Below are 1,153,433 nucleotides of genomic sequence, written 5' to 3'. Positions count from 1 at the left end.
AGGTCTTATGCTTAAGTCTTTGATCCATTTTGAATTAATTTTGGTACATGGTGACAGATAGCAGTCCAGTTTCATTCTTTTGAATAAACATTTTTCTATCTGCAAACATTTTTTTCTGACTGTACACCTCAGCACTGTGATTTTCTCTCCTTGGAGTCCTGCTATCCTACACTCTTCACCTTACTGGTTCCTCTGCAAAGACAGGAAAGAATCCTGTCCCTGCACAGGGTGCATAACAGAGCTGATTATTTCAGATTTGGGACAAGCAATTTTTAACACATTGGACAGGAAATAATTGGGTATAATTTCTCCCATTTCACATAAGGGCAAACTGAGGCTTTGAAAAGGTCCTGCTTTTTCATTTCAACACACTAAATTGCCATCCAGATTCTAGAAAGCCTCCTTGTGTTTTGGGGGTCTAATATGAGGGAGTTTGCATATCCACTGTCAGTCTGGGAGCAATGAGCTGAGTAGCAAGCACTTACTCAACACCTGTTGAGGCTCCACACTGTAACACTATACAGAGGAAGAACAAGGAGCCCTTCAAGAGCCTGTCACCTGAGGGGGGAAACACATGGCTTACCCTATCCTGTAAAATGATCTGTTGGAAATGGCAGGAAGGTTGCTCTCTGCCTAAAACAATTGAAACAATTGTCCTGGATAGAAATAGCCCTTAGTGGGTGCTCAGAAGCCCTAAGTTCAAATCCTGACTCTGCAGCTTCTGGCTTCTGACTGCGCAAGGCTCTGCATGACTTTTTGCCTGTTCACCCCTCTGGCTGCATCTCAAAGCAAGCTCTCTACACTCCAGCTATGAATATTTCCATCTCCCTCCACCCCTGGTCCTTTGCATGGGCCACACCCTCTCCCAGAAATGCTCTCCTGCACTCACACCCTGACCCTTATCTCATTCTACTCATTCTTCACGTGTCATTTAAAATGTCATTTCCTTAGGGAAGCCTTTCCTGACTTCCAGTCTACACAGCTTCTTCCTATCCTAGTGTTGGTCACAATGGTAATCAATTTATTTTATGATTATTTGGTTTTTCTTTTTCTCCTCTCCGAGCTGGAGCTGAGTCAGAGATCATGTCTATTTTGTTTACGGTCATTCCCCTGTAACCATGTTGCCTGGCAGGAAGTAGATGTTTAATACATATTTACTGAGTGAATGAATAAAAGCTCTTGCTTAAATGCCCTGAGCCTCAGTTTACTCTAAAGTAGAGATCATAAATCCTACCTCTCATGTTTGTTATATGAGTGAAATGAGGTCATGTGCTTGATTGCATCTTGGACAGTGCCTGCATTGAGTAGACATCAATAGACATTGAACAAATAGCTTAATATAATAGTACTCCTTAAATATGTGAAACAGCACTTAAGTGGAAGGCCTGAGTGTTAGCAACATTATTCATTGATGCTTTGTAGTTAATAAAGCTGTTTCCTATACACAAAATGGCGGATTGAATTCTCCAAAGATAGCCCTACCAGTCAGTATCTGTATAACCCATCCCACATCGTCTTCTTATAATGACCCTGACTCTCCTCCCATGGGGGTTGGTCTGTTTTCATGCTCCTTGAACCCCAGTGGGACTTGTGACTGCTGTGATTAAGGGAAAATGGCAGAAGTGATGCTACGTGACTTCTGAGGCTAGGTCACAAGTACTTTATGGCTTTGGCCTGGTGCTCTGCCTATCTCAGGCACGTGCCCTTTAGCCTGCTACCAAGTCATGAGGAAGTACTGAGAGAGTCAAGTCAGCATTAACTGCCAGACGTGTGAGTGCATGAGCTTTCTGAGATTCTAGCCCCAGCCACTAAGGGGCCCCAGATGATACCAAGGGGAGCAGAGAGAAATTTTCTTCAGATTGCAGATTCATGTACAAGGTAAATGTTGTGGTTTTAAGCCACTGTGTTTTGGAGTAATTATTATGCAGCAGTAGATAACCAGAACACATGGTTACCAGGTCAGCAGGGTGGGTATTACCATTTATTCCAGATGAGGGAGCTGAAGCTTACAGGGATGAAATGACCCTCAAGGTCAAATGGCTGGTGAGTGGTAAAGCCAACCAACCATATGGATTTCTAGAATTTGTCTTCCAAAAGTCCTGACCCTCCTTACGTAAGCCTCAGAAGTAGGGGGTGATACTCCTCCTCTGGGAAATCCTACCTCCTGTTTAATTGGGCTTGGGAGGCTTGGGGCTCCCTTCTCTTAGAGCTTGGGTGCTATCAGAAATTCAAGCGTTCTGGTCACACACTCCAGAGACAGGAAGGAGGAAATTGGAGCAGACTATAGACTTAGATAGCACTTGATTTTTCAAGGTATTCGCCATCCCTTATGCTATAACAGTTCTACATTGAGGTGTGGCAGATGTTATTTGCACACACCCAAGAGAGACAGAAATAGGTTTAGAGAGATAAAGAAACCAACAGGAGGTGGATCCATGTTTCTTGACCCCACCATGGACAGAATTTTTCAAAAGGTTTATCCATCAACCCCTTCCCCACACACCCACACACAAACTTGGTTCACTATTTATCATCACAAGAAGCTAAGTGGAAAATCAACTCCATTTCATTAGCTTTGATTATCCCTGAACTAGACAAAGAGTATCACAGTGATTGAGCACAGCACACGGTACATAGTAAATGTTCCGCGGGGGCAGCCATGTTTCAAAGGCTCCTTGTGATTACAGGATAAAATCTAACCTCTGCATGGGGCATGCACAGAGCTCTTTGTGATTGGTCCTCTCTCTCTCTGCTCAGGCTTGTCTTCTGCATGCTCCTTGCACATCACATACTGTAGAAATAATAAGAGTGCTCTCACCTACCCCGTTGGCCTTCTCATCTGCTTGGGATGTCTTCTCTCTGTTAGTCTACTTGACAAACTTCTCTTCAAATCTCCAGAGCTGCCTTCTCTGAGAAGCCTTTCCTGATTCTTCCTAGCCAACTCACAGAGTCATGTTTTTCACTGAAGCAATTTTATTTTCCATTGTAATTGGATGCACTAAAATCAAAGATAAGCGATGTCTTCCCTCAAATATTTTCATTTCCCAGTCCTAAATGCTGTGCCTAATGCAAAGATGGCATTCAGAAAAGATTTATCGAATGAATAAATGATTTCATTTAATCCTTACCTAAAGTGCGTACCTTATAATCCCATTGTACAGATGGTGAAACTGAGTTCAGAAAGGTTAAGGGACTTAGGTTACTATGGTTAAGCAATGGAGCCAGGTAACAAATCCAGAAATATCTACTGGCAAAGCCCTTGCTCTTTCTGCCATGCCATAGACACCTCTCCTTTCAGTGATGGTTGGATTATAGCTGGGGAAGCAACAAGAAAACCCTTTGTAGACCAAGCCCTCTGGAGCCTTCTGCACTTCTCTCAGGGAGTCTCCCACCTGCTCTGTGCGTTAGCCCAGCTCAGAAAGCACCTTTCAAATTAGCTGGTGTGATTAAGGACTCAATACCCTTTGTCCCTCATGAAATTATTTTTTTTAAGTGGAGACATTTTCTTGATTATATACTTTATTATTTCCATGTCCCAAACTCTCTAGAATAGCTTTAGCACTTGGGCTGCCCCTGATTCTCATCAAGATTTTTACTTTCTTGTTGGGCCCCTGTGTCCCCTTCCAGATTAACCTGTGTTTGAAGTTTTCATTCATTTCCTTCTGCATCTATGAGGGATTCTGAACTCTGCTTCTTTGAAACAAGCCCTAGTGGGTCTGTTGGCTATATGGTTGCAGAGGAAATGATCTTCTGCCACATAGCTATAGAAAGTCGAGCGGCAGAAGTAAATTAACCTACCATTTCCACAAAGGGATATGCTGAGAATTGCCAACAATATTTATGTGGGCATTGTGCTCCCAGATACACTTGGATGGCAGTGAATTGTCAGTTACTATGACAAAATGACTGAAGAAATCAATCTGCCAAGTATGAATAGCTCTCAATAGGCCTCAAGGCTCTCAGGTTAAGGGACCCGCAAAGCTGACAGAGGTTGGGTCTCATATTGATATGACCTCCATTGGCGAGCATGTAAATTAGCCGAGATGTAGGCAAAGAGGTCTGTTCCCCCTGCATCTCCCTCTCCCCCAGAAGGGCGTTTTCCAATATTCACATGGAAATGAAAGACCATTTTAGAAGGCCTGGAAGTCCAGCCATATTAATGACATTCAAATCAGGCTTTTTCTCCAGAAGAAGCTTGAAGGCCTTTATAAAATACATACCTGACCAATTCCAGATAGAAGGCATGAATTTTGCTTTTTCATAGGACCTTTTCTTCTACCTTCTTCATTCTCTTCCCAGTTAAGTTATATTGGATTGCACAAAAAGTAATGCACTGTGGATAAATCAAGTATGAGCCTGCTTCTCTTCTCTCTCTCTCTCTCTCTCTCTCTCTCTCTCTCTCTCTCTCTCTCTCTCTCTCTCTCTCTCTCTCTCCACCCCCCCCATATACACATTTTAAGAAAGGAAAACTGTATTGAAAACATAATACTCAATATATAACGATAACAAAAGATGAATACAAGTCGTCACGTTTGACTTCTGCAATTACAAGAGGTGCTCAGAGTGGTTCCTATCAATTTCCAGACACTTCTGATTACGGCAAAATACTGCTTGAGCAACGTTAACCAAAGTTTCCACTTGTATACATTTTTTGGGCACCACCAGTATATATATGTATGTATATATGTATGTATATATGTAAATATTTATTCTGGGCCATCCCTGAGGTCCTTTCCATTTCAGAGAAATTGATTTTTAAATAAAAGATTTTTATGAGTGAATACTGGGTAAGTTCCCATTCTCATAAAAAGAAAGATAAAACCACTCATTCAAAACAGTCAAATGATTTGTAAAGACTTGGCTTTTGGAGCAAGAGTTTGGATAATAAGATGCTGAAAGCCATAGGCTGTTTAATGTCATTTCCTTGTTGCCAATTTCTGCTGTGCTTTTAGGGCAACTCATGTTAATCCTTTATATATAAACAACCCATAACATCAAGGTCAGACGAAATTTGATATTCTTTACTGTAAAGGCAGAGGATCATTAAAGTCATATGATCAGAGAGAAAAGAACTCATTTTTCTTACAAAAAATCCAAAATACCAAACTTGGTTCTGTTTCTTACCAACTAAGTTTCCTTTGTGAGCTCTTGGAATTGTGTCTCATACATTTACAATAAATGTATGAGAGAAAATGTTAAAATAAGATTAGGATTTCACTTCAATATATTATAATATGCTACGTTTGAAGTGGTCGGGGCACCGCAGGAGGGGGGGGGAGCCTGGTTGAGTTCTTAGCGTCACCACGTAGCAGCTGATGAATCTGAGCTGAACCCGAGTTCCGTCACTGTGTTGAGTGGGGATAATTACACTATGTCATAGCCAGTGATACTGAGAACTCAGGGAGGTCAAGTTGGTCATCTTTGTAATTGTTGAAAGATGTGAACTCTCCTCTGTAAAGTTATTATAGAGGACAAAATAAACCCACAACTCTAAAGGATTGCAAACATTGTATAATTCAGTATTGAGTATTGTTTTAGGATTTTAGAAGCAGGAGTCTTGAGTTAGGGTTGAGGGAGTCAGGAAAGGCATGATGAAAGATGCATAATTTGGTCTGGGCTTTGAAACAGGTCCAAATATAGTTTTATGCCTTTATTTAGTATTCTTAATATCTAAAGAACTCTTTAAAATAAACAAGTCAAGCGTACCAATAACAAAAAAAGGCAAAGGAAATAAAAGATAATTCACAAAAGACAAAAATATAAAGAAATATGTTAAAACATTCAGCCTAATAACGAAGCAACTTCAAATGATAACATGCTTTCCCTTTCCATTCAGTTGGTAGAAATTAAAAAAAAAAAAATATATATATATATATATATATATATATTATTACCCAGCAGTAAAAAGATTGTTTCTGTATCTTGTTCATGGAGAGTAAATGAATACAGCTATTTTGGAAGACACTATGGCAGTATGTATCAAGAATCTGAAAGTGTTATTTAATCTTGATAAAATCGTCAGTGATGTCCACAAAGATATAAAATACTTGTACAACATGGAGCCAGTTATAGTAGCAAAAATAGAATTACTTGATGTTTAACTATAGGGAATTGGTTCAATAAATTATGATATATAATATTAAGAAGAATGTTTTCAAAGAAATTTTTACTGGTATGGGAAATGTATCTGACATAATAGTAATTAAAAAGCTAGATTGAAAATTATATATAAGATATTCTATTTAAGATGTACCTGTACATGTATATTATATATGTAGATATAAATGTATATTACAAAAAAAAATAGTGGCTCTCTGTGGGTGATGGGACTATGGATAGTTTTTATTTTCTATATTTACTAAATTTTCTGTATGAACAATGAATGTTATTTTTTGTACGTATTGTGGTTTTCCACGTACTCTTAATCTAACAGAGAAGTACTAATGTTATTGTTTTGTTTTGTAGGAAATCAATCCCATTTTCTTGGATGTCTCTACCTTTGTTGCTGTATTCCCACTGGGCCAATGATTTATTCTTGCTACTCTAAAATCTTGCTCAAATGTCATATTTCATTGCGTTAGGAGGCACACATCCTCTTGTCAGGTCAACTTTATGCAGTGGTTCTCTCCTCCTTTTGTCCAGATCACCTATTTTGCAAGATGACAGAAGACCCAGTCAAGAATGGTGCTTAATTAAGAGCATGCACTCCAGTCGGATTGCCTGGGTTCTGTGATACCCTAAGCAAGGCACGTAACCTGTACCAAATATCTTTTGAGATTTTGGAAAAGATAAGATGCTTAATGAAAATGTATTAAGTTGTTGAAATGAATGATGCAAAAACAGATAACAGGAAAAGACAGAGGTCTTCATACCTACTTCCTTATATATACTACTTTCTATGAACATTTAAAATGTACCTTCCTACTCTCGAGTAGAGAGGCAGCATGATATTTTACAAAGAGTAGGCTTGAATCAAAATTTCAGCCCCACCAATTAGTTGCTTTCCTCCTTGTGCAAGAAATTTAAACTTTCCAAACTCTTGTACTCATCTGTAAAAATGGGGGTCAGAGAAAAATCCTGTGAAGATTATCTATATTATAGCACTGTTCAGTAAATATTTATTTCCCTATACTTCTACCCCCAAATTCTTGTTTCTCCCTCCCCATATATAACTGGTATCTTTCCTGGCTCTTCATCCCTAGCTCTAAAATGAAGGACACTCTAGAATGACCCTTTATTGTATGTAGGTCCTGCACTGTGTTCTGTGGGGCTTGGTTCATCCAGTTGTAATGATCAACTGCCTTCTCATCAGCAAAGGTACAGGGATTAATGCTATATACAAATATTTCACTTCTAGTCATTCATTTTCAAACTTCTTTTTCTGCTGTTGCACTTAAATTATTCCCCCTTGCTCTCCGTTTGAACTTAATCTGCAGAATCAGTTTCTATTCAACCTTAAGCTTTCTTGTCCATGAGAATGTCTGTCTTTTTCTCTACATTTCTGGGGGAGAACTAAGCAAATTCATTCTTTTTAGGAAAGTGATTATTTGATAAGTGTTTGCAAGTTTACCCTAAATGTGGTCCTATTTAGTCTTTTTCTTTCTCATGTCTTCCGGGCAGGGGGAAGAGTAAAACTAAATAAGTCCACTTTCATTAAACTTGACATAGATGATTATGAATGGCTTCAGAAATAAACCCCAACGCCCTGTGAGACAAATGATTTTGAGCCCACCCTGTATGGACCTATAATGTTTATCATTTTTAAGAATATGAGAGATCTGGTTTGGGATGTAATTAGAAGAAAGCCAGATCATTTCAGCGACAAAAAGTGAGAAAGAAAGCAATGGCATTGAATCGTAAAAGACTGCCAAGCAAGAAGCTAGGGTAGTTCAGAAAAGGGTTTGACTCCTTTTGAAGCTTTCTATTCTCTAATCCTTAAAACAGGTTTGCTCTCTTGTTCAAATTCACTAAAGATCCAAAACAGCTGGGTAAAATCTGGAATAATATAGGGTTACTGTTAACATGTTTAAATTGAGATCAAATCTTAATCTTTTTCTTTTTCTTTTCTTTTCTGTTTATTTGCTTCAAAGGGTTTCAGGGGCAGTGATGTGAATTATTCTGCATGTGCTTGATAGGTTTTAGGCTTTATGCGAGGCAAGGTGCCTGCTGACTTTGTGAGCATGAAAAGACCACTCTGACTGGGGTTTTCAGATTCTGTTAGTCTGAAAGTAGTGACTCATGGGGGTCATTATTCCCACAAAGGCAAGAGACTTGTCTAATTGGACTAGGTGCATAGCTCAACAGGTGGTTTATACCAGGTTGTCTCTCTGCTTTAAGACAGCAGAGAAATGTTTTTTGTGAGAAATGTTCTTACAGTTTATAACAAGGTTCACAAATTAAATTGCAGCTTAGTGTTAGAAGATAAAAGCTTGGCTGTCGCCACATCTTACAATTCTGTTCCTCTCCCACCTTTGGTTTAAATGAAATGTATAAGCCATTGCAGTAATTTATTTTTCCCATTTTCCCCTTCTCTGAAACTTCTGAAGCATGAAATCAAATGAAAAAGTTTTCTCAAAGAGCCACATTAAATTGACTTATGTAAAGATATATTACTCATTATTCAGATAAACAGAGGGTATTTAAATTTGATTGTCGAATTTCCTTTTCATACAGATGTAAATTTGACACACACTTATTTAGTGGAGTAGTTAAAAGTAGTTTTATCTTCTCTGAGTGACTTTTTTCAATGCTCAAGAAATATGCCTCAGTTTTATATCTCTTGTGATTTTCCCTACTGAGAAAAGATGTCAACTGTCTTTAAAAGTATACGTGATTTTAAATTCTATGACATAGTTATAAAAGTGACATTTAGACAGGGTTTTTGGTTTTTTTTGGTTTATAAAAAAAAATGGCACCTAACCTATTCAGTTTGTATTTGGTTCTGAAGAATTGTTAATTTGAGTATATTATAAATATAGCCATACTTGTGTATAAGAAAGCCATGCCTGGTTTTCAAAGAAATGTGGTTTAAGAGACACACAAAGCAGGTAAATAAGGGGGTGTTTATTCCCATTAGAAAAGTCTTCTTCATTTTACAGAATAATTTGCACTACAGTTCCTTTAAATGCAGGAATCTTTGTGCATTGAAATATGATTTTGTACAAAAATAATTTTTCCAGAAATGTGTACTTATTAGTGTTAAAATTAGTACTTGAATTTTATTGCATTGGTCTAATTATCCAGATAATTATGGTTTTCCAAAATATGCTTTCACTACCCAGGAACTGAGAAAATCTTATTTCTAGAACATTAGAACTGGATGGGAACTTAAAAAATACTTTAATATAACCGTCGATTTGGTTTTTTAATGTTGAGCTTGCAGTTAAAACACAGATGTAGAAAATTTGATCAGCACTATCTATTTCTGCTCTCATTTTGGAATGTGTTTGTATGTGTGCTTATGTTTGGTGTTGGCTGAAATGTCACAACCTAAAAATAATCAAAGGAGCATTTTCTACAACCGTTTGTATTCAGCAAGTGGCCAATGGAAAGGAAGAAATCTTAGTCTCGATATATGTTTTTTATTTTAAAAATACATGCCGTTTAACTCGGACGTGTAATAATTTTAAATGCGAATATATTTGGCTGTTGTTCACGTCCGTCCGACCTCCTTCTCATCGCTGTTTCTTCAAACATCTGAATTGGAGACATCTTTTGAAACAGACCGCAAGTCCCCACTGTCCTGAAGACTACACACCACGCCCCCTCCCCAAGTCACACACCCTCCAACTCACGCACACCAAAACTAACTGGCCCGCGAGGGAAAGAGGAGGCTTTACAAACAGAGTTTTAAAAAGGAAAACAACAAATCAAAGACAATTTTGCCCTGGACAGTAGCAACGTATCTACCAGGCTATGATCCTCAAGTTCAGAAAGGGTGATAAAGGCTAGCGAAGCAGATTGTCAAAGGAGAAGAGAAGGAAACGTGGAGGAAAGGGGAGCGTCCATCGTTTTAGAGACGTTAGTTCGAGGGGGACGGGCCCGCCGATGCTGCGTTAGAACCGGCCCCAGCCGCCCCTGCACGCAGCTTGCGCGGAAAGCTGGGCGCTTCCTTCGGACCTTTTGAACTTTGGTCTCTTGACAAAAACACCCTTTTGAAAAGGTGGCATTCACTGAGCTGTCAGAATTCAGCAGCACCAAATTAAGGCACTAATAAAACCGTGTTGGGCTCAGAACTGCGCCTCTGGTGTTAATCCCGACGTTTTGGATTAATATCAGGTGCTAATTTCAAACATTTAGGGCAGCCATTTGGAAGAAATAAAGAGGGGAATGTCATATTTATCAAACTTTTTTTTTTTTTTAATGCCAGAAGAGCTAAGGGATTGCGTTTCTTGCGACAGCAGCCCCGTGGCATTAATTACGTGCAAGGGGCGGGGGGGCGGGTGATTGTGAAGGCAGGCAAAGCGTGTCTCAAGTCCTTCTGGGAAGCGCGGGTCTGCGCGGGAAAAACGCTCTGCACGCGAAGGAAGTTGCAGAGGGCTAGAGCCGGCTCTGGGAGTGGTCCCGAGTCTGCGCCCATAGGTGGGCGTGTAGAGGCAGCTGGAATCTGTTTCCCAGCCATCAGCCAGGATCTTGTGAACACCCAGGTCTTGTTCCAAAAGGTGGCTTGGAGAGGACTGAACTTGGAGTTCTTTCAACCACTTCTGAATGCAGAGTGAAAACAAAGGGCCTTAATTGTGCCTCCTGGTTTGCGGGTGTTGGTGCGTTTCAGGCTGGTCTTCTGGCTGAGAAGTCAACCACCCTTGTCGCGCTCCCTCCCCAGACGCCTCAGTTCTGAGGAGCAATGAGGCCACGGCGTGATCACACTCAGCCCATTTGGCCCGGAGTTGGGCGTCTGCAGAGACGTGGGATGCACTCTCTGCCCCCAGCGCGCCGTGTCACCACGGGTTGCGGCTGCTGCGCGCGGGGCCTCGGGTTGCTTCGGGCCATCCGGCCAGCCCTTCTTCTTATTTCAGCACAAAGAGTTTGAGGTGCATTGCTTTCTTTGGCGTAAAGCCCTCGCCGGGTCAGAGTAAAATCTCTGCTTTTTTCAGGAGCATTGCAACACAAAAGGTTTAAGGGGGGAAATCGTTAAAAGGAAGCCCTTTTCTCTTTAGGCTGAATGCAGTGGGGAGATTAAAACTTTCATTTGAGATTTTGCTGTATTCATAGTGGTGGGGTGGTGAATAGCACTGAGTCAAAGCCCCCAGCGCTGCTGTGTGCCCTTTTATCTCCGGCACATCTTCAGACACAGGTTGTTTTGCACTTGAAAGAGGAGAGAGAGGGGAATGTGGGATTTTGACAGCTGATACTGGCCTCTGAACTCTTGATGGGGATCTAATTAACCCCAAGTACCCATCAGGTGGTCAAAACGGAATGATTTGTGTCAGAGAGGGCAAAAAGTTTCCCATTTTGGTGGAAGGGATAGGGAGGGAGAGTTTTTAACATTCAGAATAAGGAAATTTAGGAAGAATCTGACCACAGAATTTGAAAAGCCAGATGGAGAAGTTTGGGTTGGAAGAGGCAACCCTGAGGACACCCAGTAACGGGCTATGTAAGTACCATGCGGACATCACCAGCACCACAGCATTTGGGGGAAAGTAAACGTGGTTCCTGAAACTCAGAGAAAATGACTCCTCTGTGTGCTGTTGGAAGCTAAATCAGCCAAGAAAGTCGGATGCAGAGCTCTAACTTGTAGTTTTACTAGTATGTTTGCACTGGGGGATGCCCATTTGTTTGTTGGTTTTCATTCTAGTTCAAACCTAAGACTCTTTGCCAAGAGTCTTAGCACACATGTGCTAAAATAAATTCCTCATGGTTTTAGTGAATGCACCTCCAGTTTAAGAGATGGTAGAAATGATTAGCCTTTGTAAATGAAGAGAACTACTGATCTATTGGCTCAAAAACGAAATCGTGTGGGTTGTGTTAGAACAGGTCCCGAGAAGGAATAAAAAGTTGGGATGATGAACTTCCGTAGGGATTCAGGTTCAGTGTATTTTGAGGTGAGGTCCCTGGAAAGTATATACGTATACCTCATTTTATTGTGCCTTGCTTTATTGTACTTCACAGGTGTCGCTTTTTTTTTTTTTTAACAAATCGAAGGCAAGACCCTTCACCAGCAAGAAGATTATAACTCACTTTATTGAAATACTCTATTATGGAGGTGTCCGGAACCAAAACCGCCATATCGCTGAGGTATGCTTGTATGTTTAAAAAGGGCACGAGGCAGGTGATTTTTCTGACTGGGCCAAGCTCTAACGCAGTGTTTCCCAAGCTTCTCTAATGATAACAAGACTGGGTGTGCTTTTTTAAACAAACAAACAAATTTGGGGTGTCTATTTTCCTACTGAAAACTCCAGGAGATAGTTTTGATGTTCTTAACAAGCTTCTCAGAGGGCTTCGAAAGCTCCCAAACCTTCTGCTTGTTCTCTAATGCCATTGGCTGCTGCTTCTCAGACTCCTTTACAGGTTCCTTTTCAGCTTCCTGAACTTTAAATGTTGAGAGAGCATCATGGCCCAGTCTTGAGGCCTTTTCTCTTTCTAAACTTACTTCCTTGGTGAGCTCATAGTCTGGTGACCTTGTACTAGGTAAGCAGCCAAAATTATAGCCCCATCTCAGATGTCACCTGAACTTTAGACTCTATGTCTACATAATTGCTTGCCTGACAGCTCCACTTGGCCTTGACATTTGGTGGAGAATATTCTATCCCCAAGTATTAGAGAGAAGGCCAGTGTGTCTGGCACATAACATACAAAGGTGGGAGAGCAGTAGAAATGAGGTTGGAGAGGAAGGCGAAGGTTAGACCCTTAAGGCCCTTTCGGCCATAGAAGGAGTCTAGGTTTTATTTGAAGGGCCATTGGAAGGTTTTAAGAGTGTAGGGAGTTGGGGAGACATAACATGATCTAATTAAGGTTTTGAAAGGACACTTTGGCTGCCTTGTGGACAGGGAATTGGAGAAGGGCAAGAAAGACAGAAAATGGAAGCCCAGTTAGGAGAATCTTTTGCAGTAGTCCAGGCAAAACATGATTGATGGTGGCTTAGTCCATTAGAGATGGAAAGAAGTGGACAGAGAGGAGACAATTTTGAAAGTAGCTACAACTGGAATGGCTGAAGATTTGGACTTAGAACATGGTAACAATGAAAACCTTTTTTTCACACAGGAGACAGTTAAAAATGTTTTTCTAAACATTCAACATTCAAGAGTTGTGTTTAAACTTAAGGACTTTCAATGTTGAAATCTCTAATATTTCTAATGGATTTCAAATCCCATCAAATATTTTCATTTATTTGTTTATTCAATAAGTATTTATTGAGGCTTACTACTGGTAAGTGCCAGATGTCGTTCTAGATACCTAAATACTTCAAAATAATGATGAAGCTCTAATTTGCAGAATCTGCTTGCCTGCTACTAGCTCATCTGTCACTATATGTTATCTGATACATGTAAAGGGAGCAGGTAGAAGCCACCATCTGGAGCTGCACCTGTGTGACCTGTGATGGCCCGAGAATCCAACTGGCCACCCACACAACCTGACATCTCATGGCACATGTGGGCTCTAACTCAACCAGTTCTAGTCAGTGAGCAGAACTGCTGTGAACAGAACTGTCTCCCTGACCCCACTCAACCCCCAAATTAGTATGTGAAACCCTAATCCCCAATGTGACTGTGTTTGGAGACAGGGCTTTTATGGAGGTAATTAAGGTTAAATGAGATCATAAGGGTGGGACTCTAATCCAGTGCGACTGGTAAGGGAGGGAGAGAGACAGACAGACAGACCAAGGATGTACACACGCAGAGGAAGGGCCACGTGAAGACACAAGAAGGCGGCAATCTACAAGCCAAGGAGAGAGGCCTCAGGAGAAACCGGACCTGCTGACACCTTGATCTTCGATTTCCAGACTCGACAGCTGTGAGAAAAGTAATTCCTGTTGTTTAAGCCACCCAGTCTGCAGTATTTTGGTATGGTAGCCCTAGCGGACTAATACAAGAACTAAGCCAAATGCAGGGTTTTTCAAACTTGGCTCCTCATTGGGACCACCTGAGGAGCTTTCAGACACTACGAACGCCTGGTTTCTACCCTCAGAAATTGTGATTTGATTGGTTGGTGTGGAAATGGAGCCTGAGTATCTGGACATTTTGAAAGTTCCACAGGTGAGCCTTATGTTCAACTATGGCGAGAAGCACCGGTGTAATGTGTAGAAGTTTCAAGGAAACAGATTTAATTTTACCAGATAAAAACAACAAATAACTTTTCTTGGGTCTGCTTACTGAAATGGTGAGAACCCCATCACTGAAATTATTTAAGCAGAGGCTGAAATAGTGCAAGGGCTTTCTGGGAGAGGATGGACCTGATCACCAGAGTGCCCTTCCTACTGGAGCACCCACCCTGTCATGCCCCAACGTCCATCCTCACCTTCGCCTGACCCCACACATAATCGCAAGTCAGCTAGAGCCCCCTGGATTGAGCTCACTGTGTAGTTTTTGATCCCCACCACTCATTAGCTGAGCTGTCTTACTTGGGTGTTTCTCTGGGGCCTTCTAGGTCCTTGCCATCAAATGAAGAGGCTAAACTTAGACTACATCAAGGTCCTTTCCAGATCTCAGATTTCTGAATTTTAATCAAGTAAAAATATAGCTTCCTGATTGTAACTGGAGATGGGAATTAAGTTAGCAACTTCAAGCCATATCAAGTTCCTCTCCAAGAGAAAGGCAGATTTAGTCAATGAGCTATGCTTATTTCTACACAAATTGAATTAGTGGAAAATGAAAGGATCACCTGCTGTAGTTGTCCCTTTGGCCCTGACAGATAAATGCTTTCTTAGAATGACTGCCTGGGAAAGCTTAAATTTGTCGTAGGCACACCTGTCAGCCTTACTTGTAGTTTTTTGCTGCTAGATGCTTGTCATGTAAGTCAGCGCGCAAGAGAGAGGCAGTGTCAGATGATCTCTCTACACCCCGTAACCATGCTGGAAATCGTGGACTCTTGGGCAAGGGGAGACACTAGAGGCCTTTCTGTTGTTGAGCCTTAGAACCTCACTTGGGATTTGCCTTCCTGTGTGCTTTGGTCCTCCTTGTCATGGATTTGGGGACTCAGCCTGCTCTTCTGACTTTGGGTCCTGCCCCCAACTCTCCCCTTTGGGGTTCTCCCCTTGCTACGTGCAGCTAGGAAGTATGATGCCCCCTACTCTGCTGCCCCTTTATGCCACATCAGAAACTAGCCAGGGCACTTTGGCCTTGAATAGTTTTATGACTGGTAATGTGGGAAACAGGCAGGAGGTAACACCAGTGACCAACTTGAAGATGTTGCAGTGATTATAAGCCCTGCAGAAGTTTAGTGTCAAAGCCCCTGGCCTACTTCTCGTGCTTCTTTCTGAGACAGAAACTAAAAGTCTATTATGAGAATAGATGTCACTAACTTTTCCCTAGTCCCTGCTAACAATCTAAGCACTGTCAGTCAGGGTTTCTAGAGAAACAGAGCAATAAGACACACACACACACATATTTGTGTATATATATGTACATACTGGGGTTGCCAAAAAAATGTGTATAAGTGGACACTTTGGTGAACGTTGCTCAAGCAGCAGTTCGCCGTAATCAGAAGTGTCTGGATGCTGATGGTAACCGGTTTGAGCACCTCTTGTAATTGCAGGAGTCAAATGTGACTTATACTCAACTTTTGTTATCAGTATGTATAGAGTTTTACAATTTTAATACAGTTTTCCTTTCTTAAAATGCGCATTTTTTTGACACTCTTGGTATAAAGCTATTTATTTTAAAGAGTTGGCTCACATGTTTGTGGAGGCTGAATATCTGAAACGTGTAGGGTAAGCTGGCAGGCTGGACATTCAGGCAGGAATCGATGCAGTCTTGAGGCGAAATATCTTCTTTGGAAATTCAGTTTTTGCTCTTAGGATCTTCGACTGATTGGGTGAGACCCACCCACCTTATCAAGGGTAATCTCCTTAAGGTCAAGTGGCTGATCAACTACCAGCCTGGCTTCAGGAGCTCCCACTATAGGACAGAATAGGATACGATAGGATAGCATAGGATAGCATGCCATACCATACCATAATATACCCTGCCCTGCTGTAATATGCTATTTATATTTTTACTTTTTTTTCAAACTAGAGAAAAAGAACCAAAGCATGTCAGGTCAGCACATAACTTTTTAAGGTAATTTAGTGACTCTTAACCCTTCTCCTTCTTCCTGTTTTCCCCTCCCCACTCTCTCATAATTACCTGTCTTAGGTACTAGGGCAGGCATGGATATACCCTGTTTTATTTTTGCAGTAACCCCATGGAATAGATGGCATTATTTCCATTTTAGAAGTGAGTAACCTGCGACTTATATGACTTACATAACATATTTTTAAGTGGCAAAGCTGAGCTTCAAATTCACGTCGGCCTGATTCAATGTCTGTGTGTTATCCACCAGCTCTATTGTTTCCCATGGTCCTTGATCGTAAGAAATTGAACTCATCTCACTCAGACTAGATCAGAGGTTCTCAAAATGCGATATTGAAACTCTTGGGGGCTTCCGAGAGTCTTTCAGGGACTCAAAGATTTTTTCATAATCATACTAAGATGCTATTTGATTTGTTCACTCTTTTTCTCTCACGAGTGTATAGTGAAGTTTTCCAGAGGCTACATGACATGTGATATTACCATAGATTCTGTGCAGAAGTAACTATGAAAATCCAGCTGTTTTCTATTAAGCCAGGATTTAAAGAGATTTTCTGAAATGCAAAACAATATTACTCTTCTCCCTTAGTTTTTGTTTTGGAAATATAGTTATTTTTACCCAACTATGTTATTTATGTTAACAAGTTATAGTTTTTGGAATACTGAATTAACAAATATTTTTTAAATTTCTCAGTTTTAACTTTTAATAGTGTAATAACTGACAGATATAATGCACATAAACAAAATCTCTTTGGAGTTCTTAATAGTTTTTAAGATTGTAAAGGGATCGTGAGGCCGAAAACGGGAGAATATGTGTGGGCATTTTGGTACTAAGTGATGGGTGTGATTTAGCCATGCAGGTGGACCGTAGCACCCCAAGGCTGTGGAGTCAGATGTGGGATAATCCAGGAGAAGGATCAATGTTAAGAGAGTCCAGCTGTTTTTGCCATCATTTTTCTATTTCTGTTATAGGGAGGAGATCCTAAAAGGCTATATGCCAAACTATGGAGTTGGGTCTTTATCCTATAATCACTGGAAAGCCAATGAGTGATTTTAAGTTGGAGAGTGACATAAAAAGAAGTTTAATCCAAGGCAGATGTTAAAGATGTAGTTGGAAATTGGGGTGATGGAAGGATGAGGAGAAGAAGGGTTGCACGCCGCCGACTCCTGGCTTGGAAATCAGGACTCAGAACATTGAAGGGACTTGCCTGTCGTCACACAGCTTGTCGGTAGCATAGTGTCTGTAGTAAGTGTCCCTAAGCTTGTGTGCTTTCCACTGTACTACATAAGGCATTTCTCCTCCTCCTCCCCTGGTTTCTTTCCTCTCTAAACCTCAACCAATTGAAGATAAGAGAGAAGTGGGCAAACCTTTTAGGACTCTAGGCCCTCCTTACCGAGGGCACCATGGGAATTCAAAAAACATTTCTTGCAGCAAAACTCCAAGTTTTGGTAGGTCTCCTTAATCAATAAGGACAGTGCTGCTGTGTGAGGTTTGGGATATACAGGCATAAATAGACCCTAATGAGGCTGGTTATGGGGCAAGGGGGCAGGGTGGTCCTGTCAGAGGGAGAGACGCTGTGGGCTGGGCTGGGCTGGACCCAGTGGCCCAGGCAAGAGTGAGTGCTGTCAGCTTGCATGGCCCTCAGGTTCTGGCTGGTCATCGCTCCACAGCCCGAGCTGTACCAAGGCACCGCCGTCGAGTTTCCAGTGGGTGCTGGAGACTGTAATAGTTTACTCAATCTTGACGACACTGCTTGTTTCAGCTGTTGCTGTGACAAATTGTTTCTTTGCTGAAGCTCAGCCCACGTATCAGTGTGTCAGTGGTGTGTGTGTGTTTGTGTGTGTGTTTTAGGAGTGAGGGCTGGTGAAAGAAGCGTGATGAATTTTAGGAAGCCATAGAGCGTGGGGTGGAGGTCACGAGAGAAACTAGTGCTGAGTTTATCTTATTCTTCTCGTTGAACTTTAAATCTAGAATGTGGAAAGGGGTGTTTACTTGCAGGCTGTGAACATTTCTACTTTATGTTTTGGAATGCTTTGGCCTCAAGTAACTAGATGAAAGAAATTAAAGTCCCTTTATTGACATATTATATACTTTAAATCTTTTCTCTGGGAGCCTGGGGGTGCTGACCTTTCTGTAACATGTCCTATCCAAGGCAGAAAGGTTTCCATTGGGAAAGGATTTGGTAGCACAAACCAAATTTCTTTGTCAGTGTCAATCAGTAAAATCCATTGGTTTTGTTCTCTCCATGTTGGGGAGGTACTCTCAACTTTCTATCTGTTCCTGATGTAGGACTTCATACATTTGAGGACTGGAGGAAAATTTTAGGGGAAAGAACTATGTCACAATGACAGATGGTCTCAAAGTCTCATATGATCTTTCGAGTTACAACATTTTATGCACTATATTTTAGAACCTTTTCATCCACTTAACTTGGTAATTTCATTTAAATGTCCCACGAGCACCTTAAAGGCAGTATATGATAATCTTGTTATTTTCTGGCCCTACCCAGCTCCTTTTGTACTCTCTGCACTAGTAACTAGAACCATGAAGCTTAGGTTTGCCCAAGCCAGATTCCAAAGAACATGGTGGGTATTTCGCTCTCCTTCATGCCCTGCACGAGGGTAAACATATAATTTATCACTCAAATCAGGACACTTTTATATGTGCAAGGGGGCACTGTTAATAGTTAAGTCAGGACAAGAGATGTAAATTGAAATTGTCTTGGGCAAACCAGGACCTATTGTCTCCAAATCATCTCCAATGTACTCCTTAAATGTCACCCAATCTCTTTCCTCCTTTCAAGTGCCTTTGTCACTGCTTTGGTTTAGACCCTCACCAGCTCCCTCTTGGACTACTGCTCCAGCCTCCTAACTGGTCTCCAGACTTCCAGGCCTGGCCTTCTCCAACCCATCCACCATCCCCATGCAGCTCACTCTCTGACTTAATTCCCTTCAGTGGTTCTGAGGACCAAACTCCTCAGTGCAGAACACAAAGCCTTTCTTGATGACTTCTTCCTTTTGCAGCATCCTTCTCACCCATTTCTTCTCTGCACCCACTTCTCTAGCTTTACTGACTTGCTGGCAGTGCCCGGTATAAACCTCCATGTGTCATGCTTTTACATGTGCTGTTCCCTTGCTCAAAAGGCTTAGCCCTCTTGTCTGTCAGCCTGAAATCATTTAAGATTTAGCTCAAAGGTCCCTTACTTGGGGAAGATGTTTGTAACATAACAATGAGTGGATTTGGCCATAGAGTACCTAAGGGTAAGAGCAGTGCTTGATGATTCTGGAGAGCTTTGGGCCTCAGACAGGACCACTACTGATCTTTTGTGAACTTTAAACAGGGGCCCCCTCTGAGCAGTTACAGCCCCCCAAGCGCACAGTTGGCAAGCAGAGCTTGGTCTGGGTCTTAGACTATTATTCCCACCCATCCTTTGTTCAGTGCACAGACTGTATGCCAACCCAAAGGCCCAGGCCACGCCAATACTCTGCACGTAGTAGACCCTGGGTGAATGTCTGATGGATGAATGTCTTCTAGGATGTGAAATCACCTCGTCTCATTATCGTTAACACCAAGTGTACCGAAGAACACAAGCCCTGCCCTCTATGTCGGCTGCCCCCTTCTCGGAGGACCCTTCTTCACTTGCTGCTACCCTCCTCCTGGCCCATCACACTGGACACTTCCCAGTGAATTCTTTGGTCATTTATTTCATTTTCTTACTGTCCTTTTTGGCTGGTAACTGCCAGTTCATATTGTCAATGTCTTTTTTCAGGGTGACATCGACTTATGTCCACTTGCTTAACATTGCCTTCTTCAGCCGCTCACTTGATGGGCACAGCAATTTATCGCCATCTTTTATCCATGTGACTTTTTTACCAAAACAAAATTGTGCTTTCACGGTATTTTTAAGGTTGCAAATGGGAGAAACTCGAGCTGAACAAACTTAAGTAACAGGGGCCTTCAGTATGGGAATTCTGCCTGGTGGACACCAAGGAGGGGGCTGCAGCAGGGCCTCGGAACACCTGGGACCAGGCACAGAAATGCCATTGGGATGCTCGGGGCTGTCTCCTGATTTCCTGCTCTGCGTGCATCTGCTTTTCTTATCTCTCCATCAATTTGTTGTCTCTTTTTTTTTACTCACATGGTGCCAAACAAAGTCATTGATACCTGCTGAGTTTTTATGGTGCGTTTGTATCTACCCAAGAGGGATTGAATAACTCTCTCAATCCCAGTTCCAAAATCCTGAGGCAGAAGCTTGGTGTTTCAATGTGAACCAGATGTACTGTCCTGGACTAGTGCGGGGGTGACACACAAGAGTATGGCAGCTTCTGTAGCAATCACAGATGCAGAGCAGAAATGGAGAGTTCATTAAGTCGCTCTCAACAAGGATTTACTACGTGCCCCATATGTGTCCACACTGAGCTAGGCTCTGAAGAGACAGTGGTCAGCAAGAAGACGGCTCTCTTGGAGCTTCCATTATAATGAGGGAGATAAACCATTATCTAGGAGCCAAATAAGCACTATAATTATGAAGTTGATAATGGGTATAAATAGGGCCAAGGAGGGCTGCTCTGAAGAAATGACATTTAAACTACAAGTTGAAGATGACAATGAATAAGCTTTTGCACGAGCTGGAGTAAAAGCCTTCCAGGCTCTTCTGGGACACGGAGAGGGCAAGTGCAAAGGCTCTGAGTCGGGCAAAGGATTGACGGGATTGGGGGTGTGTGTGTTGAGAATCAGAAACAAAGCCCTCCGTAGACAGCAGAGCGTAAGTGAAGATGAAAATGTTCTGAGACCGCACTGGACAGGAAACGCAGAGGCTTGCAGGCCATGGTAGTGAAGCTCAGCAATGGGAATCACTGAAAGATTTGGAGAGGAGTCAGCATCACCCGGTCCAGGGGCTATACGGGAGGCAGGCCCTGGAGAGGTGGGTGCAAATGCTGGGAGACTAGGAGCTTCTGGCACTGGCTGGTTTGCACTAGTGGGAGTCCCTGGGATATGGAACATGAGAAAGGAGAAGTATCAACAGTGTTTCCTGGAATTTGGCTTTAGTAACTGGATGGATAATGGTGGTGTCATTTACTGAAAACCCTGGAAGGAGGCACAGGCTGGGCCTGGATGGGGGTAAATCAGTACGTCCATTTAGATGACTCATTTTGAGCTGTGTGAGATACTCAAGTAGAGATGTCGAGTAGCCACTCTGATATATTAATTTGGAGCTGTTAAGAAAGATCTAGACTAGAGACAGAAGTATGACAGTACGTGTATAGATCAGTATTTCCAGCGGTGGCACACTCACTGTGCTTGACACCAGAGTGGATCATTGCTAACACTCCCTCCTTTATGTGACAAAATGTTTTTCATAATAATCATGTAATAATTGGCAGTAGTGAAAAATTTTCAATTAATTCTTTAGTTCTAAAATTACCAGTTAAAAAGAATACACTTTCATTTAAATAAATTATTCATATTTAGTAAAATATTGAAGTATGAATTGTATTTTCCACTTACCAACAAAAAGATTACACCCTGTAGTTCACACTCAGTTTCACTGTTTTAAATGTTAAAGACATATAAAAAAATCCAAATGTTCCCATAAAATGACAGGATGGAAATAATTGAAGTTTGATTTTTGTCATTTTTATAATCACTGTGCTGTCATTGCTTGTTTTGAATCTACTGCCTGACCAAAGGAATGTGTAGTGCCACTGGGGGAAGAGACGTGAACTGTACCTGACACAAGATGGAATAATTTCCAACTATTACTAACTGCTCATGAAAAGAATGCATGGAGCTGAGTCTGTATGTGTCCTATGGGAGAGGGGGATAGCTGAACAGTAGATACAAGAGTGTTTGTTATGTGAGTCCTTGTATTTTTTTTGTATGTTTGAAACATATCGTAAAAAATAAATTTCAAGAAAAGGAATGAATGACATTAAGTTGTAAGCAGTTGGAAGTGAACAGAAATTCTTTTCAGAATCCTCACAAAAAAATCTTCATTAGAGTCAAAGCGTCCAGCCCAAATATTACTCCAGTTACTTGTATTTCCCAGTAGTAAGTACAGGACCGAGATTTTTAGTGAGACGGCAGTTTAGAACCCAAGCCACATAAGTTTGGTGGGTAGGGGACGGTCAGGGTGGTAGGTGGTAAAAAAGGGCTTAGAGACAAGGCACTCCCAATTTTCTCAGCGGTCACTTGCTCTGTCAGTGATTCCAAATATCTATATTGTCATCCTCCTCTAACCCAAACTGGCTTTTCGAAGGCACTTCTATCTAAGAAATAAAAAGTAATTTCTAGTTTAATGCTGTTGATTTCCTCTTTGTTTTTTTTTTTCCCCTAGCAACTACATTATTTTTAGATTATGTTGCCAATGCATAGTTATTTCTTCAACCTTATGGAATAATAGACTCATTGATTAACTTGGGCACCTAACGTAATAGTTGTTACCTTAGGAATATGTGTCCCAAGAACCAAACAATGGAGTACCAGTGTACTTTTGGATCCCAATCTGTTTGTAAATTGGGGGCAATCCATTTCCAATTAGATAATTATAGTGGCTTTTGTTTTTCCCCTTGCCAACATTGTTTTGCAGGTCCTCCCAGACAGAGATGGTCTCTTTTCCCACCCTTGGAATCTGGACTGAACTCATGTCTTATTTTGGGCCAATAGAATATGGGAAAGAGACCACAAGCCTAGACCCCAAGAGGTCTTGATTGCTTCTATTCTTTCTCTTGGAAATTTGCCTTTGCCATGAAAATAAACTTGGACTAGCCTGCTGGAGGATGAGCCACCATGTGAAAGCAGTGCTAAGTCATGCTGGGGGAAGCCATGCTAGACCAGTCATGGGTGAGGCTAGCTCAGTCCACATACCAGCTGACCATATGGGTGAGGCTGGCTGAGAGCAGCCAAATCTCATCCAGATCAGCATGACTCGTGAGAATTAATAAGTAGTGGTTGTTTAAGCCACAAAGTTTGGGGTTGATTTGTTAAACAGCAATAGCTAACGGATACAATTATATACGCTTGAGCCTTGGAAGTGGTACTGAAGGATGGAAGCTGAGTGCTCTGTGATTAGATATAGCTTTTTTTTTTTAATTGCTTGAAACTTCAATATATCATATGTTAGAAATGCATTACTCTGGGGCAGCCCGGTAGCTCAGGTGGTTGGAGCCCCATGCTCCTAACGCCAAGGTTGCCAGTTCGATTCCCACATGGGCCAGTGAGCTGCGCCCTCTACAGCTAAGATTGTGAACAACAGCTCTCCCCGAAGCTGGGCTGCTGTGAGCAGCTGGAGGTTGGTGTGAACTGCGTTGAGCTGCCATAGGCGGCTGAGTGCTGCTGCAGGCTGCTGAGTGCTTCCGTGGGCTGCGGCCCACCAACTGCCTCAGCCGGGGGTCGGGGAGAGGGGAGCACAAGGCTCATAACACCAGCATGCGCCAGGGAGCTGTGTCCTACACAACTAGACTGAGAAACAACGGCTTGAACCGGAGTGTGTGGCGGGGGGAGGCGGAAGAAAGGAGAAAAAAAGAAATGCATTACTCTGAACATTAAGTTGTAGCTGTTATTAGCTCATAAAGAAGTGATTATTTTTTAATGTACTCTGCTGAAAAGTATTCATGGGAAAGGGCCATGTTAATTTTACTTAGATTCTTCAACTCTGACTTTCTTCATGCCTGTCACATGACCATCTCAAATTTTAATGTTATGGCAACATAATCACATTCTTTTGCTCATTAAGAAGAAGGATATGATTTCAATTTGACTACTTCTTCAAGAGCAGAAAATTGCTGAAATGATACTAATGAAATATTCACTGACTTACATGCCCTCAAAAATATCTCAATTATTTGTTCTCTTTTTTTCCTTTGACCTTTCTCCCTAAGCATCTACTTGGCATATCATACCAAGGGATGTTTTCCAGCAGAGGGGGAAGAAAATGTTCACCTGTTTTAAAAAGCTGCCACCAGGATCATGACACAGGCAAAGATTTTAATCTCTCATCACCATATTATTTCCTTGAACAGACTGTAATTTCATCAATTTTCCATGCTTATGGTCATGAATGCTTGGCATTACCATATCTTAATGTTAACAAAACAGGAATTTCATGGCTCTAGTTTTCACTTGAAGACAAGGAAGGCGTAAAGACCTCATCAAAAATATGGTGTGTCTTGTGTTGGCTTGCACATGTCTCTGGGTGTAACTTTCTTTTTTCTTCTTTTTTTTTTTTTAATATTCATTAGGAGTTGTTTTTTTTTTTAATTTTATTGGGGAATATTGGGGAACAGTGTGTTTCTCTAGGGCCCATCAGCTCCAAGTAGTTGTTCCTTCAATCTAGTTGTGGAGGGCACATCTCATCTCCAAGTCCAGTCAAACTGGCAACCTTGTTGTTGAGAGCTCGTGCTCTAACCACCTTAGCCATCTGGCTGCTCCTAGGTGTAACTTTCTTGTTCCTTCATGTTGATGCCAGTGGCAGATGTTACAGTCATGTGCTGCATGACATTGCTGTCAACAACAGACCATATAGGTCTGACAGTTAAGTTTGCAAACTCATCCTAGAAAACAGTGCTACATACCTCATTGCTGAATATCACTATGGTCACCTTAGAAGTACTCCCCTTGGGAACCTATGCACTGATGCCAGTGCCTAGTCCACCATTCAAAGCAATTTTGGAACTTTTTCTGGAATGGCCATCAGAGCTGTCATCGTATTACCCTTGATGTCCTGAATGTCATCAAAATGTCTGCCTTTCAATATTTCCTTTATCTTCTAGTAAAGAAAGAAGTCATTGGGGGTCAAATGAGGTGAGTAGGGAGGGTGTTCCAATACAGTTATTTGTTTACTGGCTAAAAATGGCCTCACAGACAGTGCCATGTGAGCTGGTGGATTGTCGTGATGCAAGAGCCATGAATTGTTGGTGAAAAGTTCAGCTCATTTTCATCTAACACTTTTTTCTTAAAGTGTGTTTTTCCAGGACCCATCAGCTCCAAGTTAAATAGTTGTTTCAATCTAGTTATGGAGGGCACAGCTCACAGTGACCCATGCAGGGATCGAACCGGCAACCTTGTTATTAAGAGCACCATGCTCTAACCAACTGAGCTAACTGGCCACCCCTCATCTAACTTTTTTATGCGGCCTTTTTATTACTTCCAATTAGCAACCTTGGCTAACTGTTTATACAGTTGGTACAAATTCATAATGAATACTCCCTCTGATATCAAAAAGGGTTAGCAATATCATTGCAACAAGTTCACAAACTTAATTGTCAGACCTCCTACAGTGGTGGTTCCATAATGGAGCTAAAGAATTCCTATCACCTAGTGATGTCATAACCTTTGTAACATCGCAGCATAACATTACTCAGGTGTTTGTTTTGTGGTGATGTAGGCTTTATTAGAGTAAGACTAGAAAAGCCTTTAACCTTAGGTTAATTTGGCTCTATTTTTAAGGCCTGATCTTTCTGGAGTCTCTATTAGATGTCTTTGATATTGTCAGATCTCACCACTCAGGAGAACTAATGTCATCCAGCCCTGTGCAAGCTCCTGTAGCTGTTCAGCTTAAACCACTTCAGCAGTTCTTTGCCAGATGGTGGAGTCTTGCTTTGTGCATGTGTAGCTTAATATTCAAAGACTCACAGGGCCTCATGCAGATTTCTAGAGATCTTTCAACTGTCTAGCTTTCTCCTTTCTAGTACTTTCCCCCATAAATTCTGGTTGTGTCATTGTCTCTGTAAACTGTCGCCTCTGTTCAGTGAGACTACTTTGCTCTGCTTGGATTCTCCACATTTACCCTGAGGTTTTGAAAGTCCCTATGGAAAGAAATCTGGGACAACCATAGTGCTTACCTCACATCTTGAGCTGACTACTGTCCAGTGAATGAAAATAGTTGTTTCGTATATTTCATAACAGTTTTCATGGTAGTTGATAAGAGAGTCCAATATTATTCTTCCATTTTTTAATTTCAAAGAAGATGGGAAATTTTCTGTACTGCCATAATTTATTGGTAGGATGGTTGTATAATTTAATGTCCAAACTGGGAGCCTTCGGAGAGTAAAAGAATAATTACATGGACATAAGAGGGTCATGTTCTGTTGTAGGCAACATCGGCACCCGAGATTCTGAACATAGATTTAACAAACATTCTTTTAAAGGCCTACTATCGAGATGCGCTCAATTACCTTCTGGGTGAATAACAGAAATTCAGGGCCAACATATTTTTTGTAGCAACAAATTTCCAGGGTATTTCTTTGATTTAATTCTCCAAATAATCTTGAAAAGGTCTCCATAATTTTATTATTTTGAGAGAACCTTGTTTTCCCTACTGTATTTCAAAAAACGAGTCTTTGAAGGAATACACAATTACAGTGAAGTGCCAATCAGGTATGGTATGTTTGATTTTCTACATGGAAAACTCAAGATGGCTCCATATAACAGCCCCAAATGATATAAAGATGAACCAAAGTCTTTTAGTGGCGTAGTTGTTAGTGGCATAATGCTGGATTTAGCTTCTGGCCATTGGCCTTGCTAGTTATTTGAAATAAGGCCTTCTGCAAGTTACACTGCCTATTTCAGCCTCCAGGCTTCTTCTTTAACTACCTACCTATTGGCTTCTTGTGAGTTAATTACATAATATTTGCAAGCTACCTAGGCATTCAAACAAAGTAGCTATTATTGTTTATAAATTAAGCATCTAATCCACAGTAGACACTCTATTGATAACTATTGTTAATGTTATTTTCGTCTTATATACCATATAAGTTATAGTTATTTTTAATTTAATCAATAGTAACAATACCATTAGGTTGGTGCAAAAGTAATTGTGGTTTTTGCAATTATTTTTAACCTTTTAAAGTGCAATTACTTTTGCACCAACCTAATAATAAGCCACAGGAACACAGACTGTAAACTACAGGCGAATAGGGCCCACACACATCTTATTTCTCATAGTCAGTGCCTGGCACATGCTAGGCACACAATAAATGAGTTGAAGTGGGAACTTATGACTTAACAATGTTGTTGATGATAAGTTTTCAGAGGTTCCCGTGCTTCAGAGCGCTTTTGCATACTGGATCTCATTTGGTCCTCAGAACACCTATGTGAACTAGGAGGGTATCCTTATTTATTTCCATTTCCAATGGCAGTGCCTCTGAGAATGCCTCTTAACTGTGAAACTTGGAAGGGGTGCTGGGGAGCAGGTGGAAGGGTATGGAAAACATTACTGTTCCTCTTCCCCCAGTCCCCAGCCCCCAAAGGGCTGAGGTTACATTCAGAAGGAGGACCAGGAGCTGAATTCTTGGCATTGCCATGAGAAGGACCAATCTGGAAGAAGAACCAGGCTCCCTGGGCACGCAGAGAGGCTGTCTCAGAGGTTATGTAATAACCATCTTCATCTTGAAGAGGGGACCATCATTAAAAACACTCACGTCCTTTGAACACTTTTCCCCCCGATCTATAGATGAAAGCTTTAGGGCTGAGGGCTTGGGGACACCAAGGCCGAGGTGGATGATTAAGCTCAATAACTGACACATATCAACTGTTTCCTACATGCCAGCCTTGTGTTAAGTGTGTCATTTGCATTATTTTATTTAACCCTTAAAACAACCCATCGAGGTGGGCACTATGTCTGTTCCTAGTTTACAAATGGGGAAACTGAGGTTCAAGGGGGATGAAGTACCATGGGTCACTTAACTATGGGATCCAGAAGGTGTCCATTTGTACAATTATTTGTGCGAATACCAGGAACTTATCCTTTCCATGCCCTGCATCCCAAGGAGCGCATGGCCTATGTGGCATGACGGTTAACCCACAAGAGAAAGGAGAACGAGGACGACGCTCAGGGGTGCCGTTCTTATTGGAGAGAAGCGCTCGCTTAGGCTGCTGTGCTTCCATGAGCACATTGCTTGACCCCTCTGGACATCAATTTCTTAATATGCCAGGTGAGAGCAGTAGATTAGATGAGGCCTTATCAAAATGATTTTCTATGCTTCAGTGTTCGCATCTTTCCATCAAATCATATCCTAAGAACTTCTCAGGACATCCTACCTCATAACCTTCATTTTACCTGCCACCAGGGGGCTCTGTGCAGGGAAGATGAGCTAGGTTTTTATTCGGCACCTAGAAACTGGCTAGGATTTTTCTGTTAAAACAACCAGGAAAGCCTGAAGCTTTCTTCATACTTAGAAGCATACCTTCTATGGAATAGATGCTCGATAAATATTTGTTGATTTTAAGTAGGAAGAGGCCAGGTGATGAGTGGAGGAGGCGTCAGAGACTGGATTCTGGGTGCTCACTCCTCTACCAAGGTCTGTGAGAACTAAGGCAAAGCCACACAACCTCTCCGGGCTTCTGTAACACGAAAATAATGGGGCTATTGGGGGGGAAATGAAGTAATATATTTAAAAGCACCTTGAAAAGTATAAAATGCTATATAAATATGACAAAGAAATATCCCTACGTAAATAAATCAGATTTTTTTTTTTTTACTTCCTAGTACATTATCCCCCTTAATAATGTCTCCCCCAAATTCTTAACACCATGCAGTTATTACCAAGGGCCCCTACATATGTTTGCTGTCATGCTGTTTCTCTTCTCCCATGTTCATGAGGAGGTGGTTTGTATGTCCTGGTTAGCACACTTCTGGGCAACAAGTTCTACCCCTGGGTTGGCTGGCCGTTGGATGTCATGGTTGGGCCTCAGAGGTACTAAATTCCTGCTGTGACAGGGAATTACATACACCGTGGTGGTAGTTACTATCTCTTCAGTCCCTGGCATTTAACACGAACCCAGAGTCTTGCGTCCCTCTCCTGGGAAACCAGAGAATTTGGTCTGAGAAACCACCACTGGCTGGGGTCTTCCAATGTCCCATGATAAACTACATGTTCCTCGTGGTACCTCTAACTGCTTTGTCCAGTCAGTAAGAAGTTGACGGTCTTCAAATTTAGAAACAAGTAACTCAGAAATATGCTTCCAGTACTTTCTAGCCCAAGAACACAAACCTCTACATTTTTGCTGTCCTGAAATATATTCTGCTGAGATTGTTTCCTCCTTCCTGTTCTAGGCTGCCCCACACAGAGTGGTACCTTCTCCATTACCTTTAGAATCATTCCATTTCTGGGCTCTCCTAACTCCAGTGGGTTTCCACTTTCCATAGAATTAAGTCACACTCCTCCAGGTCCCGTGACATCAACCCCATCTCCCGGTCCAGCCCACCCTGCTCCTGTGCATGGCCAGTCAAGCTGAAGTTGTCTCTGACTTCTACACACACTCCATCCTTTCCCATCTCCACTCGTGCCTTCCTCTTCTCACCTGCATATGGCCGAGTCCTGCCTATTCATCAAGGCATAGTTCAAATGCCATCCCATTTGTGGGGTGGTTTCTCCCACCTCTCAACTCTCAGTACTTTCTGCTTTGTGCTTTAGGGAGCTATGGCTTTCTTCCTCTGGTGTCAGAATTATCTTTTATTCCCACAATATCAGCATATGATAGACCACCTATAAATACTTCTTAAGCAACATAAATGAATGGAATTTAATCAGAAGGGTCTTCAGAGCGTATCCCGTTGGAAGACATATTTATCCAAAATGAAAGGCTCCCTTTTTTGTTTTGGAACTGGCTATTTGTAGCCATTTCTACTGTCCTAGTTCCCCGGCTGAAACTTTCCTGAGGTCTGAGCCTGTTCCTGCTAATGTTTTGCTTGTCTCCATATTAAATTTACGGCTTATATCAAGCCCGCTTGTTTAAAATTTTTTCCTGTTCCCACTGTTCTCATTTCCCTTCGCAATGTATGCAATTACATGAGCTGCCTTTGAAAGCAAGATTAGATTTTAAATCTTGTGATTAACCTTTCACATTGCGAGATTGCCAGCTCCAAGTTTCTTGTGCTGTTCTCTTGTTTTGCTTCAGACTAATTTCTCTATTTTATCTCTTCTGTGTTGCGTTACTTTGCAACTCGATTCTTGGCATAGTCTTTGCTTGAGGGAATTTCTTGCCTCACCTTTTACATAGAATGGCTCTTCTGCGCAAAATCAAACAAATCAGTAAATGTTGGAAAACACTCTACATTAAATCTGTCACTTAAGAGTATCCGGGTGGCTGCTGAAGTTGCAAAGTTCTTTATTTTGATATTTTGAACACAAGATCTTAGAAGGGGAAGTTTTGAAAATACAAATTACATATATTTACACAGGGAAATTATTCCTAAATAGAAAACTACTTAGCTTTAAATTAGAACATTAAATTGGACGTTTTTTTTCAAACCCCTAACATGCTGTGTTTGGTCTACATTTGTTGAGTTCTTATTTTTGTCCTTTTTTTTTTTTTTATTAAAAAAGAGAAGTTAGTTTGAGCTTTGAAGAACACTTTAACTTTTTAAAGTTCAGTAGAAAAGTATTTTGCCAGTCACCCAACAAAAATGGTACAAGTGTATATTTTTTAAAATACAGACTATCCATTCTTTCAGGAAAGAACTAATGGCTAGCCTTATAAGTAAACGAGATATCTGATATTTAACGTTTTTTTCTAAAGATAATTGCCGTAACTTCCAATAATACTTGATTTCCTGACAGTTAAAATAAAACTAACATGAATAAACAATCAGTATTGAGACCTATAAAAGAGATTCATTTATAGTAATTGCTTATAGACAACATCCGAGGCCTGAAATTAATTCCAGCCCAATCTGGAAAACCTGATGGTGTTAAAATGGACATTTAATGTGTTATTAGTTAATGATATTTCATCTGAGGACCTTATCAAGTTGCACACAGCAAAGCTCTTGTCATTATTTTTTACTCTCCCAAAGTGACACTTTAATGAAATGTGTCAGCACACCAGTGTTAGGATACGTTTCATTAATGCCAGCACTTTTGTTCTATGCTTTACATTTGGAAACAGATTTAAGTATTAAGTGCTTCTAATGTCTGCAGCTAGGGAACCCTTTCCGAATTTGTAACAGTGACCAGAACAGACCGCATTACACTCTCCAAATGGTGCGGTTTTGCATTTGAATGTCTGAATTATCCCGGTTTCTTAGAGACGACCACAACACCAACATCTTAAATCCTCAAAATACTGTCCGCTTCATTGAATGCTCGTGATCTAAGCATATGTGTAATTATTCTGTAATTCTCCCCAAAATGTGATTCCTTGGAAATGCATACTAGGTTTCCCCTATTGTAAATCCAATGACTATTTCTTTGTGGCCACTTCTTTAAATACGGTAACAAGCACGTCTGTGTGTCTGGTTGAACCGCCTTGGTAATGATGATTTCTTCCCAAGCTCTCCTTGGGACACCCATCAGGGAAAATATGCCTTGCATTTGTTTAAGGGTAGAGAGACCATGGTCACAAAAAGACCATTTAAGATGGTCTACATTACAACGAGAGAATTTCTTGCCAGAAACAGGCCTAATGTCACTCACAATAGCCTTAGAAATAGTCTTAGATAGTAAGTTAGAATTTGCAAATGTTACGAGAGCCAGCTGTGGTAATCCACGGCTGCATATAGATTTTAGAGAAGAATAGAATCCCATGCCCCTTAAAACAGCTTTGGATGTGATCAACCGTGGAAAATTAAAACATACACTTTAAAAAACTGACAGCTGGAAAGAAAAGTGGTAGTGGTGGTGGTTGGGGTGTGTGTGCAGTGAAGTAGAAGGGAAATTTAGGGTTATATTTTAACCTCAGTTTTTACTTTACAGTTCTGCATGTTGTTTGGGAAAAATCAACGGTGGCGACTTTCCCAGGGGACAGCCTTAGTGTGCAGTGATTTCAAACTGCAAGTGAGATCCTGAGGTGGAAGTCCTTTGCAGATTGTTAATGCACCGTTCCAATGTTGCTGGGCTGTTGTTATTACAACCCCTCATTATCTCCAGTACGAGTTGTTTAATTTGGCCATTTGGTTTAGCAGAGTGCAGTGAGTTTGTGAGTGTTTACTGGTAAATACAAACGACTGTGGAGTGGGGGAAAGGCAAGTCAACTGGCAGGGTCATAGTTACGCTGTGGATAATTTGATAATCACTCCCAAGCAGGTGTTTGCATTGAGTAATTCCTTGTCCTGGCATAATTTTGCAAATCACTTGACTTTTACAGCCCATGTTGCTCTTACAGCACCATTTCCAATGTTTGCTTTAAAAATAATTTCGGTATCACGTGAGCTTGGAGGTTAGCTATTTACTAGTTTATCTCATTTGCTTCTTTATTCTTGGTGAGTGTATTTTTAGAAATACGGAATCTGGGAGAAAATATTGTGACAGAGTAGCAAAATCAGTCTTACTGATCAATTTAAAGAATTTTTAAATTTGGATGAAGGGACATCTATTTTAACTTTCAGGGTCATAGTTATGTCATGAAAAGTTAATCTTTTCAAAAATACACAAATAACAAGTGAAAAAGTGAAGACATTGGCAGCTTCAGGGGAGGGGACAGCAGCCACTGTGAGGAGAGGGGTGGGTAACAGCCCTGGTATCAGAGACCTGTGCGCTCTACTTGTTAGGCCCTATGAGTGATGCCTTGGCTGTGCTTTCATTTGCTCTGCACTTCCGTTTAGAAACACCAATTTTATGTTGGAAAGTGATTTTAAAAATTTAAAAGAAATGAAGGAAATAAATTACAGGACCCAGAACCCACTGTGTTGCTTGGAGATTGAGATCTCTTCCCAAGGAAAGACTGATGTGGATAAATGAGAATTCAGGATGCCTGAATTCTTCACGCCTGTGTGTATCTATTTTTTTTAAGTACTATATGATGTAATTTATCGGGATGTTATTTATTTGCCAATCTAAAGAGAAAACAAGCTTAAAACAGCTTCTGAGAAATCAAAATACATGTCCCTAAGTCTACCCACTAACTTTATGATAAGAGGGCCCCTCAATACTCACTCAGAGCCTATTTACTCTTACATTACAAATACGTCTAACAAACATGAATATCAGCTTCTGCAGCACATAACAGAGTAGAAGTAGCATAGCAGATGGAGAACAAATGAGGAGAGGATCCCAGACATACTGGGAGCAGCAAGAAATAATAGCTGACAGCTTGACTGTGAAGGGGAGAGAGAAAATCCGTAGAAAGCAAACATGAACCTATAAAAGTTTAGCAGTCTGGCGTCATGCAGAGTTTTGCAGTTTACTAATCCCAGAAGGTCTCACTGCGTTACAGCATAGAATTAAAGACCGATGCTCATAATTATGACTTTGGGTCATCAATAAAAGATTAAGTGTTGTTAAATGTGACTGTCTTTAAAAAAGCATACTTAGAATAATTTCCACTGAAATGGGCTATAATTCAGATAAAAGTCTTTGTGCTTAAAAAGCTGACCTTTAATAGTTTAGGAATTTGTATTTATGTGGAGATTATTTCCTTCTCCGTAATGCTAACTAATCAGTGCGTAAAAATTCCTCATGCTTTGAGGTTTGACATAGCCTTATGTTCTTACTCAAACTGAATTTTATGAATGTAATCCTTTCTGTAGTGAAACAGCTGGTATAGTGAGGAAAAGAACACTAAAATGAGAACCAGAAGATTTTTCGGGTCCCTGCTCGACCACTGAGATGCCGGATGATACGGGGAAGTCAGTTTCTTTCTGGTGTTTCAGTTTTCTCACCTGTTCAATGGGGTTCTCAGACCCCATCCAGCTTGATGAACTAAGATTTGTTTTTCAAATAGTAGCTCAAAGAATTATAGGCGATGATTTTTTTTGTGCTCTGATGCAGAGCTCATCCACGCAGGCTACCTTTCATCTTGTGGGGATTCGAGGGACCAACATCAAAGTTTGTTCTCACCAGCATCCCATTAAAATATTCAAAAATGACTCTAAACGGGACATGGAGGCTCAAATGTTTATGACCTGTACCTTTTCCTGGTAAGAACGCAGAAGATTTTATTTTCTTCTTTATGGTTTTCTTGTATTTCCAACATTTTTAGAAGAAGTATGTATTACCTTTTATAATAAGAAAAAAGCAGTGCAGACTAATTAAAAAATATAAACATGAAGGAGAAAAACTTGAGACTTGCTTAGAGCTTAGAGCTCAGTCTTCTCAAAGCAGAGCACGTTTATATAGAGGGTGGACAACGTCGTATTCTGGAAGTAGAATGCCCCTTTTGAGAGATGTCTCTGTGACTATTATCTCTGTCACATCCAGACCTCTTAAAATCAGTGGCAATTTTTTCAACTTGGGGAGTAAAATGAGCAGTTAGCAAACCAGAGGGATATGGCATTACAATGAAAATCCCAAAACAAACAACAACGTCTAAGCATGGTTTCCCAACTGCCCTCTCTTCTAGATTGCTATCCTGGCACCATACCCTCTTTTGCCAGGAACAATCACACGGTGAGTTGTCAAATGCTAACCAAGGCAGGAGCATGTTTCTAGATTCTGCATCTCTGGCTGCTTTCCCTAGAATGTCGCCTTGTACAATGGTTAGGAAATCTGTAGCCTACCAGGAGCCTGTCTGAACATGTTGGAGAGATAGAAGAGGATCCGGGAGGCTGAGGAAGCTCTGAATGTTGAATGTCCCAGCAAACTGGCTGCCTGAGTGCTGCCAGCAACTTGGGAACAAACAAGTAGATCGTAGCTCAGGGAAGCGGGTCTGGCCCAGACAGCCCCAATTTGGCAACAGCTTGTGGGGAGTAAATCCTCTCACTGAAGGTTTTGCTTAATCTGAATAAATTCAATTTCAAAATCTGCCCTTGATCTAAGCCCCTTAAGCTTCTGGGGGGAGGACTGAGGACCTTCAGGGTCAATGCCAGTAACAAAAGACAGGAAAAGCCCACCTTTCTGCATAACTCACTGCTGCATTCTATAAGCTGTTAAGTCACTGCAGAAAATGTTTCCCTTCAATAAAGTTGTCTTTGGAGGACCCTCCTCTCTTTATTTTAAAGATGACATTCAGTGCTTCCTTTTCTGATGTCCAACATGGTTAGTAGAAGGGACACTAGACAAACTGTTAGGAGGCCTGGCTTATGGCCCTGTTTGTGCCACTACGAGGGGTGAGATTTTGGCAAAACAGCTGCTCAGGATTTCACTGTTATAATTAGTACAGTGAGGGTTAGACATATTTTTCTCCTGTCACTTTGCAACACTTGTCCTTAGCAGTGCTTTGGGATGTGGTGGGGGTGCGGTGGGGGCTGGGTGGGATGATTGTAATCAAATAAAATGGTTAAACACCACAGCTCTACTTAGAGATTCACAAGGCCCATTAGCATATCAAAGCCTCTGAGAAGAAGTCCTGGAGTAGAGAAACTTTTTCAAATGTTTTCAACTCATTGTTGCCCAAACTTTCTTACTAAACCAGGAAGCCCCCTTTGTCTGGTAATTCCTAGTGTGACACCAGTGTCCTCCTCTGACAAGGACATAGATGGTCCCTTGTCTGGTCTACGTTTTAGCAGTTACATGACTGTATATGTAGATAATTTGATGCAGATCTTTCACATTGCTGATGGCTGAAGGTGGGGAGGTGTGATTTATTCATTGATTTAGAGAATTAGGGTCCAAAACTACTCAGCAGTTGTATTAGTTTCCTGTGGCTGCTGCTGTAACAAATTTGGTGGCTTTAAACAACAGGACATATTTTCTCATAGATAACGTATTGGTACTATGTAGCCATCTGTACTAATACAATGTGATGTTGAGTTACTACCCAAATTCCAGTGTGTAATATCAGAGCCCCTTGCTACAGGCCATAAAAGCAGCGTTATATAGCACTGAATGTAGTATGCATTTAATCAGATTATCCCAGACCTATCACCTAATATCTGTATAACCTTAGGCAAGTTAGTTAATCTTCTAAGCCTCAGTTTTCTTATCTGTAAAATGGAGATAATAATTACCTACCTCCTGTAGGGTTGTTGTGAGGATTGAATGAGATGAGGCCTGTAAAGAGTTTAGCACAATGCCTGGCTGACAGTAAATGAGTAATACATCTTGGCTATTACGGTAATGATTATAATTATAAGGTGGAGTGTATTCTGTGACCGCCCCCCCAAAAAAATAGGAGCACGATGATAGAGGTCTGGAATTGCACGTGAGAATGACTGTCCCTAGGGGACAGGAGACGTCTTCAAATACACGAAGCCTTGTCATGAGGAAGAGCAAACAGGGTTGTTCTATGTGGCTGTGAGGGCCTGACTCAGAACCCATTTGGAGAAGGTGGAAGGGGAACGATTCCAAGTCAGTAGAAAGAGCGTCTGGGCCTGCCAGCCGTGGGCTGGGATGCTTCAGGAAGTGAGTTCTGTTGCTTCACCCAAAGCAGGGATGGGGCAGCTGGCAGTCAGGGATGCTGCAGAGTTCATTTCTCATGTCAGCAGGAGCTTCTGTGAGAATGTCTCAAGGCTAGATTTTATGACTCCTCTTGCTTTGGCATCTCTTCTCAAGTTTCTTAAGTCAAAAAAGTGAGGTTTGTGTTAATGTCCTGATATTAGATAGGATTGTTGTCATTGTTTTTTAAGAGACAGGAACCCAACTTAAACTGGATCTAAAAAAGGAGAAAAGGAAATGACTAGTGTACCACCCCTAATGATGTAGGATCTGCCGGCAGTTTCTGGGTGTGGGCCGGGATCGTGTCTCGTGAAACCGAAGAATGGACACATGGACCCAGAAGAGGCAAAGAGTTATAAAGGAAGATAGTTTAGTAGAGGCAGGAGAAGAGGTCGCAGCTCCCGACCGGGAGGGGGTACCCGAAACTGGGAAGCCCACTAGCTAAGACAAAAGCCTTTTACTTTTATACTTTCCCCTGCCTGCTTGGGGTAGGGGGCTGGAGCCTTCCAATGGAATTCATCTATCAGGTTTGTCCTGTTTGCCCATGCTGAAGGGATTCACCAAATAACCTATTCCTGTCTACTAGATCTGCTCCTTTGTTTGGCCAAAAGGGATTTGAGACAATTTATTAACCTCAAGGCGTATTCACATGTCTTTGTCCTGGAGTGAAGGACAGTCCAGAACCTGGAGTTTCAGGCTATGGCTGCTTTTTTGTTTATTCCACCAGGGAAACACCGCCCCCATCCCCCCACTCCCGTCTACCTAGCGACATGTTAACTAACCTGTCTCACTAACTAAAATGTTTAAAGAAATACTAGTTCACGGCCTCATTGGATACAAGGGTTTTGACAGTGTCCTTAGGATTCATCTTTTTCTCTCCAGCTCTCTATTCTGCCTTTTCCCTGTCTTCATTCCTTTCTTAGACAGGCTTTCCTTTCAGAGTGGAAAGATTGTGGCCAATGAGACCAGGCTTTCACCTAACTTCTCAGCAATCCAACCATGTTCCAAAATATCCTGGAATTGATTTTCAAGATTGTCAGGCACCCTGTAGCAGAGAAACTTTTCAAACGCGGGCAATCCAGTGTTGAACTCTAATTGGTCAGGCTTAGGTCACATGACTATCGCTGAACCAACCGCTGCAACCAAGGATTTTAAAATGCCATGATTGACTAGAATGGGTCACATGTTCATCCCCGAGTCCCCCTGGCTTAATAGTGAGGGAAGTGGGGTTTCCTAAGCACAGCCAGGAAGCTTTTGCAGCAAGTATGAGAATGGAGGTCAGGTAAAAGCAATGAATGTCCACTACAGCCATATTAGGGATCTGGTGCCAAACAGTGAGTAAGAATCTTTGCTTTACCGGTCCCATTGCTGGTCTGCGGCTCTGGCTGGTAATAGTCCCCTAGGCAGTTTCGGTGGAGAGAGGCAGGGATACATTTAGATGGCGCCCTTAACATTGCGGGGCTGCCCTGCTCTAACAGCCATGGACCCTAGAGCTCCTGAGCAAATAATGTTTTATCCAACTTGGGACAATTTTGAGAGTGATAGAGAATGCTGTGAATAATTATGCTGGGACAACAGGCATAAGTCAAGAGCCATCCCAGACACTCTAGGACATGTAATTATCTTACTGTGAAACAACCAAATATACTTAATTCTACCTGTGGACAAAGCCCTTACTCTGGGGCAAAAAGGGGACAGGGTATCAATTTGGGATACCCCACTGTTTATTCCAGCTTTAGCAGCTTCATCCTCTCTTGCCCTGTTTGCCGGCAGAGGTGTATTTGCCTGTCATGTTCCTCAGTATGAGAACGAAAAAACCTCTGTGTTGCCAATCTCAGCGACTTCAGCTTGTAGCCTGCTTTTTCCTTCTGGATTGTCAGACTCTGGCTCAGACTAAAGAATTCAAAGCATGAGTGAGTAGATGAGTTTGAGACAGAGTCCCTCCTTGGCTTAAGATCGCACCCCACTTTCTCCAATACCATTGATTAAAGAGACTCTCTTTTCTCCATTGAGTAGTCTTAGTGCCTTTTGTCAAAGATTATTTGGCTCTATAAGCATGGGTTTATTTCTGGCTGCTCTATTCTGTTTCATTGGTCTATGTGTTTGTTTTTATGCCGGACCATATTGTGTGATTACTATAGCTTTGTAGTACTAGTTTCAAATATTATACCTATGGGTAAAGCACATACTCTCCAATTTACTGCCAGACCACCTCATACGTATCTTTCACCCATCCAGTTCACGTATCTACATGACCTTTCTGGCCACTGTAAGCATCTGAAGTTCATGACCCATGCTTTAGACACAGAAGTGTTCCGCTAAATGGAATACTCAACCCCAGTCTGTTTACAAATAGGAAATGGTGCTGTTGAAGGTAGAAGATGGGACAGCTCTGTGACTAATTTTATTTGTATTTCCATGAGGGTCCAGCATCATAGGCTCCAATTACATTGTATTTATTTTCTCTCTTACTTAGACAATTCTGGACTGGATAGAAAGTGTTCTTTTCCACCTCACTATGTATTAGCTCCTCCCTATTTGCGTTTGGAGTTGTATTCCAGAGTTTAGGGGACTGAGTGAGAGTAACAAGATGAATCCAGGTGCCCTCATATGTTTTTGGTGACTTTGAACTATTTGAAGCCTCTTCAGATTCTTTCTAAAGTATCTCATCTCCTAACAAGGGATTGACAATGAATTCAATTTTATCTATTCTTTGGGCAAATATGGGGCTCACCAGGCTGGGGTTTAATTTGACAAGATCATCCCAGTAAATAAAAATGAACTAAACTGCTCTGTATTTTCTGATGAGAAGATACAGTCTATGCAGCCTCTAATCAGATTAAAATATTTCTATCAACTGCTTATTGCCTTAGTAGTAATTCTTGTGGGATTTAATAAATAGATTATCTGTCCCATCTTCAGAAAATCTTCCTTGCCTAACTTCTACAGCAATTCATCTGTACTGTTCTAAGGACCCCTTTTCTGTATAAGGAACAATTTCTCCTTCTAGACCATAAGCTCCTTAAAGCCTACGACCATGCTACTATATACCTCCGTATCTTCAGCATGTCTAACAGAGGGCAAAGACACGCAGGGGATACTCAGTATGTTTTTTTGTTGGATGAATGAATATGTGGTTTGAATAAGAGAGGGAGGAGGTGCTGCAGTTTGAAAAAAGATAAACAATACATACTTAAAAGAAAATTTAGAAAATGCAGAGACAAATAGAAAACACGTTACCTGTACTCCAATTGTTGACATCACTGAAAATACTGCAATACATCTTTTTTTTAAAAGACATATTTAGACAATGTCTTTGGCCTAAAATTGCAATAATATTTAAATGCAAGTGTGCATCTTGCTTTATTTTTACTCCTTACTATGTAGTATGAGCATTTTCTAAGTCATTAGATATTTTTCCAAAAGACCATTTTGAATGACTACATAGTGTCTCAATGATTACTGGGTAATGATCTACTTATGGAGATTAGATTGATTTTAATATGGGCCATTATAAACAGTACTTTGATGAACATATATTTGATATGTCATCAAATATATATATATATATATACATATTATATATATATATATTTATATATATAAATGTACATATATATATTTATATATACAAATTATAAATGTATATATAATTTGATACATTCTCAGAAGTAACATTATTGTGCCAGAAGTTATGAATGTTTTAAAACTTTTGATACACGTCTGCAATTCCTTTCCATTTTTCTCCATAGGTGTCCAAAGCAGTAATTTAGTAGATAGTACTTTACTCCGTAGTGATACAGAGAAGGACCAACTTATGAGCGGAGCAGCAGTAGTGATAATTATAATAAAAAATAATAATGGCATGTGTATAACTTACAGTTTAGAAAGTGCTTATCTCCTCACTTATCTCCTTTGTGCTTAAGAGTTATTTCCTTTTGTACTCCAGCAGATATTATTTCCATCTTACAGATAAAAAAAAAAAACCACACTAAAGCTTAAGACAATGCAATGATTTGGTCATGAATGTAATGAAAAGAAACTTTGAATATTGGAAATATAACCTCAAAGGGGAGAGTGGCACATTTTGTGAATAGATCAATTAAAAAAACTTTTGGAGCTAGGAGTGTAAATTTGAATTCTAGGAACATTTCACAAAGGGTAGTCCCTTAAGCTCCTAAACCTAAGAAATACTTTCTTAAAATCCCTTTGTGGGCCCCCAATTGTGTACGGTTGGAGATCACATTCTAGGCTGGAGGTGATTTTATCAGAGTTGAAAGAATGTATAGAACTTGCTTTAGGTGCACATTCTCTGTGCACCTAGAAGGGACTTTAAACATCATCTCCTCTAACTCTTATACAAACTAAATCTCAGAGAAGAGAAGTGACTCATTCAGGGTCACACAGAGATTCAATGTCAGGGTTGAGGGCAGAACTGAGAAATACAGTGTAGCCTTGGACAGAGTACAGAGAAAGAACCGGGTTAAAATAAAGCAAAGCAATTTAAAAAAAATTTTTTTTTAAGTTCTGGACCAAAGGAGGTCTGAATTCATTTAGCGTAATGTGAGTATTCCTATCGTATTACATCCAAATGCGGTTTTGGTTTACACAGAATGCAAAGATACATCCATGTAAATCGGTCAGATACGCTTTCCTGGTTTTTGTTTATTTTATTATACATTGTTTTTTACTTTTAGCTAAGTAATTTGTTTAATAGGGTCATATGAGTCATACAAGTAAGAAAGCAGAATCCTGCAGTAGGAGTCGTCTTAGTAAAGTGTATGTAAATCAGACAGTTGTTCCTGAACTCGGTTGATCCTCGGCATCACTTGGAGGGAGGACTTCGTGAGGATACAGATTCCCAGACCCCCCACCCAGAGATGCCTCTTCACTAGATCCGATGAACTTGACCACGTCCTCCCAAACTTGCTTAAAAAAAAGTAGGCAAACATTTTCAAGTTTAACGGAATCCTTGAAAATAAGGTAATGAATTCTCAAGCAGTCTTAAGATATAACACAGAATGATTTTTTCGAAATGTCAGAGTCAATTGACTGTTTGAGCTTAAAAATTAATTTGGGGAGGTAAACTTCTAAATATCTGTTCAAAAGGACCCGATTTAATCAGGGAGGCTGTAATAGTCAATAATTAAGTTAGGGACGCGGTAATAGTCAATACATGGGTTTTCTGTTGTGCAAATGTTTATACAGATGTTGTAAGTGAGACTTTTCAGGAAAACCCATAGGTTGCTGACAGCGGACAACTTTGCATATGTGTGTTAACAGGAGAATGTGCTGTGTTTCAAATGAATGGGGAAACGGGTCTAAATGACTTTCAGATTAGCTGGAACAGATGGAAGGGTCACAGTTGAACAACTTGACACACCAGCATAAAGGGGATGTTGAAGTGGAGTTCATTGCCTCTGACAGATACTGTCAATCAACCCCGGCACTTTCTCAGTTAACCAGCAGGCTGGACCTTTAAAGGCTTAGAAAAGAATTTTTTTAAAGAAGTATTTTGAGGCAAGAACTGGGGTTTATCTTTTTTTTTTTTTGAACTAAACTCCATCCCACACTGTTTTTAGAAACTAAACAATAGGTTATAGACATTTTGGAAACTAATACAACATAAACTTGGCATTGGGGACTTTCATTAAGATACCATTTTGTAAAAGTTGAGTCCACATGATGGCTTTTGAGGGTTCTATCATTGCACTAATTAAAACAGTGCAGAATACCAGAATGAAGGCAATGCAAGTTGTTTTTTTTAAACTGTTCAACTTGAATTTTGATCCACTGTTATTGGAATGATATGTAGAAGCGAGTATTAAAATTACTATATTTCAGTTATTCTTTTTCTAATGCTAACTTTGTAACTTGATACGTGTTAAACTTTTGCATGTGGCCCAAACAGTGAAAAACAAGCAGATTCTCATCTGTTGTGAGCGATTCCTCAAGAATAAGATGGGGCATAGAAAGTAGCTTTGCCCCCGTCAGGCCACTAGGGGACCCTTGAAGAGTCTGAAGATCCTTCCAGACCGTCAGCCTCACATGGGTACTCGACAGAAAGCGACCATTTTCTTTCCTGCCTCAACACAGCTAATTAATCCAAAGTAACACACCAGTGCCTATGTGCTTCTGTGCATGTTGCTAAAAGGTTGGGAGTCCTGGAAAGTTCAGAAAAGGGATTGCTATTTGTACTTCTGCGTCAGGGAGGGACTCTGGTCAACTTGATCATTGCCTATGGGCCCTAATGGTTAGTCTGCGAGTGCCCATGGGTAGTAGAAAGGACATGCTAATTATTACAAGCATAGACAATCTTGCACAATACGTGTCATAACTGAGTGGTGAACCTTATAGCCCGATCTGCTTCCCTGAGGCTAGCATGCATTTGAAATTGTGGCTTGAAAAACAATGGATCATTGGAGCGTCTTGCTGATGGTATTTCTATGGCTATAATGGCATTATATATCCTAAAGGCATTTTCATAGGACCATGGACTGTAGCCCAAAGCTTCAAAGGGTGGAAAGCAATTCCCTTAATTCTGTGCTTACCTATGTCATAGCATCACCATTTCCACCCCAAATAATACCCCATCTTACAAAACCTGTCTCACTCAGAGTGTAGAAGTGGGAGCCCAGAGAACATGACTCCAGCGTGGTTACAGCTGCTTAGACGGATGTGACTACCCAGCCCAAGCTTAACCAGTTAGAATCTCTCTCCCAGGAGTCTGAAATTCAGGCAGCGATTGAGTCAATTGGCAATGTTGGTCACTGGAGATGTAGGCATATAGGCTACACAAAGCTTTGTGCAAGTGGAATTTGGGGAGAAGAGAAACTTAAAACTTGGCAGAAGAAAATAATCTATAATGAGGAAGAGTAGATTAAACATAAACAAAGGAGCCAAGGTGAGAGATCTACACTGTAGAGGAAAAGAGTGGATAATTTTTCTGTTCTCAGGAGACCTTGCAGTATATTCTGCAATTGGATTATGGGAAAGTCCCCTTTATCCTCACAGTAAACCCATTTTTACTTAAATTAATTAGAGCTTCTGTTCTTTACAAGCAAATATTATGACTAGGACAACATGAAATTTTCATTTATTTCTTATTTAAACGTTTCTTAAGCACCTACTATGTAGCTGGTATTGTGCTAGGAATACAATAATGGGAATGCAATTATGAATGAAACAGGCAGGGGATACACTCCTGAGAAGTTTACAGTTCAGTGTCTTGTGCTTTCTCATCACCCTCTCTACCATCAATTGATGAATGGATAAATACATGTGGCATATTCTTATAATGGAATATTATTCAGCCATGAAAAGAATGAAATACTAACACATGCTACAACATGGATGAACCATGAAAACTTTATGCGAAGTGAAAGAACCCAGACACAAGGACATATATTGGATGGTTCCATTTATATGAAATGTTCATAATAGGCAAATCCACAGAAATGGATAGTAGATGAGTGATTGTCTGGGGCTGAGGGCAATGAGAAATGATAAGTAACTGCTAACAGGTATGAAGTCTCTTTTTGCAGTGATGAAAATGTTCCGGAATTAGATACTAGTGATGGTTGCACAAATTGGAAATATACCACTGAATTGTGAGTTTTATTGCATGGGAATTATATCTTGATAAAAATTATGCAAAAAAAAAAAAATGAGTAAAGGAAAGAACCACTGAACAGGAGAGTAAAGGAAGGTGTGCTGTCCTTTAAGCTCTCCAGCTCCCATCCCATCCCTCTACACCCTGCTTTGTGATGCCGGGACAGATTCCGCAAACCACATTTCTTTGTTGATGGCTTGGTGCCTATTAGGAGCAATTAGAGGGGGGCTGGAGGGATGGAGGAGGAGGAAGGGATGTGTTTTGCCTGTTGTTGCTTGCAGCGTCTCTCTGTATCACCTTACGTGGTTCTTCATTGCAGCAACGTTGGCAGCGTTGGGTCTAGTTTCCTGCTTCTTTCCTCATAGCCTGGGCCAGCCTCATCATTCCCCTTCAAAGATACTAGCAGCAACAGATAGCAGCCCCACTTCAGAAACCAGGTCCCAACTTTACAGGGCTCCCTCCCCCAAGGTCCCAAGTTCTAAAACCCCAAACTATGCCTTTGTGCCCCCAGGGACTGGCAGCAACTTCCTGTGTATACTAGTGCTGTGCCATCTGAGTCTCCTTTTGCCCTCTAAGTCTTTGAATACTTATTTAACTCATTCCTTAAGTTAAATTTCCTCTGTTCACATAACTCATGTAGTTTCTATTTTCCTGATAGGATTCTAACTGGTACAGAGGAAATAATACAGATAAAAACGGAAATCGCCAAATTGGAGAAGAGAGATTGAATTTACAATTACAACCTGTAGCTCTGTGATAAAACCAACAAAAAAGACAAACCTCTGGAAAATCATACTGTGCTGGGGAATATATATATTTCTAAACACAGGAAGAGATGCCTACTATATTTTATGAAGTAAACAAATTATTAATATGCTATTAACAAATTATCAAAGTCAGCCCACATGAAAAATAAAGCTAGAGTTTCCCAATGATATTCCAGGGAACACACTTCCACATTATGGAACATTATTCCATTAATAGGTATGATTTGAAAAATGCGTTCTGTGGTCTGATAAATGTGGGAAATTATCATATTATATCTTCCCGTTGGAGATTCATAATGCACATTTGCATATTAAAGGCTCTGAGGAGTTCTGTAATAAAGAAACCCTGTTAAATGCATTTACCTACATGTTTTCCAAACATATTTGATGTTCTGCAGATATTCTAAGATACCAGATGTGTTGGTGTAGATCATGTCATTTCTGAATACGGGTGGAAGAGTCCAAAATAAAATGCTAGCACACAGAATTCGATAGTATCTTTTGATCAAGTAAGATGTCTAACAGGAATGCAAGAACGGTTTGCTTTAAGAATATGTACAAATAAAACACATTATGACAAAACGTTAAATAAGACAAAAGCATAATTATCTCAATCAATGGATGTTGAAACTGCTTGGTAAAATTCAGCACTTATTTCTGATACAAATACCTAGAATGTTAGCAATAGATTAGTACTCCCTAATTTAATAAAATATATATCAAACCAACTGTCATTATCATATTCTGTGTCTAAGTAATGATAAAATAATTGGAATTTCAGATGATATTGTAATATTGTGTGAAAAGCACAATTCAAAAATAAATGTTAGACAATAGAGGAATAAATAAATTATGGCAGAGCCACCCAATTTAATCTTGTATAATTATTGTATGTCTCTTTTTGTTGTGGTGGTAAAATACATATAACTTTAAATTTTACTGTTCTAACCATTATAAGGTGTACAATGCAATGACATTTAGTACATTCACAATGTTGTGCCACCATCACCCTTCTCTAGTTCCAGAATATTTTTATTACCCCAAGGAAACTCTTTACCCGGTAAGCGGTTACTCCTTATTGCCCCTCTCCTGAGCTCCTGGCGACCACTAATCTACTCTGCATGTGTGGATTTGTCTATTCTAGACGTTTCATCTATATAGAATCATACAACATGTGGCCTTTTGTGTGTCTGGCTTCTTTTACTTAACATGACATTTTCAAGATTTGGCCACATGGTAGCACATGTGAGTATTTCATTCCTTTATGTGGCTGAATAATATTCCATTATATGGTTATATCACATTTTGGATTTATCAGCTGATGGGTATTTAGGTTGTTTATACCTTTTGGCTATTGTGAATAGAGCTGCTACGAACCTCCATATACATGTTATTATTTGAATTAATGTATTTGTAAAGAAAATTCGATGATGTAGAAAAATTGCAAAATACTATATAAAGTGAGAAAAAGCCTACAAAACTATAATTACAGTAGAATCTAATTTTATATTTTGCTGTATAAAGTCTAGATAAATAAAAGATATCCAAAATATTCACAGTATCTGTCACTGAGTCACAGATCTATGGATGATTTTTATTTTATGTACCTTGTTACATTTTTCAAAATTTCTACAATTAACATATTTTGTAACAAGAAAATCCAACTTATTTAAGCAACTTGTTTAAAAAACAGTGCTTTGGAAGTGAGAAAATAGATGTAATGAGTACTACTTATTCTGGATACTATGTCTGGGACATGTGATATTAATGGAGGATTAATAATTGCAGAATTTCTAAAAAGATGGGTGATTTGAACATACAGTCATGTGCCACTTAACAATGGGGATACATTTCTGAGAAATGTGTTGTTAGGTGATTGTGTCATTATGCGAACATCATAAAGGAAGAATAGTAAAACCTGGAATATACAAGGTAAATCACCATGGACACCCAGATTTCTGCAGTACTGAATCTTCTGCATATTGCCTTCTAAAATTCGTTTAAGGAAACTTTCATTTAAGGAAATTCGTTAAGGAAACTCATTTAAGGAAACTTTCCTCTCTGTCGATTTTTCTTTTTGTTGCCAATTTGATCCTATTTAAAGATTCAATAGCTCCTAGAGGTTATGGACAGTACAAATTGGAGATGTTTCTATAGTTCTCCTTTATCTCTTAGGGTTATATATCTTCTCCTACCTCATATTGGTCCTTTCTATTGAATTGCTGATTATATCTCTATATCTAGGGAATTCTCTCCTTTTGCTCATCCTTACAGTAGACAGTCTTTTTTTTTTTTTTTTTTTTTGGTCCATATTGAGATTTTTGTGATTAATTATATGTGACCTTTCTATAGCTCTTTAAATTCAGATGCAGGGAAAAGTGCACATTTCGGATTTACTATGGTTTTACTTTTTGAATCAGTTTAAATTAGGTTTGACTGTATCAGAGATATAAAATAACTGTATTTTAAATTAGATAGAAATTTGTTTCTGTCTAATGTGAAAATCCAGACATAATCAATCTAAGGTAGCTCTCTCCAAGTCCTTAGGGATACAGGTTTCTTATAACTTTGCCATCATAAAGATGAGTTCCCTATTCCCATGGTCTAGAATATAGTTCTAGCCATCACATTTACATTCCAGGTAGAAGGATGGAGGAAAGAGGAAAAAAGAGACTAAAAAGGGTATATGGAAACTGATACTTCTACTTGCACATGATACTTCTACGTACATTCCACTGGCCAGAAATCAGTCATATGAATGAGTCTTACCGATAAGGAAGGCTGGGACATACACTTTTTATTCTAAGAAGCCATGTGCCCCCACTAAACATTTCATTACTTAGAAAGAGGAAGAGAATAGCTATGAGGGGGCAGTCCATAGTCTTTTTCACTTTTTCACTGATCAGAGATACCTCATCTCCTGGGGTAGAAGGAAGCAACCACCAGAAGTGTCAAAACAGGGGTATTCACTTTTGTGTGTGAAGGTTTCTTCCATGAGTGTAGTTGTCTGAATTAGCCTCACCCATTCTCTTTTCTAGTGTGAAGGACTGCTCTTGTTAGGAACCACCTGTGGCAGGTCCTTAGTGTGTTTTAACAGACCACCCCTTCATGTCAAGTATGGTTTATTGCAACATTACCTCAATCCTCTGCCCTTCTTGAGGTGTTAGGAAGTTTGAGATTTGTCCCTTCACTGATTTCCCTAAGAAATGCTGCAAGCTAGGGACTGTTGTCTGTATTCCACTAGGGTTTCTTCCATTTCTAACTCAGGCAGTCTTTTTCCCACGTGGCAGATCACTGGTCCTTCCAGAAATATGGTACTGTTTATGGTATCATCTGCAGAAATTCCTTAAAACCAAGGGCATGTGAGTGGCACCATTCCCTACTTGCCATTGATAAAATGCATTTTCCCCCAGTGGGTTTTCTTTGATTATTTTAGTAAAAATTTTGTTGAGAGAGGGGACATTCATCATAGGACTTGTTATCACATTCTTTAATCAGAATCCCTTCTTTGTCTTTCCTATAGTGTCATAGATTGTAACTTGGCATATCCCCTCCACAACTAGGCTGCCTTTAAAGTTGAGGTATTGTGACATCAGAAACATGGCAGTGTGAGGGGTCCCCCGTGATCTCTCCCCCTTGAAGTTACAAGTTGAACAGCTATAATTCAACAAAGGATTCCCTGTGTAACAAACACATCTGAGAGATCCTCACATAGAAACATCTGAAGGTAGACAAATGGGGGCAAACGGGAGGAGGGAAGTGAGAAGAGCAGAGATGGGTGCTGCAGGTGCAGCCTGGACCTCAGTTTGTGTCCAGGGAAAAGGCAGGATTCAGGCTGTAGGTGCACTCTCTGTAGCCCTGATCATTCCTGAGTAAGTGATCAGCATATAATATGACTGAACCCAGTGATGGCGCAGAGATCTTGGGATAGAGACTGAATACAGAAGTGTGAGAGCTGTGGTCTAGCAGCCCTCACTGCCAGGCAGAAAACAAACTCACAGAGCCTGGCCGCCACCCCCCACCCTCCCAGAGCTCGTCTTTCTGCACTCTTCCAGAGCTGGCAGGAGACCCCAGAAAAAAACTGTAGCAGTGAGTGTCAGGTTAAAAAGTGGAGTATCCACAACCCTGAGAACTGGAAATACAGTTCCTAAGTGGTGGACGCACATTGCAGCTAATCTCAGTGACAGGGATAGAGATATAGAGGCAAGGCAACTGAGGTCTGGCAGTTGCCATTACTGAGAGGAGAACAAAGCCACAACACACCAGGGGCCTCTCTCAGCCCACCACACCCTCACCTTTTTCAACTGATGGGGGGTGGGGCACTTGGGACAGCTCAGGCAGCACAGCACTGCATCTGGCTGCAAGGGCAGCACTGTGATTTCAGGTGCTCAGGACCCTATTACCCATCACATTTTCCCATGTGAGTGGAGCCCTGAAACGGAGGTGACCTGGTCACAGAGGAGACAGCCACCTTGCTCGGGAATACAAGGCATCTTCCACAGCAAAAAGCAGGAACAGGGCAAGGGAAAAACAAAAACAAAAATGCTCCAGTGCCACATCCTGGGAAACAAAAGACCTCTTCATATCAACTTGCTGCAATGCTCATTCCCATAAATTCCAAGGAGGAGAAATAATCCATGAAATGCTGTGGACAACCATGGTAACAAGGCAGCTCAGAAAGAAAATAAAAAATAATCTTAAGGACATGGAAATATTGACTTAAATAAGAGAGAATTCAAAATTACAGTTCTGAAAAAAACTCAACAAGATGCAAGAAAACGCAGAGAGGCAGTTTAATGAACTCAGAAATAAAATCAACAAACAGAATGAATACTTTACCAAAAAGATTGAAATTTTTTAAAAAGAACCAGAAATATATTCTGGAGCTGAATAACTCAATAAAAAACATGAAGAATGAAATGGTAAGCTTAGGAAATATTGCTGACCAGATGGAGCAAAGAATTAGTGATATTGAAGACAGAAATCTGGCTATGACACAGATGGAAGAAGAGGGAGACTTGAGAGTTAAAAGAAGAGAAAGAACTCTACAAGAACTTTCTGACTCCATCAGAAAGAGCAAGATAAGAATAATGGGCATACCAGAAGACGTAGAGAGGGAGAAGGGCAGAGCGCCTATTCAAACAAATAGTTGATGAGAACTTCTCAAACCTATGGAAAGAACTGGATCCTCAAACCCAAGAAGAAAACAGAACATCTAATTATCTCAATCCAAAAAGCCCTCCTCCAAGGCACGTTATATTGAAACTGTCAAACGTCCCGTCTGGCCGCAGATATCAGGTAAGCCAAAATGGGCACTTACAAGTACATCCAGGAACTATGGAGGAAGAAGAAGTTCGATGCAATGTGGTTTCTTCTCAGGGTGTGCTGCTGGCAGTACTGCCAGCTCTCTGCACACCACAGCACACCCCCCACCCACCCACGCTGGATAAAGCATGCAGGCTGGGATACAAGGCCAAGCCAGGTTATGTCATATGTTGCCCAGTTTTTAAGGGTGAAACCTATGGTAAGCCTGTCCATCATGGTGTTAACCAGCTATACTTTGCTTGAAGCCTTCCATCTGTTGCTGAGGAGTGAGCTGGGTACCACTGTGGGGCTTTGAGGGTCCTAAATTCTTCCTGTGTGGGTAAAGATTCCACGTACTAATTCTTTGAGGTTGTCCTCATTGATTCATTCCATAAAGCTATCAGAAGGAATCTTGGCACCCAGTGGATCACCAAACACAAGCACAGGGAGAAGTGAGCGCTGACATCTGCAGGATGCAAAAAGGGGCCACAAATTCCACCATATTATCAGTGGGTTCTTGCCGTGCAGCTTGAAGAAGGCGCAATACTCTCCAGCTCCACTGTTACTGCTAATATAAGCACTGTTTACACAATTCTTACCAAATAAGCTATTTAGCACAGTAAAAAAGAAAGAAAGAAAGAAAGGAAGGAAGGAAGGAAGGAAGGAAGGAAGGAAGGAAGGAAGGAAGGAAGGAAGGAAGGAAGGAAGGAGGAGAAGGAAGGAAGGAAGGAAGGAAGAAGAAGAAGGAAGAAGAAGAAAGGAAGAAGAAGAAGAAGAAGAAGAAAGAAAGAAAGAAAGAAAGAAAGAAAGAAAGAAAGAAAGAAAGAAAGAAAGAAAGAAAGAACCGTCAAAAATTAATGATAAAGAAAGAATTCTCAAGGCAGCCAGGGAAAAGAAGACAGTGACCTACAAAGGAAAGCCCATTAGATTATCACATTTTTCAGCAGAAACTCTGTAAGCTAGGAGAGAATGGAATCAGCTGTTCAAACTGTTGAAAGAGAAAAGTCACTGGCCAAGAATATCCAGCAAAGTTATCCTTTAGATATGAAGGAGTAATGAAGGCATTTCCAGATGTACAGAGGCTGAGGGAAGTTTCCACCACAAGGCCTATAGGAAATACTGAAGGGGATAATTCTACCTGAAACAAAAAGACAAAAGGATACAAAACTATGAGTAAGATGACTAACAGACAGACAGATAAGAGGAAATGGCAACCCCTATTCAGAATAGGGTACAGAATAGGGTATAACATAAAGATTAAAGGAGGTAAAAACATGAAAAAGAGAAGACAATTGCTACTGCAACTTGGAAATGAGCTCACAGCACAGGGATAATTTGTGACAATAAAAACATAAAAGGGGAGGAGGTAAAGGTCTGAGTTTACAAATAGGAATGGAGATAAGATACATGCTGATAAAAAGGACTACGGTATATACGAAACTTTCTTTTACATAACATTAATGGTAACCCTCAAAAAAAATCCATAACTGAGACACATAACATAAAAAAAGAGGAAATAGAGGAAAAATCATAGAATACCACCAAACTGAAATAACAGACAGAAACACAAAGGCAAAGAAACAATGGAGACACTGAGCTACCAGAAAACAAAAGATAAAATGGCTATAGGAAATCCTCATATATCAATAATCACCCTCACTGTAAATGGACTGAATTCATCGATAAAAAGTCCCAGAGTAGCAGATTGGACCAAAAAACAAAACCCAATCATATGTTCTCTTCAAGAGACACATCTCAGCTGCAAGAACAAATATAGACTCAAAGTGAAAGGATGGAAAACGATATTCCAAGCAAATGGCATCCTCTAGCAACTGGTTGCCTCCTAACTTCAGCGTGCCCATGGTCCCAAGTAGATACCCAGCGCCAGGTCTGCCTGGAGGTGTTTCTGCTCAGCTCTAGCAGTTACTGTCCTGTTTCTTTCACATTTCCCAAAAGACGTATCTGATTGGCCCAGCTCAATTTTGCTAACAAGCTTTTTAAGCATATGTCACAGGTTACTGGACAGGCTACTCTCAAGTTCAAGGCCACCTCGGTTCACATCAGCTGAGGTGTAGAGCAGAGTGGGAAGCATGTGGTACCGAACACAGCTGTTTAGAGCAACAGGGGTTGTAGCTCTTGCTGGGCTTGTCTGCAGTTGGCTTTAACCCACGTATTCTTAGGACTGCTCCACGTTCATTGTCTCCCTTAGTCAACAAGAATAAATGCCAACCTCCTTAGTCAAGCCTCAAGGATTCACACTTTTAAATGTACCCACCTTACCAGTCATGCCACCCACTCTCACCCTTTTGCCAGCCTGATTGAACTATTTACTTTGTCCCCATTTCTACCATATACATCCTGCCTCCAGGCCTGCGCTCAGGCTGTGCCTACCTTGACATCCCCCACTCCTGCCATCCTTCAAAGGCCAGCTGAAGTTGCTCTTTCTTTACACCAGTAGCAGCTACTAATTGTAGAGCATCTGCCATGATCCAGGTATTCTCCTAGCTACTTTACATATATAATGTCATTGAATTCTCTCTATTTACCTTTCAATGTAGGAATTATTACTCCCATTCTACAGATATACAAAATGAGGCTTGGAAAAGTTAAATAACTGACCCAAATTCACACAGTGTGGAAGTGGTATCAATGTGGAGATTCTGGTTGTCACTTTGATTGGAGAGGACCATTGTCATTTTCCTGTGCAGAGGCAGTGCACAGGACAACCCCAGACAATAAATCATTGTTCCACCATCCACAAGATTTTGTGATGTTCCACAGACATTCAAAGTTAAAAATGTGTTTATAATTATTCAGGGCTCAAACCTAACTCTGTTTTACATACAGACACAAAGTAATCTTTGCAGTTTTCACATACAGAGAATTTTCCAGGAATGCAACAACCATTTTTTTAAAATAAAAAAGGACAATTATACTTTGTTCAGCTTGGCCTTTGGCCAAGAGTTTTTCACCATTTCAGAAAATTATATCCACAATGGCAACACTGCTTGTGGTATTTGAGTCTCCTACAAAATATATCTATGTCGGTCTGCTTTTATAGCTGTAGCATTTATAAGGATTCTATATGTAGACGAATGTTTCTGACCTCTCGTGAGTACCTCAAGCCTCCTCAAGCATTTACATCTTGAAATACATGCTGTTTTAATATAAGTTATTTTTCTTTTATTTCTCCTTTATATTACTGATAGAGCGTACATTGCTTTCTTTGAAGGTATATAGGTAGGTAGATTATATCATGTATGATAATATCTATAGATCATGTCAATACAGTAAATAAGATGTTAACATTATGGTTTTGGGGAGAAGTGGATGGAGGAGCAGGGCTCTGAGCCCTGGGACGACAAGGACCAAGGCTCACACTGGTGTGGCTTCCCAGAGCTCCAGGTAGAGCTCTATGTACTTGGGAAAGAGGTGAACATCTGTGGTATCTACCCAACAGCAGGACGGTAGCTCCAAACAAGCCCGCTAACTGCAAAGGCTGGAGGTAAAGGAGGTCCCTATCTCTCAGGGTCCATTCCTATTTGAACATCGGATGGACACATACTACGTCTCCAGTTTCTGAACTTGGCCCTCGATCCCACACTTCTGAGCTTTGACTGTTTCTCCACCTGAAAGCTTCTTTCCTCCCACAGCCAGTCTCCACCAGGACAAATCCAACTTTATCTTTGAAGAAATGATTCAAGAGGATTTTCCTGATCCTATCTTCTTTTCTCCCTACTCTTCGAAACTGAATTCATCTCCCTTTCTCCTGGGCTCCCCTTGTATTTTACATACACATGTTTTGTGAAATAGTGGATTTTAAAAAACGATGTCCTAGAGTTCTTTGTCAATAGTCTCATTGTGCCATCCAGACAGGGAGTTCTTGGCCATGGGGATGTGTTCCTGACTCATTTCTATATCTCCAAACGTAGCTCAGGACCAGGCACAGAGTAGACGTTCAGTGAATAATTGCTGAATGAACGAATAAGCGAATTATTGAAAAGCGGTCCTGCTTTCTGAAGCTGGGAGGAAAGATGTTGCAGAGTAATAGATTCTTCATGGCCATGGGTTAGAACTGGGGCAGGGTTTCTTTTGAACAGCTTTTCCTAGTCCTTTGCCTCAGGGAGCTGGGAGAACAACTAAAATAGTGCAGAAAGGCATTTATTCTTGTTAAGAGAAAGAATGCTAATGGGCTCAGGGGGGCTGCTGAGTTTTGAAGATCCACAAACCAATCAGTATGTTGGTCAGGTCCTGTGTGGTTTCATCGAGGAAAGGTTGCTGGTGCTTGAGACTTCAACACTGAGACTTTAGAAATAGGTTTCCATGAAGTGTTGTGTATTGTATCAGTGATGTCCCAGTGGAAATGCTGGGGGATAGAGAAGTGGGTAAATGTCCTTCAGAAGCTAAGGACTGGCCTAGAAGGGTTACTGAGAATCTGGTAAATTAGAAGAATAGCATAAAAAAAGCAGAGTAATAATATAGTAACGAAATCCATCTTTTATTGGGCTCGGTTTCTTCCTGAGCACCATGCAAAATACTTTACATCCATGATCTATTTTAATCTTTGAAAGAAAAGACCTTGTGAGATTGGTTATTATTAACTCTACAGATGAGAAAGCATGGCTCAGAAAGGCAAGTGATGTGCCCAAGGCCCCCCAAGTTAATAAGTGGTAGATCTTGGATTCAAATCCAGCTCTAAAGCCATGTTCTCCAAGGACATTGTCAGGACAAACATGCCCCAGAGTCTCTATGCCCTGTAAGGCACGCCCTTCTTTTTCAAAACCAAAAGAGAACAGGGCTGGACAACAAATAACTTTTCACTTTCATAGTAAGAAAAAAAAAAAAAGAAAGAAAGAAAAGCTCTCCTGCAACCCACATACATAAACTCATACGAAGAACAGGACGAAGGCCAGAGCCGCTGGGAGTTGGCCTTCACCTGCAGGCGAAAGCACAGAGATTCTCCTGGGGACCAATGGCCCCATTTTTAACTCTTGTTTTGGAACGAGGCTTGGCTGTCAGGCTTTGATTCAGAACAGGAGTGCATTGAGAAGCATCCTCGGGCGAGGCTGGGAAGCTGCTCACATCCCCGGAAAATTCAGTGGGAGAAAAAGTTTATGGAAGCGAGTAGGAGTTTATTCAACAGTGTCTGAGTCCTTTCAGGACCATGAGTGAGTGTCTATAAAGGGGCAGTCAAGCATAGGCTGGGAATTATCTCTGTTGGGTGCCTACCTGTGACAGGCGCTCAAGAGCTGCTAAGAGGCTCATTCAGTGCCCGAGGGACAATGGCCAGTGGGGACAAACAATTCGGAGGAGTCTATCATTCTGGTGGTGTTATCTTTAGCACTGAATAAAACCGGAGTTCCCCCTTTCTGCCTCCTAGTCAGCACTATTTTTAGGAGCCAGTGGTATTTTTCAACTCTCTTTCACTATTTTTCAACAGGTTCACAAGGGCACGAAGTGCAGTATATAAAAAGAGGATAATGACTTGACTTGAGTGCAGGAAAAGGCCCAATGAACAGAGCAGCCAAGCTTGCCGGGACTAGAATAGATGAAAGTTTGGAGAAGAGTCAAGAAGAAATGGCATTGTCTGTGTAGAGAAACTCCCCATTTTACATACAGTACTTCTGAGACACTAGAGTAGACTTACTGAAGTTCAAAGTTTAGAGAAGAAAGAGGCAACTTTGAACAGTTATGAGTGAGAAGTTGGAATAATGCTAGGCAGCCTGCTTGGCTGAGCTGTTCACAGTGTCTTGTGTGTCTTTACTACCCGGACGCTGACGCGTTAGCTTTCTTTGCTGGCGGGCTTCACGGGAGTGGACCTTTGCGGTCACACACGACCCTGTGCTTACAAGGCGGTGGTTTAATGCTCTGCCATGGCTGTCTTGAAATTCTTATTAATTTTTGAGTAAGGGACCCCTCAATTCTCATTTTGTACTAGGCCCAGCAAATTATGCAGCTGGTCCTGGATTAGAAAGACAAAGAGCTGTCACAGTATGGAGTCCAAGACACCAGGCTTTTGCTGTGTCAGAATTATATAGGGAGTTAAAAATATAATTCATATCATATAAAACCCCAAATTGTGTATCCAGTCCTTTGTGTGTGTGTGTGTGTGTGTGTGTGTGTATGTACGTGTTAAGTTTTCATTTCACGTGTTGTTCTTGTTGAAGGGAGAGAATTGGTGCTGAGTTGTTTTGTTTTTTTAATGGCTGGCTGCTAGTTCAAAATTTCCCCCAAGGAGATAGCCGTCTTTGTCCAAACCTGTGTCTGTGTTCTCTGATTAATTCTATACTCCATATTCTACATGGGATTTTTCAGTCAAGATTCTCTTATGGGATCCATGGCCAGAGGTTCAGGAGGAAATGAGATCCTTATTGACGTCTAGGGAGACTTGGATTCATCTTGGGGAGACGTTTTCTTGGTCTGCTGGGTGTGGAGAGGGGCAAAAGAAAAGGCAGCCTTCTTGTCTCTCAGAGAACAAAGACTGTAATCCTGTTGTTTCATAAACCCAATCGTAGCCCCAAAGTTGGTGATGGCCAGACGGAAGACGACATTCCTAGAAACCCAGGAAAATTAAAAGTTAACACTGTGGGGCAGTGTCTCCCTGGATCGGGAGTTTCCCACGTTAAACTCAGAGTGGGGCCAAGTACACACCCTGTACAGTGCCCTGCTCAAAATAAAAATGATGCATTCATGACGTTGTACCTCACTGACTTTGGATCTTAGGGTTGCAGAGAGCTAGCGTGCCAAACTATGACACGTAAACTTCCCACCCTTTAAAAATGTTTTAATTTTAGCAGGAAATTATTATTAACAGTAAGAATTTTGACCATAAACATAGGAAACACACTGGGATAATGCTCACAGATGTGCCTTCCGATCTCGATTCCTACATTTCCTAACCTCACCCTCACAGATACCGTGTTTCCCCGAAAATAAGACCTAACTGGAAAACAAGCCCTAGCATGATTTTTCAGGAAGACATCCCCTGAATATAAGCCTGAATATGTCTCTTGGAGCAAAACTTAATGTAAGACCTGGTCTTATTTTCGGGGAAACACGGTAGCTCTTTGGTGGCTTCATCTCAAAAAGGTGGCGTTAACATCACCTACACACCAAGGTTTTTGTGCATCTCAGACTTGGCTAATGTGTGCCTTAAACCCCTTGAAAGTGGATAACATTGTCACACATGGTTAAAAGAGGTTCTCAGCATCGCCGACTCTAATTACTTGAACACAGAGTCCTTCCACCTCTGTCCCCTCCCGCCATCTCTTCCTACGTAAGGTTCTCAGTCTTGCTATGCTTAGGGAGTATATGGCCCCACAGCTGAAATGTCCAGGAGCCAGAATCTCAGGAGCTGGAATCTCTGTCTAGGGAGGGTTCTGGAGACCTCACTCCCAACCCCAACACCCCGTCATCTTCTTGGGGTGATCATCCCAATAGCCATCCTTTCCTCACCACTGGAAAGTTACCCCACAGATGGAGGACCCAGTCTGTGGGAAAGAAGAGACCATGACTTATCAGAACATATGGTTTCTTAATTCAAGTTAAAATGTCTGAACCCTGTTGCATCTGGTGCCATTTTAGTTTGTTAAAAATGCCACACAAGGCTGTGACTAAAGGGGAAGAAATGGAGAAAAATACAGTTATTACACACTCAAGAGCCGGGTTTTGCGGCTCATTACCCAGTGGCCTCCGTGACTAATTAGGTTTTGTCACTGTTGCTGGGTCATTATGCCTTAATTTTTTTGCATAGTTATTCAGCCGTCACTTGAGGAAAAATGAAGTAGAGAAATACCCTTCTCTGTCTCTCCTGCTCTGAATCACTCAGGCTAAAAAACTCTCCGGGCAGAAAGTACCCGAAACTGATGAAATGATCATTTTGCCACAAAAGGACAAAGAAGTGTTAGTGGATTAAAGAGGCGCTTCTTTATCTGATGGCAAAGACCTCATTGAGGAGCGGAGGGCACAATTCAGTGGGGAAGATCACTGACTTTGAAGTCAGTCATCCAAAGATAATGTTTGTCCCTTTGCTTCCTTTGTTGCCCAACTGGCCTTAGCAACCTCTATTTTTTAACTCATCCTTGAAAAACTGGGGGAAAATGCATAATAAAATAAAGGCCTTAGGTCTTCTACAGGCCGGAGGCCTAGGTTAATTTTTGCTGGCAGCAGAGGAAATTGAAGACACCATGGTATTAGCACAGTGGGGCTTGTGTTGGGTCTGGGATAGTAAAAGGACCCATGGTGAGAGGGGAGACATTGGTGTCAATCATGGGGTGGGACACCACAATGGCTGGTAATTGGCGTGGGTCCACCTTCTACGTCTGTCCCGCTGAGCCCGCAGCCCCCAGCCCACTCTTGAGGCCCATCACTAACAAGTAAACAATTTATCAGGGTTAGGTCTCCTGCGGGTTGCCCCATCACACGCTCCATTCAGCTCTGGTACCCCCCCAACCCCCGTGCCAGCCCCACCACACACACAAAAATTTACGTACACCGTGCAATTTGGGGCAGACGCACCATGTAACAACAAATTTACAACAGGCCTACCATGAAAATGGCTGTGTCAATATAGCTGCAAACTGGGGTAGCAGAGCAGCTGTGTCGGGCCAGAACTGGTGGCCCCCAGAGGATGTCAGTGGGAGAGGGTCACAGGCATTGGATCATATCAGAGCTAATTATGACCCTTGCAGTTTTGACACAATCACTCACACAGATGTTCACTAGAATCAATCAATGTCTTATAAATAGCCTAGCCATTTTAATGTCAGTCTCTGGATTTGTTTATTCTGAGCTTCCTTCTCTGAATGGGTTGTGACTCATCAGCAACCAGAGTGTAGGGCTTGTGGCCTGTGAGGAGTGTTTTGATGGAGTTGGCTGTTGTATAGGAAAATAAGGCGCTAGAATGTGTGGAAACCCCAGCTCTGTCACTTTCACCAGCTGTGTGACCTGGTTCAAGTTATCAAGGTCCTCACCTGATGGATACATTTTGCAGACTGCCTGAATGTTTTGGAGTTATGTGTCCAGTATAACAAATAATTCCATATAAAGAGGAAAAGAACTTTTATTGAGCATCTCCTACATGCCGTGCTTTGTCTCCTTTAATCCCACAACAACCCTAGTGGGGGGATAAAGGAAATAGTTGGTGCCAGAAATGCAGTTTAGAACAAAGTCCATCAACCTAAAGTGGATTCTGTTTTCATGCTGTGTTGCTAGGAACCAGGAACTCCTAGGGAATTTTAAATATACATGCTCATATTCAGATTGGTCCAAACACAATTTTGCCTCCTGGGAAATATTCTTTTGGAAAGTTGGGAAGGAAATTCCAGAGGGATTTCCTTTGAGGTGGGCAGAGCTTGTCAACGCAAGGCTTGTTTGTTTGTTTGTTTACCAGTTTTGAACATTGTGTCCCTGACTTGCTGTGAAATTTTTATCCAATCCGAGATACTCTCAATTATTAGCACATCATCATTTTATGTCCCACCAAGAAAGAAAAATTCCTGTCATTTATAACTTTAGGGTGCTATTAATTATAGGACTTAACCCTATTCGAGAGAGATTAAAATGTAGAAAATTGTGCATTTTAGAATCAAATATATGTACTTTGATCTCAGCATCATAGGGCTGGTGAATTTTTCCAAGATCTTGGAAAAAGCAATGCCTCAATTTGCTGTTTTTCATCTCTTTCTCACGTGCCAGGGGTCTGGGCTGGGGCACAGTAGCCACTGAATAAATAGCAAAAGAACAAATTAGTGAATTAAGTGTCTGATGTTTTAACCTTCTGCTCCTGAAGGAACACAGAAACTGCACTTTGGGGAGGAATATTTTCTGTCCCAGCTGAGTCTCCAGCTGCAGACACCAAGAGAGGGGTCATCTCTGGGTGGAAGTTTTGTAAAACTTCCACCCAGAGATGACCCCTCTCTTGGTGTCTGCAGTTGCAAGTTTGGCTGATCCTGGTTCCCTGGGATCTTGTGTGGTGTGGCTTCTTGAGTTTAGAGTGGAGGAAGGGAGAGGGACAATGTCCCCAGCCAGGAGTCTCAGCACCATTGTCATTCTTAGCAGCTGAGACAAAGGAGCAATTTTATGCTAATCAGCATACACGAAATAACCATTTTTTTCTTTACAAATTTTACTTCTTTCACTTTGGAAACCCCATAAATGAGTGGAGCCTGTGCAGCTGCATTCCTCGGAGGAGGCACACAGTCAGTGGGGCCGTGGTCAAGAACGTGTGCAGGCTGCAGAGAAGTTGACAGAATGCATCTGACCCGGCAATCTCTGTCGTCGGTCCTCCGACTTGAGGCCCTGTGCATTTGTGGGCAGTGTTGCAGTGGGCTGTCCTTGAGGAAATGAAACTAATAGACTCACCTAGTTGAGGAGAGGACGGTCCATAGTGGAGGGAGAGGAGAATTGTCTCTAGTATCAGGGGCAAAGGAAAGCAGAAAAGACCTATACAAGGCAACAATACAGGGAAAGATTCCAGAATGAGGCAAATCCCTTGAGAAAGCAAAACACTGAAACACAAGCCCCATGGAGCCCTCTCTGCTCTTCACCAGTGTCCACAACCTCCCGGATCTCCTACTGTGTTTCCCCGAAAATAAGACCGGGTCTTATGTTAAGTTTTGCTCCAAAAGACGCATTACAGCTGATTGTCCAACGAGGTCTTATTTTCGGGGAAACACGGTACAGCTTCCCAGGCTCCAGGCTCCTGCCCAGCGGGCTCCGAGCTCACCTGGTTCCGCGCGTTTGCCCTTGCCTATGTGGTTTCCGTCACTGTGGTTGCCTGTTCCTTCAACTACTCCCTCCTTATCTACTTCTCCATCTATCACAATCTTCTGCATCCTCTTCATGTTCTGACTCAAATGGCCCCTCCTCCTCCGTGCAGCCTTTCCTGATTTCTCGTATCAGGAGGGATGTGGTCTTTCCTCCTGTTAAAAGGTAAACTGTGGCATATTAAAATTTTTAAGAGTTTATTTAAGTAAAAATCCATTGGAATCGAGTGGAGCCAAACTTGAAGTGGTTAGGAGTACCTCACCCACAGGAGCCAGGGGAAAGACTTTGATGAAGGAGAGGCAGATACAAAGCAAGGAAAATATTTAATTGACTGTAGCTTAAAGCCTCGGTGGCTGTTTCTGATTGGTTGTCTTTAGGTTTTGATTTCATAGCCTTGAGGCATTTAAAGGCTTAGATTTTGCTTTTCTTACATAGGTTGTCACGGCATTAGAACAACCTCAGTGTGTAAATGGCCTCCTTATTTAATTAATTTAACACTCCTTTAAACCCCAGTGGCACTATCTCAGAGCTCTCATTGTGCCTCGTGGGGTAGTCACTTTGTGTCATTTCATGGGTATAGTTTAGGACTGTCCAACTTACAGACGGTACCGTGGCCTGCAAAGGACTGTGTCTGGGGAAGAAGATTCTCCACTAGACGAGGAAGGACGCTAAGAAGACAGACGCAGATATAGACACAAGGACAGAAGTAGATAAAGACACTTACAAGTACAGTTCACCAGGCTGAACACAAAGGAGTTTTTAGAACTTTCTTAAAATAAGAAGGAGCATCTTTAATGTTGAAAAATGCAGAAAAGCAAAATGAAGTTTTCAAAAATTGCCATAATTCTACCGCCACCCAGAGATGTTGATAGTAAACATATTGGACTTTTTACCTTAACCTTAGTTTTTTTTTTTCCTATGCACATATTGTTTTATCTTAACAGTATAATTTAAACGGCTTCCATATATTAAATTTTCTTCTACAGATAACCTTTTGTCATTTTTTAATCATGAAAAATTTCAAGCATAGACAAAAAGAGAGAATGGTATAATGAACTACAATGTTATAATAAAGAGTATAATGGATGACTACCATAATTAATTAACATACTCTGTTGCCCTCTGTATTTCCTTTAAATTGGCACTGTACCACCACGTACAGTCCTGAGCCAGCAACATCCGCACTTGCAAACTTGTTATAAATTCAAATTCTTGGACCCAGACCTATTTGAGTCAGGAACTTTGGTTGAGGGTCCCGGGGATCTGTGTTTTACAAAGCCCACCTGGTGATTTGAATGCAGGGTAGAGTTTGAGAGCTACTAAACTAGAGGTTTGATCAGACTCAATTGATTTTCTGGCATGGCTGCTGCATAAGAAGTACTGTGTACTTCCATCAGCTGGCACATACCATCTGCTTGTCTGCATTTTTGTGATGTTTGTAGCCATCGATGATCATTGTCCAGATCAAGGTGCCTCATCTTTGGCACTATTGACATTTCGAGCTAGATAATTCTTTGTTGTGAGGGATGGTCTGACGTGCATTTTCAGATATTTAGCAGCATCCCTGTCTTCTACTCACTAGATGCTTTTAAGCACCCCTTCCCCAGTTGTGACAACCAAAATTGTCTCCAGACATTGCCAACTGTCCCCTGAAGAGCAAAATTTCTCCAATTGAGAACCACTGGCCTAATTTATCATTTCCTTAGGGGTTGTAAGATGTTGATATTCTAAATGTATTACTCAGCTTTCATTTATTAGCCAGTACTTTTACAAAGATAAACTTCTCCTTAGCAACTGATGACTTAAAGTGAGGTAGTCAGTCCTATGAGAAAGGTAGGATCAGTGCTTAAGTTACCATTTTTAAAAATAACGAGTCGTTTCCCTAGGATCTTCCAAAGATTGCAAATGAAGTTTTGCTTTGGAATCTTGTGATTATCACTTTGAATTATGGGTTTAATCATATTTAATGTGTTCCACTCATTGCTGTTATTATTCTCATTGATATTCAAATTGTCCCAGCTTTAGCTGGTAGAAGATTCTTCAAGTTGACCTAATTTAAATGGCTGCAGACAATGTAAGAATGTATTTGAAAGTCAAGGCAAGTGGCGTTTGCAAGTCAGGTCAGCAGGAGTAATATCAAGGAAGACTGGCCCCAGGTGACATATTGTGACATATTCTTTCATTTACTTATTCACTCGTTCAGCAAACGCATATGAAGCCCCATCGCCCTGCCAGACCCTGTGCTAAGTACTAGGAATATAATGCTGAAGAAGGGATATTTTCTCTCCTAGGTAGAATGACCAGATAATTTCTTATGCAAATGAGGACATTTTAAAAAGTGAAAGGTCTCCAATATATGGTGATGGAAGGAGAACTGACTCTGGGTGGTGAACACACAACGTGATATATAAATGATGTATCACAGCATTGTACATTTGAAACCTATGCAATTTCACGAACCATTGTCACCCCTTAAATTTTAATTAAAAAAAAAAAAGTGAAAGGGAATGCTATTATTAATTACACTAAGTCAACAGGCATAACCTGGGACTGTTTTAGGCAAATGTGTGAATATTACACTTTCCTGGCTGGGCTTCAGCCACTGGGCTGTGTTTCAAGCGCAGGACCCAAACCCTGGGCTTGGTATGACTGCTGAGGAGGATCCACATGGGGGCCGTCAAGTCAAGGTGCCGGTCAAGTTACCAAGTCCGGGGGCGGGGGTGGGGGGTGGGGGGGTGGGGGTGGGGGGGTGGGTGGGGGTGGGGAAGGCAGAAGCCACGTTATCAAACCTTGACAGCCCAAGGTCAGGGCCAGATAAGCAGGAATGGAGATGACGCTCAAATTTGAAACTGTAGAGTAAGATTCTTTGAATTCCTTTGATTCAGAAGTTGGACGTCAGAGTTTATCCTATAGACTGGGGCAAAGTTATAGCCAAAGGTAGGCACTAAAGGTCCACAGCAGCGAGTCCAACAGGGTTTGACGGACTGTGTACAGGGTTTGACCTGTCTCCTCTTCCACCTCGAAGGCAAGCTTCTCAGGGCCTTTGGATCTCTTTCCCTTTGCTCCTGTGGTTTCATTTCTAAAAGTTTCAAAATAGAGGCCTTGGTGGGTTCTTGTACCTTGTTCATGCAAGGATAGGGAGGGACCCTAAACTATGTTAGCCCAGCCCTGTGTCTTGAACGTCTCTGACTTCACCAAGGAAAGCCCCTTTTCTAAGTGTTAATACTGTTTAACAGGAGACTAGTTTCACTAATAATATCTTCTTTGTGACACCCAGGCTACCAGTTAGCAACGTGTGAGCTATTGGTGAAGAATGACTCGGCCTCCTCTAGAAAGTGTCTGTCCTGAGATAGCGTTAAGCTGACTGCTCCTGGGTAGTGTATTCTTGACCACCTGTGTATTCTTGAACCGACCACCCCTAGACTTACAGTTTAAACTACCTGGCCCATCCATACTGTGACATGATTATACTAAAGTATTTTAAAGCACTGCAGACATTGTAACCCCCACACTACTTACCACTGTACTGCGCTGTCTATAGGAAAAGTCCCAGAATCATAAAAGCACAGAGGCAAGAGCCTTTCCCTAGTAGGTTTATACGCACGCCTCTCATTTCCCTTCTCAGAACCTCCATTTCCTCATCTAAAATGGGAATAACTATGCCAGCCAAAGTAACACAATACAACATTGTTGTGAGTTCAAGTGAAATGAAAGTAAATTGTCATCCTCTTTGTATGTGTGTTCATCTACTGACCTGTTCCCAGGTTCTTGGAATCCCCTATTTTAGTTAATACTTGAGGCTCTATAAACCCTGCAAATGAGAGAATAGTTTCAATCTCCAATTCAGGCTCTGTGATACCTGAAAGAGGTGAAAATTGAAATTAAGCACAATATTTGTTTTACCAATACAGGACTTAATACTCATATGTTTCAAAACATCGTAAATGTTCCTAACCTTTTTGCAGATATCATCTGAATGCTGAATAGGCCTGGTTTGAGCTTTGGTTTGGAAATTAAGCCATACTGATTACCATTTGCCTAATCCCCCCTGTGGATCCAGGGTTGTGTCCTCAAAAAAAAGTGAAAAACAGCTAATTATTAGGGCTTTGATATGAGATTCCAGACATCCAGAGCTTTCCCCCTATTTCCGAGACTTTGGTGGTTTAGAGACAAAGCACTTGGGAGATTAAGTTAATGTTTCAATACCGTTTTATCCTTTGTTGTGCAAAAGGGAAGATTTTGACTTTTTTTCCCCGAGAATGGAAATCTGTTTCCTTTTTTTGCAGGAACTCATACAACGAATACTGCCTTTTCTGGCATTTACTTTATCAGTTTTAGTTTGGACAGTCTCCCTTTAGCAATTTTTAAAAAATAGAACGAGGTCCTTTTGAAATAAGTATTTCCTTTTTTTATGCAGTTTGCTGCCTGCTCTGTGAATCCATTTCCTCATCTGTCAAAATAGACAAACTGATACCCCACTTAATTGACCCGTGGACGTTGTAATAACAAATTAAGTGTTTGAAGGGCGCTAGCTTTGTAAAGGGAAGTCTGAAGTGCTCAAGCCATTGTCTATAGTGTACATATGAATTTGTATTTGTATTTGTATCTGTATTTGTTTTTGTTCATGAATTTGTATTTGTATTTATTCAATAAACATGTATTCTATCTGCCAGGTAGAAAAGTAAATAAAACATAGTCACTGCTCTTAATGAATATCCAGTATACTGGATGTAAACTTCACTCTTGAGTCTCTCTTTTTTTTAAAATCTCTTTTTCCTTTTCCTCTTGAATTTCATCAGTGTCCTTTCAAAGGTAACGCAAACCCAGACTCAAGACTGAAGTAGCAATGATTGGCTAAAGCTGCCTATTTGATAACTTAATATGAGGGGAAAAAATGTAGCAAAATTGGGGAATGATTCTAGACTTATTCCCCTATAAGAGAAGTTCTTTCTCAACAACTCAAAAAGTAAAACATTTAAATTATTTCAATGCTTCAAATTTTTATGAAACAAGTGCAGTATAAACTTATACACGTTTTCCAGGTTAATTCTGCTTGTATGTATTGAGTGCCTACTAGCTCATTAGTGGTTGCAATTGCATTGTTCCATTGTTTTCTTCTTTCACAAAGACAGTAGACATTAGATGTGCACTGGACATTAGTTGAATAGGATGTATAACTAATGCCAAAATACTTGGATATACTACTTATATACAATACTAATTGTGTATATTTAGAAGGCATTGTGCATATTTGATTTCATATTAGCTATATATCTGGATTAATTCAAGTTTTCATTTGTGATCCATGTAAGCAAAATAAAGACAAAACAATGCTACAACAACAAAAATAAAGGAAGAGAGATTTTTGAGACTTAAAAATTGCAAATGTGCCCTGGAAGTCATTCTGCCCTAAGAATGTTCCTGCAAACTTGACGTTGATGATCATTCATCCATTATCTGGTTTCAAGTGTTGCTCAGTTGCCTACCTCTGGGCCTCTGTTCCCTGTAACCGGATCTCTAAAATCTTTCTATTGAGAAATGATACAGTTTCTTTTTCTGTTAAATTATTAAGTGCAAATGAAGAACTACTCTATAGCGGAACTGTCATTTGTAAAGGAAACATCTGAAGTGACTATTGATGCTTACTGCAGAATCTGATGCAAAATTGGCTAATTTCTTCTGTTGGTGGCAATGGCAGTACGATAGAGGATGAGATGTAGAGTTGATATTTCCTCATCATCTAAAATCTGCAGGACCTAGGAAAATGATTTCTCCACAGGTTCTCAGTCTCCCCATCTAAAAGTGGTAATAATACATGGAACTTAGCAGAGTTTTTGTACGGATCAAGTGAGATGATCTATTAATATAGATCATGTAATGTGTAAGGAGTAATCCAAATGTTCATTGCACTTATCACCTTATTTCTAATTCATGACCATTCATTAAGCTCTCCAGTACTAGTTGCCACATTGTATCACCTCAGGTTTTTACAGGAAATTGATGTTATGATCACAAAATCAAAGCTTAATGTTCTTGTTTTTCCCGCTACCTCTTAACTGCCTCTCTGCAAATGCCTGGACCGTCTGGATTCCATAAGTTTTCTTGAAGCTCTTTCCATGTCTAAGAATTGTAGTAACCTTTTGCTATCACATCCAGGGAACATCTGCTCAGAAAAGCCAGTCGATATTGTGGAAAAGTTCAAAGAATGCAGACCATGAGTAGTGTCAGTTTTACAACCAGGAGGTAATGGCATTAAAGGGAATGGTTATAATACCCAACAATAGTGACCTCATCAACCAGTGATTTATCATGATGAAAAGACCTGTTTAACCTTTGGTCTCCACAGGCTTTCTCCTTTTAACAAAAAGGTCTATTATTTCAAGTTGTCAGGAGATAATTTGTGAGTTGTTAAAGGGCAGATTCAATTACTCTTAAGACAGTTATAAAGAAACTGGACTCACTGCAAGGTGCCTACACAACAGTTTTTGTCTTCCTCAGTCATTTTTCTGGGAACAATCAAAAAATCAAAAAAGTACAGGAGTTTGATGACTTTTGCTGCAAGCATCAATTGCAGTTGTACCTTCTTATGGCCCTGCTGTAGATGTCGGATTACAAATTGGGCTTTCTTTGAAACTAGGGTAAGGGAGACTGACTTAAATGGGCTTACTGGCATTTAAGGTGACACATCAAGTTCCTCTGTCATTCTATGTAACATTTGTGGAGAGACTATTGTGAGATCAACCAATTTGGGTGCTGTGAGAAGATACAGCAATGAGCTCTGTCTTCCAGAAGCTCATAGATTTCAGTGGGCATGTTCTCTGAGCTTGTAGTTTTTAGAGTCCTTCGAATGGTTACTGAAATGATTGTGTCCCTGTAGGTCTCCTGATGGTTGGGTCTGGCAATGGCTGAGGGGCTGTTTTTCTCATGCTAAGGAAATTGATCAGAACAATATCAGAGAGATAAGAAAAAAGAGACAAAAAAAGGTACCCAAAAGGTATTTGGGGTTGGGCAGATTACTTGGAATTATTAACTTTGCCGGGTGAATTTTGTTCCTGGGGTCCAATCTGAAGAAGGAGAAAAACCATAACATCTGTGCCATTCCAGATCTGGGCCTCTTTAGAGCACAAACTGTCAGTTGTGACAAATTGAGCTCAATTGTATGGATGCTTTTGTGAGGTAGACAAATGTCCATCAGGGTCTCAAACGACCACCAAACTCTGTTCACTTGTGCCTTCTCTCTAATTTACGCGCTGGGTCCCTGAGGTGAGAGACCCTGCTATTTGATCGCCTGACCACAGTAAATAACACCAACTGGAGAATTTTTTCAACTGAAGATGTTTGGAGACAGTCTGATGTCCAGAATGTGATGGCAGGCGTTTCAATTGCTTGCTCACATTGTTTTATTACTGATGCACGGTGTAAGAGATATTAGAAACATCATCATCCTTGAGCACACTTCTCTTCAGGAGTAAACCTGAACACCAGATTTTGGTTAGAAGTTAAATTACTGACACTGTCTTTAAGAAAACATGTTGCTTATTTTCCGTGTTGTTCAAATATCTTGTATATTGTCTTGAATTTTTGTTCTTAAAGATTAATTTCAAATTTTTCTACTAGTGTTTTCTTGGGGAGTACTATTACCTACTACCTGGTTTTGGTCGCTTGTAAGTTTTTTATTTTTGTTTTAAAAAATTATCTTTTTTGGACTCCTAAGGAGTCATTTCTGATTTCATTAGGAGGGAAAGAATAAATGATATCTAATTTTACCTCAATAAATATTTCTACCTGATTACATCACTACATGGATTTCATTAAAAGAAATAAATCGAGCCTCTTGAGAGATCGTGAGATCTAAGTAATTAAACAAAATAGTAGTGAAAGGAGAAGAATGGCCTAATAGAATCCATTCTTAAACTGCCATTATTGACTTCATCAGTTTACTTTTGAGTGCTGTGTATGTACTTACTTCCATAGAAGGTCTGAGGCAATTTAAATAAAATTGCAAGATAGGCAAAATGAGAGAAGTAAAAAAAGAGTAATAGAGGTGCAGGGTTGAGTAATTGTGAACCAGAGACAAAGTTATTTGGCTTAATCCAAAAAGAAATAGGATACATTACCTAACTTCTATTTTATAATAAATGGAAGTACGTAGGTTCGTCGGGAATGTCAGACATTTCCCTGGGAAAAAATTCTGGAAAGAAGTTCTTTATAAATGGTTGAGTTAAACTATTAGTTTCAAAATAAAAATTATTTAGATCATTCTCTCTTAAGGTCTTGGCCTTCACTTTTCAGCAGAGAAAAAGCCTGAAAATTAGTAACGTTACATAAACCTTGCATTCCAACTCCTCGAAAACATCAACAAACCAGAGGAAATCAATGCTATGTCTAATTAATTATCTCAACTGGAAAACCTATAAATATGTATGCTAGTAAACACACACAAAAATTTTAAGCAAAAAAGCTAAGACAAATGTTGAAAACAGAGGTATATTGAAATCAAGGTAATCATCTAATTGCCTGTAGCTGTTTTGCAGACGTTGGTCAGGCCGTTTGGGAAAGGAGGTTCTATCCTTTTTGGATAACAGTTCCAAATAGCCAGTGAAAACCTTAATCAGTAAGGTTAAAAACCTTAAGGAATTTGGTGTTTGGCTAAAATTAATGCTGAATTCACTGACATTTAAGGAAAAAGCTATTTATTTTGACTGTTGTTTACGTATAAAATATTACCAGCATTACCTAAGGAAGAAAATAGAATTGAATGTTTCCTGACAATTTTGGATCTTACTGGCTCTGAGATCATCATTTTGAAGAGCAATTCTTATTATAAAATAAGCTGCACATCCTTTGAGGGCGCAGACTCGACCTTGCTCATCTTCCCAATTATAGCGCGGAGGAGGGGCTGTACAGCGCCAGTAGGTTTCTGCAACCATTGGTTGAGTTGAAGGGAAGTGTCCAGGATTGGTGGAGAGAACAAGGGAAAGGAGACTTCGCTGTACGTTGACCCTGGCAACCAACCAACCTGTTTGTTTTAAATAAGCCCTCGTAGAATCTTAGGATTTTAAAACTGAAAAAATCTTCCTGGTGAGGTTTGATGTGGCCAGTCATACCTTTTCCCCTCCAATTTCGGAAAGAGTTGAGAATTCGTCACAGATTGCCAGTAGAGATGTATTGGAAAATGATGCTCTTGTACTTGAGACCAAGTGGAATTCCTAGAATCGTTACTGCTTATAAAGAGAAGATTGGGTCTGCAGGATGGACAGTTACCCAAATTACAAGGGAAACAACTCTCTCTCTCTCACACACACACACACAGACACACACACACACACACACACACACACACACACGACCCCTACATCTGTCACTAGAATAGTGCTTCCAAGAACTATCTGTGCTGAAGAACCAATTTTCCTTTTTCTTATTTCCAACCCATAACAGAGCTATAAATTTGTCAAATGCAATAAGAATAAGTTGCTAGACAAATGAAATGAAGAAAGCAAAGAAAGACATGTAAAACATAAATCAAAATGTTTATTAGATTCAACAGATATACAATTATATTTCCATTAATATAATAAAACAAACATGATAGGTAAAAGAAAAGAATTATGAAACTGTATATAAGTCTGAAGAAGCTCGTGGTCTACTGGAGATAGATATTTAGCCAAATAATTAGATATGATATGGCAAGAATATGGCCCAAACTTGATCTACAAAATTGCATATACGTGAAGATAACTCTTACAGTTACTCTGTAACATAAGAATGACACAGGTAAGATAAACAATATAAAACCAATTGGATCATTTTTAAACGAAAATTTTCACTTTAGAAAATTTAGATAATACTGATACAATAAAAGAAAAATCACTATTAGCGTTTTGAACTGTATACCTTTACTCTTTTTGCTTTATAATATTTTTTTGTTAGTTTACCAAATGGGATCACATTACATATGCTTTTCTACTTGAACATTTTTCTATGGTGTTAAATATTCTTCTATAACATAATTTTAATGGTTGCAAAGGATGTAATTGTACAATTGCATATGAGTATATGTTCATAAATTTTTAAAACCAAATTCTTATCATAAGATGTTTCAGCTGCTTCTAATTTCATAATTATAAACAGTGCTTTAATGAACATCCTTGCATATTTCACACTTGAGCAATGTTTCCTTTAAGATAAGTTCCTTGCAGGGAAATTTCTAGATCAAAAGATATAAATATTACTGAGGTTTTTATGGGTGTTGTCAAATTGTTCTCTGGTGAAGTTGTGTAAATTCATATCTACTATCAGCATAACAAAGATGAACACAGAGGGTAATATTTTTAATATTAAATAATTTCCAATTTTAAGTTGCATTTATTTTATTACCAATGAAGTTGAATATCTTTTCTTATATATGTTCTCTATTTTTATGAATTATGTTATGAATTCCTCATTATGTCCTTGGCCTATATTTTTAGCTAAATGTTCTTCTCATTTATTTGTAAGTTTTTTGTTTTGGTGATCAACCATATTGTAAGTGTGTTTTCTCTTCTCATTTGTCTCTTAATGATGTTTATATTTTTTTCTCATTGAGGTTTTAACTCTATGTATTTTAATCTGTCAACCTTTCCTTAGAGATTTGCATCAGCAGTTAACCTCGTAAAGTCCTTTTTCATTCTATGATTATTTGAACATTTACCTTTTACATTTAAATAATTAAAGTCTCTGAAATTTATTTGGATAAATCATAAGGAGTAAAGATAAAACATTTTTTCCCAAATGATGAGCCAGTAGTCCCAGCTCTATTTATTGAATAATGGACCTTAGATCTTTTCCTCACTATTTTGAAAAGTCACCTTTATCATATATTAAATTCATTGTATACGTAGGTATGTTCCTGATCTTTTTTTCCAATTACAGTTGACATTCAGTATTACTTTATATTAGTTTCAGGTTTACAGCATAATGGTTAGACATTTATATAATTTATGCAGTGATTTCCCAATAAGTATAGTATCTACCTGACACCCTACATAGTTATTACAGTATTATTGACTATTTTCCTTATGCTGTACTTTACATCCGCATGACTTTTTTATAGCTACCAATTTGTACTTCTTAATCCCTTCACCTTTTTCACTCAGTCCCCTAACTCCCGTCCCATCTGGCAACAATCACTTTGTTCTTTGTATCTGTGAGTCTGTCTCTGTTTTGTTTGTTAGTTTATTTTGTTCTTTAGATTCCATATATAAGTGAGATCATATGGTATTTGTCTTTCTCAGCCTGACTTATTTCACTTAGCAAAATACTTCTAAGTCCATCCATGTTGTTTCAAATGGTAAGATTTCATTCTTTTTTATGGCCGAGTAATATTCCATTGTATATATGTATAGCTTCTTCATCCCGTCGTCTATTGATGGGCACTTAGGTTGCTTCCATATCTTGGCTTTTATAAATAGTGCTGAAATGAACATATGGATGCATACATCTTTTTGAATTAGTGTTTTGTATTTCTTCAGATAAATACCCAGAAGTGGAATTGCTGGGTCATATGGTAGTTCTAGTTTTAATTTTTTGAGGCACCTCCATCCTGTTTTCCATAGTGGCTGCACCAGTTTGCAATCCCACAAGCATTGCATGAGGTTTTCTTTTCTCCACATCCTCATCAATGCTTGTTTGTTTATTTATTGATGATAGCCATCCTGACAGGTGTGAGGTGATACCTCTTTGTGGTTTTTATTTGCATTTCTCTGATGATTAGTGATGTTGATCATCTTTTTACATGTCTATTGTCCATGTGTATATCCTCTTTGGAGAAAGGTCTATTCAGGTCCTCTGTCCATTTTTCAATTGAATTGTTTGGATTTTTTTGTTGTTAAGGTGCATGAATTCTTTATAAATTTTGGATATCAACCCCTTATCAGATATATCACTAGCAAATATCTTCTCCCATTCAGTAGATTGTTCTTTCATTTTGTTGATAGTTTGCTTTGTGTGTGAAAACTTTTTCATTTGATGTAGTCCCATTTATTTTTTATTTTGTTTTCCTTGCCCAAAAAGATATATCAGAAAAAAATATTGCTAAGAGCAATGTCAGAGAGCTGTTCTGACCTTTCAATTCAGAAAAACTTCCTGTGTTTTCTGAAAATGAAAGTACATGGTGCCACACTGTTTTAATTACTGTAGTTTTATAATATGTTCTGATATCTGACATCTAGCATACCAAACACTGTGCCCTGAACATTGATTACCTTCTCAAAATGTTCTACACTGTTCTCAGACCTTAATATTCCGGATATACCTAAAATTGTATTTGGGTTTTAAAATATCCAATTAGAATTTTTATTGAAATTTTATTATACTTATAGATTAATCTGAGAAAGGTATACATCTTTATAATAACTGGCCTCATCATTGAAGGACATACTAGCTTTCACCATTTATTCAAGTTTTCATTTATGTTCTTCAGTGAAGTTTTATGGTTATTTTAAATAGGTTCTGCAAGTTTGGGTTTACCCAAGGGAGTATATTGCTGTTCTTGTCATTGCTACTGGCATCTGCTTTTCCATTATGTGTCACAGCTGGCTGCTACATTCTATAGCATTCTAGTCTTAGATTATTATTAAAATATAGCAAATATTCTAAGTAGTTCCAGTAATATTTTTTTATTGTGGTAAAAAACACAAAGAATAAATTTACTATCTTAATTCAGTTAAAATATATCATACAGCAGTGGTAACTATATGCACATTGTTATGCTACAGATTCTAGAACTTTTTCATCTTGCAAAACTGAAGTTCTGTACCCACTGAACAACTTCCCACTCCTCCTTCCCCCTAGAGCCTGGTAACCACATTCTACTTTCTCAATGAGTCTGACTACTTGAGATATCTCATATAAGAATGAGGCACTATTTATCATTTTGTAACTGGCTTATTTCACTAGTATAATGTTCTCAAGTTTCATCCATGTTGTAGCATGTGACAGGATTGCTTTGCCTTTATTTTCCTGGGTTTTCCAAGTAGACAACTGTATAATCTGTAATAACTATAACTTTATCTTTACTTTTATGACATTGTATTTCATTTCTCCTTCTGGTATTTCACTATTTAGAAGGATTTTGGCTAATAATTTCATAATGTTCTATTCTAGTTGCATATTAAGTTACATCATTACTTTTTGTTAATTGAGTTTTTTTCAAAATTAGGAAGAGTTGTCAATAAATTACTTATGTTGAAAGATTTTTGGAAATTTTGGAATAAACCCTATTTGGCTATGGTGCATTATTCTTTTAAAGTATTGCTCAAATAGATTTGCTAATATTTCATATGAGTATTTATATCTGTAATCACAATCCTGGAGTTTTCTTTAATTGCTATCTTTGTGAAGTTGTGCTAACAATTTTGGGCTATTCTCGTGTAACATTGGGGAACTCTTTATGTTTTTCTGTTCTCTGGAACAGTTTAAACACATAAACATACTTGTTCCTTAAGAAGTAGACTTAACTCACCTGTGTATTAGTTTTGTTCCAAAGCTTTTATTAAGAGGCATCAGTCATTAACACTTTTAAACAATAAATCGGGTTTGTTGGGGTAAAATTTACACAGAGTAAAATTCACCCTTTTTAGATGTACAGTTCAGTGAGTTTTGCTATATATGCCGTCATGTAACCACCAACCAATCAAGATATAAAATATTTGAATTATCCCCCAAAAGTTACCTCATGCTAGCCCCTGGCAACCCTGACCCTGTTTCTATAGTTCTGCCATTTTAAAAATGTCATATAATGTTAGCTATAGTTCTTGTCTGGTTTTGTTTTGTTTTGTTTTAGAGATGCCCTTTATAAAGTTGAGGACGTGCTCTTCTAACTGGTTGAAAATGTTATCATGAATGGATGTTGGATTTTGTCAAATGCTTTTTTGCATCTATTGATATGACCATAGGGTATTTTGTTTTTTAGTCCATAGACCTGATTGATTAAATTGATTAACTTTCAAATGTTCAACCTTGCATTTTGGATTTTTGAGATAAACTCTATTTGCTCATGATATATTAGGTTGGTGCACAAGTAATTGTGGTTTTTACAATTATGTTTTTAACCTTTTAAACCACAATTACTTGTACACCAACCTAATATCATCTTTTATATATTTATGGATTCTATCTAAACTTTCGTTAAGAATTTTTGTGTTAGTGTTCATGGGGGATACCAGCTTGTTGCTTTCTTTTCCTATAATGTCTTCCTCTGGGTTTGCTATCAGGCTAAAGCTGGCTTTGTAAAATCACTCAAGAAATGTTTTCTCCTATTTTATGTATGAGTTTGTATAAAATTGTCATAGTTCTTCCTTAAATATTTGGAAGAAATCACCAGGGAACCCATCTAGTCTTAAAGTATTATTTGTGGGTAAAATTTCGATGATAAATTGAATTGCTTTAATAAATTCAGGACAATTCAGATCATCTGTTTCTTCTTGAGTAGCTTATGTCTTTTAAGGAATTTGTCCATTTCACCCAAGTTATCAAATTTATTGGCACAGAGATGTTTACAATATTATCTTATTATCATTTGAATTTCTGTAGGGCATATATTGATGTCTCCTGTTTCATTGCTAATATTAATAATTTGTGCCTTCCCCTTCTTTTCTTGATCAGCATGGTTAGAAATTTATCAATTTAATTCATCTTTTCAAAGAACTACTTTTCACTTCATTGGTTTTCTGTATTATTTTGTTTTTAATTTTATTGATTTTGGCTCTTATTTTTATTATGTCCTTCCCTTCGCTTTAGTTTTAATTTGATAATATTTTCTATAGTTCCATAGATGGAATCTTAGATGATTGATTAAAGCACTTACTTGTTTTTCAATATAAACATTTAATGCTTACATGTTCCTCTTGGCTACATCAATATTTATAACTTTTAATGTGAAAAAAACGAGCTTGCTTCATGCTTATTAAGTTATTTAGTCTAGGTTGGATTAACCGATTTCTAAATGCTTAATTACAGTGTCTGCATTAGTTATCATGGATCAGTCATAAAATTTTTGTCAGTAGGTCACATATGAGTATCTCTACTTTTGAAGATAGGACCGGGGTTCTACTCAGGCTTGCTCACCACATAGATAAAGAGGGGAGGGCTGGAAGGACAATATTGTACCTCTGACCTCTAGGTCAGCCAACCAGAAAAAGAGAAGGATAGGCCTTGTGGAAACAGCAGCATTTAATATCCCATACCACCGAAGAGAGAGAAGTGGCTCCCAGAAATCAGACTAGCCCTCTCCCACCTTAGGGAAGAGTCAATGGGAGGAAGAGCTAACAGTGCAATTCTAATACGTACCTAAAAGAAAGTGGAAATTCGCATTCATCAGATCTACGCAAATAAGGAGGAAAAAGAGACAATGGTCTCACTCTCCTTGTCACCCTCCCCAATTGCCAACCACTTCCCCAACTTACACACCTTAGACATAAACTACATTTAATATAGTTTACTAAGCAAGCCTACAGTGCTTAAGTGATATTCCTAAACGCAACCAGCTTCTTAGCATTAACAGGAGAGCATGAAAGGTTTCCTGACTTTTAGTCGAATGTACTCTTTCCACAATGTTAAGATTAGTCATTTCCCCCTTGCCGTTTTGCTTCTACCAAAATGTAGGTACTCTAGTTAATAGAGTAAATGTCATGTCAAAGAGTTCTATTTTAAGAACGAATCATTTTGATATATCGTATTATTAATAGTGAGTTATGTCAAAGTCACTTAACTTTGGAGCCTGGATCTGTCTGACTCAAATTCTGTGTTATTTTTACTTTGTCTCATTTCTTCTCACACGTGATTATAAGCCCTTGATCATAAACACAACTGGCTTTTGAGTCCCAAAGGCACAACTTACTTGCTATTTTCTCAACTGCATAAAAGTTGCCCCTAGAGTATTGGCCCCAGAACACAGGACTCTAACTAATTGCCCTTATTTTTGTGTTACAAGAGGAATGAAGGCTTTCATGGAGGAGAGGGTCTGTTCGAAGCTGAAACTAGTGTTGAAAGAGCAGTTGCTCCTCTTATTAAATCATCTCAAGAGCGAGGAGTCAGCCTGCTCTCTCTCCTGCCGGTCAGCCTCCCACTCCCATCCACACCCCCTTTACCAAAGCAAAGGAGTGTGCGTCTATCTGCATAGTCATTAAAATGCACCAAGTCTCAAACTGGCTCTCTCTCCCCCCATTCTACTTCCCGACAAAGGACTTGTGACAAAAGACCTTCTTCCCAGTTTGTAAAACAGTTGTGTAAAACCCGGACTGTAAAGTCACAGTTGACTGCTTTAATGTGGAACAGCTGGGAGGGTGTCGACGCCCTGGCAGGTCGAGACAGGGACTGGGAATGGTCCCCCATTCTGCAAAGGGTCGACTTAGTCACACCACCTGCTGCCCCTATTATTTCACGAGCAAACCAGTCATGACAGCCTCAACAGACGGACACACGGCACCAGACGGTGCAAGGGAAGTTAAGAAAAGATAAATTAAGTGATCAATAAAGATAAGGGACCTGCTCAGTAGTAAATGGTGCTGACAGACCAGACAAAACATGAAGCAAACGGGCATTTGATAATGTGGGGTGTGTGGAGCTTAGCGTCAGCCTTCGTAGTAATGACATTTCGGTGACCACTGGGACATTGGCAGTGGATTTTCCTGGCTGGCTGACTTGAGTTGGAGGTGGTTGCCTTTATCTTGCCATCATACATGTGGACATGGACAGGGCCCAGTTTAGAAGTATGGTAAGCCACACCGTGGAGGAGGTCACTGCTGGAGGTGACCCCGATCAAACTGGACAGGGCACGGGGGTGAAATCTGAGGCTAAGGTCCACAAAGTTGCCTGTTTCGTTTGATATACTTGTTGAACATGAATTCATATGCATTCTGTCTGATCTTTAACGAGCATCTATAATGGACCCTGCAAATGCTAGGCCCTAACGAGGATGGAGTGATGGTAGTTATCGTAGTGACGATGCTTTAAAACTGAAGTCATTTCCCTGGAGGATACTGTAGACTAATGAAAGAGACAGCCCATCCCATTCTCAATATCCCACCCCCCAAAACCAGTTTAGATGTAATCTCTTACGTACCATCGTGTAGGAATGTATAACATGCTAGAGAGTAACTAAGTCTCCTTGAAGGAATCAACAACACTTTTACAGTAGCGGTTAAGAGGTACAAGTTCAAGGAAAGGCATTTCTGGCAGAAGAAGCAGCACAAAAAAGCACAGAGATGTGACAAATTTGGGCTTCCTTCTCAGATCTAGATCTGGATCTGGAGAGTTCTCAAAGGCACAGGCTGTCAAAGGTGAATGATTTGAACAGTATAGTTTTATTAATGTAAATAGGATATAGAAGAGGAGAAAGAATATTCAAATTTTTTGAGATAAAAATCTAATACTTCCAAGAAATTTTGGGCTTATCCATAAGGGTGCTCAGGCTTCGTCTCCAGACATTCCTGGGGTTTGTGCTTATTTTTCTCTGCCATCAGTCGACAAGGCTGAGACTTGCCTATGAGGTGTTCTGTTCGGTGTAGCTAGAAAACGATATAGAAAGAAGGAGGGGTTGAGAGCGGTAGGAGAAGAGAAGAAGAACAGGGCTGGTCAGAGAGGGGATGGCCTTAGAGGGTAGGGCCTTGAGGCCTACATTCAGATAGTTTTACAATGTAAAAAATACTTTTACAGAATTATGTCATTTGACCTTCATCATAAGTCCATCTATGATTTTGAAATGGGGATAACATAAGCATATCTGTGGAGTTTCTTGTTTAATACTTGAATTTAATAAAGGCTCTTACTATAGTAAGAAGAATGAACTTGTTGGGAGGATGAGAAAAAGAAACTCAAATTATTGAGTGGCTACAATGTGCTAAGCACTTGAACATTCATTACTTTATATGGGTTTGGCTGCAGGTGACAGAAAACTCAAAATAGGACTAGTTTAAACAAGGTCGATTATTTTTAATCGTTCATGAGATGTTCAGGGCTGGTCATTGCAGGGCTGGATGGAAGGACCCCCCCCCCCCCCCCCACTATCTTAGGGTTTAGGCTTCTTCAGCTCTCTTTTCAATCATCTCCAGGGGCCAAGAACTTTGTTGAGTTCCAGTCATCCTGCCTTTGTTCCAAGAAATAGGGAAGATTAAACAAGGGCTATTTAACACTCCTAATTGCTCATATATCTCACTGGCCAAAATTTAGTCATGTGCCCATAACTAGCTGCAAAAGAAGCTGGGAAATGTAGTCTTCTAACTGAGTAGCTGTATGCCCAGATAAAAAGGGAGAGAATTGATCACGGGTCAGCAAGTAGAAGTTTTGCCACAGACTTATTATTTAAGTAAGAAGGCTGTTCAGAGAAGTCAAGCATGTCCCAAGTCACGACACTGTAAAACTATGGAGCCTAGATTCAATTCTAGTTCTTTCTGAATCTGAATCTGATGCTGCATGTATTGCAGTGCTCCACCTGGACATGACCTGTGAGAGTTTGGAATGGTGGTGGGAGGTGGTGGGTAAGAGATGATAAACTTCAAGCTGAAAAAATAGGAGTACATTGAATAGCATAATAAAGATCGGAATTGGGCGGCTGGTGCACTCAGTGGTTAGAGCGCAGCGCTCATAACACCAACGTCACTGGTTCGATTCCCACATGGGCCAGTGAGCTGCGCCCTCCACAACTAGATTGAAAACGACTTGATTTGGAGCTGCTGGGTCCTGGAAAAACACACTGTTCCCCAACATTCCCCAATTAAGAAAAAAAAAAGGAAAGAAAGAAAAAAAAAGTAATGGAATCATTAAAAAAAAAAGATCAGAATTGATGATAAAATAAAGAATCTTATAGCACATTTTCAGTAATAATAATAAACCACCATTTCTTGAAACTTGACCACATACAAGACTTTGTCCTACCTTAGCTCATTAATTCTCCCAAATTTGGAGGATAATTATCATTCGTTTTTATTTACAGATAGGGAAACTAACACTCACAGGGTTTAAATAATATGCCCAAATATGACTCTCTCTTTGTGCTCTATTTTTATGCCATACTACCTCTCCATATAGATCACTAGAAAAAAATGAATTTTGGTTTATAGGTTTTTATTTATCTATAGCTTTTCCAGAGCTGAAAGGAACCTTTGTCCTCACTCTCCAATTTCCTTTACACTAATAGTGAGGACACCGAAGCACAGAAATGTAGAACAGCAACAATGTCAACGACAATCATTCTAGCGACAGCATATTGAGTGCTGTAGGGTAGGTGAGTCTTCAGCCGCGTCTCCCAGGGCTGAGTCTACTTCCACTCACCTTTTTCAGGACCTCTGTCAAGGAAAGAATAGTTGCTAATCTGAATAATAAGACTCTAAAACACTGAATAGGTCATGGTTACCCATAGACAGGATCACCGTGTTCATAAACCCCTACCATTTCCTCCTACCTCTGTGTGAAGAGCAGACGCAGACAGGGCCTAGCACATCAAAAAGATGGTCCCAGCCATCTGTTTCTTCTTCTTTTTCCTCCCCTTTTCATTTTCTTTCCTTCCGAATCTGGCCAACTTTTTCTACCTCTTTTCTCGTACCTCCTTCCCCCATGCATCCATCAGAGGGTAGACAATTCTGGGATTTAAGTTTGGGAGAAGAGCACAAAGGCTCAAGGCTCTGCCTAGTGTTCAAGCGAAAACCCTGTGGTCCAACCACAGCTTTTCCAGCACTCAGGACAAGAGTGTGCATGCAGCTAAAGCCAAAATGGGACTTTGATTTCCATTCTGCTTTTATTCCTCATATATTTTATCTCCCTCAAAAGGAGGGGTGATTGCAGGGCAAGATTTGGGCATGTTTAGGTTCCTCACTCTAATGCTAGCAATTCATCTTTCACCAATAAGAAGAGTTTACCATGTACCAGGCACTGTGCTCAGTACGTATATACAGGACCTCACACAGTCCACACAACAGAGGGGTTCTTATTACTGGTGAGCACATTAAGATTCACACAGTGAAGGACTTGCCTGGCGCATGGCAGTGCCACCAGGATCAGAATCCACCTCTGTCTGATTCCAATCCCTGCTCTTTTTTGATGGCTTGTGTTGGTCCTCTCCAATGTGTGAAGGGAGCCACAGTCTAGCCTTGACTGGGAGCTCTGGCAATCCTAAATTAAGTGGAGGATCCCCAGTTTTCGAAAGCCGTTCTAGTAGTGGCCATCCTAGCTTTAGCTTAATGTTTTGCATCCGTGAGCTTATTACAAACCAAGCCAGCTGTGGAACTGTTTCCTGTTGTGAACTGGGCTCTATAACTCTAGTCCTGAGAAGGCCATGGTACATTAGTGTTGCCATATCTGCTTAATAGGCATACCATATCCAAAAATGATTTCAGCAAACAACTGGAAGCATTGTAACAGGATATGGAATATACCAGGCGCAGTCCTCTTTTGCTTCTGTTGGCTGTTCTGCCTTCATGAAGTCCCAGTTTTTCTTAGCAATTTCTGGAGGTGTTTTTCCTCCTCACATGACACTTGCTGACTTAAATAAGTGAGACAGTGGGGCATCATGGGAAAGCTTATTGCAAAGTGGCTGAAGACACTGTCCTAGTCTAGGCTCTTCACACTAGCTTTGACCTCTCTGACACTTAATTTCTCTGCACACCAGTGTCTGCAGTGGCTTAACAGGAATGACAAAAATGCTACTGAGTTCCAGTGAGTTAATAATGTACATGAGTGTGTTGTGAACTTAGCAGACCGTGTTATTTTTTGGTAATGTTTCCCACACAAGAGTGTGAGTGTTTTGAAAAAAGAGACCATGTCTTGTTCACCTTCGTTTACCTGTAACCAGGGAGAACAGCATCTATCCTGCTGGATTCTTGTAACAATTAAATGAAATACTCCATGGGAAGCACCTAGCATGAAGCCTACATACATAGGTGGTAAATAAATATTAAATCTTTCCCACCCAATTCCTTTGTTTTGTGTCCCCAGGTCTTGGCACATACTAACCATCAATAAATATTGAGGTAGGCAGTACAACAGCTCAATTAACAACAACAGCAACATAATAATCTCTAATACTTATGTATCGTGCAGACTCTGTAACAGGCCACATTCTAAGTGCCATATATATGTACTCACTGAATCCTCATAACCACCCTTTGAAGAAGGTCCTGCTGTTATTATCTTCGTTTTACAGGTGGGAAAACAGGCAGGAAGAGGTTGGTTAACTTTCCAAGGCATCATAGCTAACACCTAGCAAAGCCAAGATCAGAACATAGACTGTCTGGCTCCAGAGTTAAGAGCATAGACCACAGACCAGGTGTTCAATTGCAAGTGGCCAAACCTCCTCTACTGCTCCTCCCAGCAAGAAGCAGAATCTGTTTTCCCACCGGGGCTTGACTGGTCCCACCTTGACTGGTCTTGTGAATTGCTTTGGTTAGTAGAATGCAGGGAAGTAACTATGAGTTCTGAGCCTCGGTCTCAGTACACCTTGCAGCTTCTGCTTCACTCTCTTGAAAGGCTGCCCCCACATGTACAAGTCTGCATTGGCTTTTTTAAGGATGAGGTAGAGAGAGGGCCAGCTGTCCTAGCCATTCGAGCCGAGGCCCAGACCTGTGGGTGAAGTCATCCAACTCCAACCATACCAGCCCAGACCAGCAACACCTCCAGCCAAACCACAGAATCATGAGAAATAATAAAACGGTTGTTGTTTTAAACCAAGAACTTTGGAATGGTTTGTTACGTAGCAAGAGATCGGACCAGGGCAGCTGATATACTTAGAGGCTGTGTGTCCTTGAGTAGGCTGCTTGGTTTCCCTGAGCCTCAGTTTCATTATATATAAATGAGAATAACGATTTTCATTTAACAGGATGCTGCATGTTTGGCACCTGCTCTGTGGAAAGTAGGTGCTCAAAACTGTTAAATGCCTTCCTTCCCCCATGAAGAATATGTTATGCAAAGATAAGCTTTAGAGGAATGTAAAGTGGCTAGGAGATCAACTTGTAGATCAGGGTTATGAAAATTTACGAACATGAGAGGTCAGAAATGCTTGTACTGTATTGAATTTTTGCTTAAAGTTTTGGCTGCATCGTTAGATTTGAGGATCTATAAGGTTCCTTCTACTCTTGCGAGTCAATGGATCTCTGGCTTCAAGAGTCGTATGATAAACCTTTCCCCTATTTTCTTCTCCCTACCTTTCTAACCAGATTGCCTTTCATCCTCACTGGCAATGCCGTGTTGTGGTTGAAATCATGCATACTTTGTTTGGCGAACTTCTTTCTAACCCTAACTTAAACATAGCAGAGAGTAGGGGCTTCAAAACGTCAGCTGAATTGAGCATTGAGCCCGGGGGATCCCATTGCTTTTACTAACATTGTTACCAGGAGTGGAAAAAAAATGATTAAAATAATAAAGGCAGAGGGAGATAGAAATGGAAAAGTTTTGTTTTGCTGATGGGTAAGATATAAAGGTACTAAGAGGATGGTTATTGTGTGGAGTTTTTATTTATTCATTTGGTTTTCTGGCTTGCTTGCTGGTTTTTTTGTTCATTTTGTTTTTACTGACTTGATTTTGACTGTGGGAATCCTTTTGTAACAACTCGTATTGCATTTCTCTGCTATTGCCTAGGGGGTCTGATTTGAATCCCTTAATCTCACTAAAAGATTCCACTAAAAACCCTGCAAATGACCTAACTCAGACATTCGGACTTGCATTTGGGATGTTTTAATTTGTTCCTTCATTAGAGACATTTAAAAACATAAACCCAATTAAAATGGAATATTTCAGCAAGTGACAAAACTACCGGCACAGTAAGTTTCACCTCAGAAGTTGGGGATGGAGGTGGGGTCTGTGGCTTTTATTAACGAAAACTGAAAATATAGAATAACCTTCACAGAATATGAGTTGAAATAACCTCCTTTACTTCTCCAACATTTTTAACAAAGAAAAAGAAAATTCCCCAATCCACACTCCTCCCCGCCCCCCCATATTCTCTGGCTCCAAGCTCTGGTCTTGTGATCAGTCCCCATTTCCCATCTTCACTCGGCTGGTACAAGTCCTCATCTCCGGGCTTTGCAAACCCCAGGCCTGCTGATGAATAAACATCGTTCTCTCTGGGGCGCCCCATACACTTTGGAGACAATGTTCAGCTTCAAAGTTTTCAGAATTGCCCAGTCCGGTATGGTAACCGCGTTAGTGGGACCGCATTGTGGGGCTGAGGGGTGAGACAAGGGCGCATCTCTTACATCATCAAGCCCCAGGAGCTCTGTCTCCAGCTGTACAAACAGCACAGGAAATGGAATTTTTCTTCGTGTTACTTTCCGTCTATTAAAATTATGCAAACCGGGGAAACACAACAATTGCTTTGTGAAGCCTCTGAAATGTCTAACCATTCGTTTCCCAAAGAAGGAGGCTGCGGTGCGTTTGATGCTGAGGATTGTTAATCCCAAATGTGCAGAACTAATAAAATCATCAAAAAAGGCCCCAGAAGTGTTGATAAATTTCAATTATCTCTTGCTCTCTATCCCAGGATTGGACTAGGCAGGATTGGGCTGCCTTCAAGTAGTACTTGAGTTGGGGCTGCATTTTCTTCTCCCTGGGCCTCTAGTCACCATGTCTCTCCTTTGTGGCTGAATCGCCTTAGCCTTAGCGGGCCTGGTGTTTGGAGGTGCTCAGGGCCAGAGGAGACAAAGCAGGCCTGCTTCACAAAGGCGAGGGAGCCAAAGAAAGTAAAATTGAATCTCTAGCACCCTGCTCCTGAGTAAACAAACAAAACTAATGGGTCTGCCATTTCTCCTCCCATCCAATTACTGGGCTCCAGGAGAGAGAATATGGCAACATCAGCTCACACAAATTCTAATACTCTTAATCCCTTCCATACATATAAACCTCACATCCACACACATGACTTCATTACCCAAACCACCCAGGCAGGCAGTGTGAAGGAATGGGCCCAGCAGCTGCAGAAACCTGCCTTCTTCAAGTTTTAATCAGCTAATGAGGGATATGCAAATGAAAAGCTTATGGGATTATGGCTTGTCCGACAGCAGCTCACCCCTAGTGATAGAGGACTAATACAGGTGTTAGCAAACGCGTTATTCCGCCCAGCCTGATTTAGGCCTATTCATGCTGTGCTTGCACTCTTAGCCCCACCATTTGTCCTCATCCTGGGGGCCCAGCAGGAGCCATCTTTAGGCCTGTGGTAGGTCTGACATGAACTCCTCACTAAAGATATGAAGTTAATAAATCCCGCTATTGGGTGTTTAGGCATACACAGCAACACGAGAGAGGCTTTTCTCCGTGCCCCACGGGGGAAGGGCCTGAGAAACGGCTGTGGAGCAATGAGAGGGAATTTTATTCACCATTGCTCACCACTTGCTTCAGCGTTTCTTGGCTCCATCAGCCCTGTACTTTTTGGGAATTGTACCTAGCCTATCATTTTGTTTGTTTATTTTCTGTGTGGCCAAGGCAATTACCTGGTTTTCCACCTACAAAGGGTGAACCTTGTACAGCCTATCTAGAGATAGGAGAGATGGCAGAGTCTGATTGGCTTCAACGGGGCAGTTTCCTTGGAAAGGGAACTGCCAGATAGGGTCAAAGTCCCAGCTCTGCCAGCTCGAAGCCTAATAGATGTATGTCCACCCTCCTTTCCTGTAATTTTGAAATCCCTAAGCTCAGAAAACCAAAGGATTTTTTGGTATAACTCATTTGGCAGCAAAACCTGGCTCCTTACAACCTTTCTGGCCCATTGAGGTGCTGTTGTACATACTGCTGAGGGTTTTATGTAATGTGTGTTATATGTTTGATATCGTTCTCAGATTTTTTTTTTTTTAAATCTGACTCCTGAAACATATCTGGCCCAAGGGTTTCAGAAAAGGAATTATGGAGCTGAATAAACAGTTAACCCAGAGGTAATCAAGCATTAGCACATTTATTTATTTACTCTTGTTTATTTAACACATTTTTTAAAAAATACCTTTATGTGGCAGGCACAGTGGGGCATGCTGATTCACAAAGAAGTAGGGACACAGACCGTGGTATTTTGGTAGATGTTTAACAATTAGCTCTCTGGAAGCAACTAAAAGACCCTGATTTACAATGTCGGTTGATTTCTGTGGAGCAAACACTTCTGTCATGGCTGATATCAAACAGCCAGTGTATCGTCAGCCACCTTGCAAAAATTCCTGTAAAATTAACAATTAGCTCTTGCAAGCCGGTACAAGCTGGCCCCAGCACACCACTGGAGGCAGGGCTTGTCTTCATGTTACTTACAGGCTGGCACCGTCGTTCTCAAAGGGGTTCTGTGAGGTCAAAACTATTTTCATTTTGCACTAAGATGCTATTTGCCTTTTTTCACTATGTTGATATTTGCACTGATGGTGCAAAAACAATGGGTGATAAAACTGGAGGTTTAGCACCAATCAAGGTGTGGCGTGCTAATATAATCTTTGTCTTCTTCACCACCACACACTTGCAGGAAACAAAAAATTGCAGGCTCTCGTAAGAATGTCCTTGATAAAGCAGTAGAAATGAGTCATTTTATTAACTCTTGACCCTTGAATACAATCTTTTCAATATTCTGTGTGATGCAATGACCTGGGAGGTACCTATAAAGCACTTCTTCCTACCAAAGCTTCACGATTACCTCAAAGTAAAACACTGTGGGACTGTTCAAGTTCTGAGCTGAACCGGCTGCTTTTTCATGAAATGCCTGTTTTACTTGAGAGAATGACTGATGAACAAACTATGTTCATTCGGATCGCAGATGAGAAGCATTTCACGTTGCTAAGGAATAGGGTTGTAGGCTCCTGGTTGCTTTTGTGGCATTTTATTTTATCTTACGCAGAAGGTGTAACTCATGTTTTTGTTTTCTGTATACCATATCAGTTAAACTCATTAAGGCATCTTGCTATCCAAAAGCATTTTGTACGCAATTCCTTCTGTAAATCGAACAATTGCCACCATCACTACTACCCCTCCCCCATTCCACCCCCAATTTACCTTGTATCTGGTTCCACACACTTAAGTTTCTAAATTTTATAGTTTATTGCTTCTGGAGTTAGTTTCATGTACAACAAAAGTCTTTGGTTTTAAAAAATTTCCGGCCTGTCCTTACAAAATCCAGATAAAATCTTATTTAATTGGTGCCAATTTTATATGGATTTGCTAATGTTATCCTTTGCATTCTATCTATGCTAACATCCTCAGAATTTAGAAAGGCGATATGAGAGTTCTGGTATTAGCTTAAATTGACCAGGGGCCTATTCAACAGAGTATGTTGTACAAATGCCTAAAGAAAGGCTTCTCTCTCCTTTCAAAAATGCCGTTTTCCAGATCCATGATCTCATTGCTATAGAATTCCATCTTTGGATAACAACATAGCCCAAACCAGTGCTTTGCAGGATGACTGAGGAAACATTTTTGGCCTTGGAGTATGTGAGGTTAGGGGTGAGGGCAGGTGTCCAACCATACTTCTTTCCTCAAACTCTAAAGTTATCTCCTTCTTCCTGCCTTTGCCCTGAGACTAGATTTCACTGGAGAATTCATTGCCCTAAAAAGTAAAACAGGTATTGGAAGTATTTAGATGCCAGAGAACCAGGCCACCCTATGTACTCCCTGGTGGTTCGGCTTGGTCTCAATGGAAGAGTAATTCCAAATGAAAGTTATTGAACAGAGGGATCCTGCCAATGTGATATCGTTTCTCAGAACACAAAACAAGACTTTGTGTTTTGTTTTGTTTTTTTTTTTTTTAATCTGCAATTGTCTCCTTAAAATAGGGGGAAATTTTTGACCCTTTTAGTTCCTTTAGGGAAGAAGATAGTACCTAACTAAATTTCTTGAATTCTTTCACACACAAATCTCTTTTTTGTTCCCTGAATAGTTTTGTTTGGTGGAAACAAAAACTCAGCAGACTAAGTCCTTCAGCAAATGTTCTAAACACCTAATTTGGGCCAACACCTTATCTTGGGATTGGCCTGTTAACCTTTTACCCTTTACCCAGCCTGCCATGGGGGAATGATCTTCTTAGAATCGTCCCCAGGCGAGGCCACAAAGTGGAATGCTTAAGTCTATTTAACCTGGGGATTTGAGGAGGCAGCTTTTCCACAATGCATTGTGCATCATCACCATTTGTTCTCTATAGTTCCTCCCAATTAGTTGGCCAGGGCTTTGAAAACGCCTGTGATTTTAATGCCTTGTAGACCATTCCTCTCTTCTGAGTGGGAGAAACAAGAATAGGCCCATGACATAAGGTCATCATGCTTACATAATCAGACATATTCCATAAAGAAATAGGTGTCCCACATATTATAACATGTGAGTAATAAGAACTGAAGTTTGTAACACCCTTTAGAATTTACAAGTTATTTTCTATCTAATCGCCTTAGCCCCTTCCAATAAACCCTTGAAGAAGGTGGCAATTAAATGTCCATTTTACAGATGAACAAACTGAAGCCAAGGGAACAAAAGGAGGTTTCCAAAGTTACTTAGTTCAGTAAAACTGATTTATTGCCTGTTTCCACTTGTTTTTTCATAGTTTTCAATAATGAGCTTTTTAAACATAAATAACTTGCTTTTTCACTTGATTAATTAATTTTTATGAATAAACAATAACTAACCAAAGAAAGCAAGACTTATCATAGGTCTACGGTTCTCATAGTATAGGTTGACAAGAGCATAGAAAAATAAAAGAAAAACAAAGCGCTGGAGCCAAATAGAAAATCTTAAAAAAGATCTGGTGCATTGGAGAACTTAAAATATGTGGCATTCTATTTTAGTAAAAATAGTTCATTTTCTAATAGTATGGGATATTCTCCTGGAAGAAAAGGATCCCTTAACTCACATCTTATGTAAAAAAAAAAAAGAAAGAAAGAAAGAAAAATTTAAGATGGATTAAATATTCCATGTTTTAAAATAAAATTGGAAATTTAGAAAAATATTTGTAGAAACCTGTATGTGGGAGACCTTCCTAATCACAGGAAACCCAGAAGCCATGAAGGAAATGAGGTGTATTTTAAACCTGGCAAAATATACCATGACAAAATCCAAAAGCAATGGTAGCCTAGAGAAAAAAAGAAAAAAAAAAGAAATATATAGCAAACAAAAATTTAATATTTTTACTAACTGCTCCTACAAATTTTAAAAGGCAAACTTTAGAATTGGGCCAATGATATAAATAGGAAATTCACACAAGAGGAAATCCAAAAGGAGTAAAATACACGAAAAAAAGGCTTAACCTTAATATCTATGAGGGAGATGCCATAAATATAGTAACAATAATGTTCCACTTGGACCCAAAACATAAAAAGAACAATACCATTGTGAGCTGGAGAGGATCGTACTAGAAAATGGGCACTCACATAAATTACTGAGATGTGGGAATTTGTCAATCATTACAAACTTTTTAGAAAGCAATCTGGAAATATGTATTAAACTACATTTCATTTTAATGTATCAAACTTCCACTTGGCTTCGCAATCCTACTTTAAAAAATACATTCCATAGAAATAAAAACATCAAGAATAAGGTTCTAAGTTCAGGGTGCTTATCATAGCAATGCTTATAAAAAACAAAAATAAAACAAAACTGAAACGATTCATTAATAGTGGTATATGGTAAATGGTAAAATAAATGAGTGTATCAATTCTAGAATATTTTTCATCCTCTAAATAAACTGTTATATTTTTATCTCTAACCCAGCTAAACCATGCTATGTTTGTTAAATGAGAAAAGAGAAATGAATATGATATGGTATGTATTTACTTTTTTAGACTTTTGCAAATGTGTGTGTGTATCTGTATGTACTGTGGACTTCTCTAAGCCAGTTTAGTCATGCATCCCTCTTAGGGTCATATTGGTAAATATTAACCTAAAAGTTTTAGGTAAGTGAAGTTATCTACTTCCCTACAATTTCACTACTGGGCTGTAATAAAAGCAAGTCTCCCACTCAGTTCTGCTGCATATATGGACATTTATTAGCAAGCAAGCACAAACAGGTCACGCCACCAGTTCTGGAAGCTCAGTTAAGTCCAGCTCTGTCCATTAGTTGCTTTACTCACCATCTTTCATGACAAGGTCCCTTGACCCAATTGTGACAATACTGCAAGGGCAAGATTCTATTTTTCTTATGATCTATATCAGGCCATCAGATATCCTTCAAAACAAGCAAGACCAGTACCCTTTAGGATAAAGTCTCAGATACCATCCCTAAGAGAGCAGGCTAGAGATCTTACTAGAGTCCTAAATGCTATCCATGCAAGGAAGTGGAGTGTCTCTAAAAGAGTTTAGATAAGCTCACCAATGAGAACCCATTTTTAACATCCATGCTAACAAGCTACTAACTTCACCTGTGAGAGAGCCGCTTCTGACATTCACTATACAAATTGTCCTTACATCAATCAGAGATGAAGATTGCTGAAGCAGTAATAGTCGCCACACCTGGGTTAGGGCAACTGACTGTTCTTGGTGTGTGACTTAAACCAATTAACACACACATAATACCACACTGTCTTGGTCCAAGCATTTTAAAACAAACCAGCTACATCATAACGGTATGATGGGGAGAGGAAGAGGAAGAGTCTACACAAGAGCAATCCCTGTGGGTTGGGTAGACATGGAATGAGATGGGAGATAAAGAGAATATTAACTTATTCTTTACAGACCTTTATATTGTTTCATATGACACAACACACATGTTACTTTTGTACTTTAAATATCTTACAAACATATCTTTAAAAGAGGCAATCACTTTACAAAAGTAAAAGTGAGAGCATAGAAAGACTGCCTTTGCACATGCTCTCTTTCTACACAGAACATTTCCCAAGTAGTGATAACCATAACCAGTGATTTCTTCCTTTTCCTCCAGTTTTCAGTTTAGACCCTGTGTCCTTTGGGAAGCCTTTTCTAATGTTCCAGACAGAGTTTGTTGTCCATGCTCCTATAGCACCCTAAGCATTTCCCAGCGAACAGTATAACAGAACAATTCCTGTTTGTCAGTTTTTCCTGTGAGATTATACATTTATGAGAGCAGGAACTTTGTCTTATTCAATGCTGCGTCTCCAAACACCATGCCTAGCAGTATAGTAGGTACTTGACAAATAGGTGCTAAATTCGTGAAAGCATGAATGAATGAACGAGTGAGTGAGTGAATGCTGAGGTACAGCATTTAGCTTTTTTATGAGACTTTACCTCCATAATGCTTATGAAATAGGCCCAATAAGATTTTAAACTTTCTTATTTAACCAGTTTCTCATCATCCTCCCATGAGAGAATATATGGGTCACTGGCATAATTTTTAATACCAACACTTGCACTCCATAAGGAGGGAGTAAAAATCTCCTCCTATAATAAATTGCCACGTATCATGGAATAGCGGAAATACAATACCCCAAACCTATAGTTTAAGTCCAGGACTCACCATTCACTAAATGTGGAATTTTGGCGGAGAAATTTACTACTCACTCTTAGTTTCAGTTTCATCATGGAACTGAAATGGAATAAAAATCACTACTTCAAAGGTTGGGGATCAAATGAAATAATATATCTGAAAATACTCTGTTAACTCTACAGTGAGAGGTACAGATTTTTTATTAGAATGAAGTCTCTCCTTTCCTTCTGGAGCATTAAGTTTTATCTATTCTTAGGTTCCATGTCCACTGCATTTAATCTTTGGAGCACCTTGCAAGGAAAGAATCTTAGAATCATAAAATATTAGAGTCAAAAGGGATCACAAAATCCTAGTCCACCCTCCCCATTTTGTAGCTAGGAAAACTGAGGTCTACCTAGAGCAAATTGGTTGGCCTTCCTTAGGCCACAGGGCAAGTTAGTTCAACTGAGGTCATCATATCCAAAGGATCATCTTAGTGTCTTTTTACCAACCCATTTTTTTTTTTTTTTGGTGCCTCAAAAAGAAACTCATTCTATGCAGAATTTGTCTAGCTTTGACAGAAAGAAATACTCTTAATCCGAAGCACAACACAAAGACTTCTTTGAGGAACTGACTCAGTGTTGAGCAGTAAATTCAACGATTGCAATGACAAATGCAAATTTCCCTGAAAAAAATGTGTCATCTGTTGACCAATTCATAAATGAATGTTACTGCATAGTCTTCATAGGCTTGTGAGTAAGTCTTGTGCAACCCCAGTGAAATAAATATTAACAATAACGAAAAAACCATGAAAACGCTCAAGTCTGACATTGAAAAGAAAGACTGTGAACCACAGCCCTCCCTTCCTTGTGTTTGGGGCAATTGTTTTGAGAAAAGAGCTTGGCGTTGTGTTTTCATATGGTGATAATAATGATCTCTTACATTTCTGAAGGCCTTCACGATTTTCAAAGCAACATCGAGATCATGTACATTCTCGCTTTGATCCTCACAACAGCCCTGTGATGGAAGCATTCAATTGTTTAAGAAAAATCCACTCACGTTTTTCAACTGATCTTCTCTTTTGTTTCAGGCATATTGCAGCTCAAGAAGCTACAAGTCTCAAGTGTGAAGAGTCAGAAAAATTCAGAAAGACAAACAGAATGGTCAAGTTTTTCTAAAGGAAGTAAGTGTATTTGTGTATTTATGTGAGTAAGAAAGAAATAACAATAAGGAAATGTGAGTGGAGTGGTGGAGAATAAAAATTCCAGTAGCCTATGGGAATAGAATACCTATAACAATTCGATTTACTGTTCATTTTATTTTATTTTTTTTCCATAAATTTTATTGGGGAATACTGGAGAACAGTGTGTTTCTCCAGGGCCTATCAGCTCTAAGTCGTTGTCCTTCAATCTAGTTGTGGAGGGCACAGCTCAGCTCCAAGTCCAGTCGCCAGTTTCCATCTTTAGTTGCAGGGGGTGCAGCCCGCCCTCCCATGTGGGAATTGAACTGGGAATCTTGTTGTTGAGAGCTCGCACTCTAACCAACTGAGCCATCCGACCGCCCTGGATTTACTGTTTTAAATTTTCTATTTATTTGCTTCTCTTAACATTAGGCTAAAGACTTTGTAGCTTCAATTTTCAGGAATTTTTAAGTTTGTTGTGGCAGTGGTAGTTGTGTGACTGGATCACTTCTTCAGTAACAGACATTATCAGCTATGTGATAGCCACATTTGGGACAATACAGTGTGATGCGTAGGGGCACTGGAGTCAGACTATCTGAGTTCAAATCCCAGATCCAAAGCTTACCAGTAGGGCGTAGTGTTTTGTGAGTCACTAAACCTCTCTGCTTCATTTCCTCTTTTGAAAAATGGGTCTAATAGTACTTACTTGTAGGATTATTGTGAAACTTGAATGAGTTAGTACAATATATAAAGTGCTTGGAACAGTGTCTGATACAAAGTAACTGCTACATGGGTTTGCTATCCTCCTCGTCATTATTGTTCTGAATTTATGTCCCCTGTCTCGCCTCTATTTTCACTGGGGGTTAGAGTGCTAGGTACGTGCCTTATGATGTAGAAGGCTTCATTGTTTGGGATCAATATTTTCTGAAGCTTTTCACACAATAAATTGGAGTGAAAATACTTTGCAACTTGTGTTGGAATTTCTTACACAGGGATTAAGAATCCTGGCTTTAGAGCCAGACTCTGTGCATGAAATTTCTCCTTTACTCCTTGTAAACTATTTGATCTTGGCAAGTTATTTAATTTTTCTGGAGCTTGGAATAACAATGGTACCTGCCTCATTGGGTTGTGTTGAGGCTTAAATGAGATAATACATGCAGAGTGCTTACCAAAGGGCTGCCAAATAGTTGTGGAATCACTATTAGTCAACATGGGGGGGAGGAGGAGGAAGAATAGAAATATGCTTGCAACCAGAAACTAAACTTCCATTTAAAAAAATAAAAAATCAAGAGAACCACTAAATTGTAACAGGGGCTTACTATTTTTGCCCAGTCTTATACTAAGCTCTGTATGTGTATCATCTCATTTAATTACATTGCTATAATAATTTATATATCTCTATATAATAATATATGTATTTGTATAACCTATATCTATATCTGTTAAATTGGTGCAAAAGCAATTATGGTATAAAAGGTTAAAAATAATTGCAAAACCCGAAATTACTTTTGCACCAACCTAATTCCGGGTTTCCCCCAAAATAAGACGGGGTCTTATATTAATTTTTGCTCCAAAAAAACACATTAGAGCTTATGTTCAGGGGATGTTATCCTGAAAAATCATGCTAGGGCTTATTTTTCCGGTTAGATCTTATTTTCAGAGAAACATGGTTGGTATGTCTATATCTCCATCGTGGTCCTATACATATTATGCTTGGTATATTTTTCTCATCTTTTATTCTATGATACAATTTTGAGATCTTTTTTATTTTCCCTGTGTTTTTCTGTAGTCAATCACTGTCAGCAGGCCAGAACTTAGGACCCTTGAGTAGGAATGCTAAAAAGGTGAGAACTGTGTCAGCTTCTTCAACAGCAAAGGCTCCACACTAGGTCCCCTAGAGAGGAAGGACCTCATGCATTGTACTGTTAGGATATGTCTTCTATCATCAACAGTGTGTTAACTTAGGATCCTTTCCTCCCTTACGGGTTCAGTGGAAAAAATACACATGGAGAATGAAAATAAAGAAGAATTTCTCATTTTAGTTGGTAATATGTAACAATCTGGACTGAATTCTTGAGAAGTTTCTGAGTTATAATCTCTGGTCTTCTTTGAGAGCTGAAACTGACTTAAGTAGATAAAGTGCTAGCCTAGGTTTGATTGAAGGCCTTGATTATCCTTTTACATCCTGGCTTGGATGTATGCCTGTGACGGGTGATGTTGTATATTTAATTTCATAAATAGATATTAAGAAACATTTGATATAGGCTTTATGATTTCTTTTCACAAGCAAAGCAATATAGATAATGCAGACTTTTTTGGGGGGCGGGGAGGAAGCGCTGAAATTATCTAGATCAGCACTGCAGTGGTAGAAATGTTCTGTATCTGCCATGTCCTATACGGTCACCACTAGCCACATGTGGCAGTGAGCACTTGAAATGTGGCTAGTGCAACTGAGGTACAGAGTTTTAAATTTTATTTGTTTTAAACTTAAATTTAAATAGTCAGGTAGCCTTATTATCGGTGGCGTTATGGCTGCTTCTTTTTGACCTGAGAGCAGTAAAAGGGCCTGGAAGAAGTAAAACCCAAAAAGCAGTAGCAATAGCCAATAGCAATCTGGTGAAGCTCTTGGAATTCTCCCCACCTTAGATCAGGTGAGCTTCAGCCGTGAAGGGGCATCCTTTCCGCAACACTGGCATGGTGGAGGTGGACACTACAGGGCTGAGCCCTTGTGAGTTTTGGACATCCACCAGGTGAATGCTAGCAACGAAGGGGCGTTATTGAGATAGTCTTTCTGCTGTGACCACCAACACAAGATGGTTAGTTCTGCCTGCATGGAGAAAGCTGACTCTTTTATCAACACTATAGATAGTACAAATGAAGGGAAGAGACAGAATACAGAACAGAAAATAATATTGGGATCCCAGTATAAGCATGGACCAGGGAAGCCTGACCCTCTCTATTCCTCCAAACACCTACCTATCTGGCTTTGTTGTAACCACCATCTACTGCAGTGCAGCCTGGAGGTAAGAGAACATCGAGGGTTTCCCAACGCAGGCTAGTATTTTGCTTAGCAGAGGCCAAGGTGCCACCTAATGATCAGAGTGGGAAATTGAGTAGCAAGACTGTTGCTAAAGGACAGAATCCACAAGGGTGGTGTCTATGTTTAAGGACGGTGAGCAGGATTTCTGGCTTTGGACCTCAGTCTACTATCAATGACAGAATACTAACAGATTAGAAGCCAGAGAGGTCCCAAGCTTGCAAAATAACGTCTCGAAATTGCTAAGCTTCTCTTGCAACCCGTAGGTGCCATTGTAGGTGCCAGAAGTCAAACCAACAGGAGAGAACTGCTTCAGCAGTATAGCCATCATTACAGGAATTCTCCTAAAATATACCTCCCTGGAGTGACCATGAAGGCAAAAGACAACAGGGTTTCTGTCACTTGCAATTAGCCTTTACTAATACAAACAGAATTTTGGTTTTCTCTTTTCCTGGCTGTGCTGTCTCAAAATGCCTTGTACATGAAGTGTGACGATTAAGTTCGCGAACTTGTTGCACCGATGTTGCTCATCTTTTTTTCACATCAGAGGGATTATTCATTATGAATTTGTACCAACTGGACAAACAGTTAACCAAGTTTACTATTTGGAAGTGCTGAAAAGGCTGCGTGAGAAAGTTAGATGGTCTGAACTTTGCGCCAACATTTCATGGCTCTTGCATCACCACAAGGCACCAGCTCACATGACACTGTCTGTGAGGGAGTTTTCAGCCAGTAAATGAATAACTGTATTACACCCTCCCTACTCACTGGATCTGGCCCCCAATGACTTATTTCTTTACCCGAAGATAAAGAAAATACTGAAAGGAAGACATTTTGATGCCATTCAGGACATCAAGGGTAATACAATGACAGCTCTGATGGCCATTCCAGAAAAAGAGTTCCAAAATTGCTTTGAAGGGTGGACTAGGCACTGGCATCAGTGCATAGCTTCCCAAAGGGAGTACTTCTAAGGTGACCGTACTGATATTCAGCAATGAAGTATGCAGCACTTTTTCTAGGATGAATTCGCGAACTTAATTGTCTGACCGTATATATTCCTCTCATCTCTTCCCAGCCCCAAGATCCCTTTTGTAAGTCATTCTTCGAAGTTCATCCCAGCCCTGAGAATAAAACTGAAAGCAGAGTAGAAGAAAATACCCTATTATCTTTGATCCCACCTGACATTGTAATGTTCCAAGCCTGGCTGGGACCTTTCTCTCACTCTAAGAAGTACCCCAGCTTTGATAAACTTCATCAGTACTGATGGCAATTTCCTTTTTATTGAGTTTGTATTAGATGAGTGTTCAAGTTTTCTCCAGATTCGTCTGGGGCCTGGGACTGAGGCCTCTCATTCACTAAAGTGCACCCTATTTAAGGACCACAGCATATGAATGGGTCCCTCTAATGCCCTGGCACAATGCCATGCTTGTAGTAGGTTTCTTAGGACAATTCCATTGATTACTGATCTGGGGCAAAGCCAGCGCAGCTAAACCTCTCTCTCCACATAGGTTCATTTTGCCTTACTGTTCTTGCCTTGGGCTGTTGTAGTCTTTTGATGCAGGTCTTAAATTAACAAGCTCATGTCACATCTAGAACTAAAACAACCTTTCCTGTTCTCCCCATTCCAAATGAGAACAATTTCATCCCTATCACTCCAATATCCCTTGCCCCCAAAAGCTCAGATACCAATTAGCCTCCATTGGAGATTAATAAACAATACAGTAATGACAGATAAAAAGACTAATTCTTTGGCCGAGAGAATCACTTTAATTAATTTAATCCTGGCTGAAAGATCAGCTGTGCTCATGCCTGCTCACCAGCAGGGCCCATTTATCCCAGCCTGTCCCTTCCTTGAAAGCCAGGGTGTGCTTGGGAGCTGGCACTTAAGCAACAATGAGAAACAGATTGTACTGTCAGGCTTCATTAAAGGTCATCATTAGTATTCCAATTTGAAGACCATCGCTCTCGGTCAACCTTTTACCAATTCTTCCCTGGCGCATTGTGAAGTTTGGTTCAGCTGTGAAACGTAAAAATTCTCCCCGGGCTCCCATGTCAAGATGGGTATCATTGGATGCCTGTCGCTCTGCAGCTTAAAAGGCAAAGTCCCCTGGGAAGTGATGGTCCCAGGACTCTATTTGAAAATCAAGTCTTGTGCAGCTGCCTGGGACCCAGACATTTCAAGGAACAGAACTTTCTAGGACTCAGTCATAGCAATCAGAGATAGGATGGCTTTGTTATCTTCCCCAGGAGCCTATTCCAACTATTCTCTTGCAAAAGAGCTGAAAAATATATATATACATATTTTTAGTGGAACCAGAGCAAGTGACAAATAGGAATCACTATCAAAGTGGGAAATTGCTCTGAACCAAAGGTTCAATGGAGGGGCAGGAAACATCCCTGGTTGGCTTTTAAAGCCAACAACCCTCAGGGCACAGTCTCAGCTGACTTTGGGGAGACAGTATCAGCCTGCTCACTGCACACAGGATAGGACATTTTAGTTTTCTTTCTCTGCAAACTGCCAATTTTTAACTACTTTGCCTCTACTGAAACAGTTTTTATTTTTAGGTGATTGTGTGCTCTGGGGTAAAATTTTACATGCTTTTCACCCTTTATCCTCTTAAATAGAACAAAAGCCTAGTCTCTGCCTGTGTTTGGAATTAGGTCATCTCTGCCGGGTACTGCTCCATCACCTTTTTTTTTTTTTTCTGACTTATTCCTCTCAGGTCTTCAGCCGCTTATTTTGGCTGCTGTTCTTTTGACTCTTTTAAGGTGTTTGTCTCACACCTCATTTGTTGCAGGGCCATGTTGCTCCTTTTTAGAACTAGTGTCTCTTTTGTGCTGGATTCTAATCTCCACATGAATGTGGCCCCGAAATCAATCTCCAGCCTTCCTTCCCTTCTTTCTTCCTTCCCACCTTCCCTCCTTCTCTCCTGCCTTCTTTTCCCCCTTCCTTTCCTTTCCTTTCCTTTCTTTTCCCTTCCCTTCCCTTCCTTTCCCTTCCTTTCCTTTCCCTTCCCTTCCCTTCCTTTCCTTTCCTTTCTTTTCCCTTCCCTTCCCTTCCCTTCCTTTCCCTTCCTTTCCTTTCCCTTCCCTTCTCTTCCCTTCTATCTCTCTATCTTTATCTCTCCTCTCCCTTTCCCCCACATCCCATTCTCTTTCTTCTTTCACTTTGTCATTGTTCAGGTTGGTAAACAAAGTCTAGGAGAGAGAAAATTAAAATAGGGAATTATGTGGAAAAGTCTGTGTTTCAACCACACTTGTCAACAAACACCTTTTGTGCAGTGTGGTGTGTTACTGACGACAATGACTCACTGGGGACGTTTTAACAACATCAGGGGAAAACTAGTTTTTACATAACTGTGCTTGTTAATGAGCCAAATGAAGCCTAAATCTACTTTGCTGCAGTTGTTTCTGTTTGAGTTTTTTTTTCCTGAAGCTATATATATTTTTTTAAATAATTTTTTTATTGGGGAATATTGGGGAAAAGTGTGTTTCTCCAGGACCCATCAGCTTCAAGTCATTGTCCTTCAATCTTTAGTTGCAGGCGGCGCAGCCCACCATCCCATGGGGGGATTGAACTGGCAACCTTGTTGTTCAGAGCTCACACTCTAACCAACTGAGCCATCCGGCTGCCCCTGAAGCTATATATTTTGAATGGTCCAGTGTTAACCATAAAGATGAAGTCTTAACCCAACATTCACAGATCCATCTGGTGAACTCTGTCCTTCCAAGCTCAGCCTACATCAATGTTTCCTTGTGGCTTTCCCTGGGCCCCTTTCCCATTAGAAGTATAATAATAGCAGCCTTTTCTGTGCTCTGTAGCTCTACAAGTACATCTTGGATGACACCAATTTAACACGTCATTCTAGCTGCTTCTTTGTGTGTCTGTGAGTACCCTGTAAGCAAGGATGGGTTGTTGTTGTTTGTTTCATTTTTTAAATCCCTGTATCCCTAGCACAGGCCTGGCACAGAAAGAACATTCTGTAAAAACGGACTCAAAGAAATTGTAATCACTGCACGGCCCTCAGCTCTCTGTCCACCAGATTCCATCGGGACACAGAATATGTTCATTTTGTTCACTGCTGTGTGCTCAGTACCTACAATTGTGCCTAAGGATGTAGTAAATGATCAAATTATCAAAACAATAGTTCTGGCATTCCTTCCTCATCACACAGGCTCTATCCTCCTGGCACCTGACGCAAGGATCATATTTTGAGTCCCTCATCTCTGCTCCGTAGCAATATTGATAATAATGGAAATCCCTGGTATTTGTACAGCACTCTGTAGTTCACGGAGCCAGGCCCTATAATCTATCCTATTGATTCTATGGAACCAATGCTTCTTGGAAGTGCGTGAAGGAAAATGATGATGATTTCTTGGAGTTACTGTTTTGCTAGACAGATCGATCAGTTGGCAGGTGTCTGTGCCTGGGAGACAGCAGGTGCATGAATGTCGACTGAATGAACAAATCAATGAAGTATTTACTGAGCTGGACTGAATATACAGCTCTGTGTTAGGGGTCCTGGGAAATACGTTTTTAAAAAGTATAAGCTACAGATCTTTATCAAACAGGCTGAGGCAGCCCTCAGCAACCCTGTGTCCTGCATTTCTGCCCAATAGGGCCCTACTCCCTCCATCCACTTAGATGTCTCTGCTCTCTGTGGTTATACTGTGTTTCCCCCAAAATAAGACCTAGCCAGACCATCAGCTCTAATGCGTCTTTTGGAACAAAAATTAATATAAGACCCGGTCTTATATTGTACAAGTCCTGGTCTTATAGTAAAATAAGACCGGATCTTATATTAATTTTTGCTCCAAAAGACGCATTAGAGCTGATGGTCCGGCTAAGTCTTATTTTCAGAAAAACACGCTAGTCATGCAGAGAAGAGATCCAACAGATCATTCATATTTCAGTGTAAATTAGTGTAAAATGCTCCCACCACAGTTTTAATTCTGCTGCTCAAGTGCGCAGGGTAGGGTTAAGCACTGAGTAGGCAGTCTATAAATTTGTAGAATTTGACTGAAAGAAGAGTAGTGGAAGAGGAACCAAAGGAGGGTATCATTAATGGAAGGATTTGCAATGTATATTAAAGCAGCATGGCCTACTTGGCTCCCCTTAAGCTTTAAACAGCTACCCTTCCTTTACCTAATCAAGGCAATACACTGTGTGTTCTTCAGGATTGCAGGAAAGAACGTAAATGCTCTTGGTTACAAACCATTGCGTCTTGGGAGTTGTTTATTATGCAGCTTTATTGCAGAAACAGATGACTAACATGGTTGCACTGGTGTTTCTGGGGGCGGTAGAAAGGATGTGGATGAAGTGGGGGAGGCTGAACAGATGACTCAGGACTGCACCCCACTTCAACCAAAACTACTTTTATCTACTTAGCATATCAGGCTTTGAAGAAAGGCTTCTGAAGCACAAACATATTTAAACCAGTGTACCATTTGATGTCTAATGATTTTTACAGATTAGAGTTTTTAGGATTCTATGAAAAGTCCCAAGTTCTGATTTTAAGACTCACTGGGAATAAATGTGAATCCCAGAAATAAATACTATAGGGAATTACAAACATTCTTACTCACTGGACCTTTCCTGAACTGCAGAGGTTTTGCCTGCTCAGCAGAGACCCTGCGTGTCATATAAATGATACGAATGAGAATTTGGAACTTCATTTGACTCCTTGTTGGGACTCATTGGTAGTGAGCTGTCTGGCTGCCCATATCATGCTACCCTTCAGATCCAGGGAGGTCTTTTCCAGATGGCAGGCTCAGTTCTCCTTGAAAAATGTTTTAGTGACCACTCTTTGTAGTGGACATTTGCCATTATTTGGCTGCCCTGCATCTAGTCCCACTACTTACAAAAAAAAAAAAAAAAAAAAGACTTTATTGAGATAGAATCGATTAAACAACAACTGTACATGTTTAATGTATACAATTTGATGAGTATCGACATACATACACCCATGATACTATCACCACAGTCAAAGCAATTAACATCTCCTTCACCTTCAAAAGTTTCCCCCCCTTTTTTGTGGTAAGAATGAGATGCACCTTCTTAATACATTTTTAAGTGCACAATACCATGTTGTTAACTTATACACTATATTGTAGAGTGGATCTCTAGAGTTATTCATCTTGCATAACTGAAAGTTTATACCCATTGAATAACAACTTCTTGTTTCCACTCTTGGCAACTACCATTCTACTCTCTGCTTTTATAAATTTGACTATACGTTTGACTATTCACGTAAGTAGAACCTTATGGTATTTATCTTTTTGAGACTGGCTTATTTCACTTAGCATACTGTCTTCCAGGATTATCCAAGTTGTTGCCAATGTAGTATTTCCTTCTTTTTAAAGGCTGAATGATATTCCATTGAATGTATCTACCAAATTTTCTTTATCCATTCATCTGTTGATGGACATTTGGGTTATTTCCGTATCTTAGCTATTTCAAATAATGTTGCAATGGACGTTGTGCAGATATCTTTTTAAGATCTTGACTTCAATTGTTTTGAATATATACCCAGAAGTGGAATTGCTGGATGAAATCATAGTTCTATTGTTAATTTTTTGAGGCACCTCCCTCCTTCCACACTGTTTTCCATTGGAGCTGCACCATTTTACATTTCCACCAACAGTGCACAATGGTTCTAATTTCTTCACATCCTTGCCAAAACACTTATCTTTTTTTTTTTTTTTTTTTTTTTTTGATAATAGCCATGTGAACTGGTATGAGGTGATATCCCATTTTGGTTTTGATTTGCAGTTCCCTGATGATTAGTGATGTTGAGTACATTCTCATGTATCTGGTGGCCATTTGTATGTCTTCTTTAGAGAAATGTCTGTTCAAGTCCTTTGCCTATTTACTGATTGATTGTTTGATTGATTACTATTGAATTGTAGGTAGTCCCACTTCTTATTTCCTTTCTGGATGTTTCCCCTTTGCCTGTGGTCTTGATAAGAGGTGGTACTTAGCTGTTATCCCAGAAGCCCAAAGTGCCAGATTTCACTCTCCATCCCATATACAATAGAACAGACATGTGACTTCCATTTCACCAATCAGACACCTTCTCCCAGGACTTTAAATCTTAAGCAAGTAGTGCAAGGATTCAGGAGAGTTGGAAGTCATCTGCATTGCAGAGCAGACTTTGGACTAGACCCTTGGTGTGGCCAGGGCTGTGTAGTGTTTCTGATACTTAACCTTCCAGGTCTCCCATGCTTCCTTCTCTGTCTCCAAACCTGGTTCCTCAGTCTCTTGTCAATTCTGTGAACACCTGATATCTAACTAATGAACTCCTTTTTTTTTTTTTTTAAATAATATAGCCAGAGCCTGTTTTTGTTGCTGCAATAAAAAAAATCCTAAGACGCTCTGCAAGTTCCCTTTTCATCTGCTTCTCCTTCTATGGATTTCCCTGTGAAGACAGTGGTATATGTGTCAAATGTCTGAAGGGAAGACAATAGGCGAAGGAGATCTGAGCCAAATATCATAGAGTCTCAGAACTTTATTTCTCTGAGTGGCTTCGGAATAAAGATAAACAGGTTTGTACTTTACCAAGTAGCTAGCTAAAACCCTATAATCATTCTAGGTCATGATTGAAAAATCTGGAATAGATTGCCTTTTAACCTTCCTCTTTCAGTGCTGTCGATTGGTTCCCAATCTTTATTGAGAGAAGGATTTTTTTTTTTTTTAAGGAGGGCACAGCTCACAGTGGCCCATGTGGGGATTGAACTGGCAACCTTGGTATTATTATGACTATGCTCTAACCAACTGAACTAATCGGCCACCGCCTGGTTCCTAATCTTTAGTGTATCTAAGAGTTTCCTAGAATGCTATTCAAATGTAAGATTCCTGGACACCTTCTCCCTACCTTATACCCCAAGATTCTGGTTCAATTTTATAAGAGATTCTGATAAGAGTGGTTTAAGAACTATACTCTGAAAAACACTGAAAGCCAGCCTGAGGATAAAACCATTACACAAAGAAGGAAAAATTATAGAAATTTAAAGAGAAACAAAGGTAGAGCCCTGATAAGGCTGTTCCTGAAACTAAAGTTAAGAAAGAGAATACACTCCTTGTATTGTTTAAGCCCAAATTAAAATTGGCTTTCTGTGACTTATAACTGAAAACATTCTAACTGATATAAAAATATTTTTCATCTCATACATCATATGATTAAATAATCAGAACCACCAATGAAGGGTTTAGTTTTATTCCTATTTTATAGATGATAACACCAGCTAAAAAAGCTGGAATTTTCCCTTAAATCAAGCATAATTTAGAGCCATATCTGTGGAAGTAGGTCTTATTGAAGCATAGTGACCCTCTATTATGGATAATAGGATTAGTGCCCCTATTCTTTCTGGATTCATGTTCCACTACCTTCCAGAAGTCTTCTCTGAAAATTGGACCCATAGTGATATTCATGGTGTGGCCACAAATTGTAAACAGATTCAGTGCTACAGACATAAACTTTATTTGTGCTTAAATAGTTTAATGTGTCAGTATTTCTTTCTCTCTTTTTTTTCTCCAGCTCTACTATGAGCTCCTCAAAAACAAAGACCACATCTTGAATCCCTCACATGCCCCTAGAAGATGCTCAATCAGTAATCACTAATTGGCTGACTGAGTTAAAGGGGCAGGTAAACCTAGGAGTAAACTATGGTTTATCCATAGGTGTAACTGAGTTCCAGTACTTTCTGACACATAGTTTGTCCTCAATAAGTTTTTGCCGAATGAATGAATATCAATTGAGACTTTTTATTATAGTAGGAGCAATGACATCAGAGAATAGACTTTTTCATAAAATGTTGAAAAACGAATAATATGTTAATATAGGGTCTTATCTTCAAAGAATAATGCTTTGAAATTGACAGCAATTTGAAGATTTCCACTGGACACCCAACATCAGTGCTAGTAGCACTAACCATGAGACGTTTATAACCCAACTTCATATAACTCAAGGTCAATATTTCTGCCTTGTTATAAAGAGCAAGAACTGCAATATACTCAGTGAAAGCTATAGCATACTCACATATGGCAGAAAGATTAAAACTTTAAAGAACCCAACCACTGCTGTAAATCAGTGACATTCTAAATTTTGTAATATGTGCCTACCATGTCTTAGCAGAATTAATAGCTATAAAATCTTATATGTGGCCAACGTCATGAAAGTTCAAATATCTGATCTTAATTTGGCATTCTGACAGGACATAGTAGCGTAGAAAGCAATTGTTTTAGACTAGAATACCTGATTTCATTTCTGGCTCTAACTCTTATGGACCTTAGGCAGGTCAGGAACCTAACTGAGACTTCTTTTCTCTTCTGTAAAATGGAGATAACACTAAAACCCACTCCACTGAGTCATTGTGAATGTCCAGTTATGCAATACGTGTTGCAAAAGTACTTTATATAGTAAATATATCACTTAGGATGATTTGTGTGACAAGAACAGAAAATCAATCTCAAAGTAGCTTAACTACTATTGAGAAAAGTATTGTCTTTCATAACTGAAGAGCCCTGAGATGGATTAGCCTCCACCTCTTTTCTCTACACACCTCTGCTCCGCTCTTCTGATTGAGTGTATTGATCATCAGGTTGCATCATTCTTAGTCTTAAGCAATATGCTGGGCAACGGACATTGTCATTCACATCCTGGGGAGAAAGATACTTCCCATATCCTTCAAACAAAAGTTCTAAGTTTTACTGTGATTGCACCACTGATGAATAATGACAGAGGTCAGGATTATCCAGATTGGCCTTCAGCAATCAGGGCTGACCCCAAGACCAAAGTATGAGGTCAATACCACCCAAAGTACACAGATGCTAGACAATGAGTGACATTTTCCGAAGGAAATTTAGGAATGGGGAGAAAAGGAAATAAATGCTGAGTGGGCACAAATCTCCACTTCATTGTGTAAATGGTACAGCTTTATATTCTGATGGATGTTAGTGTCATAGCACAGTTTGGTATACATCTGTGTATTGATTTTATAGTTTTGCTTTAAGATATCTAACCAGCTTAACTCATAATAGTTCTTTCTTTACTTTTTGTTGCCACCTTTGAAATTACTGAGATTACTCACATGATGAGAGTCATATTACACATTTTGTTTGTAATATCTGGAAGAGCTTAGAAAACTGAGAAGCGCTATGAAGTGGCAAACACTTTCTTTGCTACTTTGCTTGTCAATATGGTTCTTTGACTTTGGGGATGCTGGCTAGGCTCTTAGGATCATGTGATTTTTCTGGATAGTCAAGTTCTTTGGAAATTAGATTTATTCATAAAGGATATGCCTTATCGGTTCCAAAACAAAAAAACAAAAAACTCTTCAGCCCAGTCTTTATTAGACAATCTAGCCTTAGGCTTCTCTGAAACACGTGGCTCCCTGGCTCCTAGTATAACAGCACTAGTCATTATTGTAACAGCTTAATTTGTATAATGATTAAAAGTTTGCAAACTGCTTGAAAAGAGTCTAAGAGCAACAGATGAGTGTCGAAATTTTGTAGATTTTAGGTCTAGGGGTCAGACCCCTGAGTGAGTGTTATGTCTAGTGTATTGAAAACAATCATAACCAAAATTCCTAGTAGCATAATTATTTAAGATCTAAACCCTAAATCTTTATTTCTTTCTAAACTTCCTAAATATCATAAGGCTTAAGATAAACATCTGCAGTTTTATTGTGTATTTTCACATACCTTAGTTCATTCGGTTCTCACTCCCTCCTCTGAGATATGTAAGGATTATTAGCTTTAGTTTACAGATAAGGAAACTGAACACCAGAAAGAATAAAGGACTTGATGAAGGTCAAATAGGAAACGTCAAGTTCAGACCTCTGGATTCCAAATTTAATGCTCTTTCTACAACAGCATGATGTGTATACATTTGGAAATTTATGGGAAACACTACAAAAATATCAAATTTACTTTGGACTCTAGGAAAGGACCTAAACATCTGTGTTAGTAAGTGCTTAGAATCAATTAGTAAGATAGGAATAGAATCTTCATCCTTGGGGAGTTTTACAAGGTCAAAAGAGTCTCCAGCTTAATCCAAACAGAGGCTGCAGGAAGAGTTACATGACTTAAAAGCTCATCCAACTCTTAAATTCTGGAATCCGTATTTCAAGGGCATATCATCATTCCAAGAGCTTTGATTACATTGTCAAGAATGACTTACCCATATTAAAGCATCTGTTTCTGACAATTAGCATGTTTTACTAACAATTCGGTCCACTTTTGAACCATGACCACAGAAGGAACTAATGTTCTCTGGCAGTCTATCTTATCCCGGGGAAAGAGAGTAATACCAAACAAATGAATTCATGTTGGCCCTGTTGAAAGTGTGTGATCTCCATGCAATTCCAAGGAAATGGCCATCCAATTTTAAATTGAGGAATTTGGTTTGCAGATGAAGTTATGCATGTGGCCATAGTTATACAGTTGATAACCATTCCTCTCTTTGAATTAGAGTAGGTTTGATTTAAATCATAGTTAGTTTTCCTACAAAGAACACATTTTTGTTTTTCGTTGTACGACAACTCAGATGGTTGTCGCACGCATTGGACTCCAAAAACACAATACATATAAGATAGTAATTTTGATATACATTTTTGTAGCATATTAGAAAACTGAATGATGATTTCATAGTAAGTAGAGCTGAAGCAGATGCTTTTGAAGTTACTGAGGAAGATGGTGAATCATCTCCAATGTAGTATGGGTATACGAGGGTTATTTTTTTGTTGTATTAGAATAACAAAACTATTGCCAATGTTATGTTATCTTCAAATAAATGATTGCTTTGGATTTCTTTTCTTAATATGCATGTGTAATTATTTTAACACAACAATCATGTTTATTTACAAATTTAATTACTATGTTTCCATTTCATTTAATTCATTTGCATATAGCTGGATTTGTACCAAAAAGAATACGAGGCAGAATGCTATATTTTAATTACAAAGTAAGATTTTAAAAAATGTATATACATAGAGTATTTCAGTTGAACAAGGGAACTTGAAATACTAGCAGCTGACTTCACTCTCTTCTTTTTGTTTATATACAACTTGGGAATAAACTTAAGTCTTTTCACTTTTCAATTCCCAAATGAATTCTTGATTCAGATTGAATTTGTCCAGGCCAGTAGTGGTAGCAGAGATGTTTCTGAACCTGCAGAATATTTACTGTTATTAAATGTTAGATTCTAAGGCAATAATCTTTAATGGACAAAAGAAGATTCCAGTGACTCCTTCCAGTCCTTGGTACTCTTTTCTTTCAACTCTCACCAAGCAACATGTATTTGCAGAGTGATTTATCCATAGTGATTTATTATGATTGACATCATGGTGGTTAGATGCTTAGGTGAATTCTTTTCATCAATTACAGTCTTGTCATTTGGAAACATAAGGACTACCATTATTGTCATTACTATTGTTATTGGATCAGGCAGGTACTGGGATTTGACAAGAAAAATGAGATTATGAATTCTTGGCTTGTTGGGCTCGACTCATAAACCTTTCTTTAACATCATCTTAACGTATAATAGGACAATTCATCTGTTGTGATTCTGCAAGAACTCTAATTTCTATAATGAGTTATATCAAACTGCTCTCCATAGTCATTAAATGGCTTTTCAGCATGAGAATGAATGTGGCAGGACTAAACTAATTATACTTTTCACCCATAATGAGGATGAAAATGAACTGTTGGCTGTTGTGATCAGATTGTGTATTTTGTCTTGTTCAGAATGGTAAGTATTATGAAAATAAAATTTGGCAATAATAATAATTATCAGTTATGCTGCAGCTATTATGTCCCAGGTGCTTTCCATACATTGTCTCCTTTAATCCTCCAAGAATCCCATTTCCCAAGACATTCATTTTACAGAACGTTTCTATCCTTTTACCAACCTTCCTCATTTCTTCCACCTCCCAACCCCTGACAAACACCATTCTACTCTGTTATCTATGAGTTTGGCTTGTTTCCTCTCCTTAATGTCATGTTAGATGCAAGTCAGTGTGTAAGAGTGCTTATGGTTCTGAGATATTTAGCACTGCACTGCCCTCTTGTGTTTTCAAACGAGTCCACAGCATCAAGACTCCACTAAAATCCCCTCACTGCCTTCCTCCCACCCAACAACCTTTCCTCTTCCACTTCAACAGTTGGGTTTCCCCGCTAGTTTTAATTTTAAATGGAGGTTTTAGAAGGCTCTTAGCAAATAATGGTGGCTTTGTCCACCCTGGAGTCCTGAAAGCTTCCTCCTCCACACTCAAGATTTTCTTCCCTTCATTGCTCTCTCTTAACAGTAAATGGTATAAAAGTGATAAAAAAAGACCCCAAAGCAGCATGTTTCCAAGAGCTCATATGTTTGAAAGGGAAACTGCAATATTTATTAAGCTGAGAAGTTGCCTATGTTCTGGTAATTCATTTTTATAATTATTCAATTATGATTACCAGTTATAAATAATGAATCAATGTTAATCAGATTTCCTGAGAGCAAACACATTTGACAAGTGGCCAAACTGATGAAAAACCAACTCAAAAGCGTTCTTAAAATGACTTAAACAGAAAAAAGGAAAGAAACTGCGAGTTCTTTAAAAAGACAAAAACACTAGAAGATGTAAAAAGACTCTTTCCCCAAAGTAAACCAAAACAACCAACTTTTTTTGGTAAAACCAATAATGAGAAGATTAAGTTTTCTTCACTGAACTACTATTTTGACCACTTTGTCCTATGAGCTGATTTAATGTTAACTGAACTGCTTTCTTCCAAATCAATTTTGGCTAAATTTTTTTCCATTTGCATTCAGCCAAATCTTATGCTATCCACACCAGCTCATTAATATAAGGAATTCAGTCATCAAAATGGTATTTTAAAACCTCTTTTACCTAGAAAGGCTATGAATTCAATTTATGTCTTATGTATCTTGCTTGGGTTTTCAGTCTTTTTATAACCATATAATTTGTTCCTCACAAAAAAAACTGGGATATTATTTCCATTTTACACCTGAGGAAACTGAAGTTCTTTGAGGCTAAAGAATTTGTCCAAGGCCACATGGCTGGCAAGTGGCAAAACCAGGATGAGATCCCAGATCTTTTAGGCTCTAGGCCAATTCCATCATAACAGTGCCAAGAAAATAGACCCTGTCTTGCCCTTTGGGATGGAGCCTAGAATAGAGTGTGGGAACATTTACACTCAGTTTAAATATACTAACCAGGCATTCACAGAATCCTGCTGTGGAATCTGAGGGAAACAAGCTTGCTTTAAGGGTAGAGTTGCTATATCTATCAGTCAAGGAGCGCACGCACGTGTGTGTGTGTGTGTCTGTGTATTTAGCTCCTACTGTGTGATAATATGGAAGAAACAAACACAAAAGGATTTTTTTACCAGTGTTATCAAGTGTATAATGTTCTCAAGTAGTCTGTTCTCCAAGTTGTGCGATGTGGTCAAGGAAAGCTAACCCACATTTGTTTGTTCATTCAATAAATATTTATTTAGTGCCTATACTGTGTCAGGCGTCATTCTAGGTGGTGGGAATGTAACAGTGAGCAAAACAAAGTACTGCTTTCATAGGCTGCTCATTCTATTAAGACGGTTAGTAAATAGTATAGCGCCCTAGATAATTGAGGGGTAGTGACTTTGACCACTACTCAGAAAAAGAGAAGTCAGTGAATGTTCAAGTGGTGTGGAAATGTGCCACTCTTACATGGAGCCATAAACAACTGAAGTCATGCCTTTTTAAACACGTGTTATAACAGAGGGTATTTGTGTCATTTCTGAAAATAAGTGTGTTTTTCCAGGACACGTCAGCTCCTAGTCAAGTAGTTGTTTCAATCTAGTTGTGGAGGGCGCAGCTCACAGTGGCCCATGCAGGGATTGAACTGGCAACCTTGTTGTTAAGAGCACCGCGCTCTAATCAACTGAGCTAACCAGCCACCCCTAGGAATATCAGTTTTATAATAAGAGTAAGACTAGGAATGGAATCAGATGTTGATTCTTCCATTTATTAGTTGTGCTGTCTTAGGTGAGTTACTTAACGGTTTTTACTCTCAGAGTCCTCATCTGTAAAATGGGAATAATATCAGTACCTATCTTATCTTTACCTCATAGAGCTATTATGAGGATTAAAAGATAAAACGGATAAGATATGGAAACTGTATCACACAGTAACTGACACAAATTAAGAAATTAATAAATATAGCTGCTATATCGCTCAAGAGTCTTTCAGTTGGAAGTGACTGAACCAAAAGAGAATTTATTGGCCTGAATAATTATATCAAACAATGCCTTATGGGCCAATCTTTCTGTCTATGATCTCAGCTGGACTTCCAAGGATGGGTAGTATCTGAATAAGAATTAAGAGGCACTGAGCTTTTAAATATGACACAGTTTCAAGCACTTTGCATGGGGTTATCTCATTTAATCTTCACAGCATCCAATGAGGCAGGTACTATAATCATCCCATTTTGCAAATGAGGAAACTAGGACACAGAGAGGTTAATAGCTAGAAAGTGGCAGGACTGGGAATTGAGCCCAGCTGTCTTACTTCAAAACCTTTGTGCTTAACCACTACACAAACTTCCTTTGAGAACATTAAAGGGTAAATATGTGAAGAGGATAAGGAAAGTTTCAAATAAGAAAAAATAAGGTATGAATATTTTGACTTCTGATGTTACTAATGAGTTCAATACAAAATTGTAGGTTAATTTATCTTTGCACCCACAGCATTTAACTAGTAGGCACACAAACAGCAACTAATACATGTTTGACAAAGGAATTAATTACTAGCAATCTCCATTACCTTCTGCCTTCTCCAGTTTACTTACTTTATTGTTTACTTATTTTATCTTTTTCATTTGTAAACTAACTACCCACCTCACTCATAAGTAGTAGCCAATAAACTTACACACATAGTTATTTCATTTTTTAAAAATCAAGAGAATAGTAAGCATCCTTATATAAAAACATCAGAGAGAATTTTCTAACATTGAGTGGTTTCCTGGAAAACAAAAATTTTCACCTTCTTTGGCGCCCTCTTGTGCTTTGTGGTGGAAAGTAATCAGGACTGCTGATGCATTCAGGAAACTGAATCTGGGTTTATTTTCTACACCCAGGACACACACACACACACACACACACACACACACACACACACACACAACCTTACAGATTAAACTTTTGTTTTCCCTCTCTGCATGTACTCTAATTAGTGTCAGGAATTGTAAAATGTTGTGTCACCTGGGTTTCCCTAGTCCCACTAGGCCATAATTAACCTTATCAGTTTGAATTTCCTTCAGTTCCTATTCCTAGAGACTCATACAACACACACACACACACACACACACATCCCAACTCTCTGAATTCCTTGAGAAGTTAAAGCTGCAGGTTCTCTTGGGAAGAAGAAAGCATACCCACTCTCCTCTCACTTTTTCTTCACTTAAAGGGGCCCTCGAAGCTGTGCTGATTGTTCTTCAATGTTTTGCAGAGCTTTTTGTTTGTTCACTAGTGAAATAGGCCTTTTAGCTTTTCAAGTCTCCCTGTGCCCCATAGGACTTTTACGTGGGACCCCTGGAAAGGAACAGAGGCTTAGATAGGAAGTGCAAATAACAGCTCCCTCATTGCCTTGGATCAGGTGTCGTGCCTCAGAAAATGGATGAACAGGCTGCTATTTTGGAAACTTAGTCTTAAGCTGGAACCTGCATTATATTTCCATGAAACTGAATAATTAGTGATAACATTAAAATTATTAAAATAATGGCTGACTCATCTAGTGCTTAGTAGATACTAAATACATTACTCAGTGCTTTACATGCAGTATCTCACTTCATTTTCACAAGGCCCCTATGAAGTAAGAAATGTTATTATCCCCATTTTACAGATAAGGAAACTGAGGTTTAGAAAGACTACATGTTTTGAGAGACACTACAGTTTTGAGAGAATCTGATTGGTGTGGTTGTTTGAGCCAGAAGACTGTATTTCCTATGCTGGCTCTACCACTTTCTAACTGGGTGACTTTTGGTGAGCTGTTTAACCTCTCTGTGCCTCAGTTTCCTTATCTATAATAATAATCCCTGCTTCATAAGGATATTGCAGTTATTAAATGAGCTAATACATACAAAGTGATTAATGGTACTTGGAATATATCAACTGCTATATAAGTGCTTTTTAAAAAACTGGAAGTGAAGTCCAGGTTGCTTCAGCTTACTCTATGGTCTTCCTAATGAAAAGACTATGTATCTATTCTCCTTAGGGATATTATTGGGAAATGGATCTTAATAACATGTTCTGCCATGGTGAATTTCTCCTTTCACTGTGCAGCAGAATCATTTGAAGAGCTTTAAAAACCACTGATCCTGATTCTGTAGGTCTAGGGCACGACCCTGGCATTGTTATTTTTCTAAAGCTTCAAGAAATGCCCATGTGTAACCAGAATTGGAAGTCACTGCCATAGTACTTAGATGTTTACAAAGTTCTTTTCCATAATAATATACTATTTATTCCATGTTTACTACATGATAGGTACTAAGTGCATTAATTTGGATCATCTCATTTAACCCTTCAATAGAAACTTTATAATTTAGGTAATTATTATCATTTATACTTATAAATGGGAAAACCAACACACAGAAAGTGTAAGGAACTCACCCAAAGTCACTTAGCTAGCTGGTGACAGAGCCAGGATTTTAAACCAGGTGGTCTGATGCCATGGCCTGTACAGTTAACTGCCAGCCTATACTGCCTTCCCATGTGGTGTCTAATTTGAACTTTGTTATAAATCTGTGCAGTCTGCTGGTTTTGCTATTACCCCCAATTTATAGATGAGCAGACTAAAACTAAGGACTTGACCAAATGTACACAGCTAGTCAATGCACTACCTGGGGCTTATAAATGGATCTTCTAATTTGAAGTCCCATGTTCTTCCCATAATGTTGCAGAGAACTTCAAATAACTAAATACGATAGCTATTTTATAAGGTCTTTTAAATGCGTTACTTCCTCCTCTTTCCTGCAGTGACTGCTTTGGTCTATGCCTTCATCCCACAGGTTACTCTGGCAAGAGCTTTAACCAAAAGCCCTCTTCTATCTTTATCCCTTCTCTGCACATTACTTCCAGCTTCATCTTCATTCACTAAGAGTAGAGCTCATCAAGCAACACTTTTTCTTAAAATTTGACTAACATTTGTCCTGTTTGCCATCTGTAGTGGGTTGAATAGTGGCCCCCAAAATGATAGTTATACCTCCTAATCCCGAGAACTTGTGAATGTGAACTTGTTTGGAAAAAAGGATCTTTACAGATGCAGTTAAGCTAAGGATCTCCAGATGAGACCATCCTGGATTATCTGGGGTGTGCCCTAAATCCAAAGACAAGTATTCTTATATGAGACAGAAGAGAAGACATATAAACACAGAGGAGAATGCCATGTGATGACAGAGGCAGAGATTAGACTTTTGTAGCTGCAAGCCAAGCAATGCCTGGAGCCACCAGAAGCTGGAAGAAGCAAGGAAACATTCTCCCCTAGAGCCTCCAGAGGGAACATGGCCTTGCTGACACCTTATTTCAAATTTCTGGCATCTAGAACTGTGAGAGAATAAATTTCTGTTGTTGTAAGCAACCCAGTTTGTGGTCATTTGTTACTTACAGCAGCGGTAAGACACGAATACACCATCTCTTCACTTCTTCTTGACTTTCAGGGCTCATGACATCTCTGTTTTCCCTCGTCATTTGGCCCCATATCTTAAATAAACCCTCAGTTCCATCTGGTGCTCGCTCCTTCGCTGCATGGGACCTTTAGGTTCTTTATGTGCCTTCCTCATGTTGCTTCCTCTTTATTAGAAAGAAGACATGCTATCTCAACAGAATTCCCCCTCAGAAAGGGACTGTCTTTGAGGTGGGGAAGGAGCTGAGCTCTGGCAGGACATGAGGGTGGTGTGGCAGGGCACCCTTTGCCCGTGAGCCCCTTCTCATGTTTTCTACCCACCACCTCTTTAACCCTGCCCTGTGTTGTCTCTATTAAAGAGACTGCCCGAGGCTTACTACTGGCACAAGTCATGCACATCCTCGGGCATCATCTGTAAAGTAAGAATGTTTGACCTCTTAGTCTCCTCTAAGATATAAAGAAATCCATCCATGCAAAAAATGTTCTTGAGCAACTACTAAGTGCTAAACACTGCCCCAAGAGCTGGGGCTACAGCCGTAAAATAGGTGTCCTGCCTTACCTCCCAGGGTAGAGTCTGCCAGGGTTGATGAATACTGTGCTTCCAGTCACTAGGACGCCTAGAGGGGAGGGATGAGGAGTGTGTGCATGTATAGGGACAGTGACACCCAAGAGAGGCAAGGAATCGGTTTGTTTTATTCCTGTTTGGGGTGGTTGGATTTGACATGGTGAATTCGAGATGCAGATTTCCAGCACACATTTGAAATTGCAGGTTTTGAAAGGGATCAGCCAAAGTCAAGTCTGTTGGCTGAGGCCGTGGATGTGGGTAAGCTCAGCCCAGGTGATGAGGAAGAACGCCGAGGAGAGGGTCCTGGAGGTCTCGGAGCACCGTACCTTGCCCGGTGCTGCGCACGTGCTCCTGGGCGGGTGCAACCAGAGCCCAAACTTCTGGTCTGACTAGTGCTCTCTTCCCCAGGTCCCGCCCCTGTGGGCGGGGCTAGCAGCGACCCGAAAGTCACCCGGAAGACTAAGTGCAGTAGGCACGGGCTTGTTCGCCTTCGATACCTGAGGCGGACCTGGGAGGGGCGCCCACCGAATGGGGTGAGAGGACAAGGAACCCTTGGGAAGGAGGGATGCCCGGATGCTCAGGCCTGTGGCACTGAGCGCTGCGGCGGTGGCGGCGCTGCTGGCCGCCCTGGTGGCTGCCTTGCTTCTGCTGCCGCTTGAGGACGCAGGGCTGGGGGCCAGCTCCAGGTAACCCCTCCACGTAGGGGACCGAGCTGGGTCCCCGCCTCCTCCCTCTCTTTCCCCCTCCCTCCTGTCCCCTCTCCCCCGTACCCTGTGGGCGGAGGAAGGAGGGATCCGAACTAAGGGTACCGTGGGGGAACGAGGCCTTTTGGTGCCAGCAGTTTGTGTTCCCTTCCGAGGTGTGGGTTGTCTCAGGTGCTGGGGATGTGCCAAGAAACCCCGCCCTGCAGGTGACTCAGTCCTTTCCCCTGGGCCCAGGCTACGGACAATAACAATCTCTTCCTCCAGCACGAATAAATAATCCTTGTTACCCAGGGTAAGCCAGGCCACCCCTTAAACAGCCGAAGATCAGCACCTGTTGATGTTATTTCTGTAGCATGGCCGAGACAGAGGCGCTGCCGAAGCTTCGGGAAGACTTCAAGATGCAGAATAAATCCGTCTTTATTCTGGGCGCCAGTGGGGAAACCGGCAGAGTGCTCTTAAAAGAAATCCTGGAACAGGGCCTGTTTTCCAGAGTCACAGTCATTGGCCGGAGGAAACTGACCTTTGATGAGGAAGCTTATAAAAATGTGGTGGGTATTGGCGCTGGGACTCAAAAATGTACCAACAGTCATTCTGCGGGGTGAAATATTTCATGCTTAAAGGCTGACCATTGCCCGGCTAATGGAAGCGGCAAGAGCTGATCAGAATGTGCCAAGACTGGTCTGTGAGAGCCCTTACTGAAAGCTGGAGTCCTGGGTTGTGGGCCCAGATCCGCCTCCCTCACTGTATAACGTTGGGCAAAGTCCTCTCAGTCTTGGCACCTGTTAGGCTGGGTGTAGTTTGTAATGGAGGCTGTGGAGACGGAGAACAACACTTCCAGGGTCATTCAATGCTGGGTTCTAGAGGCAGTCCACTTTGCTTGTTTTGTCTCCCTGTCCCATCCTCACTAACGTTAGTGAATCAGAAAATGCTTTGCCAAACAGGGAAGGTCTATGGCTGTGGAAGTGTTGTTCATTCCCTTTCAAGAATTTGCCCTGCCTGACTTGCCAGGGCTGCAGCCTTGTGTCTGTAAGTGTAATATTCCCCTGACTGTCACTTACACTTTCATGGTTAACCAAATGATACACAAATTCAGTCTGGTGCAGATCCCCTAAATATTTGAAGTCTGAGCTTTATAGAAATTCCTTCCCCTGCATTTAAACTGAATTCGTGAACTTAAGTAAATTGAACTATAGTATAATCCCGAGACCCCATAATTGTAGGACTTGGTCCCACAGGTTTCACAGGTAGAACATTCCAGATGGTCTCACAAATAAATGTTCGTGACTCCTGCAGGTCCTATTCAGGTCATTTTGCATATGTCTTTGGTCCACCAGGACTTTTCTGTTTAAAATGGATATCTTTGCTCAGACTTAGGCAGTAACATGTGGGCTTCGTGGTCTGGCTCTATGGGACGTGTCACACACTTCTGGTAATTAGAAACTGAAATCGAGTTCTGTGCTTTGCACGTCTTTTGGTCAGGCACTTTGTGCAAACATCTTTTTCTTCATTGTGTACAGTGCCAGGAAAATTATTTTGAAAGAGTTGAGGGCAGGGAAGGAAAGCAACATTATATTTCAACTCTTGTATGATGGGAATTTCTCAAACTTTCTTTTTTAAGTTTCATGACAAACTTATGAGGTTAGATGGAGGTTCTTAAATTTCAGTGAGCGTGAGAATTACCAAGGGTGCTTATTAAAAGTGCAGTTTCTGACTCAGAAGTATTGGTCTAAGAATAGACCTAAGAATATGCACCCTTTTATCAAGCACCCACTGATTGATTTTAATGCAGGTGCTTCATGGATTGGACTGAAGGAAAGATTATCATTCGCATTTAACTGCTGAAAAACTGAGGCACGTGATAAATAGGCTAAAATTACAGGCCTAGGAATTAGCTGGCCCAAGACTTAGGACCTAGGTCTTTGAAATTCTAAACACCATTCCCTGCCCCCATATTATACCTTATTGGTATCCCTCTTGGCAATATACAGACAGGTCTTTTATTTTTCCAGAGAGAAAATTATAATTGAACGTGACTTTTGAGATCTGGATCACCCCTAGTTCAATTATGTGTACTGTGTCCATATAAGCGCATTGTTGATTTTGAATTTAGATTAATTGCTTTTTGGTGGGAGGAAATGAGCTTGCAAAATTTGATGTTAAGAGGGTAGACTCTTCAGTAATGTTCTTAATTGATTTTTTAAATCTAGGGTATTTTGTCTTTTTAAAAAGGTAACATCAAATTGTATACAGCTGTGTCTTTACTATCTAGAATCAAAAAGTGGTGGACTTTGAAAAGCTGGATGACTATGCTGCTGCCTTTCAAGGTCATGATGTTGGATTCTGTTGCCTGGGTACCACCAGAAAAAAAGCCGGGGCGGTAAGGAAGAACTATATATACCCCGTTCTCTTTTCACTGGCCAGTAATGTCAAAGATTCCTTTCTTGCTCACTCTTTTCCTTTACATTTGCAGTGCTTAAATATAAACAAGCTCTTATCATTTAAGATTTCATATGCTGCCCTATTCTTTGCTGTACTTTGAATAGTGCTGATAAGTTCATCTTTCCCTCAATGTAATCCTTGAGTTCAGGCCTGTGTGCTGGAGACATCATACATATTTACAATGTCTTGCCTCTTGCAAATATTGCTGTCACTATATACCCTGGCTGAGGTAAACCAACTGACTCATGCTGTTAGCAGTAAGCATTTTTTTTCTTCCTTTTTCTTTATAAATGTCTTAAACTTAAAGCATTTGCTCTCACTTATGTGATTTGCTTCAACCTATATTCAGGCCAAGCTTTAAACTTCTGGGATAGAACGTCAAACAGAGACACGAATCAGCTAGTCTCTAGTGATGACTCAGCCGCCAGGGATGATTCAACCCAGTGGTGATTCAGCCTTCACTGACGCAGAGCTGTTCTAACACACATTTTACTTTATTTTTAATGGTGTGCTAAAGTTCGTCAGCCCCTATCCAGAAGTCATAGTTTACTACATAGTTAGAAGTCATAACTTACTACGTAGATCTTGGGCAAGTTTTAATACAGCTTATTTATTTTATGCCTTGACTCTACTTTCTCCCTCTAGCAGAATTTACTTGCTGGAGCTAAATATGCAGTCTATTAAATATGCAGGATCACAATGCTTACCATAGGTTTAGAAACAGGCCTCTGCATCAGAATCATTAGGAGAGCGCATGGTTAAGAACTACCATGTTTCCCCGAAAATAAGACCTAGTTGGACCATCATCAGCTCTAATGCGTCTTTTGGAGCAAAAATTAATATAAGACCTGGTCTTATTTTACTATACTATAAGACTGGGTCTTACATAATATCAAATAATGTAATATAATATAATATAATATAATATAATATAATATAATATAATAAATATAATATAATATAAAATATAATATAATACCGGTCTTATATTAATTTTTGCTCCAAAAGACGCATTAGAGCTGATGACGGTCCGACTACGTCTTATTTTCGGGGAAACACGGTATTGGTGTATAACCAAGGGGTTACGTTTAGATGTTTTTCTCTGGGCCTCCTGGCAATTCAAAGAGTAATTCTATTTATGCTTTCAGTAGGGATCGATTTCCAAATCTTCTGCAGTTCTACAGTGTCCACTTTGGAACACAGCTGGGTTTCTGAGCTCTGTGTTAAGAAGAGTGGATTATAGAAAAGTTTGACTCTCCTAGGATTTGGCACATTATATCTTGTAGAAAGGGTCATATTCCTGCTCAGCAACTAGTGCAGTCTTTTCTATTCGATGGACAGTCACAAGCAGGGTGCCCTCTGAAAGGATTGGAAAAGTTTTGTTCTGTCTGCAGTGCCAACCTGATTTTGGTGGTGACTCAGCAAAATAAAAACCACTGCATTAGGCACAGAGCAGTTGATTTACATAACATAAGGCAAATCTTACAGAGTCCAGGGAAAAGTCTGAATTGTTTTGTTGCATTCAAATTGTATAATGTAATTTTAATCAGAGGCATTGGGTGTCTTTCCTATCCAGAATATTTTTTTAGATGGAGTTGGTTCCCCACCCCTCAGGGTACTCAATACCTTTTGTTTGAGAAGATAAACATAATTCATGAAGTAAACAAAAGACTAGTAAGCCAAATACAGTCTCAGAAATGAGCTAGGGTTTAAATGGTTTAAGACGATAGTGACAGAAAGTAAGCTGACATTTCCTATAGAAAGTCTTTTTTTTTTTTTTTAAATTTGAAACTAATTTAGATCGGTTGTAATATAAAGTTTGGAGGCTGTGATAACTTGAGGCAATTTCAAAGAGGTGAGAATTCACAAGTGCCTAGGTAATAATAGTTGTTTGATGGAGGGTTCTGGATTTCCAAGCTCACCCCACCTGGTGTTCTGGGTCAGCAGCCCACTTAGTAGAAAAATAATTTATCAGATGGATATTGCAAAGCTGGTGGCAAGCCTAGGGTTATTCTTGAACTGTTTTGTAATTGGCACACCCCACATTTTGCCTTAGCAATCTGAGTGTCCAGTAGAGAAACTTCGAGAAATTCAGGGTTCCTGTCTTAGTGTTGAAGTCCTCTGAGTAGCCAGTTTATTTTTCTATGATGTTCAGTGTATTAGTTTACTAGGGCTGTTATAAGAAAAGACCGTAACTATAATATCTTAAACAACAGAAATTTACTGTCTCACAGTTCTGAAGGCTAGAAGTCTGACATGAAGGTGTCATCAGGATTGGTTCCTTCTGAGGGCTATGCGGAAACTATCGTTTCCAGGCTTCTCTTCTTGACTTGTAAATGGCTGCCTTCTGTCTGTGTCTCTTCACATAGCGTTTTATCTGTGCATGTGGCCATGTCCAAATTTCTCCTTTTTATAACAACACCAGTCAAATTGGATTAAGAACCACCCTATTTAGTATGACCTCATCTTAATTAATTATAGGTGCAATGACCCTATTTTCAAATAAAGTCACATTCTGAGATTAGGACTTCAACATATGAATTTTTGGGAAAACACTGAAACCCATAAAATTCAGTCTATCCAGATTTCTGTTAAAACTGGTGCCAGGGATAGGCCTAGTAGCTTTCTTCAGCTGATTGAAAAACCATTTCCTTTAGCAGTACCTGGTTAGATGCTAATCTTCCTTCTCACACTCACAATCCATAGTTATCTAATTAATGTAGTGGCTTCCTGACTTGGTCCTAATCCAGATCTAGTGGGTCAGAATCTCTAAGTTGGAAGCTTAGAAACTTGGGAGATTCTGATGCAGCTAACTCACCTCTTTTTGTTGGACCTGCTTTCAGGAGGCATTGGGATCTATTAGTCCACTTCACCTGCTGGTTTTCCAGGTACTGTCATCCCAAGTGCCCTTCACCTTGTTTTAGTGAGTCACGTGTGTGCTAGTGAAGGTTGAAATACCCTTTGAAAATCAGATCTACATTGGCCTTGAGTGAAGAGTAAACACTCACAGATCCCACTGAGAATAGTGCTTTCCCCTTATATTAAGAGAAGGATTTGGTTAGGTAGTTGAAGTGGTGTGATGTGGATTCACCTCTTTATTTGTCTTCTCACCTAGTAGGCATAGACTCCAGCAGTCCAGGTTCTTGGATTGTATGGAATAGACGATTCCATTAATGTGATTAATGCAGCCATTGTAACATTTCTTAAGCATCATTAAAGTCCCATGGCTTCTGATTCTAACGGTATACTCTTGTAATCTAGGGGCTTGTAAACTACTCCCTGTGGGCCACATACAGCCCTCTTGTTTTTGTACAGCCTGTGAGTTAAGGATTGTCTTATCCTTTTAAATGTTTAAACATTTTAAAAGAGGAATAATATGTCATGACATGAAAATACAAGAAATTTCAAAATTCAGATTTCAAATTTCAAAATCCATAAAATTTTATTGGAACATAGCTATTCCCATTACTTTCTGTGTTACCTATGGCTGCTTTTGTGCTCTGATGTCAGAGCTCTGTAATTCAAACAGAGGTCTGCAGACCTGAAAATATTTATTATCTCATCTTTTACAGGAAAAGTTTGCTGACCCCTGTTGTAATCTCTCCTGTTTTATTTGATGTCTGGTTGGTGGGGAGATTGTGAAGTGACGGGGTCCTAGATTGTTTGAGGGATTCAGATAATAGGCTCTGTTTGGGTACCAGGCAGCTGTGGGACCTTGGGTATGTGGGTTAGATCCTGTGGTCCACTGCCCCCTTGTCTGTACTGAGAGGTAGGGATCACTGAGGCCCCTTCGGCCTGCAGAATTCTTTCATTTTCTTGACATAGAGAAAAGAATGCCCCAAAGGAAAAATTCTGTGAGAACGTAGAGATTGATTCAGGAATCCTCAGTATCTGTTTGATTTTATTTTTCTATTTAGAGCTCTTCCTCTGATCAAGGTCTTGGTTCCACCACTGTACATCAAATACAGGGATGCCCTCCAGGACACAAACAAATGGGGTGTCAGAGTGTCCCATTTGTTGTTCGTCAGCATCTCTGTTTTCTAGTCTAATTTATAGGGTTGGAGTGAAGGAGAAAGAATCTGGAGCAGAACTATGGCTAAATGGGACCCTTTACAGAGTGATGGATTCCTCCCTTCTTGGAAAGGGATTCCCCTGACCTTGAGCCAATGCAGCATGCTTCCTTGTCACGTCAGTCAATGCTGAAATACCTGTTAGGATGAGTTGTTCTTAAGCCAGAGTTTTCCCAGTTCTCAGGCCTGGGTAAAGAAGATTAGAAGAAACACTTAGTAGCTTTGGATTTTAATAAGACTTGAAATAAAGAGTAATTGAAGAATTTGTCTCCCTAGATGTTCGTAGAACCTGTGAGGATGTCGCTCCTGCGTCATATCCATTGTGTATACGACTTTATTCTTTCCAGTGGGGGCTGGGAAAGGAAACTTGTAGTGGGAACTTATTTAATCGATTCCTTTTCTACAAGGAACTCTGATTCCTAGCTTAGAGTGGGACACACCTACTGTGGAATCATAAGGACACAACATAATCAACTTACTGCTCTCAGAAGAGACGTCGTTTCTCCTGCCATATGGTTTGGAAGACTAAGTACGGGTTGCTTGAACATTGTATTTCTGGGAAAAGGAGTCGCTTGTTTTTCTATTGTATTTTTTCTTCTTCTTCTTTATTTGAGCTGTTAGAGAACAAGAAAAGGTGTTAATAATAGGATTTTAAAGGTAGCTCCCTTCTGTCTATAAAAGGAATCGTCTTCGCTCCAAAGAAAAATTGGTGTGTGTGTTGATATCTCTTGAGTCAGTCACCAGGATCCACATTTAACTTTGGTTTCTGTGTCCTTGAAAGCCGTTGACCCCTTTGCTTTTGCGTTTCATTCACCAGCTAAAAGGCCATGCATCAGGGTGGGGGAAGTGAGATTCAAAATTTGTGAGCTTGGAAAAATGTGTATATATAATCAGCTTGAGGGCTCAGAGGATTTGTGAAATCGGTGTGGATTAACAGCTATTGATTGCTAATAAAACAATATTTAGCTTTGTCCAGAGAACAGTGATGGAGAAAGGTATGGGCACCTTGTCAACAGGACCCATTGAGCAGGGATGATGGGTTAAGCGTGGGGGTCTCTGCAGCAGCGTGGGTGCTCCTCCTTCAAGGAGCGGTTGTCAGTTGTTAGTGAGGCGGGTGAAAGGAAGGACGCCAGCGTCTGATGGTTGGGTGGTATTGAGGTGCCTTAGCTGACTAATGAGATTGAAAAAGTCCCATGGTATTTATGTCACTTTAATTTTCATCAAACAATTGGAGCCGACAGCACTCTATTAAGGAGAGGCTGATCCAGAACTAAAGCCAGATAAATTAGGGTCTCAGTTTAATCAAATTATCCTTTTACTAGCCCTGGATTAAGTGAGAGAGACAGCGTCCGTCTAGAGACTTGTGATTGGCTGACTCATTCCCTTATTTTTAAAGAAGCTGATGAAAGAAAAAGCATTTTAACAGAGACAACTATAATGCAACTTGCGAGAAATAGTGGTAAAACCATGGCAACAGCAAAAAGGAATTTATATTCACTAGTCACCTATGTGATTTTATTATCAATAACAAACCTGTTGCTAAAATCAGAGTTCTGGAGAGTTGGAGTGAGGGGAAGAAATAGATGTGGAAGAAAAATGGAGTGTTTTAGAATTTTTCTGTGTAGTTTTAGATTGTTTTCTTGGCACACTTTCAGCACATGTAAAATCTCATTTAGGAGAATGGCTCTGAGGAGAATCACATCCCTCTCTCAGGATGTGCTGAGAATTAAAATTGGTGTGCTTCACACTGATTTGAAAAAAGCAACAACATAAGTCTGAATCAGTGTGGAGGACAGGTCGGTGAGTCAGTTGTTAAGATAGAATGTCAAAGTATACAACACAAAAGGGGATGGTGTTGAGTTCATTTGTTAAGACTTGAGTTTATATTCCCTAAAGTAAGGCAGAAAAATCACACTGCCCTGCAGATATAATTGTACTGTAAGCGATGAGAAGGGAGGACAAGAGAGGCTTGGGGGCGGGGTGGGTGTGTGTGGGGGTTGGGGTACTAGTAATATTCTATTTCTTGATTTTGGAGATGGTTGCAAAGGATGGTCAGTTTATGAAAATTCATTGAGCTCTATACTGACAATATGTTTACTTTTCTTGCATGATCTACTTCAGTACAAAGTTAAAAACATTCGCTTAGGCCTTTGTTACAAAATTAAATTTTGTATTAGTTTTCTATGGCTGCTGAAACAAATTGCCTCAAATTTAGTGGCTTCAAACACCATAACTTTATGATCTTACAGTTCTGTAAGTTAGAAGTCCTACAGGGACTTTGCTGAGATAAAATCAAGGTGTTGACAGGGCTGCGTACCCTTCTGGAGGCTCTAGGGGAGACTCTGTTTCTTTACCTTTTCCAGCTTCTCAAGGCCACCTGCATTCCTTGGTTTATGGTCCCCTTTCTCCATCTTTAAGGCTAGCAGTGGGGGGGATCAAGTGCTTCTCACATTGCATAACTCTAACCTTCTCTTCTGCATCTCTTTTCTACTTTTAAGGACTCTTGTGATTACACTGGGCCCAGGTGGCTAATACAGAATAATAGTATTTTTAGGTCAGCTGATTAGTAACCTTAATTTCACCTGCAACATTAATTCCCCTTTGTTTTGTAACCTAACATATTCACTGGTATGGTAAGTAGGACATGGGCATCTTGGAGGTGCCATTGTTCCACCTACCACAATTATGAATTAGTCATTTTCATTAGCTAGGGATAGTGTGGGATAAGAAGGAACGTGGGTACAGCAAAGAACACTGCTTGGAGATAAGAATTTGCACTCCACTCTCAGCTCTCTCTCTCACTTATTAGCCGGCAGTTCACCAGACCACTGGACCTTGTTTACACATCTTCACGAATGGGTTGGACGTGATGTTTCCTGAGGTACCATCTAACGTCTTATGAAAGATATGCTTCTCCATATGAAATAAAACATTTAGGGTCAATAACTACCATAGGGCAAATTTTTAGCAAAAACAAACAAACAAACAAACAAAAACCATTGGGGCAGTCATCAATCTTCAGATTTGGAGTCCTCATGATATAAAACCTCACTTATATCATTGTAGGTACCTAGGAAGTTCAGCTTCAGTAGACTTTAGACTTCTCTTCAGCTCCCTTGACTTTGAGGGTGCCAGAATTTGTGGTGGTCCCAGGAGTGTTACTACACAGACTTCCCTTTTCTGGGAACAGGCCCTTGTCCGTCAGTGAGGCCTGGGAAATTTCTATTGTTTGTGCCATCCTCTCCTCTCCTTTCATTGACACATAATTGTTTCTGTTTCTAATTGGATTTGCCTTTTCTCTGCTTTCATTGGGCTTTTATTCACGCATTCAAATATTTTTGGAGCACCTGCCATGTGCTAGACAGGTACTGAGGCTGTGATGTGAGTTAAGAGGAGAGACCCAAGCACTACCCTCACTGGACTGAGTCTAGACCAGGGGTCCCCAAACATTTGCAATTGTACACCTTTCAGTAAACGAATTTGAGAATGCAGTCTTTACTAATATGTAAAGTATGTTGACAACATACACAAAAATTAGAAATTAAATAGGCTTTGTTCTCATCGTGCCTGGATAGTGTTCTCAGCCCTGCTTTGAGACCCTACCACGATAGAGTTGACGCAGAAGAAAATGGAGAAAACAGAGAGAGGGCTGTCAGGTTCTAAAGTTATTAAAAGACAAAGCAATGTGTGACTAAACGCAGTTTCTCAGCTTGATCTTATTGTTCCTTTTGCTCCTTGCCAGTTTGTTTCATGTCTGTGTCTCAATGTCCTTGTCCTTGTTTGTTTGTTTTAAAATTTTTCTTTACTTTTTTTAAACAACAACAACAACAACAAAGAACCAAGAAAACAATTCACGCATTGTCCTTGTTTTTTCTGTTGTGGTCTGGCCTTGCTGATCAAACTGGCCCACGTGTCCTGAGGATCATTCTTGGAGCCTTTCCCAGGGTCTAAGCCTGACTTCATGTATTGCTTGGATGCATTTTATTTAAACCCATGCCCCCCCCAGGCCTCCTGGCCTGCCACCCACGCTGAATAGTAATCTTTAAGATGAACTCAGAGCTTTCTGGAAATAACTCACCTTTTTTTCCCCCTCAGGAGGGATTTGTTCGTGTTGATCGAGATTATGTCCTGAAATCTGCCGAGCTGGCAAAAGCTGGAGGGTGCAAACATTTCAACTTGCTGTCCTCCAAAGGAGCTGATAAGTCAAGCAATTTTTTATATCTGCAAGTTAAGGTTTGTGCAGGTTTCTAGCTTTCATATCCTTTGAAGAACCCTGGCTAATTGGCAGTACTAGATAATATAAAATGCTAAATGATGCACAGATGCATTAACTGCATTATATTATACATTTTTATAGCTGCGTGACTGTTTCGCAGGGATATATTTAGTAAACAGGAGTGATTTGAAAGGTAATTTCCAACGTCGTTCCCTGTGTTGATTATCCAGTAATCATGAAATGAGATATGACGGCTGTGGTCTTGAACATCAGCATGGAATCGTAACAGTAGACGAGACTTTGAGGCAGTGATTCTTAAAGTTTTCCAGAATAGATAATATTTTATTATTGGATATGGTTCTTGCCCTCAAGGAATTTATAATGTGCTTGTTTAAGTTTGGTGATTTGCTAAAAGGTCTCACAGGACTCAGAATATAGTTATACCCACAGCTACAATTTCTTACAATGATAGGCTATACAGCAAAGTCAGTAAAGGGAAGAAGGGCGTGGAGTGAAGTCTGGAGGAAGCTAGGTACAAGCTTCTAAGACTCTTCTCTGAGTGTTGCACGTGCATCATTTCTCCAGCAATGAGTATTGTCTACCAGAGAAATTCGCCTGAGCTCAGGGGTCCAAGGATTTTATGGGGTCAGTCTTGTAGGCACCTTCAGCTTAGAAAAAAATTACAGACTTCCAGAAGGAGAGCAAGTGCTCGGCATAAACCATACTATTTGTACAAATAGTTTAGGTACAGTCAACTACCCTTATCAGTTCAGTAATGATGAGAACACTCCTCAAATCCTAGTTCCCAAGCTATAGGCCGGCCTTTCAAGCAGAACTTTCTAAAGATAGCCGTCTCAGCCTGCTATGTTAACTCTTATGCACACGGCTCGTAGAGGCAAAACACATCTTTGTAAAAAGCCAAGAAACCTGTCCACATACAAACATATATCAATGTTCAAAGAAGGATTACTCGTAACAGCCAGAGTGGAAACAACCCCAAATCCATCAAATGATGAATGTATAAATAAAATGTAGTATAAACATACAAAATATATCATGCAACTATAAAAAGGAATGAGACATACTACAGTATGAGTGAACTTTGAAAACATTATGCTAAATGAGCGAGGCCAGTCACAAAAGGCAACAATGAGTGTGATTCCATTTATATGCAATGACCAGAATAGGCAAATCTATAGAGACGGAAAGATTAGTGGTTGGCTAGGACTTGGAGGCAGGGGATAGGAGTGAGTGCTTATTGGTACTGGGTTTCTTTTTGGGATGATGAAATATTCTACACTTAGATAGTGGTGAAGGTGGCACAACTCTGGGAATATACTAAAAAAACATTAATTAAAAAAAAAATTTTAAAAAGCTACCTAAGATTAAACAAGGGGACCGGTTAAGTGCCAAATGAATGGTATGAACAGGCCAAGGAGGAGGAGGAGAACCTGCTGCTTAAGTCTAAGGCCTTTAGACGTACCTGTGACCTGAGCTCCTTTGGCATTTCTGTCTATAGAGATGCCTGGCATGAAAATTCATGGTTTTAACAAATTTGAAGCATCACCTATATGTAATCTCACTGTCTCTTAAGATTTGGTGGGGTTTGTTAGGAAATGAGTAATACTGTGGGTCTGTCTTCTGACCCACTGGAGCTACCTGGAAATCAAAAAAGGTTAATGTCTGCCAGCTTGGAACATTAATTCTGGACTAATGGGAAGTTTTTCTTTTATGGCTGAACTCTTAACTTGTCGTTTACTCTCTCTGGATCTGTTTTAATATCTGTCAAATGAGATGCTGGTTTACTGCAGACATTCACTCATTCAGTACATTTTTTTTTTTTTTACTCTACCACATATCAGGATGAAATGATTCATTCCTTGACTTCCCAGACTCTTTGGCATCTAAAAACCTAGAGAAGGATATTTGTAAGTACATGTGACCCTTGAACAATGTGAGGGTTAGGGGTGCTGACTCTCCCGTGCAGCCAGCAATTTGTGTGTAACTACGCTTGGCTCTCTACATATGTGGATTCCCAGCCTTGGAGGGACCCTTGCAAAACATGGGTTTGAACATGGGTTTTTCAATTGGGTCAATTGAAAAAAAATCCACGTATAAGTGGACCTGTGCTTTTCAAACACGTTGTTCAAGGGTCAGTTGTATTGAGATCCTCTGGAGCGGATTATCTTCAAAACCCCAAGTTATTTTCTCTTAAGCATTACAGTAAATTTTTCTTGATTAAATATTAATAATGTGTTTTTTTTGTTTTGTTTTGTTTTGTTTTTAACAGGGAGAAGTGGAAGATAAGGTGGAAGAATTAAAATTTGATCGTTATTCCATATTTCGGCCTGGGTGAGTATTCATGCTGCCTAAGAGTACACCACTGTTGGTTATTCCCTAGAAGGTAGTTTTTCATTGGAAGAGGCCTACAACTAAGATACCTAAGATATGAAAGAAGCTGTCTGGAGCTGGGTTGTTCTCTGAAGAACCCCACCTGTTAGCATTGAAGGAAAGGGTAGATCATTGGTGGTGCCAGGTTCAAAATAGTGTGAAATTTCCTGGGTAGCTTTTGCTGCCTTTTTAAATAAAAATCCTCTTCATGAATCAAATAAAACCTTTTATCCACTGTATTAGTCTGTTCTGACAGCTGTAACAGAATAATGCCACAGACTGGGTGGCTTAAACAAAAGAAATTTATTTCTCACAATTCTAGAGACTAGAAGTCCAAGATCAGGGTGCCATTGGGTGAGGCTTCTCTTCCTGGCTTGCAGGTGGCCTCCTCTCTCTGTGTCCTCACGTGGTCTTTCCTCTGTGTGCGTGTGTGTGTGTGTGTGTGTGTGTGTGTAAAGAGAGATCTTATCTCTTCCTCTTCTGTAAGGACACCAATTGTATCAGATTAGGGTCTCACCCTTATGACCTCATTGAACCTTAGTTACCTTCCTAAAGGTGCTGTCTTCATATACAGTCACACTGGGGGTTGGGGCTTCAACGTGAATTTCGGGGAGATACAATTCAGTCCATCGTACCCTCTGTGGTCCGAGTGCAATTTACCATCTCTTCCTCTGCGTTTTATTTTTTTTCTTTAGAGTTCTGTTATGTGATAGGGAAGAATCTCGCCCAAGTGAATGGTTGGTTAGGAAATTCTTTGGCTCCTTACCACAGTCTTGGGCCAGTGGGCATTCTGTGCCAGTGGTGACTGTGGTTAGAGCGATGCTGAACAACGCAGTGAGACCAAGTGACAAGAAGAAGGAACTGCTGGATAACAAGGCCATCCACGACCTGGGGAATGTCGACGGCTCTCTGAAGCCATGACCACACCCGAAAAATCCTTTTTTTGGTAAAACTCAACACCCACCACCTAATTGGTAATTTCAGGGAGTGAAAAAAGTCAGTGTGCTTTAACTGTGGTTCTAATGTTTTTCAACCAACCAGATCCAAAAAATGATTGTATTCTGCATCAGTAGTTCAGAGCCTGGTTGTACATATACATACAGTTGACCTTTGAACAACATGGGTTTAAACTGCACAGTTCTACATATACATGGAATTTTTTTCGATAAATACGTAAATGTATTTTCTATTCCCTATGATTTTCTTATTAACATTTTCTTCTCTCTAGCTTACTTTATTATAAGAATACAGTGTATAATTCATGTAATGTACAAAATATGTGTTAATCTACTCTTCGTGTTATAAGGCTGCTGGTCAACAGCAAGTTATTAGTACAGTTGGCCCTCTGCATCTGCGGATTCCCAATCTCAGATGAAAAATACTGTTTTTGATCTGTGGTTAGTTGAATCTGTATGTGAAGCGCATGGATATGAAGGGCAGACTGTGGTTAAGTTTCTGGGAAGTCAGATGTTACATGTGGATTTTTGACCGCACTGAGGTGGCACCCCTTACTTCCACGTTGTTCGAGGGTCAACTGTACATCAACCAGGGAGCTTTTCAAAAAAACAGAGCTTCGTAGGCCCTGCCTCAAACCTTCTGAATTCAGAATTTTGGGGTGCGGGCACAGGAATCTGTTGATTTAACGTTTCCCTGGTGATTCTGATGCCACTATTGGGAAGGCCAGCTTTGAAATGCTCGTCTGCAGAGGCACAGCAGCAGTGCAAACCTTGTATGTCATGTAAGAGTTCTGTTCTAAAATTGTTGACATTCGTTACCCATTGTTGAGCATTGTTACCCAATGTTGACTGCATGTACTTGTGCCTTACTACTTTAGAATATATAATAAAATTTGTTGTGTAACTGAGCTTATATAATTCATGGGAGAATTAAATAGAGAAAAAAAATTAATGGACAAGTCCTGGATACCTCTTAGATTGTTAGAAAATACCCAAGTACCAGTGATAATGTGCAGTATTTTGGCCAATGGGATGACATAATAGCTAATATTGATCAAGTGCTTGCTAAGTGACACTTTTACATGTGCTTTCTGTCCTTCAACCCGTCAGACAATACTTATGCTGCGCATAAAAGTGAACACTGTGGCACTGGCTTTTGAGAAAAGAAAGAAGCTTTATTTGTGAGTCCACTGGCAAGAAGGCAGGAGGCAAGGCTTTCTTTCTGTCTTTCTTTCTCATCAAGGAGTTGGGGAAGTGTTTTAGTGGGTAGCAGTCACGGGTTCACAAGTGTTATATGTGAGTGGTATTTCACAAGTGTTACTCCCTAAGTGGTGTATCCAAGGTTTAAACTGTGGTTCCGGGAAAAAGGATAGGCCAGGTTCTGCAGTTACACTATCATTCCCATATCTTAGATGGTGGAAACTGAGCCTCAGTGCAGTTAAGTGCCTTTCCCAAGAGGCCAAAGCTGAAGACCTGAAGCTAGGAAATGGCAGGACCAGGATTCTAACCCAAGTCCCGATCCCATAGTTTGTATTGTCACCACTCTGCGAGAGCATCCAGTGTCTGTAGAATTCCAGGAAGTTCCAGTTAATTTTTCCTGGATCATCACATGCTATGGATGAATACAATCAAAATCCTGGGGTTTCTTCATTGGTTTAGGAGCCCTATAATGATTAACCACAAAATGTTCACATAGCCACTAAAAGTGCTGCACTTTAAAAACTATGGAAAAGGAAAGGAAGATGCAGAAGGAGGGGTCAAAGTCAAGAGCTCACAGTGCTCATTTCCATCATGGAACAAAGGATGGTGGTGAAACTTAACTTTTGCACTGGGGGAAGCAAAGTGATTTGAATGATTCAGTCAGTTTTTATAGGGTGTACAGTATGCCAAGTCATTTCAAGCTGGAGTGGATCCTGGAAGATAAAGGCCAGTGGGCTTTAGGAAGGAAATGGAACACCTTCCTCCTGTCAGGTGGGGTTCCTTTGGGGCTTGACTCTAAAGAGCCTGCGTGTTTGGGTGATAACAAGCATGAGCTCCAGAACGTGAGCCCTGAAGTGAAGGGACCCCACGAGGATATCCCGAGGCCTGTGGGCTCTAAAAGCAGCTAAACCTGGTGGCCAGTTTTAAGTTATTCTCTGTGTATTAGTTCCTTACCCACAAACCTGTCAAGTCTTGCTCAACATTTTCTTCTGGTGTCGTTAGAGAGTGGGATGATGGGGGAGGGTCTGTGTTTATCTTTAGAGCAGAGAAAAAAGTTACTCCCTGTCAAGCCCAGCATTGTGGTAAGACATAAACTTCAAGGGACAAGATTCTGGTCCAATCACCCCTCTAAATTGGGTGTTACTTTTTTTTTTTTTTTCCTGTTAACATTGAATGACTGGGTATTAATAGCAGGTTCACCTTAAAACGTTATGCTGACAGGGAGAAGATGGGCTTTGCTGGAGGGAGCTTATGTTGTGAGGATGAAGGACCAAGTTGGATTGATTAATTAACTCAGCTTATTAAATGCCTCCTACGTGCCACTGGGCACATAGGCAGAGGGAATATATCAGTGAACAAGAAGTCTGACCGAATGGAGCCAGTAGATGTTCTGGCAATATCCTACAATGTTAAAGGGGCTTCAAAATTAATAGTTGATGGATTCTGTTCTGTCGAAGTTTACAGTTAAGGGAGGGGAGTACAATGAGAAAAGTGTAGCAATACAAGGCATCATTTTCATTCAGCAAATTTATCGATTGCCTAGTGCAACTTTAGGCCATGTATTATGTGCCGGAGAAATGGAAGTAAAGACACAAGGCCCCTACCCTCATGGTACAGTGTTATAGGTGAGACCGGAAAAAACCAAGCAAATGGTAGACGCGAAGGAAGAAACTAATGGTGCTACTGGAATGACAGTGGAACGTACTTTAGAAATGGTGGTCTGAGGAACTTTCTGGCTGAGACAAAAAGTACCCACCGTTTGTAGAGCATTCTTAGCAAAGGCCTTGAGGTGGGAAGAGGATGAGTGCAAATAAAAGACTGGAGGGTGGGGCCCAGGGTGAAGGGTTGAGTTGAGATGGAACATTAGGCAGGATTAGGTACAGCCGGGTAGGCCATGGTAGTCAATTTAATTGGATAAACATGTGCCAAGAGCAGTGCTAACCTCTGGGCTTAGCGTTTGGGGAGTTATCTATACCTAAATTACTGCTGCCACTGCTACCTAACAAAGCATTCTGTGGTTTGAATAGGTAATAGGAAGGCGAAAAAGACACGGGGCGTGCGAACTTTTGCGTTCTTCACACACAACAGCCAGAATGTTCCTTTTAAACACATCTGACAGTACAACTCCCTGGCTTAAAGAAACAGGTCAACTGCTTCCCGTTGTTGGGGATAAAGTTAACACTTATGTCTAAGCACCTTACGTACATTAACTCGTTTTATCCTACAATAGTCCTATGGCTAGTTAGCAGCCATTATCCCCTTTCTGTTGTCGAGGAAATGGGAGGCAGAGAGAAGTCAGGTAACTTGCTCAAGATCATAGTTAGAAAATGACAGAAGTAGGATTCAAACCAACTAAGTTGGCTCCAGAGATCATTCTCACTTAACCACGGTACTTTAACGACTAAAATCCTTAAAACAGCCCGCAAGGCTTTGGCCCCAAGTGGTCTCTAGTCCACCCACATTGACTCCTGCAGTTTCCTCCCCACAGCTTCACCCCACTGGGACCAGGGAGCCCAGGAACCAGAGTCCCAGGCTCTTGCCTGTGTTTGGCCTCCTCCGCCACCAGAGGGCGCCGCTGGCCGTCTTCCTTCCACTAACCGCTCATCCCCAGAATTAGGGAGGCACAGAGGGCGTGGTGCCGACTGCAAAAGTGCTGTGCTGTCTCCGCCTCTGGGCTCAGGGCCGCGGGCGAAGACGTCCCGCTATATAACCTGCCATTGCCCAGGGAGGAAACAAAAGTCACGTTAAAGCCTGCGAGGCTCAGCTCTTGGCTCAACGCTTACTCGGTGCGCATTGCGTCAACCCTGCGGTAGGAGGAGGCAGGGCCCGGGCTCGCCCCGCCCACCCCAGCCCACGTGACCAACACCGCGCTCTCGAGGCCGGAAGCGCCCGCGAGTCAGCGCGCGCGTTCTCGCGTTCCTCGGCGTCCGCGAAGATTCCCCAAACTTCGGCCCTGTCGCGCGCTCGGGCTCGCGCGCGCGCTCGCTCCCGTGGTCCCGGGCCCCAAGAGTTCGGCGGTGTCTGCGCGTGCGCGCTGCTTAGCCTGGTCCCCGCCCCAAGCGCGCCGGGCTTCCAGGGCACCACAACCATGTGCTCGTTAGCTACCGGTGGGTATCCCCGGCCCCTCCGCACCCGGTTCTCCCAGTCCCCCAAACCTCGCCTCAGTGGGGCTGGGGAAAGACTCTTCCCTCCGCCTGCGCCCTCTGGGACGCGGAGCCTGGGCGGCGAGGCCTTGCAGGGAAGGGGGGCAGGGCTGGTGAGGGCCGCCGGGGAGCGGGGCGAGGGCAGCGCTCTCCCGCGTGGCAGAGCCTTCTCCCCACCCGGTTCTCACTGGCGTCCGAGGCAGGTCTGATCGTTTGTGTGTGCTAGGCGGCCGGGGCGCTGCTGCGGCGGCGGAGGAGGACCTGCCAGAACTGTCCGACAGCGGTGACGAGGCCGCCTGGGAGGACGAGGACGAGGCTGATCTCCCCCACGACAAGCGGCAGACCCCCTGCCTGTTCTGTGACAGGTTCGTCCACCTCAGCGCCAGGCTCCGGTCCTGGGGCCCCCGGGCCGCGTGGGTCTGTGTGGGCTGCGCGTTTGGAGTCGAAGCACAGTGCCGCGCCCGCGGATTCTTGAACTAGTGGTTTGGAGTGAGGGCTTGTTGAGATGGAAGGCCCCCGGTGGTACAGAGGGAGGAGCCATGAACCTGAGCCAGGTCGTCTTCGACGGGCCTCAGTGTCCCCTTCTGTAAAACAACAGGGTTTTGGACTGGATCTGTGGTTCCCACATCTGGTTCTGCACCTTTGTCACCTGAGACATTAAAAAAGTACAGATGCGTGCTGTGCAACTCATTCCTTCTGAATCACGGTTGGGGTCTAGGAATTCTCTCTCTTTACAAGGGCGTTATCTCAAGGGATTCTGATGCGGGACAAGTTTGGGATGATCCCTCAGGACCCTTCCCGCTTTCCTGTTCTGTAATTCTTTGACAAGTAGAGAACTTCCCAGGTGTAACACTTCATTTGAACCATTTAAAGAATCACCTTTCTTCGGTAGGGGTTCCCCACCTGTTGAAGAGGAAGGCATTGATGCCGTTTGGCTTACGGAAAAAGAGATGCAATATCAGTAATTCGTTTAAGGTCACAAAGCTGTAGTGTCTTACATCCAAATTCATGTTCTTTCCACTTAAAAGTCTGCCTGTTCATCTCAAGTGTTGTCTTTAGCTGCTGTCCTGGGCAGGTGGGCATGAAGAAGGCCTGGTTGGCATCGGCCAGTGTTAATTTAAATAAACATCTTCCAGTTTCCTTTATAAATTTGGGCATGATGCTGATTGGTGGTGTATTAACTCCTCTTGATTTGTCGTTCTCACATGTAGTCTCATTTGGTTGATGTAGAATGTCTACGTATATTCCTGTTGTCATAAAATTTATTGAGCATCGGGGATGTACTTTGTGATAGGCTGCATAAACACTGCAGAAATAATCTATCAGTAAACATTTGTTGAAAACTGCTGCATATGTGAGGCATATAAAAGAGGGGTGTAGCTTCTCTGCTGTGTATTCCTACTTACGTGTCCTTCAGTTTTGTAGGTCGCATAATAAAGAGGCTTGGTCCTCACAGTGTCTATAATTCAAGTACTTTGGGAACACTACAAGATCACTTTGGAAATATGGTACTTTGGAAATACGCCAGCTGCAAAATTACAGTTTATGCTTTCTTTTTTATTTCTAAAAGCAGTTTGAGCTTTGGCAGTTCAGAGCCTCCAAAAGCAGAATTGACACTTAGAGGAGGAAAGAATCTTATGTAGGGAATTTTCATGTCTTGAGAAAAATAGAGTCTATCAAAGGGAGTTCTCTTAAAAACAGTTTGATAATTTCAGTGCTGTAAATTGGCAAATACATTAACTTTAACGTTTAATGGGTAGTTTGTTTTAGGTGTAAAATTGGATTCAGAAGTACTAATTTTTTTTAGATGTTCTGAGTTCCTAACATTTACATGCACTTTTGTATTCTCTTAATTGGAAATAAAACTAGAAACCAGCAGAGGGGGGAGTGTATATTTAACATGATATCACTATTTAGACTTTTAGGTACTTTTCTATGAAGCTATTGCTTGATTTTTCAGATTATTTACATCTGCTGAAGAAACATTTTCACACTGTAAGTCTGAGCATCAATTTAACATTGATAACATGGTCCATAAACATGGTGAGTATTTTTTAGAATAAAGAAAATTTTATATTTTTCCAGACCTTTCCTTTTCTAAACAAGTCTAATTATAGTGAAATATATAGCAATAGCCTATTATGAAAATGAAGTTCTTTTGACAAATCGCTTTTGAAGGAAGATAAGTCATTCTAATAGATAAGATTCACTATATTTAAGCTTATACTGGCTTCACAACTAAAAAGGAAAAAGCTTGCCATGTAATTGTATTTTTATTATATTAGAATTCGCAAGAACAAGAGAATATATTAGAATTAGGGAGAGCAAGGTAGAAGTAGGCTTTGGAAAAGAAGGTGGGTCATTATGAGAAAAGACAAATTACCAGTTCAAAGCATAACATGAACTTCAAGTCATACAAGGTTGAATTTTATAGGGAGTTCGGTAAGACAGCATGAAAAAAGATTACTGAAATTAAGGTCGTAAGCAAAATATTTAGATGATGATTCTTTTGAAATGCATTTACACATACTACTAAAGCCTTCTACTTCTTTAAATAGATATAAAAGACGTACACTATTCCACTTAAATTAACTAAATACAGAATTGCTTTTTTTGGCCCCTATATTTGCTAACAACTGAGAAGAACATTAGATAAACGTGATATAATATGTTTATAAATCATAAATTCAAGTGCACCTACTTTGGTAACCCATGGATAACTTAGCCTCATTGGTTTTTTCCCCATGTTTTTAATGTGCATTTTTAAACTGAGTTAGAATAATACTTTAAATATAATTTTGTATTTTTTTTACTTATCAAATAGGAGTTTTTGTATGCCATCATACATATAAAACATTTTGTTTCTTTTTATTTAAATTAAAGTTTATTGGGATGACAATTGTTAGTAAAGTTACATAGATTTCAGGTGTACAATTTGTACATCATCTGTATATCACATTGTGTATTCACCAGCCAGTCAGTCAGTTCCCTTTCTATCACCCATATTTGATTCCCTTTACTCTCATCTACCACCTCCCTCCCCCCTTACCCTCTGGTAACCCCTAAACTATTGTCTATGTCTATGAGTTTTTGTTCCTTCATTTGTTTGTCTTGTTCTTTTGTTGTTTTCAGTTTTATATACCACATATCAGTGAAATCATATGGTTCTGCACTTTTTCTGTCTGACTTATTTCGCTTAGCATTATAATCTCAAGATCCATCCATGTTGTCGCTAATGGCACTATTTCATCTTTTCTTACTGCCGAATAGTATTCCATTGTGTATATATACCACAACTTTCTATCCATTCATCTATTGAAGGACATTTTGGTTGTTTCCATGTCTTGGCCACTGTAAAAGCTGCAATGAACATTGGAGCACATACCTATTTCTATATGGATAAATGTTTTCAGATTTTCTGGGTGGATACCCAGGGTCATATGGTAATTCTATTCTTAATTTTTTGAGGAACCTCCACACTGCCTTCCATAGCAGCTGGACCAATCTGCATTCCCACCAACAGTGTATGAGGGTTCCTTTTTCTCCACATCCTCTCCAACACTTGTTACTATTTGTCTTGTTGATGATAGCCATTCTAACTGGTGTGAGGTGATATCTCTTTGTGGTTTCTATTTGTATTCTCTGATGATTAGTGATGTAGAGCATTTTTTCATATGTCTATTTGCCATTTGTATGTCCTCTTTGGAGAAATGTCTCTTCAGGTCCTCTGCCTATTTTTCAATTGGGTTGTTTGTTTTTGTGTTGTTGAGTTGTATGAGTTCCTTGTATATTTTGGATATTAGCCCCTTATTGGAGGCGCTGTTTGCAAATATCTTCTCCCATTCATTTGGTTGCCTCTTTATTTTGTCAATGGTTTCTTTTGCCTTGCAGAAGCTTTTAAGTTTGATATAGTCCCATTCATTTATTTTAGCTTTTAGTTCCCTTGCCTTTGGAGTCAAATTCATAAAATGCTCTTTGAATCCAAGGTCCATAAGTTTAGTACCTATGTTTTCTTCTATGCAGTTTATTGTTTTAGGTCTTATGTTTAGGTCTTCGATCCATTTTGAGCTAATTTTGGTACATGGTGACAGATAGCAGTCCAGTTTCATTCTTTTGCACATGGCTTTCCAATTCTGCTAGCACCATTTATTGAAGAGGCTGTCTTTCCTCCATTGTATGCTTTTGTCTTTGTCAAATATTATCTGTCTGTATTTATGTGGGTTTATTTCTGGGTTCTCAGTTCTGTTCCATTGGTCTGTGTGTCTGTTTTTCTGCCAATACCATACTGTTTTGATTGTTGTTGCCCTGTAGTATAAGCTGAAGTCAGGGAGTGTCATACCTCCAGCGTTGTTCTTTTTTCTTAAGATTGCTTTGGCTATTTGGGGTCTTTTGTGGTTCCATACAAATCTGATGATTTTTTGTTCTGTTTCTTTAAAAACTGCCATTGGGATTTTGATGGGGATTGCATTAAATCTGTATATTGCTTTGGGTAATATGGCTATTTTAACTATGTTGATTCTTCCAATCCATGCACATGGGATGTCTTTCCATTTCTTTGTGTCTTCAATTTCTTTTAAAAATGTCTTACAGTTTTCAGTATATAGGTCTTTCACATCCTTGGTTAAGTTTATTCCTAGGTATTTTATTCTTTTTGTTGCAACTGCAAAATGAATTGTTTTTTAAATTTCTTTTTCTGAGATTTCATTGTTAGTATATAGGAATGCAATGGACTTTTGTACGTTGATTTTGTAGCCAGCAACTTCACTGTATTCATTTATTGTTTGCAATAGCTTTTTGGAGGAGTCTTTAGGGTTTTCTATTGTATAGCATCATGTCATCTGCAAAAAGTGACAGTTTGACTTCTTCATTTCTAATTTGGATGTCTTTTATTTCTTTCTCTTGCCTCATTGCTCTGGTTAGGACTTCCAGTACTATGTTGAAAGCAGAGGTGATAGGGGACAGCCCTGTCATGTTCCTGAACATAGAGCAAAGGGCTTCAGTTTTTCACCATTGATTATGATATTAGCTGAGGGTTTGTCATATGTAGCCTTTATTATGTTAAGGTATTTTCCTTCTAAACCTAATTTATTAAGTGTAAAACATTTTGTATGCTGTTATGTTCCTCAGCAACATTTCTCAGGGCAAATGATAACTAGTTGGTTGGACATACTATTGCTTTCCTTGTTTTAAATGATGCTTCATTTCTGGAAAGATAGGAGAACCAGAAAACAAGCCTCATTTGTTTTCAATTTGCATCATTTAACTAAATGTAAAGTTAGTATACTTTGTATACTTCATCTCCTGGCAAAATTATAATTTGGTAGGCACCATAAAATTGAGGATGTAGAAACTTTCGGCTTTAATATCAACTGCCCAATACTTGGTAAAATCAGTGACCTAATTTTCCTGATTTGTATTGTTCTTAGAAATGAGTAGAATTCTAAAAATTAGTTTCCCAGTTTTTAGAAATGCAAGTAAAACATTTTTAAAACTGTCACCTATGGCTTTTTCTTAATTAAAGTTTTCAGAAGTATCAAAGTTACTGTTTGTAGTTCTCAATAAGAAATTAAAAATATTATAAGTTGTAGTTCAGGGAACAGAAATATTTTTTTTGTCTAACCAGGGAAGCCTCCATACAGCAGATCAGTTAAACGAAACTCGTATTTTAAAATGGGTGAATTATCTTTTTTTTTCCCCCTTTAGGACTTGAATTCTATGGATATATTAAACTAATAAATTTTATTAGACTTAAGGTAAGTTGGTAGCTTCATTTACCGTTTTGTTTAGAAAATAAAATGCCACTATCAATGGTGACTATCAATGCACTGATTTTTAACAGAATACAAGGAACTGCTATATAAAGAACTGTTTTAAGTTTGGCAGATAATATTGGGGGAATCATGGACATTAGAGACTGCCGTAACACACAGCACCAAATAAATAGATACATACTATGCTTAATCAGTGTCATTGTTAGCTGAATCTAAGAGGAATCAATGTTATGTGAAAAAGTAATTCAGAATCAGATAAAGGGAAACACTCATAGTATTTCTATAAAGTCAGAAATAATTTCTAGTGTGATTTCAAGTACTGTGGTGCTCTGTTTTATTTTTCAAATACTTTGTTCTTTTTCTATTCTACTCAAATGAGTGCTTAGATTGCCATTTCCTCTAGATCCAAACAGTGTAAAAATGTGCATTGAAACCATTGATCCAATTAAGTTAATGAAATGACAGGTGGACATAGACTTTTTAAATAGAGATTTTGTGTAATGTAGACATGATTTCCTTTTTTGTTTAATTTTCCTAATTTTTGCTAGGGGAATTTTGTGATTATATGCAATAGAAAAAACATGCAATTAATTTTACATCCAGAATCCTACAGTTGAGTATATGAATTCCATATACAATCCAGTGCCTTGGGACAAAGAAGAGTATTTGAAGCCGGTACTAGAAGATGATCTTTTACTTCAATTTGGTAAGATGAACATATCCTTTGTGGAACATGTTTCAAGTATTATAACATACTTATAAAAAAAGTAAACTCCATTTTATTCACTCAAATTTTATTAGTTTTTGCCAGTTGTCCCTTTCCTGTTCCAAGATCTCATCCAGGATACCACAATACATTTCATTGTCATGTCACCTTAAGCCCCTCTTGACTATGAGTTTCTTAGGCTTTCCTGTTTTTGATGACCTTGACAGTTTTGAGGAGTACTTGTGGAGAAAAATTTAAAGCGCAATAGGATTTGCATAGTTAAAATGTCTCCCCCAAGAAATGTATTATCTACAGAGGAGATGTTAACTTTTCAGTAAAGAAGTCCTGCAGACACGACCACAACCAAGTGATCAAGGCAGGCATGAGTTTGAATCTTACGTAGATCCTTCATTTAACAGCCATATGACTTTGGCTTGATTTCTCTGAATCTCTAGTCACTTGATTTCTCTGAAATTTATTTTTACCATCCATTAAAATAGGAACAGACATTTACATTTCAGGTTTGTTTTGAGGATGAAATGAAATGTAATGAATGTACTTGAAAGATACCTAGTGATCAATAAATATAAGTTTTTTCCTTCTACTTCTTGTTTCTTCCTGGGTTTGGTTTTGTATAATTAATGCTTATATATATGTTCAATTTAGCCAACTAATGAAAAACTTAGACTAACAGCATGCTCTTTAAATTCAAATTGAAACAGTTTGGATATTATATATTTATATAAAGTGCTTTTACTAATTTTTTCAGTTGGCTGCATAATGGTCACTTAGTAGATATTTATTCGTAACATATTTATATATACTTCATTGTTATAAGATGGCCTGGTAATAATGTCCATTTATTTCTTTAGATGTAGAAGATCTGTATGAACCGGTGTCAGTCCCATTCTCATACCCCAATGGACTCAGTGAAAATACCTCTGTTGTTGAAAAATTGAAACATATGGAAGCCAGGGCACTGTCTGCTGAAGCTGCATTAGCTAGAATGCGTGAGGATCTGCAAAGAATGAAGTAATTTGTAGAAATCTTATAGAAAATTAATTGTTTAGACCCCAAAATAATACAACTAGTAACTAGATGGAATATGGTAAAACATTTCATATACTGGAAAGTACAATGTAGATATTTAATTTTAGTAATATTAAAGATACACAACATTTTTATACATTGTGGATAAAATTGATTAACATAAACTTCTGTAGTTTTACCTATTCTAATGTACTTCTTTATAATTACTTTTATACTAATAGTAATTGTTCTGGGGAGTGTTGCCCTCTTACATGTTTTTGTTCTTTGATACTGTTTTCCTTCGAATTACCCTGTTTCTAATATATTTCTCCATTTTATTTTTCCTCTCTTAGGCTTTTAAAGTGGAGAGATTAATATTTTTTAGTTTTGGGGGAAATATGAGATTGGAATTTTTGTTTTTAAAGAATCAAAATATAATTATGACAAATATTGTTTAATCAGAAAACCAGATGCATAGCGTGGTTTTCTCTAATGAATTAGCATTCTACTGGCTTAGTTCTCAGAATTTAATGTGCATGTGAATCACCTGGGGATCTTATTAAACTGTAGTTTCTGATTCAGGAGGTCTGGGGTAGGTCCTGAGATTCTGCGTTTCTACCAAATATACCTCTATTTTATCTGTTGGATTTGTAAGTTGGTTGCTAGTGCCTGAGTACCCTCGGTTTGATGGTTTACCAGAATATTTAGCAGGAAGGATAGTATAGCTGATTATAGTTTCCCTTTCCTGTTTCTGAGATTTTATGCTGGGTAATCTAGTAACCACAGACTCTATTGCCTGCCTCTTTGCCCTTCTCTCCCATGCGTACCTATAGATTCCTAATATGTTGTGATCAGAGAGGGAACTGAGTTTTAGAGCTGGAGTGGATAGTGTTGGTATATGTAAATAATTCTCAATTTGAGTCCACTTTCTGCCCATGTAATCCTTCCAGGAGATAATAAGGTTTTAAAGAATATTAATAGTGTTGAAATAGATTACTACATTGATTCAGCTGCTAAAATAAGATTTTGGAATATGAGAAATAATAAGCTGAATAAAGGTAATGTGTTTATTTTATTCAGTTGAAAGATACAAACAGCTGTAATCTGCAGTTGGCAGTGCTTCTGTGTTTTACAGAAGGAATGCTTACAACGGGGTTTGAGTATGCCATTGCTTAAGTAAGATCCAGCAGGGGGAGCTTTCAGTTGCTTAAGATAGAATGTGATTTAGAAGGTTCATCACCACCCCACACTCCACTCCCTCCCCCTTCCTCTTCCTCAACCTCTAGCCTTTCCCTTTTTCATGGTCCAATAAAGCTGTCTCAAGGGTGTATTTCAAATTGATTACAGACAATTTGCTCAGGATTTTGTGATGAACGCAGATGTCAGAACCTGCTCGTCAACTACTGCCATTGCAGACCTCCAGGAGGATGAGGATGGTGTTTATTTCAGCTCATACGGGCATTATGGGATACACGAAGAAATGCTAAAGGTTAGAAAAGAGCACAAATGCACCATATCCATACTAAAGGAAAAATAAAATAAAACAGGTTTTTAATATCTATGGTGTAGGACTGCTTCTTTTTTTTGAGAACTGATTTATGAATCTCTTTGGTGCTTGATAGCTCATTTTGGGTTGAAAAGATTACAGAAGCACCAAAGTCATTGTAAATTGTATTTAACATCATTATTAATCTTTATTATGAAATTATTTTTGCTTTAAATAGAACGTTGTAGAGAACAACTGATGATTTTAGTCTTCTCAAGATCAACTATTAAATAGGAAAATAAATTGTATGTTTACTTTTAACGTACAAAGGAAGTTAATAATATTAGTCTTTTAAATAGTAATGTTGACTTCAGTTTGGGCAAATAATAATTCTTTGGTACAAAGTTTAATTATAAATAATTCTCACAATTATTATGGCATAACTTTATTACATTTGAAATCATTGATATTTAGAAGACTTCTAAATTGGTCAAATCAGGTATTTAAGTTTGGTTGGTTTTAATTTTTATAATGGTAGTTTTATATTTTATTATGTATAGATTGTAAAATAGTAAGATGTAATGTTTTAATTCAGTAAAACTGAAAATGACTAGAGTAATACAAATGTTGGAACGTAAAAATTATTGAAAATTTTAGATGTTTGTCTCTGTGAATTTTAGATGCTGCTACCTTTCCTTAAAAAAAACCAAAAAATTCCTAAATCCTTCCTCAAAAGATTGTTTTATTTTATGGAAGCCCTAAGACTATAGGGCTATATTCCCCTGAAACATATGTACTTAAAAATAACCAGGGATATTTAATAATATGTATATATTTTTTTCATTCAGTTTTGCAGGATCAAAGAGCGGAGGTTTGCTGATTGATAGTAATTATAATTACTTGAGGTCTTTTAAAGCAGTACCATTTCATTTCTTTACTAATGACATGTCACGGTGATTCTTTTTGTTGTCACTTGGGTAATGACATAGCATTACAGATAACAGTTATCTTATTATAAGTAATAAATTATTTTAAGTCCAGGGTGAATTTGTTTAAAAGAAATTGACTTACTCTGTTTTCTTTGTTAAAATTAATTTTATTGTGTCTAGAATATTTTCTTTAAAGGACTTAATCTAAGCCCATGTTTGTCAGTTTAAATCACCCCATCAATTTTAAATGTCATGACCCTTTAATGCCTTTGGTATGGAGATTGTGTTGCATTTGTCAGGCAGATAAGGTTGAGACTCCCAGTGGATAGTGTATGTGAGTGTCCAGTACCGTCATCAGGGAAATCGAGGTCGAGGACTTAGGTCCAAGTCTGTATTCTGGACACTTGTAGCTGTATATCAATAACTAAAGGATCTTCACACCTGATCATATATCTTTAAGTCCTTGTTATGTACATATAGATTTAAGAAGTTTCAGTTTGAAGTTTTCAATGCTATCTTTCCCCTTTTAGAGAATCATTCTAAGAATCCTTATTAATATAATCCTCCATAGCTGTTGCATAATGTGATTACCTCTCCTTGGAGATGACTTGATTAAATGTTCATAGAAAATATGGATGTGTTCCATTCAAAAAGAGCTATTTCTCCATTTTATATTTTGCTAAGGCATGTACTGTGGATGAAGAGGAACAGTACCTTACATCAAGCAATATTTCTTGTTTCTTATCAAAACAATTCTTAGCATACATAATCTGTTCAAGGTTGTGCTACTGCCAGAATTTCACCTGATATTTAGAAATAATTTAAATCGAGCAACCATATATACAGGACTTATTTTTATGCTTAGAATTGGCCTTGCTTTTATAGGAATATTATTTGAATTTTTTTTGTTGCTTAATTTTAGATATTTTAATGACACCACTTTGGCTTATGTTGAAATTATGTTGTAAATGAAGTGTGTGAGCTTAGGTTGTGATTTTATTTCCTGGAGTTAAGATGCAGATAATTTTTTGAATTCCAGAGATACAGTTGATAGAGGGATAGATTACATGAACTTTGAAATCCTATGCCACTTTAGAGTCATTGTTGACTAATCTTACACGTCTGAAGTGCATCACTCTTTTTTCCTAAGAAAAACATCCTTCATCCTGGTGATGGACATTTATCTTAGCTCATAGTAGCATTAAATAAGTTTTCTTTACTGCGTTCTCCTCATTGAATCTGCTGCTGACTCATGCATTCTGTTCATTTTCATGAGCCTATACATTTAAAATATACTGTTATTTATAATATATGTAAACTTTATATAACTTTTCTGTTGTCTTTAGTCTCATTCTTAATTTTTTTTTATATTCGTAGGAATAATTACATGACCCTTTACTAGTTTTAAAAGATTATCTCGCTTTTTAGTATTGGAGCTCTGATTTTATTCTTCTGTGTTTTTCAGTTTTAATAGGTTGGTGCAATGATAATTTTTTTCTGTTTATTACCTTATTTTGTATTGAAGTGTTAATCTTTTGTTAGAAAAAATTTTTAGAAATTGTTATGAGGGCTATTGTTTTATTTTCTTGCGTTTTCATGTTTAATGGATTTTTCTTTGAAAAATTCAGTTACTAAATTGAAACTCTGCTAGGTCCAATGCACTGTTTGGTATACTTTGAATTGCATTGCACCAGGGTGATCATGTGAACAAAAACAGATGGATATATAGGAAGAGCCCAGATGAAGGATTGTAGTCGAGCCGAGCAGCAGTGCATGAACTTAGGACAGGAGTTGGGATGTTTGTGATTAAGTTGGAGCCGTGGTGAGGCAGTGTGATTGGTGAGAGCTTTCTGAGTGACTGCCTTCTTGACTGATGTTTGTCTCTTGTAAGTTTTGTTGTGTCAGCAAAAATCACTGGTTATGATGTAAGAAGAGTGTAAAAATGTATGAAATACTACGTTGTTTTAAAAAAAGACAGTTTTAAAATTAGTTCATATGTGTGAATTTATTTAAACATTAGATTTTTTTTTTATGCTTAAAAAATTACTTAAGAATTACTTTCTTAACATCTTTCCGGGAAAGATTTAATAAGCCTGATTTGAAATTTTGTTTGTAAAGCCATTAGAAATAATTCTATCTGAAAGCATGGAATTAATTATGGAATACCCCCTTTTTAGATCTATTAATTAGGTAAAACAACTTGTCTTTTAATTTAAGACTTCCTTTATATATTTTTTAAATCCAAATATTGGCATAAAAACATTTTGGGAGCAGGTATGGATTGTATACATTTTATATCATAGTATTTGGTGTACTATTTTTCTTTTTACCTAGTGGGAAACCCAAAAGTAGAATTCCCAGTCTGAGATGTTTCGTCATATTCATTTTACTCAGTTGGCAGCAGAGTCCTCCCTACGTGTCTCAACTGAGGTAATTTAAAAGGGAATCAGCTCTGCTTAGGAACCAACGTAAATATTAGCATTCAGTGCCTGCCTTGGTCCTGTGAGACTCCAGAGTGTGGAAGTCTCATAAATGTGGGCTGCAGGGCTCAAATGATTTACTTGTAAACTTACAGGCTTTTAAGCATCATTTCCTACTACAGACATTTGTAGAAACAAAACAGGATTATAAATCAGATAGGTGCTGACAAATGGCTTTCTGAGAAAAGCTATACTCAATTTAGCTTCATTTTTCATATGTAACTGTAACTTTTATCTATCTTGGTTTTTTTTTCTTTGATATTTAATATAACTCTAATGCAGGGAGTCAGGCTCTAGATTCTTGGCCCAAGGAGCAAAATATCCTGTTCATCTTCTGTTAGCGTTAATTATCAGTTGAAGTCTTATAATGATAATGCATGTCAAGGCAAAATGTGTACATTTTTAAGAACTTAGATTTCATTTGACTTTCAGTGATGTTCTTAAACTTTTTTGTGTGTGTTGTTACTAGTTCTGTTCCTTATTGTTTTCTTTTAGGAAAACAAAATTAAGCTTGGGGTTTTCCAGGCAACAAGTAGCTATGGAAACAAGAATGTGTGATAAAATAGAAAATATCTTCCTAAAAAATTTTTGTTTGTTCAGACTATTCTGTAAACATAACGTTTGCCCTCTCCATTCTAGGACAAAGTACGAACAGAAAGTTACCGTGATTTTATATACCAAAATCCACATATCTTCAAAGACAAGGTGAGTAGCGTAGGCTACAGAATTGTACATTTCATGTGGACCTTAGGCAGTAGAAATCCTCTCTTGGGTCATCATTGTGATAATAGCTGATTTAATGTACTCTGGCTTTATTTCATGGAAGACTTTTATGATGCTGCTCTTTGGGGCAGAATACTGATAATAGAAATACTGATTGGTACTGTAGTTCAATATATTTTTCAAAACTGAAATCAGTAAGTACAGTGATACGGCTTAGTTGAACTTTGGTTATCTAGGTAATATTGCTTAGACCATATTTTTGATTTACTGTGATTCCTGTGAATTTCGCATGTATCAGATAAGCCTCATACCAAAGCACACTTTTAATTATTATTCTAGTTTGTGTTAATTAGTTAAAAATTAATAATTTGAAGAAATTGATAAATATGGGCTAATATTGTAAGGTAGAATTTGTTTTATATGCTTCCTTTTAAGACTTCATTTATTTACCCCTTTATGAGACACATTGTTTTACTATTAGTCTTAACGCCACATCAGGTTATTTCAAAGATGATCTTTCACACTGTGTGTGTGTGTGTGTGTGTGTGTGTGTGTGTGTGTGTAATTTGTGTAATTTGGTTTTCCTCTCGTGAACTTTTTTCATTTTTTTCTTCTTCCTTCCGTCCCTCTCTACATTGGCCAGGTTACCTCTAAAGTTCAGGTTTTCTGTTTGTTCTGCCTTACTGGAAGTTAGTCCACTAATTTAGTCAATATTATCATCTCTGCCACATGTTTACCTTTGTTTGGGAATTTCCCCCCGCTCTTTTCAGTTCAAGAACACATATTTATAACATACCAGTTTTTTATAATTCCTCTTTCACCTCCATTTTAAAAAATACTTCTCTAAGGTTATTTCATGGGCATAACATGATATTGCAGTAGTGTCTGACAACCTTTCTATTTTGAAAAATCTCTTTCCTGATTTTTATATTGTTTGGAGTATAATATAGATCGGCTTTTTCATTTTCCATATCTGTTTCCGAAGAGTAGTGTTTCACCTGTGACTTAGCTGAGTTGCACAGTGAAATTTATATGATTCTCTGATATCTTTTGGCCAAAGCATTACCTGTCATCATACCTGGTTTATGATGGTGTGTGTCTGTTTTTGCTGATTCCCATTATAGACAAATAGGTGATTTCATTTTTTAAATCTTAGGTTTTATCTGTTCTTCGTACTTAGCTTTTTTGTATGCTATTTATGTTAGCACAGCAGAGACTAAGATATTTTAAAATTAAATTTATTGGGGTGACATTGGTTAGTAAAATTATACAGGTTTCAAGTGTACATTTCTGTAATATATCATCTATATATTGGCATTGTGTGTTCACCACCCAGAGTCAGTTCTCCTTCCATCTTGATCTCCTTTTCCCTCTTCTACCACCCACCTTACCATCTAGTAACCACTAAACTGTTGTCTGTGAGACTAAGAATTTTTTTATAGTTAGTTTTCATATTTGTACTAAGTGCTAAATTTCATATTTGCACTAAGTGGCAAAATTTTATTTAATATGTGTGTCTAAAATATGTGACGCAAATATGTTACTATTAGAGAAATTTTGCTTTATATTTATAGTTAGATTATGCCCAGATTTTTATTTTATTTTCATCATTTTGTAAATGTTAGTTTATTCTGTTATCGTTTCTATCTCTTTGATTGTATCAAGTTTTAGTTTATTTCCTCAGTTACCTAATTCTGAACTAAATGTAGTAAATAATTAATACACAATGAAAAATCTAATTTAAACGTAGGCTTTAGAAGCAGATTGACTTATGTTTGAGTGCTAGCTTTACAAATTACCAGCTATATGATCCTGGGCCTGTTACTTTCCCTCTCTGAAGTTCACTTTCCTCATTTGCAAAATGAGGATTAAATAAGAATTATATGTATATAAGTATATACATAGACATATAAATAATACATGTTTGTGTGTGTATATATAGTCTTGCAAAAGAATGCATACTCTAATTGGAGTATATGATACATATCTTTGTAGTTGGCTTTCATCACTCATCAGTTTTTCTTAGAGATAATTCTTTATTAACTTTTTTTTTTTTTTTTTTTAAAGATTTTATTGGGAAAGGGGAACAGGACTTTATTGGGGAACAGTGTGTACTTCCAGGACTTTTTTTCCAAGTCAAGTTGTTGTCCTTTCAATCTCAGTTGTGGAGGGTGCTGTTCAGCTTCAAGTTGTTGTCCTTTCAGTCTTAGTTGTGGAGGGTGCAGCTCAGCTCCAGGTCCAGTTGCCGTTGCTAGTTGCAGGGGGCACAGCCCAACATCCCTTGTGGGAGTCGAACCAGCAAACCTTGTGGTTGAGAGGATGCGCTCCAACCAACTGAGACATCCGGGAGCTCAGCGGCGGCTCAGCTCAAGGTGCCGTGTTCAATTTTAGTGCAGGGGGTGCTGCCCACCATCCCTTGCGGGAGTCAAGGAATTGAACTGGCAACCTTGTGGTTGAGAGCCCACTGGCCCATGTGGGAATCGAACCGGCAGTCTTTGGAGTTAGGAGCACGGAGCTCCAACCACCTGAGCCACCGGGCCGGCCCCTTAACATTCTTTTAATGGCTCATATATCCAATGTAAGAATGTTCATAAATTGTTTTAATTTTTTATATTAGAAACAATGCTGCAAATGAAAATACAAAATATTAAGAACCTTTTTACATGTGTGAGAGTCCAATAATAAGATAAATTTCTAGCGGTGTACTCCCTGGGTCACAAAGGTCACACCCTCGATGGTGTTAGTGCTGCCAGCTTGTCTCCCTAAACAGTGAATGTGGATATTCCCAAACACCGCTGTTAAAGCACTATGCTATCAAACTTCTAAATTTCACCGGAACTTCTTATTTTTCATTTTTTAATTTTGTAAATACTTTATTTCAATGAAAATTTCTGGGAACTCATCACTATTGTGTTATATATTTATCCATTTTATTACCATTTTATGCCATGTACTATTTCAAACCGATAAATGTACCTGCTATTTATTATAGTATTTTCTTGCTGTTGTGGTTAATACATTTTATTTGTAACTATAAAAAATACTTTATTTTTGTTTGTAATGATGTTGTATAGGTTGCATCTTAAAACTCTTTAACTTTCTGTGTGTAAAGTAGTTGTTAAAATGTGCTGACTCACCCAGAAAGGCCACATGGACAGGAGCAGTCACATTTTCCCTACGAAACCACTGGGCTTTGTCCCTCTTGGAGGGGGCAGAGGACAACTGACACAGAGTAGTAGCCTTTTTACAACTTTATTTCTTCAATGGAAATCTGGCTCTTTAGATTTTTTTCTTTTCTGCAGTCAGTTCTGGTAAATTTATTTTCAGAATATAATGGAACAAAGGGCTTCATTTATAATAGTAAACAATAAAGAAGATAAAATACATAGGAAAAAACTAATGTATGGGATTTATATGAAAAAGTTTAAAAAACCCTAAAGAACATAACAGGTGATTTAAATAAATTGAAAATCATACCATGTTCTTTTTTTTTTTTTTTTTTTTTTTTTAGTTTCAGGTGAACAAAGCAAGATAATAGTTAGACATTTATACCCCTCACAAAGTGATAACCCCCCCAATCTACTACCCCTCTGACATCATATATAGCTGTTACAGTTCCACTGACTATTCCTTATGCTGTACTCCACATCCTGTGACTACACACACACACACACACACACACACACACACACACACACGTGTGCGTATTATATATATATACCAAAGTATAGTTGACATTCAATATTGTTCAGCTTCAGCTTCAGGTGCACACTGTAGTGATCAGGTATCTACACCATCCCTCAGGTGGTCTCCCTACTAAAACAAGTGTCCATTGGATACCCTACAAAATCTTTACATTATTGATTATTTTCCCCAAATTGTCTTTCATATCCCTATGGCAATACTGTGGCTACCAATTTGTGCTTTCTAATCCCCTCATCTTCTCCCTCATCCCCACCCCCCTACCATCTAGCAACCATCAGTTTTTTGTCTATATCTTTGAGACTGTTTCTGTTTAGTTTGCTCATTTATTCTGTAATTTAGATTCCACATAACATGTTTCCGCGAAAATAAGACCTAACTGGAAAATAAGCCCTAGCATGATTTTTCAGGATGACATCCCCTGAACATAAGCCTTAATGTGTCTTTTGGAGCAAAAATTAATATAAGACCCAGTCTTATTTTCGGGGAAACACGGTATAAGTGAGATCATATGGGATTTTTCTTTCTCTGTCAAGTCATACCATTTCCTTGAATAGGGAAACTGAAAATAAAATTGTCCGTTTTCCCTAATTTATAATTTTAACTCAATTCCCATAAAAATGCTAAGACTTTTTAAAAACCTAAACAAGCTGATTTCTCTTGTTCTTATGGAAGAATAAACATACAACATTATCCAGAAACACTGAAACAATTTTGCAGTGAGGTCGAACCAGCCTTACAAGATATTAAAACATTCTGTAAACTTCTGTAATTAGAATAATTGCTGGCACATGATTTATAGATTAGTGGAGCAGAATAAAAATTCAGAAGTAGACCACAATATACACAGAAATTTTAGTGAATGTTAAACGCTCTTGTCTTTGTCCCTTTGGGTTGCTGTAACAAAAATCCATAAACTTAGTGGCTTGTAAACAACAGGAATTTATTTCTCACAGTTCTGGAGGTTGGGAAGTCCAAGATCAAGGTACTAGCTGATTCTGAGGGCTCCTTTGTGGTTCATAGACATGGCTTTATGCGGTGTCCTTACATGGTGGGAGAGGGCAAAGGAGCTCCCGGGAGCCTCTTTTATCATATAAGGGTACTAATGCCGTTCCCGAGGGCTGTGCCCTCACGACCTCCCGAAGGTCTCAGCTTCTAATCCCATCACCTTGGGGGTTAAGGGTTTAGTACGTGAATTTGGGGAGGACACAAACATTCAGACCATAGCAGTTGTATGTCAAATCAGTTGGGAAGCAAGCTATTTAATAACATGTTGAAAGAATTGGTTAGCCATCTGAACAGAAGTGAAGTTGGAACCATTCCTCTTAGTGTATACCATGGTAAAAAAAAACTGTATTAATGAAACTATAAATGTACTAGAAGGAAATGAGGATGAAATAGAATGAAATATGGGAGAATATGGGGAAGGTCAATCTAATTATAATCAAAATCCAGAAGCCATAAACGAAAAGATTAATGAGTTTGACTATAAGTAAAGAATTTCTGCATAGCAAAAATCACTGTAAGCAGAATCAAAAGACGACAAAAATATATGCTGAGAAGAAACATTACAAGTCATAATATAGAGGTATAATTTCCTTAATTTGTGAAGAACTCTTATTTGGTAAGATTTTTATAGGAAAAATTTGATTTAAAAAAAGGACTAACAACTCAGTGGAATAATGGAGAAAGGATATAAGTAGATCGTTCACATAAAGAGAAGTACAGATGGCTCTACAGCATATGGAATGATGCTAAACCTCATGATAATGGAAATGCATGTTAAAACTAGACCAGTATATCATTTTGTATTTGTTAAATTGGCAGAAATCCGAAAGTTTGCTCGTCTTTTCCATGGGGTAGTCTCACCTATGAGGAAATTGTCACTTAACACATTGCTGGTTAGAGTCTTCATGAGTAGAGTTAACCGATGGAGGATAATTTGGCTATGTCTAGTAGGATTATAAATATGTGTATACTCTCTGACACAGTATTTTCACAGTGCTTTTACTTGTAGGAATATATTCTATAGATTTACTTATGTGTAAATGGGGTTAGATATGGGCTTATTTACAGCATTGATTGTCATAGGAAAATTTAAAAACTACATATCTATCAGTAGAGAAGTGGATCAGTAGATTATGGTACAGCCATAATATGGAATCCTACACAGCTACCTCATAAGAGAAAGAAGTTGTATAAACTGATATGGAAAGATCTCTAAAATTCGTTGTCAAATAAAAAAAAATGTGTAGCATAGTGGGTTTAATACAAGGTCAGACAATTAAGTTCGCGAACTCATCCTAGAAAAAGTGTTACGTAACTCATTGCTGAATATCACTATGGTCACCTTCGAAGTACTCCCCTTGGGAAGCTATGCACCAACGCCAACGCTTAGTCTACACTGCAGAGCAATTTTGGAACTCTTTCTGTAATGGTCATCAGAGCTGTCATCATATTACCCTTGATGTCCTGAATGTCATCAAAATGGCTTCCTTTTCAATATTTCCTTTATCTTCAGGTAAAGAAAGAAGTCACTGGGGGCCAGATCAGGTGAGTAGGGAGGGTGTTCCAACACAGTTATTTGTTTACTGGCTGAAAACTCCCTCACAGACAGTGCCCTGTGAGCTGGTACATTGTTGTGATGTAAGAGCCATGAATTGTTGGTGAAGAGTTCAGGTCGTCTAACTTTTTCAACGTAGTCTTTTCAGCACTTCCATATAGTCAAGTTGGTTAACGTTTGTCCAGTTGGTACAAATTTGTAATGAATAATCCCTTTGATATCAAAAAACAGCAACAGCGTTGCGACAAGTTCGCGAACTTAATTGTCGGAGCTTCGTATGCTTCCATTTGTATAAAAAGGGGAAGGGAAAATATATATTGCATTGTATATGCATAAGAATTCTCTTGTAGAATAAATAAGATACATGCTTTTAACTATGTGAATATATTACTTAGTGAAAAAAATAAAATAATTGTTGAGCAATATAATAGATTCTTAATTCTAGTTCTATTTCTCTTACAGTAGCTTCCGTTACTCAGAATAATATCCAAAGGCTGTATGTGCTCTGGCCCCTTCTTAACTCGGACCTTGCCTCCAAACAACGTCTTTCTCACCCAGCTCAGCCATACTGGCCTTCTTGCTTTGCTTGGAATCTTGTGCCCTGCATTTAATGTCCTCTATGGCACATCCCCCGGATCTCTACTGCTTTATTTCATTCAGTTTTCTGTTCACATGTATTAGAGTAGAATTTGCAAATTTCCCTAAAAAAAAGGTATATGCTCTCTCCTTTGCTCTAACCTCTATTCTGGCATTTGATTTTTCTTTAATGTGACAGCACTACCTGACATTATTTTATATTCTTTGTTTATTCATTGTCCCACAAGATTGTGAGGTGTTTTAGGACAGGCACTTGGTCTTGTTTGTTGCCATCCCCCATCACTGTAATCAATGCCTGTGATAGTATTGCCCAGCCAGTACTTGCAGTAGAAGAGTGCTGAGGTAATTTCATATTTTGGGACAAGTATATAGGGTCTTAGGCCATTGATAATGGAAGACTTAAGGTTGTACAGTGTTCAGTTATTTCACAGAGTAGCGTACCTCTGAGAATTTTACGTAATGTTTTTTCGTTGGTAATTTGTTTTTTTTACTGTGAACGAGCAGGTTTCATTATACTGTTCTGGGAAGAACCATATGAAATTATTGGTTTAGAAATAATTGCTCCCTGCTGTCATGAATATCATCTTAAACTTTGGTTCTTACTTCATTCACCAGTGATAATGAGTATCATTTTTAAAACTTAAATTCTCAAGTTACTGAATTCTAGAAGCCAACTTTTTGTTCCTGTATTGTTAAAATGAGTTGAAAATTTCATTTTGGAAATGGAAGGGATATGATGATATTCTATATTCATGATTCCTTTAATAACAATTTTTAATTGTATTGGATCAAGCTATGCTGCTTAATTCCTACCATTCAAACTTGAGAAAGTTTATTTCTGTTAAAATTTAGAATTGCTAAGCCTAAATTAGAGCATGCATACAATAAAGAAATTAAGAACAGAGAATACTTTCTTACTAAGTCTATGGAAGTTGATATTTCATGTAAAACATCTCTTATATTTACATTACAGACTACAGCCAAGTATACTGTTATGAATTTAAAACAACCCATTGTGATATCTTCAGTTTCCCCAAATAGAAATTATTACTATATATGATTGGTAAAGTTTTAAATTTTTGTGATCTATTCCTAGACAGAAACAGCATAATATATGAATAGAATTAAAAATATTAGACCTCAATAACATCTGTTTTTTTATTATACCAGATAGTTTTGGATGTTGGTTGTGGAACTGGAATTCTCTCTATGTTTGCTGCTAAAGCTGGGGCAAAGAAAGTTCTTGGAGTTGATCAATCTGAAATCCTTTACCAGGCAATGGATATCATAAGGTAGATGAATTTAAGGCTTGATTTAAGATTATTTTTAAATTTTGACGATTAACAGGTTTTCTTGTCTTTAATAGCTATCTAACGCAGACGTAATACATTTGTCTTTTAGTAAAAATTCATTCCAGAATAAGATTTTAACTTGGATTGAACTAGACATGTTTGATCTATGAATAATCTTTTCACAGTTCTCATTCATGAAAATTATTTTAATACAATTTTCTGTCTTTCTAATTATGGCTATAAATATGCTAATTATAATATAAAATTAGAAATCATTGACATACAGGATAATATTGTATCGATAAAACTAAATGTTTATATCAGTAATATTTCCTTTAGCAAATAGCAAGTAGGCTCAAGACTAAGGGTTATTTATCTTTTTCTTTTTGACAATACTAGCCCTTGTGCCTCCTTCAAATTAAAATAAGTAAATTCCAAAATGGCTGCAAACAAGGCAGAGTGGATTTAATTTAGCTCCTAAAACGTAATTATATTCTCTAAAAATATCTCCTTTCTTTGAGGAGGTAGGTTAGGTTAATTGATCAATGATTGATTTTACGATTGGCTTATGTCCTAGTAAAAAGGCCTTTATTTGAACTACAGCTTATAGAACTAGATTTCTTTAGCTGTGTACTTAGCATCTTACCTTTGGAACTAGGAGTGATTTCCAGAATAAATAATGAATAGGAGGCTTTTCAGCAATTCTTTTTTTTTTTCCAGCTTTTTTGAGAATTGACACCTAATACTGTGTAAGTTTGAGGTATACATTGTGTTGCTTTGATACATTTATATATTGCAAAATGATTATCACCCTAGCATTACAAGCACCTCCTTTGTGTCACATAACTACCTTTCTTTTTTGTGGTGAGAACAGTTAAGATCTACTCTCTCAGCAACTTTCAAGTGTATAATGCAGTATTATTAGCTGTGATCATCATGCAACGATTCTTAAATGACCCTCTCACGATACACATGTTCTGTTCTTAACATTGATTAGCATTGATCTTTTCTGACTAGTATAAAATTTAATATAATTATGTAAAATCTTTAAATTTTTAGATTTTATTGCGTGATATAGAAGTATAGATTTGTGGTTAAGAGCACAGGGTTTGAGTTCGTCTTGGTTTCAAGTCCTTGCTTTACTACTTACCAGTTATTTGAACTTCAGTTAAATTACATCGAACCGTTTTGAAACCTCAGTTGTTTCACTGTCAAAATGAAAATAATAATAACTACTTCATTTGGTTATGAGTAAGATAAATAAATTATAAGTAAAATATATTAATACATATAAACCCTTGGCATGTTGCCTGGCCTAGAGTAGGTATTCACAAGGTAGCTATTGTTACTATTAACAAGGACCAAATTAATGTTAATGAAAAAAATTACTTTGATCTTGCTTAGATTTTTTCATAGAAATAGGTTTGTGGTTATGATTTTCATATTGGAGAATATGCATATATGTTGCATGTATATATATATGCAATTCCATAATCTAGAAAAGATTTTTTCTAGTTCTTAAGACACCGTTAAGTACATCATCATTTATGAATGTCCATTAAGAGCACCTTCACTTGATTGTGCATTGCCATCCAAACAAACAGGAGAATGCCTGTCCAAAAGAAGAGATTATTTTAGAAATATTTTTTGTCGATAGTAAGGTTATGGCCAGATATTTCTATTAGAAGTTCTAATCTTACGAAAGACTGTGTCCATTCATGTATCAATTTGTCATTTTTGATTTCTACAAAGCAAAACTAGACGTGCTGTCATTTTAATTCCTTTACAGAAGAAAAGGAAAAGGATTGTGATATTGTTAATATCCCCATATTTTACTTTGTATTGTTTTGTTTTGGTTCATTTTATTTCATAGAAGCCTTGATTCCTAGTGACTTTTTAAAAATATGTTTATCCAATGATTATATTCAAAGTCTTTGTGGGTAAAATTTAGTGCTGGAGTATAATATATGGAACTTTTGCATGACAGCATTAATTGAAAATGAGTTAGCACTCAATTTTATGTACTTTGATTTAATAATAAATATTGCTAACATTAGTACTTTCTGTTGACTTTCCTTTGAGGTAGGTACAATTACATTATATTATTATCCTTATCATAGAGATTAAGAAATTGAGGCACAGAGATTAACTAACTCTTCTTATTTCTGGTGGAGCCAGAATTAGATCCCAAGCAGCCTGACTCCATAGTCCATCCTAACAGCCAATTTACTATTGCTGTGTCTACCTTTAACTACTTATAGGGCATGTATTGGTGGCATTCACTGGTTTGCTTTACTTAGAACCTATAGTGTATGGAAATCAGGCCTTTTTGTTTTGGATAAATTTTGTTTTGGTTAAGTCAACATTGAACCATTTCTTCAGAGATGTTCTCTTTTGCATTTTTATATTGTGAAAAGATAGCTATTTCCATAGTATTCATAAGCATCTCTCCTTTGTCTTCCATTCGAAAATTTAAAATTTACACTGCAAGGTAAACTAATTTCTGTTCTTCTGTTTGTGAATGTAACCTATAAAAGAATATGCAGGAAACAGTTTATCGTTAATATCCCCACAGTTTACTGGCCCACTATTCTAGCATTGGAGGAGGCAGCATAGCATACTTCTCTCAGCATCTGGAACCACGTGACTTGATTTCTATTTTAAATGTATTCAATTTACAATCCTTGAATTGTGTTCAAAATAATGATAAAATAGTTTTTATCTCTATTTGAAAAAGAGATCTAACATTTCTAAATAAATTAGTTTAGAATGAGTAAGTTTTGGTTTTAATATAAATGGACATATATTAAGGCTTATATACATTATATATAATGTATAATATATATAACATGTCATGTATTATGCATTATATATAATGTATAATATATAATATATTAATAATGTGTATACATATATCGTATATAGTATACGTTATAAATATATATAATGCATATATTAGGGCTTAAGAAGAAGGTAGGCTTTGGTTCTAAGGTTGTAGACATGAATAAAGTAGAATATAGATTTTCAAAAATGTTATATTAGCAAGACCAAATAGAAGTTAAAGTTACACATGGAAAGAATGAGAAATTGTTTTTTGTTCTTGCTGTCATACTTCGAACTCTGCAGTGAATAATCATTTCAGAAACGTAAACTTACCTAAGTATAGCAAAGCTATGCAAATGCCAGAAAATTGTATACTTTCACCCTCGGGAAGCAGAGGTAGCTTCTGGTAATATTTTTACCATTATTCTGGCTGCCTTTTGTTTCTCATCAACTCAGTCATGGAATAATAATAGCTCATTATTCAAACTTTTGAATGTTATTGCAGAGGAGTTTTCATCAGAAGGTTGATCCATCGTATAGCTACAATGCAATACTTTCAATCTCAGTATGACATTAAAGATGCAATCTTTTTTATTACCTATGTCTTGAATACTGTTAGAAATGAAGCATTAAGAAAAGCCTAGAGGATATTTTGATCTGTTGTTATGTTTATATAAGTGTCCTTCTCTAGATTCTAGGACAGGAGCTTTATCTTCTTAATCTTTTTATCCCTTATACCTAGCAAAATGTCTGATAACTGCTAGATGCTGAGTAAAGGTTTTGGAAAAGAATAAAGTAACTTAGCATAATGATTTAAAAAAGTAATGGTAATATATATAAGATTTGAAACCAGATCACAAAATACACTAGGAAACATTCTTGAAGTAAGAAATGTTCCTTTATATTTTGTTTCTGAATTTAATTGAAATAACATAGAATAGTGAGTTAAAGCTGAAGAGAATTTTGAACCACTGATGAGGCTAAAATGGTAAAATGATATTTTGTTGCTCAAAAGCCATAGAATGAAGGTAATGAAGGTAATTAAGACACCTTACAAAGAAACTAAATTCATTTCTTCTCCCATCCTCCCAACCCCTTAATTTCCTATCCATTCAGTGGTCTTGTTTTTTGGGGGGTGGGGTCCCATGACTACCCAGTAGTTCAGTGGTTCACTAGAACTCGCATTGGTTCTCTAGAATAACACACATTACTCAGTATGAAGTTGTATTCACAGCTAAGATTTATTACAGCAAAGGATACAGTCCAGGGACTGAGAAATAGATATCCATTGGTAAAGAGGTCATGTACAGGCTCCAAAATAATCGCTCTTTCTCTGCAAGCGTCGCAGGAGGTATCTGTGAACCTCAGAGATACATGTGAGATGTCTCAAGGAAGTTTGCTTGAATCTTAGATTTTATAGTTCTCAAAGAGCTGGTCACATAGGCAGCATGTAGCTGTTGTGTGACCAGCCATGGTGCAAAACCTGTGTCAGACACCAGATGCACATCAGGAATCTTCATATTTACTTTAAATATGCTGTCATCCTAATTTATCTTGGTCCATGGCTTCAGGCATACAGAGTGACATCATTGTCCACTAACTATGAGAACGTGCAGGGGTTTTGTTATTAGAGTTCGATCAAGTATTACTGCCATGGTTACAGAGATAAGTAAGAACTGAAAGACCTGCATTAACTCTTTCCGCACATGTCAAAATTGGAAACCTGGGATTCATACTTGACTATAGCTTCTTTTTTACCAATATACCTGTTGGAGATAGTCTTGTTACTTGAAAATCCTTAATGTTTCTCACATCTGTCGGTCTTGTACCATTGGTGTTTGGTAAACCCATGTCTTAATTCACATTCTTATATTTCTCACCTGAATTGATGCATCTGCATGTAACTGACTCAGCTAGTTGTTCTTTATCTGCCTCTTACAGCTCTCTGTCGTTCCTTCTGTGTGTGCAACCAAATTGATTTCCATATCTACTTCCCCTCCACTTTAAATGAAAAAAGATGGGGGTGGGGTAGGATATGTTTTTGTGTTGGGAAGACATAAGAGAGGATGAAGAAAGTAAAATTACCTGTGATCTTGGTCTGAGAGATCACTGTCAACATTTTGGTAAGGCATTTTAAAGCATAAGGTTACAGGAGATGAAATACACATAGAAGTGGAAGTTTTCCTAGAACATCAGCTCCCTAAGGTTAGACAGTGATTTTTCTTTTTTGTTCACTTATGTGCTCCAGCCACCTGGACGGGTACCTGGCACATAGTAGATATTCAATGTAAATACTTAATGAATGAATAAATTAATGAATTTTCAAGACCCAGGACGTCAGCTGTTCAAAGTCAGGTAAATCACCGTCACCAAAGCCTGAAAACCCATTACCTCTGCTTGTATCCAGATGAATCTTTTCATGGTTTTATTTCACTCTTTTAGCTGAGTTATTGCTATTTTTAAACAATAAATGTTTTCAGTGTTAGTAATGCTACAGCTACACACCTGTAAACACAAATGAAACATTTGAGAGGGAAGAAACTCATGGAATAGTCTTGTTCTGGTTCTAAGTCTGGGCCCTGCATTTGAAATTATCTGCTTGGTAGTATTTTTCATGGGGTGTACTCATATCTTCCCCGTCTCAAATGGTTAAGAATCCTTGTTTATTGTTTACATTCATGAATGGAGGACTAGATTCTTTAATAAAGGTAACTGGTATGAGCTTTCTCTCCGAAGAGAGGGGAGGGAGACCTGTTCTGGGCACCATTCTTCCAATGATTTTTCAGTCTGATTGTCATTTCCACTTTATATACCTCCTCACTTCTGGGGTTTGTGTTGTGAAGAATGACTTCCACCTCCAATGTAATCTTCTCTTATCTGTGCACTGAGCGCTGGCTTCTTCTTCACAGGCTTACCAGTATGATTTAATTACCCCCTTTTCCCACTAAATTATCAGAATCTTTGGTTCTTTGATATCACCTTCTCCATGCATTGATAAATCATTGATAAATTGATGTTTCCATGCATTTATCAATTTATCACATTTTTTATTACTTTATTGTTATTTCATTGTGCTTGGGGAACAAAAGAGAAATGTGTGCTTAGATGCCAAAGTGAACCAAAAGCACAATAATGTTATACTTTGTATATTTCTATATCAGGGTATTTCCTCCCTGACCATACCCGCTTAGGCTTTTTTAAAAAATTAAAGTTACATAGTTTCAAGTGTACAATTCTGTAATACACCATCTATATATCACATTGTGATATATCACCATCTATATATCACACCCAGAATCAGTTCTCCTTCCATCACCATATATTTGATCCCCTTTACCCGCATCTACCACTCCCTTCCGCCTTCCCTCTGGTAACCACTAAAATGTTGTCTGTGTCTGAGTTTTTCTTTCTTTGTTTGTCTTGTTCCTTTGTTGCTTTCAGTTTTATATCCCACATACCAGTGAAATCATATGGTTCTCAACTTTTTCTGTCTGACTTATTTCACTTAGCATAGTAATCTCACGATCCCCTTACGCTTTTTAAAAAAATAGTTGTTATCACCCATGTAGTCCTCTCGGTGAACTTTATAATCATTTGTCACTAACTTTACTTCTTCAGGTGTTCATTGCATGAACTCCCATGGTGCTTTATGTTGTTTGCGCGTTTGTCTCCCTACTATGTCATTGTCATTCCTTAGGAACTAGCCCATGTCTTTTATCTAAATCACACTGGGCAGAAGCGTATTACAAATTTGAGCCCATGTTCCCCGTTCTAAAAATTCTGAAAAGGCTCTTCTTTGTCTTTAAATGAAATCTAGACCTCTTAGCATCACCTGATTACCTCCCAACCTGTTACTACACACTGCCTCTTATTGCCCTAATCATACTCGTCTATTGATAGTTCTTCGGATTTGCGCGCGCGCGCGCTCTGTCTCTCTCTCTCTCTCTCTCTCTCTCACTCTCTCACACACACACACACACACACACACACGTAGTTTTTGCACACAGAAATGCCCTCCCTTATCCGGTACCCCTGTACTTCTTTGTGGATGCCATCCTTTCCTGGCTAAGCTCCAGTGTCACTCACTCGGTTATGGGCTTACTGTCTGAGCTCCTGTATTCCCCTATGCTCTTTACTGTTCTGTTTCCCTTAGACCATGTTCTCAAGTGCATGGACTATGTCTTCTCTCTCTATACCCAGTACAAGATAATCGTAAGGATGTCCTGTAGCATGAAATAAAAGTTAAACTGCTACTTTTAATATAGGAAATAAGATATGTGTGTGTTTTTCTAACACAATTTCCGCTCAGAAAAATAGATAATTTCAGTGCCTACGGTTAAGAGATTTACTTAAAACACCCTTTTTATTACAATATCATATTTCCATAAATTAAAACTATGCTAGTTTTTGAGCAGGTGTTTCGAGAGATAAAATTCATTTAAAATACTTTTATGCTAAAGTAAGGTTTAGTGAGTAGCCACTTGAGGACAGTAGTAAAATCTATAGTTCTTTTCATAAATGAGATATCAGGTGATGCTTAACAGTCTTATGAAAGAGGTTATCTATGTGATGATATCTGTTTGGGGCTGTTCTAATACAGAATTACTAGGAATTATGGCCTTTGTCATTTTGTTTTCCTGTGTATTTTCTGAAATCTTAATCTTCTGTTATATTTATATTTGAACAAGTAATTACTGATGCAAATAGGATTATGACTTGTAGCAGACCATAAACAGCCTGAGCAGATGGCCTCTTACAGAACACATCTTGTTTCAGCATAAGCATTCTGGAGCTATTTCTAGGCAGTGGGAACATTTTGCTTTTTTAAGAAGATTGCTTTTTGTTTCTTTTGAAGTGTTTATAGCTATGAAAGCCTTAATAAATATTTTAATAAATAGTAAGCAATCACAGCAATTTTATCATAAAGAATTATATTAAATATCTCTTTGAAAAGATATGGCATAAGCATCCTTTTTTAACTTTTGTGTGAAATATTACATACTTATTAAAAAGTATGTGAAGCCTAGCATGTTATAATATGCATGATAATGCATAATAAGAAATAGAACATCATAGCACTTCGGAATCCCACCCACCTTCATTTGCCTTTCTTAGTGAGATGTGGTCCTTGCCTGATTGAGGTAACTACCATCCTTACTTTCATGATAATCACCTTGTTTGCTTTGCTTTATATTTTAACCAGTTAGATGGGCATCCATGTAAGATAGTTTAGTTGACTCAATTTTGATCAAGTTTAGATAAATTGAATTATATATTATGCATGCTTTTTGTCTACGTTGTTTTGCTCAACGTTATTTTTAATGTTCACTCATGTTGTGTATTGCTGTAGTGCGTTCATGGTTATTGTTGTTTGGAATGCCATTTGATGAATATATCACAATTATTCTTTTCTGTTCTTGATGGACATTTTGTGTTTTCCAGTATAAGGCTATTATTCCTAATTTTGTTAGGAATTTTTTGTACATGTGCCCTGGGGCATATATATCTGTGGGGTATATACTTAGAATTGCAGGCTTTAGGGTATACATACCTTCAGATATTGCCAGACTATTTTTCCAAAGTGGTTATATCAATTTATGCTCCCATCAATCAATAGTATATGACAGTTCTGGTTTATGTTGTCTACCTTTAAAATTTTTTTCCAGTTGGCAGTTTAACAGTATCTTGTTGCAATTTAAATTTGCATTTCTGTGATTGTTAATGACACTGAGCACCTTTTCATGTGATTATTGCCCATTTGGATTTCCTTTCTGTGAAATGTCTTTTTATATCTTTTGCTGAGGTTTCCTTTGAGTTGATTCTTTTTCTTATTTATTAGTAGGCAACTTTTATATTTTTCAGATTTTAGTTGTTTATAGGTTTTATGTAATGCAAAAGTCTTCTCTCATTCTTGGTTACCTTTTCATTCTCTTCATGGTATTCTTTGATGTACTGAAATTCTCAATTTTCATGTAGCAAAATTTTTGTTTATGGTTGCCACTATTTGTGCATTGAGAAGAAACCTTATGGAGATAGCCTTTATTCTCTTGTAAATGCTTTATAGTTTTGTGTTTTACGTTTAGGTTTGTAATCTAGTAGGCATTGTTTTTGTATTTGGTATGAAGTAGTGCTCCAGTTTTATTATTATTTTTTGTAAACTGTTTAAATGCTCTAGTTGTCCCAGTCTCACTTATTGATTGCAAAGACCATTATTTCCTCTCTACTTTGCAGTGTCATCTTTGTCAAGAATCAAGTATCCATGTATGAGGCCATTATAACCTTTATACCAAAACTACTAAGGTAGTAGAACAGAAATTATAGGTCACTCATTCATGAGCATATATGCAAAAATCCTGATCAAAACATTAGAAAACTAGTTGAGCAATATATTGGAAGGTAAGGCTTATCCCAGAAATACAAGGTTGGTTAAATATGAGAAAATCAGCTGGAAAAATTTATTGAGATCATCATGCAGAAAAAGAATAATTTGATAAAATTCCATATCCATTTAATATACCCATGTGTTAAAACTTGTAGCAAAGTAGAGCTAGAAAGAAATGTCCCAACATGATATAGAATATCCATAAAAACAAAACCTACAGCCCACATCTTGAAGCACTGAAAGCATTCACTTTAAGTGCAGGAACAGGACAGGGATTCTTGCCATCACCTCTTTTAGGCTACAAAATAAAGGAGCTCCTAGATAGTACACCAAGGCAATAAAAAGAAAGGTATAAGAATTAGAAATGAAGAAACAAAACTGTTCTTGTTCATTGATGTGTTGATGAAAATAGACTTCAGAAATAAACCATAAATAAGGTATTACAATAATAAAAGTGTCAAGGTGCCGCACACATAATTAATGTACAAAAATCAGTTGTATTTCTTTAAAGAACATAAAACATTAGACATTGAAAAAAACATATCAAAGTGTATTGTTAATATTTCTAACCTCCTCCCAGACAGTGCAAGGACATTAAGTCACTTTTAATGGAAAATTCACCCAAGGGATGAATGTCCCCCCGTAAAGGCTGTGCATGAATTATGAGTCAGCTATTTTAACTTCTTCCCCAGTGTATCTTCTGACCTTGGTCAATATCTCCATGCCAGATATTTCTCAGGTATCTTCAATCTTACAACATATTCTGCAATAATTTCTATAAAGAATAAGCCTGGATGACCGTAATGACTACCAGGATTTGAACTATCCTCTATAAAGCTTGTTGATAATTCCTTAGTAGACCTCTATTGAATTCCTCTTTTTTCATACATTTTTCAAAAGTGTTCTCAACTACCTCTCTCAATGAGCTGGTTTTTGTTTACTCTGTCTGTCTTTTCTCTTGTTGATGCCCCTTTCTTTTATAGGTCAAAAACATGCAGTTCCATTCGTGGTAATTGAATAAGGCAATCAGATATTGCCTCCTGAATATTCTCGTGGCTTCCCAATAGCAAGATTACATAAAATGCTCAAGAATGAGGGGTTGCTGATTTCCACATCTGTTATCATCTCTGTCAGTAGCATTAGATTATATTGTTATCATAAAAGCAGCCTAAGTTCACTTGCACTCATAGCACACCTACTGCTTCAGAGGACTGTTCTACTTATGGGTTGGGGAGAAGGCAGGGCACTTACCACCTTGGGGTAGGTATATTGCAGCCCAGCTTTTAATCACTGTAGCAATGTAGTTGTCATACCACCTGGAAGCATCTGTTCATAGCCACTTAGGGATCTATCTTCAATGCAAGTAATCCTTCCTACTCAGTTGTGTGTAAAATAAGCGATGTATCCTCCTGATTGTCTATCCCAATAATAATTCACCATCTTTTTCTGCTTTGTTTCTATAAAATGTCTTATCTCTTTCACAGAACACTGCCAGCACTCTGATCTTGTCCTCCATCTATCTGTATTGTCTTTGGAGTAACCCATAGCCTTAATTAAGTTCATTACTTTCTGAGTAAATATTTTATCTTTCCAGGTAGCCATATAAACGTAAGAAGGCCTTCTAGTGAGAGGGAAGACTGTTAAATCTTTTCTCTTGCCATCCTCTCATCTCTGAGAGGACTGGCATTTAGCAGAAATGCTAGTAATAGCCAGATAATGGAATTTTTCATCATCTTCCCCTTTGCCTACTCCTCCCTATCAAGCCAGTAATCAACTTCTCTAAGTTTTGCCATTTCATACCAAGGCTGTGTAGGTGTCCATCCCAGGATTAGATCCTCCTCATATTTCTTTTTTTTAGTCCCCTCCTTTTTCTGGCCAAAAAGTGCCTTAGTCTTTGTGATTCATGGATCTGTACAAGGGTGTTCCTCATAGTACAACTTGGAGCTGGCATATTTTTATATCAGACTCCACATCAACCTGATTATCCAGGATTACCCAGAGAGATTACAGTATTAAGCTTCTTAATAATTTCAAAGATACAGGCAACTAAGAGACTCAGAAGAAGTAGAGAGCAATCTGGTACATACAGGGGCTCCTTACCATGTGAATTAATAACCCATGTATCTTACTTAGAAGCCTTCTCTGCTCTTGGCCAGAGAGTGCATGCCTGATACAGGGAAGGAAAGACCAAAGCAGCTGCCTTTAATGTCCCAGACTTCTCCCTGATTTGTCTACACCTCTTAATTGCCCATATTTTAAAAATTATTTATAAAGTTTGACATGGGATATTATCTCTCTTTTGTGTGAGTCAGATTTGACAATCTGGTCCTTTGTTTTCACTCACCCACATATATCCATTCTCTTTTTCCATTCTTTCCTATTTCCCTGACTAGGGCAATTTTTCTTTTTCCTGAACTAATTCTGTAACATTTCCTTCATTGTGCATTTATGGCTGTTGCCACACAAAATGGTGTTTGTTGGTTCGAAAACATATTTTGCCTTTATTCTTGGAAATATTTGTCTCTGTATATAGAATTCCTGGTTGGCAGTGATACTGCTCTAGTATGGTAGTCAATAAGCTTCAGTCATGGACCAGCCACTACTTTTTGTAAATAAAGTTGGGACACAGCCATGCCCTTTTGTTTAAATATTGTCTATTGATGCTTTCATACAACAATAGCAATTGAATAGTTGTGCAATAGAAACCATATGGCCTGCAAACCTAATATATTTATTATTTGGCGATTGCATAAAAATTTTGCCCACTCCTGCTCCAGTTCATTGATATTATTCCATTGTCTTCTGGCTTCCATCGTTGCTGTCAAGAAGTCACTTGTCAGAATGATTATTTCATTGAAGGTAATCTGCCTTTGTTGAAGATGTTCTCTTTGTTTTTGGTTTTCTGAAGTTTTACTGTAATGCCTAGATTTTTTATTTTAATGATCTTCTTGAGATTCATTGGATTTCTTAATGCGTAGTGATTTTTATCAGTTCTAGAAAATTCTCGTCCTTTTTTTCTGACCACTTTATTCTCTTTCTGGGATCCCATTTAATTCTGTATTAGATCTTCTCACTGTATTCCTTGTGTTAGCTGTGCTTCTATAGTGTTCTAAAGCAAGGGTTGGCAAACCTGTTCTATAAGTGGCCAGTAAGTAGTAATAGTAATACAGTGAATATTTTAAGTTTTGTGGGATACCTGTGGTCTCTGTCACTTCTGCTGCTTCTTTTTCTTCTTTCTTAACAACCCTTAAGCTATACAAAAATGGGCCACAGATTAGCAGGCCATAATTTTCCAGTCTTAGGTCTAAAGACCCAATTAAAACACAGATTATCAGACTGGATAAAAAGTAAGACCCAACTATTTTCTCTGTCTTTAAAAAAATCCAGTTTAAATGTAAAATACCATAGGTTAAAAGTAAAAGAATGGAGAAAGATACGTAAACACAAATTATTAAAAAAGCTGGAGTGGCTATCTAAATATCAAACATAGGAAATATTATAGAATTTATTAGGAATAAAGAACATTTCATAATGATGAAGGGATCAAATAATTAAGACTATATAATTAATACTAAACCTATAATCAAATAATAAAATCTTTGGAATACATGAAGCAAAAACTGACAAATTCAAGGAGAAATGGACAAGTTTCTAATCATGTTAGTGAATATCAATACTCCTCTGTCAATAATTGATAGAACAAGTAGATATAAAGTGAATAAGTATTTAAAACTCATTCACAGGGAAAACTCATCAAACTAGGAAAGAAGGGAACTTTCTCATCTAATAAAGAGCATCTATAAAAAAAACCGTTAGGGAGTGTCATATTAAATAATAGTTAATGAATGCTTTCCCCCTATAACTGGGAACAAATAAGGGATGTCCACTCTCACCAATTCTATTTAGAATTTTCTTGGGTATCTAGCAAGTACAATAAATCAAGAAAAGGAAATAAAAGACAGATGACAGATTTGAGGGAGGCCGGTTAGCTCAGTTGGTTAGAGCACTTAACTAGGTTGCCGGTTCGATCCCCACATGGGCCACTGTGAGCTGTGCCCTCCACAACTAGACTGAAAAAACTACTAGACTTGGAGCTTTATAGGTCCTGGAAAAGCACACTTAAAATAAATAAAAGTTAAAAAAAAAATTTGAAAGAAGTAAAACTGTCATTACTCTCAAATGACGTGTACATGTAAAATCTTGAGAAATTCATAAAATAGGCGCTGAAACTGCTGAAACTAAAACCTTTATCACTGTCATGGGATTCAAGGTCAAAATATGAAAATCAATTTTATTTCTATTAGTAGCCACAAACAACTAGAAATTGAAACTTAGGAAAATACCATTTACAGTACAACCAAAATTATCAAACATTTTGGGATAAATTTAACAAAATATGTCTAAAACATGAACGATGCAGAACATAAGTATAAGACTGAAAAGTGCAGAACATTACTGCGAACTGATCCTTAAAATTCTTGTGGGACTACAAATGACCTAGAGTAGTCAAAAGAATTTTTTTAAAAGAAGAATAAAGTTGAAATGTATACTGTCAGATTTTGTGACTTAATTTAAAGCTATACTGTAGTAATCAAGAAAGTGTTGTATATACACATCTAAGTCTTGAGACAGAATTGAAAGTCCAGAAATAAACCCATACATATATGGTTAATTGATTTTTGAAAACGATACTGAAGTAATTCAATGGGTTAGTGATAATTTTTCCAAAAAGCTGAAACTATCACTTGTGATAGTTTTCCAACCAAGTTTTTCAACACCATAATACTAGATATTGACAGGAAGAAGAATGAACATGATGCTATATGGAAAAAATAACTTAAAACGGAAACTAAAAAGTTTTATAAGAAAACAGGTGAAAATATTTGATGTAGGAAAAATATTTCTTATATGTCACCAAAAGCATGAACCACAAAAGAAAAAAATGATAAAGTGGTCTTTATCCAAATTTAAAACTTTAGCTCTTTAAAACATACCATTAAAAATTTAAAAATCCACAGTATGGTAGAAAATATTCACTATACATAAATCTGACAGGGGTTTTATCCAGAATATGTAAAGAACTTTTAAAATTTAATAACATTAAAACTGACCTGATTTTAATGAGCAAAAAAAATTGAACAAAAGACAATGGGAGAATGGCCATTTAGCACATGGGAAAAATGCTTGGTCATTCATTAGAAGAATGCAATTTTTAACTATAGTGAAATCTTACAAGCTCAACAGTGCTAAGTGAATTAAGAGGAACGCACATATATTGCTGGTGGGATGTAAAATTGTACATGCACCTTGTAAAACAAATTGGCAGTTTCTTAAAATGTTAGATATACACTTCCACTTGACAGAGCAATTCTATTTGTACACAGATAGTTTTAACAGCTTTATTCATTATACCCAAAGCTAGAAACAGTCCAGAATTCCATCGACAGGTGTGTGGATAAACAAAATTGTGTTTTATCCATGCAGTGGAATACTGCTCAACTATAGCAAAGAGTGAACTACTTACATACACAAAAATATGTATGAATCTAAAACTGAAATGTATGCTTATCAGAAGAAGTCAGACACAAAAAGGTACATTGAATATGATTCCATTTACACGTAAATGAAACTACAAAATACAAATCTAATATGTAGTGGAAAGAAAATCAGTGGATGCACCTGTGGTTCGGAGGATTTTCTAGAAAAGCACTAATGAATCTTTTTGAGGAGATAGAAATGTTCTATATATTGATGATGGTTACTCAAATATCTCTGTTTTTTTAAATTCAACAAAATTTACCCTTAAAATGAACACATTTAATTTTATGTAAATAATACCATGATAAAGGTATATGTGTGGGGGATCTGTCCTTTATTAGCAGAAAAATTCCTTTATAATTCATATGTACATCCTGTGAGGATTGATTATTTATTTAACTAGATATAAACTTAGCAGCTTGCTTTTAGCTTTTTGAAGTTATCTCTTTTAACTGTTATTTCAAATTGCAACATACAAGCTTTCACAAATATTTGGTCCTCAATAGGCTGGGAAGTAGATAGGGCAGGGGTCATCATTCTCTTACACATGAGCATATAGGCTTAGCAAGATTATTATATAATTTCGTTAAGATCACTTAGCTGACAAATAAATACTAAAGAATCTGGGTTTCAAAATAAGAGCTTCTGACTTGTAATCTCTCTCCAGTATGACACATTTCCCTTAAAAACATACTTTTGTTGGCTAGTCTGTCTGTCTGTCTGTCTCTACCCCTCCCTTTAAAAAAAACGAAAAAGACCCAGTTACTTTATTGCCATGTATTCTTGGTAAAATTTGGATTTCTTTTCAGGCTGAAGTTTTAAATATTGCTTCAGTGTCTTGTAATATTAAGCAGAAATATTCCTGGGCATTCATGAAGTGACCAGAAAGTAATGATATGTCTAGGGAATACATAAACTTTGTGCTTTTGGTTCCACAAAATAATTTGAACAGTTGCCAAGAAATTATGTAATTTGACTATTTTCAGAATCTTTAACATGCTAATTTAATTCCTTATGATAATTTTCAGATTAAATAAACTTGAAGATACTATCATACTAATTAAAGGAAAGATTGAAGAAGTTCATCTTCCTGTAGAAAAAGTGGATGTTATTATATCCGAGTGGATGGTAAGTGTTTGTAGAAAAAACTACTTTTACTGGTTTTAAAAAAAATCAATGAATAAGATAGCAGGTTTTCTGCATTTAATTATATTACTTATTCATAATCTTTTTAAAGAGAATAAATTAGCCTTTTTACTTTTAAAGTCATAATAAAGAATTACTGTATTATTTTTCTACTTTCTAAATTTTAGAGATGTAAATATATTTGCCTAAAAGCCTCCAAAGACTAGTAAGTACTTATTAGGACTGTTTTGTCAAAATTAACATGATGTTGCTTCTCTTATTATCATGCTGAATGTCTTCTTTCTGATCTGTTAGGCCATGTAATCAGTGTCCTTTATCACCTAAAATAGAATTTATTGGCATTGTTAATATACTAGAATTAAGATATGCTATATATCTTTATAATTTGCTTTTGAAATCATAAGTCAAGAGCAGAATATTTATTTAAAAATGTATGTAAAGTAAAATTAATGATATTTGATAACTGATTTGACTTATCAATATGCCAATTCAGTGAAGACAAGGTAGAGAGTATTTCTAGATAGACCAATTTTTTAACCATTTGGAAAATTTTATGCTTTTTTTTTTTGAAACTATATTTTCATTAAATGAATTCAAAAAATTTTGAAAATAATGTTTTGCTTTACAATTATCTAAAAATTTTGAATAAACATAGTAATAATTCTAGCAAAGTAGCTGGGCTTTCATGGAGCTTGTGAAATGTTCAGATTTAATGTAGTGTTAGGTTCCAATCTGGAGCCAGTTATAGTCACTGTTGTTGGCAGTTACTCTTTTGTAAATGAAACTGTTTTTTCAATGCTAGAGTTGGCTTTTAACAATTCTTAATATCATTATTATTCTCATACCAAAGAATTTGTATCAGCACTCCGATTTCTCTTATGAATTGAGTGAGAAGGTATGAATTTAGTTCTGTATAATTAAAAAACCAACATCTCTTTGAAGACTACAGAAAGGTGCTTTGGAGAAAGAACATTTGAGTCACTTACTTGGCAAACATTTAAAATAGTTTATACTAAATGTTGGTTGGCATCCTCATTTCTTTAGAGACTTATTTTTCTTGAAAATGTATTTTGAAAATTACTTGAATTAGACTATATAAGCAAACTAAAATACATACTTTACTAAACTTCCTGTCACCAAGTTGAACATTTTAAAACGAGTTGGATAGTTCTTGCCCTACTTAGCAGAAGTATACTTCTGGATATTGAAGTTCTAGTAAATGTATTTCAAAATCTGAAAAGTGATCTAGAAGTATTAATATGCAGTTCAAATCTTAGAGCCTGTTGGAATAATAATAAAAATTAGCTGGGGAGAGGAGTGAATTTAAGAGATTGTCACATTTATGATGTGAACTTTATTGAAAGGTATGCTGGTCTTGGGCTGCTTTGCCCTCAGATCCATTTTACAGCCTTCTGCTTTCTTCTGTGCTGAAGGATGGTTAAGTCTGCAGGCCACCTTTCCTAGGCTCCAGTGACAGCTGACTTCTACTCTGTTTGAGGAACCCAGTGGGAAACTAATGGGAGATTTAAGGAAGGGAGAAACCAGGGCATTTTTTTCACTTCTTTTCCTCTAGGGGTGTTGCTGGCAGAAGCGGTTTCTTTTGTGTCTCCAATTTCCACTGGACCCACGTTTCATAATTCCAGCATCTGTTGTGTGACCGTGGCCCTGGGCTCTTGTAGCAGTGCCTCTTTGTCTCTCTAGCCTAGGAATGGTAGTTCCTTCCTGGTGTTGCTAGTTCCACTTGTCTCACTCTCCTCTTGATGAATTCTCATACCTTTGTGTAATCAACTTCCTGCATTGATTTTTCTCTATTTTTATAGCGTATCGTAACACTTCTCCTAGTTACTCTAATTGACATAAAGGGCACATTTCGTTTTGGTGGATTGATCAGTTGTGATCTCTGCCTTTATCAAGAAGGCATTGTAACAGAAACAATACTGAGTCTCTGGAAACTGAGATGAAAGGAGTCAGTTGTTTGGAGCCAAGGTACTTTCAGAAACACTTCACTGAGGGAATCAAATCAGTGTCCAGGAGGTGAGAATTGAGAACTTTTATTTTTCCTCTTCACAAAGGTATAACTTAAGAGTTTGCATTATCTTACTGTCTGCCTTTCCTTGTGAGTGTCAGTGGAGTTGAAGTCTAGCAGATCATGTTAAATGAGTTAGGTGGAGCATTAGATACTGTCATTTATGACATTTATTTGGAAGCAACCAACTCTGGATGGCCTTATTTCTCTAATGAAATTTGCATTTAAGTAGGTTTGTGTTAAAAAATTTTAAGTTATCCTTGAGGATTGGCAATATCTTCTATAGTGTCTTCTAAGTCCTATAAATCCCCTCCTAACTTTGATACTGCCACTAGGATTTCTGAGCAGAGAAGCTGAAAAATTCCAATTACATAATTAAACAAGGAGCAGGTATGCTTTCTAAAATATATCCAACAGATTTCAGGCATTCCTACTTTGGCTGAAACAATGAGCAAGTGGTAAATGACTATTTTAAATCTATTTTAAAGCCACATTTTGAGGCACCAGCATTTTAAAATTAAAATACATTGCATAGAATCCTCTGTCTTTGATTTTTTTTTTTTACACACAACAATAAGGATACAAAAATCTAGAATAACCCAATTTTAAGCTATAGCATACATTTCTTTTCTCTTTTTAAAAGTATTTTCAATAAGGAAGGACTAAAAAAGGAATATACATTAAAGAATTGGATGCAGATGTTTAATGTACTTGTAATCCAGTATAGCAGTGTAGACATCATATATTACAGAGAAATACATCTGTTTTCTTCTACTATGGTTCACTAACTGTTCCATGGCTTAATCTAAATATGTTTTTGCCTTCAGCTGTTTATGCACTTTGCCTCTATTTTGGAAGATGTTCTTTAATAAGACTGTAATTTAAGCCAAATCATTACTGTTAGCATGTTATTTAATAAACTGTCACTTGCCTTGTAGATTTATGAATTTCTAGAGTTAGTTTTGCCTTTAATTTTAAATTTCTGTTTGATAAAATTGTTATCAATTAAATAGAAACAGTTAATCTCTGCAAGATGTTAATATTTATACCTATGAGTATCTGTTCTTATTTTTCACATTTTGCTCTACCAATAGAGCCATTCTTTATGACTATTCTGATTGCCTGCTAAAACTGTTCAAAGTAAGCATCTCTGATTCTTGTGGAGTTAAGCCAGATTGACTCATTTGGTTTTGCTGTTTTTTCCATCTGTGTTTTTCAGCATGACCTCTTTAGAAATATATAGATAAGATCCTGGCATTATAAAATATAATTGCCAGAGATGATTCTTTTTTTTTTTTTTTTGTACCTGACATCAGGACCATCAGCAAAATAACACATTAGGTAAACTTTGTATTTCATTGTTATGATCATTCATGATATACATTCAAATTGTCTAAAATCTGTTGTAATTTTTCTATCTAGGCTTGCTTTTCAAGATGTGACCTAAAATTTTTTCTTTACTCAAGTATCCTTGGATTTGTCCTTGAAACTTCAGAATTAACTTTCTCATCCCATCTTCACCAGCACAGGTGTATCTGTGTAATGTGCATGCACGCACATACCTATACCCACAAAACTGGGGTATCCTTTGTTCATCTTTAATACTCTTTATTATTGGTAAATAGCTTTTCAAGATTTTATAGTCTGTTTCACTTAGAAAGCCTGGCTTGTGATTTGCTTTACCAACAGTCCACAGACTAACCATGAAGCCCACTATAGGTCACATTTCAAACTGGTAGATGTTGAAATTTTTTGTTGTTTTTAATTTGGACTGGCAGTGAAGCCATGCCATTTCAGCCAACTGCCATGAGGTTAGGTGACCTTTCCTGATCTGTTTTCTTGCCTTAAGTGAAATACTAATAATTATATAAGTAGTTTAGTAAATTAGATAAGCTGAATTAATTAGTCAGGGACAGTATAGGAGATTAACAAGACAAATTTTCAATTATATAGGTGTATTTTTGCATTTCCTCTCTGATAAGAAATTTGCTTTTGACCCGAATTTAAGTATTTTTAAAAACTTTTATATTTTTCCTCTTTTATATATATTATTCCGAAAAATGTAAGCTAAGAAAGATTTTACATGTTTAGTATGTATTGCTTTGTTTACTTAAAATAATTTCTGAAATAATCTGATGTTATGTCCAGTGATTCAAGATAAATACTCCTTCCCAACTCTATATCTCCTGCTATTGTTTTCCTTTCATTTCTTATTCCTTGGTTATTTCATTAGAGAAAAAGACATCTTTTCACTGCAGCATTTCTTCGATTAAATAGATAAATAAATATCAATAATTTTCAAAATCAAAAGTAGATTATATAAAGTTCCATAAAATTAACAGTAAAAAAATATTATTTTGATGACAAAGATTACTGGTGCCTTAATGTCTTTTATTTCTATTTTTATAGTCATGTTTTCATTAGTATGTTTTTGGCTGAAGTAGTTTGCTCCTTAGCGAAAGATACTAATGATTGGTCAGAGCAAAATATGTGTTAACAAATTACCTTATTTTTCTTACTGTGTTTTATTTTCCCTGCTTGGCAGATTCCTATTAGTTCTGTAAGATTCATTTCAGACATCACCTCTACAAAGCTTTCTTTTTCTAACCCTTGATTACATATAAAAATCTTTTCCCTCTCTTTTGCACTTTAAGTTTCTATTACAGCTTTCACAGTGTATTATATTTAATTGTTCATGTTTCTTTTTCTATTCTCCCAATACGGAGAACCAGGATTTACTTGGAATAGCCAAGTCTATCACTGGGCTTAGCGTTGGTAAATGATAAGAGGACTTTCCCAGATGGAAATTCACTGGCCATAGACATGATTTTATTTATAATTTTCTGTGCAGAACACGGAGGTAGGGAGGGGTAGCATACGACAGGGTTCAGAATGTTGCTGTGAAGTCAAGACAACCTGATTTCTTGGTCCTGTTTTGTATGCCTAGGTTTGTTACCTTGGGCATGTTCCTGAGCCTCACTGTGCCTCAGTTTCCTTCTCTATAAAATGAAGATAACAGTAGTACCTACTTTATAGGGTTTTGTGAGGATGAAATGAATGAATACATGTAAATTTTTTAGAATGATTCCTGGCATATAAGATCTGGCATATAAAGTAATTAGCTTTCAGTTTTGTAAGTTGTAGAAAGTTTTAAGTATTCTGTAACTAGTGACTGAGTTGCTAGAGTAGGCTATTCAATAAATAAAAGTTAAAAATGATAATATGCACAAAGTAAAGAATATTAATACTTGGGGGAAGTACATTCTTAGGACTTCTCCCTCAGCTATGAGCTCTTTGTAAGAGCAGAAGACCCTCTGTTTCCGTGGCTAGCATTTTCTAATTGACCTGCCTATAATTAGTGCAAAGAGGTATGAAAATCACCTGATGGATGTGAATTATTTGGGTTGGGGATATTTTTAGTATTTTTTTTTAACATTGACTGAATTAAAATGTATAATGTGTATGTTTCAAGCAAAATTCTCAGTTTGCTACCCTGTAAACTATTTTTAGGCAATACTGATAATACCTAATTATTTTAGATAAAGTATAAAATACATATTTCACAGTAGTATTTTTGAGTACTATCAGTATAAACAGGTATATAATTATATGCTTGAACAATGAAAGGAAAATTTTGGTTTATAAGAATATTTTTTTCATAGATGTGCTGACATCTGAATTAAGAATAAGATGAAAACAGAATAAAAATGTAATTAAGAATAGGCTCCTTATATGTATAATTATTTCCATTTTATAATCTTTACATTTGTTCTCATCTGTGCTCTTAATCACTTCCCCAGCCTCTCCTTTATTTAATCTTAATAGCTGTTCAAATTAGAATTCAGATCACACTCTGCAGCCATGTTGTTTCTTACTCTAGCAAGGAGAATATTTTGTAAAAAGTATAGTAACATATTTTATTCAAATGTACATTATTTTTTTATATATATTTGAAACTAAATCTAAGTGAAAATATTTAGTTATTTAAGGAAAGTTGTTTATATTGAAACAACTATTTGTTACAAGTAAATTTTTGCTTTTTAAATATATTTTAAATATAGCTCTTTAATCAAATTTCTGGAAGTTGCCTTTGCCAAGAGATTTAGTGCATTGTGTAATTGATTTGATTGGATTTATTTGCTTTTTGTCCTCCATAATTCCCTTTGCCATATTGCATCTAGTTGTGCTTTTAAGTCTGATACGAATTGCTTTTTTAAATAATCATTTTGCTCAATAAGTTGTAAATTATTCTAATTATGAAGATAAAGGAGATAAGTTATTCAGGAATATGAATCAATTGCCCTTACAAAAATTTTTCATTATACCAGTGAGAGAACAGGAACTATTTATTTGTTAATTTCAAATTCTAAAATTGTATAGCAATATTTTTTCAGTAACACTATTTACTTCTACCTGAGAGTGAAAGTAAGCTCCTAAAATTTAATAGTTTGCATTTGCAGACAGATGGGCATTTATTACAAACACAGTTCGATTCTCTTATGTAACTCAGTTGGTTCTATTGTAATTATTATAATTACTATAAGGTGGTTCTACTTACGAATTATCCATGGATAGATATTTGATTCTGAAGCCTTGAGTAATCATATAAATGCCACCAATTTATAATAAATAATACTTGTTCCTGTGCTCTCCAACTTGGAGTTAGGGAACCCCCATTTATCTAACTTGATAAATAACAAGTTAGATACGGTGTGAAGATCTGGGAGGGGAAAGACAATATTTATGGAATAGAATACAAAATTGTCACAAATTTTTAAGATAAAACATTAGCCTTCATAACTTTTTCAGCCCTTACTGGGCTGATTTTAATAAGTTGCTCCCTAATTCCTTGGGTGTTCCAATTCATTCTCTGTAGCTCTTAGAAGTACTTCAGGACAAGTTTAGGAAGCCATGATTTACATTTTCTTTTCAGCTGATTTAAAGGGCTTGTGAAGACAATTGTCCTCTTAGTTTTTCCTCCCTTTTTTATATGTTATATTATTTTGATAGATTCTCCAAATTTGCAATATTTAGGTGGCAGGACTCTGAAGTCATTATTAAATTTGGTGAAATGAAAATTTTAGGACTGGCATTAGTTTATCTGTTCTAATGAATGACTTCCTTGACCTGTTCTTGAAAGATTACTTATTTTGAGTATGTTTTTCAATAGTGATGATACATTGATTTGGTATATTCCATTTCACTGTCTTCCCTTTATCCCTTTTTAATACTAGAGTATTTATTTGGGGAGTACCCAATTTAAAGTTAGGAGTACAGCTTTGAAGTTGAATGACTATTAGGCTAACTGACCTTTTCAGGATTTCAGTATTCACCTTATTTTTAATAATTTGTGCTTCCACCCAGTAAAAGTAAGTGACCAAAAATAAATCCAAAGCTTAACCTATTCCTTGTCATTAGCAAATTACATATGATCTGTCTTGATCCGTTTTGCTAAGGGTTAGTAATTTATTACTCTTTTCAAAGAACCCAGATTTTGGCTTTGTGACTTTTTTTCTATCATACATTTGTTTCTGTTGTATTGATTTCTGATTTTATCTTTATTATTTCCTTCTTTTTTAGTGGTTGATTTCTTTTTACTAGCTTCTTCAAATCAAAGCTTAGATCATTGATTTTCAGCTTTTTTCCCAAATGTTTTGAAATTGAGGTTAATTTTTCTAAGTACTGATTTAGTTGAATTTCATATTCAAGTGATTTTTAAAAATAATTCTAAGTATTATCCTTTATGCTGTTATTAAAAGAGAAAAACCTAACTACTGCCATATTTTAGAATCTACCATTAAAAAAACAAGGCATTGGCACTTCTGCTGTCCGCATTAAGGCTAACTAGGTGTTCTAAGGTCCCTCTTACAGAATCACTAAACCCTGAAGCACACACATTTTATGTATTTTGTCTTATTATGGATGTCAGTTTTGCTGTTATTTCTGCTTTCCTTGATCAGTTCTATTGTGACTTTTTATTTTTAGAAGAGAAAACACAATTTTATTATTAAATAATCTTTACACCAGAATCTGATGCACATATCAGGCAATTCTATAAGAGATTACAAAAAAAGAAAGAAATCTCACCTTTTTACATAGCCAAGCAGATACAACCATTACATGTGGGTTCTCAAGATAAAAATAGTATTGTGACTTTTTAATTGCTAATTTTTGCTCAATTTTTTTATGTAACTGGGGATGGAAATTCTGGAGTGCAATGTATAAGAATTTAAAAGACAACACATATCCAAATATTAAGAAATGTTTAAGAATTAAGAGCCCTGCCATTTAATATGCTTGTAGCTTGTTTTGGCATTCTCTTTTGTGGCTTTTTTCTTAATTTCTTTTGCTTATTATTCTTTTTGGGATTTTGATTTTTTTATTATTTTTCTGAAAGAGTTCCTTATTTACTCTAGTTACCAATCTGTTACTAAGGCTCTTCTTATATCTTCTGCTTCTCCTTGTTTCTGGACACATAATGGAATTTAATTCTTTGTGCCCTTTGAAGTTCCATGTGACTCTATGACATGCCTGACTCCCTGAGTAATTATAATAAGCAACACCTCTTGTCAGCCTGTGATACCAGAAATAAATCATTTTCTGTTTTAAGCGATGATTTCGTTGTTGTTTGTTAATGCAGGACAACCTAGCTTGTCTTGACAGATATATAATTCTTTATCACTTGTGTTTGTTGGCAGTGTGTGGCTTGTCATTTAATCATTTTTTGGTGTGATTTGATGAATAGACATTCCTAATTTTTAGTGTATCAAATTTATCAAACTTCCTTTATGGTTTGAGTTTTTTGTATCTGTTTAATAAATCTTTCTAGAATTGCTATTATATACTTATTAGACTTCTCCATCTTCCATGCCTCTTAACCTCCTTCATATTTTATAATGTTTTGCTTTCTGGGCTGCACTCTGGATAATTTTTTCATTTCAGTCCACCAACTCACTAATTTTTTTCTGAAATTACTTCTAATGATCTGTTAAACTCATCCATTGAGGTTTTTGTTTCAATTTTTAAATATTTTTCTTTTAGGAATTCTCTTCAGTTCTTTTAAAACTTTTCTTGTTTGCTTGTTACTATTTTCAAGCCTCTTTTAATTTTATGAATTGTAAACATATTTATTTTATCTTTTGTGATTTTTAATTACAGTATCTGACATTTTTCCAGGTCTGCTTTTGCTAACTATTGTTTCTGTTGCTCTCATGGTGCTTACTCTTGTTTATTTGAGTGTTTAGTTGAGTTTGATGTTATACTGTATATTTTCCAAGGAACTTTATCTATAGAAAATTCTTTGATGCCTGAATTTTACCTCAAGTAATATGCATTTGCTTTTGCCATGTACTTGGGATAATTACAAATGCAGAAGCACTGTATTTATTTTTAATACTATAAAACTACTAGGGAAAATTTCCAATGTAAAAAGTATTGAGTGAATGTTTCAATGAACCTCATGTACCCATCACCCAACTTAACATTACCAATACTTTGCCATTTTTGTTTTATCTGTCTCCACACTATTACACTTCTTTTTGCTATCTCTAACTGATAAGGACTTTTAAAAATATATATTCATTATACTATTGTTGAGCCTAACAATGTAGCCACAATTTCATATTACATAAAAAATTCCTTAATATCTAGCCTGTGTTCACATTTCCCTAATTATTTCTTGAATTTTGTTTTTTTACTTTTGATTTGTTTAACCTGTATCTGAGTTATGTCCATATATTGCATTTGATTAATTTGTTTCATAAATCTTAAGTTTTTTATTTTGAGATATTTGTGGATTATCACATGCAATTGTAAGAAACAATACAGAGAGGTCACTTATACTTTTTTTATTTTATTAGTTTTAGGTGTACAAAACAACATAGTGATTAGACATTTACACACCTCACAAAGTGATAACCCCAACAAGTCTACTACCCATCTGAAACCGTACATAGTTATTACAACATCATTGACTATATTCCCTATATTGTATTTTATATTCCATGACTATGTATATTTTTAAATTATAGTTGACATTCAGTATTATTTTATATTAGTTTCATGTTTACAATGTAGTGGTTAGGCATTTATATAATTTGTGAAGTGATTCCCCCGATAAGTCTAGTAGCCATCTGACACTATTTGTACATAGTTTTTACAATAAAATTGACTATATTTCCCATACTGTATTTCACATTCCCGTGATTACTTTGTAACTACCAATTTGTACTTCCTAATCGCTTCACCTTTCTTACCCACCCCCCCAATCCTCTTCCCTTCTAGCAACCATCAGTTTGTTCTCTGTATCTGTGAGTCTATTTCTGTTTTGTTTGTTCATTTATTCTGTTCTTTAGATTCCACACATAAGCAAGATCATATGGTATTTGTCTTTCTCAGTCTGACTTCTTTCACTTAGCATAATACTCCCTAGGTCAATCCATATTGTTGCAAATGGTAAAATTTCATTTCTTTTAATAGCAGAACAATACTCCATTGCATAAATATACCACAGTTTCTTTATCCAATCATCTATTGATGGGCACAATATATATGAGTTGTGTCCGTATCTTGGCTATTGTGAATAGTACTGCAGTAAACATAGGGATGCATGTATCTTTTCAAATTAGTGTTTTGGATTTCTTTGGATAAATACCCAGGAGTAGAATTGCTGTGTCATTTTTAATTTTTTGAGGAGCCTCCACACTGCCTTTCATAATGGCTGCACCAATCTGCAATCCCATCAACAGTGCACAGGAGTTCTCTTTTCTCCACATCCTCGCCAACACTTGTTGCTTATTGCTTTACCGATGATAGCCATTCTGATAGGTGTGAGGTGGTATCTCACTGTGGTTTTTATTTGCATTTCTCTGATGATTTCTGCTGTTGAGCATCTTTTCATATGTCTGTTGGCCATCTGTATATTCTCTTTGGAGAAATGTCTATTCAGGTCCTCTGCTCATTTTTTAATTGGATTGTTTGTTTTTTTGATGTTGAATTGTATGAGTTTGTTATAAATTTTTGATATTAACCCCTGATCAGATGTATCTATGGCAAATATCTTCTCCCATTCAGGAGGATATCTTTTCATTTTGTTGATGGTTTCATTTGCTGTGAAAAAACTTTTTAGTTTGTTACAGTCCCATTTGTTTATTTTTTTCTTTTGTTTCCCTTGCCCGAAGAGCTATATCAGTGAAAATATTACTAAGGGTAATGTCTGAGAGTTTACTTCTTATATTTTCTTCTAGGTGTTTTATGGTTTTGGGTCTTACATTTAAGTATTCCATTTTGAGTTTGTTCTTATATATGGCATATAAAGGTCATCCAGTTTAATTTTTTTGCATGTATATTTGTCCAGTTTTCCCAGCACCATTTATTGAATAGACTGTCTTTACCCCAATGTATATTTTTGCTTCGTTGTCATAGATTAAATGACCATTTAGGCATGGGTTTATTTCTGGGCTCTCTATTCTGTTCCATTGATCTGTATGTCTATTTTTATGCCAATACCATGCTGTTTTGATCATTATGGCCTTGTAGTATGATTTGATATGAGGTAAAATGATTCCTCCAGTTTTGTTCTTTTTTTCTCAGGATTGCCATGGCTATACAGGGTCTCTTGTAGTTGCATATAAATTTTTGGATTATTTGTTCTAGTTCTTTGAAAAATGCCATTGGTATTTTGATAGGGATTGTGTTGAATCTATAGATTGTTTGGGTAATATGACATTTGAACTATATTCTTCCTATCCATGAGCATGGTATATGTTTTCATTTATTTGTATTTTCTTTAATTTCTCTTTTCAATGTCTTATGCTTAGTACAGGTCTTTTACTTCCTTGGTTAAATTTATTACTATTTTTTTTATGCAATTGTAAATGGGATTTTTTTCTTAATTTTTCTTTCTGATAGTTTGTTCCCTTTTACTTTTACCCAATTTCTTTTTTTTTACCCAATTTACTTTTACCCAATTGGATAGATACCCAATTTCTATCAATGATAATATCTTTAACAATTATCCTGCAGTAGTATCACCCAGATACTAATATTGATGCCATTGAGATACAGAACAGTTCCATTTCTACATGGAGCCTACCTGTTGCCCTTTTATGTGCACACCCATCTCTCTCTTCCAGTCTTCCGTCTTGACTTCTGGCAACCACTATTCTGTTCTCAATTTCTATAATTTTGTCATTTCAAGAATGTGTATAAATGGAACCATGCAGTATGTGACCTTTGGGATTGACTTTTTTCACTTAGCGTAATTCCATGAAGATTCACCCAAATTATGGCTTACGTCAATGATATTTTTCCTTATTTCTGAGTGGTATTTCATGATATGGGTGTGCCATAGTTGGTTTAACCATTTGACTGTTGAAGGATATCCACTTTGGGGCTATTAGATAAAGCTATATGAACATTTGTATATAGATTTTTTGCGTGAACGTAAGTTTTTATTTCTTTCAGATAAATGCCAACGAGTACTATTGCTAGTCATATGGTAATTGTATGTTTAATTCTATAAGAAACTGCCAAATTATTTTCCAGAGAGGCTGTGCCATTTTACATTCCTACCAGCAATGTATGAGTGATCCAGTTTCTCCATATCCTTGCCTACATTTCATATTTCACTATTTTTTATTTAAGCCATTCTGATAACCCTGTATCCCTGAAAATAAGACCTAGCCAGACCATGAGCTCTAATGTGTCTTTTGAAGCAAAAATTAATATAAGACTGGGTCTTCTTTTACTATAATATAAGATCCGGTCATAACACAACACGACACGACACAACACAACACAACACAACACAACACAACACAAACCTATCGGGTCTTACATTAATTTTTGCTCCAAAAGATGCATTAGAGTAGATGGTCCGGCTAGGTCTTATTTTCGGGGAAACATGGTAGATGTGTAATGATATATCATTGTGGTTTCAATTTACATTTCCCTAATGTCTAATGATGTTAAACATCTTTTCATATGCTTCTTTACCATCTGTACCTCCTCTTCAGTGAAATGTCTTTTTATGTCTTTTGTTCATTTTCTAATTAGCTTGTTTTTTCACTACTGAGTTTGATAATTCTATTTACTAGGTCTCTATTGGATCTGTGGTTTGCAAATATTTTCTCCAACTATGTAGCTTGTCCCCTTCATAGGGTCTTTTCAGAGCAAAAGTTCTTAATACTGATGAGGTCCAATTTGCTGATTTTTATGGGTAATGCTTTTGGTATCAAGTCTAAAATCTCTTAAGCTATATGTTCACCTCCCTCCCTTTTTTTTTTCTTGCCATTCTTTGAAGAAACTGAGTCATTTGTCTTGTAGAATTTTCAATATTCTGCCGTGTGATGATTGCATCCTCATGTCATTTAATGTGTGTTTTTCTATCCCTTGTATTTCTTGTAAACTGGAAATACAAGGTTCATAAATAGAGGCTTAATAAATGTAAGCATTTCCCGCTTCCCCCTGCCCCCGAATACTTCATGTGGGGTGGTGGTGGTTAGTTTCTATTGCATTGAGTCTCAGGCTTCTTAGTGTCTAGCTTTCTCTGTTATATTGAGATTGATCAATGGCTTTTGGAATTGTCAGCCTAATCTATTCATTGCAAAGATCCCTCTCATCCTTTGACCTAAAGGTTTTAGAAGCCATTGAAAATGGTGTCTTAGATTCATTATTTCATTAGTAGTTATAAAACTGTGATATTCTAATTGTACCGTTTATTCTATATTTATTAGCTGAAATTATTTGTAAGTACTTTCGTCAAATATTTGGTTATGAAATATATATAGGAAAAATAGGATAAATGCTTATTATTTTATTTGCCATTTTCAGAATTGTGAATTGTTTTTATAGCATTTTCTGAAGGGATTTTTAAATTTGTTTTTAGTGTCATTATCAACTCATGTATTTTTAATATGTTTGATGTGTTTTGAATCATTGTTATTTTAATTTTTTTTTTTTTTAATATTTTATTGGGGAAGGGGAACAGGACTTTATTGGTGAACAGTGTGTACTTCCAGGACTTTTTTCCAAGTCAAGTTGTTGTCCTTTCAATCTTAGCCGTGGAAGGTGCCGTTCAGCTTCAAATTGTTGTCCTTTCAGTCATAGTTGTGGAGGGCGCAGCTCAGCTCCGGGTCCAGTTGCTGTTGCTAGTTGCAGGGGGTGCAGCCCACCATCCCTTGCGGGAGTGGAACTGGCAACCTTGTGGTTGAGAGGACTCATTCCAACCAACTGAGCCATCCGGGAGCTCAGCGGCAGCTCAGCTCAAGGTGCCCTGTTCAATCTTAGTTGCAGGGGGTGAAGCCCACCATCCCTCGCAGGACTCGAGGAATTGAACTGGCAACCTTGTGGTTGAGAGCCCACTGGCCCATGTGGGAATCGAACCGGCAGCCTTCGGAGTTAGGAGCACGGATCCCCAACTGCCCGAGCCACCGGACCGGCCCTGTCATTATAATTTTTGATGTTCAGGTCGGCCCATTTTTGGCTAATGGTAAACATTTGAACTTGCCTCTTAATGTCCCTGTAACAAATCCCAGTGGTTCTTATATATTACATATAATGAAAAACAGAAAATATAAAATAAGTATGTTTATGATTCAGATTTTACTTCCTGGTACTATAAAGCATTTTATAGTCATTTTGTACTGCCTAAGCTTGGAATTAAAGAATCGTGGTTCTTTCATTGGAAAACAGTATGTAGAGATCACAGTCTGGGTTATAGGAGTGTTTATTGCTACCAGACTGTCATTGCTTATATGTTTTCTTAATGGACAGATATACCTTTTTTTTTAATATTAAAAAATCATGAATTTACACTGATATTTTCAATTTAAGATTATAGAGTTTTTTATTTTTCTCTGGTCATGTAACCAACTAAACATGCAGTTAGATTTGTTTCCTTTATCTTCAATTTGGGGGGATTACTTCTTTGTCCTTTTTTAGGTCAATTTTGTGTTTTAATTGTGAAAAAAAAATTATGTGATTCCATTCCTTCTGTCCCTCAGTGAATAGATGATGCTTTTTTTTTTTTTTTTTGGTTTTGGTTTATTTTTAAAATATCAGATATGTATATATTTATATTTTTACCCTTGTGTTAATGCAGTTAGCATACTCTACACATTGCTTTGTATCTGGCATTTTTAAATTTAAAATGATATCTTAGCGATCACTCTATATCAATCATTATATAAAGATACTCCTCGATCCTTTCTGTGGCTGTATAATACTCTATTGTATATGTAAATGTAATAAATACAACACTCATTTAAATTTCTTCCATTCGTTTGCTATTGCAGATAATACTATATTTATATTTATATTTATATTTATATTTATATTTATAGTATTCCTACGTCTAGGAATGCATGTGTCATTTCATTTTGCATTCCTAGAGGTGCAGTTAATGGGCCAAGGGGCCAATCCATGTTTAGTATTGCTAGTTATTGCCAAATTCTCAATATTCATTCTGCTTTCTTACTAATATAGTGGTATGAGACTACCTGTTTTTGTATGGTCGTTCCAACAGATTATGTTGCAGAATCACTTTTAAATGATTGTGTTGAAGTTTTGTCTGCCACTAGGCATTGTGAATTAGGGTTGTAAATTTATATGAGGCCTGGCTTATGTTAATTATTGGAGGTGGGGTGGGGAGGAAGTGTGTGTTTGACCACTCAGCACCAAGGTTCTAAACTGAGTTGGCTAGGAGGGGGAGGTTTGGCAGCAAATGAGATTTTAAATTCACATTTGCTCTGTAGATACCTTTTGTTGTCTCTCTTTTGTTATTTGGGACAATTTCCTCACATTAGATGACTCCGTGGGTTTTGTTACCTGTTTTCCCATGTTCATTAACTAGATTTAGCCAATGCTCTAAAGGTGAAAACCAGCTTACTGATGCATCTAATAAGATGTACTTTTTAAAAAAATTCTTCTAGCAAATTTTTGTACTTAGAGGATCATTAGTTCCTAAAATGCAGTTGCTGGAAATGGAATGAGATCCTGTTCTTTAAGTTCTGAATCATACTGTTAATAGAGTTCATCCCTTCTACAACGTCAAAAATCTATACTTTTTAAGTATTATAGAGTCACTCATATGTGCACCTTAACATAATTTTCTTAAACAAGTATTAGCTAATAATTATATTTTTAAGAGTAGAGTATCTAGTTATAATTAATGATTTTTTTTCCAACCACTTTGGGGTTGGGAATATTGTTTTAGAAATACACATGCTTGGGAGACAATGAGGAAAAACTGAGGGTTGCTAGATGGGCGGGGGGAGTGGGGGGTGGGGGGGAGGGTGAGGGGATTGGAGGGCAGTCGGTGACCACAGGATGGCCACGGGGTTTGAAAATTAATCTGGGGAACGTAATTTGGTGGTTACCAGAGCGTAAGGGGGTTGGGGGGTGGGGGATGAGGGTGAGGGGGATCAAGTGTACGGTGATGGAGGGGGAGCTGGCTCTGGGTGGTGAACACACAGTGTGATTTATGGAAGATGTGATTCAGAATTGCACAACTGAAATCTATGTAATTCTACTAACAATTGTCACCCCAATAAATTAAAAAATAAATAAATAAATAAATAAATAAATAAAAAGAAAAAAAAGAAATACACATGCATCCTCTACCCTCTTCCTTGGAAACTGATTCTGTAAGTCTGGGGTAAGGCCCACCTGTGCATTTGGAAAGATTTTGAGATGACTTACTTTTTCCTTTGATAGAGTTGCTGATCGCACTGTTTGCTGCAGTTTGAGGAAAAGAGCCAATTTAACTCTCAGTCTTTTGTTGATTAAGTGAGAGTGCCATCTAGTGGAGGAATACTTTTAAACTCATCAAAGTTTTTCAAACTATGCAGAGGAAATTAGCTCTTGTGCTGAGTATGTCTCTACAAATCCACAAAACGGAAAAGGGAGAACTGTATGTTGTATGAGACGAGGAGGGAAGTAGTCCTGCAGGACAGTAAAAGCACATAATAGGTGCTAAGTAAGTGTTAATTATCACCATTCTCATTCTTGCGTGGAAGGTGGTGATCAAGTGAAATAATAATGAAATAGCTGCTGTGACAAATAGCTGCTCTGTGATGTACATGTAAAATTTTATTATTGTGTTTTGACTAAGTAATATTACGTAGAAGTTACAGATTTTATCCCTCCCTTGTCTTTACACTACCACTTAGGACCTACCCTGAACCACCAACAAAATCATTTAACGGTTTCTAATGTATTCTTCCTGAAATATTTTAATCTGTTAGAAACATGTATGTATATTCCCACCTGTTGGGACATTCATTCATTTAACAAATATTTGTGGCTGTTATGTGCCAGGCACTGTTGTAGGCAGGATAAAGCAATGAACAAAACATTACAAACCCCACCCTTGTATTTAGTGTGGCATAAGCATATTCTACATGTCGGTCTGTACCTTGCTTTCTCCACCACTCTTAAAACTAAATTTCCCTTTATGACCGCTATTGCTACATCCCACAATTTTTTAATCCAATTCAAAACACTATCCTAGTGCTTTCTGCTTTTATTCATAAATTATTTAGAAGTATGTTGTTTAATTTCTGAGTGTTTGGAAAATTTTTAGATATCTTTTTTTTTTTTTAAAGTTTATTGGGGTGACAATTGTTAGTAAAGTTACATAGATTTCAGGTGTACAATTCTGTATTACATAATCTGTAAATCCCATTGTGTGTTTACTACCCAGAGTCAGTTCTCCTTCCATCATCATGTATTTGTAGATATCTTTTTGTTACTGATTTCTAGTTTGATTTAGTTGATATCAAGGGCCATACTGTGTGTTATCATTCCATTAAATTTCTTCAGACTTGTTTTATGGCTCAGCTAATGGTCCATTTTGCTGAATGTTCCACATTCTTTTAGAATAGAGTGTTATATAATTATCGGTTGGGTCAAGTTGGTTGATAGTATCATTTAGTCTTTTAAATCTTTATTAGTTTAAGTCTACTTATTTTATTGCGTGCTAAAAGGATAATACTCATTTTCTACCTAAAGTTCAGGAATTGTTTTCAGTTCTGTCATTTATTGCTTCGGATATTTTTATGTGTGTTTTAGGTGTATACACGTTAGGATTATTATGTATTCTTGATAAAGTTTGGCCTCTTTATCATTATGAAGTATTGTTTTTTTCCCCTGATAATATTTTTAGTCCTTTTGTCTATTATTTTTCTAATTAATTGTATATTATTCCAAACATGTTCTAAACATTTATAAATAAATATGAATGTATGTTCTATTTACTTTTACCCAAATTATTGCATATTGTATAGTCATGTAATTTAATAACCTTTTTTACATAATTACTTTTAAAACTCATGTAACTTTATTATCTTATTTGTGATAAAGTTGTTAGCATTAGCACATTTAAGATGAAAGAGTCAAGTGATAGACTCGGAAATCACTGAAAAATCTTTGCAATTTAGGTATTCAATATCTAAGGCTATTATAAATTTAACAGTGAAATAAATAGAGGTTACTTTACTTCCTGTAAAATCATCTGAGATCAGTTGAAATCAGATATGTCCTGTAAAATCTTAAGTTTAGTACATTTTTAGCAGAGAACACTGTAGGTTAGGAGCAGATGTTTTTCTAATTATTTTTTGGATCTCTCTAGAGCAGTGGTTCTCAATGGAGCGATGGTGTCCAGTTTTGCCCCCTGTGGTTATTTGGGCAATGAGAAATGTCTGGAAACATTTTAGGTTACAATAGGGGAGGGAGGTGTCTGGGCACAGGAGGAGAGTGCTGCTGGCCTCTAGTAAGTAGAACCCAGGGATGCTGCTAAACATCTTACAATGGACAGAACAGCCCCCACAATAAAGTATTATCTGCCCCAAAATGTCAATATTGCCAGGGTTGAGAAACCCTGTTTTAGGAGATTTCATCTCTGTGCATTGATAATAACTCAGCCTCCAACTTAGATGATAATGAAGGCCAACTGCCCTAGTCTTGGCCATCAAGGAAGATTTTCCTAAAAAAGGTGACATCATGACAACTTATTTTGTCACCTGGAGAGGCAATTGAAGCTTCTTGCATTTAATTCACCAAATAGATGTTCTGCATTCTTTTTGTGTCACACCTGCTGGATTGCTATGACTACCTGGACACTTAAAGCTAGTAAGTTCCCTTCAGTATGTTGCTCCTGCTCGGCTCCTGTCAGTTGGGTTATGTGTTTACCAAGAGTTTATTGTATTTGTTTGCCGGTTTATTTATGTAAAATCAGTTAATATTAACATAAATATTGAGCAAGATTTTAAAAATATTTGTCGTTGAACAAAGTAATCAGTTAAATTGTGAAAGACTAAGAACGGGAAGGTAGGAATTATAGGATTCAGGGTGTCTCCACTTGGCAAATGCCCTGAGATTCTTTTTTATTTTAAAATTACTCAAATGAAATTATTTAAAATCCATTATGGGTGTGGTTTATGCAAGGTGAAGATTCCAATCGATGGATCCATCCTCAAAAAGTATTGGTAAACAAATCTACATTTATATGTTTTTACTTAAAATGTATTGTTTTCAATTAACAATGGGTTAGTAGTTCCAATCACATTGGATAAAATTCTATCTACAGTAAATTTTATAGAACTGAGAGTAATATTGGAAAAAAGGTCATCAAATATTTATTGTTTTAGAAATATACTAAGAATTAGGGATTATATTTTGTAGGCTTTTTTATTTGTTGGAAGTAATCTTTTATTTTTGTCTTTAAATAAATCCAGATTATTGACTATTTGTCACTAAACTTTGTACAGATTAACTCTTCATTTTATTTGTGCCTCTCCCTTGCCTCACTTTTTAAAATAGTTAATTCTACCTAAGGGTGTGTTAGTAATCTAGTTATTTAAACAGAAAAAAAATAAAAGATCATTGAAGCACCTTGTCTTAAAGGTAATATAAGTTTCTTTTATCATTAATTTATTCCAAGAATATCATGAGCAGGCATTTTAAAAATAAGTTTCCCATTTTAATGAATAATGTTAATGTTCTAGTTTCAGATTTAATCAAAGTGTTCCATTTTAGTAATTAATTTTTGAAGTGTCATGCAAATTTTAATTTTAAAAAGTAAATGTCAGTTTGTAAAGAAGAGTGCCCCATGAGCATCATGGGAGAAAATACTGGGTATAATTCTCTTCCAGATGGCACCCCTACAGGTGAAGCAGCAGCCTGTGAAATTACAGTCTGAATTACACTGCAGATGAGCAGGGCATTTGGAGCAAAGCCTTCTGATATCAGTAATAAATGACTTGGTTCAGAACCAAGGACAATTCCCAGGAAATTAAAAACTATACTATCACGGAGGGAGCCTATAGTAAAATGAAGTTTAGCAAAGTGGAAAGTTGAGAGAAAGGACAATAACCATTAGCAATACATCTATGAATCTCTTCATCTGCTAATATTTTTAACTATGCATATTAATTTGTCTCATAAAGTGTCATATATTGGTTCTACATATATTCTGGTATGTCCATTGATTTTCTAAATGGGTAATTTTCACAATAGATGGTGGCTAAGAGCCAGTTGCCAACTAAGCTATCACACTGAAATATGAATGATATACCATTGTAAATCCTAATCTTATTAGTATGCTACATGGGAAATTTTTCATTTCAGAATATTTGAGTACTTCATTACAAATGTAGCATGGTATAATACAAATACTAAATCTTATTTTTAATCATGTAAATCAATTTAAGAAGCAACATAGAATAGTGATTCAGATCTTGACCTCTTTTGTTAGACCAAGTTTCAAAATATGGCTCATTCTGTGATGATGAGCTGTTTTTACTATTTGTTATTTAATGTTTTAAGACTTATTTTCTTATCAGTTAAATGGAAATAATAAAATATGCTGTGGGGAAAATTAAATAATCCATGTAAAGAAATTTAATACAGTGAACTTGAACAATTATCATCATCATTATTTGAAAATTTTAATCTTAGAAAGCAAAACATCATTTTAAAGTAACAGATTTTAATTTGTACCAGAAAAATAACAAAAAAGGCCTTGTTCCATTTTAATAAGTGTAATTATATGCATATATAGTCTTAATAACTAATTCTTTTATTCATTCAAAAATTACTTATTGGCGTTTCTGCTGTGTTCCCGGCACATTTCTAGCCCTCAGGAATAGAGCTTCAAACAATATGGCCACCTTGCTCCTCTTGGAGCTTTCATTTTAGTAAGGAAGTACACACAAAATAAATAATACTTTAATTCTTAAGTGCTATGATGAAATTGAAAACAGGGTAAAGAGATGGAGCTTGAAGCTATTTTATGTAGAGACAGAATGAAAATTCTTTTTGACGAGATAGTAGTTGAACAGATATCTGGATACTAAGTGAAACGAATGACCAATAAAATTTTTACAATTCATTGAGTCTTAAAAATGGTAGCATATTCAGGAGCTACTCTAAATATGAAGAAATGTGTAATCTATTGTTTCGAAGGAATACTTTTCTATTGATTTGCGAGTTCATTTATTCTTTAACTTAAGGTTTAGAAAGTATTTTCACAGAAAAGGAAACTTACGCAAGCAATAGCTTCTAGCTACTGAGATGAAAAAGATATCAGAAATAGATATAGAGAAATTGTTTTTAATTACACCAATGCAAAGCAAAAAAAGGAAATAAAAGTGGGGAAAGATGAAAGAAGAAAGACTTGCTGTGGCTTTCTGCTTCTTTCTACTTTAGCCTAGCTCTACCAAGTAGCTGACCCCATCTAGTGACTTCTTCCAAATTAAAGAGTCCTGTGATAATGATCTATGTGGTAACTCTTTGCCAGGCACTATGCTAAATCCTTTACATGCATCAACAAAAGCATTTGATCATTTGCTTTCTGAAATTCTGTCACCTAATTATGTTGGCTGACTCTAAAAAATGAGAAGCAAAGACATGGTGTGTATGAAAGAGTATTTTTGCTGTCAGGGATGATTATCTTTTTTCTTTTGTTTCTTTGTACTCTTTCTCATTATTGAGTTTAGCAGCAGTGGGAATTGAATCTTAAGGCCACTGTTTTGTAAGGGGAACTAAAATTGTCCAGTATTATTTTTCCAGTTATGACCTAGAATAAGTCACTTAACCTCTCTAGTACTGATTTCTCTAATGTGAAAATTAAGTTGTTTGAATAGGTAGAATCTTAGAAACTATCTCTATTATTGCTGTACCTATCAGAATTCTAATCTTAACTAAGGTAATTGTTAAGGGGTATGTGGAGAAATGCTTATTGGTGTTTATTGATTAGAATGGAAGCAGATATATGGGAAAGTCTTAAGTATAAATACTAAAGTTCAGAATATTAAGTAAAATGGATGTTTTGGGCCCAGAGGAAAAAAAAATTGCTGATTATCTTTTTAAGAAAAATCTTGAAGTTGGAATTGGCACTAATTTGTCCAATTTGATCAAATTATTTTTGATTGGGTTTCTAATTTTTATTTCTTAATTTTAAAGAAAAGTGTGCGTGCGTGCACGCACACACACGGCCAGACAATTAAGTTTGAGAACTCATCCTAGAAAGCGTGCTACATACCTCATTGCTGAATATCACTATGGTCACCTTTGAAGTACTCCCCTTGGGAAGCTATGCACCCATGCCAGGGGTGCATAGTCCACCCTTCAAAGCAATTTTGGAACTCTCTTTCTGGAATGGTCATCAGAGCTGTTGTCGTATTACCCTTGATGTCCTGAATGTCATCAAAATGTCTTCCTTTCAATATTTATCTTCGGGTAAAGAAAAGTCACTGTGGGCCAGATCAGGTGAGTAGGGAGGGTGTTCCAATATGTTATTTGTTTACTGGCTGAAAACTCCCTCACAGACAGTGTGCCATGTGAGCTGGTGCATTGTTGTGATGCAAGAGCTGTGAATTGTTGGCAAAAAGTTCAGGTCGTTTAACTTTTTCACACAGCCTTTTCAGAACTTCCAAATAGTAAACTTGGTTAACTGTTTGTCCCATGGTCCAAATTCATAATGGATAATCCCTTTGACATCGAAAAAAGGTTAGCAACATCGTTGCAACAAGTTCACAACAAACTTAATTGTCAATATGCGTGCATGCATATTGGTATGCACATGTATACACATAGTCTTGGCTGGTGTGAAAAAAGAAATAACATAAGAAAATGTATTCTGGTAGACTCCTGGGAAAAAACAGGAATTGTAGTTCTTATCATGGATTGTAATATATGACCATGCTTTAAATGTTACATGATTCTGGATTGTCTGGTAAGTCCTTATTCTCTAATTTATTTATTTATTTATTTTTCTCTCTCTTTTTTTTTTTTAAATTTATTGGGGTGACAATTGTTAGTAAAATTACATAGATTTCAGGTGTGCAATTCTGTATCACATCATCTATAAATTACATTGTGTGTTCACCACCCAGAGTCAGTTCTCCTTCCATCACCATATATTTGATCCCCCTTACCCTCATCTCCCACCCCTCTATTCTCTAATTTATTAAACATAATTTAAAAATTCTGATAACCTTTACATACATACATATATATATATATATATATATATATATATTTCTTTTTTGTTTTTAATTTTTTATTGGGGAATGTTGGGGAACAGTGTGTTTTTCCAGGGCCCATCAGCTCCAAGTGAAGTCGTCGCCCTTCAGTCTAGTTGTGGAAGGCACAGCTCAGCTCCAAGTCCAGTCGCCGTTTTCAGTCTTTAGTTTCAGAGGGCACAGCCCACCATCCCATGAGGGAATTGAACCTGCAACCTTGTGGAGAGCTTGCGCTCTAACCAATTGAGCCATCCGGCCACCTCTTGGGCAGCTCAGTGGTAGCTCGTTGTCTTCAGTCTAGTTGTGCAGGGCGCAGCTCACTGGCCCATGTGGGAATCGAACCGGCAACCCTGTTGTTAAGAGCTTGCACTCTAATCAACTGAGCCATCCGGCCACCCCACAAATATATTTTTTACATAGCGCTTAATTTTTTCCAGTTAAGCTAATGAGACTTATTGTTCCAAACCTTTTACATGTATTAATATATTTAATCCTCACAACAACTGTATGAAATAGAATGTCATTGTTATTGTCACTTTACAGGTGAAGAAACTGAGGCACAATGATGTATACTTACCCAAGGTCACATAGAAATAAAGGGGCTCTTCTGGGATTTAAATCCAGGAGTCCACTCTCATACTATATTATTGGTATTGACCATAATACCAATTTAAAATACGGTGTAATTTAATCTCTAATGAATGACTAATAATAACTTTATCTTTAACGCAGTAAAGAAGCGTGTTTCTAGAAGGAGCTACTGTCAGTTATTGATCAAAAAGACTTTTCTGGTTTGTTTGTAGTACATGAGAGTAAGATGGAATTTGAGCATATGAAAGCAAAATACTTAGACTTAGCCAACTACTTTGAAAGAGTAATACTAGAAACAGTTTTGACACAATGCCAAATCGATAAACTATTTTTTAACCTCTTCCTTAAAAGATTAGGCTATAATGAATGCTTAATTTGTACCAAAATGTGGGTTTATTTTATTTTAATGTTTTAACATGCAGCAGTCTTGCAAATAGGAATCATTTTTTTCTTTAACCTAGTGACATGTTTTACCAGCTGATCTTTTTCCCATAGGGTAAATAGATGCCTCCTCTTTTAATAATTCCTTGGCATAAGTTGTAATTCACTTTAATCAACAGATTAATGCTTATTTATTAGCGTTCGTGTGTATTGATCTGCATGAATTCTGTCAGATTGATGAATATTTCTTAGTTGAATTTCAAAAGTCTCTTGTGCTTTGAATACACAGATGATACTAATGGGGAACTAACTTGTAAGAATTATATTACTGAAGTACTCTATCCAGAGAAAGAGTTTCCGCCAAATCTTTAATTTTCATAGTGCAATCATTAATAAAAGAGCTTTGTTGCTAAGTCTATCTTTTGTAGGCAATTATTTTCTTATCAGTGACTTAGTGTGTTGGGGGTAAATGCCAAAGTAGAGATGCTAGCGGCAATTTAATTAGGTTCCTTTATAAGTGAGTCAAGCATGAGAGCTGTATTTTCTGTAATTTAAATTTGCTTTTAATCTCTTGTTGAAGATTATCCATTTAGATTTGCAGGTTTTTCTTGTTCTAGAGAAACCTTTAAAACCTTCATCTTGGTTGAAGACTATTGTATTTATCCTGTTAAACAGTTATTTGTGCACAAAACAAATGAGTGAGAATAGTTTTGATTTAGAATTCTAACACTAGGGTAAAATTCGTGTTGTTTCACCCTAAGCAATAATAAGGTATATTGTGTGCTGAGGACTTAACTTTTCCTGATGCTCAGGGCTGTTGGTGATTGGGCTCCAGTAGGAGAAAAGACTGAAACTGACATTAAGGTCTCACTCATGATTGCTTTGTCATTTCTTTAATAAACTGTGTAGCATACTATTAGAATGTACTGTGTCGTGACACCAGTAATGGCAAATTATCTTCTCATTTGTGCTATGATTATTCTTTCTTGGTAGACGATTCATTACTGTTCTCTAAAATCTGGAGTACACTAAGGCAGTGTTTCATGAACTATATGTATTTCAAACGACACTAGTTGTGCAAGGCGTTAAATAGAAAAACAAAACAAAACAGGTCTCTAGTCAAAGAGTAGGTAATACTTGGTTAAAATATGTTCAACTGTCCTCTTCATCATAACACTTCTCAGAACTATTAATGTGCTAATGTGCATTATGAATCTCTAAGAGTAGGATATAGCATCTGATTTTCTCAAACCTCACTGATTAAAGAGCCCCTCTCCTTTTTTTTTAACCAAAGAGCAAGTCACTGGGCAGAAAATGGTGTTCTAGACCAGGATATCTCAACCATTGCTCTACGGACATTTGGAGCCAGACAATTCTTTGTGGTGGGGGCTGTTCTGTGCATTGTAGGATGTTGATCAGCATCTTTAGCTCTACCTACCCAGTAACATCCTTCCTCCTCACCCTCCCCAGTTGTGATAATCAAAATGTCTCCAGACATTGCAAAATATAGTTGAGAACCACTGCTCTGGATTAATTTCACAATATTTCAGAGAATTATAGGATGTGTTAACCATTTCCATTTGAATTTTCTTTTTTTTTAATGAGGAAGAAACAATTGTCTAAAAAGTAGAAACCCAGGTAAAGAAGGTTCAGTACATTCTACTGAATATACTGAATCCATAAACTTTCTGGATTCACTTTTATGCTCTGGCCTGATTTTCTAATTATTACGTGGAGAACTTACTGCAAAAAATAATTTCAAACTTTGCAGAACATTTTATAGTACAGGCAAAAAATATATTTTTCATTAAAAGGGTAGACCAGGTATTTAAATTGATTTGCATATGAGGATATTGCACATTTCTAAAATCCATTTTTTTTCTGTTTTCTACAGGGCTATTTTCTTCTTTTTGAGTCTATGTTAGATTCTGTCCTTTATGCAAAGAACAAATACTTGGCAAAAGGAGGATCGGGTGAGTATAAAATTCTAGCTTTAATAATCAAATTTTAGTATGGCAGAACCAAATGAACCTTTGGATTTCAAATAAACTATGCATGACTGAGAAGATTCCCAATAGAGATGAAAGATGTTTCCATTAGATGGAGCTTTAAGACATTTGTTTAGTACACTGTTGATAGTAGAACATTATATATAAGATATGCAGGACTCAAAGTTAATGGTATTCTCAAGAACACTTTTTATAAAAATACAAAGGACTAGGTTTGGAAGCTGTGATAGTCAAATCAAAATCTAACAAAGTTTTTGTTTTTTTAATCCTTATGATATTTAGTTATTTATTTTTTCAAAAGAACATTTTATGCTAGGTTAGAGGTTACTGTATTTTGCCATATATAATGCATTCCTGTGTATAATGCACACCCATGTTTTTGGCCCAAACTTTCAGGGAAAAAAAATCTTGTGTTTTAATTTTTTAATTTCAAATTTTTATTTGTTTACATTTAGGTACTTGTTTTTTTTTATTATAAAGGAATTTTAGTATTTATTTTTTAACATATTATGGTACAAGAAATTTTATGTAACAAATAATTACAAAACACAAGAACAAATACAAGGTACAAGAAATGTTATGTACTGGTAACCAATTTACGATATTTACACATCACAGAAGGCCAAGAACTGTCATTTCAAGTTCGTCATAGGTTCCACAAAACCAATTATCCCAGGGTATTATTTTGCATACGGATATCATTATTGATTGCTAGAGGTACATTTTTAACTCATAAGCATAAATAAAAGAATTAAAAACATTTCTATACATATGGAATTAATACTATCCATGTATAAGGCGCATCCTTATTTTTCCCTCACAAGTTTGGGCAAAAAAGTGCTCATTATACCTGGCAAAATACGGTACTCACTTTAGTGGCAAATTTTCCATGACTTCACTAAACACATAAACCTGGCTTCCATGTGGTTTAAGGAGAACATTTAAATAGTGACTGGTTTTACTTAGTTTTTAAAGCACAGCATACCCAATCAGTATTTTTAAGTGGATCTCAATAAATTTGGAAGGCTTTCTTTTCATGCCCCTAGTGAACTCTTAATCATTTTAACTCTGCATACGCTAAGTGAGATTGCGTTTTTACAGGCCTTCTGCTGTGAACAGTTGTACACAAAATATTTTTTCAGAGCAGGAATTATGTTTTGCTCATCTTTGACTCTTCAGCGAGCTCTACATCTCCTGGAGCATAGATACAACATCGTGTTTATTGAATTGAATCATTACAATCGAATTGAGTAACATTGGTTTCCCTTCACTCACCTCTCCCTGTGCCTTCCCTTTCTCAAAGCTTCAGGATCAACAAATGGCGTTCATGGTCAGTGCAGTTGATAAAACTGTTCTATAAAAATGGATGAAAAGGAGGAGACATCTTGAACTAGTGACATAAAGCACTGGACCATACTTATGCCTCCTGCCTATCCATGTTCTATGAAATTACTTTGGTAGTTATGGTACAATAGACATCAGTAAGGCCAAAACAAAGCACAGAGAAAATTTTCCAAGACAATAGAGTTCTTTTTATAATAGCATTTAAATGGATTGCCTTTCTTTTTCAAATGCTCATATTTTATCACTGTATTTTCTACATCTATTTTAAGATAGGCTCCTGATCTCTGACATGAACCTGGCTAGAATTTTTAGGTATATTTTGCCCTGCAACTATTGGCTATATCTTTTTATAATTGCCGTGGCTTTTTTAAAAAAAAATGAGTACTATATTTAATGACTTAACTAGTGTTATCTACCATTTGTGAATTGTCTGTACAAGCTGCCAAATAATATACTCTGCCTTTACTTATGTTATTACATGTAATTTTAAAAACAGCTCTTTGAGATTTTAGAAACAAAAGGGTCCTGGATGATACATGCTAAGCAGCCAAGCCTTGATTTTTTTTTTTTTTAAACTCAGATCTGCTGGATATTTCTTTTCACTGTTCCTTGTTTCCGTACTAAAATGTATTTTATTGAGTCTGATTTTTTACCTTGAAGTTGTTCTAGGGAAGATTCAGAAAACTGTTTCCATACCTTCCTGAATAATATTCATTGATCTTACTGAAGGAGTGACAGCAACTTAATACATTTAAATTGAATTCTTGATGAAATTCATTAAGAACTTACAGCATGTGAGTAATGAGGTTATAGTTGAAATAGTGGCAGGGCTATTTCCCATCATCAGAAGGATAAAGTGGAGGTTCGTAAGTCTAGCTTTTTCCAAATTTTCATATAACTAATATTAGCACTAAGATAATCTGGAAGTATATTGAAGAGAGTTCAGCATTTAACTGCCTAAATAGTGCTGTTGAATGTTACTTAACAGAATCAAGAGAAAAGACAGAAAAGTCAGAAATGAGTAACATGAAGTAGTTTAGCCTAATGTGTATATTTGAGTATGCCTTGATGAATATCACCAATCATCATGCTCATTTTTCTGTTGCGAAGTAAAGTTTTCTTTCATGTTTTGCTGAAGGAAAGATTTATTAAGCAATTTATACTGTAAAGATTTTAGAAAGAATTAGAATATGAGAGGAGAATATTGAAGACCCATATAAGCATGAAGGGAGCCCAATTTACATTTTTATATGAATTAGCATTCAATTTATGTTCTTTTAATATATACATGTACACACATATATACATATATGATAGCATGAAGTGAAACTTTATAAAACTTAGCCAATAACTTGAGTATTCATTCTCCTTGTTATCACCAAGCAAGTACTCATTTACTATTCCTACTAATAAAAATAATTTTGTAAAGCTAATGAAGTTGGGCTTACCAAAGACTACTTATACTAATTTTAGCTAAGATTTACTAATGCTAATTGTGTGTTAGGAATTGTAGTGTTTTACATTCAATCAACCAAGAGATGAGGAGGAAAACTAAGAAAATGGTCGTAACTGGTGTTGTTGTTTTTTACAACTAGAATTAAGGCAAAAACAAATGTATGTTTTAGGATAACAACATAGAATGCAAATGTTTTGTACCTTAACAATGTCACATGCTGTATCTCAGAAAAATTGGAAAGGGAATGCAGAAGGCAAGTGGGAGAAAGTGCGTATACTTCAATTGCTTTATCTTTAACAGCAGGAATTTATGGAATATCATTTAAAGCTGACAAATCAAGTAATAGAATTATAATCACATTTAGCCCTACCAGGGTAATATTAAAATTATACAATTGATTAAAATTGAATGGTGAGGCTTGCAGTGATACGTCTTATCTATATGTACATTTTGATGGTGATTACGTGATTATATATTTATCAAATCACATAGACTTATACACGAAAAAAAGTCAGAAAGATTGAGTTTTACTGCATATAAATATATCTCAATTAAAATGACTTTATAAAAAGTGAAATGGTATTTCCCACTCTTTCAGATCAAACGCATTAGGATATGATTTGATTTCTCACTTTCCTGAAAAATATATTAAAGCTGTGTACTAACTCTATTCCTACTTCTGTATTTGTTATATCATCAGTGCATTCTCCTTTTAATTTTTTTAAAAAATTGGGTGATTAAAAAGAGGGAAGGGAAGGGGAAGGACAAGGAAATATACTAATTTTATCATTACTCATGATAGATTAGTAAAGAGTGTTGAAAATAGAGATATTCTATAAGGTTGTAATTACATATTTAGCTACTTGAACAAAAATACAAAACTTCCTAAATATAAGGACTCAGACTCTGGGGAAAAGCAAAAAAGACCATGTAGTAAGCTACTTAAAAAACAGAACAAAAACTACAGGTACAGAAAAGATAACATGAAATGGTAGAGTTGTAAACAAAAAATATTTCTTTTATCAATCAGTGTAAGTGGGCTAAACTCATCTATTCGGAACACAAGAATTTCAGATTGGATATTGGATCACCAAAGAAAAGCCAATTCTGTGTACTTTACTTTATAGAGGCACATCTAAAACAAAATAATTCAGAAAAGTTAAAGGGATGAAAAAAGATATTCAGGCAATTTCCCCCAACCCCCTACATGAAAACTCTCGTGATATTGATACCAAACGAGGGAATTGGGGCAAAATATTATGAAATTAATCATATGAAACTTAAAGTGAATCAACTGAAAATTATAAATAATGAAAGAATTTAGCATATTATAGAGGTACAAAATAACATAATGAGAAATAAGCAAGACTTACATGCAGACAACTTTACTACTGCAGGATGCACAAAGATTTAAATAAATGAAAAGACAATCATGGATATAAAGAATCAGTGCCATAAAGATGTCAGTTCTCCCAAAATTAATTTAAAATGAGATGCAATCCAAAAGCATTGACGGTTGTTGGAGATAGATGAGTACACGAGAGTTAATTATGCTCTTCCCTATTTTTGTATGTGTTTGAAAATTTTTTATAGAATAAATTTCCTAAAATTGTGATCAATCCCAATGAACAGATTTTTTTTAAATTGGGATTTAAAACTTTTTTTTTTAATAGGAATGGCAAGGAAAACTCTAACATAGAAGGGTAGCAGCAGGGTAGGAGTGGGAGGACTGAAAGAATAGTGCTACCAAATAGTAAAACACATTTAAAGCCTCAATAAGAAAAATAATGATATTATTTGCTCTTGAATGGACAGATAGTTGCGCAGAACAGAAAATCACTTCTATTTGACCACCTTTACCCTCTTCCACAAACCCTCTCCCCCTTTATTCTCTGGTAATTTCTAAACTGTTGTCTGTGTTGATGAGTTTTTGTTTGTGTTGTACTGTTCATTTGTTGCTTTCAGTTTTATATTCCACATGTGAGTGAAGTCATAGGGTTCTCAACTTTCTCTGTCAGACTTATTTCACTTAGCATGATCATCTCAGGATCCATCCATGTTGTTGCAAATGTCACTATTTCATCTTTTCTTATGGCAGAATAGTATTCCATTGGGTATGTATACTATATCTTCTTTATCCAATCATCTGTGGAAGGACGATTCAGTTGTTTCTATGCATTGGCCACTGTGAATAATGCTACAGTGAACATAGAGGTACATAAATCTTTACTGATAAGTGTTTTCAGATATTTTGGGTAGATAACCAGAAGAGGAACTGCTGGGTTGTATGGTAATTCTATTCTTAATTTTTTGAAGAAGACTCCATACTGTTTTCCATAGTGGCTGTGCCAATTTACATTCCCACCAGCAGTGTATGAGGGTTCCTTTGTCTCCACAACCTCTCCAACACTTGTTATTACTTGTCTTGTTGATAATAGCCATTTTTACAGGAGTGAGGATGTGTCCCATTGTGGGTTTCATTTGCGTTTCCCTAATAGCTAGTGAAGTTGAGCATCTTTTCATGTATCTATTGGCCATTTGTATGTCTTTTTGGGAGAAGTGTCTATTTGGGTCCTCTGCCCATTTTTCACTTTGTTTTTTTTTTTGTTATTGAGTTGTTTGAGTTCTTTATACGTTTTTGATATTAGCCCCTTATCGAGTTGTGTGCAAATATCTTCTCCCATTCAGTTGGTTGCCTTGTTGTTTTGTTATGTTTTTTTTTTTTTTGCTGTGCAGAAGCTTTTTAGTTTGACATAGTCCAATTCATTCATTTTTGCTTCTATTTCCCTTGCTTTTGAGATCAAATTCATAAAATCCTCTCTGAACCCAAGGTCTAATAGTTTGGTACCCACACTTTATTCTATGCAATTTATTGTTTCAGGTCTTATATTTAGGTCTTTGATCCATTTTGAGTTAATTTTGGTACATGGTGATGGCAGTTTAGTTTCATTCTTTTGCATGTGGCTTTCCAGTTTTCCCAGCACCATTGATTGAAGAGCCTTTCTTTTCTCCATTGTATGTTTTTGGCTCCTTTATCAAAAATTTTCTGCCCATATATATGTGGGTTTATTTCTGGGTTCTTGATTCTATTCCATTGGTCTGTGTGTCTGTTTTTTTGCCAGGAACATGCTGTTTTGATTATTGTCACTTTGTCGTATAAATTAGGTCAGGGAGTGTGGTATCTCTGGCTTTGTTCTTTTTCTCAGGATTGCTTTGGCTATTTGGGGTTTTTGTGATTCAGTACAAATCTGATGATTTTTTGTTCTATTTCTTTAAAAAATGCTGTTGGGATTTTGATGAGGGTTGCATTAAATCTGTGTATTGCTTTGGGTAATATGGCATTTTAATTATGATGATTCTTCCAGGCCATGAACACGGGATAGCTTTCCATTTCTTTGTGTCTTCCTCAGTTTCTTTTAATAATGTCTTATAGTTTTCCTTGTATTGGTTCTTCACATCCTTTGTTAAGTTTATTCCTAGGTATTTTATTTTTTTAGTTGCAATTGCAAAAAGAATTTCTTTCACATCCTTTGTTATGTGTATTCCTAGATATTTTTTTATTTTACTTGGCAATTGCAAGACGAAGTTTTTTTTCATTTCTTTTTCTGAAATTTCGTTGTTGTTATATAGGAGAGCAATGGAATTTTGTGCATTGATTTTGTGTCTTGCAACTTTACTGTATTTGTTTATTTTCATTTTTCTTTATGCCTATCGATCATTATTTCTCTAAAATCTTCATAATGTTCACGTGTACTGTGAGAAGAACAGTTTATTTTGACTTTTTTAGTATCTCCTTTTGTTCTAATCCTTTTTACTCTGGTTTTTTATATACAAGCAATGATGCTAGTGTTTACTAAGAATTGTTTCTTTATGCATCTCAATCTTATCCTTTAGTGTCCAAAAGTTTGTGAGGCATTTCTAAGGGATAAAGGATTTCCCATCTTTATCTATTCACCATGTGAGCTGTTCTAGTGACAAATGAATTCTGGGCAGTGAATCGAGAAGGACACAGATGTCAAAGCCATGAATTTATAAATGGTCTCTTAAGAGGGTGCTTTTGTCCAATCAGCGCTTTGTTAATTTCACCTACAAGAAGGAATAATTATTCAATTATGCTTCTGTGTGACAAAAAATCAAATGACAAATGTGTCAGAATGTGAAGGTAAAAGGTTAGTCAGGATTTTGGCAGGTGGCCCCAAATTTTAGCCAGCTGTGAGGAGGTGGATATAGCACCAGATTGACCTATAACACTGATTACAAGTCCTTTCTGAATAGTCATAGATCTTAACTAACTGAAAAATAATTTCATTTCTAATTCTAACAAATACAAAACTATTATTTTTTATATCTTTGTGAAATATAATTAGCTTGAAAAACATACCTCAACATGAAAAAAGTAAAACCATATTCCTCTTTAGTTTGTTTCTTCTTACCAACATATTTTCAAAACTGTTTTTTTAATTAGTTTTAAAAGTTGTAGTTTTTCCTTATGAAAAACTTGTTTTTAATTCTTAGCAGTAGTACTAGTTCATCATATTGCTTGATTGATACAGAGCCAGAGATCAGCAGACTTTTTCTGTCAAAGGACAAATAGTAAATATTTTCAGCTTTGTAAGCCATATAGTCTCTGTCCCAACTACTCAACTTTGCCACAGTAACGTTGCACCTCCATAGACTATAGGTAGATGAATGAGTTTGACAGTGTCCTAATGAAACTTTATTTACAAAACAGGCAGTGGGCTGAATTTGACCAATGGGCCATTTTGCCAACCCCTGATACAGCAACTGATGCTATTTTTAAAATTTCACTAAGATTTTTAATATTCTAAAAAAGAACCCTATGAACTATGTTAAATAACCCTAGTGTGTGTACACTGCACAACTCCAGATATTTGATACCCATAGACTACGCTGTAAGTAGTACAATAAGGTGGCTCTGATAATACCTCCCTCATCCATTTCTTCCTCCTCAATATCGGGGATATCTATATCTGGCCTGCTGCCCATTTTATAGATAAAGTTTTATAGGCACATAGCCATGTTCATTTATTTATGTATGTATTGTCTGGCCACTTTCATACTGTAGAAGCAGAGATGAGTAGTTTGAACAAATACTACATGGCCCACAAAACCTAAAATCATTACAGAAAATGTTTGCTAACCCCTGATCTATACCTTTATGATGTTCCTCTTTAAGGATGAAATTACTGTGGGATAGTTTATATGATTGTCATATTAAGTCCAACAAAGGATACATAAAGAAGTTGCCAAATATCTAAAGTTGCTTCAGAATTCTGTTTCTTCTTCAGAGTTTTCTCATCTGAAAGATCTGGTTCAAGAAACTAAGCATCCTTTTCTGTAGCTGATACTCTTCCTGGGTCAGCATTTTCAATAACAAATCAGTTGCTTTAAAGAATTTGTATCAGTCAGGAATTTAAGCCCAGTCAAGAGGTTTACCATGTCTGTGGAGGAAGAGAGGAGAGTAGAAGTATATGAATTTACATGACAGTGGACTCTAGCCCATCTGCCTCTCACATCTGCCTACCTGTCCCCTTAGGATGGACTTGAGGAGGTTCTTATCAGTGGTATAGCACCAAGTATTTTTTTTGGGTATCTCACTTGTCAGGTTTGAAAGAAGCAATTGCTTTGACGCCAGCAGAGCTTATCATGGGCTTTATTTGGAAGATAAGTTAGTGCTGTTATCATTGAATAATAAAATTCCCAAGGCTGTGGATAGAAGCAAAGTTTGGGGAAGGAGAGAATTATTTCTCTACTGTTTAAGTCTGGAGACTAGTTAATAACCATGAAATAATTTTCTTTTGTGCCTTTCTATACATGTGTACTTGCTTTCAGTTTCTTGATATAGGAAAGTGTGATTTATATTTTAATTCATGATAAATGTTGATATTTGAAGGACAGTTATTAGTAAAAATTAATATTTAAAAATTTTTGTTACAAAGACAAGTGTGTTATTAGAAGAGAGTGTCTTGCTTAAACATTCTCTTCCCTTACCCCTCTTAACATTTACTCTCTTGGTTTTCTTAACTTCTGCAGCCCCAACTTCTCAGCTATTTCTTCTCAACCTCCTTTTCTTCTGCACATACCATAAATTCTGGTACTCATCATGTACTCTCCTTAGCAGATCTCATGTAAGTTCCATAACTTACATTTCCATTTATATGCTCATGGTCCCAAATTTGTATTTTGGGCCAAGATTATCTCTTGACTTTTAGGTCTGTATATTCAGCTGCTTACTGGATATTTTTACCTGTTTCTCTTACAAGCAATAAACTCTCATATTCCTCTTGAATTGACCCTTATGTATTCCCTATTTAATGATTAGTCCCATAATTTGCCCAGTTGCTAAAGCTAAAAACTGTCATCCTTGACTCTTCTCTCTTCCTCACCTTCACTGCCAGCCAATCTTATAGTCCTTTGAGTTTCTACCTTTTAAATAGCCTTTGGATATATCTCCTCTCCATTCCCACAGCCATCTACTTCCGATCACCTGGATTATTACAACTATCTCTTATTTTGTCTTTGTCTTAGTCTTGCACCCTCCCATTCATTCTCCACTCCAGATGGCTTTTCTAAAAACAAAATGTGATCAAGTTGCTACCCTATATAAAATTTTTTACTCACTCATCATTATTCTTAGAATAAAGTCCAATTTACTAATGTAGTTTACTCAGCCATGTTTTCTTTGGTCCCTACTTAACCTTTGTACACTTATATCTCACAGTTTCTCTCAAATTGGAGTATATATTAACTGGGCCCCTATATGTATGCTGCTTGCTTTCCCTAGAGTACTACTCCTTCCTTCACAATTCCTAGTTTACTTGACTTCAGTTTTTATCTTGCATAGTACTCCTGTTCTCCTGCTACAGCCAAATCTGGATTAGCTGTTTTTGCGGTAAACTCCCTGAGTCCCTCAGACTTCCCCCTCACAAATAATTGCCCATTTATTTGTCAAAATTGTCTAAGTTTCTTGACAATAGGGACATGTATCCATAGTCTATAAATTAGAATAACTTCTCTGGCACATACTTGATGTTCATAAATATTTCTTTTTTATAATAAGAAAGGGTAATTGTAAGTTTAATATTAATGAATATATTCATTTCAGGATTATTTAATTGTGTCATTCTGTTTTAATTATTTTAATAAGAACTCATCACTGAAATCCTTATTTTTAATCTTACCATCACAATAATGGAAATAGTTTTTATTTTTAAAGAGGCTACAAAATGGAACTTAGTTATTTTCCTGATCTATATCTTCATTAATCTACCACTGATAGTGATCAATTGCTAGTCATCCATGCTTATGGATTTGGTATTTATATTTAGCCTTTAAAAAATTATATTTTGTCTTAAAGAGAGGTCATGCTAAATTGTTGGATATTTTATTTCTTACAGTCTACCCTGATATTTGCACGATCAGCCTTGTGGCAGTAAGTGATACGAATAAACATGCTGATAGAATTGCTTTTTGGGATGATGTCTATGGCTTTAACATGTCCTGTATGAAGAAAGCAGTTATTCCAGAAGCTGTTGTAGAAGTTGTAGATCCAAAGACTCTTATTTCAGACCCTTGTAGCATTAAGGTAAGTGTTTTACCAACTTTATTTTCTATAACAGCATTTCCATTTTTCTTAGTTTCCATTTATGAGTTCAGTATTTAAAATTAATGTTGATTTTTTATGTGGGCCTTCAAAACAGTAATTATTCTTCCTATTTTAATCATTCTGAAACAACGTGAAGTCATAATGCTTACCAGTTGACTATGTCATCCCTTTGAAATCACTTCTCTTTATATGTTGAAATTCCTTATACTGAGGGCTTGAATCATTTACTTTGGGTTAGTGCTGTATTGCCATTTCTGCTTCATCACTACCTCCTGGCTTTATTCCAGCTTCTCATTTGTAGACAGATTATTCATTCATATCATATATTCCACACAATTTACCTTTTCTCATTCAAATTTCTTCCAGTCTTTTCAGATTAAGTCATTACACTGAAATCTCCCATGAAACCAAAGCCCTACTATGTTCAGATTTTTCAGTTAATTTCTTTTGTGTTTTAATACCTTATTCTTCACTATGATAATATTTTGTTTTATTGTGAATTTTGCTATGTCAAATTTGCATGAATTGAATAATAACTCTGCAGTGGAAAGCCATATTGCTTTTCTTAAAAACTCCTCAATTTGTTTCAGTTAAATAAATCAAGCAAGCAAGCAAACTTGTTTAATGTCAGGTTCAGAACAAGCAAGCAAACTTGTTTAATGTCAGGTTCAGAACATCCTCTCCTCTTTCTACTCACATTGTTACTTTCAAAGCATCAATAATTGTTCTCTGCACAAAGTAAATATTCAGTAAATACTGATTTTATTAAATGGATAGAGAATTTAAAATTAACATAGAATAATGAAAATGTAAAGTTTCTCAACAAGAGCGAGCTGATTAAAATTGCATTCAGCTTTTTAAGAAAAAATAATACAGCCTGGTTAATGATTATAGGACTGTTCATGTTCTGGTACTGATTGTAAGGGATTTATTTGGATTCTTTGGCTTAGGGTATGAGTGTACAGTTACAGCCACCTCAGCCTTAAGGCTGAGCAGAAAGAGGAGGGTTGTGGGGGGCAGGGGTGGTCTAATATCTCTACTGCGCTCTTAAATACCAAAAACTGCTATGAGTAAATAGTTGAAACAGAAAATTTAGGACTGAAAAATGAAGGTATGCAAAAAGTATACATACCTTTTCTCTCTTTTTTTTTAAACATTAATCAATTATTTATTCATCTGTTTGTTTAGGTAAATATAGTTTGTTCTGTGTTCCCCAACTTCTCTACAACTAAAAGACAACCACAGTGTAACTTCTTTAAATTTTCTCAAACTATTTAAAATAGAGTAATGCCTCAGGTGTGTAGTCATATGAATAGCGTTCACTGTGTTACATGTACTGATGGTGTGTCAGCGTTTGACAGCCTTTACAGTATACTCTTGTCACACTGCTGTAGTTTATTCCATCTACTCTCCATAGTGAAATAGAGAAGGATCTGAACCAGGGAAAATTCTAAATATAAGGATATTTGGCCATTATTGTTAGCTGAATCTTCATAGTCTTTTTTACTCATTGGTCGGAATTGTTGTAGATTTTGCTAATATCTAATAAACTTATCTTCAAATGCAGTTACAAAATGAATTGTAAAATACCTTGTCCTTTTCATTAGCATATTTTCAAGTTGGCATTTCCTATAAAAATATTGAGTATTATCACGCATAATTTATAGCAAATATATACCACTAGTGGTATACAAAATGATTTTAGTTGGAACACAGGAAAACATCTTTTATTTGAAAGTAGTTTGTCTTAGATAAACTTTAGCACATCAGAGCCATGATTTGATATATACTATTCTTACAAGAAGTTTAAGTAAAAAATACTAATTTGATTTAAATAAAAATTAAATGATAGTGCTAGTAGCCCTTAAGTTTGGAAACAATCTCCAAAATGAGGTGTGAATGATTAAAGTTTGCAAGACATTGGTTTACAGTACTCCTTTTTGAATAAAAAAGAAGTATTTATCTGTTTGGTTTGGGTTTGGTTTTACTCTTTTTACTAAATTATTTCCTCTACTTTTTTTAAATGGGTAGCATATAGATTGCCATACAACATCTGTCTCAGATTTGGAGTTTTCTTCAGATTTTACCCTGAAAATCACAAAGACTTCTTTGTGCACGGTAAGCTATTTCATTCTACTTTCACACATTTCACTAGCAGTGCAGTTGATTGGCAGGCTAATGAGTTAATTACCATGCTTGTGATAAATGAAAAAGACTATTGCCGTTGACATTCTGTCTTTGCCTTTGTTAGAGTACTGAACAGATCTGTTTTAATAGGTCAGGAGACTTCAAAAAAGTTCAGTTCAGAAGTGTACGTGTTAAGAAACCATATTTACATTATGATTTTTCTTTGTAGATTCTTCATAATTACCTATCATAATTAATTGAGAGCACTCACGCTTTATCTTCATAGACTGAAGTTCATGTTCTGCTCCTCCCAATAACTCTTAATACTCATTTAAGATGGAAGTAAGATAATGTTATGTATAATATTTTATATTTATGTGTGAAAAATAATAATGATGATTTACCTTTCTTTAAAAAACCAACCTGGTATAATACAAAAAGGATGAGCTTAAGAAAAGTTAGACAGATCTGGATTCGCGTTTGTTTCTACCACTCACTAGTTTGTTACTTTGTTCAAGTTACCTAGGCAATCTGTACCACAGACTAACCAACTAACTGCTTTAAGAAAAATGGTAATAACTCTTTCTATATTGAAGAGTGGTTACAGAGATTAATGAGATAACATGTGAAAGCACCTACAGTGTGGCCAGAAATTAAAATGTATTAATTTTTTTGTTTCTGAAATAATTTCTAAATGTATATTAATGTTATAATATTTGCCTTTACCAGGAGACTCAAAATGTTAAAATGTGGGCCTTTACTTAAGAAAGTATGAATTTTATAGGTGATACTGATATATATTTATATTATTTTAAAAATTACAGTTTTAAAAATACTAATTATATCTTCAAAAGTTAAAATTTTTATTGAAAACTATTGTCAAAAACTGTGAAACAGACTATAGTCTTTCATTTTTCAACCTAATTATTTTAAATATTTTGTTCAGATTGACATACAAAAGATTTTATGGCTTCTTTAAAATTGTTTCAGTTCATTTTGATCCAATAATTATTTTATATCCAAATGAGTTTTACTATGTGCTTTGATGTTTTGAGGAATTCTGTTTGTTGAACTTGGTTTTACATTTTTTAAAAGTTAAATATCTAGATTCCAGATTTAGAATTTTGGGATACCCATTATATTTATTTAATTGATGGAAAGCAAAATTTCATTCTTCCCATTCATTTTACCCAGATTTGTTAATTCTGCTTTTCAGTAACAGAAGTAATTTAGTCAGGCTAAAGGCTTTAATTCCTAGATTTACGCTGTCTTTTAATATTAGTAATCCTTCAGAATTAAAAAAGACCTCCTGATTAATGACAAATGCCCAATCTATAACAGAATTCCTATATAGAAATTGATTTTCATATCACCAGTATTACTAAACAATATTATTTTAAATCTACTTTTGGAGACCTTTGCAAATGTAAAGTTAGTGAAGACATCAAAAACTGTGTTTGCTTTAGGTCGTGCACATTTTTGAAATTTATATAGACAGATGAGTTTATTGAGCTTCATTGAAATGTTCTTTATTTTCCGAGTATGGTCCGAGTTCTTAGTTTCAGGTGGCATAGTCCAAATCAGATTGTTTTTGTAAGCAGAAAGGGGTTTGCTAAAGAGAATAAGATAATTTCCCAACAGATTAAGAGAGCTAAAGGAAGAGGCTATATTTTGAATTTCTAGAAACAACTCCTAGAACTACACCTTCAGACTGGCCTGCTGCAATACCTGCTCTGGTGTAAGGAGAAAGCTGCCTCTACCGCTGCACGCCCTGTAAACCCTAATGCCCCTGACCCACTCAGTAAGTGGTCGCCACCACTGACAACCCCAGATGAATAAACCCCTTCACTGCCATCCTGTTCCTATCCCCCGGTCCAACTCATGCTATCCCGTGCCTTTTACAAATCTCCATCCAGCACATCTGCTTGGCTGAATCTAGGTTCTGTTGTACTCTAGTTATCAATAAGTCTTGAAAGTAGTTTTAGCTACAGTAGTGTTACACTATAGAAAGTTTCATAACACATATTTAGAATTATTTTCTATTATTTGGGATAGAGTACAGGAAGCTTTATGTTAAAAAATTGTATTTATCCTTTAGTGATCTTAGTTTTATTCTTATATTTAAAAGAGTAAAATAGAAAAAAAAATAAAGAAAAAATGGTGAAGTTTGTTTAATCTAAACAGTGTAATAAAAAATTTTTGTATTGAAGAATAATGTATCAAATAGGTACTTGCTGCATTTCTCTCTGTACCATCAGAGTTCCATTAAAAAAATCATAAATAAATTGTTATAGCTGTAAAAAACCTTTTAGAATTATATTTTTATTCCCAAATTTTCTGAATGATTTTAATGTAAAATTCTGGAAATGAGACAGGCCTGGAGTTTGGGAGGAGGGTGGCAGGAGATTGGAGTGGACTTGTATATATCTGATTACTGCTGAATAACATAGTTCTGTAACACCTTCAGAGGCATGTATAGTTTCAAATCATATTTATTGGTTGCATGCCAGGAACTGAAGTTATAAATTTCACTACTTATTATTTCATGTTAACTCTTCTGAGATTATTCTGTCAAATAATTAGTCAATATAAATTGTCTTCTCATGGTGATAATATCTAAGTCATTGAACACTTGCGTGTCAGGCAGTGTGCTAATCACTTTATTTTTTTTCCTTTTTTACGAGTAGAATTTTTTTTTTAACATACGATATTATATTAGTTTCAGGTGTACAGCATAGTGATTAGATATTTATATAACTTGCAAAGTGATCACCCCGATAAATCTAGTACCCATCTGGCATCATACATAGTTGTTACAATATTACTGACTACATTCTTTATACTATATTTTATATCACCATGAATGTTTTGTAACTACCCACTTATATTTCTATTTCTTAATCCCTTCTCCTTTTTCACCCAACCCCCTAACCCCCTTCCCATCTGGCAGCCATCAAAATGTTCTCTATATCTGTGAATTTGTTTCTGTTTTATTTGTTTAATTTGTTCTTTAGATTCCACATATAAGTGAAATCATATGGCATTTGTCTTTCTCTGCCTGACTTATTCCATTCAGCACAATATCCTTTAGGTCTATCCATGTTGCAGATGGCAAGATTTCATTCTTTTTTATGGCTGTGTAATATTCCATTATATATGTACCACCTCTTCTTTATCCATTCATTCATTGAAGGACACCCAGGTTGCCCCACACCTTGGCTATTGTAAATAATGCTGCAATGAACATATGGATGCGCATGTTCCTTGAAAGTAGTGTTTTGGGTTTCTTTGGATAAATACCAGAAGCGGGACTACTGGGTCCTTCTTTGTCTCTTGTTATAAAGTCTCTTTGCCTGGCATAAATATTGCTGACCCAGCTTTTTTTTTTTTTTCTTTCATTTCCATTTTCATGAAATATCAGTCTGAGTGTTTTTCAATCTGACGTGAGTCTTATAGAAAGCATACAGGGAATGAATGATAAAAAAAAATACAGTTAATGTTTAAATTACAAAAATAATTATTACGGTAAAAGATACATTGCCATTAGTACTCCTCAAAACATTCCCCCTCACTTTCAACACACTTTTCCCATCATTCTTGCCACTTTATGTAGTACATAGTCCTGAAGTCCTCTTTTGTGAGTGTTTTCAGTTGCACTGTCGTGGCTCCCTTGATGTCCTGAATCAATTCAAAATGTTTACCTTTCATGGTCATTTTGTCTTTGGGGAAGAGCCTGAAGTCACACAGTGCCAGATCTGGTGAATAAGGTGGATGAGGACACACCGTAATGTTTTTATTAGATTGGTGCAAAAGTAATTGCGGTTTAAAAGGTTGAAAATAATTGCAACAACAGCAATTACTTTTGCACCAACCTAATGTTTGACAGAAATTACCATACCAGAAATGATGTGTGACACAGAGCATTGACATGATGGAAGATGAAATAAAGTCATGAAAGAGGGCTTCCAGAACTGCTTCAGAAAGTGGCAAGAACAATGGGATAAGTTTGTTCAAAGCGATGAGGAGTATTTTGAGGGGGATTAATGGTAATTCATCTTTTACTGTAATATATTTTATTTAAACATTCACCATATCTTTTGATCACACTTCATATGTTATTTTCTTATCTATTCAGCAACCCTATCTTTAGATTGGAGCATTTAATCATTTACATTTAAAGTAATTGTTGATATATATGTAGTGATTGCCATTTTATTATTCATAATTTTGATTTTTTTTTTTTCCACCTTAAAGAAGTCCCTCTAGCATTCCTTGTGATACTGGTTTGGTGGTGATGAGCTCCTTTAGCCTTTTCTCATCTGGGAAGCTCTTTATCTCTCCTTTGATCTTAAATGATTGCTTTGCTGGGTTATCTTGGTTATAGGCCCTTACTTTTCATCACTTTGAAGATTTTGAGCCAATCCCTTCTGGCCTGGTGGTGATGAGCTCCTTTAGCCTTTTCTCATCTGGGAAGCTCTTTATCTCTCCTTTGATCTTAAATGATTGCTTTGCTGGGTTATCTTGGTTATAGGCCCTTACTTTTCATCACTTTGAAGATTTTGAGCCAATCCCTTCTGGCCTGCGAAGTTTGTAATGAGAAATCAGTTGACAGTCTTATGGGAGCTCCCTTGTGGGTAACTGACTGCTTTTCTCTTGCTGCTTTTAAGATTCTCTCTTTGTCTTTAACCTTTGGCATTTTAATTATGATGTGTCTTGGTGTGGGCTTTTTTGGGTTCATCTTGTTTGGGACTCTCTGTGCTTCTTGGGGTTCTATGTCTATTTCTTTCCCCAGGTTAGGACATTTTTCTGTCCTTATTTCTTCAGATAGGTTTTCAATCCTTGCTCTTTTTCTTCTTCTCGTAGCCCTCTGATGCGAATGTTGGTCCTCTTCATGTTGTCCTAGAGGTCCCTTAAACTGTCCTCATATTTTTTATATATTCTCTTTTCGTTTTGCTGTTCCAATTGGGGATTTTCTGCTATCTTATCTTCTAAATCACTGATTCGATTCTCTGCTTCATCTATTCTGTTGATTTCGTCTAATGTATTCTTTATTTCAGTTATTATAGTCTTCATTTCTGACTAGCTCTTTTTTATGTTTTCTGTCTCTGTTTTTATGTTTCCTATCTGTTTGTTGAAGTTCTCCCTGAGGTCATTGAGCATCTTTATAACCAGTGTTTTGCATCTGTGTCTGGTAGATGGCTTGTCTCCATTTTGTTTAGTTCTTTTTCTGGAGCTTTGTTCTGTTTTTTTTCATTTGATACATGGTTTTTTAATCTCCCCATTTTGTCTGCCTCCCTGTGTTTGTTTCTATGTCTTAGGTAGAGCTGCTACGTCTCATGATCTTAGTAGAGTGGCCTTATGTAGTAAGTGTTCTGTGGGTCCCAGTCGCACAGTCTCGTTGGTCACCTGAACTGGTGCTGAAGATGTGTCCCTTATGTGGTTTGTGTGTGCCATCCTGTTGTAGTTGAGCATTAGTTGCTATTTGCACATCAGTAGGAGGGATTGATCCTTAGGCTGATTGGTTGTGAGGACTGGCCATGACTACAGTGGAGGAGCTGTTGTGTAGAGGCTGGCCCTACATAGCAGGGTCTGCCCAGTCTGCCCTATGGATGTGTCATCCTCAGAGGCGGCTGGTGTCTGAAGCTGGCCCCAGGGCATGGCAGCCCTGGAGCCTCCTGGGAGGGGCCCTGCCACAGACCAAGTTCAGGATCACCTGGCATGAGTCACAAAGCAATCCGCAAATGGCCGCCACTCACGCTGGGCATGGAGGTTCCTTAAGATGCCAATCCTCAATCCAGGGCTTTCTGCTGCTAAGGCTTGGGGCCACTCAGCAAAAGGTATAGGGCATGCCAAAGCCAGATGCCACTTTCTTGGGGTTTGTGAACCTTTGAGAGATTTTAGGAAAGTCCACAGCATGAGTCAAGACAGGCTGTTTGTATGGAAAAGTCACTGAAAGTGGCTTGGGTGGACCCATAAGTTGCATGAGGTGGGGTTTCAGGGAATCCCCAGGGCTGGGTGAATGATCAGAATTACCTGTGTTTCCCCAAAAAATAAGACCTAGCTGGACAATCAGCTCTAATGTGTCTTTTGGAGCAAAAATTAATATAAGACCCGGTCTTATTTTACTATACTATAAGACCGGGTCTTACATAATATCAAATAATGTAATGTAATATAATATAATATAATACAATATAATACCGGGTCTTATATTAATTTTTGCTCCAAAAGACACATTAGAGCTGATTGTCCGGCCAGGTCTTATTTTTGGGGAAACATGGTAGGTTGATGGAGACGCAGATATGGAGGCCAACTGTGTCTGCAGGCTAGGATGGAGGAGGGCTCAACAAAGAAATAATGGATTCTGCCAGTCCTTCTGTCTGGGAGAAAGCTATGCCCCCCACCCCACCACACTTGCCCTGAAACCAGACAATTCAGTTCCTCCTCATTTGTCCCTGGTTCCTTTCAAGCTGCTGCCCCAGAGCTGGAGCTCAGAATGAGTGAGTCCGTCAGTGAGGAAGTCCATGCATGGGTCCTTTAAGAGGAACACCTGGGACTCCAGCTGCCCTCCCTCAGCCATAGTCTCCACTGGTTTTCACAGCCAGAAGTTAGGGACTTCTCTTTCTGGCACTGGGACCCTGGGCCAGGGAGCCCCGTGTGAGGCTGGGACCCCTCACTCCTCAGTGGGGATCTCCACAGCCAAATTCCTCTCACTCACAGGTGTGGGACCAGCTTGTTCCCCATTCCACCCTTCCTACCAGTCTCAAGGTGGCTGCTTCTGTATGTCCTTAGTTGTAGGACTTCTGTTTAGCTAGGCATAAGGCAATTCTCAGTGATGGTTGTTCTGTAGTTTAGTTGTAATTTGATGTGGTCGTGAGAGGAGGCAAGCATAGCGTTTACCTACTCCACCATCTTGACTAGAAATCTCAATGTACTAATCACTTTAAAAGTGTTATTTCATTTAGTCCTCATAATAACCGTTTGAAGTGGGTACTGATATTATTTCCCATATTATGAGTGAAGAAATAAATGAATCTCTGTAAAGTTTTGTGATACATACTTACTCCTTCCTGACCCAAAAAATCTTCCTGGTGGGATGTACAAACTATTAAAGGAACATAGAGAAATGTTATGAATGATAAGTTCCAGGTTGGAAGAAATGAGGTTTCATGTTACATTTGAAATAGACTTGAAAATTTTTATTCTTGGCCAGTAGTCTAGTAGTTGTTGGGAGGGACAGGGAAAGAGAATGTGTGTAATCAAAATGTGCTCTTCCTCAGAGATTGGACTGACAGATATACATGGTAAAATAAGCCACATATCTCATCCTCTTTGCAACAGAGAAGTAGATCTTGGAAAAATTTTTTTCTTCATGCTTTCAGAGTAACCTTATAGTTGTTTGACTAAGCATCTACATTTTTTAGAAATTTCCTTTTCTTCCCAGAATAATAACTCAAACATGAGCCTGAAATGAATACGATTTTGTTGCCTAATGCTTGTAGTATGTTTTCATTATTTGTGAATCCGAACTATCTACCCATATCCGCTCCAACTATTTTGCTCTTTGAGGTGGTGCCATCTCCTTACACTTTACCCCTACCATCTGTCTGGAGCTAATTAGTATGCAAAAGTATTAATAAGGGTGAGTGCCTCATTGGAACTTTGTTTTTCCTGTATATAGTCAGAAGAATTAGTGAAAATACTAAAAATAAAAAACAATGCCTGGCAAAGAGATGGAAGTTACTTTGGGAAGGAAGAGGTGTGGCTTTTTTAGATAAGAGTGAAGAAAGAAGTATCCAGTTTTGTATTGCTAAGTAACAAGCTTCAAATATATAAATTTTTTTTTCTTGTGCTTAAAACTTGAATGCATGGCTGAAAAATAAGATGGACAATTTCTCTGAGTAGTTAAGCCCATTTTAAGTATATGCATAACCATTTATTTCTTAATGAGATTCTAAATTTGTGGCCTAATTAAAATATTAGAGAAAATTGGATTTTTCAAAGTAACAAGATGCTAAGAATACCCTCTTTGCATTTAATTTCAGTAGCATGCGTGGTGTAGACTGATAGTGTTTTTAGATGGCTTTCTCAAGTTTGTTAGAACATTTAATGGAAAGACATCTTTTTTTGCAGTCTCCCTCATCAGCATACACAGAGAGAGAGACACATGCATACCCATCCATCTACTCACCAAAGAAGAAATTTAGCAGCATTTTTAATTTAATGTTGTGCATTGACAGATTTTATGTTTTTGGGAATTTAACATGATACGGTATTTATATGTAAATGTCTTAAGGCTTGGTTGTCTATAATGGTTGAAGGATAATTTTCCAATGAATACTAGTAATGCATACAATAGCAATTTTCTGACCATTTTTTACTGTATTATATGATATTGACAGTTTAGGTAAAATCACTTTTGCTTTTATGATAAGGTATGAAATTTTAGTTAGCTGACTTGCTGTCATATCAGTTTGTCTAACCTTTCAGTAAATGAACAATAAAATCCATTATTTTATGGAAAGTTTATAGGTATTCAAAAGCAAATGCTTTAAGGCCTATACAATTTAAAACTAATATGTTTTATCTTGTGAGTTCTAGTTTATTTTTGGTGACATTTATGTAATTGTGTAATGTTGTCGATATGTTCCAGCACCATTTTTATTGGCATTTGTTTATTTAAGCTCCTTAAAGATATAGACAAGCACCCTTTTTTATAATCTTAGGTATACATTAAATGACTTTTCATACTGCCGTTTGTCAAACAAATGAGTTGTTCACCTTATAAATGAAAATATTTAAGATGGTTTTATGAGGTTACATGTTCACATATATAAATAATATCTTTCACATGTAGATTTTTTATTTGATATATCATCTCTTAAAGCAATAATTTTATATCTTAATTTCAGCACTATATTTTCTTTTATTCTACCTCTATTAGCATGCACTGGAATAATGACTGGTACAGCAATGTTCAGTTTCTATAAACTCATTAATATGTTTTTAAACCATATTTAACAAAAACTATTTTTATAAATTATTTTTGCTAGGCATTTTTATTTTACTACAGTTGTTAAAGATGAACCAATGGATTAAATCAAAAACAGCAGACATTTTTTTTCCTAAAACTTTTTTAAACTTTATTTTTCAATTACAGTTAACATACAATGTTATATTAGTTTCAGGTGTACAACAGTGATTAGACATTTGCATATTTTATGAACAGCAGACTTTTTATATTTGTATTTACAAACCTCTTACAATTAAGGCTTTTATTTTGGATTTTATCAAAGTACATAAATAGTAGTACAGTGGCATTTGAAAGTTATTTAAATTTTTATCATAACTTAAAATCTTTATATTAATATAAAATTTATATTAACAGATATTTCAGTTTGTTAAACAAATATTAAATGCTGACTGTGTGTTTTAGGTACACATCTGAAATCTTCGGACACAGAAAGGACAAAGGAAAGGAAAAAAAGAAAAGGAAGGAAACCATAACACTTAGTCTCTGTCTTGAAAAGGCACTTAAGTGACAAGAGGCAGGTGCTAAGAACAGGTCATTATGAATATTAAGATATGAATATAGAAATACAGACAGGGTGGTTTAGGGCTGGAAGCGTAGAAGAGAGGTATTTTCTGGAGGAAAAATTATAGTGGTCGTTAAATGTTACAGCCAGTATTCCATGAGGAAGAGTAAAAACTTTGCCCCTCTCACTCCCCACCCTCTGCCAAAAAAAAGGATTTTATTTTAAATTAAGAAGCCTATTCTATTTCCAAAGATGAAAAGTTTGAAAAAAATGGTGGCCATTTAGTAAGTTCATTTTTGGATAATTTCTGTTCACGTATTTTTTAAGTTATTATTCTTTTTTTCATCTGTATTCTTTCTGCTGTTAAGATAGCCAGTAAATATTTTTACTTTAAATATTATGATTTTTTTTTTTAGTTCGAGAATTTCTATTTTTAGTTTTTGACATCATTTTTCATCTTTTTAACCCAACTTATTCAATTTTTTTATATAAATTCCTTACCATATTTGTAATCATTCTTTAAAGTCTATTTGCAGATTCCCTGAGTCATCTGTGAGTACTTCTATTGCTTTTTTCTTTTGATTATGGGTCAATTTTTTGGTTTTTCTCATATTTCATAATTTCATATTTTGTGCTAGACATTGTGTAAAAGAATAGTACAGACTAAAGTAAGTAATACTTTCTCCTAGAAGGGCCTCCACTTCCTTGTTCCATAGCTAGGATGAGGGGCTGATTCTTTCACCTAATCAGGAGTTGAGTTTGGTCAGGGCTTTGTACCATCCATTGCAGTTAACTTCCAATGTCTAGGATCAGCCATAGGCTTAGGCCCCTCCCTCTTGCCAACTTCCTGGAAAAGACCATCAAACTAAAACTGAGTTTAGGGAAGAAGACAAAGTCAGGATTTTATTAAGTTTGGGAGATCTGATTTTCAGCAGGTCTCTCAATGCAGTGCAAGGGGTTAGAGGGGAGAGGAAAGGTCCTGATCTGGATTTGGCATGGTTCATTATGTAGCTGAGAATTGGTAGAGTAAGTGAGTGTTGGGTTTCAAAGTGAACCTTGATTAAACAATCTAGTTGAGTCATCTGTTCTTGAGAAGATGGTATTTACTCTCAGGATTAGTTGAAAAATCTCTTGTTAACATAAATAGGTTTTTTTGAGGTGCCTGAAACAAACAACGTCATCTTCCTGGGCAAGAGTTTCTGGAATAGCAGAGAGTTGACTAGCACTGTCATGTTTATGATGACGATGAGCTGTGTGGTTGCAGATGATTTTGTCTTTAGGATCTCAGCACTGCAAGGAAACCTCTCTCTCTCTTCCTGTTTGAAGCACAGCCACGAGCTTCATCTACCTTCTTGGTTTGCAGAGAAGACTGGCGCTGCCTTTTCGGTTTCTCTAAATTCCAGTGCACCATACTAAGCCCAGACCTAGCCATTAAACATTGTTTCGGTTCTCCTGTCCCAGCAAAATTCCTGTGCTTGTGGCATTTTTGCTACATTGCCCACATGGATCCAGTGTTGGATAAATGGCCCTCAGTTATGAAAACCACTGTTTTCTGTCTGCTCAACTAGGAAGGGCTCATCCCTCTCTAGAAATAATTTATTTAGATTTCTTTGCTTCCAAGGCTTTTTGATGGTTTTGAGGAAAAATATGATTGTTTAGTTTATCCAGTGTTTTCTTTTTGTTACATCAGAGTAATGGTCTTTTGCATACCTCTGCATCCTAACTAGAAACTGAAGCCTCTGAGTGCATTGTTTTTAAAAGTTCAATCAGGAAAATAAATCCAAGCCTACATATTTAGGACTTTTTTAAAGTTAGGAAAAGTAAATAAAAATAAACAAAAGTTAAGTCAGTGAGCCAGAAATAAAGTGTGTATTATCTCCCAATTCTCCTTTTTTTTAATGCTGTACTTGACAAATGGTCAAAAGATAAGAGGCATCGATATTTAGCTTTGGATGGAGTCAAAGCAAGTCCTTGAGTTATGGATTTCTAAGGCTAATGTAGATGTTATTAAAAGAAACTTTACATGTTTACAAGTCAAACTTTAGAGATCCCTTACTTTAGTACTTTTTGTTTTCATTTTACTTTTTAATTAAGCTTTATATTTTTCTAATGGCTTAAGAAAAAAATCAAGATGGGCCCATTTCTTTGCAATAGTGTTCTTTAAATCTTCTTTTAAGGCTTTTGGAAAATCTCTGACAGTAGAAACCTGCCAATTCCAAACTCATTCCTGGGTGTTAAATCAGTTCTCAGTACTTGTGGGTGTAAATTGACCTAATTTTGACCTTGCAAAGCTAATCAGCTAAAGAAACTAATTATTAAAACACATCTGTGCTGCTTAGAAATAGTAAGACTTGTCTTAAACTTGCATCGTAGATTTTAGTGGGACATCTGGTATATATTTTAATAGGCTTCATTAAGTAAATTTTATGTCTTGTGGGGGGAAGGGCATTTCTAATTATGTGATTCTGCCTCTATGGTCAGTTTTAGATTTCTTCTTGTATGAATGACCGTATGATCTAGAGCATGGTCCTGTATTTTCTACTTTTCTCTGAAACCTGGGCCCTTATAGTTAGGCTTAGATGGTGGTGGAATACTTAAATTTCTTCATTTTTCCCCACAGAACTGTTTTTTTAAGTAGTATTATGTGCTACAAGCTGTAAGGCATTGGGAATATAGAAATAAGCCAAACAGTTCTTCTATTCACAAGGCATTAATGGGGAGACATATTATAATCCACCTTATGAATGTTAGATACACCAAAGAATCATTGAGAATTTGACTGCTTGTGATAAAAGCATTGTAGTTATATGAGAAAATATCCATACATTTTAGAGATGTGAACTGAAGTGTGTAGGGGAGAAATGACATGATGTCATGCATTTGCTTCAAAATAGTTCAGCAAAAAAAGGGGGACGAAGGGAGAATAGATGAAGTAAATGTGGCAAATACTGGTAACTGCTGAATATAAGTTACAGGTTATCAGAGGTTCTATTGGTTGGTACAAAAGTAATTGCGGTTTAAAAGTTTAAAAATAATTTCAAAAAATTGCTATTACTTTTGCACCAACCTAATATAATTGTGTATATGAGGTCTGACAATTAAGTTTGGGAACTTGTTGCAACGATGTTGCTAACCTTTTTTTTGATATCAGAGGGATTATTCATTATGAATTTGTACCAACTGGACAAACAGTTAACCAAGTTTACTATTTGGAAGTGCTGAAAAGCCTGCGTGAAAAAGTTAGACGACCTGAACTTTTCACCAACAATTCATGGCTCTTGCATCACGACAATGTACCAACTCACACGGCACTGTCTGTGAGGGAGTTTTTAGCCAGTAATCAAATCACTGTATTATACGTTTCCTACTCACTTGATCTGGCCCCCTCTGACTTCTTTCTTTACCCAAAGATAAAAGAAATATTGAAAGGAAGCCATTTTGATGACATTTAGGACATCAAGGGTAATACGATGACAGCTGTGATGGCCATTCCAGAAAAAGAGTTCCAAAATTGCTTTGAAGGGTAGACTACGCGCTGGCGTTGATTCATAGCTTCCCAAGGGGAGTACTTCGAAGGTGACCATAGTGATACTAAGCAATGAGGTGTGTAGCACTTTTTCTAGGATGCGTTTGCAAACTTAATTGTCCGACCTTGTATGTTAGAAGTTTTTCATGGTTGAATATTTTTAAAGAATCACACTAGGGCGATATTCTAAGAAATGTAGGAGTGATGAGGAATAGGTACTGAGCTAAGTGGTTTCTATAAAACTAAGCTACCTGCTATAGCTACCAAAGCTGACCACATGCTTATCCTGTGGCTTAACCATCTCATTTTTAAGTCTTTAAACAACAGAAATGTGTTCATATATTCACCAAAAAGACATGTACAAGAATGTCCATTGCAGCATTCTTCATTATAGCCCCAAATTGGAAACAAGCTAAACATTCATTAATAGTAGAGTGGATAAATAAAATGGTATATTTTTGGAGTAGTGTATACCAATGAAAAAGTGATCTTCACTATACACTACAACATGAATGAATTTCATGAATGGAATTTTTATGGAAAAAAAGCCAAAAAAAAAAAAAGACAGATACAGACAAGTTTCAATATTTAAATTTTCAAAACAAGCTAAACTAAAGTATGGTGATAAATATCAGAATAATGGTTACATTTTGTGGGAGGAGTTAATAATTGGAAGGGGGATAATAAAGGCTCTGGGGTTTTGGGAGTGGTCTTTATATTGATCTGGGTAATAGTTGAGTGTGTTCACTTTGTAAAAGTTCACTGAGGTGTATCCCAGTGATGTGCTCACTTTTATACAGTGTTACATATTTTATACTTGCATGCATCATAAAACATTTTTTAAAATATACATTTATTCTCACATTGGCTAAAAAAGAATATATTTTTTACATGTATGTGGTATTTCACTTAAAAGTTTCATCAAAACAAACCAAAAAAAGGACTTCTAGTGGTCAGAGGATTGATGAGTAAAAGGAAATGAAAGAAGTGATGTGATCTGAAGGGCACTTGGGAAAGATCATGGCTGGAATATGGAGAACAAATAGGAGACCAGAGTGGATGTGCGAGGCCAGTGGGTAGGCTATTACAGCAGCTCAGGCGAGAAACAGCAATGACTTGCACAAAGGTAGTTTTAGTGGAGGTGGAGAAAAGTGAACATATTCAAAACCTATTTAGAAGGAAAAATTGATAGGACATGAAGGTGGATTAGGGAATAGGGGATAAGGGAAAGAGGTAACAGTGGTGACTCCAATTTGAAGAATGATGGTATTATCTTGTAAGACAAAGAAAACTTGAGGAAGAACAGGTTTAGAGGTGAGGATCAGAAGCTCAGTTTTTAATATGTTGAATTTGAAATGCCTTTGAGATATGCAAGTAGTGATATCCCGTGGGGAATTGGGATATTCTTCTCTGGCATGTCTTGTCAAGTCACACTTGTGATATATTTGGTCCAGGTATAACATATGAGAGTAGAATCAAAGAATGCTTTGTAGGGGGATGTTTTTAAAATATCCCCCAAATAAGCTAATACTGTTTAACAAAACATTTTAGGTAATCATAAAATTACGTAAATCACTCTTGAACTAGGATGTGTTTTTTAACCTGTGCTACTTCTTGAGGTTAATGGGCTCTCAAAGCTGTTTATTAAAAAGCAGCTCCAATGGAGTAGCATCATATGAAAATATAACTTAATCCAAATTAACTATTCACATAATAAAAAAAGAGAGTCCATGAGAGAAATAATCATCTAAATAGTGCAGTCGATTCTACCTCCTATTTTATTTAGTGAACATGTGCCCCAAAGTGAGCATGAGATGGAAAACACATCTGCCAGTTCTTCAGTTATTTATCAGCTTCCAAGTATTTTTCTAGTATGAGCATCTTGTTGGACTGCATGTGATTCTTGTCTCTAAAAGTATATATTTTTAATACAACATGGCACTCTGTTACAAGCTATCTACTTCATCTGGAGCCTAGCCAAAGAGACGATGATTTGTGCTATTGCCAGAAGAACTGGTTGTATTGAACTTACTGAGGGATGGTTTATTTGTTTGTCTCCAATTCAAAACCTTAGTAAAGGGATTTTCCAGAGTAATTTTGATTATCAGAAATTTTTCCATTATGTGACTTATCGTCTACATAATATATGACTCTACTATAAAAGGATGTTTTGTCTCATATTCAAATAGATTTTATCTAGTTCTTATATTTTTTAGATTTGATTGAAGTTTAAGTGTACTCTATGCATTACCTACAAAATTTTGGGCACTTCTATCTGATCTTTTTTTATTTTTCATTTTTTCTCCCAATCAAAGAGAGTCTAACTTTCTAAACTGGATTTAGCCTTTTTAAAATCTGGATTTCTTCAACCCATTCTCTGTTTAGTTGCTTTCCTATCTAGTTTTGTACTCTCTCTTGGAAACATAACATTAAGAAAATCTTAATGTTAAAGAATATATGTTTCCCACCTCGTATTAACTTTGAGGTATAAGTTCACCGCATAGAATAGTGGGAAGAATCACCTGTAATGTTAAACTATTATTTAAACCTACTCAAAATTCAAGAGTCCACAACATGAGGAACCTTGAAGTTGAGTAAAATAACTTGTCTTTAGAGTGGATAGAGATTCCTATGCTTGATGCTCTTTTGAAAGCCATGCTGTAAATAAGGCCTCTGAATCTGCAGTTTTAAAAATTCATTAACATTGATTCTGAAGCCTCCGATTGAGTTATATTATAAAAGGACTGAACATCAAATTGTTTTAAATTACATTTTTGAGTAGAATGTTGAAATTCTTAAGCTACATTAACAAACATAATTTAATTTGAGATAGGTATACGGTTATGCTTGAAATCAGCAATGCTAAGGGTCAGAATAAATTTATGAGAGAAATAATCACACTGAGACAGTACTGAAATACTTATCTCAAGCGCAGCAATAAGCATAAAAATGGTTTATTTATCAAATAATCAATAAGAGAGGACTCTTGATTATAGATGTCAGGGGAATTCTCTCTAGACTTATCTCAGAGGCTGCCAATTAGAATTATTAGGTTGTGATAATAAATGAGTTTGACCAGGTATTTTCCTTTTTGGTTCAGGCAGTTTTCCCTGGTGTAATGACCTATAAGGAAGTAATCTTCCAGTTCAGATTCTCTCTAACTTACGCTCTGGCAAAACCATAGTAAATATTGGCATTCAGTTCTTTTAAAAATCCTAAAGCACCTAATGTCTCCAGACATGTGACATGTGATTCCATACATACTCCAGACATGTGTCTCCATACATACATACATGTCTATGTATGTATTCGCAGGAAGAATCAGTCTTTAAGGAAAGATAAGTCAAAAATTAGAAAAATAAAATTTTGTTACATATACCAGATGGCTCAGAACTTAATAGTTACCAAAATCATCCCATCTTTCTCTTTTCTAGAGACTAAATGAGAAAAGGACCAATCGTGAAATAGAAGGGAGTTTTCTGAAAATTATTACAATCAAAGAGGAAAGTTTAAACAGTGGATAATGTAGCACTATGGTTAAAAGCTTCAGCATTAGATCCAATGGGGTGAGTTTACCAGTGTAATGTTATAAGAGGCATTTAATTTCTCCAAACTTCAAATTTTTAATCTTAAAAGGGGAGATCATAACATGATTACCTATCTCCTGGGTATTATTTTGAGTTCTAAATTAGATAATACCTGAAAGCATTTACCACTGTGCCTGGCACAAAGAAAATGCTCATAAAATGGTCTGGTTCATATTACCATTCACTTTCCTATCTTGCTGCATTTTTTAAAGAAAAGGTTGTTTAATTTTTAACTTATCCATTTGCTTATGGGGATTTAGGATTGTGTGATTTCATAGGTGGATTTACTTATTTATCAGGATTGAAGCAGTGTAACTGATTTGGCTGTAAGTACCACTCGTCTATAAAGAAAGATTAGTTTCTTTATAGGCCAAAGTATGCAATGAAAACTTTTGACCTATTCATATACCTGAATAGCTAATGTAGTAGAGAAATGAGACTGTTTCAACGTGCTACATTCATGCAAATCAGCTGCTTCTCAAAGCAAAAATCCTTCCTTTCTGCCGACAGTTTTGCAGAGTCATGTTTTTAATTTCTAGATCACTGAGACAGTGACATAACTATTACAGAATGCCTTTTTCTTTAACAAGTGATGTGTGCTGGCTGTCCCCAAAGGCTGCACCATAGTGTTCAATCTGATTTCTCTTTTCTCATCCTTATTCATTCAGCATTCAACCCCATGGATGTGGGATGGGCCAGACTGAGTCCTGAGGCCCCAGAGATATAGGACATTATCTCACCCAGCAGTGTGCAGAGATTACAAATAAACATAAACAAAAACCCTGAAATTACAAATATAAGCCAGAACTTTATATAACTAGTATAATTACTCTTTGAAAAACATAAATAAATACTACCAGATTTTTAGTTTTTACTGCAGATAGTAGATACTTTTTAGAAGGGCTCAGGTGAGGAGGTAGTAGCCATCTTTTTACCTCACTTTTCAAAAAAGGAAAAAAATCCTATTTATTTCTGGAAAGTAAAATTTATCACGTCTTCTACCTGCCCCCTTTTTCTTGTCAGAGTTTCTTTCAGCGTTCCATCTCTTAATTTATACTTCTAAAGGCTTGTAAAAACAAGTGGCGTTTAGTAGAGCTTGAACACCTAGCCACAAAAATGAATTTTAATAGTTTTCAGTTGTAAACCTCTGCAGCAGTCACAGAATTAATTTTTTTGTTCTGCCTTGATTTTTAAATTCAATATATCTGCTATTTTGTGTTTACTTATCAATGTTTACTTATCATTGATAGTATTTTCTGCCATTTGAGTAACTAGATGGTCCAGTTGAGCTCTTACGTGGATACTTTCTAGGAAACTTTGGAAAGCAGCACGGAAAGTGGAATGTAAGGAAACAGTGAACATTGATATTGAGCAGTGGGAAACTGATGATGTGTGGGGAACCAGAAGGAGATCGAAATATAGAGAAGCATGGGGCTGCAAGATTTTTCAGTGGCAATCACAGGAAAAAAAATACTTTTCAAGATGACTTTTATTCAAGCAGCATGTATTGAATTCTAGTGCTGTGTGTTAGCTTCTGTGTTAGGCATTGTGAATATAACAAAGAATGTCTCTGACCCCAGAGACCTTTGTTTAGTAAGGGAGGCCAACATATAAATAGATAATTGTAATATGGTGCTTTGTAATAGAATTTAATATAGAGGCATAAAAAAGATACCCTGGGCCAGACACACTCTTACCTACTCCTTGATAATCCTGTTCATATTTAACTTTTTACCTTAGGCTTGGCTTCTTCCCCAAAACTTTCCTAATACCAAATGCACTAAAGTAGTGGGGAATGATTAATGGTTGTTGGTACAGACATCAGGGAGTATTTCTGTAAAGTAGTTGACATCTAATAATCAGTTTTGAATGAAAAAATAAGACGTTATAAGAGAAGTAAAGCATCATGGTTTTCTTTTGAGCATTTTATATCACTTCATCATTCATTTATTTGCTCACTCAATTAACACATCTTTATTCATTTCCTGTGGTCCCGGAACATACCAGGCTATTTCATGCCTTTGTAACTACACAGTTGTTTTCACTGTTTAGGTAGAATGCCCACGCATTGTGCTTAGGCAGTGAGGAATGGAGGTGAACACAGACATGGTGAGACTGCCCTTCAGGGCCTGTAGGGGTCTCCAGCTGAACAAAAAGCATTATGAGTATGGTGAGTGGTGTTACAGAGAGGATAGGGACATTTAATGGATGTATTAGAACCTACTCTGTGGGATTAGGGAAGACTGCCCAGAGGATGTACTATTTACACTGAGACATAAAAGTAAGAAAGAGCTAGTTTAGAGAATGGGAGAGAGTGTTATAGGCAGCAGGCCTTAGGTAGAAAAAAACAGTGCGGTGAAGACTCTGGCTCCTGTAGTGGTGGACTACATAAAATATAGTGGCCCTTTAGCTGAGAACAACTATAAGAGCTGAAAAAAGGTAAAAGAATATATGTTTAAAGGTATCAGAGAGATAAATCAAAGCATTACCAAGGCAAGACTCAGAAAACAAGGAAATCCATAATAGCCAAGACATGGAGACAGGTTAAGTGCCCATCATAAAGGAGACGTGGTGTATATATAATGGGATATTATTCAGCCATAAAAAGAAAAGAAGTCCTGCCATTGTGACAAAGGATGGACCTTGAAGACATTCTAAGTGAAATAAATCAGACAAAGACAGACAAATACTGTATGATATCATTTATGTTTGGAATCTAAAAAAGCCAAACTTGTAGAAACAGAGAGTAAAATGGTGGTTACCAGTGGCTGGGGAAAATGGGGAGATGGCCAAAGGGTACAAACTTCTAGATATAAGTTGAATAAGTTCTGGGTAATTGATGTATATCATGGTGATTATAGTTAATAATACTGTGTTATATACTTGAAAGTTGCTAAGAGAGTAGATCTTAAATATTCTCACTTCCAAAAAAAAACAAAGCACCTGATAGTGATGTGATGTGATGGTGGTGTTAGCTAACGCTATGGTGTCAATCATTTTGCGTTATGTAAGTATCAGCTGATCAACGCATAGCACATCTTCAATTGTGACAATGTTATATGTCAGTTACATCTCAATAAAGCTGGGGGGCAGGGAAATCAGAATAGTATGTACCCTGTGTGGGTGGAGGTACCTAGGATTAGCTAGGAGCATAATGGGGATTACTGGGGTGCCGGATGGTCTATTTCTTGATCTGAATGTGTGTTTCACAGCTGCATTCTGTTTGAAAATTCACCATGATGTGACACTTATGTGTAAAATTTCTGCATGTACATTATACTTTAAAAAGTTTTTAAAAGTGAAAATTTTGGTAAATCTTACTGAATATTGAATGTATAAAACAATGTCTTGTGTATATAGCCAGCAAGAAATGTAGAGCAGTTAGAGCATGTAAAGAATCAGTATATCAAATGTCAGAATTAAAGTACTTATGTTTTAGGCTCTGAAGAGGTGACCCCTTCTTGCCTCCTAAAATTACTATAATATAAAGCAGTTTTGAAATTACAAGGGAGCAGTCTATGTACATTTTTTTAAAATTCAGTTGTAATCTGGGAATATTTCAAGTAGATCAAAAGTTAATTGTATTGAGTTTTTCAGTACAAGTACCTTTTAAAATACAGAGGGTGTCAAAAACATGTATACACATAACTTGTATTCATCTTTTGTCATGGGTATATATTATTACAATTTTAATACAGTTTTTTCGTTTCTTAAAATGTGTATACATTTTTTAGACCTATTGTCTGTTTTGCCACTTCCATATTGCTTGGTCTATTTCTAAACTACTCAACTTGACAATATCCCTTGAGAGGTATATTGCACTTAATGTGTGTTGTTCCCTAGAGGAATCATGAAAGAAAGAAAAGATGCAGGTTTTCTCTTGGGATAAAATAGAAAATTAATTGAAGAAGGAAGAGCCCATAATTTAAGGTACAGTTAATATTGGGAGAAAATTCATAATACATAATTTTCATATTTGTTGATTACGTTTTCTTACTTTAAATACCAGTTATTACTAGTAGAGTCCATGTTCTTTATGCAGCAGCTTTTATGGCTTTTGTTTGTATTTTCATCTGGTTGACTTATATACATACAGTGATGTAAACTATAAAAATCATTTTTATGCATTACCTTTTTACTCTTTCTCTGCTTGGTTTAGACTCATCAGTTGGCTTTGAATTCCATATTAAGATTTTGAAAGAAATACTCAAACAAAAAAATGAATTGTAATTTCGTTATAGTGATTCTACTGCATGGATTACAAGCAGTCTATCTCCATGCTTGGATAAACTCCATCAAAAGCACATTATCCTCCTACTTCTGTGGACAGCTGCCTAATTGTATCTGCTGTAACCACACGCTGTTGGAACATGATACCAATGAAGAACAGAAATGATAAATTACTCCCTGCAGGTGATAGTGATAATGATAATTTTTAATTTCCTTCTTCCTCATAAGGTCTAGTCTGATCTTATTTCATTGGCTGCCATCCTGTTACATACACACATTATATGTCCGTCCTCTTTAAAGAATTACGCATCACACTAAAATACATGAGAAAATAATTCATTTTTATTTCAAGTCATTGTTCTTCAAATGAGCATGTGTAAAATGAACGTGTGCACCTACCTTTATGTGTATGGGATAAACAAGCAAAATGTGGCTTAAAATAGATTTTTAAATGATTACATTTATAAATGCCGTGAGTTATTTTCTTTCTTTTTCTGAAATCCACAAAGTGACAAGCAGCTCATTCTGAAACTGTATTCTAATTCTTAGGAATATTTAAGATGCACAACAAAACTACATGCCTGTATTATTTTCCTCTGTACTTCAAAGTTATTGTGAAGGATTCTCACCAAATTGCAAACATGATCCAATTCTCCCAGAAATTTACTGTATGTAAATGTATTTTCCTTTTGTTCTGTTTTCTTCTATCATCATCGTTGTTGCTGTTCTTAATTACCGTTTGTTTTATCTTCTCTCAGCCTAAAGGGACGTTATAACTAAAATTTTTCTGACTGTGGTGTAATTCAATGAAATTTTATTTATTTGTGACCTTGCCTTTGCAGATGGACTCAGCTCCTATAAATATTTGGTTTTAATGCTTATTTTTTTCTTCAGCAGTTCCATTTGCCCCTGACAAGACATACAGAGGGTGCCACAAAAAATGTATACTACACATTTTAAGAAAGGAAAAAACTATTACAATTGTAATACTCAATATATACCGATAACAGAAGATGAATACAAGTCATGTATACACATTTTTTTGGCACCCCTGCTATATATGGAACAAAAGAGGAATTTATTCTGTGGTCAGGCATTCTAACATATCTGATCTTTTTCAAGCACATGTCAAGCTGTGCTCCAGTTATTTGTTACCATTGCCTATTAGTTTTCATTTTCAATTTCCTATGGTTGTGTTTTTCTTACATTTGAATGACTTGGGCAGAGAGGGTAAGTTCATTGGAATTAACATTTAAAAGATCTAGAGATAGCCTGTTTAAGTGATAGTAGCAAGGTAGTGAATCTAAAATTGAAAAAGAGTGGCATTTTTATATTCTGCAGCAACCTAAATAGTTTTGTCCCCAAATCAGCTGACATACGTAGTTTATATGACTATATTTTAACTTTAAGGGGTTTTCGCTCTTCTTTCTAATGTCAGTTTTAATTATTAAGGATCATTTACAGAGGAAAAAAAACAGCCCTTTCCCTTTGAGTGGCATTCTAGGCCTTGCTTGTGTTTGAGAGTAAATACCCGTTTTTAAACCAGAAGTTCCCTTTGGTTTTTCAGAGCAAGTGTCTCCCACTTTCTCAGTTATGTAAATACTAACTATCTGGTAAGTAGATTATCTGCACATAGTTTTAAATCCCAGGTGAATTTCTTCCTAACATCTCCTCATGCTTCTGTTTGATGTGGGCTGTGGAACTGATTTTAATGTTACCCTCAACCACATGTCATTAGGAAGGTAAATCTGGACGTGGAGTTGAAGATATTATGATGCCTTCCAAAGAGAACTATAAAATAGATGTGATTCTATATTTATCTTTGTCATAGACCCCTGCTGACCTAGAACAAAAATTAATTACATCTTTCAGTTTGATTTTTCTTTCCTATTTTATTTATTTGCCTTGAGGCTTATAAACTATTGTTTGGTTACCCCAGACTACCCAGTTTTTGTGTGTTTTTTTGTGTGTGTTTTTTTTCCCACTGTATTTTTGGGGGTCTGAGGGTGGGTTAGTTTTTTCTTTGATATTTTTAAGTAAATTTCATAGATAGTTGGATTTGCAGATTGAAAGACAGTGCTAAAATATCTTTGTATTCTCAAATCTTTTTATATTTATGTTTTAATTTTGTTGTAAACGCATGTGTTAGCCTTTCCTCATTGTTAAGACCTATAGTTATAAATACTTATACATAATTATAAATTTTACAGTTGTCCTACCATACTAATGTACCAGTCTATTTTTTTTACCAGATTAACTGTATGATGTTTAACTTCATGTATGTTACACATTTGATTCAGGTCACATTTTCTGATAATGTTGTAAGAACTTCTTTTAAACCTGAATTTGTTGTTTTTACAAAAAGTTTTGTTAGCTTATTAGGATTTGTTTTACTTTTTTTTTTTCAGTAACAGAATATAAGGAGTACGTAAAATATATGTGTACTTTAAAGAATAAAGTAAACCCCCCCGCCCCATGGAATCCACTTACTAAAATCTTTAGAAGTCCTCTTAACGTTTTCATATAATTTGGCAATTTCTTATTACTGTGATTATTCCATTTACATCTTTTCTTCTCTACTTTCTCTCACTTTGCATTTGCTAATCTCTTTTGCTGGAAAATATTATTTTTGTTAGGAATACTATTTGGGGATACTTTTTTTTTTTCTTTTCAAATTCATGTAGTTTTCTCCTACATATTAGACACTGCCCTAGCCATTGGGGTTACAGAGACGAGTTGATTTTAGGGATTCACTAAGAGACTGATGCAAAGATAATGGTTGAATCGAATGCCTCTTCATGCAATACTGTAGATCATTTAATTAGAATATTATTCAAAATAACTTATCACAGAAGGTGTTTATTTTTATGAGAAATATTATTTATAAGTAAGCATAAAGAATATGAATATTCCAAATCTATCATCCACTTTCAGTAGCTTAGTGAATATCTTTCCAGATATATACACATATAATCACATTTTTATAACATATAAGTACCCATAATATACATATTATTCTTTTCATCTAATGGTTTATTTTGACTATTTTTCCAAATCAATAAATATTTATCTACAGGATTACATTTGATGGCCAAATGGTATTCCATTATAAGGAGGTATTATGATTTATTAACTGGTCACTTGTTTAAAATTTTGGCTAAAATTGACATCTTATGGCTAAATTCTTGCAAGCATACTTAACTAATTTCCATAGAATAATTTTTAGAATACCTGGATCAATAAGTATGTACATTATGTAAACAATTGAGTGCATAGCATATACTTACAAAACAGGAAAGTGCCCAAGTCATAAGCAGTTTGATAAAGTTGCTCAAAGTGAATACCACCACGTACGTCGCACTCTGCTTAAGAAACAGTATTCCCAGGAACCCACCACCATGTTACCCCTTCCAGTTTCTACCCCTATCGCAAGGGTAGCTACTATACTGACTTACAACACAAGTTTTGCTGTTTTTGAATTTTCTATATATAAATGGAATCATATGTGTTCACTACTTTGTGTCTGACTTCTTTTTAATACAAATGTTTTGTCTGTTAATATGTATTGTTAATTTCCCTGTAAAAAGGTTATTTCAGTTTATTTTCCCAGTATGAATGTCACATTTCTCACTAAACTGTGGATATTATAATTTAAAAAATGTTATCTCCCACATAATCAAGGAAAATTGTATCTGGTTGTTTTAATTTACTCACTTTTCCTAGGTCAAACATATTTTTCAAATGCTTCTTAATCATTTGATTTTTCTTTTATAAATTTTATGAATGCTTTGTCTTTTCTTAATTTCTTTACACATATTGTGTTCTTACTAATTTGTAGTAGTTTAATGTACAAAGAACAAGTTACCCTTTGTTTTACATACATCTTAAATACAGAGGGTGCCAAAAAATACATATACACATTTTAAGAAAGGAAAAAACTGTGTTAAAATTGTAATACTAAATATATACTGATAACAAAAGATGAATACAAGTCATGTGTATACGTTTTATTGGCACCCCCGGTATTCTCAGATTTGTTGCCTTTTAGTTTTGATACTAAAATTTTTAATTTCCCTTATATTAAGTTTCTGCCTTTTGTGTGGTACTTACAAAGCTTTCTTCAGTTCCAAATTTTATAAATATTTGGGTATATTGGTAGGATTTCACTCTTCCTCCCTCTTACCTTCCTACTCCTTGCACTGATCTTTATGATTATATGTGCATACACATAAAACCCCACCAGATGATGTTATAATTTTTGCCTTAAATAGTCATAAGTATTATAAAGGAATTCAGAGGAAAAAGGTAGTTTTTATATTTACCGGTCTGTCATTTCTGTTGTTCTTCTATTATCTTTGGTGTTTCAGGTTTCCTTCCAGTATTACCCATCAACCTGAAGAACTTTAAAATGTCTCCTGAAAAGTCCATTAGCAATGAATTATTTTAGTTTTCCTTCACTTGAAAATGTTCTTATTTTGCCTTTATTCCAGAAGGATATTTTTTCTGGATATAGAATTTTGAAAGGTTTTTTTTTTCGTGCTCCAATAGCATTTTCCTTTCGATCTTGACCTCCAATTACATATGTGTTTGTTAGATTCGCAAGTCCCTGAGGATCTGTGGATTTTATTTCAATCTTTTCCCCTTGGTTTTCATATTAGATAATTTCAATTGATCTACCTTCAAATTCACTGCTGTTTTTTGTGTTTTTTTGTTTTGTTTTGTTTTTCTTTGTTACCTCCATTGTGCAATTCAGCCCAGGGAGTTTTTTTGTTTTAGTTATTGTATTTTTCAATTCTAAAATTTCCATTTGGGTCTTTTTTATAGAATTCTCTGTTTCTCTACTGAGAATTCCTATCTTTTGATTCAATGTGTTTTCTGTCACCTACTTTCTATTACCTCATACCAGCATAGTTATAATTTCTGCTTTTAATGTCATTCTGATAGTACCAGCACCTGAGTCATCTGAGAGTTGTCATATGTTGATTGTCTTTTCTCTTAAGAGTTGATTACATTTTCCTGGTTCTTTCATGTTGAGTAATTTTGGATTATAGTCTAGATGTTGTGCATGCTATGTTGTGTGGATTTTCAGTCGTCTTATAATTAATTGTCTGGAGAATGTTGATGCTAGCAGGCAGTCAACCCAGTTAAATTCAGAACATAAGTACTGTCAACAGTGTCTGGGCAGACAGTGGTTCAAATCTGTTTCATTCTCCAAGTATTTGCTATACTATTTTGAGTCTCTTCTGCACATACGCACATTAGGAATTAGTCTGAGACTTGTACAGATTTTTCAAATCTCAGTTTAGTTCTCTAAGCCTATACTTGTTGGTTTGGGTTTTCCCCACACTTTTTTTTTTTTCAGGGTTTAATCCTGAGAGTTGTGCCAATGATTCAGGTTTTAGTTCATTTCCCTCAGCCTTTGTTATTTTGGTTTGGATCCAACCTGAGCTACGCAGTTTGGCATTAGGCTGAGACTTGTGCAACTTTATACATAGAATTAGGGCATCCTCTTCTCTAGCTTTCTCCTCATATTTGTCCCAAACTCTCCATTTTTTTCAGAGTTGATAATTATTAGTTCCATCTAAGGTTAGTTGTTCAATTATTTAATAAAGTGTATTGACTGTGTAATGAGGCTAGCTATATTTAAGAAACTGAAGACTAAAAAGGTTAACTAAAATTTATGGAGAACCTACTCTGTAACAGACTTACGCTGGGGCATAGAAATATAAATTACACATAGGCTTTGCTCATAAATAAGTTACAGTCTGATAGGCAAACTAACTAAAATATAGTATGATAAGTACTGTAGTAGAATTTTTATCATAGCTCTCTCAGCAAATATTGTGTATTATGGACCAGGCACTGCTTGGGCACTAAGGATAGATATAGTAGTGAACAAGATAGAAATAGAGAGATAAATTTAAGGAAACAATTATATTAGTCAATGGAAGGTATCAGGAAATCAACTGAAAAAAGTTATGTCTTAGAAATGTTCTCATTAGCTACATGGTTTTCTATAATAATCTCTAGCTGAGTACTACATTGCTTTGTATTCTGTTTGACAGAATTATAAATAGTATTTCGATTCTCTCTTGGTTTCTGAAGTATAATGAACCTCAAGGTTAAATATTGAATTTGGTTTGGATTCAATCCATATTAACCCTACAGATCAATAAAACTTCATATTCTCAACAAAAGCAGTAGAGTACACAAATTAGCTTTATAGTGATTTTACAATAATCAGTGTCCTGTTTTTAATACTTTATAAGCTTTATTTAATGCCAGTTTTAAAAACAGATTAAGTCAAGCCAGTCCCACTAATGAAAGAAAAAGGTACAGTACCACTTAAATTTTAAACAACAACAGCAAAAAGAAAATTATATATTCATCTGAATATGTTAATTTCTTTTGGAGACTGTTTTGTATTCTCACAGTAACCTTTAGAGTTACTTCAGAGTATCTCCTTTGGGTATTTGCTTAAACGTAAGTTTTATTTGAGTATTATTATTAATAAAATAAAATGATTTCTATTTTATTTTTAGAAAAAAGTAACATTTAAATATTCCATTGATCTCATTGCAAAAATATTCATAGTACTTTGCTTTAAAATTGGACGTATGATATCTGAAGAAATTAAATGAGCTGTCTTTGTATAAAAGAGTATGTTTTAGTTATTTATTGCTGTGTAACAAACCACCTCAAAACTTAATGTCTTGAAGTCACACTCACTTAGACTTGTTTCTGATTCTGTCATCTGGACTGAACTTATCTATTGGTTCTTCTGCTGGTCTCTCCTGGGGCCTTTTATGCTGCTACAGTTGTCTAGAGGCCTTGGAGGCTTGACAAGAGCTGGAAGGTGCAAGATGGCTTCACTCACATGGCAGCATCCGAGCAGGAGAGTCTGGATTAGCTAGGGGCCAGCTGATGCTGTCTCACTCCATGTCGTCTCTCACTTTTCAGTAGTCTACCATGATCATTTTCCCAATAACACATATTGATTAGCCTTATTACTCTTATTATTATATAGTTTGTGAGGAAAAGCCAAATTACATTATTTTACTTTTGCTTACAACATCTTTTCCAGGATAAATAGTGACCTGCCATAAGTTTAAGAGGTGTCTTGTCTTTGAAAGTGTTTCTTACTTGCCATGTTTTAAAAGACTGAATAATCATGTCGTATAATTAGTTTAATAATTATTTGTATTCCTTGTTTTTTTTTTTAAACAGGCAATTGCTGGCTACTTCGATATATACTTTGAGAAGAATTGCAACAAGAGAGTAAGTATCATGAATTGTCTCATAAGAATTAATTATGTGAAATACATTGTATTTTATTTTTGTGCCCCAAGGTGTTTGATCATAAGCATTTTGCTGTTGTAAGCAATTGGAGCTTGTATTTGATGTAGTAGATTAATGTACCATGATATTAAAAACCTTGTACTTCATCAGATACTTTTGAACTCTACCAATGCAGGTCTTGTTCTCTACGGGCCCCCAGACCACCAAAACACACTGGAAACAAACAATATTTCTATTGGAAAAGCCATTTTCAGTTAAAGCAGGTGAGAAAGAAAAATAAAGAGGGGGGGTGATGTCTTATTTATTCTGAAGTAAACAACAGTCATTCATTTTGCCACCACTTTTTATGTGCCCTGTATTTGAAGCAATATAACAGAGGCTAACATAAGATGTTCTTAGAGCTGACCATCTACCTACATAACTAGTACTTACTAAGTTGCAAATATAACCAAAAGAAAATGTTTTCATTTCCCAAGTGCCTAAAGAGAAAAATCACCAATAGAGGTAAAGTATAAATTAAAGAGAATGTCATTCAGTGATCATATTCAAAATACATTATTCTAGAAAGCACTCCACTGTCTCCACCTCCTCAAATCTTACACAGTGTTCAAGGACTGGTCACTTCTACATTCCTATGCTGTATACTTCATTGATGGTTCACTGATATGAGCACCCTTAGTTCTTGCATACTACACACTTAGCTCCAAAAGTTAGAATTTGATTATGGAACCTTTTTTAAGAAAAAAAAAATGTTTTTTACATCAAGTTATCTTGTCCCACCTTTACTAAAAGCTTCCTGACTGTGAGAAACCTGAATGTACAACAAACCTCAATGAAAAGATACTCAACATCACTAGTTCCTCAGGGAAAGGATAATTGAAACTATGACATAACATCTTATCCATCACGATGGGGTAAAAAGTACATAAAATCTAACAGTGCCAAGTGCTGGCAATAATATAGACAAATGTAACTTTTATACTCTTCTGCTGGTAGTCTTAATTGGTACAACTTTAGAGAGTAGTTTGATACCATCAAGTTAAGTCTAGACGTACCATCCTTTCAGCCACACAGTTTTCTTCCTAGGTATGTACTCTGAACAATCTCTCCCACAACCTGTGTATAAGGACCTTCACAACAGTATGGTTTGTGGAACTGAAAGTTGGAAGTAACCTTAATAGCTATCATCAGAAGATAGATAAATATGGTAGTTGTATATATTAAAATATAGCATATAAAATAAATCATGTGTGTTGTTTTGTATTAACAAATAACATTGAGCAGAAAAAGATGCAGATTGAGTCCTGCAGTATACTGCTTATATGAAGTTTAAAAACGTAAAACAACTATATATACGCACACATAGCAAAAGTAAGAAGCAACACTTAAAGGTAACCACTAAATTTAACATAGTGGTTACCTCTGAGAAAGGATAGAAATAGGATCAGGAAAGGCTGCAGAGGGGTTCTATGCCATATATCTGAATTATTTCTTTTAAAATTTGAAGGAACTGTGGGAGAATGTTAATATTTGACAAAGCCAAGTAGTGGGTCCGAGGTCATGATTATATTATTCTCTATATGTTTAAAATATTTCATAAAATTCTAATATCATTTTGATTTCACTGTTGACGCATAAGTTGAATTTAGTAGATGCAAATAAACACTGTTAGAGTAAAGCAGCACCTTGTTGTTATTTTTCACTTTGAGGTTGCAATGCTGTGGAAATAAAACCTTGATGGTGTCATTTTCTCTTTCTCCAAAAAGCTTGAGCACAGGCAAAACTGAAAGAAGGCAAACACAAATGAAATCCTTTCACATCCTCATTTTTTTGTTTGTTTTTGTCTTTGTGTAATTCTGGTATTTGGATTGAAGTTTGGAAACTTGAAAATGTTGCTTTCTTCTTCACTGTAACCATTTTGTTGTCCTAATGCTAGTATTTTAAAGGAATACTAATTCATTTTTAATTTGAGAAAGATTTAAGATAGCATTTGAAAATTCTCCTGCCTAACTACAACAAATTGTTATTTGATGTCTCGTGAAGTTTTGAAATCCTAGCTGTTCTTTACCTAGTAATCTTTAGAGTAACTGACTTTTTCAGAATACAGGGAAGGAGATGTATGAGTCTAAGGTTTCCCACTGACACTGATTATATTCTCTGTCTCCTTCACTGCCATTGTGTATGTACCTGTGTTTAAGTAGGAAGGCCAACACATCACAAAATAGTAGAATCCCCTAAAATAGTGCATCCTGAGGAAAGATTTGAAAGGGAATTTCAAAGTAAGGAAAATGTGTTCATTCTCAGCTATGGAAGTATGAAAAAAGGATCATGTAAGTTCATAAGTATATCACTTTTTTTTTTTTTTAAACTTGTTAAGCCCCTGATGGTTCTAATGAATAGAAAAGTCAGAAGTTGTGGGGAAGAATACTGAAGAGGACATGCTCATCAGAAAAAGCTCTAGAAGTCTGCATGGGATGTCACATTGAGTATTAGATGAGTACTAACATGAGTATAGGTAGGATGAAATGCCTGAGGTCAGGCACAGCAGCTGGGTCAGCTGTGAACCAAACAGTTCTCAGAGTTTTCACAGGGCTGTTTTCAATTTTAACCCAGCTAGAGTGGGGAGTCCATTTGGACCCTGTTCAATAGAGATTCAAAAAGGACCAGAGCTATCCTTAGTGGGAATAAACTATCTCTATCTAGAGTAAAGGCTACTCTGAATGCTCCCTAATGAAGCTTAAAAACAATCCTTGCTCTGGGTGGTGAACACACAGTGTGACTTATGGATGATGTGATACAGAATTGCACACCTGAAATCTATGTAATTATACTAACAATTGTCACCCCAATAAATTAAAAATAAATTAAAAAAAAAAAAAAACAATCCTTGAAAGGAAAAAAAACAAAATAAAACAAAACAAAAAAAACCTGAGCCGTAAGTAACTTTAATGGCAACAAAGGAAAACAAAACTCAGGCACTCAACAACATAAAATTCATGATGGCCAGTATTCCATCAAACTGAATGTAGGAAAATACCAGTCAGTAGAAACAGATCCAGAAATGATGGGATTAGCACATGGGATTGAAACATAACTACTTTTATATGAATATAGTGAGAATATAAGAAGATATTTAAAATTCAAGTAGAACTTATAGAGATGGAAACTACAGTATCTGAAGTGAAAGTGTCATTGGATGGAATTAGCAGCAGAAGAAAAGATGAGTGAACTTTAAGATGCAGCATTAAAATGTATCCAAAATGAAGCACAGAGCAGGAGGGAAAAGATTTTTTTTAAAAAATGAACATATCTACAGTAACCTGTAGGAAAATATGAAACACTCTAATTTAAATGTAATAATAGAAGTCCTTGGAAGAAACAGGGGCAGAAAGTATATTTGAAGAAATAACAGTGGCCCAAATTTTCTTGTATTTGATAAAAACTATTACCCACAGATGGAAGAAACTCAGTGAACCCCAAGTAGGACCAACACAAAGAAAACAAAACCAAAACACATCATAAATTGCTGATAAACAGTGATAATTTTTTTAAATCTTTAGCATTAATCAGGGAAAAAGGAAATGTAGAGAGAGGAACAAAGAATGAATAACTTCAGAATACTCATCAGAAACTATGTAAGCCAGATAATAACTAAATGACATTTTCAAAGTGCTAAAAGAAACTATCAACCTAGATTCTATATCTAGAATAAATATATTAAAAAATGAAGACTAAATAAAAACTTTTCAAGAAGAAAAATGCTCAAAGAATTCATCTGTAGTAGACCAGCAAAATGATATATTAAAGCAAGTTCTTGAAATGGAAGGCAAATGCAAAAAATGTACGAGTACATTACAAAGCCTTTTATTTCACTTTTTAATTTTTTAAAAGATAATTGACCATTTAAAGCAAAAACAATGTATTGTGGGTTTCAAAACATATGGAGACATAAAATGTTTGGCAGTGATAAAAAAAGAAATTGGAAATATGAAGTTCTTACACTGTACATGAAGCAATTTAGTGGTAAACTGATAAATTAAATTGAATAATGTAAACCCCAGAGCAATAGCTAAAATATTTTAAATTCAACCACAAAATACAACTAATAAGCTAGTAGTAGAAATAAAATAGAATCATGGAAAAAAATTTCAATTCAAAAGAAGATAACAGATGGACAAATTTTTTTTTTTTTTAATTTATTTTTAATTTATTGGGGTGACAATTGTTAGTAAAATTACATAGATTTCAGATGGACAAATTTGATGTGTGATCAAATAATATGGTGAATGCTTAAATTAAAAAAATTGTTATCGTAAAAGACACATTGCCATTAATCTTCCCTCAAAATACTGCCCTTTGTTTTGAACACTTTTATCCCATTGTTCTTGCTACTTTCTGAAAGCAGTTCTGGAAGTCCTCTTTTTTGAGTGTCATTAGTTGTGCTGTTGTGGCCGTCTGTATGTCCTGAATTGATTCAGTACGTTTACCTTTCATGGTCATTTTGACTTTGGGGGAGAGTCATACAGTGCCAGCTCCGGTGAATAAGGTGGGTGACGACACACTGTCATGTTTTTATTTGACAGAAATTGCCATATACCAGAAGCGATGTGTGAAATGGAGCCTTCAGTTGTGATCACAAAACATGGTGAATGCTGCTGCCAAGTGCCATCCAAAAAAAAAGGCAGGGATCTTCAATAAGGGAAGCAGCGCGTCGAACTTTATTAATAATGTGTGACAAGTTTCAACTTGTTCGGTGCAGTCAGATGGTTGTGAGCTACAGTTGAGAGAAGGTGTGTTCTAAAGTGTGCCGTCAATTATTCTCCATCATGACAACGCTCCGTATTACACATTGCTTCTGGTACAGAAATTTCTATCAAATAAAAACATGACAGTGTGTCCTCATCCACCTTATTCCCTGGATCTGGCACCGTGCGACTTCTGGCTCTTCCCCAAAGTCAAAATGATTCAGGACATCAAGGCAGCCACGACTGCACAACTAAAGACACTCATGAAAGAGGACTTCCAGAACTGCTTCAGAAAGTGGCAAGAATGATGGGATAAATGTGTTCAAAACAAAGGGGAGTATTTTGAGGAAGATTAATGGCAATCTGCCTTTTACTGTAATACGTTTTTTTAAATACTCACCGTATTGTTTGATCACACCTCATATATAACACCAAGAGTGAACCTTAAGGTAAACTATAGACTTGCAGTGATTATGATGTGTCATCAATGTAGGTTCATTCTTGGTAAAAAAAAATGTACCATTCTGATGAGTGATGTCTATAATGAGGGAGACTGTGCATGTGGGGCCAGAAAGATATGGGAAACCTCTGCACCTTCTTCTCAGTTTCGCTGTAAACTTAAAACTGCTCTAAAGTAGTAGTTTTAAAAACAAATATGGAAGGTCTGAACATGCCAATTAAAAGGCAGAAATAAACTGCAGTAAAGCAGGAACTAACTGAATGCTATCTGTAGGAAACACTCTTAAGTATAAAGACACAGTAATTTTAGTTCCAGGTGAGATGATGTAAGCACATTCCATATCTTGCTCACCAATTGTAGCTTTAAAACCAGAATGCATGGAACAGCTCTTTGAGATCTCTGAAAAGCAATACCAGATGCGTTGGTAAAGAAAACCAGAATTTGAAGTACAACTGAACTGGTGTAAATTATGATTTGTTTTTTTCTAGTATCCCCCATCCTGACTCCAGACAGCCTGAAACCTGGAAGAGGGCACCAGCACAAATAGAGCCAAAAGAGCTCTTTAATTCTAGCTTGAGAAATGGAGAAAGCACCTCCCAGTGCTCAGAGCGTGGGGGAAATCCCCATTCTTTTACATTTTTTTCTGTTCTCTCATACTCCAGCCCCTAGATAATCCCACAGTGGTAGCAGTAGTAATAGTGTCAACAGTGGGGACCCACAGACACCTGAAATTCTAAGGGACAGTAGGTTAAACAAGTGGGTTTGACAGTGTCCCAATTAAATTTTATTTACAAAACCACGCAGCCGCCCTCAGAAACCTCCCATAAAACACATCTTTAGGCACAAATTGCTTCATTGCAACTTCTCTCAATCACTTGAAGAAATAATACCAGTTCTATAGAATCTCTTCCAGAAAATCAAAGAGAGCTAATTTTGTAAGGGCAGTATTATCTTGATGCCAAAAGCTAGACAAAGAGTATAAGAAAAACTGGAGACTAGTATCCCTCATGAGTATAGAGGCATAAATCCTCAACAAAATACTAGCAAAATTGAATCCAGCCATATTATAAAAAGAACAACACCATGACTGCATGGGGTTTATTCCAGGAATGCAAGTCTTATTCAATATTTTTAAATCATTTAATGTGATCCACCATGCTAACAGCCTAAAGAAAAACCATGGATTACATCAATGGATGCAGAAAAAGCATTTGACAAAATCCAGTATCCATTCATGATAAATAATCACAGCAAACTAGAAATAAAAGAGAACTTTCTCAGCCTGATCCGTACAAAGTCAACAACAAACATCACACTGAATAGAAAAAGACTAAATGCTTTCCCCCTAAGTCTGGGACAAGGCAAGGATGTCCATTCTCACCACTCCTGTTCTCTTATGTTGGAAGTCTTAGCCCCTGCAATAAGGCACAAAAAACTAAAAGCCATTAGAAAGAAAGAAAACTGTCATTATTTACAGATAACATGATTGTGTGTATTAAAAACTAAAGATTTTCCAAAAAAAACCCCTGCATAATTTAGCAAGGCAGAAATACAGGCTGACTCTAGAATTTATATGCAAATACAAAAGACAAGGTAGCCAAACAAGAGAAAGAACTGTATTGTAATTTAACTATAATGTCTAAACTTATTAAAGTTACATTAACCCAGTGTAGTATCAGTATATATTATGGACAGACATAGATTAATAGATCAAATAGACAATAAACCAGAGATAGACCCACTTTTGTATAGATGAATTTTTCCAAAGGGCCAGTGTAATTCAATGGGAAAAGGATAGACTTCAAGAAATATTGCTAAAACAGTTAAATATTTGTATAGAAAAACAATGAATCTCAGTTCTTCCTTAACACCATATACACAAACCAACTGTATAGGGAGTCATAGACCTAAATTTAAAAGCTTAAAACTTCTAAAAGATAAAGTAAAACTTCTAGAAGATAACAGAGATAATCTTTGAGATTCGAGGTAGGCAAAAGTTTATGAATGTGAGATAATTGGTAAAACTCATTGAATTGCTCATGTAAAATGTGTACATTTTATTGTATGTAAATTATGTGTTAATAAAGTTAATTTAAAAAATAAAACCCCTCACTGGACAGTCATAATGTCCAGAATAAAATTCATATTCCTTACCATGGCCCTTTACAATCTGACCATTTTTCAGCATTTCTAACCCCACACTGTCACAGCCCCACACAAGTCCATCATATGCTTCAGCTCATTTTTCAGCTAACTTTTCTATCTTTTCTTCCTCCTTGCTTTTGTCTAAGATATTCTTACACCAAGAAAGTTTTGACCTCTTTCTCTTGGTTAATTCCCATTTTTCCCTTTATGACCCAGCTTATTTCCGTAAATCTTCCCTCATTGTCCTCAGTTAAATGCTCCCTTTCTTGTTCTCCCAGATCAATTCGTACATACATCTGTGTTGTACTAGCCCAGCGTGCTGTGATAAAAGATTCTAACAGAACCCGCACTCATTTTTGGTCCGGTGTAGTAGTACTTGCCATATTGTAAATACTCTGCTGAACAAACAAATAGGTAGAGTAATATGCATTGTCATTGAAATCTCATTTATTCTGATCACCTTGAGTGACCATGCCAATGGCATTTATTTAGCTGTTGTATTTGGCCCATTTTATCAACTTTGATTTTCTCAGAAATTTCACCATACTAGTGTACTTGAGCAGGTTGGTGTTCCAATTTATCTTGGCATGCTGAACAGTTCTTTATAGTTGGGTTTAGTTAAATTAAGTGTAGGTTTTGGCTCATATGTAACATTTTTAGATAAAATCAAAGAAAGCCAAGAGTCTAATGAGGACGATCTGCTGTGTATGTCAACCATATTTTAGTGTCCAGAAAATAATATGACAGGATTTTTTAAAATAAGTAAAATATTATAAACATACCTATGCAGTTATTCTACCTAGATTGTGTGTGTGGAGTGTGTGTGTGTGTGTGTGTGTGTGTGTGTGTGTGTGATCAGTAATAGTTAATCTTTTTTTTTTTCGGTAATGGTAAATCTGTCCTTGGGGAGTAGACTTGATATTTAGAAAGCGGGAAAAGACAGTGTGAATAGGGAATTTCTCAGGTTGGCCAAAAGCAAAATGGAACTATAATATAATGAGCCTAGTTTGTTTTTGTTTTGTTTTGTTTGTTATTTCATTCACAATGTAGTTCTAAAAATAGTTCCAAAAGTACTGCTCTAAACATTTGAGCACTTCCAGCGTTGTGGGAGTAGGAATGAATACTTTTAAAGGAATTAGAGGACACTTATTTTATATTTCAAGTCAGGGTGTATTTTTTTTCTTTTCCTGTAAAAACAATGTACAATTTTATTGTACAAACTTATGTGGCAGTGTTTACTTCAAAAATCCAGATTATTTTCATGTGACTTGGCTTTAAAAATATGATTAAAACCAAGCTATTTATTTCTCCTTCTCTACATATACCCAGTAAGCTTTTATATGGAGAATCCATTTTTCTTTTTTTTTTTTTTTAACTCTAAGCTTTAATAGTGATAATAATGACTTCCCCCTGCCCCCTTCTGGGGAAATGAAATTTCATTGTTCTGGAAGAAATTAATTTTAAAAAACCACTAGAACAGAATTGAAATGAAATGAATTTTATTCTTGATTGAACTGTAACACTGCTTTGTGGTGTACTAATAGCCATCTGCCGATGATTAAAACAAAGTACTACAGCTTAGCTCCATGGAGAATGTCCTTTGCAGCTCTCACCACAGTGTACACGCTTAACAACATTAGTCATTTTATATCTATTTGACACTGATTAATTAGTCCGATCTATTCTGGTATTACAGCCACTGCCTTGGCACTTTAGTCAGGCTTGAACAATTGAAGGGAGTTCGGCAGTGTGAATTATGTATTTATTACTGTGACCCTTTGTGCTATTTAATTAACTTAAAATAGGTGCTGTTTGCACTCTCATTTTGGAATTAAGGTTATTATAGAAATACTTATTTTACTTATATTCCATTTTTAGACATGAAATTTATACTATGAGCTTATAATGTTTTGCCTTTTTAATTATTCAGTTGTTTTGTTTGTTTAATATTGATGCTTAAATATTTTTTCATGTGAAAATTTAACAAAAGTGTCCATTACTAGTTCATCTTGACTTGGGCTGTATAGAGCTCTTGTTGGCATATCCTCTAAACCTGAAATGAAGAATTTGATAACCTGCCTTATAAGCATCATGGAGCCTTCCTATTTTATCTCTTAACACTAAGGATTGAATAGAACATGTACATACAAGTCAACTTAACATTTTTAAAGCACTTGTAAGGCAACTTAAAGAGCAGCAGCCATTAGGGTACATACACCAAAAAGAAATATTTGCAACCATACATCAAACAAGATAATCTAAGTAAATGCACAAAAGATTTTTTTTTTAAGATGGTTGTTAAACATTTGAAATAATACCCATCACCACTGATAATCACTGAAATGCAAATCAAAGCACTCAGATTCTGGTTGTTGTTTATCAAAATAACAAAGATGGGTTTTTTTTTTCTTTTTTCCTCTGGAATAAAAGAAACTTATTGAAGAGGGAGACAACACACAGAGTCTTTTTTGATGGGGTCTCTGGGCTCAGAGAGCCCCGGGGTGGGGGCAGGTGGGTGGCGAAGTTGGTGTCGCCCATACTTGAGGAAGATGGTTTGATTTGTAGAAACACCCAGTGTTGATGAGGATGGCAGGAATGTAAAACTGGAATAAACACTATACCTTTTAAGGTATCCCTCTTCTGATAATCCATCATAAGGAATCAATTCAAAATTCAGACTTTCTTTGCTAATTCTAAGACGTGAAAGTAACATTGTTTCATTTGCTTTTCTTTAAAGTGTCTTTATAGAATTTTTTTTTGTATAGTCAAATCTTCAACCTTTTCCTTTTGATTTCTGACTTTGATATCATATTAAAAATATTGTATTACTATATTTATACAATTTTATTGAATCCTTTCCTCAATGATTTAAAATGTCATGCTTACCATGTAGTGAATCTCCATAATGGATTTTTTGGTTTCTCTACTACATTACATTTGTTTTTGTTTATTTCTAAGGCATCACATTTTAAAAACAACTTTATTCTATATTTGACATACAATAAAAATTCACATTTTAACTGTATAGTTCGATGAGTTTTGACAAACGTATACGCCACCCTGATCAAGATATAAAATATTTCCATCACTCAACAAAATTTCCTTGATCCCCTGTGTGGTCGTCCCCAGTTCCAGTCTCAGACCAAGGCAACCACTGTTCTGCTCTCTTACTGCATATTAATATTACTAATTAGTATTACTAATACTAAAGTATTGGTATTTTAGAATTTTGTATCAGTGGAATTACACAGAAATGTACTCCAGCTTCTTTTGCTTAGCATATTTTTGAGATTCATCTGTGTATCAGTGATTGGTTCCTTTTTATTGCCAAGTAGTAGTCCTTTGTATGGACATACTTCAATTTACTTATGCATTCACCTGCTGCTAGACTTTTGGATTGTTTTCAGTTAAGGGCCATTATGAATAAATTTCCTACAAACATTCATGTAAAAGTCTTTATGCAGACATATTTTCATTTCTCTTGGGTAAATACCTAAGAGTGGAATTATTGAGTCTATGGTAAGTGTATGTTTAACTTTATAAGAAACTGGCAAATTTTTCCAAAATAACTATACTGTTTAACATTCCTACCACCATTGTGGGTTCAGTTGCTCTATATGCTTGCCACCACTTATAAAAAAGTTCAGTCATTTTAATTTAAATCATTCTATTATATAGGTAATGGTAGTTGTGGTTTTAAGTTGCATTTGCCTGATAACTACTAATGTTGAGCATCTTTTCATATGTTTATTGGTCATCTGTATATCTTTTTGTAAGGTTTCTGTTAAAATATTTTGCTCAATTTTTAATTGAATTGTTTGTCATCTTACTGTTGAGTTGTAAGAATATACATATGGACACAAGTTTTTTGTCAAATATATATGTTCCTAGTACATATTTGTATCCCAATTCTCATCTTTTCGTTTTCTTAACTGTTTTTGAAGTGTGTGCTTTTGTGTCAATTAAAAAATCTTTGCTACCCTAACATCACAAAGATTTCCTTATATGTTTCATCTGAAAATTTTTATAGTTTTGCCTTCTACATTTAGGTCTACATTTAGGTCTATGATCTATTTTACGTTAATTTTTAAGAGTAATAGTTCATCTTTTTCCCAAATGTGTATTAGGTTGTGCCATCATCATTTCTTGAAAAGACTGTCCTTTTTCTATTTAATTACCTTGACTCCTTTGTCAAAAATTAATTTACCATGTATGTATAGGTCTCTCTGAGCTCTATTTTGTCCCATTGATCTGTGTGTCTATTCTTTTTCGAAGTTGTTTTTGCTATTCTAGATCCTTTAAATTGCCCTATAAATTTTAAAATCAACTTGTTAATTTCTACCCAAAAGAGGCCTGCTAGGATTTTGCTTGGGATTGTGTTTAATCTATGGATTACGTTGGGGAGAATTGACATCTTAAACATATTTAGTCTTCCATCCACAAGCAAAACGTATCTCTCCATTTATTTTAGATCATCTTTAGCACTATTTCATAGTGTCTGAATCTTGCACATATGTTGTGACATTTATCTCAAGTATTGTATGCTTTTTTGATGCTATTGTAAATGATATTGTGGTTTTGTATTTTAATTTCTAATTCTTTATTGCTAATGTATAGGAATTAAGTTAATTTTTTTATATTGACCTTACATCCTAAGACATTGCTAAATCATCTTACAGTTCCAGTAGCTTTTTTTGCGTACTGCTTCAGGATTTTCAATATATAAAAGACCATGTTGTGTACAAATAAAAATTGTTTTTACATTTTTTATTTTTCTCTAATCCATATCCTTTTGTTTTTCTTCCCTTGCACCTTAATGCCATAAGGCATCTAATAGAATACTAATTAGAAGTGTCAGAATGGACATCTTTGCCTCAGTCCCAATCTTAGGAAAAATGCATTCAGTCTTTCACCATTAAGAATGATGTTACCTATAGTTTCTCAGAGGTCAAGTAAGATTCTTCCTGTTTCTAGCTTGCTGAAAATTATTACAAATTAATTTTGTTGGTTCCATTTTATACATTTCATGAGACAAGTATACGATTTTTTTTCTTTTGTTCAAAGGGTTTTTGAATCTATGCTCATGAGGGATATTCATCTACGGTTTTCTTCTAATGAATTGATCTTGTTTTGGTATCAGGATAATGCTGCCCTCAATAAATGAGGTGGGGAATATTCCCTCCTCTATGTAATTTGGTATTATTTTTCTTAAACATTTGATAGAATTCACCAGTGAAGGCCTCTGGCCTGTTTTCTTTGTTTTCCAATGTAAGCATTTAAAGCTATAAATTTTTCCTCTAAGCACTGTTTTGGGCATTTTCGTCATATTTAGGCCACATTGTTTTATATGTTGTGTTTCATTATCATTCAGATCAAAATGCTATCTAGTTATGATTTTTATTTTCATTTATGGAATATTTAGAAGTTTATTGTTTAATTCTTAAATATTTGGGGTTTTTCAAGTATCCCCTCTATTACTGATTTTTAATTTTATTTAGTTTTGGTCAGAGAACATAATGCTGTATGATTTCTATACATAGTTCAAGATTTGTTTTATGATCCAGTATATGATCTGTCTTGGTTCTATAAATGTCAGTCAGGTCTCGTTGGTTAGTAATGTAATTCAAGTCTTCCATATTCTTTCTGTTTTTCTGTTTAGTTGTTACTGCAGTTATCAACAAAGGAGAAGTGAAATTTCCAACAATAATTGTAGATTTGTCTGTTTCTTACGGTTCTGTCAGGTTTGTGTCATGCATTTTGAAGCTCTGTGCATACAAAAATTTATGATGTCACATTTATGAATTGAACAAGTTATCATTTTGAAATGTCTCTCTTTATCGCTTTATATTTTTTTCTTGAAGTCAGCCTTGTCTGAAACTAATACAGCCATTGCAACCTCTTTATGATTAATGTTTATATAGAATTTCTTTCTCCTTCCTTTTACTTTTAACTCTTATATCTTTATATTTAAAGTGTACTGGACATGTTTACATTTAATGTTATTATCATTGTTATTGGATTTAATTCTATCGTTTACCTTTTGTTTTTTATTTCCTCTGTCACTTATTCTTATTTTCCTTCTTTTTTTTAATTGAATATTCTTTACTCTTGACTAATTAACTATTCCTCTTGGGTTGTTTTTTTTTTTTTTTTAAATAATGGTTACTCTGGCATTTCCAACATGCATCTTATCTTATCAAAGACTATCATTAAATAATATTATATCGCTTTGCTTGTAGTTTAAGACTCTTACGACGATATACTTTCATTTACCTGTTAGATTTTTATTGCTATTGTTATAAAACATTTCACTTCCTCAAAGGTTTGGGGTTTTTTGTTTGTTTGTTTTTTAACAAACAAACCCAGAGTCAGTTCTCCTTCCCCCAAGTTTTTAACCCCACAATATGTTGTTGCTATTTTTGCTTTAAACAGTTAATTATCTTTTAAATAAATTTTAAAAAGAAAATTTCTTATATTTACCGTATAGTTACCATTTCTGGCACCCTTTGTGTAGAGATCCAAGTTTCTCTTTGGTATCATTTTCCTCCTGTCTGAAGAACTTCCTTTAACATTACTTGCAGGGCAGGTCTAGTGGAAAAGAAGTTTTGGCTTTTGTTTCTTTGAAAAAAGTCCCTGTTTTACCTTCGTTTTTTAAAAGATTTTTGCTGGATATTGAATTCATAGTTGATAGATTTTCTTCTTTCATCATTTCAAAGACATGTCTGGCTGATGGAAATCCTCAGGTCACTCTTTTTTCCCTTCCCTTGTATATAATATATCTTTTTTCTCTGGATGTATTAAACTATATAAGCCTTACCTTTTCTGCAGGATGTATAAAATATATCAGTAATGGTATCTTTATACTCTGAAATAAATATAATTAGATAGTTTTGATATGTTTTTAGTCTGTTATTTCACTACCATATTTAAAAACATTCAGAATCATTTATTCCTTAATGTGGGGATTTGCAGTCTTTTTAAAAAAAAAAAATTAATTCAGTACGTGGATCATTGTATATAGATTTCTCAGTCATTTTATATGGAGTCTTTCTGTGTGTATCCAAATAGTGAAACTATACCTGATACTATTTGGTGTGATCTTAAAGCAAGGAATGGTGATCAGTTAGCAATTTCGTTATTTGCAAATGATTCCTGGTAAAGAAATTTTTAAAAACTTAAATGAGAAGTATTTGTAATCAGAAAAGTGCTTAGATATAATTCTGTTTTTGAATAAAATAAAATTTGGAGCATACAATGTATACAAGTTTTTGCCTTTAAAATCAGTTTTTGCCTTTAAAAGAATATGTAATCGTTATTTGTGTTCATTGTTTCACCTGTATAAGTTCTGGTTTCCATTTACAGTGTTACGTAATATCTTCAAGGCCAACAGCCTTTCAGGTGCCTCTATAAAATATAAATTTACGTATCCTCAGCTGTAATTTTCAGTTTCTAAAAATGTCATTCCCTAAAGACTCTCTATAACGCTTTTTCCCTTTCAGTGCCATTCCATGTGCACTCCTTAAGTTAGCCATGACTTTAGTCCTCAGATAACTCATTCCTTAATTCTTATGAAATATTGCTTTGTACTGCCTTGCAACCTTTCCTAATCCTTACCTTTAGCACACTTTAGACATATACCTATTGTGTAATTGGTGATGTAGGTATTAGGTTGGTGGAAAAGTAATTGAAGTTTAAAAGGTTAAAAATAATGGCAAAAACTGCAATTACTTTTGTACCAACCTATATTTCTCTTCACCTTTGACCTTACGTGAACTCTTTGAGGGCAAGAACCATGTCCTGTATTTTCATGTATGCCTCGGACCTCATATTTGCGAGAAATAAAACTACTTCTCAATCCTGCATGACCTCTGTGATTTTGCTTACTCTTTTGCAAGGATTTGACAATTAAAAAGTTTTTAAAAATTAGTGAAACATCTCACAACCAAAAAGAGAAGTACTAGGTATACTAATTTTCTGTTAGACTGTTTTCCCTGAATTCTTAAACACGTTTTTTGTCTTTCTTCTATAGGTGAAGCCTTGAAAGGAAAGATCACAGTTCACAAGAATAAAAAAGATCCACGTTCTCTCATTGTGACCCTCACATTGAATAATTCAACTCAAACTTATGGTCTCCAGTGATAAACCAACAACAGCACAACTAACAGTTTTTATTGTAGGGGTGGGATGCATAGGGAGTGGGGGAAGGGGCTTTAATGGGAGCTCATAGATGATGGTCTTTTCCTAATGAGTCTCCTCAATAGAATCGGGATAGGAATCCGATGTCGTGCAGCTAAGGAGTGGAATCCACTGATCCTAGCGGTCCACCTACATAATCACATTCTTAGAAGTCTGGTCAGCGAGAGATTTAACCAAATGTAGCCCCTGCACTGAGTTTAGCTTTATTAAAAATTACTTCAATTGGCCTAAATTTGAAACAGAAATAGTCTTTTGTTGTTTTTAGTAAGTTTCCTACTGTAAATTTCAGACACTGGTATTTGATTAGTTGTTTGGATAATGTTTTATTAAACTAGTAACTATACAAAAGGCATTACACATTTTATTGCAGATTTCCTCTCTGAGGAGGAGTAGTTTTCAGTTGTGTTGTTAGAGTGTCACGATATATAATAGATTAAAGACCAAGTGTAAGGGGCTAAAATATGAAAAAGAGTATCACACAGTTCATATTTGAAGACAGTTTAGTTGATTATCGTACAGTTACCTAGTTTTTGTAGTTTCTTCCCTCTTCGCAAATATTCTTTAACCATTTAGTTTTCTAGTGTTGCCCTGGAAATGTAATTCCAATACATTTATCCTAGGCTTCATAAAAGTTTTTAAAGATTGGGATAAATATGTGTTTATTTACTAATGTAATGCCTTTTTCAAACTAGATTTATGTGTGCAAAGTTAAACTTGTAACTCTTAATGTACTTATAACACTCTATACAATTGTGTCATTTACAATTATTGACTCAGTTTGAAATGCAGAATAGAAAACATTTAATAAAATGTATACAACAGCCATTTGCATTATAAAATAACATTTTAAAATATTAAGGCTTTTTATAAAATCAGAAGTACTTAGTCTTTTTTTGAAAATTTTTTATTAAAGTATTACATTAGTTTCAGGTGTACAACATAGTGATTCAACATTTATATACTTTACGATGTGATCACCACAAGTCTAGTAGCCATCTGTCACCATAAAATGTTATTAGGATATTATTGACTATATTCCCTGTGCTGTACGCTACATTCCTGTGGCTTATTTATTTTATAATTGGAAGTTTGTACCTTTTATTCTCCTTTATCACCCAGTCCCCTAACCCCCTTCCCTCTGGCAACCATCAGTTGTTCTGTGTATCTATGAGTCTGTTTTTGTTTTGTTTGTTTCTTTTGTATTTTTAGATTCCATATATAAGTGAAATCATATGGTGTTTGTCTTTCTCTGTCTGACTTCATTTAGCACAATACCCTATAAGTCCATCCATGTTGTCACAAATGGTAAGATTTAGTTTTTTTGTTTGTTTTTTTCTGAATAATATTTTATTATGTATGTATACCACATCTTATTTATCTGTTTATCAGATGGACACATATCTTCACTATTGTAAATAATGGTGCAGTGAACATAGGGGTAAATACATCTTTTCAAATTAGAGTTTTCATTTTCTTCCGATAAATACCCAGAAGTAGAATTCTGGGTTGTATGGTAGTTCTATTTTTAATTTTTTGAGGAATCTCCATACTATTTTCCATAGTGGCTGCACCAATTTATAACCCCACAAACAGTGCAAGAGTGTTCTCTTTTCTCCTCGCCAACACTTGTTATTTGTTGACTTTTTGATAACCATTCTGACAGGTGTGTGAGATGGTATCTTATTGTGGTTTTGATATGCATTTACTGATGATTAGTGATGTTGAGCATCTTTTCATATGTCTTTTGGCCATCTGTATATAGCCCTCTTTGGAGAAATGTCTGTTCCGGTCCTCTACCCATTGTCTAACTGGATTGTTTGTGGGGTCTTTTTTTATTTTTTTGATGTTGATAAAACAAGTCTTAAGAAAGGAATCATTTTTAAGAAAATGAACTTTTAAAAAAAAGTGGTTCACATGCTTCTTCTCAGTTCAACCACTGGTCCTTTTTCAAAACAAAACATACACAAGATACCATGGCCTAGTAGTGAGAAGCATGAATTCTGGAGTCAGTGCCCCGGTTGAAGCCTTGGCTCCAGCTCTTGCTGTGGGAGTGTATTAGTCACATTCCTTAACTTCTCTCTTTCCCTCCAGGAATGTGCCAATTCGTGAGTTAATACTTTTTAACTACTTGACCCAGGCGTTGGCAAATAGAAAACAATCAATGATAGTGTCGTCATCAATATACACTCAACGACCGCTTCCAGAGAATATTTGACATTTACATTAGATCAATTTGAGAATTGTCAACCTCATCAAATACTACCCTAGTCCGTGAATGGGTGGAAAGATTACAACAGAAATTAATAGCAAAAATTGTATCAAAAAGAAACTGTGTTTTGGTCTTTATGAGAGAACTGTACTTCTCTAGTAATGAGAAAATTAATCCCTTCGAATTACGGTGTTCTAGACCATAGTGTTCGAGTTTGTCTTCATGAGCATGATTTCTGTTTGCACTATGTTAAACCAGCCAGCTTGTTTTCATCACGGATCTGAATTCAGACCATTACTGGAAAGGTGCTGATAATACAGCTCAAAGAACTTGAAATTTTTCCTGGAATGGCTTCATGTACAAACGAGTAAGATGGGGTAATAAACCAAAGAAGCCCCACAGATTTAATGGAGTTTTTTCTTAGATTTTTTTTTTTATTATTGGGGAACAGTGTGTACTTCCAGGATTTTTTCCAAGTCAAGTTGTTCTCCTTTCCATTTTAGTTGTGGAGGGCACAGCTCAGCTCTAGGTCCAGTTGCCATTGTTAGTTGCAGGGGGCACAGGCCACCATCCTTTGCAGGAATCTGGCAACTTTGTGGTTGAGAGCCCACTGGCCCTCAATTGAACCAGCAGCCTTTGGCGTTAGGAGCATGGAGCTCCAACCACTTGAGCCACCGGGCCAGCCCATTTAATGGATTTTTAAAGTAACCAAGAACCACCTAATTTTTTTTTTGTATTCTTTCCTGTAAGTGCATAACAAATATTATCTGCCGTTTTAAAAAGTACTTCTCAAAAATTATTTCTCTTCAAAACTCTTGATTTTTGTGGGATTTTTTTTACCCAGTGGCTCTTACGATTTTTCTTCTCCTGGTTATAAATAGCCCAACCACAGTTAGTAGATCTGTTCTTTGCAGGCTGGAACATTCTAATTTATGTACCTGAACATTTTATGAGAATATGAGAGCCCAAATGTTAGCTCTTTGATTGGAATTTCAGCTGTTAAACTGCTGTGAAAAATAAGTACTTCATAGCCCTTGACAATGATAAATACAATGTCCTTTCATGCTGTGGCAGATGGGCATTTATAGATAGCTACTTTATCCCAAGGATTTTATTTCTGTTAAGAAAATGCATTTTTCTCCTATATTCCTTTGTGAAAACTAACATTATTATGTTGTAATGTGTGGGGTTCATTCAAGGATAATAGTCATCTCTATTGAGTAGAGCAGTATTTTCTGAGCAAAACATTTTGGAAAGAGTGTCCCAAGAAAACAGAACTCTTTTGAGTGTGTACAGCATTGCACAAAGTGGTCCAATAAGTAGCCCTAACTGATAGGAACACACTTGAAAATAAATCGGGGAGCTGTCATTTTAAATGATCCCTGTTTGAGGGGTAAGCAAGTAATTCTGGTCCTACAGTTACTTACTTTCTTATCTCTTAATCTAGATTAACCAATGTGGTCCACCTCTGTCTTTCAGCATTCTACCTCTCTCACTTCTTAAAATGAAATATCTAAAATATGTTGTGTGAAGTTACCAATTTGAGGTCAGTTCATACCGGTTTCACCAATCATGCTATCAAGTAACAGCACTGCTAAGAACATTCAACAGGAGAAATTAAAACAGGACAATAATTTATCCTATTAAAACAGGAGATAACCACTTATCTCCTGCTAGTTTTGCCAGAAATGATCATTGAAGCTTCTGAGCAATAGCTCATACCCAAAATATCCAGGTGTTCACATTTTTATGTGTAGCAGAACATCTCAAAAGTATGTATCAAGTATGCTGTACTGTCAAGGAGTTTCAATCTGTAATGAAGGTCAAGGTGAGTGCGATAGCTGAGGTCAAGCATTGTCTACTGTAGAATTGGCAAACTACAGCCTGGAGCCAAATCCACCTCATTGCCCATTTTGGTAAATAAAATTTTATTGGAGCAGAGATAACTAATACTCTAGGTAGAATATTTCCTCATGCAATTCATTACTGGCCATGGTGGAGAAAATAAAATAGAACACAGATTACAAGGACTATGTTTTTTATAAATGTGGAGCCAAGCAACTGGAAGTTCTCCATTTATGAAGACTTCGAGGATTGACCAAGACTTAACCTTATTTTTTTTAATACAGTATTTATATACTTGAGAAATACCAGAGAAATATGCAAATAGAACTTTTCAAAGTTAGAGATGGTGGAACAAACTAACTTATCTACTGGACTTCTTCTGACGCTTAAAAAAAAGGATTTGCTTGAACGTCCTTAACCTCTGGGTTTTTAAGAGAGCTCTGGACCCAAAATTGCCAACGTTGAGAGAGACACTTGGGGAAATTGCTTTATATCAGCACTATTCAATGTGCCTTGAGGCTCTATTATGATACATGTCTTTTTAATAATTCTTTTGATATTAATATGATGCTGATAAAGCACTTTTGCTGCATGCTGAAATACAATATTTCTCACCAGGAAAACATTTATATGATTGATTTGTGAGCTGAACTAGCCACTTTTTTCATGGAACACCATTTTTAGTTGAAAGAATGACTGACAAACTATGGCATACACTGTCCTGCAAAAAAAAAGGGTGAGCTTATTACTTCAAATAAAACAACTGCTAGAATTTGTTGCTAATGATAAAATTTAAGTTTTCAAACTAGAATTTTGGAAAACATGTATCCACCACTGGGAACTTCAGGGCTTCTCAATTTGTAAAAAAGACAGATTAATGATGGAAGGAAGGAAAAATACCTTTTTCCTCTGCTCTTTTAAGTTTTTAACTGGAATCCCTGTATCAAAAGACAGGTTAACAAGAGAAAAGCATACAAATGTAATACAAGTTTTACATGACACAGGAGCTTTCATAGGGAAATAAATGAAAACGAGAAGAAACCATTGAACCTGAGTGTTTTTCTGGTAGGTTTGCTGAAGAGTGGAAAGGCCTGGAATGATGTGACAAAGGTGAGCTAAGCGTAGTAACCTGGCAAACTTAGCAAGGCCCGTTTGTTCAGATTGCTTTCTGTCCCTTCATTTTCAGAGCTACTCCTTTCCTCCCTGTACAGGGAGGGCACCTCCCACGTGAGGGTTTTATATCTGCTTCGGGAAGGTCAGAAAGTCCTTCCTGAAGATGGAAGAAATCATAAGAACAGATCAAATATATGTTTGTTCTGATGGTGGCTGTTGAACACTGTGTTCACTGTTTACTGAGAAGCAACCAGGTCACAAGCGGAACTAACAAAATAGAAAAAGAAAAAAAATCACATGCCATATCTCAGATTTTTTCAGCTTGAAATATTCAGTATGCCAAGTTGCCATATTTTGGGGTAGCATGTCCTGAACCTGGTCAGTGGTAATAACAACTGATTTTTGATATTGGATAATGAAATGAGTCTATTGAAGATCTGCATGACTCAATGAACGAATATCCTTCCCACCCAAAATGTACAATGTTACAAATATCCGTGCAAAGGGCAAAGTAAACCACTGGATTCTAATGAGAGGATAAAGTTTCACTGAAAAATGTTAGATTGCACATTACAACTGATCTTTAAGAAACTACTACTGGTCAAGTTTGGATTTAGTATTGAAGATTATCTATATGAGACCTTATTTTCTTCATATATCTCAACCAAAACAACATTGTAGCAGCCTGAATGCAGAAGCAGCTCTGGGAACCCAGCTGTGTTCTTTCTACTAAACCAGGTAACAAAGAGATTTGTAAAAATGCTAAACACCACCACTCTTCTTAATAGTTTTTGTTTTGAAAAATAATTTTCATTTTAAAAATTTTGTTAATGTGGGTTTATTCAGTGAATTAAATATTATAAAGGTTTCTTAGTTTTCATTTTTAATATGATAAGACATCAATAGATGTAACCCATATAAACTTTGGGGTCCTTACTAATTTTTAAGAATGTAAAGGGATTCTGAAACCAAAAAAGTCTGAAAACCACTGGTCTAGATTATTTTAAGACCCTCCTTCCCTGCGACTGAAGAGGGCTTTGCATGAAAGAGTAGAGTGTTAGACTCTTGCTGTCCCTATTTTCAAGCATAGGTTCAGGTGCTCGGAATATAATCTACCATCTTGCCTGATGTCTATCTTTAAGAATGTCCCAAAGAAATAGGAGAATAAGGCAAGGTTAAAAAGGCAGAATAGGATTAGTGCTAAGGGAATTTCTATGAAAAACATTGATCCGACCCTCCTAACGGCTTTCTGCTATGACCCACTGTACACTACCCCCATCTGTTCTCAATACATCAGTCGAAATAATCCTCTTGAGCTATAAATCAGATTGTTATCCCTTTACTCAAACACTCACAGAAGCTTCTCATCTCAGAATAAAAGCAAGTCCTTACACTTGCTTACAAAGCCCTACACAATCTCACGCCCCATTACTTCTCTGAAACCGTTTCCTACTCTCCCGCGGACTCATCGCCAGCCACACTGGCCTTCCTCTCCTTCCTCACACTTGACAGGCATGCTTCTGATTGAGGCTATTCCTTCTGCTTAAAAAGCTTCCCCCAGATGGTCATCTAACTCATTCCCCTATCTCCTTCAGGTCTGGGCTCAAAAGTCAGTTTCTCAGTGAGATTTCTAAGGCCAATGTGAAGTTGCAATACCCATATTCACCCCCCAATCCCCTTTCCTCCTTTATTTATCTCATAACACTTATCACCATCTAATATCTGTATTTTACCAGTTTGTCTTTCATTTTCTTATTCACTAGAATGTGAGCTCCAGGAGGATAGGGATTTTTGTTCATTTTATTAAGTGCTGTACTGTGTGCTGGCACATAGTAGGAGCTCAATCCAAATCTGTTTAATGAAAAAATGAATGCAGCCTTTGTTGACCAATAATCTAGACTGGTGGTTTGCTATAATTAACCAGTGGTACTATGGCAGTTTCTTCTCATTAATTACTTGTTTTATTATCAATGAATCATTTTGCCCTGAATTAGGAAACCTTGTGTATCATTCATTAGTATATTTTCAAATGTCTCTTTTTTCCTCATCCATTGTGATGTTTTTAAATTTCAGAGCCTAAGACTATCAAATGGTCCTGACCCCACAGAAAAACCCTGGGTTTGCATATGGATGGGTCATTTAGTCAAGATATACACATTTAAATAGTTTTAAATTGTCTTATATGTTGATCCTTTTCAAAAAGTAGATAATATGGTATATTTTAGACTTTGGAAAGGGTAATTCTGCACTTTTGGTAAGTGTGTGAAAATTGCTTGCACAGATATACTAAACTTTCTTAAAAATAACAAATTATTTGTAAAATATTTTAATATTATTTTCTTTATGAATTAATAAGTAAGGAATCAAGGACAAAATTATGAGTGATTCCAAAAATCTCTTCAACATACAACTACATAAACTAATAATAATTAGGAATATTTTAACTAATAAGAAATCTTAATCAGATAACTTGTTAAAACCTTAGAGGTAATAGTTTTATAACAATAGTAACAGCAAGGATTTTTTTAAGTGATGTTTTTATCCTCATCTCCATCCTGAAGCTTTTTGCAAGAACGGAACCTTTTGTGTGGTTTGAGTGCCTTTGGAATGTTTTCTGAAAGCAAACAGCCATTTCCCCCCCTCTTTAGAACTGGAGCTGAGACCACAGGAACATGAATGGAGCCCCAGGTCTTTCTTTCATTAGTGTGTGTCTCCAGTGACCCTCCTGCTGGGAACCCTAATAGGATTTCTTCCTTTTACACCTTCCTCTGCCCCATCCTCATGCTGCTCTATGGTGTTTGGTTTAATGAGACAACTCCTGTGATTAAAAAAAAAAGAAAGAAACCTATCTTTTCCTTAAACAGACAAAAGGATAGCTGAGGGATTCAAAATTATGTTCTCTGTTTCCTGCCATTTTATGTGACCAACTCTCGATGACAATCCTGAATATGCTGAGCCAGGAAGATCACAGTAGCCACTTAATCTCAAAATCTCAGGCATGGATGGGCAAATGGCATCTCACAGAAGTCTACTTAGCCTTAATAATGTGGAAAGACAGCGGACATTAACTGGGAGGGGAAAGAGGTGGGAGCAGAAAAGCGGAAAAGAAAGTAGGAACTCTAAAGTTTTTCTTACCAAGTGAGAACTTGAAACACAATCTAGTGTCGATAGAAAATAAACATAAATATTTAGGGTTATAAAAGTGACCATGAGAAAACTCAAAACAAATTGTTTAACAAATTAAAACAGGTTGATTTCTGGGGAGGAGTTTGGTTAAAGAGGACTGGTTTGTTTGTTTTTCAGGGCACTTACTATCATCTCTTGTACTCTTTGATTTTATAACTACGAGGTGTGACAATTAAGGTCGTGAACTCATCCTAGAAAAAGTGCTACATACTTCATTGCTGAATATCACTACGGTCACCTTAGAAGTACTCCCCTTGGGAAGCTATGCACTGATGCCAGTACCTAGTCCACCCTTCAAAGAAATTTTGGAACTCTTTTTCTGGAATGGCCATCAGAGCTGTCATTGTATTACCCTTGATGTCCTGAATGTCATCAAAGTGTTTTCCTTTCAATATTTCCTTTATCTTCAGGTAACGAAAGAAGTCATTGGGGGCAGATCAGGTGAGTAGGGAGGGTGTTCCAATACAGTTATTTGTTTACTGGCTGAAAACTCCCTCACAGACAGTGCCATGTGAGCTGGTGCATTGTCGTGATGCAAATGCCACGAACTGTTGGTGAAAAGATCAGGTTGTTTTCATCTAACTTTTTCACGCAGCCTTTTCAGCACTTCCAAATAGTAAACTTGGTTACCTGTTTGTCCAGTTGGTACAAATTCATAATGAATAATCCCTTTGATATCAAAAAAGGTTAGCAACATCGTTGCAATGAGTTCGCGAACTTAATTGTTCGACCTCGTATACATATACATTTAGCGTAGGCAATTAAAAATAAAACATTTTAAATTGAATCAAACCTAGTGCTCATCTGACTCTGACAGTTAAGTTGAGGATGCGAAAAGAGGTGGAGTAGGGTCTGGGATGTCCGGCTCAGGGATGTGGTGCAGTGGGTCAGCTTTTGCTGTTGGCCTTGTTCAGGTATGAACGATGAGCAAGAGGATTAGCACAGCCTGCAGTGGGACTGGTGTCTAGGCCTCGCTGCCAAGCTGTGGATCCCAGACAGGTGAAGCTCGTGATAGGAAAGAGCATCATGAAGGGCGATTTCATAACTGGTGTCCACATCTTTGGGTGGCCTAGAGAAATGGGCCTATGCTGGTCGAGTTACAAATAGGGGATCAGAGACACAGAGTAGCTCTGGGGGGTGAGGGGCACCCTGTCTCCCTCAGCCCTGTCACAAGTCATACTTCGGAAAGAGACGTGTTCCTTTTGTGCTTGCTGCTTATGCCAAAGCCAGAGGAGAAATAGAACTTTTCATAGCTTAGTAGTCCAGAAATCTACTTGTGCTGTTCTCCTGGTGGCTTTCAGCACTTGTTCCCAAATGCAGATCTACGTGTCCTGGGGGGCTTTGTTTCAGGTGCAGATCTGGACACCATCCAAGGAGATTCTCATGCTGGAGGTCTTGAGTAGCATTCATTAATCTGTAGGAACCACTACTTTAATCCATTCTAGTTTATGTAACCCTCCCAAGAGTTTTAAGAAATAGACCAAAGTTTGAAAACAGAGTCGCTTTCCCTAAATCACCCTTACAGTGACATCCGTGTTTTAAGCATATGTGTCTCCAGTGGTGGGCTGGTCAACGTTTAACATCCAGTTCTCCAAAAACAGACCCCCCCCCAAAAGAGCCTTGATTCGAAATCTTAGCCAATTTGGGTGGTTAAATACTCACCATGGCTGAGTTCAAGCTCCTAACATGACATTACTGAACATGGAGTTGGGAGATGCTCAAGAGCACAGATATTTCCACCATAGAAACACGATGACATAAATAGACAATATAGGCATAAATAACCTTCAGGGCATAGGTTATAGAGAAGTGTAGTAAAATAACTAAGAAGTGGAAAGTTTTGCATGTCCATTACCTTTGTAATGTAACTTATTTGATTGTAAAGTTATATAATTTAACTTTTAATAATGGCTGAGTGTAACAACTGGTTTGCACAATCTCTGAGCATTTAACCATTGGCTCTTGAGCTGGTGCACATGCCAGCTCCATTGTGCCCATATGTCTGACTCAAAAGCCCTCTATACTATATACTCGTGTTTAACAGCACGTGGTCTATGGAATACAGATTCTTTAAAATATTTTCTGAAACAAAATTTTAAAGGGTCAAATATGTTTGGGAAGTGCTGCATGGTTAATTTGCTTCTTTAAAACCTACCCTTTTGATTGGCATATTATAGGCCATGAGAAGTGCTGAGGTAAAGAGACCTATTAACCTCAACCCAAAGTTTCCTTTCCTATGTACTATCATTCAGGTTCCTGCAGGATCAGTATTCCTCAGAATCCACTTCGGGACATTCTGTGCAGTGGGGGCAGTCCTAGCAAAGTGACTGCAGCACTGACTCTGGGCCAGATCACCTGAGTCTGAATCCTGGCTGCACCAATTACTAGTTGTGGGTCTTTGGGCAAGTATACCCTTCCTGTCTCAGTTTCCTCAGCTATAAAATAAGAATCATAATTTCATAAGGTGATTGCCAGGCTTGAAGGAGTTAATATATATGTAAAGGCCTTAGAGCAATACCAGGCACCTGAAAAGAGTGATACGAGTATATGCTTTCATTACTGTCGTTATCCTCATATTACTTGGCCTCCAGCCCAATCATTACAATCCCCCTGACTCTCAGGTTCCTTGTCAAGCGATATGGAAAAAGGCAAAGGGATGGGAAGTCAGTCATTCTTGCCTGAGTTCAAAGCATTTCTAGCCACAGCAGAAGGATTTAGGATTTTCCTTTCTCTGCCCAGAATCTGCCAAATAGGATTGTGATTTTAGAAGTGCATACATTTGAATTAAAATACCCTTAACTAGAAACCATTTAGATATCCGTGGCATTGGTTACAGAAGTATTTTCTCTTGCCATCAAAAAAATAACAATGGGTCTTTCCGCCGGAAATGCCATCTTCCAGTAGTTCACCAAAATGACTGACACAAAGGGAAAGAGGAAAGGCACCTGCTGTATGCTCTCTAGGCCTTTTAGAAAACATGGAGTTGTTCCTTTGGCCACTTACCTGTGAATCTACAAGAAAGGTGATATTGGAGACATCAAGAGAATGGGCACTGTTCAAAAACGATTGCCCATAAAATTACCATGGCAAAACTGGCAGTCTACAGCATCACTCAGAATGCCGTTGGCATTGTTGTAAACAAGGTAAGGCAAGATTCTTGCCAAGAGACAATGTATGTGTTCAGCATAGTAAGCAATGTAAGAGCCAGTATAGCTTCCTGAAACGCATGAAGGAAAATGATCACAAAAAGAAGCCAAAGAGAAAGGTACCCAGATTCAACTGAAGCGCCAGTTGCTCCACCCAGAGAAGAACACTTTGTGAAAACCCGTGGAAAGGAGACTGACCTGCTGGAATCCATTCCTTATGAATTCATGGCATGATAAGTGTGAAAAAAATAAAAGCCCTTGGTACTGTTTAAAAAATAATAGTAGTAGTAGTGGTTTTGCAGTAGGCCTCTTCCTTCTGAGTCGGCATTGTCAGGTGAAGGGACGGTCACCCTTCACAGAATATTGGCTCCAGTTCTGACCTTGCATAGGTCAGATCCATGGCTTTTTCCAGTCAAGTGAAGGACATGAACCCCTTCAATGCTTTGTCTTCTTGCCAACTTAGCTAATTGCATTCTGCCTCAGTGTAGGGTTTGGTGGTGAGGTGACAGCACACAATTCCACACAAGGTAGGTTAAGAGAAGGTAGCTGGGACTTCATCCTACTTTTGTGAACATCTGATTTGAAAAAGAGGGAGATTAGGTAAAGGGTATGAAGGGGTCATTCAAAACTTTATAAAAGGCTAAAAAACATAAGTATTTCTAACCTCACAAATAATCAAAGAAATGTAGTAAAATTAAGACATGTTTCTTCTATTGGGGCATTTTTTTGTTGTTGTTAAATTACTGAAACCTAGTAGCAGCAAAGTGTGAGGAAACCACCACTCTCTTACACTATTATTAGGAGTATACAATCTTTCTGGAATACTGTTAGAGAGTAGGCACCAACATATGAAATGCATATACCCTTTGACACAGCAATTTGACTTTAGAAATTTATCAAAAGAAGATAAAATTGGACAAATAAAAGTGTATGAGTTCTAACAAGTAAGTTCCTGAACTCATCCTAGAAAAAGTGCTACGTACCTCCTTGCTGAAAATCAGTGCGGTCACCTTCGAGGTACTCCCCTTGGGAAGCTATGCACTGATGCCAACGCCTAGTCCACCCTTCAAAGCAATTTTGGAACTCTTTTTCTGGAATGGCCATCAGAGCTGTCATTGTAATTACACTTGATGTCCTGAATGTCATCAAAATGTCTTCCTTTCAATATTTCCTTTATCTTCGGGTAAAGAAAGAAGTCATTGGGGGCCAGATTGGGTAAGTAGGGATTTGTTTACTGGCTAAAATACAGTGATTTGTTTACTGGCTAAAAACTCCCTCACAGACAGTGCCATGTGGGCTGGTGCATTGTCGTGATGCCAGAGCCATGAATTGTTGGCGAAAAGTTCAAGTGGTCTAAGTTTCTCATGTAGCCTTCCCTGCACTTCCAAATAGTAAACTTGGTTAACTGTCCAATTGGTACAAATTCATAATGAATAATCCCTCTGATATCAAAAAAGATTAGCAATATCATTGCAACAAGTTTGCAAACTTAATTGTCAGACCTTATATGTTTAAGAAGGTTCACAATGGCTCATGACAGTAAAACATCGGAAACTATCTATGTGGTAGAATGGATTCTACCCAGTCTCACCCCAATCTGTACTCACGTGTCTTCATCATAAGCAAGGTCTATTTCCCCATCCCTTGACTTTGGACTTGGCCATGTGCTGTGCTTTAGCCAATGGTATGTAGGCAGAAGTGACATTAAGCCTAAACGTTAAGAGGACTTGAGAGTTTCTGTTTTCCTTCAGTGTTTCTTATTCTCCACAGCATGCTCCAGTTGGCCTTTTGGCCCCAGAAAGGTTGGGAGACACACAGAAGAGAGCCACCCTTGCCAACCTATTGACAGAGCAGCTATAAACAGAAGCAGCACTACCCAAGTTGACACCAGCCCAGGTCAGACACACTCCAACCAAACTGCAGACATGGGATATATACATCCATCTATATATGAAATTTATAGAGAACATGTATAGTTTACATAGAATATATGTTATATATAATATTTATTAAAAGTGTATTAAGCTACTGAGTTGGGGGTGATTTGCTATGCAGCGGTAGTTAATATAGTCCATTATTAGAACATTATATGTGATACCATACTATGCAGCTATTATAAATGATGATATAACATATTTACTGACATGGGAAGATGTCTGTTCAATATTACTAAGTGAAAGAAAGCAGATTTCAGAACACATCCTATCTAGGTACCATTACATGCATAAACATACACACAGATACAAAAAAGTGGTTATTTCTGGGGGTTGGAATCAGGAAAACTTCTTTTCTCTGTAGTTTTGGGTATTGTTTGATTTTATTTTTCAAAGAGCTCCATGTTTTTTGTTATTGAAAATACAGTAATGATTACGATATGTACTGAGCGGATAGAAAGACAATTCTTTTTAGAATAAAGAGAAATGCAGTTAGAGAAGAAAAGAGGAGCCCAGATTACATGCAACCTCATAAGGGGGGTAGAGTTCAGATTTGATATGTAAAGAACCAGAAATAGACATAATAATAGTTAATATTGGTTAATGCTTTTACCCTAAGTGCTCTGGTCAGTGAACTCTCTCATCTAGTCCTCTCTGCAAACTTTGAGGTCATAATCTTAACTTTATTTTACAAAAAGAGAAACTGAAGTTCAGAGAGGATAAATAATTGGTTGTAGATCACACAGCTTGCATTTGAACCCAGGTCGGTGTCCAGAGCCCATCGTCTGTCCAGTGTACAGCCTTATTCTCATTGCGTGGCTTTGAGCAGGAGTTTGGAGTTTGGGGGACCATGCATAAAGGATAGGCAAGTGACGTTACAGCACAGAGGACAGGTCACAGAATCAAAGTCAGATGTCAAAATGCACTTAGAAGCTGAGTAATCATGCCCAGTTACTTAGTCTCCTCTAACCCTGGCTTTATCCTTCCATGAAAACATAAAAGAAGTAATAAATATCTCCTTTATCATCATCATGGGAATCATTTCAGTGCCTGGCATGTAAGCTACCATTAAATGTTTCCTACTATTTTAATAAAAGTAAAAACACTTTGAAAACTGTGAAATGCCAATCAGATACCAATAGTTGCAATCTACAATTTTAGTGGACACCGTGTTTGAGTGAAATTGCGCAGGTGGGCTGGGGAGAGACTGCGGTTGACAGAGACCGCTCACCTCACCTGAGAGTGCCCTGATGAGAGTGTGGTTTGGGGCTGACTCTGAGAATGCCCGGTCAGCCAGGGGAGACATTCCCATAGAAGAATCCACAGGACTTGGCAACTGGCTGATGAATGAATGTGACAGGTTTAAAAGGTCACCAAGGTTTCACATCTGGAAAAAATAGTGATGATCCTGATGACGAAAGCATCATTGTCGAATTGTGGAACACGTGTTGAAAAGTCAGGAAAAAAATGTGCTAGGAAGGATTTTTTTCATTCACCCATCTGTTCACCAATATTTACTGAACACCTGCTATGTGCCTGTGGTATATACTCAAGCAGATTATGGTGCGTGGTAGTGGCGGGGAGCAAATCCTAATCAGATGATTACACAAATCAGTGTAAAATACACTTGTGATATATGCAAAAGGAAGTGGTACATGGGGTTATGGAAAATATATAGAACCAGAAAACTGTTTCCTGAGAAAGTGATGATTCAGCTGAGATCTGAAAGATGAATAGAAATTTAAGCAAGAGTTCAGTTCAGGTTGTTACTGTGTAGATGCGTAGGTCAGCTTTCCGAGAGGCAATTTATATTTAGTCGTGTAAATCAGGTTCTCAGACTTGAGTGTGCTCCTGAGTCATTTGGAGGGCCTGGTACTACACCGACTGCCGGGCCTTACCTGCAAAGAGTCTGCTTCGGTGGGTCTGGGGTTGGGCCCCAGAATGTCTAACAAGTTCCCAGGTGCTGCTGCTGCTGCTGCTGCTGATCTAGGGGCCACACTTTGTAAACCACTGCTCTAAATTAGCACCCATACCACCATACAACAACACACGAGCAACGTCTAACAAATGTTTTCCAGATTGCTCACCACAAAAATCAATTTCCAAAGTCTTTGAAATGTTTTTACACCAGGTTGAATGTGTTAACATTACATGTTCAACCTTTCTTTTTATTGAAAAAAAAATGTAAAACACCAGAAACACCACTGTAATCATAGACTCGCCCTGCAGTTAGCTCTGGGTGAACAAATGTCAAAGCACCGTAAACAACTCTAATGGAATCTTTGAAGGGGGAAGATGAGTGCCTGGCCTCGGGCACTCTGGTGGGTTTCAGAGAACTGTGTCCAGTATGGAGCTAGACAAGGGCTATGCCCGGGATGTGGGGGGTGGTGGTTGGTTTGGGATGAACGTATCATTTATGGCACAGGAATTCTCTTCCCTGGAGGTTGGAATAAGGGAAACCTGCCAAACATCAGCCCCTAACATGTTTTAACACATTACAAAACCATCTTTCAAGTTATACAAGCAATACATGGATATATTACCCTTCAAAACAAACCTAAACAGTATAGATTAAGGCTCCTCAACACTGTTTCTTCTCTTCCTTTCCGCAGAACTAATTTACGCTGTCAGTTGGGTGTTTGTTTCCACACTCTCTTTTATGCAGTTTCTATGGGAACAGTTGGTTATTATTTCCTGTGATGGTATCATCCTCTGTACTGTTTCACAACTTACTTTTTGTCACTCATTGGTGCATCCCAGGGATTTTCCCATGTCAGTATATGACTCCACAACACTCTTAATTTTCTGCATATTATTGTACAACGTAGAACTCATGAGGTTCATGTAGACATGCATTTAAGCTCCTTCCTCTCCTTCCAGTTTTGCTTTGCTTTGTTTTTCAGTGAGGACAAACAATGCTGGAGTAAACATTCTTGTATGTGCCTTCCTGTATGCAGATGTGGGTGCTTCTCTAAAAGACATATTGCGAATGAGACCTGCTGGGTCCAGTATTTGAATGTTTTACATTTTAACAGATCTTGCCAAATTGCCCTCCTATTCTCACTAACAAGGTCACGTCTTCCTTATATACGTGCCAGTAATTGGTAATACCAAATATTTACATGTTACCAGCCTCATGGGTGAAAAAACAGTATTTCATTCGTGTTTTAATCTTCATTTCCTTCATTATTAGTAAATTTGAGCATTTTGTTATATTTCGATTGTCCATTTAATTTTCTTTGCTGTGAATTGCCTAGTCAGGATCAGCTCATCTTTCTTTTGGGTTAACTTTTCTTATTTATTTGAGAAATTCCTTATGTAACCTAAACAGGAATCTTTTGTCTCGGTGTGTTTTGCAAATACTTTCCCCCATGTGTTTTTACTTTAACTTATTTATGATGTCTTTTAAGGTGGAGACGTTTTTAATTTGGAAATAGTCAAATTTACCAACCTTTTCCCTTTAAGGATTTTGCTTTCTGTATCTTGTTTAAGAGGACCTTTATCTCCATCTTCAACTATTTTGGACCCACTTATTGAATTATCTTTAATATCAATAAGTTGCTGATCCAGAAGCTATCTTACAGATACTGTCATCTAATCATTTCATTTTACAGAGGCGGAAACTGAGGCACAAACGGAATGTGGTATGTAATACTAACACAACTTCCCTACTTTGTAACTGAGTGACAGAGCCAGGCCTAAGTCTAGGTTTTGAGATTCTGAGGAAGAAGACTAAATCTTTCCCTGATATATCCACCATAACTTTAAATAAGCTAATACAGAGAAGCCTCTGATTGGGAGAAAGGTCAATTCCAGTTGACACGGGAGGCCAGAAGTTCAAAAGGCTTGGGGGAGATGCATGGTCCTCCCCAGAGCCAGGCTGCCTAGCCACTTCCTTATGGGGAGGCAGCATGGCTCCAGTATGTACAAGCTATATGACCTTGGGGAAGTAATGTGCTGTCTTAGTTTCCTTATCTGCATGGTAGAGATCAATAACAACGCCTACTGCAAAGGAATGTTGTGAGGTTAAGTGAAATGATTTATCTCTGAGGACTTAGCACATAATTCATGTCCAAAAAATACTAGCTATTATTTACTAATAACAATTACAACATAATTTCCTTGTTCTTTGTGCTGACCCTCCCATCAGTCTGGCCAAATCTTGAAAACAGACTGTCTTGCTTGCCTTTCAATTCCCAGTTCACAGCCTGGCGCTTGTAGGCACTCAGAGTTTATCAAGTGATTGAAAGAGGCAATGAGACATTGAGATCTTCTGAGAAGTAGAACTATCACCAACAGTGGGTTCAGGCACAGACCAGCTCAACGAAGCAAGGTAACATCAAGGGCCGTAAGTGCTTACTTGTTGATTGTTTGTCCCTTCCTCTCGGCTGTACGCTTCATGACAACAAAGACTCTTTGTTTACAGCTGTATCCCCGCCCCTAGAAGAGAGCTTGGAACATATGAGTTCTCCATCAATAGTTATCGAAGAAATGAATGACCTACAGGTATATTTCCATCTATCTTCTCTCTGGCTTGACTTTCTGGCTTGATTTTCTGGTTTTCTTCCCGTCCTGGGGAGGAGGAGGGCATAGAGCTAATCTTTCCTCCTCCTCTCAACACGATGGTGTGGTACAGATGCATTTGTGTAGATGTGATCTTGAGCCTCGGTGTCAGACAAGCCAGAAGTGCACCCCAGAGAGCCAGGGTGAGCAGTCATCCAGAGGCACGGTGCTGTGCATGCATGTAGGGTACCTGAGAATTTGGCCACTGAACTAAAACTAGGGCAGAGAGTGGAGGCTATGATGATATAGTTTTCTTTCGGTTTATTGCTTTTGTGAAAAGTGGCACATGTTGTTAGAGAATTGTGACGAGAACATTAAAATCACTACAAATCCTGCAGTCCTGAGGCAACCACTGTTAACACTACGATGAAGAACATCCTTGCAGGAATTTCTCTGTGTATGTGCACACCCATGTGTGTGCGTGTGTTAGCTTACGTTCAGCTACAAATGACAGACAAGCAAAATACCAATGATGTAAACATGATAGCAGCTCAGTTGTCTCTCACATGGAAGTCTGGGTAGGTGGTTTAAGAGTGGCAAGGTTCTCAAGGCTATCAGTCACCCAGGCTCCTTCCATTTTGGCGCTATATTGTATATGGACCCCACCTCATGATCTAAAGGGCAGCATCTGCATTCTAGAAAACAGAGAAAGGATGAAACAAAAAAGAAACAGAGATTGAGAGAGAGAGGTGCCAAAGGAATGCATAATATTTCTGCTTATATCTCATTGGCCTGAACTAAGTGACATGGCCATACCCAGCTGCAAGGGACATTGGGAAATGTAGTCTTTATTCAGAGAACCATATGCCTAGCCCAAAATCCTGTTACCATAAAAGAAGGGAGAAATGGATATCCAAGGGTATCCAGTATCTGACAGTCTCTGTCATAGTGTTTATGCAATATTATATATAACAGGATCACAAAGACAGTATAATATAGATGATAAGATCTGGAGATAATTATGAGTTGAAATATGGCTTTGCCACTTACCCATCAGTTTACTTGTCTGTCAATTGGGGAATTCTAACAGAACAGACCTATTCCAAAGGACTATTGAGAGGAATGAATGAGCTAATGAATGTAAATTGTGCCTGACAGTAAGCTGTCAGTAAAGTGAGCCATTAGTCGTCTGCTTTTTTTTTTTTTTTTAACACTCACCAATATAGCATGGATAAGGTTCTATGTTATCATCCGTAAATCTTATAGTATCCTTTGTAAGGGCTGCATAGGATTCTGTTATGTCAAGAGAACATAATTTATTCAGTCCCCTAATGATCACTGTCTTAGGTTGTTCTTAATTTCCTCCCATTGTCACCAATCCTTGCAGCAGCAGCATTTTGTACGTGCATGATTATCTCTTTAGGGTAAATGTCTAGAGTAGGATAGCTGGGTCAAATTTATGCACATTTTATACGTAATGACATATCATCAAACATAGTTATTAACACCTAGCTTCTGCTGACACTGGAGCATTCCATTACAATCAAGTTGTTGAGCACCTACTATATGCTGAACCTTGTGTTAGTTGCGACGAAGGGTTCAGAGATAAATAAAACGTGACTTGCGATTGGGGAGGAAATAACCACTCAGAATTTGTGAATACAGAATTCAGGACGCTATGAGTGTTGATGACCTGGGGCTTGAGCTAAGGTGGGAGTCTGAGAAGGTCTCCCTGTGGAAGTGCTACTTCACCTGGAACTTGAGACCCAAAACCTGTGTGGGTGGACAGGGGGAGGACAAGAGAAGAAAAGCATATTCTAGGGCAGGAGGAATGAGTGTGAAAAGTATATGTAGTGACTAAGAGTATTCATTCTCGAGCTAGTATCTAAGTTCAAGTCATGGCTCCGCCACTTATTACCTGGGAATAACTTCTTTATGCCTCAGTTTCCTCATCTTTACAATGGGAATGATAGCAATAATAGGGTTGTTATGAAGATTGAACAAGTTAACGCATAGAAGTACTTGGAAGAGCTCCTGGCAGATAGAAAGCCCACTGTGTCAGCTAACATTAATGCTTTCATGTTTCAGCTTTCTGCCTTTGCTCGAAAGTCTTAACTCAAGACGGTGAGAGTTCAACAGTCAGCATCAAAGCCTTTTCCCCCCAGGGTTTCTTCCTTTATTCATTCAACAAGTATTACTGAACACCTCCTAATGAGATGGTGCAAACAAAGTACTCGCAGACCCACGCTTTAAAAACTAACTCTGCTGGTGGGAGATATTTTAAATTAAAAATCTCATGCAAATAGAAGCCTGTTTGCTGCAAACCAACCTGTGGTGTGCAGAGAAGCACAGGGGATCTATGAGAGCCTGTCAGGGGCATGCCCAACGAGGACATGACAAAGAAAATGACAAGAAGCCAGGACCTCGGGGAGTAGGAGGCTTCAGCCAAGTGAAGGGGGTTAGAGGAGAGAGTAGACCAGGCAGAGGGAGCAGCCTCTTCCCTCCTGAGGAAGGAGGGAATGTCCAGCACATCAGTGGGAATAAAAACGGGTGGTGAGAGTAACGGGACACATGAGTGAGGGGAGAGGCACCAGGGGGAGCGCAGAGGCGGGCAGGGCTACATCCCATGGGGTCTCTAGCTTTCAAACAGAGACGATCCTTGCAGTCTCAAAGGGAGCATGGAGGCTGCATCCCATCAGGAACGCCTCTGTAGCCCCTCCAAGGTCTTCATTCTTGCCAATCAATAGGTAGCTCACATTCAGTTACTAGTTCCTCACAACTGTCCTTGCTCTTGGCTCCCAAATAATCCTGAGATTCAGCAGGAAGGTCCTCCATGCCTGCACTTTTTTAGAGAAGAAACAGTATTTATTGGACTCCTACTATGAGCCAAGGGATGCCCTGAGTCTTTTATCCGTCTTTATTTACTTTATTTACTTTATTTACTGCCCAACAATCTATGAGGTAAGTAGTATTACCTTGTTTTGGAAAAAAAAAGAAAATAGAGACTTAGAGAGTGTAAGTAACTTGACTAAAGTCACACTGCTATCAAATAGGAGAAGCCGGTCTTTAAGTGCAAAGTCCTGATCATTTATTCCATATTGTTCAAACCATGGGGCAGGCATGGTCCGACACATGTGGGCTTGTTAGAATCTCAGGAAACCACTTCCCTGTGCAGTGGAATACAGTTTCAGGCAGCAGAGAGCTGAAAATTACAGAAACCTCTCTTCAACCCAGTGTAGAGTTCATTAAGCTGCAGGGAGCTCGTAATATCTTCAGCATCTCAAGGCAGCTCCTTGAATAAAGGAAAGAACTAATACTCACCCCTAAAAAAAGTGAATGAAAGCCTTTGCTAACTATATACTGCAGATAAGCATCTTCCCCATTTGGCTGCAATTACCTTGGTCCCAAGTTACATCATTGCTAGTGAAATGATTAACAAAATAATGCTAATGATACCGATGGTAAATTAAATGGAAATAAAAGGAGCTCAGTATACTGTGCAATTTCCCACTTGGGGACCACTCCTAAGTTGTGTTCTTCAGCTTCCCACTGGGAATTTCTACATGTAAATAAATATGCCTGATTGAAATGGCAAACTTAGACCTCTGTATGTGGCTAACACTGAAATCTAAGCTTGGGATTGCTTGTCTCCCATCCAGAGAGAGTTCCCAAGGCTAATGTCAGTGAAGATGGATTTCCCCCCTCAAAATGTTCCAATGCATTATGTAAATAGAGACAAACACCTTATAGGGCTGACCTCTGCCACGGAATTTGACCTCCTCCTGCCCTAGCCAAACCAAGTGGAAAATTGGATTTAAAGAAAAAGAATCAGGACTTCATTGCAACCCAGATGCTTTGTGGCTGGGTTCTCGTCACCACAAATCAACCAAACTCCACCAAGAGAAATTACCAACAGATGTGACAAGGAATGGCCATGACAGGTGGGGCCCAGTTCATGTCATTAGCAGGTTCCTATCTTGTCAGAAGCCCTTTATTAGGGTTTTAGCCATAATCGTTAGTTTTTCAAATGGGATATCCTACAAGAAGAGTGAGATCCCTCAGTTTAAAATCCAGCTCTGCTCTTATTTACTGGGTGAATTTGGACATGTTACTTAGAAAGCTTTCTGAGTACCAATTTCCTCAACTTTAAAATAAGGGTGTTAATAGTACCTATTTAGGATGTGCCTTTGAGAATTAGAAAGCGAATGAATGCATGTGGCTCAGTGCCTGACCCAGACTAATTGCTCAAGAAATGGGATCTATTCTTATCATTATTAGCTTCAAATTAAAGATTGATTCCATTTCAGGATGAATATGAATTGGGTTTTGTACAAAATTAAGTTGTTCTTTAAAAAATTACTTATCTGACACTTATTAGCAATATAATTTGGAGCAAATCCTACCTTCACTAGGTCTTAGTTTCCTTGTTAGTTTAAATGAAATAGAGTTAAAGCTGTAAAAATCTTAGAAGAAAACATCGGTGTAAATTTTCATGGCCTTGGATTAGGCAATGATTTCTTATACATGACAAAAATGTGCAAGTGGTAAAAGATGATTTACAAGTTGGAAAGTATCAGAATTTAAAACTTTCATGCTTCAAACGACACCATCAAAACAGTGAGGAAAAAAACCACAGAAAATATTTGCAAATCATACGTATTGGATAAGAATCTTGAATCCTGAATAGATAAAGAACACGTACTCCACAACAGAAAGATAAAGAACCCAAATTAAAAGTAGGCAAAAGATCTGAATAGACATTTCTCCAAAGAAGATAAACAAATGACCAATAATCACCTGAAAAGATGCTGAACGTCATTATCCTTCAGGGAAAAACAAACCAAAACCATAATGGATAACACGTCACACCCACTAGAATGACTGTGATAAAAAAGACAGACAATGACAAGTGTTGGTGAGGATGTGGGGAAATAAAAACCCTCAGACATTGCTTGTGTAAATGTAAAATGGTGCAGCCACTTTTGGAAAACAGTCTGGCAGTTCCTCAGAGGATAAACATAGTTACCATATGACCCAGCAGTACCCCTCCTACGACCTAGGAGACATGAAAACATATGTTGACACAAAAACTTATACGTGAATATTCATAGCAGCATTATTCATAATAGCCCCAAAGTAGAAACAACCCAAATGTCCATTGACTGATGATGAACCTTGAAAACATTAGCTAAGTGAAAGAAGCCAGTCACGAAAGACCACATATGATTCCATTTTTATAAAATGTTCAGAATAGGCCAGTCCATAGAGACAGAAAGTACATTCATATTTGCCTAAGGTGGGAGGGGAAAAATGGGAAATGACTGCTCAAGGGTACAGTTTTTTTGGGGGGTTGGGGGGTGGCAGTGATTTAACATTAGATGATGGTGATGGTTGGTCAACTCTGTAAATATACAAAAAAACATTGACGTGTACACCTAAAAAAGTTAAGCTGTCTGGACAAGATGATATATTTCATCTTGCCCAATATAACATTTTGTGGAATAGAAGCACATCTTGAAATGGAGCTCGACCCTACAGAAAAAGAATGATCCTGTTCACGTTAGAGCACAAAGAAGGAGAGAGTTGGGTGACTTAGCCTGTGTGCAATGACAAAATCCCACTGCTCTACTATAAAATCCAGCTATTTCACATGTTAGCTGCTGCATATGGACATCGGTGGTCAAGCGCTTAATAGCCACCAGTGTGTGATGAGTTATTTATCAGATGCCCGGTCCTGTTCGAAGCCCTTTCCATGGACCTCACTTCATCCTCCTAACAGCTTTACGAGGCTTCACATGTGAAACCAAGGATGGGGGTTACAAAGGTGAGACGCCGAGGGCTCAGATGTCAATGCCGACAGTGGACTCCAAGGCCTGACTCCAAGACCTCTGTCTGCCCGGCCTAGCTTTCAGTCGCTTTCTCTATACATCTACCTGGGTGCAAGGAAAGAATGTGCTCAATCAGCAGTGAGCAAATGACTGAGTTACAAATAACCCTTCTGTCGTTTCTTGCTCTACTTCTTAAAAGGAGGGGGTATGGTCATATCATTTTTTTTTAAAGCCCTGAGTTCAGCTTTCCTTGATGCTCAGACAGGTACTACGATTTGCTAGCAAGGCATGCATTCCCGGTTTCCCAGGTAGATGTGCATCTCTTCTCCAAAGCAGGGTGACTGTTCTTTTTTCTGTTTCCTCTGTAAATGTCTATCACCCAGCAGCTTCCCAGTGGGCTCCGGGAGCTCCAATGGCTCTACGCCTGGGAAGCCCTAAAGAAGCCAGATTTCAAAGTGCCTGCTATTTGTTTTTCTCTCACCTCCAGTCATAATGCTTTGTTTGCAACACAGTAATTGTTCCAGAGCCAGGGATTTCTCCATCATAAACACAAGAAAATGACTCTGGGAGTGTAGCGCGCAGTGGGAGACAACAGATTGTGCAGGCCCGGCCTTTACGGAGGGCTGTCCTGACGTCAGAGCCAGTGCTGCATGGGTGCTCGCCTCTCCCAAGTCCTCCTCTTCCTACCCACACTGGAGGCCCAGCCCTAAGCTACTGTCCATCAGGGCCCCGGCCAAAGCCTGATCCTCACAGAGGCTGCACAGAACGACCTGAATGTCTGCCTCCGGTGTGCTTACAACTGAGAAAAACCTCAGGCCAGCTTTGGAGCTTGCCGTGGATATAAGGAAGGTTGGTGCTCAGCCCTGGGCAAGAATCCAGGCAGCTGGGTTTCCACTATGTGGGTGATGGGGCAGGCAGGGCCGTCGCAGCGCACACAGAGCTGTGGGCCCCGGGAAACCACAGTGCTGCTGCATCCTTGGAGTGCAGCCCAGTCGCCATGGCTCAGTGGACCACCCTGGACTCCAGAGGCTTCCTTGGAATGCTGCTTCCTTTACAGATAACTAGTGCTGCCACAAATGAGTTGCCAAGGTCCTGGTTAGTGTTTTTTGTGTTTTTTTTTTCTTTTTTTAAATCCCAAACCTAAAAGCCAGAGTTCAATGATGACCTCACCTGGGTGACAAAACAGCCCAGGACACTGATCCCTGTCCCCTCCATATACCACCCTCTTTCAGTGAGAACCCCCTGGGGTGTGCTGAGCCCAACCTTGGGATTCCCTGTCTGCACCCAGTTTACAGGCAGTCAAGAGAGGATTCCAGGACCACGCATGGGCCACCTTCCTGCCTGGCCTGATCTCCCAGGGTCAGACTGCCTGCTCTAATGAACATTCTTCTCTTCTTTAAATGGTGTAGGAGCCCAGAGAAGGAGAGCCCGCCGGGGTGCAGAGCCAGATCAAGGGGCAAATCCGCGGTCTCCAGTCCCTGTATGGAGGGGCGAAAAAGCACTGAATGGGGCGGAGATGATTTTCTTTTCCAGGTCTCCATGGAGGTAAGGAACACAAACATACTTTGATAAACCGCTTGAAGTGGGTGGAGGTGGTGAGAACTCCCAAACACGTTTGCCTGAGTAACAACAGGTAAGTGCTACCTTCTTACCTGGGAAGGTTGGTCAGATTTATTGAGGGGGCAGGAAAGTCTGGGTCAGAGCTGCTTGGGCAAGGAAAGAGAGGAACCGAGTTCTGTTTTCTGCCTTAGCCTTTCCCCTCGCAGGGCTCAGTCTCTTCTCTAAATGACTAAAGAATGTGTGATTGATTGAAGAGACATCTAATTGTCAGGCTCCTTGGATTCCCCTGCCCCCAGCTGGTTGGCTGGGGTGTGGCTTGTCAGTCCCTCCCACCCCATTTTCCAGGCCTCCCTTTCTGCATTTGTAGAATGTGGGGCTGGATGGCATGGGCCTCGGGGGCCCAGCTTGCTGGGTCAGCCTGTGAGTCTATGCTGTGATTCACTCTGAAACCCAGGCTGAGTAATAGAAGCTGAAGCTCTTCCTGTACATTTTCACAATGGTTCTCTTGGGTTTCTTTATCCCTCTTAGTCTCTCTGATTCTGGCCTGAAAGAACGAGGCCACAGCCTGATGATCAAAGCAACTGGTGCAAGACAATTATTTTCATTTTCTGTTTGCGTCACATCTGGATGACCAGTGGCCTTTCTCATTTAGCATCTCTGAGCACAGGATTAAAAACTCACAGGTATCACGGCCCTTAAAGTCCCTAATCTGTCCCAAGGCTCCCTTTCTATATAAAAAAAAATATTTTATAATACCCTCTTTACTATCCTGAAATGAAACTCGGAAATAATATAAGCTACCTGTATATGTGATTTTGTGATTTTTAAAAATTGTTATAATATCTTTCTTAGATTGTATTACATAGGAGAAGTTAAAAGACAGTAATGTATTTGAAATAATATATACTTCAATATGGAAATGTTTGGGTACAACTAGAGGCATAATGAAGAAGTCAGAAGCCTACACTTACACACAAAACCGTGTATGTGATTCAATGTATATGACTGTGAACCTTCCAAAGGCACATGGGTGCTGGAGTGTCGTGTGACTCACATATCACCAACAGTGTCAGTTTTCCAAAATGAATTCCAAAAGGATCTAAACAACTCTTGATTAAAATAATAATAATAATAATAATAATAATAATAATAATAATAATAAAGTAACCCAGTAAATTCTACTTCTAAGTATATACCCAGGAGACTTGGAAACAGATGTCCACACAGACACTTGCAAAAGAGTGTTCACAGAAGCATTATTCCTAATAGCCAAACATGGAAGCGATCAAAATGTCCATGAACTGGTGATGGATTGAAGAAGAAATGTGGTGTACTGCAATAGAATACTATTCAGCAATAAAAGGAAACAAACTAATGGTCCGTGGCACAATGTGGATGAACCTCAAAAAAGATTATGCTAAGTATAAAAAGAGACACACAAAACAGTATATATTATATGATTGAATTTATGTGAAATTTCTAGAAAAGACCAATGTGTGGAGAGCATAGGCAGATGAGTGGTTGCCTAGGGCTGGCTGTGGGGATGGGAAGTGCCTGCAAACAGACACCAGAGTACTTTGCAGGGTGAAAGAAATGTGAAATTGCATAGTGGTGATAGTTGCCCAACTTATCAAATTTACTAAAATCAATGAATTGATTAAACACTTAAATGATGATGCTTTAAAAATGAGTGAGTTTTATAATACATAAGTTACAACTCAATACAACTATTTTTAAAGGATGTACTTTATCTTGGATTTACCTTTTTATTATAAACCCAGGTGGTTTATATTAATAGATTCATTATCCAGTTACTCTAAACTCATGATTTAATACTGAGAAAGAGCATTTGAAGTTGGGGCCATTTGGAAAATCCAGAATGTATGGTTTGGGTTTTATTTGGAATCCAGGGACATTGTTCACCCAAGCCTCCAGTGTCCACATGCTGGCTAGCAGGGACTGTAAAAGACCATTTTCTAGCAAGCGTTACTTCTTCATTCTTCCAGACACCCTTTCTTTCCTCCTAAGCTCTGCGTCCTTGGTAGCAAGCACCTGGATGATGAGCTCTGGTCTGAGGTGAGATTATTCCCAATTAGAATTAGAGCAGTTTTTCTCTCTGCTCTTCAACATGCTGGGCTAGCAACACCCTTGCTTCTTAGCAGGGTAAAGTGATAGCAAAGTATCTTTGAATCATTCTCTTTCCCAGAGAATAAGAAGGCAAAGAAGAAACCCAGACCAGATGGATCTAAATTGAACACACTTTTCTCGGCACTTAATTTCCCTTACACGGAGCGCAAAAGGCATTTGGCAGCTTTCTGGGAATACTTCCCAAGCAATGCCTGGAGTTTTAACCATTCAACAGCCATTAACCATATTGAGCCTCACAGGGCTTAGCTTCCCACCCACCACCGAGGAACATGATCAGAAACTACCATTCACCCTGGGAAAATGTCCTGTAAGTAGCACCAACCAATCTTCTCCAATAAAAGCAGGCGGTAAGTAATGCTGACAACCACGCTCAGCAGAGCCTCAATCTGAAGATGCAGAGGACCAGAAAGATCTGAGAGAGCTCCTCGGAAGCATGTTTTCCATCTTCTCCAATTAAGACGTCCATGCGTCTGTTGTCCCCTTTTATTAGTGGTGCTATCCAATAGCAATCCTGGGTCGAAAGCCAATCAACAGGAGGTGGCATTCTCAGGCACTGTTTCTTCTTCACCTCTCATATCCAATCAGCTGTCAGGTCAAGTCTACTCAGTGATGGGTCTGTCATCCATCCCAAGTTTTGCATCTCGAGTGCCTATTTCCTAGTTCAACAAATTGTATTGGACCTCTGGGGGCTTTGTTGACACTTAGCTCAGAGCATGCATACTAACAATGCTTCTTACTAATTGTGCAACTCTCTTAACCTCACCAAGTCTCGGTTGCTTATCTGTTAAAGGGGGAAACCAATGCCTTATGCAGAGTAGTACTGTAAAGATTAAACAAGAGGGGTATTATAAGTTCCTGGGGCTGCTGTTCCCTGCTAGGTGCTCAATAAATATTGTTGGGCTAATGAAAGAGAAATGAAGAGAGCTTTCCAGTTAAAGGTGATAGAATTTATGTGCATGTTTACTTTCACTCCTTCTCCAAACCACACCAAAATGGTAATAAAGGGATAAAAATAAGTGTGAATTTACCATGACATATAGAATAAAACCAGCATAGTCTTGTTCTGTGTGATCTACACAGGCAAAGAAAACAAAAGAGAAAGCTTCAATGTAACACCTCTGTGTCAGTTATCACTTGCATAACAAACCACCCCAAAACTTAATTCCTTAGAACAAAAATCATTTTATTTGCTCACAGTTGTGTGAGTCAATGATTTAGGCTGGGCTCAGATGGGTGGATCTTCTGCTGGTATTAACCGAGCTCACTCATATGCTGTCAGCGGGTAGGTGGTGTGACCGAGTGCTGGGCTCTGCTGGGCTGGTTTGGCTTCTCCTCCATGTGGTCTCTCACCATCCAGGAGGTTTGCCTTTGCTTCTTCACCTGGTGGTCTCAGGGTTCTTAGCAGCCAGAGAATAAAATCCAATGCATGAGCCTCTGCTTGCCTCACATTAGCCAGTCACAGCTCCAATGGCCAAGCTCAGATTCAACGTGAGAGGGAACTGCACAAGGTCAAGGACACCATGATTCACTGGGGAACCCGACTGCAACCACCTGCCACAACTCTGAAGCACATTCACCATCTTCCCCAGTTAAGATGATCATGTCTCTGTTGTCTCTTAGAGATGCTGGTGTCTTGTAGAGATGCTTGGTGCTGACAAGGTCAACAGGGGGTCAGAGACATAAACAAGCAGGTGGGCAAGTGGACCGACTTAATGCCCCAGACAAGATGGAAGCTAAATCTGAAGTGGGGGACACCAAAAAGGAAACCGGTTCTCGTTCCCTAGAGATTCAGAAATCGAAGGCACCAAGTACATCTCAAATTCCGAGCACAGGTGGGGCTAAAACAGAAGCATGGGATGAAAGTCTGTGTAAGAGGCACCCTCTTGACCGTCTGTATCATGGCTCCTGCCTCACCTGGTCAAGTGAATACCGTTCCATATCCCAGAATCGAGGTATACTCTGTGGAGAGGCAAAGCCAGAAGGATGTTTATCTGGGGGCACCATACTGAAAACTGGGGGGTTGCACAATTGACAGCAAAAGAACAGCAATGAGAAAATTAGATGATTTCCCAACTAATAATAGTTCCAGAGAGAGACGGAGGACAGAGAGAAAAAAGAAGTGAAGTTATCAAAGACTTCACTAAATTTTAGTAAAAATTCCCAGAACTTAAAGAAATGAGTTTCCAGATGGAAAAGACCCACCGAGTACTTTGCAGAGTGAATTTTAAAAGAAAACACAAAACTTGAGGCAAATCATTGTGAAAGGTCAAGATACACAGGGATAGAGATAAAATCCTAAAAACCTCTACAGAGAAAAGATCAAACAAGCAACAACAGGTGACATACAAAGGTTCAGAAATCCGTATGGTATCAGACTTAGTGACCACAGTAGACGCTAGAAGGTAATGGAGCTGTGCCTTCAAAATAATAAGGGGAGATGATTTTCATACTAGAATGCCATGCTTGGCCAAATTATTATTGTTGATGGTAGGCTAAGGTTAATTTTGACATTAAAGATCTGAAGACATTTATTTTACATGCATTCCTTCCTTAGGCAATTACAAGCGATGAGAGACACAGAAACCACAAAACAGGGCGTGCCAGTTAGTAGCTTATTGTGTCACAGCTGCAAACCCACGCTTCTGGGCTCTGCTGTGTGATGCTGAGGCCAAGACTGAAATTCTCCTTTACCTTGGCCAGCAGGCTCCCTGTTAAGCGTTGCTAATGGGGAGGGAGGTTGCTAGAGGAAGGCTGGAGGGCTGGAGAAGGAAGAAGGGACTTCTGTTTGCTTTCTGTCTACTTGCAGTTCCTGAGAGTGTCACACTGGCAAGTGTTCATTCACCCTGGCAGAAACAGTTCTTCCCTTTAGCAAGAGTTGAATCAATTTGCAATTTTCCCAACACTTGCACATTCAACTTCAATGTGTCCCCTCAGATACCAGCACCAGCTCAGCCACCCACTTTAACCTACATGTTATACGCAGGTAAAATAACTGGCATGGTTTCTGAAGTCTGACTGACATACAAGGGATCCAATGAACAGGGTCAAAAATGAACTCCCAGGGTGACAGTAAAAGGAGATCCCAGGACAATAGCTGTGCATCAGACTGGTGGGTGGCTGGAATTTACAGCATCAGTTGCTGACCTACCTTCCTGTATCCATGTTCTTTGCAGAGTGACGTTTCAGATCCTTCCATCAAGACTGGAGTCTATTTCTGTTCCCCTTGTTTCTGGGCTGACTTTGTGATTTGTTTGGCCTGTAAAATGTAATGGAAGTCACGGTGAGCCAGTTCCAATTCTAGCCTCCAGAGGCCTTGGATATTTCCTTTCTGTCTCTTGGATCCTTATCCCCACCGTGAGGTCCAGGCTAACCCACTGGAGCATAAGAGACTGTGAGGCCTGCCATCCCATAGCCAGCTGCCCACCCCTAACAGGCAGAGCTGCAATCAACTGCAAATGCCTGAGGGAGTCAAGTTCGGCCTGGAGGAACATCCAGCAGAGCTCAGCCCCAAATGCCAGCCTGCTGAATTGTGAGCTACATAAATGATTGTTGTTTTTAATCCCTAAATTTTAGGGTGATGTATTATGCAGAAGTAGCTAACCGATACACAGGAGTAGAGAACAACCAGTCCACATTGGAGAAGGAGGATCGAAGGCTCACAGATGGATGTAGTCAAGAAAAAAAGTGATATCATTAGATAAGCTAATATGTTTGAATATCTTGAAAGAATATTTCCATTCCTGATGGAGAGTTAAATACTGCTCTACTTTTAGATTAACAGAAAGCTAGGCTATGTATTATCAAAAACGATGTGCAAGAAAGGAAATGTAATCGTGATGTTCTCCCTATCTCATTTGTTAGTGATATTCACATAGCCATCATAAAGCAAACACTAAATATTGTCTTAACCTAAAATTACAGTGATACAATGTAATGATATTGGGAGGCTCAGAGGAAGAGATTGTGTGTGTCCATGTGTGGTGGACATTGAGGAGATGAAACAAGGTAGAACCCTAAATCCTATCTTCCAGAGTTAGAAGTCAATCCATCTAGTTGGAAGTTGAAGACAAATATCAGAAGAATGACGTAGATGTCACTGTGGAGCCGCAATGTTAGGGAGGTGAATTGGGGCAAAGGATCGCAGCTTCTTATAGGAAACGTGTAGAGGTACGTGATGTAACCTATGTATATGTATAACCAAAATAAAATTCAAATTTACAAGAACGAGTGGACTGTAAGGATTTCCTTCTGTAGTAATTGCCAACTCACTATAGTAAATATGAATCCCAAGGATTGGCTTTAGCAGTTCTGTCTCTTCTTGGTGCTGCTTCTCGTAGTGGACATGCAGGTGATCTCCGTCAGTTCTCATCGTGCCCCTCAGCCCTCCCTCCCAAATCCAATCATCATCTTTGATTCTACCTCCTAAATATGGCAGCCCACCTCTCTCCATCACTCTACCTCTGCAAGAGCTCAGGACACCATCTCTCACCTGGACCACTGCAGCATCTTCCCAACGAATTTCCCTGCCTCTCGTCTTTCTAGTTACCCTCAAATAGTCTTCACAGAGCTGCCAGGAGGATCTTCCTAAACAAATCATCTCAGGTCATGGCCCTGTCTAAAATCCTTTGTTGACTTGCCTTTGTCTTTAGCACAAAGTGTAAATTCCAAAGTGTAAATTCCTGTAACACCTATACCAGCTTAAAGAACCCAATCTCCGACCCTACCTAAAACTTCATTAGTTACAGAATGCATGGCCCTTCATGCTCGGGGCTCTCCATCCTTTTCCAGATTCATCTCTAGCCATCAGTCAAGCTTGTCTCCAGCTGTACTGAGCTTCTTCCCACCCCTCATTTTTGTCATGCTCTGGTTTTCTGCCAAGTTTTTGCACATGCAATTCTCTGCCTAGAACACTATTCTCTACTCTCGCAGACGCTGTTGGTTACCTACTCAAAATTTACTCTTCTTTTTGCCTACAGAATTCTGGACATCCTTGGCTTTAGGGAAGGTGGGCCCAAGACCTGGTCCAGAGGTGGGCATATTACCAAATTCTAGCTAATTATTTGTACAAGGAAGTCACTGTGGAACAACGGGAAGGATTTTCCCTACTTGCTAAGAGGAAGGTATGTAAGGAAAAACTCTCACCCCTCTGCTTGCCTAGCTTTCACAGAAATTGATTGTGAGACCTTGACCTGCTGCAGACCACTGGAAGAAAGGAAAAGGATTCTGACTAGAACCCAGATTTCTTAGAGCCTCTGCACCAATGCTAGAAACTTTAGCACCAGACATTTTGTTACATAGAAAAATAACCTCTTCTTCGATTATGCAACGATTGGCTGGGCGTTACTAGAAGCTGAAAGTGTTGATGTTTGATGTAGCTGCTTTCCCAGACTAAATCCTGCTTATCCTTCAGGTCCCAGCAAAATCACACCTGTAACACCTGTACCAGCTTAAAGAACCCAATCCCCGACCCTACCTAGAACTTCACTAATTACAGAATAATGGCTACAAGCACCAGCTCTGAAGCCAAACTGCCTAGATTCATAGCCCAGCTCTACCACCTACTAGCTCGTAATCTTGGGCAATTATCCTTTCTCTGCCTTAGTTTCTTCAATTATTATTTACTAAATATTACTGACCTTATCTAATTGTCACAGGGATTAAATGAGATAATGCATGTAATGTACTTTGTAGTGGCTCCTGATAATTATTCAATTAATGTTTGCTGTTATTAATTAACATAAGCTTCATCATGCTCTGTCACAATAGCCTAATAGTCTTTTTCCCAGACAGAGCATAAAGTTAATGAAGACAGAGCTGCATCTGTCTAGTTTTATTGCTACATTCTTACAGATACCTGGTCTAGAGGTACTGCCAGTAAATGTTTATTGAATAAATAAGCATATACAAGTATCACCCAATATGAACAGTATATGAAAAGTAAACCAAGTCAAACATTAACCCAGTTGGAGAAGTTTTTCCACATGAAACCAGTGACGGGAGTTAAAAATAAGCAACTCTAGAAGGCTACTGCAGGAAGAATTTCCATCATTGGCTCCAAGGACAAAATACCCATGTGCTCCTAAGGCCCCTGGCTAATGAGCTTCACTCAATCAAGAAAAAACCACTAGCTTAGACAAAAGATGTTCCACAGTCAGTGCTGGGCCGGTTGTCCACGAGCCTCTGCCTTGGCTTTGTCCACATCTGGCCTTCTAAAGATTGAATCTGTGATGAAAGACAGGTTGTGGGAAATGGCACTTAATCGAAGCTAACCGATTCCAGATATCTCCCCCCGCCCCCCCCAGCCCCGGTGGCATTTTACAGTGTACCTAGCTCTCTCTCCATTCCATTATCTTACTGGAGCTTCACCTCAGCTTTGAGAGTCAGGCACAGCAAGATTTATTTTCTCCATTTTACAACTGTAGAGGCTGTAATTTGTCCAAGAAACTAGTAATTTGTCCAAGATCACACAACTCTACAAGTGGTAGACTCAGGGCATCTGATACCTAATTCAGGACTATTTCCATCCACGGGGAGGGGGGAAGAGGAAATTGGAACTCCATTCAGTTGGAACAAATGTATTCATTCTTATTAGCGATTCTTGGGAAGTGGTGATTGATTGAAAGTAGTTGAAAAACAACAGAGAAAATTCACCTTTCTCAGGCTTCTTCGCACTTCCTGGTTTCTCTCTTTTGACTGCTCAGAGACCCAGAAGCGTCATGTTCTCCTCTGGCAATGCAAGTCACGCTACTGTTGGGGACATTCACCAGAATCGCCTGTGCTATAAAACTGTCTCTCCATTGCTCTCTTCAGTAACTGGGCTTTTCATTTATGGATCCCGCCAGTGTCAGCTGGGTGTAAGGGGGAACACAATATAACAAAGTTTACACTAGGCGGTAAATGTGTAATTTGTTATTCTAGGAGTATGTTACATTTTTTTAAATGTAATTTTTTAAAAATGTGGTTATGATACTAAACAAATTTTGAATTGGTAGAATTTCAAGGGTGGTGAGTGGTAAAGTAAAAATCTTTCTGTGTGTGAGATTCTTTTGGCATAAGGCACTCCTTTGATGGCTCTGGTGCCCAATATCTTTGCCTGGTAGGAAGGAGAGTCTGCCTTAAAATAAGGTTAAGGGATCATACAAGCAAGTTATCATTAATTAAGAACCTACTATGTGCCAGGCTTTCCTCCTGAGCACAGTGCCTACATGAGCTAATTCAAGTGTCTAACAATGCTGTCAGTAAGGGGTGATGGTCCTCATTTTATTTTATTATTATTTTTATTGAAGTATAATTGACATATAGCATTATGTTAGTTTCAAGTGTATAACAATGATTCAATATTTGCATATATTGTGAAATGATCACTGCAATAAGTCTAGTTAACTTCCATCACCATGCATAGTTACAATTTGTTTTCTTATGATAAGGACTTTTAATATCTACTGTCTTAGTAACTTTCCAATATGCAATACGGTATTATTAATTCTAGTCACCATTCTATACATTACATCCCATGACTTATTTATTTTATAACAGGAAGTTTGTACCTTTTGATCCCTTTCACCCATTTTGTCCACCCCCCAACCCCACCTCTGATAACCACCAATCTGTTCTTTGTATCAATGAGCTTGGGTTTTTTTTTTTTTTTTAGATTTAACATATAATCAAGATCGTATGGTATTTGTCTTTCTCTGTCCGACTTATTTCACTTACCATAATGACCTCAAAGTCCACCCATGGTGTCAAAGATGGCAAGTTTTCATGCTTTTTTATGGCTGAATAATATTCCATTATATATAATGGATATAAATATATATATATATACATATATATGTACACACACACACACACACACACACACACATATATATATATCTACAATTAATTTATCCATTCATCCATTGATGGACACTTAAGCTGTTTCCATATCTTGGCTATTGTAAATAATGCTGCAATGAACATGGAGGTGCACATACCTTTTTGAGTTACTGTTTTTATTTTCTTTGGAAAAATACCCAGTATTGCTAGATCATATGGTAGTTCTATTTTTAATTTTTTTTTAATATATTGGGATGACAATTGTTAGTAAAATTACATAGATTTCAGGTGTGCAATTCTGTATCACATCATCTATAAATTACATTATGTGTTCACCATCCAGAGTCAGTTCTCCTTCCATCACCACATATTTGATCCCCCTTACCCTCATCTCCCACCCCCCAACCCCCTTACCCTCTGGTAACCACTAAATTACGTCCCCCAGATTAATTTTCAAAACCCCATGGCCATCTTGTGGTTACTGATTGTTTTCTAATCCCCTCACCTTCCCCCTTACCCTCACCCCCCCACCCATCTAGCAACCCTCAGTTTTTCCTCTTTGTCTCCAAAACTATTTCTGATTAGTTCATTCACTTATTCTTTTCTTTAGATTCTGCATATAAGTGAGATCATATGGTACTTATCTTTCTCTGTCTGACTTATTTCACTTAACATAATGTTCTCTAGGTCCATCCATGTTGTTGCAAATGGTAAGATTTCTTTCTTCTTTATGGCTGCGTAATACTCCATTGTATAAATGTACCACAGTTTCTTAATCCAGTCATCTACCGATGGGCACTTCGGTTGTTTCCATGTCTTGGCTATTGTGTATAGTGCTGCAATAAACATAGGAGTGCATAAAGATTTTTGAATTGGAGTTTTGGATTTCTCCACATAGATACCTAGGAGTGGAATTACTGGATCATAGGGTAGTTCCATTTTCAGATTTTTGAGATACCTCCATACTGTTTTCCATAGTGGCTGCACCAATCTGCAATCCCACCAACAGTGCACAAGCGTTCCCTTTTCTCCACATCCACGCCAGCACTTGTTGTTTGTTGATTTATTGATGATAGCCATTTTGACTGGGGTGAGGTGGTATCTCATTGTGGTTTTTATTTGCATTTCTCTGATAGTTAGTGAAATTGAGCATTTCTTCATATGTCTGTTTGCCATCTGTATGTCCTTTCTAGAAAAATGTCTCTTCAAGTCCTCTGCCCATTTTTTAATTGGGTCGTTCGTTTTTTTGGAGTTGAGTTGAGTGAGTTTTTTATAGATTTGTGATATTAATTCCTTATCAGATATATCATTGGCAAATATCTTTTCCCATTCAGTAGGATCCCTTTTTGTTTTATTGATGGTTTCCTTTGCTGTGAAAAAACTTTTTAGTTTGATATAATCCCACATGTTTATTTTTTCTCTTACTTCCCTCGCACTAGGGGATATATCAGTAAAAATCTTACTCTGGGTAATGTCTGTAAAGTTTCTTCCTATATTTTCTTCTAGGTATTTTATGGTTTCAGATCTTACATTTAAGTCTTTAAGCCATTTTGAATTTATTTTTGTATATGGTGTAAGGAGGTGGTCCAGCTTCATTTTTTTGCATGTGTCTGTCCAGGTTTCCCAGCACCATTTATTGAATAGACTGTCTTTACCCCATCGTACATTCTTGCTTCCATTGTCGTAGATTAAATGGCCATATAGGCGTGGATTTATTTCTGGACTCTCTATTCTGTTCCATTGATCTATGTGTCTGTTTTTATGCCAGTACCATGCTGTTTTGATTACTGTAGCCTTGTAGTATAATTTGAAGTCAGGTATTGTTATACCTCCCACTTTGTTCTTATTTCTCAAGATTGCTGAGGCTATATGGGGTCTTTTATGGTCCCATATAAATTTTAGGATTATATGTTCTATTTCTCTGAAAAACGTCGTTGGTAGTTTGATAGGAATTGCGTTGAAAATTTATATTGCCTTAGGCAGTATGGACATTTTAACTATATTAATTCTTCCTATCCATGAACATGATATGTGTTTCCAACTATTTATATCTTCTTTCATTCCTTTCTTCAGTGTCTTATAATTTTCTGAGTACAGATCTTTTACTTCTTTGGTTAAATTTATTCCCAGGTATTTTATAGTTTTTGGAGCAATTGTAAATGGGATTTTTTTAAAATTTCTCCTTCTGATGTTTTATTATTGGTATATACAAATGCAACTGATTTCTGAATAATAATTGTGTATCCTGCTATTTTACTAAATTCATCTATCAGCTCTAATAGCTTCTTGGTGGAGTCTTTAGGGTTCTCTATATATAGTATCATATCATCTGCATATAATGATAATTTTACTTCCTCCTTACCAATTTGGATGCCTTTTATTTCTTTTTCTTGTCTGATTGCTGTAGCTAGAACTTCCAGCACTATGTTGAATAGAAGCGGAGATAGTGGGCAACCTTGCCTTGTTCCTGATCTTAGGGGGAATGGTTTTAGCTTTTCCCCATTGAGTATAATGTTAGCTGTGGGTTTGTCATATATGGCCTTTATTATGTTGAGATATGATCCCTCTATTCCCACTTTCTTAAGGGTTTTTATCATAAATGGCTGTTGGATTTTATCAAATGCTTTTTCTGCATCTATTGATATGATCATGTGATTTTTATTTTTCATTTTGTTAATGTGGTGTATCACATTAATTGATTTGCGGATGTTGAACCACCCTTACATACCAGGGATGAATCCCTCTTGATCATGGTGTATGATCTTTTTAATGTATTGCTGAATTCTGTTCGCTAATATTTTGTTGAGGATTTTTGCATCTATGTTCATTAGAGATATTGGCCTGTAGTTTTCTTTTTTTGTGGTGTCTTTGTCTGATTTTGGGATCAGGGTAATAGTGGCTTCGTAAAAAGTGTTTGGGAGTCTTCCCTCCTTCTGGATTTTTTGGAAGAGCTTGAGGAGAATAGGTGATAATTCTTTTTTGAACGTTTTGTAAAATTCACCTGTAAAGCCATCTGGTCCAGGGCTTTTGTTTGTTGGGAGATTGTTGATTACTGATTCAATTTCCGTGGTGGTAATCAGTCTATTCAAGTTTTCTGTTTCTTCTTGAGTTAGCCTTGGAAGGTTGTACGCTTCTAGAAAATTGTCAATTTCTTCCAGATTGTCAAATTTGTTGGCATATAGTTGCTCGTAGTAATTTCTTAAAACTTTTTGTATTTCTGCGGTGTCCGTTGTCACTTCTCCTCTTTCATTTCTGATTTTATTAATTTGGGTGTTCTCTCTCTTTTTTTTTATGAGTCTGGCTAAAGGTTTGTCAATTTTGTTTATTTTTTGTAGAACCAACTTTTAGATTCATTGATCTTTTGTATTGTTTTTCTGGTTTCTATTTCATTTATTTCTGCTCTGATCTTTATTATCTCCTTCCTTGTGCTCCCTTTGGGCTTATTTTGCTGTTATTTTTCCAGATCCCTTAAGTGTGAAGATAAACTGTTGATTAGTGATGGTTCTTGTTTCTTTAGGTAGGCCTGCAAAGCTATGAATTTCCCTCTTAGGACTGCTTTCGCGGCATCCCATAGATTTTGGGTCGTCGTGTTTTCATTTTCGTTTATCTCGAGATATCTTTTGATTTCTTCCTTGATCTCCTGCTTGACCCATTCATTATTTAGTAATAAGTTATTCAGCCTCCATGAATTGGTGTGTCTTCCAGTTTTTTTCCTGTAGTTCATTTCTAATTTCATAGCATTGTGATCAGAGAAGACAATTGGTATGATTTCAGTTTTCTTTAATTTATCAAGACTTGTTTTGTGGCCTAACATATGGTCTATCTTGGAAAATGTTCCATGTGCGCTTGAGAAAAACGTGTATTTTGCAGCATTGGGGTGAAATGTTCTGAAAATATCGATTAGATCCAAGTGGTCCAATGTATCATTTAAGGCTGTTGTTTCCATATTGATTTTCTGTCTGGAAGACCTGTCCCTTGTTGTCAGAGGTGTGTTAAGTCCCCTACTATGATAGTGTTAGTGTTGATCTCTGTCTTTACGTCAGTCAGTACCTGTTTTATATATTTAGGTGCTCCTATGTTGAGTGCATAGATGTTTACTAGGGTTATGTCCTCTTGTCGGATCGATCCCTTTATTATTATATAGTGCCCATCTTTATCTTTTAATATGTTCTTCATTTTAAAGTCTATTTTGTCAGATATAAGGATTGCAACTCCAGCTTTTTTCTCATTTCCATTTGCATGAAATAATCTTACTCCAACCCTTCACTTTCAGCCTGTGTGTGTCTTTTGTTCTGAGGTGAGTCTCTTGTAAACAGCATATACAAGGGTCTTGCTTTCTTATCCAGTCAGCCACCCTATGTCTCTTGATTGGAGCATTTAATCCTTTTACATTTAAAGTGATTATTGATAGGTACATAGTTATTGCCATTTTAAAATTTGTAGTTAGGTTGTTTTGATCTTTCTTCTATTTACAGAAGTCCTTTTAGTATTTCTTGCAATGCTGGCTTGGTGGTAATAAATTCCTTTAGCTTATTTTTTTCTGGAAAGCTCTTTATCTCTCCATCAACTTTAAATGATAGCCTTGCTGGATAAAGCAATCTAGGTTGTAGGCCTTTGTTTTCCATCACTTTGAGTATCTCCTGCCACTCCCTCCTGGCCTTCAATGTTTCTGTAGAAAAGTCATTTGATAGTCTTATGGGAGTTCCCTTGTAGGTAACCCTCTGTCTTTCTCTTGCTGCTTTTAGTATTCTCTCTTTGTCTTTAAGCTTTGCCATTTTAACTATAATGTGTCTTGGTGTGGACCTGTTAGGGTTTATCCTGGTTGGAACTCTCTGCACTTCCTGGGCTTGTATGTTGGTTTCCTTCATCAGGTTGGGGAAGTTTTCGGACATTATTACTTCAAATATGTTCTCAATCCCTTGCTTGCTCTCTTCACCTTCTGGTATTCCTATGATGCGCATGTTGTTGTGCTTGGTGTTATCCCAGAGGTCTCTTAAGCCATCATTGTTTTTTATTCTTTTTTCTTTCTGTTGTTCCGTTTGGGTGATCTCTGCTACCTTCTCTTCTAAGTCGCTGATTCGATCCTCTGCTTCATCTAACCTGCTGGTAATTCCTTCAAGTGAGTTCTTAATTTCAGTAATTGTGTTCTTTAGTTCTAACTGGTTGTTCGTTATGATTTCTACATCCTTCTTTATGTCTTGTCTAAGCTCCTTAAACATTCTTATCACCAGTATTCTGAACTCTGTCTCTGAAAGGTTGGTTACGTCTGCTTCATTTGGTTCCAGTTGTGGAGGTTTCTTCTGTTCTTTTATTTGGGACGAGTATCTTTGTTTCCCCATTCTGGCTGACTCTTTGTGTTTGCTTTGATGTGTTAGGTAGATCCCCTAGAGTTCTTAGTTCTTGCTAGGTTATCTTATGTAGTATGTGTCCTTTATATTTGACTTACACTACATCGTTCTTCTCCTCTGCGTGTGCTCCAAAGGTGACTCTTGTGTTGTGTATATTGTCCTGTTCAAGAAGATCTTTAATTGCTTTTTGCTTGTGAGTAGGTGGGGTTAACTCCTAGGCTGACTCGTTGTGAGACTTGGCTCTGCCCACAATAGGGCATTCTGCTGCGTGAGGGTTGACCACTTAAATGTGGTTTGGCCTCTATGGGCTCTAGTGCCTGCAGAGAATTCCCTCTGGGTGTGTGACTTGTAGGTCAAACCCAGTAGTACTCTGGTTTGGTCTGGAGTTGGCCTCTGGATATGTTGAATCTTGTGCCTCTTAAGCCGGGCCCTCCTGATCTCTGTGCTCTCTGTCCGCCCTGGGATCCCGTGCGTGCCTGGAACTGCAGGTGCCACCGTGGTTTTCGCAGTTGCCACTGCTGCCGCTGCCGGCGGAGACCCCTCCATGGCCCGCGCGTTTTCACTCCGCTCCCTTTCTTCCTTCCCCTGCTCGCCCAATTAGCGCACCTTCAAGTAATCCTTCCACGAGTCTCTTAGCTGTTCTGTGTGATGAGCAAAGAGTTCTTGATGGGTTATAGGTCCCGTTTGTAATAAGATCTGGAGGAGAACTCAGAAAGTGCGCCCCGCTGCCCCCATTCCTATGACGTCATCTCTATTTTTAATTTTTTGAGGAGCCTCCATACTGTTTCCCATAGCGGCTGCACCAGTTTATAATCCCAGCAGCAGTGCACGAGGGTTCCCTATCCTCTCACATCCTCACCAACACTTGTTATTTCTTATTTTTTTACGTAATAGCCATTCTAACAGATATAAAGTGATATCTCATTGTGGTTTTGATTTGCATTTCTCTGATGATTAGTGATGTTGAGTATCTTTTTATGTACCTGTTGGCCATCTTTATGTCTTCCTTAGAAAAATATTTATTCAGATTTCTGCCTATTTTTAGGGTGGTTACTGTTTTCTTGCTATTGAGTTGTATGAGTTCTTGATATATTTTGGATATTAACCCTTTATCAGATATATGATCTGTAAATATTTTCTCCCATTCAGCAGGTTGCTTTTTTATTTTGTTGATGGTTTCCTTTGCTGTACAGAAGCTTTTTATTTTGATGTAGTCATACTTGTTTGTGGTCAGATTCAAAAAGTGATTGCCCAGACGGATGTCAAGGAGTTTAGCGCCTAGGTATTTTTTGGGGGGAGTTTTATGGTTTCACTGTCTTATGTTTAAGACTTCAATCCATTTTGAGTTAATTTTTGAAGGTAGTGGTCCAGTTTCACTCTTTTGCATGTGGCTATTCAGTTTTCCCAACACTGTTTATTGAAGAGACTGTCCGTTCCCCATTGTATATTCTTGGCTCCTTTGTCATAAATTAATAGACCATCTATGCATGGGTATTTTTCTGGGCTGTCTATTCTGTCCCATTGATCTATGTGTTTGTTTTTAGGCAGTAGTATACTTTTTTGGTTACTATAGCTTTGTAATAGAGTTTAAAATCTACAAGCATGATGCCGCCATCTTTTTTCTTCTTTCTCAAGATTCCTTTGGCTATTATTTTGTGGATCCATAGAAATTTTTGGATTGTTTGTTCTGTGTCTGTAAAAAATGCTACTGGAACTTTGATAGGGATTGCATTGACTCTATAGATTGCTTTGGGTAGCATTGATATTTTAACTATTAGTTCTTCCAATCTAAGAGTACAGAATATCTTTCCATTTATTTGTATCTTCAGTTTCTTTCATCAGATTTATTTCTAGGTATTTTAATCTTTCTGATGTAATTGCAAATGGGATTGTTTTCTTAATTTCTCTTTCTGATAGTTTGTTATTAGTGTATAGAAATGCAACAGATTTTTGGATATCGGTTTTGTATCCTGCAACTTTCCTGAATTTCTTTATTAGTTCTGAGGGTTTTTTTTTTTTTGTAGAGTCTTTAGGGTTTTTTATATATATATCATGTCATCTGCAAATAGTGACAGTTTAACCTCATTTTACAGATGATAATAATAACAGCTGCTATTTCATCTAGCATATCCTACACATAAGTTAAGATATGAGGTTTGTGAGATTAAATACATGTACTAAGGTCATATAAGTAGTTATAAGAATTGGAATTCAAACCTTAATCCCAAAGACTCCAAAGTTGGTGCTCTTTTTAACGTAGCTGCCTCTGAATTCTACCAATAAAACTTTTTTTCTGGGCAGAGGCACCACTGGGGATTTCTTACATCCACCTTCCAGTCCACTTTTAATCAAGATCCATTTAGCACACAAAAGTTTAAAAACATATTGACTCATATATTTTATATATACCTATAATAATATATGCATATTTATATATAGTAAAATGTTCATTAAATGTTGAAGTGTTTAGTAAATATTGTTAAGTAAAAAATGAAGGTATAAAGTATCTAGATGGTATGATCACAGTTTAGAAGGAAAATGCATAAATATAATATGGAAGAATATTTACCAAAACATTCAGTGGTTATAACCCTATAGTAGGATTTAAGTTTGAAAGTGAATATCTTTATTATTATTATTATTATTATTATTATTATCTGTTCATCATCCCTCCTGCACTTATTCTAATAACTGTAATTTACTACCCACCCTTTCTTTGGGAAATTGCTTCCCCTTCTCCAGGTGGTTTTGGTGGGGCTTCCATTCATAGTATGCTGCCCCCCCATGCTGAAGAGATGAACATGTGACCAAGCCTGAACTCCTCAAGGTATCGTGTTGTTGGTCTATGGAGTAGGAGACAAACAAAGTTGAGCATGGCAGCTGCTGTCAATGCCCCACCCCGCATTGCTTTGTCCCATCTCTGAGTTTATTGACAGTTGTGTAGGACAACGTATGTCACACTGACAGCTTCCCACCTCAAGCATCCATGTCTCTCTGTTTCTCTACCAGAGACCTTTTTCCAGCACTATAGCAACTTGCTCAGCGCAAATTCAGAGCCCCCATAAGAGCTGGGGATTAACATCCTCAGGAACAATCTTCAGGCAGTCCGGATGGGAGTCTGTAAACGAATTGCCTCCTACCTTCGCTGTCCCCTGGTGGGAGAATTCTGACATGTGTTCCACGTGTGTTGCCTCTGCGGGACCCCAGCGGGGCTGAACTCCACTTGTGCATCGTGGTAACTCACTCACTGATAGTCTCTTTATCGACTCTTCTCCGGTCCCTATCTCTTTTTCCTTGCTCCCTCAGTGGGGACCTCCTCCCGTGTATCGCAGGCCTTGTCTCAGGGTCTGGCCTATTTGAGTTCTTTTCCAAAACTTCCCAAACTTAGGTAGAGATGTAGCTCTTTCCCCTTGGATGATAACTGAGCATAGGAACCCAGAACTCTGGGTAGTATGGCTTCTACAATATGAGAAACTGAAAACATGCAACAAATGGACCAACAGGGTCCAAGACTCAGAGAGAGGATCCTGATGCCGTGGGCAGCCCAGGACCCAGCCCACCTGGAGGTTAGCTCTGTTTTGACCTTGACCTAGCCATTACTTGATGCCTTGAGCTTCAGCTAGTTTTGAGTTGGGTTTGTGTCCCTTGTAATCGAAAGAGTCCTGGTGGTATGACGTTTATTATCTTTGCTTGTATTTTTCTATCATGTAATGCAAAAAATATGTTAATGTCAAATATGACGGGATAATGTTCTAAAGGAAATAAAACCCATTGGAAACGTCTTGGACAGTGTCACCTTGAATAGCCTGGATGGGGGCACAATCCACCTTTTTCTCTTAATATCAGTGAAACCAGGCCTTCATGAAACAATGGAATCACTGAACCATGAGTAATCACAGGCAATCACACTCCCCAAATGCTCCCACAGTGGTGAATGACAGAGGGTCTTTCCTTTGTCAGCCCCACCAATCACCCAGACTCTTAGAATGGTTTGAACGTAGCTTCTCATTTGGCCCCAAAGCTGTGCCCAAGTTAATGACTTGGAAAAACATGTCATCATCCATATAATCTGCAGAAACCAGAGAGAGCCCTGAATTAGGCATTTCCACTGCAGAGGAATCGTTCACATTTTGACAATGTTTACATTATTTCTCACAACTGTTTAATTAAATCCTGTGTAAACAGATGGGGTTATTTGTTTGGTCCTAATAGTTGTAAAATTTGGATATTGTGCACCCTGACAATTATAAATATTTGTATTTACCAAGTAATATTCTTTCCATTTAAAAAATTCCTTTATGCTAAAGAGAAAGCTGTCTTTATGGAAACATATCATGGCTTTTTGTTCTCATGGCTTTTGTATAGTCAGAAGTAGTCACAGATGGCTGGGCATCTCTGGAAAAAGGAATGGAACAAGTCACAGAGCACTGAATCCTCTCCTCAGAGAGTGGGCACATCTTCATATAGGGCTCCAGGTCTGTCGTGAGGCAGACATCAAAAAAACTGGTCCAGATAAAATGGACTCAATTCTCAAAAAATGTGCCATTCCTTTACATAGTAATTCCATATTTAGAAACCTAATCTGAGAATCCAAATTAGAGATGTGAGCAAAGATAAAGACAGATAGATAGAGCAGAACTATTTATAATAAGTATCGGTAACTATCCAAATGTAAAATAATTGTTCATTAAATTGTGGTGTATTTATACTATGAAAATCTGTGCAGCAATTAAAAATGATAATGTAGATTTTACCACAATGGGGCAGAGCTGTATCAACAAGATAAGTGAAAAAAAGCAGATTACAAAAGACTATGAATAGCATGATCTCAATTTTGTAAAAACAAAAACTATATCTCTATACACATGAAAATCTAGAAGGCCTACACCAAAATGTTAATAGGATATATGATTATTTTGGGGTATGGGAATATATATATATATATATTCTTCTTTAGGTTTTTCCAAATTTTCTGTAATGCACATGTATTATCTTTATAATCAGAAAAAAAATAAGTGAAAACTTAAAAAAATAATAAATAATATAGCTTAGAGAAGGCAATGAGGTTACACATAAGAAATCGAGAGGCTATTCTATGATTTTTAAGCCACGCATTCAAAAATACTAAGTGCCTACTGTTTGTCAATCCAAGTTGAAACACAGACTTTTTTAAAAAAATCAAGTTCTTCTGCCTTTGAAGTGTTCACAATTTAGAACAGCACTGTCCAGTAGAATTTTCTGCAATGATGTGAATATTTCCTGCATCGGCCAATGCAAGTAGCTGTTGGGCACTAAGAATGTACTCGATCTGACTGAAGAATGGAATTTTACATTTAATTTTAGTTCATTTAAGTGTAAGGAGCCACATGTAGCTATTGGCTTCTGTTAAAAAAAAGACATGTGTGGAAGTAATTATAATGTTCCAGGTGCTAGAGAAGCACAGAGAATGGAGATATTAACTCTGTTCATAAAAAACCTTTGAGAGGTGATACATTTCCAGCAGTAAGTTCAAAGGTGTAGTTAGGCATTCACTCTGGAGGGAAGAGCATTTTAGGCAAAGGATACTGTAGACGCAAAGGCATAGAGTCATGACTGGGCCTGACTTTTAAGAAACTAAAAACAAAGACATCAGGCAAAGCTCATACCCTCTCCAAAAAGATGAGGAGAATATAACTTGGCCAACAAATCCAGTAACATGAATATCTAGAGAAAACAGTCATTTTGTTACATCTCTAGGGGAATAGAGTCACACTTTTAGTAATAGTAATACTGTTACTATTCTAGGGGAATAGTAACTTTCAAACCCATTATCTCAAGGAAGGAGGTGCTTTTGCTCTGTGCCAAACACGGTGCTAGAAGCTTTCATACATTTTATCTCATTTAATCACCACAGAAATCCCATTTTACTGAAAAGGAAAAGCAAGGCTCTGAGGTTAAGTAGCTGCCCAAAAACACATCGCTGGTAAGTGGCTGAACTTGAATTCAAATTCTTGACTCATGTCTAATTGTAAAGCCCCATTTTCACTATTTCATGTTACCCCTACCCAGGAAGATGTTTAGACTGAAAATAGAAACACTGTGAAATGAAATGCAGACCCTAAGAGATCATGTTAAAAGAGTTCATGGACCAATTTCTAAGCTTTCATGGTGACATCCCAGGAGACAACTACTGTCTTCATTAACTAACTCTGGGTTGTCTGTCAAAGATGGTGCACTGGGCTGGCCATTGTTTGATATGGTCTCATCTTATATTGAATGCCGCTGGTTACGAGGCCAAACAGTGCCAAATTTGGTGCCAATCCATAGCCTTCTAGACCCAATTTACAAGGGTACCACCCTGTGGCAAAATCATCACGTCCTAAAACTGCTCTGTGCTTCCTGGCAGTTCCTACTGGTGTAAAGAGTCTTGAATTTTCAAGGTCACACTTCCTGGACCACTGTCTTCATCGCTGTGTCTTCTGAACCTTGTTCAGATTCTACTCAATAGCACTGAACTCCATCAACTACTTATACAGTGAAGCTTCCCAACATCTGTTCCGCTCTACTTGTGAGAATTCCTGCTAGGTTTTCATGACGTTGAACTCAATTTCGTTTTTTTTTAACCTCACTAAACAGGACAGCAACAGAAAGCCAGGGGGAAAAAAGGAACATTTAAGAGAAAAAAGAGAGAATCTTCTTTATGAACCCTGTAGATGTAAAATATCAATTTTGTTATACCCCATGTATTAGAAATCTCTTATTCCCTATAACAAATATATTTGAGACCTGACCTTTCTTTGAAGAACTGGTATCCCCCATTTTGGGGTTTGGGAAATTTGGGCAGATGGATAAACACAGAAGATTTAAACTGGAAGGAGATTACTAAGTAGTTACACCTAACATATGTGACTAGTAAAGCAGGGCTACCCAAAGAATATTAAGGGGGTGGGGGGGAAAGCACAGGAAAGAAGTGAATGTGTTGTAGCCCAGAAAAGCATCGATGTTGTTCTTATTGAAAAATTAGAAATCAGAAATTTTCAGTTTGGTGTAATTTTAGTTTATTTTATACTTTAATGTTTGTAACAAGGACGAGTGCTGGAGGAGCAGAATATCGTCACATAACCAAGACTTTGTCCCTTAAAGGTCTTGATTAGGCCGTGGTTCCAGTCCAGCAGAGCTGGGAGCCATCAGGACTTGAGAAAGGAGGGCCAGCCGGTTATCGGTAACTTGGATCCTTCATTAACCGAATTCTTTCTTCTGAGCTCTACTCTGTAGAGAAAGACAGCAAAATAGATGTAGGCTGAATACTTCCTAATGAAACTACCCTATTTGGTGAGTATACTCATTAATTAAAGCAGTAGGTTCTAGTGGTGACTTTTTTTAATCTATATTTTTACATAAATTTACAAATTGGACAATTACAACTATTTTTTAAAGTACAGTCATGTCCCTCTCTTTTCTTTTCTTTGTTTACCTCATCCCCTCCGTCCTGTCTCCTCTCCACCCACATCGATGCCCATACTGTAATACTAGGTGTTACTTCATGTGTGTGCTGTGTGCTTCCACATTTTGCTGGGTCTCTCTCTCTCTCTCTCTCTCTCTCACACACATACACACACACTCAATGGGATCATATTATACACACTTCAATGCATCTGGTTTTTCTTACTCAACACCTCATGAAAATCAATCCAAGACAACTATGTGGCTCTAAATCATTCTGTTTCACAGCGGCAAATCATTCCATGCTTTGGATCTACTACTGATCTAATGTGGGTATTTTTTCCCCTAGGCTTTCATTTATCAACTAAACCATAATAAGCATTCTTGCATTGTACTATTGTTTCTCTGAAATAGATTCCTAAGAGTGGGATTGCTGGATCAAAGGGGAGCGTAGGTAGTTCTTTTGTCACTCGCTCTACTTTTTAAAGAAGAGATGCTGCTAGACTTTGTTTTTAATTTGCAAATGACCTTGAGTACTCCCTTTGCTCTCTGGATCTCTGTTTTCTCACCCTTCCAGCAAGCATGTGGGACAGTGATGGGTGACCTTGACTGTCCTTTGCAGCTTGTTCTAAACTTCTCTGCTTCTGCGCCTGCGCCCACTGCCCTGTGTTTTGCTGCAGTGAACTGAGAATCATCACTACTGCTGACTCAGGAACAAGCGACCTGCCTGTCTGAGTCTCAGAATTTTGGACCTACATTTTGCACACAGACTAGTTCCTTAGCTGAACCACTGATTTCCGGGTATGACCTCTCCTGGAATGCTATGGTGAGGGAAGCTCGCCTTGATTAGTTCGTTGTGTCTGCCTGACACCACAGTCCAGATGAGAACTGGACAATGCAGCTGATTACACAGGTCTAAGCTTCTGGTGCTCGTGTTAAGGTTTACCTTCATCTAAACAGAGAATGCCTCAAAACACACTCAGAGCAGCTTTTTCAGGATGTGTTTTCAGCACTTTTTCAGGATGCTCCCAGTTTTCTTTTAACGAAGATAGTACTTGATTATTTCGTGACCAAACATATGAATCAGGAGGGAAAATGCTGCACAATGATTATCTGCTTTGTAAAGCTTTCTGTTCTGTGCATGTCTACCCATGTTACACCTTCTGCACCAGGAAGAAAGAACTGTTTTATTAGCTAAATCTGAGGGGCTTCAAACAGATGATTCTTCCAGACTGAATAATAATTGCCTATTGACCCGTACCAGGCAGCCATCCTCAGGCGAGACACTTCACATGCATACTCTCATTTAATCCTCAAACAACCCTTGAGGTAGGTTAGTATTATCCTTATTTGACAGATCGAGAATTTCCCCCAAGGTCACAGAGCTAGGAGATGGTTTAGTCTGTCTGCAGAGCCCGGTTCCACTGCAGGACAACACTGCAGTGGAACGGGGCAGCAGTAGGCAAGTGGGACAAAAATCCTGCGTGGCTTCTTGACTATCTTGGCAATGTCACCCAAAACCCACACCGAACCCTTGCACCCATCAGCTGTAGACATTTTAGGTATTTATGGCTCCCGTATCAAAATCACCTGAGCCTAGACACAGGCGCTCACTTTCCGTTCGGTGTGCGAGGTGGACCAGACTCAGCACAGACCGGGCTCAAATCCTGGCTCTGCCCGCTGACTTTAGGCAAGTTACTTCGTCTGTCTCGCACTCTGGCCCCGCAGCTCTTTCTCGCTTGCTGCCCTGAGGAGAGGAGGTAAGCGTCCCTCCGACTAACACCAGAGCAGACGCTGCTGAAACACCTTTTCCTCTCCCTCCTTCCTCCCTCCCTCCCTAGTGAGCATGAGGGCGGCATCTTGAATGTGCAAGGCGGCCCTCCAGGCCCTCTTCTGTTCTCCTTCCCACGCTACAGTTTTCCCCCGTGTCAGGGCTGCGACCGACGGCTTGTTTTTCGGTAGACTGCCCCCGCCCCCCCCATACTGCGTGGTGGATACGGGTTTTCAAAAATAGCTATTTATTTGCTTATCTGCAAAGGGGGGGAATGATCGAGGGTAAAATCAATTACAATTTTTCATCTTTGACAAAGTAATTAAGGCCATAGTGACTGGCTAATTCTGGCCGAATGGCTGCACGGTGACGGATGCGTATTTATGCCTCCTCGGCGGCGGCGGCGGCGCGCCGGATTATCACTCCAAACAGGCGGCCCTGGAGGGCGGGGCGGAGGCTCGTGTCCCGAGGACTTGCGCCTTTTATTCTCATTCTTTTCTTTAATACAGCGGCTCCATCCTTGCCGCTGTCTGAGCGCTGACACACAACCACCCGCACGACGAGCTGCCCTGGCCGCCTGCCCCGGCATGCTCTCTCCGGCCCTGGCCCCCTACCCAGCTGCCGGGCTGGTGTCTGTCCCTCCGCCCCCGCGTTGGCTGCAGAGCCAGCGGTCATTCTAGGCCTCCTGCTCTAGACCCTCCCTCCACTCTCCCCACGGCCCCTCCTTTCTAGAATCTTGCGGCTGGAAGTGTGTGTGTGAGTGTAGGGGGTGGGGGGGTAGGGAGCCAAAGCAGCACCTACGCAAACGCCCCTCCCCCACCCCACCCCCGCAGCCCTCCTGCACGTCAACCGCCTCTGACGGGCTTGACACGTGGCAGATCCCACGCAGGAACCCAAGTGCGCACTTGGCTGGGGAGGGTCCGCAGGCATAACGTCAGGCCTGGGGGCTGAGCAGAGACGCAGGGCCTCACTCGTAACCCCGCTCCCGCCCCAGCCTCGGAGGTCAGTGTGCCCTGCAACGTCGGTGCGCCCGAGTGGACGCGCCACTCGCACGCAGCGTTCTGCGGGGGCGGCTCAAATGCAAACTGAGGAAACTGGTTAGAGACTCGTAGTCGTGACTCTCACTAGTGGAGGTCGGCCCCGGGCCTGCGGAGGGAGGCCTCCTGGGACCTAGGGGTGTGCCTCGTGGCGGGAAATCGGGGGCTGCCGGGCCTGCCCCTTACAGTTCTTGCATCCTGGTTTGGCTTAGTGGAAACTGGGGTCTGTTTGGGAAGAAGCACCGGGCAGCACCCCCTGGATTGTCCCAGTGGCTCCCAGAGTCCAAGGTGTTTCCTAGAGCCCACCAAGGCGTAAGTAAACATACTACCTAAAGGGCCTGCTCTCCTGGCGCTCTTCCAACCGGACCCTACCACAGTCCCACCCCCGCCTGACTTTTCCGGGGTCTCTCGGAGTGGGCCTCCAGAGAGTGTGATGCACCACTCCACGCCTTTTTCCACGTTCGAAGGAAACTTTCTTAGCCTCAGTTTCCCCAGCTTTAAAACTAGGAGTTTCTCAAAGGTTGTCAAGGCTAAATGGGGTAATTCATGGAAAACCCTCGCACAGTGGTTCAATATTGAGAGCTTAGTAAATGTTAACTCAAAACTACAATAAAACGCGGCCTGAAACCCGCAAGGCAACTCTCAAGGAAGGTCTCTTCAGGGAACCTCTCCTTCCATAATTGTGCGGACTGTGGGTCCCCAGCTGTCTGCGCTCGGAGGGGCTGGGAGGGCGAGCCAGTGAGCCGAGGCATCCGAGCGTTTGCGAGCAGCTCGGGAAGGCGGCGCGAGGGGCCACTGCAGTGCCCCGGGCACTCACTGCAATCTGCCACCGCAGCCTCCGCCTCCGGCCCCGCAGCTTGATTCTCCCACTGTGTGGGGACGGCCCAGCCGAGTGCAACGGCGCTGACCCCCAGGCTGTGGGCCGGGCTGCGGGCAGCAGGGAAGAAACAAAGTGCTTTCCCTAACTCCTCATCCCCAAGGCCAGGAATTATCCCAACCAGGAAGGAGGAAGGGGAAGCGGTTTGCCTACGAATGCCCTTCTATTCTCCAAATTACACCTTTGTAAAGGTGTTTTTCTTTTGATTATAGGCATTGCTTTGTATCAGAAGTAAAGTCCATCTTTTTCTTGCCCTGGCCCCCACCCCCGAATCTCACCACAGTATGGCAGAATGTACTCTTGTGGCTTCCAGGAGGGCCAGCCCTGCCGTCTGGTTGCTGGCGATCGTGATTTGGAGGGTCTCTAAGACCTCGCGCTTCCAAATCAGGCCTGGCTGTGGAGTTTTCTTATTGAGAGGGCTAAGAAGAAAGAATGGGTCTCCTCTGACTTTGAAAGTGACCTAAGAACCAGGTCAGTGTTGGAGATAATTTCCTTTTTATTTCTCTAAACTATTTTCAGAGGAGCTTAACAAATACAATGAAAATAGTCAATAATTTCACTCAGGAATTTCTCCTAATTGTGTTACGAGAGATAAAATTAGAGTACAAATGCTCAACCTCAATTTTTAAGCGAAAATCCAGGATCCCTCTAACCCTGGTTGTCTGGGAGGGTAGGGTTGTGAGAATCTTAAGTGGGAATACGCACAGGTGGGTACTCCCTATAAAAAGACCCGTGTGCACCAGCCATTGCAGAGCTGTGGCGCTACGTGCAGACCCTCGATCGTTTTCGGAGTAATATTGTGGAATCTGCTGCCTGCAGATTTTGAGAGGCAGCTACCGGATCTAATAGAAGAGAAAGACTGAAATACGACAGTGCTTTCACTCCTTCCCCTGCACCTACCTCGGCAGCCCAATCCGCTCTGCTGGAGACTGCGCCTCGCCTTGGGTGCAGTGGGACGTGTCCCTCCCATGTTTCCCTTAATTAGGGGGAGGCAAACTTCTGTCATCTCCTCCCGCTGGCTTCGGTTTAGTAAATAGACCCACATGAGTCACACCGAACACGCAGCCCCCTCCTGCCTGAGTGACAACTAGCCAGCATACTCTTCGTTGTTGTCCCTTTAAAACTCGAATCCAAGGGGGTAATGATTTATCAAACTTGTATTATCAAGAAAATGTCAAACGAAGGGCACCTTGCTTTGCACTGACGCAAACCTGGCCTTTCCCGAGGAGATATAGAAAGCGCCTCTCTTGCTGGAGTCAAACCCAGTCTTGTCAAATAGCTGGTTTCACCCTCCACCCATTCAGTCTGTTTGTTGCCTGTGTCAGACATGGTGAGTGTTTGCTTTTGTTCTTTTAAGAGGAGAGGGGGTTGCCGGGGAGGGGGGGAGGAAGGGCAGATTCGTTTTGTATACTTCTTTTTGAAATGTCTATATATTTTGGAAGAGGGAGGGAGGACAGTTGTCGCAGCTGTGGTATTTGTACTTGTGAGCATAACCTGAGGTCGGAAAGAGGCTGGAAGCTGAGAGGTTGGCTGCGGCTCTTACCAGCGCGGGATTCCAGGCACTGTCCTCGGTGCTGAAATCAGACGCTGGTACTGAAGCGAGTCGCTCTGGGTCCTAGAGGCTATTGAAATAAGGAGGATGCTTGCTGGAGTCGAGGTACTTAGATTGGTACAAATGAAGGAATTCTGATCTATGCATTTGTGAAAGAAAGTTCGACGAGAGGAGTGCAGTTGAGGTGAAAGTAGTAAGATTATTCTCACAGTATAATAGTAATTATTGGTACTAATATTTAGGAAGCCCTGAAAGAGAACACGAGGGAAGAAAGCGGAGGGAAAAACCACTGCTGGCAGTTATGTTAATTTGAACCGCAGTTGGGAGAAAGCAAATGAAAAGCAGTCCTGAGTTTTGACCCCCAAGCAAGTGTAGGGGCATGAAGGATATCAGACTCCTGTGAATAGCTATTTTAGGTTGGGGGTGGGGCAAAAAACTTTGCACGTCCTTTTGCATATCTGGGAATCTGGAAGCGAATGTAGGTTGATAACAAATCTAGTTACTATCTTGTGTTTTAAATCTGGTTTATTATTGTTGTTGGGCTGTCATTGTTGTTTTGATCATGATCCTTTCCCCTGCCTTCGCTACCTGGTGGGTGGAGATGGGTTTTGGAGGCCTGGGATTTGCACAACCGATTTCGCCTGAAATGGTTGCAAGTGCCAGGGCATCAGCTTTGTGGCCGCAGCTTGTCTATTGCTTATGGGGGTGGGGGGGAGGCAATGGGCATTGTTGAATGACAAAGGAAATGGGGCGGAAAATTAAAGAATCTTTCTACTATGGTGATGGGGACATGGGCACCCTACAGCTGTGATGTGAAATCCAAGGAGAGCGAGGAGCTCATGGCTGTAGGGCTATTTCCACGCTCCCCTCCACCCCCTCCAAAAAACCCCTTTCTGCCTCTTTTCTTAGTTCTTCTCCATCAGGCTGGAGAATATTACCTTCTTTATGTCATCTGGTTATTGACTTAACAGGCAAATTTAAAAATACTGATTGCAGTTTTTCTTGGAGAAGGAAAAGAAATCCAGATTTCAATTTGTTCCCTAGATATTGTGTCTGAACCTGAGTCATAAACGTCTCTACACGTAGAGACGGGTATTTTTTTAAAGCTGCCTTGATTTTTTTTTTTTTTTGCACGAACTTCACGTTGTATTTGCAGGATTGCGGTGCTCCCAAGGAAATGAATAAACAACCAGCCAACATCCTGGAGGTGGCGGTGGCACCAGGCCACCACGATGGCCGTTGTGCGCCCAGGACAAGCCCAGAGCAGGAGCTTCCCGCGGCCGCCGCCGCACCGCTGCCGCACGTGCCCAGGTCCGCTTCCACCGGCGCCCAAACTTTCCAGTCCCCAGATGCGAGAGCCTGTGAGGCTGAGCGGCCGGGAGTGGGGGCTTGCAAACTCAGTGGCCCGCGGGCGCCGGCGGTCTCGGCGGCTCTGCGGGACTTGAGCGAGACTCACAGCGCTCAGGCCGCCCCTCCTGGGGGCGCTGGGCCCGGCAACGCGCTGCATTGTAAGATCCCGGCGCTGCGCGGCCCAGAAGGGGATATGAACGTGAGTGTGGGCAAGGGCACCCTGGAGAGGAACAACACGCCGTCCGTGGGCTGGGTGAATATGAGCCAGAGCGCCGTGGTGCTGGGCACGGATGGAATCACGTCCGTGCTCCCTGGCAGCATGGCCACCGCTGCTGCCCAGGTAAGCAGGTCGCGCTAGGCCCGTGCCACCTCCTGCTCCCCAGGTGTGTGAGGTGAGGCCTTGGAGGGTGCACGTGTGCTGATGGGGAGACCGGTTGGCAGTGCCAGGGAATGGATGCGGGAGGCAGCTTTGGTGCTTCGGAAGCTCGCACTGCGCTGGGGTTCCCAGTTCAGGGCACGAGGGCTATAGTGACCCTGCCGGAGGGATGGCGACTTCAGGAGCTGCTGCTTCCTGTCCCTTCCCAGCCTCAGTGGTAGCGGAAATCGGGGTGTGGACTCATTAAACAGTGGAGGCAGATAGATTCCTACCCCTTTTTGCAGACAGGATTCCCTCTCTTGCCAGTAACTGGGTCTTTTCTTTAAAATTTTTTTCTTAATTATAAAGAAACAATGTACAGAGAAAACCCCTGGAGAAATAATAGTTTAAGTTCTGTAGCCTTTTCACAGCGAGTTACCATTTACACAGGAGAACTCATTCGAGGAGAGGTGGGTTTATATGAGCCTACTACTGAAGCTTAAGCTTCAGAGCCTTTCCAAAACCTGGTACCTAATTTTGTCATCGCAATTTTATATGTTCTTTTCCTTCTTCAAGAGGACCCCCTCCTAATTGTATAAACTTCAGGCTCCACAAATCTGGAACCACCCCTGCATTTGATCTTTTATGTTCAATCAGAGGCATGAAAAACCCACAGAGCAAATCCCAAGGGTTAGGGATAAACAAGTATCACTGGTGGCCCCTCTCCCATGTAGGCTCCTGTCTTCCAATTCCCTTCAGTCTCTCTCCCTCGTCCGACTGATTTCTTCTTTCCTCTGTCCTGTTTCACCTACTTCATCTCTTCCCTTCCCATTGCCTGCTTTTCCACTATCTCCTATCAAGGGCTCAAGGGTTAGGCACGTATCCAGGGGTGGGTATCTAAAGCATAACATCCACCTGTCTGAGATTTCTGGTTTATACACCCTTCTGTTCGTAGTAACTCTACTGTTTGCACACACACCCACACTCACACACTTATCCACAGGCCCATGCAGCAGAAGCTAAGCTGTTAGAATGACTAGAAATGAACACACACTTGGGCGTTTCTACTCGCCCTTGTTTTGGGGACCCACTTCTGGAGTGTTTGTCTGTGTGTATTAACTGCCTCTGACAGCACGTGCCCCACAGTGTGAGCCCAGGCAGAGGCAGAGTTTTGTTTCACATGCCTTGCTTAACCTCCGCACTGCGGCAAAAGCAGCTGGAACCCCCACCCTTCAAGCTCTGGAAGAATTGGAGGGTGGAGGTGGGAGGAGTGTAGGACAGCTATTAAAGATGTTCAGTATAGACCAAGCCCTGCATTTGCCTATATTCAGCTCTACCCATCTTTCTGTTCGTGCCTTTCTGACACCTACCTCTGCCCTCCTTCTCTGTCTCCAAGACTTCCTCCCTTCCTGACAACAGCTTCTTTCTCTTCCGTGGCCTGTGGGAGAGTGTGGGACATACCAGGTTGCTAGAATATGAGGTGGAAGGTGACTGAGGATAGGGAAGCTGTGTAGTAGCTTAGATCTCTGGAAGCTTTGTGTGGTGTCCAGGTGTCCTGAACATTTTCAGAATTTTATTGGAGGTGGCTCCACCCGCAGCCTTTTCTGCTTAGTAGTAAGGCATTCTAGAAGGAGCATCTTAGGGTGAACATCACCAAGAGAGCATCTTAGGGTGAACTTGCAGAGGTGAGCCCCAAAGATGCATAGACTGCTGGAGCTGGAAGGTGCTTCAGGGGACGGTTATTCTAAGTCCCTCACTTTACAGATGGGGACACAGAGGGTCAGAGAGAGCAAGTGGCTTGGCTGATGTTATCCAGCCGTGTAATGGTAAAATTTAGACCAGAACTCACAGTGTTAGATGTCCTATCTCTTACCACATCTGCCTTCTCTATTCTCCCTCTTGTTTCACCCCCACATGTCCCTCTTGCCCGTCTCCCTTACCCCACTGCTGAAAGTGGCCCCCTGCTTAAATTAGCCGACCAGGCAGATTCTGACTGTAGGCTTTGGCAGAGAAGTGAGGCACAGGCTCTGGCTGGCTTCAGGCACTGCAGCTCTTTCTGGACTTAGCGCAGACTCCAGGGGGAGAAGGGACTGAGGAAGGGGTGCATTGAAGGGTTTTGGGAGGGAGGGGTTGGTTAGGGACCTGCTTGCTGGGGACTCTAGGCATGATATTGGGGGCCTGCTTGCCTAATAAACTCTTGTCAGGGGTTGGGGTTCGAGGGACCTGCTTGTGATCACCCAACAGGTTTAAGGTTTGGGGAAAGCTGCTTGCTGATGTGCCCTAACTGCAGGGTTTGGGAAACAAGACTTCAGGGGTCTGTTTAAGACGGGTCTCAGATGAAAATTGGGAGCCTGCTTGCTGAAAGACTCAGTGCAGGGTTGAGGGGTGAGGGTCCTGCTTGTAGATGCATTCTGTCTTTGGAATTGGGGTCCTGCTTGCTGATGCATCCTCGGTTGAAAAGTGGGGGCCTGCTTGCTGGGAAGGACCCTCACTCAGCAGGGGAAGGGTTGGAGTGGGACCTGCTTGCTGACCCACCGGGGGCTGTTATCCGACAATGTGCTTTTCCGCCCCCAGGAAGACGAGCAAGGGGATGAGAATAAGGCTCGAGGGAACTGGTCCAGCAAACTGGACTTCATCCTGTCCATGGTGGGGTACGCAGTGGGGCTGGGCAATGTCTGGAGGTTTCCCTACCTGGCCTTCCAGAACGGGGGAGGTATGGCTTTTCCGCTCTTTCCGCCTGCGGTGCTGTGGGGCGGGCACTTGGGGGTTGGGGGGAAGGGACTCAGAGCCTCTGGAGGAGCTAGAAGGGGAGGCTCAGGGTGGCCTCCTCCCACGCCAGCCCCATGCCCTGTAGGCAACAGTATTAAGCTGGACAGCACGAGCTGCTGTGTAACTCGTTGGCACTAGATCCTGGAGGCTTTTATCTGGAGATGGAGTCCAAGGAAGAAAGCGGGGGGCCCTCCTGATCCCCCCATGGGTCCTGCATGGGGGCCTGGGTCCTGAGCCAAGTGGCCACTGATGCACGGAAGTTCAAACTCTAATTCATCCCTCGAGTATTCAGGTAGGGCTGCACTCCATACACCCACATGACGTTAGAACCAGTAGCTGTGTGGTCCTGGACGCAGGCTTCAGGACGTTGTGAGATTCTAACCTGGAAACCCTAGCCCATATGGGAGACCTGGGGACGGGCATGTGGGTGGTGCTGAACGCTGGCTGCAGGTGCAGCGGGAGGTGTGAGCCGAGCGGGCTGGGAGCTGCGCTCTGGAAGCCTCTCAGAAGCGCCCACACATACATCCTCTCGGGTGCGGCAAGAGTATATTTTGACTCGCAAAACCGTTTAGCGAAAATGGGTTTCCTTTCATTTGCCCTAACTTGGTGGAAGAAGCTCCATTTGAGGGAAAACAGTTTCTGAAATGGTGAGGCATGCACCAGCTGCCAGGCCGCTAGGATATGTTGTACCTGTTGTATACCCACAAAGAAGGGACCTGACACATCCAGGGTCCCCTTCGCTTGCCCTCCTGACATTGGGGCTCCACAGGGCCAGTGACTGCCCCCACGTTGGCTGACAAGTCACCCTTTAGGAATAGGAATTTATGCCTAGAACTCTCACAGCTTCTCAACTGAACCAAAGAGACCAGAAATGTGCTCTTCATCCCATCAGGTTAGGCAACTTAAGGATTTTTAAAAAATTATTTATCTATTATTATTGTTTTGTCTCTTGGGTGGGCTCCAGGAAGAATTTGGTGCATAGGAACAGTGGACAAGCGCTACCTGTGCCACAGGACAATTAAAGTGGGGAAAAAAAATTGTTATTGTCCCTTCCCCCCAGTTCCAAACGAGGACACGTTGACAAGTACTTATGAGGACCACAGAGCTTTTGCTATCTGGGTGCCCTGGAAACCGAACATTGTATGCTGGCTACCCAAATATGGGCATCATGACTAGGTTTTCCGCCTGGTTTTCCGCAGGGAGTCCCCAGACGAGGGTGCAGGAAATGGGCGGAAGTTGCTATAATAAGACTTCCAGTGCCGGAAGGGGGGTAGGTATACAGGATCCGGTGAGGAGGGAGTCCCAGTCAAGCGAGTTTGGCCGGAAAAAGTGCCGGCGCTTTGCTCACCTAGGATCTGCCAAGTGAGGGGCCCCGCAGCCAGCGGTGTCCAGAGCAGCGCGTAGAGCCCCGGCCCGGCTGACTTGTCCGCACTGCGGCTCCCAGGTCCCGCAGCCCTCAGCTCACCTCCTCCTTCCCAGAAGCACGTCTTTCTCAAAAACCCTGTCAGGAGAGCACAACGCAGGACCCCTAATTTTACTCTTCAGCAGCCCTGGGCTGCTGCTGGGCCACCCTCGCCTGGAGAGACTCAGGCAGGAAAGGTCCTTGCTCTGGACAGGAAGCTGGGAAACGGGTGAGCAGAAAGAGGGGACTAGAGCAGGATCAGCTTTCCTTCTGTTGAGCAGTGCTCCAGGCTCTGTCATGTTTAGCCCCGGAATTGGTCTGACCCGTGCACAGTGCTTCCTGGTCCAAATCTTTTCAAAGACCAGGGCTATTTTTTCCGCAAGCCCTCAGAACAACCTCACAGAATCTTCCAAGGGAGAGAACCCTATCGTCTAGATGAGACACCCACATAAATATCGTCAAGGGCGGGGTGCCTGGGAAAGGTACTGTGGGAGGACAGACGTGGGAGAGTCCTTGGAGGAGGAAGCATTTGAGCTGACCTTGAAGGATGGAAGGGACTTCTTATGTGGAGAAGGAAGTTGAGAAGTGTGTGATGGCTGCGGAGGTGGGAGAGGGATGGGTACCAGGCTCCACCCTGGTTGGAAGAAGGTGTGCAGGGAACTTGGTTTATATGCGGAGACTCCCAAAGTCTAGCTTAGTAGAAGATAGGTCCTTGGAGGGCAGAGGTGCCAATGAAATGATGAGATTTCACCAAATCTGACTCCAGCAATGAGTCCAAGGCATGGATTTGTTGAATGCTGGAAGGGCTTAATTTCAGGACACCAAAGTATTAATACTGCAATAAGAAAAAGAACCAGCACACAACGCTAACAACTCATCCAATGGGGAACGGAAAAAAAGGACTGTGTTTGCAGAGTAACCTTGTGCTTTTTAGAGGAGGGCTCTTAAATGTCCCTGGGTGCCTATGGTTGAGCTGGACCATCAAAAGCTTCCTGGAAAAGGAGAGGGAGCCAGCTCCCACCACAGAAGGTGAAGGTGGGCTGGAGCCTGGCCTTGGCTTCCCAGGGCTCTCACTTCCCATTCTCTCTTTCCAAGGTGCTTTCCTCATCCCCTACCTGATGATGCTGGCTCTGGCTGGGTTGCCCATCTTCTTCCTAGAGGTGTCATTGGGCCAGTTTGCCAGCCAGGGGCCGGTCTCTGTGTGGAAGGCCATCCCAGCCCTACAAGGTGAGTTCATCCTGTCTCTCAGTCTCCTCAGCCCTACCCTGCTCTCTCTGGCACCACGTGGCCTCTGGCACCACGTGGCCCCTGGAGGGAGACCTGCTTTTGTGATCCATAGAACTCACTCCTTCCTTCTTTATTTGATCACTTCCGCCTCTGGGGCCTTCTGAAGAATGGCCCAACGTCAGTCCTGGCAGCGTTCCTTTCCTGGTGGCATGTCTCAGTGCCCTCGGTAAACACAGAGTTCACTCCATTGTGAGTGTATCCAACTGGAAAAGAGAGCCAATGCCGAGGTCCCCACCCTGTGCCCAACTGTAAGAATTCCACAGGATTTGGGCTGAGACGAATCCCTGGCAATTTTGCTTCCACAGGCTGTGGCATCGCAATGCTGATCATCTCTGTCCTAATAGCCATATACTACAACGTGATTATTTGCTACACACTTTTCTACCTGTTTGCCTCCTTTGTGTCTGTCCTGCCCTGGGGTTCCTGCAACAACCCTTGGAACACTCCAGAATGCAAAGATAAAACCAAACTTTTACTAGGTAAGTTTGGCTATGCCTACATCAGGCTATGCATTCATTCATTTGTTCATTCATCCAATAAAGATTCATTGAGCACATATTCTGTTTGCCAGGCCCTCTGCTAGGTGCTGGCAGCATAGAGATTTAAAAACAAAACAAAACACAGGACAAACCCAACAAATTACTTAATTCTAACATTAAGAAGCTCATGGCCCAGAGAAGGGGTAATCAAATTTTATTTTTGCTCAGAAATAGCTGGAGTGTTTGTTAAAAATGCAGATTTGCAGGCCCACCGGAAGTCTGCTTTACTAGATTTGGGTGGGGGCAGGACGTTTCCATTTTAGCAAGGTCCCCAGGTGACTTGCATGTGCGGTACAATTTGAAAAGCAATGAAGTCTTAGAGTCTAGGAGAGTGATGTGAGTGATTCTGGACCTACACTTCACAGGAGAACGGACACTCAAACTGACGACCTCTGATAGAAATGTGCTGACAGAGGAAGTCTGCCTGCGGAGTCAGGGAGTGTTTGTGGAGGACTGCTTCAGATTGGAAATCCACTGGGACTGGAGGCCTTGGGGAAGCAGTCAGCTTGTTGGGTCAAGGGCCAGAGAGTGAATGTGAGGAGCAGCATGCAGATTGGTTAGCAAGGCCTCCTGGTCTCTAAGACGTCTTGGTCCCTGGGGGACATGTGTCTGCGTTAGGTAACTTCTCTCTGGGTCTGAGTTTGCCTCATTTGAAAAATAGAAGCAATAACAATAGCCTTCATCCTACCTACCTCACGGGATTGTGAGGAGAAAAGAAAGGAAGGATATGAAAGCAGCTGGAAAAGTGTAAAACTCGACAAATAGAAGGTGCTAGAATCAGTCACCTTCGAAGGCTCTGGTCATTTGGAGAGGCACCATAAGAAAGTGGTTTCTTCTTTCCTCAGATGATCTGTCATTTCCCTCAAGCTGGGTTTGTGCTGCGGGCACACTCCTGTGATCTCTGTATAATTGGCTCTTAGTACCAGGCACCCACATCAGCTCTTTTTGCCCTGACAGCCTGCACGTTGTAGAACTAGGACGTTATATAGCCTTTGGAGTGTATTAAGAGAGTAAAATGCAGTCTTCCCTTCCACACCCTCAGAGAGATACATGAACCTAAAGGCGATAATTCACACTGGAGTATTTTTACGCACACAGTCACGTACATACACACCACAACCAACCTCCACCTAGAGAATCTTTGAATAAGACGGAAGAAGAGCTCAAACTAGAGACACATGCCCGTTAAATTCAAGCCCTGTGCACCTGGACGTGCTCAGGAATGGAGCATGTGGATTTGTGGTGGTTCCTAAGTGTGTGGCTCACGGATGGTGTGACCAGGAGTAAGTGTCCCTTAGACTCTCTGGGCCTCATGTCCTCATTTCTACAATTTCCGTGTTGACAGATTCTTAGGGAAGAGCAGTGGTTTTCAACCTAAGCTACTGCATATTAGAATCACCTGGGGAACTAACAAATCAAAATATCACTTACGGTCCACATCAGACCAATTACATGGGATGATCCGGGGATGGAGCCCAGGACTCTGTAGCTTTAAAGTTCCCAGGTGCACCCAAGGGTGGCAACCAGCAGGTTGCAGTTTTTTCCACATCCCTTAATTAGGATGCTCTCAGCCATTTTTGGAGTAGAGAGCCCCACCTTCTTTGCCCTGCAGTCCCTGCTAGGCCAGTGGTCACTTCTGCAAAGCTGCTGTTTGAGAGAATCCCACTCAACAGCTGTTCACAGATTCACAACCAATAATCAGCTGCCAGAATGGTCTCCTGAAAATGGTCGCCATGTTAGGCCAAGTGCATTTTCCAGGATGTGGGGTCTGGAATGCAGAAATGTCTCAAGGTCATCCCAGAACCTTCCTTTTCCTTTCCAGACTGTGCCTGGGAGGGAAGACACTTTCGCAGCTAGAGGAGGGCTGTTGCCTTGATTCAGGCTCCATGGGAGCTTCCCTGGCGACTTTCCTCAGGAACCACCTGGGTCGTAGTGATGGGTGTCCTGCAGCTATCCTCCAGGAGGAATAGTAGTTCAGAAACGCATTCTCCTCTACTAACGATATCCACTAATACTTGTGCAGCACTGTAACCCTTAATAATATCAGCTAGCATCATTACATGCCAAGCACTACAGGCAACTCTTTTACTCACTTTAACAATACTAATATGGACAACAAGCCAACATAAGGCTTCTACTATTAGTTGTACTTTACAGATGAAAGAACTGGAGCTCAAGGTCATAAAGCTAGCTCTGTGGGAGATCTGGGATTTGAGCCCAAGTTTGCCTGTCTTCCAAGGCCCTGCTCCTAACTACCATGCTGAATGCTCCCCAGTCTACATAAACGTAGACTATCCCTAATAAGAGCCCCGTGCATTCTAAGGGGCAGGTGATGTGATCACTATGATGCAGGTGAGAAAGTGGACTTGAAGGCCCAGCGAGTGGAAGGATCAGGCTGTACGTTGAAAGGTACAACCAGCACTGGGATTTGGGTCTCATGAGCCCCGATTCTCTGCTCCTCCAGGGCTCCTGAAGAGTCCTTGGTCCAGCAGATTCTATTCTAGCAGAGTGACGTCAGTCCAGGTGTTGCCTAGCGATTTGTAGCTGAGGTTCAATGGGGTAAAAAGAAAGCTTGTCCGAACAGTAGTTTGACTTAGTAATTTCACTTCTGGGGATTTATCTTACAAGGGGAATCAGAGACGCAGTTACGGGCTGTACATTATTGTTCATTGCAGCCACACTTACGATCTTGGCAAACACTAGAAATACTTCAACAAGTGACGAAAATTCAAGTAATTACTGAATAATTCCATGGTCCCAATAAATTGCGGTGCATCCATAGGTTGAATTAGTCTATCGTCATTAAAAATGAATATTCCTAAAATGTGGAGAAATCCTTACCATATTATGTTAACGATCAAAGCAGGATACAGATTCATAGTATACTTTTATTCCTAACAATATGTGCGTGGATAGAAAAAATAGGAAGGTGACACACAAAAGGTTAACTGGCAGATTTGGGGTCATTCTTTTTTTCTATGTTATCTATCATGGACACGTATTTATTTTATAGTCAGAGCATGCATGTGTATATGCATACACACGTATACATGTATACACATGCATACGTGTGTTTGTGTGTGTGTGTGTGTGTGTGTGTATTTTGAAGCAAGCTGAGCACATTGGCTCGGCCAGGTGTGTGGGTGGGTGTATCCTGGTTTTATGAAATTCCCAGTCTGGCTCATAATAACCCAGGAAACTTTAAAGGCAGAGTACAGACATTACTCAGCTAAGCTCCTAGTGGACGGATACAAACAAAAAAAACCTATGTAAGCTATAAGCAGAGAGAGATAGACAATGGACATTTTTCATTATAATATTCCCTGGGAGCATATGGACAGGCTGGGCAAATCTTATCTCATTCTTAGTGCTTTACATTTTTTCATTTGTTTGTTAAAAAGCGAGGTATCGTGCACTCTTTGTGCAGCCCCCATCTGTTCTCTTTGTTATCTACACATAAATGTGTTCCATTACGGAGGTCAGGCTACCCCTCACAGAAGTAGTACTGGTCCTTTGGAGTCCTGGGGTGACTTAGAACTAAGGTGATGGTGGTCTGACTTGCAGAGGCACAGGTGGCTTTAGAATCCCACTGCTTTGATGGACAAGTCGGGAGTCCCCACAATGGACGTTCCAGGCTCTCTCCCAAATGGCCATTCTGGGAGAGGCTTATTTAGGAAACGGAACAACTCCTTCCCATAGTGCAGTGTTCCACGAATAACCTTCCAGCACAACTCTATAATTATCCTACCCTTGTGATAGCTGTCAACTGGTCCCAAGAGGGGATAGATTGCCCGCCATCAAAACCTTCTATCATAGCAGGGAGGTATTTACTTCCATGGCCTTTTCAGCATTGCTGGGACATACTGCCAGAGAACTCTACCTCACCATCAAGATGCCAAGGCCCTGTACTTGCTCCAGCCCCCAACAACAGCCCTGCCCGGCCCACAGGGAGAGCCTGAGTTTGTCACACCTCTCTAAAGTATAGGTTGTAAGAAAGACTGACTTCCTTAGGGGGACTCAAGCCTTCAGGTATCTGTAATGGAGAACGACTAATCAATCCCCTTGCCAAGTGAGACCAGCAACTGTTCTGTGAAATTAGGAGCAAGCTGGGTCATTTAAAATGGGAACCACATAAATACCATTTCTATTTCTGGAATGGCTTAATTTTCATTAGAATTTTAATTAAACGATTCCTTTTTTTCCCCTAGCCTTTTATGTGCTTTCATTTATTAATAATTGCCCGAGTGAAGAGAATCCCATTCGAGCAGCTTCCAATTTAGCACGATCATTAGAGCTGTTCTTTGTTCAGGGTTGCTGGGCCGCAGAGCTGTCTGATGACTCGGCCGCAGGCTGACCTGAAGGCGCGGAAGCACGCTTCTGCCATCCAGTGGTGGGAAGGGATATTGCAGGAGGCTTGAGGCTGCGAGGAGCTCCAAGGCAGTGCCGCAGGAACGCCGTGACCTTGTATCGCCCAGTCAGCAGCAATCCAGAGACACTCTCTAAGAAAGCTGCCCGCGCTTCACAATGGCAGCTTTGGAAGCAAGCGCTTTGGCATTTGCCCGCACGCTAGCGATCTCTTCAGTCTTAGGGGAGGAACGTACTTTTTTGGCAGGAGGGCGAGAAAGAACTAACGTGCTCAGTGACAGAAAAAGGATCTGGAGGTGCTTTAATTGTCTTCATTCAGGTCACTGATGGGGGAAACAACAGATGCCTCCTCAGTAAATATTTGATAGTTCTTAGTTTGGAATCCCCCTGAAACTCTGTTATTTGATTAGACTAAAGAAAGATCACAGTGAATAAGAAGGTATTGTGAGGACTCTAAAAGCAGTGGTTCTCAACCCCAGCAGATTTTGCAGGAGACATTTGGCAATGTTTATAGACATTTTCAGTGGTCACCATGGGGGTGGAGGCTCCTGGCATCCAGTGGGCAGAGGCCAGGGATCCTGCAATGCACAGGACAAGCTCCACTACAGAGAATAATCTGGTCCCAAAAGTCAGTAGCACTGCCTGGGAAACAACTCTGGTCTAAACCAATCAGAAGGAAGGGATTCTTATTATAATTGTTTCAACTTTTATCCACTATTGTGGGATATTCTGGGGGATGGGCAGGAGGTAATTTGTGGCCAGCAAGTAGGACTATGGGAGATGATGCTGAGAAGTAGAGATGCTCGCCCTATAAAAAGGTGCAGTGATGACTGAGTTATGGCCAAGATTAATCGAGTCCACCTGTGTGCTAGGCGTGGTAGCAAAGCTTCTCGTCTGTGATCTCACTTAGTTTAGTTTTCTCATTGACACAACTGTTATCAGAGAAATGGAGGTTTGGACAGCTAAAGGAACTCATCCACACTCCCAGGGCGAGTGGGACTCCTGGACCTACAGTCATACCCACTTTGCTATTCCACAGAGGGCATCCATCGGGAGTCCACGTGCCAGATCTAAGCTAATGTGTTTTTCTGTCGGCCCACACTATTTACAAACAACTTGATGTTATTTCCAACCTTTTAAAATGGAGAGATTTCATGTACATATCCAGATTTTCTGCTTTTTGTTCTTTCTTTCTTGCCAGAACACATGGAAAAGTATCACACGGATTGGCTAGAGTACCCTGGGGCTTGCCAGAGTCCCCACCTCTCCTTACTACCCTCCATTGTATGCCTCCCCCATTTGTGTCACCAGCGTGGCTTCAGAAGGTGTTTGAGTTCATGAGCCCTGCTCTCTATTTCACAGTGGAGTGGTTAAGAGCACGGCCTCCAAAAAGAGAGTGCCTGCTTGCCTCCTGGTTTTGCTCTATGACCTTGGCCCCAGAGAAGTGTCTTTATCCATAACACAGAGATAATAACAATACCTACCTTGAAGGAGTGATAAGAGGCTTCAATGAGTTAATACATGTAAAGCACTTAAAAGAGTGCGTGGTGAGTGCCACGCAACTGTTAGCTGTTGTTACTATGTCTTTATAAAACAGTATCCTTTGGGATTAATCCTGGTGGACTCTATTTAAAATATCTGTCAAGTGATCAGTATTTATAAAGCTGTCAGAGAGGCATTACAATATGGTTAGAAAGACTTCAGCTTCTTCCTGTTTAAAATGAGGATAACGGTATGCACCTTCTGGGGTTTATGAGGACTTCACAAGAAGATAATCATTAGTGTCCGTAGTATGTCCAGGGCTGGACATACTAAGCCTCACGTGGTTAGTTCCCTCTCCCCGTCCCAGCCTAGGTCGGGCATCCTCAACCTTGGCACTATAGGCATTTTGGACTGGATAACGCTGTGTTGTGTGTGTGTGTGTGTGGGGGGGGACTAGCCTGTGCACGGTAGGGTAGTTAGTTGCATCCCTGGCCTCTACCCACGAGATGCTAGTAGTACCCTGTCCTCCAGATGTGACAACTGAAAATGTCTCCAGACATGGCCAAGTGTCCCCTGGGGTACACATTCATCCCAAGTTGAGAACCACTGTGTGAGGTTTTGCTGCAGGCTTGCAAGCACATGGCACAGCTGCTGCCTCTATTAAGCCAAGGGACTGTGTCAAAAACACATGTTGCATGTATTGTAGCGTACTTACTGTATGGCAGCCATTGTTCAAGGTGCAGTCGTTAGTAAGCCCTCGGGGGCAGGAGCTCTTCAGGCGGTTTGCTTATGTCCGATTCAAGTCATCTCTGCAAGCCACTTCTTTTCTGCGGAACATAAGGATCTGGGTTTGAATCCTGGTTCTCTTCCTCATTAGCTGTGTGATCTCAGCAGAATTAATTAACCCCTTTGAAGCCTTTCCTTCATTCAAAAACCCAGAGGTCATCGTACCTATTGCATAGGCTGTTGAGAGCCTTGAATGAGACAATGCACACCAAGAGTAGAAAAGCTTAGCACAGCGTGCACCACAGAGAGAGTGCTCTAGGAATGACAGCCGCTGTCACAGTACAAAGCACTGCTTTGGGGCTCCGTCATGAATAAAACACAATTCCGTCATGGATCTTCATCTAGCTTTGCTCACTTACTAGTTTTTCCAAGTTACTCTCCAATATTTGGCAAACATTTTTGGCTTTTGTTTTTAAAATTGCTGGAAAGACACAAGTGTATGTTTTCTCTACAGTTTCACAATGCTTCCATTCTGCCCTCTCCCAAACAGATTCCTGTGTCATCAGTGACCACCCCAAAATACAGATCAAGAACTCGACGTTCTGCATGACTGCCTATCCCAACTTGACAATGATTAACTTCACCAGCCAGGCCAATAAGACGTTTGTCAGTGGGAGTGAAGAGTATTTCAAGTAAGACGGTTTTCTTTTTCTTTCTTTCTGTTTTTCTTTTTCCTTGTTTTTTTTTTTTTGGTAACTGTCTAAGAGAAATCCAGTGAATTAATAATGCACACTCAGCTTGTAGACCGGAGGGCGTGTTGCCTCCCTCCCTCCCTGCTCGAGTGATCAGGGAGGGAGATTTTATCCCTGGTTTGTTTTCTGAGAATAGCTTGTTGTACCTCTGGGCCTGCAGAGGAGAGTTGGCTGAACATTGGTGGGAACAGAACCTGCGCTGCTGCCATTCATGATGCCAATGGCAAAAGCATCACAAAACTTGTATCCAGTGTGAGCTAAGCAGTGGACTAGTTTTTTTTTCTGGTTGTTGTTGTTTTTTTTCTTTCTGTACTTGCAAAAGGAAGAGACGCAGAAAGTCAAAAGACAAATCATGGTCAAAGATTTAAAGAACGAAATAATTTTTTGGAAAACAGTTTGACCTTGGTGGTGTACTTTTTACCTCTACATTGCCAGATATTGACAATCAATCTTCAGGGATACTAGAAAATTCTCAGCCACTGCAGGGCAATTTAGTAAAGTTCATGGAATTATTTCTTAAGGGAGACCAATGTAGGCCGAGTTCAGTAGAGGGTAAATGATGTTCCCTGGTTAAGCCCTGAGTTGGGGGTTGTCAACTCAGATGTGCTCGGGTTGGCAGGGGGGTTTGCCAGCTTGCCAGGGCAATGAGTGAAGTGCGAGGGCGATCAAAAGATACGGGGAATGTGTAAATAATAAAAAGAATTTATTACAGTAAAAGACACATTGTCTCCCCCTCAAAATGCTCCCCCTCGCTTCGAACACACTTATCCCATCATTCTTGCCACTTACTGAAGCAGTTCTGGAAGTCCTCTTTCGTGAGTGTCTTTACTTCATTCTCCATCATGACAGCACTCTGTGTCACACATCGCTTCTGGTATATGGCAGTTTCTGTCAAATAAAAACATTACGGTGTGTCCTCATCCACCTTTTTCACTGGATCTGGCACTGTGTGACTTCTGGCTCTTCCCCAAAGTCAAAATGACTGTGAAAGGAAAATGTTTTGAATTGATTCAGGACATTGAGGCGGCCACGACAGCGCCACTAGACACTCACAGGTTGCCTCAGGGATTGAGCCTGAAAGAGGCTCTTTCACCACAGAACATGGTCCATCCCTGTTCTGAAAACTGTGGCTGTGTCCTGCAGGCTGTCACTTGCTAACTGTCTGGAGGGGAGCTGCCTTCAGGCCTTTCAGCAGGTCAGAATGTTCTGGACCATCATTTTTGCAGTCCTGTAGAATCTGGGTTCCGGCTGGCCCTTGGCTCATGTCACAGAAAACCACCAACCTACAAACACAGCACTTTCACCCAGGATGCGTGACTCCGGCCTCCTGTCCCCAGGGGGGAGGCTGCTTGCCCACCTTCCCACCAGGCTACAAGTCACTGCCAGGGAGGTGGGGGTTGTCAGGCATGCTATGGCTTCTTCAGCATATATACAGGTTGTCAGCAGCAGCTACAGGTAAACAGCAGCCCCCTTCTGTCTGCAGCTGGTGTCTGTCTTTGAATATGGTCTTTGACTAGTTCCAGCCAGGCTGCTTTCACATTTTAGCCAACCGCAGCCTTGGGACATGCCCAGTGCCACTTGAACTAAAACGCAGAGCAGCATTTTCAGTCATTTAGCATAATGACCTTGTACTGATTTTCAAAAATTTTAAATGATACAAATACTATTGGAATACTTTCTTATAAAAGAGTACAACAATATAGAAAACACACAAATATCATCCTTGACACTTTAGAGTTTCCATTAATGATGTGACCTTCTATAAAGATATCAACCTTGGCAATGCCTGTTGGGGGGCTGTCCTGGGACCCCCAGTGCTGTTGGATTTGTTGCATTGCTCCTGGGGCAGCTCCAGATGATGGTGGACCTGACATAGTCTTGTACAGAGCCTGTCCTGGGCCCTCAGTGGCCTGCCAGCACATAATGAAGAGCAGGGTAAATCCAGTCAATCTCTCTGCAGACGGTGGTGGGCAGGAGGCCAGATCTGAGAATCCCTCACCACCTGATCTGATCAGATCCCTGAGGGGGAGGGTGGGGGTGCTGGAGTTTGTTCAAGGCTGCTGGCTCTGCTGCGAGATTAAAGCCTGCAGACAGTCACTTTCCTCCTCTCTCTCTCTCTGTCTGTCTGTCTGTCTGTCTGTCTCTCTCTCTCTCTCTCTCTCTCACTCTCTCTCTCTCTCTCTCTCTCTCCCACTCTTAGGTACTTTGTGTTGAAGATCTCTGCTGGGATTGAATATCCCGGAGAGATCAGGTGGCCCCTAGCCTTCTGCCTCTTCCTGGCTTGGGTAATTGTGTATGCATCTCTGGCAAAAGGAATCAAGACTTCAGGAAAAGTAAGAACTTGGACTGACCTAAGAGAAAGCTCTGGGCCGCCCAGGGGTGGTTGTGTGAGGAGCAGGTAACGGAGCACAGGGTCGAGGTTCTGGTCCTGAGTAGCTGTGGAGCCTGGGCGTGTGACTTCACTCCTGTCGGTAAAATGCGGTGACAACACCTGTCTTGCAGGGCTGTTTAAAGGATTAAATGAAACGCATGGACGTGTGGTGGGGGTGCTGTGATTAGTTCCTTCCACTTCATTCAGCGGATGGGACGTCCCTGGTATGATTCCGTCCCTCTCCCTGAACTCTGCAATTAGTGCTGCTGGCTGGCGTTTTGCCTCTTGGTCTGGCTGCCAGGTTGGTTATTGCTGCTGCCAAGAGGCTGGAAAGAGACCCAGACTGTGAAGTGGATCCCTCCCTCCTCGTTCCTGACCACCATTTCTCAGCCTTTCACGCCCTTGGCCCCACCCCCAGCCCAACACTCTTCCACCCCACGTGCCCCCAGCCTAAAGGGTAACAGGCCTGCAAGTGGGATCTTGGTTGAGCAAATACTTGGTGACTCTTGCTGAGCAATAGACTCTTTGAGATGATGGAACTTCCAGCCCAAGCTCAGTTCCAAAGCCCGAAAGCAAGGAGTGCAGGAGACCTCAGAACACGCGTGGGTGCTGCTGTTAAGGGTCACGGTGTTTTTATTTATGTGGGTGATGTTTGAGGATGGTGTTACAGCCAGTTCTTCCCCTTGATTTCACACTTCATCCTCGGTGCTAGATATTATGGGCTTTCTAGAGTGGGACTTTCTGAGCAGCCCCAAGCAGGGAAGTTTTTCTTTGAGATCTGCTTAGATCTAACCTATCTCTGCTTCATTGAGAAAGGTTGCCAACTAGGGATCGATGATCCATTTTTGTTCCCAGTGAGGAATAATAGTTCCATACATAATGCCCCTGCCCTGGAGTGCAGACATTAATCATGGAGCATTGTTGGGAAGCCAGGGTGAAAGCCCTGGCGGAAGCTTCTTCTCGTGACAGCCTTCCTCGTGATGGAAATTCCACGGACACCATCATGCCTAAGCAGCAGGGATGTCCTCCTCCTCCTGCAGTAAGATAAGCTTGGCGCCTCTTGCTCAGGGCCCAGGACACCAGGCTGACCAGTTGCTTCCTATGAGACCCCAGCCTCCCTCTGAGCAACGAGAATTCCAGAGGCAGGGTTGACAAGTAGGTAGCCTGAAGGTCAAATGCAGACCCATCTGACCTCAGGGTCTACTCTGCTCGGGAGCTTTGGCAACAACGCAAAGCTAACCTAATTAGCTAGCGCAGGCTGGTGAGGCCTTCCCTTACCACCTGTGCGGGGCTCCCACTGTGAGGAGAATGTGGCCAGGTGTCAGGCCAGCAGGCTCAGATCAACCCGTCATTGTCACTCCTGCCAAGTGTAATTCATTACTGTTCAAGTTTAATTCCTCTGACAGTACATTCTCAAACAGGTGCATTCTGAAGCCGCCCCCCACCCCCATCCACCTCCCAAACACGGGGACTAGCTGGCATAAAGCCTGCACGTACACCTGACTCCGATTTAAGGCATTGCCCAGGGTTTATAAACCAAGCTGTGGGCCCTTTCAGTTCAGCAGGATCATCGTCTACAAAGCGAGGGCACCATCCTATACACCACGGCCAGGACCTGGGTGAGGTAAGCTCGTCCCTAAGGTGTGAAATGTCATGTGGTGCAAAGGCTCCGGTGCCTGCCTGTGCCGGGTTGGACCCCGAGAGCGGCTGCAGCCTCAGTGCCTCGCTTGCCTCTTCCTGATCCTGGCCCTGCCTCCCTCATTTCCCATAATGTGCCCGTAGAGGGCTGTGAATGGAAAGAGCAAAGGCCTTGGAGTTAGAAAGCTGCAGCTCTGGGTTCAGACTGTCAGGTGTGTGCCTTGCCCTTGCAGCCTGTCTTCTCTCCAGCCCCATCTGACAGCTGGAGGGAAAGCCCGGCCATCCTGGGGTGGGTGGTTTTCTCCTGAGATGTCACATGCTTTTGGGTTTCATAATGTCTGTGCATGGAAGGGCTGCACTGAAGGGAAGAAGGAGAGAAGCAGGTTTGGCAGGAATAGGAGGGAGCAGGCTGCCTCACCCCCATGGTGTGGCATCCAAATGCTTCAGGGCGAGTGGAGACTGCTGTGAGGGGCAGGGAAGAGGTCCCCTGGTCAGTGGAGGACATAGCAGAGCAAAGAAAAGGAGGCCAGCCCATCCCTGGTCTGTAGCCAGCACGAAAGAGTTTACCCTCGGTGGAAAACTGGTTGTAGAGGAAGAAAGAACTCCTCGTCTTTCCTTAGCTGGCCGTGTGCCCCATTTCAGCTGATGGCAACACCAGCCTTTCAGGTGCTGAGGCCCAAACCTTCGGGGTCACCCTTGCCTCCCCCCACCCTCCATTCTGCACTAAATTGGTCAGGAAATTCTGTTGGCTCTTCCTGCAAAATACACCCAGTGTCTGACCATTGGTCCCGGCTCCGGTGAAGTAGCCTGGTGGCAGCCATCACTGTCCCTTGCCTGGATGGCAGCCATGGCCTGCTAACAGCTGTCCCTGCTTCTTCCTCTGTGTCCCTGCGTATACTCGCCACATAGCACCTGGCTCAGTTCAAAGGTTCCATCATGTTACTCCTCTGCCCAAATTCTGGCAGCAGCCCCCATTTCTCACAGAGTGAAGGCCCCACAGAGCTCTCCAGGGTCTGTCCCTTGCCCCCCCTTCTGACTTTCTCCCCTCCCAGTGCTCCCCCCCAAGCCACACTGGCCTCCTGGCTGTTCCCAGAAGTCAGGCACAGTCCCTTAGGGCCTTATTCCAGCTGTTCCCTCTGTCTGGAATGTTCTCCCAGATTCCCAGTGGGCTCATTCTCACTTCCTTTAAGGTCCTGGCCGACTCCTCCAGGCGGCCTTCCCTGTCCTCCCTATCCTGCCCTCCCACCCCCTCGCTCTGGTCAGCTTTCTCTTTTCCACTCATCACCTTCGAATATACCACCAGTGATATTACGATTATTACTGGTTGTCTATCTCTCTAGCTACAACGTAAGCTATTTGAGGGCAGGGGTCTTTGACATGTTTACTGAGAAACCCCAAATGCTTAATGAAATGACCCCAAGAGTGCTATGTAACGCTCAACCCTAACCTTCCCCCGACGGACAACCTGCACGTCCCCAGATCAGTCCTCATCCCCTGGAATCCCAGTGCCTGCCAGTCACTGCCATTCTGGAGCCCCTCTTGACAGGCTGTGGAGTCTGTGCAGCCAGTGCGGTGGGGTCTGTCTCCCTCCCAGGAGGCAGGTATTCCAGGGGCCCTGGGCTGGAAGACTGCAGGTGGGAATGGCACGTCTCTGAACCAACAGTGCTCGCTCAGCTGGCTGTACATGCCCCCTGCCCTCCAAATCAGAGAGGGTTTGGTGGCCGGGATGGGAGCTTAACCTCATCCTTTCCAGTGTCTTTTAATGCACTTTTGGGATGAAACCGGCTTGTGAGCCTAAGATTGTCAGTGTTATTCAATTTAGGACTGGTGAGTCCCAGGCAAGACTGAAGTGGCACTTCTGCTTCTAGTGCCCCCAGGTCTGTACCATTTTGAATGGGTTGTCCCGTTGTGCTTTTCCTGCAGCCCTGTGAGGTATATGTTGTTGTTACCACCACTTTGCAGGTGAGGAAACAGATTCTGAAGGTTAAGTCCCTTCCCAAGGTGGCCCAGATAGTAAGTGATGGAGCTGGGATTTGAACTTAGGCCTGTGGGACTGGAGAACCTGAACTCTCACAGTCTGCTCTTCTCTCCATCTGCCAACTCCTCATCCCAAGCCCTTTTTGCACCCCCAGGTTTGATTGACAGATAAGGAAGGAAAGTATCTCCCACCCATCCCCTCTAACTATAGTCCCCCAGTTCTGCCGATGTTACCTCCCAGGTGTTTCCTGACTCTGGTCCCAACCTCTTGTCCAGAATCTTGTCCAGGGGCATCCTTTGGCTGACTTTCTAGGCCCCCGTGACATAGTCTCCTGCCATGTCTCCAAGTCCCTTCCCTCGCTCTCGGCCTCAACTGGATTCTATCCTAACAGTGAGTGAGTGGAGCTTTGCCCTCACACACCTGCTTGCCCACGGTCTTCCTTCACCTTCCCACCTCGCCTCCCCTCCTTCAGTTGCTCTCAGACTCTGAGATCCAGCTTATGTGGCATCTTCCTGAATCTTTTAGTTTACTCCCAGGTGGAGCACAGCGCCATCTCCTGGTCTTTAGAATGTCCTGTGTGTGTAGTTTCTCCCCTAATGCAGACACTGTCTCTGGGTCTTCTAGGTCTTCCCTTCATCTCTGTGCATCTCGTGTCTCATACTATGTCTCGTACTATGCACCAGTGCCCAGTGCATAGTAGGCCCTTGGTAAAGACTCATTGAACTTACCTGTATTTAATGTCCACCTATTATCAATCAGGCACTACGCTAGGGGTTCATTTAATCCTCACACTTATTTATGCTTAAGAAAGGTGCTATTGTCCCCATTTACAGATGGAGAAACTGAGATTCAGGGAGCTTAGTAGCTTGTCCAAGTGGTCAGAGCTACTCAGTACCAGAGATGCAATTTCTTTTAAACCTAAATGTGTGTAATTCTAAGATCAGGGTCTTTTTACCTCACTGGGTTGCCTCACTTACGATGTCTGTATAAACAAGGATGGAAGGCTCAAGCCAAAGGGATTCATCTCTAATGGTGGAATTTGGGGCCACAAGCAGAGGGTGGCGTGGGAGTTAAGGAGGAGGGAGGCAGCCTTCCTCCCTCAGTGGTTCCTGGGGGAGTTGTCCACTCAGCAGCTGGGTGGGCTAAGATCTTCCCTAGCCACTCACCCCACAGCCTTGGGTATCCTCTCTGACTTACCTTTGGTCCCAGTGCCTTCCCTGTGTCCTCAACCCTGGCAGAGTTTGGGGCAAACTACCTGGATGCCCTCAGCGTCAGGTGCTTGTTTCCAGGTGGCAGACCCCACTCTGCCTCTGCCGAGGCTCCTTCGGCATGTTCTGCAGGTGGCAGGTGTGCTCAATCCGGTCTCTCTGTTGGATGGTTTTTCCAGGTGGTGTACTTCACGGCCACGTTCCCATACGTCGTGCTCGTGATTCTCCTCATCCGAGGGGTCACGCTGCCTGGAGCTGGTGCTGGGATTTGGTATTTCATCACACCTAAGTGGGAGAAACTCACGGATGCCACGGTGGGCTTGTGCTTTCGTTTACAAAACGTGTGTGGGGGAAACGGCACACGGGGATGGGTCCGAGCTGGGACACTGTTTGCCAGAAGAAGTCAGACCTCCTCGCACGGGGCATCTCGCTGTTCCCTTTTACGAGGTTCTGAGCATCTTGACGCATTACGCGCTCAGGAAGTCTTCAGGGAGAAGTGGCACCTGGGGTTTTTCAGTTTCCTGGAATAGTTGTCCTACATCTAGGGTAGCAGCAGAGGCCGAAATGAAGAATGAAATCCCATGAATAACTGTGAGCGACCTCACGCCGCTTCTCTGTTACTAATTATAGTGTGTAGGAAATGGAGTTTTGCTGATTGGAAAATAACAGCGCTTAGGCAGACCACACGCAATTCTAATTTAAAGAGCTCAGACTCATTTGAGTACCTCTGGCGCGCTGACAGAGCCAGCACACACTTGCCTTGTCCCTTGGCATATTCTGTACCAGCACATCTTACTCTAAAATTTGGAGGTTTTAACCTCCAAATGAGGGGGTGAGTGTTTAAGAAGATGTGAGTTTTCTCACCTTAAAGAAATCTATGTTTTTCCAGAATACGTTAAGAGCACATAGCTCAGATTGAGTTTGCACATAACGGAAAACCTCCAGCTGATGGCAATATAAACAAGATAAAAGTTTCTTTCACTCACAATCACTAAAGCAGCCCAATGGGTTGGGCAGCTCCATAGTGTCTTCAAGGGCCCAGTCTCCTGTGTTTCTGTCCCACCATCTTCAGTGAATAGCTTCCATATGGCTGCCAGAGCTCCAGCCATCATATCAGCATTCCAGGTAGCAGAAAGGGGTGAGGAAAGGGGTAGAGATAGGCACCTTCCCTCTCTTTAAAAGTGGGGGAACCCCGGAAGTCCCACATCACATGTGATTTTCACATTGTTGGCCAGAAACTAAATCATATGATTCTCCTCTCCTAGCTGCACATCTCCTTGAGGTTGGGAGGTGGTCCTTCAGCTGGAGAATGGCTACCTTTACATGAAACCACAGCTTTGTTACTGAGGAGTGTAGGAGAATGGAAACCAGGGTAGGCCCCGACTTTGCTGGCACATGCTCAAATGGTCTCGCTCCATATTTTAAACACAGTTTAAACACCAGATTTAATTTATAAAAATGGTAGGAGGTCCATCATATGAATCAGATAACTCTCTAGCTCAAAAACTCTTGAGAGGCCTTCTGGGGTTTTATGAGGACAATTAAGAGAAATCACCAAGAGAACCAAGAGACTATGTCAGTCAGGTTCAAGAAGGATGTGGCACCATAAAACCCACTGGGCTGTGGCACAGGAGTTGCTTTCCTAAGATGAGGGGCTATAGAATTTCTGACTTGCAACAGCAGTTGTAATCTGTATGAATAGCAATTAAAAAGGTCGATCTTTTATATCCACGAATATATCTCGCTGCTGCAAAATGTGTTTTGAGGGTGTATGCAGCAAAAGAAAGAGCTCTCCCCTTCTGTTGAGTCTTACACGGTAGGGAACAGAAGCACGAAATGTGTGTGTGCCGTTGATTGAGTTCCTCTCCTTTGATCAGAATGGCCTTGAAATCTCCCGGGTAATATCCTGCCGTTTTGGCTTCCAAATGGGTGGGTGTTTCTCATTCACATCGGTGCAAAAGGCATCTTGTCCCTGACTGTTTCCCTGGGGAGATGGCAGACTCCCCTTCCATAGGCCAGCCTCTTCCAGTGACCTTGAGTCTTCTCCCCTTTGGCCTCCCAGGTGTGGAAAGACGCTGCCACTCAGATTTTCTTCTCCTTATCTGCCGCATGGGGAGGCCTGATCACTCTCTCTTCTTACAACAAATTCCACAACAACTGCTACAGGTAGGTGGAGGTGCTTCGAGTCCCAGAGGTGGCTGGAGAGTGGGACTAGGACCTGGGGACAGAACAATGGGTTGAAGCATTAGACACCTGAGGCCACATCCTCACATTTCACCGGAAGTAGAACCAGAGTTTGCTCTGGTGTAGGTGAAACCCACTGCTGAGGCCCAGATGCTGGCTTCTGGTGGCCTGGACCCCAGCTTGCACTGCTAACTCGGACACGTGGGATGGAACTGAGCCTCTCTGGAGATGTGTCCTGGGACAGTCGTTTTGTAAGCTGTCTAGTCCATGGGTCTAGTCAGATGGTAGTCACTGATGAAGTATGGTCATTCGGTCACTTGATAAATATTTTTTAGAGGCTCCCTAAAAGAAAAGAGCGCCTTGACGATGGATGTGGTAATTAATTCAGTGGTGGGGTCCTGTCACAATGTGTACATATATCAAATCATTACGTTGTACACTTTAAATTGAATGGAATTTTACTTGTCAGTTATACCTCAGTAAAGCTGGGGGAAAAAAAAGCAAACTTTGAGTCCCCTCCCAAATCTATTGATCAGAACATCTGGAGGTGCAGCGGGCCCAGGAATCTACATATTCAGACAGGATCCTGAGGTGATTTTGATGATAATGACATTTGGGCAATGTGATATTAGGGGGGGCTCTGGAACCCCAAAGACCTGAGAGAGCCTGGACAGCTCCTGGGGGAGATAATATCTGAAAGTTAAATTTGTTTATGACAGGCAATAGGAAAATAAGGCCGGTCCTCTTGGGGGGCTGATAGAAAGGAAGGAAAGAGGGAGGGAAGGAGGGAAAGAAGGAAGGAAGGAATTACTTTTGAGTTATGACTTCACCATTTACTAAAACTCCAAGATGTGAGCAAGATGCTTCCCTTCTCTGAGACTCTGTTTTCTCATCTATGAAATTCAGATTATAGTATTATGTTGAGAGGTAAGAGATGATGTATGCAAAGTTGTAAGAGAAACATTTTGCACATAATAGGTGCTCAATAAACAGCAGTTGCTATTATTATTATTATTATTATTATTATTATTATTATTATTACTGTAATGTGAGATATTTTGTGAACCAAGAGGAGAAGAGTATAATTCAGCTGTGGCCTAGGATGGCTGGCATCACCTCACAAAAGTGAGCTCTATACAGGGCCCGATTTCAATGGGTGCAGGGGAGGAGGGAATGTTTTCAGGTGACAGAAACAGCTAGAGGGAACAAGTGTGCCGCTAGGGATGTGGGCAAGAGCGGGTCAGTGGGTTGAGAGCAGAAGCTGGAGACATCCTTTCCATTAGTTTACTCGAGTTGCCATCACAAATACCACCGAATGGGTGACCTGAACAACAGCATTTTCTCCGTTCCGGCAACTAGAAGTCCAGGTCAAGGTGTCGACAGGGATGGTTTCTGTGAGGCTTCTCACCTTGCCTTGTAGGTGTCCACCTTCTCTCTCTGTGTCTTCACCTGGTCTTCCCTCTGCACGTGTATCTGTGTCCTAATCACCTCTTCTTATGAGGGCACCAGTCGTATTGGACTAGGACCCACCCTAATGACTTCCTTTTAACTTAATTACCTGTTTAAAGACCCTCTCTCCAAGTACAGTCACATTCTGAGGACCTGGGGGGTTAGGATGTCAACACATGCATTTCAGGGGCACACGGTGCAGCCCCAAACAGCTGGAATGCCAGACTAAGGTCTTTGAGCTGCTTTGGTCACAACTGCTCATTAACTGATGACCCCAAAATCAGGCTGAACACCGTCCAGGGGGCAAGCGTTGCTCTGTGCCTTCTTAGAAACGAGGCTGTGTGGTGTGGCAGAAAGGACACGGGCCTCAGAGGCAGGGAACCTGGATTCAAATCATCACCTCCCGTTAATTAGTCTATTACCTTCCCCGGGGCCTCCGTTTCCTCTCCAGGAAACTAAGGGTCCAGCCAAGGCGGGTTGTTTCCCGAGCACTTGCTCTGTGCCAGGCTCTGTGCCATGCAGGCACCCTCTCGTTCTGTCCTCACGACAGCAGCAAGGGAGGTAGGATCCTTGCCACTACTTAAAATCAGAGTGGAAAGAACGCGACTTGCTCAGGGTCATGCCCCCGCTAACATGTAGGTGAATCAGGATTTGAATTTGGCCCTGAGGCTCCATCTAACTGACGTTTCTTGAGTCTAGGATGGCTGGACAGGGCACGCTGGGGCCCTGGGATAAAAGTGGAGCTCTGGCCTCTCCTCTCCTCTTCCCCCTTCTCTTCTCAGCCGGGGGGGCCCCAACCCCAGGCTGTCTTAATACCTTGGTGGTATTTCATGGTCCCACTGCCTTCCCTTCTCTCATCCATGGTTCCTGTCCTCAAAAGGCCCTATCCTTTTAATTCCTGCTCTGATGGACAGACTTGCCTCTGTCACTGCAATGAGGGGAGACCTGGTTCTGCAGCACGTGAAGCCAGAGGACAGTTTGGGGAGATCTGTTTGAGCCATTTGGTGCTTATAAATTCAGCCTATGGGAGTCTGTGGTTAGGGCTGGTTGTTCCTTTCCTTGTGAATAAGAGAAAACGAGGCCAGCCTGCAGTGAGCGTGTGTTTAGAAATGGCATTGTGTGCCCTTCCCCTTGTCCCTTCCTACTCACCAAGCACATCTAACAGCCACCTCTCGTTTCTTCTTCCAGGGACACCCTAATTGTCACCTGCACCAACAGTGCCACGAGCATCTTTGCTGGCTTTGTCATCTTTTCGGTGATTGGCTTCATGGCCAATGAACGCAAGGTCAACATTGAGAATGTGGCAGATCAAGGTACAGTGTAGTTGTCACCTTGCCGTTGCAGGGCAGGGTCCAGGCTCATGTCACGAGATCCTAATTTATGCTCTGCTGGGAAGTTAGCCTCGGAGCAGGGTAGGGAAGCCTGGGTCCCCCTTTGCAGAGGGACAGAGATTTTCTCAGCAGAAGCTCACGCAGGGTTAGGGCCGGCCAGTCCCTAACCACAGGCCTCGCTATAAAAACCCATGTCCACTCCCCTCTCCCCTGCTTCATTTTCCGTCTTCCCTCTTCACTCAGCTCCAGCCTAAGTCAGCTCTACCCCTGTTCCTCCTGTTAGGTGTGGGTGGAGGATTCAGTAGGCACACCACTGTCCCTGGAACTGCGGAGGGCACAGCCTGCTACAGGATGGCGCTCCTTGCAGAGGACTCTGTAGAAACCGAGCGCTAATGCTTCATAAAAGCATTGACTTCAGAGCAACCTTTTCCTGACAAAGCACTTTCCTGATGGTTAGGTCAAATGTGCTGTCAGGGCTTTCTGCTTAGTTAGCAAGGCAGACCTGCAGATCTTTTTTTTCCCCCCCAGGTGGTGGAAAGGTTGGATGGTGGCAGTCAGAGGGATGTAGAATAAATGTTTATTCTCTACCCAAGTCATCACTATATTCATGGCTAACATTTGTGTGGTACTTCCGAGTTTACAGCCAGCTTTCGTTTATATCTCATTGAATCCATATTTCTAGCACACCATTTTTCAGAGTGTTTAATATTTGTGTTTAACTCTATTCCCACCCAGCGTTGTTCCACAAAGGGTTTGGGTGTTGAGGTGATTTTCCAGGCTTTGGGGATTTCATTGTGCCTACCGCCTATCATTATCATTCTGTAATTAGACATTCAGGGGATGGCTCATTGTGGGGACCGTGCCAGGGGCTGTGGGGACATGATGTGGGCCCTAGACGATCCAGAGTGTGTACGTGTGAGTGGCTTTTCTGTGTAGTTACCTTTCTTCGAGCTCCCTGCAATTCTCAGATAACAGCTCAGATACAAGCACATGAGAAAACGAAGCCCTAGAAATGTCATCTTCTTGGTGGGCTGCTGGGTCTCTCCTGGTTCCCCAAGGATAATTAATTATTGCATCGGTGAGGCTGATGGTGCACTGCTGGCCTCAAGGAGTTAAAGAGCCAGCATATTCCACGGGGGTAATTATCTCTCCCTGGAGAGTGTGAAACCCAGGGGATGTTTGGTTCTGCAGCAGTGCACTAAATTAGAGGAGCTGAGCCAATGCCTCTCCCTACTGAAAATTCTCAGCTGCCTGGGGAGCAGGGAGGGAAAGAGACAGGGGAGAGAAGGCTTTGTCTTCAGGGGTGCCTGTGCCACCCCAGCTGTCCTCATTTCTTCCGGCAGAGTCGCTGGAGTAGGTGGGTAGGTCCTGCCCCACTGTCTGGCAGATCTGAGGTGTTTTGTTATTTTTGTGACACTATTGAGCTCAGTGTGAACCAGTGGCCGAGTTGCCAGAATGATTCATGAGACACGGGCCACATTAGTTAGCTTCTGAGCAGCTGAGCTCTTTCCTGCCCCAGGAAAGGGATTTGGGGGACACATGTTGTTAAAACCCAAATGGAATTTGGTTTTTCCTTTACACAGGAAGCATCAGACAATTGCCTGTGTTTCTCTCTGAAATGTTCCCTTTCCAGATTTTCGCTTCCTCTGATTTGAACAGGGAGAAGAGCACTTCTACCAGGTTCTAAGGTGTTGTGTCAATAACGGATAGTTTCTCATTGTCACCAGCACAGGGACAGTGGGTGTCATTCCCCACAGGGGAGGAAGCAGTGGTCCATTAGGCCTTCTCCCAGACCGTGTGGGGCAGCTAGTCCTGCTCATCTGCATTTGCATGCATTCTTCTATGTACTTTACAGGCTTGTCTGATTTCCCTGGTATAATGGGGGTCTGATGAATACAGAACAGAGATTTTGGGTCTGGCCTGCATTAAATGCCAGCCCCACTCCCTCCTAGCTGGGCAAGATTGGCGTAGAGACACGTAGTGCATTTTTGCTGACTCAACATTAGTAACTTCATTTTGGTGTTTAGTCAAAAACAGGTTCTCTTTAATGACCTAACAATATTTTACTTTGTTTACTGCTCCCTTGTAAGGGAGGCAATTTTATCACAGTCATTACCCCAAATCTTGGCCATATTAGAGTGTTAGGGGCCTGAGAGTGGGATGGGTGATGAGACCAAGCTGTCCTCTCCTTTTACAATGAGCATAGGGAAGGGGCATGTTCTCAAGGCATCTACTCCAGAAAAGCACCTTCCTGGAAAGCCAACCTTTGAGAATCACCTTCCAGGGATCAGTATGTCTACCTGTGGAGCAGTGACTCATGGTCAAGCCCAACCGGAAGCCCTACCAAGATACTCATCCAGCTGCAGAAAGACTGGCTTACACCAGAGTAGGTGGACACAAATGTGAGTGTGGTATTTAGAGTTCACAGGTCTAGGTGGTACCCGTCAGGTAAGCAGCCCACTAGGAAGTGCTGCCTTGGTTCCCTTGCCCCCTAATAGTTCAGAGACCTGTTCATCAAAATGAACACTCTGAAACAGGCCTGACCATCCAAGCATCTATCTGTTGCCTGGATGCCAACCCTGCTGCCCAAAGGCACAAGGGTTCAGGCGAAATAGCCTCAGAGCTCATCCATTTATGATAGGTTTCACGGACAAGTTGCGGGTCTTGACATATTGCATTGATCAGAGCCCCTGGCTGTGTCTTTAGTGGCTCTCTAGGATGAAGGATGCTGTCCCCGTAGGTCTCTGGGGGCCTGTCCAGGTTGCTGGCCTTCAGAGCCCCTTTGATCCCCTCTCATGGGAAGAGTAATAGTGTTCTGTGCTTCCTGAGTTCTCACGGTGTCCAGGCATTCTTCTGAGCCCTTTATCAGCACCTTTAATTCTCACAGAAACTTGATGCGGGGAGGTCCTGTTATCTCCACTGTATGGGTAAAGAAACAGTTTTGTCCAGAGAGAACAAGTCTTACCTAAGGCCCCAAAGCTAGTAAGAGGCAGCAGCAGTTTTCCAGTCCACGAGGAGTGGAACCTGCACTCCAGCTATGAGCTGTACTGTGTACCAGTGGGTTTAGAGAGAGACAGGACTTGGCCTCTACCAGACATATGGGCCTCATCTGAGGGAAACTCTGCTGTAGCTCAGACAATCCATCTTTTGAGGAAAAGAAAAATCTGAACTCAACAAAATAATGTACAAAACGTAATTTTAAGATCCACTCCCCAACCATGTTGGATGAATGGAGTTTGCTGAAAATGACGTCTTTATCTGTGTACTGTAGGGGGGCAGCTGAAATGGAAGCAGGCCGCATATTTTGAAATCACTCTCCCTGAAAACGCAGTGAAGCCCAAAGGACTGAATCCTGTTAAAGCAGTCAGCCCAGGGCCTCCGGTAGTGGCCATTTCAACATCTCGAGTCCACTTTATGGTCCGACTGTTGCGAGAGCACTGAACTGCCTTCATCGGCGTTCTGCGTTCAAGACTGCTTTTACACTACAGTTTAATGCAGACTTTGCTTTTGTGGTTCACAGAGGGAGCCTTCCAAGGCTGGGTCTACCGTCTGTTTAATAAATGCATAAAGCAGGGATATCCGAGGCATTCAGGGCTTTTTTTTCTTGAAATTCCCCAAGGCCCCGGGCAACACTGGGATAAATTCCAGTTTAAAAAGTGCTGTTGTGCTTGAGGGGCAAAAATGCCAGTTGCTGCGATTTCTGGTTTCTAGACGTGTGCTGGCTGCCGGTTTTCCCAGCATTCACTTGTCTCTGCCCATTATCATTGAGTTTTCTCCTTACAAGGAAATTCATAACGGACGAGGTTTAGCCATCTTGAGTTACAGTAGTCTTCCTAGTAAGGTCATGAGGCAGACGGGAATTGCTGGCAGGGCTTCATGACGACAGAGGAAACTGCAGCTTAGATATCCTCTTCCGAGACCACATGCAGTATTCTTTGGAAACCCTGAATCAGAACTGCTAGCTTCCAAGTTCAGTGTCCACTCATAAGAAAAGCTGATTGATAGTGTGCAAGTGTTGATGATGTGTGAGGCATTATTTTCACTGCTCTGCTTGTGTTTTCTCATCCGTTCTTCATAACTACTCTGTAAGGTACCCTATTGGTGTCCCCATTGTACAGATGGGCAAAATTGAGGCTCATATGAAAATTAAATAAGTTGTCTAGGGTTACACAGCTGGTAAGTCATGGAGTCTGAATTTGGACCCAGATCTGTCTGATCTCTCAACCCATACACTATGCTTCACCACCCTTTAATTACCCCATGGACTGATGTATCCCCCTGCTCCTTTACCAAGCCTCTGTAGGGTAAGATCCTAAAAGCATTACATTGATTCATGTTTTATGTAAATGGCTTCTCCTGGAGGAGTGAATGGGAGGAAGGGTAGTTAGGGGCGGGGGGGGGAATCGGGGGATGATGTCATGATGTCATTCTGGGCGTAACCTTTAGAACAGGGTTTCTCAACCTCAGCACTATTGACATTTGGATGGAATAACTTTTTCTTGTGAGGAATGCCCCATGCTGCTAAGGATCCTTGGCCTTAACAGACTAGACACCAGTAATCATCCTCTGACATCCCAGTTGTGAGAATCAAAACTGTCTCCAGACAGTGCCAAATACCCCCCGGGGTAATCACCCCTGGTTGAGAAGCGCTATTCTAGAGGGTAATTATTATATTCTCCCCCCAACGCCTCCATACAAAGATGGGGCCTTTGTATTATTTGCATGGCACACCGCCTAGCCTTGGGATCTGAATCTCTGCCTTGGCACCAGTTTTGAGCCTTTCCTCTGAGTTCCCCAAGATGTGGACTTTCCCTTCAAGGAGCTTGAGGTCTAAGTGGGGAAATGGGTGGAGATGAGTCAAAAATAACGGTAGGCAGCAGCATATACTCAGCACCAACTCAGGATCTCAGTAGAGAGAGGGCCCTGTGGGTTTCCAGGAAGAGGGTCCTGGAGCTGGGCCTGTCTGCACTCATTACTCTTGTTCCTTCCAGGGCCAGGCATTGCATTTGTGGTTTACCCGGAAGCCTTAACCAGGCTGCCCCTTTCTCCGTTCTGGGCCATCATCTTTTTCCTGATGCTCCTCACGCTTGGACTTGACACGATGGTGAGCGCCGTCCCCTTCCATCCCTGCTCCAGGCTCCTTCTCCTGGGTCCTGCATCCAGCCTGTAGCAGGAGGTGGGCATAGCAGTACCTGAGCTTTTCCCTCCAGCTATATAGGGATGATGAGGTACCCGCCCAGGGCTCAGGATGGCCTTGTATTTGTGGGTGACTCGTGTGACGGTGCTGAGGAGCCATCCTCTCTCCCTTTATTTCGCTCTCTCCATTCTCCATGCAAGGTTTAGCCTGTGTACTTCCTGCTTTGGTGTCCAAACAAATTCTATGGGGCTGGAGAAGGGAAAATAATATGAATTTTAGGGAAATGGCCGTGGGGCTGAGCCTACTCCAAATCATGCTGACAGGCGCTCAGAGTTTAGTAGTTGGGTGTAAAGAGGATTTTTCCTCAAGGAGAAGATCAAAGGCAGGTACACGGGAGGAGAGGAATTTACATCTCATGAATACAAAGTGAACCTTCAAATATCCTGATGGGTGAGTATGAGTGCAGTCTCTGGAGGCTGGAGATACAGTTTTGAAAGGTTATATCCTGCGTGGATTCCCCTCACTGGCCTTGGGTGCTGGACCCCAGTATGACCTTTTAGTCCCATCAAGAGACGGCAGTCATAAAAAGCAAACCTAGCACAGATACCACTTTGCCTGGTGGGAAACACAAAGGCTTGTTGGAGCCTGCTGGGTTGGGTGGGCTGTCTCAGACGCCGCTTTCCTGTAACCATTCCAGTTTGCCACCATCGAGACCATAGTGACCTCCATCTCGGACGAGTTCCCCAAATACCTGCGCACACACAAGCCGGTCTTTACGCTGGGCTGCTGCATTTGTTTCTTCATCATGGGCTTTCCAATGATCACTCAAGTAAGTTGGGATGGGAATAGATGGGGAGGCCTCATGGCTGTGCCCCCTTTTACCCTTAGCTCTCAGACCTCATAACAGCAGCCGAGTCACAGCTGGCTTTGTGTAGGTGGCTCCAGTTCCTTAGGGGTTCTGACCACCGAGGGAAATAGGTCACGTTGGCCACTAGTGATCCTTCCAGGATCTTCATGATTGAGATGCAGCCTTCTTCAGCCAACGAGGCAGGTGTGTCCTACTTTAAGAAAATATAAAAATCCAAATGGACTGACCAGAGAAATTTCCCGTTGATTATTCATTGTAAACCAGAGTCTACAGCCACCCGAGCTCCTTCTGGTCCTGAGTGTGATGGTAAATTGAGCGTTAGCTCACTCAGTGTATGTATTGCTTTTGCTCTCTCTCTGTGACCTTGGGCCTTAGTTTCTTTATCTGTAAAATCATGGATTGGAGTGAGATGGCCTCTCAGCCTCGTCTATTGTAAAGAGACTTAAACAGTGAGGTAAAGACGCAGCGGGACGCATGAGGAATGCCCAAAGACACCTAACGATTACATGAAAGTCGATCAAATGCAGCTATGTGGGTCGAAATGATCACCTAGTTCTTAAAGCGAAAATGAAGCAATCTGGCTGCTTTCGCATCGACATCTTCACATGTTGACCTTTGCCTTTTAAGAGTAAGATGTGAGACTGCTTTCTGTGCTGCTTCTGTGGGTTGGCTCTGAGTCTCTCGAGGGACTGCTTTGCTGACATGGCAAGGCCTCCAGCTTACATAAGGGACCAGCGTTAGGCAGGGGACATTCTTTGACTCCTGTGTGCTCCCAACTCTCCTCTCCCGTTAGAAATGGACGAGAGCCTCGATCCAGGCCCACTGATGTTGGCTGCTTCTCTTCCCTTCCTTCTAGGGTGGAATTTACATGTTTCAGCTTGTGGACACGTACGCCGCCTCCTATGCCCTCGTCATCATTGCTATCTTTGAGCTCGTGGGGATCTCCTATGTGTACGGTAAGGGAGCAACCGTGGCTGCTTCTCAGGTAGAACTTGGCAGGTTTTCCATATTTAATAAGACAATGAATGGGCTTCATTGCTGCTGCTCAGGAAACATAAGAGAGCTGCACCCTTTTTTCCAAGCTTGCTTCAGGACCACTGTGATCCAGATCTAACAGAGACACGACTTTGATTTCTATTCCTTTGGTTTTCTCCCCTCACGTATGCCCGGAGGGTCCACAGGCCACTCACTGAAGGTGTTGATGATACTAAAAGAAATACATGAACAAATATCCAGAGATGGTCAGGTCTGCTGCCCAAAGCAGGCACGTCTTGCCTGTTGGCACAAGGCAGGAACTTGGAGTCTACTTACGTCATGGATGGACCCCCCTGGAAAGACCCTAAGAGCTCATTTGGTCTAGGGCCCCAGTCAACCAGCGGAAGCTCAGAAAGAGAGATGCTGTCTCTCAGGTCACACAGTGAGTGAGAGGCAGAACAGTTCAACTCTTGGGTCCTCACTCCTGGTCCAGAGCTCTTTCCACCATCCGGTGCTTGGGGTTGGCCCTAGTCAGGATGGCCTTAAAGTAGAGCAGGAAGCTCACTGGGACCTGGGAGCTCAGAGGGAGCTGGGAAAAGCTGCCGTGGGTGAGTCCTTGACACTGTTCCCAGCACAGGGCACAGGGCATGGCTGTCCTCTCGGACGGTTGTCAGTGAGGCCTCAGGGTCATGAAGTGCTGGCTGACGTGCTGGGTCTGGGCCTGGCCCGGACTATGGAGCAGAAGTAAATGCCGGCAGTGGAGGGCCACTGAAGATCTCAGGATGCATTCTGTGTCAGTGGTGGCTAGAGTGGACTCTTTGGGGTAAGTCTAAGGAAGAGCACACGTCTTGACTGTACATCTATACGAATTTTCACTCCCTTGTAACCAGCGCCCAGACCAACATACATAATAAGGTTGTCAGGGCCATTTTTTTTAAGAGGCTGAGATGACCTGTGCTCCTCCCTGAGGGAACACCGCTGTCTCTGCTTTCTACCCCAGTGAGGATTGACTTCTCATGTCACATCATCCTTCCCCACTTTCATGTAGAAGAGAGCAGACGTTGAGGAAACAGGACCGGGAAGGATAAGTCTGGGCTGAGGGCACTGGTCCGTGAGGGCAGCAGGTACGGGGGGGCACAGGCAGGTGACGGCAGCAGGTACGGGGGGCACAGGCAGGTGACGGCAGCAGGTACGGGGGGCACAGGCAGGTGACGGCAGCAGGTACGGGGGGCACAGGCAGGTGACGGCAGCAGGTACAGGGGGGCACAGGCAGGTGATGGCAGCAGGTATGGGGGGCACAGGCAGGTGACGGCAGCAGGTACAGGGGGGCACAGGCAGGTGATGGCAGCAGGTACGGGGTCACAGGCAGGTGATGGCAGCAGGTACGGGGGGCACAGGCAGGTGACGGCAGCAGGTACAGTGGGGCACAGGCAGGTGACGGCAGCAGGTACAGGGGGGCACAGGCAGGTGACGGCAGCAGGTACGGGGGTCACAGGCAGGTGATGGCAGCAGGTATGGGGTCACAGGCAGGTGATGGCAGCAGGTACGGGGTCACAGGCAGGTGACGGCAGCAGGTATGGGGTCACAGGCAGGTGATGGCAGCAGGTATGGGGTCACAGGCAGGTGATGGCAGCAGGTACGGGGTCACAGGCAGGTGATGGCAGCAGGTACGGGGAGAGGCACAGGCAGGTGATGGCAAAGGGTAAGAGATGGCAAGTGAAGGCTAGAAATGGGGCCCCCCCGAGACTGAGTTCTCTGCTCATGTGGACCCAGAAATCCAAGGGGGCTGGGAGAGCCCAGGAACAACCAAGTGGCCAAGGTCTCCGGGCAGAAGGCTGAGGATGTGCAGGGTTTATTCTCGACGGGAGAAGGCAGAAGGGAAGTGGGAGTACCTCTGCCCCTCTTGATCTGCAAGGGTGCCCACTTTCCACACAAGTGACCAGAGGATGAAGGAATGAGGAGAATTTAGCCGAGACTGCTGTTCCATCAGTCAGAACTGCTGTCTAGGAAGGAGCTCGAACTCGGGGACCATTCCTGTCCCTTCAGCTTCGCCATCTCACAGTTCTGAGAAATCCACACTTCTGATGAACTCAGGAAACAATGCAAGAAACTGCTGAATTCTAAAACATTCCTCAAGAGCTTTTTCTTTCAAGGAGCGTGTGCGTTTGGTGGTTATGTAGGGGCATGAGAAGAACTATCAGCTCTCAATGTTACTTTAAGTTAATCAGTGACCAAGAGGACAGCCGTCCTTTGAGTTCCAACAAAGTGGGCGATGGCCCCTTGGAAATTACATTGGTTTTTGCCTGCCCTTATCATCTTACACAGAGCAAAGATAAACTGACTCATGGAAAAATGTCTTTGGGAAGGTGGGGGACAAAAAAACAATGTACAGTGGTTCTCTCTTTAAATCCCAAGGCTTTCATAATACTCTGTGCTCACCGACCACAACCTTAACTGGGTTTGCCCGTGTTGTCGCTAAGCACCACCTCTGAAAACAGCCACGCAGGTGAATATGCCAGGTTGTGGCAGTGCTGAGTCGGCCGGGCTGGAACTGAGCTTCTTAGATGTCACCATGGGATGACATTTTTGAACCTCACTGCAGAGAAGATTTAATATCTATGTAAACATCCAATTTTTCCTAACTGTCCCAGTGGCGAGTCATTTGTCTGATAGTTTCCTGCATAATCGGGGTCATGTTGACACCAGGCTGGGCCATCCCTAGCCAATGCCCCCACCTCACCAGCTGCCACAGCACCTCATGCTCGGTCTCCACTTGTCTCTTTGCAGGTCTGCAAAGATTCTGTGAAGATATAGAGATGATGATTGGATTTCAGCCAAACATTTTCTGGAAAGTCTGCTGGGCATTTGTAACCCCAACCATTTTAACTGTAAGGACCGCATGCTTTTTCGTGCAGCGAGCACCTCGCATGTGTATGTGGTGCTTTATGCTTGAACAAGGCGTGTGCCTACATATGAGCCTGTGAAGCTGGTATGATGGCTATTATTATTGTCTTTCAGATGTGGAAACTGGTTCAGAGAGGTGAAGCGACTTGCCTAAAGGTGCTCAGCCAGTTGGGCGCAGAGCTAGGACTCATGCGCTATTTGGAGCACCCTTATGGAACCTTTCCCATTCTGTCAGTCTGTCTCATGTACTGATAGCAGAGAACACTCCCATTTCCCCCTGCCCACCAGGCTCCAGGCTCTGTTTAAAGTGCTTTCTATATATCACCCCGTTTCTCCCCCACAGCAGCTCTGGGGGGTTGACACAATCATCTCCGATTTTCAGATGAGGAAACTGATGCGCAGAGGTTGTGTGACTTGCCTACATTGCACACCTAATAACCAGCAACAGCCTGGGTTCAAACCGAGGCAGTCTGGCTCCCAAACTCTCGCTCCTAACCATTACTCAATACAGCCAGTCGACAGCTGATATAGCAGAAATTAGACTTTTATTGTTCATTTTTATTGCTTCTGAGAACTATTTTGTCATTATCAAGTATGGTGATGACATTTGTAGGTCACCTGACATCCATCTTCTGAAAGATCAGAGCCCTTCGTGTGTCAGTAAATCTGCATAGGGACTCACATGTACATCCTGTGACCTTTTTTATTGCACCATAGGCTGCAGGCTTTGCCCCAGTCCACTCTCCAAGCACAGTAACTGATGGAGACCTTGCCTTTTCCGCTCCTCCTCCCTGACCTGCGGTGGGTGTCATCTCCACAAGACTGCAGGGCGTCAGCTGCAGTTCTGGCTGTACCCAGTAGGTGGCAGTAGAAACCAGATGAAAACCCTTCTTTACGGTACCAGCGTCTCTAAAGGAAAACAAGCCAGGATGGAAGTAAAATTGTAAAGAAAAAACATTTTTTCTTTCTTTTCTTTTTTACTGTTACAGAGTGAGTTTTAATCAAAACACCGCAACTTCTTTATGAAAAGACAGAAGTTTAGGCAGAAAAACCATTCAGCACTTATCTCCTTCTGCACTAACACAGACACACTGAGACCCACACCTGTAACTCACATTTTAGCGGCTGTAATTTGACACGTCCCACCAGATTTGGGCCATGAGAGTTGAAAGGAAGTGAGATAGACTTTCCAGTCTCTTGAATTCAGGACCAAAAAGTGTACGAAGAACTCGGATTTACCTAATTTGGTGGGAAGAAAAAGTGACACTCTTCCACCTCTGGCGTTCTCTAGCTCTGCTGAGCTCTGCCATGACCCCCAGTTAATACTACACATGATTTATTCTCGGGTGGAATCAAAGTCAGAATCTGTGCTAGAGTCTACATACCTTTCCCTCCTGTCTTAGAAGAGGTTAAGCTTCAGAGAATTTGACTCTATTCTGTAGAAACATCACAGAATCATCAGCACTGCTGTTTGTGGAGGTCTAGTAAGAGGCAGGCACGCTATGAGCACTGTTGCTGAAGCTTCCGACCACTCTGCTTGGTGGGTGATTCTCTCCCCATTGTGCAGTTGTGTGCACTGAGGCTGGGAGAGGCCAAATGGCTTGCCCAAGGCCACAAAGCTTGCAGGTGACAGAGCTAAGAATTGAATTCAGGGCTGTCTAGGCCTCAAGCCCACATTCCAATAATATATTTCTCAAAACCCAGTGCTTTTATCTCCAAGTGGAGTTTGCCAATTTGGGGTTAAAATAATCTAAACTTTATGAGTAGAATGTCAAGGAAAAGGCATTTTAAAGACTTGCTTTTTTGTTTGTTTGTTTTGTTTTTTGTGAAAGTTCCTCAAAACTATGCTATGCTTTACTCGATTTCCATGCTAACACTCACACCAGAGACGTGTGGAGAGGTCTCAGAAAATATCCTGAACCAGATTTCCCTTCTGTGTTTGGGAGCGAGGGACAAGCAGAAGTGGTCAAGTCCATCACCATCGTTAGCCAGTGAAGTCTCTCTCTAGAGCCTTCTTGGGCTGCCATCAGCAAAAGGTCAGCTTGGGTCTGACTCAGTGGCTAAATTATCATCTCTCATGGCCAGACTAATCTGAGGGCAAAGTTTTATCATAGCTGACTTGGCAAAGGGAAATTTACGGCAAGAACAAATTTGCACAGATAAGTTTGATGTGATAGTTATGCAAATATCAAATGGGTATCAAATGACCAGGCCTAACATTTTTTTTTTTTTTTTTTTTGCCATTTGCCCTTCTGTAAAATGGATACTTGTAGTGTGCTAGAACGAGCTAAGATTATGGATTTAAATTACTTGGAAACCCCTGAAATAAAATTGATCATTTTTATATGTGCCTTCGTGGATTTATAGAGCTATAAATATTCTCCATGCAATTATTGTATACATAGTCAGATCACGTTACTGAATTATGTGCACACATAAGCAGATGAATTGCTATTTATATAGTAAATGAAATGGAGCAACTTACCATAAATACATTAGGCCATACTTCCAATAGACTGGTTAATAAAGCTTATAACTCTAGGGGCAAATGTTTAAAAAGGGGCCAAGAGTAAGGCATCTCTTTCCCTAAGAGCAGTTTTTTCAACAGCTGTCTTCAGGCTCGTGTTGCTTCGAATCAATGTATTGAGTTATTATCGCACTGAACTACTCACTTGCCCCAACAGCCTGGGCTTTGCAGCCGTAATATAGATGACTTACATTTGTGTAGTGCTTCACGCTTTTCCAAAACATGTCCATATATTATTTTTCCTGACAATTCGCTCTAGTCATTTTTGGGCAGTTATTTTACTGCTTCAGATAGAACAAGAGAAGTGGGGAGGAAGGAAGGACGTACGTCATTATTAGGTACGTTATTCTAGGCTGATGCTGCCACAGGCAGGAGGAATCCAGGGAGGAACATGGTTTTCTCAAGGCAATGCCTCCCCAAAGGCTTGGCAAGAGCAGTCAGAACCCCTGTTCTGTTTTGGCACCTCTCTTTTCAGCATGTGTCTTCTCTTGTTCCTTTCAGCTGCATTGACCCAGACTTCAGAGGGTTCTCACTACTGTCGCCAGCCAAAGTGTGCAGTGAAAGGAGACAGGAGGAAATAAATCACGACCTCTCTTAAAACTGAGGGGCAACTCTTGAATAAATACCAAGACTATTGTTCCCAGAAAACTCCTGTGTTGTATACAGGGTGTGAAATATATCCGTTTTATAGCAGAGAACTCAGAGACATTAGGGGCCCCCTGTAAACGAGTGGTAGAGCCCAGGTTAGCTATTGGCCTCAGGGTTCAAGGACCATTCACCTTGAGTCAGTTGAGAGGCCATTCTCTTTGTCTCATAGCTGATTATAGGACCAAGCTTGTAGCTCAGACACTGCCTGGGGACTACTCCAGGTCATTCAGCCAGCTTTAGAGGCAGCTCCTGGAGCTGCATTCTCCATCCAAGGAGAAGGAGTAGATTTAATTCGTATTTTAAAAATCAAAGTACAGAAACTTAACGGATTTCTTTCTTGTAACAAAAGCTGGTTATCCATTATGGAAACTATAGACAACCGCTTACAAACAGCCACTACCCCTCCCTCCCACCTCCATCCATCAGTCTTCTCGGTGTAGATCTTCCAAACTTGTCTTCTCAGCCTGTCTGTGTCTATACACAAGCATATGCATTGCTTGGTTCCTATGAGATGGCACATGCAGGGTCAGCAGCCAAGTGGATGTGTTGTTTTCACCTCTTTGAAATTCACTTTCTTCATTTGGAAAACGGATTAATAATACTTCCCTTTCAGGGTCACTAAGGGTGTGAAACGAGATAACAGATATGAAAGCATCCGACTCATAGCAGGGGTTCAATCCATGGCTGTTGAATGAAGGAATATTTCATAGCACCACTCTAACACATGTGTTTCTCTTTTCTTCCTAGTTTATCCTTTGCTTCAGCTTTTACCAGTGGGAGCCTATGACCTATGGCTCTTACCGCTATCCTAACTGGTCCATGGTGCTCGGATGGCTAATGCTGGCCTGTTCTGTTATCTGGATCCCAATTATGTTTGTGATAAAAATGTATCTGGCTCCTGGCAGATTTATTGAGGTAATTCTGTCAGCTCCTTTCCACTGCCATCCCCTCCCAAGGGAGAAGCTCTGAGAGCTCTGTGCATTAAAAAACAAAAGATTCGGTAAACTTATTCTAGAGGGAGACTTGGTGATTAAGTGATTACAGTTGCCACCTTTTCTATTAAACCCGTTTTTATTATGTATTATTCCTCTAATGGAGGCGCTCAGCCAATCCGCAGGCTGAGCTGTTATTATGCTATTCCTCAGTGCCGTGACAGCTCTAGGGAATAAATGATCAGACTGTCTCCTCTTCCCTGGCGTTTTTTTCTCCTCTCCCTTCACCCACACTTTAAATCCCAGTGTTCGGTTTTTAACCACACATCACATTCCCCCTTTCCTGACGTTCCTCTCTGTTGAAGCCTCCTCCCCCCAAACATCTATGACCATTAAATTAAAAATCACTACCCCTTCGTGTTGTGCGTGTGTTAGGGATGGCTGAGGGCATCCAATCTGCTTAAAATGTCACCTTCCTGTAGAATGTAATGCAATGTCCAGAGCCTGGCTGGTATGAGGTGAAACTTACCTTTCTTCGTCAGTTAATTCCTTGCTGGACCCATTTCCCATTTCTAATGCAAACAAACAAACAAACACAAATAAACACACACACACACACACAAAAAAAAAACCCCCACCAAAACCAAACCAACCAACCAAACAAATCCCCATGCTCACTCCAGAGTGGACGGGCAGGGGACTGCCACTTGTTAAGCCACCAGTAAAGTATGGCAGGCTTCTGTTATTTATGACAAGTCACTTGCTCAGACATGCTAAGACTAGATCAGCACTGCCTCCATCTTGAAGATCCAGACCTGGCATTTTTGAACCAGACTGGTGCTACTCAGGGTTTGGCCCAGAGACAAGCAGCAACGGCACTCCCTGGGATCTCGTTGGAAATGCAAATGATCAGACTCTAGCTCGGTCCTCCTGAACCAGAGTCTTAAGGAAGTGGGACCCTGGTGTCCCGTAATTTAACAAGCTCCCCAGGTGATTCTCATGCAGTTAAGTCTGAGAGGCATTGGGTTTGACCCAGGTGCAGAAACACCTGCTGATAGAGGGTAGTGAGGAGCAGCTGTAGGGGATTTCCTTTTGGTCAGCCAGGTTAAGGGGAAAGAAAAAGGAGAGGTCTCTGGAACGTTCTGTGGAGGCTTGGGAGGGGAGCAGTGAGCTGGGAATAAAGCACACGAGTGAATATGTGGCACAGATGCCCGCATGCCGGGAGGCAGCCTTCATTTTCCTCTGAACTAAAGAGGGAGACAGAGTTGGCAGAGGGAGATGTAGGAGTCTTCTCACTAAAGCAGCGGTCAGGTTTTCGTCCTCAGGAAGTTCTATCCATTGTCCCCTGAAGGTAAGTAAGTTACTATGGCCTCCTTCGTGCCCAGGGACGGCTTGCTTGTGCCTCACGGCCCTTCCCACCACTGACCCAGAAATCGCTTTCTCTGAACAGAAGCTGCTTTAGCCTCTGCTTCTTTGGTGTTAGGCTAAAATTCTCTAAACTGATGAGTCGGCTATATACATTTATTATGGTTGATTTGGGACACAAAGGTTGCAAACTGATGATTAAGGGGAGATTAAACTAACAGCAATAAGAAGCAGCTTCACTTTAATAGGTAATAAACATATAATTGTTCCCTGTTATGTCGTCGGAAATATGTTTTCTTTCCTCTTTCTAAAAAAATGTTTCAGTCCAACTATGTTTTCTGTCAGAAGTTCAGTTGAAGGATTAGAGATGGCCCCATTCTTCTTGCCTGTGAAAACCCACACTGTTGAACCGAGTCAGAAGCATATATTTTTGTCAACAGATAATTAAAATCTTTGCTCACTCTTGGCAATGTATCTTTGGAGTTGGGATTTTTTTTTTTTCCTGGCCATTTATATGCTTTTGGGAAATATGCTAAACAAAATCCAATTATTTTGATATAGCAACCCACTGTTGAGACCACAGAACAAAGGTAATTGAGCGCACATGTCCTCTGCAAACTGCGTTTGGCAGTGGAGAGAGAAGCTTGCCGATTCTCTTCATTTGGAGAGAAAAAGTGTGTAATTAAAATCTGGGTCCTTTATCCTCTATTAATCTTGTACAAGGCAAACCGCGAGCAACTGGTAATATTGCTTGCAGGGTGATGTCAATAATTTCGAGTGAACCAAACTAAGTCTCCTCTTTAATGTGACTGTGGCCCACTTAATTACCGCAATACATAGGGCCGATCTTCCTCACTGCTCCTCCTGGCAGGGGCCCTCTTGGCTCAAGGGGGGGGTTCTAGCAAATGTGGTTCACAGTTTGGGGTTGGATGGGTGGTCCTAGGGGAAGGTGCATGACTTGTGTGACCCTGTGTGTCTTTGGCTTCTTTGCAGAGGCTAAAGTTGGTGTGTTCGCCACAGCCGGACTGGGGCCCATTCTTAGCTCAGCACCGTGGGGAGCGTTACAAGAACATGATCGACCCCCTGGGAACCTCTTCCCTGGGACTGAAACTGCCAGTGAAGGATGTGGAACTGGGCACCCAGTGCTAGTCTGATGGCATGGGATGGTCAAGGCCCAGACTTGATCCCGTTTTCCCTCTCTGCCTCCCCCTACTGGTTTCCCCAGCTTTCTTCCCATTTTCCTTCTCCGTTCCTCCCATGTTTCAGTTCATATCCGTGCATGAGAGTGGTTACATAGGACATAGTGTCGCATGCTGTAGTGAAGAGCTAGACAGACCACTTGAAGCACGGTTTGCCAGTGTCCATGGCGTCGGTTTCCAGTAGGGGTGGTCCCCTGAGCACACGCTTTATCCCCCAGGAATGTATCAACTAGGTGAGTGCTTTCCAGTGAAGTCACAAAGGCGGTATGTGTGATTTGGCCAACAGAGAAGTATCCACTGTGTGTTGTCGTTGGTGGTGCCGATGAGGCAAATCCAGAATGGCAGAATTGCAGGACCGTTAATTTAGACTCATCAGTGTCATAGAGGTAAGCTAAGCAGTGTGATGCTTTCATTCAGATGCAGAAAGATCAGGACAGGGTACATTTGGAGGGGCAGCAGTGATCAGAAAATGTTTTAGAGTAAGACAAGGCTTCTGGATTTGGACACCACTCAGGTGGTTAAGTTCACATTTCCATTCACAGTTGGCGATGTTTCCTTCATTTGCACCAACTGTCTCAAGTGTGCCAAGGACTCTTTGCACACTGCGAATCTCAGTGAAGAGTTGGTTCTCTTCCCTCAGTCGTTTTTTTTTTCCCTTTATAAGCATATATGTGAATTCTTTTGGTTATTTCTTCCACCTCTGTACAAGAATCCATTATATAATTTATGCCTAATTTTGTATGTTCATAACAGAGGTCCATTCTGCTTTCTACATGACATTTAGTGCTGTGATTCTGTGTCATGATCCTGTGTTTCTTCTTTTCTAAATGTCTTTCTATAAGCTGTAGATACCTTATCTTTCAACCTCTGGGAAAATAAGACTTAGCCTGGTTCCGTCTATATATTATATATATAAGACACAAACTCTTAAAAGTCAAATAACTTCTCAATTTTTACTCTTAACTTTTTCATTCGCAGTCCATGTCAATTGTGGTCATAGAGAAAGAGAAGAAATGGAGAATTTATTAGAAAGCAACCATAATATTCACTGCGCTGGTAGAACATTTTAGGTCACAGTATTTACAGATATTTCTGATAAATACAGCTTAGGTAAGTAGCAAGTGAGCCAATTAAGACTATATAGCTTTTAAGACTACATTTAGCTAATTCAATTTTAAGAGTTCCCAATTCACAGTACTCATAAGCAAACTCTCTAATGAGAGCGAATCATATGTCTGCAGAGATTGGCGAAGCCGTAACCTTTATTATCTTCTTGTATCCTGAACATGCATATATGAAATTTTTAAACTGTGGTATGTGTTCATGTAGTGTGTACTCGTAGTGGTGTTTTCTGTCCTTATAAATATCTTATGAATCACTGTAGAGATGGTGAGTTTAGCATAGTGTAGTCTGGGTTTTTTTTTTTTTTTCTCTTACAGTAATATCTAAACCTAAACTTGTTTCCTTTGGTGGAGACCATTTCAATCATTTTCTTATTTGTCTTCATATTACAGGGTCTCAGGCAAATTTTCCGTTCAAATCTTGTATAGTGACATGACATTTTCATCCTGTTCAACAGCAATGAAACCCAACAACAGACCTTAATGTAACATTTGTTAAAAAATGACTTCTTTTTTTTTTTTTTTTTTTAAAGTCTCAACTCATTTTACCGAGCTTTCCCTTTTTTAGGGCAAATATCATTACTATTTGCCAACACCAATGTAAACTTCCCGTTTTCAAGAGCAGCCTGTGGACACTTTTAGAAAAGGAAACAAAGATGGGTTTTGAACTTTAGGTTTCCATGTCTTTTGTCTGCAGTGCATGAGAAGTGTCTCCCTCCTCGGTCTCTTTTTCCGTCTATTTCCCACAGCTAGAACTTGCTAGACTATATCACAGAGACTAAACCCTTCCCCTAGACTTAGCGTTAGGGCGCTGAGCTGTGGCCTCACCTGTCGCCCTGTTGCCCCGTAGTGACCTGTCTGCCATTGACACTGATTTCCCCAAGAAAGCCCTATTGATGAGAAGCCCCCATTACTGTAGCAAATTTCGCATAGTGACACCAAAAATTAGCCTCTCCGGTTGGTACCTGGTGGAGTGGGAGAGGCGAGGGAGAGTAACTTAGGGGTGGAAATTATCTGCAGCCTTTCCAATTTGAAGGTAGAAGAAACGAGCTGACCAATTAGCATTCTGTCATCGGACCTGTGTGTTTGTGTCAGGACGAGGGAGTTTTGGGTTTTCTCTTGCTCCTTGGCTAAAACTCGATTCTGATGCTGGATGCCAATCCAATTTCTGCTAATTACTGCTGTTGTGATTTAAAGAAGGGGGGGGGACCCTGTGGAGGCTGCCAGATTTGTACAAACGGAGAGTTAACTTAATTGTGGGGAAGGGGACCTCCTCACTAGCTAGTGTGTTTTGCAGTTGGGAGTAGTTGCGTCGGTGTTAATTACGATTTGTCCAGTTAAGATGCAGTAGATGTTCCCTGAGCAGCTGGGTTTTTTGTCTCCTTTCTCCTACAGTTTCCAAGTTTTATATGCACATATACACTTTCCCTAAAGGTGAAAGGTTCTGAACTTATCTGGCAGCAGTTACCTTGTAAATTTAGTTTTGCCCATTTCTATAGTCATGTTCAGCTTTGAGGCTTGCTTTGCCAGAGATGTGTTCTGTATCTGAGCTATTTCCAGTCATCGATAATCTACCCATGCTGTACCTCACGGGGGCTTGGCTGGGACACTAAAAGTTGAGATGCGTATGGCCAGATGGATATTTCTATGCTGTATTAAAATGCACAGTCCTAAGCTGCCACTTGAGAGTTCCCCTTCAAACTGAGGAAAAAACCGAGTTGATGAGGAAAGACTTTCATTGGTTCACTCTGCGGAATGTGGGGTATTTTCCACCAGGGAGATTATTTCCTAACACCAACAAATGCCAGAAACCCATTCTGAGTTAAACAAAAAAAAAAAGCCATATGTTAAAAACAGTAACTCTGTAATATCCTTAAAGGAGAAAAAAAGTATATTTCTTAACTATTGGTGTTGTGGCTTCTTATGCAAATATTTGTCTTGCACTTAATCTTTTTAGGGCCATGTGTTTGTCGTGTATAAATGTGTCCAATCTGGTGATTTTTTTTTTCTTAAATGTTTTCTTTGTATTTATTTATTGCATGAAATCTGGTCAATGCAAAATCTCGATGACCTCAACGTCTTTGAAATTTCCAATGTATTTTTAATATGTGAGAAATGTAATCAACGTGTATTTCAGTGAGTGGCACTTTAAAAAGACATTTCAACACAATGACCTTTACATGGGTAAGACTTGGGTTGTCTTTGTGCTAATGTTGCATTGGACTTGAGTTTTCCTTTAATTAAGTTCTTATTCTGTTATCTACGTGTGCCTCAGTGCTTCCTGACGACCTTCACCTGTCAGCATGGTTTTCCCATGCCTAAAATTAAGACTTTTCTTTCCTCTTTGTTCCCTTGGCCATCGGTCATCTTCCTCTTCCCAGAGACTTGCACAATAGCTATTGCTTAATGTATGTGTGACGGCGAGCTCGTAATACCGCTGCTGTTGCACCTGCATTTGGGTTTGTGACTTGCTTCTTGAAGGCAGATGACCCGAGTGAGGGCGTGCTGTATGGCAGGTTGTCTTGCAGGGAAAAACGTTCAGGGTCAATGAATGAGCATTTCTTCTGTTTCACACTGGGTATCATTGCAGAAAACTTCCAGGCTGGGAGCAGAGGTTTGAATGATTTAATCCTAGTACTAATATCTCCCCAAAGTGGCCCTAGGATTGGTAAAAGTCAAGCTTCCTATCTTTTCTAGCTTTTGCTTCAACTGTACAGAAAGGCCACGTAATTTTGAATTGTGGTCTCTGCTTGGCCACCTCTGTGCAGCCTGCAGCCAAAGAGAAAGTGTTTTCAGATGGGGCACTGATCACCTCTGAAAAGCAAGCAGTGGTTTGATTTGCCTGCCATGAATTAAATACATCTTCAGGTAACCATTTGCCTTATAGGTGTATTTTATTGTTAGGGTGATACTTAGTAATTGACTAGGAACTATATTGTCTCTCATTTTTTGGTCTTTTTTTGCACTTTATTATGGACCTATCATGGAATAGGTTTGTTCTTAAATTATATACTTGGCTATTATCCTACATGTAGTCATCTTATGTGGTATTGTTGCCTATGAATAAAGATATGTTCCTTAATCAGGTCGTTATATTTTTTCATTAACTGTAAATGAAGAAAATATATTATGTTATAAATGATGCATCATATATATATATATCTATTATAGAGTACATATTATATACTGTGCATTATTCATTTAAGAAGTCATTATTCTTGAGGCCCTACCTCAAATTTTGTATTTATGTGTAAAAATGCAATTTATTGTATTATATATTTGCCTATTATATACTGACATATAAATTAGAATTTATCCTTATAATGTATGAGTTCCCAAAACCCTAAATAAATGTCAGTGTTTAAAACACGATGATTTTGGTATTGTATCTATTACAGACACATTAACCACATTTATCCTTTCTTAGAAAATGCTCTTCAGGTACCTGCAGGACTGACCTGTTTTTACTGGGAGAAACCTGGAACAAAAAAGGAAAACTGCCCTCCTGGGTAAATGAGATTTGTGCTTGTGCAGAAACAAACATCAATGAAATGGTAATATTCTTCACCATCAGAATACACTATTGTTTGCTGAATTATTAATTACTCCTGATGGGAAGGACAGAGAGGGAGGGAGAGACTCTGAGTGAATCTGAACAGAGGGACGCGGCAAGTTAAATCCTTGGGTGTGTTGTAATAATCATATTGCCAGTCTTCAGCAAACACTGACGTAGCTGCTGCATTGAGTTAGACCCCAGGCAAATCTGAACAAAAAATAAAACAGTCTCAGATCTCAAGGAACTGAGGGCCTCGTTGTATGACTAACTCCTATGAAACAAACGTACAAACAAATCAATAAATGCAATCTCTCCCCTTGTAAGCGGACAGAGCCCCCAGATTTCCTATCCAGAGATGGGCCCTGAGCGCCAGGGTCACGTGTAGACTGGCAGCTTGGCATTTCTGTCTGATCAGGTCAACCCAGAAGCTTGACTCTGTTCTCAAATGAACACAGCACACTCACGCCCCATCTCCATCTTCTGCGTCCGTGTTGGCAGGTTACATGGATGAGCTGGGCCATCCCTCCTGAGAAAAGAAATGCCTTCAGTTGATGCTGAAGACCACGTGCCAAGAGCGTACGTATCCGTCCTGTGGAAATGAGACCTCCACACACACTAAGGCTTGTCCATAACACTGAACTACAAAGGGCAGACCGAACAGCAAATACCTACCTAACTCAGCATAAGACCTTCCATTGAAAGGGGAAGAAGAGTGCTTCATGGGGCCAAAATTTGGGGCTGGTTTGTCATCCTTGATTTCCTTTCTGAAATCCCTTTGCTCAGTTTGGTTTTCTTTTAACTTTTTATTTGGGAAATTCTCAAGTATACGTACAAGTGGAAAGTATAAAATAACTCTGGCATCCACATCACTCGGTTTCAACAATTATCAACTCTGTCTGTTTATTTCATTTATCCTTCTCCCTACACTGAACTGAAACTTTGTTTCTTTGGAGTATTTCAAAGTAGATCCAAGATACCAAAGAATTTCACTTGGAAGTGCTCTGTTGTGCTATTCATATCTGTTTTAAACAGTCCTTCCCTATTTGGGAATGATGACAAAATGTGGGAAGCTTCAAGCTCACACATCCAGAGCAGGACCAATCTATTCTGGGCAATTCAAGAGGGGCACAAGAATCTGTCTGGAAGGGGCTGATGTGGAATTTACTCTGATAACTCTCCTGGCTTGTGCCATGCAATCTTCCATCTTATCGCATTTGTTTGGCAACTGTTCCTACCCCTGGATTTTGCGGATATTTCCTTACAGAGCTTATTCCTGCTGCCTTTGTTTCTGCTTTTGTTCATGCTTCCTTCTTCCCAGATGTCTTTCCCAGAACCCAGATTCAGAATCTCACAGTTGCACGGTCAAGGTCAAGTTCAAGGTCATTTATTCCAGCATCTCTGACACACCATTTCCTCTACAACAATCTGTTTTGTGGGAACTGGATTTATAAAGAACTCCACGTGAGCTGAGTAGTCACTGTTTAAAAGGTTCACCCTAGGGGTTCTTTACAACAGAAAACTCCTCCAGTGCTCTTAAAATAGCTCAAATTTACAAAAATAGTAAATTTACTTCTCTAACTTACACATCCTACTCTGTGATATAGAGACCATGTGTAGTTTGGGCGACTCCTTTCTTGCCTTTTAGTATAATCTGCAATTATATGAGAATTTTGATATTGCAACTCATTTAACCTAGTCCTGTTCCCTTTTCCAGAACATTTCTCCAGACACTTGTAGAATTAAGAGAAAATAATGACTGGAATATAGTATGGACATACACTGAAACAGAATCACGTTTTCATCATTCATTGATCCATTCACTCATTTATTTATTCTTACACTATTCTCAGTGTCTTTGTTATTTATGTTTCCAGTACCTAACAGTTTTGTGACATGTAGTAATTCCTCAAGAAATTGAATGATTTACTCAATTTTTAAACCAAATGAACCAATACCAAGTATTGGCTCTGTACAACAAACAGCGTTCTAATCAGCAGTGTTCTAACATGCAAGCAAAGCATGAGCGGGACTAGGTCTCTCCCTCCAGGTTACTCAGTGTGAGTGGGGTTTTAAGACAGGTACACATATTGTCACCATACGCAGTGGGAGGTACCAAGTGTCACAGAAGGATTTAGGACAAGAACACACTGAGGAGGTGCAGAGGAAGTTCCTTCTGACTGAGGGGATCAGGCAGGACTTCAAGAGACAGAGTCATGGGGAAGATTTTGACAGTGGGGAGGATTTCAGGATGAGCTTTCCGGGTGGAGGAAAGCACGTAAGTGATGGCATGGGAGTACGACAGGCCGTTTCAAGAAAGAGTGATGGATGAAGTTGGAAAGGAGGGTGTATGCTTGTGGGAAGTGAGAACGAAGGCTGACAAAGTAGGCTGAAATGAAAATGAAGGCTGCAAATGAAGGCTGAAACAGGCCCCCTCAGTATGTTCTTGTCGTAAATCCTTTAGGACTTGACAGTTGAGTGCCTTCAACGACAACATCAAGAGATCAAAGGTTATTCGATGGGCCACGGGGAGCCAAGGACGGTTATTGAAGAGTGGAGAGAGATTTCTTGGTGGAGGCAGCTAGGAGGCTGGAGACAAAGCACTGTCCTGGGCTCAAGGGCCGGCTTCTTTCCTCAGTAACGTGCTCTCCGTGTTCTCCTTCGTACAACGGGAACAATTATACTCATCTCACAGAGTTGTTATGAGGATTAAATTAAAATTTGTGCAGGAAAATGTAACACTGCAGATAAATGTCGGATATTTTCCTGTTAGGGCCAGATCTGTGCATTGGGAATATCGACCTGGTCTCAGTGTCTGGAACAGATTGGAGTGTGGAAGGACTTAAGGCAAGAACACTCGGGTTGTGCAAGAAGCCAGACTTCTCAAAATGTTAGAAATGAGCTCCGAGACACCAGATCATAAACCTAGAAATATAGGAGTCCTTTAGCAGGTAATATCTTTTCTGACTCCTGTGATGGGGCCACCAGGAAGGTTTATATTTAAAATTGAAGCAATCAGCAAGGAGATGACACCATCCAATATGAAAGGACGCAGCAGTGAGGTTGGAGCATGGTCCTGAAGACTCTTGCCCTGCCAGGAGCTGCCTTGGTAGTTTCTGGATCTTGACAAAATTTGAGAGTCCACAGGAGGTGTGGGGCAGGTAGGGCCTTGGCATGGGCTCAGAGGTCTCAGCCTGGATATTTTTATCCCATTACTTGGATCCTCCTGCCTGAGCTCACTCAGAAAGCAGAGGCTGAGGGATTCTGCAGTAATTTCTGAGGGTTACTCATCTGCCTGATTTGCCTCCAGACTGTCTGCATCTCCATCCCATACTGGTGTTGGGGAGACAGGCACAGGGAGAGCTTTGGGCCCTACCTTTAAGGATGCATGCATTTGATCTTTGTTGGCTGAGGTCTTTGAGATAGACCATATTGAAAAAAAACCACATCACTCTGCTCCACCTGCTCTAAAGTGGAGAGCACTGCTGGGCGCCGGCCCATGACATTCTCGATGTGCAGCCCCTCTCTTTTCTTGCCTTCCTGTGAGAGCTTCACAATTCTGCACACCCTGTGTCTTGCTTGAGGTGAGGATAAGAATTACAGTGAACTTGCATTAGGCCAGTATCATCATTCTGCAAAGTTGGCCCAACGTGAGGGAGTGTGTTAGAGACTGAATTTCTGTTCCTCCCTTCCTTAGGGACATCTCTAACTAGGCGTGTCACCTAGCCAAAATGTGACATTTTCTAGTTTCCTCGTGGCCAGGTCTGGTAGATTGACTATACTTCTTCACCCCACTCCGAATCACATCCAGGCTATGTCCTCATTGCGGTGAACTATATTTCTTGCCCCTTGGCTTTAATAGCATGTGAGCAGAAATGACAGTGTACCAGTTTTGAGTCTAGATCTTAGAGACCTGGCCTATTTCCACTCGCTCGTGTGTGCCTCTTTGTGCCATGAGAAGAACTTGTCCTGTCTAGCCCACTGGTCCGAGAAAGATGAAAGACATGTGGGCAGGGTCACTCCCTGACACACAGACCTGCTGTGAGAAGTGGACTCAGCCCAGCCACGATAGCCTGAAACAGAAGTGCTGGGCTGAGGCCAGCCTGGATGAGCTGATGCTTAGCTACCCAGCAGTTATGTGAGAATAAACGCTTAGTGTTACACACCTCTCATATTTTGTGGTTGGTTGTTATGCAGCAATAGCTAACATACACAGGGAGAGGCCGTGTGACTAGGTTCTGCCCAAACAAAAGTGGAAGTGATACATGGGACTCTTACGCATGCTCTTCTTCTCTCCATTCTCTTTCATGTTTGCTATTTGGAATGTGGATATAATGGCTGGAGTACCAGCAGCTATATTGAACCATGAGGGCAGCTACATTCTAGGGATCGTGGACCAGAGATCTGGAAGGAGCCTCGGCTCCCTGAGGACTTCATAGAACTTCCAAATTAAATCTGGAATGTCCAACTCTAGAATTAATTCTTTTACTTGAGAGAGTACTAAACATCTCTTGTTTAAATTATTACTTTGAGGGAGTTTTCCTGTTATATGAAGCCAGATAGAATCCTTACTGATACAGGTAATAAAATGAACTGAGATGACTAGAAGGAGATCCAGGGAACCACTGAAAAATGTGGGCAACTTTAATGTTACTTTGCTGGTGCTTAAAAGTTTTGTGGCCTGTGACTCTGGAAAGTAGTGTAAAAGCTTTGGAAATGACTGCTTCTGTTTTGTGTAGCTGGACAGAGCCAGTCTCATGAACTGATGTGATAGGTTGTTGCCCACAGCAACTAGAGCAGGTTCTCCCTGTTCTAAAATCTCTCTCCCACTCTACCATCCTGTGGCCTGAAATTCCTCCATAGATAATCATTGTCTTGGTCAACAGTCCTGCTCAGAGAAGCTGCACGTACTTTAACGAGGAATGCTCCATCTTTCCTAACTCAGTGTGAGTAAGTACAAAAGGATGCCTGCCTCCTAATTGTCCTGCAAAGTGATGATAACAGTATTGAGCACATGGGACTTTTACTAGGAATAAGGGATCGTTTTAAGGCCTGGGAAAGAAGACTGAGTGAGTGCTTTGTGGGCAGCCCAGGGCCACTGGATGGCAGGAGGAGCCTTTATGAGGAAATTTGAAAGTTGACCAAGGGGATCATCTCTTCCCTACACTTTTGGTTTCCATGATGAGGGTTTTCCTTAAACACTCCTGACTCTCTCCACTCTTTGTAGGGGCGGGGGACAGCCCCTGGCCCTTATTTCTCAGTGAATTCTCTTTCACATTCTCTCCTCATGCGGATCATTGGGAGCAGATGGCTGTGCTAACGTCCAGCCTGGAAGGAGGGCAGATGGCCAGTCCCTTTTGGCTTTCACATTAGGCTCTGCTCTTCCAGCTTTGTCTCTATATCCATAAAGGTGATGTTTGACCTCCTGCTAACACACTTCTCAGTGGGTCAGCACTCATGCAGGGAACAGGGCTGCTCTTTTCTGGGCTCCCACAGACCTCAACAAGGGAACTGAATTCACAGGCTTCACCCCAGGAGAAGCAGTAGAGCTTAACAGTGAAGTGCACAGATTGTGCAGTCATACGGCCTGGGTTTGAAGCTTGGCGCAGTCACTCATTTGGCAAATGGTCCTCTTTCCATATCTGTAAAATAGCGGTAAAAACCCCACCTCCCTAATTGGGTTGTTTTGAGGAATAAATCCATAGAAAGCTTTTAGAGCACCCCTACACAGTTACATTTAATAAATGGAGCCATTATCATTCTGGTCAGGGGTGAGGGTGAGGCCAGCTCCTAGGGCTTGCTGGAAGGCAGTGTGTCTGCAGGAACGAACACCATGTGCTTACACAACACTTAACAAAAGCCAGATATGTGCACACCTTGGGTCATGTCATCAGAAACTCGGATGAACATCAAATTATTGATGTAATGGATTAGGAGGATTTCATCTAAAGAATTAGGAGATGCCTTGGTCTATGTGTCTATCTATAGATTTTTCTATCTGTCTTCCTACAGATTTTTACCTTTCTTTGTTCTAAAAGGTGTTTAAGGTGGCAAGACAGATGGACAATTGTTGACTTAGCAAAATATGGCGCCCTCTAATTTGGTTACCATTGAAGTTGATTGTAGTCATTGGAGTAGAGAATATGTTTTCGTATAGAATTCATATATTCATATAGAAACATGTACATGCATAGATATATTTATTCAACCCCTCTTTATGATTGCATGTGCATGTCAGGAAATAAAAATCCCCACCCAGGTCAGGCTTGCAGTTCCAGGAGCTTTGGGCTACTATGTTCGTGAAAGAAATGGGAGTTTTTGTCCTTTCCTAGGCTCTGCCAACAATTGGCACTGCCAAGGGCTGCCATAACAAAGTACGACAAGCTAGAAGGCTTAAAACAACAGAAATTTAGATTCTCACAGTGTTGGAGGTTAGAAGTCTGAAATCAAGGTGTTGGCAGGGTCCTACTCCCTCCAAGGTCTCTAGGGGAGGATCCTTCCTTGCCTCTTCCAGCTTCTTGTAGCCCAGGCATTCCTTGGCTTGCAGCTGCATTTCAATGTCTGCCTTAGTTGTCATATGGTATTCTCCCTATGTGTCTCTGTCTTCACATGGCATTTCCTCTTCTTATAAGGACACCAGTTAGATTGATTTAGGGCACACTAATGACCTCATTGTAACTTGATTGCATCTGCAAAGACCCAATTTCCAAGTAAGGTCACATTCCCAGGTACTGGGAGTTAGGACTTCAACATATCTTTCTGGGGGACACGATCTGATCCATAGCAGCACCATCCTCTCATTTTCTCCAGTTTTTACAAGGAAACTTGCTGTGTGTCCATAAATGTGAAGGTAGTTGGAAGGCTGTTTGGATAATGGAGAGTGTCTTCAGGAGGGGGACTAGAGGACATTAAATAAGATGGAGAGTTTCTCAGCCTTGGAACTGCTTCTAGCTTATGAATTGAGTCGGAATCCTAGAAAAGGAGTCATTCTCTCTCTTCCTCTGTGGAATTCATTGCCCCACATAGAGTCAGCAATGGAAGAGCTCTGGGTAACAAGGCAGTTTGACTGCTGCCTTGATGATGGCCAATGAGAAGTGTCAGTTCACCATGGTCCTTCCTGGGAGAGCATCCATTGATTCATTCAACAAACATTTGTTGAGCTCCTAAAATGTGCCAGGTACTGTTCTTGGAGGAGAGATATAGTGGTGAGCAAGAAAGATAACATCCTACTCTGGTGGGGCTTGCATTATATTGGGGAGATGGAATAAATGTCAACAAGGAAATCATTATTTCATATAGTAATAAGCACTATAAAAAGTAAAGCAGGGTAGGGAGACAGAGAGTGACGGGGATGAAGTGAGAAGCTTCCTTATGCAAGGTTTCCCCAAGGAGATGACATTTGAGCAGAGATTTGAGTCTTGTAAAAAGTGAACCATACAAAGATTACGGCAAGAATGTTCCAGGTAGAGGGAGCAGCAAGTGCAAAGACCATGAGGATGGTAGGAACTCAGACTGTTTGAGGACTAGCAAGAAAGCTGATCAGGAATGAGCAAGGGGGAGAGCAGGGAGAGAGAAAGGTGGGAAGGTGGGCAAAAGCCTTGTGAAATGTTTGGATGTTTTAAAAATACGATGGAAAAGTAAAGAAGGATTTTTGAGCAAGGGAACGTGATATAATACATCTTTTAAAACGCAGATTAAGACTGGTACGTGTGTGTGTGTGTGTGTAGAGACAATGATGGAAGGTGGGAAGATGGATGAGTAGTGAGGGTTGGTGAGAAGTGGTTGATTTGGTATTTTTCTTTAAGGTATACTAACAGGGCTTGATGTCTTGGATGTGGGGGTATCAGGAAAGCAAGTCAAGGATCACCCTGGGTTATTTGGCTGGAGCAGCTGGTGAAGGCTGGTGCCCTCTCTTTAGAAGGAATCAGGAAGAGAGTTTGGGAAGATGGAAAAATCAGAAGTCCTTGTTTGGCCATATTATAAAATTTTTTTCATGATCATTAAGGAAGTTTTTGAACAGGCTTTATTGAGATACAACTCACACACCATACAAGTCACCTATGTAAAGTGTATGATTCAATGGCTTTTAGTATGTTGTGATTATCTGTGAGTTGTGCATCATCCATCACCACAATTAATTTTAGGACATTTTCATTACTCCCCAAATAAACCCTGTACTCCTTAGCCGTCACCTGTTAATTCTTCATTCCCCCCAGCCCTGGGCAACCACTAATCTACTCTGTCTGTATAGATTTTGCCTATTCTGGACATTTCATATAAATGGAATCATATGATATTATGTGGTCCTTTGTGACTGGCTTTTGACACTTAGCATGTTTTCGAGATTCATCCATGTTGTAGCATGTATCAATCCTTCATTTCTCTTTATTGCTGAATATTATTCGATTCTATAAATGTACCACATTTTATTTACGCATTCATCAGTTGATAGATAGTTGGGCTGTTTCTACTTTGTGGCTACTGTGAACAGTGCTGCTATGAACATTTGTATACAACTTAGTGTGTAGACATATGTTTTCATTTCTCTTGTGCATGTACCTAGAATTGCTGCATCATATGGTAACTTTGTGTTTGACTGTTTGAAGAACCATTTCATATACCCACCAGCAGTATATGAGGGTTCTAATTTCTCCACTTTCTTCTAGACATTTATTATGTCTTTTTGATGTTAGCCATCCTAGTGGGTGTGAAATGATAGCTTATTGTAGTTTTGATCTGCATTTCCCAGATGGCTAATGATATTGAGCATCTTTTCATGTGTTTATTGGCTGCTTGTATATCTTTTTTAGAGAAATGTCTACTCAGAGCTTTTGCCCATTTTTCAATTGAGTTATTTGTCTTTTACTATTGAGTTATAATCGTTTTTAATAGATACAAGTCTCGATTAGATATATGGCTTGCAAACTTTTTTCCTCGTTCTGTGGGTTGTCTTTTCACTTTCTATGGTGTCCTCTGACGTGTAACTATTTTTAATTTTGATGATGTGGCCACATTACATTTAAGACACCTAAAAAAGAGTTGGGTATGGAAGCCTGGGGTTCAAAGGAGCGGCTGGGGCTGCAGATCCACATTTGAGAATAATCCATGTACAGACAGTAGTTAAAGCCACGAGGCTGGATGAGAACACCTAGGAATGTGGGTGATTACAGGAGAAGAGGGGTGAGGGCTGAGTCCTAAGGCTCTTTAACATTTAGTGGTCAGGAAGAAGAGGCAAAGGGATGAACAAAGGAAGTTCCTGGCTCGTGGAGAAACCATGGAGGGTGGCCATTCAGAAGGTCAGGGTGGACTTGGGATACGGCGTTGAGCAAACCAAGTCTCATTGCTGCCTCCAATGAGCATAGGTTCCACCGCCATATCCAAACGTGGAGCACATGCACAGCCACGTGGTCCCTTCGTCGCCACTGTGGAAATCTGCTGGGCCAATTCTATGAAGGGCCCTTAGCCTAACAGGTCGACACATCCAAAATCCCCACTCGTTAAAGGCACTTACGGGAGGAGATTGAAGTATTGAGTTATCTAGGAAGATTTATGACCTTGTTGAGATGAACTCTTGTTACTGTTAGTGGGTGTGACGCCGCAAAGCTTTGACAGGACATATGTCCTGCTTTATTTTTTAATGGAACACGCTGAAAGCCCCATCCCACAGGACTGACAAACTACATAGCAACTTTAAGATAAGAGAGCACTAAATGTCTTACCCAGGGCTCATTTTCCCCATGTTGGGGTCACTGGGACTTCTAGGGCTTCTGGGATTTCTGAGATCAATAAAAAGGACTTTGCAACTACAGTTCAAAGCCACTAAAAGCTTCTCCTACAGAGGCATATTTAAAAACTGTAAAGGAGAGGGAGACCCATAAGCTGTCACAACACAACGTGGCTTATGGGTGTCTGCATTTACAAGGCCTAACTAAACTTCAAAAATCCTATTTTCATCAAGATGGGTGATTTTAATGTTAGCTTTAAATGGAACATACTCCAGGTGGAAGGGAAAAATCCTGACTCTAATGAAAACAGAGGCAAGGTAGACAGATCCCCTCTGGGCTTGAGTTGAATCCCTGTTTTAGTCTCGACATCAGTTTGCTTCTTAATCTTTCAGCTCAACTTCAGGAGTGGGCACACTTCTGTATTGACTTCCCTCCTTCTCCCTCAGCTATTAGGAGCTGGAATTTACCTGCTTGTTCATGTTCTTTTTCATCTGTCAAAGGACCACACTGTAAAGGGCCAAGTGGGACAGTGGCTTGCATACAGAAACATCCAGAAAACTAGGGCAGAGATCAGAAGAATAGGTAGATAAAAACGTCTCTTAATAAACTGTATTGCTAGTTCGGTGACTTTAAGTGGGGGCTCCTGGGGTCATGGTTATGTAGGGGCTAGGAATATGGGAGGTGAGAGGAAGGGTAGGAAGTGAGAAGGGCAGATCCTGATGGGTGAAGAGAATTCTGAAACTTTGAAATTGGTTCCCAGGAAATGAGGGAGGGCTGTTCCTCCTCTGGGACCCCTATTGAGAGTATCCAAGGGATGGCCCTGGGCTTGCATTCTCAAAGGGGAGAGAGTGGCCCAGTGTGAGCAAGCTGGGGAGTTTTAAATCATGTGGGGCTCATTGGGTATAAATCAGAGTTTCTGTCATCTGATTTCACGACTCTGCATCCTACTTATAAATAGCATTCCTGGAGACAACCTGGGAGATCTTTATACAACTCGAAAACAAAGCCCAGCTTTTCCCTCCAGGGAAGGGTGTTGGGGTCCGGGGAGGGTCCCAGAGGAACACATTGTGGGAGAGGCCACAATAGGACTATTAAAGCAGAGTAAGTCTCTTGACAAAACCATCAGGAAAGTCACCGAAGGAAAAAAAAATGATTAGGAATTTCCCCTATGTGGCAGCATTTGCCCTGCAGAACCGGAAGGTTTCCAGATAGGCTCCCCACACCCCCACCGGAGCTCGCTCAGGCTTGAGGACCCCTTTTCTGCACCCGCTGCCTCAGCGCCCTCTCGCTGCACCCACAAACGTGTACCCAGTCAGAGGGCCCGCCGGGGGGAGCCTACAGGAGGTCCAGGTGGTGAGCCAGGACTCAGCCGTCAGCCATCCTCCCCACCCAGGTGCCTGAGCAAACCCCGACTAATTGTTTTCCGGGGCGGGGCTGGGCGCGCTCCGTGGCGCCTCCTCAGGGTTCCCGCGGGAGGGAAAAAAAAAAAAAAAGCCCACCCGCTAGGGCCCCGCAGTTCTTCGTCTCGGCCAGGATGAACTGTGGCAACTTCGGCAGCCCCCACCGCGGCGCTGAGACAGAGACGGTGACAGTGGCAAGGCCAGCTCGGCTGGGCTGGAGCCGGTAAAGCTGAGGGGACGCCTTGCACCTCCAGTTCCTCCCTTTTGGCCACGGGTCCCAGGACTCAAGCTGCGGTGCTCCGGGTAATAGCGGCTGCGGCGCCTCAGCTCCGCGGGCGAAGGAGGAGAACCCGATCCCAGCGCGGAGCGCAACCTGCCGGAGTGGCCGAGCCCCGCGCTCCGCCCCAGCTCCGAGGCGAGCGCAGCCGCAGCGGGGGCCGGGGCCGGAGCCCCGCACGGTCGCCGTCCGCGGCGGGGGGGCGGGCTGGGGGCGGGGCGGCCGGGGCCGCCTTCCTGGGCGCGATCCCCGAGCGCAGCACCCGGCGTCGCCGAGCCACCTCCCCCGCCGCCCGCTAGCAAGTTTGGCGGCTCGGAGCCCGACGCGTCTTGGGATCCAGGCGCATTTGTTTTCTATCTTCCGCTCGCCCCGTTTGGCGGGGACCCTCGGGAGCAATGCCGATGGATGTGTTTTTAGTTGTGTGCTTCTGTGTGTGCACCACCAGGACAGGTAAGCACGGCCGGGGGTGGGGGGATGTGTTGGAGGGATCCAGGGAAGGAGGGGAACCTGGCCGCTGTGCCCAGCTCCCGTACAGGCGTCGGGAGACCTGGAGCCTAGCTCCGCGCTGGCCCAGGGGAGGGCGGCGAGGCATGGATGGGGCCCTCGGATCTCTGCCCTGCTCCAGGTGAAAGCGTGAAAAGTGGGACTCGGGCTGGAAAATTTCCCCGAGCAGTGCCCCAGTCCAGGGGGACGCGGCCTCGTGCAGGCAGGAGTGAGGGGCGCGGCCGAGCGAGCGCACCCTCCCGCTGCCGGTAACGGGCATCCGGGTAGAAACCCACCGCAGGGCGGGCGCGCCAGCCCCACACCCCAGAACTTGAAAGGTGCGCTGGAAACCGCTCTCCCTGCGCCGGCCGGGCCGGGAAGGGGCAGCCGCGAGAGTGGTACCCGCAGAGGGAGCGCTTCTGGCCGGCGGGCGCTGCGGGGGCCGGGAGGGCGCGGCGCGGGCTGAGGGCTGCGGGCGAATCCCTGGATTCCTCTATCTGCTCATCCCTTCCTGACTCTCCTCAGGGGAACTCCAAGAGTATTTTCTCGGCCGCCCCCAATACCCCCAAGGGCTAGAGAACAATTATTCGGGGAACGGTGGAGGCAATCTGGGGAGACATTCTCAAGCACCACACCAAATTTCCCTTGCTGTAATTGCAGATGGACAGTTGTGTGTGTGTTGGGGAAGGATAATTGGCTTAATTTTCTGAAGTCCCCACTTCGTTCTGCCTCCAGACACAGAGTTGTGACGACTCTAAGTGTACCATCTTCCTTCCACTCGCTCCCAGCCCCCATGTCCCCTGGGGTTCGGAGACCGGCTCTCAGCAGCCCTCTCCTAGGGGCTGGTAGTAGATGTGGAAAGGCGGGGGGGGGGGGGGGGCGGGTAGAGTGGGGTGGGGTGGAGTAGGAAATTGGCAAAAATAGGGCTCTCTGATGAAAGGTGGGGGGAGTATGGTGAGTTTTTATTCCTACCCCAGCCCGCCTCTGTATGCGCTACCGACTTTGCATCCTAGAATCGGTGTGTAGTCAGTGTAGTCATTCCCTCTCTCTTTGTTTTTTCCTCTTTTACCGCTCTTATTTCCCTTTTCTTAGAGGCATACTTCCCAGGTTAGACAGCAAGTTTATCCGGAGAGGGCAAAAGTTCCCTCGGCTTGCGCCCCAGGCGCCCCTCTTTGGCAGATAGCTCTCCTGAGGATACTAAGAGTTGGGCGTCTAGGAGTTTCCTGCTGGCGCTTTCCATCTTCCCAGGGCTGAGCGGGCAGCACGTTTCCTTTTGCTTAATGGAAGAGCGTCGGGTGTGGACTTCTCCAGGGACAAAAGGAATCTCCATCTTTTTCCTGTCTCCATCCGCGATACCCAGGCTTTGGAGACGCCAAGGCGCAGTCTAGCCTACAATTGTTGCTTCTTGAGTTCAGGCCCATCTGATGTATTAGTTTTTTAGAACCAAGAGCAAACTGGGTGAGACGTGCCCTGGGAAGATCCGGACAAGCACGGCTAGTGCAGAGCGAGGACTCCCAGCTCTGCGCGCGGAGAATCTGGTGCTGATGTGCATCTTACAGAGGAAAGAAAAGTTAGGTGGGGGAGGGGGCCGCCCATGGGTCATTTCGCGTCCTCAAGTGCACATCACCAGCTAACTCCGTTGTTCTCGTCACTCCTTTGAAAAGTCGGCAAAAAGGGTGTCCACCTAGGAGTGGACAGTGTCTCCAGGGCACACTGCTTGTGGAGATCTTTAAGAACTTGGTCTTTCCCCTTCCCTATACTAAGCCCCGTTAAATCTTGTGAAAATTCTGTTGTAGTGAAGATTCATTCATGTGTTTTTTCATTAATTTGACAAACAGTTGAGTGTGTTGCTGGGATTGCTTATGCAAAGAAGAAATTACTTGGTCCTTGACTTCTAGGAATTTGGCAGTTTAGCTGAGACTCTAGATAGAAACTGGAAGGCTTTTAAAAAATTATTGGGATAACATTCATTAATAAATTATATAAGTTTCAGGTGTACTGTTATGTAATATACCATCTGTATATTGTATTGTGTGCTCACCACGCAGAGTCTGCTCTCCTTCCGTCACCATATATTTGATCCCCTTTACCCTCTTCATCCTCCCCCAACCCTGGAAAGCATTTTTCTTTTTCTTCTACAGCTTGATGGGAGAGGGCAGGGAAAGAGATGGGAGTATAAGAAGGTTACATTGAGGAAATACAGCGGAGGAACGGCAGGAATGAATTCTGGGGAGGGGCGGTTGGGGGTCAGGAGGTGACAATTGAGAGTTGTCTTGCAGGATTTGTAGGGAGTTTTCAGGTGGACAAAGTGGGGAAAGCATCCCAGGCAAGAGGACACAACTTGCACAAAGGCAGGGGAGCAGGGAAGGGGCTGCCTCATTGCTTGTGGCAGTTGCTTAGGGAGCCTGGATTTTCTGTGCCACTTGGCACTGCCCGAATACCAGAGACCAATATTTCTTCTGCAAAAAATTATCAGAAGAACCAGAGGAAAGAGGGGAGTTGTATCTTAATTCCTTCACTTACAATTTCTTGTAGCTTGACGGGGTATGATTAACAGCTTTCTGGGGGCAGCCTCTTTGATTTTGCCCAGGAACCATAATTTCTGCATCACATATCCATCCTCTTAGGTATAGCAGAGGCTGGCTCATGATTAGTTTATCAGGATCCAAACAGTTGCTTGGAAAGTTTGTCAAGTGGGACAATTGTTGTCTGGGCTGTTAACAGTCCAAAATGAAATAAACATGTGGTACACTTAGGGAACTGCTCAGATGTCACTGGCTTTGAATGGAAATGCATAGATGATATCAGGCACATTTTAATTAAAGCTGCACTGCAGTGCAGTAGCAGTTACATATGAGAAGATCTAATGATAGGTCTTACAGGAAGCTGCTTAAATTGCCTATTGTTCAGACAACTTGTTCTGAAGAGTAAAGTGGAGTCCAGATAGGAGATGCTGGTCTCTGGTTCTTATTATTTACGGGTGAAAAATAATTCTGGGATTTCCAGGTACATTACTAATAAGGGAAATTTAGAAGGCTAAAATAATAGCAGTAATAACATATCATGTCTGTGAGTTTTCTCCAATGGCTTGGAAGGGTATAAAACCCAGTGATTGCTCCCCCATGGCTTTCTGTTTTGTTTTGGTCACCAGGGCAGGGGGTAGAGGTATCCCTCGGAGCCACGTGAATGCCGTTTGCTGCCACCTGCTGGAAAGGAGAGATTTCCTTTTTGAAGCACATTCTGTACTCATGAACCATGAGCTGGATCCAGCTATGAGCAGAAGAAGCCCCAGCCTGCACTGAGCATGTGAACTGTTGGCTGATTGGAATGGGCCTAGAGAATACGTTCTTCAAGGATATTGCTTTCGGGGTATTAAGAACCTCTGTAGGAGTCCAGGGGCCCAAATCTGATCAAGCGGTTATGAAATCCTGCTGTTAAACGAGGTCTTGGAGCATCTCCCCAGCATCACATTCGTCCCCAGGGACCAGGAGAAAACAGCTGTCATCAGGGACAATGAGCCAGAGTAGATCTGAAGTGAGCCAGATACAGGAGGGTTTGCTTGGGAGCTTAGGCCTGTTACCCTGAGGTGGACTGAGTGGATTTTGGCACCGAGCGCTCTGAGCAGGGCAGAGGAGCGGCCAGAACCTGCAGCAGCAGCAGCAGGTGTCCTGGGAGAGTAGGTGGAGGTTCTGAAGACCAGAGCCGGGCCGCAAGTGCCTCTGCAACCCTGACACGCTGCCTTCCAGGTTTTAAACCATACTTCCTCCGCACAAGCTTTTTATCCTGCTTCATTCCAATTCCCAGATTCAGCCATTTGTATAGCAGTTATGGCCAAAGTAGAAAGCTTTAATAGGGTTTCCTTGAAAAGGGCAGGCGTTCCATGCTTGGATAAGAAGCAGAAACGTTAAAATTAAAAAAAAAAAGTTATTTTTAATGGAACCAACACTCTCATGCTATGTAAGGTTCAGGAGAGGCCATGTAAATGCTATCTTATTAATAGATTTTCTGATTCCTTAGGCAGTGAGCAAAGTGCTAGCTTTTACACATCCTGCCTTGGCACGAGGCATTTTCATCCTGAAGGGGACCAATTAAAGGGAGAGAAGAAAACTGTATCTGGAAGCCTAACTGATTTCTCTTGTTCTGTCTTCATGGGATGTTTTCATGACAAGAGCAATATAGTTATCTTAAGATTGGGAAAGCCCCTTCATTTGTGGGTTGTAGGGGAGGGAGTGAGTACAGATTTAATATATAGATTTCACAAAGCAAATCCAGAGTAAGAGCCCTTCCAGGACAGTTGGGCAAGTAGAGGTGTTAAGAGGAAAAGGGCCATCTGTACCTTTTGTATGATCCCAGCAAAGTTGAGGACCAGGGAGCTGGAATGGCCTGGAGAGCTGGTCTTATTATGAAAGACAGATGCGGCAAACTCCAGATGGGTACCAGATATGTGCTAGGAGTTTCATGTAGTTATCACTGAAACCTCATGAGGTTCGGAGGCAGGTTTTATCACACCCATTTTCCGGATGAGGGAACTGAGGCTCAGAGAACTGAAGTGAATTTTCCAAGGGCACAGTTAGGGGAACGAGATAGGAATGAAATTGGCTTTAATTTAGTCTTGTTTCCACAACACTTTCTAGATTGAGAATATTATATTCTCAATTGGGGTGGGGATCCAGGAGCCCCACTGGGGGAGTTCTGTCAGATCTACAGAATCTGTTTGGGTGCCTTTTAGGCTTGTCCAGTTGCAGGGCTCCTAGTCTGGGAGATACAGCCGTCTTAAGGATGACCATCATAGTGGGTCTCTAGTCCCTGCGTTGGTCAACTACTGCCACAACAATATTGCATAGCAAGTCACCCAAAATGCAGTGGCGAAAGCAACATTTATCTTGGTATATGTGTTTGTAGGTTGGTTTGGTGTTGGCTTCTCTAGGCCAGGTGTGGCTGGGCGTGGTTCCAATCTCACGTAGGCCGTCTGCTCCACCTGTCTCAGTCTCTTTGGACCAGTGGCCGAGCAGGCACATGTTCTTCTCTTCATGATTCAGAGGGATAAGAGGACATTCAGGTCCCTGCTTGTGTAACATCGCTGACATCCCAAGGACCCCCAGTTACATGGCCAGGCTCAAAGTCAAGGGATGGGGTGCTTTACTCCCACGCTAGTGGGAGGAACTGCAAACCAAACAGCAAAGTGTGTGCATATGGGAGGGGTAAATATTTGAAGCCAATAATTCAGTCAACCACAGGCCTTTTGGAAAGTTTTCTTAGCCCGAATGCCACGCTGTCCTCTCGTGGTGTCCCCAGATATGTATATATCTATAAGGTCGTTGAACCCACAGCAATGGTTGTGCATCCACTCATTAGTTAATTAACTGGGTCCCAAGGTACTGGGGCTACAGAGACTCTTCCTTCCTCTTGTGTCCAGCTAAGGGCCCATTCTCCAATCACTCTCCCAATTTCTGTCTAGAGAAAGACCAGCGTGGAGGTCCCCTGAGATCGCTCTTCATTTTATTTCTGCCATCTAGGTGTAGAACACTACACATCCAACTGAAACATGAGTTCCATTCGTAACTTTTCAAGGTGATCACAGAACTATTGGGATCTGAGCTGACTTGGAGGAAAACATCACGTCTCAACAAGAGGCTCACGTACTCTGGCGTGGGTGGACAGACACCCATTTAGCTTGGTGCTTCTTTGCACCAAGTCAGTCTTTGTGAACGGAGTTTGTGTGAGGGACGAGCAGCACGAGGCCCCTAGGATGGAAACTTAAGTGAGATCGTAATGTAAATCAGAGCACATCCCACTACTGCCCTTAATCACCCACCTTAGAGCCTCCAATAATATCCTGTGACAATTAGCACCATACCCATCTCTGGGCTGTGGCTCACCAGACAGGGCCTACTCTTTGGCCTTGTTTTCTACCACTCTCCCCCTAGCCCGCTCTGCTCTAGCCACACTAGCCTTTTCTCTGGTCCTTGAACATGCCAAGTTTGTTCCTGGTTTTGCGCTTGCTGTTCTCTCAACCTGGAAAGCTTCCCAGGTTTCGGCTCAGAAGAACATTCCTTGACCATCCTTCCTAAAGCGCCCCCTGCAAATTGCTTTCTGTTTCATTTCTCTGTTTTATTTTCTGTGTAGCATTTCTTGCCATCTCAAGTTATCTGATTGGTGTCTTTTTTCCCTCTCGTCACTCCGTGCCCCAGCAATGCATGCTCAGTGAGGACATCTCCAGTACTTAGCAAGGTGTGTGTTACATATAGTACGCACTCGGGTAATACCTGTTGAAAAGGTATGGAATGAGTGAATGAATGGATGCAGAATGAATGGATGGAGGTGTTGTCTTGGGGGAAACTGGTCTCATAATTCCTGCATCTGCAAGGAGAAAACTTAAACCTTCAGTGCAGAGGCCCAGGGGAAGCCTGACACAAACTGGGAAGGCAGTTACATGCATCGGGCCTTTCATTTAACCCTTGGTCTGCCTTGGCAATGACAGGCTTCAGCTCCGAAGAGCCAAACCTTCTGTTGACAGAAGCCGAGGTTGCTGCAGCAGTCCCTGTTTCCTCACAGGAAGAGTAAGGAGAGGGTAGATTTCCTTCCTAAATCTGTGGGGTCAGGGGTGAGGGTGGGAGGACAGATGAAATTGTAATAGCTCATGATGTCCTGGTGAACATTCACTCAGCCTCTCTGGGACAAATTGGGAGCAAGCTCTCCAGATCTTGCCTCAGCGACTGCATTACCATTAGACAAAAGTTGACATCTGTTGCTGATTAAAAAATTCCCAACTGTGCAAGCGGAATTGCACTATTGAAATGCTAAGCGTAGCTAGACACAGCCTTTATGAGTGGCTTAAACACAGTCCTTTAATGCGAGCTCTTATTAATGTATATAATTGGAAGTCACTTTGCAGTCATGAGTGTATCATTTTGCAGAACCACCCCTCTGCACCCCCCACGCTCGCCTGAGGGAGAGACAGCCTTAGCGATTTGCCTTTCTCAGATGAGGCAACAGGGGACTAAAAGCCATGTTTTCTGCGTTAAGGTTTTCCAGCATGAGTAGTCAGAGTGTCTAACTTCCTATGCAGGAATCCCCAAGGATGGATATATACATCTGTCATTCCAGGGATTCTCTCTCTTTTTTTTCTTTCTAATTTCATTTTTATTTAATTGTGGCATGAGCGCTTAACGTGAGAGCTGCGCTGTCCCTCTGCCACCCTTCTCCAATGGGGATCCCTCTCTTGGCTTCCCTCTTTATCACCGGTGATTGGGCCTGGTTACTAGGGAGTGCTCTGTGGAGGTGTTTACCGGTGATGGTGGTGTCAGATTTCGCTAACACACCAGTCTCTGAAGCAGGTAGTTTAGGGCCACAATCCTGCATCCCCAGTCCCCAGACCTGAAAAAAGCTTGGGAACCCACATTTTCTTTATAAACTCACCCGACAACAAAACCTGCTCTGAGCTGAACTCATTTGGTGGCAAAACTTGACCTGAACTGATATAAAGCTATTTATTTAGCCAATTAGAGGAAAACACCATACTTTTGGCTCCAGAAATATGTTATTTAAATATGGGGTACTGATTCAGACTTGGCTGAGGGTGTTACATAAAATGTACTGCATAGGCCGTATTATCTTTCTAACATATGATACATTCCGAACGGCAATATATGAATTAGGCCCTGAGGGTTTTGGGTAAGAGATTATCAATCTGTAATGAATGAGGAGTGGGGGTGGGAAAAGGGACAAAGAAACTATCATACCGGTGGGGTAATGGCGCAGAGTCTCCTTCCTTTTCTGCCCAGCGAGAGAGGGTCTCCAGACAGTCATCACTGGCTTCCTTGTTCCCTGCCAGTCCTGGCCTCTTTACTTTCTGGGCTGTATTGCTGCTCGCCGTCTGTATTTTAAGCCAAGACACTGCTTTGTTCCTTTACAGTGCTGGGCTCTGGGATGGACCCTGACCTTCAGGTGGATATTATCACCGAGCTTGACCTCGTGAACACTACCCTTGGCGTCACGCAGGTGTCTGGACTGCATAATGCCAGCAAAGCATTTTTATTTCAAGGTAAAAGTTCTTCTTCCTTTGCATGGGGCAGAGCTTGGGGAGGAGGTCTGTCTGGGGAGCATTCATCTGGGGTCTATTTGTTGGAAGATCATCTCTGCTGTTTCTCTTGTGTTGTTGTCATAAGGAATGTTCAGAAAAGCCAAGGGTGTTCAGGTATTTTGGGTGGGGGGGTGTTCTGACAGGGCAGGGGGGCCATTAGAGGACATGGTGGTGAAATACTTGGTTTGGCAGTGAACTATTTCCCTGGGGATTTTGGTGGGGAGCAAAAGTGGAATGAAATGGCAAACTTCTTGAAGGCCATTGGCCAGCCATGTTATTTTTACAGGATATTTCTTTAACTATTATCTTTATCTTTACCTATGCCTACACCTATTCCTAGATCTATAGCTCTCATCTAATGGGTACACCATGTTTTATGGCTGTATTCTCTTAGGGGTGCAGGTTAGTTGGCTCTGCCCACTAGGCTTGAGTACACTTCATTAAATCATTCAACAGCCATTCATAAAGGCACTATAATATGCTTCTTCAAAGCACGGGCTCCAGAGCCCAACTGCCTGGGACCAAATTCCTACCCTGCCATTCACTGGCATTGAGAATTTGGGCAATTGCTTGGCCTGACTCTGCCTATGTCCTCCTCTTAAGTAACTGGACCTATCTCATGGGGCTATTGCAAGGATTAGAGGAGCTGGTCCAGTGAAGTGACAGAAACAGTGCCTGGTACATGGGAACCCCTCAGTAAGTACTGGCTGTTACTACGGAACTCCTCCTGTGCAGCAGGCAACCTGCTCATAGTAGAGTTACCAATAAGCGTAAATAGGAGAGGTATGGCCCCTGCTCGAAAACATAGTGAGGGAAAGTTATTACATAAGGAGTTTTAATTGCTATACTTACAATGAAGGTGACGTAGGCAGTCAAATAAGAGTAGGATAGGGAGATCTGATTTAATTGGGGTGGGGACATGCTGGTAGTCAGGGAAAGGCTGCCCTGCAAAAGTGCTGAGTCAGCAGGTACTTGAGAAAGGAATAGAAAGCCTCGTGTAGGAAGGGGTGGGGCTCAGAGCATTCTGGGCCGAGGAAATAGTTGTGTGAAGGTCTTAAGGCAGAAACCAACAGAAAGACGAGTAGCATGGCCGAAGGGTGGTGTGTGGCTGGAGAGGTAGGCAGGGGCTAAGTTACATTGGACCCTGTAGTCAGAAGCGATACGTAGCTAGTATCTACGGGTTTGTGTGTATGGATGATTTATGGCCAGTGTCCACTCTGATAGGTGGGAGGTGATGCATTCGTTGTTAACTGTTGTAAATATTACCTCTGCTTGTCAGCCACGTTAGTGGTTTTGTATTTTAGTCTCAGAGCAGCGTGGGACTTGGTGGAGGTCGAAGCAGGGGAGTGACCTGATCAGATATGTAGTCAGGCAGCCTGGATATTCCGCTATGAAAACTCCTGGCAGGGTTCTTTTGCTCAGCCTTTTATGAAGATAACAAAAGGATTGTTTTAGACTGACTGAAACAATATTATTGGATGAGATTTACATCTTTATTGTGCAGATAACTTAATCCTTGTTAATGATATATCTATACTAGGAAATCTACAGATATTATATAACGATCCATAACAAGACTACAGGTATGGTAATTTCCGCTTACTCTTACTAAGGAATTGGTGACTTACTGAAGCTGGATGTGGTTAAGAGAATACAGACTGGATTACTTTTCTCTTTGTATTGTTGTGCAAGATCCGCTCAGTTACTGTTGAGAGGCCGTGCCATTCCTGCCCTGGCCAATGCTGCTGATTCTTTGTCACCAGAGTTGCTATGGAAGCCTGGCTTGTCTATAAGCTTCAGGAGGGCAGAAGTCGTGCTTATCTTGATGCCTCTAGGTATCGAGGGCCAAGTATTCTGCATGACACGTAGTAGGTGATAAATAAACATTTTGAGTTGAATTAAAATTTCCTGTGTGCAATGTGCTCTATAAAAGGATTTTTTGCCTGCTCCATTCACTATTCACTCACTTATTTATTCCATACCTATGGGCTTCCTGGGCTAGAACTCTGCTCTCTCATTTGTGTATTCTCTGCATTGGCAACTGCCTCCGGGATACCTACCAGGCTCCAACAGCAGGGGGGCATTTTCAGTTTCTTTTGTGGCAAGAATAAATTCATTATGGGAGTTTGAGGAGGGCTTTCCCTTACAATTACCCTTGTAATTGCACTGTGCCTACTTGGATAATCCAGGATAATCTCTCCAGTTTGAGATCTGTACTTTAATCACATTGGCAAAGTCCCTTTTGCCATGTAAGGGTCGGAGGTTGTGGCAATGAAGACGTGGCCCTCTTTGGGGAGCCATTATTCTGCTTACCACAAAGGCTGCCCGCTGGTCTTCAAAAATTCATGTCTGTCTCACGTGCAAAATACATTCATCTCATCCCAGTATCTCCAAAAGTCTCAACCCATGATAGCGGCAAGGAGAAACCGGGCTGCATCTTCAACACTTTGTTTGGAAATCTCCTCAGCTACATGTCCAAGTTCATCTTTTACAAATTTTGCTTCCCAAATGGCTACAGGACACAATTTAGCTAAGCTTTCTGTCACTATGTAACAAGGATTCATGTGCCTTCAGGTTTCTTATGATACGTTCCTCATTTCCTTTTTAGCCTTCACCAGCGGAGTTTTTAACATCCATATTTCTAACAGCCTGTCCACAATCATTTAAGTGTTCTCTTAAGATAACACAGGGTTTTGTTTTGTTTTGTTTTACCATGCACTTTACTTCATTCTGAGTCCTTACTTATCCATATTTCTAACAGTATATTCAAGGCAATGTAGGCTTTTTATATCATGGTCTTCAAAAATTTTTCAGCCTCTGCTTATTATACCACAAAGTCACTTACACAATTTTAGTTACTTGTTACAGCAACACCCCACCTCCAGGTACCACAATCTCTATTAGTTTCCTATTGTTGTTATAACAAAGTATCAAAAATTTCGTGGCTTCAAACAAAAACAAATTATTATCTTACAGTTATGGAGGTCAGAAGTCCAAAATGGGCTTTAGGGGGATAAAATCAAGGTTCCCTGAGCTGTGTCCGTCCTGGAATCTTTAAAGGATGATCAGTTTATTGCCTTTTCCATCTTGCACAGGATGCCATGCTCCTTGGCTCCTGGCTATGGCTCTCCTCTGTGTCATTTGTCACATATCCTTCTCTCTCTTGTTTCTGTGGTCAGATTCTCTTCTCTGATACTGACTTTTCTGTAATTATATTGGGCCACGCAGATAATCCAGAACAATTTCCTTATCTCAAGATCCACACCATAATTATATTTGTGAAGTAATTTTTTTGCTGTGTAAGGTAACATATTTACAGCTTCCTGGGGTTAAGATGTGGACATTTTTTTTGGCGGGTGGGGGTAGGGGTATATAACTATGTTTACCAGAGGATGGCTATCCACTGTTTGGCAGAAATATGAGAGCAATATGATGTTTCCAGTGTATTCCAAATAAATCCTTTGTAGTACAGCACTGTCCAATAGAAATACAATGTGAACTGTACCTGTGATTTTAATTTTTGTAGTAACCATGTTAAATAAGTAAAAAGAAGCAGGTGAAATTAATTCTAATTATAATTTGTATTTAACCCAATATATTAAAAATATTATCATTTCAACATATGGTCACAGAAATTATTAATATGTGTTTTACCATGTTTTAGAATGTCTTCACCATCTACTTTATATTTTATACTTACAATACAGCTTAATTTGGAAGCAATGTTCTCATCTGAAATAATTGATTTGCATTTAGATTTCATAAAATTTAAAGTTGAAAAAGTAGATTTGCCAAGTTATTACATACATGCTTAATTATCAGATTTTAAAAATTACACAGCTTTATTGAGGTATAACTGACTTATAGTAAACTATGCATATTCAAAGTGTACAATTTGATAATTTTAACATATGAATGCTCCATGAAACCATCACCACAATCAAGATGATGAATGGACTTATCACCCCCCAAAGCTTCCTATTTTTCCCTTTTGTAATCTCTCCCTCCTGTACCTCTTAGTCCTTATCCGCAGGCAACTATTGATCTGCTTTCTGTCACTATAGAATACTTTGCATTTTCTAGAGTATTATATAAATAGAATTTGGGGGCATGGATACATTTACTGATCATAGTTATTTTGAGATTTATACATGTTGTAACATATAAAGTGCTTTTCTTGTAGGCAGTATATAGTTGGATCTTACCTTTCCCCTTTCTTTACCCAATAAGAATATCTCTGTATTTTCATCAATATATTTTGACCACTTACATTTAATGTGATTATTGACATGGTTATATTTAAATGTATCTTTTTGCTATTTGTTTTCTACCTGTTTCATCTATGCTCCATTTTTTTTCTGCTTTCTGGCTCCTTTTGGATTCATTGATTTTGTGTGTGTGTGTGTGTGTGTGTGTGTGTGTGATTTCCATTTCGTCTCCTTTGTTGATTTATTAGCTATAACTTTTTGTTTCATATTTTAGTGGTTTCTTTAGGGCTTATAGTATACGTCTTTAAATTATCACTATCTACCTTCAAGTGATAGTAAACTACTATAATATACAACTTATGCATATTATAAGAACATTTCAATAGTTTACTTCTCTCCTCCTGAGCATTGTTCTATTGTTGTCATATATTTTATTTTTACTTATATTATAAATTCCATACTATGTTGTTATTTTAATTTAATAAGTCTGTTAACATATAGATGGACTTTTGCACACATATAGATAATGAGAAAATCAATCACATATTTACCCATGTAGTTACCATTTCCTGTGTTCTTCAGTCCCTTATGTGGATTCATATTTTCATCTGGTGTCATTTCCATCCTGCTTGAAAGAGTTTCTTTAACATTTCTTAGAAGGAAAACCTGCTTGTGATGAATTCTTTCAGATTTTGTATGTCTAAAAGTCTTTATTTTGTTTTCATTGTTATAAGACATTTTTGCTTGGTATAGAATACTGAACAGTTGACAGTTATTGTTTCTTTCAATACGTTAAAGGTGTTGATCCACTGTCTTCTCACTTACGTTGTTTCTGAAGAGCATTTGTTGTCATCCTATCTTTGTTCCTCTGTATGTAATGTAATTCTCCCCCACTCTGCTTTAAGTCTTTCTCTTTATCACTGACTTTGAGTGATTTGATTATGATGTACCTTGGTGTGGTTTTCTTCATGTTTCTTGTGTGTGGGATCTATTGAACTTTATCAAATTTGAAAAAAATTGACCATTATGTCTTCAAATATTTTTTTCTTTCCCCATTTTTCTTTTTTAGGAACTCCAATTATATCTATCTTAGGCTGCTTAAAGTTGTTCCACAGCTCAGTGATACTCTGTTAATTTCAAAAATTCCCTTTTCTCTCTGTGTATCATTTTTGACAGTTTCTGTTGCTATGTCTTCAAGGTCACTGAAATTTTCTTCTGTATTGTCTGCTGTTGGTATTAATCAGTGATTTTTTAATCTCATATATTGTAGTTTCATCTTTGTAAGTTCAGTTTTGACTCTTTTAAAAAAATCTTCATGCCTCTATCTAACTCTTTGAATAAATGGAATATAGTCACAGTAATAGTTTTTGTGTCCTTGACAGCTAATTCCAATATTTGTATCAGTGCTGGGTCGATTCTGATTGATTAATTTTCTCCCCACAGTGCTTTTTGTGCATACCTGATAATTTTCGATTGAATGCCAGGCATTGTGACTTTTACCTTGTTTGATGCTGGATATTTTTGTATTCCTTATACATATTCTTGAATTTTGTCCTAGGACACAGTTAAATTACTGGGAAACAGTTTGATCTTTTTGGTTCCTTCTTTGAAGATTTGTTAGATGGCCCAGAGCAGTGCTTGCGGTAACAGCTAGAGTAGAACTAATTATTTTCTGTTCTTCTGTGTACTCTACCCAAATCCTCATGAATCATGAGGTTTTCTCGTTTATGTGGTGGGAATAGATACTATTCTCAGTCCTGTATGTATGCTGTGCACTGTTACCTTTTGGGTGATGGTTCTTTGTTTTGGGTAATTTTCTCACATGCATGCACTAATCAGTGCTCCACTGAGTACTGATCTTGACAGAGGTCCATATTTTTTCCGGAGCTACTGTTTCCTCTCGTGTACTTTCCTGTGAAATCTAGTTGCCTTGGTCTCCCCACTCTCAGCTTCCTCACCTCACCTCAGGGCGACTGCTGGGCTTGGCCTGAATTTCTCCTCCCTATGCCACAGCCTGGGAACTCTCTCGAAGCCGTGAGTTTGAGTAATTGTAGGGCTTATCTCGTTGGTTTTTTAATCTCTCAAGGATCACTGCCCTTCCTGGACTGATGTCCAGTGTCTTGAAAACTGCTGTTTCATTAAATATTCATTTAAAATTTAAATTCAACTTAAGTAAACTTAAAAATTTATTTCCTCAGCCACTAGATCATATTTCAAGTGCTCAATTGACATATGTGGCTAGAGGTTACCGTATTGGACAGTACAGATCTAGAGAGGCTCAAAGATTTTACTGTTTCACCACAGCTTAGTTAATATGGGCAGGCTACAAAATCATGTTAATACATGATAGCCACTAGCAAGCTACTTAAATTCTTTACTTCATAGTACTTCCATTTACTCTTCGATAAAATGGGGTAATAGTAGTACTTACTATATATAGTTGTATTGAGGATTAAACAAATTAATACATATAAAGTGCTACTACCTAAGTCGATACATAGTGAAGTCTTGTTAAATGTGAGTCCATACATTTTTAAGTAATAGGGTATAACTTTGGCCTTCTTCTCCTATGTGTATCATCTGTCTTGTCATTATTAATGTCAGAATTTAACCTGCAGACATAGATTGAAATAGAGGGAAAGTCAGAGGATTGGGGAGGGAGGCAGAATATTAGGGCTCATTGCCTTACATGTATTAATTTATTTAATCCTCCCTACAACCATATAAGGTAAGTACTATGATTACCCCATTTTATCAATGGTAAATGAAAATATCTTGAGGGGGAGTACTTAGGGTTGTCAGTGCATATGTCTCAGTGTCTTTAAGCATCAGTTTCCTCATCTGAAAATGGGAAGAATACACAGACTGATTATAAGAATTGAATGCTGTACATGAGAAAGCACTTTGAAAAGTATAAAGCGTAAAAAACAAATTCATTATTCTTTTCCCCATTTATTTTTATTCTCATATTTAACCATCCTAAGACTAACTCTGGGCTGATGTATATTAAGAGAGTGAAAATTTTCATTTCAATGCTAGCCTATTAATAATATTGATCAATTTAAGTAGAAAGCTCACTTAACTGGAAACACTCTTATAATCCCAACTCCAAAGCCTGATAGGATTTATTTTGGGGCTCGCCAGCTTTTTAAGGTTGCCTTTGTCATTGCTGTTTTTGTGTAGTGCAGAGAATTAAATAAGTAAGGTTTTTATTTTCTTCTTGCCTGAAACAAATTATATTTTTTTTAGGGATTGGGGATAGGAGCACAGAGAATGAATGGCTATGTGTAAGACTAGTATCAATCTTTTTTAAGCTAAAAGATATCTTAAATACCAGAATGAGAGTTTAAAAAATCATTTTGGATTACCTCTGCTTTGCCTTGAATGGGATTCAGAGAAGATCTGAGGGTTTGGAACTGTACTTCTCTCTGACTGACAGTGTCTTAGTGTTAAGTAGTTGGGAGGATGTGTCTGTGCATTGGTGTTTCATTTATAAAAGTGAATTAGAACATGCATGAGTGAAAATTCTTTAATGGGTTGATTTTTTTTTTTTTTTATTCTGCCAGGAAAGAGCTACCTTTCAGGAGTTCTATTTTAGGAGTTTCTAAAGAAAAAAAAATAGATAGTATCTTTCAAGTAACTTGTTTTATGTGACAAGATAGAACAAAGGCCAATGTGGGCTATTTCCGGGAGATTGAGACGTTCAGCACTTATTTGCATTCTCGGCTTTTACGCTACATGTTTCGGAAGCCACAGGTGAATAAGGCAGAGAGCTTGACCTCAATGAAGTTGCAGTCTAGAAGGGCAGACAGCATGCCCTCAGACACTAATGTAGAGGAGAAGAGTGGCTTGCAGTGTGGTGTGAGCAAAGTCCAGAGTATGTTGGAGAGAGAAGTTTCTTCTCACTGGATGACCTGGGGAAAGCTCCTTGCGGGAGGAGGCACCTGAACCAGACCTTGAAAGATGCACAGGAATGAACTATGTGGTTTCTATTTCATAGGAGCAGTGCCCCTGTGTGATCTTTTTCACAAGACAGTGCTTGAAGCTTGAGCTATAGCTCTTAATGCTTAGAAAATTTAAGTAAGATGGAGCTACCCAAAGGGTTTGTTTAATGCTGAGCTTCCAGATTTCCTGCCACCCACTATTGCCCAAGTCTGAATTGTTTTTTTCTGTTGATTGGATGTGCCTAGTTACTAATTACCTCTGGGAACATTTATGAGTCAACCTCACTTTGAGTGGAGTGATTTAGTATGACTTTGCATTTAATCAATTAGTGGAGTGATTCAATTCCCATACCAGCATCTCCCAAATATAGGTATTTTTGCTCTTGCCAAAATAAACTCGAGCAAACTATTGGAATGGAGTGGGTTTTCAAGTCCCTCTCTGGGGCAAATTAAGCCCTGCACTGGCATATTCTGGAAAATCATTAAGTGGCTGTGCGACTAAGTGTGTATCATAGAGCAAATAAATTCTGCATTTATTTCCCATTTCTGTACACTTGTAACACCTGCACTAAATCTATGTTTCTCAGTCATTGTCCTTTTCCCATCAAATGGTACGTTAAGGAAAGCAGAGATGGAGAGAGACAGTAGAGAATGTAAAAGGGCAAGAATTCTCTTCGAAATTATTAGGTATATGAGGCAACTCCATACTAACAAATTGATCTCGGGCAAATTCCTTTACCTCTTGGAATTTGTTGCCTCTTTGGATGTTGGGCAATAATGGAAATGTCTACAATACAAGATATTTAAGGGTTAATTTAGATAATATAAATTTATTGTAAGTGATAGAAAGGAATTTAAATTTAATATAATTATTAAGAGTATTTACTCAGAAAGCAGACTTTTTTTCATTAGTTAAATATCTAGTGGATACCTACTATGTGCTAGGCACTCTTTCAAGCACAGGAATATGACAATAATATGGCAAATCAGACAAAATCTGGCCCTTAAGGAGAAACAGACAATAAGCAACTAACTAAGTATAAAGTAAGTTCAGATAACTTTAAACAATCCATGTATTTAAATTCAGGAAAATATTTATCTTGTTTTCTCTCATGGTATATATATTTGCAATTACCTGCTGTACTTAATTCCTAAGGAGAGTGAATAACTGTTGTCTGAACTGGATTTTTTTTTTTTTAAAAGGATGATCTCAACTCCTAAAATTTATTTGCCTTTTAACTGTTCCACTAACTCTCCGATGTATTATATGTACTATTATGTGTTCATATCCATTATACACATGAAGAAATTCGAGACCCAGAGAATTTCAGTAACTCACATTCTCTGTAGTGACAGACATAGGATTTGAACTCAGGAGTCTATACCTGCAGAGTTTGTCTTGACCCCACTCCACCTCCTGGTTTTTTTTTCCCTAATTCAAGAGAGTGGGGATGACTAAATAAATGCAATGTGATAAAGATGTGTCTTCTCTTAAAAGGAACCAAAGGGCATCTGCCAAAACATTTTTTTGGCAGGTATTTTAAATCAACCAGGACAGATGGTTGTCTTGTCAGTTGGTGAATTCCTTTTAATAGAATTTTATGATTCTTTCCCTTGGAGGCTCCTGCTGAATACCTACGGATGAACACCTGGTAATCTCTTCGGTTGCCTAAAGAAAACCTGCCAGCAAATCAGAATTATTACATGGGACTACACTTTAGTGTGTATCAATTTGAAATGCAGTCTCTGTGGCCATTTGACCAAGGTGTTCTTGAGAGAGCGTTGTAGGAGAATTAGATCTGCATTGACTGCAGTGCTCTTTGATGAATGCTGTGATTCTTAATTGGGATTTATTTTAACATATTGGGACCAAGTTCTTTTCTGTGGGAACACATCTCCAAAATTATAATGTAAATCAGTGGAAAAATATGATTTGATATGCAAATATTTTATTTAAATACAACTTTTCATGGATGCAGCCAATGCATGAAGTGGAGCCAAGACGTACAGATAAACTAGGCTGGCTCAATACTCATGCTTACAGTCTGTTAAAAAATAAGGCACACAAACCGCCTGGCAGACTGAGGTTGCAGAGTAGGCATGGGACCAGGTGCTTGGGGACCCAGATTCTAGCCTGGCTCTTTTACTATTTACTTCTGGGTATATTACTTAATTTCTCTGGGTCTTAGGTCTTCGAAGTCATAGAATTTTCTTAACTTGCCAAGAAATTATTTTGCAAAACAAAAGAAAAATACGGACAAGCCCAAAGGATGATACAAATACCAGTGCTATAGATGTCCTCCAGAATCAACAATGTTAACATTTTGTCATATTTGCTTAGAGCCTTAAAAAAAATGCAGAATAAATAGAAGTTTCTATGTTCCCCTCCCAATTCCTTTCTTCTTTCAACCTCCCTAAAGGCTATGACTAACATGGTTGATGAGTATCCAGTTCATGTGAATGTGTGTGTGTGTGTGTGTGAGTGTGTGTGTGTGTCACACACTTACATGTTACCATATTCATATATTTAGATGGGTCCATATACAAGATATATGAGAGAGGGCATATGTAAAGTGGATAAATGTGCAGCCTTTGGAGCCAGACTGCCTAGATTCCGATCCCAGCTCTTACTCTTACTAATTGTGTAACCGTGGGCAAATTCTTTAACTTCTCTTTGCCTCATTTTTCCCATGTGTGATATGGGGATAATAACGCATGTATCCCATAGACTTGTTCACATCAAGTATTCAGTACATGTGAGCTGTTGCCTTGAATGGTTTAAAAAATTAAATGGCATCATACAGCATGGATCTTTTCTGCCACTTACCATTTCACTCACCATTATTCTTTTGAGGACATAGACATCTAGTTCATTGGTATGATCTGCTGCATAACACCACCCTGTATCCATCCAATTGCCTATTGATGGAAACTTGGCTTGCTTCAGATTTCTGACAAACAGTACTTTAATGTACATCTGTATGCATGCCTCCTTGCCCATGGTTTTTAAATTCTTAAAATCCATACCTCACCATGGAGAGGATTCTATAAGGGGAATCCTTAATTGTCCAAGCCCAATCCTGGTTACCTGCAATGATTACCTACATCATGAGGCAGCTCATATTATTTTTGGACTAGTCTGTTAGAAATAGAGTTCACCCTTGAACATTGGGGGATTGGGATGCTGACCCCCCTACACAGTCAAAAATTCATGCATAACTTTTGCGTCCTCCAAAACTTAATTACACATAGCCTACTAGTAGCCAGAAGCCTTACCAGTAATATAAACAGTCAAAATTAACACATATTTTGTTTGTTATATGTATTATGCACTGTATTCTTACCATAAAATAAGTTTGAGAAAAGAAAACGTTATTAAGAAAAGCATAAGGAAAATACATTTACAGTATTTATTGAAAAAAAATCTGCATATAAGTGAACCTGTGCAATTCAAACCCATGTTTTTCGAGGGTCAACTGTAATTTAAAGGAAGACAAATTTTGGTTTGATGCAATGCTTTTCTATTGGTCCCACCTAAATGACTCCAGTCTCATTGGCTTCTTTGGTTCCTGGAATACCCCAAGATTTCTGCTGACTCACGCCATCAGTTCTGCTTGTCTTTTGCCTAGAAGACCTCCTTGCCCTGCACTTTCTATATCTGGCTCCTACTCTTCAATGTCACTTCCTCACGGAGGCCTTCTTGTACCATCTTACCTTTGAGGGCGCTCTGTTTTGTCATCAAGCACCACTTCGTGGTGTTCAGTCCTTCAGAGTTCTTGTCATAAATTGAAATTACATATTTCTTTTTGTTTCCTTTATTTTTTTGTCCCCTAGCAGGTTATAGGCTACTTCATGCCTTCACCTGTTTCTTTTCCATCCTAAATCAATACCCAGCACAATACTTGGCACTAATAGTTGGCAATCAAGAAAGATGTGTTCAGGTAGAGGCACTTGTAACCACAGAGTAAGTCTAAGTCCCCTTTCCATGAGACACCCTCTCAGATATTTTCAGACAGGTTTTAGGGTCTTCTGCCTGTCCTTTCTTTCTCCAGGATAAACATTTCTGATTACTTCAGCAGTTCCTGATGGGACATCATTTTGAATTCCTCCATTATTTTCTTTCGTTCGAATACCTGGCCATTTGTCTATGTCCCTAGCGATATTTGATGCCTGAACATGGTGCTTCCAATCTGATCTGATCAGGAGAAAACAGAGCATGCCCTCCTTGTTCATGTTCATATATTTCTATTACTGCAGCCTTGTCACAGAATTAATTCATAATAAGCTTACTGTGGACCAAGACCCCGCAGAGATTTGTTTGTTTGTTGTTTTCACTAATTACTGCCAAGCTCTGTCTTCTTCCTTTTTGATCTTATACAGTTGCTTTTCTGTACCCATGTTTATGTCCTTATGTTCATTACCATTACATTTCATTACTATCTATAAAGGTAGAGGGTCAGATTAAATCACCAAAGTCACTTGGCAGCTCTTAAAAATGAAATTGGTTATTTCGGAAGGGCATTGTCCAGTAGGACTTCCTGTGATGATGGAAATGCTCTATGTCTACTCTCCAATACCGTAGCCACCAGCCACATGTGACCATTGAGCACTTGAATTAGGGCTAGTGTAAGAGAGAAACTGAATTTTAAATTTTATTTAATTTTCAGTATTTTAAGTTTAAGTAGCTGTGTGTGGCTAATGTCCACGCTAAGGGACAGTGCAGTTGCAGAGAAAAAATATCAGCATTTTTAAAGATGAAATGCTGTATAATGTATAGGGAGAAACCAACAAAGGGACAGAATGGCTGGTTTGGGGCCAGGATTCATTTACTCAGTGGTTTATTTATTTAATGGATTTTTAATATTTTTACTTTTGTTTTCACTGCACATCAGCTATGTGATAAGTGTAATAGTAGGTGCTGGAGATATAGCCGTGAAAAAGACACCGGTAGTCCCTGCTCTCAAGGGACCTTCTCTCTGGTGCTGTGGTCCCAACCCAGGTTTCATGTTAGAATCACTTGGGGAACTTTAACAAATCGTGATTCTCAGGAGCCACCTGTGAGAGATTATGGTTAATTTAATCTAATGTAGGGTTCCACTTTTGACTTTCATAGTCTTGTAAAACTCCACTGGTGACTCTACTTGGCAGTCAGGGTTAAGAATCTCTGGTCTAGGGGAAAGGAAGTGCCCTTCTCGATAAATAGCTGGAAAGAGTCCTGTGTGAAGTTCCACTTTGGTGGGAGGTTTTCTACCTACTCTAAAGTCCTCCACTTCATGCTCTAATGTGACCCAATCTTCCCTCCTCAAGTAGGAAAGACTGCCTAAAACATGGTGGTCCATGAAATCAATTTGATGGTCTTATTTGTCATGTAATGGTGTCAAAGCTGCAAGCATATCATCAAGATAAGTTATGGAGTTTATTTCCTGGCAAATGTATTATTAGTCTTCAGATTGGGTTTCTCTGTCTAGTCCTTTTTTTCTGCTATAGTTTTGGCCAGGTATCCAGATTCTAGAACTTGAGACGCTGGAACTCAGCCTCAATGGGATGAGAAGAATGAGGAGCCACAGGTTTATGAGGTCGAAGTAATATTGGCTTGGACCCTTCAAGGAGCAGGAAACTGATGGTTGCATCACTCAGTATGGCTGGATTTCACTGTGGCTAATAACAACAAGAGCTGCTTTCCCTCTCCGTGTTCATCATGGGACATCTGGGGCTTCCGGAACAGGCTGACAGGGCATCCTTTATGCAGAACATTGCTGCTTGTTATTGCAGAGGGAGAAGAGAGCACGGCCAAGCATAAGCTGGCCTTTAAAGCTTCTGCCTGGAAGCATATCGCGTTTGCTCCAAGCAACTTCCATGACCAAGCGAGAAAGTGGCTTTCTCTAGGGGAAGGCAGCAAATATTTGTGGAAGTTAACACAGTTTATCATAGTCTTCCTTTCTCATCACAAATATTTGGTTCACTCTCCTTTCAGCTCACAAAACACAATCTCCCCCCTACCCGCCCCCCCCGCGCCCCGCCTCTTTTTAAGGAGATCATATAACAAATCCTATCCAATCATGGTAATAGACTCAAAGGCCAGGATCCTGGGCTCGGTCTTTACATCAGATATTCATTTGTCTCCTCTTGCGTCAGATACCCATGAACTAAAAAGGCAAATTATCTGCTTCCTGTATACCCAATATACAATGTTATAACAGGGCTAGAAGATCTTGAATATTTTTGGAAAGGGGAAGAATGGAAAATACACAATTACATCTATTTTGGGATTTAATGGGAGAGCTGTCACAAGAGCCCTTACCTTATGGATTGGGTGTGTTGTTTTACTCCCTGCAAGTAGATTTCCTGCCTATTGTTTTTCATGGCTCTTGATTTCACTTTCTTGGGAGTCTCTTCTCTTCCATTATCTTCTTTGGCTGCTGAAAAACTCTGTCAATCCATTTCTTCCCCACAGAAACTTGGGGGCCCAAGTGTCATTTTGTTTCCTAAACAGCCACAGTCTCTTTTATCTAGGACAGTGTGGCTCTTTGGCTATAAAGCAAGGATAAAACTTAGTCATTTTCTCATCGATTTAATTCCAGTCAGCTTAATGTACCAAGAGCCACACTCACAATTAATTTTGATGACCTAGAACCTTTCTGGTTTTCCTGGATGAGTCAAAGCCTTAGACATTTTCTCCAATTGAAGGGATTCAACTGCACTACGTATATTAATTTGTTCAGATGTTTTAACAATCGGGGGTGTCCAAACCTATGATTTGATCCTTGCCTCAAGCCTGAGTTTTGATTGGGCTGCTCAAAGTATTCCTCAATTTTATCTTTTTTATTTGGAGATGGGACAAAGTTGTCTCTTTCAGCCCTATAAATCTTGGAATTTCTAGACTCTATTCCCTTTCATTTACATCTACAAGGTGGCCAATTATTTTTTTCTTATCTTGTATTAGTTTGCTAGAGTTGCTATAACAAAGGACCACAGACTGATTGACTAAAACAACAGAAATGTTTTGTGCCATAGTTCTGGAGGCTAGAAGTCTAAAGTCAAGGTGTAGACAGAATTGTTTACTTCCGAGAGCGGTGAAAGCAGGATCCGTTCCAGGCCCCTCACCTTGACTTGTATAGATGGTTGTTTTCTCTTTATACCTCTTCACATTATTTTTTCTCTAGGGACATTCCTGTGTCTAAATTCCTCTTTTTATAAGGACACTGGTCAGATTAAATTAAAGCCCACCCTAAAGACCTCATATTAACTTGTTAGCTCTGTAAAGACCTTAACTTCAAATATGGTCACATTTTGAGGTACTGCGGGATAGTACTTCCACATATGAATTTTGGGGGGACACAATTCAATGTATTACACATCTCTTTCCTCTTGTCTTGTTAAATGCAGCCACTAGTAATTAAGACACATATAACTTCCTGTTTTCTGGAAATGTGCGCATCAGGCACATTTTTCTCTTCCAGTTTATTTCAGATGATAGCTTTACCAAATATTTCATCACTGATAATATGAATAAGCATCTTTCCAGCCTCCAATAATATAATTTCCTTTCTGCCCACTACAGACACCAATCCCAAATATTTTTAGTTTATTTATTGTACTATTAACGGTATCACCCCAATTCTTGTAGCAATTTATGTATCGACAAGAAGGGTAGGTGTTCGGGCAATCAACAACCATCAACTTCTAGTGATTTACAATATCAAGAGTTTATTTCTTGCTCATGCCACTTGTCCATCGTGAACGGGCTACCTCATTCCTTCACATTTCTCTCTCTCTCTGAGACCCACTGCAGCGACTATTAGTAGGCTGGCCACTGCTGAGACAAAGGGAGAAAGAAAGGTAAAACATCCACTGGCTTCTAAAGCTACTGGTCAGAAGTGGTATGTGTCATTTCTGCTCAAGTTTCATCGGACAAAACAAGTCAAATAGCCAAGCTTTAAGTTAAAGGAAATGGAGAGCACAATTCTCCTTCAGTGGGGGGCAGGGAATATTTGTAAGCATGGGTACAGCTAGTACAATCAACTTTGAATTTTTTAGAAAAGTTCAGAGAGGTGGTGGGCAGAATTTGATACCTTGGGACTAGGCAGGTGGGAAGACTAGAGCAGGGGGTGAAGAGAAGAACTTTAGCCTAGGTACTGAGATCAAACTGCAGTTAATACCAGAAGAATCTATCTTTTATCAGAGTCTTAACAGGTTATCATGTTGGGGTTAAAAGAATCCTTTGAGGGGGCATAGTAAGCTTCATATTCCAGATCTTCAAGTTGCAGCTCTGCTACTTAGTGGCTTTGTGACTTTTGTCAAGTTACTTGATCTCTCTTAGTCTTTGTTTCTTATCTGTCAAAGCAGACAGCAGCATCACCCACCTTACAGGAATGTTTCGAGTATTTCATCTCCTGCATGTGGTAACTGTGTAACCTTGGACAAGGTACTTATATATGCCTCAGTTTCCTCATCTGTAAAATGGAGATAATATATTTCATAGGGTTGTTAAAAGGATTTAATGATGTAAAACACCTAAACCAGTACCTGATTTATAGTATATGCTCAATAAATGCTAATTGTTTTCTTGTAGTTGTAATTACCCAAGTTGACACACAGTGCCAGACATACATGGTCTGACAAGTTTGTGAACTCATCCTACAAAAAGTGCTACATACCTCATTGCTGAATATCACTACGGTCACCTTAGAAGTACTCCCCTTAGGAAGCTGTGCACTGAGGCCAGCACCTAGTCCACACTTCAAAGCAATTTTGGAACTCTTTTTCTGGAATGGCCATGAGCTATTGTTGTATTACCCTTGATGTCCTGCATGTCATCAAAATGTCTTCCTTTCAATATTTTCTTTATCTTCGGGTAAAGAAAGAAGTCATTGGGGGGCCAGATCAGGTGAGAAGGGAGGGTGTTCCAATACAGTTATGTGTTTACTGGCTAAAACCTCCCTCACAGACAGTGCCGTGTAAGCTGGTGCATTGTCATGATGAATTATTGACAAAAAGTTCAGGTAGTTTTCGTCTAACTTTTTCATGCAGCCTTTTCAGCACTTCCAAGTAGGAAACTTGGTTAACTGTTTGTCCAGTTGGTACAAATTCATAATGAATCATCCCTCTGATATCAAAAAATGTTAGCAACGTTGTTTTGACTCTTGATTTGGACTGACAATATTTTTGGTTGTGGAGAATTGGCTGACTTCCATTGTGCACTGTGACGCTTTGTTACAGGGTCGTATTGGTACACTCATGTTTCATGACCAGTGATAACACGGCCAATAACAATGTCTTGCCTCTCCAAGAGGTCTTGGCACACTTTGGCTTTCCTTTGCTTTTGTTTTTGGTGAACTCCTTTGGGACCATTTTTGTACACACCTTTCTCATGCCAAGATTTTCAGTGAAGATTTTCCTAACTATTTCCCTATCGATGTTTACTTGGTCTGCTATGCTTCTCAGTCTGGTGATGATTTTGACACAGAATTCGATGAATTTTTGCAATGTTTTCATCAGTCCTGCTCGTTACTGGCTGCCCTGACCTCTCCTCATCAGTGACGCATTCTCTCCCCTCAGAAAAACGTTTAATCCATTTGTACACTGCCATTTTCTTCATGGCATTATCCCCATAAACTTGGACTAACATGTCCCGGATTTCACTTCCACTCTTGCCAAATTTAATAAGAAATTTAATGTTTGTTCGTTGCTCTGAATTCAAGCTCAGACATTCTTGTGATGGCACACAAAAACATGAAACAACTATAATGAACTCCACTCAGCAAGACGCCCCCACACGTCGACATGAACGCAGCTGTGAGACACTGATATTACAAGGTTAGGAAACCTTACCGAGCTGTTTGTACAGTGCTGCCGATGTAAGTGCACCGTGGCGAGTTCGCGAACTTAACTGTCAGACCTCATGCCGTCAGCGCACAACAGATACGAGACGATCGCTTTCTGCACTAACAATATTTACTGGGGAATACAAGTCTAAGAAGCCAGAGTCAGGGAAATTGAGACTGAAGCAGAGACGGCGGGAGAACAAATATCAGAGAGTTCATTACTAATCAGGGCACCGTTTCCTGACAAGTTGATTGCTCCGTCTCACAGGATGTGTTCACAGAGGGCACCTAAGCTCATCGCATCTCCAAACAGTCCGTGCAGTAAGGGGGAAGGGAGGAGAATTTGTGTGTTGACTCCCAACTCCCATGAGTCCAGTTCCCTCCAGGCAGCATGTGTTCTCAGACTTCTAGGTTGTGTGTGCGTGGATGCCATGTGAGTCCTGAGATATCACCTGCCTTAGTGGCATCAGGGAGGCCCCAGAGCACGAGATGAAGGCGGGCGGCATGACGGGAGGTGAGGAAATTTTTGAGCATGCACGTGAGCCACAAGAGTAACTGGTGCAACATGCAAGCAGACTGAGCTTGCAGTGGTGGTAGGGACAGCTGCAGTCTGGCTGCCTTGCCATGGGAATAGTGTAAGTGGCTGCTAGGGCCCCGTCTGGCCTGAAATTCAAAGTGTATGAATCTGCGGTGTCTTACAAACATAATCACCTTTTTAGCCTCATTTCCTCACTTTACGGGTAAGGAAACTGATGCCCAGGATTTATTTAGGATTATACAGCTTGTTGGTTGCAGAATAAAAATTAGAATCCACATCTTATGAAGACTTAGTTCTGAGATATCCTGATCTTTAGATTTCTAGGTCATGTTCATCCATCCATCATCTCTGAGCTTGGCATTTCCCGAAGGCTTTCCTTATATCTGGTGCTTTGCTGTGCCGGGCACTTCTCATTAAAGAATGGGGCACCAGGAGAGGAGAAGAGCTGCAAGTTGCCTTTTTCTGCTGACTTTATGCCCTCTTTTGCTGCGGTGGTTGGAGCCCAGCCAATAGGGAGGAAATTGGATGCACTCGGGACGCCTGATAGATGGAGTGACTAAGGCTGTCCAGGCCAAGAGAAAAGGAAAGCAGCTGTTCTATCTCTGGCTTGAGCTCCAGTGTATTGGCAGCAGCTCTGAGACATAGGGAGAAGATGGATTTCCAAGGAGGACGCCCGGCTTCTCTGAATTTCATAGCACTTTAGACATAGCGGTCACCTGGAACCAAGTCATGAAAGGGCCTGGTGGCTCACTGACTGCAAGGCCCTGTGTAGGAAGTGAATTATAGGCAGGTCTATGCTATGCTTCCTATCCTTTAGCAGATGAACATGTAGTTGGAAGATAAGCAAATATGTAAGAGAGTATCAGTGATACTATACCATTAATATTAATAGCTATCAGTCATTATGCTTGGCGAGGAGGGACCTGTTACAATCTCAGCGATCTCAGCTTGGAGTCCATGGACAAGCTTAGGGAGTCTGTGGACCCCCTGGAATTGCATGCAAATCCCATGTGCATATGCATTTTTCTGTGGAAAGGGTCTATTGGGTCCAAAGGGACTATTGCTTATTAATATTCTCAAAAGTGTGTGCAGTGTCTCACACACTGAAGTACTCTACTGCATTTCATCCTCAGGGCAGCCCTGTTTTTCAGATGAGAAAACCAGGACCCAGACAGGTTAAGTGGAACCCAGAGTTCTTTGACCTCAAACGCTGTGCTCAACCCACTGTGCACTCCCATGGCATCAGTAAAGGGAAACTGAGGCAAGCAGTGATTGGTCTGTTCCCCCAGCTCTTTCTTGGGCCCAGCAATAGTGTATGACTGCTGCTTTGAACAGAAAGTCGGTGTTTCTGGGGGAAAGCCTGAGCCTCGAGACCATGCAGCCTGGAGAGCAGTCGTGAAAGGGGGCACGCCTCCTGTCGGGTTCCTGAATGGGCAGGATGAGGGTAGTGGTGGGCAGCGATCCCGGTCTCCACAGAGGCAAGGGCCAGTGCGTGGATGCGTGAGGAGTGTAGTTTATACCTCAGCAGGAACTGCTGATTTCAGAGCGGGTAACTGAAGGAGGTTAAATCTCCTGAGCTGTTATAGTTGGATCTGTCTTAAATAATTTTGTCTAAAATCAGATACATAGAGCTTTGAAGGCTTCCTTTGGTCACAGTTTCTCTCTGTGCTTCGAAATACACTGTATTCTCCTGGTCCAAAGGCCAGTGGTGAGTTAATTGGTGTGCCCAGGCCTGGGTTCCCTGGTGTCCTCAGCTGCAGCTCCAGCAGGGGCATTTGACGCCCACACCACTTAACTTTGCTGTTCACCTGAGGAGGTCTGTGCCTCCGTGAGGCACCTGGGCTTCAGCTGCTTTGTGAGTTCCTTCACACCTTGACAAGCTGCAAGGTTTTAATGGCTCACCGCACTTCAGAAATGACCTGATGAGACTCTGTTGCACAAATTGAGACCACACGGGGAAATCATTCTGTAGGTTGATGCTTGTGGCTGAATGAAAGAGGAGGAGAGAGCAGGGGCCTCTGGAACTTGCGACCAAAACAAGCTTCTCATCCTGGAGAACAGCACCTAGAAGGATCGCCATGAGTATATACACAAGAGGTGTGGAGTGGTGTGTTGTGACGTGTGTGTGAGTGCACGTCGTGGCTTTGGGCGTGTGACTGTGAGCATAGGTGTGGGTGTGGCTCTGTGTCTGGGTCGAGGGCTGTGTGTTCGTGGTAATTAAGTCCTGGGTTTGAGTTTCACACCCACCATTGACAAGCTGGGTGGGTTAGTTAATTTGTTTCTCTGCATGTCAATTTTCTTGTCTGTCAAATAAGAATAATAATAACCACCTCACAGAGTTAGGGTAAGACTCAAAATAAAAACCACGTATAAACGATGCCAAGTCCATGCCTGGCTCGACTAAGTGTTGAGTCAATGGCAGCTGGTAGTGCTGTTTGTAATGGCAGTAGGTGTGTGCGTACATAGGTGGTGTGGCTGTGCGTATGTGTGCACACACACATTGGTTTGTCCCCAGCTGTCTTGGCAGACTCTTTGTCTGAGGGACTTCCCTTACACAGAATCACCAGTGTGCTCTCTAAAACTCCTTTCTAGAGACGCATTTCACAGTGAGTCCTGTCCTTTCTAGGACTTGCCCTGATTACCTGCTGGGCTTGTTCACAGTTTTCACACTGCTTTTCTGAGTCTTTTCCTCACCAGCCATGGTTCTCCAAGTTCTTCCCCAGGGTCACTGGGTGAGGGAGGAGGTGACCCGGAGGGATGGGTGACCTGATCTGCATCCGGCTGCCTGCTACCGCCTGAGACTAGACACAGGTTTGCCTTTTCCTCCTGGCTGTCCCCTCTCAGTTCTTGTGCTTTGTGGATCTGAGTGGAAGAGGATACCAGAGTTCCTCCTCATTAAATTCCACCTTTAATCCCCGTCAGCTTTTTATGGTAGATATTACCACATTTTCTCTGTTTTGACACTCACATTTTACCCTTTAATAAGATGAGTCTTATAGTCAATGTATACATACAGTCACCGGAGGTGACATTTCTGTTTCCTAAAGCTTTTGCCAAAATAGTTGTGCACGTAAAATGGATAGCTTATTATTCCTCCATCTCAGTACTCATTACCTTATATTTCACTTATCTGTCTCTAGGACTGTTTCCCCAACTAAAATTGGGGGCAGCTGTGGAGTGGGAGGGACTGGGTGCGGTTGCTGAGCAACGTCAGATGCGCTGTGTGTGCTCTGCGCAGGCAGGTTTGAATGAGTGTGATGACAGGCCAGGCTCATCCCTGGAGGCGTCCACAGGCTGGTGGGCCTCAGTTGCTCCCTTTACTATGGTCTTGATTTTTGTTCTGCATTCATAATTTGGGAGTCTTACTGTAGTTTTGCTACTAATGTCAGTACCAGAAGGAGTCTAGTTAGGGAGGCAATACAGGAATGTGTGAAAAGAGAGTGAGCCAGAAGGGGCATTACTGGTATTCCTGAATGAGTCCAGGTGGTGAGTATGTCGGACGTCTGAGGATTCAGAGATGATTTGGGGCTGGCAGGATCTGGGAGGACTTCAGCGGGAGTGGAAGAATGAGGAGGGTTTGGTTAGGCGGAGAGGTGAAGGAAGGCATATGATGCAGGGGGAACGGCATGAGCAAAGGTGTAGAGTGGGACACGACCAAGGACAGTGTAGAGGATAGTTTGGCTTGAGGAAAGATTTTGTGTGAAAGGACGGGGGAGAAAAGTCTGGAAAGGCAGGGGAGGGCTTGGCTGTGAAAGGCTTTGAATGCCAGGCTTAGGAGTTTCTGGTGAGGAAAGCATGGGCTTTGGTATCATTCAGACCTGGGTTCATTGAATAATTCAATAAGACATTTATTGAAATGCCAGATATTGTTCAGGTTCTGTTAGCACAGCGGGGAACATGAAGACCAGCTCCTACCCTTGCAGAACTTATGTTCTAGTGTATTCAAGTCCTAGCTTTGTTATTGAAACTTATGTAAACTTTCTTGGTCTCAGTTCTTCAGCTGTACAGTAGGGATAGTCATGACTAAATGAGATAATGGAAATCCAACTGCTTGAAACACAGTTGGTGTCTAAGGAGTGTCAGCTCCCACCTTCCTCTTCCTCCTTGCCATTTCCCATCTCTCATATTCTTTGCCTAGGTTGGGGGAGCCATTGGCTCTGCTCAACACGTGCTGCTCTGCGAGAAGGGTGCTGCACCTTCTTAAGTGCCCCCGATCTGTAGTCACGGTTTAGCAATCTCCATAGGCACTCGACCTCATGCATGTGCCTCCTGGAGGTGACAAATTAGCATAAATCCAGGCAGTTCATCAGCAATAGAAATTAACCTACAAATGCCTTGGGAGTTTCTCCAGGATGACTTACAGATTCAGAGCATGGTCTCAGCCCAAGCTGGACCATGCCTAGAGAAAACCATATTAGAAGCATAAGCCAGGAGGGGCAGAAACAGGTGGAGTTAGCAAGCAGCGTCGGCGGAGGGGACAATGGGATGTGAGAAGAGATAAAGGGCCCCACGTCTAATGGGTATAGGTGGATCTCACTCAGAAGTTTATTTTTACTTCCAGGAAGTATTTGTTGTGTGCCTACAACATGCCAACACTGTCCAGCTGCTGACATTAGAGCAGTGAACGAGAGAATAATTCCCCTGCCCTCATGGGGCAGAACCGCAAGAGACAGATAATAAAAACATGAATAAAGAAATTGCAAGATAATTTTGCATAGAGACGAGGACCATTCATTTATTTGTTTGTTCGTTCAACAAAATTTTGAGTGTCTACTATTTGCTAGCTATTGTTTTAGGTGCTGGGCATACAGCAAGGAAGGTGACAGTCTTGACCCTCACAGACTTTGCATTCTGTTGGAGACACAGTCACTTAACCAGTAGACAAATAAATATGTCATAAGGCTCAGTTAGTGATAAATATTATGGAAAAAAGGGAAGATAACAGAATACAGGTGACAAGGGGGTCTTTTTGGATCAAGTGCTTAGAAAAAGTCTCAAGAAGGAGGAGATATTGAAGCAGAGAACTGCCTGAAGTAATGGCAGAAGCCATATCCTGACCTGGGGAAGAGCATTCTGGGTAGATGGGACAGCGAGTGCAAAGGCTCCGAGCTTGGTGAGTTTGAGGAAATTCTGGAAGGTCAAAGTGACTAAAGTGAGAGGGTGAGAATGAGAGGAGTAGGAGTTAAGGTCGGAGAGGTGAGCAAAAGACAGATCATACTGGGCCTTGGAGGGTATGGAAAGGAGTTTGGGTTTTATTTTCCATGGATAGCAACACTGTTGGAGGATTTTGAACAGAGCAATTATATGGGATTTGCATTTTTGAAATATGACTTCTGCCGTCACGTGGCTGCTCTGTGGGGATAGAATGCAGAAGGCCAAGAGCATAACTAAAGAGATCAAACAGGAGGCTATCTGCAGGAACCCGGGGAAATGGTGGCTTTGGCTAGGATCACCGTGCAGGAGGTGGTGACAAGTATTCAGGTTTGGGATGTATTTTGCAGGTACAGACGATAGGATTTGTACGTTTGTGATGGATTGATTATGGGATATGAGGTATCTGGTGGAATCAAAGCTGCCTTCTCAGTATTGCCTCTGGGCAGACTGGGTGGCGGTTATTGCTATGATTCAGTCATATTAGGTCCTGATAGGTTTGAGGAGCCCATTGGATGTCCACAAGGAGATGTGAGGAAGGCTTAAGTCCTACAAGTCCAGAGTTAGGGGACAGGCATGTTTCTGGGTGTCATCAGCATGAGCATGGTACTTGAGGCCAAGTGAGTGATGAGATCATTTAGGGGAGTGACTCTAAAAGTGTTGCCCCCAGACTGGCAGCAGCAACAGCAGCACCTGGACTTGTTAGAAACCCACATTTTTCAGGCTCCTCCTTAGACCGAGTAAATGAGAAACGCCGGATGCGGGTCCAGTGATGTGAATTTTGATAAAGCCCTCCAGATGATTCTGGTGCAAACTCAGATTAAGTGTCGGGGAGTGAGCGTAGACAGAGAGAAGGTTCCAAGATTGATTCCTGGGGTCCTCCAGCAATGAAAATGAGGAAGAGAACAAGGAGCCAGTAAAGGTGATTGAGAAGAACCAATCTGGAATTTAAGAGGAAAACACAGAGTATTTTGCAGTGGACGCCAAATGTTTGAGAAGAAGGTGGTGGATTATTGGGTTTAGTGCAGCTGGCATTTGACAGAGATGAGGACCAGCAATTGTCCAGTGGATTTGTCAAGGGTCTTTTACCATGTTCATTATTGCTTATATTGCTTTGAGAATGAAATGGAGCAATAAAATAATTATATATATAAAATTATAATTTTATATATATATTTATTTTATGTATATATATATTTAATTGTATACCTATATATAAAAGATAAGGAAGGCTCTTTACTTAGCCTTGACTAGAGTAGTTTCAATGGATTGATTGGGATGAAAGCTTTAGTGGAGTAAGTTTAAGAGAGAAAAGAAGGGAAAGAAGAGACAGTAAGTACATACAAGGTATGATCAAAAAATACGGTGAATGCTGCTGCCAAGTGCCGTCCAATGGAAAGGCAGGGATCTTCAATATGGGAAGTGGTGTGTGGAAACTTACTAATAGTATATGACAAGTTTCAACTTGTTTGGTGCAGTAAGTCGGGTATGAGCTACGGTTGACAGAAGGTGTGTTTTAAAGTGTGCTGTAAATCATCCTCCATCATGACAACGCTCCGTGTCACACATCACTTCTGGTATGTGGCAATTTCTGTCAAATAAAAACATTACGGTATGTCCTTATCTACCTTATTCACTGGATCTGGCACCATGCGACTTCTGGCTCTTCCCCAAAGTCAAAATGACCATGAAAGGTAAATGTTTTGAATCGATTCAGGATATCGAGGCAGCCATGACAGTGCAACTAAAGATACTCACGAAAGAGGACTTCCAGAACTGCCTCAGAAAGTGGCAAGAACGATGGGATGTGTGTTCGAAGTGAGGGGGAGTCTTTTAAGATAGATTAAGAGCAATGTGTCTTTTACTGTAATTAAAAAAAATTATTTAAATAGTCTCCGTATTTTGTGATCACCTTTGTATAGGCAGATGTTTTGCAGGGTTTTGTTATAAAGAGGAACAGTTAAAAGGGGCAGAAGCTGGAAGGTGACTTGAGTCTAGGAAGGCTTGTTGTTGTAAAGTAGGAGATATTATAACATATTTGAAAGTGGGTAGGAATAATGTAGTATTGACACTTAAGCTTGATGCAGGAGGGAGGGGACTGATAGCCGGTGAGAGGGGCTGGAATCCTGCACGTGAGTGGGGGACTGATTGTGCAGAGGACGATGAACACAGAGAACAGTGAATACAGAGGATAATGAATACAGGGCCAGGAGGTAGGTAGACTCGAAGGTGCAAAGATGAGATGGTTTTCTCTGTTTTCTCAGGAAAGTAAGAAGTGAGGTCATTTGTATCCCCGTGGACACCTGTCTTATTAGGGAGACCACTTTACGGACGGTGTAGGTGCCTGACCACTGCAGTGTACACCTGAAGCTGAAGCTGAATACTAATGAATGGCAACTATAATTTTATTTATTTATATATATGGTCACAGGATGTGGAGAACAGCATAAGGAATAGAGTCAATGGAACTGTGACAGCTATATACCATGTCAGAGGGGTAGTAGATTGGGGGAGGGGATTATGACTTTGTGAGGGGTGCAAATGTCTAGTACATTGTTTTATACACCTGAAACTAATAAAATAAAAAAGCGAGGTCATTAACTGAGGGCAAGAGGAGGTGGTGGAGGTTTGAGGTGAGATAAGGCGGCGTGAAATAGAAGAAAAGAAACGGGGCGCTGTGATGCGATCCATCGTGCCTCCTCCCAGGCTCTGTACCCTCATGGTGGGGGTAGTTGAGAGGGCAGGGAGGGGTTAGAGCTTCTCCTACAGGGCACCTCATCTTGTCCAGGGGTCGCAAGAACCCACTGCTGAGCAGGGCACCTGTCAACACACAGGTGTGGCACATAGATCTCCAGCTGCCCCCAGTCAGGAAAAAAGTTGAACAGTCAGCCCAGGGTTGAAACTGAACCCCCTGGTTTGGGATGGTCTTTAAGTTCCAGAACCATCTTGGCTTTTCTCCTCATCCAGAGAGGACAGTGGTCTGCTCAGTCCCCAGAGTTTCTCAGGCCAGCACTCCATTGTCCATTGTCAACATGCAGCATTCATTGACTTCCCTTATGGAACTTGTTTTTAAAATTGTAAATTCTTTTCACCATAACAAAGGTAAAATTCCTAAAATGTATAAATCAAAAATTAGTAATTTTGTCCCCCACCGTCTCCATCCCCAGTCACACATCACTTTCTCCTATATTATTTAAAAAATTTTTTTCACTCTTATTTTTATTATTTATCCCCTACGCTGGAGGCCACACAGGTTCTTGAGTCTGATAGCCTGGTTTGAGTCTTGCCCTCCCGCTTGCTATTTTGGCTCTAATATTATTCTCCACTGAAAGAAACCACAGCTCCCTAGTCTTAGCTAATTATAAAATTTGGGGCAGGGGAACATGAAGATGGCATTTGGGTATCTGCTTTTAGATATATCTGGGTTAGTGCAAAATATCGTGCAATGCAGGGTCTCTGGTCCCACTCTCGGTGGGTGGACACAGAATATGGTGAGGCCGAAAAGGAACACCAATGGAGCCATGGATACGGGGTTCATACCATTATATTCTCGATGCTGGCTGGGTTGGAGACACAGGAAGCAGGAGCCACACGATCCTCAATCCACCATCTGCTTCTCTGCCAACCCCTTCGCCAGCGTAGCCATGGCAGTTATATTTGTGGCTAATGGCGAACCGGTTACAGCTGATGGCCAACTAGTTATAGCTGATGGCCATCTGATTACAGCTGATGGCTATCTAATAACCGAGCCAGCACCTTTCCACCTGAGGCTGAGAGCCTGGAAACTGCTCTGTGGGACTCCGTCCCTACATAAGGCCAAGAGGCAAACTGAAAGGGCTTTTGTTGGCCACGGTGGGCAATTTACTCATAAAAAAATCAACAATTATTACAATCAATTGAAACACGTTTTTACTAGAAATCCATAAATGATGATAATGCTCAAAAGGCATATGACCCTGAGCAAGTTCTTTAACTTCTTTGTGCCTCAGTTTTCCCATCTGTAAAATGGGAGACAGTAATGTCCACCTCTTAGGATTGTTGTAAAGATTAAGGAATATAATTCCTACAGAAAGATTAGCAAGCAATTGGCATATAACATTTAATAAGTGTCAGCCATAATTAACAGTATTATTAATATTATTTCTGTGGAATACTTTACAAGATTCTATGATAAATAGTCCAAGTATAAAAATTCAGAGTGGGAAAAAAAGTCAAGTATGTACTGAGAGCTGCTGTTAGCCAGGTACCGTGCAATGCTCTGAGTTATAAACTATAACTCTGGAACCATCAGAGTTATAGTTTATATTCATATGTGAATTGGTTTAAAGTTGATCTTCCATACTAGGTATAAGCTCCATAAATTTAGGTTCTTTGTGGTGTTCAACCACTGTATCCTAGCAATTGGGGCAGTATTTGTTAAATAAATGAAGTAATGAAAAGCACTCAGTTGAGTAGCAGAGAGATATACTTATACAAACTATAAGCAGTGTGAAAAAATGTAATATAGGGGATTGTAAGAGGATTGCAAATATTTCTGTTGCTGGTTGGAGAAGAGTGTGTGCGTGTGTGTACATCTGTATGTTTTCCGGGAAAGCATCCCAGAAGAGGGTGCTCCGAGCCTTTGTGGGTGGGACACCTTTCATCAGGTCGAGAAGCAGATAGGAGACTTTCTGGGCAGAGATGTAGTGCCTGGCAGAGAACCGGCACACAAGTTCTCAGCGCTGACAGACCGAATGAATGAAAGGGAAGGCAATGAGGTGCTGTCGGGTGGCTGGCTTTGCTGGGGCTTAGGGAGAGCAGATGATGGGGAAGCACTGATGGTTTTAAGCAGGAACGCTTCAGCTTCGACACAGGGTCCTGGGAGAGGATGGTCTGAGCTGTTGTGCAGTCAAAATCTGGGTCACTTTGCTGCTTGTATTCCTCTAAGAAAATCTGGTGTTTTCAGAGGCTGTTTCTTTTTTCCCTTCCTTCTCTAGTCAGATTGAATAGTGGCGTGGGCTCTGATTCAGGTCCCATCTTGGCTGTGATGGACTATGACCTTGGGCCATGTCCCACTATTTCTTGGGGTATTATGAGTTACCCATGAGGTAATGTCTGGGGGAGAACTTTGTAAACCAGTAAGCGCTGTGGGGATGCAAGGGAAAGGGCTTCTTTATTTATTCCTTGGAGATAGCAGTGCACTTGGTCTTTAACCCCGGGAGGTGGAGCCAGCCTTTGCTTAAATAAGTGTATTCCTTGCAAGTGTGGTTTCTATTGAAGCAGCAACTCATTGAGGTGTCAGAACGAGGGCAGAGGTTCCAGAAGGGCTCTTTTTATCTCCTGAGAGCTGTCGTGTTCAATGCAGTAGCCATAAGCCACTGTGGCTGTTTAAATTTCAATGGAGGAAAATGAAATAAAATGACAAATCCAGCTCCTCAGTCGCAGTAGCCACATGTCAAGCGCTCAGCAGTCGCACTGTGTAGGCTACTGTACTGGACCGCACAGCAGTCATTATAGAGAGCGCTGCTGGATGCCCGGCCTGTGAAAGGGCAGGGAGGGAGGCCATGGGGTCAGCAGAGAGGGCTGAGAAGATGACTGTGGTTGGCAGCGCCTTCCAGAGCCTGCAGACACGCCCAGGGAGGCCTGCAAGGACAGAGCCCTAGCGTAGGAGTGAACTCGTGCATTGTCAATGCCACTCTGTCCTCCCTGCTGCATTTGGGGACGGGCAGGACACACACCAGGTCGTCAGTGCTTCTCGGGAGCCAAACGCTCCCCATAAGTGAATGCTGTCTCTTGGCTTCCTGCTGTCTTTGTAGCTTTTTAACCATTCCCTGCAGACAATAACCCAGCCTGTATTTACATTTTCTATTGAGGTAGAGAGAGTGGGAGCTGCAGCATGGTAAAAGCGCTTTTCCATTTCTGTCATTCTCTTGACAGTGCCTTCTAAGAAACCTTGGAAAGTCAAAGTGACAGGGGGCCCCTTGCTCAACTGATGTGTAGTGGGATTTGGGTGGGATTCAGCTGGATAATTGCCAGTCATGTTAATGGATGTTCCTCCGTCCCCCCAGCCATTCCCTGGGCACAGAGAGAGGGAGGGACCTTCCCTCACCGTCTACAGGGCTCCCCAGAGGAAGTGCTGGATGTACATTGGGAGATGGAATGAGAAAGGAAATTTTGGACTGGTCTAGAAAACTCAAGTGGTCTGGAGGGGCAGTTTTTAAAGGACTCACCCAGAGATAGACAACGAGACAAAGAAACAGTAACCCTGACACACATCACCCTGAAGCATCACCCTTATACTAGGGGGCAAATTCAGATAGTGAACCATTCAGTTACTGAGCAATATTTGTTGAGCCGCTGCGATTTCCCACACACTTGGTGCCTAAGCTATAGTGGTCGCAGACAATAATTCCTGTCCGCACGTCACTTCTGGTGCAGGGAGGGAAGAAGAGCCAGCCCGTCTGGGTGCTAACCACACGCCAGACACGTTTGTAGTCTATTCAGTCCTCATCACAGCCCCACAATAATGCACACTGTCATTGCCCGCATTTTTCCAGCAGTTACGGCAAGTAACTTGTCCAAAGTCACTCCACGTGGAAGTGACAGAGCGGGTTCTGGCAGTCTGGCTTCCCAGTCCACGCTCTCCATCTTACCTGAGCGTTACTGCCGCTCCACAAACCGGGAGGGGTCAAAGTGTTCCCGGATGAAGGAAGACTGAGCAGGTCCTGCCATTTCTGGGAGCAGCAGCAACCCCACGCTTATGACAGGCGGCTCAGTCACTAGCCCTGCATTGCTCTGGTCCCAGGCTCTTTCTCCTGACCTTTTTGTCTTTTTCCAAACGTGCAGAATCCTGAAGCCTTGTGACGCCATTTAGGGCACAGCAGCTTCAACGGCTGCCCCTGGCCCTGGAATTCCTTAGCTTTATGACTCCTTCCTTCCCTGGTCCCCGATGGGGAAGCCCTTTAACAGATTCCTGCTGCGGCTGGTGCTCCAGGTCACAGCATAAACCAACTTTTTCTTTCCTCTGCATTTGATTTCTGTAGGCTTAAGTAATTTTTCTGTTTCAGTGATGACAGGAGTAATTTTTTTTTTTTCCTAGCACCTCTTTGCCTGCAAAAAAGGAACCCAAATCTACTTTTTTTAATATTTTCCTTTCAATATTCTCTGGTGTTCCCTTTTCTCCTTTCTGCAGGTTTAACTTTTTGAAATGGCTTTAACCTTCTTTCACTCTTTCCCTGCCGCTTTTAGGCCTACTACTATTTACTGTGATTGAATTTTCCCCTTTCTTTTTCCCATTCTTCCTGTTTTGACTTCACGACCAAAACTAATTCTTAAGCTATTTTAATCCTTCCTGGGTTTCTGATGTTCTCCTTCCAAAGTGCAAGTAGCTTTCTGTTCACACACTAATCCCTGAAGCCTTCCTGTTGGTGCTTTTCCCTCTGCCTTCATGCAAGTCTGATTTTCAGAGTCAGCATTTCAGATATAGACCTTTTACCTTTCCCTCCTGGAACCCGGCCTTGTGCTACTACCAGTAGGCTTTTCTTTTATCGCACCTCAAGAACATGTCGCATTGCATCACCAGGCAGAAGGGCTTTCATTACTTTCTAGTTTTTCACAGATGATGCCACCTTCCCATCGATTGACTTGACCCTGAGGTCTCTGAAGTCCACAAGCACAGTCAGGGGGATATTTAATATTCCTGATCGGGATAAAAGGGGCAGAGACATCTTGGAATCATCCCTCTCAAACCACCAAGGTCATCAGGGTCTTTCTTTTCATCTCTGTTAATATCCCTAAGAACTTTCCAGAGATTGGGGCTCCCTTAGAGAATGACTTCTGGGGGGTGATTGGTACTTCAAAGAAAATACAGACAAGCCACCCAAACTCACCAAGGTTAATTCAGCCATGAAACACTCTAAGTCTTGTATCAACCTCTCTCAGCTCCTGGCATTCTGATACCTGTGCTTATGGAGATTGGATGGGGTTTTGATGAGGCAACTGAAGAATATGTAATTCTCTGGTCTAGCAGTCACCCATTCCTGCAAAGTCCCAAGGAACGTATGTGCCAGAGTCATGCTTTTCAAAGTTTAATGTGCACTTGGAACTTTTAGGTGTCTTGCTAACATGTGTATTTTAATTAAGTGGATCTGGGTGGGACTTGAGACTGCGTTTCTAACAAGTTCCCAGGAGATGCTGATGCTGCTGGTCCGTGGACCACATGTTGAGAAACAAAAGGCTAGAAGACAAAGAGCGAGCAAAGGAGTATTTTTATTATTAGCTGGGGCTTTGGATCCAAACTCTGGTGCATTCCTCTAGTGAGGTGGCTTTTGCAGTAGAAAGGACTTGTTTTTCAAGTAGGAGACTTGTTTCCACCTAGGCGTCAGATTTCTTTATTTGGCTATCTGTAGAGGATACATCTTTCCAAGCTGGAGAAGGTTCTGGGCCATATCCTACCTTAATGGCTACAAGCAAGGAAGGGATTTCAAAGAGAGGGTGAAGGGGAACCAAGAGGGAAAAGACTGGAAACCCTTCCAAGCAGGATCAAACACAAAGACTTTCCCCTAGACTCAAGGATCCTGGCCTCCATGGGTCTAGTCTTTACCTCTCCTCTTGGCACACTGAACACTCTCTGCCCCTTGATATCACCAACCAGAGATCACCTAAAGAGGTGGAGAAGATAAGATACCTGAAGACAGAACTCAGTCTGACATTCGAAAGTGTGGGAGCTGAGGACAAGTCAACGAAGGACACAGACATATGGGTCTATGCAAGGAAGGCAGCAGGAAACCTAGAGAAGAATCGTAGCTCAAATAGAACACTTGTGGGGAGAAAGAACTCCTTCTTTATAATCTGTTTTTTCTCCCTAGAATGGCTCCGTATATACCTCTCCAATAGATATATGTAGCAGGTGATCTACTTTGAGCTAGTGTAGCTTTCTAACACATCTCTAGTTAAAACTCTACTGAGCTCGAAGGGCTTGTAGAAACCATTGAATCCAGTGACTCTGAAACTTTGCTGACTAAAGTCCACTTACACAAGATATAACACCCATGGCTCACCTGCCAATCCTATCCCTATTTTCTTGAGTTGAGGGGTCCTAACAATGAGATATTACTGTCCAAAGTATTTTCTTGGCCTTTCTTTATTTTCTTTAGTAGTAGGTGTATATCTTCTTTAGCAATCACCCACAGCCATGTATCAATTAGATTTGAGCTACGGTTTTTCTCTAAGTTTCCTGCTGCCTTCCTTGCATAGACCCATATGTCTCTGTGTCCTTCGTTGACTTGTCCTCAGCTCCCACACTTTCAAATGTCAGACTGAGTTCTGTCTTCAGGTGTCTTAACTTCTCCACCTCTTTAGGTGATCTCTGGTCTCGTGGCTTCAAATCCCATCTTTACACTGATGACACTCAAATTTATATTTCTAGCCTGCACCACTTTCCTGAAAGGCGTACCGAATATCTAACCACCTAGTTAGCATCTTAAACACACTATGCCAAAACCACCCACTCTCCCCACCCCTAACTCCGTACATCTTCTTACCCTAAGATTTCTCTACTTTAGCAAATAATCCCATCATCTACTCAGTTTCTGAGGCCCCAAGCTTAGGGATAATCCTTGAATCCTCTTTATGGGGTCCCCTAATGCAGTCCACTAATTAGTACCATCTCCTCTACCTCTAAAATATATCTTGAATTAGATCACTTCTTATCATTTCCATAGCTACAACCTCAATGCAAGCTAATATTGTTTGTTGCTTGGAATATCACAACAGACACCTAACTGGAATCCTGTTCTGCACCTTTAAACCTAAATCTCCCCAATGGCTTACCAATGCATTTAAAATAAAACCCAAATTAAAAACCTTTCTTGTAAAGCTCTACCTCATCTGGCTCCTCTCTATCTCATCCATCAGTACCCATCTTCCTTGCTCACTGTAAGCAGACCAGTCTTCTTCTGTCTCACCATGCTATATCAGTCAGCTATTGCTGTGTAATACACTAACCCCAAACTCAGAAACATAAAATGATAAGCATTTATTTTTCACTTTTATAGGACTGCAAATTGACTGAATCAGCTGATCTAGTCTGAGCTCTCCTGGACGGTTCTGCTTCAAGCTGAAAATGCAATTGGACTTGGCTCTTCATAGTAGTTTGAGCTCAAGGTTGCCATGTATGATCATCCTACAGCCCTGCAGGAAGGGGCAGCTACTACTCAGGGCATGTTCTTCTCAGGGCAAGGCAGAAGCCCAAGAGGCCAGGCCTATTGCACAGGCACATTTTAAACCTTTGCTCATATCACATCCGCTTATACTCCATTGGCCAAAGCAAAGTCATGGCCACACCCAGCATCAGGGGGCAGGGTAGTATATGCTGACTGCAGTGCGAGGAGGATAGGAATACACTTGTTGAATGACAGTCCAAACTTTGATGCCCTCCAAGCTTGTTCCTTCCTCAGAGCCTTTTAATTTGCTGTTCCCTCTGCCTGGAATATACCCTTCACCTAGAGCTTCCCGAGCCTCCCTCTCATTATTCACTTCTTAACTTACATGTTACCCCCTCAGGGAGGTCTTTGAAGGCTCTTGGTCTTGACTAAAGTAACCTCATTTACTCCCTACCGCATTACCCTGTTTTATCTTATCCATCTCACTTTATTGGTACCCGACATTACCTCACTTACTTGTTTGGTTCATGTGTTTATTGTCTTTGTAATCCTTTGATGGAATGTGCAGATTTGTTGGACAGGACTTTGTTTTGTTTATGGAAGTATTCCAGTGCCTGGAACAGACTTGTCACATAATAGGTGCTCCATAAATATTTGTTGTTCCATCAGCCATCCAATTCCTACATGCTCTAAAGCCTAACTATTGAAAATTATAGGCCTCAACACTGTGGATCCAAATATGTATCACCACACATAGTGGGGTTAATCAGATGACCCACTACAATCTAAATTGATAATTATGGAGCATAATTCACATTAATTTATAAGCAGTCATAACAACAATTGAGAACCATGATATATTGAAGATAGCACTGATATGTTGATACCAATGTCTTTTCTTCAGGAAAATTCTGGGCCTTCCAACCATCTGTGCATGTTCATACACAGTAGGAGCTTTGAAAGTTGCCAAGTATTTGAGTCCTTAATAAACTAGAAACACATTAATTTTAGTTGACTGGTAACAAATTATAGTGACCTTAGTAGTTTACTGGTAAGTAACTCTTAGTTCTCTGTAAAAATAATTCTTTGGAATAGGATGCCATCTCCTCATGAAATTAGTAAAAGGATCTTTATTTTTCAGTTTGAGACCCATCAAGAGAATATATATATGGTCTATCACTTGGCAGTGGGCCATATTTGAAGAATTTCTGGTCTGGTGGAATGGCATCATTACCTGGATGAGGACGTTGAGGTTCCAAGTAGGAAAATGACTTGTCCAAGACCACGTGGATAGTAGTGGCTGAAGTATGAGTTTATTCTGCTCATCTGACTCTGATCTCAGGGTTCCTTCTGCTCTCCCATTTTGGACCTCCATACAAAGTGAAAATGTCTTCATAAGGAACAATTTATTAACCTGTGTGAAGCCTGTTGACTCTGATTATTTAACTTATAAGGAGCCGACGAGGCTGGTAAGGGCAAGTATTATCCTACTTAATGGGTGAGGAAACTGAGACAGGAGGGGCCAGTTAGTGGCAGAGTTGCACTAGAAACCATGTCTCTTGGGTGAGGGAAGATTGGTCACGTGGACAGTGGCCACAAGTAGAGAGTATCTTTTGGCAGTGTCAGTTGGCAGAGGATGAATCATAAGGTCGGTAGGACTTTTGACCTTACTCCTTACAGTGATCCATAGACCGAAGTTCTGTGGGAATCAGTAGAGGGCTACAAGCTTTTCAAGAATTTTAAGGTGGCGTGGACTAGTGGAAAGATGTGATTTGGAGTCAGATCTGGGTTCAATACTGCTGTCCACTTACTAGCTCAATGGTCTTGGGCAAGTAACTTAACTACTCTGACTTCAAACTCCTTCTCTGTAAACTAGGGATATTAATATCCTTCCCCAGTTAGGTATGTAATAAGGAATCGAAGCATATGGCACATAGCAGGCACTCAGTAGTGATTGTTATTATTTCAGGTAGTTCTGAGCATTGCCTTTTTCTGATTCTGTCACATTTGCCAAGTGGGACTTTCAAATAAAGGATACTGAAGGTGAAATTTTATTTACTTGATATATGCTAGGTCATTTTTAGACCTGTTTTCTTGATCCTCTCACCATTTTTTTATATTATTTATTTCTCTGGGGTGGTTTTGGTAAGTGAAAATCCAGGATGTGAAATCCAGGGTGGTTTGTTCCTGGCTGTACACCATTTACTCCGAAGGCCAGAAAGAACCTTGAAAGGATTTTGGCCCACGTCCATGATTGAACTCAACCCGTGCTCACACTCTTCCAGGCTGATTACAGCCCTTCTCTCTCTCTCTCTCTCTCTCTCTCTCTCTCTCTCTCTCTCTCTCTCTGTCTCTCTCTCTCTCTCTCTCTCTCTCTCTCTCTCTCTCTCTCTCTCTCTCCCCTTCCCTCCAAAGGAGAAGTCTCCCGTGACTCTTGAGTTAGCTGATGTTGGTCTGCTTCTCTTTGGCTCAGAGATGTGTCTCGTTCACAATTACATGCCTGACTTCCTTCTTATAAAACACCTGGAATATATAATAATACTTGAATATTGTCTCAGAATGATGGGTTGTGCTGACCAGGAGGGCAATTGAATGTATGAAAATAGTGAGAAAATATTAGGTAGTCTGTGTGGGAAATGTACCTGCATTGAGGTTCTGTGTATAAAAGGCTATAATGATGTGGTCATGCATGTTTGAAAATATTTTGTATGATATACTGTGTTTTCCCGAAAATAAGACCTAGTCGGACAATCAGCTCTAATGCGTCTTTTGGAGCAAACATTAGTATAAGACCGGGTCTTATATAAGATCCTATTATATAGTATAAGTTATATTATATATCTTATATAATATAAGGTAATATAAGGTCTTATATTATATAAGACCCAGTCTTATAGTAAGACTGGGTCTTATATTAATTTTTGCTCCAAAAGATGCATTAGAGCTGATTCTCCAGCTAGGTCTTATTTTCGGGGAAACACGTATTTTATTAGTAGAAGTAGACTGTGTTGAATGTTTTGAAATAAACATATAAACAGTGATTTAGCAAGTAGGACATGTCTTGGTCAGCAAGATAGTAGGAAGTCTAGCTAGGCATGATGAAAAGGAGGAGCTGTTTAGCTTGGCATCCTGTCATTTGAAAGAGAGAGAAGGAATTGAGATAGAATTTGGAAAGTATCTATGCAAAGGACAAAGCCTGAGATCCTATGATCCTATAGAGATAAGAGTGATCTGGACACGAGAGGAAAAGCCGAGCTTGTGAGCTGTAGACCTTCCTGACCCTGATAGCTGCTCTTACGTGTGGCTTCTTTTCCTTGCTTGTGTAGTTGGGACCTGCATCCCCAGTGCCCACATGCCCTTGCCTGTCCTGTCTATTGGCATCACTGCGTGAAGGAAAGATTGGTCTGAATCGGTAGTGTTTATACTCTTAGTGACGTTTCCGATTGGCTAGATTGCTAAGCACCAAATGTTTTCCTGACCTTTGCCATGGCCAAGGAGGGTTGAGCTTATACCAAGAGTTACGGCTACAGCATGTCAGCCCAGACGCAAAACCTTCATTCCGTGGCCGAAGTTTTCTTCCTCCCACCTCTCCATAGAGGAGTTGGAAACCCCAGTATTCCTTCAGTGACTTCCTATTGCCCTCGGGATAAAACCGTAAGGCTTAGGTGGCCTGTTTGATATGGTCCCTGTCTACATGCCCAGCTGTGCCTTACCACAGTCTCTTGGCTCTTTGTACTCCAGCCACATTGCTGCTTCAGATCCTTGCATGCCTCATATTTTCTCATGCCTCTTGTGGAAGTTTTGAATATTTTGCCCACGTAACTGATAGCTCACATTCAACTAACTTAAATAATAAGGAGAACTTACTGATTATCTCATGTAACGAGAAGCCCTAAAGGAGGGAAGCTCCAGTTTGGTTAGTGCAGTAGCTCAATGAAATTAACGAAAAGCATGGTTTCTTCCCCCCGCGCCATCTTTTCATTCTACCATTCTCAGCATGTTGGTTTTGCTTTCCTCATGCATGCAAGATAGTTGCCAAGTTCCAGACATCAACACGTAAGCAACACAATATACAGCAACAGAAGAGAACACGTACCTTCTGATGAGTCTCTTGTCAGCTGGGAGACCTGTATATAAGCTCTGCTGTGGGCTGTGTGACTTTCAGCAAATGGTTACATTTCCCTGGGTCTCCTTTATTTATCACGGAACAAACTGGACCAGATAATCCTTGAGTATATGCTTTTATTTTTTTAAATTAAAGTTTGTTGGGGTGACAATTGTTAGTAAAGTTACATAGATTTCAGGTGTACAATTCTATAATATATCATCTATATCTTGCATTGTGTGTTCACCACCCAGTCAGTTCTCTTTCCATCACCATATATTAGACCCCGTTTACCCTCTTCTAGAGCCCCCCTCCCCCCTTACCCTCTGGTAACCCCTAGACTATTGTCTGTGTCTATGAGTTTTTGTTCCTTCATTTGTTTGTCTTGTTCTTTTGTTGTTTTCAGTTTTATATACCACATATCAGTGAAATCATACGGTTCTCTACTTTTTCTGTCTGACTTATTACACTTAGCGTTATAATCTCAAGATCCACCCACGTTGTCCCAAATGGTACGATTTCATTTTTTTCTTACCGCTGAATAGTATTCCATTGTGTATATATACCACAACTTCTTTATCTATTCATCTATGGAAGGACATTTCCGTTGTTTCCATGTCTTGGCCACCGTAAATAAAGCTGCAATGAACATTGGAGCACACGTGTCTTTATGGATAAATGTTTTCAGATTTTTTGGGTAGGTACCCAGGAGAGGGATTGCTGGCTCATATGGTAATTCTATTCTTAATTTATTGAGGAACCTCCACACTGCCTTCCATAGCGGCTGCAACCTTGAGTATATACTAATCCTGTCCATCCATCCATCCCTCCATCCATCCATCCTTCCATCCATCCATCTTTTATTTGACATATATTTACTTAGGGCCTGTTACCCCAGGAATTGTTATCGGCAATGGAGCTGGAATGGGGAACCAAACAAATAAAGCCTTTATTCTCATGGAAGGTATAATCTCATGGAGGAGACAGACATTAAATAATTAAAATTAATCTTAGATTGCAACATGATTCAGCTATTCCACTGGTGTCTGACCTTGGTTGAGTGATAATTCTCGGCTTTGTTAGCTTTGGGAGCCAGGATGGGAGTAGGTGGACGTCACATGCTATAGTAAACATCAGGGACTGTGGTGGGCAAAAATTATTAATGTCTTTTAGAAAAGAGGAAAGAATATCCAGTTTTCCTATTAATTTTTTAATAGGAAATTTAAATTTTTCTCTCTCTTTTGTAAATTGAGATATAATTAACATACAATAAAATGAACAGATCTTAGTTTACTTTAGTTTGATGAGTTTTTACAATTGTTTACAGCCATAAATCCATCACCGAAAAGCAAGATATAGAAATTTCCACGAACAGCCCTCTACCCGCCACTCCCCCAGAAGCTTAGTTTTGCCTGTCTTTGGACTTCAGACAAATATAATCGTGCTGTATGTGCTTTTTGTACCTGGTTTTATTTTGTTTAACAGTATTTTTGAATTCTAGCCATGTTGCATATATCAGTGGTTCATTTTTCTTGGTAATTACTATTCTACTGTATGAATATATTTTTGTTTCTTTTGACTAAATATCTAGGAGTGGATGTTCTGGGTCATAAGATAAGTGTAACTTTATAGGAAGTCACTAGAGAGTTCTCCAAAGTGGTTGTTCATTTTACCATCTAATCAACAAAGTATGAGAGTTCCAAGTCTCTCTATATCCTTCCTAGCATTCAGTATTGTCTTTAGCCATTCTTGTGTGTATTTACTAGTATCTCATTGTGGTTTTAATTTGTATTTCTCTGATTTTGGGTATGTTTTCATGTGCACACGTGAGTGTATGTTTCCCTTTCCTATATCTTTGTGAAGGGTCGGTTAAAGTCTTTTACTCATTACTATTTTTGTTTTTGCAAAGCTATATTTTTAAAATTAGTTTCAGGTATCATTACTACTTTGTTAAATTATTGACTTGTAGGAGTTCTTTATATATTCTGGCTGCAAGCTCTTTGTCAGATATATGCATTACAAATATTTTTTCTCCCAGTCTCTGGCTTATCTATTCATATTGTTGCTCGTGTTTTTGTGGCAGAAATTTTAAATTTTGATGAAATCCAATATATAGTTTTTCTTTATGGTTTGTTTTTTGTATCTTGTCTAAGAAATCTTTGCCTTCTAGAAACTTTATGCTTCCAGCTCTTATGTTTTGGTTTATGATACATCTTAAATTAATTTTTGTGTGTGGTGTAAGATATAAGTTGAGGTTCATTTTTTTTTTTTTTATACAGATGTCATTTGTTGAAAAGAGTTTTCTTTTCCTATTTCATTGACTTGGTGACTTTGTCAAAAATCATTTGACTTATTATATATGTGAAGGTCTATTTTCGTACTCTCCATTCTGTTCCACTGATCTATAGCTTTATTCTTGTGCTAGTATCACACTCTTGATTACTGCAGCTTTGTATTATAGTAAGTCTTGAAATAAGGTAGTTCTATTTTTTAAGCTTTCTTGATATTTCAGGAGCCTTTCTGTTTTAATTTACGTGTTCACATAACTTAATTTCTTCAAAACTTTCTACTGGGATTTTGATATGGATTGTATTAAGTCTATGTATCAATTTGGGATAATGCACATCTTAAAAATACTGAGTTTTCCATGAGTCAACACATGAACATTATATATCTCTCCAACAATTTAGGTTTCTTTGATATCTCTCAGCATTATTTTGTAGTTTTTAGTGTATAGGTGTTACACATCTTTCATTGGATTTATTCTTTGATGTTAGTTATAAGGTTTTCTTTATTTGCAATGTTATCATCTGTTAATAATGGCAGTTTTACTTCTTTCTTTCTAATCTTTTGTCTTTGATTTCTTTTCTTGTCTTATTGCATTGATTAGGACTTCCAGTATACTGCTGAATAGAAGTGATACTGAACATTTTGTCCCAGTTTTAGAGGGAAAGCATGAAACATTTTATCACTGAGTATGATGTTAACTATAGGTTATTATTTCTTTGATAGATGCTCTATATCAGAATGAGGCGGTTGCTAAGAGTTTCTTTTTTAATTGTGGCATAATTGACATATAACATTATATTAGTTTCAGGTGTACCGTATAATGATCCAATATTTGTATATATTGCAAGATTATTGCCACAACAAGTCTAGATAATATTCATCATCACAGATAGTTACAAAACATTTTTTTCTTATGATGAGAACTTTTAATATCTCCCCACTAAGAGTTTTTTAATCTGTCATCATGAATGGTGGTTGTATTTTTATCAAGAGCTATTTCTGCATATATTGAGTTGATCTGGTGCCAACTCTAGCTTTAGTTAGTTTTGGGAGCAGTCATTTAAACAGCAGGAACTATGGGAGGGTAAAAATTCATAAACAACTCTTATGCAAATACCAAAGAAAAATGAACTCTTCTTTGAGAATTTTCTCTGTTAAATAAAGTTGTAACTGGTGAGACCACAAAGTTATTCTTTACCCGAATATGTCTCCTGTACCAGAATTACCATGGTTTTAAGACTTTATCATTCATTATGTCTGGGAGAAGTAGAAGAAAAAGGTAGGAATGGGCCCCATGGTTGGAATAGAAGGTATACAATTAACAGATGACACAGTGATACTTTCTCTCATTTGGTTCAATCTTTCCTTCTAGAAGAATGATTTTAATATGGGACAGTGTGGAACAAACAGGAATAAGAAAAAAAATTAAAGCTCAGTTTATTAAATGGAAAGAGAGCCCCATAGCTCTTTAAACTAGTGCTAGCCCTGAGGCTCAGATGAATCTCTTCCAGAAAGATAGGAAAAAACTTGGTTTTGATCATCTAACCTCTGTCCTATAATCTTAGGGAAGTCATGGAGAACGAGCGTGGTGCTGAAAGGTTGGATAAATATCCTTACTATTTTTCAGTGGAAACATTGTGGATTCCAGAAAGCGTAGCCTAGTGATCTTAATATCTCTTCTTGGCAAAAGTCTAGATTTCTTTTTAAATTAAACAGATGGAAACATTAGAAGAGAAATTGTTGACTCTCCTGGATTTCATTCAAGAATCTACTCAAATGTCACCTTTCTCGGATGGTTTCTTGGACCCTGAAAGGCAGAATCAGTTTAGTTCCGTGTGCTCCTACATTAATTATACTTGACTCTAGCCCTGACCACCTATTTTCTTGTAATTTGTGGTTTTAGCTGTCGTTCTCCATCACTAAATGACCTCTTTAAAAACCGCAGCCACATTTATCCTCTGTTATATTCCTGACTTTAGCACAGTGCCTAAAATTGATAAATGAAATGATAAGCTTGTCAAACTCCCATTTTTAAGAGAATCTTATGTACCACCAAACTCTTTTCAGTGCACTGGGTCAATAGCCAATTCAAAATGGTCTAAGCAAAAAGAAGAAATTTAATTGGCTCATGTAACCAAAGTTAGGGATAAAATACGCTTTAGTCCTCCTGGATTAAGGTGCTCTAATGATGTCATTATGAATTGATCTCACTTTTTCTATACCTCTTAGCTCTGTTTTGGGCTGGCTGTATTTAGGCAGGCTGCCCCCAGGGGAGCAAGGTAGTCCCTGGGACCCCAGGCTTATATCATAGTCTCTCTGCAAACTTAGTGGAAAGATACCTCTTGTTGGCAAATAAGTAAAACAAAAATTTTGGAACTGTGTCTCATTGGACTGTCATGGGTCATATATACCCATCCTAGAGCCAAATGCCTGTGGTCAGGAGGATGGATGATGCTGATTGGCCAGGCCTGGGTCACATGTCTACCAATGGAGTTGGGCATTGGGGTCAACAGCTGAACCATATAGAGGGAAAGGGGGTGAGTGGTGGTTCTCCAAAGGAAAACCATGATGTAGTTACTAAAAAGAGGGAAGTGAATGATGAGCAGGAAAAAAAATCTAAGCACCTTTGGGTTCTTGGTCAGTTCATCCATTATCTCGCAAACAAGTATGCTTTGATTTCAGTGGGGCATTTAGCACAGTCTCTCTGGAAGGTCTTCGGGATGGTTAAATGTGAGCTTGTTGATAATATGGTTAGGCAGATTTATTGTTGGCTGAACAAACATATCCTAAAAGTGTTGATTCATGAATTGATGTTGACCTGAAAGGAGCTCCCCAGGGCCATGCTGTCTGATTTTGTATATAATCCTTTCTGGGCTGGCAGGTTTCATCAGCCTCTTGGCTGAAGACATCATAGGTGTACTTATCAAACCTTCAAGTTGACGGCTCCAGGAATTTTGGGTTTCACAATCCGGTAAAATTGCAGAAAAAAATTAGGACATGATGCAGTGTCTTTCACTTTTTATTTTTGTCAAGTAAAGATGTGACTATATTAACTATTCATTTCACCAATATTTTACTAAGATAGTTTGATATTTTAGGTATCAAAAAAAGGTGGAAAGATATGATCTCATTAAAAAAACCACTGTCCCCAAGAAAGAATAATTCACTGCCTTATACTGACATTAAAAGAAAATGATGTAATAGATGTAGCACAAAAAATCACAACATAAAAATTTACTTTTTGAAATTACAATGAGTCTAGTTTCCACAATTGTTTCTCTATAGATTTGTCATTTTGTAGATTTCTATTTGACAGTGCATCGTACCATACATAGGGCTTTAATATCAGCCTTGGACTTGTTTTCTTTAGACTTTGTGGAAAGTTCAGTTTCATATAGCTCTGCTGACAAAAATAGGAGAACGACGCTCTTAATGTTCTTTCACTCAATTAAAATATCTTGCATGATACACGGAGAGGCTGGGAAATGACTCTCCCATGCCCGAGCCACAGACGCGCACATCTCAGGCCTGACACACTCAAACCTTCGGCTGCCTTCTTTTCCTCACAGGGCAGGGATGAAGCTGTGATATCTGGCCGTGAGAAGTGCAGGCAGGATACTGAAGGATGCAGGAGAAATGTTGGGGTGGCACTCTCACACAGAGGGCTGCCCCCCACCTGGGTGCCCAGGCAATGGCCTTGGTCATCTTGAGTGAGGAAGGCAGAAAGCACCTGACTGGGATGTTTCAACCTGCCAGAAGTCAAACGCTCCTTCTCCCACTGCCAACCTGCCCAGAACCTGTTTGACGTCCTCTATTCAAGAGCTGCTGCTGGAGACGATGAGGAGCTGGGAGAAATAACTCCTTCACTGGATGTCAGCCTCAGGGCTCTCAGTGTGTCTATAAGCTGGAACCAGGAACCCAAACCGCCTGCGTGGAATTTCACAGGGTTTAAGATAAAGTTCTTTTCAGTGGTTCAGAGCCTCAGTGACACAAGAACAAGCCTACTTTGAGAGCAGTTCATGTGAAAAAGGCCTGGGGTTTTTAATTCACTCAAGTTCAATATAAGCCAGAAGAACCTATGCCATTAGTCTTAGGCCACTTTAATAGAAATGTAATGTCCAGATCATGGGAGATAACAGCTATGCTAGAGCAGGGTTATTTTGTACCAGATTATTATTATTATTTTTTTTTGGGGTGGGTGCTTCTTGTGTTTTGGGCTTTAGCAACATCCCTGGCCTAAACTCACTTGATGTCAGTGGCACCCTCCCAGGACAACCAAAAACCATCTCCAGACACTGCCAAATATTTCTGGAGGTGGGGAGCAATCATGTTTTTCCAGTTAAGAGCCATTTGCACTGGACTCTATTCTATATATGCCATGTGTGGAGCTGTATTCAGTTCTGGGCTCTCCATTGTATGAGGAAAATTCACACACTGGATTGAGTTAGGAGGAGTAGGATGGCCCTGGGTGAAGTGTATGAAAGCCATGTCATTAGAATATTGGAGAATGTTTAGACTGGAATGTTTAGACTGGAAGAGAAAGCACTCAGGTGCTGGTGCTGGGAGAGCTGTGTGATGGGGAAGGACAGCCCAGCTTTCAGTCCTTCCCTTCTCTCTTCTTCTTTCTGTTTCTTTCCTCCAATAGTTTTTTTTCTCTGTAACTCTTTCCAATCATCCGTTTCCCCCCTTTCTTGTTCCTCTGGCTTCATTTTCCGTTCCCTCAACTTTTTATACTTTTTTTTATTGTGATAAAATATCATGTAACATTTACCATTTTAATCATTTTAAGTGTACAAGCAGCAGCATTAATTACAGTCACAGTGTTATGCAAACACCACCACCATCTAGTTCCAGAATTTTCTATCTCCCCAAACAAAATCCACCCATTTTTCTCTCCCTGCCCCATCACTGGGCACAGAAGGACTTTTCCTAGCTGCCTTGCTATAATCCCTGACCTTGGACAAAGCCCAGCATCCAAGCTCAGCAGGGATGGTGAGACTTGGTTGCTTACAACCCTTCAGATTCCTATGAGCCAGTCTCAGTGGGGCTCTGCTTGTTTTCCCTCAGTTTATGGATATCCCAAATGCCTTCATGCCCTATATTCCTTCCCCAGCAGCTGTGTCAAACCATTCCATTTTTCTTACTTGGTCCCACCACCTTCTCCTCCTATTATACCATCCTATTATACTTTGCCTTTATATCACTACAAATTGAGTTGATCTAATATGAATTTATTAAGCTCCTTTCCCTCGCGAATTGCACCCTATCATCACCTGTCTCCTCTTTTAGGCTTGGTCTCTGAGGACTGTGTGATCTCTATTTCTAAAGCTAACTATTGCACCTGAGCCTATGATCACATCTCTTGCTGCCAGAACTTGGTGTGAGAGCCATGCCCTCCTTTCTTGAAATGTTGGTATGCTTCTTCGGCTTCGTGTTAACAGGCCATATTGGTTCAGGCTGCCATACCAAACTACCACAGCTTGAACAACATAAACTTATTTCTCACCACCCTTGTGGAGGCAGGGAAGTCCGAGATCAGCGTGCCAACATGGTGAGGTTCTGTGCCTGATGGACCCCATAGATGCCAATCTTTAGTGTCTAGTTGAAGACGGAGCTATCCTCCCTGCTTTGGCCTGGGACCCTGGCCCTTGGAGGAGCAGAGTGTTTCTACATTTAAGTAGGACAAGGACTCATTCCAACTAGTACACACTTTGTTTCATGGCCCCTAACTATCCTTGCTTTGCCTAGAATCCACCAAATCTCTCAAGAAAATACCTCATCTCCTGTGAAATCGTATCCCGCTATACACAAAAGCTCAAACCCTGCCCAACAGCCTGGGGAGGAAGGAGCAGATATCATTCTCTACTTAACAGCAACAAGAAAGTTGTCTCCAGTTGTCAAACAAAAGTCCCAGAACCTACAATGTTACATAGTGTGGGTGGGGAGGGAGCTTGCTTCTACCTGCAGCATCTGTGCCTCTGCTCACCAACCACATGCCCTCTTACAAAAAAGAGAGAGGAGGCCTCACACTGGAAGTGAGAAATGCCAACATTTTCTGTGCCACCGGTGAAAGGTTGCGGCCGGAGTGCAGGGCGTGTGGTCTCAAGTGTGTCTGACTCATCCTTTTGGTTGACTGACTGATGCAACTGGTTTAATTGTCTGCTACTCAGGTTGTGTCTAGGATGCCAGTGATCAGGCGTGTTTAGAGTTGTGACTGGCAATCCCTGGAAACATTTGGGTACACACTGGTGTTGGCACAAATTGAAGATGAGCCTGCCTCAGACCATGAACCCCTAGACCTTATCTGGGAAAAAGTGAATCCAAAGAGTGTTGTACTTTGTCCTCCAAGGTCCGGATGGAAGAAGGCAGGTGGACTGTGGCAGGGAATGCCCAGCCAATGGAGGAGAGTGACCGAGGAAGGCTTTCGGTGATCTACGTCAGCTCCCAGATCCGTCAGGCAAGACCTGGAAATTTACCAGTGGAGATCTTTGACTTGGAAACAAGATTTCTCAGGATTTCAAACCCTGTTGACATTGGTGTACGTGTGGCTGGTTCGGATATCTTTTTTATCTTCTTTGTTTATACCACACTAAACCCCAAGTTTGATGTCTAATCCCATTTGACGGTGTCTGTTGAAGATTTAAATGCCACTGCCAAATTCCCTGGCCTCATTTGGTCTCTTTGAAACACCGGGTGTGAAGGAAGGAAAGAAGACTCAGCCCAGCACCTCCAAACGGGCATCTCCTTAGAGTGCCAGACACTGCTGCTGTGCATTGTCCTGTCTGTTCGAGCTGCTGCCTTATTTATCTGCCAAAGATTCAGGCTCATCTTGCTGTTCAAACTGCAAGGATGTCTGGCTTATGAGTGTGTGTGTCAGGGGTGTGGCGTGGTGGTGGGAGAAGAATTTTAATTTTCATCTGTACCTTACCACCTTTGGGTTGCCTGATGTCCTGAAGTGTCGGTTGGTGGGGAGGGGAGTTGAATGCAACATGACATTCGATAAAACAATGTGATGAAACTGACCCCTCAGGACCTACAGACTCAATGTCGTAGCCAGTCACCTGGCTTTGGACTGGGTCTAGTGGGTAGGAGGGGTCACAGTTCAAGACTACCTGGTGTCTTGGAGTATCTGGTGTACCTGGGTGAAGTTAAACAAAAAATGCACACCTGTAATTTCCCCAAACGGTTATCACTGTGCGTCTGCACAACAAACATAAGACAACAACATATGCTTAAGCTTTTGGGTTCTGGTTTTCCCGCCGATACCAGGGTTCATTTGCTTGAGGAGTGCTAGAAATGTTTTGTAATCTCAGCTTCATCTTCAATTTGTCAAGCTCCACAGACAAAGTCACAACTTGGGAAGTTTGGCAGGTTGCTAATCCAGGAGGTCTAAGATTCAGTCCTCCGAGCGAATACTAGGCGAGCAATGACTTTAAAGTGTCTTTTTGCTTTTGAAATAAACTCTGGGGAAATAATTGTGTTTGGAAGGAAACTCAGAAGCCAGCTGGTTTTGTATGTGTGATAGAACAAGATGCTTATAGATTTGCTTTAAAAAAAATGAAGCCTCGGAACTTGAAGTCTGACATCCCTGGGGTCACATGATAAATGCTGATGGTTTTGCAGAGCCACACATTACTTCCCTTTCTTTTCACATTTATTTCTTTGAAAGGCATGCCAGAGCCTGAACTTTGAAGGGACCAGGCAGCCTTTGCTGGGGAGAGGAAACTTCTTGAAAGAGAACCTTGTGGGTACTTTAAATGTCTTGCCACGTGGGTGCAATCACGGAAATGATTTTTAAGATGTAAAGTGACATACTTTGTGCTTTGGTTTGTGGTTCTGCTTGTGTCTCTTCGAGTCAATTGTTTGACGTGTTTCAAGCCAGTTTCATAGTGAGCAGAGAGGGCCCTTGGGTGTTTTTGATTTGTTCCCTAATTGTTTAGAAATGTCCTCATTAAAAGACAAAATAAACATGGTTTCAGGTGTTGTGTTGAAGACAGGAATTGTGGGGTGGAGGGAGACGTGGGAACATGTGGTCCTTTTTTGAGATAAAAGCCCATCCCAGAAACAAAGGCTGTCGGAATACAAAAGCTCTTTGTACACTGAGCACGTCTCCTATTACAGATGAACCCTCTCCAATGGCTGCTATCAAACTTGTCATATTTTATTCATGAGTTGTGGTGTGCCTGGATGAAATAAGAAAAGCAAAACCCCAAATCATAATTATGGCATAAAAAAAGATAAAATAGTTATTATTGTGACATTTTTGAAGAATTCTTAAATCTCTCCAATAATTCCTTTGAAAAAGTTGCAGGGGAACAACTTGGTGTGTGGCATGTATATTCTTCTGGTTGGGGCTCTTGGGCTCAATTAAACGTGAACCCACACTGACAGACTCTGTGCATATAGTGAATAAGAGCATAATTAAGGAGTGGCTACAGCAGTAGTTATACATAAATAGAAGCGCTGACAGGCAGCTTTGTATCTATCATGCTCTCTGTGTATTACTGTGTGATTGATCACAGTAATGCATTCTTGGTTTTTTTATTTTTTTATTTTTATCTTTTTTATGGAATGTGGGGTTTGGCTCATTGGTATGCCTGTTATGGGTAGATTTTGAGGAATCATGGTAGGAAAAGCCCACCTACAAGGTTAAAGGTTAAAGTTTACCTACACGCAGCAAAGAGTTTAGGAAAGAAGCTTTTGGTTTACACCCTGGACTTGAAAAGTAAGCTGAACCACTTGAAAAAAAAGATGTATCAACCTCACTGAAAAAAAAAAAAAAGCCAATTGTTGTTCCGTAGACTTGCTTTGCTGACACGGCATGGTTGTTCCTCATTTATTAACTAATTTATCCAGAGACACCGGTCAACCCCTGCCATCCTCATGCTCACGGCCTCTCCTTCTCTGGTCCAAATTATTTATGGTTTCCCTGTAAGATATGTTTTGACTTGGGATTTATTTTTATCATACTGGCTTCTATACACCTGTGTACGCTGCTAGCTTGTAAGCCTTTTGAGAAAGATGGTGAGAGAAAGCCTTCCCAGCATAGTGTCCGCATGTGCCCAACTCTCAGGGTGTCACCTGACCCTGGCACTCAGACAAGGAAGAAAGTGACAGTGACAAACCTTTTTTCAAAACTACTCATTGCATGTTTTTATCATGTAGATTCTGTGATACAAGTAACATCTTTATGTTTGTCACCATTTAATGGAGAAGAAACTAGGTTTCAGAGGAATGAAATGACCTGTCATTCACATCATACTAAGTGTCAAGACTGATGGTGGATGCCAGATCTTTTGATTCCAAATTCCACTTCAACACAAAGCAGTGTTTCCCAACCTTTTTCATATCCCGACATACCAGGAAATGGGCTATCTGTGTACATTACACTGGGGAAAAGAAAAGGGGCTGTTTTTGCCAAAAGTGCTCTGCCTGGTCACACCGAGGGCTGAGAAGATCCAAACCTCAGTGATACCTGTTGTCAACAGGGCTCTAGGATCTGTGGAGAAGCACCTGGGTGAGCCAGGAAGGACCCGGGAGGGCAGGGAGCGGAGGGGGTTGTATGGGGCCAGCAGTATAGAGGGTGTACGGTGTTAGCACCAGCTAGAGATGTGCTGGGGAGGGGCTGCAATCCCAGGTGCAGAGAAGGTCAGCCAGGTATCGGCAGGGCGACGTGCTTCAGCCAGGGCATGCTGCCGATTGGTGACACGGTGCGGTGTGCCGCCTTTCCTCAGCGCCAGAATTCGCTGTATTGTTGCCTGTGGCAATGTGGGCGCTGTGTTGCCAGGTCATCTTTTTTCTTTTTTCTTTTCCTTTCTTTTCCTTTCTTTTCCTTTCTTTTCTTTTCTTCTCTTTCCTTTTCTTTTCTTTTTACTAGAGATTTGGATTTTTATATGAAATCTCCCAGTTTTTCTACCCTATTCCATTGACTCTAAGACACACACACTCATTCGTGTTTTCCTAATTGTGTAATAACTGGTCTTACAATCAGTAGTGTCTCAAAGTTCTAATTGCCAGCTTTTTGTTTTCTTCTTTGTAGGGCGTGTAAAATAGTGGTGAGTCTTACCACCTGTGGCACCTTGGACTTGATATAGTGTGGTGTGTTGTTTGGGACGGTGTACATAACACTGGGTGCTAAAACAACATGCTGATGCCGCATCGTGCTGGCCTGAGACTGGGCAGTTTCCACTTTGGACCTGGAGCTAGGCCACCAAGCGGGACCCAGCTCTCCGCTGTGCGCTGTGGCTGCATGTCACATCATTTGGGATATTTAAACAAGCAAATCCTGAGGCCGGCTTTACCCAGACTGTTTTTGCCCCGAATCTCAGGGGGTGAGGCACCTTAAAGGAGGAGGCCCCACACGCCTAGACATTTCTGAGCTTCAGGGTTCATGGGAAAGGAGAGACGCAGGATGGTTTGGGACTTGGGACTTGGTACATGTGGCCTTAGCAGTTGGCTTTTAAGTACGTAATTCATGCATAAGCTAGCCACAGCACTGTTTTTTGGTATTTCATCGAAATAGAAGATCTTGCCATGATAGAAACCTGTGCAGCCCACTGGTGTATGCCTCAGCGTGTGGGGTGGGGAGTGTCCTGGACTCCAGTTTTGAATCGCTCTTTTTTAAATATGTGACTTGGGAATTCCCTTCTCTCTCAATCTTTGAGTGATTGGCTGGAGAAAAATCATTTCTTCTTTGGAATCCGTGTCTTTAAAGGTGCACCTAGAGCTCGCTTACATATAGGGCCATCAGCAAGTATTAACTGAGAGTCCACTATGCTGCTGTGTGCCAGCCACTGTGCTGGGGGTCCTCATTGAACAAGAAGAATCTGACAGACCTCCTACCCTTGAGGTCTAGGTGCAGGGAGGAGAGAACCAGCATATGTCATATTCATTCATTCATTCATTCATTCAACAAATATTTATTGTACACCCATGTGACAGGCATTGTTCTAGGTGTTTTAAATGTAGCAGAGAAAAGACAGTCTCTGTCTTCATGAACCCTGTATTCCAGCAGAAGTGGGCAATTACAGTAAATAAGTCATTATATTAGTAATAAATTAGTAACTTTAGATAGTAACATTTACTGTGAAGGAAATAAAATAGTAATACGGTAGAAAGAGAGGGAGAGGATTGAGTTGAAGTAGGATTATTGGGGAAGGCTTCTCTGCAAAGGTGATATTTGAGCTGATGCCTGAATAAAGGAGTCAGCCGTGCAAAGAGAGTATTATTAGTGATCACTTACGTGATTGATGATGAATCCTTTTTATGTGCTAGGCACTGTTGTAAATGCTTTCTATTATTTAACTCATTTAATCTTTTTAGTAATCCATACTAATCCTACAAGGGAGATGGGTATTACCAGCCCCATTTTACAGAAAGAAAAACAGAGGCGCAAAGGAGGTTGAATCACTGGCCACGGTTTTAGGCCCAGTTAGTAGCAAAGCTGAAAGTTGAATCCAGGCTGTCTTGCTCCAGATCGCACATTCTTGGGACAACTGGGACAAAGCCCCTTAGGATCAAACAAGTTTAAGGGGCACAGGGATGGCCAGCTTGTGTGGAAGTACCAGAGGAGGCCAAAGTACAAGCTTGATCTTTATTTCAGCTCCAGCTCCAGCACCAAGTCATACGGGGTCTTTCAGGCCACGTAAGGAAGTGAGGTTTTATTTAAATTACGTTAGGCAGTGTGGTTGGTTGAAAAATGACTCCCTCCCCCCTAAAGAGGGCAATGTCGTAATCCCCAGAACCTGTGAGTATGTCACTGTACGTGATAAAAGCTACTTTGTGGTGTAAGTTAAAGATCTTTAGGTGGGGAGAGAATCCTGGACTATCCAGGTGGGCCCAATTGTCCTTATAAAACGGAAACAGGAAGGTCAGATAGAGAGCAGGTGAAAGCAGAGGGAGGCTATAAGACAGGGGTGTTCAAACTGCGGCCCGCGGGCCAACTGCAGCCCACAATCCATTGTTCATTGGCCCGCAGCAAATTCCAAAAATATATTTAGTTCACTTAAATAAACCAGGTGAGGCAAGACGTACTTCACCTCGAGTGAGTGGCCCGGCTGTTTGTGTATTTTACTGCATATGGCCCTTGGTGAAAAACGTTGAAAAAAGTTTGGACACCGCTGCTATAAGATGTTATGTTGCCGACTCTGAAGCTGTAGGAAGGGGTTGTGAACCAAGAGAAGCTGGAAAAGGCAAGGAAATAACTCTTCTCTAGGGCCTCTGGAGGGAGTGTGGCCCTGTGCATACTTTGGTTTTGATCTAGTGAAACCCATTTCGGAGCTCTGCTCTCCAAAACTGTAAGTTTGTAAGTTCATTTCAAGCCACTAAACTTGCAGTCATTTGTTGTAGCAGCATTAAGGAACTAATAAGGCAGCTATTTGAGGGTTTAAAGCACGGGGTGCGGTGATTGATATGTAACTTATGTTTGAAAAGGGTCTTGATTCTCCGATTGATCTATGGGAGAGAGACATAGAGATAGAGTTAGAGATAGAGAGAGAGAGAGAGAGAGAGAGAAAGAGAGAGAGAGAGAGAAGAAACAGAGGGGAGAGGAGGGGGATAGAGAAGAGGAGGAAAGACAAGTGGAAGCAAGTTGACATATGGCGGCTGCTGCAATATTATAGTCAAGAGTCGTGATGAGGTGGAGCTTAGGGCTGGCTGATGAATGGATGTGCTCAGAGGCAACCTAACCATTAGAGAGGAGGCAGAGGAGGGCGTGAAGGAGCCTCAAGATGGTCCCAGAGGTAGGAGGAAAACCAAAAGAAAGCAGTGTCAAAAAAGAATGAAATAGTGCCATTTGCGACAACATGGATGGATCTTGAGATTATCATGCTAAGCAAAATAAGCCAGACAGAAAAAAATCAAGAACCATATGATTTCACTGATATGTGGGATATAAAACTGAAAACAACAATGGAATGAGAAAATAAAGAAACAAAAACTCATAGACACAGACAATAGTTTAGTGGTTACCAGAGGGTAAGGGGGGCGGGGGTTGGTAGATGAGGGTAAAGGGGATCAAATATATGGTGATGGAAGGAGAACTGACTCTGGGTGGTGAACACACAATGTGATATGTAGATGATGTATTACAGAACTGTACACCTGAAACCTATGTAACTTTACTAACCGTTGTCACCCCAATAAACTTGAATTAAAAAAGAAAAAAAACCAAAGTGTCTTAAAAAGGAGGGAGAGGACAAGTGTTTGGGAGGTTGTCAGAGCTAAGGTTGTCAGAGCTTAGGCTAAGGATAGAGAACTGGCCATTGGATTGGGCAAGATGCAGAATGTAAGATGTGTCAGAATGAGTGGTACTAAATACTGGCTGAATGTCTCTCTCCAGACTGAGCCTGACACAGAGAACATGCTCCCCAAATACGTGTTTGAATGGGTGGATGATTCAGTTCTGAAGTAGAGAGGGAAGTTGGAACCCCTTAGCTGGGGCTCCAAAAGCTTCGTGGAGTTAGAGGAATTGGGTTGGGCCTTGAGAGACAGTCAGGGTTTGGATAGATGTGGAGAAGGTGGCCGGAACTTTAGGTTGGGGAAGAATTGAGATTACGTGCCCATGGAGCTCCTCACCTGTATCCAGCACGGCCCCAGCCATTTCCTGTGTCCTACACTCAGCTCACCTGTGGCCTGAGAGGGCTTTACACAAGGCTGAGGGCTTTACACTCTTGGCCGGGGGTGCGTGGTTCAGGGAGCCCCCCAAAATATCTGCTGGCTAAGTGAGATCAAACCTGAATAGAAAGGACTCCTTGAGAACCTACCAGGCACCTTTTGAGATGAATTATCACAAAGACACTATTTAATACACTAATTTACTGAAAACTGACTAAGTGTTCTTACCCTACGACATGCAAGAACCAAATTATTTGCAGCAATGATCAAAGACCAATTTTCCCCCAAATCGACATTTTCATTTCTTTAAAAAAAGCCTTAGTCAATGGGGATTGTAATTTTCGCCCTTGGTTGTAGATCTTGTTTGGGAGGGTGGGAGCAAGAAATTGGTAGAGAGGGATCCAATAGCCAGATAGCAATTGGCTTTGAGTTCAGGAACAAGCAGCATTTCCAATGATTCATTTTAAGGGTGACATCAATGTTTAACATGATTGGAATACAATCTCTAAATAGGAGGTCAGTTTTCATAGAAACACAGCAAGTCTGCAAGAAACCACATCCATAGCCCTCTCTCTGACTAGATGCTCTTATCTCTTGGAGTTTCTGTTCAAAGGCTGGCGTTTCAGGTGTCCCCCGTCAGCACAGGGTTGAAAGGTCAATAATTATACCGTTTCCCCAGAAGCCTGAAAGCACAGACACCCTGTGGCCAACACAGACACATAAATAGCGAGGGAGACCTCCCGAGTAGTGACTCTGGAACGAATTAGCTAACAAAGCGTGTAATTAGATTAACACAAGTGATCTAAGAGCTGATGATGTGCTTTTTAGGACAGTAGGAATAAAGGAGCTGAAAAGGAAGCATTGCATTCAGGAGTTCCAAAATATTATTCCCGTTAGAAATATTCACAATCCTTGTAACAATAGAGAAAAGAACCTCCTCAAGCGGCCGTGGGCAGCAAATATGGGCCCTGACAGGTGGCCAGTATGCGGCTGGGGTTGAGGTGGCAGTGAGCGGTGAGGGCATCGTACTGACCACTGTCATTTCTGCTGGTTTACCTGGGACTAATGCTGCTTTATGATTTCTTTCTGTTGTGGAACATTGTGGAAAAGATTTGTTTCCTCCTTCCCAAAGCACAGTACAAGGTTCCCACATTACTTTCTTGGCATAGTGACCAGGTCTGTCCTAACCTAATAGGCTAGTTCTTTCTGGAAGGATCCTCTCTATTTAGCTGCCCTCTTTTCTTCCTTCAGCTCATCTAGAAAGAAAGAAGTTGGCCCTTTGAAGCTTGCCGTGCCCCCTCTGTCTCTCCAGGTGCAGACTTCAACCCCTCCTAGTACTGAGTTATGCCCCTCACCTCTGACCGCTGGGACCCCAATAAAGCAGCTTTTGCTTCCCACCCTCCCCTCGTTCCTTAGTTCTCATTCATTCCTTCACCTCTGTCTGAGGTAACGCTGCTCTCTGGGTCCCCGAGTGCCAAATTTGTGCAGTTTCTAGGGTAAAATATCGCTGAGGCCACTGAAGTCATTTCTCATTGAGTCTCTGACAGTTTGCTAATTAATATGATTTTGGTCATTGCAGCCGGTGTTGAAGTTGAACCAATTTCCCAGGGGTGGAAAGTCAGACATTAATCCACTAAACCAACTAAATTACTTGTGTGTGAGAAAGAAGACAATTTCATTAGGAGTATTTTCCTGTGGTTTGACATCTAGCTTTGCAGGTTGACAACTTTTAAGAGCATTTTCTAGTCTGATGACAAGGGAGCCTGGATTCCCGATAGAAAAGTTATATGATTAAGATACCCCAAATTAAACCCACGCTTAGAGCTGTTTGCATATCGCTGTGAGGGAACGCCAGCTCTGTTTGGAAGCTGGGAAAATAAATAGCCAGCACTGTGTTCTATCGGGCTGAATACGAGCTTTTCTGGAAGACTGTTGCCTTCTGCTTCTCTGGGCCACAACTGTCTTTTTGCCCACGAACCACGGGAGCGTACCTTGGAAACATGAGCTGTTCACCCTAGTAATTGCTCCATCCTCTAATTTAATGAAAACCTATTAAACCGAAACAATAATTAAAATGAGACATCATCTCTATAGGAGGTTTGCATATTAAAATCACTGTGCATTTCAATGCAGGCAAATTTTTATTCTTGAAAAACAGCGTTTGAAGCCACATGTAAAACTGATTCATAATGCATAATCGTGCATTAGAGAGCTTGGCAGTTAACATGATGCCCTACTGTTTACTACTGAATTTGAGTAGTTGTGGCAAGGTCGAGGCCAGTACAACATCTACCATGTCTCCTTCATGCCTGAGAATTAGGACTGTGCACAAAAGGAAACTGATTAGAATTAGGCCAGCCCACCGCTCCAAACGTTTTAAGCATACTAGAGATTGGACTTCAATATATGGAGGAGTTTAGGGTCCTGGAGGAGGGGTACCCCTTAGGAAGGTGGGGTCTGGCATTTGAGTGGAGTGGACTGGGAAAGTTTAATGATTCTCTCTCGTCTGGGGATCGGGAAAGCCATGCAGAAGTATAAAAAACCTGCAAAATTAGAGTCAGAAGACATGTCTCGGCTACTAGCTGGAGGTGGGATTGTGGGCAAGTCACTTATCTTCTATAAGCTAGAGATTCCTTACCTTTAAAGTGAGGCTATTAATACTTACCCAGTGGGTTCTTATGAATATGAAATGTCATCCTGTGCGTGAACACATTGGCAAATGTTTAAGCTCAGACTTGAGTGTGTAGATTTCTGAGCCTTCTTTGCAAAGCTTCTCAGAAATGCCCTCAGGAGAGGTTGAGGGAGGGGAAATACTGACTGAGCCCAAGGTAGATACTAGGCTTGTTCCACATATTCTTTCATTACTCCTCACTGAGCCCGGCAGGATGGGGGGTATTACTTCCGTGTGACAGATGAAGCAACTCAAGGATGAAGGAAAGAAGCTGAGTTATCCAAGGTCTCAGAGATTTCATGGCGGAACCAGAACTCAGACACTAGTTAGGCTGAGACAGAAGGACAGGGCTGAGAGGCAGAGGTACAACTTGGTTTGCACTTGACAGATCTGGGTTTGAATTCCAGGTCTGGGACTTAGGAGGAAGCTTCTTAACTCTTCGTATCTCATCTGTGAGATGGAGGTGGCGACATTAATATCACTAGGCTGCTATTAGGTCTAAATTAGGACTAAATTAGGTCTAAATTAGGTCGTTATATTTAAAGCCCTTAGGTTGACATCAAACACACAGCAAAAATTCAGAAATGTTTGGATGTTTGCTGGCTGGACCTAGATTGGAGTGGCTGGGAGTCCCATAGACTCTGCCCAATTTTCAATTTACGTGAAGACGGTTAGAACTGGCCACTAGCCATGCCTCCAACCATGGCCGGCAACAATGCCTGCTCACCTGCCCATTGCCAAGCCTTTTTTATCTCCCCAGGAGCAGAGTTCAACCCCTTCTAATATTGAGTGATGCCCCTCACCTCTGACCACTGGACCTCAATAAAACAGATTTTACCTCCTCCCCTCCCATCATTCCCTACTTCTTATTCATTCCTTTACCTTTGTCTGAGGTAACGCTGCCCTCTTGTTGCCAAGTGCCAAATCTGTGCAGTCTCTTGGGTACAATATCACTGAGGCCATCAAGGTCATTTTTCATTGAGCCTCTGATAGTTTTTGATTGAGACATAACTGACACATAACATTTTATTACTTTCAGGTGTACAACAGAATGATTTGATATTTGTGTATATTGCAAAATGATGACCATACAATTATAAACATTTTTTTCTTGTGATGAAAAATTTTAAAATTGCTCTCTTAGCAACTTTCAAATATGCAATATAGTATTTGTTAACGTGTCACCATGCTGTATATTACATCCTATAATGTACATGCTGTACAAAACTTACTTATCTTGTAACTGGAAGTTCATACCCAATGCAGTACTGTCTTAGTCACATTACACCTTTTCACCAGTCTCTCTGTTTTTCTTCTCCTGTCCTGTGATTCAGATAGGGCTGGCATCCATGCTTTATCTCTTTATTCCAAGGTGTCCAGCTGAGATAGGGGTGCAGGGATGAGGATTAAAGGTGGGGTGCAGTGCGTGGGGAGGCAGCCCAAAGAGAAGTGGTTACAGTTTGCTAATTTGTTAGTGACAAAGGGATATGATTTTCCTTACTGGCGTTTTAAACGTTTATAAGAAGAGCTCAGCTGCCTCACCGTGCCTATCTAATAAGTAAAATTATGGGGGCAACAGAATCTCTTTTGATTGAGTCACATAGTAATTACAGAAAATTGGTTAATATTATGTGTCACAGGATTCCTTAGGAGTTGGGGACATTCAGCTGGCTTCATTATTCCTTAAGTAGCTTATTATTTTGATGAGTTTTTTTTTTTTCTCAACAAGGTGGGGTTATAGTTGAGTGTCTTTGGTAAACCTCCGTTGCTATATATTGTGTTCCAGACTTTAGAGTCAAGATATAACAATTATTAAAATAATAGACATTTGCTGAAGCTTTCCCATGGGCCATGCAGCGTGCAGCGTATGTATTGGGAAACCATTCCTCATGAAATTTTTAATCTAGTGGGCGTAGTAATCATTAATAAAAGGATTGCATATATAAAACTTCGATGATTATGAAGATAAAATGAAAACAAAATAGAGGGAAACTGAGCTGGCCTGGGCTGGTCAGAGAAAGCTGGGCTGAAGGAGTAAGAAGCTGGCACCTAAAGAAGAGGGAAAGATCAGAAAGGTCACTGCAGTTGGGAATGCACCAGGTGGGGAGGAACATGGCCCGGAAAGAAGGAAAAGGAGGCTTGTATGGCTGGAGTGCGGGAGCAAGGGGGGTGGGAGAGCAGAAAGAGGAGGATGCAAAAGTAAGCAGGGGTGCCAGGTCAATGCCATGGATTGTCATGCAAGAGTCCATTTGATCTCCATTCACTCACTGTGTGAGCCTGGATGAGCCATAAAACTCCATGCCTCAGTTTCTTTACCTGAGAAAATGTGGAGATGTTGATATTTAACTCATAGGGGTTGTACAAATAGATTATTCATAAGTAGTTCCTGAGGGAATACATTGTGTTAGGCATTGGGGATATGATGGTGATTTGCCCTAAGCACCGAGATTACAAAAGTTGACGAAGGGCAGATGTCGCACAACGGAGAGTATGATGTGTGGAACCAGCCTGCCATGCGGGTATCTGAGCGCCATGGTTTCCTAGCCTAGTGCCTTTTAGAAAATTACCGAAATTCTGCAAGCCTTCGTTTTCTTGTCTGTAAATATGAAAGATAATAAGGTGATTATAAGGGAGATGATGGGTACAAAGCAGTTAGCCCTGTACTTGGCACCATGATAAGCCATACACGTTTGCTTTTTATTGTTCTGGAGCTAATGGAGGTTTAACGGGATATTATTGTGAACTTGTTAGTAGAGATAGAAATTCCTGCACGTTTAAGTTGGAGTCTCCTGGTGTCCACTACTGTCTACCGTGATTTCTGCTTCTTTGAGGGCTCCTTGGATCAATGACATTTGACGTTCTCAAAGAAGGCCCCAATACCTAATAGTGTGACACACATCTCCCTCCCTCCACACAGCAGAAAAATCCCCGCGGACGTTTGGCAGTTCTGAATTAGCAGATTTCCTCTGTACTAAGAAATGAAAAGCTAACTGCCATTTAAAATTATCAAGTGTTGATTTACCTTTCGGGGCCAATGTTACCACGAGCTTATGTGGGACTCCGGCTAAAAGGAGGTGCCATGTCTCTATATCAGGATTCTGCCATGTGTTGACGTCCTCGGTGTAAACGTGCTGTCATTACTAAGTTGTCAGCTGGATGCTCCTTCAGTCAAGGCTGAGATGGGCTGCCCTGGTGTATTTGTTTCATCACGTTTCTGGCTGCTGCTGTTTTTGCTTTCTCAGTTCACCAATCGGTGGAGAGTTCCTTTCAATATTTTTAGGTTGAGTAGATGCTTTCCTGCTGTACTTATAGTGAGACGTATATTTGCAGAGCAAAAAAAAAAAGCCAGGATAATGGGAAACACATGGGTGTTCACCTCTGCACAGCAGTCCTGCAAGGAATGCCCTCGTCTCCCTCCCCTACTTGGTAAATGCTTATTAATCTTTTTCGACTCAGGCTCAAAGATGCATCCTCCACGGATGTCAATGCTAGCCTCCTTAGGTCCCTTCCTTCCTTCGTGCTTTGCTCTATACTACCTGTTGTTGCCAGGTAACTCTCTTGCTTATGGAGCTGTCGTTGAAGGCAGATACCGTATTTTTACTTTCATTTCCCTGGTGCTCAGCTCCGTGCCTGGCACAGAGGAAGCACAGGTATATGCTTGTTGGCAATGAGAATCACCATCCTTCTCACCCTAGAAGTCAGGGGAAAGGGAAATGAAATTGCTTCTACATTAGGCAGAGAAGAGTGTGTGAGCACTGTCGTATAATTTCTTTCCTTCTCCACTCTCCAATCACCGCCCCTCACCCAGTACTTTTTACTGATGCTTAATCATCACATTAGCATTTTTAGTGTTTCTTTAAAAATGACTAGGTAGAGCTGTTCATCCTAGGAAAGAAAAAGCACTTAACCCTTGCCGCTGAGTTAGCACTTCTTAACTAGATCATGCAAAACCTCTGAGTATTTTGAATGCCATTCTTTTGTTTCCTCCTTTTAAAAATGTTCACCCTAACTGGTTATCGTGTGGGAAATTTCTGTGATGCAATGGTAGCCTCCAAGTATGTTTCCAGAGGTCACAAAACAGGAAGCCTCACAAACAGACCTAATTCAGATGCTTGAATCATGTGACTTATAACTCAATGGAAAATATCCAGGAAGAAGTGAGGGAAAGAGATGGAGTAGGTTAACACACTTAGGATAGAGTACAAGGGAGGTATGTGGGAGGACGGGAGAGCCCATTGGATTTCTGGCTTACATATTGCTCATATTTTCAATTTTTCTTTCTGTCTGCCCCCATCAGCTTTGCTGCTGATGCTGTGGTTACATGGACTGGAGCTGAGGTTATTTATAAAAAAGGGGGTTCAGCACATTGGAGGTGCCTGGACCCAGGATGCTTCTGTTACTGGAGAGACGCAGGGGCAAGCGTGCCTGGCCACAGCTATAGTTCACCAGTTCATTTGGTGACCAGTGATGGGTTTTATTTAACATTTCTCAGCAAGTACACGTGGGGCCACAGTGGGAATGGAATGGGTGTCGGATTTAGGGATGACACAGCTGTCATTCTGAAGGTGGCATGATTTGTGCATTATGACTTGTTCCTCCCACGCCTTTCTATTTATAAGAAACACTCTTATTCAGTCCTTTTTATCTGTGTTCAACACACTATGTTCCATTTATTTGATCTACGTTTAACAAGTTTTGCAGGTTTCTAACTTGCTGTCTATATTTAACATGTCCTATGAGCTTTATCCATCCCACCTGTTTGTTTTTTTTGGGGGGGGAAGGGAACAGGATTTTATCGGGGGACAGTGTCAAGTTGTTGTCCTTTCAATCTTAGTTGTGGAGGGTGCTGTTCAGCTTCACGTTGTTGTCCTTTCAGTCTTAGTTGTGGCGGGCGCAGCTCAGCTCCAAGTCTGGTTGCCGTTGCTAGTTGCAGGGGGCACAGCCCACCATCCCTTGCGGGAGTCGAACCGGCAACCTTGTGGTTGAGAGGACTCACTCCAACCAACTGAGCTATCTGGGAGCTCAGCGGCAGCTCAGCTCAAGGTTCCGTGTTCAATCTTAGTTGCAGGGGGCGGAGCCCACCATCCCTTGCGGGACTTGAGGAGTTGACCTGGCAACCTTGTGGTTGAGAGCCCACTGGCCCATGTGGGAATCAAACCGGCAGTCTTTGGAGTTAGGAGCATGGAGCTCTAACTGCCTGAGCCACTGGGCCGGCCCCCACCACTTGTTTTTCTTGTTCTCTCTGGCGGAATTGAATATTCTTAAATAATACAGCAAACATACATTATGGTGGTTGAATGTGGAAGTATAATATTCACTGTAGTGTCTCAGTTGGTTTTCATTGGTTGCGCTTATAAATCCAGGAAAAAAGCAGGCTACTGCAAAGTAGGTGACATATCACTATTTTTAGTAATTGACAAACTGTACATGTATGTTGATTTGGAAAATCTGTAGAAAAATTGTAAAAAAAATTGTAAAATCTGGGTGTTTTATAAATGGAAAATACCCTCAGTACCCTATTTTGCTTAGGTAGCTAAGGGCATGGTAAAGTGATTAACAAAATGGTGAGGCTAGGAAACAGCTTGGAGACCATGGAGTACAGTCCTCTCAATTTTCACATGTGAGGCTCAGAGAGGTAAAGTATCTTATGCCAGGGTGCACAGCTAGGTGTCTGCTCTACGCAGAGTAGTCTTCAGTCTCTTGGAACCTTGTCCAGTTTTCCTGCCTCTATACTGTAAGAAGTGGGATGATTTTCCTGTGCTCTTTTAGTGGCTGAATTATGGTAAACATTTTCTTGAAAGAGCTTTACTGAAAATGAGAATGTACATAAAGTCTCACTGTATCAAAATAGATTTTTTTTTTACATTTCACTATGGTGAATGCTAATGGGGTCTTCAATGTGCCAGCCATTTACAAAGAGAAATGAGAAAAGCTGGCAAAAGAAATACTCAGTTTTCTAGGAGGGTTGGGGGAGCAGAAGGTGGTCCGATTGGATTAGACCATTAAAAGGGGTGTCTTAGGAAAAGGAGAGGCTGATTTAGCACTGAATATCATTTTCTTTAATTTGATAGTTGCTGGCATTTGAGAAGTATCGCCGTGTATCGCCTAGTTTTCCAAAGGGATCACTATTTTATTTCCTTTTTATTAAAATTTATTGGGGTAACAATGGTCAACAAAACTACATAGGTTTTAAGTGTACAATTCTGTAATACATCGTCTGTATATCGCATTATGTGTTCACCACCCAGAGTCAATTCTCCTTCCATCACCATATATTTGATTTTCTGACTAATATTTGTGGTTACGTGAAGTAACAATATAAATGATGAAAATAAATGGAAAATAAATAAATTCAAAGTATTGGGTGCCTGTTTTCTGCTAGACACTAAGAACTGTGGATATCACAATGAATAAATAAAAAGTTCCTGTCCTCATGGAACTTATGGTCTAGTGGGGAAAGAAAGGAAATAAGGTAAGAAACATGAAACACGATTACGATAAGTGATATAGGGAAGCAGTAAACTGATTACAATATGTGTATTATAAGTGATATGGAGAAAATAACCAGAGCGATGGTTTAGACATTTATGGAGAGCCTGCTTCCGGAGGGGTGTGGCCAGGAGGTTGCATTTAGAGTGAAAGCTGAAGGAAGAGGAGGAGCAAGCCATCTGAGCAGTGGGAGAAGAGAAGTGTGGGTAGATGGAAGAGTACAAAGACCCTGAGGTAGGAGTGGTATGTGTGACCTTGCAGTCCCTTCTAAAGAACCTGGATTTATCCTGGGAGCAATGGGAAGCCATTGGAGGATTTTTAAAGCAGAAGACTCAAATGATTTTGACTTTTGTTTTAAAAACAGCACTTTGACTGCTACGTGGAGAATGGAGAAGAAAATGCGTTATGGAAGCAGGGAGACCAGTTATGTTGCTATTGGAGGTGTCTTAGGGAGAGGTGATGGCTGCGTGGACAAGAGTTTTAAGAGTGGAGTTGAGAAGAAGTGGACAGATGCCAGACATGGGAGCTCATGATTTGCTCTTGTATTGGATATGGAGGGTGGAGGAAAGGGAAGAATCAAGGACAATTTCTATTTTTTTTTTGGCTTGAGAACCATTTACTAAGACTGGGAACTCTAGGAGGAAATAGAAGGTTGGGGGAGAGAATAAGAGCTCTGTTGTGGCCAATTTGAAATGCTTATTAGGTATGGATACTGAATATATGAGTCTACTGCTTAAGGGAGAGGTTGGGGTTGCAGATATAAATTTGGGAGCCATTGGTCATGGGGCTAGATGATATCACCCAGGGAGAATTGAGTAAAAGGTGAGAACACCCTATAACTGATACGATATTCATACCTCTCTTCCCCAGCAGGCATTGCTGATCAATCACGGCCTTTTCTCTGGGCCCAAGCTTCAGAATCCTCTCTTGAGCTCTCTAGGCAGCCACTACCACTCGGTTCATTCCTAATTGGTATCTACAGAAAGAAATAGCAAAAAGGAGAGGAAAAAATAGCAAACTTATAAGTTAGCCTCAAGAGCCAAATGTTTTTTCTGGCACTAAATTCTATGTGGAATTTATTATCCAGATCTTTGTCTAGCAGTAATGCTAATAAAAACAACGTTAGCAAACGTTTGCTCATGAGCTCTCGTTTATAAAGCGACTTGTTCATATATTTACGAGGTTTTGAGTATCATCCTGGAAAGCTTTGGGATTTTCGTAGACGGTACAGAAGCATTCTCTAAGTGTCTATCTTTTATCTCAGCCCTTGGCCAAAGCTGACAGACAACATGCCACCTAACGGTAAAGTAGTGAAGGCCTTTTTGCGGGGCAGAAAAGCAGATGTTGTCCAAGTAGGTTTATGCTGGTTGAGTGCTTTGCCCGGGTTGGGTGCCTCCATGGTAGAGGACCAAGCTTGCTTCACACCATATGTAGTGTAGACATTTGCAGCTGGAAGACTGGTGGTCTTTTCTGTGCTGAAAACTTGAAATAGCAACTCATGGAATTGTAGAAGGTTAAGCATGGGAGGCCCTGTCTGCACCCAGTCTGCACCCTCATTTTGAAGATGAAAGGAGTGAGGCTGGAGGTTCAGAATTCAAGGATTTCTTTGTGTTACAAGGCACTCTTCAGAATGAAGTTCTTTAAGATCTGTCTAGGAGTCTGTGGTGTTGCTTGGCCAACGTGGCCTTTGAAGTTCTATGTTTTTCAAAGGCCCTTCCTGCAGCCCTGGAGAAGTAACCAAGTAGTTACAGTCCGAGGACGTGTCGGGGAATAAGAGAAGGCCACCAAACACGCCTTTGGGGTTCATTTGTCATCCTTGGAATAGTTTCCTCTCAGTCTGCTCCCTTGTCACCTACTTTCTGATGCCAGGAAGTGTAGTTTAAAATAAGGAGAAAATGCCCAGTTTATCACGACAAGGGTAAGTCTGAGTTTGAAACGATGGATGTCTCTCATTATGCAGATGTGGCAGAAAGAAAGATTCCCGTCTAGGAGCAGCATTAGCTGGACTCACACACCTCTAGGCCTGCTGAACTGGCCTCAACTTGAATAAATATTTCATGAGGGAAGTCATCCACTACATGTTTACAGAGGAATTCCAGGCACGCTTATGGATCAGGAGCATGCCTGTATTTATTCTTCACACAAAAGCAGACTTGTCTCGCATTAGCGCTAGTAAATCTCTGCTGGGTACAAAGCAAGGACAGGTTTCCCTAGATGCATTGTGCAAAGATGGATACGGAGTCCATGGGAAAAGTGACATTGGAGCCAGTGGAATGGCATTTGGATCCTGCTAGACTCAGGATTCTCTGAAGTTAGGGCCCCATTTATTGGACTGCCTCTAACCCTATTTACAGCAACTGAATCTGTTTGCTCAGTGTCCTGTCAAAATTCCTGTCAGAAAATCACTGGCCAATTGTGAACCTGTCAAAGTGACAAGTGGGCGCGATGGCAGAGATGGCATTTTTGGGTTTTGCATCGAATGAATGCAGCTGTATGGAGTGGTGGATGGGAAAATAAACTATTGACAGGAGGGGAAAATGAAAAATGCAATCTGGATCTTTTGGACATGGCATTTTTTAACTCTGCATCTTTTCTCCTCTTCCTTCTCATGTTCCCTCTCCTCTTTTTCCTTCTGTATTTCTTCTTCTTGTTCCTTTCTCCTTCCCCTCCTGCTTCTCCTACTCTTCCTTCTTGACTCCTAGATACAGAGAGAGAGATCCATGCAGCCCCTCACGTGAGTGAGAAATTAATTCAGCTGTTCCGGAATAAGAGTGAATTCACCTTTTTGGCCACTGTACAACAAAAGCCATCAACTTCAGGAGTAATCCTGTCCATTCGAGAACTGGAACACAGGTAAGAAAGCTCTACTTTTGAAAATCTGCTTAGAACTAATGGACTATACAAAATGCCTTGGAATTTGGAGGGGGTAGCTGCAAAAGAACATTCAGCTAGCTGAGGCCTTGTTTCTGTTGAACCCATCAATAAATTTACTTTGTATTAAGAATTTACTTTGGGCAAAGGGGCTTTCTTGTTTTGCTCTCCAAGGACCACTCATGAGTGTCTTTTTCACTTCTATCTCCTGGTAGACTTTACTCGTATAAAACCACATTCTTTCCATCATGTTTAGGTCATCAAGCAAATTAGTTATATTTAACAATAACTTTCAATAAGCATTTATTGTGTCTTTACTTTATGCAGGACTTTGACATAGGGAATATTTAGATGAATAATACAGAATTTTTATTCTAGATCACATAAGCTAGTAGGGAAGATGGACAAATAAATAAATGTTAATGTTTAGGGAATAAAGGTAATAGTGGTTAATCCCACTCAGGGTTATGGTAAGCCAAGAAAGGCTTCAGAAAGGATGGTCATATGAGGGAAAACCGTGAGGAGATGCTTGACAGGCTGAATCGGAAGGAGTAAGGGATTGGAAGAACAGCATTTCAGAAAGAGGTTGCCATGATTTTGGGAAGGAACAGGTAGGTTTGTAAAAGCATTATTTTGAGCACTGATAAATGTCAGGCATTGTTCTGAACACTTTACACTAAACTCATTAAACGCTTAGATGTTTTAACTCATTAATAAGTGACATGCTGTAGGTCTTTTTTTGGAGACAGGGTAGGTGAGTTAATTCAAGGCTTTTTGAATTTTTTGTGCTTTGGATGAGTTTAAATATAGAGATAATACTTCTTTTATACATGTTTCTAATAGAATTAGCCTGAAAATACTAATTTGATTGTGGGGAGTCTGGGAAATCTTTTATTGGGAATGTTCATTTTCTATTTCTTTTGTGGCATTTTTCTATTTAATTAATTTTAAACTCTTCTTTGGATCAACTCAATTTTGTCAAATCATATATTTCATTAGATTTGCATTTTTTGGGCAAACAGTTGGACATTATATTCTTTTATTTAATAAAAGTTTTATATTTCTTATAAAACTATCTTTTATAAGATATCTTATATCCTTTTAAACTTGTTATGTAAAATATACATACTTCCTTCTTTTCTTGACCAGGCTTATCATGGGATTGTGTAATCTATTGGTGTTTTTTTTTTTTTATGGAACAGTTCTTAGTTTTAGTGATCAAGTCCACTGTTTTCATCTTAAATTCATTGATTTCTCCTTCTTACCTCCTTTTCTATCACCTTGTGGGTATTTTTACTAGCTTCTTGAATGTTCTTTTCAGTATTTTCTGTTCACTAAAGGCTTTATATTTTGTGAGTATTGCTTTGAATATGCCCCATTGCTATTGCTACATGGTGTTTTCATTTTCTGTGCTTTTCTATAGTTTTAAATTTCACTTTGACTTCTTTGATCCAAATTAGAAGTGTTTAAAAATTTCAAAGTGATTCAGTTAAAAATACTTAATGGATGACTTCTGGTTTTATTTTTCAGACATAAAAATGTGCTATAGGATTTCGCACAAAACTCTGGATTTTGAGTTTGTTGATTTTTATTTTGGGGGGGGGGTGAAATTGAGCCTGCTGAAATGGTGGCCATGTGCATGCTCAGTATTTTAATTTTGGGGGGGAACAAGCAAATTTTAAAAGAATGGGCAGTTTTTACACGTGTGTAGATACGTAAAGATACAACTTTGTATGGAGTACTTTTCAGTTACACTATTTAGATTCTATGTGTTTTTATTTTTACTTGAATTGTGACATTCTGAGGGAGGTACATTAATAGGTTCTACTGTGATGATCATTTTGTCCAATTCTCCTTGGATAGGTTTAAGAGCCAGGCCTGGATGTGTCGTGCATCACATGGTCCACATTTCATTGACCCTACTGAAGTTTGGTCTAGCAGTATGTGAAGGATGAGAGAATATTGTTATTCGAATAACAAGGCAGTCTCTGTCTTGCTCATTTGGAATGTTTCCTATTTAGTCTGTGCCCAAATACATGAGAGTAGCATAGGTAAGAGACTTTATCACATAGGTTTTTTCCCTCCAAGTAGTACTCTTGGACCTGTAGTATGCACTCCATAAATAAATATCAAATGTATAGGTGATTCATTTTCTCCATCTCTGGTTAGGGCTGCTCAGAAAGGTCATGGCTAGTTTCAAAAGTTCACCTGGAATATATGGTCTCAGCCACAGATATTGCCCTGGATGTACTACATGTGCAGGCTGCTCAGGGCAATGGAAAGGGGAAAAGTGTTGGCATTTGGAGGCTGAAATGAATAGTATCTTGAGAGTTTTGTGAGGATTAGAAGTGTTTGTAAACCACCTCACGTAATTCTTGGCACGTAATAGGAACCCAATGAAAAAAGCCATTTTAGTTTAAGTTGAATGAAAAAAAACTGTGGTGGTGCTAGTGGTGATGGTCGTGATGGTGGTGACTGTGGTGGTGATGATGGTGGTGGTGGTGATGATGTTGAAACTTGATGCTCAGGGAAAACAGGATGCTGAGAAGTGGCCAGATAAGCAACAGTCACTTTTCTCTGGTTCAGTGTTTAAAGGGAAATTACATATATCACCCGAGCTTTAGGGTAGCGTTCAATTTCAGTCAAAAGTCACCTTTCCTGATGAGCACAATGGGGGAACAGAATTCTGGTTGTCTATACTTTCCCTAGCCATCATGTGCACCATGGGAAGTAATCATCCAACTGCTTTTCCCAAAGCTGTCAGCCAGAAAAACACATTTACTGTTTTGGAAATCACTGTTTCCTACTTCTGCTAGGCTTCTGGCTATTTTCTGGTAAGACCATTATTGAATTAATGGCAGAAGAGTTCATTCAGTGACTGAGTTCCCTTCTAGCCAAAGATAGTCATCTCTTCTACCTGGTGGGGATCCAGCAGCTAGAGGCAGATCATTTTGGGAGGCTGCGATTCCTTAAACTAGGAGTGAACTTCTTGGCACAGCAATATCTGGAAACTCCCTAGGTAACTGAGCCAGTTGAGTTCCCATGAATATATTAAGTGAATAGACAAAATGAAGTAGAACACTTAAATACAAAGACAACTGAAAAACATAACTGGGGTAGCAATTGAAGTAGACTCTTTTATGTAATGGAATAGGCACTGTTATTAAATCTAATCTATATTTCTAGTTTGATAGATTTTTTTTTTACAGTACCAGTAGAGGATATGGGAAAAGTAATAAAGATGAATCTGTCTTATTGAACTATATTAATGACATTGCAGATTTAATGCTTATTTTTTTGTAATTCAAGTGTATGAGGGCTTTGTTAAAATGGAACGCTTAATTAACGTAGATTAAATCTAATTGAACGTTGTGCCAGTATATGCAGCTCTATAAGATATAATGGTAAATCTTATGTTTTTCAATTTTATTCCTAAAGAATAGAGAAAATTAAATCTAAGCACAATTAGATAGGTAGCTGAAAGCTAGGGGGTCTAAGAAAAACCTTTCCATGGGACGCTTCCATGAGACGATGAAGAGGACACTTTTGGCTTCCTAAGAAGACATTGCCTTTTCTTAAACAAAAATTTTGTATTTCAAAAATACTCTTCAGTTTTCTGAGTTCTTGTGGGAGGAAGAACTTTCCACTTTGATGCCAGATAGACCTGGGTTCAATGTCCGTCTTTATCAATGACTGGAGTGTAAGCTTTTGCAATGGCTTTTAATTCGTTTCACCTCAGTGTCCTCCCAGGTAAAGTGAAGGTATCCATTATGGCATCATGAAGGAATTGGGAGTTGTCAACAAGAACACTTAGGTCAATGGGTCCTTACACCTCTCAAATATCAAGACACTCAACAAATGTCGTTTCCTTTCCTTGCCTCATGGCTTCTTTTGATATTTCTTAATTCCTCCCCACATTCTTCAGAAGTGAAAAAGGTAGATATTGGGACCTTCTCACCATTTGAAATGGTAATTAGGTTTTCACATCAAGTGTGTGTTATAGATAATCCAAAATGATTATTTTCCAAAATGATTAATAATGACAATCCAAAATGATTTTCCTCATGGAATGCATTCTGTAACTTCTGAGAAGTAGGTTTATCTTCTTAATTTTGGATTATTTAAGCTGATATTTAAGTAGTACTGTAAAGATACTTTCAGATAATTTATTGCAGAATATCAGTTGACGGGAGGAGGTGATGCGAGGAAATTTCCAGAAGAGTGTTCCGTGGTTTGGTGAAGCCAGCCCAAGGAAGAACTTTTCCGTTGGGCGATTAACAGTACATTTCCAGAAATTAAACCTTTTACCTACATTTAACAGTTTAATCCTTTCTCAAGGAGGTAGAAGATTTATATTCTTTAAAAAGTAGGTATTTTCAATTGTTACATTGATGTATTTGGCAAGGAAGGGAACAACATTGAACTTGGAATCTTGCCCTAAGGCAGATTTATCCATGCTGCTTTCAAAGTATACAAACAGGTCCCCACATTCAAAACATAAAGGGGAAAGCTTTACATTTAGAACTATGCTCCAATTAGACTGTAAGCTTTCTTATCAACACTCAGGAATTTTTATGAAAACCTACCCCATAGCATGTGGACTGTGAGACGCAGGGCTATAATGGTTAGGCATACAGCATTGGAGAAACACTACAATATATGTTAGTGCCCTGACAGGAGGAACACAGGGAGCACAGAGCAGAGTACCTTGCCTTATCCAAACGGAACTGAAAAGTCCTTTGCTGAGAGTTATGCTTATTAGGCAAAATAGAAGTAGAAATCAGCCAGAAGATGAATGGAAGAAAGTTCTGGATGCAGCCTGAGTGAAAGGGCGAGAGATGAGAGAGATCATGGAGCATTAAAAGGATGGAAAATTAAAAAATTCAGTGTTATTGGAGGGTGAGGAGAGCCTAGGTAGAGAATAAGGGGCAAGGCGTGGCAATAAATGAACCTGGTGGGTCAGGCAAGAGTCCAGGTTATGAATGGCTTTTTAAGCAACGCACAGGGGGTTTAGCTTTTGTTCCAAGGGCAATTGGGAACCAATGAAGGGCTTTTAGCACAGGCGTGGGAAATATTGTCTGGTGAATGGGATCACTTACCATGTTTCCCCGAAAATAAGACCGGGTCTTATATTAATTTTTGCTCCAAAAGACTCATTAGGGCTTATGTTCAGGGGATGTCCTCCTGAAAAATCATGCTAGGGCTTATTTTCTGGTTAGGTCTTATTTTCGGGGAAACACGGTACTTCTGGATGGAAGCTTCTTGAAGAAGGAAACAGCTAGAAGCTGAAAATGTGCATTGTCTAGAGATGTTTCCAAATGCTAGGCGACAAGGCACCTGGAATCTGGGTTCCCACTATTTTTATCTTTATGCCTAGCAGAGTGTAGACTCAGCTTCAAGGGAGAGTTTAAAGGCTGCAGTGTTCATTGGAAAGTAGTAATTTTCCAACAGAAATGAAAATGAATATAGGATCTCATGTCAAGAACATGAGTTGTTTCAGGAACACACTAATTAAATAAAATTTAAATCTTTTTTTAAAGAAGTGAAGCTGTTCAGATGACTTTTGACCTTAATGGAAGACAAGAAGTATCATAGCAATCGAGTGCAATGTTTTGGGCAAATTGCTCATGCTCGTATATACGCATATTACATTTTGGATTGTCTTGTGTTGGAGAGAAATGGAAAAACAGCTATTATAGCCATTAACCTCTACTTTTTTTTAGTAAAAAAGTCACAATTTCATTAATATTTATGCATAAAATCATTTAAATTCAATGGAATTCTTCTAGAGAATGTTAAAAAACTGTCTTTGACTTCCTTTGGAATTAGTTGTGAAACATTTGCATGCCTGGTGAGTGATATGTACTCACTCATTTGGTTTTGTGGAGAGAAATGTAGGCAGATGAACCTTGACACTGATGAAAGATTTAACCCCCTGACTTCCTGAGTTCTGGGTGGAAGACACCCTAGATATCAAGCCATTGATGAAGGTGGTGCAGGGGCAGGGATACTGGGCTGGGAGTCAGAAGACATGGGCTCAAGTCTCTGCTCTGTCAGTGAATACCCAGGAAACCCCTCCCTGTACCTCAGTTTATTTATCTGTCAAATTGAAATTCATTCATTATTCATCAGATACAAAGCTGTGTCGGACACTGAAGTGTGGGTAGGAGCATTGGTGGATTCTGCAGTGGTAAAGAGGACATGCAAAGGACCTGTCCCGAGCGAGCCAGCATTATGGTGGGGCAAGTCAGATGATAAATATGGGCAAACTTAAACCAAATGATAAATGTCATGGAGGAAAATAAAACAGAGGGATGAGCGACAGGTCAGTGGAGCGGAGAGGATAGAGAAGGCTCCGTGAGGATGGGACACTTGGACTGAATCTAAGAAAGAGCCAGCCATGAGGAAATCAGAAAGATGAGCATCCCAGGCAGAGGAAACAGTAAGTACCAAGGCCCTGCAGCAGGACCCTGCCTGGTATGCTCAGAGGGTGAATACGGGCTGCTGTAGATGGAGCTTTGCAAATTGAGGGTGAGGAGAGGGAGTGGTTTTAGGTGAGATGCGAGCAGTAATAGCTGTCTTGACGGTTTCACAGTGTGAGACAGTGCTTCATAAAGGGCAAAGTGTGATATTTACCCAGGCCATACCATTTCAGGTCCAAAATCACTTACCGAGCACCAGCTATATGCAAGGAAAGTATACCCATCCATCAGAACTGTTCCTTGGAAGTCAAAATAATTTCATAACTGGTGAAACTACAACAATTACATATTTTTTAAAGAGCAAATGAACAAATGAACTCAATCAGTGTTGTTGTTTTAAATACTTGTTTAGATTCCCCTCCCCACTTTTAATTGAGTTGGTTGCCAATAATCATAGTCTGGTAGGAGTGATATTGGCAGTTCACCATCTGAAGCATTATCAGCTCATCTGGAGACAGCCAGAATGAGATTCTTCTAGGCAGTAACAGCCTTTCTTGAGAGGTGGAAGGTCTCATCCCCAAGGAGACAGGCATAAGGCAGAGGTGGAGAAGTACGTGGTGTGTGGGAGTCCGGTGCTATGAAGGGCTGCTTGAGGCTGGAGTGCAGCCTGCAGGGCAGGAACTGCAGAGAGCTGGGGCGCTGACACTGGTAGGCTCCCGCTGAGAAGTGTGGTGTCCTTACAAGATTTGTTGATGAACATGGTCACTCTGTTATAGGATAAAGGTGGAAACTGCAGGCCTCGAGTTGGCTTTCAGAAGCGCTTTATTTGGCTCACATTATAATAGCTGCCGCAGTATTTTTTGAGTAAAGTTTTTAAAAAATCATGAATTAGTTGCCAACCTTTAAAAATTGGATGACTTGGCCTAAAAAAAGCTAGCTTTTCATGAGAAACAGGACGTGCATTCTTCAGATCGCCATAGTCCCTAGCTCTCCTGATTGTCTCCCTATCGCTATGAGACCGCGTGTTGGTTGCTGTTTTACCCCCCCCCCCCAATAATGTGGAGGTGGGAGAAAAGTGAAATTCGTATACCCATGTTTTTATTAGAAGAAAACTAAAGAAACCTAAAGGGCCGCTTGTTTCAGGAAAACTACATCAAATTCTTTGGATCCCTTGAGTCATGTGAGATATCTGACTGGGCCCTGTAGCCCCTGGAGTTTGTGACTCCCCTAAGTTGGGGTTGGGGTGCTGGTGAAGCAGGAGAGTGACATGCTGAGATAGCTGCTTTAGAGAGAGTTCTTAGGTGGCTGTTTAGAGGATGCGTTTACTATGCTGGTATTTTTGTTGCTAATGAAAGGAGTAGGCCAGTTCAGGAGTCATGGTCTGGGGTAGATACTCTTCAAGCTGAGAAAGGATGAAAGAAATACAAGGGCAAAGAGGTGGAACTAGCTAAAGACTCAATGGACTCCACATATCACAACTTCCAAACAGGATTTATTTCTGAAGCTACATTAGATTGTTTTCCACAAATCTCCCCAAGGACATTTCATTTTCGTATGGCCATGGTAGCTACATTTTCTGAAGTCAGAGTTTGGAAACATGTAGTCTGATACAGAATATTAGGCTGACTTTAGGGGTAATTCTTAGTTTGGAAGATAGGGTTTAGTTTCTGAAATTGTGGAATCCTTGAGATGTGTTAGTGACCAACTGGGAATAGGACAATCAGTTATCCTAGAACCGCTGTCTTTGAGAATCTGGGCTGTAGAGTCATCGTTGATTAAGCAGAATTGGCTCTGTAGAAATAATCAGTAGATGTGCATGATGCAGTTAAAGAGGACAGTGAAAATAACCATTTTGGGCCCATTGGTGTCTTTTCATTTTGCTCTGATGCTCGGTACTCAGCTCGTAGGTTTGAGAATATGGAATTAGTTACCTCTTTCTGGGTATTGTATATTCAGTGTCTTGAGTTTATCTTGATTCCCAACAAGGGTTGGGAATGTTTTGTAGCTGTTTCCAGCATTCAAAACATGATCATGTACTTTTAAAAAGAGCAAATGAGTTCATTTGATACTTTTTGACCTCAGCATTGTCCATAGAAGAATATTGGGCTAGATAGTGGAGCTGTTGGTCTGGCTACCCTTATATGGTGACAGCTTTCAGTCTGAACTGGCACCTCTTGACATAGTGAAAGGGGAGGCAAAATTGACTGATCCCTAGAATGAGCCAGATATTTGTTCTTCATTATCTCAGTTTGTCCCCATCACAACCAAGATAAAGTAGGTGTTATTTTCCCTTCTTTGAGATCAGTAGACTGTAGTTCAGAGAGGCTGAGTAATTCATTCAACATTATGGAGATAGAAAGTGGCAGAGCCAGAATACAAAGCCAAATCTGAAGAATTTGAAATAATACCCAGAAGAGTCCTTAAGGATTTTGACCTAAATCCTTAGTTTTTACATATCATTTTTTATTTCTTTGGTAAGCTTCCTGTGAGTAATTACCGTTTTGCTGAGTTGGACATGTAGAGATTGATGTAATTTTAGCCTGACTCAGGGCCTACATCATGGACGGGCATGGGAACTCCCCCCATAGGTTCCCAGGACCATTAGGCTTGCAAGATAGTCTTGTAGAACAAGAGTTATGAAACTAAATGAACATGAGAAAGATGCCGCACACTTGGAGAATTACAGTGAATATTAGTATATTAAAGGCTCTTTAAAATCATGTAATAAGATGCTGGGCTCTATGTTAAATACGACAAAAGCATTGTTGCATTGAATCTTTACAAAACTATGAAGTGGGTCCTGTTATTATCTCCACTTTGTGGGTGAGGAACAAGCATAGAGTGTCGGTTGCTTTGTCAGGGTTCACCCCGCTAGTGAAATGATGGAACTGGGAGTCAAAGCCAGGCGTCTGGCTCCTCAGCACATTTTGGTAACCCATATATGGTATTGTTTCCTTAAACTTGCTTACTGGGACATTTCCAAAACTTTTTTTTTTTTATCATGCAGTGCTTTGGGGAGTATTACTTAATATCATTTGGTTGAAGCAGCATTCTAAAAACACTGGGAAATGCACACACAGTATTGATTCAAGGCCACTCTGGGCTGTCAATCTAGAAAGAGGTAGTTGGGTGGCTGTGGAGAGTCTTGGAACACTGAACATGGTGGAATAGGCGATGGTGTCAGGGAAGTGGCAGTAAGAGGCCACGTGAGGCTTCTTGGGGTTGAGCCCAGTTACAGTGTCTCAGTCACTGGTGCCGGCACTTTGCTTTTCTGTGGTTGGCAGTGCCTGCTGCAAAAGGCTGTCGTCCAAATGCTCCAAAGGTGTCCGTTGCGCAGCCAGACTTTGGTGGCACACTGAGGGCAATGCCTGGGGTGCTGTCTCCTTGTCAAGGTCCAGAGGCAGGAAGTGGGGGCCGGGCAACTGCAATGTCTGCTTATAAATTGTCAGATGCGACTTTTCACATTGATGAATAGTTTCAGATGAAGGTGAGATAAATCACTCCTGAGCTGTCTAGTCAATGAAAAATACAACCCACGGGCTTTCCTGACATCACTTTCCCTTGCTCTAAGCCAGCGAGGATTCCAGAAATGGGTGGTTTGGCTGATAAACTTCAGACACTTTGAAAAAAGCCAGGAGAATTTATAAGATTCTTTTCCCACTTCTTTTTGCAAAGGCTGTGAAATATGGAAAGTACAGCAACTGCAGGGGGTTCAAAATAACTTCATCTTTCATCTTTTGGAGTACCTGGTGGACTCCAAGAGTTATTTCCTATGGCTGTATGGTACCTCAGGGTTGAGGAGATAATCCACCTGACCCCTTGAGCTCTTTCCAGGAAAACTGCTCAGGAAGATCTGTAGTGTGTATTATTGGAGGGCATGATGAGGTTCTCAGTCCAGGCTGTAGTAGCAACCCTGTCACATGCCGTATTGATGGCCCAGGAATTCTGGCCACAGACATTTTCAGCAACGTTTTCCAGTAGTGACTCATGGTGCTCTGTTTGTTTTGGAAGATTACGATAATTGCTTATTTCCGTGATTAGAGATCAGTGATGTTCTGAATAACGCCTGATGTAAGGTAGCTGCAGGTTTATACAGAACTTAGGAGGCAGATCCTTTCCTGAGAAAGATGAATGGAAGATAGCCAGTGCTGTGTGTCCATGTACGCCCATGGCCAGTTCTGTGTCTTCTACCTGTGTGCTCTGTTCTTCCCTTCTCTGAAGAGTTCTTCAACACCTTTTACAAACCAGGTGCTGTTAGCTGGTGGTGAGATTGAGATGTGCCTTTGGGTAAACAGATTCATCAACAATTACAACACACTGCATGTGAGTTATTGAAGGGGAGAGTCATATCATGTTACTCCTTTGCTCAGCACCCTTCAATTTCTTCTCCACAGATTCGGTATAAAATCCAAAATCTTTACCAAGGCCACAAGTCTTTGTGATCTGGCCCCTGTCTGCCCCTCTGATCTCATCTCTTGCCCCTCCTACACTGTCATTCAGCTCAGCCCCAGTGGCCTTCCTACTGTTTCACAAACTTGTCCGTCTCCTTGCCTCTGTCCCAAGGTTTACTTATCTCCATAAGTAAAACCTTCTCCTGTAGGATTCACCCTTGCTTCGTTTAGAGTCCTTTCATGTGTTGACACTTTATTAGAGAAGCCGTCTGTGATAGCCCTATCTAAAATGTTCTCCTGTCTCTGCTCCTACCGTACTGTGTCCCCATCACCCTGCTTTATGTTTGATAAACTTTATTGTCACCTTACACAATATACTCGTATGTTTGTTTCCCTGTCTCTTCCATTAGATAAGCAAGTCAAGTGCAGAAACTTCAGTTGATTTGTTCACTACTGTATCCCAAGTACCTTAAACAGTGCCTGGAACATCATAGATGCCCAATCAATATTTACTGAATGAATAAAGAGGAAAATCACCTGTTTTAACACAGAGAAGGAAGCCACTAACATCCAGGGAAAGTTAAGGGAGGCTTTATAGAGAAGGTGACATTTAACCTGGAACTTGAAGCATGAATAAAAGTTTGCCGATAGAGAATGTGTGGGTTGGGGTCGAGGTTAGGTAGAGGGAAGAAAGGATCACAGGTATTTCTGGGCATGACGACAAAAGCAAAGCCATGGTGCATTACAGCTTCCTTCCTCCAGCCTCCCCCAGCTGCCTCTAGCATACAGATTCCTAGTTAGCATTATTTCTGGGAGAGTGGGCCACTGAACATCTTGTTCTCAGGTTCCCACACTACAGTAAGATGTGTCAAGTGCCTGATTGAGCTTAAGCGTGGTTATGATGAGGTTGGGGAAGAGGTGGATGTATTTATTCTAATGCAGGGAGTATTATCAGCTTATAACCAGCTCCTTATATGAAGTATACAGGGGTTTCACGTGCTGGCAAAGGGATTGTAAAACATCTTGAATTGATTGTCGGGTAATAATGTTCCTCTCCAAAAGGACTTGTTATGATTGTAAAATGTCCAACTGTTTTCATATGTTTGAAACCCAGGATGAAGTTAGATCTCCATTTGGGGCTTTTACTCACTTTGATACTCGGAATTTTAATTTAGCCTCTGTAGCTAGATCTTTAAAATGAGATAATGTTCAAACACTGTAATTAAATTTTTAAAAAGGGCAGCAATAATTTCGATACCAACAGGCTCAGCCTGGATTCTGTAGTGATTCATGTGTTGCTAATCTGTACATCAGGGCTGCTCTCTTGTTCATTTGCATGCTGCTGGGGAACACTTGAGTAGCACTGAGGATGAGCCATCAGAAAGCTCTGAAACACCCTCAGAGAGATGAGCGGAGGGCCTCTCTCTAGATCTCCCTGGGTAGGCAATGATATTAGGTCCAGTTATTTTCTCTTTTCCTGTTACAGAAGTCACGTCATTGAGGTATGATTGACATACATAAAGCTGTACATATTTAATATATACAACTTGATGAATTTCGAGATAAGTATACACTCATGAAATGAACACCACAATCTATGCCATAAACCATATCTATCACCTCCAAAAGTTTCCTCCCGCCTCATTGTTGTTATTTACTTATTTGTTTATCTGTTTATTTAGTGTTTGTGTGTGTAATAAGAATACTCAATATAAGATCTACCCTTTTAGCAAAATTTTAAGTACACAATACAGCATTGTTAACTCTAGACTCTATGCTGTACAGTTCTTCTAAGAAGCTTTTACCAAGGGTATCAAAGTGCTTAATCAGGGCATTATGTTTAGTCAGGTTCAAGTCAGAACTGAGAGAGCCAAGTCAAGCAAGGAATGGATGAGAGCAGATCGTGAGTTGGCAATTGAGGCTATAGTGGGTGTCAGGAAGCATATACAAGTTGGGTTATTAGGCTAAGTAGAGGGTTGGAAGCCAAGCAGCAAGACTAGGGGGCATGCAGAAGTTGAAGAGGTCAAGGTCAAGAGAATGGCTCAGTAAAATGGTGTAATCAGGACTCAGGGAGCACTTGGGTAACTACAGGTAGCAATCCCTCAGAGAGGCGTTCATAGATTCTTCTGTTTGAAATAAGAATTTTGAAGCTGCATTTTCCAGCAGATTTTGACAGTTAACCAGGTTCAGGAGTAGTCATCATTTTTACAGTCCTTCATGTGGGTGCTGGAGCTGAGTGTTGACACATGGGTATGAGCTGCTACATTCCAGGTAGAGGGAATAGCAGTTACAAATATAGGGCGGGCAGGTAAAGGTTGGAGGTGAAAGCTAGAAGGTTGGTGGAATCATTAGAAGTCTTGTGTGCTTAGCTTTCCTCGAGGAGCTTGGACTTGTTATAATATATTGAATGAATGAATGAGCTTTTCATGTATGCAGTGAGCGTAAAGAGACTTAAAGAAAGTTCAGTGTGTAGTGTGGAGGTGGATCCCTGGAGGTACACCTAAGGTACTTGACCTGGAAAGCTGGAGAGAACAACTTTGCCCCAGGGGCACAGGCTTTAATGGAACTGTGGAAGAACATACTTTGCTACGAGGAGAAAAACACAGGTCTGAGGGGGGAAGCAGCAGCAGGGAATGTTGGAAGGGTCTCCAGGAAGCACCGGGACCTTTCCCACGCATACACCCGCATCTCCATGAACTTCAGGCCAGGGAAGACATGATTGAATATTTTAATTACACGAGGAGCTTTTAAAATAGATTTTAGGAATTGTTATAAATCTCCTGGGTCTGAATCCCTGGGAATTTGCTCCAAGAATCTCAGTCTTAAATAAGTTTACAGGTGATTCTAATGCAAGCATTCTGTGGACAAGTGTGTAATCACCATAAGGAATTTCCAGCTATGCCTATGCCCTCTCTCAAAAGGCCAGAGAGAGCAACGAGCCATCCAGCTAGGGCTGAATGGCAAGCCAAGTCTCATGGAAAACCCCTAGAAGTCTCCCAGCACCTGCCATGCAGATTCTGTACTGATTAGGATACAGGTTTGGCTGCTGAAACGAAGACCAACATAACAGAGGTAGACAAGAAGAAAGTTTAATTCTCTCTCATGCAGCAGATTGCATACAGGTAGTCCAGAGGTAAAGTGACAGCTGCACAGGTTCAGGGAACTAGGCTGTTCTGTATGGTGGCCCTGCCGTCTCTAGGGTGTTGCTTTCTGCCCCATGGTTCATGGTGGTTCACTAAGCCAGCATGAAGGAGAACAGAAATGGAGAGCATGCTTCTCGCTCCCTCATGTGACTTTTGCGCACATCCTCATGGCCAGAACTTGATCTCATGGCCACACCTAGCTGCAGGGAAGGTGAGGAATGTGGCCTTTATTCTGAGTGGCCATGTGTCCCATGAAAATTTCATGACTGAAGGAAGGAGGGCAGAGTGCACCTTGGGGGATAGCTGACATTCTGTCTCCAATAGTCTTTCAGATCTTTACTGACACAGTCCTGGACTCCTGTCTCTGGGTACGTGGGTGTGAATTTCTGGAGAATTAATTTTGATTTCACAATTTTGGTTGAGGAGCTAGTTGGGGGAGTGATACCCTTCCAGGAAAATCATCCCAAGGTTGGCAGTGGATGCTGGCTTCAATGGAAGTTCTTACCATAAAATTCCTCCAATCGAGAAAGAACTTTGGCTGGAGCCCCACCAAGTATTTGATACAGTTTAAATTAGCTTGTGCTTTGTAAACATGACCTTTGCACAGAAGAGGGACAGAGTGGGGGTCTCTAGAGAGGTTATATGTGGCTGAAGGGAGGTAGGGACAACTAGCATTTGCTGAGGGTATGCTTTTGTGTGTTAAATAGTTTCCACCTGGGGTAGTACATTCTCCATCCAGAAGATCTGAATTTCAGACCCGGATTTATTGCTTACTGGCAGTTGGTTTAACTATTATTATTCTGAGAGACGCTGTGATTGTGAAGAAACAGCCCTGGTTTTGGGGTGAGAGCACAGAGAGAAGAAGGAATCACTCCTTGGGTTATCTTAGTCTCCATGTCCTCATCTGTAAGATGGGAGTTCTAATTGTACCTCTTAAGATGTGAACATTATGCATAATTTCTAATCCATGAATCCTTTATATTATCCTATGATCTGAAGAGCCTGGATATCCATTGTCAAAATAAAATTGTTTTCATTCATGTGATGTTTAAAATTCAAATGAGACATCTATAAAACTATAGACACTCTCTATGGTCATTATTATGTTTTCAAATGAAATGGCAGGAAGCTTTCTCTATGGCTTAGAGAAATTGTTGGGGCTTATCTTAGGGGACATTTTCTTATTGACAGTGATAGCTAGGGATGTACCATGTTTATTTGTTGTTCACATAATAGATCAATGCAGGTATTTCTGGATACTCATCTCTCCCAGGCAGCTCTTCTTTTAGTGGTAAGTTAGAGACCCAAGCTTCATCTATTTTGTCATTCTGCCCTCTTCAACAGGTGGTGCTCAAAGTTGCTCTGAGGGCTATCTTCCTGCCAGCAACCAGAAAGAGAAGGATTGTACTCATACACGAGAGGTTTAGGGCCAATCCTGGAAACAGCATGCAGTAAAAGTCCTCACTTAATGTTGAAGATAGATTCTATGACTTGAAGTGAAATGATATGGAATGAAGCCAAATTTTACCATAAGCTAATTGATATAAACAAGAGTTACATTTCTGTGGCATCTCATCAATGTTATAATGAGATGCCACTGAACTAGGACCTGCTGTAGATCAGTTACTTCTATTTACATTCCAGCGGCTGGAATTCAAGCACATGGCCATAACCTAACAGCAAGAAAGGCTAGGAAAGCAGTCCAGCTCTGTGCCAAGAAGACAAGTACATGGGTTTGGTGATAAGCTAGCAGTCTCTTTCATGCTGAGTTAATATGTATCATCTTTCTTACTTTTGAAAACACAATCTTCCTTGTGGGGAGAGTGGTGAGGTTGTGAAAGAGAAACTTTGCTGAGGTGACTTCCCTCGGCTGTTGTGATGGGCACAATACATTAAGAACATGTCAGGCCTTCACGGCATACCGTGCCAACAGCCTCAGTATCTCTTTGCTGGTGTCAGCGACTTCATGTCCTTCACCACATCCTAGATACAGTGTGACAGGGGAGACAGCACATCGTTAGTGTTACATAAATCTGGATTCAAATCTTGGCTCCAACACTTAGTGGCTGTGTTATATTGGTAGGTTCACTTTATATCTTTGAACTTTAGCTTCTTCATTGGTAAGCTAGATATAATATCTTCCCTAGGGATTTATTCTGAGGATTTGAGACAATGTCTGGCACGTAGGAGGCACTCAACAATTGGTGGTGGTGGTGGTTATTATTATTCATATATAACCACGGGTTCCTCTTCCCCAGTGTTTTTCTGTTCTCAGCCCAAAAGGCATGGGTTAAATTTTTCTTAATGTCTTGCTTTATCTTGCATGTTCTACTCTTGGAATACCTATTAAAATCAGTCAGATTTGAAATCTGGCCTCTACATCTAACTTGCAAACACTGAAGACCTGGAAAAGAACTGATAGTGGTGGTGGTGGTAATAGTACTACTACTACTACTACTAGTAGTAGCACTAATACTAGTACTACTACTACTAGTAGTAAATTTGTCATTGTCTTAGTGACTGCTGAGCCATTGCCTAGCTCTTTTCCAAGGTTTAGAATAGTGACCTTGTGCCAACTCATTTCATGCTTGGGATGGTTGGAGATGAGGGCTTTATGGGACTGTTTTGGGGTTCCTCTTCCCCAGTAATTAACTGCCCTCTGTGTGCTCTTAGCCCTTCCCTACTCTCCGATACCTACCCAATCTCTTGTAGGATGAGAGAACCCGTAATTTTTTTTTCCTCTTGCTGTCTTTATCCCTTTCTCATAATTTTTTTTTTCCAGAAAGTCTCTACCAATCAGTTTTAGTGTCTCATTTTCTAGCTGTTCTTCTTAAGGTTTTTTTTTCCCTGCAATTCTGTGACAGGTGGAAGGTGGATTTGACAGTTGGAACCAGGGTGACTTTATGGCTTCCCTTGATTTGTTGTAAGAATGATCCACGGTCTGGGGGAGATGAGTAGAAGCCATGAACCAAGGTCTTGTTGAGAAAAAGTAAATTCAAGAGAGAATGTCTGGACTATTCAGTCTCCCCTTTTTCTCAAGGATAAAAAATGTCATACTTTTCCACTGAGATAGCAACCACTGGTGTGGCCTTCTTGGCTTTTCCTCTTCGGGGAGCAAACAATAATTTATTTTTTTAACTTTTTCTTTTGAACTAATTTGAGACTTAGAGGGAAGTTGCAAAAATGGTACAGAGTTCCTGTATGTCCCTCTCCTAGCATTCTATAATGTTAATATCTTACATAACCATGGAAAAAATGATAAAAAAATAGGAAATTAACATTGCTGCAGGACTATGAACCACATTACACACCTTATTTGAATTTTACCAGTTTTTCCACTAGTTTCCTTTTTACCCTGTTCTAGGATCCCACGTTGCATTTAGTTACTATTTCTCCTTAAGTTCCCAAGTGTGACAGTTCCTCAGACTTTCCTTGTCTTTCATGACTTCGACACTTTTGAAGAATACTGACCAGTAATTTTGCAGAATGTCCCTTAATTTGAGTTTCTGACATTTTCTTGTGATTAAGTTTCACATTTTTGGGCAAGAATACTATAGAAATGAAGTTATATGTTCTTTATACATCAGGTCAAGGAGTTTCTAATGTTGCTGTATCTTATTACTGTCATGTTAACCTTGATCACTTGGTTAAAGTGGTTCCTGACGGGTTTCTTCACTGTAAAATTTCTGTTTTCTGTTTTTTTGTAATTAAAGGAAGCAGCAAATTATAAAGGTCTTTCCCAGGCCTCAAATGAGAAACTGCTTTTGAATTACTGGAATGATGTGTACTCCTGTTGGCCTGTTTGTGGCAGACAAAATAAGATGGGGAGTAACACCTAGTTTTGTATTAACTCCACTGCTTTCCCCAACCTCTCTTCACTTCTCTTATCTAACTTCTTTGTGGTTTAAGTAGACCAGCAGAATTTCTTTGTATATTTCATTGTAATGACTTCTGTTAAAGGATTCTTACCATGAAAAATAGTTCTTCTAGGCCTCCTGGTGTGATAGAAAGGGAGGAACTCTTATTAAGAATGCATTTCCAAGGTAGGCAGGGGTATATTTTACGTGATTGTGAAATTCCTGGTGTGGAAAACAATTACTCCATCATCTTTTTAGGAGACTTGCCATTGGAAGTTTTCTTGGCATTCAAAAGCAATTGCCCAGCAAACTCTCTCTGGGTACAGAGAAAGCTTTAGTCACAGTGTCAGACTCCAAGAACATGTGAGTAAGACTCTGATCGTCTTGCATTCTGATATCCAAGGCCACAGAAGAATACTTCCTAAATATCTCCTAATCTCTAGTAAATTTCCCCTCCAGTCCAACTGCATCTTAAAAGCCATACTCATCGTGTAAGACCTTTCTACAGACAGTGTGGCCAGCAGACCAGACACTGCTTTCACAGTAGCTCTACCTCTCAGATGCCTGGATGGGTTGAGCTGATCAGGGATTAAGATAAAGGCGGCTTCATGATGATGGTGAGCAGGAAGCTCCTTCAGCCTTTAGCAGGGATGATGGAGATGGGGGACATAACAGGAAATCTGGCAGTGCAGTGAAATTTAATTTTGAAGCCCGCTAATGTTTTTGGAAGGTGGATAGATTCTGGCTATTTACTGAATGTGAGAGGCAGCCCTGGAGCCTGGAGCTACCCATATACCTTCTGAACTGTCAGAGATTGGGCTTCGGGGCTCCAAGTTTGCCCACAATGAATTATTCTAAAATAAATTTACCTAACAGCCAGTTTACTTAATGGTAATTCCCCCTAATAGTACTGCTGACATTAAATTCATGTTTGTGCAATTCATAACAATTCACGTGCGATGGGAAGGTAAATTGGTTTTAGTCAAATTTTTGTTTTAGATAAACATGCTGTAGGCAAAATTTTACTTACATATATTAGCCTTAGGTGAATTGATTTGAGATGAATTCACCTGATCCAGGTGCCCCTTTTCGAGGAGGGTACCGGGAATTCAGATTAGGAGATGGCAATACCCGCACCATGGAAATGTTCAGTCATTATTCCCACTAGCAGGGATACTGGTGAAGGAGGAGGCTTTGTAATGACAAGTGGGCTGAGAAGGAAACTGCTACACTTGTCTTAATGGCTCCCTGAGAGATTTATCATATAGCCCATCACCTATTGGATGTCTTACTGTGAACACATGTTAACTCTTGGGCCCAGCTGGGCCCCGTATTCTAGGCTCACCTCTAAACGTGGTTCTTCTCAGTAACCCTACACATGCATGTGAAAAGCTTTATAATGCTCATGTTTAGTCTGTGTTTGTCATCTGGGTAACCTTATCTCAGGGCAGCTTAAGCTGGTCTGGCTTTGTCATAGAACTATGTTCCTTTCCTTCACAGTACTTACCTCTGTTTCCAACTTTACATTTAGTAGTGCCATTATATTGTTAACCTTTGGCTCTTCCACTGATTGCAAGCTCTATGAACATACAGGCCATATCTGTTTTTGCTCATCACTGTAACTTCAGAACTTAGCATAGGACCTACCAAATAGTCGAGATTTAATAGTTAATATTTGGAATCAAGGAATGAATACATTAGTAAAACTCAGGTTTTTATTAATAGTAATAAATTATATATGGCACATCTCACAGCTTACTGTGATATATCATACTGCTTTGACATTGAAGTTGAGAATCATTGTAGAAAAGAAAAGTTCCTCCTCAAGGAAGTGATTTAGTAAAAGCATTATTTAAATAATTACAATAATAATAGTTGACACTTACTGAGTTCTTAAAGCAATCCAGGTATGATACGTGCTTTACGTGCAATGCACCTCACTCTATATTTTATTGAGACCTCAAGTCTTTCTAACAGAAGCAGTCAGGGATCACTAGACCACGTTCCTAAGGCACTAGATCACTAGACCACGTTCCTAAGGCACTAGATCACTAGACCACGTTCCTAAGGCACTCACTCTCAGCCTCCAGGAGTGTGGCGCCATCAGCACCATGGACAGAGTCGGGTTCCACCTGGGGTTTGTTCAGTGTCTGCAGCTCAGCGTAACTGGCCTCTCCCAGTGCTACTATCTGCCATGCTGTCAGCCTTCCCAGTTTCTCTTATGGTTGGTTGGTAGTTTCAGTTACGGACAGGTGAGTCTGTGTTGATTTTCATGGCTCTTTTATCTGAGAGAGTCTGGGTTAGGCATTGTTCTAGCTTTGACTTTGGTCAAGTCATTTAACTTTTCTGAGACTTAGTGTCTTCACTTGCTAGATGAAGAAAATGACAGTTCCCTAGTCATAGGACTGTTTCAAGAATTCACCGAAATATTGCACATAAAGTGCTTATCAAGCTGGCATAAGGTATGAACTTGATAAATGTTAGAAATTTTTATAAATAGTATATTATTTAAATGGTGCTTTTCCTAAATAATTTCCTTGACGAGGAACTTTTATTTTCTACAAGAGTGATTCTCAACTTTAATGTCAAAGCAGTTTGATGTAGCACAATCAACTGTGAGATGTGCCATATATAATTTATCACTGTAATAAATATCAGAGATGTATTAATGTATTCATTTATTCCATAAATAATAATCCAGTCTCTACTATATTCTAGGCTCTGTGCTAGGCTGTGAAGGTGCAATGATGAGCAAAAACGTACACGGTCTGTATAGTCATAGAACTTTCAATCACTGGGAGAGGCAGATCTTAATAATGCGAGAAATGTATCAGTAGAAACAGATAAATGCTGTGAAGGAAAGTAACATAGTCCCATGAAAAAGCCTATGTGGTGGTGTGGAGTGCATCTCAGTGAAGTCTTTCTGGGAGGTGACATTTAAGGTAAGAGTGAAGGATGAGTAGAAGTTAACCAGGTAATGAATGGGAGAAGACAGCCAGGGCAGAATGTGCAAGCACATTGTGCTGGGAGGGAGCATGGAACTCTTATGTTCAAAGACTTGAAAGAAGGTTGACGTGCAGAGAACAGAGTGGAGAGTGCACAAACCGAAGCTGGAAAGATGGACAGGGGCCAGAGCATGTGGGTTCTTAATAGCCATGTTTAAGAATTCTAGTCTTAAGATCAATAGCAATGAGAAGTCACTGATGGATTTTAAGTTTGGGGGTGAGAGGTGGTTGGAAGGAATTGATGGCATGATTGGATTTTTGTTTGAAAAGATGACTTTGGCTATAGAATGGATTGGAGGGAACCAGAGTGGATTCAAGTAGACCAGTTGGGAGCTATGCAGCTGCTAATAAGAGATGATGGTGATTAGAGTAAGGATGGTAGCAGAGGAGGAGGTGTGGGGTAGATGGATATAGTAGATACTGAGGAACAGAAGCAATAGGACTTACCAATGGGTTGCACATTAAGCATAGGGGAGAGAAAAGTGTCAAAGGGAATGCTTAGGTTTCTAGCTTTCATTTCAATGTAGGCAACAATGGATGAGGACCAGGATTTGGAGGAAAGATCAGGAGTTATATCTTGAGCTTACTGAATATGAAGGATCCAAGTGGAGTTGTTGAGTAGACAATTGGTTAAACAGGCTTACAGCTCAGAAGGCAGGTCTAGACTGGAGATATAAATTTGTGATTCACTTATGTAAGAATGGAGTCAGGGTACATTATAGCACTTATTTGATGGGCTTTCTGAGAGGAATGAGAAAGGACTGGAGTTAGAGAGAACGTAACAAAAATTTTGACATCTATGGGAGTGTTTCATGCCTGTGAACATTGCCTGTCTATTTGTCAGAGCAGAAAATGGTTTGAGAAACACTAGGCTATAGGATAAGGGCTAAATGTCAGAGATTGGTTCTGTAAATTTAGCGCTCATTTACCCTTTTGGCTGTTTCCCAGCTCCTCTGCTTTCCTATTTGTACACATCCTGAATGAATGCTCTTCATACGTGTTCTTTCTGTTCCCTGAGAGAACCAGACACATTTCTTCATGTCTTCATGTTCTTACTTCCATTTACCTGCCTGAAGCACTTTTCTTATCACCCTTCCTCCAATCTACGTTGTTCTTCTACACCTATTTCCTTTTTGAAACTTGACTGGATGGCAATTCAAGAATGGATACCTTGCCCTTTCTTTAAAGGCGAGGCTTGTATTGTCTATTTTTCGTTTTACCTCTTCAAGTGGCATGCAAATTCCTTGAATGAAGACATGTATACCAAAGGTCTTTATACCACTCAGTGCTTGCCACTTATTTATCTTAGCGTTTAGTGCATCCTTTGTATATGCTTTTCAATCTTGCTTTCACGGTATACAAGCCTGGCTTAGCCTTAAGAAAACAGGCCTTTAACTAGTAATTGGATTTGTGCTATAAAGAAGTAAGTGATTTTAATTTGGAGTGAGAGAATATGTATCAAATAATATCGAAAACTGTAAGGATAAAGAGGAAGCTGTGTGTAAGAATGATCTCTTGTTACATAAAATGAAAAGGGAAAAGTGTAGAACAGTGAGATACTTTGCTACCATCTGTGTTAGAAAGGTGGGGAAAAAGAATATATTTATATTTGCTTTTATAGCATAAAAACTCTGGAAGGAATGATAGTCTTTTTTTATCAAAGGATGCTGAAACAGTTGGACGTCTTTATGCAAAAAAGATGAACTTTGAGAAAGACTTAAACACCTTTCACAAAATTTAACTCAAAATGGATCTTAAACATGAATGTGAAATGCAAAACTATAAAAGTTCTAGCAGAAAATATAGAATAAAATCTACATGATCTTGGGTTTGGTGGTGAGTTTTTATATGCAACACCAAGAGTATAATTTATGAAAGAGAAAAATTGGTAAGTTAGATTTTATTAAAACTAAAACCTTCTGTTCTGCAAGATACATTATTAAGAGAATGAAAAAAACAAGTCACAGACTGGGAGGAATATTTGCCAAACATATATCTGTTAAAGGATTTGTGTCCAAAACATACAAAGAACTTTAAAAACTCAACAATAAGTAAACAAACAACCCCATTTAAAAACGGGCAAAAGATCTGAACAGACACCTCAACAAATGACAAATAAGATACCTTATAAATGACAAGCATATAAAAATGCCCATTATGGGTCTACGTCATAAAAATGGAGGCATGAGGTGAGCCTCTGTAAAGCTCCCCTGGAATTTACAACTAATCGATCAACAATAACTGCACAAAGGAGTAGTAGAGTGGACCAGATGGAGGAAAGAATCAGTGACATCGAAGATAGAAACCTGGAAATTACACAGATGGAAGAAGAAAGAGACTTGAGACTTAAAAGAAATGAAAGAACTCTACAAGAACTTTCTGACTCCATCAGAAAGAGTAATATAAGAATAATGGGCAAACCAGAAGGAGAAGAAAAAGAGAAGGGAACAGAGAATATATTCAAACAAATTGTCGATGAGAACTTCCCAAACTTGTGGACAGAACTGGATCCTGGAATCCAAGAAGCAAATAGAACACCTAATTACCTCAATCCCAACAGGCTTTCTCCAAGGCACATTGTATTGAAGCTGTCTAAAATCAATGACAAAGAAAGAATCCTCAAGGCCGCCAGGGAAAAGAAGACTGGTAACCTACAAAGGAGAGATTATCATCAGATTTTTCAGCTGAAACTCTACAAGCCAGGAGGAAGTGGAACCAAATATTCAAACTATTGAAAGAGAGAAATTATGAGCCAAACATAATAAATCCAGCAAAGATATCCTTTAGATATGAAGGAGGAATAAAGACCTTTCCAGACATACAAAAGCTGAGGGAATTTTCTAATACACGACCGCACTACAAGAAATACTAAAGGAAGCTATTCGACCACCATCAACAGGGACAATTTGTGGCAACCAAACATAAAAAGGGGGAGAGTAAAGGCCTGAACTGGAATATGGGAATGGAGAAAGTAAGCGTGCTGAAGAAAATGGAATACTCTAAATATCAAACTTTCTTTTACATAAACTTAAGGGTAACCACTCAAAAAAAATCCAGAACTGAAATATATACTGTAATAAAAGAAGAAACAGAGGGAAACATCATAGAATACCACCACACAGAAATAATACACAACAACAAAAAGGCAAAGAAACAATGGAGACACAGCCTTACCAGAAAACTAAAGATAGAATGGCAGGAAATCCTCACATATCAATAATCACCTTAAATGTAAATGGACTGAACTCACCAATAAAAAGGCACAGAGTAGCAGATCGGATCAAAAAACTAAACCCAACCATATGCTGTGTTTCCAAGAGACACATCTCAGCTACAAGGACAAGCATAGACTCAAAGTGAAATTCTTTTATTTATGTTTATGAGTTAAATGTGTAGAAATCAACAAGTGTAGAAATCAAAACTCTAGAAGTCAACAACGGTATCCTTATGCAAAATAATACCCCGGAATACGATAATCAGTTTTGTTGAACTTACAAAAAGCTTGCCACCGCGAAGAGTTCTTGGCCTTCTATGATGTGTAAATATCGTAAATTTGTTACTGGTACATAAAATTTCTTGTACCTTGTATCTGTTCTTGTGTTTTGTTATTATTTGTTACATAAACATTCTTGTATCCTAATATGTTAAAAAATAAGTGCTAAAATTCCTTTATAATATAAAATAAAGGACCTAAGTGTAAGCAAATAAAAATTTGAGTTAAAAAATTAAAATGACAAGTATTTTCCCTGAAAGTTTGGGCCTAACACATGGGTGCACATTATACTCAGGAGCACATTATACATGGCAAGATACAGTCATTTGTTTTTAAACCATGGGTATAAAAAGTTTAATAAAGTTGAGAAAACTGATGACTTTTTCGGTTTCTTGTTTGGGAACAATAATATTCCTTCTCTTTAAGTCCTGAGTAAAACCTAGGAGCAGCGTAGAAAGTGCTTTATGTGTGTTGGCCACAACTACAACTGCTAATACTGTTATTATTTTGGTACCTATTTCTTAAATCTTGATATTTAGAAGCATCTTAATTTTGAGTTCCTGGAGATCTGGAGTCCTACTTCAGGTTTAAGATAAGATGCAGTTCTGTGATTCTAAGCTCCATTCCCTCTGCTTGTTTGCTTATTAAATATTTATATTCGACTGTATGTGGAGGCCCTAGCAGTCAAAAACTAATGATTGATTCTCCCCTTTGTGCTAGTAAACTAGCTCTTTGTTGGTTGCTTTTATTTTAAATTTCTTCTTCCAATTAAAATTATTTTCTATCTTAATTTTCCAAGGTTCCATATCTTTTTTCCCGGCTCTCAGTATCTGGGGAAGTTAGAAGGTAGCCTATATTTTAGTAAGAACAGAACGGCTACTTGCATGCTTTTTAAGTTTGTAATGGAGCTGTTTGGAATGGGTGCAAAGAGCCTGATTTTCACATTTCGTTTAACAGTGACTGTTTTGTTTTCAACAACAGAGGCAGTTGGTAATTGCTGTCACCATTAATCTTTAGCTGGATGTTTTCTAAAAGGGTTGAGTACAGACTCATATGTAAGTTTACAACTGCAAATAAAATGACGAGGTCAAGTCTAAACAAGAGAAAGGGGAAGGCAGAGAAACACTGCTTTCTGAGAAAAGGCAGCGTCGCCCCTCTAAGAGGCTGTTCCTTTCCATGTTTGTGGAAAGAAATACGGAAGGGAAATCAATCACTAATGGACACTAGGCATTTTGTAAGGAGATTTACAAACGTTATGTCATGTCTTTCTGCAAAGGAAACCTGTGAAGTAGATATTTTCTACTAGATGAGGAAAAGGGAGCTTAATGAAATGATGTCTCTTGTTCATTCACATAGGGGTTAAATGGCTGAGGCAGACATTGGACCAAGTTAGCTGGACTCTGAAGCCCCATGTATACCAGGCTTATTATTTTTTTGATGTCTATTGTCTTACGACTATACCATATTGCTCGGAATAAAGGAAGACGATGTTGGGAATAGTGGAATTTTTTCCAGGTAAATTAAGACTTCCCTTTAATTTAGTCAAACAGCTCTGCAGACTGGAAGGGAACTTGGGGCTGGGAACCACAGAAAATATTCTGATTTATAAAAGGATCACTGAGGTGGTCACTTCTATTTTAGTAAACATGAAGTTTGAGGCCAAAATGTTGGAACTTGAGACAAGAGAAATAATGAATTAAGTGAGAAAGATACCAATATATTTCTTTAAAGAACTTCTGAAATCCATGCATTTTAAAAGATATGATTTATTGACGTTGTTTAAGTTGCATTTTGGGGTCAGAATTCCATTCCCTCATGTTAGAAGAAAACGCATAGTTATAAGCCTGTGGGGCTGTGAGAAGAAAATTGGCACTTCGAGATTTGATCATTTGGCCAATAACCTCAAGCATTTAGTAGGGAATACCTAAATTATAGTTCCAATTTGTAAAGGTAAAAACCTGTATACAGAAAGTTAGAATGTTTCAGTTTCTACTGATGTGTAACAAACCATTCCTACATTTATTATGCTTGCAGATGCCATGGGTCAGGAATTTGGACAAATTCCAGAGGGATGGTTTATCTCTATTCCACAGTGTTTGTGGTTTTCGCTGGGAAGAGTGGGCAGCTGGGGAAACCATCTGGAGGTGTTTCTACTCATGTGTCTGGTGTTTATATTGGTGTTTATATTGGCTGGGGTACCAGCTGGGGCTGTTGACTGGGGCATGTATATGCAGCCTCTCCAGGATGGTTTGGGCTTCCTTACAGCATGGTGGTAACCACGATAGTCAGACTTCTTACACAGTGACTCAGGACTTCAAGCTCCAGTGTTCTGGCAAAGAAGATAGAAAGTGCACCATATTTTATCACCCAGCGCTGGAAGTCACCAAGCATTACTTTTACCCTTACAGCACTGACGGGACCACCCAAGTTCCAGGGCGGGGTATAGATTTCACCTTTCAATTGAAAGAACATTAAGATTATATTGTAGAAGAGTGTGTGAGATGGGAGATAACCCGGGTATTTTGGGAAAATACCATTTGCCCAACAGAATATTAGGCCATACAATGTCCTATTACATACAGGACACGACATGACTCTGCTCATGCCTCCTGCCATTTCTTTCTATTTGTAGTCTAGCAATAGCTTGGTGTCCATGGTGACTTCTCAGTTTTTGCCTTTCCGCAGTTTCACGTTCCTGTACCTCTCGTTAATGAGTCAAGGTAGCCTGTCTAATAACCGCTAAATGTAATAACCTCTAAATCCCTGTGGATTATTATTATTGAAGATTTATTTTTGTTTAGTCCCAGTTCAGTATTAGCCTGTGTGAGGAACGGTATCTCTGCTCCAGGCAGTCATTTAACGACCCCGCTGTATTCTATCTAAGGACACCGCCACCCACTAAGGTGTCAGAATGCTCCCTATCGGACCCTCTGCAACTGGCATGGATACGGCACACCCTCTTTTAAATGCCTAGCCTTGGTCATACATATCATCTCTGCTCATGTTTTGTTGGTGACAGCTAGTCATGCAGTCCCTCCTCGATTCCAGGGGACTGGGAAATATGCGTATACTCTGGTGTATGCCCAGGGAGAAGGACAGGGTGTGACTAGTAGCTACGTTTGTTACACCTGCCATCTCCTATCCTCTCTTCTCCAGGCTGCTAAAGAGCCTGGAGCCTAAGTGTTGCCGGAAAAGTCAAGGGTACAGTGAAACTAACTGACCAACCAATTATTCAGTTTCTTTTAAAGTTTATCTCCGTTTGCAAAACAGTATATGAATTTAGACCTGAGCCAGACCTTAAAGATGATTTAGTTCAGTCACTTCAGACTATTTTGGGAAGTGGATCTCTTTTCTTCAAATGAAATCTTATGGCGATGCCAATGTGTACAACAGGTGAGAGGGAAGCTTCTCTGGCACCCCATCCTTTCCTCATTGCCATAAACTCTAAGGCCCTTCCAAGGAATCCTAGGGCACTGCGGATCTGATCTAAATCACTCCATTTAACAGACAGGAGAAGTTCAGGTACAGAGAGGCGGGAACATACTTGCCAAAGCTTGCATGGTTTGTAGCATGGTTAAGGTTGAAATTGATTCTCGGTATCCCGAGGCCAGTTCTTTGCATTACTACATATTTACTTAAAAATTGTGCCATTGCCTTTCTTTTTTTGTCTTTCCCAGTTACATAGTCCTTGAGGCCCCTGACCTGAAGAAGGGCACAGGATACCTTCATGGTGTTTTTGGCACCTTCTCTTCATTATCCCAGCAGCGGGCAACCAGGTGGATTCTGGACAGAGTCTGCCCAGCCTCAAGCGAGGGATTAGGTTTAAAAACCTTCGCTGTGTAAACACAGGGTGGGAAAGACCTCCTTCCTAGCATTCTGTATGCAAGCACTTGCGCTGTTAATTGATGGGAAGGTCATTGTAGTTGGAAGCTGTATTTAAGGGGGAGACTGATCTATTTTACCCAGAGCCTGGGGGCCAATCTGGGGAAGGATCTGAAAAGAGGAGTGAGGCAGAAGCCTTGCCCAGGAGGGCCTCATCGTCTAGGTCATGGACAGAAATATAAAGGAAGACGCTGAGGAAGCTTGGTCTGAGAAAGAGAACTTAGTAATGAATGTCGTTGCTGTCTTCAGATATTTGCAGGATGAGTAGGCTTTTCTGGGAGCCGAGATAGTTCACTGGAATAGCACACATGGCTGAGGTCCAAGGCTAAGGGGAGAAATGCCACTTACACAATCTGCCCAGTGATTTTATCACTCATCCAGCTGTCCCTCCCCTAAATCCCAAGAGGAGCCCAAAGCACTTACAGCCTGAAGACAGAGGACTGGTCGGGGCAGAGAGCTCGCTAGACACTTGCTGACAATCACTTCCAGTACCCTTCCTCTGTCTGCTAGCACCGCAGGGCTCTTACTGCTCATAGCATCCGGCTTCTGCCTCCCTCCCCGTGACCAGCTGGCTGGGAAGTAAAGCAACACCTGGTGCACCCTACTGCAGTACTTCTTAATCTTTCACGTGCATGGGAATCATCTGGGGGTCTTATTAAAATGCAGATTCTGATTCATGTAGGTCTTGGTGGGGGCCCCAGAATCTGAATTTCCACAGGTGACGGTGATGATACTAGTCTGTGGACTGTACTTTGAGTAACACAGCTCTACTGCCAATCCCGAGTCTTCCCTCCAGGCTGCAGCCAAAAGCTATCAGGCCAAATGACCACTTCATCCAAGTTGCTGTCAGGATTCAGCCTTGCATCTCTCTTAGCAAAGAGTTACTGCTTGGAAATATTGACTTATTCCCATCCCAGCACTCATGAAACAGTTTTATCCAGATATAACTTAGCCATGCAGTGTCTTTGTCATGCCTTGGGCAGTGATCAACAAAAAAAACCCACATTCTCTGGACTTTCATTGAAGATGCTTGAGATATAGCACTTCTAGACTATGTGCATGATGCTGTCAGAAACTTTACCCAAAGATACAAGTGTCTACTCGCCTAACAATAGGGCAGATTGTTTTCCTCATATCTATATAATTGTGATTACCCGAAGGTGACTGCTGCTTACTCCAGTGCTTTGTAAAGTGATCTTTAAAGATCTTTTTCTAATACATTGAGCACTTGTTCAATGAGGTCATAACCCCAGGAATAATGTTTAAATCGTTAGATGTGTCTGCCTCCTTTTTAGAAAATGATTCCATCAGGTGATCTCTCTGAGCATTTCTCTTTTTTTTTTTTTAATTAAAGTTTATTGGGGTGACAATTGTTAGTAAAGTTACGTAGATTTCAGGTGTACAATTCTGTACGACTTCATCTGTATATCACATTGTGTGTTCACCACCCAGAGTCAGTTCTCCTTCCATCACCATATATTTGATCCCTTTTACCCTCATCTATCACCCACCGCCCTTCCCTTACCCTCTGGTAACCACTAAACTATTGTCTGTGTCTATGAGTTTTTGTTTCTTCATTTGTTTGTCTTGTTCCTTTGTTGTTTTCAGTTTTCTATCTCATATATCAATGTAATCATATGGTTCTCGACTTTTTCTGTCTGACTTACTTCGCTTAACATAATAATCTCAAGATTCATCCATGTTGTCACAAATGGCATTATTGCATCTTTTCTTATGGCAGAGTAGTATGCCATCGTGTATATACACCACATCTTCTTTATCCAATCATCTATCGAAGGACACTTTGGTTGTTTCCATGTCTTGGCCACTGTAAATAAAGCTGCAATGATCATCGGAGCACTGAGCATTTCTAATTGTCATTTATTGAAGTCCTTTCAAGGTCATGTTCCTTCCTCTCACAGTAGCTTATTGGTGAAAATAATTGAGAGGTTTCTCATGATGTGTTAATTTTGTTAAGGTCTCAAATATAAAATCATGTTGCTTTTATATATATAGAAGCTGTGTGATCTTGGGCAAGGCACTTAATATCTCTGGTCATGCGTGAACTCATCTGTAACAGAGGGATAATAAGATCTACCTTGAGGAAATTAAATGAGATGATGTCCATGAAAGCACATGGCCCGTTCCTGGCACATGGCAGTCACTCATGAAATGATAGTTTCCCTTGCCTTCCATGTGTTTCTCTTAGGCTAGTTTCTAGCCGTTTATGGGAGGGACACATCTTTTGTTTCTTTTTCTGCTAGGTTCAAAGCCTCTTGAGAACAGGATCTATATTTAAATCATTTTTTTAGGTCTTCACTATGTGTTCAGTAACATGTTGAGTAAACTAATGAATGACCAGATAATCTTAAGGTCTTCTTAACCTTTTAGGTTCCTGATTGTTTGATTCTTCTAATGTTCTAGCTGCTTAGAAGAAATTTGGAGGCTTCCCTTAAAATGAATATCTTCTATATTAAGGGAATTTTTTTTGCAGTCTTATGAAATATGTATTACATTTCTCATTACTAATAAGTGTGTACCTGGGCCCAGGAACCGGCTACAATAGTATAAGTAACCTCTTCAGTTTATGACCTTGGGCCTGATTATTTGCCTCTTGCAAATGAGGTAGGTCAGAGGCTAGTCTTGACTCTGTTTCCCCTTGCACTGCTTTCTTGGGAAGATCCCTGTGAAAGATGAGCAAGAAATATGCATTTTTCTCTGACATGAGATTTGGGAGTCATGCACAATAGAGGCTGAGTTTCATGATATATTCATTTAGGTTCTCACAGAAGATGCATCTTGTGTTTTAGATGAAATACAATCTGGCTGGTTGGGTTAGGAAAACTCAGCGGCTTAGAGGAGAGCCAGTAGGTCCTTCCAAATCTAGGGATTGTAACTGGTTACCTGTCTAGGTGAGTACTGTTTAAATTGTCTGTATGAATGAGTTGCTGGGAGATAGTGGCAGTTGAGACCATTTTTACTACTTTGCTGTGCCTCTGAGATGGGCAAGCGAACTGGTAGAAAGTATATAGGCTGTCAAATTGAGACCCAAATTTAAATCCTGAATTGGGTATGTTACTTAATTCTAGAATCTCAGTTTTTTAATATTTAAAAAGGGATAATAATGTCACTCTTGTGTGTTTCTGTGGGTGATAAAGTAGGTAGCATATATTAAATACCTTGTGCAATGCCTAGCAGGGAGATCAGGTCCAGTTTTGATGGCAATGATGCTGACATGCTTCAGAAAGAGGCTTAGGAGACAGACTACAACGGTCTGCCCCCCCCATGAATGTATGAGCCCCAGTGCGTGTCGGAGGGGTGTGCCAGAGTTGCCTGCAGCATTTTATGATAGAAGTGCAGACTGCAGTGGTGGTGCGAGGAGTTTTTCATGGATCTGGCAAATGTGATCATCTGGGAAATGAAAAATCTCAATTACATGGCTTATTCTATGATCATTTGAAATGCTGCTCCATATGTGAGTAGCTTTAACCTTTTCTTCCTTAATCATTATCTATCGTGTTTCCCCGAAAATAAGACCGGGTCTTATATTGATTTTTGCTCCAAAAGACGCATTAGGGCTTATGTTCAGGGGATGTCCTCCTGAAAAATCATGCTAGGGCTTATTTTCTGGTTAGGTCTTATTTTCGGGGAAACACGGTAGAAATAGTTGTTCACTTACAGCTTTTTATGCAGGGGGAAGTAAAAAAACAAACACAAAAGACATTGCTGATCTCTTCATTCTGACCATTTATTTCAATCTCTGATATCCAACATGACTTCTGTTTTTCGTTTTTGTTTTGTTTTAATTAAAGTTTATTGGGGTGATAATTCTTAGTAAAGTTACATAGATTTCAGGTGTACAATTCTGTATTACATCATCTATAAATCCCATTGTGCGTTCACCACCCAGAGTCAGTTCTCCTTCCATCACCATGTATTTGATCCCCTTTACTGTCATCTCCCACCCTCCTTCCTCCCCCCTTACCCACTGATGACTTCTGTTTTTAATGCTTGGGAAAGTAAAAATGGCAGTAATAAAAAAATAAACTTCAATCAATCCATTCCACGTGAGTGGCCTTTTTTAGACAACAGAAAGAGGATTCTGAACTGCACTTCTAAGTACTTAACAGGCGACTCCACCAAGCTTTGTTAATTAGTTTGTGGCCTGTCACCTCACAGTGGATCAATCAATCAATCTCCATTTCAGAGGCTCAACGTGTCACCATGAGGGCCCCCGGACCATCTGTGAATTGGGTTCCATACGGTACAATTGCTTTTGGATCGTAGCTCTTTGTGTCATATTTAGCTAATGGTAGATTTTGAGAAACCTGGTGGTAAGCTGGTATGTAGTGAGGATTGATGATGACTGAGATGTCCAGAAGGAAAATAAAATTTTCGTTGCTTTCCTTGCAGCTATTTTGAACTGGAGAGCAGTGGTCTGAGGGATGAGATTCGGTATCATTATATCCACAACGGGAAGCCCAGGACGGAGGCACTTCCATACCGGATGGCAGATGGACAGTGGCACCAGGTCGCACTGTCAGTTAGTGCCTCTCGTCTCCTTCTCCATGTCGACTGTAACAGGTATGTTACCTGGTCTTTCATGATTTGTCCTTGAACTCGAGCAATGGGAAGAGGGAAACATCACAGCCCTGTTAAGCCTGGCTGCGAAACAAAAACCCAGGGACCCTAACTGTAATTTAACCTACCAAATGGGCCATTAGGCATGCTGAAATGACCAACTGTAATACTCTAAGAAAACAGTTCATTAAGATGAAACCGTATCCTGTGATTAGGAACAAATGTACAAAAGGTTGATTACAGATTGGGGAATATTAAGTGCGCCTCGGTGTACTCTGGGCACCGTCTGAAATTCCATGGAGCTGTGATCACAGTTAACTGTGATATATTGTTGAGGTCATTCCCCTTGGAAAAGATTATGCCAGTCTACCTTAGAATGAATCTGAGAAGCCTGTGCTACTGAAGCGGCTAATTCTATTTCACTTCATCAGGCACAGCTTTGCTTAAATATGTTTTCCAAAAGGAGGCTTTTAAAGAGGCTGTTCTTTGAATCTTTTGGAATTAATACTGTCCACTCTCTGCAGAGGAATGAGCCTTCCAGCTGGTTAGAGGACAGCTAGCAGGAGCATTTGTGAGGTCTGAGGGGTTTCACAGGAGGGTGTGGGTTGGGCTGTGAAGGAGATATTGTCCCCCATGTCTGTCATTGGAGTCAGGTTTACTGCCAGCTGAGGAAAGGAGGCTATGGGTCTCTAGTGGCTCATTTGTGGCTGGACAGCTGGATAATATGGTCGGGGGGATGCTTTGATCTCTCCAGAACCCTCTGAAAATCCTTATGGGTAGTGATCTGAGTCCTATTATGGAGAAATTTTTGCATTGCAAGCAGTGCCCATGAATTGTTTGTTCTCACTAATGATACCATCAAAGTTAAAATGACTGTTCAGCCACAGGCCTTGCTCCCTCGGGCCCAGGATACAGACCAGGCAGGCTGGGGACAGCGTCCCTCTCAGAATTCAACAGAAGGAGGGATAATTCAAGGTCATTCAGCTCTAGACCATGTTTCTGATGAGATATTTAATGAGCTCCCTGCTCCAGCTCTGTAGACTCTTTTAGAAGACCTGGAAAGGTCGAGAATAGAAACTAGTATCAGGCTTAAGGGAAGTTCCTCCATGTTGAAGTGAGTCTTGGTGCATTTTGATGTCATCTATTTAAGATAGCTTCTGAAGAATCATCCAGATATAATATGTGTGCATGGACAAAGTTTCCATAGAAACCAGTGGCTTTTTACCTTGCAGTCCTGGGCTTGGCAGCTTGAATAAAGTCAGCCTTCAAGCGGCTATCTCCATTTCCACCTCCAAGAGCTCTTTGTCTCTTTCAGTTCTCTAGAACTAACAGCCGTCAGGTAGCACTATTGTCTCCCCATGCCAACCCCCCATATGCTGCCCAAATGGGAGAGCAGAAGAAGGGCCTGGCTTGTCCTCCTATGCCAGGGGCCAGAAAGATGGCTCAAAGCCCTAGTTTAGTAATTCCCAACTGAGAAGTCCTGGAGACACTGCTGCTTTCTTGCTGTGTAGTTTTTTGCTTCCTCCTTCCAAAAGTTTTATCTTTTTTCTCAATATTCTCTCTGGAGAAGAGGAAAAGGGGAGAAATGCTATGTTTCCACTAATCTAATTTGTTTCATGCCTTCACAAATTCTCTGGTCCTTGTGAGATATTCTCTTCTCCCATCCTCGGCCACTTGTGAGCTGTGTGAATTTGGGCAAGTTAATTTCTTTGCATCTCAGTTTTTAAATTTGTAAACTGGAAATAATAATAGCGATGTATGCTCATAGATGGGAACGTTACATGAGCTTATCCATGTAAAGTGCTTGGCGTGATGCTTGGCCTTTGTGTTCAATCCATGGTTGTTGTTGCTATTTGTTTTTCACATGTGTGGTGCCTCTTCATCTCCAACCTTTCATCCACTGCGTGTCCTTGGCTACATCAACCTCTCTACCTGGAAAGTGAGGGAGAGGCTGGGAGAGCTGGAGTCCACAATATTCTTTAGGGTCAGCCCCATTTATAAAGAATGGGCTGAGGGAGTTCTAAATATTCCTTCCCTTTTTCATACTTTCACGTATGGCACAGCATGTTGTCCTTTGTGTAAGATCTTAGAGGGAAACAACACAGTGTTGCCAGTTGATGATTCATGGACTCAAACACAAAGGAGGTTTTTAGATAGGTCAGGGGAAAGAAAGGCCCGGAACGACTGGGCCATAGGAAAGTTAAATTTTGATTTTGGTGTGGGGAACGTCTAGAAACACATCCCAAACCTGACTGCATATATGAATTCCTGGGGCACTTAATAAGAAAACATACGGGTAACCAGGCCCCATCTCTGACCTGCTGGATCAGACCCGGAGGATTGGAACCTGAGAAGCTATATTTTTAGCAAGCTTTCCATGTATTTTTGTGCAGGCAGTCTAGATTTGGGGCATGGACTGGCATTTCAAAACTACTGGTTTAGATAGAGGTGGAGGACGCTGAAGGACAGGCTGGGCTCCAGTAAATAAATGGGGTCCCTGGAAAGTGAAGCACCTGATGCAGAGCCCCAGTAAGCAGGAGAGAAAGATTAAAGAGAGGGTAGTGTCTAATGCACAAAATATACTTACCTTCTTCACAAATTTCTTCCTCGCCAGCACTAGATGATTTTAGAGTGGCGGAAGCTCTGGTCTGCTTATTAAGATGCTGGTTTACTACTTCTTATCTAGGCCACCCTCTCAAAGAGTGAATTTCACAAAAGCTGATTTTTTTCCTCTTTCAGCTACTCATTTCATACCATCATGAGATTCTTACTTTTTGACTCCTTTTACCTTTATTTTTGTCAACCTGTCATGCACTGGAGTTCTGCTGGTTGGGTGATACATGGTGATGTTGTAGATAACATTTATTGAGAGTTGGCTGTGCTGGGCAGAGTGCTAATTAAACATTTTACATAGAGTAAGTCATCCCACACTCATGCGATGGTGTTTCTCATTTTCAAATGGTGGAACTGAGGTTACATTATGTGTCGCAACCCTGCTGTTACATGGCAGCTCTAGGATTTGGACCCAGTCTGACTCATGCATACCTTGCTCTAGCTACTATTCTGTTCAGTTCAACAGTGGGGACCATTGGCCCTGGACTTGGAACATGAGGGAAGGCAAGAGGCTGGTGCGGTGTGAGCAGCTTTCTCCTCTCTAGTGTTGCTAACCTTTGGAGTTGTTTGGTAAGATGTAGAATCTTACTAACTGAACACATTGTGTTGGCATCGAGGTAGGGACTTGTATTTACTGGGCACCTACTATAGCCCAGGTAATGTACTAGGTATGATATTCCCTAGGATAGCCAGGTAGGGACAATTTTATTAGACCCATTGTACAGATTTGGAATTAGAAAGGTTCAGAAAAGGTAAGTAACTCAGTCGCGTAATGTGATAAACTGGGATCTAACTCCCAAATAGTCTTCTTACCCCTCCACAGCACGTCTGTAATTCACGTGCCTCCCAGGACAAACCACCCGTGGAGTCTTCCCATGGGAGAGATGCTGCAAAGGGTTCAAGGACCGTAACATTTGAAAACAGGAAGAGAAGATTTCCCAGGCCAGTTCCTTTGCCCTGAAGAATTGTGGCAGGATTTTCTACGTTTTTTTAGGTTAAAATTGAGAAACAGCGCCTTTTCAGATATAATTACACAAATTGTCACAAGAAAAGTGAGTGCTGTTTCAGTCGGTAGTTTAACACTTTCTGTTTGCTACAGAGACATATCTTTCTCCCTGCTTCAGCTGTTTAGCTGGACCTAGTTAGAGGCTCCCAACATGTGGGTAGCAGATTACCTCAAGCTAGACACATAAAAGGAATCATTCAGTTGGATGGTCAGATAGATTATCTCCATTGCCTTGGGTTTTTCTCTAGCTGTCTTTATTATTAATACTTGCCAACAAAGCCTAGAATGAGGCCTGAGCTCACCTGCCTCATATTTTTCCGCTCCATTCTCAGCTTAGCCTGCAGCTCTTCCCCATTCCTCAAAGCCCAGGATCCCCTGCCATGTGGGCTTTAGTACGTAAGTGTTCATTCTCACTCACCACAAAAAGGGATTTTCTTTCCTTCATTTGGTAACTTTTAATTGTCTAGCAACCCATCACATTAATGTATTGACTCACTGTCTCTGCCAAGCTGTGGAGGATACAAAGAAATGAGAGTCCTTGCCATCGTGAAGTGCATGGCTTATTCATTCAGTCATTTTTGAAAATTCTGAAACCACCAGGACCCCCCACAGTAATAGGCCCTCGTCCTAGATGTCAGAAAAGCACGGACTCAGACTCAGCCCTGTGAGCAGACTGACTCGACAACTTGTACCAGCATCTGAGCAGTGCAGAGAACTACAATCAGTCACTTCCAGCATCTCAGTCTTGAAGTGACAGTGGGGCTGAGCTTCTCAACAGCGAAGGGACGGACTCAAACGTGTTTTCTAATCAAATAGCACATTCCCCTTGCCTTCAGCCAGCACATTTTGCAATATGCAGGTCTCCACTCTAAGCCAACCTCTTCTTGCCTTACTGCTGGAAAAAAATTTTCTCTTATGCAGTCACATTGCAACAGAGCTCCGAACTCTCGCCTCGTTTGTTCAGACTTATACAAGTGTGCACAATACACACACACACACACACACACGCACTTCTGATGCTTAGTACTCACTCTAATAGGAAGTTAACTCTATTATTATAGTCTAGAAATAAATGTTTAGATTTTACTTTAACACATGCTATTCATTCACTGCACAGTGCATTCAACCTTTGCATACAGCTGATTGTGATGAACGTGCAGAAGCAGAAAAAGTCAACTTAGTATAAATCACTGACCACGTCAGTAATTCAAGGTTTCTGTCTAATATTTCAGAGTAACTTCAGGATGTCAACATCTATTTATATCTCTAGGTTTTCATAATGAAATAGGGTGATATGGCATCTTCGTTCCCAGAGAGCTCCTAAAATATTTACAAACACCATCTTATTAAACCTCACATTCCTTAAGGTAGTTAAGCTACGTGTATAAGTACTACTTGGATCTTATACGGATATTTTTCTTACAGTCGGGAGAGGGAAACTAAGCGATGACTATCAAAGGCTACAGCTTCCCAGAGAGCCAGGCTGAGACTCTCCGTCTCCTGTTCCCCGACTGATACATTATTCACAAACAGGAACACAGGCCCAAAACTCATCATCAGAATTATCTAAAATAAAATTGAGAAGCCAGCATATGCCTCATGCCCAACTGACCCAGCAGCTCCAGATCCTCTGTCCAGGAAGAGGTGACAAGTGAGTTAAGAAAGCCGGACGTACCCAAGTGTGAATTTAAGTAACAATGCAAGGCACCAGTACAAGAGATGTCATAAGGCAGTACATGACGGATTGCTGGATTCTCGGTTGAGACAATCAGGTCTGGGAGACCATAGGAGGGAGAGCTCTGGGTCATGTAGAGTAGCCTCTTCATTTCTTACCCCCCAGGTGAACATACATGACAATGTCTGCTGCTTTACAGTTTTGCCACTGTGTGATTTGATTCTGTACCAATCACATGAGACAGCTGGGCTTGGGATGAGGTGCGTCTTCGTAAAGTATGACAAAGTCAGTCATAGTGCCGGTGAGAGAAGAGTGTGTGTGGGTGAGTGTTATCAAGCGAGGGAAGCCTTCAGGGAGAGACAGAAGGAAGTGTGAGATGGGAGGAGGAGCTGGTCTCCATGGGACGAGGCTGATGACCTCTGTGATTTCACCTAGACTGAACTGAGTGCTGGACCTTTGTTTTGGTTTTGCCGTTTATAAAATGTGATTTACATGCAATGATGCAGGAGTGTGAAAGCAGGGAATCTATGTCTTAGATTCTTTGAAAATTTTTATTTGCTTCATTCATTCATTCATTCATTCATTCATGTGCCAGGAGCTATGCTTGCATTTGTAAAATGGGAATAATAGTAACTCTTCTACCATATGGTTGTAGGAATGTAGCAAATTTTTATTTGCTTCATTCATTCATTCATTCATCCATTCATATGCCAGGAGCTGTGCTTGTGTCTTTTAAATGGGAATAATAGTAACTCTTCTACCATATGGTTGTAGGGATGTAGCAAAATAGATTATGTAAAATCCTCAGAAAATTTCAAGTTACGGTATTAACATATAGCATCATGAAGTACTATGGACATAGACCATCATACAGAAGAAATGTTAGAATATCATCCTAAAAATGAGTATGATTTAGTCAGATTTTTACCTGTATAAAGACAATGGCTTATGTCTCATGGATGGGGACCATAATGTGGTGTGTAACGTAGATCCATGGTGCAATGTAGGGGTTGAGATCAGTCAGGTTCCTGAAGTTATTCTGCTGCCAAATCCTAGGCAAGCTTCTCCAGTAGTTTGTCTTTTAGTTCCCTGGTCGTTAGTGCAGCACAATGGTGCACGGTTTTTATGCCAACGGAGTCCCTTTAAAACTATGAAATTGCAGAGTCTCTTTAAAAACATGTAACTGAAGCTGAGTGCGGAAGGAAATACCCCCTCCCATGAGATAAGATCTTTGGTTGATCCTGGCAAGGCCCTGAGAATGTGGCATGATCTCTTTCCCTTTTTGTTCTTGTGAAAGAGGAGGTTCAGAAATTTAATCCCCCCTCCCCAACTCAGGAACCAGAATTATCACAGCTTTTATGAGGTGAGGAAACACCAGGTAAAGTTTTACTGAGTGAGGAACTGTATTTGTTATAATCTTCTGGGTTATCTAAACAACATATATACATACTTTTTGCTTCTCTACTTTGAAAATCTGGCTTTTTAGCCCAAAGATGTTGTGGACTGAAAATTTGAGCCGTAAGAAATTGTTAAATTTCTATGTCTCTGGCAACATCATCTACTGTCTCTTGGCCTTAGCTCCCTAGATATACAGTAAGGGGCTAGGAGTCGATGAATTCTGTTTCCTTCTGACTCGGACCTTTAGAGCATCTCTCTCTGGTTCTATCGCATCACAGTGCTGAAGAAGGTCTTTTTTTTTTTTTCAGCACCCTGGAGAGCAGTTCAGCCTGCCATCTTCACAGGGCCACTTCTGTAGTAGACCAGCGGGGGCTTTGCAGTTGATATGTGGGTAGAGAGTACAAAATGATGCCTGTGAGCGAAAGCCACTTAGCCTAAATGGCTGTCTCTCTTTTTCTCACTTGCCTTCTTCCCTGCTGGAGTAGATGCCTAGTATGCATTTTTGGATGCTAAGGGACGTTGGCGTCTTGTTCTCTCTACCTTTGGTTCTTTATTTCTTTCAGCGTTCTGTGCCTCAGACATGTGACAGTAGACAGCCTTTGAGGGTGGGGTGTGGGGCCTGCAGGCTGTCCCTGGCCATGGAGACCCTGGTGGTTTGATTACCCACGCGATAGAGCAGTGTACTGTAGTCAGCAGATGATGGATAGTTGTGCTGTTGAAAACATCACACATTCTCTGAATGGGATGAGGGGCAGGGTGGAAGTGGGTTAGGGGAGTGAGACTTTGCTGCCAAAATGTAGATTCATTCTCTCCCATTATTTAAATCTCTGAAGATCTAGGTGGCCAATGTAATAGATTCAAAGTTATAGATTCTTTGGCAAAGTAGAGAGTGGCAGCTTAATTGTTAAGGCAACCTAGACATTCTGGTGTTGGATGTCTAATTCTACTGAGTCCTCTCACTGCTTCTACCCATGCTGTGTACCCTGTGGATTATTCATTCCAGCCTCATTAGGTGGGTTCCAGGTTTAACTTTGCCCTGTATTCTAATGACATCAATAGCAGACCTATTTCTCATTTTGTCTTTTCAAGAACCTTTGTCTTTTCCTCTTGTTCCTTGGAGGTTTTAAATATGACTTTGGTCAACTGCGGCATTGATGGCAGAGAGACCTAGGAGGTGAAAGGATTAATTGAAGCTGATGATGAGAGAGTGGCCTGCATCTCACCCCATCAACCTCTACTCCCAGGCTTTCAAAGTTGCAAATGGAAAGGACTAAAAAGAAATATAGTGCAATCTTCCCTTTATCTCGGGGTTTGTTGGCTACTCGAGGCCATGAGTATATTAACAAGAAGGCATTTTATTGCATACATGGGGCCCAAGATATATAAGAATAGAGTGGAAAATAAGACTTCATTTCCAACTCCTAGTGATTTCCTCTACATACCTTCAGACCCATTTTGAGGTGCATTGTACTGCGTAGACGTGGGTCTATATTGGATGAATGGAAAAGGAAATAGGTTGCAAGAGAAAGAAATGTTTTCCTCTATGAAAAAGTATTGATGTTTGCGATTGTATTGTTATAATTTTACTCTGTCATTTTTGATGGATATGCATGTTTGCATGGCTTTTTTTTTTTTTTTTTTTTTTTTTTGTTAAGGGAAGCAAGGAATGAAAATAACTCAAACCAGAATAATACATATTATGGAAACTTATTTTTTTTTTAAAAATCTACATTTATATATTTGTTATCTCTGTTCCTTTTATGCCTCACTCATTAGAAATGAGCACTGGGAAATAAAAAAAATGCATGAGCCATGAGGAATTTTTAATTGAAAAAAGAAAAGAATTCCAAATATGCATTAGTTTTCTAGTTAGACCAACGGGGCTGATTTGTCATTGAAAATAACTGATTTTCCGCATTACCATAAAGAAATTAATCGATCCCTCTGGAAACTTTAATTAAATTAATGTTATAAATAATCCCAGAGCAGTTGGGTGCAAGGAAAGAGATTTATAGCTGTCCTTCTTCGGCTGCTCTTCTTTTAGAGGGTAAGGTAAGCGTGGGGTGTGTGGCTTTCTGTGCATTCTTTCCCCTGCTCTAACCTCTAATTTGACTTTTGTCCCTTTGCTCATCCTTCTGAAGTTCTTGCGAGTGCTTCTCCCAGCAGGAGTCCCAGAACCACTAACCCATCTGGTTAATGTGCCTGGGCCCTCACCTGTGGTTGTTCTTGGGCAATTAGAGTAGAAATAATTCCCCTTCTCCTCACAGGGTCTGTATGACGCTGTCTCTAACTCTTCCTGAGAAATGTCATGCTGCATTTCTTCTCATTAGAGTCTATTAATCTGAGGGTATCACTTCCCTGACAGCAAATTTCACACATAGGAACTTACAGGCTTGGAGTTGGGGCCATCAGCTGGCTTCTTTGGCACACTTGTATCCAGAATGGAAGTTTATTCCCACTGGAGGTAAACAGCCCCGGGCTGTGATTTATGCTGGTATGTCCTCAGCAAAGCACTCGACTCACTCAGTCATTCAATGTACTTTTGCGAATACCTCCTCTCCGGGTCTGATGCTGTCTTTGAAGCACAAGCAAGGAAGGAGCTGGAGAATGTATGCTACAAATTTCTTGGATTTTTTTGACATTTTGACCTCAGAGGTGCAGCACCCTACGGTGGAAACTCAGACTTTTTGCTCAGTCGTTACGGAGTTGAGGTTAGTGTTTTGTATGTCTTTAGGGATGGTTTATGTATTCACTTGATCTTTACTGTAGCTCTTTGAGGTGGATGTTCTTGCTTCTAATGGTTAAGGAGTTGCTGAAAAGAGAAGTGACTCGTCCAGGGGTACACCCTAAGTCAGCGGCAGACTGGACCGAGTCCAGAAGTCCTTCTTTATTCCTTTTTCAGGGAGCTTATTCTCTATTAGTCCCTCCACCTTCTTTTCCTTCCCCCGTCTCCCCCCCTTCCTCCTCCTTCTTCATCTTTTTAACAGCCTTTGTGACAAGATAACACTTCTAACCTCATGAAAAAAGTATAAGGTATCCCATTTATAAGCTGAGACAAAGGCCACGGCGTTCGCTGTATTACTTTCTGTACCAGGGGGTGCTGGTCACCTTACAGGGCTACTTCCCCATTGGACCAAAATCGACCTTGTTATAAATTCTAACCACTGTTAGTCTTTAGACTCTAGAAGGCTTATGTGGTGCTATTTTTAGATTTAAAGACTTTCCTTCCTTCCAAAAGCTGAGTGTTGATAGACAGGTTCATGATGTCAATAGCACAGAGACAATATTGGGTCAGGCCTTCGAATGGCTCATCATCCTCCTATAATTTGTATGCATTGCATGTCACTCTGTGCTGGTGTGTAATGGCCAATGACCTAATCTTAAATCACGACTGACTGCAAATGAGCCATTTGGCTATTTCTTCAAATGTGAAATAGATGCATTACACTGGTCTCCAGTGTTACATGGGTAGTTTTACAGTGTTCCAATATAAATTTTGATATCCATGATTTCAAGGTGGTAAACTCTCTGTGTTCTTTAAGGTGACTTTGCAATTACAAGGTCACATTAAAAACCACTGGTGGTGAAATAAAAGGATAGGCGGTGGGGACCCCATTTAGGAGGCCATTTGTTGTTATTGCTTTTTTTATTGGTAGCTAATTAGATATGTCCTAGAGCCTGTAAGAGCTAATAAGAGACCAAGGCACAGGAAGTAGTGAGGACATTGAATTCTGTGTAATTTTTATGGAGAGCAATTTCTCATGGACACTAAGGTGATACATAAGGACTTCACACTGCAAAGCTGATTGCCAATTCCCTTCCCACCCCATCATACATAAGCTTATTTAATGGCCTCCTATCAGTTTTAGGCTCAAGATCACATGCTTATTATAGCTTACAAAATTTCTGCATAACTTTTTGCATAATTTTGCATAATTTTACAAAATTTCCTCTTATATTAGTTTTTCCTTCTTCTAACCTCAAATTGTTTTTGTTTTAAAAGTATACCATATTCATTTAAGCCAAAGGATCTCTGTCGATGCCGATTCTAGAATATCAAGTTCATTGTACTTACCCTTAGTTTCCGGGACAAAAGGACGAAGTCTCCTGTGGTTTACACTTTCATGATAAAATTGTGTTGGTTTTATTCAGAATAGTTTCTGATTATTTGATTGATATCTGCCTTTCCCATGGGCTGTGTGCACCCTGAGGGCTCACCATTGTATCAACGATGTATATCATAGAGCTGTTATATAATAGGTGGTCAGTACAGATTGTGAATACCTGACTGAATGAATGAATGAATAAATGAATGAATGAATGGAAGAGTTCTTATCTAGTCTGTATTCGTGACTTCTTGTCTGTGATCCTAGCCTTCTGGATATTTCTATTAGTTAAGGCTCCTTGTTCTTTGCCTCAGTCTCCTCATCTGCACAAAATGGGCATCATCTTCTACCCAGTCTGCTTGTACAGGGTGACTGTGAAGATCAAATGCGCATCTGCACGGGAATGTGTGTTTTAAATTTCAGCGTGCTTTGTAAATATCAAGCACAAGGAAAAATGAAGTAATCCTAGTATTTCTGCTTTGAACTTTTGAGGATTATTTTTTTCTTAAGGAAGGCAGTTAATCTATAAAAGGCTTTGGGTGATTTCCTGGTCTGATTCACAGCACAAGGTGAAGTGTGCCTTGCTCTCATGTTAAATTTACATGTGTCCTGGGTCTGAGGGAGCTCTGGCAGGCATGAAGGAGTGGAGGTAATTTACAGAGATGGTAGGAACATAAACCCTTCACAGGGAGGATTAAGGGCATGTGCCCCCTCTGATGGAGAGCAAACACAATTGGGTAGACATGTTTTACCTGTATGGTGGACATATCACCATCAAAAAATTCTGTGGGTCTGCTTCCTAAAACTGCATTTGAGGCCCACTGTGACGGCAGTCCCTCCTGCTCATTAAATTAAGCCTTTTTGGCAGAGTTTCATGAGTGAAAGTCAATGGATGTATTTTTTTCTTTAATTGTTTAAAAAAAATTATGAAAGGTACTTGTCTGAGTCACAAAATTGAAAAAAAAAAGAAAACACATATAAGAAATTATGAGGACAGAAATTCTAAGGAACAATATGAAGGATGGGGTGAAAATTTTTACAGTATGGGATTTTTTTTTTCCAGCTTTAAATGATGGGACACCTAAAACATACTATAATTTATCTCCTATGAAAATCACATAATATGTAATAAAACTACTGAATAACAAAAACATGAAAGGTACAAGCTATTTAAAATCATATGATACCGACCACTCTGCCCTTAATTCCATTCGACAGAAGTGATCATTAATGGTTTTATTTCTCTTCTCTAGATCTTTCCTTTGCATATTCAAACAATTTTTTTTCAATAAGTAGACATCCCTGTATGTATTGTTCTTCCATTTGCTTTTTTATTTCATAGAATAAAGCCTGATATCCCATTGGCATGTAGCAGGAATATATTCAAGAGGCATGAGGGTTGCTTTGTTTCTTGTAGGATAGTCTGGACAGCTCTGTGTCTTGGCAGTGTCTGGAGAAGTAGTCTCTTGCAGGCCTCTTGCAGGCTCCTGCTTTAGACTATATATAATCCACACCCCTGGCTTTTACACACAGCAGTGACTATAGAAACAGGGCAGGGAGCCAAAAGACCCTGACCTTGGATCAGCATGTCCCATCTCAGCTGTGTAGCTAGGTGAGACCATGGCAATTAGCCAATGCTAAGATGGGAATTACAAGATTGAAGAAGGTATGTGAGGAGGGTCAGACGATCTGAGCTTGGGCATGATGCGAAACCTCATTTTGTGCGGCTGAATTGGAGGTGGTGCTGTCCAGGGGTAGGCATCAGGTGCATACCCTGGGGGAAGGTGTAGTTTAGTGGTTAAGAGCACATGCCTTGGAGTTGGACAGCCCTGGGTTTCAACTCTGGCTCTGCCACTAGCTGTGTGACCTATGGCAAGTTACTTACCTTTTCTAAGCCTCAGCCAAAAAATACGGATAAGAATAACTTACCCTCAGACTTCGCCACTGGCCCCCACAGGACACCTCCTACAAAGGCCACTCTACCAAGACCGGGAGACATAGCTGCCCTACCTAACATATAGAAACAAACACAGGAAGGCAACCAAAATGGGGAGACAAAGAAACATGTCTAAAATAAAAGAACAGAACAAAACTGCAGATAAAGAACTAAACAAAATGGAGATAAGCAATTTACCAGATGAAGAATTCAAAACCCTGGTTATAAGGATGCTCCGTGATCTCAGGGAGAACGTCAACACAGAGATAGGAAACATAAAAATAGGAGTTAAGAAGTTAAGACGTCAAGAATACAATACAGGATCTTTAACAGTTACCCCTTCTAGACGAAGTACCATGGAGGCCCATCCATGCCGGTGCCTGCTCGCAGCTTTTACCCAGGCCTGCCTTCCCATTTCCTCTGCCTCCTAATCCTCCCAGCTGTTGCCCTATTGGTCCACCAATCCCTGGCTTTGGATGCCTGCTTCTTCCCCTGAGCAGTTTGGCGACTTGCTTGGATTCCTTTTCAGAGCTTCAGGGCTCCCCTGCCAGTCCCACTCCAAGTACTTCCACCCCCGTCCCTTTCAGGACAGCCCTTCGCTGCCTCAGGGCAGATCAGACCTCGCCTCTGCTGCTTCCCTGATGTTGACTCCTTGCCATACATTGATCTTTATGTTTTCCTGCTGCACTTAAACTTCAGGTTGGATCTCCAGCTTGGTGGGGATGCTGCTTACTTGCCTTGGAGTTAGATCCGTGCAGCAATGGAGTTGACATTTGCAAATGGGTTTAAGGCGTCACTCGCAGCAATTCTGAAATCTGGAATGCAGATTTCAGCAGAGGAGAAAATGATTACAGCTTGTACAGTGTCCATGAAGTGGTTCAACATACAAATTTTGTGACTGAGCCTTGCCCTAGAGCTCATCCTTGCTAAGTGCCACATGAAAAAGGTGACCCATGTTTGCAAGATGAGCAATCACTGGGATTACCCCAAATGGATGGGGAAACCCCAAATAGACAGTGGATGGTGGAAAAACCTTTGAGCCTGGGCTGGGTATCTTGCTTCTCCAGAAATAGTCTCTCCTCTCTCTTCTCCACTCTGCTCTGTGTCCTAGCTGACCTGCATGGGCTGCATCTGGAGGCTCATTTGCCATCTTTATTCCTTTTGAACTTTATCAGCAGGAAGAACAGGCAGGAGGTCGGAGGGAGAGAAAGGAGGGTATCTATTCCCCTAGCTCCTTCTCTGTGGGGTCACAGTGGGCTGACTGTACCCCTCAACTGGAAGCCATAGGCCCTGTCAGGTGGTCCTTTTCTGGTTCCTTGCCTTTTCAGGCACAGGAACGAAAAGGCATTCCCCCTCCTCCACTCTTTTTACAAACTCTGTAGTACTGTACCATTCCTATGGTTTATCTACTCCTGGCTCATACTTCTGTAATTAATTCCTTTAGTTTATTACAGTAGTTCTCCCTTATCCGTGGTGGATCCATTCCAAGATCCCCAGTGGATGCCTGAAACTGAATAGTACTGAACTGTCTATATACGATGTTTTTATTCTATACATAGAAAGCTATGATAAAGTTTAATTTATAAATGAGGTATAGTAAGAGATTAACAACAATAACCATAATAAAATAGACCAGTTGTAAGAATATACTATAATAAAAGTTATGGGAATGTGGTCTTTCTTGCTCTCTCAAAATATCTTACTGTAACCATCCCTCACTTGCAGTAAATGCCTTGGTGTCACTCCTCTCAGGGGATCCCTTGCTGATGTCTCCGTATAGGCTCAGTGCTTTCTGGTGCAACCCATTGCTGTCAATCAGAACACGTTTTCTATTCATGGCTTCCACCCACAAATGTAATGCCTTTTCCATCTTAACTATGCACTTATCATGCACTGTGGCCGTAACTTCTGCCGTTGGAGGAGTGACAGCAAAACTAGCACAAATTTCTTTTTCCTTCTTCACAATTTTATGACTAGAACATTTGTTCTTATTGTAGATCTTAGCAAGCTCAGCACACGATTTTTTTTTCTTTCCTTATTAAGTTGAGGACTTTTGCCTTTCTCACTGAAAGGAAGCACTTCATAGCTTCTCTTTGGAATATCCGACTGCCAGCATGTCTCCTCTTGCGCTCTGGGGCCGTTATTAAGTAAAATAAGTGAGACTTGAACACGAGCTCTGTGATAACTCTGACAGATGATCTGATACCTGAGAAGGCTAACAGGTGACTAAAGGGCAGGCAGCATATACAGTGTGGATCTCCTAGAGAACAGGATGATTCATGTTCCAGGTGGGATGGTACGCGCTGGCGTGAGATTTCATCACGCTACTGAGAACAGCCCACAGTATAAAACTTATGAAATTTTTATTTCTGGAACTTTTCTGACCATGGGTAACTGAAGCCATGGCAAGGGACACTGTGCATAAGGAGGGTCTATTATATGCTCTTTTCAAATGATCAAACCTCAGTATACAGGTTTTGCCCACTATCAGAAAGTAGAGCGTCCTTATAAAAACTTTATAAATCAAAATGGCATAAAGCAAAGAGTAGCCCTAGCTTTCTGAAACTCCGTGTTACACCACTTTGCTTCCATTGGTACCTGTACGGTGACGGCTTTTCTGTGAAAGCGAAAATCCTCTTTGATTGCTTCCGGTTAATGAAAACAGGTTCTAATGTGGCTCTTTCATTAAAATGAAGGGGTGTAACTCAAAGTTCTGGAAGGGAGGATACTTAGAAAGACTATTTCCCACTAGGACCCAGACTGTTACAGGTTCAAAGTCAGAAACCCCATCAGTCTCTGGCTTCACCACTGCCTAGCTGTGGCCTTGGGCAAGTGTCTTAACCTCTTTGAGTCCTGGGTTGCTCACAGTAAAAGCTGGGTGGCACTAATCCTTGCTTCTGTCTACCTCACTGGGAAGAAACAAAGGATGTAAAAATGTCATGCGAACTGTCATGTGCTGTGCGCAGAGAGGGGTTATTATCACTGTGATATGCCAGGACCTTGAAGTGGGAATTGGGGAGAGCAGAGGCTTTGAGGATGGAGCACGTCGGTCTCCAGAGAGGGCTCTGCATCCTGACCTGCTTATCCACCGCAGTTAATGAGAAGCACATCCGACAGGACAGGACCCAGCAGATTATCCTTCAAAGCCAAGCCCGCAGGACCTCCTCTTCCATTTACCTCAGCCTACAGGCACGACTCATGTGGAATACAGACGAGATCCCCACCAATTAGTGACAAGTTATTTAGTGATGACATTAATCTCTGTTAAGATGGACTTTCCAATAAGGCTTTGGCTAAATATAAATACGTGGTCAGAAAGAGGAAATTGTCAAAACGGTGCTGAGCGGTTTAGATGTTAAGGCCGATCCCTTGGCTTTTGTTTTTTGCTTTTCAGAGAGTGGAGTATTTGTGTTCTTGATAATCTGACACTGGTTGCTAAAAAGAAACAGCATTTATGTGGTATTTATGTTGGAAATTGCTTTGGAAGACCTTGTGCCTGAGCTTCGAGAGGCATGTGGCACCAACTCCACCTGGCGACTCTTTATCATGTCAATCCTCTCATCTTCTTTTATTGTCTATGAAGAACTTCCACTATGTGAAATTGTCTTGATTATTTACCTGTTTACAGTTGTGTAGTGTGTCTTAGTCTCCCTGACACACACCCCTCCTCTCCGAGGAAGAGTGTCAGTAACGTGAACTTGTCTTGTGTTAATGCTGTATCCCCAGCACCTGGCCAAATGCCTGACACAGAGTGGATACTTGTTTGGGCGTTGGTTAAATTAATGAATGAAGTAACAAATGAGGGAACAAATACTATGCATAAATGGCTGTGTTAGGCATGGGGAAAATTCTGGGACTTGAAGGAGCTGACAACTAGTATTCTTTGCACAGCTTTGAAAAGATGGGCATAAACCCACAATTCCAAGACATAAAATGCCAAGGCCCTAAAAGAAAGAAAGACAGGTCAACGTGAAAGAGTTTGGATATGGGAAAATGGATTTCCAGTGGAATTGAGGAAGGTAGGATGAACAGTGGTTTGTGAGTGAGGCTTTAGATGAGAGTCAGAGTGTTGTATTCATATCCAGATCCTCCATTGCCAATGGTTGCCCTTTGCCTAAGTTAATTGGCCATGTTGTTCTCATTTGTTAAAACAAAAAGATAATAATTGATCCTACACCATGGGCTTAATTGAAGTATTACATGGAAAGCATATATAGATTTGTTTGGCACATAGTAAGCACTCAGGAAATGTTACTTAATTATTACCAGCAGTCAGAGTAGTCGTCATAGTAGGAAAACTTTATGAAATAAAATTCAGTGAATTCCAACCAGTAGGTGAGAAGACTTGGGTTCTAGCTCTCTCTCTGCTATTTAACTTTGTGACCTTCAGTAAGCACTTTCCTTCCTGGGCATCATATAAAATGAGGTGTTTGAGCTTGATGGTCTCTGGGTGCTCTCAAACTGTAATTGTGTTCTTAGACCTGGGCTTCAAGAGTACACAATATATGTGTGTTAGAGAGTACAGTGTGCATGTGGGAGGATGACTTTTCTTCTGATTTTCTTTCTTTCTGCTCATACTATAAGGGTATTCACTTAAGAGAAAAGAACCTCATGTCTCTTGTGCCCCCTTTACCTCTGCACGCATACAGCCTTTGGGTGTGGAGGAGGGAAATACCCATTGCTTACACGGCTGACTGTTGGGGTCAGAAAGAGCCCCAAGGGGTTTAGAAGCGAGGGAAAGGAAAAGGTGAGGGATCATTCCATTCTTTAACTTCTAAATTGTCAATGAGACGATTGACATTGAGTCATCTTCACCCATATATATAATACTTTAGGTAAAAAAGAGGGAAATGGAAGGTGAAGGACACGCAATAATAAGTAGGAAAGGAATGAATAATATTATCCAGCCTGTGCGGTGTATTGGGAGTTGACACATAGCATCTCATTTAACCTTTAGAACAATCCTGTGAGATGTGGGAGCAGATATTTTTAAGGCATCCTTACTTCCGTTTGGATCACGAGGAGGTATTATCAGGGAGGGTTAACCTGTCTAAGTCCCAGAAGTAGGAGGCAGGTAAAGGTAGACTTGACACCCAGACTGTATGACTCCAAAGCCATCATACTCTCCTCCTCTGTGAGGTGATTATTCTGCATCTTCTCTCCTCACACTCTCAACAGTTAGTCCTCTCTCACATTCTCAGTTGGTAAACTTGCTTCCTGCCTCACCCAGGAAGTAGAAACGATCAGAAGAGAACTTTGCTGGCAACGATCACCACCTCCACCAGCCTACCTGCTTGTGGACTGTGACTCTGCATTTCCTGTTGCTACGCGTACACCACGTGCTCCTGTTTGGGCCACTCCCTCCTCCCCTGGTGCAGGGCATCACTTCAACCATTTTCCCTTTCTCCCACATCATCGGTTGTTTTTTCCCTCAATAGGACTATCTCAAGCAGCATAAGTACGTTCTCTAAACCCATCATACATAAACGAAAACTTTTCCTTCATCCCATATTCCTCGCCAGCTGATGCTGCCATTTCTCTACTCCTCTTTCCAGTAAAAATCCCCAGAAGAGCGAGTGAATACTGTCTTCATTTCCTCCCCTCCCATCCTCCCCTTGAATCCATCCTGGTCGGGTTTAGGTCCCTATCAGCATACCAATGAAACTTATTCAAGTCACCAAAGACCTCCACATTGCCAAGTCCAAGGGTTAATTCTCAGTGTTTATCGTACTATCAGCTGCACTTGGCATAATTGGTCATTCCCTCCTTGAAAATTATTCTTCACTGGGTTATTGGGCCACCAGCAACTTGCAGTAATCTTTTCCTAGTTGCTTTTCCTCACACTCTAAATATAATTTATCAGCAAACTCTGTTAATTTCATCTTCATGATATATCTAGAATCTGACCACTTCTCACTACCTCTCCAAATACCAGCCTGCTCCAAACCACTACTCTCTCATCTGTACTGTTGTAATAGTTCGCAGTAGGTTTCCTGATTCCACCTTTGCTACATTCCTATTCCCAGGCTATTCTCGACTCATCAACCAGAGTAAATTAGACCATGACAGTCCTTTACTCAAAACTCTCCAAAGCTCTTTCCATCTCACTTATAAGATTGATCCATAACATGGCCTGAAAGTCCAAGGTGATCTACCTTCTTTCTGCTTTTCTATCCTCATCCTTTAGAACTCTCTTCCCTGCTTCCTTTCCTTCAGCCACACCTGCGTCCTTGATGTCACTTGAACATTCCATTTGCGCTCCATTTTGGGGCCATTGCATTTGCTGTTTGCTCTGCCTGGAATAGTTTATATATATACTTTATATATTTTCTTGACTTGCTTCCTCACTTCCTTAAATTATTCAAATGCTGTCTCATCAGTGAAACTAGTTTCGCATTGTTCGCCACCCCCTTTACTCTGTTTTATTTTCTTCTTCACATTTATCACTTCCTGTATTTATTTATTATTATGTGTTTGTACCTCCCACTCTTTCTGTCTTCCCCTAAGATGGCAGGGATTTTATCATATCTGTATCTTCAGAACTTAGTATGTATTAGAAAGTCAATAAATACTTGTTGAAGGAAAGACTGAATGACTTTACTGTGTTGCTTCCTTTGTATCTTATGTCCCTGGTTGTTGAGCTCTTTGAGTTATAGATGCAATCGGTACAAAACCAAAACAAAACCAAAAAATGAAGCAGATGGCCTCGAGCCACCAAATTGCTAAGCAGTGGACATACAGGTCTACAGGGCCAGAATGATATGTGTGAGGAGGTTTTGTAATCAGTACATAACAGAGGTATCTTCTGGCCTGGTTGGAAGTGCTGCTGGGTCTCTTTGTTGTTTGGGACCTGATCAGTGAGGTGGAGTCATATAGGTGAAGCAGGTGGAATAGAGTAGAAGGCATAGTTGAGGAAGAATACTAAGAGCTATTACAAGTCAGAACCCATGCTTTACAAATATTTTATTTTAATATCACATAAAACCTTGAAGGCATCTGTAGTGCAGGGGATCCTGCCGACTTCGCCATGTGTCATGCGGGGCGGCCTGCGGGGTCTCCGGTCCCGCCCCCCACACAAGAACGCAGGACATGGTGAGGCCAAAAAGGAACACCCACGGAGCCATAGGTAGGGGAGTCACACCACTATACTCTCGCTGGCATCTGGGTTGGAGACACAGGAACCAGGAGCAACACAATTCTCAACCCTCACTGTGCCGCTTGCAGACTCAGCCACCATCTTCTTGCTAGCTCCCCCTTTTTTCTGCTAGCCTAGCCACGGCAGTTATATTCATGACTAATGGCTCACTGGTTACAGCTGACGGCCAACTAGCCACAGCTGCTGGCCATTTGATCACAGTCGATGGCCATTTACTACCTGAGCCAGCACCTTTCTATGTGAGGCTGAGAGCCTGGAAACTGCTTTTTGGGGCTCTGTCCCCACAGCATCTATCACCTCTTCATTTTTCAGAGAGATTAAATGACTGTACCAAACTCTCCAAGGTGAGAAGAGTTAGAGCTGGACACTGTGGCACTGAAATCTCATTGGTGGGGTGGAAAAGGTGAGGCATAAGAAAGAAACATCTCTTCAGATGTTAGTGTGTGTGTGTTCTAATGCATAGACACGTGTCCAGAATATTTAGATTCAAATATTTACTAAGTTCTTCAATAAAGCATTTGTCAAATCTTTTTTTTTTTTTTTTTGAGCCAGCGTTATGCTGTAGGGGATATAGAATTCAATATAAATTATATCCTCTAAGAAGCTTATGGTCTTATTTGGAACATAAAACAACACTCACAGTAGTAGATTGTAGTACACAATAGTATCTGATGCAATGCTGAACTGTATATCAACTGTATTTTAAGTGCTATTGCAATTCAGAAGACAGAAAAATCTGTACCATTCATTAGTTATATATTTATTGAATGTGTTTTATGTGTTAGGTCCCATACTAGTTTCTGGGGATGAAGAGATAATTATGACGGTGATAAGAATATTAAATACTTACGATATGATGATGAGCACCATTCTAAGTGCTTTAAATATGTCTCTCTTAATTCTCACAAGAACCATATAAAGTAGGTACTGTTATTATCTACATTTTTCAGAGAGAAAACTAGAAAGCAATGGTAAAGTAACTTATATGCTCAAGGTTATATTACTAACATGTGGCAGAGTCATGTTATAAATCCCGTTAATCTAGTTCAAAGTAAATTTCTAAGCACCTATACTAAAGAAAAGTTCCAAGTTCTTAAGGATCCCAGGGTGTAGTTGGGAGACAGGCAGGTACATAAATGAGTCCTATACCAGTATGGTAGGTGCATGCCCCCATTGTATGTTAAAGAATGCTGTAAGGGTACAGAGCTGGTGCTGCTATTAATATACTTTGGGAGTTACGAAGGACCGGGGGATATAGGAGAGTTTCCCTCATGTCTTGATTTTTCTAGGAAAAGGGTTATTGCCTAAATCTGAATCTCTCCACATTTTCTCCAAAAACACTGAGAGAGCAGCAAGGAGAACACATAAAAGTGTACACACCCACATTAGCAGCGTAACTGGAAGCAGAGGGTACTATAAGCTTCAATGTGCCTGAAAATAAAACTTTACAAAGTGAACATAAAAGAACAGAAACTTGTATACAAGACTACTATTAAAAAATGAGGAAATATTTCAGCTAATGCAAATTAAAAAAATGAATCTCAACATTAAAAAAACTAGTACAGTATGCCCAACCTAAATAAAATATTCTTTAACAAACCTTTAGAAATGTGAAAACCCACTTTTAATCAGAAATTCAAAAATTCAGAGTAGAAGTATACAAAAAAAATAGGATATGTAAAACATGGGTTGACTGAATTCAGAAAGAAACAAAAGAGAAAGATAGTATCATTATAGAAATGAAAAATAAATTACCAAAACCCTAAAGGAGAATAAGTTCAACTGAAAGAATTATATGGGCCAGTGTGGAAAGGCATTAAGACAACTGAGAAAATGAATATGAAATAAAGAAATAAAAATAACCAGAAAAAAAATAGTCAATGGATAAGCTGATCCACCGTACTTAAAATCGAAGTTCCTGAAGAAGAAAAGTGAAATAATTGAATGGAACTAACATTTAAAATTACAATGCAAGATAGATAAAATCTTGAAAAATAACTTGGAGGACTGACAGTTCTTGATTTCAAGACTTACTACAAAATTATCAAAACAGTGTGGTGTTGGTATAGGATAGACATATAGACCAATCGAATAGAATAGATAACCCAGAAATAAACCCTCAAATAGTCATATGGTCAATTGATTTTCAAAAAGGGTTCCTGCCACTATCATTCAATAGATGAAGGACAGTTTTTCCAATAAGTGGTGATGTAAAAACTGAATATCCACTTGCAAAATAATGAATTTGGACCCCTACCTTTCACCACATACAAAAATTAACGAAAAATGGATCAACGACCTAAATGGGAAAGCTAAAAGTATAAAACTCTTAGAAGAAAACATAGGGAAAAATTTTCATGACATTGGTTTGACAGTGATTTCTTTGCTATGAGACCAAAAGTATAGAAAATAAAAAACAATAGATAAATTGGACTTCATCAAGATTAAAAACTTTTGTGCCTCAAAGGGCACTATCCAATAGAGGCAAAAGACAGCCCACAAGAGGGTAGAAAATATTTGCAAATCATATATCTAGTAAGAAATTAATATTTAGAATAAAGAACTCCTTTAACCTAATTCAGCAAACAACAACCAAAACAACCCAATTCAAAAATAGGCAAAGGATTTGAATAGACATTTCTCCAAAGAAGGTACACAAATGGGCACTAAGCACACAAAAAGATACTCAAGATCCTTCATCATTCATACCCATAGGATGGTTATAATAAAGAAAAAGAGGAAAATAATTGTTGGTGAGGACATCGAGAAATTGGAATCTTTGTACATTGCTGGTGGGAATGTAAAATGGTGCAGCTACTATGGAAAACAGTTTGGTGATTCCTCAAAAAGCTAACCATAAATTATCTTATGACCCAGCAATCCCACTTGCAGGTATGTACCCAAAAAAATTGAAAGCAGACACTTGAACAGATATTTGCATGCCAATGTTCATTGCAGAATTTTTCACAATAGCCAAAAGGCAGAAACAAGTATCTATCAATAGATGAATGGTTAAACAAAATGTAGCATATACATGCAATGGCATATTATTTAGCTATGAAGAGGAATGCAATTCTGATAACATGCTACAACATGGATGAGCCTTGAAAATATTATGCTATGTAAAATAAGCCAGACACAAAAGAACAAACAGTATATGATTCTACTTATATGAAATGTCTAGAACAGTCAAATTCATAGAGACAGAAAGATTAGAGGTTAAGGGGCTGAGGGGTAGAAGACTAAAAAGTTACTGCTTGACGGTTACAGAGTTTCTGTTTTGGGTGATGAAAAAATTTTGGAACCAGATAGTGGTGGTAGTAGCACAACATTGTGAATGTAATTAATACCACTGAATTGTATGCTTTCAAATGGTTAACATGGCAAATTTTATGTTATATATATTTTACCACAACTTAAAAAAGTTAGTGTAATGTGTCAAAAACCATTGAAGTATAACTTTAAATTGATAAATTGCATTGTATGTGAATTATATCTCAATAAAATGATTAAAAAATTATGATGTAAGAAAACAAAAGAAAATTCAAATCTACATACTGAATGAGCCAATCATGAATCTGAGAAAATTGACCTATAAAGTCAACTCTAAATATATCCTAGTAAAACCACTAATGTTACATAAACGAAAAAATATTCTCATGACTTCAAGGCAAAAAAGACCAAATCACTTACAAAGAACAGAAATTTAGGTTGGCATCAGACATTTTGACAGCAACATAGAAAGCAAGAAAAAAGTAGTGTTTTCAATGAAACTGGAGGAAAGATAGTATGAGAAAAGCTTCCCAGTTTGACAGCTGAGTTAAGTCTTGGTGTATTATCAGACATAGCCAGCTAAGTGCTAGGAACGTGTCTCAAACCAAGGGACTAGCATATATAAAGGACAGAAGCAAGAGAGTGCATGGAACTTCCAGACCTTGCAGATAGTTCAGTATGACTCTGTACAGTAATGTGGAGAGACTTCTAAGGCCTTAGATTTCATCAAGTAATTCATTTATTTATTCATTCACTTAATTGGTATTTCTTGAGTATTAGTATTAAGTGCCGGCAATGCCCAGTTAGTTAGGTGTTAATGAGAAAGTTGTTAATGAGATCTATCTGAAAAGCAGAGGGGAAGATGAAGGAGACTAGGGCAGTACACACACAAATTTTCATTTAGGTGTGGAAATGTAGCATGGCTTTGACTTGAGTAATACTTCAGATATTTCGAAGATCCCGTTTCAGTTGAAAATTTGCATGTCAACCTTTCCATCAACCTAGTATTATAAGTATCGGTGGACAATTAATCCTATTAAGAGGCAGAGGGAACCAAGCCGGTCATCCATTGGGTGATCATTATACAGTCAGACAGTGATGGCTGCTTGCGGAGACTGATCCATTTGATACAAATGTAAAAATCAGTGACATGAAAACCATTATCCTGGAGCATACATACTGTACCCAGAATTGTGTCTAGGTGTTGGGGATACCATGGCAAATAAGAACTGGTTTCTGCTTTCCGACTGCCCATAAATTCGTACATTGCTGATTCCATCGCAGGATGTAAGTGAGGTGGGCACCAAGGTGTGGTGAGTGGGCTTCCCCACGCTAATTGTAGTTCCTCATTTGAGAGTATGATTGCTTGACTTTCAGTGGATCTTCCCACACTTTCGTGTCAGTTAATGCACTTAGGTTGTAAGTAACAGAAATCAATTTGAATAAGATAATTAAAAAACAAAAGGGCCAGATTAGAAAAAGGTTTCCAGATTATCTCATGGACTGGCCATAAGGAAAGGGGTGTGCCTGGGTTACTGGGAGGATCTGGAAAACCAACAGACATTCAGGTGGCTCAACACCACTTTACTTACACTATTTCTCATCACTACTGGGCAATAGTTTTCAAAGCAATTACTGTATAGTAATCTCATTGAGCCTAAAAAAAATTAGCTAAGTATAGCAGTCATCATTTTCTTTATGTGAAGGGTGAGGCAGTAATCCCAGGAAGATGAAGTGATTTATTCAGGGCCACATCCCAAGTTTAGTGATTAAACCCAGAATTTAGGGTCGAGGCCTTCTGACTCCTAGATCTATTCTTTTTCCATTAGTCTTCTTCCAAACCTTCTTACTAGTATGCAGAATATTCCTTCTTGTAATTCCCTTGCCTTCTTAATTTTTCTTTTATCATTCATTTTGGTTTTAGACTTAGAGGAGTCACCTGTGTATCCTTAATAATAGGCTTATTTGAGACACCTCTGAAAACTGTCTTTAATTTCCACCCTGTAATCTGAACATGAAGGGGCCACCCGGAAAGGGGATAATTAGAGATGAGTAGGAGATCTCAGTCATCTCAGTGATTTTCTTATTGTCATCCATGAAATGCCTTATTAGAAATGGGCCATTGTAGTTTAAATGATCAGACAGAGTTTGAAAAGAATTTGAAACCATCAGACATTTTCCGAACTTGGCATTGTAGCCTCATTGTTTTCCAAACTCCAATTTCTCCTCCACAATGAACAATAACTTTTTGATTAAACAGCTGGCAGTTACTATTGAATGCCTCACATTTAATGACAAAAGTCTTCCTTCAGAACAGGAAATTTTATCTAAATTGCTTTGCTCTTCTTCAGTGATTGTGAACTTCTAAAGTCTGACAGGACTGATAGCATGAAAAAAATAAAATTTTCTCTCCAGAAGGTGATGATTACTTTTTAAAAGAAAGAGCCCCAAACTGAATGAATAATTCAGTGTACTTGCTCCAAAGCAGAAGTCAAGACACACAAGCTGTCCGCTCTGTAAACATTATTAAAAAACAATCAAGTTTGTATTGACACATTTATATTGGGAAGACGATTGACAGCAGTTGAGAGAGAGAGAAAAATCCAAACAAACATGAAAGCACCACTTAGTAGTCCAGGGTCTTCTTCACTAGTTTTGTTCTTACTCGGGACGGCTTCCATGACACAGTGAGTGCCGTGTGCTCAGCACTCTGCTGTGTCCTTTACCTGTTAATTGGTATCCCAACCTCAAGCCCTTCCTGCCCTCCTGCTGGCATTTCCCGTGGCTGAAAACCAACTGGAACCAAAAGGAGAGGGAACCTCTCAGTGTCCTTGTTTATAAAACAAGAAAAAGAGAGGCAAGGAGTATACCTAGAGGGGGCAAATAGAGGTAGCTCATTCACCTAATTTGTATTTCTTCCTAGCATTTGCCATTATTTGAAGTTACACAGTTATTTGTTGACTTGTTTATTGTTGTCCATCTACCCTATAATGCAGGCTCTGGGAGGCCAACGATAGAACATTATTCTTGTCAAAGTACATTTAAAAGTGACTGTCTAGATCATCCGTCCATCCTTCCTTTCTCTATACAGCTGTTAATGGGGTATGGCCAGGAGAACTTTTGTACATCTTTGTATGCATCACAATAAGTTGGGTTGCGGAAGTTTTCTTTGTACTCTTACTTGTTTTTAATTCAAATAGAAAAACCTCTAGAAATGGCCCCCCAGGGTCTCCTATTCCTGTCAGTCTGCTTTGGAGATTCCCTAAGCAAAGGCCCAACTGCTTGCTTCCTAGGGTAGCTTGGCTGCAGTGGAGTGGCTGAGGCAGGAGCTCCTAGTCAAGCTTGAAGGCAAACATTGCCTAATAAGGCCTCCTTCAGGGAGTCTTTTACAGCAGGGCCAGGCTGGCACCTGGAAGTCTAATTTTATGATAGGCCTAGGAATCTGTAGTTTTGAAAATCTTACTAGGAATCTGTAGTTTTGAAAATCTTACTATAGACAGCCAGGTTTGGGAACTGTTCAATGGACCATATTGGTGCTTTCCAAGGTCCTGAAAAAGTGAAAAGGTCAAAGAATATGAATCCTGGCCTGAATCCTGTGGGATGTCATTGTTTGTGTGTGGGAGGTGTTCTGTGGTTGTATCAGGAATTCATGGAGAGAGAGAAAAAATTTCCCCTGTCCCTTAGCATACCTGCTAGACCCTGGCATATTTCACATGGGTTGTTAGGAAATGGTCAGTTATCAGGCCTTTGGGGAGACGTCCATTTGCTCTGGGAAGTTTTAAAATGTTACACGAGGATGTCACCTACATTCTAGGCATGACAGATGTGTGTTGGATGTTTAATGTAACAAGTAGCAGATGGAGGTTGGTTCAGAAGACCTTCAATGTCCTGAGAGTTCTGGTTATCAGTGTGTGCTTTATAGGAGCAGCAGGCTTTTGACTTATCGTAACACTTCAGTCTTCATCTACATGAATCATAAGATGAGGTTACACTAAATTATTACCCACTTATGAGTATCAGCAAATATCTGGGAGGCAGATAGCCTGGGGTATCATTGAACGCTGTTAGCAGCACATTTTATCTGAACACCGGGGAAAAATGAGACCAGTGACTAAGGCTTCAGTGCACATTCAGTGCCCACACCCAGGGAGTGATATGGGAGGCTCTTACTTTTCACTCTCCTATAAGATTGCTGCCCCTAAGCTCCTCTTTAATAGAAATTGTAAAGCTCACACTGGGTGCTACTTTCTAACCAGTTGAGCCAAGTGGCTTAGATGAGGCTTCTGGTATGTTTTTCTAAGAATAGTTCAAATTAAAGTATCTTTTATATTGTTCTGTGAAGCTAAGAGCATTGTTCTGACCTAACAACATTAATCATGTTCCATTTTAAAAAAGCATTTTAGAATGTATAAACATACTTTTATTTAGATGATCTCTTTTATGTTCATCAAAAGCCTGTGCAATAGGTATTGTTATTAAAAGTTTATGAGTGAAGAAACTGAGGGCTCAGAGAGTTTCAGTAACTTGCCCCAAGTCATAAAGTGTAAATAGTAAAGGTAAAAAGCAAACAGAGGTTGTCTGACTCTACTTCAATGATCCTTCTGTATGTTACACTGTTAATGTAACCCACTGGTTGAATAGTGTTTGACTTTTTAAGAGATGAATCAATAGGGGGTTATGAGGCAATATGGAAGGGAAGATATTTACATCTGGGTTTCAATTTAGGCTTCACCATTTACTGAATGTTATCAGGAAAGTCACTTAACCTTTGTGAGCATCTGCCGGTTGAGTATAGCAATGCTTGCCTTTACAGTAATTTCAAGGATTATAGAGTATGGAAAGCTGTGGCATATAGGAGGTACTCATTCAAAGGCAGGTCATGACTTTTGAAGCAGTCTGTCTCTTTGAGTTTGAGGTGTATTGTCCTGGCCAAGTGATACTCTGTCATCTGCTGGGATACCCTTCTGGGACTGGAACTTTACTGATGCCCAAGGTTGTTCCTTCCCGATGATTTCTGACTGTTAGAACATTCTTACCTTGAGCCAAAAGTGCCTCTATAGCTTACACTTTGTTGGTATGCATTTTACCTTTTTTAGCTACATAGAACAAGTCCCATCCATCTTCCACATGACAATCCTCCAAGTATTTGAGGATTTTGTCATGCCATCCCATAATATTTGCTTCTTCAGACTGAACATCCTCTGTTCCTTCAACTATTCGTCATTTGATTTAGCTCTCAAGGCCCTCACAATCTTTCTTGGTTCTTTGTGAAGTGTATATGTGTATCATCTGAGAAGTTCCTACAACTAATATGATTATTTATGGGTCGACTGACTTAGATTAGAATGAGATAATCTTCTTCTCATGGTACACTTTAAGATCACAACATCTTTTTTGACAATCTTATCTTAGCTCACAGTGGATCAAATGGCTATTTTTTTTTTTGCAATATGTATTTCTCTTAAGCCTTAGGTCTCACATGCTGTCTTTGAGAAGCATAGTCCCTAAGCATGGGACCTTTCCTTTTTCCGTGTTAAATTTTATTTGGCCCTAATTCCTGCCTATTAATGTCTCTTTTAATCCTGGTGGTATTATCCTAAGTCTGTTATGACTGAAATAATCACACCAACTTCATATTCTCCTGCAGATTCAATAGGCACATTTGCTCTAATACTGCCAAAGCATAGGTAAAAATACTAAATAGGGCAGACTTATATGAGCCGGTTGTTTGACCCTGGCCATTCAGCATCATCTTGGGGTGATATCCATATCATGAAATTCAGGCAGAGGAGTAAGTATTGGTAAGAGGTAGTGGAAGAGAGAGATTAGGGGCATAAAATATGGCGAAGACAGGCAAGTACCTGTGGTATACAGATTCAGATGAGAGAAAATGGACATAATAACATTTAATTGCTAGGCAAGAAAAAGCATGAGTTTGACAAGTGTTTTCTAAGTGGATGAAGCAGCTCACAGGAGGACTTGATCTCTGGGAAGACCTCTCCTCTCTTTGGAGGGCGTTCACACCCTGTTCTGGCAGCAGTATTTGCTAATCACAGTCAAACACATCTGCCTCCTCATTTATCACAATAAGGGCATCTTCCTCCAGATTTCAACTTCACCTTCTCTTTGCATTTTTATTTCCCCTCTCAGCAGCCAGCTGCTAAGGAACAGGTTGGAAACCTGCTGAGCTCCACTCTCGTCCTCCCTCCTGAGTTCTGCATGGATTTAGGTTGGAATTCAATTCTTCCATGTTGAGGACATACTGTATTCGTCCTTATAATGCCTCTCCTCGATTACAGTCTGTTTGCTCCTGTACAGCGCTAGAGGTGCATTTTTAAATCTTGTCATTTGTCTAGTGTCAACTGGTTTTGTTAAGCAGATTGGTAGAAGGGGACCGCAGAGCTCTTTGTTGGGGAATTCTTTTCATTTCCTTCTGGTATATAAGTCCTGTGTGATGTGCATTCCATGTTTGCACATAATTAACAACAGCCAGGCAATTGACACGGAAATCCGACAAATAACTCATCAGCGTACACAGTTGCCAAATGCTCCTGTCATACTGAATAAAGTAAGCTTCGAGGAACTGTTTTGTCGATTTCCATGAACCACGGAATGAATGCTCAGTTTTCAGGGCCAAGAATAATAGACACCATAGGTGTCCTTTGCTTTTCCAGTGGAGATGAACAACTTTGCAATTTTCACATTTGTGAAGCCTAGAGGGGGAGGATTGCGTTTTATCCCTGTTAGCGTCAGGACCTGTGTGCAGGTCACCCACCACCATGTTAATGAGGGGAAATAGGACGGGAATGGCCTTGTGTTCTGTACAGGGAACTTTCTCCAACGAGTACCTTGACATTCACTAGTGCCAGCTAGAAGGCAGTGATGATGAGGCTCTCTCTAGCAAAGGAAGGTCATTGCAACTTTCCTCTTCAGGGAGAATGTGAATGCTTTTCTTTAATTCTAGTCAAAGCCCAAGATAAACCTCTTCATTTAGCCATCTCATTTGGGCTTCATATTGTCTTATTGAACAGCGGCATAATACATGTCGACTCACATGGTTTACATTGGGAATTCATTCTTTGGTATAATTGGGAAAGGTACCGTGGAGTCCTTCAGAGGGCTTTCTTCATCCAGGTAAATAAAAATCCAATATTCTTTCATAAGTAGTGTTGTTGAATCACTGTGTCTGCTTTGTGTTGAGCTCAGAGGGCTTTATCTTTTAAAAGAAAATCAAGTTCTTTGTAGAATATTGACCAGTTTTTAAGCAGATGGGATATTTGCTAGGGAGGGCATTCTTAACCAAAGTCAAGAATAAAGGGAGGTTGTACCTTGTGAAGAAAATTTCTCATGTGAGTCCTTGATTCAGTGACTGACTTTTACAAGGGGCATGTCAGCTACTCTTGCATTGTTCATTTCTCTCAAGCAGTTTTTATATTTGACTGGATGTTTAATTTTGCATGGTATTGAGATACCATTTAAAATAATGCTAGCTATTAATGTTGTGCAAAATTTTCATAGTTCTCTCAAAACTGCTTAATAGGCAGCACCTTTGAGTGCAAGACCTAGAAACAAACGTGACAAAGTGAGTATTGGATTTTCTTTAGCCAAAAGAAAGGGTAGATTTTAGATAGTTGAGTAAATACATTACTTGTATCAGATAATCTATGGGACTGTGATAAATTTAGGCTGATTATAATGCAGTCAACTTAAGCAGTAAATTGTGTGCTTATCCAAAGGACTGTGCTTAATCTAATTAATTTCAAGTTGCTGACTGTTTCTCTTGCTCTTTCAGAAATATATCTACATGGTTTCCCTGTTAGTTGTCTGCCTGACAGACTCAAACTTGCTGTCCCTCTCTCTTTTCTGGATGAAAAACAGTGATAAGTGTTCATCTTGCTCGCTGTTTCGGGCTTCTTGTGTAAATCTTATGAGCTGGGAATGGTGGAGGAAGACACCTGAAAAGGGTTATCATATTTCAGTCATTTTCACTGACTGTATTTTCCTCAGGATTCTCTGCATAAAGTGTCACATTTGACTGTGTTATTCAGTCTGTGTTATTCAGTTTTGCGAATTGCTGTAGTACTTTAAGGCTTGTATAACTGTGTGACTGTAGCCCTCCCATTCTGAAGATAGTATCAGGGAACATTCATTCACTCATTCATTTATTCATTCATTCACTCACTCACTCATTCATTCACTCACTCATTCATTCATTCACTCATTCATTCATTCACTCACTCATTCATTCACTCACTCATTCATTCATTCAATAAATAGATATATGGGGTAGGCACCTTTGACTAGGCACTCCTCCAGGTACTAGAGACACTGACATGAAAAAGATAGACAAGATCCCTGCTTTCAAGATGATTACAGTCTGGTAGGAGTAGGCAGTCAATCAGGAAAGAGCTAAGATAATTTTGGAGAGTCGTTTGCTTTGATAAGGGTACAAGAAGCTAAGTGATGAGGGGTTAGAAGTTACCTTATCTAGGATAGTCAGGGAGGGACTCAGTGCCGGAGACAACTGAGCAGGTGCAGGGGTGTTGCAGAGAGGGCTCTGTTTCCCACACACTCAGCAGGTCATGAGTGGTTGTGGCAGTCAGGTTCCATAGTCACAGGCACAACTCGAGGATAAAAGTGCTGGGTCCAGGGGTACCAGGAAACATGGAAACACCAGCTCCTTCTTCCTTGGCAGGGAGGTCTGGGAATGCCAGCCCAGCTAGGAGCAGAATCTTAGACTCCAGTGGGGAGTGCGAGGGCGCAGGCTTATACGCTGAGAGTCTGGAGAGTATGTGCAAATCGATCATCCCGGTGGGGAGGATCTCAGAGATCCATGAAGAACTAACATGTAGGGCAGTCAAGATGTATAAAACGTAATATGTAAAAGGAGTAGAAGGGCATTCTGAAATAAGAACATAGAGTGAGGGCCTCTGCTCACTGCGGATAGTTCCATTTTCCCAGAAAGCTTATCTATGGATCGGCTAAATCCTGTTACGGTTCCAAACGGACCCGGAAAGTACCTAGTGCTGGACTGCACGAAGCACTAGGAACAGTATCCTGTCATACTTTCCTTATAAAAGCAGTGTACTTTTGTGGTTGGTGTGGTGATTGTGTGTCTAAACACAGTCTCATAAATTATAAAATATTTTTCTACCTTTTCTTTTTTCCCTGAGACCTTCTCCAATCTTATGTGTTTATGATGAACTTTCAACAAATTCAAACTTGTAAATGTCAAAGAATTATATGTTTTGGAAGGATGTAAAAGATATTAAATAATGTGTTTGCTTAGAATTTTGAGTAATTTATACAGAAAAGGTTGTGATTTATGGCTGGAAAGAATTAAACGAAGCTAATGAATAACATTTTAAAACTAAAATAATGAAAATGCTGGAATTTTAGATGTCATAGAAAATATACTTTGTCCTAAAATTCTCTTTTTTAATCCAAAATTTAGTATCTAAATAGGTTGTCAGTTTGCTCCATAGTTTTAATCAGGTTAAACAGCAACAGAAATTAATGCTGTTAATTTTTTTTCTGGTGCATATTCACTTGTTCTAGCTTTTAAATATGTGAAAGGTGAAAATAAACTTAGGGCTTTTAAATTTTCAAAGTGGTGGAAGGTTATGAGAAAATAGACACTATATGCTTGCATTTTAACATTGAAGTCTCACACCCGTGTGACAGTGATGCAATTCCTTTAAATCATATCCCAAAGCACAAGCCGTGCGGCACCTAAGATGCTGGTAACCACATCTCAGTGGATTCATTTGGCATGAGACATAGCCAGAGGGCTGGAATGGGTCAGGTGCCCTGTGCAGTTCTGCATTCTCAGGCACCTGTGAGTTTTCTAGAACAGCAGCACCTACTGTGTTCCAGGGGCATTACCTGTATTTCATGTAAGCCCCACCGCAATGCACACAGTCAGCAGTAATATCTCCATTGTTTTTTAAATGAGGAAGCTGAGGTACAGAGAAATCAAATAACTTGATTTAGCTAGTAGAACGCAGAACTGGAGCATGAACCCAAATCTATTTTATCCCAATTCATGTCGTCTCTGCCACACCACATTATCTCTGACACCTCTTGGCTTTGTGGGCATGAAAATACAGTGGTCACCTTTCTGTTTTTCAGTGGGATATGTATTTATTAGGGTAAATACTATCAGCCATAACTACAGCAAATCTCTCTATCTCGGGGTTAACCTAGCATTGCACTTCTTGCTTATGTAGTACCAGCTAACAGGTACATTTGCACATCATCATTTAGGCATCCGGAATCTTTGTCTTGGGGCTGTGCCCCCCTCCTAGCCCTCCGTCTTCTCTAGTCAGCTGAAAGAGAGTGAGAAAGAATGTGAAAGCTTCTTGAGGGAGATACTTTTTGGGGAAGGTGCAGGGCTAGACATGGTGCACGTCCCTTCCACTCACATTTTATGGCCGTACCCAGCTGTGAAGGAGGCCAGAAATGTACTGCAGCTGTGAGCCCAGGAGGAAGAGAAAGTTGGTTCCACAAGAATGAACCAGTCTTGGCCATGTACGTTGGCACATGAACTTGTTTCCCCTTTTTCCTTCCTGATGAGTAAAGGAATTTTACTTGATTTGAGTGAGTAGCACCGATTTGGAGGTCTGGGTTCAAATCCCAGCTCTGCCATTCACAAGCGGCCTCACCACGGACATGTTATGTAACCTTGCTGAGCAGGATCACCTTCCTGATGGTGACAAAATGACAATCAAGTGAACGAACCTATGGAAAGTCCTCAGTACAATGCTTGGTGCACACTAAGTGCTATATAAATGCTTGCTGTTATGTCTGTCAGCTTCACTTTATTCTTCATTCAAAACTCAGCTCTAGGGTCCCCTTCTTTGGCAAGTCTTCCCTACAGCAGACAGAATTCTGTTTTCTTACCCCTCTGCTTCCATAGATCGTTGTACTTACCGAATTACAGGGTGTGTGCGTGCATGTTGCCTGCCTGTCTGCCTTAGGCACTTGACTTGAGGGCAAAGACTTGGCCGAATTCATTTGGCCTGCGTGTGTCTCCATAGGCAGCACAGTGTCACACACATTGTAGATAGTCAGGTATTTGTTGATGTGAAGGAAACACCATTAACCAGCATACTGGACTATCAGTATTTCCTGACCACGCTGGAAACCTAGGAGTTCACTCTGTTAGCTTTGACTTTTCGTTTGACTTGACTTGGGTGATACTAGACGTAGGTGACAGACTGCTGCCTGTTTTCGTAAGCCAGTGCGCCTAAACTGCACCCTAGGGTTCAGAAGCCTTTCCCCAAGATTCTGATTATATTCGTCTGGCATGTTGATAGAGGGTTACAAACGTGGTTATTTCTTTTCTTTTTTTTTTTTTTTTTAAATTTTTTTTTTTTAAGTTTTTTTTTTTTTTTAATTTATTTTTAATTTATTGGGGGTGACAATTGTTAGTAGAATTACATAGATTTCAGTTGTGCAATTCTGTATCACATCATCCATAAATCACACTGTGTGTTCACCACCCAGAGTCAGCTCCCCTTCCATCACCGTACATTTGATCCCCCTCACCCTCATCCCCCACCCCCCAACCCCCTTACGCTCTGGTAACCACCAAATTACGTTCCCCAGATTAATTTTCAAACCCCGTGGCCATCCTGTGGTCACCCACTGCCCTCCAATCCCCTCACCCTCCCCCCCACCCCCCACCCCCCCCGCCCATCTAGCAACCCTCAGTTTTTCCTCATTGTCTCCCAAACTGTTTCTGATTAGTTCATTCACTTATTCTTTTCTTTAGAATCAGCAAATAAGTGAGATCATATGGTACTTATCTTTCTCTGTCTGACTTATTTCACTTAACAAACGTGGTTATTTCTTAGTTTGTGAGCTGTTGTTAGCATTAGTCTGTGTAATTTCCATTCATACGTTCATTCACTTTTTCTCCCTTCACCATTCCCACTTCCTTAGGGAAAGAAACACTGTCATATATTTTATGGAAATCTTTAAATTTGTATGCATCCTTGGCTAAATAGATATAGGTACAAAAGTGTTTTGCACGTGTGTATTTTTAGTTTACTACATTGTAGAACTTTTTGCTTTTTACCCTATTTTTAAAACTTTATTTTAAAATAATTTTAGTTTTACAGAAACATTTTAAGAATGATATAAAACACAATCATATACTCTGCCCAGATTCTGTGCTCTTTCTCTCTAAATAATAATGTGTGTGTTTATATATGTATGTACTTATATATACACACATTGTTATTTTGAACCCTTTGAGAATAAGTTGCAAATGTCATGACTCTTTCCCCCCAAATACTTCAGTATGTAATTTTTAAGAACAAGACATTTACTTATGTATATACCACCCAATTCTTAAAATCAGGAAATTGAACATAAATATAATACTATTATATAATCTACAGTTCCTATTCAAATTTCACCAATTTTCCCACTGATGTTCTTTATGGGTTTTTTTTTTTTCCTTCCTGCCCCCAAATCCAATCCAGGATCCTAGCTTGTCTATAATTTTTATGTCCGTTTGGTCTCTTTTTAATCTGCAACTGTTTCTCAGTCTGTCTTTATTTTTCATGACATTGACATTTTTTTTTTTACATTTTAAAGAGCACAAGCAGTTATTTTGTGAAATGTCTCTCACATTGTGTTTGTCTGATATTTCCTCATGATTAGGTTTCTTCTGTGTGGGTTTTTTTTTCTCATACTATGTTTTTAAGGTCTCCTCATTTTCCTGTATCTGGATCCATTTTGTTGATTCTGCTTGTTGCATGGACTTCTCTAGTGAAGACCGCCTCTTGGAGTGAATTGGCGGGGCTGCCCAGGAGACAGCAGCTAGCAGACTTTCTTTGGCATCGGGAAGGGCTCCTGAGAGGACTGTGTACCACTGGAAATCAGCATGCCCCTTTAACACCGGACCTGTGGGTCACGGCCCTGCCTTAGCTGCTAGTGGGCCTCAGATGTTTGCTTCCTTAGCTATTTCTAACTCACAAGGACTGATGATGCTTAGAAGATGTGGCAGGATCTTTTCGATTGTTCCTTCTTTATTCTCGCACTTAATCAACATTGATGAAGGGCCGAATCTACTCTGCTCATTAAGTTCACCTTCTAGCATATTGAAAACCAAAAAGTGTTTGCATTGAAAGCTCCTCTCACTCGGACAGACGCAAATATTTTTAAAAGAGGGTAAACATCAGTAAATACATGGACAACATTTTCAATTCATTAGCAAAACAACCTTATAGAAAGTTATGCTTCTGCCTCTTCACCTAAATACAGTAATTTCCGTTTCTCTCTGGCCTCCTTGGAAATTCCCCAACATTGAACATAATTTTTGCGTCGTTATCTCCACAGTGCATAAATAATTGTGCATTCTACTTTCCTCCAGTGAAAATTATTTTGTTTGCTTTCCCATATTTCATGACCTGCATATTTCTCACTCTTAATGACTACAGTAAATTCTATCAAGCTGATCTTCTGTAATGTATGCATCTCTCTTATGTTGTAAATTTGTCTGGTTTCTAATTATTCCCTAATATAGAGAAAAACTTCAAGGAACCATATAGCAGGTTCTTGTGTTACAGCAGTTTTGACAAACTGTTTTACTTAAAGTGGTTCATTCTAACAGACAAAAAAATGGTTGAATTCCTGTGGAGAAAACACAGCCTGTCTTTTTAAAGGGAATTTATTTTTCTTTGCTTATGCCTTAAGCCTCCATTTATAATACAAAGACAATTAGTAGAGAAGGACCTGATATATTTAGAGCTTTGTCAGTTGAATACCTTGCGTGGATTATTAGGAAACAGCATGTTTCCAGTGGGGAACAGGGGATTAATGGATGATGTGGCTAAGATATAAGGTTATGGCGTGACAGCTCCTAACTGTAAGAGTCTCGCAGTCATTCAACGTGCCTTGACACAACTGGATAAGCTTTCATTTCTACCACTCTTTCCTTCTGAGAGCCACCAGAGGAATACCTTAGCCTGTGGCAGGAGGCGGTCAGTTCCATCTCAGCAAGGAGGACTGATTAGTTGGTAGGCGTCTGGACCTACCTGGAGATGACTCTTCCTGCTGCTCTTCTGAGCAAAGTCTGAGAAATGCAAGGAATGGACGGGGCCATCACGAGGAACTGAAATTCTGTCTCACCCCACTCAAAATCTTCTGAGCATCTAAGGACGTGTTCAGTTCTCATCCTTTCTCTTCTCAGAGCTCAGGTGCTGGGAGGGACTTGCCAGGGATGAGGTGGAGGCCTGTGATCAGAAGGTGGTTGCAAGGACCATTTCTAAGGAAAGCACAAATCTAAAGATTTGTGACTAACTGGGGCTTAACATTTGGTAGGGCGGAACATTTGAGATAATTCAGTTGTTCCATAGGTCCCTTCAAAGATCCTGGGGCTGCTGTCACCTCCATATTAGTTATATGTCTTCATATATCATATATGAAGATAGAGCATATGAAGAATTTCTCCATGTGCAGAATTTTATCTTATGTTTGCTCCATGAGGACAGGACTTTGTATGTCTGTTGTATTGCTCTATCTCCTGTTGCCTTGTGTGGAGGTCAGGGAATAAAAAGTGCTCAATAGATATTTGTTGACTGGACGATGATGATGTCAGTACCTTGATTTTGTAGACTAAGCAGATTATTCTCTGGGCATCTGCTACTCCCTTGGTTAGAGACGTTCAGCAGGCTGCTGTTGAAATGAGTAGCAGCTACATAAACCAAGGTAGGGACTAGTAGAGTGTAAAGTAAGGTACAGGGGCCTTGGAGCCAGGCAGCTGGGGATTCTCATCCCAACTCTACTACTTCCTGACTATCTTCTCTTGGTTGACCCAGTTAGCATCTCTGAACCTCAGCTTTCTTACCTATAACGTGGATGAAACTTAACTCGCAGGGTTTGTGGGAAGTTTATTGCTCAGAGTAGACATTTAAAAATGTTTCCCTCTTCCTGCTTCCCCTGCTCAAAAGGTGGAGATAGAAAGCCCGGAGGTGGCCCAGATAATTTGTCCAAGTGTTGGAAGTCATCGAGAAGATTTGACCACTGGTTAACCTGCTGACTGGACCCAGGCAATTGGAGGCAGCACCCCCTCCTGTCTTTGAAATGTACACTCTGTGCATGGTTCGCATGCTAGAGCCACTCAGGATGTAGCCTTGAGAGAATGTGTTAGTGAGGCCATCTGGACTGTGTATGTGTATGAACCCCATTAGGGCCTCTATACAAACTTACGATCCTGGTGGGCAGGTGTGGAGATCTGCTCCTTTAGTGGCCGCCTGACACACGCTTTCTATGAAAGTAAGTAAGTTCTCTTGCTTATTAAAACTGCCAGCCACCAACCTGGAGTTGTCTGCGTCTTTCTTCAATTTTACTTTGCCCACTGTGTATGGGGGCCAGTTTTGGATCTCACCCAGGGAACTCTTGGTGAAACAACACCACGTGTTGTCAAGAAACAGATCTTTACATTCATGTTACCGACCTGACATTTAAAACATGCCACGTAATTGGCTCCATCTCTGTAGCAGCAGCCATTGCCATGAGTACTTCAAACAGCATGTGTATTTGGTGCTGCTTTGAGCCTCTCCATTAGTAACTGTGTTCTTTGCTCTTACAGGATTTATGAACGTGTGATAGACCCTCCCGAAACCAACCTTCCGCTAGGAAGCAATTTATGGCTTGGTCAGCGCAACCAAAAGCATGGCTTATTCAAAGTAAGGACTACTTTCTGTTTTTGCCATGTGCTTTTTTTTTAATGTGCTTCACATGCGTTAAATCATTCAATGTTTATAATTTTATGAAGTACGTGCTTTGAAACTCTCTGTTAGGCAGAGTGTTAAGTGATTTGCCCAAGGTCACACAATTCACCCTGTGGCCAGGTATGGATATTGCAGAATGCAAATGATCCTAAAAATGTTTCTCATTAACCTAATTCTGGAGGACTTAAAGTAGCCTTTAAATTGGTTTTCATTCTTATAATGTATGTTGAATCAGTTTGGTGTGTAATATGCAATAAGAAACAGATCTCAGTGTCTATGAGCTTTGGTTTTCTTATCTATAAAGAGGATAATACAGTAACTGCATTGTTGTACCTCATAGAAGCAGCAGGATACAGTGATAAAATGAATTGAAGAAGTTAGACACATGAAATTTTAAGGTAATCTTGTTCTTCATTCAGTAGAATGGCACGGTTTTGCTTTTGGCAATATGTTTTATATTTAGACTATATATTTTAAAAATCCTCCTGCTTTAAAATGCCTGTAAGTGCTGGATAACATAGAACAAAATCTTTTAAAAAGATTCAGCATTGCATTTAGATGAAAAGAGGCCAAATATACCGAGGGAAATGAAAACCTTAGGGATATCTGCCAGTACCAGGAATTTAGAGACTTTGTTCCTTATTTATTTATTTAAATAAATATAATTAACATATAACAGTGTGAAAGCTTAAGGTTTATAAAGGGTTGATATGATACACATATATTGCAAAATTAGGGGTAACTAATTTTACCATCGCATTACATAATTGCTATTTGTTTTTTGTGGTGAGAACATTTAAGACGTAATGTATTAGCAACTTTCAAGTATATATACAATATTATTAACTATAATCACCATGCTGTATATTAGATCCCCACAACCTACTCGTATTGTAACTGGAAGTTTGTACCCTTTGACCAACTTTTCCCATTCCCCCTGCCCCAGCCCTGGCAACCACCATTCTACTCTGATTTCCCATATAAGTGATATCAACCAGTATTTGGCTTCCTCTGTCTGACTTACTTCATTTCCCATAATGCCCTCAAGGTCCATTCATGTTGCAAATGGTGGGGTCTGTCTTCTTTCTCGTGGCTGAATATTACATACCCACACACACACACACACGCACACACACACACACAACACACACACGTATCTATCTCACATCTTCTTTATTCAGTCATCTGTTGACAGACACTTAGGTTATGTCCATGTCTTTGCCATTGTGAATAATGCTATAATGAGCATGGGGGTGCAGATACCTCTTTGAGGTAGTGATTTCATTTCCTTTGGTTATCTACCCAGTATGATATGATTCAATACTGCTTTCCATAGTGGCTGTACCAATTTACATTCCCACCAACAGTGCACAAGGGTTCCCTTTTCTCCCCATCCTCACAAAAACTTCTCTCTTGTCTTTTTGATGATAGTCATTTTAGCAGGCATGAGGTGATATCAGGTTGTGGTTTTCATTTGCATTTACCTGATGATTAGTGACAAATGAGCTCTTTTTCATCTACCTGTTGGCTATTTGCCTGTCTTCTTTAGAAAAATGTCTATTCAGATCATCTGCCCATTTCAGATTGTTTTTTTTGCTATTGAATTGTATGAGTTCTTTATATATATTTTTGATATTAATCCACCATCAGATATACGATTTGCAGATATTTTGTCCCATTCAGTCAGTTGCCTTTCATTTTGTTGCTGCTGTTGTTATATAAAAGCTTTTCAGTTTCATGTAGTCTCACTTATTAATGTTTGCTTTTATTGTTTGTACTTTTGGTGTCATATACAAAAAACAAAAAGCAAAAAACAAACAAACAAAAAAAACCAGAACACTATTGCCAAGATCAATGTCAGGGAGCTTTTTCCCTATGTTTTCTTGTAGAAGTTTTATAGGTTCTGGTCTTTTGTTTGTCTTTAATACATTTCAAATTAATTTTTGTGAGTATTGTAAAATAGGATGTCTAGTTTCATTCCTTTATATGTGAATATCCATTTTTCCCAGCACCATTTATTGGTGAGACTGTCTTTTCCCTCTGAATATACTTGGCTTCCTTGTAAAATATTAGTTGACCATATATACAAGGGTTTTTTTGGGGGTATGTGGAAGGAGGGTTTCTTGATTCTGTTTTGTTAATTTGTATATCTATTTTTATGCCGGTACCATACTGCTTTGAATACTTTAGCCTTGTATAGACTCCATCTCTTGAAGGACTATTTTGTAATATTGCATTGCAAGGATATGGATGCAAAGAGGGGAAGAATTTTTGACTGTTTAATAACCTATTATCCAAATCAAGATAATAGAAATATTATCCCCTAAAAATATCAATGGAATAGGAGAATCCCAAAGACACGGAGAATGTCTTAAAAGTAGCCAATAAGAAAAGGCAAAATTTCCACAAAAGAATAACATAGATTGAACAGCTGGCTTTTAAACAGTAAATGCAGAAGACTGAACATAATAAATGTTTCAAAGTTTTAAGAAAATAACTCCCAAATGTTGTTGCATATATCCAGCTTAATTATCACTTGAGAATGAGTGTAAAATAAAGAATTTATAGAAAAACAAAACTCTGTTTATGACCAATAGATCTTCATTAAAGAAACTTCCCAGAAGAAAGAAATATAGTGCAAGGAGAATTGGTGAATAAGTAAATTGTTGAGAGCATGCACAAACTGCATAATCATTGATTAAATAATAATGCCTAATTTTGCAAAAAATGAAATTCAAAATATTAGACAACAATAACATGAAAATACGGGATGATCTAATTGAAGGTGTTTTAAAGCCTTGTATTGGTTACAAAATGAATAGAGAAACTGATTAATTTTAGACTCTAAATTCGCATGTTAAAAATTTAAACCAACACTGAAACAATAGATACACTATTTAATTCCAAATTTAAGTATGAGTGAGGGGACTTTTAAAAAGTTCTATCAACCCAAAATAAGGCAAGGAGAGAAAAAATGTTTAATAGGATACCATAGACATCATTCCATTTCACAATATTCATCACCAAATTTCAGTGATTTATACTCCAGTTAAAAGTCAGACTATTATATTGGATTTATAAAACTCAAATTCTGGTATACATTGTTTACATTAAAACAATTAAAAAATCAGGGTTCATAAATGTTGATAGTGAAGCGGAAAAAAGAAGGGGGGAAAAAAGAAATAGGCCAAACTAAATATGAGACTGCTATAGAAGCTCAGGCCATATCAAACATCAAGACCAAAAAGTTTACCACGTAATGATAAACAATTCTAAAGCTGCATGCACCTAACACGAAAGCTGAAAGTATCCATTGAGGTGTTAGAGCATCCTGGGGAAGGGTACTCTTCTCCCTGTAGGGGGCTGGGTCAAGGGCATGTCCATGGGGAAATAGATCGTCTTGACTTCTCTTTCAAGCAAAATCAATTCCAGGGGATTATAGATATAAATATGAAAGGTAAAGCAGTAAAGCTTAAAAACATAGCATAGAAAAATATCTTTATGACCTTGATGTAAGAAAAATATTTTTCAAATAAGAGGTAAAAGTAATAACCACAAAACAAAGGTTGATGTATATATTCCAATATATTCAAATTTGGATCTTTGTCTCAAAACACATGACTAAGAGAGTAAAGGGACTTGCCATAGAATAAGAGAAGTTGTTCAAAGTAGTTGTAGGCTACAAAGACAGAAATGGGAGAAATTTAATGAGCAAAGTATCCAACTTAAGATGTGAGAAAATGAAAATCAGAATAAACCCAAAGAAAGTAAAAGACATGAAAACATAAGCACATGAGAACAGAAGTTGATAATATAACGAGTAGGATACAATAGAGAAAATCGAGAAAGCCAAAATTTGGTCATCTGGAAGTTTGAGGAAGAAAAAATAAGAGAAGCCATAAAAACAGGAGAAAGAAAAAAAGCACAGAAATACTGCAAAAATTAAAACAATAGTAATTAATCATGTATTTATAATTTTATGCCAATACAATGCAAGATTAGAGAAAAATGGACAATTTCCTAGCAATACATAAATTATCAAAATGAACTTAAGGAATGAAAACTCAGTAAAGTACGATAAAGAATTCATGATTTGAAATCTATGAGATCAGTTAGCTTTTGATGCATAGCAAATCAACTCAAAACTTAATGGATTGAGAGAACAACTATTTACTTCACAATTTTGTGACTTGTCAGTTTGGAGTGGGCTTAACTGAATGCTTCTTGTATTCTCAGTGGGTTCACTCATGCATCTTTTGCTAGCTGCTAGGTTTTCTGGGGACTGGCAATACTAGAACGGCCTTAGCTGGGATGTCTCACCTCTGCTTCATGTGATCTCTAATTTCTAGCAGTCTAGCCCAAGCTTCTTTACATGGTGGCTGAACAGGGTTTCCAGAGCTCGAGCAAAAGTGTGCACAGCCTTTTGAATCCAAGGCTTGAAACTTGCACATTATTGTTATTGCATAATATTGGTCAAACCATGTTATAAGGCAGATTTAAGGGTATGGGAAATAGACTTCACCTTTTTATGGGATGTGCTGCAAACTCCCATTGCACAGAGCGACAGTCCGACAAGAAGCAAATGATTGGCACTATTTTTGCAATCTACAGTGTCTCTCCACTAAATAACCACTATGTTGAGACAATTTTACAGACAATTCTATAATCATATCCAAGGAAATAATTTTTATCTTACATAAACTCTACCAGAGAAGAGAATAAATGAGAACACTACCCATCTCATTCATGGGAATAGTGTGTCCTTTATTCCCTATCAGACAAGGACTATATGGGAAAGGAATTGTATAGTCCAACATGCTTTTGAATACAGATTAGATTAAAAATTCTAAAAAAATAAAAGAATAAAAATTAGCAAACTGAACATAGCAGAGTGTGTGTGTGTGTGTGTGTGTGTGTGTGTGTGTGTCAGTGTCAGACCAAGTGATTATTTCAACAATGCAAATCTGTTTTTATCATCAATAAATTTATTAATATAATTCACCACAGTAAACAAAAGGAGAAAAAAAATCCTATGGTCAATTCAAGAGGCAGAAAAAGTACTACATGAAATTCAATACCGACTCATGTTAAAATACTGTTAGCAAAATAAGAATAGAAGGAAACTTCATTAAACTGATAAACAGTCCACAAATGAAACACACATAAAAAAACATCATACTTACAGTTTAAATAGTAAGAGAATTCCTATTAAGATCAGGAATCATACAAGAATCCTTTTAACCATTGTTTCTTTTCAGCATTACACTGTAGGTTCTTTTAGCACCTACAGTAATAAATAAATACAAGTAACAAATAAAAACCTTAAGGATTATAAAAAAGGAAAATGTGATTATTCCCAAATTATGTAATTGACTACATAGAACCACAAATTATTAGATTTACCAAGATTGTTCAGAAAGATTGCTGGATATAAAAACCAAAGACAAAATTAATTACATTGCTGAAAAAAAGCAGCAGCAACAGCAACAAAAATGCAGTTAAATAGAATATTTCATTTACAATATCAAAAGTGTATAAAGTACTTAAGAACAAATTAAAATATATGCATGACAATTATGGAACAAATTATAAAATTTTATTAAAATTATTAAAGAAGACTTAAATGGAGAGAGGTTTACCATATTCTTGGCGAAGAGGTTTAAAAATAACAAAAAAGTCAATTTTTCCCAAATTGGTCTTTAAATTCAATGAAGATGTAATAAATTCCCAACAGAATTTTTTTTCCTGATGGAATCTGTAAGCTGATTCCAAAATTCATACAGAAGACTTTAGAATAATGAAGAGAATTCTGAAGAAGTAAAAGGAGACTTTCTTTTTCCGTAAAGAAGTAAAAAGAGACTTTCTCTTTCAGATATAACTTACTATAAGTATAAGATATACGAGGTCTGACAATTAAGGTGGCGAACTCAGCCTAGAAAAAGTGCTACATACCTCATTGCTGAATATCACTATGGTCACCTTTGAAGTCCTCCCCTTGGGAAGCTATGTACCCATGCCAGCGCCTAGTCCACCAGTTCCCAAAGCAATTTTGGAACTCTTTTTCTGGAATGGCCATCAGAGCTGTCGTTGCATTATGCTTAATGTTCTGAATGTCATCAAAATGTCTTTCTTTGAATATTTCCTTTATCTTCGGGTAAAGAAAGAAGTCATTGGGGACCAGATCAGGTGAGGAGTGAGGGTGTTCCAATACAGTTATTTGTTTACTAGCTGAAAACTCCCTCACAGATGGTGCCGTGTGAGCTGGTGCATTGTGGTGATGCAAGAGCCATGAATTGTTGGCGAAAAGTTCAGGTTGTCTAACTTTTTCACGCAGCCTTTTCAGCACTTCCAAGTAGTAAACTTGGTTAACTGTTTGTCCAGTTGGTACAAATTCATAATGAATAATCCCTCTGATATCAAAAAGGTGAGCAACATCATTGCAACAAGTTCACGACCTCACTTGTCAGAACTCGTAACTTATTATAGAGTTAGAACAATCAACAGAGAGTGTGATATCAGTATAAGGATTGGCACATGAACCAAGAGAACAGAATGGAGAGACCAGGAGATTCTTTCATTATATGTGAAAGCTTAGAAACTTGATACATCACTGAAGTAGCATTCCTGCTCAATGGAAAAAGGATGTATTCATTAATAACTGTTTAGGAAAACCAGTTACTTAAGTATTTAATATGTATGGTATTAATTGACGTAACTGATTTTCATATATAGGGTTGGAAAAGTTTCAAATATGTATTTGGACACCATACACAAAAATCAATTACAATTGCAATTAAATAACTAAATGAGAAAGCAAAACTTTGGAAGTTTCAAAAGCCAACATAGGAACATACATGTATCGTCATGATCTCAGGGTGGAGAAGAATTTCTTAAGCAAGATTAAAAATGATTAAAGAAAATATTGGTAAGTTGAATATATAAAATAAAATGTTTATCAACGATGATCATGGCAACAGTATCAATTAGCAAAGAAATAATATCCATTTAAAAATGCTACAAATCTATAAGAAAGATTATTGTAATTCAATAAGAAATCAGGCAAAAAATATGAAAGGTAAGTTTCCTAAAGTGGAAAAATGAATAGTCAATGAATGAATGAAAAGGAATTCAATTTCAATAGTTATCCTGGAAATGCAAATTAAAACCATTATGAAATACCATTTCCTACCCATTAGTCTGGAGAGATGAAAAAACAAATCTGACAGTGCTGAGTAGGGGGAGTTAGTTGAGCCAAGGATGTGGCAACTTGAGTTGGAAGAACCACTAAGTGAAGCAATTTGGGAGTTTCTGTATAAAATTGAGGATGTGCATACTTTATGATCCAGGAACTCATCTTGTCTATAATTGAAGAACTCTTGGTCATGTACCCAAGGAGATATGTACAATCACCATAGGAGCATTTGTTTTATTTTTTGAATTTTAAAAACTTGGAGAAAGAAGCTAATTGTCCATCAATTGGAGAATATCTAAAAAAATTACAGTAGAATCACTGAAATCATTGAAATTGAATAAAAATGGATGAATTGCAAACATAATATTGAGTGAAAAAGCACAGAAGAGGAGAAAATTATGGTATCAAAAATTTTGTTTACAAATGCAAAATAATCCAATATATTGTTTATTTATATACCCACAGAGGTAAAATGATAAATGCAGGGGCAGGATTAATATTAATTTAGAATAATTTATTTCTGAGAGGAGGGAAAGGGAATTTTATTAGAGATGGGCACCCAGAAGTCTTCAACTATAGTGATAATATTGTATTTCTTAGCGATTACAGTTCTTTGCTTTATTTTGCTTTCAACTTTTTTGTACATCGTAAATATTCAAAATAAAAGAACATGTCATAATTTTTCAGCATGATAATTCATGTATGTGTGTGTATATGTGTATATACACATATACCCATATATACATACATACAGAGGGAGCCAAAAAAATGTATGCACATTTTAGGAAAGGAAAACTGTATTAAAATTGTAATACTCAACATATACTAATGACAAATGATGAACATGTACAAGTAACGTTTGACTTCTGCAATTATGGGAGGTGCTCAAAGTGGTTACCATCAGTGTCCAGACACTTCTGATTATAGCAAACTACTGCTTGAGCAATGTTGACCAACGTGTCCAGTTGTATACATTTTTTTTGCACCCCCTGTGTGTGTGTGTGTGTGTGTATATATATCCATGTGTGTATATATGTATATATATGGTCTGACAAGTTCGTGAACTTGTTGCAAACCTTTTTTTGATATCAGAGGGATTATTCATTATGAATTTGTACCAATTGGATGAACAGTTAACCAAGTTTACTATTTGGAAGTGCTGACAAGGCTATGTGAAAAAGTTAGACGACCTGAACTTTTCATCAACAATTCATGGCTCTTACATCACGACAATGCACCAGCTCACACAGCACTGTCTGTGAGGGAGTTTATAGCCCGTAAACAAATAACTGTATTGGAACACCCTCCTACTCACCTGATCTGACCCCCAGTGACTTCTTTCTTTACCCAAAAATAAAGGAAATATTGAAAGGAAAACATTTTGATAACATTCAGGACATCAAGGGTAATACGACAACAGCTCTGATGGCCATTCCAGAAAAAGAGTTCCAAAATTGCTTTGAAGGGTGGACTAGGTGCATAGTTTCCCAAGGGGTGTACTTCGAAGGTGACTGTAGTGATATTCAGTAATGAGGTATGTAGCACTTTTTCTAGGATGAGTTCGCGACCTTAATTGTCAGACCTTTGTATTCTTAAAATGAATGACTAAACCAGCTGTGAATCTGTCTTATTTGTGAAGTGGCAACGGTACCTATCATAAAGGTAATACAAATTATATAAGAATATACATTAAAAGCACCCGGCACATAGATTTTTTTCAATATGCATCCTTTCCTTCCTTTCTTATGACTTAATGCTCCCTGTGTGCTCAACGCTCTACTATATAAAAATGATAGGCCCTTTTCCTGCCTTTTAGGTACTTCTTTTTCAGTAAGGAATTTGTGATTAAGAGAGGGAGAACAGTGATTCCTGTTGTCTATTCTAGCTTGATGAGGGTATGATTCTCTGTAGAAGTCAGGAAGCTTGTGCTGAAGAGCCCAAATCCCCAATAAAGACAGAAAATACAAATGGTGTTCTTAGATTTGGACAATCATTTTGCTGTAGAGGTGGGTTTATAGGGATGTGGAAAAAAATATCAACAATCATTGAATGCTTTGTGATGTGCAGCTGTACATACATTATCTCAGTTAATTACATTTCCCGTTTACAGAATCCTAATGAGATAGCTATTATTATCTCTATTGTATAAATCAGGCAATGGGACTCAGAGATTTAGCTATTTGCCAGTCTCACATAGTTTCTAAGTGATGGAAATGGGATTTAGGCTTAGGCCTTTTTTATTTCTTTACTCATTCATTTAAACTTTCATTCAAAAAATAGTTTTAGGGTCTTGCTTACCATGTACTAGTCACTGTGTTAGATGATGGAGATGTGCCACTTCGCTACACCAGGTCCCATGGAGGAGACAGACTGTTGCCTTTTTCCGGGGCTCCTGCCCAAAGAAACAGGTGGTCCCAGGGAGAAGCACCAGAAGGGGATGGCATTTCCATACACTCAGTAGACAGCAGTGTGAATCTCCTTGCTCCGCAGTCAGGAGTAGCCCCATCGAATGGTTCTTTAGAAGGGGACCTTTCAAAACTCATCTCCCCCTTAGAATCCTATATGCCCGCCAGTACTTTTGGTCATCCTTTGGTGAGGTGAGATGGCTGGGTAGGGAAAATATGTCAGTGTCTCATTACAGAAATTATCTCGATCAGTTTAATACCCCTGTAAAAGATTCAGACCTTCTCAGGTGAGAGTCAGCACATCTTTAGGCTTTTAATATTTATCTTGTAGAAGGTACGTCTTGGGTCCAAGAAACATGCTTGCTTTATTGCTCCAGAACTAAAAATGCTTATTATGTGTTTTTAGGTTAAAACACTATTATTCTCTATTTTAAATATTAATACTGTGCTTCACAGGCAAAGTAAAAGCAAAAACTCCTCACTTGTCAAACCTAATTTCTGGGCCCTGGTGGATCCTAAGGATAGTGCAATAAAAGTGCTGCTGATTAAAAAGTAGAGGATGGTGCCTGGCACAGAAGCTTCTGGCATTAGGTAATTCCTGTCAGAGACACAGAACACAAGCTGCGGATTTCTTCACTTGAAAACTGCATCCATTTGAGAAAATAGCTGGCCAGTAGTGATAGGCTTATCTGAATCTTCTGATTGTCATGGGTTTTCATTATCAAGATGGTTGACTACCACTCAATTTCCCTTTGATGTATTCTAAGCTGATTATGCTTTTACTATTTCAGAGGGTAAAAAAAATAAAGAACAAGCCTAGGTGAATGGCAGTGAGTTCTAGGACGCTTCGGTGGCTTGGGTCTTCAGGCAGTTTCTAAACAATTAAAATCTCAGGGAGAATTCACATCCCAGAGCTTTTCACAGAGGCCAAAATAACTCTCTCTCTCTCTCTCTCTCTCTCTGTCTCTTGACTTTTGGGTGAATTTGGGTATGAACCCTTTCCCTTACCTGGACATCACTGTCTCCTAAACAGCTGAGCTGTCACTGGGAAGTAAAATTGATTACAATTTTTTATTTTATTTTTTATGCTGCAGCTGTTTTTTTTTTTTTTTTTTTTTACCTCAGCTGGTTCCCATAATTCCACAGATGGTAAACATATGTTTATAGGCACATAGAAAAAGCAGCTATGTGGATTCCTCCCATCTCTAATTCTTATTTTTCCTTTCATGCAGAAAGTCAAAGTTGCAGAGCTGAGGGATCTTATACATTTGTAGGTTAATATTTCTGTGCATTAAGACTTTGGAAACAGCAGGACAGCTAATGATATGCTAATGAGCTGACAGTTTTTATTGATCGTAATGAAGGTTGACAAGTGTCTTGCTTAGCTTTTGTGCAAGCTGGAATATTTTATTAACTGTCTTCAGGGCAGAAATACATAATTGGTTGCATTTTGAAAATCCTCCTTGTGAGTTTCCCCAGTCTTACTTTTTGTTAGCCTGTTGCCAGTGCTAGGTTCCTTGCCAGTTTATAAACAGAACATATCTTCATCCATATATTTACATGCCCTGCAGGAACTCTCCCCACCCCCTTTTCCTTTCCCTTTCAAAGCAATTTGTTTCAGTGTTTTAGCATACAAAAAAGTAGAACCATTTTCTTCAATGTAAACAGAGATCTGCAGAGAAATAAGCACGTTAAAAAAGAATTAGCATTTGTTTGGCAGCAGAGCAGCTTTCATTTGTACCAGAAAGCCATGAGTCTTAGAAGGGTTTGCCTAATCTTAGTTATTCCATGCATAAGAGAGTAATAATGGCATACTTTTTCTAATCTATTTTTTATTGCATCTTTTTACATTTCTTACTGTGAAATGTTCTTTGAACAATGGAAATAATGGGCATTAGTTCTCCAAACAAAAAACCTATAATGCACAGCCTATCTGGTGCAAATTTATTTTTTAGTGCCTGGTGAGTTGAGTGCAGGAGGTAGAAAGTGGTGACAGGTGAATGTAACAAAGGGGGTGAGGGGAATCCATTTTTCTCGCTTCCATCAGTACTAACGGTAAAAGTTTATTAATTTGGGTTCTGCACGTTAGGATTTATTTAGCTCCCCAGATTGGCTGAGTTTTAACATTGAACTAACAATGAGAAAATGGATCATTTAGCAAATTAATAGTGTAAATAAGACCACGGGGAGGGGTGGGGATAATGGCTACCTAAAATGACCTCTGTTTTCCAACACTGAAAAACTGTTCTGGAAAACTGTTAGCATCTAATGCAAATAATTCATTATGAAAAATTAAATAGTTTACGCAATAGTTTAGGCAATTAACATGGTACCTCATTTTGATAACAGGACTTCATGTAGTAGCATCTTGTTAGCTCCTGTAACTATGAGACTTTCTCAAATGATCTATTTTGCCTTCGCCATGTTGTAGTCGCCCAGCACTGAGTTTGGAGTTTGCAGACCAGCAGTTTATGGCCTAGCATTCAGGTGTCCTTTGGGAAAGCTACTTAAAGTATCAACGTCCTAAAGTTTTGCAGGTCCATTGACCAGGTGATCTGGTCCTAGATCAGGCCCTAAATCTGTAGTCCTCACTGGGGTATCAAAATGACCTTGGAAGTTTTTTAAAATAGGTCTGACTGTCCTCCCTCCACCTCCTCTAAAATTCTAAACCCCTAGTTTAAAAACTAATAGTCTACATGATCTCCATAGACTCTTAACAGCTGTGAAAAGTATATTGTCAGTATTGTGTAATTCATACTTTTAAGGAATTCTATTCTTTTAAGGTATTTATTTGTGAAATATACTATGATAGGACCCGCAGAGGGGGAACTGAGATGAAAATATGGTTTTTGCCTTGATGGTGTTGGTAATTTAGTAATTCTGTTGGTTGCCATGCAGTTCCAAATGAGGGGGATTTTACTTGGTTTGTATATTTCATTTGGATGATGTTTTCACCTCTGTGAACTTTTAAAAAAAATTTTGTAATAGTATCTTTTCTTAATTATTTAATTTTTATTTATTTTTTTATTAGTTTCAGGTGTACAAAACTATGTAATAGACATTTATCATTTATATCCCTCACACAGTGGTAACCCCCTGCCCCCAATCTACTACCCCTCTGACATCGCATACAGCCATTACATTTCCACTGTCTCTATTCCTAATGTTGTACTCCGCTTCTCGTAACTATATATATATATATATATATATATATATATATATATATATATATAAAATTATCGTTGACATTCATTATTGTTCAGCTTCAGCTTCAGGTGTACAGTGCAGTGATCAGGCATCTACATCATCCCTGAGGTGGTCTCCCTAATGAGAGAAGTGTCCATCGGATAGCCTACAAAATCTTTACAACACTATTGAATTCATTCCCCAAATAGACTTTCTTATCCCTGTGGCAATCTTGTGGTTACCGATTGTGCTTTCTAATCCCCTCACCGTTCCCCTTATCCCCATCCCCCTTCCCATCTAGCAACCCTCAGTTTTTCTTCTGTGACTCTGAGACTGTTTCTGATTAGTTCGTTCATTTATTCTTTTCTGTAGATTCCACATATAAGTGAGATCATATGGTAGTTGTCTTTCTCTGTCTGACTTATTTCACTTAGCATAAAGTTCTCTAGATCCATCTATATTGTTGCAAATGGTAAGATTTCATTCTTCTTTTTGGCTGTATAATACTCCATTGTATAAATGTACCACAGTTTCTTAGTCCAGTCGTCTACCGATGGGCATTTCAGTTGTTTTCATGTCTTAGCTATTGTGTATAGTGCTGCAATAAACAGGGGTGCATAAATTTTTTTGAATTAGAGTTTTGCATTTCTCTAGATAGATACCTAAGAATGGAATTGCTGGGTCATAAGGTAGTTCCTTTTTCAGTTTTTTGAGATACCTCCATTCTGTTTTCCATAGTGGCTGCACCAATCTGCAGTCCCACCAACAGTGCAGAAGGGTTCCCTTTTCTCCACATCCTCACCAACACTTGTTGTTTGTTGATTTATTGATGATAGCCATTTTGACTGGGGTGAGGTGGTATCTCGTTGTGGTTTTTATTTGCATTTCTCTAATGATTAGTGAGGTTGAACATTTTTTCATATGTCTGTTTGCCATCTGTATGTCCTCTTTAGAAAAATGTCTCTTCATGTCCTCTGCCCTTTTTTAATTGGGTTGTTTGTTTTTTTGGAGTTGAGTTGAGTGAGTTTTTTAGAAATTTTGGATATTAACTCCTTATTGGATATATCATTGGCAAATATGTTCTCCCACTCAGTAGGATCCCTTTTTGTTTTATTGATGGTTTCCTTTGTGAGAAAACTTTTTAGTTTGATGTAATCCCACATGTTTATTTTTTCTCTTACCTCCCTTGTCCAAGGGGATGTATTAGTAAAAATCTTACTCCAGGTAATGTCTGTAAACTTTCTTCCTATATTTTCTTCTAGAGTTTTGTGGTTTCAGATCTTACATTTAAGTCTTTAATCCATTTTAAATTTATTCTTGTATATGGTGTAAGGAGGTGGTCCAGCATCATTTTTTTGCATGTGTCTGTCCAGGTTTCCCAGCACCATTTATTAAATAGACTGTCTTTACCCCATCGTACATTCTTGCTTCCATTGTTGTAGATTAAATGATCATATAGGCATGGATATATTTCTGGGCTGTCTATTCTGCTCCATTGATCTATGTGTCTGTTTTTATGCCAGTACCTTGCTGTTTTGATTACTGTAGCCTTATAGTATAATTTGTTGTCAGGTATCATTATATCTCCCACTTTGTTTTTATTTCTCGAGATTGCCGAGGCTATCCAGGGTCTTTTATGGTTCCATATAAATTTTAGGATTATATGTTCTATTTCTGTGAAAAATGTCTTTGGTAGTTTGATAGGAATTGAGTTGAATCTGTATATTGCCTTAGGCAGTATGGACATTTTAACGATATTAATTCTTCCTATCCATGAACATGGTATGTGTTTCCATCTATTTGTGTCTTCTTTAATTTCTCTCTTCAGTGTCTTATAATTTTCTGAGTACAAATCTTTTACTTCTTTGGTTAAATTTATTCCTAGGTATTTTATAGTCTTTGAAGCAATTGTAAATGGGATTGTTTTCTTAATTTCTCCTTCTGATATTTTATTATTGGTATATACAATGCAACTGATTGCTGAATATTAATTTTGTATCCTGCTACTTTACTAAATTCATTTATCCGTTCTAATAGTTTTCTGGTGGAGTCTTTAGGGTTCTATCTGTACAGTAACATGTCATCTGCATATAATGACTATTTCACTTCCTCCTCACTGATTTGGATGCCTTTTATTTCTTTTTCTTGTCTGATTTCTGAGGCTAGAACTTCCAGCACTATGTTGAATAGAAGTGGAGAAAGTGGACAACCTTGCCTTGTTCCTCACTTAAGGGGAATGGTTTTAGCTTTTCCTCATTGAGTATGACGTTAGCTGTGGGTTTGTCATACATGGCCTTTATTATGTTGCGATATGGTCCCTCTATTCCCACTTTCTTAAGAGATTTTATCATAAATTGCTGCTGGATTTTGTCAAATGCTTTCTCTGCATCTATTGATATGATCATACGATTTTTATTTTTCATTTTGTTAGTGTGGTGTATCACAGTAATTAATTTGCCGATGTTGAACTACCCTTGCATACCAGGAATGAATCCCACTTGATCATAGTGTATGATCTTTTTAATGTATTGCTGAATTCTATTCGCTAATATTTTGTTGAGAATTTTTACGTCTATGTTCATTAGGGATATCGGCCTGTAGTTTTCTTTTTTTGTAATGTCTTTTTCTGACTTTGGGATCAGGGTAATAGTGGCCTCATAAAAAGTGTTTGTGAGCCTTCCCTCCTTCTGGATTTTTTTGAATAGTTTGAGGAGAATAGGTGATAATTCTTTTTTTGAATGTTTTGTAAAATTCACCTGTAAATCCATCTGGTCCAGGGCTTTTGTTTGTTGGAGCTTGTTGATACTGATTCAGTTTCCCTGGTGGTAATCAGTCTATTCAGGTTTTCCGTTTCTTCTTGAGTTAGCCTTGGAAGGTTGTATGCCTCTAGAAAATTGTCCATTTCTTCCAGATTGTCTAATTTTTTGGCATATAGTTGCTCATAGTAATTTCTTAATTTTTTTTTTTGTATTTCTGTGGTGTCTGTTGTCGCTTTTCCTCTTTTATTTCTGATTTTATTAATTTGGGTCCTCTCTTTTTTTTGATGTGTCTGGCTAAATGTTTGTTGATTTGGTTTATCTTCTCGAAAAACCAGCTCTTGGATTCATTGATCTTTTGTATTTTTTTTTTTTTGTCTTTATTTCATTTATTTCCTCTCCAATCTTTATTATCTCCTTCCTTGTACTCCTTTTGGGCTTATTTTGCTGTTCTTTTTCCAAATCCCTTAAGTTTAAGGATAAACTGTTGATTTGTGATTTTTCTTGTTTTGTTAGGTAGCCCTGCATTGCTATGGAATTACCCTGTTAGGACTGCTTTCGCTGCATCCCGTAGATTTTGGGTCATCACGTTTTCATTTTCGTTTGTCTCGAGATATCTTTTGATGTCTTCCCTGATTTCATTGTTGACCAGTTCATTATTTAGTTAACATGTTATTCAGCCTCCATGTATTTGTGCATCTTCCAGTTTTTTTCCTGTAGTTGATTTCTAATTTCATAGCACTGTGGTTAGAGAAGACAATTGGTATGATTTCATTTTCTTAAATTTATTAAGACTTGTTTTGTGGCTTAACATGTGGTCTATCTTGGAAAATGTTCCATGTGCGCTTGAGAAGAACGTGTATTCTGCAGCTTTGGGGTGAAATGCTCTGAAAATATCGATTAAATCCAACCGGTCCAACGTGTCATTTAAGGCCACTGTTTCAATATTTATTTTCCGTCTGGAGGACCTGTCCCTTGTTGTCAGAGGTGTGTTGAAGTCCCCTACTATGATAGTGTTACTGTTGATCTCTGTCTTTATGTCAGTCAATATTTGTTTTATGTATTTAGGTGCTCCTAAATTGGGTGCATAGATGTTTACTAGGGTTATGTCCTCTTGTTGGATCAATCCCTTTATTATTATGTAGTGCCCATCTTTGTCTTTTAATATATTCTTCATTTTAAAGTCTAATTTGTCAGATATAAGTATTGCTACTCCAGAATTTTTTCTTATTTCTATTTGTATGAAATATCTTACTCCAACCCTTCACTTTCAGCCTGTGTGTGTCTTTTGATCTGAGGTGAGTCTCTTGTATACAGGATATGGCAAGGGTCTTGCTTTCTTATCCAGTCAGCCACCCTATGTCTCTTGATTGGAGCATTTAATCCTTTTACATTTAAAGTGATTATTGATAGGTACATAGTTATTGCCATTTTAAAATTTGTAGTTAGGTTGTTTTGATCTTTCTTCTATTTACAGAAGTCCTTTTAGTATTTCTTGCAATGCTGGCTTGGTGGTAATAAATTCCTTTAGCTTATTTTTTTCTGGAAAGCTCTTTATCTCTCCATCAACTTTAAATGATAGCCTTGCTGGATAAAGCAATCTAGGTTGTAGGCCTTTGTCCTCCATCACTTTGAGTATCTCCTGCCACTCCCTCCTGGCCTTCAATGTTTCTGTAGAAAAGTCATTTGATAATCTTATGGGAGTTCCCTTGTATGTAACCCTCTGTCTTTCTCTTGCCGCTTTTAGGATTCTCTCTTTGTCTTTAACCTTTGCCATTTTAACTATAATGTGTCTTGGTGTGGATCTGTTTGGGTTTATCCTGGTTGGAACTCTCTGCACTTCCTGGGCTTGTATGTTGGTTTCCTTCACCAGGTTAGGGAAGTTTTCAGTCATTATTATTTCAAATATGTTCTCGATCCCTTGCCTCGTCTCTTAACTTTCTGGTATTTCTATGATGCGCATGTTGTTGCGCTTGATGTTATCCCAGAGGTCTCTTAAACCATTTCATTGTTTTTTTTTTCTTTTTGTTGTTCCACTTGGGTGACCTCTGTTAACTTGTCTTCTAAGTTGCTGATTCGATCCTCTGCTCCATCTAACTTGCTGGTAATTCCTTCAAGTGTGTTCTATATTTCAGTTATCGTATTCTTTAATTCTAACTGTTTGTTCATTATTATGTCTCTATCCTTCTTTATGTCTTCTCTAAGCTCCTTAAACATTCTTATCACCAGTGTTCTGAACTCTGTCTCTGATAGGTTGGTTACCTCTATTTCATTTGGTTCCAATTCTGGAGGTTTCTTCTGTTCTGTTATTTGGGACATGTTTCTTTGTTTCTCCATTCTGGCTGACTCTCTGTGTTTGCTTCTATGTATTAGGTAGATCCCCTAGTGTTCTTGGTTTTTGCTGGGTGATCTTATATAGTATGTGTCCTTTATATTTGACTTGCACCACTTTCCTGTTCTCCTGTGTGTGTGCTCCAAAGGTGACCCTTGTGTTGTGCATATTGTCCTGTTAAAGTTGAGCTGATTGCTTTTGGCTTGTCAGTAAGTGGGATTGGCTCCTACACTGCCTAGTTGTGAGACTTGGCTCTCCTCACTGTGGACGATCTGCTGCGTGTGGGTTGACCACTCAAATGAGGCTTGGCCCCTGTGGGCTCTTGTGCCTGTAGAGAATTCCCTCTGGTTGTGTCACTTGTAGGTCAAACCCGGTAATGCTCTGGTTTGGTCTGGAGTTGGCCTCTGGATGTGTTGAGTCTTGTGCCTCTTGAGCTGGGCCCTGGTAGGGCAATTTCAGAACAAAGCACAACAACCAAGCACAACAATAACAACAAAGAAAAAACCAAATACACTCACATAAAAAAAAAACAAAAAAACGATAACCCACACTCAACACAGGAAAAATATCAAAAATACAAAACAAAACAAAACAAAAAAAGCAGCGCCAGTCTTGGCTTCAGGCCACCAAGTAATCTCCGGGTTGTCCTCTGCTGTACCAAAGATTCCTCTGCGTATCGTGCAGGCAGAGCCGGTCACCTGGTGCCCAGTGACCCTGACACTGCAGTTCTAGATGAGTGGGGCTATGAGGTTTGGATGATAGTTTTTACAGTCAGTGCAGTTTCTGCTCTTGCCTGGATGATAGTTTTTACAAAGTCAGTGCAGTTTCTGCTCTTGCCTGCACATATGCTCACTGAGAGTACCATAGCCAGCCCTGTGCCCAGGTCTCCTGAGTCTTAGGGCACTTGCTCTCTCTCTCTCTCTCTCTCTCTCTCTCTCTCTCTCTCTCTCTCTCTCTGTGTGTGTGTGTGTGTGTAGGGCATGAGATTCCTCAGCTGCTGAAAGCCAGAGGTGCCTCTGCCACCTGCTGCTGACCCCTGGGTGTGTCTCTGCAGTTGTAATTGCCCTGCCCTAGGCAGGCCAGAAAGGGTGGGGACTGGGGATGGAGGAGTCTTGTCTCCCCCAGCCCAGCAGGGTCACACTTTTCCTGCAGGCCAGAAAATGTGGGGGTTAGGGATGGAGGAGTCGTCTCTCTCCCAGCCCAGTAGTGTCACACTCTTCCCTGGGTCACAACAGCTGCAAACCGGGTCTTCCCAGATCCTGAGCACTACTGCTCCTCTGTAATCTGACACTACTCCTCAGTTCAGGGGCCAGCTTGAGTTTCTGGAAGGGCGGAGGGAGGATTGGGAGAGTGGGGGGAGGGGCCCTGGTATGGTGTTTATATCCTTTGTCCGACCTAGGGCCCAGCTGGAGGTCTTAGGTGAGGTTACTGCCTCAAACACTGGATATGTTGCTCTCTAGGCAGGAGAGGTCAGCTGTGGGACAAAGGGAAAGAGCCCACCTCCTGGCTCTTGTGCTCTCTGTTCTGTGTCCTGGGGCCCCCGTATCTCTGCACCCGTGGATGTGGGCCATGTCTCCACTCCGCTCCCTTCCCTCTTCCCCTGCTCGCCCAGTTTGCCCACCTTTGAGTGATCCTTGTTCGAGTCTCTTAGCTGTTCTGTGTGATGAGCAGAGAGTCCTTTGATGGATTATAGATGTTCAATTTGTGGTAAGTTCCGGAGGAGAACTCAAGAAGACCACCTTGCTGCTGCCATTCCTGTGATGTCACCTCCCTCTATGAACTTAATGAGTAAACCCTGTTGTTCCAAAATAAACAGAGGACCGACAATAGACCAGGGTTTTCAGAGTGGGGCCTTTGACTTTTCATCAGAATCAACCTGGGCAGCTTTTAAACATGACGATTTCTGGGCCCACTCCAACCCTACTGAAATAGAATCTGGAGGTTGATCCAGGAATCTGAATATTAAACAAATATTCAAGGGGATTCTTAAGAAACTCAAAGTTTGAGAAACTCTGCCACAATGAATGATATGAAATAAAGCATAGGTCCGAAAAAAATGAGATCAAATGAGGTGAGCTAATATATGCCCAGCTAGAGTTGCATTTTTCAGTTCAGTATAGATACATGTAAAGTTACATAAGGAAAAATAATAGAAATTCTATCTTTTGATCCCTTGTTTCATCTTTTTTGGGAGAAGTTGCTGTGCTGAAAGGCAAATTTTCATCTGCAGAAATCCTCGAAGGTGATTTTTTTCTGGGAGAAATAAGGCTGATCGAGCTACTTTGTAGTTTGTAGTTTGATACTGTATGAAATTCCTTTATGTAGTTTTCTTAAAAAAAAAAAAAGTGCATGCTTAACAAGTGCTTTTTTTATTGACAAATGTCCAGGCACTAAATAGTCCAGATGGCAATTCAATGCAGTACCTTCTAGTTCTTGTTCTGGGGAAGGTATGGAATACATAAACACATATGTCTTTCCATGCATACACACATCCACTCAGACTTCTTTGCATTACATTTGGTATTTGTCCTGTATGTGGCCACCATCCTTTTAATCCTGCATGGAATTACATCCATTCAAATAAATTAACGTTCCCATCTTGGGAGAGTAGGGGGAGGGGCATTTGGCAATAACACGTTTTCGTGCCATTATGTGGACTGAGCTTCATGACCTTTCCTTAGGCAAAAATATCAAGTGCTTTGAGTTTTTGTGTTAATGGGCACTGAGAAGCTGTCGGCCCTTATTTCTGTTTTTGTTCAAGTCAACGTCATTGACCTTTACCTAATGATCTGGATAACACACAAGTGTGTGCCAGAGACTCAAAGTGGAAAGAGAGAGAAGTGAGGAGGGAGGCAGGTAGAAGAAAGATGTGTGAAAGAGAGGCAATTTGTAACTCATAATGTAATAAAATCATTAGTCACTTAGAAAAAAAGCAAAAGTGTCATGTTCTATATTATGTTGCTACAGGATGAGTGGATGGGATACCCTTTTCAAATGTTTTTTTCCATTTCTTTTTGGAAAGGTAATTAATACTACGACACATGTACTCTAGGTTTTTGAAGGTTTTTTTCATGGCTGATAAAAATAAGAATGATTTAGGGTCTTCTGACAAACAGGTAATAGATGGACTGATTCTTACATTTGTGTGCTTTCACCATTGCCGAATCACCTCAGGTGACCAGCTGTCCTGGTTGACCTGGGAGTCTCTCAGTTTAGCACTGAATTCTCTAAATCCTAGGAAATCTCAGAGAGTTGGTCACTCTAAATTTGTCCACATTCAGCCTGATAGGACAGATGTCTTCTTAAATGATATTCAGCCCTCTATGATGGTCTGTTCTTTGATGGAAATCTGCAGCTTTCTCTGTCCTTCGTTCATTTTTTTTCCCTTTAACTTGAAAGGTAGCAAATGCACAGAGATCTAAATTGTGACAATTTCAGTTTGGTCACCTGTTTCATTGACCCAGAACTTGAATGCTGGAAGGACCCTTAGCTTGTGCATACAGCACTTCATTTTCCAGATGAAGCAACTGAAGCTTGGAGAAGGTGGTTGACTTAAGGTCCAAGTTCACCCAATTATCCAGAAATGGATACCGAATTTGAACCCCAGTCCCCTGACTTCCACTCCTATGCTTTTCTCAAAGTTCTCAAATGTACTTGAAAGGTATCCTGTCCTCTTAAAGAGTTAATTTGCTCTGGAAAACTGCGCACCTTCGTACCAGAAAGAAGCTGATGCAGTTAGATTGCACTCCACTAATAACTCCCTGGAAGTTCCCTGCAAGAGATTATGAATCATATTGAGGAGCGTGGCAGGGACTTCCTCCCCTTGGTGGGGCTGTCTCCTCTCGTCATCATAAACACTGCATCATCCTTGAAAAGGAAGAGGTTAATAAATGTATCTAATTCTGATGAAGACGTCCTGTGCTCCTGTTACTTCTCTTAATATTTCCAATTAATGTTTTATCTTGAAATAATAAGCAGAAAACAGCATTTGCTGATATCTTCTGTTGTTTAGAAGATGAGCACATAAATGTTAAATGTTACTTCCTCTGACAGTCTTGCACACTATCTAAAGCCTATATTTTATTTATAGATTAAGCTCAATATTCTGAACCAGCGTCTACATTATCCATCTGTTCTGTAATATCTCTTCCATCAAATCAGGGGAAAACAAAAACAAAAATGTAGAAACAGAGTCTTAAAATTCAACTTGAAGTCTCCAAAAGCCAAGTCAATATTTTCATTGAGAGATGGCAGCTCTGAAGACTTTCTTAAATTAGGGGTTGTACTTCCAGACTAAGTTACAGAATTAAAAGACCATTTTTTTCTCACAGTGAGATATTGAGCAAGTCTTAAGACTCATCCGCCAACACTCATGTTACTTCACTAGCTGAGAGCAAAGATTGTTAGGGAATTTTCCTCATGTCTAATTTTATTTCCGTGACTCAATGAATCAATAGAAACATTTTAGTTTAATATGTTTCTATGATCTTTTTGCTCCCACTTAAAAAAAAAAAAGTTCTGTAAATCAGGAATATTTAATATTCCACAATGACTAGGGCATTGAGGAGAATTTTTATTGCATCAATGCCTTTTTAGTCTGATAGTTGAAGAATATTTACGGTTGGATCTTTAGTGCTCTAAGGGCATTTGCATCAGCCTGTAGTTACTAATTGTAGCTTTCTGAAAATGAATGTTCATTTCAACATTTCTAGAAGAGGATGGTTTGGAGTAGTTCAGTGTGGACTAAGGCCAACTCACCATTTTAATGAGGATATTGGTCTTTAAAAATAATCTGCCTTGCAGAGAACATGTGACAGGACCATTTGAAGTGGTAACTGTAATCTTGATTGCCGCCTCTCTCTTCTGTTATCAAGGGGATCATCCAAGACGGGAAAATCATCTTTATGCCGAATGGATACATAACGCAGTGTCCAAATCTGAATCGCAGTAAGTAGCAACTTAAAGCATTTGTGAATTTTTTAATATTACAGAACTTGTTGATAATATCAGAGAAACAGGTCAGGAGGGATACACACACACTATTTACAATGTTGACTGATGAGATGGTAAGGGTAGTGAAAGAGAACTTATCTATACTATATACTTCTGAATCTTTGAATTTTTAAAAAGCTTATAATTTAGAGAATTAAAATTTGAAGGTAAGAAAAAAATTACATTAGCAGTTTTCATTCTGCAGATTGATACGGAAAGATATATTTAATATATATATTTAAACTGTTCTTAAACTGCTTGACCTGGATGTGAGTTTACTTTTTCCTTTTCTATGATTATTTACATTTTTTTCAGTCATCTCTAAATAAAAACAGGGGTTTAATTTTAATTTTAAAATGTTACATTGCTTTTCTTTTCAGTTAACAGTCATTTCCCCCCCGTTTCTTTCTTTTTGTTTATTAATAAAAGGGAAAGATCTAGACCTGAAATCTTTGTGATTTCACACCAATTTCAAAGCAATACTTAACCAGAAAAGCAAAAGCCCTTCTACATAGGCAAACAACTAGTGTTTTAAGAATTTCTTTCTTATTATATCACTGTATCACTTTATTTTCTATTTTCTTTATTGAGCTTGCCCAACTTGTAGTGACTTTTTAAGCCTGGTGCAAGGAATCATGGATTTGCAAGAGCTTTTGGCCAAGATGACTGCAAAAGTAGGTATCTAACTTTCAACTGTGTTGTTTCATTTCTTTCTCTCTGCTATCTGGGATTTAAAGTGATATGCTATAATGGAAACATTTTAAGCCTTGGCGTCTGCAATATGTTACTATGAAAATGGTTTATTCTTGAAACAGTACTACCTACAATAAATATAACAATTTCTGTCTTTGATACTATTAGGCTGTATCAAAATGTTTACTTGAAAAATGTTTGGAAGGAAGAGGCTATATGCATCACCAATGATTTCCTGGGAGTGGAAAGGAATTTGCCCATTGGCTATTCAACTGGTAACACTGTGAGACGATATATGGTCAGAGCCACTGCTGCTTATACACTAATGCATTTTGGATGTAAAAATAATTGCCAATAATCAGAAGGGCAAAAAAGCTATTGTTAGGAAGAGATTACTATCAGAGAAAGGCATTTTATCACATTTCTAATGTATGATTCATTTCTGGACTGGTCCTAGCTGGGTTAAATAGGGAAGGAGACAAAGCCTGCCTTTCAGCACCTTCAGTTTTATCATTAAGTATCTTTTTCTCCTCTCTGTCATTTTCTTAACAAGAAGCTGCTGAGGGTCTGCTATGGGCCTGGCACTGTATCAGTTGCAAAGGATGCACTGATGAACAGGATAGGATTTCTACCCCAGAGATGTTCATATCGAGTGGAAGAGCCAAACATGTAAACAATTAGGGTATTTAATATATATTCATAAAATTTAGATTCATCATGAAGAGCCCTGAGCTTTGTGGAGAGAGGCACTGGATAAATAGAAAATGTAGCTAATGCTGTTGTTACAATACCAATCAGTCCTGGACATGAGTTCCAGCCTAGGGGGAAGAAAGAATTAGGTTGGGCCTAAGAGGCATTGTCCTCTGCGAAAGGAAGAATTTTAATAACAGTGAAAATGATCCATGAATCCCATTCTACTGGCAGCTATGACTGCTTCTTGCCATCAGCCATGGCACGTAGAAAAAAATTGGTGGGTAGGTAAGTGTTTTGGAGGTAGGGCTATATTTTGGACCCATAGATTGTGTTGCTGAAGAAAATGTGTCTGTTTCAAACTTGATTTTTATCCAAGTCCCCTTTTGTCTGGGAAGGAGAGACAACACTTTTCTGAGAAACTGAGACTGAGACTCGAGAGTGAAGCATTAGCTTTTCACTTCAGCATACAGTGGAAATGTGAAATGCAGGCAATTATTTGCCTTCCCAGCTTGTGGTGTAGACAGGCTTTTTTTCATATTGTCTGATCTCAATACTGTTAATTATATTTCAGCTTGCTACCAAACTTTTGGAACAAGAAACATGCCAGTCAGTCTCAGGTGATGGTGGCTGTCCCTTCTCCGGCTCTGACGATGCCCTTCCTTTCTGTGTCCTTCCTGTTCCAGGGAATGCCATTCTTTTCTTTTTAGCCATATATTACCCAGAAGCCACATTGAGCTCTGGTCTCAAAATATTATTATGGAAAATGAGCATTTTCCATATATTTAATTGTGGGCAATAGCAAGCAGAGGATAATTTATTCCACTTTCTCATCCCTTTCCACCCCCAACCCCAGGCACTTGGGAGGATTTGTAAGTCTGTTTCTTTCAAACCGTGAATAGAATTATAATTAGAAAAACTTGAATACATCCATTTTCATTGTGTAGTTTGGAATCTATGGCAATCTAGAAGATTAGGAGTTGGCAAACTTTTTCTGTAAAGGGCCAGCTAGTGAATTTTAGGCTTTGCAAGCTAACAGGCAAATTTGAGAATATTATGTATATACTTATTTTATTTAAATACAATAATTTAAAATATGACTATTGAGAAATGTAAAGATTTTTCTTAGCTCAGAGACCATACAAAAATAAGTGGTGGGCCAGATTTGGTCCATGGGCCTTAGTTTGTCAACTCCTGATCTGGAAGAAGCTGAGAAGTCACTCATACTAGGTAATATGTATTGGGTATTTACTTACTGTGTGTTAGTTGCAATGCTTAAACTTTTTATATTCCCTTTCACTTTAGTCCTCACAACAATCCTATGAGCTAGGCTTGATTTATTAGCCCCCTTTCCAGACAAGAAGACAGAGTTCCAAGAAAATTATATATATGTAACTTTTCCCAAGATAGTGGATGGCAGAGCTGGGACTCAGAGAAGAGAAGATTAGAAAGATAAACAAAAGATATAAAGAAGGAATGGCTGATGGAGAGAGGAAGGTGGATACTGCAGCAGGAGAATGGAGGTATCAGTGAGAAGAATGAGCCATAAAAAGAGGAAAAGAGGAGGAGAAATATTCACATGGAGTGAAAAGTGAGCACAGAGCTTATAGCAACTTTTCAATAAGGGGGAATGTCGGGCAAGCACAACGTCCCTTGACTTACTTGTTTGCCTTGGACGTACTCATATGTGGAATTTTCTAAGTCCTGATTTGACATTGTGTGCACTTCTGCCAGGACCACGCAAGGGCTACCTTATATCACATTATCTTCATAAGGGTTTTCAGATCACAGAGACTGCACAGAATCACACTGCACACCTAGGATAGGCTATGTGAATTCTCCGGAAACAATTCTTGTTAGAATTCTCAAGGTAGATATTTCCCTCCAGCTGGTGCCAAAAATGGAACAGGAAGATTTTCTTTGTGTGCCTTGTGCAAACCTTGTTTCCTTTTTTTATTCATTCTTAAACTGAGGTTACAGCCCTTTGGGGCCTGCACCTGCATGTAGGAGTTTCCTTTAAGACACCCCATACTGGGCAGACCCTGTTTGTCTAAATCCTCTCCCCTATACACTGTGCAGCCATCAAGGGGAGAGCTCCAGGCTTCACTGGATTCGTTGCCACTGCAGTTTCCCCATATGCAAATTGGTAAAAATTATGTGCGGTTTTATAAAGATTCCATGAGGCCAGGCAAGTGAGATTTTGAGGTCTGTCTGGTTTGGTGCATGACATACCCTGGGCATTCAATTAGCAGTGACTGTCATTAATGATATAGTTAAACCTGGGAAAATATAGGCAACTGTGAGGGGAAGATGGTCCCTAAGAAAATGGTTCCCCAGTAGTTTGGCATCTCACAGTCTGGCAGAGTCTGTGAGTTGCTATCAAGGCCCTGGTCTGGAGGCAGGTGCCCAGAGGCCTTGGAAAGCAGCAGAAAGTCCTCACACTTAGATCATCGTGGAAGCCATGGAATCCTACCAGGGAACAAGCCCAGTGCACAAGCAGGATAGGTGATGGCAGCCCAAATCACATCAAACCAAACAGATGCAGACCCAGATAAGCCCAGGGGTCAAGTCTGCCTAGGAGGGTTTGTTGTTCCTTTTCTCCTTTCATGTAGGGAGGCGGGAGAATGAGTATGTTCTTGCTTGATATAGGACAGATCATGGGAACAGCTTGCATGCACCTTCAGGTGACAGTGGCCAGGGTACACAAGAACCTTCTTGAAGAATCCTGGAATTCCTGCAAAACCATACATTTTTCCAAGGCAGAGAACGTGCAGGGAAGTTGTCCCCTATTTCTTCCTCTGAGTGATCCATAAGAAACACCAACCTCCCGGTTTACTCTGGAAGCTTTCCCAGGTACTATCAACATTGTAGAAAGCACCCTCCTTCCGGGCCAGGTGCATTGTGATAGAATCAGGCTCTTCAAGCTAAGGAAGAAGAGATGCTGGAGATTGGGAATTTCTTGATTACTTCTGTTTAAATCTTTGACAAAGCTATTTATGCTAATCAAGCAGCACTTGGAGCAGCATTTCAGCTTGTAACATATTTAATATTGAGATTTTCATTGTTTTGAGGAGCTCAATAGTGATTTTTCAATTAAGCTTAAAAGTTTAACACAATAGAAGATTTCTTTTTTCCCTTCCATATAGCAAATGTCAAATAGTATTTCAAAGGAGGAAAAACAAAAGAAAAAGCAATCCACCATACCACTAATGTACTCAGATTCATTCATTGACCTCTGACTGTGAAAAAGCCTTCTGCTGTCTATCTTTGAATGTGTAGAGTTCAGAATAAATGATTTGGTCAATAGTTGCTTAGATAAATGCATGAACAAAGGTAAAACAGAATAGAGATGTAGATTTGATACCATACCTATTTTGGATCTGCAGGCATTCCTGGAGAAAATGGCAGGTAGTGTAGAAATAGCTATTGAAAATGAATTTGTGTAAATTCAGCATGCTAATTACCAGTGGCAGAAAAGGTAAATCATTTTTTGATTCAGAGTTGTTTTTCTTCTTTATTGTTGCAACAGGATTTAGCAGGGGGAAATAGGAAGGCAAGATTACATACTAAGTGCCTTTGAAGGGTTAGCTTTTTGCTTTAATATCTGTTTGTCTTTGTGTCTGATGTACTCTTATATTTCAGAGATTGGAGCTTTGAAATGTTATCAGAAAAGCCTAAATATACTAAAAAATAAAAACAGAGTTCAGAAAGGAAACAAAGTCAGCCCTGAGAAGGGCTTCCATTATATTAAAACTGTGGCTTTCCTTGCAATTGAGTTTTTTTTTTTTAAATACTATATGTTTTTAATGTTTTCTTTCTTTCTTTCTTTCTTTCTTTCTTTCTTTCTTTCTTTCTTTCTTTCTTTCTTTCTTTCTTTCTTTTTTTTTTAAATTTTTATTGGGGAATATTGGGGAACAGTGTGTTTCTTCAGGGCCCATCCGCTCAAAGTCGTTGTCCTTCAATCTAGCTGTGGAGAGCGCAGCTCAGCTCCAAGTCCAGTCACGGTTTTCAATCTTAGTTGCAGGGGGCACAGCCCGCCATCCCATGCAGGAATTGAATGGCAACCTTGTTGTTCAGAGCTCGCGCTCTAACCAACTGAACCATCCAGTCGCCCCGCAATTGAGTTTTATAGTTGAATATAGCTCAGCTTTGTTGGACAGTACTGGCGACAGTATTACACTTAGGCAAGCTCCTGGATTTTCAAGAAACTGGGACAGATGCAGAATTGCCTTTTGGGTCATTTAGACTTTAAGAAGCTCCATTTTTGGAGTGTTACAAATGCTAGAGTTCCAGATTTTCAGAGGGATACTGGCACATTTCCTCTCACAGGTATCCCATTCTGAGCCACTTTTGGAGGGAATGCAGATCTAGTTCAACTCTTTCTTGTTCAGTCCCAGGTTAGCCACCAATTACTATCTTTGGTAGGAACTACTGGGGATATAGAAATGAAATAAAGATAATATGGGACATTGTCTCCTCCTTTTTATCATCTCTTACCTATACATGGATTTGGTTACGACCTCACCAAACTCTTGGAAGTATATTTTATCTTCATTTCCTAAAGAATTCCCAAGGAACTTAATTATATACATATATTCTAGAAACTAGATTCCAGATAATAATCAGGCTGGAGATTTAAATGTAACCTGAATTTTTGGAAGAGCATGCATATTTCAAGAGTCATAGGAAGCTGATATTTTAGGCATCGTCAACTCAGTTTCTTTAGAGCTGATTATGGTGCTTGTGGTTTGTCTAGGATGCTAGTTGTTCTTTTCTCTGCCCATTGGCACCACCCATGAAAGACAGGCAAGAAACAAGTTTTCTTGAGCAATTCCAAAAGCATAGAGGAAGAGGATATAATCAGTGACAGCAACCAAAGTTGGCATTATACATGGATTCCATTTCCACAAAGTAGCACTGTTATCAGTAATTGAGAGGAGCACGTATGGAATGGAGCCGTAGTTAATGTAGAGAGATGGTGGGCATCATCATTACCGAGGTTCAACCATTATATCTAAAATATTAGCTTGCAATAGTCTTAGTTGGATCACAGATTGGCTTGATCTCCGGTATGGGGAAAACACTCAAGACATGGAGGTATAGTTGTGATGGAGAAGGAAAAGAGAAACCATGTGATGGATTTTTTGGCAGTGATATTTGTTTTTCAATCAAGGCAGTCACTATGTAAGGAAAGGGGAAGAAGAATAATACTGCTACTGGATTGAGTTACTCCTTAGTATGGTGTGACAATAGAGAGATCGTAGCAAAGTTCAGTTTTTTGGCACCATATTTTTGAAGACAAACTGGAGTAGGCTGAACGTGATCAGGAGAGAGGATCGGAACCATATCATGAAGAGCTATTAAAGGAACCTGGTGGTGCTGCCTTTGGTCAGGAGTGGGCATGAGGACAGGTAACCTTCCATGTTTGAAGAGAGATTAAACTTGCTCAGATGGTTACAAGGCAAACTGTATATAGTAAGAAAAAGGGAGAGATTTCAGGGCTCAAACCAAAGGAGATATTTCAAGCATCCAGAGCTAACAACAAAAATGGCTTTCCTTGGAAGATAATGAGTGTCCCACCACTGTAGATATATAGACATAGGCTGGGTAATCACTTGATAGGGTTACTTGTGAGGACATTTAAACTTTATAACCCCTTTCCAATCAAATATCCCAAGATTCTGTGATTAATGGTAACAGTTAGGTGACCTAGGAAAACAAAAAAGTTCTTTTACTAAATCTTGATCTCACCCGGGGGTTCGGTTGCCTCTCCTGACCTTCATCTGAACACCAAAGTGGATTCTTGGGACATTCTGTTTGGGAACTTCTGAGGTGGAGAGAAACTAGATCCTTCTGTGACTTTCCTACCATGACTTATTCGGCCCCAGCTCCCCAGAATTTTTCCTAAGAAAAGCCACGACTTCCCAGCTTGTAAACCATGACACTCTGGTTCGTGTGTGAAGAACACAGAGAGGATGGTGGAAGAGAAATGTCAGTGTGTTGGCATTCCTGATTAGATCTCCTGTAAACATTGTGATGAGTCCTTGAGAACACATTCATTATGAGTGTTTCCATGTGGGCTTTGAGCTGAAAGCACATACGCTTATGAACACCCAAGAGGTCCCTGAGATAGTTTAATGTCTCATTTGGTGCTCATTGGACCATGGAAGCCAAATGTGTCTTTAATTTAGAATGATTCTACCTCATGTAAAAGAAGGAAAAAACACCAAAACAAAAGACAGATATGACTAAGAATCAGTGAGCTGCTCGGAGCATTTTTTCCCCCTCCTACTTGGATTGTGTTTTTCTTGTCGCTATTAGCTTTGTTAGGACAGTGCAATTGAATTACAGAAATTATACCTAGTAACTCTTGTTTGCAGCTAAATTATGCAGAGACAAGACTTAGTCAATTGGAAAACTGTCATTGTGAGAAGACCTGTCAAGTGAGTGGACTACTCTATAGAGACCAAGACTCCTGGGTTGATGGTGATCACTGCAGGAACTGTACATGCAAAGTAAGCCTCTTTGTAAATTAATAAAATGACAACACTTTTAATAGGGCAGCTTCACTAATTAATCATGCAATCTTCTTCTTTAATACATATTGCTAACTCTAGGAAGTGTTACCTTTTTACTAAGTGCCTGCTTAGTAATCTGTAACATTGTGAAGGGACGTTGGAAAAGTGTCATTTCATGAATAAATACTTGGAAATTAAAAATCTATTAATACCTTCCCCTAACAACACACTCTCATATGATCTAATATCATTATAAGAAGCTGACTGTTTGGAGATTTGAGTGTCGGAGGGAGAACTCTGATTTTTCAAACAACCTAAGATTGGGTTAGCTTTATCCACAACTTTTCTCTGCTAGAATAAGTTTTAAAAGGGGGTTCAATTAATATACGGATGCTTTATTGTATCTTACAAGGTACCCATCATCTGTTTCAGAGAATTGTAAGACCCCCCCTGCCCCAACTTTCAGGGTATTTGTCATTTGTGTACTCCTTCATCTGTTTCAGAAAATTACAGAAGAAGCCCTTCCCCCCAATTAGTATGTAAACCATGTGCAGTTGAAATTATTTGATAAATATCTGAATAATGCCATTGTTTGTCTGGGAAAATACAAAGCATATTGTTAGAGCCTCAACGATGATTGACAGGGTCTGCAAAAGGTGTTATTTATGTTCTTGTAAAAATAGGCTTTTTGTTTTCTGCCTAATCTACTTAGCCCACATGGGCAGGTGGAATGAAGCCAGTGATGTGTATCAGAAAAGTAATTGAGGTGGCACGGGTTCATTCAGGCTGGAGAAAATATATTATTTGTGGTCCTGGAGCAGACTGGGAATTCCTTGCAGTGCTTCTGTTTCCTTGGTGAGGTTTCTGGGATGAGCTGTGAGCTTTTTCCACACGGGACCTTTCAAAGGGTACTTCTAAGATTCCTTTCCCTGTCTTCCTGTCCTCAGAGTGGTGCTGTGGAATGCCGAAGGATGTCCTGCCCCCCTCTCAATTGCTCCCCAGACTCCCTCCCCGTGCACATTGCTGGCCAGTGCTGTAAGGTTTGCCGACGTAAGTACTGACTGAGGGTCAGGGTGGCCCTCTGTGCTTTGACGTTTGTTTTTCCCCCTGTGTTATAGCCCCAGCTGATTAACATTGATGAAATGAAGCCATCAGCAGGTGATGTAATATTAAATCTATGATAAGAAGAGCTGCTATATTTTAATCACAGGTGATATGGCAGAACTTTACATAGGCTATTTTTTAACATTCTCCCATCAACCATGATTACTATTCTTCCCCTTCTATGTAGAAGGAACTGGTGTTCACAGTGATTATGTCTCTTCTACAGGGTCAAACAACTGGTAATGGGTGGAGTCATTCTATAAAGTCATGACTCCAAAGCTCCATCTGTTTAGTCTCTCTCATCCTGAATTATCAAGTTAAAGGTGAAATTCTATGTTTTGGCATTCTGAGGTCTTGGACAGATACCCTGTTGTTAAAAGGCCTTTGTTAAGAATTTCTGGATGAACTTTAGTTAAAATACTGGAACAATTTTCTTCAAAGTTGGCTTGTCCAAGTTGTATGGTGATTTAAAAATCCTTTTCCCCATGTATTACAAAGGGCACTATTTCAAGTGAAATAGTCAAATGAACATTGAGACAAACAAAAAGAGTAAAAGAGTAAAGCTCTCATTTAGAATGCTTGGTATGTGCCAGTTACTATGCTAGGTGCTTGGATTCCATTAGCTTATTGAATCCTCATCTTAATCCTTCTGGTGGGGATTATTATTACCCCTGTTTTACAGGAATCTTAGTCTTAGGGAAGTTAACTTACCAAGGTCCCAAGACTGGTGAGTGGCAAAGGGGACATGTAAAACTAGTTCTGTCTGACTACAATATGCTCTTCTGTAGAAAAGGAGACTTTAGGTTAGAAAGATGGCATCCTGTTGGTAATTTTCAAGATCATTGCTCTTTTGAAAAACACCATTGTCATTAGGTTTTTCAAAAGACAGTAGTTTAGCTTTTTGCCAAGAACCGCATAGCACCTAATATGACAGTGGAAGTGAGGATAGTTTGGTCACACCTGCCTAAGCCTTTGTTGAACTCTTTGAAAAGGAACTTTTGAATATTCCTTGTCATGGTTGGTGTAGTACACCCATTATTCAGGAGAGCGTACTCGATCTGAAAAAAGAAACTTTCTTGTTTCTGTTCCAAGAGCTTTCGAAAGTCATGTCTGGAAGTACAGATAGAACAAGTAGGCAGGTGGTAAAGATTGTATTTTGATGCCATCATAGAAAGTTAGTTTTTAGTAGGGACAGCTCATTTTTTCCAGTTTTGCTTTTTTATATAATAGCAGAGGAAGAAGTTGAAAAACTATCAGGAATTTGTGTTTAAAAAACATAAGAAAATTAAAATCCATTATTTTGAGTTCCTTGGGTAGATGTGTGAATGCTGTCTTTTGGAAGTTGTTGTTTGATATGGGGTAGATGAGTCTTTTAGCAGTTTTGTGTTTTAACCTTTTGATTTTACAATTGCAAAAGTAATGTGTTTATTGTGTAACATTTGAAATCTCAGAGAAGAGTAAAGATAAAGATGGAAAAATCTCCTGTGACACCACCACTTGGAGGCAAACAGTCTTGAAATTTTAATGAATTTCATTTTTAAAAATTATATTTTGTGTACAGTTGAGATCTTACTGTGCAGATAATTTGGACTTACCAGTATTACTTAAACGTATTCCTATTTTTAAAAAATCTCCATATAAACCTCATTTTAATGAGCTTTATGTGTTCCATTGTTTGGCTATTGCAAAACTTACGTGGTCATTGCCCAAGTGTTGGATAGATAGGTTACTTTCCACTTTTTACTCTTATAAATTACTCTTTAATAACAGGTTTTGTATAGAAAACATTTTTTTTATTTTTGTGTTTTTCATTTTCTTAAGGTGGAATTCTCCAGAGCAGAATTATGGGGCCAAAAGACCAACATTTTCAAAGGCCCTTAATACGTATTGTCAAATTGTTCTCGTACTAGGAGATTGAGCTGTAGTCACTTTTCTTTATTCTAATTTATTGGAGAGTTTTAAGTTTTAAAAAATAGTTTAGTAAGTTACCCTATTTTACCAAGAGGCTGATACATAGGCTAACTAAAACGTGAGTGTGTTTTTTGCCTTTGCCTGGAATTCATAGCAATTTATCTAGGTGGCACTAGTTTTCTCAGCAGTTCCGACTGGTAGTTTGATATGTTTACAGTTTAATAAAAATGGTACTGCAGATAAGTTATTAAGACGACCACTCCAAAAACAAACAGCAACAACAGCAACAAAACACAACAACTTGAGAAGAAATAATATAAGCCACTTCTGGGAATTAAAAGGTTGGGAACCTTTGACCTAGAGAAGTTTCATTTCTTACTAATTTCTAATAGAAATAGTATGTGTCAGACACTTACTCAATGCTGGTGCCCGGAATAACGTGAGGGCTCACTTTCAATTTAGAGACATGATTTACAGGGTCCAGATTTGTAAGTGCAATCATATTAGGCATGTGGACGGGGCGCATTGGAGTACAGACAGACGGCTTATGGGAGGGTGGGGGAGGACACTGGTGGTAGGCATGGGAGGCTCCCTGGAGGAAGTGGAGCCAAGCTAAGTATTTCTAGACTTCTAGAAGATTTTTGTGGCAGTTTGAGCGTGGAGGGGAAGAGAGGAGAATGAGGATTGATAAAGTAGAGTTTAATGCTGGTCAGCAGAATTTCTAGACGTTTCCAAATATCTTCACATCAGAAAAAGGATGGAGAATATTTACTTTTGTCCCTCTCAGATGACATTTCCTAAGCTACTCTATGGTTTTGGGTGGGTAGGCGCAGTATTCTAGGGATTCTTGAGAAAAAGTATTGATCGGACTCAGGCCTAAGGAGCAAGTTGTTTTGTCTGCAGACGTACTAACGTGTTCGTGTACTTGTCATGGCCTCCGGAGATGCAGCACTTACAAAGGAGGGCATCCTTTTGGAAAGAGGATAGGGTTTTGTCTGAGAGTCCCTCTCTCCGTTCATGGCCTAAAATAAATACTTTGTCCTATTCTCAACAGAAGGCCATCTTTGAGAGCAAGGAGGTGTTCATAGTGGGGTGTCAGGTCCTGCTGCTAGAATCTTCCTTTGTCTGTTTGGGAGGGAGGCATCAGGGAAAATTCAGGAAGGTCTTCTCGATTCATTGACTGTGGGTAAGGCGGTCCAGGAGATGATGTGGGAGTTTCATTCCGCAGATATTTGTTGGATGTCTGCTCTATTCAAGGCATCAAACATACCTAGCTTCACATGGAAATCACCTGGTGAATTTCTTGAATTAGCGATTCCCAGGGCTTAGTAAATCAGAATCTCTACAGGCAATAGTATCCTGTAGTCTGAATTCTGTTTTGATAGACAAATTTGAGAACTGTAAGAGATGGTAGGGAGGTGGACAGAGAGGGAATCTTCAGCTTTGCAAAATAGCATTTCCAAAGGAGTAGAGGTGGCAGAGGGAAAGGGAGATAGTCTAATACCGAGGATCCTTATGGGTGAGAAGCAGAAATAAAGCTGCAAAGGTGGGTTGGCGATGGATGATGATCCATTCAGCTCATTCAGTCATCCTTTCTGAGGTTCCTCTCCCTAGCATTGTCCTTACCTCTGGGTATAACAGCAGGCACGTATGGATCTTTCATTTCACTTGTATGTCAGGTAGTGAGATAAGCTCTCTTATGTATATTAATTCATTTAATTATTCCAACAACCCAAAGTCATATGCCCCTACCATGATCCCCATTTTACAGATCAGGAAGTAAAGCATAGAAACAAGTAATTTGTCCAAGACCTCTCAGCCTTGGTGGAGCCAAAATAAAAACCAGATAGTCTGGCTCCAGAGCTGATACTCTTAACCAATCTCTTCTCCCCGCTGCTCTCCAGTGAGACACACATACCATTTCATTACGATAGAGTATTGTGTAACATGCATACTATATAATATGCAGCGGTAGCACAGAGAGGGGAGACATTAACTCCATCAGAAACGTGTGTGTGTGTGTGTGTGTGTGTGTGTGTGTGTGTGTGCATGCATGTGTGTTAGAAGAACTTCACAGGGGAAGTAATATTATAGCTGAGCAGAGTGTCGACACATGAGTAGGAGTTTGTTATGTGGACAAGGTGGGGACTGCCAAGGGAATTGCATGTGCCAAGGCATGGAAGTAAACACATTGGTTGTGGTACTCAAAAGCAAGATGTTAAAGCAGGGTTGTGGCATAATTAAAGAAGTGCTTTTACAAAGGCTGCTGCATCAGGAAACTGGAGCGGATTGAGTATGAGAGTCACGCATATTCCACGTGGAGGGTGTCAGGCTGGCAGGCAGGCCCTGCCTGGGGAGGATGGATGTGAGTGACAGCTAAAAGACCTGGCTCACGGTAGGTACTCCGTAAGCGTTTATGCATGAGACAGATGAATCCGGGACAGAGTATCTGTAGGGGAGAAGTTGCCAGATTTTGGACAAGAGGTGGTGGGGATTCAGCCTGTGATTAACAGAAATAAGGCAGGTGGAAGAACTGGTTTGGGAAGGACACATTCTGTTTGGCTTGTTTGAGTTGAATATGCCTGAGGGACAACCAGTTTGATGTGAGTGTCCTGCTCAGAGGGATCTAGGAAGTTTCCCTGTAAACATCCTTGCTGCAAGCAGGCTGGCCGTAGGTATTTGCCCCGCAGCATAACTAATGGGCTTTAAGGCCGTTTCACCAGGAAAGCTAAAAGAGTGGCAAATAAAAGAGGGACATTAAAAAGAACATAATGAAACATGAAAAAGTTAATCAAATTAAAAAGACTTCACTGCAAAAAACGAAAATGTTGTCTTTGAAGTCTTTTGTTCATAGTATTATACTTTTCTTTCTTTCTTCCTTTTTTTTTTTTTTGCTTTTTGATTTGTCTCCTTTTTCGCCATTGCATTTTTTTTTTCTTTTTCACTGAAATTTCTTCCTTTATCAAGAGAGGTGTCACTTTCCAACGTAAGAATCTATAATCAATGCTCTCAAAGACTGTTGTGAATTAGTAGCTGCCTCTTTTCTATTTGCCATAGCTCGGTAAAGTTTTGGTTGTGACGGTTGGGAGAAATGACTGTGCTCACTGGTTTGGAAAAACTGATATGTTATTATTTTCTAGTATAGTATGTATTCTGGCTAAGATGTTCATAATATGAAAATGGGAGTGGTACAAGAACTTTGTCAATGGAGATGTGAAACCAAGTAGCTTAAATACGTTGAGTCCGCTTAAGCCTGTTTATTCTTCAATGGAGAAGTGAAACCAAACTATCGAGAAGTTATTTTTTTTTTTTTCCTTCCTCCCATTTTTATTTGCTGTATGAACGCAAGGACTAGATCAGTGTTTTGAGTTTCATATTATCTTTAGCTTCTCCGCGGAGACAGTAAGCTATTTTATCTCCTATGGCAAAATTGCCAATGGCCAGTTAGTTAGGCAGTTAAAACGTTTCTGGTGAAACTGCTTGCAGCAAAGATGTTTACAGTGAAACTACTGGACGCGGCTCATAGAGGTGGTACCTGAAGCTAGGTCTGTGAACAAGCTTAGATGAAGGAAGGATCCTTGGGTATTTGGCCTTTCTCATCTGCCACTCTCCTTTGAAGTGTAATGTAGAGTGCTGCTTTTGATATTCTAAGCCACTGAGTGCCAAGGGATGGCTCAAGTGTATGCAGGGTACAAATACCTAAATGAAGACCGAGCAACCTCATGTCCACATGTGACAGGGGTGCTAAGTCATACCTGTCAATTGTTTATTCAGTGTGCACCCAAACGGCAAAAGTGTGCAGTCATCCCACTAGACAAATCAGGTTCAGATTTGAAGGGCCAGAAAATATATGTGGCTACAGAAAGATACAACTGCATCCCTTTCTCTAAATCCCCAATACATTTGTTTCTGACATCATGGAGAAGTGTGTGTTGGTGCCAAGTTTCAATTTCATGGTCAGGCACTGTGAAAATATCCTAGTTTGCATGTCTCAAGTGCAATATGAAGGGCTTCAGGTATCCATTTCTATTTCTACTCGTACTGAAAGCTGTTGGTTTGGAGTCCCAAATGCCCCAGCCAGATGCACCAGAGCCCGACTCACCTTATGCTTGAATTTCCTCAGATATTGAAAAGAAGCCTTTTTGGCTGTAGATCAAAAGGTTGGATAATGACGACTCATGTTAGTCACATAGAGGTCAGTGGCAGGAAAAGAGGGGCACAGTCAGAGAAGTGGGATGAGTATGAGAAAGCAGGGGAAATTCTCATGACCTCCAGTGGTGATTCTGAAAGCAGTCCTAACGTAATTACATAGATACTTGATATCGTAATCATAGATGCATCCTGCACCAATGCCAAATCTATCAGGGCTGAGGCATGCAGTACCATGGTGATATTCACAGCGCCCACAGTACCCTGCTATGCGAAAACATAAAATTCAGTGGGCATTTAATTTTTATACCAGACTGGTGGATTTGAGGGCTGGGTGAGTCCCCTGTGTGTGGTCTGAATGTAAACAATAAGACATTCCTATCTCCAGATAATTGTACTGGGATGAGTCTGTCAGAGGAACAGCGGAATCAGGTAAATGTCATAAGACAGGGTAGCAAGTGTGCTCGTACCATTGTGGGGGTGGCAAAGGGCAAAATAAGGCAGAAAAGGCTATTTCTCTGCTTCCCAGCCTGGGCCAAGAAGCAGATGACAGATTTGACAGCAGGGCATTTAGCAGAGCTGTCATTCTGGAGCGAGCCTTCTTGCCAAGTTGGCAGCAGCTGTGCTTGGGAATGTGGGAGTCTGTTATACAGGAATTCCAGGCTTTGGGAGGTGTGGTGTCCCCATGCAAGTAAATTGGGGAATCCACATTATCATTAGGACCAGTGAGTCACGCTCAATTGATTTATCTAGAAAATTGAGGCATGAAAGATGATCAGGAGTGATTTTTTTTTTTAAATGAAAGGAGGAATGGACCTATGTAGAAAATTGTATTGATTCTGTCCTTTTTTATTGTTGTTATTGCTGTTTTGTGCTGAAACCCTTGGTATCTGCTTTTAATGTTTAAAATTGCATTGAAGAACAGAAAGAAGTCTTATCTGGGAATCAGGAAATTTGACTGTTTTTTACTACCAACTAGAGGCTCATTAATTTTACAGTTATTTGTAAGCGTTGAGTTTGAGGCTGGAGATAAAATTGTGAATAGACGTCATCCCTGTCCGCATGGCCATTACAGTTAGCAGGGGGATATGTATAATTAAATGGGCCACTGAGATAAAATGTGTTAGGGCTAGGTCTAGAATACAAGAGAAGCACAAAGTGAGGGGCAATTCATCAGTGTTAAAAGTCAAGAACACCTTTTTGGGGGAAGTCAGGCATAAGTTGAAATTGATTGGGTATATAAGAGGGGAGGTTGTCTGTGGAAGGTGAATGAGACTGCGTGTTCTTGGAGAAGAGAAGAGAAGACTATGCAAATTCCCAGGGGTTGGGGGGAGAGAGCGTGAGCCTGGCCGGAGCATACGTGGAGGTATGCATGTTTGGGAGGGTGAGTGAACACACAGGAATTGGTGAGTTATGACATTTGAGAGATAAAGGGAACTGCATAAATGGCTTTGTGTGCTGAATTAAGATGCTTGGACAATGTTCTGAGGCCAATTAGTGATCCATAATGATTTGTACTTTATTGGGAAGCTCTGTCAGGATCACTTCTGAGGTGGGAGTGAGATATAAAAGAAAGCAGAATTGGGTGGAATGAGAGCTTGAACGATAATGCAGTTACAACAAATATGTCAGTCCTTCCTACTGGGAGTTCTGGAGCTGGAATGACCTTTCAGAGTTATCCCGAGTTGGGGCAAGGGGTCAGAAATTTTTACTCCCTTTTTCCACCACTCATTGGCTGAAGGGAACTTGACATTGGGCAAAGTGGCTCTCTTAAGCCAAGGGTAAGTCTAGATCAATATTTAGCCGAGAGATGTTGGTAGTCAACTGTCACAGCAGCTGCAGGATTGTCCCCTTTGTCCATGAAGGGGCATCTGGGCAGCACAGCACAGCATCCACTGTAGGGTCCTGATGTTAAGTAAACCAGCACCTCTGGCCTTTGCTCTGCTGGTGACTAACACGAGGGGGCTTGGTTGATCGCTAAGGTCCTTACATACTCCAACATTCCATGAGTCTTAGAGTCTTAAGACTGTAGAACTAGGAAACTATCACATTTAATTAACCTGTTTTTAACAGATATAGAAATGAAGGCTCTGAGAGGTGAGGTGGTTTTCCCAAGACAGTGATTCAAGGTCGGGATCTCTTAGAGTGCGTATCTGCACGTCTCTTTTTCCCGAGGACTAGGGCTAGAAGGATCCTCATCTGTGTGGGAGGAGTGATCAGGACTTTGCTTTCCTGTTCCTGTCGATGTGGCCGGAGAATTTGGTGGAGACGCATGGAGGGTCATATCAAATGAACATATTCTGCACTTGCTTAAAAGTGGGTCTGCAAGTTGAGTCGAGGACTTAGTCCCAGTGGAATCTAAATTGAGTAGGGGGAGCTCCACTCATGCTTCTCTTTTCACTTTTCTAAAAGCCCTGTCTGCTCCATGTCCCTGTTAGCCTGTTAAGCTCACTTTTCCCAAGGCAGCCTCTCTAGTGCATTGATAAAGCACGTTACCGACTTGGCTTATATTTCTTAGTTCTCTCTGAGCTTCTTGGGAACAGATAGGCTAAGGACATATACTTTTCATGATCACGGGGGGAAAAATGGCATCTTTCTGCCTTGTGGCTGAGGTTCTGATGAATGGAACATCTATGTGTTCCCTTTCACCTAGTCATTCATCTTACAGCTGGAGTGTCTGGATCAAAGCTACTGCTATTGCACCCTCTGGAGATGACAACCACTTCTTTGTTTTAAGGTCTAACCACATCGATTCACTCACTAGTTCCTCCTGAAACTGCTTCACTGAAATAGTTGTATACCCTTGGTGTGAAGGACTCATGACAAACATAACCATGATGACATTCTGATGGAGGGGGTCAGCAGTTACCCAAGAGTGTGCCCGTGTCTTGTTCTAGACAAAGAGATTTGTATTGTTTAGAACCAGAGGATCTACGTTCTGTGGGATCGATCGGAGTTTGATGGCACCTCGGAGGTCATTTTGTTGCACAGCATGACTGTCTGACCCATTTTTGTGTTTTATTACAGCAAAATGTATCTATGGAGGAAGAGTTCTTGCAGAAGGTCAGCGCATTTTAACCAAGAGCTGTCGGGAATGCCGAGTAAGTTTCAACCTTAATTCCCCACAAATGACAGGGATCATAACAGCTAGATATGTGGGCTGTAATAGGATCCTGGAGGGGAGCAGACTGGCCTGAATGAGTCCCCGAGGGGAAGGGCTCTCTGTGGTGGGCTGGAGTCCAGGATGGAAAGGTCCCAGCCATTGTCATTGTCTGGTTAGCTTGTGGTCAGCTTGTGGTCAGCTGTGGATCAGATAGCCTTGGGAAAAGCTATTAAGGGAGGGATGTCAGAAAGGGAAGGGAGGTAGAAGTTACCATGAGTCAGGGAGGTTGGCAGGTGGCCCTGGGAGAGTTTTGAGATGCGTTGGAATCAGTCTGTGATGCCAGCTGTGGACAGTGCCATCTCTGCTTCCAAGTATTTGATGTAATTTTAGAAAATGCCTCTGTCTCCTGCATGTTCCCTCCCATATATTTCTTGAAATAAGATGTGTAGAACCATAGATCTCTGTAATCATCAGAGAGGATCAAGGCGGACACCCTTGGAGACCTCTAAGGATATGGACATGGATTTAAATGCCAGCTTGTTGGAATAGCTCTTACTATGGTTATTGGCACATTGTAGGTGCTGTACATGCTTTGGTTCCTCTTTTACTGTTTTTGTTTTGATACGTTTTTACAATTTAGAAAGACGTTGGGGCAGACAAATTATCCTCATTGCACAAGGAGTGTGTATGTGCATGTATGTTTATAGGTGAATAACTTCATCCTCTTTTAAGAAGTCATTAATTTCTTTATTGTCTTTCTACACTTACTTACTAAGTGATTATTTTGTGTACAGAGAGAAGGGTCATTGACAATAATGAACATTTCTTGAGTACTTAGTATTGTCTAGACACTATTTAAAACATTTTAAACATGTTATTTCAGATAAATTTCATAATAACCCTGTGAAGTAGGTCCTATTATCACCATTTCACAGATGAGGAAATTGAGGCACAGAAGACCAAAGTCACAGAGCTCATCAGTGAGCAAGCTAAGATCTGAACCTATGTCATCTAGCTTCACAGGCTCCTCTCTTAGCCTCTCCACTGCCACTCCTGATGGTGTTAGACTTATTTGGAAGTAATTCTCATTTCTGAATTTTAGAAGAATAGGTTCAGAAGGATTGAATTATCCCTTTTTAGTCCATCTAAGACCAGATTGGTCAGGTGATGATTCACTGATTTCCTTGATAAAGTGTAGCATTTATAAAAAGCCAGAGAAGAGCCTTGTGCCACATTTAATAGATATTGTCAGCAGGGAGAGGGGTGTAGGATGAGGGCCTCAGGTCTTTCCTGGGCAGCCTTTCTCAAGATTTAAGCCCTAATGCCCTCTGGCACCTGTTGGATGTAGTGAATTAATTTCTTTCCTCGGCATCTAGGAGAGGCGATCCTATATAAGTACTATCCTCGGGAGAACTGAGCAAATAATTACTCAAATAATTTTCTTTGTGTTCTGTGGTTCAAATGCAGATCCCCAGCTGACAAAAGGCAGCCTGGAGACCATCCATTTCCATTTTCCTGGGATCATTTTAAAGCTTCAGCAACACCAATTAGACAAGAAACAAACTCTTGTTTGAAATAGTTTCACCAAAAATTTCCTGAAGTTACCATATTATTTTTTTAAAATCTAGATGAATAATACCTCCTAGCAGTCTGCTCAATTTTGTCTAATTATTGCTGCCCTGAACATTTCTTTAGCCCAGCAATACTGTTTTTCACTTAAAGATATGAATTTTGTATTTGATTAGAAATGCAGGTTGAAGCACAGTGATTAGTAACTTGAAAGTGGTTACATTTGACTAATGACATGGAGACAGTCGCTCTAAAGAATAAAGAATGGAAGAACTATATTTTTCCACCAATGCAGAGTTCCAGGGGTCATAAAATAATATACCATCAGCAGGAGGATTTAAAAATGTTAAGCATCAGATACTTTGTACTAGAGATAGTTTTGAAAATAAAGTTAAAAATGTTTGTGCCTAATTATGTGGCTGGACTAAATGGATTTGGTGGCACTTATGCTACTGTAATCACATTTCATATTGTTTTGAAATTCATGCAAAGGGGTTTGTCTCTATTTAAACATTTGGAATTACCTTACTCATTAAATATGTTAAAGGTTGATTAGAATTGTTGACTGAATCAGCAGTCAGAACAAGCCCTTTTTATGAAAAAAAGAGCTTTTCTGAGTGATTATTTTTTAAAAAGTCTTCTGTAACAATTTTAATGTTTATTTATTTATTTATTTTTTACAAAAGCAAATATATATATACAAGATATAAAATTTGGAATCCAGAGGAAAATGTATAAGGAAGAAAATGGGAATCACTACAGAATCTCACTACCTAGAGATCGTCTCTTTTAACAGTTTGATTTTTGACAAGAGAATCTCCCTTGCCTCTTTATCACCAGCTTTGGGCTGCGGGAGTAGGGAATGGAGAACTTGCTGGTAACTTCCGGCTCTTTGAATGGGCAATGTGGCTCCAGTGCCCTCTGAGAGTGGCAAGGAGGAGACATGAGCTGCAAATCATTCAGAAGCTGGGGGTTGGGCACACAGAACTGATACAAGAGGTCCAACAGTGTCTACTGCTCTTATTTATGCAAGAAGGCAGTAGATAATGAATATATCAATAGGGAAGGGTACGCGTACGTGGAAGTAGAGGCCATGAGGGTAAGTGACTAAGCATTGTGTTTTTCTTTGCATTTAGCTTTTGCTGCTGATAGTGAGAAACTTCTATTGGTTTGTAGTATCTGGTTTGATTCCCTGTTGCAGAAACGAGGGCACATCTGATGGATACAATAGCCTTAAGACTGGTCCTAACTCTTGAGGCGAGGTGCCACCCAGAGTGGCCTAGACTGAGGGGTGACAATGGAATGTAGATGAAAAGGGGGACTGAGGGTGAATAGCAGAATCATTTCTCAGATTTTAGGGCCAGAATCACGAGGAAAGCAAGAGGTTTAGTTTCCTTGGGACAGATCAAGGATGAAGAGCAAATGGGGGAAAAAAATGACACCCCAAGGAATGCCAGAGGCTGGACTGCCTGGGCTGAAAAATATGAGAAAGGCAAGGAAGTCAAATTACCCAAATGATGAATAGTTAGAAATTAAATTTATATTTGACATTTAAAGTTATGTTTAGGCTCATATTTTAAAATGGATGTGCCTGATATAATGGGAGTTCCTGCCAAATCAGTGAGTGGTGGGGCCTCTGGAATGATAGAGTCTCATAGAGATGGAAAACTTGGTATCTCCCCCAGCCCTCTTGGCTGCCCAGCTCCATCTTATTCTCCTGTCTATGATGAGAATTACCTTTTGGCCTTAAATGAGACTCTGTTTCTCGAGCTTGCTTCTTGGTTGACTTCAATATCCTCCTAAGAATGGGAGCGAAAAGCTTAACATTTCAGATAAAATAAGGGACTCTCAAATCCCCTTTTAAAAAATAATAATTGATGGGCTAATGTTTAAAATTCAGAGCATAACTAAATACAGATTCTGCTAATTTCAAAAAAGAGAACCTTTGGTGAAGTGAATATTCACCTGCTGAATATTCAAAATTTTATTTATATGTAGGGCAAATCTAGTACTCATTTAAACCACCCTCTTTAGTTCATTCATACCTCTATACCTTGGCTCTTTGTCTGTTTCCTCTGCTGGAAAGATTTTTTTCCCCTCATTCCATTATTCAAATGCCCTCAACTGTGGCATCTTCATAATTTCTTCACGCATAGGCAGAATTAATTATTCTCCCATGACACATTATCATACCTTAATTAGAGCATTTTCTTAGGACTTACTGTACTGTATTATGGTTTCTAGTTTAAGAGGTTTTGTTTTGTGTGTTTTTTCTTCCCACCTAACCTGAGCTAATCAAGGCCAGGGAAGACGTCTTATTTAATTTGGGGTTCACAGTGCTTGTGACCCAGGGGAGAACTGACACCAGCTCACAGAACCTCATGATGGCTCACTGTATACAACTTCCCAACTCTGTGTCCAGTGACATCGTGTTGGTAGTTCAAAATCTGATGTCGTCCAGGTATTTACGCCATAGAAATCAGCAAACACTGCAAATTAGGGTTCTCCCGCCCAACAGTCAATTGTTACAATTGACCAACAACTATTAGTGACCTTCTGCGACACAGGCTATACTCAAAAACCATTTATGGAAACGGAGGCCCTTTTGATATAGAAAGGAAAATTTGCCTTCCTCTCCGGGAGGCTCACCGATTTAATTTGCGACTTTGTCATGATTGTGGAATTCTCGGGAGTACTGTTAATTATTGTAGGTTGTTATCACTGCAGGCTCTTAATGAGCATTATACATTTGTATCATCGGCAAAAAATATGAACGTTTTTGTTTCCTTATTATTTGGCTTCCAGGGTGGAGTTTTAGTAAAAATTACAGAAGCGTGCCCTCCTTTGAATTGCTCAGAAAAGGATCACATTCTCCCAGAGAATCAGTGCTGTAGTGTCTGTAGAGGTAAGTGGGCTTGCTGGTGTCCGTGCTTGGCCTGGGGGTGGCAGGGACTTTCCTGGCGTGAGGGTTTAACGAAGAGGGTGATGGTGATAGCATGGGTCCCAAACGACACTGTGCTACTTAGAAACTCCCAGACCCTGTTTACCTTTCCAAGTCCTGCTCTCCTTAGTTGTAAAATGGGGATAATGATAGCATCCACTGCATAGGACTGCGGTGAGGATTAAATGAGATGATGCATAAGTACCTCGCATTGCGCCTAGCACGTGATACATGTTCAATACACAATAGTCCCTATACAAATTATAATGATGGTTCCTGCAATAATGACTATTGTCAGTTATTATTACATATATCTCATGGACGGGATTGGAAGCATTTTTTCCCCCAGCCATTTCCACGGGCCAATTCCTATATATGAAAGAGGATGACTTATATTGAATCCTCAGAGCATTTTTACTTCCTGAGAGGAAAAAAAACTTTGAGTAAGTAACACCTAATTGCTTATTAATTCTGGGGCAGAGATTGTTTTGCTACCTCTTCCTGAAATTCCCTTCTGTCCCGAATTTATTCTTGTATCTTCAAACCCCAGCTTTAATATCACTTCCTCTTTGAAACTTCTCACCAAGGCAGAATTAGATGGATTAGGAGAACCGGAAATTTATTTGAAATCTTAAAAAATGAATCCAGCTAAATTTGTAGCTATTATTTTGAAAGTATACCCACAACAAATCCTCCTCCACATAATCACGTTCCCAGTGAGTAGATCCTTTGCAGCTTACCTGTGAAGCTTCTAGAGTTAAGAAGGATCAAGGAGCATAGCAGTTTAGCTCCGGTAACCTCATATTTTACTTTGTAAAAATCTTTTTTTCAGCACAAGGGTTTAAATATATTTTTGTTAAAAGGCCACAAAGTAAATATTCCAGGCTTTGCGGGGTCAGAGGGTTTCTGCTGTAATTACTTAACTCTACTGCTGTATTGCAAAAGCAGCATACACTGCTTTTGGTAAATAAATGAATGTGGCTCTATTGCAATACAATTTTATTTACAAAAACAGGTGACAGCCTGTAATATGCTGGCTCCTCCTCTAGCACCTTTGAGTGTATAAAAAGGGTGTATATTTTATCACATCGCGCTTGCAGCTTAGGCTGAGAGTTCTCTCTGGTAAAATTCCTAGGAAAACTTAGTACGTTGATAGCCTCGTGCATGGCTCTTAGAATCAGTGACATGCTAACCATGCCACGTGAGGATCTTCTCTGGTTTATCTTCTTTCATGGCTACAAGCATACCTGCAGCTGGGATGTTTGAGAAAGACCTAACGACTGACTAGAATTTTCAGAAGGATACATTTATTGGTAACTGATAGTGTTGTTCGGTAGGTCTTATGATTTAATGCAAAATCCATCACTTGCTATTTGTTGAGGTGCCAAGTGGGATTCAGTTTATGTAAATCCTTTCTGATTTATGGTTTCATTAGAGCAGAATCATTGATTATCCCACAGAAATTCAAGAGGAATTTCATTGCTCTGACCCAGTTTCCAACAGACCAGGTGTTACTGCTTCTGCAAGCATTTCTATGAATGCTTGTACTTATTTACCAGTGAAGACGCGGAGAGGCGTGACATCTCATTAAACAGTAGACTCATTCAAGGCTCCTGTTGCAAGCAACCTGACTTCTACTAAACCCGACTCAGCTTTGACGGAAAAGTGGGAGGCAGGAATAGGCTTCAGAGATTAGATCAGGGCTATGTCCAATGTGTGACATTGAGGATTTTCTCCTTCTTCCTCCTACTGCTTCCTTCTCAGCCAGGAAGCTACCAGCTCTTTCATTTGGCCACTGATGGTTTTTGTGGAGGGGTATAGATGAGGCAGAGTTATTTATGCTCTTTGACAACCGTACATTTTGACAGGAAACAGCATGTCTTCAGAAAAGATATCACAGGAAGGACTTTTTGTGGGGAGTGGGTTGAATTAAGTTGTTTAAGTAAATGGGTTCTCTTGGGTTTCTCCTGTTCTAGTCCTATCTCAGAATCTAGACACTGGAATGAAAAAAGCTTTCTTTTTGACTAAGGCCCTTTTCAGCACCATTTACTGTCCTTCCTTCCTTCTTCTCTGTTGACTCATAGCTGAGAGGAGCCCAAAACATCCAGCCCTTTTGTTCACATGCTGGGGCTTGCTCTGAACACCCGACAATCAGAAAATGAAAGACATATTTGTCTGGGAAGCAGTATATTTTTTTTCATGAGAACATAAAATGTATATGACGATTAACAAAAAGTCAGTTCTGGTGAGCTCAAAGTTCTATTGTTTCAAACTATGCTCTCCAGGATTTTTACTCCGTATCTCTTAATTCCAATTTATTTCCCAACAGTATCTTTAGAAGTAACATTATAGTCTCTCACAATATTGTGGGAAATATTTTTCCCCTTTGACTTCTATTTGCCTTTCACCTTTTCCTCTCTGTTCACGTTTTCGGAGTGGAGGCTTGCAAAAGGAGCAGGGGGTGGACAATTATTATTCTGAGAAGACTGGGAAAGCCCTGTGGGCCTCTTCTAAGGCAAATTATTCAGTTCTTCTCCCCCTTCCTGCTTTCTCCTCTCTAAAACAGAAAGTAATGAAAAGGTAAGAAACACTCAATATCTATGTAAAATAATTTTTATTCTGTATATGGAAAGGCTGTATCATTTGCTTTGTGGATTGAGATTATGTTCTGACTGGCAGGCCGCAAGCGAGCAGAAAGGTGGGACGCTGATGACCTGAAATGCACATTTTAGGGATGAGCACCGTGGTGTGATTTCCACCGTACGGTTTCCTCCACCCTGATATTATTGGCTACAGAAAATGAGGTGACTGTAGCTTCTTTCAATACCTGCATCAAGCGCCTTTCAATTAGCATATTTGTCATTTCACTCTTTCTTACTGTGAATGTCAGGTCATTAGTCGGAGGGAAATCACCTCAGGAGAGTTACCATTCCTTGGAAGGCTAAGTCAAAACCTTTCTCAGGCCTGCACAGGGAATTGAAGTTTTACAAGGCTTATTTTCATTCGGACCCTGGGGAGCCATCCTACCTGAGGGAACTTAGGCTAGGAATTTGAGAAAGCACAGAGTGCTTTTTGCTTTCTGACCCCAACTGGCTGATTATGTAATATCCAGAAAGCTCTCCAACTTTATAAAAAAAAAAAAATTTATAACATTTGTTTTAATGATCACATTTTATGAATTGATTCTTTACAGTAAGAGACAAAGTAGATGAAGATATGTTCTTACCATATGTTTCTATTAGTTTTATGTCAATGACTGAAATTATTTGCAGTACCAGCTGATACGCTCTATGTATTGCAGATAGGAAATAATGCTAAAAGTCATTTTGCTGAGTTCTAACTTATTTCCCCAAGTTACAACTTGTTGGTTTGATTTTGAAGCTGACTTTTTTTTTTTGTTTGAGTCATGCCCATTTTCTTATGTGATTACATACTTCACCACCTCCAATTAAAGAGGTGAAGACTACGTGAGGTTTTCTATTTTGGAGAACTAAACCTAAGACCTGAGAGTTAAGAATAATAGGCTCTGACTGACTTATGGTGTTCATTGTTTCCACAGAACTGATATCCTTACAAGGGTTATGCCAAATGCTCTAACCTATTCCCCTGTCCTTTAGAGAAAAAGGAAGGTAATCAGCTGAACAGTTGGTTAAATCCACAGGGTTGTTGAATACAGCCAGGATGCCCCTAGGGAAAGAACAATAGGACGGTCAGGAGGGAAGACATACAAGAAGAATTAAGGTGATGGACATTGGCATGGCCAGGCCACTTAGCAATTCCTGGGGTCCAAGGTCTCAGTCATCAGCACCCCCAGAACAGCCCTACTCACTGCTGCAGTTTTCTCTGACACCTTAGGACAGTTTGTGGCAGCAGCATGAAATTTGTTTACCTTCATCATTACCTCGAGGTGATGGCTAAACATATCAGGAGCCTGTCCAGTTCAGTGTGAGGCCGTAAGGTGGAGAAGGGGGGAGTGGGCACCCGCGTGACATCTATGCTTCTGCCTGGGAAGAAGTAATAAAAGCGTGAATGGAACGCCAACAGAAGATCATTGCTCATGAATTGCTGTTGCTCTCAGTTAAAGGGGAAAGAACAGCCAACAATCTTGATGGTGCATTCTCAGGATCGCTCCAGGAAAACATACCAGTCATTTTGCCCATCCCAGAATTCTCGAAACGCTCCTCAGGGTTTTATTTTCCTTGTAATGGACTCTAATTATATCTTCAATGTCGCCGATGACTTTGGAGGGTTTTGCTGCATGTTTAAGACTTTCGGTGTTGGGGAAAAGTTCTTTCTGACATCTGTTCCCAATGCGTTTATCTGTAATTTTAATTCATGCTCACTTGCCTTGTCATCTGGCCTGGATGGAAATTAGTTGAGATTTTTTTGTACTATTTAAGATTTTATGCTCTTCAGTTAAATCCTCCCCAAGAGTCTTGGAGTCATGTGATTTTTTTTTTCCTCAGAGTCTTCCTCATCATTTTAGGTGAATTTGTAATTGAAATGGTTTTAGAGAGAGGATTCGGGGGATGTGAGATGAAAAGAGTCTGGAACAGAGGCTTAATGAGAATGGAAGCCAGTGCCTACATAGCGGAACTGACAGTACGTGGGTGGGTCAAGCCCTGTGCATATAGATAGATGGAATCCCTGCAATCCTGGGCTGCAGTGGGCACTAGAATGACAGGGCTGCACCTGTCATTGGTTGAGGGTGGAAACGAAGAGCACTTGAAGCAGTGGATAGTCTCAGGGAATCCAGGAAGCCTGTGCTTCTCAAAGTGCCACGATGGATCTGAGCCCGGGAACCTCCAGACAGAGGCACATTGCCCCAGAAAGAAGACCTGAAACGAAGGCCAGTCTGCTTTGACAGGAAAACTCTTAGTGTTGACTATGGTAGGAAAAAAAACATTTGCTTTCTCAGACCAAACCTGTGTGTCCAGAGCTCAGTCTCTAACAGGCCCATCTTGATCCAGCCTTCTGTGCACAGGAGCTAAAGAAAAGTTCTCACCTTTCAAAGGCCAAGGCTTCCATGTTTGTTGGCTGTGGAGTCTACAAGGGTGTACAGTCCTCAGAAAGCATCTTTGGACCATATTCGTCTTAGCCAGTATATGGTGGAGCTGTCTCCCTACCAGTGAGACACATGAAATATTCTGTACCCAGTGTATCTTTGCTCCTTATATAACTTTCAAGGTTGAGCAAATAACAGTGATATGAGAGGTACTGGCTTTCTACGGATTGAGTTGGGGTAAAGGACTCTGGAGTACATTTTCAGATTGTCCAGGTACATCATTTCAAAGGTAACTTGCCTGACCTGCTGGGAGATACACTAGGGACAAGAGATTGAGGGCAAACAATGGTGCTCTATGTGGAATCAAACTTGAACTACCTTAGAGAAACCCAGTCCTGCCCAGAGGTAGTGGCCTATTCATTCTTTGCTCTGAAAGAAGTATCAGTAGTAAATCAATCATAAAGATGTTCGTCCATCATTGGCTGCAGAAGCCAGAGATGAAGCGGGATGGGTGGGTGGTTTTGCTCGAATTATAAAGGGTACAGAGTGGGATCTGGTGAGTAGCAATGTTGAGGGGCCTCCTTATAATAGACAGTGCTTATTATGTGCATATTAGGCCAATGGATTTAAAGATAGCAGATCATTTTACAGGTGTTATTGGTAATACTGGCAACAGAAGTCTAGATACTGGGCCACTAGGGAGAGTCCACATTTTAGACTGCTCCCAACTAGAGGAGGAAAAGTGTGACCCCATCATTTGTATTTCTTCATTAATGTCCTTGAACTTGTTATGAACACATGCTTGTTCCATGTGTTTGGAACGCCTATCCTTTGTCCAGCCAACCTGAACGATCCTTTAGATTTTTTTTTTTTTTAAATTTTATTTTTTTAAATTTATTGGGGTGACAATTGTTAGTAAAATTACATAGATTTCAGGTGTACAATTCTGTATCACATCATCCATAAATTACACTATGTGTTCACCACCCAGAGTCAGCTCCCCTTCCATCACCATATATTTGATCCCCCTCACCCTCATCTCCCACCCCCCAACCCCCTTACTCTCTGGTAACCACTAAATTATGTTCCCCAGATAAATTTTCAAACCCATGATTTTTTTAACACGTTGTGTTAGAACCCTTCTCTGCGATATATTCCTGGAGCACCTTGCCCCTCTCTATCTCAATATCTCCTTGTAACCCAACACTCCACATCAGTCTTCCCTGCTAGAGTGTAAGATGAATGAGACCATTTTCAATTCTGTTCACAGCATTTTTTTATATCCCTATTGCCTAGCACAGTGCCTGGGCACATGGCAGGTCCTAAAATAAATATTTGTCAAAGGAATGGTACCTCTGCTAGGAACTGAAATGAAGGAGGTGGTTCCAGTAAAACCTGGAACCTCATTTCAGCAGATTATGTGTCTTCCTCCGAGCATTTGCTCGCTTTCAGCACTCTAGTATAGCTCCAAATGGGTCTCACTCATATTGGTAGCTCATCCATGGATGGTGTTCTGAAGTTATTTCATTTTATTGTTTTTTTTTTTTTTTTTTCTATTTTTGAGTCTTCAAGCAGCGGGTAATAATGAAATGTATCCCGGAGAAAGATACAAGGTTTGTTCCTTATTCAAGGCATGTCACAGATTGGAAGATGATAGTAACTGATGGAATACTGGTTTCTTCAGGCATTCTTTCAATGTTCCTTGATGATTAAAATCATGGCTGGGCAGTCGTGTAGGGTGGTAGAGAGAGACTGGATATTAGAATCATATTTGGGTTTACATTTCTCTTTCACCTTTCAACTACTAGCTGTGTAACCACAGGGAGAGTAGTTAACATCAATGACCCCTGGTTTATTCATCTTTAAAATACTCTTTTATTTTTTAGTTTGGAGGACTATGGATTTTAGTCATTAACTCAACAAATATTTATTGAGTGCCTATAATGTGTTAGGACACAAGGTGAACAAACTCGCACGATCTTTTCCCTTGAAAAGGTGAGCAACTGATGGGGAGATAGACATGAACAAGTAAACACAGAAATAAAAAATTAATTAGTAATTGTAACAACTACTATGAGCAAGAAAAATAAGGTGGTATGGGAAAGAATAATGGGGCTTTCTTTAGACTTGGGAGAAAGGAAGCCTTCTCTAAATAGATTACATTTAAGCTGGCATGCGAAGATTGAGTAGAAATTATTCTGGCAGGGATGTGTAATATTATTCTGAGTTGGTGGAACAAGGTTGCAAAGACCCTGAATCAGGGAAGAGAGGAGACTATTTAGAGGAATTAAAAGAAAGTCTGATAATGTTTTAAGGGTAATGATGGAGGCAGAGGGGGGGCCTTGTTTGGTGTCTCAAGTCAAAGTTAAGGACTTTTTATTTTTCTCAAGTAAAATGGGAAGCCCTTGAAAGATTTTTAAGGGGGAGTGACATGATCCAGTCTATGTTTTAAAAGGATCCCTTTGTGTGGAAAATTAGAGACGGGGAAGAGGGGAAGCAGGAAGGCAAATGAGGCAGTTTCCTCATTTCAGAGATAATAGTTTGCAGTAGGATGGGTTATTGTCATTGCCGTGGAATAGAGGAGAAAGAGGTAGATTGAAGAGATAGTTATGAAATAAAATTAACAAAACGTGGAAAGGGCCTGTATTTGAGGAGTAAGGGCAGAGACGACTCCTAATTTTCTGATTTGGGTGAATAAAGGTGTCGGAGATGGAGATGGAGAGCCCGGGGAGTGTGGATTTGGGAAGTAATAATCAAGAGTTCAGTTTTGGCTGGATGAGCTGTGAGATGCCTGTGAGGCCATCCAAATGGAATGTCAAGTGGGCTATTGGCTATAATGATATAAACTATGTAAAGTGGGACATGCTAGATAGTCAGTATTATTTCCTGTACTTCTGTAAGGAACTGTGAGTCTTTATTATCCCTTTTAGAGATGAATGGATGTTCTCGACTGGAGGCCAGAAATGTTTGGGCATGAACATTGTCCTAGACTCAATTTCTGCTAAGAACAGATTAGCAGAATCTGCAGGTGGGTCCTAAATGGACCTATTTAAAAAATTTTACAGGACATAGAAGGATTGAGGTCCCTAGACATCATTAGAGAGTAATCATTAGTCATTTATGCTCTCAAGCATTTACATCACAGTGGTCTTAACAAGAACTTCAGAGTCAAATCATGACTCTGCTACTTTCTGGCTGTGTTACCTTGGGTAAATTACTTAAAATCTCAGCCACATTTTCCTAATCTGTAAAGTGAGGATAATGGTAATCTTTATGGTTGTAATGGTTTCATGAGGGAAGGTGTGTCATGCTTAGCACTATGCCTAACAGGTTGGAAGAGGTCAGTAAATGGCAGCTTTTATCATTAAGTCGTTCTCTGTATTTACGCCAGTACTAGTTAAAAGATGTCAGCATGTGCTTCTAATTATAGGAGAATAATTCTGAAGACTATACAGTCATATGTTAAAAATAGTCAAGTAAAAGAACTTGAATATTGGGCAGTTTGTTTATCTGTGTGTGTATTCTACCATCTGGTCACAGCTTCTAATTCTGAAAAAAAAAATTAAGATAGAGGGTGAAGAAGGAAAAGCTGGTCAAATATATGGTGATGGAAGGAGAACTGACTCTGGGTGGTGAACACACAATGTGATAGACAGATGATGTATTATAGAAATGTACACTTGAAACTTATGTAATTTTACTCACCATTGTCACCACAATAAATTTAAAAAGAAAGAGGGTGACTTTGGGGAGTCTCATACATCAGACAGTGTTCATAACTAGCTGAAGAAAAATCTTCCAAGAGCTAGCTAGAGGACTTGAAAAAGAGACTGCAGGTAGCAACCGGAGATACATATCCAGGAAGGGAACGATCTGTATCTTACATGTCATGCTCTTTAGACACATCAGATAAAAAAGACAAAGCCTTTAGAAGGATTCTGAAAATGTGGAGAATTAATTGAGGATTTATGACTTGGCCACCAACTCAGATGCTGAGGTGGAGTTTTAAGAATGAAGATGACCAGCTGGGGTGATGAAAATATTCTAAAAGCAATTGTGGTGATGCACAACTGTGTAAATTTACTAAAAATCATCGAACTGTGTCTTTACAATAGGTGAATTTTATGGTATGGAAATTGTACCTCAATAAAAATGTTTAAGGAAAGAAAAATGGTGACTAACAAATGTGTCACATTTGCCTTCCATTTGGTTAGGAGGAGGCATTAAATGACACTGTAGAGTCATTTATCTATTCATTTACTCACGAGTTTACCCACCCCTATTTCTTCCAGCCTGTCCATTTTGTCCATTCATTTATAAGACATCTATCCATCTCCCTATCCTTGGATGGGAAGCTCTTGGTTGAAAGAAATGAATCTTATAGTCCCTGACTTAGAGAAGTTGGGGTGATTAAAATTAGGATTTTTCTTAAGAATATTTGGAATTACCTAGCAAAAATAATACATATTTTGAGGAGAAGAAACCTAAATTGTAGTCTGTTTGAATCTACACATGCAAAAAGAATATCTTCTTTTATCCTTTGAATTGTACACTGCTTAGGAATTTATTGCTCTTGAGAAGATAGTGGAATAACGTGGTGATTAAGAACTCTGTCTTCAGGCAGACCTGAGTCCTGGCTCTTGGCTCTGTGTACCTTCCACAAGTCACTAACTTCTCTAAGCTTCAGTTGCATATCTGTAAAATAGGGATGACAATTCCAGTTTCATAGGGTTGTTAATAGAATTAAATGGGATAATCATGTAAAACACATAGCCAAGTGCCTAGCATATAATATGTGCTCAGTAAATGGTAATTATTGTTATTACATCTGTGTCAGATTATTTGAGGTTCTTCAAACTTACCCTTCTTCCTCAAGAGTTGGAGTCCCACTCTTCCCACTCGGATCTGTGCCGTGGCCCTTTCAAGTTTCTATCTAAGATGAATCCAAGGTCAAGTTTTGCATCATCTAGAAATGATTTCTTTTTCTCTGAAACACAGCGATAATTTGTACTGCTCACAGATCACTAGACATAGATTGCCTTGTATTTACACTACCCTTATACTTGCCTTATTTTCCCTTAGAGTTTGTAATTTCTTTGTGGGCAGAGAATATGCCTCAAACATCTTTGCTTTGCCCCCAAAAGCTTGCATGGTGTTTCAGTCCATCGAGTAGGTGCCCCATAAATATTGAGTGAATCATTATTCACTTGTGTAGAAAGACAAGTAGGCACTGAATAAATATTGCTTGAATGAAGGCCTGGATTAATTTAAAAAATACTGGTGTTTTGGCATAATAATGAAGACCAACCAAAGGGGATTTGACATTAAGACTGGTTTCTCCCATCGGCCCTTCACCGTCCTTGAAGTACAATTCACCCAACTCTCTGCATTGCGAATTGACCTGGCACATGCTTGATAGAGAAATGCATTAGGAAATCAACAGTGTTAGAGGGGCTTTGTTCCAGTCCATCAAATGAAGATTATAATTTCCTGGAAAGAGAAAAGAAACAGACAAAGAATACATGCAATAACGGACGCACATGTAACATTGAATCAAGCTTCATAATGAAAGAAAACATGACAACTTAATTATTGATCAGTTCTGACATGAGCAGGGAAGTCCATTCACTTCCTCTAGCAAAGAGAGCTATGATATGTAAAAATGATCCCTTTGATAGCAAAACCATCAACTTGTGTTAGTTGTAATGGCTAGTATCAGCCTTCCAAGCCCTTGTAGATGTGTTCTTGACTGACCGAGTTTTTAGATTTGCAACAAGTTAAGTTCTTGCTGATTTTGATTGGAGCAATCAGCGATTCATAGGTCATAAACGGTAGGTAGTGTGGCTGGACGCGATAATATGCTCACCTAAGCCTTTGGGTTCACTCTCTGAGGTTCCGAGAAGCAGCTACATCCTTTCATTTTTTTATCTCAAGGTTTTGCTATCTGAGAGGATATATGTAGTGACAAGTACTTGGGACTTGGAGTTTACCGGACAATAATTTAGAACCTCGGCATCTCCACTTTCAGCTAGATGGTGATGAGTTTGAGCTTCTCTTTTCTTATCTTGAAATTGAAAATAATAGTGTTATCAAGGTATTTTGAACTTTAATCCTTATTGCTGACATTATCATTATCCATAATCATTGTTCTCATCATAGTGACTGACATTTATTGACCTCTTAGTATGTATCAAGAATTGTTCTAAGTGCTTTACCGGGGTTACCCCTTTTAACTCTTTCCACACATATTAATAAGATATATACTGTTATGCTCCACAACTACAACATCTAATGTAATGCTAGACTTAGGCACCTGAATTTTATTTTCATTACTTAATAGTAGTTATTATCATCTTTTAGAATAAATGCAGCCTAAATATTGTTTGTTTAAAATTCTGTTTCAAAGAGAAAAAAGTTCTATAATGTCATCACCAAAAGGAGTTAAACTTAGAGTTTATATAATTGAGTGATTTTTGTGTTTCTAAAGCCAGAAACTCGTTTATGTGATACATGTGTCAAAAATAGAAAAGCAGAGGTATTCTGTTGGAATCAGTGGTGGGGACTTGGATCCTATCTGACAACTCATCTGTGCCTAAGACTGAGGAATAGTTTGAAAATCCCAGATGTCATCCATTCCCAGGATAGAGGGTGTCAAAAATGGGCACGCATTGTAAGAAAGGAAAAAACTATGTTAAAATTATAATACTCAACATATACCGATAACAAAAGATGAATACAAGTCACGTTTGACTTCTGCAATTACAAGAGGTGCTCAAAGTGGTGACCATCAGCGTAATTTTAATACAGTTTTTTTCTTTTTTTAAAATGTGTATACATTTTTTTGGTACCCTCTGTATATACGTAGATAAGCAAACTGACTTATTGTTTGTTAGTTGCAGACTCTGAATTAGAAATTAGACCTCCTGACTCCAAGAGCCATTGTTTTCTGTGAGACCACCTATGTGATGTAGCAGTGTAATTATTATTCACTAAAATATACTGATTTAAAGATGACAAAACACCTTTATATACCTTATTATATTTGAACTTCATAACTTTTGTGGTAGGTATAAACTATTCTTCCTGGCTCACCTAAAAATGATGCATATTATATAAAGTTGTTTTTTTTTTTTTTAAATTTAGAGGAGCTGGTATTAGAATAAAGGGAAAAAAAATCAGAGCCCAAGATATATTGAAAAAGTGTGATTTTATTGAGATAAGTAAACACACTGGAGTTGGCATTTGCCCTCAGGACAATTTCTAGTCCCTGGTGGTCGAACCTGGCTTATAATGGATATTATGTAAATAGATCGGAGACAAAGCCTGGGGCTGGTGTGAGATGTATACATCAAGAACTTTGAAGGGTGAATCCTCAGTAGATGATTAGGAAAACTCCAGTATGCAAAAGGAGATTTGCCTGTTAATCCTAACTGTAGATAGGGGGTGCATCGCAGAAAAGTTTGCATTCCTGAAAGCTTAGTGCCTGAATTTATTTTACTTTTGTGGCTCAGTCCTCATGCCACAAGGCAAATAAATCAAATGTCAATCTGTAGTATAATGGATAAAATAAATTGTAGAATATTCATACTATAAAATATACAGCATTGATACATGAATAAACTATAGCTACAGGCATTCACAAGGATGAGTAGAAAAATATATCATAGAAGATATGTACAATATTATTTCATTCACTTGAAGTTCAAAATGGGCAAAACTAAGTGACATATATTTAGAAATAAGCACCAATATATGGTAAAACTAAAAAATATGCAAGAGAGCGATTAACACAAAATTCAGGATAGTTGTCTCCGATGGCTGGGAGGGGGATTCATTGGGGTGGTGTAATTAAAGGGTACTGATAATATTCTGGGTGTGTTCATTTCATTTTATATATTCATAAGTATTCATTTTGTATATTTTCTCTGTGTCAAATTCTGCAATAAAACAATGATAAAAAGACTAGTCATGTAAGAAGGTGGTAGGAAGAAGATTCAGGATCAATATGGATAAAAGCTTTCAGGAAGGAACAACTTTAGCAAGTTTGAGTATTAGGGGGGGAAAAGTCTCAATGTTGGGACAGTCCGAAGTCTCCTATTCCTACTCTCCCACCCCCTTGCCAGCTCACTCTTTCATATTGCTACGGTATGTTTTCATGCATGGTTACATACAATAAAAGTGTTTCACACTTTATTATTGGAAGTCTTTTATTCTCTTCTTTCCTGATGCAAAATTTCATTTGCTTGTACTAGGTCATAACTTTTGCGCAGAAGGACCTAAATGTGGTGAAAACTCAGAGTGCAAAAACTGGAATACAAAAGCTACTTGTGAGTGCAAGAACGGTTACATCTCCATTCAGGGAGACTCTGCCTACTGTGAAGGTAAGGAAGCTGTTTAATGAAGTCACTGTGAGAGCTCTATTCCTGGTAGCTGTGGTTGCAGATTGAAAGCCATCACTTGGCTCTGGTTTTGGGGGATCTGACAAGAAATTATATCAATTACCTACTGTACTCTATGCTCTTGGTTTATACAGTTTGCCTAGTAGCTTGTGAAAGCAAGACAAGATAGTTATGGAACACAGCAAAGCAACAAAAGCAATTAGGGCCATATCAGATTCTACATACCGATGTCACTGTCTGTAGCAATCCCCAGCAAAACCATAAACACACCATTTTCTGTTGTCTTATTTGAGTAGATTGTCATCTCCAAGTCCAATTAAACATTACGTGGTGGATCCTCCTTTGAATGATGCTTTGATACTAATTTGTACCCAACTGCCATCATCTTCACCTGCCAAGGTCAGAATATTTTTCCAGTTTTGTTTCTCAATGACTGATTCCTGGGTCGCTACTTCCCAAACTCTACTAAAAGTCATAGTGACAAATGGACTCATCATAATTTTGGCACACGGACTGATGCCAGGATAGTGGGTTGAAGGCCTCAAGCATCGTGACCCCCTATTGCCACTCGAGAGAGTAGAACACCTCCTGTGTCTTATGTGAACCTCTCTTTCCAAGCTTGGCACTCCACCCTGCTGCGGCGAGCATCGCACACTCCTGTTCCAAAGGAGCAGGGCTTAGCTCTGACACTGATCGTTGTGTATAGCACCCTAATATCCGAGCCCATACATTGTTAGGTGCTCAGCGACTCCTTCCTGTCAGAGTAGAGAAGTTCTCATAGGCAAAATGATGGCTAGGTTGTTTCTCTGTCATGGTTGCACCCAGGCATTGCTGTCGTCTTCACTAACAATGTACTGAACCTTGGTGATCTGTTAATCATGTGGATGTCTCAAATGGACAGGAGGCTGCAAGGCTTGGTCACTCTCCTCCAATTGGTCAGGTGTTCTCAGGTAAAGACAACAGATGACAGTACTGGTAAATTCCTTTCCATTCTGCTGTTTTATAGGGTTGACCCTTGCTTATCTTTTTGGCTTTGACTAACAACCTCTTCAGTTGTTAAGGAAATGTGTCTCATCACCACTCAGGCTCAGTTATCTGTTAGATAGCCTCTGTTTTTCATTTCTTCTGGAAGACTCTTCATTACTACTTTGGTTTCATTAATAGCATAGTCTAACTAGTGGATTGTTTCCTATCCGTGTCACCTTTTTATTTCTTTCTTTTGCTTACTTTTATAGATTTGAACTTGATTAGGTAGACATGCTTCTTGAGAGGATGAAGTTGCCCCTTTGGTTGGGAAACTTTCATTACCCTTTAATAGCATATTACTTATAGTCAGTTTTGGAGAAGAGGACTATTAATTTTAATAATTCATAGTAATATTTATTTTTAAAATATCTTTATGCTATTTTCTATTTTTCATCAGAAAATTAATGTAATTTTTAAAATGTAAACACTCTCCTCTTCTTTTACCATGGAAAAATCCTACAAGCCAGGTAACTGTCTAAAAAAATTTACTTTCTCTCTACTGTACGTGGGGGAAGACTATGAGCAATGATAAAAATGATAGAAAGAACTCAAAATAATTTCAGTCCTAATTCTACCACTGACAGACTTTTAGTTGTCCATTTGGGACCAGTACACCCACTATTCCTGGCTCCCCTTAGCTACTGAGACCCTGCAGAATCTGGGAGAACATTGCTGGTGCAAATGCTCCTTTGGTCCCTTTGATTCTCTCTCATCAATGCCATTTTTCATTACATAAAATCAACTTCATGAGGAGCCATTTGTGATATTAAACCTGTCCTTTGTGTGTGAGGCCTTCTTTTATTTATTATGTTGAGAAATTTTAGGTATGAATTACTGTTTTCTTAGACATACTTTTTCTCAGGTCAGTGTATGTTCCTGGCCTTAGACCAGTGTGCACAGTGGTGCCACTTTGGGTAATGGTGATGTCCTCAGGCTTCAGTCATTTCTCTTATCATGGATATTTTTCAGAGTTTTCCAGGGGGCTTATTCATAGAGATAAGGCTAGCACCTCAGAAGAAATGACCAAGTATTATGATATAAGAAAGGAACTCAGGGAGTAAAGCTGGTGTCAAATACTGGATGGGATGTACTGACCAAGTTGAGTGAATATCAACATTGAGAGCTCTTCTCTCTTTCCAGTTTTCCATCTTCAGCACATTGGACTTGGGGCTTGTTTTCCTATGGTTGCATTACGACTGCTGTAGCCCCAAGCATGGTGTCCTCACCTCAGTGTCCCAAGCAAGGAAGGAAGGAAGGGGCAGGGGTTAAAAACCTTCTCTGGGTAAGGTTCTGTCTTATGTTTAAAGACCGTCCTTCCTAGAAAGTCCCCTGTAATTGCCCCTGCTGCTCCGCCCATGCAGACTTCTGCTGTTCTATTTTTCAGACCTGGGTTGCATCCTCCCCACCCCTTGTTTGAGAAATGATACCAATGTTTGAAAAAAGTGGGTACGATGATTGTCACTGGTTTGGGCTGACTGTGTTCAACCCCTAGAGTTGGAGTAGCGGTTTCCCTTCCCTGAGAACAAATGATCTTTGCCCTTTACCTGAACCAATTAGAGCTGTGGTAACAGGAAGAACGTAGAAGTGGTTTGGGTGGGTGAAAAGCTATATCTACTGCATTCTTTTACGGTTACATTTAGTTTATGGCCATTTCCCCAGTCCTCTGGGCTGGCCTGATAGACAAGATTAGAGGTCGCCAAGTACCCACCTGTATACCGGAGACTCTCCGAGAGCTGAATTCATTGTCTCACCCTGGCTGAGAGAGTAGCTACTTGTGAACTGCTCCAGCCAAATTATTTTTTACTCTGAGTAAATGGAGTGAAAATGACCCATATTGTATAAAGTACATGACCAAGGCTGGCTTGCAAATTAAAACAAAATATTACACACATTGTCCAGGCTGTCTTTAAAAGCCTATTCAGACTCTCAGTGGAAAAAGAAACACACAAAGCTTTCAATTTTCTTAACTTTACCTAGGGTAGTAGCAGAGATCTGATGTATTAAGGACTCCTGCTTTGCAGAGATTATAGTAGAAACTACCATAAAGAAGATATCAAAACTCCTAGCCAATCAATAGAAGATAATAAGACCCTTTGTAGCTATGATACAATCCACAGGAGGCTGTTTGATTTTGCCTGATCCGACTTAAACAGGAATGTCCCCCACTTTGAAAACTGCTTTAAAGTTGGAGTTTGGTGTTTTATGAATCTGGTATGCTGAGGATTTTTACGTTCCTGATGGCATTTTCAATGGGTTGGTCTCAAAAAGTTTCTGATACATTAGCTTAAAGTACAGGTAGTGTCTGAGGAAAGTATAGCAGTTGGCGTCTACTCATGATCTTACTTTTTGAATATGGAATCTACATAAATAGAATCTCATAAACTTTCTCTTCCTGTAGTAAAAAGTTATTTAGAAGAATGAACACTGTGATGTCACATATATCATGCAACCTACCAGGCATGGGAAGTACCCCAATTAGCATTACATGGTAATGCTTTCTACTTATAGAGTGCTCTGAAGTTTTCAAACTCCTTTTATATACAGTGGTATGTTCTTTGAGTCTTATACTAAATCTGTGAGGAAAGTGGCAACTCTGGCCATGTGAATGTTATTTTACAAACGTGGACACTAAGACTCAGAGAAATGAAGTAAAGATGATACTCAACTTATTTCTACTCTAGTGCTGTATGCCCTGACTCTTGCTATGCCCTACCTCCCTGACCCCCACCCTGTTCCAATGTTGTATTGTACTCCTGACCCAGTGAAATATGAGTGGATGTGAAATGTACCATTTCAGAGAAGCTCTGAGAACTATTACCGGGTTCTACCTCATTCTCTTTTCTAATACAAAACTGCCCATGTTCCAGAGCAGGGCTGGGGTCTTAGAAGGAAGATGACGTGGAGCAGTGTGATAAATGACAGGTGATGGATGTGTGGCATGAGTGAGAAACAATTGTGTAAATCACTGCGTTTGGAGCAGAGATTGTGTGTTACCTTTGCATAAATTAGCCTAAGCCTATTGCTATTCCCGCCTGAATTAATTGATCCAGATCTTGTGACTTCAGGAAAATACCTTTGCTCAGTGCCCATGACTGAACGTAGTTTTTACAGAGCAAACATTGAGAGCTACTAGAAACTGTGGATCATGAACAGTCTGCTGTGGCCCTGGTGCCAGGCAATAGGTTTCTTTGCTGCCCACAAGTGGTCAATTAGTACTTTGCGATGTCCAGTTCCAACACGGGAAGTTGGATTTCCCAATTAAGATGACAATGAGACAGTGCATGTCAAAAACTTAGCAAATTGTCTGGTCACCACTAAACATTTAATGAATCACAATAGTTATCATCATCATCATCATCATCAATTTATATCATTAATGTTTTATATAAGGATCTTTCTTGGAATTGGAAGAGTGTGCACTCATTGAGGCCAGTACTTTGAGAAAGTGGGTTTCCCACATCTGCATCTTTTGGGAGAATTGGCAAGTAGCAGGGAAAATTGTTCTTAGATGGAAAGACCAGGTTTTTTATCAGTCTTGTCATGAGCGTATTGTTGGCAGTGAGGCACCATGCATAATAATTTATAAGGATGACGTCATTCCTTCCATGGGAAAACACGAGTGAAGCTGTACTTAAGGAACTGTGTTGTGGAACAAATCCCCTGTACTGGTTTGGATTTAATAATTTCTTGTAACAAAACTACTGAAACGTCTGAGATACAGCAACTGATTAGCAAGATGATTTATAATTTCTTTCACATGACTGGAGGTGATGACAAAGGGTCTGACACTTTGAGTGTTAAGAGGCTGGGACAGTGGCAGAGCAATCAGCGTTCAAACAGAAGGCAGATGCAAAATAGCTCAGGGATAAGTATTTATTGGATGCAAAGTCTAGCATGAGTGTACTTCCATAGAAACAAGACCCTGTAAATTCCTGATTAAGAGAAGCGTGGGAAAATGGCTAGTGTGCTTAATTACACTTAATCATCTAAGGATTAATCAGGTAACTCTTGTTGTTTTGAATTTTTACAAAATGCATGAGCCTCAAGATCCACGTAGCCCAATTTATGCTCAAATCTAGGCTTTAGTCTCCTGAAGTCCAGCTTTGGACAGCACAAGGGATCAAGTCCTGTGTTGATTATTCATGTTAGTAAAACTTTAACTGTAAGCTCCTGCTCCTATTTATTTCCAGAGATTCAGAATGCCCAAGATAAGAATACCTCATGGTATCATTTTTTGTTTTTTAATTACTTAGCCTACATGACTACTGGAGAGATCTTCTGGAACCCAGCTATTTGTCAACCCTGCCCCCTGCCAGCCCCCAGCCTTCCAAGACAGAAATCTCTAGCCTTTGCTTTTCTTATAATAACCTACGTGTCACCTCCCTCCCAGCAGCAGATATAGATGAGCTTTCTTCTTGGGCCTGGCTTTTCTCTGTGTCTGCTTTTCTATTTCCAAGACTACTTTGCAAAAGCATCTACCTGGTCCATGTGATGCTGAAATGCTGTCTGCTCACTTTATTCCATGTAATCTGTACTGTTGTTATCGGCTATAGATTGACTCTCTTCACCACATAGCAAGAGAAATTGTAGCTCTCCCTTCATTTTGACGAGAAGGGGATCATTTTAAATAATTGTTTTGGTTGCTCAATATCAAAAAAAAACAAATGATCCAATTAAATGAGCAGAGGTCTGAATAGACATTTTCCCAAAGAAGATAGATGGCCAACAGGCACATGAAAAGATGCTCAATATCACCAATCATCAGGGAAATGCAGATCAAAACCACTTTGAGATATCATCTCACACCTGTTAGAATGGCTAATATCAAAAGGACAAGAAATAACAAGTGTTTGGCAAGGATGTGGGGAGACGGGAACCCTTGTGCACTGTTGGTGGGAATGTAAATTGATGCAGCCGTTATGGAAAGCAGTATGGGCATCACTTAAAAAATTAAAAATAGAAATTCCATATGATCCAGAAATTCCACTTCTGGGTATTTATCCAAAGAAAACGAAAACACTGATTAGAAAAGATATATGCACTCCCATATTCCTTGCGGCATTATTTACAGTAGTCAAGATATGAAAGCAACCTAAATGTCCATCAATGGATGAATAGAAAAAGATGTGGTACATACATACAATGGCATGCTACCACTTTTCAGCCATAAAAAATTGAAATCTTTCCATCTTGAGGGCATTATGCAAAGTGAAATAAATCAGAGAAAGACAAATACTATATGATCTTATATGTGGAATCTAAAAAACAAAACAACACCAAGCTCATAAAACAAGAAGAGATAGGTGGTTGTATGTGTGGGGGTAAAATGGAATAAAGCGTCAAAATGTATAAACTTCTAGTTGTAAAATAAGTGATGGTGATGTAAAGTACAGCGTGGTGATTATAGTTATTACTACTATATTGAATATTTGAAAGTTGCTAGGAGAGTAGGTCTTAAATGCCATCAGAAGAAAAAAGTTTTTGTAACTATGTATGGTGACGGATGTTAACTATACTTATTGTGGTGATCAGTTTGCAGTGTATACAAATATTGAATCATTATGTTGTACACCTGAAGCTAATATAGTGTCATATCTCAAAATTTTTTTAAAAATTTGTTTTGGTCAGCAGCGTATAGAAAGTAACACATTCTCTGGCTCTTAACACAACAGAAGCGTTTGTTTTCCATCATATAGACTTTCAGATGGACGTTCCTGGTTAGCAGTGGCTTTCCTCAAAGCTGTGATGCAGGGACCCAGGCTCCTTCTCTCTTTGACTCCACCGTGTGCAACATATGGCTTCCAAGTTTGGCACAGAAAGTGACAGGGAATAGAAGATGACATATGGGAGGTTTTCATGAGCCAGGGCTGGCCCCATTCCACTGGCCAGAACTTAGTCATTGGCCATATACCTAACTGCAAGAGAAGCTGGTAAATATTGTCTAGCTATGTGCCCAGGAAGAAAAAGAATCTATTTAGGTGAATGGTTTTCCACTCTTGACACACAGTTAAGAAATGAAAAAAATCTCTCCCATGAATTTTATGCTTTTTGCTTTTTATTTCTTGTGTCCAACCAAATGGTCCTCTGGCTTCAATTGATTGTATTAAAATTTGCTCACTTGGCAACTAGATAAAATTGAACTAAACTTTCTCGTTTGCATTATCTCCATTCTTCCCTGTGGTTCCTACTGTATTGCCTCATCTGGATTTGTTCTATCCCCAGTGTAACCCCATTTCCTAAAGTGACCCCATCTCTTCTTCCAAATAAAATTCACAGTCTGAATTTCATGTGCTGCATTCCTGATTTTTATGCTAGGAGGAAAGCAATTCATGGAATAACCTTACACACATTTGTAAATGATTGATATCCACATAACGTTCCCAGAGGTAAACGTATTCTTAAAAGAGGATGCTTGTTAATTAAGAAAATCCTCAAACTGTTAAATTTCAAATAGCATAGCAAAAGAAAGTGAAAATTACAGCAATGTGAATGTGGAAAAGAGAGCTCTTAGGCAGTGGGTCTAAACAGATTGTCTCTGCCTGGAAGTTTTCCTAGTTAGTCATCTATCCTCAAATATTCCTGTTTTCTAGCATTCTCCCTGCCCCCCCTTCTCCCCCCCCCCGACAACTTCCAGGGCAGTGATGTAGTGAAAGAACATTGAACTAAATATAAGAAGATCTTGATTGATCCTGGCTTCACCTCTTGTCAGCCGGTGACCTTGGAAAGTCACCCAATTCTTGTGTCTTGATTTTTTCATAGTCCAAGTAGGATGTTTAAACAAGGCTTAAATAGTACCAGTTGGTTGTAATTGTTAAGTAAGCTATTGAATGTGAAAGCATTTTGTAAAGACTAAAGCCTCATAGCTCTGTATTGTAATATTATTTATGATGATAATTATAATTATATAAAGTGTACATTATATAATTATCCATCATTATATTAACAATAAATGTTCCCAGTATTTGCAGTGCTTGCACTAGAACTTGGTCTTCAGCTATTCAGGGTCGAGATACACACACACTCTGGTTATATATCTGTCTGTGATGGTTAATTTCATGTGTCAACTTGACAGGCATGGCCAGATAGCTGGTAAAACATCATTTCTGAGTATCTGTGAGGGTGTTTCTGGAAGAAATTAGCATTTGATTCAGTAGACTGAGCAAAGACCCACCCTCACCAATGTAGATGGGTATCATCTGTTGAGGGCTTCAATAGAACAAAACAGCACAGGAAGGGCAAACTCCTTTCTTTTCTTGACTTAGGATGTCTCTTATTCTGCCCTGGGACATCAGAGTTCTGGTTTTTAGGCCATCAGACTCTGGGAGTCAAACCAGCAGCCTGCTGGTTCTTAGGCTATTGGACTCGCTATGCTACACCACCTGCTTTCCTGGTTCTCCAGCTTGTAGATGGCAGATTGTTGGACTTCACATGTCCATAATGGTGTGAGTCAATACCTATAATACAATCTCTCTCTCTCTCTCATATATATATATATATATATATATATATATATTATTGGTTCTGATTCTCTGGAGAACCCTGACTGATCCATCTGCCAACATATATACTGAGCCACTGTGTTCTGTTGAGTCCTCTGCTAGTTAGTCATTATGGAATTTATAGAAGTAGTGCTACATGTGGTAATTTAGATGAGTGGCACCTGCTGGAATTATTCAGTATAAAGTCTGCAAGGTTATACATAATGGCCCTACTAAGGGCATAACGAAGAATCAGACCTAGAGTATTGTCTCATTATTTTAGCAAACATTAATTGAGCATCTACTGTGGCTGGGTACTGTGTTGGGTTCCAAGAATTGAAAGATGATTAAGAAATAGAGCCTATCTTCAACAAGCTCACAGTCTAAAGGGGGAAGAGAACCTTGTAATCAGATAATGAAAATACAGTAGGATTTGTTCCATCCTAGGATTTGAATTGTGTCTTAGGAGTGCACTTCTAGGAGCAGTGAATTCTGCCAGTGGGAGACTGTACAGGCTGCCCAGAGGAGGGTTACATTTGAGCTGAATCATTAAGAATGAGATATTCTTCAAAAGAAAGAATGAGGGAAGGCTATCCTGGGCAAGAGGGATCATCATATAGAAAAGTACAAAATGTAAAGTTTTGCATGGCTGCAACATAAGTTTGGTAGGAGATGAGAATGGAGATACTGTGTTTCCCTGAAAATAAGACCGGGTCTTATATTAATTTTGGCTCCAAGTGATGCCATAGGGCTTACATTCATTCAGAGGATGTCCTCTTGAAAAATCATGCTAGGGCTTATTTTCTGGTTAGGTCTTATTTTCGGGGAAACATGGTAGGACTGATGGTCAGATGGCGAAGAGCAGTGTAAGTGTGCTAAAGAGTTTCAGCTTTATCCTGCGGGCAAGTGTGTGCCGTTACGGAATTCAGGGATCACAACAGGTGAAAAATTAGGATACGGAAATATTATCCTAATTGGGATAAGGAAGAAACATTAGAAGTTTCATTCATTTGTATTTACATCTCATTTCTTTTTCTTTTGGTATAAGTTTTATAGTGTACATGATATATTCGTATAATAGTGCTCATATATATTTTATTAAATATTTTCATGTAGGAGGTATATGTCTCCAAATTGTTATCGGTACAGATGCATGGTCAAAAACAAAACTGACTGCCGTAGGCCACAGAGTATGTCGTGGAGGGTCTGACTTTTTCGGATTGGTGTGTTAGGAAGGCATGCTCACGGTCATATGGACGCAACATTGGCTGGGGTGATACTGAAGACAGCGCTGCTTAAAATATTGGTGTCTTCATTCGTTCTCAGGCTTGCCTATGGTGGGTACTGTGAAAAATCGTCATTGAAATGATCAAAATGACTTTGCGTGGTACCTTTCCCCAAATCCTTGCAGACACATTTCATCTGATTCTTTTTTTTTTTTTAAAGATTTTATTGGGGAACAGTGTGTACTTCCAGGACTTTTTCCAAGTCAAGTTGTTGTCCTTTCAATCTTAGTTGTGGAGGGTGCAGCTCAGCTCCAAGTCCAGTTACTGTTGTCAGTTGCAGGGGGCACAGCCCACCATCCCTTGCGGGACTTGGACCAGCAACCTTGAGGTTGACAGGACGAACTCCAACCAACTGAGCCATCAGGGAGCTCAGCGGCAGCTCAGCTCAAGGTGCCGTGTTCAATCTTAGTTGCAGGGGGCAGAGCCCACCATCCCTTGTGGGAGTTGAGGAATTGACCCGGCAACCTTATGGTTAGAGTCCACTGGCCCATGTGGGAATCGAACTGGCAGCCTTAGGTGTTAGGAGCAGGGAGTGCCAACCACCTGAGCCACCGGGCCGACCCTCATCCGATTCTTGACCATTACTTCCCTCTGAGAGCTGAGAGCTGCATTTGCCCAGTTGAATCTTTCTTACTCTGCTCCTTGGTGAGTCTCTCAGAGGGGCTGGGTGGTACCCAGAGGCCAAGCCTGTGAGAATGGCCTTCGGTTATTTTTCAGTGATGTACTTTCACCTTAAGAAGTCACATTGAGACATCTTTTTGCTCACTGTACAGTATGTTAGGACTTTAAAGTGTCTTCTTGAAAGACATTGTACATATGTCATGTACACTATTTAGCATTTTTATGAAAGACATTATGCATATATTATGTCATATACAGTATTGAGCATTTTTATGTAACAGAGAAAGAAGAGAAAAAAGGAAGGGAAAAAGCTCCCTGTTCACTTTTCAGCAACAAGTCCAAGTTTAGAGCTTTAAATGGAAATGTAGTACATTTAAACTTTTTTGGTCATTTAAAACATAATAACTCTTGATCATCTCCAAGGTGCCGAATATCTGGACAGTACTGAGAATTTAACTCAGTAAGTTTTGATTGTGCCCTTGCTATTATGACTGGTATGGTGCCTGCTGTAGCTTCTGATTCTTGGTGAAACTTGTCTGGCTAAACAAGAATTATACACTCAAAATAATTAGGGAAAAATAGGAATAGTGAAAATCTATGACTTAGATTTGGGACACCTGGGTTAGAAATCCTGGTTCTACCATTTTGTGAACTTAAGCAGGTAACTTCATCACTGTGCATTTCCCCTTTGTAAAGTTAGTGTGCTGACACTTACCTTAGTAGTCTCTTTTAAGAATTACTATAAGAACTCAAGTGAGCAAAGATGTCCAAGGCTGGGTTTAATATCAAGTAGGATTTTAGTAAATGATAGTTAAGTCTGAATATAATCGATGCTCAATGAGACATAATTAAGTCCTATAACATATGGTACAGGACTGTGTCAGTGAGTAGTAAGGAAGCAGAGGGCTAATTCCTGGAATAAGCAGGAAAGATGCCATGAGAGAGGGATCTTGAAAGATTGGGACAACTCTGTGAAGGATGACACATATTTGATGGGTAATTGTGGGGTGCTATGGATATTTAAGCTGAGACCATGGGGTGAGATGGAGTTAGAGAAAGTAGAGGTGTGTGAGGAGATTTGTAATACAAGAACAGAGGACATCACCTCTGAAGACCTGCAGGTACAAGAGAGCAAAGGAACATTTAGTTTGTTTGGAACCCGGGATGGTAGATAGAGAGTGGTAAATGCCGAGGGAGGCAGAATTAGGGAGCCTTGTAGGCTTTGTGAACTTTGGATTCTACTCAAATGGCAGTGGGAAGTCATTGAAGGGTTTAAAAAAGATGCAATACGGTTTGATTTGTATTTCTTAAAAATCAGTATGGCAGCATACAGCGGAGGACAGAATGTAAAGCAAGGCAGGAACTCTAATTGTCAGTCTGTTGTAGTAAGCTAGGCAAGATGTAGTGGCAGACCTGGAGGTGAAAAAGGGCAGGAGGTGAAATCAACAGAATTGGTTGACTGATTGGATGTGAGGGGTTGATTGGATATATATGAAAAGTGAATTTAGAATTGATTCTCTGGCTATTTCTTCTATATGACATCAAACACTAATGGCTGACTTTGTGGCTTCTTCTTCTGGGCTCTGATAGCACTTTATTCAAACCTTTATTAAAGTGCCCATCACACAGGATCATAATTACTTTCTAAACATGTTTTGTAGGTTAAGAGCTATTCAAAGGCCAGGGCTGTATCTGATTCATCTTTGTATCTCCAAGACCCAGTCTAGGGCCTGGACAAAATAGATACACAGGGAATACTTTGTGAATGAACTGATGAATAAATGAAGACGAGATTCCACGAATAAACTTTGGTGCTGTATGGCTTCTTCCCACTGAGACAGTGAGCATTTCATAGAGAGATGTTAATTTCTTTTCCAGTTTTAAAGTGGAAAAAGCCATCTTGAAGTGTGTACCAATTATGCCTTGCACATCTTTACAAAGTCTTCCCCTCCTCCTTTCGGTGTTGAAAGGATTTGCAGAAAGCCCAGTGCTAGCTCCTAGCTTCTAGGGAGCTGCTGTAGAGATTCATTGACTTTTCCCCTTTAATTTCTGGACGTTTATCACTTTTCTTGCTGCTGCTGAATGCTGAGTTTTATCTTTTGATGCTGACACCTGTCTCTTCAAAATTCTGATGGAAACTTCTCTGAGCCCAGCCAAAGAAATCTGGTGTCTCAGATTCACCTGTCGATGTTTCATACTGTGCCAACTTACATTTTGCATTTGACTGACAAAGTAACACATTTATTTCTTTAGGGTTCTTTTTGTAAGCACCAGAATGTACATTTCATGAGGGCTCGGATTTGTTGCTTGTTCCATTCACTGTTGTGTCCCTTGCACCCTGTGCAGTGCCAGGCAGTGTGCTACACAGGTCTTCATAGTTATTATTTTACTTAATTTTATCTCTACTTGGTCAATAAAGAAACCCAACGTCGCACAGCTAGTAAGTGACAGAGCCGGGATTTCATCTCAGGTCCTCCTGACACAAAAAGTAATTCACATAGTACTATGGAATGATGCAGAGGAAAAATAACTACAGTTGATGCCTGTTACACTTTCTTTATTTGCCAGGATATATCTGACGAGGTGTCCGTTTTCTCCAGTTCTAGTCTAGGGCAAATTTCTTACACAGAAGTAATATTTTCTCTGAATGTACATTTGTCTTTCTGACACACTAGCTCAGCATTTTACTGTGGGCAGGGTAAACAGAGCATCCTTTCTCAGTTGCAGAGAAGTTGTGATAAATAGCAATTTTCAGGATCTTTGGGACCCTTTAAGTTAGCTCTCTTTTCCAGGGCTCCTCTCCTAGGAGTCCAAAGGAGATGGGCGATTTCTTTCACATCAAGGTTTCAATACCTTATGTTGGTTTGGAGTGTAGACCACCAAACAGAACTTGTTCTTTGTGAAGTTAGAAATGCTTAAATTTTTAAAAAAGACAACTGGTTTTAGGACTTTTACAGACCTGGTATCTGAATCTACTTCCAAAAAGTGGATTATTTTCCAAACCCACTTTGATAAATTGCAACTCATTTGTAGTAAACGATCATCCCCTATTATTCACTAATGCTATTCCCATAGGTGGTGAAAATCAGAGTCTTCCTTTTAATGGTTTTGGACATATCCAAGTGCGTTTCCGTACTTCTTCCCCAATCCAATGGTAAGAGTGTGGTCTCCCCTGAGGACACAATTGAATCCCACAGTTTATTGTGTTATTAGTTCTGCTATAGCTCCAAAAATAGACCTTTTTTGTTGTTAATGGATTCAGGTTGGATTTTCAGTTTTGAACATAATTTGTAGTACATTTTAGTGTAACACAGTGAATGTCCGTAATATGTAGTAATTAGCCAAAGCACCTGGAATTTAACTGGCTACTGAGTGACAAGCAGCCCATTCAGTATCTGTATCCCCACTGAGCTTGTTGTTGTCCACTAGTCACTTAGCAGTGAAGCCCTTGTGTTGAAAACCGAGAGGAATCACTTAAATGTTCACTTGTGTTTACTGTGGCATTCTTAAAGTTGATGCCACTTGTCCTAAAAAGGGAGTGGAAAAGTAATTCTTGGTTCAAGTTTATGTGTAGAACATGTCTATACCATATATCAAAATTGCATATAATGGTTTTGAAAAATGCCTTAGCAAGCTGTGTTTAACCTAATATCTGTTTAATTTATTTGTACATGGAATCATCTTAATTAATATGTGAAACCTATTATCATTCCATGAGACTATGTTCTGTGGAATACAGTTTGCAAAATGGTCCTTAATGTGTTTTACTATATAGTTATAGGTTCTAGTAAGATTTAAAAATCTGCGGATTCCTAGAAATCTCTGGATATTTATATTGCAAGTGTCAGGATTTTCTATCGTGACTATAGTGAGTTGTAAAAGTTTAAGAAACTTTCTTTAATGCAACTGCCTGCAAAATCTGTTCCTCTTTCATAAATTGCCTGACTCATGAATTACAAATTTAATTGTGTGAATAATAATTAAGAGAATGGTTCATTCGTGTTGCTTTTTCTTGTTTGGTAAAGTCTAGGTGTGATGTTGCTGAATACAGGATCATTAAGTATGTGTGTAAGTAGAATAAATATAACAAAAATTTGTACATGCATTGCAGTTTATGAAGTGCATTAAAATATGTTTCTTTACTCTCTCATAATGTATGGATTCTTATTCTTAAAACATTTTATAGATGAGGAAACTAAGGTCCAGAGAAGTGCCCAAGATCTGGAACCAGGTATTGAACTCAATTAAATTAAATCGTGATCCAGGTTTAGGGTTCTTTCTGTTGTCCTCTGTTAAAACACCCTCAAGGTGTTTGTTGAATACTTGCAGTCCACAAGGCACTCTTATTAGCATGGAGAGTAGGAGCCAAGAGATCAGGGAGTTTTGTCTGCTTCTTTCACTGCTGAGTTTCTAACATCCAGCCTTACCTGGCACACAGCAGCTGCTGGATAAATAATTGTTGAGTGCATCAATGAATGAATGAATCATAGTCATTGTTGCTGCCAATACAGAGGGTGCCAAAAAATGTATACACATTTTAAGAAAGGAAAACTGTATTAAAATTGTAATACTCAATATATACCGATAACAAAAGATGAATACAAATCACGTTTGACTTCTGCAATTACAAGAGCTGCTCAAAGTGGTCACCATCAGCGTCCAGACACTTTTGATTACTTGAGCAATGTTGACCAAAGTGTCCAGTTGTATACATTTTTTTGGCACCCTCAGTATTTATTCATACATTTGTAGATTATATGTTAAATAGCAGACATGCTTTTTCATTAGTTTTCATATGATATCCTAATAAAAATATTACTGTTCTCATTTTGCAGATGAGGTGAGGCTAGGAAAAATCAAGTGGCTGCCTGAGGTTACCCAGGCAATTAGGGAGTGGAGTTAGTTCTTTATGATTCCACAGTCCTAGTTCTCCTCTCTGTAAGAGGGAATTGAGGCTCACATGTTATAATTAAACCTGTCTTTTTATACCTATTCCAGCGGTTCCTATACCAAACCATATCACTTTCCAGATCTAATTCAACTCTGTGGTAAACAAGTGGTGATGATTCTGTCACTATTCAATGATAGTTACTGTACTTAGCATTTTATACGCATTGTTTCCGTTAATTCTCACAACTATACAAACTACGTACTAGTATTAGTCCCATAAAATCAAGGCTTGGAGAAGATAAATGACCTACCCAAGATTACACTGTTAATAAATGGTATGTCCACAGCCCTGATTCTAGGCTGTATCTGTCTCCATGAAAAAACAGAACAGAAATGGAGAGCAGGTGTCAAAGAAACTTAATGACTTTCCAGGAGTTTCGTTTTAATGTTTTGTCTGTTTTCACTTTCTCTTTTTGTGGTGGGTCCCAGGAACATAATTTCGGTACTTTAGATAGGGAACAGTTTGGGTAATTCTTAATTCACAATCTTAGGCCACACAGCCAAGGAATAAGTCCACCCTCTTAGATTCAGGCATATTTCGTAGATCCCTTTCCCGGTTCCGCCCCTATGGAGAACTTCATGGAAGAACCTAGCTGAATACTAGACTTGGACCCGTCTACCTTCGCACTCTCGTCCCCTTCCTCCTTCTTCAAGACCCAGGAGTCCTCTGCCTCAGTTTCTTTCTTTCCTCCTAGGTTACCCTGAAAAGTCAGCCTCTTCCACTTAGCTCTCTGCTCCATTTCTCTTCTTCTAATCCCTCCGATTCCCTCATTTTCTAACTATTGCCAACATTATGGATGCTTAGTGTGATAGGACATACTGCTTATAATGGCCACAGGTAGTTACACTTCAAAAGGAATGAATGGGATGCAGCAGGCCCCCAGCATATTTACTGGAGAAAGACAAAGAATTTAAATTAAAGGATTAATCGGAAACCTCTTAGGTGCACTTAGTTTCTGGCTGACTGAACCAAATTCTTCTCTTGAAAGGTCAATGAGTTTTTCCATAATTTTTAGCTGCTCTGAGAAAGGAACTGTAAATCTTTCTGTTTATTTGCTTTATAAATCTCCCATCAGCTCATTTGGTACAGGGCTGAACATAATAAATCCGTGACTTTCTTCTGGAAGAAGAAAAACAAACCATGTTACCATAAAAGGAAACCTGGTCTACTAAAACTATGAAACTATAAGTGTCAACTATTCTGGACTAGGGCTCTGTGTGTGTGTGTGTGTGTGTATGTGTGTGTGTGTGTGTGTGTATACATACATACATACATACATACATACATATTTCTGTTAGAAAAACATATATAGGTTTTGTATTAGGAAAAAATCATACCACTGGGCCTACTTGTGTTATCTTCTATGTATATAGCATGTTTTACCATGTTTCCCAATGGGAATGAAATAATCATTGCTTTGAAATGAATATCTGCTTCAAACCAGGCACCGTAAAGTTGGATATATAGAAAACGGGGTCAAACTGATTAATGATGTGCTTTTGGTTAATTGGACTTTTTAATTATCTGAGGAGAAAGTCTTGGAATGCCTGTGTGCCCCTTTGTTGTTGAAAAATATTCTTCAAATTCCTGAATTCATTTTTCTGGCCTTAGAAAGCACATGGTTATGTTCATAGTTGAATTTCTGCCTGGTGACTGAGGGTACGCCTGGGGCCACCAGGTGACCCACGGGCACTGCGTCTCAGTCTCATTCGTAATGCCAGGTGTGGGTGGGCAGGTTGAGGCTGGTTGCCTCTAGTTGTGTGTACTTGAGGACACCGTTTCGGAGGTTATTTCTGTGCCCTGTGTATTATTTGGGCTGTTCTCCCCAAAGTGGCATATAGCAAAGGAAGAATGGGATTCTCTTAAAGTCAGAGGGGATATCTTATTCATTGTTACATCTCCAGCACCTGGTATTGTTCATGACACATTGGTTAGAAAGTGTTTTTCTAAATATCCAATGATTTAAAATAGACATATTTGAATCACTCAGGTTTTAAATATTCAGGGTAGTTGATTTCTCTTCCTCCCTCCTTTTTTTTTTTTCTTCTTTCCTGAATTTACTGAGCATTTCTAGTTCTCAGGTGTTCTGCTAGGTATTAAGAGTGCCAAAAAAGAAGGAGATTAATATCTCCTGACTCTCTATAAGACGTTGTGTTGGGTGCTTTTACATAGGTCATACTACACTATACAGTAGATTTTATAATCCTCATTTTTAAAGATGAGGATATAAATCCTGGAAGGATAGTGACTAAGATTGGCATTTTGGTTAGCCCATGTATCCTTATTCATTTATCCATCCCTGTGGGACCTGAATGTTACAAGCAGCAGAATCTCTTAGGAAGTTCAGTTTCCTGAGACTCTTCCCAAACTCAGAGTCAGAGCAAAATCTTCAGAGGTCCTAACAAATGAGAAATTGGTGATGTATCAGTCTCCAAAATCATTAATTATTTTTGAAAATAAAATTATAAAATAAACATAAAGAGGTCCAGTGACGTTCTCATTTTTGTTAGGATAACTACTTTAGAACTTTAAAAGTATTACATATTACTTTATCTTCAAACTCTCTTCCTCCCTGTCCTCCCTCCCCCTTTGCTTTCCCACTGCCTACCTTATCGTCTGACTATTGGATAACTCAGCAATTTCCAGACTCTGGGATTCTGATACACAGCTATGGAACAATTCACAAATATTTGGGTTTCTACCCACTTCCAGACATTAAATGTTTGCCAGGAGATGTGTAGTTTTGACCAGAAATTTATAAGTAGAAGTAATATGTGTTGCTTCCAAGCCAGAGTGTTTAATTGCTGGGTAAGAACTGCCAAAACTCCTTCCCTGTGACAACAGCAACCAGCAATCCTGGATAAGGGCTGTTTTGTCAGCCTAGCTTTCTGAAGATTGCAAAAATCAGGGACCCCTGCTGACCTGCAAAGGACATGTAGTATGAGTTAAGTTAACTTGTTTTAGGCTACTGAGATATCAGAATACTTTGTTATTCCAGTAAAACCTGAGATAGCTAGGTGTGGAAAGTTCCTTCCTGTGTTATACAAGGCACTTGAAACTGAGTTTTAAAGGCTGAGTAGTGATATGCCAGTCAGATAGGGAGAAAAAAGGATGTTAGACAGAAGAAAAGGCACATGTATTTTGACATCTTTATCAAATTCTTTTCTTTTTCATTTTAGAAGTGATTTTAGAGGCATGTGTGGAAGTTGAGAAAAGAATTTTAGCAGGGACCATGAATTACTCATCTATGGGTATCTAAGGGCTCATCAAATGCATATACAGGTATGACAGGAAACAGGCTGGAGAGCAGGGCGTGATGCAGTGGTGAAATAGTTGAGTCGTTTATTATACCTAGAATATGAATTATATGTTTGGGAGTGGTAGGAGATGCAGCACTTTTAGTTATTAACTATGGTTATTTACAGTGCCTGGAATGTAGTCACTGTGGAAAACAAGACAGAAGTTCCTCAAAAAATTAAAAAATAGAACTACCATGTTATCCAACAATTCCACTTTTAGGAATATATCCTAAGGAAAAGAAAACACTAACTTAAAAAGGTATCTGTACCTCCATGTTCATAGCAGCATTATTTACAATAGCCAAGATATAGAAACAACCTAAGTGTTCATTAACAGATGAATAGATAAAGAGGATGTGATTTTATTTATATATCTATATCTATACACGCAATGAAATATTATTTAGCTATAAAAAAGAATGACATCTTGCCATTTGCAACAACATGGATGGACCCTGAGGGCATTATGCTAAGTGAAAAAAAAGTCAGACAGAGAAAGTCAAATACGTGTGATTTCACTTATATGTGTACTCTCAACAACAACAATAACAACAACAAAAAGCAAGAAACAAAAAACAAAAACAAAAAAAGAAAAGAAAACAAGCTCATAGATACAGAAAACAGATTGGTGGTTGCCTGAGACAGGTAGTGGGGAACATGGGTGCAGGGAGTCAAAAGGTACAAATTTCCTATAAAGTAAATAAGTCACGAGGATGTAATGTACAGCATGGCAACTATAGTTAATAGAATTGTGTTGGGGCAGCCAGATGGCTCAGTTGGTTAGAGCATGAGCTCTTAACAACAGGGTTGCCGGTTCGATTCCCACATAGGCCAGTGAGCTGCGCCCTCCACAACTAGATTGAAGGACAGCGACTTGACTTGGAGCTGATGGGCTCTGGAAAAACACACGGCTCCCCAATATTCCCCAATTAAATTAAAAAAAATAAAAGAACTGTGTTGCCCATTTGTAAGTAGCTATGAGAGTAGATGTTAAAAGTTCTTATCACAAGAAAATATTTTGTAACAATCTATGGTGGTGGACTTTAACTAGACTTACTGTAGTGATCATTTGATAATATCTACAAATGTTAATCATTATGTTGTATACCTGAAACTAGTATAGTGTTGTATGTCATACATCAATAAAAAAATGTAAAAATCATATAAGAACCAAAAAATAGTGTTTAGTAGGCACCCCTCATCTTCTGAGTGCCATCTTAGGCCAATTGTCTTAATTTTGTGAATAGTTTGCAAAAAATCATCAGAGCTTTGACAAATTCTATTAAGCTTAAAACATTTGCCTTTGTTCTTTTCCTACCTCTCACTTCTGGTTTTCTTTATATCGAAAAGCTAAGAGAATATACATATGTAGTAGACTCAGAGTTTCCATGTAGAAAATTTCCCCCTGAAAGACCAATGGAGGAACCAGTAATGGTGTGTAAGTGCGCTGATTGTACTGAGTTTCTTTGATATGCAAGTGGCAGAAATCCAAACTCAGAATGGCTTACGAGGAGAAAACGGATGGACTCAAATAACTGAAAGTTCAGTGTAGTTTTTAGGCAAAGCTGGATCCAGAGCTCAAGCAATGTTTCTCTCTGCATTGTTTCTCTCTCTCTCTCTGACTTTTCGTTAGTTTTATTCATAGGCGTGTCTTTTCCATTGCTGCCACCAGCTTCAAGCTTGGCTTCCTAACTAAGTAATCCCATTCATTTTATTAAGAGTCATAGACTTGCATGTCATTAGTCTGGTTTGGGCCCAGTATTTGGCCCCAAACCACTCCTGGTATCCAGGAAGCTATACCATACTGAGGAGCCAGTCCTGGGACACAGCCCCATGCCTGGAAAGTGATAGCGGGGGTCACCGCCACTCAATCCATGATTCCTCAAAGGACACTTACGGTGTTGTATCAGAAGAAGTGAGGAATAGTCTGGGTAGGAAAAGACAATAGCTATCCTCTACTGTGATGTCTTTTGATTTTGCAGATGAGGGAGCTGTAAAAATGATGGTATCGTTGATAATGATTATGTGGAGAAAGCACCGAACTGATATTTAGGAGAACTGGATTGAAATCCCCATTGGCTGCTTGCTACCTGGCTCTATGATCCAATCCAGTGCCTTAGTTACCTTACCTGATGAATGGATAGGATGATAGATACTCTGTGTGAAATGCTGCTATGCATGCAGTGAGATCACAAGATATTATTACCCGTGTGACATCTGTAGAGATTATCCAGCCCCGTCTTTCTCCAGGTGAGGAGGGTTAAATTACTGGACTAAGGTCAAATGGCCACTAGAGGCAGAACCAAAAAATAGGAGTTTCTGTCTCCTGGCTGTAGAGCCAGAATTTTAATAGCAGTCATGAAAGTGCTCTGGAAGATTTTAAAGCTTGTACCAATGTGACTTGCTGTTTGCTAAAAAGTTATTTGTATATGGAATTTTTGTGAATCAAATAATTTTAAAAAGGCAGAGTTTACTGCTTAAAGGATGTCTATGGTTAATTATTTAGAATGTCATTGTTAAGTGAAAAAACTTCAACCAGTTTACCTTTGTTTTGGTAAATATTTTTCAAGTACCACCTATACTTGGAGTAAAGTCACATCTGCTGTTTATTTGGAGTGAAATCTTGATTTTCATTGTTTTTAGCATAGTGTAGTAAGGAGAGGATAAACTTGGGGATCGGAAAGACTTTCTTTAATTCTGGATTGGCTCCTGTTAAGTTTTGTGATTATGGGCAAGTTACTGAGCCTCTGGGAGCCTGCAGTGCTTCATCTTTTGTAGTTTTATATTACTGCCCTCAGCAGCATTTAAAGCTATTCAGTTCCTACCCTACCTGCACCTTCTTAAAATACACTGCACGGTGACGTGCCATTCTGGAAGTCTTGCTGTCTCTTGGCTCACATTACTTTCTCCAGCCCTTAACTGATGGAGCTCCTCAAGACTTGATCCTAGATGTTGTCTCTGCTCACTCCCTATTCCCTGCCCCCCACCTCCATCAGTACTTGGTTTGGCTCTGATGGATGAATGACTAACATCTTTAAACTGGACCCCAGCTGAGGCCTGTCGTCTAAACTCCATGCCTGCATGTCTAATTGCATATTTGACAACTCTACTTGGCTATCTCAAAGGCGTCTCAAATGCAACATGGCCCAAACAGATGTATTATCTCCCCGGGCAGCACCTGCTCTTCTTCCAGTATTTCCTCTCTCAATGAGTGATGGCACCAACCGCCCTGTTACACGAACCACAGATTTATGAGGCATCCTTAATGCTTTCCTCCTCTTCACCCCGGTGTCCAATCCATCACCAAGTTCGCTTGATATTATCAATTGAGTATCTTTTCAATCCATCTATTTCCCTCCACAGTCCCTGACTCCCGTTAGTCAGCTTTTCTTGTCTCTCATCTTGACTGTAGCAGCAGCTTCTTCCTTCACTCTTTCTCTCTCTAATTAGTTTTTCATGCGGCACACAGAATAACCTTTTTAAAATGCAAAACTGATCATGCCATTCCCCCTAGACTTGGTGCATGAATCCCCATTGCCCTGAGGAAAAATTCATCTTTATCACAGGCCACAGGACCTTTAGGATCTCGGTTCTGGTCTCACTTTGCACTGTGCTCCTTCTTTCTCTTCACTCACTCACCCTAGATACCTCTCACTAGCAATTTGCTAGTCCCTCTTCCAGCAGCATGTCTTCCACCTTATCTTCAGATCTCAGGTCAGTTACCACTTTCTCAGTTGACTTCACCACGGGGGTCACATTTTCAATATATACTCTCTTGGGACAGTGTATCTCTCATTTGCTGTGCCCTCATAATACTGATTTTATATTTGTTTGCACAATTTCTTGATTATTCCTGGAATGTCACCCCCCCCGAACATTGTATCCCTAGCACCTAGTAACATGTTTGACGTATTAGGTGAGTAACAAATATTTAAATCTCTTTATGAAAATGCATGCTCTGAAGCCAGATAGAGCTGGATTTATAGCCTGGCTTTGCTTTACTTGTTACATCACTTGAGTGAATTACTTGAATACCCTGGATTCTCAGTTTCTTCATTTGCAAAATGTATTAGTAGTTCTGTTGCATGCGTTGGGATCAAATGAGATAATACAGTAAACCACCTAGTACGGGCCTTTCCTTCTCCCCTCCAGTGCCTCTTAGAATATGGTAGGTTATATTCAGAAATCGTGGGAGGATCTTCTTTTTATGATCTTTACAGCCATCTCCTTTGTTATCCTGGGCTGGGCATCTGTGTGACTCCTACTGGACACTGTTCACTTCATTAGTGATGGGTCGTCACCATCCATGTCCCCTCAGTGGTCTGTGCAGAACCACAGGGCACCTTAATGGCCATCATTTATGATGATGGGCCATTTGCAGGGAGATGAGAGTAATTTGCTTAGTTTTGAAGGTACATTAACTCGTTTTGGTCACTAAGACTCAGGGATTAAATTTCTTCTCAGAGTCCCCAAATAGTGTCTCTACTTGGACCGTCCTTGATTTCAGACCAGGTTTCAATGAATTAAAATCCATATTGAACTGACCAAGTGTGTGGTTTCCTCCCTGTTATGCTGATTCCCTCGAGGTTCTGCTTTGATTAGGACAGCTCTGTTTTCTGGAAAATATTAGTAAATAATTTTTTGATCTGATTTGCCTGGTTAACGCACCAGGATAATTAAATTAGTAGCCTTGAGTACTTGTAAACGAGAAGAATGGATGTGCCATTAGGGAGCTGATGAGGTAATACAGTTACTTTTCATTAGCTATATCCTGCTTAATTCCATAGTTTGAGGTGGCTTCCAAGAATGTAAAAGAACAGTAAAATAGTAGAAGTGAATTTTAAACTAGAATCCCACTAGGCAATGAAATCACAGCTATACTGAAAGATAGGAGGGAATTTTACACTTGAATTTGTTGGATGAGTCAGCCTTATATACTTAGTAAAATTGGGCAGCACACGAGCAAAAGAGGAAGCCAGATCAGTTACGAAATTTACATTGTCCATGCACAAAAATTATGTCATTTCCTTGGAAAAAGGAGCCTTGTGGATTCAGGGCCAGGCAACTGCTGCCAGTGTCTTGTGAGGCTTTACTAAGCTACTTCACCTCTTTGTCCTCCGCTTCCTTCTTTGTCATGAGGAAGTTGGAATCAGAATCAGAAGTCACGCTGGCCGTACTTGGTGTGCAGACGTTTCCCTCTGGCTTACAGGGCACTTTGGAGAGACTTTCATTGGATGCCTCTTGGCACAATTTGCAGGCCTCCTGTTTGCCACATTCCTTTCTCCTCCCTCTTATGATAGATACACCTGGCTCTCCTCGCTGGAAGCCAGGGCGTCCTCAGGAAAGCAGACCATGTGACACCTCAAGCTGATCTTAAAGGCATACGTGGTTCATCAGGACTCTGCAGGGTCTCAGGACCTTCCTTTCACATTCTACCATTTCACAGTCCTGTCTCAGGTCCAGTTTACTCCCAGAACATCGGCGGCCCACATTCCAGAAAGTAATAAAAGGGATATTGTCAGGAAAGATGGCATTTATCAGCTGGCCTTTGTCACCATCACCCCTCATTAGGAGATGCTTACTCTGTTGGTCTCTTCCTCTCTTCTCGCCTGGAGCCCTTGGTAACTATGACCTTCAACACCTGTTCAAGGACCCTGAAGGTTCCGGTTTCACTGGTGTTAGTGGCTCACAAACTTCATCTTGCATCAGAAACACCTGGAGTCATACGGATGGGCCCCATCCCCAGACTACCTTGTTTCCCCGAAAATAAGACCTAACTGGAAAATAAGCCCTATCATGATTTTTCGCGATGACGTCACCTGAACATAAGCCCTCATGAGTCTTTTGGAGCAAAAAGTAATATAAAACCCAGTCTTATTTTTGGGGAAACATGATATATGATTCATTACTTCTGGGGTGGGGCCTGATAATTTTGTTTCAACAAGGTACCAGGTGATACAGCATCCTTTCTTTATTCCCAATGGCATGAACGTGCTTTGAGATCCACTGTTCTAGACATGTGGGCAGCTTTTTACCTTTCTTAAGCCCACATCAATGAAACAAATGACTATAGACATCATATATGCCTTACAGTACAATGATGCGGGAGTCTAGCACTCGGAGAGAATCATAGAAGGCGGGTGTGGCCAAGTGGTTCTTCCCCACCCCTCCTCCTTGCGCCTCCAATTTTATAACCTTCACTTACATAGCTGTATGTAAAAAAGTATTTGTCTATGTAAGTCATCTTCAAAAATTACAAAAAATATTTATTATTTGACTAGATAGAAGAGTTAAGTATTTTAAAAAATTAATCCAGAAGAACACTGTAGAACATATAAGGCAGTATTTGCCTGGTATAATCTCTGGCATATGGTAGGCAATAATCAAAATGGCTTTTTTTAATAAGAAAGAAACCCCATAGGGCTGAAATATTGCCTAATTCTAATGAAAGAGGTTGAAGCCATTTTAACTAGGGTAGATTTTGCTTTAGACATAATTTATTATTCTCCCTTTGTAACTCTCCTCAACTAATTTGGCCTAAGTTATTCTTATTTTTATCTAATAAGCATCTATGTGGCATGGGCTCTGGAGACAGACCACGCAGGTTGATATCTCTCCTCTACCAGTTACTAGCGGTGGGGGTTGGGCAAGTTACTTAATTTTTTTTGTGCCTCATTTTTCCTCATCTGAATAATGGGAATAATAATAGTACTTACAGCACACGATTGCCATAAGGATAAACTGAGTTACTATACATAAAGGGATCTGAACAATGCTTAACGCATTTTAATATTATAATGGCAGTCTTGCCTTCTCCAGAACACACACTATTTTGTGGAGATGACTTCTTTATTTTGAAAATCATGATATTTTGTTTACCACTTAATAAAAGAGAAAACCAAGGCACAAAAAATATTGGATTTGTCTGTGCTTCCAAAGACTAGTAACCATCCCAGCCCAGCCTTCTGGGTGGAGCAGCGCATACAACTTCCATTAGCGAACATACATATGATGTGGTACCTTCACCCTGGTATTTGGTAGTTGGAATCCCCTCTTGTTTAAAGAAATACTGTTTCCTTTATTTAATAAATTTCTGTTGCTATTTTATCATACAAGGATGCACTGGATCCCTTCTTCTGAGCAGACCTTAGTCATCTGAGACAGAATTGAATGAGTTATCATGGTGATTCACAGCTGTGAATTTTAAGCACACGAGCCTTGTTATCATCTGCTCCTCGAGAATAATGGCAACATGTTATGCTCACAATACTTGCATATTTTCCCCAAAGCTGCTTCTTATTGGGTGTCTGAACACCTCAGGGAAGAGGTGTTATTTTCTCAAGTTGGTATCACAGAAAACTTTGGAGGCAGATAGGTCTGAGTTCTCTGCTTGACTCTCCCACTAGCTGCCTATTTAGACTCAGGCAAAGTGCTTAATGCTGTTGAGCCTCAGTTTCTCCATCTGTAAGAGTAATGCCCCTTCATGGTGTTGATCGACTATATTAGGGCTGAGTTGCTTGCCCACTCTCATACAGCCAACGAGTGGCAGAGCTGGGTATAAATTCGGGTCTGTGTGACACAACATCCTCTCTTGTATTTATCATTTTCTTCAGTTTCTGAAGAGGAAGGTAGTCTGTGGGATGAAGGAGGCCTGGGATCTCTGAGCAGGGGCGTGCAGTCCAGCAGGTTGGTTGCAGCATACAAGCCAATTGGGTCCCATTCCTGGGTCAGGGCATCTTTCCAGCTCTGGGCTGGAAAATCAAGCCTGCCCACTCACTCAAGTACAAAGAGGGTTGGTGATCAATGCAAACAGGGCCTGGGCATTGGAACTTTGTTATTGTTCTGGTTCCCACACTTTGCTATTATTATCCTCTCTTTTCCAGTGCCTTACCTTCTTGACCTTTCTAGGCCTTGAAATCTTCCAGTATTAACAGCAGAATTTGATGTCACTGGTCAGTTGAAAGTTGGAAATCAGTTGGGGTATAAAGGAAGAAACAGTTTGATGTTTCTTTGATCACTGTCCTCGATTGTTTCCTTGACATTCTGCGCGAAGTGCTTGGCCTTCTAGTGATTTCTGTGTATTAAAAGTCCAGTCCAGTTTGAGACTTCAATCTCATATTTAATTTAATGCGCTTCTTTTCTTTTCCCTTTTAGCACTGCCCACACTTTGGCCTGAGGGTTTATAGTGGAGAGGGAGTATAGCCTGATTTTTCAATTCTGCCTCGCCTTGGGCACCCAAATACGGGTCCTTTCATGAGTCAGTGTATAAGGTCTGTGGCAGGTCCTTTGGGACCTGCCATTGCACATATCCCTAACACAGAGATTGTCTCTGCCCAGGCTTTCATATCTAACCTCCCCTCCTTTTTACCTCCCTCTTTTAGCAGGATACTTCAATAGCCTCTTGCTGCTGGGATTTCCTTATTCAACTGGCAACTCTTTTGGGTGTGTCCCTGGCAAAATGGCTCAGGTCTGGTTACCTTTCACAAGGGTTCACTGGACACATAGGGAACATACATATTTGACATGTCAATACCAGGAGAGCAGGCCACTCTTCTGGTAATCTCTCTTCCCACCATGCCATTTTTCTCTAGTACTCCTCTCTCTCTCATACACAGAGAAGATGAATAGGCTTATTACATAAGCAGATACCCAGTTTCTCCTTCTTACTGGCACCCCCAATCTCTTGGAACCATCCTTCACTGACCAAGGCATTCCCTCCAAGACAAGACAGCATTATCTTGTCTTCCTGCTCCATAATCTTTTGCTTCCACAGGCAGGGGAGGGGAATGCAGTTGTAGTGATTTGGATAGCAGAACGTACAGAGGGTATCTGGCACCTAACTGGTGTTTAGAATTTGGTACTCAACTCCTTTCTGTCCTCGGCTTCGAGACCAGTTCTGGCTCTGGGGAGAAGTCATGGTTCACATCGTACGGTCTTCGCTTCTCTGTGTCTTTACCCCAGCTAATTCCTTGGCCATGCCATGTGGCTGTCTTTTGGTGCTTTCCACTCCTGAATTTCTCAGCTAACTGTCTTATTGACCCAGCCCCAATCCCTGAAAACCAGATCTGATATTTGCCCAGCAGAGATAACTTTTTCAGATATGTTCCAACTCCTAGGAGAGAGGATTATCCTAAAGAACTATCCAGAGAGGGTCAGAGTGGCCACCATGGCCTGGTGAAAAGCCTGGAGCCATGTGCCATCACCAGGGGAGGGAAGTCTTGTCTACTGAGGGAACACATGCCAGAATGTCTTCCCCCTGTCGTATTACAATGTTTTCCCCGAAAATAAGACCTAGCCAGACCATCAGCTCTAATGTGTCTTTTGGAGCAAAAATTAATATAAGACCCGGTCTTATTTTACTATAAGACCGGGTATAATATAATATAATATAATATAATATAATATAATATAATACTGGCTATAATATAATATAATATAATACCAGGTCTTATATTAATTTTTTCTCCAAAAGACACATTAGTGATGATTGTCCAGCTAGGTGTTATTTTTGGGGAAACATGGTATTTTTGTCTCTGATACCAACATTTCTAGCAACCAATGGTTTTGTTGTCATACATTGTCTTTGTTTCTGCAGGTCAGTGGGCTGGGCTGACTTATAAATTCACTGCTTAACAGCTACTGAGATTTCTGAGGTGTTTTTTTAACAAGAGAAAGGCAAATTAATTAACTTTCATTGAGTACCTTCTAAATTTCATACATACGCTTTCATTTAATTTTTCCCATCAACATGGTATGGTAGGTGACCTTGTTCCCATTTTAAAGAGATATAAATTGAGGCCCTGAGAGATGTCAGTCACATGTCCAATCTGGCTAAAGCCTGGACTAGAATTAAAATCCAAAAGGTCTGATTCTATAATGCTTAGTTCTTTTCCCTACCGTGTTTCCCCGAAAATAAGACCTAGCCGGACAATCAGCTCTAAAGCGTCTTTTGGAGCAGAAATTAATATAAGACCCAGTATAATATGATATAATATAATATAATATAATATAATATAATATAATATAATATAATATAATATAATATACAATACAATTTAAGACCGGGTCTTATATTAATTTTTGCTCCAAAAGACGCATTAGCGCTGATTGTCCGGCTAGGTCTTATTTTCGGGAAACTCGGTACATACCAGTGAAAAGAGTGGAGGAAGCATTCCCCACCAGGCTAGCACATTGCCATTTGCCTTGGGGTAGTTGTTTGCACGAACTAGCATGGATTGCAGTAAACACCTCTTGGTCCTGGTGCTGACCTCCTAGGAGGACGAATGGCCTGTGCCCGGCCTGAGGAGTGGCTGCTCTTGAACTGAAACCTGCTCTGGGAACAATGCTTGCTCGTCCACGCCAGCTTCCCATTCCCCAGGCTTATCATTATGCACATTACTTGCAGCAGCAGAGGAAGTTAATTTGGCAGAAGGAAATTAAACTCGGCTCTTATTCTCCATTCCCCTAGTAGTCTTGTACTTGAGGAGAATCACATTCCCAAGGTGACAGGTATTGTGCAGAAAGGGCATAGCACCCCTTCTCCTTCCCTTGTTCCTTCAAAGCCTGTGTTGGGTGAAAAAAAAAAAAAAACCTACCAACCAAACAAACAAAAAAACCCCTGGAAATATTTTTATTTAACCCAATAACATTTTTATGAAGACAAGGGTGTTTTCATGCAAAGTCATTAATTCAGAGTTACAGGCTGCTGAATATGTAAGTAAGAAGAGTTCCTGGGGCAGCTCTGTGAACGGCTTTGCAGATGAGGAGGCTGGGCTGGAGACTGCCTCCATTTAAATGAGATCTCAATTACTGCTCTCAGACCTAACAAATAGATGGGGTTTCTGGATTTCTTGCTTAGTCGGTGATTTTAATTTCTGGCCTTTCCTGTAGATTGGATTCTTTATATGTATTTCATGGCTGTACAGGATGCTGGAGGCCAGGGTATGCAGTCTGCCAGAGGGTTGAATGCTTGCAGGTAGTTTTGGTTGCTGTCAGGTGTGTTTTTAATTTTTTTTTTGCCTTTGGAAATTTAAACTGCAGAGATCTTTGGAAGTTATTTGAGTCAACCTGCACATTTTATAGGTCAGGACAGGTAATCCAAAGAAGTCGAGAACCTGGATTCTAGTTGTAGTTTCTGTCACTCCCAAGTTGGTGGTCTCTCGTGCTGGTAGGGGTCAAATCAGATGAATAGCAGTCAGTACAACCTGGAGCAGAACCTCTGTCTTCTGACCCATGTCTGGGGTCCTTGCCCCTGGATCAAATGACTGCTGCTTCCCCAGAATGAAGTATCCTCTTTGACCTCTTCCTAGCTCATCACTGCCTTTCAGCTTTGATTGCAGAGGGTTTCTGTCAGCCTAGAATGCTGTCTTCTTATCTGCCTGGCAAACTTACATGACATTCCTGGCTGCATTTAGATGCTACTTCCATGAAGCCTTCCTTCCTTGACTTCCCCAGGTAGACTTTGATATTCTCTGTACTGAGTTTCCATTTCATGTATGTTACTCATGAGAGTAATAATTCCATGTACAGCAATCATGACGTCATGACTGGTGAGTGACACAGTATACCCTGCTGTGGATTGTGAGTTCTTTGAGGGCTGGTGCTTGTCTAGGGTTGGTGCTTCATACCTGTTCTGTTGACTGACTAAATGAATGTACAGCTGTACTGGACTGTGGCAAGAATGTTGGTGGGACTTTTGCTGCAGCAAGCAAGGGACCTTGCCATTCCTTCTTACTTAGACACGGCAGCAGTGGACTGCTTTTGGCTAATGTCCATTAGCTTGGCCAGCAAACAGAATTTTAATGCATATATTTAAATATGCTTTTTTTGTTTTGGGAAAATAAAAAGCAATCTATATGTGCCCGTGTGACATATTAAGAACTATATGTTTGGTCTCTACCCCCACAATCCCCTTTCCCGGCACACTTGACGTACAGTTCCTAAAACCCTTGGATTGTACTGACATGATATTTGTCTCTTTGTATGCTAACGAGATGATTGGTGGCTGAAGGCCCCTGGGTGGTCGCTGAATGGGGGCTGGTTGCCAGGAGAACCAATCCTGTGATTAGAAAGTTAGCCCTTCCTTGACCTCTAGGGAAGGGAGAAGGGCTGGAGGTTGAAACCTCTATAAAAACCCCAACTGAATGGGTTGCAAGAGCTTCTGGGTTGGTGAACAAAGAGACATCCATGTGCCAGGAGAGTGACACAGACCAAACTCCATGGGGACAGTAGTTCTTGTGCTCAGGACCCTTCTAGATTTCACCCTATGAATCTCTTCATCTGGCTATTCATTTGCATCCTTTAAAATGTCCTTTGTAATGAATTGGCAATAGTAAGTAAGGCGCTTTCCAGAGTTCTGTGAGCTGAATACATCAGCAAATAATAGAAATCGAGGAAGGGGTCATGGGAACCCCAATTTGTAGTCAGTCAGAGTACAGGTGGCCAGGATTTGTGATTGGCTTCTGAACAGGGGGCAGCCTTGGGGGACTGAGTCTTTAACTTGTGGGACCTGACACTACCTTCACATAGACAGGGTCAGAATTGAATTAAATTGTAGAACGCCCAGCTGGTGTCTAGATAATTGGTCAGTGTGGGAAAACCACACATATTTGGTGTCAGGAGTATTTTGTGAGTAGAGGAATCCAGAGGGATTTTCCTTTAGAGTTTTTCTTTTCGCCGGGCATCACCATTTTCTGCACCCTCAGTGAAATTTGATAACAAAATAAATGTGATTCCTATATTCTTCTATATTCTCAAAGACAATAATGTAAAGCTAAGTAAACTGTGATCATCAGATACTCCCTATCTATCTTACAAATAATACCCTGGTCAATTAAAACAACTTTTAAGCAATCTGATAGACTTTTGAGTGTTTTTGCAGCATGCAGAAGTTTGAGGCCTCCCATTCATATCTGTTAAATCATTTTTTAGGATTTGGATGCTGAGTTGGGAAACACATACACCCATTTCCACCATACACAGCAGATTACCAGAAACAATCATGATACAAACTCAGCAGGCCGATTTTGAAAATAAGCACTGAGCACCGTCATGAAAAAACATGAAGATTCTCTGAGAAGCCAAATGCTGCAGTAAAAGAAATTTGATGAAACCTATGTGAGATCTGACAGTTAGAAATATCTATAGTGCATCAATGCCTCGACAGGCTCACAATAGCATGACTATTTTTATGATCCAATGTATTGTTCACTGTGGTTGAAAGCAGAAAACTGTTCAGCTAAACGCTATGCTTTCTAAACATCCACAATTACAAGGAAGAAAGGAGAGCAAATGCACTGGTAATTTTTATGTTGAAAAATGTAAAAGTTTTTTATGTTGAAAAATGTAAAACCAAGCATGGTAATTTGTGGGGAAAATGTAAATTACACATGTCCCCAAAATGATAAAGTAATAATATTTATGCCCATGCTTGTAGGAGATAGATGGTCCATGTTTTCCAAATCTGCCATTCTACTTACAAGTGAATTAGTTTAAATTTTGTATTACAAGTGTCAGGCTTTAGAAGAGCTAAACTAGAATTATTCGTGTCCCCTGAAGTTATTCTAGTTATTTTGGTGTAATATCCTGCTGAGATTTATATGGAAATGAATTTTAATTTCTAATAAGGTAACCATATGCTTTGGAGGGTGTTGCAATAAAGTGTCATAAATAATTATTGTTTCTAACAAATTCAACCTTGCAATAGTCAGATCTTATTTTAACAACCCATGTTAGCCATGGATTTTAGCCATTTCCTCGGAATCTTGAAATAACAACAGGAGAGATACAAACTTTTTTCTTTGTTCTGTGTCTTCACTTACATAATGTTATTTTAGAATTGCAAAAAAGGGCAGGTATCCCACAGGCTTAATGTTACCTTTTTCACCCCTAATTGCTGCAAAGAAAATTGATTGCAGTAGGTACAGTATGTGTGAATTGTCCAGAGGAATTAACTTAGTTCATTCTTTTCCCGTGATTAATAGTTATTAATTGCAGTAACTGTGAATAACTAAGTGTTAGAGGGAGGGAAAAAAAAATCAGCTTCCATAGTTTTCACATCCCAAAAGAGCAGCAGTTCCATTTCTTATCTCAGTGTTTCCCTTTGTTATCCCTTCACCCAGCTTTCTTTGCCTTACTGTTTGTCAATCAGTAATTCAATCATCACGTTTTTATGTGCTGTTCTGTTCCATGCTGGGTACTGTGTGACATGAAAAGAAGAATAAGACCGAGTCTCTATCTTCTGTAAGTCACCTCCTTGGAGGAAATCAGGCTCACTGGGATGTTGTACAGTTTAAGCGGGGGAGAAATTCAGAGAACTATTAGGTCACCACATGGAACCACATGGAGTTTTCATGAAGAAGGTGAGAGTTGAAGAATGAACAGGAATTGGATAGAAGGACAGAAGAAGGGAAACATTTTATGCTCATTCTACAAAAGTTTACTTTTACTTAATATATTAATCTTCTGGTTGAAATAAATACGCTACAATTCAGTGTATTGGAATTTATGTTCTTCAGTCTGATCTAATTCCCATGCCTTATTCTTGATAAAAGAAGGGGGGTGGGAGTGTCCGATTAGAGGTCCCTGGGTCTCTCTTAGTTTAAAACAGTTATTTGGATGAGCTCAGTCTCACTTTGGTAAGCCTAAGTGTTCAGCGTCTTCAGAGTTTAAAGCCCCCTCACAACTTTTGGAGACTTCCCCTTTCCCTTCATCTTCTCAAGATGATACTTACGTGTGGTTCTGCCAGTGAGGCTGGGGTGTCTTGTCTGAGCATTATTTTTCCAAGCTGCTTTGCTCTATCTACCCTTGGGTGAGATGCCTTTGATCTCACCCAGTCTTTGGGTGGTGGGTGGTGGTCTCTGTTCTTGCTGTCTCCTGGTTGGGGTTCCGTGCATGCTGAGTGCTCCCAGGGAGCGTTTCCATTTTGATGACTATTGCTCCCCCTCTGCTGTCCCTGGGGCTGCTGACTCTCTGAGACCTAATTGCAGCTCCCATCTGTTCACCTGCCTGGGCAGTCTGCCTTTGGAATTGTTCTGCAGCACACTCCTGTGACCCCTCCCAGCTGGCTTGCTTGGTGACCCCACAGTGGGGACCCAGGAAACTTTGGATCCCTTCCCTCCCATACTCAGAATCTGAGGAGCCACTGATCCTTTCTCTGCGTAAATAAGCTGTATCACCATTTCTGTTCAACTGCAACTTCCCTGTTGGTGTGGGAGCACACAGTAAGAGAATCTCCTTGTAGACTTCCAAATGGCAAATTCAGCAGCAAATTCTTTGTTCTTTCCTCTTTCTCTGCCCTCTCTAGGGATTGTATCTTCTCGATGCCTCTGCCCTCACAAAACTAAAGAGCTGGGGGAATTAGGTCCTTAATACTTTCATTCTCTCTATGTCCTCTCTTGATCTCCTCTGCCTCCATGCTGCCCTGACTGGAAAGGCTTCAACTTCTCCTTGTACCTAGTAGGGATTCATTCTGCATCACATTCTCCTTTTCTCTATCCTGTGGGCATACCTTCCGTTTTGCTTTGGCAAAACCCCCTTATCCTTAATGATGAGAAAAGCTATAGGGGAAGAAAAAACACCCCCACGACAATGAGATTATCAAGAGGAAAGACACATCAAGAAATATTTCACAAAATTCATCGACTACTAAATACAATATATGGCCAAATGGGCCCAACGATATTTTTCTGGTTTATAATTCAGTGAAATAGTGCAAGGTGGTGACTGCTTTGGATTTTAAGACTTCAAGTTGCCGGACACCGAGTCAGTTGTATGGGACAGGACTGGACTAGATGTTGGGCGTCATCTACAAGCTAAAGGATAAGACACGAGGCTTTAGGGGCTCCTTTGTATTTTGCAACCCAGAGAACTGGAATCAGATTTGGAGTCCATCTCCCTAAACTAGCCTGAAAAAGAGAGTAGTGCTAAATGCAACACGTTAACGTTGATGGAACCCTGGACCAGAAAAAGGGCATTTGTGGGAAACCCAGTAAAGACTAAATTTTGGAGTTTAGTTAACAGTAATGTACCCATGTTGGTTTGTACCCATGTACCATGGTAAAATAAGATGTTAACTTTAGGGGAAACTGGGTATTCAGGAAATCTCGATCTCCACAACTATTTTTATGAATTTAAAATTATGGCACAATAGAAAGTTTATTTAAAATAAATTCCATGTACCCATGGACAAAACCAGAAAGCAAGAAGCAAAATGCAAACTGTTGTAGTCATTGTTACCATCTTGTTCCTATATTCGTTTTAATATTTTTTGTTCTTTAATATTTTTAGAGTATTTTTTAAAAAATACAAGAATGTTAAGCAATTACAAACCCTATATTTCTTTCTTTGGAAAGAATATGTAATTTTTTTCATTGTTTTATTTACATGCACTGTTTTCAATAAGTAGCCATTTAGATACACAAAAAAAGTTAAGAGAAAGGTGCCTGTCTTCCAATACTTCGATAGTTTGATCAAGCCCTCCTGCATTTAAGTGATTTAGTTTGGATAACATACATTTTAAAAATTTTCTCTTAACCTCAGCTCATTATTATTATTATTTTTGTTACGGCTTCTCATGTTGCTTTTGTAATGATGTATTTTTGCACTCTCAGTTTACAATCTTTTTTCACGATGATGAGGGTGAAGAAAGCACAGTTTTCATGAAGCACCTCACACATTGCCTACCACTATCTTGATATACCTCCAGTCCTTTTATTACCAAAATTAATTTTCTTTTCCAAGGTGGGTAAGCACCTTGACATAAAATGCATCTTTCGAGCTACTGAGCCGAAGCAGCAGCTAATTTAACAGCTTTGGCTTGGTCAATAATGTTGACCAGTAAGAAAAGTTCTACTGTCTTTCATCTTTCTGCGGATCGGCATTATTAACTCAGCAGTCTAATGAGTGCACTTGAAAATTACCATTCATATATGCTTCTGGATAAGAGGAGATTGGATTAAATTCAATCTATAGAATGCCAAGGATGATGCAAATTGCATGTCTTCTTACCTTCTTGTAAAGGCCATGTTTATGGAACTTTTTTTTCTTTCTGTAAACTCAGCTTTTCTGAAAATGAAATATACATTCTCAATAGGAACCAGGTGAAGGATGACGCATATCTTTACTTGACAAGCTACAAATATTACTTGACAATTGAAATTAAATGAGATTCCTATTATACATTAGGCTAGACTTGGGTTTGCAAAAAGCCTATGGCATCCAAGTTTGGAATATGTGGGGTTTGTAATATGTTACATTATATGCCATGTCTCTACTCTAAATCAACGATGGACATCAAACGCCAGAGGTAAGGTATCATGCCTGCCAGATTGGAAGAAACCCTGTCGTGGCAGAACACTATGCATAAAAAGTGTACTGTAACCTGATGAGTAATTCTTTGTTTCAATGCACTGCTTCTGTGCCCATCCCTTTTGTATCTTTGCTAAGAGTTGGGGCTCCATCAAGCTTGACTAGGATGCTACTGTCTCATCCTTATATTAGTCTTTCCACAGCTTTGCTTTTGTTCTATGTGCTGGTTCTTGAGATCCTGGCAGTACTGTATCTAGTGTGTGAAATCTTTAGTGGTGACAACACATGCAAAATAATCAACTGGTTCCTCAGATGTCCCATTCTAAAAAAGGTATGCCTCAGTTTGAATTTCCTTCGATTACATGCAATTTGTATTTCCAAGGCAATTGTTTGAATCCTTTAAGGGAAGCTGAGGAGCATCACTGAATTCACTTCACAAAATTAGTACCCCCTACGTGCTGGTGCTAAATTGGTACAAATACTACAAGTCCAACAATAATGGTGGCATTGAAAACAGTTGACTTTTTAAAGCATGATACTCTTACTAACATTCTTCTTTTGGACCTTGTTTTCTACAAAACTCATTGATTCAAACTTGGAACCCCCTGCAAAGGCTCCAACTTCCTTTATTTGAGTTTTTCTCTTACCTTTAAGGGTGTAGGCGTTTCTTAAGTTTTAAGCTGTTTTAACTGCTAATGTGTCTCACCTTCCAATCAGGTGGCTTCTGTTGCTGTTTTGTTCATCCTGGTATCACAGTTTTAGCTTCTAATCTGCCACCTGCTCTGTAAAGGACATCGATACCCCAGAGTGCGTTGGCTAATCATATTTGATTACTTGAAAGGTCACATGAAGGCTTTGAGTGTGTGTGTTTGGGTGGGGCTGTTTAAATTAGAGTGTTGGTGGATGATGGCTCTCAGATCCCTGAAGGGCACATAAGTGGGGCTGGACCAGAGGTGATGGCAGTGATTGACTAAATCATAGTGAAAGACGTGGCTCTGGCTTTGGGAAACGTTTCCAGTCAGCTGGCATTCGTAGTTGTTTGATCGCGAATAAGAATCCCGTTTCCTCTGTCACTGAGGGCGGGTGAGATTCAAGACCATGATAAAATGTTTGAGTGTAACCTACGTAAGAGCACCTTCTTGAACTGTCCAGTCATCCGAATCATACTTTTGGGGGCTCAGAGTTAGAATCTCAGAGTTAGAACGGCTGTTGATCTTTAGCCAGAATCCTCCGAAGGTGTAGATTCTTATTATCCTTTTTCCTAGCATTAATGGACATGTATACTTAAAAAGAAAAAGGAAAACAAACAAACAAACAAACAAACAGGAAAACCTGGGAAAGACAAAGCTAGCTCTTAGCAACTTTCAACATCTTATCTTTTTGAAATCAAGGGACTCCATAGGAGGAAACAATGAAATGCCCCCAACTCATCCCAACGGAGTACATGTGACCGGGCTTTACATAAATCAGATGAATTGCTTTTGTATAAGCGACAGCAGAAGGTGAGGTTTTTGATATCCATTATTTCGGGACTTAAATCTTCCTCGTGGAGCAGGGTGGTGAAATACTACTCTTTCTGTCCCGTGGAGGGAAGCTCATAGGCATAGAACAGAACAACAGGTGACAACCACGCCCTCATTCCAAAGTGAGATGCTGGACCATATAAACAGGGCTGACAAAGAGATGCCTGAGAACTCCTGACTGCCCACTTCATCCTATTAAAAAGGTTGGAGAGGGAAGAGAGGAATTGAAGATTGGAGAGAACATTTCTTTGGACAGAATTTTTAAACTTCCCACCATCGGGAAGGAAATTGCATAGACACAAGAGCTTCAAAGTTACCCCTGGAGAATTTGTGTGTTTCCAGTAGCTCGGGGAAGACAGTGGATTGGTGTCTTAACTCCCACTTTGCAAATCTGAGGAGTGAGAGCTGGCCAAAGTAACCCTGGGCAGCAGGGTAAGGATCTCCAATTGAAAGGACCTGCACCCCTACGGGAGTAACATTTCAAATATCCCTGGTATATCATTTGGGTTATCTGGGAAGCAGATGCTGAAATAGAAGGACAAAAATTTATTGGGGCAGAGGGGAATCCCAGTGAGAAATGAAGTGGGAAGAAGCAGCATTAGGCAGGGCAAGCCCCAGACCACATGCAGACCTGACAAAGTCTTGGACAATCAATGGAGAGCTCCCAAATAGTGTTGTTAAAGTCCCATGCTGGGCACAAACGGCCTGGCCTTAGAACTTCTGCAGTACTCAGTCACTAGCTGGGGACAGCCCAGGAAGAATGTCGTCTCAGCTGTCACGCTGCTGCAGCAGGGTGATGCAGACGAGGGCTGTCAGCGGTCTTTCACAAGGGAACGGCAAGGTCTTTCTTGAAGAGAAATCCTAGGCACACCCCTCTGACTGCCAGGAAGGGCCAACTGCTGTCCATACGTTTCTCAACAGTGCCAGCATCTCCACAGCTGACATTTCTCAGGAGAATTTAGGCACCTGTTAGGGCCATACAAGACTTTAGAGGAATATGGAAATTGAGCAAGAATATTCTGTAACAATTAGCCACATTAATTAGTGAACAAAAGGAAAGATTACGCAACTATTTGGGCATTCTCACCATTCTGTCTTTGATGAACGGTATAGCCTAGCAGTAAACGGGTGGTGCTGATGGTCGGGGGCTAGGTGGACTGGAAAGGCTGCCTGCGGTGCAGCTTATCTCATTTCGTTTTATGAGAAATCTCTAATCTTAATAAGAGTCACAGGTGGCTGCAGAGCAAGAGTAGTTATACTTGGACTGGAACTTTCTCCATCAGAAAAGTCTTTGTGGATCTGCACCCCACTTACCTCCCACATTTCTCCCCGTAGCCTTGTCTCCTATTCCATCCAAAAAAGTATGGCATTCCATAAAGCAGAGAATGCCAGTGGTTGAGGGACTGCTTGCCTGAGAGAACGGCCCAATCTTGTGGCTCTCAGCCAGTGGACGACTTTCCTCCTGTGCTAAGTCACTTGGTGAGGCACGTTGTCCTTAAACTTGCTCTTCTGCCAATCCTATTTCCTCCTGCAGCTGTCACATGCCGTCTCCTGCCACTTGCGGCTGGTTCTCTTCTGCAACCTTTGGCTATCCTAGGACTAATCTTGAATGCTAAGAATTTTTTCTAATGCCCTTAAATTCCACTGTCCCTCAGGTATTGCACTGAATCCTTAAAATCATAATTGTAATTTTTCACCACTCACAGGATGAGTGTTAAATTAATATTTCATGTGCGAATGGAATTGATAATTTTTGTGTTTTTAAATGTGCGGTCTACTCTGATTAACTAATTGATAATTCATTGAACAAGCATTTGTGGAGCATCTCCAATGTTTCAGGCATTGTACCGGAATAAATTTGGGAATAAAGTAATTTAGACTTGGTCCCTGACCTACAGAGGCTCTTACAGTCTTTACATTTTTCTATAACTCATACCTATAAACATATCACTGTGTTTTTTTTCTTCTTGGAACTTTGTTGATAGAGCTCTGGTTCTTTGACAGAGGGGGGTTGTATTTGGCCAGCTACCCCTGAATCAAGATGCTATGGAAAGAATAAGCCCACAGAGTAACAACAAAGCAATGGTTAATAAAATGCCATTTTTCTGTTATGTCACATTAATCTTGTGTATTAGACAGCCTGGAAAGTTGAGGCTGGCAGGGACACTAATGATCGTCTAGCTCTGACTGTTTATTTTATGGCACAGAGACCAAAGCTTAGAGAAGGGAAGTGACTTGCCCAAGGTCACTGATCCCATAAATGAGAGAGCTGGGACTCGGGCTTCTTCTCCACACTCTGCTTTGTTCTGACTCGTGGGGGTGCAGAGACCAATAGACCTTTGTTCCAAGGAAGCCAGAGAGATTCTGCCACTGTGTAATCTGTAGGATTGGTTGGATCCAGGATTCTCAGCTGTAAGGGTGTCCGACTCCAAGAAGCAAACTGTGAGGACTAATGCCAAATTACCTTTTGCATTTTACATAAATTATTGAATTAGGTGCCTCTAAATTTTGTAGGCTCATATTTCAAGATAAAGAATGTTTACATATAAAATACAGATGAGTATTTCTTCTGGATATTTGTAGTGATGGATATGAGAACAATTGAAAGACCCATTTATTTTCTCTTGCGTTTTTGTTGCCTTGGAATCCCTTCCTCAACTTTTCTACCTAGAAGACTTTTATTTATCCATGTATCACTAGTGCTCTGTGATTTTACCCGCAGAACCAATTATCTCCCCGTCTGTGTTCCCTCTGAGTTTTATGATGCCCTTTCTAGCACTTGTGACACTGAAGTTTTGTTATCCATATCTGTGTCTTTCTCCCTGGCTGTGCTGTGAGTTTGAGTGGCAGGGAATAGCCATATTCATTTTTACATTTCTAAAGCCTATCACAGATACTGGGACCTAATAGGTGTTCAAGATAGAGTGATTGAGCTAATAGATAATAAAGTCTGTTTAATTAGAATGATTTATGTGAAGTTTAAGTAATAACATATGGTAATAAACATTAATGCAGACTTTTTTTGATTACCAAGCATTTTTATTTATTGCCTTAGATTCTAATATCAACCCCATGAAGGAGGTATTATTATGTCCATTACTTTTGGAGGGCATAGACTCAGAGAAACTGGTATTGTTTAGTGTTTTTAATTGGAAAATTTTTAATCAGAAATTTAATTGGAAAATTAAGATTCCAGCCCAAGAATTCTGGCTCCAAATCACAATGCTCTAACCTCTTCCTGGAAGTTTTCAAATACCAGGCATGGACTGATGCCAGTTTGATACTTTTCACATGTCCATGTTTAAATGAGAAAAATAAGAGTAATAAGTAAGTTTTTTTTTTATCATGCTCCATTTAAAATAAATCATTTTTTACATTTTTGTTTTGAAACATCCTTTTTAAAGTGAAGTGGTAGTGATAACATACGGTATATTAAAAAATCTTTACTGTCCAAAAAGAATACGGGCTACCATGTGTAAGACATACATTATTGAAAATGTTTTAGAAACGTTACCAGTCTGATAAACTGCAAAGCCTAGCAACCATCACTACCTTGATGGAATACCTCAACTAGTTAATTTTTTCCCCACACCTGCCTTTTGGAAGCAAATGATGAAAAAACAAGATCATATCAGAAATTTAATTAAAACAACATTCATCCCCAAACCACCCAGGGCGTGTTCTGGAATCAGAATAGACCAAATCTAATTTTTCATGTGTCCTTTAGTTACAGCTGTGGAAAGTCAGGGCTCATTCTCAGAATAATAACTGTAGTCACAGTGTTCTTAGGAGCTTGTATTTTATTATTATATTTACTGATGCTTACGGGTAGTTAAAAACATCTATATGATGATATTTCACAATAAGATTTAAAATGAGGTTTATTGCTACTTCTCATTTAAGCCTCATCTTAAATTTATATTCTATTATTTCCAGAGCATTATGGGCAGTTACCTTTTTCTCTGTGTTTACAAATTAGGTAACACCCTAGATTTCTCCCCTTTCGACCTACGGGCTGATACCGGGAGCAAAAGAGGAGTGTGGTTTTGTCCCAGGCTACATTCCCTCTGTGTGGGCGCTGAACAGGTCTCTGGCAGAGCTTTTGCTGGGGAAGGAACAGGGATGGGTCACCAGACTGCTGGCATTTGGATCCCCCTTCACCGAGCAGGGCTGCCGCTGCCTGATCACTGGCATTTTGCTGCCTCCTGGCCCTTGTCTTTATGAATGAGCCGCATATATTTCCAATCTCTTCTCTATAAAGATGGTGTTTATGAGCATCGGCATTGACGGCACAGTTTTGCAGCCCTGAGGTTAAAAGCTTTCTGATGTCTCATTAACTCACAATGGCATTTCATTTTTAATATTGTCTACGGACCCTTGCTTGAATCATCACAGTTGAAATTAGCACCGTTTGCAGAGGCAAACAATAACAGTGGTGGATGCTTTGAAGATACAAACCAAAGTGGTGGGTGCCACTTTGGTGGGCTTATTCTTGGCTAACGGTCTTTAATAATGTTAGGAACATATCCTGTGACGCTCGTAGAACAAATTGGCAGGAAAGCTGGCTTTGGACTTAAACTGACCTGGATTTGAATCTTACCTGTGTCAATTGCCTGTGGTTTTGGGTAACTTACTTAACCTTGAGTCAGTTTCTTTATAAAACTGATGCCATTGTACTAATTTTATAGATTCCAAGGGTTGATTAATTAAGAAAAAATATATGTAGGTAGTAACTAGCAAAGTATTAGGATGAACTCTGTCCTGTGTGTTATCTTCCTGGTGGCACTCAAAGAACTCCTATTAATCAAATGCTTTGCCTTGCGTCGCTAAGACTTCGAATGGCAGCAAGTGCAGGCAGTCGGAAGCCTTCCTGCTCCCTCAGTACGATCTCTCGAGGTCGAGTCTCCATTCTTTGTGGCGCATGTAGGATACAGAGGTCTTGACCCCTCTCTACAAATTTCTTCTTGTTCCTTCTCAACAGGGGGGATCATTGATATGACTGGGTCACATTGTACTTTGGTGACTGAGGCACCGAAGCTTAGAGTCACTGCGTGGTCTTTACTTTTGTTTATCTGTCCTGAACAGGCCCAGCCATTTCTAGGCCTCAATTCTCTCCTTTCCTGTCCGCTCATCAGTTTTTATAGGTTCTCAGGGACACGGTCTCTTAGGCATCTGGCCACAGATGGAGACCATTACAAGACTTCTTTTAGGGTTGAAGCCCCCAACTATATCCCATTCATCTGAGAGCTTTGCTCTTGAGTTTTGGCTACTGCAGTACATTACTTCTCACTTGTCATTGTCCCTTACAGAACTGTCTCTGATAGTTTCACGGGGAGATGGGCCGCTGAGCCAAAGTAAATTCCTTGGTCTTTGAGTGAAATAAACCTTGTCTCCAGCAGCCTCTAACACTGTGAATCACTGGGAGAGCAAAACAAAAAATTAAGGTCGGAGTTAACTTTTTATTGAGATCTGCCTGTCATTGGGGTGGCAGGTGATATATTTACATATAACAGTGTTAGGCGAAGGTGGCCTGATCCTCCTTTATTCTCGTGACTAGAATAGTTCACAGACCTCTTTTCTTGAACGCGGCAGCATTCTATTCCAGACTTAATCCTCCATCTTGTGCCATAACTATTGAAAGCAGGCAATTCACCTCGCATTGTTCCCTTCTCCTCTTATTGTCTGGTTACGTTTTGTTTTCCAAAGTTGGGGAGGGGGCAGGCGTTTTTGAAATTACTAGAAACCTTTAGACTTGTTATAAATGTCAGTTCTTTGTGACATATTCTCCTCAGAAGACATAATAACATGTGACATATTGATAGGACCAGAACATTTACAAGTAGTGTGTATATATCAGGTATGGGGTGAGAGACTGCAGAAATGATTGGGATGAAAGTTATTGCTAGCCTGGGGGCTGCTTTCTGTGTAACTGCTGCAACTATGTTTGGAGCTTTTTGCATGCATATTTCACACCCTGCCTGCTGTCCTCACGGGCATTCTCTTCCCTCTCTTGGAGATTTTTCTGTTTTGTTAGAAACAAGGCAGCCAGATGCCCTCTCTTGGTGTCTCAGTGCTGGGTGTGTGTGGGAGGGATGCACGCACATTCACACTCAATTGCAGCTGTAGGTGCTGTGCAATTACGATTTAACAGTGAGTAATTTCATCACATCCTCCATTTCACAAACAACAATGATAACAGGATGTAGGTGCCCACTCAAAAATAAGCAATTTTAAAAATTAAGGTGTGGTCCACTCTAAGATGATTTCCATAACACTTCACAGATATAGCTAAAGATGTAAATACGAATAGAAATATCCATATTTGTTTATTTGCAAAGGCTCAGTGACATTTGTCCCCCAACATGAACCTTTCCATGATTTGTACTGGAGACATGCCAAGGAGTTCAGGGCTGGCAGTGACTTTATAAATCATTTAAGCACATCCTCTCATTTCATGGTAGGGGAAAGATGCCCAGAGAAGTGAAGTAACTTGAAATATCCAGGTATTTTGTCTGCATGATTCTAAATAAAAGGATATCCAGATATTTTGGATTTTTTTTTTTTTTAATCTGAATGTTTTAGATTTCTTTCTGACATATGGGATCTGGATTGTATCTTGGGGCAAAGGCTTCATTATAGTAATTTTTCGATTCACGGAGCCTGGTACAGAGTAGATGCTGAAAAAATGTTTGTTGAATAAATAAATGAATGGGTAAATGAATGAAAAATGTGGGTAAATAACTGATAAGGAAAACAAAGCTATGGATGGAAGTGTGGGTTGAAGAACAAGTGTATAAGGAAAGGTTAGCTTGTTCATGTTCATCCTCACGTGTGTCCTAGGCCAGAATGTGAGATAGGTACACTCAAGAGGTCACTGTATGGAGGCCTGGGTCCATCGTAACTTGCTGTTGTCCTTTAATGCCAGTCTTCTACTCACTCACTAACCTTCAGCACCTGAGAGGGAAAGTAGTCATTAGCACGGAGGGAAAGATGAAGTTCCTAACGTATCGTTGCTCTCAAGGTCCCAGCACCTGAGGCAATTCAAAATGCCAACAATGGTAGCCTCTAACAGGCTCCACACAGGTTCATGTGATAGAGTGCAAATGTGGCAGATTGTTTGGTGGGAGGTGGATGTTTATAGACTTTGATGTCCTTGGACCTGTGTTTATTTGATAGGATCCCCATCCATTTTCCTTCAGTTTTCTGTTGTAATAATTGTAACCACTTATGATGGATTCCCATAACGCTCATCTCTGGGAGCATAGCTGCTACCAGCAGAATTCTTGGAACACCAACTCACCCAATCCAGCGTTCTCCTTGGGCTTGATCCCCACAGTTGTCTCCCATCAACTTCTACATAGTCTCACAGCAGTTAGCATCACTCCATCATTTGTTCCTTCATTCAGCTAATATTTCCTGAGGGCCTTCTGTTTATCAGATGGAGTGCAAAGTGCTGAGGATATGAAGATGAAAAGACACAGTGCCTGTGTTCGTAGTGCTCCCTGTGTGGAGAGAAGAGGAAAATAAGACCTCAAGCCTTAGTTTGACTTCCTAATATCTCATGCGACAAGTGGATGGCTCACAGAGAAGCAGAGGGTTTCATGAGCCGAAAGATGTGTGACAGATTACCCAGAGATCACACGCAAGGGGGCGTTTCCTCTGGAGCAAATCACTACCCCCCAGTGTCTGCGTCTTTCTGCCTCAGAAAATCTGATTTTGCTCGATTGCTGAGAAGTGCTCTGTCTCTTCGGGACAGGCTTCTGTTTGACATGCTTGTAGAACTTGATTATATATGATATCTCAGAATGTCAATTCAATAATTTACAGTAACTGTCAGGCAGGTCAGACATGTTTCTCAGACCGATCCGGATATCCTCACCTTGAAGGGAAGGAAAGTGTTCATCGGGTTCCTTAACGAGCATGTGCTCAAAGGAAGTCTTCATTAGAAGCAGGCTCCAGTCGGCTGCTCCGTCCATGTGGACAATACACACACCCTGTCAAGAGATGGCTGTTCTTGAGCCGTCCTCGGAGCCCTCAGGAGGGGCCCTGCCAGCCTCCCAGTTCCTTGTGCTCTGGAGATGTGGCTGTTTGCGCTTCCGAGGTGTAAACTATTTTGAGGAGTGGATTGACTGAGTGTCTTTCAGACTGTGCTACACAAATATTTTTTTCTCTTAGTAGAGTGTTGTATTTCCTACTAATTTTATTTTTTATCAAAGTAAAGCATTTGCATATTGTAAAGTGACATAGTGTTATACGGCTTATGATGAGTGTACTGCTTAACCCTTCCCCTTCCTTCCCTAAGGAAGTTTCTTTCGCAGTTTCTTCCACTATTTACTTCCATTTTTTTCTGAATGATATGCTGTATTGCTATCTTTTATACAATTTTATTCATGATCTATTGCTCTTCTCTTACCATCCATGAGGACTCATCTTGCTGTCTACTCCCCACCCCACCTTGCCTGCCCCTTCTCCTCTTCCCACCCTTCCCATGGAGCTAGGATTAACAGGAAGCCCTGGTAAGGTTTGAAAAGGCTCAGTTATGCTGAGTGTTCGGTTGTAATCGCCAAAGCCCAGAGCGCAGCAGACCAGGATTCAAATCCTATGCTCTGATCTAACAGCTACGACTGCAGACAAGCCATTTAAATTTCGGACCCTGGGCTTCATCCTCCTCAAAATCACAGAAGTAATACTTGCCATATAGAGAGTGAGGGGGAACAATGTACTATAATGTATGTAAAGTGCCTACAACTGCAGGCTTTAAAAATAGGCTAAACTGAGGCTAGACCTCCAGGGCTCTTTTCAACAGCGAGGAACCATAAAACTTGAGGAGAAACATTTTTTACTGGAGAATTTTTAAAGCTGGTAAAAACTACCCCTCTCCACTCCTGCCCCAGATCATTAAAAAAAAAAAAAAAAAAAAAAAAAAGAGAGATCTTAGCAAACTGTCCTTAGCTTGCCCAGGTTTGAGCCATGTCACCTGCTGGAGTGCCTTTCCACTGTGGCTGCCTCGCCTGGTCTGTTCAGCCTTTCTCTAAACAAGGTACAATGCCATTGATTAGGATTTCTTCTGCTTTAGCAAATTACAATCACAGCGCAGTTCTCATTTCTTGAAGTCACCCAAATCACCTTGATTGGGCTTTTCAGTGCTCCCGAATTCCTCAGTCACACATTTACAGACATTCTTTAGGTTTATTTCCCTAGACGGCTAATCTCATCCGCTGTATGTGGAGTTTACTCGTTTAATTCTCAGGTGGCAGAACTTTCTGCTCTTCTCTTTGCTTTCTCGAGATCTAATCATCCTGCAGAAATCTACTTGAGAAATTCCTTTTTAGTGAAGGCTTTTTGGACCTCTCAGTTAAGTCAAGATTCCTTTGCTATCCATTGTGTGGACCAGTGCTCTTTCTTCCTGTTACAAGTTGGGTTCTCTGGAAGCAGACACTCCTGAGGTGGAGTTTGGGATGCAAACTATTTATTAGAGATCAAAACCTATGAAAAGAAAGGGGGAAGAAGCAGGATTGTGAAAAGGGAGAAGTTTCAATGCTGACATGACAAAGATCAGGAGCAAATATTGAATGTCAGGGTTGTGCCATGCTAGACCAAAATGACCAGACATTTATACCTCTACTTGGATCCGCCCCCATGCAGGCTGTCCTGGGAAGGGTGTATCTTCAGACCAGGCATCTCTGTGCAGCCACGGTGGCCCCTGAAAGAGCTGACAGCTGGAGGATGTCTATTGACCAGACTCGCCAGTGGTGGAAGAGTGGGAGAGGAGGGAGGGGGGCAAGTCCTTCCTTTGGGGGGATTTTAGGTGTCCATCTTTGAGGCTTACTTCAGTTGCATAGTACTTACTTCAGTTTCTTAGACAGCGCCCTCATGTGGTTAATTCATGGGTTATTGCCTGCCTCCCCCACGAGACTGGGAGCTCCCTAAGCTCAGGAGCTGCGTCTGTGTTTGCTCTTCTCCAGCGCCTAGCACATGGTGGCCATACGATAGTCATAAAAGCAGTATTTATCTTCCAGTTCAACTTCTAGAATTAGTTCTATCACTGTAGTCACCACTGTAATGTGAAAGGCAGAAAACGAGTATTTCCTGAGCCCCACTTGGATGCCAACCACTGTGCCAGGAGCTTAACATCTGCAGACTAATTTCATCTTCACGACCACTTTGGGAGATAACAGTTATTGCTCCCACTTCTCAGTCAAAGACACGCAACGCAGAGAACTTGAGGAACTCTCTGACTCCAGGGCCTTATCATTTTCTAATGCACTCCATCACCTCTGAAGGTGAGGCTGGGCTTCCAGGCCTGCCCGCGGTTAGGCATTTCTGGACGAGGGCCTTTGTATTCTCTGGCTTCCATACTGAAATTCGAACCCAGGTGATAGAGGCCGGCCCCAGGTGAGCACCACTATAGCCATCTTACTCTTCAGTTGCTGCCACAGTAAGGTAAGAAGAGCACTCTCCTACAATCAGAATGCTCTGTTTCTTATAGCAAGCATCCTGGGGCTACAGATCTTCCCATGCTTTACCCTTTCTCTCTGTTCCCACCATAAGAGCACATCCCAGGTATTGCCTGTGTGCTGTCTTCAGAGCTGTTCTCCCTGCCAGACTTCCATGCAAGATCACAAAGTTTTCTCCTACGGTGCCCTTCCTTCTTCCCCATCTAGGCGTTATCTTAAAGTTTGGGGTATTGGAAGCCCACTCAACCCCTCATCCTGCAAGGGAGGCTTGGCTAGCGTCTGTTAGGACCAACATGTCGTTCTTGGACTCTCCCATGAGCCTCCTCTTGCTGTCAGAACCCTGGCCAACCCCTGGGACCTGCTGGCTTGTGCTATTGAAGTGGATAGATGCTTAACTCCGGCCCTCCCTCTGGCCCCAGGTTATAGAAAGGAGCGTTGACAATATTAGCCCCCCCCCCCCCACAAGGATTAGAGAATCCTAAAGTTGGTCTGGAAGGGGCCAGTTTGGTTTCTAACTTTGAGGCAAGTGGTGAAATTAGATGGCTGGAGGACTGGGCTGTGGAAGTGGCATCAAAAGAGGCAAGCTGTCAGGAGAAAATCTCAGAGCCTGTGCCGGGATAGCCTGGGAGCGGCGGTCTGGGCTGGAGGAGGAGTCCTATCGCTGGAAGGGGTGAGTGTGGACCAAGTGCCTGTAGCTGAGAGGGCACGTTTAGTGGCATCTGCAGGTCAGTACAGTGTGATGACTAAAAGTGTGGGTTCTGAAGTCAGACTGTTGTGATCTGAATCCTGACTCTACCAGTCATGTGACCTTGAGCAAGTTATTTACCTATCCTCTGTCTTAGTTTTCTCCTCTGTAAAATGGGGATAATTATGGCAGCTACCTCTTTGGGTTGCTGTGAGGATTAAATGGGTCCTACATTATCTGCCAAGAGTGTTTTTCTTCTCTCTCTTTTTTCTTTTCCCCTTTATTTTAGAACAGCTTGATTTACAGAAAAATTGCAAAGCTAGTTGTCATGCAGGGGACCCTGCTCGCTGTGCCATTTGTCATGCAGGGGTGTCATGCGGGGTCTCTGGTCCCGCTCCCTGCACCAGAACGTAGGATATGGTGAGGCCAAAAAGGAACACCCACAGAGCCATAGGTAGGGGAGTCATACCACTTATGGTCTCACTGGAGGTTGGGTTTGAGAGACAGGAAACAGGAGCAACACAATTTTCAACCCTCACTGTGCCGCTTGCAGGCTCAGCCACCATCTTCTTGCTAGCCCCCATTTGCTGCTAGCCTAGCCACGGCAGTTATATTAGTGCCTGATGGCTCACTGGTTACAGCTGACGGCCAACTAGCCACAGCTGATGGCCATTTGATCGCAGTCGATGGCCATTTACTACCTGAGCCAGCACCTTTCTATGTGAGGCCAAGAGCCTGGAAACTGCTTTTTGGGACTCTGTCCCCACACTAGTATGCAGAGTTTTCAGTTTCCCTTATTATGGTACGTTTGTTACATCTAATGGACCGATATTGATACATTGTGCTTAATTAAAATCGATACCTTTATTCAGATTTCCTTAGTTTGTACCTAATGTCCATTGTCTGTTACAGTAGCCCATACAGGATACCACTTACATTTAGTCATCATATCTTCTTAGCCTCCCCTTGGCTGCCACAGTTGCCTCGTGTTTGACGACCTTGGCAGTTTTGAGGAGTACTGATCAGGTATTCTGTGGAATGTCCTTTGATTGGGATTTGTCTGATGTTTGTCTTCTCACTGTTAGATTGGGGTTATGGGTTTTGGGGAGGAAGACTCATGCATATTCTCTTTTACCCTTTGGGTTATAATCTGGTGCTACTTTATTTTGTTGCCCTAATTGTTCCAGCTTTGCAGATGGGACCTCTTTCAGTTGGCTCCTGTGACAGGGATTTTAAGTTTGATTCAACTTCATCCGCTCAATGCCTTAGTTGGACCTAATACAATAGGCGACTGGGGCTCTGAGCAGGGGTCACCTGTGCTCTCATTGCCGTTCACTGAGGTTGGATTATTCCACCTGAGACGTGTGTCAAGCCATGTCTCCTGCAGGCCTTCCTAGTGTCTGAAATGGAAATTCTTGGAGTGGAGTCATGCTTGTTTGTTTTGTTTCCTTATCGTCTCTCCCTGTTTACTCTGTAAATTCTGTTTGAACAACTGGGAAAGATCCTCCCTAGGATAGGTTAATGGAGAAATGTTGTTTAATCAGGGTTTCCAGGTGGGAATTCCCTCCCGTTCCCAGGAACTTTTTTCGCTTTCCTGTTCTGGAATCCCGAGAAAAGTTGGTCGGGAAATCGGGAAAATTGGCTCCTTCAACCCAGGTGGTTGGAAGTGTCGGCTGTCACTTTGTGGAAATGATTCATCGTGGAGAACAGAAAACAGTTTATATCTCAGGATTCGGGAACGGGAAAGCGAAAAAAATTCCTGAGAACAGGTGGGAATCTCCACCTGGAAACCTTATGTTTAATGTACCATTTTCTCAGCCCCACAATGATAGCATTTCTTGGAATCTGAACTTTTTCTAACCAAGCAGTAGACAGGCTTATTTCCCAGGTACGTTTTCCATTCATGGGGCCGATGAACCCATAATTCGGTGTGTGCATAACTCCTGGTTTGAGCACTTACATTTCTGTAATTACTTGCTTGCAGGTTGCTCTACTCTCAGGACATTGTGAACTCCTTCCTGAAAGGCAGAGACTATATTTTATATATATTTGTGAATTTAATGTCTGGCGTAGTGCTATATTAGAGACTTAACAATGTTGATTAAATAAATGAAGAATACAGTACTGCAAAAGTACTTAGCCTGACCTAACTCGGTGAACTTAAAATCGGATAATCAATTTGTATAATAATATTTAAAGAAAGTCACAGATTGCCCCCCAACGCCCATTGTGGTTGTTTTATTATCAACTTCTTAAAGCACTTTTGAAAAAAAGGCTTCATTTGAGCTCTGTTTTCCTTAGTTGAAATTTTCCCATTGCATTTGTCAGAAATTTTTCCTCTTGGCTTTCACTTGTCATTGAACTTACTTGTTCACTGACTCGAACCTTGTGTTTTTCAGATCTCTGTACCTTTTCTTGTTATGTCAATTCTGTTTTTCTTAAGGTTACCATCCTTTGACAGATTTTCTTTCTGACCAGTTTTATTTCTTTTTCCTTTTTTTTTTTTCTTATCCCGGGAGTGTGCCACTCAATTTCCTTCAAGTTGTAACATCAAGGAGTTTGATGAGTATATTAGTCCTGTTTATTATTGGATGCTTATATAAAGGATGAGCAACCCAAGTGTGAATAAAGCCAGGTTGTCAATGAAGGGCTCAGAAGAGGGAGGAAAAGAAGAGAGTCAGTCTTGCTGTTGGAATTACTGCCATGGTTACTTAATCTGAGCTAATGGAGGGCTCAGGACTGGCTCTGTAAATCAGTGCCCGTTTCTCTGTAGTGATAGCAGTTGCTACTTGGGAATGACCTTGATGATAAATGCCTGTCCGGGTGGTGTTGGCCTGACAATATTAGCCTTTGAAGGTCAAGCTTTCTTTCTTCCTTTCACAATTTACTTTAACCTGTTATCCTGAGGTGACTTTATTTGCTTCATGGCTTTTTTTGTCCTGTGGCCAGATCAATGTGGTTGTGAAAAGGTCAGCAGCTTCTGAAGTGGCTTTGGTTTGTAAAGAACTGTAAGGGCCCATTTTCAAGATTCCCCACCCCCAACCCCTTCCTGGCCCTTTCTCCTTTCCCTCCGACCAAGAATCGATTTCAGAGCCCCATCTGTGTTTTCCTCTCAGTGGTTCTTTACAGGTGTTAACATTGCATCTAAGTAAAATGCGACATTGCCCTCTTTTAAGCAGGCACATCCTATTGGAAACATAGTGTGTTCTCTATTCCCACACACCTCCTGGTAATTATCCTTGTACTGTCACTGTTTCTGGGTGACTGTTTTGCTATATAAATGACCATTTAGGCCTGCTTTATGTGGATACAATGTATAGAGCTTTTGTGTCTGAACACTGAGCGGCAGGATCCTGTAGCGTTTGTCTTTTGTGCTTCCAGTGTTGGCAGAAAGTAACTGTGCCCGGCTGATCCCGCCGTGGAAAGAGGCTCTTCCATTGTGGCGCTTATTGTCAGTACTGGACACTAATGGATAGATACCAGATAATGAATATGTATCAGAAACTTAATTTTTCTACTTCCATTGTGTGTTAGGACACAGAGGACCGTTCAGGGCAAGGCGAATATAATTGCACGCCTTCTTCTTAAATGACAGATCAGTTTAGGTTTAATTCACCTACATTCTCCCTTCCAGTAACTGAAAATAAACAAATTACCCAGAGAAGCCTTAGGATAAATCAGGTAAGTAAACATATTGCTTACTGTGTCTTAGGCCTTCAATACATTTGGTTGGTTTGGTTCGATACATTTTCGATACATATGATCTTTGTAAACACAAACCAATCATACTTGGAACAGCCAGTAGGTCCCCGTACCTCTAAGAAAGGGACGTAGGTGGGAAGGATTTAGTTCCCCCATTTTTCTAGTTTTCTCTCTCCATTCTCTCCCACATGCTCTCTCTGTCCTGGCCATAGTAAAGAAAGCCCAGTTCCCATAACGCGCCATGCCCTTGACCTCTTGGTGCCTTGCACATGCTGTGCTTCTACCTTAGTTACTTCTCCCTCTGTAGTCTCCCACTCTTTGCCACCAGCAGATAAGCTCCTGTGTTGCTTTCAAGACACTGGCTCATGACCCATGATTGTTAAGCCTTCAGGGACCCCCCCGTCCCTACCTGTAGAATTGACTCTTTCTAACTTCATACCGCACTTGTACTTGGTACATTGTTGTCCTTATCACGATACCTGGCTGTGGGGACAGAGTCCCAGAGAGCAGTTTTCAGGCTCTCAGCCTCACGTGGAAAGGTGCTGGCTCAGGTAGTAGATGGCCATCAGCTTTAGTCAGATGGCCACCCGCTGTGGCTGGGTGGCCATCGGCTGTAACCGGTTAGCCATTAGCCACCATAACTGCCATGGCTACGCTAGGGGGTTGGTTGGTTGGCAGAGAAGCGGACAGTGGATTGTGCATCGTGTGGAGCCTGCTTCCTGCATCCCCAACCCAGCCGCCAGCGAGACTATAGTGGTATGAACCCCCTATCCACGGCTCCGTGGGTGTTCCTTTTTGGCCTCACCATATCCTGCGTTCTTATGCGGGAGCGGGAGCTGAGATCCCACATGACACTGGCAGTTTTGGTCCATGTGTCTGTCTAGATCAGTGCTGTCCAATGGAACTTTCCCCAATGAAGGGAATGTTCACTATCGCAGCTAGCAGCCACATGTGGCTATTGAACACTTGAAATATGGCCAGTGCAAGTGAGGAATTGAAAAGTTAGTTTAATTTATGTGGTTGGTTGTTGCTACCATATTGGACATTACAGGTATAGATCAACGATTTTCAAACTGTAGCATGTGTCAGTAGCACTTGGAGGGATTCTTAATGCACAGGCTTCTGGAGCGCCCCCCCCCCCCCCTTAGAGTTTCTGATTCAGTGGGTCTAGAGGAGGGCATGAAAGTCTGCATTTCTAGCAAGTTCCCAGGTGATGCTGATGTTTCTGATTGAGGGGTTGTACTTTGCAAACTAGTGGTCTAGACCAGGGATGGCAAATTACAGCCTCCATGCCTGTCTTTGACTCTGATTCATTGGAAACAGTCTGCCCATTCATTTGCATTGTCTATGGCTGCTTGCACACAGCAATGACGAAGTTGAGTAGTTGTCAAAGAGATCATATACCTTGTGAAGCCAAAAATATTTGCTCTCTGACCCTTTACAGAAAAGGTTTGCTTACCCTTGATCTTTGTGAATGTGATGTGGCCATAGTTATTGCTTTGGCCCCTGCTACAGTGTGTGGTACAGAACAGTCACCGAATGAATGGATGGATGAATGAATAAATGAAGCAAGCACTGTGTGGGGTCCCACTTGAGGATGAATATTGGGTTTATTTATGACAGATTGTTGTACGCTTTTTACAAGTTTTGAAATAATCTATTTAAGTCACTTTTACTTGAGCCTCGAGGCATTTAAAATTCATGTCCCTTAGCAATTCGATCAAGGTGAAACGTTGAGTAAAGGACTGTGAAATGGAAATGGAAAAGCCATGTTATTCTGAAAGGTAGGAATATTGCCTGTTCATTGTAGTATTAGTAGTAGTAGTAATATTTCACAGAAGTCTTATCGAAAAGCCACTTTATCCTGCAAATAACAGGGTGACCTTCTCTCGAAATTGAGAATAGCAGCTTCGAGGACCTGACACCAGCACCTTCCCTGTGTCCTTCTAGAGCAAAAATTAGGGGAGCTGTCACATGGGTTTGTCTTGACACTCCCTGAAGTCACAGGTGTGCTGAACAATTTCAAGTTCCAGACACCATTAAGTAAGAGCTTTTTGGCGTTCCATTAAAGTGAAGGTTGTAGCCTTTAAGTATTTTCTTCTTCTTTCCTGTTTCATATGGCTTATTTGGGCAAAAGAACAGGTTAGACTAGTCTTACTGTAGCAGCATCTAAACTTGTTATCCAATCTGAAACCGGAAGTTATTCTTGATCTCTTCTTTTCCCTAATTTCTCATATCAGCATAGTGATTAATGGGTAAACTGTGTAATCTGACTGCCTAGGTCCAAAATCCTGGGTCTACCTGTTATGAGCTATGTAATCCTGAGCAAATTACGTAACCTGTCTGGTCTCTACTCCTAGGTGTTCTTAGGAAAGTCACCTGAACTTTCTATGCCTCAGTTTCTATGCTGGATTCTGTGTGACTAACCTGGCACTACTACCACCAACCCTTTCTAAAGGCCCATCTTCATATTACAGAGAAATAGGAAAACTTTCCCCAAACTCTCCTTCTCTGTATGGTTTCGAGTTAGAGGCAGCCAATGACAGGTATTTGCCAGGAAGCAGGAGAGGAGAAGCCACAGTTTTCCAGAAGCAATCACAGCCAGATACCTGGGCAGATGTGAGAACCACAGCAGTTTCTTAGCGACCTTTTGAGAATGACCTGTTTTGTTGCTATATAGTTCCAGGCAGTGGGAGAAGCTTCCCAGAGATTCTTTAGACTTACAGTGGCTCCCTGGTGAGCTCGTGACATAACTGACTTCATTGATCCAGTCTGAGATCGTTGGTCTCAGCTTTTACTCCCCTAGCACATCCAAAGATTATGAACACCTATAATTCATTCTCCCTCTTTTTCCATACCTGGAATCCAGAGAGAGGCTTCTGTTGTCCTAATCAAACCCTGACGGATCCAGTGTTCTCATCAGTGAAATGCAAATAATAATAGTAGTATCTACCTCATAGTATTAAATGGAAAAAATTGATACCTGAAGCTCTTGGGGCATATTATATATTTATTATTTTGTGTGTGTGTCTGTCCCATCCCCCAGTGGAATATGAACGCCACTCTGTTCTAGGCACCCTTGTTGGAAATCTCCTCTGCTTTCTGTCATTTTTTTTTGTTGCATAATATATCCATTCTTTACATTTGCAGCAGGTTGATATTTCTAAATGCAAATTTGATCAAGTATCTCTCTCTTCTCCTTATCAGTCGCTCCCCACATGCGGTGAGATGGAAGCCAGTCTGTGGAGTGGGAGATAAAGTTGGCCCTGATGGATCACTTAGCCACTCGTAGCTTGTGCTTTAGCCCCTATTGAACTTTTTTGAGAATCCCAGGATTTACTCTAAAGTTTCATACGTCTCTGTCTTTGCACATGCTGTTTTATCTGCCGGAGAGATTCCTCCCTCTTTTGTCCACTTGTTAACTTCTCTATCTTTAATACCTTGCTTAAGCAGCATCCCTTCTGAGACCCTAGGCAGATTTGATCATTTAGTTCGGCTTGCTCCTGTTCCATTTTGAACTTATGTATCAGGCTTACCTCAAAGTATTCAAATTAAATATGAATATGTTTGTCTTTTTCTTAGTTCTGTGAGATAGTTGGGCTAAGAACCTCTTCTTATTCCTCTGGGTATCTCTAGCCCAGGCAACTAGAATAGGTCTCAATAATGCACGTTCTATGAACGGATGCTCTGACATTTTTGTACTAACATAGACCTGACAATGTCCAATGGAATACCCTTGGCCATAGGAGTTAGAGGTCATGGTGTTACAGATTCTATCATTTTGTAAAAGCTATGTTCGAGTATAGGAACAACAGCATAGGAAATAGTTTGGCCAGTGGGCCCGAAGTCTGATCTGTTAAACTTTTAGCAACTGGGAACAAATGGTTTCACTGCTGTGGCTCCAATAGTGTCAGATGTTGGGGTTTGATGTTTCTGATTAGGGGAGTATCTAATTCTTCAGGGGGTGTCGTTTTCCTTTCTGTCGGCCTGGCTATTGTCACTGGTCATTTAAATATGGCAGGCACATTGGATCATGACTGCCTGGCAGCAAAAGAGATCCTCGGCTGCTGATACGAAGATGAAGCCCACGTGTGATGTGCTTTTGTTTCCCCACAAGCTGGTGCAAGAGAAGATGTATATTTTCAATGACTCTCCAGCTATACTTAGAATTTTTTGGCGAGTGAGTTTATTGCAGGAACGCTTAGATCTATTATTTACCAAATGGTACGAGTTAGAGATGGATGTGATATGGCAGAATCTTTATTCCTTTCTCATCTGCACAGGCTGCTTCCCATCCAGCGCTTGTATTTATTCTACTTCATTTTAAGTATTCCTAGTGTTTGGACATCTCCTGCTCTCTACTCAAGATGATTTAGTCATCAGAATGCAGCTGGGGAGTTTTCACTTTTCTTTCTGCTTTAATTGGTCTTTGGAAAGCTTTATTTCCCCAAGGGTGGCAGGGAGCTGTAATAAAATTTGACTTAAAAAGGTCTGGGCTTGAGTCCTAGCTCTACCACAAACTAGCTTTGTGACTTCAGACAAATCAGTTAACCTTTCTGAGTCTCATGTTCTTGCTCTCTTAAATAGGAATGATTATAATTGTTCTTATCTCCTAGGGTTTATTAGTCTCGTTAAAGGCTTTCTAGTTCTAAGGCAAACTGGAGCCAGTGTTTCTTTTTCTTTTTCTTTATTTTTTTAACTTAGTGGGCCATTACACAGGGAACATACACTCCCAAGGAGTTAATGAGACTTTACCACGACCTCCTATGCTGCCAACATCCAGTAGGGAGAGAAAGAGCAAGTACATGTGGCCTAAGTGGGTGTGGGGACAGAGCCCCAAAAAGCAGTATCCAGGCTCTCGGCCTCACATAGAAAGGTGCTGGCTCAGGTAGTAAATGGCCATCGACTGTGATCAAATGGCCATCAGCTGTGGCTAGTTGGCCGTCAGCTGTAACCAGTGAGCCATTGGGCAATAATATAACAGCCGTAGCTACGCTAGCAGAAAAAGGGGAGCTAGCAAGAAGATGGTGGCTGAGCCTGCAAGCGGCACAGTGAGGGTTGAGAATTGTGTTGCTCCTGCTTCCTGTGTCTCCAACCCAGCCACCAGCGAGAGTATAGTGGTATGACTCCCCTACCTATGGCTCTGTGGGTGTTCCTTTTTGGCCTAGCCATATCCTGCGTTTTTCTGTGAGGAGTGGGAGCAGAGATCCCGCCTGACACCCCGCACGACAGTGGGGTATTGAGAGTTAGAGTTTTCTGCCATTCCAGAAAGGGTATGGTTTACTCTGATGACAGAAGGAGAGTAGACTCATTGCTTATTTTTCAAGGCTTCTTTTCTGGTTAGGGTCTACATGTATTTTAGTGGTTCTTAACTGGGGGGCGGCTTTGCCTCCCGGGGACATTTGGCAATGTGTGAAGACTTTTTGTTACAACCATAGGAGAGGGAGGGAGTACTAATGGCATCTAGTGGATAGAGGCCAGGGATGCTGCCAAATATCCTACAATATACAGGACAAGACCCATACAACAAAGAATTACCTGGTCCCAAATGCGAATAGTGCTGTGGTTGAGAAACCCTGATGCATCCTATTGAGTTCCATCCCAAAGTTCCAGAACTAATCAGGATGAGCTGCATTGGGATGCAGAGAACCCAGAGGGAGGTGGCAAGCACTCTGAGTAGCCTACCTGAGGACCATTTCTTGGTTTAGCACTGGACCCAAGTCCTGAATTCTGCTCTAGGTTTTCAGCCTGCGCTCAGTATTTGCTTATGATGTGAACTTGCATTAGACTCTTCTCTGCCCATTGTTCACCCTGAAAGAGTCTCTTGTGTCAACGCAACCTAACGGTTAAGAATACGGGCATTATAGAGAGAAAATCCGCTTTGAATCTTGGCCTGTCATTTACTAGCCAAGTGACCACAGACAATTCTCTTCACCTTCTTTTACTTGGCAAAAAAAAAAACAGATATTAGTATCCATCTTATATGGTTGTAGTCCAATTAATATGTGGAAATAATATTTATAAGCCAATTGATAAGCACCCAGAATGATGCTTGGCACTTAGGAAGTTCTCGGCAGCTGTGAACCATGATGTATTTGATCACGCTCCAGAGACAGTGTACACCATTGTAGACCGATCATTGTGGTTCCCACAGCATTTCAATTCAATTGGTTAAAACTTTATTTCATGCCTTACTTTGTGACAGACACAGTGCCACCACGTGGGAAATTTAAAAATGCCCTAAATGAACCCATAGGCATGTGAGTAAATTTATGACCGTGTAGTCCAGTTACTGTAATAGAACTATGTGTGCCCTACTCTGGCAGCTCCAAATGGGGAGTGGTTAACTCTATCCACGGCCAAGGCCATCTGGGAAGAAAGTTCTGTTTTTTTTTTTTTTTTGGAAGGTTCGTTTTTAAAATATGACAAAGCACATAGGGAAAAGGTCTTTCTGGATAAAAAGCAGAAACTTCTCCTCATTGTCTAAACCCAAGATGGTTTATCTCATTGCAACTTTTCCATGTCTAAGTTGCGGGGTCTCCCTCACTGGTTATCATTTTGAATTTATCTCCCTGATCTGCAGTAGCTGGAAGACATCACTCCTTCTTATCGCTCACAACTTTTTCTGCCTTAATAAAAAACTTGTGCCAGAAAAGACATCTTTGTGTGGGAAAGTCTCTGAACATGCTTCTTTCATCCTTTTCCTGCTCGGAACAGATACCACTGTAGGAAGCCCAAAAACCGACCATTAATTTTGGGAGCCCATACAGTTGCTGGACATTGTACCAAACAGCAGTGATCTGTGAAGCTGTTTGAACTGGTTTATCCTTGTGATGACCAGGAATAAAGTCCTTCCTGGTAGGGATCAGCTGACTGATAGTGTAGAGAGAAATTTAAGACTACCAAAAAAAATAAAAAATAAAAATTTTTGCTGGAGTTTTTAGATCTTCAGAAGGGTAGACAAATTATAAAGTACCTTTTCTACAGAGAAACAGGGATTATGTTTTGCTTACGACTGTATTTTTTTTTTTTCAGTTGGGGAATATTGGGGAACAGTGTGTTTCTCCAGGGCCCATCAGCTCCAAGTCAAGTTGTCCTTCAATCTAATTGTGGAGTGTGCAACTCAGCTCCAAGTCCAGTCACCATTTTTATCAATTTTAGCTGCAGGGGGCACAGCCCACCACCCCATGCCAGGATTGAACCGGCAACCTTGTTGTTAATAGCTCCCACTCTAACCAACTGACCCGTCCAGTCACCCCTCCGGAGGCTCAGCGGCAGCTCGTTGTCTTCATTCTAGTTGTGGAGGGTGCAGCTCACTGGCCCATGTGGGAATCGGACCGGTAACCCTGTTGTTCAGAGCTCATGCTCTAACCTACTGAGCCATCCAGCTGCCCTTTGCTTGTAACTGTATTTTAATGAGCTACATTTGCCTTAAGAGTTGAGATAAATATATTTACATATCCAATCTTGCAGCCAGTCTTTTGAGCCAAGCTGCACTTGCTCAGTGTAACATTGAATATTGAACTTGGTCTCATGGGGCTGGGCATGGGGGAGGTGTGTGAATCTGAAGAAAGCTTTTAAAACTTTAATCTCTTTCATGTTTATCTGAGATATGAAAGGTGAGTGAATGATCAATTAATTATGGCTCATACAGTTGTGGATAATTGCTCATTCTCTTTCAAAGAACTTTGGTTCCCCATATAGTGGCTTCAATTTAGGTTGTGGTTTAAAAATTAAACTTACTTTTATCATCAGAGCATGTCCTAGGGAAGGCAAGTCAGAGGAAGGCTAATTATAATTTCTACCTTTAGAGAAGCACCTGTGTTGATTGCATGCCAACTGCCATTCTCTTGAATTTATGCAAATTGCATTATGTACATGATTCTTGGTTTCTTGTTTTCTTGCATAGCAACCTGCCTTTGAGATGTGAGATGGTACTTTCAGAGTGGTATAGGTCCACGTGCAAATTTGTTTATAATAGTGAAACTATCAAAAAAAAAAGTACCACTTCACTTGAATTCCAAGGGGATCGATTTCCTTAGCACCATGTTTCAGCTGACCCAGGATAAAACTCTGAGAAGCAAAGTGAACTTCCGTCCTCAACATCAGACCTTCCGTTTGATGCCCATACAGTAGCTGGACCTTGTAAAAAACAGCAGTGATCTGTGTTCTGCTGCCTTAATGAAAGCTGCGATTTCAGAGTTTCTCAACCTTGGCATGATTACTATTTTATTGTAGGGGCTGTCCTGTGTATTGTAGAGTGTTTAGCAGCACACCTGACCTCTACCCTCTGGATGCCAGTAGCATATCCTCCCGCAGTTGTGACAATGAAAAATGACTCCAAACATAGCCAAGTGTTCCCTGAGAGGCAAAGTGGCCCCTGGTTGAGAACCACTGTGCTATTTGATGCTTCATTGATACAGAAAATATTACGTTGTGATCCTCAATTTTATGCTGGGTAATGCATGGCGTTCTTTGACATGTACTGAATAATCCGAGCAAGTCCTATTTTATACCTGTGGTCCCTCCAAACTTATTAATAGCACCCCCTTTCACTTTCAGAAGTGTACAGGTTTAAGTGATAAATTTTATAGACACTGGTTTTGAGGAAGATATTTAAATCCTCATAATTGCAGAAGAGGACATTAGGCTCAGAAATCCAAGTGATTTGCCAAAGGTCAGGATACACAGCTACTAAATTGGGCTGCTAAACCTTGAAATCAGGACTATTTAAATCTAAAGTCCTATTGGTTGTTTTAATTTTTCTGTCTAATTTCCCCCATAGTGATCTATAGTAACTCTTAATAGTAAAAGGGTTTCAATATTCAGTGTCAACTGTAACTGAAAAAAATTAAATAAAATACAAAATAAAAGGCCAGCTATGGTAGCAAGATGCTAGAAGAGGTCATTCTCCTCAGTATCCAGAAGGGAAAAGAGAGAGTTTAGAGTTGGAAAGTCCTAAATTCAAGATTGAGTTGCAGCGTTTACTTTTCTCTGGTCTTGGAAACATGCCTTCTCTATCTCTGTCTTTATAAAATAGAGATAATAAACTGAACACAAGGCTATCATAAGGATTAAATTAAATAACATAAACATTGTATGGGACCTGGCATATAGGAGGTGTGACAAATTCATGAACTTGTTGTATTGATGTTGCTCACCTTTTTTGATATCAGAGGGATTATTCATCATGAATTTGAACCAACTGGAAAAAACAGTTAACCAAGTTTACTGTTTGGAAGTGCTGAAAAGGCTATGTGAAAAAGTTCGACGACCTGAACCTTTTGCCAACACTTGCATTACGACAATGCAGCAGGTCACACGGCACACCGTATGTAAGGGAGTTTTTAGCCAGTAAACAAATAACTGTATTGGAACACCCGCCCTACTCACCTGATCTGGCCCCCAATGACTTCTTTCTTTACCCGAAGATAAAGAAATATTCAAAGGAAGACATTTTTATGACATTCAGGACATCAAGGGTAATATGACGACAACTCTGATGGCCATTCCAGAAAAAGAGTTCCAAAATTGATTTGAAGGGTGGACTAGGCACTGGCATCGGTGCATAGCTTCCCAAGGGGAGTTACTTTGAAGGTGACCGTAGTGATATTCAGCAATGAGGTATGAAGCACTTTTTTGAGGATGATTTCTCGAACTTAATTGTCTGACCTTGTATTAGCACTCAATAAAATGTTGTCAATTAGATATCAAGATAAAAAGGAAAGCAGGCAGACCCCTCGGGCTCTGATAGACAAGAAGAGTCCTGAGCTGAGCTGTGCCACGAATGGTTACTTCTCCGGGCCCTCTGGCTCCCTTGAGCTGCCTGCATATGGAAAGAACACTCATTGAAATTTTGTACCCCGAAGTTTAAGCTCTTCCTCCCTTCCAAGGGTATTTCAAGTTTATAGGGAACTTTGGAAAAGTAAAACAACATAAAGACCTAAAGTCATGAATGTATAATGGTGGGATTTCGCCTTGGATGGTTTAGAACAGAGAGTGCTAACCCTGAGATTGGAAACCCAGGCCTCTAGTTTTGTTTACAGACATGCAGCTGTGTGATCTTGAGTAAGTCATTCCCCTCCATTGAGCTTTCATTTTCTCACTGTAAAAGGAATTGGGACTCAGCCCTAATGACTTCCTTCCCGTTAAAAAATGACTCACACAGTGACTTTATAGCAATTTTCAAAGAACACGAAAACAAACTATAGAGTCAGCTGCAATTCTATCATCCCTCCAAATCACTGGTTCTAGATCAACTTGTAGTTTGATTTTAAAATTCTGTGAATGTAAGGGGTCACTACCCCTGGGTAGTGGCGATATGGGCGACTTGTATTTATTTATATCACTTTTCAAATCAGAAAATATGTGATGCTGCTAATTTATTTTTTTTAAGCCTACAAATTCGCACAATGAAAGCCAGTAGGGAAAAACACTTCCTACCTAGGAAAAAAACTTCCTATGAATCTTAAGACTTAGAATGTAGGCAGTGTGCAGTCCTGCTGGGCCTGTGGGCCATTACCTGAGAGACAAGGTACCATGGACAATGCCATGACACTTGCCCACTCTGATCCCTAGCTCTCAGCTGTACATGCATAGGTGGCTAGAATGCATCTGTTTTCTGGCCTGTCATCCTGGGGAAAACAGACATACGGTTTTTACTCCATCACTTTGATGGGTTTTGGTGCACTTCATTTTATTTTATTTTTTCATTTTACACATATGTTAATAATCACTAAGGATTTCTCTAAGGCGATGCAGCATTGCTTAGAAGCAGCTTTACCAAAACAAGTGCAAGTGTGTTTTGAAATCCTTACAAATAAATATGGCTATTTAATTAAAATATCAATTCTCATCCGTCGCAGAGAAGAAAAAAGACCTAGAGATGTCTTTTTGATTTAATTTTTTTATATTAGTTTCAGGTGTACAAAACAATATAATGATTAGACATTGACACCCCTCACAAAGGGATAACCGCCCCGATCTACTACCATTGTGACATCGGATATAGCTGTTACAATACCATTGACTATATTCCCTATGCTGTACTTTACATCCTCTGACTGTACACACACACACACACACACACACACACACACACACACACACAGCCAAAAAAAGTATACACGTTTTAAGGAAGGAGAAAACTGTATTAAAATTGTAATACTCAATATATACCAATAACAGAGGATGAGTACAAGTCACATTTGACTTCTGCAATTGCAACAGGTACTCAAAGTGGTTACCATCAGTGTCCAGACACTTCTGATTATAGTGAACTACTGCTTGAGCAACGTTGACCAGTGTCCACTTGTATACATATTTTGGCACCCCAAGTCTATACCATGTGTGTATGTGTATATATATTTATATGTATATCATGTTTATATGTGTATATATATTTGTGTGTGTGTGTGTGTGTGTATATATATATATTTAATTATAGCTGACATTCAGTATCATTCTACTTCAGCTTTAGGTGTATAGCGCAGTCGTCAGGCATCTACACAGTCTATGAAGTGACCCCCCTGATAAGTCCAGTGTCCATCTGGCATCCCACATTGTTGTAGAGATGTTTTGATGTTCCACAGTATGGCAACAGACACATTCAGCTTCACTCAGAAATTCAGAAACTTTAGGAATGTGTTGGTGTGTTTAATTCATTCATTTGTTCATTCGTGTGTTCATTCATTCATTCATTCACTCACAAATACTTGAACTATGAGACCAATTTAGAAAAATGGGTTTACTTAAAATCAGATGTCAGGGGAATGACATTGATTGTCATCGTTATCATTAATTTGACTAAATTCATTGTGTTATGCCTTTCTTTACCTAACAGTTCTTTGGAAACTGTCAGTGTTTTGACCTCTGGACTCATATGGTCTCTGCAGGATGCTCTGTAATAGTTAAAGGCTCAGTTCTGGAGTTAGATGTGCAAGTTCTAGCTCTACCGCTTAGAAGTGTCAGTTAAAATTGTATTGTCCCAACTTCCTCATTGAGCAAGAGGAAATAATAGTCATATCTATCTTGTAGAGTTGTTTTGAGGAGTAACTGCATATAAATTGCTTACAAGAGTGCATGGCACAAGTTAGATATCAATGTCTGTTCACTTCTGTGTTTATTATCCCTCATGAAGGATATTCTATGGGTGACAGATGTGAATCAAAACAAACTTCCCTAAAAAAAGATTTATCAAGACAACAGGATCCTCTCTCTGTTTAGATTCCAGGGTTTATTCAATAATCCCAAATGTCGTAGTTTTTAATAATCCAGACTATTTTTCTCTTTCATCTTGCCTGTGTATGTAAATTGTGGTTCATTCAATGGGAAATACTCACGGAAAACTATTCTTCCCGTCTCTTTACCGAAGTGTTTTCTGTCCTTTATGGCTCCCAGTGATCTGTCTCTGCCACCAAATGTTTCTTCATGTCTGTCTATCATGCATTCATTCATCAAACACTGGACAAACACTGTGCCATGCTTGTCTCACTTGCTAAGGATACTGTATAAATCAGATAGAAAAAGTCACTGCCTTCAGAGAGCTTGTCTTGGGGACCATGGGCTACATGATGTTTTTGAAATTTTCCATGTATCATCTTTTATTCTCTGCTGGATTTGATTCTCTTTCCGGTGCCTGGTTTTGTGCATCCATTGTAGGTGCTCAGAAAGCACTTGATAAACAGTAATTATAGAAACTGGTAGCCATTCTTTATTAATTTGGTGTTCCAAGCTCTGTGCTTTATATACAAAATCTTGTTGAATCCTTCCAATCCTATGCTGTTGGTGTTATTCTCCCCACTTTATAGACATGGAAGCAGAAACTCTGTAAGTTAAATAACTTCCCAGGGCCACAGACCTGGTGAGTAGAATATCCAAATGTCAAGCATTTTACAGGTTTTTCTCATTCTGAAGTCCATATTCTGAATGGTTTTGCTAGACTTGATGGATAGATACATAGGTTCATGTGTAATTAGGTGAATAAATTTAATCCAAAGGAAGTTTAGGTTCCGCATGTATCCCCTGCTTTTCCTCTTTGGCTACTTCTCAGTCTCCTTTGATGTTTCCTCCTCACCTTCCTGAGTTCTAAATAGTGAAGCGCTCCAGGGTTCTCTTCATGGACTTCTCTGTCTGTTTTTATTGACTCCCTTGGTGATCTAGTCTCATCTAGTCTCATGGTTTTAAACAGCATCTATGTACCAGTGATGCCTGTTTGTACATCTGAGTCCAGACCCGACCCCTCCAACCTAGATCCAAATATTTTACTGCTTACTTTGTACCTCCACGTGATGTGCAGAAGGCATCTAAAACTTACATTTCCCCTGACCGGTCCTCCCCAACCTGCTTCTCCTTCAGTCTTTCCCCTCAGTTAGGGCATGTCATTCCAGTTGCTCAGCCTGAAACGTGGGGTATTATCCTTGATCCCTGCTTCTGATATTGCACATTTACTTCATCAGCGAATCCTGTCAACTTAACCTTCAAAACATATCCACAGCCTATGTGACCACATCTCATCATCTTTATTGGCATTATCTGGTTTAAGCCACTGTCAACTCTGCCCTTTATTATTGCAGTAGTCTCTTAACTCCTCTCTTTCTGCCTTTGCACATCCCCCATCTCTTCTGCACGCTGCTGTAATGTGAGCCTGTTAAAGTGTAAATCAGATCATGTCACTCTTCTTCCCAGACCTCTTCAGCAGCTTCCTAATTCAGTCAGTGTAAAAGCCATGCTTCAAAGCCCCACCTGTCTGCCATGCCCTTACCTCCCAGATCTCACCTCCTCCTAATGTTCCCCATAGTTAGCCTCTTCCTGCTACCTTGGCCTCCTTGCTGATCTGCGAAACACAAGACACACATCTCCCTCTGGGTCTTTGCAAGGACGTTTTCCTCTGCATGGCTCATTCCCCCCCTTTTCAGTTTTTTACTCACAAGTCACCGAATCAGAAAGATCTATTTAAAATTACATATCATCTCACTCCCTGTCCCCTTTCTCCTTTTTTATATTCTCCATAGCGATCATCACCATCTAAAACACTACATAGGTTACTTACCAGTAGATGATAAGCAGCATGAAGGTAGGGTTTTTGTCTATTATGTTTATTGTCCCAGCTCCTAGAACATTGCCTGGCACATTCCACGCACGCATTGAATAGTTCTTAAATGAATGAATCAGCTGTGCATTTACTTTGTGCCAGGCACTGTGATGAGCATTTTGCATTCATTATTAAATTGTAAAATATCTTTACCATGATCCTCTGAACTTAATAATCTTGTTGTACATACTTTACAGATGAGAAACCAGAGCTTGCAAGATTACATATGTTGCTCAAGGTCATACAAGTCGGAGTAGACATGAGTCTGCTTAACCTCAAACCTCCTGCTCCAAACAGTTACATTCTGCTGGCTTTTGTTTTCCAGCCCAGATCCCTGTTCCCTTTTCCCCCTGTTTTAGAAACACATGCCACGCTAGTCTCTTGGGACATTTCCTCCTCAGTGTCCTGTGAAGGATTAACAAGCACGCTTTGGGGGAAGGGAAGAGAATCAATGCTAGTGAATATTTTTCTTTTCCAGAGCATAAGGGAATGGGTGGAGAGAAGGTTTAGGATCAAACTTCATTTTAACCAACATTTGTAGGAAAACTGTTTTAATTCTTGCAAGACAAACACCCACCATATCAGAGACTGCCAGCCTGTCCCATAGGACACCTCTGATGAGAACTGAAAAGGCAGCTCCCATAGTTACTTTGAGGAAAGCCTGACTTAGCTGTGTCATCTGTATTTCTGGTTTTTCTATCTAGTTTTCAAGCTCCTGCAATGCAGGGACCATTTCTTCTGTTAGCAGCAAGTGAAGTGCTAGAGACTGTTAACAAATGTAAACAGAACTACATTCAAAACTTGCAGAATAAAGAAATACATGGCTGCATGAAGTCCATTGCTAAACATTCTCTCTTTGAAAATCTTCACACCGGACTTGGGCTTGATACTGAAATTCATGCCCGTTGAATCCTCCACTGTACTGTTAACTCTCCCAGATGGAGATGGGATTGTGTGCAAATAATGCTTTGGTTCTCTCTGGTCTTCTAAGAGAGAACCATCTCTAAGGTTCTGGGATTCTTCAAAGGGGACCAGAGGACAGAGGGTCAGTTTTAAAGAGGATTTTCTTGCTGCTCACAGTTCCTAAAATACCTTTTTTGTTTTTACTTTTTTTTCTGTTTTGTTTTGAGTTTTAGCAAGAAGTAGTTTAGTTTCCCTGAAACCTTAGCACTCTCTCTGGCACAGTTCATTTTCTTGGACAAAAAAGAGCAGTTAAAAGGCGTTGCCGCAGGGATTTGTCGTGCTGGGGTGGGCCTGGCAGTGGAGAACAGAGTGCTGCTGAGCTGTATTTTTGGTGCTGTTTAATGCAGATATGCCTGCTGCAGCTTACCTTTTTCAGCAGTCTAGCTCCTCTTGCATACATGCTACAAAAAGTCAGGTGGATTCAAGTCTGCAGGAAGAATATGTCTCCAAACGTCATTCTTAGAAACTCATTTCTTCCCTGCAGAATCCAGCTGAAAATAGAAAACAACCAAAGTGTAATTATATGAAAAATCTGATGTACCTACACTCTAGAAGCCATTTTACATTTTGGGGGTGGTGGTGATGTAAGAATGTATTTTCACCCATCACAGAAGATTTCTTTGGGACTGTTTCTGGGAGATTCTGGTTTAATTAGTCCAGGGTAGAGAGGGCATCAGTATTTTATTTAGGACATCCTTATTTTAAAGCTCTCTTTGTGATTCTAGCATGCAGATAGAATTGAGAACTGGTGCTTTAAGCCCTCTCGGGTCTTGGTGCTAAGAGAATCATTTCCTCCTGTGGACTTAACATCATGCTTTGGTCAGAAAATATCTGACCCAGTCAGAGCTTAAAAAAAACCCAATAACACGCACACAAAAACCACATTTGGAAACACAAGGGCTTTAATTAATGACTCCATGCTGAAGACCTAATTAGTATTTCAAAGCACAGTGCCCACTGATGAAATAAGAAGCTAGGATTGACAAAACCAGTTATATTCATTAATACATTTTCCTGAAAATCTACTGAGACTTTCTCCCAGTCTGATTTTATTCTACCCATCGTTTTTTCTCTCTGTACTTCTCTCCCCTTCTTTTCTCTCATTTGTATCCACGTTCTCCTTCTTTCTCTCTTTCTTTTAAAAAATATTTTTATTAAAAAAATCTAGCTAACATACAACATTATGTCAGTTTTAGGTGTACACCATAGTTGTTCAACATTTATATACTTAAAGAAGTGATTGCTGTAAGTCCAGCAACCATCTGACACTGTACCACGCTATCACAATATTATTGACCATATTCCCCATGCTGTACGTCACATCCCCATGACTTGTTTTCTTCCTGGAAATTTGAACCTCTTATTCCCCTTCACCTTTACCCCCCCTTTTTAAAATTTTTCAATTACAGTTAACATTTAATACTATTTTGTATTAATTTCAGGTGTACAGCATAGTGGTTAGACATTTGTATAATTTATTTTTTTAATATGTTTTCTTTCTTTAAGATTTTTATTAAAATATAGCCAACATACAATATTATATTAGTTTGAGGTGTACACCATAGTGATTCAACAGTCCCCATCTGGCACTATACAGAGTTATTACCATGTTATTGACTATATTCCTTATGCTAAAGAAGTGATCACCACGATAGGTCTAGCAACCATCTGACACTGTATCATGCTATGACAATATTTTTGATCTTTGCCCCCCTTTTTAAATTTTTCAATTAGAGTTGACATTCAATACTATTTTATAGTAGTTTCAAGTGGATAGTATAGTGGTTAGACATTGATATAATTTAGGAAGTGATTTCCCCTGACTAATACCACCTGGCACTATACATAGTTATTACCTTATTATTGATTATATTCACTATACTTTATATCCCCATGACTATTTTGTAACTACCAATTTGTATTTCTGAATCTCTTCACCTTTCACCCTGCCCCCAAAACCCCTCTCAGCAATCACCCCATAGATCTAGTGCCCATCTGACACCATACATAGTTATTACAACATTACTGACTATATCCCTTATGCTATACCCTACATCCCCATGACAACTGTGTAACAACCAATTTGTACTTCTTAATCCCTTCCCCTTTTCACCCATTCCCAACCCCCCCTTCTGACAACTATCAAAATGTTCTCTGTATCTATGAGTGTGTTTCTATTTCATTTCTTTGTTTATTTTGTTCTTTAGAGTCCACTTACAAGTGAAATCATATGACATTTGTCTTTTGCTGTCTGACTTATTAGGCTCAGCACAATACCCTCCAGGTCCATCCATGTTGTTGCAGCTGGCAAGATTTCCTTCCTTTTTAAGGCTGAGTGATATTCCATTGTATATATACATCACCATTTTTTTATCCATCCATCCATTCAGGAACACCTGGGCTGCCTTCATGTCTTAGCTATTGTAAATAATGCTGCAATGAACATATGGATGAGCATGTCCTCTCGAAGTAGCATTTTGGGTTTCTTTGTATAAATACCCAGAAGTGGGATTACTGGGTCCTTTTTTGTCTCTAATTACTCTGATTAATAGCCTTTGTTTTAAAGTCTGTTTTATCTGGTATAGGTAGTGCTAACCCAGCTTTTTTTTGTTTGGTTTTTTCATTTCCATTTTCATGAAATATCTTTTCCATCCCTTTACTTTTAGTCTGTGTGTGTCTTTCAATCTGAAGGGAGTCTCTTGTAGGCAACATATGTAAGGGTTTTGTTTTCTTATCTATTCAGCCACCCTGTGGTTTTGATCAGAGTACCTGGTCTGGGGTAGTTCAGCAAAAAGCTGGGATACACTGAGGACTGCTGCCAGTTGCCAGCTCTCATAAGGTGCAGCCACCAATAAAGCCTCAGGCGGTATGGAGTTGGGTGTGGTGGGGTCTCAGAAGTCACTAGTGTGGGGCAAGCTGAGCTCACTAGACTAATCCAGATTCAGATTTGGCCATGGGCATGGGGGAGGGCTCAACACAGGAAAGATGGTGCCTGGCTGCGTGGAGAAGGACCTTGCGCAGGGAAAATGGTGACTATCTTCCAGCCCTCGACTGAAGCCACACACCCCAGTCTGCCCCTGTATGTGTCCAGAGCGCCCCCACCCCCAGTCACTGTCCCTTTGCTGGAGCCCAGGGTGAGTGCCTGTGAGTGAGTCAGTGTGGGCTCTTTAAGGGGCATCTGGGTTTCCCGCAGCCTTTTTTCTCACCCAGATGGTCGGAATCCCCACTGTTTTTCACTGCCAGATGTTGTGGGGTTTTGTGTGCCCAGCACCAGTACTATGCGCTGGGAGGCTGGTGTGGAGCTGGTGTCCTTTGCTCTTTGGGGGGAACCTCTGTGGCCGAGATATCCCTCCCAATTTTCATCTGCCACATGGAGGTTTGGGGCCTGTTCTGTGTCTCTGCCCCTCCTACCAGTCTTGACCTGACTTCTTCTTTAAATCCTTGGTTATACAACTGTTTAGCTAGACATCAGATGGTTGTCCAGGGTGATTGTTCTATAATTTAGTTGTAATTTTGGTATGTTCATGGGATGAGGCAAGCCCAGCGTTTATCTACTCTGCCTTCTTGGATAGCCTGCCTCTTTATCTTTGATTTATATTTCTCTACTCTTCCCTCCCTCTCCCAGCACACACACACACACACACACACACACACACACACACACACACACACACACAAACACGCCTTCTTTTTTCTGTATTTGGCCAGATTGCAAGATGAGGTATATGTTGTCTGCACTGTTTATTGAGGAATTGTATATGTCTCCCGTGATTTATTTTAAAAGCAAAATTAGTTGGACAGTTTATATTCCTCTTAACTTAAAAACTCTCAGTTTTTAAATTTACATGTTGCCCCGAAAAGTTTATATCTCTCTGCTCTCTGTCCCTCTTGTGAGATGTTGGAATCTAATAGAAACAGATTTCCTCCCTGGGTTAATGCAACAATTTCAATTAGAATCACCTGAGCCAGCTAACGCTGCTCCTTTCTCATCCTCTGTGTTGTGGGTTTGTTACTGTTAACTTTAATGTTTCAGAAACCAAGCACAGAAGTACATGGATTTTCAACTTACCTTTGGAAATAAAGGGATTAAATGAATCACAGAACCATTTGCTTCCCTGTATATCTCTTGTTTGGTTGTTGGGATGTACTTGTTCTGCTGTGTCTTACTGATACTTCATTGAAGGCAAAAGAGACAGGGGTTTTGTCTTCAGTAAGTGGCAAAGTTAAGCTGAATTTATTTTATTTATTTATTTTTTTATTAGTTTCAGGTGCACAAAACAATGTAATAGTTAGACATTTATCATTTATATCCCTCACACCGTGACAACCCCCCCCCCGCATCCACTACCCCTCTGACATCGCACACAGCCGTTACATTTCCACTGTCTCTATTCCTAATGCTGTACTCCGCTTCTTGTATATATATATATATATATATATATATATATATATATATATATATATATATATATCTGCAGTTGACATTCATTATTGTTCAACTTCAGGTTCAGGTGTACAATACAGTGATCAGGCATCTACATCATGCCTGAGGTGGTCTCCCTAATGAGACAACTGTCCATCGGATACCCTACAAAATCTTTACAACATTATTGATTACATTCTCCAAATTGACTTTTGTTTCCTTGTGGCAATCTTGTGGGCATTTTGATTGTTTCCATGTCTTGGCTATTGTGTATAGTGCTGCAATAAACATAGGGGTGAATACATTTTTTTGAATTAGAGTTTTGGATTTCTCCGGATAGATACCTAGGAGTGGAATTGCTGGGTCATAAGGTAGTTCCATTTTCAGATTTTTGAGATGCCTCCATACTGTTTTCCATAGTGGCTGCACCAATCTGCAGTCCCACCAACAGTGCACGAGGGTTCCCTTTTCTCCACATCCTCACCAACACTTGTTGTTTGTTGATTTATTGATGATAGCCATTTTGACTGGGGTGAGGTGGTATCTCATTGTGGTTTTTATTTGCATTTCTCTGATGATTGGTGAGGTTGAGCATTTCTTCATATGTCTGTTTGCCATCTGTATGTCCTTTTTAGAAAAATGTCTCTTCATGTCCTCTGCCTATTTTTTAATTGGGTTGTTTGTTTTTTGGAGCTGAGTTGAGTGAGGTTTTTATAAATTTGGAATATTAACCCCTTATCGGATATATCATTGGCAAATATCTTCTCCCGTTCAGTAGGATCCCTTTTTGTTTTATTGATGGTTTCCTTTGCTGTGAAAAAACGTTTTAGTTTGATGTAATCCCACATGTTTATTTTTTCTCTTACTTCCCTTGCCCGAGGGGATATATGGGTAAAAATCTTACTCCGGGTAATGTCTATAAAGTTTCTTTCTATATTTTCTTCTAGGAATTTTATGGTTTCAGATCTTACATTTAAGTTTTTAATCCATTTTGAATTTATTATTGTATATGGTGTAAGGAGGTGGTCCAGCTTCATTTTTTTGCATGTGTCTGTCCAGGTTTCCCAGCACCAGTTATTGAATAGACTGTCTTTACCCCATCGTACATTCTTGCTTCCATTGTCGTAGATTAAATGGCCATATAGGCATGGATTTATTTCTGGGCTGTCTGTTCTGTTCCATTGATCTATGTGTCTGTTTTAAATATAGATTTAAATATATAATTTGGTCTGTACTCTCTTCATTTTGACTTTTATTTAATTAATTTATTTTTTCGTCAATTTGGTGTAGAACAAACATGTGTTGTTTCTTAGGTTTATATGTTTGCTGAGGAAGATATCACTTCTTCCTGACGTCTTCCTCTTCCCCTCACCATCCTGACGTCACTGTTGCCACTACCACCCTGCTCCCTGTAATTACCCCAAAGCACAGGGAAAATCTAACTGAGGTCTGAGTCCCCGTGCAGGAGCCTGACTTACCAGGGTTGTTTCTGAAAACTCCATTTTAATGACCTCAAGTAGATTAATTTGATTTTCTGAATTCGAAACTCATTTTGCTGTGAACTGCTTGTTGCCATGAGTCTTGGATTCAGGCTCACAGTCCCAGGAGGAAGCACGAGAAGAAGAAGGGATCAGTAGAGGGGTTGGATAAAGGGCATGGAAGAACTTTTGATTTAAATAAAGAGAAGAATCATCTAATGGGTTAGTGTCCAGCTTTCAACCCCCTCTCCAGCCATCCAATTCTCTAATGGAAAAGAAATGGAAAAACCATTAACCACTTTTATTTGGATGGCAGGTACATTATACCTGAACACAAGATTGAAGATCTTAAAATTTCTCCATCCTCAGCAAGACCTCTAGTGACCTGCTGAATGGGTCCTTGAGAGTGCCAGTACAGCACTAAATGAAGTGATCGGAGACTCATCACGATATATTAGATGATAGGTACGCACAAGTTTGGGAAAGGTGATAGCCTGTAGTATTGGGTGTTAGCTTGTGAACTGAACTTTAAAATTACTTTAAATATTTCTTTAGGGGTCAGCAGAAGAGATTTGGTGGAACAGGTATCTTCTACAAGAAAATTGTTACTATTCTTGTATGTCTGGGTTTAGGAACTGTGGATGATTATTTAGGAAGGGTGCCTAATTTGTCCTTTGTTCAGGTTAAAGCCTTCTCATGATTAGAAGATATGCTGTATCTCTGTGGTTGAATGGTTTGTGTTTTTTCAGACATGTTTTGACCTTTGAGTTGCACAGACAACTGTTATAGATGAAGTGTCTTGGCTGGAGTGCCTTTCTTTGGTAGTCTTTTTTATCTTCAGCTAATGCTGTTGTTAAACCAGAAGCTTGGGGAATTAGGGTCCTTCTGTCTTTGATTTTCAGTTATGTGTATCCGAGGCCAGTTGACTTATTTGGTTAGGACTCAGTGATAATGAGGACCAGGATAGGGCCTCATATAATTCAATGTCAGAGTTGTTTCATCTTTACCTTTGATTTATTTTCTTTTTATTTTCTTGTAGCATGTTAACTTTTACCTCTTGAGCACAGTAGAGGTGTTAAGATATTTATAGTTGCTGGTGCTTTTGTAAAAAATAAGTTTTAAAACTTACTGGTTAATTTTGTTTTGTTTGGATTACGGCAGCAGTATGTGTTCATTTTAGAGAATGAAGATAAAAATCACCAATGATTTCAACCTCCTCACCCCAGATATTACTATTTATTTTTTGGCACATTTACTTCCTGGCTTTCAATATGCATGTATTTATCATTATTGTCAATTTTTACATCAACATCTATATTTGATAAAATGGATATCATACTTTTAATACCAATTTACCCTTAATATTGTATCATTAGCATTTTCTTAGGCTATAAATATTCTTTTAGAAAAGGGTTTATAATGGCTGTGTAACCTGGCATTGCACAGATATACCATTCTCTGCACTTTGCTATTGTTAGATATTTAGGTCATTTTCACTTTTTACTTTTGTAAATAATGTTTCAGTGAACATCCTTGTATATAAATGTTGTTTAAATCCCTAACTATTCTCTTTGAGGGAGTATTACAGTTTTAATATTTAAATATTTTTATAAATGTTAAAATATTTAAATATCTTTATAAATATTACATTTAAAATTTAAATAAAGTTATTAACTTTAAAATGAAATTCATAAATATTTGAATATTAAAAATTTTTAAATATTAAACATATGATTTTAATATTCAGAACTGTTTTCAGATAAAATGCCATTTGTATGGGGCTTGCTAATTCTTTAATTTGTTATGTTTGTTGATAGATACAAGGTAGCATTGTGTTCTGGGAAGGAAATGAATTAGAGGACATGGATTGAGGACGAGTTCTACTATTTCTTAGTTGTATGACTTTAGGAAGGCAGTTTACCATCCTGGTCACTTTTCCTTCCTTATTTGCAAAATGGGGAATATTAAACTCATCTTATTTTTTCTGGTTGTTGTGAGGATCAAATGAGGCAGTGAAAATCATAGCACTTTGTAAACTTTAAAGTACTTTACTCTTGTGCGGTCTTTCTTAATATTTCTTTGTACAGCAGGTATTTTTCAAGTGGGTCATATCATTTTTATTTTACTTTATTAAATATTTTAGGCAAATGGAAAGGTACAAAAAATAAAATAAGAAAAATCTGTGTGGCAATTTTAAGAAAGAAAATATTTATTCACATTATTAGTCTAGTTAAAGCACTGTACCCCACTCCCATTGCCTTCCTCCTTCCTCCCCCGAAGAAGCTACTCTCCAAATTTCTGTCTTTATCATGCCCATCTTGTCTTTATGTCTTTGCTGGCTGTGCAGTTATACACTTTATTTCTCTGTTTCTGGTTGTTACCCTTAAAGTTTTAACATTCAGACTTAGCATAACAAAAATCTAAAGGTACAATTTTCATCCTCCTTCTGAATAGACTTAGAAGGTTTAAGTTCAACCACTTCTGTCTTTCATATTACTTTTTTTCAGAATTTTAGTTCATATTTATGTTGTTATTACCCAAATCAGTTGTTATTTAAGTGATTATATTCCATAGTCATTGGTATGATTTATCCTCCTGGTCTTTGCTCACCATTCCTTCCTACCTCTCAGTCTTTGTTGTAGCTTACTTTCGTCAAAGCGTTGTCTGTGAGAAATTTCTTACCAAGTAGTGGTAAACACATTCGTTTTTGTTTGTTTGAAAATGACTGCTTTACTCTTATTCTTAATTAAAAATTTATCTCAATATTTAATTCTAGGTCGTGAATTATTTTCTCTCAGCATTTTAAAGGCATCGACCTATGGTGTTCTGGCTTCCCTTTATTAGTGTGGAGAAGTCTTTTGCTATGGTCATCAATATTCTTTTGCACATGATCCTTTTTACTCTGACTACTTTGGTAGTCTTTTTCTTTAGTTATCTGCTGTTTTATTATGATTTATCCAGATGTGGGTTTCTTTATATTTATCCTGCTTGGTATTAATTTCCTGAATTTGAGGATTGGTGACTATCCTAAAATCTGGAAAATTTTCAGCTATCCTCTTTAGATATTTTCTCTTCCCCATTCTCTCTATCCTGTCTCCCTTAGAATTCCAATTAGATTTGCTCACTAGGCTTTCCATGTCTCTTTAACTATATTTCCATGCTTTCCATGGAAAGTGCTGTGCTGCATTGTTGGTAATTTATTTAGATATACTTGCCAGTTAATGAATTCTTTCTTTAGTCACTGAATTTTTAATTTCAGTGATTACACACACACACATACACACACACGTATTCCTAGAAGTTCCATTAGTTCATTTTCAAATCTGCCTCATCCCTTTTGACGGTATCTTTTTCCCTTGTTATGTCTTTGAGACCATCTTCAGTTAAGAAAAAAAAAATTAAAACACATATTTTATAATATATATTAGAAAATTTTGTTATCTAAAGTAATTATTAGTCTTATTCCACTGTTATTTTTCCGTTTTCTCTCACCAGTGGTTGCCTTGTTTGTTTAGTTATCGTGGATTATGAACTCATTTTCACTAGCATTTAGCTATGGGAATCCTGTGAATTCTGGATTAAGCGTATATCTGTGTAGACTGTTAAATAGAAATGTCTACAATGAAGGGAATGTTTTGTATCTCTGCTGTCCAAGATGATAACCACTAGCCACATGTGACTATTGAGTACTTGAAATGTGGCTAATATGAGGAACTGAATTTTAAATTTAATTTAATTAAAAATTTAGTGTCATATAGCTGTGGCTAATTTATTGGAGAGCACAGAGCTAAAGAGTATTTGATTTTTCCTTCTTCCAGTTGCACTTGGGAACTACTACGTTGGGGCCACTATAATTTTTTGGCCTGAGGTATCCCATACTACACAGATAAATATATTTGATCCAGAAACTGTCATTATAGGCCTGTGGTTATACAAATTCACTGGCATATTATTATATATACAAGAGGGACATATTCCTTATCCATCTTCCTTTTTCTAGTGAGCAGATACATTTTTAGCCCACACTTTACCCAAGTCATGAATATATTTTTAGGAATCCCAGCTGTATTTAAGGATTTGTTTCCAATCTTGGAAATATCTAAATCCTTCTCTCTTTTCCTGAACTTGAAACCTGGTAGTCATTTGGTCAGCAATCACTTATACCTCTGGCTTTTAGCTCCCTTGTCTTTTTTGGCCTCTGCAAATTTCCCCTACAGTCTCACAAGCTTGGGTAGCCATTTGGAGGAGGGATTGTTATAGTTTACTAAACATTACTGTTATGAAATAGACACTCACCAGGACATTTATTTTGTCTTATGCTGCACATGAAAGTGTCTGTTTCTTTTTGACTAATTTCTTTGTAGAGAACAGATATATAGGGAACTTTTCTTGCTGGGCATGGAGAGGTATTTGTTGGTAGTTAAATAACAGAACAGGAATGTAAATAGGTCTTTTTCATGGGCCGTTAAGTTTGTGAATAAAATAGATGAAACATGATACTTTGTATTGTCAACTGAATACTGTTTACTTGTTCATAGTAGTTAGGGTTTAACAGACCTGGTTTATGAGCTGCAAGCATCCTATTCTCCCAGCTGCATCAAAGCCTGTGGGATTATTGCAGTGTGAGCCATGATGAGTCCATGTTGTGAAGGTCAAATTGCCTTATTGCAACTATACAAGAAACCTGGAAGATAATAAGGAGGTTCAGTCAGGGAGGCAATGGTTTGTAAATGCTTTTGTTGTTATATTTGATATTGGTTGTTTTTGCAGAGAAGATCTTGGTTTGATGAGTCTCTTGGTGATAAGTAGGCAATATATTTTCTATCCCTCTCCATTTGAAAGTATACATATGAATGAAATATCTGCTAATACAGGAAGAACAACCACATAATACAGAAAGAGAAGGTCAAGGGTAATTTATACTCGAAAAAGAAGCATAGGACAACACTTTGGCTAATGCAGGAAAGGGCTAGCAATGATGGCTCATTTTCTGAATTTTCAAATTTTATTCATCCACACCATCATTGTAATTGCCAGTATTCACTGAATATTTACCAGGTACTGTTCTAAAAGTTTATTAACTTTTTTTATTTTAACCCATCAACTACTATATAATGTATGTTCTGTTATAATTTCCCTTTTCAGTTGAGGACATAAGCACAGAGAGATTGAGAAATGTGTTCAAGTTCCTGCAGCTATTAAGCAGAAAGGCTGGGATTAGAACCCAGACTCCAGTGTCTTACTCTTAACCACTGTACATCATTTTAGAAATACTCTTTAACGTTGCACATACTGATTTCTGTAGTTATAGAATCAATGGTGTGAGTAAATGTTTTAGGTGGGCTTTCTGCTACAGTAAAGTTGTTTTTTATTAATTTTTTTCTCTCACACAGTAGGATGTCTGGATACTGGTTCAATGATACTGTCAAGGATGCACACTCTTTTATTTGTCTTCCTTCCATTTTCAGCATGTTTGTTTTCATCCTCAGCCTTGCCTCACGACATCGAGATGTGTAGTTCAGATATCACATTCTTGTTCAAGGTTGGAAAAAGGGAAAAAGTAGTGGCAGCTATGTCTGTCCCTTTAATCAGGAGAGAAAAGTCTTTTTATAAAGCTCCCATTGAGACAGCTTCTGTCACATTGGATTGTATTGTGTCACTCACATGGCCGTCCTGGCTGCAAAGTGAGTAAGCATTGTGGAATGCTTAGCTTCCACCTATTTACTGAGTGTTCTAATTGTTCCTTAAGTGACAAATGGTTGCTCTAGTTCCTATGGCTGGTGTTCAGTCTGAAGCCTCGGTACTTCAGACCCTCCTTGGCTTCCCAGCATGCTGGGCTGAGGTTAGGACACCGCGATGAGTTTTATGCAGGCCGTTCCCCTTGAGGCTGTTCCTCACATTATGACACCATCACTGCCAAGAAGCTCCTGCTGTCTGGCTGACTGTCATGGCTCTCACCTCTGTATTAAATTGAGACGCTAGCAGGGCAGTCTGAAGATTAACATGACTTGGGAATAGTGCCTCTTTTATTTGCCCTCTTCTCAGGCTTACTGTTTTTCTGACGTTCACATCTCTGTTTCCTCCAGTTACATGCTTCACTGCCAAGGTTGTCCAAGCTGTGTCGACTTTTGGTACCGAAGCTCTTATGTCCACATCTTCCCTTGCCTGGGGCAAAGATGCTCAGCAGACTGCTTGGGTCTTAGTCTCTTCCAACCGTAGCCAATTTTAATAATCAGGACCTGAAAGAGGCCTGATTATCTGTATACCTTTCCATTCTACTTTCTGATATCTAAAATTCCGCAACTAGCAAGTTTTTCCTCATCTTAGCAAATTTAACAAGGAGTTATTGGACACCTACTAGGTTCCAGACTCTGTTGTGGGAATACAGTTACATAATACATTGCCATCTTCATTATAGCCTAGTAGAGAAAGCCAAAATGAACAGTTTTCATAAGGGCAAAGGTTTTATGAAAGAGGTAGTGAACAATAGGGAGGCAAGGGGGTCTGATCTCACCCAGGGAGCCTTGGAAATGTCTCTCTGAGGGACAGGTTGGGACCTGGAGGTAAGGGAGAAGGGGAAGGTGGTAGGTCCAGCGCAAGGTCAACTGTGATACAAGTTCAGGGAAGTAAAGCAGGGCCAACTTCATGGGCAAGTAACCTGTCTTGTTGCTTAGGGTCCTGCACATAGAGAGGCCTCACCCTTGGTTTAACACTCTGCTGTTGCTATCTTGAAATTCTTAATATTTTTTGCATTGTTTTCATTTTGCATTGGGTCCTCAAAATTATGAGGCCAGTCCTGACTGAGAGGAATTTGGTGTGCTAAAGGGGGGCTATCACGGGTAGATGGAGAAGAAGTAGTTCATTTGTGAAAAGACAAATACCTGTGGGAAGGTGACAATAATTACCTTTTATTCAATAATGTTTATTTAATGAATACCAATTGAGCAATGATTACTGCACATGTCAGAGACTGTGCCTGGTACTGGGGAACTTTAGTGAACAAAACCAACAGACAAAAATGAGTCCCTACTTTCTAGTGACGGAGACTGATAATAACACATAATATGTCCAGTGGTGATAAGTGCTCTGTAAAAGAAATACAGTAGGATTGGAAGAAATGATGATGTGGAAATGTAAGGTGTATGTGCTATTCTATGTAAATTGGTCAGGGAAGGTGTGGCTGTGTAGATGGAGTATGATGAAAGAGGGATGGGGGTCGGAGGTGAGCACAGAGAGGTGATCGTGAGAGTCCTTGTAAGTCCTGGTAAGTAAGGACTTTGGGTTTTACTCTGAGTAAGATAGGAAACCATTGGAAAGTTTCTAGCAGAAGGATGACAGTTGAACCTTAAAAATATAATTCTTACTGTATGCTGAGCACAGACTGATGGGAGACAAAGGTAGAAGCAGGAAGATCCATTATGGTGTTATTTTAATAACTTCATACAGGAGGATGATGGCCTGTTATTAGAATTCTAGTGGAAGACGTGGTGAAAAGTGGTTGGCTTCTGGATATATCACGAGGCTTATAGAATTTGTTGATGAGGTTGGATATAGAGTGTGAGAAAGAGTGAAATGGAGGTTGATCCCATATTAGTCATTTACATGTTAGTGTGAATAAGCATATTTAATTCCTTACAGCAAAATTGATAAAAGAGGATACGGCATTCAGGGAAATGAAAAGGAGACAGAAAGGAAAGGTTGGAAACATATCAGAGAAACATCATGTACTTGCAGTCTTGCCTTATTAACTTTTATAAGAAAGCTAGTGAAATTATATCTTATTATTTACAGGACTGAAACAAAGTATTACTGCAAAGATTTACACATAAGATTGAAAAGGAACCCCAGAAAGGTACATGAAAGAATAAGACACATTGGGCTCATTCTTTAGAGTAATTTTATCATTTATGCTAATAGTTCTCAAGTATTTGTCTGACAACAGATGCTGGCCTAGTTACATTGGAATCACCATCAACACTTATTGAAAACAGTTGCCTGGGGCCCATCCCTCCAAAATAATGATCTACAGCTAAGTGTGTGTGGTGTGTAGTTTATAAAGAGTCCTCTGTTGATTCCAGTGTATAGATGTTTGGGGAACTAGGGGTTTACAATATTTCTTTGATAACAGTTTATCAAAGTTTGGCCAAGAAAATTCTGGACTAGCAAGAAAGCAAATAGTAAACTTGTATAGGAAAAATGTGTATTTAATGAGAAAGCCACCTCTCTATAGGCTGTGTGATACCAATGTATTAGTCTTCATAACTTTTACAACCTGGGGAAATTAGAAATTAGTTGTCACAAAAACTAGAGTTTGGTTGTATTTCCTTTTGATATTAGGCAATATATATACTAAAAGTGTTGTCTTGTCAATCTGCTGAAGGAAAACGAAGAAAGCCTAGATTCAAAAATAGGAGTTCTCGTACCAGCTCTCATACTACCATGTTTCCCCAAAAATAAGACCAGGTCTTATATTAAGTTTTCCTCCAAAAGATGCATTAGGCTTATGCCCCGGGGATGTCCTCCTGAAAAATCATGCTAGGGCTTATTTTCCAGGTAGGTCTTATTTTTGGGGAAACACGGTAATGTGCTTTGGCAGTGGTGTGCTGGAACTGGCTCCTACTGAGCACGTAGGAGATTTTCAGGAGTCTTCATAGCCAGTTCTTTAACACAACACATACTTAAAAATAAATTATATAAATGTACCATCAAATAAATTATATTAAACACAAAGGCAATAAATATGAAAAACTCGTCACTTCCTAATTATTTTTGTAAATTTTACTATTATTGTCTATGGTCTTGTATATCTGTATGGTAGAAATGCTCTACGTGGTTCTATGGACTGAATTGTGTTCTACTGAAATTCATATGTTGAAGCCCTAACCCCTGTATTTGGAGATAGATAAGGAAGTAATTAAGGTTAAATGAGGTCATCAGGGTATAATTAGTCCTTATAAGAAGAGATGTGAGAGATCTGGCGCTCTCTCTTTCTGCCGTGTGAGGTCACAGAGAGAAAACGGCTGTCAGCAAGCCAGGAAGAGGGTCCTCACGAGAAACTAAGTCAGCTGGCCTCTCAATCCTAGCCTTCTCAGCCTCCAGAACTGGGGGAAAATAAATGTATGTTGTTTAAGCCACTCAATCCATGGTATTTTGTTATGGCATCCTGAGCAGACTAAGACAAATGGTGTGCTTCTGTGCATTTCTTCTCAACTCCAAGTTTAGTGACATCATGTCAGTGGCCTGAAATTGGCCGTGGTGGAAGTACTTGCATCACAGAAATTGGAAAATGTTACATATCAGAGTCTATTTGATTTATTATTTTGTTGATTGTCTAGACCAGTGTTTCACAAATTGCGGTTTATGAAACGATCCCAGTCCAGGACTGTTTTTGTATATCCAGAGAACTTGGCATTTTTAAAAAGTTGTAACAACAAACAAAACACACAGGAAGGAGTATATGACACAGACATATGTGGCCTGCAAAGCCTGAAATATTTACCATCTGGCTCTTTATTGAAAATGGGTATTGACTTCTGGCCCACTCATGGGCCAGAGTGATGGGGGAAGTGTTAATAATCCAGAGTAAACTTTATAGAGTTTTTCATATCTGTACTAGTTACATTGTACTGGTACCAAAAATTGAATAAATAGTCTTTGAGGATTCAAAAGCTGTTTTCCAATTCATTAAAGAAGTCTCTCAGCACTGGCAAATGGATAACGTTTTGAAATATATGTTTGTTGTATTCACTTTCATCCCACTCATTAGTGTAAATAAAAATATAAACCAACGTTCATGTTGGAACTTCACTTGCTCATCTGTTGCAACTGTAGGTTGGTTATGGATGCAAGAATTCAGCGAAAATCAACAAAATCATTTTGTGAGAATCAGCTGGCTGTATAGAATTTATAATAAAGACTATTGCAAATTTTTTTATTTTTAGTACTACACATCCTTTATAGCAGTAAAACTTAATATATGCACATAAATATGTGTGTGTATATTACTTATGGATTACTATAGAATTAATTGCTATAAACTTATTGGTTTAACACAGAATACATTTATTACCTCTCACATTCTATGGGTTGAGAGTCTAGCACAAATTAACTGAGCTCTCTGCTCAGGGTCTCCCAAGGCTGCAATCAAGGTGTGTCAGCTGGCCTGTGGTCTTATCTGGAGATTCAACTGGGGAAGAATCTGCTTCCAAGTTCCCCTAGATTGCTCACAGAATTCATTTCCTTGCAGCCTTATGGCTGAAAGCTCTTGACATTTTTCTGCATGTCAGCTAAAGGCTGCCCTCAGTTCTTTGCCATGTGGGCTTCTCACATGGCCACTTACTTCTTCATAGCTAGTTAGGGTGAAAGAGAGTCTCTAGTGAGAATCCACCAGCAAGACAGACTTTTATACAATGTAAGCTAATCACAGAAGTAACGTTCTATCACCTTTGCAAGTCATGGGTGTCCATACCCACATTCAAGGGGGAAAGTACATACAAAGGTAGGAACATTTAGGGATGGAGATCATGAGAGTCATAGAGTAAGACCATCACAGTAAATATGCAGGTGTGGGGTGGGGTGGTTTTGAAACAGTTACCAGCATTCAGCGGATGTGGGTCAAGTCACTAAATGTCTTTCAGCCTCAGCATCCTCATCTGTAAAATTAAGGTATTGCACCGCGTATCTCAACCTGGGCTCCAAGGAACACTTGGGGACTCACAATACCCATTAGCAGCTGCATTTTTTAAAACAATTTAAACTTACGTAATTCAACTTTTCCCAAACTTGCTTGACCAGGGGACATTTTTTAAATTAAATACCACTTAACATCCTGTGGAGCTTGTGTTCTGCAGCACCCTCTTTGGGAAGCTCTCGTCCAGGTAATTTCCAAAGTTCATTAGCACGTAGTAATTCTGTCATAGTTTTACTTAGCCTTTTATATCCCACCTCAGAACCTTTGTACCAGCCGTTTCCTCTACCTGGAAATTCTCTCCAGATCTTTGCCTGGCGAGCTTTTTCTTATTAACTCATATGGCCCTTCTAACAGAACACTTTCCCGACCATCCTAGTCTCTCACTACTCCCTACGGTCTGTTGCCCCGTTTTATGTCATGATAAAATTCATGCTTTTATCACCGTGTGAACACACTGAACTAAAGTTTGGGAGACAGTGGGAAGGAGTAGAGCAGTGCAACTCAGTGTGGTGTGTGGACCAATGCTGCTCTGAAAATGTTTTTTCCTAGTCTATGACAAGAAAAGAATCATCCTCCAGGAGGTAAATCAATGAAGTCACTAAGCACTGCTTATTTCAGATGACATTTTTGTTCCTTTCTCCGTATTGTGGTTTATTTATTTAGCAGCAAGGCTTTGTCTACGAAGGAAGTAGTTTGCTGATATGCATTCTGGTACAAACTCCTTAACTGTGGACTGTAACAAAAGATACTCAGAATAACAATTTTGAGTCACACTATGTTAGAGGCTGAGGAAGAGTTGAAGGATCAAGGAGGTAAGAAGGAGTTGGAGTAAGACTAGATCAGGGATAGAGGGCAGGTCAGAGGTGAATGGAAGGTGTTACGTTTAAGAGAAAGGGAGAGAGTTCTAGATGAGAGAACCTCCAGGAGTTTTTCTTTTTAAAGCACATATTTACTCTGCCTTTAGAGAAGTTCTATGCAAGACATGTAAAGAAACAAGGTGTCAGTGCCAGATGATTTTCTGGGTGGGGAAAAAATTCAATCTGGGGAAGATCACTGTTAAAAATCTCCAGCGTCATCATTGCCAACTGGTTCAGTTTTCATTGTGTAAAACAAAAAGATGCAATGATATGACAGGTTTGGCTTTATTGAGTCCCCATGCGGGGGCTAACAGAGAGGAAAATCCTTCTCTAAAATGTATGAAATTGGAAGGTGGGGATTCCCAAAGGTAGTCTGGCGTCATTCCTGGTCTCACATCGGTCTCCAATACCATTATTCATTGACACATACCTTTTTTTGCCTTTGGGCTACAAAGTCTTCTTTTGACGGGAGCTCAGCCCTGTTGTAGTTGATTCAAGAAATGTTCATAGTTTTGTAGAAATTGTCATTTAATATTTTTACTGATGCTAAAGTAACACAATTACTTCAAACATGATGTAACATACAGATAAGATATGAATAAAAAAGATATTCCCTCCTAATCTTATCAGCCTAAAAACATCAGTAATATTTTCATGTATTTCCTTTTAGATTTTTTCTGTGCTCCCATATCCTTTTTTTTTTTACACAGTTGAGAGCATATTTATGTGAATATTTAGCCCTCTCTATGTCTTTAGAATTCTTTGTAAACATCAATTTAAAGGCTGAACAATGTCCTATTTTAAGTATAAATTATATAATCGCTATGTTTGGACATTTCGGTTACTTTATTTTCTCTATTATATGTAGGAGTTGGGAAACATCTTTTGACTGATCTTTATATACATTTTGAAGGAATTAACTTATATTAAGTGGGTACATGCAAATGTGGCATCATATATCAAAGCCTTGTAGCTCTCTAATCTTTATGGTGCCCCTGTGTTCCTGCTTCTGTCACCTGTGTTCTTGAAGCCATGGATTTGTTGGTAGTGTTGACTTAGACCTTTCCAACATGAGCACAGAGAAGGATCTGGTCTTTTCTTCATAGGGGATTTTTATGTCTGCTCGGACACTGGAATTTTTCTGTCAATAGCATTAGCCTGCCTTTGACTTCTTTGGCTCTTATAGCCAGTCATGGATAGAAACACAAGAATGAGCCACTTCCCGTAATTTCAGTGGAAATTCAACTATACCTCTATTTTCATGGTGAAAGCTTAAACCAGTTATCACTCATATTATCTTGGGTCATTAGAAAAAAAAGTTATTCTCTGACCTATATAATTTCTAAAGCCATTCCACAACCTCTTTGCAGCATGAATTGGTAATAGATTTTACAATCTAAAAGGGTGCCGTTGTGAGGAGAAGCATGAAAGGAGAGGGGGGAAAATTGGAATTATCAAGGTGAGTAATCAGTGTCCTTGCTTTAAAACCAGTGTTGCCTGTCATGGCTGCCCAGCTTTCTTTTCAACTGTCTGTTGTTTTATAAATATCATATGTATGTTATTTATGAACTAGCCAGAGCTTTTCTTGTACCTATCAGCAAACCATAATGTAATATTACCTCGAAAGAATTTAGAAAAGGACTCCTTTGATCGTAATCTGGACTTACTCTAGTGGAGAGAGCAGTGGAGTAAAAAGACTTGGGAGGGCTGAGTCCAAGGTGGATGACTGCTCACGTATCAACACATCTTCGTAAATCTCCACACCAACAAGATTGGGCTAATAATGCCTTAATTACTTACCTTTCGTAGTTGTTATGAGGTGGCACTTAACTATGTTAAGTGTTATAAAAAATATGAAGGGTTAATATTAATACAATGTCATGTCATTGATGGGGGAACACTGAATGGAAATGTAGTTAAATTTTTAACACAGAAAGTCAGGGAGTCAAATAAAGGGAAACAGCTTTATTTGTCACCAGCTGTAGGCTGGATGTCTAGCACATATCACCTTTCATGATGCTCACAACCACTCCGGAGAAACTGTGGTTTGAAGACAATGTGTAAATTGCTCCCTGAGACCATAGCCCTAGCTGCTCGCAGAGCTGGGATTTGAGTTTAGGTTGATCTGTTTCTAAAGATCATGCTTTTTGTACTCCATAAACTTTTTATACTCACAGACTTTTAAAAGGGGAAAAATAAATAAGCAAATAAAACCATAGACTTTAATTTAAATATATTTATTCTAATAGTTCTTAAAAGTGTACAAACATAAAATTAGGTATATATTCTTAATGATTATAACTCTTACACAACTACAAAGGCAAACCAATTTACTAGGTAAGTATAAACAAAACCATAGGCCAATAAAACTTGAATTAATTACATTAATTCAACATGACCAAGGATGGTGTTTTGCTGAAATTAAATCAGCACTGGCAGTGTGTATATGCATCATGGATTCAAAGGCACAGATTTTCCCTATTTGGAATATATACACACCGACTGTGGTATGATGACCCACTTGTCTTCACTTTCAATATCTGAACCATTGAGTCTTTGAAAAGCATGATTTAAATATCATTTGGACTTCATTTGGCTTGAACATACCCTTTATCAGTCGTGTCCACCTCTTTTCTCATTTGATAGCAGCACTTAGAATATAACCTCTTAGCACAATCCATTGTAAATGAAAAAATAAATGAACACAAGAACTGCATGGTAGTACTGTTATAAAGAGTTCATCCAAATAATCCCGAACATACACAAAAATGTTAGGATTATGGCCAAAATAGATGGTATTGTATAGAACTCATGGACCCCTGAAAACATCCATGGATTCCTAATGTCCCATGGACCCGTTTTCAGGACATTGGGCCGTACTGTTCTGCTCTTGAGCCTACAGGGAAGATGGTCTAGGAGGCAATGGCACGGACTGGGAAAATAAATATTCACAGATATTTTTGAGCTTAGTAATGCTGTGGAGAAATATCCACTGAAAGAGTTAACAATGGTCCTAGTCCAGATAGTTTATTGACCGATTCCACAAGCTTAGCCTGGACACAGGGACATCAGAAGACTCAGCGCTAGGTGCCTGACATGGAAACCCACTCTGGAGTCAGCGGCTCCCTCACTTGCCTTTCTTTTCTTTCGTCCCTTGTTGGTGAGAGCCAGTCCTTTGCCATGCTGGCCTGGGGACTTGCAGGTGATGATGCATGAAAATACCTGATGAGAGGTGAATGGGAGGTCAGGGAACTGTTGCTGATTCCAAGCCTTGTGTTCTAGCACCATTTTACAATATTTGGCTTATCACCGTGGCAGTAGCTGTACGATACAGAGGAAGCTTTAGGAGATTTTGTTTCACTGAAATGCCTCTTTGCCCCCATTTTTACTGAATCACCGTGTCTTTTGGTAAATTGAGGACCCAGAAGGAGTAATAATTATGGAATAGTGCATCAAAGCAGCTTTTGAAATTCTCATGAGCACACATGAGAGTTCCTTATGATGCTATTAATAACTCACAAAGGTAGAAATGGGACATGACTGTGAAAAATTTTACCTTTTCAAAAGAGCTAAAGATGGTTGCAAGAACATTTGGTAGTGCTGTTTGGGGTGAAAGGGTTGTGTGGGCAAAGAGAGTACTTCCATTCATTCACGAACTTAAGAAATATTGACTGTGAACCTGTAATGGCCACACACCTCTGCTCATTGCAGGGGACACAACAGTAAAGAGATTGACAGGGTCTGGCTATGACCTTGTGAAAGTGGCAGATGTATACGAAATGAGAAAATAAATAAAATGGCTACAGATTTTAATAAATTCTAGAAGTCAAGGCCTTCAGTATGGAAAGGGCATGGTGTATTCTAGGAAATGTAACTTTTGCTTAGAGAAGTAGAGGAAAAGAGGCACATCATGAAGGAGAAGCTAGCAGAGTTTGTATTTTGAAGGGTCTGGGGGCTGTGGTAAGTAATTTTTAAGAAGTGTAAGGATTCACTATGAAAAGATTCTAAGCAGAGGCAGAATATATGATTTGGATTTTTATACCATCCAATGGCTGCTTTATGGAGATTGCATTGGAGGAGGCCACAGTGAAAGCAAGGTGAGAGCAAGCAGAGACCCTCTCCAGGGAGAGGATGGTGAAGATGAAGAAACATGGATGGATGTGAGATGTATTTATTGAGATAAAGTTGAATAGATAATACTCACAGATGGATTTAATATAGTAGAGTAAAAGAAAAGGTGGCACCAAGAATGAGCACAAAGTCTCTGGCTTTGGCCATTGTGTGATGATGGTGTCACTTTGAGAGGGGGAGTTCAAGAATTCTATTTGGAACATGTTCTATTTGAGATATCTGCCAAATGTTCAAGTGGAGATGAGTAGTAGGAGGTTGGACATATGAATCTCAAGTTCCAAGAAGATGTCTGCACCTGAGAGATACATTTGGGAGTTATCAAGATACAAGTGATATTTGAAACCATAAAAAGGTTGAGGTCATCAGGAGAGAATGATATGGGCTTAGGCCAAATCCTGAGGACTATACAAGTTTGGAGTTTGGGTGGAGATGGTGCAGCCTGCAAAGAGGCCCGATAAATTGTGCGCAATGCGATAGAAGTTGCCTTTGATGAGAAGGCAGCAGCCTAGGAAAGGCTTTAAAAAAGGAGGCGTTAATTCTGTCCTATGCTGCGAGAAACGTCAGGAGATCAGAAAGATACCTGTTTGATTTGACAAGGTCGGTTGGTGATTTTGACAAAGAGCAGTTTCCATGGGAGTAGTGGGGACAGAAGGCTGCCAGATAGGAGTAGGTTGAAGTGCGAATTAAAAGTAAGACTGTAGAGAAGCACATGTAAGCAACTCTTGAGAAGTTTTGAAGGGTAACAGAAAAATGAGTCAGTGGCAGAAGACAGATCAGGCAGCCGGTGAAGTTGGTTTTTGTTGTTATTTGGTTGTGTGAACACATGTTCAGTTATTTATTTTTTAAAGATAAGAGGTATCAGAGCATGTATAGATGTGAATGGGAAAGATCCAATAGAAGAAAGATTTGTGATGTCCAAGAGATGGGATCATTTAGGCGACAAATGGTATGGCATCTAGAGGACAAGTAGAGAAACTGCCCATTGGGAGGCTGATGCACATTCTGTTTTTCTTAACAGGAAGTGAAAGATGTGTGTGGGAAGTAGAGTTGGTTGGATGGTGGAAAGATGAGAATGTTTCTGTATGAGACAGTTTTTCTCAGTGGAGTCATCACATGAGGGCTGGTGAGTATACATACATAGGTGGAGCCTGGAGGTAAGAGAAGAAGGTTTGACTAATCTCAGAGATGAGGAAGAGAGGTTAAAAGGAATGTGTAGTGTAGAAGTGTCCATTTGACGCTCCATAACCCTGGTTATGGGAATTTGGGATTTTTTTTTTGAAACTTTCAATTGATTAGGGAAATGAAAAATGGGAAATTGAATTAGATAAGATTTAGGGTTTTGTATAGACAATTATGTAGATGAACAGATGGCCGGAGGGGTTGACGTTAAGGAACTGATCGAAAAGCAAGACTTAGAATCTGAGCTACACAGGGCAAGTGAAGATGGGAGAGGCTGATGAACAGTGAGAAAGTGAATAGTAGATTCGTGGATGGGCAGCCTCCAGGAGGTGGAAGAATTGTGGCAGAGGTGAAGCAGTGAAAAGTGAGCGGAAAGCAGACGAGATAGTGGTTTGAGTGCAAGAGGTTTGAAATGACATTGTTGGAGGTAGTATGATTTCTGTTGACGAGGTCCAGGGTAGGAGTAATGGTGTGAATGGCTAAAGTGGACTGAGGGAAAAGAGTGTTGAAGGTCAGGTCCAGAAACAGAGTCCAGAAGGCTCTTTCGTTTGTAATTTGAACATTTCTCAAACTGTTGGAATGGAGTTCGCAAACTTAATTGTCACACCTTGTACAGGAGTTATGTATAGGGACTGTTTTATGAAGAAGAGTTTTCTGTTTAAATACACTTGATACACACTACATGCCTTTCTGTCACTCGTTGCCCCCATAATTGCATATAGAAGACTCCAGGATGGAAAGATACCTGTTTAATTAAATGAATTAATTAATTCTATTTTGTAACTTTGTCTCTGACCACATCTTCGTTTCTTACCTTTTGCTAAACTTTCTTGACTGTTCTCACCATTTTATTCTATATCCACATGATCACACTTCAGTAATAATCCTGTGTGGACTTTCATTGAAATTGAATTAAGCATGTAATTAAATTTCAGAATAATTGCCTTTTTAACTTTATTTAGTTTTTTCCCAAATGCCTTTCCATTTATTCCAGTACTCTTGAGTCTGTAGGTAAAGTTTTGTATTTTTTTTTCTTTCTCCCCCCCAAAATATATCCTTCCTTAATATTTCTTCTTAATGCTATTTCTGGTTAACTTTTTTTGTGCTGCTAATATGGTGATTACCTTTTTCCATTATATTTTATACCATTTTATTGCTGGTGTTTAAAGGTGCTATCGATTTTTATATGTTTACTTTGTATCTATCTTTATTACTGAACTATTTTGTTAGTGTTAATGACATTTTAACTGATTCTCTAAGGCAGTGTTTCTTGAGTTTCAGTAAGGTGTAGACCAGTTTTTAAAGAAAAAAAATATATTGAACAACTTGGGATGACTTAAATTGTTTTTGAGGATAATTAAATGAACATTTCTAAATTATAATTTATAATTTCTAAATTATAAAAACTTACAGCTAAAAATACACATCTCATTCTGGTAGGTCTTAATAATAAGCCACACAGCTAGTAAACATGAAATTAACACCATTCATTGTATGTTATTATATATTTTTTTGTTGAATTCAAACCAGTGCTTGAGATGTGACTACCGTATGTACCGATTGCTTCAGCCCAAGGTCATGGGGCTCAGTGTGCCTCAAATATCGCCTGCAGGGTGAAGGCTCAATTTTCTCTCTGGTTTTTAATTTTCCCGTCACTGCAAAGCCTGCATTCTTGTCATCGCTTGATAAAAATGCAAAACTTATGTATTGTGTCTGCTTTGTTCTTTTCTTCTCGACACTCAAAAACTACAACAGTAATACTTGGGGACAGTTGTGACCAAATCATGTGACTATTCACAGTTATAATCATCTGTGTCCTCCTGCAAGGCCAAATCCAGCTTTGCCCATTCATTTGTTCTAGATTTTTGAAAAGCTTATATTTATATTTCAGACGATCAAAGAAATAAAAATATGAAAATCACTATTGAGAATTGTGATATCCTGAGAATGTGTCCATGAACCTTTAAGTTTCTAGGAACCCAAGTATGAGAAATGCTGCTCTTGGAAAAACTAGGTAAAACAAAACAAAACAAAACAAAACAAAACAAAACAAACAAAACAAAACAAAGCAACCTACGTATTTTATGCAAAAAATTACCAATTATCTCTCTTCCTTTTCAGTTGCTTTCTATTAATTTACTGGTAGATCATAATTATTTTTCTGATGGTAACTAACATTTAAAAAAATGATAGTAGACATCCAGTCTTAAAAATTTATTCATGATTTTAATTTGAATTCCCCTAGTGTTTCACGATAAACTGTGTCAAATTTTATCACATTCATTTTAGGCATTTATTAGTTGATTCTATTGGTTATTAATAGATGAATACATGATATCATATATTATGTTAGTAGATTTTCTAATATTAAGCCATTCTTGAATTACTAAATGCATACCTATTTAGTAGTGTTATGTAATTTAATATTTCAGGTATAAAATTTCTAGAACTTCTAAATTTCTAAAATACTATTTCCTAGTGCTTTACAACTCTCTACTTTAATAACATTGGCTTTTATCTTAGAACTGTTTTTCTGATTGTTAGTGTTGTTATATTAAGTTTTGGTATCAAGGTTTGCTAACATAACAAAATGGATTAGGGAGAGAGGTTAGCCAGACGGCCGATGGCTGATTTAAGTTTCAGAATGATAACTCACACTCAGTTCAAGGTTGCTTTTACTCGATTTGTCTACTGAACCAGTTAACATGTCATCTAAAGGTTATACAACAGCTGAGGATGCAGGTGAATGGATGCAGCTTTCCAGTACTTACCTGGTTCTCTAGGGAAGCATGCCAAATATTAGGTGATCAACACACCCATGTAGAAGATGAATTCTCCAAGTCAAAGAATCTCAGAACTGAGGGATGCCTTCACACCCTTAGGCTGAGGGAGGGCTCACAGCTGCATTAAAAGGTCTGTATCAAGCTTGCTCTCCCACAATTAGGTACTTCTGTGTTCTCTTTCTTACTGTGTCCTCAGCCTTAGAGCAGGTCTGGCTATGGCTCATCAGGGAACATTTTTTCTTTTTTTTTTAACTTTGCCCATTATAAAGCATAGGGGTTATTGGTAGCTTTGAAATTTGAAACAACTTTCTGGTGCAATTAGGCCTGAAAGCTTTTTTCTTTTTTTTAAAATAATTATTGGATGTCTTTTCATTTCTTATATGCATATGCTTTTTGATCTAGTCAAATTTTATATTTCTTCTAAATTAATCTGTGGTCATGTTTCCTAGAAAGCAGTCTATTTCTTTAAAGTTTTCATATTCATTAAGAAAAACTAGTCAAAAAATTCCTAAATTATTTTTTTTTGAAAATTTTTATTTTATTTTTTTAAATTAAAGTTTATTGGGGTGACAGTGGTTAGTAAAGTTACATAGGTTTCAGGTGTGCAATTCTGTAATACATCATCTATATGTCACATTGTGTGTTTACAAAATTTTTTGAAAATTTGGAGCACTAGAATTCCCATTAAAATCATCAACAAATAAAAACAGGATGCCTACTATCAGTTTTTCAAACATTAGTTCCCATCAGAAAGTTCTGCCAGTAAACTAACAGAGAGAGCAACTGAAAATTCCAAAATAATGTTCCTATCTTAAGGTCTTTTGTTAGATTCTCATTTGTATTCCTAACTGTGAAGATATGTGTCTTTGCCTCACTCGATCTGTTGACATCTTCCTGCCTCTTCAATCCTCTGTTGGGTAACATGACCATGTTCTCTTACCTCTCATCCTCTCTCTTCCAGGTGAGGCATTTTTCACCTACTTGGCTCCTTTTAATTTTCGGACTCCTGTGATGTGACTTAGGGTTGGCCTTTTTGACGTTGTGAACAAACATGATTCTTGCTATACAAAGCACGGGACACAGTCACAGGGGTGTTTACCACTGTTTACCAACTACTTTTTTTCCTTGGGATTCTTCCCTTTTTATGAACATATGGAACGTTCATGCTTCTGATGGCTTCTTGTGACTTTACTCTGTTGCCGTTATCCTGTTGTGCGATGGCTTCCTTTTGTAACTAGCTACTGCCCTTTATTATTCCCATCTGGCAAGATAGTACTTCTGGGAGTGCCTTAGATCCAGTTCCCAAGAAAACATTGACTTGGAGACTAGCATGCAGGGATTTTATTGGGGAGTGCTCCCAGGATCAATACCTGTGAAGAAATGAAGGAAGTAGGACTGGAAAAAGGAAGAAGTTAAACGGCTATGCACTCACAATAAAAGCCTCCGCCAGTCCCAAGGGAAGCTCTGGTGTTGGCATGACTTGCCAGAATTGTGCTGCATTGGAATAAAAGGATTGCATCAACCCAGGTGGGCAGGGACCAGTAAGTGGTTGTGACCTTGGGCAATGAAAGGAAGGGGACATGACCTTGGGGAGGCAGCTCTCCTCAGCTGAGGGAGGTTCCTAGAGAGAGACTCAGCTAAGAGTTATATGCTGCCAACACTCCCAGAATCTGAGGAACAGGTGTTTCAGACCTGGAAAGAAAGCTGGGCAGTGTAGACCCCACAGCCATTACAGGAAGTCTCACTGTTATTCTTTCCAACATTTGCTTTTGTTGATGAAACTTGTCGTGACCAGCCAACCCTGCTGCAATTTTCAAATTGTTTTCAAATTTTATCTTCCCCCACCATTCATCACTTTTAAATAACTTTAGTTGTTTTGGCTTTCAGATGATGCCAGAAACTCCAGTGACTTGAAATGCTCATGATTCGAGGAATATAAAACAAATACCTCCAAGATCTGAACTGAATAGTGTTTGGTTAAAATGTCAAAGATTACACATGAACACGTTATTTGCTAACCAGGGCTGCTGTTATACGTTCTATCTTTGCAGTTTCTACTGCTTTAGAGTAAGGTACAGACTCAATAACTTTAGCTAAATAACAAGCCACCCTAAACCTTACTTTCATGTAACAGAAATGCGTATAATTTCTTGTTTCTTTAGGTCAGCCAGGGATGGGTGTTCAAGGAATGTCCCACTCACATGACTGGAAGTTGGTTCAATGTCAGGTGAAACAATGGGGTCAATTAGCTGCATATCTACGTCCTCCATTACCTTAGCTCAGACTTGGTCACATGGTAGTTCTCCTAGAATTCCTAAGAAGAGCAAGCAAAGGCAAGCCCCAGTGCATAAGCACCTGTTAGGTCTATTTTTGTGACGGTTGCTATTGTTCTATTAGCCAAAGCAAGTCACACGGCCAAAACCAGAGTTAATGTGTTAGGGGACTACCCAAATGCCTGGATAGAGGAGGGGAATTATGGGCATTTTTGCCAGCAATCTACCACAGGTACCATCCTCTGAGGCTGGGACAGATTTCTTCTATCTTTGTTCAAGAATGTGGAGGTGCAGTCAAGTGTCCTGCAGCTAATTTACCAGGCCCTGAGTCCCCTTCACTACTTTTTCCTCATGCCAACAGGAAACCTGGTGGTTCTGCACATTGGATATGGGTTCTTTGTCATGCACAACTCGGACTCCGCCGAACTCGATTCTCAGATTCTCCAATGTCTAGCAAAGTCAGTAAGCTGTCAGTAAATGTGGAATCCGTGAATGAATGAAGGGAATGAGTGAATGAAGGAAATTACTGATATATGGCAGTACTTGTTTTTTGTAGTAACATGCAAAGTCCTTGGTCTTGCCATATGGGCACAATCCCATTGGTTTAAACATATCAGTATCTTGATACTGAGAATAGATAGAAAATAGGAAAGGAGGGAAAGAAACTAGGGAGAAAGGGAGGGGTCTTTGCATATTCTGGGGAGCACTATTCACATGGAATATTGTATGAATGGTGCCCTCTGAAGTTGTGCAGTATGGGTGACCCAGGGCCACATTATAGAGCCGTGTCTGAGGTCCCCTTGTTTCTTCACAGTCTCCTTTTCTACACTAAAGTGAACTGGTGTTTAAGCGTTCTGAGTTGCATTTTTAGGACATATTATATATAAAGCTTCCTAAGTATCTTCCTGCTAAGCCATGGGGGGAGAGCAAAACTGTGTAAGGCTGGATATCCCCTTCCTGGCATCACTTTAAGGCCTCCCTACAGCTTGGTGGGTCTCAGAACATACAGATGCGTCCCAGCCAAGATCTCCGCTTTATGTTGCTGCCTATAAACTAAATCTTTTGAAGACCCACACAGCTCAGTAATTCATGGCATCTCCCCATTGCAGGCCCAAATTCAACACTTTAAAAGTTAAACTAAAATAAAAAATAAAAAAAATTGGAACGTTAGCTTGACAAGTGATGCCACAGCAAACACAGATGTAGATGTCTGTCACTGGCAATGGCTACGCTGCATTTTAAACACTTTCAGAGCCAAAGGATAAACATCAGATATAATTGTCTGCCTTTGTCGGCTGTGTTAGGATGCTGGCTTGCCCTACTGTCTCCCATCACATGAGACGATATGTATGGTTTTATTTAGCATTGCAGTGTGAGGGGTAGATGGGGTGATCACGAGGAAGACCTGCAAGGTTTTCTTTTTTCCTTTACAGCTTCATTCCTTTTTCTGTAAGCTAATAATTTTAATCAGATTCTTGGAAGTGGAAATCTGAATAGAGATTACTTAAAACTCATAAATTGTATAAATGTGATTTTTGAGACAGTCTATTTTAAATTGGCTTTTTTTTTTCTTTTTTAGGAGGTTGATTTAATAAGGTGTCACGTGCATGTTAGATAGCACGGGCTCTGAAAAGACTGGAGAATTAAAATATTCAGTGTTCTCTGACTCAGATGAGAGGAATTATTTCTAAATCTGCTGTGACACATACATAGGCAGACCTACATCCTGGATCAACGTACAAGGCTCAGAAAAGGGTCAGCAAGAGCCTCTTTCTGAGATAAATGATTTTTAGAAAGTTTTCTGCTCTAATGTTTGTCCTCTTCCCTAACTTGGATTAGGAAATACCAGGGTGACCTCAGAATCTGTTAACTTCTATGGGACTTAGTTTTCTCATCTGTAAAGTGAAGGGGTAGGACTTGGACCTCAAAGATTCCATGTGGTTTTGACATTCTGTGAGTTGAGATCTATTCTAGACAGCCAAGTGGCTATGCTGCTGTAGACTTGGGGTTCAGGGGGCTACTCCTAACAGTTAACCACCATACTGTTGGATCACCAAAGTTCACAGCTGCTGAGGTCTAAGCCCTGTTAATGAAAAGGGATCCCAGTGGCAGGAGCCTGGTAGAGGAGCATCTTTCACCTCTGGACTCTCTACCCAATAAAATCCAGTGGTTGCATTTTATCAGAGGCTACTAGAGAAATTGTCAGGCCTGGGAAGCATTTCCTAAAACATAATTGTTTGGCAAAATTCCTTTCTTTGCATGTTTACAATAGACCTCCTTTAGGCTGCAAGGTGCCTTTCTTGAGCAAATGTGTCTCTCTGATAAACGAGATTCTTGGTCAAAATTGATTCCTGTTTATCTGAAATCTAAACAATAGAAATACCAACAGTGTCATGTGGGAGACCCTGCTTGCTGTGCTATTTGTCGTGCGGGGCGGCCTGCAGGGTCTCTAGTCCCGCTCCCCACATAAGAATGCACAATATGGCTAGGCCAAAAAGAAACCCCAACGGAGCCATAGGTAGGGGAGTCATACCATTATATTCTCTCCAGCGGCCGGGCGAGACACACGCAGTAGTAGCCACACGATCCACAGTCCGCCATTCACGTCTCTGCCTGCCAATCACCAACCAATCAACACAGCCTAGCAGTTACATCAGTAGCCAATTGGCTAACCGGTTACAGCTGATGGCCAACCAATCACAGTTGATGGCCATTCACCACCCGAGCCAGCACCTCCCCACGTGGGGCCGGGAGCCTGGAAACTACTCTCTGGGACTCTGCTCCCACAAACAGCAACAAAAAATCTGATGTGTTTTCTTTCCCCGTTTTCTATTTTGTAGGTTCTTTCCGTGAATCTTTCAAAATATGATTGCTTTTCCTGATTTTAAAAGTATTCATTGGTATCCATGAGGGATTGGATTCCAGAATCCCTGCGGATACCAAAATCCACAGATGCTCAAGTCCCTTGTATAAAATGCTGTAGTAGTATTTGCATATAACCTACATACATTCTTTCGCATACTTTAAATGATCTCTACATTACCTATGATATCTAATACAATGTCAATGCTATGGGATTAGTTATTATACTGTATTATTTTGGCAATAATGAGAAGAAAAAAAAATCTGTAAATGTTTAGATGGTTGCCAAGATGCAACCATCTTGGCCTGACTACATAGTTCATGTCAACAACGATGTAACGTGTTTTTTTTTTAAATATTTTCGATCCGTGGTTGGTTGAATCTATGGAAGCAGAACCTGCGGCTATAGAGGGCTGACTGTAACACATTTTCATTGCACAAAAGTTGAAATACAGAAAAATCTACAGAGACAAAGTAAAACCATACATGATCCTATTACTGTGTTTCCCCGAAAATAAGACCTAGCTGGACAATCAGCTCTAGTGTGTCTTTTGGAGCAAAAAGTAATATAAGACCCAATCTTATTTTACTGTAAGACTGGGTATAATATAATATAATATGACATAATATAATATATAATATATAATATAATACTGGGTCTTATTTTACTATAATATACGACTCAGTCTTATATAAAATAATATAATATAAAATATAATGTAATATAATACCAGGTCTTATATTAATTTTTGCTCCAAAAGATGCATTAGAGCTTATTGTCCAGCTAAGTCTTATTTTTGGGGAAACATGGTACCTAGAGATAAACCACAGTTAACATTTTGATATGGACTCCTCTAGTTTTTGCCTGTCTGTCTCTTTTTTTTACTATTTCTATTTATCTCTCTCTCTTTAGTGTGAATACTTTCTTTTTTTATAAAGGTAGTATATTGTACTTACTATGTGGTAAAATACGTTTCTATTTAATAATATTTAAATATTCAAGACTATAAGTTTAAATGACTTTTTGCATTATATCTTCTGTGTATTATAATTCTCTAAAGTTTAATATTTTTAAAATAATTGTGGTTACATTATATATACATTTTTGTAAATACTTCTGTTTTATTCTTTGAATGTATAAAAGGGCTAAAGAAAATAGATTCCACTGTTTTAAGGTTATTGTTAAATAGTACTAATTAGTCCTTATAAAAAATGTGTGACTGTTCACACTTCATAATGTATATAAGTGTTTTTACACCAACTAGGTCATCTTCACTGACATTATAGTTTTCAAGTCTTTGTAATTTGGTGGGTAAACAAGTGACAGCTCACTGTTGTTTTAATTTACATGAGTCTGATTACTAATGTGTTGAATATTTTTCATATGTACATTGTACATGTGCATTTCTTCTTTTGTGAATTGCAAATTCATGCCTTTTGTTAGTTTATTCATCTTTGTCTTTTTCATTTCTGTGTCTTAAGAATAGGTTCAGTTATTTTCCAAGTGTGTCATTTGTCTTTTAATTTTGTTTATGGTGTTCCTGGATTGACAGAAGTTTTTGATTTACACTAAATCTTTAAAATCTTCATCATCATTGCTTTTTTTCCTTGCTTTCATAATTACAAAGGTATTCCTCACTGGTGGACTATTTTAATTTCTACACTGTTTCATTTTAAACATTTATTTGTGCTCTACCTTGCCTTGTGGTGTGAGTTAGAGGTCTAGTGTTATTTTTTCCTCAAATAGTTGATCAATGTACCAGAATTGTTTAATTAATAATCCTTATTTTATTGCTAATTTAAAACATCTTTTACCATAAGAAAAAACTACCTGTTCTTAAGTCAGTATTTCTGTTTTTGTAGTTTTACACTACGTTTTCAATCAGGCTATATTAGTTTTCACCTCAAATTTATCTCTCTTTCTCCCTCCCTCTCTCTTTTTTCTTTAAAAATTGCTTTACTCTTCTTCCTTATTGATTTTTTCCAAAAGGTTTTTCTAATAATTGTATCAAAGTTCAAATATGCATTTTCATTGGAATTGCATTATATTTATAGGTAATTAATTTTGAGAACATTGACATCTTCACAGGAATATGTATCACTCTTTTGCAAGTCACCTTTCATATTCTTTAACAAAGTTTTTTTCCTATGCTTGATCTTAGCCAAAAGGCCAAGAAGCCTTAAGCTTATTTTCATATAGGCCTTGCATATTTCTTTGTAAATCTTTTACTGTGTATTTAAGCATAGGCTTCACTATTATGAATAAAGACTTTTGTTATCTTTTTAAACTGTCCATTGGTCATAGTTAGAAAGGAGATTTATCCATGGTTTTATTTCTTAACTGGTTTCATACTGAGTGGAGGAAATACTGAGGAGGGATTGTTCAAATGTGGCCCAGATGGGAGCAGTGGATCATGGATGTTTCTTGTAAAAGGAAATACCTGGACATGGATTATTTCTCTTTCATCTTTATTCCTTATATAGCTCAGCATCATTCTGAAGACACCACAGAAACGCAGTAAAAACTTTTGTAAAAAGTGCTTGTTGGTTGTACAAATAATCCTTTTTGACTTTTCTATTAGCGAGATTGGGAAAGGAAGGGTTTAGGAAAAGTGTTGGTTTCCACTCTGTACACTTTGGAATATTGGAGTATTGAAGTCAATATAGTACTGACCCCTAACATTTAATGAGCCCTACCACCTGTCTAGGCATTATGGCAACCACTGAACATACATGAATGCATTTCCTCTTCACAATATGTTTGTGAGCAGGTACTTTATTATCTCCGTATTGAGAATAGAAAAGTGAAGTAAGAGAGGTCCAGCAGTTTCCCAGGTCATAGTGGCAGTGGCAGGTGGGACCAGAATTTGGAGCCAGACAGTGCAGCTCCATTTAGGGTCCTTGCCCCTAAATGCTTAGCTGAATTACATTGATTTCTGGGTATTTCTTTAAGAAAGTCCCTTCCAGTGAATTATATGACATCATATTGTCCATAGCAATGTGACATGAGATTGGCAGATAACATGACATTATTGGCTAATTTCCAAAAGTTGAACTTTTTATAGTTGGGATCCAAGGCTAAAGATGTACTGATGGAGAAGATTTCGCCCTCAGAGGAAAGGAGGCTTGGGTTCCTGTTCAACCCTTCATCTGACTCCCTCTCTGCCTCAGTATCATCATCTGAAAGATGAGGGTGGATTATGTAAATCAGGGAACTTTTCAGGAACTCTGCCAACCTGTGATTATCGTACAACCTCCTGGGAGACCTACTGTTCAAATAGGCATTCATTTGAGACTGACTATATTTTCATGCTGAGCAGAAAGCATATTCCTTTAATAAACCAATTGCCTTAGCAAGCTCTTCTCTTCACTAAATTCCATTTCATTTTTACTAAATTGAAAAAGAAATGCTCCTCTAAATATAAATTCACACCAAATGGAAATTTTAGTATTTGCCAATTCAAAGAGTCATCGAATTTTAGAACAGAAAACGATATTGGATAATGTCTAGAATAGATGAGGAAACTGAATTTTAGAGATAGCAAATTATTTCCTGAGATCCCCCAGAAGTGTGATATAAGACCATATTTAGCTTCTAGCTTTAACCTATATTATGTCAATGATTTCTATGGTAAAAATGATTGGGTAGCACCGGCCTGAAAAATTGATGAAATTTCTAGAAGAAAGGATGAGGGGCGGGGGGGAGGGGTTCATGGATTTCAAAGTTTGAAGGTTTTAGACGCGAAGGACAAAAAACAAATTTGTAATATGCATGACTGAGTATATCCTTAATAGAGTAAGGACATTGTCAAATCAACAAGAAAAAAAGATAAATCTTTAAATTTTAAATATGGGGGCAAAATAAAACATATAGGAAGGCATTTCATAAAAGAAATATACCTTTTAAACTTCTCTGGTAATCCAATAAACTTCTCTGGTAATCAAATACATACAAGTTAAAACAATTAGATGCCATTTTTCAATCTATCAACTAAATCAAGATTAAGGTAAAGACAACATGAACAGGGAAATGGATATCCATCCTCACCGTGTTCCATTTTGAATGTGGATGGGAACTACTTTTTCAGCACAGTGTTTTGGCAATGTTCATCAGAAGTCTTAAAATATTGCATGTTCTCTGAGCTTGCAATTTCACTCCTAGGAATTTATCTTTGGTATATCATGGTTATGCATACAATGTCAGTGTATCAATGTTTATCCACCAGTTGTTTAAAATAGAGTAAGATTGAAATGAACAATCTCCAGTAACAAGAAACTGGTCACATTTAATTAGTGTATACCCATATAATAAAAAAAAATGTAGACTTTGAAATAATATTGTAGAAAATACGCAGTAAAAGAGAAATAAATACTTGATATATTATTCTTCAAGCTACAAATGGGGTACAAAGTGAGGTTTGTCTTTTGAAAAATTATAATCAATATTTGGATATTTAACCCACAGATTTAAAACTGGGTGAAGATTATGAATGATTTAAAATTCTTTTCCTATCTCTATTTCTTTATTTTTCTATAATGACCATTTATTCATATTCATAACCAGGAAAAAATTAAGTACTTGAATTATTTCCAAAGACTTTTAAATGGTTTAAATAAACGATACATATTTTTACTTATACCGTCTCTTACATGCAGATAGTTTGTTGATTAAAACTTTCTGTGTCAATTGTTTGCCCTTTTCCAGCCAAAGGAGATTGAGTTTGAGTTCAAAATCTAGGGTACGGAAATTCCCAGAAGATAAGCAATGTCATTGTGTACAAGGCCAAATCCTCTCTCTGTGGAAATTTTAACACCAGTGGCCATTTCTCCCATTAAGATGAACTGAGGGATTCAAGGGCAGAGAGGCAATTGTGTGGGTATGGGTCCATGGATGCTACATGAAGCAGTTTTGTACAAGGTTCTCCCTGGTTTAGGCTTAGAAATTCGTAAGTTCATTATAAATTTAAAAAAAAATACATTTTGATTCACTTAATCTAAAAGTGTATTATCTTTATATGTTCCTATCTTCTATTACAATAAAATCTTTTGGGTCTGACAATCATCTTCTGAAATGAAAACATGATTTAAAGAAATGGCATTTTCCGAGCTTTAAGTGAAGCCAATATTTGGATTAGTTGTTTAAATTAAATTGCTGTTTTCTTTTGCGTTTTTTAGTAAGCACACTCCGTGTCATTTCTTATTGCACTGCACCGTGCATTGAGATTTGTTTGGAAGTGGGATGAGAGATTTCTCGGCATTTTACCATGCTCTCTTGGTGACGCATAGGCCTCTAATTGCTGAGATCTAATGGTGATCTTTGTATTTATCCTCCTCTAGTAAATCAAGGTGATCTCCCAGATCTAATATAAACAGCAGCAATTCTTGATGAAGGGAATATTTTATTTCAACAAGTAAAAGAAAAATCGATATTTTTAACAACTCAGAGAAATTAAGAGCTTCTTTCTTTCTGATATTTACCAGGGTCTAGTGTGATTGACATGCCTGGCTTCTAATACTCTTGAGGACAGTTGTCATCTGTTCTCTGCTCTGTGAGACCCAGGGAATGACCGGGCATGAGGATGAATCAATAGGCATGCTTTCTGTTAATATTAGTGCTTCTACCACTGCTGCCAGAGAGTGAACTCTTGAAGATGTCATAAGATGAGCAAAGTGGAGTAAGCTGTTGCTGGAGCAGAGGTTGCATCTGTGTTCTTAAATTTAAACAACTAGTTCATCTTATGACATCTGCATGAGTCTCTCTGCCTGGGTGCCACAGTCCTGCTGGAGTGGAGAGTGTTTTATGCTAATGAACCATGCTAGGGTTAGGCGCATCACCTAGGTGAGTGGAAGCTGAGTGTCCCTCTGCTTTGGCTACTCTTGTGAAGTCCGTGTTGTCACCATTCATTTCTTTGAGCCATTCCCATAGCTCCAGCCTCACTTAGCAAAGCTGTAGCTGTGGACTCATACAGCCCTGGATTGGAATCTTAACTCTGCTTCTTATGAGCTTTAGGACCTTGAACAAGTCACTTAACCCGTGAGAGTGTCAATTTCCCCTTCTGTGCTGGTTAATTTATGTGTCAACTTGATCAGGCCAAGGAATGCCCAGATAGTTGGTAAAACCTTATTTCTGGGAGTGTCTGTGAGTTTCTTTAAATAAGTAGACTGAAAAAGAAGATAACCCTCACCAGTGTAGGCAGGTATCATTCACACCATTGAGGGCTGGAGCAGAACAGGAAGGTGGAGGAAGGGTGAAGTCTGCCTCTTCTTGAGCTGGGAAGCCCATCTTCTCCTGATGTTGGATCTTGGAGCTCCTGGTTCTCAGGCCTTCTGACTCTGCGACTTAACACCAATGGCCCCCCAGGTTCTCGATCTTTCAGCCTTGAACTGGGAGTTACACCTTTGGTTCCCTTAGTTCTCAGGCTTTCAGGACTTAGACTGAATTCTACCACCGACTATCCAATTTCTCCAGCTTGTAGACAGCAGATTGTGGGACTTCTCAGCCTCCATAATGGTGTGAGGCAATACCTATAATAAATCTCCTCCTCTGCCTCTCTCTCTCTCTCTCTCTCTCTCTCTCTCTCTCTCTCTCTCTCTCTTTTTCTCTTATTGGCCCTGTTTCTTTGGAGAAACCTGACTAATACACCTTTTGTATAATGGAAATGATATTATTATTTACTTCATAGAAATTTTATGAAGATTAAATTAAACGATACAATACATGTTAAAACTTTGGAAATTATAAGCATTTAAAAATAGTAGCTGTTACTCTTGACTAATAAGTTACATCATTTGATTTCCTGTGAATATATGGTTTAGCCATGACATAATTAGTATGGGGGTGGTCTCTGCGTGTAGATATAGGTTTATATAACATTTTATCCTACTTCTTGTATGTGCTGACATCTGGTAAAATATTATATTATAGATTTCAGAATCCTTTTATGTACCAAATAATGAATGAGAGGATAGGGAAGAATGAAATACAAAGAAGAAAATTCTTGAATTGTCTGAGACCACCTCTACTATCTCTACAGAATGTGGGTGAGTTTGTGGACCTCCCCTCTTTTTTTATGCCTGAGGGGACTTTGGCATCACAAAAACTAATATCCAGCCTGACACTGCTGGTAGACTTGATAGTTCTTCCTAATACAGCCATACCTTGAAGATATTACTGGTTTGGATCCAGAGTACTGCAATAAAGTGAGTTGTAATTTTTTGCTGGTGGAGGCTCTTGCCTTCAATTTGTAAAAAGCACAGCATCTATGAAATGCAATAAAGAAAAGCACAATAAAGTGAGATATGCCTGTACATGCACAAATCACTGGTTTAAATCCTGAGAATACAATAGTTAACAAAGTAGAGAAGATCTTGGCTCTCACGGAATTATATTTTAGTGGAGACAGACAGTGAACAAAGAAATATGTGAAGTGTGTGTGTGTGTAAAAATTGTTAGTCATGCTAAGACACTAACAAAATCAACTAGAGTAATGAGAGAGAAATAACAGGGCTGGACGCGAAGTAGGATCTACATTAGGAAGGAGATCAGGGAAGGCTTCAAGGACGAATTGAAGTTTCAGTTGTGTTTTGAAGGGTGCACAGGAGTTGGCTAGGTGAAAAGAAAGGGAAAGTTGTTATATTGCAGAGTTTTAGTTAGGAAGTTAGACTTTTGGGGGCAAGATTTGTTACTAGCTGGCCTTGGAAAAGTTATTTATCCTCACAATGCCTAAGTTCTACTTACCTGAAAAAGAGATTTGTTGTAAAGATTAAGTGAAATGTATTTCTTAAATTGCTTGTTCTGGTGTGTTGCTCAAGAAACATTAGCTATCAGTAACATTTGCAAAGGTTACTTACTGGTAGCTAGAAAGGCTAGAAAGAGAGGTAATACTAGATACTCTTGATTTTGCTGCAGATGGAGAAGCAAAGTTTCCTTCTACTTACTCCTTAAAGAAACGGAGGTCCTGGGATTTGTGCTACTTCTCCATATACCCCTCCAATTTGCCTGGTGGGTTTTTGAGACATTCACTGGGCCATGTTTTACAAGAAAAGGGTGAATCTTTTCTGTGTTCTGCAGGGGTGAACTCTGCTCTTTTGAATTGACCAACACCCTATCTACCAACAACTTTTAGTTTCAGGCTCTTCTTCTTTCAAGGAAATCAGTTAGGAAGGACCTGCCCGTCAGGCCAGCCATTCTCCAATTTCTCTACTTTTAACTGGTTGGTCTACTCTTTCCAAGGCAGTTTCTGCTATCTAGAACTAAGCTTTCCAATATGAAAGATTTTCATGTGGCTGTTGATACACTTGCCATATGATTAGGCCACTTTGAAATGTGCTATACATGTGAAATGCTCATCAGATGTTGATAAACTAGTGTGAAAAAAGTAAAATATCTCAGTGTTCTATAGTACATTTTGGTATGATATTTTGGATATATTGAATTAAATAAAATATTAAAATTAATTTTACCCTTTTTTACTACTAAAAAATTAAAGTTATATAGGTGGCTTAGATTTGAGGCTGACATGATATTTTCTTTGTATAGTGCTGGCCTAGTAGTATGTGACGAGGAGATTCCATTTACCCTTAGATCTAAGCAATTGTTTTCAATCCAGTTATTAATCTATTAATTTGATCTCTTTTGGCTAATTCTCCTCCTCTGTTTCATAAACTAGTTAAAGACCAAAAGGTAGAAAGTGTGAACTGCAGTCTGCTTCTGTCAAGTATGTTTGAGGAACTATATACTGGTATCAAAAAGTATATTGCAGTTTAAGTCTGGCACTAACTACCTGGAATTAGCACAGGTCCCAGAAATTCAAGGGCACAGTTCACAACAGAAGGTCCTCACCTCAGAACAACTGGCCACAAATCTGGGGGGTTTTATGGCCTTCCTCAGGTTTACTAATTCATTAGAATAAGTCATAGAACTCAGGAAAGTTCTGTCATTATGTTACAGTTTTATTATAAAGGGTACACGTCAGGAATAGCCAAATGAAGACACACCTGGGATGAAGTTTGGGAGGGTCCCAAGTACAGAGCTTCCGTGCCCTCTCCTCATGGAGTCATGGTGTATCATCTCCTGGTAAATCAATGTGGTCTCCAACCGGAAGGTCCACTGAACTTGGATAGCGCTGGGTGAACAGAGTTTTTGCTGAGGTTTCATATAGGTATGAGTGACTGAATCATTGGCTCCGTGATTGAACTCGTCTCTAGCCCTCCTCTCCCTGTAGGGTAGTTGGTTCAAAGCTCCAACCCTGTAGTCACATGGTTGGTCTTGGGACTAAACCCCATCCTGAAGTTATCTAGGGGCCCCCTGAGTGTCACCTCATTGGCATAAACTCAGGTGTGATCTAGGAGTTCAGGAATAAGAAAGACAGTTTTAATACTTGGGAAATTCCAAGAGTTTTAGAAGCTCTTTGTCAGGAACCCAGGACAAAGACCAGACAAGTTCTTTGTCATACAACAGAGTGAAAAGTCCAAGGTGGGAAAGAGCAAAGAGACTGATTCAACATTCAGCCTGTGTTTATTGAATTGAAAGGCATTATTCTAGAAACTTGAAATATATGATGAGCGCCAAGCATCCCTGCCCTCTTGAAACTTATCAGGGGCAGGCATACAATAAGCAAACAAAAACACCACTATAAAAAACGAATTATAGAGGATATTAGAAGGTGGTGCTAGGGGAGAAAGCACACGTAGGGCAGGGATGGCCAAGCCGATGAATTGGGAGTGGTAATGGTAGGTTATCATTTATAGTATGGTGGTCAAAGTAGGTCTTGTAGGAGAGTGGCATTGAATCAAAGTCGTGAACGAGGTGAAGGAGTTAATCCTGCAGAAATCGTGAGGAAGAATGTTCCTGACCACGGAAACAGCAAGTGCAAAGGCATGAAGACAGAAATGTTTCTGGGATTATCAGGAAACAGCCAGAAGGCCAATGTGAACACAGCAGCAAAAGCAAGTAGAGACAGTAGGAAAGGAGAAAAGTAGGGGTAGCAAGGGAGGGATCTTGTAGGGCCTAGTAGACCATGGTGTGGACTCTGGGTTTTATTCTGAGTGAACTCTTCCCCCGGAGAATTTTGAGCAGAGGAGTACAATGAACTGACTTCTTTTTAAATACTAGATTCACTCAGGCTGCTATGGTAGAAATTGACTGCAGTGAATAAGGATAGAAGAAGAGAGACTTGCTTTGAGACGGCTGTCATTATCCAGGCAGGATGATGGTTGCACAGAATGGGTTATCTGGTAGCGGAATAGGTGATAAGATGGTAATATTTTGAATATAAGATTCAGAGGATGTCCTCAAGAATTGGAGAGTGAGGGATTGAGTGGTGCAAGGTAAGACCGGGCGCTGGACGTCTTCTAGGCATGGTAAGGAGTTTGGATTTTATCCTGCGTGCGATGGGAAGCCACTCAAGAGTGGAAGCAGAGGAGTTCCCTGATTGCATTAGTGTTTTGCAGGCATTGCTCTGGAGGGTCTCTGGAGGAAAGATGGGAAAGGCGAAAAGAGTGGAGGACGCTGGAGGTGGGATTGGTATTTAAACTCCTTCTAGGTGTTAAATACTCATACCATGGATGACCAACCCTTTTCCTATTGAACAAATTGAAACACCCCCCACACACTCTATTAAATAGCAATTTTTACTGTAAAAATTTTAAGAGTTTATTAATTTTGCTATTGAAATTATTTGTCCTAGATTATGCATTTAATTCATGAATGACTGATTTCTCAGCAATCATGTATACTTAAGAAAAGTGAGAAAAATCTAAGATATAAAGGTATTTTGGCAAATGTACATTTTTATACTTTATGAAATTGGTATGATGGTACATTTTGTAGACAAATCAACATATAATACTGACTGTATAGTTTCCTTTTTGTATTTTTGAGCACATGCTTTTTTTTTTTACAGGTCTCAAAGATTTTTATAGGCTTTTAAAAAACTTAGAGGCTCATAAGCCTAATTAATGGATTAAATGACCCTGGATGCCAGGATAACAGGAAGCTGTTTCATCTGAAAAGGACCTTTTAAAAGGATCTGTTTCCCACTGGCTTCATGAAAGCAGGGTTTTAGGGAAGTCCAAGTATAAACAGTATCCTAGCTTTTGTTATATCATTTCTACATTTCTTTTACAGAAGTCACCTTGTGTCTCTTGGGTACACTGATCTTGAATTTGCTAGAATAAATCAATGAGTTTGCTCCTTGACTCAATTTGCTGTAATATGGTCTGTTCATGTCACTATGGAACTGTTCTGTACCCTGATTCAGTGAGGACGTCTAGAGAATTATTAAGAGGCTTAAAAAAAAAAAAAGTACAAAGCATCGATTTTGTTTTTACCACCCTTGATAATGGATTTTCTTTTTATTTTCCTGGTAACTTAGCATTGGATTGCATGTGTTGAATTTAAAAAGCTCTCTAGGCTTAGTTATATTATATAGGCTAGATGTTAACTGTGGAGAAAATGAGTCTAAGGGGACACTGCTCATTTTAACTCTGAAATCACTTTCAGTTATTATAAAACAGGGCAAAAGGTTTTGCCCCAAATCTGGGAAGAAATGTTTCCCCCATTGAAATGAATAAGTGCTTGTGTGATTAAATGTTCCGATATTCTATGTGCGACAGAAGAAAGAGGAAATGCCAGTTAAAAAAAAAAAAATCAAACTAACAATCTTTAAAGATCAAATATTTTTCCATTAGTGTCAGTGTTCTCTGGCTGGGACCATTTATAAATACTTAATTCTTTTATAGGGAAACTCATTCACATCTGCTATATGTCCTTAATTCACTTATAATTTTGACTGTTTCAATTTATCTGATTCGTAGCCTTTTCCGGAGTTGGATTCCTAGCTTTACTTTTAAATAAATATAGTTAATGAAATTTGATTGTTCTCTTGTGCTCATTTGCTCTAGAGTCCTTGCTACTAATGAAACAAAGGTCTTTTCAGGCTCTATATCTGAATGACAAACGATGACACCTTTTTCTCCTTTACCTTGCATCTAGCTGCCAATCTCTTCATAAGACATATGTCTCCCAGTTCTTTAGTTACACCACTTTCATAGCTTAATAGAATGGCATTCGTTGTCTGATCATCTCACGTTTTGCATTGACAGTTGTCCATAACAAGTGTTTTACGTTCTTCACTTAACTATATTTAGTGGAGGTGGTAACACGGTGTTTTTTCTGTTTTGTTTTGTTTTTCTTTTCTTTTCTTTTGCTTTTAATATACCATAAAATTGTACAAGTGGAAAAAATATGGGCTGTGGATTTAAAATTTTCAATCTGTAGCTTTTCCCTTCTCTGGATACTTTGGGCAAGTTAATGTATTTCTCTTGGTGTTCAACCCTTTACTGTGTTGTAAAATGACAGTTGCTTTCATTCAATCATTCAGTGTACAATTATTGAGGACTATATGCCAGGCAGAGTTCTGGGCATAATAAAAGACTTCCTCCCTACTCTCTTGGGTCTTACCTTATAGTAAGGCTTGAATAAGATGAAGTGGGACACTGTCTGGTACCTGATAGTTCCCAAATACAATGCTACTTCTTTGACCTTACCTCCCTTCACGGTCAGAGATTAGCTTAGTGAAAGTATATTTTTAATTCTTTTATTGTTTTATTATTTGTTGGTTTGCATTTGAATTTGAAAGGGGAATTTGTGGTGGAAGTCGCAGTTTTTAAACATGAGAGTCCTTAACAAGTACAAGGAAAGCAAATGATCAAGGGAGATTTCTGGACACCACATTAAGTCAGACGTCCTAGATTCTAACTGCTTGCGAGAGGGTTGAAACCTTTTGCGTTTGCAGGCATGATGTTTTCTGAAAGTCTTGTATTTTGAAGAAGTGCTCAATCTCCCTGGCGCAGGCTGAGATGAGACACGCTGTCTCTAATTGGAGGAGGGCTTGTTCTGCCTAGACCTGCCATATATCGGGAGGAAGACAGTTCACATTGATTGCTCAGAGGAACATCTTCAGGAATGTCTTTGACCAAGGAAATAAGTGGCACAGAAGTTTTACAGAGAGGAAGTTCTCTGTTGAAGAAAAATGCATCAACAAAGGAGTCTGGAAATGAAATAGAGGCAAATGCCAAATGCTTTGGGTGAGCACTGGTTAGATACACACAACAAATAAGATAGATTTCTACAGCTGTATACTCTGTATTCTTTTTCTCCCAGATTTGTCACTTTCCTTGTTTTAAGTCCTTCTCCTAGGGGATGATGTGTTCACTCTGATGTTTGGTGGACTTTGGGTGTGTCCTGGACCCTTCATCAGGATGAATGCAAGTGTCTGGAGGAAGGGCACTGCTTTAGAGAACACAGCAATGGACAATGGCTAATATCTCTGGGCTGCTGATCATGTGACTGCTGACCATCTGATGTTTTATACCTTTCACACATATCACCTCTTTTAATCCACACAAGAAATATTCTCCCCATTTTGGACAGACACAGAGATGAACGAATTTGCCTGAGACCATGGAGTTAATAACTAGAGTCAGGATTTAAAGCAGGACAGTCTGAGTCCAGAGTCTACTTTTTTCCTACTTCATGGGATAGGTGATGGATAATTCTATAGGGATTAGAACACACTGACTAGCCTAGAATGAATGTAGAAATTCTATGTGGGGCTTACTCTCATTTTCTTCTTACTTCTCTTTGCCTTTCAACACACACACACACACACACACACACACACACACACACACAGAAACACACTTTCAAACATACATGTTTTTTACCGTTGAGACTGCTGTCGACCAACAGATTCAGGAGTTCACATGCCTGCCACAGCTGTGCTGTTTGGTGTGAGGTCAAATGAATAAAGCAGTCTTGGGGCTGGGTTAATTGTGTGGGACTTTAGGAGACCTTAAGTTTGCCTGAAGGAAAATCCCCAGCGTCTCCTAAAGTGCTTGGTGTTTATTAAATAAAGAAGGCTTTGGGGCACAGTGTGCGCCTGAACCTAAGGCAGTGGCAGAGGGAATGAATTAGTTGTAAACAGCAGTGTCTGTACAGGATGCACGCAATTCCTTTGGAGTCCTAAGGGGCCTATGTCCTACAGAACAGAGCCAGACACTGCCTTTCATTCAGCATTTTCTTTCTTGTGGAAACACTCCATTTGGCTCTAACAGCCTGGAGTTGAAAGCAGTGAATTTCTTTGTCCACTTGGCAAGAATAGAGAAACCTTAGACTATGGAAACAGACGTGTTTGTCTTTGAAGCCCTGTGAATGGTTCGTTGCATGGAAACTTATGCCACACTGTACCGTTCATTTGTGATGAGGGCCTCTAGAAGTTGTCAACACTACTTAAAGATCTCAAGAAGTGGAACCTTTGGGGCATTGTTGCTGGTGCCTCGCTTAGTGGTATTACTCTTGGAGGTGAGGGCCAGGAGGGGAGCCACCTGGGGAAGAAATTCTGTACGTGTAATCCAGGTAGGCTCAACCTTTTGTGAGGTTGGAGAACCCGTTGTTATATAATTAGGCCACTGCTTCCACACAGAGGATTGTGTGGCATGCATTTATTATTAGAGGTTTTAGAATTAGATTGATTTTTTTTTTGTTTTGCAGTATTATTTGGACAATTTTGGCTGGGAATCACCAGGTAAGGGCCAGAAGACTCTATGGGAAAAATATGGACTTTGGAGGCAGGAAGTCAGGCTTTCATCTCAACTTTACTGCTTACTGTCTGTGGAACCCTGTTTGGGAAAGTTATTTAGCCTTTTTGAGCTTCTTTCAGGTCACTGTGAGCTTTAACAAAGATGTTGTATGTGGGTACCATGCCTCATACGCAGTAGGTGCTCTCTCTATATTCACTTTCTTTCTTTCTTCGCTTTTTTCAGATATGTAGGTCCTCACAGACAACTATATGCTGTCAGGGACTACATGGTCATTTAAATTGAAGGGACATTGTTTTCCTGCCCCAAATGCCATGTTTGTTCATCTCACATCCCAAGTAGCTTACTTACCTGGTCACTCCAAGGCTGTTTTACTGAAGTAGCCTGACACCAAAAGGTTTACTGCTAGTTATTCCAATGTGCAGCATTATGCTGAATTATACGAGAAGAAAACTCAAAGGAAACTGGCTATACACTGATATTGACAGGTGTGATTTTCCTCTGGGGCTTGGTTTTAAATCCTGCCCCATCACTCATTCACTGTGTAACACTGGGCAAGTGTTGAGCCTCAGTTTCGTCACTTGTGAAATATAGAGAATAGGACCTATCTAGTAAGTTTGTTGTGAAGATTAAGTACATAAACTAAGAAAGCAGAATGTATGTTCTTTCTGGGGAAGGGATTGAGTCTGGTTTGAACGTCGCTGTAAACCCAGTGCCCATAGCAGATACTCAGTAAATATTACCTAAGGGAATTAGTAGGTAATGTATGTTAAGCATTTAGCAATATATCAGGCATATATTGGTCTCTCAATAAATAGTAAGGATGGTAGTAATGACAATAGTTATTGAATTATTAGTGTTAAATTACTACAACTGTTACCAAAACAAACAAGCAAACAAAAACAAAACTACAATTTTGTAGCTGGAAGGAAGACTGGATACTTTTAAAACAATGTCTCCCAAAGCAGCCTCCTGTTATTCAAAACTCTTTTCATGTCATCAGTGTAACTTTGGAAATAACTTTATTATTTCCTCAGGCAGAAACTTGAGGATGACCTGACTTCTAATCTCTCCCTTTAGCGCTGCGTTTCCGTCCTGTTGAAAGTGGCTCTGGGAAGCCTCAGACAGTTTATAAACTCAGACATCTGGATTCAAAGCTTGACTGTAAGAGGGGAGAAGATGGAAAGCTCTTAGAGTCCATTAGTGCAATAGGTGCCTTAATGAGAAGATCACTCCAGAAAGCATTTCTATTTTCTTCCTTAAAGAATGGGTATCTTTAAATGAAAGCATTTAGCCCTCTTTCAGGCCTGGCACCATTGATGTGTACGTAGGATTTTTTTTATCTCTGATGGCCCAGTTTGTCTCACCACAATGATTACGTCTTCATCATGCGACCCAGTTGGATAGCAGGAACCCGTGAGAAGCTAAGAAAATTAGAAGCCACAGTCTTCTCATTATCAGGGGAATAGGATTGCCTTGTCACCAATATATGCAGAAGATAATGAATTTAAACTGGTAACGAAGATATCTTTGTCAAGCCTTGGTCTATTAACTTGTTTAGCTTTGTACTGGAAGCCATTAGAGTCTCTAACATGGCAGATGAACTTCTGGATACCCGATGCGGCTAATGGCCAAATGACATACAATAATACAGTCAATAAATGTGGGAATTATTAAACACAAATGTAATGGCCTGGAATAGAAACTCTGAGTGCTTGTAAATTACTCCACTGTTATTTCAAAGAAAGAACAATACAAGTTGAAATATTGAAACTTCGTACCTCACAGTTCTCTCACTATTACTGTCCTTTATAAGGTGATGTCTGGATTTTATTTATAATTCTTAGCTAAATTGCTCCCCTACCCCCAGCTTCAGAACACTGACTTGTATTCTGTTTTCTTTTATAAAGATCAATAATTGATTATGTAAGAGCATTCTTTGGCCGTGGCATTTTCTATAAGGAATATAACACAGTAACAATTCTTTATATGGACAGGACATATACAAAATGACAGACTAAAGATAGGTGGTTAAGTTGTAACAAAACCCAGCACATAAAGCTTGGCAAAGATTTATACAGAGAAACAGAAGTACTGGTCATGCCAGAGAAATCAGTAAAGAGGAACTGAAAAAGGAATGAATAATGCATGCTTCAAAGCTGTAATAAGACGTGGCTGCCGCAGGCAACATACCCTGATTTTGTTGTCTCACAAGCAAAACATTTTTTTTTCTGTTGATTATTTAGAATATGTGCCATGAGCCATAGGTGTACATCTTTAGTCAGAGGTATGGCTGTAACCCCTATTTCATTAATATGTGCTCTACCCTCTGCTCAAATATAAAACACCCAGAAATATGCCTCTGACCTTTTAATCTAGCTTGTTCTTTCTTTCTTCATTTCCACGTGATTTATAACATCAAAGCTTCCTGAACCTTCTCTTGCTAGGCAGTCTCCCTCCCTGGATCTCTGCTGCTTACGTTGTAGGCCGCTCATTGCCTATTTGGTGGAAGATGACTTGGAGCAGAGCGTCTCAACCCCTGGAAGTTATGTTGAATGCCTATCTGGTCTCATCACCTTGGAAACAGATAACAAACCTTAATCAGCTCTAGCAATTTGCAAATAATCTTTGGTAATAGGCATGAGCATCTTTGCATAGGTTACTTAGGATTTATCAGCGGTCTCAATGCCTAGAGATTTTAAAGAAGGAATCAGAAGGTGTAATTTCCAGGATGGCTTGGGTATGTTTCCTGAATGGAAGAGAGAAGTACAGATATAAACCCGTTTTGGTCCATTGCAGTCTGACAGTATTGGGAATCTGTGGTGGCATATGCATGGATGGCAGTGAGTTCAATTTATCTAATGAATGAGTTGATGATTTTCAAGTTGAGTCTTTGTGTATCTGTTCAGTGTTGAGCCAAAGGGGAGGCCAGCCCCTCAGATCTCAAATCTTCGTGGTTAAGACCTTGATGCATAAAGCCAGTGCATGGCATCACAACCATGTGCTATCAAGGGCTACCTGGGTGGGGTCTGAAGATAATATACCAGCTCACAGGAGCAAAGCTTATTGTGAGCCATCACAATCAGGGAAGGCTTCCTGGAGGAAGTAGCATTTAATCTGAGATTTGAAGGAAGTAAAGTGAAAACAGTAAAAATAATTCAGCTGTTTTATTGCTTCACCTTTTAGTAATATATTTCTAAAAATTATTTCTGTAGCTACGTCCAGCCAATTAATTTAAGTGCTATTGAACAGGAAATAAATAAATCTTTTCCATTATCTGTTGAGAAATGTAAAAAAGAAAATGGAGATTATTTTAAAGAGGCTTCTTTTAGGCCAAACACAATAAAATTAAGCTGGAGGGATATGTGAAACTACCTCCTTCCAATAGCTGTTGGATTTAGTCAGGAATTTTAAAAGACAAACCTTTGGAATCATATATTAGAGAATGAGAGCAAGGTTGGGAAATCTAGTCTTTAAGCCTTACTAGCTGAGGATGAGTTTTTGTCATATTTGGCGTTTCTAGGTAATCAAGGACCCTGCTACTTTAAGTGTGCTCTAGGACAGTGTGGGGACAGAGCCCCAGAAAGCAGTTTCCAGGCTCTCGGCCTCACATAGAAAGGTGCTGGCTCAGGTAGTAAATGGCCATCGACTGTGATTGGATGGCCATCAGCTGTGGCTAGTTGGCCGTCAGCTGTAACCAGCGAGCCATTGGCCACTAATATAATGCTGTGGCTACGCTAGCAAAAAATGGGGGGCTAGCAAGAAGATGGTGGCTGGCAAGCGTGGATTGCAGTTAGCACGGTGGGTTGCAGATTGTGTGGATCCTGCTTCCTGTGTCTCCGGCCCAGCTGCCAGTGAGACTATAGTAGTATGACTCCCCCACCTATGGCTCCCTGGGTGTTCCTTTTTGGCCTCACCATGTCCTCCATTCTTGTGTGGGGAGCGGGACCGGAGACCCCGCATGACTCCCTGCATGACAGACAGATAGGATCAGCATCATCTGGGAGTTTATTAGAAATGCAGACTCAGGATCCTCCCAGACCCACTTAATCAGACTCTGTATATGAACAAGATGCCCAGGTCCTTCGTAAGCACTTTAACATGTTAGAAGCCTTGCTGTAGGAGGCAGCCGCATTCTCAGGTGGGCAGCCTGTTGTAATGCAGTGATACCGAACTGACAAGCGTCAGAATCACCTGGGTAATAAATATTTTTAAAGCAGTAACTTAGATCTAATGAATTAGAAGTTGGGGGCTGAGGTGCAGGGAGGTTGTAGAGATCGTGGACAGTTTCTGCATTTCTAAAAGCTCCCTCGGGCATTCTAATAATCCAGGTTTGGAAACTACTGATGATTCTTAACCCTGACTGCTCACAAGAATCCGTTGAGGTTGTTTTAAACAAATCCCAATACTAGGGCCCGACCTCCAAAGATGCTGATTTAACTTGGTCCAGGCCGGAGTTTATACATGAGTATTTTTGTAATAGCCTTATTGAGATATAATTTATATACCACAGAGTTCATCCATACATGAGTATTCTTTTAAAGCTTTCTAGATGATTCTAATATGTAGCCAAACTTGAGAACCCTTGGAAGAAGGCTAGCAGGAGATAATTATACTTCCAAGAAGGACAAAAATCTTTTTCATGATTACAGAGCTAGGCATTTTGAGGTATGAGAAGACACTGTCTCAGGCCAGCAGATTTTTATTTGTGTTAGCAGAAGCTGACTAGGTTTTGTCCGTATCAACCTGACTTCCAGTTTTAAATATAGAGGGACAAATAACAAGTACCCAAGAGAATAAAAGTGGTGATGGAAAGGGTCATTTATGCCCAGTAATCACTAGTTCTGACTTGTTCTCTGTTCATTTAAAGATGTATGAAAAAGAAAGTAAATGAGCTTATTTAAAAATTTACCAGAATAGCATGTACTCTAAAGACATAGAAGAAATGCACATCTTTGTAAATGATGCACCCCAGGAAACAAAAAGCAATTTTAGATGATATATCATTAAGCTAGGAAATAAAGGTATGTAATCACAAGGCGATATCAGAATACTATAAAAAGCCAATAAGCTGAAGTGCATTCCAAGATGATAGAAATATTGACTGAGAAGAAAAACAGCTGCAAGAATATTGAAAAATTAAGAGCAGAATTAAAATCCCTATACTGTAACATAAGTGAATAACATGGTAGAAAATAGCAATGGCAGATATTTTAAACTTGAGAAGTTTAGAAATCAGAGGGAAAGAACAAAAAAAAAAAAAAGAGGAAAAAGAGTGGGTCAGAATGTAGTAGACAGGATGCAACCATAATTGTGCTTCTCAATGGAAAAATTGAAAATAGCACAGATTAGTACATTACATAATAGAAAGTTATAAAACTAAAACATATATTCTTTCGTAGAACAGAAGACTCCAGGTAACAATGACAGAAAGAGTCCCACACCTAATATATATTCTGATGATTTTTTTTCAAAGAATATTTTTTCAATTATAGTTGATATTCCATATTTTATATTAATTTCAGGTGTACAGCATAGTGGTTAGACATTTGTATAATTTACAAAGCGATCCCCTTATTAAATCTAGTACCCACTATATATTCCCTATGGTATACTTTATATCCCCATAATTATTTTCTAACTACCAGTTTGCACTTCTTAATCCCTTCACCTTTTTCACCCTGCCCCTCAATTCCCCTACCATCTGGTAGACATCAGTTCTCTGTATCTATGAATCCATTTCTGTTTGTTGTTGTTAATTTTGTTCTTTAGCTTCCACATGTACGAGTAAGTGAGATCATATGGTATTTGTCTCTTTCTGTCTGACTTATTCACTTAGCATAATACCCTTTAGGTTCATCCATGTTCTTGCAAATGGTAAGATTTTGTTTTTTTTTATGGCAGAGTAGTACTCCATTTTATATATGTACCACTATTTCTTTATCCAATTATCTATTGATGGGCATTTCTGTTGTTTCCATATCTTTACTAGTAAATAGCCCTGCAGTAAACATAGGGGTGCGTATATGTTTTTGAATTTGTGTTTTAGATTTCTTTGGGTAAATACCCAGAAGTGAAATTGCTGGGTCACAGGGTAGTTCTAATTTTAATTTTTTGAGGAACCTCCAAACTGTTTTCCGCAGTAGCTATACCAATTTGTAGTCCCAGCAACATTGCACAAGGGTTCCCTTTTCTCCACATCCTTGCCAACACTTTTTTTTTAAATTGATAATTGCCATTCTGACAGGTGTGTGGTGGTATCACACTGTGGTTTTTATTTGCATTTCTTTGATGATTAGTGATGTTGAGCATCTTTTCATATGTCTATTGACATCTGTATGTCCTCTTTGGAGAAATGTCTATTGAGGTCCTATACACATTTTTTAATTGGAATGTTTTCTGTGTGTGGTTTTTTTTTTGTTTTGTTTTTTTTTTTTTTGGTGTTGAGTATATGAGTTCTTTATAAATTTTGGATATTAATGTCTTATCAGATGTATCATTGGCAAATATCTTCTCCCATTCAGAAGATTGTCTTTTCGTTTTGTGGATGGTTTCCTTTGCTGGGCAAAAAATTTCATCCCACAAAATAAAACCAAAATAAAAATTAAGTCTTAAAGAAACAAATATCAGATGGGTCCTAGACTTTTCTTCTGCAAAACAGGAATCAAAAGATAAAAGAAAAATTGTGTTGGGTTTTGATGGAGAACATGTGATCCAAAAAATACTTCTCCAGCCAAATTGTTCATCGTACCTGATCACAGCAGAAAGTCTAAGGGCTCAAAATTCATACATTGGAAGAAGTACTCCATATAACCAGGAAGTAATTTAAAATGAAGAGCTCAAGAAAGGAGTAATCATTTTATTTAAGAATATATATATATATATATATATATATATATATATATATATATATCAAAGCTCATGTCACTTAGAAGAAACAAATCATTCTTATGTAAATTAACTGCTAAGGAAATACATATTAAAAAGAAAATATAAACTTAAAGAGAAAAATATTCCATATAATGGAAGTGAAAGCATACTAAGTTTCACATTTCACATGTGACTCTGAAGAGATACATCCTTTCTCCTCCTCCTCTTCCCTGCCCTTGCACTCCCCCCTCCCACATATATGAGAGGGAGAAGGATATGATTATGGTTTTGAAAATTTTAATGGTAAATACTTGTATATTAAAGATAGGAGGTCAGACTTCCAAGTCCCACAGAAGATACAAGCAAACTACTCACAGTCCTCTTAACAAAATGAACAAATAAACAGACTGATGGCAGTGGAGCCTAAACTATAGGAAGTTACATATAATAAAAGATGAAGCAAATGGTATAAATGAAGCATAAAAGGTTAAGACAAAAATCTGCACTTGTGTTTGAAACATCAACTGTATTTAGGTTATAAGAGGTATAATTACAAAAATACTGACATTCCAGAATCAGGCCAAGGTACAGCAAGCAATCTGAACAGAAAGAATGCGGGGGAGGCAATATTAATATCTATCAAAATAAACGTCAAGGCAAAAAGCATTAATGAGAATGGTCATTTAATGTTGATGAAAGGTAAAATCCATAATAAAGTTGTCTTAGATATGAATCTGTGTTTACTAATAAAATATCAAGACACATAAAGCAACATATGTTAGATAAGCAAGGAGGATCTGACAGAGACGTGATTATAGTGGCAGATTTTAAGTTACTACTTTCGGTCTGAGACAAAACAAAACAATGAGCATTAAGGTTTGCACAATTAATAAAAGGAATTAATAGATATATCTAAAAATGTCCAGCCTCTAGAGAATGTACCTATTTTTCAAATGTTCATAGAACATTACTATTGATGATCATAGAAAAATATCAGCAAAGAACCTAAACTAGAAATTCCTGAGGCTGATTTCTTGACATTTGGCCCAGTAAAATTCTGAAAGAATGACAATAGTTTCAAAAACCTAAAAACTTCAACTACTCAGGAATGTATATTAAAATAATCTCCTAAATAACTATTTATTCAAAGAATAATTAGAACACAAGCAAGAAATGATTTAGAATTATTAGAATATGGAAAATAAACATAACACTGCGCCAGATTTATGCTGTGTGACCAAATCGGTATTTTGATATGCAGTCATACTTCTGTTATTCTGAGAAAGATAGCCTGTAAGACTGATTAAAGAAGAAGGTATGCTATGGAGAGTAAAGATGAGGAAAACAGAAGACGGCAGTTGTCAATAAAGAGTTGTGAATAAAGAGAAGGGAGATATTAGAGGTTTTTAAATAGTGGGGAGCGTGGCACTTTTTGAAAATGATTTCTTGATAAGAAGGGGAAGAGATGACTGGTGGAGGCAATGATGACCTGGGTTTTGGACATACTGGCTTCTGAGTAATTACTACAATGAAACAAGACGGTAATAATAACAATAAGAGCAGTAAATAGTTTTAGTATGAGCTTGGTGCTAAATGACTTCCAAATATTGTCTCAATTGGTCCTCATTATATTCCTATAATTAAACAAATGGGTAATTATCTTGATCTTATTTTTTTTCAAGTAAAATGCAATGGTTTTATTTTTTAAAAAGGCAATATAGTACATCATTAAAAACTTCAACCTTTATAAGAAAATACTGAGTGAAATGTATTCCTCCCTCTTGACTTTCTTAGACACCAACAGCCCTCCTTATAAATAATCGCCGTGTCTGTTTCTTGGGTGTACTTCTAGTGATATGGTAGGCGTATTTTGGCAAGTATGTACATATACATTTGTGCATATATCCCTTTTTATTTATACAAATGGAAGTATGTTATACGATTGATACCTGCTTTTTCTACTTTACTATATATGTTGGAGCTAGTCCCATGTTGGCGACTTCTGGAATCATCTTATTCTTTTATATGTCTACACTGTATTTCTTTATGCAGCTCTGACATGCTTTATTTAACTAGACCACGGATGGTGAATATTTCAGCTCTTTCAATGTTTGCTTTTACAAAAGAAATGTTTCAGTGAACATCTTTAAACTTATCTCTTTGTGCACCTGGCACAAGCTTATGTTCATCTGTAGACAAAAACCTTGTAAGCGGATTGTATCAAAGGCATATGCATGTCAAATTGTGGTAGATTTCGCCAACTTGCCTTCCAAAGAGTTTGTAAGAAAAGTCTCTTGCATCGTTGGGATCCACACCATCTGGTGACACCAACCGCTCCCTGTTCTTGCTGCTATCTTCTGATCTAATTTCCCCTCATCCACGTACCTTTTGATTCACTGTCTTTCTCTTCATGCCAATTCCTGTCTTTATTCTTGATTACTTCAACACCTACGTGGATGAACCTATCCAGCATGTTGACATCTCAGTTTCGTGAACTTTGTATGTCATTTGACCATAGCCATCCATCTACCCCTTCTCATTTAAACAATATTTAAACAATAGTTTTATGCTGATGGTTTCCGCAGTTATCCCTAAAGATTTGTCATCCCCAAACTGGCAACACTTCTGAAATCTTAAGTCATTCCAATCTTCAGGCAGAAAATTCCATCCCTCCATCTTTCTTGCCCAACTACTGCCACAGAAAAAAATTATTTTACCTCATTGAAATATCAATCTATTTGCTTCCACCTCTTTTTCATGATTCTTAGGTCATGATTCTTAAATTCCACGTCTCATCATTGTAATTACTTTCTTGAAAATATTTCCCAATGTTCTTGCCCTTCTCTTCCACCCGGTACTTCCCTTAACCCGATTGTCCAGCTTCTCCACGTTGTTCACAGAGAGCTGAATGTTACCAGAGAAAGGAATGCAGCCAGGTGCACTGACTGCATTTTACACTTAGGGTCACAAAATTTCACTTAGAAATTCAACATTACTCAGCAGTTGTCTAATGTTTTACCAGTGCTTCTGTGCTTCCTTTTAGTCCTCAAATTTTCTGCCTCCCCTCCTTCTACTGTCTTTCCCACTCTTAGTTTGTGACGTTATTTCCCACGTCACTGAGAAAAATACGAATCTCCAGAAGAGGACTATGTCGTTATCTAACCCCCAGGTCCACCCACATCAGCACCCAAATGCCCCTCTTTCCTGCTGTAACAAGTGCCCCTCAGCTGATGAGAGGCCAGGCTTTCTCAGTGCTCTGCACCTACTTCCTTTCACCTTTCCAGGGGCCTCACTCTTTATTCTGCATCACCAATTTCACCCTTGAGTTATTTCTTCCAGTATAGTATCATTATATTTCTACCTACAAAAAATTCCTTCTTTATCCACATTATCTAACAGCCCCTGCTCCAATCCATATGTCCTTTCAAGGCCATTTCTCAGAATTGTCTCTATAGGTTGCTTCCAATTCTTTACTCACACCCACTCGAGAACCTGTTCTATCCCATTTGTAGCCTTACCACTCTGCGCTGACTTATGTGTTGCCAGATCTAGGGTACAGCTCTATGTCATCACCTTATTTGCTCTCTCAGCAGCATTTGACCTTGGTGAGTCACTACCCTGCTTGTTGGTACATCTTACAACACTGTTTCCTATTTGCTTCCACAGTCTGGTCACTTTTTCTTAGTCATCTTTACAGGCTCCTCTTCTTTCCCCACTCAAAATTTTTACGTTTTCTAAGAGAACTGGCCTCTTTTTTCCTTCTTCTTCCCCCTGCCCCCTATAAATTCATGTCAGGTGATATCAAACTAAGATCTTCAGACAAATTTTTTTCTGAACTTTGAGTTTGTATCCACTCAATTGCTCCAAATTACTATTTCAACTTACAGTGTGTGCTACACTGAACTCCTGACTTGCTGCGAGACACCTGTCCCTGGCAGTTTCTACCGTCTCAGTATACCACTACGCATCCAATTCTAGTGCTGGAAGCATGAGAGCCCTTCTTGACTTCACCAAGCAAGTCTCCATCTGCAAGATTATCCAGTTTACCCAGAAAATGTAATCACGTCTATCCTACCTCCCCGCCATGTGCAACTTGCCATGATGGCTTTTGTGGGCTTAGTGAAAGAGTTTCCTTTCTGCTTTTTACTTTTCCCCTTTGTTCCCATCCCATCTAGTCTATCCTTAGCAGTCAGAGTGATCTTTGTAAGAAACAGAGATTAAATCATGTGAGGACCAACTCTGTGTTAAGTGATTTGCATGGATTATCTCATTTATTTTTCAAATGATCTTATGAAGGAGGTACTACTGTGCCCTTAGAGAGGTTAAGTAATTGACTCCAGGTCACAAGGAGAGCAGGTGAGGGAAATGGAGTTTAAACCCCTACTCTAGGGGTTTAAGTTGACTCTAGGGCCCAGAGTCTGAACCACCAGGCAATGCTCTTTCATTGAAATGTACCATTTTCCTTCTAACAGCAACTTGAACTGTTGTATCTTGATACTTCATTCATATTGCCTCTGGGGACCTAGAAAATTACAGCTGAATTCCTTACAATAGTGATCATTATTTTTCTGACACTCAATGTCAAAGGGAGTCTTGTTTTAGGCAGCTGAATTAGGCCAAATTTATCAGGCCTCCATCCTGGACAGAGGGCTCCATTCAGGTGAATGCGGTATAAAACCCACTATTATAGAGTGTAAAACATTCTATTTTATGAGGCTGTGGATATGGACTCAGTATGGCAACAAACTTTTTTCTCCGAAAGTACAGATTAATTTAGTAAATCACCAAGGTGATTCTAGAGAAATAACATATTTACATACTCTTTCTCTGCCACTGCGGAGTACCCACTGCTCTCTTAGCAGTTAATCATAGTAATCAAAGATGCAGAGACAGACTGCTGTCATTATATGATAATTTCCCCATGAAGGTTTGCATAAAAACAAGCACCTTTAGTTCTTTCTCTCCAATCCATCCTCCCTATGCTGCCAGATTCGTCTTTCTAAAATACAGTCTAGATTCAGCAAGTTCACGGTTTTCACCTCTGTAGCTTCTCACTGCCTGCTGGACAAAGGCCATGACTATTGTGTTCTCAGCAATGAATGAATTGCTTTTCCTTACACAAACTCCTATTTTTTTCACTCCGTGTCATCTTTGTTCTCGTAGCTTCTTCAATCTAAAATCCTTTGTACTCGCCAACGTCTTCATTTAATAATCTTTGAGTTTGAAGGGCTATGGCATAGTGTTTGGTAGATTGTTACAATTTGCTACTCTGTTTTTCTTATAGTAGCATGACTTATAGAAGAGAGGTTCAGAAAAGAGGAGGGCAAGGCAATGGATGGAGAGTCGAGGGTCCTTGGTACAGCTTTAGTTAATGGGATTACAGAGAGCAGGGGCTGGGCTGTGTTGGGTAGCTAGACCCTCAGGCTTGGAGAATAGAAGATACTCAGGTATGTGAGGGGGTCACTGAATTCCAAACTGATAAAAAAGAATGGGCATCTGGCTCCCAGGTGTAGTAGAGAGAAGGGAGGGAGCAAGATTATAGATAAAAATTAAGTCATTGCTTTTTTTTTTTTTTTTTTAATGGGGCCATTGGAAGGAAGGTAAAAAATATCACAAGTGAGGACCATGAGCATGTCAAAGGAACATGGTTAAGAGTGTGGTGAACAAGTAGTAGCAGACAGCAAGCAGATTGCTTGGAGAATGTTAACTGTGTGAGGCAGCCTGAGGTCAAAAGCTATAGGAGGGGTTTTGCCCAGGCAAGGAGCACTCTTCCCCAAACTTTGCCACTCAATTTCCTTTTATAAGAGCCTTCTGGTAGAAAAAGTAGCTCAGAGAGAATAATAACTTGCTTCAGGTCACACTGCCTGTTGTATCCCTTTTGCTACTAGTGTCACCAGAGCGTACACTGCTCCTCAGAACACTTCTTGTTGGCGGTCACAGTATAAATTGTGATACCATTCAGGGTCTGTCACGTGCAGAGTGGAAGGCGCATTGATACAGGACCTCCAATATCGACCGTAGGCATTTCCCTGTGAGGTTTTATCTGCAGTGACAGACATTCTGACAGCGCTGGAATTATGCATCTATCATAAAAACTTGAAGCTTGAGTCTTATTACCAGACCTCAAGTGCTATATAGCACACATTAAATTCTTTTTTTGGTAATTGTCTTGTCAGGGACACAATGAAAATGCAGTGTTATGTTAAAAGTGTTATTTTGTATAAGATAACCATTATTACAGTTTTGATCATCCTATTTTGGAATTTGATTTTTTTTTTAAAAAGTGTAGTACAAAGAGCCTTAAAAAGATAGAAATGGCTGAGCAGGAACATTGTTCATGATAGTGTGGGTTGCACTTTGCACAAGTCCAAGGAGTGCTGTTCTTATACTTACTGTAGATTTGTATTGTTATTATGGAGATTTTTTAGGTAGATGGCAGTGAAGTGTCTTGAGAACTTGCATCTAGCAATAGGACTGTGTCCTGAGCTTCTCTTGAGCTCTTTGGTCCTAGGTATATGAAGGTCAAGGAAAATTATTTATCCGTCACTTTAATTTTTTAGTTCTGACTGTTTCACTGGTGTAAAATAAATGAATAAGCCACTCAGTCAATAATTTTTTCATCAAATGATGGACTGATTAGAATAGTACTAGTTGTGTTAGTTGGGAGGATAAAACAAGACAATAAATATATGCTAAATATGGAATTTCACCCAGTAGAGATTAGTTGTTGTATTGATTATTTGATTTATTGATGGACAGCTCTGATCTGAGTTGTCCAGGAATGAGAGTCTGGCTTTCAATATTAGGATTGAACACTGCTGTAACCCAAAGTGGAAGGGTGGTTTGCTGGGCCAGTACTGCTGGGATATCAAGTGGTTACCAGCCCCTTTGTCATTTTCAGATAGGTGCCAGTGGTTTTTCAGTACCAGAAACTGCCCATCGTCTTACTGTGTTTGATTCCCTCTTGTCCTCATGGCACAAACACAGTGCATTTGTTCCTCATGTCTCTAATCCTTTCAACAATACTATAGTTGGGTGGGCTTGACGACAGTAGATGAGGTCTGACAATTAAATTCAAGAACTTGCCACCATGCGCTTACATTGGCAGCACTGTGCAAACAGCTCGGTAAGGTTTCATAACCTTGGTGTATCAGTGTCTCACAGCTGTGCTGGTGTTGTTGTGTCATGGTATTTTGCTGACAGTCATTATTGTGTGTTATTCTGTGCCATCGCAAGAATGTCTGAGCTTGAATTAGAGCAATGAACAAACACTAAATTTCTTGTTAAACTTGGCAAGAGTGGAAGTGAAATCAGGGACATGTTAGTCCAAGTTTATGGAGTTACTGCCATGAAGAAAACATGAGTGTACAAATGGATTAAATGTTTTTCTGAGGAGAGAACATGTCACTGATAAAGAGAGGTCAGGATGGTCAGTAATGAGCAGAACTGATGTAAACATTGCAAAAATTCATCGAATTGTGTGTCAAAATCATCAGCTGACTGTGAGAAGCATAGCAGACCAAGTAAACATTGATAGAGAAACAATTGGGAAAATCTTAACTGAAAATCTTGGCATGAGAAAGGTGTGTGCAGAAATGGTCCTGAAGGAGCTCACCAATGAACAAAAGCAAAGGGAGTTTTTAGCCAGTAAACAAATAACTATATTGGAACACCCTCTCTACTCACCTGATCTGGTCCCTAATGACTTCTTTCTTTACCCAAAGATAAAGGAAATATTGAAAGGAAGACATTTTGATGACATTCAGGACATCAAGGGTAATATGATGACAGCTCTGGTGGCCATTCCAGAAAAAGAGTTCCAAAATTGCTTTGAGGGGTGGACTAGGTGCTGGTGTCGGTGCATAGCTTCCCCAGGGGAGTACTTTGAATGTGACCGTTGTGATATTCAGCAATGAGGCATGTAGCACTTTTTCTAGGATGAGTTCATGAACTTGTTAGACCTCGGCAGGTTAACATGCTATCCAGGATTTTTTCTCAGTGTGGTAATGGTTAAGAGCACATGCTTCAGAGTTAGATTATCTGATATTGAATTCTAGCTTCGCTCTTTATTACCTGTGTGACCTTGGACTAGAACTTAATGATGCAGTACTTTAATTTTTTCATTTATACAATGAATGTAAGAAGTACTTATCTCTTATGGTGTGGAGATTAGAGGAGATCATTAATACAATATGCTTATAACAGTGTCTAGCACATAAAATTAAATAAACGTTAGCTTCTATTTACACGTGTATATACATTCAGGTGTTCATTAAAATATGTGTTGAGTGCCTAACATATGTTAGATATTATTCTTAATATTGGGGGTGCAATGGTGAGCAAGACAGACAGAATCCCTACTCTCATGGAACCTACATGCTATTCGAGGAGAAAGAAAAAACAAGAAAACAAATACATGAACGCTATATTTCAGGATGATAGAAAGGATGGCAAGTGACTAAGGGAGGTACTCATTTATCCAGGTCTTCAGGGAGGCCATGTCTGAGGAGGTGACCTTTGCGTCAAGACCTGAAGGATGAAAAAGGACCAGCTTTGGGCAAAGATGATTCTAGACAGATTATTTTATTCAGAGAGGACACAAAATACCCCAATGCCAGAATGAACTTGATATGTTCAATGAATGGATATAAATTCGTTGTTAGAGTAGAATTGGGGACAGGAAGGGTGGTAAGAAAGATAGATAGGCATCAGGTCAGATAAGGACATATGAAAAAAATTGTATCTTTTTCTAAATATAGGGGGAAAGCAAAGGAGAGTTTTAAGCAAGGAAGGATACGATCTGAGTTACATTTTAAAGAAATAGCTCAGGCTGCTTTGGGAGGAGTCGACTTCGAAGGACAAAAATTGAAGTGGGAATACCATGAAGCTATTGTAGTTTGTTTTCATACCCATGAGTTCCTGAAGGGCAGCTGCTTCATCTTTCTGTCCTCTATAGTTGAAATGAAACACTTGATAAATGCATGTTGGAAGAAGGAATACATGGAATGAACCAGGAGGAACCTCTGTAAGTTCTATGTGTGGGAAGCACCTCACCCACCACGGACTTGTAGGCAGGGGCTGTGTGATAGCTTAGCCCCTGACCAAACCCAGTTGTTGTGTTCTCAGTAATGGAAGGTAAGTGACTAGTCCCAAGGTCACAAGAATGGCAGAAGATTTAGAAAGAAGGAAAAGAGTGCTCGGTATCCTTTCTTCAGTCTCTAGATTTTCAAGCAGTGAGCTTTGTGATTGACATTAAACAATTTTGCTTCCTACTTGAGCAAATAGCCTATTTTAGAATAAGAAGATTTTGCTTTTGTAGCCCGCTGAAATCACTAGTGTTTTCATTTAACTAGATATGTTCTTTCAGTATGGAGTAGGGGAGTTGAGAGAATTCTTGAGTCATCATTGCTGCAACTAACAGATGAAATTTGAGCTGAGTTGAGACTGCAATTTTCACCCAGAGTAGACAGCTACTACCCATTGACTTCTGTCGTCTGGATAAACTTAAACCAAGAGCATGATGTTTCCTACGCCATCTGGGAGACTCTTATTTCATTGCCATCAGTGCTAGAAGCTTTCACTCAGTTTCATAATAATCCTTTAATCCTTTATCAGCCTTTACCCTAAAATAGGTTCTAAATCCAGATAAAACTCAGCATGACTTTCAGATGAAAAGCACCAATTTTAAAGGTAGATAGAAAAATCTTGAATAGGAGTGAAAAAGGAATGAGTGCCCAGTGGACTATTGAGCCTTAATGGAATGGCTTTTCACTAAAGATAAAGCTTGGCTTTGGCATTGGAGGCAGCAGAATGAAAATGCTGTTTTATTTCCTAGCCAGGAGCAAAACACTTAGAATCAAAATTTTTACTAAGTTTTTAGTATGGAACAAAGAAGAGTGAGAAAATTTTATGGTTATATCCTGGAACTTTGTAAAAAAAAAAAAAAAACATGTATATTTCTGTTTGAATCACCTTAGGTTATGCCTAAAGAATTTAGTGCCTATGTGATCTGGAAAGAAAAATAAAATAATGATAATAATTCTCTAGTTACTCGTGTTATAAATTATAGCAGATTGTTGGACTTTATTGAAGGAGCTATCTATTCTGTTTTTTCATTATCATAATGAAAAATGTAATCATTTTGTATGAGAAATCATCCTTCTAAGAACAGTAAGAACTCTGTCTATAATACTATAAATACTAGTCATCAGGACCACATCAGGAAGGAAGGAGTACAAAAGATGCTGATTCTAGGTACCCTGCTTTCCTTTAGATCAGGAGTTAGCAAATTATGGTCCTTGTGCCAAAATCTGGCCCACAGTTTGGTTTTGTAAATAAAGTTTTATTGGAACACAGCCACACTTGTTTGTTTACATATTATGTATAGCTGTTTAAATGCTGTAATGTTAGAGTTGGGCATTTCTGACAGAGATGTGGCCCTCAAAGGCTATTTACTATTTGTTCCCTTATGGAAAAGAGTTTGCCAACCTCTGATTTAGATGCAGGTTTTGCAATTTGCCATATTTAATTCCAAAAGCAGATTGGCATTCTTGGTCTTTACCCAAAAGAGTTAAAAAATTATTATCTATGCAAAAACCTGCACATGGATATTTATAATAGCTTTCTTCATAATTGCTAAAACTTGGAAGCCACCAAGATGTCCTTTGGTGGGTGAATGGATAAATAAACTGTGGTACATCCAGACAGTGGAATATTATTCAGCACTAAAAAAGGGTATCAAGCCATGAGAAGACACAGAGGAGCCTTAAATACTTATTACTAAGTTAGAGAAGCCAATCTGAGAAGGCTGCATACTGTATGATTCCACCTGTATGACACATTGGAAAAGGCAAAATTATGGACGGCGTAAAAAGATCACTGAGGCCAGGGATTTGGGGTGAGGTGGGGATGATTAGGGGGGACACAGAGGGTTTTTAGGGCTGTGAAATACTCTGTATGTTACCATAGTGGTGGATACATGCCATTATATATTTGTCCAAAACCACAGAATGTATAACTCCAGGAATGAACCATATCATAAACTGTGGACTTTGGGTGATTGTGAAGTGGAGGGTCATCAGTTGTAACACAGTTACTGCTCTGCTGAGGGGTGTTGATTATGGAGAAAGATATGGCTGTGTGGGGGAAGGGAGGACACGGGAAACTGGTACTTTCTCCTCCATCTTGCTGCAAACCTAGAACTTCTTTAAAAAGATAGTCTTAATAGAAAGCAAACAGACAAAAAAGCAAATTTAAACAAACAAACAAAAGTTCTATCATCTAGTCTGACAGTTTGTGCTGAGTCTCAGTGACTGTGTGTGTGTGTGTGTGTGTGTGTGTGGTGGTGAATATTTTTTGTGGCTCCAATAAAGTCTGCTGTCCTGGATTTTTATATGCCTGGCTGTAGGAGTTTATAGATGACCATGGCTGAACTTCAAAGGACATGACTCAGTTTATGTGCTTCAAAAGATACATAGCAGTGGTCTGGGCAAAATGATAATCTTGATGGAAGTAAACTGGTGTTAACAGAGTGCTTCTGTTGGTCTGGATTTGTATTGTACTTTTTTTCCTCATTATGTCTCATAATTACCCTGCAAGGTAGAGTTAGTATTTCAAATTCGGAAACTGAGGCTTAGAGAAATCACTTGCTTAAAGAAACAAATCTAGTGGGTCAGCCTAGACTGAAACCTGAAGTTGACCCCCAAGCCCATATACGCTTATGCCATTTTTACCACCTCATTGCCTCTCTCTGAGTAAGCTATGCATAGAAGCCAAATTCAACAGATTGGTACTGGAAGCAACAAGTCATTTTTCCTTAACTTCACACTATCTTCTGCTGCACGTACAGGTCAAGTAAATACATTTTTTTTTTCCAGCCACAAAGTGAGAGAGTATGAGTTTCCTACCATAGACTCATGTCTAATTTTTTAAAAGTATATCTTCAAAATAGTTCTAGAGGTCAGTGTTCACACTTCTTGGGGAGATTTACAACATTTTTTTAGGTAGAGAGAGACACACTCCCTTCAGAATTCTCATTAGCATTTAATTTTTCAAATAGGTGCAAAGTCCTTCAAAATGACACAGCTAAAGGTCATTGGGGGCACAGGGAATTCGAGATCAATTATATGGGTAGCCTGCTACGATTTATCATTTGAAGATAGCATCTATGTGAATTTAAAAAGAGGCTAGTCAATATCCCAGCACAGAGATAGGACTCAGCCGGTGTAATAGTATTTGAGATAAAAAAGAAAATTGAAGCGCCCCCTCCTCCCCGCAAATGGTTGGGGGATGGGAAGTAGATAAAAATGCCAAGAGTGACAGCAATTTTAACATAATTGTTCAGAGTAAAGCAGTGCTAAGGCAAGAATTATTCATTTTCAAGTGCAATAATCTAAGGTTCATCTTGGACCAATAGCAGAATCAGGTCCAATGGATTGCGAAAGTGAAATATGTATATTGTATGTGGAAATTGGCTTTATTAAATTAATTTCATTCTCAACTTCAAGGTGGGTGAAGGATATGTGTAAAAATAACCAAATTGGTAATCCCTTGAAATTCATTTAAAAATTTGAATAGTATTAGATAAAATTATCACTTAGAACGAAAAATAGTTTGTGGATGAATCTCTTCCCACTTTTGGACGATGTCATCTCTCTTTTAATGGCTTCTTCTTGTAGGCAGGAGGAGTGTGTTATAAATAATGCATCAAACCCCTCCTTTAGGATGCATGTTTATATGGCTAACTATATAGATTCTTTTGGAAACAAAACGAAGTTCAAGACAAAGTTAACAAAGCTGTTTACTCATAAACTTGTGGCAAAGAAGTCCATCTGCCATTACTTTTAGTTGTGCAGGGTTCGAAAGTATTACAAAGGAGAATCCGTGTTAGACAGTAAAAGGAGCAAAGGCTGAGGTAGACTCTAAGTGGCAAGCATTTTGTTAAGGTGGGATTTTTGGAAGCAGGGGAGACATTCTAATTTTGCTGTTCAGGAACATTGGTGGTGCTTGATAAGAGAGCAACAGGGGTATTGCGATTTAGGGGTATTGCAAATAAGGAAGGAGTGTTTAGTGTTAGGGATGCACGACATTCCATGGCTGGCCATTTCTTACAAATGTGCACCAAAGAAGTGCTTTTGGGGGGACAGATTGTCATAATGGTTCTTATTTGGCTTAGGGAGGGGCTGACATGGCAGGAAAATTCTTGATGCTTAATTTTGGCTGACTGGTGGAGGAGGAAGGCAGGGCTTCTCATGGAACCTGGCGTATTTGTCAACCAACTATCTTCATCTCTTATTTGAGCTCAGCTTCCATCTGCCACTTCCTGTAGTTTGAAATGTATGATGATATGGGAGAAAAAAAAAAAAGAAAGAAAAAGAGTCCACAAACAAGAGAAATGGCCCACGAATGGGTGTTAAATGGGCCAGAAACATTTGGTCTAAGCTGGTTTTATAAAGTCTAGTTCATCTTCCCCAGTATTCAATAGCATCGTTTGTCGTAGTTGATGGTATGGGTGTTAGCTGCAAAATTGTGGTTAACACTCCTCTCTACGAGGAGTGCAGAATACAGCCATGATGTGGATCATAAATAACAACAAAAAAAAAGCATTGGAGTTTTCCCTCTTTGGTTGTCCAGTATTTATCTCTCCAGGTCTAACAGAGGTATTTTGGTTGATGGTGTTGTGGCATATTTCTGACAAGCAGCAGTGAACCCTGGGGTCAAGCTGTCTGAGATTTGGGCTTGGCTCCGTCACTTCTTAGCTTGAGCTCAGGGAGAGGTCTGGTCTCTTGAGCAGGGCAATTTAGGAGGGATGATATCAGTACCATAAATATGGGGAAGTCTGTTTCAACTTTGACCTTCTTGACCTGTTTACTTGCAAAAGAAATTGATTTATTTTCGTATGGACCTTAACAAACATCTTTCTGAGTGTGTCTGATGTGAGGATATTTTCTATTAGGTGGGATTTGGGTGTGGGGGAAAACTTCCAGCTTTTTGAGAGACACATGAGAGAGTTCCACCCAGATATTGGATGTAGTGGTTTTGTGGGAAGGACACTGGTGTAACATACGAGTACTCTCTCCCAACCAACTACTTCATTATTAGGTACGATCTCTTAGGAGCACCATATATTGAAAGAGCTGGGGCTTTAAAATAAAATAGACTCAGATTTCAACCCTGGCTCTGCCACTTGATAATTTCATGGAAACTTAATTAAACTTGTCCAAACCTTAATTTCCTTTTCTGTAAAATGGAAGATTAATGCCTTGCGGAATCATGTAGATCAAAGCTAATGAATGCTTTCTGGTACATAATAGGTATTTAATAAACTGTAGCTATTTTCATATAACTTACATATAACCTCAGCCAATGTCAGGTGGTTCATTTGTGGGTAAATATCTTCTCACTGATAAACACCTCCTTCTCTGAAGACCTCTTCTGGAACGGATAAATATGTCCTGTTACTCAGTAGATTTTATCCCCCTATTTAAAAAGCTTTGATGAAGATCTCAGAATATTTTCTTAGCATTATAAAATATACCTAGAGGAATTTCCAGCTAGTTGAAAACTGACCTTCATATAATTCTGGTTTAAATAACCCAGTTATGTGAGAAAGGAGACTTAATGAATAAATGAGGTTATTTCTAAACGTGATAGCAAATGTGTAGGAGCATGGGTAGGAGTGGGTTATAATCTGTGGAGGTTCATTTTCAATTTTAGAGGGCAAATATTTTTTTAAAAAATGTATGAGTTTTCTGCAAAGGCATGAGGCAGTAGAAAAGGTGATCATTGTAGAACCAACACTTGTCTGACCGTGCTTCTAATTCTGAATTTAATTTTTAACAACTAAGATGTTCCATCATAGGTCTTATTTGTTGCTCTGTATGTTATCTATCCATCCTGTTATTTGTCCAATTATTCATCCTCAAGCACTTGTTTTCAAATGTTATTTGGCCCATAATTTCATACTAGGTTCTGTGCCAGGCGTTAAAGGCATAGAAACATAAGATATCTCCTGTGTTTGGAAAAATCAGGCCAGTAGGGCAGTTGACAGATGCACAAACAATGACGACCTTGATAATTTAACTTTACTGAAGTTTACTTTATAGAAGTTGAGGGGATTTGGTGGTTCTTTATCAGGGTAGTTCCCAAATCAGGAGTATGTGGAGGGTGCCATGGGGGACCCAGTGGAAAGATAGAGGATGGGAAGGCAGGGCTTTTTTGGGGGAGTGAAACTAAAACTGGATCTGAATGATGAGACTATATAAGTTGAAGGGACAGGTGGAGCACCCCAGATTGAAGGAACAACATGAGATGTGACACTGAGTATTCTAAAGCGATGTGATTTTTCTTTTCTTTCATTTGTTTAAGCATACTATTTACCGAATGGCTTTATCATTCTCTTAGTTCGAGCTTGTTACTAGGACTCAGTAGTTAAGGATTTTGGCTGGTAGTGACATGGGTTGGATTGGCAAGTTAGGAAGACTAGAAATATTCATGGGGAGTAGGAGGGAAGAGAGTAGGGTCTAGGGAATACTGGGAAGACAGATCAGTGGTTAAGAGTGAACACTCTGAAACTGACTGCCTGGCTTTGGATCCTGGCTCTAGGAGGTGTTAGCTGTACCATCTTAGGTCCACATCGATGGAATGGGATGACTAATGGTACTACTGCATAAGGTTTTAGTGAGAATTAAATGAGTTAATGCATGTAAAGAGCCAAGAACAGTGTCTGGCACATGGAAGCACTGTGTACTACTACCACTGTTACTACTACTACTACTCTTACCACTATTACCACCACCACCACCACCACCAGCACCAGCACCACCCCCACCGCCTCCTGGAGAAAATGAGAAAAATGGAGACCCTTCTGTATTTAAGGCATAGCTCTTGGAACTTTACATATTTTATCAATTAATTCTCAAAAATAATCTGGTGAGGGTATTTCTACAAAACAGTGATTTTGTAGAAAAGGAAATAGACAGTGACTATGCACAAGGTCATGTATATAGCAAGGTACAGAAGGCCAATCAGCATCCAAAACTACTCATCTACTTTTTTAATTAAATTTTTTGTTTGTTTGTTTTTCAGTTACAGTAGACATTCAATATTATATTAGTTTCAGATATACAGCATAGTGTTAGACATTTATATAACTTACAAAATGTTAGGTATTGATATAACCTATGAAGTGATCCCCCCGCTAAGTCTAGTACCCAGCTAACACCATACGTAGTTATTACAGTATTATTGATTGGATTCCCTGTTCTGTGCTTTACATCACCACGACTGCTTTGTAACTGCCAATTTGTGCTTCTTAATTCCTTCACCTTTTTCACCCATCTCCCAACCCCCCCCGCCCTGCCCCCCCCCGGCAACCATCAGTTTGTTCTCTGTATTTATGCTCATCTACTTTTAATACTTATCATGTGGAGGAGATCTGAATCCTAGAGAATATAATGGTGGACAGTCAGTGGGAGAGTTTGGCAACTATAGTGGGGGTTGAGGGATAGGTCTAGGGTGAGAGCACCTAAAAGTGAAGGAGGAGCTAGAACAGACCCAAAACAAAGGCCTGGGTGGGAAGGCAAATCTCTTCAAAGTAGTCTGGTGGGATTCGAGCAGAGAAGAAGCAGCCTGGAGCCTGAGGCATAAATCTTGTTTCCCAGGAGGCACAGGAGCAAGGGTAAGGCAGGCAATGGCTGCAAGTAAATGTTTGCCATTGGCTCAGGGGTTGGGGGAGCAGGAGGTCTGCTTTGTAAGTTGGTTGATTTTCAGGGTTTAAATACTCCCACCAAGTGACCAAGGTCACTGACTCCGGGTTTGGGAAGGTATTTGCAGTTAGTTCCCATGAGCCCCTTCAAGCTCATCACTGAAGTCCAGATGCCAAACGGTAGTGGTTTTTTCTTTGTGACCCACGAGTCACCTCTTTCACCACCTGGGCAGAGTTCTTTTGGGGGTTTAGTTAGTTATCACGATCCAGTCACCACTAGTTCTGCCTCTTCCTTGGCACAAACGATGTCTCTAGCATTCAGTTTGTTCCCCCAGCAAAGGCTGTACTTGTCAGCTGAACGGCTTCCTCAGGCCTTTGATATCGCCTAAGATTGTCCCCTGGCCCTGCTGGAGCCACACTGGCTCTCATCACCGCCATCTTTATCCACTGCCCAAACCGCCAGGTGTTCTTACCTCTCTTCTTGTGGACCCTACTTCCAGTTCTGTTTTGCATGTCCTGTGAGCTGATTCTTCCTTCTGTCTGGTTTTTTTTTTCCTCCCACTGCCCTGTGTTCTCTGGAACCCTTGTTGCCTTGTAAACAAACGCCCTTCCCCGCACATCCACAAATTCTTTGCAGAATGTCCCTCCATCTCTTATTCTCCTTGAATGCCTCTGGGGATACAGCTCTCCTGCAGCTCTCTGAGCAGAGGCTACATTTTCTTAAAAATATAATGTATCTTGGGGCCCAGAGACCACATAGGCTTTGCCAAAGACAGCTTAGCTGTACCTGGAGTAATTTCTTCTATCCTCATATAAAAAGCTTTTCTCTTTTGAAGTCCCAGCCATCTGTTCATAACACCTGTTATCCCTTCCAGTGGCTGTCAGTGACAAATCTCCTGGCCACCCTTTCTCCCCCTTACTCATTGAGGTCTTCCATACCTAGCTGCTCAGGCTTCATCTCCGTGCTAAGCTGTGCCGTCATTCTGGGCAAAAGTCCAGCTTGAAGATTTTTATCTTTGGGGCTACAATCACCTTCACTCCCACATCACGCCGTTATGATCTTGACCTTGCCATCACTTAACTGCTCTACCCCTAAAATCATAAACTCCCACCTCTAGGTAGAGTCTTTCAGCTGCAATCTTGTGCACTCTCATGCCAGTCATCTACCCTCTGCAACCAGACTCCTAACCTCATTCTACTCATGCTGTTCTTAATGTGGTCCTGAGTGCTCTCCTGTCAGATCCAGTCTCCACATGCTTCCAGAATGACCTTTTACAAATGCATCAGCGATCGTGTCATAATTTAATACACTTTACTAATTCCGTATTGTTTTATTCATTCATTTACAGGTCTATAACAATGAGCTAAGCAGCCAAACAGCACTGCTCTCAACAGGTGCACACATCTCATCACAGTTTTCTTTGAGAATGAAATAAATATCTTTAAACCCTCCCACACTCCAAAAACTTGCTCCCTTCCAGCAGTTTGTGTTTTCCCGGAGTGCCCATATCCCCATTGCCCTCAGAAATGACGTGCATGCTGCTTAGCACGGCATCCGAGGCCTGCTTTGATCTGACCTGTGCTCACCTCCCTCTGGAGGTCCTGAGTTCTGTCTGCTTCCTAATACCACCTTTTAATTCTGTGCAGTCATGTCCACAGATGTGTCTACTTCATTACCTGGGTCTTTCCTTTCTCCAGGGGTTCCTTTCTTTCCCATTCCTTCCCTTCTCCCTTACCAGTCTTCTGACTATTTCCTCATCTTTTAGGACAGCTCATATCACACCCTTTGCTAAGATAGATTGCTCATTACCGTGTTTCCCCGAAAATAAGACCTAGCCGGATAATCAGCTCTAATGTGTCTTTTGGAGCAAAAATTAATATAAGACCCTGTATTATTATATTATATTTTATTATATTATATTATATTATATTATATTACACCGGGTCTTATAGTAAAATAAGACTGGGTATTACATTATATTATATTAATTATATTATATAAGACCCGGTCTTATGGTATAGTAAAATAAGATCAGGTCTTATGTGAATTTTGGCTCCAAAAGATGCATGAGAGCTGATGGTCCGGCTAGGTCTTATTTTCGGGGAAACCCGGTAGCTCCTTGGGAATGTTCTATGCGTATTTCCTTCCTTCAGCTTCAGTGTCCTTGTTTGTTTATGCCTCTGTCTTTCCATACTCACTGTGGAAGTCATGGCCGAGCTGACCTCGTCTCTGTGACCCCATCATCCAGTATAGTTCCTGGCCTGCTGACCTCCTGAAAGCAGAGTCAGCATGCAAGGGCCAGGGTTGGGCCAGGTAATAAGCACTGTCACTCACAGGTCTCACAGTGAAAACACCCACATGGCTCTGTCCTGCCCTTTCCAGAATAGTGGAACAATTCTTCCAAAGACCAGTGGTAACGTCTAATGGGGTTTTCAGAGAGCCCTGATGGTACCACCTGGTAAAAGAATCTTCACCTTGATTTAGGTGCTCCAGGGTCGTGGGTGTGTAAGACTGAGGAGAAGTAGGCTGTCATTGATTGACTCTGGCTTCATTTTCTTCCTCCAGCTTTTCCCTTAGTAAATTTTTTTAGGTAAGCATTTGATAGTGTCTCCCAATTCCATCTCCACCCCTTTTCTCTGTCTCTCTCTTTGTTTTGTGGAGGGAAATACATTTAAAAGTTTTTAAATCTGTTTGTGACTCTCAGGCATGTCTCTGAATTACATTTCAATGTATATCTAAAAGGAGGGATCTCAGCATTTTTTAACCTCCAGGAAATGCTATGATGATGATGATATCATGCGTATTTTAAATTTATTTTGCCATGATTAGCGTCATTTACCTAAAGTAGGAAGATCATTTCATTTTTGTTTTTAGCCTCTTATTTATTCAAGACTCTTTTATTTTTATTTTTTATTTTGCCACTCCTAAAGAAGGTTTCTACTCGAAAGGGATACATTCTGAGTTTTAAAATTTAGGTGTTTTACTTTCTTTCACAGTTTATTGCATGAAGACATTGCAGAACAGGCACCACCAACCCCACCCCAGACAGATGGAGTGCCATGTCGTCATGGAGGCTAAGGACTCACAGCCGGTCTCAGGCAGGGAAAAGAAAAGCCCGTTGCAATGAAGATAGGGGTCCATATGTTTTCACGAATAAATGTTTTCAAATTACCCAGGTATCTACCCAGAAGAGGGATTGCTGGGTCATTCTAGTCTTAATTTTTTGAGGAAGCAACAAACGAATAAACAAGACAAACAAATAATCAGAAACTCATAGACACAGACAATAGTATTGTGGTTGCCAGTATTGTGTGGGGAGGTAGAAGAGGGTAAACGAGGTCAAATATATGGTGACGGAAGGAGATTTGACTTTGGGTGGTGAACACACAATGCAATAAATGCAGTGGTACGTCGGTTTTCTAACATAATCCATTACAGATGACCGTTTGAGTTCTGAAATGTTCAAAAACAGCTGACAGCTAGGCCTCAGGATCTTGCACTCAGCAGAAGCCGTGTGACGTGTTTGACTTCTGAGTCGTGTTCAAAAACCAAAGCATTTACTTCCAGGTTTACGGCGTTCGTAAACCGAAATGTTCATCAACGGAGACATTTGAAAACCGAGGTACTACTGTATACGGATAATGTATTACAGAATTGTACACTTGAAGTCTATATAATTTTATTAATGAATATCACCTGAATAAATTTCACAAAATTTATTTAATAAAAAAGAAAAGAAAAACCCATTTCCCTGAACAGGAAGTGGCAGCCCTGCTGTCACTGGTGGGGAGCTGCAGGGCCAGAAGAGAGACAGGGACTTCCCCTCTCATTTTGTGAAAGAACAAGTCCAGGGGCACAGTGGATGAGTCGGGGAAAACAGTGACAAGTGGAGGACACAGACTTGAGGATTCACTTGCTGATTTTTGGGTCCCCAAGGCTGGCTGGAGAGGTGAGTAAGGCCTGGCAACCTGTCAAGAATGGCTGCCTTTGAAGCAAAAGAGTGAGGAGAAACCGTTCCAGACATTTATTGAAGCCTGAGCCACTGTGTGAGGTGCACGTGTGTAATGTGTGCTTTCTCACTGAGTCTTCCCAGCCCTGGTTCCCTCAGATGTGGAAACCCAAGTCAGAAACATGAGGTAGCTTTCCCAGGGTAACACTAATCAGTAGCAAAGCTGGGATTTGAACTGAGGTCTGTTGCAGTTTTTCTAGGTATGTGACATTCAGCTTCTAACAGGCATACCTGTTTTCTTCCCTCAGAAAAAAAGAATACAGGCTTGGGATTGTTCTTTCCTCAGCCCCACACCTCCTTTGTTTAAAAAGAAAAAACAGCTTTCTTGAGATATAATTCACATTCCATATGATTCACTGATTTAAATTGTACAAATTAATGGTTATTGATATATTACATTATTTTCCAAATCATGGTAAAATACAGAAGGTGCCAAAAAAAAGTATACATATTTTAAGAAAGGAAAAAAAAATTGTATTACAATTGTAATACTCAGATTTTTGGAGTAGAAACCCAGGAGAGGGATTGCTGGGTCTTATGGTAATTCTATTCGTAATTTCTTGGGGAACCTCCACACTGCCTTCCATAGCAGCTGCACCCATCTGCCTTCCCACCAACAGTGTATGAGGGTTCCTTTTCGAAATAAGTCAGACAGAAAAAGTAGAAAACCATATGATTTCACTGATATGTGGTATATAAAACTGAAAACAACAAAAGAACAAGACAAACAAATGAAGGAACAAAAGCTCATAGACATAGACAATAGTCTAGGGGTTATCAGAGGATAAGGGGGGAGGGGGCCTCTAGAAGAGGGTAAATGGGGTCTAATATATGGTGATGGAAAGAGAACTGACTCTGGGTGGTGAACACATAATGTGAGATATAGATGATGTATTACAGAATTGTACACCTGAAATCTATGTAACTTGACTAATAATTGTCACCCCAATAAACTTTAATTAAAAAAATTCGTAATACTCAATATGTACTGATAACAAAAGATGAATACAAGTCCCCTTTGACTTCTGCAATTACAAGAGGTGCTCAGAGCAGTTACTGTCAGCGTGATTTTAATACAATGTTTTCCTTTCTTAAAATATGTATACGTTTTTTTGGCACCCTCTGTAAATAAGCTAAAATTTGCCATTTTAGCCATTTGTAAGAACACAACTCAGTGGCATTAATTATATTTACGATGTTCTGCCATCATCACCACTATTTCCAAAACTTTTTCATCACCCCACGGAAACCCTGTAACTATTAAGTGTTACTGACCAGTCCTCCCTCTTCCCAGCCCCGGGGATCCTCCCATCTACCTTACAGCCTAGAAAACAGTCTGGTGGTTCCTCAAAACTCTAAGCATTGAATTACCAGGTGGTTCCATCATCCCACTGTTAGGTCTGTGCCTAAAGGAACTGAAAGCAGGGTCTTCAACAGACCTTTGTATACACGCCAGTGTTCACTGCAGCATTATTCACACTAGCTGAATGTGGATTGCTCTTTCTCCTCTTCATCCCAACCATGTGCTGAGTCTCTTTTTACCCACCATAGCTTCTGCTTAATTCTGTGTTACATACTGGGCTTCCAAGTTAGATGTTATTCCAAATAGAGGCAGTTCAGTATAGAGCAATGTTTCTTAATTTCTTTTTCATTATCACCCCCCTAAGGTATCTTTTAGACATTTTTTCCTGATCACACTCACATGAAATTTGAATACCACAGGTGCACTACGTATCTATTCATGTACTGTGTTTCGTGGTCCTTTGGAGAATCACAAACTTTTCATAATATCTGAGATTTCGTTTGCCCCCCTAAGAGCCAGGTGTTCACCCCTCTGCAGGTGATGTCGCTCTACTTGAGAGTCCATGGTGTGGAGATGAGAGCCCCACCTGGGAGCCAGGTCTGCCTGGACTTGAGTTCTAGGTCTGCTCCTCACTTGTTCTGTGACCTTGGGCAAGTTGCTTAGTCTCCATGCCTCAATTTCCTCATCTGGAGACATGGGATGCTAAAAAAACAGTTCCTACTTCAAAGAGTTATTCTGAGAATTACGTAAGTTAATATATGTAGGACAGTGCCTAGTCTTGTAAATGCTATACAAGTGTTAGCTGTTAATATTTTTAAAGGAGTTCTTTTGTTTCAAAATAGTTTAAAACCCAGTGGACTGTTTGGAAACCAGATTCTCTTCCTTTTCTTACCTTTTGTAGGGTGTTTGTCATCCTACCATTGGACTGTGTTTTCAGAGGAAAATGGGTTATGAGTCATTATGCTGTGTTTATTTTTTTTCTCTTTTCTCCCCAATGATTCATTTTTGTATTTTCTCAGCAATCACAGTGCATAGGAGTTTGGACTTGGTGATTTTTAAGGACCAGCTTACGCACTTTATGATTTTGGATTTCATAGTAGAGTACATGGATTCAATCAGATGTGTAAGGAGCTGGAATTGGGAATAATGTGGATTTCAGTTCAAGATGATTGTTTTACCTAAGGAATCTCTCCATGCAGGGAAACACACAGAGAAGGAGCTCTCCTCCTTTGTACATTCAGCTGATCACCATTCATCATACAGTTGCTAGAAGACAGGGCCTGGTTTTATTGAACCCAAGTTGTGCTCATTAACTGCCAGCTTATAGGTCCATAGGCCTCTGTTTGTTTATTTCGGACTCTGGTATTTAATTACTGGTTAATTTGATGCTGTAGTGAATCAGATCTCAACTTCCAGTAACAAATCATTTATTTTTTAATAGACTAAAGACTGTGTATGTTCTTTTGACTGCATGGGGAAAGTGGTAAATGAACAATATGACCACGTGACTACAGGAAATTGCAGTTTAATTATGAAGGTAGATATTATTGGAAAGGGGGGAACTGAGGTGGCCTTGAAGAGAGACAGAATAGAGTAGCTACTACAAGTTCAAATTCCCTGAGGTCACCTTCCAACAATTTAACCTCTTGTGTCTCCATAAAATAAAAATACTAACATGTACCTACTTGTGTGGCACTTGTGAAGATGTAATGAATTAATACATGCAAAGTGCTCAAAACTATGCTTGGAACAAAGTAGTGATCAGTAAATGCTACCTATGGTTACAATGAATAAGTGCAACAGAGATAAAGGGAACATGCGCAGTTTCACTGGGAGTGCACTCTCCCGTCTCATTCACTCTCAGCTGGCTTTCCTACACATAGTTTCTGATGCCAGGCCGTGGGATAGTTGGGAATATAGAGATGAGACACATATCGTGCTTGTCTGGGTAAATACCGGTTTTCTTTCCCTACTCTGTCTCCTTTCTAAATGTGTACTGGGAGGGGGGCATGCCTTCTCCACCCCCACCCCACCTGACACACCTTCCTGTTCCTATCCTCCCTGGGTTGCCTTTTTCTAGGAAATTCTTATGAACAAGCCTGAATGGTTCACATCATTTTATTAAGAGCATGCTTTGTATTGGCTTCTCTCTTTGCTACCAGACCCTGTGCTCCAATTTAGTGACGCTGATGCCAGATTCGGGTCTGGGTGTGCTCTGAATTCTTTATGCAGATGGAGGCTGGTGATACGTGAAGGATCATTATGCCACATCAAGTTTCATTTTAAAGTCCATACATATACCCTTTAAAAACAAAGGCAAACGACTTCACCATCCTGGGGAGGGACATAAATCTTATATTTTTAGTACCTCAAAAGACCATCAGAAGATGAGCTCTAATATTTCAAAGGTGACAAACGATCTATAGGCATGAGTCGCAATTTGAGCCCCATTTACTTGAGCTGATATATTGCTGCAGTGGGGTTTGTTTATAGGTGTTTCTCTAACAATATTTAATAAAAACAAATCCAGGCCTTTTTGTCTCTAGTTTCTAACCCAGTGGGAGGCACTTGATAGTCTTAAGCAACTGGAATAAAGACTAGATTAAGCCGTGGGGTCCAGTTGGGAGCAGAATGCTGCTACCTGTTTTGGGGTGCTGGGTCACTGGAGCCTGAAGTGTGAAAGTGTTAGGATTGATTTAAAAGAGCAAAGAAAGAAGCAGTGATGCACAGCCTAGCATTGTTATTTAACAGAGAGTGTAATATCAGAACAAATGTTGTGAATGGCATCGTGCACGGAAATAGAATTTGATCTACTTGTTTTCATATACTTTGTAGCAGCATTGCTTGTATCTAACAGTCATATAATTGAAACATTTTGAGGTCTAGAACCGGCACAGTGAAAACAATACCAACTTTGAGGTCCGACTGTGCACATTCAAACCCAGGCTCTTATGTTTACTGACTTTGTGCTTTGGACAAGTGACCTAGTAATCTCTGAACCTCAGTTTTGTCATTATGACATGGGGATACCTACCTTGTACGGTCGTCAAGAGGAATAAGTGGAGGGACGAGGTGCTATCTGTAGAGTACCTAGCACAGTGTCTGAATTTTTATTATTGACCAGGTGCTAGGGGTTGTGCCTAGTTTTACCCTATGAGGTTATATACTATTAGCCTCTTATTTATCTTGGTATCACCATGTGCCTAATGATTTTTAATTCATTTATTCTTCCTGTAGCTGTCACATGCCTTCCGGTAAATGTCATGTTAACTGTAGTTCGTAGGAAAGCTTCCTAGATTGATTCAGACTTTTCGCTTAAGCCTGGACTTGAGTGTTGAACTTTTCACATTGAGGTTCAGCCTCAGGCTGAGCCTCTTCTTGCCTCCTGGCTTTTGGGTGAATATCACAGTGGGAGAAACCATTGCCAGAGAGAGAGAGAGAATCTGCTAGTACCATCCCCACCTAGGCAAAGGTCAGATGGTTACTCAGGCCTGTAGTTATAAAATCCTATTGCTTTGGGCCCACTCCATTTCTCTCTCTAAGCATCAGTTTATTCTTTCATTAGGGAGTTCTGTTTTTTTTTTTTCTTTTTTCTTTTTTGTTCATTACCTTTCAGAATCTTTTGTCTGTTAACAAAAAGCAGCATTTGTCTTAGACTCATTTTTAAAATCTCAGTTTTTTTTTTTACTATTTCTTGATTGTTTTCTCAGGATATCCCAGCTCTTTGAAGATGTTAATTCTATTTTGGTTCTTTCTGTAATCAGTTTTAATTTTGAAGCACTCTTGAGTCCTATTGAAATTGTCTGCAGGGTTGTGCCTTTCCCTGAGGATGGAGAGGCAATCTTTCTTTTGGCAAATGTGTTGCCTCTCTATCCCCCACCGCCATCCAGAAACCAGGGAGGTTGTCAGTTCCTTTCTTTCTTCCATCATCGTGTCTCCAGGGACCCAGCTGGATGACTTCAAACACTTTAATTTCTTTCTCCCCTCCCCATCGTTTATACCAGGAAGTAGTTTTTATATCTGGTGGTTGCACGATGGGGGATAAGCAACAAAGATAAGGTTGTGACAGTTTAATTTTCTGGTACATTTGTCAACTTTCCTGCTTTATTTTGGCGCTGTCTTTTTCTGTACTGCTACCAGGAAATTATCAGATAGGCAAGAGCTGAAATTACCCAGGGTATGAAGTGAAGACAAAACCCACTCAAAAGCATATCAACAGAGCAGCACAGATATATGGCCAGGGGCTTCTGGGTGACTCGTGGAGAGCAAGAGTTGGATAAATCTGTCTGAGAAATTCTCATTGGGGTTTTTCTCACCATCCCCTTCTCCAGTTTTCGAAAATATTTTTATTCAAGGCCTTAGAATCCAATGAAACAAGGAAATGGCTTGGCTGTTGGAATTAAAATAAGCTTGTTATAGCCAAGTAAGTCCTTTGACTCTAGATGAGGCAGACACAGCTCAGCAGTTATCCAGTGGCCCGAGGGAAATGAGCCAGGGCTTTCCCTCTGGGGGAGCTGACAAGGGTCCATGATGGGGAAACATGCACTGTAGTCAGCAGCTTGGTTGGCAGCTGTGGCCCCTGGGCTGAAGACTGAATTGCCTCTAAGGCAAGTCCTGACTAGTTTCTCATTTTAAAGAATGGCTGGGCACCCCGGCAGAATGAGATGGAGTTCAATGTGGCTGAATCTCTGTGAATAAAATACCAATGTGCTTTAGACTTCAGCATGCCCCGCTCCAATCCATTCTCCTTACTACAGCTGAGTGATATTTTAACAACAGAAATTGGATTGTGTCACTAACCTGACTAAAGTCCAGACTCCTTCACGTGGCCTGCCCTGTTTCCCCCAAAACAAGACCTACCCCCAAAATAAGCCCCAGTTAAGATCATCTGCCAGACGGACACATTTAGTACGTTATGACGATGTTCCAGAAGAGGATGACATGACTGTATTTGAATAAATGTAGATTGTTGTAGATGAAAAAATAAGACATCCCCTGAAAATATGCCCTAAAGTGTCTTTTGGAGCAAAAATTAATATAAGACCCGATCTTATTTTCAGGAAATACGGTATAAGACCTGGTCTTATTTTCCGGGAAACACGGTACCTACCAGGCCCAGCAGTATCTGGCCACAGCTTATTGTTCTAGTTTCTCTTTAAATAGGCAAAACTCCTTCTTCTAACTGATTCTTTTCAAACATTCTTCTCTGTCTGGTATGTTATTTCTCTCCCCCTACCTGTTTCACATCTACTTCAGGTCTCAAATTCAGCATCACTTCCATAGAGAATCCTTGCCTGACCCTCTAAGAGTAGGTCAAATCCCCGTTAAAAGGTCTCACAGTTAGATTCTTGGTAGAACTTACCAAGTTTTGCTCAATGTTTTGAGGTTCACGATGGCATTTTGTTCATCACTCTTCCTCAGGATTTAGGAGGAGGCTAATCAATGTTCATGATCAGTCATATACTCATACTTACCTTTGAAGAGGACGGGGAAGTACAGTTGAATTATGTGCCCGGAAGGAGAAAAACTGGTAATACTTGATGAATAACACTAGTTCCAATAACCCCCTCCGGTACATGGCTTCTCTTGGTGTGCCCAACCTCTCACAATGATCTATTCTTCCACTCTCCTGTACACGTATGAAAGACTTTCTAATCAACAATAACTAAATCACCTCTAGAATCTCAATGTCAAGCACACCACTTGGAGATGGCTCCATCTCCTAGTTTCCCAGCTCATGCACTCTAGCACCATCACTGTAATGATTCCTTGCCTTCTACAGGATTGCTGCTGAAGTTTGCACTCCCCAGGAAGCAAACTCTGAGATGGAGACTGATGTGCACAAAAGTTTATCAGGGAGTGCTGTGTGCAGAAACACCTATGGGGGAAGGGAAGGAGGCAGGATGGGTAGATGGAGAAGTTAGCTCAATCCCACTGAGTATTCCGAACCTGGCATAATCCTTTAGAGTTATCCCACATTGGAATAAAGGAGAACCAGTCTTCATGTAGGTTGCCCTCAAGATGGGAGTGTAACTGTGGGTAAGGCATCTCTTTGCAGCCAAGGACAGTTTGCCTAGAACACTGTAACGGCTGTAGACCCTTAGCAGACAGTAGGTACTCCCATTCGCTGGGGGATTGAGTTCTTTAGTTCTGAAGAGATGCCTCGGCAGTGCCGCCCAGTGTCCACGATGATGTCCAATTCATTCCAACTCCCCACGTCCTCCTTCACGCCCTCGCTTCTCTCCTTCATAGTTGAGGTTCCTTGGCACCTCATTCCCATCAGCTCTTTTCTCATACCCTGGGTTCCCTTGTACCTCTTTTTATTCATCACATTTGCCTAAAAACTCATCTCTGGTTACCCTGAACTTTCCAATTACTCTTTGTTTGCCCCAAATATCTGAGTGAAATGGGAGAAAAGCATGTGGCTGCGCTAACTGCTCTCACTTACCATTTATGACAAATCACAGGTGGCCCCTCAGCCACCCTAATAAACTTTCTCTTCCTCTTTCCAACATGGTTATTTCATGCCTTCTTCCTACTCTTTAAACATCCAATATCGCTGTCCTCTTCTCATTCTCAGATATCACCCTCTCTTCTCATATCATGGAGAAAATAAAAAACACACAAAGGAGAATTACCTCACTTCCCACCACCCAATATGCCAACCTATCTCCACCTCTTCTCTGATCTTTGGGCTTCATTCTTGTTGTAAAGATGCTTTGCTCCTTTTGTGCACTGGAGCTCAGCTCCCTTTGCCTTCTCCAGGACTTTACTCTCGCAGTGATCTGCTCTCCCTTCTACAACACCATCTTATCTTCACTCGGATCGAATCATTCCCAGCAGCGTACAAACATGCTGTGATCTTTCCCATCTCTGAACAAGACTCTCATCACAATGGCTTCCTCGAGCTACGACTCCATTTTCTTTACGAGAAACTATCTCAAAAGGTTTGCCTTGTTTTTCTGTCTCTATTCCCTCACATTCCATCCTCTCTTTAATTGACTCCAATCAAGTTTTGCCCCGCCACTTTCCCCAAACTATTCTTGTTAGGTCAAGGTCAGCAGTGAGCTGCTTCTGCCAAATGCAATGGTTAGTTCTGTCTGTATCTTATTCAACCTCTTAGCGGCAGGTGACAAACATGATCATTACTCCTTTCCTGAAACACTTTTCCTCTTGACTTTCATGATACCTACTCTTCTGTGAAGCAAAATGTTTAAATAATGCCGGAGCCAACTTGTGAAGGAATTCTAATGCCCTGACTGCCAGAAAGATCTGAACTACATCTACAGTGACTGTCTTGGTACCATGCTACAGTCTGGCTGCCTGCCGCTTGAAAAAGTTAAAATTCGAGAGACAAGTTTGGTGGAAAGAAAAGCAGGTTTATTCAGAATGTAGGCATTTTGGGAGGATAGTGAACTCGTATTCAAAGGCCATCTCCTGTTCTTAGATGGGCTGAAGATTTTGTAGGTACACAAGAAGAACAAAGGAAAGGGGAAGTCAGTCAGGCAGGTCCGAAGGCTGACATCGCTTCCTGGGGTCTGGTCTGTTTTAAGATAATGTTATCTTGGTAACCATGGCCTGTGGCTTGATGAGTCACCAGTAAAAACCGCAAGGGAGTTGCAAAATGGACTCTGGTGTCCCTTGGGCTTCTGAGGATTAAAAAATTGCTCTTTTCAGGTTAGGATTCTGTTGATTAAAATGGATTAACAAAGTATGTTGTAGTCTTGAGAAAGAGAACAAAACAGAGTTCTTAAGTTAATCAGTGAGGGGATATATAAAGAGAAAACAGCCGAATATCAGGGTGGATCTAACTGCAAACTAAGCCTAACTACAAGTGGCTAGAAAGAGCTATGAAGTGAATCAAACTGCAAACTCTCTAAGTCTAATTACGTTATTGATTCCCTGAGTTCCAACCTTACAGTCCTATCTCAAATTTCTGGGAGAGTTCTCTCCCCACCCTTGCTTAATATAATCTTAATGTATAGTTTTCATATTCCTGTTGTGATTTCTTTTTATTATGCATTGTCTTGGATCACCTTGAGACGCATATGGAATTGTGCAGGTGGAAGTCTGTTGATTGCATGAATTATTTCACTAATTTCTGCTGTTTTGTTCTTATATCATAATAACGGAAGTCTTGCTAACTATAAGTCTCCTAAGACCTCAAGTGCCTGATACTAACTTTCATTTATAGGCTGACAGATGTTTAGTACTGAAAAGGTTTTGGTGTTTTTCAGGGTCGTTTTATTAGGAAAAAAGTCAATCTACTTTTACTTTGAAAATAAATAGATAAATGAGGTTTCTAGTGACTCAACATAACTGTTTTTATTCTCAGTTTCTGCACATGAAGGAAGGGTATTAGGACATTGTAGGACAGAGTCCCAGAGAGCAGTTTCCAGACTCTCGAGCTCACGTGGAAAGGTGTTGGCTCGGGTAGTAGATGGCCATCAGCTGTGATCAGATGGCCATCAGCGGTAACCAGTTAGCCATTAGCCCCTGATATAACTGCGGTGGCTATGCTAGCAAGTACGGATTGTGGTTAGCAAGCAGATTGTGGATTGTGAATCGTGTTGATCCTACTTCCTGTGTCTCACCTGGCCGCTGGCGAGACTGTGGTGCAGGAAGACCCCTTGTAGGGGTACTGGAGGATGTTTGCTTTTGTATCTCCACCAGCTGCCAGCAAGACTATAGGGTATGAGTCCCCTGTCCATGGCTCTGTTGTTCCTTTTTGGCCTCACCATATCCTGCATTCTTATGTGGGGAGTGGGAGCTGAGTCCCTGCATGACAGTCATCAATGATTATCTTAATAGTAACACTCTAGTTGATCCAGGATCATTTTCAAGGTGGTTTCATGAAGTAAATAGTGGTAAATAAGAGATTGACTTCTGAGTTCAAATCCTGGGTATAGCATGTTCTAACAGGATGACGTTATACCGGATATTTAACTTCCCTAAGCCTCCGTTTTCTATACTTGAAACTGAGGGTAGTGCTGTGTGGATTAAATTATGTAAATTACATATACAGATATAAAGCATCAGGTTTGGAACTGACCCTTGGACAAGCTGATGAGGATTCTGGGGCTCAGAATGGTTCAGTGTAAGTCACAGGCTAGCAGCTAGCAGAACCCAAGCTAGAACTCATTTTGTCTGTCTTGGATTCTTGTGCTGTGTGTTTCTCTCTTTGTTTTCCTAGCCATCACACATAAACAGTCTGATATAATGGATGTAAAGTCATTTTTTAAAACAACCTCCAGAAAAGACTAAACTCTGTATTTAAGGTTGTAGGTTACTTTTATCATTATTGTGAACTTTTGTGAGAAAGCAGGTGATGCTCTGACCTCCATTCTAAAGAGAAAAAGACCGTTTTGTTGAATCAACCCATTATTCTATCACATGGGATGGATCTCCAGGTCAAGAGATGAAAGACATTAATTTGCATTAGACAACAGCTGCTATCTGTATTCACCGTACAACGTGGGAGAAACTGGCTACACCATCATTTTGTAACAGATGGGTTAAAGCATGTGTTAGTGAGACACACAAGCGGGGGGTTGGGGGGGATGCATTCCCTTGATCTTGCTGATAACAGCTATACCATGCCCAGTGGATACCTAATAAATATTAATCCGTATCAACAAACTGGACACATACCTACTTCATTTTGGACATGTAAATCAAGCTCACCGCCATAGTGAGAAAGTAATAATAGTAAATTCAGTCTTCAGACTTCTTGGGATTTTTAACTCTGTATCACCCCATGCATCTTTCTTGAAATGCTCAAGATGGCATCTAATGCACCATCTGAATTTGCACTTGAGCTTTTGTGTTTATAATGCGTCTTGCTTTTTCTCTTGGTTTCAGTGGGCGTTCACCTTTTCTAATTTTATTGGGAAAAGATTACACTCTGGTTTAATCATTCGACTTAACAGTGATATTGCTTCTTTTTTTTCCCTCCTTCAGATATTGACGAGTGTGCGGCTAAGATGCATTACTGTCATGCCAATACTGTGTGTGTCAACCTGCCTGGGTTATATCGCTGTGACTGTGTCCCGGGATACATCCGCGTGGATGACTTCTCGTGTACAGGTTAGCATCAAGGAGCAACATTGTCTTTCTGATTCAACCCTTCTCTGAACCATCTCTGTGTTGTTACATTTAGCTCCAAGTGCACTAAGTACTGTTTTTGCCTAACTAGTTCTTCTCTTGCCTTATTTTAGCCTTACTGTTTGAGAAAAAAGCGATAATAAAAAAGAAATTTTATCTACGTAATTTAATTTCAGTCCTGGTATTTCTGCCTGTGTGTGTAAGCATGCATGCATGGATGCATGATTTGAAATTGAAATCTCAGTTGCCTCTACTAACACTGAGGCACTTAGAGATATTGGATCCAAAATGTAGCAAACGGTTTTCACCTATTTTCCTTCCATCATGATGAAATGTTTTTGTATATAAGCAAATGTACTTTGCTTCCATTGAGAAAGACTGAGTCTAAATTTAAAGGGGAAGCAGGACTACCTGGTGGGCAGGGCAGACAGTAGGGAGCCAGTCAAGACTTTTGACTGATATGCTGATTGTCAGCTACTCCTTTTCCCTGTATCACTCGGCTATTTATACTAAACTGGGACTCTGGGAATGTGGGTGATGCCTGTGTGTGGGCAACGATGGTTTTGTAGAGCATTTGGTTTGGGTTCCAATATACTTCCAGTCAAGTATATGGAGACATGAATAGTAAATTGGTTAAGGGTGGTAGAAGATTTTTGAAGTCTTCTTTCTTCTTTTGGTCAAATATCTTTAAATGACCCGTCTGAATCCTATAAGAAAAGGGCCCCTTGAATACTTGAGTTTAGTCACGTGGTACTTTTCCTGACTCCTGCACCTTTCTCTTTGTCCTAATAACACTGACATACAAAAACTGAATTCTTCACTCCGTGAATGCCACTCTTTTCTTAATGTATTTTATTCTAAGTGAAATTTTTGGAAATACAAAAAGTTGCAAATTTAGGGAAGCACGTTTGTATGTCCAAATATGTTTGCCATGGATTGTTGTATTTTTATAAGTTGCTGTTCTTCAACTAAGGGGCTGGTGATCTCAGAGTGATACAGGTTTCTGATTGCCAAGGAAGGCCAAATCTCATTTATCTTTTATGCATTACAACTAAAGTTCCCAGAGAAAAAGGAGAGGCTGCATAAACACAGCATACCGAGATCTAAACATTTTAAAGGAGCAAAACTCTTTAGGACCTATAAACAAACACAGTCTAAAAATCTGTGATGTTATAGATGACTATTTCTCCATTCTTAATAGTAAATCAAGGGCTTATTTTAATCCTAAAATAAGAAGGAACCAGTGGGTATCCTCCCAACACAGCAGCACGGTATCATGCAACTCAATAAACCTTAATTAAGACCCTGCTGTGTGGAAAGGCTCTGTTGAAATTGTATCAGAATACCACCTCTGCTTTTATTTTCTCACTGAGGGAAGAAAACAAGAGCTGGTTCTTGTGGAAAGCCTAGTAAGGACAGGTGCTCTGCTTGGTGGTTTATATATAGGACAAGATAGAAAATGTATTAGTTTAAGAACTGGCTTCAGAATTACTTTTAGAAAGGAAACTGTTGTTTGGAGTAAAAGGCAAGGGTATGGGTATAAGTGGGTATCCAAGCATTCTTCTTCCCACCTCCAAAGCATGCTATGCAGCTCTATTGGAAAGTATCTACACACACACACACACACACACACACACACACACTGTTTTTTGTGTTTGTATATTTTGTCTGAGAAGGAACAGAAAAATTAGAACAGAAGAGAGTAAAACAAGAGGGAGGAGAGAGGAACCAGTCAGAGAGCAGAAGGCTTGGAGCTATGGAGGATAGAGGGCCGGTGATGACCACCCAGTGAAAGGATAACTGAAGGGACTCTTGAGTCTAGGGATATTTCAAGTGCAACTTGTTGTTGTTGGTTTGCTATGCAGTCTGCAATGCAGTTTCCCTCATGACTCTCCAACCTTCAGTATTGTCTACTCACCCTGAGTGATGGGTGACATGCCCCCTCCCCCCGCCATGGAATGCAGGTTAACACGGCGGAACACATAAAAAGTACACATGTGTATGGGAGGTTGAGACTTCAGAGGCCGAGGTCATGATGAGGGCTTTGGACTTAATAGGTCACAGAATTGGGAGGAAGATCTTTTTCTTTTAAAATTCTTCGTTTGATCCCAGATTCCTTTCTTCCCACTGCCCCCCTTTTTTTTTGCTTCTATTCCTAGCAAAACAAGTGAATTTGTCTGTGGTTATTGTCCTCATTGACATACACTCACCTCATACCCTCCCCAAACCCCTCCTGTAAGGCTTCCACGCTCACCATTCCGCAGAGACTACATTTATCAAGGTCAGCCATGAACTCCCTTGTGCCGAATCTAATGTTCTTATCTTCCCCGATCTCTCAGCAGCATTTAGCACAGCTGACCACGCCTTCCTCTTTGAAACACACTATTTTCTTGACTCTTGAGACATCGTATTTCCTGATTTCCCTTTTTTCTCACTGGCCACTCCTGCCCAGTATCTCTAGCAGTTCTTCTTCCTCTGCTGACATTTTAAAGGCTAGGTTGCCATAGAGCTCTGCCCTGGGCCCTTTCCTCCTGTTCATCCATTTATTCTTTTTAGATGTCTTCGTTGCATCTTAGGATTTGAACAGCGCTCAACATCTGTAACCCCTGAATTTCTATCCAGTTCTAATCTTTCTCCTGAGCTTCTGAATGATATGTTCCACTTGACATCTACACATAGACATTTCGTAGGCATTTCCTGGTCACGCATGTGACAGAACTCTTGATTTCCTCCCACCTGTGCAAACTCCTCCTCCTCCAATTTTCTCCGTCTCAGGAAATACAGACACCATCTTCCCAGTTTTTCTGAGGCAAAAAACTGGGGGTTAAAGAGATATTTTTCCTTCAGCACCCCTCCACTTTCAGGCCTTACACCACCCTCGTCTTGTTGACTGCCCTCTCCATACCCTGTCCTAGGTATGTCTGCTTCTGTCCACATCCCTACTACCAAACTCCTGGAGTCCTATAGTGGTCTACGTACTGGACTTTCTGCCCCAGCCTTTTCCCACTATAACTCACTTTCCACAGAGCAGCTAGGGCAAACTTTTTAAAGCAGAAATCATACACATCTGCTTAAAACTCTCAGGTGGTGCCCCATTACACAAAAAATCAAATCCATACTCCTTATTTTGATGTAAAAATCTACATGGCTTTTCTCCTTTTCTACCTCTCTGACTTTATCTTGTACCATTTCAATCCTTGTTCGTTGTGAGGTGGCCACCCTGACTTTTGACTTTCTATCTATTCAGCACCCCTCTTCTGCCTTAGGACTTTTGCATAAACTGTTATTGCTCCTACTTAGAAGATTTTTCCTCTTGATATATTCATAACTGGCTCTTTTTTTGTCATTCACATCTTAGCCTGAAAATGTTCAGCTCAGAGAGACTTTCTCTGATGAATATAATTAGTCACCCATTTTTTTTGTCTTATGCTTGATTTTAATTCTCTGAATATCACTTACCATCATCTGAAGTTTTTATCATTTGTGTGTGATTTTTTAAAATTTGTCTCTTACTAGTAGAATGTAAGCTATGAGAGCAGGGACCTTTTGCCGTTTGTTCACAACTCTATCTTGGCTACTTAGAACATAGCCTGGTACAGGGCAATGCTTAGTAGTCATTTACTGAATGAAGGACTGAATAAAACTACTTGACCTTGGGCTAATTATTTATTTCTGTAAATTTCACTTATAAAATATTGCTTATATCTGCTATACCTACCTGTAGGTTATTGTAAACATCAAATTATATATGTGAAAATATTTATGATGGCACTTGTATCAGTCAGGATAGGATGTTCTGAAGTAACAAATAACCCCAAATATGAGTGACTTAAATATACAAGATTATATTTCTTGCTCATGCAATATGTCTATCATTGGTGCTCAGCTCATCATAATTACTTTAGACACAAGTTGATTAAATAGTCACTAGTGAACATTACTAGCCACCACGACAGGGAAAAGAGAGCCTGGAGCGTCTTGTATCATCCATTAAATGTTCTTACCAGGGAGTGACAGATATCCTTTCCTCTCATGACTAGAACTAGTCACTAGTCCCCAACCAATTACAAGGGGACAAGGAAATGCAGTCCTGTCATTTGTCTAGAAGGGGTAGAGGACCAGAAACATTTGGTGAATGGAGCTAATAATACTAGAGTAACTAACAAGTAATAGATTCTCAACAAATTTCGTTTCCTCTGCCATGAGGGGGTGTGAATGAAAATAACCTTTGTTTTAACAGCAGTTCACAATGTGATGGGGGAATTCATCTACAAAAATAACTCTGATATTAATCACATTGTCCTAAGTGGGAGGACGGGAGTACAAGCAAAATACAGTAAGAAAAATGTGCTTACTTACCAAGACGGAGTGTTTGGAATATTGTTTGCAAGCCAAAAGGAGCTGTTGGTGTTTACAAGGCCTATTATCTTGCAGTGCCTGGCTTAGGTTAGGTTTTTACCATGGGGCATATGGATGGGTATGAAGAGAGCTAAGAAACAAGCCTTCTCCCTGGGCCTTATTTCTGCTCTAGACCAGACTCAAGGACTTCCATTAGATACTAACTTTTGTAGTAACCTGGAGGTCTGACATTGCCTTTGGTGTCCTGAATATAAGCCTGTTGGGCCAAAGGTGCTCTTTATTCTTCCAGATAGAGTAGGTCCCCACCACTAATCTCTGTTGTTTCTTAATTGGCAAAAAAGACTTCTTCCCCTAAGTGATTATTTGCCTGTGTAATAGATGTCTGCAGCTGTGTCTTTTCAGATGTTTCGTCGTTGCCAGAAGACTATTTGCTGGGAGAAATCGACAGGCCTGAAGGTATCCTTTGTTTGCCCTGAGTTCCTGACACAGCATTTCTTATTATTGACATTACTTATTTCCAAAGATCATTCGGATTTCTGTCTCAAGTCAATTAGCATCTGCTGCCACTGTTCAGTTGGTTTTCCACGTATGTCAAGATTATTTTTTTTCCTATTTTTTTTTAGTATGTCATTTAGCCTGACACTAACTTTTCAAAGTCAGTAGTCGTATTGAAAAATTTCATTTGACTGAAAAATTCGTGAACCTAGAGTTAAAGAAGATATATCAGCTTTGGTGATACATTGATATATTGGATAATTGATTCATTCACTCACTCATTTAGTCATTCATCATTTTATTCTTATATCCAATATCTAATTATTGTCTGCCATGAGTCTTAGGAAATATGGCCACCAAGATTAGTGGCAAATGACATCTGTGCTCAGTGAGTTCATGGTTCATGGTTCATGAGGTAACAACTTCAAATGAGAAAATTCAAATGTTCTTTCACCATCAAAAATGTTCTAAGATTTACCAAATCAATCTCTCTTCCAAGTCTCAGTAGAGTTTAGGGGAGTGTTAGGTTTTTAACCCCCTGTAGTTCTTGGTGCTTGGCAAGTTCCAAAGAAGAAACCTCTGAATAGCCTTCCCCAATTCCATTCTGCTAATGGTGGACCTTTCAGAAGAAAATCCACCTGAGACAGTAAATGCCAAGCGTGGCACTGGAGGGGAAAGGCACTGTATCAAACAGATAAGAAACTAGCTTTTCCCTACCTTTGTTTCTCGTGATAAAGTTAAAAAAAAAATCATATCTCATGGGATAATCAAGTTTTGAGGGATCAACATTGAGAACAATTATCTAGAACTTAAAAATGTGCTATAAGTTAATTATTACCCTGGGGGCTGGGGATTCCCTGACGTAACCATGTATTATATACAAGGCGCTGTACTTTTTTTTGTAAGAAAGTTTCCCTTGGCCTTTGAAAGGGTAAAATCTAAAACATTTGACCTTTAACATGCAGGAGTTTTAGGCACTGGGATTTGTGTGTGAGTCTAAATCACTTTCTCTCCCCTAAGAGATCCCTACACTGCTCTTGCTTGTTTTTGAATTTTGAAACTGAGAAATCTCTGAAATTGAGGTCTGTAGGGGAGTCTTTTCTCTTCTCTATGCCCGTTGAGTTTTGGAGGGGTCAACCTGTTTCCTTTATTGGTCTCTGTCTTTCACTGATCTCCATTTAAACTCCCATGTTTAGGCTGTGTGATAAGACGTTATCATTAGATACTCAGGCAGCTTTAAAGGACGATACGTGTGATTTACGACAAAAGTATGCAGTAATAAGACAGGTAGTTGATACTAATGGGTAAGCATCCATTTTTATGCCAAAAACTTCCCATGAAGTTAAGAAATAAAGGGAACAAGTGAGATAACAAATATCCCATGTGATTTTTATTACCATGCTAAAAGGATTTTTATTTTATTGATATTGGCATGGGTGAAAGCTTGAAGTAAGTATATGTTTGAAATACTCCAAGCAAGCTTAAAGAGTTAGATATAATAGTCTATTAATGTAAAGGTTTAAATTAAATACCTGTAATGAAAAGAGGTTAGGCAACAGTTTAAAAGACTTAGGAGTACAAATTAGCTGTTAGAAATTTTAGACTAGTTTTCTGGAAAATGCTTGTTACTGCTAATGTTGATGAAATACAGAACACTTTCAAGTAAGAGACACCTGATGTTTTCCCATTGAGTAGAACCATATGAAATAGAGCTAAATTAGAATATTCTCCACCTTCATAGAGCACGACAATAAATTACCTGCTGATGATTTTTATCTTCCAAGCACAAAGCATGTAGACTACCTCTACTTTAGAGAAAAACACTACATCGGATGCTTTAAAATGCAAAACTCCTTTTTTAAATTAAAGATAACAGAAACATTTATTGATATGTTGAATAACAAAAGTCAAAATGAGACATGTACCTTTGGCTATTTCAAAACCCAACTGAAAGCTCTGATGATCATTATGAGACATTTGCCTTTTGTTTTGATTTATTTGGCTGCTATATCCTTTTATTTCTTCCCTATTTTGAACAGATCATTGGCTCTATTGCTCTCCTCCCCCTTCTGAGGAGGGATGTGACAGTACCAAAAGCAGGATTCCAAAACTGTAATTCTTTAGCACAGAAGTTCTCAACCCTCACCTTAGGTTAGAATCACTTAAGACACAAATGAACAACAATAACAACAACAAAAAAGTGGGTACCTGAGCTCTATCCCTTGAGATTTTGATTTTCATTTGGTCTAGTGTTGTGACCTGGCTTCAGTGGTTTTGTTGAAATGTCCAAGTGATTCTCATGTGCAGTCAAGGTTAAGAGCCACTGCTTTTGTACAACAGAGAAGGTTGGAGAATGGAGAGAATATCAGAGGGCAATCAGAAGGAAGAAGAATTACCCTGTATATGGTAGACTAGAAAAGGATGCCCTGGAACTGGTTGGGGGAGACATGGGGTCAGGAGGTACTGAAAGCAGAGACTTGGATGGTTTTTGGAGGAAGGGTCCTGCCTCCAAGTCTGTGCTCTGGGATGTGTAAGACTCTGGAGAGAGAAAGCCTGTGGGATGCACGTGCAGGTGGGGCCTCCTGGGGAGATCCTGAATCTTCAACTGTTGACATGACTATTAGGATGCCTCAAAGAGCCCTAAAGATAATTGGGACATCTCGTCTCCATGGTGATCTGCGTGTTCCACGGGCCAAGGACCCGTCGGTTCCCTCTCTGCCAATGGCTTAGTCATTTGGAACCCTCTAGAGCCATGACACAGCCTGATGGAAGCAGGGAATCTTCCAAATGACTGAGGCTATATTTCTACTATGGCACTACCCCCAAAGAATAGGAGTTCAGAACCCTTCATTAAGTTCAATTGAAGAAATTAAAGAAAGCTACATTGCTTGCATGTACACAGTGTGACTGGCCTCTCTACCCATCAGCTGTGAAAAGAAACAAAATCAGCAAGAGGAGAAAACAGGAAAAAATTAAGAGGCCCCTCTAAACAGGGATTAGAAACTGAAAATTCACGGGATATTTGGTTTTCCAGGGCAGTTTCTAGTTTACATATGTAGTCTTGGGAAAGCCAAAGACCAAATATTTATTGAATTTAGTACTAGTAGTGTTAAAATAATGCTAAAGTGTATTAAAGCCAACAAATATGTCTTAGGGAGGGTATCAAAGGACATTTGCCTTGAGATTTCGGGATGAAAATAAGTCTGAAGGATTGGCCCAGTGTTTGGCTTCTTTGTTGCGTATCAGAGGAGTTCTTTTTTATTCCAGCACGTATCATAAATGATGTAAGCCACATTGGCTGCCACACGGCAACTAGGATAAATGATGGAGTGGCCCCCAGGGAGTTTGTACACAAACCTATTAAGCATGGTTGTTGCCCTTGATGGGCATAAAAGGCGTGTTAATATTTCGTCATAAAAGGCTTGTTAATATTTCTGGACACTCTGTTGTTGGAGTCATGCATTCAGAATCACAATTAAGCTTTCACCTAAACAAGGAGGTGAAATTAATTATGGTTTTTAGCATTTACGACATTGTTTTGGCCAGTCTCGCACCCCCGCTTTATATCCACATTTGGGTTGACGCAATCAGTGGACATTTCTTTTTAATAACCCAGCAAGCTATCTTATAGTCTTTATTTCCATTGAAAAGACTTGGTAAATGTATGTGTATAGCTATTTCCATCCTTTGCTAATGTATCGTAAGGCATGTTTGGATTTTGTTTCCTTTCTCTAAGATAGTTGAGAATATACATTACTTATTCTTGGGCCAGAATGAAAACTCTAAATTCTCATGGTTAAAATCTAGTGTATAAATTCTACTGGTTGCAAACTTTGGCTATGCTACTTATTTACTTTATGAATTGGAAAACCATTCAAGTTCTTTGCGTCTTCGTCAGTATCCTCTATACATCCTCAGAGTTGATAAAAGATAAAGTGAGACAGTGTAGGTATATCCAGATGATTTTAGCTGAAAGAAAAAAGAAAAAAAAAACCCACAAAAAAACCACCTGACTCAACTGGCTTAAAAGATAAATGTATCCTCTCATAACAAAAAGTCTAGAGAGACATTGTTTCCAGAATTAGTTAATTCAGCTGCTCCATGACACAGTGGCACAGGCTGCCTCCAATTTTTTATTTTGTTATTTGGGGCATGTTAGTTTGAAATAGTCTAGCTCCCTTCACGGTCTCAAAATGGATGAAGCAACTCCTAGCATTCAACCCTGACTTAACCATTTCCCAAAGTCAGAAGAAAAAAGATTCCCTAGTCTTTCGTTAAGACCAAAGATAATTTTGCCAGAAGTCTATCCCCAGCATATGATTTTATGTTTTATTGGCCAAAATTTTTTAATATACCTACTAACAAAATATATCTTAACAAAGCAAATGGAATTACCTTGAATCAAGATTCCCATTTTCCTTTATAGTACTTGGCTAACTTACATCATCTAAACAAAATTTGTGTTACATTTTCAAGAACAGAGTATGGTGTATGTGTTTGTGTTTGTATGTGAGTGTGTGTGTGTGTGTGTGTGTGTGTGTGTGTGTGTGTGTGTAGATCCACAGTTGTGTAGGTAACCAACAGCATATATTCAAAGCTTTGAAAACATTATTTTAAGCTTAGGAGTAATTAAAAGAAATGGAATTAGATGCTCGTTATATTATTCATGTATTCGACTGTCTGTGTGTAGCTATATAGACATATATTACATATTTACACATATGTCAATCACCCATTTCTGGAGATGGTTCAGGAAATAGGCACCTTCATACATTTCTGATAGAAATGTAAATTGATACAAACTTTCTTGAGGATAATTTGATAGTATATATATTAAAAGGCCTAGAAATATTTATTTATAGAAACTTATTCTAAGGAAACAGTCACAGTTACTTATGTAAGAAGATTTTTATTGTGCCGTTTATTCCATTTGTTATTTATAACAAAAGGAACTGGAAGCAGCCTGAATATAAAGCTATGGAAGTTTTATTAAATAAATCACAGTATTTCCATGTGTTGGAATGCAATGAATATTAAAATAATGCTTAGATGACTATTCAGTGTAAATGGAAAATTCTTACCATATGGTATGCTGAGATTCAAACCAGTATGTATACTATTTTCCCATTAAAATAATATGTAAAAATTATATGTGGACATACCCACAATCACACACACACAAACACATGGAAACACAGGCAGGGATACCCCCCCCCCAATAAACAGGAAACAGAGAGTATCTGTAAGTAGATGATTATACATGATACCTTTTCTTTAGACTTTATGTATTTTCCAAATTTTCTAGGAAAGGGCATACAGTGCAATGAATCTGCATTATATTTTATTATCAGAAAAGTGTTATTAAAATATTAGAAAACAGAAAATACTAGACAAATGTGACACTGAATTTGTTCCTGCGATGTCTCTGAAGTGTCATCTCACTAAGTTAAAAACAAAAATGTTTATGACTTGGTAGTTCTGATGACTTTGATCCTTAGTGACATAGATTGTGGGTCTGAACTAAAGTGATGAAGAGAGGTAACTTTGCTTCTTTGAGATCCTGGAGCATTTGATTGGCCAACATGGCAATTGAGGGACACTTGTAATTATAATGCCGTTTTCCTCCTTTGGGGTTCCTGGAAGGAGATCTGATGGTCAGGTCCTACCTGCAATATCTTTCATCAGCCCTTCTCGGAAGGTTTCCAGATTCAAGCTATTTGTTTTTTTTTTTTCCCTTCTTTTGGACTGTGTCCAAGACAAAAAGAGTTACTGATTGGAGACAGATAAGACCCAGGATTTCCATAGCAAAGCGACCACTGGATGAGAATCAGGCAACGGAGATTCTAGTTCTACCCTAGCCACTAGCTCTCTGAATGAATGTCAGCAACTCAACATTTTCCCCTGGACTTAGAAAGATTAAGGTTTAACTAGCTCAGTAGTTTTAAGTCAGAGGAGCTGAAATTCCAAATAAGGTGTTTTTTTTTGAAAAAAGTTCAGCCTCTTACTAAAAACAAAAACAACAAACAAAAATACTTTGCAAACGACTACTTTTCTAATCCTTGATGCTGTAAGACATGATTTCTAACCTCTAGGAGATAATGGTCTCCTTGGGGGACATAAAATTTACATTTGAGAAGAAAAATTTTGTAGGGCTTATAACTGAATGCTCAATTGTGAGGTCTGGGCAATAAATACTGGGGAATGAGCATTGGTGCTGGGAGAAAAAAAGTAATATCCTTATTACTGTCTGATAAGGATAATGTGTTTTCCACAGGAAGGTATCTGGAGCAGTTTGATTTTGATGTGGAATGGGCAATATGATGTAAGAGAATTGAGAAGTCATAGAGTGACGGGTGCTTTAGAAATAGGACAATCTCGTTTGTTGATCTGCAGTGTGACCTGGAGGTGACTTGTGTAGAAGTTGGAAAAACAGAAGGCTCTGATTGAGACAGGCCTTGGTTTCTGCCTCAACTATGGGCATTTATTAGTAGTATCAACTTGAATCAGTTTCTGAGAAATGGACACACCTTTCTCTCAGATTCTGGGAGGAGTAAATGAGGTAATATTTGTAAAGTTGTATGGACGAGGGCTCAGCGTTGAGAAAATGCTAAATAAATGTTAGCCATTACTATGTTTGTTTTTTATGTAATTGGGGAATATTGGGGAACAGTGTGTTTTTCCAGGACCCATCAGCTCCATGTCAAGTCATTGTTTTCAATCTAACTGTGGAGGGCTCAGCTCACTGGCCCATGTGGGAATCGAACCGGCGACCTTAGTGTTATGAGTGCTGCACTCTAGCCACTGAGGAAACTGGCCGCCCAGTCATTGTTGTGTTTTATAGGTAAGGGATCTAACTGCAGGGAGGTTAAGGAATTACCATAGCCACAGTCTAGAATGTAGTAAGGCAGAGAGAGGAATGCAGGCCTTCTAACTGGAGACTCAAATGCAAGCTCCATCTAAGCTCTGTTGAAGATGGCTTTAAAATGCTAATGCACTATGGTCTAAAGATGCTCAGGAAATAGCCATCATTAGAATGACAGAAAGAGCCTGGGACTTGTTGCCCAGAAAATCCTATTTAACCCACAGCTCTGCCCTTTACAAGTTTTGGCATCTTGAGATTCCTGAAATACTCCATGTCTCAGTTTGTAACACCAAGAGAGAAAGTTGGGTTTTAAGGTTTAAACCCACGAAAGAGCAAAACCCAGTGAATGTCTCTTAGATGGTGCTCAGTATTGAAGCCCTAAAACCTCTTCACTCAATTTTTTTCTCCCCACTCTTCTCACCAAGTGACTTTTGAAGCACTTCAGGTGATACCAAGGCACCTTGAAATACACTGGGAGAGCCACTTGCCTTGAGAAACTCAGTCTCTGTAAACAGTGTCCAGATTCTCTGGGAAAATGAGTCCCCAGTCAGATGCTTTAGGTTAATGGGTTAAGAAGGAGACCAGCGAGAAGCAGATTTCACAATGATTTGTAACTAGCCAAGAATACATTTCTTTATTTAAAGAAAATGTCATCTTCTGGAATCATAGGTTTGTAAGTTGCTGTAGACCAGAGCTTTGGAATATGTTCCAAAGCTCCCTTTAAAATTTTAAATTTGTTCCCTGAGAAGGGAAGTCCCTTAAACTATAAACACCCTTGGCATTTATCAGCTCTGCTGACTGGCGTCTGGTTAGTGCCAGTGTGTCCACAGCACAGATTGCTTTCAGGGGAAGGATGGAATGTCCTTCCAAGTAGAAGCTTGGTCTAGGTTGGACTCTAGAATAGGTCCTTTGGCAATGGGGAAATGTCCTTAGAGCGGATTTATAGCATTCAGAAAGTCATGTAAAGAAAATAGCAGTTTAATACAATTATTTTCTGATTATAAAAGTAATACATGCACATTGTAGTAACATTAAGAAACTTAGAAGAATAAAAAGAAAATAAAAACCATCCATATTTTAACACTGTAAAGGCAACTTCTATTAACATTTTGGAGTATATCTAGTCATTTTTCTCTGCCTACATCTGTATTCTGCATTGTGGACATCAAGCTGCAGCTACTAGTTAATGTTTTAATTATTTTCTGCTTATTTCATGAGTTACTGCAAAAATGTAAGTGTTCGTGGCTTCAAAATAGTCTCTCCTGTGCATGCATTATTATGGTTTACCATACTCGGGAAGTATTCACATCCAGCTGCCTCTCTGTCTTCATTTGGCTTTATTGCATGCATGCGTTTATTCTTCCTCTGTTGCATGGATGGTGATGATTGTTTTGCTTCAGTCTGGATGAAGAATGAGTCAGAACAAGCTCAAGCCCGCCCCAACCAGGACATACGTGTGCTTAGGGAGTCACAAAGGGGGAGGAATCAGGTGTTATTCATTAAGGGAAATTTCAGAGAAAAGTAGGCCCCTAAAGAACTGTGTATTCTTAGCACATGTCTTGCTGGTGTAAGGACTGCGCACATAAGTCTTTTACACAAGAATACTTTGTAACTAGATAGCGGTGCTTCATTGAGCTCTTGCCTTGTGGGTGAGATGTGTTTCTCATATTTATATTTTCTTATTGAATTCTTTGTCCTTTAAAATTCAAAGACTATTTCCTAGAATCACTAGCATTTTTTTTCCCTTTTGGCATTAATTTTGCCATTCTGATTGACAAGTTGAATGTAGGGAAAGAAAGTATCAGGCATTTCAAATAACATCAAATAGGGATGTCAGAGATATATAAGGGATCAAAAAAAAACCCCTTCAAATTATGGTCATTTGATTCTGAATTTTGATGAACTGTTAAAGAAATGTGCCCAGAGAGATCTTGCTTGTGGATTATCTTAAAACCTTAGGGTATTTTCTCATTATCAAAGCTCTCTCCTACCCTTACCCCCTAGCAAGTGGTCCATTTGAGTTGCTTATGTTAAAAATGTGGCATTGATCAGAGGAGGTAGACATTGTATGGGCTTAGAATGCCCCTGGTTGTTCACAGAAACTGAAAGAATTCACAAGACTCAGAAACGTAAGGAAGCAGGAAAGGTTTTATTAAAGAGTCAGGAAGCCAGTGGCAGTGTCCCTATAAGACGGCTGCCCCATGCTTCAGGCTAGCTTTTTCTTACATAGAAAAGGGTAGGTAAATGTTCTTACAGCAGGAGAGGTGGCGTCCTTCTGAGGCCATTTGACTGACATGTGCAGCTTATATCACTGGTTTCTTTCTGAACATGTTTGTTCCCATAATGAATACAGAAAAACCCATGGTGGGACGGTGGGGAGGAGCAAGCCTTAATGTTCATTTTGTTCTAACTGCATTATTATGAGGCTGGAGTGCATGCTGGGGGCAGCTTCAGCAGTCTGCGTAGGTGTCAAAAACTTGGTTTTCCTGCTTGGGTCTCATCTCCCTTTTCTAAGGATGTTTCCACAGGAAGATTTATCTTTACAGGCGGAGTTTGGGTGGTCCCTGGGGAGGGGAGGATAAAGGCCTGGGCAGTCTCCGTTGGGTCCACACTCATTAGCTCTTTTTCTGCCTCATCAGACCCTGCTTATCAGGGTGAAAGAAGGGTGTGTGGTACTACTGTTAGGGCACCGCACCCCACGCTGACCAAGTGCCAGGAGGAAATCAAGTGAGGCTTTTCTTGGCCTCAAGCAAACCATTTATTTAGGACAGTTTGGAGCAGTTCACAGCTTTGGAGCTATGCCCATGACGGAGGCCAGAGAGTGGTGTCCTCTAACTATTTTTAGGATTTAGAAAACCGATAAGTCATAAAATAGCAGAAACATGTTACCGTGCTTACCTCTCAAAGCTACTGAAGTTTTGAATTACTCTACTAGTATTTGGGCAGGATCAATTTTATTTCATCTCTTCTCCCATCTCTTATTTCCTCTTGACTCTACTCGTGGGTGTGTGAATCTAGCTTTTCTCCTGGAATCTTATTTTCTTTACCTTTTATATTTGCTTCATTAATGTGTGTGCATTATTATGAACAAGTGATGAGTTACATGAGTGATTGAGGGTCAAAATTGCCATAGAACAGAAAATAACAGGTGCTGGCAAGGATATGGAGACATTGGAACCCTTGGGCGCCTTTGGTGGGAATGTAAAATGGTACAGCTATTATGCAAAACAGTTTGGCATTTCCTCAAAAAAAAATAAAAATAGATTAAAAGTCATATGGTCCAACAATTCCATTTCTGGGTAGATATCCCAAAATAATTTAAAGCAGGGTTTTGAAGAGATGTTTGTATACCCATGTTGAGAGCAGCATTATTTTATAATAGCTAAAAGGTGGGAGCAACCAAAGTGTCCGTCGGCAGATAAACAGATAAGCACAATGTCGTATACACATACAATAGGATATTATTCAGCCTTAAAAAGGAAGGAAATTCTGACACATGCTACACCATGGATGACCCACAGAAGTAAGTGAAGTAAGCCCAGCACAAAAAGACAAATACTGTATGATTCCACTTATATGTGTGATACCTAGAGTAGTCAAATTCATAGAGACAAAAAGTGGAGTGGTTATTCCCACGGGCCGGGGTGAGGGGAGTCATTGTTTAATGGCTTTAGAGCTTCAGTTTTATAAGATGAAGAGTTCTGGTGGTGGATGATGGTGATAGTTCCACAACACTGTGAATGTACTTAAAGCCACTGAGTGGCTAAGATAGCAAACGTTGTGTTACATGTATTTTACCACTAGTAAAAAAGTTGGGAAAAATATCAGGGAACGATCTCTTCTTGTTACTAAGTCAGCTCTAGAAATAATATTTACATAGTTTCCCTTGCTTTCCCAACACATATTGGGCATCAACTTCTGTAATAGCTCTGATAGTGATTTATTCATTCACTATTATATTTATTCATTAATTGTCAATTGAGAAATCAAGTAAGCATCAGGTATTATTCTAGATGTCAGAAATACGTCAGTGAGTGAAACAGACAAAATTCTGCTTTCAGTGGAGCTTATATTTTAATTGAGGGGAGTCGACAGTACACAGGTACATACATAGTATGCCAGAAGATCAGAACAATGGACTTAAATATTGAGGGAAGGAAGGTGGCTGTGCTGGGGTGGGCAGTGTTGCAGTTTTACTCATATTCGGGGTAATCTGGAAAGGTTTCACTGATAAGGGACATATAAGTAAAGACGTCAGAGAAGTGAAGGAGCAAGCTGTGCTGGAGTAACAGTGTTCCAGGCTGTGGGAACAGCAAGTGGACAGGCCAGCCATCTACTGAATGACTCAGGATTAGCAAAGGAGGCCTGCTAAATCAGTAAACTCCAATCATCCCTTTGCTCACGGACAAGTGTCTCCAGTATTCTCTGAGGGGAATAAAATAGCTGGGTTTCATGGCCATTGCATGCCTCAGGGAGTCCTTTCACAGACTCAGGGTCTTGGCTGTCTTCCGAAGATGACAGAAGTCGGGCCATTGGATGAATGGGGTGTTATTATATTTTCCCTCAAATGGAAGGTAAAGCTTCCATGGCCCAGCCCTGACTAGGACAATACCCCCTTTAGAAGAAGAACAGAGTTCAGGAAGGGGCACTTTGAACACAGCATGTAGGGAATTCAATGCCCATGTCCTGCTCCTGTTAATAAGGCTTCCATGTTTAATTCTACAGGGTAAATGTGCAACTCTGCAGTCAGGGCCAGAAAATATCTCTAAGCAACCAGGGAGCCGAAAGAGCCTTGCTTTTTTTCTTTATTTTTCCATCTGTGGTTTTACATTTTCCCTGCTGTTGATAAATAATTCAAACAAGAAAAGAATGTTACAGCCCCGACTTTTTAATGCAGAGGACAAATATATTATGTGATTGGTCCCCAAATACCCACTTGCTTTTTGCAAGAAGGTCAGTATTTTGTATTTGGTTGGCAGTTTGTCCTATGGGGCTTTGTAATCAATTGGCTTTGTTCTTGTCGTGAGAAGAAAGGTGAAGACTGTGTGTTTGAAATGCACAGAACTAATGCTGTCATGTTCTCCTGGTCCCTAAGCGGCTGCTGAGCAACAGGTCATAATAGGCTGATGAGTATTGGTGGGCTGTGAAGCTTGGCTCAGAGGAAGGATTATTTGAGGGCACCTGATGACATCATAATTGCCTTGAAACCCAGGTGGACATGGGCTACAGTACCATTGAGCATCTGGGAAGCAGGGCATGCTGGTCGGGAAGGGGGGAGAATGTCTCGTGTGGGAAATTTTCCTCCTGCAGCTAGGCTGTGCATGATCACCTACCTATGGTACCTGTTTATTTACTTCTGAAAGTCCTCTCATATATCACACACACACACGTACATATACTATGATAATAATTATATAGTATGTAATACTATATATATATATACATATATATAATAAAATCAGAAGCTGTCTTCTATGGATATAATTGGATGATTCATGTTTAGAAACAGTGTTAGTATCCATATGTTAAGCAACAAATTTGGGTCAACATTCAAAATGAATAGTGGTGATTAGTTGGCCAAAGGGAATAGAGTAGAGAGGAAATAATTTGATATTGGTCATCAGAAAGACTTATTTTAATCCAGACTAACACACTACACGCCCTTAGGGAAGTCATTTTACCTCTTTGGGCCTCAGTTTCATCATGTATAACAGGAGAATATGATTATAAACTGACTTTTAGAGGGCTCATTAAGCTCTTACCTCTTTGAAACTAAGAATCATGGCCTTTTACCTCTATCCACAGTGCCATGATAGGCACATTTTTTTTTTTTTTTGCTTAAATGCACCACTATAATGATGTAGAACATTGCAATTGCAATTTTGTTTGATTTGTAAAAGTTTAACGGTGCCTTTTAGTTTTATGTTTAAAAATTTTTAACAGATGTTTTAAAAGAATGTGTGAACATCATACTCATACTGTTTTCTTTGGTAGTGTTTGTTTCACTGAATATTTCATGTAACTTCTGCATATTGACTCAGGCCATATGATGTTTTATTAACCACTATTGACTTGCGACTTGGAATTATCATACAAGTGATCAAAGAACCTTCCGTTGCACATCAGGAGATTTCTGTGAAGGGGAACTGGAGACACAGGTTCAGGATGGACAGCTGGTCTGCCCTTTGAAGTTCGTCCCTGCTGAGTGGCGTAGGTGCTATTGAACCCTTGTGGGCAAATGTCACCCCTCTGATATTCACTCTGCTCTGTGTTTAAAGTGGTGCCCGCAGAGCCAAAACAGCAACACAACTGCTTGTGGTGTAATGACAGTGGTTGCCTGCTGTGCCTTTCCTCAGGGATTGGCCTAAATTGGGGTGAAGGTGGGGTTGGCGAGAAGAGGTGATAAAGGATCATGAACCGACTAGGAACTAAATATCAGAAGACCTACATTCAAATCTCAGCTTTGCCTATTACTAGTTTTAGGTCTTTGACCAAAATGCTTTATGTGATTGTCCCATTTCTTAAGTGAAACGAGGGTGGAGGCTTCTGTTTTAAGATCTCTGAAAATCTGTGATTCTGAGTGCTCTGAATGATTGAGAAGATTACAGGAAAGGCACTACGTCAGGCTGGGATGCCCAAAGAAAGCTTCTTTGAATTCATAGCTTTGGAGCTGTGAGATAGGATTTTATTATCGGTACTGTGAGGGGAGACTTCCCCAGTGGGAGTGCTGGTAGGAGCGAAAGCATGGAGATTTTGTTTTAACTTCACGGGCATCAAGAGCTCCTGAAAGGGTGGGATACCCTTCGCCAAAGGTTTCTGTGCTCTTTTGGCTTCTTTGCTTTCAAATCCCCGATTTTGACGATTCCGATAATCACTCATTCAACAGCAAATATTTGTTGAGTGGGAGAATGTGAATCAGATAAGCAATCTATCTGTGGCTTTTTAAAAAAGCATCTCTTGTAGATTCCTTGAGTGATAGAAAGGAAAGAAGATTGTTTATCTCCTCTTAGGTATTGTGACAATTGTATTTCTTCGGCATATATACACAAGTCCTGTGGATGTTAACTCATGAAGGACCAAATCAGAGAAGTGTGTAATTGTCTGGTGCAGTCTAGATATTCAGAGAATAGATGAAGCCAATTCAGGAAATGTTTGTTGATGTGATCAGATTTACCAGCTGGATGGAAGATGCATGGTGCAGCATTGAGCCCAGTCTTTGGAGCCAGAAAGACCTGGATTTGCACCTTAGATCCACAGCTCATGTGACCCGCATCAAGTACTTTAACCCATCGGGTTCTGCTTCTGTGTTTGCAAAATAGCAACGATAACAATAGCAGCAATTTTTATCATGTCACAAGCTGAGAGTTAAGTGAGCTAATAAATATAAAATCTTTAGTGGAAGTGGGGCACATAGAATCAGCGAATAATAGCATATAACTAGGTGTTTCACAACATAGTAGTTGCACAATAAATATGACTTGCCTTTTCCCTCAATTACTTTATATGCTATAATTTGCTTATGTGGATTTGATGTAAAATGTTTGAAACAGTGCCTTTTACCTTTTGAGAATATTTCTCAGTGTTTGGTCCCTACACTTGGTGTTTCATTCTTATGCATGAATTCTTGCAAGCCGTTCGCATATTCTAACAGGTGAGTCCCTCCCCATTACCATGGCTAGAATGTAGGTTGCCTTTACCCCAACAAAAGCCTTAAATAAAGACGTTTAGTGCTTCATTGTCAGCCTGAGGAATTTAAGAAGCTGCAAAACAGAACTTACTGATCTTTATATCAGTCATTTAGTCAACAAAAATTTGAGTATCTACTATGTGCTGGGGTTTGTTCTAAGTGTTGGATATACAGTAGGGTATGAGACATACCAGTCCCTGCCATCATGGAGTTTTTTATTCCAGGCAGGGAAACAGTTGATTAAAAAACAAATAAATAAAACACACCTTGTTGTTTGTTATTTCAATTATAAGTGCTGTGCGGAGAAGCCAAAGAGGGCAAAGGATTAGCAAATGATGGGTACGACCAAGAAGGCTATTTTATAGAGGACAGTAGGAGGAGTCCTTGTGAGGCACTGACCTCGTTGAGCCAAAATCTAAAAAGGAGACAGTGTGAGCAATGTGAAGTTCTGCGAGGACATTGCAGTCAGAGGGAACCCTGTGGGCTAAGTTCCTAAGAAAGGACTGAGCTTGGTGTGCTTGAGGAACAGAGTAGAAGTCTCTCCTGCCCAGCTGGAGAGAGGTCGGTGATAAAGGTGAGATCAGTAAGGAGGGATCAGGCCACGTAGAGCCACGTGGACCCTGGTAAGGGGTTTGATTTAATTCCAAATGGTATGGGAAAACATGAAAAGTGTATCCAACTGTAGCAAGGATAGGATAGTCACTCTCGATCACAATAGTAAATTATACTCTGTTGGTCAATCAATATACATTCATGTAGCATTTTCTGTATTTCCAGCAGTGTTGTAGGTGGGGTAGGGCTTAGAGGTGTTGGTGAGTTCAGAGAGGTAGTGTAGGAAATGCCGGTGTCTGTAAGGAACTTCACGGAGGAGTGGGGAGACCATTCTATTATACATGGGATAATTGGAAAGCAGGGTTCTACATTGTTGTACTAAGTACAAAAGAAGGTAAGAGAAGGAAGAGGCCCTGTGGTGTAGAGCAATTTATAAAGAATGTCTGGCAAGTTTTGAGGAACCAGGTTTAGAGGGCATGTGTGCCCTCCAGAGTAGATTAGACATGAATAGATAATCAGGAGCCATTATAAAGTCCTGAATTAGGTATTTAGATGACTGATCCAGCAGTCGTGTGCTTTGGAAGAAGAGGGAACAGTCAACTTTTTCATCAAAGCTTGGATAAAGCTTGTGGCTTTGGTGACAGGTTGGGTAGAGGAGATTAAAGACAGGGAAATATTTTTTTTTTTTCTTTGGGAAATATTTTTTTAAAAAATAATTACAAGGTTTATATTATATGAGTTTATATTTCAAGAAGAAAGATGGTATTTCTATGCATGGAAATGGCACTATTGGGAAAAATGAGTCATTTTGGAGTAGAAAAATACGGGTTGCATCTGTAGTGACAATATAATCTTCAGTCATGTCTAGTCAGTGGGGTTCAATGAAGTGAAATGGTATTAGATTATATTTAAGCAGAGGATTCAGGAGTGACAATGGGAGCCTCGAAGGTGATTATGATGACGACCGCTGTTTACTGTCATCCCTGTCATCCTCATTCTCATCCTTTGGATTAGGTCCATTTTCTCCAGGACAAGGCTGTAGTGCAGAATGGGTCGCAACAGGCAATTTAATCACAAGTTTAAGTGAGAGAGAGACATTTTCTTCACCCGTCAAGTCCAAATTGTATCACCAACTCTCCGTTGTGGACCAAAATGTCCAGTGCTCACCGGGAAAGTAAAGACGACAAGTTGGCTGGGCCTATCTTTAGATGCATGATTTTACATGTAATTAGCATGGCTCAATTAATGTCTTCCTTGGAATATGACTCAGTCTGATCGGTATTCCCGACTCTTAGATTCTTACGAGAGGAGAGAGGAATGAAGCATGGAGTAAAGAAAGCAATGAGGACCTCTTCCTTCCTTATAAGGTGAATTCACTTAGAAGTGGATAGAAATGCTGAACCAAATTACACATGAGAGTTGATATTTGAGATAGAGACGTGAGTTGTTCTGATACAAGTATGTGAATAAGGATAAGAAAGTGCATAGAGAAAAATGCATAAAGCCGGTGTCTAGGAGGAGAACCCCATATGGAGGCCTTGGATAGAAGAGGGGACAGAAGCAACAGTAAAAGTGGCAATAAAATGTGGAGATTATAAAATGGAAATGAAAGGAGGGAAGAGTTGGTGGTCAGCAGTATTTCTAGAGGCTCAGGATGGAGAACACAGAGAAAATTCCGTTCTATTTGGCAAGAAGAGAGTCATGATCAGTATTTGAAAGTGCAGAATCATTGCTGCCTCCAATAAAGCATTTAAAAGGAGATATTTGGATAGAAGATTGGACAGTGGTCAGAATTTGGAGGATTTTGGCCCTCAAATGGTTAGAAAGAATTGTAGAGAAACCTGAAAGGGACAGCAAAATAAACTGAAAGATGTGTTGTCCGCCTCAAGTCAACTTTTCAGATGAAAACTATTTGAAACTACATGGGAGAAGTGGACTGAAGATGCTTGAGAGGGAAGCATCTCTGTGGGCAGGCAGGTTTACGGCTGGAGGAGCTGGCTTTGTGGAAGCGGTTGGAAGCCGTTTATCCTAAGGCTGGAAAGGAGGTTAGAGGAGAGAGGCAGGGAGAGGGGTCTCTTGTGACAGCCATGTAAACTTAGAGAGATTCATATCCGGGAATGTGCTAACTCCATCTTTTCATTCCCTGTGTTTTCTGCCACATATTTTCCTGCCTCCCTCTTTCACAAACCACGAAAAACCTGTTCTACTTTAGGTAAATAGAGATGTTAGGTTTTTTGGTTTTTTCCCTCCCCTGGAGGGATCTTTGAAATATAGTCTACACTTTATTGCTCTGTCACATTCTCAGCACTTTGTGACGTGGAGGTGTTTCTTCTATCTGAGGATGAGGAGAACCTGATGGCATTGTTAAACAACGGAATCTGGGGTTGAAAGCTCTGCACGAATGGCGTTTAATTCTTATTCCGTCATTGTTCTTGGGGAACTCTCATAATTGCTGTCTTAGTCTCCCCATCTGCAAAACTGGTATAAAACCACCCTTCTCCTCCCTAGTGCCTTAGGGGGATTACTAAGTTAATGCTTTATAAATCACTGCAAAGATTCTAAATGCAAAGTGCCATCATTACCCACCTACTAGATATGATGGCACTCATAATGATATATTTATTACCTCATGTTCATTTCCTTGGCAATAGCCTGTGCATTTGTAAAGAGATTATGCTTTCTCTGCTAGGGCGAAAGCAGAGGCAGACAGACTGTCTTTTACCCGGAGACACATCGGCAAGAAAACGAAAAGTGAATATACAGTGTGTTTTGACCTAAATGTTGTTTTGGGTGTAGAGCCTGTTGTGAAATTTTCTCTTGAAAACAAAAATCTGTCCCTTACCTTGCTGGAAAAATATTTAAAATAAAATGACATGAATGCTTCTTGCTGGGTTTGAGATGTCAAAATATGACATTTGAAATCCAACTGCGAATTAGCATGACTTATCAATGAGTGCTTAACAACTTTAAAAATCACTTTCAAATACCAATAAAGTCAGGAATGTTACGCATTGCAATTAGGAAGGTATGGTAGTTTCTATTTGAAAATATGGTCAAGGAGAGGGTCTTTCCTCTTTGCAATGCATCAGTGCAAGTTCTCCTCATATTCTTCCGTCAAGGTTCTTGGTTTACCAGGGATCCCAGCATGCACCTCATCATATTCAAGGAAATACAGTGATATCTCAGTTTTCGAACATAATCCATTCCGGAAGACCATTCGAGTTCTAAAACGTTCGAAAACTGAGGTACTACTGTACTTGGCTCTATTTCAACTAAGTCAACTAATGATGTTGCAGTTTTTCATGCAGTCTCCTCACTGGAGTACTTTTGTAAGAGTAACAGAAGTGGGAAATATTGAGGGCTCGTGCTTCTAATGGCAGCTTAGTGCAGAGTGGCATAGATAGAATCAGAACAGAACAAGGAAATCCTTCCCCCATCCCTAAACTACGATCTTAAAGTAGGGATGAGGGCCTCCTCTCCCTGCTGACACTTCTTTCTCCCTTCTCTGTTGTGTTTTTCCTCCTTAGAATATATCTATCAACCATGCTGTTTCCCTCGGTTACCTTACATATGATTTGGTTCTCTCACTGGAATGTAAGCTCTATGAAGGCAGGGGTTTTTGTCAGTTTTCTTTAATGCCTTATCCCTAGTACCTAGAATGGTGCCTGGTACATAGTAAGTACTTAATAAATATTTGTTCACAATGTAGGTGATCAGTAAATATTCACGGTAGTGGGCACTGCAGTAGATGCTAACAATGCATGCAGTTGCAAGTCACAGAAACTCCAACCGCAAGTAGACTAAACACTAAGGGGGAGGTACTGGCTCGTGTACGGATATATCCAGAGGTTAATAAGCAGTTTTGACAGCTGGTTTGACACAGTAATGCAGGGATATCATCAAGGACCTGGTTACTTTCCTTTCTTACCATCTCTCTGCTCTGACTTCTGTGGTTTTATCTTCATGCTAAGCCTCCTGGGATCGCCTTGTGATTCCAGGATAAGTGCCAACAGTAACACTGTGACAGGTGGGGAGACAGAGAAGATTGTCTTTGAGAAACTCTATCAGAACACTAGAAAGCTTCTTTCCCAGAAACCCCCAGCTCACATGTCCACTCCACAGCTGTGGCCAGAGATCATGGTGATTAGCTTAGCTTTAGTCACGTGCTTCATCTCAAGAGCGTGGGTTGAACTTGGTTTCTTCCCACGCACCTGGGTTGTGTGTAGGTGTGGGTGTGGGTGTGGGTACCCTAATGAAAATCAGGGTATTGATAAAAAGAAAAGCAAATGGCTGCTAGAGAACTACAAAGCCCTCTAAAACAGACAAGGTCACTCATTTCACAAAGCCTAAGGTCTTCTAAAGGAATTAAGTATGTAATAGATTCATGTGCTATGTGCTGTGAAATGAGAACATGGATGTGTAGATTTAATGAGATCATGTATGTAAAGCACTTGGCACTCTTGGACACACTGGAGTGTAATAACTGCTGTTCAAATTGGTGTTACTGTTATTAAGTCAATACACAGGAGCCTGGGAAGGGGAGTATGATAGCATCTCCTTTGGCCATCACCAGCTTTGGACCAGCATTTAGCCACAGCACAGAAAGTCTGCAGTTAGTTAACCTTAAGTCATGTGCTTCGGCTCATAAAGCTTTTGCTTGGTAAAATTGACCCACTTATACATTTCTCGTTTAGGTCTTTACAATAAAAAAGAGAGAGAATTTAAATTGTTTATTCGCATTTATACTATTTTGCCAGCTCTTTAGTGAGACCGTTTCCTCCATAGTTATGTAAATATTGAACTGAAGACACTTAATTTGAAAGGGAGATTAGTGGTCATAAAGCTGTCACCCTCATTTTATGAATGAAAAACAGGGGGGGCCCAAAGAAATTAATTTTCTCCAAGGTTGCATAGGTAGTTAGCGACAGAACTGGTACTTGAACCCAGATCATCAGACTCTGATTGAGTTTTTTCTAGATTTCATGTCAGAATTTTCTTTGTTATTGACATTGGGGAAAATGTACGAATGGCTCTTTTTACAGGTCCCACAAAGTCGCCTAACTATTACCCAAGAGAGCAAGAAACTAAGCGCTCCGGAAGATTTCATTTTCACAGATGGAAAGTGGTTGATTTTATCATTTTGAGAAATTGGAGACTTGATTTCATTTCATCTTGTGCCCATACACACATTCATTGTACACATACATAATGCATTTGCCAAGAAAAATCTTGCTTGATTAAACTAACTGATTTTGAAAATCAAACCTGAGATCACAAAGCTCAAAAAGAATAAAACATAACAGAAATTTCACTAGAAAACTTTTAATCCTTGATGTTTAGTTAATTGTTCCTTCTGGACAGTCTGAAGCCCCTCGCCCTCCACCAAGCTCCGTAGGTTTTCTGTTAGCATTTAGAGCTGGAGGGTTTCTTTGGGAAGGCCATATCATTGAGTTGGTATTTCCTGGCGGTGTTTTATCCTTCTGACAGATTGTGTGACATTGGATGAGCCAATTAACCTCTCTGTGCTCCAGACAATAAAACCAGTCTCTCCCTACCACACCGAGATATGGTGAGGGTAAAGTTTGCTTCAGTGAATTTTGAATAAGAAATCTGTGAAGATTCTGCCAAATGATGGCAGTATTTGAGCCTTATAAATCCAAGGAAGAATGATAAGAGAAGTGATTAAGGAAACAGAACAGTAGCTTCGAGCAGAGCACAAACTCCAGGCACCTAGCAAAGCAGAAAGCAATGGTGGGAAGGCCATTTCATGTCCCCTTCCCGCTCCCTTTTCTTCCTATAGCTCTCGTGTCACTCTTGAATAGAGCAGTGACTCTAAGGTCAAATACCTTAGACCTTAAAAACCACAATCTAGTCCTGTCTCTCTCCCCATCAAATGCTGCCAGCTGAGGATATCTGCTTGTCAGCAGATCTCCTGTTAGGATGAACCTTTCCATTCCTCTTCAGAAAAATGCGTTGAGTGGTAATGGAATATACATGGCATTATCCTAGGGTGGTAAACAGTGGATTATCTCACTCAACACCTGAAGCAAACCCTGCAGGCATGCCTTCCTGTTTTGAAGAGACCTGAATGCCAGAATCTACATTTTCCAAATTTTCTTGCTCTTAGGGTCCTACGTATGATCAAGTATGACTGATGCTCTGACCAATAGGTGAATTATTGCCAGCTTTGATCAGGATCTGTGTTCTGTGGGAAGAAAGGAGGTTTTCATTTTTCTGGTTTAAATTATATCAGAGGCATAATGTCAGCTTTTTCTGGAGCCTTTCTGATTTGACTACTTTCTGATCATGTCAGAGTTGGGGTGGTTCTGGAGAGGTGGCAGCTTTCTGATTCTGCAGCCTCCTGATTGTGGAAGAGACAGCATCCTCTTTGGTGGCTCACCTCTGTGATGTGGATTGCGGAATTGTTTCTGGAAGTCCAGCCTGGAGTCTATTTCTTCAGCCTTTCCCTCTTGCCTTCTTCTTTTTTCCTGCATTAGTAAACAGTGAAGGTTCTAGATTCCTGTTGACATTGGAGCCAGCATATCATTCTTGGACTGCTTGCCTTTTGACTTGTTTTATATGAGAGAGAAATAAACTTTAGCCCTCATAATCAAATCACTGTTTCTTGTTGCTAAACCTGATGCTAAGGCCCTACGGAAAATGAGCACAGTACTGCACAAACAAACAAACAAACAAAAAAAAATAAAAAAACTGTTCCCAGGTGCCTGGGAGCTGAGTGTGGCTCCTTCTGGGTCCTGAGTTACATGTAAGTAAAATGAAGTTGAAATATATAGCAATGAGCAGATATTCGCAAAAAGGCAGCCTGAGTGGGATGCAAGGAGTAGAAGAAGATCTCGGTCAGGATTCATGGAATGGCTGTATGCATGTGTTTCCAGGCCAGATTCCTTCTTTACCTTTGCCTTTACCAGTAGCCTTCTGGGGTCTATAGGTTCCGCCATTAAGTGCAAGAGTCAAAAATAACTTTGCCCTAATTCACTAGAGTTTCAGGGCAATTTTGGATAAACGTTGTGTAACAGGGCAAAATTTTTGTTATCTTGGTAGCTGACAAGAGAATTACTTAGAGACAGATCTTTGCTTAGGAAAATAGTTTGATTATCTCAGTGGCTGAAATTGAGGGAATGGAAAGGATAGAGTGCTCTGCCACAGAAATAAACAGTAATTTAAAGTTGATAAAGGAGAAGGAGAAGGGAGGGGAAAAAATAGCCAGTGACATGATGTAAAATTGGGACATTATGGGGGTGAAAGACCTGGCAAAAAATCCTCAGTGGAGTGACTGAAGGCCTTATAAAAACAAGGTTATCTCATGTTCAATGTTTTCATAGCTGGGACGTAAGGCTTCATCTTCAAAATTAAATAAATATTTCTACTCATACAAATACATATTATGAGGGTGGTTTTCCTTTCTTTCCTTTATTTCATTCTTTCAGAAATTGAGAGAGGGACGGAATTTCACATCTAAATTTATTTCATGGGAAACAAAAATAGTGCACCTCAAACAGTAAAGCTGTCCGTAGGTTTAATGAATTGTTTCAAACTAGATGCCTCAGCCCCAACTGGTTGGAATTTACGTAAAGCTAACATAGGACTTTGGGCTTCTATGGTTGTGCCATAGGTGTGAGGACCAACCTGAAAGGTCAGGGATGCTGATGATTAGGTTATGTTTCTTTGCACGGAACTCTCTGTTTGTTAAACAGGTCCTCTGTTATAAAGTCTGAAGGAGACTGAACTATCCATCAGTGTTTCGACATTGAGCAGAAGCTGAGGGTTGGAAAGGAAAAAGAAATGCTGTACTCACCAGGTGAAAGAAGTTTGTGCCAAGACTAATGCAAGGACAGAGAGCAAGGAGATGGATCGTGGGGCCATCAGTAACAGGAAATGGGGGAAAGGAAGATAAATAAGGAATAGACCCCCTTTCTTTTCTCTTCAGGAAAGGAGAAGAATAAAATCTGTATCGAAAGGAAGAATGCACATCGCATCTCAAAGTGGTATCTCAAAACAAGTGAGGCAGGGAAGGACAGTGGAGCATGCTGAGAGCATTAAGGAGAGAATGCGTGAACTTAAGGAATAGGGACATCTATAAGGGAAAATTATACAGCACGTGCAGTATAATTGTTTTGCAAGAGACCTCAGATGGGCCATGTGATGGGTTGAGAGGTTGATACTATAGAAAATGAAGGGAATACTTTGGGACAAGCTCCTGCAAAATGGAAATTATAAATAAACCACTGTGTTCCTTGCACATTTAATCTAAGGAGAGTTGCATTATGATTGAGTTAAATAATTTGAGATATGTAAAATAGGCATTTATGCTCACATTCCTGCATCTGTTTTTGTACTAGGGACTACACCTGAGAAAGTAAGCTCTTACAAAACAACACATGTGAAACTTAAGTTTTCAAGTTTTTTTTTTAAATGTGTGTGTGTGTTTATACACACTTACACATGCATATATGTGTGTTAAATATACTCATATATGTGTATGTGTACATATATGTATATATATATGTGTGTGTATATATATATATGTGTATATATATATATATATATATATATATATATAGAGAGAGAGAGAGAGAGAGAGAGAGAGAGAGAGAGATAACACAAGAGAAAGAGAGAGAAGGAATTAACACAGGTTTCATTTGCTAGCAGGAGTGTCCCGTCTCTTATGTATGATTTTCCCTCCTACTCTGTCACTGGGGCCTTATTCCCAGGGGAAGTCTCCTAGGTACAAGGAGGAGTAGATATTTACACCCCAGCATCTGCTGCTTTTACTGTGGCTGATCCAGGAGCATGATGGGAAGTGAAAGTAACAGCAGGTGGAAGGCCCTTAATGTCCATTTTAAGAACTAAACTTTATCCAAAGGCTGAGAGAGAGTCACTGAAGAATTGGCCTGAATAGAATGCTAAGTATGAACCATGGATTTAGTAGCAGAACATACTATATTTGGAGAGCAAGGGAGTGAAAAGCTGACAGGCTCTGAAATCCAGAGGTGAGGTAGGGCTTCCCATGACAGAGAAATCCCTAAAATGCTGTTGCACAGTGTTCTTCACCTCAGGTTCTGGAATCTGGCAGACCTGATTGGAACGCCTGCTCTGTCACATACGGGCATGAACCTTTGGGCAAATTGTTTCAATCTGTTTCCTCAGTCACACAATAATACCTCCCATACAGGGATTTTATGATGATTAAATGAGTTAGTACATGTAAACCCCTTGGAAAAAGGCAGGTACATAGAAGTGCTGTGTAGTTATATGTGTATTGTTATTATTAATATTACTATTTTCTATATGCATATATATGTACATATTAAGAAAGGAAAAAAACTGTATTAAAATTGTAATACTCAATATATACTGATAACAAAAGATGAATACAAGTCACGTTTGACTTCTGCAATTACAAGAGGTGCTCAAAGTGGTTACCATCAGCGTCCAGACACTTCAGATCATGGTGAACTACTGTTTGAGCAACGTTGACCAGTGTCCACTTGTATCCCTGCACATGCCCTTTCAGTTTCTTCCTGAAGTACTGCCAGTGTAGCCGGTTTTCTACACTATGCTACATCCTTTAATGCCTCCCATAGATAGAAGTCAAGGGGTTTAAATCAGGAGAATGTTCTTGAATTTCAAATACCACTTTAAAATGTTCTTGCAGTCCTCAAATGACAACCGCACTTCTGCCATTTTCTTTGTCCTGCCTGTCGCATGGTGATGCTGGCATTCATTTGATAAACGCCATCCTTTGATCAAACATCATACTACACGTTGCTCGCATAATTCAATTCAACTTTGAAAAGTGATACATAGATAACATCTCTTAAAATGTGTATACATTTTTTTGGCACCTCCTGTAAACATACACACACGCGTGCGCCAGGCACAGAGGGCAGGGCTTAATATTGAATTTCTAATTTGATTATCTTAACAATTCTATGAATAGGTATTATTATTATCCCCATTTTATTAATACAAATGAAGGAACTGAGACCTAAAGAAGTTAATTTATTCAAGTAGTAAGTGGTGGAATTGTATTTTAAACCTAGACAAGCCAAATCTAGAGCCCAATGCTCAATTCCATAAAGTGGTTAGGTGCCTAACAGATACTAATGGCTTGGCAAATAATAGTTATCACTATAATCATTTGAAATGGAATTGGTGTGGTATAGAGGGAAAGAGTTAATCCAAGCAATTGAAATACAAAGATGTGGGTTGGTAATATTAATACTGATCAGATGTCAGATGCAGAAGAGAAATGTGAAAATTAATGTTTTGTACACAGATCTATGCTGCTGCTGTTATCTCTTAATTATCCAATTACCTAAGAGATCCTATGCAACAGCTGAATAACCTTGGTCTTGGCCTGGTGTTTTAGATACATTTGAGTAGGACAGATCCAGTAAAAAGTTGGTTATGGGGGTCCCTCGTTGACCTTGGTGGTAGACCTTGTTGTCTGTAACGTGCGCCTAAGGACCAATGTCAGGATCAGGATGACGGTCCAGGTGTACCGGGAATTTGATGTGGGTCAGTTGTGTTATTGTTTTAACATTGAATTTCAAGGGTGAAGGAATTTCCTTTTACAGCATCAGGAGTCTGCCTCTGTTTCTGCTCTAGCCTTTGCATTTCTCTGCCCGACTCTATCTCCAGGGTTTAGCCAAGGGCCTAGCACAAAAGAAGTTCACAGAAAGTCCTGACAGCCCAACTGCCCTCGGACTATCTACTTCTGCCACTGTAGGGCTATGAGAGCTAACACAAGCTGTTTCATTGCCTTTCCGTTTCATCCTACTCATTTATAAAATAGGGATTAGCATGCTTATCATCCGAGCTCACGGGATGGACTCCCATGGTATGTATACGATTCTCTTGTGTGGTATCAAAATATAAAAGGTGCCGATGGGTATCAGTTCCCTTCCCGGTCAATCAGGGTCGGACAGAAGGAAAACTACTTCATCCCCAAATGGTTCAAATAAAGAGACTAATGATGCGGCTCCTTACAGGGGTGTGGGTGGGGTTCAGGGTCTAAAAATGCAAGGTGAAACACTCAGTGCTAGCAGCTTTTGCCATCCTTAGGTCTGAAGGATGAGGGCAGGGAGTCATGGTGTCAGAAGCAAGAGAAAGCCAGAATTGTGGAGCTGGGGCTTGCACAGCGGGAGCTGCCGTCTTGGAGGCATGGGGATGCTCACAGAGGAAGTGGTGCGTAAAGAAGGGAAGGAACTGGAGAGAGTTTTCCCTACATCCCTCTCCTCCTGCCCTCCAACTACGTGGTAGCCAGCCAGCAGGGAGCATCCAGGGAGACTCAGTGCGGGGCAGAAAAGGATGAGAATAGATGTGAAAGTGAGGTGGACGGATGGAAAATGGACACTCACCAGTACCCATACCAATTAGTAATAAAGGTAATGATAATGATAATAATAATAATAATAATAATAATGCTCACTTTTAATCATCTAGAAAAGCAGCATTTCCTGCTTCCTGGTACTGAGAGGTCTCTATGCATTGAGCTTCTAAAAGTGGTACTGAAGAGATTCACCTAGAATACTTTTAGTTAGAGAAACTGTAGTTCTGTGGGATCTTAGTAGCTGATATTAGGGGAAAAAGTGTTTTCCACATTTAAATGAATGTGGGGAATGCTGAGCTGAACAAAATTAAATAAATTTTTTTTTTTTGCTGAAAGGTTTCTCAGAGCCTTTGCTAACGAAGGAGCATTTTGAATCTCTCTGTCGGAGCCATACAGCAGTCCCCAAATCTGTTTTCTTGGAGTATTTCATGGATGAATTACTCCTTGGAACCTACTGAAGGCAATTCTGGTCTAGGAGTTACAGCACAGTGCAAACCCGCGACCGTCTTACCTCTGCTCCTAGATGCCAGCTGAGTCGCAGACTTCCTGAGGCAGAACCTTCAGTGGCCATAAGTGGATCAGCATTTGGAAGTAAATGCCTTTGTCTGAGACATCCTTTCCACGTCTCTGATCCCTTAGAAAGGTGGTTGTCTTGCATTAGTTTAGCATTAGCAGGCGTATCCTCATGAAGAGTCAGGATATAAATAGCAGTCTTTAAGCTGAGGTCTCTTCTGACCAGGATTTGTTTGATTTATCTCCGTTGGGCCTCCTCAGGGTGCGCGGGGTATGTTCACATTCCTGGTATCATTTTACAAGTATCTTACATTTTTATGATACTGAAAAATACAGAAAGGGCTTGACACCATCTCTGTCACCAAGGGACTCAAAATATTATTGTAAAGGCATTGAAACACATAAACCACTCAGGAAAGAATTCCAGATCACCTTTGATCAAATGCCAAAAACCATTGTAGGGCCAAGGGATATTCAATAATGGCTCGTGGTTATGCATATAGATAAAGAAGACTTCTCACAGGTTTCAAAGCCTTACCTGGGCCTCCCAGGTAGTGGAAAATATATATATTATATATATTGAAATATAAAATATATCTCTATATATCTATACGAGTATATCATCTATATCTATATCTATATATATATAGGCAGAGAGAGAGAGCGAGAGGAGAATGAATGGCATTTCAGGAAGACGAAGCTACAAGTATGGGAAGAGCAGGGTTTTAGCAGGTAAAACATCTCTTCCTTCAGGTGATAGATTCGTGGAAGGAATGGACCAGGCTCTATTTTACTTCTGAAGCCAAGCTAACTCTGCTCTTGGTGGATTTCACTTAAGAGGCTTTATGAGCCTCACTTCAGTCGGTTCCTTGAGTCGCTGATATACAGTATGGGCTCAACTTCTCCCTGTGGCTATAAGTACACTTTTCACCCTCTGAAAGTTAATTAGAGGAAACCACCACCTACACACCTTTCATGCTGATCCATCTGTAAAAGGCCAGTAAATCGGATGGGTGACCAGGGTGGCCAGGGTAGATTTCACTCAAATTCTCCGTGATCTCTGATTGCTGAGGAGCCGGGAGAGGGATGTGAGAGACTGAGGCATGGAGGCAGCAGGGTGGGTAAGCCCTGGCTGTTGCCTTTGCCACATTGATTGGTGGTGGCCCTCACTTGTGGCCTGGGCAATAGGACACTGAGATTCAAGTATACCTGGAAGAGCAGAAGTATCATTCGCAACCTTTGCTGCACATTCGAATCACCTGGAGTAGGTGCTTTTTAAGATGCGGAGGCCTGGGATCCCACCCTCCTACCCAAAGATTTCTGATTTAAGTGGTCTAGAATGAGACTTGAACTTAGGTATTTTTCCCAAAGCACCTGGGTAGAATATCATGTGTCCTGGCCATGCAGCCAGGCTGTGTACCACTGATCTAGAAGGACAAACATTGCTGCATTGTTTGTTATTTGTTTGTTTATTTTCTTAAAGACATTTCTCCTTGTCTTTGAGACCTGTAGTCCTTTACCAAGTTACAAAGACCTGCTCCTTAGCAAGTAGAGTTAGGTAGCATCCCAAGGGCTTCTGAGAGCAACCTGCAAACAAGTGTGTGATATGTGTATACGGTATGTGGTATGTGTGCATGCACACACATATATGATATATATGTATAGTGCGATGATATGCGTGTAGTGCATATATAAAATATGTGTGGTGTGTTGTAGTGCAGGGGATCCTGCCGACTACTCCAAGTGTCATGCGGGGTGTCAGGCGGGGTCTGTGAGGTCTCTGGTCCCACTCCCCACACAAGAATGCAGGATATGGCTAGGCCAAAAAGGAACACCCACGGAGCCATAGGTAGGGGAGTCATACCACTATACTCTCACTGGCGGCTGGGTTGGAGACACAGGAACCAGGAGCAACACAATTTTCAACCCTCACTGTGCCGCTTGCAGACTCAGCCACCATCTTCTTGCTAGCCCCCATTTTTTGCTAGCGTAGCCACGGCAGTTATATTCATGGCCAATGGCTCACTGGTTACAGCTGATGGCCAACTAGCCACAGCTGATGGCCATTTGATCAGTCGATGGCCATTTACTACCTGAGCCAGCACCTTTCTATGTGAGGCCGAGAGCCTGGAAACTGCTTTTTGGGGCTCTGTCCCCACATGTGTGTATATGGTATGTGGTGTGTGTATATGGTATGTGGTGTGTGTGTGGTGTATACGTGTGCATGATGCATTTGTGTGCTCTGTGGAATGTGTGTATGGGGTGTATAAGGTGGGGAGGGTGTGTGTGTGTGTGTGTGTGTGTGGTACGTGTAGATAGAATATGAGCATGGTACATGTGATATCTGTCTCTGTTGTGTGTGTGTTGTGTGAGTGATATGTGTTTGTATGCATGCTGTGTTGGTCTGTGTGCAAGGTATGTATGGTGTGTGTGTGATGTGTTCATGTGTGGTGTGTACAGATGGATTGTGCGTATGGTGTGAATGGGCCGTGCAGTGTGTGTGTGGTGCATGTGGTGTGTGTCTCTTGCATGTGTATGGTGTGTATGTGTGGTGTGAGTGCGTGCCTGCTATGTGTTGATGGTGCATACAGTGTGTGAATTTTAAGTAAATCTTGCACACTACTGCAGCCATCTATCGTGTGTAATGACCTTGGTTAAATTTCTTTACCTCTCTCAGGCCTGATTTCCACATCTGAAATTTGGAATGTCAGCAGTATCTCTGCCTCATATGCTTGTTTTAAAGATTAACTGAGATAATGCTTATAAAATTCCTCAGTGCAATATCAAGCACAAAGTAAGCGCTCAATAAAAGTTATGTGTTGGAGATGAAATTTACTTAACATTGTGAGCTCTACTTTCAGTATCAGTTAAATGGAAATAACTATTACTAACAAACAGTGTTTTGGCAAAAATCAAATGAATTCGTATCCTCAAACATGCATTCCAAGTTCAAGTGCTCCACAAAGGGGCGTATGTCTCTTAGTCTCAGTTTACTGAACCATCTTCATCCATGAGGCCTGTCTGATTTCTGTCCTCCGAATAAATAGAGGTCTGTTGCCTCTCCTGATCTGGACTGTAACATTGGCTAACAGTGTTGAGGTAGGTATGGCCACCAGTGCTCCCCGGAAGTGCTTGATTTAATGGTCTTGGAATATCAGTGTCACGCGAGGTGGCACACAGGGTCTCTGGTCGCGCTCCCCACATAAGAACGCAGGATATGGTGAGGCCAAAAAGGAATACCCACGGAGCCATAGATAGGGGAGTCACACCACTATAGTCTCACTAGTGGCTGGGTTGGAGACACAGGAAGCAGGAGCCACACGATCCGCAACCTGCCGGTCCCTTTTCTGCAATCTGCAACCTGCACTCCACCACTTGCTGGCTCAGCCACCATCTTCTTGCTAGCCCCCATTTTCTGCTAGCGTAGCCACGGCAGTTATATTAGTGGCCAATCGGCTAACTGGCTACAGCTGACGGCCATCTACTACCCGAGCCAGCACCTTTCCACGTGAAGCCGAGAGCCTGGAAACTCTGCTCTCTGGGGCTCTGTCCCCACAATCAGCGTGTTTAGACCACTCCTTAAGGACCTGGGCAAATCTATTTCTAATGTGCTGCTGTTTCTTGTCACAGTTTTATGTTTCCCAGCAAAGGAAGGCGGGCAGCGCAGAGGTGTTGATGGGTTTTTGTTTGTACAAAACGTTTGTTGTCCAGCTATAGTAGCAGCAGCGTGATTGAGAGAATTTATTCTTTTAATCTATTTCCTGATCCCAATTCTCCCCTCGCTACTCCTCATCTCTGCCTGCTTTTCCCAGTGTAGCCATTTGATAGGTGGTATGTTTTTGCTTGACATTGATTAAAGTTCCAACTCCATTGCTCAAAACGAAGTGCATACTTAATGTTGAACCAGCAAAGACAACTGCAGTTTTGGCTGAGAGACATCAGTGTTTTCGAAAAGTTCAGTCTGCATTTATCTTCTAGTCAGAAAGGTTCTGAGCACATTGGGAGTTGGAGGAAGAAAAGGACGAAACTGGGGCTTGTAATAATATTGACCATTATAACACTGCACTCTCAGATGTCAGTGTAGGGATGGAGTCCGAGAGAGCAGTTTCCAGGCTCTCAGCCTCATGTGGAAAGATGCTGGCTCGGTTATTAGATGGCCATCAGCTGTAACTAGTTGGCCATCAGCTGTAACCGGTTAGCCATTAGCCACTAATATAACTGCTGTGGCTATGCTGGCAGTGCAGATTGCGGCTAGCAAGTGTGGTTAGCAAGCAGATTGTGGATCGCGGATCATGTTGATCCTACTTCCTGTGTATCATTTGGCTGCCAGCGAGACTGGGGTGCAGGAAGACCCCTCGTTGGGGTACTGGCAGATATTTGCTTTTATGTTTCGACCAGCTGCCATCGAGAATACAGTGGTATGAGTCCCCTATCTGTGGCTCCGTTGTTATTCCGTTTTGGCCTCACCATGTCCTGCGTTCTTGTGTGGGGAGCGGGAGCTGAGACCCTGCTTTACATCAGGTTATTAGCAATTTCATCTTATGAAGAAGTCTCAAACTCAGCTTGTGCCTGTGCAATTGACAATTGTGAAGATGGGCCTTAAAATTAGAATTTGCTTAAATGAGTTTTTTTAATTAAACAAAAATATGCAAATAAGAAATTATAGGGATTTTTTTTTTCTCCCCGTCCAAGAATGAGCATGAGAATGAAATATTTCAGACACAGGGTACTTTATATCTTTGTGTTCTTTTTTAAGCTATCTATTTCCACGGGCTTTTACCTAATTATATCCTGAGTGATTTCAGCGATTTGGCCTCAACAGCTTCCCTGTCCTTCTACATTTACTTAGACTTTCTCACAGAAAAGTGCGATCTCAGTTCCAATGTGTTTTCTGTAATTTTCATTTATGTCACCACTTAGCACCTTAGAATGACCTTTCTAAATTATTTTTCTGAAATTCATGAGATGACTTCTTCTTGTTGATGCAGATGGCACATAGATGGTTAGGATTTTTTATGTTTCCCTTAACCTTCTTAGAGAAGATGGATTTTAGTCCAGGCATTTAAAATACAATTGTGTTTATATCAGGTATTTTATAAATCATAAAATTGCTAGTGTGTTAAATAGACACTTTTGATATAACCAGATGGACCATTCATTAAGCCCAGCTGAGCTTGACAGACACGCTCTCACAAATGAGAAGCTTGGTTTGGGGTTTTGTGTATGAGTTAATGATGTGTGCGTGTGTGTGTGAGAGAGAGAGAGAAAGAGAGAGAGAGAGAGAGAGAGAGAGACAGAGACAGAGACATAGAGAGACACAGAGACTGAGAGAGGCAGAGAATCACCATGGCTGGGAATAACCTAAGATTTGCTTTGGTGGGGGTGAGTAGAACAGACCTGTAAGAAAATTCATTTCATTAAATAGTTAGTACTTGCTATGTACCAGGCGCTCACCTAGGCACTGGAGATACAGCAGTGAATAAGACAGAGACAGTCTGTCTGCTCTCATGTAGTTCATCCTTAACAGAGCTCTTGAGAGATACAACGAAGGGAAAAGAAAGTAAATATCACTCACTTTGTGCCTAGGATGTGCCTGAGACTCTGCTAGACAATTGCATATACTATATCACCTTATTTATCATAGTTATAAATTATAGTTATAAATTATCATAGTTATAAATTATAAGTCAATAATGCAAATGTTGTCCTCATTTTACTAGCGAGACAAATGGAGGCTCAGAGATTAATGTCAATTTCCCAAAGTTATATCACTAATAAGAGGTGGATCTAGGATTATCTGACTCTAAAGCCCTTTCTACCATACTGTATTATTTCTCTTTAGAGTGGAGAAAGGGTTCTTACCCCATAGAAATCCTACTTCCAACCCCTGGAGGCCGCCATTGATTTACCAAGTCTTTTGCCTAGGATTGAGAGCCATGCTATGGGCAGCATTAAAGAGTTCATGTGTGACAAAACCCACGGCTCTTTCTGTCTTCCCATTTAGTGGACAAGATGAAAAGTGCTGTGAAAATAGGATTGGATTGCCTAAGTAATAAGCCATATGGCTCTGTGGCTTGTGCTGAAAGGTTTGATTGAGCTGAGACCTATTGTGGGGAAAATGTTAGTCTTTTTTAAAGGCCATTTAATGAACTGCTACCTCTTTTTACTGAGGGAGATGGAGGATGGATTATTTTCAAGCTACCATTAAACCTGCTGAAATCTTTGATGATCAAATCAAATGCATGAATCTCAGAGAACATTTTCTCACCCTAGGGGATGGTGACATTGAATATGGGTTGAAAGATGATTGGTCCAGGACTTGACATGGCAAGGGAAATTCATCCTTGCAGCGATCTCTGAAAAGCAAAACTGAATTGTGAAATCCAATTCAATTCAATCCATCAAACATTTATTGAGTAATTATTATCTGCGAGACTTTATGCTAAGTTCTGAGGATACAGAGATTGAATAAGCCACAATTTCTTCCATTAAAGAGCATATATCCAGTGGGTGAGTCATACATGTAAAAAATATAGATTCTCTTTCAAGGTAATCCGGACAAAAATATCAAAATACACAAGTTTCGTAAGGAGTCAAGTGGAAGGAGACATTAATGTCAGGACAGAGAAGAAACGGAAAAAGGGCTTCCTGGAGGGAGGAGAATATGTAACCTTCCTGGAGGGAAAGTTTTGTAGGAAGACAATAAATAAAGCAGGCAATTGTTGGACAGGTGAGAAAGTGTTCTAATCAGTGGAGACAGAATTTGAAATGGAGGACTTTCAGAAATAAGTGTGGGAAATGTATAGACTTCTATATTGTTAGTGCACAAAATGTGAGAGGGATGTTATGAGGTAGATCATGAAAGTTAACGCAGTGCATGTCTGTCATGTGGGGTGTCATGTGGGGTCTCTGGTCCCGCTCCCCACACAAGAACACAGGACATGGTGAGGCCAAAAAGAAACACCCACAGAGCCATAGATAGGGGAGTTATACCTCTATATTCTCTCTGGCGGCTGGATTGGAGACCCAGGAAGCAGGAGCTACACGATCCGCAGCCTGCTGACTGCAATCCGCCATGCTAACTGCAATCGGCGCTTGCTAGCCCAGCCACGGCAGTTATATCAGTGGCTAATGGTTAACTGGTTACAGCTAATGGCCAACTAGTTACAGCTGATGGCCATCTACTTCCTGGGCCAGCACCTTTCCACGTGAGGCTGAGAGCCTGGAAACTGCTCTCTGGGACTCTGTCCCCACAATGTCATAACCTTGTATTACATGGTGTAATACTGATGGGACTGGGTTGTAAGCAATTGGTCTATGGGTGTCTTGCATGTAAGGTTAGGGGCAGAAAATTCACATGAAAGGCTATTGCATCATTTCGGGTAAGACATAATGGCCAGAATTAAGGCATTGAGGAAAGAGAGTACAGATTTTGCCTAAAGGTTGCAGTTCCTAGAAATTATTGGGATCTGAGAGTCTATGAGTAAAAAGCCAAGCAGAGAACGACATTCAGGTTCTGACTCTGGCTCCTGGTGGATGATGGTGCTACAGAACAAGAAAGGTATCTAGGAAAAGGAGAGTTTGATAATGTGATTGATGGAGACTATTTTTCAGTTAGGATAGGTTGGGGAAGGAAATTTTTGAAACTCTTATGGAAATGACTAGAGGTTGGGTGTTTGGGTATGTCTGGGATGCTAAAGCTCTAGGCGTGGAGAAGTGTGTTTGAGTGTTGTCAAAATAAGAGTGACACTTAAAAATGTGGAAATACATGCACTTACCTTTGGAGAGAACACAGAACAGAAACCTAAGAAAATCAACACTTAAGGCATTTAAGGAGGAGAACATAACCAAGGAAACTGAGAAGTAGTTAAGAGGTGGGAAAACACCAGGAAAGTATTGCCCTTGAAATAAAGGGGATAAGAGTTTCAAGGAGGAGAACTCAGTGATCTGTGTGGTCGAGTAACATTGTTGTAATCTGTCCCTCCGGTTTAGCCTTTAGGAGGGAACTATGATCTTTGCCAGGGAAGTGCTGGGCAGAGGGGATCGAAGCCAGTAGACTACATATTAAAGGGTGAGCCAGAAGACTACATATTAGAGTGGAGACAGCAAATGTAAATTGATTATTCAAGGAGCTTACCTGGACGGAAATGAGAAAATGGATGGCAAGAGAGAGAAATGGGGGATAGAGAGGGCTTGATATTGATTATATAGGTAGAGACTGGAGCATGCCTTTAGATGAAGACAAGATTTCAGTAACCATCTAGAGGCTGAAGACAGAGGACAGGTTTGAAAAGCACATAGATGCCTGAGCCCACATAGAGAATGCAGTCTTGAATAGTACAAGACTTCTTCACCCTGAGAATCAGTAGACTAGGAGGAATTATGGGTATCTCACAGAGATGGCAGTTTGTAGTTGGGACAGAGGGCAGGACACTGGAGGTGTTTACTGCTACTAGCTTGAGATTGATTAGCTATTATTAATGGGGCCCATTGGAACTGAGGGCATCTGCTGAAAATAAAGGAGGGTGAAGATTTTAGGAGAGCGAGAATGTGACTGAAGATGTGGGAAAGGGAGCTTCCCAGAAGGACATTAAAAAAAAAAAAAAAGAAAAGAAAGATTGATTTGTAGTTGAATTGAAGATCCAGATGGAATCGGAAAGCATAAATTTTTAGCACAACCAGTCTGCCTCAGGAAGTAATCTTTTTCCAGCAGTGCTCAGTTGCTTTTGCTGAGCTACAGAAGGCTGACTGTAGGACTGCGCCTTGGCCACGGGCATGGAAGTGTGTTATTTGGAGAGGCAGAAGTTTAAGTGATGGACTAGAGAGCTTATCTAGGTGAAATGATCAGAAAAAGGGATGGGACCATGGTTCATAGTTTGAAGAGCATGTTTGTTGGAGGTGGGGAATGGGAGATCTGGGAGGAGAGAATGTTGTAGTCAGCGACCAGCGTATTAGAGTTTAAGATTCCTGATATGGATCACTTCAAGGTCATGGCAGTACCTCAGAGGTGATTATCAGAGGAAAACAACTGAAATGGAAAAGAGGTACAGATGATTACATTTAAAGAGATCAAAAACTGAAAATATGGTGGTCCGTGGAATATCCACAGGGGCATTGAAATCATTTAGGATAAAGCTGTGAATTGGGGGAAGATCAAGGGGTAGCTGTCAACAAATACCAAATTAAAAAAAATAAAATCCCAACCTCTTTTAAATATTTGCCTTTGACTGATATTATACTTGTCCTTGCTGACTCATTCAATCCAAATATCTCCACAGGATTTCATTTTCCTCCTCACATAAACAAAACATGCCGGGTTAGATATATTTATTTGTAATGGAAAATTCTACAAGCATATTACAGCAAACATTGCATATGAAAGCAAGTATTTGATATTTGTTGAATGAATTAAAATGTTTATCATCAACTTCTGTGCGTTTTTGAGAATTACACATTGAAGATTGACACAGTACACACACTTATCTTTATACTTCTTTATATAACAGTTCTTGCTGAGACGTGAGAAAGCAAATTGTCTGCCTCAAATGAAAACTGCACTCTGAAATTGATTATATATGTTGGTTGTTGAATTTTGAATGCATGTTTCTGATGTCCTTTCTCTCCAATAACATTTTTTTCTTCTTTGAAAAGCAATATGAAGTAGCACTTTAGAACATCAATTCTGGAGCCCGGCTGCTACGGTACAAATCTTACCTGCAACCCCTCACTAGCTAAATGACCTTGGGAATTAGTGTAACCTCTCTGTGCCTAGTTTCCTTAAAATGAGTATAACAGTCATTCCACCATATAGTATAGTTATAAGGATTAAGTAAGGATTAAATGAGTTGTGAGGATTACATTAGTGCTTAAAAACAGAACCTGGCCATCCCATATGAGTGTTAGCTATTATTATTTTCTGAGTATACTTTATATAAATGCATAATCATTTGAATGTTAAATGTGATTTTGCCGCCTTGATATTTCTTATTTTCACCTTGGTTCTTAATCTCATCATGTGATGGATTAGAGTATCCATGGTAGATGAACGCAGCTCCACAGTCGGAGAGCATATCTTACTACGAACATATACTACTATGGCCTAGATTTTGTCTGTATTTAGAAAATACTTTTTCAGTCTTCATATCATATCTACATTTCTTTAAACTTCCAATAAGTATGATGTGACTGAGTGAGTGGGCAAGTGGTTGTTGGTTTAGACGCCTTTATTAAATTCATGTTTATTTATTAAATAGTTATAAAATTTTACCTTCCTATCAAGGTGTGTGTGTGCCTGTGTGTGTGTGTGTTTCTAGAAACTCTGTGTTTTCATGTACAGTGATATCTCGGTTTTCGAACATAATCTGTTCTAGAAGACCATTCGAGTTCTGAAACATTTGAAAACCGAGGTACCACTGTATATGATCTCCTCTGTTTTCTGAATTCGGGCATATGGTAGTAACATTATTGACAGACTGAAAAATGAAGGAATTGAGAGGTTGCATGGTCACATAATGATCAGTATGATTTTTTTTTTTTTTTAAATACTCAGCGTAGTAAGCAGAATGCTGCTGGTTTGGCTTTGATCTCGTGCCTCGGTTCTCATGCCTTTCTTATTCTTGAGACCAAGACGCTGGCTCTCTCATAGCTCTGTTGGAGCTGGTCCTGGTTTCTCTGTCAGAGTCTCCATCTTGATAACTTATCTATTACTCTGCATCCTCTAGAACTGAGCCCCTGCCTTATTCTTACCAGTCACTCTAAGTTCTTAGATTTTGAACCCTTTGCCTGTTGACCACCTTTCCTGAAGTTGCCTACATAGATCTCCACATCATACAGACTTCTCAGTTCTCCAGTGGGGTTAATTTAATAGACCCAACTGTCATTAATTCAAACAGAAAAGTAATATAAGGCTATGGAAGTAAGTAGATGAGAGATGTGAACCGAGGGAGTAAATGCACATCCAAGATCTTGCTTTAGGAATTATCTGATTAGGATGCCATGAATGGTACTATTTGTACACGAATATTTGTGAATGTGTATCTGGTTTTGCTAAGCCTGGACACTCAATATCAGGTCACTGAAGTCTCAAATCTAAATTTCTGCTGCAGTGAATAAGTCTAACTGGCCATTGCCTTTGTATCACTTATCAGGAGCTGAATTCCCCGAGAGGGCATCTCATTGTCATATATCCATGCTCCCTGGTATGGAGGACAGGGGAGGAAATCTGTCCTCTTTGGCATCTATAGTGCTAGTTAGGGCTCTGCCTAAAACGAATCTTGCTATAACTGTTCAATAAATATAAGGATGCTTAGTTACTGGGCAGTGAAACAGAATTTAAGCATACCACCCACTGTTCATTCTCCCATTGCTTGTAATAGTGTCCATACCCTTCCTACTACCTGAGTTTCCGACTGTGTCCAGTTTTAGGACTCAGACCCTCTTCATCTGCTCTATTCAGCTGTGGTCATCTCTCAGGCCTGGATGATGTTCCAAGCCTTAATAGCTGGACCCCAATAATTCCTAATGGTTTTAGTAGTTTCCCCAGGCACCTCTTGTCCTGCTATCTAATCTGCATGTAACCCAAAGAACAAGGAGATTCTTTGTTTTTCCCCAAAGAAAACTGCATTTTGATTTTATTAAGTACAAGCACATTTATCTCTTCAAAGAATGCATATATAAGTGTGTCCCCCCCAGTTTTTAAATTGAGGACAGGTGAAAGCTTCAGGGGGCCATTTAAAGTATCAAAAACTGCAGTATTGTACCATGTGGGAAACACTGAGTGTCCTCAGCTGGGAACTGTTTTCTATTCGTGGTTTAAGGGCATTTTTTTCAGCTAATATTTCTTTAGACCCTGTCACACACGCCTGGATATTGTCGAAATCTCTGCTATTTGTAAATATCGTCTGACATGGTGTTCTGTAAGTTAATTATTCAGAATGGAAATGATTTTTTATTTTAAATCACTTTTCAGTGTGTGGTATGTTTTAATTTTACCGTGTGCCTTTTTGTTCCTGAATAATAATACTTAAACGGGGAAAGGATTCTCCCAGCTACACTAGAGTCTAGAATCCATTAGTGATTTATATTTTCCTGATATTCCACTACTGGTGCTTATATCTGCATGTGTGTAATCATAACATTTGAAATCTCCTTGTTCTTTTGTTTAAAGGAAACAAAATGGAGCTTTCAGGGAAAGTAATTTATTTATGAATATTTTAGCAAGTTTGAGCAATGGATATTTTATTTCAAGGCAAAAGAAACTAGACTGATACTGTGTTTTCATGGAAACAAAGGAAACACACATTAGTATTTCTGTAGTATTTGTTACCCGATTCGTGTTCTCTGTTACAGATGGAAAGGTCACCTTTTGTCTGCGTATATTACTACACTCTCTTTTGGACATGAGGTCCTTTTATCCTAACATACTGATTCTAAATAACTTGTATAATTTAAACTTGTATAATTTTTGTGGATTTACTATTTTAACTGATTTTGGCCTCTTGCTACCTTTCACACACACATATATTTATTAGTGGCATTTTTTTTAATTTAAAAGTTTATTTAGAAATATATAAAATAAACTCAAGGTATAGGGAATCATAGTATGAACAACTTACCTTAAAGACTCTTCCAATTTGCTCCCTAGGCCTCTGTAATAACCCTTCCGTTTGTCCTGTCCCCAGGTTCATAGGACAGCACTATTCAAATATAATGAGAGTCATACATGGAATTTAAAATTTGTATTAGTCAAATTGAAAACAAATACAGGTATAATCAATTTTAATACATCTTAATCTGTATCAAAAATATAATTTCAACATATAATTAATGTAAAATTATTAAGATATTTTATGTTCTTTTTTTTCACCCCCACTAAGTCTGAAATTCCCTATTTTATACTCGCAGCATTTCTCAATTTGGAATAGTCACATTTGGCTGCACATTGGATAGTGCAGCTCTAAGAAGTAGAATTTCCCTCTCCCCGCTTGCCTCTGGGAAGAGAGTCTGTACCTCACATTTAGCTCAGAGTTTTTGCTTGCTTTGGTATGTTTTTCTGTTTTAGTGTGAGCTGGGTGCAGAGGAGGTGGGCTGGCTGGTACATGGCTGGTACATGGACTGGGGTGAGATGACACTCAGTACAAGTAGGAGAAACAAGTGCGCAGAGCATCTACTGGGGATGACAGGATGAATAAACTTAAAGATATCACCCTTTCAGATGGATGGATATTACTGGTTGGTGGGCTTGTTGTATAATGTGTTTACATTTATCTTTTTTAGCTATAACCAAGTTTTGTGATTCTGGATAGTTCCTATGCTTTGGGAAAAAGCAAGATGCTATACCCCCAAGAATGCACTAGACTTGGGGTTAGTTTCTCAATGAAATTGGTGGAGTCTGACCTGCAAGATCTTGAGCCTGTCAGACATTACAGAATCATGGGAGGGACTGGAAGGTGGTCTTCTGGAGAGACTGAGCAGAGCCAAAGACTGTTGATGTATGTGCCACTTTTTTGAATACTCTGGAAAATAACCACGAGTTTAGAAATTTGTGCATTATTTACTTTTGGTCTGTATAATTGTATGTTTTAAATAATTCAGTTCAGCACTTTCCTTGAGACATGAAGGTGCAGAAAGACATAAATTATAGCTGCTATATATCCAAGATGTTTGTAGTCTAGGAAGGGAGACATGTCATATTGCAAGAATACAATAATAATAATTGGTGTAATTTAAAGACATTGTACTGAGAAAGGAGAGATCAAACCTGTCTAGGGGACAGTGAGACGTTACTGAGTTAATGATACTGGTGCCTAGTTTTGAAAAAAGACCAAGTTCTTAAGAAATGGGGGAAAGGTAGTCCAAGCAGAGGAGTCAAGGAGGGGAGGAAATGTGAGGGACATTTCAAGTAATCTGGTATGAGAGGAGTACGCAATGCCAGAAGAGTGGCAGGCAAGGAAGACGAAAAGACAGAGGGACTCAGGTCCTAAATGGCCTTACCCATGGTACTAGGAGCTCACACCTCATCCTGTAGAATTTAGGTTAAAACACAATGCTTTGCACTCTTGCTGAGGATGAAAGGAGTGAAGGCTATATAATGATGGGTTGTTTTAAAGCTTTTGGGATAGCCTGGATGAAGGACGATGATGGCTAGAGTAAATCAATGGTAGTGAAGATGGATTTGTGAGATGCTATTTACAAGATAGACATATAGTCCATATCCCACGATTATATATATATATATATATATATATATATATATATATATAAAAATATATATATATAAATATATATATAAATATATATATATTTAATTATAGTTGACATTCAATATTATTGAGCTTCAGCTTCAGGTGTACACTGCAGTGGTCAGGTATCTACACTATCCACGAAGTGGTCTTCCTAATAAGGCAAGTGCCCATCTGGCAGCCTACATGTGGAGAACAGCATAGGGAATAGAGTCAATGGTATAATAACAGCTATATATGATATCTGCGGGGTAGTAGATTGAGGGAGGGAGGTTATCATTTTGTGAGGGTGTAAATGTCTATTGTGTTGTTTTGTACACCTGAAACTAATTTAAAAAAAAAAAAGAATAAAGGCAAGTTCACGTAAAAAAAAAAAGATAGACAAATAGGACTTGGACTATTATGCATTGACTTGTGTACCCCCTTCCCTTCCGCCCTTTCATAAATTGAAGCCCTAACCTTCTCCGTGTGACTATATTTGGAGATAGGGCCTTTAAGGAGGTCATTAAGATTAAGTGAAGCCGTGGGGGTGGAGCCCTACTTTGATCAGACTAGTGCCCTTATCAGAAAAGGAAGAAAGAGCCGGAGTGGAGTGGGTGCTCACAGACATAAGGCCATGTGCGGACACAGAGAGAAGGTGGCCATTTACAAGCCACAGAGGCTTCCTGAGAAACTCAACTTGCTCGCATCTTGATCTTGGACTTCCAGACTCCAGAACTGCGAGAAAATACATTTCTGTTATTTAAACCACTCTGTCTGTGGTATTTTTCTTGTTATAGTAGCCCTAGCAGACTAATACAGTGGCTGATTTCAAGTAGATGTAAATTGTACATAGTTTTCATTGATGGGATTTTTCATTATTTTGTCTACACTCTCCTTTATAAGAGGCCTGAGAAACAATATTGCTTAAATACCTTGTGGAATTTAAGAGGATAAAATAGCTAAAGTAGAAGAGTTAATTGAATAGTAGGACAATTCTGTGCATCTCAGAATTCTACACAGGAGATTTCCACTCAGCCTGCAGGAGCTAATCTGAGATTTTGAATGCCTGTCTCAGGTACCTAGATAACTGTGGGAATGTTTATTTCTTCATTGACCTGATTAGTCCAAATCACCTGGACTGGCCAAGTCCTGTTTTTGTCTGTTATACTGCATATACTAGATACCACATTTTTTATCTCTTATCCCAAATGCCCCACTTTTAAAAGAAATTTTGGTACTATAAAAATGCGTTAGTGATTTTTGGCTTTTAAAAATAGAGGTCAAAGAAAGTACAATTCTTCAGAGCATTCAGAATCTTCTGTTGTGATGCATTCTTGCTAAGCGGACAGAAGGAGAACTAAAATCCTCTGGTTTGTGCCTCATTTTAAAGAGCATTGTTCTGTTTCCATTATGAGGCCACTTCATGGGATGCAAGTGGGATCATAGATGTGGAATCATACCTATGTCTTATCACTTGGTGCATCTCTGGATGATTTTATTTTTAGCAAACATTTCACACCAGGAGCTTATTATTTCCATTCAACTATTTTCTCACTGACATTTCTTCTCATAGAGACTTGATTATTTATTTCAAAAAATTTACTATCGAAACATAGGTAATTCAAGTCTAGCTACTTGTATTCAGTTGTTGTTACTAATTTTCAAAGATTGGCTTTAGAAAGCATTGTAGTGTTTTTCAGTGATTGTCGTCTTGTTATTATCAGAGGGAAACTCTTCCCTGGTCGTGATCTTAACTCTGGCTGCCGATGGTAAGTCATGTGGTTTTCTGTCCTTTGTTCCAAACTGCTGAGGTCTATGGCCTTGGATATGTCCATTTCTTAGATTAATAGCATCTATGACCTGGTGATCTCATGTAGTCCAGCATCTTTAAATACTTTTTATATGCTGATGACTTCAAAATTCATATCTCCACTCTTGAACTCTCACTTAGGAGCTAACCTTCTAAATCCAGAAGTCAAATTGACAATTCTGCTTGAAAATCAAATAAGCATTTCAGACTTACCTTGTCTGTAAATGTACTCCAAAACCTTTTTTTTTCTCCAGTTTTTCCAGTTTCTAAAACTTTGATCAAATAGACAAAAAAGAAAAAAGGATGTGGCAATCTAAGAACAAATAATAAATGTACAGATGAAGGAATAAATAAAATACATCAGTTGACCACTGATTGTAAAACAATGGCATTCTCATTAAAAGACAAGGACTTTCAGAGTAGTTTAAAAATGTTAATAAAATCATTTATATCACAAGGTTAAGTTTTCAATAGCTTCTCTTGTTCATAGGGTAAAATTGAAGCACCTTACATTTTATATTAATTGAGAATCTTTATATATTGAGTAGTAGGAAACAATTCAAACTAACTTAAAGAAAATGTATTCACTCAAGCAAATGAGAAGTCTAGGCATAAGACTGATTTTGAGAGACGGTTGACCCAGGGAATCAATGATACTATCACGACCAGTTTTCTTTTTCTTCATTTCTTGGCCTCATTTATGTAGTATTGCTGCAATGTCATGTAAAACCTCCCTTTGTGGTCTGCGAATGTCTGTGAGCAGTGTAGTGACATACTTTTCAGTTTTAAGTCATAAGAGTAAAGAGAGAATCTACTCCTGGAACAATTCAAACAGAAGTGCTGGGATTAATCATTGGCCTGAATTGACCTGACTTGGGACTCCTGCTTTTCCACAATAACTAGACAATGGGATGCAGCACTGTAGTTGGCTTCAGCCAATAAAGGCTTATTCCTGGAGTGGGTATTGGGTCAATTCTTCCCAAACACCAAGAACACAAAATGTATGATATCATTAGAAAAGAGGGAATGGCTCATTTGTGAAGCTGGTAATTGACAAATGCTCGTTACAGATGCCCTGAAAGATACTAAGGTGTCCCTTCCTGCCTCCAAGCTTCTCTGGTACCAGTCTTCTCTCTTGCTCCGTATTCCCAGTTGCATTGGTCCTCTTTTTAGTGCTTAGACATACTGAACTCTTTCTTGCTTCAGGGCATTTGCATTAGCTATTCCCTCTACCTGGAAGTCTCTTCCCCCAGCACTTCACATGACCTGCTCCTTCTCATTCTTTAGATTTCAGCTAAAAGTCACCCTCTTAAGAAACCCATCTTTTGATCACTTACCTAGAATAGACCAAATGGTGTTTCTAACCCACCCTCTCACCCCACCTTTATAATACTCATCAAAATCTATAATAGTCTAGCTCCCTTACTTATTTGCTTAATATTTATTGTCTATTTTCCCATTCTATTTTAAACTTTATGAGGAGAAAAATCACATCCGTCTTATTCCATGCTAGATGCTTAATATATAGAAAAATATCTAAGAACACAATGGGTGTATAATAGGTATTTATAAAGTAGTAAATGAATGAGTTCCTAAAGCCATAAAAATCTCTGTGTTAGATGGAAATTAAAAGGTCATCTCTGACAAATGACCATCTAATCTCTTCCTTAACCATCCTGGTGACATGGAATTTACGATCTCCCCAGGCATTCCATTTCATCTTTGAATATCTCTGACCATTATAACGTTCTTCCTTTTTATATTGAATTAAGAAATAGCACCTCATATTGTGATTCACATGCTAGTTCTAGTCCTTGGAGTCCAATTTATGTATGATATTCTTTCAAGTAGTAGAAGATAACGATCACATCCACCTCCCTTCCTATGTCTTGTTTTCTTTAGATTTTCCCGTTTTTTCCCATCCATTTATTTAAAGAGTTTTGACTTTCCTCACCATCCTAGTGACTCATCCAATCACATGCTCCAGTTTGTGTATTTCCAACCATTCTCGATGATGCCTACAATATTATTTAGTTTCCATTGAGAGTGACTTTACCAGCCTTGTTTTAGATATTGTAATTCTCTTAAATTGTCCTAAAATCTCTGAGCTAATGATTCCGATTGAAGCTATGATCAGTAAAACATTATAAGTATTTTTCATCAAGTGCTGCTGTCAAGCCTCATGGCCATCAACTAGGAAAATTATGTATATTTTTAATGATTCATCTTTCTTTTTTGGTGAAACGGTCAGAAAATTTATTTTCTGAGGTGGTAAGGTGGCCACTCAGGCATCTGCATGAGTTAAACTCCTTGAGCCTTGCCAGAGGACTCTATTGCTACCTTCTTTCCTGATATTTGTCAGAGCATATGATTCAATTCTCTATTGGTGATGCAGTATATCCACTCTCTGAGTTCTGACAAGAGATAAAAACCTTGGCGCTACTATTAAGTAATTCTTATCAAAAACTCAGGATTGCTTGAAGGATATTCAGTCTATCTATCATTGCAAATGCTCTACATTATACCTTTTAATCTTGCCAGATCATTGGAGCAAAGTCTGTTGGGGCCTTGGCATTTACTTATTTTTTTTCCCCTTATAGAACTGTTTTCCTTAAGTGGTATTTGGCTTTAAACTAATAACCAACACTGAAGGATGTCATAGGGAACAACCAGTGAGTGACATTTGTTGTTGTTTTTGTTGTAGAGATGCTATTAAGAATGTTGTTTCAGGTACTACACAGAGTATTCTGCTTTCTTATTATGAAGATCTAAGAGAAAATTTTCTATTTCAGTATCAAAATGAAGAAAAGCCGAAGGTCTCTTGAAAGAATAGCCTGTTCTTATTTTATGATATTGTGTATCTGGTAACTTTCCTTTGATGGTTAGGAAGCTTAGAGCTACATTTTGGCTCACACATGATAACTACTGTATGGTATGCATTTCTGTTGCAGATATTAGTGTTGACTCTTCTCATACCCTTATTTCTTTCAACATTAAAACGTAAAACATGGCTTATGATTTTCTGTTATGTGATGAGCTATACTAATTGAAGTTTTATTCTGCATGTACTCTTTTTCATCTCCTTTATTCTATTATCTTTGGAGAATCCTCCCTTACTTTGTTTATGGCTAATGGGACAATCATAATTCCTTGGTCACCTTTTGGCCTAGAGGTGGTCATGTGACTAGTCTGAACCCGTGAACACATGGATGGGCATTTGATTCAAGTGAGGCCAATTAGAATAAACCCACGTCTTCTTTGGTGGAGATGTTGGGAAAAGTTCTTGTCCTTTTGATTCATAATTGCAAGGGTGTGGGCTTCCAGCCACTGTTGGTCATATTTTCTTCCACGTGGTTCTTTCCCACATTGCTCGTCTATGATGCTGTGATAAGAGAATTGGCTGATGTGCAAATAGAAACAGAGGCAAACAAAAGTTAGAGAGAGCGAGAGCAGAGCGACAGTGAGAAAGAGCGAGAGTGAGAGAGAACACAAACACTTTGGAGACATAATTTGGAATTCAATTAAGACTGAAAGTAGAACCATCCTTGCATATCACAGTTCTACGCAACAATATATTACTATATTTCCTCCAAATTGAATTTGGTTTCTGTCACATTTACCTAATATACCATATGCATTTTTGGAAGCTTCCTTACTTTGTGGAATGTGTGTGTGTATAAAATGTATATTTTTTAAAAGATAGAAATGGAAAAAATTACATTTATCTAAATATAACTTCATCTTATGGCACTCATGTCCATCTTCTTGGCCTGCTACGATCCTTTTGGATTTAAATTCTATTTTCTATTACTTTTTCTCCTTATTAACATGTTAGGTGTCAACTGTGTATCTGGTCAATATAACATAAATGTGCATGTGAACCATTGACCAAAATGATTCACACAGCAGATTTGGGTGCACACATGCTTTTTAGAAACCACTCTTCAGGTAGGAACAGCCCATTAATCAGGATTTGGATTAGGTCAATTTTCATTATTGAATGCAAACATATTGTTGACCTTATAGCCCTTCTCTAAAATGTTTTTCTGATGTTCTGAAACGTCATGTTTTCTACATGTCCTCGTCGTACTAATGGGATGATCTTATTGTACTTTGATGTCAGTTCCATCAAATGGGAGGAACTCCTAACACATGGTACACTTTTTAGCCCCACTGTTTCAGATTTATTTATTTTTTTGATCATAAAAAAATGCATACTTTGGAACTTGTGTGTGATACAAATATACATAAAGGAGAAAGCAAAATTCGTATCTAATCCCACCCAGAGGTAACTCTTAACTTTTTGGTAGTATACATTTACCGGTATGGTACTTGTATGTAAGCAGTCACTTTTTGGTATGTATACTTGTATGTGTACAGAGAAAATTATTAACTTATCCCAGAGATAACTATTAACTGTTGGTAAGTGTACTGTTATTACTTTCTATGTACGAAATGAACATACCTTTCTTTTCTTTTCTTTTCTTTTCTAACAAAACCACTATAGACCCTTTATTGAATTGCTTTTTTCACTTAACAAAACGTGAGCACTTCCATGCCTTATTTCCATTGTTAATACCATATGCAATGTCTCCATTTTTGGATATTTTTTAAGCTGCTTACAACCTGTAGACAGTTTTCTTATTCTGTTTTGCCTTACAGTCTAAAGTCACTGAGGTTTTGGCTCTTTTGCATTTTTGAATCAGGATATATGTGCTGCGGTAACTTTTTCCTCAAGAAACCTACCTTATTACTGTAAGGTATTTCTTGGGGTCTGAAATGGAAGTTCCCTATATTAAATTCAATACTATAGTACTCTCTAGGGCTGCAGGGTAGGAATTTGGATTTCTGATGCTTCTCCCTTAGTCTCCTCTTTCAATTTTTCTCTAAATTAGATCAGTCTCCCTTAATGCTTCATTATTGCCTTTGCACTGATCTTTTTTTAGTAAGATATTTTTATTGCAATGAAAATCAAGTATTTTTCTTATGACTTTGGCAACTGAAATTACATTTGCATGTTTCTGAACTTCCTTTGAACCTGGTAAAATGTGCTTTATGATGATCTGGTTTTCAAAGGCCCAAACAATTGTATTTGAAATTTGTTTTCAACCATCACTACTGTGAAAATAGCTGTGAAAGTCCAAGAAAAGCACTTTAAAATGATACCCCAAAGGCTATTTTTTTTGACCTACCTATTGAACACCGTAGGGTCATTAAAGTCTAATCTAGCCTATATGTCTCCTCAGCTCCTTCCAAATCTATAATTCTAGACTCCGTGTTATTAAACTAGTAGCAATTCCACAGGACAGGTCCAGATCAGTAGACCAAGGGATTGCTAAGTTTTAGCCCAAGCTTGTTAGCTGACAGTTGTTTTCCTTATGGTTTCTGGTTTACTGTATCGTATGTGGACTGGTGGGGACAAAGCCACACATTTCAAACAGTCAGGCCCAAGGTACAATGATAGAGCTGCTTTTAGGGTGCTTCTTCTCAATTTATCGCATGTTCCTTCTCCATGGTCCTATGGTTGTTCCCAACACTTAATTCACTCTCCCTTCTCCTTTCATGACTTTGAGAAAATAGCCTTGATGTCAGGTATTATCCCCCCAATAGTTTTGTTTACATACCTTGTCCCAGGTGTGTACAGTTACTTTTCAAGAGGGATTAATCTCTGGGTCTATTTGTTAATCCCTTTTTTCTATTCTCTTTTAATAATGACATTATTCTAAAGGTGACCACTTATGAACTGTTTGGTATATGCCACTCACTGTGCAAAATGTTTTATATACGTGTTTAAGGCTGAGGCTATTTCTGCACCTTTTCAGAAATGTGACTCTTGTTTAATTCCTTTTTAAAGGCAGCTTGCAGCTTAACCTAGATATTTCTGGGTTAAAGAGGGTGTGGAAAACTCGGTATTTTTTTAATGTTGGCAATTCACAGGACTTACAAAACTTTTTGCTGACAGGTGTGTGTGTGTGTGTGTGTGTGTGTGTGTGTGTGTGTGTGTGTGATGCTACTTTGCCTTGATTTTATAGAACACTCTCTTTGCAAACAATTTCGGGTTAAAAAACAATAGGAATTACAGAGTATGATTTTCTCTACTAATATATTCACTTTTCAATAGAAGTCACTATGGGGCATCCCTAAATAACTAGCTCCCTCCATGCATTTCAAATTTGATTAGACTTACAAAAATTTGATTGACCTACACCTTGTCAGGAAGATAGGTGTGGAACAAGTCTGTGGTATGACACACAGGCTGTGCAGGAGTCCTTCTTTCCATGAGTTATTTGACAGGAAGAGGCAAGTGGTGTACATTTCAAGATTCACTCTAGAAGCCAGTGAGGGAAAAGGGAAAAGGTAAGCTATAGACTCTTTGGCAGATTTTTCTGGAAATATCAAACCAGCCTCCAGTTCTCTGTTTTATTTATAATTAGGCATGTACAGATTTATAAAGTACTTTTTTGTGTGGTTTTTTGTTGTTGTTGTTTAACAGTTATGTGCTTTGTCACGTGAAGAATGACATTTGTCTGCCCCTCCGCCTATCCAAACCCTCCCACCCTTTAAAACCTGGCATAAATTCTACTTTCTTCATGAAATCTGTTTTTATTCCTCTAGAAGGCAAGGATAGCTCTCTTTTCTCTTTAATTCAACTCAACAGGTATTAGAGAGCAAACTATGTACTAGGCAAGATGGATAACAGATGAATAAGGCATATTCTCTGTCTTCAAGAAGAGGCAAACTTATAAGTAGTGCTTGCTACTGTGTCTGATGTATGGCATGCAATAAATATTGACTTTATTTGTGCCTAGATACAAGTGTGTGTGTGTGTGTGTGTGTGTATGTGTGTGTGTGTGTGTGTGTGTGTGTTAATGCAGTGGAAGGAAACCTGTCCTAGTCTGTAAGTACATTTTGGGGTTGGGAGCAGATTCAAGGAAGGTTCTTAGAGTATGTAATACATGACCTGTGTCTTAAAGGATAATAATCATGGCTATTTCTATATACCAGGTCTTCTTCTAAATGCTTTATGTATTTTATTTAATGCTCACAGTGATGCCAATGAAGCATGCACTGCTGTTCTCCCTGCCATACAGACAAGGCCACTGGCGCTCGGAGTAGCTAAGAAGCTTGTCCAGGGTCATCTGGCCAAAGAGGTGTGGAGTGAACACTTGAATGCAAGAGACAGCACCCTCACTACTGCAGAGGGCATATTTTTTATCCAAACCGAGTCACTCCTGAGAGTGAAAGAGGGTGCTATTAAATAACTAAGGCTGGACGACAGGCAGAAAGTGACTCCGGCCCAGACAAACTGGAATGTATGACTGTACCAAACAAATAGACCCTTATTAAACTTCACTTATTAAACTTTACTTACCCACCAAATATTTATGGTAGCTTGCAAAAACGATGTCTTACAGCTTTCCAAGTTATTCCCCCCACCCTCCACAGCATCTAGTTCTGAGAGTTATGAGTACAGAGTAGATAGCTAAAAGATAGGTATTGACCGAGCTGCCAATGAAGTAATCAGATGCTCTAGACACTATTTGTCTTCTCAAATGATAGTTGATTAAATGTATTCTCTATCTCAGACAATAGAAGTGGAGGACAGACAATGAGGATGGAAAGAAGGAGAAAAAGTGCACAGTTGTGGCAAAGCATATGGATATGGGAGCATGGGGAAACCTGGAGGAAGGAAAGAGGAGGGAGCAGTGGTCATTCACACTGTCCATTCCAGTTGAGAGACTGCCTAGACCCATTGTTCTTAGTCGTTTTTTGGTGTTAAGGTTCCCATGATGAATAAATCCCCTGAGTGTGCTCAGATTAGCTGTGACACCACATCACTCACAAGGTCTTAATGCGGGCTGCAGAACAGGTAAGAAAGGCAGCAGGTTGCGTGTAATTAATCCCTGTAATCTAACTCCACTTCTTTCACTCCCTCTCCAGAACTGAAATGTGAGTGAATGAGAAGGACCCTATAATTAGGATTAACTTGAATCCATTCTTATTGACATTCAAGAAGTAAATCATTCTAAACTTCTGTACCTTAATTATGAGTACATGCAAATCACTTATTACTCGTCTCCCATGCCAATAGGCCATGCCAGGATGTCCTGGCACCATGTTTGAAAATCCTAGGCTACAAATAGAATGTCTTGCCAAAAAAAAAACCACAAAAAAATCCTTGAAGTTGCTGTTTACAATTGGAAGCAGTGTTACCGTTACCTTGGTCTTCTTTCATTTCCAAAAGAAATATCCTCTTTACTTCGCTCTTTCCTAGTGATTCTGCATTCTGGTGCGTTTGTGAGCTGGTAGCCCCATTAGCACCTGTAGATGACATCTTCTCATTTGTTTGGTTTCTGGGCCTTTCTGCATGGCTGGATTTTTATTTCTAACCATCCTTCAATTTCATGTTTATTCTGTCTCTCTTTTTCTCTAACTCGAGAGTCAGTGTTAGAGCTCGATTTTATTGTGAATGTGTCTATGTTATATTCTGATACAAAGAGATATGAGAAGGGATGTTTGGCAAAGCATACTTAATCACTATAAATATTTCCTGGTGTTATTAGAATTCATGATGAATTTTAATCGGGTGGAAAATGTCCTTAATTGGTCCAATTTAAAATTCAAAAGTAATCCACTGACATAATGTGTGGCAGTGCTGGTTTTAAATTTATGCTTTTCTCATCTTTAAGGTGAAAAATGGGTTGCTAGATAGATATCAATCTTACTCTGTTTAGCTTCCCCACAATGATTAAATGATATATGTCACTTTGATGGTACAATGTAGAAAGAAGTTTCAGCTCATCATGACAGTGGGATTGTCACTTATTTTTTCAGTTATGTTTGGTCTTTGAGTACATTTAAATATTGGAACCTGTTTTTAAAATATCTCCTCCTTGGGATGACTGCTGTAGTCAACAGAAAAATTCAGGCTTTGTGCAGTTTAATTCTGGATTACAAGCTTGGCATCCAAGATCTTCAGTCAAGTGGTCCTTTGTGCTTATCTAACTCAAACTCCCATGTTGTCATGCATGGCTTCCATTCTATTGCATAATCTTTACCGAATCCACCATACTTACTCCAGCTTAGGTCTTTGCTGCCAAAGTCCCTCCCTCTCTACTCCGTTAGAATGCCCGGCTATTTCTTGCTAATTCTAGGCTTCCATATTTGCAGTAAAAGGGAATAGATGATAGTGATTAAGGTTTCTTCATCTTCATGGATTGCTGTGAGAGTTATACAAGCTAATGCATATAAAACAATTTAGGGTAATGGTTGGCACGTAGTAAGTGCTACCTAAGTGGTGATGAAGTTCTTCTGTTTCCATGAACTTTCTGCAGCATTCAGCTCAGAATTCCAACACCTTCACTCAGTTTCGAATTCTCCCTTAGTTGTTTCATTGAACTAAATGTGTTCCTCCCATGATGAGAAGTGCCATCATTTCCAGGTTGTGGGATTGTGTTGATTGACTAGATGCTTGTCTCAAGAGTCCCTTTGTTTTCCTCAAGAGGGATGCTGGAAATGTGATAACAGTTACATTTATAAATCACAGGGGGCCTCTAAAAAGCTTCCGATGAGCCAGACTTGGCCTACCTGAGGTTTTGAGCCTACACTGTTAACGGTTGACAGCTTCCTGCCAAGTGTCACACTAGTAGGCTTAAACCAAGAGTAATTGCTGTTGAATTGGAATAGTCATTATAATATTTTTAGGCTTTTAAATGTGATTCCACTGATATTACCTCATGAAACTGAGGTAACTACAAAAGAGAAGGCGGTATGCCTAGCATCCTTACGCACTTTGTCTACATTTGTGTCACATTTAATAGTTATAGAGCAAGCATGGGCCTTCTCTACTTTCTGTTGTTATCAATCAAAAGTTTAGTTGGTAGCACAAATGCGAATTTCTGATCATGTGGATCCTGACTGAAACTTCTTAGACTCTTGTGTTTCTGTGTGTTTACAAACTCCACTAAGGATTGGCAGCAGGAAGGAGGAATTCCCAGGACTGAGAAGTCTAAGAGTAAATCCAGGCATAATGAGCTCCTAGGTGGGAATAAATTATAATTTGCCTGAAGTTATACTACTAAACTAGTAGTGACAGTTGCAGCACGACTCAGTTTCTCTGACCCTAATTATCTAAATGTGTTTTTCCCCTCCTGGCAAGGTTATTGGCTTCAGATGCAATGATAAGACACACTGTGTAGGTGGCAGGCTTGCCTGACATTGCCTTTTCCCCAAAGCCAAGAGGCATTGCCCATAGTCCATGTGCTTTGGCAAAGACTAGATTCCTTGAGAGTTGTATTAATAGGTCACTGTGTCAGTGCTACATAGACTTCAAGTTACGTAATCATACTTGGAGAAATTGATGCAAATGCTGATTCTGGAGCTTCCACCCCAGAGATTAAGATTAAGTAGACTGCAGGTGAGACCCAGGAATTTGCATTTTAAAGATCCCCTAGTGTTTCTTATGTAAGTTCTCTACGCTTTGAAAATGACTGCACCAAGCAGTTTGTGGCAGTTTTGGTACCAGCAGTGTAGGAAGCATAAAGGTGTATGCTTTTCTTATTGATTCCCTTTAATCAAACTCCTCACTGACTCTTATAAACTATATAACCTCTGATGCCTTAGTGTTGTTTGAGAATTTCTGTTTGGGCCTCAGAATCCCTTCATGCTTTGCCTCTTGAAAAATGGAGGTGGACTATGGATATTTATTGAACTTGTAGTATGGGTCTGACTTTGCACTATGATTTTACATATGCTTTGTTTAATTGATTTAATATTCACTGCAACACTACGAAATAGGTGCTGCCATCTCTGTTTGACAGATCTGGAACCGAATTCATAGAGGTCATGAATTTGTCCACGTTTCACTCAAATAATAAATCATAGAATTGGGATTCAGATCCAATCCTCCATTCTTTAAAGCTCATGACCTTTCTTTTTTTTTTCTTTTTAAATTTATTGGGGTGACAATTGTTAGTAAAATTACATAGATTGCAGGTGTACAATTCTGTATTACATCATCTATAAGTCCCATTGTGTGTTCACCACCCAGAGTCAGTTCTCCTTCCATCACCATATATTTGATCCCCCTTACCCTCATTTCCCACCCCCTACCCCCTTACCCTCTGGTAACCACTAAATTATTGTCTGTGTCTATGAGTTTTTGTTTCTCATTTGTTTGTCTTGTTCTTTTGTTGTTTTTGGTTTATATCCCACATATCAGTGAAATCATATGGTTCTCTGCTTTTTCTGTCTGACTTATTTCGCTTAGCATTATACTCTCAAGATCCATCCATGTTGTCACAAAGGTTCCTATATCATCTTTTCTTACCGCCGAATAGTATTCCATTGTGTGTATATACCAGAACTTCTTAATCCATTCATCTATCGAAGGACATTTTGGTTGTTTCCATGTCTTGGCCACCATAAACAAAGCTGCAATGAACATTGGAGCACACGTGTCTTTATGGATAAATGTTTTCAGATTTTTTGGGTAGATACCCAGGAGAGCTCATGACATTTCTATTGCAAAGAATGTAAACATAACAGAGTATTTACCTCATACTTCCTCCATCCAGAGCCTTATTCACCCAAAGCCGTGTTAATCGACTTCATGAACACTGATGGACTCTGGGTTTAAGGGGTGATAATTTGTTTTCTGGTCAAGTTGAGTTCTTTCTTAGACAGTAATATGAATTGCCTAAAATTGGTTAGTGAACTAGTAAGGGTAGTTTTTCATGGGCCTATTTCTCCAATAAGGATTTCCTTTTTTCTTTTTCCTTCTTCATGATGTTTCTCTATTTTGTCAGCCTTGTCTGAGGCCGCCAATTACCAAGTATTTAATGAGACGCGATCCTCATCATCAAGGGGTTTATAACCTAATTGAACAGATGAAAATAACTATGGAATCATCCAGAACACTCCCGTCGCCCTCCTCTCCATTCTGAGTGAAGAAGAGTGGTACACTAGATTGTTTTAGAGGCCCTTTTGTAGGACATTAATTAATAGTATTACCATGAATAACATAATGAGAAATTTACTTTTTTTTTCAATTCTAAAGTTTCCCTATTAGTACATTTAGTTAAGTAAAAAAGTTCAACGTATAGGAAAATATTAAGTAAATGATAGTAGAGGCCTTTATGATGATGGTAAGGCAAAAATTGGAAGGTATCCTGTGATAGCTGTCAGAGATGGAAAAGAATGACTAATATTATAAATGATTGAGATTTATGAAATGCTGAGCAGTTGTGTTCTGACTGGCCAAGGCATAGGAAAAGGATATAATGTCACAGGCATCTGAGGACATTTTTCAAACTGCTCCTGAGCAGAGTTTTCAAACTATCCAGCATCTTCCAGATTGAGAACCACTAATGTATAGAACAGCTAATTACCGTCTGGGTTCCAGTCTTCAAGTAGTGTAGGACTTCCATGATAATCTTGGTCATTATCACATCAGTATCTAAAGTTGTCTCCCTGGAAAAGGTGGGCTGGAGCTACGTCCTGAAAACATAATGTTTTGAATATGAAGGTGGTAAAGAGAGGATATTTCAGGCAGGAGATTAGCAGAAGTAGAAACATAGAGGAAATAATATATTTGGAGGGCTTTGAAGTACAATTAGAGTGGTTTGATTATGTACTAGTTGGCTATTGCCACAATAATGATACATTACAAACTGTTTCAAAACTCAAATTACTTAAAAAACTCATTTATTCGCAAGGACCTGTGGGTTGGCTGGGGTGGCTCTGCTTCATGATGTCTGTCTGTTCCATGGGTCTCTGACCCTCCTTGGGACAGCAGGTAAGCGGACAAATGTTATTTTTATGCTAAAGGAAAGTGAAAGACAAGCCAAACATATATGCACATACATTTCAAGCCTCTGCTTTACGTCATATCTGTTAATATCCACTGTCAAGAGCAATTCACGTAGATGAGAACAAAATTAAAGGTCACGGAAATGCACTCTTCCTTTAACAGGAGGAGCGAAAAAGGGGTGGATTCAGAGAGCCATGATGAATTGGGACCAATAACGCAATCTCTGATAGACTTAAACAAGACTTGATGAATGTCTATTATGGGGAATATTTAATAGATAGTAAGTGCTCTATAAGCAACAGATGTTTAATAATGTTACATGATGTGTATAAGTGAATGAATTGGATGTCAATGATCTTGGATTTAACTTGATCACCCATGGTTTCTCATGTCGTTTCTTGACACAAGAGTGGTGTGAAGCAAATAGTATTTTTGAAAAGTGAACTTGATGTCCAGTCTTTTTCATGAACTGCTCAGTTCTATTGCAGTAACACAGCTGCTCTTCCTTACCTGTCACACTCTCTGAGCTCCCTTCTACACAGCTAATTCTGCTGTGTGTCCTACCATTGATCCTTATGTTCCTTTAGTTCCTGACCTTATTTATTAGCTTTAGTCTTTATGTATTCACATTTTTGCAGGTACGTTGTTACAAAGTGCAGAATCTTCTATCAATGCATGAATTTTTAATATGCTACGTCTCTCTTTTGGCATTCATCTTTTGGACTTTTGCTTTATTATTATTATTATTATTATTATTATTATTATTATTATTATTTTCTAGCTTACTGCTTCCTTCTTCAGCTCAGTTGTTGAGTTAAACTTCCTGAATTCTCACCTTCTTTGCCTATAGTCAGGCACCTGCTGGGGTGGCCAGGTAGCTTAGTTGGTTAGAGTGTGGAGCTGATAACACCAAGGTTGCTCATTCGATCCCCACATGGGCCACTGTGAGCTGTGCCCTACTTTAAAAAAAAAAAAAGGCACCTGCTGCTCGTTCCTTGTTACTCTATCAACATGAAGAAGTGACGATAGAACCAGAAGAGAACTGTTGGGGCTTGTGCCCCAAGTCTAACTGATTTTAAGAATTTCTTGAAATTGATACTTGGTATTTTGACCTCTTGGTAATTCAGGTTGTATTCTTCATCTCCATCAAAATCTCATGCATATTTTGGTAAAAGTTTAATTTTTGGCATATTTAAATTAATATTTATTTATACTTCTCTAGACGCATACTGTGTGGATATTTCATAGATTAATTTCCTTATTTTATCTGTCCCTATTTCATGGAGTAGAATATAATCTTTCTTGAAAGGATGCTCTATTTTGATTAATGCATTATTATTTCCTAGCTGTTTGTATTCTGCAGAGGGATGCAAGAAGACAATTTGGCTAATTGTTTAAAGGTCAAAATTTAAGATAAACATAACTATTAAGGGTCTCTTAGATCTAAGTTAACAAAGCTGTTCAACCAACATCTCCCTAAAAAGAAACCTAAAATACTAAGCTTGTTTCTCACCATCTTCCCTTTCTATTTTCAAGAGTTTTTTGAAAAATAAACAATAAAATAACAAAAGAACCTCATCATATTGCCTTGAAATATTGAGAAATTATTTAAGTAGCTAAGCTTGCGAATGAGTATTAGATACTATGAAGATAGCAATCTTTCTAGGAGTTTCTATAGACTAAACTTCAAATTTCCAAGAAGGATACTACAGAACACTTAGAGATGAGATGCAGAAAAACCATACTTTGTGTGTGAACTGAGTTTCTCTTTGCAGTGCATTTAATGATGATAGTTATACAAAACTTCTTTACTTTTTTTTTCCATTACTAGATTTGGATAAATGAAGAAGAATCTTTATTTCTGTCTCTAGGACCAAACTGTTCTTGGGCTTAAGTAATGTTTATTTATCTGTTAGCCATAGTTATCATCCACCCAAATTCCTAGACACAATGTGACTATTTAAACTTGACTTAAAGACTCAATGAGTAGCCTTTTATTTGCTTCCAGGAACCACATTTTGCGTGGTTTGTAGTTTGAGTTAGGAGTGGTCTTATCCCATCTTCCCTTGCAACTGGAATATATGAAAGTATTTGTGCAGCGATTTAGGACAGGAGTGTACAAGCTTTTTCTGCAAAGGGCCCGACGTTATATATTTTCGACTTTATAGGCCGTGAGTCTGGATAGTGACTAGTCAAGTCTGGTACTGTAGCAGGAAAGCAGCAATAGAGTGTATGTAAATGCATGGGTGTAGTTGTGTTCCAATAAAACTTTATTCACAAAAAGAGGTAGCTGACTGGAGAAGGGCTGGGTTTAGGCGGAAGGCCATATTTTGCCCCAGGTCATAATTTGTAGACAAATGATTAGGAGACAATGGCATGTACATAAGCATTGGGCCACATCATTTTGCTTTCTTTATAGAAGTAAATTAACCTGTATTGCATAATCTCTAATTTATACCCTATCATCTGGAAGAAAAACAAAATCCGTGGTTGTTTCCAAAGCTGAATTTATAGTAGATGCTTTTTCGGTTGTGCAAATTAGGGAGTGTTAATTGGAAAACAAATTTTTAGATGACTGAAATGTGTTCTGATCTGGAATTACTAATTTGTGCTTGATTCTGTTTGCCACGCTGCCGCTCATGGTGTCTATCAAAACAGTTATGTAGAGATTCTCTTTTGACCTCTGACATGATTTCTGAGCAATCAGAAAATACTTTAAGATGAAGAGAAGACAATTTTCCTTTCTGTGGAAGAGAAATGAGTTGGCAAATAATGTAGAAATAAATCATCCATTTCTATTTATTTACAGCTGGGAGCTGTTTAGGGTTCAATTTAGAAGGGAGATTTTTGTTCTTCCTCTGGCTGAGCATCAAACACATTGGCCTGCTCCTTTTTCTGAATTTCGTCTCAGAAGCACTTTGCCTGCGATTTCTGCATTTCCTTCTATTTGTCTCCAGTGTGTTTCTAGCCCCTTCTGCAGGCCAAGGCTTCGGCATCACTGTCTTAGGTCATCTGGAAACCCCATTGCAAATCTGTCGATGTAAAAATGACCAAACCTGTAAGGAATTTTTTAAAGATTTTATTTGAGCCAAGCTGACGACAATTGCCCGGAAGCAAGATCTCAAATGCTTCTGAGAGTAACCGTTTTCAATTTCTTTTATGTGTTTGGAATTAAGGAGGGAACATAAGAAAGATTACATGGAGGAGGGCAAAAGCAAGGTGGGGGTTGGATTACAGGAGAGTTAAGATTATGTGCTCTCTTGAGGGAGATTATTTCTTCAAAGGGTATATTACTTCTGGCGTTTCAAAGGTGTGTTAACCTAAATGCACAACAACAATGGACAGGGCTGGCTTAAAACTTTTCACTAAAGAATTTACAGGCCTGGGGAGTGACTGCCTACCGTGACCTGCCCAGTTAGGAATTTATGGTCAGATGAACCAGTGAGGTTCCTTTTCATAGAGCCCCCCTTTTCATCCACAGATCTCTTGTCTAAGTTTCCAGCTCTTTTAAAGAAACCCTCCTCCATGGTTTCCCCTAATAGTTGAACATCTCATTTGGAAAAAAATCTCCGCTTAGAAAAGTGCACTTTCGAGGTAAATCCTGAATCCCATTCTTCTTATCTCATTGCTTATGCAGTAGGCCACGTCAGCAGCAGGTCCGAGAAGCTGTTCTCAATGGGAGGACGCACTGAACGTTTCCGCACTTCCCTGATAGTCCACGAGTCTTTGCTGAGCTCAATGTTCTCTGCACGGTAAAATGGCAGGAGCTGGACCAGTTTTAGACCTTTTAAACCTGACTTACTAGTCATCATTGAGATTCTGCTGGCTTTCCTTTGACTGATATGTGGGAATGAGTAAGACAATTTATGTTGTGTTTATTACGAAGAGCAGAAGAACTAGCTGGCACAAAGTGAAACTAGGCAAGTCGATTTATTCAGGGAATGTTTATTGAAAGAAGAAAAGTAGCTGCTTTTCCATGCCGTCTATGTGCCAGGATTATGTGGCTCTGAGGGATCTGAGGCCGAGGAGTTAATAACTTGTCAGTCTCACAGGTAGGAAATGGCAGAGCTGGATTTTGAACCTAATTCCGGCTCCCACCCTCATTCTTTTTCCCTACGTCACAGTGTTGCTTTGGCAGCACATACTGATTTAAGGAAACAGCTAGGGACTCACACCTCTTCTTTTACAGTCTCTGAAGTACATATTCAGTAAGAAGTTTAAATTTTTATAATGTTAGAGATAGAAAATCTGTCCACTTAGTTTTGTTGGCCTTTGCTCCTTCGGTTTTTCTCGATTGTTGCAAGCTAAATGTTCTCACTTTCTTGACTGGATCACAACAAAATTACGGAAACCTCAGTTCTTTATTTAAATAAGAGAAAATGCAACACCTTCAATTATCATCATTATATCTTCCCTTTTAGTGCACCGATGGGAAGAGTCTGATTTCTAAGTGTGTGGTTCATCCTGTGAGAATAGTAGTGACATTTTCAATAGTGCTTCTATGGGTGAGGCGTTATTCTAATGCCGTACATGTATTGACAAATTTAATTGTCACAACGACCTTACTAACTGGGTACCACCCTCATCCCAAGGTAACAGATGAGAACACAGAGACACAGAGAAGTGAACTTACTTCCCAACTAACTTTATACAACTACTGAGGAGGAGATGAGATTCAGACCCTTGTAGCGTGGCTCCAGGGTTTGTGCTCTTAAGAAAATGGGTTCCACTAAACTTAGCCATCAGTTGGGGGCCACCCAGGAGATAAAAACAATAGCAACGATGACAACAACAACAACATACCACTTATTTTAAAGGAGAGACTTAATATAGTGAATTACAACTATAAAAGAACTGATCAAGCAAAACAAGAATATTAAGGTCTCACCAATGAAGCATCTTCAGGACGCAGCTACCACCTTCAGCTGGGAGAACAACAGGATGAGTTTGAAATGATTGACATTTCTAAGCTTGGAGAAGGGGCTTCCCAGAGCTGACACAGAGATCTGAAAAGGGGAACATTGCTTAGCTGGTGCTAATGTCTCCGGGAGTGGAAAAGTGCTATGACGGGACTGTCCCATGCATGTCTATGGAAGAAGTGCTAGCAGCTGGTGCGGATCTGGGGGTACCATAACAATGGTTCTTCAAATGCTGGAAACATTGCTAGCTGGAACCAAATGCTGCTACTGGCAGAAAATTGATACTGTTGGATTGAGGAATCATTGCTAGGATAACACCGACAAGAAGTGAGCAAAAAGAAAACAGACAAGAAGGATGAAGTCCTCTCATCACTCTGAAATCTGGCAGTTCTCCCCCTGCACCCTGATGGGTAGGGTCTAACCAGGAACAGCCAGCACAGTAGACGTGTGGTTTTCAGAATCCCAGTCTCAGCTCACAAAGCAGAGAAAATTGTGACTCAAAGCACAATTTTCAAATAGAGAAATCTGTTCAAGATTCACAGGAAACAAGTGTGCTGTTGGGGAATTTTATTTGGTTATCTCAGTATAGTGAAATTTTACACACTTTATATGAATGTGGGCTGCCTCTTTCATTAAATGACAAACTCTTTCAAACACTGCCTGACCTTAAAAGGGCCAGCCCAGTACCATGCACATAGTAGGTGCATAATAAATTATACTGCTGAAATGATGTCAGAAAGATTTGAGTATAAATTTTCCTTTAAAAAAATCATTTTTATAGGTTTCAGAGCATCTGTTCAGAGGGTCCACTGAACAAATAGAGCTTGAAAGTAAGTTTATTATTCAGGGTGAAGGCTTGTTATATGCCTGTGAATGCTCAAGAGAGCTCTAGTGTTTGCAGAAGAGTTTATAAAGATTTAAATAATGTCCACTCTCTCTCCCCTGGTGAGATGATCATTAATTAAGGAAATGGAGGCATCGATCTGTTTGATGGCATTCCATCAGCAGAGCCATGGTCCGTGCAAAGGCAGCTTGAGATTTTCATTCCTATTTCAAGGATGTTTCCCAGTTTGATGGCAACATTCTGATTCCCCACGTTACCTGCCGAAGGATAGTGGATGTCACTGGTGGGACCAACACCGATAGAATGGCTATTCTTTCATTTCGATAATGTGATTGGAGTCAGGTTTGTGGGGCCACGCTGAAGAGGATTAGGAAGTCAGTGATGTCTCTGAACAACAACAAATGGGTGTGAGGGAAGGTAAAAAGAAATAACTCCATTAGCCTGAAACAAAAGAAGAAAAACAGCTGTCTTTCTATTACCAAGATTATTATTTTAGAATCGCAGTTGGAAAGAATAGTTTTTTGTGTTTTCTTCCAAGTTGGCCCACAGTACATTTTCCTGGTTTAGTATGGGCAGTGTGATATAGTGGCAGTAGCACCATCTTAAACGAGGATGCTTAGTCCGAGCCCCCAGTAGGCCAGGGACTGCTATGTGACTTGGATAAGTTACTTGACTTCAGTGGCCTTCATTTTTCTCTTTTGTAAAATAAAGAGCTTCGTCATAATCAACACCCCACATTTCTTCCCTCATTCCTTCAGCCTCTTCCCTTGTCTTATTTTCCTGAGCATGCTAACGTATTGTTTCTAATGAGTTGAGAAGAGACCCCTCACTCTTTCAAGACTTACGAGTACATCAATGGCTCTGAGGAAAAGCAAAAGAGTACTAGTTTTTCTACAAAATGATTTAATCTATGACCGATTTTACTAAAGTGAAGGTTACCAGTTGTATTGATGAGTGGATTTTCATTAAAGTGAAATCATGTGCTTTCTAAGTGAGGTAGATTTTTGCCTTAGGTTCTAACTGTTGAGATGGAAACTTTGAAGCCCTTTAATAGTATAGAGCCTTTCAAATTTCTTCACTCTTCCAAATATAATGTTCAAAGCAATCTGCATGCAATATGAAGTAAATATGTGTTAAATCTTCAAATGGAAACCTCAGATAGCATTTTGTTCTGTTTTGATATTAGTACCAATTATTACTTGTGCTTTAACAGCTAATCACATAAGAATTTTCTCCTCTTGAACCAGAACAGTGGTCTATCATCTTTCAGTCCATAAAGCCATCTGTCTGTCCATCTGTCCATCCATCCATCTACCTATCCTAAGGACTTGTATCTGGCAGGATCACCCAGAGGTGTTGTAAAAGAATGTTTTCTCTCTTGAGATCTCGATGTCTACTCCCTAAGATTATAAATAAACAGTCTAAGTATCACTTGTTTCAATTTGTAATTCTTTGTAATTTGACTAAGGGCATACTTGTATTATATTTCAGTCTCTTTCATTTCTTAGCATTTATCCCGGGAAAGCTACTCAACCTTACTGAACCTTATTTGCAGTCTGTGAGATTGAGGTACTACTTCCCACCTCACACGGTTGTTGTGAGACTTACAAGTGATAGTAGGTATAAAGGTCTCAGTGCAATGTCTGCCCTCAAGTTTTTAAACTATGTCTTGCTTACTATAGTTCATGGAGAAGGCATTGCCTTGTAGCACCACATCTGGGCTTTGATGAGTATATCTGTTTCTTAGAAGTATATGAAATTGTTTCTAACTTAAAAAAAATGGGACTTATTGCAAGGCTATTGGGAGCTTGCAGACTTGCTTGGTAGGATGAAGAAACTCATCTAAAAAGAGACTGGAATCAAGGGCATTCCTAATGGCCAGGATACAGGAAGGAAAGAATAATCTCATAGTAGGAATGGTTGAATGGATAAATCTAACCACCACTTCTTCTGCCCTCTTATCTACCTCTCAAGATTCAAAGCTGAAGGAGAGGAGGGGTCTGATTGGCTCAGCTTAGGTCACATGACTTCTATGGCTTTATGGAACAAGTTGAAAGGAAGACCCCATTCTCTCTGATCTTGTAGGAGAAGGGAAGTTTCTGTAATTACCCTTCCACCACAATATACATGCTAGTGACAAAGGACTTGAAGCTCCCTATAAGGAACCATAGATACCATTGGGAAGAGGAAATACATGGTGAATGGCCAAAAAATAGCCAATGTCAATGACATTGAGCATACGAGGTCTGACCATTAAGTTTGTGAACTTGTTGCAACGATGTTGCTAACCTTTTTTTGATATCAGAGCGATATTCATTATGAATTTGTACCAACTGGACAAACAGTTAACCAACTTTACTACTTGGAAGTGCTGCAAAGGCTGCATGAAAAAGTTAGACGACCTGAACTTTTCTCCAACAATTCATGGCTCTTGCATCACGACAATGCACCAGCTCACACGGCACTGTGAGGGAGTTTTTAGCCAGTAAACAAATAACCGTATTGGAACACCCTCCCTACTCCCCTGAGCTGGCCCTCAATGAATTCTTTCTTTACCAAAAGGAAATATTGAAAGGAAGACATTTTGATGATATTCAGAACATCAAGCGTAATATGACAACAGTTCTGATGGGCATTCCAGAAAAAGAGTTCCAAAATTTCTATGAAGGGTGGACTAGGCACTAGCATCAGTGTATAGCTTCCCAAGGGGAGTACTTCGAAGGAGGCCCTAATGATATTCAGCAATGAGGTATGTAGCACTTTTCCTGGGATGAGTTCGCGAACTTAATTGTCTTCCATGCTCTACCCCAACATGTTTTTACAAACTCTGAATCCATCAGTTCTCAGTCTCTCTTGGTAAACTTAAGGGTCTTGATTGATTTTAGTTTGTTCTATTAAGACAGGCTTTTTCATCTCCTAGGATGTTTTAATTGCCCGTCCCTGGACCTTTTCCAAGTCTTGTTAAGTCTTTACTGAGCTGTGGCATCCAGAGCTGCACAGTGTGTTGTGTGCTAATGTAGTATGATTGGTCTCAAGGAGAAGATAATGTAGGTCAACATTCATGTTATTTATTGGGGGATAGTTAAGTTTTATTTTTATATCACTTGGGCATCTAGCAATGCAAACCCTGCCGGCACTGGGGAGACCTACCATTTTAGAAACAGAGGAATATGAATAAACAATTGTGTTAGTTTTGGAGAAGGGGAAAAAATAAAGATCCACATTTCTAAACACCCCATCTTTTCATTGAGTGTAGAAACCTTTTGGTTTGGGGTTTAGATCCAGATTTATTCAGTTGTCAGTTCTAGTTTTCCAAATGTATGACCTTAGACAAGTCACTTTAATGTTGTTAAGTTTTTGTTTTGTCATCAGTGAAACAGGAATGTTAATGGCTAGCTTGACAGGAGTAAGTGTGATTTCATGTGATTATGTTTATTAAGGCTTTAGCAGAATATCTGGCACATAGTGGAAATAGAATTTAAAATCCCCATTTTCTCTTCCCCTTGCATCAAAGAGACAAGAGAATGTAAAGTAATTGAAACCACTGGATCCAACTGGGGTTCATGAAGGGGAGACTTTACAGAAGAGGTGAACCTTTGAGGTTCTTTGAGGGAGAGAGGTGATGTGAGTTCATGATAAAAAGTATTGAGAACATGAACAGCAAACAGTCAACATACCTCAAAACTGGAAGTCAGGAAGATCAACCAGTTTTCCTTCTGGTTATCAGAGCAGCTGGTTAGAACATGATGGTAGATGGTTGTGAGATACTTGCTAAGGAGAGGAGGTTGGATTTGGGAGGTTTCTGTGCCCGGGAGGCATAAAATCATAGTAACACTTAAGATGATAAATTTCATCCATGAAGACCTGGCTTATCTCAAAAAGTAGATTGACAAGTCTAAAACCAATGAAAGCGTTCCTTTTAAATTTCTGCCTATGTATTATTAAATTCCATGCAGTATCTTCAATGAAGAGTGCTGCCTCTGTTAACTGTCACAGGCTCTAGTCTGACTTCTTTTCTCCAAATTGTCCCTGCAAATTGTAACTCTTTGTCTGCTCCAGGGTTGCTTAATCCAGAGTCATATTGTATTCACAACAGACTACCCCAATCCATCCAATTTTCATATGAAAAAACTAAGAATCTGAGAGAGGACATGAAGTGCCAATGATTTTGGACTTTGGGAAGCATCGTGTAGTAGGAAAACCATGGATTTTCAGTAGATTGCTACCCTTTTCCTAAATGCATAAGCTTGAATATGTTTTCTGACCTTTGGAACCCCAATTTCCTCTCTGAGAAGTAGGGTCCACAATACCTGCCTGAAAGGATGATTGTGAGACTGAAATAAGAGAATACCTGGCAGACGAGCTCAGTAAATGTTAGTCCCTTTCATTGTCCTTCTGGAACTCATTCGTGTTCTGTAATTTAAGGAAAAGGTTGTGTCATCCTTTAGGGGAGGAACACCAAGGGGAAAGGTAAAGTCACAGAGGAATTTAAGGGTGAATTAATATTTTCTTGCTTTGGTTCTTTACCCACAGTTGGTATCATTTTGGGGAAGGAGGTGAACAGCATTTCTTCCTTAGTCGCTGCTTCTGGTGCTGGGACACTTCCTGTGATTCTGGTAGATATTCAGGCTGACACTTGAGGGTGAGGCAGACAGCCTGACATCTCCCTTAACAATAACTGCACCTCAGCTCTTTACCCACAACTTTGCAAATATGTTTGGCGCCCATAGAAGGTTTATGTGTTGGCAATTTCAGCAAAATGATTCCTTCCAGCTCGGACACGTGGACTTTCAGATGGTCCTGCGGCTTTTTTTCTCTCCCCTTTACTTATTTTCAGTCTTGAAATTTACAGCCCTTGAGGCTACAAAGGCTGTTACCCAGAACTGGCAGAACTATTGAACTGGGAATTTTTTTGTCTAATTAAAAATTGTTTTGAGACATTTACTTAACCAAAAAGAACCAGAAATGAAAGCAAAGGATGCTATACTGCAAGGCATAGTGGGTGGAGAACAGATGTGCAAATTAGAGAAACTGGATTTCAGTTTCTGAGTTTCCACTTACCTGCTCTGAGGCCTCGGGCTGTGTGACTTTGGCCACCTGATTGTGGACCTTTCTAGGGTCCATTTCAGCGTAATCTTTTTGTGACACAATAAGGATATTACTTTAATAATATTTTCACAAACTATTACAAATATATAGAAAAATTTGAAGTGTAATCTTGTACTCACTGTTGAATCCTATCGAATTTTAACATGTTGCTACCTTGCCATATACCTTTTTGAAGAAAAGTTACATCCAGCATTAAAGTGTTTGTGTATCTCTTGGACTTCATTCCTTCTCTTCTTTCTCTTGCATTTGATACTTACCATTTCCATGCATGTTTTTTAATAATGTTACTGTCTATTCGTGTATCTATAAACAGTATGTAATATTGTTTGGTATGTTTTTAACTTTATAAAAATGATATCATAGTGCATATCTCTAATTGCCTTTTGCTTTTGTCATTCAACATAATGTTTTTGAGATTTATCCATGTTCACATATGTAGCTCTAGTTCATTCATTTTTAATTGCTATATAGTAATCTGTTGCATAAATAGTCCACAATTTACTTACCTTTTTCCTGTTGACTAGTTTTTACGATGACAAATAGTACTGGAATTAGTACACTGGCATAAGTCTCCTTCAACTCTGTGTGTCTTGAACTTGCCTTGATATTATCAAATTGCTTCTACAGATTGGAACACTATAGTTCACTTGCTTATTTCTAGGTTTATTTATTTTATAATTACTACTTGGTAGTTCGAGCAACTACTAAGAATCCTAAGTTTACTGTCCTTGTTTATTTAATACACATTGTACATTCTATTTGGTTATGTACTATACTAAATATAAAAATCAGAAAGACATTATAACTTGGGGGCAACAAACCCTATATTGTATATATTGTACGTATTACATATATGTGCATATAATTATTATCATGTAATAAATAACTATTAGTTGGGTACAGATATATTTTAATTTTAATTAAGTTTGCCTCGGATATAGTCAGAGTCCTCTGTTTAGCTGCGCAGAATGTTGTAACTATTACAAGATAAAGAATGAAGATTTTCTGGTGTTGTCTGAGTTTAATACACATATTTGCTTGTCATATTCAGCAGTACTGAACCTGGAATCCCAGGAATGGCTCTTGAGTAGATTGTGGAAAGGTGCTTACTCACTTGCTGTACAAGGCACCAAGTCTCATTTCTAGTTTGTGTTATCAGTCAAATTCACAGGATCTAATAGTTTTACCCAGTAGTCAGTTTCCCTAATTTCGGAAAAGGACATGAGGCAGGGAATACTGCTGCATGCATGACCAGCGGCGTCACAGACGTCTCAGCCACCCAGACACCTTCTGGTGTCCAGTCATAGAATGCCATTTGTTTTGCTTCCAAGGTACGTATGACCCTTGTCTGGGCCATATGGGCAGAGGGAAGCTGCAGGGTCTATGGTCCTTTGGTTTAAAAACTTTGAGAGTCCCTTAGTACATTGAGGGGACTATGCCAGTTCCCCTTCTGAAGTGCAAGTGCCGACATCAATAACTACATATTCTGACAACTAAGTACAGCAAGCTCAGGAACAGCCTAGGATCAGGAATCAGTATGTGGCAAACGTAATCACACCTTCGTTTATCTCTAAATATTATATTTCCTCACTTAACATTGCAAAAAATGCAAACAGGTCAAATATTTATCAAGTATTCCCACAGGCTGGAGGAAGAGATTACAGCTCAGTGCTGAACTCTTGTCATTTATGTCGCCTTAGTCTACGAAGCCTCAGCAACTCATGTAGACAATGGAAGCGATAACATAGTAGAGATGGCACTTTCTGCCTCCCTGGCAAGGAGACTATACAGATCATATTAGACACAGTCTAACATAGACTATGAACAATAGAATCGAGTGGTTTGAGAGCCTGGGTGGACTTTGGAGTCCAGCAAGTACATGTTCAAGGCCTGGCTGGATCGCTTCCCAGTTACGTGTCCCAGTGAAGGTATCTTCGTCCTAATCCCTAGAAGCTGTTAACACGTTAGGTTAAAAAGCAAGGAGAATTAAGGGTGTAGGTGGAATTCAGGTTGCTAATCAACTGACTTTGAAATGGCCACATTATCCTGTAGTATCTGTGTGGGCCCAGTGTAATCACAAGGGTCCTTATAAGTGCAAAAGAGAAGTAAATGACAGAGAACCAGACAGCAACAGCAGAAGGACTTGGCTGGACACTGCTGGTTCTGAAGATGCATGAATGGGGCCATGAACCAAAGAATTCAGGCAGCCTCTAGAGCTGGAAAAGGCAAGGGAACAGAATCTCCTTTAGAGCCCCCACAAAAGGAATACAGCCTTGCCACCGCCTTGAGTATAGCCCAGGGGGACCTGTTTTGGACTTCTGACTTCCCGACCTAAAAGATGATAGCTTTGTATTGTTTGAAGACACTCAGTTTTTGGTCATTTGTAACCGTAGCAATAGGAAACTAAAACAGTGTCCTTTGCCTGTTTGCTTTGGTTTCTCGTTTTGTATACTGATGGTTATAGCGGCACTTTCCCCCTACGGTGGTTGTAAGATGTACAGTAAGTGCTTGTACTGTGCTTACTCTTGGTGAGACTCAGTCTTTGTACTAATACCAGTCAGGAGACTTGCGTTATCGTCCCAGGCAAAATGAGGACAATGGTCACTCCCCACCTCTCCGATGGAATTGATGTGAGAAGCAGATGAAATTGTGTGAACATTTGGTTTTTAACTAAAGTACTATTCAAATGTAACTTCTTATTATAATTTCATTTACACGTTTCAATTGGACTTATTAAATAGTATGCAAAAGATCTATGAAAAAAGGCAAAATATTATACATGAACTACCATTTGATTACAGGAATTAGTTCTGGAGTAATAGGTGGTATTAATTCCAGTGCTTGTTACTAAATAGCGTTTTTCCTTTTAGATAGTCTATATTTATAACATTTTCCTTTTCCCGTTCAAGGGCTAATAATTATGGTTCTTTATTCCAGGTGGCAGAGATGTGTATTATCTTTTAATTGCAACCTTTGCTTATAATGTCTGAATGTAAGCACAATGTTGTTTACTTAATTCGACTGAGGATGAAGTGGAAGAATCACATATTTGTTTAGGGTATAATTATCATACCTTTTCTAACATACATTTTGAATATTTTAAAAGGTATATTAATTTTCAGTAAGTGGGATGGCAAAGTTCTCATTGCACTGTTTGCTAATGACTACACAATTCACAAATACATATGGTGAATTTTGATTGAATATCCAGTTGGATAGATAAATTTGGGCAGATAAAATTAAGGCTAATTTGTCTTTAAAAAGTATTTGTTTATTGAGATCAGTGGTATATCAGGTATACCTATGTGTGTGTAATGAAAAGTCAAATTAAGTTATTATAATTGGTTATCACTATTTCCATTTTCAAAAACATGGCAATATACACTGTTATATTGTTTTCATGTTCTTACTTTTCAGTTGACTTCTGGGCACAGTTAAAGAGCACATTTTGTAGTGACAGATTTTTAAAATGGATGCTTCCTGTAGAGATTTTATGAAGTAGAAGTTGGTTTAGATTCTATACTAGAAGCACATCAGATACTTAAAACAGAATGCCAAAAAAGTGGGAGAGGTTACACTTTTCTGGATAAAGAGTCAGCAGCGGTCATATCAGGCCTAACATTTGAACTATTTCCACGCCCTTTAAACAGTAAATTTATCGCACAGTGTACTCACCCCATTTTTCAGTCCAAAGAAAAAGAGTAAGTTGCACATCTTGTAGTCTTTAATGACTAAGTTTTTACAAGTCTTGCAATCAATGTTTTTAAACCATTTATCACTAAGGAGTGATAGCCATTTGTAATATTTAAATAATTAAAATGAATATGACTCGAATGCATACCCTGACAGTTTATTTCTTGTCATTTTTCTCTTGTTTTAAACATGATGTAGAGGGGGAAAACATCTGGTTATTTGACTACTAATATGTGAAAATCCAAAAGTTAAGATTGGCTAAGTAGACTAAGTAGCTTTTAATGTTGCAAATAGTTGATTTACCTTATACAAGGATAGGATTCCTTTTCAAAGAGGTGGAGGTACAGGAAAACTTAAATTTGAAATTTGATAATATCACGTCAATGAGAAATAAAGAATGAAAGTATCCCTTGATATTATACAGCCAATGGGTGGGAACTGAGTCATTTTTCAAGAACTAGGTCTGAATGCAGAGGGAATCACAGAAATAAAAGGCATTTATTTCACTTCAGAACTCTTGAAAAACCAAATAAATTCATATTTGAACATGTGTTTAATATTTTTGTGTTTAACATAATATGTGTAATTAATATTTGAACATGTGTTTTTGAGCCAGTCAGCATCTCTGAGATAGCCACAAGGCAATAAAAGAAACATTTTAAGAGAGGTAAAAATGTCATTATGGAGGGGAAAAATATCCTTCCGTAAGAAAATTTAAAATGAAAGCATTTCAGGAGCTTGTATCTTGGAGATCCTGGGTAGTTTGGAGTTGTGATTCTGCAAAATTAGCAAACACCAGAACATTTCACAGATAAGAAGTCATTTCATTTGACGGTCCTAATTTTTCTTTTTCTTTTTTAAATTTTTTGAGTGACAGGCATAAAAGCAAGATTTTAGAGACCGCTGCGTTCACTTTTGGCACTGCAAAGGGAGAAGTCAGGTTTTGATTCCTAAGATTTGTCCTACTTTTATGAAAAAAAAAATCTCCTGATGTTTATACTTGAAATTTTTAGCTTTGTAGGGTTACAGGATTGGATGCTAGCTGCACTAGGTCTTGTCTTTGGGGAGCCTCACAGATGGGAATCATTTCCATTCCATCAAATTTCATTCCTGAGCCAGATGATAGTTATAATCTCAATGTCCACATTGTCCACATTGGAAAACTCTCCAGCTATGACGCGAAGGACAGAGACGAGACACATATTAAATCACTATTAAAATATCTCTATAGGGCAGACTAATTAATGTCAGTTACTGGGTGGCATTTTGGGGGGGGGCTCTGTTTCCTGCTGCTTCACCTATCCTGTGGCCTCCAGGCCTCCAGCCCCCACCCTGCCACCCAGCCATCAACACTCAGGCCTGGAGTCGCCTAGCCACAATGAACCAGTTAAGCCTTGGTGTCTTGACTGGAGTGGGCTTGGTTATTTTTTCCCAGTTTTGTCTTCTGGAACAGCCAGAAAGGAAAATTAAACAGAAGGAGCAGATAGCTTAGTGGTTTTCCACTGTCACGTCTTTCTGGGGAGATTTAAAAAATGCTTATGTCTGGACCCCGAGATTCTGATTCAGTTGGTCTAAGCTAGGGCTGGGCACTGATTTATTTAACAAATTCCCCAGGTAATTTACTGTGTGGTCAAGAATATCTAGGAGCTGGATCCATACTTTCGCTTCTCTGGACCAGTACTATCAGCATCACTTAGGTACGTAGTAAAAGTTGAAATCCTCAGGCCCTACCCAGGACCTGCGTCAGAAACTTTTTAGGGGTCGGACTCAACAATGTGTGTTTTAATAAGCTCTCCATATTCTGATGCGTGCCAGAGTTTGAGGACCACTGATCTAGACTGATTTCTAAGGCCAGCAAAGGGCTTGTGGGTGCACTCCACTGATACCATCTTGTTACTGTGTTTCCCCGAAAATAAGACCTAGCTGGACCATCAGCTCTAATGTGTCTTTTGCAGCAAAAATTAATATGAGACCCGGTATTATTTTACTATAATGTAAGACCTGGTCTTGTATAATATGAGATCAGGTCTCATATTAATTTTTGCTCCAAAAGATGCATTAGAGCTGATGGTCTTATTTTCAGGGAAACACAGTATATCCATGTCAACAGATCCCTGTCGAGGAATAAGTCAGACACCAACTTTTGGGGAGCAAGCAGAAGACAGAGATCCATACTGTCTGGGACAGAGATCACTACATCCCAGGGAGTTCTGCTATTAGGAGGTCATGTCCCATTCTAGCAAGTTGTGATTAGAGTGTGAGCTTTGGAGAGATGCTGTCCTGGGTTCAAATCCTAAACTTTTTATTATTATTATCACTACCTTAGGAAACTAACCTCTCTGAATTTCATTTTTCACATAGTTAAAACAGGGATGGTAATGACCACCTCTTAAGGTTATTGTGCAAAATATAATAAAATGGTGAATGGAGAACATCTAGCAAGAGTAAATGTCTACCACATGCCTGGTGAAACATGCGTTCTCAAGAAATTATTGTTATTACTCCCGTATAAAAAAATCATTACATTGTATACGGCTGTCTCATTCTCCTCCTCTGTCCATGGTAAATATTATAAATTAATCCCAGTGATCTTCCCAGTAAACTAGGGCCTTGAATGCTTTCTAATATAGCATTTCAGGTACCCAGATCAGACAGTCAGACCTGGCTTTCAAGATAAACCTAATTTGTCACCCCTAAAGAGGAATGCAAAAATCTTCTTGGAGATATTTTTGTTCCTCTAATTTCCTGTCCATGTTTAAGAAGCACCTGATACATCAATTGTCCAATAGATATATAATGCTAGCCACATGTATAATTTAAAATTGTCTGGCAGCCACATTAAAAATAAGATGAAACAAGTGGAATGAAGTGAATTTATTTAATGCAATACACCCAAAATATTATTGTTTCAATGTGTCATCAATATAACATTGAGATCCTTTATGTCCTTATTTATGGAAGTATGCCTCGAAATTCGTGTGCATCTTACATGTAGAGCACATCTCAATCCAGACTGACCATATTTTAAGGGGCCAGTAGCCACATGTCACTAGTGAAGCATTAGGTCTTTCGGTGAAGGATGACACCAAGGCCTAGTCAGAGACTCCACACGCTCACAGTTTAGTCAGTGACTCAGAAAATAATATTTTCTTGCACAAAGTGTTACCTCCCAACTTGGGTTTTCATGAACGGAGTCATGTAGTCTGTGTGAGAGCAGAATGTCTGACCTTTCTTCAAACATCATTTGATTTTCTTGTTTCTACATCTCGCGTGTCTGACCGGAAATGTCAGCCCCACTTGGAGTCCGCGGGTCTTACACATTCTGACCTTGTCGCTTGCTTTGAATGTGGGTTTGACTCATGCTGCTGATGAGGGACGTGTTACCTTGCCCTCCTGCCTTGACATTAGTCGATAATAATGTGACAAGCCAAGTACTTGTTGACCTTGGGCTATGATATGCCAGGTGCTGTGCTAAGCAATTCACGTAGAGGATGATGGGGACTCACCAGTGGCTTCCCACCACGCTTAGGATACGATGCTGATGGCAAAAAGGACCTACTTGATTTGACCCATGGCTACCTGGAAAACTTCTTGTTCTACCACCTTCCACCCCCTTTCTTCACTCTACCCCTGCCACACAGGCCTCCTGGCTTTCCTTTTTTTCCACTTGAAGCCTTTGGCTTGGCATTCTCTCTGTCTAGAATGCTGTTCTCTAGCATAATTGTTGACTCCTTCATTTCATCCAAGTTTTGGTAAAATGTTGTCAGAGAAGCCGTCACAGGACCCTGTACCCTCTTCACTCCCCATTTCCTCATTCTGCTTTAGTTTTCCTCATGGTAATGATCCCTACCCCAAAGTATATTGCGTATTTCCTTGCATATTGGTTCGTTCATTGTCTCCCCCACTAGAGGGTAATCTCCATCATGGCAGGGAAATTATCTTTGTTCACCATTTTGTTTTCTGTGCGTAGAATGGTGCAAACACACAGCAGGTGCGTGATGCATATTTGAATAACATTACATTCATGTTATCTCATTTAATCTTTATCTAGCATGTTTTACTAAAGGATCAGCACTGTGAGAGGTAACACATCACAAGTGTAAGTTCACATAGTCCTTTAGTAGCAGAGCTGAGACGAACCTAAGACTGTGTGTGTCCAGAGCTCAGATTTCTAATCACTGCACTTTCTCACTTGCAGGGAGGACAAAGCTTTTTCTCTGACCTTTATCTATGCTTCTGGCCTCGAGTAAACGCTCCAGAAAAAAATTGTTGACTTTGTTGGTGTGATTTTCTGCTTCCTCCTCTATTAATGCATTGTTAGCATCAATCAGAGGAAGTGGATGTAGAATTTGGTGACAGGTTTTGACAGTGCCATCAACATCCACATTGAAGTTCCCAGGGCAATCATTTCACTGATGTTGATGAAAATATTTTTTGATTGCTGCAAAATTGCCATTCTTTGGGTTCATTTTCGGGCCCATCTACGTTAGGTAATATCTGAAGAGTGCAGAATAAAGACAATGTGAAACAACTGACAGAGCACTAGTGGGTCATGCCTTAAAACACCTCCCTTTGAAGATGAACGGCTGTCTCAGGGGAGGAAACACGGTCTGATTTCATTTCAACCCAGTTCTGCGAGACCTCATTCAGGTCCCGATTCACGATTCATACCAGGCCCTGGGCTCAGAGCCAGGGATTCTGTTCTGGTTACCTCTTGCTCTGGAATGACCAACTCAAACTAAGTGATGTAAAACAATCACCAGTTTATTATGCTCGTACATTCTGTGGGTGAATAATCCAGACAGGGCCCAGCAAGGATGGCTGTCTCTCCTTCCTATCTGGGCCTTAGGTGGGAAGACTTCAAGGACTGGGGAGACTCAGACAGTGGTGGCATTGAATCATCGGAGGCTTCTTTCCTCACATGTCTGGTACCTGGATAGATAATCCTTCAAGGGCAGGCTCAGCTGGAACCACTGACTGGAATATTTATCTCTATGTCTATGTCTATCTCTATCTCTGTCTCTGTCTCTATCTCTGTCTCTATCTCTCTGTCTCTATTTCTATTTATCTGGTCGTGTGTCTTCATCGTTTCACAGCATGGCAGCTGGGTTTTAAGTGTTAACTTCCTGAGATGGGGCATCCAGAGAACAAGCATTCCAGAAGCTGCCAGACATATTTTACTTATTTTGACTATGCAATATATTTTCTGCCACATTCCCTTGGTTACTGATTTATGAAGGCAGCCCAGATTCAAAGGGAGGGTAATTAGACTGGACCTCTTGATGGGGGAGAGCAAGATGACATTACACAATCGCATGTGAGATGGAAGACGGTTGTGCCCATTTTTGGAAAATCTACTATAGACACAGAGAAGGAAATGGTATTTGTTTCTACTTGTGAACACCAGGAGTTCACCACTGATGGAAAATAGGCACGCCAGACTTATTTCAGACAGCTTTGTTTTTCTTTGGAAAGCAATCCTGTTCCACATTGCACACTTTATGTGTAAAAATGGGCTTATTTTCTCTGCCTTGTGCTTCCATCTCAGTATTTATTGAGGCAATTTTTATAGATCTGTCATCTTGCTGTAATGTCTCTCTGTGTGAGTTCTGGTATTACTTTGGAGCTTGGACTAAGTTTGTCTGTCTCTATCTATCTATCTATCTATCTATCTATCTATCTATCTATCTATCTATCATCTATCTATCTATCATTTATCCATCCATCCATCCATCCATCCATCCATCCATCCATCCATCTACCCATCCATGCATCCATCCATTTTCAAAGTTGATGCCCTGCTTCATTTTGCCTGGTTAACTCCTCGTCAATCGTATCATTATATGTCACTTCCTCCAGAAAGTCCTCCCTGACCTCTTACTTGCATTCTGTTCTCTTGCTGTGTATTATTATGTCTAGCACTTTTCATCTGGGATTAGCATGGTCTGTTTTGTCTCTAGATAATAGACTTTAGGAGAGCAGGACCAGTATCTGTCATCGCCCCTGTATCCGCTGTGCCTAACACTTGTTAACATTTAATAGGTGCTGAATAATTGCCAACTATTGAAGAAAGTAGCTTTTTAATCTATTTTTTTTCACATGTGTGGTCTGAAGGGGGACAAGGCAACTGAGAGCAGCAAGAGGACCACAAAGTTTTCTTCATCCACCTTAACCTCTTTCTTTTCCTCCCTTTTCTCCTTCCTTTTTATTCATGGAGGAAATCAATCACAGAAACCTCCAGCACACTTACCTTATATCCACTGGGCCCCAGTTAGCTCTGTAGGGAAGGTAGCTGGGAAGTATCTGGCATTACACCCTCGGTGGTGGGTGGACTCAGCCATCAACAAAGAAGAAACTTATGGATGGTCAACCAAGAAAGTGTACACCCCAGGCCATGAGGCTGAGAAAGTTAAGTGTCTTCCTGTGCTCCAGGGATTGTCTTGTGAATACAGATTCCCAGGAATACTCATCAGTGATCTGAGGCCGCAGAGACAGATGCTGAACCTCTTTCAATCTCAGAAAGTATATGCTTTAATATTTCCAGTGTGGCATTTCCCTTGGTAGTTGGCCTGGAATATCTTTTCTAGTTTTCTAATTTTAATAGTCCAAACTATGACTTGCACTAATAAAAACAGCAACAACAACAACAACACCCCTAACAATTGAGCATTTATTATCCATTGGTCACTGTGTAATCCTTCTAATTATATTTTTCTTACTACTTACAACTCCACAGCAAGATAGGTAAGTATTCTCTCTGCTTCAAAGAAGGGGACATTGAGACTCAGAAGAGTTAAGAGACTTGCTGATATCTTCAAGCTGCTTCCTCTGGAGACAACTCTCTGTCTGTTTCTAAAATCTTTGTGCTTCACCTTTCTCACAGCACAAATGATTCCGTTATGAACCTGTATTCCTGTCCACTTTCCCTGTATCTTCTAGAGCAGGGGTTTCTAAACTGTGGCTCGCAGGCCAACTGCGGATTGCAATCCATTGTTAATTGGCCCGCAGCAAATTCCAGAAATATATTTAGTTTGCTTAAATAAACCAGGTGAGGCAACACGTACTTCACCTCGAGTGAGCGGCCCGGCTGTTTGTGTATTTTACCGCATATGGCCCTTGGTGAAAACCATTGAAAAAGTTTGGTACCCCTGCTCTAGAGTCTCTTTTCTAGGAAACAGTGAACGGCATCAGGACTTGGCCCACCACTGTCCATTCAGCACTTTAGGGTGTGAACAATTACACATAAGGTCAGTGTATTAGATTTCCAATGCTGCCATGACAAATTGCCACACACAGCGTGGCTTAAGAGAACAGAAATGTTTCCTCTTACATTTTGGAGGTCAGAATCTAAAGTCTAGGAGTCAGCCAGGCCATGCTCCCTCCAAAGTCTCTAGGGAAGAACTCTTGCCTTCCTCTTCCAGCTTTGTGTGGCTTCTGGTTTTCCTTGACTTGCTGCAGCTGACCTCCAACGCCCTTGTGTATCTCTTTGTGTCTCCTCTTCTTATAAGGGCACCAGTCATTGCATTTAGTGTCGACCTTGTCCAACATGGTCTCATCTTAACTAATTACATCTGCAAAGACCATGTTTCCCAGTAAGGTCACGTTCTGAGGTTCCCGTGGCCATAAATTTTGAGGGCATACTATTCAACCCACCATAGAAGGTTATGGAGGAAGAATTCAATAGGAATGAAGGGATATGGTGGAAAGCAGGGCAATAAGATTAGCACATTTTTTAGGGTTCTGTGTTTCCCTTTGCTTCTGTCCTCGTTTTCTTTGAGAACTTGTAAGTCAGCTGAGCTCCCCAGAGTACCTGGACAGGGAGTCTTAGTCAGTCACTAATAAGAGAGGAAGAATAGGACTTTTCCCTTTTGCCAATCTTTCTCCCAGGTTTCTTTCTTTCTTTCTTTCTTTCTTTTCTTTTTTTTTTGTCTGCACCATCACCCTGCTTCACAAAGGGAAAGAACAATACATTCCTACCAAGAATCCCTGAAGGAGACAGCAAACTTCTGTGATAAAGAAAACCATCAAGGCAGCATTATTTTTCTTGCCACGTTTCATATTTAGACAGTTTTCTTCCGAGTTCCTCTGGGTAGTCATGGAACCGAAAGAACCACAAGCCAGCCTCTTCACAGTAGAGAGATAAAGGACCTCGGAAAAATGGGTCACTGTGGGAATACTTACGCAAACTGTTACCTAAAACCAAAGGCAAGCAACAGTTTCACTTCTTTTATTCTCAGTTTGGATATTCCTATTGAACTAGGTCTTTCGAAAAGAAACCCAGAAACATTGGTCTACAGTTCAGCGTTTTATTAATTTTGTAGTTTAATGATGCATTTCTAATTAACCCTGTGGAACAAAACTAATATTCACCGAATCTGTGTTACGTGGCTGGTTTGCTGCTAGACATTTTCCAATGCTCTCTCCGTTAATCTTCCCCACAGCTTTGTGTGATGGATCTCATTGCTTCCATTTTCGGGTGAAAACACTAGGGCTCAAAGATATTAAGTGAATTTGCTTAGGTCATAGAGTGAGCCAGTGACAAAGGTGGATGTGGACTCAGAGCCTTGGGGACATAAAGGAGAGTAACAAAGCTCCTGGTAAAGTCTTCCTGGAATCATTCAGGAAGCATTCATGGAAACACAGGCCAGCACCACATTGTGATATGATGTTGGTGATGGTGGTGGTGGTGAAGGCCTCTGCCATTTTTGGAGCACCTACTGTGTGTCCCAAATGACACCAGATCTTTACAAATTTCTTCCTATAAACGTTCATTATATAAATGCTTCTAAATACATCTCCTCTGTTGTAGAATCTGTACCGATCTGAGGAAAAAGAAACTAAACCAAGTTTTCTACTTTTTAGTCATTGTATCATTGTCCTCATTTTACACGCGCACAAACGAGCACAGGGAGTTCATCCTATCTCTCCGGGAATTGTATCCAGTGCGGGCATTTGCATTCCAATCTGTTAGCCTCTAAAGCTTTGTCTTTTCCATGCAAACTTGGATATATCTGGAAGCCCTTTTCTTCTTAAAAAAAAAAAAACAAGACAAAAACAACAAAAATACACCGAAAAATCTTGTATTGTTTAGTAATAAAAGATACGTACATGTTGGTTGTAAAAAATTCGAAGTATGGAGTGAATAAAATAAATAGAGTAAGTGCCTCCCATTTATCCTCTATCCACCCCCCACTGCAAGTTACTGTTAATAGTTAAACATACATTTTCATAGACTTTATGTAGAAATATCATATACAAATGATTAATGTAGATTATATGTAACTGTCATATTTAATATGTCATACTATGTATCCAAGTAGAAAAGCACTTGATTGAATTACTGCTTTGTGTTTTGTTTCTTACTGCTATGAAGTTTAGGAAAGATATATATGTATATATATATATGATTGTTTTATGCAAATCACACACACAAAAAGAAATGATGGGAACTAGTTAGTTCCCTCCCACTCCTCGTCCCCACCTTCTTTACTGCAGCTTTTCTTGCATATATATTCTGACCATATCCCTACTCAGGTCTTTGAGTCAAGAACATCTTCCAAACCTGGAGACCCAAAGCTGTTTTGCCAATGAAAAGAGTTAGTACATATTTTCAACAAGACTCAGTTGCCCAGAAGGCACTGGGATTTTAGGATTTAGTGTTTGGAAAGGTAAAAGTCGTCTAAAATAAATAGCTGAGATCTAGGAAAGGGAAGGTGGAGACCTATAGGTTCTCAAAGCAGTGTCCCCTAGAGCAGGGAGAATGGATTTGTGGTTCGCCCAAAAATTCAGGTCCCCTACGTTAGGGGGCTTGCTTTTGGCAAAGATCTCAGCACCTGAGTTTAGCAGGGAATTAGCAGGGCTTCAAGCCTCCTTGTTATGGAGTAGGGTAATGACCAGTGCAAAAATAAAATGGTGTTCCCGCAGCCTCTTGTGTAAAACCCCCAGGGTCATAATGGGATCTTGCTGAGGGCAAAGGTGACAGAAAGGGGCCCAATCATGAATGAGATTTAATTGTCCATTCTGGCTAATAGGGGGTTTAGAGTTGTATTTGTTTTGACTTAGAAAATTGTTTTTGAATTCAATCATTGTGTTAGATTGTAGATAACATATGTCCCTCAGCCTAAAGCATAGATTTTCAAATTTCACATTTAAGAAACTGAGGATCATCTTGCAATTGATGCATAAATTTTATACATAATTACTTCTCCCCAAAATATGACTCTTCAGTAAATACTGTTTTTCAGTTAAGGCAATACGGCACATTTCTAGGATATTAGCAAAATAACATTCCTATTCTCCATTTGCGGAAGAACATTTCATCCAAGAATGACTTCCGATGAGTCTTCACGTCCCTCTCTTAACACATGGACACAGGGATAAATGTGTTAACTTATTTCAGAACTGTCTACCTCATAGTTTTACTGAGATATAATTTACACAGCATAACGTTCACCTCTTTAAAGTATATAATTCAATGGTCTTAAGTATGTTTTCAGAGTTGTACATTATAATAATCCAAATTTAGAACATTCGCCTCACTCCAAGGAGAAAACTGGTACCCTATTAACAGGCATTCCTAATTCTCTCTTATTCGTAGGTAACCACTAATCTACATTTTGTCTCTATAGATTTGCCTATTCTGGACATTTTATATCAATGGGATCATATAACATGTGGCCTTTTGTGACTGACTACATTCACTTAGCTAAATGTTTTTGAGGTTTATCCATGATACATGCTATAGTATGGAGGGGTGTTTCATTCTGTTTTATTACCGAATAATATTCCACTATGTGCATACTCCACATTTTCTTTATGCATTCATCAGTTGATGAATCTTTTCCATCTTTTGGCTATGGTGAATAGTGCTAGTATGAGTACGTGTGTGCAAGTCTGTGTGTGGACGTGTTTTCATTTCAGGTGTACACCTAGGATTGGAATTGCTGGAACATGCGGTAACCCTACCTTTAATAGTTTGCAGAGCTGCCAGAATAATTTCCAAATATTTCACATTCCCATTAGCAATGTGCAAGTGATCCAATTTCTCCACACTCTTATGGACACTTGTTATTGTCTGTCGTTTTGATTGTAGCCCTTCTAGTGGGTGTGAAGTGGTCTCTCACTGTGGTTTTTGCTTTGGAGTCTCCTGATTACTGGAGATGCTCTGCATCTTTTCATGTGCCCGTTGGCCGTTTGTATATCTTCTTTGGAGAAATGTCCATTTAAATACTTTTTACATTTTCTAATGGGGTTACCTTTTTATTCCCGGGTTGTAAAGGTTCTTCATATATTCTGGATTCAAGTCACTAATAAGATACACGATTTGCAAATATTTTCTCACAGTCCGTGGGTTGTGACTTTAGCAATTCCTTATGAAAAAATGGCTTTCCTCAAAGAAAGCCTCTGAAACCACATCCCTTTCTCCTTTTCTCACAAAGTCACTGTGTAAATAAATATATCAACATACCATTACCTGATTATATTTCATTTAGAAGCTCTTTCCTCCTAAGTTTCCCCCAGCTGCCTGATTCAATTACCTTTCCCTTGTATTAATTCTCCTTGACCTCTCTTCCACATTTGATGCCAAAGACAATAGCACTGTCTTCTTCTCTCTGTCCTTCTTCCCTTCCTCCCTCCCTCCCTCCCTTTTATAAAAGGGTATTTGTATTAGGCACTTACTATGTTTCAGAAGCTCTGCTAGAAGCTAATGATAAAGAAAATAAAAATGTATTTTCTATCCCCATTTGTGCGCTGGTAAAGAAGACAAACATTAGTAAAACACTAACACTAATAAATGTAAAATTATAGCTGTGATTAGCCCTATGAAGGAGAGGCACTGGGTGTTACATGAGTGTGTCACAGGGTAAATTTCCCTGTAGAGGAATTCAGGACTTCTTTCTCTGAGGAGGTGAGGACTGAGGGAGATACCAAGGATAAGCAGTTCTGAGAGGGAAGAACATGGGACAATGCTTGTGACCCGAGGGAACAAGGCCCTTTCCTTTGGAGGAAGGAGAAAAAAACAGTGTGGCTGGAGTAGAGCAGGCTCAAGTCAAAATGACCCGAGTAGTTAGAAATGGGCAAGACTCTGAGGGACCCAGGAGGTCATGTTAAAAATGTCCACAACGGGAAGTAACGGAAGAGTTTTAGAACAGAAGTCAGGATGATCATATTTGAATTCCTAAGAGATCGCTCTTAAGTGTAGTATGAAGAATAAATTAAAGGTGGGCAGTAGTTAATGTGGGATTTATTGAGAAGCTATAGCAGTTGCTCAAATGATAGCAGTTTGGGTGATTATGGTAGCTTAGAGGGTGGTGGAAATGGAAATGAAGACATAGGAATGAATTTGAAAAATGCTTAGGAAGAAAAATCAAAAAGACTTGGTGAGGGATTGATTTTAAGAGATTATAAGAATGACTAATAACTACATAACTCTTAATTCTTCTGCCATGGTTTGATAGTGACAGCCTTGCTTTAACTCTACCACCCCTATAACCTTGGGCCAGTGACAACCCCTCTGTTCTCATTTCCTGATGTACAAAATAGGGATGATCATATTTAACTCATATTATGGTTAAATGCTATAACGCATTACAGCAGCACCTGGCTAGTAGTATGGGCTCAATAAATGTGCTAAATTGGTAAATGTGCTCATAGTGTGTTTATGAAAAATTCCAATCATCAGTGCTCTTGAGAAAAGCAGAGAAGGAAAGTGACTGGTTTCTTAAAAATTAAATACACTGAAAACTTTTAGTTCTGGTCAAGATGGATTAGCTGCATTCTTGCCAGGTTCTTCCTCTTACAACTAAAAAAACCCTTGTGCAAAACAAAACAAATACCCAGGAAGACGCTGAAAGGTGTAAAGAAGCGGGGGACTACCTGGAACTTTGGGCTTGAGGAAAAACAAGGTGTGAGTTCCCCTTTTTCTTTTTGCCTCTCACATATCCCAGAGGGGGAGCTCAAGAAGTCGGTAACCGGGAAAGCACCAACAGGGATGGAGAAGAAAAGCTCCAGGAGAAGCTGACTCCAGTCCTCCTGGGGAAAGAACTAGGAAAAGAGAGGCCTAACAGAACAGAAAACCTTTTTGGAAATACCCATGCGACTTTAGCCATATGTCAATGGAAAAACCTGCTTGACAGAGCGGGTGGTACTCTGATTCCCTCTCTGTACTAATGTCAGTGGAGGCCCAGCGTGGAGCTGGGCCTGCTCTGCACCCCGCAGAATGGAGACCAACAGGGCCGTGCCATGCAAGGTTAATTGGCTCTCTGTTCTTCCCCAGTTTCTTTGTCAGGGGACCCAGCAGGGAGCTAAAACTCCACCTCCATCCAGGATTTGCAAGGTAGTATGATGTGGAGTTAACATTATACTTAACGGTGAAAGACTGAATGCGTTCTCCCTAAGACGAGTAACAAATCAGTGATGTCTGCTTTCACTGCTCGCGTGACACCTGGCACGGGAAGTCTTACCCAGTGCAACAAACCGGAGGAAAGCATACAGATTGGAAAGGAAGCTAGGGTTTCCGGGTGGGAATTCCTGCCCGTGCTCAGGAATTTGTTTCTCTTTCCCGTTCCCAAATCCTGCGATACAAACTATTTTCTGTTCTCCACGATGAATCGTTTCCACAAAGTGATGGCCGATACTACCAACCACCTGGGTTCACGGAGCTGATTTTCCCAATTTCCTGACCAACTTTTCTCAGGATTCAGAAATGGGAAAGCAAAAAAAAATTCACAAGAATGGGCGGGAATTCCCGCCCAGAAACCCTAGAAGAAATAAAGTCAGTCCTGTTTACAGATGACATGATTGCCAATGTAGACAATCCTGAAGAATCTACAGAAAAATCTGTAGAATTAAATGAGTTCACCAAGGTACAAGATCAACACACAAAAATCCATTGTGTTCCTGTATACTAGCAAATGATGTGTAGAAACCAAAATTAAAACCAATAGTATATACACTTGCTCCAAAGTAAAATGAAATACCTAGTTATAAATCTAATAAGACATGTACAGGTTCTGTATGCTGAAAATTATAAAACCCTGATTAAAGAAATCAAAGAATAAGTAAATAGTGTTTATGGATTGGGAGACTCACTCTAGTACAGAAGTCAGTTCTCTACAAATTGAACTATCAGTTTAACATGATTCTTGTTAAAATCCCTGTAAGACTTTTTGTAGCAGTGGACAGGCTTAATTTAAAATTCATGGAAAAATGCAGAGGAAGTAGAATAAAACAATTTTGAAAAATAAGAATATAGTGGGGGGAAATCACTGTATGTGATACTAAGGCTTTCTATATATCTGCAGTGATCAAGGTGGTATTATTGGCAAAGGAATAGACGCATAGGTCAATGGAAGAGTAGAGAACCCAGCAACAGACCAATGCAGATATAACCAATTGGTTTTTGACAAAGGTACAAAAGCAGTTCCGTGGAGGAAAACAGCCTTTCAACAAAACTGTTAGGAAAAAATAGGAGTAAATATTTGGTAACTAGGGTTTAGCAGAGAGTTCTTGGATTGACATTAAAAGCACTATCTGTAAAATAAAAATAGATAAGTTGAATTTCATCAAAAGTAAAACATTTTTCATTGTGAAAGACTGGAAAGAGGATGAAAATACAAGCAATAGACTGTAGAAAATATGTGCAAACAACATATCCAACAAAGGCCTTATATCGAGAGTATATTAAGCATTCTCAAAACTCAACAGAAAAAATTTATAAAATAAGCAAAAGACATAACAGACATTTCACCAAAGAAAAGATATACCTGGCAAATGAGCATGTGGAAAGATTGTCAACTTCTTTAGCTGTTAGCAAAATGCAAACTACGATCCCAATGGAGTATCACCACACACTTGTGTGACTAAGTATTTAAAGAGTGACAATACCGAATGCTGGCAATGATGTAGAGAAACTCGATTACTCATATAATGCTGGTGGGAATGTAAAATGGCACAGTCATTATGAAAACTCATTTGAACATTTCTTACAAAATGAAACATGCACTTCTCAGCTGACCCTGTAATCACATTTTGGACATTTATTCCAGAGTAATGAAAATATATGTTCACACAAAACCCTGTACACTGATGTTCATAGCAACTTTATTCATAGTAGCTAAATACACTAAACAATCCAAGTGTCCTTCAAAGCACGAATGGGTGAAGAAACTATGTCTATACAGTGGAATACTACTCAGCAATAAAAAGGCATAAACTATTGACCCATACGACAGTGTGGATGGACCTCAAGGGCATTATGCTTAGTGAAAAAAGTTAATCTCAAAATTTCTTACCATATAATTCAACTTGTGTAACATTCTCTAAGTGATGAAACTGTAGAAATAGAGAATATACCAGTAGTTGACAGGGACAGGAATTGGGGGTGATGGCTTGGGGGGAATGTGGAAAAGGTGCAACGGTATAGCATGCTTGTGCTGATGGTTACCCAGATTTATACATGGGACAATATGTACACATACATATGTGCACACACATACACGCAATAAATGCAGTTTAAAAAATGGCATAGACTGAATTAGGGTCTGTAGACTAGTTAACATTACTATGCCAGTGTCAGTTTTCTGGTTATGATTTGTGCTGCAGCTGTATAAGATGGTACTACTGAGGGAAGCTGGGTGAAGGACTCAGGGACCTTTTGTACTACTGTGGGGACAGAGCCAGGAGAGCAGTTTCCAGGCTCTCGACCTCACGTGGAAAGGTTCTGGCTCGGGTAGTAGATAGCCATTGGCTGTAACTCCTTGGCCATCAGCTGTAACTAGTTAGCCATTAGCCACTAATATAACTGCCGTGGCTACGCTAGGGGGTTGGTTGGTTAGCAGAGAAGCAGATGGCAGATTGCAGCTAGCAAGTGGGGTTAACAAGTGCAGATGGCGGATTGTGGATCATATGGATCCTACCTCATGTGTCTCGCCTGGCCGCCAGCGAGACTGGGGTGCAGGAAGACCCTCTGTTGGGGTCCTGGCGGATGTTTGCTTTTGTGTCTTGACCAGCCGCCAGCGAGAATATAGTGGTATAACTCCCTTATCTATGGCTCTGCTGTGGTTCCTTTTTGGCCTCACAGTACCCTGCATTCTTGTGTGGGGAATAGGACCAGAGATCCTGCAGACAACTACTTTGCACTTTCTGTAAGTCTGCAATTATTATTTTTTAATTAAATATTACCTACGCCGTGGCCAACATTGTAGACATTTCTTTGATCACAAAATAAAGCGGGATTTTGGAAACAATGCAGAAAGAATGAGGAGATGGGGAATTTGAGTTTGAGATGTAAAACTTGTTATCTGTGTACTTACAGGAAAAGCCTTTTACGTGCTCCAACCCCCAATGTCTTCATCTGTAAACTATGACTGGTAAGACTTGCTTAGCATATCCCAGTGAGGTCATTGTAACAATTCTATAAAATACAAAACAGATTACTTGGAACAAAGTAAAGCCACAAGACATCCAGACCCCAGCCACGGGGCATTTACGGCCACAGCCGAATTGACTGGTTCAGTAGCTTGTTTGGGTCCTGATTAGTTCTCAAGGAAAATAATGTGTTAATTGACAATGGCTATTGATTACAATTGATTACAATGTTACAGAGGTGGATTAGTTAGACTCCTTCTGAGCTATCCTGTGAAAGAGGAAAGAAGAGGAAGGAGAAGGGAACTGTGGATAATGACAGTCTTTAATGAGTGCTCAATAAATTTCGCCAACATAACAAAATTATCATCATCAGTGGAGAGACTGCTTGCTGCCACATTGCCCTTTGTATTGAGAGTTTTGCCGTTTCAACTATAATCAAACAATGGTCGTATATCAAGAATCCTAAACATACATCCTCCATCTTCTCAATCTATAGTCTTGTTTCTTGGGGACCATAATTGAACCTAAGCGAATACTTCTTTGGATCTTCAAAGAGGTATTCTAATTTAATTGTTCTCAAAAGCCTATTATCAGCCTATAAAGGAAGCAGAAAGTTTTTCAACCAATTGTAGCCACCTCCTACACTTAAGTCTGGTCACAGGTAATTGTAGTGGTAGTGATAATTGTACTACTATTAGTAGTAGAAGTATTAGTACTACTAGTTGTAGAAATATTACTTCTACTAGTAGTAATAACAATAATGATAATAAAATAGTTTACCCTTGTGGAGTACCTACTAGTCACCATGTGCTCTGATAAATATTTTACCTTTACTAACTAATCCTGACAACCATCCCAGGAAGTAGGTTTTTTATCCACGTTATACATAGTAGGAAACTAAGACACAGATTGGCTGAGTGATTCAAGTTCACATAGCTAGTAAGTGGCAAACCCAGGATCACCTAACCCAGGCTGGGTGGTGGTGGTGTCTGTGCTCTTAACCTCTATGCCATGCCACCTCTCACACGTGCTTGTCTTACACCTTTTGCAATATCTGCAACAGCTGGAAGGGAATTTGATATTTTTAGAAGGAAACCATTTCTTCTTGGTCCCTGTCTGTCAAACATAGTTTTGAAGGTACTGGTTACTTAAAAAATTGGGCATGACCAAAGATAATGAAATATACAAGTTTTATACCTTTGTCCTTTGGGGATGGGTCAGATCTTAAGTGGGAGTTTGGGGCCCACATAGAAAACGACAGTTTCCGTTTTTGGCGTTATAGAATCACTTCCATGTGTCTTGACTTAGCCTCAGCCATATCCAAATTGCTTCCAACTGTACAGTGATGTGGTGGTCACCCCTCGTGTCTAGAGTCACAAATCCGAGCTCCCCCACTTACTAGTTTGTGATCTTAGGCAAGTTCTGTCTCAGTTTCGCATTGTAAGATGAGCGCGCTTACTTCATATGTATGATTGTTGGGAGAATTAAATGATATCTGTGCAATGTTTAGCTCAGTGCTCGGTACTTCCGGGCTCAATTTCATTAGGTGAAGTAGTGATAAGTAAAGTGAGAGTTGTAGAAAATATACTGTAATTCCTCTCTTCAAAGTTAATTAGTTAATAAGACAATAATAATAAAACATAAATATCACCACATATTATGATATGGTTGCCTCCGAAGAGGTAAAGATATTAAACTTAATAAAAGTTCCAAGATAAAATTCCAAGTTAAAGTTCCAAGGTAAAATTCATGTGCTATGGAGAGCAAGCATGGAGAGCTTCGTGGCGAGAGTATGGATATGACGTAGTGTCTGAAGCCACGCAGGGGCACAGGTATTTCAACTACGTTGGGAAAGAGTATTTTGAGTCAAGGAAAGAACATGACAAACTCGAGAGGCAGGAATGAACTCAGCCATGTGCTGGACAGTGATGGGGTCACCTGATCAGAGAAGAGGGTTTACTTTAAAAATCTTGGGAGGTAAGACCAGGTCCAGTGGATGTCTTAAGTAACTCAATGGGAAGAATCTTTTCATAATGTATACATATATCAGATCATCACTTTTTATGCTTTAAATGTCTTATAATTTTATCAATTATACCTCAATGAAGCTGAAAAATAAAGACCAGATAGGTAAAGATGGATCAAACTTTTGGAATATTACCTAAAACCATACATTTTTATCACACTGTTCTTTGGCCAGGAGTACCCTTGATGGGCAATTCTGGCTAATAAAATCATGACCATCTTTAAAAGACTAGTTCAAATACTACGTCTTGCAAGAAGACTGACCTCCCTATTAGCAGAAGGTTCTTTCCTCCAGTGACCTCTTATCTCAGTTTATCTTGGTTCCTCTTCTTTAGCATACCACCCTTGCAGGTTTGCTTTGGTCATTCTGAGTTATGCCTGTTATCCCAGTGTAATTGTTAACAGAACCCCCTGGCGCGCTAAAATGTTTGTGTGATAAAATATAAGGTCACCTACTTGTAACTCTTATCTCTCCTACCTTGTGTTACATATGCTGTCTGGTGGCTCCTATTAAAATGTGCATGTGAGCCTAGATCACACCCACTCATTTTGGTATTTCTAGTGCAGACACTGATAATTACATATTAAGTGAATTTAAACAAGGAGATGGAAAGCCCTTGAAGTCGAAGCCTACGTTCTTAGAATATTTGTGTCCCTAATATTACCTGGTGTTGTACCTGCTCGTACCAGGTGCTTGATGGATCTGTAAATTTGGTCAGACATCCACAGGGTAATACTGTTTTTGGAGTTTGCTGGAGATGACTTTCACACAGACTAGAAGTGCGTCCTCATGAATCTTCCCTTTTCACTGCTTGCTAACCTGTGCACGTTTCTCACTGACAGTTCGGGATGGTCTTAAGCCCCAAAGAAAATTTTACTTTGGAAAAATCCAAGGTGTTAAATTCAGAGTCATATGCATGTGTGGATAACTAAACATGCATATGGATAACTAAAACGGCTCTACCATGTAGAATTGAATCTTTCTCATGACTGGGTCTCTGTTAGGAAATTTAGAATAAAAATTAATGACGATGAATGATATGTGAATTGATTGCTGCAGTGGTCTAACAGAACACTGTGGTTAACAGACTGTGCTGAATTTTTAGTTTTGTTCAAGTAGTGTTATTTCGGTGGGGTTTCCAGACAGGATTTCAACTCTTGTTTTATAACCTCTTATGATTTAATAACTCTACTTGACTTCTAAAAAGCTATGCTAGCAGAGGTTAAAGGGATTAAAGGGCATCAAGTTTCCCGTATTATTTATTTACAGAGGGGTCATTTAGGTGACTTTAAATTTCCCGATTATGAGTGGAAAGTGTAGTTATCTGTGAAATTTTGCTCTCTAACTTAGAATCTTTCAGTCTGTTTTGTAGTGTTAGATCTTTTCCGCCACCGCTGTGGATTAAGGATGTCACCACTATTGGACTATATATAATCATATTATGACACATTTCACCGAGAGGTTAAATTCTGAACCCTATGAAAATGGGCCCTGTGGAAAATTCGAGTTAAACTGCTGAAGGCCCTTACAGAGAGTCTTGAGAATAAATTCCTTTTTCACTTAGAGCACAGCCCCGTGACTTGTGCTTCTCCTTTGAAAATACTTGTTGGTCCATGGCTCCTTTGCTGGGTCTTCCTTTCAGTTTCACCCTCTTTGTTCTAAAGAAGCCATAGACTCTCTCATGTGGGTTTGCCTTTTTCTAACTGTGGAGGGAGGCTTCCCAACCTCGGCACCACTGATATTTTGCACGAACGAATTCTTTGTTGTGGGGAGTTTCCTGTACACTGTAAGATGCTTAGCAGCATCCCTGGCCTTTGTCCACAAGATTTTAGTGGCATCCTCTATCCCAAATCATGATAACCAAAAATATCGTCAGACATTAGCAAATGTTTCAAGGGGTGGAGAAGACACACGATTGCCCCCTATTGAGAACCACTGCTCTGGAGCTCTGCAGACACCTGTGCAGAGTGTGGAAGACACAATGACCTTAAAGAGGCACCTATCAATCCTGTAACTTGCATAAGTCGTTTGACTTCTCTGACACTCAGTCACTTTACCTGCAACGTGGGGATAATAACATCCATCTTTTGGAGTTGTTCAAATTTCACCCACGTCAGGCATAGAAGCTGCCAGGCACAGAGTCAAGTCCCAATTCATGATAGTCACTGTCATTCTTATTTGGGGAGTTCCAGCTAATGTTTTCAACATCAATGATTCCATATTAAGAAAAGGTGTCTCTCTTTCTTTGTTTCCCTGCAAACAGAGCACGATGAATGTGGCAACGGGCAGCACAACTGTGATGAGAATGCCATCTGCACCAACACTGTCCAGGGACACAGCTGTACTTGCAAACCAGGCTACGTTGGGAACGGGACCATCTGCAGAGGTAGGCTTGCTACCTCTGGCGCACTGTGGCAGAGCTGCCGCCCTGCCTGGGCTCCCGGTGCTCCTGTGGCAGACCGAGTTTACCGTTCTGGTGGCTGAGCATGGTCAGGGTTCCCGTTCCTGGTTTATTCGCTGACAGAGGCACTGTGCATCGGAGAAGAACAGTGCTTTGAGGTGAATGAAAAAGGTGTATGTGTGCGTCGGGGGCCTGGCTCCCCAACTTGATGCCTCTGTTCAGCTTTGCCTCTTGGCCTGGGTTTGTGAAGGACGCACTGATGACTTGCATTTCCTGTGAGGCTTTGCTCAGAGGGCAAGTGGGCACTGCTCATGACCACATCCGAGGTATCCTCTTGGGCCTTGGTTTCCATCTTTATTTAGAACAAAATTCAAATTCCGCCTTTGGGTGTATGAGGCCTTTCAGACTCTGGTCCCTGGCTCCTGTCAGCTGGCCTCCCTGTGTTCTGTCCCCCTCACTCCTTCTGCATCACCATGTTAGTCCTCCAACATGCCAACCACATGCGTGTCTGAGGCCTTTGTGCTGGTTGTCCCTTCAGCCTCGATGCTCGTTTCCTTCAGGAGTCTCCTCAAGTATCTCCTCATCCCAGAAATGTCTTGGACCATTCTGTGCAAAATGATAGCACCCCTATTACTTCTGAGCTCTGTGCCTGGCTTTAGTTTTTCTTCACTGACACAACTCGACAGAACATTATACATTTATATGTTTGCTTTTTGTATTGTCTGCCCCCCCCCATGGGGATGTAAGCTCCTGGGGAACCCGTTGGTCTTGTCTCTGTGCTCTGTGCCCCACAACTAGAATGGTACCTGGCATATTATAGGCACTCATTAAACAGGTTAACTGACTGAATGAACCAAAAAGGAAAGAGACACAGTCACATTGAAAAAAGATGCAAAATGTACAAAAAGAACTAGAAAAAATAACGCCTTTGAGTTAAGTATTATCATCCCTGTTGTAGAGGTGACAAAACTGAGACACAGAAAGGTTAAGTACCTCGCCCAAGGACATGAAACGCTTTCTCTGTACTCCTCTGCAGAGGGGACATGCCGCTGACGAGACAGAAGTAATGTGCAATGCGTAAGTCACTATATGCATGCATTCGATTAGGGGAGAATTTAAAGAGATTGATTTTATTCTGTTGGCGATCTTGAGATAAAAAGCCTCATACATGACTGAGGGTATAAATTGGTGAAACTTTTTTGGCAAGTTGACAAAATCTATCAACATTGAAAGTAAATCTGAAGAGTAATATAGGGACTCTCTTGATTCCATTGATTTTACCGCTTGAAATGTGTTCTAGAAAAGCACATACTTGTGAGGGGAACAGTTCACCTCCAGGGATTTTTTTTTTTTTTAATTGGGTAAGGGGAACAGTTCTTTATTGGGGAACAGTGTGTACTTCCAGGACTTTTATTTCCTAGTCAAATTGTTGTCCTTTCACTCTTAGTTGTGGAGGGTGCCATTCAGCTTCACGTTGTTGTCTTTTCAGTCTTAGTTGTGGAGGGTGCAGCTCAGCTCCAGGTTCAGTTACCGTGGCTAGTTGCAGGGGGCGCAGCCCACCATCCCTTGTGGGAGTCGAGGAATTGAACTGGCAACCTTGTAGTTGAGAACCCACTGGCCCATGTGGGAATCAAACCGGCAGCCCTCGGAGTCGGAGCATGGAGCTCTAACCACCTGAGCCACTGGGCCTGCCCCCCGGCCCCTCCAGTGATGTTTTTGCTGCATTGTTTGTATTCATCAATAATCAGAAACTACCAAAATATTCATCAGTAATGGGATGATTTAATTTATTTGGCATGTCATTTCATGGAATAGAATACAGTGATTTGAAACTCTAAATATATGTATGTCCACACATGTGCACGCACTTATACACATACACACATGCACACTGAAAGTTCTCCAAGACATATTTTTGAGAAAAAAGGAAGAAAAATAAATAAAATCAAGTTACAGGGCAATACATATAGCATCCTCACATATCTAATTTATTATTTTAAAATATATATATATATATACACACACACACACACACACATGTTTATGTAACTGCGTAGAATCCGTACACATGCAAACTGTTCACCGTCTTACCCATGGGTATTCGTGTGTGTGTATGTGTGTGTGTGTGTGTGTGTGTGTGTGTGTATGTGTGTAAGAGAGCATTAACTTATTGCTATGAATTTAATATTGTTTGCACTTCTTACAATGGGAATTTAAAATTATATGTAATATTTGTGGATTGTTTTCTTTTTAAACTTCATGAGGCAAATAAGAAACTAGAGCTTAGCTTTTAAAAGAAGGCTTAAGATATTTCCAAAGCAAAACAAAAACACATAAAGATTAATATAGTTCCCCAGATTATGAAGTCCATTGCTGGTACCTGCTTGCTAATGCTATACATCTGAGGAGAAACAGGAATTTGATTTTAATGCATTTTTCTCAGAATTATGTTACCTCCTCAAATAATATTTATTGCACTAGTTTAGCTCATTTGTTTCTGCTAAGCCCTCTCAGGTCATTGTGATAAGTAGACACTTCACTTTTGTGGAATTTGAAAGTCCAACTGTGAAAAAACATGAGTTCAGATATCATTCCTGGTGTTCACGGACTGAAAATGCGTCTTTCCTTGAAAGTTATGAATTTGGGAAGATAATTTTCTTAAAGTGATTTTCATGGTCAATTGCATTGACCTCAATAAGATGGGGAGAATCCTGTGTTTTATAAATGTTTCATGGGGGGAGGGCAGTGCAGTGTAGTTGAAGAATTGGACCCAGAGGTATGAGATTTAGAATTTAGACCTGATTTCATTTCTGGTGAGTTGTAACTCCTATATTTTTACTCTTTAAAATGGGATTAATACCACCTTCTGGGTTTATCCAACAATGTTATTACAGAGAATCATTAAAGGAATATATATTGATGTGTTTTAAACTATCAAATGCTATTAAAAGTGAAGACAGATAAGATTCTTAGTGGTACAATGACGTAGAAGGAGGAAAAGGAGTTGCTTGAACCTCAGGCTTCTGACTGAAGTACGGGCTTACGTTGTTTTGTTGTACTTTGCTTTATTACGCTTCCCAGGTGTTGCGTTTTTAAGAAACTGAAGGCAAGACCCTCCACCAGCAAAAAGATTTCAATACACGCTTTATTGCAATACTCGTTTTATGACAATATTCAAAATTACTACTTTATTACGGTGGTCTGGAACCTAACCTGCAGTATCTCCAAGGTATGCCTATACCCAAGTTTGTGTCTCAGTTGTAGGGCACGCATTTTATAGTTGATTTTTCCACCTGGAACTGAACATTTACAGAGGAAGTTGGACAGGACTCACCAGACAATTTGACTAATTTCTTCTCTTCTCTTCTCTTCTCTTCTCTTCTCTTCTCTTCTCTTCTCTTCTCTTCTCTTCTCTTCTCTTCTCTTCTCTTCTCTTCTCTTCTCTTCTCTTCTCTTCTCTTCTCTTTGTAAGAGCTTTCCAGACCTGGTGTTGTTTATGGAATTGACTATATCTGGATAGAAATAAACACCGTTAACACTTCTGTTAGCAAGCAAATCACAAGGCACTAGTTTCTCAAACAATACTAATTGGTGTGAATTCTCTCAGATGGGCTTTCCTGGTGGCTCATGCCCATGTAAGGAGTTTTTCGTTTCTTTGTTATCTCAAGATGGACAATACCAGTTCAGTTCAGCTTCGACAACGGTCACCAAGTTATACCAGACACCTTGCTGGGTGTGTTCACATATGTTTTCTCATTTAGTTCCCACCATAACACTGGGAGGTTGATAGCATTATTCTATTTTATAGGTAAAACTTGAATAAGTCATAGCTGCATCTGATTTATCCAAGTTAGTGTGACTGCCTTTAGTTTCTCCTCTCCTCCCCACCTTCCGTCCATCCTTCATCACTCCTCCCCCCCCATGCCTCTTTTCTTTTCCATTTCTCCCTCCACTTCCTTCTTTTCCTTCCTGGCTGTTTATCGTTTAACTATCTCTCTCTCTCTCTCTCTCTCTCTCTCTCTTCTTTTTTTCTTTTTCTTTTTGTGACATTCTAACTAGAGACTGTACAGAAAACAGAAAGGGAAAAGAGTGCAATGGCAATCTATAATTTAAAACTTTTTTTTTTTGGCTGACATTTTTGATACACAGACTAAAGTACTTTTGAAACTATGCAACATATGTTGCTAAATATTTTGGCACTTGGGGTTAAATGGGGGAAAACACTTGCAAACTGTTTCAAATCAGATTTACACAACCTCACGTGAGGGTTGGGATTGTCTGTGGAATAGTGTTGATCTGCTTTCCCAGATCCGCATTAGCCTGGAAACCAAAGGTGGGCTTTAACGAGGCAGTTGTCGATAAGTAACTGATAGACTAAGCCTTTGCCCTTGTCTGTCTTTAGGGCTGAATAAGATGTGCTGATCCTTGAAAACGCTTTTGTTTAAAGATGCTAAAATATAAAGCTTTTACCATTCTTCTGTGGTCTCTTTCTCAATCTATCATGGTATTTTTTTTTCTTTTTTCTTTTTTCTTTTTTTTTTGCTATTTAATGTCATTCTCTCAGCCATGGGAATACTCTTGGGGTGGGTGCAGACCATCAGAGGAGCTTCATACCCATCCTCCAACATGTACATTCCACCAACTACAGGGCTCCCCTCTGCCCTGACCAATGTTCTCTGGTTAGGGCAAGGAAATTGAGTCAGGTATCTTTCCTTCCACCCCAATCTATGGCACATGGGCAACCCGAGGGGGCTGCAATCTCCCCACCAGTTCTCTGGGTCACCCGCAGAATGTACCCAAGTGCTGGCCAGCTCGGGATGGGAATGATGCAGACATGTTCCACCTGGAAACACTCCGAGTGTCGGTGCCCAAACCCGACTTTCCCTGTGTCTGTAGGACCCTGCTGGGGACAGAGTATGGCAACTGTCACTGGGTGGGGAGGGAGAGGCTGCGGGGGACGTGGAGGCCCCAGGAAATGGGAAGGAGAGCTGAGAGTCCATCTGAGAAAGTCAGGGAGACAGTGGGAGGTGGGACTACACATGAGCTAAGGCTCCAAACCCCTACTGCATGTTCCATTGTCCCATTGGACCTCACCTACAAAACACAAATTCAAAGATGAAATTGGTTGAGAATTTCAGGATGGTGACCACAGAGCATTAATCCTCAAGGGTGGGGCCCTTCTGAGTGAGGGGTCCCATGCAACTGCACTGGTTGGATGCTACTAGCGTTAGTGAACTTTCCAGGCATGTGATAGTACCTAAGGACCAAAAAGGCGGCTAGGACTTAGAAACAGATGGCTCCAAGAGCTGGAGTGCTAGTAGTATGCTCCTTCTGTCTCCTTGCTGCTTTCTGTCTCCTTTCTGTGGGTTGGCTTCATATTTCTCTCTTCTTGCAGGCTGGCTCTCTATTTATTCATCCATGTGCTTGAGGATCAGATCCTCTGTTTTGTAGGTTCAGAACTTGGCCTTATCAGTGTGCCTGAGATGATCAATCTCTTGGGGATCAGCATATTAATTTATTATGCTAATTCTTGTGGTTTGAGGAGGGCCTAAAAATGATACACTTATTTTCCCCACCTGCATTTAGAACCAATTGAGAGATTAAAAAAACAACAACACAAAAAAACAAGTGGAGACCAAAATGTCAATATGAATACCAAAGAACATGGCTTACGTCTGTGACGATGGTATTCATAATATTGAATCCCCAAATTAGATAGGCCTGTGTTGCCATTCACAGGTGGTCCAGGGCAACTTGTGGAGCATCTCCAGGTAGGGCTTCCTCTGTACACTTGAGGGCAGGAGAAGCAGTTCAGAATGGGTGTTTCCTGTGGGCTTCCTGATCCCTAGCATGTCAGTAAGGTAAGAGAGGGGCTATGCATGTCCAGTTCCTATCTCCAGCTCCCCAACAGTCAGAGAAGAAGGAGAAGGCAGACTAAGAGGATGAGGGAAAATCGCTCTTAGGGAAATGAAATGAATAGAAAAGAAACCTCCTTTCCCCAACTCCAACAACTTCCAAGTTAAGTGGTAAAATGTTCGTGTCTGTGGTGTCACCTTCTTTCTTAAATGAAAGCCATGCAGGAAGCCTTTTGTTTTTTAAATTCAGCATTATTTAAGTGAGAAATCAGAGCCAAGGAGTTAGCTGGGGATTTCATTTCATCATCACGTTGCTGTCTGTTCTCCTGCTGTAGCCATCTCCACTGTAGGAACAGTCATTCTAGAGACTATGTTAAACTTAGTGTTAAGGAGGCAGTGGGTGGTGTCACACTTTACTGTCTCCTCAGTGTCCTTCTCTTGCCTAGAGGAATAGATGAATTAATCTTCCCTTTCCAATGTTTATTTTCAAACCATGCGAGGGGGTGCTTTAATGACTATAGTTTATGGCAATGTAGTTTCATTTTTCCTAGCCGTTCAAGTCCAGAAAGCCATCCCTAATCTCAGGCTGGGTAAGCCACCCTTCTCTGTGCTCCAAAGACACCCTGCACACACTTCTTCGGTCCCTCTAGTCCCCTGTTGCAATTGACTTTTTACTTGTCTGTCACTTGCAGGCCCTGGCTCATAAGTTATCTCTGTTTAACCAACATTTAGCGCGGAGCTAAGCGTCTTATAGTGCTCGATAGTTTCCTAATGAGCAAACACATCAAGATTCCTTTCTACTAGAACATGTGCTTGGGTATCTAGAAGATTTTACAAAAAAGCAAGAAGTCTGCCCGGGACACAGAGGTACTTAGGTCACTGGAGCCTTACCCCAGCCTGAGGAAACCACTGCTTCCAAAGGCAATAGATACGCAAACTGACTTTACTGTGGCGTCTGCATCACTAATCAGTGATTGGCTTTCAAAGAAAATCATTATACTAAAATTCAAGTCACTGTGGCAGTTCCTGGAACATAGGTGAGTCTGTATTCTAAGGCACTTCAGAACCCTGTAGTGCTCTGAAGGCATTCTTTATGACTGTGCTTATCTTGAGGGGCCTGTGCAGAAGTGCTGCTTCCTGGAAGTTTCTGTTTGAGGAGATGCTGGAGAAGTTGTTCAAGAAAGACACCGGAAGTCAAGAACAGAAGACCAGCGATGGTTTGACCGAAACAGAAAGAGTCACTTGGCAGCTTGTTAAGAACGTAAATGACATCCTGAATTACATAAGTAATACAGGTATCTGACATGCACAATGAGCTTTCAGAGGCAATATGGGAGGAAGAGAGAGGGACAGTAGAAAGGTAAGTTGTTTTAATAAGATATCACTGATGATAGTAAAATTGATCAACTGCTGGGCTCTGAATCAGAGAAGATGATATTTCGGGATGTTAAAGCAAATAGCAAGAGGAATAGGAAAGCCTTTGGCAAAAGTACTTATAGCACTTCTAGACAGTTTTCAAACGTGGTTAATGTAATGAGGAAGAATTCAGAAAGGTTCCCATCTGAAATTCTGCCTTTAGGTGTGCAGGTAAAATGTTAGAGAAAATGGCGAAAGGTTTAAGATTGACTGACATTATAGGATAGCTTTACCCATTTAGAGGCAGGCCCATTTGTAAAAACACATTCATATTGATAAATGGATAAGGGTTGCGAGTATATTTCTAAGAGTGCACCTCTGGCTATAGAGCAATTTCATAACATTCCAAGGAAGGATTTGAAACCCCACCCTACACCTAATCCATTTGTAAAGTTAGAAAGCAGGTTGATTATTGGTAGCTCAGGATCAGACTTGGTTAGCAGGAAAACTCTTTACAGCAAAAGTGGACTACACTCCTAGCAATTAGAGCCACTTAAAATTTTTCACCTGTAGAAGATGCTGTGGAAGGGTATCCCTTTGGTAGTGTCTAAGGTTTTCTTCAGAATCATATTGAACTAATTGGATCAGGTCAGATTACTATAAGAAATGAGACTTTCAAAAGTTTTTAGGACTATTAGGTGATTTGACTGTAAAAATACATACATAAAGATAAGACTCATGTGGATGTGGATGACAAAATACTTTTCAGTTAAATTCAACCTGTTATCAGAAAGTGTTCTTAACACAGGGATACAAATTTTAACATATAGGGGTAAGAAATAGCTTGTCAGGAATATGCAGAACGATAATGCTTAAATATGGACAGACAGACCTAAGGAGTCAGCTACAGATTAATGACCCTTTTTTTTTTTTTAACTGAAAAAGCTGTTTTCTATTGAATAAAGTCTAAATTCTTAGGCACTCAAGATTCTGTGACAACTTGGCCCCATCTGAATACTTTAAGCCTCCTCAATATTATTCAATATTATTTCTCCCCATTACCTTACCAGTTACACTTGAGAGTAATTAACCATTCTCCTACCAGGCCAGGACAGAGAACCTCATGCCCCGTTCCCTTTCCGGGGGATCATTTATTATACCGGAGTGACTTTTTCCATCCTTCTCTTCTTCCATTTGAAATCCCGTTCATCCTTCTTAGTCTAGCTCAGATCTCCTTTTTCTTTGATCTTCTCAGTCAGAATAAATTTTCTCCTCTCAGTTCTGCTTACAGTATTCCATGTATTATGTCTCGTTAAACTTTGCTGTTTACATATCAGCCTTTCCCAGTGACAGAAGACCTGTGCTTCCTGGGTGCTCGGAAGCAAAATGAGAACTGGCCAGTTCATCTGACACAGATCAATACTGCTCTTGTAGCTTGATGTACTAATTACTGCTGAACCTAGACTACCATTCAGAAAAATCGAAGAAAAATTAGCACTGTAAGTGCTTGTATCATATCTATTTTAATATTTTAGAAAATCATCATGCAACTGCTATTTAACTTCAAAGACATTATCTATTGTACACAGGAAATTCATTTATTTTATTTTATGATTCAGCCCTAGAGATGCTGAATGTGACCCATAAATATAGTGTGGATACCAGATATGATTAAATCAGAAGTGATCACAACTTTTAGCCTAATTTGAAAGGCAATAGCAGCCCACGGGTGGCTTCTTTTTTGCATCGCTTACAAAATCTTCTTTATTGGCTCCTTTTTAGTCTCATTCACTTATTTACTCAGCAGTCTTAACATAGGCTAGGTTTAGAGCTAGGAGGCACTTAACGTGCTGGAAAGTCAAGCAACAAGGGAAACACGACAAGTTACTAAACTCACAGCTCTGCCCCTTATGTCCCAAGGACTTCTGCAGATGCCCACCCACTCCAGTGTGGCACATGCTGTTGAGTAGAACATTGTCTTTTCATTCTGTGGCTTTAATCCACTCTGACCAATGGAAAACATTCATGAGATTCAGATCAGTATTCCATTATGTGACCCCAGACAGCATGGAAATCAACTTCTCTGTTGGTCATTTAACTTTTAATGATAAATACATTTTTGTTCCATCACATGGAATATTACTCTACCACTACGTGATGGAAGTTTGGAGTCACACCATTTTCCTCTCCATTCCTATAGTTTAAAATCATTAGAAAATAGATATGGGTCCCTGTGGGAGTCATAGTGTTGCCCTTATCTTGTTCTCTCTGGGGCAGTCAGAGCTCGCCTCTCATGTTCTCTCAGTTGTAGGGGGAGAAGCTGGAAGAGAAGATGTAGAGAACTGGTCAGATCTTTGCTCTACTTTTGGCACAAAGATGGGAAGTTCTAAGGATCTCACTATGCCTGCGTGCCAGAGGTCTGAGAGGAGATGGGTTGTACGTGCTGGAACCATGGTCTCTGACACACACGTACTAGTCTTCATCAGACTTTTCAGACAGTCCTCCTCATAAAGGGAAAAGCTATGACTTGGGTACAGAAACAAAGAAACTTAAAGCAATCATTCTACTATCATTTTCTCCTGATAGTGTGATAAAGACTCTTGTACTGCCACTACTCCAGCTCCAGAAATCTTCACTGATTTTAGATGCACTATTATTGTAGTCAAAGTAGATTGGTAGTAATGTTAGCGTGAGTATTTGGGTATCAACTGCAGTGTTAAGCAATATTAAAATAACTTCACACCTTTTTGCAAATTCACTGCCATGAAAACGTTTACCAACAAGAACTGGTACTAAATTGAAATATAAGTGTATTTGTTATAGTTGTAAGGGGGGGTGGGATACTTCATAATGCAGATTTAATTTTAAGAGAAGGCAGAGTCTTTAGACCCAGGGAAGATTATTATGTTTAAAGTTTCAATGATGAAATAGCTTGTCATTTTTCTTTGAAAAAATGTGACAAACTAGAAAATGAAATGAATTGTCTAGTCTAAGTTATCAAAAGACTGTGAGGTGTGATCAACAAATACGGTGAATGTTTAAATGAAAAATAATACGGTACATATTGTCATTAATCCCCCTCAAAATACTCCCCCTCGCTTCGAACACACTTACCCCATTGTTCTTGCCACTTTCTGAAGCAGTTCTGGAAGTCCTCTTTCATGAGTGTCTTTAGTTGCACTGTCATGGAGGCTAGATATCCCAAATCAATTCAAAACGTTTTCCTTTCTTGGTCATTTTCACTTTGGGGAAGAGCCAGAAGTCATACGGTACCAGATCTGGTGAATAAGGTGGATGAGGACATGCTGTAATGTTTATATTTGACAGACATTGATGTACCAGAAGTGATGTGTGACACTGAGACTTTTGATCACTTTATGATCACAAAATATGGTGGAGGCAGCTGCTGAGTGCCATCCAATGGAAAGGCAGGGATCTTCAATATGGGAAGCGCATCAAACCTTAGTAACAGTGTATGACGAGTTTCAACTTGTTCAGTGCAGTAAGTTGGGTGTGAGCTACGGTTGAAAGAAGGTGTGTTTTAGAGTGTGCTGTAAATCATCCTCCGTCATGACAATGCTCCATGTCACATATCACTTCTGGTTTATGGCAATTTCTGTCATATAAAAACATTATGGTGTGTCCTCATCTACCTTATTCACCAAATATGACATTGTGCGACTTCTGGCTCTTCACCAAAGTCAAAATGATTCAAGACATTGAGGTAGCCATAACAGCACAACTTAAAGATACTCACGAAAGAGGACTTCTAGAACTGCTTCAGAAGTGGCAAGAACGATGGGATAAGTGAGTTCAAAGTGAGGGGGGTTATTTTGAGGGGGATTAATGGCAATGTGTCTCTTACTGTAATGATTTTTTTTAAATAAACATTCATTGTATTGTTTGATCACACCTTGTATGTTCATCAGCTTGATGAAGAATTGCAGGCAGACACAGAAGTTGAATTGCAGTCTTGAAACCAGCAACAACACATTACGAGACTGGGGCAGGGAAGGCAACTTGTGTGGCACAAGATACAATGTACTGGTTGAGTTATTTTGGCTTAATAAGGCAGGCCTTGATATAGTCTTATACCGGCCATTAATATTCTTTTCCTTCAAGCGGATTTCTACTGGGCAAAAAAGGAGTCTCTTGGATGCACTTAATGCACTTTCCATCACTTACCAAAGTCAGTGCTTACCTTTTAAAATTTGCAGCCCAGTGGACAGTAACTACATCCCTAGGGGCTTAAGGGAAACATATTAAACCAGCTTTTATCTCAGAGGGTGTGGAATTCTGACACTTAGACAAGTGCTGATTCTTTTGAGTGCATATTGAGGTCGCACTTTGGTGAATTCCATAAATGTTTGTTATCTATAATTGTCACATCTGAAATGACTCATGAGATTAGCAGAGCCATATAAATATATATCAATCAATTTTATTTTAATACAGGCTACTGAACATTGACTTTCTGTTGAGCAATCAATAAGACTGTCTTTCTTTCCTAAGTAACAATTCTCAATGGACCAGGAACCTTTCTTTAGGCAACATTATTGAAACATGTCATAGTCAATCTCTAGGCTGCTGGATTTGGATCTGTTTGGGGGAGCAATTATTTGCAAAAGTATTTAACAAGTCGTACTATTATAGAATGGCACCAGCTATACTTGACATGCTCATGCTCAAAGAAGCTCAGAATGTGTGTGCAGAGTATTTACCTTACGTAGAACAAAAAAACTATAGTTCCTGGTTGGGTGCCATGTTTTTATTTTTTTCCATTTCGTCAAACTGCATTTCATTTTATTTTTTCAATTACAGTTCACATTCAATATTATTTTATATTACTCTCATGTTTACAGAATAGGTTGGGTGCCATACATGAAGGCAAGGTTAGCTTCAGTAGATCTGGTCCCTCTCATTGACTATTGTGCTGTGAAAGCTAAGGAGTCAGGAGCTAGCTCGGGTACTGTTGCTAGATCTGCCTAGCCCAGATACTTTTTAATATTTAGAGGCTTCTCTTGATTCCAGTCTTTATTAAGGAAATGAAGGATACATTGAAAAACATTTACAAATAATGTTCAAATATCCACATAATATGGGGCTAGGGCTAACTATAATCCTTCCTTAATAGGATATTGGTGGGATGCTTAACTAGTACTGCCCAGTAGAATGTGTTGTGGTTCACACTTGGCCTGCTTTCACATTTCTGCCTCATCCTATCCCTACACATGTTATTTTCATACATCCTACACCTGTTATTTTCATTTCAGCCTCATGCGTGTTCCTCTGTTTTCTAGAATAAAGTTAGATATGCTTATAGCAGAGTGCCTCAGCTCTGTTGATAATCGCTCAAAGCTTAGTCCACAAAAATATAACTATATTCCAACACAACCACGGTGAATTCAGTGTGTTCTATTGCTTTTGCCTAATCTTTTATTTATAGCTCGATGTTTATTTCCCAGGGCATCTGGGTTATACCTTGTCCTGTGATAATGAACCAGTCAAGTGACCTCTTGTTACCCATTTCATCATTTGTTAATAGACATAATAACATTTTCAAATCTCCTACGACCTTCAGCTCTTAAGTGGGAAATCTGTAGGGTAAAATGGCTAACACATGTGAAACTGCTTGTATAAGGTAAGAAAACATGAGTAGCTGCTGTAACAGATAAGCTCCGAGCTTTCAGTAGGTCCAAAACAATAAATTCTTATTTATTACTCACATCATTGTTCACTAAATGGTGGTGATGAATGGGGGTTGTGACCCACGTAGTAATTCAGGAACCCACTCATTTTTATCTTGTGGCTGTGACCTTTTCTTGGTTCTCAGAATCCTTCCCATTCCATCAGCGATGGGCTAGGAGAATTAGCTCATGCACGGGAGATTTCTATTGGCGAGGCCTGAAAGTGGCACGTATCACTTTGGCTCACATGGCACAGGACAGAACTCAGTCCATGGCCACACCTAACAATGGAGCAGAATATCTGTGTGCTTGGGAAAAAGGGGGTGGATACAGCTATGGGTGGGCACGCACAGTCTAGCAACAATGACGCTATAAATAAAATTCTAAGTGAACAGAAGTGGCTGCACGATTACTTGTAGAAAATAAACCTCTGTATGCATTTCTGAAATGGATTCTAGCTGATGGACTCTGAACATCATTTGCAGGCCTTCAAGTAAGAAAGACTGGGGAGTATTCAGGTTTTCAAAATTTTTCCAGTTGACTGAACTTATTCCTTCCAACCATGTCATCACCGCTTCTGTCTGACTTCAATCAAATCAAAGACAATTCGCTTTTTGTCTAAGCTTCTGATCCTGCCAGTTTTTAGAAAAATTGAGAAACTGCTTTCTGGGTCACTTGAAAGTACAAATAACTCAAGAATCGTTAAATATCTCTTGAGTGGAACTGCCAGTGACTCTCCACCTGCTGCTGGACCGCTCATAATTCTATTACTTAAACAACCAGTTCCCATTTGTTAATATGATAGTTTTCTTCCTGTGGTTAGTGAGCATTTTTTCCAAAAATGGTGAATTTCCATTTTTAAACATACCACAGAGAAATGATGTGTTGGTTCTCTTACACTGTGCTCTTGTGTCACCTTACTGATTTGGAGATAATACTATTTTTTAATGTGATGATACCATTTTTAATATTTAAAAGGTATTGGGCAGGGGTAAGGCAAAAATTGAAGTATTTATTTAAATCTAGTTTAACTATATTTTCAAATTTATGTTAGGAAAAATGAAGATATTGAAGATAATTTTTTTTGGTAGGATATTATAATTTGGATTCTTGGATTTGGAATATTATAGTTTGGATTCAGCCTCCTAGACTGTTTAAAGCTAAGAAATGATCTTTGGGGTCTAGATGGAAAAGTCTTTGTTTTGCAGTTTTATGCAGATAATGATATTGTGTGTTGGTTTATGCACTTTCAGTATCTCTTTGAAGACTATATTAAGTAGAAGAAAAGCAAGGTATAGTCAGTTTCTCGGAAGAGGACTTGTTTTATGTTTAACAAAACACACATGCACATACACAAGTGTGTACTCTGAAATTAGAAAACATAAAGGCTCTCGAATATCATTGTTCAGTTGAACTATAATGTAAAGCACACGTTATTTTAAATTTTCTAGCAGTTGCCTTACCAATGATAAGAAGAACTAGGTTTGACGCATTTCAAGTGCTCAACAGCCACCTGTAGCTACGGGCTGCCCCAGCAGCTCTAAAATTCTCAGGGTAAGTTTCAATTAGTAAATTAATATGGCACACTCTTTAATCTGCTCTCTTAAGCACACAGAGGTGATCCCTGGTGAGGCAGTAAGACACTCGTAAAGTAAGAAAAGGCACTTTCCGTAATTTCCTTTTTATATGGAACAGCCCAGGTCTGGCTTTCAGTTGAATGCAAAACTGTAGTGTTTATTAAGCAGACAGATGGCTGGGATCCATATGCCAGGGGTTGAGAATATGTAATTTCTTCTACAGTATAACATTTCCTGTTTCAGGATGGAATTTCACTATAAAGTCAGATACTGAATAGAAATGAGGAGCATTCATCAAAGCACAAATTATACTAAGATAAGAGAGAGTAGAAGGGAAAAGAAAACAAGTCTATAGCATTTACTTTTGTTGCATTTCAAGATCCATTTCATATTAAAAACAATTCATAAGAGAGCACACATAAAGCTTTTCATAATAACCTGCTCACTGGGATGATGCTTATCAGCTTTAAATAGTGACAGGCTCAGCAGTCTCTTCTTACAGCCGTTAGCCAGAGGAGAGACATGCATTCTTGAAGACAGGGAAACATGGCAATTTGTGGATAATTATCTGACACCCTTAAACATGCCACTTAGGTGTGATCACACTTGAATGCTGAATTTACAGGGAATAAGACCTCATTATCTTAGACTCAGATAATTTGGAATTTGTAATAATTTTATTGACATTGAATTAGCAAGAGGTGGCCCCAAACATTGTCAGTAACGGGCTTTTGAATCTGATGCTCTTGAAATCAAATCTCAACTCCGACACATACTGTATGGCCTAGAACAGAGTCTCTTAATGTCACTGAGTTTGCTTGCTTGCCTGAGGAATATGGAGGACACGGCACGGACTTTATAGTCAATATTACCACCCATCTTTTCCTGTTTGGCTGTTTTTCAATCCATCCAGCACACGTCCAGTGCCAGAGTGATTGTCCATGGCCTTCCTCAAGCAGGATGACAGAATGGTGAAAGCATGGCTTTGGGAGCTAGACTGCTTGGTTGGAAGCCTGGCTCTTCACCCTACTAGCTGTGCCATCTTGGGCTAGTCACTCAACCAATCAGTGCCTTACTTTTACAACTGGGAATAATAATCGTGTCTACCTCCATGGATTGTTTCCAGGGTTAAATGGGGTGTAAGTGCTTAGGGCACTGCCTGGTATTTAGTGGGAACTATTGAGTATCCATCTGTCTACATTGTGACTCTATGCAGAAGCTCTTCCATGCATCCCCATGACTCATAGGACTTCTTAGCATGGTGCACTGGATTTTCGGATCTAGTTTCCACCAACCACTCTCCCCCACTTCCTCCCAACAAAACTTATACTTCAGTCAAACTGCTTATACTGTTCCACATTTTCTTTGCTCAATGGTGGAATAGCTCAGTGGTGAAGTGCGTGGATTTTTGAAGTCTGTCTGTTGTGTTAAAAACTGGTCTCTAAACACTTAGCAGTTCCATGATCTTGGAAGTTTTTTAAACTTTTCTGACTTGAAGGTTAAATAATGTGCTTGTACTTAGTATGTTTTCAGTTGTTCTGTCCTCCTTTTGAATGAAATATCTTCCCTCTCATGTTTATTTGGCCATCGCTTGGTCTTCAAAGTGCAGTCCAAATTTTACCTCTTTCAGTTAATCCGCCTTCGCCCCTGCTCGGTGTTCCTGCATGCCTCTCTCTGTCTAGGCATTTATCACACCAGCCTGTAATTGCAAATTTGCTTAATGTATCTCCCTCCATGGCCTGGGAAGGCAGAGAACATGTCCCCATCAACTCTGTGTCCTTAAAGCTTAATGCATAAGGTTTACTTAATAAATGTTTATTGAAGAAAATAATAAAATAGTTGTATTAAGAACATAACTCATGCCTACTATTTTGCATATAGTAGGAACCTAGTAAAGACTAATTTCTTCTACCTTAAAATTCACTTTTAGGTATCTATGTCATGTGGAAAAAGGGTTTCACACTTGAGTAAGAAAATTTACAAAGTCAATAAATAAAGATCCTGCTCAAAGCACAAGTATTCTACATTTTGTCTTTATTTGGTTGTGACTTTGGTCACCAGAATGGTAACTGAAATGTTTAGTCTACCAAATTCAAGTTATTCTATTTAATATAAAGGATTAAAACAATATAAATACAGTACTCTAAAAAAAAACTATGGCCATTTACCCACAAGTCCACCCCATGACAATAATAACAGATAATATTTATTGAAAACTGAGCTAGGTACTGTGCTAAGAGCTTTACAACAAATATCTCATTTAAGTCATACCTGTTCTCTCTGAAGAAGACAGTATCATTGTCCCCACTTTTCTCTCTCTCCCTCTCTCTCTCTCTCTCTCTCTCTCTCTCTCTCTCTCTCTCTCTCTCTCTCTCTCTCTCTCCCTCTGAGGCTTAGAAAGGATGATTGCGGTAATTAGCTACTATGTAGTCTAGGCCAGGGATGAAGTTAGATAAGGAGAAAGGGTTTTATGTAATGCTGGAGTGTGTGGAGTTGTCATAAGGATACAAGCTTGGAAAATGCCAAGACTTTCCATGGAACATAGGTTAAATCACAATTATGTCACTTCTCTTTGAGGGAGTTAAAAAGGAAGCAGGTTTGCGGGGGCATGAGCAAGAACCTAATTATTGCTGTATGGTGGAGGAAGAGTTCTCTGAAGAAGATGAGGATTTAGGGAAATTTGTTTCCCATCAGCTAAAGTGTTAGAAGTCATACCCAAAAGCTTTTGGACAAAAAGGAGCAGCAGAAGGGAGAATGGAAGCAGCCAATCTGATGTTGAGTGTGAACTGAGTTGGCTACAGGGAAGGATTGCATTTTGGGTGCTAGCCAGAGATCAGAGGCCTGTGGAACCTTGTTAGATTAATCTCAGTTTTCCAGTGGTGGTTCCCGAGGTATAGGCAGGAGAATGACAGAGTAGAGAATGACATCTGTTGTTTCTGCCACCCAGCATTCTTTCACCCCGTTGGTAATCATTCCTGGATTTCCTTCTGCGAGCCACTCCCCCCTCACGTTCAGTTCATATGGCCCTGGTGTTGGAACCCATATACTTTCTCTAAGACAATTTTCCTGCCCACAAGGATTGGTGGCAGGGTTTGACATGTTAACTAAGCAGATCCAATTCACTTTGTTTTTTTTGGTCCCCCTCTCCATCCCCAGTTAGTTTGGAGAGTCTCACTTTTCTACTATAGGAGGAAATGTGGAAGGAAGGATATGACTAGGAGCACTTGTGGCCATTTTGGGACCATGGGAGAGAAGCTGTCTGAGAATGAAGCTAACACAGAATTGGGGGGAGAAAAGTTGAACCAGATCCTGCTGATATTGTTAGAGCTTCTTTATTCAGCCATACCTGAAGTAGGACCACCTGTAGTTTTTTTGCTCAATCCTCTTTAGTTGGTTTTTCTGTCATTTTCTAACAAAGTGTTATGTGCTGGCACGATAACTCAGCTTCCCTGTGAAGGAGAACAAAAAGAATCTTTAACACTCCAATGGCAAAAATCTTTGTATTTCTATGAGAATAAGATACATTTGGAATAAAGATTATATGAATCAGGGTGGTCACCGTTCTTCTTATTAAGCCAAAGGGAAGGCACTGTTTTAGATGGAAGAAGAAGGAACAGATTTGACTACAAACTTGTATATTTTATTCCCCTCAGGCATGCCCAAATCATTATCAATCTCAATATTCTTGAAGAAGGGTTTGTTTGTTTATTTATTTTTACTAAAAAGATGCTTAGTGTATGAATGCATATGTGGGACTTTGTAGATGCTTTTCTTCTTTCCACTGTATTCTGGAGCCTTTCAGTTTAGGTCAATACAACAGCCACTACTTTGCATCATTCGTATAATCCTCAAAACCTGCAGTGTGCTGCCTTGCTCCTGGCTATTGGAATTAAAACATCATTTTCTTCCTCTTCAGAATGGTGCTGTTTTGATTCCTTATCAGCACCCAGCTGGATTTGAAGGCCTATAGCCTAATCACCGAGATTGATAGAGGAAAGTTGTCATATTTTGTCTCTGGCTGATAGTAATTAGAACACAAACTCGAAAGAGTTACCCTTTGGGTAAGATTAAACCAATGACTCTAATTCAGATCATTCCATAAGTTATATGATCTTGAGCAAAATACTCTGTCTCTGGACATGGCAGATTATAAATCTTGGTGGCAAGGAGTAAGGACAGTAATTCCCAATCTCTTTTATCTTTTGTATCATGATTTGTATAGAAATGATAATATTTGACAGGCATATGGAGTAAATCGTTGAGGCTGCTCACTGCTAAACGTCACCTGGCTGGGATGAAGGGAGCAGTAGCACGCTTTACCCTATTTCTGGCGCTCTAATTGGGCAGTTCCTGGAATTGCAGACCATATCCTACCTAGGTCACTAAACACCATCACATTCTTGGCGCATTCTTGTTTCCTTTTTGGTCCTCAGTGCTGCATCCTAAAATGAGGAATCTGAGATCTAGTCCAAAGGAAAAAATGTCTGTGTGTCTAGAGCAGTATTGGATCTAATAAAGGGAGGTTTCAAAGATGCACTGAGGCATTGAGCATGAAAGCATCAACAAGAAGCTCATTACTTAGATCCGTTTAATTATTGCTAAGCCTACTTTAAAAAAAATATCATACATACGTTATTTAAGATACCTGCATGGCAGTATATGATGGAGAGTGGCAGGATGTGGATTTAGTAGTCAGAGATTATTCATAGAATTTCTAAACTAAAAGGAAGAGTTGAGATCATTATTCCCCAAACACAAATGAAGATTCTCCTGAAATCATCAGCGTATGCTTACATAGAGCACCATGCACACACACACCTGAGGATGCTGAGAACCAGCTCCTAATTGTCCTTTGTTAGCACAAAAAAACAAGCATGTGAATACATCTTCCATCCGTTATTAACTGGCTGCTCCTCCTCAGCCAAGCCTTTAGCACACAGAATTAGAGACATTTCATCATCAGTAGTCTGTTAGCACCCCACAGGAGTAGTAGCTGACTACTGTGATGGGACCGGGCAGTGCTGGGTCCACCAGATAGGGATATTTGGGGACAAATGACCAGGGAGGAGGGACGTTGAAGAGACTACAGGAGGTGTTCATTCTGGTGGCAAAACCCAGGGTTCAAGAGAATCAACAATTAATGACCATAGTCTATGCAGACTTTGGCAGTGGTGTGAGGGGCTGCTATGTCTGAATGTTGTTGGCCCCTCAAGTTCAGATGTTGACATTCTGAGTCGCAAAGATTATGGTATTAGGAGGTGGGGTCTTTGGAGAAGTACTTAAGTCATGAGGGTGAGGCCCTCAGGAATGGGCTTAGTGCCATAGTAAGGAGGCTCCAGAGAGATCCTTAGCCCCTTCCACCATGTGAAGACTCAGGGAGGAGACACTGGCTATGAACGAGGAAGAAGACAACCCTTATGGGTACCTTGACCTAGTACTTCTCAGGCTCTGGAACTATGAGAAATACGTTTTCGTTGTGTATAAGCCAGCCTGTCTGTGGTATTGTTGCAGCACCTGGACTGACTAAAGCAGGGAAGCTCAGTGTGATGGGATGGAACTGTGGAGTGGGAAACAGTGAACCAAGCAGGGTTTCCATGATCAGATGGTCTATCTGTGGGTAGCCAGGTTCTAGACACTAGGATGAAGTTCAGGAGCAAGTGCAAGGAGAAAGCTTTATTCTGTCAGAGGAGTAAGGGCCGGAATACGGTTTGTGAACAGAGCTGTGTTTATTGAATGCTCACAGACACAGAAATTAATAAACATGTATGGCACATTTAAGTGTAAGTCTCTGTGCCAGACGTTTACACACACTGTTCCATTTGATCATTCTGAGATCCCCAACAGGCATGCATTATTCTTTTTATAAAGGAGACAACAGAAGCTTAGGTAACCACCTGCAGCCACACTATTAGGAAATGGCAGAACTAGGATTTGAACCCAGGTCTTTCTTACTTAAAGTCCATTCTCTTTCCATTGGCACGTGAGAGTGATTGATGACTGGAACTTTAGTAACAGGGACCAAGGAAGAAATGCTGATTGTGGAATCCGATCAGCTTTACTACCCTACTACTGGTCTGGGGGTGTTTATGCTTCTGCTTAGGTCAGGGTTGATTCATGGAATAAAAGCTATGACTCGATTTGGGATCCAGAGGTTCAGCTCAGAGCCTTACAAGCAAGTTGTCCCTGACACATTCTATACCCATGCACCAAATTTCTTAAAATCTGATACATCTGAAGAAAGCTGCTTCCATCTGAAAATGTTATGGCATATTATATTTTTAAGGGCAGCAAACTGAACTATAAAATTAATATTTTGGTATCTTTTACTAAAGTTAGTCAAAAGCAGTCAACTCCTTCTTCTGTAATAAGTTGACAATTTGGAATTAATCAGAAATGGAGCTCAAACAGAAACTTCTCATGGCTTGAACAAAAATGTACAGTTTGAGGTTTTTCTTTCTGTATGTATTCAGTCTTTTAGTATAGATATCGAAAGAAGGGAAACAATGCAAATAAGTCAGAGGGTAGGAAGAATGATACAAAAGTCTTGACTATTAGATTTTAATCTCTTTGGAGGCATCTATTGCGCTCTTAAACTTGGTTTTGCATTCTGTGGCCTCTCAGAATTTTCCTTTGATCAATAATTTCACCGAGTTATTCCTGAGCTTGAAGTATATAACAGATAACAGGTGAAGTCTATACTAAAAAGTATTTACATTTGAGTAAATTTCTAAAAAAGACACCATTTTAAGTAAATCAAATGTCTCTGTGGATAAAGTTTAATCTAGAAAGGGTATGAGGCACCTCACTGATGAACCATCAAGGCATTCTTGGGGATCACTTCTCCTATTTACAGATCAGGATGTCCTGGGAAAAGATATGCCGATAGCCTCTTAATGACAGAAGGAGACTGAGAAACCAGGTGTCTAATTCTCGGGAATCATTTCATTATTCCATGATATCTTCCTGGATTTTTTTTGTTTGTTTCACAGCTACTTTTGTTTGCTGCTATATATGTATTACAACTATGGTGGTGGAGTGGTAACTATGATTTACGTAGCAATTTGCCTGTTATCAAAGTAATGTTCACTCTGTGATTTCCCAGATAACTCTTGAGGGAGATATTATCTTCAACCCTGCTTTATAAAAGATAAAAATGAGTTTAGAGAAGCAAAGTAATTTGTTCAAGGCTATGCAACAAAGACATACTAGAGCTCAGAGTCAAATGCAGAGTCTTTGAAGACAGAATGTACTCTTCTTCCAATGCATTGATAAAAAAGGCAAGCATGTACTGTAACATCCAACTTGTGACACTCTTAAGAGTAAAAGAAGGTGGTAGGAATGATTTCATCGATGCAACTGGGATACAACAGTACCATATTAGACAAACAGGGGTAGTGCTCATCTTATAATTCACCCTATACTTCTTGGTTAACCAAAAATTTTTCAGATGCTTAAAATCAGGGATGTGATAGTCAAAACAAAACCTTGGTCATAGTGTGGGAGAGAGTTCTGGAAAGGTTTCAACAAGTTATTGTTAAACTGACAAATGAGGTTGTGTAGACATTAGTGAGATAAACAAGATCAGAGGTTTGTGCAGTGGGGTGGTGTGAGAAAAAAAGAGAAAAACATGCATGTAAAAGGAGCAATGTGGACCAATTGCACGAGAGAACATAGCAAGCATATGGAACTTCCCCCTCTCTACCAACTATGAAAATTGCCTAAGAATTGTCGGTCACTGATTTATGCCAAGACTTTCTTTTCATAAGGCAATGAAAATAATAAATGTGTCTCTGTGAAGCCAGCATATGTTAAATATAAGACTAATTGCAAGACTGAAATGAAACACTTTTAATGGTACCTGAAGAAAATATAACGATGGAAAAAAGCCATTTCCTTGCTACCCAAGAAATTACATTACGGAAATTGTGCCATCAGAATGAATGAGTAGATAGCTTTAAAAAAAATCACTGCCCAGCAAACAAATGTGTAAATTAAATATCTTGAGTAAAGTTAATATTAAAGTTGCATTTGCTCAGTTAAAAAAAAAAAAAGACTGCATTGAGGGAAGCAGTTAAGTGAAAAGGGAGCTTTGAAATTGGACAGCAAGAGAGCACGTACATGCCCAAGGTTGCTGAAGTCTGCTGAACTGCCTGGTTATTCATCTTTGCCCACCAGCTATTTGCAGCAATCACAGACCATGCTTGTCTTTGTTGTTTACTCCTTGGCTATGGAGGTGGCAGACACGCTGGTGAGCATTGATGAAAAGACCAACACACTGAACTGTGCTGTCTGGTGGGTGAGCTTCCTCGTTGCCATTAAGTGGCATTTCACCATCTCTTCTTTTCACAGTACATTTCACAGCCATTTCTGAAAGAACCCAGCTGTGCTGAGATGGCCACTTGGGGGGGCTGGGGTAGGGAGAGGGATGCAATGCAACTGCTTGCAGCTCAGGGACGTCTTGAGAGCAGCTGAGCAAGCGCCACGGCCTTCAAACACTCATTGAATTGCTTTCCAGAAGCACATTACTTCACTTTCCTCTGACACGGAAAGGAGCAGAGGGAACGGTCGTGATCTGAAATGACAGACACACTGGACAGGGATGAACTAATTTTCAGAGGAAATGCAGTCTACACATTAAGAAGCAAGAGACTAAGAGCCTGATGGACTGTCTTGAGGCCTCTAATAAAGCATAGCGAGAATACACTCAGTGGGTAGATGGGTCTTGGAAGAATGATTTTGGGCGCCAACATTTCCCCCATCACGGTTAACAGGGGTTTATATTTATCTTACCTGCCCACAGAAGCTGAGCTTTTAAATCTGACACCTCACGTTTCTTAAGTTTGTTGAGCATCTATGCTCTTTGGACTTTCTGTTTCCCAGGAAAGTAATTGCCATGGTCTTTTAGTGGTTAAAAAACAGAGAAACTCTCCGTATGAAACCCTCAGGATATACTGTAAGGCAAATAGGCTTTTCTGCTTGGATCATCTGCTACAGAGCTAGCAACCACACTCGAAGTTTTGTAATGAAACAGCCTTTATGAACTAGATTTAGAGGGGGAATTGGAACGCGATTTGACAAGATTACATCCAGGCAGACATCTGGGGCAGGGTGTGGGGAGAGGAAACAACTTCAGTGTATCTGGGAAACTGGAAATTCGGACATGTTGTCAAAGAAGTTGCTTCTCATATATTTGTACAGCAATCAATCTGTGTCTCCTCTCCCTTCCTCTTCCCTGAAAGAATCTGATTATTGTGTTTTCTGATTGCACTTTATTCTTTCTATTTTTATATTTGTTCACAAAAGTGCTAACAAAATAAAATTTAAAACATAATCCAGTTCCTTCTAGAAAGGTCTTATTTGCTTGCTCCTGCCTGTCCAGATTCATCAATGACCCTTCTCACCTCCACTTCACATGGAAATCACCTGTGCTCTCTTTATTTTCATGCTTTTGTACTTGCTGGAATTTCTGCTTGAGATTTTCTCTAGGTTTTAACTGAAAATTTCCCTCATCTTTAAAGAATCCACTCAGGCTTTACCTTCTCACTGAGGATTTTCCCAGTCCCCTTAGTATTCAAACATAGCTTCTTCCTCTCTGTTCTGATTGCCAGCAATTCTTGCCTCTATGCCAACACTTAGTATATTTACTACATCTTCTCTTTATGTAGCTGTCTCCCCTACCAGGCTGTAATTCCCTTAAAGAGCCCTCAGTGAATGGATGTCCAATACTACCCACTCATGTTCATGGCATTTACTTTTCCATGATCCTTCCATTTCATATCCATATGATACATAATTTTTACCTCTACTGAATAATCTCTATATAATTATATATTAGCTCTTGCTGAACATCAGAAACAGATATACAGATTGGTGGGGCTTGACTTGGACACGTAAAAGTTACATGAAGTAGATTTACTTCTGTACTATGCAGTTAACTGTCAGAAGTGAAGAGGTGCTGATGTGATTCTGAAGCTAGGTAGTAAACAAATCCCACTGGGTTGCCCTCAGTGGTGACAAGATCTGGAAGGCACATCTGCTGTTGGGTCTACCACCATTGGCATTTTTTTTTCTTTGAAAGGCAATGTAACTCTTCCCTTTGGCCTCAGAAGGTCACAAATACCTTAAAGCCCTCACCATGCTTTGACTGCTTGGTCAGCCTGAAATATGTAGCAGGTCTCAGCCTGACTTCCTGGAGTACGGTGCAGCCATGCTATCAAACAGCCAGTGACCTACCAGTATTCACTTTGTCAGACTGTGGAACCTGGTGCTCTCAACTGTGACTCCCTTTCCTAAAGGCTCTTAGTCTAGGCTGTGGGTGGACATGGTGTGTCAAGATAACCACAAGTAACGGGGTGAGTAAGAGTTAGAGTATCTGAGTTTGGGTTCCCCTAGAGCAGACTATGAGAATAGATTTTGAGTTTATACATTGCATTTCGGACACAAGTACAGGAAGGGGAATGGGGAAGTCAGACAGGAAAGGGAAGGTGGCCAGTGTTGGATGTGTCCCTCAAGAGAAGTGAGTTACCAGTGTAGGCAACAGAAACTCAATCCTGATGGGAAAGTTTGGAAAACTCTGCCCCGCAGGGTTATCTCACCAAGGGGGTGAGGAATTGGTAGATGGCTGCTGCCAAGGAAAATTAATTTCCCAGCACTAGGCAGCTTCCCCTCAGGTTCAGAGATGCAGACGCTGGCCACGGGAAATCAGGCAGGTTATGTGAAGAAATGGTAAGTCCCAAGGGGCTAGGGGATGGTCCCACAGTGTCCCAAGACCAGATGTTAAAATAGGCACGTTCATGTTCCAATATGGCCTCAGGATACAATTAATGTACGATTTCAAAGTGAGATGCCAGCCCACTAAGTGGACACTTCTGAGTACATATGTTGAGCCAGTTTCATGACTGTTGAACTTCACACCCTCTTCAAGGATAGGAAAGTTCAAAGGAGTGTAGTTAAGATATTTTGAGGGGAATATTCTTTAGAGACATCTGTCCTACGAGTCCCCAAATATGTCTGTACCTTCCCTCTTATCAAGCCTGGGAGCCCTTTATTGAGATCACTTGGAGAGCCTGATATGTGTCTTCTAAAGTTGGGTAACACAATGAATTGGAATCTAAATCCCACCCGAGGAAACCTAGACTGTTGAAAAGACGAACTGGTGAATTGTCTTGGAGCCGAAGTAATAGTGAGCTTCTGCTGTGATGGGAAGTAATAGCATTGTCTGAAAAGCTGTCGGAGGAGGCATGAGTGTTTCCCCATGACCAATGTGCTGTACTGGAGCCATTTAAGTTTTGCTAAGAATGTTGCAACAAAGAGGCAATGAAACAGCGTAATTGGATTGAAAGGGAAATAGGATTGAGGGCACAATGGCCTCCTTAAAGAGAGTCATTGCCCACGTCAGTGTAGTGGTAGGAGGGGAAATACCCATGAGGAAGTCCATAATTATACATCTGCCACCAGAGATACCTACCCTAAGTGACAATTACATCTACCATCTAAGATGTGTCTTTTTCTCCTAGTATCTTCTCCCCAACCTGATCCTAGAAGGAGAAAAAACAGCCACTTGGGGAAGAGGGGGAGACACATAGATGGGGAAACAGAAAGGACCGTGTCCCTTCTTCCCACTGTGAGTGTCCAGCCACAGCAGACCCAGCAGTGACTACAAGTTGAAGCAAGTTTGGCATTTGGATTAATATCTGGAGCTGGATAATTGCTCATAGAACTTTCTGTTATCAAAAGTGAGAAAAAAAAAGTTATGGAACTTGACCAAGACCAAGGTTTCATCCAAGGACAAGGAAAAATCTTTCTTCAGTCACGGCAAAAATGAAAGTTGTTTTTTCATTACATCCCATGGATAGTGATTGTTAAAGCATGGAGTTTAGAAACAGACCTTTGTTGAATTTCTTCTTCTGTATCTTATGAGTGACGTGGTCTTGGTAAAGGCCCTTATGCATTGTATTAGAGTCCTCCAGAGAAACACAATGTATACTTACAGACATAAATGCATATATATGTGAAATCTGACAATTAAGTTCGAGAACTAATCCTAGACAAAGTGCTACATACCTCATTGATGAATATTACTACAGTCACCTTCGAAGTACTTCCCTTGGGAAGCTATGCACTGATGCCAGCACCTAGTCCACCCTTCAAGGCAATTTTGGAACTCTTTTTCTGGAATGGCCATCAGAGCTGTTGTCGTATTACCCTTGATGTCCTGAATGTCATCCAAATGTCTTCCTTTCAATATTTCCTTTATCTTAGGATAAAGAAAGATATCTTGGGGGTGGGGGCAGATCAGCTGTATTTCAACAGTTATTTGTTTACTGGCTACAAACTCCCTCTCAGACAGTGCCGTATGAGCTGGAGCATTGTCATGATGCAAGAGCCATGAATTGTTGGTGAAAAGTTCAGATCGTCTAACTTTTTCACACAGCCTTTTCAGCACTTCCAAATAGTAAACTTAGTTAACTGTCCAGTTGGTACAAATTCATAATGAATAATCCCTCTGATATCAAAAAAGTTTAGCAACATTGTTGCAACAAGTTCGAAAACTTAATTGTCAGACCTCGTATATACATATATGTCTATACACAGGCACACACACACACACACACACACACACACACACACATAGTTAGAAAGAGAATTATTACAAGGAATTGGCTCATGTGTTTATGGAGGCTGGCCACACCCAGAATTTGCAGAGCCAATGTCTCAGTTTGATTTTAACGGCTGGAAGCCGCTGTAGAACTGATGTTCCAGTTTGAAGCCCATCAGTCAGGAAGAGCCAACGTTCCAGTGTAAAGGTTGTCGGGAAGGAGAAATTTCTCTTACATGGGGGTGGGGGGAGGGTCAGCCCGGTGAGGTCCACCCACGTTATGGACAGCAATCTGCTTGACTCAGTCTTATAATGGAAATGTTAATCTCAACCAAGTCACACCCTCACAGAAACACCAGAAGAAAGTTGGACCAAATGTCTGGGCACCCCATAGTCTAGTCAAGTTGACACACAAGATTAACCAGCACACTCACACATTTTATCACTTCAGGGGCTGTGTACATATTAAATGAGAAAGTTTATGAGGCATGGGCAGAGCTAGAGGCTCAGAAAATGGTAGCCATAATTATTACCAGTAAGAGCATTCAGAGAAGCAGGAATTTGATCCAAGCTTAGGAAGTAGACAACTCAGAGGAGTATAAGATCGTGGGATCAAATGTAAGCCAGTAGTCAGGGGAGTAAGAAAAGAATATCCCTGAGGTAAGAGAAATTCAAACCTAAAGTAAATCTGGTCTTGCACAAAGAACCTCTTATATTGTGCCTATTGAAGCAGAGGAAAAATGATTGATTTAACACCCCTAAACATTTATTGAGCATCTAGGACATACCAAATACTGCACTAGAATTTGGAGATTCGAGATGAATAAGATGATATCCCTTTGAGGATGTTGAATGTATGGTGTGTAAACTTGATAATTTTACTATTGTATGTACTTTAAAGGTGGTATCACTATAAAGGATGGTCGAAGTGACTTACTATAATAGGGGTCAGGAAAGACTTTACAGAAGTAGTCACATTTTATCTGAATTTCAAGGGACAAGTAGGAGGAGTTTGCCAAGTGGATATGAGGGGTAACGTAGACATTTCGGGCAGAGCAATAACATGAGCGAAGTCATGGAAGTACAATTGTTCATGGTCTTTTTGGGGAACAGAGTATAATGTGATGATTCTGGGTCACTGGGTTAGTGAAAAACAGAGAATTTCTAGGAAGGGTCCAGTGGGTAGTCTGGGCCAGTATCCAGGAACACTGAATGGTTTACTAAGGAGTTTGGACTTCAGTCCCTGTGGAGCAGAAGTGTTTTACACCGGTGGTCACACTGGTGTTTTACAGAGAAAAGAAGATGCAAAATACCAGGGAGGAGTTTCTCTAGACCATTATTTTTTTGTTTTCTCCAAAATGATTTCTCTTTCAGGATTTAGCTTGCCTAGCTCTTGGGAACCTAGCCTATATCAGTGAAGCAATTCACTCCGATTAGCAGATTTTTATTTAAGTTGTATTTAACAGAGTTGTCCTGATCGTATGCTTCGAGTAGAATCACATGTGGGCAATAAATTCTGAGATGCAATTTATATACAATTAAGATTACTGCAGATCCTTTAAATCTCCTATAATGTACAAGCTCAGCATAGTTTCTCCATTCGTTTAGTCCACAGATATTTATTGAGTGCCAAAATTTGTTCTAGATACAGTGAGTATAGCAGGGAACCAAACAGATTAAGTCCCTACAGCTGGGGAATGAGATACTACAAATAAGTATATAAATATGTTTTCAATTAGTGATATGTGCCAAGAAGAAAAATAAAGGAGGGTAAGAAACTACAGAGTAAAGGATATAAGGAGACTGTTCTTTGATATAAACAGCCTTTCTGATCGGGTGATGTCTGAGAGAGACTTGAACTAGTGAGGAGGGTAGCCCTGTAGGTATCTGAGAAGGCTGCTCCAGGCAGAGGGAACAGCTAGTGTGAAATCCCTGAGGCTGGAGATGCTGGAGGCGCTGCAAGTAGCCCTGGGTGGCTGGAGCAAATGATTAAGAACAACGGTAGCAGATACATTCAGAGGAGGTAGGCACACATCACCAGGGACTTGCAGGTCTTGGTTAGGTATGTGCCTTGGATTTCATTTTATGTATAAAGGGAAGCCATTAGGGGTTTTCTGAGAAGGGTAGAAACGTGATTAGATTTGTCTTTTTAAAAGGATTACTCTGGCTGCTGTGCAGATTTTAGACAAAAAGGAGGCAAAAATGGAAGCAGGGAGAGCAGATAGGAGGATCGTGCAGTGATTCACGTGAGAGATGGTGATGGACTACAATTGTAGCACTGGAGAACTTGACAGTGGTTGAATCTGGGCAATCATTTGAATTTAGACCCCAAAGGCCTTTGTTGATGCATTGGGTGTAAGTGTAAGAGACAATAGGGTGTCAAGAGTGGTGATTCCAAGGCTTTGGTATGAGCCAAAAAAAAAAAAAAGGAAAAAAAAATAACGGAGCTATTTATTGAAGTGGACAAGATGGCAAGGAGAACAGCTGTTAAACTCAGTGAGTCCAACACAACCAGTTTTCCCTGCAGAGTTGGAAGAGATTCAAGTTTCTGTAATCAAGCACCAGATGAGTGTAGTGCTGATTTTGGAGCCACATTGTAGGCAACCCAAAATAAATTACTGTGTCTTTAAATGTCAAAACCCCATTCAGTAAAATACCAATGCTATCAGAGGCGTGAAGGAATAATGGAGACTGATTTAGGCAGATTCCCAGATTCCCATCTTCCATCTCATACGCTCTCATTTTGTGGCAAACACTATCGAAGTGGAGGGCAATGGCCGGCGGAAACACCAGCAGCCCAGGATATTTCTCCCATTGCCCCCTCCCCCACTCCCTCCCTCCCTCTCTCCTTCCTTACCCACCCCTCTTGCTACTCACGAAGATTGAGTGTACAAATATTTCTTCGGTGTGAGCTGAACTTTTTTCTTGACACACTACACTAACTGTCGTGGTAGAGTTAGTGTTACAGATGAGGAACTAGCATTTTTCCAGATGAGATGAACAAAAGTAAACTACTCTTAGTTTTCAGATGCACAAGCTAATACTTTACTTATATCCATACACTTTATGTGTAGATTCAGAACTGACATAGAACCTTTCAAAATATTTTTATCAAGCAGTACCCACGTAGACCACAGGTATACAGAAAACACGAGCACTGTCACCTGTGACTGCATTTAATTTTCGCAAACCCAGCACATTATATATTTATCTGAAAATAGTTACTTAGTTTTATCACAGAATATTCTTTCTGACACTCAGACCTTGACAGGTAACCATAGACAATGTATCCCAGGTTTTGTCCCGTGAACTACACTGTCATTGCATTCATTTCATGTTGGCTCATTGGGGACATGTTAACAAGGTCCTAGGCAAGTGGTAGGTTTCTGTTCTTCTGTTGGTAATTAGATTTGACAAGCAGTATTGCAGGCTGCCTCAGGAAACAGAAAGATGACTGTCCATGAGGCTGCGTTAGTGTCACGGGGATGTCTTCATTAGGTGTCCCTTTGCGTAGTCGGAGGAAAAACCAGCATGATGTGCTGGCATCATGGGTATTCAAACGTGGCTCATTAGAAGCTTAGGGCTTCCTAATATATTTCATGTTTAACACAGTCTCTGGCAGTTTGGGACAAAAAAACATATTGAACATTAACCTCCCTTTGACCGCTTAGGTGTGTGCACTCTCATCCTTTGACTTTCCATTCCGACGTGTAGCTCAGTGAAGAGAAGTGTTTTAAGTTGCTGGAGGATTGTCTGTCTTCTAGCCGGTAAGCACGCCGACTAACCCACATGCAGCAGAGTCCTCATGTACCTGAGGGCCAGTGATGTTCCGTCTTGAAGGTTATCGAGAATCCTCTCTCTTGACTCAGCAGGTTCTAGATGGATGAATTTTGACTCATATTCATATTGTCCCTAAAATATGAAAAAAGTAGGAAGTGCTTGCAAAATATGAAAACAGATTTTAAAATAATTTCTTTTTGGTAAGGGGGGAATTATAAATGAAAGTTAATTCATTTTCCCCTAGAACACATATTAATACTTTCCATCAATTTCTCAAATTGTCAAGTGGAGGAGGGTTAGACTATTAAGGGCTGGAAATATTCTTAAGTGGATATAATATTAAAAAATCTTCTACACCTTATGGAATAGACATTCATGTGATCAGAGTAAGCAATTGTATTGTTATCAAACATTTGCTTAACACATTGTTACTATTTAGAATATTCGTTGGCTCTTAGAATTTTTTCAAATTATAATTTTTGGCCAATGTACGTAATTTGGAGTGGAAATTAAATGAAATGGCATACTATTTTAGTTTTCTTCTATTATTTTTAGACTGATACAGAATACCCTCGAATTGCATTTGCACCAATAGTGATCATAAGCATGCATTGAGCTAATGCATAGGGACTGTTCAAATTGCACGTATTCAGTCCTCACAGAGCACTGAGGAACGTATTATTACCCTCGTATTATTACGCAAGAGTAAACTCAGGCAGAGAGAGATTTTTAAGCAATTTTCCCATGGTCAAATGGTTATAAATGAAAGAGCCAGGATTGGAACTCAAACAATCTGCTGACTTTTAACCCTTATGCTTTGCTGCATAAAGGAAAAATCAATTTTGAACATTAAAAAATTAATTTGTATTTCTATAAAATCTATACATACATGTAGTTTAAAGAGGTAAATAATTCTAGAAGGTTTTTTTTTAAAGATTAATCTCATGGAAAACTTTCCCCATTTCCCATTCCTCGAGGCAACCGCTTTCATGCTTTGAACAGATTTGTTGGGTGTTTTTGTTCGTATCTCTAACTGGCATGTTTTTTTGCTACTTCTTCATATTCCCAATTTTGGCCTTTTTTTATTGGCTTCTCACCACATAACATGGGGGTTTGGCTGTCTTTCACAGGGATATCCACACATCTTTTTGTTAAATCAGTATTCTGTATGTTATCATGATGATGTGCATAGTTGATAAATGAATTATTGAATATATTTGATTTCCTTTCTTGCACAACTCTTTGTTTCCTGCCAATAATAATCTAGTTTATCATCTTATTGCTCACTTTACTATGGATTGACCATAACTTATCCCTAAACTTTCACCAGTTGTATAAATACCCTCAAAGACATTAACCGTTTCACGTTCTTGAACAAATCTCTCCCAAAAGTTGGTTGATTTCCAGGCTCACTGCATAGCCCAGGTCCTGGGAATATCTGTTCACCATGATTTTAGGGATTCATTTTGCCTCTCCCTGGGGTAACAGACCCTATTCCTGTATATCTTGCATGCTCTTTCTTGGTTTACTGCTCTGGTTTGATGGAGCCCACTATCCATTAATTACATGACAAAGAGGATGTGGGAAAAAAGTTTTTGAGAACTTGCTTCTCTGAAAACTATCTTTTATTGAATGAGTTATTTAAAAATTGCTTAGAAAACTATCTCACACATAGTAAACAAAAGGTACATGTCCAGTAAATAATTTTATCTTCATCTTTGATTAATAATTAAAAGAGGCATTGTGTTTTTCGGTTGTAAATCATTTTTCGTAGAATTTTAGAGGCATAGTTTCATTCTCATGTAAGTTCCGATATGGAATTTGAGAAGTCCAAAATCTTTCTGACTTTTCATCCTTTGTTTTTAAATCCATAGTTTTAAATTTCATGGTGACATGGGTATAGTTTTCCTTCATTCTGCTGGGCATTCCGTGAACCTTTTGAATTTAGATATTCATAATTTTTTAAGTTTGTAAATGTTCTTGAATTATGTCCCATACTTTCTCATCCTCACTTCTTTTGTCTCCTTTTTGTCTTTCTGGCACCCCTGTTATTCTGATGTTGGAATTCCTGGTTCTCCAGTTTTCTTATTTTCTTTCCTATTTCCATGTATTTATCATTTTCACCTACTATTTGGGGATTTCTTCTACTTTATCTTCCAACCTTTTTATTGAGCTTTTTATTGCTGCTATTTTATACTTTAAGACCACTTTTTCCCTTTTTATGTAGTTTCATGGCATATTGTTTTTATTTCATGAACGCAGTGTCTTTTTTCTCTTAGGACATTAGTGATAGTTTATCTGAAATGTTCTTCTCTTAATGGAGTTCCTGTACCCTCCTCATTGTTTCTATTAATTTGTGTTGGCTTCTGTCTTTTATATTAGAAGCTTCCCTCAAATGTTTGACTCTGGCTCTTCACTCGCACTTAAGAGGTGGACAATAAAAATACTAATCAAAAGTTCTGTACAAATGGGGATGTGATGGCTGACAGTGGAATCCATTATAGGGTGATCTGGGCCATTCTCTTCAGAAATGCTTGATTGTCAATAGCTTTAAACATTTTTAGTTTGTTGGTTTTTTTAAGAAAATACTGTTCAAAACTCCTTCCTCGGGAATCTAAACTCATTTTCTCAGCATTCTGTTTGCTATATAAACTTATTTCCCCTGAATTCAATACAGAATAAGCACTCAATTGTGCATGGCATTTCCCAGCGTACACCATAAATGTCCCACCTCCCCTTAGCTTGGTAGCAGGGCAGTCATGTAACTGGGCAGCGGATCTGGGTGTCTACCTTACAGAGACCTTCAACCCACCTTTACCTGCGACTCAGAGGTATCTGGTGCAGCTCATTCCTGGGCCTTTTGGGTTCTGTGGTACAAAACAAATTGTCTCTTAAACTTTTCCCTCTGTTTGGGATTAAGCTTTTTCATATCTGAAGATTCAGTCATCACTTCTTCATTTGCTTTCCAGTTTCCAGTTTTGTCGTCTCCTCTGTCATGTTCATTGTCCTGGTAGTGATACAGGGGTTTTTTTGTTTTGTTTTTTGTTTTTAAACAAACAAACAAAACTTAAATATGATTTAATGGGATTTCGCACAATACATCGTGCTCTCCCTTTCCAACTTGGGCCTGGCAGAATGACTCCTTCAAAGAAGAGTGGTGAGAAGAAGAATGGCCATTCTGCCATCAACAAGGTAATAGTAACCAGAAAATACACTGTCAACATTCACATACGCATGCATGGAATGGGTTTCAAGAAGTGAGCCCCTCAGGCACTCAGAGATCCAGAAATTTGCCATGAAGAAGATGGGAACCCAGATGTGCGCATGGATACCAGACTCAGCAAAGCTGTCTGGGCCAAAGGAGTAAGGAATGTCCCACACCGTATTTAGGTGGAGTTGTCCAGAAAATGTTACGAGGATGAAGATTCACCAAATAAGCTCTATGCATTGGTTACCCATGTACCGGTACTTGTTGCCACTTTCAAAAATCTACACTTATCACCCCCTTACCCTCTGGTAACCACTAAACTATTGTCTGTGTCTATGAGTTTTTGTTTCTTCATTTGTTTGTTTTGTTTCTTTGTTGTTTTCAGTTTTATATACCACTTATCAGTGAAATCATACAGTACTCTACTTTTTCTGTCTGACTTATTTCACTTAGCATAATATTCTGAAGATCCATCCATGTTGTCGCAAATGGTACTATTTCATCTTATGGCAGAATGGTATTCCATTGTGTATATATACTGCAACTTCTTTATTCATTCATCTATCGATGGACACTTGGATGGAGGTGGTAGATGAGGGTAAAGGGGATCAAATATATGGTGATGGAAGGAGAACTGACTCTGGGTGGTGAACACAGAATGTGAGATATAGAGGATGTATTACAGAATTGTACACCTGAAACCTATGTAACTTTACTAACAATTGTCACCCCACTAAACTTTAACTAAAAAAAAAAAAATCTACAGTTAATGTGGATGAGAACTAAGTACTGTTTGTCGAATAAAGTTACAACCCCCCACCAATAATTTAATGGGGTTCCAAGTGCTTTCATTTAACCAACCATCTTTATTGGGGAATTTGTTTATGGATATTTTCAGTTTTGTATAATTACAGTTTATCTGTCAAATGCCTGGTAGCCTACCATTGGGATTTGGTTTTTGTGCGGACTCTTTCTTTCGTTCTCAGGGATAGGAGAGGGAGGGGAGGGGACCACATGCAGACATATAAAAGCACCGAAGAAACTCAGCGCAATGCAGGAGAGAAAGCACCAACTTAGGAGGAAGAGATCCCAGTGTGAAACTTCTGCTGACTTAGGAGGAGTTGTTAATCCTCTTGGTATATTAGTTTCCTTACTGACACATTGATGAGAATGACAGCTATCTCATAGTTGCATTTTTAGAATTAAGATAAAGTGTTACTTAACACAGCCTTGGATGTGGTGCCCAGCAGAGGCTGTTTTCCATCCTGAATGAAGGGAGAGCATTTGCAGGGAGGGGATAGGGAAGCTCGAGGGAATCCCATTGAGAACATTTTTTTTTTTTTTTTGGTTTGTATAATTATATTTACTTTGTTATATGGACCAGGGATAAGCCAGTTGGCAAAAATAGCTGGCTTTAGAAAGCCCTTTCCAATGTCCAGATTCTGTAATTATTATAAGAACCTTATGGTAGAAATTGGATCATACCGGTTTAACGAATGTGGAGTGTGTGTTACAGAGACTATGATTTTGGGCAAAGTGAAGTTGGGAACTTTTGGGAAAACTTACAGTATATAATTGCCTGAGCTGATGTCAACAGTTGTGGAATGTGTGTGTGTGTGAGTTGAACTAAAAACTGAGATAGCAGTCACAGAGCGCTTAATTGACTCATTCATCCAATCATTATTAGCACTGAGAGATTATTTTCCCATATCCTGGTTAAGAGGAAAGGCTCTAAAATATAGAATAGTTGAAGAAAAATAATATAATCACACTGAGAATAGTTCTTGGAAGACCAGTCCTCCCAGATAGGGAGAGAGAATTTAGAGTGACTTAGTCAAGGCCCCAGGGAGTAATAGAAAACTATTTTTTCCCCTGTTTTTTTTTTAAAAATATTTTTTTCTTTTTTTTTCCTTCTAAATTACAGTGGACATTCAGTATTATTTATTACACTCTATGTAGAAAAGTATTTAATAGAGTTGTTCATGTGGTTGTAAAGTTTAGTTAGAAGGGAAGATAAAAGGTAAGCTGTTTCTAAGTTGTCTGTCATCTTGAATGTTTGCCTATCTTCTTTTTAGCAAATGCTAATGTTGCTGCTTAAGCATCGATTTTGTGACTAGACTATAAACTCCACTGTTTCAGACAAAAACCATAGAAGAATGCATGAATATGTGAACTCCCCACCCCCATGTTGATAACCTTTGTGCAGGGGCTGGGTGGGGATGATGTTCCTTTAGTAAATGAAAACTGTGTCCAGAAAGTTCTTCTTAGTATCAAAATAAGCATAGCTCTTCCTCAAACAAGGGCTTCTACACTGTATTTGGTATTGTATAAAGTCTATTCTCTTTTGGAAAATAAGGAGGACATTTCCGGTTTACTTTCATCTGTCAGCTCTTCTGTGGTTATTAAATAGTGATGGAAAGAAGGGAGAAATTGTAGTAGGTGTGCAATAGAGAAAATGGAATAAATTAAATCTTTGTATATTGATCATTTTAGGAAAAGTATGGGTAAAACAATGTACATAGTTGTTTCTGTAGGACAACATGACATGGATTTCAGGAGTTTTCTTAGACAGAGAGAGAAGGAGAGAGGGAGAGAGATAATGTTTTAAAATTTTTGCTTTCATTAATGCAAAGGTTTAGTGTGAAGTCGTCTTGGGCATTGAAAATTTACTGTGTCTCTTTTTATTTTAAGTGCACATTTTCCTTTTCAAAGTAGTATAGTATTTCAAAACCTTGTATTTTTATTTCAAAACTTTAATGTTTCTTTATTGCTTTCAGGGTATCATAAATTTTCTTACTTTGCCATTCTTGGTTCTCTGCCCTCTGACCCCAATTTACTTTCCCCATTTGTCTGCCACAATTTTCTTAAATAAACCCTTCCTTTCAGCTGAACAGAAGCTTAGTGTACCTTATAGACCTTTCAGTTTTGTCTCCGTCTCAGAAATCCTCTGCTTCCCTCTGTACTTTCCTGCTGCTTGCCCTTCTTTAAGATTTGACTGAAGCCCTTCCGTGACTGTCACAGCCCAGGTACGCAGTAAATCTATCCTCTGCATGTGCCAGCCGGGTCCCTTAGGAACCACTTGGCACCCACTGCCCATTCACATTCTACCCAGATACATTTAGTTTAATACTACCCAGAAGGTCTGCTCCTTGAAAACAGCAGGTTTTACATTGTTCCATACTGTTTCTTCTTTCTGATATTACAAGGTCCACTTATGAGTTGCTTGCTTATCTGTTTATCTATCTATCTATCTATCTATCTATCTATCTATCTATCTATCTATCATCCAGCTACCATTTTCTGCTGTCTGCTCCCACGTGAATATAAGTTCTAAAAGAGACCAGGAAACGTGCAGAGGTTGCAGAGGTCATACATGGCACCCAGTGGGCTCTGGTGCCCATGCTCTCAATCACAAATGTCCACAGCCCCTTGGGGATCGACAGTAACTCCACCATTGCCACTTCTAATTTCATTTAACCTCTAACAAGTTGTTGACACTGCTAACCACTCATTTCCTGAGTGTTTCACTTCTCTTGGCTTCTAGGACGCTTTCTCTTTATTTTCCTCCTACCACACAGATCACTTTCCTAATCCTCCTCCTCAAATAGCTCACACGATGCTGATCCCCTGTTGCATCATCGTTTTTCTGTGCTTTCTCCACAAGCATCTTCCTAGCCTAGCACTTCTTGACTTTAGAGTCATGACACATTGCTACGTTATGATCTGTCATGACAGGTCAAAGCCACTCACTTATTCATAAACATTAAGCTCTAAGCACTTATGAATGATTTAGTTTTTAAAATAATTACACTCATCTCCAAGTTGCCATGATAAGAATGGCACAGTCATTCATTTGCATTTTAATAGTGTGTCCTTGCTTCTTTGAGGAAAAGTGGAATCAGAGTTAGCTGGTAGTCAATTGCTCAGAATTCATAGCCTCTTTTTATTTGCTGAATATATCTATGGACTACGGTTACTGATGTGTCATTGATAGTTACAGCGATTTTAAATATTATAATTTATAAATTGTGGATTTATACTTGTGTTTATTTCTTTGATTTTACCCACAGATACGTTTTTAATAAGGAAGAGAGAAGAAGAAGGCACGTGCATGCATCTTTATAGCCTAGAAATGAGAATGAGACTCTAGTTACAATTTCCAAATCAAAGGCAATGTGGTCATCCAAATGACATGGGTAATAATACTATATATGTTACCATCATGACTAAATATAACTATGATATGCAATACTTTTTAACCATATAATATGAGTTATTTTTCTTTATTAGTTCGTGCTTAATTTTTTATATTACCTGCAAAGATCTGAATTTAATCTTTAAAATATAGCTTTATATAGTTTTTATATTAGATTAGCCATATATACAGAGGGTACCCCCAACAATGTATAGACATTTTAAGAAAGAAAAACACTGCATTAAAATTGTAATACTCAATATATACCAGTATCAAAAGATGAATACAAGTCATATGTATACATTTTTTTGGCACCCCCAGTATTTTTTCCTCAAAAAATGGTGTTTCTTGGTCATTAAATAAATGATTTTGCTAATCATTTGCCAGTAAACTGCTTTTGTAAATAAGACCTATAAAACAAACAGTTTGGGAACTCTTGGCTCTATCTAACTAACCACTTTTGTTCATATTTGTGTGTGTTTTGTTTTCGTTACAATCTGAGTATACTCTTGGGAGTATGTCTCGTATGAATGCCATTCATCATCTGTCACAGCAGAAGAAAAGTTGAAAACCTCTGCCCGAGGCTATTTTATGTACTCCTGTATGGTTAACTCCCATATTTGGATGTCTTCTTCATCTATATCATCACCCACAATCCTTTCTCTGGAGGTGCAGACTCATTTAGTAAGACACCCACTGGGCATCTGTATGTGAATATTCTAAGAGGCTCCCGAAAACACATTGTATTTGAAACTGAACTAATTTTCTATCCCATTCCCCCACCCAAATTGTTCTTCAGTGTTGTACATTTTTATCAATGGCACCATCATTCACCCAATCTGTTAAAAATAAGAATAATATGCAAAGTCTCCCAGGTGAATAGCCCAGTCTTGTTTATCCTTAAATATCTCTGAAAATATTTCTCGTCTTCCTCACTGCCTTCGTTTTAGCACAACTGCTCATCATTTTCCATGGGGACCGCTTCATAGCCCAGTGGTTCTTAAATGTCAGAATGTGTCAGAATCACTAAAACGCAGTTTGTTGGCTCCCAACTCCAGACTTTCAGATTCGATAATTCTAGGGAGAGTTCCAAGAAGTTGCATTTTTAACCATTTCCCAGTGGTCCTGATGCAGCTGTTCTGGGAATCACGTTTTGAGAAGCACAGTGGTAGCCTATGATTTGCCTACTTTCCCCCAGGCTAGTCCCCTTCCTGTTTATCCTCCAGATTATCCTCTCAAGGGATCATTTTTTAAATGTATGATGGATTATATCTTTCCCTTACGTAAACCTTTTCCACTGTCTCAACATCACACTTACATTAGACTTTGTTGAATTCTTATTCCTCAAATATGTGAAACTATGGCACTCTTGTTATTCTTATAATGGCATAGCACGTACCTTTTTATATTCTGTTGAGGTTAAGGTCTTTCCATCATCCAGGGATATTTGTAGGTCAGTCTGGCTATTAAAGTCTTAAACAGCATCCAGTTAATGATCCCAGTCTCAGGGCTTTCTTTCTTCTTCATTCATACTTTTGAAAGATTTATCTCCTTTCCAGTGGGTAGGAAGAGGACTGGAGTACATGCTTATGTAAGGGTGGCCCATTGGTAGAAACAAAATTGTGTAACTAGGTCTGGGTTATTTTTCTCCCATTGTTCTATCCTGGCATTATCATCTGCTCTATCCTCTGGCACTGGTGGTAGACAGCTATTATCTATCTTATTTGACATATTAAGTGACCAGCGGGTACCCAGCTGGCTCCTACTCCATAGTCATTTTTGTCAGTTTTTAGGAGGAGGGAGCAGCACTGCTTCCTTTCTTTGCTCCCAGCAGGCCTCCAAGCACACCAAGTGCTGGCTCTGACCTGATTGGACTTTGTGTGGAGGTGAAGACTGGCCCTTGATATTGAAAGTGTGGTAAGGGGACCAGTGGAACCTGTATTACTAGGGAGCTCCTTAAGATATGCAGAATCTGCACCCCTCCCTCAACAGAACTACTGATTTAGAATCTGCATGTCAATGAAATCCTAGGTTGATCAAGTTAGAAAAGCCTGGGCCTAGGCCCCTAGCACCCCGAAAGATGCTCATCTCACCTGTTGCCATTCTCTGTTCATTCACAATAATATGAATTTGTAGGATCTGTGATAGCCAATTTCTTCATCTTTAAAATGGGGACTGTAATGCCTGCTTGGCGGGTTACGAATATGTGTGTAAAATATCCAGCACAGCACCTTAGTTGGGGTGAGTATTCTATAATGGTAGCCATTATTAAGTCTGCGACTTCAGCTTCTTGGATTTTAACAGTCTTTGGAAGTCTTTATAAATAAGTCACCTACCTCCCCCAACAACCAATAACCTGCATCAGAGGTATTGGTGCCCGAAAGTTAGAATGGGATTGTGGTGGATGATATGCTTAATTTTCAATTAAATGGCATAGCTGGGATGACTTTGGAAAGTATAGAAGTTGCCAGCTTTCCAGTGTTGACTGGTTGATTTCTAGAAATATGAGTTATTAATGCTTGTAGCTCTGAGCTGGGAGAATATATTAAAAGACACTCCACATCATAGTGAAAAGGGAAATGCAAATTCAAAACACAGTGAGATACTGCCACAGCCCATTCAAATGGCTGAAAATAAAAATACAGTGCCAAATGTTGGTGAGGATGTGAAGAAGCTCTAATTCTCTTACATTGCAGGTAGGGATATAAAATGATACAACCATTTTGGAAAAGTGTTTAACAGTTTCTTAGAAATTTAACAACAATAAAAAGGAACAAACTCCAGCAGGCAGAAAGTCATTCACTAAGGGCATATTTGGATTCAACAATACCATCAATCAACTGGATATATTTCACATCTATAGATTACTTCACCCAACCATAACAGAATACACATTCTTCTCAAACACACATGGAACATTCACCAATACAGACCACATTCTGGGCCATAAAATATCCCTTACCAGATTCAAAATAATTGAAACCATAAAATGTCTGCTCTCTGACCAAAATGGAATTAAACTAGAAATCAATAACAGAAAGATAGCTGGAAAGTCCCCAAATAAATGTGGAAATTAAGCACCACACTTCTAAATAATACATGGGTCAAAGAAGAAATCTCAAGAGAAATTAATAAATATTTTGAACAAAATGAAAATGAAAATACAACTTATCAAAAATTGTGGGAAGCTGTGAAAGCAGTGGAAAGGAGCAAAGATCTAAAATCAATAATCTAAGCTTTCACCTTAGGAAAATAGAAAAAGAAGAATTAACTAAATCCAAAGTTAGAAGAAGAAAATAATATTAAAAATATGGGAAGAAATTAATAAAATTTAAAAGATAAAATCAATAGACAAAATCAACAAAACCAAAAGCTTCTTCTTTTTCTTTTTTTAAAATAAGCCTTGAGTCAGGCTAACTAAAAAAAAAAAAAAAAAAAAAAAAAAGAAATGGCACAAATTATTAATATCAGAAATGAAAGAGGGGGCATCACTATAGATCCTATGGACATTACAAGGATAATAAAAGAATACTATGAACAATTTTATGCCCATAATTTTGAATTTGATAACCTAGGTGAAGTGGACCAATTCCTTGAAAAACACAATTTGCCAAAACTCATATAAGAAGAAACAGTCTAAATAGCCTTATACAGGCATCGTTGTTTTGTTGTGTTTCACTTTATTGTGCTTCTCAGATGTGTTTTTTTTACAAATTGAAGACAAGACCAGCAAAATGATTACAACTTACTTTATTGCAATAGTCTGTAACCGAAGCCTTAATATCTCTGTGGTATGCCTGTATATATTTTAAAAATTAAATCAATAATTAATAGCCTTTCAAAACAGAAATCATCAGGCACAGATGGGTTCACTGATGAACTCTACAAAACATTTAAGGAAAAAATTATACCAATTCTCTGAATATATTTCAGAGAATAGAACCACAGGGAATACTTTGTAATTCGTTTTATGAGACCAGCATTTATTACCCTATTAACAAAACCAGACAAAGAAATTATAAGAAAAGAAAAGCACAGGCTAAAATTTCTCATGAGCATAGATGCAAAAATCCTTAACGGAATATTGTCAAATTGAATTCAATAATATTTAAGGAGAATTATACATCACAGACAAGTGAGATTTATCCCAGGTATGCCAGGCTGGTTCAACATTTGAAAATCAATTCATGTAATCTATCACTTTAATAGGTTAAAAATGGAAAATTGCATGATTATATCCATAAATGCAGAAAAACACTTGACAGAATCCAATGCCCATTCATAATAGAAGTTCTCAGTAAACTAGAAATAGAGGGGAACTTCATCAACTTGAAAAAAAAAAACAATCCTACAAATAACCTACAGCTAACATTATACTTCATGATGGAAACACAAAGCTTTCCCACTAAGATCAGGATGAAGTCAAGGATGTCACCTCTTACCACTTCTTTTCAATGTCATACTGGAATTTTGAGTTAATGCAATAAGACAAGGAAGGAAACTAAAAGGTATATAGATTGAGAAGGAAGAAATAAAACTGTTTTGTTCGCAGATAACAAGATGGTCTATGTAGAAAATCTGAAAGAATCAATTTAAAAAAAACAAAAAACCAAAAACTCCAGGAATTAATGAATGATTACAGCAAGATTTCAGGATGCAAAGTTAATATACAAAAGTCCATTGTTTTTCTGTATACTAGCAATGGATAAGTAGAATTTGAAATTAAATCACAATATCATTTATATTAGCAGCCCTCATAATGAAATACTTAGATATAAATCAAACAAAATATTTATAAAATCTATATGAGGAAAAAATTATGAAATTCTGATGAATGAAGTCCAGGAAGAAGTAAATAAATTGAGAAACCTCTGTCTTCATGGACAGGAAGACTTAATATTGTCAAGATATTAGTTCTTCTCAACTTGATCTATAGATTCAATAAAAACTTAATCAGAATCCCAGCAAGTTATTCTGTGTATTATCGATGAACTGAATCCAGAGTTTATATGGAGAGGCAAAAAACCCAGAATAAGAATAGCCAACACAATTTGAAGAAGAGCGAAGCTGGAAGATTGACAGCACTCAACTTCAAGACTTACTATACAGCTACATTAATCAAGACAGCATGGTATTATCAGAAGAACAGATGAGTAAATCATTGTAAGAAAACAGAGAGCCCAGAAACAGACCCACATAAATTGTAAACTGATCTTTGGCAAAGGAACAAAGGCAACACAACAGACTTTTCAACAAATGGTGCTGGAATAACTGGACATCCATATGCAAAAAAAAAAAAAAAAAAAAAAAAAAGACCTAGATGCAGACCTTAAACCTCCCACAAAAATTAAGTCAAAATGGATCAGACTTTATATGTAAGATGCAAAATTATGAAACTCCTAGAAGAAAGCATAGGAGAAAAATCTAGATGATTTTGGTTATGGCAATGACTTTTTAGATACAACACCAAAGGCAGGATCCATGAAACAAATAATTAAGCAGCTAGACTTTTCTGCACTTCTTCAAGAGAATGAGAAGGCAAGCCACAGATCGGGCAAAATTATTTGTAAAAGCACATCTGGTAAAGGAGTTATCTAAAATATACAAAGAACACTTAAAATTCAAGAACAAGAAAACAAACAACCAAATTAAAAGATGGGCCAAAAATCTTAACGGACACTGCATCAGAGAATATATACAGATGGTAAGTAAGCGTATGAAAAGATGCTCCACATCATATGTCATTAGGGAAAGGCAAATTAAAATAACAGTGAGGTACCACTACATGCCGATGAGAATAGCCAAAATCCAGAACACTAACAATGCCGAATACTGCCAAGGATATGAAACAACAGGAATTCTCATTGATTACTGGTGGGAATGTAAAGTGATACAGACACTTTTATGGTATAGACAGATTAGCAATTTCTAACAAAACTAAATATACTTTACCATAGGATCCAGCAGTTGTGTTCCTTGTTATTTACCTAAATTAGTTGAAAACACTTATGTCCACACAAACCCTGCACATAGATGTTTATAGCAGCCCAAACTTGGAAACAACCAAGATGTCCTTCACTAGGTGAAGGGATAAACTGTGGCACATCCAGACAATGGAATATTATTCAGTGATAAAAAGAAATGAGCTATCAAGCCATGAAAAGACATGAAGGAAACTTAACTGCATATTACCAAGTCAAAGAAGCCTATCTGAAAAGGCTACAGTAGTATGTGATTCAAGTTAGATGACATTCTGGGAAATGTAAAACTATGGAGACACTAAAATGATCAGTGATTCCCAGGGGTTAGGGGACCGTGAGGGATGCATACAAAGCAAAGAGGGTTTTTAGGGCTATGAAACTACGCTGCATAGTAAAATGATGGATACATGTCATTAGAGTTTGTTCGAAACTCAGAATGTACAATACCAAGAGTAAACCCCAATTTAAACTATGAACTTCTGATGATAATGGTGTGTAAATGTAGGTTCATCTCTTGTAACAAACGTGCCGCTCCTGTGCAGGATTTTGACAATTGGAGGAGGCTGTGCCTTTGTCGGGGCAGGCAATATGTGGCAGATCTCGGCACATGCCATTCAAGTTTGCTGTGACCCTAAAACCGCGCTAAAAATGCAAAATGCTGTTTTAAAAAAGTATATCATACAAAGCTTAGCACATTGGATGTGCCTCATAAACTATTATCCGATTCCAAAATGTATTTTCTATTATATAACACGTCACCGCTCAGCTTGACTAGCTCTCACTCTATCACACTGCAGTAGAATGTCCGAAATAGAACACCAGGAAGGAGAGACAATTGTGACCTAGGCAAGAATTATGGATTTAGAAGTCTACCAAAGAAGCCAGTTCAAAGCAAGCGCAAGAGTCAATTTATGTTTTTACAGAAATTAATCTCCCCTTGATGACCATGGCACGGAAGATGCTGACAACTGCCAGTTGCTTTGTGAAGGCCGTGTTCCGATCTACTATTTTCAGCCATTCTTGGGAGATTTTACCTGGCCGTGAGATCTCACCGAGGAGCTTCTCACTCAAGTACAGTGTCCCTCCATCAGCCAAGTATGGTGGACGGCACACGGTGTCTATGATTCCCGGGGATGGCGTCGGGCCTGAGCTCATGCTGCAAGTCCAGACTGTGTTCAGACGCGCCTGTGTGCCTGTGGACTTTGAAGTGGTGCAAACTAGCTCTGCTGCTTGCGAGGAGGACTTTCACAGTGCCATCATGTCCGTTCGTCGAAACCGTGTGGCCTTGAAGGGCCACATTGAAACGAACCACAACCTGCCACCATCCCACAGATCCCTCAACAGCCTGTTTCGCACCACTCTGGATCTCTACGCTAATGTTATCCACTTTAAGAGTCTGCCAGGTGTGAGGACCCGGCACGGTAACATAGACATCCTCGCTATCCGGGAAAACACAGAGGGTGAATACAGCAACCTGGAATACGAGAGTGTGAAAGGAGTGATAGAGAGCCTGAAGATCATTACTGAGGTCAGATCTTTGCGCATTGCCGAATATGCCTTCCAGCTGGCCCAGGAGATGGGGCGCAGGAAAGTGACGGCTGTGCACAACGCCAACATCATGAAACTGGGAGATGGTCTCTTCCTGCAGTGTTGTCGGGAGGTGGCGTCCCGCTATCCTCAGATCACCATGGAAGACATGGTTGTGGATAAAGCCACCATGCAGCTGGTATCCCAACCCCAACAGTTTGACGTCATGGTGATGCCCAATCTTTATGGCAACGTTGTCAACAGTATCTGCACAGGGTTGGTTGGAGGACCAGGCCTTGTGCCTTGTGCCTGCTATGGTCCCACATATGCAATGTTTGAAACAGCTGCAAAGCAATCAGGCAGGGATATAGCCAATAAGAATATGGCCAACCCGACGGCCATGCTGCTGGCAAGTTGTATCATGCTGGATTACCTCAAGCTCCACTGCTATGCCACCACCATTCGTACTGCAGTCTTGACATCTTTGGCGAACAAACATGTTCATACTCCAGACATTGGAGGCCAGGGTACCACATTGGATGTCATTAAAGATATCATAAATCATATCAGTGCTACCAATTAAAAGGTCAGTACTTTGGAGGCTGAGCTATGGTAAAGGAGCTCAGCTATCCCCCAAAGTCCTTTCTGACCCACTCTTCGCCTTAGTCTACCCACTCAGAAACCTCAGCCAGCTTGGCTAGCGTGGACTTCAGAATAAACTAGCTTCTACTCCAACTCAGAAGAGGTGGGAGGGGGAGTTAATCAAGTCTGATTATTTTTCTATTGAACTAAAATGCATTAATTGCCATCAACATTGCTTGTTTAAATTAACCAAACCTATTCTATTGTACTCATATATGTATTGAGAAATTCTTCTCTATTTTAATCCACAATTCATACTTCTCTATGATGTGATACACTAAATAAATCTGAGCTGTTTGGAAAGTCCTGGAGCGTTCCTAAAATCTGGCACATGGATTTTTCTGTTTATCGGTATCATTAAAATTCAGCAAGCCAGCCTCCAGAGAGGTCTGGCTTCTCTCTGGAGGTTGTTAATGAGTTAATTATTGCAATAAAATTTGCCTACAAAATATACATTATAACCTCAATAATGAATAAAGTTGAACTAGTACAGAATGTATCCACTCCCTCCTAGATGCCCCATTTCCCCCCCCCCATGGTCTTGTTTATGTTAAGAAGGTATTTTCTCTGTTATAATTTTTCACACATGGACATCCCTGGGCACTGCAGCTCTCCTGAAAAGTGGATTCTTGAATTCCTTCCAGTTGGATTTGAGAGTCTACAGGTCAAATCCCTAGTTAATAGGTCTTGGGCCCATCTTTGCTCTACAAATAGAACAATGGACTCTAAACTCCATGCTCACTATTTCAGTTTTTTGTGGTTTAGTTTCTTTGCTTCTCTTTCAAGGAAAGAGTATGCATAAGAAAAGAAAAAGCACTGAGTTAATTTAAATGTTTACTGTCATTTTACTATAATATACTTTATTTACAGTATTTTAAGGTCATAGTTGAGAAACAAACAAAAATGATAATTTTATTAGTGCTTAGAAATTGTTATTACTCAAGTAGGAAATTAAAACGATTATAAATACTTTCATAGTATTTGTAGTAGTTTTATTGGCACGAATGCCCTGCAGAGAGAAGTGAGATTAAGAAAAACAGTGAATCCTTAATAATACTTGGGAAATCTCTGTGTTGCAGCTATAACCTTTGGATCCTGCCATGGCTCATGGATCACAAGTTAAAGACATTGGACTGAGACCTGAGTTTCTTACACAGTTTCCAAAAGGCTCTGACTTCTCGTATTACCTTGATCTCACCCATCTTTGTTAAGTATAAAGTCAGGGACAACGTTTGGAAAACCAAAAGGGTTTTCCAAATTTGAGGGGATTTAGTTTGAAGAGGAAGTGACTTTGTAGAGTCTTTCACACTATGTGGTCTTTCTTGAAGAATAGGCACGCAGGGATCGGTCAATTTAAAATAATGATGTTGTTCTGTTTAGCGGACAGTAGAAATGTCATGGGCCATGGATGCCGTTGGCCCACATGCTGCCTTTCTCTGGGAAGATCTAGGCCTCCACCAGAGGCATGGTTTGATCAGTGGAGCAAGGGGTGGATTTTGCCTTGAAGTTCCCCCATCTCCAATACCACACGAACCCATGCCACCTTAACCCATACTATCCATTCTGTACCCCTTTCTCTCATGGCTAGGGGACTTTATTCATGGCCCAACCAGCCCAACTGCAGACAGTAGCCAGATATTGACTTCTATTTGAGACAGTGGGAGTTTGTTTTGCTATGTGCATTTGAGTTGAAGTTTCCCTTTCTGACCAGACTGCTGTCACGGCACCTAGTACACCATAGTGGAATTTTTCACATATCAACAGTGTCAGATTTTCCCACTTAGCCATGAGCGTCTCTGGGGCCAATACCATGTATTTTTTTCCCCCTTGTCCAGTATAGATCCTAACATAATCACTGATAGATGTAAAATAAATAATATATGTTAATTGAATCAACCCAAAATTAATAATATAGGGGATACTGCCTCACATTTCTTATACATAAAGTGAAATAATAACTGACTACCTCATACGGTCATTGGGAAAATTGAGTGAGAAAATATACATAAAGCTGATAGCACTGTGCCTGTCACATGGTAACTGCTTGTATTTCTATAATTATTATATTCATTATTATCCATTATATGCCATTCTAAGATCTAATTCTGAGGAGAACTGGGTGAATTATATTAATTCCTTGCTGTCATTGGAACCTACTGGATAAGTTGTTTAATTTATTATTATATGGATTTGTAATTGACTTTCAACCAGGGGTGAAAATTATATCTGCTTATCCATCAAATCCCCTATCTCCTTTTTATTTCTTGAATCCAGTCACCTCCCTTCTTTCTCACTGGCACCTCCTTTCTCATTAGCATGTTTCATCATTGGGAACTTCCTAATTGCTGTTACTTCTAACTTGTGTCCTGCTTAATAGTTCTTCAATCTATTTTCTACAATGTACTCAGCCTAATTTTTCTGAAAGGAAAATCGGATCGTGTCACGTCTCTACTTAAAACTTCTTATTCTATGGCTTTCCTTTGGCCTTAAGAGAAAGTCGACTGAGCATAGCATGACCGACCTCCCACGTTCCGAGTGCTGCTTTCCCCTCCAGGTTCACCACGTTCCCTTCTCCCCGCCGCGATGACAACACAGTGTGATACTCCAATCAGAGTGCCGAGTTCATTGTTAAAGAGCTATGTAAAGTTTCTATTTCAAGCCTTGCACACGATGTTGGCTCCTCTCCCCTTCAAGAGATGATCTCCTTCTCATTGTAGAGGACTACACTGAATCATCCGCACCTTTGGGAAGCCTTCCTTGCCTACCTCTCTTCCCATTCCCTGCTGAGATTGAGGGGAGTGACTCCCTCAGTTTCCCCCAGAGCTCTCTCTATATCCTACCTCGTGTTTCACCTCTCCGCTTGTCATTACATGCTTCCCTCCCCATTAACCTTACCACACAATGCATTCCTTGGGGTTACGGAGTCATCACTATCGCATCAGAACCTGGGACAGGGACACGCTCTTAATTGATGCTCACTCTAAATATTTATGGAAGGAAGACAGGATGGAAGGTGAAAAGGAAAGCGGAAATAATGTCTGAATTCATAGATGGAAGTGCAGGACTGGAAGAACTAATCTGCTGCGGAATATTCCCATCTGGCTTTAGTCTATGAACCTTTCTTTACAAGCTTGCTTCTCTCTAAAGAACACTCAAGCCCTTAAAGCAGTAAAACAGGTGGTTGGCAGGCTGCCTCTGTTGCTTGAGATTTCCGCACTGCATTTATTGGACAGTTTTATTGTAGTCTTTATCAATTTACTCTGCTTTTTAAAAAAGTCATAATGTTATAAAGAATAGCAACTACAAATAGTTTGATTTATGTCTAAACTCCTCCTCATTAAGGCTCTATTTTCGTGAATGGGCTTACAAAACACTCAGTCACTCAGGTTGCATAGCTCACATTTATCCAACTCTTCTACATAGGAGCTATGTGACATTGGATAAGTTGCTTAACCTCTCTGATCTCGTTTTCTCATCTGTAAAATAAAAGTTCATATTTATCTTTATAGGATTGTTGTAAAAATTAAATAAGATTTCTTTAGTGTCTATGGCTGCATAAGAAACCACTTCAAAACTTAGTGGCTTAAAACAAGTGACTGTTGTCATGAGTTTATAGGGTGACTAGGTGATACTTCTTGTCATCAGTATACTTTCTCAAAGACATATAGTTCTCAAGGACTATTACAAAGAGTGTCTAATCTCCAATTCTGATATCAATAAAGAACAATACAAAGTTGGACAACTGTACAGTATCGATCTGTAAATATCTCTCAGCACTATCGTCTTCATAGATTTGCGTTTATAGAAGGGTGCTTTAACATTTTGTCTTCAGTTCTCATCAAAGTCTGGTATGCAAAATCTTGTTAGGGGACATCTCTGCATTTTGGGAAGACACTGAATTTGTTTAAAAGGTCAACAGGGAAGACTCATCAAAAAACTGAGGACCAGGAAAACATGTTTTTCACCATCAATTTATGTCCTTTTTCTACTGAGGTCTATAATCCATTGAGAATTTCCCACGTTGCCTTGGCTACGAGGAAACGCAGAAAAAAGCCTTGAGCATTTTTTTCCTCTAGGAAATTTTCTCTTCATTCTGTTGTATTACTTGATTTTAATTTATTGATTTCATTTTCTTACACAATTTTTTTTCACATTTTTTTTTACTATAAGCCACTGAAACCACACGTTAAAAAATGCAAATGGAAACAGTAGATTCTTCACCATCACATTCTTTTCCTTCATTTGATTTTCAGCATTCTCATTATGTAGAGCTCCTTAAAGCAATGATTAGATTACCATTACTCTGTTTAATCCCCCTCAGAGTTCCCTCAATTTGGGATATCTTCAAGGCCCTTCACATTTTAGCCCACACTGTCTTTCTACTCTGAGAGGTCCTGCTTTTCCTGGACATGCTATTTATCGATATGCCAAAGGAGACACCTTCATTTACTTAAATATAACCTGTTAGTCTCCTCCTGTGTGATGACATTCTTCAATTAAGAACATGCCCAACTTAGTCTCTGCCTATTTATTACAAATCTTCCTATTATTCAAGGCCTCGTTCCAATAGTTTATCCTTTCTGAAAAGGTCTCTGATGGCCCCCATGCAGATATGCTCCCTTTATTCTCTCTGAACCCATATCAACCTTTTATTGGACTTTTGAACTCCTTCATTTCACATTTTGTCTTGTATTAATTCTTCATCTACTTGATTTGAGCCCTAATAAATGATATGCTCCTTGAGGGTAGGAAACATATTTTAGCAAATGTTCTGGATCTGGTAAGGATCCAAGTCTTCTGATTCCAGATAAAGCTCTCTTTTCACTATATGGCTATCTCCTGATGTAACCTGTAGGAAAAATAATTGCTAACCTTTTTAAAATACTTACTGTGTATTAGGTACTGTTCTAAAAGGTTTACATGCATTACCTCATTTAGTCCTCACATAAGCCAATTATATTGACCAAAAAAACCTGAAGAGCAGAAAAGTTGAATGACTTGCTCAAGGTCAGTCAAATTGTAAACTGTGGAGCCAGGATTACAATCTGCCAGTGGCATCAGTGTCTAATCACTAAGACTATAGCTGCTTCTCAAAATTTTAGGTGACCTTTACAGCCCAGGATGAGAAAGCCAGAATATCCCGATAAATGAAACAATTTAGCTCCGGAACTAAGCCTCAAATATTGAAGAGAGATGACATTTCAAAAAATGGTAAATGAAGTAGTCAAATGACTTCTTTGTAGTAATGGCAGACAAAAAGAGACAAAATTTACAAGGGAAATGATGTGCTGTTGAAGCAAGAGAATAAATGATTTGAACTGGAAAAAAAAAACAATGCTGAATTTTGAAAGTAGGAGGAAAAATTTAAAGAAATTGATCTAGTTCTGGGTCATTACAGAGGTTGAAAAAAAACATGATAGTATTACCAAACACACAGTTGGGAATATGCAAAATATCTGCTGGAAGCTGATTACAGAGCTAGACATTTTTGAAGGGAGACCTGGTCCTTGGAGTTTCCCTGACAACTTGCACAACATGGGAACTCAATGTGGTAAAATGTTCTTCAGATCAAAAATGAATTTACTTTCTCTGATATGGGAAGCTATGTATATTGCATTTGTGATTGCTTCAAGAAACAAAAGGAAAAGAGAAAGGAGATGTATTTCAAATGGAAAAAAATGACTACTTCACAAAAGCAATTTAAAAAAGGAATGTCTTGCTACCAATTTTGCAAATGCTTAAAAACTAACACAGCCTGAATAAAAACAGTGTACTGAAGAAGATTCTAGGCTGAACTCTAGTGAGCTTAAGCATCTGGATTGCTACCGTTAATGCCAAATTTAGTTCATGCAAAATAGATGTAAATGAATGAATGTGGCTACAAAAGAGAGAAAATATCATCTATGTCCAAATATATGATGAGTACTTTTTCCCTTTTCTATTCCTCAGAATGAAGGAATTGCCTTATTCAAATCCTTATAAATATTCTCATATTACCAGGTGGTCTTTTAATTTATTTATTTTGAACAACAAGAAGCTATTTGGAGGAGGAAAAAAAAATGACATTAGCTGTGCCAGTTTGGGGTTTGTATAGAAATTACCTGGAAAATAAATGTTAAAAAGAGGCAGAAAAAAAAAAAAAATCCCTCAACAAAGAATTAGTCATTATTCCTAGGAGGGTGTTTTCACAATTTCAAGTAATGAGTGTCATTATATATATATGCCTTTAAAAAAACACTTAACGCAGTTTAGGTTTTTAGTCACATTGTAGAGATCACAAATATTTACCTATCAGACAAATGGGGAAACAAGAAGTTCTAATATTATGCAATTGGATTCTTGTGTCTTCACTTGACATTTCCAATGAAAGCATCAAACACAAATTCAAAGAGTGCTTTATCTCAGCAACTTAGACAGATAGGATGATGATAAGTTTGGAAAACTTTAGAGAAGTTGAAAAATGACTCTGAGTTGGGGAAGGCCTTGAAATCAAGATTCGTGGGAACAGATTAAACAAAATTATTCTGTGACATCATGGTAAAGGAAAAGTAATATTTCTAACTTAATCTATTATTTAATATAGCCTATTAAATATAATAATTAAATAATGTATTTAATACAACTGTGCATAATAAATGAACCCATAAATCAAACATTATACATAGGTAGTTATCTACTTAATACAGTCCTCAAAATCATTCAACTCTGCCTAGAATAGTTTTCTGTTTTCCTTTTTTTCAGATCTTATCATGAATAAAAAGGGAATCATTTTCCTTATTTTGGGGGTTGCTTCCTATTTAGGCATTTACTTTATCTCCTAAATGGAACATCCTCTGGGAAAAGGAAAGAAAGGAGATTTTGAAGGTATTGTGCAGAAATCTATAATAGCAAAGGAAAAAGTCAAGATTTCTGGATATGCAAGTAGTACTGTGGAAAGAAATGCAAAGGAATTTCAGATGAAAGCATATTTGACTATTTAAGGCTGTGACTAGAGCACATTTAAGGTACTTCATCTAGTTTTGACCTTTCAAATTGATAAAAGATGTAATTTCTGTGAGAGTGTATGGTGTCAAAAATCAACTTTATGCCAAACATCAGAAAAAAGATGTTGGAAGGTCTAATTTATGAAACACTCGTTTTCTCCAGGGTAAGAAACGTCTCTGGGATTGATCCTTTACAAGGTATCCATGTTGTGATGGAATTAGGTTATTATGATCCCGATTTTATTTTTTCCGGCAGCAAGATACTTGTTTACATAGTAACTTCATCTGTTCATTCTTTCACTTACATTCCACAGTGTTGTTTGTACTCCTCGAAGGACTTGCTTTGAGCAGGCACAAAAGCTGTGCAAGCCACTAAAGCTGCAGCTTTAAGAATCCATGTCTTTTCTCTCCAGGATCCCAGGGGGTTGAGGAAATCAACAATCATCGGGCCATTATAATGGAGTGTGATTAAGTACTGTAATAGAGGCATAAGTTGGGTGCTAGGAGAGCATACAAAGGGGGAAATCAGAAAGCTCCCCAGAGGAAGTTTGTGCCTCTAAGAGTAAGAGAGTGTGAGTAAGTGAGTGAGTGAGTGACAGGGGGAAGAGGAGAAGAGGAAAGGGAGGCATTCTGAGTGAGTACATAGACACCGACAGCTGGAAGAGCGGCCATCACGAGCCGTGTACCCATTACCTGATATTCAAAGCTTTTGCTGTTCCCCCATCATTTCTTATCTTGCATATATTTGTTGAACACATTTTACCTACAAAAACTTACCCTGATTATGTTTATCTATAAAATGAGACTTTCAAGATTTAAGGTGAACATCTGATTTATCTATGAAGTGATTATTTTGTTTTGTTTTTGGTTTTGAATGATGGATTCTTTACATTGATTAATTTACCCGATTAGACACCTCATTGTAGTTGGCTCTAAATCTGTGATTAGGAGGAGTTATAATTTTTCTTAATCTACTTCTCAGCCCAATTGTTGCCTTTTCCAGGCCTTTCTATTCTTTCTCATGTTTCTGTCTCTGAGCACATTTCATCGTTTTGTTCTTTCCAGCACACTTCGTTTCCTTCATCTCTTCTCAAATGCCTTCTTGATAGTGACATAGATTTCTAGAAAGAGATCATTTTCCCTTCCTTTTGCTGACCAAACCCCCTGCCCTGAGACCATTTTGATCTCTTATTCCTTCTACAAATGGCCTTGGGGTTCATTTGAAATCTTATCTATCTCCCTCCTGAGTCATTTCTCTTCAACTGCCAGTAGCATAATCTACTCCTGGGATTGCCCAGAGAAGCTGTCTATAGGCCAGTTTTTGCCTGGGGTCTGTCAAAGCTCCAGTCACCACTTCTCTGTAGTGGTGGTAGCATCTGTGCCATCCGGACTTCCCTGTGGCCAAAACATTCACCACATTCCAGGTTCAGATACATAAGCTGCAAAACAGTATCTCTAATAAGAATGGCCCTATTACTCTTATACATGATACTTTTATCTTCTTTTATCAAGAAGCCACCTTTCTACAAATAGATTGTCAAGCTCTGTCTGGATCTTCCCCTCTGAGGCACTTTGCTATCTGTTTAGAGACCTCCAGGAAGGGGCAGCTGAAGGTATTCACATTATGTGACCATGGTTATTGTTTTTATCCAGACTGACAGATGCTTTTTACAGTCTCTGGCTAAATTTCATCTGGAAAGAGCTTAAAATGCTCAGGAGGAGGAAAGTGCTTCTCTCCCAGGATCCCCGCTGAGCTGATAACAGTCTATGGGAAGCCATCTATTTAAACAGAAATAAACATGCTTTGGGATGCCAAGAGCCTATTTTCAGCTTTAGTAGGCTATTTTCAGCTTTATTAAGAAATCTGTGTTTAATTTTTCCAAACATCTCCAGTCCTGTTCATTTAGCTCTTCTCTGTATGTGGATCAATTAGAACACATGATGAGAATGCAGACATTGCATTCTGCTCCTCATCGAAGCATATTGCATTCGGAGAAGAGTAAAGAACCTGGCAGACATCCAAGGGCCTCGTCAGAATCTTGTACTTGACGGGCTTTTCATAGGGAAGCATATTTCTGGTCAGATATTTCCTGTGTCTGGGTCCTGCGCAATTTCACTGTTGGATATATGTTTTTCCTCTTAAAAAGTTCCATAGACACATATAGATGAATCACCTGTGATAAGTCAGGCACTGCTCTAGACCAGGGTCAGCAATGTGTGTGTGTGTGTGTGTGTGTGTGTGTGTGTGTGTGTGTGTGTGTCTCACGGGGGTTGTAGGGTGTGTGTATGTGTGTGTGTGTGTGTGGTGTGTGTAAAGGGTCAGATAGAAAATATTTTAGGCCTTGCAAGCCATACGGTTTCTATTGCAGCTATTCAGTTCTGCCATTTGAAAGCCATGGGAGCCATAGACAATAAATGTGTCTAATAAGACTTTGTTTATGGACGCTAATTTAAATTTCACGTAATTTTCACATGTCATGTAATATGGTTTTTCTTTTGACTGTTTTCAACCATTAAAAAAAGGAAAAGCCATTCTTTGCTTGTGTGCCGTACAAAAACAAGCCTGTAGGCCGTAATTTGTGAATCCCTGCCCTGGGCAAAAGAGTCAAAGTAATGAACAAAACAGAAACCCTGATCTCATGCGAGTTTCATGTTCCAGGATGGAAAATAGACAGTGAGCATGAAAACACACAAGAAATGAATGTTATGTCAAGTTCTAAGGGCTAGGGAAACAGAAAAAAAATAGAAAAGACACAATAAAACATAGGAATTATGACTGAGAGCAACTGGCGCTGGAAGGACTGAGGGTATGGGTTGCTTTAGGTGATCAGGGAAGGCTTCTCTGAGGTGGCATCTGCGATGATCTCCAGCTGTTGCCAGGGAGACCTGTGAATGTCTGGGCCAAGTAGAAGGAACAGCAGAGACAAAGCCCCGAGTCAGGGTGAGCTTGGGGTATTTAAAGAAGCAAGAGGACCGGTTTGGCTGGAGAGGACATTGCAGAGGGGAAAGAGCAATGGCAAAGGAACACAGTGACCAGCGAAGCAGCACTAAGGGCTTTGGGATTTATTCATGTTTCAATGCTACACCATGGGGAGGTTTAAAGCATGGGGAGTGATGGGAGATGGTTTAGGGCTTTGGATAGTTACTCTGGATGCCGTGTGGATAAGGGACTGTAGCGAGGGAAGAGAGGAGGAGGCCAGGAGAGCAGTGAAGAGGCTAGTCCAAAAGAGAGGCTTTCCCACCGACTCTTTTAACACTTTTCTTCACATGTGAATTTGGTGGAGGTGACGGAGGAGGTGACCAATAGCAATACAATGTTAGAATATGCAGCTCGGGTCAGACTAACAAATGAGATTTCATCACTCACACCACCAAAACATTAAGTCCATATGATTTATATTACCTCAGTGATGCTGACGGTGACAGCTAACTATCGGGAGGGTATGGGCTGGGTGTGACATTTCATTTACTCCTCACAGCGATTCTGTGAGGTAAGCGTCTGTCCACTTTATGGATGTGGAAATGAGGGTACTAGTAGGTTTTACAATGGGCCAAAAGGTCTCAAAATTGATCGGTGGAAGAGGGAGTTCAGGATCCGTGAATGTCTTGCCTCTTAAGCATGTGATCTTTTCACTTACGTTTCAGTTATCCATGAGGATTACCGCACATCAAACCAGCCCAAAGTGTTATGGCTTAAAACAACAATGATTTATTATTTCTCATGAGTTGGAGGTTGGCTGGTCTCAGTGAGTGGTTCTTCTGCTCCATGTGTTGTTGACTGGGATTGTAGCATGAGGCTACAATCAGATGGGAGCTCATCAGTGCCTGGAATATCCAAGGTAACCTCACTCCCATGGCCGGCAGTTGGTGTCAGTTGGCTGGAGTGTCTGCGTTCTCCTGATACCTCAGCCATCATTACGCTAGATAGACTTTTTTTTTTTTTCAATGCATAGTGGATGGGCTCCAAGAGGGAGTGTTTCAGAAAGATAAGCTCCAGTATGCAAATGATTATCAAGCTCTGCTTGTGATGCCACTATCTCAGAGCAAGTCCTATAGCGAAGTTCAAAATTAAAGTGTAAAGAGATTCCACATGGGAGGTAGGTCTGTTGGGATCCACCGATATCTGTGACGTTGTAATCATCGCTTCTGCCTTTATATAGAAATCTATGGGAACTATTTCCTCTTTTGTGGTATATCAGGACTCAGCAACTAAGGATAAACTAAGGCATTAGATATGTATCAATTAATGTGTTCATTAGACATTTATTGGGTTCTTCTTATTAGTGAAGTACTGTGCTAGGAACTGGGGGAGAAGAACTAGATAAGACATGGTTACTCCCCTCAGGGTACTTAAAGTCTAGAAGAAAATATTGTGCTAGCATATGAGTACCTAAAAAATACAGATATACGTTGGTGGATAGAATGTATACCTTAAGATATATTCCAATTTGCTCTTATTAGAGGGCTGGATAAATTTCAGAAAGATGTTCTTCTTGTAAAATATATACCTTTCTCCTGGTTGCTATGATTTTCTGTATCATGAAAAAAATTAAAGCATTTATTCTTCCAGAAAATTGAGGGCTAGTGAAAATCAATTTTTTCTCAAAGATGAACTAATGTCCAGGTTAATTCAGTGTTTGAAGAAGGAAAATTTCATCTGCTACCATGACCTCCAGCTTTGTTTGATCTTTGACTGGTTTAGATCACTAAGCAGTAATGAGTTTTTTTGTTTGTTTGTTTTGTTTTGTTTTGTTTTGTTTGTATTGAAACTGTCCAGGAGTCAGCTTCCTATAAAAACAACAACAACAACAATACAAAAAAAGAACTGGCATGAAGCATTCCAATCTACTCATCATATGTATGACGGATCTCTGAGCAATATAAAATTCTACATATAAATAGATGCTCACTTAGTGTGAATGTCTAAGCTAGGACCTGCTGTTTATTGTTATAGTATAAGTGTTTGGTATTCTAAGGAGATTTCAAAACAAACAAACAAGCTACAATACTGTTGAACATGTGCTTACAATATTTCAGACACTGTCTAAATGCCTTCTATGCATCATTTCCTTTACCTTTGTACATGTCTCTGAGGTAATTACTATAATTACCTTCATTTTCTGGATAAGAAAATTTTAGGTGAAAGAATTAAGTTACTTGCCCAAGACAGAGCCAGGACTTAAATCCTGGTCTTTTTTAGGCCCAAACCTATTTTCTTAACTTCTAGGTAACACAGAAGTCGCGATGGGAAGTTTCGGAAGGGCCTTCAGGAGACTCGAGCTCTTCTCATCCCAAGGGCTGAACTAATGAGCTCTGTGATCTTGGACAAATCAATTTCTCTCGCTTCAAAAAAAGAAAACAGAAAAATTAACTCTCTTGTCTAAAGCACGGACATTGCAGCTCATATTGCTACGCTAATTTAGAGTGGACGTTTTCTTCACAGTTTACATCGTTTCTTTTGCATTCCTAATCTTCCTTACCCTGCTCTGCCTTTTCTTTCACTTAGCACTTATCATCTAATATTCTATATCATCTACTTAGTTATTCTTTATTGTTTATTGTCTCTCTCCCCTTTGGTAGGACTCAAGCGCCAATGAGGGCAGGGATCGTTGTTTGTTTTGCTTAAAGATTTACGCCAAGTGCTTCCTAAACTCCCAGCACATGGAGGCCCTCAATAAATATATGGTATACTTTTTTTATTTTAATTTTTTAAGGCATTGGAGGGTGAGAGATTGGAAGAGGCATTTCAGGGTGAAGAATATGGTACAATAAGGGACACTAAGACATTAGGTATCTTAGTCTTTTAAGGAGTTTCATTTATGTGGAGAAGCAATGAGGGAAGAAGACAGAGACAGTGGGGTAGGATGTACAGTGGAGAGGGTCTTCAGTGTCACACAAAAAAGTCCATTCCAGATTTTATTTTTTAGATGATAGAAATCCAGTTTGATCACTAAGACTTGTTGGGACACCAAAATTCAAAGGGTGAAATGGCTGGTTCTAAGAGACCACCCCTGAGGCTTAATTGCATTTGGAAGTAACATTTAGCTTTATGCTCAATTATATGGTCAGTCTTTCCTGGGGAATGACAAGAGCAATCAAAGAAACAAGAAATGATGTTATACTCTGAGCTCAGTGAGAAAATGTGCAGATGCAGATGTGTTATTTCTTATTTATGGTAATTGAATTTTAAATTTAATTTAGCAGTAAAAATCTATTTAAAGGATTATTATACTGTAAAAGACTTGAGAAGCACATAGATTCTAGGGGTACTTAGAGCATCATTTGATTCCTGATGGGTGACAAGCATAAATGCATTCAAATTAATCATAATTGCCATTCTAACAAGTAAAATGCAGCAATGTGTTTATCAAAAGGATGCTTCCGAAAGATATGAAAAGAATGTGATGGATAACAGGGCGAAAGACTTATGCTACAAAGCCATGTGGTAAACAAAGTCTACCAAACTATACACTGCATGATCTAGACAATATAGATTTTATTTTTGTATTACATTTATTGTAAACATTTCATAAGCACCATTTTAAGAAAATACTGTAGCTGCATATTATTCTATTTTGAGCATTTGCAGGCATCTACTTAGCCTTTTACACACCTTTGGACATTTCAGTTTCTAAATTTTCATGATCATAACTAACACTGCAATGAATATCTTCATGTACTTTTTTTTTTTTCCATATTAAGGATTATTTTCCAAAGAGATCATACAGTGGAATTGCTAGGTCAAAGAATGTGAATTATTTTTGCAGTAATTCTGTCCACCAATTTGGGCAACGGAAATTGGTACTTGTTAATGTTTCTTTTTTTCATTATTACTAATTAAGTTGTGATTATGTTTATTAGACAGTTGTGTCCTCTTCTGTGAAATACCTGCTCATGCCTTTGGACCTTTTATCTACAGGAGCCTAGCATTTTTCATTTGGATATCACATTCAGAATTCTGTATATGCAAAGGCTAAGTCTTTCAGTCAAGCCAAATTGTCAATGTACTGAAACAATAAATCAATTCATTGGAACAGTTGGTCAATCTTCTGCCCTGATGGGTGACTTCATCTATACAAGTGGATCAATTTAGTGAACCATCTGGTGGAATAAAGGTGTACCCGATAAATCATGTTAGAAAGTAGAGCTGAAAATCAAAGCATAAGCTGCATAAAGTAGTTCATGGCTTGCTCATCACGCACACCTCCTTTCTGATTCTTTTCAAAGTTTAATAAAAATGATAAAAAAGTTCAGGAAACATTTGTTTCTCCACATACACCAGGATCCTCTGCACTAATTGCTATATGTTGATGTTTATATCTTCTTTCTAGTTGGACATTCTGAGAGTAATCTTCCCCTTGAAATTAACCATCTCGAGTCTCTCCTTTCAATGACCCTTCGCCAGATGCAATTTTCATTGACTCCATTTAATAAATGAGGACACTCATTCCTCTTTTAATCGTAGGTTGTACTCTGCAGTTGGATGCATGCCAGAGATAAGGAGACTATAGGAAAGAAACTATCTGAAATTATGAGTGCAAGGTTACTACACTTGAGGTGAAAGAGGGAAATTTTCTTTCTACCTGACTCTGGAAAAGTTTTTTATTAGTAGTGATATCTCCTACCTGTGCCATGATGACCCTGAGGCGATAGGAGCAAAATAGGGGCAATCGAAGCCACAGACAGCAGGCAGAAGAGGTATCTGAGTTCTTCTAATCTTATCCCCATGCCTTGAATAGGAATGAGATGCTTTAGCTATAGGTTTGTTTTACAAAGAATTAGGGTGTTGAGTTAACAGCATACCTTTTCCCATGATTTCCTAGTTATGCAATTTATATATGTGGTTCTTTGAGTGTTTGCTCTAAAAATAGACACAAACTGTATTATTGCTGCGTTATTATTCTGGGGGAATGAGCCTTGGTGTTCCTGCATCAGGGGACACCATTTCTCCACGTAGCTATCATGGCTGTCAACATCAATAGCCCCTTGGCTAATTAAGAGTTAAAAGATGTTAGTATCCATGTAGCATTAATAGGATTATACCTGATCTGTCGTGGATGGAAATATTCCAGTCATTTCACCTATTTGTAACTAGCCCCCAATACAGACATATATGCATACGTATGTGTGTGTGTTTTCATAAAGGTAAATCAAGGTAACAGGAAAAATAGACAATCCCTTTATCCTTTTAAAAGGTATTTAACACACACACACACACACACACACACACACACTTATAGATACACACTCAAGAAAACACCTTCCCCCAAAGAGCAATGGCTCATAAGAAAGATATAATTGTTACGAATTCAGCCAGGCGTGGTTTCTTTCCTGGCTCTCTGTTCTGAACATCCAGCTATAGCAATGGTGCAGAGATTTAACCACATGCCTCAAAAGCCGGCCCGGGACAGAAACACTGGTTCTGTGATCTGTACTATGGTAAAGGGAAGTGACACATCTCCCTAGCTTTAATTCTAAGCTAAAAGCCAAAAGCTTTTTATATTCTTTCAAAGGAGAGGTCCAGCTGAACCTCTACTTTAAACAAGCAGATTGAACTACAGTTCAGCAGCCTGGCAGACTCAAATGGTGGAGAACCCAAAATCAAATTTTATTTGGTGAACCAAGGAAACCTTGTATTCAGAAATAATTTTTTTAAAAATTATTGAGTGAGTATGGTTCTCTATTCTTATTTCACCTTGGAAAGATTCGGGGCTATTTGTCATAGATTGGAGCCAAACTAAACAAGACGTTTTTGTGAAACCAAATGCTAAGCATTGTTAGGCACATGTGGGAAACACTATGAGCTGTGTAGTATCATTCAGCTGTAGGTTGGAGCCATGGCTTTGTCAGTGTCTCCATCCATAAAATAGGGATAAACCAGTAAACACCTCCTGACGTTGTTATAAAGCTTAAAGGAGATTATGCATGTAAAGCAGGTTATAGTGTATCATGCCAGGGAGTTATTAAAGATAACAATGTTGATGAGTATGGCACTTATGTGAAAAGAAAACAACCAGACTGGAAAAGTCTAATTTCTGAGCTAAGACACCCAGGAAAGCAAGCTTCTCAAAAGGAGGGCAAATTAAACTTCCCTAAACTCACCCTCTGAGAGGGCCCATAGTAGGTCATCAGGGAGACTTGAGAACTTGTAAGACTGGCCTTTAGGACCCTGCATTTCCTTGTTAGTTTGAAGACATACGTGTAAAGAGCATATAAGCATGGAAATTTGATGGGAGCAGCATAACCTGTCTCTGTAAGGAGTAATCGTGTCGTTTTCTCTTCTCCAAGGGTTTATGGTTCCATTTCCATGATTACTGCATTTTCTAGGGAGAAAGTTGTTTTTGAAGAGAAGATCCAAAAATCTTGCGTTTGTCTTTCACTCCTCCCAAATTCTACTTTTATTTTCTCTCCCTTCCTCCCCAACTCACTAACAGTGCTTCACTTTTACTTTGAAGTTTACCTAGCAGTGAGAAATCATTTTCTTATGACCCTTTTGTGATAGCATCATAAACCACTGCCATTATTTCTAATTACACACATGGTAAGTGGTTTAATTTCCTCCTTGAACTGCTTTTGCACTCCTTTTTATCATCCCATAGGGTGGCTGTCACATTATAGGAACTTAACATAGGCTGGCGGTTTGGAAGGGTGGCAGCCAAGCAGGGAATGGTGTCACTGCCTGTGTGCACATTCAAAGGCAGGGAGAACTTTGCACGTTGAATTGGAAAAGGAGGAGGCAGATGAATTAACAGGGCTGGATCCTGCAGAGCCCTGAGTGCATGGCTGTCATTTTCATCAGTATCTTATGGGCGCTGAGAATCCACGGAAAGGTTTAATTTGTGTACAATCTGTCATTCAAGTTGACTGAGTTTTCCTTTGCAACTTTAGTGTGTGGGCTGCCGAGACTGGGCAAGAAACCCACGTAGTGGCTTTATGAGCTAAAAATTAATCTGTGTTTCAGTAACAAGATCTGTAGCTTTTCTGGTTTCTCATGTAGTGTTTAATGACTCTAAAGCAGCTTGTTGATGCTGTCAGGAAATGGATACATTTGTAAAAAGGAATGCATTATCCAGGCTATAAAATTAAATGTTGCATTACAAAGCAATATATTAAATATCTCTTTAGACAATTTTTGTACACTAAATGTTATAAACTATATTGGAGCCAACAGGTAACATAAATCCATGGGGAATATGTTTCTTCAAGAAGTTAATTTTGTTAGCCTGTATTGATAGGCAGGTTTTAATTACCCTTTTCCAAAAGTGTGTACTTTCCATGCTTGGGAACAGATGTACATTCTTTTGCCCATGTTCTCCTTTAAGTTTGTGTGTGTCTTATTGGAGCTTTGAGGGCGTATGCATTTTAGGCACTACTCTTTTGCTATGTTGGCATGAAATCAAATACATAGTCTTCATCTGTTTTTTTTTTTTTTTTTTTTTACACAAATATTAATGACAGTTGACTGTAGCCAGGATTCTGTTTTCAAAACCTGTAAAATAGATCATGGCCATCAATGCCTAGATTACCTTTAGGGCAAATATTGGAACTATCCAAGGCATTCTGAACATACACTGTATAATGCATTGTCTAAAACTTTATATAAAAAAGTGGCTGAATAACCTCTTCTGATACCTAAGGAAATAACAGCTAGAATTTACTGAACACCTGCTATGTGTTAGGCACTATATTTTGTCTCATTTGATCCTCACAAAATAAGAGGTAAGTACCCTAATTATGCTATCTCATAGATGAATAAACTAAGGTACAGGAAGGTTATGTCACTTGTTTTGTCTCACAGCTACTAAGAGTTAGATCTTGGATACGAACCCAGGCAGTCTGGCCGGAGAGTCCACATTCTTCGTATTTATCTAGCAGTGCACTATTCCAGCGGGGGAGAACTGTTTTTTAGGAAAGATATTTCCTTTTATGTGGTAATTATTTTGTTTCTCTTTCTTTTTGGAATGACCACATTGTGCAGCTTGTTGTTAACACAAATCTCCTCAAATACATTAACTCCCCCAGAAAAGTAATTGAATAATAGCACTGATGATAATGAAAATAATAGCAGCTGCCATTAATCAAACCCTGGTTACATGCCAGACACGGGGCTCAGTACTTTCAACTTTCTCATTTCCTTCTCAATTCTGTGAGGAAGGTATAAGTATTCCCTTCTCACAGATTAGGGCACAGAATCGTAAAGTAAACTGTCCTTGGAGTGTCAAAGGTAAGAATGTTGTATATATCTGAGCCAAGCGCAAGTCTACATATGCTCTTAATCCGGGACACAGAATTGTCTCAGTTGTAGACACTTTTGCATGCAGTGCACACATGGATAAGTATAAAAGCCAGGGTGGATAACAGAAATACTTTATAGTATATCAAAATATGAGGTCTGGCTCTGCAATTTTTGAAAACCCAAATACCACTGATTTAATTAAGCCCTTTCCTCTTATGCAGTTCTCAGTGGAGACGGAGATCAAACGATATCCTTCTTCTTTATAAGTAGCCCTGTCTCTCAGGGGTCTCCCTTCCCAGCCTCCCTTTCTACCTGATGCATGAACATGAAAGCACTTAGGCCCCTGCACCCTTTGGATTTTTTCCTGTTAGATTATTTGTCAGCCAGTTCTAAAGACCTTGCTAATTTCTTCGGTTTTCTTTTTCAAGTTCAGATACTTAAAACTTTGTGTGGTAATGGAGCCTGATAATTTGTCTCCCTTTCCCTGAGCAGTTACCATGGGGCAGGCCCAGTGCCAGCCCTCCTTCAGGACTCACAGAAGTGAGTGAGGAGTGATCCCCTAAGAGTGATCCTTCTAAGAAGCATCACATTTAGTGGAAGAGTTATCAAAATCCAGAGTAAATGCGGCTTCCTGTTCAGTCTTACTTCAGGAAGAGGACCTTAGATCCCCTATAATAAGAACCTTGTTTTCACGGCTTTTACCTTTTGACCATTTTCAAGCAACTCCAAAGGCCATTAACATGAGCTAATTCTCAGTTTTGCTGATGCGCTGATTTGTATCTTTTACATTTCAGAATCAAGTCATTAGGCACTCTGCAAACAGACAGTTATTCAATTAATCATTCAACAAAGGTTTATGGAGCATCTCTCGTAGTGGCTGAGAACACACACTCCGGAGCCGTCTTTCCTAGGTTCATATCCCCACTGTCACTAACTCTGCAACCTTGAGCAAATTTCTCGGCTTTGTCAGCCGTGGTTCCCTATCTGTGAAATGTGGATAGTAATAGAGTTGATGCTATAGAGCCGTGGTGAGATAATATCAATAAAGCGCTTCCGCACAACATCTGAGGCGCAGTCAGAACTCAATAAATGTTAGCTATCATTAAGAGCATCATTTTCCAAGTACTCTACAGGGTGCTGGGACACAATGATGAGCAAGCCCAGATGCGGTTCCTGCCCTCATGAAGCCAGTGTGTGAGGAACTGAAAGAAGACTGTGACTGGAGCATAGAAAGCAGGGAAGGGATGGTCCGTTAAACTGGAGAAGGGGCCAGGAACCCTGCAACTGTAACATTTAGCCTTAATCCTTAAAGCAATGGGATGCCATTAAAATGAGTAAGCAAGGGAGGTGACATTTCATATTTACATTTAGGAAGATTGCTGGCTGTTGATAGACGGCTCCCAAGAAAACGGTATGATGGATGCAGCATGAAGTCTTAACCAGTATGTGAAATAGTCTTAATAAACACTTTGCATGCAGTGCAAATACTAACAGGTGGAACAGCCAGAAGTGGAGAAGAAACATTTTTATAGTTTGTTAAAATATGAGTTGTCCAGTGTCACACAACTAGTAAGGGGTGAAGCTGGGGTTGGAATCTATCCTCTTAGCGTCGTGATGTTGATTAGTTCAGTGATCCAGGCAAGACCAGTGGTAACCTGACTAGCATAGAGGCAACGATGGAGGAAAGAGCACAGACTCAGGAGGCATTTCCGTCTAAAAATGGACAGAACTTGGTGAAGCTTGGATACGTGAGAGACAAGCCAGGCTCTCTCTGTCTGTCTATGTGACGACCGAAGGTAATGCTTAGAAAGACTCTGTGGAGGTCACTGAAATTTCTCAGATGTCACTGCATTCAGTGATCTCAATTGTGTTGTTTTAAAAGTATTTACAAATCTTGGAGATTTCCAAAGGTCTTGGGACATCCTCTCGAAACGGTTGCCACATTTGGGGAGAATATTTAGAACCTCATAATTGTTTCTCCACAATTAGTCACTCTCAAAGTTGGACGTAAACAGCATTTCCCCGCAACTTATTTGGTGGTGGAATTTTTTTCCCCCTCTCAGTTTTAAAACTCTTGGCCAGTTAAAGGAATTACTTTATTTGGGCTGGGTTTTTTTGTTTGTTTGTTTGGCCTATGGAGAGGTTTAAAAGGCAATGTTAAGTTAAAAATACATTGACTTCTCAACTATTATCTTATAGTCTTACCATATGGATGTATTAAGTTTGTTTCTTCTCAAGGATCTAGTGTTTCTCAGTACATATTTAGGACATTTTCTGAATATGAGTTTGTCAAAAATATGTTGGCTTTTAGTATATCCTCAATGCGCCAGCTTACTCTTCCCTGTGTGTCATTCACAGCTCTAATCCTCTCTGTTCCCACAGCTAAATCCCTGATTTTTAAATCTGTTGATACCCAGGGGACTTCTTTTGGAAAATTGCTAACATAAAAAGGATATCAAGTTTCGACTTTTATTTGACATCATGCCATCCAAACTTCTTTCAAACACTTGAGGAAGACCCCCCCACCTTTTTTTTTAACACATTTAAAAAGTTTATTGTTTTCCATTATGAAGATTAAAATGTGGTCAGTTAAACAATCTTTGAAGACACTGAAGAATAAAAGGAAGGAGAAAAAAAAATCACTCATAGCGTAGTATTACTATTTAGAGAATACCACTGCTTACATGTTGATGTATTTCTCCCCAATCTTTTTGTTCTGTCATTAGTGTCATGATTACGGTGGAGGTCCAGTCACAAGGGTAGCATGAGCCATCTCTGCCCTACCTTAGTGAGAAGTCTCAAGTTGACTTCATCTAGTCTCACCATGGTCAGGTGTTCCCACCCCACTGTGACCCTAAGGTGTCCAGAGCTACCTTCTCTAAGCCTTTGGATCAAAGAATACCCAAGATCACTGAATGAGAGTTAGGCCCATAAGAGATGGGTTAGATATGAGTTGGGGAAAGTCTCAGGATACTGACGAATGGCAGTCCTGATGGATTGTTTTCAGGAAGAGTGCTGGAAGCTGGTCCTCACTGGGCACCAAGGAGAGAAATGCCTTGGTGTCCACTTGTATTGCTCAGAGTCTCTGGTTATAGGATCGCTTCCTCCTGCAGATAGAGCTGGGGCAGGCGCAAAAGGGACGAGCCCTCGGGAGATAAGGAAAACATTTCATAAACACAAAGGCTGGGGTGGGGACACATAAATTGTTTTCTTGATATAATGGTTCCTTATTTTATGTCCCTCTGAGTGTAATCATAAGATGAATATCATTATTTGCCTATACAGTGCTTTCCTCCCGTTAATATATTTCATCTAGTATAAACATTGTATTTTCCTAGATTAGCATATATGATGATATTGATGATAATATTCATAGTACTTTACACTTATATAGTGTTTATGGAAACTTGTCCAATCTCACACAGCTAGTAAGTAGTAAAGCTGAGCTTAGAACCAGAATTCATGCTCTTAGCTGCTAAAGGCTATTGCCAAAGCTGTGGGCATAATTGCAGTCACTACATAATATTCCAGTGACTGTATAAATTAAAATTTACTTCACCATTCTCCTGAAGTAAAGAACTGTTACCACAATTTATTTGTTTCCAATTATTAATAATGCCTAAGTGATCATCTTGATACATGAAGCTTTGTTTTTTCATTGCTTTAGATTTTTTTTCCTTAGTATGTATTCTTCAAAGTGGGATTATTGACCCAAAGTTTATTAACAAGTTTGTGGCTTTTGATATTTATGCCAAAATGCTTTTTCTTTTCAGAGTGATTTAATTCACACTGCCATCAAATATTTTTTTTTATTAATTAAAATTTATTGGGCTGACAATGGTCAACAAAACTACATAGGTTTCAAGTGTACAATTCTGTATTACATCATCTACACATCGCATTATGTGTTCACCACCCAGAGTCAGTTCTCCTTCCATCACCATATATTTGACCCCCTTTACCCTCTTCTACCACCCTCCTCCCCCTTTGCTCTTTGGTAACAACTAAACTGTTGTCTGTGTCTATGAGTTTTTGTTTCTTTATTTGTTTATCTTGCAATATTCAGTTTTATAACCCACATATGAGTGAAGTCACATGTTTCTCGATTTTTTCTGTCTGACTTATTTCACTTAGTATAATAATCTCAAGATCCATCAAAATTTGTGGGAGTTTCTGCTTTAGATATTTTGTCCCTCTCTCTCTATAGTACTCCTGCTAAGCCTCCTAGAAGTGAAGTCTTCTGCTGGCTGTCAAGGATGGTATTTCCTGTTTGCCTTAGCAGATGAGACATTTCCTTGTGGCATTTGACAACATGGACGTAAATTTGGCCCTGGGAAATGAGGGGCCTGGCAGAGGGAATGAATTTTAGGCAGAGCAAACATTAGCAAAATCAGATGTTAAAAAGTAAAGGCATTATTTTTCTGAACACGTGTTTAATTTGACTAAATGTTTGGTTTGTGGGCTTGGTCCCTCAAACAAGGGGATCTGACCCAGGGCAAGTTGCTTTAGCTCTCTGGGCATCCACTTAATAGGTCATAAAAATAAGAGATTAGATTATTTGGTTATAAGCTTCCTTAGAACTTTACTGTTAGTTATTCTGTAATCATGTAAGTTAAATACAATAAAAATTCTCCGTATCTCAAAACAAAAATTCTATATGTTGCTTGAATTCAAAAAAGCATCTATTTGTTACAGGGTAGGAGGCAGAGGCTCTATATTCTTTCAAATGAAAGCTATTACTTCTAGAAGATACCTAATAATCATGGAAGATTCATGGGATATATGTCAACTATGAACAAGTTAAAACTCCAAAGTTCTTGTTCCTCTCTACAGCTTATCAGGATATTCATTTTTCCCCCTGCCCTTGATGGGATTCTATAGCACAGCGGGTTCTTTCTCTTATACTGTAGAGAGAGTTTCTTATAAAATTAGGGGAAACAGAAATCAAGTGAAACCTGACGTTGGCACACAGAGAGAGGGCATTGTGAAATCCACGTTCTTAATCCAGGAGACACCATCTGCTCTTTGGGGTCAGGAAGGCCATGATTTAGGATAGCAGCCACAGTCAGTGTTCCCTAGAAGTTTGTCTTTAAAGGGCACAAAATCACTCCCCTTTTCCTAGAAAATGATTCCCAGGGGGCTAATACATCTTTCTGAAGATACTACTTTTGTCATTTATTTGAAACAATGCCACTATGGCCCTATTACACCACGACTGTCTTATCCATCCTTCAAGGGCCCACTGAAGTGCTCCCTCTTCCAGGAAGGCAGTTATCCCCATGATACATCTCTTTGTAATATCATCCACTTGTTGTTTATTTATTCACCTCCCTTCCTAGCGTGTAATCTCTAGAGCAGAATACATCCTATTCATCTTTGCATTCAAAATCCAACACACAGTAGGTCTTCAATAAAATTTGTGAAATGGGTGCAATAAATTATGGATTAAGGTTTCCCATTAAGAATTAGTCTTCCCTTTGTGTTCCTATTATACTGTGTTTCTGATAGGACGGAGACATTATAGCCGAGAGTACCTGCCCTAGAGTCAGACGATGTGGATTTGAATCCTGGCTCTAGCGCTTACAAGCTGTGTGACTAACCATAGCAAATGGCTAACTTCTTTGTGCCTTAGTTTATTCATCTGTAAAGTGGGATTACTTTATAAGGCTGTTCTTTGGATTAAATGAGACAATACTTATAATGAGCTTAGAATAATATTGTATTACTTGCTTTTCTCATCCTCATTTGTACACATGTTAATGTGATTTATGAACTTTGAAGCTTTTTTTAAAGTAGAGCCTCATTCAACTGGGAATCTTAGTTCTCTACTATGTAATAGTGAGGTCTCAGTAATATTTACCAAACATAATTGACATAGAAATCTGCAAGGTTCAGCTCTTCGAAGCACTAGTAACTATTACATCTGTCACCCTTATGAACTGCTGCAAACTGTAAACCCCACGGGAGCTGAGGTTATCTTTCTTTTTTACCTGTCTTGTATACTCAGAAGCTAACACAATGCCTGGCATATACTGGTTGCCTGATTGGCACATATCAAACATTATGCTAAAGACCTACAGGTACATAAGACCCAGTCCTTGCTTACAAGGTGCTTTAGAATGGTTCTTATGTGAACTTGTTTATGAGATTTAGAAGAAGCAGAGAGAATAGAACCCCGGAGAAGTCTGATGAGAGAAAGGGGGTAAAGGGGCTCAGGATATACCTCAAATTCCCCCAAAAGGTAGTGTCCAGTAAATCACTGGACTTCATGTGTCCTAAATCATTGCAGGTACCTCTATTCCTGCCAGAGCCTCATTGCCAGGCCTCAGTGGGATGGTATCCTCTTCTACTTGTCCCCCTGATAGCATTCATGTTTCTGCTCACAACACTGGATTCAGGTCCTGTTTAAAACCAATGTATTTGAAAATGAGCCTCTGTCATTGGCGTTATTTATAATAATTAATAATAATTTTTATGTATCCTCTGGAAATCAAATGCAAAATTCTTCAGCAAATTGTTCCAGAGAGCATGGGAAGATGGGGTAGCCCTCATCCTTCATTAAAAACACTTAAAACCTAACATTGTGCATTTACATCAACATGATAGTCTGAGACGCACTAACAGCTTCACTGAGAGTGTGATGAAGCATTAGAATAAATACTAAATATACTTGGTGTGAATCCGATGCTGTGCTGGCAAGGAACGCAATGTACTTTCTCCTTCATTATCTTGTTTTCACAATGTCCCTGAAAAATAGAGGGTGTGATTCCCATTTGACAGATGGAGAAGCTGTACTCAAGCGATAGGCTCAAGCGACACAGTTTATCCCAGCAGGTCAAGGACTCCACTGTCTCTGACTCTTCCTAGCAGAGTTGAACGCTCCCATTTGTGCTTTCATTTGGTCCCATTGCCAGCTCCAGAGCAGCATTAAACACTTTCCTTTAGCTGACAGGACATTCTGACTTTCTTTCTACTTACTGTTCTCTAGGACAAGCCCCCCTGAAATATGCTTTCCATACAGATTTAAATATTTTATGTTAATAGTGATTGAAGTCAGATTTCAAGTAATACTTCCTGCGGTTTATTGGCCCAGTTAATTTAACATTAAGAAAGAAATGAGAATGAATAAAACCCATTACACATTTCCATATGCAAATGTGTGCCTGGAGGAAGCTGTTAGATGTGGGGCAATCAATACATTCCAGAAATTTAGTAGAATTGCACAGGACTCTGACATTAGCTTCGCAGGTGGCAGGGTTTGTTTTAGAGGTCTTCCTTCCTCCAGTGTCTTCATTTACAGGATGTGGTGTTTTCTGCAACTCTGAAATTCCCTGGCTCTGAGAAGGCATCTTCCATGCAGTAAATGAACAATGGGATGCTGTCTCCCAGGTGATTTGTAATTACATGGCTCTGACAGGTGCTCATTGCAGACCTTATTTCCAACCTGGCCTCAAGAATCCATATCAGCCTCAGCAGTAATCCTACCAGGGAGGGCAAAAGTCATGGCCCAGGGGAGTAATTTTCATGCAGAATTCTGATCAACCCTGGGATCCTCAGAGGTGATTCAGGGGTCATGCTGGGGAAAAGAGGGAACCCAACCAACCAGCAGCAAACCAACCAGCAGCACTCCAGGTTATGTCTCCTTTTATACATATGTGTGTGTGTGTGTGTGTGTGTGTGTGTGTGTATTTTGTCTTTCTTTCTTTAAAACACAGAGCTCTACTGAGTTAAGTCAAAACCCACTGATCAGGAATGGGAGAAAGCTAGTGACAACAATAGACATTGACGTTTGCTATATGTTGGCAGCTGAGTCTGGATCTGTATTCTTTTACTTGATTTTCTAAACAATCCTATGAGTATTTCCATTTGGTAGATGAGAAGCCCAAGTCTCAGTGAAGTGAAGTCACTTGTCTGGGTCACATTGCTAGTCAGTGACAGACCTACAACTCCTTTCCTTTCCCTTGTTTCTTTTCGCAGATCTGCATTGGGCATCAGCACAGTCCCCCATGTGGTGTAAGGTATTGAGGTTACAGTAGTACACAAGAAGGATATGGCTCCACCCTCATGGGGCTTATATTCTGCAGAAGCTGAACCCCGGTCTGTGTGACTATGGCACTTGAGCTCTTAACTATAATATTATACCACATTGCTTTTAAACACCAAACCGTGAGGCCTCATCTTGAGGTAGTCTCTGCGGAAGATGTGAGACACGGAAAGAAACAGATGTGTGCCAAATGAGTCACACTGCACTCATTTTCTGGGGGATGTGTGAGCAGAAGATCCTATGGAATGATGGATTCTGTGCTCCTAGAGTCTAAGTCAACTGCCCTCTTTTGCAGTGACAGGAAAATCCATGGGAAACTCTGATTCTCAGAACAACTCCTTTCCAATGTTAAGCTATGACTTGAACCACAGTGTAGTGTAAAGATCAGTAGACTATTAGTTACAGAGACCGGTTCAGGTCTTGAACACCTTGTCATCTTGGGAAAGCAATTTCCCTTCTTTAGCTTATTTCTGCATTTGTAGATGGTATACTTGATTTCTCCTAGTTCAGATGTTCTGATTCTGAGTTCGTGAGTACTGTGGGTCTATGTCCTGGGATTGGGTGGGATGTCCCCTACAGCAGGGTGTTAAATTGTTTTTTGAATATTACCAATGATATGATATACATTTTAAATTGTGACTCAATCCATAAGCATACACCTATATACACACATATCAGAAAAAAAAGTTTCATAAAAATGCCATTACTTATGTAACATGCTCTTCAATAATCTATCGCATTCCATTATATTTTAGTCGATTCTAAGGCACTTTTTGTAGAAGTGTTGTCCATGATCTAATAAGTTGATTTCATATTGATTTTATAACCCACTAGCCATGCCTAGTTCCATGAGACCAGCCCACCAAGGAGGGTTTATGAAAGTCAAGCCATATCTGCCTCCTTTGGAAGATTTTATATATATATATATATATATATATATATATATATATATATATATATCATATATTTTATATATATATAATATACATATTATATAACATTGTACATATGACATATATTATGTATAATATGTATAATATTTTTGTGCTTCATACTAACGAGCAATTGCCCCACTGCCCTCTAGGTTGGTCGTCCCTCCCTCTTTAACTAGGCAGGCAATCTCTCCCAATTTCCTGTTTTGCCCCCATGATGCATTAAACCGTCCCCTATCCTTTAAGTGAATGGAAAATGCCCCCTTAGGACAGAAGCACAAGCCATTGTTGTGTGAAGAAGTGATCAGCCAATCCAGCCTGAAATAAAACTGCTTCACTCAGTCATCAAAGAGCTCGTTAAAATTCTCTAATGCATGGAGCTTCACTGGAGAGAAAAAATAATCACCCATATTTTGTCTGTAGACAACAGTGCAGTAAAGCACTTACAGCTTGTGAAGCGCCTTTATTATTAGCAGATTGGTCTCCCTTTTGCTTGATGGAGAAATTATTGTGCTACTTAACAGGTTTGTAAACTGAGGCTGAGAGCCCGTAAAACTAGGGATCTCAGACAGTGACTAAGTCCTATCATGAGGCAGAATGATGTTTAACCAAGCTCACTGGCCATTCCGTCCGTGAAGTCCTTCCTCACAGGACCTCTGTTGTGTTGCTTGTGAAGCTATTGACAAGGTCAAGGGCAACGGAAGGGATCCTTGAACCAAACCTATTGGAATACTTAATTCTGGTCTTCTCCCTTGTTTCTGTTCGTCATGGGTACCATTTTGTTTTTTCCCCAGTTCTTAGTGACCTGGAAAACACCTGCCAATTTACTGAGATGTTTAGTTCTATTGGGTTTTGTGCTCTCGCCAGAGTAACTTACTTCTGGTAGAGCCTCTCATTTTACCTCTGACGTGGCTCCACGATGGCTGTCGTCTTCGTTTAGGTCTCAGCTAAAATGTCACCTCAAACAAGGATTCTCTGACCATCTCACTGGACTAGCTTCCAGTCTCTCTGCCCTATTACCGTCTTTTATCTTACAGCCCCTTTTTACTACCTGAAATGTTCTTATTTATTTCTATACATGTGTGTTATCTGATACTTTCTCGTCATGTGTAGGTTCCTCCCCAACTGTATCCCAGAGACAGAACAGTGCCTGAGAGAGCCGGGGCTCGGTAAAAATATGTGGAGTCACATTAGGTGTTTACTGTCCACCCTCTAACTCGTAACTAAATATAATCTCTACTTTCTCCAGTTCTCAGAGAACTTGCTCTTGTATTTTCTCCAGTTCTCAGAGAACTTGCTCTTGGATGGTCATTTCTTATGTAAGTGTTCACATCTTCTGCTAAATCATGAGCTCCAAAGGAAAAGACTGACATTTTATTTAGGAAATTTACATTTATTACCTACCTATGTGGATCTTCACCACAACGCTATGAGCTAGTTATTTTTACCCTCATTTTGCAGATGAGGATCCCAGGCTTAGAAGCCTAAGAGGTTTGTCCAACTCATTTAGCTAGTAAATGGTCAAGTTGGCGTTCAGGAAAAAGAGCGTTTGCTTGTACTTTTGTCCTTCTTATATTGCTTTGGGCTCTGCATGGAGAATTATCTTAAGTATTTCAAAAATTAATGAATGGCCACGGGGTTTGAAAATTAATCTGGGAAACGTAATTTAGTGGTTACCAGAGGGTAAAGGGGTTGGGGGTGGGAGATGAGGGTAAGGAGGATCAAATATACGGTGATGGAAGGAGAACTGACTCTGGGTGGTGAACACACAATGTAATTTATAGATGATGTGATATAGAATTGCACACCTGAAATCTATGTAATTTTAATAACAATTATCACCCCAATAAATTTAAATAAAAAAAAAATTAAGGAGTACAATTTTAAAATTAAATAGCTTCAATCTTGATTCTCGAGAGTAGTACTATTGATGTCCTGCAAGGGGTCTTACATTTTCTTCTATTTTTTTTTCCTACATATTCTTCAGATAGTGTGGTTCTGGTGGTAGAAGTATCTGACTCCCAGAGATATCCTAGTGACAACTGCCTAGAAACAGATTAAAGTTTTTCAGTCAATATTAATGTTTAGGAAGTGTCTATGGGGTCCAGACTGTGTGGTGTGAATCTTAGGAAGAAAGATTAAGCGAATACAAAGTCTGCTCTCGAGTGACTTACCGTCCAGTGGAATGATATTGATTGACATGTGGTTAATTGAATATTCTGAGAAATCTGAGTGATCTGTCAACTGGTACCTCCTTGCTAAGGTGCTAGAAAATAGAAGTCCCTCAAAATACAGTGGTTGCTCTGTGTTTATTAAATTACACGAGTAACAAAAAGGGTAACATTAGTAGGCGAGTGATAGGGAAAAGAATAAAGGTGAGACTGAAAAGGAATGGAAGGAAGACATGATGTTATAGAATGAAGTCTTGGAAACATTTAATCTCTACCAAGAAATGCATTTTCTCTGTCCTTTTAGTTAAAGACAGTAATGTATTACATTTCTCTTTTCTTCCCAGTCTGCTAAGAGTGTCCTATTCATATTTGCTTTTTTTTTAACATTTGCATTCTATTTTTGTACATTGACACTGATGTTCTCTTTATTAGCCTTTCTGTGTATTTTCTTTAAATAGGAGTTTTCTTTTCCTGGTTGGAGAAATCAAAATCTTGGAGAAAACTTGAAAAATACAAAAAAGTGCAAATACAACTATAATTTCCTCATTCAGAGAAAATACTATTGTTAATTCCTTTACAGTCTGACTACGTTGTTCTTTCTGCATAACATGTTTTGTCATAATGAATATATGATTCTGTTTTCTGACTCGTTCCTCTTAGAATTTATTAAGCATTTAGGTTGTTTCCAGTGCTTTCCTAGTTATAAATCATGCTTCAGAGGATATCTTTTTACATTAATCTTTGTCTACATCTCTGATTTGTTTCCTCTGAATAGACACTGGGAAGTAAAATAAATTAGATCAAGGCTTTCCACAAAGGCTAAACCAATTGTGTTTCACACCAGTGTTACGTAAGAATGCTTGTCTTGCCACTCCTTGCCAGCATGGAATATTGTCTTCTAAATTTGTTGCCAATTTTGGGGTAAAAAATTTAATATTCCATTGTTTTAAAATGAACATTTTGATTACTAATAAGGCTGATTGTTTCTCCTAGTCTTGGGCATGTTTTCCTATGTTTAAACTTTTTTGCCTCTTTTAAAATGGTTTTAAATGGAGGTATTATGTGCATATCATTAAATGCACCGATCGTAAGTGTACTTTTCAACAAGCTATGAAAAGTGCCTGCCCTTGTTTAATTCCATTCCTATCTAGCTGTGATGCTTCCCCTCACCCCTGGAAGTTCCCTTGGGCCCCTTTTCTGATGCTGACTCCACCCTGAGGCAACCACTGTTCTGATTTCTTTCCAAATATTAGTCGTTCTTATCCTAGAACTTCATATAAATGAAACCACACAATGTGTAACTTTTTTATAACAAGCTTTTAAAGCTCAGGATAATGCTTTTGAGGCTCACCCACATGGTTGGGTATATCGTTAGTTTATTCCATTTTATTGCCTAATGGCATTTAAGAGCATGGATATACCAAAATTGGTTTATCCAGTCCCTGTTGATGGATATTTGAGCTGTTTCCAGGTTTTGTTTGTTTTTGTTTTGGGCTATTATGGATAAAGCTGAAATGAACACTCATACTAAGTCTCTTTTGGGGTTTAAGTCTACCATTTTGTTATTTGGTTTCTATTCCACATGTTCTTTGCTCTACTTTTACTCATTTCCTGCCTTTTTAGATCAATAGAATATTTTTGGCTATTTCATTTTACCTTTACTATTAGTTTATTAGCTATAGCTCTGTTTTTTTTTCCCCAATGATTGTGCTATGGTTTGCAATATACGTCTAATTTATCACAAACTTCAAATGCTATTATTACAGTTCATGTTTAAATTAAAATCTTCAAAGGAGTATACTTCAATTTCCCCTCTGCCAACATCTGTGTTCTTATTGTTATACATTTTATATCTATGTGTGTTATAAACTAAGAAATAAAGTGTTATTTTTGTTTTAAGTTGTCAAAATTTTTTAATTTAAAAATGAATAGAAATATCTTCTATGTTTGCCCACATATTTACCATCCCTGGCAATCTTTATTTCTTTTTTAAGAATCAATTTTCCATCTGGCATTATTTTCCTTCTACATGAAGAACTTCCTTTAAGAGTGCAGATTTGCTGGTGAAGTTCTCAGCTTTTATCTGTCTGAAAATTTTTTATTTTGCCTACATTTTTAAGGTTATTTTTCACTACATATAGAATTGCAGACTTTTTTATCCTTAATACTTAAAAGATGTCATTCTTTTATCATCTGGCTTGTTTTGATTGATTTTTTTTTTTAAATCCACGTTGAAAATCTTTGTATTGTGACTGGATGTTTATTCAATTCACATTTAATGTTATTTTTATACTTGGATTTATGTCTGCCATTTTATTTTTTGTTTTCTGTATGTCTTGTATACTTTTAAAAAATCTACTTCTTATACTTTTGAATTAAGTGAATATTTTTTAGGGTAGTATTTTAATTAATGACTTTTTCACACGATGTTTTGAGTTATTTTTTAGTGATTGAGCTAAGGCTTCCCATATGCATCTTAACTTATGAGAATTTATGTTGAATTTATACTCATTTAATTCCAGTGAAACACAGAAATGTCATTGCTACATAGTTTATTCCCTCTTCTTTTTTTATGCCATTATTGTTATACATATTACATACATATATTAAAAATCCACTAATACATTTTTATTTCTTTATATAATTTTATATTTTTTAAAGTAGCTGAGAGAAGAAAGGACAACAAGTTTATATTTATAAATTTTGTTACAGTAACCTCCTTACTTACCATTTTTGGTTCTCTTCCTTTATTCCTACAATCTGAGTTACCATCTAATGTAATTTCCCTACTCCAGTGTAGCTTTGCTTCTTTGTGTGGTTATTGTCAAATGTTATAGTTACAGGTGTTATAGTCCTGCCAATACAATATTTACACATTGTTTTACGTATACAGTAGCGTTTTAAATAAATCAAGAGAAAAAAGGAAAAGAAACATAGATTTATACTGTGTTATACAATTGCATAATTACTGTTTTTTGTTTGTTTGTTTGTTGTTTTTTAATGTGTATTATAATTCCATTGGGGGAGGTCACTTGTTTTTAAACTGAAGAACTTCTGTAGTAGTTCTTATAAATAGTTAGCAACAAATTCATTCAGTTTTGTTTATGTAGGGAATTTTTAGTTTTTCTTTATTGCTGAAAGATGCTTTTGCTGGCTATGGTTTTTGTTTGACAGCTTTATCCTTTCAGTTCTTTAAATGTATCAACTCAGGCTTCTGACCTCCATTGTTTCTGATGGGATGTCAATTATTAATGCTATTAGAATTCTCTTTTACATGATGAGCCATTTTTCCTTTGCTGCTTTCCAGGTTTTCTCTTTGTCTTCCACTTTCAACGTTTTTACTATGATCTGTCTGGGTGTTGATCCTATTTGGAGTTTTTAATTTTGTTTCTTTTTATTTTTTTCAGCTTTTTACATGTATCAATTTTAATATTAAATTTGGGAAGTTTAACCATATTTCTTCAAATATTTTTCCTTTTTCCTTTCTCTTTTTCCTCTCCTCCTGGTACTCCAATTATACATATATTGTGCACTTAATGGTGACCCTCTATTCTGAGATTCTGTTCGGTTTTCTTCATTTCCCCCTCCTCAGTTCTTCAGCTTGATCTATCTTCAGTATCTTTTTGATGATTCTTCTGCCAGCGCAGATCAATAGTGGAGAATATCTAGTGAATCTTTCATTTTAGTTATTGTAGTTTTCCACTCCAGAAATTTCATTTCTTTTTTTAAAAAAAATGATTTTCATCCCTTTAGTAATAGTCTCTATTTGATGAGACATTGTCATCATACCTTCCTTTACTTCTTTATGCATTACTTCCTTTAGTTCTTTGAAAAGATGTATGGTAGCTGCTTTGGTGTCTTTGTTACTTTCAATATCTGGGCCTTCTCACAGATGGTTTCTGTTGTCTGCTTTTTATTTTATTTATTTTCTGTGTATGGGTCACACTTTACTATTTCTTTTGAGTGTCTCCTATTTGTGTGTGTGTGTGTGTGTGTGTGTGTGTGAAAAAGTGAGCATTTTAGATAATATATATTGTAGCAACCCTGGGTATTGATTCCCCACCCCCAAGGCTTCTTTTGATTGTTTTTTAACTTGTGCAGTGACCTGATTGGACAATTTTACTGAAGCCAGTTTCCCTTGCAGTATGGAGTCTCTGATGTTGCTCCTCAGAGATGCTGTCCTCAGGTATGCTCACAGTCAAATCACCTCTGAGACAATGGTTTTATCAGGGCTCTCTTTGACTCTATCTCATCTATCTGGTAAGCTGCCTCCCTCTTTGGTAACACACAGTTAATAGGCTCAGCTAATCTCTGGTTGATTTGCTCTATTGTTTTTGAAAATGCCCTGAACCATAAATTTAGTCTGGTCCAATTAAATTCAGGCCTTGTTACAGAGGAATTTTTTGAGGACAGTCTTTGGAGTATATTCAGACCACAAGATGTCTCTTCTTAGTTGTTTCTTTCCCTGGTTCTCTCTGGTAAAATTGTTGTCCTGTGGTTTAGCTTGTTGCTCCTTTGGAAGTATTAGCCTTCTCTTAATTACTCACCATCATAATCTACTGCCACCCCTCTTTCTTTGAGAGTGGCCTAATACTTGAACTTCTCCACATTCTTTTCTCAATAAAAGCAGTTGCTTTGGGCAGAGCTTTGCAGCTTGCTGCTCTTATGGCCTATTGAGGCTTGTTTTTTAGTTTAGTTTGAGTAAATCTCATATTGCCTTTACCCTAGGAATCAGTTAGCCTGTTTCTTAATGTGGCTTTTCTGGGGTCTCTCTGCATCCCCTGAGTATTCAGTAAAGTCTCTCAACTTTTAGAACTTGAATGCCTCCCTACCCTATTAAGCGCCAATAAGTTCTTCAGGACATGACACCCCATTAGTTGTTCTTTGGAGTTTCCCTCTATGTGGAACTCCAAGGATACTCAGCTTTGTGTTTAAAAATTCAAGGGGAATCCTATGCAGATTTCCAAAACTTTCTCTGTTTACTTTCCTCCACTTGGGCTCTCTGCTCTCAAATGCTAGTAACCTCTGCTTCCTCAAACTCTAATCTTTGTCTCTTAACCTCAGCAAGAATACTGTGCTCTGCTTAGCTTTCCTCAGCACGTCTAGAAAGTTACTCCAGGCAGAAAGCTGAAGGAATCTTAGGAATTACCTTATTTGTTTTCTTTATATGAGTTATCATCTCCTGTGCTTTCCATTCTTTGATGCCTGAAAACAGTTGTGTCACATATGTTATACAAGTATAGTTTTGTTTATAGTGATAGGATTAGTCTTGTTATCTGAACTAGATCTCAAGAAGTGTTAAGTCCTGCCATTTTTTTAAACTTAGTATTTTTCTTATTTATTTGAGTGAGCACCTCAAAAATTTAACAATTTGACCTCTGTTTGTTACATTAGCTGACATTTTCCCTTTATATCATTTGCCTTTAAATTATTTTGTGCATTTTTTTGATCTTTATATTTTAGTTTTGACATAACCAAATCTATTGCTTGTTTTATTTGTGATTTCTTCCAACTAGAGTGATAAAGCACTTTTTTGTATTTGTATTTTTTTTCCTGCAGCCTGTCTCATCTCATTGTATTCTTGTTCTATTGTTCTATAACTCTCTGACTCTTATTTTACAGTTGAAGAAGAAGTGAGTCCCAGAGGCAATAGCATTTTAAATTATGTAACTGGGATTCTACTCAGGTCAATCTAAAGCCAAAATGTATGCTTTATTTATTTATTTCTTTAAAAATTTTTTTTCAATTACAGTTGACGTACAATATGATATGAGTTCCAGGTATACAACATAATGGTTAGACATTAATAAAACGTATGAAATGATCACCCTGATAAGTCTAGTACCCAGCTGACACCATACACAGTTATTACAATATTATTGACTCTATTCCCTGTGCTGTATTTTACATTCCCATGACTACTTTTATAACTGGAATTTGTACTTCTTAATCTCTTCACCTTTTTCTCCCATCCCCTAACCTCCCTCCCACCTGGCAACCATTAAAATATTCTCTGTATCTATGAGTTTGTTCCTGTTTTGTTTGTTCATTTATTTTGCTTTTTAGACTCTACATATAAGCGAAATCATATGGTATTTGTCTTTCTCTGTCTGACTTATTTCATTTAGCATAATAGCTAAGAATGAAGCATTTATTTAGAGTTTCTTTCAGGGATTTTGGGAGGCTTCGCCTTTTCTATTTGATTATCATTCTACCAAGATTTGTTTTTATATGCATTATTAAGATGGTTTCATATGTCTTTTAATTTTTTCAAGTTATTTGTAAAAGAAAAAATACTGTATAAATAAATAACTTAAATATATATACCACCGGTAAGTGGTTAAATATTATCAATTATTTTAGAGTTCATGCATATTAATCTTATGTCATGAGTTTAAGGTCATTCTTGGTTAATATGAGATTAAGACAGATCATACTGCATACGTCTAGTTAAAAGATAAAATATGCTTCAAATCAATAAAAATGGAAATGAGGACATAAAGCCTGGGACAAGCAAGGAGCAAAGCAGCTGCCAAGGTGGTAATTTAAGGCAACGGTCAAAATGACGAGACTTGCAATCAGAAAGATCTACATTTTAATTCTGGATCGATCCCTTACTACCTTTGTGAACTTTAACTCCTCATTCCAGGTTATGGTTCAGGTGAAATCAGACAATGTAAGTAAAGCAATGTCTGATACAAGACCACCATGGCCACTGTCATTGTGGTAGTGACGAAAATCAGGAAGATAAAAAGACGGTGATGCCGTTTGAGTGACGTGAGTGGGTAAGGATAAAGGAGTGTGGTCTGGCCTTTCTCTCTTTATAATAAAACAAGTAGATGAGTGTAAATTATGTGCTTCTAGCTTGCTTCCGTGTGTGTGTGTGTGTGTGTGTGTGTGTTTAGCATTGTTAGGTGGTTCCCTTATGTCTGTCTCTTTCTACTCACTGTTACCATGAGTTGCCATATAATTCAGTTCCTGATCTTTGTACAGAGATTCACTAAGTATGGAAGCCTCCGGTGGGGAAAGGAGGATGGAAGGCAGAGAGAAAACAGAGGCTAGCACTGTTTGCCTGACTTACTCTATCCCGGTGAATAAATGGTCTGCCTGGTTAATCTGGTCTCTATAGACACGTGTGTAAACCAGGTCAGACAAAATTGGCTCTTTCCTCCTTTGCTAAAAGGAAGCTTGTAGTGAAAACATACTGTAACAGGAGTAAGGATCACTGAATTGAAATTCCTTTTTCTCCACTGTTGAGTTGTGTGACTTGGGGCAGGACCCTTCTCTTTGGTTTCTACTTTGGTATCAGGACGTTATAATCACCTAAGGGCCAGAGAAAGTGCTGCAAGTGCTGCATTCATTAACTTTTTAATCAAATCCTTTTTGAGGGATTTCTGTATGACAGGAGCTGTGTTTTATGCCGAGGACACGGCTGTGTAAAAAGCATAGAGCTTGGCCTTGTCCTGAAGGAACTTGTTGTCTAAAGGGACAGACAGAATTAAGTGAGCTTATGGATAGGAAATGCTACAAAAGTACGAGTGGGCATAGTTGATTAATAGTGTAGGCCAGGGATTGGCAAACTTTATCTGTAATAGGATAGATAGTAAATATTTTGGGCTTTGTGAGCCAACAGGCATCGTGGAGCAAGTGTTCTTACCAGAAAGCCAGTAATCTTTTTTACATTTTACACTTAGGAATGAAAACCATACTTAGGTCACATGGGCCTTACAAAAACGGGGTAGGCTGTGGTCTGCTGACCCCTGATTAGGCCAAGTGTATAACACATAATACAGTCTGCTGGGTATTATACCTCTATGCAGATAATGTTAATGGTCACTGTTCTCTACAGGGATTTGTGTGAGAGATATCTCTCTATCTCTGTTTCCACCCATCTCTATCTCTTTCTATTTCTATCTCTATTTCTATCTCTTTCTATCATAACTTTGTAGAGTTAAAAATATGAATGGTATACATGCTTACCTATCCTTTTTTGATACGTTAATTTGGCTGCCTGTGTGTTTCCTCTGAGAGCAGATCTAACCATTTAATTAATTTTCATACCATGCTCTGGTACCTATAATTGTAAGTTACTGCAGTTGTGTAGATTCTGTGACAGTAGCTGGGTTAATCCATCAATATGGTGAGCTGTATTCTGCTGAGGCAGCTGGAAAGGGAGATTGAGAGTAAGTACTGAGGGAACAGACAGAGAAAGAGAGAAGAACAGCTAAAATACTTGGCTGTTCCAGAGCAGAATTAACAAACATGATTCATTTTGACTATCCATTGTTTCACAGGTTAAAAAAAAAAAATCTACGTGTACATAATATAATCAGAGTCATGATATCCTGTATGGACACACTAAGTTATTTGGAGAGTCCCCAAAAGAAGAATCCAAATCAATTAGAAAAAAATAGGACATTTATTACTTTTTTAAACTCTCAATATGCATGATATTGCAGACCACAAACACCAAGATTTTTTAAAATGACACTTACAATGCCTGAAACACTTTAAAATATGCTGAATTTTATGTATTCTAAGTCTACCCTAAGTTTTCAATTCAAACATTCCTATAGATACCTCTAAGTATTTGTTTTGCACTTACACTAAGAAGTAGAAAAGAAAAAAAGTCCAAAGTGAATTCAGTGAGACTTTATTAAATATTTTCTTTATTTTTCTTTCTCTCCCCTTTGTTCTTTCTCATTTTTCTTACTTTCCCCTTAATTATCTCAGTGTCTCACTTTTTCTGATCATATGTTATTTAAACAGAAAAAAGCTACGACTGGGGGAAATGCCAACGATCTAATCAAGGAATTGTCAATAATAACCATGTGACTCAAGCCATAAATCACTTAGGATTAAGCATCACCCTTCATCTGGGTTTGAAATTTCCAATGCCAGTTATTTGTTATCTGCCAATGGAGATTAAAATGTCCTCTTCCCAGGAGATCTTTCAGAAACAGATGGATCCCCACTGTCAGGGCAGCTGGGAAGCTGCCTGCCTGAAGACAGTCAAATGAAGTTGATGACATTGCCAGGTCCTTTCCATCCATAAAACCTGAATCCATTTCTATATAACATCAAGTTAGAGAGTGAAAGTTTGATTGGTAAAGCCATTATGTTTTGTATATAAAGTATAAAGTCCAATGCATTTTAACTCATTAGGGGAATAGTTGACTAATGATCTTAATGTTATATGCATGTATGTACATTATATATATATATATATATATATATTATATACACATACACATAAATACATATGTGTGTGTGTGTGTGTATATATATGTGTGTATATATATATATATATATATATATATATATATATATATAAAGTCTCTGTGTGTGTTATTTGCCATCTGGATGTATTTGTTTAACAAAATGAACAAAGACTTTCTATGAAATTCCTGCGATTAAAAAACTAATTTTTACCGAACATTTTCTATGTTCTAGGAGCTAATTCCTTTACTTACATGTGTTATCTTACTTGATTTTTCCCAGTCACCTCATGCAGTATGAAATTCATTATTTTCTTTTGCAGAAGAATTTCTAAGGCATAGAGAGGTGAAGTTATCAGCCCAGTACCACACAATTTGTTAGTAGGAGGGCCAGGATTTGAACGAAGCTTATGCTCTTAAACACTACCATTAAGCCCAATCTCCTCCCTTCACAGATGTTTCATAATTTGCATTTCTGTATTTCTTTGTATGAGTATCTTTATATGATGTCCGCTTCCTCCTGTGAGTACAAGATTGCAGTATTTTGTTCACTGATGCATTTCCTAGGATGGTGTCTGGTTCATAGTGGGAAGACCATAAATAAATATCTGTTGGGAAAATGAATGAGCAATATTCCACAGGCGTGATGTTGTATAGCAATAGTACCAAAGATAATGTTTGTCACAGTCACCAAGAACTACTCCCTTTGTAGCTCTATAGAGTGGCCAGCAAAACCTTGGGGTGTTTCACGGAGGCAATAGTGCCCGCCAGCACCATGAATACTAATTTTCCCCACTGATAGCTTCGCTCTCAGAATGAGATATCCACAGAAAGTGTTTAGATGAGTCTCTTACCTCCCACCTCCCAATTTCCTGTTTCCGTGGGACTCTTCCTCATTCCCTACTGACAAGCAGGAGCAAAAACTTTTGTTTATTTTTTTCCTTTTGAGGGATATCATCTAAAACGCTTTTCTTCTGTTTTTCAAGTTATTTTTAACCTTTCCTAAGGATCACGATTGTCCACACATTGCTGACTGAGCATTCTCAACATTTTACATGTGTTAGTTTATTTAATTTTCCCATGAACCTTATAAAGCAGATACTATTATTGTCCCAAGTGTTTAGATATAGGCACAGGTCCAAAGAAAGTTGAAGCAATACGTCAGGATGAACACCCAGTAAGCCTGGCTCCAGAATGTGCAATCTTAACCCCCACTCTCTACAACGGTAACGTTTATGACCCGTAGCCACATTTCTATCATTGAGTCTATCCTCTGCTAAGTGCTTTGCATTTTTTTCTTTAAGATATTCCCCAAACAGTGTCAGCAAAGTAGATATTATTATTTTCCACATTTTGCCTAGGTGGAAACTAAGATTCATAGAGATTAAATCAGTATTTCCAAGTTCACATAACTGATCAGATCAGTTCACGTGGCTAATCCGAATCAAGCCCAAATGCAGAGGTGATTGACGCCTTCCACTGGTGAGCAAGGTTTGCTTCAGCTCTGTTTGAATATTGGGTCTTACCACAGTTCATCCCATGTCATTTTCAATTTTAGTCCCACGTAAAATCAACAAATGACATTTACATACATCAGTTAATTCACATTATTTAAGACATATAAAAACTCCTTCAACATTCTTTAGATATGACATAGGTCTGTTATCAAAACTGTAATTGTGATTTCAAAGCATTAGTGTCTTATAAACTCCCTCAGGGTATGACATAAACTTGCCCCTGAATATTATGTAGAACCTGTGTGTGTGTGTGTGTGTGTGTGTGTGTGTGTGTGTGTGTGTGTGTGAGTATATAACACTTCATAACTGTGTAGCACTTACAGAAGCACACTTATTTAGTGTTTTCTATCAGCCAGGCTCTGTTCTGAGCCCTTTTACATACATTATCTTATTGAATCTCATAGTAACTATATGGAGTAAGTTTATCTTCTTTAGCACGATGGAGTCATTTGAGGTTTGCAAAGGCCAGTGACTTGCCCAAGCCAGAGTAAATAAGAGAAGCTAGGTTTCATACCCAGATCGGTTCCATTCAGAATTTAGGATCTTTCCACCTTGCTTTCCAATCTTGCTTGGTTCTCTCAAAATTTTTCAAAACAAACAAACAAACAAAAAAATAGTGTAAGTGTCCTGCTCAAGATCACAAACTTAGTAACAAGCAGAGGCAATTAGAATTCAGGTCTTTTCCCTTCTAATCTGTTGCTTTTGGCACTATACTTACGGTGTCTCCTACATGTACTCGTAATATGCATACATATTAAACAAATATGAAAATAAAAGTCTTTGCATTTAAGCAATTTTTTTTTTATTGTCTGTTTTTCATTCTATACTCAAGTAGCCCTTTAAAACTTCTAATTGCTGAAGTTACTGTATTCAAGTATTATAGCAAGAACAAGTTAAATTCTAAAAATCACAGGAAGTAAAACATATTCCCTTTGAAGATCTTATTGAGATGTGGAAAGGGTAATGCTTAGATAAAGGAATAACTGGGTTTAAACTTGAGACCAATTTTGCAGGTGAAAACTCAGCAAGTATTATGTTCAGTTAAACAATACGTGATCATTAAAACAGACGATGTTTTGAGAAAGAACTCTCCTGTAAGTTGTTTTCATGCAAAGAATTCTTCATGCAAGCTGAGAGGCAGATGGCTAGGGTGTTCTCAATGAAATGGCCATTTTCAAGGTACTTGGCTTAGGACCACTAAGTACAATATTTCCTAAAAATGGAGTTGGTATGCAGGAGCCAGGAAGTAGTAGTCTATATCATTTTTACCATATAACAAATTAAAGGTTATTCTCTGTTTGTTTTTCTCCTATGATCAAAATAACATAAAAATATCTATATAAGTCCATAACATGTGATGTGTCATTGTGTTAATCAGGATGAACGGACTATGTCACTCTAATGGTAAACCCCACAATCTCAGTAGCTTCTACTGTGCAAGTTTATTTCTTGCTCATATAGTCTGATGAGTGTTGGGTTGCCCTCCAATATCTCGTAGTTGTGCCATGTGTTCCACATGGCTTTCAGGATCACTACAGCAGCAGAAAGGAAGGCTAGACAAGACACATAGACTCTTATATGGCACATATCACTTCTGCTCACAGACTATTGGCTAAAACTAGTCACATGACCCCAACCAAATGCAAGGGAGGCTGGGGAATGTAGAAGAGCAAATGGTTATTTGGTGAGCTGTCTCTGATTCATTAACTCTGATTTCTTCCTTCCCTTTTTTCTCCCACCCTGCTTTTTCCCCTTCCACTTATCAGTCTTCTCATCCTATATTTCTTTCAGTGCTGATCTTCCTTTATCTTTCCTTGTTGCCCCTTCATCCAGCCACTGTTTAACAAATTATACATCTATTGTGCAAGGCAAATAGCACAAATTTATATTTAGTGTATTCTATACATATTTTTGAATTCTCACAAACGGGTTTGCGGCAGTCAAAGGGGAATCTTATTCCAAATGGAAGACTCAGGCATGTGTAAATAAGACCCCATGTTGGCAATTCAGACAAGGTAATTAGTGTTTATGGCAGTAGAAGTCTGGAATATATGTGATGAATTGTATTAATCAGGACTGAATTGATACTGGAGGGTAAGGCCAGTAGCTGAAACTATTCCCCAGACCAAGCCATTATCCCCATCAAAAGGCATCTATTAAGTACTTATTTGCACGTTACACGATGCTAAATGCAGAGCCAACCAGCTCTTAGAATCCACACTCTTTTGCTAAAAGATAAACTCAGGCACATTAAAATTTATGAGTTTATTTGAGCAAACATCTACTTGAATCAAGCAGTACTCCACCAGCAGGAGCTAAGGGAAAATTCTTCTTCTTCTTCTTCTTCTTCTTCTTCTTCTTCTTCTTCTTCTTCTTCTTCTTCTTCTTCTTCTTCTTCTTCTTCTTCTTCTCTTCTCCTTCTCCTTCTCCTTCTCCTCCTTCTCCTCCTCCTCCTCCTCCTCCTCCTCCTCCTCCTCCTCCTCCTCCTCCTCCTCCTCCTCCTCCTCCTTCTCCTCCTCCTCCTCCTCCTCTTCCTCCTCCTTCTCCTTCTCCTTCTTCTTCTTTCAATTGGGGCATATCAGGGAATAGTGTGTTTCTTTAGGGCCCATCAGCTCCAAGTTGTTGTCCTTCAATCTAGTTGTGGAGGGTGCAGCTCACTGGCCCATGTGGGAATCGAATCAGCAACCCTGTTGTTCAGAGCTTGCACTCTAACCAACTGAGCTGTCCGGCCACCCCAGGAAAAGACTTTTATAGAGCAGACATGGTAGCAGAGCGAGGATATTATTTGATTGGCTATTGCTTAAGCACCTGCCTTATTTGGGAAAGCCTACTTGGTTGACTGATTTTGTTTGGTTGTTCTTAAGTTTCGATTTCTTAACCTTGAGGCATTTACAGGAATTGACTCTGGCTTAGGTTTTGTTTGCTTATGCGGGCTGCAGATGCATTAGAATCACCTCAGTCTAATGACTTCCTTGTTTAATTACTTTACCAGTTGACACATTTAATCTATGCAGGTTTGGAGGAAAGAACAAGCAAACTTCACATGGAGTTTAGAGCTTCAAATGAAGAAATTTGCATATTAATACATTTTTTTTTATGAGAAGAAATGAATTGAGATTGTGTTTCCAAATAGCTCCATAGTTAGGGGGCCATGTGAGCTTGTTTATGTATATAGATGATCAAAATGTGGAATTGACTCAAACTCTCTGATTGTTGCTTCCAAACTATACTCTTACTTACCCTAAGGGAGTTGTGTACAGCAGTAGCAGGGCCTGGAACCTCTGTGATGCCAAGGCCAAGTCGGAACTGTCTTCACTGGATCCTGAGTACCTGCAGAAAGCTAGGGTGAGAGGAGGTGTATAAAATCATGAGTTGAATGAGAAAGCCCTCACTTGTGGTTGTATTCAGTGAGGATAATTTCTCAGGGAATTCCCTTAGGAAAAGACACAAAAACTTCATTGAGCACCTGTCATGTCCCAGGATCTTTACAAGAGACTTTACATAATCCCAAGGAGACCCTTTCCTTCATTTTAAAATAGGTAGAATAGCATCCATTCATTCACTCTTTCATTCCTTTATGTATTTATTTTAGGCAGTAGAAAGAATCAAATAATAGTGTGTATGTAAAGAAGTTGGCACTGTGTCAGGGACAGACCACATTTTTAGTTATCTTTCTCTTCTTTTATTTAGCTGTCATTACCTTTCTCTTCTTTCCCTTATTATATTCAGAACCCACCAAACATGCTTCATTGCGATTGTCTATGTCCCTATTTAGACTGGGTACATTACAGCTTGACGGAGACATTGGCTATGTTTTTGGGCAGCATTATTTTTAAGGCAATCCTCAATGAGGCCTATTTTCTTCTTTATTGGTATCCTCCTTTTAATATTATTGAATGGAAATTTCACCACAACCACAGGCTAGACCCCTCATATCTGTTATTGGGACTATTGAATTGTCTCACAAATCTAACAGCTTTTAAGTTCGTCTCTTGCAATTCATACTCCTCTTTGCTCCAAGACGTATCTATCCAAAATACAAATTTGCCTATGTATTCCCTTCTTTAATCCCTTTAGTAACCTGGGATTTCCTACAGATAAAGGCCACCCCCCCACCCCACTCCAGCATGACATGCAAATCCCTCCATGACCAGACCCCTACCTTCCTCTTGAGACCAACATAGTTCAGCTACTCCTATGTAGGTTGCATTTCCATGCACGTGCATGATCTTGTCCTACAACCCAACCCTTTTGCTTGTGCAGGTCTGTCTGTTTTGCACCTTCCTTCTTTTTCTTTATCTACCTTCCCCTAGCTAACTCTGCTCATTCTTTCATAAAAAGCTCATGCATTACTTCCTCCTGGAAGTCTAAGGAAAGCTTAGATACCCTTCCTTAATGGTTTCTTATCACTCTAATTAAAGAAAAAGTTTACTGACCTGTAGGCTAGACTGCTATGAGATCAACAGGTACTAATGGATGATGTGAATATAAGATCCTAAATTTCTAGTAAATATTTTAGCTTGTGAGGTATATGGCTTCTGTCATGTACTCAACTCTGCCATTGGAGCACAAAAGCAACCAAAAGTAATGTATAGACTGTGTTCCAATAAAAGTTTACAAAAATAGATGACCAGGCCGATTTGGCCTGTGGATTGTAGTTTGCCAAGTCTTGATAGTGAGAAGCATGTCTTAGGTTTCTTAGTATCTGCAGTACCTAGCTTGGTACCTGGGATAGACAGGATGCTCAGTAACGTTAACTGAACTGGGAGTATGTTAGCTCCTCTAAATCAGCACGTGCCACGTGCTTATTCTTGTTTTTATTCGAAATACAATCAGGTTGCTGTTAAACATTTTCAATTTTGTATCCAGAGGATGTGCTTCATTTGAGGACCAGAAGCAAGTCGTACTTGCTAAATTACCAGGTTTACCGGGTCACAACCCAATAAGGAGACCCAGGCATTCCATCTGAGTATTTAAGGCTTCTTGCTAATTTTCTCAGGTATCCCATTGCCCTCAGGTCTTTTAGCTCGTCTTGAAACCAGCCACAGTGCTATCTGACCTGTTTATTGAAAGCTGTGTAACTAAGTACAGTAATAGAATTTTTCAATCAATACCCAATTGTAGCCGGAGCCAGTGGAGAGATTTCAGGGCAGCTGCAACATGCTGAGATAACTTGGTGTCACTAAGAAATCAGGCAGCAGAAAGAAGTATTAATTGAGTTCCATCAATCACACATATGGGCATTGGGCCTGAAATTTGGTGTAGAAGCAAGAGTATTGCGTGATGTGTATTTGGTTGTGTAAACCCGGACAAGAAACCCATCTGAAATCTGCTGACTGACACTCAGCTGGTCTGGCTCTCTCATAGTACCTTTCATTTTTTTCCCCATTTAAAAACTCAAATGTAACCTTTATGTGCTTGACATTAAGAAAAGAACAGTAGCACCTAATGGTAACCCTGGGCTTGTTGGTTCCAAGAGGGAATATAGCCTAAAAGAGAGTTGGAAGTCAAAAGACCCAAAATTCAAATTCCACCTGTTTCACCTACTAACTGTGTATTTTGGGTGGGAAATCAGGTTTCATCCAGATCATATTTTCCTATGTTTACAATGGGGTGACAATTGTGCTCGGTTCGGCAGCACATATACAATGGGGTGACAATTAAGTGGCTCATCACAGTGTTTCAGTGAATTTCAAAGCTGATTTTGGCTGTTTCAATGCTGTGCAGTGATAGTTTGTTGTATTATGAATGCCTCAATTATTCTGCTTCTCCAGGGAATGACAGGGGTTAACCAACCCTAAGTGAATTTCCCTTGTATTAATAATTTAATTCGTTCAGTGTCAGAAGTTTAATTTTAACAATTTTTATGGAATCATTTCTCAAAGACTGTACAAGGAACCAACTGCTTTATTAAGCAAATAGTCAATGAAAATTTAACTGATTTGTTTCTCAGAGTTAACACTGGGAAATCTGTGTATCAGTGTTGTAGCTGTCAGTGGCTATTGACTTACCTGTGATTGGGCCCTGGCTTCCTAAATAGCTTGGCTTTTGCCTTCTGGAAAATCCCAGTTGGCCGCTTTGTTCATTTTGATGGTTTGCCTCTTTTCCACAAAGGCCCAGTGCAGACATGGAGAATTACCATGTTATAGTTGGAATTAATGTTATAGTTGGAAGGAACATTCAACACCATTGGGTTCAGTCTCTTCTTAGAAAGAAGTAAAACAAGATCCCAAAAGGTTTAATGACTCATTCATAATCACACAGAAAATGAGTGCCAAAGCTTACACCCAGTTCCTGAAATCCTGATGACATTTAACAATCATGGACATTTGCATAGAGCTTTATAGTTTCCAAAGCATTTACTTATCTCTATTTCCTTTGGACCTCTCTGAAGCCCTGTGAAGTTGACAGGGTGTAAGGATCATTCTCTCCATTTCAACAGTGTTCAGTGACTTTTCTAAGGTCACCCAGTTGGTGTATGGTCGAGAAGAGATGCTAGGGACATGGACACATACATTTTGACCATAGGTCCCAGTTTCATTGGAAGCCATCATGTCGTGCCACTGACCTGTGCCTTGTGCACTGTAGTGTGCATTATCAGTGCTGCATGGCAGCCAGGGCAGGGTGGCTTTGCTGACTACTCTCAATTTTCTTTCTAAAAAGGAAGATGATGTCTTTTCCCAGTGAATTTTTCATGTTTCAAAGCAGTATTTTCAACGTGGCTTTTGTTGTGCTCTGAAGTATTCACAGCACTTAAAGCCTTATCTGTGAGGTCTACACTGCTTGCAACAGCAATATAGGGACCTTCATATCATATCAGTTTTACCCACTTGTTCTCACAGTCAGCCTCTGCCCCCAGCCTCATCTCCTACCCTTTTAGTTTCCACCAATACTGAATTAGTTGAAGTTCCCAATATCTGGAAATCTGTCTTTTGCCATATTAGTAAAGAGTATTTAAGGTATAAGGGATGTCAACCCAACTCAGACTGGATTAAGCATATCAGGGAATCTATCGGCTCCTGAAACTAATAATGCAGGGACAGATCAGGCATTGCTGGACTCAGTGTTTCCACATTGCTCTGACAAAAACATCTCTCTCCCGATTCCTTCAGTCCGAATTTCCTGCGTTAGATTTCTTTCTCAGGCAGATTCTCTCAAGTGGAAGGAAAGATGACCTTGGCAGTTGCAGACTTACATTAGCCACACAAGTCCATTGGAAGGGAGTCCTTCCTCCTTCTCCGAACCCTAAAATAGCATCGAGAACATGTTCTCTTTAAATTGGCTTCTATACCGGGCGCGCCAAAAAACTGAATATGTAGAATTTGTATTCCTCTTTTGTTATCAGTACATATGATTACAATTTTAATACAGTTTTTGTTTTCCTTTCTTAAAATGTGTATACATTTTTTTGGCACCCTCTGTACATCCATTCTTAGAACTGGGACATGCAGCCCAAACCACATGAACTGAGTAGGGAAAAGAGGGATTCCTGAAAACAACAAAAATACATTTAATAATTGTTCATGGGGATTGGATGCAAACAGGCAAAAACAAAAATATTCACTACGTATGCTAAAATGCCAATATCCATGTTCACTCTGCTAAAATGTTTTGCTAAAATGTTTTGCTCTGTCTTATTCACCTGAAAGCCTCCTATATATCCTTCTAAACCCCATTCACAAGCCATTTAGTATGTGGATGGTTTGCAGTAACTTACTTAATCTCTACGTGTTTCAGTCACCTGCAATATGGTATGTAATAGAAATAATCAACGGTTAAGCTGGTTGTGGAGATTATATACCCAATTCTCAGGGTCAGGGCCAAGTGCTTGCTTAGCACAGCTTTTGGAAACATTAAGTGCTTCATAAATGTCAACCATGCTGCTGCTGATAGTACGATACCTTGGAGAGATAAGTGCTGTGAAGAAACACAAAGCAGGATGAAGGCATAGAGAGTGGCGGTGGTGCCATTTAGGAAGTTATCAGTCGTGGAAGGGATTTCTGACGAGATACCTTTTCAGAGATCAGAATAAAGGGAAGCTGTGAGCTGTGTGAACGACTTGAAGAAGAATATTCTAGGCAACGGGAACAACAAATGAAAAGGCCCTAGAGTGGGGGAAGAGCTGGTTTATTTAAGAAATAGAATCATAAGAAGATATTTGTTAGAGGTGCCATCCCCCTTAAGATACTCAGTTTTAACTTTTAACAGAATTGTAGACACACACAACATTGAGCACTGAGGCATTATGGCTAACAAGACTTTTCTATTCATTTCATTCCCCTCTCAGAAGTTCAGAGCTGAGCCAAGCACAGGTTTTTCCAGGCAGAATCAGAGCCAGAGTATAGAGTACTTACCAAGTGCTTTCCTCTGACGGTGGGGGTATGTGGAACCCACAGAACAAGATGTGTCTGGAAGAAGTACCCAGGTTTGACTGGAGGTAACTGGTTCAAAAGAAGTTTAAGCTCGTAAGAGCTGGAAAGGGAGTGGAGGAAAAGGTTTACAACCCAGACAGATAGAGCCAACAGTGATGAGGCTGAGCAAACAGTGTCAAAATGACCTCAGATGGCTGAGAGCTCAGAAGCAGAGCAAAGTATTACTGTGCACTTGGGTTGAAATGTCTTCTGGAGTCGTGTGTGTGTGTGTGTGCGCGCGCGTGTGCTTAGAATAAGGTATTTTTCCTTAGATTGAATCATTTAAGTAACATTAGGAGGTAGAAGCATGATCAAGCTATTTCCCAAACCTTGGTGCTCTTTCTTCAGTACGATGAAGACTTAGGACATGAGATGACATATAACAATAGGATACAATGCGTTACAGCAAACAATGTTCTTTGCATTTGCCGTCCTTTCATTCAGTCATTAAACACTCACTGTCCATTTATCTCGCACATACCAGGTCCGGTGTGGCGGACTGGGTGAAATACAGTCATGAGCATCTCAGGGTTCTTGCTCTTGTGTAAGCTTGGATGGTAATAAATTGTATGGAAACCAATAATTTCAAAAAAAATGTGACAGGTGCTCCGATACTGAAGAGCTATGTAACTTTGAGTAAATATTTGTCCTTTTGAAGCCACTATTTCCTACTTATAAAGTTGAAGTAATAATGGCACCTACCTCACTATTTTGGGGTGAGATTAAAGGAGATAAACAGTGTTAAGCGCTGAATGCACTATCTGGATATAGTAAATATGCAGTGCTTTTTCTGTGATAACAACAAAGGTTTGGGGTAACACAAAGAACAAATATTTTCTCTGGGCCTGGGAAAATCCCTATATGCATTTGAACCAGGTCTTGAAAGGTGAATTGATAAGTGGGGAAGAGCATTACAGGGTGGAGAATCATGGGAAGTACTATGCAGTGTTCTAGGGGAGAAATTTGTTTAAGGTAGAATTAGGTAAAACATTGAGAAACATGGAGAGAAACTGAAGGGAGGTTAGGGTGGGGTGAGATTATGAATGGCTTCACAAAGCATGCCAAGGAAGCCCTCTTTACATGATGATGGAAAGCCTTCTCAGGTCTTCAGGCAAAGGAGTGAGGTATTTAGAAATGATGTATGTCTGAAAGTAATGAAATGGAGGGGAGAGGACGAAAGGACATTTGGCGACCATGTGTGAGTGTGGAATGATGGGGGATAATATTATATTAGACCTACAACTCTTAGATAAATGTTAAGAGAACCCAGCAAAAGAACAAGTTCTTTTTGCTTTGAAAGCAGGAGGTACAGATGCGATGGCTTAGGTGACTATGAAATGGAATTTACCACACATCAGTGATGTTATTTTATAGTTGCTGGAAGCATTAGCATGTTTAAGAATAGTCTGTAGAGTTGCAGGGAAATGTAATTCACCAGCACCTGCCTGAGTCTACGTGGCAAATTTTGGAAGCATCTACCTTAGTTTTATCAGTATGCAAAACTACATTCAGAGAAGAGTTTGCCGAGAACCCCTGAAAATGGTTTTGGAGTTTCATGGTATTCAGGTTATTTTTGTTGTTTTTATATCTGCAATGCTTTGTCTTACTCTGAAATGCCTTTCTTTGTGGGGAAAAGGAAAAAACACAGAACTTCGTCTACTGTATTTGCTCAGTAAAATAGTACCCTTTTTTATTTAGCAATGAACCAAAGGTACAGATTGATTTTAACCATTTAAGTTTTGGAATGTATATGTTACATTGTCTTTGGTCACAGAGGGTTTTTGTTTGTGTGTGTGTTTGCTGCCTGTTTAATGAAACACTGTAGGTTTTAGTATGTTACTGATCGCAGGTTAGCTCGATGCTGTACTGTCGTGAGCCTCGTCGGTCTGAGGACACAGATTGGTCAGTGTGCCCTCAGTAGGGCTCTACCTGACTACAGTATCACCCTATGAAACCAATAAGAGGAACATGAACTGATCTGGCCTTTCATTATATATTTCACATCTGCTAGATTATAAGCATTACCATTTACTATGCAGCTCTTGAAATAAGTAAAGACTTATTTCTTTCACCAGCTGTGCTGACATAGCCAGCAGCTTTTATAAATCTGATAGACATTGTGGGCCATTTCTGCAGTCGTTCCAGGAGCTTGCTACTCTGAGCTCAGGGAACTCCTAGTCGGAGAGACCGTATCACCCTCTATCCTCTCTCTGTGTGCTCGTCTCATCTTCATGTTGATAAATGTCATCAGTCCTCACCTCCCTGCTTCTAATCTTTGACATGGCTTCTCTTGCTGTCGGCTGATCCCTACCTCTCTTCCCTTTCTTTCCTGTCTAGTCTTCTTAAATTCTCAGTTTTTATATCTAGTGATCATCAAATTCCTTTCTCCTGATTTCGTAACACAATCAATACACACTTTTGGATGATAATTTCATTCCCTTCATTTGGTTACCTGGATGTTTTCTCTAGTGTTCACTGCTTTGATACTGTTTCTCCGTCCAGTAATTTCTTGGGTATAACTATTGGATGTGGTATCATTCTTGATGTTGGAGGTTCCTGTTTCCACTCTTGAAAAATAGCAAATGATAGCACCATGAAGGGCCTAGTGAAAGAAGAAGAAAATGATCTAACTGTTGAAGGAGATTTCATTTAAAAGTTCAAAAACCATTAATATTGAACTGATGCCTTTTTTCTTATGGTTAAGAATTCCTTTTCTCCATTGCTCAATGCATAGGCATATAATTTCATTTATATTCTATATTCTGTTATGTTGGAGAAGAAAATAAAAGCCAAAACATTTGTTCAAGGCCAATGTCAGTGCAAACACCTGGGTGTCTTCTCTCATGGTAATAGGAAGCTTAAACTACCTGATGAGCGTCAGCTAACTCTTTTGCTGATTTTATTAAATCTACTCTATGATCTATAATTAATTTATTCAATAAGGAGTGATCGATTATGTATTATGTATTTGGAACTGGAGAAAGAGAGGTGAAAGACGTTGTCTAAAAAAAAAACCAACATGGTCTATGTGCTTAAGAAGCTCAAATCTATCAGGTCAAACAGATCAGTAAGAAGAAATTAGAGGACAGTGTGTAAGTGCTACAATAAAGTGTGCCAGAAGAGTGTGGACATAAGAAACATTGAAACCTGTAGAGAATTTTCTTTAGGAGTTTATTTGAGCCAAAACTGGTGACAGTTGCTGGGAAGCAAGATCTCAAATGCTTTGGAGATTAACAGTTTTGCAATTTCTTTCATGCATTTGAAATTAAGGAGGGAACATAAGGAAGATTACATGAAAGTGCGGGAAATGCAAGGTGGGGATTGGATTACAGGAGAGTTAAGATTATGTGCTCTCTTAAGGGAGATTATTTCTTCAAAGGGTATATTACCTCTGGCATTTAAAGGTGTGTTAACCTAGATGCACAACAACAATGGACAGGGCTGGCTTAAAACTTTTCACTAAAGAATTATAGTTTGGGGCATCATTACCCACCCTACTTCCTAATTAGGAATTTATGATTTATTAGAGCACTCCTTTTTCATCCACGGAAGGAATAAAAGAGGGGACCTGTAGCAGGTGGAATAATGACCCCCCCAAAAGATCTGTCCAAGTCCTAACCCCCAGTACCTGTGAATATGACCTTATTTGGAAACAGGGTCTTTGCAGGTCTAGGTAAGGATCTTGAGGTGATATCAACCTGGATTTAGCCTGCTGTCATTAAAAGAGAAATAATAGGGAGGTTTGACACAGAGGCACGGAAGGCAATATGGAGATGAGAACAGGGATTGGGTTTAGGAAGCTGCAAGCCACGGGATGCCAAGAACTACTGGCAGCCAGGAAAAGCCAGGAGGGAGGCTTGGAATGGATTCTCCCTCAGAGCCTCCAGGTGGAACCAACGATGACAACACTTTTATTTCAGACTGGGGGAGAATAATTCTGTCTGTTTGAAGTCACCACATCTGTGGTAATTTGCTATGACAGCCATCAGAAACGAATACAGGCTTTCAAACTAGACTGGAGGCCTGCTGTGGGAGAGGGTCAGCCATCATGAAATGCTTCCCGGTTCAGGAGAGATTTCAGCTAAGATTTGGAGGCCAAGCAGGAGGTACCCAACTCACCCATGGGGAAAAGAATTATAGGAAGAGAAAATACATGTCAGGGTCCATATTGTTGCCATAAAAAAGCTTCCTTAATTCATAATTCTGTTGGAGAAAGGCAAATGACATGCTGCTTACCCAGTGATGTCTCTTGGTGACAAATACTGCCTCTACTATGCTGTCTGTCTGCTCCATAGATATTGGAGGAGTCATTGACTTTTCTCACATCTCCACTTCTTTAGCACTGGTTGTTCTCATTCGAATTATTGTGATAGCTGTCTAACTGGGCTGCTTTCACTATTGCCTGGCCCACCCTGAGTGCAGGGTGTATTCTCTCAACACAGCAGCCAGAAAGATCGTGTTAAAACTGAAGTACCATTATGTCACCCTTTAGCACAAGACATTTCAATGGTTTTAATTTCTGTAAGAGCAAAAAAATCCAAAGTCCCTAAGTGTCCTAAAGACTCTAGGAAAACTGACCTTCTCTGAGCTTTCTGTTGCCATCTCCTCTGACTCAGCTTCTGACTCACGTGTCCACCTTGCAATTCCTGGACATGCTAGGTATGGCCCCATGTCAGGACTTTTGCCAAGAACCGTGCCCTTTGCCCAAAACACTCATCACCCCAATGTGTGCCTGGTCTGCTCTCTGTCATCCTTTGTGTTTCTATTCAAATGTCAATTATTAGGCCTTCCATGGACTACCGTACATAAATATTAACCCTTCTCTGAATACTAATTCTCTTCCTTACTCTGCTTTAGTTTCCCCCATAGCACTTATTGTTATCTGAATTTTTTTGTACTTTTATTTGTTTAATGTTTGTTTTCCCTCCACTAAAAGATAAGCTTCATAAGATCAGGGACCTGTATGCTTTGATCATTGTTATCTGTTAACCGGCTAGCAGAGTACTTGGTACTTAGTAGAATTTCAAGTGATAGTTCAATGGATGAACAATCCTTCGATTTTTCTTAACTGAGAACTTTATAAAATGAAAATGTTTGATGAGAATTGCTAAATCCATGCTTTATTATATTAAATACATTTTAAATGTAGTATTATAGAACACAGATTCCTAAGGCCTGCAGTGTGTTCTGATATTCATCCCACATTCCTTCCCAAAAAACTAATGAACAAATAAACAAACAAAAAAATCAAGGATGGCCTTTAATCAGTGTAGCTTTAAATAACAGATTTGATTCATTCTGCATCCTGTTCAGTAGTGTTTGTATTGCAAAGCACTTTTTTTTACTTGAGTTTTTTTCTTCTTCCTCTGGTATATAAGGAAATAATATAGTCCTTGAGGCCAAGTGTTATCAAATGATTTCTGTGGGAGGATTTGCTTCTCTCCCAGGTACTTTGCAAATGCTGGCTGAGGCTGTGAGATGCTCTGTCTTTCTGTTCTCCGTCCCTAGTACTCTGTACCTGTTGTTTCTTTGCTGGGATCATAGTACACGGATCAGATTCAGCATTCTCTGCGCACTGTGGAGATGAGGGAGATATTTTTAAATTTTCTCCATGAGAGGGATCCCTTCTAGCTGAGAATCTGAGCTGGGAACAGCCCCGCAGCTGAGAAGAAAGATGGGCATCATGAAAACTCCTTTGTAGCATCCTCAGGAAATAGTCACCCAGGGCGTCTTGCTTAATCCCTTCCTGGCCAGCCTCATGTGAGCTAACCGTATGGATACAAAAAGCAAGCTCAAGCATTTTGGAGAACTGTACCTGGTGGGATAAGACTGCTGGTGGAAAGTGGCAATGGACGAATCTAGAGAGGAAGGCAATGTATCAGGCTCTATGCCCCTTTCTTTCATCATTATCCTGTCATGTAATCTTCATCCCAAACTTGAAGAAGAGCTCTTTGTGTCTCTGTTTCACAAGTTGGCAAACTGAGGCTCAGAAAAGGTGAGTAACTTACTGAAGGTCACACAGCTTATGATTTATTCCAGGTGGCTCTGATTCCAGGGACTGTATTTTTTTATTTTTATTTTTTTTTACTTCTACTATGCTACTATGCTGCCTATAAATTAGAAATACATTCTGAGGACCTTGAGCCTAGATATTTCAAAAATGACATTAGCTCAAGAATGAGGGCAGCTCATGTTATAGATGAGATATAGCTAAACATCTAGAAAGACAGATAACTGGGCAGTGGTGAAGGCTCAAGGCCCAGCGGGTGTATGCAGCATGAAAGCAGCCATTAATCAGACACGCTCACTTATAAGGACCTTGGGTTTTGACTTTGAAGGCAGCCAGAAAAAGGTCAAATATATGATTTGATTCCTCCAGCAAACAGAGCTCTTTGGAATTCTTTGCATTCTACAACATGATAATTAATAATTCTAACTCTGAATTCCTTGGTTTGCTTTGGACCTTCAAGGAATTGAGAAGTAGTACATCTTTAACAAAATGCAAATGCCAACCTAATAATCCTGTGAAGTAGGCTTCCTTTTCCCTTAGCTCCCCACATCAGTATTTTTCCCCAGATGGGTTTCCCCACCATGTATGTAAGTATATAACTAATAATAGTAATGATGTCAATAATAATTAATATCTTTTGAGCCCTTGGAACTAAGTGTTCCACCTACAGTAACCTTTATTCCTCATAGCAACCACATAAAGACGGTGGTGTTTTTACTTCCCATTTCGTTATGAGGAAATAATGATTATAGATGTTTCTAGATTAGCTCCAGGCTACATAGTTAGAAAAAGGCAGACCTGAGATTTGCATCCAGGCTCCCCATGGCCCAGAGTCTGTCATCTGACCTTCTTGGTGCCTGTCTGTTAGGTATTGAAAGGGGAGGTGGGGGAGTAGTTCACTGCAGTGTCTAATTACTCATTCTTTCTCTTTCCTATGTCCTTTTTCTACTTTCATCTTTCTCTCCTCCCTTATTTCTACCTTCTCTCCTTTCCTCCCTACTTTTTAAAAACCCTAAACCGGTTTTCTCCCATTGGGTGAACTTGGCATTGCTTCTCAGGCACCTGATGCTCTCAGAATCCCAAGGCTGGAATTCTCAGTCTCGGCTTCATAATTAATTTTCTCTTGGGAAAGTCATTGAACTTCTCTCAGTTTCCCCACTTCTTACAGAATGCAAGTATCCTGACAAATTACCTTGTAAGATTTTTGTGAAGCACTTTTTAAACAAAAGCACCAAATTCTTTACAAGTCTGATAAATTGCTCAGGTTTCAAGATGGAAGTGGGCAATGGAAGAGCCCTTTCCAGAACTCCGGTCCATCCAAATTACCCAGCTACGATCACTGCAGCTTGCATTCATAGCTCACTCAAGATTTACCATCTAATTCCATGTGGTTATAGAAAATCGCAAAAAGCTTTTCTCTGGGAGAATTTGCTGAGATTTATTTCTTCAAAGTCTCTAGACTGTGACCTCCAGGGGTAATATATGTGTTAGCTCCAATATGGCAGTGCAGCAAAAACCTCTGACCTTCTCACCCCGGGCTTTCTCCTCAACTGCTTTTCACAGATAGCACTTTCAGGCTCCCATTTCTTAGTGCTGCTGGTAGTTGTTGAACACCAAATTTTGAATTGCTTTCAGAGTTTTTGTTGCAGAGATGTAATTTGACCATTGCCTTAGCTTTTATATCATAGGGAGTCCTGACCTAACTTCCTGAATTTTGCTTTTGGAAATTTGAGCACCATCTCTCATTCTGTTCTTCTTCTTAGGTTTTTGTCTTAATCCATCATTTTCTTGCAATTGATTTCACTGCTCACAAGCTGTCAAACTCTGGCATCGATTTGTGCGTCAGTTAGGGAAGGCAGGCTGCACAGAGTTTTGATATTTGAGAAGAAAATGCTACACTATATGAGTCAACCTAGAGAGAAAGAGGCTGACAGATTTAAGATGAACTAATGTTTATTGAACACTTACTATGAGTGAACACTAGGCCAAGTCCTTTACATGCACTGTCCTATTCAATCCCGGTAATACTTACATGGCATATGTTCTCTTGTTGACCTAATCATACAGGTAGGGGATTTGGTACTCAAGGAGATTAAACAAATTTCCAAAATCAGTCATGGTGGTAGTCATTTTGCAGTATATACTGGTAAATGTATCAAATCAACATATCATATACCTTAAACTTACAAAATGTTATATGTCAGTTGTAGATAAAGAAAGCTGGAAAAACGTCAGCCAGCTAAGAAGGGCTGGAAACTAGGTCTCTGTTACCAGAGTCATGCTCTGAACTGCTTGCATAACGTGTTTCCCGAAAATAAGACTCTATCACTAGATAATCAGCTCTAATGCATCTTTTGGGGCAAAAGTTAATATAAGACTTGGTCTTATATTATATAAGACCCAATCTATTTATTTTACTATAATATAAGACCAGGTATATATATAATCTAATCTAATCTAATCTAATCTAATCTAATCTAATCTAATACCGGGTCTTATGTTAATTTTTGCTCCAAAAGATGCATTAGAGCTGATTGTTCACCTAGGTCTTATTTTTGGGGAAACACGGTAGTTCTATATGGGAGAATTATCCAGGCACCAGGTTGTCTGGATATGTTCCAGTGATGGACCCCCAGACCCAGGTACACAAAGTCAAGGCTGAATATTTCTCACTCTCAAGTTCTTAGAAATTTCCTGTTGAATTGCTCTTTCTTTTATATGATTTTTGCAGTTATACATTGCAGCGATTTTAAACTCATAAAAAGGAATTCATAATCAACCCTACCTTCGACTCTATCTTCCTAGCAAAAAGCCACCACTCTTATTCTAAATGAAATTGAACTTGTGGAAACATAAGACAGGATTGGCAGTCCTGAATCTTTCGGAAGACCAGTGGGTACCTGGTGAGAAAGGCAGAGAAGAAATGACTCTTCTGTGAGACGTAGCCCAAAGCCTGGGTGTGCATGACACCAGCTCCGGTCACCACTCCTCCTTCCTCACAGCATATCTTGCAGCCATCTGAAGACACTTTCAGTTCTAGCCAGCAGTGCCCCGTGCCTCTGTACCTTTGCTCATGCTGTTCCTGCCTCCCAAGTACAAATCCTTCGCCCCAATCTGCCTGGTTATTATTTTTCTGACTCAGCTCAGGTCTCGGCTCCTCTGTGGAGCTATTCTTGATTTCCAAGTAGAAGTAATCCTTTCCTTTCTCTACCTCCTCTTGACCGTGTGCAGGCAGTGTTCCTAGGATCTACAAGGTGCTATGTGATCTGCTCACTTCACTCCTCGGGGCCTTTGCACTTGCTGTCACCTCTGCCTGGAACGCTCTTCTGTTTGGTATCTGCATGACTCACTTGTTCTCCTCTTCAGGCCTTTTCTCAAATGCCATCTTCTCAGTAAGGCCTGTCATGATCACCCTATTTAATTACAACCTTCGCCACTGGCACAGTCCCCGTCCTGCTCTGCTCTAGTTTTCACCATATCGTTTAGTATCATCTAACGTACTCTATCACTTACACACTTTTTCTGTTATTCAGTATCTTCTGCATAGAATATAAACCCATACGTTGGAATATTTTTAGCTGTTCTGCGTGAGCCTTGGTTTTCAGGATGACACTTGGTACAGAGGCTGCTCAATAACTGTTTGTTGAATGACTGAGTAAAGGACTGTCTGTCTTTCCTCAGCTTTGGCACTGTTGAAATTTTGGGCCGAATAATTCTTTGCTGTGGGGCTGTCCTGTGCATGGAGGATTTCTAACAGTATCCTTGGCCTCTACCCCCAGTAAAGCCACCAGTAGCACTCCCACAGCTGTGACACTAAAAATGACTCCATACATTGCCAAATGTACCCTGGGGGGAATTGCCTTCAGGGAGAACCATTGGAGAACAGGGATCATATCTTATTAGAGTATCTAGTGTGTAGCACACAGTAGATGCTTGATCAATTTTTAAATCTGAATTGATCTGACTTGATAACTACATGTCATATACTTATTTCAGATTTTATGATATAGTTAGTTTTTTACACAAGACTGTCTTCTCAAACTTTTTATTTTCTCTGTATAATTAATTACTCTTATCAGAAAATATGGATTTAGTATCATTAGCATTCAAGATGACATAGAGAACTGAGGGGTTGCAAAAGTCATAACCCTTGTCCTTCAGAATCTCTCAGAGATGTGTATATATATATATATATATATGTATATGTATACATATACATATATATATGCCAAATAAATAAAATAAAGCAAAAGGATGAATTATCTCACCCCTCAACCAATGCCACTCCCATCTAGTTGGTCCTCTATAATAGACATTATCTATAAAGGCCTTCCTAGATAGTAAATATTTCACCTTTGCAAGCTATATGGTCTCTGCTGCAACTACTTCCATGGAAAATAGCCCTTGTAGACATTTTCCTATCATATCAGTCTTTCCAGAGCTCAGACCAACACCTCTGCTTGAACATGTCAAGATTAATCTAAAGTGACCCAATCCTATCACAGAATGCTGTGGACTAGAAGAATATGACAATTATCTAGAATGTGTAAAAGAAGTGCACAGTTTAAACTGCAGGTTTAATGGGTTGTGAAAGCAAGTCTCATCACAATAGCCACATTCTATAAATGATATAGAATACAATACATAGAATAGAATAGAATAGAATAGAATACAGTGCAATGCAATGGAAGGCAATACAATGGAAGGCAATACATTGGAAAATGTCAGAATGCATTACACACAAATAAAAGTAAATTTTACATTTCTGGTTGTCTATGTATGTATGGAAAGATTTCTGATTTAAACATATTTCTTGCATTTAGTGTGTTAAAAAAGGGTTACAAAGCACTGTCTTCAACGAACTAGAATAATGGACAGAACAAAAGAAAATTCTATAAGCAGATATCCAGGCGGTACATTATTATGCCTTAAGATAACCAATGCATCCGAGAAGTAGATGGAGATGGGAAGATGGAGAACATGGGTGGTATGTTCTAAAATGCTCCTCCTCCCCTGAAGGGCTTGCTGCCTTCTCTTCTAATGCTCAGTCTCTAACCTTGATGTGAGTTATAAACACCTCTTCATTTTCTTCCTATGTTCAGTACCTTTCCGCAAGACAAAACCTTGACCTGCACTGTCCCTTGTCCTATGCTTTTCTGCATGACAAAAATCCTATTCATTCTTCCGGCCCAACTCAAATGCCAGCATTGTTGCAAAGCTTTGCCTCTGTCCCGAGGCACAGTTAATTATGTTCTCCTCCACGGTCTCTCAGCGCTTTATGCATACTGCTGCAACAGCATGTGTCACATTTTATTACGCTGGGTTTTATGCCACTCTCTGCTACTTGATTGTTTGCTTCTTGGGGCTCGGGACCATTTCAGGCCTAGTTGTAGTCTTCTCAACTCCCGGCACATTATCAGCTCATAGTAGGTGGCCAAGTCTTAAAGGAAATGACTTAGTGATGGGGTTAAGACTCCTAGTTTGAAACCCAGGAAACCACGTAGTAGTGGAGTGACCATAGACAAATCATTTAACTTCTCTAAGCCAGCCTTCTCTTCTGACAATGAGGACAACATGAATAATACACCGAATTGCTATAGGAATGAAATGGAATATTCCGTCTATACAGCACTTAGTAGGTCTTCAATAAATGGAATTTACCATTACTCTTGTTATTATTATTGTTAAAAAGGAGACTGGGAAAGGCTATTAGAGCTGTGGATAAACACACATATAGTAAGTGATAGGGTGGAAGGTGATTTGGGGGCCAATAATTATTAAATTATGCAGTATACTGTTTGTTTGCTTCAGACCAAAATGATGACATGAAAAGTGATAATTGCAGGCATCTGGGTGTTTGGTTTTACATATCAAATTAACCGTCTGGGTGATTTTCATTCTTACTTTTTCTCTATATTTTAAAGTGTTTTTTGAGGAGATATGGGGGTGGGGTGGGCAGATGGAAAAATGAGTTAAAATAAAATAATTTTGTTCCTGGAGAGACCTAGTAGACTTAATGGTATAAAGTTGGAGCAGAGTTTCTCAATTTCAACGCTGTTGACATTTCGGATCAGATAATTCTTTGTCATTCAGGGCATTGTAGGATGTTTAGCAACATCCCTATCTCTGCCCACCAAATGCCAGTAACACACTGACCCCACAGGCCATCTCGTGGCAACCAAAATATTTCAGGGGCCGTTTGGTAAATATCACGTTCTGCACAAAGTAAGGAATAAACCAAAACACAAACATGGAGGTGTTGAGACCACCTTTATTATTAACAGAGCAGGATCGGAAAACATGAGTTTAGCTCTGTATGCCAAGCTAGTTTACTAAGAATGAACACAGAATAATGCTGACTTTCCACCGAGCCCCAGGGAAGAAGCTATTATCAGAAAAATTGATACTATCTGAAGGCAGGTCACTCCCAAGAAAGAAGTGGAGTGGATGTGGAGTTTTGCTGAGCATGACCAGATTTTAAGTACTGCTGCCCCTTTGGATTTGACAAGCATATAATCAAATTAGTTACACTATTTGGTTCACGATACCCTGTAACAATTGGGCCATGGTGATTAGCTTTTATTTATTTGTTTGTTTGTTTGTTTAGATATCGTGATAGTTATTTTAGCAATGTAATTCACACCTAGTAACTCACTATCCCAAAGAAACTCAAAATGTAACAATTACCTATTTCTAATCACACGGTGCTTTCCAGCCCATTCTCCTGCTTCTCCCATCTGAGAAGCATCATCCTGATAAATATATTTTCCCAGATTTACCAATAGAATAAATTCCTCTAACTTCCCCAGGGGTGGCATGAGCAAAGCTGCCAAGAGAGGTCAGAAATGATCTTAAGGAAAATGCTTCCTCAAGGAAACAAGGAGGGAAGAAATGGATTTCCTTCTAACAGATGGTGCTGAAACTTTATTTCCTTATTTTGTCAAGATACAGGGTGTCCCTTGGAACTAAGTATATGCCTAAAACTTTGAGAGAATCATTTGAAGTGGATATAGAACTGGAAGGGCTATTAATTTTTTATTAGTGCAGAAGTATTTTTGTCAAATTGAGCACATGGTGGTGATACACTACCATGTTCCCCTTAACATCCAAGTTTCATTTCACATGCTGAGAAATTCTGAATATAAAAAAGTAATCTTCCTGTGAATTAACTCTCCCTCCATTTGGAGTTTTGTGATTTTATTCCCTTCTACAATAGAAAGAATCCTTTCAAAAATAGAAATCATACCATTTTAGAGTTGACCCAATCGAACACCTCCGCCAGGGTAGTAAGTTAATAACAAAGGGTGCTGTAAGGACAGATTCAGGTTTGTGGTCTTATTGTATACCTGCAATCTGTTGATGCTGTACTTCAGAATCTGGAAAGTGGTTGACCAAGGAGCAACATACTCACGATGCCTGAGATTTTCTGAGTTTGCAAAGGAACTGTGATTTCAAGTTCCACTGCAAACCGCATGATGCTACTGAGGGCGTCAAGTTCAGCAAGGAGTGATAATGAGCCCTCACTAAAGAATAAGCTCCATAGCCCAGGGACCGGTCCTAACTCATTGCTGCATATCCGGAATCTAGAACAGAAACTGGTGTAGAGTAGTATTGTTATTCGGAAAAGCAGAGTCCTGGTGATAAGTAACAAAAATCATACCTCCTTTTTGAACACGTTGCGCTGGCCGTGTCCTGTGCTGGGTCATTTATGTTGGCAATTTAGTTTCACCTGTACAGCACGTCTGTTATCATTACTCTCATTACTGCTTCACTTTTCAGAACACTGAGATCCAGAGGGGTGAAATAATTTGCTGTGGGTCACACATCTAATAAATATAGGGCAAATATTTGGGCCATGTGGTTTCTACCACCCCATCCTCTCATAAGCTGAAAGAAATGTAGGATGACGTGGCTTCTTGTATTGGTTCTGCCATCAACTAAGCAATGCTGTGCAGATTATAGGTTCTCTGCGTATCAGAGTCCTTTTCTTTGAAATGCTAGGTTTATAGTTGATTAAGATGAGCCTATCCAGATGTAAATAATCTATCCACACTCTCTAGACTACTAGGACACAAGAGTGTATTTTGATATTTTATGAGGTAGTCAAAGAAAACGTGCATTGATCTTCGTTTCCCCACAGTAGGTTGGGTTTGGGATGACATGCTCCTTCACTTGTTTTTGTGTTTTTTGAGATTACGTTGTCATATGACCTATGGTTCTTATAGGCAATGAATTTCTTCTTTATTCCAGGTAAATTCCGTTAAAAATAGTATGTGCCTATTGGGTGAAATGGAACTAGGTTCAGACAAAAAATGGAGATTAGATTATAGGTATGAACTTAAACAGCTGCTTACCTGCCTTCTTTAATATCACCTGTGCAATTTAGACATGCATATTTTTTTTCCTTCTAATCTGTAGTCAGTTCCATTAGCCCTTATGGAGCTATTCACAAAAGGAAGGAACCTGCCCAGGTGACTACATATAAACCTGCACTGTAACATAAAAAGAGGAGGTAAAACTTTGAAAGCAAGGAAGTATTTACTTGAATCTTGGCTCTGCTACTTACTACCTGTGTAACCTTAGATGGGCCACTTGATTTCTGAGCCCCAGTTTCACCATTTTTATAAGGGAAACAATAACATCTCTCTAATAGTTCCGTGATAAGTGCTACTACTACTCTTATTAGAAACTAAATCGAGCATAAATCACAAGGTCATAGCAACCCATCTTAGTGAAGCTGAATACCTTATAGGATGGGTTTAATTGTCTGTGTATTAGACGATTTGTTCCTGGTCCATTCTGCACAGTCCTAATAATGTCGCTATCAATCAATTTTATTTAACAAAACACTTATATAACACTGTGCACCAAACACCATTTTAAGTTTTTTACAAATACTAACTCATTTAATCCTCATAGCACCCTGTTTATTTTGTACATTCTTAGAACATCACAAATGTACATCTGTACATTCTTAGGACATCACAAGCATTTCGTCCTTTCTTCAAAAACCTCCTTTTATCATTAGTGTTTAAGGGTGCATATGTCAAGAGCACACATGTATTGTGAAACAGCAGCGAGTCTCCTTACCAGGTCTACAGATTGTGTGCGTGTGTGTGTGAGTGCGCGCGCGCGCGCAAGCGCGCGCATACGCACAGATCTAGATCAAGTGCTGTTTGACTATTTTACTAAAGAAACCCAAGCTGAACTTCTTGCTTCCAAGCCCGTGCCTTCTTTTGGTGCCACTTGAAACTTTCCTCAATAGCTTTTCCTCTGTCATTTTTAGATGACAGATGAAAAGTGTACTGTTTACTGTTCTGTTATTAATTTTGATGTGAACCTACACTTGAAATATATTTCTTTAAATGTCAGTCACCAGAGTCTACAAGGTGTGATTTGGGGGATGAGAGATATATTTCTCTGTATTTGGTTTTTTGTGGTGAACATACCAAGGCAGATATTGTCTAAATCTTTTTTTGCACAGGCTCAGGGTACTAAGATGCTGAAAAGAGAAAATGGTTTTCAAATTCCAAGGTACATGCTGTCTCGCCTCTGGCAGGAGCAACGAAACTCACAATTAATTACTAAGCTACAAAATGTTAAATCATATATGGTTATTAAATGATGTGGCAAATGACAAGATTGTGAGAAGTTTTGTGAAGTTGAACTAGTGTTCAACTATCTAAAGACATTATGTGTCTTTTTAAAGTTAGACCCATATTATTTATGTGGTAATGGCAAAATATAACCATGACATTTTCTAGCTGTAATTATAAATTTAGAAATGTTCTCACCTAGCTCTCATGTGAATAAAAGAAACTCTGGGTTAGCAAGTTGCAATTATCTTCATTAATGAGAAATGTTGCAACATTAGTGCACTAAACTATTGGGTATCCAACAAGGTTGGATAATAAATTATTCTAGATGGAAGTGTTGCAGAATTGTTAGAGAAAAAGTTTTTCGGTCAGAACAACCTGCAGAATATAAATTAATACATTGAGCAAATATTTTATTGAGTATCTACTATGTGCTCAGATACTAAGGCTATGGTACAATGGGCAGCGAAAAGAATCCTGGTACCGGTCCTCATGAGCCTTACAGTACAATGGATGAGACAGGAAATGATAATCAATTATATGTAAATAAACAATTATATTTCATGCTGCAAGGGAGAGGTGTATGGAGCTATGCTATGCTATTCTAGCATGTAATGAGGAAAACTAGCCAAGTGTGGGAAGCCTAGCAAGGTAGTACTGAGATGGAGTCAGGATAATTTTGCGATGCTTAGCAAAAAGCTTAAACTCCACACCCTCTGAAACTGTATTTTCACACTGAGGCATTTTCCCTAAAGGATTACTTTGGGGTGTGCTAAGCAGTCTAATTATACAGACAAGGCATTGTTTTTAGCACAGAAGTATTGGAAACATCTTAAGCATTCAAAAATAAGTGGTTAAATTCATTATGTTATCAAAAATTATATCTACCCAAATCTTTTTAAAATAATGTGAAAAAGTTTTTTACTGTAATAAAAGATATTTAGAAAAAAAAGTAGTTACAAAATAGTGAGTATTTAAATTGCCTTTGCCTTTATCCCAAGCCTATCCTTTTTATTAGGTTGGTGCAAACGTAATTGCAATTATTTTTAACCTTTCAAATCACAATTCCTTTTGCACCAGCTGAATAGTTACTCGATTTATCCTATCTGATTTCAAATATATCGATAATAATAATAATGATAGTAGTAATAAAAGCAACAGTAATAACTATTCATACTAGTTACTGTTTAGCACATGCCAGCCCCATGCTAAATATTTTTCATCCATTATTTCATTTGGTCTCAGTGAAATAGGAATTATTCCATTTATCTTTTCAGGTACCAAAATTTTTAAATATGTCCGCACTGATATGTATTCCCTATGCAACAAAGAAAAAATCGCTCCTGCTGTTTGCCATGAATTTTCTTATTGCCATTTTGTCTAAGAGAAATCCCTCATTCTTTTGCAACAGCATTCTGCGAAGAGGGTTGCAGATACGGTGGAACATGCGTGGCGCCCAACAAATGTGTCTGTCCTTCTGGATTCACTGGAAGCCACTGCGAGAAAGGTAACCTAGCCCTTTTTCAGGGTGAGGGAGGGAAAAGAGAGAGTTTCAAAGAGAATACAAATTCTTTCTGCTGGAGTATAGTACTGGGTGTTGACTTGATACGTTACATTTCAGTGATAGGTGTGGCTCCCCAAAGTGGGTACCTTTTGATCACTGCATAATAGGTGTCCTCCCTCTGAAAATAGGCTCTCATTTGCCCTCCCTTCAGTGTCTCTAATTTAGCAAGGCTGAATCTTTCTCTGCTATAATTGGAAGTGTGTGTTTTTGGTGTTAATTAGAGATAAAGCCTGGCGATCTGACCTGCCCCAATTATTATCTGTTGGGGGTAGCATCATGCACGACTATTGGAGTTACAACAATCTGCTGTGTCAACAGAATCTAAATTAGAACCACATGCTCCTTGCATAAAAGCACATTAAGTAACTCCAGCAGCAGGTTTATTGGTGTGCTTGGCATTTTATTCAAATATTAGCTTATCAGGAACATTATCATTCATAGATCTGATAATATAAGCCAATTAGTATTTATAAGATTCCATTATGTGCATCTTTCTATTTGAAATAAATGTAGTGTTTACACTTGGTGCTATTTGGTGATATCTGCTCTCTTATTAATTGGAGAAGTCCTACGTGTATGTAATTGAAATTGGCATTGAATGTTAATATGCCAATGTATATCTCAATGCTAGCAAGGGGTCTGTGCCACGTAAGATTGCTGTGTATTTGCCCACGAGTATTACTGGGCTCAAATCACAGGATTGTGTTTTTCTGAGTCTGGAATATCACACTTTGCACTTCTCCTAGTACAGCATCAAAATATGGAAATACGATGCTGTAGTTATCACTTGATGAAGAAGAAGAAGTCTTTATCCAACGCCAGAAATCTGAGCAAAGCTCTTGTTTCCTTTCCTTCATGTTTAAAGGTTTCTGAATTTAGAAAATACATTTTTAAATACGCTTATTTATTATACCCCAACTCGCCCAACATAGTACATTGTGCTGCCTGTATATTTATAAAGCATCCCAATCCTTCATGTCAAAACACGTGAAAATCTAACTGTATAATATGTGCAATATGTGCACCATTGCTTCCATATGTTTGACATTATCAATGAATCAAATTACGTTTTTTTAAATTATAGGTCATTGGTTTGTCCTCAAAAAAAGACACATAAAGAGCCAGTCCTGCCTCTGAGCAGCATGAGAGAATTCCACATGGAGTTAGAGAATTCTTGTCCAAAACAAAAATAAGTAATGGTAACTTAGCACACGTGTCCTTCTTACAGTGCATTTGATTTTAATTAGGTTATCTAAAGTAAAAGTTTCTCATTATTTCCTCTAGAACTTCTATGTGTCCCTAAAATGAGTGTACAGGAATTAATGGGGACAGAATTGTGGAGATGCTAAAGTTGATGATGGTGATTACTACTGCTGACAAATACCATTTATTATGTACTAATTATGTGTCAGGTCTTTTAAATGAATATTTTAATATTAAGAATAAACAAGAGAGATAGCTACTATTACTCCTGTTTTGTAGATGACAAAATAAAGCTTAACTAAGTCAAATAGCTTCTGCCATGCTACAGAGCCAGTATTAGAACTGAGAATACAATTCAAGTTGCATTTCACAAAGCCAGAATTATAAACCCTTGCATGTGTTCCTCAAGGGTCATACATGAACTTGCTGTTAAAATCCGGATTCCTGAACCACCACCCCAGAGCCGATGCTTCAGAATATTTGGGGGATAACCCAGGAATTTACATTTTCACCAAGCACCTCAGGTTGCTTGTTATAAACCAGTTATTAGTTAAACCAGTATTATGTTATTATTGTGATGTTTAACCAGAGCATTTACTCTAAAATTCTTATTCTGTTCACATGATCAAGAATTGAGGGAGAACATGGATTATAGACCTGGGCCTGAGTCAGTGGCCGCCTAGAAAGAATTAATTATGGGTTCTGATGGCTTGTTGATTTGACATCTACCCTTTCCTTTGCTCAGTAAGTGATTGGTTGAATCAGTGCTTATATTCTGGTCCATGATGTGGGACAAGAAAAGTAGAGATAAAGGAGAAAATCAAGACCAGAAGCAAAAGTAAAATAGAGATAGGCAGGACATGGATTCCTATATAAATGTTAAAGCTGAAAGTGAAAATTGAGTAGTTTTGATGCCATGCTATCTTCCATCGGTAGCAAAGCTGTTCCATTTAATATTGGCCAATTTTCTAATTCTATGAAATTTTTGTGGATAGGATAAAGTACATATTTTCCAATCCATTGTGTGCAAGGGATCAAGATGAATTATAAAACAAATACTTACAACCCATGCCCTGTCTTGTCTGAATGATTTTGTCATGTTGATCATTAGCAATAAACGTTAAGTAATTCTATTTGTCTTTCAATAGTGATGCTACATGCCTTGAGACTTAGGGTGCAATGGAAAAATGGGACTGCATTGTGAATGTCTACAGCATGATTACACTAAATCTTTTATTTTGTTTGTTTTAATTTCAGGGCTAACTAAACAGTCCCCTTTGAGCTATACAGAATCTGCTTATTTTCAGGCTTAACGATATTTCCCTAGGCCCCCCTCGTTACTGGTTCTATTCATTGCTTGTGATATTCTGCCTTTGAGAATTCAAGTACACTTAGTTAAATCACTGAAGTCGTTTGTTAAAGAAAATGCCTATCTGGAACTTAATGGAGTTAAAAATCCCACTTGTGTTTGGTATGTAACGTAAAGATGAACAGCTCTGCATTTATTTATACTGATGGGATTTTAGTAAACTTAAACTTTTCATAACCCCACTCAAGATAAGCAAACATTTTACCTCTTTTGATTTCTGGATAACACGTTATATTGGTTCTCCTCTTACCCTTTGTTCTTTCTCTGTGCCCTTGGCTTTGATTTGGTTTCACATTTAACATTGAGATGTGTAACAAATCAGTAAGAAGTGTAGTTCTGCTACTGTTCGCCTAGAAAGGGGCTGCTGGTAAAAGCTCCCTAAGAGAACTAAAAATGTGTCATATCACAAGACATAATGTAGCCGAGCACAAGTCAAAATGAAACAACACAAAGTCTTCCTAGAGATCTTTCAAATGTAAAATCAAAGAGCTACACTAAATCCAGAAATACGCTACCTACCATAAAATAGCAGAGTATCTTCCTTTGGGAAGTAAATAAGCCCCAATTTTCTACTTGGCATTAAGCAAATTTGCAAGCAACAGTAAGTAGAGATTAAATATAAGGTATTAAACTCTGTCTAGTTAGGGGCTTCTTACCCTTGACACTTGCAACACTTTGGAACAGATAATTCTTTATTGCGGAGAGCTGTCCTATACATTGTGGGATCCTTAGCAGCATGACTAGACTCTCTATCCACTAAATAACGTAAGCACTCCCGCCCCTACTCATGACAATCAAAAAGGTCTCCTGACATTGCCAATTATCTCCTGGGAGGCAGAATTACCCTGGCATTGTTGACAATGCCAGGTCTAGATTTAGCTTTTGAAACAGTCTTAAAATATATGTGTATCGTACACATATGTGTATCGTATGTACATATGTAAAATATATGTGTATTGTACAATTGTATAGACGTCAGGTTCCCATAACCAGTGCCTTGAGAATCAGACACTGAGAGTTGGACAAGACTAGTCAAGCTATAGAATAGGCCATAGTCTAGTGTAAAAGAATTAGTAAAAACATGCTGATGTTATAAAAATAACGGACCTTGACTTTTTCTCACAGTTGCTCCAGAAATGTGTTCATTTATTATAAATCTTATTCAATAAACTCACATAACCATTGAACCTTTCACAGTCTCCAAGCCCTTCCAAAACATATTAAGTATCTGATCAAGAATATTCAGGGAGATCAGTAAATAACCACAAAATTTTACAGCATTGTCCATTCACAATATAACTTCTAGTAGTTACCATTTCTCTATTTGCATTATCTGAATTTTCCAATTTTTCTACAATAAATATAGATATTTGTAATAAGAAATGATTAAAAAATAACGCTTAAAATAAAGAGAACATAAATGTCATGAAAAGAACTTCATTTTTCCAAGTTACTGGGGGTCTTTTAACTTTTGCTAAAGGGAAGTGACTTTTTGCAGGATAATTTATTCTGTCCTTTTCCCTACGTCTCAGGGACTTGCAGATATGTAGACAGAGGGTAATCGTTTGCCCTGAGTATATTACCAGTATCCATCCACTAGGCAAAAAAGAATGGTCAGAAACAAAGACTTCTTTATTTTTCCAAATTTTAAATCTTGCCCCAATTTTGAGAGAGCTCTGCTGGCATTCATCTATTTGTAATTGCTCTGCCTGTCCCTGTTTTAGGGAAAAATTTTAAGAACCGTTAGGGAGTGGATAATAGTTCCATTCCATTAGTAGAGAAGAGCATGTTTCTTCTGTTCCTCTCTAGCTATCACAGGACTGTGGGGAAGGTGTCTGGGAAGAGGATGAGTGCAAGTGGGCCTCTTCAGCTTCTTAGCAGTGGGAGATTTATTTAACTTTTTTGAACATGAGCTTTCTCTGGTTGTCTGACACATGTACATAGCAGCTTCTACCGTGTTTCCCTGAAAATAAGACCTAGCTGAACAATCAGCTCTAATGCGTCTTAATATAATACCCGGTCCTATTTTGCTATAATATAATGTAATGTAATGTAATATAATATAATATAATATAATATAATATAATATAATATAATATAATATAATATAATATAATAAAATAAAATGAATACTGGGTTTTATATTAATTTTTTACTCCAAAAGATGCATTAAAGCTGATTGTCTGGCTAGGTCTTATTTTTGGGGAAACACAATATTAATAACATTGCTGTTGTTGTGTAGCTAATAGATGCCCTGAAAATAGTAAGCAGTACTTTTTTGGAATCATTTAAAAAGGGAAATAGGGGGATTTGAGGTTTCTCTGAGTTGCCCATCCAGTTGAACCCACCAAAACACAGTGGACACAGATGGTTTTTTAAAGCATCATTAAAGTTGGATGAGTGTGAATTCTTCTTTTAATCAAATTTATTGGGGTGACAATGGTTAGTAAAACTACATAGATTTCAAGTGTACAATTCTATAATACAAGGTCTGACAATTATGTTCACGAACTCATCCTAGAAAAAGTGCTACACATCTCATTGCTGAATATCACTATGATCACCTTCGAAGTACTACCCCTGGGAAGCTAGGCACTGATGCCAGCACCTAGTCCATCCTTCAAAACAATTTTGGAACTCTTTTTCTGGAATGGCCATCAGAGCTGTTGCCGTATTACCCTTGATGTCCTGAATGTCATCCAAATGTCTTCCTTTCAATATTTCCTTTATCTTCAGGTAAAGAAAGAAGTCATTGGGGGTCTGATCAGGTGAGTAGGGAGGGTGTTCCAATACACTTATTTGTTTACTTGCTAAAAACTCCCTCACAGACAGTGCCATGGGAGCTAGTGCATTGTCGTGATGCAAGAACCATGAATTGGTGAAAAGTTCAGGTCGTCTAACTTTTTCATGCAGCCTTTTCAGCACTTCCAAACAGTAAACTTGGTTAGCTGTTTGTCTAGTTGATACAAATTCATAATGAATAATCCCTCAGATATCAAAAAAGGTTAGCAACATTATTGTAACAAGCTTATGAACTTAATTGTCAAACCTCATAAATCATCTATGTATCACATTGTGTGTTCGCCACCCAGAGTCAGTTCTCCTCCCATCACCACATATTTAACCCCCTTTACTTTCTTCTACTATCCCCCACTTGCCCTCTGATAACCACTAAACTGTTGTCTGTGTCTACAAGTTTTTGTTTCTTTGTTTGTCTTGTTCCTTTGTTGTTTTCAGTTTTATATCCCACATATCAGTGAAGTCATGTGGTTCTCGACTTTCTCTGTCTGATTTATTTCACTTAGCATAGTAATCTCAAGATCCATCCATGTTGTCACTAATGCCTGTATTTCATCTTTTCTTATGGCACAGTAGTATTCCATTGTGTATATATACCACATCTTCTTTTTCCAATCATCTATCGAAGGACACTTTGGTTGTTTCCATGTCTTAGCCACCATAAATAAAGCTGCAATGAATATCGGAGTACATATATCTTTAGGGATAAATGTTTTCAGATATTTTGGCTATATATCCCAGGAGAGGGATTCCTGGGCCATTTGGTAATTCTTGTCTTAATTTTTTGAGGAACCTCCACACTGCCTTCCATAACGGCTGCACCAGTCTGCATTCCCACCAACAGTGTATGAGGGTTCCTTTTTCTCCACAGCCTCTCCAACACTTGTTACTATATGTCTTGTTGATGATAGCCATTCTGACTGGGGTGAGGTGATATCTCATTGTGGTTTTTATTTGTGTTTCTCTGATGATTAGTGATGTTGAGCACCTTTTCATATGTTTATTGGCCATCTGTATGTCCTCTTAAGAGAAATGTTTATTCAGGTCCTTTGCCCATTTTTTAATTGGATTGTTTGCTGTTTGTTGTTGAGTTGTATGAGTTCCTTATATATTTTGGATATTAGCCCCTTATTGGAGGCGTCGTTTGCAAATGTCTTCTCCTATTCAGTTGGTTGCCTCATTGTTTTGTTGATGGTTTCTTTTGCTGTGAGGAAGCTTTTTAGTTTGATATAATCCCATTCACTTATTTTAGCTTTAATTCCCATGCCTTTGAAGTCAAATTCATAAATCTTCTTTGAATCCAAGGTCTATAAGTTTAGTACCATGTTTTCTTCTATGCTATTTGTTGTTTCCAGTCTTATGTGTAGGTCTTGATCCATTTTGAATTAATTTTGATACATGGTGAGAGACAGAAGTCTAGTTTCATTCATTTGCATATGTGAGGAGCTGTTACCTGCACTGGATGTCTGCAGAAATAGAGAATGGCAGAGGAGCCAGTTGCAATGGAACGTGACAGGAGCCCACACTCACTAACACAGAACATTCATCTTCAGAGCAGCTGAATCTTGAGTTCAGGTGCCATACCTAGAATACATGTTCAGGACCTTCTTCCTCCCCTCAATTCTTTCTTCTTTCAGCCGTGATGGAGAAACAGTGCTAAAGATCCAACACAGTTCCCCATGGCATTGTCACCTACATCTCAGAGCTATTTGGAGCTATTTCAAAACCCTGTTCCTGACACTCCAGGGATTATCATTTTGCCTGGCTTCAGACATATTGAAAAATACCCTAAGCCATTTTTTTAGTCTCATCTTGATACAGAGCAAGGTTTTTCAAGTAATTTCAATACAACTGTAAGGAGTGATATGCCTTTTGTTCAGAAGCAAGGATTTTGGATAAATTAAAATGCAGCCTGGAATAGTGAAAAGAGTACTAGACTGAAGGGCAGAGTCCTAAGTTCTGATATTAGATGTGCCACAATGAATCATGTAGCCTATTATCCATCAATTATGAGTCCTAAACTTTTGAATTTGTTATTTTTCATGAAGCAGCTAGTTTCACCTTACTGAGCACATATAAGGACATGTATAAGTGTTATTCAGCCGGTCAGGAGTGGAGTAGGGGTTCTAACCCATGTATAACTGAGTCCAAATTTTATACACCTTCCAATATAGGTTGGCTCTTGATAGCATTACCTGTGTACAGGGGCAATTAAACCTAACAGATTACATGAGAGTCCAAATAAGTTATGTTCCCCTGTGAGTAATGAGCCATAATTTCCTACTTGATTGTGTACATTATTTTATGTCTTCCTTTCAACATCTTTGTTGTGCCTAAGGCAGGAAGAAAGTAAAAAAGAATAGGAGTTAAGAGCACAATTTATGAAGCTGTACTAGCTCAGTTTAAGCTGGGGTTCCACTATTTACCAGACTCTGTGATATTGGATCAGATATATGTAATCTTTCCAAGCTTCAGTTTGCCACTAAAAAAAAAAAAAAAAAAAAAAAAAAAAAAAAAGAAGGATATCAGTATTACCTATCATGTAATATTATTGTGAGATTAAATGAGACAGTCTATTTAAATCACTTAGCAGAGTGCTTGGCACACAGTAGGTGTCCATAAATGATATCTATTCTTGATTCTATCTTCAGTGTACCGGGTGATAAAACTGAGACTCAGAAACAATAGGCTACTTTTCCAAGGACACTCAGCAGGTAAATGGTGGAGCTATGCCTTACGTCCATCTTTTACTACTGAACTGTCTATTCTTCTTACCAGCTCTTGTGGCCTCTCACTGTACCACTCAGAGGTAAGCTGGTCTTATTCATGTCACCTTTGCTAATGCATATTCTCTCTGTTCCCGTAAACATTTTATTCACTACTACTTAATGAGTGGGAGACACAGTGTTTGATTGGAAGGAATATGAGTTCTGGAAGCAGGCTGTCCAATTTTGAGGACCAGCTTTAAGATCTTGGGGAGTTACTTAAAATTTTTGTGCCTCAGTTTCTTGAGTGAAAACATGAGAACAAAAACAATACTGCCTCACTAGACTTTTTTTTTTTTTAATTTTCTGGTATCTGGTGGGCACACTATAAGCACTGGACATTATTAAGTAAAAATAGCATGTTTAGTAAGATTCCAATTTTCATGCACAGACATATATACACTATGCGCAGAAGAGGGTACTGGGAGGATTTTGATCTCATTATCAGGTCCTTGGGTGAATTGGGATGTTTCAGGACAACAAAAAAAGGTCTCATTTCAGTGATTAATTCAAGATTGTATTAAAACTAAATAAAAACTTTTTACCTTCTCACTCATCAGCCTGCCACAATCTGAGAATTCTAAGTGAGCAGGAGGTGTGGACAGTTTTCCTTCTTTTCCTTCAATATCATATTTTAAAATTCACAGATATTTTGAATCTTACCCAGGGTGAGAGAGTTTTATGGGGAGAGAATGGGTATTGTGGAACCGGTACAGTGGTGTTCCAGCACTGAGGCCTTCTGGGTAGGAGATAATGCACTTGCTGGTTCTCCCTTTGTGAGGTGCTTTGTTAATGGTCTTCAATCACTAGCGCCTTCCAAATGAAGTTCCTTTGATGTGGACAGTCCTTTCATCCTTCTGTAGCTCTGACCTTTGTGGAGGTCCACTCCTCTGTTGTGGCTTCTTTGCCTTGCAAGATTTACATAGGATTAGGCTGCTGGTCTAACTCTGTTTTGTATACTCCTTTTGCACAGACGTTTTCCCCCTCAGTCAGTCTAAGTACAACCCTCTTAATGTGTGTGTATGTTTTGTTTTGTTTCCCTTGCTTTACTTTGTGACTGAGGCAGCCCCAGACCCAGGCATTGACCTTCAGACTTCAAAGGCATGAGTCAAATACCAGTTACTATGTCCCTCACCATCCAGGGAACCTTTCTAGCTGTGTCTGAAGTCTGTTCCCCTTGGATGAGGTTACAGAAGATGTTCTTCCTTCACTTTCCCAATAAAAGGTGACCTGTATTACAGAACTGTACACTTGAAACATATGTAACTTTACTAACACTGGTCACCCCAATAAACTTTAATTAAAAAAAAAAAATGACCTGGAACTGGCAGCATGCCAAAGAGCTTTTGCTAATCAAGGTCTCACTTTTGTTCTCATCGACATTCTCACTGAATTTCTAGGCCTTTGTTTACAGAACCCAAGGTGGTTAATGGATAATGTAAGCACAACTCATTTTTGAATGTGTTGTAAAAGTCGTCTGGCACCCAGCTTTGGAATGTGGGCGTCCTTAACATATTATTGTCTACCAAAACTCTGACGTGAAAAATTCAGTTTTAATATCCTATTACATTTGAGTTCAATCAATATTTAATAAATGAGTAAGTATAGACAAGGATCTTAAAATTCACATGATCCAGTCTTTTCATTTGATAAATGAAAAGTTTATAATAGCTCCAATTCAAGTCTCATTTAAAAAACACCTAATTGAAAGTATATCATATTGAGAATGGAAGAGAAATGCTATTAATAAGAATAGTATAGAAATTTTTTGTGCTTTCAGTAAATTTGTCAGCATGACTTTCCAGAAAGCAAAGTGAAGGCAGCCAATCTTTTTAATAAATTGGCATTCCCTGTCAAACAAATATACACTATTAGGTATTACCTTGTCTAGTTAGTAATGCAGAAAATAAATTCCTGACTATTTAGATGACAAGCAATTCTTGCTCATTCTACTGAACTGTGAAAGTCAGGAGTTTGGTTCATACCCTCATTTTTAATTTTATGCCCTGGGAAACAGACAATACTGTAACTTGCAGCACAATGGCTAAACAGAAAGAAAATCCAGGTTTCTGTGAACATATGGCCAACTGGAGCCCAGACATTACAAACTTTCCCTAGTAACTACTGTACTATCCAAAAATTCTTTGTATCCAAGAACATGTACTGCACTGCAAATCATGTGGAAAAAGGCTAATTGAAGCCAATAGACTGAAGGAGAAGGAATATAACTCTCGCGATTCGCATCATTCTCTCCTAATAGGATCCACTGATTAGAAAAGGTAGTTGTCTGAAAACGTTCACTTGGGTCCAAAATATGATGAATCAGACATCAAGATCTATTCATTCATTTTGGTGGTGGTTATAAGATAAGCGGTTTCTGGCTTGGTGGGCTAATGTGTTTTAAAGCATTCTCCAGTTTAAAGAGACCTTGAAGTTATCTATGGGTGGCAGCAATTTTAGCTTAGTAGATTGAGTCCCTGAGGGAAATTCTTGAAGATTATTTTATTAAATAATACTTTGCTAAGAAATCTTTTCAGTATCTCCTCAGTGCTTACAAGATAAAGTCCAAATCCTATGGTGTGACATATAAACTTTAATTAAAAAGACCTCTGTGATTGGTCTCTGTCTACCTTTCCAGCTCTTTCTCCTACTTCTCCTTCACATACATATGAAATTCCAACCCATTGTAAACTACTTCTAATCACTGAAATGCACCTTAATTTTTTTTTTAATTTCTGAGCTTTTGTTTGTAATTTTTTCTCTGCTTGTGACACACACACCAATTTGGATGTTGATCACAAATATGTGATATTAATTTAAAATAATAGAAAAGATTGGTTATTGAGGGTCTCCAATCATCTAGAAAACTCTTAATTGTCTCTCTCTCAAATTGCTCCTCCTATGGTCTTCTTCATTCCAGGTGATGGTGAAATCTTTCCTTTCACATTTTCTCTGTCAAGATCTTGAAATCAGCCTTGATTTCTCCTTTGTTTTGTACTACACATCCACAACCTTGTTCGCCTTCAAAATATATCCAGAATCCAAAATATATCCAGGACATCTTTATCAGTAATCTAGATTAGTGTAAAAACCTCCTAACTCATCTCCTTTCCACTGTTGTACATTAATATCTTTTCAACATAGTAGTCAAAGGGACATTGTTTAAAAAAAAAAAAAATGTTAGACCCAGTTATCCCTCTGCTTCAGATTCTCCATGGCTCTCTATTTTCACTCAATAGATGTCAAAGTCATTACCATGACCTGTAAGACTCTACATGCTCTGGGCCCCTTTCCCTATTACTTCTCTACCTTCACTCTTCCATGTGCTCCCCTTTACTTGTATACCATCTCTTTCAGTCATAACGGTATCCATGATTTTCCCAGAAAATGCTAGTCTTGTTTCCCTTACTGTGGAGTTTGCTTGGAGTTTTCGTGGTCAGCTCCCTTTTGTCATTTAAGTTTCTGGTCAAATGTTATTGCATCAGAGAGACTCTCACTCTTAGCTAAAAAGCACATCTCCTCCTCCTTGACACTGTTTTATTGTCTTAAAGAGCCTTTATCATTTTCTGACACATAATGCTTTTTTGTGTGTAATCTGACTGATTAGCCAGAATAGAAACTCTTTGAGGGCAAGGTTTTTTGTTTTATTGCCAACTGTATCTCCAGAGCCCAGGAGAGTTGCCTAAAACATTTAGATAATTTAGTAAGGATTTCTTTTAGTTTTTGTGTTAGTCTCCAAAGCCACACAATACTGTCATCATGATATGTCTTGGGAAGAAGGAGAAAATTATTGCTGTCAATCATAGACCTTCATTCCTGATATTTTTAGGTCATATGTAATCAGAGTTATCCTTGATGTTTTCTTCTCCCTCACTTTCCCATTTAATCAATCCCCACAATCTGGCTATTTTCTCCATCCTATTGCCTAGTCTAAATCACTGTCATTTGTATTTTTCCCTGGAATGATAATGGAAGGCATGACTCCAGACCCAAAGTCTTCTGCCTCACTCCCCAAAAAGTGTTATTTCTGTCAATATAATCCCTATACACATGAATATAATCAAATTATTTCCCTGCTGAAAAACATGGTTTCCAGTGTCCTTGGAATAGACTCCAACCTGTTTTCAGTAGTTATTGATGACTCTGAGCCTCTGTCCCATTCAGTTATAATCAATGCTCCTCTCACACCAAACTTTTTCAGATTTTCTCAAAGCAACAGTCTTCCTACTTCAGGCCTCTGTCCAGGATATATGCTCTATCTGAAACTCTGACTTCTCTTTCTCTACTTTCCTTCTTCCCCCGCAACATATCCAGTCCTCATCTTTCCATGTTCTCTCACATAGATCTTAGGCTTTTCTTCAGAAATATTTTTCAGGCTCCTTAGCCAAGGTTAAGTTCCCTTCCCTATGTTCCATTGCAAGCTGGTTTCCCTTTTCATAAAATGTATCACATTTAATCACTGTGTATCTGTTTTTTGATCCGCTTTCTTCCTACCATCCGTTTCTGTAGCATAGTCAACATATATGTTTAACTTCTGTTACCACCAGAAAACTGCAAAGTATTGACTCAATATACCAGTTATTAACACAGTGTCTCCAAACCAAAATGGTATATGCTGTAACCATTTTTCTCCATCCCTTTCCTGTTGGTCCTATTCTTCCCACTCCAAAGTGTTAAGACATATTAAATGACATCATATGGTATTTGCATAACATGTTTCGGAATGACGGAAGCATTAGCATCTATGAAGGAAACTTGGATATACATAAACCAGATGGTTCATTTCAGCAGGATAAGGAAGTCTTCCATTCCTCTTGTAAACCATCCCTGACTGAGATCAGCCTGCCCAAATATGGCACTTCCCTGGTTCTTAAGTTGCCAAGCAGTCCATTTTTGATTGGACCACTTGTTTAGAACTGTTAAAGAACTGTGAACTGCACTTTTAAGCACTTTTTGATTTACTGTAAGCAAATTATGGCACTCTCTTTTCATAAAATGATGTCAAGCACCCAATGGCAAGCTTTTATTTTTCCAGATGCTTGGTCTCCAGAGAGGTGGAAATACCACATTCACTGTGCATTGACCATAAAGTCCATGCATTCTCATTTTGGAGATGTTCACATTTTTTTCAACCTATCTTTCCCGTGTTTCTTGCAGAATGACGACTTTCCCAATCTCTGAAGATTTTGGTCGGAACAGTGAAGAAACTACTTAAATTACACAGTGATTTTTAATGCTTAGGCTAGACCTCACTTTGGGCTGGACCTGGTGCTTGATAAATATTATGTTATTTAGACATTAGTATCCTTCAACCCCATATTCCTTGTCTAATTTCCTCATATAATTCTATACCACGCCATTTTTCAAGCCTGTAAGCATAACTCAGGGCCTTTGTACCTGGTGGTCTCACTTTCTGAAATGTTCTTCCTCCATATATCTCCATGACTCATTTCTTTACCTCCTTCAGGTCTCTATTCAAATGTCACTTCTCAGTGAGGCCTTTCCTACCACGCTATTAAAATTGCACCTCCAAATCTTGCCCCAAACAATAGTATATCAATTCTCTGCTTTTTTTTTCCTCATAGCACTTATCACCATTTAAGACACTGATTTTACAACTTACCTGTCTTTTTTATTGTCTCCTTCCCCACTGGAAGGTTGACTACCATGATAGCAGAGGTTTTTGTCCATGCTTGCTGCTATAGCTCCAGCTTTCAGAATAAGGACTGGTGCTTAGCATGCATTCAAGAAATATTTAGTGAGTGAATGAATGATTATCCTCATGTATTTAAAAAAAATTGAGATTAAGAACTGCAAAGTAATATGTCCAAGATTATAGGGCTAAGAAGTGTCAGAGCTGTGATTTGAACAACTCTTTATGCCTCAAAGTTCAGGCTTTAAAACGCTGCCCTTTGCTGCCCTTCTCAATAAGGCGATGCTGATTAAAAAGGCTTTGACCATCGTCGGAGCTCATCTCTTCTGTGTTGTTTTTCTCAGTTGGCCTCTGAATTCTGAGTGTGCTGCTGTTGTTTCTTCCTATATCACCTATACCACACTGATGTTTTGAGAGACTAATTTTCCTTCTTATACTTTAGTTAATACTCTCTTCCTTAGAATGGGACTGGTGTAATAGTAACATTCCATGTAGTACAGGTCATTACCGTCTTGGATGCATGTTTCCAGGTACTATATCATCTCTCTCTTCAAACTCTTAACAAGTCCATGAAGGATATATTATCGTCACGTAGTCTTACTGAGGAGGAAACTGCGGTTTAGAGATTAAAGACATCGCTCAGGTTTGTAAAGCGATTTAAGAGGGACAGCTGGGGCCTGAATTCTTCTCCGGTGGTTTAAAATGTCATGCTTCAATTTTTTTTTCTGATTATTATGTCTTGCCACCCCCAATCTCCCTTCTACAGGAATCTTCATTTCTCTTGGCCCCAACTCATTACTATAGAGGTTTGATTTTGAAAGTGCCAGAAGGATGCCACTGTAATACCCTTTTACCGATAGGGCATTCTTATACCAGGACAATGGGGCAAAATATAACCTTTCAAGCTGGATGTCAGCCACTCACCAAGTGGCTGACGTTGAACCAAGTTACATAACTTCTCAATCTGCAAATACCTCTCAATGTTGATGTAAGAACTAGAGAAACTCTAATTACTAAACACTAGGTGATAGTAAATTAGTAGATTGTAAAGAATCCCAGTGTACAGTCTAACATTTATAGCTTTTGTATTTGCGGGCAATGTTATCAATTGTAGCTAATATTTACATAAGTCTTTATAATCACAGACTCTTTAAAAGGTGTTTTTTTTTTAAGCATCTCAAGAAAGCATTGTGAAGTAAGATTAATTTCCATCTAACAGACAAAGAAATGTATTCATATAGGTTAAAATGAGTTGTTCAAGTTCATTGGATTAGTAAGCATTGAGCTGGTATTCTAACTGGCGTCTTTCAGTACCACCACTCCAATTTCCAACTTGAAGTGGAATAAAAGCAATGTGAGCCTCTCAGTGAAGATGCCACTCAAACAAGGATTAATAGGTAAATATTATCCTAAAAATACTCCCCACGCATATGAGGGCATGACATAACACATCTTCAGAGGAGTGAAATTTTATAAATCAGGAGGAAACAAGATTCCTGAACAGTTTGCGAATCAGTATTGTACAAACAATTTCGAATCAGTATTGTACAAACAATTTCGAAGTTTCTGGAGAGATGTGAAGTCTGTTTCATATATATGCATATATTTGCAAATCTTCCCCCTGATTTAACACACTCATTTTTTTTCCTTAAGGAAAACTTATTTTAATATCAAATAAATACATTTTTATGAAGTGAACCATCTTGCTTATATTTTAGTAGTTATTGGCACCTAAGTCCAGGGCATCTGAGAGAAACCCTTTTCCAATTCCTTAATCTTTAACATATCTATAGCTAGTATTTTTGATGTGGCTATATGCCAACTACTATAGTAAGTATTTGAATGAATTACAGGATAGATACTATTATTTTGCTCATTACATAGGTGAGGACACTGAGACTTGAACAGGTGTTGGTTTGAGATTGCAATTTGCTTCTACAGCACAATGGGGCTTTTTTTTTTGTTTTTTTCCTAATAAGTTCTTAGTTATCTGCATTGTTGAAGGTATTTCTGAGAAATACTACCTTTAATTATGGACTTAAATCACTGCCCCTTTCTCTCTTCAGCTTCTGAAATATTTAGCAGTTCTTATCTTGCAAAACCTTTGATTGGTAAATGTCACATTCTGTCCCCTTTTACGTAGCGTGATCGCAAGCCTTGAAATAACCCTAAGAGCACATGAACAGGGAAAAGCAGGAGGTCTGGAAAACTCAACAAAGTTAATCAACTTTTATTGAAATGTAACATGTAGATAGAGAAGCACACAAAGCATAATTATATAACTCAAGGAATTTTTATAAACTAAAAACACCTTTGAAACTAGAACCAAGAGTTAAAAATGGAACATTATCTGCGTCCCAGATGCCTCCTCTCCTGCCTTTTTCCAAGACCCCACCAAGAGGAACCATGTCCTGACTTCTAATGCTATGGATTAGTTTTGCCTGTTTTTGAACATCATACAAATGGAATCAAACTAGATGGCCTCTTTTGTGTCTGACTGCTTTTGTTCAACATTAGCTCTATGAGATTTATCTATGCTATTGCTTGTATTTATAGTTTTACAGATTTTCATTGTAGACTAGTATTCCATTTTGTGAGTACGCCAAAATGTATTGTTGGATATTTGAGTTGTTTCCAATTTTGGTAATTTTGTTATACTAAATATTCTTGTACACATCTTTGGGTGACCATATATAAGTATTCTTATTTATCTGCATGTCTAGGAATGGATTTCTGGGTACATGTAGGTTCAGTTCTAATTGATACTGCCAGTTTCCCAAAGTGGTTGTACCTATTTATATTCTCAGTAGCAGTAAATAAGAAATCCAAGTGTACCGTAACTTTATCAATACTTATTTACAATCTGTCTTTTCCATTTTAGTCATACTGCTGTTGTGGTGCTTTATTATGGCTTTAATTTACACTTCTCTGATGACCAACATAGTTGATCTTATAGTATATGCTTATTGCCGATTTGATTTTATTGTTTTGTGAGGTACCTAGTCAAGTCTCCAGCCCTTTCATCTATTGAGCTGTGTTCTTTTTTAATGCACATAATTTAAAAAGTCAAGTAGTTCTACACTATTAGTTATAAAAAAAACCCCAGCAATTCCTTGCTCTTGTCCAATGCCATTCCTCCTCTCCAGAGTCAGTCATATTTTTCCCCATATCTCTAATAGTGATAATAATACACTTATATTATTATTTCTTGATTTTTCCATTTTAGGCATTATCTATTGACCAACAAGGAAGATGAAGATTTAGTTCTTTTTCAGTCTCACACCTACAACACACATAAAGCACGCATGCATGTGTGTGCACACATTGCCACACATAAACACTTCTCATTTCTCTCTTCTGTTTTGGTTGGATCAATACTTAGTGTTCACCTTATTATGTCTATATAAATTATATTTATAAGTAAGCACTGGAGTTAGCTATCATTACTTCTCTAATTCAAAACAGCTTGCTTTCCCTGAATTTAATGATTTTCTCATTTTATTATTGTTTGCTCAGATTTTCAGTCATTCAACATTATTTCAATCCCAGATGTTATTCAAATAATATCCTCCCAATACATCAAAATGCTTTTTGTGTTTTATAACTTTAACTTAATGAGGAAAATTTTCAATACCCTTCTGACTGCCTTCATTTTATGCTGGAAGCTCTTTAGGTCTATGACACAGCTATTGTCTTTGGATCTTCTTTCAGCATAATTCCTTTTTTGTTCAGTCTCCTATTTCCTGAATACTGTCTATTTCTCTTTTTTGGATTACATATTCCTTTTTACAGATCAGATAATCAATTAGCTTCTTGAGAAAAAGTGAAGACAAGATAAGTTGTTCAAATGTTGCGTGTCTGAAAATGTTTTTACATTCCCTTTGTACTTAGTTGATAGTTTGGATGGATATAAAATTGTGGCTAAACAGGGTTATTTTTCAGAATCTTGTAGGGATAACTGTATTATTATACTTTCCAGTGTAATTTTGAGAAATACAGTGTGCCATTCTATCCTTGATCATTTATATAACACCTAGTTTTCTCTTTCTGGAAAATTGTGGCCTGTTTTTTAACCTCAATGTAATAGTATTTAAGATGATGTACCTTTGTGATGGTCTATTATTCAACCAATGTGCTGAGTACATTGAAGAGCCTTTCAATTTGGAAATTCCTCATTTCATTTCTAGGATTTAAAAAAAAAATCCTTTGATGATTTACTACCCTGCATTTTCTTTGTTCTTTATTTCTGGAACTCCTATTATTTGGGTGTCAGACCTTTAGATCGGTCTTTTAATTACTTACTTCTGCCTCATTTTCTATCTTTCCTTTATATTTTATTTTTAGTTCTTTTTTTTGGGATTTTGAGATATTTCATCAATTTTGTCTTCCAAATTAGTGTAATTTATTTCTGATGTCCTATTTTATTCTTGTTTTCTGAGAATTTTTTTATTGTTTCTGGTTCTTGTAGGTAGTATCTTCTTCAGTGTTTCTGAGTATGCAATAGCAAGCATTTTTTAAGTTGTCTTATTACTTAGTAGAGTTTTATCTAAGTTGATTTTTTTCCTTCTGATTTATTTTGTCTGCCTTTTGTCAAATATCCAGTAGCCTTGGCTATCTGCTCACTTTTATGAGTGAGACATTAAAAGTTGGTTGAAAACTTAGTTTGCCTATGTTGTATGTTGATATTTAGGTTTATTCTTTTGATATAAGTTTTTGTAGAGAAGATTCTTCTAGTCCATTGGAAGGAATTAATTAAATTTTCAGAAGAATTAAACTTGGTTGCTAGTATTCTGAGAACCAGGCGGGAAGGATAAGACAAAGGGTTTCAAAATTCAGTATGAAAATTTCACTTAATTTTCTTTTTAGTATGGTATCCATGTTCTCAACTATCTTCCAGTTTTTGTGGTACCCTCTGCTTAAAATAAACCTTTAGTCTTTCCTGGGGCAGGAGAAAGGCAGAAGTCAGCTGGGGTGAGAGAGCAGCTCTGATGAATCTAACTGCTTCTTTAATTTCCAACTAGTTTTCTTCTTTTAGCTTTACAACTCTTTATAGTTCAAGAGACAGCTAATGCCACCAATTCCTGTGTTCTTGATTTACAAATCAAGTTGCCTTTTGGCTTTCTTCACTGTAGGCTATGAGTAATTTTCTCATGTCTTCCGAGTGAATTGCCACTCATCCATCTTTTTCCAAAATTATGTTGCCTTTGTCTCCTCTCCAATGCGCTTTGTCTTTGAGGGTTTATGACCTTTATAATTTTCTTCAATTATTTTATTTGTGTTTGGTGAAGAAAGTAGAGGCAAATGTGAGTATTTAGTCCAACACCTTTAAATGGAAGCTAGCCCCTCAATTCAAAAATTGTTTCTGACCCACAGGTGAAAAGTCACAAGGAACCCTGGCCAACATGGAAATATATATGCAATAATAGTAGTAAAACTGTGAATATGGTTAGATTATATAAAATATGTTTCTCTTTAAGAAAAATGATTGGGGGTAGGGATGCAATTTTATTTATAACTATCCCATGACAATTGCTCTTTATAAAACAAAATTAAGAAGAGACTTTTGTAAAAATAAACATTTCCTCTTTGAAAGTAGAGTATCTCTCTAATTACAGAGACCAAGAGAACGTTATTTAAGGTGTTAAATGTCTGAATTAGTCCTTTAAATTTGCAGGATATTATGGGAAATTGGGACTATAAATTGCCATTCTACTAACAGTAGTTAAATAAGGTTTTAAAAAAAATTCAAGGGCTATTTCACATGAAATTTCATTTAAAATATAATTTCAAATGATTTGGAAGTGTGCTTTTCAATGGCTTGGGAAATGACCAAGGGCGTATAAATAAGAGGAAATGGTAAAGGGAAATGTAGTACATAATTGGGCTTGAAGGACCATCAAGATACCACAGAGATGAGCACTGGCCTCAGACTTATTTAACAACTTCATTAATGATCTGAAAGAAGGACGATTCAACAAGTTAATTAAATCTACAGATGGTCCTTAGTGGAAGTTACAAATACCAGGGAGAACTGAGAAATAATGTAGAAAGACCTGGGGGTCAAAAGCTTTGATAGCTTTGAGCACAGAAGAACAAAATTAAATTTGAGAAGGATAATTACAATTGAATACACTTTGTTCAATGAAAAAAAAAAAAAAGAAAGGAGTTAAACTGCAAACATTTAATGCTGAATAGAAAATAGTAAAGCTAAAAGAAATTTTGTGTTGGATGAGTAAGTTATTTAGACAAGAGCAGAGGCTTGTGACTCTAGACATGCATTAATTTAAAAAATAAAATGCACTTTTTCATAAGTTGTATGCCTAATGTTCACAGAACATTTAGATACTAGGAGATGGCTGCCTTTACAAATGTAAGAATTGCTGTAACTCTCACATGTGCTTACATGTTAGTAAGGTGGATGGATTAGAATCTCACAAATATACTTTAATGGATTAATGAGATTAAGATCAAGAAATTATGGGGTGAATGGTATGACAACGGAGGAATCATTGAGAATGGACTATGAAATAGTTGGCTTCGACTTCTAAAGATGGACTGTTTGTATTAATGCGTTTGGAAATTGGGAAGATTGGTGAGTAATTTTATATGCTTCCCCAGTAGTACCATCCATGGTAGGGAGCCCTCTCAATTCTGGGTGTTGGAAAAGCTTGTCTGATTTCAATGGCAAAGTCAACAAAACAAGTCCTGGGGGCAGGAGAGCAGCCTGGTGGAAGTTATAGTGATAACGATCAGACTGAAAATCATCTATATGCAAAGACACAGGTGGGAAAGCTGTCAACCACTTACTAAGTACCTCACCTGTGTCAAGATTGTTCTAAGCACTTTACATAAATTAACTCCTTTAATTCTCACATTCATCCTACAGAATTAGAAATTATTCTTATCCCCAGTTTGTAATCAAGAAAACTGAAGCCTAGAATATGTAAGAAAATCAGCTAAGATTAAGTGCCAACAAGCACAGGGAAACGAATTCAAACCAAGGGGACTGCCTTCTTCTAAGATATATATGTAACACACACACACACACACACACACACACACACACACGTTTGTTTGTTTGTTTATTTTACCCAGCTGTGTTACACCATCTCTCATAGAATGTTAGCATAAATAATATATGCATAACTCATGTGTGTATATATTTTGTCTGTTCTTCAGAGTTTTAGGTGCTTGTCCTAGGCAAAGAAGCATTTTTCTTCTGGGACTTTCATTGACAGAGCTGTTTTTATATATAAAGTGTGTGAGCAGAATTCAGTCTGCAATTTCTAACACAGAATCATCTTAAAAGAAGAATGTTTTGTACCTGGATTGACTGATTATTTATCTTGGGAGGGGAGACACATTAATTAACATGTAGCAGAAATAACATAATCTAATAATGTCACTCCCTACTATTGCCATCCAAATAGACTCCTGAGAGTCACCATGTTTTAAAATTTAAGTATGAATTAATAATTTCTAGAGGTAATGCTTATTATTTGTTAGAATATTCAAATATTTTAAAAGCTTAGTTAGGAGATACATGAAAAGTCTGTGTGTCCTCCAGCTACAAGTTTCCCTATTCCGAAGGAACAAAAATTACCAGCTTCTTGTATATAGGCTACTAGGCCACCAATTTTATTTTTTCCCATTATATTATTTTTATGGGATGTCATCCTGAAAAATCATGCTAGGGCTTATTTTCTGGTGAGGTCTTATTTTTTGGAGAAACATGGTAGAAGTGCGATTGTATTTGTCTTTCTCTGTCTGACTTATTTCACTTAGCACAATGTTTACTAGGTCCATTCATGTTGTTACAAATGGCAAGATTTCATTCTTTTCTATTGCTGAATAATATTTCTATTTGTGTGTGTGTGCATGTGTGTGCGTGTGTGTGTACACATACATACACACCACATCTTTATCCATTCATCTATTGATGAACATCTAGGTATCCACTATATCGTGGCTATTACTGGTAATGCTACAGTGAACAGAGGGGTGCATTGAATTAGCGTTTTTGTTTTCTTTGGATAAATACCCAGAATGGAATCGCTGGATCAAATGGCAGTACTATTTTTAATTTTTTGAGGAATCTCCATACTGTTTTCTGTAGCGGCTGTACCTAGATGATATGGGTTTGTTTAGAACTGATGAGGATACATTGTAGAATATAAGAGAAATTAAATAGATTGGAGAGAGTTAAGATACACTTCATAATTTTATTTGAAAGCTGCCGGGATGGGAAAATTCCTTATGAAAAGTGTGCAGAAAACCACTAAGAAATGGAAAAATGGAAAGATAAAATATAGGGAGCTTTAGTGGAGAGGGAGCAAGATATGAAGGTGCAAGTCAGGAGATTAGCAGTGAGAAGAGATGTCTAGGGTGACTGATTACTTTAGCCTCTCTATATCTGCCCTGTCTTTGAAACTAATCAGAATTCCTCAAGCTTCTGTGTTTGTAATAAAAGTGAGGTGGTCTGAATTGAAACTTAATCACATTTAGGAAAGTCGAGTATCCCTTCTGGGAGAGATCAAGCAGATTATGAAATGATTTTACCGAACTGGTAACAAGACCATTCTTTCTAACTTTTGAATCGGTATTTGGCCAGATAAAACACATGGAAAGAAAATCCTGTTTTGGTCCCTGGGGCAAGACACCTAAGATATATTTCTTTCTAACTTTTACTTAAATGACTCATTCAGCTTCTAGGGCTCACTTCACCCACTAAAATGGCATTGGTGATTGTGGAGAAATTTCTTCATGATAGAGTGGAATCCCTTCTATTATTCTAGTAATAGTAATTCCTCCATTATTTAACACTATATGGGAAATGCCACAGGTCATGTTAAATGTAGAACCTTGAAAAGCATGAAATATTAAGAGCATAATTCTACTTTTTGACATCGGTAGAAATTACATTGGCTTCTCTGAAAATAACACCTGAATCGAAGCCTCCAAAATGAAGCATCCTGAAAAAAAATAAAAAAGAAACATCAATCCTCAAAACCAACCAAAGGTGAGAATTTATTGATTTAGGGGGGGAAAAACAACAACAACAACAAAAAAGCTGAGACAACATCAAACCTACAGAGACCAGGTCAATTCATGCAGGCTTTAAATGTCTTTTCGGAACCTTCTTCAATTCCAGGCGCATGAAGTTGCAAGTTTTAGCAGAAACACTTTTCACTTGTGTACGTGATGAGGAAACTAGCTTCATCGCATAAATGAATTTTTACCCCAATGTTTGTCATCCATTCATCAGTAATGAGTAGGCCATACCCTGTGTACTTGCTCATCACCTGCAGTTTTGCCTTTTTCCTACAGAGAAAAATTTATAGGGAACAAAGCTTGTAGGAGGGGAGTGTTTACAAATGTTTTCTAAAGCAATTTTCCAATATCAGTAAATGAAATCACCACATTTACAGAATTACTTAACTCATTCACATATAAAAATAATCTAATTCATTTATAAAATAAAAATTGGTTTCAGAATATACAAGAAACGAAATTGATTTCATCCCAGTGAAACAAAGGCTTTCTAAAGAAAGGACTAAAGGAAAACAACGACCTGGCCGTCTAGGGCCACTTGTGAAATGCAGAATCCATGTGTATTCATTTAGCCTATAAATGGTTGTCAACTATTTGCTATGTTCAGAAATGATCTGGAAAATAAATCCAGATTGTGGACTACCAGACACACAATAATTATTAATACATGATTTAAAAATGATTAATTCTTTGTGAGAGCCATAAAAAGCTTTGGTAGAATTTTAGAGGAGGAATATTACTTCTGTTTTCGGGAAATGGAAGAAGGATCAAGAAAATTGCCATGAATGGCATGCATTTGGATAGAACCCTTAAGGAATGATTCAGATACATCCAATTCAAAACAGAGAAGTGGCATTTCAGACAGAGAATTGCATGAACAAAAAATTTGCTGTGTGAAATTACAGGAACACCTTGGGAAAGCTGAGCAGTCTCGTTTGCAAGGTAGGTTGGGATTATACTTATTTGTGTTAAGCTCGGTGCAGAAAGGTGGGTTAATATCTCTCTCAGTTGCTGCACACCGTCATGCTATCATTGTGTGTTCTCTCTCCTTATTGAATCTCTTCTGTCTTTCACCGCTCCCTACTCTCATTTCTTGCTCTGCCACACAGATAACTATTTAATGCATCTGATATGTTTCTTTACTCATATGTGTTCCTTTAATTGTGTGTTTCTGGGTTTTTTTGGTGTTTTTTTTTTTTTTTGTATTTTGATTTTCAATGTATTTAACTGGCATAATGCATGGTATATTTTACCATAATTCTTCCATTTTAAAAGCTTAGCATCTTTATTCAAAAGTAAAATTTAGATTGATTGCCCTGTTTACTTAAAGTCCACTGACACTGTCTGGCACTGCTGCAATGTTCTAAGTGTGCTCCATCATGTTTTTCTTATACATTTACCCTCAAAATAAACCCAGACAGCTGAAACCAGTGTTACTATAAACGGTCACTTCACTGTTCCCTTATGGACTTGTGTGAGAATCTCACTGGTAGATAGACCAAAAGGGGGACTGTGGGGTTGAAATGCATATATAAACTTTATTTGACTGTGTGATACCAGATTGTTTTCAGAATGGCTGCATCAGACCACACTTCTACTGGCAATGTACGATTCTGCCAATGTGATACATGTAAATGATAAATCATTTTTTAATTTTAGTTTCTGTAAGTACCAATGAATTTGAGTATCTCTTCTGTGCTTATCAGCCTTTTAGATTTTCTCTTCTTTAAATTTCCTGTTGATTTATTTTGCTTACTTTTCTCTTGAGGTTCCTGTCTTTCTCTTGTTGGTTTTAGGAGTATATATAAGAATGATGTTAAGTAATGGTAGAGATGAGACATTCTCATTGTGTTTTCCATCATAAAATGTATCAAAAATTTCCTCATAAACTATAATACTATAATATTTTCAGTGAGCTTTTGATATATCACTTCTAGTACAAGTTCTTTTCTATTCCAGGCCATAGAATGTATATACACACACACTATATTTAATATAAATATATTTATATTATATAATTATGGATGAGGGCTATTTACTTTATATGAGGGAGGGTTATAAAGACCATACTAAAGTTAGACTCATACTTTTTGAAAATTACATGAATCATTAATGATTCTTTTTAAAATGAATATATCTGTAGAACAAATGAAGACTGAGTCTTAGCAACAGACATAAATTAATTCACCATTTTTTGTATGTCTTAAAGGTTCTCTTGATTTTTGTCATTAAAAAAATTGGGTTAAAGAAGTGATACATTTTGAGAGACAACTGAGATGGCGCAGTAGGTAAATGCTGTGTTTACCTTCTCTCACAACCACATCAAAATTACAACCAATCTACAAAATAACCATCATTAGCTTAATCACCTAAAATTAAGCTAAACTGAAGCTCTTCAATGAAGGATTTGCAGAAGCCACCTCCAGACTGGTAGGAGGGGCAGAAACGTGGAATGGGATAGTGTCACACCCACATGTGTCCATTAAAGACCGGGAGGGCTATTTCGTTGTGGGGGTCCTCCCCATCTCCTAGAGGAGTGAGAGGTCCCAGCCCTCCCCAATCCAGACCAGGGTTTCAGTTCTGGGAGAGAAGTCCCCATAACTTCTGGTTGTGAAAACAAGCAGAGATTGTGACTGAGTGAGACTGAGTGCAGCTGAACTTCCAGGCGCTCCTCTTAAAGGGACTGCTCATAGACTTACCCACCAATAGAATCATTTGCTCTGAGCTCCAGCGCTGGGGCAGGAGCTGGAAAGGCGGCAGGGACATATGGTAGGGAACTGAGTTGTCTGGCTTGGGACTGGGCTGGAGAGGCGGCTTTCTCCTGGACGGGGAGCTGGCAGAGGCCACTGTTTCTTTGCTGAGCCCTCCCCCTTCCCTGCAAGTGGACACAGGCAGCCACAATATCTGAGTCTTTGCTGTTTGTTCACCATGCCCTGACAATTCTAGACCTGGCCCTACCCACCTTGCAGCATACCCAGGCCACTTCCAGTGGCTTTTTCATGCTGACCACCTGCCTTGGCTCAAGGTGCAGACTTTACTAGGGTCTCTCAAAGGTTTGAAGAACCCAGACATGCAGCATATGGCTTGGGCATGTCCTATACCTCTGGCTGAGCAGCCCTAAGCCAGCACTAGCAGTAGCCAGCCTTGGTTTGTGGCTTGGCCTCTCAAGACACTTCCAAGAGCACGGCGGCAGCCATCTGTGGATTTCTTTTTGTGGTTCCTGCCACGTGGACCCAGGTGGGGCATGGGCTATGGCTAAACTTGACTTACAGTGATTCCCCTCCAAAGTGGTCCTGGGGCTGGCACCCCCAGTGGCCAGCTTCAAAATGAGCTGGAGCATCACCCAGCCACCTCCAAGTATGACATACCCAAGGGGCGGATTGAGCAGGTACCAAACTCCTGCTGAGGCAGATCATGCTCTGTAGGATCAGCCCCTGCACAACAACTTCTCTACTAGTCAAGGCCAGTCATTACAACCAGTGAGCCCAAGGGTCAGTCCCTCATATTGATGTGCAATTATCAACCAAGGCTCAACTTCAAGAGGAGGGCACACACAACCCATGCAAGGGACTCACATTGAGTGCATGGCTAAGGTGACCAGAAAGACTGCACCACTGAACTCTACAGCACACCTACTACATAAGGCCGCTCTACTAAGCCCAGGAGACATAGCAGCCCTTCCTAATATATAGAAACAAACAAAGGGAGGCAGCCAAGATGGGGAGACAAAGAAACATGTCCCAAGTAAAAGAACAGAACAAAGCTCCAGAAAAAGAACTAAGCAAAATGGAGATAAGAAATCTATCAGATGCAGAGTTCCAAACACTGGTTATAATACTGCTCCAAGATCTCAAGGAGAACTTCAACAGAGAGATAGGCAGCATAAAAATGGAGATGGAAACCATGAAAAAGAATCAGTCAGAAATAAAGGATACAACAATGGAAATGAAAAATATATTACAGGGAATCAAAAATAGATGAGATGAAGTAGAGTATCCAACCAGCAATGTATATAATAAGGTAGCAGAAAATACCCAACCAGAACAGCAAAAAGAAAAAAGAATCCAAAAAATTGAGAGTTTAAGGGGCCTCTGAGACAATATCAAGTGTAACAGCATTCGCATTATAGGAGTACCAGAAGGAGAAGAGAGAGAGCAAGGAATTGAAAACCTATTTGAAGAAATAATGACAGAAAACTTCCCTAACCTGATGAAGGAAATAGACATACAAGTCCAGAAAGCACAGAGAGTCCCAAAAAAGATAAACCCAAAAGGCCAACACCAAGACACATCATAATTAAAATGCCAGTGGTTAAAGACAAAGAGAAAATTGTAAAAGCAGCAAGAGAAAAGCAGTTAGTTACCTACAAGGGAGCTCCCATAAGACTGGCAGCTGATTTCTCAACAGAAATTTGGCAGGCAAGAAGGGAGTGGCAGGAAATATTCCAAGTGATGAAAAGCAATGACATACAACCAAGGTTACTCTACCCAGCAAAGCTATCATTTAGAATTGAAGGCTAGATAAGGAGCTTCCCAGACCAGAAAAAGTTGAAGGAGTTCATCACCACCAAACCAGTATTACAAGGAATCTTAAAGGGATTTCTTTAAGATGGGAGTGGGGGTTAAGGACGAGTGAAATGGGAAGGGATTAAGGAGTACAAATTGGTTGTTACACAGTAGTCATGTAGGGTATAGCATAGAGTGTAGAGTCAAATAATATTGTAATAATTAGGTATAGTGCCAGATAGATACTAGATCTATCAGGGTGATAGATGGAAATGGGGTTGGGGGCAGGGTGAAAAAGGTGAGGGTATTAAGAATTACAAATTGGTAGTTAATACAGTATGGGGAATAGAATCAATAATATTGTAAAGATCATGTAAGGTGCCAGATGGTCACTGGACTTATCAGGGGGATCACTTCATAGACTGTGTCGATGCCTGATCAATGCACTGTACACCTAAAGCTAAAGCAGAATAATATTGAATGTCAACTATATCTAAATATACAGGTATATATAGTCACGGGATGTGGAGTACAACATAAGGAAGATAGTCAATGGTATTGTAACAGCTATATAAGATGTCAGAGGGGTAGTAGCTTGGGGGGGGTGGGTTATCACTTTATGAGGCGTTTAAATGTCTAACTATTACATTGCTTTGTACACCTGAAACAAATAAAAAAAAAAGAAAAAAAAAGTAAGCAATGGCCTTGACCTTAAAAAAGAAAAAAAAAAAGTGATATATTTTCATTGCAAAAAAATGGGGAAATATGAAAAAGTAAAAATAAAAAATTAAAATTACTTACCTTTATAGTAGAGGAAATACCTATATTACTCTATTCCTTTTCATATAGTTCTTAAGAATGTGCACTTTAGAAAAATTTTAATTTAAAAAATGCATATTATATAATTTAAAGTAATGTGAAACAAATTATATAATTAATTTGTATGATGTATAAACTATATCAATTATATAATTAACTTATATAATTTATACAGGCAGGTTTCATAGCCACATGTGCTCTAGAATCACATTTTAAATGATCTGAAATTATGCATGTTAAACATTAATATTTGTATAAGAAATATAAAATTTTACATACATTTAAAAATATATTTATAATTAACAAGAGTTAACCCATACTACATAGATTAGACTGTGGATTGTTTTTATTTTCATAATGAATCAGAAAGCATTACTTTTTATGGGAGAAAATATACTACTACTACTACTACTACTACTACTACTAATAGACTTGGCATACTCATCTAAGGCCTGTGTCTTCCATTGGCGTACCCATGGGTGGACTCGATAGTTGTCCACTGTAGTTCCAAGCATCAGTTTCTGAATATGGCTATAAACTGAGTCCCGTGGGGACTTCTTTAAATGTTCATTTAAAAATATGCCATGCCTGGTTCCTCCTGTTCTAGCAATCCAAAAGCCTTGTGTAAGTCACTCCGGTGTTTCTTCTCACGTTGATGACTCATGAATGTGCGTGAGTTCAGCTTTATGGAAAGTTTCTGTGGCCATGGGACTACATACACTTGTCTTGGTGAGATGAAGAATATCTAAGGGTTACCACCAACTGGTGTTGGGGACAGTTGGAATTACAAGAAAGATCAAAGGATACTGGTCTCAGGCAAAAGCAAGGATCCTTGTTGGGCGTTAGAAAGGTCCAGTGAGAGGAGGGCATGTAGAAGGAGTATTAGGTTTCATTAGGACAGAGATTGTCTGTTTTACTAATGATCACCTGACCCTGACAGTGTCTGGTACACAGAAGATGCTCAATAAATGGCCTCTGAACTGAATTCTAAGTTCTTTTATATAGTTTTTAGGAATCTACTTTTGTTATTACTTTATATTAATATTTGCCTGCTTACAAAGGTTATTTCTATTTTATTCTTGCCGTAATTTCTTACACTTTAAGTGGAAAACTTATAGTGATTTTTCACAGCAGTAATTGGAGCGAACAACTCCCAACCAATCCAGTTGTTCAGTAATAGTTAGAAACACTACTCAGGGTGGTCATTACAATATTCTGAGTTGTCTGTTGTTTGGGATGTCATGTCTGTACTGAAGAAGAAAAAAAAAAATAGATGACTTCAGCAGGTATAACCAGCTGCATTTCCTGACTTCTCTTGAGATCAGCTCTGAAGTCCCAATGGAAATAAAGCATTAGAGAAATGGTAAAGGAATATGAAAACTATCAATATCAGGTCAGTTGTATGTCTACAAATGGACCACTTCATGACTGATGTGTTTTTAAGAAACAATGAATTAATTGGGTGTTTGGTTTCATTATGAGTAATAGGCACTTTGTCAAGTTGTGTTTGTGGCTGACAATCTCATTTTGATGATATTCAGGTATTGCCATTTGGTAGAACTTAGATAGCTAAGAAAAGCACGGATGAGGCATTCTCATCCTTTTAGGATGAGACATAGACATGCCTTTGAATTCTGGTTTCATCACTTACTATTGTGTATCACTGGACAAGTCTCATAACTTCTTTGGGTTTTAGTTTCCTCTCCTGTCAAGTTAGGACAACAATGGCTAAATTATTATTTTTTTCTTCTTTCGGATAAGTAAAAGTAATAATAGCTAACATTTATTGAGCACTAATTCTGTACAAGACACAGATTTAAGTGTTTTTACATATATTTGCTAGTTTAAGTGTCAAAATGCATACAATTTCCCCATTTTACAGATGAGGGAACTGAGGCAGAGAGAAAGTAGGTAACCCAAGACTATGGTAGATGCAGGGTTCAAATTTAGGTTCTCTAGCTACAGAGCCTGCTTTTTAAAACATAGCACTCTCTTGTCTGTTACTGTGCAGTAATGTCTCCCATCGGTGAAAACTGTGCTTTTGAGGATGCGAAATGATCGTCATGTTGCTGATGGGAGATAATGATGACGCTGATAATGGACGTTGATGGAGGGGGTGGTGTGAACTAAAGGAATGAACACTGCTAGCGCCACTAACCTGGACTACTCCGTTTCTTTCTCCTAGCTACTGCAGTGTAGCATTGCCAACTGGTTTAGAATCTTACCGTTGGAATATCCGTGTAAATATAAAAGATTGTTTCTGTATACATTACTGTTAAATTACTCCGTGATTGGATACTGCTTTTAAATAACTTCTAGTTCTGGGTTTCTTTTCCCGCCTTAATTTTCACACTTCTTTAAGAAGTCAACTTTAATCAAAGTCTAGTTCGCGTCATAGAATTCTTCCTAGAATATCAAGATTGGAGATGGGCGTCAGATCTTCACTTATTCAAGGCCTCCGCCACCCGCCACACTTTACCCAAAGCTTGTTTTCTTATGAACTCATTCTAGTGTGGTGGTGGTTGGTTTTTGTTGTTGTTGTTGTTGTTTTGTGTTTGTGTCAAGGGCAATTATTCCCATGGAAGCAGCACATTTCATCAAATTTTTATGGGCATTCTTATTTTCCGGTAAAAATCTGCCCCCATGTAACTCAGCTGTTGGTCCTAGTTTTCTATCTGTTAGGAAACTACCCCCTTACATGCAACAGCTTCCCAGTCAGTAAGTAGCAAATTTTACGTCATTCTCATTGAACGTCCTCTTTTGGATTTGACCCACAGCTCCAGGCTGCCAACTTCATCTTGGGTCATAATCCTGCCATCCTGTGTATTCACATTCCTCCAACCAGTTTCTTGTGTTATCTCTAAAGTTGATAAACATGCAGTGCCCTGTGTGCCTGTCTCCATTTCTTGAATTGAGGGAAACTTTTGTTTCTGCTCTGCCCAAATCAGATCACATTGGAAAGCTAAATCAGCATGTACTTATGTCTTGTCTATGCCACAAGTAAAGAAAAAAATAGACTTTCAGTTTCAATAATATGTCACCCTTTAGCATCTTTATTCCTATATGATTGTACTGATTTCAGCTCTTCTCTATCTCTATGTCCACTTGTTTCACAGTTAATGATTCCTGTCCACATCTGATTGTCTGGATAAAGTAGTAGATATAGAAATCAAAGGAAGGCTGAGAATATAAAAGGCAAGATGAGAGAGAAGACTTTGAAAGGTCCTGTGTCAGTCAAACAGAAAATAACACATTTCAGACATCAGTGATGGCTACAATGACAAATTTCAGTTATTTGGTGTCATAGAGCTATAGAAAGGATATGGAAAAAAAAAAAAAGCACCACATTTAATGTCTCTTCCTTTCTTTCTACTTTAAATTATACAACCCTTTCTGTAACATTGGCTGTTAAAGCTGGAAAACCACTTGCTGTAAAGCAATCTTAATAGAACATACAAAGTGTCTTTTCAGTGAAAATGAAAAAAAGAAAAAAAGATCGGAATGATAATATAAGATCTTGAGCCAGAGCTCCTTGGGAAAATATACATACGGGGGTACCAAAAAATGTATACACATGACTTGTATTCCTCTTTTGTTATCAGTATATATTGAGTATTACAGTTTTGATACAGTTTTTTTTTCTTTTCTTAAAATGTGTGTACATTTTTTGGCCCCCTCTGCATATATTTAGGCAGTGTAAGTCACCTGCAAACTGTAAAGCTGTCCAGGGTACAGCATAAGATACAGATAATTAAAAGGGGCAGTAGGAGAAATGTCTCTTCAGGTCCTCTGCCTATTTTTTTCATTGGATTTTTTTTTTTTATTGTTGTGTTGTATGAGTTCCTTATATATTTTGGATATTAGCCCCTTATCGGAGGCATTGTTTGCAAAAATCTTCTCCCATTCAGTTGGTTGCCTCTTTATTTTGTCGATGGTTTCTTTTACTGTGCAGAAGCATTTTAGTTTGATATAATCCCATTCATTTATTTTAGCTTTTACTTCCCTTGCCTTTGAGGTCAAATTCATAAAATCCTCTTTAAGCCCAAGGTCCATAAGTTTAGTAGCTATGTTTTCTTCTATGCAGTTTATTGTTTCAGTTCTATTTAGGTCTTTGATGGCCAATATACATATGAAAAAATGCTCAACATCACTAATCATCAGAGATATGCAAATAAAAACCACAATGAGATATCACCTCACACCAGTTAGAATGGCTATCATGAACAAGACAAATAGTAACAAGTGTTGGAGAGGCTGTGGAGAAAAAGGAACCCTCAGACACTGTTGGTGGGGACATAGATTGGTGTAGCCGCTATGGAAGGCAGCGTGGAGGTTCCTCAAAAAATTAAGAATAAATTTACCATATGACCCAGCAATCCCTATCTTGGGTATCTACCCAAAAAATCTGAAAACATTTATCTGTAAAGATATTTGTGCTCCATTGTTCATTGCAGCTTTATTTACTGGAGCCAAGACATGGAAACAACCAAAGTGTCCTTTGATAGGTGATTGTATAAAGAAGGTGTGGTATATATACACAATGGAACATTATTCTGCCATAAGAAAAGATGAAATAGTGCCATTTGTGACAACATGGATGGATCTTGAGATTATTATGCTAAGTGAAATAAGTCAGACAGAAAAAGTCGAGAACCATATGATTTCACTGGTATGTGGTATATAAAACTGAAAGCAACAAAGGAACAAGACAAACAAAGAAAAACTCATAGACAGAGACAATAGTTTAGTGGTTACGAGAGGGTAAGGGGGGAGGGAGATGGTAGACTAGGGTAAAGGGGGTAAAATATATGGTGATGGAAGGAGAACTGACTCTGAGTGGTAAGTGTACAATGTGATATATAGATGATGTATTACAGAATTGTACACCTGAAACCTATGTGACTTTACTAACCATTGTCACCCTGATAAAATTTAATTTTAAAAAAAGGGGGCAATAGGGAAGACTTTGTTACTTTGACAAATAAAAAACAGCATCTTTTTCCCAAAAAAATTCTTAAATGCAAAATGCTTACCTTGCAAACTAGAGCCTAAGTGAGGGCTGTAAAGGACTGTCATACTCAGGTATTATGTATTTGTCCTACATCCTACTAAAGTCAGCAATTTAGGTAAGTTACAGTATGTCCCCTGTGGTGACATGACCCATAAAGTGCAAATTGACCTAAGAAATTATTCTGTGTTCCTGCTGGAGGCAGCCTTAGTTCATAACCTCCAAATTGTCCCAAGGATTTTTTAGACTGTAGCTGGCAGGTGGCAACATGCATCACTGAAACTTAAGGAAAGGGGCTGTAACAGCTTTGAATGGTCAGAGAAAGCAAGGCAAACTCCTTAGCATTTCAGATTTAAGGACATGGAGCATGTTTCACCTGAGAGCAGAAAATATTCTAGAATAGGAGTGTGAGTATCGAGTCAGGTCTCTTGGGTGTATATCCATTCTTCACTTGCCAGTAATAGTGTGATATTTAAAAACTCATATGATCTCTCAGAACTTAATGTAGAAATGGGATAATAACCTCTTCTTCGCAAATGTGTAGTGAGGAATAAGTGCAACAATGTAGGTAGGCATAGAACTGTAACTTGAACATAGCATATTTTTAAATATAGTTTCCATCCCTCCTCTTTGATTTAATTTTTTTTAAAACAGGGGAAGAGTTAGGTTGCCAGTTCCATGTTTGAAGAGATGTTTAAATCTGATATCAGCTTTAAATATTTATACTCAAATGTTGCCTCACAGCTGCCACACCGTTTGTTCCCCCCGCGCTCTTCCCAGGATTTCACAAGGGAGTGCCTCAGCAAACTGAGGCCCGATGGAGAGATAGCGGAAAAGCTCCTTTGAGGGGAAGTCTCAGCAAACTGAGACCCGTTGGAATTATATTGGTCCCTCCCCTTCAATGGATTCCTTGGAGATGTGTGTGTGTGAAGGCAAAGTACAAGCTGGAACACAATGGGAACTTTCAGAAAGACAGCCAGCAGGCTACTAACACACAGATCTTGAGATTAACAATCTTTTACCTCTTTAGAAGTTTACCAATAAAAACTACCGTTGGCCCGATTCCGAGTTCAGTCCCTGAGGCTGATTCCCTTGGCCCTGCGCTTGCAGTCCATTCCTGGCTACTGTCTTTTCTTAACTCTGCGCCGCCCTTGTCCCTCCCCACAACCCTCATCATGCTGGACCTGACACTCAGATTCTCAAAGAACAGATGCAGACTTACATAATCCAGTTTGCCCTCTAGTCAGTGCTTCCAGTGGTCAACAAGTACCATTGTAATGCTTGGTCTCTCATCTAACTGTCTTGGTGACAACCATACAAACATGTTTATACAGATGAGTTTGAAAACTACACTTCTAGAGCAATTCTATTTTGGTCTCTTTCCATAATGCCAGCACCCTCCTTTCCTCATTCTCTTCCTACCTGTGGAAGAAAGTCACCTTATCATCTGCAGGAAAGTCTTGAAGACTTTAGGCAATAGATCCACCCACAATGTTTGCACTTGACTAGAGATTGCCATTTTGGCATGAAATACCAGTGTTCTAATGGTGAAATCTCAGATGTTGCAAATGTATGATGTGACGACCATTACCTGGGCATCTTAATATTCCTGTAATGTCACCACCCATCTTTACTCCATTACCAGGTTGCCAAGTGTGTTCATTTGGGAAGAAAAACAGAATTAAGAAAGATAATTGGAACAACAGACCACTCTAAAGCTTGGTGGTAATGTCTGTTCTTTTTTCTTTTCTTTTCTTTTTTAACTAATTCATCTTTTAAACTAGAATATGTCTCTACCACTCTATTAAAGAGTACAAAAGAGGCTTTCTCTCCTGTGATGTGAGGGGTACTTTAGCTATAATTCTATAACGTAAGAGGGCACCTGAAAGAACAGCCACATGTGAAGCCTATTGAAGTTTCTGAACTCGTCCCATTCACTTCTAAAGTCACCCTGAAATAGAGCTGAGCATCGCAACTCTGTCTTTTAATTAGATAATGGTGCAGAGGGGTGAGCAGCTAAGAGTTATCTGGCCCTATTGATATTGGCTGATACCTGAAGAATTGAGCAGTGACTCAGTTATCGATATCTGCAGGGAAGCCACTGACAGGATCACGTCGGAGACAGCTGACTTCCTGTGGGGACCACTCTTTGCTGCTGACATGGGTGTTAAATTGTTCTACATAGATTTTAGGTGTGCAGGAAAAGGCTGTATTCTATTTTTAGTATCTTAATTTATAACCCTCTTGTGAGCCCCCATTTCATAGACCGGTGGGAACAGAATCTTGACCATATTGAAGAGGTTCCTTCCCAGAGTCCTCTGAAGAGCTTGGTGTCTCAGGGAGAAGAAAACATTGGAGCATGTCACTGACCAAACCTGGATGAATTTTAAATTCGGAGTCTTGACAAGTGGCACAAATCCAACCCAACTTACCTTAACCAAAAGTGGGAAATGTTTTCCATATTATTGAAAAGCCCTGGGGAGGAATCCTCGTCTAAGGACACAGCTAGATAAAGGTGCTCAAATAATGTTATTACTCTTCCTCTCATATATGTCTTCATCTGGACTAGTTTCATTATCAGCAGGCTCTTGTCCCATGGTGAAGTGTAGGCTGCCTGCCACCCCGGGTCCCCATCCTCACACGCTGGTTATCCTAGTCAATATAAAAGAGCTCGTTAGCTCTGCCAACCAATATGGCCTTCATCGGCTCTCATTGCACTGTTTGGATTAGTGGTGCTGACAGATCATTCGCTAAAAATCACAGGGACCGAGGGAGGGAGAAGCCCCTTTGGAAAGTCAAGAATGTTTCAAAACAATGGGGAATAGATGTTGGACGTGCAAAAACAACCAGTATGTCGCTGGGCACAGAAACTGGGAATCTTTCTAAAGCGGGGAGCCCAGTCTTTACAGTCCCGTCTCCCTGGCCATACCATTCAACTGTCTCTCTCAATTCTGGCTTTGTCCTTTTCGTGGGGTCCTGAGAATGAGGGGGCATAGGCTTCCCCTACCCGTGGAATGCATGTTCGTCCACCCGTTCATCAGCGTTGCAGCAAAGATCTTTCTCGCTCCTGCTCCCACCTCTGCGATCAAAAACACTGGGCTTCTCCCCCTACAGATGCTTTAATTTTTATCTCGTTAAACTTCAGTTTTCACAAAAGAGGTGTGGCCTGCAAGAAACTTTGTTTCTCAGGCCTGAAATACAGAAAGAGCCTGGCTATTCTTGGAAGGAGTAAAGGGGAAAATAAAAGGAAGGAACTGAAAATGATATCTCCACACATTTTCCTACTATGTTCGTTTTATATTCATACAGAGGGTGCCAAAAAAATGTATACACATTCTAAGAAAGGAAAAAAACTATATTAAAATTGTAATACTCCATATATACTGATAACAAAAGTTGACTGCAAGTCATGCGTATATATTTTTTTGGCACCCCCGGTAGGTATTTTCTTTTATTTGATCTATAATAGGTCACACACTCAGAATGGACTCACTTATTGACTTAATTCTTGTTGTTTTTCAATTAGTTTCTTTCAGAAAGAATTTAGGGGGCAGAATAGTATAATCCAAAGGCTTTATCAGGAACTTTTGAGTATGTGGCCCCTAGAAATTCTGACTTGGGTTTACCTAATCGTAACTCTCAGGTAACAGGCACATTTAAGACCAAAGATGGTCTGACTTATTCAAGAAGCTAAAAGGCTTATAAGTGTCCTTCCTGAGGGCTCGCCGTGATGCCAGGCACTTATGGAATGAGACGTTTCACTACTGAATCATCATCACAGTAGCCCACGTGAGATAGAAATAATAAAGATGAGGAATAGAAAGCTTAGGCACTCAACATGTAGCTGGAATGGCCCACAACTGGGATGAAAACTTAATTTTTTAACCCAAAGTTCATCATCTGAAGCTCAGCATTACTGCTAGAGCCTATATCTGAGTTTTCCTGATTCACAGACAGAGGACTTTCCTCAGTGGCCCAGAGGCGACGAGTCTCTCTCAATATTTTTCAAATTGTGCTTCTGGGAGGGTTTCAGAAGAGTCACCTTACCACTCACTTGGGGTAGGATGCGAGCCAGACAGCCTCCTCTAAGTCCTCAGTTCCCACTTCTCTCAGACCTGCTCTGCTTTTTCATCTTTTAGACAAGGGCATGGTAAGCCAGCTTGCATTCGAAGAGGGATTTTGTGGTAAAAATATGTGAAGACCTCGAGCCTCGTGATCTCTAAGGGCACTTTCAGTGTGGCTTCTGATAGTCCCTTGGTTCTACCTAAAGACCCCCTGGGCCCGGGAAACTCTTCTTTAATCACACAGACCACCTTGTGGCACCAGGCCCAGCTTCTTCACTGCTTTCTCTTGCCTATGTCATTATACATTTTAACGGGGACTCATTTAGCATACCGACAATGATTGATTAAATGAATGGTCTCAACCTAATTTTGTAATGAATATAGGAATGCCTTGACTTTGGTTAGTCTGTTTTGTAGTTTTGTTTTTACTATTGTTGAAAGAAACAGGATCCTAATTTTTCGTGTGTGTTCTACGTATTATTTCTGACCCGTCATTGTGTGTGTACTAACAGAACATGGAGGTCTGTGGCCTGAGGTAATTGAGGTCAGTGGAAATGTTTCCAGTGGAGATAATACAAGAAATTAGATTCTGGGCCACAAGAAAGCTGGCCCAAACAAACTGTTTTTCTTCATGTACTATTTCCGTCCTTAGGATTTTCATTAGCTACTCTGCAGCATCTATTATCACCTCCTAAGTAGATGACTCACCAGTCTATATTCCTGAACCTGATCCTTTCCAAACTCTAGATCCACACACTGCTTTGAAATTGATTTCTCAATCTGTTGAAAGACCCTTGACCTGGTCAAAAATGAACATATGCTCTTTTCTTGCCCTCAATTAAGTACTTCTGCTAAGAATTCCCATTGTTTTCCTTCCCACCAGCTCCCCCTTTCCCCCTTTTTTGCAAGTCTGAATGATGGACCTCTAACCACATTAAGTCTTCACACCTAGGAGGATGCTTACTAGGCCAGGGTGGACCCTGAACACATGTTGAACAACTGCATTCTGTCTTCCAGGGATTTCAAAACAGGATGTGAGTAAGGCTGTACTGGCCACTATAATTTTAAGGTCCTGTGCAGTTAGGAACAGTCAGAAAACTAAATTCCTAGGGAAGCAGAAAATAAGGCTTTATAGTGGAAGCCAACCTTCCGCAGGAGAAGAGAGAAGCCAATGAAAAGAAAGAGTAGATTTCTTGTTGAGTACCTAGTTCCTGGCAAGCCCAGTACCACTTGCTGTCACTGGGGTCAGTGGAAGTTCTCTACATGTTTATAATTAATCATACTTTCCTTTGAATTTATTTAAGTGGGGTTTTGTCCCTGGCAACCAAATTATTCCCAGTTGAGGCATTTCTTTTCCTGGATTTTCTCGTAAAAATAATTACCACAAGAAGCAGATTACTGAGTGATTACTTTTGATTACTTTTTCCCAGCGATGGTACTACTTAGTGCTTTACTTTAATTAACTTCTCAATCTCAAAACACCCTGATGCAATACGGATTATACTCTTTGTACCAATGGGGGAATGAGCCTCAGAGACATCAAGCATCTTGCCCAAGTTCATTTAAAACTATGTCTGACTCCAGAATTAGGCAATTGGCCATCTCACTAAAATATCTCCTTATTTCTATTAATGCAACTTTTATCACTCAGGCTCAAAAGTTGCGTATTTTTAAAAATTACTCATTTTGCATCATTGACATAAAATGCATTTTCTGAATTCTCTCTTGGATTGAGAGAGCGCAGGCTCCCAATAGCCCTGTTTCACAGTGATGCAATGTCAGGCCTCTCTGTTTTCCATAAAGATCTCCATCAAATGTGTTCTATGAGTTGTTTGCTAGGGCATCATTCCAAAGCCCAGCTATAATTACATGGCTCTACTCCTTAGAATTCTTCAGTGGATTCCCCCATCCCTGCCAAGACCGGTAACACTTTTACACTGGCAGTTAATGCCTTCCCCAAATTGACTTTCCTACCTCATGCCTCATTCCTCTCGTGCATTTATCTTACCCTCTTACTATACAAAGCTCCTCATTATTTCTCCCAATAGTCATTGAACATTGCTGTTTCTGTGCTTTTGTTTCTCCAGTTCCCTCTACCCAAAAAGATCTTTCCTCTTCTTTTCCAGTTGGGATCCTATTCACTTTCTATGGTCCATTTCAAATACCCTCTCTTATAAAGTATTTCCTGATTTTTCAAGTTAAACGTCATCTCTCTCTCTCCATGAACACATAAAATATGTTTGTTATATGCTTCTAACGTAACTTCCTTTCCCTTTCTTCTAACACAGGCAGTTGTTATTGTTAATTTCACACACGGGGTGGAAAATACTTGGCATGTGTACGATTACTGCGCCCATGGCAAGCACTATGAGTTCACCAAAGGTTTCTTACCTCCGATCCCAGTTACTGCCTCTGAATCTCTCTTAACAAAACACTCAGGGGAGACACTACCAACTGACTGGAGTCATCATGCAAAATTGAACTTCCCTGGCATCCTAAATATAATAACTCCTACTACTCTTCGTATGTGGCAGTTGGCATTGAACTCAGCACAGCTGTGGAGAGACTTCCAGAGCCTTTGCTAAGGGCTGCCTATCTCCTTATTCTCCATTTCCTTAGGTCAGGGAACTGTATTAGGCTGGAAAGGAAAGGTGGCCAAATGCTCCAGAGCTCTGAGCACTTTCTCAGTAGCTCTGCTTTATAGAGATATGTTGTATTTTGCTGTGTATCATGCACACCTGCGTTTTTGCCCCAAACTTTCAGGGCAAACAAAAAATCTTTCATTTTAATTTTTTAATTCAAATTTTTATTTGTTTCCATTTAGGTACTTGTTTTTTGTATTATAAAGGAATTTTAGCATTTATTTTTTTTAACATATTATGGTACAAGAAATTTTATGTAACAAATTACAAAACACAAGAACAGGTAGATACAAGATACAAGAAATTTTATGTACCGATAACCAATTTACGATATCTACACATCATAGAAGACCAAGAACTCTTCGTTGTTGCAAGTTCATCCTAAATTGAACAAAATTGATTATCGTATTCCAGGGTATTATTTTGCATATGGATATCGTTATTGATTTCTAGAGTTACACTTTTAACTCATAACATAAATAAAAGAATTAAAAACATTTATATACGTACCGAATTAGTACTACCCAGGAATGTGCATCCTTAGTTTTCCCTCATAAATTTGGGCAAAAAAGTGAGCATTACACACAGCAAAATACAGTACATGTTATATCATTTAAAAAGGCAATAGTCTGTTTAAAAACCTGAAAATCAAAGCACACGTTTTAATGTGAGCATTGATTTCCAATCTGCAGACTATACGGCTTTTACTTTGATCTGACATTTATTGCCAATACAACAGGTAAGATTTTCTCTTCGGTGAGCAGATACTGGCCTGGATGCAATCTGTAGCCTTCTTTCAGGTCATAACGCGACATTCGAAGGAACGTTTTGTATGTCACTCTCTCATATCCACACACGTGTACGCATGACAGTGAGCACAGAAAGAATGAAAGAATGCAAGAAAGAATGAATGAAATTCAGGAAAAGACAATCCATTAATATGGGTTTTGAATCTTTAAATTTAGGACATAAAATAATTTCATTAGCATTTATTTATGTTGACAGTAATTTAAGTAATTATATATTTCAGGTGATTTTTTTTTTTTTTTTTTGGACAGAGCTTGCTTTATCACTGCTCTTAACTACTTTTTACATTGCAGTGTGTTCCCCCTTCTTTTTTATGTGGGACTTTTTTTTTTCTTCTGGTACAATGGAAATGTCAATTGCTTTTCTTTTTTCATCGTCTCAAGTAAATCTATTTGAAAGAACAAGATGATTAATGTCTATGGTATAGCGAGCATTCACTGCTTAAGTCATTTCATTTCCATTCTACAGTAAAGTGAGAAATCTTTAGTTATTTTGGAAAGGTGCATTGCCAACTGGGAGAATAATGTTCTGAGTAAATTTTAGTTTCTATCAGGGTTTGCTTTAAAATAGAAGGTGAGTGGGGTAGGAAGAGGAGAGGGAAGGAGAGTTGAAGAGAGACTTTTTTTTCTCCCTCCTTTTTCTTTTCTTTTCTTTTTTTTATTTTTGATTCTTTTTTTACATTTCCTGGTCTGGGCTCCATTCCAGCACTGTATTCACATCATTCAATAATTTATCACCTAACATAAATCAGATACGAGTCACAGTTAAGTGTGATTTGTTATATGTGTGGATTTCTGTTTATGGTATCTTTATTGAGGTTTTTAGCAATAAGATATAATATGTAATATCTACCTATTTAAAAGCTTCATGCTGTTTGATCACAAAAATGATTTGTGTCTTCCTCGTCTCAGTGGAGAGAATATTTTATACAAGTTTGACTCCCATGGAGTCCCCGTGGTGTCGTGTGCCTGGCGAGCTCCCTGCACTGCATTGAGGCATACGGTGTATGCTGTTTCTGTGCGATTAGAGATGCTCTGGCTGGTGGCTGATCAACAGCAGTTTACTTGTGGAAGGGATTAGTTTAACATAAACCCAGAATTTCTTCTATTCCACAACTTCCCCGCTGCTCCAACAGATGGCATACATGGTGATACCTTCTGAAGAAAACAGCCTGGTCAGTTTTGCTTTGTTTGTTTGTTTGTTTGTTTGTTTTTTTCTTAACATACTAGTTGTGATAGAGATAGCACCAATTTGGGTGTCAAATTACCAAAGTTCAAATACTGGTTCCCTCACAAATCATAACTTCAAGGGAGGTATAAAACTTTTTGCTCTGTGTTTTGCTTATCTGGAAGTGATGAGAATATATCTAATTTACAAGGTTGAGAGAATTAAATGTGATACTTGTACAGTGCCCTAGCGTAATGTCTGTCACAGAGTAGGAAAAACAAATGTTAGTATCCTGCTGTATATGGAGGTTAGGGAGGGAGGGGAAGATAGATAGATAGATAGATAGATAGATAGATAGATAGATAGATAGATAGATAGATAGATAGATAGATAGATAGACAGACAGATAGGGAGAGAGGAAACATGGGTGCAAAGATACTTTGTGGTTTCATTGAGGTTTTGTAAATCTACTTATGGGCTTCACTTGGTTGGACACTTCTCAGGAATTCCTTTTTTGCAACCACAACCTTGAGAAGTGTTTGTTTTCATGCAATGGTGTTAATGTTCACACCTGTGCATCAATATATGCCTACTAATTATAACAATAAATAACAATGAACCTTAGTTGGGGTTGGGGAGAGTAAAAACACTTAGTGGCGGTTTATATTAAAAAATGATTTAGGTTCTATAGCAGCACTGAAACTAGGGTGAGCTGAGGGAGGCACTCCCTTGAGATGCAGAATTTAAGAGGTACCGAGAAACTCAGTCATCAAGGCGAGTAATATTCTAATGCAATGTTGTCGTTTTTTTAAATTCAAAATTCACGTAAAAAAAATCGACCATGAACAAAATACCAAGTTTTTAATAAAGGGTCTAATGAAGGTGAGATTCAGGTGAAGAGAGGTGGGTCAGAAAAGGTTGGTATGAAATCCAGTGAAAGTTTGAAGTACACCAGCAGTTGGGATTTTCAGTGCTTGTTGGGACATTTCGGAGAAGCAGTTTGACAGACTTTACTCAATGAATGGCTATCAGGATAATGTGAGGCTTATAGCGATGGTCAATTTCATCGCATTGTGTTTTCAATAATGAGAATGTGTGGCCCCCTGGGTTTTCACGTCTGAGAAACCTTAACCAGGGGCCACAGTGGGAGAGGGCGACTCAATGACCATCAATTGTCAAGACCAATGTTGGCAAGTTTGCAGTGCAGTGTCAAATGTTCAGGCATTTTCACACTCAAGAAAAATACTACTTTATATTTTCAAAACAGTTTGATTGAAGGAAAAACACTAGAATAGCGTCTGCTCTATTTTCTGTGAATTTACAGTTATCAAACATTCTGTCCAAAAGAAAGAATTTTTCTCTTCTGGACGCAGTCTAGATCTGAGAAACTTGATAATTTTGTTTGCGTGTATTAGTAATTGTATAGATACATAGAAATCAATGTTTATGTTGTTAAATACTAGCAACTATAATTTCTGAGTACCTGCTGTGTACCAGGCACTGAACCAAGTATTTATCATCCTTATCTGCTTTAACGCTCAGATGAGCTCCATGAGATGGGTCCAGAGAAGTTGAGTTCAGGGTCACCCAGTCAGTCAATTAGTGAAAAGGGTAGGATTTGAACCTAGGTCCTTCTAATTCTGATATTCATGCCTAGTACCGTAAGGCAAGGCTTGAATCTTGAGCATCTCTACTTTTTGTTTGGAGGGAAATGAGGTCACAGAAAATGAAGTATCAGGAAGAAAAATGATATCAAACTCAGAAATGTGTACCTCCTTTGAAAAGCTTCCAGACATAGAAAAACCTTCTAAAACACAGTGGATGGAATATGACCCTCTCCAGTATGTCTCCTAATGAGGGCAACTGAGGGTGGGTGACATGATGGGAGTAAGACAAGGTAGGACCAAACCAGAGGCCTGAGTGAAAGCTGTTTGAAAGTTTCAGGGCATCCCCTGAGTCTCACCTGCCCTACCTGCATGAGGCTGGCTTTTGCTTCTGCATCACTTTGCAAACCTTAGGCAATCAGCAGGTATCACAGACTATTAGAAGGAAAGCTCTAGTTCTACAGACATCCCAAGCAGTGATCTGGCCCCTGATCATGGTACACTCTCTTTCCTCTCCAGTATTTATGGAACATAGTAGTCTGGGTAATCTAGTACTTCAGCTAATAAAAATAAAAAATAAAAATGTGCAGTAATAAAACTCATATGACACTTTATTAAATCCAATAAAACTCTGATTGCCAATTCAGAGGGCACCTCAGACCCTTGCAGTGGCTCCCTGTCGTTGTTATAAGGATCAGTGTTACTATGTGACAGCTGTTCAGGACTGCTGAGTCATCTGGAATTCTCAGAGATGGGATGCGAGACACACCATAACCCAGGATGTCATATCTGGATGAACCACCTATTATAGTGGTTTGGAAACTATATTTCAGAAAAATGACACTCTGGAGGTGGGAATGGATGTAGGAAACCGTCTCTCACCAACTATATCTCAAGGTCAATAAGAGAAGCTTCACTTTTATGGTGCTACATATTAGGTTCCTATATAAGGTTAGATTTGAAGGAAAAGTTTGACTGCTTAGAAAGGTGAGTTTAAATAACTCTTTAATCAAATCCTATTTCCTCGTCTTACCTTTATGAAAGCTGAGTCCCAGAGAAGTTAGGTGTCTTGCCGGCGTCCTTGCACTGGCTTAGTAACGAGACTAAAATGGGCACCTGGATCTTTTGACATCTGACTTCAGGTTCTCTCCCCACGTTAGCCTGTACTTGTCTGCATACCTGCCCCAAAGCATCTCAACTGCCTTGTCACTCATCTTCCTCACATCTTAGTTGTTTGTCATCTGTGGGGAATAGCAAAGCAATTGCTCTGATGTAGAAAAATATTTTGCAAGGTTATGTCAAGATATCAGCATTTATTTCCTCCCAGGACCTGTCACAATTTGAATCAGTCCCTCCAGAGGTAAAATGCAGGACATATTTCATCAGCTGTCAGGAGGCAGGGGTCCTCAGTGGGGGCGTGAAAACGACATTTTGCTTTATATTCCTCCTATAGAGGCAATAACAGTACGATCAAGGCTTGTGTTGCACATGATGGTAGTAAAATCTTTATAGCCCTCCATTTACTCACAGGCTGGTCTTTCTGAAGCCTTACAACACAAACCTACCCAAAATTAGCGATTAGAGAGAAAGTCGTGAATTTGAGCAACCGTGATTATCATCCAAAGAGACTAATTAATGTGTTTAATGAGCTTGAAGCAGGTAGAAGATTCATGAGAATTCTGTGCCACTGGGTCTGATAAAGGGTCTCTGGACACCAAATGAATTTGAATATGTTTATGAAGGAAGGGTGGAGGAGAAGGCGGTTGGTTAAGGAAGAAAGAATTGGTGGGAATAGAGTATGCAGGGTATTTGTGTGTTTTTTTAACCTTTTTGACACACACACACATACACACACACGCACACACACTCCCCACTTTGGGAAGTTGATAGAAGCTAGGCATAATCTCCTCCAGACGTATTTTCGTATGTGTCTTGAACTTGTTTGAGAAAGAAAGATTTTAGTTACCGGCTAACGTCTATCCATTGACTCATAGACAGGTATGAATCACAGCCTAAGAATCACTGATATAACAAAAGAGAAACCCAGGTGCGATTTGGTTTCTTTATGCCCTATAAACCCTTCTCTTCTATTAAGCTATTTTTGTTTTAGTGAGAAATCTCCAGACATTTTTACCACACCTTTCTTCCTATGTATTATTTTTCACTGCATCCTTTGGATTTTAACGGGCATTTTATAGAGTGGAAATGGGGCTATTTGAAAATGGGACTTTGGTTATCAAATCTCTTAATATGGTTTCTTTGGGTAAAAGGAATCCACCGATAATTCTGGAATAGTTTCAATCCATGTCGAGGCAGAGCTCCTCCTGAGCTTATAACGACAATCACGTTTACTAGGGCAATTTCCGTCTCCTCCTTCCACTTGCTAATCCTCAGAACGAGGCATAAAAGAATAAAGAAAGTGCCCCAAAGAAGGGCATCAGCAGGAAATATAGAAAACCAGAGGGCCAATGTAATCTCTAATGTACCTCCTAAATTACTCCGTTAACTGTGCCCAGTAAATGCCATTCACTCCTTCAGGGCTGTTAGAACTCTGAAACTAGAGTGAGTTGGAGCTTTGAGAAAGCTGCACTTGTTGGAGAAACCCTTATTCCTGAAAGCACAAATGAGCATCATTTCCTCCACCTTCCCTTGCCCTTGCTCTCAGCAATTTTTGGAAGGGAAGGCCAGAGCCATTAGAGAAAGCTGGGTAAATGTGCCTTAGCTTGCCAGCCTTGTTCAGAGGTGCAGCCTGTGTCTGCCTTGGAGCCCGTTGCCCTGGAGAGAAACAAGGGATTCAGGCAGGGTGGGCTATGTGCCTCTTTCTCAGATTTCAAAAGGATTGAATTTCTCAACATACAGTGAATAACATCAGGCCATCTTGGGTTTTTTGTTTGTTGGCTGGTTGGTTTGCTTTGGTTTTTAGCAGTTTGATTGACAAGAAGTCTTTCTTCTTGTTGAATCCATGTACATCCAGATAAAAATTATAATGATGACTCTAGGTTTATTGATCTCTATTTCTTGTGTTTGTTTGCTTGGCGCCTCATTTCTGTCCTTTCATTTTTTTCCTCATCTTTTTATATTTTACAGGAATGGTCCGGGGTAGCAATTGTGTCACTATGGTGTCCCTCCTTTTAACAACTGAGCACCCAGGCTGGGGCTTTTATTCTCTTACTTTGCAAAAGAGGATTGCCTAATGTTTGCGTTCCACTTGGCTTACTAAAAAAGGTTAAGCAAAAGGAGAGGACTTGGAGGAGAGGGTTTTCTATTCTCTAGCATAAACATTTGAAACAAAGTAGAAGCCATGTATTTGGGACTCTGAGACCCATGACAGGTGACATTTTAGTTGTCACTAATTAGGTTCCATTCACCAGGGACTGGTGTTTCCACAGTCCTTAAACATTTTCTCCATCCTCAGAAGGGGTGGGAAGGACGGAGGGAATCCTTTCGGGAAACCAATTTCTGATGCTGTTTGCCTGCAAAGAAATTATGCCTCTTGTAACAATTGAGCTATGCAATGTTTTGGTCTCCTGGAGCCCCTGCTGCTACCACACTCCAGGAAGCAAATATCTTTCTTCAGAGAGGAAATAAAACTCTATGCAAGGTGTCTCCAAGTGCATGCTGATTCTCCACTAGGGACAAAGATTATTGCCTGTTTTCTACCCACTTTTTGATCATAGTTAATCTACTTCTTTTAGGCTTGGGGGTAAGGGAAGAAAAGACAGAGCTTTAAAAATGGGTACTCACAGCAGGGAGATGTGCTAAAATAAGTATTACCTTGGATGGGATGATTTAGTGCTTCTAACCTTGGGGTGAGGCTGCCTCCCTAGTAATTAGTGAGGTGGCTGGTTTCATAAATGGTTGCCTCTGTGGGCATTCATTTCCCCTTCAAAAGCCATTCAGCCTTTGTACCTATACTCCCTGTATTAACTAGTCGTTTGCAAAGGAAAATGAAGAGGAAATAATAAAAACGGGGATGAAATTGACCCTTGATCGTAAATATGTTTTTCAAATTTCATGTAATAAGGCCAGAATTATTTGAAAAAAGTTGAGGTGACAGCAAGATAAATGGAATCTCTACTCGTATCTTTCCCACTTTCCCTTTAAACTGGAAGATGTTAATATGATGATTTGTACATACAGGATCTCCCCCCACTGGCCCAACATAAAACCGTAGAGTGGAGACTGGGCCGTCTATCATACATCTCCCTGTGGGCTGACCACAAGTGGTCCTAACAGTGAGTGGCCCTGGAGGCTACTTGATTGATCTTCTGTCGCTGGGACACGTGGACGACATTCTAGGTCCTTCGTGTTCCTTCAATATTTAGTTGAGTCAGGATACAGCTATGTAAAGTGCATTTTAGTTCATTTATATTCTTTCTCATATTGCATATGGATGATTTACTTAACCCCTCTAATCCCCATAAAAATTATGAATTTATTCCTTTTTAAGGATGAGGACAATAAGTTCAGTAAGAAATTACATACTTTGCCCAAGGTCCGTAGTTGATAAGTGGCAGAGTGGGGACACAACAGAGACAGTATGGCTCCAAGTTCATGCACCTGAACAGTGTGATATACTGCCTCTTGCTACTGAATGAGTTAATACGTGTAAAGGACTTAGAACAGCACCTGGAATGTAGTATGTGTTATATTAATTGTGTAAAATTAATTTGCTCATATAATTGCAGCTTCGTGTTCTTCTTCTTGTTCTTTTTCTCCTCCCCCTCCTCCTCCTTTCCAACTCCTCCCCCATCATACTCCTCCTTCTACTTCTTCCCCTTCTTCTTTTGTTTCTCTTCTACCTCCTGCTCCTTCACTTTATAATAATGATTACTGTATTTTAATAATGTGGTGCTAGTTCTGACAATTAAGTTCGCAAACTCATCCTGGAAAAAAGTGCTACACACCTCCTTGCTGAATATCACTATGGTCACCTTCGAAGTCCTCCCCTTGGGAAGCTATGAATTGATGCCAGTGCCTAGTCCACCTTTCAAAGCAATTGTGGAACTCTTTTTCTGGAATGGCTTTCAGAGCTGTCGTCGTGTTTCCCTTGGTATCCTGAATGTCATCCAAATGTCTTCCTTTCAATATTTTCTTTATCTTCAAGTAAAGAAAGAAGTCATTGGGGGCCAGATCAGGTGAGTAGGGAGGGTGTTCCAATACAGTTATTTATTTACTGGCTAAAAACTCCCTCACACACAGTGCCTTGTGAGCTAGTGCATTGTCGTGATTCAAGAACCATGAATTGTTGGCAAAAAGTTCAGGTCATCTAACTTTTTCACTTAGCCTTTTCAGCACTCCCAAATAGTAAACTTGGTTAACTGTTTGTCCAGTTGGTGCAAATTCATAATGAATAATCCTTCTGATATCAAAAAAGTTTAGCAACATTGTTGCATCAAATTTGCAAACTTAATTGTCAAAACTTCGTATACCAGATGCCAATGTCCATTGATAAGTTGCTGCATTTAGTAACTTCTTTGTGACATTTACTCAGAAATTACTAAGAGGTTCCCATTAATTATTCAAAATTGCATGTGTATCTCGTGTATTTGGTGATTTGTACATCAGAGATGTTCATGACTTTTTAAAATTCAGTATCCTTGTGTAAGGAGCTTACAAAACCAAAAGAGGATAATTTACTTATGTCTCAAACATGACTACAGGTTATTTTCCTTTTTACCAATAAATCATCTAAGATGTACCTATTAGACTTGTTGTGAATGAGACTGGTTTTATCACATGATATTTCTATGTTCAGCATTTTAAATTGGAACAAAGGAGGTGATGGATTGGGAAAGCTTGATTGGTTATCTCCAGGATTAGAAGATTATCCAGCGCAATTTATTTCTCCTCGTATCTGACTACCTCTCCCTGACTTCTTACCAGAGTCAGGCTCTCTTCCTCAATGCCCCCTCCACTCCCTATTTGTCCCACGTCACTTCCAATACCCATGTTATTTTCTGTGAAACAACAAAACATGTCTGTCCTCTCCAAATCCCTCCCAGTTTAACTAGACTTGCTCCTAGGAGTTTTTTTTCTTTCTAATCACTGTTCATGTAGTGGTCTACTGTGTCTCTAACACTGTGCTGATTTCTTTACATACATTGGCTCAGTCAAGCCTCACAATAGTTTTATGAGCTAGTCATTATTATTTTCATACCCATAAGGAACTGATGTCTTTTTTATTTCTAATCAGTTAGTTGGTCTTTCATATATTCCACAGACATTTGTTGAGCACCTGCTTATGTTGGACTCAGTTTGGGATGTGTGTGTTCTAAAAATACAACAGTGGACAAAATAGCCCGTGTTTCTACTCCTGGGGAAGGTGGTGAAGGACATGATGCCATCATGCAGATGAATATGTTATGGAAACTTTGGTAAGAGAAGTGGATGGAAACTATAGGGAGCTATAGGAAAATGGTGTTTGCAACTAGGTAGCCAGTTTCAGATCCTAGTAGCTAATTGTGTGATTTTGGCTCTGTTATGTACTAATTTGAGTAATTGTTACACTATGGTCTCTACAACAAATGAACTGACAGAAATGAATAGATCAGAATAGAATGTGTAGATGTAAATGGAATTGGGGAGACAGAATATCATTCATTCAACTGCACACGTGTATTGAACACAGATTAACACAGTGCCAATTGCTGGTGGCACATAGCTGAAGAAAACCCAGTCCCTACCCCTACCTGTTAGTTTAACAGTATAAAATAAATATGTAACCAACTAGCTGTCCTTTATTACTTTATAAAAGAGAGGCATTTTGATGTGTGGTTTTATGATTGATTCAGACTTAATGATTGAAGTTTGCCTCACACTAAGTCCACCTTTCCATTGAAAATGGGACCAGTGTATTGTTCTCAAAAACCATATAATCTCTTGAGACATTTTAGAGAAAATAAAATAAATTGGATTCTCCTAGCCTATGTGCTCCAAAAAGGCACGTGCTATGCCTTTTATTTATGCATAGTAGGTGTCCAGTAGCTTTTAAATAAATGATATTTACACAAATGAATTAATGAATAAAGATGTACTAGAATTTATGTCTTCTCTGGTAGTGCCATGCAATTCAGTTCGGTTTAATTTAGTCCAATAAATATTGATTTGCAGCATGTACTGAGTTTAATACCACAGATATCAAGATGAATAAGAAACCATCAGTTTCTTTCAAGAAGTTTAGTCTGAGGCAGGGGCACCAATTGTAAGTAGGACCTTCGAGACTATGTTATGTCCTGTAGCTGATATCAGAGACCAAATCTCTTTGCCTTATTTAAGAAAGAGTCTTTGCATCAGGATAAGGATCCTCTAAGTCAGAAAATCAGTGAAGACCCAGGACTGTGAAGTGAAAGAGACAATCTTTTTCCCTGAAGTGGACTATATTATTCAAAATTTTTGCCTTCTCTTTCTTCTGGGCCCTTTCTTTCCAGGTTGTTAAACTATTCCTTATTAGGTTCCTCTCCATGGAAGAAATATACTTACCACACTGATGACATCAAGCATGGCCATATGACTTGCCAGTGGGATATAAGTGGAAAGAACTTGTGTCACCTCTGATCAGAAGCTTTAAAGACCATTGCATGGTTCAGCTATCTCTTTTTTTTTTTTTCAGTCTGCCATGAGGATGGCGTGTCTAACATATAGGTCGTTCATTCTGTCTGTATTCCAGAGTGAAGAGGATTAGAGCAGAGCTGCCGCCAACCTGCACAAATATGTACAGTGAATGAGAATCAAACCATTACTGTTGTAGAAACAGATATATTATTAGGGTTGTTTATTACTGCACATGCCTAGCCGAAGATAACTGATATATTTCCCATGAGCAGAGAGAGAATGTCCCCACCTACTTTTCCCGTTAATGACGTCTAATCACGTTTGTCTGTTCCAATAAGTCTGGATGAGTGAATAAGAGGGTTGGGGTACGGATGTACACTATGTTCCTTTGGTTACTCTGCACTGTAATATCATACCTTTGACCAAGTCCCTTGTACTTGGTGAGCTGGTCATATACTACCCAGAAATATAAAATAGAGGCAGCAAATCCTGGTAAAGGTAAAAGCTAGTGAGAGTAGGGGGTGTTTATGAAGACACATCCCAAAATGATTTTTTATAATCCTGCAAAGGCAATTTTGAGAGTTCTGAAATTGCCACATAAAATTGAAAAAAAAAAAAAAAAAGAAAATCTTATCTGCTAAGTTTCCCCATCAGTTGTCATGGAAACCATCACAAATTTTGTATAATGCTGAGGCAATTAAATGTTAACCTGGGTATTAGTAGAGAGAAACGGCTATGTTGCAGGTAGAAGAGCTTTTTATGGTTCAGAGAAATAGAGTCCCAATCAGTCATGAATTCAACTTTTCTCATAAATCTTTGCAGCTACCATTGTCATCAAAAGCATGTGCTGAAATTTAGAAACCTGACACGCTTCTTTGAATATTCTCTCTTGCTCATCCCAATGATGAGCAGTTTTCACGGGAACAATTATCCTGATGCACATATTTATAATATGACTGCAGAATATAACTTTATCGAATCCCTTGAGGGAGAACACTGAGGGAAAAAGCCAAAATATGTAAGTAAGAGCACACATAGGGGATAGCAAATATATAGCTCTAGAAGGTGATAAAGAGATTGATTCAGTCAGTCTAGGAGAAATCAGCTGTTATCACATACAGATCACATCACAATTTTTTTAAAAAAGTATCTTACTCAAATGCTTATATAAAGCTCTTTCTCACTGCCATGACTTTGCATGTGCTGTCCCTATTAGGCGTAATTTCTGGCCACTTCTTGACAATTTGCTGTACTCCTACTTTGCTATCACTTGTTGAGTTAATCACATCTGCCTTGCTGTTTCTATATTAGATTGGCTGTATCATTATGGTATTTGAGGCAGAATTTTAGGTGTGTGTGTGTGTGTGTGTGTGTGTGTGTGTGTGTGTGAGAGAGAGAGAGAGAGAGAGAGAGAGAGAGAGAGAGAGAGAGAGAGAGAGGCCTACTATAACATAGTGCAAACCTGATGCATTGAAGTTCATGTTAAATGAATGATGAATGACTGAATTGCATGTAACTGAGATTGTATTAAGCTTTTCTCAACTTTATAATATTGAACAAGTCTTTGAGTCTCCTTTTCTGTCAAATGAAGATATGCCTGCAACATTGACCTATCCATTTAATATTAAATTAACTGAGAGAGGATTCAAGTTAAACGTGGTAGACTGAACATATACATTTCTATCGACTCTCTCTCCATATCCCCAGGAAAAGTACAATAATTATATAAATGCCAGTAAAGGCATAAGAAAAAGATAGAAATGCATAAATATGAAAAGAAGACAAGGGATAGTAGTAGCTGAGAATGGGAGACACAAAGCATGTGGACAAATGGAAGCTGACCGCAGGTCAGAGACAATTGAAACTCGAGTCTCTGCAGAGTTACTTGCAAAGAAATTTGTAAAGACTTAGGAATTGGCACCATAAGCTAACCTCTGAAGATGAAGGTCAAGCATGAGATGAACACAGGAGGATTGGATGAAAACTTGTCCGAGGAGAAATTATTTTTAATGTAATCTAAAATATGTTTATTACTAAGTAACACATATTAATTTCTTTTTTCCCTTTTATAATGTATTTATTTTTAAATTTTTAAAATTACAGTTGACATTCAATATTGTTTTATATTAATTTCAGGTGTATAGCATAGTGGTTAGACATGTATAATTTAAGAAGTGATCCCCCTGGTAAGTCTCGTACCCACCTGACATCATTACAATATTATTACAATTATTGCAATATTATTGATGATATTCCTTGTGCTGTACTTTGCATCCCCATGACTATTTTGTAACTACGGATTTGTCCTTCTTAATCCCTTTATCTTTTTCACCCATCCCCCCAACCTCCTTCCATTTGGCAACCATCAGTTTGTTCCCTGTATCTATGAGTTTGTTTCTGAGGAGCAGTTAGACCCCTAGGTCCCTTCCCCACCCTTTTGCACACAAAGGCTACATTTTTCTCTGCTATCAGAAGACTGAAGGTTTGCTCCTCGGAGAAATTGTACCAGAAAAGTTTCATACACGAGCACCAGGCACAAGCACAGCAAAAGGCAAGGTGAGGATGTGTAAGGAAAATCAAAGGAAGTCAATATCAGGAAACCTCCATAGCTGCAGCTTTCCCCATTCTTTCTCCCCACTTGGCAGTCTGGCATTTACTTCTCAAGAGGATGATCTGAGTATTCCTCTCTGAGAACAGTAACTACCCAAAAATAAATACCATGATACACGAGAATGTGAATATCTTACAAGAGAATAGCCAGGAAAGTCTAAAAGAGGAAAGATAGACAAAAAGCAATCACATGGGTAAAAGAAACCCAAAGAAAATGAGAGACAGTGTGAACAGAGGGAAATGCCAAGGTAAAGTCTGCAACATTTTCAGAGAGAGGAAAACTTATTGCATTTATGAAACAATAACATGATGCTATAAAACAAAACATTCAAAGAATAAAAAAAGAAGTTTTGGAAATTAGAAAAATGTGCTAGAAATACAAAAGTTCATTACACTTAGAAAGCCAGTTGACGATATCTCAAGAAAAGATAACCCAAAGGGGAAAAAAAAAAAAGAAAGAAAAGAAAAAGAAAATAAGGGAAAACATAAGAAAATTAGAGGACTTGTTCAGAAGGTTACTTCTGGAGGATAGATGTTCCAGAAAGACAAAGCAGAAAACAATCGAAGATCGTTATCAAAGATTTAACAAATACAATTTCCCAGAACTCAAGGACATGAGTTGCCATATGTGAAGGACTCACTAAATAGGTATAATTTTTAATAATCTCATCATTGTGAAATTTTAAACAGAGGAAAAGAGGGGAGTCTAAATGCTTCCAGAAGAAAAAACAGGTTACATATCAAGAATATAGAATCTGAATGGCGTGGACTTCCCACCACTAGTACTGGAAACTAGAAGACAATAGAAGAAGGTGTTCAAAATCTTGAGGGAAGTTATAGTCTCCAATTCTATACTCAGTAAATTATGAAAATTGTTATTGACAGACTAATGTTCCCCCAAAGATGTCCATGTCCTAATTCCCCAAACCTATGAATATGTTACTTTCCATAGCAATAGGGATTTTGCAGCTGTATTTAAAGATCTTCAGATGGAGAGATAATCCTGGGTTATCAGGGTGAGCCTAATATAATCACAACATCCTAACAAGAGACAAGCCTGAGGATCAGAGTCAGATAAGGAGATTTAAACACAGAAGGAAAGAAAAATTTGAGTAATGTCATTGCTAGAAGGGGGCCTTGAGAGAAGAAATGCAGGCCGCTCTTAGACAAGGGAATGGATTCTCCCCTAGAGTCTCACCTATTTTAGAATTCTGATCTCCAGAACTGTAAGATGACAAATTTGTGTTGTTTTTAAGTTTGTGGCAATTTGCTACAGAAGCAATTGGAAACTCATACAAAGATAAAGACACCTTTGAGAGAAGCTATTTAGAGCCTACAGTTCTGCAGCTGCCTAAATATGAATCAGTTATGAAGACAAACACAATGTTGGCTTTCGAAGCCAATTCCCAAACGTGCTCCCCTGCTCTCTTTCTTAGGAAACTACTGGAGAGGTGCTCCTCCAAACTGAGGGTGGAAGCCATGGATACATGGAATTTGGGCAAAGGGAGCCCCCACATAGTAGAGAAATTTTAAAGGATGGGATATATAATTATAAAATCAATTAAGGCTAACCATAAACAGTGTTTACGTAGTCATAATAATATAAGTACTAAATATTGCCAGACAAAATTTGTGATAAATGATGTTGGGACTGGACGTAGTGAAGAATAATTAAAAAAAAAAAAAAAAAAGATGTCTTGATCTTCCAAGCAAAGAAGTCCACTTAAAATGTTAAATATTACAAAGATCAGATAAGAGCATTCATAAGAAATATATAAGCAAGCTATCTATAAACATGGGGGTAAATAACAGACGTCTTAGCTAAAAAAGAAGAATATGCTTGCCTTTGGGGCTGGAAGTCAGAAATAGGAAGGATTTGACACTTTGAAACTCTGTTTATAGATTACGTAAGTCTAGAAATAAACAAAAAGAAATAGAATGAGAACAAGATAGGAAAGGAGAAAAACTTTTGTTCGCTGGTGTTCATTCCTCTTTTTTCAATAATTCTACTTTTCCTTGAAATTAATTTTTCCATTGGACTTCTCGCATCATAATGTTAAACGTCTGTTTATGGGACTGTTTCCTGCACTTGTCCCTGAGCTCTGCTTTCACAGTGCTCCTGCAGTGACATGCAGCTGGCACATGACCTACTTGCGCTGAGTTCTGGGTCTCATTCATCATTTTATCCCAGAACTTAGTCAAAACACTGGCATACAATAGATAGTGGCTTGGTAAATGAAATTCTGGCTGAAAAATGGATGAATGCATAATCATTATTATGATTTTATGAGCATCATAAATCACAGATTAATATGAGAAAGAAGATACCTTTAAAGATTTTCATGAAAAGTGGGTGTTTGAAATATTCTTGGGAAGAGATTCATATGCACACACATTGGTTCACCTTCAAAACTTCAAAGTTCGTTATATAATTATGCACACTTTTTGCAGTGTCCCTTCCTACTGTCTTGAGTAGGTTGATTCCACCCCTGAGACATCGTATGACATCATATGCACCTCACTTCCAGCTCTCTGGAGTTGACTTCCCTGTGTCCAATTGTGATGCGAGATCTGACAATTAAGTTCATGAACTTGTTGCAATGATGTTGCTCACCTTTTTTGATATCAGAGGGATTATTCATTATGAATTTGTACCCACTAGACAAACAGGTAACCAAGTTTACTGTTTGGAAGTGCTGAAAAGGCTGTGTGAAAAAGTTTGATGACCTGAACTTTTTGCCAACAATTCATGGCTCATCACAACAATGCACCAGCTCACAGGGCACTGTCTGTGAGGGAGTTTTTAGCCAGTAAACAAATAACTGTATTGGAACACCCTCTCTACTCACCTGATCTGGCCCCCCAATGACTTCTTTCTTTACCCAAAGATAAAGGAAGTATTGAAATGAAGACATTTTGATGACATTCAGGACATCAAGGGTAATTCCAGAAAAAGAGTTCCAAAATTGCTTTGAATGGTGGACTTGGTGCTGGTGTGAGTGCATAGCTTCCCAAGGGGAGTACTTCGAAGGTGATCTTAGTGATATTCTGCCATGAGGTATGCAGCACTTTTTCTAGGATGAGTTCATGAACTTAATTGTATATTCCTCACAACAATTGCCAAGTAGTAGTGATATGAAACTATGTGATTATTACAATTATTTCAGTCTATTACAGCAATCATATAATAATTTTAATATAATTTCTATTTCTCCCATACCCCAATGGTTAGTCTTACCAAATCATTGGATGCGAAAGCAGAGTAAAAGGCATCCTGGACTTGGATTTGAAAGCCTAGATGGAAATCCCATCTTTATAAATCTTGATTAACTTCTGCGAATGTATTTGTCAATGAGTGTTGCGGTAATTCTATGTAATAATTCCCAAACACAATGGCTTACAACAGCAAATATTTAATTTTCTGAGTAGCAGGATGTCTAGTGTTCTGATGGGTTCACCAAAAATTGGCCAGACTTAACATCACGTAGTGGTTGGGTTTAGGTATATTCCAAATATCTATTCATTGTATTTGGACTTTCAGCTGCTGGACATGTTCCTCTCATGGTGATGGCTGAATCAGAAGAGCTAAGCCAACTCCTGCAAGAACATTTAAGTCCTCTGGTTGTGTTTCAGTCTCTAACCTTTCGTTAATCAAAGCACATAGTCAAATACAACATCAACGAGGTATACATCAGTCAGGGTTCAGTTAGAAAAACAATGAGCTATTATAAGTATAACAGCAATAAGAGTTTTATTATAGTAAATCGATTGTATACCAACGTGGAAAGAGCTGGTCAAGTAACGTCTGGTAAAGGGGTGAAGGGGAATCGGAAGAAGCCAGGGTGGGGTGGGGAGAGGTTACACTAATGAATCTGCCCTGGTTTGTGCTATCAAGAAGCTGGTGCTGAAGCGAGGTGGAAAAGCCTGGTATGTATGTACCTATAATCAAAGGTAGAAACTATTGTCTTGAAGATAAAATGGTATGGATTTTCAGGGAACATATAGGGTATTCCAAGCAACTGGCTTCAGAAAAACTTTCTAGTTCAAACTTACTTGAGAGAGAAAGAAGGGGGAGGTAATAGAGGGCTGGTATTTTATTCTGAGGTCAGTGGAGACCGTGCAGGACTAATATCTTTTGTCCTCCATTTTCCTAGAATCCTTAGTAAAACCAGGGTCATGGTGTTTTAAGGAGAATAATCATGAATGCAAACAATTTTCTGGCAAAGGAGTGAAACAGAAGTGTTTTCTGGTGGGCTTCTTAGCCAATTTAAGTACTATGAAGTCATGAATTTATTTGGGGAATTTCTGATCAAGTTATTATGTTTTTTAATCAAGGCAAAAGATTTGGATTCAGTTACTGATTGATAAACATTCCAGGAATACTCATTTCTAACACTTCCCTCCTACTTTTTTATTTATTTTTATCTGATAGAAAGTTTCAGCAATAATGATCCTGCTTTACTTAAAAGATAAACCTCAACAAAGCATTAGTTTTACAGACTTATTTTTTATGACTTAGAAACCTTTTACTTTCCTAAAGGAACTACAATGACCAGTCTTCCTAGCTGAACTGCCACTGTTTAGGACAGATTTGGTGATGATCTCTGCGGGAAAGTGCTGAGGAATGAAGGAAGAACGAGAAGGAAAATGTGTCCAATTCACAAATAATAAAATACGGTCCAAAGGCTGTTAAAACACATGCCTTGTGATTTAGGAGTTCCGGAAGGTATGAAAAGCAGCGGGGGTGGGAGATGAGGGTAAGGGGGATCAAATATATGGTGATGGAAGGAGAACTGACTCTGGGTGGTGAACACACAACGTAATTTATAGATGATGTGATACAGAATTGCACACCTGAAATCTATGTAATTTTACTAACAATTGTCACCCCAATAAATTAAAAAAAAAAAAAAAGCAGCGGCATCAGGTGACTTTCTTGGCTGTGACAATCTATGAAAAATCTATGGATAATCACATCAGGTCACTAGGCTTGCTTACCATTGCTAGTGGCATTTTGTATTGAGGTAGTAATAGCCTCATGGGCATATTTATAAGCCTCCATATTGATGTGCCTGATTCATAGCCAAACACTTGAGCCGTTAGATCCCAGACCGATTTCATTTTGATTTTCTAGCCCTATCATTTTTAATGACATAGAATTTTTAAAGCACTAATGTGAATTCCACTTTTACATTCACAAGAAGTATTTTTAGCTTGATCATGCCAAAAGAAATTGGTTTAATAATTTGATTGCTTTGTTCACTGCAATAGTCATTTTAAAACATTTAATATTAAACTGAAAAGTCAAAAATGTTTTAAAACATCTATGAGACAATTATATGAAGCTCACGGGCTTAAATATTAAAGTAACATTGACAAGTTCGGAGGAATGGAAGATGATTCAGATGTCTTAACTGATTTTCAAATGAGGGCTTGACTCTGAGTTTCTTATTTTATCTTTTAAAATGATATGTGGGAAATTTTTGACTTTGTTAAAACCAGCATATGAATACGGAAGCCGGGCTATTGTAGGCTTGGGGGGGCCACATCAGGCAAAGAGGCTTCAATCCCGTCTTGGCTGCAAACACCCTGCCTTCAAGGCAGTGCACAGCTAATGAATGACTCGCGATTCCAAGCAAGTTTGCTATTCCAGACCCACACATTCTGAGCGGCATCAGCTTTGAAATTCAAATGCCAGATAATTTGGAAATCACTTTTGAGGAGGAAAATATGTTATGATGTATTTTCCCTTGTCAGAGTGGATTGATGACAAAGCCTTTGCATAATTACTAGTTAGAAAAGGCAGTGAGCAGACAGTCCCTTATCTGTCTGAAATAAATTGATGAGCTTGGTCTGCTTCGGATGTGGGTTCACAAAATTTCAGAGAGTGTGTTTGCCAGGAACCCTAAAACCTCAGCGGGGCACCACCTCTTTAGAGGCAGGAGAGTATCCTAGTCCTTATCTGCTTTAATCCTTTGATTTGTTGATCTGTAAAATGATAAGAGTAACATCTGTCTACCTTAGAGAGTTGTGGTGCAGATTAAATAAAATACGCAAAATTTCTATCAAATGCTTGGAACGTCTTAGACACCGTGTTTCCCCGAAAATAAGACCTAGCTGGACCATCAGCTCTAATAAGACTTTTATTATTATTATTATTAGTAGTAGTAGTAGTAGTAGTAGTAGTAGTAGTAGTAGTAGTAGTAGTTTCAGGTGTACAAAACAATATAATAGTTAAGACGTTTATCATTTATATCACTCACAAAGTGATAACCCCCTCCCCCATCTACTACCGCTCTGATATCGCATACAGCCATTACATTTCCACTGTCTCTATTCCTAATACACAAGAAGTGTATATATATAAGTGTCCATTGGATACCATACAAAATTTTTACAACATTATTGATTACATTCCCCAAACTGACTTTCGTATCCCCGTGGCCATCTTGTGGTTACTGACTGTGCTTTCTAATCCCCTCACCTTCCCCCTTATCCTCTCCCCCCACCATCTAGCAACCCTCAGTTTTTTCTCTGTCTCTGGGACTGTTTCTAATTAGTTCGTTCATTTATTCTTGTCTTTAGATTCCACATATAAGTGAGATCATATGGTATTTGTCTTTCTCCATTTGACTTATTTCACTTAGCATAATGTTCTCCAGGTCCATCCATATTGTTGCAAATGGTAAGATTTCTTTCTTCTTTATGGCTGCGTAATACTCCATTGTATAAATGTACCACAGTTTCTTAATCCAGTCATCTACCGATGGGCATTTCGGTTGTTTCCATGTCTTAGCTATTGTGTATAGTGCTGCAATAAACATAGGAGTGCATAAATTTTTTCGAATTAGAGTTTTGGATTTCTCCGGAGATACCTAGGAGTGGAATTACTGGATCATAGGGTAGTTCCATTTTCAGATTTTTGAGATACCTCCATACTGTTTTCCATAGTGGCTGCACCAATCTGCAATCCCACCAACAGTGCACAAGGGTTTCCTTTTCTCCACATCCGCGCCAGCACTTGTTGTTTGTTGATTTATTGATGATAGTCATTTTGACTGGGGTGAGGTGGTATCTCATTGTGGTTTTTATTTGCATTTCTCTAATGGTTAGTGAGTTTGAGCATTTCTTCATATGTCTGTTTGCCATCTGTATGTCCTTTTTAGAAAAATGTCTCTTCAAGTCCTCTGCCCATTTTTTAATTGGGTCATTCATTTTTTTTGGAGTTGAGTTGAGTGAGTTTTTTATAGATTTGTGATATTAATTCCTTATCAGATATATCATTGGCAAATATCTTTTCCCATCCAGCAGGATCCCTTTTTGTTTTATTGATGGTTTCCTTTGCTGTGAAGAAACTTTTTAGTTTGATATAATCCCACATGTTTATTTTTTCTCTTACTTCCCTCGCTCGAGGGTATATATCAGTAAAAATCTTACTCCGGGTAATGTCTGTGAAGTTTCTTCCTATCTTTTTCTTCTGGGAGTTTTATGCTTTCAGATCTTACATTTAAGTCTTTAATCTATTTTGAATTTATTCTTGTGTACGGTGTAAGGAGGTGGTCCAGCTTCATTTTTTTACATGTGTCTGTCCAGGTTTCCCAGCAACATTTATTGAATAGACTGTCTTTACCCACCCGTAAATTCTTGCTTCCATTGTCATAGATTAAATGATACGGATTTATTTGTAGGTTCTCTATTCTGTTCCATTGATTTATGTGTCTATTTTTATGCCAGTACCATGTTGTTTTGAATACCGTAGCCTTGTAGTATTATTTGATGTCAGGTATCGTGATACCTCCCACTTTGTTCTTATTTCTCAAGATTGCTGAGGCTATCTGGGGTTTTTTATGGTTCCATATAAATTTTAGGATTATATGTTCTATTTCTGTGAAAAATGTCCTTGGTAGTTTGATAGGAATTGCGTTGAAAATGTATATTGCCTTAGGCAGTATGGACATTTTAACTATATTAATTCTTCCTATCCATGAACATGGTATGTGTTTCCATCTATTTGTATCTTCTTTAATTTCTCTCTTCAGTGTCTTCTAATTTTCTGAGTACAAATCTTTTACTTCTTTGGTTAAATTTATTCCTAGGTATTTTATAGTCTTTGGAGCAATTGTAAATGGGATTGTTTTCTTAGTTTCTCCTGAAATTTTATTATTGGTATATACAAAGTGCAACTGATTTCTGAACATTAATTTTGTATCCTGCTACTTTACTAAATTCATTTTTCAATTCTAATAGTTTTTAGGTGGAGTCTTTAGGGTTCTCTATATGTAGTACCATGCCATCTGCATATAATGACAATTTACTTCCTCCTTACTAATTTGGATGCCTTTTTTTCCTTCTTCTTGTCTGATTGCTGTGGCTAGAACTTCCAGAACTGTGTTGAATCGAAGTGGAGAAAGTGGGCAAACTTGCCTTGTTCCTGATCTTAAGGGGGATGGTTTTAGCATTTCCCCATTGATTATAATGTTAGCTGTGGGGTTTAACATATATGGCCTTTATTATATTGAGATATAGTCCCTCTTTTCTCACATTCTTAAGAGTTTTTATCATAAATGGCTGCTGGATTTTGTCAAATGCTTTTTCTGCATCTATTGATATGATCATATGATTTTTATTTTTCATTTTGTTAATATGGTGTATCAAATTACTGATTTGCAGATGTTTAACCACCCTTGTATACCAGGAATGAATCCCACTTGGTTATGGTATATGATCTTTTTAATGTATTGCTGAATTCTGTTCGCTAATATTTTGTTGAGGATTTTTGCATCTATGCTTATTAGGGATACTGGGCTGTAGTTTTCTTTATTTGTAATGTCTTTGTCTGATTTGGGGATTAGGGTGATAGTGGCCTCGTAAAAAGTGTTCAGAAGCCTTCCCTCCTTCTGGATTTTTTTGGATTAGTTTTAGAAGAATAGGTGATAATTCTTTTTTGAATGTTTTGTAAAATTCACCTGTAAATCCATCTGGTCCGGGGCTTTTGTTTGTTGGGAGATTGTTGATTACTGATTCAATTTCCCTGGTGGTAATCAGTCTATTCAGGTTTTCTGTTTCTTCTTGAGTTAGCCTTGGAAGATTGTATGCCTCTAGAAAATTGTCCATTTCTTCCAGATTGTCAAATTTGTTGGCATATAGTTGCTCATAGTAATTTCTTAAAATTTTTTGTATTTCTATGGTGTTTGTTGTCACTTCTCCTCTTTCATTTCTGATTTTATTAATTTGGGTCCTCTCTCTTTTTTTCTGATGGGTCTGGCTAAAGGTTTGTCGATTTTGCTTATCTTCTCGAAAAACCAGCTCTTGGATTAATTGATCTTTTGTATTTTTTTTTGTTCGTTTTTTGATCTCTATTTCATTTACTTCCACTCTGATGTTTATTATCTCCTTCCTTGTACTCTCTTTGGGCTTATCTTGCTGTTCTTTTTCCAGATCCCTTAAGGGTAAGGATAAACTGTTGACTTGTGATTTTTCTTGTTTCATTAGGTAGGCCTGCAATGCTATGAATTTCCCTCTTAGGACTGTTTTCACAGCATCCCATAGATTTTGGATCATCGTGTTTTCATTTTCGTTTGTCTCGAGATATCTTTTGATTTCTTCCTTGATCTCATGATTGACCCATTCATTATTTAATAACATGTTATTCAGCCTTCATGTATTTGTGTGTCTTCAGTTTTTTTCCTGTAGTTGATTTCTAACTTCATAGCACTGTGGTCAGAGAAGACAATTGGTATGATTTCAATTTTCTTAAATTTATTGAGACTTGTTTTGTGACCGAACATGTGGTCTATCTTGGAAAATATTCCATGTGCGCTTGAGAAGAACATGTATTCTGCAGCTTTGAGATGAAGTGCTCTGAAAATATCAATTCAATCCAATGTGTCATTTAAGGCCACTGTTCCCATATTTATTTTCCATCTGTAAGACCTGTCCTTTGTTGTCAGAGAAGTGTTGAAGTCCCCTACTATGATAGTGTTACTGTTGATCTCTGTCTTTATGTCAGTCAATAACTGTTTTATATATTTAGGTGCTCCTATGTTGGGTGCATAGATGTTTACTAGGGTTATGTCCTCTTGTCAGATCGATCCCTTTATTATTATGTAGTGCCCATCTATGCCTTTTAATATATTTTTCATTTTAAAGTCTATTTTATCAGATATGATTATTGCCACTCCAGATTTTTTTCTCATTTCCATTTGCATGAAATATTTTATTCCAACCCTTCACTTTCAGCCTGTGTGTGTGTTTTGATCTGAGGTGAGTCTCTTGTATATATGCAAGGGTCTTGCTTTCTTATCCACTCAGCCACCCTATATCTTTTGATTGGAGCATTTAATCCATTTACATTTAAAGTGATTATTGATATGTGCATAGTTATTGCCATTTTTTTTTTTTTGTAGTTAAATTGTTTTCATCTTTCTTCTGTTTACAGAAGCCCTTTTAACATTTCCTGCAATGCTGGCTTGGTGGTTATGAATTCCTTTAGCTTATTCTTTTCTGGGAAGCTCTTTATCTCTCCTTCAATTTTAAATGATAGCCTTGCTGGGTAAAGCAATCTACGTTGTAGGCCTTTGTTTTTCATCACTTTGAATACCTCCTGCCACTCCCTTCTGGCCTGCCAATTTTCTATGGAAAAGTCATTTGATAGTCTTATAGGAGTTTCCTTGTAATGTAACCCGCTGTCTTTCTCTTGCTGCTTTTAGGATTCTCTCTTTGTCTTTAACCTTTGCCATTTTAACTGTAATGTGTCTTGGCATGGACTTGTTTGGGTTTATCCTGGTTGGAACTCTCTGCACTTCCTGGGCTTGTATGTTGGTTTCCTTCACCAGGTTAGGGGAGTTTTCAGTTAGTATTACTTCAAATATGTTCTCAATCCTTTGCTCCCTCTCTTCACCTTCTGGTATTCCTATGATGCAAATGTGTTCCACTTGATGTTATCCCAGCGGTCTCTTAAACCATTTTCATTGTTTTTTATTCTTTTTTCTTTTTGTTGTTCCACTTGGGTAATCTCTGCTAACTTGTCTTCTAAGTTGCTGATTTGATCCTCTGCCTCATCTAACCTGCTGGTAATTTCTTCAAGTGTGTTCTTTATTTCAGTTATTGTATTCTTTAGTTCTAACTGTTTGTTCCTTATTATCTCTCTATCCTTCTTTATGTCATCACTAAGCTCCTTAAACATGCTTATCATCAGTGTTCTGAACTCTGTCTCTGATAGGTTGGTTACTTCTATTTAGTTTGGTTCCAATTCTGGAGGTTTCTTCTGTTCTTTTATTTGGGACATGTTTCTTTGTTTCCACATTCTGGTTGACTCCCTGTGTTTGCTTTGATGTATTATGTAGGTCCCCTAGGGTTCTTGGTTTTTGCTGGGTTATCTTACGTAGTATGAAACCTTTATATTTGACTTGCACCACTTCCCTATTCTCCTGTGCGTGTGCTCCAAAGGTGACCCTTGTGTTGTGTATATTGTCCTGTTGAAGTTGATCTTTAATTGCTTTTGGCTTGTCAGTAAGTGGGATTGACTCCTAGGCTGACTAGTTGTGAGACTTGGCTCTGCCCACAGCGGATATTCTGCTGTGTGAGGGTCGACCGCTCAAATGAGGTTTGGCCTCTATGGGCTCTTGTGCCTGTAGAGAATTCCCTCTGGATGTGTCACTTGTAGGTCAAACCCGGTAATACTCTGGTTTGGTCTGGAGTTGGCTTCTGGATGTGTTGAATCTTGTGCCTCTTGGGCTGGGCCCTGGTAGGGCAATTTCAGAACAAAGCAAATCACCAAGCACAACAACAACAAAAACAACAAAGAAAAAAATCAAATACCTTCACATGTAAAAACAACCGACAACCCCCACTCAACACAGGCAAAGATATCAAAAATACAAAAACAAAACAAAACAAAACAAAACAAACAGTGGCAGTCTTGGCTTAAGCCCACCAAGTAATCTCCAGGTTGTCCTCTGCTGTACCAAAGAGTCCTCTGCATCTTGTGCAGGCAGAGCCAGCCACCTGGTGCTCAGAGTGACCCTGACACTGCAGTTGTAGATGAGTGGGGCTATGGGGTCTGGATAGTAATTTTTACAAAGTCAGTGCAGTTTCTGCTCTTGCCTGTACATATGCGCCCTGAGAGTACCACAGCCAGCCATGTGCCCAGGTCTCCTGAGTCTTAGAGTACTTCTTCTGTGTGTGTGTGTGTGTGTGTGTGTGTGTGTGTGTAAGTGTGTGTCCCGAGATTTCTGAGCTGCTGAAAGCCAGAGCTGCCTCTGCCACCTGCTGCTGACCCCCTGGGTCTGTCTCTGCAGTTGTAATTGCCTTGCCCTAGGCAGGTCAGAAAGGGTGGGGGCTTGGGATGGAGGAATTTTCTCTCTTCCAGCCCAGCAGTGTCACACACACTTCCCAGCCTCTTCCTGGGTCATAGCAGTTGCAAAACAGGTCTTCCCAGATCCAGAGTGCTACGGCTCCTCTGTAATCTGACACTACTCCTCAGTACAGGGGCCAGCTTGAGTCTCTGGAAGGGCAGGGGTAGAATTGGGATAGTGGCGGGAGGGGCCCAGGTATGGTGTCTACTTTCGTTGTCCTACCTAGCACCCAGCTGGAGGTCTCAGCTGAGATTACTGCCTCAAACACTTGATATGCTGCTCTCTGGACAAAAGAGATTAGTTGTGGGATGCAGGGAAAGAGCCCACCTCCTGGCTCTTGTGATCTCTGTTCTGTCCTGGGACCCCTGCGTCTCTGAAGCTGTGGATGCAGGCCTCGTCTCCACTCCGCTCCCTTCCCTCTTCCCCTGCTTGCCCAGTTTGCCACCTTCAAGTAATCCGCTTACGAGTCCCTTAGCTGTTCTGTGTGATGAGCAGAGAGTCCTTTGATGGGTTATAGATGTTCAATTTATGGTATGTTCCGGAGGAGAACTCAAGAAGACCACCTCACTGCCACCATTCCTATGACGCCCTCTAATGCGTCTTTTGGAGCAAAAATTAATATAAGACACGGTATTATATTATATTACATCATATTATATTATATCTGTTCTTATATTAAAATAAAAGACCAAGTCATATTAATTTTGCTCCAAAAGACACATTAGAGCTGATGGTCTGGCTAGGTCTTATTTTCGGGGAAACATAGCACTTGTTACATGCTCACTTCTTCCATCCATTTCCACAGGTATCAGGCTTCCTTTGTGGTTACTGGCAGATAACAGAAATCCATGAAGCAAGTATATATAAGACAAAGATATTAAGCTATTGGTATCACAATAAGCATAACACTTGCCTAGTTATACTGCCTGTTAAATAATCTATTTACTATTTTTGACCAACCTTTCAAATTGAAAGCTTACTTGAAATCCAACCTTTGTAACCATTCTTTAGTTATTCCACCATATTTTGACGTTTTGGGTGCATTTTAAGATTATATTTGATTTGTCTAAAGACACTTCCTACATGATTTTATACCATTATATATATAATTTATAGCATTCTATGAATAATAAGAATGTTTTGAATCCTTGTGTCATTTTCTACTTTATCCAAGTTAGAGCGCTAAAGACTCCGAGCCATTTTGTGTAATAAACTCTAGAGCTAATGTTAAATCTAATTTGTTAGTTTAATTTTAAATTTTAAAGGCAGTTTGAGCATTAAACAAAACGAATTTTAGGGAAACCTTTTTTGATGGTTCTGTTACCATCTCAGGTATGCATTCAGTCCCCTTCAATAGGACCTGGGTCTCTGGAGACACAGTGCGGTGCTCCTTAGATCATATGACATGGTTTATGGGGAGAGGCAGTATCGCCATACAGGCTTCATGAACTTCAGATAACAAGAAGAGGTAAAATAGAAAACACCTCAGCCTGTAGCATGAGCCCACAGGAAATCCGCCTCATTTCAGGAGGAGTTTGTTTGTCCCACTGTCCTTGGATGATTATTTCTCCCCAATCAGACAAGCAACTTGAAGGCATCACTAAGTTCTGTTCATCGATATGTGCTTTACAACTCTGGTCTGGAATATAGTGGGACCCTAATACTTCTAGAAACAAGAAGCAAATGATTAAGGGGAAATTATATGTATATTTAAAAAAAAAAATCTTTGGATGACTTCTCAATTCAAAATGCATTCGATCTAAATCTTTCAATATATGGAGCAAACTACATTATAATCTAATATGCTATTGATTCAGAAGGCTGTTTGAGATACCTGCTTTTTTTCCTATCAATATCTGCTCGGCTGACTTTATCTACTTCCTTCAAATTTATGCTCATATCTTACCTGTTCAAAGAGGCCTGTCCTGACTACCTATTTAATATTGCAATGTGTTCCTTTGCCTCACTCCTGGCACTCCCAATGCCCTTTACCTGTTCTCTATTTTGTTTTTCCAAAATCCTTTTACTTTCCAACATCCTGTATCATCTACTTACTTACTGTAATTATCATTTACTATCTCTCTCTTGCTGGGAGTATGTAAGTTCCACTAGGGCAGAGCTATTGATTTGTTTTCCTCACTGATATATTCCAAGTGCCTTGAATAATGTCTAGCCACAGTAGGAATTCAGTAAATATTTGTGTAAGATACGAATATAGGATATTTAAACAATGAGAGAGTCGGGTCTGATCCCTATGCTATGTTTCTAATACAGGAGTTAGAATTTCTGGCATTTTATATAGATTTTATTATTAAGGTTAGAAGGATGAGAGGTCTAAGTATCAGACAGTTTTTCCATGTATCCCACTTTTGATCTGCTGAAGTCTTGCCATAGGTGAGAGGAGTTTCTGTCTGTTTTAGCACCAAAAGGAAATCCTGTGCTTTGGACATCATTGTCCTGCCCTCTCTCCATTTGTCATTTGGCTCAACCTTCTTATTCTGCACTTTTTTCATGCTTAACCATGTTATGTCTTGTGCTGCTAGCTCTCTCTCAACAGGAGGAAAGTTAAGGGTTTATGAATGAGGACTCTGAATTCCAACTGCTTGGGTTTTTACCTTGAACCCGTCTTTACTCATTGGATGTGCAAATGGCTATTTCCTTTACTACTTTGTACCTCAGTGTTGTCATCTGCAAAATTGGGATAATCCTTGCATCTTCTTTGTAGGTCTGTTTTATGGAGGAATAAGATTTTATGTGTAATACTTATAATAGTGTCTAGTATATAGTAAACTCTCAAGACTAAAATTCTCAAGAGCGAAAAGCTATTTTAGTTTTGGCTTAAGTGTCCAATACATTTCTTGAGTGGAAGGACCATCTGGGCTTCCATACTTTTTTTCTCTAGGTCCTATAGAAAATCAAAGTACACATTATGGCTGTTTACTGAATGATTCCTCGGCCTTTCAGTTCCCTTTTTGGTTGGTTTTAAGTACTATCAACGCAAATGCTTTCATGTCATCCCTAAAGATAGCACCAGAAATACAAAACAAAATGAATTTCATATACTAATGATATCAGTTCTTATTACACTAACATTTCTTTAAAGAACCTGGAGTGGAAATACTTGTCCTTGCTGGTTCTGAGAGCTAGTCATTCATTTACTGATTCTGTGCCCTAAACCTTAATCACTCGCTGAAATCCTAATAATTGTCAATGCCCATCAGCTACAGGACACCAGCATAGTGTCCTTAAAATTGGGTTAATACTTGCTGCAACAAGGCCTTTTGAACTTTATTGGGAATAGTAGTTATCTCAACAAGAGAGTGCTGGAGTATGGCTGTTATGGGATTTGGTTTTGTTTTAGGTTATTTGGAAAGGTTTCACGGGAGGAGGGGTCTATTCTGGATTTAATGAGGAAGGGGTAAGTGAGAGCATGATTGGGATATCTTAATAATGTTTACCGAGGAATCTGTAGAAATTGAGCAGAGATAAAGCCATAATTGGTAAAGAAGCAGCAGTCACTATTACCTGAGAGTGGGGAGTGTTTGGGTTTTTTGTTTGTTTGTTTGCGCTATATTATTTTTATCTGTGACTTAAAATAGATATTACTTTGGTCTCTGTTGTTATCACTGAAAGAATTCATGTGAAATTATTTATGATCTGGAGGAGAATACAATGGCTTAAATATTAGAGCTAGGCCAGATAGCAGGTGAAAGTTGTCAGGGCTGCTTCTTTCTTTCTCCAACCGTCTGTGGTTCTTGCCAACTTTTCTACTTTATTCCTCAACCTCCCAGTAATTACTTTGGATATTGTGCCAGTATTCCAATCATTCAAAACCATAGACATGTAACCTTTCTTAGACTATATGCTCTCTAGATTTCCTCATGTTTTGTATGCCTCACCTACCAAATACTCTTTCCCTTCTAGTATTAAATTAGCCTCAAATCAGGTGAAATTTCTCTCATCTCTTTGGCAATTTGGACCAGATTAGTGACTTACCCAATGGAGAGAAAGCCTGGGGGGCTCATCAGACTGCCACACTATGTTTTCTGTCTTTGCTACCACATGGTACTGCCAAGACTTTAGTAAATCTTGTGGGAGCATCTACCCAACCCATGAGTTCATATATACGCTTATGTATTTTTTGATGATTTTAGACATACCTGTTTCATCACCCAAACTAGATGATGTTTATTGCAGGCCAGAACCATGTCTGTTTTTATTCCTCACCACATGTGTTACAGAAATGAACATGCCAGGACAATCAGAAAATGCTTTGTAGAATGATTGACTAGAATGCCAGAAAAGAGACGTTTATTGTCACTATGAGAATGAACCACTTCCTACATGGTACATTTTCTTAAACAATAGCTGGTATATTCTGGTTAATAGGAGAAAGGAAAATAAATAAATAAATAAATAAATAGCTTAATTAATTCTTTTTTTTTTTTTTGTAATTGAGGACATCTTCATTCATTTTAATTTTTTATTCTCATTTTCCATTTCCTGTAGACCTGTGTTTTCTGTTAGTTTTTCTATTTTCTATTAATTTGTTGTAAATCATTGCAGAGACTATATGAATTTGCCTACAATGTATATTATTTGGGGATTAAAAAACTCCAAGAGTTATTCCTAAAGGCTTGTCTTAAAGAATTCTACAGCTACTCCTCAATCATACCCTCTCCTCACATCTCAGTTTGGCAGACTCTTCAATTTTTCCCCTTTTAAAAAGCTCAGTTATAGTAATAAGTGAAAAATGTGTTTTGTTTTATTTGAGAACTTTTCATTTGTGGTCAACGATCACAGCCTGGAGAATGTACATATTTGCAGTCACAGTCCAATTGATTGATTTTGCCCTGTTCTTGGTATTTATTTATTTACAAAGAAAAAACAAGGAAAGGAAAATAATTAAATGAAAGCCTTCTAAAAGGTGAAAATACATTACCCTCCCTATTGTTTGCACATAAAAGGAACATCTCTTGTCTACTTTTGCAGAAAACCCCACTATTTTTATTTGAGCTCAAAATATGTAACTTCACTATCTGTTTGGCATTAAAAATGGAGATTACTTCAGCAACATATAATTATTGTTATTTGGTTAAAAGCATAATTTCTTTTTCTTCTTTTACCTGCCTCTCAACTAATTAAACATAATGAGGAATATATCTTTTATCACGCATCAATGCATCCCTGCAAAATGAAACTGTGCAAACCCCCTTCTGTGCCTCAGTAAGGTTATGTGAGATGGTTACGAATTGTTAATGCTTCTTTTTACTTTTTCCACTCAATTTTATGTTGGTAATGATGGTGATGCCTGGATCCGAAGAAAATCAAACATTTCCTGTCTTGCCATATCATAGGCTTGTTTGGCTAGAGGTTCATGAGAAGCAGGCCACCATAGAAGAGACTGAAATCCAGAGGCAGTCCTATCAGCTAAAGCTTAGGGTTGAGGTGAGACACAGACTGAACCGGAAGTAATGGAAGGAGGTATGGCTCAAATGGTGAAGGTGGGTGTTTGAGGGCATGGGAGTAACTCACAAGTGGGATTCTAGGCTATAGACAAGTCTACTAAGAAGTAACTATACCTAAGTGGTAGTAAAACACCATGACAGGGAAGAAGAAAGTTAGTGGACATTCAGACAGATAGGAAGATACTAACCAAACCTCTCATCTTCAGAGTTCTTGAAAAAGAAGAATCCCAACTCCAGATGTTATAAGTAAATGGAAATGAATAGGCCACAAGAACAAGACAGATTTTAATCTAGGCTACATCTGGAGGACAAGAGAAAGGTAGGGCCAAGAGCTAGATGAATTGGTTTTACATGTTTAAAAGTATTTAATATCCCCTGATTATGGAGAAGCAGATTGATCTCTAATCACCTACTGAAATAGCTTTTGCCCATGGGAGTCACATGGCACCAGAGGCTGGTTTAGAGGAGCAAGGTTAGGAGCCAGACTGTTACTGTGGCCACTTGACCAATGTTAACTAAAGTCCACATAATAAAGGAATGGACAACTCTGGAGCCTGGGCTCCTGCTTTGGGGACCATTTCTAGCTAATATAGTACCTTTCTAGAAGTAGCCAAGGAAAGGAGCCTTCCACCTTCATCCCAGGTTTCAACTTGAACACTTTCGGTGTTGAGTGTGTCTTCCATGTAGTTTTTATGCATTTTCCAGAGTAGGCCCTGTACTAGATCATTCTCCTATCCTCCTACTGGAATTTCCTAAGACCACTTGTTCATGACCATTTCTAGCAACAGACACTACACATTTTCTCAGTCTCTTCTTAGATCACACTGTTTCGCTGTCTCACAACCTGGTTCCTAAAACAATATTTAGAATACAAAGCTGGGCATGTTTTGGCAAAGAAAAAAAGATATAATATTTGCCTTTAAGGGGCTTTCATTTTCCCAAAGGGAGTCATGACGAGAATAAAGGAGAATAAAGAAGAGGGAAAGGACATTGTTAGTGTCTGAAACGTAGTTGGCGTGAAACTGTTTATTAATTACTGGTGAGGTGTTTTGGAAGCTAAGGAATTTGTGTATCAAGAAAGAGGCACTGACAAGCAGCATCCAGTGCTGCACAGTCAAGGAGCATGAGAAGGAACAAAGGTCCTGGGATTGGGGAGGAACAATGACATTAGTTCCTTTACGAGAGTAGCTTCTGCAGAGTGCTAGCATCCCATGACTGCTTGCCTTCCTGTGAAGTGTCTCCAACTCTCATTTATTGTTTATAGAGCAGAATTATGTCAAAGGCTTTTCCCTCCAACAGTCACGTTTACCTGAGTGAGTTGGTGAATTCTTTCAAATTTATTAAAAACAAGAATTCCAGGTCTTACCTATATTTAGTTCACAGTGTTACAGAGCCTGCTGTGTTTTGGCAAATGTTTGATCCTCCTTTATTGTTAAATCTCTTTCATCTTACTGCCCATATCTTGCCAACATTGAACTGGCTCTATTTTCCAGAACACACAATTTTCCCACACCAAATTTTGACTCATATCGTTTCCTCTACCTGAAGTGTTCTCCCTGTTCTGTCTTTCAAAAAAATTGCCTATATTTGAAATCCCTCCTATTCATAATGTGTTTCAGGACAACCCTGAACCTCTATATCATCTCTCATGCTGAGCCGTGTGTGTGTGTGTGTGTGTGTACACAGCTCGTTTGTCACTTGGCATATTTTGTTATGTTCTGAATTGTCTTTTGATGTGTTTTATCCTCCCAGCTATATTGCATAGTTCTCTGGCATTAGAATTATGCCTGTACTTCTTTGTATTTTTACCATATTCTGTGCCAATATTATATGCACAATTATTAAAGGCTGTGTGATATTGTAGCTTTTGCATTAGACAGATCTGAATTTAAACCATAACTCTCAAGCCTCAGTTTACTAGCTCTAAAATGGGGATAAAGATAGCTGCTTGTCAGGGCAGCTATGAAGATTTAACTAATGTGTGGTAAGGGTTTCTCTATAAATGTTACTTACCTTTTTTGTCAGTTGTTTGGCATCAGTAGGCAGTACATCTTCAACAAGATGTTTCATTAATGCCTTGGCTAAACAGCTCCGCACTCTCATTTATTTTGACCTTGTTTTTGCGTTTGGATACACAGTGAAAACTTGATTAAAAAGAGCCTGACTTCACGGAATACATATTTAACCAGTAATTTTACTATGTTACTTATATCACTCCCTAGATGGATATCTTAATGCATAGACATGATTTAATTAAAATAACTACAAAATAATATCTACGGGTTCCTATAATGTAAGTTTATCTTAAACTTCTTTACTCTGATTCTAAGTCTTCAGAAAGACTTATTTTGTTTTACTTACTAAAACAGAAAAGAAAGCAGACTGATTTTTTAAAAATGATTTACTGTGTAAACCCAGTTACTTGGTTTGTTGGCTTGGTTAATGCCTGTTCCTTTTTTAGGTGTCAGTGAAGATAAAACTGATAGGAAGCCTTTTTGGATTGCCTAGGGTTGGGATTCGGGGCCTTGCTTCCGGAATCCTTTCAATCAACCTGTATCAGCCCTGGCCAAATACTTCCTGATTTGCCTCTATCCAACAAGAGAGAATACGCTTCATGACTGCATGGCTCCTTTTGATCTTGTGCACCACGTTGCACGGTAATCCCTCAGAGGAGACACTCAATAAGTACTTGTTGAAGACAGCTACTGATGAGTCAACAGGAAAGAAGCTGGGCTAAATTAATCTTAATTAAACAAAAAAATAAATTATTCAGGGTAGTCCAGATGTGTCGAGCACTCCGATTAAATTCGGGGTACATTCAGATACAGTCCATCAAATACTAAGCGTATTGAGTTATTGCACGTATATTAATTGAGCACTTGTTATGTGCATGGAACTCTGATTAAGTTCAGTAGAGGCACCTCTTGTCCTTAGAAATATATAATACAAGTCTTGTGCTCAGCACAAGATTGAAAGGAGCCAGCCTGTAATGGAAGCTTGCCGCTGAGGCATTACTTGGCAATGACACCTCAGCACCATGTAGATTTAGAGTTTACCTAAGTGAGGGGGGGAGAACAACAGTTAAACACAGTGAAAATGGACGAGGACACAAATAATTTAAGGTCTGGAAGTAGAAACCGGCCACTGTTAACTTTACTGTTCCTTGTGAGTAGAAAAGTTTGCTGTCTTGCTTTTCTTGCGTGAGTGCATCATGAAGTAGAAGGATGACTAATGCTTAATGAATGATTTTTGATGTTTGTATTATTGAATGAGTGTAGTTGTTTAGATGAAGAGCATCTGATGAGAAACAAAACATGATAGTCATGACATTTAAGCATCTTCTCTCTCCTTTCAAAATGGAAGTCGAAAAGTTATTTTCTTATTTCATTTAAAACGGAAATACTTTTCTTTCTGATTATAGAATGTTTTGCGGTTTCATTGTTGAACATTCAGATAATATCAAGTGATAAAAGGGAAAATAATAATCAGTGCTTTTTCCTCTAACCAGAAATAACCCACATTAATATTTTGTATGTATAATTACAGACATTTTCTCTACATACACACACATATACAGTCCTCCAAACAATACCCTCCCAAATGCATGTAAATTGACACCATATTTTAAAATTAAAATTGAGATCATGCTATAAAGAAGTTTAACCTTTCTCGCATTAACAGAATACAGTAGACCTACATTATCACCCCAAGTGGTTTGTTACTGATGAACAGCAAAGGAAAATTAGCTTAAGAAGAACTACTAGGATCATCTATGTACTTCATCTTTGCACATGTCTTGATTCCACCCTCAGATAAAATTTCTGGAATTGAAATTGTTCCCTGCTATTCGCAAGTTCAAGTGTCCTATTACACACAGCGAAATTGTTCTCCATAGGAATTATATTTAATACTCCCACCAGCTGGGTAAGAGAATGCCCATGTCCTTAACTCTACCAAAACTGGATTTTATCACTATTTTGAGTTTTTGCTAATATTACAATTGAAATTAGATTAAAACCAATTTTTTTCTGATCATACAATAAGCCATCTTATTGATCTTAGAAAATTTGATGCTGCTGTTGATTACAGTTTCTTGTATTTTCTTTGTATTTTGTTCACATTTTATTCTACCCAGTGAGTTTATATAATTTCATTTTTTAACCTGGTAATCTGTCTTAAAGTCATATCTTAAGAATTCCCCATATCATTATAATTTATTTGTAATTATTTTCTGCTGCATAATATTGATGAATTAATGTACAAATTTCACCTAAATACATACACACACAATCAAATACATGTGTATATTATTAACATTTTATTGAGGTCTAAGTGACATAGAAAACATAACACCTGTTTCAAGTTTACAATTTGATGAGTTTTATACAGGTATGTACCCATAAAACCATCACCATAATCAGTATGGTGAAAATATCTATCAATCTTAAGTTTCCACATCTGTTTTTGTAATTTACTTCCCTACCCTTCTCTGCCTTCCCTGCATCTGGTTTCTCTCACTTGTATGTTAGTTTGCATTTTCTAGAGTTTATATCAGTGGCATCAAACAATATATGCTCTTTGAAGTTTTTCACTCAGAATAATTAAAGTGTCTAGTGGTATCTCACTGCGTGTGTGTGTGTGTGTGTGTGTGTGTGTGTGTGTGTGTGTGTGTGTGTGATTGTAGTCTGAATTTCCCTAATGACTAATAATGTTTGGCATGTGCTTACTTGCCATCCAGATTTCTTTATTGTGAATTTTCTGTTCAACTTTTCTACTCATATTAAAAACTGGGCTATTTTCTTTTTATTGAGTTTTGAGAGGTCCTTATGTGTTTGGATAAAATTCCTTTATCTGATATATGCTTTGCAAATATTTCCTCCCAGTGTGTTGATTGTCTTTTCATTTTCTTAACAAGTATCTTTGAAGAAATTTTTAATTTTGATGAAGTCCAATTTGTTCTATGAATAGTGTTCTTGGTATTGCATCTAAGAAATATTTGGTTAACCCTTCGTCACAAAGATTTTCTCCAGTTGTATTCGCCTAGAAATTTTAATGGTTTAGGTTTTATATTTTAGTCTATGATAAATTTTGAGTTAATTTTTTAAATTAAGAAAAGTATGGATCAAAGTTATTGTTTTTTTCTTTTGCATGTGGATATCCATTGTTCCATCATCATTTGTTGAAAAGACTTACCTTTCTCTACTGAATTGCCTTTGAGTCTTACTTCTGGACTCTATTCTTTTCCATTGATCTATTTGTCTATCTTTTAAACCAGCACCACGTGAATTTATCATTGTAGCTTGATAATAAGTCTTGGAATAAGGTAGAGTTTATCCTCCGTCTTTTTTCTTCTTTTTAAAGTTATTTCATCCTTTTTAAAGCTATCAAAACATAGTCCTGATGCCTAATCTTTTGAAAACAGTCATGTATTTTGGTTTTATCAGGTGGGTAAAATTAATCCCTATGACTGTACTTGGGCCGAGTGGAAGAAATGCATTTCTTTCTTTTTTTTTGAATAACCTCTGTAGTTGGTGCTTTCAAGGAATTTATTCATTTGATCTAAGATTTTTGATTTATGATTGTTTATAATTTTCCCTGAGTATTGATTTGACATCTCTAAAATTTGTAGTTATAATTTTTCTTTTTCTTTGATTGAGAATTGTTAAATAGCCCAGAATATAATCTAACTTATTAAATGTTTCATGTGCTCTTCAAAGGAGTTTTGAGTGGAGGATTTTATAAATGTTAATTATATAAAGTTGGTTGATAGTGTTATTCAAGACTTCTATGTCATTACTAATTGTCTACTTGTTCTATCAATTATCGAAAGACTAGTCTTTAAATATTCAACTATAATTGTAGATTTGTCTATTTCTTCTTTAAGTCTATCAGTTATTTCTTCATGTACTTTGAATCTCTATTATGTGCATACACATTTAGGATCACTATGTGTTATTGATTAATTGAACTATTTGATCATTATATAATATTTCTCCTTATTACTTGTTCCAAAGTATACTTTGTATGATGTTACCATAGTTACTCTACTTTCTTTTAATTGATGTGTACGTGGTATAGCTTTCCATGCCTGTGTCTTTATATTTCAATGACTTGCTTTGATAGCATATAATTGGGTCTTGATTTTTAATCTAATCTCACAATCTCTGACTTTTAATTGGAATAGTTAGGCTATTTGCATTTAAAGCAATTATTTTATTTTGGGTTTTAATCTACCTTTTGCTATTTGTATTTCATTTACACCGTCTGTCCTTTGTTCACTTACCCCCTCTTTTCCCATCTTCTTTAAGATTGCTTTTTATGAATCCATTTTATCTTGATTGTTAGCTTCTTAGCTATAACTCTTTGTTTTATTTTTTGTAGACGTTCCTCCAGGGTTTATACACATCTTTAACTTATCACAGTCGACCTTCAAATAATATTAAATTATTTCACATATAGTGCAACTACCTTATCATGGTGTTTTTATACTTTATATAACAGTAAATTTTTATTTTCCCCTTTTTATCCTTTGTGCTGTTTCAGCCATACATTTTATGTCTACATATGCAGTAAACTCCAAAATAGACAAATATTAGGTTTTTAAGGGCAACTTATCTTTTCAAAGGTAAAAATGAGGAATAAGTTTCTTTTTTATTTACTCCCATGTTTACCATTTCTAGAGCTTTTTAATCATTTTTTTAAATCCAAATTCCTTCTATGTGAAGAATTTTCTTAAATATTCAGTGTACTGTAAGTTGATTGGTGATTGATTCTCTTAACTTTCGTTTGCCTAAAACTGCCTTTTTATACTTTTATTATTGAAAGATATTTTCACTGAATGTAAAATTATAGGTTGACAGTTTTTCCTTTGAATATATTAAAAAATTATCTTGTCTGTCTGGTTTTAATGTTTCCTGAAGAGAAATATGTAATCATTCCTTTTTATATAATGTATTTTTTAAATCTAGTGGCTTTTTAATTATTTCATCCCTGGTTTTTATCCATTTGATTAATATTTATCTTGGTGGGGTTTCTTTATGTCTTCTGTTTAGGGGTTGGTGGGTTTCTTAGATATGTTATGGTTTTCGTCAAATTTGGAAAAATTATGGCCATAAATTTAGCCATTATTTCTAATAAGTTATTAATATCAAATAAGTTTTTTTCTGACATCCTTTCACCCCATTTTTCCCAGAGCTGCAGTTATTTGTGTGTTATACTGCTTGATATTGTCCTACAAGTCACTCAAACCCTGGTCATTTCATTTCTTTCTTTGCCTCATTGTGGGTAGATTCTATTGTTATGTCTTCATTTTTACTGATCTATCATTTGCAAAGTCTAATCTGCTCTTTGGGGTTCTCTCTCTCTCTCTCTCTCTCTCTCTCTCATTCTCTCCCCCTACCCATCATGGCCTGGATACTGGCAGTATGCTAGGAGGAAATATGTGACTTACTTCCTCTTTTCTCTTCTCTTAGAGGTCACTGCTATGTACTGCCTGTCCTCTATAGTCTGAAAGAGTTGTTTTGTAAATGTTTCTTTTAGTTTTCTACTTTTTTAGTGCAGCAGTACTTTTCCTTTTAGGGTGGAGTAGAAGTATTCCCTCAGCAGATTTTTATATTTTCTTCATATTGATCTTGCATTGTTGTTTTTTATATTCACCTGTATAAACAAATAATTATTGGGAACCTATTAATCTAGGCTTTATAGGAATCCAAAGAAAGGTAATGGGTAGAAAATTATTATTTTCTTGAGGTGAAATACTTAAATGTGTTTGTAGCCATTGTTCTAAGAACTAATAGAGAAGGAGAGGTTGAAATTTTAGTTAAAAGGAAAAAGATATTTCATGCACATGAAATGAAATAAAAGCTGGGGTAGCAATACTTATTTCAGACAAAATAGACTTAAAAAAAGATTACAATAAGAGACAAAGAAGGACATTGCATACTGATAAAGGGATCAATCCAACAAGAGAATATAACCCCAGTAAACATCTATACACACAACACAGGAGCACCTAACTATATAAAGCAAATATTGACTGACATAAAGGGAGAGATTGACAGTAATACAATTATACTAGGGGACTTTAAACCCCACTGACACTAATAGACAGATTTTCCAGACAGAAAATCAATAAGGAAATATTAGCCTTAAATGACACACTAGACCAGACAGATTTAATTGATATTTTTAGAGCATTTTGCCCCAAAATAGCAGAATACACATACTTTTCAAGTACACATTGAACATTTTCCAAGATAGACCACATGGTAGGCCACAAAACTAGTCTCAGTAAATTTAAGAAGACTGAAATCATATCATCTCCAAACATAATAGTATGAAACTAGAAATCAATTGCAAGAAAAAAACTGAAAAACACACAAACACATGGAGGCTGAATAACATGCTACTAAACAATGAATGGGTTAACAACGTGATCAAGGAAGAAATCAAGAGATACCTTGAGACAAGTGAAAATGAAAACACAATGTTCCAAAATCTATGGGATAAAACGAAAGCAGTCTTAGGAGGAAAATTCATAGCAATACAGTCTTATATAAAGAAACAAAAAAAATCTGAAATAAACAATCTAACCTTACACTAAAGGAACTAGAAAAAGAACAGGAAACAAAGCCCAAAGTGAGTAGAAGGCGGGAATAATTAAGATCAGAGCAAAAATAAATGAAAGAGAGTAAAAAAAAAAAATACACAAGATCAATGATACCAAGAGCTGGTTCTTTGAAGAGATAGACAAAATAGATAAACCTTTAACCATATTCATCAAGAAAAAAAAAAAAGAGGACCCAAATAAATAAAATCAGAAATATAAGAGCAGATGTGACAATCAATGAAAAAAAAATACATCTTTTCTCAAAAGGATTTTAAGAAAATACTATGAACAATTATACACCAAAAAGACTGGACCGTCTGGAAGAGATGGATAAATTCCTAGAAACATACAATCTTACAAGACTGAATCAAGAAGAAACGGAAATCTGAACTGACCTATTACTATTAATGAACTTGAATCAGTAACCAAGAAACTCCCAGCAAACAAAAGTCCTGAACTGGATGGTGTCAGAGGTAATTTTATCAAGCATTCAAAAAAGAACTAACACCTATTCTCAAACTATTCCAAAAAATTCCAGAGGAGGGAAGGTTCTCAAGCTCATTCAGCGAGGCCCCCATTACCCTAATTCCAAAACCAAAGACATTACAAAAAAAAAAAAAAAGAAAATTATAGGCTGATATCCCTGATGAACATAGATGTAAAAGTCCACAACAAAGTACTAGCAAAATGAATTCAGAAATACTTTTAAAAGATCATACACCATGATTAAGTGAGATTTGTTCCTGGTTTGCAAGATCGGTCCAATATCCACAAATTATTTAACATGATACGAGGTCTGACAAATAAGTTCATGAACTCTTCCTAGAAAAAGTGCGACATACCTTATTGCTAAATATCACTATAGTCACCTTCTAAGTACTCCCCTTGGGAAGGTAAGCACAGACACCAGTGCCTAGTCCACCCTTAAGAGCAATTTTGGAACTCTTTTTCTGGAACGGCCATCAGAGCTGTCATCGTATTACCCTTGATGTCCTGAATGTCATCAAAATGTCTTTCTTTCAATATTTCCCTTGTGTTTGGGTAAAAAAAGAAGTCATTGATGGCCAGATCAGGTGAGTAGGGAGGGTGTTCAAATACAGTGATTTGTTTACTGGCTAAAAACTCCCTCACAGACAATGCCTTGTGAGTTCGTGCATTGTCGTGATGCAAGAGCTATGAATAGTTGGCGAAAAGTTCATGTTGTTTTCGTCTAACTTTTTCATGCAGTCTTTTCAGCACTTCCAAATAGTAAGTTTGGTTAACTGTTTGTCCAGTTGGTACAAATTCATAATGAATAATCCCTCTGATATCAGAAAAGTTTAGCAACATTGTTTTGACTCTTGATTTGGACTGACAGAACTTTTTTGGTCATGGAGAATTGGCTGACTCCCATTGTGCACTTTGATGCTTTGTTTCAGGGTTGTTTTGGTACACCCGTGTTTCATCACCACTGATAACACAGCCCAAAACATGATCTTGCTTCTACAAAAGGTCTTGGCAAACTTCGATTCTCCTTTGCTTTTGTTCATTGGTGAGTTCCTTCGGAACCATTTTTGCACACACCTTTCTCATGCCAAGATTTTCAGTTAAGATTTTCCTGTTTCTTTATTGATGTTTACTTGGTCTACTATGCTTCTCACAGTCAACCAACAATTTTCACGCACCATTGGACAAATTTTTGCAATGTTTTCATCAGTTCTGCTTGGTAATGGCTGCTTTGACCTCTCTTCATCAGTGACATGTTCTCTCCTTTCAGAAAAAACGTTTAGTCCATTTGTACACTGCCATTTTCTTCATGGCATTATCCCCATAAACTTGGACTAACATGTCCCTGGTTTTACTTCCACTCTTGCCAAGTTTAACAAGAGATTTAATATTTGTTCATTGCTCTAATTCAAGACATTTTCATGATGGCACATAGAAACACTCAACAACAATAATGAACACCACTCAGCAAGACACCATCACACATTGACACAAACACAGCTGTGAGACACTGATAGACCAAGGTTATGAAACGTTACCAAGCTGTTTGTACAGTGCTGCCAATGTAAGTGTACAGTAGCAAGTTTGTGAATGTAATTGTCAGATCTCATACACCACATAAGCAAAATGAAGGATGAAAATCATATGATCATATTAATAGATGCAGAAAAAAGCATTTGACAAAATCCAGCATCCACTTATGATAAAAATTATCAGCAAAGTGGGAATAGAGGGAACATACCTCAACATAATAAATGCCACGTACAACAAACCCACAGCTAACGTCATACTCAACAGGGGGAAAGATAAAAGCATTCTCCTTAAGATCAGGAATAAGACAAGGATGCCCACTTTCACCCCTTTTATTCAACATAGTGTTGGCAGTCTTAGCCACAGCAATCAGACAAAAAACCAAAAAGCACTCAAATTGCAAAGGAAGAAATAAAACTGTCATTATTTGCAAATGATATGATACTGAATATGTATCATATCCCAAAGAATCTCCAAGATTCCACCAAAAGCTATTAGAATTGATAAATGTATTCAGTAAAGTAGTAGTATGCAAAATTAATATTCAGATGAGGGTAAAAGGGATCAAATAAATGGTGATGGAAGCAGAACTGACTCTGGGTGGTGAACACACAATGTGACTTATAGATGATGTATCACAGAATTGTACACCTAAAACCTATGTAACGTTACTAATAATTGTCACCCCAATAAACTTTAAATAAAAAAAAACAAACCAGTTGCATTTTATACACCAATAATAAACTATGAGAAAGAGAAATTAAGAAAACAACCCTATTTACAATCACATATAAAAAAATAAATAAATAAAATACCTAGGAATAAATTTAACCAAGGAGATAAAATACCTGTACTTGGATAATTATAAGACGTGGAAGAAAGAAATTGAAGAGGACACAAATGGAAGTATATACTATGCTCATGGATAAGAAGTATTAATATAGTTAAAATGTTCATACCACCCAAAGCAATCTATAGATTCAGTGCAATCCCTATCAAAATACCAATGGCATTTTTCACAGAACTAGAACAAGTAACCCTAAAATTTATATGGAACCATAAAATAACCCAAATAACTATGATAATCTTGAGAAAGAAGAACAAGGTTGGAGGTAGCATGCTACCTGATATCAAACTGTACTACAATGATGTAGTAATCAAAACAGCATAGTGCTGGTATGAAATCAGATACACAGATCAATGAAACAGAGCAGAGATCCTAGAAAATAAGCCTATGTCTATATGGTCAATTAATCTGTGATGAGGCAAGAATATACAATGGAGTAAACAGTCTATTGAATAAAAGGTGTTGAGAAAACTGGACAGATACATGCAAAAGAATGAAACAGCCATCTTCTTATTCCATATACAAGAATAAACTCAAAATGAATAAAAGACTTAAATGTAAGACCTGGAACTCCTAAAAGAATACGTAGGCAGTAAACTCCTTGCCATCACTCTTAGTAATATATATATATTTTTTCTGATATATCTCCTTGGGTAAGCGAAACAAATATTAAAAAAAATGGGACTACATCAAAATAAAAACTTTTTGCACAACAAAGGAAACTATCAACAAAATGAAAAGACAACCTATTGACTGGGATAAAATATTTGCCCACGATACATCTGATAAGTGGTTAATATCCAGAATTTATAAAGAACTTGTGTAAGTCAACCCCCAAAAAAGAAACACTCTAATTAAAAAATGGCACCTGAAATCTATGTAATTTTACTAACAATTGTCACCCCAATAAATTTAAAAAAATAAATAAATAAATAAATAAATAAATGGGCAGAGGACCTGAATAGACCTGTATGTTCTCCGAAGAGAACATTCAGATGACCAATAGACATATGAAAATATGCTCAACATCATTAATCATCAGAGAAATGCAAATTAAAACCACAATGAGACATTACCTCACACCTGTGAGAGTGGCTATCATCAATAAATCAAAAAACAAGTGTTGGCAAAGATGTGGAGAAAAGGGAACCTGTGCACTGTTGGTGGGATTGCAGATTGGTGCAGCCACTATGGAAAACAGTATGGAGGTTCCTCAAAAAAATAAAAATAGAACTACCTTATGACACAGCAATTCAACTTCTGGGTATTTATCTGAAGAAATCCAAAACATTAATTTGAAAAGATATACACACCCCTATGTTTACTGCAGTGCTATTTACAATAGTCAAGATATGGAAGCAACCTAAGTGCCCATCGATTGGTAATTGGATAAAGAGGATGTGGTACATGTATACAATGGAATATTACTTAGCCATAAAAAAATGGAATATCTCCATTTGCAACAACATGGATGGCCTGAAAGGATATTATGCTAAATGCAATAAGTCAGACTGAGAAAGATAAATACCATATGATCTCACTTACATGTGGAATCTACAGAACAAAATAAACAGAATAAAAACAAAGCAAAAAACAGACTCGTAGATACAGAGAACAACTGGTGATTTCCATACGGGAGGGGGTTTGAGAGGCTGGGTGAAAAAGGTAAAGAGATTAAAAAGTACAAATTGCTATTTACAAAATAGTTATGAGGTTATAAATTGCAGCATAGGTGATATAGTCAATTGTATTGTAATAACTATGTATAGTGCCAAATGGAAACTAGACTTATTGGGGGATCACTTTATAAATTATATAAATGTCTTACCACTACATTGCACACCTGAAACTAATACAAAATAATATTGAATGTCAAATATAATTGAAAAAATAGCAGGAAATATTTTTAATGACAGTGTGAGTATGGTGAGACCAACTTTTTTCATACACAGATGGTGGGCGTATAAATTGGTATAATCTTTCTTTAAAGCAATTTGATAATGTGTGTAAAGAGCCTTAAAAATACCGTTTTGACTATGTAAGTCTGCTTATGGAATTCTACCCTGTGGATAGAATCAGAGATGCAGATGAAGATTTATGTACAAGGATAATAATCACAGCATCAGTTTAATAATGAAAAATGGAAATAATCCATTTTTATTTCCTAGGAGGTATAGTTATATAAATTATAGTGTATTTTTAGAGAATTGCACAACCATTGAAATCCTATTTTCAAAGACTCAAATTATTGGGGGAAATGTTCTTACAATACATTGGTGAATGAAAAAATGAAAACCAAAAATGAAACTGAATATAGAGAATAATCCAAATGTTGGAAATGGAAACATAAAACTTAAAAGGTATAAATATAGAAATGATTACAAAAAACTAGAAAATTGAACAATATTTCATCATAGACTTAAAGAGAGTAGATCACAACAGTGATCTAAGGGTTAACTTGAGGTAGAGACATACATCTACCTACAAGAGAAAAATAAAAAGATATTTGTAGATGTGGGGAAGGAAATTAAAAGATTTTTTCCCCATTAAATGAGAGGCAAATCCTTCTTCTTCTTCTTCATCATCATCATCATCATCATCATCATCATGACCCCAAAATACCAGTAACATAAAGAGGGCTAATTTTGTGCTATATTTTGTAATGTTTTTAATGTTCAAGTATTTTGTATTTTACATATATGTATATATATATACACTATATATATATATATATATATATATATATATATATATATATATATATATATATAGTGTATATATAATCTACTATTAAAAATAAGCAAACCAAGGCATGAAGAAGATAAGTTATGCACGCTAGGAAATGGTGGTGCTGAGATTCGTACCCAGTTCTATTTATCTTCAGCTTTCTGCTGAGAGATGAGTTGGGCAACCTTGATAAGAAAGGACTTAAAACTTACATAATAATCACTGTGGAAAAATTGAAGGGATCTGACCAGAGACAACAAGATAAAGAAATGGCTGCATCCTCTGAGGGTCTTCTTAAGATCACCTATTTGAAGTGCCACCAGTTCACACAATCATACATATTTTATCCAAAAGCAATTACATGCCTTGGTGTAGGAGAGAAAACAAAAGAAGGCTGGATTAATTGGAAATTATAGTTTAGTAGGAAATTTCAATGAAAAGAGAGGTGTTACCAATAAATGAAGCTGAATGGGTTCTAAGTTTACTATAGAATACAGAGATTTTAAGGGGTTGAGGGAAAAGGATAAATGAGAAGAGGGGAGAGAGGGACTGCAGGAGGGGGGTCAGTGGTAAAGTGAAAAGGGCTGAAGTGGAAAGTTGATACAATTTTTGGCATCAAGAAAGTTGAAGACTTTGAGGTTACCTGGTTAGATAGTTAGATGAGCTGCCCAAACTTCTGTGAAAACAATGGAAGACGACATCATTCCTGTGATGGTAGTAATCAAGAGTGGAGATAAAGACTGTGAGGCATGTTTCAAAATGCTTAGTAGATGAAATGGAGTGAGAAGATCTCTAGCTGGTAGAAATGTGAGGTAAAGCAAAGGTGCCAAAGTGGGATGACATGAGTCTCAAAGGGTGTGCATGAGGATCAACGCCATAAGGATTTAGGATCAGGGAAGGGCACCATGAGAATGATCCCAGACTTTATACTCTTCGGTACAAGGAGATGGATTTTCTTGTTGAATGTTACAGTCTCGTGCTTCAGATATTGCCTGAGGCACAATTAATGCTGAGTGCCAACTCATTCTCACTTTATAGACAAATGAATGGATATAAAATTAATGGGTCCACACCAGGAGATGGAGGAATTCTGGGAAGAGTTGAGGATGTGATGGCATGGGGGCTGTTTACCTTATAAGAGGGGTTCCAGAGGTCATAATGGAAGCTATTTGTAAAGAAGATCAGAAATGGATGGAAAAAACATGATGGGGAAAATGCACAGAATAATAGATGGACGTGAGTCCTGTAGAGGTTTGTTCATTGGAAGGATGGTGTCCTGGCTGTGACTGAGGATGGCTGGCATGGACGATGTGACTCTCACTGACAATGCTGAGGTCCCTAAGATGGGGTGGCTGAAGCCTAAGCAGTCTGAGAAGGCAACAATGTCAGTAGCCTGCAGTTTGCACAGTATTTAAATGGCAAGATGTGGACATGCTTGCATGATGCTTTTTAAAGACAATCGGCCTTGCTTATTAAAAATGATTAGCTGGCCTTTAAACGGCTCCATTCCCAGAGGAATCATTGACTTGAAGTAGCTACCGAATAGAATTTTTTGTTGTTTTCTGACAAGAATTGGGTGTCATAGAGCAGCTTGGATGAAATTAACCTGAAGTAAAGCTCCTTTAACATGGCTGGGGATGAATTGGGCTATTTTCTCCAATGCCTTAGCCCACAGTGGAGTAGAGGTAGACTTCGGGTTGCTAAAAGCCTGAAAGCCTTAAGTTCTGTCACTAGCCTGGTTCTATTTTTCTCCTTTGATCATTTGCTGAGAGCCTCTGAGATGGTATAACCTCTCTTCTGTAGCTTATATGTTAGCAGGATGCATATAAAAATGTGGTAAGATATATTAGTCTTGAGGGAAATGGGTGAACTAGGTGAATTAAATAGGGAGAGAAACACCCACAGCTCCCTTCCATTAATCATCGAGGTAATATAATTTTCTAGAGGAAGAATTATTGACATGTAGTGAATTGTGAAATCAATATCTGTACTATTTACTGAACACATGCTGGGCATTTTTACCAGAATCATTGGTAAACATCTTCAGTCATAAACTTCTCAAATTCTTGGACGGATTTGTGTTTTAATTAACATTCTTAGCTGGAAACTAGAGGCAGATGGGAAGTGTTGTTAATAATTCCATAATTGATAACAATCACTTCTGAAACAGAAAAAAAGCTCAGTGCTCACAAATTATTTCAGAGAACAAAACACTCTAAATTGTGAGACATACTCAGTGGCAGAGGAAATTGAGTTGTCCAGTGAATGAAGACTGGGTCAGAAGCAGAAGCCCTGGGTTTGCATTCGTACCCACCACTTACTATCATGGAGATGATATCTGTCTTTTCTCAATGCCATAGTTTCCTTATCTATAGAGTTTCAGTAATCCTTATCTTCACAGGGTTGATACAAAAAATAAATGAATGAACAATGCCCTATACCTGCCACCAAACAAGTCCTCAGTAATTCACTTAAGGTTAATACGTGAAATACAAAACAGCCCTGGAGTTTATCAGTATCCAATATCCACTCAGTGCTCAGCCCTCATGATAATTCAACTTTTTAAAAAAATTCGGAATTTGTACTTCGAGAAGCAAGGACAACCTACTTTTCAATTAAGGTTCTGGAGAGTCCTGAATTTAAAACACCAGTTTAACTTTATTTAACCTGACATTTCCCCACATATTTAATGCCAGCCCTCTCTTCTCCTTAAAACCTATTAAACTCTTAAGGAATCAAACTTCTTCAGAACACTTTAAGAAACACTGATATAAGGTTTCAGTCCCCCTCCCATTGTTGGTGGGTTGGAGTTAACACAGCAGCAAATTAACGTTTATTAAGTGATCACCATGAGCTAGGTTCTGTCTTACAGATTTTTAACTCCAAAGTCTCTCTAAATTCTTACATCCTTTGGGAGTCAGTAGTATTAAAATGACCGTTTTGTAGTGGAGGAGACAGAGGCACAGAGAGCTGAAGCATCTTGCCTAAAGGAACCAAACAAAGAAGCAGTGGATGACGATTTGAAGACAGACAGTTTCTGTGACCACAGTGCTAATCTGGGGTTTAGTCAGCTGATGGAGGTCAGTGGGTGCCAAGAGGAAAGTGAAAACAGAGGAACTTAAAAGAGACCTCCGTGGAGTGGCATATTCCTAAGGGCCAGAGAAAATGTGGAAGTCAGGAAGAAGAGTTAGGAAACCAGAGAAGCAGAGCCAAAAGCTGGAGCAGTGAACTGAGAGTAAACTGACAGAAGTGTGGGGTTTTTTTCTAGACTGCTGCAAGCTGCCTGCCTCTTGCTTGTATCTGTCAGCCGTGGTCTTGCGTGTGGGTTAGCCTGCTGAATTTTAAAGGCCGATCATAGGATGGACCTCTTGGTTCAAATAGGAGAATTTCATTAAATCAGTCCGTGGAACTCTATTCACTGTACAGGTTCACGCAATTAGAATTAAATAAAAGAGAAGCATATTGGGTCAAATAAGTGTAACTAGGAAGGCAGCAGACATTGCCTTTGGAGTTTAAACATTCTTTCATGTGAAGGAATCCACTTACTGCATCAGGCTAAATACCAGTAAGCAGTAGTTTCTCCTTAGCTCAGTCCAAATAGCAGTTAAATGCAATCCCTGAATTTAGCAGGGTTTGTGGCTTGGTGAATTTAAGGGAGAATGATTAAAATGGATATATATGCCTATTATGAGACCTGACATTCTCTTTGGAGTGAAGAAGGCTCCCTTACTGGGGTATGGGAACCACATGATGGTAAAACAATGGGGTTTATATTGGATTCATCATACAGAGGGAGTCATTTGGTTTGGAGAAGGATATTTGGACAGGAAGATAGACTGCTGTGGAATCCGTCACTCCATTTAACTCGAGGGCTGATTTACCAGCCCCATACAGGTTTCTTTTTGGTCCCTTGTTCATCATGTACATACTTTCAGAAGCTGGGTTCTTAGTCAAAGGTGGTGACTTCTCAGAGTTAAGGGGGCAAGGGTGCCCATATTTGTATATATCCAAGTAGCTGTTCTCATCTGCTAACATGGGCAAGTGTACATATTCCCTATGACCCAAATTCAACACAATTTTGAGAGGTGGACCCTTCTCCTCCTTTCCCACTCCCAGAGAAAAACTCTCAAAAGTTGTCAAAACTCTCCAGAGTTTCAACCAACCAGTTGTTCCTGAGTGGAAGAACAGTTTGAATACAATTTAGGATGGACTGAATGACAGAAAGGGACCACTGAAGAACAAGTGTACCTAGGAATGCCTCAGAGAGTCAAAATGGGTTCCTTGAAATAATTCACTAAAATAAATTTACTGCATAATTCTCTAAAACCTAGCCAAAATTTTCTCAACTACACTACAGAGTCCAGCTCTAGGAACATCCCTTCTGTCTGCCCTTCCATGGCATGATGGTGGATCTCTGTCCGGCAGTGAAAATGAATTAATGATATGTCAAAAGAGGAAAACCCTTTTCTATCATTTGGGTGATGGTTGGCTTCCGCTTACTGCTGTGCAGCAAAATGAAAGTGGTAGCATGCCCAAGACCGAGTACAAGTACTTGATAATTTTGGGAGAATTCCTCATTTGGGGATTTGATTTTTAATGAATTGCTTTGTAGCAAATTAATGGTTGATTTGATTGAACTGGAGCCTCCCATCAGCCTGCCTCATTAGTGAGGAACATAGAGTAGTATGGACGGATATGGGACCTCCTTCTGTTCTTTCATAGTTCTGGACTCCTTGTTTAAACCTAAGGTGATGCTTTTCAGTCCTCAGGAACTGAGGACCTAAGTCATGGCCAATTTTGCAAAGGTTTTTTTATTTCCCAGTCAAATCTAACCTCTCTTTCTAGTTTGACAGAACCTACCCTGGAAAGATTCCTTTTCTGCATCCTAAGTGAAGGGATAAGAACTACATCTGTCACTGAGAGAACACCTGATTCAGACCTCCTCTGTTCTGGTTATCTGTTTACTGCATAACAAACTACCCTACCACTTAGTAGCATAAAACAATGGCACTTTAATTATGCTCATGGTTCCTTGGGTCAATAATTCAGATACGGCCAAGCAAGGGTGGCTTGTCTCTATTCCATGATGTCTGACACCTCAACTGGAAGGATTCTAAAGACAGATGTGACTTGAATGGCTGGGTCTAGAATCATTTGAAGGTTTCATTACTCACATATCTGGAACTCGGGCTGGGATCACTTACTGACGAAACTCAGTGGAGACTATCTACCAGAGCAACTGCACGTGGCATCTTCATGTGACTTGGGCTCCTCACAGCATGGAGGTCTTGAGATAGTCGAATTGCTTCCTTGGTGTGCAGGGATCCAAGTTCATGTGTTTCAGGAAACAAGATAGAAGCTGCATGGTCTCTGTGACCTAGATTTCAATATCACATATATTCACTTCTGCTCATATGCAAAAGTTGACGTTGTCATAGCCTTCCCGGAATCAAGAGTAGATAAGGATACACTCCCACCTCTTGCTAGAAAGTATTAAAGTTCTGGTTATGTTTTTAAATTGCCACATTTGGTAACTAGCAACACAGAGTAATGAGACTACCTTTTCAACAGATCTCGGAATATCTCCAAATACATATGGCTTTTTTTTAGCAAAATCTACTTTTGGACCTAGACGTGTGTTCTAGGAATATTTCCATGGCTTAAAACAAGCTCAGTGTAGCAGGTCACAGCCAGTTTGGGAGGCTCGGGAGAACACCAGCATCATTAGTTTGTAATCATTCTTCTCTTGGGATGCCAAAGCATATTCCCTAGCTTCATCACCTATTTAGATCACGGGACTTCATAGGATGCATTTTAGCTGTCTCTAAATTAGACACGCGATTTGCTGCCTCTGAAAACGTTTACCACGAAATGTTGGGACCAATGGGCCACATTATAAAAGAGAATCTTTGAACATGAGTGTTGAGTCTGGCTGCTATAGGAACTTGCAAAGGGGCACTTACTTTAATGGATTCACCATGATCTGAGCTCTGTCTTCTCCACAGACTTGCAAAATCTGAAATTCAGTATTGGTGAGTACATGCTATTAGTGATGAGAACGCATGAAGCTAGTTGTGGGAGACCATGTGTAAACCAGATACCAGTTTAATAAGTTCTGTGGAGAACTATCACTAGCGAGGGATACTTCCATTCACTGGCTTTCACGGTCTTTCCATGGAGGCATTCTGCATGGCAAAGCACATAATAGAAAGATATTTGGGAAATATTGGACAAAACTCTGGACGGCAGGTATGATCTCATGATGATCTGATGTACTCAGCATCTAGCAGTGTCTGGTGTGGATAAGGCTTACGATAACTGTTGAATACTTTAGAATGGAAGAGATCTTAGGGAGAATGCAGTCTGATGGTTTACAAACATCCCCAAGGTCCGTGAGGAAGTGATCTAAGGGCCCCCTGTGGAATCAGTGGACAGGAAGTAGCAGGGGCCCTAAAACAGCTCCCCTTTTATTTATTTAAATTATTAGAATTCTAACTAAGATTTAAATTTTGAAAGGAGTTCTACTGATACAAAATATCAGCAGCTAATAATAGAAAATACTGGCAAAAATAATGTTTGTCAATGAGGAAACTGAGACCCCAAATAATTAGGTAATTTGCCCAAAGTGACCCAATTAGTAAGAGACTAAACTGGCTCTCAAATTAGAAGCTTCCCACTCAAAGGCCTGACCTGTTTCTAATATGCAACATCCTAACGACTCACTGGAACCTAAGCCTCTAATTTCCTGTGACGTTCTCCCATCCACCTCCTGACAATCACATTTGGCTTCTGTCCAGAACTTATTACAACATTTTCATTTTTTTTCCTGAGAAGCCACATTTGACATTGCAATCATCATCTTATAAAATTCCCTTCTGCCCCAGTTCTTTCCTGTTCTTTCCTGAGCCTCTTTCATTCTTCCTCTTTTTTTTTTTTTTTTTTTTTTTTTTAGTTCCTTGGACAGCCTCATAGACAAGTTATTTTCTGGTATAGGGAGAAAAGGAGCAAGGGGGATGCATTGGATAAGTGGACTATAAAATCCAGGCAAAAGCTCATTCTAAAACACATTTTCCTTAAAGCATTGTTATCACTGCTATTGTTCAGACCATTCCATCCATTCTCTTGAGCTGCTGCTTCCTGCCGATGTTTTAAAGTGGTCAAAATAACCCTGCTCACTTACTTGCATGTAAAAAATGCGAGCCATAGCCGCAGAAAAGTTTGTCTCGCTCATCTTTAGCTGGCTGTGCAGTTGACCTTGCCTTGCAGCTCTATGCGCTATCTTTCTACCTGCAGCTGACTGTGAGGATCAGAGCCGAGAGGAGAGGGTCAGAGATGAAAAGAGCTCTGGGAATCTTGAAATTGAGTCTTATTTTACACATGAAGAGATGGAAATCAGAGAGGGGGAGTGATTTGCTGGAGGCTACACAGCTAATTAGTGACAGGGAACTGTGTCTCCTGCTTCCTAGCCCAGGACTCTATTAGCAATAGCAGCTTTAGTTTTGCTTCAAGCCTAATGCAGTGCCCTCTAGATGAAACCCTGGTGGCAGTACATGCTCCCAGTACCACAGAAAACGACTGATGTCCTGTGGATCAGACGTGGCACCCAACTAGCTGAAGTCAAGAGGGGCACACAGGGCCTGGAGGGTCATGCCGCTGCAGTGGACATCGGTTCGGACAGAGACACAGCTAGCAGTGGCAGGAGCTGAGTTCTCTCACTGTGCCAGCCGTCTGTCGCAGCAACTCTTTGTTGTGACAGGTGATTGAGGCATGAGCAGTGTGCTTACCCAGAAAGAAAGAAGACAGGAGCAGACGGCAGGGACCACAGGCAGGTGTTTCTATTACGCCCAGTGAAAAGAGATGATGAGCGACTCCTAGTCTGGAGAATGAGTTTGAAGTCCTTTTTAAAGCAGCAGAAAGCTTTTATTTATCTAGACAAAATCTTCCCTGGAACTCCAGTGCATAAGATGTATTAAAGCAGAGCTGCTGCCTTGGTTGACTTTGGGGAGAGAATGAGATGTTCTCTGAGGCGCCTACCAGCCAGTTTGGATATTAATGACGAGGGAGGACTTTTGCCACTAAAAGTTTTAGAAATCTGTGATGGTACTACTGGTTGTCATAGTGATACGATGAGGTACTATAGTTATTTAGTAGGCAGTAGCCAGAGTTGTCAGATGTCCTGCAATGAGGAGGACAGTTCTTGACATTAAACACTTGTTCCACATCTACCATGATTGATAGGACTCTTTGCCCAGACATTCATGTAGATGAAAAAGCAGTTCATAAATATCTGAGCCTAGATCCCAACTCTACTTCACATGTGACAAGCAATATTTATTACCCATTACTGTCACGCAGGGCGGCCTGTGGGATCTCAGCTCCCGCTCCCCACACAAGAACACAGGATATGGTGAGGCCAAAAAGGAACACCCACGGAGCCATAGACGGGGGAGTCATACTACTGTATTCTCGCTGGCGGCACTATACTCTCACTGGAGGCTGGATCCACACTGTCCGCAACCCGCCATCCTAACTGCAATCCGCACTTACCAGCTCAGCCACCAGCTTCTTGTTAAACCCCATTTGCTGCTAGCGTAGCCACAGCAGTTATATTAGTGGCCAATGGCTCACTGGTTACAGCTGCCGGCCAACTAGCCACAGCTGATGGCCATCCAATCACAGTTGATGGCCATTTACTACCTGAGCCAGCACCTTTCCACGTGAGGCCGAGAGCCTGGAAACTGCACTCCTGGCTCTGTCCCCACAATTATCTTTTCCAGAAATGCTACAACTGGAGTAATTGAGGGGAGAGTGGCTTTTTTTGGTTTTCTTGGGAGCTTCACCAGAAGTTGCTCACCAAGAGACATAGCAGAAAGGTTAAAATCAAGGATTCTGGAGCCAGCCTGCCTGGCTTTGAATCCCAGAGCCTATACTTACTAGCTAGCTGTGTGTGACTTTGGCCAAGTTACTTAACCATTCTGTGTCTGTTTCATTAGCGGTAAATTGGGGATAGTAACAGTACCTACTCAAAATGTTGTGAGAATTGCATGAGTCAATAATGTAATGTACTTAGAGCAGTTCCTGGCACAAAATAAACGCTCTGACTTTATCTTGGAAAATCATCTCACTATGGTAATGCTACTTACATTGTTTGTGGCTCTAATACAACTCTACCTGCATTGTTCTGCAGTTGCAGTTGTATGCCTGGTGATTGTGATCTGGATGTGGACATGCATATTTATGTTTCCTTTAAAAGGTTCAACTATAAGAAAAAAGTGTTGAAAATAAATCATTGACTGCTGTCCTGTTTAACATAACTAGAAGCTTATCTGCAGGAAACACCTAACGGCCTTATTATGTTTTCTAGGATAGCTATGCCCAGCCTTTTACACGGAGTATGCATTATTTTATTACGGATACATTTTTTTGGTATGTTAAATTTAGAGTTTATGATAATTTTTGTCAAGATTATGTGTGTGGGTAGTTTATAATATTTAAAATGTTCATTTCGAGATAATGAAGAAAGAAAGGATTACAAAATACTTGTTAGTAACAGGAGACATTAGGTGTAATTAGATGGGGAGCCCCTGCAATAGATGAATGAGAATCACCTGGAATTCTTGAGTTTCTATGTAATGAAAGCAGAGTTGTTTTGGGAAAGCTGAGAAGAAAAGAGGTTTCTCTAGCCCACTCTGTTTTTTTCCCCTAAGCGCCCCTGCAACCTTCAAGGCTCTGGTAAACACAGATTGAAAATCTCTAAGACAGAGATTCCCAAAATATATCTGAAAATATGCCTGAAGTCCCACTGGCAAGGCACTTAGTAGACTAAGAATGAAACCACCAACAATGGGATTGCCCTCAATTGCAATGACTAAGGGTTATTAGCAATGAACATACTAAAATATTTATTAAGGACTACTCATATCTACCATCTCTGTTGTAAAATTAGATATTTCTCAAGTTTTTCAAGAGTCAGTTAACTATTCCACTGAGATAGCTGGCCATGTTTAGGAACTTCTCAACTCACACAGACAAATTCTTGGACTTTGAGGGAAGGATGCTTTGTTCACTGAACATTACAAGTATTTCAAGTTGGTTATGGCTTTTACTCGCTATAATTCTTGATTCTTAATTATATATAAATCACTATTTAATTATATGAATATCAGTTTTGTTTCTTATGAATTTTTCTTTGGTCTAACCTTATGTAATGATGCTCATTTTATTCTTATTCTGGGCCAATAATTTGTCAATAACAAGACTTAATAGGTAATTGCATTTTAATTAAATTGTGAAATGTCTGTATCCAATCTACAATCTCCTTCTCCAGTGGTGATTTTCTATTTGTCAATTCAATAACAAGTTACCACTTGACTGGAAAGTGAAAAAAAATAAAATAGATGGGTAGAATGTATAGCCCTACCTAAAAGGACCAAGATTGGTAACATTTAAGAGCATTTTCTAGACACAAAAAGTGTACCTGGGATGAGGATGGAGCAGAAGAGACCCAGGAGCCATGATGCCCTGCAGGAAATGTAGAGAAAGTAGATGCCCACCCAAAGACAGTTTCTGGTAATGGAGGTGATTGTTTTCATCTGAAAGCCTATGTGGAGAACACAGCAGGCAGGCTACACAGATGAAACAAAGTTCTTCTGAGGAACTCTGCCTGGAAAGATAATGAACAGGCAGGTCAGACCTGAAATAGCACTTCCCTCCTTTCACACACTTGAGATATTTTTCTGTTGTGAATTCTGGGCTTTAATTGCCAGAATCCATTCATCCATGAGCAAGAAGAACAGAAATTTCCAGGATTTACCAGGAATGCCAAGGACCTCTGTCCTAATAGAAATGAGAGTGCAGATCAATTAAATTATAAATAAAACTATCTATGGAATTTTCATGGCCAGTTACTGTCCATCAGAACACATCCACATTTTTTTCTGAACCAACAGAACATGCAAGTAGGGTGACTAGAAGACAAATCTCATGCAATTGCAGGACCATTTTCTTTTTTCGGTAGACTTTACATGAGTCCTAGAAGTAAAAATTACTGGGTTGAACAACTTTTATAAGGAGAGGTTTTGAAAAGTACTTAGTACCCTCCCTCCACCTAAACAAAAAGTCCTGAAGGCTGGGTTACAAAATGGCCCTTGGTTTTTCTTCTAGCCCTAGAATTCCATAATTTCAGAAGAAATCAGTAAGATTTATACCGACCCATTCTGCTCACTATAGTCTCCTTTGCCATAGCTCTTGGTAGTTTGGAGCAGAACCTAGAAGAATAGGCTTGCTTTCCCATTCCCCTGGACTTGCATTTCAATTAAAATGGGAAATCTCTATATTCATTCATTCAACTAACGGGAATTGAAGACTATCTACATGCCACTTATTTTTCTAGGTTTAGGGATGCAAAGATAGAGAAACTGATTTCAGCTTGCTCAAAGTCCTGAGTTCTCCTGATACAGACAAATGAAAGCGGTGATAATGCAGTAGAGTAAGCATTGTGCTTGAGATAAGTAAGATGTGCTCCGGGAGTAAAGGGTGTTGGTTTGCAGCATCTTGAATCCAAAAGGCATTGTGAAAGTATAAGTACCACTACCTTGTTTAGCAAAAAACATTAGGTATATCTTTGTGCATTTCCAGACGGCCAGATTTCTCCACTTTTTAAATTGCATGGGAACACACAATAGGCTTTTCTGAATGCAAATGTTACCACTGGTGACATTATCACCCCTTCTTTGGGTTTTTCATCTGAAAAGTATAATGAAGAGTAGAACTTGGTTAATGCTTTCCAACCTTCCTCCATAAGAAGTGAATCATATCTAATCGTTCTTGAGGGCTTACTCTATGCCAGTAAATCCAAAATTCATCTAAATTCATCATGCATCTTAACTTCAAATAGAATCACATCACTCTCCCGATTAAATGCCTCAGTGGCTCCCTTTGTTTAGAATCATGAGGGTAAAGGTCATTGTCCTTATGTGATATCTTAGGTTCTCTATGATCTGGTCACTTCTCCAGTCTCATGTCTTACCTTCTCTTACCTTTAAATATATATTTCAGCCATACGTAGAGGCCTCCCAGTATACCTCTTTTCATATTTTTGTCTTCATCATTTTAAATCGCCTGATATTTATTTCTTGTGTCCCTACTCTTTGAAGACTTACTTCCAATGTCACCCCTTCTAGGACACTCCCTGCTGGCTCCAGGCCAGTGTTGTTGCCTGTCCTATGTACCACGCAGTACGTGCATCTTTATGACCAGAGCTTATCATACTGCCCTGACATTCATGTAAGTGTTTCTCTTTTTTACTAGGCTGTGAACTCCTCAAGGACAGAGGCCATGCCTTACTCATTCTGATATTGCCAACATCTGAGCAGAGTGGATGCTTAGAACACATTGGCTGCAGAGTCCTGATCCAGGGTTGTACAGCAGTTAGGAGCTCTAAATCTAGAGCTCAGGTCATACACTTCCAATTACTGCTGTGTCACCTAGACAAATGATTTAAACTCTCCGAACCTCAGCTTTCTCATTTATGAAGTGATAACAGTGGTACTATCTTCACCATGGTTGTTGTGAAAACTAAACATAAAAATGAATGCGAAATACATAGCAAGTTGTTTTGGAAATAATAGTCACTTGTAAAAGTTAATTGTCATCATTTCTCATCATTATACTTAGAAAAGATCATACCCAAACCCAAGGCAAAAGCACATGTGTTTAAGGCTACATAACCTTCAGAGAAAGTTTCCCCAGATTTACTTCCTTGCCATTTGCTAGTGTTTGTCAATCCTTGCAGTCAGAAAAAAATGTAAGGAAGCGTGGCTTTATACCTGGATCACATTGTGTATCAGTCACTTTATTTTTATCAGTAGCACTTTTTTCTGTATTTGAGAAAAGATTATAGAAATGGAAATGACTTCAGAAATTTAAGGGAAAGTAGCTTGGAGAATATGAATAAAATTGAGCCCAAGATAAAATTATCAGCCTTGCCATTTTTTCAGTCTTGCCCACTAGACAGACTTTAGTAAAACTATTCTGGTCTGTATTTCTTTCTGATTTATTCTTGGGTCTTTCTGAGTCCCAGAACCAGGTTTCATAACAGGTGAGCTAAAACTGTTGGTGAATAAGTAGCAGAAGCCTGATATTGCCCTTAAATGATATAGACTTCAAAGAACTGAAAATAATTTTAAACACTAAGTGAATGTAACATTATGATATAATAGCTATTATTTATTGTTTGCCTATTGTGATAAGCATTTTCCATTTCTTACCATATTCAATAATCACAATTCAATGAGGAATGTACCATCATTTTTTTCATTATAGAAATGAAGAAACCGAGGGTTGCACATCCTAGGACTTATCCAAAGTCAAGAGCTATAAAGAGACATACCTGAAACACTAAACCAGTTCTGTGTGACACCCACTTTCATATTATTTATTACTTTACTGAACAAACACACATATATACGGCCATGCTCATATACATGTATGCACACATGTGAAAAGAGTAGATAGATGTAGGCTCCTTGAATATATATAGCTGCAAGGCAAGTATAAAAAATGTTGCTTCATATTAAAAGTCCATGTTGACTCTTGCAACAAATAGAAAAGAAACAAGGTGTAAACCATTTATTTTGGCCTGTTCCTATAGACCATGGAGTTAACTTGAGTTCAATTTTAGGAGTGACTTTAGCATCAGAGTCAATGGGGACGAGACTGATATTTTTATCCTGAGAGCCTTTGAACTGCCTAAGCTCCCAGAAGCAAGATGTAACATTCACTACCTGTTGCTATTATTATTATTATTATTATTATTATTATTATTATTATTATTTTTAAAACTTCTCTGCCCAGGTGTGGTTCACTGTTCAGTTAACACCTTCAATCTCTGGAAAAATTCAATTCACTCTTTTCCTGATTAGCAAACCCCCTTCCTGCCATCAGCTCTGTTCATCATTCGTTTGATTGTATTTCCAGATATCTGAGACACTGTCTGCTTATCAAGTACAACTTTCCCTTAACCTAAATTGTTGAACTTTAAAGATTTGGAGCATTATAACATTATTTTAACTCCTGACATTAAGCACATAACTTTTGATTATTGTTGAGTCATAAATTACTCCCAAGCCTTTACCCACTGCCAGGTTTGCAGAGAACTATTGAGAGCTCTTTACAGATGCCTCTTGGAAACTAAAAATTTCCTCTACTACTTACCTGTCTTGTTATCCTATTATACTGAGAGAAGGAGAAGGATCAGTGGAATCTTTGAATCAAATCAGGTGGGTTGGTATAAAAATTAGGGAGCAGTTCCTAGAAAAAAATGACAAAGCTTTGGTGTTTTTTTTTTTTTTTTTTGGACAACCTAGAGAAACGATATTGTTGATGTCTGCTGAAATGACAGGACTGTCCGAGAGGAAATAATCCAATAGGAAATAATCCAATAGGAAATGTTAACAGTTCCTTCTTTCATTTATTTCTTCCTTCCTTCCTTCTTTCCATTCTTTGCTCTTTCCTTCCTTCTGTTTTTCCTTCTTTCCTTCTTTCCTTCCTTCCTTCCAGCCTTTTAAGCCAACCCTGATATTACCAGTTATTAGATGCCTACTTTGGATAAAACACTGTGCAAAGCACCCAGATTTAGAAAATAGAGGCACAAAGATTAATCAAATTTAGTGTTAGCCTCAAGTTATTGTCATAATACCAGGGAGGCAAAACATACATGGCAAACAGGTAACTAAAATCCAAGGTGGAAAGTGCTCAGTGCCATAGACAGGCACAGGTAAGCCTATGGAAGTTCAGATGAGAGAGTCTTCCCACTGAGGAAGTAGGGAATCGTCATGACTGGCAGCATTGGAACTGGACTCTTGAAAAAGGTATGAGTGTTGAGGATGGGGGAAAGCTTCCAGGTGGAGGAATAGAGAACAACAGAGAGATGAGAAATCTCATGTTTCCATCAGTTCCCTCATTCCTGCTCCACGCCGCTGGGCCTCTAGGCCAGCTATCCTTCAGCCCTTCCCTCTTAGGAAAAGCAAGACCCTTTTCCATTTATTTTCCCACATCAAACTCATTTGTTCTGTGTTAGATGGATATTCAGGCCTTCTATGTGACCAAATGGCTAAGCTATAGGTCTGTGCACATGAAAATATCATTGTCTACTATGTCACTCATTTTAAGTTACTTGTGCATATTTTAACAAGGAATTTCTGAGAGGTGACCTCAGTTCTACTCATGTAGTATGAGATTATCAGGGTTCCTTTTATTTTTACAAGGAAGGAACAAGTACTTTCAATTTCCCCCTCGATTAGAGAGATAACTGTCCTCATAGCTAACTTGGCATCGCCTCTGTCCAATGTCATTTGGCACAAGAAAACCTGAGAAGGATATAGATTTTTGCGGGCAAGGTAATTTTCATGTAACGAATTCCTTTTTTTTTTTTGGTTGACAAATGATTTGGGGGGAAATTATGAAGTGTAGATGGGGCACCCTATAGTATATTAGAGTCAAACCCATGTTAGAAATCTAGTAAATCTTTCTACTAAATCTGTATTAAAGAGAACAAAATATCCCTTAAAAGTGGCACAAAGCTCTATTCCAAGAACCTCATGGCTCCAAGTTGTCTGTTCAGATATTCTAAAGGGATGCTCTACTTTATAGTGTGAAGGATCTTAAGGGAAGGAAAAATAGAGTAGTTCCTAAATAACATTATGGGCTGTGTACTATTTTTAAGACATTTTTCCTTTACAAAACTGTCTCTTGGCATATCATACCACTCACATTAAAATGTAATCTCCACCTGGGCTTAGGAGATGCTGCATGATCTGGCCTCTGCTTACCTCTTTCTTCTCATTTCCTTCACTGTCACTGTTACTTAAATTGCTTTAGTCATATTGACTTTCTTCCCGGACTCACATAACTTCATTTCTTCCTGGAGATGTTTTGTATTTCCTGTGTCTTCTGCCTGGAGTGGTCATCCCCTCCCTTCAGAGAGCCTGTGGTTCTCACTCTTTCTTCATTCTGGTCTCTGTACAGAGAAGCCTTCCCTAACCACCTGGTGTAATGTAGATCTTCTCCCACCACGATCTTGCCTGCTTTCCATCCAATTTAGTTTTCCCCATCCCACTTAATACCGCCTAACATTATGGTGAATATTAATATATTAGTTTATGGTCTGGGTTCCTCTCCAGATTGTAAACATCAAGAGAAGAGAGACTTTTGCCTTGCTTACTGCTAAATTCCCAAAGTCCAGAACAATGACCAGCATATAATGGCCACTTAATCAAAATTTATTTAATTGGTGGTAAGTATCGGTGTCCCTGTTTTACAGGAACCTATTGTGGTCAACAGAGATAGGAAATTTACTCAATATTGCCTGCCTAGTAACTGAAGCAGCTGAAAATTAAACCTGAAAGCTTCTTCTCCTTTCACTACACCAAAATTACTTAAAGAGCACGCTGTAACAAATTCCTCCCTTATATTGTAAAGTTTGATGTAAGTGATGTCTTTCCTGTACAATACCTCTGTTATAATTGGATATTATTTTTCTCACTTCCCATTTCAATAAAACCTAATCTGGGTCGTCGTCTTCTGTGGAATAACTGTGGCAAGTTTACTACACACAGTAATCATTAATTAATGCACAAAGTATATTAACTTTAGCTAAGACAACTAATACTAATGATGATTCCTACATACTGCCTTCTTCCCTCTCTCCCTCCCTCTAGTTATTTGACAAAGCTCTTTTCACTTCTCTTATCTTATTTCAGTGAATATCAGAGCTGGAAGACATTTTAGCCAGGAACCCAGAGGGAGAGGGATTCTTTCGGTGTCACATACATCCCTGTACTTGGTTACCACGCTCTTTCTGATATGACCAGCCATCTTACAGCCTGCATATGAGAAAAACAAAAGGGAAAAAAAAAGCTAAAAGTAAAATGTATCTTAACACCCTAAATGTTTCCTTTGCCTCATGTTAACATTGGTTATAAAACAACTTCCTTGAAAGTGCTTCTATTTATTTTATCTATGCTTTTTTTAATTATGTGGAGACATGGCAGGGCCATATCTCAGTGTCGTTTTAATTGGAAGTATTGATGTCTGAAGTTGCACCCTGCTGGGGAAAATTTAATTATGATCCACAGGTCCCCAGCCTGAATAGTTCTGTGGTACATTGTAATGCTGTTCATAGCTGTCGTTTTCCTTCCCACCCCGTAAGAGGAATATACCTTGGCAAAACTAGGTATGTGACTTGCTTTTGCCATTAGCATGTGAGTGAATAAGATGTCAGTTGCATCCAAGCAGACGCTCCCTACTACAAGAGGAAGCAGGTTGTATAAAAGTGCCGCTCTCTCAGCCTGATGTCCATAATAAGAAGATCTATGGAGCAAGTTCATAGTAGACCCAGAGCAGAGCTTGCGCTGACTTGCAGCCTTATAGTAATATGTGCAAAAAACAAATGTGTTGTTGTGATTGTTGTAAGTCATTGAGAAATATTAGGTTTGTTTGTTAGCATAGCACACGCTGAGTAATAGGGGTTCAAAGAAAGAAAAACAAAGAATTATAAAATCTCAGATTGAAGATCACTGAGTCCTAGCCTCTGTCCAGTTTGGGACTTACTCCAGAATATCATAACAAACAGCCACCAAGCTATTGCTTGAAAATCTCCATGCACAAGAAACCATCTTGCCAACTACTTAAGAGTTTTTAGAACTTATTCAAAAGGTATCTTAAAGATACTGCTACTTCCATGACATCATCTGAGTTGCACCTGTACAATTAATTACTTATAATTCTTCATTAATTAAACTCTTTCTTAAATAAATTTACTTAACAAAGGATACTTGTTATCACTACCAGAAATGTTTAAATTGCTGCCTTTAAACAGAAGGTCATTTGATAAAAATACATGCTACAGAAACTAAACAATTAATTCTGGCTATGCTCTATGCCTATGGCTATGGGACTTTCTCTCTCTTATTAACTAAAATTATTAGGAGGTCTTAGAGAATTGAGCCCTACTTCTTGTTACCAGAAAATAGAAAGAGAAATCGATAAAGGGTAACTTACTCGTGGTATGATTTAGGGCTGTTCAATTTGTGCCTGATTCTTTTGAGGACCATCAGGAAGACACAACAGAAAATATACTGGATGGATCCAAGAAATCATCGCTTTTCTCAAGGACAGTTATCAAGAGTGAAGCTTTTTCAACAACTTCTTTTATAATAACATATTAATATCATAGGTATTGACTGATGAAGAGCTGATAAAATTCTCCTTCCACTTTTGTTCCATCACCTTTCCCCACAGTCTTAAATCTTCCTTTTTCTGGGATGAACATCTCCAAGTCATTCAACTTTTTCTTGTTTGGCATGATTTCTGGGGCTCTCCTATCTGGTCTTCTTAAGTTTTCTCACTGTGGTACAGAAGTGAGTAGAGCTCATGTTTGTGAATAAATTAATTGGTCTGAAAACCACTTGTGTGTAAAATTCACTATAATTTTTTCTCTCTCAAGTTTATTTAGGACATAATGAGAGACTTTGGAAAATAACAAATGACTAATGGTTTACTCTTTGGTCCAATTGCAAATCCTTCCCTTTCTGGAGTAAAATGAGAAATTTTCTTCTTGAAGCTTTTACTCTTAGTTTTGGAATCAGCAAAACTATCCTAAGTCCAGGGGCTAATTTTGTTTTAACCATTCAGTTACCAAGAAAGGATCAGAGGGCTGCTGTTCCTACAAATTACCTCTTGTTGCCATTCAAGAAGAAATGCAAATCAGTCAAGTGTGAGATTATAGCAGCAGGATCTACGACGTCTGATAATTAAGTTCACGAACTCATCCTAGAAAAGTGCTACATGCCTCATTGCTGAATATCACTATAGTCACCTTCAAAGTACTCCCTTTGGGAAGCTATGCACCAACGCCAGTATTTAGTCCACCCTTCAAAGCAATTTTAGAACTCTTTCTGGAATGGCCATCAGAGCTGTCATAATATTATCTTTGCTGTCATCAAAATGTCTTCCTTTCAATATTTCCTTTATCTCTGGGTAAAGAAAGAAGTCATTGGGGGCCAGATCAGGTGAGTAGGGATGGTGTTCCAATACAGTTATTTGTTTTCTGTCTATAAACTCCCTCACAGACAGTGCCATGTGAGCTGGTGCATTGTCATGATGCAAGAGCCATGAATTGTTGGCAAAAAGTTCAGGTCGTCTAACTTTTTCATGCAGCCTTTTCAGTAGTTCCAAATAGTAAACTTGGTTAACTGTTTGTGCAGTTGGTACAAATTCATAATGAATAATCCCTCTGATATCAAAAAAGGTTGTCAACGTTGTTGCAACATGTTCGCAAACTTAATTGTCCAACCTTTTAGTCAAACAGGGTTGAGAGGAAGGGCAATTTCACTGTCTGGGAAGAACTTGACTGTCACACAAACTAAAAGACTCTTTTGTAAGTGAAGCTATTAGAATGTCCATATGGCTTGACAATGTCAGCCACTGCTGGGCTAAATTGTCACACTTCTCTGACAGAAAATCCTGGGCAGTAATTCCTTCTCTGAGTTAAAATAGCTTTCAGACCTCTGTCTACAGGGAGACTAACTGAACTGTTCGGCAGTGAATGCCTGATTAAAGCTCCTCTGTGTGCCCAATGGGAAGGACACTGCTCTTTCCACCTCCAGGAGTAGCTCATTAGCATATACTTGTGCCTAATCAATAGCACTGGAGAGGGGAAAGAAGCAGCTTGGCCATTTATAATGTTAATGGCATGCTGTTCCTCTCAAAAGACTTCCTTTTACTTTTTTTCCTTAATATTTCCCTCCTAGACCAAGTAGGATAGGCCGAATTGTTGGGGAAATATCCCTTGTACCGATTTTTATTATTGTGGTTTTCTGCTTTCACCTCTTCTTCACAGATCCTTTTCTGGCTCCTGGCTATGTGGTCCTAGGCAGAGCACCCGTCACTTAACCTCTCTGAGTCTCAGTTTATTCCTCAATAAAATGGGAATTTACAATGACTTCCTCCAAAGGCCATTGTAAATATCAGTGACATATGAAAGTCCCCTAGGGTATTGCCTAGCCCGTAAGGGAGTGCTCAATAAATGGTATTTAAATCAGAACAGGACTGTAAAAAAATATTAAATCATGTTCCTGTAATGTGCATGCCCCACAGGTAAAGTCAATACAGATTTAAAGAGCATATAGGGCAAGTCGATAAAGACACCTTCATAAAGGGTTTATTCCTACTATTCACAATTTCTATTCATACAAGACTTAATAACTGTTGAAGAGAACTCAGAAAAGAGCGGTGAAATTGACCAAAGGTACATGTAGTCATTGCTCTGAGGAAAAGGTTACGGGAGATGGGTTCTTCAATCTGGGCCGATGAAGAGTACAGCGTTGACTTAATAATGGTCTGCAAGCATGATTGATGTTAGTAGCTGAAAGAGTCATGGAAGGGTTGTATCAAATAGAAACACATCCTTGTCATCCTCCCAAGACCTGCTAAATATTTCCTGAGAGAAGAAGCGGATGAAATGGATTCCTAATGCTAATGACAGTAGTGTCTTTTTACCTGAGGAACATGCCATTAAAACAAACAAACAAACAAACAAACAAAAACACTTGTTATTCAAATGAAAATTTGTCGTAGAATTTTAAACACCAGAAGATTCATTTCAGGGTTCCTCTGGATTTATAGACCCCGTTTGATAAACCGTAATTGACTCTATTATGATTACTATTAGGCTTCTATAATCTTAATAAATAGGAAAAGAACATCTAGCATTGCCTTTTCAGCGTTAAGTACGTTTGGCAATTCTAACTGGTACCTGTAGTGTAGCTGCTCTATATTGATGGCCTAAGTACAAGCCAGATTCAAGTGCCTGAAAATAGATCCAATCATCCTTTTGTTAATGATTAAGAATTCCACTTGTTTAATTACTTGGAGGCTCAATCACTTTACCATGCGATTGAGAGGGCTGTTTTTAAGTAAAGCCAATGTTTTCTGCAAATACCCCATTATCTAAAAAAAAAAAAAGGAACAAACATTTCTTGTTTGGAGTATTTGCCAGTATGTGTTTGCTGCAAAGTACACCTTCAACAAGCTGAATAAATCGTTAGACAGGGTTATTTATGGTTACCCACTTAAATGTAGGTCTTCATCTTCCAAGTACAATGATTTAAATATCCTCGTGTCTGAGGCAGAGGTGCTGCTTTTGACAATAATTAGCCTACTGGTTTGGCTACTGTGTAAAATACCTGGTAAAGCAATTCTGATATAGGTAGCATTATTTTTAAAAAATCTTCACGCTTTCAGAATCGGTGTTCCATTTTGAAGAGGATTTCCTAGAAAAACAGTATAAAATGTAAACTAATATTTATATGTAAAATGTGTCTTGTGCTGCTAGTCATTAATCATGAGAGTGTACAAATGGAAGTGCCAAGTGTTTAGCATGGGGCATAGTTAAATAAATTAGGATACCCAATTAATGGAACATGGTAGGTGCTCATATTTTGATGTATAAGGTCACTGAGGAAAATATGATATGGTATATATAGCTTATATCCTCATAGTAAAAAAAAAAAAAAAGGCATACAAGTGTTAATAGTGTTGTCCTGGGTAGTAGGATTTAAGAGTGATATTTACCCTTTATTTTTCATATAAATTTCCAGCCTTTCCAGACTATTTCTCTTTCTTCCATGAAAATAGCCTTAATGCTTTTTTTTCTAAGATAACACAACAGTAACACTTACTGAAAAAACAAATTCAAACCGAAGCATGAAATTAAATTCCTCTCGCACACCCTGAGAAATCACCATCATTTTGGTGACCATTATGTACATCACCTATTTTTTTTGCATATAGACATATGCTATACACTTTCTTAAAAAAGCATGTGTAATGCTCTTTATGGCAGGCAACTTTTTTCAATTAGTTTTTTGCTCCTTATCTCTCCTCTTTTCCTTTCTTCTATTACTATTTCTTCCTGTAGTTTGACCTACTCTGCATGTAACCATCTAATATATAAATTTACAGATACACAGTTCAAGAATATGTATGTATAAGTGTGTGTTTACATATATATGTATACTATGTATATACATATATGCAGTTATATACGTCCATACATATGTAAGTATATATTAATTATACATGCATGTATTTTATATATATATATATATATATATATAAATGTATGTATAGTAACAATATCAAATTGCCAATATTCAACTGCTTTTGACTTACAAAATGTCAAATTAAAATCAACAGAGTCATTCGTTTTAATGGTATTAAATGATATTCCATGGTGTGGAGAAACCACAATTTACTCAACCTTTCCCTTCTTGATAGGTATTTCCTTTGTTCTCAGCACCAGCAATGCTTCAGTAATCATTGTACATATATTTTGAATAACAAATGCTCTTATATCTGAAGAAGATATTTTTGTTTATGATATAGATTTTCACCAGGATCATTTACATATATTATTAACAAAGAAACTATTATTTTTAATAATAGTTTCTGAAATTTGCAAAACTTTTAATTTTGTCCTGTTGGGGGCTAAAAACATCCTGAATAATAATAAAGATCATGGTTATATCTGCCTTTTCTCTTGATTTTTCAACAAATTACTTTTGTTGATTTTTTCAACAAAAAACCCATTGAGATTGCTGCTGGTGTTCCTTGGAAGATAGACTGTAGATACTTAAGTAGCTTTCTAATATTTCCAGTTTATATGGAGTTGTTATTTGGAATAGATTATTAAAATTTATCAGATGTCTTTTAAGCCTCTATTGTAGCTACAACATTCAACTGCCATATTTTACATTCTCACCAGCAATGTATTATTGTTCCAGTTTCTCCAAATCCTCACCAACACTTGTTGTTATTTGACTTTTTTATTCTAGTTGTTCTAATGGGTTTGAAGTGGTATCACATTGTGGTTTTGGTTTGTATTTTACTGATGACTAATGATATTGAGCATCTTTTTGTGTGCTTATTAACCACTTGCATATATTCTTTGGAGAAATTTCTATTCAGATCCTTTGACCATTTTTAAATTGGGTTATCTTTTTTCTTGACATGTTTTGTATACTATATTAATATTTTATTTAGCATTTTCATCTAGTCTCACATATGAGCTATTTTATGGTTTTGCTATTTGTTATCTGCATTTGATTATTCTACTTTATAAAATACATTTTGGAGCTGTCATTTTTTACTTCAATATGGAAACAAAGTGCATTAAGGTTACTTGCTTTTTAAAATTAGATAAACTTGTCTATAAGGTCATGTGATCTTGAAGCCTTTGAAAATGATTTTTTTTCACTTTTCCAATCTGTTCTTAGATGCTATTAAATATTTTTACTTCTGTTGTGCACAATTATAGTAACTAACTTTGTTTAAAAAAATTTTCCAGTTCCTAAGGATTTATAAGTCATTTATCTGTAGTTCCCCATATAATTATTTTAACCTTTTAATATCTATGATTATGTCTTTTTTTCCATCTCTAGCTGTATACTGACTTTTGCCCCTTCTTTGTATTCCTTAATTAGGCTTCTGGAAGTTTCTCTGTAGAAACAGTATTTGGTGTATTTTAATAGATCCAGTATTTGATGTATTTTTCTTCTTTTCTTTTTGCTTATACCTCACAAATTTTTGCTTTTAAATTGACTCTCTCTTCCTGATTTTTTATTTCATTTAAGAATTCTTTTTATTTTCTTTTCTTTTTAAATTATGGTGATGGAAAGAGGACTGACTCTGGGTGGTGAGCACACAATGTGATATTTTTCATTTCTTAAGAAAAAGACCAGTTTTTTTTGTTAGTTTGTTTAAATGTAGACCTTTTTCTTTGGTCATATCCCTCAATTTTTGTGATAAAGTTTTCAACATTTTATTGTTATATGGTTAGCTCACATTTTCACATTTTCAGGCTTGATTTTTTTTTTTTTTTGATCCAAAGCTTGTTGAGAAAAAGTTCTAATTTCAAATAGTTAATCAGTATTAAATGGTTTTGAAATCAATTATTTCTAATTAATTGTATTATATTAGTAAATTTGAACTATAAAGTGTGTGTTTTAAAAATATTTTAACATTTTATTCAATGCCAAAAACATAATCAACTTTATATCTCTCTTAGACAAAATATATTCTTGATTTGTAAGCTAAAATTATATATCAAATATATTATACGTTGTATGCATATATAAATTATTTTTTTATAATTATCATTTCTCCCTTCTTAAATATTAAAATCTATTGAGTCCTTAATGGAGTATTGTAACTTTTTCAACAATAATTTTTTATGTTAACTTCTACTTGAGTTTATAATGGTATTTCCTTTTATAATCAGTTGCTTTATTGTATGCCTTACCTAGGTATACACCCGTAACATATTCTTAGCATGTTTTGCCTTTTTAAAAAGATATTTATTTTATCTTACGTAGGTTTATAGGATTTTTAATTATACACTGGATACTAATTTTTTTTTTACTTCATATCACCCTTGTAAGTATCTTCTGTTAGTGACATGTCTTGTTACATTGTTCGTACTGGTTTTTGTTTTGTTTTTTCCTTTTGGTTAATTTTGTGTCTGCATCATATTTCAGAAATCATCCCTTACATGGCATCAGGTAGGCATTATGTCATTTGTTTCCTCTTATACAATTTCATACTTTTTATTAAGGTCTTTGATGCATTAGAATTTATTTTTATATATGGTGTGAAGTAGGGATCTGTTTTTTGTTATTCTATGGGAAGAGCCAGTTGTCCCTTCTATTTGAATAGTCCACTTGTACTTTAGTGATACCACTTCATCATGATCACATTATGGCAAAGTCTTTTTCCAGATTTTCCATATTGTTTCATTGGTCTATGTGCTGTTCATGGGCCAATAACACATTGTTTAATTTACTATATTTTTGGAAAACTTTAGGTCATTTGGTAGCATACATTTCCCACCTTATTTTTCTTTGAAAATTTCTTCTTGGATTTTTCATACAATACAAATCTAATTATTTGTCTAGCTGGCTGTCTCTGCCCCTGTGACCAGAGATATTGTGAGTTGGGGCAAGTTGTAAGTTTTCTCCTGAGGCACTGGCAGGAAGACTTCCTGCATTGGTCAACAATACTAGAAAGATGACTATTCTCCTAGCTTCAGGAGGAAAGGATTCAGTCTTCCAACTCAGCTCACTCGTGATTCTCAGGCAGGAAATAACAGGTGTTTCCAGAAACATTTGCATAAGTCTAAAAGTCCTTTCAGTGGGTCCAAGGATCCTAGATTTCCAAGAACCATTCTCATCCTTTACCCCAGGGCTATTTAACACTGGACTAATTACATTTCAACTTAAGAAAGGAGAGTATATGTCAGCAATTTAAATTGGTACTCTAGACCCTGGTATAGCTAGCTGACATCTTCTAGGACCTGTCTGGTTGCGATAGGCAACCCTACATTCCTCAGGAGAAGACATAGATGGTTGGATTGGAGTTGAGAGAAGAGAGCAAAAAGATATGTCTAAACTTCTATCTTTCTAGAATCTTTTTTATCATGATAATTTATTCTTTTATCATGGGAAAAACATTTAAAATAAATCAGTAAAAAAAAACAACGTTAGTGTTGCATAAAAAGACTATGTTCCTTTTAATAGCATCCACTTTTAAAAATAACACTAGCCTGATTAGCTATGACTACTTAGTAAGAACACAGCGCTTTCAACACCTTATAGAATATGGGATTTCATCTGTCATGAGCGTTCTTCCTTATGCTACTATACTGTTTGGCTCAAAAATACTTCCTGTAATGGTGAATATTATAAATAGCCTTAGATTACTTCTCAATTCTCTTCAAGTGTTAAACCAATGTATGCTATCTAATGATTATGTCGTACCTTGAACTCGTTTGCTCTTCAGGCAAGATGTTATCCTATATTTAGGAATACAGGATATTTTCCCTTATTTCCCACATAACATTTATAATCAATTGGAACTATCGTTCCCAACAATTGAATGTGCCTTATCTTCAAAATGTAGCTATGTTTGGGTTGCATTTATTTATATCTTCTTTTTATTTCCAGTACCCAGAAACACTGCTTTATTCCCAACATGGGGCTTGTGCAGGTTATCTCTGTTATAGTGTATTTTTATTATAAACAGTGACATAATACTATGCTGGAATACTATGCTGGTTGAGATATTATATTTATAGACTTTTTATAGTTTGTTTACCATGTGTTCTCAGACATATTATCTCATTTGAATTTTATTCCTACTCTGCAAAGAAGGCATTACCTTCTCCATTATAAGAGGAGAGAAACTGAGCCAAACAGCATATTTAAAATTATTAAATATAAGACAGGACTCAAACTCTTGTTTTCTGACTTTTATTTGGTATTTTCCCCCTTGTCATATTTTAGTATCCAGAGCATTTAAATATTTTTCTCATTGTAAGGGGTTCATTTTTGCCAATAATTGTCCTGATGCTGTAGAAGATGTGTTTTATATTGTTTACTGTCTATGACTGTTATTATGAAATAATATTTTAATATAAACTGTCCCCGAAAGTTAACATGACTTTGCTAACATGCGTAAACTGAGAGACTTAAAATGTGTGTGTGTATGAGAGAGAGAGAGAGAGAGAGAGAGAGAGAGAGAGAGAGAGAGAGAGAGAGAGAGAGAATGAATGAGAATTTGAGTTTTTTACTGCTAAAGATATCTCAAGAACTTTTCCATGGAATAGAACATTTCTGTGTCTCTGAGTTGGCAATTTAGTAGAGACTTGCTTTATTTCCCTGTCAGTTTTATTGTTACCCAATCTGAAAAACAACTGAAAACGTGTGATTTTGTACTGGGAAGTTGCTGTGTTGCTTGTCTCACGTTATACCAGGTGTTATCTAGAATTTGGCTCACACTTCTTGGATGCTGAGTTTAAAATCTCACATTTGCAATGTTACATTAGGGCTTGCTTTTTATTGGGATTTATCGACATGGAGAACATTGTGACGACTCTTATTTCATGTCATCTACATATCTCATCTAAGTACGATATGAGCAAAGTAGCAGGAAACCTCATTGTTTGAGTCATTAATAATGACATGAATAAAGGAATGTGTAATCTGCTGTGGGTAATAATATGTGCATTTTTGGGATTTAAATTGGTTTACCCCATCTCTTCTAAATACTACAAATCTGTCATAAATGACAAAAAAAGATATAAAGCGTATTATTTTCCAGCAAATGATGTTATGGAGTAAGTCAGGGTTCTCCTCTGTGTGGCCTGAGTTCACCGTTCACATGAGTGATGATCTGTTTGTGATTGTGGAAATGGAGTAACTACAGTAAGCCTTGTGTGCAAAGAGTATCCGGGGCCACTGTGTTTGTTTTATAATTCTTCTCACTGCACGTCCCCCTTCTCTATTGTTTTGTATTTTTCTCCCGAGTCCTAAAAGTTTAATCTATTCGAACACCGGCCTTGGAGAAAGCTCATCAACACTCTTGCCTTTTGTCTTTGGCAAACAATGGCCATAGCTTTGAAATCTTCTGTCCTTACTCATGCGTGTTGTTAACTCTTTCCCAGGAAAGAACTTGCTAGAGTCTTAGAAGGCAGTTTGAGGTGGCTTCTGCTGATTTACAGTTGACGAATTTCTTACAGAGCCACTGCATTGGTTTATTATTGATAATATTACCAATTATGGAGGTAAGAGGTGGTATGGTCAAAATTCACAAAGAATAGAGAGGTGAATAAGAATTATCAGTATTGGGTAGGAGGTTGCTACCCTGGATAACTAACTAACAAACTAGTCTTGATTGAGGGACTTCGACTGATTGTCTGGCACTGAGTTTGATGGAAAAACTGAGAAATAGAAAGGCCACGTGTCAAGGAAGTGGCAGGATTCAAGTAAGATCTTCTGGCTCCAAAATCCATAATCTTTTCATTGCAAAATACTGCAGAAAGTACAAGTTTGCTTAGAAAAACAACAACTGGTTATTGAATTTATTCTCACCCTGATTGTTTGGGACTTTCTCTGCCTGATTCAGGCAACTCTATTGTCATCATTTACCACATAGCCCTGGGGAAGTTAAGCACTCCTGGTGCGTCTGTAGTCTGATTCATCAGAAACTTCTTCAATTTGATTTTGAAGGAAGTTATGCCAAACATATATCTGTTGCCTGTTAATATGTTGTTTTTCACAGTCTTCATATGGCTTCCTGCCTTTCAGACAGTTTTGAGCATTAGGATTCTTTAGGCAAGCAGATAAATCACAATGGCCCTTTCTGGTTATATACCCACATTGTGGCTATACAAGGAAGGAATAAAAAACGATATAGCAAATGTGCAAGGTTTTTCTCCTTGAGCAGGTTCTTGGAATGCTGACTGCTATTTATAATGTTTACAGAAATTCCTTGTCTGTGCTTTGTTCTCAAAGAGAGAATACACACAGCATATCTTGAATGATAAGTAGGAAATTGAAAGAAACAGGACTGAGTATGAATAGAGGCTCCGGTTTATGCCATCTTCTCAAAGAGTAAGTTGAAACTCCCCATACCAACCACATATCAGTCAAGATGTAGGATCAAGACACGTGGTTATACCTATGTTAAGACAAAAAGGAGGACAAGAATCAAATAAGGAAGGATGTCTCTCAGTAACAAAGAATCAAAAATTCTAGGTTTGAATCCTGATCCGTCACACTTGTCCCATGTGTCTGGGGTGAACCCTCTTATCTGTATGAGCCTGAATTTTCTCATCTGAAATGGGGGTCATCATTCTCCTTACTGTGGTTTTCAAGTCCAATGATATATGTCACATCTGCCAAAGCACAACACAATACTTGGTACAGTTTTCCTCTTCCCTCTTCATAAGCATATGTGAACTAGAGACTCGTCTGATGGTCTTGAAGTTCCCTTGCAGTTCTAATACTTTTTCTGAACTCTAGACCTGTACCGTCCAAAGTAGTAGCCATATGTAGTTACTGAGCATTTGAAATATGGCTAGTCCAAATGAGTGACCTACTTTTCCATTTGCATTAACTTTAATTTGTTTAATTAAAACTTTAAAGCTGAAGTGATGTCTATGTTTTTCTCTGGGCACAACTCTGCTTTGGTGGGACTACAATTCACTTCACCATTGCATCATCTTAAGCTGTTATTGTCAATGTTGTAGTATGACTGTTGAGGTCTTATGATGTTTCTAAGTTTTTCATTAATAAATGTTTTATATTGATTACATGTTGAAATAATATTTTTGAGATTTGAGTTAAAGTATATTATTGAAATTAACTTTTTTTTCTTTTTTACTTTTTTCATGTGGCTTCTAGAAAATTGGAAATTTTACACATGGCTCATGTTATGTTTCAATTGGACAGCACTGCTCTAGACAACATAGGAGGATGCCTCAACACCAAGGTTGACATTTGCATCCCCGATGACAGCTCCTCATCTATCTGGAGAATTAGAGGAAACATCAGGCCATGCAAATGATAGTATGTTTATCACAATGCTAGGGTTAGTCCCCTACTGTGCCCAGGTCCTTTCTTAGGGTCCCCAAGTAACAGATAACATTTACATTGCTTCTCAGTTTGAGTGGTTGAGTGTAAGTCTAGTCATGTAAAAGCTATTCTCAGTCAGGTAGATCCTGCAAATAATGTCTAATTCAGATGGTGCCTCAGTTTCTCTGAGTATCCATATACTAGCTCTTCACTTACCCAATCTAGTCCTTAATTTTAGATTTTCTTTTATGGCTGTGGCACTTGGCTCTTTGTTACTTTCTTTCTTTTATTTTTTTCTCATCCAGCAACTGTTCTTGAAACACTCTTTACCTCCAAAATTTTCCAACTTTGATATAAAGTTGATTCCAACTTTGATATAATGAACACTGTGACATCACTGGGAGACATATCTTGTGTCCCATGACTAGTGCTGGATCCAGGAAGTACTTAGCTGAATTCTCAACAGGGAGTTTTTTCCTCTTGCTAAACCTATCCTTAATTAATAAGTTCTGACTTCTTTTCTCTCTCATTGTGAGAATGCTGGTTCCATCAGAGCTTTGTACAGTGGGGACCTTTTTCGTCCTCCAGGACTTAGAGCAGCAGACTGGCACATAAGTGTCCAATAAATATTTTGACAGAATAGGTGAAAGCTAGGGTGCTTTTCCCCAGGTGCATTTAACTTTTATTGTAATAATACCATTGTAATAATGCTGCATATTTGTCAAGGGCTTTGTAGTTTACAAGTGCATTCACATCCGTTGTCTCATTTGATCCTCATGTCAGCTCTATGCAGGGATTATTATTTCATATTCTTGGATGTAGAGGCAGAAGCTCAGAGAGGTGAGTAAACAGTGGGCAGGAGTTGGAACTCATGTCTTTTGATCAAAGTCCTGTTTACTTTCCTCTACTTACACTGCTTTTCCTACCATCTGACTCCAACTTTTGTGCATAATTGAATAAACTTGTAGGATGTCTTTTTAATTCTTGTCTAAATTAGCTCAGTGCTCATCATGATGTATCTATAATAGGCTCTGGGAAAATTGGTTTTCAAAATTGGTAATTCTCTCTATTCCTATCCTTTTCCTGGTCAGGTGGGTTTAGTCATTTTTCTGCTCTTTTTCTGGCTTCCAGAGAAGATATATACTACTCTCATTTTAATTTCAATGAACTTTTATTAATTTTAACTCATCCGCTCATAGCAGAGATTCCAAAGTCATGCTCAGCTTTTCACTCATTTTATCCTTGCACTGTCACCAGATTCCACCCTTAATCTCTCCCCTCTGTAGACTCTATGTCTATCACACTTGCTATCTCTTGCTTTGATTATTTCAATATGGTGGGATTCAGAGTTAAGAAAAATTTCCATAATAGAGAGTTTTACAAATGTTCTCAATACGTTTTCTTGTCAAATGAGATAAAATGTCCTTGTCATACTATCTTTGGGACATCACCTTGTAGGACTACCCCTCTTCTAAGGCCTCCTGAATGATTTTCCTATTTCTAACCAATATTCCTCCAATCTTTCCAAACCCTTGTCTTCAGAGTGATTTTTTTCCAAAATAGAAATGTGGTTATGTCATGTTCCTGTTGAAAAGCCTTTGTATGATTTCCCACTGTCTACATGATGGTCACTAAACTAAAGTAGGATGTAAATCAAGATCTTTCATAGAGGAATCCCATCCTACCTTATAAACTCATCTCTCCCTCACTCCTCCATAAGCCCTATTATCCAGCCACATTGAAGAGCTCAATGTTTCCTGAACATTTTGCATTTTATCCTGCATCCAGGGTTTTTACATATTGCATTTCCTGGGCCTCTATGCTTTTATAGCCATCAAGTGAAATTCTACTTGTCTTTCAAGGCTCAGTTGAGATATGTCACCTGTGTAATTTCTCTAATTCTCATCTCTATTCAATAGGTAGCTTCCTTTCTTCTCTTTTAAAAATAACTTGAATCATCCCCTGCACTTTAACATTTCGAACATCATTGTAAATATTTGTCTATTTCTCCTCCACTAGACTATGAAATCTTAGGTGGGGGACCATGTCCTTTCTCTATGTATCTTCTGTGCCTTGTTCTTACTCATACTAGCCTTTCGGTAAATGATTGACGACTGAATGGCGGTTGGAATTCGGAGTTTTCCCCTAGGTGCATGCATCAAAATCTCAAAAACATCTGGTATCTGGTTAGTTCAGGGCTACCAGCATGTCAGTGTCTCATAATGTGAATATGCTAATTTGATAAGATAGGTTGAAAATTTACGAAAATCATGCTAGTGCATGTGATAAAAATACATTTTTTTTCAAATTCACTGTGCTATCTTAAAATAATAGTTTTTTCTTTCTTTTTTCTTTTTCTTTTCTTTTCTTCTTCTTCTTCTTTTTTTTTTTTTTAGAAAGGTCAGCACCCAAAGTGTATTGGATTATTATCCTTTAAAGGATTGTCAATTTGGCTGTCACTTGCTAATTTATGAGTTTAATCTGACGTTCTCAGAATACTTAAAGCAGACTAATAATAGTGATCCAGAACTACAGATCACAGGGCAGCTATTGTTCAGCAAAGTAATGCCCCCAATTCACCAAGATTTTCACAGGTCCACCCTTTCCCAGAGTCATAGTACTCAGTCATGGTTAGGATGATGTGTTTATGACCTTCTGGCCTAATTGGTCCCAAGAAAATAATACAATATAATGACTTTGTATTGTTAGTAGCAGCCAGTATTTAAGACTTTTGAAGTAGGATCTGAAGTGAAATGGCCTGAACTTTAATCCAGCTTTGATGGGTTCTGAATGTGTGATTTGGGACTTCCATTACCTCATCAGGAATGGGGCAAACACTTTATGCAGTTGATGGAGGGATTAAAGAAGATAATAGTGATTATGATCTCAAAACGTCTAGCAGCTTGAGTCCATTAGTTCCCAACTCTTACAGAGAGATGTTAGACCTCCTCTAATGTTTCCTACCATGTACACAATCCTTCACTGCTGAGCATGGAGGAAATCAATAAGTATTTGTTGACTAGATGTCATGGTTCTAGGATTATGGCCATACAGACAATAGGCTAGGAGTCCTTTTATTTGCTGGGCTATCAATCTATCTTGCCCAAGAGAGAAATAGAAGAAGAATAGACAGGGCTTATCACATCATTTATTGAACATACATTGTTTTCTAGGCACACTGTCAGGTGGGTTCAAACTATGTGTATGTAATCTTCACTTTATCTATGTAGTGCATTCCCCATACTTTTAGACACAAAGAATCAGGATCACACTCTTATAAGTGTGAGAGACTTGTTCAAGGTCACGCTTCTTCCAAAGTATGGATTCAAACTCAGGACTACTGAATTCTTTCCATCAAGTCACAATGCTTGGCACATCCTGAACAATGGATGTCCAGTTTTTTAAATAGTTTTTTGCTTCATTGAATATCTTCCCTTCATATAAAAACTATATTCCAAGAAAAAAAGTTTGGATTTATATGAATTTGTGAGCTAGGAATACCTGAATCTGAAAAATTAACTTAAAGTGTTTTTAAAGATTTATCTTCCTGGTACATCTGGCAGAAACAAAGGCTCATTCTTTCTGGAGAAACTCACCGCCAACTCAGGTATTACCAGGTTTCCACAGATGTAGCTCCATTGAACATTGAACACAATTTTCCATTCAAAATCTCTAAATAATATGAATGGGAGTCAGAAAAATAATAAGCAACAAAATAACATATCTGAGGGTTTCAGAAAATAGAATTGTTGGAACCCAACAGATATTTCCAGAATTAAAATATGGAATTAAATTGTTGAATAAAGCTTAAATGGTTTTTTGAGGTACCTCAGGTCTTTTGTGAGAACAGAAGACAAGCTAAAATTATTGAAATAGAAGAAAATATTAAAATAGAAGAAAAGCTAAAGTATACAACTTATAAAGTTAGCAAAAAGAACCACAGGCAAAGAAAGTTAATCAAAGGGAAAAAAATAAAGAGCAAAAATAAGTAAAATGAGAAATGAAATCGAGGATCATCAAAAGCTAAAGTTATTTCTTAGGAAAGATCCATTATATAAACAAAATTCTACTGGCACTAATCAAAGAGAAAGAGATAAGGCACAAAAAGTTATGATTAAAAGTAAAAAGGGGAACTTAAATACAGATACAACAAACATTTCTTAAAATAAAACAATGGGATTTATAGATGATGTACTATAGAATTGTACACCTGAAATCTATGTAACTTTACTAACAATTGTCACCCCAATAAACTTTAATTAAAAAAAATAAAAGAAAAAGATTAAACTACAGTTTTTGGGGAAAAAAAGTCCTCATCTGTAGACAGGTTGGCAGAAGGCAAACTAAAAACAGGAAGGAGAACGATGAAAAATGATTGTTAAGACAGGTCAGTAGAATCCATTAAAGACTTCTATTTTTGTCGTCCTAAAAAAAAAAAAGAAAAGAAAAAAGAAAAAAGAAACATATGGTAAAACTTGAAAACTTTGATGAAATATACATATTATCAGAATAATATGATTTATCAAAACTGAGTCAAGAGTAAATGTAAAAACTGAGTAGCTGGGCAATAATTAAGTTTTTCAATTAGTTAAAAATATTTAGTCACCTAACCATACACATAGATATTGAAATTCACACACAGATATTGTCCAGCAAGGTCAACTGAACGTTCAGGAAATATATGGTAGTGATATTTATAAAATATTCCAGAGAATAAAAAAGGGGGAAATACTTTGCAGGTGCACTTAATATAGATAGTATAAATGTGTTGCCAAACTAGTCAGAATCAATTTAATAAAGGAAAAGTGCAGTTCAATGTCACTGATATATATATATTAAAAAAAAAATTTTCTCAGACCAAATATACAAAAAACAACCTAAAATAGATTGTTTTTTAAAATATCACGAACAAGTAGCTTTTATTTTAGAAATTCAAGAACGTTTTTACATACCTAACATCAATGTAATTTATTGCATTAAAGGATACAAGGAGGGAAATATATAGAATCATCTTAAGTAGAAAAAGCTTTCAATAAAAATTATTCACTCTGTCATAGAAAGTAAATCTTAACAACTGAGATACAGGATCAGTACTAAAACCTGTAGCAAGCTTCAAATTTAACGGCGAATCCATAGAAACAAACCCTTAAAAACAACACAACAAAGGAAAAGATTGAAAATCATTTCACATGAGCTGAAATTAACTTCTATTCATCAAAGTAACCATCTCCTCAAAAAAAGTGAAAGTATAAGCGACATGCCTGGAAACCAGATATTTGCAATAGCTATAAACCAACAAAGGTATTACGCATTTTTAAATCTATATGAAAAAGGCAAACAAAGTGGACAAAAATTATAAACAGGTAATTTATAGAAACAAGAAAAATGAATAAGCATATGGAAAGATATTCAGTTTCACTAGTAATCGGGGAAATCGAAATGAAATGACAGCAAGATACTGTTTCACACCCACTGTGGTAACAAAACTTCTGGCAATACTACATGTTGAGAAAGACATGAAACAACAGGAAAAATTGCACACTTTTAACTGGAGCGTATATTTATGTAAATTTATAAGCACTTTGGCATATTGTTTTGTACTTTCATAAAGGTGGCTGTGCACATGCTCTCTGACCTAACAATCCCAGTTACAGGAACATACTTGAGAAGCTCTTGCACATGTGAGTGTTCATATCTTTATTGACTGCAAAAATCTGAGAACCAAATTTCAGTCAAGGAGAGGATAAAATAATAGTATGGAAAATGAACAAATTAGGCTTACTCCTTTCAATATGAATAAAATGTCAAAACAATGTGGAGCGAACAAAGCAAGTTACAAAACTATTTGTGCAGCCTGATGCCATTTATGTCATTTGAATATGCAAAGAATGCTATGCATCGTTTAAGGATTCATACATAAAAAGGTACACAGGAATGATAAAACTACAATCAGAATGCTGGTTAATTCTAGGAACATGTGAGCAGGTAGGCATACAGAGTGGTCATCAGCTGTATTTGTCACGATTTATCTTTTTAACTGGGTCGTAGATATTGGTACTTGTATTGCATTATCTTTTATAATTTTTTGGATTGCTTTAGCATTTCATAAAAATGGCAGATATTTGTATAGGTGAGCAAAAAAGATTATTGGTATTCTCATTGCCTTCATGGTGATTAAAATTAATTCCAAAACTGCTGAGGATTACTCCTACAGATTAGATCATTATTCCTCGTGTTTGATCTATTAGGAGAGACATGTACACAGTGATAACCCATGAACTGAAAGTCTCATGGAAAAGTCCAGAAACTGAGGCCTAATTAACATCTTGGGCACTTTTGTTGAATGACAAGACCTCTTCAGCCCTTAAGGAGTGGGCCAGGATGACTTTACATGATTCTGTTATGTTGGTGAATGCATGACTGGTCACATCGTGTTTCCAATTATAGATCAGAAGCCTTAATGGATGCCTTTTAGAAATTGTATTTATAAATGTGCAGAGGCAAAGAACAGTGGCTGTATTCAATAAACACCATAAATAACCATGCTGGAGTGGAACACAGATTCCAAATGCAATTTAGATATGTTCTATGGAATTTGTAAAGCATTTTCTTGAAGCAGAACTGGGCAAATTCCCATTTCTGCCCTTTACTTGAAATATGTAGAAATATGAAATATGAAGGAAAATTCAATCTAATAATTTTTTTCTCAGTGTCCATTTATTCCTTCTCACACATTCTCTGTTTAGCATATGTATAAAATATAAAATCTGAGCATATGTTGAGGGCTCAACCTAGATGTAATTTGAGGGGACAAATTGCAATACATTTGCTGTTGTCCAGATCTGCCAGAAAGTCATGATCCAGCATGGCAGAACACGTTTAAGCGGTGGTATGAATTCCTAGGGCATGAAAAGATAAACTTGTTGCGTGAGCACTTTTTTCCAAACTGAGCTCTTGAACCCTCTCAGGAGTTTCTTTATCACCTCCAAACCCTCTTACCTCATATTTATTGTCCTTTTGACCACCTTGCATATCATCTTCCTCTTTATTATGTGACCTACTTTTGTGTTGACTAGACAGTTGTACCCATCTCTCCTAGCTAAGACCTCCTTGGCTATTCTTTCTCTTTCTTTTAATAACTTGTATGGGTGTTTGATCTTTTCATGATTTGATTTGAAATAGCAGTTAAGAGAATGGGAACAGATTGTTATGGTTTATATTTCATCTCCATTTTCTACCTGTGTGATCTCTGGCAAGTTGTATAACTTCTCTGAGCCTCTGTGTTTTCATCTGTAACATAGGGATAATGATGGTATCTATATACCACCAGGTTGTTGAGAGGAGTAAATGAGCTCACACCTGTAAAGTATGTAGAAGAATGCTTGGCAGAGTAAACACTTGCTGTATGCTAGTTGTTGTTATTGTTGTTACCACTATTATTAAGATGTTATCTCCTATATATTCCAGCAAATGTATTCTTTGGAATAACCTCTTCTTCCAATCCAGCCGTTTCCCACAACTTTCCTATTTGTACTTTTCCTCTCTTTTCCTCTAGAATTACTAGTAGGCTTACTCTTTCTGCCCTCGTAGGGCCCTGACAATGACCGAAAGAAGAATTCCACTGAGCTTGCCCTCCTCATCAACAATTATCTAGAATGCAGGGACATGGTGGTAAGAGAGACAGAAAAGTCCCTGCCCTCATGGGCTTAGATTCTAAGGAAAAGAGACAATGCACAAACATACACACTAGTTCATGTCAGATTCTGACTAATGCTATGAAGAAGAGAAACCGGGGAATGGAGCAGGGAGAGACTAGAGAGGTGAAGCTACTTCAAAATGGTGGTCAAGGAGTTTTTGAAATGGTGGCATTTGACTGAGACCTAAATAATAGAAGGAGCTGGTTGGTTGTGTGTATTAAGAACATTACAGGAAGAGGAAGCTAGTACAAAGTCTCCAAGGTAGATGCTGGATTTGAGAAAGCTAAAGTGTCTGGAGTGCAGTGAGCTAAGGGGAGAGCAATATGACATGAGAAAAATGGTAAGGAAAGCCCAGATCTTATAGGGAATGTAATAGAGTTCAAAGCTTCTACTAAAATCCAAGTGCAATAAAACCCATGCATTGAGGAAAGTGGGCCTAAAATATAAAATGTGTGAATGCAAAGATACTTCGTAACAAATTTGACGAAATGGCAGGAATGAGCCTGCCCTGGTGAGCCAGATCCAGGATCTACATCCGTCCAGGCCTCGTTGCTATTTGGTGCCACCTAGTGGCGATTGTTCTCAGACCTCAATATCACTTTGAAGCTGATTCCGTGTTTCCCCAAAATAAGACCTAGCGCTGATTGTCTGGCTCCGTCTTATTTTCCGGGAAACACAATTCTGGTTCCTTGTCTTGGCTGGAACTTGCAGCTGTTCCAGAAAGGTCCTAGTGAGTTGGTACCCACGTGGTTGAAATGATCCTAAAAGATGGAGCTATAAGAATATCGGGCACATATGGGACCTAGTCTCCATTCCTGAAACAGGGCTGCCTCCGCTTTGCTGCTGGCATTGGCTTCTCTGTCTCCCCCGAAGATGAGGACTTTATTTCACCTCTATTTGGGACTGAGGGCTACACAGAAAGCAAGAGCTAATTTCCCCTTGGAAATCACATTATATTTGAATCCCTGAATTCGTCAGGGAGTAAGCCATCCCAGGATTTTACTGTTAAAGAGGATGACATTGTAGCTTTGATTTTATACTTATTGCATTTGATTTATAACTATATTATAATATTTTCTTATATTTTAATTATATATGGCCTTGTCTCCTTCAAGGAATACGAACTCCTGAAAGGTAGCAACTGGTTTATTCCACTTTGCACCCCTTGTAACAAATGGGTACGGTAAAAGGAAACCAACATTTTTATTCATCAACTATAAACAATAGTACACCTCTCATTTAACAGTCACAAAAATCTCAAGGCAAGAATTATTGTCTTTCTTTTAAAGATGAGGAAGATGATGATGAAGAATCCAAAACCACACAGTAAGGAAAGGACAGATCTATGAATTCAACCCCAAACCATCTGATTATAGAAGCAAAATGACCATGAAAAAATATATATTTGCAGGAGATATAAACCAATAAAATCCATCTATGTTCTACCTCACCAGATCCATGGCTTTGAACCCCTGAGCACGTTGCTGATTCATAGCTAATGCTCAATAGATGGTTGGTGGGTGATAAATGAAAACTGTACTTGTATTTTGTCATTTTGGAGTAAGAAAGTGGGGTGGCACCTATTTGCCTAATGAAAGCAAACATTCAAGGTGATTGGACACCAAATTTATTCTCAGGCAGTAAGGCCACAGTTAGCTACAGTCTGGGACCCCAGGCAGCCCCCCTGAAGCTGCCACAGCAGAGGTATTTGCCAATGCCAAGCAGTCTATCCCTGCGGCTCAATTAGGTTCTCACTTGTAATTCTCTTCCTGCCATCACCATTTTACTCAGTAAATTGTAGTCAACACCAGAGGAAAAATAAATGCCTGTGACATAATACTTGAATAATGGGAAGAAAAGCCAAAGGCAGACTGTTCTCATGTTAATAAGGGTATTATCTTTTCTTCCAAAAATAACATGAAGTTGGTCTTTTGCTTTTGCCAAGAAATCATTTCTTAGTGAACATATTGCGTGTGTGTGTGTGTGTGTGTGTGTGTGTGTGTAGGAAGCAGAGCATTGGTGACTAGATATCTGGGGAAAAAATACTTTTACTACATTATGAGGACTCAATTATTTACTATTTCCATTGACAGAAAGTCACCTTTTTCGTATATAAAAAACAGATTGTAGAGGCTCTGAAAAGGAGGAAGTTTTTTAAAAAGTATCAAGCTTTCACAAAGAGACGGCCAAGACTTTGAGTCCATCAGAGATAATTGTGTTGTTAAATAAGCTAAAATAAAGTGACATAATATTTTAAAAAGTGAAAGTTACCTGCTATTGAGAGTGGGCTCTGAAATCTGAGATCAACAATCGATTTGTAGACATTATCACATTTAAATATCACAATGATATAGCGGTCCTTTTCCCCATTTTAAAGATGGAATGAAGGAGATAATAACTGGTTCCGTAACCAGTAAGTGGCAGACCCTGAGTTTGAGCTTGGTTCTGGTTGACTCCAGACCTGTCCTAAGAGTCTGAGCTGCCCTGATTTCATTGTCCCTGGTGATGGGACATCCACCCCTGCCTGTGCCACCGGGCATGTGCCCTAGGACTGGGCACACCAATCAATTGGTATTGGAATATTCAAATTTCTGTTTATATTAGTTATTATCAAAACTAAGGATGTAGAACATTGCTGGTCTTTAATTATAAACGATTTAATTGCAAACAGTTGACCTGCCAACATTATTTAGTTAATATATAAAGTGGTATGAGGTTAAAAGCAAGATTTTCAACTAAACATACTCCATCCTTGTGCACGTACTAAAAATACTACATTAGAGAGCAAGCATTTTTCTGAAGTTAATAAATAATGCAATTAACACTGCTAATTTAAAGTACTTAAAATATTTGCCTTCTGCTCTTTACCTCTAACATTTATGTATGTTTGAGATATAAAAATGCTTGTATAAGGGATCGGAAACTAAGACAATTTACAGGATCAGAGGTACACCATACAAAAAGTTTAGAGATTTTGGTGCCCTTGTCAACATTAAGGAAGCCTCTTCTGGCAGGTGTCATAAACTCAGATGGCCACACCTGTCCAGCAAGAGTAAAGTGAGCCAGCCGTGGACTGCTCTGCAATGGAGAATCTATGCCCCATTTAAAGGTGGCAGCCACCGCTCATTTCCTATCAGTTGTTGCCATGTGGCAAGGTGGGTCTCACGTGGCAGATTCTTTTACTTATATATTTATTTTTAGAAATGTCAGGAATCCAAAATTCCTATGTAAAATCTTCAGATCCTTACTGTTGGCATCTGGTTCAGTTATTAAATATAACTCTCTGTGTGCCAGACAAAACCATACAATCTGTGTGGGCTCTTTCTGTTCCCAGGGCTGACTGGGCCATCTATTACAAGGCCACAGGAGTAGATCTGGCACAGAGGCTTGTGCAGTTTTCTTTGTGACAGGAAAGCCCTGCCTTAGGAATTGGGAAACTGTTCTTTATACAGTGTTCATTGCTGTTCCATTTTGTTGAGTACTGATTTTCAATGTATTTGTCCCTTTGCTAATGTCTTTCCTGAGAAGCGAGGAGTTAGGAGATGAAAGTGACACTAATCGTTGTGCTGATGGTAATGGAGGATAAAATCCTTCTTGGAAGAACGTTTTCCTGTGGCTTGAAGGTGGGGTAGGACTGAAGATAAAGCAACAAAAAGTGGTGACTTTACTTTTCTTAGCAATCATGTGGACTTTTAAATTATTTACTAATTCTTCCATCCTGGTTTTTTGTTTTTTGTTTTGGCATTTGCATCATTTTTACAGTATTGACCTTCTGTAGCCCTCAATATCAACAATCATTGGTCTTCTATGGCTGTTGTTTTTCCACTTCTTTCTGAAAATCTCAATCTTTGGTGCCAGGCAGGGGGAAAGGATGGGAGGGGACAAATGCTTATGGGAAATTACTGAAACAGAAAATACAAAAGAAAAGTGAAAGCTCAGGAGATGGAGAAGGAGACTGTAGAAATATCACCAACAGCAATCAAATTCCACTGCAACATGTTAACTAATCCTTTCTGTGGGAACCTTCCTTTCATTTCCTGCCACTAACCTCCTTTCCTTTCTATCCCCAAATGCCTAAATAGTTAGCATGGTAGGCTACAGAGAACACAGGCTAGAAGGCAGAACAGCTCCATGGGGCTTCTCCTCCACCTTGAGCCATTTCTCTGAGCCTCAGTTTCATCATGTTCGAAGGGAGAATCTGAATCCTAAAGTGCCCAATTCACCAAGGGCGTGTGAGGATCAAACAAGATACTGTGTATGACAGCGTATTGGGTATGGTTCCATGCTACAGCTGCCTAAGGGATCGTTAGGATTGCAAAGCCTACAGCATTTCGCTCTTAGGAACTCCATGGTCTGAGTTTGGTTTTTGAAGCCAGAACGTTCTGTAGAGACTGCAGGGAGTAGGTTTGGCATCTCCACTTTGTTTCACTGCAGGTTGGGGGAAAGAGCAAGTGAAGCTCTACTGAACTAAGTGAGTAGCTTCTGGCAGACCTGGTTCTGGGTGTGTCCCCCCAAAATGCTGTCATTTCTTTGTGTAGTTGGCACAGAGTTTCTCCCAGAGAGATGTTTGTTTCTAAGTTTCTCTTCCTCCACAGACTGTGAGGTCCTCAAAGGAAGAGGATATGTATGGATACTTAAGTTTTCACAGAAGAAGGTATAAGGAAGAAACAACATTGCGTAGGAAGAGAAGCAGAGTATTTAGCACTAGCATACCTGCACTTGAATCCCAATTCTATTATGTACAAGCCTGTTGCCTTGGGAAAGTGCCATAGACTCTTGGCTTTCTTATCTGTAAAATGGGGAGAGTAAGTCATACTTCTCAGGATTGCCATGGAGACTAAAACATAGACATTGAAGAATTGTTTATTTTCTTCTTTATATTTCCACATCTAGAAAAGTCTCTGGACACATATTAGGTGATGTGTGTGTGTGTGAGTTTGTGTGTGTGTGTGTGTGTGTGTGTGTGTGTGTGTGTGTTGCTCTCAAGTATGTCTAGCTATTTGGCATCACTGCTCTTTAAACAGCTATTGAACTGTTTATGCTGCATATGCGGTCAGGGATTTGTCCAACCAGTTAGGTGACCTTAGGGAAATCACTTCTTTCATTATTTATGTGTGAAAGGATGGTAATTGGACTCAAAGTTTGCAAACTGAGATCTCAAGTTAAATGAAAACATGTTTCGTGTGTCCTGCCCAGTGTTGGCCTACCTGGTATTTAAAAAAAATGATAAAAGCAACCTATAGCCCGACTTAGCCTGTCAGTGAATCTTCAACGGCATGAAGGGATGGTCTTTGCTGGGAATCCAACATGGCATGGCATGGGGTCATTTCCTGCAGCTAAGTAACAGCTATTCTCCATGGGCAGGACATGTACTCTCCCCAGTACTAGTGCCTGGGCGACATTATTAACTCAGGTTGCCTGCGTGGGTCCTCTAATCTTTGGAGGGTATGACTTTGAATATAGTAGCACATAACAATTCCATTCCTCTGTTCCTCTATGATTCAATGATTTCTAATCACATGGAATTTAGACATTCTTAGTTATCCCCATTATTACGATGGTTAACCCACACAATTGAAAGGAACTATTGTTTCTTTGTAGGCACTGAAAAGGGACATGGGACAAATGACCATAGACAACGATACCGTCCTCTATTTCATTTCTGAATGATCCTCACCCCATATAATCTACCCTCTGAGCTGTCTGTCTTCTCTGGATACCTAAGTGGTTTCTCACATCGAGTGGTTGTTTATTCAAAGAGAAATGACTCATTCGCTTTGTTTCCTCTTGTAGTTACTTGGTGCTGTCTCTGAGCTTTCCAAGTTTCCAAGATTCTAAGGTTGACTCATGGGGCCAGTTCTGTCTCTGCATCCCTTGGGAGCAGCATCAGTTCAGCAAAGACATTTTTAAACCAAATGCATCCTGGATGCTGCCGAGCTATGGCCACACAAACCGGCTTAAGTACTTGTTGGGAATCTTAAATCCAGCCCTGTCTAAGAGTGTGCTTGAATTTTCTCTTCTGAAAGAAGAGGAAAAAAAGACACTTTTGTACCTTTGAAAAAATACAAATTATGGCACTACTGTGAATTTGACAAAGACTTTTATTTGTTTTTCCGAAATAACTTTTTCATTATGATGGTTGCTTGTCTACCGTTACACAACATAAAATATTTTTTTCTGTAGGTATAATTAGATGGTGACAGAAATACGGTGAAGCTTTCTAAAGGACTGACTTAAATTATGTATTTCTCATTGGGGGCTGAAGCCTCTCTGTTTTATTTGGTGGTGAATTATCTTATTTATCATGTCAGCATAAGTACCTCCACTCTGAATAACGCAGGCTATTGGAATTCTCAAAGTAAAACCTGGACCTGTCCTTAAAAGGACACATTTAACCTCTTGCAAGAGTAAATTAATAACAAACTTGCATTCCTCCTTTTAAGCAGAAAAACAAAGAATTATTCAAGATGGCTTCACTACTGTCTTCAGCAAGGGTTCATAAGCCCCTAAAGATACTCAGGATTAGAAATAATGACATAAGGGGAAAAAGTAAAACGTAGCCATTTCAGTACCCTGAAATGGTCACATCAGATCTGCAGTTTATTGAGAGTGACAGTGTGACCTATTGAAATGTAGAGTAGCCCACTGAAGTTTTGGAATCAGAGAAAAACAAATCTGAATCTTACCATACTATGTATTAGATATATTGCCTTATGGAAATTATTTTCTCTCTTTTGGGCTTGATTTTCTTATCTGAAAAATAGGGATAAGAATATCTTACTGATTAGAATTACTTTTGACTGCAAGTAACAGAAAACTCAAGTAATTGTCACTTAATCATAAAATCCTTAATTATATGTCATGATAAGAAATCTGGCACCATGTAGCTCCAGGGTTGGTTTAGCAGCTCAGTGATATCATAAGGCTAGTTTGGTGTGTCTGTGATTTTATTAGACTTTTTTCCCATGGTACCAAATTTGCTGCACCTCTAGTCATCAAATCCTCCATCCAGCTTGCTAAATAGAATGAATATTCAGGAATTCTGTCATTGTATCTTGAAAAGCAACCCTACTCCCCCTCTCGTGCCCAGCAGATTTCCCCTTATTTCTCATTGGCCCGAACTTGGTCACAAGCCCGGGTCTAGATAAATCACTGGGAAGGGAAACAGGGATAACATTATTGTTGACCTGTGATTCTCAGAGTATGGTCTTTAGGATGAATCTGGCAAACTTGTTAAAATACCAGTTGCTGGGGTCTACCTCCAGAATTTCGGATTCAGTATGTTGGGATAAAACCTGATCATTTTCATTCCTATTCTATTTCCTGCTGATGTGAATGCTGCTAATTGGATGGCCAGTCTTTGAGAACCACTGATTTAGATCAAAAGTGATCCATCCCCTGGGGCTGGGAGATGGGCCTCCTTTTTTTCTGAAATTAAGCAATCATGACTCTTTATGTAAACAAGTCAAGGTTCTTCTACCAGAGAGGAATGGAAAGTGGTGTATCAATTACAATCTAGCAGGAAAAGAAAAACCTCAGCAGGTAAGTCAGTGGAGAGAATTTAATATAGTGAATTATTTACAAAGGTGCTAGAAGAATTTAATGAGCGATTGGGGGGCATAGGGGGATCCTAGAGAGTAGCATTGCAGGGAGTCACTACCATTGCTTGGGCTGCAGAAGCATCACCATTGTCAGAGATGCCACCCAAAGTAGACAGTATGTCCTGCTTCTTTTCCTCTCTCCCTCCTAAGTCTCACCAGTGCCTCCAACAAACACATCTAGCTGAAAGTTACTTAACAAAAGAGTCTGAGAAATACATCTCTCAGGAGTCAACAGAGGAAAGACAGACAGGTACTTACACTATAGCAGACAGATGAATAACTGGCATGGGGGCTGGGAGAATGGCTGACAACGAGTCTGTCACAAATGCTTGTTATATATAAAGTTGACAGAACAATTTAAAAAACACATTTAGAGTAGTTAACACCATGCTTGTTACAAAACACGGTCTCAAAAATGGTAGGCTACTACAACGATGATAATGAAGGAATGAAATGATTTTTTTTCCCTAAAAAATTGCCAAAACACATTATGTGACCCTTAAGTATGAAGTGTACTCTGCCATCCTCCCAGAAGCCTCAAATAGGCATTTTTTATACTTAATTCTTAGAGTAACATTGATATCATTATTTACTTTGTTGGCAACAATGGATGCATATATTAAGAACTTTGACCTGAAAGTAAGAGGAGAATAGAGATATGAAGATACCCTTTAGACTGAGAAGCATCTCAAAGGGAACATTACAGTCTGCCCAAAGCAGTATGGTTTTGGGAGCCAGCATATTCATTTTACAATATGCTGCAGTTATAACATAAAAAAAGAATAGAAATAATAGAAATTTGTTGTTTTCACCTACCCAGGATACTTCCCCATTCTAGTAATGGCCTTCTAATATTTCTGAGGGAATAACCTCTTCTCAATTCTCAGTTCGAGAAACCTCAAGTGGAGCTGATTTTGCTTCTTGCTCCAGGGATGGTCTGGTAATCCAGATATAGACACAGTAATTACTTCTGGACTCAGCAAGTGACCAAATTGAGACCAATGAGGCTCAAATCTTAGATTTTTATCAACACTATTGTTAAAAATCTCTCTCTTCAATGGATTTAGAATGATGTTAGGCTAGAACACCTGGGGCCACTCCATGGAGAAGCTCCGGTTTAAAGTGAAGCTAATATGATGAAGAACTGAATGGAGAGATAGAGGGAGTCTAAATCCTAATGGATATATTTGATTACCTGTATCCCAGAGACTAGAGCCCCTGGACTTTTCAATTATGTGAGCCAGGATATTTATTTTTTAGAGAGTGGGGCGAAGCAAGGTTAAAGTATGACTTGGAACTGATGGTCCAAAGTCAAAGGTGTTTCAATATCTACTTATTTTTCAAGTACTAATTCCTGGGCCTCTCCACGCACCTGCTCTGTACATCCCATGCTTACCTGCTTCCCATTCTCCTAGATCTATATTTCACAATTACTCCTCCAACTTTGTCCTTGACTCTTCCTTTGGTTTTGATGTACAGAATCATATTTTTTGCATTCCCTCTGGTTCTTAGTATTGAAAAATTACATTGGGCTATTCTGTCTCAGGTTATGTTAAGAAATATCCCTTCTAGTTTAATAGAGTCTTGAGATGCTCCTTATGTTCTCACTAATTCTACCTTACATACTCAGGCCTCTGGGCACGACCAGATATAATATAGAAATCTATTTGACTGTCTTTGAATAGTTTCAATCAGTGGAAAACTAGATCATTAGTTTTAAACTTTTATTTTTTCTTATGTAAGCACTGGAGCCATACATCTGTTTCTAGACATTGCTTTAGCCAATTCTTGCTGATTTTTAACATGCTGTAATTTTATTATCATTCAGTTCAAAATATTTCATATTTTCCTTGTAATGTCTTCTTTAATCCTTGGGCTTTTAGAAGTGATGTGACTTCCAAATATTTGTAACTTTCCTAGAGATCTTATTGTTACTTGATTTCTAATTTAATTCTGTGTGGTTAGAGAACACACTCAGTAAGATTTCAGTCTTTTGGATTTTGGAGGTATAGTTTTATTTGTCATATCTTGGTCAACATGCATGTGCAGTTGCAAAAAATATGTATGCTGCAGTGATTGGTAGTAATGTTAAATAAATGTCAATGATATTGTTCAGGTCTTCTATATAATGCGTGTTTTGGAGGAAAAATTAATACAAGACTCGGTCTTATTTTATTATAATATAAGACCGGGTCTTATATGATATATCATATCCAAAAGACGCATTAGAGCTGATTGTCTGGCTAGGTCTTATTTTTGGGAAAACATGGTATTTGTCTCATTTGGATTTTATTCTCCTGTTCCTTTTATTTATGCCTTCTTTGGGGTTAATCAAATACTTTTATTCTGTTAAGTTTTTTGTTCTTTCTTTTTCCATTATTTTTGGTGGTTGCTATGGGGAGTAAAATCTGCATCTTTAATTTATCACTATATTTTGAGTGACTGTTGTAATAGATCAGTATAGTTCCATTTTTCATAGACTATGTTGAATTAATCTTGTAATACTTCACCATTGTTCCACCCACCTGTCCTTTCTGCTATTGGTGTCATCTGTTACATCTGCATACATTATGGATCCTACAATAGTGTTATAATAGTTTATTTAAAGTCATTTGTATTTTAAAGAAGTTAAGAGAAGGAAAAACAGAAAATTCATATGGCTTTTATATTTTCATGTATATTTATCGTTGATAATGTGCTTCATTTCTTCCAATGTATCTGAGACACCATCAGGTTTTTTTCTCCTTAAGTCTTAGGAACTTCCTTCAGTATTTCCTGTAGTGCCAATCAACTTGCTATGATTCTCTGTTTTAGTTTAATTGGAAAATATCTACATACGATCTTCAGTTTTGAAAAAATAATTTTACTGCATATAGAATTTTTGGATATACAAACCATTGACACTTGGTGTGATTATTGATATGGTTAAGGTTAAGTCTGTCATCTTGCTATTGGTTTTCTATTTGTCCCACCTGTTGTTGTTCCCATTCTACTTTTTTATCTCTTTTTTTGCAATGAGTAATTTTTAGGATTTCATTTCATTTTCATTGTTATCTTAGTAGTTATAAATCTTTGTTTTATTGTTTTACTGGTTGCTTTTGTGTTGATGGTGTATACATCTTTAACTTGTAATATCTACCTTCAAGTGATATTGTACTAACACGTATATCAGAACTTTACAATAGTATACTTCCATTTTTTTCCCTTTGGATTTTATGCTATTGTTGTCATATACATTATTTCACATGTTTTAAATCCCACAATACATTCTTTTTGTATAAACTGTTGAAAATCCTTTAAATAATTTAAGAAAATAATTTAAAAAAATAATGAAAATAAATAATGAAAATAAATAATTTTTAAAATAAAAAATAAGAAATGAGTAAGAAGATAATTTTTGCCTTTACCATGCAGATATTATTTCCAGTGTTCTTTATTCTTTATTGCACATCATACTTTCATCTGTTACATTTCCCTTCTGCCTGAAGGATTCCCATTAACATTTCACGTAGTGCAGAACGGCACATGATGATCTCTTTCAGCTTTTATATATCTGAAAGGTCGTTATTTCACTTCAGTTTTGAACTTTATTTTTGCTAGGTACTGAATTTTAAGTTGACAGTTGTTTTTTTTTTGTTTGTTTGTTTTTTTCTGTCAGTGCTTTAAAGCTTTATACTTCACTGTCTTTTCCCTTGCATTGTTCCTCAAAAGAAATCTGCTAACATTCTTAACTTTGTTCCTCTGCATGTAACATGGCTTTTTTTTTTCTCTGACTGCTATTAAGATTTTTTTTTGTTGTTCTTTGTCACTGTTTTGGGGAAGTTTGAATATGATGTGCCTTAATGTTCTTTTCTTCGTCTCCACCACTTGGAGCTCATTGAACTTCTTGAGTCTATTTGCTTATAGAGTCAACATATTTAGATTATTTTTGGCCAATGTTTCCTCAAGGGTTTCCCTGTCATCCTGTTCCTTCTTAAGGGACTCCAATTACTCATGTATTAGTCTACTTGATTTAACTTTATAGTTCATTGATGCGTCTCCTTTTTTTAAGTTTTTTCTTTGTATTTCGTTTTGAATAGTTTTTTGAAGTTCACTAATCTTTTCGTCTGCAACACCTAATCTGCCAACAGCACCATCCAGTGTATTGCTCATCTCATCCACTGTAGCTTTTGTCTCTATTAGTTTGATTGACATATCCTTTTATATATTATATCACATGTTAATATATAATTAATATACATGTAAAATATAGTTTATATATAAATTATTTTCATGTCTCAAATTAACTTTTTTAACACGTGGATACATTTGTAGTAACTGTTTCAATGTCCTATCTTCTAATCCTAACATATGTATCAATTTTGTGTTGGTGTCAAGTACTTTTTTTCCTCTTAGTTTTAAGTTAGATTTTCCAGTTTCCATTCAGCCTAAAATTGACACTGGATACCAGTCAATGTCAATTTTTTTTTTTTTATTAGATGCTGGTTGTTTTTGTATTCCTATAAATATTTCTTAGCTTTTTTCTGGAACCCTATTAAAACACTTATATACTATTAGAGCCTTTTGAGTCTTGCTTTTAAGATTTTTAGTTGGGGCCAAAACAGTGTTTAATAAAAGAGATAATTATTCTGAACTACCGAGGCAAGACACTTTAGTGTACCCTATCCAGTATTATCCAGTGAATTATGAGAATTTCCAGTCTAGCTTATGGAAGTATGCACTATTCCCCTCCCTATGTGAGCACCAGGCACTCTTACCTCTACTCCATTCTGGTGGTCCTTCTCCAGTGTTAAGTTTTTTCATCACATGCATTTTCTGATCACTACTTTGTTGAATACTTGAATTTGACCCCCTGCAGGACTCCAGAGTTCCCTCTCTGCGCAGCTAGCTCTCTCCTTTCCAATACTTGCCCTGCAAACTCTAGCTGTCTTGTTCTCATCATACCCTCAGCTGTATATTCTTCAACGAGGTAGTCTGCTGGGCTCCCCTTGAGTTCCTCCCCCTTGCACCATGGCCTAAACACCTCTCATGTGGCAAATGAGGGCAATTGCAGGACTCTTCTCATGTGTTTCATGTCTCTCAAGGATCGTGCTCCTTAGTTGCCTAATTTCTAATATCTTGAAAACCATTCTTTCCACATATATTGTTTGATTTGTTTTTGTTTATGTTGGATTGATAGGTAAGACCAGTCCCTATTACTCAATCTTGGTTAAAAGTAAAGTATTAATTTTTCATCTTAATATTTTTATTCAGTCCTTGAACATAGTTTGATTTTATTTTTTTAAGTTTTATCTACTAAACTAATCATCTAGGGTTTGGTTTCTATTGTCTGCTTTTTCTCTTTGGCATGAGTCATGTTTTCTTTATAGATATCTAACAATTTTTATTGTGTATTGGTTATTATGTTCCTATTTTGTAGAGGTAGAATTTTCCTTTGAAGAGTGTTTATTTTCATTATAGCATGCAGTTAAATTGGCTACATTCAAACTCTAAATTTTGCCTTCTCTTTGGTAGCATTGGCTGAAATCTCTACTCAACTCTTTCACCTAGAAATCTATTGATAAGAATGAGTTAAGTCACCTTTACACTTGAAATGGAGCTTAGACATGGGTGATGACAAAAGAGAAGGTCTTCTTCCTCTAAAATATGCCAGAGGTTAGATGGTAAACTAGTTTATTTGACTCCAAACTACAAACTACATATGTAGTTTGGAGTCAAATAGTATGTAGTTTGTAGTTTGGAGTCAAATAGACTGTGGTTTAACTCCCCAATGTGCCACTTTCCAGATATTTTACAATGGGCATATTATTTAAATATCCAAGTCTGCACTTTCTGTAAAATTAGGGTAATTAAAATGATGTCAGCGGCATTCTGAAGGTCAAATAAACTAGTGAACATAAAGTACTTGTCAGAGGGACTAACAGATAGTAAATTATTAATGAGTGAAAGTTTGAAAATTCTTTCTATTTGAGAGAAACTATAGCAAGAAAACACAGAATTTTCTAAAACAGAATGGATGGTAAGATTTGAATAGGGTGGTAGAATTGTTAAGTACTATTGGAATTCAGAGAAAATAAAGACGTTCTGGTGGAATTAAAATTTGTACTTGGATTTTAATTTTTTAAAAAATCACTTGGAGTTTGGGAAACATGAAATGAAATTGAATAAAGAATACGTGGCTACTAAGGCAACCAAGCCAGAGCATGCGAAGGTTTTGTGCTGAAGAATTTTGAGAAATAAAAGTGAATTGTTAGGCAAAGTGAGGTCATATTATTTTCGTGACTTTGAATGCCTAGTGGGGGACTTTTATAATAAGAATCATTTGTGAGAAACAGGATATAATAAAATTACGTAGTCATAGGATTTTCAGGCTGGGAGTGAACATGATCTACCTCAGTGGTTTTAAAATCGTCAACATTCATAGTAGTGAACTTCAGTTGATCTATACTACAGAAATGTACAGCTGCTGGATGCTTACTCACGGTGGCTCCACCTGGAGATTCACCTGGTCTACCAAAGAGAACCCCCATGGAAACCTAGTGCTCTGTAGAGTACTGGGTGGAAAGCACTCATCTAATTTAATCTTTGCTTATAAAAATAATAGAATTAAAATAGTAAGTTGGAAGGAGACTTACCCAAGTTGAACTAGTTTTCCGGTACCAGAATAGCAAGTGCTATTTTCAATTAATTTTTTTCTGAGTAGTTAGTTTTGGGAACATTAGCCAAATACTGCTGTGGATTGGAGAGGACGGCCAGGAGATAGTGCACTCATTCAGGTCTGAGAAGAAACTGGAGCATGGTGTTGGCAACAGATATAGAGAATGGTTGCAAAGCAGATTTTAAACCATGTCAAAGAATTGCCAGTGTGTCTTCTTTCCCTTCTTCTGCCTTTTCTTACATCCACCAAATATTCATTCTGCACCCTCTAAGTTCCAAGTCCTGTTCTGTCCTCATATCACTTCATGGGGCTCACATTCTAGTGAGGGGAAGAAGATGGAAAACAAGATATGCATGTAAAATATAAAGTATTTAGAGGGGAATAAGTGCAAAGGAGAAAAATGTAAGAAGAGGGTAGGGAATTGTTGAGCTGAAGTGACTAAGTATGGTTGTAATTATAGATATGATGGCCAGGGAAAGCTTGCAGAGAAGATGGATATTCAAATAAAGGTGTGGAGATTGAGAGATAAAGCCATGGACATATCTGAGAGAACATTCTAGGCAGAAGGAACAGCATATGAGAACAATATATGTAAACTCTAGAACATACTTGGTATGCCTGAGGAATAGCTAGGAAGTCAGTGTAGCTGTCCTGGGTAAGCAAAAGGAACAGTGTTTGATGAATTCAAAGAGATAAGAGCAGACAGAGTATGTAAGACACTGTAAGCCATTCTAGGAACTTTGGCCTTGTATTTATTGACTATGAGGAAGGAGAGCTTGAAGGAGTGCTGGGGGAGGGGTATGAGTTTGATACACGGAAAGACGTATGTTATGTAACACTCTGGGCGGAATGAGTTTGAAATGAAGAGACCTCTGAGATTAGCTAATGTGTAGGTGATAATACATGTGTATATGAACTTGTGTCAGACGTCAGTTTAGAGATGAGAGCCTCTAGACTAGGAAGGAGAGTCAAAGTGCAAGTTAATTGGTTTTTATGGAAGAATTTGGGAAGAATTTGTTTAGAGAATAGACGAAAAGAAAGACTTTAGAGATAACGTTGGAAGGGTACAACCAGGAAGAAACTGATGTTGCCAACTCAGTAAAAAAAGAGGCTTACAAAAGGCCAAGAGCCATGTCACCGATGTCTTTGGCACCATTACTCGTAACAGGCACCTTTCAGTTCAGTGGCTCAAAAGTAGTTGCTAATCAGGACTTACAAAGAAGAAATAACAATAATGACATCACTGTATATTTTGTGTAGCGGTTAATTGACTTCCAGAGCTAGTACATACTTTCTCAGAGTTTTGTTTGAGAGGCAGACAAAACATGCATTTTTTTTTTTTTTAATTGCAGTTTGGCTAATGAAGAAACGGGGGTACAAAGAGGTCCCGTAAACCTTATAGCAGTCATTTAGCTGGTTAGTAGCAGATGAAGGCTAAAGCCCAAAGCCCAGCTCCCCCATCATCTGGAGTGTTAAAGCCGGAAGAGGAATGAAGTATGCTACAGCGCAGTCCTTTTGTTTTGTATGTAAGGAATCAAAGCCTCGAGACCTGGACTGTCTTGGCATGGACACAGTTTCTCCATGCCGACCGGAGATTACAAATTAGGTTTCATTATTGCAGGCCTAATGATTGCTTGCCTCGCTTTGTAGAGTAGCTTTACATAGATCTCATTCAATCCTTAAAACAACATTATTAGCTAGATAATATCACCCTCATGTAAAAGCCAAGGAAACTGAAGACGAAAAAATGATAAATAACTTGCTCAGAGTCACACAGCTGGAAGTACCAGAGTCGGGATTCAAACTCAAGCATATCTGACTACAAAGCTTTGTCTTGCTTGCATGTTGTTATCTTGACTTTCAGCACAAAACTTCTCCTACTCCTTTAACTGCCTACCTAATTAGTGATTGGTGGAGAGGCTTTTTTCTTGTTTGCTTGTTTTTGTTTTTAGAGATTGTGTCTGCGTGAGTTCTGTCCTGAGCACAGTCTTTCCCCCTAATATGGAAAGGAGTCTATCGAAACAAGAAATGCTGACTGTAGCGATAAAGCACCCCAAATTGTGTACTGGCTTAATAAGATAGCAATGTATTTCTTGCTCATATGTTATAACTAGTCCATGACAGTTTCAGGTCTGCAGAGGGGCTCGCTCCATATAATCATGCAGAGACCCAGGCAGACAAAGATGGTGACTTCCAGGGTTTCCCTATACCCTAGCCCCCAGGGGGCAGGTAGAAATAGCATGGGTACTCATGTGAGTGATAGGTGTGCTCCATGTTGGAATTACATTGTTCTAGCTCTAGAGCTAGAGCTCATTCACAAAGGAGGTGTGCTCAGGACACCCTTCGAAGCCCAAGAAGAAGAGGAGGTGAAAGAGCTGCTTCTCCCACCAAGTCTTTGTTTCATTTATATGTCTTTTTACGTTCTCTCAAATGTTCTGATGCATGCTATATTGAGTACAATCCAGGCATTCGGTAAATATTAGATAACAATCAGGGTTTTGTGTTGACTATACTTGTGGCACTTTATGATACTAATTTCGTCTCCTTAAGTTCATGTGACATTTTTTGGGGAGGAAAGAATCTGCGGTTTAATGGGGTATACGAGGTCTGACAATTACATTTGCAAACTTATTGCAACGATGTTGCTAACCATTTTGATATCAGAGGGATAATTCATTATGAATTTGTACCAACTGGGCAGTTAACCAAGTTTACTATTTGGAAATTCTGAAAAGGCTGTGTGAAAAAGTTAAATGACCTGAACTTTTCACCGACAATTCATGGCTTTTGCAGAATGACAATGCACCAGCTCACATAGCACTGTCAGTGAGGGAGTTTTTGGCCAGTAAACAAATAACTGTGTTGGAACACCCTCCCTACTCACCCGATCTGGCCCCCAATAACTTCTTTCTTTACTCAAAAATAAAGGAAATATTGAAAGGAAGACATTTTGATGACATTCAGGACATTAAGAGTGATATGATGACAGCTCTGATGGCCATTCCAGAAAAAGAGTTCCAAAATTGCTTTGAAGGGTGGACTAGGTGCTGGTGTCTGTGCATAGCTTCCCAAGGGGAATACTTCTAAGGTGGCTGTAGTGATATTCAGCAATGAGGTATGTAGCACTTCTCTAGGATGAGTTTGCAAACTTAATTGTCCGACCTTGTATATTATAGATGAATAATAGATTCTATTCCTGAATGTTTTACAATATTACAATCATGTCAAAATATAAATGGATATTTTTTGAGATCCAGAAATCATCTTGCAGTTTTAACCAGTTTTCTGATCACAAGTTAATGTTAATTTTTTCCCTTTTTTCTGGTTGTGAGCAGTAATGTAGAATCCAAAGTTAACATCCTGTATAACAGGAGAAACAGAATAGATTTTGATTAAGAATGTTTTTTTTTTATCAGTCCTATTTTACTTTTATTCTCTTCAGTCTTCAGATGAGAAAACAAAGATATGAAGAATCTAAACAATATATTGATGTGGTGAGGAGCAATTTGAAGTCATCTTGTCTCCAAAGCCCATGTTCTTAACCACGGTTAGTTTTTTACATGCAAGTTGTCTCTGATAGACTCTAAGTAGCTGGAGTATAGGGACTTTATCTTTTCATCTTTGTGTAATACAATGTTTTATACATGTGTGCTCAGTAAACTCTTGTTGAATGAATGAAAGTTTCCAATGTTTTTCTTAGGACTCAACACCGCACTCTACAAATCCTTAGAAAAGAGGTAATCCAACTGCAACTTGAGCCTACTTCACAGTGAAATTTAACCAATTAATGTGAAATACAAAAGTGTCTCCTTGGAAATAATCTTTAAGAATAACTTTTTTGCTTTTGTAAATTTTCAAATAGCAAACTGAGAGGGAAGATATCAGATGAAGGAAGTGATTCATCCATTCAAGAGATTAGAATTTTGCAAGAATTAAGGGATTTGTTTGCAAATAGATTGTGATAGCAAATTCATTGTACATTCAGAATAGGATTACATGTGTTGCTTAGGGCATATCTTATGAAAAAGCCTCCCTGTAGTCATCTGTTTTTCTTTGTTAGTAAAAATCTCAAGTTATAGGTGGGATCCTTCATGAAGGCAATTATAACTATGTCTTTTTGTTGCCTATTGTGCCGCGTTAAAAATCTTAAAAGATTAGACATAGAAGCAAAGTATTAAACAGAAACTACATGGTGTCTTTTAGAAGTAAGTAACATATAAAGATGAACCCCATTACATTTATTTTTATGAATTGACATTGCATCCTTGGGATTTGCAAACGGCAAGAAATCTTGTGGTACTTTGAATCTCCATTATAGCACATTTTTACTGTTCCTTTCATTCAGTCCATTGTCATTTATTTTTCATTCGATCATTCATTTATTCATTCCCATGAACTTTTATTGGATGCCTTCGTATTCGTTGACATTCACTATTACAAAAAAAGGTAAACCTAAGATGTTATCTCTGTTTTTGAGAAATTTACATTTGAGTGATGGACATAAAAGGGAAATAACTGTGATAGAATAAGATGTGTACTTGAATGTGTGTGTGTATGGACTGAGTCACTTCGGGATGGGGCTATGTGCCTGGAGGAGTTGGAAAAGGTAATGTTGGCTGGGGTTTGAAAGATGGATGTGTATATCTCCTCCCCTTGATTGTGAGCTCCTGGGTTTCAGAAATCATGTGTTCATCATCTTTCATCTACCACAAGATAAAAATCATTCCTGGCACATATTTTCAACTCAACAACTATTTAGAGATTTGAATAAATGTGTTATCTTTGTGTAAATCTTCCATTCTTGATTCATTGACAAGATACTATAATAGAGTAGTGAGAAATACATGTTCAAGCTAGTTCTGAATCTGGTTTTACCCTTTGTTGTCTGCAAGACCTGGGCTGTAATGTGAGTTATTCTGTAGCCAACCCTTGGTGTGGAGGATACAGAAATAGGTTCCACTCTCAGGAATCCTCCAGCATTTCTTGTTTCCTCTGCTACATTTTCAAGTCTGTGCTGGATTAAACTGAAATTTAAACACAATCCTAGGACTTATTTTAGGAAGGAAACATGATTATTGTTCCTGTCCATTTCCTTTGGGATGGCTGACACACTGTGTGATGCAGCCAGGCTCACAGTGATTTATCAGAAATCCTAGAGAGAGAGAGGAAGAGAGAGCAAGTTGGTTTGCGCAGTGAACTCACAGAGACCCCGTTCCCAGAGCGTCTGTCTTGTTTGTTTGCCTGTGGCAAGAGCTGACTGGGAAAAACAAATCTCCGAGGACAAAGACAGCCACGACCCATATATAATTTTTAAAGCCCCCAAAGTGTCATCGAAAAGCTTCCAAGTGTTTTCTGTATTTGGGTCTATAGTGCTGGCTTTTAATATTACTGTGACTATGCAGAAGAAACAGCCTGTTATATGAACATGATGAAAATATAGCACCCCTTAAGTAGTCTGGTTACATGTAAAATGTATTGTTTGGCTCCAGTTATAAACCATGCACACAGAACAGAAATGTGCAGCCTTGTTACCAGGTATCTGTGTGTAATGAGCTCTGGTTATTCCAGTGAGTCCCTGAACCTGCTGTGGGCAGTGCAGCCCCTAGGGAAGGGACAGCTCCAATACTTTTCTCATTTTCAGTGCAAATCATGGATTCCTGTGTGTCTCTGGCAAACTGTAGGTATCTGTCTGGTTGTCTTCACTTCCTATGAGAGGTCCACACAGATAATTAGGTCCTGCCGAATCCCAGAACCTTTTACTGGTCTCTCTTATCATTTCATTTCAGGAATAAAAATATCTGTGAATTGAAAAAAAATATTTGCATACCATTCACCACTCCTTCCCCTCCTAGAGATGACCTATGGAATTGAGAGCTAGAAGAATTCTTTGTAAAGTGTTCAGATAATTATCCTCCAAGCTGGATGGTTTCGAGAGTGTGAGGGGCAGTAGAGGTAAACTAGGCCTGTCCCAGTCCAACTAGGACATACTCTTGTTTTGTTTATTTGAGAAGCTTTTGCTTTTGTATTGCCTGGTTTCCCACAACACTTATGGTGGCTAGGTGGTCGTTACCTAAATATTATTGGTAGTCTAGAAGTGACAGGGTCTGTGGGGATCATAACTACCTTTCTAGGAGCTTAGGAAATAAATATCTGAGGTAGTTTGTTGCTCCATTGCAGAGAGTTCTTTCAGCCCAACACAGAGAAGTTACCTCTAACAAACAGTCTTCCAGTTATGTTTATATATCCTTGGTAATCTGTATTCAAAAAATGCTGATCAGACTCAGTAAGCTAGGGTCAGCCCTTTCTATCTGTGAAACATAGCCTCCAGTCACTTGTCTGTTTCAATTTTTGAAATTTTGAGTGACCTAAGGTGTGTGTCCTACAGAACCAAATACCTGTAAAATTTCAGAAATGACAACATAGTTGTTGAAAATTCATTTTCTGGGGATTTATAATAAATGTTCACAAAACCTGACTGCGATAGCTGAAGGTGACCTAGAAGCACTAGATCCTGAGAGCTGATTGCTTTTAGAAACCTAAGGGATGTTATATGTCAAAGGATTGTATGGACTGAATTGATTCAAGCCATATAGGAAGAAGGTGGCAGCTGGCAGAAAAAGGCAAAGGTGGAGTTGTCCAGAATAAAGAGCTATACCATTTTTCTCTTTACTTGGCTAAAATGCTATCAGACGAGAGTGACAAGTTTCTAACTACACTCACAGCTCTGTTCACAACTCAGGACTTGTGTAGGAAATAGAACCACTGGTAGCTGATTGACCTGAGCTGATGCCTATAGCAGGGAATTGTTGAAAAAGACTCCAAAGTTTGTTTTAATCTTTATGTGTTACATCCCAATATTAGATTTCTATTCATATAAGACTGTCACAGTTCAGATACTTCTAGAGAACAAGGGGAAGATTCGCGGCCAACAATGGCTATTATATATTCCAAGAAATAATTACATGGAGAGAATGAGCTGACCCTGGTATAACAATTGACCACTCATCTTTCTGCAATGGTGTCAACTCCTTGAGCTCAAAGTCAAGACTTTGGGCTAGCGAATTCATGCGTGATTCAGGCTTCAGACATCTGCTGATGCTGATTCTAAAAAGCCAGACCCTAGAGCAAACAAAGCCTAGAAGATTTTCTTTCATCAGGTACATCTGAAGAATAAGGATCTATGATTGACTATCATAAATCAAGTTCACAAGTAAATCAACAATTTTAAAAGAATTGGAAGAGTAGTTCCCAAACTGTGCTCCCCAGAACACTTGTTTCCAATATATTAAGGTATCCCTCCAAAAAAGCATTCCTCAGATAAATATATTTGGGAAATAGTGCATATCACTCTTCTGCTTTCTAAGCTTTGTAGGGCATATAAATGTAAGTCTTTGAGACTGCAATATAAAAAAAAGTCAGTTTAACACTATGTAACCCAGAGTTTCCTAAACTTACTTATTCATGGACATTTTCAAAGAGTACCAAGTAATATCTGAAATGTCTACTTTGGAATCATTGAATCTGAGGGGGAAAAAAAAAAGACGTATATGCTCAATAACAAAATCATGCCACACGTCCTCCATTTAGTTTCTGGTGATTTGGAAGCCAAAGCGTTTGCAGTTGGGAATGTCTTCATGACCATCAGCTCTCATTCATTGTTCAATAAATGAGAAAGCATTCAAAAATGAAGCTTTAAAATCTGGATTCTAGATCAAATGGGATTTGGTTCTTCCTGTTGTAAGGGTGAATCTTAAGAAATCAATAACTTAGTCAGCCTATAGCTTGATTCACCTCCTAGTTTGCTATTCAGCTGGTTTCTCTTTGTTGCTGTCCCTCCCTGCCCGATTTAATGACTCTGCTTTCCGAAGGCTACATGCATACCTTGTTAATTGAGCTAAGCACAGAAAACTAACTTTCAAGAACCTGAGTCAGCCCTCAGCCATACAGACACTGGCCACCAGGCTGCAATCCTTGGCTGTGATTCTGTCAGTTGACATGAATCACCCATAAGACCAGGTTTGAGATAACCATCGCAGAATAAACTGGACCTCAAGAGATGTTGTCCCGAATGAGGCACATGACTAACGCGCCCTTTCCCTTGTTCTTCTTGTGTACCTGTAACGTCTTCTGATCGGTCTAGGAACGGGGAGATTACCTAAGGTCAGGAGTTCCACCATCCTCCCACAATGCCAGTATTCTCAATACACCTGCTTTTCTTTCCGCCAAACTTGCCTCTTGATTGTTGAGTTTTTCAAGCAGCAGGCAGCCAGATCTTTAGCACGGTAACACTGTAACTTCCATTTTAGGTGACTAACCAGTTTTAATTGGTATGTTGACATCAACATGTTTTAGGTATTTACTAGGAAGGTTCGTGTCGAAAGAAATTAATGTCCTGGTGGGCTTGTGTTTTTCTCTGAGGCAGATATTGATGAATGTACAGAGGGAATCATTGAGTGCCACAACCATTCCCGCTGCGTTAACCTGCCAGGGTGGTACCACTGTGAGTGCAGAAGCGGTTTCCATGACGATGGGACCTATTCACTGTCCGGGGAGTCCTGTGTTGGTAAGCAGTTTTCAGCCATGCCCTCCATCCATCTGGACCTTTGCAAGAGGGGCAGCCTGCTTTTGTCCTCTATTCAGCTCCCAGTGTGAAAATCTGACCCCTCACTAGTTAACTCATCAATTTTCAAATTTCCTCTCTCTACAATTGAGGGATTAGGCCACGGATTATGCCATGTGGGGCTTTAGAATTTTTATACAGAAATTGGGGCAGTCAGAGGACAAAGCCTGGACTGGCATTCTAAGGCATTTCTTTCTTGCTAAGGAAACCATGATGACTGGAATTTCTAACAGTTTGAGATGCAGCTGTGGGAGAGGAGGAAATACTGCCGGACTTCATAAATTTCGTTTAAATCATAGCCTTTGTACTGCAGTGGTCGCTGCACCTCTCTGAGCCTTCAGCTGTAAATATGTAAACATGTGGATAATAATACACATATGTTGTTAGGATTAAATGGGATACCATATATTTAAAGAGCGTGAGCTTTGAATTGATGCACAAACATCATATAGCTGCATTCACCTTATTGTTGCTATTATACCACCATCACCTTTGCAAGATCTTCTTTAATCACTGTCTGCTTGTGCTTCTGTTAAATGCTGAATAGAGGAAGTTAACAGATGGAGTTCTTCACCTTCAAGACCTGACAACTTTCATGAAATACAAACAGCTGATCAAAAATGTAATTGTTTCCATGCGAACCTCAGCCAATCCAGTTATATCATGTCATGTGGACTCAGCTGAATTCTTAATGCTGATTTGGACAGACCCAGAGGGCAAACATTCTAACCATGGGTTTCCAAAGTTCAGACTAGTGAACTAGAATTGGTTGTATTTCTTTCTCTCTCTCTCTCTCTCTCTCTCTCTCTCTCTCTTTCTCTCTCTCTCTCTCTCTCTCTTTCTCTCTCTCTCTCTCTCTCTCTCTCTCTCTCTCTCTCTTTCTCTCTCTCCCTCCCTCCCTCCGTCCCTCCTTCCCTCTCTCCCTTCCTTCCTTCCTGTCTTTCTCCCTTCCTTCTTTCCTTCCTTTCTTCCTTCCTTCCTTCCTTCCTTCCTTCCTTCCTTCCTTCCTTCCTTCCTTCTTTCCTTCCTTCCTTCCTTAGTTGCTACAAAGATTCACTTAGTGTTTTTCCAACTTTTCCCCTGAGGTTACCCTAAAGCAAAGATGAATTCAGGAGCAATGGGCACACAGCATGAATTGTCCACCGCAGTTTTGAAATTACTGTGGAGAGGTACCCAGTGTTGTTGTTAAAACATGCCCCCTTACCAGGAAACAACTACTGTGTTTCAACATAATAAATATAATAGAAAAAAATAAAAAAAGAAGCACAGACCCTTGAGCCAGATTTCGTGCAGTCAAGTTCCAGCTCTGCCTCTTCTCCAATGGTTACCTTGGGTCTTATGTAGTCAGTACCTCAGTTATCTCATCTGTAAGATGGAAATGTTCATGTAGTTCATATGAGTGTTGTGAGAATTAATTGAATTGATATCTGTTAGATTTTGAATAAATTTGAGTTATTATTATCTTAAATACTCCTGCATATTCAGCACTCTGCCCCATATTCTATCCAAGCTTCTTTTATTGTTAAAATACTTTGTGCCCTCAGCAAGAAGATTTCATTTATCCTGGGTCTTCCTATTCTTGTTTGCAACTAGGAACTTGTGTGTTGTGCAGCTCAGTGTAAATAGATGCTATGTGAATAAGACTAAATCCAATGGCTTTTGTTGTTGTTGCTCATGTATCACCAGGTCCCAGGAAGCGTTCTTTGATGTCTTCATAGGATTCATCACTCCTGTCCTCTGCTAACTCGAGTTTTTACTCTGGTGCATATCTCTATAGCTTCACTAATTACACGACCATACAATTTATATACTCTATGACTAGACTGTGAGCATCAACTAAGCTTTATTCTTCCATCTCTTCAATGATGCCCTTTGCTAGTGGGTGCTCAGTAAAGGAGGAAATGTAACCACTGCATTTGCCCAAATAAAGACACGCAGTCACAGAAAGGATGGCACCTCACTCCCAGCCATGTAGCTGTTTTGAGTCACAACTTGAGTACCAAGTTGTGCTCAAGCCTAGGTCAAGTGTAACTCTAAAACACAGATCCCAGTTTACGCTTGTTGTTCTGATGTAATTATCAAGGACATTAATTAGAACCCCGTCACTCTCATAAATGTCCCCGAAAGATGACAGACGCCATGGTCCCCTCACCTGCTGATTTCTCTGTCATGCTGAGTGCCGTGCCTGGTGAAGCAGGGCTCCTGCACTCTCTACAGAGGCATTTTGTTCATCCATGAACTGATCTGCAGAGGAGAACTTCAGCAAATGGGACTCCTTGGCAAGGGAACAGAGTTGTGTTTATTAGTGGCATCTTTAATCTGGGTAATTATTAATCTGGATTCCCTTTTCCACATTTTTGAAAATATCTTTATAAAGTGGGTCTTCAAATGGGTCTCATGTTAAGAGAAATATGAGCATCATTTAGTTTGGTGGTTGAGGACACTCTGTTGGTTAAGAATATGTCTTAGTGAAATCAGATCATGTCACTTTTTTGTTACAACCTATTTGCCTTCCCATTGAACGTAAAATAAATACATTTCTAACTTCTTCGCATGGGCTTCAAGGCTTTAGGTAATATTGTCCCTGCCTAACTCTTGGACTCATGCCCTATGTATGTCAGCCTTTTTGATCTTTTGAACATGACGATGAACTCACTCAGTTTCAGGGCTTTTGCTATTCTCTTCTTTCTGGAACACTCGACGCCTATCTTGTCGCATGGCCCTGTTCTTGTTTTATGTAATTCTCAGCTGCAATGCCATTTTTTGAAGGAGATCCTCCCTGACTATTCTGTCTGTACTAGTCATTCCCCAGTCATTTTATTATATCACTTTCTTTTACATCTTTTATAGCATTTTCTATTCTCAAGTTTACTGTGCATACACATGTGTAATTGCCTTCTGCCTCAAGTACACAAATTCCATGAGAGCAGAAACCTGGTCTGGCTTTCACCACTCTGTCTCCATCCACTAGAACAATGTAGGAACATAGTAGGCATTTGATGCACATGTGTCAAATGATTGAAGGAATAGACAATCAAAACCATATCCGGTAGGGTTTATTTTCTATTTAGTTGGCATACCTCGCTCTGTAGAGGGTGGTACATACATGTTAACTATCACAAAATCGTGGAGTCTTTTATACCAGAAAAAATATTTATTGAGAATAACTAGCACATCAGCACTATGTTAAGCCTTCTGGGAACATGGGTATGAACGAGATAAGATCTCTGTTCTTGAGGGATTTATGGCCAAAAATATTCTGCATCATAAGAACTTATCTTAATGGCACTGAAAAATATAACATCAGAATAAGCTGTAAATAACATCAGTTACTAATGCTTACAGTTTTAAAAAAGCAGCATCTAAAACAATCTTTAAAAAAATTTTTTTAAGTGTTTTAGCAACATATATTCAGCTATGCTTTTTTCCCCAGATAATAGTGGCAATAGCGTATGTTAGAATTTAAACTGTAGCAGTTGTCGGCTTTTAGGAGAACAGTTGCATGTCACTCCATGCCATTTTTTGTCAGATGAGGATAATAACTCCTGCTCTATTTGCTTCATCATTTACTTTAAGCGTCGAATGTTATTGGTGTCATAAAGAACAGTACCCACACAAGATTTACTATTTCGTGACCAAAATTGCTTAACATGTGCCTGTTTCTCCTAAAGTAGATCATATGATTGAAGAAACGACTAATCTTAGGTATTGTAGAATCAGACAGAATCACCATTCTTGAGAAGTTAGCAGAGTCGTGCCGGCCCCCATCGTTATAATTTCATGAAAGAGAGGCACACAAAAATTCTCTACGTGATGCTTGCAGAAGAAGAAGATGACGGTGATCCATTGTTCCTTCTTCATTGTAGGGTACAATGCACTCTGTGTTTGAACACCCTGGTGGAAGTCCGTGGTCCTCAGTTTTAACATAGAAGTTGTTAGCAACTGCTTATTTATCTTAGCATAGTTATCCGGGTCATTTAGAAATGAGAACTAATCCATAATTAACAATGGCATGTATAAAGAGCAAGGCTTTACATATTTTAAAAATAAGAGTCAAGCTCCCTCGGATGTCAGTCTGTCTCCGTGATCCTGCTTCTGCTGATAAATCTTTTTTTTTTTTTTTCTCCTCTGCTCCTTCTCATACTCTGCATGGATCATCAAGCTTCCTCAAACACATCTTTCACTCTTGCCAAATTCTATACTCTCTTCAATGTATTCCCTTGTTTGGATGCTTTTCCCTGACCATCCCTCTCTCCCCGTTTCCACTTGTCAAAATCCTGGTGAAGTCTTACTCCCTAAAATAGTGATTCTAAAACCTGTTTACGGTAGATTCACCTGAAAAGGTTTTTGACAATATCAAGGATGTGACACACTCACCAGAGATTCTGATTCAGTTGATCTGTTATAGGACTTAGACTGAGGTCATTTATTTTAAGTCGCCAAGTGATTAGAAAAAGTGTTCAGTTATTGTAGAGAACCATGATCATAGATTTTCTCTAATAATAATAAAAAAATGCCTCATCTAATATGTCCCCACAGTTATGTGGTTGTACCTCTTTTGTGGAACTTACCAGGTCTGGCTATCTTCTTCATCAGTTCTTTATAGCCTAGAATACAGTTGAGGTCTTTTGATATCCCTTGTAAATTTATATTGTATTAAATTGTATTAGTCATACTGTTTTTTTTCAAACACAATTTTCAAACCCTAATAAACCCCATTTTATTGACCAAGGCATACCCGAGGATGACACACCATTCTTATGGGACCTTGCACCTCTTGGCCTCCCATGTTTGCCTCTTCCATGGGACTTGGTTGTAGGAAGCAGGTTCGCAGATGCCGGAGCCTGTTTTCTGGTCACTGTAAATGGCCCAATAGAGATTTTCTTGTCAGAGCAGCTGCTGCAACTGTCATCAACATGCAAAGCAACACAGAACAACCAGGAAAGATTTTTCTGGACTCTCTCAGGGTGGAAATTTCAGGGGTTTTTTTTGTTTGTTTGTTTTTAAGATTTTATTGGGGGAGGGGAACAGGACTTTATTGGGGAACAGTGTGTACTTGCAGGATTTTTTCCAAGTCAAGTTGTTGTCCTTTCAATGTTGTGGAGGGTGCCATTCAGCTACAAGTTGTTGTCCTTTCAGTCTTAGTTGTGGCGGGCGCAGCTCAGCTCCAGGTCCAATTGCCATTGTTAGTTGCAGGGGGCACAGCCCACCATACCTTGTGGGATGACAGGCAAACTTGTGGTTGAGAGGACGCGCTCCAGCCAACTGAGCCATCTGGGAGCTCATTGGCAGCTCAGCTCAAGGTGCCATGTTCAATCTTAGTTGCAGGGGGCGCAGCTCATCATCCCTTGCAGGAGTCGAGGAGTCGAACAGGCAACCTTGTGGTTGAGAGCCCACTGGCCCATGTGGGAATCGAGCTGGCAGCCTTCGGCATTAGGAGCACGGAGCTCCAACCACCTGAGCCACCGGGCCGGCCTGGAAATTTCAGTTTTAACTGGTTGATGTGTCAGGCTTGATTGAAATGGCCTAAGAATGATTTGGGCTCTGCTACCCAGTGCCTGGTTCTCATAGGAATGGAGATAAAAGAGGCTGGAAGCTAGAGATGCTCCCTGTGATGAAACTCACTGAGGGAGTAGGGAGTAATGAAGCCTCAGTGAGTAATAGTGTGATATACTGGGGAGGCACGTTTTAAGTCCGTATAGGCCTAGATTCAAACCCCAGCTTGGCTACTTTTTAGCTGAACAGCACTTGGCAAGATATTTAACCTCTCTAAGCCTTAGTTTCCTTAGTATACAATGATTAAAAAAAAATACTTGCTGGTGAAATTCTTTTCTTGCATAAGTGTTCTTTATGCAAATATCCTGGCAAGTAGTAGATAATAATAGTCAACATTTAACCTCCCGTCACTTCAAATCCCTCACCTGTCAAATGAAGACAGCAATAGTAATACTAATAAGAGCTACGAGTGAGAGCTTATTTTGTGCCAGGCGCTGCTCTAAGCAATTTACAAAAGTGCCAGCCTCATAAGTTGCTATGGAGTAATTGTGAGGATTAAATAAGCTAACATAGGGAACACAATTCAGCACTTACATGCTAAGTGCTCAATAATGTTAGCCATTATCACGAACTGAACACCTACGGGATGTGCCAGACATTGTGCCAGGGAATTTTATCTAATTGAGTTCTCACAACTACCATAGTAGGGAAGCCCTCATGCTACACGCATGCATCTTATTACACCATTTTAAAGATGAGGAAAGGTCCCAAGAATTAAAATAACTTGTCCCAAATTCCCTAGCCAATACAGGGCACACAAAGGTCATATTCCAGTATGTTTGATCCCAAAGCTTCTGCTTTCAATATGGTAACACTGTAATGCTTTCTGGAAGGGAGAAAGACCAGCGATGAGCCCACAGGTAGCGGAGGTGTTAAGCGGAGCAGCTGGAGATCAGTGAGACAAAGCAAAGTGAGAATGAGAGAACATGAGTGAGACTCAGATGGAGAGTCGCACTGTTCTGTCTGAACCAAGAGCATTGGGAAATTATTTTATCCACTGGACGCAAGGGCAGTGTTTTGGGCCCTTCCTTCTAGACCAGGGGCAGAATGTTAAGGTGGCGGGTTCTGGACACTTAATCTGATATCACCATAGCCTTGACAATAATATCACCTAGCTTTCCACTGATTGTCATTACCTTCTCTGCATTTTTGGTGCTTGAATCCAGAGTAGACAAAGGACAGCGGTCATTAACACACAGTTGTAGATGTTAAATCAGGTGAGAAATGGGTCCCATCAGAACTTCTGGAAGCTTCCTGCTCCTTTCAGGTCTGCCATGCATACACAAGCCTGAGGATGTTCAGCATTTAGGATAAACTGGATATACTCTGGGTACTCCTCAGGGAAGGCAAATATACCTCCTCAGTTTCGGTGACCAACACTTCACAAAATGATGGCAGAATAGAGTTCATCGCGTTAACTCAGGTATAAACCCAAGGTTCTTTTTTTTTTTTTTTTTTGTGCACTCATATTTCATTTTAATGTCTAATAAACAATTAACAGGTACAATAATAACTATCTTCTGTGATCCACATAATTTCCATCATCCTCTTTCATTCAGCCAACTTCCCACGATGATGCTTCTAAGGTTGCTGTCCCTTTCCAATCAGCCTGCTCCTTTCATTTCAGTCAATTTCTGCTTGATGAAGGAATATGTCATTGGAAGAGTGAGTTTTTGTGATCCTGTTTGCCTGATGCCAGCAGTCAATGAGGAAACTGAGGCAGGGGGCGGGTAAGATGTCAACAGGGGTTGAAGAAAAGTGTACGGGCTGTGCCAAGATGTCTGGCTAGATGAAGAACCTCCCTCTCCCCTGCCGGGGCGGCTGAGAAGGCGACGCGCGCGAGAGCCGCGGGTGGACTGCGTGTAGATCAGCAGTCCCGGGCGGCGGCAGCGGCGGCGGCGGCGGCGGCAGTGCCTCCACCTCCTCCACTCAGGCGTCTGCCCAAGGTTCTTTTTTCACCCTCAACTTATGTGGGTTGATACCTGCAGGACTATGGGCTCGTCGCCACTTAAACTTCGGAACGAAAACCAGACCTTTCTGTGAAGTATCCTACCAGAGCATCAAACTAACTACAGGGTCTGCTCTGGCCCTGCTTGGTATATTTTCAGTGATAATGGTCTATTGTTCAAACACTTTCCTAATGGCAGTTGTCAGGTGTGGAGCAGACGAAACAACTTGGGACTCTGAAGCAGTGCTTAGTGTATAGGGAGCCAGGGGCCCTCAATTCTTGTCCAGGTGAGGATAACATGGGTAATAATAAAGAGGAGGAAAGTTAGAAAGCTGTTTAAAAAAAAACAACAAAAAAAAAAGCTTCATAAGTACTACAATGTTGTTATATGTATTTTATTCATTAAAAATTAGCCTGCTGTGGTCTTAGCTCTAAGCTAGATGGTATGGATGATGCAGAGAATTCATCTCTCAGGGACTTTAAAAAACACCAAATTGGAGACAAAAATCAACATACACACAACAACCAGTAGCATTCTGATACTGGTTATAATTAACGGTAAAATTATTTGGTCAACACTGAAATATGCAAGTAATTAGGGAAGAAAGTGACGAGGGGGAATCAAAGAATAGTCATGCCGGACTGCATGGGGACGATTAGACCTGAAAGATGGGAGGGGTAAGGATGTTATAGGTATAAAACTAAGTATTGATAGCAAAGATTAATTGATTACTTCATATTCTATGTGCTCTTCTAAGAGCTTTACATTTCCTAATTAATTTTATCTTCACAACAAATCCCCAGGTAGGAGTTGTCATAACATCTGCCTAATGGACAAAGAAACTGAGATGTGCAGTAGGTGTTCAGATCTTGTGTATGGTCATACAGCTCTTAACTGGTAGGTCCTTCTTCCAGAAACGTAATAATCAACATGCTTTCTAAGACTGTATACATGTTTAATACTTTTGAAATAGTACACAATAAGAATGTTGCTTTCTTATTGCCTGCTGAGATCTTGCTGTATAAGTGACAGGTGACAGCCATATTTGTATATATTTAATGTCAATTATATGTCATTTAACCTTCAAAAACCCCTGTGAGCCAGGTAGCAAATGAGGAGAAACCCATCAACTAGCACGGCCATGTGTGAAAGAGCCCATGTTCTTTCTACTCTCCCAGGTGCCTCAGTCAATTGTTTATTAATTAGAGGTAACTTATAAAGGATTAAATTAAGGTGTGAATAGTGATGATTATTCAGATAATTGTCTCATTTTCCACTTCATTGTGTTTGTAGATACACTGTGGTATAAAGTACATGAATTCTCAATTTGTTTTGCCTGTGTGTACAGAAGGAATAAGTTCCGCTCCATGCCAGTATATTCCGGGGGCCATCCCATAACTGAACAAAAGAGAGCCATCTAGAATGATGCCATCTGAGAGGTCACCCTGAGTACATCAACGTGTTCTCCTGCTGAGAGGTGGATTTCCTCCACGCGATGGGAAATTCTAATATTGCTACGTGATGGTGCACAATCACAGACATGGGGATCAAAACCTCATGAGTCCAAGAGATAGGCGTACCTGAAGAGCTATAGCAGCAGTGGCAGGTGAAGAAGCTGGCTCAGCAGCTGAAACCTAAGCAGTTTGGCCACCTCCCGTCCCCAGCTGCATTGAACAAAGAAGCACAGCTCTGCTTTGTAGGCCCCATATTTTTGACTGAAGTCTGGTTTCTTCCTGGCATAGGCAGAGCGACAGCAAAATGATTTTGCATAATTGGATCCTTCTCTTTCCCTTTATTGTCATCAATGGTTAAAACCCAACCGGAGCAAAACTCCAACATGGCATTTAGCTAAGTCTGGGTCTTAGGACCCAGTGTCGGGACACTAATGCTGGGATATGTTTTAACAGCGTGTTCTATTAGGAAATATATTGGGGAAATTCTAAATGAATAGAATTAAGCTGATTTATTAACTGCTGGAATTTTGAGAGCCTTTACCATGCATTGTTAGTGTCCCAAGTATATTTAGCTTGAAAACCCTTTTTTCTCCCAAGCATCCTGTGGATTTGGCACTCTGCGGTACATACTGACTGAAAACTCAAAATGACTATAGCCCACTCTAGGAATTTCTAGGAAACCTCCCTTACTCAGTATAATCGAATAATGAGCTGCTCAAAAGAAGGTTTTTTCTTTTCTTTTTCTTTTTTATTTTTCCAGTTCTGCAATAAAATTGATTGAGTGCACTACTTGGCACCGGCAATGTTATACTATTATTTAATTTTGGTATAAGGAAATTTTGTCTATTACTTTCTTTTTTGCTGTAATCATTAAAAATGTAAATCACCCAATTCTACCATACTATATTGAGTTATTTGTCTAAAGTCTTGTTGGGCATGAATAGCTGGTTTGTCCCTAAGCTACATGGTGCCAAGTTCTTAGGTTTTTGACAAACGTGTTTTCTCTTTTGAATAGATATTTTGTCTTCTTTTCATATTTCCATCCTAACCTCTAATCTTTTAATAATATCTAGAAGATTGCTGTGCTTTCCACTGTAGGAGAGGAAGATTTGGTAATGTGATGTCTCAGGCCACAGCAACTCAGGAGCAGTGGTTAGAAGCCAGTTGCTTCTTTAAAGTGTAGGGATAGAAAGAGGAGTGACGCAGGTCTCCAGAGTCACTTGGTGACAATTTTACATTGTGTGAATAGGCCCAGTGGGATTTCTAGGAAAACGAAGCAAGTGGAGATGGGAGCTGTGAGGAAGGCTTTATTGGAGGGGTAGAATGTGCGCTGGCTGGTGCAGGAGGAATAACGGTTGGCTGATACACAGGAAAAGACCGATATTTTTCCCTAAATGGTGTTTTGCAGGGTGGATATGGTTTTCTTTCAGGCCTCCTTTTCACTGTGAACTTGGCATTTTTGGAAAGATGAAGCAACAATAGAAGTAATTTGATTTTTTTCCTACATGGGATCTTGAAGCTTATACCATGCAAAATCTCCTTTATCGGTTTTAAATGACTTTTTATTAACTCTCTTCCTGAATAGTTAGCCATTCCAACTGAGCAACAACAGAATGAATAGGATATTCCTAAAAAACAGTTGGCTAAACATTACTGCCTATGAACTCAGTGATCCATGTAGTTTAGGGCAATAATTCTAGAAATGTACTCCTCAGACCAGCAGAATCAGCATCCCCTGAGAAGTTGTTAGAAATGAAAAATTCTCTCCCCTTCCCCGTCCCAGCCTACTGAATCAGCAAATCTTGGGATCAGGCTTTGTGATCTGTTTCTTACGAGCCCCCTTTTCAGTTGATTTTGCTGTCCCCTCAAGTTTGCAAACCACTTCCTTTGGGGTTTCTTCTTCGAAAGCCTTCCGAGGGGGTCCATGAATGCCCTGGAACTGTAATGCAGTTTGTGTATATGGGTGTACTACGAGCAGCTTTGGGAGAAAGCAGAACTGTAGTTTCACTGGGATCTCCGAACAACACTGACCCCCACAATGGAGACACCACTGTTAAAATATCAGGGTCCAGACTCCCGTGCGTTCCCGTCAGCACTCTGGTCGCGTGTCTCAGCATTTCCCACCTCAGTCTACATGCGGACTCGGGGAGGTTCATCTGCCTCCCTGTGTCAGTTTTCTGAGCACTCCTTGGGTAGTGGAAGACCATGTCATTAGTTGTCAGCTTCCTGCCTCCTGAAGCACAGTGTGAACAAATGTGTCATTACAGAAAACGTCTGGCTCGTTTCTGTAAATTCTGTTAGAGCCAAAGATCATGTCTAATGCAGTGACTCAGAGATTGGCATTTCCAACTCTTTTGCGTGAATATTGAATTGTTAGTTTTAGTCTGAGGTTGCTTATGCTGCTGTGAAATATTTACCTGTGGGTTTATGAGCAGGGACATTTAAACTGTCATACTCGGACCAGATAAGCACTGTGAGCATAAAAATTACCATTCGCTTGTTCAATGAGCATTTATTGAAAGGGTCTGGTCTATATTAGTCCATGTGGGAATGTTAAAGAGGAATGTCCTTCTGTATCTGGAAAGGGGAGAAGGGAGGGTGGGCAGGGGTTAGGGGAGGCTGAGCTGTGGAGCAGCTAGAGATTTAAATAAATAAAAACAAGAGACTAAAGGAAAAACTGACTAACTCCTCTTGGCGGTAGGGCATGTGGGGGTGGCAATATATATGGGAATCTTTCTCAGAACAAATTAGGTCATGAATTTGAAAGGATATTGAAAAAATCGGAAGAGCATAAGATTAAGTTGTTAATCTTATGCTCTTATACTGTGCTGCATATAAGAGCATAGTAAGTTGTTGTTATTATACATAATAAAAAGGTAGAAATCTCTGTTTCATAAAAATGTGTTAATCATGACTCAGTAAAAGTACCTAGGGATGGCCAGGACGCAAGCATCTGTAGGTCCTGGCCATCCATAGTGGGAAAGATACATGGAAGGAATTATGTGGGTGTTTGCCTTATCCTGTTAAAATTTAACCTTCCCAGGACAGGAATTGAGCGTGTTTATTTGCTATAGTATCCCCCAATGCCTAGAACAATATCTGGCATATCATACATGCTCAGTAAATATTTGTCAAATAAATGAATTAATAAAGGGACTCCTTGCAATCATTTCTACCACTCACGAGGGCATCAGCCCTTTATTGCAGCTTACTCTAAGTAGCTCAGCTGGACCATGGCTGAACTGCAAAAATTCCTTTTGTTTATACTCTATGTTTATACTCTAGCAGCCTGTGTGGTGTCCATATAAACAAAGCCACACACTAACATTGTAAGGACAAATTTTTAGTTTTAAGTTATTTTTCAGTTCTTAATTAACATACAATATTATATTAGCTTTCATGGGTACAACATAGTGGTTAGACATTGATGTAACTTACAAAGTGACCAGCTTGATGAGTGTATACCCATCTGACAGCTATACATAATTATTAAAATATTACTGACAATATTGCCTATGCTGTGCTTTCCATCCCGTAACTGTTTTCTGCTTTTATAACTGGCAATTGGTACATCTTAATCACTTTTACTTTTTCACATATCCCCTCCCAAAACCCCTCCCTCCCTGGCAACCATCAATTTCTTTTCTGTATCTATGAGTTGTTTCAGTTTTGTTTGGTTGTTTATTTTGGTTTTAGTTTCCACATGTAACTGAAATCATATGGTATTTGACTTTCTCTATCTGACTTATCTTACTGAGTATAACACCCTCTAGGTTCAAACATGTTGTCACAAATGGCAAGGTTTGATATTCTTTTTTATGGCTGAGTAATATTCCATTGTATGTATGTACTACATCTTCTTAATCCGATCATCAATTGTCGGGCACTTCAGTTGCTTCCACATCTTGGTTATTATAAATAATCTGTAATGAACATAGGGGTGCATATTTCTGTTCGAATTAGTGTTTGGATTTGTTCCAATAAATACCCAAAGTGAATTGCCGGGTCATATGGTAGTCCTAGTTTTAATTTTTTTGAGGATCCTCCATACTGTTTTCCATATTGACTGCACCAATCTGCAGTCCTACCAACAGTGCTCTAGGGTTCCCTTTTCTCCACCTTCTCACCACACTTGTTTGTTGACTTACTGCTGATAGCCATTCATGACAGGTGTGACATGATAGCTCATTGTAGTTTTAATTACATTTCCCTGATGATTAATGATGTGAGCGGCTTTCAGGTCTATTGGCCATCTGTATGTTATCTCGGAGAAATGTTTATTTAGGAATTGTTAGTATATAAGTGCTCATAGTATTTCCTGATAATCCTTGTATTTCTGTGATATTGGTTGTCACTTCTCTTCCATTTCTGATTTTATTTATTTGGCCTTCTGTCTTTTGTTATCTTGATGATTCTGGCTAAAGGTTTATCGGTTTTGTTTATTCTTTTCAAAGAATCAGCTCTTCATTTCATTGATCATTTCTGTTCTTTTTTTATACTTGTATTTCATTTATTTTTGCTCTGATCTTATTATGTCCTTCCTTCTACTCACTTTGAGCTTTGTTCTCTTTTTCTACTTCCTTTAGTTGTAAAAGTTTAGATTTGTTTTTTAATTTGATATTTACTTGTTTCTTGCTATAAATTCTCTCTTAGAAGTGCTATGGGCTGTGTCTATAGAATAGCAGTTGTGTTCTCCATTTTATTTGCCTCCAAAGTAACTTTATTTCTTTCTTGATCCTGTTGTTAACCCATTCATTGTTTAGTAACATGTTATTTAGTCTCCACATGTTTGTGTGTTTTTCCATTTTTTCTTCTTGTAATTGATTTCTAGTTTCATACCATTGTAATAGGAGAATATGCATGATAGGATTTCACTCTTCTTAAATTTATTGAGACTTGTTTTATGGCCTAACATTGGGTCAATCCTGTAAAACGTCCCAGTGCACTGGAAAGAATGCATATTCTGCTGTGTTCAGTGTAATGTCCTAATAATATCAATTAAGGCCATTGGTTTAATGTCTCATTTAAGACAGTTTCCTTGTTGATTTTCTGTCTTGATGATCTATCAATTGATGTCAATGGGGTGTTAAAATCCTCTAATATGACTTAAGATTAATGTTTAACTCTCCATTTATGTCCATCTCCATTTATGTCCATCAATATTTGTTTTATACATTTAGGTGTGTTAATGTTTATGAGAGGTATATCCTCTTGTTGGATTGATCCCTTTATCATTATGAAATGTCCTTCTTTGTCTCTTGTCACAGCCCTTGTTTTAAAGTCTATTTTGTCTGATACACGTATTGCTATCCCAACTTTTTTTGGTTTTCAATTGCGTGAAACATTTTTTTCCCATCCCTTTACATCCCTGTGTGTGATTTTTCCACCTGAAGTGGGTCTCTTGCAGACAGTATATGTATCAGTATTGTTTTGTTATCCACTCAGCCATCCTGTGTCTTTTGATTGGAGTATCGATTCCATTGACATTTAAAGTAATCATTGATAAGTATGTAGTTATTGCCATTTTATTAATTCTTTCCTGATTGTTTTTGTAGATCTTCGCTGTTCCTTTCTTATTCTCTTCCTCTCTTTTCTTGTATGTTGATGACTTTCTATAGTGTTATGTTTGGATTTATTTCCCTTTATTTCTTATATATCTCTTGTAGATTTCTGGTTTGTGATTGCCATATGTTTCCTACATACCAAGCTATGTTTATAGTAGTCTATTTTAAGTTGATGATCACCTAAATTCAAACACATTATACAACCTCTACAATTTTTACCTATCCCCCTCCATGTTTATGTTTTTGTCATTATTGTTTATTCTTCTGTGTGTGTAGTTGTGTATATTTCATAATTTATTATAATTATACATGATCTTCCTTTTGCCTTTTAACATTTGTACTAGATTTATAGTTGCCTGCTTTTATTATATGTTTGCCTTTTTCAGTGAGAATTTTTTTCTTCCCTGTATTTTTTTACTCATATTTTTAATCTGTTCTACTTTAAAAAGTCCCTTTAACACTTTTGTAATACTGGTTCAGTTTTGATGAACTCCTATAGTTTTTTCTTGTCAGGGAAACTATTTCATCTTCCATTCTAAATGACAGCCTTGCTGTGTAGAGTAATCTAGTTTGTAGGTCTTCGTTTTTCATCATTTTGAATATGTCATGCAAATCCCTTTTGGTCTAAAGAGTTTCTATTGAGAAATCGGCTCACAGTCTTATTTGAGCTCCCTTTTCTATTGCTATTTTTAAGATTCTTTGTCTTTAACCTTTGGCATTTTAATTATGATGTGTCTTGGCATGGGCCTCTTTGGGTTCATTTTGTTTGGGACTCTGCACTTCCTATACTTGTATGTCTATTTCCTTTTTCACATTAGGGGACTTTTCAGTCATTATTTGTTCAAATAGGTTTCCAATCCCTTGCTCTCTATCTCTTTTCCTTCTGCTACCCCTATGATGTGGATGTTGGTTCACCTACTGCTGTCCCTGAATTCCCTTAAACTAACCTCATTTTTATTTGTTTTTCTTTCTGCTGTTCCAACTGGATGTTTCTGCTACCTTGTCTTACAAGATGCTGATGCCGATCCTCTGCTTCATCTAATCTACTGTTGATACCTCTAATGTGTTCTTCATTTCAGTTATTGTATCTTTCATTTCTGTCTCGTTATTTATTTTCTGTCTCCATTTTATGTTTCATATCTCTTGTTGCACTTCTCAATGAGTTCATCTATTCTTCCCCAAGTTCACCGAGCATCCTGATAACTGTATTTTGAACTCTGGATCTGATGGATGCTTTCATTTAGCTCTTTTTCTGGAGTATTGTCCAGTTCTTTTATTTTAACCAGTTTCTTTGACTCCTCTTTTTTGTTGATTCCCTGTGTTTGTTTCTATGTAGATCTGCCATGTCTCCCCGTCTTGGCATAGTGGCTTTGTGTAGTTGGTATCCATGGGACCTGGTGGCACAGTCTCCCTAGTCTACTGCACAAGGTGCTCCAGGATTGTCCCTTGTGTGGAAGGTGTGTTGTAGTTGAGCCTTGGTTGCTGTTGCCACATCAGTTGATGGGATTTACCCTCAGGCTGACTGTGAGTTCTGGCCTTGATTACAGTGGACAAGCTGTTGTGCAGGGTCTGTCCCCACAGAGCAGGTTTCACATTAGCAGGGGTCTGGTGCCTACAAAGGCCACCTTTTGGGTCTGTCATTTGTGGAGCTGGTTGGGTGGTGCTCTGCTGTGGTCTGATGCTGGCCACCAGGTATGTTGGTTTTCAGGCCTCTTGGGATTGGCTCTTTTGCAAGCCATGTTCGTCCACTGCCAGTCCTGGGCCCACCTGGTAGAGCTACAATGTGAACTGTGGTTGGTTGCTGCCTGTGCTGTGCTTAGAGGTGCCCAAGAGAGGTTAGGCCATAAACCAAGGCCGGCTGCTACTAGTGCTGGGTTTATGGTCACTTAGCAAGAGTTATCAGGCATGCTGAGGCCAGATGCTGCTTGTTGGGGGTTTATTAACCTTAATTTTAGGAAAGTTTGCAGCATGAGCCGAGGCAAGCCACTTGTATAGAGAAGCTGCTGGAAGAGAATTTCGCTAGGTGTGCAATTCGGGTTGGGTGGGATATTGGAATCACCAGAATGGGGCCAACGGCGTGAGCTAAGTTAATGGAGAGCTTAGCCTGCACCTTCTGGCTGGTGAAGGGAGGATCCAACAAAGGAACAGTGGCATCTGCCAGTGTTTCTGTTGCTGGAGAAACCTGCCCTGACCCATGCCCCTCCAGCCCTCAAGCTTGTCAGTTCACTCCCTCCCCCTATGTCCCTGGCACTTTTCAAGTTGCTGCCCAAGCACTGGAGCTCAGAGCAAGTTTATGAACAAGTGAGTCCGTACGGTCCCTTTAAGACCTGCAATGCCTACGTCTCCTGTAGTCCTCAGTCTTCCTCAAACACAGTCCCTACTTGTTTTCACAGCCAGATATTATGGCGATTTCTCTTCCCAGAATTGGAGGCCTGGGCAGAGGAGGCCAGTATGGAGCTGGGACCCTTCACTTCTCAGGAAAGACCTCCTCAGCCAAGATATCCCTCCCGTTTCTTAACCGCCACACCATGGGTGTGGGACCTTCCAATTTTGCATCTCAGCCCCTCTGACCAGTCTCAATTTGGCGTCTTCTTTACATCCTTAATTATAGAAATTTTGTTCAGCTAGTATTCAAGTGGTTCTCAATGATGCTTGTTCTGTAGTTTAGTTGTAATTTTGATGTGGTTATGGGAGGAAGTGAGTGCAGTGTTTACCTATTCCACTATCTTGACCAGAACCTGTGGTAAGGACAGATTTTAATCAGTACTAGACTACTGCAATAGGGAAGAGGGTCTAGTGTGGATTGAATTCAACTTCGATTTGTGTAGATGTGACTGGCATTTTAAAGGAGAATGAGGGAGGAAAATGGAGGTTTGAGTAGAGTCAGGGAATTTGAAATTTACAAAAAGTAGTAAGGGGGCATTGGTCCATATAAATCACATCTGGCTTTGTTAACGGGCTCTTACTGAAGTTAGTCTCCTATGCTATCACAGAGCCTGGGAGATAGGGTCCTATCTTCAGGTGTTGGCTGGAATCAACAGAAAATTCTTTTGACAGCCTTGAGCTTACCCAGGCAGGAACTTGAGAGAGCTGGAGTCATCATCTTAGAGATGCAGACTTGAGCTGCATCCTAGTGTTTGTTCAAAAAACTATGGTAGTATTTTTTAATGTGGCTGAGTGGAGTACACAAAATCATTTGTGTATTAGACTCTGTAGTGTTTATAGGCCAAGGCTGAGGCCTGGTCCAGAAGAGGGCTCAGAGGAGCTGGACTAGAGATTGCTCAAGGAGCAATCTTTGTCAGTGGCCCCCTTTGCTTTTAGTTGGAAACCAACTTAATTTTGCCACTTATAGTTTCACTTCCCTTAGGGCAAAACACACAGAAAGACAAATTCAAAAACAACAGAACCCATCCCCCAAAAATGTAAAGCAGAGTGAGCTCAAGACTCCTACTCCTTGCTTCATTTTCCCTTGATTTCACTAAAAGTCTTCTAGATATTTCCAGAGAATATCTCTTCAAAATAGGAGGCAGCCCCAAATCTGTTTTTACCAAATCAGTTAATTAGAAGAAATATGAAGAAAGGAAGAAGGTCTAAGAGAAAAAAATCATCTATGAAAAGACACCATGAGATCACATTAAGATGTGTTTATAGCTTGTTAGTCTTCTCAGCAGTTACTGCCCTTGTTGGAAATGTGGTCTAGATTGGTGTCCTTGATCCCTGTCTTAACTCTTCTTCCAGTGACCTAGAGTTTTTGGAAGAGCTTTGACCACTTTCTGGAAGTTAGGGACCAAAATAAACAGAGTGGTAAAAGGAGACAATAATAGGTGTGGAAGGTCTTTGAATTTTGGGGCATTGTAATCTGACCCTCTTGTTATTTAGACTGAGACTTACTTTTTAGAATTGTACCTTTGACAATGTTGGTTTGTTTTTTTGTTTGTTTGTTTGTTTGACCTTTGATTTCTATGTAAGTTGTAGAATATTTCTGGTAGTAAATGAAATTACTTTGCAACCTCTCTGTGCCTAAGACCTTTCCTTGGTGTAGAAGATAGAAGAAATTATTTCTCATCTGACAGCTTGCTTGAGAGAATGATTTGTCAAAACAGAGAGTTTTGGTTTTCACCCTGGCAGGATTCTCTGTGTATATTTGTCACAAAGGATTACATTGCTGAGGCTTCAATGCAGACAAGAAAACCACGCTGCTTCCTTCATTACGTTCTTTCTTTGGCATCTGCTTGCAAATACTCATTAAGAGAGACAAGAGGTGTTTCAATGAATATTGAATGTCCAAGAAAACTGTTTAATTCTAAGAAATCTCTTTGTTATCCTGAAGCTGGGTTCTTCCTTTTGCCTCTATCCTGTTCTCCATCTGTCACTACTCATATTGTAACACTGGAATTATAAAATTAGTCCAACGAAGGTGGAAAGCAATCATATAAGGTTGGAAGTGTACAAGATCTTAGAAAATATTTTATACTACTCCTATATTTTACTAAAGAGAAAATGAGGCCCCAGAGGGCAGGGTTCTTTTTTGAATCATAGCTCAACCAGATTCGAATTTAACACGTGTTTATGTATTTCTTAGTAGGTGAAAGACACTGTGGGAAACACAACGCAAATAAGACCAGAATATTAGTTCTGAATGAATAAGGAAAATAGATAAGTGTGTTCACAGTTAAGGCAACATAAGGAGATATAGGCAACATAAAATTAAAGTGAAGGACGGTAATTCTTTTCAATTGAGAGTGAAATTTTGTTAAAGAGATTTAACAATAAAATGAATATAACAACAGAATGTGTATGGCTCAGTGTTAGGCATTTAATAATTTGTAAAAAACACATCTGCTCTACTTCTCTGTGATATGGATACAGCTATAACACAACTCACCCTCCCACTGATAAGCAGATACATAAAAATGTATGAATCTAGGGTTATTGGCATAAATACTATAGCCTCTCTGTGCAGTAAAATTCTCTTTGGATAGCACACAGTTCAACATTTATAGATTTTTTTATTTATTCTCTCCACTGGTCAAAATTATATTGATTTTAAACAGATTTTATCACTAGTTAAACATGACTTGTTCATGGCAGAAAGCAAACCAACTTGGTTAATTTAGAAGGCTACTCTGCTTTTATTTTACTCTTGTTTTCCTACCTAGAAGAAACCATTTTCTCCATCGGCAATAAAACACCTAAATTTGTACCGCTTGGGGGAAAAAAATAGTCAGAGACAAATGTAAGTTCATGGAGTGTCAGAAAACTATTCTTTCAATATTAGTCACTTAATATCAGTACCAAGGGCTCAGCAAGAGCTTAGAGTGTTAGCATTTCTGGGTTTGGCTACACAGTACACTAGTCAAATCTGTGAAAATCTGAGAATTCAGAATTCACATGGAAATCCTCAGTATCAGATGGAAGTGGGAGTTGGCTGCATAATAAGAGCTCGGGGCAGTGGTACAGATTTGAGTATATTTTGAAGAGGTGGGGCCGTGGAATTCATGAGGTGAGTTGATCTCTGTGAGAGAAAAATATATAGAAACCATAGTAACATGTACAACAATAACAGAAGCTAATCATTTTTGAGCATTTACTACAAGATAACCACTGTCTTACGTGCTTACTCAAATTACCAGATTATCCTAGGGGATGTTTTTCCAGTTTTTCAAATGATGGGCCAAGGCTCAGAGAGGTTGAGCAAATTTTCCAGTCATACAAACAATACGTTTCAGGGATAGGACTGGAATGTAGTTGACTCATTTGTCCCCTTTGCCTGGAACTTTCCTGGTTTTAGCAGTGAGAAATCATCTCTCTCAGGGACCTCCTCAGTCCCAGGCAAACTGGAACAAGAGGTCACATTAACTGGCACCCACAGCTGCTGGGTTCCAAAGCTTAAGTTTTAGTTGGTATGCTATACTGCTTCCCCAGAGGAGATAGAGAAACAAAGACCAGAGATGGAACCTGAGGAAAGGTTAATAACTTAAAATATGGGGGGAAAAACTGTAAGGTCCATGCTAATAGGGTCATGTTTTGCCCATTTTATCCCCTCTCTAGCACTATTTCTAGGACACAGTAGATGTTCAACGTATGTATAATTACTTAATTGATTAATGATGGTGTGATGTCAACCTGGAGCAATGGTGACCAGGTTCTTGTCTCCACTCAAGAAAGAATTCAAGAGCGAGACAGTCACAGGAAAGCACAGGGAGTTTATTGAAACGAAAGTATACACTTAAGAGGGAAGCGCAGGTGAACTAGAGAACAAGTCGCTCCAAGAAAGTCAGGATCAGGGGTGTTTATCCCTCCTGGGTGGGGATTGGTAACGTCCCATTGATGGGGTTTATTCATCTCCTTCCCCTGGGTGGGACCCTCTTTTTCTTCCTTATTTGGTTCCTCTGGAACTGTCATAGAATGAGATGCATGATGGGAATAGGAGTGCCCGCAATGCAAATGCCATTATAAATTAGCTAAGCATCGGATCCCCAGTCATAGGAATTAGTCTTGCTGGATAAAACTTGTTCTTGTTTTTCTCCAACTGCAGGTGCTGGAGAGTCACTTGTTACTCGTGTAACGAGTGAGGCATCTGATGTTGTACTTGTGTAACGAGTGAGGCATCTGAGGTTGCATCTGGAGGGGATTGTCAATTTCCTAGGCTATATATGTCCTGCCTCAGTTGGGTACCAGTGACTGGATGAATAAAGAAATCAGAAGATAAATAGGGCAATATTATATCCCACAAGGGTCAAAAAGAGAGCTCTTAGACTGAAATGATAATACTTATTACAATATTTTGTTAAGTAAAGGGTGCTGGTTTTGCAAACTAATGGTCATAAGCACCTTCAGGATTTAGGCTTTGTAGAGAGGGTCACATGCAAGCTTCCAAATATTTAGGAAAGGATGAAGGTGCATACATGGAAATAGCTGCTACTTGGAAATAAGACTGGACCTAGGGAGTAGATAAGGCAAGAGTAAGCCCAAACAAGGTGTTTCCCTTACCCATTGCTTAGAAGAGTCAGCTCAGTAAAGGAAAAGGTGAGTTGAGTCACTGGAGAGTAACCTTACACATTGAGCAGTAAGAGGAACACCTTAGGAAAGGGTTTCTTCCTGACTCAAGAAACATCGGAGACAGTAACAAAGAGTGAAGAGTCAACACTGTGGGGCCATTGGAACTTCTTCTGAAAAGATACATAATAGCATCTCAAATAAAGGAAACTGTAGCTCACTGGTCTCTTCTTTCAGTCTTCACCTTTTCAGGCTGAACCCCTCATTTCATTAAAGCAAGATGAGTTTGAGCCCGTCACTATGCTGGTAGGTCTCTTCTGATGTGTGCTAAGTGTGTCAACCCACTCTTAATAGTTTGTACTCTAAAGGGCACATAGAACACCCCAGTGTAGCATGACTAGCACGGCTATCATCTCTCTTGTTCTGGACATGAAACATACTATGCAGCTTGAAATTTCATTAGCCTTGCATCTTACAAGCCCCATCAGACCTCAGATTTCTCTACTGGTTTCTTTCACTTAATTACCTAATATGCAGCCTGGATTTTTTTTTACCTCGACCACTGTAAAAGCAGTAATACTACTTTAGCTATGGGAGAGGCATCTGTGCTCTATCTTGTTTATCATTAATAAACCCCTAAGCTCTGTTCTCATTTCCAAGCTACTAATGTCTGGTAATGATTTCCAAGTCAGTACACACACACAGCTGGATATTCAAACCCCAGGTTAAATTTGGTTTTCTGACATATCACCTGTTTTGAGTTTGAAAGTAAAACTAGATATTGTGTAAGTTATTCAAGAAAGAGGAATATGGGGTAATAAAAAAAGTTCTCTCCTTTGATCTGCTACCAAACCACTGGAAAAAAAGTTTCCCTTGATCTCTGAAATCATCTTGTAGAAGTTTCAGCTCCTGAGGCAGGTACCATTACAGTTGTTATGCTATTAAAACTTCCATTTTTCTTGAAGAGTAGGAAAATTGTTTGGGGCTAGGTTGGGATTAGTTTGTTTGCTGCTGATATAAACATCTCTGAATTGTACTTTCTTACATGCTTGAGAAACCTAAGAACCTCAAATTAAAGAACAAAGCAGATTGACTAGGCACAACTAGACATTTTTTAAAGCAAAATTGACTACAATAATAACAGCTTTCAGAAATTGTGAAAATGTCAATGCAAGAAAATTAGTTTTAATGTAAGCTCAGCAGTGGAATTTTATCGAAAAAAATCTCATCTGAGCATGGACCATTTAAATAATGAATTTACAAGAAGAAACACAAGAAAATTACAGAGAGCCATTACTTACAATAAAAAAAAAAACACTACACTTTAATGATTATAGATTTGAATGTGGAATATTTTCCCTGATTTTTGTTTCATTGCCTCTTTGTCATTGGAGGCCTGTCTGATGATTTGGGTAAATATCATGGGTGAATGTCTTTGTGTTTGCTCAGCAGAGAACAACAGTTGCAATATGTAAATAGGGTGTTTCTTCTCTTTGGATGCCTTGGGATATGTATAATAGATTAAGTTGGTTTTGTGCAGAGCAAACAGGTCTGTATTACCAAGAATATGAATAATGTTGGTTTCCATAATTGCTAACATCTGGCTTTCCATAAATCTGTTAAATTGCATGGAAGCAGAATTAGATTTCTGTGTCATAAGTAAAGCAATTACATGGAACTCTGTAGGCAATATGGTCCTATATTCAACTGTGAAATCGTCTCATTCTGGAGCAACAAAAGCAAGCCCAGGTTTTGCACCTTGTTTTTATTGTGCATACTAGGTATGTTCATCTTTATGCTCAGTGTTCTGAATTTATGAAAGAAAACACTGCCAATGTTTGCAACTTTGTAATGCAAAATAACCGAATGTTAAAAAACAGCAAATCATAGTTGGGCATTAATTACAAATTTAGTGATTATTTTAAAGGAGACCATAAATTAAATATCCCTTTGTAACCACTGTTTGTATATCCTTTGAAATGCCTTTTCCAGTTTCTTGAGTGATTTGTTAACAAGTCTTCCTTATCTTCAAGCGTTTGATAAGAAACTCGAGTGGGGAGGGAGACGGGAAGTTCGTGTTGCTATTTCAGTGTGGTTCCTATTTTACTGTATTTATCGTATGTAAACCAGACCCAAGGGCTTTTCCAGATGAAAACTCAACCATAAAATGTATTCCCTGAAGAGAAGCATTGTGGTTATGCCTTAGGCTTCTTGAAGAACCCAGAGAACAAATTTTGGCAAAGTAGGCTCTAGAACAGTACCAATTTATAAATTTCCTGAATTTAATTAAGGTAAATAAATACATTGAACATCCACAGTGTATTAGGAAAAAAAATGACAATATTTAGTCTCTTCCCTCTGTGGAGATGGATATATTAAGCATGTAACTTCTGAGAGATAAGTGCAGGACAGCATTACATACCAGGTACAGAGAAAGCCAAGAGTCAATAGTGACCGTCTTGCAGAATGAGGGATGGTGATACTTGATCCTGATTTTGAAGAATACGTGGGAGTGAAGATAGCATAGGAAGGGAAGTGCTTACCTAATCAATTAATTTATATTCCAGCCCATTCCATATAGGCTAAGAGAAAGTAGAGCTAGGGAAGGGGAGAGTACTCCCATAATAAGAAAAGGCATGTTCAAAGTTACAGACAGAGGAAACAACGTGGTCTGTCTCTGTATGACCCATTGCTTTTGAACAGAAAGGGGAAGAGACAGAAGGTAACAATGGAAGGGTAAGATTGAGGCTTATGTGTTATGCTAGAAGTTTGAACCTTTTGTTATAAGCATCAGAGAATCACTGAGAGGTGGTAAATAGAAGAGTGACATGGACAGATTGGCTTTTTGGAACACCACTCCCCTGTGGAAGGTATTTAGAGCAATGATTCTCATCTAGCTGAACAGAGCCCAGATGTCTGGATCCTACTTTACACCAATTAAATCTGTCTCTAGTGGTGATGAGCCTGAGCACCAGTATTTTTTTGAAGGGTCCCCAGATGTATCTATTGGGCCCACAATCAAAAACCACTGGATTAACATGAGCAATAGCTGAAGCCAGGGAGATCAGATAGGAGGCTTTACAATGATGAGTATGAAGATATGAGCTAACACAGAATTCGAAGAAAGGTGAATTCTATTATTTTTATAATTACACATGTGATGAGCCATCAGTCTATCTAACAATTTACTCTGTATCTCCTAGACATAGAAACTCAGTTATAAATGGGATGAGAGAAGTATTCAGATTGAATATTTTAGTTGTTACAGCAAAAAGAGGGGAGTGAAAATAATGCAAATGTATCATTTTACTATTGTTCCAAGGTCGCGTATACCTAAATAGTAAGCTATATACCAACTACTGTCATTACAGTGGGAGTTCAGGAGGTGGCACATGTTACTATGCATTGACATCACGTTGGGAAATACTTAACCAAGAAGGTAGGGCTTGAAGCTTATCGTAAATATTTACATTCATTAAATCAAGAAACAAACATTTACTGAGTCATTGTTATCTACATTTTTATTTTCGAATGACCATAGATTAGGTGGGTATAGTTTTATACACGAAATAAATGAGGGTCAGAGAACTAAATAATATGATCGAGAATGTATAGTGTGATGTGGAAAATGGCCTGTACACAGTAAGCACTCAATTAAATGGAAGATTGCTTTCAAACATGGGTCACCTGACTCCCACATTCACTGCTACTTTATTTAGGACGATTCGGAGAAGGGGACGAAGACTGGGGGGATGAGAGTGGTTTCTAGGCAGCAGCCTTGTATGGTCAATTGTGTTCAGAAGAGCATGGATATGACTAGGAACGATGAGGATGTAATTGAGGTCTGAGTGTAATTGACCCGGAATCTAGGCATCATCATTTGGGATCATTTTCACAGTTTTCAAAGGAATAATCATCACTCATTACATAGAGGTGTTGACTGAATCTACAATTGGTGGGACAAAGACCAAAAGTAAATCTAGAAATATTACTGGCATTCCTTAACATCTTCTCCTTTGTAACACTGCTGTGAAGCCAAGTTTTGTACCAATACAGTGCATGCATTCAGTCAGAAAAGATAAGTCATTTATTTCTCACGGTTTTTAAGTCGCAGTAGTTTCAAAATCCTATCTAGCAAATGTTGAACACTAGATCATTCTCAGCATTTCAATTAAAAATACTACAGAGGATTCGTGTAAGTTCATATTCTTGAAAATGAGTTGCAATATCTAGAGAGTAAGTAGTTGAATGCAGGTAAAACCACAGAACATTCTAGTATGCTGAAAGGTGACTTTAGACCTTGAGTTGGCACAGAATAGCAGAAAGAAGTGTAGTGTGTCTGTCAGAAGGCCTAGGACACAGTCCTTACTCTAAAATGTACTAGCTGTGTGACCACTTAGCCATCTCTGTACATTAGTTCCTTCTTTTGTAAAATGAGAATAACTGTTTCTATCTTGTAGTGCCATGGCATAATTCATGAAAGAAGAGATTTGAAAAACTTTGAAACAGTATATAAATATAAAATAGCAGTAAAATTGATATTATGCTTTTTAAGGACCTTATTGCTTGAGCAGTTTAGGGAAAAATGCCACTGACGTTTATTTTCTCTTTAATCCATAATCTTTCACCAAATGCCTCAAATCTGATACATATTTAACCTGGAATTTAGGATGTAGGATAAGTTAATTTATACTGTTCTTATCCTAACTTACTATAAAAGTCAAGCCTATTAATACATAGTTATCTATATGTATTCCTGTGTTTCTCCTTATCACTTTCACGAGGACAGTGTCTTACATGTCACGGTCAACATTTATGACACCTCGTGTGCAAAGAACCTTGCGCACAACAGACTTTTGGTAAAAGTTTATTGGAATCAATGTTGTCTTCTGAAGGATATTTGAAGGGCATGACCATAGATTAATCAGTGGAGTAGAATATTCTGGTAGACAAGTGACCATAAAGATTGTCATAAATAAGAAAAATCAAGTAGAGTTTTTTTGAATGGTCTCAGAATTAGTACCAAGAAGTAGAAGTTATTGATTACTATATCTCATTTCAATTGAAGGAAAACATTTCTAAAAGAGTTACTTGATGACGGAATTAGCTGCCTTGTGTGTGCCCGGTAGGGCCCACAGCTGTGTGTTTGAGATGTCTTTAAGGTCACTTGAGTTTTCAATGTCAGGGAGGGCTGACTGGATTTATGTTTTCCTTCCATATTTAGATATCAATGAAAAGCAGCACAATGTGTGTGTGTCTTTCATCAACGCCCATGCCGTACCCTACTGTAGCTCTGGGATGTTTTCTCCCACAGGCAAAAATGCTGCTGGTCGTGAGGATGGGACGGCTTGATTAGGAAAGCACCTACCAAGAAGTGGTGCCTCTCCTTTCACCCTGGGCCCCAGGATCTGGGAGCAGTCTAATTGGCTCAGGGTGGCCCTAATTCCCCCTAGTTTCTACTTGGTGGCTAATCTATTCACACCTTTTCTAAAAGACCCAGATCTCCATTGGGGGTATCCACACTTTAATCCGTTAGCAGTGTTTATGGTCTCTGGATGGTACATTTCTTGAGAATATCCTAAAACTAGTTCACAGCTGCTACTATATAATTTAGTAATTGGAGTCCAAGTGTTACGAGTTTGAGCCTCAGATCTGCCACTTATTAGCTATGTGACAGTGGACCTGATATGTAACTTCTGTGAACCTCAGCTCCATTATTTGCAAAATAGAAATAAGAACAGATCCTCTAACACAGAGCTCCCTTACAGAGTGTATGAGGCAATGTATGTGAACAGCGTGGCACAGTGCCTGGCACAAACTGAATGCTCAATCATGTTAATTAATGGTATTTTTCTAATAATGATTATTTTCTAATAATCAGCTCGATTCTAAAGCTCTGTACTTTCTTTATTGCAGACATTGATGAATGTGCCTTAAGAACACATACCTGCTGGAATGATTCTGCCTGTGTCAACTTGGCAGGGGGCTTCGACTGCCTCTGTCCCGCTGGGCCCTCCTGCTCTGGCGACTGCCCCCATGAAGGGGGACTGAAGCGCAATGGCCAGGTGTGGACCCTGAAAGAAGACAGGTGTTCTGTGTGTTCCTGCAAGGTAAGACTGATGTAGTTCGGCAGAAATCGTAAGTGTTCTTCCTCTTCCTCCCTCTCTTCTCTCCCTCCTCACCTCTTTCTCCCAGGTTGTTGACTTGTGGGTGTCCTATAGTTCCCATAATTTTAATCCGTGCTACAAGTAATGATGCTGCTGCATGGCAGGCAAATCTGCTCTTGGGGAAAAGTGAGGTGTGGTGTTGAGGAGACTGCAGAGCGCAGGGGTGGCAGGGCAGAGAGGTCAATGTCAGCCCTCCCTGCTGAGAGCCTGCAGGGCCTTTAAGGTTGCTTGGGTGAGAACTTGACTAAGCCCTCATCCCATACTTACACAGACTTGCTAGTTAAAACTACTCTTTGCCTGAAGTGTTCACCTGCATGAACTTGCTCACTTTTGTGGTGACATCATCCAGAAAAGCAAGGCTCAGAGACTTGCCTCCAATGGTCAGAGAGTGTCAGTCTCCCGTTCTGAACAAACGATAATACAAGGCCTTCGGGTAAATGATGTCTTGTTTGTGGTTCTCAATGCCAGGCTTGTCCTTACACGAAGCTGTCCGGAAGTGAGCTTAATGTTTCTGAAAATAAAATGCTGTCATTGACTGGTTTTGCTTTACACTTTGCAAAATGGGCTTATCAAAGTGTTTCATTTCCTTGTGCTTTATTTCGTCTCCTGTTCATCTTGCCTATTCATTTTCTTTCGATATTGCTTTGCTCTAGGTCTTGCATTATATTATTTCTTCTGCTGTAGGCATGGGAACCACAAGAAATCACTGGTTTAGTAGCCTCTTAGAGAGCTGGTCTCCTGAGAAATTCACAGTGCTCCGTAGAAAAAGAGTTGAAGTGAACCTTGAAAAGTCATCCAATTCATTTACCTGCCTTCAAGTCTGCCACACCTCCAATAGACCTGGGCACCTACCGTGTTTCCCCAAAAATAAGACCGGGTCTTATATTAAAGTTTGCTGCAAAAAACGCATTAGGGCTTATGCTCAGGGGATGTCCTCCTGAAAAATCATGCTAGGGCTTATTTTCTGATTAGGTCTTTTTTTCAGGGAAACACAGTATTTAGGAAAGCTATGTTATCAAGTCTTTAGATCATTACCCCAAAACACTGTTCCCCACACCCCTTACACGTAAACCGACTTTGACACATCCAAATATAGGTCCATTACCCACGTTTATGGAGCACCTCCCATGTTACAAGCACTCTGTAATTTAAAACCAGTGTCACAACTTTGAGAGATGAAGAAACCAAGTTTCTAACTTTTAGGGCAAGGAATGTTGCCTAAATATCACAAGATATAAATGTATAAGGTGGGACGTGAATTCCACTTGCTTGTCCCAAATTTCATAGTTTTCTCATCTTGCCATGTATCCTGTAATACTCTGTAGATGATACCTATTGATATAATTAGTATATGTGAAACCATTTAAGCCGTCAGTCAATCCAACTTGACTGAGCGCAAACTCTCAACTCAGTATTAGGTTAATGACTTGTGGAACATTCCCTTAAGACATGTTCAAGTTAATAAGTAAAATATATAACCACGTGGCACTGACTCAAAGGAAAAGAGTTTTTAAGAGAAGAAAAATCTCATTGTGGGTTAGAATTGTTGAGAAGGCCTCATGGAAGAAGTTGGCAATTAAGGCTCCATTCAGCAAGCAAAACGTGGATGATCCACTTCATTTACTAAGTGTTTGCCTTTGTCAGTGAGAATTTTTTACTCTCTTGTATTCATATTTTTTATCTTTTCTTCTTAAAGAATTTTCCTTTAACATTTGTTTTAAATAGTACTGGTTTTGTGGTTATTAACTCCTGTAGTTTTTTGTTGTCTGGGAAAATTTTCTCTTTCCTTCAATTCTAAATGATAGCCTACCTGGTAGAATCACAAGGGTTGTACATCTTTCTTTTTCATGAATTTGAATATTTTGTGCCAATTTCTTCTGGCCTGCAAAGTTCTGTTGAGAAACCAGCTGATAGTTTTATAGGAGCTCTTTTGTTTGTAACTAACTTTTTTCCCCTCACTACTTTTAAGATTCTCTCTTTGTCTTTAACCTTTAGCATTTTAATTATAATGTGTTTTGGTGTGGTCCTCTTTGGGTTTTCTTGTTTGGGACTGTCTGTGCTTCCTGGACTTACATGTCTATATTCTTTGCCAGGTTAGGGAAATTTTCAGTCATAATTTCTTCAAATAGGCTTTCAATCATCTGCTGTCTCTCTTCTCCTTCTAGTACCCCTATCAGGTGAATGTTGGTACGCTTGATGTTGTCCCCGAAGCCCCTTAAACTCTCCTCATTGTTTTGGATTCTTTTTTCTTTTTTTTTTCCCATTCCAATTGCATGTTTTCCACTACCTTGTCTTTCCAGATCATTAATGTGATTTTTTTTTCTTCATCTAATTTGCTGTGGATTTCCTCTAATATATTCTTCATTCAGTTATTACATTGTTAATTTCTGAATCGTTCTTTTATATAGCTTCAGCTCTGCTTTTAGGTTCTCACTGAATTTATCTATTCTTCCCCTCAATTCATTGAGCATCCTTATAACTAGTGTTTTGAACTCGGCGTCTAGTAGATTGCTTGTCTCCATTTAGTTTAGTTCTACTTGTGGAGTTTTGTGCATTTCTTTCATTTGGGACATGGTTCTTTTCATTTTGGCTGCCTCCCTGTGTTTGTTTCTGTGCATTAGCTAGATCAACTGTGTCTTCCAGTCTTGGCAGAATGGCCTTGTGTAGTAAGTGTGCTATGGAGCCCAGTGGTGCAGTCTCCCTGGCCATCTGAGCTGGGTGCTCTAGAGTGGGCCCTTGTGTGGGATGTGTGTGCTTTCCTGTTGTAGCTGAGACTTGATTGCTGTTGGCATGTCAGTGAGTGGGGTTGAACCACAGGTTGACTGTTTATGAGTTCCGGCCTTGATTACAACAGACAAGCTGTTGTGTGGAGACTGACCCCACAGATCAGGATTTGCATTAGCACAGCTCTGGTGACTCCTTTTGGGTCTGTCATTGTGGAGCTGGTTGGGTGGTGCCCTGGTGAAGGCTAAAACGGGCCAACAAGTATGTTGATTCCAGAGCCTCTTGGGAGGGGCTATGGTGCAGGGCAAGGTCCACTGCCACTTGTGACCAGCTTATGACCACCTTATGGGAACTACACATTGATTTGTGGCTGGTTGTTGCTTGTGCTGGGCTTGAAGGCACTTAATAGTGGCTGTGCTGTGATTTGATGTCAGCTGCCACTAGCAGGCTTGGGACCCTTCGGTGCCTCCATGTTCAGTCCATTCCCCGAGGTCATGTTCCTACTGTGCTATTCCAAACCCTGCCTTATCACTGCAGGCGCGTGAAGGTTATACCATGCTAATTCCTCAACTGACTGGGCACTTTGTTTCTCCGTTCGTGGTTGTCAAACTTTCCCTTGCACACCACCATCACCTGGAGGGCTTGTGAAACTTTGATCACTGAGTTATTCTCAGACTCTGTGGCTCAGTATGTCTGGGTTGGGGCACAACTATTAGCATATCTAACTGGTTCCCCAGGAGGTTCTAATGATGCTGGTCAGAGGACTACACTGTGAGATTCATTGCCTCAAGAATCCTTCTGCTCTCAGTTTATCTGAAATCATTTTCTCCTACCCTCTCACTGCCTCATGATACAAAATCATTGTTACGAAAGTCCAGATTGGGGTCTAGCTCCTGATTTATTATTAATTTACTCTGTGGAAAAGTCATTTCCTCTCTCTAGACCTGGCTTCCTCCTCATTAAAATGACAGTTGGATTCAATAACTGCTAAAGTTTTTCGACCTGACGTGCTAATTAGAGAGGACTAATTGACTAGATGGTGGAGGTAACCGGAAACAAAAGTAACAGTGTGTAGAAGGAGTGGATATCAAAGCCCAATATATTTGTATGTGAGAAGGTAGAAAAGAGGAGTCTAGAGAACCCCTCCTAATTTTATACTTTATATTAGGGATCAGAAAACCTTTTCTGTAAAGGGCCAAATGGGCTTTGCACACTGTAGGGTTTCTGTCTCAAATTCCCAACTCTGATAATTGTAATGTGAAAGCAGCGATAGGCAATATGTAAATGAATGACGGAAGCTATGTTCCAAAAAATCTTTATTCATAGAAACAAGTGACTTGACAAATTTGTACTCTGGGTATCAGTTTGCCAAACTCGAGTTTGTGTTATTATTCAATATACATACTTTTACCTAAGTCTACTCTCTTGATTTAAAAGTTTTGAAACTATGGTAGAAAGAAAAATAGTGATATTATGCAATCTGGAGTAAATGTATCATCTGTTGACTATTCAGTAATAAAACGTGTAATCTATATTATAAAACCTATAATTTTCCAAGGCATAATAAGGATAAATTAGGTTTTTATTTTCTAGGAAAGTGTATGTTCCTGCTTTTTAAAATTCAAAAGCAGTTTAAATGTTATTAATTGTTTATAGCTGAACTTTCATATATAAAACTGCATAAAAGCATTTAGCTCCTACGGTAGAGGGTAGGAAAATACATCTTTAGCATTTAAGTGGGGATTGTTCTATCCACTCCAGCTGGGATAGAGGACAAGCTCTGAGAATGACCCCAGAGATCTATGGCAAGAAGGGTTACTCACCATCAGTTGGCTTCATTTTCTTGCCAAATTTGGATTCTAGTACAGTAGTGCTCTGTGCGCTGAGGTTTCATAACGGCATTCTTAGTGAATGAATGGAGCCACCTGTGACATTTTCATTATTAAAAATGATTTTCTTGACAGTTACTCTGTAATTTAAAGCCAAAGTGAACATAGCTATTTTTCTGAACATGTTATAGACTAAGAAGGGCCTGTTTGGCATTTTCACGTAATTGATGAGATGTGAAATTACTTTATTTTGCACTAACCCTGGAGATTATTCACTTACTCATCCTTCTAATCAGTAGATAGGGAAACACCTGACATTCTGATTGGGTCTCATTGCCTGTTGTACGGTAGTCTCTTCTAAAAGAATCCGTTCCTGTGTTTAATGGTGTCCATGGACTTAGCCATGTGGGCTCCTGAGGCCTGGTCTTTGTGTACTTGGGGAGAGTGATATTGTGCCTTCTGTAGTGGAGCGGACCAAATGGTGTCATGTTGTAGCTATCATTACTTTTCTTAGCTTCTGTTGGTTAAAGTACACCCTTTGGGAGTCATTTTAAGTAATGGTTACACGAGCCAAATATCTTAATGACCTTGAATACATAGCAATAGACATTTATTTAAAATGAAATATAACGATTCTGAAAAATTAAACTGAATATCAGTGATCTGTGAGTCAATATCAATAGGATTGAAATATATGTAATTGTGGCCCAGAAGTATGAGAAAATAAGATAATGGCAAAAAAAAAACACACACCTTTTTAAAAAGCAAATAAAGCAAGAAAGGGGGGTGCAGTACAGAATACAGTATAAATAAAGATGTAGGACATCTAGTATAAATAAATAAATAAACAACATTTGGTTTAAAGTGGTAAGTTTAAACTAAAGCATATTGATAATAAAGCAAGACATACCTGTAGGCTGCCTACCCCCAAAAAAAAAATCAAGTAAAAATACACAAATAACAGTCTAATTTCATTCCTTTGCATGTGGCTTTCCAGGTTTCCCAATACCATTTATTAAAGAGACTTTTCTTTCTCCACTGTATGATTATGGCTCCTTTCTTGAAAATCAGTTGCCCATGTAAGTGTAAGTTTCTTTCTGGGCTCTCAATTCTACTCCATTGGTCTGTGTGTTTCTCTGCCAGTATAATATTGTTTTGATTATCGTGACTTTCTAGTATAGTTTGATGCCTGTTGTATTGTACCTCAGGCTTTATTCTTTTTCTTTAGGATTGCTTTGGCTCTTTGGAGTCTCTTGTGATGTCACACAAATTTGAGGATTTTTTGTTCTGTTTCTTGTAAAATGCCATTGGGATTTTGATGGGGATTGCATTAAATCAGAATGCTGCATTAGGTAATATGGCCATTTTAACAATCTTAATTCTTCCAATATATGACCACAGAACATCTTTCCATTTCTGTGTGCCTTCTTCAATTTCTTTCAACAATGTCTTATAGTTTTCAGTGTGTTGGTCCTTCACTTCCTTTGTTAAGCATATTCCTAGCTTTTTATTCTTTTTGTTGCACTTACAAATGGGACTGTTTACTTTATTGCTCTTTCTAATATTTTGTTGTTTTTATGTAGGAACACAACAGATTTTTTTATATTGATTTTTGCATCCTGCAAATTTCCTGTATTTGTTTGGTGTTTCTAATTGTCATATGGTGGAATCTTTAGGGTTTTCTATAGATAGAATCATAATTTATGCAAAAAGTGACAGTTTTACTTCTTCATTCCCAATTTGAATGTCTTTTATTTCTTTCTCCTGCCTGATTGTTCTGGCTAGAACTTCCAGTACTATGCTGAATAACAGTAGTGAGAGTGGGCATCCTTGTCTTGTTCCTGATCTTAGGGAAAAAGCTTTCAGTTTTTCACCAATGAGTATTTAGCCTAGAGTTTGTCACATATGGCATTTATTAGGTTGAGGTACTTTTTTTCTATACCCATTTTATTGAGTGTGTTAATCATAAGTGGACATTATATCTTGTCAAATGCTGTTTTGCATCTATTGATATAGTCATATAATTTTTACTTTTATTTTGTTAATGTAGTGTATCATATTGATTGATTTGTGAATCTTGAACCATCCTTTCATCCTTGGAATAAGTCTCACTTGATCGTGATATATGATCCTTTTAATGCATTGTTGTGTTCATTTTGCTAATATTTTGTTTAGGATTTTTGCATCTATGTTCATCAGAGACATTGGTTTATAATTTTCTTTTTTGTGTGCTATCCTTTTCTGGTTTGGGTATCATTGTAATGTTGACCTCGTGAAATGAGTTAGAAAGTATTCCTGCTCTTCAATTTTTTGAAAGACTGAAAAGGATAGGTAATATTAACTCTTTGAATGTTTGGTAGAATATGCCAGTGAAACCATCTGATCGAGAACTTTTGTTTTTTGGGAGGGGTTTCATTATTGTTTCAATTTTTCCAGTTTCATGGTTCAGTCTAAGAAGGTTATGTATTTCTCAGAATTATTTCATTTCTCCTAAGTTATTGAATTTGGTGCATATAGCCTTTCATTATATTCTTGTATAATCCTTTATATTTCTGTGGTGTCTGTTACAATTTCTCTTTCATGTCTAATTTTCTTTTCTTTTTTTCTTTATTGTCTATTCTTTTCTCCTTAGTGAGTCGCCACATATTTGTTTTTTTTCCAGCTTTCTTCTAGAAGTAAATTTTGTGTCATACCTTTGTGCTCAGAAAATATGCTTTGCATAATTTTAGTTTTCTTCAATTTATTGAGATTAGTTTTGTGCCCCAACACTTGGTCTATCCTTGAGAATGTTCCATGTGCTCTTGAGAAGAATGTGTATTCTGTCATTTTGGGATGGAAAGTTCTAAAATGATCAATTAAGTCCATTTGGTTTAATGTGTCATTTAATGCCAATATTTCTTCATTGACATTCTGTTTGGTTGATCTATCCAATGCTGTCAATGAGGTATTGAGATATTTTTACTGTAGTGTTTACTATAGTATTTTTACTATAATTGTATTTTTGTCAGTTTTTTCCTTTAGGGCTGTTAGTAATTGCTTTATATATTGTGGTGCTCTCAGGTTGGGTGCATACGTATTGATAAGTGTTATATCATCTTGATGAATTGCCTTATTTATCATTATTAAATGTCCATCTTTGTTTCTTGTTCCTTTTTTTAATCTTTAAATCTATTTTCACTAATAATAAGCATTGCTACACCTGTTTTTCTAGAGGCCATTTGCCTGAAGTATCATCTTCTACCCCTGCCCTTTGAGGCTATGTTTGTCTTTGGGACTGAGATGAGTTCCAGGCAACACATAGTTGGATCTTGCTTATCTAATTAATCCCTCTACTCTGTGCCTTTGATGGGTGATATTGTTCCATTTACATTTAGGGTAACTACTGACATATGAGGACTTACTACAGTAATTTTGTCTTTTGTTTTCCGTTTAAAATTCTGTCTGATGTTTGAGTTTGGCAGTTTTCTGTGATTTTTTTTTCCTCCATTTTTCTTTTTTTTTTTTTATGTTTCATGCCTCAGCTTGAATTTTTGTTTTGTGGTTACCATTAGTTTGTGTAAACTGTCTCATACATACAATAGTCCTTTTTCTTCTGGTTGCCTCTTATGTTCATTCACATGTACCTATTTAGTCCTTTTTCTCTTCCTCTTATGATTCTGTCACAAGTTATTGCTTTTGATGCATTGCATTTGTTACCAAATTGCTGTAGTTATAACTTTAATGCTGTTTTCATCCTTTAACTTTTATAATTGTTTAATAACCTATTCCGAAGTAGATTTGCAGTTTCCTACTGCTTCTGTCTATCTGTTAATTATTTTACTCAAAGTTTTATATACTTCTGTCTTTTTGTTTCTGGTATAAGAGCTCCTTTCAACATTTCTTGTAATGGAGGTCTTGTGGTAGCACATTCTTTCAGCTTCTGTTTGTCTGAGAGAGCCTTTATTTCTCCTTGGTATCTAAAGATATGCTGGATATGTTATCATTGGCTTAATAATTTTCTTTTAAATACTTTTAATATTTACATCCACTCTCTGTTGTCTTGTAATTTATCTACTGAGAAATCTGATAATAATCTAGTGGTGTTTCCTTTGTAGGTTACTGTCTTTTTGTACTAGTTGCCTTGAGAATTCTTTGTCATTGATTTTGAGTTTGATAACATGAGTCTTGGAGAAGATCTTTTTGAATTGATATAATTATGTTTCTGTTAGCTGCCTTGTCGTGCAGTGTCTCAGCTCCTGCTCCCAGCACAAGAATGCAGGACATGGTAAGGCCAAAAAGGAACACCCACAGAGTCATAGATAGGGGAGTCATACCACTATATTCTTGCTGGCAGCTGGGTTGGAGACACAGGAAGCAGGAGCCACACGATCCACAACCTGGGGTCTACTTCTCTGCCAACCAACCTCACTTGCTAACTGCAATCCTCCCTTGCTAGCTTAGCCACGGCAGTTATATCAGTGGATAATGGCCAACTGGTAACAGCTGATGAACAGCTAGTCACAGCTGATGACCATCTACTACCCGAACCAGCACCTTTCCACGTGAGGCCGAGAGCCTAGAAACTGCTTTCTGGGACTCTGTCCCCACATTCCTGTATTCTAAATTCTGGTTCTCTCCCTAGGCTTGGGAAGTTCTCAGCAATTATTTGTTTGAGTAGGTTCTCTGTTTCTTTCTTCCTCTGGCATAACTATTATCCTTAGGTTGCCCTTTCTAATGTAGTCACATAGTTCTTATAGAGTTCTTTCTTTCTTTCTTTCTCTCTCTCTCTCTTTCTCCCTCCCTCCCTCCCTCCCTCCCTCCCTCCCTCCCTCCCTCCCTCCCTCCCTCCCTCCCTCCCTCCCTCTCTCTCTCTCTCTCTTTCTTTCTTTCTTTCTTTCTTTCTTTCTTTCTTCTTCTTTTTTAAATACTCTTATTTGTCTCCTTCCTCTTGGCTCCTTTCTACATTTATATCTTTGAGTTCACTAATTCTCTCTTCCCTCTGGACTGCTGAATTTCCAGTGCTCTCTAACACATCCCTCATCTCATTTATTCAGTTCTTCATCTCCAGCACCTCTTTGGTAAAGTACTCCTTTTGCTCATTTTCTTTATTCCTGAATTCATTGAACCTCCTTTCTAAATTTTCTTGTATAACACTGAGTTTCCTCATAACTGACATCTTGTATTCTCTGTCACTTAAATCAGTTTTCTATGAGTTTTAATTTGGTTTATGGAAACTTTTTATTAATTCCCTTGTTACCTTGGTTGTTCATGGTTTGATGGATTGTTTCTCTGTCTGCACATTTCAGATAATGCTCTCTTTTCTTGTGTAGATATTGGTTTCCTCAACAATTCAGCAGGTTGATAGGTAGAGTACGTTTTTGTTTGTTTGTTTCCCAGTATGTAGTGTTGTTTTCTCCTACTTGCAATATTTGCATGTCTGGGATCTCAGTGCAGTTCTGTACCTTTGGTTAAGGACTATACTATGTTCCCACGCATGTGATGGATGTCACCTCTGTGACCAAAAAGCCTCATTCATGGGGCACTACCACTGTGGTGGAAGCATGTGGCGGAGAACCTGTTTTGCAAATTCCCAGAGCTACCTCACTTTTCTGCTGTGTTTTTGGCTTTACCAGGTTCTGCCAGAGCCTATGAGGGAGAGGAGGCAGGTTTCCAACCTTGCAGCTCTGCTCCCTCTTCTAGTAGGTTGGTGCAAAAGTAATTGCAGTTTCAAAGTTTAAAAATAATTGCAAAAACCACAATGCCTTTTGCACCAACCTAATAGTTATGCATGTCAGGTCCAATTGTTTGCTTAAAGCTTCCCAGCCACCTCTAACCCAGTTGTGCCATGATAGGGAAGGAAGGAAGGGAGATGCCTTTTCCAGGATGGAAACTCCTCCCTTACTACCATGTGTGGTGGAGTCATGATGGACATGGAACTGCATCTGCAGCCACTGTCCTTCCCCACTTCCTGGTTGTTCCAATATACCCACCTTCACATGTCCCAATGAGCGGATCAGGTATGTTTGTATATTCAGCAAGGGATTGTTTGTGGAGTCACAGTTGTCCAATTTGTTAGAAATTTAAGGGGAGAAACAGTAAACCTGTTATTATATGTGTAGCTAGCATGTGTCCTTTTCATTCTGTTTAGAGAATTCAAAGATTTCCACTTTAGCTGACAGTAAGCTTATCTCAGCAAGCCCTGTCCTATTCAACATTGTTATTGGTGAAGTTGATGAAGATGGTGAGGGCAGGTCCATCAAGGTTGCAGATGTCACTAAGCTGTGAAGGAGGACAAACTATGGTGGATGACAGAAACAGCATTTAGAAATGATTGTGACAGAAGGGATGAAATGGATCTAACAAGGTGAAATACAATATGGATAAACACATTTTACACTTGCTGCCCCCAAACTACTACCTGCACAAGATGGGCTAGGGGTAAATGGGGATGTAGTCTTCATTAAGCTCAATATAAGTCAACAATATGACACAGGGTAAGAATGTAAATATTGAGATCAGGCAGCATTTTTTAAAAAGTCCAGTACTAAAAATAAGGTGACCATGAGTCTCACTTCATTCTGTGTTGCTCAGACCATTACTGAAGAATTATATTTAGTTCTCTAACTCAGCTTCCATAGTGGTTAGTTCCTCAAGATTGGAGAGCTCCAAGCCAGGCTTGATGACATTTGAATATGGTTGCTCTAGAAAAGTTGAAAGTATAGGTCAAAGAGGTTCTGTTATGAGTCCTCTAAGGTATGCCTGGCCCTGAGATTCTTTGGTTCTGTAAATACTCAGCAAAGCAGTTATTAGGGGTGGCCACAGCGCTCCCCTTACATTTTCAGCTTCTTCATTATCTGAGATGTGAAGTTACTGTGAACAACAGATACATAAATGAGATATGCTGAAAAATGTTCAGTATTAATATTTGAATGCTGTTGACCTCCAATTCCTTGTAAGTATCATTGTATAGTATCTTTATAAATGCAGGGCCATTACTGCAGAAATTGCACTGTGCTTATAACTTGTGGAACTGCCTCCCCATGGCACCTGTTTTTAGCCTCTTGTAATAAACCACCTAAAGGCTGTCTTGTAGAAGAAAAGTTGTTTTGAAACCAGAAGACCTGGTGGTGATGCTTAGAGAATCACTACCTCTGTGATACTGGATACGTCATTTAACCTCTCTGGGCCTCAGTTAATTCTTCTGTAAAAGTGTACAGTCAGACGTTCTCTCAGTTGAGACAGAAATAAAATTAAATGAATGTATTTGAATGTGTTAGGTGCTATCATTATGAACTGGGAAAAGTACAGTAGTATGATTTTTTCACTCAAATGAATTCTTGATCATATATTCATTTTACCTGCCCAGGTTAGTTATAATTTTACTTAGAAATAGGCTTTCTAGGAAACATTTAGAAAAAAAAGTTTAAAAAATATTGACTTCTTTTTTAAACTTAGAATTGTCTCCATGGTTACTTGTCCTGCTTTATAGGCAAGGTCATAGAAAGACAGGGCATGTATATGTGAGATCACATGTGTGCATCTGTTTTGAAAAAATAGGAAGTGGCCAGGGGATACTTTGATTCTAAGAAACCTTTCCTATGTGTTCTCTAAAGTAAAGGTTTGGTTTTGACGATGCATGTATCTTATTGTTTCCCTCATGATGAAACCTCCTTAACCTTGTTTCTAAACAGGACGGGAAGATATTTTGCCGACGGACAGCTTGTGATTGCCAGAATCCAAGCGTTGACCTGTTCTGTTGCCCAGAGTGTGATACCAGGGTCACAAGTCAATGTTTAGATCAAAATGGACACAAGCTCTATCGCAGTGGAGACAACTGGACTCACAGCTGCCAGCAGTGCCGGTGTCTGGTATGTCAGCTTCCTTTGGAGGGTGTTAGCTTTTACTCTGGAGGGGTTACAAACTCAGCTGTCTGTGGGCTTTAGTTTCCCGCTGTTTATAATCCTATGCAGGGAATTGTGGGTTCTGGTGCTAACTAAGGGGCATATGCTCTGTCTGAAGACATTCAGATTCTACTATTTAAAACACTGTGCAAGACAAAAAGAACATTTGACCCAAGTCATGTTAGTTTACTATTGCCACTTATTAGGACATCTAGATCAAGAAAAATCCCTGCATGGTAGAAAGCCTTGACCAAGACTTGCAGTTCTTATACAGCAAAGTCTTTCATTTCTTGGGACATAACCATTAAAGGTTTCAATAGGAGAATAAAGTAACTTAGTAGAAATATCAGGGATTGAGTCACAAGGCCTAGAATTCAATCATGGTTCTCCCATGTGCTAGCTCTGTGTGATGAACTTAGGCATGTTCCAGCTTTTCACTGATCTCTTTCCTTCAATGTACACAAATGGATGAATGCCTGTTTGTCATGGCTGTTATGAAGATTAGAGAATATATGTGAAGGACAAGTACTTGGCACATAGGAGATACTTAATGCACACTAAGTACTATTGTTAATATTTTCTAGATTGAAAAACATGTTTCAGATGCTAAGCCTTCAGATTGAAAGAATGAAATTTATTTTGGATTTTAAGCTAGGGATACTAATAATATAATCAGATTTAACACAGGTCCAGAAATTAAAGCTTTTCTCTGGAATGGTTCTTATTGTTTCAAATTATGCCACAAACAAATATTTCTAAGGATGCAAAGACTGTGAGGACACATCGTCATAGTGAATATGATGTTTCATCTGCGTGGAGTCAGACATAACTAGTGGAACTAAATCATAACTACGTCACCTTGGAATGGAAACGATTAGCTGCATTTCATAGTTAACATTTGCTGAAATGAATGATTCAGTCTATGGCTACTGTATGAAAATAAATATTCAGAGAAATTAGGCTCTACATTTCTATTGGATGTTCTAAAATCTGGTGAATGTGCAGATAATCTTAATAGAATATATCCTTCTTAATCATTCCTAATACTGAAGAATATAACTCAGATAATTTGATAGCAGCAGCTCAGTTTATGACATTGTTGAAATATTACAGGGCTTTAGGTTTCCCTTTGACCTTAAAAGACATGCATTTCTCTTTATACACTAGCCAGCCTATAACTCAGATAAATTAAAATCATAGCCATTTCTTTTTTTTCCAAACTCCTATCCAGGGACAAACAAATCCAATACAACCATAGAATTAGCTTCCATATCAGAGAAATTTCATTTCTTTTTCAAGAAGCCAGTATCACTCAGAAAAATTGGTATTAATTTTAGATATGAAATTATCATAGAATTTCAAAAATGTATCCTCTTCCATCCTCAGCCCTTAAGTTTAATATTTCATGGGGAAATTGCAGGAGTTGAACACATAACTTAATTATTTAAGAATAATGTGGGTCATATGTAATAAATATTCATTGAGAGTTTGCATGTGCCAGACTCTGGATGCCATAACGGGGAGCAGGATGTAAATGGTCTCTCATGCAGCTGATCAAAGACCATAGCCTTGTGAAGTTGACCGGATAATTAAACATGAGTTTGCATAAATTATAATGAATGTCATGCTAACAGAAGGGGCGGCATAGAGAAGCAATTCTACTACGGGCCGCTCAGTGGAGTCCCAGTGGCCAGATTCTGAGACACCTGGAGGCTCTATTTGAACTGTAATATGCTCCACTAGCTACACGGCACATTCAAAACTATCATGAAATGGTTCTCCTTAATTTGCCCAACTTTAAATGTAATACTAGCAGCTCAGTTTATGACATTGTTGAAATATTACAGGGCTTTAGGTTTCCCTTTGACCTTAAAAGACATGCATTTCTCTTTATACACTAGCCAGTACCTTACCATCTTTTCATTTAGTTGTTCATTTGATTAGCATTCATTGACCAAAACTGTGCTAAGCATCAGGGAGAGAAAGAGATATGTAGGCCCCAAACGTGAAAGCTCAAAACTTACTGTGGAAATGTCCTGATAATTATAGGCTGCCAGTGACACAGACCCGGGCCCTAACGATTTCCGGGCCTGCAGTGTGGACAGTCATCAAAAACACACTGAAGGAGGTGATACCTGTAGTAGCTCTTCAAGGAGAAAGCGCATTGTACCCATAATGGTGCTAAAGTAGAAACAGTCACTGAGGACAGAGATGAGAATTACTGTGCCCTCTTTCCCCTCTGGGATTTTAGCAACAGAATTGTGCCTAAGTACAATGATGAGGCATTTTTGGCTTTCTCTCTACAGGAAGGAGAGGTAGATTGCTGGCCACTCAGTTGCCCCAATTTAAGCTGTGAGTACTCAGCCATCTTGGAAGGGGAGTGTTGTCCCCGCTGTGTCAGTGACCCCTGCCTGGCTGATAACATCGCCTATGACATCAGGAAAACTTGCCTGGACAGCTATGGCGTTTCAAGGCTTAGCGGCTCAGTGTGGACAATGGTTGGATCTCCCTGCACAACCTGTAAATGCAAGGTAATTGGATGTCCTGAGGCTAACCATGCAATTGCCAGAGAACACTTACCAGAGGTCCACTCCTGATGTTTCTGAATCCACAGGTTCCAAAGGCCATGGTGGAAACACAGGCAGCATTCACTTCTCACAGGAGGTTAATAAGTCTGAATGGATCATAGCTACATAGTGCAGATAGGCAAATTCCAAACGAACACAGAATTAAAATGTCTCTCTCTTGCATTCAAACTACAGCATTTAAGAATTGACATTAGGCCCAATTATGGCTGATTTCGACCTGTATATCAAAAAGAAAGAAAAAAGACTTCTGTTTTTATCCTGGAAATTTTTAAAGCTCTTTCCTGAAATTGTCAATGTTAGGAAAAAGTGCTCTATGAAACTGTTTGCTTTGTTTAATTATCAGGGTGCCTAAAACAGGGACCTGACACTCTTGCTGCAGGATTTAATTGTGATTATTTTTCTGTCTTCTTCGAGGAGTTCCCATGAGGCATCCTCATATGTCTTTAAAATTAAACACTGACCCCTTTCTCCCTTCAAAGCTTTTGAAGAGCTGTGACTATAGCTGACTGGAAGCAAGGGTGAGGCAATGTCAAATCTCTGCCAGACATCTGTTTAAGATTCCCATGATTAAGCTCGTTAAAAAGACTAGTCTGTTTGGTTCTATCAAATCCTGTCTCAGCTTCAGGCATCAATGGAAGTTTCCTAACTTGTCTTTGTATGCTCTTATAAATATGGATTTTTTTCTGTTTTCTGGAGAGTACCATCTTAAGATGCAGCCCCAGTAGTAAAAGTCCTCTCTCTTGCCTTCAAACTACAGAATTTAAGGATAATATACAACTCGGTACAGCAAAAGAGTCATGGTCTCATGTGTACATTCAGCCCAGCAAACAAATTGACCAGGAAACATGGATACCTGTGTTACTTAGTATTATTTCTGTGAGATCAGGTTTAACATTTATTTAGGGGGGTTACAGAGGAATATTTACATTAATACATGTAATTGCTTGTTCCCTTCATAGTTACCATGGGAGACTGTATGCCTAATATGCCACCTTTCTGGAACCTATTTTGGTGTTGCCTTCAGGTTCATGGGGTACTTTGTGTTAGATTTTTTTTTTTTAATGGCAAATTATCTTTCAGGGATTATTTTTGCAAATAATCTTATTTGGATTAAATCCAGTGAATAAATTGTGTGAACAACTTGGAAATACAGCGGTTAAGTACCAAACATGGTTTGAGCTCAGACAGGCGTATGAAATTGTGCTGCCAGCAGAACCCAACATGGGGGACCTTGGAGGGTCTCATTAGTCCTTTCTGCCTTTCCACTTTTTCTCTAGCACTTTTCTATAGCATTCATGGAGTTTGTCTCAAAGTGTGGACACTCATTTTGTACATAAAAGTGCACATTGCTAATTAATTTATATCCCATGCCTCAATTAGCTAATGCTTGTGTCTTGATGCACAGAATGGAAGTGTCTGCTGTTCTGTGGATTTGGAGTGTCTTCATAATAACTGAAGTATTTAAAATGGACTCATCATCGCAGGAGAAAAACTGCCAAAATGACCATCCAACATGATGAAGAACAGAAGTTGGTGTTTCGTTTTGTTTTGCTTTTTTACCACAGACAATTACCAAAGTCTCCATCTGAGGAAGGCGTTCGGGGGGTTGCCTTTTGGACCGACCACTTTGCTTATTCTTGCTAACTAGTCTAGGTGACCTACAGTGCAGTGCATTTAAGTCTATGGTTGTTAAAGAAGTTTCCCGTGTTGTAAATCACATGTTTCTCTAATGAGATCAATTACAAATTCATTTACATGATTCCCCTGGTAAATGTTGATGTATTTTTTATTATTATTATTATTATTATTATTTTTTATTTTGTGTACTAACAATAGAGATTCAGCTCCATTTATTTATTTTTTAATTTTTTGGATCAAATTCTACAAATAAAGTTGCCTGTTGTGATTTTGTCCCATCCCCTGCATACTTATGGTCATACTTCATTGAAATCCCTGAGAAACGTATTGATAAATATATGTAGGTAGTCTAATTATATTTCAAACTGTTGAACACACTTTGATGCCCAATCAGTTAGCTTAAACAAGCTAAAAGCCATTATGATAAAGAGGAGAAAGACCACAAACATAATTAAATAGTTATTTTTAAGAAGGATTTTCTATTCTCTCTACCAAACAAAGTGAAACACAATCTTAAGCCACAATTTAGAAGCAGCAATGCTTACTGTCATTCCTGGCATTGAAAGTATCTTTGCTTCACTTTTATGTAGTATTTGATAACTTACAAGGGACTTTCATACCTAGTAATACAAGTTGTCATCATATCTCAGGTGAATGGTAATATTCCTACACTACAAAACAGTAAATTAGCATGTCCTGGTCAACCGATTTGTTTAGATCTAATTGATCATAAGCACATTGGGACTGGTGACCAGGTCTCCTAATGCCTGCTTAGTGCTATTTTCCACTAAACCACACAATTCTATATGGTCAAAGGAGACACTTTTAAAGAAAGCTATTTGGGAAGCTGACGTAAGCATCATGGCAAACTGAGAAGACTCCATTGTTTCTCCCCTTAAATATACAACAAATCGGACAATGTCACTCAACAAAGAATTCCCTGTTCAACACACAAACACACCTGGAAGATCCATGCATTGGGACATCTGAAGGTGGATGTATTGAAACAGGTAGGGGAGGCAGGACAGTGGGAAGGAGAGGGATGGTGGCCACAGATGCAGTTGAGCACCTACCATGGCTCCAGTGTGCATGGTAGTAGAAGCGGAGTCAGGCTGCAGCTCTCACACTACAGCCTGGAGTATAATGGGGCAGAAGCAGTTTCACTCTTGGAAAAGGCATCTGCTCCCTCCACCCCATCACAACAGTATTGGGCAGAAGTGGCTAAGAAGCTGTGAACAAAACAGCGGAGCCAAAAGCCATAACTCGATGAGGAGACAGGGCCCTGAAATCACAAACTCACCTGCTCTCCCCCCATGCCCTGGCAGAGACTTGTAAAGCCAAAAACAAGGTGGAAAAAGGAAGGAGCTCTGAGAGCTTGCAAAACCACTTCCCCACCAAAGTGATGATGCCCCATAAAGGAGGCAAACTGGTCACAGAGGGGACACCCATCACATGAGTGGGTACATAGTATTTTCCTTAACTTAAGCTACCCCGCTTTACCAAGATCTTGGAGGTACAAATTAGTGCAGGTAGGAAAAAACAAAATAAAATATGCTACCTATCAACCTGCTGAATTATTGAGAGCAAACAGTATTTAAAGAAGCAAAGAGATCATTACCTCAAATATGCAGAGAAACAGTCCATCAAATACCATGAGGTACCAAGGTAACTTGGGAGCACAGAAAGAAAATGAAGTCTCCAGAAACCAAACTCAAAGTCATGGAAGACGGTGATTTAAGTAACAGAGAATGGAAGATCACAGTTATGAAGAAAGTCAATGATAGACAAGAAACAGAAAGGCAGGTCAATGAGCTCAGGAACAAAAGGAGTATGTTACCAAAGACTTTAAAACTATAAAAAAGAAAACAGATGCTGGAGAACGACTAAATGAGATGAGGACTGCATTATAGGGCACTGGAGATAGAGCAGTCCAGATGGAAGACAGAATTAGGGAACTCGGAGATAGACATGACCAAGGAGGAAGAAGAGAGTAAACTAAGAGTTAAAAAAAGAACTCTGCTAGAACTGTGACTGCATTAGAAAATGCAACCTAAGGATAATAGTTCTACCAGAAGGAGAGGACAGAGAGAAGGGAGCAGAGAACCCACTAAAATGCTTGATGAGAACTTCCCAAGCCTAGGGAAAGAACCAGAATTTAGAATAGAGAAGGCTGACAGAAAACAATTACATCAATTCAAAGAGACCTTCTCCAACACATGTTATCAAACTGTCAAAACTCAGTGCCAAAGAATTCTCAAGGCAGACAGCGAAAAGGCTGTATGTAACCTACAAAGGAAATACTATTAGATTATTGTCAGATTTCTCAGCAGAAAAATTACAAGACAGGACAGTAGAAGTAAATATTAAAAATATTGAAAAAGGAACCATGAACCAATGATAATATATCCAGTAAAGTTATCGTTTAGATATGAAGGAGAAATATTCTCCCAGAAAAACAAAAGCTGAGAGAATTTGTCACCACAAGACCTCCATTACAAGAAATGTTGAAAGGAGCTCTCATATCAGAAATGAAAAGACAAAAGTATACAAATCTTTGAGTAAGATGATTAACAGACAGACAGAAGCAGGAAACTGTAAATCTGCTTAAGAATAGGTTATTAAACACCTAATTATAACATAAAGGTCAAAGGGGAGAAAAGGAGCATTAAAAAAACTGTAACTGCTATATTGTACTAAAGAATGCACCAAATAAAAGGGGATAGTTTGTGACTACAGAATCATAAAAAGTGAGGTGGAAAAGGACTGAATGGGTATAGGTGAATGAAGATAAGAGGCAATCAGAAGAAAACGGACATTTTCCATAAACCTAATGGGAACCACAAAACAAAAATCCAGACCTAACATGAAACATAATAAAGGCAGGGGAGGGGAATCACAGAAAACTGCCAAATTAAAATAGCAGACAGACTCACAAGGCCAAAAAACAAAAAACTGTGGAGATAAAGAGCAATCAGAAAACAAAAGATAAAATTGTTGTACTAAGTCCTCATATGTCAATAATCATGCTAAATGTAAATGGGCTGAATTCACCAGTAAAAAGGCACAGAGTAGCAAGATGAATTAAAAAACAAGACCTAAATATATGTTGCCTACAGGAGACTCATCTCAGCTCCAAAGACAAACATAAATAGGCTCAAAATGCAAGGGTGGAAGATGATACTTCAAGTAAATGACATCTAGAGAAAGGTGGGTGCAGCAGTACTTATATCAGACAAAAGAGATTTCAAGATAAAAAAGGTAACAAGAGACCAAGATGGACTTTTTATAATGATAAAAGGACAATTCGTTAAGAAGATGGAACACTTATAAATATATATACACCCAACCTGAGAGCACCACAATACGTAAAGCAACTGCTAACAGACCTAAAGGGAGAAGCTGACAAAAATACAATGATAGAAGGGGACCTGAATACCCCATTGACAGCAATGGACAGATCATCCAAAGAGAAAATCAATGAGGAAACACCTGCTTTAAATGACACATTAGACCAAAGAGATTGAATTGACCATTGTAGAACTTTCCATCCCCAAATGATAGAATACACATTCTTCTCAAGTACACATAGAACATTCTCAAGGATTGGGACAAAACTAGTCCCAATAAATTTAAGAAGACTGAAATCACACCAAGCATATTTTCCAACCACAGTGGAATGACACTGGAAATGAACTATAAGGAAAATGCTTGAAAAACCACAAGTATGTGGAGATCAAACAATGCGCTACTGAACAACGACTGTGCTAAAGAAGAAGTAAAAGAAGACGTCAAAAGGTACATAGAGACAAATTAAAATGAATATATGTGTATGACATACCAAAATTTGGGGGATGCAGCAAAGGTGGCACTAAGAAGGAACTTTATAGCATTAAAGGCGAACTTTATAGCATTAAAGGCGAACTTTATAGCATTAAAGGCGTATTAAAGTAGTATTCAACGGAATACTACTCACCCATAAAGATCAAATGCTGCCACTTGCAACAACATGAATAGATTTTGAGAGTATCATGCTAAACGAAAGAAGTCAGAGGGAAAAAAGATAAGAATCCTATGATTTCACTCCTATGTGGGATATAAAACAGAAAGCAACAAACAAACAAGCAAATTCATAGACACAGACAACAGTATGGTGCTTACCAGAGGGGCAAGGGAGTGGGGGAAGGATGAAGAGGGTAAAGGGGGTCAAATATATGGTGACAGAGGGGGACTGGACTTTGGGTGGCAAGCACACAATGCAAATATACAGATGATGTGTTATAGAGGTGTACACTTGAACCTTATATAATGTTATTAACCAATGTCACTCCAATAAATTTAATTTTCAAAAGGTTCTTCAAGATCAGGGGTTGGCAACAGGGATAAACAGGTGGAGCCCAGAGGATTTTTAAGGTAGTGGAAATATTCTCTATGATACTATCATGATGGACACATGCCATTACATATTTGTTCAAAACCATAGCATATACAACACCAAGAGTGAACTATAATGTTAATTATGGACTTTGATTGATTAGGATGTGTGAATGTAGGTTCACCAACTATAACAAATATACCACTCTGGTGGGGAATGTTGATAATGAGGGAGGCTATGCATGTGTAGGGGGAGGTGGAATCTGAGAAATCTCTATACAAGTCTTTCTCCATTTGTCTCCATTTTGCTGTGATTCTAAACTGCTTTAAAAAAAAATAGTCTTAAAAAGAAGTTCACCAGCCTCTCAGAGGAACTCTTGTCACCCAAGCATCTGTGAGTAATTAAATTCACCTCATTAAAAAAATAAGTAAATAAGCCTACCTCATGAAACAAGAAAAATTGCAAATAATGTACCATTCCACTTTAAAGAGCTAGAAACAGAAGAACAACACCCAAAGTCAGTAGAAGGAAGGAAGTAATAAAAATCAGAGTGGAAATAAATGAAGTAGACTATAAAAGAACAATAGAAAAAAATAATTAAACAAAGAGCTCCTTCTTCTAAAAGGAAAATAAAATTGCAAACCTCTGGCCAGACTCACTAAGTAAAAAAGAGAAAAGACTCAAATAAATCAGAAATGAAAGAAGAAAGCTTACAATGGACATTACAGGTATAGAAAGCATTATACAAGAATATTGTGAAAGGCTATATGCACCAAGTTTGATAACATAGAAGAAATGAAAAAAATTATTGTAAATCTATAACCTTCCTAAATTGAACAATGAAAAATTGGAAAAGCCTAAATAGACCAATCACTGGTAAGGAAATTGAAACAGTAATCAAAACTTCCCACATAACAAAAATCCAGGGCCAGATGGCTTTACTGGTGAATCTACCAAATATTCAAAAAACATTAATTCCTATACTCCTCCAACTTTTCCAAAAAATTGAAGAACAGAAATAAACTTCCTAATTCATTCCATGAGTTCAATATTATCCTGATACCGAAACCAGGCAAGGACAACACAATAAAATTATAGGCCAGTATCTCTGATAAACCATAGATACAAAAATCCTAAACAAAATACTAGCAAATCAAATAAAACAATGCATTAAAAGGACCATACATCATGATCAAGTGAGGTCCATTCCAGGGCGGTAAGGATGGTTCAACATTCTCAAATCAATCAATGTGATACACCACATTAACAAAACAAAAATCATATGATTATATCAATAGATTCAAAAAACATTTGACAAGATGTAACATTCACTTTCGATTAAACTACTCAATAAAATGGAAATTACCTCAACCTAATAAAGCCCATATGTGATAAACCCTCAGCTAATATCATCCTCATTGGTGAAAAACTGTGAACTTCTCCCCTTAGGAACAAGGATGCCACTCTCACCACTGTTATTCAACATGGTAAGTCCTAGCCAGGGCAATTATTCAAGAGAAAGAAATAAAAGACATTCAAATTGGGAATGAAGAAGTAAAACTGTAACTATTTGCAGAGATATGATTCTCTCTCTCTCTCTCTCTCTCTCTCTCTCTATATATATATATATATATATATATATATATATATATAGAAAACCCTAAAAACTCCCCAAAAGGCTATTAGAACAATAAACAAGTACAGTAAATTTGTAGCATACAAAAGTTATATATAATAATCTGTTGTGTTCCTATATAAAAACAATTAAATATCAGAGAAATGAAGAAAACAGTCCCATTTACAGTTGCAACAAAAAGAATAAAAAGCTAGAAATAAACTTAACAAAGGAGATGAAGAACCTGTACACTGAAATCTGTAAGACATTGTTGAAAGAAACCGAAGAAAAAGAAATAGAAAGGTATTCCGTGTACATGGTTTAGAAGAATTAAGATTATTAAAATGGCCATATTACCCAAAGCAATATACGGATTTATTGCAATCCCCATAAAAATCCCAATGACATTTTCTGTATGGAACCACAAAGTACAGCAAAGAGCCAAAGCCATCCTGAGAAAAATGAACAAAGTCAGAGGTATCACACTACCTGACTTCAAACTATACTAGAAAACTACAATAATCAAAACAGTATGGTATCAGCAGAAAGACACAGACCAATGGAACAGAATTAAAAGTCCACAAATAACTCACATATACTTGGGCAACTAGTTTTTCAACAAAGAAGCCAGAAATATACAATGGAGAAAGGAAAGTCTCTTCAGAAAATGATGTTAAGAAACCTGGAAAGCCACATGCAAAATAATGAAACTAAACTGCTATCTGACACCATACACAAAAGTTAACATAAAATAGATTAAACACTTGAATATAAAACCTGAAGCAATAAAATACGTAGAAGAAAACATAGGCATTAAACTTATATACCGTGGTGTCAGAGCAGTTTTTGTGAACTAGATCTCAAAGGAAAGGGAAGAAAAAAATTAAAAATGAATGAATGGGACTACATCAAATTAAAAAACTTCTGCACAGTAAAAGGAACTATGGACAAAGCAAAAGGGCAACCAACTGAATGGGGGAAGATATTTGCACACAATACCTTTGATAAGGGGCTAATATCCAAATACATAAAGAACTCAACAATAAAAGACAATATGATTAACAAAGGGCAAAGGACATGAATATCTTCCAAGGATGATATACAAATAGCTACCAGACATATGAAAAGATGTTCAACATCACTAGTTATAAGGGAAATGTAAATCAAAACCACAATGAGATAACACCTCACATTTGTTAGAATGGCTATTATCAATAAAACAAGAAACAACAAGTTGGGAGAGGATGTGGAGAAAAGGGAGTCCTTGCACACTGCTGGTGGTAATGTAAATTGGTGCAGCCATTTTACATGGAAAACAGTATGGAGAGTCATCAAAAAATTACGAATAGACCGTTTATGTGACTCAGCAATCTCTCCTCTGGCTGTCTACCCCCAAATTTTGAAACACTTATTTGTAAAGACAAATGTACCCCTATGTTCATTGCAGCATTATTCATAATAACCAAGACATAGACACAGCCTCAGTGTCCTTTGACAGATGATTGGATAAAGAAGATGTGGTACATATATACAATGGAATACTACTCGGCCATAAGAAAAGATGAAATACTGCCGTTTGCAACAATATGGATGGATCTTGAGAGTATCAAGCTAAACGAAAGAAGTCAGCTGGAAAAGGATAAGAATCATATGATTTCACTCATATGTGGTATATACAACAGAAAGCAACAAACAAGCAAACAAACTCATAGACACAGACAACAGAATGGTGGTTACCAGAGGGGAAGTGAAGTAATGGGGTGGACAAAGAAGTATAAATACATGGTGATGGAAGGAGATTAGAGTCTGGGTGTTGAACATTCAATAGAATATACAAATGTCATAATATAAAATTTTACTACTGGAATTTATATAATGTTATTAACCATTGTTACCCCAATCAATTTAATTAAAATAAGAAAAGCTATTTATATGCTCAGCAATTATTTCATAACAGTGAATGTTTTAATTGAGACACTACCATACTTTTAAGAATAGGCGATTATTGTGTTATACAAATAGAATAAATTGTGCAAATGACATTTTCCCTGAACTGAGACTTCAAACTTAGGTTGCAGTTTCAGGTTAGTCATATTTTAGTGCTTTGTAATACACTTGAATATAAGACCTGAAGTCTTATAAATTTACCTAAGACTTGTAAATTTATCATTATTCTGAATTAAGTTGGTTCATGAATTTTTATTCACTTTCCCAATATCAAGAAATAATTAACTTGTTAAGTCAGTCATCACGAAATATTTTACATTCCAAATATTAATAAAATTATTAATAAAAATATTACAAACTCAGATCACCATCACTCATTGATATTTGTCTAAAAGAGGTGATACTCAATACTTTTTGTGAAGATGGAGTTCACTACATGAAATCAATTTCATGTGTTAAATTACGATAATAGGATCTTAAATACTGTGTTTGACAACTGCTGCTACTGTGGTAAATTAGAACATATCTCCAGTTTATTTTAATGCTTTAAATGGAATCTTGATGAAAGTTCTATATATTAACTAAACACATCTATTAAACAAATTTGAGAATTTGGAAATGATTCTTTTGAAAATATTTATGACACCGCCACTAAAAAAAAATACCTTTCAATGTTCATTGGAAAAACAAAGATATTTATAAGTATCATTTGTGACCTTATAGGTCAATAGTTGGCAAATTTTGGTCTCTTGTGTTAAATTCGGCACTTGTATTTCATTGAACACAGCAGTGCCCATGCAGTCACATATTCTCTACAGCTGAAGAGGTAGAACCGCAGAATTGAGCAGTTCCAACACAGGCCATGTGGCTCCCAAAACGAAAAATATTCCCATCTTGCCCTCTACGGGAAAAGTTTGCCAAACTCTGGTATGGACACTGGACTGGATACTAGTGTGTAGATTAGAATGTTCATTTCTACTTTTTCCAAGGAATTTTTTAAGTGTAACGGTTTTCTTTGAATTTGTGTACATTCATTCATTGTTGCAGATCCTCTAGCACTGATGGCTCATCGTAAAATATTCCTGTTTTACAACTACAGTCATAAGACTCAGTATCTTCTTCTTTTCATTTTGGTAGGGTAAAATTAATCAGTGCTAACATGATGATAAAATGTTATTGATATTTAGCAGCACAAGTTAAACTACTGACAGCTCCTATCAATAAGGGGTTTACTTTGTATAACATAATTGATTACATGTTCTTATTAAAAATCGAGTATTTTATAAATGAGATATTCTGCTAAGCTTTTCTGAGGAAATATGATGAACGAAACAGTTCTTAAAGATCACCATTATGTGGGCTTTTAGAAGGTGCTGATAATCTTTGAATCCGTTAGGAGATCCTATTGGAATAAATTACTGCCTGAAATACCTTCTTGATCCAGAAATTGAGAAAAAGAGTTATTTAAAAAAAAAAAAAAGAAAATGTGGTAAATTTCCTGATGGAATCTGCTTAAATCTTACGCTATAACTTGCAGTGTAGAATGACATCAACTTAATGAACCAAAGTGGTATCTGACAGATCTGTCTTCTTACAGGTATTAACTATTGTCTGCACCATCACAAATGTAAAGATGCTAACATACACAGTGGTAAGAAACAATAATAAATAGACAAGCAATTATGGAGCTACTCTCCAATTATTGATAGTGTGAAAGCATTATGATTCAAGAGACTAGAATATGAGGGGAGATGAAAGTTCTATATATTTACTAGACACATTTATTAAATGTAAATTATACCTCATTCTTTCCCTCTAGGTTACATATGAAATATATGTGCACATTTTATATTAATACATGTTATATATAAGTAGCATATCAACATATAATATATGCAATTTACAATGTATATATGTATAAATTATCCGTAATTAATATATCTTAATATGTCCCATAGCTTCCCCTCCTCTGAGGTTTATACAGTGATAACGTCATTATTATGAAATTTTAATATATATTTGCCTTTTATTATGGTTTCAGTAGGCTATAGGCTAGGGTATGTATAACCTTCTTCTCCTGGCATCTAGCATAGAGCCTCGCATAGGCAGGGTTTTGATTAATTTTGTAAAAAATTGAAATCATAATCTTTTATACTATCACAAAGTTATCACGGACTATAGTGAAATATTCAACTCTAAATAATCAACTCTTTCAAGTGTTCTTAAATGTTCTTAAGCGATTAATACCTGTTTTAAAATAAAAAATTATTCAGTGCTCCAATATAAAAATCAGATTCCAGCAGAGTTTCTCTGTTTGGAGCAGAGGTTGGAGAACTGGTGTCCCTTTACATAGCCCACCACGACTCACAGACTCCAATAGAGCACAGCCTGAAAGTCATTGAGCTAATGCCTCACCTTCACTTTTACAAATAGAGCCAACACCCAGAGAGATTAAGTGACTTGCCCAAAATTTGTAACTAATTACTCATAGACCTAAAACTACCACCCAAACCAGTTTTCCCCTATGCCATTCTTCTAATGATTCCAAATGTTTTGCACATTTCAATTTCAAGTGAGCTTTTCTTACTTCTTAGTGGATGATATTAAAAGACACTCATTAGTAGTATAATACCTGGTATTGTCTCTTTGTTACAGATCCCTCCTGATTGTGATATTGCTTTACGAAAATGATAACAGGAACGAGAAATGTTCAGATTAAAAGCCCAACCAGCATATCTAAACCCACAATAACAGCAAGCCATTTACCCAATCACCCAATCTTGTGCTTTATAGGAAAATAACTAAAGGAAAATTAAAAACCTAATTACTCCTTTTCTTAAGATACACACACACACACACACACACACACACACACATCACACTTCAGAATACATACATTGAAAGGCAATCCTGCATATAGTCTGTTTTCTGATATTTTTATTCATTCACCCATTTATCTTTCATTAATTTAATGTGAATGTAATAGTCTTGCAAATATAGAATAAATAGACAAAATTGGTCTCTATCTTTACAGCATTTGCAGCTTCACATGGAAAAGATTGACCATTAACTAGAAAATAGTTAAATGAGTGATATAGCTACAGATTATCTGAGAACTAGGAAAAAGAAATGCAAAGTGATAAGTTGGAGGGGAACTGAAGAAGTCCACTTTAGATAGGGTGATCAAGGGTGAGGTGATCTAAGATGACCTCTCTAAGAGGGTGATAAGCAAGTTGAGATATGGAGAATGAGGAGTGATACATGCAACGTGCTGTGGGAATATTTTTCCAGAAATAAGTACGTAGGAGTAAAGTAAAGAATACGGCTTGAATGCGGAAAAGGCTTGAGTGTGGAAAAGGCTTGGGGTTTTGAAGGTCATGAGTGGAGCCAGGGGTCAATAAATGAGAGAATGACATGAGATGAGGTTGGACAGGTAGGCTGCAGTGAGATGTTGCAGGCAATCGTGAACGTCACAGTCACATTTTCATTCTGAGATCAATGGAAAGTTATTAAAGAAGTAGGTAGTATTATTTGTTTACCCACATTTTCATTCACTCACATATTTATACAATCGATTATTTTTTAGTTATCAATTATTCCATATTTAATTACTAACAAACATTATAAAAATCTTGTTATATACCCAGGAAAAATATAAGAGACGACAACGTTTTTTTCCATTAGAAATTTAAGATTTATATTAGGTTATCACAAAGCAATAAAAAGGAGATGTGTGCCATGCCCAGAAATAAATTCAAGGAGCATTTATCAGAAACTGGATCTTTAAGTCAATGTGCTGTCTGTGTGGTACCCTGATTTGATTTCTTGGTTTGTGCACATTGGAATCAATTCTGTGGTTCATGACTGTGATGTCATCTTGTGTTACAGCTTCAAACAGTGGTAATGGAACACTGAGGAAGAGGAGAATCTGTTTGATTAATCCAAGAACACAACCACCACCACCATTACAACAACAAAATAGAATGTAGTAGTCAACTCTCCAAGGTGGTGCCCACTATGTAACACAAAACTTTTGATAAGAAATAATTAGATTACCAGAAAAATGAAGTTAACCTAATTTGCAGCAACTTTTCAATACTTGATGTTGTTAAAATTTGTTTTTTAAATAATTTGTTATTGAGGGAAATCAATACTTCAGGAACTGAAAAGCCAAATAGAAATATTTAAACGTGTAGAAATGCAAATTTACCTAGATTTATTGGTAGTTGGTATGTCAATCTCACATGATAACAAAATGCTCAACTTTAAAGGGACACTTACACAATATTTTACTATTTTAGCACTATTGCTTCAAGAAAGTAAATAATTGGAGGCAGGTCCAAGATGGTGACAGGACGCTGAGGTCACCCCTTCCCAAGAACACATCAAATAGATATCCATATTTAGAGCAACTCCTCCTGAGAGACAACTGGGGGACAATTGAACAGCTTCTGCACAACAAACAAAAGAGACCACATAGTGAATGTTGGGGAACTGTGAGAGCTCCTGGTTGCTGAGGGAACTCTCCAGGACCAAAGGAACCCGTGAGTACCATTGTTTACATTACTCCTGCACTAGGATAGTGGTGGGAACTTTACCCATGTGCTCTGGCTAACCTGTAAGCTTGCTGTAGTAAGTCCCCAGACTCCCCTCCTGTAGCTAGATCCAGAAGGAACCATAGTATGCCCACGAAGGGCCCCTCCTGGAAATTGGTCCAGCAGGTACAACAGGGTGCAGCTGCTCACACCCACTGGGCTGCATGCACACAGGGCTGCCCCACCTGAAAAATGTAGAACTTGCAGGGTACTAGGTACCCACACATAGGGCTGCCTTCTCGGGAGAAAGTGTAGAACTAGTGGGATGCTGCTTTGCATGCACATGGGGCTGCCCCACCTGGATCAGAAGGGCAAGGAACTGAGCACACATCAGGCTCCCACATCATTTCCATTCTGTCTATGGAAAGCTAGCACAATGGGGAGCTAATGCACACACAGTTACACCAGGATGCCTCACTCAGAACCTGCTCCTTCTGGCCAGACAGCACACAAGGTACTACTGCACGCCCCTGGCCTGACTCCAACCAGCTTGACAAAACCATCTGAGAAAGAGTCTGCACAGAGCTCACTTCTACACAAGACCAATTTTTCAAGATTGGGAGAGAGAACTATTTCACCTAACTCATAGGAACAAACACAGAAAGTCAAACAAAATGGGGAAGGAGAAGAATATGCCCCAGATGAAAGAATAAGAAAAAATCCCTAGAGAAAAATCTCTAATGAAATGGAGATAAGTAATTTGCCTGATAAAGAATTCAAAGAAATAATCACAAGGATGTTCCACAAACTTGAAAGTAGAATAGAGGAATACAGAGAGAAATTCAGCAGAGTGAGAAGATATAATAAAGAACCAATCATAGATGAAGTATACAATAACTGAAATAAAAAATACATTAGAAGGAATCCATAGCAGCTTAGTTAATACAGAAGAACAGATTAGCAACCTAGAAGACAAACTTGTGGCAATAGAACAAAAATAGGGGGTCCTACATGCCATAATGTTTAAAAATGGTGAAGTATTGTCTTCATTCATGTTTATCAACAGAGCTAAAATGATTCTGCTGTGGATCAGGCACTCCCGGGGAAGAACTTTTCTTAGGTAATTTCGCATTTAAACTTGAAAATGACTTATTAAAAGAATAAATCACTAAACTAGAAATCAGAGTTGCAGAGGCTTTAAACAGATTTTAAAATATCAAATGTTATAAGGGACAATGTAATTTAAAGAAGTATGCAGAGTAAGATGGAGGGAATCATGAAAATTGCAGTGCCATATATAGTATATATCTCTTTGGTCTTGGTAGATTGTCAGCCAGTTGTTGCCAGTTGAGAATGTTGGCCCAGTATTCCCAGACTTTTCCATTTTATAAGAGAAGCCATAAATTTGGATTTTAATGTGTGATACTATGAGTCTTAAATTCTGTATTCAAGTTTAAAAGAATAAATTCAGACAATACAAAACATGTCTGTGGATTGATGTGACCCATGGAATCAATTTGTCACAGACCTCTGGTTTAGAAGCCCAGAAAACTCTGGAAGTTATCTTATACCCCTTCAAAATTTATAGGTCAATAAATCAATCACTTTTCTTCACACCCTAACCTCTACCTCCCATGTATCATTAACTTCAATCATATGGAATTTATTGGTGCCTAAACCCCAGAATTTCCTCAGTATGTTCTGTGTTTCTGCAAAGTATGCATGTTGATATTTCTATTGATTAGTTTAATTCTACTGGAACTAGAACGCTTGTTTCTTAGATGAGTGAAATATCAGCATCCTACCTAACTTTTAGAAGTCATCATCAGTCTCTATAAATATTTCCATTTCTTAAATAAATGGCGTGTTCATAGAAAGTACTCATAAAGAAATCTTAAAATTGTAATGTCTTATTCTTTACCAAAACTGCTCATTGCCCAGGCAACAGATAAGCATTAATTCACACAAGTATACTAAAGATGATTAAATATTACATGAAAGCTTGGTGGAAGAACAAGACAGCTGGACCCAGGATTTTTTCCTGTTCCAACCTCACTCTGATTCACAACCAGATAAAATCACCAGACCAGGGAAGTGCAGGAAGGATAACACAACAGAAAGCATATGACTTGCTGAGAAGTGCCCTGAGTGTCATCTGCAGAGATGCAGAAAGGGAAACACAATACCTTCTCATTAACAATGGCAGAGCACCTTGGCAGCTGCAATACATCCAAAAAAGGAATGCTTGTCATTCCTTTCTGTTACTCAGCAGAGAAGGAAAAACTGTAGAGAGTAAATATAAATAAAGGAGACTTGAAACTTTTTGTAATTCAAGAGAGTAAAAAGGGACCCCATATTATATTGGAGTGAATCAGAATTAAAGTTAGCCTTGTGCATTAGACTCCTGTGGGTGCTGTAACAAATTTTCACAAACCTGGTATGGTAAGACAACAGAAATTTGTTTTCTCACAGTTTTAGAGGCCAAAGTCTGAAATCAAAGTGTCAGTAGGGCCATTTTATTCCAGAAGCTCTGGGGAAAATCCTTCCTGCCTTTTCCAGCTTCAGATGGCTCTATTTGGTCCTTGGTTTTTGACCACAACACTTCAATCTCTGCCACCAGGGTCTCTGCCTCCTCTTTTTCTCTATGTTCCTCTATTTCATGTGTCTTTTATAGGGACACTTGTCATTAGATTAAAGTCCACCCAATAATCCAAGATGATCTCATTCCAAAACCATTAACTTAATTAAATCCTCAAAGACCCTTTTTTCCAAATGAGATAACATTCATAAAATCTGGGGCTAATTTAGGGTGTGAACATAACTTTTGGGGGGCCACCAGTTGGTTTACTACACCTTGATTGATTAGTAAAACAATCTAAAAAAATCTTGATTTAATCCCTTTATGAATAATAATCCCTTTATTCCTCCATTTTTATGCACTAAAGTAGATACATGCCTGTGTAGTTGTGACTCTCATATAGAGAAGATGCCCTTCCATCCAAAGTTTATAAAAGAACCATAGACTAGGACTTCTATATTCCAGGATTATTTTCCAGAGAATCTTAAATTTAAGGTCTTAAAGAGGTAAAACCATGGATAGAATTAAGAAGGCAATTATAAAAAATAAAGAGGGGGTAATGAGGTCATTGCTGCTTCATTTTCATACAAGATACTTTAGTCAACAGTACTTGGACAGTACTTGGTGTCCATTCACAATTCATCATTGACATTGCAAAAATTCAGAAGTAGAAATGTGAGCTAAATGCTCCTCTTTTTAAGAAAGATCCTGACCATATAAGTAAATAAATAAATAAGTAAATAAAATAAATACATACATACAGCCCATAAGATATTTATCTGGAATTTCAAGCCAACCCTAAAAGCTTCATTAATTCTCTTGTGAAAGTCCGTTTCAGGTTTCCTCCTCACACTTGACAGTATTCCAGAAAAAGCTTGAGACTAATGCTCTTTAAGCCTTATGTATGAACATGTACTGCAAATATCTCTTTGCCCATCAAGATAAGAATAAATCTCCCTAGAATACCTGGTGGCACTATAGCATATCAATATCATGTCTTGATTGTGCAGTGAAGTTCATTAAATTACAATCAGTATAGTTTATCACACATTCCTACTTTTATTTCATTCAAAAGTAGTTTGAAAGAATCTACCTCTGGGCATTTTGAAGAAATGTGGGCAATTTGTGCTGGAAGTTGACTATGAGTTAACAAATCCACTTCGATTAATTATGAAATCAATGTTTCATGAGCACCTCACCCAGGCTCTATATATTTGGAGCTGAGACAAATATGGAATTAATCTGCTACCTGACAAAGACCATAGTGACCATTACACAAATGTCTCATTTCATACTTAAACTATTCCTGAAAGTTGAGGATAATGATCAACATTTTACTGATGAGGAAAAGAAGACATGGCTTGCCTTATAACACACAGTTCTGAGTAGAGATTCTGTGATTCTAAAGCTAAAAATCTATATGGAGTAACCGAGAAAGATTAAAGAGGAAATCTTATAGTTGTCTTGAAGGATTATGCGTTCATAATCTGGGTTTTCCCAGAATAAGGACAGGGAAATGAAATAGCTAGACTAGAGAAGAGCGGGCACTGAGAACAAGGTAGCATGAGTAAAGATTAGAGCATATCTTTTATGTCAGACTGAGTGGTTTGGACTGCATTGCACAGGACCCAAGATTCATTCTGGTTCTTGTAGGAACTCCATTCTTATTGTAATTCTCAGTAGGACTTTGCTATGCTGCAACTGATTTAAAAAAAAGTATGTGCCTGGCACATGCATGACTAGAAGTGCCCTCTTGCCCCATTGTTCAACAGCTGTTAATTTTCACTTTCTCATTCTGGGTAAGGTGGGTAATTACATTCAGCTGTCTGCAACCATCCCACTTCTGTTTTTCTGCAGTCCCATGACTCTTCATTTGTTTTTATGAGTAGAGTTGCATTGTGAGCTGTGAAATGCATCCTGCTGTCCACTGCTGGCAGAAGCTTGTTCATCATCTGCCTCTTTAGTCTGGATCTAGATGGTTCAATCATACTGCTTTTAGTGGGGAGATTTATCTTTCTAGTCACTTTACATAGCAATCTTAGAAAATATCAGAAATCATTCTCACTCCACAATGGGCAAAACTACTAAAAATGTGCACTGTCTGAAGCACTAAAAAATGACATATTTTGAGAAAGACAAAATTTAAGAGGGAAGCTGAGGAACTCGGACCAAAAAAAAAAAAAGAAAAAAGAAAAAGATTTGACTGGTCTTTGTGAACAGCCCACAAAATTGCCAAAGGGTGTAACAGACAGTATGGGGAAGCTTAAAAACTGATATAACAAGTCAGTGTATTTGGCTCAAGCTTTGGAGCCTAAAACAAAAGACAGTGGGAATTGTGGCAGTTGTCCTGAGAATGTCCCCCACAAGCTCATGCACACATCTTGGTTCAAAGAACTCTTTTCAGTGTAAAGAAACCAATTGCCTATACATGCGTATTCTTTCAATCATTTATGCACTTATTTTATGTTCGATATCGAATAGCTATTTTATTGAATGCCTATTTTTGACAGTATTATTTGGGTTAAAATAATGAATACAGCAAGGTACAGAAAAAAAATATTACAGACATTCAGAGGAAAGGGATGAAATTCCCAGATAAAGGGATACAATGCACAGCATTACACTGATAAAGTAAACATTGCTGGTTTAAAAACTCCTGAGGTTGGGCATTCATTTGCTAATATTTAGGACAAAAACCATGTGAGCTGTTTTAAAGGAGTTGTGGGGTAAGAAGCAGGGTACAAGCAGTGAGTGGTGGTGGTGGTGTCAGATTGTCCTTGGAACCAGACTAGTCCCACAATCCTGAAGACCCAGAAGCACAATGAGGGCAATCAGCAGGTTTGTAGGAGGGTTTTCTGACACTTGGCCAGCTATTTTGCACAGTTTTAATATAAGAGGTGTCTAACGGGAAAGTTGGGAGCATGGAGATTAGGTCACAGAACATGATTTGAATGCCACAGTGAGGCCTTTGAATGTAGCTACCAGCATCACAGACATGGAGAACAAAATGGCAAGTGGAAGAAGAATGAGAACAAACTACCTGTAAGACACAAGTTAAAGAGGAAAGAGCACATGTCTTGGAGCCAGAGAGATCTGGGTTTGAATCCCAGTTTTATTACTTAGATGAGTTGTTACTTGTTACTTGTTACTGTGAACAAGTTATTATACTATTCTGCCTAAATAGCAGCATCCTTGTGTATTTTTTTTAAAAAGACTTTAATACCACATACCTTGAGGGTTTTTATAAAGTTAAGAAATACATTATGAAGTTCATAAACTTTGCATACCCTCGCTGAATAAAAGCTATTATTAGGAGAATTGTCTTTGATGCTTTTTATCATGTCGGCCCCTTCCGATGCCCTACCCACTCTTGCCTCATCCTTTTAGGCAACTTCATAAATAGCTGGTCATGCTCCTCTTCAGAGTTCAAAACATCTTAGCTGTACTGATGAGCCATCAAGAAAATATAGAGCTCATCCAATTTGTCTTTTCCCCTCCAAGGATATGAAGTTGCTTTGAGGGGGAAAACAATTCTAAAAAGATGACAAACTGCTAACAAGCCGGGTAAATCCTACAAATGCTCAGCACTTGAATTCTGCTGTCAGGATATGCAGGGAAGTGGCATATGATAAAGGGGTGCATTATAGATATTCAGTTACGAGCAAGTGGGTAATGATTGGAAATGATTACCTACTGGCCGAAGGACCAAAAATCCAATGGTAAAGAGTAGTTGGGTAATTTGAAGTCATTTGATCTGACAAATATGCTGCTGAAAGGCTGGGTATTGTTTCCCTTGGAAAACCTGCGAGGGAGGAAACATTTTACCTTTAAAGCCACATGAAGGGTACTCTATTCCTCAGCAGAGTTAAGAAATGGAGAGAATTTCTGAAGAAGCAACACACTTGGTGATACTTTTCAAATAATAAAGGACAAAAAGAGCTTTTGAAACTATGTAGAAGACTTTGAGTAGATTAACTCAAATTTTGGCAGCTTCAACAAATCTGCTCCCAGTTCCCAGCGTGTGTTTATGATAACAAGAGCTGTCAAGGGGTCTCTATTAGCATTATCCAATCAAGCCAGATCAGCCAGTATTTACTGAGTGTCCAAGCCTCAACTGAATTCCATGGGAATATTAAAAAAAAATAAAACCAGGTGTTCAGAATGAAGCCATGCTGAAAGAGGGCCCAGTGAGTGACTAAAACAGGTGAGTCGTTTCCTGTCCCACCCGGATTCTAATACTCATTGCCATAAGGCAAAGAAGGAATCAACGAATGACTGTTCTTTCCCAGGGATAGAATTGAGATAAAGTATAGACATTATCATGTTGTTTTTAGGGAAAGGAAGCAACTCACATAGTATTTAAAAATTGGCATAAAATGCTGTAATTATCCTTTCCAGATATAATTATCTTGATAATTTAAGGAAAGACAAAACAAATCAAACACAAAAAAACAGAAACAACTGCTTAAATTATTTAGATTATAGGATACAATTATATATTGAAACCCTGGGGCTAAAATTTTTGGAACACATGTTTTGTCCTGGTTTTCAGCTAAAAATTATTTGTTATAAACTGTCTGTTAATAAAGGAAGGAAAAGAATGAAATAATATTGCTTCTTGTCCTTGATGAGCTTAAAGTTTGTAAGTGGTTACAGACTATGAATTAATTGTAAGTGATTGTAGACTAAAAGCAATGTGCTAAGTGTGGGGACAGAGCCCCAGAGAGCAGTTTCCAGGCTCTCGGCCTCACGTGGAGGGGTGCTGACTCAGGTAGTAGATGGCCGTCAGCTGTCGCTGGTTGGCCGTCAGCTGTAACCATTGAGCCATTGGCCACTAATATAACTGCCATGGCTACGCTAGCAGAAAAAAACGGGGGCTAACAAGAAGACGGTGGCTGAGCTAGCAAGAGCAGATTGCAGTTAGCACGGCGGATTGCAGCTAGCAAGCAAGACTGGTGTAGGAAGACCCCTTGTTGAGGTGCTGGCGGCTATTTGCTTCCTGTGTCTCCAACCCAGTTGCCAGCGAGACTATAGTGGTATGGCTCCTTTCCTATGGCTCCGTGGGTGTTCCTTTTTGGCCTCACCATGTCCTGCATTCTTATGTGGGGAGCGGGAGCTGAGACCCCACATGACACCCTGCATGACAAACGTGACAACAAATTATCAAGTGGCTGGTTAGCCAGTTTCCCCAGGAGCCCATTTTCTCAGTCAAGCCAAAGATAGTTTGCCCATGAATGGTAAAAATCAAGCATCTATTTTCAAAGATATGGTTTCTGACATAGAATACAGATCTGTGCACTTTTGAAAGAAACAGGATCACCTTTCCATTGGATGGCAGCCAGTAACATATGGCAGTGATATAAGTTAGAAAGAGATAAGAAAATGGTACCTTTGTTGGAATTTAATGACCTAAGGAAGTTAGGTCTCATTTTCAATGCCACAGTTTGATATATTGTGTCATTAACTTCTTTATGTATTTCACCCCCTAATAACTTTTAAAGTAGGCTCCCAAAGAGCAACACTATTCATTGTAGAATTGATTTATATGTTGTCATTTTGAAACAAAATGGCAACTCATGCAACATTTCATATGGGCATATATTCGATAAGAAAAATATGGTGCGTGAGAGGTGAAAGACCATGATAATGGGGAACTGACAGTATGCTGACGCATTTAGTCATAGAGTTAGCTATCTTCCTGAACAGTTTCTACAGTAATTAAGAAACCCCAGAATGTCTGAGATAGACTCAAAAATAAGTGTCCCTTTCTCCCCCTCCCTAAAAATTTGCTATCTGGCTACCTTTACACTTTTGATTGTCGCTGACGGTGTTGCTGTCACTAAAAGTCCTAATTCAAAAAATATTCATGAAGTAGCAATCTTACCAAACTTCCTCTGTAGCATTGCAGTAACCTGGACAGTGACCCGATGCTTTCCTTTCTAACTTGACTTTCAGGAGCTCTCATTTTTAGTTGTGTTCACCCAAACTGCTATCGATCGGCATGTCTTGAATGTCTCTGAGTTCTTCTCCAATTCAGTTGGTCAGAAGCCTTGATGAAGGATACCACACTTAAGAATGTAAACTATTTCTAAGGCTAGCCTAGAACTCAAACCTGAACAGCAATTTGTTCCGGTAAATCCTTGTTATACCCTTGGTGTGGCATCTTCTTCTCTACAAATCTAAATTTGCTGAGCAATTGCTGCATCTCTACCTGTCATTTCGCGTGTGTAGACAGCTTGAGGACATTTGACATAACAATGAACTGAGAAAAAGCTTACATAATAAATGGGCTGAATTTCTGAATCAGGAACCTATTCTCCTTTCCTCCCTCAGCTTTCTCCATCTGGTTTTGTTTTTATAAAAATCCATAGTTTTTGTCATTGTGAAAGTCTTGTTTGAAAGAGATACCTTACTACTGCTAATGCCTATAAGTGAAAATACACTTATAGGTAGCCCTAATACATGGACGCTCCTGTTCTCTGCCTGAATTTAGAAGCAACTGAGCAATAGCAAAGAAATAAAGCAGAGAGATAAAAAAAATGTCAGATTATTATGCATAGAACTGTTTGGAGAATGTGCCTTGGGTGCATAGTAATAGTGGGCTCCATAAAATTGATTCCCAGAATTAAATGGATTTACCCACTTAGCATTGGACAATAACAGATCTCTCACAGATGCAGAGCTTGCCCCTGTGAAATTTAATGCATAGAGGGAATAATGTACATTGTCTTTACACGGGAAACCAATGCCAAAATGCAAGAGAAAGGAAGGATCTTAGCTATGTATGCATTCAGCTTCTTTCCTTAACTGACTGATCATATTAGTAAATCCTCTTTGGGAGGTAACAAGTAAATGGGAAGAAGAAAACAGGTGCTTTCACAAAAAAAGGAACATTAAAAGTAGAGATACATATTGTCTGTCAGTGTCGTCCTTCGTTCAATTTACAATTTGATCTATCCTTTTCAATTTACAATTTGATCTTTCCTTTTTCTCCTTCCTTTCTTTCCCCTCATTCTTCTTTTTCTCAATTTTATTTAATAAAAATGTCTCAATTTTATTCATACAGCAAATATTTATTAAGCACCTGCTTTGGGCAGGTTGTATGACAGGGATCTTCTTATTCTCCCTTCCTTCCTTCCTTCCTTCCTTCCTTCCTTCCTTCCTTCCTTCCTTCCTTCCTTCCTTTCTTTCTTTCTTTCTTTCTTTTTTTCTTTCTCACATCACATATCACATGTATTATCTTCTTCAATCCTCCCAGCAATCCTGTAAGGTAGTTACTATCATATAATGCATTTTCCTGATGAGAAACTTGAGGTTTGAGAAGTTAAGTACCTTGCTCGAGGTCACATAATTAGTAAGTGGACACAGGATTTATTCCAAGTCAGTCTAACATCAAACTCCATGCCCTTTATCACTTATATTGTTAGATGGTTTGTCATGTATTCAAGAAAAAACAAGTAATTAGAAGTATGGCTATGGAAAATTAAAGGGCACAGATCAACAACCATAACAATAGTTATAAGATTTTGTCATCTTATTTGATAAAGATTTATAAAGAAAAAATAGAATTTTACATAGTTATTCACCAAAGATTTATTGATCACTTAAGAAGTAGGTACTGTTCAAAGATTCCTCTCCTATGGGGCTTACAAGAAGAGGTATTCTCCATTGCTTACTCCATACTTACCTGTGATTTAGGCCTACATATTACCTACATGGGCACTGCCAAATCTACTCAAGGAAAACTGGGTAAAGCTTTTATATATATTTGCTGAGCTTTACATTGAGTATTGTTTTTCATTCATTCTATTAATCATTTAAACATACTTATTGAGCACTTAGTGTGTCATTCTTTTCAAGCACAGTAAATAAGACAGGAAAATTCCTTGCCTCAAGGTGTTTTTTATTAGGGAGATAGATAATAAGCAAACAGATATATAATGTATGACAGGCAGAGATAGTATCTTAAGGAAAATAACACAGGGTAAAGAAAATGAGATACGAAGCCTATTTTGGGATAGGGTAGTAAGAGAAGTTCTCTCTAAGGAGATGATTTTTAAGCATAGGCCGGAACGGAATGAAGTAATTAGCCATGCATATATATGGGCAAGAGCCTTAAAAGCAGATGCAAGAACAAGTATAAAAGGTTTGGGATAGAAACAAATTGACCTAAAGGAAGTATATAGACATTGTATCCCAAATCCTCAGAACACAAATTCTTTTCAAGCACACACAAAATGTTTATAAAAACTGTCGTGTCAACTAAGGTCTCAATAAATTTTTAAAAGATTGAATTTATATTTAATATATTGTCTGAACCCCATGTAGTTAAGCTAAAAATCAATTTTGAAAGCATTACTATGTGTTTGTAAATTAAGAATTATTTGTAAATAGCACATGGGCCAAAATACGAATATTTTATTATCATAATGGATATAAAAATGGATATCATAGTTCATATTTGAATACATTTTGAACTTAATAAAAGTACTGTATGTTAAGATGTATGGGGTACAGCAGTTAAGTAGAAGGAAATTTATAACTACATACATACGAGTATATATTCGAAAGAAGAAAGATTACATTTAACAAGAAAAGAACCCATCTCATGAAATTAGAAAAACAATATCAAACTAAAATTGTGTGACTCAAAAGGAAATAGTAATTTTAAAAAATTGAAAAGAAACAATACAAATTAAGCAAACATTTAATAAAAAGGATCAATACAGCCAATAGTTCTCCAAGAAGGCTCCTAAAACTGCCAAACCTTTGATGATATTTACTAAGGTGAGAGGGAGGAGAGAAGAAAGCACATGTAAGTATCATCAGAAAAGAAAAATGTGACATCACAAGAGATGCTGCAGTCCAAAAACGAAAAGGATATTACAAACACTTAAAAACCAGTAAATATTACTTATTAAAGCTGACAGAGGAAGTAGATAAACTATATGTTTATAGTTTATATTTATATCCTTTAAAAATGTAAAATCATGCTCAAATACTTCTCAAAAATTAAGTCTAGGCCCTTGTGGTTTCATTAGGAAAATGTCCCAAGCTGTCAAAGAAGAAATAATTTTAATCATATACACAGTCTTCAAAAGATAATAAATGTGTGAGACTAGCACAATCTTGATATTAAAACCCAACAAGGACACCACAAAAAAAAATAAAAGGACAGGGTCACTATGAGATAACAGAAAATATATATTGGTCTCTGCCTCTGGCACAGAACTCCTCTGGCACAGGTTCCTGGCACAGAACTCCTGAAACCCTTTATTAAGTGTTAAGACTACTAGGAGCATCTCTTGTTCTAATATTTGGTCTTTGATCCTGTCCCTGATTTTTAGAGGAGATGATCAAAAAGATGTCACCTTGGCTTGACCTGAGCTGGCTGTGGGCAATCAGAGGCTCTGTACTCCCTCTCTTGTCCTTGGGATATAATGTTCTGCCCACCATTTCCATACTCAGAGCTATTTCCAGGATGTAGCCTTGAGAGAAGACAGTGTTGCTGAGACCATCTGGACGGTACAGGGACGGAACTCCATCAAACTTCTATGTAAACTTAAGATTATGGTAGGCGAGTGTAGAGATCTACTTGTCTTGCAGCCACGCAAGACAAGTCTCATATGTCAGTTCCCTTGCTTATTAAACCTGCCACCTACCAATCTGAAGTGGTCTGCCTCTTTCTCTTTGCCCTCCATGTACGGGGCCAGTTTTAGATTTCATGCAGGTGACTCCAAGTTTGTGAATCAACACTGACACAGGACTCCTAAAACCCTTGTAACTTCCTAAATGATAAGACAGTTTTTTTTTTTCTTCTAATGAGGCAACTGTGGGTGAGCTCCTGAATGGTTGCTGGATGGGGACTGGTCACTAGAAAAACCTAGCCATGATTAGAAGTTTGGAATTTTCAGCACTCCCTCCCACCCCCACAAAATTTCCACAGAGGGCAGAGAGACTAGAAATGGAGTTAATACTTGATCATGCATATGTGAAAAAGCCTCTATAATGGGAGGGAGGGGGGCTGGTGAGAGAGTTTCCAGGCAGATGAACAAATCCAGTGGGGGGGCGGTGATGTACCCCAACTCCATGTGGACAGAAGCTCCTGTCCTTTGGACCCTCCCTGGCCTCACACTACTGTGTTTCCCCGAAAATAAGACCGAGTCTTATATTAATTTTTGCTCCATTAGGGCTTATTTTCAGGGGATGTCTTATTTTTTCATGTACAGCAATCTACATTTATTCAAATATAGTCATGTCATCTTCTTTTGGAACATCGTCATAACGTACTACATGTGTCTGTCTGGCTGAGATCTTAAATGAGACTTATTTTCGGGGAAACACGGTATATATCTGTTCATCTGGCTGCTCATCTGTACCCTTTATTACATACCCTTTAATAAACTGTTTCCCTGAGTTCTGTGAGCCACTCTAATGAATTAGTCAAACCATGGAGGGGGTTGTGGGAGCCTCCGATTTGTAGTCAAGGACAGAAGTTACGGGTAACCTAGGGACCTGCTGGCTGCTATTGGCATTGAAGTGGGGGCCGTCTTGCGGGTCTGAGCCCTTAACCTGTGGGCTCTGACACTATCTCCAGGAATATAGTGTCAGTTGAGTTCAGTTGTATGACACCATCTGGTGTCCTGGAGAAGTGCAGCTGGAGTAAAAGCTGCACACATTTGCTGACTAGAAGTGTCAGAGGAGAAGTGTTCTGTGTGAGCAGTAAAGGAGACTCACGGGAGAAAGACTCTTAAGAGGGAAAACAGAATTTTCATAAATCACTTGTATCGAATCCTAAACATAATATTAGAAAACTAAATCCAGAAATATGTGAAAACAATAATACATGTCATCCAAGATTAACATCTCAAGAATGAAAACTGATTTAACTATAGCAAAAAAAAAGAAAAAAAAAGGCAGAATTCACCATATTTACAAATTATAGGAGAAAAAGCATATCTCGATAGAGGCAGAAAATTTCTTGATAGTATTCAAGATCCATTCATATTAAAAGAAATTACCAAACTCATTTTTTTTGAAAAAGGGAATTTCATGGATCTTATAAAGCATATCTATGAAGGAAGTACAGCATACGTAATATTAAAGGGAAACATTAAAAATTTTCCTTTTAGGACTTGGAACTTGGCAATGATGTCCAACTTTATCAATTCTATTTAGCTTTATGTTTAAACTAGGAAGAAAATGTTACCAAAGATATAAGAGTTAGAAAAGAACACATATCAAATAATATCATAATTATAATTGATATGATTATATTCCTGGAAAATTCAAAAGAATATACAGATAAATTATGAAAAGAGGCAAAACATTAAAGAAATTGTTGTAAACTAGTAAGATAAATTATTAGACTATAGCTTACATTATTAAACAAGAAAGTTTTGAAAAGTTGGTGGTTATGAAATCAAGATTGAAAACTAAATTTAAACTACATCCTACCCGAAATAGGTAAAAATAACTACAAAATATAACTGACAGTACCATCAAAATTTATGAAATATATAGTACTAAGTCTAACAAAAGTTGTGAAATCCCTCTAAGGGGGAATAATAAAATTTTACTGAAAAAATATAGAAGCACAAAGTGAGAGAGAGATACTATGTTTAGGAATATGAAATGTCAGCATTTTAAAGTTATGCCTAAATTGGTATAAAGAGTCAATATTATCTCAAAACCCCAGCAAATGTTTCAGTATATTGGCAAAATAATTCTAACATTTTATGGATATTTAATAAGCGATAATAATCAAGATATACCTGAAGAAAATAACCTGACTTGCTTAATCAGATGTCATTATTTATTATAAAACAATAGTAAGACAGTGTGATATTGACAAATAAACCAATAGGAGAAAATAGCAAGCCCAGAAATACATGGGTTCAAGTTTTCACAAAGGTGAAAATTTTTGCAGAACAATAGGGAAGAAACGGACTTTTCAATAAATAGTGATGAAGGGATTGGGCATTCACACGGAAAAAGAAAAAAATAAAGTTGATTCACTACTTTACATCGTACACAAAAACAAATTCCAGATAGACCGAAGATTCAAATGTGAGCCCATGAGGATATTTTTATTGTCTTGGGAGACAAGCTAGAAAAAGTACTATGCAGAGAGAAGAAAATGAATACCCTTGGCCATATTAACATTTATAACTTTTCTTCATCATAAGACACTAGAGCAATACAGAAAGGCAAGTAAGATAGAGAGGAGAAATTTGCAACAAGTGCCATCAACAAAAGGATGTATATTCAATATTTATAAAGACATTTTATAATTTATTAAGAAAAAGACAGGAGAGTGGAGGTTGTCGCAAGAGCAGAGGGTCGTGGGAGAGACAGGGCTGCCCAGGTCTTGCGAGAGCAGAGGGTGTCGCGAGAGCAGAGAGTGTCAAAAAAAAAAAAAAAAAAAAAAAAAAAGAAGACAGAAACCAAAAAGAAAAATTAGTAATAAAGTTGAATAGGGATTTCACGAAACATTAAGGTAAGGCAGACCACTATCATGTAAAAGGGAGCTCAGCTTCATCAGTAGTCAGGAAATTGCCAATGAAAGTCACAAAGAGTGATAACCACACCCCTATTAGATTGACAAAAATTTGAAAATCTGACAAATACCAAGTGATGTTTATGGTTATGGAAACAATTGTACACTATTGTTGAAAGACTAAATTATTACAACTTTGTAAAAGTCTACATTTTTACAACTTTGTAAAAATGTATTTGGCCTTATGTTCTAGTGATAATGTATATTCTATGTCCCAGGAATTTCAGTGTTAGATAATTACCCTAGAGAAAACGTGTGCTTTTGTGGACCACGATACCTGGATAAGAATATTCATAGCAGCATTGCTCAAAATACCCTCAAACTGGAAATGCACCGAAGATCTATCAATACTAGTGTGGATAAAAACAATGAAGTATGTTTATATAAGGTGAAATTCTACACATCAACATAAATGAATGAATGCAGCTTTACACAACACAGTTCATCTTAAGGACGTAAATTTGAACAAAAGAAAGAAGACACAAAATAAAACATACAGATTGTTTCCATCTACACAAAGTTCAAAATATGCAAAACTAAAATTACTTTATGTGTATATACACATATTTAATTAAATGAAATTATCTTAAAAATCAAGGTATGTCTATAAAATGATGAAGGTATTTGTAATCAGAAAGGGGACAGCAGAGTCTCTGCTATGCTGGCATTATTCAAACCTTGACTGATAGTAGTTTTATAGGTGTTAATTCTATAATCATTAACTAAACTATACATTCATATCTTCCAGTATATGTTTTATTTTATATAAGGATTGTATCTCATCCCTCCAAAAATTAAAAAAAAAAAAAATACAGCCTTGTCCTTGAAATAGTTACACTCTGATAAGGGACAAAGTTGAAAGAACAATTACTTGGTTCTGGTTGAGTATTGATAAAGGCTATAAGATAGGACTATCTCTTGTTCTGAGATATCACGTAAAGTGACCGATTAAAACTTAACTCTACTGAGGCAGGAGTCTAGGTATTAAATAGCTTTTTCTTTCTCACACTCTCTATTTACTATCTCCTACCTTTTCATGCAACTAGATAGAAGGGTACCTATTGCATTAGGATTGTTAGTGAAGGAAACAGAATAAATATTCCAAATTCTTGGAAACTTGTGAATCTCAGTGCAAAGACCAGTGCGTCCTTAGTCTCTAGAACTAGAAGTCAGAAGCTTTACCAATGTCCCTGTGTCACTAATATGAAAACAATAGAGCAGAGATGGCTGCAACGGATGATAGTGGCAGTGTGAATGTTTGCTGTGCTCTGGATCCAAGGTGACACATAACAGCAATTGATTCCTTCCCCTGCCTGTGGAAAGAGACACAGAAGTTAGCTGAAAGAGGGACGCTGCAGACTGGAGGGAGAACCTGAAACAGAACATGGAACATAAGAAATCACAAAGGTTGGCCTATTGCTGTGCCTCTGTATTTCCATCTTCACGCATTGCCTGCCTGACTGAGGGGACACCACTGAGATAAGTTGGGGCAAGTGGCATCTCAAAAGATGCTAGCATAAACAGAAGAGATAAGATGGGAGGAGTGGCCCTCCGCCAACATTTGTGTTAGCCTCTTCAGAACTTAGTATTGAACACCAGCAAGAGAAAGGGGAAGGTTGAACTTGGGGAGAAGGAGTGACAGAATTTAAAATATGAATTGACTAAGAAAGCATAGTATTTTAGTGACTCTACTTGGAAGTTACTGGTTGACATTTTCTGTATCAGGCAGAATGAAAGCTTGGCATCACTCATTAAATTGAGTTATATAAAACAAAGAAATTATATCATACACTTGGGCTTGTGGCCATTGCATTTTTTACTATAATGTACCTTTCAATTTCCATTTCAGTTTTCAGGATTGTACGTACTTGATCTCACCGGCTGCTCCAGAAGCAGTGTCCTATAGGATGTGATAAAATGTCTAACTGCAGCTCCCCATGGAGAGAACGTGTTTACTTGAGCAATCTTACTTCAGAAAAAGCTGTACAAGATGGACTATGTAATTTGACTATTTAGACAAAGTCCTTCTCTCTGCATATACATTTTTAATGTCTTATAATTTTCATTTCTCCTGTTGCAAAGAAATTCCCTAATACTTAACTGTTTAAATTTTGGAGAAAGGTAATTAAGGAATAATTTTCCTGTGGTGATGTCTGTGGTCTTATCAAATGAATCAGCTTCTAGCATAGCAGTAAATGTTGCATCCAAACTGAGCATGGTTTACAATAATGGAAGCAGATGGTTTACTGAGTTAGGGAATAAGAACTGATTATTGATTTGCTATCTTTATAATGACATCAGTAGAGAGTGATAATGGACTGTACCACTTGTAACAGAGTAAATAGCCATTTTTATATTACTTGCTTTCTTGCAAATTGGCTACTAGCAGTGAGAGTAAAATATATGGCTGTCTCATATCTCAGAGCACTAAACAAATTGCACTAGAGGAATGCAATGAGCACCGTGGAACGTTGCTGATATTTATAACTTGAGCTCAGGCTGAAAACTCCCCATTAAAAAGTTCACAATTCTCCTCATTTATTTTCCACAGTCATTTAGGTATTCCTCAACTCTTAACTGTTGCAGTTACTTTGGAATAATGCATAATTGTTTTTTTACCTCACAACACTAAAGAAGTACTCTGGGGCTCTTGGCAATTTGTCATTTCCATGGCAAAATAAAAGCTGTTTCCTGGGGTTGCATTTTTTGAAAGAAAAGGACCCATAGCAAAATTATAGAAAGGGAATATCAAGATACAGGAATGTAGCTTTAAAATAATTCTTGAATGAAGACTTTGTGCTGATTTGGAGAAAACTTGAGTTTTCCCTTTGTCTCTTTTCTTTAATCATGACTTTCCTCCCACTCCTTCCTCTTATACAATTGGTATTGTCAGGCGAAGCTACCTAGTAATAGTCATCTCTCAGTCAGTTCTCCAACATTTTCTCTCTGCCTGGTGGAGGTGCTCTGAGTCCGCAAATATTTTGCCACTGATGCTACTGGATGATTTTGTGTGTTACAGGGCTACACAATCTACTTGTGCTAAGATGAACAGGTGTTTCCACAATTGTTATCCACAACTCACATAAATAGGAGTGCTATTTTTGAATGTGGGAAAATATTTTAGACTCTAACCAGAACAGTGCATTTGTATTCAGAAATCAGCAGTAACTATATCACTGTCCAGAACAAGCTTCCCAAACCCTATTATGCCAACCTGGTGGTCCACACTGTATCCTCAAACATAGAATTTGTGCTATTTTAGAGAGTAAACAGATGCCCTTTGCCCTCTATTCCTCTTGAAGATCATTGAGTAAATGACTGGAAGTGGAATATGAAGAGAAGAATCTAAAGGACATATGCAAGGATGCAGAGATGATAAGAGTTTTCTCGCTCTCATCTATTGGTGGTAGCTTCAGGATAATTCTGTCGAAAAGGATTCTAAGGACACATCTAGGCTCAGTGGGAAAGCAATCACATGGAATTGTGATATCTGCCTAGGCATAGAATATAGAATAGAGTGCAGCACATGATTCCCACCCATGACACATAAGAATTCCTTGCATTTGAAGTTTCACAACTGTTGGAGAATTTTTATATGTTGCATATCATCTCATCAACATTTTGAATAGCAATAAAAAAAAATTGTAAGGGAAGGCCTCAAGAAAAAGGGCTTAGAACATATTACCAAGGTGATAGAGCTATTGCTTAGTAATTAAGAAATTGCTATAGTCCTTGTAACTAAATATACGAGGTTGGACAGTTAAGTCCATGAACTTGTTGCAATGATGTTGCTAACCCTTTTTTGATATCAGAGGGATTATTCATTATGCATTTGTACCAACTGGATAAATAGTTAACCAAGATTATTATCTGGAAGTGCTGAAAAGTCTGCGTGAAAAAGTTAGACAACCTGAACTTTTCGCCAACAATTCATGGCTCTTGCATCATGACAATACACCAGCTCACACAGCATGGTCTGTGAGGGAGTTTTTAGCAAGTAAACAAATAACTGTATTGGAACAACCTCCCTAATCACCTGATCTGGACCCCAGTAACTTCTTTC

At 39.2% G+C, this 1,153,433-nt stretch overlaps 5 protein-coding genes and 1 pseudogene across 10 annotated transcripts; all 6 read left to right on the top strand.

Moving 5' to 3' along the window:
* Positions 1 to 115,116: 115,116 nt before the first annotated feature.
* On the top strand, positions 115,117 to 130,388 carry HTATIP2 (HIV-1 Tat interactive protein 2). Of its 4 annotated transcripts, none has more exons than XM_033121457.1 (6): positions 115,117 to 115,237; positions 115,761 to 115,956; positions 117,678 to 117,785; positions 126,013 to 126,150; positions 128,424 to 128,485; positions 129,220 to 130,388. In XM_033121457.1, the coding sequence occupies exons 1-6, from the start codon at positions 115,233 to 115,235 to the stop codon at positions 129,443 to 129,445; spliced, it is 735 nt and encodes a 244-aa protein (XP_032977348.1). In that variant the 5' UTR covers positions 115,117 to 115,232; the 3' UTR covers positions 129,446 to 130,388. The 4 variants fall into 4 exon arrangements, with proteins under 4 accessions (XP_032977348.1, XP_032977347.1, XP_032977350.1 ...); XM_033121456.1 differs by having other exon boundaries at positions 115,140 to 115,390; XM_033121459.1 differs by having other exon boundaries at positions 115,148 to 115,237; positions 115,700 to 115,956.
* A 3,178-nt stretch (positions 130,389 to 133,566) lies between these two features.
* PRMT3 (protein arginine methyltransferase 3) lies at positions 133,567 to 254,936 on the top strand. Its single transcript, XM_033118962.1, has 16 exons — positions 133,567 to 133,787; positions 134,050 to 134,188; positions 135,784 to 135,866; positions 139,527 to 139,576; positions 140,198 to 140,300; positions 141,173 to 141,332; positions 142,677 to 142,818; positions 146,864 to 146,929; positions 154,980 to 155,101; positions 170,873 to 170,972; positions 197,407 to 197,485; positions 207,740 to 207,927; positions 209,980 to 210,066; positions 238,182 to 238,232; positions 238,429 to 238,516; positions 253,633 to 254,936. Exons 1-16 carry the CDS (start codon positions 133,769 to 133,771, stop codon positions 253,740 to 253,742), a joined length of 1,587 nt encoding a protein of 528 aa, XP_032974853.1. The 5' UTR covers positions 133,567 to 133,768; the 3' UTR covers positions 253,743 to 254,936.
* Positions 254,937 to 265,065: 10,129 nt separating this feature from the next.
* LOC117029877 (60S ribosomal protein L21-like) lies at positions 265,066 to 265,532 on the top strand (annotated as a pseudogene).
* A 41,068-nt stretch (positions 265,533 to 306,600) lies between these two features.
* On the top strand, positions 306,601 to 352,815 carry SLC6A5 (solute carrier family 6 member 5). Of its 2 annotated transcripts, none has more exons than XM_033118816.1 (16): positions 306,601 to 306,874; positions 308,253 to 308,786; positions 311,376 to 311,514; positions 314,068 to 314,199; positions 314,565 to 314,738; positions 321,922 to 322,063; positions 324,324 to 324,456; positions 329,498 to 329,632; positions 331,381 to 331,484; positions 334,140 to 334,264; positions 339,274 to 339,386; positions 340,117 to 340,248; positions 341,144 to 341,243; positions 344,050 to 344,150; positions 348,089 to 348,256; positions 350,632 to 352,815. In XM_033118816.1, exons 1-16 carry the CDS (start codon positions 306,872 to 306,874, stop codon positions 350,785 to 350,787), a joined length of 2,391 nt encoding a protein of 796 aa, XP_032974707.1. In that variant the 5' UTR covers positions 306,601 to 306,871; the 3' UTR covers positions 350,788 to 352,815. The 2 variants fall into 2 exon arrangements, with proteins under 2 accessions (XP_032974707.1, XP_032974706.1); XM_033118815.1 differs by lacking the exon at positions 306,601 to 306,874 and adding an exon at positions 307,065 to 307,201.
* Positions 352,816 to 367,137: 14,322 nt separating this feature from the next.
* NELL1 (neural EGFL like 1) lies at positions 367,138 to 1,122,254 on the top strand. Of its 2 annotated transcripts, XM_033118969.1 has the most exons (20): positions 367,164 to 367,363; positions 375,312 to 375,440; positions 441,157 to 441,307; positions 473,932 to 474,102; positions 512,867 to 512,963; positions 535,754 to 535,826; positions 536,463 to 536,545; positions 543,635 to 543,769; positions 544,720 to 544,822; positions 553,964 to 554,037; positions 558,414 to 558,513; positions 571,807 to 571,935; positions 723,469 to 723,594; positions 819,502 to 819,624; positions 931,575 to 931,670; positions 1,077,219 to 1,077,359; positions 1,104,855 to 1,105,048; positions 1,117,329 to 1,117,505; positions 1,119,845 to 1,120,069; positions 1,121,532 to 1,122,254. In XM_033118969.1, exons 1-20 carry the CDS (start codon positions 367,309 to 367,311, stop codon positions 1,121,580 to 1,121,582), a joined length of 2,433 nt encoding a protein of 810 aa, XP_032974860.1. In that variant the 5' UTR covers positions 367,164 to 367,308; the 3' UTR covers positions 1,121,583 to 1,122,254. The 2 variants fall into 2 exon arrangements, with proteins under 2 accessions (XP_032974862.1, XP_032974860.1); XM_033118971.1 differs by lacking the exon at positions 1,077,219 to 1,077,359 and having other exon boundaries at positions 367,138 to 367,363.
* Positions 864,817 to 865,986, top strand: LOC117030332 (isocitrate dehydrogenase [NAD] subunit gamma, mitochondrial-like). Its single transcript, XM_033120367.1, has one exon. It carries the CDS (start codon positions 864,817 to 864,819, stop codon positions 865,984 to 865,986), a length of 1,170 nt encoding a protein of 389 aa, XP_032976258.1.
* Positions 1,122,255 to 1,153,433: the final 31,179 nt, after the last annotated feature.

This window comes from Rhinolophus ferrumequinum, chromosome 11 (genome assembly GCF_004115265.2).
Source record: "Rhinolophus ferrumequinum isolate MPI-CBG mRhiFer1 chromosome 11, mRhiFer1_v1.p, whole genome shotgun sequence".
NCBI classification, from domain to species: Eukaryota; Metazoa; Chordata; class Mammalia; order Chiroptera; family Rhinolophidae; genus Rhinolophus; species Rhinolophus ferrumequinum.
The sequence above is the reverse complement of the archived record's forward strand: the minus strand, read 5'-3'. Positions and strand labels throughout refer to the sequence as shown.

Excerpts from the sequence above, each read along its gene's own strand:
- HTATIP2 (XM_033121456.1), top strand. The coding sequence starts at position 115,278 with ATGCTCAGGCCTGTGGCACTGAGCGCTGCGGCGGTGGCGGCGCTGCTG. Across the intron at positions 115,957-117,677 it reads AGGAAGCTTATAAAAATGTG|AATCAAAAAGTGGTGGACTT; the intron begins GTGGGTATTGGC and ends TTTACTATCTAG. Across the intron at positions 117,786-126,012 it reads CCAGAAAAAAAGCCGGGGCG|GAGGGATTTGTTCGTGTTGA; the intron begins GTAAGGAAGAAC and ends TTTCCCCCTCAG.
- PRMT3 (XM_033118962.1), top strand. Across the intron at positions 135,867-139,526 it reads TAACATGGTCCATAAACATG|GACTTGAATTCTATGGATAT; the intron begins GTGAGTATTTTT and ends TTCCCCCTTTAG. Across the intron at positions 197,486-207,739 it reads CTTGGCAAAAGGAGGATCGG|TCTACCCTGATATTTGCACG; the intron begins GTGAGTATAAAA and ends TATTTCTTACAG.
- SLC6A5 (XM_033118815.1), top strand. Across the intron at positions 322,064-324,323 it reads GGGAGTGAAGAGTATTTCAA|GTACTTTGTGTTGAAGATCT; the intron begins GTAAGACGGTTT and ends TCCCACTCTTAG. Across the intron at positions 324,457-329,497 it reads GAATCAAGACTTCAGGAAAA|GTGGTGTACTTCACGGCCAC; the intron begins GTAAGAACTTGG and ends TGGTTTTTCCAG.
- NELL1 (XM_033118969.1), top strand. The coding sequence starts at position 367,309 with ATGCCGATGGATGTGTTTTTAGTTGTGTGCTTCTGTGTGTGCACCACC. Across the intron at positions 441,308-473,931 it reads ATTCGAGAACTGGAACACAG|CTATTTTGAACTGGAGAGCA; the intron begins GTAAGAAAGCTC and ends CTTTCCTTGCAG. Across the intron at positions 723,595-819,501 it reads GGATGACTTCTCGTGTACAG|AGCACGATGAATGTGGCAAC; the intron begins GTTAGCATCAAG and ends CCCTGCAAACAG.
- LOC117030332 (XM_033120367.1), top strand. The coding sequence starts at position 864,817 with ATGACCATGGCACGGAAGATGCTGACAACTGCCAGTTGCTTTGTGAAG.